Source organism: Panthera onca, chromosome A2 (assembly GCF_046562875.1).
Source record: "Panthera onca isolate mPanOnc1 chromosome A2, mPanOnc1 haplotype 2, whole genome shotgun sequence".
NCBI lineage: Eukaryota > Metazoa > Chordata > Mammalia > Carnivora > Felidae > Panthera > Panthera onca.
The window spans coordinates 148,609,451-149,762,883 of NC_138340.1; the positions used below are offsets into that span (position 1 = coordinate 148,609,451).

Sequence of the window (1,153,433 nt, forward strand, 5' to 3'; positions counted from 1 at the left end):
TAATAAATCTTTATTAAATTTCCTACTATCAGGCCAGAGGGACTTTCTCCCTCTTAATTTCAAAAACCCCACCATCAATGCTTTGATGAAAGTAACTCATTGTGCATATTTGTGATTATCTCTCTACCATAAAACCCTAGCATCGAAATCATTGGGCAAAAGAATATATATCCTGAAAAACAAATACTGTCTGATTCCATTTAGAGGAGGTTCCCAGAGTAGTCAAACCCACAGAGACAGGAAGGAGAACAGCAGTTACTGGGGGCTGGAGGGAGGGGGAAATGGCAAGTTATTACTTAATGGTATAGGGTTTCAGTTTTGCAAGATGAAAAGAGTACTACTGGAGATGCATAATGGGGATGTTTGCACAACTATGTGAATTACTTAATTGCATCCACTGAACTGGACATTTAAAATGATTAAGATAGTACAATTTATATATACTTTGCCACAATAAAGAAAATTGAAAGAAAAAAAGGTTCAAGCTCCTTGTATGTCTTCCCAACCTCTGTATCTGAAACAATTCACAATTCCACCTGTCAGGCATGAAATGGTTGTTTTCTATATCCTTGACTACACTGAGCAGCATCATTTTTTCAAGCCGTTCCCAACTTAATAAATAAAAAATCAACTGCTCATAGTTTTAATTTGCATTTATTTTATTACTAGTGAGATTGAACATTTTGGTGTGTATATTATTATTTGAATTTCTTCATATGTGAATTCATGTTCTTAGTCCATTGTCCTGTTAGTGTACTCATCATTTCTAAAATATTATGTTAACTAATTAGAGTTTTCAACTTAATAATATTTATCTCTGCTTTTTAATTATAAGTCTTTTAAAAGTACAATTAACTTAATTTTGCCTTATAATGTTAATCATGATTTTGTTTTTATATTATTAATTATGATTTTTACTTTAAATTATTTTGTATCTATTTTTAATTGTCCATCTCTCAAATTTGTTCCCAATTTTTTATAATTGATGTCATCTTACTGAGTCTTTCTAAATTCTTTCTTCAAACCATTTTTTGCCTTATATAATCTTCTTTTTATTCTCTCCTCATTTCTTTAGAAAATCATTTTCTCTGCTTTTAATTACGTTTTTAATAATTACAAAACTAATAGGAAGAGAAGCAGAGACAGCAGTGGTTCTGGGCGGGGAGAGTCCTCGACATTCAAGACATCTTTCCCCATCTGCCCTGAGGTTACTCTTCTCCTGGACTTCCTTACCTTCCCAGGCTGGGTTCCTACCCCTTGTGGGTCTGTCTCCTTATGACAGACACAGCAGACACAGCCTGTGTGTGCTTCTGTAGGAACCCTATTACCTCTGGCCACTCTGCATCTGGACCTTGCATCAGAGGTTACGAGTTCGTATATGGGATTCCTGAAACACTACAGCAGCTAGATTTGGGACACGCTGTGCTACGCACATTCCACGAGGAAAGTGAAGAAGGTAGGCAGGAGATCTCACCCAAGGAGGGCTCCTACACAAACCGTCCTTCTCCTGAGCGTGGTGAGAAACCAGGGAGCACCCATCTGTATCACAACACCGCCCTCCTCCCTTGTACCCTTGTGGGGACTGTGTCCCACTCAACTTTCTATTCTGCCCATCTGGAGTCCCTAGTCTTTGATGTATGTCTGTTAAATGATTAATTAATGTGAACCAAGCACATGCTCGTTTATAAAGTGCCAGCATTGTAATGCAGTGGAGTCAGAATTCTTAGGTTGTAACCCAAACTTTGTGGTCGGTAAATTGCTATCTAGAATGGGACCTGCACATAACTTTTAATTTCTCGAACTTTTTGTTTTCTCATCTCTAAAAACAAATAACACCTACCTCATCTAACTGATATGAGTAACACAGGGGCACCTGGGTGGCTCAGTCGGTTAAGCATCTGACTTCAGCTCAGGTCATGATCCCGCAGTTCATGAGTTCAAGCCCCGCATCAGGCTCTGTGCTGACAGTGCAGATGCCACTTTGGATCCTCTGGCTGCCTCTCTCTCTGCCCCTCCCCTGCTCGTGTTCTCTCTCTCTCTCTCTCTCTCAAAAATAAACAAATATATTTTTTTTAAATATGAGTAACATAAAGAATAGCTGTTTGGTTATTATGAAGATTTCAGGAGAATTTTTTAATTATTTAAATTTAAAACAACTAAGATGGTCTCGCTCTTGCCCAGTAAGATACACATGTGGCTCATCTACTCAGCAGTTCCCCTTTCCTTTTTCTCCATCTCCAGCCCTGGGCAGATGAGGCTATGGTGGAGGCAGAGGCATGGGGTGACCGCAGAACACAAGGGTGTCAGGGATTGCAAATCCTAGTGATGAGGGAGACAGGGAAATTCAGTGGACAAAGAATTGGCTCCATTGTATTGGCTCTCAGTAGATGCCAGCTGTCTTTCCAGAGAAACAGAAATAGTAGGAGATTTGATACCAGACTGAAGATAGTGATAATAGATGATAGATAGATAGATAGATAGATAGATAGATAAATAGATAGATATTATGGATGACTGATAGATAGATGGTTCATAGGTACAGATATTTCAAGGAATTTGTTTATGTGGAAGCTGGCAAGTCTGAAATCTGTAGGGCAGGCCAGCAAGCTGGAAACCCTGGGGCAGAAGCTGACATGGTAGCCTTGAGCAGAATTTCTTCTTCCTCGGGGAAAACTCAGTTTTACTTTTAAGGGCATTCAACTGATTGGTTGAAGTTATCACCCGCATAATCAAGGATAATTTCCTTTATTTAACCAACTGATTTTAGATGTTAGCCAGATCCAAAGCAACACCCCGAGGGGCACCTGGGTGGCTCAGTCAGTGAAGCGTCTGACTTCGGCTCAGGTCATGATCTCATGGTTTGTAGTTCGAGCCCAGCATCAGGGTCTCTGCTGTCAGGGCAGAGTCCGCTTCGGATCCTCTGCCCCCTTCTCTCTACCCCTACCCCGTTCATGCTTTCTCTCAATAATATAAATAAATAAATAAATAAATAAATAAATAAAGTGACACCTCAATGAGTGTGTGACTGAATAACTGGCCAAGTCATAGGCTAGCCATGTTGACACAGAAAACTGACCCTCACACCAGTATAGATTAGATCTGCTTTACATTTTTGTCACTGGACAGTTTCTTTGGGTGAGACCCTGACCCGAGGCTCATCCATACAGTACAATGGGATTTATTTCTGCTAAAGAGTATCAGACATGCACAGACACAAAGACCAGTGACAGTCTGCAGACTAAGCGGGTGCTGTGCAAACCATTTTTGCTGATTAAAATTGGGGTATGGGGAGAAAGAGAAAATAATGGGGCAGGTGGGCATTGTGGCTCTGCCTTTGGAGAATTCCTGAGGAAGGGCCTTTCCTCTGAGGGCGAGCAAGCTGGACGCGTACATCCCAGGATGAAGAGCTGGCCCAGAGAAAGGACAGAGTCTTCAAAGAGAACACCTTGATGTCTGACATGCACATCCTCATCCACCATAACTTATCCAGTGCGTGTGTCTGCAAAGTCCAAAGGTGCTATTCACATGTAAATAGAAACAACCTCTGAGAAGAAATTGGGGGCCAGAGGGCCACTGAGAAGCAAGCAAAGGAAAATCTGCAAAAGGCTTCTTGAACAGCCTAGTCACGTGAGCTCTCCTGCACAGAGCATTAGCTCTGCTCTCTAGGGCCCCGAATGGAGGCTGCTCAAAGCCCTGTGCTCCCAAGGCCCCATTCACCAGGGCAGCGTGACAGGAGGGAAGAGAGGCAGCAACCTCCTGTGTCCTCACCCCACCCTCACCCTGAGTCCCAGGGAACCATTTCCTCCGGCTCAAGCCCCGCATCATCAATCGCCAATGGACTGTTGAAGCCCTCTTTGACTTCCCAGAGTAGGAGATTTCCTGGATGGGAAAGCAGTCCTCTAGATACCCCTTCCCAAGTTACGTGCTGTAAACCGAATCCTGAGCATGGAAAATGCAAGCCTTGCCAGCCCACAAATCACTTTTAATGATCCCTGAAAGAAACCATCAGTAAACCTCAGGCAGCAATCTGGAAGTCTGAAGGTACAGCTACAAAAACACAAGGTAAGGAAGGTGACATATAAAGGCTCATTTCACTTGGGCAGCATCTCTGTCTCTTTCTTTCATGGATCATTGTGTTTGCCTTTTTGTCTGCTGTGAGGTAGAGATGTGTCTTACCTAAACACATTAGGAATTTATAGTTAATCTGGAGCTTCGACGAACCTTGTCAATCTCATATCGGTACCATCTTCATGACTCGACTGCCTGTGTGTTCCAAGACAGCGATTCAATTATAAACAAAACCCTTGCAAGAAATGCCAGCCTTCTGCCAGAATATTAAATGGTTAATGGAGCTGTGAACAGCAGAAGGAAGAATTCCTAGCCACCTCCTCTCTCCTACTTTATTTCTGCTCCAACTTCTCCAGCCTTTCAGAAGTGGGATGGGGTACTCATACTCAGGCCTCACCCTCTGCCACCCCCTAGGCAGCGCCCCCTCCCAGGCTGAAGTGGGCCCCAGTCCCAGAGCCCATCTGACTGGGAGAGGACTTGTATCAACGCCACGGCCCTGATTTTATATTCTGACTCTGACAAACTGAAATTTTCCAAAAATAGCCACTGATATTTCCAATCTTTCCAATCCCAAGTGCTTTTTTCCAAGAGCGTTGCCACTCCCTGCGAAGAAGTGGGGTCTATTCCCCACCCCCACCCCCACCCCCACCCCCTTGAGCCTGGTTGGGACTTTGCGACCGCCTCAATGAATAGCATGAGGCACACAGACACTGCATGACTTCCGAGGCTAGGTCATCAAAAGCACTATAGCTTCTGCTTGGCTCTCTCTTTTTCAAGATGCCGGCCCGGGCAAACCAGCCACCGTGCTGTGAGGAAGCCCAGGTCACATGGAGAGGCCGTGCGTTCCGGTGGATGGTACCAGCTAAGGTCCCCACTTGCAGCTAGCATCACCGCCAGACATGGGAGTGAGTAAGGCTTCAGATGACCCCAGCTTATGCTGTGTGAACAGAGACGAGCTGTCACTGTTGAGCCCTGTTCAAATCAGATCTGCAAGCAGAATGAGCATTGCGTTGTTTCAAGCCATAAAGTTATAGGGTAATTCTATTGCAACAGCCACAGTAACTGGAATAATTACTCTTCTAGATCTGGAATCCAGGGCTTGGAAAGACCACCAGACTCGTCGCTCGCTGAGTCCGTCTCGTCCAGGCCCATCCCAAGCCTCGGCTCCCCAAGGTGGCCCCCCTGTGACCGTTAATACCTCCCCATGTGGGCTTAGTCTAAAAGGTTGGGCTCCTGCACCCTTCCATCCTCCTCCCTTCTAACCCCTTCCCTTGCCCAGTCACCCCATCTCCCTCAGAAGGGCAGTTTGGCCCTGTATTCTGCCTGGTGGCCCAGGAACTGAGCTTCTCTGCTCTCTTCTGGTCCGTGTTTGCTGTGGGATAGACACCCACCTCTACAAGTCCAGCCCTGTCACCCTAATACACCTACCCCAGCCCTTTGTGTGTGTTGGCAGCCCTGGTCCCCGACCCTAACCCTGGCAAGACCGGCTTGCTTGGGACAGGACTGGGCATGCCGAACCCAGGGATGTTTCTTGCCAGGTGGTGATACCTCAGGAATGGGCTTTGCAGATGGGCGAGCTTCCCAATTCACAGGGACATTCTCTTACCAGGTCCCCAGGGACTCCTCCTCTCCAGCACCAGGTGTCTCAAGTAGCTCATCCTTCAATAACCGCTGGGGTTTTTTTTTAAATTTTTTTTAATGTTTTATTTATTTTTGAGACAGGGAGAGACAGAGCATGAACAGGGGAGGGTCAGAGAGAGGGAGACACAGAATCTGAAACAGGCTCCAGGCTCTGAGCTGTCAGCACAGAGCCCGACGCGGGGCTCGAACTCACGGACCGCAAGATCATGACCTGAGCCGAAGTCGGCCGCCTAACCGACTGAGCCACCCAGGCACCCCAATAACCGCTGGTTTAATACCAGAGAGTGATCCGGGGTAATTGTGGGTCAACAGCTGGTATTACTCTAGGAGTTCTGATCAAAATAAAAGTTCTTGGAGGGACAGAAGTTGGAAGTTGCTACCTAATCTTTTGATTCTTGCCTGGGATTTGGCAGTCTCTCTATATTTAACAAAATAAATAAAAATACATGCTCTCGGTTGCTGGCAGCAAATGTATTCTGAGGGAAAAAGTCTCGGTCATTGGAAAAATTCCACCACACGGTACAGGCAAGAACAGTGGCCAGTGTCAAGGCTTCAGAGAAGGCTGAAAACATATTTTGGGTAAGACAAAGACGGACATTTTTCGCTCCCTAATGGAGAGGGGAAAAGGAAGTGAAAGGAGAGAGAAAAGGGGGGGATGGGACCTGGGTGGAGAAAGCGTGTTGTCAGGGATGGAGGAAAGCCGCAAGGCCTTCTGTGTGACCCTGCTCTGTGAACTGCACAGCTTCCGAGAAGTGCCCCCAAACCGACTAAACACTACTTGGCTGTGGAAAGTAGGGATGATGCTGGAGTTTGGATCAGGGCTGAGGTGGGGCACAGAAAGCCCACAGGGAGGACACCAGAGCTGGAGACAGAGGTCAGTGTCAGCCTGGAGGAAACGGCAGCAGGAGGCTGGGGAACCCCCGGAGGGGATGGAATTGGGAATTCAGAGCAATCTCGCTGAGGCCTAGGGGCTGTGCAGGCTCCAGCTGAACTCTGCCTCGCTTAGAATTTCAGGGCCCCGAGGGCCTGAAATGTATACTTTGATCCTTCTCTCACGACACAATGAAAAGGCAATACATGGTCACTGGAAAATATTTGGATAGTTCAAAAAATAGAAAGAGCGAAGTGAAAAATCATATTTTGGTATCTTTGAGACAAAAAGTACTTTTCTCTGAAAGAATAGGAACAATAAAGATGTTCTCTTGCCACCTCTTTTCCCAACTAATAAGACAATTATTAAAAATAATATAATATCTTTCTATATAATTGTTCCTCTTTACCAGGAACAGCTAGAATAGCTGAAACCCTATCATGGTTTATGTAGAATTCTAAAAAGATCCACCTAATTTTTTGAAAAGGTTTATTGCTGGATAATGCTGTTCCCATGTGCCACATTTTGGTCACTGACAACCCTGCAACCTCTCTAGAAAGTCCTATGTAATTTGCACTTAGAGTCACCAGTTTTTGTGGACAAATTTTCAAATACTTGTTCATGTGTGTCATCAGAAGTATAAAAAGAATTAGAAAATACCAGTTGTTTTCCTCAACTCAGGAAGCTCTGTAAAAAGCACAGATATCAATAAATACATATGTGGGGGGGTGCCTGGATGGCTCAGTCAGTTAAGTGTCTGACTCGTGATTTCGGCTCAGGTCATGATCTCACATCACAGTTCATGAGATCAAGCCCCAAGCTGGGCTCTGTGCTGACAGCACGGAGCCGGCTTGGGGTTCTCTCTCTCTCTCTCTCTCTCTGCCCCTCCCTAACTCATGTGTGCTCTCTCCCTCACTCTATGAATAAATAAATAAATAAATAAACTTAAAAAAAAAAAAAAAAGAAATATAAAGTTGACAAGAAGCTCTCTTTTCATACTAGCTGGAATCTATCCAAAGGGAATTCAGACTGGAGAAGTGTGCAAGATGGAGTTAGAAACTACAGACCTGCGTGAAATGCAAACAAAACACACTTTCCTCTACAACAGCCCACAGAAGCTCATGCTGGAGGTCAAGGGGGTACTGCCTACTCCTGTGTCCTCCTGGCATTGGCCTCTGGCCTCACGGCTAGGAGCTCACCTCTGCAGGACCTGACAGGGTAACCCTGGGGCCACGGGTAGCATTTTCCTTGTGAATGTGTCTTTGATTTGGCACAACTCTGAGATGGAGCTATCCCATAATAGCTTTAACAGGGTTATACACAAAATCTTGTGACGCTGGCTAGCAGAAGGTTGGAATCTTCAAGTGATACTTTAAACATGCTTTTCAAAGCAATACGTTTTTAAGTCCCCTCAATCCTTTCATTGCTTTTATCCTTTGAAAAATGAGGTAGGGGTTTCCCCATCAAATAGTACATTCTCTTTAAAAATACCTATCTCGGGGCGCCTGGGTGGCTTGGTCGGTTAAGCGACTGACTTCGGCTCAGGTCATGATCTCACGGTCTGTGAGTTCGAGCCCCGCGTCGGGCTCTGTGCTGACAGCTCAGAGCCTGGAGCCTGTTTCAGATTCTGTGTCTCCCTCTCTCTCTGACCCTCCCCCGTTCATGCTCTGTCTCTCTCTGTCTCAAAAATAAATAAACATTAAAAAAAAAAATTAAAAAAAAAATACCTATCTCATGCTAAGCATTTCTTGGCCTCTTTCTACAAAGTGGTGGTATAATGAAGAATAACATTGCAAGTACATTGTTAATTTCTTTATCTGTCCTTACAAAGGTTTACTTCTCCAGAGCAGCCTTAAAATTGAAGTGCCAGGTGCTGTCAGTGCCAGAGACAGAGTCCTACCTCTAGTGGCTTTCTGTTTGGGGTGGCAGTGCTAAGCACTGATGTGCACCAGAATCACCCAGGAGGCTTCTGAAACATGTATGAATAAATATCTGGCCCCATGCCCAGATACTGTGATTCACATTAGGTTTGGGTGGGACCTCCTCATCTACCTTTTTAAAAAAAAAATTTTTTTTAATCTTTATTTATTTTTGAGAGAGAGAGAGAGAGAGACAGAGTGAGAGTGGGGGAGGAGCACAGAGAGAGAGGGAGACACAGAATCCCAAGCAGGCTCCAGGTTCTCAGCTGTCAGCACAGAGTCCCACGCAGGGCTCGAACTCAGGGACTGAGACATCATGACTCAAACCGAAGTCGGATGCTTAACCGACTGAGCCACCCATGCACCCCTCTACCTTTTTAATAAACTTCCCCAGCGATCCCCGATGCAGGCAGTCAAAGGCTCACACTGGTGTTTCTATGGTTCAAATCTCCTTGGTGGGCTTCCTGCCTTCCCAGGCTAGAAACTGTCATCTCTCTGCATCTGAGATTTCCCTGCATTTTGATTTTCAATATTAACTCTTTCCCCAGCGTACAACTTCCAAGACTTTATTAAGACTCACTTTTTACGTTTTCCTATATGTCCCCTAAGGTCCAGACTTGAGATAGAGGTAGGTTTGGAGGTGCAGGATTTCCCGCCGGTTCAGTGTTTAAAGTCTAAATCAGAATCTAATTGCAATACAAGGAATAATGATCCTTTGCTAAAAGCAGCTTAGGGATTCTGAGCTGAGAAATATTCATGTGAATGGGAAAAATATAATCCACTGTGGAAGAAGTGAGCCGTGTGTTCTTTTCTGGAATGGCATCCTCTATATTTCATGAAAGCCTCTGGGCTCCTTGCCACTTGTGTGAATAACCAGGTTGGCAGACCACACAACTTGAAGAATGAAAAGGTCATAGCATCCTGATTCAAGACCTCATAGCTGCAGAATTTATCGTCTTACCACGGGGTCAAGAAAATGTTCCCTTCTCGTCTGACCTTGCACAAGCCCTCTGTTCCCCCTAGACTTCTGTGCACAGAGCAGAATTGAGATGAACTAAGTGGAGCCGCAAGTATTATTTCACGTCGGTCCCTCGGCTTCTTAAGGACGGCAGCTAAGGTGAGGGCGGTTGATAGTATTCCCGAACTAGAGGGAAGAGAGCGAACAAAGGGGTGAAATCTCCCCACCTCTCAGAATTAAAAGTCTGGCCACCAGGAGAAGGAGACAAGCTAGAAAAACAAAAGGGTGGTCGTGGACAGCTGCTGGGTTTCCCCCTACCGAACATCCCCTTTTCTCCTTCTGCTTGTAGAATTCTTCTTTTCTGGGGGAGACTTTTTCCTTGTGGCTAGGATAGGCTACCCCTGCCTCTCACCACTGAGTACTCTGCCCCTTGCCCCGCTCCCCCATCTCAGGCCTGCAGCGATTGGTTCAGGGATACAATGGGAGGGGGGGCGGCCAATCAGCAACTTCCCTGGTACTTTTTTTTTTTTTTTTTGCCAGAGCTGCAGGAAACCTTCTCTTTCCACTGGGATTGCCAAACCAGCAAGATGGGAGTCTTGGGCTGTGGGATGTCATCGTTATGATCACAGTGAAAGAGGCTGTCTGAGAAAGGGAGAGATAAGTGGAGCTATGGGTGCAGCCAAGTATGATTTTTTTTTTTGTTTGGATGTTATTTATTTTTGAGAGAGAGAGAGAGAGAGAGAAACAAACAGAGCATAAGCAGGGAAGGGGCAGAGAGAGAGGGAGACACAGAATCTGAAGCAGGCTCCAGGCCAGCCAGGCACCCCGGGTTTTTACTTATTTATTTATTTATTTATTTTTGAGAGAGAGAGAGAGCTCAAGTGGAGGAGGGGCAGAGAGAGAGGAAGATAGAATCTAAAGCAGGCTCCAGGCTCCGAGCTGTCAGCACAGAGTCTGACACAGGCCTCGAACTCATGAACCGTGAGATCATGACCTGAGCCAAAGTTGGATGCTTAACTGACTGAGCCACCCAGGCACCCCAAAGCCTGATTTTTAAGAGTCAACAAAATCCTTCTGTGCCTTGTTTTCCCTTATTTTAGTTGGGAGTGGCTTTCTGCTACTTGCAACCTAAAGAACCCCGACTACTAGAGATTGTGCATTTATCCTTGAGATCTATGGCATGTTAGTGTGAACGCTGTCGATGCCCCATCCAGGGCTCCTTTGCAGCTAGTGTGCCCACCCCCCAGCTGCCGTAAGTGCTACGCTAATGACTTAGGCCTGATCTCTGGGTTGACAAAACATCTTCACCCTGAGGTGCCTAGGAAATTATGCCAGGCATCAGCCTCTGACTGACGGATGCAGGCCTGCCTCCGGGTGGGACAACTCTGCAGAACACATGACCGAGAGCTATCTGTGGATCCACCAAAGCGAGACTTGAGCTAAGGCCACTTCCTTGCTGGGCTCCTTCCTCCTCCCTGTCCTCCGGCTCTTGCTTCCTTACAGAGCTTTCCCAAGGGGCCTGACAAGTCCCAGGCACCCGAGTCCCTCTCAGCTCTGCTTTTTTGGGAACACAACCTAAGAAGCACAGTGGTTTGTTTTTAATTAGTTTTTATTTTAATCAAAGAAATAGATGACATAGTTAAAAGTAAAAAAGTAGGAAAAGGCATTTACTGGTAAACAGTCCCCTGCCCAAACCTCCTCCACCCCAGTCTAGGAGGTAGTCCTTCTCGATTCTTCTAATTCTCTTACTATTTATCCTAATGTTTTAAGTAACATGCATACCCTATTTCCTTTTTAAACATTATCTACTGACTTCCCACAGGGATAGAGGAGAACTCAGTCATTTACACTGCCTCTGCTCCCACACACCCCCTGACACTTTATCATAGTATATCAGAACTTCTGGCTAAATCAATAGTCATTTTTTTATATTATTTGTGACTTTGATGACCTACACCCATATTTCATCAAATTTAAGATGACATCAGTTGTAAGACACACTGTTAGTTTATCTACTACTAAGAAGAAAAAGTGTTGCCAATTAAGCATGACATGCCATCAATTATATGGTGCATCCCAGTTTCAGAAGTAACATGAGGTGAAAAAAATGTTTTGTCAATCCGACTCCCCAACACACGCTAGCGTATCAGATCCATACAAGCACTCGGTCTGTTTTGTTCACTGCTGCGGGCACACCAGCTGGCACATAGTAGGTGCCCAGTAAAGAACTCTTGCGTGCATTTGCAAATAGTGCCAGAAATTTCACACATCGCTTTCATTCACAATTCATCAGGCAGAATAAATCGCCTGCCCTGCCCCGCTGCAAGGGTGCTATGAAGGCTTCCACCAGCCCAGAAGCACAGCAGAGGCAGATATTGACAAGCCACCACTACCTCCCGAACATCTCCATCAGAGCGGCCACACTCACCTCCTAGTCAACAAGTCCGAAACAGAGCACGTCTTCTCCCATCCCACCCTGCCCTACGGAAGACTGAACTGTGTATGTGCTCTCTCAGAGACTGATACCACCCTCTATCCAGTTCCCAAGCCTCGAATCTGGTACCCATCGTCTCCCTTTCTCTCTACATACAACTGGTCTTTTCGATTCTGTTACCTTAAAATATTTTGATTTGGTTTTCCATCTCCGGAGATCTCTAGTACTTAGTATCCGCCTTCCTTGTTTCCCTCCTGGAGCATTAAAAGAGGCTTCTTTTAAAATTTTTTTAAGTAATTTTTTTTTGTTAAGTTTGTCTGTTTATAAAGAGAGCATGAGCCAGGAAGGGGCAGAGACAGAGGGAGGGAGAGAGAGAGAATCCCAAGCACCATCAGTGCAGAGCCCAATGTGGGGCTCGAACCCAGGAACCATGAGATCATGACCTGGGCCAAAACCAAGAGTCAGATGCTTAACAGACTGAGCCACGCAGGCACCCAGGGGCTTCTTTTAAAAAGAGAATAGAGTAGTGGTTACCAGTGCTGGAAGGTGGGGGAAATGGAGAGATGTTAGTCAAAGAGTACAAACCTCCAGGTACAAGACGAATAAGTTCTGAGGATTTGATGTACAGCATGGTGATTAGAGTTAATAATACTGTATTATATACTTAAACATTGCTAAGAATCTTAAATGTTCTCACCACAAAAAAAGGAATGGTAATTATGCGACAGGAGGGAGGTGTTAGCTATGCTGTGGTGGTTATAGTTGTGCAATATACAAGTGCAATATACAAGTCAACAAGTGGTGCACCTTCAACTTACACAATGTTAAATGTCAATTACTGTCTGTAAAACTGGGGGTGGGGTGGGGGAAACAGGCTTCTTTTTATCGCTCCAGGCTTCAGGTTCCAGCCCACTGGCTACACAGTTGCCAGAGGTAACCCTCTAAAATGCAAGTAGTGAAATGTCATTCCTTTGTGTGCAAGACTCTGCTGCCCTTAGGCTATGGTTCAAGCTCCTCAGGGGTTGTGAATTTGTCAGGTTCTGCCCCCATCTCTCTGCCCTCACCTACTCCTCTGCCCTGCTACCCCTGCACCAGGAATGCAGGTCTCCTCACCTCCTTTCCACCTCCTCTAGAGACTCTGCCTGGAGCACTCTTTCCCCAGCGATTTACATAATTAATTCCCTCATTTCCTTCCAGTCTTTTCTCAAAAATCACCCTCACACCTCATTGTCTCCTCACTCGGGACCCAACTTAGCCTGTTTTCATTTTATCTTCCTCATACTTAGCACGATTGCGTGGGCAATTCTTTAATTTTGCTTATTAGATGTTTTCTGTCTTCCCCTCTGCTAGAATATACACTTCACGAAGAGGAGGAATGTTTGTCCATTTTGTTCACTGATGTTTTCCAAAGCACTAAAGAGGACATAGCACATAGTAAGGGCTAAGAGAATACATGACAGATGGAACAAATGAACCTCTGTTGTATCACGTTGCCTAGACCATTGTAATTATTTACTGGTTTATCTGCTGCTCGCACTAAGATGTGGATTATTTTATTTCTATAGCCCCAGCATGATGACTGACACCTACGTGTTCAATAAATATTCGGTGTATATCTCAGATAGGATAAACCTCTCACTCTATCAATGGGAACACTGAGGCCCACAGAGCTTGCTCCATGGCACACGGTGAGTAGATGCTGGGGCCAAAGTAGAATCCAGATCTTCTGTGTCTGTGGGATGAATCTCTCCACTATACAGCCCAACGATACTGAAGATATTTGTTTGTTTTGTTATTATTATTATTAAGGTTTACTTCTTTTTTTTGAGAGAGAGACAGAGTGTGAGTCGGGGAGGGACAGAGAGAGAGGGAGACACAGAATCGGAAGCAGGCTCCAGGCTCTGAGCTGTCAGCACAGAGTCTGCTGCCCAATTTTATTTTATTTTGAAAGAGAGCACGTGCACAAGTTGGGGAGGGGGAGAAGGAGAGGGCGAGAGAGAATCTTAAGCAGCCTCCGCACCCAGCACGGAGCCAGATGCCGGGCTCCATCCCTCCACCCTGGGATCAGGACCTGAGCTGAAATCAAGAGTCGGACACTCAACAGACTGAGCCACCCAGGCGCCCCTGTACTGAAAATATTTTAAAAGACAGCTTGTCTTTCAGCTATGCTGTAAATTTCCAGAGGTAGGGGCCAGGTGCCCAGCTACTCTGAAGTTCTAGCGGCGCCTGATACGGTGCTGGGTAGACACAATACTTATTCAATAAATATTTGTGGTTTGAGTGCTCAATAACAATATTATTATTGGTAGCGTTGTTTCCACTTTTAACGACAGAAAGGCTAATAACCTCCCAGCAGTCTGCTTTAAACAGGTTCAAGACACTGAAATACAATTTTAACAGTGTCTTCCATCAACTTGCTCCCTGGAGAGATGAAATGAGTTCATAATGAGATTCCTGCAATGAGTCAAAAAGCAGAGGGAATGAGTGCGAGCTTTTGCTGCGGCTGACACAGATGTTTTTCCCTGACATTTGGGAGCCCGGTTCTCTCCGCGGCTCAGAGCTAGCACCAGGCTCTGGGGAGACGGACAGCAGTGTGACCCCACCGATGCCAACAACACGTCTTCTTTTCTGGGCATCCTCCTTAAACCTAGCTTAGCTGTGGTAAAGGGCTGGCAGGCAGTGATTGCTCACAGCCAATGCAGTGTGCTACCAGCCTATGGAAACATAGGTGCCTCTGAATCCCCCACAAAATAACAAATTGATTAATTGCCAGCAACTGCAACAGCTTATTTTCTCGGCAAGAGATTGCTGTAAAGACTTTTATTTTGAGCTTATGTGGCTAATATGTTTGACTTGCTTGGTTTTAACGTAGGGGTTGATCCCATCTGCTGTTTTGAAGCCTTGGTGATGAAAGCATTAGTTCCTAGATTCTGGGCCTGAGGTGGCCAAACAAATAATTGGATGAGCAGGGGTAGGTTTCCTTATTTCCCTTTATGCAAATCGAATGGAGAAAAACAGCGAAAAGTAGCCTGGATTGGAAGGGCTCTCGAAATGCTGTTCCCTGCTCCTGGTATGTTAAGCTGCTTTTCTGTTGTCCGGTGATTCTAGGGTCAATCAGGGGAAGGTGTTCCAATGACAGGATCTCAGAATGCTGTCCTATTTATTCCTACTCCTGAGCTAGAATGTCTAAGGGCCTTCTTCACCCCTAATGACTCTCTGAAATAAATAAATATATACCCTTATTTCCCGAGCACTTTCGTGACTCTGTGGCATCACTTCTGACCATGTCTTAAATTTTTTTTTTTTCAACGTTTTTTTATTTATTTTTGGGACAGAGAGAGACAGAGCATGAACGGGGGAGGGGCAGAGAGAGAGGGAGACACAGAATCGGAAACAGGCTCCAGGCTCCGAGCCATCGGCCCAGAGCCTGACGCGGGACTCGAACTCACGGACCGCGAGATCGTGACCTGGCTGAAGTCGGAGGCTTAACCGACTGCGCCACCCAGGCGCCCCCACTTCTGACCATGTCTAATGTCACAAATCCCTGAGCTGCTTTAGGGTAGCCAAGGGTGGCCGAGGTTGATCTTCTCTGTGTGGACAGCATCTGTGCTCACATTCAGGGCCCTCCGACTGGGCCACGTCACCACTTACGGCAATGCACCCTCCCGATCTCCCCAAGTAGCACAACAAACAAACCCATCTTTGGTAAATTCTAACTCCAAAAGCACCGGCAAGTTGCATACGTTATGGAAGATTTTGTGATAAGACAGAGAGACCTATAGTACAGTCCCGTCAGCAACATTTTCCAAAGATTGTTCTAATGTCTTCTTAGGACTCAGTGGCCTACCCTTTCCTGGAGAGCAGACTCTCCAGCTATTTGGAGCTCAGCATCGCCCTCTCCTCGCTTCCTATTTCCCATGGAACAATTTAGAGCCTCTCTCAGCTTCCTCACTTTGCATCCGTACAAAGAACTTTCTCCGCATCCAACTTTCTTACAAGAGAGGCGGATTGAGAATGACATTTTGGAGGTCAAAAGCTATAAATTCCAGCTGTAAAATAAATAAGTCCTGGGAGTGTGATGTACAACATGGCGACTACAGGTAATAGTATGCAGTGCATATTCGAAAGTTCTTAAAAGAATAGATCTTAAAAGTTATCATCATAAGAAAGGAACCCTTATGCACTGTTGGGGTGAATGCAAACTGATAAAACCACTGTGGAAGACAGTGTAGAGGTTCCTCAAAAAGTTAAAAATAGAACTACCCTCCGATACAGTAATTGCACTACTGGGAATTTACAAAAAAAAAAAATGAAAACATTAATTCAAAGTATTAATTCAAAGTACATGCACCACTATGTTCATTGCACCATTATTTTGTAAATTTTTTAAAAATTTTATTTTAGAGAGAGAGAGAGACAGAGAGAATGCGAGCAGGGGAAGGGGGCGGAGGGAGAGAAAGGGAATATTAAGCAGGCTCTGTGTTCAGTGCAACATAGGGCTCGATCTCACAAGTGTGAGATCATGACTTGAGCCGAAATCAAGAGTTGGATGCTCAACTGACTAAGCCACCCAGTTACCCCTTTTGCAGCATTATTCATAACAGCTAAATTATGGAAGCAGCCCAAGTGTCCATCAATAGACAAATGGATAAAGATGTGAGATATATGTAATGGAATACTATTCAGCCATAAAAAGATTGAAATCTTGCCATTTACAACAACATGGATGGAGCTAGAAAGTATAATGTTAAGCAAAATAAGTCAATCAGAGAAAGACAAATACTATATGATTTCACTTATATGTGGAATTTAAGAAACAAAACAAATGAGCAAAGGCGGGGAAAAAGGAAAGAGAAAAAGACAAACCAAGAAACAGTTTCTTAACTATGGAGAACAAAGTGATGGTTATTAGCGAGCAGGTGGGGGGCTAAGGGGATTAAGGAATGGACTTGTCATGATGAGCACGGGGTGGTGTATAGAATTGTTGAAGTACTTTATCACAGACCTGAAACTAACGGAACACTGTTAACTGTTACTGGAATTTTTTTAAAACCTTAGTAAAATTATATATATCTATATCTACATCTATATGTGTGTATATATATATATACATATACATATTTTTTAAATTTCCCATCATAAGAAAAAATTATAACTGTGTGTAGTGATGGATGTTAACCAGACTTGTTGTGGGAATAATTTTGTACTATGTACAAATATTGAATATGTTGTACATCTAAAACTAATCTAATGTTATATGTCGGTTATACCTCAAGAGAAGAATGCCTAACAATAACTGAATCATGGCATTAGACTCACACCTAAGTTTTCTGGCCCTACGTGAAATGCTATTTCTATTGTGCGCATTTTGTCTAAAATAACATTAAAATCTATTTTTTGAAAAAGGATATAGCCTCTTTCCCTTTGTCACATGATGTGAAAGCGGTTGTTTAATGAGTATCTCGTGCTGAGATATGGGGACTCGGGCACTGGATGGTATGTGATTCAGCTTTCATTGGGCCGTGTTCTAGTGAGGGCACCAGGATCAGAGGGTAAGATACTGGCCGGAGCTCGGATCTGTGAAGGGCATCTCTTCAACCCTTTCCTCATAGATAAAGTGGGGCTCCTAACACCTTCCCTACCTCCTCTGCAAGGTGAGATTATAGATGAGAAAGCTTTAGAGGGAACAAATTAACAGATCCTGAGACATTGCACCACCATGGCTGAGACTCTGTGATTCCCTTCCCACTCTTTCAACTTCCAGTGGTTTCTATCTGTAATCTCTGTCTCCTTTCCCCATAGCGGCCCGAGGGAAGTCTGATACAGATAGATACTTGGAGAATCCCAATATCTAAGCCCCCAGAACTATTAGTGTGCCCATGTCAGTCTAGCACACTGCTTGCCTGATTAGCCCTTTGTCCCTGCCTTTCTGATCGCTAAGAAAAACATTGCATTGAAACGAAAAATCATTCCTTTTCTATGCCTGCTATTATTTCTCTTCACTGAGAGTATGTTTCCCAAGGTTTCTAAGGAAAATGCAGGGAATAATGGCCACAAAGGTAAATTGAATTACATTCTCGTGGTATGAGGATGACTCTCAGGTAAAAAAAAAAAAAAAGTGCAATAATGTAAGAGATAACTTTTATTATTTTTAGCAAAAGTGTCTGTTAAAGGAGAGTTTACCATAGGATTTTCTATTAACTTGTCACCTGATCTGGCTATATAGGCACAAAGAAGCAGGCAAAGCAGAGAGGGATTGAAAATTCAATGAGACTCAGAGGGTCTCTTTCCCTTTTTCTGTCTCTGTTTTGCTCTGATTCATTGTGTTGGTGAGGAGTTGATCTTCCGTCTGGGCATTTGGTGCCCCTGAGAGAAAAAAACAAGGATGGGCGGAATTTTATTTTGGTGCCAGATTCTTTCACAAAGCCTTTCAGAGGACATTGGCCTCTGCTTCATTTCATTCTTGGAAAACTCATCTCCCAGCCCTGCTGTGACAATATCCCTAAGTCTCCTAGGGTTTGGTCTGAGTTCCGGGTTTCTGAAATCCCCTTCTAGCCTGTCAGTTTCGCACGTGATGGACCTGTTGATTCCACAACATGCCAGCACACAAATCCATCTGTCATGATGGCATGGTGCCCTTGCTGCAGGGTGACATGCCAATATCCACCAGTCCCGGTGCCAGCCAAAGTGGCATTAGCAACAATGCCCTGCATGACACAATAAACTGTATACCATTCAGTAAGAAGGTCTTCCCAGGGAAGGCACACACTGCCAAATTAGGAACATCGCTCATTATGGCAAGTGACACATGGCCCATTTCGGTGTAGACCCTGTCCCATGGGTAAGATTGGCTCTGTCTGTGAAGAGTGACTGTGAGAGGGCAGCTCCTGTGCACTGACAGAGCACACCCTGGAAGGGAGAATTAGCAATTGCCAGAACCGTCATTGGGTGACAAAATATCCCCATGTGCCATGAACTGAGGGGTTTCCTGGGACAGAGGATTGGCACTGCTAATAACAAGAGTGTCTCAAGAATACTGGGATGAATTGGTCAGCCTACCTGTATCCCCATCACTGGCCCTACCAGCTAAATTCCCCTTGGTCCTGTGTCTCCACCTAACCCTATTTCCATTTCCATGCCATTGTAGTAGGCATCCTCTGAGATGGCCCCAATGATCCCCTCCTTCTAGTTTACATGCCTTTTTAATCCCGTCCAGTTGAGTGTGGGCTTAATTTATTCACTCACTTCCAATGAAAACAAGGTAGATGTGAAGGATATTACTTCTGAGATTTTAGAAAAAAGACTGGCTTCCATTTTGGGTATTCCCTCTCCTCAGTCTCTCTTCTCCCTTCCCCTCCTTCCCCTCTCTCTTCCCTCTCTTTTCCTCTTCCTCTCTCTTTCCCTCTGAGGATAGCCAGTGACCATGTCTTGAATAGCCCTATGGAGAAGCCCACATGGCAAAAAATTGATGTCTCTGCCACCAGCCTACAAGGACCTGAGACCTGCCAAGTGTCATCTAAGTGAGCCTGGACAGATTACCCCTCTATCCAGCCTTGAGTTAACTGTAGCCCATGCCAACACCTTGACTGTAGCCTTGAGAAAGACCCTCAAGCTGGGCACCAGGTGGAGTCACACGGGGATTCCTGATACAGAGAAGCTGAGACAATAAACATTTGTTTGTTTGTTTGTTTGTTTGTTTGTTTTGAGCTATGAAGGTTTGGGGTATCTTGTTACATGGAAATAGATAACGAATACAACAGTAAACCATGAAGGAGCCAGACTAGTTCAGAAACAGATGGGACTTGGAATATCACAATATTTAGAATTTACAGGAATGCAAGAGCTCAACTGTTCCTAACGATTCATTAGGAAAGTGAGGAGCCTGAGCTCAAAGGGGACCAAGGCACTTGTTGTGGAGTGAATTGGTGACAGCTTGACTTAGACCTGGATGCATCTTCAGACTCTGGCTTTGGTGGTGGTTTTGTTCAGGGCTGCTGCCCGGGTTTGGTGCCACCAAGCACCCAGAAACCTGCCACCTCTCATTTGGTTTGCAAAAGGAGACTCCCTTGAACAGACCAGCGTCTTCTTAATCATCTCTTCCCTGCTGGAAGCCTTTCTGACTCCTATTAGCTGGCTAGATGCTGCTTTCAAAGGCTTTCCAGGTGGAGTGGAATGTGAGTCCCATCTCCCTATTTGATTCCTTTTCAAATTGTAGTGTTTCTCTGAGATCTTACAGGGAGAGAATTTATCTCCAGCTTTGTCATAGGGTTGATAAACTTAATAAAATCTTTTATACATGATATAGAAACACTGCAGATTTTTCCTGGATCTGACAATCAAGAAGCCTCTTATCCTCTTTAAATCAGATTTCTAGAGTGTGAATAAACTCTCATCTCAATTTAATTCAATGAGTGTTCCCAGAGCACCTCTGTCAGCATTTGTTCTAGAAGGACTGGAGTGGAAAAAATTTAAGACATGATTACTATCCTCAAGGAGCATTTCTGGGTGGAAATGATAATCATAAGCAAAGTCATAATAACATTTAGCACCAAGGGCTTATCTATGTTTATCTATAATGTGTTCTTTCTTTCATTTAAAAAATCCAAAAAAAAAAAAAGATGAAATATTAGTTGTTAATTCTGAGTAGTGGGCACATGGTTGTTATGTTATTTTCTTTTTAAAAATATGCACTATATTGAGGTGTCTGGGTGGCTCAGTCAGTTAAGCGTCCCACTCTTTTTTTTTTTTTAATTTGTTTTTAACATTTATTTATTATTGAGAGACAGAGAGACACAGAGCATGAGTAGGGGAGGGGCCGAGAGATGGAGAGACACAGAATCCGAAGCAGGCTCCGGGCTCCGAGCTGTCAGCACAGAGCCTGATGCGGGGCTCGAACTCACAAACCGCGAGATCATGATCTGAGCTAAAGTCGGATGCTTAACTGACTGAGCCACCCAGGTGCCCCATTAAGCATCCCACTCTTGATTTCAGCTTAGAATATGATCTCAGGGTTTGTGCTGAGCATGGAGTCTGCTTGGGTCTCTCTCTCTCTCTCTCTCTCTCTCTCTCCCCCCCTCTCTTTCTCTGTCCCTCCCCTGCTCATGCATGGGTTTTCTCTCTCTCTCTCAAAATAAGTAAACGTTTAAAAAATATATACGCTACATTTTAATAATATGTATATTATAACAAAACTAAGCATACATTATATTTTTACAATGTATACATTATAAATGTATGTATCTTTTAAATTAAAAGTATCTGGCATTTAGCAAGTTTTCACTATGTCAAAAACTCTCTACCAAGTCTTTACATGCAATTTCTCATTGAATCCTTCTACCAATCCTCTGAGGAAAGTACTGTTTTTGCCTTGTTCCAATTCAGAAAGGTTGAGTAATTTATTCAAAATCGTTAGGCTAAAAAATGGAATTAAAATCTAGTTCTATCTCCTTCGGAAGTGGATGATCTCAGTCACAAAGCTTAAATTCCTGCCAACAAGAAGTAACAAAAAGTATATCGAGGTGCAGAAAAAAGAGATACGTGTTCAGACTTCAGTACGCTGCCACACCCGATCTAACCTAGGGTCAAAAGTGAGGTAATGTGCTATCAGTCAGGAAAGTGAGGAATCAATGTTAGCCAACCTAATAAGAGAAGGCTTCATGAAACAGACTCATTCATTCATTCAACTACTATTTCTTGAGCACCTGCTATGTGCCAGGCACAGGCACTGAGGATAAAGTGGGGAACAAGATGTACAGGGCACTATTCTTGTGGAGATCACAACCTAGTGGGGAGGGACAGATTGTCAACAAGGACATGAATAGGTAATTTCAAATGATGAAAAACTCTATGAAGAAAAGGAAACGGAATGAAAGTAACAGAAGTAGGGGCTTTTAGACTGATTGTTTTCAAAGTCCTGTTCATCAAAGTTTGGAGTCAGTTCCCCTTTATGCCTCATTGCTCTGAGGTGGAGGGCTTCACGTGACTGGGGCACCCTAATAATCAGTGACATTTGTGAAGAGAGGACCAATGTGAAGATTGACTGTGTCAGGTAGAGTGATAGATTCTGCTACACATATTATCTCATTTAATAATATTTGGATGTTAATGATGGGCAGGAAGGCAATAATAAGAGCACGTGCGATGTGAGATCAAGAAAAGCATCCTGAGTTTGGGCAACAGACCAGATAAGGGAGGGCACAGGAAAGAAATTAGGGACGGGGGGGGGAGGGGGGGCGCCTGGGTAGCTCAGTCAGTTAAGCAACCGACTTGGGCTCAGGTCATAATCTCATGGTTCGTGGGTTTGAGCCCTGCATCGGGCTCTGTGCTGACAGCTCAGAGCCTGGAGCCTGCTTCGGATTCTGTGTCTCCCTTTCTCTCTGCCCCTCCCCCTCCCCTGCTCATGTGCTCTCTCTCTCTCTCTCTCTCTCACAATAAATAATCATTAAAAAAAATTAGGGACAGGGTATTCTAGACAGCTGAAGAAGAGCTGACTTTCGAAAGCCAGGATGGGGCCTTAGATAAAAAATTTGAACCAGAATGAGATACTAAATAAGACAGTGACGTGATGAAAGTTGTGTTTTAAATGGCTTATCCTGGCTACAGATAACACAGGGTACATACATAGTGGTGACGAGGTAGTGGTGGGAGGCAAGAAAACCTTCCAGAAGACTATAGTTCAGATAAGCCATATGGAACCCTTATCTAAGAAAGCAGGAATGGGGAAAAGAGTGATGTATCTGAGAGACAAATTGCAGAGAGAGAATCAACTACCCAACTCCAAGAGCTAGGACGAGGAGGGCTTTCTTTGGATATAAGCTGTGTGAGCTCCCAGTTGGAGGTGACAGCGTGGTTTTTGCCCAACAGATCTGGAGGACTGAGTTGTTCTGGTCTGTTGATGCTTGAACAGATGGTGAAAATGATCTCTCCAACTTTTTGGTTTTGGACTTGAGATGAAAAGTTTCTCTGAACTATTTACTGGGTAAGTGGGAGGGACTGTGCATAGGACTTGAGCTTCCGGGGGCAGGAGAGCTACTGCACAGATGGACATATTACAGAATGCACACTACAGTCAACTCCTGTGTTCAGAAGATTTCCTTTCTCCCTAAAATTTGTTTCACTCCTTGAGAAATAACAAAAGAACTTGTACCATATGCTTCAAATATCACTAATACTCCATTACTTTCCAAAAATATTGAAACTACTATTCCCTCCCAGTCGTATAATTAACACCCTCTTTGCCAACATCTATAGGTTTTTATTGGATTCTGGGTTTCAAAGAGTAAAGATTTGCCCAAGTGGCCTCAAGAGAATATAGGGAAGGGCAAAGAATTATAAGGACTTGTAATAGGATATAAAAATAGGACTCTTCTTGTCTCAGAATTTGGGCTCAGGATCCCCAACTCATGATTATAGGTGCAAAACACTCCTACATTCTAAACTGCATCCCTAAATCACTGATAAAAGGGGTGGTGGAAACATTCTGGCCAGCATTGGCTCATCACCCACTTCTAGGCAATGTGAGGGATGGGAAATTTATTAAGGAGAATAGAGGCCAAGAGTTGGGATATCTTTGGAAAGAGTCATCCGTGTGTTTTTCATCACTGCATGCCCCATCCCACCCCCTTCCATGGTGTGGCAGATGTGGTTAGTGCTCATCCCCTTGCCCTTCCCTCCTCATTGAGCACTGATCCCCCAAACAACCTGCACTGCCTTTCTTTGCCTGAGAGTTTCTCTGGCTCTCACAACCCTGATAGGAATTGCTGGGAATTAATGCCTCCCTACCTTCAAACTCAGGGATTTCAACCACTCACTGATTGGAGTTGGTATATGAGAACCCCAGTTCCCATGCCCATTGAGGGGGACATGCCTCTGAAGCACCCAACTTGCAACACTGTCCTATAGGAATCAATACTCCGAAATGCTTGGAGATTTCTTTTTCGTCCTAGCACATGGTCAGTTTTTGTAAATTTTCCATAGGTCCTTGAAAAGCATCAACATCCTAAAGATGTTGGGTGCTGTGCTACTTGGGCTATTAGGCAAAGTTTGTTTGTTAAATTGTTAATTGTTCTAATCTTCCATATTCTTACTGGTTTTGTCTGTTTTATTTTATTTTATTTTATTTTATTTTATTTTATTTTATTTTATTTTATTTATCTTAAGATTGTTTGATTTTTATAGTAAGCTCTATGCCCAACGTGGGGCCTGAACTTGTGGTCAGGAGATCAAGAGAGTCACATGCTCTACTGACTGAGCCAGCCAGGCGCCCCTGAATTTTGTCAGCTTTTTAAAGGAATTTTTGAGAGAGGTGGTTAAAGTCTCTTGCTAAGTTTGTGGATTTATCTGTTTTTCATTTTAGTTTTGTCCATTTTTGCTTTATATATTTTGAGATGATATTATTAAGTACATATTAGGTTAAATTTGCTATCTCTTTTTGGTAATTTAATTATATCATTAAGAAGTGATCATCTTTACTGCTAACAGTATTTTTTTGTACTAACCATCTATTTCACCCAATATTAGCATAGCAAAAGCAGATTTCTTTCAGTTAGTATTTGCCTGGTATCTTTGTGCATCACAATGAACATAACCATCACCTTCAAAAGTTCCCATATGCCTCATTCCCTTTCCCCTTGATTCTCCCTGCATTGTCCCCTAATAGTTCCTAGGCAATGTCTGACCTTTTTCTCTGTCACTGTAGATTAGTTTGCTTTCCCTAGAATTTTATATAAATGAAATCATTCCTTATGTACTCTTTTTTTATATGACTTCTTTCATTCAACATATTTATTTTTAAATTTATTTATGTTGTGTGCATCAATAGATCTTTCCTTCTTATTCCTTATTTTTTCTTATTTCTTATTTTCACTTGAAGTTGTCTCATGGTCACTGAAGCTCTTTTCATTAAAAAATTTTTTTTTCTTTTTGTTTCATTTTGAAAAGCACTTATTTAGTCTTCAAGTTTAGTCTTCAAGTTCACCACTCTTTTCTTCTACAATGTCTAATCTGCTGTTAACCCATTCAGCATTTCTTTCATCTTAAATATTATAATTTTCATATCCATTTTTTTAATGTCTTGAATATCTCTATTTACCTTTTTAAATATATGAAAATACAGTTTTTAATATCTTTGCTAATATTAATATGTGTAAATCCCTTATCAGTTCCAATTAACAGATTTTACTCCACTTTCTGGGTCATAATTTCCTGCCTTTTTTTCCAGGTCTGGTATTGTTTAATTGGATGCGAGTCATTGTGAATTGCACCTTGCTGGGTGCTGAATAGTTTTGTATTCCTATAAATAATTTTGACCTCTGTTTTGGTTTAGTTACTTGGAAACCCTTTGATCCTTTCTGTCCTCTCCTTAAGTTTTGTTAGTTAGGACCAGAGTAGTATTTAGTCTAGGACTAATTATTCCTCACTACTTAGGCAAGATCTTTTTAAGTACTCTGTTCAGTTATCAGTGAAGTAGGTTTCTAGTCTGACTGGTGGAAACAAGTACTATTCCCAACCCTGTGTGAAAGCCTTCGAAGGTTGTTTCCCCCCTTCCCCATCATCTCAGAGTTTCCTCACATGCATGTACTGATCAGTACTCTGTTGAATACTCAAGGACCTTCTGCAGATCTCTTGAATTATCTCTCTTTTCAGCCCTTTCTTTTCAGCACTCTCCTGAAAACTTGAACCACCCGTATCACCTTGGATTCTTAGCTCTGTTTCCTCAATTCAGGGAGTTCACCAACCTCTGCATGGGTTCTCCCTCCCTATCCGTGACCGGGAAACTCTCAAGAAATTAAACTAGGGTGGTGGTGTGGTTCACCTCATTTGTTTCCTATCTTCTACAGATCATTGATCTTCATTGACAAATTCCAGCATCTTGAAAATTATTGTCTCAAATATTTTGTCTGCTTTTATTTGTTTCAGGTGAGAGAGTAAATTTAAACTCTGTTATTCCATCTTTGCTGGAATCAGAAGTTCTACCTTTTTACTCCTAATCTTTCTCTAGTCTCAGGTTTTAGATGTGTTTTTTGTAAATAACGTGTATTTGGATCTCTTTTTTTTTTTAATTTTTAATGTTTATTATTTGAGAGAGAGAGACACAGAGACAGAGAGCAAGCAAGGGAGGGGCAGAGAGAGAGGGAGACACAGAATCGGAAGCAGGCTCCAGGCTCTGAACTGCCAGCAAAGAGCCCGACATGGGGCTCCAACCCACAGACTGCGAGATCACAACCTGAGCCAAAGTCGGCCGCTTAACCCACTGAGCTACCCAGGCACCGCGTGTATTTGGATTTCTTAAACCTAGCATAAAATCTTCATTTTAGCTAAAGTATTAGCTAAAATGTTATTAATTTTAGCTTAATTATAATACAATTTAAATTCTTTATTTACGCACTCAATGGTTTATTTAGGCTTATATCTACCACCTCATCTTTTTATTGTTCGTCTCTATTCTACATGTATATATATTTTTTATTTCCATTTACTGCTTTTTAAAAAATTGACTATTTTTTATTTTTCTCGTTTTTGCCTCTGGACTAGTTTGAAACTTAGTAGGATATTACACTTCACGGAAGCAAGTTTTGTGAACCTGATAATATAGTCAGCAAGATTCAGAATAAGGATAGCTCAGGATCCAGGTGCCATAATGAAATCACAACAGGCCTCTGAAAAGAGAATTTAAGGAAGGAGAATATCCAGCATGGCTACTGAGTAAAAAATTAATTAATAACGGGAGGGAAGATAACTGGGAAGAAAAACTCATTATTATCAGAAAGATTCTGGTGGAAAAGGTAAAATAGCAATTGCCACTGTAGTTTTAATTATGTTTGCATGCCTTATGGGGCCCAGCAAGCAAATGAATTCCTTAAAAAGACGATCCCAGAGATGATGGGAGGTGGTGTTATAATAATCTAAGCTTTATGCCCCTTGCTCTTTCCCTAAATAAAAGGTCTACTCCTCAGGGAAATAATAATGATGATGATGACAGTAATGACAGAGTAGCTAAGAGTTTTTGAGTACTTAAGTATGTAATAACAATGCTTTCTCGTTTAATTCTCCCAATAATCCTTTGGCGTAGATTTGACTGTATAGAACACGTAGGCTACTTTAAATTCTCTGAATCTCCCTTATCTGTTAGTCTAGCCAGTGCTACAGTGACCAGTCCTGCACAGCTCCATGCAGATGCAACCTGGCGATATCTGCCCTCAGTCCCATTCTTCCTGCCCCAGAGCTTCCCTGCTCATGATCAGCATGGGTTGTTCTGAGAAAGCCCAAGTATGTCATTGGGATGGATACACTCAAAAGTTAGAAGAATCCTCTCGTTAGTTTTCTGAGCTCTAGAACAAACGCCACTGTGAAAGAAAGGACAGTGTGGAGGCTCTTGTCATTTCTCCCCTCCCCCACTTTTCTGGCCAAGAGAATAAAGCAATCGTGTATCTCCGAAGTTGTAGAGATTAGTGCTACCAGCAAATGTTTAAAAGATGCAGGCGTAGTGGTTGCCGTAATATTTCCATTTAATTCACCTATCCAGATGCTGAAAAACAAAAACAAAAAATCCAAGATAGATCATGGTGGATGAAAACCAGAAACCTTAATCAAGTGGTAACCCCAATTAGCAGCTGCCATTTCAGCTGTGATACCTCTACTAACGCAAATCAACACAGCCGCTAGCTTTTCATATGTGGCTGTTGATCTGGCCGATGACTTCTTCCCCATCCAGATCAGTACAAGAAGGATCAGAATTAGTTGGATTTTACATGGGAAGGACTGAAGTACGTTCACTCTCTTGCCCCAGGGCTATGTTAACTTTCCTATGCTCTGCCCCAGTTGAGTCTGTAGGGACTTGATTGTCTTGACATGCCACCAGAGCATTAATGACATCTTGCTAATGGGATCTGGTGAGAATGGGATGGCAAGTGTCCTGGATGCCCTTGTAAGTGAGCCAGTTTGTGGAGATAAATTCTACAGACTCAAGTTGCAAACATTAGTAGTGTGATTATTTGCTAATAACTTAAAATTTTTTAACTTAAAAATTTAGCTTTTATTATGGAAAATTTCAAACATATACAAAGCTAGGCAGAATGAGATAATAAATCACCATGCATCCTTCACCAATTTCAACACTGATGAACCCATAGCCAATTCTTTTTTCATCTATAACTTCATTCACTTCCCCTTCTCATATATTTTGAAATAAATCCCAGAGTTTGTATCTTTTCACTCATAAGTACCCCATATATACCTCTGGAAGATAAGAATTCTTTTTAACATAATTACAATATTATGTTCACATCCAAAAATACTTAAGAATTCCTTAATATCGTCAAATGTTAGTCATTTTTAAAAATTTTCCAGTTGTTTCATAAATGTTTTTAAAGTTGGTTTTAATGTTTTTAAACATTTTTAAAGTTGGTTGTTTGAGTAAAGATACAAAGAAATCCTACACATTGCAAGTAGTTGATATGTTCTTTTTAACAATTTTTTTTAATGTTTTATTTATTCTTGAGAGAGAGATAGAGCATGAGTGAGGGAGGGGCACAGCGAGAGAGGGACACAGAATCCAAAGCAGACTCCAGGCTCTGAGCTGTGAGCACAGAGCCCGACGTGAGGCTTGAACTCATGAGCCGTGAGATCATGACCTGAGCCGAAGTCAGACGCTCAACCGACTGAGCCACCCAGGCGCCCCAATAGTTGACATGTTCTTAATGTTGCTTCTAATTTACCAGTTCCCTTTCCATCTCCCTGGGATTTTTTTTCTTGTAATTTATTAGTTAAAGAAACTGGGTCATTTTTCCTACAGATTGGATTTTGCTAATGGCATCCCTGTGGTGTCTTTTGGCATGTTCATCTATGTTTCCTGTAGATACGCAGCTCATGATGAAATTTTTAAAAGTCCATAAAGTCTGGGCTGTCCTGGTAGAGGACAAGCGTTTGTACCTTGTACCTCTTATCAAGGAGGCACAATGTTCGATGAGCCTTTTGGATTTTGGAAGCCTGCACTTACTTGAAAATACTATTCTAACCAGTTTATCAGGTCACTAGAAAGTCTTCCATTTTCAAGTGGGATTCAAAACACAAAAACAACTCAGCAACAGGTCCAGGCTTTAGGGCGAACTGCCCCGTCGCTTGGACCACATGGCCCAGCAGATCTAATAGTGCTAGGGAGATCCCTGGTGGGCAAGAAAGCTGTTTAAAGTTTCTGGCAAGCCCTGATGTGAGGGTTATAGCAGGTTTCTGAAGCAACATCTGTCCTCGACTTGCAACGATGGCTTTGTGGAGTGGGAAGAGGGTGTCCTTCCAGCCAACTAACACAGGGAGAAAGAATGTGCATCTGGTTCATAGACGGGTTGGCTATATATGTTGGTGCTGGCCAAAAATGGATTCTGTAAGTCCAGTGGTAAAGGGAAATTTTCCTAGTAGATGGAACAGTGAGAAGTAGTGAACTTAATTGTTCCATTTTCTATGAAAGGAGAAGTAGCCTGAGGTATGGATAAACACAGATGTCTGGGCAGTGGTGAATGCTTTGGCTGGTTGATCAGGGACGTGAATGAGACCGGAAGATATAATAAGACAGATAAATCCAGGGGAAAGGCATGTGGCTGGACCTCTGGGAATGAGAAAAAAGCAGGCAGACCTTTGTGTCTCACATTGATGCCAACAGAAGAAGATACCTGATATCTCCTCTGCAGAAGCTATAAACAGCCAGGTGGATAGACAGGCTAACTCATCCTATGAATGAATGTCAGCCAGCTTCTCTCCTAAGCCACTGCAGTGGTGGCACAATGGATCTAAAGATGGAGTGACTATGGTGGCAGCCATGGAGACTATGCATGGGTCCAAGGGCTTAGGTTCCCCTCACCAAGGCTAATGTCATTTCTGAACGTTCAGCCTACCAACATCAAAGACTGACCATGAGCCCTCCATGTAGCACGCTATTCCTCAAGGACATCAGCCAGACAATCGGAGTTGATTATATCAAACTCTTCCACCCCAGAGAGGGCAGCAATTTGCCTTTAATAGAATTGATATTTACTCCAGATATGTGTTTGCCTTTCTAACCCACAGTGCCCCCACTAGAGCCCCTATTATCGAACAACAGAATGCCTGATCCATTTACAGTGTGCACAGAACAACACGACCTTAGAAAAAGGGTCGTTTTTATAGCAAACAGCGGGCAACATGGATACATGACCACAGGATCCTCTGGTCTGACCACTTACCCTGTTATTCAGAAGCAACCAGCCTAACAGAATATTTCATTGAGTGCCAACCCCGGCGAGGCTCCATCTCAGAGGTAGCACCTGCTGGGTTGTCTTTTTTTTTTTTTTTTGGCTTCAAGATATATGCATGGAGTCTAAAGAAGACATGCGGTGTTATCTCCCCAACATCTAGAATACCTGGAATGGGAGAAATTGTGCCAGGGGACTTAGCCACTGAACTTGAAGCAGTCACTACCACCGTATCGTTTGGGGATCCTCATGCTGGAGCTCAAGGGCACTAAGAAAGGAACTGGCAAGGGTAATTGACCTTGATAATTACAAGGAGCTAGTGCCTATACAACTCAAGTAGGGAGGGGTTTTTCTAGACCCCAGGGGATTCAATGTGGGCATCTCTTAGTGACTGGTGAATGAGAATTGCAGTGATCACTCTCTGGCAAGTGCAGGGCAACCAAAACTTAGGTTGTTCGGAGATGACTATCTGAATCACTTCCCCTCATCGGGAAGGAAGCAAAGGGGGTAAGAACCAATAGATAAGTGTTTCCCATCCCTTTCCATTCCCCAGAAAACAGAATCTGCATTGCGCCTTATATACCCAAGAAAGGATTTGCACATAGATCTCTGTTTTAGATTCCGTTTTCTGGGACACTTCGGTGAGGACAGGTAATATTATTATTTCCATTTTATAGATGCCAATTAATTATTTGTCCATGGTTATATAGCTGTAGGATCATGCAGCTAGGATTCAGGCTTTGTCTGACATCGAGGCTGTGTTCTCAACTGGTGCCGTCCAACAGAACTTTCTGTGATAATGGGAATGTTTTCTCCCTGCACGGCCCAATATGGTAGTCAGTAGCCACATGTGGCTACCGAGACTTGAAATGTGGTTAGTGCAACTACATTTTTAATTTAATTTAATTTTAATTAGGTTGAAATCAAATAGCCACATGCAGCCAGTGACTATCATATTAGGTAGTCGCCGATTATCCAGGCCAAACAGCTCAAAACCACTTTGTGCAATTGCCTTCTAGGAAAGACCTAGGGTAAGCTATGAGGCACCACTGATTGAATATTATTCATAAAACAATCTGGAAGCAGAGTGGCCAAAACCAATAAAGGTGTGTTTGATTATTCTTGCTGAGATTTAACTGCAAAACAAACAAAAGAGCCTCATGTCAGAGACTAGAAACGTATTTGACAAATCAAAGCAAAGATTAGGAGCCAAGTATGTTCTGAGCAGAGGGTAGATACCGGCAACCAGGAGAGATGTGATCCTTGCCCTGCGTTTAGATCAAATCAATGCCAGATATTACAGGCAGGAGATATTATCCCCCTTTGTCTTCCTTCATCACAACACAATTCATCTGTGTAGGATGTCATTTTTCTTATCTACTCCCTTGACCTTTGATAGTTTCATTGCTATCTTACCAACCCAACCTGTTCAGAAGCGTATCTAGTGAAAGGAGCCCTGGAATCACACAGACCTGGGTTAGAGTCAAGTTCTACTTTTAAGACCTGCCCTGTCGTATGTAGTTACTTACGTCTCTGAGACTTAGTTTTCCTCATCTGTAAAATGGTGGTGAGAGGATTAAATGAAGTAATAGATGTATATCCTGGCATTGGAGAGCCCCACAGAAATGTTACCTCTCTTTTCCCCACTCTGACCTTTAGGGATTCCCTGTCCTCGTTCTCCTGGAACATTTAAAAAAATTTTTTTTAATGTTTATTTATTTTTGAGAGAGAAAGACAGAGCATGAGTGGGGAAGGGACAGAGAGAGAGAGGGAGGCACAGAATCTGAAACCGGCTCCAGGCTCTGAGCTGTCAGGAGAGAGCCCAACGCGGGCTTGAACTCGGAAACGGCAAGATCATGACCTGAGCTGAAGTTGGTCGCTTAGCCGGCTGAGCCACCCAGGTGCCCCTCTCCTGAAACATTTATAAGAACTTTCCACAAAACAGTCAAGTACATGGCAAGAGAAGCCAACTCTAGAATGCCACTGGCAGTGACAAGTTAGTTACAAGATAATATTTAGAAATAATTTGTAAAAGGAGATAAAGCTCCAGGCCTGGTGATCACATAGCTCTTTCAAAAGGAAGAGAGAGTTACAGGCCCATAATCACATATTCCTGCCACATTCACCATGGAAACAGGTTTGGGTTACTAACCTGAGGCATGTAAACACAAAGCAATAAAAAATAGATGATACGAGAGCTATGCTCCTTTTATTACCTTAGGAAATTTAAAACTGCTCAATTTACATGCATGGCACTATTAACAAATACTTTTTGAATATCCACTGTGCATTCATCACTGTGCTGGCTCCTGGGGATAGAAAGATCAATGCAACCTGGCCTGTGTCCTCACCCAGGCTGAAGTTCTGGAATACTGTGTTCAACACATATCACAGGTAACATGTGACGAGTGTCAGGCTATTAGGACAGCTGCCTTTTCCCGGGATGCCTCATGGCCCTGGATAGAGTGACAGAAGCAGTGATGGAGAGGTCTAACAGCCCAGCTTAGAGGACACAGCTAACTGGCCAAGTCATGGTCTGTAGCAGGAATTGGGCTAGGAGTCTGAATGATGTTAATACAAAGGTTCCAGGCTCTCGTTTGCAGCCAGGTGAGATTTCGTTGCAGCTTAAGTAAGCCCAGTTCCTGATGGCTCAGACGGTGGAACTGGAGGCTAGAAGCAATGCACCTGACTAGCTCTGTCCTGGCTCCCAGGTAGGGAATTCTGGCAGCAGTATTCTGAGATACTCAGCTGAGATATCTCAGGCTGGACCGTCAGCTGATCTCCATTCAGATGAAAGGGCTGGTTGCATCTGAACACCCGTTTTGATTTCCCTGTGGTAATGGCTGAGTCCTCCTTGGCCCAAGAACCCTTGCTGTGGTTTCTGTAGGTAGTTTAACATCACTGAGGTGACTGGTTTTACTTGTGGAGTTAAAGCTCCCTTCTCAGTTCATTTTGACCACTCACCTTAGGTCTTCAGGGTTCCCCGAGAACTCTCATTTTAGGAGGACGTGGTCTTCTCATTAGATCAGAGCCAGAGGCACCTGTCTGAGGTACCACTCGTAGCGTCTTTGAGTGTCCACTGAAGGTAGAGAACCCTGGAGACTGAGGAGGTCCATCCCAAGATGGAGCATGATCGTCAAGAACACTGATCACATGGGGTCTGTGTGACTGGAGCCCCTGGAGATATGCAGTGCACAACATACGTAGCTGCACATGGCATCCCTGTAGATAAGTAAAGAAGAAGAGGGTTGAGCATTCTAGGTAGGGAAGACAATGTGAGCAAAGACCTAGAAGCTCTCTCTTTTTTTTTCTTTAATTTTTAATGTTTTAATTTATTTTTGAGAGAGGCAAAGACAGAGTGGGAGAGGGGGAGGGGCAGAGAGAGAGGGAGACACAGAATCTAAAGCAGGCTCCAGGCTCTGAGCTGTCAGCACAGAGTCCAACATGGGATTTGAACTCAGAAACGGTGAGATCATCACCTGAGCTGAAGTTGGACGCTTAACCGACTGAGTCACCCAGGCGCCCCCAGAAGCTCTCATTCGATTCGCATTCACTTATTACCACTTTCAACCAAGGAAGATTCTATAATCCACAGGCATTATCACCTCATTATTACTTCATTAACTCCCTCTATATCTCTGGAGAATTATTTTGTGGCAAGTGTTAGTAACCTCAGTAGAATACATTAAGGGTAGTGATATGGATTCTGATGATGAGTTTTTGAGAGGTCGAAAACGAGAGCTTCCTGTCCTTGGGTTCTACCTCGTCTGTAGTCCCACCTGGGATTCTATCACCTTCATTTTAAAAAATCAACCTGATTTTTTCAGGGTGATGGAAACAAAGTAAGCTAGCCATGAGTGTACTCCACTGAGCAAGAGCCAAAGCTGGACAAAAAAATTTAAAAATCACTTATCTTTGCACAGTGACAAACTGAAGTTGCTATAAATGCCAAGAGAAAACAATACAGAGAAAATGGATGGGGTTCCTGGAACACATTCATAAATTCATTCAGTAAATGTGCTGTGTGTTCTCCAATTGGCAAGCGTCTAATATAAGACAATATTAAGGTGCTGCAAAACCTAAGTTAATATAACATTTCCCTTCTATACTATTTAGATTTATTGCCTGAATTTTTATGGGTTTTAAACAGCTTTTCTTGACATTAAATATTTAGCAGTTAACAGTTAATTTGTCACTTTAATCTCGAATTGTTTCATACTACACAATATGACAGGAGTTAGGGGGAAAAGGGAAGTTATGTTCCTCTGCATGTTGTAAGGTTATGTCTTGGATTTGTGGGCACGTTTGGGGATGAGGGTGCCAGCTTGGAAAATTTCAACATTTTCAGAAGTCTCTTGCACTTGAAATGATGATATGTTTCACAGCTTTCTGGAAGGTACTTAAGGAATGGGAGGATGGCAAGATCCTCTGATCGCTGCTATCCATTCCTGTTAGCAAGGAGGGGAATAGACATTGGTCATTCTTTACTATACATGGGAGAAATTAAGACACCAAAACCAAGTTGCATATGGTTGGCAAACACTCATTGAGACTGGAGGAGTACGTGGAAGGTTGATTAGAGTATGCTCTCTGCTTTGGTGTATGCTTAAAAAATATCCATAATGAAAAGGAGAAAGAGAGATTCTAGAAACAAACAAAAAAGCAAAAAGCACATTTTTGTCCCAGTGACAGGACATGACCTTGAACCTTGCTTCCTCTCTCTTTCTCAGGATGCTCTGGTTTCACCTCAGTTTCCTGTGCTTTTCCTCCAGGCCCTCCTGAATCATGTGTTAGCACTGTCATTGCAAATGTAGGATTGAGGCTCCTTTAAGATTTCATTTCAGGAGAGTCAAAGAAATAATCATCACCATAGAAAGTAATAATAGTTGCCATGTTTTGAACACTTACTGAACACTGAACCAATGCTTTAATACATCATCTCAATTAAATACTCAGATCATCCTCTGTGGGAGGGTATTAGCACTGTTTTACAGATAGAGAAACTGAGACTTAGAGAGTTATATAATGTGTCCAAAGTCACAGAGGAAGGCAGAACTGGCATTAGAACCCAAGTCTGTTGTCCCAAAGCACCAGTTTAAATCTTGTGTCAAAGTGGATATAAACTAATCTGTAGGGGGCGGAGGGTTACGGGAGGCCCTTCAGGCTGACCGTCAGGGGTCAACTCCCCTTCACTCTTGGGTTTGAAATCATCCTCCTATTCAATGTCCAAAAGCAGCAACATAATTTCAGGCTGTCATCCCCCTTTCTGCCCCCAGTACACCCACAGGAATCCACAATGGGAGCACAGAGTTGGGGGCATGGGACAGATGATGTGGAGGATGAGGTCTTTCTTGGGAAAGATTTAATCTGGGCAGTGCCACAATACCTGGTGTCTGTCCTGAAGGCATACTGGGTTCTCGGCTGTAAGCCAAGATGAAAAGGAAGAAGCCACAAATAAGTAGAGCTGGCACTGAGGTATTACTTTTGCTTTCTGGGTGGTCCTCATGGGATGGTAGCCTGTGGTCTTTGTCCCAGTAGGAAAAGAAGGATAGAAACAAGAAAAGAAGGAAGGAAGGCAACTCCAACTTCAAAGGGCTATAGCAAATTCAGGCTCTGTCTGGGATGACATAAATATGTAGAGGTCCAGCCCACTGGGTGAGGCATGTCAGCAGAAGTTTCTATGATGCTGAGATGCTTGAAGGTAGACAATGGCAGTATTAAGGTTCAAGAAGTTCATCCTTGTCAGAGGCCAACATTAGGCAGGAGATTTTTACAAACATCAGATAGGACATCAAGGCCCTAGTCAAAGAGTATGAGGTTCAGAGAAGGGCTCTTGCCTCAGCAGAAACCGTAGAGTTCATGTCAAGTAGTCAAGGTCATTTACATTTGAGACTGGTCCTTAATGATTCTAGGAAATACCACTGCAAAGCCCACCATTGATTTCCTCAAGGAAAAGGTCCACATATCAGCCTTTTTGTATCCGTATCTGCAGTTTCGAATGCAATGCCAAGCACAGAGTGGGTCCAAGGAAACGTCTGTTAAAAGAATGAACAGGAAGGTTTCATGCCTGGATAGACACAGGAACTTTCTGAAGTCAAGATAATCCTGACAGATCAGGCCTATTGATAGTCTCAGCTCCAACTGTGTGCACACCTCTCCAGGTGTCCACAACTCAAAAGGTAATCACTGAAAAAAGCAGGTCAGCTCTCCAGACTTGATTCAGGTTGGACCTTCTTCAAGTATAACCATCCTAGTTGGGGCTCTGAGAGACCAGAGCCTCATTCTGTCCCCAGGTCTCCTCACATAGACCAAGCTTCAAATGCTGGAGTGCCAGACTGGAAAAGGACGCCCACAAGCCAGGAGTGCTAAGACTTTCTCTGTGGCTCTGAGTCTCATTTTTAGGCTCATTCTATTTCATGAGCATCTATTACATTGCTACAGGGATCCAGGCCCCCGGGACTGAGAGGAGAAGTTCCTCAGAGCAGCTAGCTCAAGAATCTATGGTAGAGTCCGTAGGAGAGTGGTGCCCCGGCATGGCTCAGGTCTCATAACAAATGAAGTTGTGTTGAATTTGCTCTTTGCTGCTTGCCATACTCCAGGGTAGCTTTGAGTTAAACCAATCTGAGCTCTGCAAGCACAGGTTCCTTAGGGACAGTGAGGACAACGTCTTACTCTGAATCTGGTCCTCCCTTGTAAAATCAACACTTGACATTGTGTCTGGGCTCCCTGTTGCTTGTGGACATGCCCTCTGCATCAGTTAGGGGTTGTGCAGCCACAGCAGCAAGAAGATGTGAGCTTCCATCGCTCAGCTTCTGTCTTGCATCTTCCAGAGCCTGTTAGATGAGTGTAGCAAGCTTCCTGCCAAAGGACTAGTGAGAAGGGTAGAGGCAATAGGGATCCCTGGACTGCTGGATTCTCCTTCCTCATCCAATTTCTCTCTTCTTTCTTTCTTTCTTGCTTTCTTGCTTTCTTGCTTTCTTGCTCTCTTTTTCTCTCTCTCTTTCTCTCCCTTCCTTTCTTCCTTTCCTTTTCTTTCTTCCTTTTTCTCTTTCTTCCTTCCTTCCTTCCTTTTTTCTTCCTTCTTTCCTTTTCTTTCTTTCTTTCTTTCTTTCTTTCTTTCTTTCTTTCTTTCTTTCTTTTCTTTCTTTCTTTCCTTCCTTCTTTCCTTTCTTCCTTCCTTCCTTGCAGGAATTATCAGTGTCTGTCTTAAGATTGCTGATGAATGCTGTGATATGCCACCCAGATACCCTGATGGATGTGTTGTCCCAGTTTATTATTCCTCTTTGCCTTCTTACAGTCCAGTCAGCCCAAGACGTGACTGTGTATATTAGTAAGTAAGCCTAAATAGAAGGAGGAGCGCCAGAGTTCTATGTCTAAGTGCTGACTTTTCTATTGACTTTGATAAGACCACAAGAAGAGCCATTTGCCCTTTATCTTAGGGCCTTTATCTATTAAAGGAGAAACAAGGGTATCAAGCTGACTTTTGTGATGGGGGAAACATACCGTTAGATTGTCAAATTCTCAGGAATAGGAATCATGAAAGAAATGTGAAGCGATTGACTTGAGACATGTTGCTTACTGCAGATTCCAAATACAGCCACGGTGGGAAAAATCTTTGAAATGATAGGTCTGTAACTGTGGGTTTAACTCCTGTCTTTGATCTCTGCTTCTCTTTAAGAATAGTGAGCATTTCTTTCTTTCAGTGTTTAAAACAAGAAGGAGCCTTAAGGGACGGACTCCAGCATTTGAGAGTTTCAATTTCTTAAAAAAAAAATTCTTTCTTCAAATGGCAGGATCTCAGAATTATTGCTCGTAATTACCTTGGAGAAGGAAATGCCATCGGAGGTGGAGGGTTGAGGGATGAACTGGCAAAGGGAGGGCAGAATGGGACCCCAGGGAGTCAGACTGTTTTGCTCCAAAGGGGTCCCCAGGTAATGGATGTTTCTGGATTCTCTCTGGCCCCACTGTGATAGGACACTAGGTACTTACTTCCCATTTCCATAAAATCGAATTGGTTATACGTGGTGCCTCTCTCAGCTGTTGTGAAAACGGATTTCAGAGAATAGATTCTTTCACCACATTTTCACCTCGACTGAACCAAGCAGCGATGAGCAGTGATTTGCAGATGTTGACCATCCCCTGTCTCCATCATTTCTCTCCGCGTCTGCCTCTTCTTTGACAGCCCAGAGTATGGATGGCATCCTGGGATGGCTCACATCTCTCTCTGTCTCTCTCTGTCTCTGTCTCTCTCTCTCTCCCCCTCCTCCTTTGCTTCCTCTTTCTTCCCCAGCTTATTTCTCCCTTTGATGAAAACTGTCTTCTATCAGGATGAGATATACTTTGCATATATTTGAAACCAGCAGGGTCTTTGGTTCTTCCCAGGTATTGCACAAGCAGCAAATACCATCAAATATGAAAAGTGTCCTTTCAATGGTCCCAGGAAAGCAAGATGCCTATAACGTGAAGAGGTATACCACCCAAACATAGTCCTATTTTTCAAGAAACAGTGGGCTGGGGGCTCAGGAAGGTCCCACAGCTTCCTTTTTTTTTTTTTTTCCTTTTCTTTTTTTTCACTTTCAAAAAATAAAAAGTAGTCCTGGTCAAAGGATTATCTGTTTTTGTCAGAAACAGGAACCTCCTATAGTTTTTCATGGATGCTTACAGATCCTTAGGGCTCAGAAGCAGACTGATCAACAAAGAGGTAGGAAAATGCCAGTGGGTAACAAGACACATCCTGGGCCAGGCAGACCTATTTAATCCACAGAGGCAAACTTCCACTGCTAAGTGCTAACTGTACTCAGATGGGGCTGTTGGCAAGCTGCTGGTAGACAACACTCTCTGAAAAGTCTTCCGTGTTGTAGAAGAAATGGGAAGGGGGCTCTGGCAGAAATAATAGTACCCCTGTCATATTTATATGGTACTCTGCTCTTTGGGGAAGCTTGAAATGAGTTTAGTCCTCACCAGCAACGTATGAATTAGAAAGGGCAGTTTTTTCCAGACTGAAAAGATAAATAGCTCACTAGGGTCGGTCAGGACCGCAAAGTTTCATTTTATATATCAACTTGACTGGATTACAGGTGCCCAGATACTTGCCTAACTGTCATTTCTGGGTGTGTTTCTCTGGAGAATCCCGACTGAGACAGGGAATCCAGGCCTTCCAGCGTCCAGAACTGTGCTCTTTCCAGCACGCGAGGCATCTGCTTCCACAAGGTCTGCAAGGCCAGCCGGAGGGGATCCGACAGCCAGCAGCGAGAGATATCACTCCAACAGCATGGATCACAGCCAGGGGCCCAAACTTCATTCTACTTAGCCGCGTGGACCCCTGCCGTGCAGATGTCTGGGACACCTGCTGAGTGCTGGTCCTAAGGGCAAGGGGCAACTTCTGCACTTACCACTTTGTGTACCTTATCACACTGTGAGACGGCTTCTTTCTTACTTGCCTGTGCCCTCTAGATCATAGTTAGCAAGCTTTTTCTTTAAAGGGCCAGATAGGGGTGCTGGTTGGCTGTAGTCGGGAGAGCATGTGACTCTTGATCTTGGGGTCATGAATTTGAGCCCCACGTTGGATGTAGCTTTACTTTAAAAATATATCGTTAAAGGGCCAGATAATAAATAGTTTAGGCTTTTCAGGCCTTAAGGTCTCCGTAGCAAGTACTCGACTCTGCCACTGTAGTGAGCAGGCAACTACAGACAACAATACAGATGTATGAGCATCTGTGTTCCTATAAAACTTTATTTATGGACACTGAAATTTACATTTATTTTTTTAAGTTTATTTATTTATTTTGAGAGAGGGAGAAAGAGGGAGCATGAGTAGAAGGACAGAGAAAGGGAGGGAGAAGGAGAATCCTAAGTAGTCTCTGCACGGCCAGCACAGATGCTGACGCGGGGCTCCATCCCACGAACCATAAGATTATGACCTGAGCCGAAATCAAGAGTCAATGCTCAACTGAATGCGCCATGCAGGTGCCCCTGAAATGTGCATTTAAAAAAATTTTTTTAATTAGTTTTCTTTATTTTTGAGAGGCAGAGAGAGACAGAGCATGAGCAGGGGAGGGGAAGAGAGAAAGGGGGATACAGAATCCGAAGCAGGCTCCAGGCTCTGAGCTGTCAGCACAGCCCCACGCGGGGTCCGAACTCACGAACCGTGAGATCATGACCTGAGCCAAAGTCGGACGCTCAACCGACTGAGCCACCCAGGCGTCCCTGAAATGTGCATTTCTTATCATTTTCACTGGTCATGAAATATTTCCCCCCAACCACTAAAAAAAAAAAAAAGTAAAGACCATTCTTAGCCCTCAGGTTATTCCTGGAGTAAGGGAATGAGTTGCTCAGGCAGCCTCTGCCCTGTGTGTCACACAGGTCTTGGCACATAGAATGTGCTCGGCACTTACTGGGTGACTGGATAAATGGGGTAAAGGCCAGTCCCTAGACTGTTTCCTAAGGCTTTCACTGGCTTAACCCCTTATTCCGTCAGCCCATGAAGTCTCCCCAAAGGCAATTGCTTTCCCGAATTGCCCATCAGGCTGTTAGGATGCTTTCCTCAGCACCAAAGGCTCTCTGAGAAACACATCATATGGGTTTGTGTTCATTCCCAGCAACATAAAACCTCCTCTTCCAGCCTTGTTTCCAAAAATTTCCAGGAAACATTCTGGCACGGTAGAGAGTCTGAATTTTGTTGTTGTAAACAGGAACATAGGTAACAGGTGTCTCGGCTGCTCTCATCAGAAAAGGGAAATTCCAATGATATCAAAAGCTTTGTTATTGAAATGATACACGCACCAGGGGAAAATAATGATTGCAATCTGATCAAGCAATATTACCAGCCTGGTATTTTATAAGCCCGGAGTACATTCCTTAGTTGACTTCCCCATTGATTTCGTCCTCAGTTAGGATAACCATCTGCAGGCTCAGCCTAAAGGATTTATCACCTCCTGGTTCTGCTGCTAGACCAAGTGCCCACTGTTGATAAGATCAGGAGGCTGATTTAACAAATTGAACTTTAATATGATTTTCCTAAGAAAATTTATCATCCCCAGTTCCCCTCTGCCTTATTGAAACAGTCCCCGCAGGAGATAAAGAGATAAGGAAGTTCTGAAGCCGCCCAGCCATTGGGCTCAGCACTACCCTCATTCTTGGAGATTGTGTGGACACATGCCACTTCCAAGAGCTGCTAGAGAAACGCGGTGAGGTCGGGAAGAGCCTGGTTAGCTAGGGATGCCAGAGCTCCTGCAGGATTCAGGCCGGGACCCTGGACCGACCTCAGCCAAAGATGTGATGTGGGAACAGCCCAGACCTCTGATCATCCCATCTGGGTCTTCCTCTCATTCACATGTCCCCAAATAACCCTGTTTCCCCAAACCAGGTCCTCAAGTTTGGGCCATCTTCTCATCTATCAAAATCTACCTTCAGGGGTGCCTGGGTGGCTCAGCCGGTTAAGCGTTGGACTTTGGCTCAGGTCACCATCTCTCAGTTCATGAGTCGAGCCCTGCATCAGGCTCTGTGCTGACAGCTCAGAGCCTGGAACCTGTCTCTCTCACTCTCTGCCCCTCCTCCACTCTCTCTCCCTCTCAAAAAAAGAATAAACATTTTAAAAATTAAAAAAAAAAACAAAAAACAAGCAACCCTGCTTTCAGAAAGACTATTCATCCCCCAATGCTGGGTTCCCTAGAATAGTTATTTATAACTAATTTGTTTGTCTTTTTCCGCTGGGATATAAGTTCCGGAAGGTCAGTGTGAGCTCTTTCCTTCACTTAACAGGTGTGCAGTAAATCTTTCCTGAAAGAATTAATGAATGAGTGGTCTACACTTAGGTGCACCATGCCATCGTGCTGACCCCCAGAACAGAGAGAGGAAGGTGAGAGAGAAGTGTACCTGCTACTTTAAACAAAGCCCAAGACTCCTGGGCCCACATACGATCAAATGCTTAGACTTGTAAATTTGAACATTTGTAACAAATTTAATATTTGCAAGGCGCTTAGAGTAGTGCCTGGCTCACAGAAAACAGTATATGGGATTCTTCAGAAAGCAAACAGACGTACACAAAATGAACAAAGAGCCGGCCAACGTTCCCTCATTGCTGAGACAAATTAGAAAAGACAGGTTCTCCTAACATCTCCCTCATCACCTCTCCTTTTCACCTTCCATCTCCATTCCCCCACCCCTCCCCCTCTCACCACATTACTTATTTTCTTTCTTCTCCAATTTAAGGGTATTACCACTGTCCATTCTTACCAAGTTTGATCTGTCTGGGAACATCGGGGTGGGAAGGGCCCCAGCCCCCATCCCTTAAAGCGGCCTGAGGACCGAGGAGCTCCTAGAGAATGCTAATTGCATTTCGATAGGCTTGAACTCAAATACGTCTCGGAAGGTGTACTTCTGGGGACAGTGAACAGGCCCAATCACACCCCCCTCACTGAATATGTAAATCCCTTCTTTGTAAGATCAGCCCTGGTGGGTCACTCCGGGATTGATTTCCTTCCCTAAGGTAATGGTGGCGGTTGTGGGTGATGTTGAAGGTATAAAGACGAGGAGGAGGGAGATGAAAACAGGGGCTGCCGTGTAAGGTGCTCACCGGGGGCTCTTTGCTGTCCTGAGAAGCTCTTTTCTCATTAATTATCCTCTTTAACCCTAGGAGATCGTTGTCATTTTTATGTCCCCATTGTACAGACTCAGAGAGGTTAGCTAACTTGCCCAGGGTCAAACAGCTAGTAACCAGCAGAGATTCAAACCCAGCTCTGTCTCTACTCATACAAACTCTGCATGAAGTGCTATCCGTAAGGCCATGCGTCTACTATCACTCATTCTTGCCACAATACTCTTAGGGAGGTGTCAATGTCCCTTTTCTAGACCTGTGACAAATGAGACTCAGAGGAGCTAAGTGTCTTGTGCGAGGTTACAGCTAAAAATGATGGCACCAGCATCTTAGCTGAGAAGTCCCACATTCTCTCCACATGCCATTTTGTTGTCCCAACGCGGTGGATCGTTTTTATTTGCTCCTTCAAAGTTTTAGAATATTTTTCAAATGTTTAATAAGCATGTATTTTATTTTTATCTCTTTATAGCCTTTTAATTACAATATTAATATCGGAATACATGCTTATAAAAAATTTAACACTGCAGAAGTTATATTCCTTTTGTAATGAGGAGAAAAGATAATAAAAATGATGTTATGCCATGTTTCTTTGGTTGCATTAATGACCTCGCTTTTGTTATCACTAACAGTCCTTAGAGCACGAAGTGAGGCATGACTGTGGCAACACCTCCATTTTTCAAACGAAGAACCTGGTAGGGAGTGAGAGTGCTATGGTCACCGTCAGTTTATGTTGAGAGATTATGTTGACTAAATCCCTCATCGTCCTGCTTCAACCTGGTTTGCAGACTCCAAGGCAGTCAGGGTGGGCTTCAGAGCATCAGTGGGAGGCAAGTTTCTCTTGTTCTCTAACAGAAGCGTGTGGGTTACAGGCTAGTGGGGTGAGGGGTTCCGGGGGGATGGGGCAATCACACGAAGGAGCATTGATGATAATCAGGGTCTTGAAACCCTGAATGTCAGTAGGATCAGGGCGGGATCCAGGTGGCACATTCAAGTGGGGAAATAGGGAAGAGTTTAGTGAAGGGGCTACTTATAAAGGTGTGGGCAGGGTTAAAGGAAACCAAGGAGGAATATCTGGGTATTCTATATATACTGGTATTATACCCAGTAAAATATCTGGGTAGCAGTAGCATCTGTAACCAGGCTAAATCTGAAGGAGAAAGAGGACGGAGTGGTTAGGGAAACAGAGAGAGATCTGTTGAGAGGGCCTCCCAGAGCCCTAGCCTCAGGTAGTACAACATAGTCACCGCCAGCCCACAGCCAAGCAGTAGGGACACCAGGGGAGTAAATACCCCAGCTTCTCCCTCCTTCCACTTTCTGATCTCCTGCCAGCGCCTTCATTTGCAGAACCCAGCAGGAGTCAGAGAGCAAGGGAGCCCAGTTGGTGCAATTCATAGTGGGCAACTTCTAGAGGCACAGAGTAAGGGTGAGGAGTGAGGGGCAGAGAGACAAACAGTACATCTGGCATTGCCCTGCCACGCTAGCCAAAGGTAAAGGAGGGCAAAGCAGAAGAGCTGCGAGGCTCCCAGAATGTAGAGGTAGGAGAGAAAGGGACCGGGAAGGTAGCCTTGATGACCACAGAGCTTGTCCCCCCCACCTTTTAGTCTTTGTTTGAGAATGGTTTTGGAGTTACAGATAAATTAAGAAGATAATACAAAGAGTTTCCATAGACCTTGCACCCAACTTCCTCTATTATTAACATCTTAAATTAGTATAGCACATTTCTTATGGTTAATGGACCAATTTTAATACATTACTATTAACTACGGTTCATCGTTTTTTCAGATCTCCTTAGGTTATCTTTAATGTCCTCCTCGCTCCCACCCCGAATCCCATCCAATACCATATTACATCCAGCCATCATGTTTCTTTTGGCTCATTTTAGATGTGACAGTTTCTCAGACCTTCTTTGTTTTTGATGTCCTTGACAGTTTTGAGGAGTACTGGTCAGGTATTTTGCAGGATGCTACTCTACTGGAACTTGTCTGATGTTTTTCTCATGATAAGACTGGGTTATGGATTACTGGAAGGAAAACCACAGGGGTAAAGTACCATTTTTATTGTGTCATATCAAGGGTACATACTTTCAACATGATTTATGACTATTGATGTTGACCTTGATCACCTGGCTGAGGAAGGGTTTGTTAGCTTTCTGGACTACACAGTTATTTTTTTCCTCCTTTCCACACTGTATTCTGGAAGGAAGTCACTACATGACGCCTAAGGATTGGGAAATTATGCTTCCCCTCTTTGAAGGAGGAATATCTACATAAGTTATTTGGAATTTTTCTGCATGGCAGATTTTTCTTTTCTCCACCATTTATTCTTTAATCCAATCATTCATTATATCACTATGGACTCATGTATACTTATTTTCTACTTTGAATTATAATCCAACACGCTTTATCTGTCATGTTGTCCAAACTGTCCCAGCTTTGGCCATTAGGAGTTTTTCAGTTGGTTCCTGTAGTCCATTGACACATCTCTATCAATTTGTTTTATTTTTATTTTTTTGTGTGCACTTTCTTTTTTTTAATTTTTTTAAAAAGTGTATTTATTTTGAGAGAGACAGAGAGGGTGCAAGTGGAGAAGGGGTAGAGAGAGAGAATCTCAAGCAGGCTCTGAGCTGCCAGCACAGAACCCAATGCAGGGCTTAAACCCATGAAACTAAGACATCATGACCTGAGCCGAAACCAAGAGTCGGACGCTTAACCAACTGAGCTACTCAGGTGACCCTGTATGCACTTTCTTAATTTCTGGCCCTACGAGATGGCTCAAGGCTTATTCTACGCATTTCTTGCTAAGAGAAAAACTATTTCCTCTACCCACATAACACTTCTAATGCCAAACGTGTGGAGTTCACCCTTATATTAAGCAATTTTGACACTAACTACCTGGAGTTGGCACAGACCCTACAGGTTAAGGGTTCAATCCCACAAGACTACCCTTGACTTGGGTTGCTAATCACAGGAAGTGAGCCCCCAGGTTATCCACACTTTTGTCTGACTTGGCTACAATTGGAGGTTCCCACGACTTCTTCCTCAAGTTCAGTAATTTGCTATAATGGCTCACAGAATTCATAGAAACACTTTATTTACTATTACCAGTTTATTAGAATGGATTCAAACTCAGGAGCATCCAAATGGAAGAGATACGTAGGGCAAGGAAGAAGGCACGTGGCGCCTCCATGGCCACATGGGCATGACATCATCCTAGCATCTTGGATATGTTCAACAACCCAGACTCTCTCTGAATTCCCTTGTTTAGGGTTTTTATGAAGATTCCATTATATAGCATAATTGATCATACCACCAGGCTCTGGCGATTAATTCAATCTCTTGCCCTTCTCCCTTCTTTGGAGGTAGAGGTAGGGTTGAAAGTTCCAGCTCTCTAATCACATGATTTGTTCCCCTGGCAACCAGCCGTCCTCCAAGAGTCACTTTGTTAGCATAAACTCAGGTACAGTTGAAAGGGGCTTATTATGAAGAACAAAAGTGGTCCCTCTCACCCTATGACTCAGGAAATTCCAGGAGTTTTAGGAGTTCTATACCTGGAATTGGGAAGAGAGACCAAATATGTATTTCTTACTTTGTCACATTAGCCTTCGTTCTAGAAACTGCCATTTCTTCAACGGGTTCTGGTCCCTTTCATTGAAGGATGATATTAGAAACCAAGATCTGGGTGTTAAGTGTGTTTGTTGCTCCTGGGGTGTTGTTTCTCTTAGACCCTCTTAGCTAACAAATCAAAAATAGATGCATGTGCACGTATATACACACATACATACACATATGGACATGTGTACACACATGCACATATACAAAAATACATTTCTACATGTAATCATCTGTATCTATACTAAGCTAAACATGAATTCATACTGATGTCTCCAACTCTAACCCATTACCACATGGATCATTCTAGGTTTCTTCCCCTAGCTCATCTGTAAATTTCCACTCCATCAGTGAGAAAATTGGTTTGGATCATTGGCCATTCATTTACCTAATTCCAGTATACATGAATGTTCACTTCCAACATGCACAAAATGCAATATCAGAACTTGTGGCTGTGGCTAACAACTTCATAAATACAGGGCTTATGTGCAGTGTCTTTCATTTTTATTCTTACAGACTCAACTAATTTCCAAAATACTTAGGTCAGCATCTTTTCCCCTGCCCTCTTCAGTGAGGTTTCATACATTTAGACTCTCTTAACATAGTCTGCATTCCTTCCTGGGACACTTCAACACCTTAATTTTTTTTAAGTTTACATACATTAAGATTCACTCTGGGGGCACCTGGGTGGCTCAGTCCATTGAGCGTTTGACTCCTGATTTCAGCTCAGGTCACGATCCCAGGGTTGTGGGATCAAACCCCACATTGGGCTCTGCACTGAGCATGCAGCCTGCCTAAGATTCTTTCTCTCTCCCTTTATCCCTTCCCCCACCCTGTCTCTCTGAAAAGAAAAAAGAAAGATTCACTCTTTGTGCTGTAAAGTTCTCTGGGTTTTGAGAAGTGCCTAATGTCAGGTATCTATTACAGTATCATACAGAATAATTTTACTGTCTTAAAATCGCCCGTCCCTCACCCATTCATCCCTCCCCTCCTCCAACTGAATTCCTAGAAACTGCTGAGCCTTTTACTGGCTGTATAGTTTTCCCTTTTCCAGAATGTCATATAATTGAAATCATACAGTATGTGGTCTTTTAGATTGGCTTATTTTACTTAGGAGCTTTAAATTTCCTTCATGTATTTTTGTGTCTTAATAGCTCATTTCCTTTTTTTTAAATTTTAACCTTTTTGAGAGAGAGAGAGAGAGAGAGAGAGAGAGATCACACGTGCAAGCAGGAGAGAGGGCAGAGAGAGAGGAAGAGAGATACTCTCAAGCTAGCCCCACATTGCCAGCACAGAGCCAGATGTGGGGCTCAATCGTATGCTCCTGGGATCATGACCTGAACTGAAATCAAGAGTCCAATGCTGGGGCACCTGGGTGGCTCAGTTGGTTGAACGCCGACTTCAGCTCAGGTTATGATCTCGCATTCATGGGTTGGAGCCCCACATTGGGCTCTGTGCTGACAGCTCAGAGCCTGGAGCCTGCTTTGGATTCTGTGTCCTCCTCTCTCTCTGCCCTGCCCACTTTGTCTCTCTCTGTCTTTTAAGAAACAAAATAAAATGTTAAAAAAAAAAAGAGTCTGATGCTTAACCAACTGAGCCACCCAGGTGCCCCTCATTTCTTCTTATCACTGGATAATATTCCATAGTAGGGATGTACCACAGTTTGTGTATCCATCCGCCTATTGAGGGACATCTCAGCTGCTTCTAAGTTTTGGCTATTATGAGTAAAGGTGCTATAAACACTTACGTGCAGGTTTCTGTGTGAACATAACTTTTCAAATCAGCTGGGTAAATGCCTAGGAGCATGATTCCTGGATTGTATGGAGAGACACTGTTCAGCTTTGCAAGAAACTGCCAAACTGTCTTCCAGCGAGACTGTACCGTTTTGTATTCCCACAGCAACGAATGAGCATCCGTGTTGTTCCAAACCTTCCCTTTTAATTCAAGCCATGTCACTTAAAACATGAAGACAAGCACCTCGCTAGTCTCTCCTGCTCCAGAAGGCAGGGTTTCCATAAAAAGAGGTGGTGACTGAGGCACAGAGCCTCAGAATCTACCACGCCCATGACTCTATGTGCCTCCAGTTCCCAAAGGATACCTGGAGCTCCAATATTTTCACAGTATAAGGAGAGGCTGTGATTCCCTGGATGAAATGAGGGAAGAGCATGTGGAGAACACCCAGGACACTAGAAATTCTCGTCACACACCCAAACAGTGCTTCCCTGATATCCAAAAGGAGCTCCACTAACCAGCCACTCAAGTTGCATATATATCACCTGGGTCCCAAGATTTCCTCATCTATACTGCGATCAGGACAAATTTATCAGCAGGAGCCTTCGAAATGAAAAGCTGTAACATAGCAGAGAACTGAAGAACTTGCTAGGGTTTTCAATGCCAACACTTAACCCCAAAGATGCATTGAGCCCATGCTACGGACCAGTCACTATGCTAGATGCTAGCATCCCAGAACTGCTTGTACATGGAGGAGACCAACATGTCCACAAGCCATCATGATTCAATGTGGTACACACCATGACAAATGGACACACATTGATTTTGGAACTGATGATACAAGTCCGGTTAGTGAATGGGAGCAAGTTAAGTAGCGATTTCAACAACAGCTTCTGCATCCAGGGAACCAAGCCAGTCAACCTGAAGGGCCATAATTAACTTTTTCAGGCTTATGCTAAATTACCGCAACTAGCTTTTTGTAGATGGATTCGAAAGAAGAAATGAATTCCCTTGTGTTTTTGAGGCTGTTGTGGAGGAAAAGATGGCAGGAGGTAGAGGAAGGAGCCCAGCAGTGGAGCGGCCCTGGGCAGAGAGGCAGAGACATTTATTATAGGAGCAGCTGTACCCCACACTCACCAGTTTCCAAAGCTTCCCTGTCATTTGGAGGGAAGACAGCACACATTTTAAGGACACAGTGGAATGCAAGCGATTGATGGGTCAACACGGCTGACTGGGCTGGTGATTTTGTAATTACGAAGCAGATTTTTTAGACAGAATGGTTACCCCGACTGTGTAATTAAGAGGATCGTTAAGGATTGTTGCTGGGCTGTGTGTCACCCTGGGGCGAGAGCTACCACATGGTTACAATAGAAAAATGCAGTCAGGCTTCATCATAAGGCCATTGCTAATTAATTGAAACAAATATTTGCAATAACAACTCCAATATATGATATATTTGCAACAGTTGAACGCTGAGAGAATCCTAACAGTGGGGTCTGATCAGGGGTAAAACACACACACACACACACACACACACACACACACACACAGAAAAAGAAAAAAAAAACACAAACAAACAAACAAACAAAACAGGTGTTTTGCCCCAGGTCAGAGAAAAACCAATGGGCCAGTTGAAATTGGAACTGAAATTGGCCTTGGTGCAGGTTTGGTTGAATCCAACCCCAGAGCACTGGTTAAGACCATATTTTGTCGTTACATTTACCCTAGCACGGGCATGGGTAGGTGGGAGAAGTTCCATCCACAAACAAGAGTGATTGAGTTGGAAAATAGCACCCATGGGGAAGGTGAGAAAACAGAGATTTAGTCTGGCTATAAATCTGCTCACTACATTAATAGAGACTTTCACAATTATGAGAAGTTTTATTCCCCAAGGATAGAAATTCACTGTGTCCATCTCTCCAGAGCCCAAAGAAGAAATGAGCCCCCACTGCAGAATGAGGAACTGAAATTAGCACACATTTCGACATTTTAGGTTCTAGAGCAAGAGATGACACAGACATCTGATCTAATTCCCCTCGAAGCCTTTAGGATAGCAAAGAGGCCATAAATCCCAACACAGAGCCCCCTCCATGCTCAGCACACATTTCTATTTTTCTTCATATCATTCTGGACATCATTTTTGCTGGAAATCATTAAGCAGCCTTCACTTCAGTCGCGAAAGCACTACTTTGGAAACAATACAGGCCAAATCATTAACAAAGGACGCCATCTCATGTACTGGAAGGAGGGTCAGACTGTAGACAATAGCTGGAGCCACTCGAGGCATAGGCATGAATTATATATGCTTTGGAGGTTGCTTCTAATCTTGGGATTCTAGAAACTAATGATTATTTACCTTATATTTCCATTGTCTGCTACTATACCCAACACAGTAGGTGCTCAGTATCATTGCTCAGGGATCACATGTAATGTAATTACTCAAGGCTCTTGCTTATCAAGGAATTTACTTTTTTTAATGTTTATTTATTTATTTATTGAGAGAGAGAGACAGAGAAAGAGAGAATCTTAAGCAGGCTCCGAGCTATCAGTGCAGAGACCCACGTGGGCCTCAATCCTACATACTGTGAGATCATGACCTGAGCTGAAATCAAGTCAGACACTTAACCAACTGAGCCACCTAGGTGCCCTGGGAATTTACATGTTTAATAGCCTCTTCAAGTGATTTTGAAAACCTCTGGCCTAAGGCTACCAAACCTCAGCACTGGGCTTGAAGTGATCTCCTTGAGAACAGCATCCTCAGACAGAATGCTAGGACCTCAGTGATCAGACAGGAATCTGCTAACTGGCCAACAAGTTCAGTCTGCATCCACACAGCCAGCCAGGTTGTCACAGCATAGTTAAGGAATGGGAAAGACCTTCTGAAATGACCTCTAAATGTTCCCTGTGCTTTACAGCATCTCACTGGATGTGTGGGGAAGTTCTGTGAGAGGTTTGCACTGGTGACAGGCAGGGGAGGACAGTCCTCCACACCCCCAAAGGGTGTTCCTCCAACTGCGATATGAAAAACCACAGGATAAATCTAATGCCTTTCTGGCTTGTCCTTGTTATTCAATGTTTGATATTTAAAATCATATTTTTACATTAAAGCAAATGTGTGTTGTATTATAGAATGAGAAATGCGCATGAGCTTTACAAGGAAAATGAGAGTCTTCAAAGAAATTTCTTCCCTGATGAAGTTCTGGGAAATGCTCCAGAATCCAGGGGTATGCGTTTATTCTCCTCTAACTAATAAGAGTTTAGGGCAGCGCTACCCATAGAACTTTCTAAGATCATGGAAATGCTCTATATAGACACATGTGCCATTGACATAGTGAGACTGTGGAGCTACATTTTTAGTTGTATCTCATTTTAATTCATTTAGTTCATTTACATGTAAATAGCCACATGTAGCTGGTGGCTACTGCATAGGACAGGTTTAAAGGACAAGTTTACATTTTATTCCCAACATCTCCTGAGGCAAGTCTTTGGGAAGTAAGGAAGAATCTAGGAAACGGAGCAGAGCAGGAGGCTTCTGTAACATTTTCCCCATCATGCCTCGCTTCTGCTCCTAAGCCTCTGCTCACCTGAGAACCCTTTCCAGTCTTTGGAAGAACTGAGCAGATGAAAAAACCTGTTTCTGGGAAAAGCCGGAAGTGGTGAACAGTGCCTGTGAGGAAGTCTGGGAACCCATCCTGGGTGTCTTGCGATCCTCTCAACAAGACCTCAGGAGTCCTGGAGGTAATTTTTTTAATGTTTCTTTCTTTATTTTTGAGAGAGAGAGAGAGAATCCCAGGCAGGCTCCATACTGCCAGTACAGAGCCCAAAGGAAGGCTCTAGCTCACGAGCCGTGAGATCATGACCTGAGCTGAGATCAAGAGGACGCTTCACAGACTGAGCCACCCAGGTGCCCCCGAATCCTGAATCCTGGAGGTAATTTGCAAGTTCCTCCTAGAGAGGTAGAAAGTGAGGTTTAGGTGGAACTATTTATTGTTCCAGTGACTCGTGAATGAACTGGAAGAAGCACCTTCAGCCTCCAGCTGCCGTGGATTGGTTCCTGTAATGAGCCTGGATCCTTCTCAGGGAAAGATGCTATGAGGTTGCTAAGATTTCAAAGCCGGACAACATCCTTGCAATGTGACTATATATATATATATGTATATATATATATATATATACACACACATATATATACATATATATATATATGTCACGTAATTTACAAATGTCCCTCTGACTTAGCAATTCCTGTACCGGTAATTTATCCAAAGTAAACCATGGAGAAATGTTAATAATATAATAAATGGGAAAAAGGAAGGGCACCAAATTATATATACTATATTCATATATAATAATATGCTGTATATATTATATATTTTATAATAATGTAATTATTATATCATGTAATCATTATATATAATATATTATACATGCTAGTATGTATCATATATATAACCTCAAGAGGTTTTCTTCAATGCATGAGTATGTCTATAACAAAAATTGAAAGAAAATATACCAAAACATTACTAGTGATTATCTCTGAGTGGTAGGATTATGAGTAGTTTTAGTTTTTCACTTTATACTTTTTGCACATTTTAATTTTTCTTTAGTAAACATCACTTTTATGATTAGGAAAGCCAATTATATATATGCTAACACCTCACTTATGAATTGATTTAGTATCTCATATTCAGTGAGACCCTACAACATTATCTTCACTGCTGTCGACATACATTGGTATGCTTTGGTCCTGCACTCAAGGAGTGGATGTTCTCAGCTTGGAATTTTACTTTATTTTATTTTAATGTTTACTTATTTTGAGAGAGAGAGAGAGTGAGTAGGGGAGGGGCAGAGAGAGAGGGAGACAGAGATCCCCAAGCAGGCTCTGCAGCTGTCAGCACAGAGTCCGACGTGGGGCTCAAACTCACGAACTGTGAGATCATGACCTGAGCCAAAACCAGGAGTCAGAGGCTTAACCGACTGAACCACCCAGGTGCCCCAGGAACCGCTTGGAATTTTAAACATCCCCTTAATTTGCTGTGTAAGTTTTCTCTGAAGGAGACTCTGCATGAAGATAGGCATGTTCAAAAGGCAATGCCAGTGGGCAAAGAACAAGAGTAACTTGACCAAGGAAGAGACTGTTTAGAGAACGTTTCAAGCGACTAAGAGCTGGGGTGGCTGTAACTAGCAAGCAGCTATCATCGGAATGAGCAGTCTTGTGGACACCCAGCGGAAGAAGCGGTGCCTTTTTCCCGTTTACAAAGAGGCAACTTCTAGGCTGACAGTGGTCTGGCGTAGACTCTTTGGTATCACTGACTTGATCATATTCAGAGCGAAGGCAAATCCGGCAAACACGTGCAGGAGCTAAATGGGAAGTTGTCCTCATAACAGCCTTCAAAAGACAGAGCAAATGCCGAGATTTCAAGCATGCCTAATTTCTAACCAAAGATATGCCATTCCAGGCTCCTGTCTTCCCTGGGGCGGCTGATTTTTTTTTAAAGCAATTGCTGATAGAATTGGGGAAAATGCACTTAGAGTTGAACAGTAGTTTCTAAGGTGTTGAGAGCCTAAGCGAGCCAGCTTCCCCCAGTCCACTGACAGACGCAGGATCGGTTGAGAACAGGGCTTTCTGTTGCGATGTGCTGCTCCCACTGAGAACACGCTGCTTTGCAGGCGGGACACGTAACATTGCATTATACATCACCCAGCTTGCCACATCCTGTTATGTTGCATCCCATCAACCTCAGCCGTGATGGAGGCGAATACAACCTGGGGTTGCATGAAGCACTTTGTAATGCGTCGCAGCATTTAAGCCAGCATCAGCCAGGTTGCACACTTGGGCTTGGAGACTACATGCTCTTTATTCGGAGGATGCAGTCTAATGTGCAGGAAGTGACGGCTGAGGGTACAAAACGCATCAAGGAGGGGCATCTGAGTCACACCCCGTCTGAGAGCCAAAGTTCATCCACGATGTTGAATTATCAGCTCCCCCCTGGAAAACCCCACAACCGTGGGCTCCTTATGAGAGAGGATCTGACAAATGAAAACATTCCAAACTTTTGGCAAGAGGAGGTGCCTCCAATCTACTGTGGAAAGAGTCATGCCTTGTAAGGAGATCATCTTCAAGTATTCATGCCGGTGGATCAATAGCAAGCAACTTACAGAGCCTAGGACTGGATTACCAGCTATCACCGTGAATCAGAATAGTGCCCATGCTTTCCATGCTCTGAGGTTCTCTTGACCCAGTCAGAGAGGGAGGGAGGCATCTGGGAAGAGGGGTCAGGGCCACATGTCTCTCAGGACATGTCTTTTTATTCAGTAGAATTGGAACACTCTGATGGATGAGCAGTCTGTCCAACGATCCAGTGATGAGTAGCAGGCCCAGAGCCATGGCGATGTCAGGTGACCCTTCAAGCTCTCAGGCTTCCATTAGTCTTCCTTTGATGTGGCTAAATTCTTGCCTTCCCGTCCTAGTCAAGACTCACTGGTTGGCAGTAACAGAAAGAACAAGCTCAATCAAAAGAGCGCAGCTGGATTTTGTCAGACCCAGCACTGGAAAACCCAATGAGTCAAAGCAGCTTCTCTCTACCTCATTTGGTCCCTTTCCCTCTCTAGAACCACATAGCCTCTCACTTCACCTTTCCTTGCATGACCCTCCCACCCTTCTCTCTCCATCTCCATCCTCACCTTTGCCTTTTCCCGTCTAGCTGTCTCTCTTAATCAGCTTTTTCTACCTCCTTACGTGTATAAGGACAAATGTGGCTACCTTGACCCATTTTCATTCTCCTCAGGTCAAGTGGCTAAAAAATTTTTTTAAAAAGTACTGTATCTTGTAGCTCTAATAAAATTCCCCAGAATATTTAGGCTCATGTGTTGTCTACTCCAGTTCGATTGGTACTGTCCCCTGAGTGTCCACTCCAGTCCGTTTGGGATGGCCAGAAGAGTCATATCCCCCAACCAAAACTTTGAACGACAACTTCACACAAAACATGACACAGTGGACGAGCATAGGCTCAGAACCAGACAGACTTGGGTTGGGGCACTGGCTCAGAAATTACCAGCCATGTGACCTTGGTTAAGGAGCATAAACTTCAATTTCTCCATAAGAATAGAGGAAATACCATCTCTCCTAGCCGGTGTTTTTGAGGAATAATGACTTATTTTGGAAAGAGTTACCTAAACTCAGAATCTCCATTTCTTCACTCCCCACTCCTTCTACATTCACTTACTTCTCATTAAGGTCAACTGTGGCTTTCCTACCGGTAATATTTGTCTTAATCTTATTTAGCTTCTTTTTAGAATTGGCACAGCTGACCATTCTCTCCTTGAAAATGCTCTTTCTATGGCTTCTATGACAATATATCTTGTGTTTTTACAAACCTATGTTGGTCGCTTTAAGATTGCCTTAATATATAAATGAACAAAATGAAATATTTCGTCTTTTTTGTGTCATCACCAAAAGTTAACTGCTGCTAACATGTTTGATTCTCTTTTCTTTTTCATTCCTGTCTTTATGAAAACTACTCCATCATTTTGTAAAAGAAATTTTTTTTTACTTGTCCAGGATGTAAATTTCAATTCAAGGAAATGTAAAAAAAAAAAAAAAAAAAATAGAAATTTAGAAACAGCTCAAATCTCTGCATCCCCAAATTCTATTCTTTATTTAGGATGACACAACCAAAGCCTTTTTGTTATACACGATATCTTTTTACATTTATTCATTTTTGAGAGACAGAGAGAGACAGAGCATGAGCAAGGAAGGGGCAGAGAGAGAAGGAGACACAGACTCTGAAGCAGGCTCCAGGCTCCAAGCTGTTAGCACAGAACGCAATGTGGGGCTCGAACTCACGAGTAGTGAGATCATGACTTGAGCGAAAGTCAGATGCTTAACAAACTGAGCCACCCAGGTGCCCCACACAAAATATCTTTTTAAAATGCAAACATGGAGGGGTGCCTGGGTGGTTCAGTCAGTTAAGCAACCTACTCTTGATGTTGGCTCAGGTCATGTTCTCACTGTTTGTGAGTTCAAACCCTGCATCGGGCCTCGCACTAGGACAGCGTGAAGTCTGCTTGGAATTCTCTCTCTCTCTCTCTCTCTCTCTCTCTCTCTGCCCCTCCTGTGTGCTCTTCCTCTCTCTCAAAATAAATAAATAAAGTAAAATGCAAATGTGGAACTAGAAATAGATGCAAATACATTTTTTTAAATGACTTCACACTATAGATGCTATTTTATTTAAAAAAAAATTTAATGCTTATTTTATTTTTGAGAGATAGAGAGAGAGAGAGAGGGAGTTGGGGAGGAGCAGACAGAGAGGGAGACATAGAATCCAGAGCAGGCTTCAGGCTCTCGGCTGTCAGCACAGAGCCCAACGCAGGGCTCAGACTCAGCAACCGTGAGATCATGCCCTAAGCCACAGTCAGATACTTAACCGACTGAGCCACCCAGGTGCCCCTATAGATGCTATTTTAAATTAAAAGAATTAAACTTAATTTCACTTTCTTTTAATAGACATGAAACAAAAGAATTGTTGACCTTCAGATAACTATTTCCTTCACCTGCAGTAGAAGCAATTTTCCAAAAGATCCCTTCAAAGCTAAGATGAGAATATGAAAAATATTTGACAGATAGAGTCATTTACATATTTCTCCTTTTTTTTTTAAATTTTTTTTTTTCAACGTTTTTTATTTATTTTTGGGACAGAGAGAGACAGAGCATGAACGGGGGAGGGGCAGAGAGAGAGGGAGACACAGAATCAGAAACAGGCTCCAGGCTCCGAGCCATCAGCCCAGAGCCATCAGCCCAGAGCCTGACGCGGGGCCCGAACTCACAGACCGCGAGATCGTGACCTGGCTGAAGTCGGACGCTTAACCGACTGCGCCACCCAGGCGCCCCAACATATTTCTCCTTTAGACATCAGTACTGTCTCAATTCCTCTCAGCTCCCTTCACCCATGTCCCAGTCTGCTTGCTGTATGTTTCTTTTTAATATTGTCCACATTTGTAGCTTTCATTTTAATTTCTGTACATGTAATTCTCATCGTTTCTTGGAATCTGGTTTTGGCTCTAGATTTGGCTCTCTATTCAAAGGTATTTAATGCTTCCTCCCAGTCCTTGGATCTTGGAATGTCCATTCTTGAGCTCTTGATTTTGAGTTATCTCTATGTGGTATTTTGTTATCTGCAGTTTTTTCAGAAATGCTCAGGGGTCTGTAGTCTTTGAGTTACTTCATATGTGAGAGAGTCTGCCTGTAGCTTTTTACATGAAGGCTTCTTGGGTCATGTAATGGTCACAGATCATACTTTCTTTCTCTTAGAACTCTGATGATGATATTCCTCCTTTACTTTCTTCTAGCATTGGATGCTCTTGTAGAAAAGCCTGGGGCCAGTCTTATTTACTGTTCCTTACTTGATGCATGAGAAAAATCTCTCTTTACCTTTGTTCATGTAACTTAACTACATGAGCTTAACTGGACTGTGCCTTACATTCTGAGCAATTGAGATAATACATAAAAGTGCCCAGCACAGAACCTAGTACAGGGACTGACCAACTGTGACCCATAGACCAAATCAACTTACAACCTGTTTTGGTAAACAGAGTTTTACTGGAACACAGCCACGTCTATTCATTTATATCTTAGCTGTGGCTGCTTTCCTGCAACAATGGCAGAGCTGAGTAGTTGTGACAGAGACGACATAGTCTGCAAACCTAAAATATTTACTACCTGGCCCTTTACAGAAAATGTTTATCAACCTTGACCTAGACACAATCTTCTCCCCATTACACACCTTTTCTCACCCATAGAATCAGAATACATGGACATTAAAAGAAACTTTACACTTCAGTCTCTAGTCTAACACCTTGTTTTCTGCAAGAAAAGTTTCCATAAAACCTAGACATGTGCGCACCCATCTTTTGTTAACCAACTCTAAAGAAGAGTTCACCTGCCTTCCATCATGTCCATCTTACCTGGTATTACCTTTCAAAGATGAGCTCACATCTATGTCCAGAGACCCATCACAAATGAGGCAGAATTTAAAACCGTCTGCGTTCAGACACATGCCCTATTGCATTCATGCTGTCACATGGGCCTGGCCCACTTGTAAATAACCAATTGGTATCAACCACAGTATGACGTTTGATGACAGGGAGAATGTAGTCAAATTACTTGATGTGAGTCAAGTCCAAGAAAATTAAACGTGAAGTCTATTAAAGGTAACTTTGAAACGATCCAGATTTTAAAAGAGTTTCACTATGATGACTTTGAAATGCACTTGAGCAGGACTCATCTGGTCCTTCCTCTTGGGGAATGGGCAGCTTTCTGCAGGAGGAATACCTGTGGAGATCATTTCCAACTCTGTGAATTGCCTTCTCCACTCACTATCTCTCATGTACCAATTTACGGAGAGTGATGAGGGGCGGTGAGATAGGAGAAAGGATTAATAGTCTGCTTTCCAGTGACTGGGAATGTTGAGGATATATATTTAGCAGAGGGTGAGATAAGGAATCTCCACGTTCTCTGTGTGTTTGTACATGGACGATATCAATATATCAGCCTTTTAGATATCTACTTGCCCTAGGGCAGTAAAAATTAGAGGCAAGAATTTTATTTAACTCTGTGTTATCTGCTCTTTGCAACTTGAGGTAGAGGTAGGCTGGTTAACACAAAATATATCTCGGCATGGGCACATATTTGTAATGTACATAAAAGGCTGAAATACAGCTTTTTCTAGTTCCTCGTCCATGGACAACAGAGTAAGCATCTACAAAGCTAAGAAAGATCATGAGTCAATACACCCAAAATGTGTGGCTTCAGGCAAGTTTCTTAACCTGCTCTGCCTTAGTTTCTTTATTTTAAGATGGAAAAAGAAGAACTAACCTTAGGCAAGTCCTGACTATGTGCTAGGTATGATTCTAATGATGTCCACTAATGATCTCATTCAATTCTGACAACTCTTCAAGATATAGACTATTATCCCCTTTTGCAGGAGAAAAGTGAGGGATAGAGAGGTTCAAGCCATTAGTTAGCAGGATGGGAATCTGGAAGTCTGGTTCCAAAAAGTATTCTGCCTCCAATTAACAATGAGATGAAAAATATACATAAAGTGGGGCACCTGGGTGGCCCAGTCAGTTGAGTGTCCAACTTTGGCTCAGGTCATGATCTCATGGCTCATAAGTTTGAGACCCACGTCGGGCTCTGTGCTGACAGCTCAGAGCCTGGAGCCTGCTTCAGTTTCCGTGGATTCCCCTCTCTCTCTGTCCCTCCCCCGCTTACTCTGTCTCTGTCTCTCTCAATCTCAAAAATAAATAAAAACATTAAAAAATTTTTAAAAAATATATGAAAAGAAAAAAATTCAGCTACATTTCTTATCATATGCATTTGTATATAGTAAGATGCAAGAAATGGTAGTGATCTAAAATAATGATGATTGTGAGGAAAAGAACAACAACAAAAAAAACCAAAGTAATTTAGAAAAGAGGGATTATAACCCCTGAGAGGGCTGCTGGCCCTACACAAACTCTCCTCCTTACTGGAGAGAGGGCTGGCTTTACTTGATTCTTAGATCCCACTTGGGACAAAGAATGCCTCCTCCTGCCACAGCGCTGATGGAGTTCAAAATTGCCGAGGCCATTATCACAGTTCTGGCTTTTAGTCTTTGATTGTGGGACTTATCCTCAGCCTTCATCTTCTGACCAGGTCTCAAAATCAAGGATGATTTTCATGCATTCATGTAGGCTGCTGGGTAGGAATCAGGAATTACCATTTCTGGGTGTGGAAGGCTTGGGACTGGGGCCCACCCTGGCTATTGGCCATCAAAGAGAAAAAGGTGCAAGTATTCCTCCTCTGGGAGTCCAGCCCTGCGCCCCTGCCTCTTCTATGGCAGATTCATGGTAAAAAGGAGGTTTGGGAGAAAAATCACAGTCTGTGAGCTGAAGAAGAGGATGCAGGGAGGGCAGAGAATAAAAAGAGGTGAAATTCAGGTAGCAACAATGAAAGGCTTTGGCGGGAACCGCAGATCACAAGGAGATGGGGTTGGGATGTGGTCACATGGTAAAGATGAGCAGTATTTCTAAAGAGTAAGCAAAGACGAAAAGAATTAAAAGCAGGTGCTCAAACAGATATATTTATACCCGTGTTCATGGTAGCGTCATTCATGACAGCCAACTTAAAATGGAATGCTATAAGATGGTCTGTGTAAACCACATGGTGACCACAGAGAAAGAACCTTTAGTAGATACACAAAAGAGAAAGAGAAAGAAATAAAATCATGCTGCTATAAAAAAAAAAAATCACAATAGCCAAAAGGTGGAAACAACCCAAATGGCCATTGATGGCCATATATATATATATATGTATACACACACACACACACACACACACACACACACACACACACATATAACATATGGTCAATCCATACAATGGAATATTACTTGGCCCTAAAAATGAATGAAATTCTGCTATGTGCTACAACACGACACTTGAAGATATTACGCTAAATGAAAGAAGCCTGATACTGAAGGGTGGATATTGTAGGAATTACACAGGGCACGTAGAGTAGTCAAATTTGTAGACAGAAAGTAGGTTGGAGTTTGTCAGGGGCTGGAGGAGGGGAGCGGGGGATGAAGAATTATTAATAGGTACAGAGTTTCAGCTTGGGAAAAATAAAGAAAGTTCTTATTTTGTTCTGGAAGTGGATGGTGGTGGTGACTGCAGAACAATGTGGAAGTCCTTAATACCACTGAAAGATCCACTTAAAATGGATAAAATGGCAAATTTTATGTTATATCTATTTTACCATAATAAGAATAATAAATATGGGTGCCTGGGTGACTCAGTTGGTTAAGCATCCAACTCGATTTTGGCTCAGGTCATGTGGTTTCATGGTTCGTGAGATCAAGCCCTGCGTCGGGCTCCGGTCTGATGGTATGGAGCCTGCTTGCGATTCTCTCTCTCCTTCTGTCTCTCTGCCCCTCCCCCTGGCACTCTCACTCTCTCTCTCAAAAAAAAAAAAAAAAGTAATAAAAAATAATAAAGGAAATCTCAAAGGAGCAGGCAAATAGGACTTCATCACTGTAGTTGCTTTCTAAATTTTTTTTTAACGTTTATTTATTTTTGAGACAGAGAGAGAGTGAGCATGAATGGGGGAGGGTCAGAGAGAGAGGGAGACACAGAATCCGAAACAGGCTCCAGGCTCTGAGCGGTCAGCACAGAGCCCGACGCGGGGCTCGAACTCACGGACCGCGAGATCATGACCTGAGCCGAAGTCGGCCGCTTAACCGACTGAGCCACCCAGGCGCCCCTGTAGTTGCTTTCTAATGTACATTTATTACATAGATTTATGTTTACATTTAGTGGTAGTGGTGGCTGGGGTAAAGAGGAAACTGACTACATGTGTTTTAGGTTCCATTTTTACCAATCTGAACCCACTGGTCAAAAATAAGGCCCCTAATTTCTTCTGGGGAGCTGCCACAGAGTTTAGGCAATCCTGCCCTCCCATCAGTCACTCTCCAGAGAGGCCTAAGGGAGACCCCATGCAGGGTGTCATCACCAGGATTCCTGACTACCAGAGTTGGCAAGATTTGAGGGGCAGAAAAGTAGGTCAGTGGAGAAGCCATTTGCCAGCGTGCAGAGACTTCGGTTGGGGTACAGAAGAGCAGGCCGTGCTGCCGGCTGTGATTCAGGGCATGAGTGCCTTATTATACACAGGGGTAAATGTTGTTAATATCATGAGGTTGCACAGAGCTCTCCAGAAGCCAAACCAAGAGACTCTCATTGACTCTGGCAGGCTCCCCAGTGCTGGCAAATCAGGGCATCACGGGACTCTAGTCTCCCTACAATTAAACAGATAATTAAGAAATAAGAACATATTTTTCCAATATAAATTGATAGATGCTGGTTGGTAATGTTAGCATCAGGAATAAATTGAGCAGTAATCTGCAAAGGATGTTATTGCTATTACAAAAATAAAGATCTGTCTCCGCAACCAATCAATTCGGCAGATATATACCGACAATCAAATTGTTAAAAATGACTTCTATAAATTGCCCAGTGTTCCGTCTAATGGTACCAGAAGCAGCTGTGACACAATTTAGGGCTGATATAACCATACGTCGAGCACGCTTTTTCATCCTGATGTTTTTTGTTCCCTTCTAAGCAGTTGCAGTAGGGCCCCAGCTTAGTTTAATGCACCCATGTGAAATCAAAGTGTATTTCACTCCACGGGTTAGCAAAGGCATTTTGGCAGAAACACTCACAAATATATGCATTTAATATGGGAAGAATAATTCAATTTTCTTTCTATTATTTCAGCTACAAGGTTGCAATATCTTTAATTCTTCATTAAGCCCTCTGGCTTGCAAGGAAGTTGCTGTTCTTTATGGGCTGCCATACCTCTTTCACACGAATGTGGAAAAGACCCACCAAAGGGTAGTTATAATCAAGTATTTTTCAGTCTTGTCTAACAGCCATTTCAATGGAATCAGAACGATTTAGTACATTTTCTTGATACCCGCAGCACTTGAAGACTCGGTCTGTTCAAACTCTGATTGTCTGTTAATTCCTAATCACCAAGTCACCCCGTGATCTGTCAGTGGCCTTTTTTTCCCCTTTGCATATTCATGTCAACTGACAGAGTAGTTAAATACTGGCTGGACTGAAAGCAATTTCCCCGGTGGGGAGCCCTGACACAACAGGAATCCATCTTGAATATTACAGTTCCAAACTTAGTTCTCATGTTGAAGTTTGTCTAGTAAACTTAGATGGTGCCCAAGCTGAGACATGGTTTACTCCAGACACAATTAACAGTGAGAACAAAAACATCAACAGTACCCACCGGTCTCCTACTGAGTGTTAAGTTCTTTCCTCAAAACCAGAAGGCATATCAACACAAATAAACATGGTCCCCGCCCTCAAATAACTTACAATATGGTGAGGAAATGGCTAAAAAAAAAAATGGAATGGTTTGGGAACAACTAAGGTGATACAAATTAGGAGGAGTCCTATGGAATAGATTAGGTAGGCGAGATAAAGGTAGGCAAGCCCTACAGAGGTCATGTGGAAGGTGAAAAAGGAGCCACATCTTTGTCTTGAGTTCAACAATCTAATGATGTAGCAGAGGAAGAAACTTAGAGTGATTAGCTTCTATAATAAGGTAAGAGAAACAGGGGCAGGGGAAAGAGAGAGTAGTCGAGGTGGGACGTCGGTCAGACGCCCGGCCGACTGAGCCATCCAGGTGCCCCTTGGTATAATTTTTTAATATAAAAAATGTTGATAACTCTTAATCGGTCTATTAGAGATTTTTTGAGCGCACCTCCAGATTCTCCCCATCCTTCTCCATCCTGCTTTGTGACCCAAGAGGCTGACCCCTGTGGACTGTATCATCTTGCCCTCTGGCTGCTAATGGCTGCTGGGAAACCCAGATGAAAAGTAATAGTCAGAAAGAGAATGAGGTCAAAGTATATCTTTCCCTGGATCCCTCTATGCCTGGTCATAAGGAGTTGGCTTGCCTTTCTCTGTAGATCATCCAGAAACCTCTTCTCCTCCCTGCCAGTCTGGCCTAGAAGTGGTGATAGCTTCTTGAATTTAGTATGTGGTATATAACATCATCCCTCATTAGTTTCCCTACCCCCTGCCTATACTTTTGTAAATCCTACCTTTATTAAGGATTATTACTTTATCAAACTTTAAACTTTATTAAACTCTTCTCAAATACCGAGGGTGAATGCATTTTCTTTTTTTTCTGGCATGACTCTGATAGTGTTCTCTGCAAATATTGACTAACTGACTGATTGGTTGACTTGATATGATCCAGTCTTGGCTCTAATATATCTTCCCTTTAAAAAGTTCTACAACATAGTAATGGCTCTCAGGCTGATTTCTTTTAATGAAAAAAAAATGTTTAAGATAGTTTCTTCAATAAATATTCATCAATGCGAAAATGGTTAAATAAATTATGATTCATTGTTATATATAATACATAAATTAAAAAATGAGATGGTCTTACCAGTACATGGAAGTATCTCCAAGACATAATAAGTGAAAAAAATTAAGTGGCAGAAAAAATAGACTCAGTATAACCCCATTTATGAAAACAACATTAAACAAAATAAAAATAAATATTTTATATGAACTTTTGGTCCTTCAATCTCTATTCCCAAATTTTCCTTGCTTCATCTCCTGCTATGTTCCTTCCTCGACCTTACATTTCAGCCTCATTATACAGAAGCTAAGTTATAGTAAGCATTCAATACTTGTTGGATGAACAAATGAATTACAATTTTCAAATATAACCTGCACTTTCTCTTTTCCCCCCATCTGAGGTATAATTGACAAGTAAAAAGATATATATATTTAAGGTATATGCCTTGATGTTTTGATAGATATATAGATTGTGAAATAATGAATACTGCCAAGCTAATTAACATATCCATCACATGTTTACCCTTTCCTTTCCTTTCCTTTTTTTTTTTTTGTTTTTTGTTTGTTTGCACATGGTGAAAACACTTAAGATTCACCCTCATAGCAAATTTCAAGTTTACAATATAGTGTTGTTGACTGTATTTATCCTGCATTTCCAAGACTCCATCTAAGTGTTAGCTCATACTGTTCCACCTGGTTGGAATACCTTAACCTTTCCTCCACCTGTTATAATTAGATTAGTCATCCAGCATCTGCTATACATACCCCCATATCTGTGAAGTCTTCCCAAACAACTCAGCCTACAATTTCCTGCCCCTCCTCTGCCATTCTGTAGGGATTTGTAAGTTCAGCTGAGCACTTAAGACACCTTGCTTTGTATTCAGATCTAATTTCCTCATAAGATTCTAAAATCCTTGGGAGGGCTTTGGCAATTTTGTATTCCTAATACACAGCATAGAATCTCACACATAGTAGGCACTCCATAACTAATTGGTGCATCTGTCTTGAGTTAAATCTAATTGATTGTTAGGGTACAGTGGGCCAGGTCTTGCTGCCTATTGTTGATCATTAATTGAATGTCTCCCAAACTAAATTGATTAATTTAATTATGAAATTGTGTGTTGTCGTATTTTAAATAATTTAAAATTTCAGGTAATTTAAATTTACAATGAAAAGCAGATGTTTCATGTAAGACCGCTAAGTAGGAAAACTGTTTCTTTGTTGGATATCAACGTCAACACAGACAATGTAGGGGCTTCAAGCAAAGATCTGGCCTGGCCGGTGTGGGAATGGGCAGGAGAAGAGACGTTGGCACATCTTTGGGCAATCAGCCCCCTTTTCCTTGTCTCCAGGGGGATGAGCATATTTTCCCATCTACTTTAGCAGCAGTTACCCCCTGCAGACTTCCCAATGAATCAGAGGCCGCCTCTGCACAGACCCATAATCCACAGCTTGTAAGTAATTCTCAAATCTAATTTATTAAAAACTCATTTATTTTCAACAACACCAGATTTCTGATTAATTCCCAGCACCATGGGTTATTTAATGCAGTGGGTTTCATTGTCATTTCTGATTTCCCAAAGTGCTTGATTGATAGAAGCTATTGTGGGCTTAGTCTGTCAGCGTATTGTTCCCTTGTCAAATGACAACAAAAAAACCTTATTGATGGAATTGCTTAAATAAGGTAGAAATACGGAATTGCATTGGAGACACACAGGTGTTAGGCATTCACTAGGGAAGCGAAAAAGTATGTTTAGAAACTTCACTGAAATGTAAGGCATAGATCCCCATCTATACCCCACCTAGAAAAGTGTAGCAAAGCATGTAGTTGTGCTGTCTCCTCCGATGCCAAGGAATTAAGAGGTTTATTTCCATTTTGCCTTTTCATGAGGGTGATGAAACACAGTGAAGTAGATTCAGAACCATAAATCACCTTTAAATGAAACCAGCCATTTTGTTTGTTTTTAAAATTTTTCAGAACTTTAAAGACCCATTTAAATCTTTGAGAAGAGTAATCCTTAGAAGACAAGATACAGTCATTAAGCCTCAAACTGCCAGGATGTTTGTGTAGCTGATATGCCACACTAAACAGGAACCCCTCTTTGTTGACTCCCTTAGCCTCTCCCCAAACTGGCATTACTTCCCCAACCTAGCCACAGATACACGCTAGGAATTGGAAATTTGGTATAAAAATTGCCATAAAAGGTTAATAAAGGGGAAAGACTCAGTTCTTCCACATATTCACAAAGGATTTTCACAATTTGGTGCACTAAGTTTGTTAAAATGCAGCAACTCTCCCTTCTATACCTTCCAAGAGTGTCTTTTATCTTCCTAGACAGACAAGGAGCCCAGTGGGAGAGAACTGACCATTAAGTGGGAAAATCCAGTCCCTTTGCATTTCTTAAACTTGAGGGTGGATAACTCCCTAATCAGATCTTTCTTGTCTAAACAACTTCCACAACCCTCAGTGATGGCAGGCCAGAGATTTGGATTCACTTCTGTGCGAATGTTTCCCTTTAGCCTGGCATCTAACGGCTGGGCTCTTGTGCCATTTGTGAAATGTTCATTGTCAAAGAGATTATAGACCACCTTGCACAGCTTAGAGGACACATACTGTGTAAAACTAAGAGCTGAGAAGTCAGGAGCCTGTGAAGAAAGCCTACTATAGGATAAGTCTCCCCACCCCTTTCCCTCACCTGTACTTGCCTCCCTAGAGGAAACTCTAAGAGGGCAAACTAGGGAATAATGTTATAGGATCCAGAGTTCTTAAGATTACACTTCCCCACACCCTTTATTATATGCAAACAAGCCCACTCATGTGCAATTTCTCATATATAAATACAACTCTCCAGAAAATCTCCTGTGAGGAAAGTGAGTGCTCTGATATATTTACTAAAGAGGAATTTATAGTAATTTACCTACAAACATCTGTATGCAAAGACATGTATTTACTGAGCGACTAAATTTAGAATGAATGGGGCTTTACTGCCCTTTGCAAAAGATGTAGTTAAAACTGGGCCATCTCCATCCTTCATGAAGATTGACCAAGACTAAAAACGGACTGTGTTAAGATGGTGACGATATAGAGAAGGGACACCTTTATATTGCTATTTATAAATTGGTGCAAACTCTATGGAGGGTAATTTGAGAACATGCATCAAAGTTAAAATGTGCTATTAGAGATTTCCAATTTTAAGATAGCAGTGTAGTGTGTAGTTTTTTTTTTTTTTTCTGACCCTGTTTCTTCTAAGAAATCACCCACAACCAGCAAGGAATATGAGAAACAAAACACAAACTCCATAATCCATGAAATTAGGAAATATTTATAAACTCAAACTATAATAGATGAAAATAAATGAAGGAGTTTAAAGGATGTAGCAGCATGAAGAAAGCCTGTATAGTTGGTTAACAATAGGATTTTTAGGACACTCGATACCATAGAAGGTAAGAGTATAGAAAGTGGCTAAAAATGGGGAGATTGATTAAAAATCTATATAAGGAGCAGAGAGAACCCCTCAGAACCTCATCCTGAGCGGCCAGGTGTATATCTCTCATTCCCAGGACCAGGAAGGAATTAAAGCAGTAACTTCAAACTCAGGGTCACCAGCCCAGTGGAAGGCAGGGAATAAGCACTAGATTAAAAAAAGTAAATTATGTGTAAAATGAACAGCAAGACCCCCACCTCCTCTGCGATGCGTAGCTGCCAAAACACTGGGAACCAGATTTATTGCCATGGCCTTCTCCTTGCCCCACCACCCTCTACCCAAAGAAAGTAAAATAGATTGTAGAATTCTTCTCTGGAATAACTGAATATCCCAGAGAAAATACCTAGAGATATAGATATGAATTCCACCAATAAAAATCAATCAGCTTGCTACTCTACTAATTTACAACGGAGCCAGCAAACTCAGCTCTACAGATGGAATTTCCAATCAGCTCTTTAATAGCTCCTTCTAAAATATGAACTGACACCCAAGGATCTCTTGACATTTGAGAAAGTCCTCCAATATGAAAGACAGTAACACACACACACACACACACACACACACACACACACACACCAGTGAAAAGGAACTAGGAAGAAATAGAGACAATGTAGGCAGCAAAAAATTATTTTCAAAAAACAAATAACTTATTTTCATAGAAATAATAAAAAGAAAAAAAAAGATAATGAAAAGAATAAATCCATGGGGGTGGGGGGAAAGGAACTATAAAAAGAGTAATCAGAAAAAAAGAGCTCTTAAAAATATCACAGCAAACATTTAAAAATTTTTTTTCAATGAATGTGTAGAAAAAAGAGTTTAAGAAATCTCTCAGAGAGTATACCAAAACAACAACAACAACAACAACAACAACAACAAAAAACCAACGAGGAGATAAATCATAAGAGAAACAATGAGAACATTAGACATTCAAACCAAGAAATCCAACATCTGATTCATGGACATACCAGAAAGAGAGAACAAAGAAAGGCATGGAGAGAGAATTATCAAAGAAATAATACAAGAAAATTGTAGGACATGGGTCTCCAGATTGAAAGAGCCCCCAGAAGGTCACTACAAAGAACGAAAAAGACCCACACCAGAGGATACCATTGTAAAACTTCAGTGCATCTGGAATAAAGAGCCTTTCAGAGGTTTTTTAAAAAATCATACACAAAAGATCAAGAATCAGAATGGCATAGCATTTCTCAACAGCATTATTGGAAATTAGAAGATAACGTCTTTAAAATTTTGAAGGAAAATTATGTTCTATCCATATCCAGCCAAACTATCAACCATGAGGGTAAAACAAAGACATCCTCAGTATCAAAAGACCTAAGATGTTTACCTCTCATTAATCATTCTTAGGAAGCTACTAGAGAATGTGCTTCACAAAAAAGGATTAAAACAGACACAAGAAAGGATGAGAAACAGGTCTTTGGGGATCCAACACAAGACAGAAAGATAAGGAGGATTCTTAGAATGAGAGCAGCAAGCCCAGAAAGCAACCAGTCAACACTGGAGCAAGGAAATGTAAGCTTCCAGGGATAAGGAACTGATTGATCATCTGATGACTGTGTCACCGTGGAAAACTGTAGTGAGAGGTAGTTGGATGAAAAATTAAGTATTTACAAAGAAAATGGGAAATGGAAAGTACGAGGTAATCATTAACGCTAGAGGAAAAAGTCCAAGAAAGGAAACAATCATGGTATGCTGCTTGGTGCACCAGTGGCCAAAGTTTGCACAAAGTAATGTAATGTAAATACAAATGTCACTTTAACCTTCAACTGTGATGTAAGCACATCTGGAGAGAGGGGAGTGAGTGTGTAAGAAACCTAAACCTTCATCTGACATAACCCGAAGTCAGTAGAAAACACCAGAAAGGGTAACTCACACATCAACATGAGCTCATGACCGAGAGAGGCAGAGGTAAAAACCAGAAGGAACAAACAGAAGGACTGAGAACAGTGGGCCTGCAGGGAATCAGGAAATGGCGGGGTCTGGGACTGTGAGTTTTACTTCTTTCAGTGATCCTTGGTTTTTAAAAATTATCTGCCTGCGATAATTCATTAAAAAGAAACGTTTACTTTTTTAAAAAATTGTTCAAAGTTTTAATTTATTTATTTTGAGAGGGAGAAAGACAGCACAAATGGGGGAGGGGCAGAGAGAGAAGGAGAGAGAGAGAATCCCAAGTAGGCACTGCACTGTCAGTATGGAGTCTCCCCCACCCCCGCCCCGCCCCCCATGTGGGGCTAGAACTCACACACCCTGAGATCAAGACCTCAGCTGAAATCAAGAGTCAAACATTTAACTGAGCCAGCCATGCGTCCCCAAAAGTAACATTTACTTTTAAATAATAAGGTGGTCATATTAGGTGATCTTTACAATTACTCCTGGCTTTATTTATTTATTTATTTTTAATTTTTTTTTTTAACGTTTATTTATTTTGAGACAGAGAGAGACAGAGCATGAACGGGGGAGGGTCAGAGAGAGGGAGACACAGAATCCGAAACAGGCTCCAGGCTGTCAGCACAGAGCCCGACGTGGGGCTCGAACTCATGGGCTGCCAGATGGTGACTTGAGCTGAAGTCGGCCGCTCAACCGACTGAGCCACCCAGGTGCCCCACTCCTGACTTTAAAAGGCACTTATTGGGGCACTTGGGTGGCTCAGCCAGTTGAGCATCTGACTCTGGATTTCAGCTCAGGTCATGATCTCAGGGTTTGTGGGATTGAGCCTCGCATCAGGCTCCATGCTGACTGTGCAGGGCCTATCTGGGATTCTCTCTCCCTCTCTCTCTGCCCCCCCCCCCCCCCCCCCGCTTGCAAGCACATGCTCTCTCTCAAAATAAATAAATAAACTTAAAAAAAAAAAAGGGCACCTATTAAAAGGTTCCAAGGAAAGAAACCATTTGGGAGGAGAAAAGTATGAAAAATTAACTAGCATATTGAAGGACTAAAGACTTTTTTCCCCCTTCATGGGCTTCTTTTTTCCTGCTCTTATGCTAATTCCATAAGCTTTGAAGTAAAAAAGTATATGTTTGCATGAATAGAATCGACCTCTAAACTTGGCCTGAGTTCATTTCCTGAAGAGTAATTTCAAAGAACACAGACAGAATACTATTCAGCAACACAGGAGAACAAACTGCATGCCAGAAAATGGATACACCTTAAGGGAATTATGCTAAGGCAAAGAAACCAGAACCACAGGATTAAGACATTCTGGAAAAGGTAAGACTATAGAGACAGGAAATAGATCAGAGGTTACCAAGACCTGGGAGTAGAGTGTGGGGTTGACTGTAAGGGTGCTGGGGGGAAGGGGAAGAGGGCGGATTTTTTGAAGTGATGGAATAAATCACTTGATTGTGCTGGGGGATGAACTACGATAAGCATTTGTCAAAACTCATAGAACTGCATTAAAAAGGGTGAATTGTATTGCATGTACATTATAACTCAGCGAGAGAGGCAGAGAGGGAGAAGAGAGAGAGGACATGGACAATGGTTCCAAAGTAGTTTTAGCTTCACAGATTGTTAGATGAGACTGAAGTAATCCCACCTCATTTGGCCTTTCCTCACTGCACCAGGTAGGTAATTAAGGTCCCATAAAGCCTGAGGTTCCACATAATTCTTTCCCAGATATACCAGCAGGGATAGAGAAACCCAAAATATCATGCAGGACTCTATGCTAGTTTTATGACCAGTGCAGTTTTTTTTTTTACAACTTTCTAAAAGCCAAATATGAAAATTAAAAGCATCTCTATGGAAGATTGCCAAAATAGCCACAATTATTCTCTTCCTTGAATCTACACTACTTTGCCATGTGCCTTTGCAGCTCCTTCCATCAAGAGGACTCATCTAGGTCCCCACTCCTTGAATCTGGGCTGACCTTGTGAATTGCATTATGAACAGAATATGGTGGGGGTGTGTTTGTGCCAGTTCTGAACATAGGTCTCAAGATAACTTGCAGCCTTTCGCTGATCTCTTGGAGTGCTGTCTGGGCACCACGTAAACAAGCCTGGGCTTGTTCCTATGAGAGACATGGGTCTGAGTCACCATCATCATTGTTTGCTAACCTTCAGATATGTGAGTGAGGCCATCCTAGACAAGTAAGCCTCCAGCTAACCCATTGGCTGACCGCAGACACATGAGCAAGCCCAGTCAAGACCAGCCAAGCCTGGCCCAATGAGCTGGATCATCCAGCTGAACTATAGAATTAGAAACAGTAACAAATGGTTACTGTCTTAAGTCACTAAGCTTTGGGGTAGTTTGTTAGGCAGCAAAGCTAACTGATAAAATATAAAAGAGAATATGATTAGGTAAAAAAAAAAACAAAAAAACGGAAAACAACCCACTTAGAGTCTCTGTAATATGAGGATACCTAGAAAATAAAATAAATCAGAAAATAAAAATAAATAAGTCTTCTTAAAGTTTCATAAAATAGAGTATTATACTTTGAAAAAGTAATTTTACTTACAGGAATTTATTCTGTAGGTATACTCACCTCGGTATGCATTAATATCATTAACCAAGTGAGCCCTGATTAGGCTAAATAAAGTTCTGTTACAACACAGCCTCATCCATTTGTTTACATATTCTTTATGGCTGCTTTCACAACAATGGCAGAGCTGAATAATCTTGACAGAGATTGTGTCGCTGTCAAAGCCTAGAATATTTATTGTCTGATCATTTACAGAAAAAATTTGCTGACCCTTGGTCTCAGGCAGCTGTTCTCAAATGTTACCGGGCCTCAGAGCTACATGAAGAACCTATTAAAACATGGATTGCTGTGTCTACCTTCGGGGTTTCTGATTCAGTAGATCTGAAGAGGGCCTAAGAATTTGTATTTCCAGTTCTTTCTAATGATCTTCAGATTACCCTATGTAGGCAACTACCTATTCCATGTTCTCTATGAGCTGGAAGATAGAAGATCCTCAATCCAAATGGCAGGTGTAATCTACAGCAGTGTGTTCAATGCAACATTGCTCTGCCCACTCTGCATGGAGCATTCTGCCCAGCACTAGGGTCCAGTTCACAGCTCTCACTTTGTCTTATCATAAGCCATTTAATCTTTCCTGCCAACTATTTGGAGGGAGAGCCATAGAACCTGGAAAAGAAATACAAGGCCTGGGTTCAAGGTTTTGTCCTACTGTATCCTTGAGTAAGCTCTCTGAAGCCCTGGAGATACTAAAATGCTCTTACCTACTTTACACGGCTATTGTGAATATTAAATGGGAGATTCTATACAACCTATTCCATCAACGTTAATTTTTCAGAAACTGAAGTTATATTGTTATGATGTATTGTTGTCAGTAACCTACTGTATTGTAACATTGCTATTATTTTTTTTCAATTTTTTTTTTTTAACGTTTATTTATTTTTGAGACAGAGAGAGACAGAGCATGAACGGGGGAGGGTCAGAGAGAGAGAGGGAGACACAGAATCTGAAACAGGCTCCGGGCTCTGAGCTATCAGCACAGAGCCTGACGCGGGGCTCGAACTCACGGACCGCGAGATCGTGACCTGGCTGAAGTCGGACGCTTAACCGACTGCGCCACCCAGGCGCCCCTCAAGTGGTGTTGATATAGATCAGACTTGCCAGACTGAAAACTCAAAGGAAATCCTACCTGTTTCCCTGCAAAGAACGCGTCCTCAATCTCTAGGTTCCATTCCTATTGGAAGCCAGCCACCAATGCCACGCCAACCTCTGAGTACCTCCAGGTGCCCTAGCACCTCCTGTTGAACCACTCCAGGAGGACCGAAGGCCCCGAGAACACCTGCCTACACAGGAAAGCTCGGGGAACTACTGCCGGCCGGCTTCAAGCTACAAAAAGCCATTAACTGCCATTGACCTTTGGCACAACTGCTAGTCGGGTTGGAAGTTGGTGCGGAGTGGGGCAACCCAGCGTAGCTCATTGCTGTTCCCTCTAGCCACTCCAGAGGCACCTGAGCTGAGGTTTGCTGGCAGGCTGATCTTGTCGCTGTCTTTTCTCGAACCTCACCGCTGGTACTTCTCAGGGAAGTTAGCCAGAGGGGGAGGCCCGCCTACCTGCTTCATGTTTTGCTTTTTAGCTGTTATTTCAGGGTCAACTTAACTCAGTGGCGTCCAGGTCCCAGCTTTCCCATCAGGTTGGCACACGCTGCCGGAGTCCTGATTCAAAGCAAGGCGCTCACGCACTCTCTCCCTCGCAACACTCCCCGAGGCACAGATCTGCTAATCCCAGTCTTTGTGGCCTCCCCGCAATTCCCTACTCCCAACTCACACAGAGCTCAGGTGATCCTCCTTGGGAGCTCTTGGCTGATGCCAAGCACTTCAAACCTGACAGCCTGTAGTAAGAAGGCTCAGAGCACTCCAGGGCTATTAGCTGCCTTGGGGGAAACAGGTGTTATCTAGTCCACGTGGAGGCGGAGCCTTCCTTGTTCTGGAAGTCCTGTCCCTCCAGAAACCAGGATGCCGATGGCTTCACCCTTTGGAGGCATTAACAAGATGGTTTCCGTGGTCGGGTTTGTCTGGGAAAAGCTGGAGCACTCAATCGGGCTTCTGGTTTTATAGCGCGTGTTTCTCCCTTGGAATGATGCTGCCTCGGATGCCTACTCCGCGGCCAGTTTAACTCGGCATCTCACGTAAGTCGAGTAACCGCTCCAGGCCTCGGATGCTTCCTCTAAAGAAGTGAAGGAGTAGTTGCGTGACGATTTCGAAGGCTTCTTTCCATGCCCAGGTTTTATGATTCTCTTGAACTCCAGGAATGCCATTCCTCTCCCCTCCCCCCCCCCCACACCCAGAGAATGCAAATAACTTTTTAATATAAATCCAAGCAAAATGTAATAAAGAAGGTAAATTTGCTGTCAAAATTTGCATAATGTATTCTCAAGCCAAGCAGAAATGGCATTTGGATTGTTTGCTGTTTTGAATTATCTGCACCACCGCATCCCTGCATTTGTGCCGATAATTGGGAGTGACTGTATATGGGGGAAGATTCACAGTTGTCTCATATGGATCACATCACAGTAGCATTTCTCAGAGTTTGGGTTAATGTGGTTAACTCGGGTGGGGGAGCCAAAGAAGAGCTTTGTAAAGACTCTGTAGTTTTCTAGGGGGAAAAAAATCTCTTTTTCAGATGTCCCTAATTGCACCTCTAACCATAAAAGAAAAAAGAAGCTCAAAAAAATGCATGCGTTCACTAAATTCTAAATCAGTAGACTCTTGCATTCATGAATTTTCGTTCGTGATCGGGGTAGCTCCAAAGGCAGGTAAGAGAATTTGTCACTTTATTGAGGCCTGAGTTTGGATGGCTTGTGCTTGGTGACGAGTACCAGGAACAAAGCCTATAGGTGATGGTGGCACCGAGCCAGTCGCAAAGCAGCCACTCAGCATCTCAGCTTCGTCCTTCGCATAGGCAGCAACTCGCGTGGATGCTGTAAGGAAGTGATTTTACTCTGACACTTCAATAAAGCTTAAAAAGGGCTGTAAGCTTGTCTGTGAAGATATGCAAAGAAAATACATGATTTGGAGAGCAACTCAGAAGCAAAGCGCCGCAGCACCCGTACAGATGCTCCCGTTCGCTTGAAGTCGGAAATGCGAGCAGGTCCTTGTGGTGAAGGTCCCCGGGGCTACTGAGGTAGAACCGAGAAGCTGTCTTCAGGAGTTTGAAGGCGCGGGGGCCGGTTTAGGACAAACACAACAAATTACTACTGGACAAGGCAGGTAGTAAAGAAATGAAACATGCTGCCGCTGAAGGCGATATAGACTGAAAATAGAAATAGGCTCAAAAATTGCTTTGGATAAATTCAAGGCTTATAAATCTACAACAGAGGGTTTCCTTTGTAATGGGAAAGCCAGGTATATTGACACTTGACCGAGAATAGCCGCGCCTGCCCGCAAAGCGTCCTTTTTCCCACTCTGACTGCAGCTACCATTATCACTACTATCCTACGTTTACTGAAGGCTAGGCGATTACTAAAAACTTTATATGCATTATCTTTTTTTAATCTTCACAGGTGCATTGTGCTGAGTATTATCCCCATTTCAGAAAGGAGGAAACTGAGTACTCTACAAACATCCCGGGTTGACTGCTCAGCTCACACAATCCCCCCCCAACATTTGACCGCATTTATGTCACATGATCCCTCCCCCCCCCCCTTGCCAGCCGATTTGGGGGGCAAGCCCCTGATCCAACCCAAGCTGCGCCATGGCATTCTCTTTCGCGGAAACGTGAGATGGGAAGTGAGGGCGGACAGATGTGGAATGTGCCCATTAGTGGCAGAAATTCAGTTAAAGAACATATCCTTCGAGAAATTGGAACCCTCCTAAGGTGCTGATGGGAATGTCAAGTGGTACAGCAGCTGTGGAAAATAGTTTAGCCTTTCTTCAAAAAGCTAAACATAGAATTACCATATGATCCAGCAATTCTGCTAGGTATATACCCCCAAAGAATTGCAAGCAGGGACTCAGATACTTATACACCAATGTTCACTGCAGCATTATTTATAACAGTCAAAAGGTGGAAGCAACCCAAATGTCCAGAGATGGGTGAATGGATAAACAAAATATAGTCTGTCCATATGATGGAGTATTATTCACCCATAAAAAGAAATGAAGTCCTGACACATGCTACCACACAGACAACCTTGAAAACATTACACTCGTTGAAATTAACCAGACACTAAAGGACAAATATTATTTGATTCCACTTATATGAAATATCTAGAAGAGGCAAATTAAATGAACAAAAAGTTTATTAGAGATTATCGAGTGCTCAGGATTTTTGGAAGGGGTGTTCAGTGTTCAAAGTAAGAACAAACCTGCTTTTACACACAGAATTGGCCTTTATAGTCTGAAATCTAACTAGTACAGGTATGCATAGAAGAGCAAGGCTACATTTCATTGTTGATTGAGTCCAAAAGAAGTCTCACAGTTCATGTCAAAAGGATCCCGTCACTCTGGATCATCTTCATGTCCAATCTCTTCCCCGACTTACCATTTTGGGTAAGCCTGACTTACCAGGTCAGACAGTTCAGTGATCAGCTGTGTAAATCTCAAAAATATCTCTTAAATTCAATGTGATGAATTATACCCAGGAACACACTCACAGGAAAACACTCTTACATGGGGATCCAGAAAAGTAGCAACCCTTACATCCGACTTACAAATGTATCTTCTTTGGCCTGTATAGCAGATACTGTCGATCGATTATAAAAACATTTCCCAAATGTTTTCTCCCTTGGCACTTTTCACTATGGGGGAGGGGGGTCTCTCTTGCAACTCGGAATGATCACATGACCCAGTTTTGGGCTTTGTGATGAAAATGAATGGCTCTCGGGCTAGGGTGAGGGGGGGCTTCAGGAAAATAATTTTTGATTTCCTGATTAAAAAAAAAAAAGGAGATGGCCTCTTCTGCAGGCCAGGAAGGTGAATGTGAGACACAGGGTGTTGGGGTAGTCATCACATGAGGGGACAGCCTTGAGGATAAAGTCCAACAGGATTAGGATGTAGAGCACAAATACAGAAAGGCCTGGGTCCCAGAATTAATACCAGCAACCACTCACCTCTACACTTTTTCTTCTTTTAAAATATTTTTATTATTGGGGCACCAGGGTGGCTAAGTTGGTTAAGCGTCTGACTTCAGCTCAGGTCATGATCTTGCGGGTTCGTGACTTCCAGCCCCATGTCAGGCTCTGTGCTGACAGCCTGCTTCAGATTCTGTGTCTCCCTCTCTCTCTGCCCCTCCCGTGCTTGCACTCTCTCTCTCTCTCTCTCTCTCTCTCTCTCAAAAATAAATAAACATTTAAAAAAGTGAAAATTTTTATTGAAGTGTAATATACATGTAAAAAGGACAGCAACCATAAATGTACAGCTCAGTGAAACCTCACAAACTGCACACATCCACAGAAGCAGAACTCAGATCACGACCAGCACCCCAGTGTCCCCCGCTATCCCATGTCTTCTTTCACTGTTTACCTCCACAAGGATAACCCTCTTCCTGCTTCTAATACCACTGATTAATTTGGCCCGACTTTATACTTTATATAAATAGAATTTTACAGTGTATCATTGGGGGTATTATTTGGGGTCTGGCTCCATTCACACAATATTATGTTTGTGACACTCTTCCATGTTGGTGTGTGTTGTGGGTCATTTGTTTTCGTTACTGTGTGGTATCCCATGTGTGTATACACCATAATTTATCCATTCTACTGTTGATGAACATTTGTATACTAGTCAGTTTTTGGTTATTATCAATGAATGTTCATAAACAGTCTGAGGATAAACACATGTACCCATTTCTGGTAGGTATACACCCAAGACTGGAATTGCTGGGTCCTTGGATATGCACTGCTGAGCAGTTTTGCAAAGTGATTGTGTCAGATATCTTTTTATGTGGAAAAAATACGGCCGTATTTGATTGAAGCCATTGTAAGCTGTGTTTTCAATAACTTGCAATAGAATGTATTCCTAACCTTCTTGGTGTCTTGAACTATTTTTTCAATATTTTTCAATAGATAGTCAGGGACTTACCATAATAAACTGCCTTTTTAGTTGTCTTAAGATATTAGAAGATCTCACAAGATAGAGAACATCCCAAAATCAAGAGTCAGATGCTTAACCGACTGAGCCACCCAGGCATCTGCTGTGGAGTTGTTTTTTCTTTTTAATTTTTTTTCAATGTTTATTTATTTTTGAGAGACAGAGACAGAGTGTGAGTAGAGAAGGAGCAGAGAGAGAGGGAGACACAGAATCCAAAGCAGGCTCCAGGCTCCGAGCTGTCAGCACAGAGCCCGACACGGGGCTAGAACCCATGAACTGTGAGATCATGACCTGGGCTGAAGTCAGACACCCAACCGACTGAACCACCCAGTCACCCCTGCTGTGGAGTTTTTAAAAACTATCTCTCTTCGGTCAATAGTTTAACAGATAATTGTGTTACTATTTGGTTTTTTGTTTATTTATTTATGTTGAGAGAGTGTGTGCATGACAGGTGAGGGGCAGAGAGAGAATCCTAAGCAGGCTCTGTGCTGTCAGCATGGAGCCCCATGAGGGGCTCGAGGCAGAACTTGATCTCAAAAACTGTGAGCTCATGACCTAAGCCCATACCAAGAGTCAGATGCTTAACTGACCTAGCCATCCAGCCACCCCATGTGTTACTATTGGTTAAAGTAGGCACCGTTTGCCAGGCTAAAAGCCTTCAGGCCTGGACGCTCAAAAATACCAATAGAATGGGGCCAAGGGAAGCAGGCAGAAGAATGATGTACAATGAGGGAACATGATCTGGGGGAAAGCAGAAGTGATCAGAAAAATTACCTAAGCAAGAGGCAAATCAGCTAGAAGAGGCTTGGAAACCAGCAGCAAATGCTGAAGGGAATATTTTCACTTAGTTTGAAAGCTCTGAGGGAAGGAAAAGGAAGGAAGAGGAGAAACTCACACGGTTGAGGTTGATAACTAACTGAGAAATTCATTTTCTAATTGGAACTGAAGGTAGGAGAAGAGGTTCCTGAAAAAACAAAGAAAAGGATCTTCTTAAGGTTTTAGGAAAGTCAAGAAAAAGAAAAAGAGAAAAAAGGGTATGTGGTGGATATTGATTGCTTTTGCCCTTCTGGTCATGCCACTCCCAGTCTGCGTTGTTCTGTAGAATTGATGGTGCCCACAGGTCCGGGAGTCGGCATGTGGCCCGAGCATGGCCAGTAAGCATATTGCATTTTGCTGATACATTGATTGGTTCAATGATGGGCACGCACTCCAAGTCGGGCAATGCGATGCAGCCCCATGAGTTTCACTGAAATTATGGGGGAAGATCCGCTCTTGAAGATATTCCTCGCTATTGATATAAACATGATAGATGTTTGAAGTTGCTGGGAGCTCGCACGTGGGGACCATCTTCTTGAAAATGATGTTAATAGATACGAGAGAGAAGAAAACTGAGTGCTAATGATTCGACCTGGTTCAGGCCCCTACACCCAGCCATACCTGAAGTTCTAGGCTTTTTCCATCATGAGAACTTATTCAGTTTTGTGCGTAACTCAGTCGGAGTTAGTTATCTGTCACTTACAACAACAACAATAAAATCTTGATTTATTTCTTTATACTCAAATTACAATGCACAGCGAGTAGGCTAAGGCATGATAGACTATAAACCTTTAAAAATTAAGATAGAGAGAAAGAGAGAGAAAGAGCTTTGGCTGGTACAGAATAAAAGGAAGGATAATATGTCGAAGCATATATACCCTAGAACTATTAAGAGACAGATGGAGCTGAGAAAGAAAACTGGAAGCCCCTTCTGGTATCTTACTCGTATGTGGAAGCAGGTTGAGGGCCATGAGCCCTGGTGTTCACTCCCTGCCCCGTTGGAATTTTCAGGTCCTGACACTCTGGATGATGGAATCTGTTTTATGTGGAAGATGTGGCTGAGAAAGACAGTGGAGAGAGTAGGGGTAAATGGCTCTGGACATAAGACTTCAAGACTATTCTAGGGTTTCTTTTACTTTTGCTTCTCAAAGCCTTTCTCATAATTTCCTTCTTCACACCTTTCTCTTCCTTTCATCCAATTTCCATTTTTAGATTTTTTTCAGTCTTCTTCAAAAGAGTTCAAAAGAGGAATTTGAGATTGTCACCATTAATCATTTGGCATTTAATTGGGTTTTGATTAATATCTATGGATTAAGGTCACATCCTTCACTTAGAATTTCTGGCAGAGTGATGAAGGTGTATATAATCCTCACCCTGAGCCCCAAACTAAAATACTATAGACTAGGACAAATCACCTGTCAACAGTATGCAAATGTTCAGCTTCCAAACTGTAAAGACAGGTTTCTCCAATGTTATAGACAGCTTTAATTTAATCACCAGAAAGGGTCTCAAGTGAGCACTCATTGCCACAACTGAATCTTTTAATTAAAAATTATATATACATACAAAATATATACTACATATATATAAAATATATATGATATGATATCATATATATGATATGATATCATATATATGATATAATATTATATCATATATATGATATGATATGATATCATATATATGATATCATATCATATATATTATGATATTACAGGATCCCCTTGATTTTGTAAGTTATGTGTCAGCACAACTATTGACATGTCACAAGTTTTTGGAAGTAATTACTTTTCCACCACACCTATTTATATATATTTTCAGTCTTTTCATTGGTTTCCTCAAAAATCGGAACTAAATTCGAATCAGCAAGCCTTCTTTCCCATGTCCCTTTCCTCCCACCTCCTCCGGATCCATCCCTCATTCCTCAGTCTCTCCCCACTCCCCCTCCCTTTTATCTATCAACATTTATTGAAGGCCTATTGTGTTCCAGTGTTGCCAACTCTGAAATGACACTAAAAAGTCCCTTACGGTTAAGTTACAGCCACTATTGTTCCCTATTATTTGACTTAATCCACTGAGGGAATAGTTTTTAATTTCATCGCTGGAAATTTCCTTAGCTTCTGATTTCCCCGGGGGATTGTGTTAAGTAAGAAAAAAAAATGTCTTTTTTTTTTTCCTCCTAAGATCTTAGTGAGTTTGAGGGCCGATATACATCACTGCAGTTTGCTATTAACATTAAGTTAGTTAATTATGGCAAACACACAGTCGACATGCTGTGATGATGGAAGGGAAAAAGAATAGCCCATCAGTCAGAGGGGCCTTTAAATGATTTTGCCGTAATCTAGGGATATTGAAATTGATGGGTCTTAGCCCATCAACCAACCAAATATAGCATCTAGCTCTTACTGAGATGGGATCTTGACTTTCAAGGAAACTGAAATCCTGAGGAGCTGGGGTTGGTTGCATCACATCACACTTGAACAAAGAATTATTGCTGTGTTTGTCACCAGGACAAGCGCTCATATTCTCTACATGACCTACTGTTAGTGCCTTATGCTTTTCTGAAGGTTTCATGGCTACGAGATCCCTTTGACTTTGCTCTTGAAACTTGTGGCTTGGCCACCTGTTGTAAGTTGCCCTGATTAGGTATGCTCCAATGTTCGAGCCTCTGCTCCACCCCCAGGTTAGAGGGTGAGCCCAGTTGTGTCCCTGTAAACCTAGGGCCACCAGAGAACTTCAGGGTGCTGGGAAGCTTCCCGAAACTTTGGATTCCTCTGTCCCTGCTGCAAGCCACTCACTCTCCTGTGGGTGGAAAGCACCCACCTAGCCAGGTGACTGGGATCAGGTAAAGCACCCAACCCAGGATTGACAATTGAGATCCAGGGCCAATTTGAACTGTTATTTGGATCAGTGAACAGCTGGAAGACATTTTGAGGAAACTGATGGAAAACCTCCCTTCTGGTAGGCGTTTTCTTTGAGAGAGAGAACACTAGCGAGCGGTGAGCAGGGAAGGAGCACAGAGAGAGAGGGGGATTGAGTATCTGAAGCAGGCTCTGTGCTGCCAGCCAGCTCGATGTGGGGCTCGAACTCACCAACTGGGAGATCATGACCTGAGCCAAGGTCTGGCACTTAACCAACTGAGCTACCCAGGTATCCTTCACGGGCTTTTTCTAACACCAATTCCCTTACCCTCCCTCTCCTTCCTCCTGTTCTTCTACTTCTTTCTCTTCATTTCATGCAGATGAGTGTGTTCAGAGCTTCCTTAATCGCACAGCAAGCCCTGCCTGAAGATATTTCGCACCCCACCACGCCTGCAGGTCAGGTCGGCACCCGTGTGTCTCTTCACCAACCTGCTGTAAGTGTTCCCTCCATTGTGAAGAGTCTTTCTCTTCATCTGCATATGCTTTGTCTCCTTCACAGAAGTGCCAGCAGCTTGGAGCAGTTAATTTTTCCAACCTGACCTCTTCCAGTGATAGGCTCCCTCTTAAAATTACTGCGTACCATTTTCTCTGAAGAAAACAGAATATTAACGAAGAACACAGGCTTCAGAGCTAACAGGATGACAGAATTTCATCCACAGAGACAGAGGGTGTTAAAATGGTCTACAGCTGGGCACGGAGGACATTTCTTCCCCCTCACACCTCTGTGAGGCCCAGAGCTGTGTCTACCAGGCTTTCAGGGTCACGTTTAGCACACATTTACACGTTCAAGCTCCTGTAAGGGTATCTAATCTTGTTTCGAAACAAAGTCAGCCAGATTGGACCACCTTATCAGTCTGAACCTATTAAATCTTATTTATTTCCCAGCTGCTGGAGATTCAGGTACTGGTGATTTATGTAGGAATCTGGCAAATGTCAGACAAAGCCAGCGATGCTTGTCTGCAGAAGTGTTTGGAGAAGTTGGCAGTGAAAGGGTTATGTGAGTATTTCCCAGCCTCATCTCCTAAGGCTCCCCTGTTTGTGGTTTTTAGACAACAAGGCCATGCGATGCCTGAGCAGGAGGGAACCAGTGAAATTGTCTCTCCCTGAATGCTGAATGCTCTGGGAAACAGAGCATCATTTATATCAATTGTAAAACTGTTTGCTCCACAAAGTCGGGGTGCAAATATGTTCACAGTTTTTTTGCTTTCCCCATTACTTGTCTGACAGCAAAACTCTCCAGGTGCCTATTGGCAGAAAGCCCAGGATTTCACCCTTGAGGCCAAGCTGATACTTCCAATTATCAGTGGACACTAAAGGCTTAATCCCCGGGGAGAGGGTGTTGGGCATGGTGGTGACAGCCCCCCTAGAGAGCCGGCTTATCAGCACACACTATAGTTCCTGGGGCCCTCCCCTAAGCCCCTCCCCAGCCTTTCCCTTTTAGGCCTGATTTGCTTGTCTGTCCTTCCTCAGAGAGGAACTCCTATACTAAGAAGTATTCTCTGCGAACAGCCTTGCCACCCTTCCTCGCACTGCAGGAAATCCCTCTCCCACATGTACAGATGGTCTGCTCCAGTGAATCTTCCTTGATAAGACAGGAAGAGCCCATCTAGGAAAGGCCGTCATTTTAAGCATCTCTGTGTACGGACACTGTGTAATCTCTGTCTTTTAGGTCCCAGCGTGTCACTTACACATGGTCATTTCTTAGTTCCAAATGCAAATGTAGGACCAAAAATCTGCCTAAGCTAACCTGAATATTCGAAACCCACAAGCTTAGGACAAAATGTAAGATGCTCGAATTTTCTTTAAGACCCCAGGCCACCAGACCCCTGAGCCGCTCTTGCCAGACCTCCTTAAGAACCCCATGGTTTCTTCAGGGAGGCCCCCCTCAGGGCTGGCCAGCTGTTGGCAGCCAGGAGAGAGAGAATTCATTTATTCTTGAGGCCAGCCAGCCAGTCAACAGCAATGGGAACTGTTGGCCTCCCACTGGCCTGGAGTTTCCATCTCTGCCCCCTGCCATCGGGCCAAATGGAAAGCCGGGAGAGGCAGCCAGCCGCACTGCTGTCTGGGTCGCAGCGGGCACAGCTCTTTGAGTTTACAGCCATTTTCACCACGGAGGTCTCAGAGTGCTGAGAAGGCTGGGTGGGGAGAAGTTTTAGTCCATGGGCTCTGCTTCAAAGCAACAGTTTCCTCTGATAGCAAACTGCTTGTGCTAAGTCAAAGCCTCTGGCCTGGATTTCCTCCTCTCTTGTGGCATAACTTCTCTCTGTTCTGCAGCCTGGCCTTAGGCTGGAGGAATAGTCTTTGTCTTTCATATCCGAGGAAAGGGGAGAGAGTCTCATATATTTTCCCCACGTGGCTCTACTGTCTCCTACTTCTGAATACAAACCGCTGTGGGAAGGGAGTGGGGAATTACCTCTCTGACAAGAGTCAAGACCCACACCCAATCTACCCCTCGAAACAGTTCAGTTTCAATTCTTGCCAAGCCTACAACGGGCTCTTATATCAACTCATGATGACAATGATACATTTCATCCACATTGCCCATGGGATTAGCATTCTATTGCTGCTGTTAACAAATGACCACAGCCTTGGTGACTTAGAACAACATCGATTTATTACAGTTCTGGAATTCAGGCAGTAGTCCAAAATCGTATATGTTACAAAATCATGACCACACTAAGGTTAGTTAACACCTTTATCCCCTCCCATAATTACTAGTTGTGTGTGTGTGTTGGGGGGGGGGGGGTGGTGATAATTTTTTTAAAGATCTTATTTTTAGGTAAACTCTACACCCAAGGTGGGGCTTGAACACACAACCTTGAGATCAAGAGTTGCATGCTCCACCAAATGAATCAGCCAGATGCTCCTGGTGATAACTGTTAAGATCTACTTTCTTAACAACTTTCAAGTATGTAATAAAGTATTGTGTGGGTTTTTTTTTTTTCTTAATTTGAGAGAGAGAGAGAGAACGAGAGTGTGAGTGAGCATGGGGGAGGGGCAGAGGAAGAGAGAGAGAGAGAGCGCGTGCAAGAATCTTAAGCAGGCTCCACGATCAGTGTGGAGCCTGATGTGGGGCTTGATCCCACCACCCTGAGCTGAAATCAAGCATCTGAAGCTCAAGCAACTGAGCCACTCAGGTGCCCCTAAAGTATTGTTAACTACAGTCACCGTGCTGTACCTTAGATCCTCAGAACTTAATCCTCTTGTAGCTGAAAGATTGTACCCTTGACCAACGTTTCCTTATTTCCCTCACTTCCCATCTACTGACAACCAGCAGTCTGCTCTCAATGCCCTTGAGTTAGGCATTTTTAGATTCCACATATCTAAAAAAAAAAAAAAAAAGAAGAAAGAAAAAGTAATTTTTTCCTGTTGAGTTGTAGGAGTTGCTTATGTATTTGGAACATCGATCCCTTATCGTATAGGTGATTTGTAAATATTTTCTCCCATCTCACAGGTTGCCTTTTGATTTTGCTAATTGTTTCTTTGGCTGTGCAGAGCTTTTTAGTTTGATGTAGTCCCACTTGTTCATTTTCGCTTGTGCGTTTGGGTTCACATCCAAAAAATTGTTGCCAAGATCAACGTGAAGGAGATTTCTCCCCGTGTTTTCTTCTAGAAGTTTCACAGTTTCAGGTTTTACATTTAGGTCTTTACTCCATTTTGAGTTAGTTTTGTGAGTGGTGTAAGATAGCGGTCCAATTTCACTTTTCTTCATTCTTTTTTGGTGCAAAAGACTATGATTTCCCCCATTGAGTTTTCTCAACTCCTTGCCAAATATAGTTGATCGTATATGCATGGGTTAATTTCTGGGCTCTTGATTCTATTCCATTGGTTTATATGTCTGTTTTTATATGAATATCTTACTTTTATATTATTATTTTTTTGTAATAAAGTTTGATATCAGGAATCATGATGCTGCCAGCTTTGTTCTTTGTCAGCATCACTTTGGCTATTAAGGGACTTCTGTGGTTCCATATGAATGTTAGGGTTGTTCTTTCTTTCTCTTCCTGTGAGAAATGCCATTGGAATTTTGATAGGAATTGGTTGGAGTCCATAAATGGATATGGGCATTAGGGACATTTTAATAATACTAACCCTTTTCATCCATGAACTTGGGATATCTTTCATTTATTTATATCATCTTCAATTTCTCCTAGTTTTCAGCTTACAGATCTTTCACCTCCTTGGTTAAATTTATTCCTTAGCATTTTATTATTTTTGATGCTACTGTAAATGGGATTTTTAAACCTCTTTTTCAGAGAGTTCATTGTTAATATATTGAAATGCAACTGATTTCTGTGTGTTGATTTTGTATCCTGCAACTTTACAGAATCTGTTCATTCTAATCGTTTTTTGGTGGAGTCTTTAGGATTTTCATTTGTAAGATCGTATCATCTGCAGAGACAAATTTACTTCTTCCTTTCCAATCTGTGTGTCTTCTACTTCTTTTTCTTACCTACATGCCCCCAAGATTCCCAGTACAACGCTGAGTGGGAATGGTCAGAGTGGGCTCCCTTGTCTTGTTTCTGTTCCTTTAAGGAAGGTTTCTAACCTTTCACCATTGAGTACAGTGTTAGCTGTAGGGTTGTCACCCATGGCCTTCACTATGTTGAGGTACATTTCTTCTATATCCAATTTCTTGAGAATTTTTAATCACAAAAGAATGTTGCATTTTGTCAAATGCCTTTTCTATATCTGTTGAGATGATCATATGATTTTTATCTTTCATTCTATTAATGTGGTATATCACACTTATTGATTTGTGGATGTTGAACTATCCTTTCTTTCTTGGTAAGTCTAGAGAACAGTTTGTCAATTTTGTTTTTTCAAAAACCAAGCAATTCATTTCATTGATCTTTTCTTTGGGCGTAGTTTCTCCTTCTTTTTCCAGTTCCTTGAGGTGTAAAGTTACGTCATGTTTTTGAAATCTTTCTTTTTTCTTAATGTAGACATTTAACACAATAAACTTCCTTCTTAGAACTATTTTTGCTGCATCTCATAAATTCTGATATGTTGTGTTTCCATTTTTATTTGTTTCAAGATATTTTTATAATTTCCCTTTTGGTTGTTCAGGACCCATTGGTTGTTCAGGAATGTATTGTTTAGTTTCACCTTTGCAAATTGTCCAGTCTTCCTCCCATTACTGATTTCCATTTGCAAACCATGGTGGTTGGAAAAGATACTTGTTATGATTTCACCCTTCTTACGTTTGCTAAGGCTTATTTTGTGACTCAGCATATGACCTGTCCTGGAGAGCATTTCATGCACACTTGAGAAGAATGTGCATTCTGTTGCTCCTGGGTGGAATGTACTGGATATATCTGATAGGTCCATTTGGTCTCAGAGGTAGTTAAAGTACAATATTCCCCCATTTTCTGCTTGGATGACCTCTCCATTGTTTAAAGTGGGGTACTGAGTCCTCTATTATTATTTCATTGTTGTCTATTTCTCCCTTCAGATCTGTTGGTATTTACTACGTCTAGGCTCTCTGGTGTTGGGTGCATATATTTATAATTGTGACATGCTTTTCATGAACTGGCTCCTTTATTATATAGTGACCTACTTTGTCTCTTGTAACTGAATTTGACTTAGAATCTATTTTAAAAGCTAGACATTTTGTTGTTTGTTGTTTATTTGGACTTCTGGTTCTATTGATCATACTCCTCTGTTCATTGCACACTGCCAACACTAGCATTTGGGCTAGTTTTCCAAATGCACTTAAAGAAGTGTCTTTCGTTACTAAACTCTTCTTCTCTGCATCTCCATTCTGCTTGGCTATTTACTAATTTACAAAATAATCATATTCCCAGAGGGGAAAAACTGAATACAGAGCAAGGAATTCTTTGTTCTGGTTCTCGAAATCTAAGTCATAGGACAAGATACCTGAGTAGACTTTGAATCTAAAGGAAATTTTTTTTTCGTATAATATGGGAGATTGTAATGCAAATTTCCTCTTGCTTTAACAATCACACTGACACTCTGAGTCTTTTGCTTTTTATAGTTTGCGCCATGTTCCCCTTTGTCCTTACTGAAACAAGTAATGTCAGTCTGATTCTTCTCGTTTAACTTCAACAGCACCTTTGAAGTGAGTCCTGAGAAGCAGAAACGAGCAGTCCTATATAGTCTTAGTTGCAATTATATAACTCCTTTTCCACTCCTTGGAGCTCATATCAAAATATTGGTACAACTTGTAAGATGAACTGGAGGCATTCTCTCTTCCCATTGCAAACAGGAATGTGCTCATCCTGTTCTCTGATGTTGGCATAGTCTTACTGTCTTTAGCAATCATCCTAAAGCAAGTGATCCCATTGACTATCAAAAAAAAAAAAAAGCCTAAAATTGTACCAAATTCTAAATAGTCACTATGCACAAATGTGCTCCAGTTTTCAGACTAAACAACTTTGTTATTTAATTTAGTCATCAGGAGATATTTTAGATATCCAGAGCTGTATCCTGACAAAAATCTTGGCACTGTCTACATATGCATCGGAAAACTACTAAGGGTACAAATGGAAAAAACTTCCACCTAGGCAAGAATTTATTATTTTTTACTTTTTTATTTTTTCAATATATGAAATCTGTCAAATTGGTTTCCATATAACACCCAGTGCTCATCTCAAAAGGTGCCCTCCTCAATACCCATCACCCACCCTCCTCTCCCTCCCTCCCACCCCCCATCAACCCTCAGTTTGTTCTCAATTTTTAAGAGTCTCTTATGCTTTGGCTCTCTTCCACTCTAACCTCTTTTTTTTTCCTTCCCCTCCCCCATGGGTTTCTGTTAAGTTTCTCAGGATCCACATAAGAGGGAAAACATATGTTATCTGTCTTTCTCTGTATGGCTTATTTCACTTAGCATAACACTCTCCAGTTCCATCCACGTTGCTACAAAGGGCCGTATTTCGTTCTTTCTCATTGCCACGTAGTACTCCATTGTGTATATAAACCACAATTTCTTTATCCATTCGTCAGTTGATGGACATTTAGGCTCTTTCCATAATCTGACTATTGTTGAGAGTGCTGCTATTAACATTGGGGTACAAGTGTCCCTGTGCATCAGCACTCCTGTATCCCTTGGGTAAATTCCTAGCAGTGCTATTGCTGGGTCATAGGGTAGGTCTATTTTTAATTTTCTGAGGAACCTCCACACTGTTTTCCAGAGTGGCTGCACCAATTTGCATTCCCACCAACAGTGCAAGAGGGTTCCCGTTTCTCCACATCCTCTCCAGCATCTATGGTCTCCTGATTTGTTCATTTTGGCCCCTCTGACTGGCATGAGGTGATATCTGAGTGTGGTTTTGATTTGTATTTCCCTGATGAGGAGCGACGTTGAGCACCTTTTCATGTGCCCGTTGGCCATCTGGATGTCTTCTTTAGAGAAGTGTCTATTCATGTTTTCTGCCCATTTCTTCACTGGGTTATTTGTTTTTCGGGTGTGGAGTTTGGTGAGCTCTTTATAGATTATGGATACTAGCCCTTTGTCTGATATGTCATTCGCAAATATCTTTTCCCATTCCGTTGGTTGCCTTTTAGTTTTGTTGGTTGTTTCCTTTGCTGTGCAGAAGCTTTTTATCTTCATGAGGTCCCAGTAGTTCATTTTTGCTTTTAATTCCCTTGCCTTTGGGGATGTGTCAAGTAAGAAATTGCTGCGACTGAGGTCAGAGAGGTCTTTTCCTGTTTTCTCCTCTAGGGTTTTGATGGTTTCCTGTCTCACATTCAGGTCCTTTATCCATTTTGAGTTTATTTTTGTGAATGGTGTGAGAAAGTGGTCTGGTTTCAATCTTCTGCATGTTGCTGTCCAGTTCTCCCAGCACCATTTGTTAAAGAGACTGTCTTTTTTCCATTGGATGTTCTTTCCTGCTTTGTCAAAGATTAGTTGGCCATACGTTTGTGGGTCTAGTTCTGGGGTATCTATTCTATTCCATTGGTCTATGTGTCTGTTTTTGTGCCAATACCATGCTGTCTTGATGATTGCAACTTTGCAGTAGAGGCTAAAGTCTGGGATTGTGATGCCTCCTGCTTTGGTCTTCTTCTTCAAAATTACTTTGGCTATTCGGGGCCTTTTGTGATTCCATATGAATTTTAGGATTGCTTGTTCTAGCTTTGAGAAGAATGCTGGTGCAATTTTGATTGGGATTGCATTGAATGTGTAGATAGCTTTGGGTAGTATTGACATTTTGACAATATTTATTCTTCCAGTCCATAAGCACGGAATGTTTTTCCATTTCTTTATATCTTCTTCAATTTCCTGCATAAGCTTTCTATAGTTTTCAGCATACAGATCTTTTACATCTTTGGTTAGATTTACCCCTAGGTGTTTATGCTTCTTGGTGCAATCGTGAATGGGATCAGTTTCTTTATTTGTCTTTCTGTTGCTTCATTATTAGTGTATAAGAATGCAACTGATTTCTGTACATTGATTTTGTATCCTGCGAATTTGCTAAGTTCATGTATCAGTTCTAGCAGACTTTTGGTGGAGTCTATCGGATTTTCCATGTATAATATCATGTCATTTGCAAAAAGTGAAAGCTTAACTTCATCTTTCCACCTAGGCAAGAATTTAAATCAAGCCTTAGTTCTCATAATAAAACCTCAGCTCTGCACACCAGATATGTGTGTGAGTCTCCTTCTATCAGCAGCGTGGAAGATCTATGCTTTAGGTCTCACATTACCTGCCATTCACTGTCTGTTAATTATCTACCTAAGATGACTGATGATTGAAAAGAATTTTCTAAGAAACATAGCTAAAGATGTATTCCTCTAGCCTAACTTCTCTTCTGGTCTAAGTTTTATCTTCATGCCAAATCAAAAACTAGCAAATAACGCTTTGAAGATAGACTTCTTAAGCTGCCTCTGAGAAAACTTTAACAAATGTATGACTTAAGATACTCCCCTTGACACTTACCAAAAATGTATTTGAGAACTTTCCTTATAAGAATGTCCCTGTATCTCAAATAAAATTGGAGGTTTTGAATCCACCATATTAGTTGAATATCTGGACGACAGATAAATTTACTTGAGAATTTAATGATAGGGAAATATTTTTAAAGCTGATATATTTAATTTAATAGCTAATGAAGACTGCTTCCATCATATTTTTTACCTTGGCTTCCAGGGAGCTCGGAGCTATGTTTGGGGATTAACTGTAGTTTTGCTTAGCCTAAGTGTGTAAATTATGACATGGCTATAACTGACCTATTGCTTGGCCCTTATGTTTTTGCTCTCTGATGGTTTCTAGAAGTTTGCTCTTTATTGTGAATAATTTCAAATGCTTTGGGCAAGAGATAAAATCAAAGTAATAGGTAAATAAACTGTATATGCTTTTTATATCACCATTCTTGGAATTTGATAGAGGGAGAGCAAGAACAAAAATGAACTGCTCTAGAAAAAGAGAAGGCATAGATAGAAACAGAACAAAGGTAACTTTCTGCCTAAGAGCAAGACAGGAAGACCCCAGCTATGGAGCCCATTTTCTCAGACGGATTAGAATTTGCATTCACTCTGGCTACTAAGCAGCTAGATCTGCTGCTGCCTTGGCCAAGCTGCTAATGACCTTTTAACAGAAAGCGAAAGATACCGTGTTGGTGACTGATTTTAACTGAAGAAGAATAAGAAATTAAGTCTATCTCCAGATATGATTTTTTTTTTTTTTTTAGTGGTGTATGTTTGTTGCTTGCTTGCTCAGGAAGGACTTTTTTTCTCTTTTCCTCATTTTGCTCCATGGTCTATTCCTAGGCTTGCCATTTCTAAGCACTCTTGGGACCATGAGCACAAATGTGTATAGCAGAGACCCTGTCATTGGCCCGTCAGTTCCCTCAGCTGCCTTCTGTGCCAAACCTGTCTCTCTGACTTGTCTTCCCAGGTCAGAGTGAGTTGGCGAGAGAGTGAGGGTCTCTGATGTCCCTTCCACAGCTTCAGCTGTGGGGTTGGGCTGTTGCCAGTCAACAAACAGGATGCCAGGCTCAGCTGTTTCAGCCGAAGGGATTGATCCTTTTTAAATAAAATCTGTTGGGGTGAATAACATGACTCTCAGGTGCTCTGACAGGGAAGGGTCTCACTAGGAGGGAAATATCAGGCCACAATCAGAGAGAAATGTATATGGTAGCTCTAGACCTCACCAATTACAGAACGGGATCTCAGAGACAAATTTAGGGGAAAGCATTACAATAAAAAATTTTTTTAATTGTCTTTTTTTTTTTTTATTTGCTAACAAGCCAGCTGATTTTGTAGTATAACTGTAGTCATAATATTGAATTGAAAAGATACCCATGGTAATCAAAGTCAGGTTATATTAAGCAACAGTCTATGAACCACCTTTCAGTTGAATGCAGAATTGTGTGGGTATGTGCAACGTTCATTTTCCTGGAAAAAGAAGTCGTATTTTCATCAAATTTCCAAAGAGGTCAACAACAAAGAAAGAGGCCCAGAACCTCTCACTGATCTAATCCAATGCCCTCATTTCCTAGAGCTCATCCAATCATAACTAACTCAAGTCACTGTGCTAAAGCTGAGGTGCCAGGTGAGGGATTAGGAAAGATCAATCACAGGAAAGGAACTTTTTTAATAAGATTTTTTTTTAAGTCCTATAGCTTGCAAGGCTGAAAACACTTGAAAGGACAAGAAAGAGCTGGACCATCTAGAGCACTAAATATACAGTTTTTCTGATCAAAATATTTCAGGCATGATATTTTTCCATGACCATTTTATGTGTTTAGGAGTATCATTTTTTTACAGAGGTTGTGAATCACTTAAAGTAGCAAAACCTGCAAGCAGGAAATGCTGAGATATATATATATATATATATATATATATATATATATATATATATATATATATATATTTACTTTATATATATAAATTTATATATAATTTCCTTAAGGAATTCACTCGTGCAATTATGGAGGCTGAAAGCCTAAGATCTGTAGTCCCAAGCTGGAGACCCAGGGAAGCCGGTGGTATAAGTTCTAATCTGAGTCCAAGTCTGAAGGCAGAAAGAAGACTGATGTCTAAGTTTGAAGACAGAAAACTCTACCTTAGCCTTTTATTCTATTCAGGCCTTCAACAACCTGGATGAGGCCCATCCACATAGCTTTATTTTTTAAAGTACTTTGGCAGTTTTATTGAGATATAATTGATATACAAGAAACTACACATATTTAAAGTATACAATTTGAGAACCTTTGCGTCTATGTTCACCCTTGAAACTAAAATCAGTCAAGATCATGAACACATGCATCACCTCAAAGTTTTCCTAGTATTCCTTGTCACCCCCCTCTCCAACCTCTTCACGCCACCACTCCCTGACAGTCCCCAGGCAACTACTGATCTGCTGTTTGTCACTATGGATTCATTTGGATTTGCTAGGATTTTTTTTTCAATTTTAAATACAGTCATATGGCATATTCCCTTCTTCATGACTTGTTTGTTTTTTAACGTTTGTTTATTTTTGAGAGAGAGAGAGGGAGAGAGACAGAGCACAAGCAGGGGAGGGGCAGAGAGAGAGGGAGACACAGAATCTGAAGCAGGCCCCAGGCTCTGAGCTGTCAGCACAGAGCCTGACACAGGGCTGAAACCTATGAACTGCGAGATCATGACTTGAGCCGAAAGTCAGACACTTAGCTGAGCCACCCAGGTGCTCCTTTCATGACTTGTTTTTAATTCTCATAATAACTTTGAGATTTATCTAGATTACTACATGTATCCATACTTAATTCCTCTTGTGGCTGAATAGTATTCCATTGTGTAGCTATACTACAATGTGCTTACTCATTCATCTGTTGATGATGAACACTTGGGTTGTTTCCAGTTTGGGGCATTACAAATCTATACAGATTTGTGTACAAGTCTTTGCATAGACACATGTGTTCATTTTTCTTTTCAGTTTTAGCCATCCCCATGGGTGTGCAGTTCATTGTAGTTTTAATTTGCATTTTCCTAATGACTAAAGATGTTCAGTATTTTTTCATGAGATTGTCATCTGTATATCTTCTTCGGCAAAGCGACTTCTCAAATCTTTTGCCCATTTAAAAAAATTTTTTTTAATGTTTTTTATTTTTTGAGAGAGAAACAGAGGATGAGTGTGGGAGGGGCAGAGATGGAGGGAGACACAGAATCTAAAGCAGGCTCCAGGCTCTGAGCTGTCAGCACAGAGCTGGACTCGGGGCTCAAACTCACAGACCGCGAGATCATGACCCGAGCTGAAGTTGAGCATTTAACCTACTGAGCCACCCAGGTGCCCCAAATCTTTTGCACATTTTTAATATAATTGTTTCTTTTCTTACTATTGAAATTTGAGAATTCTTTATATTCTCTGGATCTAAGTTCTTTACCAGATACGTAATTTTCAAATATTTTCTCCCAGTCTATGGATTTTCATTCTCTAATGAAAGTTCTTAATTTTGATCAAGTTCTGTCAAAATTTTTAACTTTGATGAAATCCAATGTATCGATTTTTTTTTCTTTTATGGTTTGTGGTCCTGGTACCATATCTAAGAAACCTTTGTATTAGGCCACAAATATTTTCTTCTAGAAGTTTTAGTGTTAGGATTTATAGTTCCATATAAAATACATCTTGAGTTTATTTTTTATATAGTATAAGATAAAGATCAAGGGATAATTGTTGCACATAGTTGCTCAACTGTTACAAAATCATTTGTTGGAAAGACTAGCTTTCCTCCATTGAATTGCTTTTGTGCTTTTGTTGAAAATCAATTGACCATATGTGTGCATCTATCTCTGTACTCTCTAATCTATTTCATTGATCTATTTATCTGTCTTTATGCCAATACCACATGTCTCGATTACTGTATCTTTATAAGTCTTGAAATCAGGTGGTGTTAAGTCCAGAATTAAATACATTCTCTCTTTCAACCTAGTCTTATTCCTGTCTTTATTTCAATGAATGGTGGTGCCATTCATCATGCCAGAAACCAGAGTGTTAGCTTAGGCTTCTTCCTCCACTCCTATCTTCCCTCAATTATTGGTGTTTCCTCCACCCTTACCATGACTACTCTGGGGCCACTATTGTTTTATTACATATTGAGTCTCAATCTCTCTCTCTCTCTCTCTTCCTCTCTCTTTCTCTCTCTTTCTCTTTCAGCTTTAAAGATCATGAGGATAAATCATATCTGCCTTGTCACCAGTGTATCCCAAGCCCCTTGTATGGGGATCAATAAAACTTAGTTGAATGAATAAATCAATTATCTAGCTTATTACCTGGAACTCTGTAACCCACACAAACCAGTCTTTTAACTGGTTTCCTCCAGTGTGAGCCCATCGAATCCATTCTGCATGATGCAACTGGAGTAATTTTATAAGCAAATCTGATAAAGTGCATTTCCCTTTAAACCCCTTCAATGGCACCTCATTCCCCTCAAGATGATTTCCAAGTTCTTGAAATTGATTTTCACTGCCCTCTGACCTGGCCCATACTTAGCTCGCTAGCCCCAAGTCTCTTCGTGCCCATCCTCAATGTCATGTTCCATGCTTTCTCTTGCTTTTTGATCTTGCACACTGTTTGCCTACTTGGAAAAAGGTTTTGCCCTCCCTGTTCCCTTTCATCAGGCTAATTCCTATTCATCCTTCATGCTTAAGTTGAGATGTCTTTTCTGAATCCACCACCCCTGGGTTAAATGCTTTTCATATGCTCTCAGAGCATCAGGTATTTCTACTTATCACAATGTATTACAGTTATCCTAGGTATCCATACCCATAGGAGGTTCTGTGGGAGCAGGAGATGTGACTATTTTGTTGATCATGTATCCCCAGTATTTAGTACAGTTCCTGTCACACAGTGAGTGCTTAATAAATATTTGTTGGATACAGGTTGCATACCCTGATCTACATGATTTAAAACTATGTGTGTGGCATTAAAAGCACGATTGATATTGTTTCTAATGCATTGCTCTATACTAACAGATTTAAAACTCTTTTGAATAGTTGAGCTTTACATTTTTAAGAAAGGCTTCAATTTAATATGTAAATGGATAACTTTTAAAGACATTCAAGTCTAAAGTAGCGCTTCTCAAACTTCAGTGTGCATAGAATCACTTGGAAAACTTAAGAATCCTAGAGTCCTGGATCCCGTTCCAAGAGCTTCTGATTCAATATATCTTGGAATGGAACAAAACATCTGTAATTTTAACGAGCACTGTATTAATTAAGGTAGCTTATCTGCCATAACAAATAATCTCCAAGCCTCAGATGGTTAACATGAGAAAAGGTTCATTTCAGGGCACTTGGGTGGCTCAACTGGTAAACATCTGACTCTTGGTTTCAGCTCAGGTCATAGTCTCACGGTTTGTGAGTTTGAGCCCCACATCAGGCTCTGTGTCGACAGCACGGAAGCTGCTTGGGATTCTCTCTCTCTCTCTCTCTCTCTCTCTCTGCCCCTCCCTGCTCATGCTCTCTCTCTCTCAAAATAAATAAAAGGACTTTAAGAAAAGGTTTGTCTCTTGCTCATATCCCAACCCAAATGGATTAGCAGCTTTCCATGCAGAGATTCAGGGACTCGGACTCCTTACATTTCATGGTTCTGTCACCTTGTAAGGACTTTGAGGTCTCTGTGTGGAAAAATGGCCTCCAACCAAGAACTGAATGAAGACTGAGAACACGAAGATGTGGAAGATCTGGGAGTTTTTGCTGCAGTGCCATAAGTCGTCCAGGGCTCCACTCAATCGAGAGATCACACCTAACTGTGAATTGGGAAGGGGAATGTAGTCTCCTGGCATGTTCAGGTGGAACAGAAAAGGCTTAGATATTGGTGAAACTTGCGTTTCCTCTCTAGAGCCCTTTGCTTCAGATGCACTAATCTATGAGCCATCGTTGGAAAAAACCCTAGTATAACATAAAACTCAGTTCATCTCTTACAAATTCTGAACATAATCATTCATAGCATAGTTTCTTATCCCAAGACTTGATTTTATTTATTTATTTTTTAAAATGTTCATTTATTTTTGAGAGAAATAGAGCATGAGCAGGGAGGGGCAGGGAGAGAGGGAAACACAGGATCCGAAGCAGGCTCCAGGCTCTGAGTGATCAGCACAGGGCTGGACACAGGACTTGAACTCATGGACTGTCAGATCAAGACCTGAGTCGAAGTCGGCAGCTTAACCGACTGAACCACCCAGGCGCCCCTTTAATATTTGTTTTCAAGTCACATAATATATCAGATGGTTCATGTCCATGGCTCCATAGGCTGACTGCCTGGGGGTAAAACATTGTTTTCATAGAGTCCATCAATTCCTGGCTATTGCTTTAGCTTAAAGAATCATTTCAGGGACTCCAGTCTCTCCATAGCTTCTGCTGAAGTAGCTCCATCTAAGTTTTAGGTCTTTTCATCGATTCTTTGCAAGGAGCAGGAAAAGGAGGAGATTATGACCAGGTAAGGCATTTCAGCCCTTCAGATAAAAAAACCTTTTAGTAATTAATTCTATTTCTAGATCTCTCTTCACTTGAGTGCCTTTACATCTTTGCGTTTTATTTTTCTTTTATGTGAGAGCTCGCTTCAAGTTACAACCATTTGATCAATATTTTATTTTGCACATAAATGATTTTCCTTAGTAACTTTTTAACAACTTACAACTTTCATAAACTACCTTCTTAAGTAAACTACTTTCTGAGAAAGATTACATAAGAAAGTCATTTGTAAAGATTATACGTTGTAAAAGTCCTAATAAAAATTATTGTGTGCAAATATTTTTGCCTGCAGATCTCACATTCGGAATAGCGTTTTAATACCAATGATAGAAACCACTTAAAGTAGATTTTAAGTTTTTTTCTCAAAGACTCCAGAAATTATTTGGATGATTTGGGGAGGCAGGGTAGGAGATAAAGTATTGCTTCAGCTTTAAACATGTGAACTTCATCTTCCCCTCCATTTTCTGCCTTGTAGAAAGAGAGCTATAGTTGAGAGCCTGGGAGATAATTATTCTAAGATGCCAAAGAATCATTGAGGGGAAGAGTAAAAAAAATCAACTCTCTGGTTGAGTTTCTCATCAACTCACAATGCTATCGTGTGCTTTCAAATTCCCCTCCTAATCTTTTTTTAAAAATATATTTTATTGTCAGATTGGTTTCCATACAACACCCAGTGCTCATCCCAATAGGTGCCCTCCTCAATGCCCATCACCCACTTTCCCCTCTCCGCCACCCCCCCATCAACCATCAGTTTGTTCTCAGTATTTAAGAGTCTCTTATGGTTTGCCTCCCTCCTCTCTGTAACTTCCCCCTCCTAATCTTGAGTAATTTGGACTCCATCACTCCCCCAACTCCCTGCCTCAGTTTCCCCACCTTCTAGGCCAGAAAGTCCTGCACTGATCCACGAACTTGGAAAATCATAGGTCAGAGGAATTGTACCAAATCTGAAAAACACTTTGAATTCTGTTTTAAAAATAGTATAAGAAAAACGATGGATGGAAATAGTGTTGGCAAGATGCAGTTCTGTATCCTTTTATTAAAGAAATCATTCTGTCTCAGACCTTTCTCAAATGGCCAGGGAGAAGGGTAGAGAAGAGGCTCAGCCTCCTTCCAAACAAGCAAATGTTAGCTCTTCTAATGCAATCTAAAGTTCAAAGGATAAGTAAGTGGAACACATCTGGGACACAGTGGCAAAGGCTCTGTATACATTTCTAGGAATGAAATTCCCTTAAGCCCTCGAGAGGGCAAAGAGCCTGCTGGGTTGTGGCCTTTCTCTCACCACCATTCTAATCACTGCAGATGAAAGTTTTAATAGTGTTTCAGGTTAATATTTCCCAAGCTCTTCCTCTTTGGGCCTTGCTGGGACTGGGTGCCAGAGGCTTAGTATTCTAATCCTGGCTGTGTAGAGTAGATTCTGGGGAGAACTCAGTTAAGATGGTGGAGATATCCTTGATCTAGTAAGTTCTGCCCCCTCGTCCACCACTGAGAGGTCTAGGAGCCTAACTTCCTTCTGCTTCCATTTTCTCGTTGAAAACCTTAGATGATGCTCTCTGCACCATGGCTGTGGAAAAGGATGGCAAGAGGGCAAGGAAGGGACTTTGAGTATCTTATAGGAAGTCTTCCCCTATGGCTTATATGCCAGGCCATACAGATCGCTCTGCTTAGATTAGGTTTATATCAAATAGAGAGAGGGGCTAATAATGCAGTATGTCATATAAACATCAGGCTTAATTAACTGTTAAAATTAAGGTGTTGGCAGAACTTTCTGGAGACTCTAGCGGAGAATCTGTTTTCTTGCTTTTTCCAGCTTCTACAAGCTGTTGGATTTCTCAGTTCAGGGCCCCTTTCTCCAACTTCAAGGTCAGCAAGAATGGACCAAGTCCTTCTGACGCCTCTACCTCTTTGGTTCTTCTGTCTTTGTCTTGTGATTCCACTGAACCCACCCAGAAAGCCACTTGTCTTTTCTTCCATTATTACTTTTTTGCATTAAGCTTTTTAAAAACTGTGATGAAATACATGTAACATAAAATTAAGGGCACCTGGGTGGCTCAGTCAGTTAAGTGAACGACTTCAACTCAGGTCATGATCTCGAGGTTCATGAGTTCGAACCCCGCTTTGGGCTCTGTGCTTACAGCTCAGAGACTGGAGCCTGCTTCGGATTCTGTGTCTCCCTCTCTCTCTGCCCCTCCCCCACTTGCACTCTGTCTCTCTCAAAAATAAAAATAAAGTTTAAAAAATAATTAAATTTACCATATTTTTTCTAATTACTGTCCTTTTAAGTTTTTTTTATTTTTTGTCTTTCAACATTTTTAAAAATTTAAATCCAAGTTAACACATAGCATAATAATGATTTCAGGAATATAATTTAGTGATTCATTGCTTACATATAACACTCAGTGCTCATCCCAACAAGTGCCCTCTTCAGTGCCCATCACCCATTTTCCTTACCCCCCAGCGGCCCACCCCCATCAGCCCTCAGTTTGTTCTCTGTATTTAAGAGTCTCTTATGGTTTGTCTCTTACCATTTTTTAAAACATTTATTTAAGAGAGAGAGAGAGATTGCATGGGCAAGGAGAGGGACAGAGAGAGAGGAGAGAGAGAATCTCAAGCAAGCTCCATGCTGTCAGCGCAGAGCCAGAGGTGGGGCTCTGTCTCACAAACGGTGAGATCATGACCTGAGCCAAAATCAAGAGTCAGACGCTCAACTGACTGAGCCATCCAGGCACCCCCACCATCTTAACAATTTTTAAACGTACAGTTCAGTAGTGTTAAGTATATTCACATTGTTGTGTCTTTTCTTGTGTCAAAAAGGAGATTCAAGGTCCCCTAAAATATAAGTTAGATATTTAAGGCACACTTCTAATAATTCTTGGTTTACAAACCATATCAATGCTGAAATTATAAATTATTGAGAAATGAATGGCCACGGTAGCCCCACATATCAAAACCTGTAGGGTATGCCAAAGAAAATTTATAACCTTAAATGTATTTATTAGAAAATAACATTTAAAAAAGTGAACTAGTCATTTGTTACAAGAACCTTTGAAAATAACACAAGAGTAAAAGGGAAGTATTATAAAAAAAATAGAATTAATGAAAATATAAAAATAGACATCAATATAAACAAGAATGAATTATTTAAAAAGAATAGCAAAATAAACAATGGCAATTCTTATAAAGATAAATGAGAAAATTAAAAATAATAAACGTTAGAAAAAAGAAAGCAGACTAGAGGTCTAGCAGTAGTTTTTTTAATGACACAAGATTATGTAAATCTTGTACATTATGTTTGAAAGTATAGACGAAATTGATGATATTCCAGAAGAACATAAATCTCCATATTGACTTAAGGAGAAATAAGAGGTAGAAAGCTGAATTTCTCAATAACTACAAAAGTCATTGAATCGGTAATCAAAGATCAATTCTCTAAAGGCTCGGTCTCAGAAAATTTATAGACCAGTACTATCAAACTTTCAATAAACAAATATTCTTATAGAAATCATTCCAGGAATAGAAAAAGAGGGAAGCCTTCCCAACCTGCTACACAGTCATGGATAGAACAACAAAAAAGGACTATAAATACAAATAAATATCTTAAGTAATATATTATAAAATGAAGATATATAAATATATAATCTCATAAGCCCACACCATAGGCGAGTAGCATTGAAACTTATGAATTTAAGAATACTGAAATGTTAGAAAATCTTTTTCATGTCATTTTCTACATTAACAAATAGGAAAATTGACATCAATACATGGTTTAGAAATTTGCTCAAATTGAATTCTTATTTCTGATCACCATTAAAAGCCTCAGACTAAACTAGGAAAGGAAGAAAACACTCTTACCCTGATAAATGATCTCTGCCATGAATTCAGACCAAGCAGTAGAACTTCAGGTGGGACATTGGGAACATTCTTGCTAAAATCAGGGTGTGGGAAGGATGTGTACATCAGCTCAGTTTTTCTGTATTGTACTGGAGCTTGGAGCCAGAAGACGAAGAAATAAGTCCCAAATACTGAGGGAAAGTAAGATAACTGTCTCATTTGCATCTTTACAAATTACTGTTTAATGTAAATGTTCAAGATAATTAACTGAGACTATTAGAGTCAATAAGGAAGTTCAGAAATTTGAGCAGACTTGAAATCAGCATTTAAAAAAACATGGAAGTGTCAAAGAGCCTTGAGTATTCATTTGGGATCAAGTGTATCTACACATACTTTTAATTTTTCTAATTCTTAAATTTTTTGACTTCTTTTTTTAATTGAGATATAATTGACATATAACATTGTATTAGTCGTAGGTGCACAACATAATGATTTTGTGTATGCCTATATTGCAAAATGATCAGCACGGTAAGTTAATGGATATCAACACACATATTACAAATTCTTTTCTTGTGAGGCAAACGTTTAAGTTTACTCTCTTAGCAACTTTCAAACATAGAATATAGTTGAATGTGTTCTTATTTTTTTTAAGTTCATTTATTTTGAGAGAAAGAGAGAGAGAGGGAGGGACAGCAGAAAGAGGGAGAGAGAGAATCCCAAGCAAGTCCCGCTCTCTCAGCATAGAGCCAGATGCTGGACTTGATCCCACAAACCACGAAACCATGACCAGAGCTGAAGTCAAGGGTGGGATTCTCAACTGACTGAGCTCCCCAGGTGCCTCCAGTTGTATGTATTATTAAGTATAGTCACCGTGCTGTACATTATATCTCAAGAATTTATTTATCTTATAACTGGAAATTTGTACTTTTGTGCAACCCCTCTCTGCCCCACCTCTACCACCTCTAGCAACCATTAATTTGTTCTATGAGTTCATTTTTAAAAATAAATTTTTAAGGGATGCCTGGGTGGCTCAGTCAGTTGAGCCTCTGACTCTTGATTTCAGCTCAGGTCATGATTCCAGGGTCATGGGATCGAGTTCTGCATCGGGCTCTGTGCTGGAGCCTGCTTAGGATTCTCTCTCTCTCTCTCTCTCTCTCTCTCTCTCTCTCTCTCTCTCTGCTCCTCTCTCACTTGTACTTTCTTTCTCAAAATAAAAAAAATTAAGTAATAATAATTTAAAAATTTCTTCTTTATTGGAACATAGTTGACATACAATGTTACATCAGTTTCAGGTATACAATGTAGTGATTTGACAACTCTGTGGTATGCTCACAAGTGTAGCTACCATTTGTCAACATACAACGCTGTTATAATACCATTGACTATATTTTCTATGCTGTATCTTTTATCCCTGAGATGTATTCATTCTGTAACTAGCAGCCTATACCCCCCACTCCCCTTCCCTTCTGGCAACCACCAATTTGTTCTCTGTATTTATGGGTTTGTTTCTGACTTTTTGTATACATGCTTTTTTTTTTTAATGGTTATTTTTGAGAGACAGAGAGAGACAGGGCATGAGCAGGGGAGGGGCAGAGAGAGGGAGACACAGAATCGGAAGCAGGCTCCAGGCTCCGAGCTGTCAGCACAGAGCCTGATGAAGGACTCGAACTCACGAACTGCAAGATCATGACCTGAGCCGAAGTCAGACACTTAACCTACTGAGCCATCCAGGCACCCCAGTATACTCTTTTAAAAGTCACACGGTGCCAGGGGCTTTTATAACAAAACACCAGTCTTTCCCCATCCAATTCACCCCCTTCCCACACCATGCCCTCGTTACCTGGTTCCCTTTCCTTCATAGAGGCAACCAACGTTACTGATGTCTTGTATCTCCTTCTAGAGGTATTCTGCATGCGTACAAACACAAGCACACCTGTATGTAAAGTTTGTATAATGCTCTAAATCTTACTTACATCACTTCACAATGTACCTCAGAGATGTTGTCAGTGTCAGTACCCATGGCACTGTCTCATTCTTTTGGATGGTTGAATATTATTCTATTGTTTAGAACACTATTGATTTAATGCTATTGTTGTCCTTTATGTTGTTTTCAACCTCTTGCTGTCTTAAACAACATTGCCCTAAATATCCGTAAGTATGTGTGAATACACAGTATGAATTATTGTAGGGGGAGTTCTTGGGCCATAAGGTATGTGCATTTTACGTTCATAGGGACTTCCCCTTCTTCCCAACACAATCACATGTTAAGTGTGTTTTCAGTATAATGAATATATAAGTACTGTTCACTGCTGAGCCAACTGATGTGCTGTAATTACGATTTTTTTCTTGTGCAAATTTTTGTTTTACCTGGAGTTAAAAATACACTCATTTTTTCATTTGCTCAATACTCTTCGACTAGATAGTTAAGCTTTCCTGTATAATCACAGAGAAGTGTGAAATATCACTGCAAATAATTTTCTACATAGTCAAACCTGTCAGGAAATGGATCTATTCTAATTTTTATTTCCTGGAAATAATCCTTCTTGGGGCTTGCACCTTCCTGCTCCAATCTGGACTCTCTGTGGTTTAGTTTCTCCAGAAAAGAAATCCCCTATCTCTGGCCAAAGTGGGCGAGCATGGCTGTCCTGGATTTGAAGCAGAGGCAGGGACATGGGTATTAGTAGCCAGCCTTTTAAACAGTCGTCCTGTTTTTACCACCTTGTACCCCTTCCTTTCAGACAGTCTGGTGCTTTCCCAAGCTTTGCAAAGTTGCTTATCATTCCTCATCCTCTTTTTTCTCTTCATATAGTGTGAGTTGGGATTACACATGACAAATGGGGTGTTTGTTCTTCTGTGCATTCTTTTCATTAGTGTTTGGGGTGATTTTTAAGAGGAGAAAGGGGTGTACCATTCAGGGTCCTGAGAGGAAACATATAGCGTACTGAACTTGGGATAATTTGAGGTATGTTTAATAAATGGACTTTTTGCAAAGAATGAGCTGGAGGGAGGGGAATCACAGGGGATACTACGGTGCCAGAGGCTGGAGCAGAGCTGTTACTCACCCAGGCCCCAGCCTGAGGGGGGAAAAACAGGGAAAGGTAACTGGGATCCAAAAGAGAGAGCTAAGTAGGGGAAGCCATCTTGAAAGAGTAGCAGTGACCTTTGGTTGAGGTGACCCTGTAAGGGGGCAACCAAAGAACCTTATCATCCTTCCTCCTCTTTTCTTCCTCTTCTCTCCTGGGGGTAGATGGAGGGTCCCCCAATCATGGAGCCCTCAACCTGGAGCCAGAGGGCAAGGGAGACCATGCATGGCTCCTTACACACTTACCAATCCACTCAAGGCAGAAAGTGGTGAAGAAACAGGAGGAGAGTGAGTCTTAGGGGATGGAGGAGAGGGACAGACAGAAGATAACTGACACAGGGACAGAAATGCCTTCCGCAACTATTTAAAAACTGGAAGATTGTTCTCCTGGCTTTAAATGTTATCTCTTGGGGGCACCTGGGTTGTTCAGTTGGTTAAGCATCCAACTTCGGCTCTGGTCATGATCTCGAGGTTCAGCGGTTTGAGCCTTGCGTCAGGCTCTGTGCTGACAGCTCGGAGCCTGGAGCCTATTTCAGATTCTGTGTCTCCCTCTCTCTGCCCCTCCCTTGCTCATGCTCTGTCTCTCAAAAATGAATAAACCTTAAAAATTTTTTTTTAATAAATAAGTGTTATCTCTATATTTGTCACCTAAATTGATGTTATTAAGGCCTAAATTTATTATCTCATGCCACAGTTCTTTAAAATCTAGACTTGTAGCTCCAACTGCCTACTTAACAGCTTCACTTGTGTGTCTAACTGACATAACACATTCAAAACAGAATTGCTGATTTCCACCACAAAACGTGTGCCTCCCTGGCCTTTCCAGAATTAGCAAAGCTCTGGCAGACTCCCAGTTGTTCAACTCCAACACCCGAGACTCACCATATACTCCCCTCTTCCTCTCACTCTTTACATGCAGTGCTGTAAACTCTATCCTCAAAATACACCTGGGGGTGCCTGGGTGGCTTGGTCGGTTAAGCGTCCCACTTTTGATTACAGCTCAGGTCATGATCTCATGACCTCACAGTAGTGAGATCAAGCCCCTTCTTAGGGCTCCCCACTGGGCATGGAGCCTGCTTAAGATTCTCTCCCTCTCCCTCTGCCCCTCTCCTCTCTCTCTCTCTATGTGTATATATATATATATATATATATATATATATATATATATATACATATATATGTATATGTATATGTAAATATAAATATCTTGATTCAGGCCATGACTCCCAATCCCATTGCCATCACCTTAACTGAGCCCCCATCATCTCTTGCCTCAATTACTAATTTAAAATTGTTTCCAACAATCAATCAAGCAATCAGCTTCTAATTGGCTTCTCTGTTTCAACTCTTGTGGTCCTAAAATTTGTTCTTCTTGGAGCAGCCCGAGTAATCTTAGCTAAAAACTTAGCCAGATAATACTCCCATACTAAAAATACTTTCCAATAATTCAAGAGTAAATTCTTCAATAAAAATTGGGGGAGGGGGCAAATGGAGAGAGGGAGAGAGGGAGAGAGAAACTTAGGCAGGCTCCATGCCTGAGGTGAAATCAAGAGTCAGATGCTTAACCTACTGTGCCACTGAGGCATCCCAAATAAAATTCTTGATACCAAGAATAAAATTTTAACTGCTCATCACGTTTCAAGCTTCCACGGTCTTTGGTCTTCCTCCCCAACTTCTTATATGAATTTAAATGCAGTCTGACATTTTATGCTATTTTTTTAAGTTTATTTTTATTTATTTTCAGAGAGAGAGAGAGAGAGAGAAAGGCAGAGAGAGAAGGAGAGAGAGAATCCCAAGCAGGCTCTGTGCTGTTAGCAGAGCCCAACTCAGGGTTTGATCTCATGAACCTTAAGATCACAACCTGAGCCGAAATCAAGAGTCAGACACTTAACTGAATGAACCACCCAGGCGCCCTGTAGGCTATTTTTTTTATCTGCCCATGAGAATAGTCCTCAAACAATGACTATTGGGAATTGTATATAAATACTGGAGAATAGCAGAGTATGCCACTCCAAAATATGACTGTAGGAGTTCAGGACATGCCACCCCAAAAAAATCCATTTTGATTGATTCTTTTGAGCTGAAGGCACTTTGAGAAACAGCAAATGCAGGGAGAGCTTTCTGCGAACACCCCCCATATCTGCCTAAAGATGCACCCTCCAAAAGGAACTCAGTTATAAATCTTCTCCCCAAGAGTTTCCTCCTCCCCAGGGAAGATTGACTCTTATCACAGGAGAGGAGACCAGAAGTCAACACCACACCAGACAATTTTGTCTACCTTTCATAGATTTTACTAAGGATCCATTCACCTTCCCTAAAAATCGTTGACCCTCCCTTCACTCTATTACCATGGTATTTAAACCTGAATTAAAAGCCCCCTCAGAGAGTTACACATTTCCCCCTGGGCATCTCTCATGCAGGTATGAGGTGCACATGTTAATGAACTTCTGTTTGTTTTTCTCTTATTAATCTGTCTTTTATTACAGGGGTCTCAGTTTAGAACTCAGAATGGTGCAGGGAAAATTATTTTTCTTCCACAATACTTAGCTCCTTCAGCTTTTGGCTTGGATGATATAGGTGTGTGTTCTATAACATTTACCAGAGTTTCTTATGGGAGTAAGCTGCAGACATTCAGTTGGAAGTTTGCTTGATAATGTACGCCTTTTTGGCTGCCTTCCCATTCCTGTCTTACTTGCCCACTCCCTTATGGAGCTTCTTTCCTGCCCTTCCAGATGAAAGCACTTGCACTTGAATACTTGTCTCATAGACTGCCTCTGGCAAAATTCAAAAGTGGAGAACACTAAATTGAGCTGTATTATTTCCCATTCTCCTAACCTGCATACCTGCCCTCCCAACCCTCCTCCCATGGTATGATTCCTAAGATTGAACATAAAATAGATCTAGCTGTCAAGTCTAGACAGTGAGGGTAGGGGGGGAAGCAGATCACTGGATTCTCTAGAACATTTCTACTATACATATATAAATATATATATATATTTATATATATACACACACATACACACACACTATGTATATCATATATAATATAATATATATATAATGAACAATATAAAATTAGTACCTATATATTTAATATATTTTATTTATATACTTATAAATATAATGTTTATATATATACATAAAATATTATCTGGTGACACATGTGCAAGCCAGGGTAGAGCAATTCTGGGTTCCATTCATGTTTTGAAAGCCAAGTTGTAAAATATATAGTTATGATGCTTATTTCAGCCCACCAAATTTCTTCATTCAGTGTATATTTTAAGTAATTGGTCTTTCACATAGACCAATGGAATAGAATAGAAACCCCAGAACTAGACCCACAAATGTATGGCCAACTCATCTTTGACAAAGCAGGAAAGAACATCCAATGGAAAAAAGACAGTCTCTTTAACAAATGGTGCTGGGAGAACTGGACAGCAACATGCAGAAGGTTGAAACCAGACCACTTTCTCACACCATTCACAAAAATAAACTCAAAATGGATAAAGGACCTGAATGTGAGACAGGAAACCATCAAAACCCTAGAGGAGAAAACAGGAAAAGACCTCTCTGACCTCAGTCGCAGCAATTTCTTACTTGACACATCCCCAAAGGCAAGGGAATTAAAAGCAAAAATGAACTACTGGGACCTCATGAAGATAAAAAGCTTCTGCACAGCAAAGGAAACAACCAACAAAACTAAAAGGCAACCAACGGAATGGGAAAAGATATTTGCAATGACATATCAGACAAAGGGCTAGTATCCAAAATCTATAAAGAGCTCACCAAACTCCACACCCGAAAAACAAATAACCCAGTGAAGAAATGGGCAGAAAACATGAATAGACACTTCTCTAAAGAAGACATCCAGATGGCCAACGGGCACATGAAAAGGTGCTCAACGTCGCTCCTCATCAGGGAAATACAAATCAAAACCACATTCAGATATCACCTCATGCCAGTCAGAGTGGCCAAAATGAACAAATCAGGAGACCATAGATGCTGGAGAGGATGTGGAGAAACGGGAACCCTCTTGCACTGTTGGTGGGAATGCAAATTAGTGCAGCCACTCTGGAAAATAGTGTGGAGGTTCCTCAGAAAATTAAAAATAGACCTACCCTATGACCCAGCAGTAGCACTTCTAGGAATTTACCCAAGGGATACAGGAGTACTGATGCATAGGGGCACTTGTACCCCAATGTTTATAGCAGCACTCTCAACAATAGCCAAATTACGGAAAGAGCCTAAATGTCCATCAACTGATGAATGGATAAAGAAATTGTGGTTTATATACACAATGGAGTACTATGTGGCAATGGGAAAGAATGAAATATGGCCCTTTGTAGCAACGTGGACGGAAGTGGAGAGTGTTATGCTAAGTGAAATAAGCCATACATAGAAAGACAGATACCATATGTTTTCACTCTTATGTGGATCCTGAGAAACTTAACAGGAACCCATGGGGGAGGGGAAGGAAAAAAAAAAAGAGGTTAGAGTGGGAGAGAGCCAAAGCATAAGAGACTCTGAAAAAATGAGGGCTGATGGGGGGTGGGAGGGAGGGGAGGGTGGGTGATTGGTATTGAAGAGGGCATGTTTTGGGATGAGCAGTGGGTGTTGTATGGAAACCAATTTGACAATAAATTTCATATATTGAGAAAAAAATAAGTAATTGGTCTTTGTTGGTAGGCTGGTTGCTTTTAGTTGTTCCCCAGTTCTGCAATTAATCAATTAACTCACTTTTTCACTGATCTTTAAATTTGCAATTTTTATTTAGCAGTCGTATGATGTAGGTCAAAGCCTTGTTTTATTTGGGTTTAAAAACATTTCAGTCCACGTGGTGCTCACTAACACTGGCTAACAATTTTGTGCTTCCATATTTAATACATAATGTCCAGACTTGAATGGTATTAAGAAAAAGAAAACAGCAATCAAAACACTAAAAGCTCCAATATCTTTTGGGGAACTATTGCTTAATGGTTACAAATTTCTGTTTGAGATGATGAAAAAGTCCTGAAAATGGATAGTGGTGATGGTTGCACAACATTGTGAATTATCAGTTAACTGTAAACTCTTAATGATTCAAGTAGTAAATTTTATGTGTATTTTACTGCTATAAAGAATACCAGATTTTAGGTTCCAATGTCCTTATCTTTTATCAGAAAAAAATTAGAGTTTCCTAAAATGTTTAAATTAGACCAAAAAGTCTATAATATCATCAAGAGTAGAAACTTGAATATAGTTCTCTTACCTCCAAGCCCAACCTCTGTTCACAGGAGCTCAGCCCATTCTGTGGTATATGGCAGGCCTTCAATAAGTACTTATGGAATTAACTTTTGAATGGTTAAAATCATGACAAAAGCAAGCCTCCATTATTTATCTTGTATGAGCAGAGACTGAAAGAGATCTCTTCTCATAGAACAGATTTAATTCTCATCATTAATACCATTATCTTTGTTCGCTCTTGATCAAGAATCTTTTATTGTCCAGAAGACCATTCCCATTGTCTCTTGTTTGTCTACCATGCTTCTTTGTTTGTTTCTTTAGCCATTGCTTCAAATGCTTGCTTTCCCAGTCTTAAATCACTGCTGTTTCAGTCTCAGATTAGGGTGCTGATATGAGCTCAAGTTCAAAATCCAGGTGCAATCCTTCAGCCCCCTAGAGAATGGAAGACTTGGATCCACACCATCGAACTTGGTGTTTGTCTAGTCTTTCCTTGTCCTAGACAATATATAATTGTCCTAGACAGTTGATGATGAGCAGGGAGCAATCTGCTGTGCCCTCCTTCTACACCACTGAGAGACCAGCCCCTCACTTGATCCCACCTCCTGCCACCTTTATCTGGGTTTGCTGCATCTGCCTAGCTTCTTTAACCCTTCTACGGTCCTGAATAACTTCCAGCTGATTCTCCCTGCCACATGCTCCTACCTATGGGTTACCTGCCCCCTCTCCCATCAGCTTGCCAAATTCAGCATGGACAGAACAGCGTGGGGGTGTACTCTAATCTGGAATGTGTTGGTGAGTGTTTAACAAGTGGCTCTCCTCACAACACACGCAAACACACAAAATAACCCACAAAGAAACAACGACGAAAACCACTTGATTTGTAGCACTTCTTGATTACTGTGGTATAAATACTTCTACTACAGTCAGTGTCAATCAGTGCGATGTCACTGAAGGCAGAGTTGGGAAGATAGACACAGTAGTACATCATTACACAGTATTTCCACCTGTGCTGGCCAGCCTCTAAGCTAGCCTCCCTGGTATTCACACCTAGTGCCTATTCCCACATTGTTCTGGGGTTAGTTTGTGTAACTGATAAAAATATGGCAGAAGTAATGGTAAGTTACTTCCAAGGTTAGGCGATGAAAAACACTGCTGCTTCTCTCTCTCTCATCATTCACTTAAGGGTTAACTGCCACGAGCAGCCCAATAGAGAAGCCCAGGCAGCAAGGAACTTAGGCCTCCGGCCAACAGCCATGTTGGTTAACTCTTGAAAGCAAATCCTCCAGCCTGAGTCAAGCCTTGAGCCATCTTGACTGTAGCCTCACGAGAAACCCTGAGCTAGAACTATCTAGCTAAGCTCTTCTCAGCTTTTTGATTCAGAGCCTTAGTGAGCTAAAAAGTATTGTTATTTTGAGCTGTTAAATTTTGGGGTAATTTGCTATACAGCACTAGATAACTAAAACACCACCATACAGATAAAATAGATGTAAATAACCTCAAGAAAAGATACTAAAATAATAATAGCGAAATAATTAGGAAACAAAAAGTTTCAAATAATTACTACCTTGGTTTTAAGTATTTATTTATTTATTTTATTATTTTTTTTTTTTTTGAGAGAGAGAGAGAGGATGAGTTGGGTGGGGGAGAAGGGTAGAGGGAGAGGGTGGGAGAGAGAGAATCTTAAGTAAGTTCCTCACCCACTGTGGAGCCTGACTCAGGGCTCAATCTCATGACCCTGAGATCATGACCTGAGCCAAAAATCAAGAGTTGAACGCTTAATCTACTGAGCCACCCAGGGGCCCCGCTACCTCTGTTTTTAACAAAATTTGTAAGATTATAAAACTAAAATTTTAATAATATCTGCGTTTAACATAGAGCTTGAAAAATTCCTAAAAAATTAACAACCAGCTCTCACGAGCTTCTATGGGCCAATTCCAGCACACTACTGACTTTCATCCAGGGGTTGCTGAACTTTTGTGGTTGTGTATACCTATCAGGAATAATTCTTTGAGTTTACAATTGCAAAATAGCATGTACTACTCTACTAATATGTTATGAAATTATTAAGGAAAAATATAGTATTTTAAAATAGATTTTACTCCATTTATGTAATATAACACTTTCTATTTTCAATGGAAACAAACTTGTCCGAAGCAAGAGAAATGTATTAGCCCTATTCGATCATCACTGTTTTCACCTGCAATGTGGCTGAAATAGAGGTCATGCCAGGAGAAGGCAATACGTCAACTTTGCCAATTTCTTGTTCCCTTGTGCCTGCATTATTAAAATTCAATTTATGGTCTTTCTGTAGGAACATTTTAAAACTACTTCTTCGTTGAGTGGATTAAACCTACACAACACAGTCTGTAAAGTCCTGTAACTATATGCATGCAAATGACAACATTTCACAATTCCATCAAATACTGGGAATGAGAATGGGGATCACAGTCAATTTCAACTCACTGTGGAACCCCCACTCTTCCCAGTTCACGTCGCACACCACGGGTGGCAAATGACTGAATGGCCCAGGTGAGGATGATAGGGTCAATCAATCCATGTAATAAGTATGGAAGTTTAACTCCTTTCATTTTTTTAAGGAGAAATCACTGTCTTGTTATTTTTCCTCATACACCAAAGGACCATTTTACCCAATTCCTGGAGTATCACAGGTCTCCCCCACCTTCCCCTTTTACTTTATTATTTTATTTTATTGTTTATTTATTTTGAGAAAGAGAGACTGAACATGCACAGGGGCGGGGCAGAGAGAGAGAGAGAGAGAGAGAGAGAATCCCAAGCAGGCTCCAAGCTGACAGCACAGAGCTCGATGCAAGTCTCAATTCCGTGAACCATGAGATCCTGACCTGAGCCAAAATAGTTAGATGCTTAACGGACTGAGCCACCCAGGTGCCCCCACCTTCCCCTTTAGAGACCTATGGTCTAATCCTTTGCTGGCAACCAAGGCTGATAAATGGTGTTAAATAGCCATGTAAGACCTCCAACAAGGGCTCCTAAGAGGCACATCCCCTTTTGTAACAGGAGGGGAATCTCTGTAACTTGGATTTACAAAACTACGTTGAAAGCAAGGATAGAGGAATACAAATAGCTAGAAAACACGAAGCTATCTCTGCGGAGCTGAAAAGATGAGACTACAAGAAGAATGTTTTAAAAACAGCAAAACCAAAAAATCGCAGCCGAGGCCCAACATGGGTGATGGATGTGACATCAGGGTCGTGAAGCTTTGTGGAGAGCAAAAGTCAGAGAAAGCCCGTGACATAAAGAGAGGAACTGGAAGTATGATTTGCAAGCACCTTCTGAGTCCTTAAAGTTTCCTTTTCTGGGAAGATTTAATAGAAGAATAAAGCAGTCACCCAACCTCCTGCATAACGTCTATAAATGTGTTATTTCCTCTCCCTCCCAAACTTCTTAAGAGACGATCATTCACATGCATATTTTTCGGCATATTATAAAGTAATTTGTCACTTCCTTTGTAGTTTGATAGATGTTTCCTGGTGTTTAGCTCCAGAACATTTTCTTTCATGCATCTGAAGCCTTGACATTTCTTAGAGACTCCAGTGTGGCTTTAAAGAGACTGCTTCTGTGACCATCACCAGCCTTCCAACAGAGGGCCTTAACCCAGGGAAACTGGAGGGCACTGGTGATTTACAATGGAGGTGGAACTTGGTCCACCTCAGTTAAGCTTCTTTATCCCCGTTTATAACACCTCTGAGTAGTTGTTGGGGTTAGGGTGAAGGTGGAGAGAATATATTGACAACATTCTTTTAAAGACATCCAAGCCTGTTTTAGAGGTGATATTCCAGGAGGAAAAAACACATACTAAAATATCTTCCGTAACTCTCATATAAATAAAGAGAAGTAAATATTGAAGACAAATAAAATAACTTTCCTAGCCCCAGCACTTTCTAAAGTACACTCACATCCTTTTCTCATTGGAGCCTACTTGTGGTCTTGGTTGAGATTATTTTTTATTTACAGTTGAAAAACCTGAGGTCAAGTGGCTTACCCTATTTACACAAAGCTGGTATCTAAGGTAAATATAGACAGACACAGCGGGTCCCAGCTTCGGTGATGTATAGCAAAAAGGGGAAAGGAAAACAGATTATTTTTTCTTCTCTTTTGCTTCCTGTGTTGCTGCCTCCCTACTCACCCCGGTCCAGGTTGCGGTAGGCTGACAGTCCTCATTTACTTTGAACTTGTTTTGAGAAGACTCCTGGGCAAAATGAAACCTCAGGGCCAGGATAAGAAAACAGGGGGGAAGAGAGGTTCATTGGAGACGTAAACCATGAAGATGATTGTAGATACAAGGGACAGAAGAGGTTAATTAGAAATCTGTTTGGCCATAAAGCAGAAAAGACAGAGGCAGGACGGCACGATCAAGAAAGACAGGAATCAAGAAAGCTCCAGTTTTTCAACCACGATTTCACCTTCTCACAGCATCTTAGGGCAAAATGAACAGGGTCCCTGACTCACCATGGGGGACTGTGCTGGGACTACCATGCCTTCTCCGACACTCAGTTTCTGTCTCTCCTAAACACCTCATTTAGGATGGCCAGATAAAATACAGGTTACTCAGTTCAATCTGATTTCAGATGAAATCGATGTCTTAGTCTAAGTATATTCCAAGCAAGATGTGGAATATACTTTAATGTTTATTTTTTAAATTTATTTTGAGGGGGGGGGAGAGAGAGAGAGAGAGATGGGGGGCGGGTGACAGAGAGGGAGAGAGAGAACCCCAAGCATGCTCTGCACTGACAGTGGGCTCCGTCCCACAACCATGAGATCATGACCTGAGCCGAAATCAAGGCTCGGACACTCAACCAGCTGAGCCACTCAGGCACCCCAGAATATACTTATACTTTAAAAATGTGTTCTTGATCTGCAATTCAAATTTAATTGGATGCCCTGTGTTTTTATTTGTTAAATCTGGCGGCCCTAATCTAATAAAAACCAGATCACCCAGATTACTCGTGAAGCAGTTTTTCCCCATTTCCCTTCCCGCCCCAGGCCTTGGAACCACCAATCTACATCTTGTCTCTATGGCTTTATCCATTCAGGACATTCTGTATAAATGGAATCCTACAATCTGCAACCTTGTGTCTGGCTTCTTTCCGTGTGTTTTGGAGGTCTGTCCACATCGTACCATGCATCAGTACTTTATTCCTTGTTATGGATGAATAATATTTTCCCTGAGTTTTAAAATCCGGTTTATAAATCTTATTCTATTTTATAGAATTCGCAAATTTTGAACAATAAATTTTAAACTGATTAATATTTAGCCATTTACATTGTTAATTAAAATTCCTTTAAAATTTCAACTAGCACATACACTTAATATATTCAATTTCCTTTAATACATTAATGAGCTTTTTAATTGAAGTATAACTCACATATAGAAAAGTACACACAACTCATAAGTATGCAGCTGCATGAATTTCCACAAAATGAACACTGCTAGGTAGCTGTCACCCAGATCAAGAATTAGAACATAACTGGCATTGCAGAAAGTTTCTCCTGCCGCTTTGCATTTTCCTGTGAAAGAGTCGTCTTTAAGTCTTGAATCGTTATGATTTTCTGCGGTTGCTGGACTCATCTGCCAAATGTTCTACCAATTATTCGCCAGTCACTTGTGTACTTTAACAACAATGTCTACGTGGTGCAAAGGACAAGATTCAGAAAGAAGCTGTGTGTTTGTCTTGTGGCTTTCGGTATCCCTGGCAACCCCTCACAACATCCCCCCCACCCCCGCCACCCACCAGGGAACATTCTTCCCTGTCCTGAGTATGTGACATTCACGTTGCCCTTTTTTTTTTTTCAAGTTTTACGAATTACTTTTATTTACTTATTTTCTAATTTTGTTTTTTTAATTTTTTAATTTATTTTTATTTTATTTTTAAATTTACATCCAGGTTAGTATATAGTGCAACAATGATTTCAGGGGTAGATTCCTTAATGCCCCTTACTCATTTAGCCCATCCCCCCTCCCACAACCCCTCCAGTAACACTCTGTTTGTTCCCCATATTTAAGAGTCTCTTCTGTTTTGTCCCCCTCCCTGTTTTTATATTATTTTACCTTCCCTTCCCTTGTGTTCATCTGTTCTGTGTCTTAAAGTCCTCATATGAGTGAAGTCATAGGATTTTTGTCTTTCTCTGATTGATTAATTTTGCTTAGCATAATACCCCCTAGTTCCATCCATGTAGTTGCAAATGGCAAGATTTCATTCTTTTTGATTGCCGAGTAATACTCCATTGTATATATAAACCACATCTTCTTTATCCATTCATCCATCGATGGACATTTGGGCTCTTTCCATACTTTGGCTCTTGTTGATAGTGCTGCTATAAACATTGGGGTGCATGTGTCCCTTCGAAACAGCACACCTGTACCCTTGGATAAATACGTAGTAGTGCAATTGCTGGGTTGTAGGGTAGTTCTATTTTTAATTTTTTGAGGAACCTCCATACTGTTTTCCAGAGTGGCTGCACCAGTTTGCATTCCCACCAGCAGTGCAGGGAGATCCTCTTTCTCCGCATCCTCGGCAACATCGACTGTTGCCTGAGTTGTTAATGTTAGCCATTCTGACGGGGTGAGGTGATATCTCATTGTGGTTTTGATTTGAATTTCCGTGATGATGAATGATGTTGAGCATTTTTTCATGTGTCGGTTGGCCATCTGAATGTCTTCTTTGGAGAAGTGTCTATTCATATTTTTTGCCCATTTCTTCACTGGATTATTTGTTTTTGGGGTGTTGATTTTGATAAGTTCTTTATAGATTTTGGATACTAACCCTTTATCTGATATGTCCTTTGCAAATATCTTCTCCCATTCCGTCGGTTGCCTTTTAGTTTTTCTGATTGTTTCCTTCAGTGTACAGAAGCTTTTTATTTTGATGAGGTCCCAATGGTTCATTTTTGCTTTTGTTTCCCTTGCCTCCGGAGACGTGTTGAGTAAGAAGTTGCTGTGGCCAAGATCAAAGAGGTTTTGCTTGCTTTCTCCTCGAGGATTTTGATGGCTTCCTGTCTCACATTTAGGTCCTTCATCCATTTTGAGTTTATTTTTGTGTATGGTGTAAGGAAGTGGTCCAAGTTCATTTTTCTGCATGTTGCTGTCCTGTTTTCCCAGCACCACTTGCTGAAGAGACTGTCTTTATTCCACTGGATATTCTTTCCTGCTTTGTCAAAGATTAGTTGGCCATACGTTTGTGGGTCATTTCTGGGTTCTCTATTCTGTTCCATTGATCTGAGTGTCTGTTCTTGTGCCAATACCATACTGTCTTGATGATTATGGTTTTGTAATACAGCTTGAAGTCTGGATTGTGATGCCTCCAGTTTGGGTTTTCTTTGGCTATTCGGGGTCTTTTCTGGTTCCATACAAACTTTAGGTTTGTTTGTTCTAGCTCTGTGAGGAATGCTGGTGTTATTTTGATAGGGATTGCATTGAATATGTAGATTGCTTTGGGTAGTATTGACATTTTAACAATATTTGTTCTTCCTATCCAGGAGCATGGAATCTTTTTCCATTTTTTTGTGACTTCTTTGATTTCTTTCATAAGCTTTCTATAGTTTTCAGTGTATAGGTTTTTCACCTCTTTGGTTAGATTTATTCCTAGGTATTTTATGGGTTTTGGTGCAATTATAAATGGGATCAATTCCTTGATTTCTCCTTGTGTTGCTTCATTGTTGGTGTATAGGAATGCAACCAATTTCTGTGCTTTGATTTTCTGTCCTGCAACTTTGCTGAATTCATGAATCAGTTCTAGCAGTTTTTTGGTGGAATCCTTTGGGTTGTCCATATAGAGTATCATGTCATCTGTGAGGAGTGAAAGTTTGACCTCCTCCTGGATAATTTGGATGCCTTTTATTTCTTTGTGTTGTCTGATTGCTGAGGCTAAGACCTCTAATACTATGTTGAATAACAGTGGTGAAAGTGGACATCCTTGTCTTGTTCCTGACTTTAGGGGGAAAGCTCTCAGTTTTTCCCCATTGAGGATGATATTAGCACTGGGTCTTTCATATATGGCTTTTATGATCTCGAGGTATGATCCTTCTATCCCTACTTTCTTGAGGATTTTTATCAATAAAGGATGTTGTATTTTGTCAAATGTTTTCTCTGCATCTATTGAGAGGATCATATGGTTCTTGTCCTTTCTTTTATTGATATGATGAATCACATTGATTGTTTTACGGATATTAAACCAGCCCTGCATCCCAGGTATATATCCCACTTGGTCGTGGTGAATAAGTTTTTTAATGTATTGTTGGATCCGTTGGCTAATATCTTGTTGAGGACTTTTGCATCCATGTTCATTAGGGAAATTCATCTATAGTTCTCCTTTTTAGCGGACTCTCTGTCTGGTTTTGGAATCAAGGTAATGCTGGCTTCATAGAAAGAGTTTGGAAGTTTTCCTTCCATTTCTATTTTTTGGAACAGCTTCAAGGAATAGGTGTTAACTCTTCCTTAAATGTTTGGTAGAATTCCCATGGAAAGCCACCTGGCCCTGGACTCTTGTTTTTTGGGAGACTTTTGATTACTAATTTGATTTCTTTACTGGTTATGGGTCTGTTCAAATTTTCTATTTCTTCCTGTGTCAGTTTTGGTAGTGTATATGTTTCTAGGAATTTGTCCATTTCTTCCAGATTGCCCATTTTATTGGCATATAATTGCTTATAATATTCTCTTATTATTGTTTTTATTTCTACTGTGTTGGTTGGGATCTCTCCTCTTTCATTCTTGATTTTATTTATTTGGGTCCTTTCTTTTTTCTTTTTGATCAAACTGGCTAGTGGTTTATCAATTTTGTTAATTCTTTCAAAGAACTGGCTTCTGGTTTCATTGATCTGTTCTACTGTTTTTTTGGTTTTGATAGCATTAATTTCTGCTCTAATCTTTATTATTTCCTGTCTTCTGCTGCTTTGAGTTTTATTCGCTGTTCTTTTTCCAGCTCTTTAAGGTGTAAGGTTAGGTTGTGTATCTGTGACCTTTCTTCCTTCTTTAGGAAGGCCTGGATTGCTATATACATTCCTCTTATGACCGCCTTTGCTGCGTCCCAGAGGTTTTGGGTTGTGATGTTATCATTTTCATTGGCTTCCATGTACTTTTTCATTTCCTCTTTAACTTCTTGGTTAGCCCATTCATTCTTTAGTAGGATGTTCTTTCGTCTCCAAGTATTTGTTACCTTTCCAAATTTTTTCTTGTGGTTGATTTCGAGTTTCATAGCGTTGTGGTCTGAAAACACGCACGTTATGATCTCGATCCTTTTGTGCTTGTTGAGAACTGATTTGTGTCCCAGTATGTGGTCTATTCTGGAGAACGTTCCATGTCATGCATGTTGCCCTTTAGTGTGAAAGGATGGCAAGTGAAGAGAATGACAGTATATATCAATTATAGCTGGGTTTATGCTGAAGATCAACTGTTAGTAACTGTATATAAATTTCCCACTGTTGTGTGGACAATTTAACCCTTCTGTTATGAAAACCCTTTAGGTATTGCCAGGGATAGACACAGGAAGTCACTGGGCTTTAGCAGTATTTGCTGTCAAGGGTTCTCACACCCAGATTGAGTAAAGAGCCCCCCTTAGAAAAGATACCTTGAAATGAATTATTTCTAGCTGGAATAAACTTTCACAGTAGCTCGATGAGCAGAAGGCCCAGAGCTAAGATAAATTTGGAAAGTCGTCAAGAGTTCAGATGGGAAAAGCCCTCTGGGGCCATTTAATAAAGGGCTCTAACAGCTAGGGGAGGAATCTGTTGTTGGGAAATCGGGAATCCTTGCAGGCTTTGGAAGGGAGAGCTGACCAGATGCTAATCATCCTCCTCCTCTTTGTCATTATTTTTATTTTTATTTTCAAGAGGAGCTTTCTGATGCGAAGCCTCAGACTGATGAATGATTTTTCACCCCTGTGGCTTGCTAGGGGAGATGTATCTGTTCAGCAAGGCTCCTTTTCAGCTTTCCGACCTCATCATGGTATGGGCTGCCCACCCAGCCTCCTGGAGGAGTTGAGGACACACTACCCCAAAATATGCCACTTTGGCATATCGATTATTTTGAGCTGAAGTAACTTGAGAAACAGGAGATGTAGGAAGGGCTCTCTGACCGCCCCTCTTTCCACCTAAACACTGGTCATAACATTTTTCCTGAGGAGGGTGACCTCCCTGTACCAGGAGGAGAACTTCCTCGGCCCCGGAGACCAGGAGTTGCTTCTCTACTCAGAAAATGGAGCTCCCCTGATAACATTTTGCAACAGAATACTTGGAGGGTTTGTTAGAGTAAAAGTGGTTTAAGATCTAAGGCAAAATAACAAACGTTATTATCTGAGTACACATTGCCCTTTTAGTACCACTGCCTGCAGCCTTCCTGCACAGAGCAAAGCCCTCTGGGAATGAGCACTTACAACGAAAAATGGTTTATTATCATAATGGAGTATTCAATTACTTGCTCTGATGAGAAGTAAAGGCGTTTCTAGATTCATTGTAGTAATTTAGAGTTTTGGGGGGAAATAATTAAAAATGTAGGCCACCTATGGGTGCTACATAATGTGGATGATCTAGTGTGGTTATAATGGGAATATAATACATTTTATTTATACAGTGTCTAGCTACAAAGAGTATATTAGGTATTTTGCAGTGGGGCTCAGAAGCCTAAAGCAAACAAGATTAAAATCAGCAATAAACCAGATCAGGAGAAGCCAGTGAAATTCAGCAATAAATTTGATGCAAAACCAATGTGATATGCCAAAGGCCTTTTAGAATTTGCTGCAGGCTGATGCGTATGTTTTTTCATTTTAGTGATATAGAAGGATAGAGAAGGTGGGGTTGGTGGCTGTGAAGGAGAGTTCAGCCCCGGAGCACTTTCTATTGTAGGAAGAACAATTCTGATTTTCTGGGGGAGAGGAGAATGTTCGTGGCCTGAGATTTTTTGAAAACTCTTGTGTGTGTGTGAGCTTGTGTGCGTGCATGTGTGTGTGTGTGTGTGTGTGTGTGTGCATGCGTGAGCGTGTGCGTTGGGAAGATTTACTTCCCACAGTCACTCATTCCTGTGTGACTCATAATCCTTATAGTCAGGAAATCCTTCCTTCCTGCATAACCCCACCTTACCTTCTGGGTTTTTCTGCTAATGTTTTCCCTCTCTGTCTGTGAATTTTATTTCTCCTACTCTCCTACTCAGCTTCCAATCTTCTAAGACCTCTACTTTTGGCAGCCCCTCACGTTAGTATGACACAGCGTACTACACAGAAATAGGCTGTGGAAATCTGATTTTGCAAAGAGGACCAGCTAGCTTCTCCCTATTCAGGCAGGGGGATACAGACTTAATGGTATGGGGTTTGTTGGGTCCAGGTATCTAAATATAATAATACTTAGAGAAAGTCCTTATCGCAGAACTTTATGAAAATGGCAGAAAAGATTTGTCGAGAAGGGCTGAGAGCGCTCTCTGTAAGGAAAATAGCTTCTTTTTCTGTAGGCACCTATGTTACGCGTACTGTAAAGCATACCTTCTGACGCCCTGGCAAAACCCTGTAACCAATGTGGTGAAGAGGATGGTTCTGGTCTCATTTGTGCCCTCTTTGATGTATTCCACGTTGTTCTTGCTGCAAATGCAGATGCGTTTGCCTGTCAAAGAATCACCTCTAAGAACTGAGTCTTTATTACATATTTTCTACGGAAGGTTTGCCTCTCTGCTCTGTATTATGCAAATTACTTGCCAGTTGCCTGCCCGCCTTGTTAACAAAAATGGGTGCGTGCTGCCATGGCATCTCTCATTCCACTCAGCGTGGACTACACACTTCGTCTCTTTGGCCTCTGCTTGTGCTTTGGCACAATCCATCTTCCGTCCTTGGTGGCGATCTTTCACAGAGTTGGTTCATCCCTCTTCGGTAGGAAGTGTTACTTCCTGTTTGGCAGCCAATGATCCTGCTCTGGGCTACACCATGGTACTTTCTAGACAACGCCATTAAACATCCTCTAAGTCCCCGTGCCATTGACTGGAGGTGTTATTCTCGGAGCACTTTGTGTCTAAAACCGCGTAGTAACCTCGGATTGTAAGCATGTTTGTGTTATTTCCCAACCTGTTGATGTGATACCACAAGATGAGAACTATTTTCACATTTTCTTTATGTACCTCTGTGTCTGGTTCATTTACACAGTAAATATGCCTTTTCCACATACACGTTTTATATTTTTCTTTTGTCCCTCAACGTCGTATTTTTAAAATGTTCAAACCTACAGAGAAATTGAAAGAAAAACTGTATTCTTGGATTTACCAATTGCTGATACCAATTGCTGGCCACATTTGCTCTATCTGTTTACACATACATATGTATTTTTTTTTCTAAACCATTTGGAAATACACTGCAGAAACCATGATTTTTCATCTACAAATAATACACATTTCCTAAAAACAAGAATATTTCCCTATATAAACAAACTACTGTCATAACATCTAAGAAAAAAGAATAATGTACAGTCTATATTTAAAATTCCAGAATTGTCTCAAAAATATCTGCTATGATTGGTTTACTGCTTTTTTATTTACTTTAAAAAAATGTTTAATGTTTATTTCTTTTTGAGACCAACAGAGAGAGCAAGGGAGGGGCAGAGACAGAGGGAGACACAGAATCTAAAGCAGGTTCCAGGTGTTAAACTATAGCACAGAGCCCGATGTGAGGCTCAAATTCACGTACTGTGAGATTATGCCCCGAGCCGAAGTCGGTTGCCTGATCGAGTGAGCCACCCAGGCGCCCTGGTTACTGTTTTTTCAAAATCTAGAATCCCATTAAGGTTCATGGATTGCATTTTGTTCTTATATCCAAAAAGTCACTTTGAATGAATGTGGAAATTGAAAATCATTTGTGTCGTGGTTCTTCTTGGTAGAATCTGGAATAATTATTTCTACCTAGAAAGTTGATAAAGGAACTAGGGATAACATATTTAGAAATATTTATGTGTGTGTGTATGTGTGTGTGTGTGTGTGTGTGTGTGTGTGTGTATCTCAGGAGATCATGATTGTTACTGGGATTAGAACAGGCCTTGTATTTTGCTGATATGCACTGGCATATGCAATGATGTTAATACTGAAATGCTATTTACTGTTGATAAATAGCTATTGCCTGAAGCCCCCATAACGTACTCCCTTCCTCACACCTCTCACACTGAAGCACCTAAAGTCTGAATTCCTGGCACCGCAGATGGCCTCCAGGACCAAGGCTGAGACGTCTGCTCTGCTTGGTTAGTCCCTGTGTTATAGCATTCTTAACCTTTAAAATATCACTCCTGCACTGTTGGTGGGAATGCAAACTGGTGCAGCCACTCTGGAAAACAGTGTAGAGCTTCCTTAAAAAATGAAAAATGGAATTACCCTACAACCCAGTGATAGCACTATTAGGAATTTATCCAAAGGATACAGGAGTGCTGATTCGAAGGGGCACATATACCCCAATGTTTATAGCAGCACTATCAACAATAGCCAAATTATGGAAAGAGCCCAAATGTCCATCAACTGATGAATGGATAAAGAAGAGGGTATTATGCTAAGTGAAATAAGTGAAAGAAAGACAAATATCATATGTTTTCACTCATATGTGGAATCTGAGAAACTTAACAGAAGACTCTGGGGGAAGGGAAAGGGAAAAAATAGTTTCAAACAGAGAGGGAGGCAAAATAAGAGACTCTTAAATACAGAGAATAAACTGAGGGTTGATGGGGGTAGGTGGTTGGGGGGCAGGGAAAATGGGTGATGGGCATTGAGGAGGGCACTTGTTGGGCTGAGCACTGGGTGTTGTATGTAAGCGATGAATCATGCGAATCTACTCCCGAAGCCAAGAGCACACGGTATACGCTGTATGTTAGCTAACTTGACAATAAATTATATTTAAAAGAAAAAATCAAAAAAATAAAATTGTCATCAATGGTATCACACTGTAAAAAAATTTTTTTTAAATAATAAAATATCACTCCTGGATTAAAAGAATGAAAACCCTGAATAGACACATTCCAGATTACTCTGTGTCTATTTCAGTTTTCCCATCTGCCGAGATTATTGTAAAAAATTATTTTAGAACTTCTGCTATTTTATCAAGTCACTCAGTAGGTTTAGGATTTAACAGTTTTTACTATTTAAAGTATTAAGTCACCTCATTCGTCTGTCCCGTAGTTCTCTGCATTTTGCTTTTCATTAGACTCATGCTAATGTATTATATATAAAAATCTAATTTATGTTTCCCCAAAGAAGAGCACATTCTCTACATGATCACTCCAGCCAAAGAACCCAGCATTCCATGCTCAGGTGAAAACCATATTTATCAATTTACAAATGTTGGCACTGAGCAGGTAACAGGTGGTAATGACTGTTTCTTCAGAATTGTGTGCATAGCTGAACATTTATTTACTTAACATTTTTGAAATTAAGTGTGAAAATTCCACAAACCTGTAAAGTTAAACAAATGTCGTCAATTTTGCGTTTACTTCGTGCACACAAGTGTTTAGGAAAGTGGTGCTCCTGAGCAGTTATTTACATAATCAAACAATGTGATGAGGTTTTGAGCCATCATTTTGTTCAATTTTTAAAAGTTTTTAAGAATGTAAAAAGTGAATGAACTGTGTTTCGGAACTCTGAAAACCTGTATCAGAATTGTCAATGAGGGGCACCTGGGGGGCTCAGTTGGTTGAACATCTGACTTTGGCTCAGGTCATGAATGATTTCATGGTCTGTGAGTTCGAGCCCTGCGTCGGGCTCTGTGCTGACAGCTCAGAGCCTGGAGCCTGCTTTGGATTCTGTGTCTCCCTCTCTCTGCCCCTCCCCCACGCATTCTCTCTCTTTCTCTCTGTCAAAAACTAATAAACATTAAAGAAAAAAAAAAAAGAATCATCAATGAAATCTTAAGAGAGAGTTTTGGAGCCTGAAAGGGATCAGTGATAGAGAGTGCCGGAGGATGACTTAAAACGGAAAGAGTAAAACGCCATCAAATTTCTTAAGTAGATGCTGATCGTCAATGGACCGTCATCACCCAAGCAAGACACCCATGTGAACCCTGTGCAATGCAAGATATTGATGACAAATGTAAACCACAGGAAGTAAAAGCCAGAATACAGATACTATGTATGTCAAACAATGTATGTCAGATAGAGCTTGGAATAACTTATCTAAATTATTATTGTTTGAACAGAGAACATTCACATGGCTTAGACATTTTCAAATACGGGGGCCCCTGGGTGGCTCAGTCGGTTGAGCATCAACCGACTCAGGTCATGATCTCACAGTTTGTGAGTTTGAGCCCCTCATCGGGCTCTCTGCTGTCAGCCTGTCAGTGCTGAGTCTGCTTCTGATCCTCTGTCCCCTCTCTCTGCCCCTCCCTGCCTTGTGCTCTCCCAAAAATAAATAAAATATTTAAAAGGTTTTTTAAAATACATTCCTAACCTTCAGCTGCCTGGTTCCTTCCCAGGAGGGAACCCAGACGATGACATTATCAGCTTCTTGTATTCTTTTAAAAAATTTTTTTTAAGTGTATTCATTTCTTTTGAGAGAGAGACAGAGAATGAGGAGGGGAGGAAGAAAAAATAACCTAACTATAAACTAAATATCAAACCAATTGTTAACCCAACACAGGCATGCAACTAAGGAAAGATTAAAAGAAGTAAAAGGAACTCGGCAAACACAAACCCCCCAGAGACAGGGAGAAAGAGAGTCCCAAGCAGGCTCCATGCTGTCAGCACGGAGCCCAATGTGGGGCTCGAACTCATGAACCACGAGAACATGACCTGAGCCAAAATCAAGAGTCAGACTGAGCCACCCACCCGGGGGCCCAGCTTCTTGTACTCTCACGACAATATATAATGCATATGTAAGTGTAATATATTTAGATTTTATGTAAATTCAGTATGGTGACATTCAGAAAAGTGAACAATATATTTGGCAATTCATTGTTGTCACTTTCAGAAAAGTGAATAAAATAGAATATAAAAAATAAAATAGAAATAAGGTATAAAATCATGTTGACGCTTACATAGCTACCACCTAATCAAGAAAGAGAACACTACCAGCACCTCTCCCCTCCAATTGCTACCTGTGCCTCTTACCTAGAAGGTAACCACAATTTTGACTTATAACAGTATATTTTGCCTGTTTTTGAACTTTGTGTAGGTGAAATTATACAGTATGCATTATTTTGTGTCTTTCTTTGTGTATTCCATATTCTATTTCTGAGATTCATTTATATTGTTGTGTGTAGCTGAAGTTGGGCACTTTTCCACTGTTCTAGGGTATTCTATTGCATGATTATGGCACTGTTTCTGTGTTCCACTCTTGGGCATTTTCTTGTAATGCCCAGTTGGGAGAATGATGCTGCTATGAATATCTTTCACATTTCTCTTTGTAATATGTACTCATATATCTGCTGGGGAAAAATATATCTATATAATGTAAATAAATCTTACTATGTTATCCCTCCCTCCATACATACAATGGCTTTTTTCAGAAGGGTTTTTATCAAAGAGGATTAATAGAAGAAGATTTATGTTGGAGACCTAATCAAGTTACACCAGGTAAGTAGCTGTTTTTCATCTATTAGCTGAACCAATTTAACTTGATAATCTCTGTTCAATAGATGCTTAACCCATGCAAAATAATTGATTCCATTTGTGAATCAGGTTCCCCTGTGATGCCTTCCAGTCTCCAGATATCAGAGGGAATTGTCATAACAAATAAAGCTATCTCAGTAGATGGTTGAAGATGCTCTTAGAAGAGCTAAAGACTGGGGTGCCTGGGTGGTTCAGTGGGTGAAGTCTCTGATTTTGACTCCAGTTATGACCTCAACATTCATAAGTTCGATCCCTGTGTCAGGCTTTATGCTGACAGCTCACAGCCTGGAGACTGTTTCAGATCTTGTGTCTCCCTCTCTCTCTGCTCCTCTCTTGCTCATGGTCTGTCTCCTTTCTCAAAAATAATCATTAAAAAAAAAAGAGCTGGAGATCAGTGGTGGTCAACCTGTTGTCCCCATTGGAATGGGAAGTGTGATTTCAGAGTGACTGAACTTCTTGAGACATTAATCCTTGAAATCTTGGAATAGGAAACTCTATTGTTTAATTGTCTGGTACAAGTTTATTTTATTTTTTAAACCACTGATGGACTAATTAAGGACAAAACTGTTATCAAATCATTATTTAAATAAAAATCAAAAGCTTTTATATTTTGAATATTTGTTTCATTCCACAATAAACATCTACAAGCATTTTTACAAGACAAGCACATGGGTCTTTGTATTGTCTACAGTTTACTTTTACATGGGAAAAATGTAGACAGCACATGATAGGATTTTAGTCCAGACAGTATGAAAAATTACAGATATGAAATTTTGATGCTGATTCTATTTTAATATTCCTCATGATCTTATGTAGTAAAATGAGATTATAATCTATAAATCTGTCAAAAATAATTTCTATTTTTGTTATTGCTCCCAAAAGGCAACTTAAATTTGAATTAAATGGTAACTAAATGGTAAAGTCTTCTTTAAATTGCTGAAAAAAATACTGTGTTTAAATCACTTACTGGTTTGATGACTGTGGTGACATTTGCCAGCCTCTCTGGTGTAATTTTCCTTAAAGTATTTTTGGAAGATTCAGTCTCAGCCCAGTACAGACACACACACACACACACACACACACACACACACACACACGTATGTATATATAATTTCAGAGAGAGTGTGAGCAGGGGAGAAGGGCAAAGGGAGAGAGAGAGAATCTTAAGCAGGCTCCACACTCAGTGCTGGGGGGCTCGATCCCATGACCCTGGGCCAAACTCAAGAGTCAGATGCTCAACTGACTGAGCCACCCAGGTGCCCCTGGCCCATTGTATATTAAAAGAGTATAAAGGATGTTTCAATTCAACAAATACTGAGACACTGCTCTGTGGAAGGTGCTGAGTGTATGGAAATGAATACAACAGTGTTTGTGCACTCGGGTCCCCAAATTAACAAGACCCAAGGAAACCAGCACAGCCACTATAGCAACCATATCATCTCGTCATAACTGCTACTGACCAAGAATTAAGGGAATTGTGATGTATGCGTGTGTAGTGCATGAGTGCTTAAATGAGATACTGACTTTTGGCCTTAATGGGCAAGCAGAATTTTAACCAGGTAAATGGAAAAGACTTTTTTTTTCCCTTAAAAATAACTGTATATTGAGCGTCCTACATACATATCTACTTATCTCTGAGTTTCTCAACAAACCTGAAGATAGATAGCCACATGTTAATGGATACGGGATCTGGGGCTCGGAGACACTCTAGGCTGAGCAGAAGCACGTAGAAAAAAGGAAAATGTAAGAATATCTGGTGTATTTGGAACATGGCTAGAGAGTAAGATGTAACGGGGAGGAATCACTAAGGAAGCTGGAAAGATCATTTGGAGCTGGTTCTCTAGCAAACAGTTTTAAAACAATGCTGTGGGCAATGAGAGTCCTTGGAGGTTTCCAAAGCAGGAGTAAAAGGATCAGATTCCTTGTGTTAGGAGTGGGGTATGTGAGAGATTCATGTGAAGAAATATTACAACACATAAAAAGTACATAAAGTCTTGGGGTGCCTGGGTAGCTCAGCCAGTTAGACAGCCAAGTCTTGATTTTGGCTCAGGTCATGATCTCATGGTTCGTGAGATGGAGCTCTGCATTGGGCTCTGCGCTCTGCTTGCGATTCTCTCTCCCTCTCTTCTCCTCCTCCTCCCCCCTCCCCCCTGTACACACTTGCTCACATGTTCTTTCTGTCTCCAAATAAATAGTTTTTTTTAAGTACGTAGAGTCTTACTTTGCACTCATACAACGGTAGATTAGATTTAATGCATAAGAAAAAACTTTTAACATCCAGAATGCACAAAGTACTGCACAGTCAGATCCCTAAATCATTAGTTGATATGCAGACCTCACAGAACAGCTTCAAGTCCTCAAAGTCCACAGACACCGCATGCAACACATTTGAAATGGCAGATTTCAACTAGTGGTGGAGAGATCAGAATGAGGGAGGTGTAACAGGAAGGAATACCGCGTGGGAAGCTAATGAGGGCTGAGATGAGAGATGATGAGGACTTGATGAAGGCAATGGGGAGGCAATGCCAAGAAGGGGATGGAATTAAGAAGCATTGTGCAGCTCAGGGTGCCTGGGTGGCTCAGTTGGTTGTGTCCAACTTCGGCTCAGGTCATGATCTCATGGTTCGTGAGTTCGAGCCTCACGTCAGGCTCTGTGCTGACAGCTCAGTTCAGATTCTGTGTCCCTCTCTTTCTCTGCTCCTCCCCTGCTCTCTCTCTCTCTCTCTCTCAAAAATGAATAAACATTAAAACATAATAATAATAAAAAGCATTGTGCAGGTCAAGTTGATAGAATTTGGTGACCAGTTGAAAGATGACTTAAAGGACTAGCTTGGTCTCTTTCTTCCTTTTTTGCTCTTTCATTATATGTATATATTATAACTACATTATTATAAAATATATTAGAACTTTATACGTATTATAACTATATATTATATATCATAGTATATATTATGTATATATAATAGTGTACAATTTAGTGGCATTTAATGTATTTACAATGGTATGCAACACTATCTAGGTTCCAGAACATTTTCATTACCTCAAAAGGAAACCCTGTACTCGTAAAGCAGTCACTCCCTATACTCACCTCCCCTTAGCCCCCAACAACCACTAATCTACTTCCTCTCTTTTTTGGATTTACCTTTGCTGGATAAAGGGAATCACACAATATGGGACCTTTTGTGTCTGGCTTCTTTCACTTAGCATAATGTTTTTGAGATTCATCCATGTTGTAGAACTGATCGATACTTCATTCCTTTTTATGACTGAATAATATAATCCATTGTATGGCTATACCACATTTTGTTTCTCCATCCATCCACTGATGGACATTAGGGTTCTTTCCACCTTTGCATATTGCCTGTAGTGCTGCTACGAACATTTGTGTACAAATTTTGATTCGAATACCTGTTTTCAATTCTTTTGTGTATATACCTACATGTAGAATTACTGGGTCGTATGGTGATTTTAGGTTTAACCTTTTGAGGAACCACCAACCTATTTTCCACAGCAGCTGCACTATTTTGTCTTCTCACAGGTAATGTACTAGGTTTCCGTTCCACATACTTGCCAGCAGTTGTTATTTTCCTTTTCAAAAAGTTATAACTATGGTAGTGGGTGTGAAGTATTAGTATCTCTGGTGGTTTTGATTTGCATCTCCTTAATGACCAATGATGTTCAGCATCTTTTCATGTGCTTATTGCCCATTTGTATATCTCCCTTGGTGAAACATCTAGTCAGATCCTTTGCTCGTTAAAAAGAAATGGATTATTTGTCTTTTCGTTGCTGAATTATAAGAGTTCTTTATTTTCTAGATACCTGACTCTTATTAGATAAATGATTTGCAAATATTGTGTTCCACTGCATAGGTTGCCTTTTTTTTTTAAATTTTTAAGGATTATTTATTTTTGAGACAGAGGGAGAGAGAGCACGAGTGGGGGAGGGGCAGAGAGAGAGGGAGATAGGGAATCTGAAACAGGCTCCAGGCTCTGAGCTGTCAGCACAGAGCCTGATGCGGGGCTCGAACCCACGGACCGTGAGATCGTGACCCAAGCTGAAGTCGGACGCTTAACCGACTGAGCCACCCAGGCACCCCTACATTGCCTTTTTAAATAAAAACTTTATTTATTTTTGAAAGAGAGAGAGAGGAGTTGGGGAGGAGCAGAGAGAGAGGGAGAGAGACAGAATCCCAATCGGGTTCCACTATGTCAGCACAGAGACCAATGTGGGGCTCAGACTCAAACTGTGAGATCATGACCTGAGCTGAAATCAGGAGTTGGACACTTAACTGACTGAGCCACTCAGGTATCCCAGGTTGTGTTTTTACTCAACAGATTTTTGAGCCATTTGTTGAAACAGGAAACACAATGGAAGAAGGCAGTAGGGATAGAAGGGAGTAGAAAGAGTGGGTTCAGTTGGAGGCCTGGTTGAAAATCTGAGCGGAGAGCCCCAGAAGGTATTTGGCTATGCCTGGTGCCTGGAACACCTATGCACTTGGTGTTTGTTGAGTGTTGGAATCTGGACTAGAGACTGGGGTACAGTTGCTGCCTTAGCTACCAGCAGTCAGGCTTGTGTCCCACAGAAACAAAGGACACTCCCTTTTCAACAAAGTTCCCCTTTATTATTGAAAATACTAATCTTGACCAACTTCCTAAAACACTCATAAACTCCAGTGCATCATGAAATTAAACCATAATTCTGCAATCAGACAACACAGGCTGAACCAGGTACCAAGAATATGGAAAACAAAATCCATAGGTGAGACATTGTAGAGCCTATTGTGATCTACCAACATTTGCCTCCCAGTAGAATACATTGTGTGTATATCTCAAACTAAGCTTATATTTTTGTAATATTTATGTAAACTGAAGTCATTGAAAAAGCTGATAAATTAAAATGCTGAATAAAATCATCGTTTTTTCCATGATCAAAGCATCATTAACTTTTCCCTTCAGTTTTAATCTAAAGGCTCAACCATGCCTAAAACACATTTTTTATGTTTATTTATTTGTTTGAGAGAGAGAGAGAGAGAGAGAGAGAGAGAAAGTATGAGTGGGGTCGGGAGGAGGGGGAGAGAGATAAGGAGAGAGACAATCCCAAGCAGGCTCTGTGCTGTCAGCCCAGAGCCCCATGGGGGGCTTGATGTGAACCGTTGAGATCATGACCTGAGCCCAAACCAGGAGTTGGATGTTTAACTGACTGAGCCACCCAGGCGCCCCGCGTTTTTTTATATCTTAGATGAGCTGACTCTTGTATGAAGGCAACATTGACAAGGACATGAAATAGCTCTTTCCAGGGTTCGGCCCACATGGCTGACGTTATGAGACACTCTTTCAAAAATATGCTGGGTCAACAGGGAGGGGGACAAAACAGAAGAGACTCATAAATATGGAGAACAAACTGAGGGTTGCTGGAGGGATTGTGGGAAGGGGGATGGGCTACATGGGTAAGGGGCGCTAAGGAATCTACTCCTGAAATCATTGATGCACTATATGTTAACTAATTTGGATGTAAATTTAAAAAAATAAAAAATAAAATTTAAATATGCTGGTTCTGTGCTGGGCATCCTGCAGACACCTAGGCCTGGCATTTTTTTATGAATCTGCTGCTGAGGTAGGCTTACTCACACATTTCATTTATCCGCAATAATAAGAATATCAATACCTTGGATTTATGTAGAGCCTCTCATCCAAAGAGGTCAAAGCGTTTTAATTTAATTGGATGTTCCCGTGGCTTTAAAAGCCTCTGGGTATATTTACAAATGTAATAATAAGAAACAGTCTGCCCTGGTTTACAATATAATAGACAGCATAAAACAAGATCTGAACGTAAACTGCTTTTCACCCTCACCGCACAAATGTATCCAATGCCCGGCCATGGGGTTCAAGGTCCTTTCTGAGCGGATCTCCATGTATCTCTTCATCTATGACACCATTTCTTCTCCATGAATCCTTTATTCTATTCAAATGATTCTTTTAATACAAGATATGTGTTTTCACTTTGTGCATCTACCTGTCTAAAAGGCCCTTCTCTTCCTTTTCTCATATTTAAGTCTCCACTCTTTTTTTTGGATCTGATTCAATTATAACCCACCTTTTCCATGAAGACTGCTATAGTCATCCTAGCCTTCCTTTATTTCCCATTGAAACATCTACAGTAGTTATGTTCTTTTTCTTTGAGTATTGAGTAGATGCTATTTCCTTCCCTTTTATTTCCCCATGTAGTAGGTCAGCCCCTCCACACAGCAAAGTCCATAATCCGTGCCTTAGATCTTCATAAATTTTATCTGGTTCCAAGTAGCATGGTGAGTTTGGGAGTCTGTGGTTGAAGGCTTACAAAAGGGTGGACCTACTAAGCCTTCCCTTGATTTTATTTTTCATTGTTCGTAGTTTTGTGTGTGTGTGTGTGTGTGTGTGTGTGTGTTTTAATTTTTAATGTTTATTTTTGAGAGAGAGAGAGAGAGCACAAACTGGGGAGGGGCAGAGAGAGCTGGAGACACAGAATCTGAAGCAGGCTCCAGGCTCTGAACTGTCAGCACAGAGCCCGATGCGGGGGCTCACACTCACAAACCAGGAGATCATGACCTGAGCTGAAGTTGCTGTCCCTTTAAGATGAAAGGTACAATGGGTAAGATTTCCTGAAATGAGATATGAAGGAAATGGAATAGAGAAGCAAAAGCAGTTTGTTGAATTAAGGTTTAATTGGGGTGCATTGGTTTAATTATCACATAATTATATTTCCAGTTTGTGATAGAAGTAGCCATCATTTTGATTCTTATCCAATTCTTGTGTTTTTTAAAAAAAGTTCTTTTGAAAAAAAAAGTTCTTGGGGCGCCTGGGTGGCTCAGTCGGTTGAGCGTCCGACTTCGGCCCAGGTCATGATCTCGTGGTCCGTGGGTTCGAGCCCCGCATCGGGCTCTGTGCTGACAGCTCGGAGCCCGGAGCCTGTTTCGGATTCTGTGTCTCCCTCTCTCTCTGACCCTCTCCTGTTCATGCTCTGCCTCTCTCTGTCTCAAAAATAAATAAACATTAAAAAGAAAAAAAATTTGAAAAAAAAGTTCTTTTGTTTATTTCTGTTTATAAAGGCAACCTATTCATAGAAAATTCAGGAAGCACAGGAAAGTATTTAAAAAATGAAAAAATGCCTATATTCTTGCTCAAAACAACTTCATGATACCTGCAGAGGTGTATTTTAAACAAAACTAGTACCTTACTTTACTAATAATAGCTGGTATTTGCCAAGTGCTGATCATGCATATCTCACACAGTCTCACAATTACTCTCTCTAGGAGACTTCCCTATTATCAACTGCTTTACAGGTAAGGAAACTGAGGTACAGAACGGTTAAGTAACTTGCCTAAGGTAACCCAGCCAGTAGGTGGAGAGCTAGGATTGAATCTAGGTAGCCCTACTGCACAGCCTGAATTTTTAATATTTTCATTGTGGCCAAACACACAATATTTACTATTTTAACCATTGTAAAGTATATTATTTATATATATATTATATATATATTTATATTTATATTATATTTTTAATATATTCACAGAATTTTGGAACCGTCACCACCATCGAGTTCCAGAACATTCCCATCTTCCCCAAAGGAAATCCTGTGTCTCTAAAGCAGTCATTCTCCATTCCCATCTCCCTCAACCCCAGAGAAATCACTAATCTGTGTTGGGGAAGAAGAATTTCTTCTGGTCTTCAAGGTCCTTCCAGCTGGATTAAGAATCAAATTGCCATGAAACAGATCAACAGGAGAAAATAAAATTTAGTTTCCTATATACAGGGAATCCACACAGACATGAGATTCCAAAGGCAGACAGAATGAGGTATATGTGTCAGCCTGAATGGAGAAGAAGAGTGCAGGGGTCTGGGACTTCAAAGGGAAGGAATACAATTTATAGGAAGATACACAAGAGTATATGTTTGATAAACAAACATTTGCTGGGGCACTCAGAAACAACGAGACATAGAGGACTTGGGTCAAACAGGCACTGCTAGGTTCCTCCATGTCTGCTGTACCTGGTTCATATTGCAATGTAGTTATCTATGGACCCAGAGCAGATCCTCTATCTAAGTTCTTTTTAGGCGGTTGAGAGGGAGGTAGAGAGACTTTCCTGAATCTGCAGAGTGTTGATTCCTTTTTAACTCAAAACAATCTTTATGCTAAAGTGGCCCATCTTTGGGTGTCCTGCCCTTGGCCCTGACATCTGCTGTCTGCGTGAATTTGCCTATTTTGGATACTTTTCATATAAATGGAATCATAGATTGTGTAGCCTTTTGTATCTAGCTTCTTTCAGTTAATATAATGTTTTCAAGGTTCTTCGATGTTGTAGCATGTATTGGTATTTCAATCCCTTTTACGGCTGAAGGATATTCCTTTGTATGTGTATATCACATGTCATTTATACCTCAGTCACGTACCACATATTATACCACATTCATCCATTCATCCAATGATACACACTTGTGTTGTTTCCACTTTTTGGCTATTGTGAACAGCGTTGCTATGAACATTTGTGTAAGAATTTTTTTGAGTACTTGTTTTCAATTCTCTTAGATATATACCTACGGGTAAAATTGGTGGGTCATGTAGTAATTTTAACTTTTCGAGGAATCTCTGAACTGTTTTCCACATTGGCTGCACCATTTTACATTCCCACTACCCATGTACAAGGGCTCCAATGTCTCCACATTCTTGCCAACATTTATTTTCCATTATTTAAAATTATAGCCATCTGATGGGTGTGAAGTGGTATCTCACTGTGGTTTTGATTTGCATTTCCCTGATGACTAATGTTTTAAAGCATCTTTTCATGTGTTTCTTGGCCATTTGTATATTTCCCTGGGAGAAATGTCTATTCAAATTTATTGCCCAGTTTTTAATTTGAGTTTCTGTCTTTTGCTGTTGAGTTGTAAGAATTCTTTCCATGTGCTGGATATAAGACCCCATCAGATATATGATTTGCATATATTTTCTCAAACGCTGTGGGTTGTCTTTTTACTTTCTTGATTGTGTCCTTCGATGCACAAAAGTTTCTAATTTTGATGAAATCCAAGTCATCTATTTTTCCTTTTGTTGCTCATGATTTAGGTGTGATATATAAGAACCCATTGCCAAATCTAAGGTCATAACAATTTACCGTATTTTTTATTCTAAGAATTTTATCTCTTATGTTTAGATCTTCAATCCATTATGAGTTAAATTTTGTTATATGCTGTGAGGTCTGAATGCATTCATCCTGACCTGCAAATTCCTATGTTGAATCCTAACCTTGAAACATGCTAGTATTAGGGGGGTGGGGCCTTTTGGAAGTGATTAGATATCAGTATTCTTTATAAAGGAGACTTCATGAAAGTCCCTAGTCCCTTCTACCACTGAGGTCACAGTAAAAAGTTGCTGGCCATGAACAAGGACGAGGGCCTTCACTGGAACATGACTATGCTGGCACCCTGGTCTTGGATTCCAAGCCTCCAGAAGTGCAAGAAATAAATTTCAGTTGTTTATAAGCTACCCAGTCTGTGGCATTTTGTTATAGCAGCTTGAGTAGACTAAGACAGGATCCAACTTCATTCTTTTGCATGTGTATGTCCAGTTTTCCCAGCATTATTTTTGAAGAGACTTTTCTTTTTTCATCAAATAACATTGGCACCCTTGTAGAAAATCAATTGATCATAGATATACGGATTCATTTCTGGACTCTTCATAAAATTCGAGTTATCTATATGTCTATCTTTATCCAAATGCCACACTTTTGAATACCTATAGCTTGTTAGCAACTTTTGAAATCAGGAAGTCTCAGTTCTCCAAATTTGTTATTAAAAAAAATTTTTTTTACATTTGTTTAATTTTGAGAGCTAGAGTGCGAGCTGGAAAGAGGCAGAGAGAGAGAGAGAGAGAGAGAGAGAGAGAAAGAGAGAGAGAGGAAGACACAGAATCCAAAGAGGACTCCAGGTTCTGAGCTGTCAGCACAGAGCCTGACGTGGGGCTCGAACCCGCAGACTGTGAGATCATGACCAGAGCTGAAGCTGGACACTCAACTGACTGAGCCACCCAGGCGCCCCCAAAATTTGTTATTGTTAAAGATTGCTTTGGCCATTTGGGGCTCCTTGCAATTCTGTATGAATTTTAGGATCAGTGTTTCCAGTTTGGCAAAAAAGGCCATTGGAATTTTCATAATTGCATTGAGTTTGTAGATAGCTTTAGGGAATATTGGCATCTTACCTGTATTTTGTTTTAATTAATGGACACAGGATGTCTTTCCATTATTTGATTCTTCTTTAATTTACTTCAGCAATATTTTGTAGCTTTCAGTGTAGAAGTCTTTCACTTCCTTGGTTAAATTCATTTTTAAGTATTTTATTCTTTTCAGTGCTGTTACTGGAATTGTTTTGGCAATTTTCTTTTGGATTGTTCATTGCTAGTGTATAAAAACACTGTTGATTTGTCTTAATATTGCATCCTGCAACCTTGCTGAAGTAATTTACTAGGTCTAATCATTTTTTTAAAAAAATTCTTTAGGATTTCCATGTGTAAAATCATAGTATCTGCAAATAGAGATAGTTTCACTTCTTCCTTTCCAATTTTATTCTTTTTCTTGCCTAATTGCTCTGGCTAGGATTTCCAGTATTTTGCTGAATAGAAGTGGCAAAAGTGGGCATCCTGGTCTTGTGCTTGATCACAGCTGGAAAGCTTTCAGTTTTTCACCATTGCGTATGATGTTAGCTGTGTTTTTTAAATAAATAGCCTTTATCATGCTGAAGAAGTTCCCTTCTATTTCTGGTTTGCTGCGTGTTTCATTGTGAAAAGGGTGTTGGATTTTGTCAAAAGCTTTTTCTGCAGCAACTGGGATGATCATGGTTTTCTCCTGGCCTGCATTCTTGGCCAGTAGGGTCAATTACTTTTCTCTATGTATATAAGTTACCTAAGTTTGTAGCCTGCTTTTTGTACTCATACCATGAAAATCTCATTTTCATTAAAAACCATTAAAATTATGATTTCCTGAGGCCATATATATATATTTCCCCCGAGGTTGCACGTTATATCCTCATATGGATGTTCTACAACTTACTTAGTACTTCTATATCGTTTCAGTAAAAATAGTTGATGTGTTCTGCTCTACAACTCCAGAACCTCTGAATTTGCTTTCTTTTCAGTTCTGAAGTTCTTTAAATCTTTACTGCTCCTAAGCAGATCACCTCCTTCCCTCCTGCTTCATGTTTATTTTTCTTCTTGTTCCTTGATTTATACTTCTCATACATATGCTAATCTTTGTTTTTTGCTTATTTCATCTGCTGAATTGATGACTAAGCCAGTAGAGTCAAATGCAAGAAATATAACAACCAGGGCACCTGGGTGGCTCAGTTTGTTGAGCATTGGATTTCGGCTCAGGTCATGATCTCAGGGTTCCTGAGTTCAAGCCCTGTATCAGCTCACTGTTATCCGCCTGTCAGTACAGACCTGGCTTCAGATCCTCTGTCCCCTTCTCCCAGCTTGTGCTCTCCCCGCAAATAAATAAATATATAAAAAAAGTATAAAAACTTACCGGCAAAAATAATAAAGTTCAAATGTACATTATTACTATCTATATTTTATTTAGCTTGGGAAGAAAAAATCTGCAATTTGGTCAGTTTTGTTTTTTGGTCTTTTTGTCAGTATCCAATTTGTGAGCTCTTGCAGCTATGTTTTTAAAGCATTATCTGCAAATACAGGGATGTTGGAAGATTATTGAACTCACATATAAAACGAATGTAGAAAATTTAGTTTTAGAGATAAAGCATTTATTCTCTACAGAAAAGCATCTCCGTGTCTTATTTTCGCACTTTATTTATTTTTTAAACCACTTGTGTTTAAATTAAAATTTTGCTCATAGACATCCCTTTCCACAACCCCGCCCCAGTAAAATACACGCCCCTACGTACACATTTTGGCATCGTTAGATACATTTGATTAAAAAGCTGATAAAATTCTAAAAACAAGGACACTGAAAAAAAAAAAAAAGAATCCCACCAGATCAGAACAGATACAAATCAGACAGTCCTTAGGAGACTTGACCAAGTTACCACTGGTTTAGTTTCCCTGTGTTCCCAGGAACCGCGGAAGAAAACTACAATTCCCAGAATGCTTAGAACGCGTGCGCGGCCTGGAAACTTGCTGGCTCAGTCCCGCCTCCTTATTCCAGTGATTGGACTGTCCCGTTGCGCGTCTCTGAACTTCTCTTTTTCCATTGGTGGACTCCCCAGCGAGGTCAATTACAGAGCCTACGTTCGTTTTGGCCCTTCTAGCCTGCCGGCTCTCCCCCTCCCCGCCCGGTACCAAGATGGCGGCAGAAGCAGCTGGTGGGAAATACAGAAGCACTGTCAGCAAAAGCAAAGACCCCTCGGGGCTGCTCATCTCTGTGATCAGGTGAGGGAGGCAGGAGGCAGGGTCAGGGGACAGGGGGCAGCGGGCAGCGGCTCGACCTCCGCTTTGGAAGGGAGAAGGGTTAGGTGGGTTCCACCCTGCCGACCCCTCCCCGTTCCTCCTTGCCTCCCCCAACCCCTCCCAAGGACCCCCACAGTCCTCCCTTTTTCTCTGGGGTTGGGCTAGAGGGAGGAACCCCGCCTCGCTGTCTTTTCTTTAGGGCCAGAGCTTTCCATTAGGGTCCCCGGGCCCTAAAGGCACGCTGTTTGGGGGCTTGGTAGAGAAAGCCAGGTGTATTCATTTATTCATACAACGTTTATTTATGGATTGCCTTCAGCCGCGCTCACTAGGGAAGGCTTCTTGTTTCCTGGATTTCTGGGTGGAAGGCCCTGAAGTCCGGGGACTACTGTCACGAGTTGCAGATTGTGTTCTCACACTTCGGACACCTCCAACCACCTGTGAATGGCCACAGCTTCAAATACAAGAGCCTGTAATGAGCTGGTAGAAGGGCCGTGGGTTTGAAGGCACACATCCGTTTTCAATTTTTTTCTGCCTTCCTGTCCCGGTCTAGTCCTTCAAAACAAAACCAAACAAATTTCGAGTTATCTGCCATTCTCCCAGAATATGTATGGTGGGAGTGAGATTGGTGGGGCTCCTGTTTTAATAATGTGATCTAGATTAAGGATAGGGGAATCCTTTCCAACACCATTAAGCATGATACAGGGAGTGATTAAAACAACCTGAATAAAATGTATTTAACACGTTTTTACTTTGTTGACCTTTGAATTTAAACTCAGGTATTTTTCATAAAATGCCCCCCCCCCCCTTCCCTCTCTCCTCTATCCCTCTACCTATGCTAAACTTTTGGTTGAGTTCTAGGAGGGCTCCTGGAATGTCCTGTTGATCTTTTTAAAACCCAGGCTCAGTAGTACCTGGTAGTTCCTAAGGGCTTGAAGGTATCCCTAGATTGAATTTTAAAAGTCTCCCACTCATGGACTGATAAAGACCCTTCTCATGGGTGTTATTTTGGGGCCTCTAATTTCATATCATGGTATATTGAATCATTATTACTAAGTTTTTTGGTTGATTTTTTTCTTTTTAATTAAGATTTTTTAATTAAGATGATAATTCTCTGTATGGAAATACTTAATAAACCTGGCAGGCCATACAAAGGGAATGCGGGTCTAGTGTGGACCCACATTCTTGCTGTGACAGTATAGTGTAGATGTTTCATGATACTAAAACTCCGACTAGAGTGTTGGTAGTGGCCCATCTTAATCTCCTGTAGAATTATAATACATGAATTTATTTGGGTTCTTTTTTGAGCTTTTTTCTGCCTTGTAGTCAACATTCATTTAAACTGTGCATTTAATGCTAGTTTGTAGTATGATGCCTGGTCCTTAATACGTACTTAGTAAATATATAAATATATGTCAAACAAATGAGGGAATGCCCTGAGTTTTGCGAAGATGAATCAGACGTGACGTTATCCTGGAGAGTATAGCTCACTTGAGGGGTAAAATACGGAAGTAAAAACTATGACATAAGAGTGGGAGAGACAGAGACAGGTGAAATATGAGAATCCAAGAGGAGTGGTGAAGTAGAGTGTGGATTAGGGAAGGGAACAGCTGTATATAAATGTACCATTTCAACTGTGTACTTATGATTCTGTAGGCTTTACCACTTCTGCTGTGTATCAATTTTCTTAAATGCCAATTACATTCACTCTAAATGCCCTACATTTGACAACATGAAAACCAAACTAAAGTTTATTTATTTATTTTTTTTACTGATGCTGGTTCAGAAACACTGCCTTTGGCTGACTGTTCCTTTGCTCTTCAGGGGGACTTTGCCGCTGGATGGTGTGGAATATGATTTTGTGGTTGTTCGTCCATCTTTTCCACCCATCTATATTACCTTCACATTATCACCATGATTTAGGGCAATGCATTTTTTGTGCTGACTTCTGTTGTGTGTTAATATTTGTCATTTTTCTTCCTTATCCTTGACCACCTCCGACCACTTGAATAAACCCTTTTCAAACATCTGTTGACTAGCATGGTATAACAGAGTGTCCAGACCTAGTATCCTGGGCAAGTTTTTTTAAAAAATTTATTTTAGAGAGCATAAGCTGGGGGGAGGAAGGGATGGAGGGAGGGAGGGCGGGGGGATCATCTTAGGCTCCACGCTCAGCATGGAGCCCAATACTGGGCTCAATCCCATGGCCCTGGGATCATGGCCTGAGCCGAAATCAACAGTCGGACACTCACTGACTAGGCCATCCAGGTGCCCCTCTGGGCAAGTTTAGTAAGGATTCAAGCTCATGGTTACATACGACCTTACTTATGACTGGATATTGTTGGTTCTGGAGTGTTAATGTTTGTATTTCAATATTTCTTTGAGTCATAGGAACATTGTGGGGTTGAAGCGAAAGTGTTGCTAGCTCTCCCTCCTTGTTGTTATGTCCCTGATGTGCTTTTGAACATAACACAGTGGTTTAAATTTCATAAAAACAGTGGCAGTTAATGAGAGGAGGATGGTAGTAACTTCGGTGTTTAGGTGGGGAGTAGCAGGGGAGAGTACTTCAGCAGAGAATAGAATGGGGAACGTTGTTGGTAAGACAGTAGATCTTAAAAGTTTTCATTACAAGAAATTATCACTGTGTGAGGTGGATGGATGTTAACTAAGCTTATTGTAATCATTTTGCAGTATACACAATATATTAAGCCATGTTGTACAGCTTAAAGGACCGCAGTGTAATATGTCAATTACATCTTGCTAAAACAGGAAAAAATGGGAATGTATATTTCTTGTTAGTAAACTCTTCTCACTCTGAAGTTGCTGCTTTGTCTGTTCAGTTTGTATTCTTTGTGATACCCTTCTTGCAACATTGTATTCGTGATTAAAAAAATTTTTTTTAATGTTTATTTTTGAAGGACAGAGAGAGAGAGGGAGCACGTGAGCGAGCATGAGCGACCCTGAGCGGGGAAGGGGCAGAGAAAGGGAGACAGAAGTTGAAGCAGGCTCCAGGCTCTGAGCTGTCAGCACAGAGCCCGATGTGGGGCTCGACCCCAGGAGCAGTGAAATCATGACCTGAGCTGAAGTTGGATGCTTGACGGACTGAGCCACCCAGGAGCCTCTGTCTTCATGATTCTTAATTTCTCATGTAAAACTTTTGAGGATTGCCTCCTCTTCTCCTTGACGGCTTTTCAGATTCTCTTTCAAATAAATACCAAAGCTTTCTTGAACCCATTTTAGGCTCATGTTTGTAAAGTCTCAGCATCCTTGAAGATCTATCTGATACGTGCCAGTTCTCTTTCATGTTCCCTTGGACCTATCATTTTATCACCAAATAAATGATTTGTCAGTGATAGTCCTTTGAAAAATTTGATTAGTTGGGCTTTATTTCTCTTTATTTCTCTTTTTATGTCACTGAGCAGTTTTTTTTTTTTTTGAATAGTGAGTGTTAAAAATTCTCCATCAGTTCTTTTGTTCAGATGTGTAAAAAACAGTTATTTGTATTTCTTATTGGGCATTAGCATAACACATATATATTTAATGCTCTCTCTATGAGTTGGAACGGCATAAGGAAACTACAGGTGGGTAAGGGTTCGACCTAAAGATACAGTAGATATAGACACGGGGAATGGCCAGATCTCATCACTGTTTCCTGCTGTGGTGCCAACTAGTTAAATAACAACTATTTTGCTGGTGTGATCGACCACCACTTTAAAGCATTTGAAAAACAAAATAGCTTCCAGAAGTATAGTGTAGTTGTAATGAAAATGTTATGTTTGGTAGATGATTATTTAAGAACCTTGAGACTCGTAAAATGCAATTCTTAGCCTTTTAAAAAAAAGTACTGGGGAAAAAGATTTCAGGTCAATCAGAGGTTTCCCAGGGTGGGCTCCCAGGGTATTGCTGGGTCCTCAGGCTGGGCAGTGGGGCTTTGATGAGGAGACAGACCGTGCTTGGGACTGAGTCTGTCGGAGGCCACTCCTCTAACTGCAGCTTTTGGCTTAAAGTCTTGCCGCTGGCCCTTTGAGATGGAACTAATTGGGTGGACAGAGTCATGATTACCCGCTGATGTAAATTTGGACAGTTTTACACGTATGTGTGCACACACAGCATTTTCCTACTTTTTTATTGATTCCTACCCCCTAACCTCTTGTTTGGTGTGATGTCGAAACAGGCAGCCTTTCTAAATGAGAAGTAAGCAGAATGGCATTTTGGAGATGCTATTTTATTTTTGTGAGTTCTTGTCAGATTTTTAATTGGGAAATGTGTCTACCGCTTACTGTTAGGTGATTTGCTTTCCAATTAAATGTTGACTCACTTCTCCTTGCAAGTTGGCCTTTAATAGACCATTTAATTGGGAAGCCAAACTTTGGCTGTGGCTTGAGGTGACCTTACCGGAACCTCAGAGCGGAGCTTTTGTAGACAGACTCTGGCTACAGATGTCAAGGAGGTTTGAAGGCAGTTGAAGGCCCACGGTGTCACCAACGTTCATGTCTTCACAGAAGTTGGGATTTCAAAAACTTGGGAAATCCTTTATTGTAGACACCTGTTAAATTCTCTTCCTCCTCAGAGAGTGTTTTCGGTCAGCCCCGTACATAATTCAAAGCCCGCTTTGTTGAAGGGGCCCGGGCTCTGATCAGAGCTTTGAACAAACAGCTTTGAGGCCCATGGCACAGTCTGTGGCAGAAGGGAACGTGGTCACTGTGTTCGGAGCGGAGGCCTGGAAGTTGTGCTAGGCGGTTAGCGCTGTTTGCGGCGGCCCCTCCTCTCTTCATCTGAGCCAGGCTCATTGTGGTTTTTAGGGTTCCCCGCTCTCTCTGCATCCTGGGGCGTCTTGGCCCTAGCAATGTGGTGCCGTTTAAACATCACTGCTAGGCTCTCTCGAGACTAAACACTTTTTTCTCGAAGTCCTGCCACATCCGACAGCATATGTGGATATAAGAGGCAAAATAATCCCCCTCCCCCCCGCTTATTTTTTTCTGCGAAACATGAAGAATTAATATCTCGGGAACCCATGTCTTAGTTTCCAACCTCATGTGTCATTTTTAACACGGGGATTTCCTGAAGGCCTTGAGGCAGAGAGGGGTATGTAAGGTTGGGTGCTGGGTCAGGTTTTTTCCAAGCCACTACTTAGAGTAGATAGGTGCGGTCAGTTTTTGGTGGGAGTTGAGGTGTAGTTAGTAGAGCGAGGGAGAGGGAGAGAGAGAGAGGAGAGGGAGAGGGAGAGCGAGATCTGGTGAGAAACTTGATTGTAATGTTTGCCAGATAGCAACCGGGATAGGATGTTAGTTTTCTGTCAGGAATCTCCTTCCCAGTTTGGTGTGAAGGTAACCAAAAAACCTTCTGTAGCTGAATTAAGATGGCAATTATTGATAATTTGGGAGTCAGCCAAAGAAGCTAGATTTCAGTACATGTACTCTTACGTGTACATATGAAATATATCTAAGCAGACGTAAAACACAAAATATTTATTAGGTTAAGGACAGAAAGTTTATAAACGAGCAAATTGAAAAGCCTATGATCACTTTGTCTAGATAACCCCTTTTGCCATTAACAAATTACATGATTTTCTGAAATCACAGGTATAATTTTCAAAATTCAGTTACGTATTTAGAAAATGCAAATATTTCAAGAGGAACAAAATAAAAACCAAAGACTTTTCTCCCTGTTCATCTCTTCCCTGAAATATCTCTGTTAAGTGTCGTTTGGTTCTTTGAGGAAAATAGAAACTGTATTTAAGTATGTGTGAATGTATGATCTTTAAACAAGAATGTATATTCTTTAATATTTTTTCTTTTTTTTAATGTTTATTTATTTTGAGAGAGAGCGAGCAAGTGAGCACGAGTGGGGGAGGGGCAGAGAGAAGGGGAGAGAGAGGATTCTAAGGAGGCGTCGAGACCGCGTAGAGCCCGATGAAAGGCTTGATCTCATGAACCGTGAGATCATGACCTGAGCCGAAACCAAGAGTTGGATGCTTACCCGACTGAGCCACCCAGGCGCCCCATTTTTTAATATTTAGTATCTTAATATATAATATTATTTATGAAATTATATGCACTTAAAGAATATTCATGAAAATTATGTATTATATATTCTTTAAACAGTTGGGGTCATACTATGTATATTTTTGAACCTCTGTTCGTTGGCTTATTTTTCTCTATTTTGGAGATCTCTTCTAGCAGCACGTATTGATATATTCAATCTTTTCAGTGGCGATGTCGCGTTCTGTCATATGGCACCCCATAATCTATTTAATTGGTGGTCTCTTTCCCACCCCTTTTGTAACACTTAAGTTTTTTTTTTTTCCCCTTTTCGTCTTCTGTTAAAAATGCATTGCAGTGAGCATTCACGTACCTCTGAGAGCCATATCCATGGTGTAAAATCATGGCAGTAGCAGAGGAATTGCTACATCTGAGTATATGCACATTTTGTATTTTGACAGAGTCAAAATGTCCTCTGGGAAGATGGTAATTTACACCCCCACAAGTGGTGTGGTAGTGTACCTGTTTTCCCTGGCCCTGGCCAGGAACTGGATGTTTTTGATGACTGTCTTTCTTTATTAACTCTGTTATGAGTAAGAGGGTAGTATTTGTCTCACTGTCACGTAGTTGCATGTCGTAGTTGGATGCATGTGGGTATACGTGTTTTGCAAATATTTTTTCCCTATCTTGTGTTGTCATTCTCTTGACATAGTCTTTCCCAGAGCAGAAGTTTGTAATTTTCACGAAGTCCAGCTCATCAGTGATTTCTGTCGTGGGTCATGTCTTTGGTGTTGTATCTAAAAAGTCTGTGCCGGGTTGCCTGGATGGCTCACTTGGTTACGCGTTTGACTTGGCTTCAGCTCAGGTCATGATCTCACGGTTTGTGAGATCGAGCCCGGCTTTGGGCTTTGTGTTGACACTGTGGAGCCTGTTTGGGATTCTCTCTCTCCCTCTCTTTGCCTCTTCCCTGTGTGCATGTACATGGGCTCTCTCAAAAAAACTATAAGAAGTCTATGCCATACCCCAAATGGTCTAAATTTTCTCCAATATTAACTTCTAGGGGCTTTATATTTTGTCTTATATTTGGGACTGTTATCTGGTATGAGTTAAGTTTTGTGAAGGCTATAAAATCTGTGTCTAGATCTTTTTTTTTTTTTTTGGACATGGATGTCCAGCACCATTTGTTGGAAAGATGATCTTTTTTCTCCATTGTTGGACACATGTGGGATCGTGAACAACATTCCATGCCTTTTGTTCTCTTCTTGTGCACACTTGTCATTGTAGCTTTCCTCATTTTCCTTTATAAAAATTGCATCACAAAAGGTGGTAAAAAAAAAAAAAGTCATAAAAAAAATCCAACAATCTTCTTCCCAAATAATACCTATTTTCTTTTTAAGGTTTGTGTGTGGATTCTGTTTAGGTACATACAGAGATTTAATACTTGTAATTATAACAAACTTAATTTTTTTTAGCATAACAAAATTTTTTTGTATTGCTGTGTAGTCCTTGTAATTATACATTAAAATTTTTTTTAAATGTCTATTTATTTTTGAAAGAGACAGAGTGTGAGCAGAGACAGAGAGAGAGGGAGACAGAATCTGAAGCAGGCTCCAGGCTCTGAGCTGTCAGCTCAGAGCCCCACGCAGGGCTCGAACCCACGAACAGCAAGATCATGACCTGAACCGAAGTGGGATGCTCAACCGATTGAGCCACCCAAGCACCCCTGTAATTATACATTTTCTAAGTGGGGAAATCAAAAAATATGGAAAATTACAGAGAAGAAAAATATAAACTCATTCTCTTTACCCAGAATTAAAAATTAAGAAATTTGCTTCCAGTGTTTAAAAATTGTTATGAAAATAATACACATTCATATAAAGAGTTCAAACACTGGAAATGCAGCAAGATGGAAGATGAAAATTATTCCAAACTTTATCTTTTGTAAATTACTAACCATCATTGATATTAGCTGCACCTAATTGTAGACATTTCTCTGTCTCTGTGTGGGTACGAAATGGGTGTATAGATAGAAATAATTTTTTAAATAGATATAGGATCTTTATATGCTGACTTGTATGCTCACTTTATTTGTCTCACTTTTTGAGGTATATATACATGTAGTAAAGTGTATACATATTAAGTATATGTCTTGCTGAATTTTAACTTGTGTAACCACTACCCACATCAAGATAGAGGTGAACATTTCCAGCATCCCTGTCCATTTCTTTCCAGTTCGTATTTTGTGTGAGAGTATCCTGTTATTCCAGCATCATTTGTTAAAAAGATTATGCTTTCTTCACTGAATTTCTTTTGCACCTCTGTCAAAAATCATTTGACCAGTGTGGGTCTCTTTCTTGATTATCTAGTCTGTTCCATTCATCTGTTTATCTTGATAACATTATTACACAGCAGCCACACAGTCTTTTTTTTTTTTTTTGAGAGAGAGAGTGCGAGCAGTGGAGAGGGGCAGAGAGAGAGAGAGAGAGAGAGAGAGAGAGAGAGAGATTGATTGAGAATCTTAAGCAGGCTTCATATTCAGTGCAGAGCCTGACACGGGGTTTGATCCCATGAACTCTGGGAATATGACCTGAGCTAAAATCGAGAGTCAGCTGGTCAACAAACTGAGTCACCGAGGTGTCCCTACAAAGTCTTGATTGTTGCTTTTATAAGTCTTGTAGACAGTATATGTTCTCCAACTGTATTGTACTTCTTAAAAATTTTTGTCACTATTCTAGGTCCATTTCTGTATCAATTTTATTTTTTATTTTTTTCCGTATTAATCTTTGAATTAGCTAGTCAATTTCTACCATAAAACATGCTGGGATTTTGGCTGGGATTGCATTGAATGTACAGATTAATATGGGAGAATTGACAGCTGTGAGTTGTCTTATCCCTGAACAGGTATATCTCTTTATTTAATTAATTTCAGCAGTTTTTAAATGGATTTCAGCGTATAAGTGTTACACGTATTGTTGGTCAGATTTATCTTACAGGCCACTTCAGTGTTTTCACACCCAGTCTTTTTTTCTTGTTTTTTTTTTTTTTTATTTTTTATTTTTATTTATTTATTTATTTTTTTTAGTATCGTTTCCATTATTGTGTCTTCAAGTTCATCTTTTCTACAGTTTCCAATCTGTTGTTAATCCTATGTGATGTAATTTTTATTAGATTGTAGTTAGGGGCTCTAGAAGTTTGATTTGGGTTTTTTAAGAAAAAAAAATCATTAATAGCTTTCCTTACATGTTCAGTCTTTCCTATAGCTTCTTGAACTATGGAAACAGGTATAATGGTTTTAATGCTCTTCTTTACTAATTTTGTCATCTGTGTCATTTTTGGGTTAGTTTTAGTTGATTATCTGTTCTCCCCCCCGTTTGACATTCTTCTATACTTTTTGGATACTATATACTGTGATTTTTACCTTTTTGGGTACTGGTAGTGGATGTCTTTGTTTTCCTGTAAATATTCCTGAGTTTTGTTCTGGGATGTGGTTAGGTTGCTTGGAAACGGTGGCCCTTTCAGGTCTTATTTTAAGTTTTGCTCATTGGGAGCAGAGCAGCATTTGGTTTAGTGTCAATTTTGTCTCACTTCTGTTGCAAAATCCTTTTGAATACTCCACCCAGTGCTCTGTGAATCATGAGATTTTTCACTCTGGCTGTGTGTGATTTCAGATACTGTGTCCACTAATCCTTACTGGTGGTTCTATTCCTGGCCTTGGGTTATTTCCTTTCATGCATGTGCTGATGATGGTCAGCGGAAGCTTTAAGGGAGCCCTTCTCCAGATCTCCAGAGTGCCCTGTGCAGTTCTCTTTCCTCTGTCACCAGCCCTGCAAACTCTTAACTGCCTTCATGTTTAAGGTTTCAAAATTGGGTTTTTTTGGTTGTTGTTGTTACTTTCAGATGCTAGGGTAAATTTAGTTCCTGTCATTTCATCCCGGCCAGAAGTGGAAGTCCATCAGGGCTTACTATTTTGAAAAATATCTCTAAAGTTTGATTTTTCATTGGTCCGATTTCATCAGCTGCATATGCCCAGAGAGGAAGAATAAGGTAATCAGATGTGCTGTCTGAAGGTATGGCAGGAGAGTGAGGTAGGTATCTCAGCCCTGATGGCCTGATTTTTGCAGTATTTTGCAGAGTGTTTAATTAAGCAGCTAAAAAGTTTCACTTCGTATAATATTTTTCCAGGAACTTTGCCTTCAGAACTCCTAGAAATGCTTTAGAACTATTTTGCATCTGTTTATGTATTTGTTTTTGAGGGTATAGTTTTTTTTTTGTTTTGTTTAATGCCTGTGATGGTATTGTTCGTCGCAGCCTGAGCTCTCATAGAGCTGGTAATTGGTTTTCTTTGGGTGGCACAGCGTTTAGATTATTTTTGTTGGTGGTGGTTTTGTTTTGCTTTTTGTTTTTGCTTGCATTTGGAAGTTTGCAATCTGTGCTCGCATTTTTCAGTTTGCAGTGGTGGGGGCTGTTCTCTATCATCTTCTACTCTGCTCCTTACATTGTTAACTGCTTTTCAAGCCATGAAATGAGTTCTGCTCTTTTCAGTAGCCAGTCCTTTATGTGTTGGGAATTCGCCTTGAAAAACACGGGAACTACCATTTAACAGGGAGGTTCTTGTGACTATTTGACATGGTAGGCAAACTTAACGTTTTAAGTTCCTTAGGAGAACCTTTCCTGACGTTTATTGTGTTAAAAGTTTTTATATAGCCCTTGCAAAAAATAAAGTGGCACATAGTTCAAAAACGTGTTTTTCCATTCAAAATTTGGTGCCTATCATTGTGCTAAATATTATAGGAGACATCATTTTTATACTCAAATATATCACCTGCGTGTTTTTAAAAATTCAGAATCTCAAAAAAAAAAAGTGCAGACTCAGTCACCACCTACCCACCTTGGCAGAACCTCCATCTTAAGATTAGCAGGTGTTTTGAATGCAAATTGGGTAGCCTTTAGGATGTAATTTAGTTGGGGAAAATAAGGTAAACCAATTAGCATTAACTTTTTAAAGCGGAGACGATGGTATCTTGGCTATGTTTACAAAAATATTCTTAATTTAAGTAAAAGAACAATTGAACATGGAAAAAGACAGACAAAAGAAACACAGCCTTCTAACTGCCAGAGAGGAGGTGAGTGGGAGGATGGGTGAAGTAGGTGAAGGGGATTAAGAGTACATTTATTGTTATGAGCACGGAGTGATGGATAGACTTGTTGAATCACTGTATGTACATCTGAAACCAATATAACACTATATAAATTACACTGGAATTAAGACTCTTTTCTTTTAATTTTGAGAGATACATACTGAATATATACCAGGAAAAATATCGTGTCTAGTATTTGCTTCAAAATCGTGGGGGTTGAGGGTTGAAGTTAGGGTATAACAAGATTGGGATGTGTTCACAGTTATTGAAGCTGGGTTATTTGAGGAGTCTCTTGATTTTTGTACGTGTTTGAACATTTCATGAAAATGTGTGGGTGTGTTTATATGTAGGTCCTGGGGAGAGGGAGGGAAGGGCATTACAAGGGTCTGTGGACAAATCTAAGAGATACTACATACTCTGCACGTCTAGTCCATCCAGCTTCTGCCCTCCCTCCCTCGCGCATGGACGTGTTCAAGTCTCTCCGATGTCTGTAGTTAAACCTGCTTCAATTTGGGTAATCCGGAATTTCCAAGATAACCTAGTGCCATGCAACACCTACTTTTGTCTTCTAAAATGTGATTTCTGAGGAACTCGCCAGAATCTCCACGTCAGGGAAGTAGCCTACACCTTCAAAATGACCAAATGCCGTAATGTGTGGTAGTCACAGGAGCCTTCCCCCGGGGATGAAAAATAAGATCCCTGTGGAGAAGGCTAGGGAGCATGTGGAGCTTCAAGGTCAAGTGGGAAAAGAGATGGTGCTGGTTAAGTGAGGGTGGGGGGTGGATTTCAAATGGACTCTGTCAATCCTGGATTCAGTTTTATGCTTTAGTGAGGCTGATTTTACTTAGTTTTAGATAATGCCCTTCTCTGTTGGTTATAAGATTTAGAGCTTTTGGCCCCCAGAAGTATTTTGTATAACCGAGTTAATTGAAATATTGAAAAACCGCATGTGTTGGGTGTAGTAATTGGCCCTAAGTGCTGTCTGAAGCAAGACACCAGTGAATTTTCAACTGACTTTAAAGCAGAAATTGTTTGCTGTCACTTGATATTAAATGAATCTTAGTAGCGAATTAAGGGATGTTGTTTTTATGCATCCAAAAAGTTTTTCAGAAGACTTGTCATCGTGAATTGCTATCAGTTGGGATGGGATTATCTTGTATTTTGTGGGATCTAATAAGACATAATTAAGAAACAAGCCGTCACAGTGTATAATTGAATATAATAAAATTGGATTAAAAAGTGTAATGTAGATTCGGTTATGCTTTGAGTGAAGCCATATCTTATGTGATTATATAGTGATACACATCTCAAATATTTAATGTGTGATTTTTTTTCCATGCAAACTCAGAATTACGAGGGTCTCTCTTTTTTTATAATTCATTGGAAGCATTTATAGACGATTCATCATATACAAAGTGCTCTGCATAGTAGAATAGGCTTTGAAGACCACTTCTCAAGTTGTTTTATGTTCTTGATCTCTTTTCCTCTTCTTTAGTTAGGAGTTACACTCTACTCTTATGTAGAACTGGCTTTAGTTCCCCTGCTGACATGTTACTGTCAGGCATTTCTTAGGTTGGCTGTTTCATGCTTTAAAGGAAAAGAAAATCTGACTCTCAGACTTTGAAATAAGGGCTGAGTAGATCATCTAATAGTGTAACCTAAATGTTTTTGTTTAAAAGCAGTTTGGGAAAGAAAATAGGATTCATGTTTTCAAGAATCATGTCTGTTCTAGGGTTTTTTTTTTTCTGTCTTGGGATCAATAACCAAAAGGAATATTCTAGAAAGCTCAGTAAGCTAATGGTTTTTTTTTTTTTTTCCTGTTTGGAGTGAGGGTCCAAAACTAGTTAATCCTTGTGTTTTGGGGTTTAAAAATACTTACTTTTTGCCTTATGACAATGTTTTATTCTATTTTGTAAATAAAGAGGACCCCGTGTCTGGTGCTCTTTCCATTATGTGATTAAAAAAAATTCATTAGGATTGTCCTGACGAGGGTGAAGGTGGTACAGGTTGAGGGGTTCAGGTGCCTGATGAGGAAAAAGAACAAGGGCTCAGAGACTGCTAGTTTCTCTAAGAGGCCTTATTTCCCAGGAAGGGTATCACTGAGTTTTGATTCCTGCTGTAGATTGTGCTTTGAACAGCTGTAGCTTCCTGATAAGTAAGTGATTTTTGGATAAGTGGATTTTGGATATGTGGGACCTTACTTGTGATTAGTTTTTCTGAGTTGTTTGAAGGGATTTACATCAGTTGTTTTTGTTATTCCTGGAGGAGAGGTCACTGGATACCAACAAGTATTTACCTTAGTAAATACTTAAGCATATTAACTGTTTTCAGATAGCATGACTTAATACTAATTGTTCTGCAGGGGTCACCAGAATTCAGGTGTATTACGTTAAATATTTCTTCTAGCAGGTTAATTAGTTATCTGAGGCTGTATTAGGCAGTTAATTCTTGAGGATTTGTGGAGAATCCGTGTTGCTGTGACTAGGGTATGACCGATAACATCTGCCTTGAGATTTTAGCGAACCAAAATAATACTGCCTGTGTTTTGCAGGGTGGTGTATAAGTCTGCTCGAGCTGCCATAACAAAACACGGACCGAGTGGCCTAAACAGAAATTTATTTTCTCAGAGTTTTGGAGGCTAGAAGTCCAAGATCAAGGTACCAGTCAGGGTTGGCTACCTCATTAAAGCCCCATCCATATGACCTCCCTTAGACACCCTAATCTCCGAAGAGTCACACTGGGGGTTAGTGCTTCAACATAAATTTGGTAGTGGTAGGGGGTATGTCTCAATTCAGTCTATAACAGCTTGTACTCTGGGGACTCTTACTACTTTGTTAAAATACCCTAAAAGGCTTCCAGAGTGATAGCCTGTTATCACCTATAGGTGGTCTTGAGTCTAGAGTCCTGGGCAGGCCACTAATTTTTCCTGACTGGTCGTCAATCTTTCTACTTGCTTTTCTGGCTTATAATATTTAACAGTCCCCTACTAACTCTTTAATACAAATACTTGTACTGTTGATGCTCTTCAAAGAACTGCTCTCTGGTCAGCTTGAACTATCAAAGGGCTTTCTGAGAGGAGGAAATTAATGAAACATGGTTTGATTCATTTCATCCTGTAAATTCCCCCAGTTCTATCCTTAGATTAAAATGGATCATTGGAAATCTTCATGTTAGGATTATGTTCAGAGTCACAATCTCTAGGTCTGAGTTGTGTTTTAATGTTCTGTTCTTGAAGGAATTTAGAAGAACTGACCATGTAAAATTTATTGTATTTACAAGGTGGTTGAAGACATTGTTCACTGTATTGTATATTGTATTCCTTGTTGTTGTTGTTGTTGTTTTAAGTTTTTATCTATTTATTTTTAGAGAGAGAAAGAACAGAGAGAGGGAGACAGAGATTACCAAGCAGGCTTTGCACTGTCAGTGCAGAGCCTGACGTGGGGGTTGATCTCATGAACCATGAGATCATGACCTGAGCCGATAGCAAGAGTCAGATGCTTAACTGACTGATCCACCCAGGCGCCCCTCTTCCCTGTTTTAAGTGAAAGGTTTCTTTTAGAATTTAGGACTAGCTTAAAGTGTGCTTCCTCAGCAAAGGAACTGGAATCTATACCTTTGATAATGAGAATTATTTAGCTACACTTCACTTTTTGCATGGCTAGGAACCTCACAGTTAGATTGAGGGCTGATTTCATATCAGCTGTGTTTGTTTGGGTATGACCTGCATACCTGTGTTCTGCATTCATGTGGCCTTGTTTTGTCCTGTATCTCCTTAACTAGTTCTGTTTTCTCATTGATATTTTCTATATTCTTGTACAAATGATCTCCAATCCTTTTTGGAAGAGGTTGGAGAGAAGTAAAATGAAACTTGAAATATTGTTGAATGTTCGCCATTCAGTATTCACTAATAAATACTGGTTGAGGGGTGCCTGGGTGGCTAAGCATCTGACTTTTGGTTAAGCATCTGACTTTTGGTTCTGGCTCAGGTCATGATCTCACGGTTTGTGAGATTGAGCCTGCATCAGGCTCTGTGCTGGGCATGGAACCTGCTTAAGATTTTCTCTCTCTCTCTGCCCCTCCATGTATGTGCATGCACAAGCTCGCTTTCTCTCTCTCTCTCTCTCTCTCTCTCTCTCTCAAAAAAAAAAAAAAAAAAAAAAAGAAAAGAAAAAAAGAATACTGGTTGAAAGCTATCATTGTTTTTTAAAGTTTTTATTTTTTTTAGTTATCTCTCCACCCAACATGGGGCTCGAATTCATGACCCTGAGGTCAAGAGTCGCACGCTCTTCAGTCGACTGAACCAGCCAGGCACCCCAAAAACTGTCATTCTCTGTTTGGGTGCTAATCCCCAGGTGGCATCAAAGAACACTTTTAGAGTACAAGTCCACAAAGGTGTCCCTGTTCTGGCTCCCGGCTTCCTACCTGATCTCATGTCTATCACTGTCCCCTTCCTTGCTTCTCTGAAGCCACACGGACTTGCCTGCCATTCCTTCTTCCTTGATCGGGCCAAACAATCCCCTGTGCATCTTGGGAGTCTGTGCGTCTTCCGTTCTCTCTGGAATCCGCTTCCCCAGATAGTGTCCCCTCTCTTTCCCTCATTTCTAGAAAGCTCTGGTCAAATGCCATCTTTATCTGAGAGGTTCTCTGGCCTCCTGTGTAATACAGTTCCCCTCCTCCTACCGTCCCTCTGTTTTTTCCGTAGCTGCTTCTTCCCGGGCTGCCGTGTATTCTGTATTTCTCTTGTATCACCTGCTTCTCCCGCGAGAATGTAAGTTTCCTGAGGGAGGGATTGGCTTTATTCACCTGCCAAGTAGTAGGTGTTTAATCACTATTAGTTGAATGACTAAATGAACTAAATAGGGTCGCTGTAACTATTATTCGTCCTTTCCTAGAGATTTCTGAGCAGGCATTTCTTTGTGCGAGATAATTTAGTAGCAATTGTTTCTTCCGGCAAGGAACTGCCCTCCCTGACCCCTTCAGATCCTGTATCTTGCTGCTGCTCATTATTTAGCTTTTCCTAAGCACTTTTAATGTGCCACGCACCAGAAGAATATAAAGAAAAGGTCTGACCTCAGTTTGTGAATAAATATCTTCAGGAACTTTCAAATGGGGGGACGCTTTGGGCTAACAGTGTTGCGATTCACAGATGATGTATTTGGTTCCTAATAATGTATCAGCCCACACGTCAATGGCACTTTTTATTTCACCGAGCACATTCATGGACTTTGCCAGTCACAACCACCTGGTGAGGCAGGTACACTTACTAGCTTGTCTGTTTGACAAGGGAAGAAACCCACAGAAGTTAAGTGACTTGCCCAAGTTCAAAGGGCTTGAAAGTTATAAATGCCTCATGGTTGACATATATGAAGGGAAGAGGAAAAACTTCTGGTACATTCCAAATGGTAGTATTTTTGGTTTGTGGTTCTTTGTTGCATCCTCTCATTTGTCTTTGATTGAAGGTTATTGTTTCTCTTGAGTGATGGGTTACCTTTGGGTGACTAACCTTATTTTTATAGGTGCGCTTTTTCTCTTACTTGATCTCCCTTTTGTCTTTTTTAAGAGTAATAGCAACTTTTGTGTGCTTTTCCCATGTCTGGACTGCATTACTCTATTAAGTCCGAAGTGAAGGCAAAATTGCTCCGTAGAAGGAGTCCATGATGGTGACTAGTTATTTTCCTTTCAAAACACTTGACTGACTACATGGAAACACAGAAGCTGGTATAAAAAGAGGAAACCGACAAATTCAGTTTTAGGTCTGCAGGTTTTTAGCTTGGGTTTAACGCTCACGCGTCTGGCTTGCTTAGAGCCGATGGTTATGAATTCACTAGAATCATGTAGTATGTGTCCCTACTAAGTGCTGTAAACAGTAACTTAACATGTGTGCTATGGTCTTTTGAGCCCATTAGGTAAATAAATTCCTTCCTAGGGATTAATTAGTCACGGTTAGAGATGCAATTCATCATGCAAAATGCCAGAGCTGTCTTAGTGAAAAATTCTTGGTGATCCAGAAATGTCTCTCTGTCTGGCCTTACTAGAATTTAGCGTAGGCTTTTGTGTTCCTCCGTGAACTTGGCAAGTTTGTAAATCATAATGGTTTTGAGATAAGAGTGGGGAAAAAAAAAATCTAAAGAGCGATTCACTAACGTGAATGCATCTTGGGGTGGCAACTTCAAATCGTTTCCTCTCTGCTTATGTCTTTAAGCTCATACTTCTTGTTCATACTCAAGACCGTTAGAGCACTTAGCAGCTTTTTTAGTACTGTCCGCATCTCTCCTCATCCACTCGTCTCTTCACATGTGAGCTGTAGCTTGATTAGGAGCTGAAAGCACAGGAAGTAGGAGTTCATAACGTGCACAGTGGAAAAGGCATGGGCTTTGAAGTCGCGTATAAGCTTGAAGTCCGGGTCTGATGTTAGCTGTGGGTGTGGGAGCAAGTTACTGTACCTCTCTGTTCCTCTGATTCCTTATCTGTAAAAAGGGTGGCGATAACCATCTCGCCAGACTGTTTTGAGTATTGTCTTAGATTATGTGTGCAAAATAACCACTGCAATCCCTGGCACGTAACAGACACTAAATAATATCCTGTGTTCACTTTCATCTGCCCTTTCCCAAGTGTATGACACAAGGATGCATGTACATTTTTGTGGTTCGTTTGAAAATTTCCCAAGTAGATGAGTGAGAGCTGGCTTGTCAGCATTTGTTGTCAGTGGGATCTTGGATAATTTTTGGACTCAATATTTACAAAAATGCAGGTACTTTTAGGCCTGGTTATTTAGAAATACAGTACCCATGTTAGAGGATATGGAAGCCTTTTACTGGGGCGCCCAGGTGGCTCAGTCAGTTAAGTGTCCGACTCAGGGCTGATTTTGGCTCAGGTCATGAGCTCATGGTTCGTGAATTTGAGCCCCGCCTCGGGCTCTCCGCTGACAGCGTAGAGCCTGCTTGGGATTCTCTCTCTCTCTCCCTCTCTCTGCCCCTCCCCCGCGTTCATGCTTTTTGTCTCTCTCGAAATAAATAAAACTTAAAAAACAACCAAACACCTCTTCCTGTTTGGATCGGTCACAGCATATTAGGAATTTTGTGTTCGGTTCTAGCACCACGTCTTGAGAGGCAGGATAGGGAAGCTTTTAAGGGCCAGACCGCTCAGGCTTGCGGACTGGCTCTGCTACTTAAAAGTTCTGTGCCTCCGACGCACAACTCTGTTTCCTGTCTGTAAAAAGAGGGGTAATAATGGCACCTACCTCCTAGGGTTGTTGTCAGGAATAAACGAGTTCCTATGTGGAAACCACTTAGGTTAATGCTGAGCGTACAGTGAGCTCCATGTGAATGTTCGCTGTTTTTGGAGGGACTTCAGAGCAAATCCACAAGGATGGTGGGCTGCGTGGGAGCCGTGTTGTGGGAGAAACGGTGGAAGCAGTTAGAGATGTTTATGTAACCTGAGAGAAAAGTACTGAGAGCGCATTGCCATCGAAAGAGAAATTGTACGGAGGAGGGAATAGACTTCCGTCACCGCAAGAAGGTGGAACTCAGATCAATGGTAGAAATCATCAAGAGGCTGATTTTATTGTAATGAAAGGCTTCGTAACAAGGAGAGCTGTTAAGAATTGCAGTGAACGGCTTTGTGAACCGGGGAGCCGTCCGTGTCCGTGCCACAGAGGCTCGTCAGAGGGCTGGGGAGAGGTTCGCGCCCTGGCTGGCAAGGTGACCTCGTTGGCAGGTGTTCTCTCCTACCCTGCTATCAGTCCGGGTCAAGTGACTGGCTTCCAGGAAGATAATTCCACGCTGAAATTTGCTGGGTTTTGGTAGCAGGCCTGGAAACTTTCTCCCTAGAGTTCTAGTCTGCTCTTATGGTCTATCGTTCATTCATTGTGCAGATACTTATCGTGGGAGACATTGTATTTCTGGTCTCAGAAAAGAAAACAGATTGGAAACGCCGTCCAGTACGCAGTCTTTGAAGGTACCCAGTGAATGACGTTTCGTTATTGTTGGGGCCATTCTCCTTGTGTTGTTTCTGAAGTTCTCTTTAAAAAAAAAAGTTTTTTTTAATGTTTATTTTTGAGACAGAGAGCATGAGCGGGGCAAGGGGAGAGAGAGAGGGAGACACAGAATCTGAAGCAAGCTCCAGGCTCTGAGCTGTCAGCACAGAGCCCACATGGGGCTCAAACTCACAAACCACAGAATCATGACCTGAGCCAAAGTCAGGACACTTAACTGACTGAGCCACCCAGGTGCCCCTGTTTCTGAAGTCCTTAGGAGCAAAGCACGGAATGCCCTTTGTTTGAGAATGTCTTTGTCAAGGATGTTTATTTGGGTGTTTGGAAGACAGAGATGATCTGTCCCTTTAGAAAAATGGGAAGGCATGTTTACTGTCCGGTATAGAAGATGTAGTTTTCTAAGCTGAGGGTTCCTCTCTAGTCACTCACAGCGTATACAGGCACGCATTTGGGTCCAGTTGCCTAACCATCTTGGGACTAGGGGCCTGGTGGTGGGGGGGCTGCAGCAGATATGCTGGTGCCCTTGCTTCTTGCTGTGCTGTGAATGACAAAGCCCTTTGCTTCTGACCCACGAGTTTTGTGTCTTCTAGCAGCATCCATGAAACTCTGGCTGGCTCACTCGTTAGCTCGTGGGTAGGATAAAATCTCAGACTGTCTACAGTGCTTGACGGCAAAGAGGAGTAAGGTGAGCCAGAGAGGTTAAATCCCATGGCCAGTGCCGAATGACCTACTGTTTTGGGGGTGATGGAATTCGAACCTGTGTCTCCAAAGGATATTCTTTCCATGACCTCGTGGAACACTGCTCTTGCCTTTACTGCCATCACTGCTGTTCCTGTGATGGTGATCGCCAACCACAGTCCCCACCGTTTGTTGCATGCTGGTGACTGCCAGGCCTTGTTTGATCTCCTTTACTTCCCACCAGCAGCCCTCCAAGGAAGGTGACCGTACTGTCTGGGTTCTGTAGGCGAGCAAAATGAGATGCCACGACCAAGGTCACATGGGCAGTAAATGGTGGAGCCAGGATTCAAAAGGTAGAGGGAGGATGGCAAGAGGGCTCCCCCCCACGCCCCAAGGGCCGTTAGGAGGGTTAAACATACGTTCTATGAAGTGCACAGCACTGCTGGTTTCTGGCCACTATAACAAACCTTCCTAAAGGCTATTATTATTGTCATTATTAACCTTGGTGCCTTTTCCCCTTCTAATTAAAAAAACAAAAAAACAAAAAAACAAAAAAACAAAAAACTTTAGTTTTGGTCTCTGTTGCTGACGAAAGGCAGAATGTCATTCAGCCCGGTTCACATTAAGAGGATGAATATTAAAGGGGCGCAAACCTGGCACAGGCTATTTCCTTATACAAATATTTTCTTTAAAAATGAAAATAGGAGCTAAAATCCCCTATAGACCCAATTTACTTTTAATCTTCATTTTAGTAACCCTTTCCATCTCATAAATAACTCCTAACGCGACAGTAATGTGTTACAGTGACAGCTGATGCCTGGGAAGGTGTCCTCTCTGGGCCTGACATTTTGTTTAATGGTAATTCTCCTAGTTAATGTAAACAATGTGAAATGTTTGGCATGTTTCCTTCCACAAATGGTGGTGGAGAGGAAATCAAAGCATTGTAAAGACGGCAAACTGATCCAGGGTAACTTTGACAAATCCGTGTCTGTGTGCTGTTATAAGGGGAAATGAGAGGTAGATACCTAGGAACTCTTCCCTTTGGGACAGCTGATAAATTGAAGGCCTTTTCTGATTGTGCTTTACTTTAGATTACCAGCCTGGAAGGTTTCAGATTTAAAGAGCAAAGTTATGTATCATAGAAACAATAGGAAGACATGCTTAGCTCCCTGTACCTACGTATTGCAAGTGATATTCATAGCTCCATCTTTGAAGCCATATTCCTCCTAGGTTCTCCACTCTGATTCATGTTATGAGTCAGATACTTGTGTGGGACTTTCTCCCTGAAAGTGACTTTGGAGGTATGGTGGTCTGATATATGATCACCAGTTGACAGAGGAGGATACAGGATCTGGCAGGATACAGGCCTTCCTTCAAGTCTTGGGGTTCCTACTGCGTTGCTTTCCTGAGCGAACACCACAGCCCTTAGAGGCTTTGTCTTTTCCTTCGTTATATGTCTTGTCCTGTCTGCACCTCCCTCACCCCCGTCCCTGCCATTTGCTGCCTAGAACTGGTCTCTTGGCATCCCTAACACATTTACACAATTCTTTTTAGAGGTGAGATTGATGTCAAAGACTGGCCTGCTGAATCTCTCTGTAAATTGGAAAAGAAGTTTTATATATTATGTGGCTCATGAATTAAGATCTCTTGCTCTAAATGACAGTTGGGGAAAAAAACTGTTGTACAGTATTTTGCTTGTGAATATCTGGAAGTAGATATGTGATTGATTCACTGACAGACCATCTCTGAAAGCAGTTCTAATGATGGACTTATAATTGATTGCATCCATCATTGAGAGCCTAAACTACCCCCTTCCTAAATTAAAGATAAATGAAATAAGCTATGCTGAATGTATAAGCTGACAAATCTGAGGGAATTTAATGAAACTCTAAATTACCACAGCCAACAGATAAGAGAAAAGGGTTTCTTTGTTGCTGATTACAACACTAAATAAAAAAATTTTTCAAAAAAAGATAATAAAAGAAACAAAGATCTGTGGCCCACATATCAAACTAAGTTATTGAAAGGTTTTTAATAAGTGTATCTATCTCATTCCCTGGTTATTGTTGATTTATATCAATCTCATTAGTGCTGTTGGAAGAATAGTAAACGTAGGGATTGTCTTCTGGTGTAGCTTATATTATTGTTGTTGTAACATACTTTAGAATCGATATGACTTTATTTCCGGGCTGTTGGGGGCTCTGTGCCAAATTTAGTTCATTTAAATGAGCTATTTGGAATGTAGTTCTTCAGTGTATAAGTAATTTTATCAGTGAGTACACTTTTAGCTCTATGTAAAAGACAGGTTGAGGGTGACTTAAACAGTGGGTGTTGGTTCTCTCCCCTAACAAGAAGCCCTGAGGTAAGGCAGTGTAGAGTTGGCTGCTTTGGTGGCCCAATGATGTCACAGCAGTAGCCGGCATTTCTCTTGGCTTTCCCTTCCATGGTTGTAAGGTGTGTGAAACATTTGAGTATCTTAGCGTTGTGTAATAATCGGGAAAAGGGACCTGCCTCCTATTAATCTTGCAAGAAAACTCCTGGAGGCCCTTAGGTCTCATTGGTCAGATTTGCCACGGATAAGGCGAATGGAATTACTGGGATTCACTCAAGTGATCAAGACCCGCCCAGACTCTTGGAGAGTTCATGCTGCCTCTTAATGGATTAAAATTGGTATGCCAGGGAAAGAGTGAAAGCCTCCTTGGATAGGCAAACAGCAAATCCACTTAGATGGGCTACTGAAATTTGCTATGAAAGTGGTTTCATATTTTCTGTTAGTAACTTGTTTTCATTTCCTCCCTAGTTAGTTAGATGAATGTGCCAGCGTATTAACTTGTCTTTTACTGTTTTGCTTTTAAATGAATTTTTTAAAAAAATGTTTATTTTTGAGAGAGAGAGAGAGAGAGAGAGAGAGAGAGAGAGTGTGCATGCCAGCCAGGAAGGGGCAGAGAGAGAGAGAGGATCTGAAACAGCCTCTGTTCTAACCGCATGGAGCCTGATGGCGGGGCTTGAACTCACGAACCGCGATATCATGACCTGAGCTGAAATCGAGAGTCAGACGCTTAACAGAGTAAGCCACCCAGGCGCCCCCTTTTTTGCTTTTAAATTTGATTCGGCTTGATATAATCTCTGTCTTCACCAGGACTCTGTCTACCAGTGATGATGTTGAAGACCGAGAAAATGAGAAGGGCCGCCTTGAAGAAGCCTATGAGAAATGTGACCGTGACCTGGATGAGTTGATTGTACAGCACTACACAGAGTTGACGACAGCCATTCGCACATACCAGAGCATCACAGAGCGCATTACCAACTCCCGAAATAAGATAAAGCAGGTGAGCCTCCTTCCCTCCTGTGATTGTCGCACCGCATCTACCGTTAGTAGCTTGTAGAGGTGCCACGGTGGTGGTGAATGGCCATAGTGAGTGATGCGTAACGACGCTTTTCGGTAGTTTTGCAAGTGTCTTTGAAAGCCTGGCTGCGGAGGATCACAGAGGGCATCCCAGGCTTGCCTCTTCCCGATGTCTTATCCTTGGCTTCTGCTGCTCCTTCTCCTTGCCGTGTGAAATGGTGTGGAGGAGGTGGCCTCAACATGAAGACACTGAAGGGGTTCTTGCTATTAGAGGCTCCCATTTCTGTGTATCAAATGTATGGCGTCTGGTCCTATCCCACACTGTGTGTGTGTGTGTGTGTGTGTGTGTGTGTGTGTGTGTGTGTTGCTGTAGCAGTTGAAAAATTTTTTGAAATTTCGGCTTTCACTGTGTCCGCTCATTTGAAATTGGTTGTGATTTCTATGTAGTCATTGTACATTCTTGGTATGATTTTGAGAAGAAACCCTAACTTACAGATTATTTCAACATGCATTTATGGATACTGGCATTCTTGAATATTGTTCTTCAGTAGTGACGAGCATGTATTAACTTACTTACATTTTGTCATTTTCTTAATATTTTGCAGCAATTTCTTTTCATTCTTTTTTTCTTCCTCCCCATCTTTCTACTTCTTGCCCCCTTTTCTCTCCCCGCCCACCTCCTTCCTTTTGTAGTAGGTCCTTGAAAAACTCTTGGTTCCTGGCTACCAGGTCTTTGCTGCCTAAAGGATAAAGTGGGCTCATAAAGGGTATTTTTATATTTGGCCTGAGGGATGAACTGACATGTAGGTGCTGTCACGTCGTCATATGGTTTTGGCCATGTGTTTCAAGGGTCACTCCTTTTAATGCCACTCTGATGGCATTAATTGCTACCACTTAGCACTGCTTGTTTGCCAGGCATGGCTGTTCCTCACTCAGCAGACTAGGATGTAAACGCTGGTCTCCCTTTCAGGTCCTTGCTGCTGGTTTTCAGACATCTTTTAAGTGGTAACCTCCCTTTTTGAAATGAGCTGTCTTGTGGAATCCCGATATGTTAGCTGCCTCTTGTTCGGTGTTGGGTGAGAGATGCAGGGCCTCATGCTTGATCCCCTCCTTATAAGCCTGCAGCTGGGGGCGCCTGGTGGCTCAGTCGGTTGGGCGGCTGACTTTGGCTCAGGTCATGATCTTGCGGTCCGTGAGTTCGAGCCCCGCATCGGGCTCTGTGCTGATGGCTCGGAGCCTGGAGCCTGTTTCCGATTCTGTGTCTCCCTCTCTCTGACCCTCCCCTGTTCATGCTCTGTCTCTCTCTGTCTCAAAAATAAATAAACGTTAAAAAAAAAAAAAAAAGCCTGCAGCTGCCCTTCCAGCACCTCTGTGGCCACAGGGCTGCACAGACCATTTGCAACACTCTGGCTGTGCTGTTGATCGGTCAGGGAGTTCCCTGCACTGTGCCCGCCTGGTGGTATCTTCCCCGCCTTGTGCCCGCCCGGGGATATCTAGGCTCCCAGCTTTCCCGCATTTTCTTTTCTGTCTTCTAGGCCTTATGTTATGATTTTCTAAGCAGAGACCTAAATTATTCTTCTAAGAATGTGGTTGATAGTTTCAGCCTCTCTGAGTACCGGTTGAGAACCAGTAAGCTCTTAACCTATTTTGAAGCAATTTGTTGACCTCTTTACCTTGTCAAATTAACTGGGAATTTTCAAAAGGAATACTATAATTCTTAGCCTTTACAAATGATGAGTTCATCCTATGGATTTATCTGTGAAACTAGGTAAAGCTGTAGATCAGTTTAAAGTAAACTGTAGTCCATTTTGACCCAATACACTAAGCTCAAGAGGAGTCAGAAAATGAATGTTCAGCGGTGCTGACCTTCTGGCTCTGCCCCGGGGAATCCCAGGAAGGGTGAAGGTTTGGTATCTCTGTTTTCTGATTAGTTTGCTTGGCTGGAAGGACTTTGTCATAATGTCAGGGGAAGCGCTGTAGTGGTTTCTGCTTTGACCCCCTCTCACTTGGAGTCGATAGCCTCTTTGCCTAGAGAGTGTTGGCTGGTTTTGAAAAGAGTCTCATCTTGATTATTTCACATTTACTTTAGTGGCTATAGTCTGTCCACCATCCCCATTTTTAAGTACGTTGGGATTTTGAGCGAAAGAAAATAAAAAGAAAACTTGGTGTTTGTTACATCAGACAGTTGTCAAAGTAAATGTCACACAATTCTGTTATGAATTAGCTTCAGTATTGGGAAGAGAAAGGGCTAACGCTCTTTTCCAAAAAGCCTCTAGTAATTGATAAGTAAGAGCAGAAAAATGTTGGGGGGAAAAATGAAAGTGAATTTGTTTCTATTGTATAATTCGACAGTTTTATAATGTGAAAGTCCATTTCTTATCACCAAGGAAACGCTGATGTTTTCTTCTGAATCTTTCCCTGTCATTTTTGGTTTTTAATTGTTACTTTGGATTGTATGTAAAATCTCGGTGGATGTAGGTGTGTGTATTTTTAAAGTAAAAGTGGGGATGATTGTATAATCATGGGGCTACATGATTTCACACCCAGCAAGATATTGAGGATGTATAGATGTGAGTTGAAATTTTCTTTCTGCTCTCTGCCAAAAGTAATGAGGATTCATTCAACAAATACCTGTTGAGTGCTGGCTGTGTGCCTGGTTCTGTTTTAATTGCTGGGGTGACACCAGTGGAAAACACCTGTCCCTGTCCTCATGGAACTTACACGTTACAGGAGGAGACGGAAAAAGAAAGTAGGTGTTACTTAACAGCAGTGGTTTAGTCTCTGTATAAAGTGCCTGTTTGGTGCTGAGCGTTGCTCTAGGCTCTGGGGTCTAGAAGTGAATCAAACAAATTCCTGTCCTTGTGGAGTTTACATTCTGCTTTACATTCTAGTCAAGGGAGACCCCACTATAAATTAGTAAAATGCTGTCTAACAGATGGTAAGAAGTGCTGTACTTAAGAATCCAAGAGCAAGGAAGGGAGAATAGAGAGTTGCTGCTTCAGTGGCCTAGCCGGGCAGAGTTCACTGAGGTTACATTTGAGCCAACACCTGCAGAAACTGAGGGAGAGTCAGGAGAAGCGCCTTAGGAAGAAGGCATGGCAGGGGCAGCAAGGTCTTGAAGCAAGAACATGATAGGAGTTTGGGGGAAGCAGTGAGGAGGCCAGTGGGGCTGAAGCAAAATGGGGTGGGGAGAGGTGAGAGTGCTGGACAGAGAGGGCGAGGGAGAGAGAGAGAGAGCTGGTGGGTGAGGTACAGTGTAGTGGGTCAGGTCACGTGGGGTTTTGGTGCCTGTAAGGACTTTGTTCATAACTCTTTGTGACGGGAGACCACTGTAATCAGCTTTTGAACATAAAACCGGCATGATATAACTAACGTTTTAAAAGGGCTAGCTGCTATTCTGAGAGTAGATTTTGGTGGGGACCAAGGCAGGTGAAGGTGTTCATGTTCACGCTTTTAAAGCTTGAGAACACAGAACTGTTTACATTTCCCACTGTGTTAATAGTTTCGTATATGGATTTATATTGGGAGGATCTATGTCCTTGGGGATATTGAGGTGACAGACAGAGTTGACTCTTTTCCCAGGTAGTCAAGTCTATTGGGAATGTTTTTCTAGATTAAAAAATTTACATGTCCATACAAGAGATATATATGATTGATCAGGTTGAGTGATGTGGATAATCAAAATACTTAGGCTACCCTATTATTACTGTTGAACACATAGTGATATCAGTCAGAATGAGATGTTACTGTACTAGAAAACTTCAGAAGCCACAGGTACTGCCAGTGTCTCATAATAATGACTGTTCCAGCAGCGGCACCAAAATAGAGGGATATGAATGGATACAAGCTGGGAAGTTGGGTAATGTTTGAATTTGAATGTGATTGTTGGTCTTTGAATTTGAGTGTTTCCTCCATGCTCTACTAGGTAGACGAGAGGACATCAGATTTCTTTAAAGATACTAAGTGTCTGTCTAATGTTTATCACAGAAGCTGGAAGACAAGGGAAAACAGATACTTGTCTCTCTTGTGAGGTGTGCACAAACACTTTACGATTCCCCCCAATTTCAGCTGCTCTGTTGGTACTAGATGAAACTGCTAACTCATTTTTCTTGCCTGTAATTGGAAATAACTATATGTGATTATTCAAATGAAGTTGTTAAGAGCTTAATCATTGAGTAGTGCAACATTCATTACTTAACATTTAAAATAATTTTGTGGCTTTTATATGAAACTATACCTTAAGAGGCAGAATAAGAACAAAGAATAATCTTAATATAGAACATGTCGCAGTAGAGCAACATGGTTGTGGTAGGAAATTGTTTATGGCCCAAACGTATGATGGAAAAATCCCGGCTGCTTCTATGAGAAAGGGAGAAAGGGTAGAAAGGTGGGCTAAACGGTGGGCAATAATGCGCTAGCATAATTTAAAATGTACTAGGCAGTATTGCGTGTTAATGCGGTCACAAGAATTATGCGCTCATCTCTCCGTTGAGTTTAACTGTATCTGTATTTGTGTACCATGTCAAGACTCTGCAACTTAACGGAAAAGTATTGCCCTCAGAAGGGGTTCTGTGGAGCCTCTCAGAGAATTTAAGACCTTAGAATGGCAGCTAAACCCGCCCCTCCTCCTCCAAAACTAAGGAAACAAAAGCATGGGAAGAAAAGTTTGAGGGTAATTTAAAAGTGATCTGCAGTTCTAAAAGGCTTTTAAACAGAACGGTGAGTGGTGTTTCTGTACTTCTTTCTAGGCACTTTCTAGAAGGCTGTGGAAAAAAATGGGTTGGACACAGGTCAGGAGAATACCCATGAACACGCTTATATGTAGATTTATTTTTAACTACAGAAGAGAAAGTCTGTTTTGTACTTTCAGAATTAAGAATGACGTTGACTGTTAACATTAGTTTTCACCTACCATCCCTTGCGTAGAACATTTCTAGTCTCTAGTTTCAGTGGGGTGCTTGCGCATTTGTTGTGCTTTATTATAGACAGTTTGCACACTCAAAGGCAGTCCCTCCTCCCATTATCCTTGATCAAAATCAGAAAGGCATTGAATTTGATGACTTAAGGCCTGGATCCATCAGCCTCTCGTACATGTATCTCTGCTACTCAGGCTCCAGGTAGTTTTCCTCCTGTCTTCATCTTCCCCAAGTCAAGGGTGCGAATAACTCTATTTCTCTGCTTTCTGTATCCTCTCCCATACCCATTCACAGTAACCTCTTGGGGCCTGTTACCCTCATTTTCTCTTTTGCTAATAGTCTCTAATTAGAATGGCTGGAAGTTCTAGTATATTGAAACTGAAATTCTTGCTGTGGCTGACCAGGTGATTAGGAGCAAATGTGAAGTTACTAGAAGTCTCAGGAAGGAAAGGAAACTTGTGTTTGAAGAAGGATTTCTGTACGTGGGTTTCGATGTCTTGATTTGAATAGCTTGACTCTGTGGATTTATTTCAAGAAGAAACAGGAAGATAATTTTTCAATCTTAATTATCCTGGTAAATTAAAACAGAATGGAATTAAAATACTGTTACCACATCGAGAAATAAAAGTTTAGATGTACTTTGGTAACTTTCTCACATTTTAGATGATGTTCATTGATGGATACAGTCCTGTTTCTCTTCCCTGTATAAAAACATTTATTGAGCTATAATTGACATACAATAAACTGCAGTATTTTAGAAGACAGTTCAGTGAGTTTTGGCAAATGTATATGTCCTAGGATGTGTTCCCATCCACCCCAGAGAGTTCCCCCTTGCTCCTTTGGAGTGAAAAGACTGTGTTCCTCTACTCCTTTCCCACTCCCCTCCACATCCTGCCCCAAACAACTGCTGATTTGAATTCCATCACTACATTAATTTTTGCGTGTTCTAGAACTTCAGTATGTACTTCTTTGTATCTGGCTTCTTTTGTTCAGCATAATGTTTCTGAGATTCTTCGTATTTCTTTTCTTTTATTACTGAGTAGTATTACCCCCCTGCCGCCCAAGTTTTAAAATAACATTTCTTCATAACCGTGACTTTCTAATCAAAAAGCTGAGGCCTCGGGGCAATTTAATATTAAAAGTTCTTGTACCTTCTTATGTCTGGAGCTTTGGCTAATAACTCAGTTTAGGGAATAGTTTTGGTGATGTTCATTTTCCACACAGCCTGATGCTGTCTCCCCCACCCCTAAACACAGACACAGAATCCACTTTTCTTTTCCATTTTCTTCCATGTAGTAAGCAAAAATGAGAAGTGAGCAGACTACATTGTATATATCCTGCTGTGAAATGCCCTAACAGTCCTTTTCCCAATCAGAAAGGAGTTTGCCAAGCTTTACTGACACTAAGTAAGTTTATCCCGAGCCCTCTTGATCAAGAGCCTAGTTGGGTGTTGCACGACATAAAATTTATTTTTAACAATTTCCATAATAACTGTTAAACACCAAAGAAAAATCCAAGAATTACAGAACCCAGGTGATAAAAGTAGACTATCAGAAATCAAATTCAAACAGATTTTAACTAAGGATTTAAAAGAGAATGGATTTAATAGTTGGAGTTCTTAGCCCAGAGACCAAGAGTGCCAAGAGGATCTGGGAATAGCCTTGAGAAATATGTTTAAGAAGTCCAAAAAAGGGCATTAAGAGATACACAGTTCCAAAATAAGACCTAGGGATGAAGAGTAGAGCCTGGGGAATACCGTCAATAATAGTGTAACAACTTTGTATAGCGATAGATGGTAATGACACTTCATCATGGTGAGCATTTTGTAATGTATATGATAGTCATATCGTTGTGTCATATACCTGAAACCAATAGTGCATGTCAACCATACTTCAATTAATATTTTCAAAAGTCAAAACCGTAAGTGATGACAAAAACCAGTACTTCCCTACCTCATCCTTCCCCAGTCCCACTTCCAAAACTTCAGAGACACTGACTTTTACTCTTAGTAATATGCTTATACTATTCTTGGTTTTTCTACTTTAGACATTGGATATAAGCTTCCGGCTATGGAAGATGAGGATTTAGGTCCCCCTCCCACCGTTTCCTCTGCCCTACTTCATCTTCTTCCCACTTCCTCTCTCTAGTTGTATCCTAGTTGTTGGTTAAATAGATGCTGCTCATTTTATTACAGCTACGTGACTATTTCCCTCTGAGCCATCCAGCATACTATTTGTGCCTGTGCGGTTTTGTTGTTGCTGTTTTCCTTGCAGTTAATGCTTGAATCCTCCTGTTGCCTGTCTTCTGCATTGGTTTTCCCCTTTCCTGGATCCTGTGTTTCTGGTCTTCTGTTATTCTCTTGTGTTGATGGAGCACGTTCTTCACTAGCTTGCTGAGCTATGGTGCATCTAAGTTTTATCATTTTGAGAGCTTATAAGTCTGAAAATGTCTTTATTCTTCCCGCACACTTGATTGATAGTTTTTCTGGGAAATAATTCTCTCTTAGGATTTTGAAGCTATATCATTCCTTTGTCTTGTAGCTTTTAGCGTTGCTGTTGAGAAAAGTCTGATGCATTCTGATTCATAATGCTTTATATGGAGTCTGTCCCTCCCCACTTCCCCCAAAAGCTTTTAAGATTGCCTCTCTATCCCATGTGTTCTCACACGGCAGGATCACATGTCCTGGCATGGTTCTTTTTTTACTCCATTTTCTTGAACGCTTGGTGTACTTTTTCAGTCTAAAAACACATGTCTTCTGGAACATTTTCTTTTATTATTGTATTTTTCTTTACTCCATTTGTCTCATTTTTCCTCCCCTGGAACTCCTATTTGGCAAATAGTGGACTTCTTGGATCAGTCTCCTCATTTCTTTTATCTTCCACCTTTCGTTTTTTGTTTTATTCTCTGTAGATTTCCTCAAAGATAGCTTCTGACCTTTATATTGGATTTTTTTCTACCATATTTTAATTTCCAAAGCTGTTTTTATTCTCAGGTTTTTTTTTTTTTTATAGCATCCTATTCTTGTTTCATTGATGTAATATTTCCTATTTTTCCTAAGGGATATTGATTATAGTTTTAAAAAATTTCTGTTCTGCATAGTTTCTGGTGTTCCCCGCCCCTCCCCGCCCAGCCCCATCCAGCAGTTTTTTCTTTTTGTTTGTTTTGGTGCCTGCCTTTTCATATTCCAAGCTTTCCTTGGCTGTCTGGTGATCCTCGTCTAACTATTTAAATGAAAGAGGGAGTCAGTACAAAGCTGATTGGAAAGCTCAGAGCATGTTGTGGGCCTTGTCTAGTGATGATCGTGCAGGGACCCAGTAGTTTCCTCGGTGAAACTTCAGGTGTCACTAACTCTGGGTCTTTTCGCCTTGTCATCTTTCCCAAGGAAGGCCATAAGTTTCCTGTGTTGGAGCTAAAAATCAGGCTGAGTGTATTTAGAGGCAACCCTAGCAGGAGGCTGGGTGTCCAGAGCAGGCTGAGGATTTTACTGTTCCATAGGCCCACTTTAATATCATTCTTGTGTTTGCAGTCTGGTGCCTCACACCTTCCCCTTAGTGATGTCTGGCCTGGATCCTTTCTGATTGAGTTTCTTCAAATCATAAGCCTTCTAGTTGGCCAGTGTTTGGGGGGAGGGAATTACCCATCTGTGTGGATTGATGAAGGTCCAGGGCTCAAAATACTCCCTATGGAAGGTGTTGGCCCTGGGGCTCCGGCTTTCGGTGTTCTCGGCACCTCCTTGTCAGTGGTAGCAAACCCGTCTCCATACTAAGACTTTCAGATCACTCTGCTCTGCTAAATTACCCACATTCCATCTTCCTGCCAACTTGAAAAGTTTTGTTACCATCTCTTATATACCATTCCCCCCTCTCTGTTCTCTTTTCTAGATGCTTTATGATTAGCAAAAAAAAAAAAAAAAAAAAAAAAAAAATCACTTAAGGACTGCAGAAAGGGGAAGGAAGGAGTGGAGGTAATTAGCACTGTCTTTGGTAGTTTTTCAAAAGGGTCCATGACTCCTTCCAAAGCGAATAATCATTCCACTGTGCTTATCAGGAGAGATTACAGAATCTCTTTATTTAGGGTTCTTTTTACATTGGAGAGTTTCATAAAGGTATGATAGGTGTATTGTCCTTAAGTTATTGGGATAGAGTAGATGCTTTCTCAGCAGAGAAATGTTTCTCAAGAAACATTCTGATCTTAGCATTCCATCTTTATATTTTCCTTGTTTGTCGGAAAATGTTAAAATTTAGTTTTATAATCACCAGAAGCATAGTGTTCATGAGTGTATGCACCACCACACCAGATCTTGTGGAAGACAAATTTTCAATGGTCAGAAACGTGGTAGACTTTCTGGGCTGATGGAAATGTCTTATACATGATGGTTTGGATTATACAGGTGTCTTACATTTGCTAAAATTCATCAAATGGTATAACTGACATGTATTCATAAATTTTACCTAAAACAAAAACCAAATTAAACAAATACTGAATTCGAATTTAAAAATACATGTGAGGACTGTCAAAAGTACATGAGAGTAGTTCTGTGAATTGTGAAAGGTCCTGATTCTTTTTATTTCATGTTGTAAAAATTGAAAAACCTTAATTATGAACATGAAAATGTGCTCATCATGCACATCGTGACTACCTCCTGCTCCTTCTCCTCCTGTTCTGTCGAGCTGTGCCGTACTGGTCACTAAGCTAGATCCATGAGAATGTTTGAGATTGTCTTATTTAATATCTAAAAATCCTTGATACGTCCTAGTGCTTTTATTTTGAGATGGTCTCTGGACGTGTCTCCTCTTTTCTGGAAAGTGGGCTTATTTTCGTGTTAGTTGAGATGAATGCACAGTTCACTGGCTGTAAGCTTCAGCTGAAGTTGTGGATCTAGGGTGGTCCAAGTGAGCTGTCTGCTGAATAAGAAACATGCAGAGAAGAATTGGGAAGGAATCAGCACGGACTCGATCAGTCATTCCCTTTTAGATAGTTTAACATCCGTGGGTTCTTCCTGTCTTCAGAGTGCTGTATATCCTAAGTAGCTTCTTCCAGATTCACTCAAAGGTAGGTTAGGAGTAGTTTTCTCATTTCACAGGGGAGCAGATACACACAGAGGTGGAGACCCCCATCCATGCGAGTCAGTGTCAGAACCAGGATTAGAATTTTGCAAGCCAGCCAACCACGGGGAACTAGTGGGAGGGGGAATTGGGAACTGTCACTTCTAGTGACACTGATAGTGAAAACTACTAACCAGATTATAGGTTTAGGATGGCAAGACTCTGGACTGACCCAAGGTTGAATCTGTTTATTGTAGGTGAAAGAGAATCTGCTTTCTTGCAAGATGCTGTTGCACTGTAAACGGGATGAGCTCCGGAAATTGTGGATTGAAGGAATTGAACACAAGCATGTCCTGAACCTGCTGGATGAAATTGAGAATATCAAGCAAGTGCCTCAAAAGCTGGAACAGTGCATGGCCAGCAAGCACTATCTCAGTGCCACCGACATGCTGGTGAGAGAGCTGCCTGTGCGAACGGTCATTTCTGCTAAGATAGGAAAGCCCTTGCTCTTGTTCTCTGAACGCTGTCTTTCACGTAGCACATTACAGACCGCCTCTTGGGATTCACAAGCCCTTGTAGGTGAAGCCTGACCGGTTCTCTTCCTAATTTCAGTGTTTGAAGTGGTAGGCGATTTTTTATGCGTTATCTGCCTTTGGAACAATGGCAAGGTGCGTAATGGTAAGAAACTGGTACCTAGATCATGTTGGCATGGTAATGAAGATGTTTGAATTTCAGAGGAAGGTGGCTAATGAATCCTATTTTATTTTATTTTTTATTTACTTACTTTTTTAAAGTAGGCTCCATGTCCAATGTGGGACTTTAACTCACAACCCCAAGATCACGAGTTGCATGCTCTACCAACTGAGCCAGACAGGCACCCCTAATGAATCCCATTTTAAAGAATGAAATCTGTATGAGAGACAACTTAAGGATATTTACGGACTTCACGTTCCACAAATTCTTTGAAGGGATTGTTATGTGAGGGCTTTGTTTTTTCCTTTAAACCGAAGAGCAAGAAAATAATTTTGGAGCAATAATTCTGGAAGCGACTTTGTCAAGCAAGCATACTCCACAGACTAGCCTTTAGCCTCTGAGTCATTCTGTTACTTTTTTTGTTTTTTTTAAAGTAAGCTCTACACCCAGCATGGGGCTCAAACTCCCAGCCCTGAGATCAAGAGTCACATGCTCTACTGACTGAGCCAGCTGGACGCTCCCATTCTGTTACTTTTTGAATTAGAAATGAAAATTCAGAGAATGTTGTTACTGGTGGTGCATGTGCTGAGTGTCAAGAAGATGAATAAAAAATAATACACATCCTATTTCCTAACAATCCTAACTTTCCCAGGGCTGGTGGCTCTTAGAGGGCTGCTCTATCTACCCCCCCACCCCCGCCCCCCCGCCGCTTTCCACATGACCACCCCACTGCCGTGTTACTCGAGCTGTCTGGGGACTACAGAAGCCCTCCATAGCAGGTGACTGCATTTGGTTCCTCTTTTCCACAGTAGGTGAGAGTCCGCTGTCTTTGTTTCACTGAGTTAGATTGGCTGTAACACTGAAAAAAACACTGAGACGACTCGGTGGGAGAAGCAGGATAAATCTTCCAAATGGTTCCAATTTAGATTTTCAAAAAGAATTACGCTGTAAGTCCTTCATGAGAACCTGTTAAGGGAATTCGGTCGCTAAGATGTGAGATACGCTGTGATATTCTGTAATATATTGAAACCTGGTGTATGATAGGAGTAAACAGTAAGCAGTTGCTGTAACCAGTCAGCTAACAGGACAGGAGGAGATGTGGAATGCCACCTGTGTGGTCTCTCTGCCTGTTGTCCTCAGTGTCCTCTTGCAGACTGTTGCTTTCACAAGTGGGTGGGGTTTGGGTGTTTGGGGGAGGAGAAAGGGTGTGGGCTGTGGCCAACGTCTTTCCAGCTTTGCGGAGGAAAATTTCTTGTAATTAAAACGTGCAGGGACAGGGGTACCTGGGTGGCTCAGTCAGTTAAGCATCCGACTTTAGCTCAGGTCATGATCTCACGGTTCATGGGTTCGAGCCCCATGTTGGGCTCTTTGCTGACAGCTCGGTGCCTGGAGCCTGCTTCGGATTCTGTGTCTCCCTCTCTCTCTCTGCTCCTCCCCGTCTTGTGTACTCTCTTTCTCTCAAAAATAAATAAATAAACTTAACCCACCCTCCCCCCCCCCCCCCCCCAAAGAAAACATGGATAGGGTCCAGATTGGGCCAGCTTGAATACTATGATTGTCAGTTCTAACTAAAATCATGTGGTTGGGAGGAGTGGGGTGGGAAGGAGGAGCATTTACCTCCAGAAAGGAGTGAATATATGAGCTGTGTTGCCCAGAAGTTCCTTTTTTTTCCCTGTTTGTCATTGTTTATATATAATGGACACTAATATTTTGTCAGAGGTGTTTGAAATATCTTCTCCTAGTTAGTGGTATATATTTATGCTTTATGAAGCCCTTTGTTACAAAGAAGTTTTGAAATTTAATGTGGTAAGATTTCTTTCTTTTTTCCTTTATCTGATTTTTAAGAAAAATTTTTTTCTATCCCAGTGTCCTCTAGAGAATCTACTATGTCTTCTTTAATTCATTTGGACTCTGTTTCCGTATATGGTATAAACTCGGGATCTAATTTTATCTTCTATGTAAAAAGCCACTTAGCTCAGACCATTTGCTAAATTTATTTCCTACTGACTTCTAATGCCATCTTGGTCACATACCAAGTTTTCACGTATGCATGGGTCTGTTTCTGAGCTCTTCATTTTTATTAATTGGTCTTGTCTATATCTGCACTGAAACCATGCTGTTTTAATTACCATTATTTTATGATATAGCTTGATAGCAGGTGGAGACGTTCCCTCACCTTGCTTGTCAAAACAGACAGAAATGTCTGTTCTATTCTTGGCCCTTTACTCTTCCGTATGAATTTTAGTATCAGCTTGTCACATTCTGCAAGAAGCGTCATGAGACTGATTCATTGTAAGCAGTTCATCTTCATATTACCGAGTCTTTCAGTGAACAGGATAGACCTCATTTATTGAGATCTTCATTTATGCTCTATATAATAATGCTTAGTAATATGTTCCTTAGAGGTATTAAATATATCTTATTGCTGGCTATCATATTTTTTAAAACAGTGGCGCTTTATTAATAACAATTTTTAGTTATTTGTTAGTGATGAAGGGATGTGATAGATGTTTAATTGATCATATGTCCCTGAATCTAATCCCAGTCCTGTCTGCCTGGAAAATGATTTATTTATTTATTTATTTATTTAGGGCTTAGCTCAGATTTCTTTAGCTCTCTGAATGTCCCAGGTGATTAGGTGCTTTTTCCAAAAAATTAGGCATTTGTTTTTATCGTGGTTGAGAATACTTGACCTGAGTAGATGCCTTTTTTTGTTTGTTTCCATAAGCTGCATGTACTTCCTTGTAATACAATTGCTTTTGTTTGTATGGTAGGCCATTGAGGGCAAGGGCTATATCTTATTTATTTTTGTCTGCCTTGTGCTGAGCACCGCGGGCCTCATATAGTCAGGGTTCACAGATCGTTAGCCAGATGGGTAACCATGTGAAAGACTTTAATAGAGGAAAGAGGTGTTTCCTCTCTAGGGGCTCTGGTCTGATTTTTTCTTTGGGTTTGGTGTTTGTCTTAATGACAAAGTCTTCCAGTTTCCAGCCTTTCCCTTTAGCAATATTTGAGTGAACAACAAAAAACAATAATTACACTAGCAGCCAATACGTACTGAGTATTCGCTATGTCATTACATTTAAGAAGCACATTTGTTAACGCATTTAATTCTTACAGTGACCCTATGAGAGATGGGTTTCTGATGTGCTCTCCATTTTTCCGACGAGGTAGTTGCTTTGTATGATCTGAGGAGCTGGAGCATCCTAATGTACAATGAAGATTTCATGAAGGTAGGATTAAAGGTGTGCTTAAAAGGTTGGAAATTTCCTTCAATTTGGCCTTTTGTATATGAGTGGATAGTAAGGGCTATAATTGCTCTTTCATTGGACTTGATGTGAAAAAATACTCACATTTCCTTTCCCCGTGGCTATGTGCTATTAGAAGTAAAATCTACTTAAGGCATCTCGAGGGTCAAAATGAAACATGCTTGCTAAAAGACGTCATAGGAAAGTGAAGACAAAAAATCAAGTCTTTCAAAACTCTCCGATTTCCTTGGATCTGTTTATCAAAAGATTTTGCATTTCCATTGTAAGGCAGGTGCAGACACCCAGGAGTGTAATCCCTACTCAGGTTCATAAATCCAGAGTAAATAAATCAGTGGTGACCCATGGCCCTTGTCCGTTCCTGCAATTGCTACTTCACTGTCACACTGGTCTGATAGCTAGAGACTTGGCCTCTAGATGGGATATCTATTTCTTCTTTTGATATGATAACCTGAGTATTGCCTAAAATAATTAAATTGTCATGACAGGGACTGTCTGCAAATAGGCATGGCCTTTTGTTTCCTTCTTCAAGGTAAACAGCTGCTGTTAGCTCATGAAAGGCTAAAAGTGGTCCAACAAGAAGCCTGCATCCGTCACATTGAAATCAGAGACTTGATTAATATTGTAGCCTGTAGCTTTGCGATATGTATGGTTTGAATTAGACCTCTGCAGTCATTGTGCTGGGTTGATGCAAGCACATTAATGACATAATTTCTGGTTGCTGCATCACATTTCTGCAGTCTGTCCTTTGTATTCCACTCACATTAATTGAAGTAATTTTGCCAGTGAAGCGTGTTTCAAACCTCTGCATTTAAATTGAAATTTTAATTCCCTTATTGTCTTGAAAAGACGGCTGAAGATGCCTTGTTACAGGTTTCATTATCACTCAGAACACTCCAGCTGCTGGTTCTAATGTACAATGACTGATTAATTCCGGGAAGAATTATTAATATAAGAACAGCAGCTTCTTCCCAGTGGCATGAGCTAACCAGGAAGGTATTTGATGATAGTTAATATTTTTATGAACTTTTTTAAAGGAAAATTTATGTGGAAGTCTGCATCACACGAAAACTGCACAGATGAGCTTTGAAAACCACTTACCCAAGTTCTGATTTATCAACCCATAGAAGTCGACTCATAATTGCATTCAATCAGTGGAAACTGAGCCAGTGTGGGTAGTTTTGAACCACTTGAGCTGACCGTCACAAGGCCTGGGACTACATTTTTTTCATTTTTAAGTCTTCCTGAGATTGTAGAGATTTTGGATGTCTCTTGTTTTTCTATTTATAGTTTTTTTAAAAAATCATAGCTGTGTACTGAGATAAGGATTATTATAATAACTACTTAGATTTATGTAGTTGCCTTCCGCCCAGAGAATCCCACGTGCTTTGAGAGAATAGTATGGGGGAATTATATCACTTACACTGAAAATGTGGCCACATCGGGCATAAAGGGAGTAAGGCAGCAGTTTAATCTCATGGTTTTCTAAGCTCCTATAATAAAAATATACTTCTAATGGTTTCAGCTTACAAGAGCCTTCGCATTAGTTGTATAACAATCAAGGTCGTGAATGTTAGTGTGGGTCAGATGGACCTGTGTTTGGGTCCTGGCTTTGACTTTTACTAGCTGGATCACTTGGGGCTAATTCTTTGACCCTGCCGAAAGTTGGGAGTTGAGAATTACATCTACTCCCAAGGATTGTTGAAGGGATTAAATGAGATACTAAGCTATTTATATAAAGTACACGCAGTATACACAGTAAGTGCTTAGAAATGTTATTTATAGTGAATTGATTAATGGATACTGTAAGAAGGATAATGGTGATTGCTCCCACATGAGAAGTTCGCAAAGTGTTCGGAAGTGGACTTGTTCTGAACTGTTGAGAGTTGGAGTAGGGCTGGCTAGGTTAGGCATTATGGATTCCTTCTTCCCTTAAATGGACATCTATCTAAATGAAAGACTACCCCACATTTTATGTAGTCCAAGGAGTTCCTGCAGGCCTAGATAAGATTTTTCTCTGAAAACGGGTGCCTGGCTGGCTCAGTTGGTGGAGCTTGATGTCAGGGTTGTGAGTTTAAGCCCCACGTTGGGTGTAAAGATTACTTAAAAATAAAATCTTAAAAAAAAAAAAGATTTTTCTCTGAAAACAAGGCTAGTCTGATCTAACACATGCACAGAAGGATGATCAGGACCCTAAAGTTCTTTCCCATATATTTGGGATTTGACATGGGCAAATTTCAGATTCTGTGTCAATCACCTTTTTGGCTTACTTCAACGATATGTTCATAGCAATGCAATTTGTCAGTAAACTATCTAGGATCAGTTTGTTGCAGAATCGACTCTTAGGTAACTAAGTGTGTTTTTCTGCTAGTATTGTAAGTAGATATAAGCCAGTTCACTATTGGAGGGTACTTATCAATAATGTTGATTGTAGTGTTATAAAGTAGTTGATGTTAAGCTATTTTTTTCTGTCAGTGCTTAGATGGCAGGACCAGTGGACCAGCGAGCTTGTTCTTCATGCTGCCATTAGAACTGTGTCATTAGCAAATAGACAAATTCTTCTTTTCTCATATTATGGGCAGGGAAGGGGTGATCATGCATCTACTATCAAATGATTAATGCACAAGAAAGAAAAAGGGGGCAAAGTGTACATCCCTTTCGTCTGATCTGAGAGTTTCTAAGATCTCCCAGGACGGTTTTTTCTCATTATGACTGTGGGAATGGTATTGAGGTGAAAACTCTATAAATATCGAGAGCTGGAACATTCTAGTGAACTTATTGGACTTAACCTGAAAGTGGTAAGTGACTGCAAAAATGTTTCAATATTCCATATAGATTTCTCTACACGTTAAAAAATATATCCGTGATCAATAATGAAATAGCCACCATTAAGCCCATCTATTTCTAGTGTAGAATATTGATTTGAAAGACCATTGCCAATATTCTGTACTAATAACAGGAAAGAATCGGGCACATGTTTTGGTAGACTTAACAAAGAATGGTATGATGCCATTGTCGATGACTTCCGGTTGCTGGGAAATATATCTGAATGTGTGCCCTTAACCTTGAAGGAGCTTACATGCTAATAGGGAGAGACAGTGAACAAATAAAGAGTCTCATATCACGATGAGCATAACAAGAAAGTGGGGATCAGGAAAATTGGGGATGGAGGTAGGGTAGTATGGTTTGCTCTATAAATAAGGTGGTCAGCTATAGCTGCTTCTAGCTGCATTTGGGACCCCTTCAGGCCTTCAAACGCCTACATCTGATCTTTTCAGAAAGGTTTAGGAAGAGCTGAAAATAAAGGTATTAAACAAGAAATCTTGGTAGTTGTCTAAAATTAAATGAGTAGGCCTAATGTGGCAGCTTTATTTTTTTCCTGGAGAGTAAAAGCACAGGGCTTGTAAACAATTATTTGTGTTCGTGTCCAATGCCCTTTTTTATTTATATTTGTTTTTGAAGGCTAGGGTAGCACACTGTTTGAAAAGCACCCGGTCATTGTATTAGCTTTCCTTCCCTTTTACTTTGTTCTTTTATCTGCTTTTCTTTGCCTCTTTTATTTTAAAGCAAATAGAAATTTTGTTATATTACACTAAACCTCATAAGGTTCAGCAGTTTTCAGTTGACTCGCTTGGCTGTAGGGCAGTGATTCCCAAACTCTGCACATTAGGGACCTTCTTGAAGAAATCTAAAGCCCAGGTCCCACCCTACACTGATGACATTGAAGTCTCTGATGGTGGTACACTACCTTCAGTAATTTGACATTCTTTAGGTGATTCCATTGTACAGATAAATGTGGAACTGTAGATCTCGGGTATACCCTATGCCACTTAACAGAGTAAAACTAGTTGTCTTTGATGTCTTTTGATACCAGTTTTGAGGGGTTAGAAACCAAGTACGAGTAAAACCTTGGACTGTGAGTTACTTGTTCTGTGAGTGTACTGCAAGATGAGCAAACATTTCTAATAAATTTTAACTTGATCAATGAGTGATGTCTTGCAGTATGAGTCGTACGTGATGCTGAGTGTCACACGATCACAACTGAGCCAGTGGTTCTTGAAATCCGCTTTGATATAAAAGTGCTTTGGATTATAAGCATGTTTCCCGAAGGAATTGTGCTCACAAACCAAGGTTTTACTGTATTTGCACAAGACAGACTTTGCACAGTGATTGGTACGTTTTTGTAGAAATACTGTAGTGTGAAGTTGCTTTGTTGCCATCCTCTGTTGCAGGTTTTGGGTAGGGCTGACAAGTATTGGGCCCTTACTCTGATTTTATAGCCTGATTATTTGGTCAGTAGGAGTGGTGTTGAGTGGTTAAATTAGATGCTCTCCAGGTTTGGGTGGACTTGAACTCTTCAGGGCTGCCTTCTTGGTGCTCTGCCTGCTGCTTTCTTCCTGTGGTTTCTTATTGGAATTGCATTGGGATTTCATGGGTTGAAATTGGAGCACAGATGTACTTACTGACGAGTGGTGGCTAGGTACATCGGTGGTGTAGTGCAGACAGAATGGATTTGGAAGCCAGACGTTCTTAATTCTAGTCCTGACTCAACAACTCCCTAGTTCGGCGAGCTTAGACAAATCACTGTCTCTCTCTGTTATGTAGTATTCTCTTCTCTAGGGTGGATCTACAAATACCCTATCTAGATTGTAGACATGCTGTGAGAATAAAAGTGAAATTTGGTAAGGTTACAGTGCTTTGTAAAATATAAGGCAATAGACAAATTTAAGAAGGTGTAAGTAGCGTCATCATCACTATGACAAAGTGCCAGGTAAGAGAAAAGCGGTCATCTATCATCTGGGACTTGTTTATACCGAGAAGTCTTTCTCTCTCTCCTGGTGCTGCCATCACTAATGCATTAATCAGATCACCTGTGTGCACATGCCCTTTTATATACTTTCGCCCCGTATGAGGAATAAACTAAGGCAGGAATAATACACGAGGCCTTTGCTGACCTCCTCTGTCATATTCCAGGTTTCAGCCTCACATATGGACTTCCTCAAACAGGTTTCTGTTTGGTCATTGTGTGGCCAGATGGGGACCCTATATATGTATAAGTAGCTGCAGGTGACCACGCATGTTGATGGGAGCCCTCTGTCTCAACTTGACGATGACTGGGGAAGGTGGATCAGTAGCTTTTGCTTGGCTTGACCAGATAGGAGCTTGTTGAAGTATGTTTTCTCTGGGATTTATCCCAGTACTAATTACTTGTTGTTCCTAGCTCTTCCTCTCACATTCCTTTGTGGGATTTTAACAGTTGATGTTAGTAAAGAATTGTGTAAGTGCTGGGCATTTCTAATGGATTGGGAATTTGTCTTGATTGAAGTGTGAGCCTGACGTGACTCTCAGAGACCTCCTTTGCCAACTCCTAAGATAATTGTTCTGTAACTTGTTCTTGTCCCAGAATAACAAAAAGATGACAGAAGTAAGTGGCTTTGGGACCCTTGTCAAATGAGGATGTCTTTCCTAGTGGTCTCTTCCCTTGTATTTTGGAGTAGGAACCTAGGATTTAGTGCTGTCTTTATGGAGCACTGATGGGAACTGAGAATTGGAGGGACCATTAGATTAGGCACAAAGAAGGATTTTTTTTTTAAAGTTTATGTATTTATTTTGAGAGAGCGAGAGAGACAGACAGACAGACTGAGCAGGGGAGGGGCAGAGAGGGAGACAGAGAATCCCAAGCAGGCTTTGTGCTGTCAGCACAGAGCCTGATGTGGGGCTTGGACTCAAAAACTTTGAGATCATAACCTGAGCTGACACCAAGAGTCAGACGCTTAACCATCTGAGCCACCCAGGCTCCCCATTGGGGGTGTGTGTGTGTGTGTGTGTGTGTGTGTGTGTGCGTGCGCGCGCGCGCGCGCACGCACAATCTTGCCCATAAGCAATTGACGTTTTAACTTTCACTTAAGGTGTTAGGTATGTTTAATTTCATCAGGAAAGTAATTATGAACTGATCTGTTGTAAGTTGATTTAGAACAAATAAGGCTCCAAATTTGGCATTATGTATTAGAAGCCCTAAATATGTGCATTACTTTGGACTTGGAATTCTACTTCTAGAATGGTAAGAGTTAAGCATTTTAATTATGTGATAAAAAATCTATACAAGGATAATTATCACAGAAAGATTTGTGAAAGTAAAAGAATATAGCAACTACTTTGTATGGGGAAGTGGTTTAAATCATTTGGGGAATATTCATTTTATGGAGTAGTATGAATGCTAAAAATATATTTGGTAATGGGCAGATGTTCCCAATGTATTGCCAAATGGAAAAAGCCTATTTAAAAATAATAATACTTTTTCAAAACTTTGTATGGAAATTGTTTGGAAGGAATCAGATTAAAACATATTTTACCTGAGTAGTGAAATGTGGACCATCTTTTTCCTTTGGGATTTTGTGTTTTTTGAGTTTTCTTGATCATGTATTTTTATAATTGGGAATTAAAAATAAAGGTTAAGAAAAATACATTCCTGGGCCTTAGGCCTCACTCTTTTTTTTTTTTTTTTTTCCTTAATCTGTGAAATTGGGGTAGGACTCCAGTCCTGACAGCCTTTAAATGTCTCTTGTAATAGAAAACTCAACATTTCATTTCTCAGATACTGTCATTCTTTTAGACTTGGGCTTATGGAATATCTTAGATCTGACCACCCCTACTTGACAAGAGGAAAAAACCCCCAAAGATTTCTGCTTAAATTTTGGGAATTATTTGTGGTAGAAGGCCCTGATGTTTAAGAAAAAACGAAAACCAAGAAGTTGGGGGGATCCCCAAAGAAGACTTAAGAAAGAGCTTAGTCGAATGGTATGCTTTTAAACCAAGTCTATGTGTCACAGCAGTGGTAGGATGAGCTCTTTGTTAAAATCAGAAGTCACATTTGATCTCTTGTGAGTTTTGTTTTCTAAGATAGTTGTGAAGAGAGTTTAAAGAAGAAATTCACAAGTAAATGGGCTTTTCTTTGACAGCACTTTATCTTACAGGCCCCCCCTCCGCTCACTCACTTATCAATAACTTCATCTCATTTGCTGCATCCTGTAAATTCCATTAGCTCCCCGGCAGTCTATTGCATTAAGCCTTTACTACCTAATATCACCTCATTTACATTGACACATGCTTGACCTCAGCCCTTCTCCTCTCTTTGCTAATGCACCAACAAGCACTGATATCTCTCTGGAGCATTATCATTTGGCTGTTAGCACAACTAATAACAGCCCTTCATTTGAACTGATGAAGGTTTATTAAATAAAAACATGTAATAACCCTAGCAGTAATGAAAGCAGAATGGAAGTAGACAGCATCCTGTTTTTAATGGTGAGAGCATATGCTGAGTCTGCATTATAGGTATCGGGTTTCTGGAGGGAGAAGGGGCACCTGAATGGGGCTGATCAATATTCTGTTCACAGATGACTTCAAGAATGGGCATTTTTGATTGCCTGATTGGATCACTGGGTTGGCTGCAGGCTGAGGACTTAGGGTGGAAAAAAGTGTTCATGCTCCAGGCGCTTGGCCTTGCTCCTGTGATGCAGCTTTCTTGGGAAGTCTGTCTTAAGTTCCAACTGTCAATAGCTCGGAGGCCTGCAGGCTGTGGCAAAGCAGAACCCTAGGGAGCCAAATCTTCTCCAGTAAAGCTGGGATCAGGGATTCTGTTTTTCCTATAGATCCCCGAAGACTCCTCTAAGCCTTGCAGGCATTCCCTTATTCTGCTTTCTATGCCCCTTACCCTGCCTCCCGACTTCCCTCCCCCGCTCCCCTAACCATTTTTGTATGAAGAGCAGTCTAAGCCATCTTCTACATAGGTCCCCTGTGGTGGCTGCTGTCATGTTTTAAACACAAGCCGAGTGGAGGTTGTTACTAAGTTTATATTTAACAGGATTTTGATCAGCAAAATCCTTTGGGGGTCACATGTTTGTGGTTTTATGTCGCACACATATATAATATTCTGCTAGTTGAAATTTTCCTAGATTCTCTGCTGCAGTTAACCCTATAGAACACAGGGTTCTATCAAGGCCACAGTGTTCTACAAACAGCACTGTGATGTCCTAGATGCACCAAAGCTTTCAGATCTCCTAAAACTGTTGGATTAAACCATATGAAACAGCCAATACTGGGTCATTTTTGACTCGTAAGAAACAGGTTCCTAAGGTTCCGATTTCAAACTAATACATGAAAAAGACTGTGATTTTGTTTGGGGGAGGGGCTTAAAGCTGTGTGTTGTTGTTGTTTTTGTTGTTGTTTTGGTTTTTGGGTTTTTAAAAATTTCTGTCTGATAACCCAAGTACTGCTTTGGGCACTGTGGTATAGCAAAATGACAATGTTTGGTAAGTGATTGATCTGGAGTTCTTGGTGATAAACATTTTTCCTGCTTGTGTAAAGGTGGGTTTGGCTCATTCTGCGTCCAGAGGAATACTTCTTATGCCCATCTAGGACTCCTTGAGCCCTCTATGTGGATACTTCTGGGTATAGGGCTGTCTTGAGGAGCAGGGCTGAAGCCACCACAGGTTGCCTTCTAGCAGCTCAGGGGCCCAGGTGGCAGCTGGCCAGTGGCCTGGGCACCAAGTAAATGTCAGATTCCAAGGCCTGCTTCTTTTGTTGCTCATAGCCAAGGTTTTTTGGCGTTCTTAGTTGAGTCTGTTCAATAGGTTTAACTCGTGGTGGTATAGGAAGGGAGAGGGTATCCATTCTCTGGAATAGCCTAATTTCATATCTAAAAAGATACACATCTGTATGTTGAGCCAAGGCAACATTTGCAGAATGGTTATGTCTTACTCGAAAAGTACTTCCTTAAGGGAGGCATACAGACCTATTGAAAAGTGATAAAACATTTTGGAACCATTTAATTATGAGAGTCCTGAAGGAAATACTTGTTCTAGGCTCAACAGTGGCAACACATTTGCTTTCTTTAGGGAACATTATTGCCAAAATAAGCATTTTCCTTAGCTGACAGGTGGTTTAGTTAGATGGCTACTAATGTCAGTTGCCATTGTGTCTCTCCTCTCCCCCAACTGAAATAATAATATAAAAATGATAATAAACCAGTCTTTCTTCAGTGAAGCCAACTGAATGTTGAGAATGGCCAACTTTCCTCCAAAACATTTCAAGTGGTTCATATTAAAGCACAAAACTAGATCTTTTTACCTAATCAACTTGAGTGAGGCTAGCAGAAGATGAACACTTAACTATGAAACAATAACTTCCTACTTTAAACTAGAAGGAAATTGAAGGGTACCTGGGTGGCTCTGTCGATTAAGCATCCGACTTTGGCTCAGGTCATGATCTCGTGGTTCATGAGTTTGAGCTCTGCGTTGGGCTTTGTGGTGACAGCTCAGAGCCTGGAGCCTGCTTTGGATTCTGTGTCTTCCTCTCTCTCTACTCCTCCCCCCACTTGTGCTGTCTCTCTCTCTCTCTCTCTGTCTCTCTCAAAAATAAATAAACATTAAAAAAATAAACTAGAAGGAAATTGAGAAATAGACATTTGGGAAAGAAAATTTAAGGGCTCTGTAGTTCGTAATTACAAAGATGGCTTTTGTTGTAAACTTATCTCTCAACTCACGGTAAACTTTTTTGAAATACCAGACAATTCTTGATTGTGTACATTTTAAATGTAACTGTTGCATACTTACTGAGTTATGGAAACAGTTTTTGGGATTTCTTTGTTCTTCAGTGCATAGGTTTCTAATAGCAAAACATGCCGTCCTGTTCAGTATCATGTATGAAAACATTTGGTGAATGCTTGCTTATTTTCATAATCCTAAAGGAAATATTTTTCTTCCTTTTTTTTTTTTTAAGTTTATTTTGAGAGAGAGCACGTGCATGCAAGTGGGGGAAGAGCAGAGAGAGAGGGAGACAGAATCCCAAGCAGGTTCTGCACTGTCTGTATAGAGCCTGACACCAGGCTTGATCTCATGAACGGTGAGATCATGACCTGAACCAAAATTAAGAGTCAGACACTTAACCAACTGAGCCACACAGGTGCCCCCCCAACCCTTTTTTTAAGTTTATCCTAAAGGAAATATTTTTCAACTCCAAAGCAGAGTTCTGTTATCAAAGCCATTTCCAACTGTGGTGAGTAGGACACTAATGTTCTTTTGGGTAATAATAGATGTTATATGAAAAAATTCCCTCCACCCTCCAATTTTATTTCTGAAAATATGTGTAAGAAAACTTCCAAATACATTTAATTCACTCATTATATGGTAATCTACCCTTAAGAAATGGTGTGGCCTGTCTGAGATTTCTAGAGGGTCATACTAGACATCATTTGGGGTATGAATGCGTGTTATTCCATCTGTGAGTAGAGGTATAGACAGCATTTACTAGTGAACTGTTGTCCTGAATGCTGTCTCTTTGATTTTTCATCTGGTATGTCTTGTTTGGTAAGAATATATATTTATTTGATGTTGTATGTCACATTTAAGAACCCAATTTCAATAATTTCTCATAGTAACTCACCTGTGAGACCGTTTTGTTGCTACTTTAGTCCAACCTCATCTCTTGAATTCTTGTTAATGGTTCATTAGTGTTATTTAAAAAGTGCTCTGTAACTGGGTGTTGTATGGAAACCAATTTGACAGTAAATTTCATATATTAAAAAAAAAAAAAAAATACATAGCTAAAAATAAATGAAAAAAAAAAAAAAAATAAAAAGTGCTCTGTAGGGGCACCTGGGTGGCTCAGTCGGTTAAGCGGCCGACTTCGGCTCAGGTCATGATCTCACGGTCCGTGAGTTCGAGCCCCGCATCGGGCTCTGTGCTGACATCTCAGAGCCTGGAGCCTGCTTCCGATTCTGTGTCTCCCTCTCTCTCTGACCCTTCCTCGTTCATGCTCTGTCTCTCTCTGTCTCAAAAATAAACATTAAATAAATAAAAAAAAGTGCTCTGTAGACATTAAATTTGGGAAACAGTGAAATGATTCATAAAATGACCACATTAAAAAAAAAAACAAACTCTTCAGTTGTGTTTTTACCAGTAGTTATGCATATCTAAACGTGGATATTTTTTAAGATTTTATCTTTAATCTCTGGACCCAATGTGGGGCTTGAACTTACAACCCTGAGATCAAGAGTTGCATGCTGTACCAATTGAACCAGCCAGGCACCCCAAAGATATTTAATGATTTCTAATAAAGCCTGAATGTTGGCAAATGCCTGGAAACCAGGTTTCCCCCATCCCCCATACAGCAGAATTGACCATCAGTGATGTTTGGATGGATTGGCTGTTTTCTGCCTCACCAAGTTTTGCTTATGTATAAATGTTACGCTACAGGCTTCTTGAAACCAGGTAAGATAAATGTCAGGTTTCTATAAACTGATGTTCTAGAGATCACATGTTGCACTGATAACTATTTTCTTAAAATCCGTTTTAGTACCACTCAGTAAGGTTAGAGTGGGGGAAGACAGTGCCCTTGCCTAGCTTTCGTAATTATAGCTTTTAATAAGTGAAGGCCAGGAAATTGGAGCACTGTATTTTCATATAAAAATAAGCGTGCTGTCTTCCCTGTGGTATGGTTTTCAAATCTTTGAAATTGTAAAATTACTCTTGATTATATATATATAAATTGTACTTGTATTTTGGGTCAAGAAGACATATTCAGAAAATTTGTCATCCAAATGCTTGTAATGGAAACAACACTTTGCTGAAAACAGTAGCATTAGCACGTTAGTAACACCCCATGAGATTTCTTTAACCACAGAATAAATAGATTCTGTTAAAAATCTCATGTCTAATTCCAGTGAGCCCTCAGTATGTGCCAGGCACTGTGTTAAGTGCTTTCCTTATATTAAAAAAACGAAAACAAAAACAAACTTCAATTAAGTAGCTCTGAAAGTTGACATTATCCTATAATTTTGTTTTGGGAACATGAACTGTTTGGGTTAAAAATCTTCATGCAAATTCCTACAAACAAATTGAGTGTGGATGTGCAGTGGGTGGTTTTTAAGCTTAAATATCTCAGCTGGATTTAATTACCTTAAGGGATAAGGCGACATGATGGGCCAGTGGCTTACCAAATTATTTTTCATTTTCTGGACTTCGATGTCACTAAAGGTTAATGCATCCTCTTTTCTCTGTTACAGACCCGAGTTAAAATCCATTTTAGAGCATAAGTGTAAATGAATTTGTTGTTGTTTTTCCTCCTTGGGGACACAGTGGTCATTTTGCGAGGCTGCTTTTCCATTTGGAATTGTTGGCAGCTCGCATGAGGCCCAGGGGCTCTTGTCACAGGGGCAGTTATGGGTCAGCATGAAAATGAACTGGCAGGCTTCGGGGGGCAGAGCTGGCTCAGGGCTTGCCACTTTTTCATTCCTTCCTTCTTGCTTGGTTAACTTAAGGAGACTTACTTGCTACTGACATTTGATTGTATAGCACATCACAAAACAAGTGCTGTGTTTGTGGGTAAGCCGTTGCATTTTCCTCCCCCACCTCAGGCCGGTTTGTATTTGTATTTCTTTCTGTATTCACTGCCCACGTGCTCCTCAGTGACGTTGTGCACTGGTGTAGGTCCGTGATCAGCACTTTTGATCATTGATACGTTTCATGGCTTTCGTTATCTATTGCCTTTACTTAAACGCCTTACTTTTTAGGAGCATGTTTATCTCCCTAATTACATCCACTCTTTGTACCTTAAAGTATTACTAGTTATTGCCTTTCTCTGTACCTTTTAGGGATATTGACAAGTATAACCTAAGCAGGGAGTAGTCGTAGCATAGGAATCCCTTTGGGGAGCTGGGTAGGGCTCTTCTCCCTCTGAGTTCAGCTTGTAGTCCTCTCTTTTCTATTACTACTCCTACTACACTACTACTACTATTACTATTATTTTGTTTTGTTTTGTTTTGTTTTATTTTTACTCAATATAGTGTATTGTCAAGTTAGCTAACATACAGTGTATACCGTGTGCTCTTGGTTTCGGGAGTAGATTCCCGTGATTCATTGCTTACATACAACACCCAATGCTCATCCCAACAAGTGCCCTCCTCAGTGCCCATCACCCATTTTCCTTACCCCCCAGTGGCCCACCCCCATCAACCCTCAGTTTGTTCTCTGTATTTAAGAGGCTCTTATTTTCCCTCCCTCTGTTTGAAACTATTTTTTCCCCTTTCCTTATTATTATTTTCTTCTTTGTGTTTCTCTCTTGTTTTTATTTTTCTCCTAAGGAATAGTAAGAGTATATTCTTCACCTCGTTATTTTCTTTAAAAAATCTAGATCTTGGGGTGCCTGGGTCGCTCAGTCGGTTAAACGTGCGAATTTGGCTCAGGTCATGATCTTGTGGTTCTTGAGTTCAAGCCCCACGTCAGGCTCTGTGCTGACAGGTTGGAGCCTGGAGCCTGCTTCGGATTCTGTGTCTCCCTCTCTCTCTGCTCCTCCGCTTGCGATCTCTCTCTCTCTCTTTTTCTCTTTCTCAAAAATAAATAAACATGAAAAAGATTTTTAAAAATCTAGATCTTTATGGAAAGACAAATATAATCTTATATCCATGGATAAATGGGCTCATATGAAACATACTTTATTTCCCCCCCTTTACAGTTACTACTTTGGTTTCAAAGTGAGTTGTTCCACACTCCCCGAGGCCCTCATCTTCATTTGTTGGAGGTATTCCTATTCCATTTTTATTCATCCAATCTTTTCTGTCTTAAAGTCTCCCAAATTGCACTTCACACCAGGAGCGTTTCCTTCTCTGTAGTTTATTTTCTCTTCACCGTTCATATCCCATTTCTTCTGTCGAACTGGATCAGGTCAAGGAGAGGTGATGACTGTTATTTTCTGCTCGTAGCTTTCATGTCAAAAATGCATTTACCTCTGTGTATGTGTGTACGAGGAAGAGCGAGCAAGAGCCTGTCTGTATGTAGGCACACATGTAGACTTAGGCTAACCAAGCTCTGCCTCATGATCACAGTGAGAATTATTTAGACATTCATGTAGTGTGCTTTTCTTATTTTTTATTTTTATTTTTTAAACATTTATTTATTTTTGAGACAGAGAGAGATGGAGCATGAACAGGGAAGGGTCAGGGAGAGAGGGAGACACAGAATCTGAAACAGGCTCCCGGCTCTGAGCTGTCAGCACATAGCCCGGCGCGGGGCTTGAACTCACGGACCGCGAGATCATGACCTGAGCCGAAGTCGGCCGCTCAACCGACTGAGCCACCCAGGTGCCCCTCATGTAGTGTGCTTTTATTTAGTCTTAGTCTTAAAAAGCTAAATGTGATTAAAAGTTGATTTCAGTCATTAGCATGTGGACTTCTTGTGAGGAAATGAATGACATAATGTGGTCGGGGAGGCCATCCCACTTGTGTCTGTTAACAGGCAGTGTGTGTGGGAATAAATGATACATACAGCTCTGTGGTACTTTAGATGCCTTTATGTTTATCCTTTTTTTTTTTAGTGAAAAATTTTCCTCTATTCTTTTTTTATTTTAATTTATCGTCAAATTGGCTTACATACAACACCCAGTGCTCATCCCAACAGGTGCCCTCCTTAATGCCCATCACCCACTTTCCCCTCTCCCCCACCTCCCCGTCAGTTTGTTCTCTGTATTTAAGAGTCTCTCGTGGTTTCTCTCCCTCCCTCCCTCTCTGTTTGTAACTGTTTATTTTCCCCTTCCTCTCCCCCATGGCCTTCTGTTAACTTTCTCAAGATCCACATATGAGTGAAAACATATGATATCTGTCCTTCTCCGACCGACTTACTTCACTCAGCATGATACCTCCCAGTTCCATCCACGTTGCTGCAAATGTTTATCTTTAACAAGATTGTTTCCTTCAGCACTATTCCTCTTAGATGGTGTACCTTCAAAGGCACAACTAGGCCTAACCACGTTACACTCTTCAAAGTCTGATGTATGCTGGTACGGTTCATATAAATTCTCTTTTTCTTTTAGAAATAGTCTCTTGTGTTTCTAATATTGGTAGGTTTTGTAGTTGTCCCGCTTAATCATTTTTTATTCTCTCTTCAGGTGTCAGCAGTGGAGTCTTTGGAGGGCCCCCTGCTCCAGGTGGAAGGACTGAGCGACCTGAGGCTGGAGCTTCACAGCAAGAAGATGAACCTCCACTTGGTTCTCATAGATGAACTGCACCGGCACCTGTACATCAAATCCACCAGCCGAGTTGTGCAGCGTAACAAGGAGAAAGGGAGAGTGAGGTTGGTTAAAGAGCCTCTTCGCTACAGTGTCTTGTGGCAGTGGAGAAGTTCAAGGACCATTATTTGTTTCCCAGAAGACTGTTGTACTTGATTTGCTTCTTGGTTTTGCTTCTTACTTTTCAACATACTGTCCCTGAAACTATAAGATGGTTTTGTAAGAGCAAATACTCCATGTTCTGAAAGGCTGTCATCCCGAGTTTCTTCATTCGTTCATTGCACACTTATTATGACCCTTTTATGTAAAGATGGATAAGAAACATGTACTGTGGGCCTGTGTACTTGATCAGAGATACTCTGGTACATCTCACAAGGGAGAGAAAAAGATCCTTAAGTTATACAGCACAGCTGGCCTAATTAAGAAATATGTGTATGGACTGAAGTTATAAGCTTCTTTGTTACTTAGGGGTCGTGTTCAGCTGTAGACAGTCTTCTTTCTGGAATAGTTCAGGGGAGCTTCAGAGAGAACACTTTTCTTTTATCCCTGGGCTTGATCGTAGCATAGTCCTGTACTTAAGGGCCTGGGTGTGGACTCAAGAAATTCACTGGGTTAGTTTAGACCTGGTAGGAAGTAAGACCAGGTCTTAAGACAGTTAAGACAGTAGACTACTGACGTTATTAACATGTATCAGATAGCTGTGCATGTCATAGTCCTTCCAGCGTTCCTTGAAAATAGCTCTCAGATCTCAGAGGGCAGTTGAGCTGTACCTGTCGAAATGCATGTGCTCGTACTTTTTCATCCAGCTACAGACAAGCGGAGCACTGGAAGCAGTGCATGCTGGGAAGGAAGCCTTTGAAGTCCTATCCTCTTCAGACAAAAATTGCCAACTTTGTGTGTGATGCTTCAATTTAGTCCAAGACCCTGACAGAAAGAGAAGTTTCTATCTCGTTTCCGCAGATGGGCACTAGAAAATCTTCTGCCAGGCACACAAATTGAGCTGAGGGTTATGTACCCGAGAAGTAACTTCAACACTGTATCTGAATAGAATGTTAGTTCCTTAGTGGAAAGTAGTGTTAGGTGGGGGCGGTGTTAAGGCAATTCCTTCCACAGTGTGTGGTGGTAAATAGCAGGTATGAATAGATTCCCTCCCATGTAAGGACTAAAAAAAAATCCAAAAATACTCTGGGTTCTGTGAAAGTATTCTATAACATAAGGGAGAATAAGCATTACCTTGAAGTCTCAGAGAAGAGCATTTATTTGAAATAAGTTTATAAATCAAAACAGGAAAATTTAAGATGCTTAAGCTGGAGTTTTTCGAAGGATACAGGATGATGTAATAGATGAGGTTATTCAAAATTACTACTCCTTCCTCCAGTGTAGTGAGAGAAGTATATTTCCTGTTCTTTGATTTTTGTGATTTTTTTGGGGGGGTGGGGTGGGGTCTTGCTTTTGCTTATTGTTAAGCATGTGCCACAAAGAAGGGCTCGAAATGGGCTTGCGGCAGGGAGCATGCCCTCTTGTGTCTTTGCTGTTGCCGGGATGGCATCAGGCCCAGAGGAGGATGAGAGAGCTCTGTGGAACTGAGCTGAGATCACCTGGGCTGCCTAGCCTGGATTAGTCAACCACCAAAATATGTGCTTATTGTTGAATGTGCTTATTCTGTGGCTGTATGCAGCAAGCATATAGCTTCTGTGAGAGGGTGATGGAGAGCTGTAAGAATGGAATTGGTAGAGATGCAGAAAGAATGAACTAAACATGAACAAAATATAAGAACAAATGGGACAAAGTAGGGAAATTCAATGTTTGTTTCAAGCGCTGGGGAGAAGAGTTGAAGCAGTGGTAAGGAGGGAAAAGTTTCCTCATTATACAGAGGATAAAGACAGGATGATAAAAGAAAGATAGTGGGTGCGAAAGTTGGAGAATAGTGATTTTAGTTACTCTGTAGAACAACACTAACATGATAGTGTTTTGGGCTGAATTGTGTCCCCCCCCCCCCCCCCCCCCTAAAATTTAGGTCTTCAAGACCTAACTGCAAGTACCTCAGACTGTGACTAGTTTGGAGATAGGGTCTTTTAAGAGGTAAATAAGTTAAATGAGGCCATTAGGGTGGGCCCTACTCCGGTATGACTGTTGTCTATTTAAGAAGAAATTTGGATCCAGACTCACCCAGAGGGAAGATCCTGCGAAGATCTCGTGCTGAGATACCATCTACGAGGCAAGGAGAGAGTCGTCAGAAGAAACCAAGTCCCAACATCTTGATCTTGACTTCCTGCCTCCAGAACTGTAAGAAAATACATTTCTGTTGGTTAAGCCACCCAGTCTGGGGTACCTTATCGTGGCAGCCCTAGCAAACGGATACAGGGAGAAACAGATAATAATTACAATGTAAATAAAGAAGCCTATTTAAACAGGAGAAAAAAACCCAAAAAGACCTTGGTCTGAAAATCACAAGGATTTAAGGTAAGATGAATGAAAAATCTTGTTCTTAGATATGATCAGGAGATATTTATGAATTGTAAAAAAATTCTGTGAGGACTAGGAAGAAAAATTGTTGTCTCCTGTGACAGAGAGTTATTTGCCCACCTGATATCCATTTGGCCCTTCTTCAATTTTCATGACAACCCTTATTTTGTTCCTGGCAGCCCACAAGCTGTATTTCCCATCCTCCCACATAGCTAAAGGTGGTTCGGGAGACTTCTGCTTGCAAGCTTTTGAATCAGGGCTCCTAGGAAGGTTCTCTAAAGGTGCCAGCCAAACTGGTACACTCACTATTTTACCCTTCCCTTGCCTTCCTTTACTTCTTGTCAAGGACGTGGATTGGTGCCATCAAGCTATCTTGGATACTAGGTGACCTTGAGGATGGAAGCACATCCTGAACTCTGTAGTAGCATGGATCCTCCTTTATAGTCTGAATGGGTTACATCTTTCCTCTGAGAGGGAGGAAAATTTTTTTATTGTGCTCAGGCCACTGCTGTTTTGAGTCTTCTGTTTTTTTATTTTTTTAATGTTTGTTTATTTTTGAGAGAGCGACAGAGTGCGAGTGGGAGAGGGGCAGAGAGAGAGGCAGACACAGAATCTGAAGCAGGCTCCAGGCACTGAGCTTTCAGCAAAGAGTCCCACGCGGGGCTCTAACCCATGAACCGTGAGATCATGCCCTGAGCTGAAGTCGGATGCTTAACTGACTGAGCCAGCCAGGTGCCCCAATGAGTTTTCTGTTTTATACGGTTGAACCCAGGCCTGGTAAAGAGGAGCAAAAATCAGGATCACCAGGATTTGCTGAACACAGAATACCAGAAGACAGCAGAACAGAGTCTTACAAAGTGTTGAATAGGGAAGAATGGGGACCAAAGGTTTCTATACCCAGCCAAGTGGACACTGTTAAGCATGGGCAGCAGCAAGATGTTCTCAGATATAAAGTAACAACAAAAAGAACTAGTATGCAAAGATGAACTCTAAGATACAAACCACAATCAGCAACTGGACAACATTAAAGTTGTAGTGGTTTGAAACTACTGTAAGGACCACACACCATTAAATATGTAAATGTGCATATAAAAAACTGACAAATACATTTTTATAAGATCAAAAATATAAGCTGAAGCTATTTTTGAAAAAGGTCTATGTGGTAAAAGAATACTCTCTAATAAACAGGAATTATATCCCTATCTTATGTTAGAGACTGGGAAATTTGGACAGTCAGGAGATAAAAAGGAGTGGTGAATTCTTGTGTAAGATAAGTCAGAAGTTGTTTTGGATTTGAATAATTGGAGAAAATGTTTAACTTAATTTTGTGTTTATTAACCTAGATATGTATATTTAAAGATGTCTTTTTTTTAATTTTTAAAAATTTTTAAATGTTTATTATTATTATTATTTTAAATATTTTAATTTATTTTTGAAGGAGAGAGAGACCGAGCGTGAGCAGGGGAGGAGCAGAGAGAGAGAGAGACATAGAATTTGAAGCAGGCTCCAGGCTCTGAGCTGTCACCACAGAGCCCGATGCGGGGCTCGAACTCACAAACTGTAAGATCATGACCTGAGCCGAAGTCGGACGCTTAGCCGACTGAGCCACCCAGGCGCCCCATTAAATGTTTATTTTTGAGAGTGAGAGAAAAGAGGCCGTGTTAGCAAGGGAGGGCCAGAAAGAGAGGGAGACAGAATCCCAAGCAAGCTCCAGGCTCTGAACTGTCAGCACAGAGCCCGATGCAAAGCTTGAACTCACAAACCACGAGATCATGAGGTGAAGTAGGATGCTTAACCGACTGGGCCACCTAGGCGTCCCAAGATTTTTTTTTTTTTTTAATGTTTGTATATTTATTTTGGGAAGAGAGAGCACGTGAGAGAGGAGAGAAAGAATCCGAAGCAATCTCTGTGCTGTTGGCACAGAGCCCGACAGAGGCCTCAATCCCAAGAACCGCGAGATCATGACCTGAGCTGAAATCAAGAGTCGGACATCCAACCGACTGAACCACCCAGGCGCCCCTACAGACTTCTCTATGGACAATCACTAGAGGGGAAGCAAATAAAATATTCTCTAGTACAAGGATGATTTATTAGCTAATATTCTAGATTGCAAGTAGCAGAAATCAATCCTGATAACTCAAACAAGGAAGGGAATTAAGTGGAAAGTGGTAAGGCGGTAGGTCATAGAGCCGAAGGGAAGGAAGGCTATGCAATCAGGCTCTAACACCCAGGAGGGACCAGGAGAGATGAAGCAGCTGAGCACACCCTGTCGACAAACCCAGGGAAGGGGCTGGTTGGGTTGTTGTCTTTGTCACCATGCCTGCAGCTGCTGGAGTTTGTATTCTTGTGCCAGTGTTCTGTAAGTGTCCCTGCATCTGTCTTTATCTCCTCAGGATTTGAAGTCCTGGGTAGAAGCATCCAGTTTGTTGAGCCTGAGACATGTCTGGCCTCCTTCAGCTGGTACAGTAGGAAGTTGGGCCCTCTTTCTTTTTTGCATTGACCTAGACAGTCGAGAGTCTTTCCAAATACAAAGACTGTTCTAACTGCTGGTATCCAGAAACAAACACATAAACACCCAACAACAAATGTCTACTCTCACAGAAAACAACAAAAAAAATCACCCAAAGGCACATACATATTTTTAAAAAATTTTTTGTTTAACGTTTATTTATTTTTGAGAGACAGACACAGAGCACAAGAGGGGGAGGGGCAGAGAGAGAAAGAAGGAGACAGAATCTGAAGCAGGCTCCAGGCTCTGAGCTGTCAGCACAGAGCCCGATGAGGGGCTTGAACTCACGAACTGTGAGATCGTGATCTGAGCCGAAGTCAGCTGCTTAACCAACTGAGCCACCCAGGCACCTGGGCACATATGTATTTTTGAAGTAGAAATAGACAACTAGTAGGTGTAATAAAAGGAAGTTACGTGGCTCCATGGAAAAAATAATAAAAGTGGTATTTGGAGGATATGAAACAAGACCTAAATAAATGGAGAGAACTTCCACATTCTTAACTCAAAGATGTCAGTTCCAGTTAAATCCCAGTTGGGTTTTTTTGAAATTGTCACATCTGTAGTTCACATAGAAGGATAAGTAAATAAGAACTATTTAAAAAAAATTGAAGGGCAGTATTAAGGGAGGCTTTTCTTATCTAATATTAAAATGTATTATCAAACTAATCAAAACAGTGCAGGTATGCAAATAGAAAATCAGATTGGGGAGGCACCTGAGTGGCTCAGTCAGGTAAGCGTCCGACTTCAGCTCAGGTCATGGTCTCATGGTCCGTGGGTTCAAGCCTTGCCTTGGGTTGTGTGCTGACAGCTTGGAGCCTGGAGCTGCTTCAGATTCTGTGTCTCCCTCTCTCTCTGCCCCTCCCACAGTCACTCTCTATCTCTCAAAAATGAGTAAATGTTTAAAAAAAAAAAAAAAAGAAAGGAAATCAGATTGGTATAACAAAATAGAATTTAGAAACAGACGCAGGATATATGGAACTTTAATATTTTTTTAACAATAATCCAAGTAAGTAGAGGGAATGATGGCTGCTTAGAAATTAGTGTTGAGACATTTGGCTAAAGAAAAATAAATTTAGATGCCTACTTGTTATTATATATGAAAAATTCTAACTCAGTTTAAAAATCACATGATAAAACTTTACTAGCATTAGAAAAAATCAAGAGAATGTATGTGGAGGAGGCTTTCTTGGCCCATATCCTACAAAATAGTACCATATCATGAAAATATATGTAAAAGGATATTCATTGGAATGTTGTCGGTAAGAACAACAACAAAAAAATACAGTTTAGATGTTCATCAAGAGGCATATAGTGAAATGAATTATGGCGTATCCATGCCATGTAATTCTTAAATAAACGAGAAAGATCTCTGTGCAGATAGGGAAAGATTTCTAAGATACATTATTGGGTCTAAAAAAAGCCAATTGAAAAACAGTGTGTACAGGATGAACCTATTTGTGTAAGAATTGAGAGAATATATATTTAAATATGTATCCTTTATACGTAGACATAAATGTATGTTTCTATAAAGAAAATTCCTGGAAGGATAATACTGACACTGATAAAAGGAATTAGCTATGAGAAGTGGAAATGGTAGATAGGAAATAGGAAATAAGGACTTAGTTCATATCCTCAGGACTGTGAGTGTAGATCATGAGCGTGTATTATTACTTCAGTAGTAATATAATTATTGATGATGCTTCTGAAGATTACTTTTAATGAAATAGTAAAATGTTTGCTGCTGAAACGAAAAACCAGGATCTAAAATTCTATATAGGATGATCCAAATAATGTTGAAAAAGAGCATGTGTACGTTTTTGTATGTATGAGTGTGTGTATATGTAGGGGGGGGTAGGGATGGATGGACAGATAGACTCTTTGCTGTTAACTGTTTTGGAAAGTGCTACAGTATAATTAGATTATTTTTTAATATATATTTTAAAAACCTATAATACCTTCATAAACTGATGAGCAATAAAGAGTTATTTTTTAAGTTAATCCATTTACTTTCTGCATCCTGGCTTAATACTTGATTTGACCTTGTTTCCTTGGATGCTCTCTTGCTCATAGAGAGCCCCATGGATTTCAGCCCCATGGATTTTGGTGTCCATATTTGTCTGTGGGGGCATAAGGAAAGTGCTGGACCCTGTTGTGTTATTTATTTCCTATTTTGTCTGTTAATTTTTTTCTTTTTTTGTCTGTTTTCTTTTTTATCTTTCAGTTCTTTTTCTCTTCTTTTTCCCTCTGCCTACATTTTAGTTTCACTTTTTTTGTATTACATGGCTTCACTCTTGATCTGTCATTTGAGACCATTACTGTTTTTGACTTTTATACCCTCTGAATCATTCATTATTCTTTCCATATGTTCAGGCCGATCTTAGAACGACAGAGAATTACTTTGCCAGCCATTCCCCTGTTTCATTATTCAGTTACATTTTCTGACTAAGGGCATATTATCGTGGACAGCTATTTCTCAGCTCAGTTTGACTTAACAAACTTTTACGAACCCTTGCTCTTTGCCGGGTACTGTGCCAGGCGTTGGGGTTATAGAGGCAAACCTAGTCGTTACTAGATTTACAACTTAAAGTTCGGCTCACCTCTGTCAAGTTGTAGTTTGACACTAAAATCAGCCATAGGAGCCGCCCCTGTGAAATTCGGCCGTAGTTGGACATACTGTTAAGTGAAGGAGTGGAAGGAAGTTCTAATAAAAAAGCAAATGTTTAATAAGTTTTTGGGTCTTCTAATCCTTCTTAAAAAAAAAAAAAAATGCCACAAAACCCAAACTTTTCATGGCGTATTAAAGTCAAGCACATATAAATAGGTCCTTACTAGATGGATGGATGGTTAGCGGCCAGAAAGTCCTTAGGGTTACGGTGGTAGGGAATGTTTTTGGTAGAGTTTGCTTTATAGTTTTCCTGTTTGCCACCAGGTGGTTAGTCAATGGCAAACCCCATTCAATCACAACATGCAGTTAGTAATTGTGGGGGTATTGTCTTATGCCGGAAAGGATTTTGTGTATGTCAGCTGTCTTTGACAGCTCAGCCATGAGTGATTCTAAATATATTTAAAATAAAAATTTGTAGGGGACGCCTGGGTGACTCAGTCTGTTGAGCGTCCGACTTCGGCTCAGGTCATGATCTCACAGTTGGTGACTTCGAGCTCCACGTCGGCCTGTGTGCTGACAGAGCCTGCTTTGGATTCTGTGTCTCCCTCTCAGTGCCCCACACCCGCTCTCTGTCTGTCTGTCTGTCTGTCTCTCTCTCTCTGTGTCTCTGTCTCTCTGTCTGAAAGGTAAACATAAAAAAATTTGTAATCCTATATGTATAAAAAGAAAAATAGCTTCTGATGTTTCTTTCAACATAAAGCAGTTCAGAGCATTCATATGAATGACGAAATTGGTAAGAACAATCTAATCTTGATTTTATTTTTTGTTTTCAAAAATACTTCCTTAGAGATATTCAGAACTCTTCGGAGGTTCTAATACTTGCTCAACTTTATTTCTTCTGAAATGGAAACAGAGGCCGTGTTCTATAATAATCTCCCTTTCTGTGGTGCTTCATGTCTCTAGTTACTGAACAAGTGGGTGTACTCGCTTCTCTTGAACTCTTGAGACTAAGTCCTTTCGTAAAGGAACAAGAGAAAAACCAAAAGTCATTTCCAGAGTTACTTGCCTTTGGGTTAGTGTTCACAAAGGAGAAAATTGAAGCCCAGGGGAAAATCTTAGAGAGACGAGTCTATGAAAATAGTTTTGCAGTCCATTGACTTTCTAAAAATGTATTGATGGAGTTTGAGAGTCCTGTTGGCTCTCATAATAAAGTCAGTAGGTTATGTTTTCCAGAGTTAAAATGGCATGCCACTTATTACCCTGTTTTTAACTGAGAACATATTTTTGGGTTAAAATTGAGAAAATAATTGTAGGTTTTAGTCTGGAGTGAAGCTCGTGCCCATCTGTGTCTGTAGAAGGGTGTATTATACTCACATGTAGACACATATCACTGCACACAAGTAGGTACTAACTTTACCGCCTCATGTATCCCAGGTATACACCTGAACTTTCCTGTTAGTTGATACCTTCATTTATCAATGCTCTAAAAATAACTTGTCCATTTTTGTTATGGAAATATTTATGAAATGTATTATATACTTTTCCCATCATTTAGAATTGGAATGGACTTTTTCTTAATACCGGGTAGCAGCACTGTAAACATCGGTGATTATCCTCCTGTATCCAGAGCAGGGAGGCGTATAGAGCTAGGTTTGCAATTGTGAGTAAATCCGGGCAAGAGGATGAGGTGAGGTAATTGAGGGAGAAACTGAGATGAGAGCAGTAGTTGGTATGTAAAAGATGACTGGGTAAATCTATGCTCTAATTGGTTTTATAAACAGACAAATTACTGTGACCAGTCACTAGGTTTGAAGGCTCTGTTTCTTAGGATAGTTGAGGTAAACAGGAGATTAATAGCTTTATATTGGAGGAAAAGGTTTATAGGAACCATGTCCATTTAATTCCAGGTAAATGTTATCTTTGTTACTTTTATATCTTACATTTGAGGTTTGACGTTAGTGGGCAAGCAGTTCCAGCAGCTGGAAATGGGCTAAGTTTGGTTTTGCTCGTATGGTGTTCGTACTTGCATCCTTGGCACTGAACCCTGTGCCCAGCACTTAGATGCGGAAGACTAGTTTGAGTCAATGGTTCCTTCTTCCCCTGTCGTCAGTGAGAAGGGAGGACTTAGTAACTGTCACTTATCCACAGGCCTGGGACAACAGCTCACATGTTAATACTGCAGGTATTAAAAATAATACCTGAAATGATGATTTTGCCCTTTAATGTGAAGTTTGTTTTTCAGAGTTTTCTGAAAGAACATGCATACATTTATTAGATTAAAAATACACACATACAAAAATACCTAGTACTTAGGACCCAAAAGGAGTGATGAGAGGGAGATAGGGATATGTCACTGTGGGTTGGGGGGGTGCAGATGTTAAAAAAGCATGCGACTTCCTGTCCCATTTGGAGACAGCTTTCCTTAAGGTGTGGTCTTGTCCCCACGCCCTGGCTCTGCCTGCCCTCTGTTTACAACCACTGTGAGGGTCACTTCCATGGTTAGCCAGATTGCCACTGCTACTGCTGATGTTGTTTATGGGACTGGAGAGAGGTGAGAATTGTGGCTTTGACCTGTCTACCCTTGGAACTTGGAGAAACTTTCCTGTTGTAGATGCAGAATGTTAGATAATTCAGTTTATTCCTCCCTCCCTCCCTTCCTTCCTTCCTTTTTTAAGTTTATTATTATTTCTTTAATGATCTGCACACCCAGTGTGGGACTTGAACTTACGACTTTGAGATCAAGAGTTGCGTGCTCTTCTGAATGAGCCATCCAGGTGCACCATAGATGGTTCAGTTTCTTGAGAGTAGAACACAGGTGTTACTTGCCTTGAAATTGCCTACTTCTTTCACTTAACAGATGGCTATAAGTGGGAATTAACTTGAAAATTTAATTGTTTTTTATAGTCTTTGTGTCATTTAAAATTAATGTGTTTATTTTGGAGATGCTTAAAGTTAATCATTAAGATGAGGTGCTAGGCCTTTTTGGAAAAGGTGAAATGGGTAATCAGATACTGAATTAAGCTGTTTGAGTTCCTTAAATCATCTTTTATTGTCGTGATTCTCAATTTGATGAAATTTATGAACCTCTTTTAAAGAAAGCTGAATGTAGTGAACTCCCAGAATATATCAAAAACTCCAGCTGGAAAACACAGGTTCAACAAAGCTTAACTACTTAAACCTTTGTTCAGTTATCATGAAATGGTGACATTTGATCTTCCTTTGCTGATAAATTAATTTTAACACAGAAACAACAAAGGGTGCTGATATTGCATGGCATAATTTGGTTGTAAGGTATTCATCTAGATGATCCGGAATATATTTACACTAATGTTTTTAAATCTAGCAGTGAAGTAAGACAATAAAAAATTGAATACTTAGAACCCTTAGAATATATCTTTAACCCCCTTTCTATAGCAATCACCACTGGAAATACTCTTGGGAGACCTTTGAAGTCACAGTGGAGATAGAGGGCTCATGACAAAAAGAAAGGGCTAAGAGATGGGCACATAGTTGGTTTTGGAGAAAGTGGAAACTAACTACTCTACCTTTCCCTTTTAGCTCCCTTATAAAAGATGCTTCTCCCGTTCCTCTGATTGATGTTACCAACCTTCCTACTCCTCGAAAATTCCTCGATGCCTCTCAGTTTTCTACTCCTGGAAGCTCAAGTGGTAAGCTTTTAATTCTTTAGCCACTTAGCCTCTTTTCATAATACTACAGTAAGGCAAAGACCTGGGGAAGTCTGGGGAGTCAGGGGTGGGAGGTCCTGGGGTGAGTGCCTTGGAGTCTCTGATGAGCTCTTTGCCACCCTCAGAGGGAATAAGGAAATGATTGGTTGGGCCTGTTGCATTCTCAGCTTTGAAAACTGGCAGCTGAATCTGGCCTGACTCCTGAATCCAGATGTAGTTATGCTTTATTTGACGAGCACGGTTTGTTTTTCTGAAGTTGAATTTGAATGCTTTTCGATGCATTGTCTTTTTTTTCTTCTTCTTTTTTATAACCTCTATTGTTTCTGTTAGCTTTTACCCAGCTGCTGCACCTGTTCCATTGCCTGTCTGGTTCTTGAGAGCTTCTGAGTGTGTGATCTATATCCTGTGTGTCCTCTATACTGATTCCTTGTACCTTCCAGTGGCCTCTCCGCTTCCATATGTGCTTGCATGTGGGTGTTCACACACACTCATACATATAATGCACTTTGAGGTCATAGCTGCAAACTAACCATGTTTCTTCTTGGGCTACCTACTATTCTGTTGAGTAAGACAAAGGAGAGCCATTTTAGCCTGTATTTAAAGTTCTTTGAATTTAATGCAGATTTAGGGGAATTCTTCTGGGATGGCTCAGACCTGCTCCGTTGGAGGGTTCAGCTTAGCTTGGCTCAGATTGCCTCTGGGTCTCTGCAAAGAGCTGTTCAACTATTGCATTTCTGGATCGAGGCGAAGGAGATGGGGTGTTTTTGAGAGATGTCCCACAGGTGCCTTCTTGTCACAGCTAAAGTCCTCAATATGTTTTAAGGAATGAGTAATGTTGGTTATCGTAGGCTTTGCAGGTATAAATCAGTTCTTACCATTTCTATAGTCCTGTAGAGCTTGAAATAATGAAAAGGTAGAAAGGTAGAAAAATAATTTGGATTCAGTCAATACATTTTGTGTAACTAATTGAAAGTGTTTCTTTTGAGAGCCTGACTATATATTGTTGTTGCTGGAGCATATTTAATTACCTTTTAAAATATCATTTAATTAAGTTTTAGGGTTATTTAGGCTTGGAATCTTGAGGTTTATTGCTTTTACTGTAGGAAAAGTGTAGAAATTATTTTATAATAGATTTTACTGTTAGTCTACTTAATGATTTTTTTTTTTAAACCCCAACACTTATTTTTATTATGACACTTTACAAGGTTTGTGCTCAAGCCTCTTCCTGGAGCTAAGAAGTTTTGTTTTCTTCCTCTGTCTGTTGTAGTGTTGCTGTTCTCTGAGTTTTTTTTTTTTTTTAAATTTTTTTTTTTTTTCAACGTTTTTTTTTTTATTTATTTTTGGGACAGAGAGAGACAGAGCATGAACGGGGGAGGGGCAGAGAGAGAGAGGGAGACACAGAATCGGAAACAGGCTCCAGGCTCCGAGCCATCAGCCCAGAGCCTGACGCGGGGCTCGAACTCACGGACCGCGAGATCGTGACCTGGCTGAAGTCGGACGCTTAACCGACTGCGCCACCCAGGCGCCCCTGTTCTCTGAGTTTTGACACTGCTTTGAGCTGTTGTAGAATGTGGAATTATGAAACACAATATATATTTATACTTTTGATTTGGATTTTTCCCTCTACCTGGAGGAGACATTATCAGCTGTTATATTTTCTTATGTTTATAATGTGAATTATCATTGCTTAGCCTGGTTATATCGATTTAAGTAAATGTTGCCGAATCAACGGTCATGTAACAAAAATTTTAATTGTTTATGAAGAAATGATAGGGCAGGCATTTTGCAAATGAAAAGCACTGTGCAAATAGCAAGTAAGTTGAAAACATGCCAATTATGGCAAATTTAAGTAGAAACTAATTTTGCTCCATCTATTATTTTTAACAAGACAGCTCTTTGACGGGCACTTTTTCTGTCAGGTCCTGTAGTTAGCGTTTCTCAGTGGAGTTCGTGGTGACACTTTGACTTCGGCGGTCTGTTCTTCATTATCGGGGACCACGCTTGAAGAGCCAGATGTTGTCTGAGTGGAGCTGGGACCGTCATGGAGACTGCTTGTACATAAGCTACAAACCTTTCTTTCTACAAGGGCTCGTTTCTTTGACCGGTTAGGACTTTTGATCTCCTGATTTTTCTGTGGGTGACCGAAAGAGAAGGTGGTCGAAATATTACTGGTGGAGATGTATACCAGTAGTAGTTAAGACACGTTTAGGGCCTACTTGTGTGCCAAATGGTATGTTGAGTGCTTCGTGTGGTTAGCTCAGTGCTTTAACAGTCTTTCTAGGTAGGTACTGTTATAATGGCTCCATTTTACAGCTGGGAAGAACTGAGGCATTGGGGGGGTTAGTAACTGGCTTAAGTTGACATAGCTGACAAGTAGTAGAGCTGTGATTTCAAGTGAGGAGCTGGAGTCCAGAATACGCTCTTCTAACCAGTGCGTTTTCCTGCCAGAGAGGTAGGTATGCTCTGGGCATTAATTTTCCCTTGTTACCCCAACAAATGACCACGACCAGCTTACGGTTTTGTAGCTTAGAAGCCCAGTATGGGTCTCCCTGGGCTGTGTTCCTTCTGGAGGCCCTCGGGGAGGCCCTCTTCCTCACCTTTCCCAGCTCCTAGAGGCTGTTGCTTTCCCAGACTTGTTGACCTCTTCCTCTCTCTTTTCCAAACCAGAGACAGTGTGTTTCACCTACTTCTTGGGTCACATCTCTTTGAGCTACCCTTCTGCCTCTTCCTCCCCCTTTTAAGGACTTTCGTGATAGATTGATTCCACCTGGATAATTCTGGCCGCTCTCCCTAGCTCAAGGTCCTTAGCCTTAGTCACATCTATGAAGTCACCTTTGCCATGTAATACATTCACATATTCTGGGAATTAGGGCATGGATAGCCTTTGGGAACAACTACTCTGCTTACCATACTCTGTACTGCTTGTTTTCACTTGAGTCGCCTTGAGGAGCCAGTATGTAAAATTTTGACTTTCTTGGAATTACGTGTGAAGTCTTTTTTTAAATCACTGCAGTCCTAGTCTTTAGGACTATATTAATCTGGGTCACATTATTCAAGGGGGTTGTATAAATGAAGAAGATGTAAATTATGTAGAGAACTACACAAAATGTTGCTAAGTACATATAAAAGTGTGAGGCTGATGAAATACACTATAAATAAAGGGCAGGTATTTTTTTATTCTTAGTGAACAGTAAGTCCTGCGAGTCTATTTGCAAAGTGCCCTGCAAGTCAGTCCTGGAAGGAATAGTCATTTTCAGCAGGGAATTTAACATGGGCTTTTAAAATTGCCTTCTCAGCTTGTGAAATAGTGGGATTGAGGGTGTGATCCACTAGAACTGACATCTTTATAGAGGAAGTTCCAGTAGGGAATCCCTGGATAGAACAGATCTCTCGTTGGGGTGCTGTAAATCAGGGTTGGAGGTGATTCTTAAGGACTTTCAGATTATTATTAATTAAACAAGAATTTTGATAGTTTGCAAATGAGTCATTTTTCAAGTGTCTTATTTAGAGGCAGAGATGTGAGTGACTTATGTGAGATTTTCTAATGGTTTACATGTTATGGTTTGCAAAACATGTTGCATCGTGCAGCTGATGCAGCAGTCCCCTGAGGTAGTTAGGGCAGGTACTGTTGTCATTATCATGATGATTCTTTTCATATCTATCCTTTTTCAGTCTAGTAAATACTTAAGTTATAAGTAAATACTTAAGTTATCAATATAAACTAATATGGAGTGATTTCCAGGATATATTATAAAGTGAAAATAGCCAAGTATAAGAGAGTATCTGAAGTAAAATTTCTCTTCCTGGAAGAGAGGTATAAGAAACACAGGAGGGATAAACCAGAAACTAATGAAATCGATTAACTAACTCCATGGGATGGATAGAAAAACAGAAACATGATTAGCATCCATTTAACTCTCATACACAGTAATAGGGAAAAGAAATGGCCTAATAAAAACCAGGGAAACAATAGACGATTTACAAGAGACCCAAATGGTTCATATACCTGGAAATATTCTCAACACCACTAGAAACCTCAGAAATGCAAACTAAAATAACAAACTGAAAAAAATAAAAACACAGAGCCTGTCAGATTTGTAAAAATCAAAATCCACTTGTAAGAATTAAAAGTCTAACAAAGCCAATTTTAAGGGCAAGAAAGAGAGAAACAAAAGCTCATGCACAGGTCAGAGAAACCTACATTGGCACAATCACTTTAAAAAGTTATTTGGCAGGCGCCTGGGTGGCTCAGTTGGTTGGGCGTCCAACTTCTGCTCAGGTCGTGATCTCACAGTTTGTGAATTCGATCCCCATGTCGGGCTCTGTGCTGACAGATCAGAGCCTGGAGCCTGCTTCAGATTCTGTGTCTCCCTTTCTCTCTGCCCCTTCCCTGCTCATGCTTTCCCTCTCTCTCTCAAAAATAAATAAACATTTCAAAAAATTAAAATAAAATAAAAAGCTATTTGGAAAATGAAGTTTAAAATGCACCAACATTCCTCTACATATATAACACACGTGGCCCCCCAAGAGTTGGGCTTCCTCAGTTTTTAGGCATTATGGCGCATATGCAAAATAACTTATACAGCACAATGACTTGTATAGTACAACTAGGGTAAAGGGAGGTGGCGGCACGTAGCTAAAGAGAACTTGTCTAGAGATTCTGATTTCCCCAAGACCCACCTAGTTACCCGCCCGAAGGCTGAAGGGCCCATTATCTCAGATATATCTACAACCCATTCCCAAGAGATCAGTGGTTGGGGAAATTCTGTCCTACAGAAATATGTACAAACATACTCATTCCTGTAAGGTTTCTAATAATGACACATTGCAAACTTATAACTTGCCTATCTATAGAAGAATGGATAAATTGTGATTATATAATGAAATACTATACAGTAGTTAAAACTAATAAACTAGAGCTATATTGTAACATAAGAAAACCCAAAAGATGCAAAGTTGAGTTTAAAACCCAAGCAGTAAAATGATACATATCATATTATACAATTATAAGCAAATTAATTAAAGTATACAAATTCGAATCAAGTAAACATGTAAATCAAGTTATACAATTTATTTAAGCCCTACTCAAAATAATATACTTTGTATATATAAACATGCACAATATATAACATTTATATACAAATATATGTATATATATATATAAACCACATGTATTGTTTCTATGTTTACAAATATACAACATACACATTTACGTACAAACAGTAAAAGTGTGCAAACATACAGGACAAAGATACAGAACAATTTCAAAACAGTAGTTACCTCTAGGGTAGAAGAGAGAAGAAAAGAATTGGGAAAGAATTCATGTATTCACAGGGGCCTTCAATTATACCTGTAATTTTTCTTTAAAGAATCTGAATCAAATACGGAAAAATATTAAGATGTATTAATCTAATGGGAAGTACCTGAAGATGGTTACATTAATCTCTAATATATGATATAATACTCATGTGTAATACATGTATTTTAATTAACAAACCCTGTCCTTGCTTTATTTTTACATTTATAAATATCTGAACTAATAATTCTATTTTGGCCCCTTTGTATATAGTCCTCAGCTCTAGGGGCCAGCTAGAGCTATGGGTGCCTCAGTGAGTTGACCATCCTACTCCAGATTTCTGCTCAAGTCATGATCCCAGGGTCATGGGATGAAGCCCTGCATCAGGCTCCACACTCAGTGTGGAGCCTGCTTAAGATTCTCTCTCTCCCTCCACCTCCTCTCCCATTTTCTCTCTCTTTCCCTAAAATAAAATAAAAATAAAATAAAATAAAAATATAGTCCTCAGTTCTATTTATGATTAATCATAGAAATCAACCAAGATATTTAATAGCAAATGAGGGATTCTTTAGGAACAACTGATTTAAAATGCCTAGGGAGGCCCCAACCTTAGGACAGAAGTAACTCAAAAAGTGTCCTATTGTTTTGGAGAACCTTCATTATTCTAGATATGTGAGTTGCAGGAAGAAAAATTTCATCTCCTTTTATGTTAGGATTCATAGCTCCCACTCCATGTAGAGAGAATTTAAATATCAAATCCTAAATTTTTAAGAAAAATATCAAGTCCCAGAACAAGACTTTATGGAATAGAATGCACGTAAGAAAACAGCGAAAGAAAAAAAATCATTTAATTTGTGCTCTCTTTGGGTTTTATTGCTTAACCTATGCTGGTACCAAAAAGAAAGAAAGTAAGAAGTCCAGTTTCATTACGGTTATATTCACAGCAATCCCAGCAGGAGCATGCATAAAAATGAATAAAGAAGCCACAAATGAAATGCCTGTGTACCCCGGGAGTAATTGCTCAGTCAAAACGTTCCAAAGGCAGTTTGCCAAATGAAAGGACATACTGAGAATCCAAAAGCTTAAACCAACATTTTACTACAATTATTGGCTTTTCTCCACATTTCTCCCATCCTTTTACCTAAGTTATAGTTGAATTACTACATCTAAATTAGACATTAGTTTCCTGTACATTACAAAATACTGTGACTGATGAGAAATGGGAGAAAGGCTTGCAAAATACATCTCTTACTTCTTTAGAGTGGGAACAGCAAGGGGCTAGCTTCCAATAATTACCATCTGGTGAACCTGGACCAATCACTCAACCTCTGTGGATGGAATAGGTTTATAAAATGAGTTTTGAAAAATAATACCTGATGGGGGCACCTGGGTGGCTCGGTCAGCTGGGCGTCTGACTTTGGCTCCGGTCATGATCTCACGGCTTGTGGGTTTGAGCCCCACATTGGGCTCTGTGCAGACAGTTCGGAGCCTGGAGCCTGCTTCCGATTCTGTGTCTCCCTCTCTCTGGCCCTCCCCCGCTCACACTCTGTCTCAGTCTCTCTCTCTAAAATAAATAAACAAACAAAAAAAAAAGATACAATTTTGAAGCTATTCTACAGTCTTTTCTCTCAAAAATGAATAAACACTAAAAAAAATAAAATAACTCATTAACTAGAGTGTATAAGGAATTTTTCATATATTTACTACAAACTGTTCATGTGGTTTACCTATTTTTTTTATAATTTTACGTTTGCATATTTTTGCTAATTAGCTTGTTTTATTGGTTCATAGGGGTTCTTTATATATTCTGGATACTTAGCCTCCGTTGGACACATGCCAATCTTTCCATGTATAAGGACTCTTTGGTAAAATGCCCATCATGTGCAGAGGGCTTTAAGATGTCATTTCTTTTCTTCACTAACATACAGGAAAGCTAAATGGACACTAACCATTTTTCTCTCAGTGGGTTTCTTGCTTCTGCCAATCTGTGCCTTGATTTTACATTTTGCAATTAATATTTTTTAATCATGTATACACATATACAGTTCTATGCTTTTATTTTGGTATTTCCAAATACCAAAGTTCTATGCTTTTATTTTGGTATTTCTGGTATTCTCCAGAAGAGTTGTAGTAGTTCATTGTACCACGAGTGTGTGAGAGTGCTCGTTTCCCTCACAGCCTCACCAAATAATGTGTTATTAGACTTTAAAACAAAGAAGAAAATTTTTTTAATGTTTATTTACTTTTGGAAGAGAGAGAGAGAGAGAGAGCGAGAGCGTGAGCAGGGGAGGGGCAGAGAGAGAGGAAGACACAGAATCCAAAGCAGGCTCCAGGCCCTTAACTGTCAGCATGGAGCCCAATGTGGGGCTTGAACTCACGAACTGTGAGATCATGACCCTAGCCAAAGTTGGATGCTTAACCATCTGAGCCACCCAGGCACCCCTGTGTTGTTAGAGTTTTTCAGTTTTGCTCATTTGATAGGTGAAAATGGTGTCACAGTGTTGTTTAATTTGCATTTCTCTGGGGTGCCTGGGTGGCTCAGTCAGTTACGCATTTGACTCTTGATTTGGGCTCAGGTCATGATCTCATGGTTCATGAGTTTGAGCTCTGCATTGGGCTCTGCGCTGGCAGTGTGGAGCCCGCTTGGGATTTTCCCTCTCTCCCCTTTCCCTGCTTGTGCACGTGTTCTCTCCCTCTCAAAATAATAAAGCTTAAAAATATTTAAAAAGTTTGCATTTCTACAATTAGGAGTCAGTTGAGACAATTTTCCTTAATGTTTAAAGTCCATTTTAACTTTTGTGAATTGTTATTATGTCTTTTATTCACTTTGTTCTATTTTATCTTTAAATCTCTTACTGTGCAAGACTTCCTATTATTGAACCAGTTTTTCATTACCTAGAAAAAAATGCCTCTTGATCATGGTGTGTTATTTTCTCAATGTGCTGGTGAATTCTATTTGTGAATACGTTAGTTAGAATTTTTGCATCAATGTTTATAAATGATACCACCACCATATTGGAGTTTGGTTTCAGTGGAATAATTTGCTTCCTAGAAGGAGTTAGGAAGCTTTTCTTTATTCACCATGCTCTAGAACAATTTCTGGAGCATTGGAGTTCTCTGGTGTTTGAAGGTTTAGGGAATTTTCCTGTGAAAACATTTGGATCTGATACATTTTTCATGTTTGTGCTTTTTATTTTCTCCGTTTTTTCCTGTGTAAATTGCTCTCCTTAAGTACTCTGTCTCTATTGGGATCAATTTTAATCTGTATTTTTCTAGGAAATTATTGATTTCATTTAGTTTTTCAAATTTATTTATGCAGAGGTCTCTAAAGCATTTTCTTATGGTTTTGAAATTTTCTTTTTTCCTTTTGTTTATTTTATTTGCACTAGCCCCCTTTTCTTGATCAAAGTAGCTGGTGGTTTGTGTATTGTGTTAGGGTGGTTTTTTTTTTTTTTTAATTTTCAAGAAATCAGTGTTTTGATTATTGGGTAGGTCTGTTTTTCTTTTCTCTACCTCATTATTTTCTGCTTTTATCTTTATTTCCTTTTTTGTGCTTTCTTTTGGCTTATATTTTCTTCTGATCTAGACATTGAAATCATGTATTTTAATTTTTACTGATAAATGTGTTCAATGACAGGAATTTTTCTCAACACTTTAAATTTGTCCCATAGACATTGATATTTAATGTTTCCATTATCATGGGCATTGAAGAGGGCATCTTTTGGGATGAGCACTGGCTGTTGTATGGAAACCAATTTGACAATAAATTTCATATATTTAAAAAAAATGATCTCATTTCAATTTCTATTTGGCTGGAAACATAATGTTTTTAGTAGAAGGATTTTACATTCATAAAGAAAAGGGTCTTTTGTGTGTGTTTTGTTTCTAGTAATACTTTCTACCTTTATTGCATTGAATTCAGAGAGTATTGTTGGTAATATTTTTACTTCAGGGAACTTACATTTTCTTTGTGGCTTATTATATGATCAGTGTTTATGAGTGTCCCATGGATACTTGAGTAAAAGATGCATTCTTTATTACCAGGTGGATGGTTTGATATATATCCATAGGATCCACCTTATTTAATTATGTTGTTTAGGTCTTCTATCTCATTTTTTTTTTTTGTGATGTATTCAAGTTTTCTCTTGGATTTTTCCTCTGTCTCAGCATCACTTGAAGCTTTTGTTTTAAAATGGTGGCTGCTGTTTAATTTGGTATATAAATATTCATAAATGTTATAGCCTTATTGTGAATTGTGGCATGTGGTATTAGAGGGCATGTGCCTTTTGTCATTATGGTTAATGCCTTTTGACTGGCATACCTTTGTTCATTTTATATTTCTAGCTGTTCCAAATTTCTAGTTTTGGGATCAACAATATTGTTGAGCTTTTCTTTCTGATTCAGATTGAAAAACCCTTTTCTTATCATAGGGGAGCTGAATCTATTAATATATGTTGATAAGACTAATATGTTTTGTCTCAACTCTATCATAGTATTTTATAAATACATATATTTGCTGTATTTCTTTATCTCTGGGATATTAATTCTTTGCTCTTTAAACAAATTTTTTTTTTTGGCTTAGGAGGTGATTTTTTTCCCCCCAGTGATGGTCTATTTAATGTATTTAAAAACTTGGATAAAATGCTCTTAGTCCCTTTTTAATGCTTTAATCTTTCTCTCTCATTTCTGTTTTTGTTGGTATCCTTTAATCCCCATCTTTTGTTTAAGTAGCAACATGACTTTATTTTCCTTTCTTTTCTGCCAATTGTTAGTTGTGTTATTTTTACTTTTTCACAACATACCCGTCTTAGTTGTCTTCCATCCACACCGGCCCGTTTTGCTTTTGTCATAAATCTGTACTTAAATATTTTAAATACTTACCATCAATCTTTTTTGCTGAAGTTTTCCCACTTATCTCTTGGTTGCATAAAGCTTATCAAAAGATTCCTTAAGGCTAACTGCTTTTTCCCCCTTTTTTGTTTTCTTTTCATTGGTACTTAAAGGACAGCTTAGATGGGCATAAATGCCTTAGTTTACAATTTTACTTACTGATTTTTTGCTCTTGTAAGCTGTGATCCTGTAGACCTTGAGGATTTTTAACTTAGGAACTTAATAGTTTTAGTAGGATATGCCCTGGAGGTTTTTTTTTTTTTTTTCTTTTTTTGGGGGGTGGGGTGGTTAATTTTTCCAGATACCCAGTAGGCCCTTTTATTTTGCAGATTCAAGATTTTTTTTTTTTTTTTTTTTTTTTTTTTGCTTTATAATTTCAAGTATTCTATTGTTTGTTTTTTTCGAATGTGTACTTTTTTCTTTGCCTGTCTTCCATTTCTACTGCTTTCTCTTTGGTCTCTTTATTGCTGTCTTTATATCCCTTTTATTCCCTATTTTGGTTCCCTGAATTTCCACAATGCCCTTTATAAAATATTCATTTGAGTCTGTTTCCCCTTGGGTATTTTATAATTTATTCTTCCTATCTGAAATAATCGTCTTTTTCTTCTGTATTTCTTCTGAGTTTAGTCTGTTTTCTTCTCATACCTTTCTTTTATTTGTCCATGTCTGTTCCTAGTTTTGGAGTTTTTGACTCAAAGTGACTTTTCTTATCCCCAGATTCTTGTTTCAGTATATTACTTCCATCTGGAGTGTTGTCATCTAGTTTTCTTGTGCTTCATGATAGTTTTATTGTAGGAAAATTTATTGAATTTTCCTGTTAATGTGTGTTGGATTTTCTGATCGCCCTCCCCCCATATACCTTTATATGAATCTGTTCATTTTTTTATGTTTTTTTTTTTTTTAAATGGGTATGGGGTGTTTTATAGAATTCCTAGCTCATTGGCTCCCTCTTCTGTCAGCATAGCAAAATCCAAATACTTGAGTGTATTATTTGTTTTGATGGTAGGAGAAGATTGTTCTCAGAATTTCGAGTCTCTTGTGGGGTCCTGAATGTTCTCTTTATGCTTCTTTCTCCCTTCACTATCCAGTAGTCACAGGGCATTTCTCTCTTCCTTTTGTCTTATTTCTCCCATAGAAGCTATAGGTCTCAAATACTCTTGCAAATTGTCTGTTTTTAAACTCTCTCTCTCCTGTAGTCCATGTTCTCATCTACTTGGATACTTTTTGGGTATTTTCAAACTTAGGGTGGACATTGTCTCTTTTAGTGATAGTTTTAGATCAATCTTAGGATCATCAGTAAGTCCCTTGTCTCTTCATCACGGTTCTTCACCTGCCTGCTTTTGCTTGCTTGCGACAAAGCCTTGTGGCAGAGCAGGGGTGGGGCAAAAGTTTGAGAGATTGCTTGCTGGGATGAGGTGTTTCTTATTACAGTTGTGAATTTTGGGCAATTTCTATCTTCCAGGTTATCCTGAGGGTATTATTTGCACAAATTTTATTTGTTCTTCTAGTTGTTATATGTTGTTTTGGAGGGAATATGGAGAAATGGAGACCTAAGCAACTACCATTGTCTCCAGCAATCCAGGAGTTGCTAAAGCTGGAAATTTTAAAAGTACATTTTTTTTTTTTTTTTACTTCCTTAGGGGATTGTTTTTGTGTTTTGATATCACATTATCTCATTTGATAGACACAGTGGTATCGATGTTATCTCCATTTTACAGATGGAAAAATTGGGGTCCCACAAGATTTAATGACTTGAGAGAGATTTACACAGTTAGAACATGGTAAAGTTGATAATCAAATCTAAAATTCTATGATGCCCAGCTCTTGCTCTTTTTACTACATCATGCTATCTTTTTGGGCAATTGAACTTATAAAACCTTAGATATTATTGAATATTAATATAAAGTATGAATTTGTTCATCTCCTCCTTGTCTCTTCTCTTCTCCTGTATCCCTGTTATATTTTTAGTAGCCACTCTTCCATTGGTGGCTACTCCTTGACTTTCAAAGATGCATCCTCCTTGCTCTAAAAAGAGATAATGTACATTCAGTGCTGTCCCAAGGGCAACTGAACACGTGTTGGTTTTGTTGGTTTTTATCCTAATGATCCTCCCTCCACTCTACCTTCCCCTTCAAACATACCATCATTTCCCCCTTAGCCCACTTTCAGTTGTGGAGGGACCAATGTTCATTCATTGTGCTTTCCAACCTCACTGCAGTGTGGGGTTCATCTCCACCTCTGAATTGAAACTATTCCTACACTGCGACCGTAAAAACCCCTAGCTCCATGTCAGTGACAGCCCAAGTAGCAGTTGGCAATATTTTTTGTCAGTCTCCTTTCTGGAGTGGAGTGTTATGCTGTCTGTAGTTTCCTTCGGAATAATTTAATCTGCACCTTAGGGGTGCTTAGTTAACATTTTTGAAGTACCTTAATCAGGAATCCACACTTCAGAGATAGTTAGTTAACATTTGAAAGACCCTAATCAAGATTCTATACTCCAGAGGCGACCAGTAGTGCATCCTATACTGCGCTCTCGATCTGTACCAGTGGGTGCGTTAAATAAAAGATGTTAAAAGTAATTTTTTATTGGTGAAACAAATGGTATTTAAGGTATAGGGTTGACCAAGTATCTCCACTGGGACATGAATGGAAGATAAGGATTTGAAGAGGCCAAAAGCGTACCCAGGTCTAGAGCTGGATTTGGTCCTGTTCCTGCAGTCTTAATGGAGGATTTTGTCAGCTCATATGGCCAGTGGTGCGTGTTAAGTCTCTGTAACACCCCTGGGCTAAAACCTGCCTGCCTCTGCCTGCTTGTCCACACACAGGTCACTGGATACATCCTTTGGCTCCACTCCTCGTTTCCATTTCTTGTCCACAGAGGTGTTACTCTCAATTTTGAACCAGACTATTTTTTTAATTTCTTAATGTATACTTTATGTATACCTGTGTTTTGAGATTGGATATCTCAAGTACGACTTTACAGTGCCATTTTGACCAGAAGCACAGAATTATTTTTAGGTGGTAACTTTCTTATTTTCTACCTGAGAGTATTGTTACTCTTCTGAGGCCAGATTCCCATCTCTGGGGGCAGCATTTTGGATGTGTAATTCTCTTGATACTTTATTGGTCAAATTAGGCTTGGTAATTTTTTTGAAGTCCCCTTTTTATATTGAATTCCGTTCAACAGTGACCCAGTTCTCCTGTTATATAATGTTCTTTTATGCAACAGCTAAATGAAGTTATGTATGTAGGCCAAAATCATATATATCAAATTTACATACTTTAGGTACCGTGCATAGTATGAGGAAGGACATCTACCAGGAGTTTCTGTGGTAAACACTACCACTATTTTACAACTCAATCAACATGTATAAATGTTAAGTCAAATAATAAAGCTTATTCAATACGAAGTTAAAGTGTATTACCAGGTTTCTTGTGCAAATTTGATAACATTTGTATATAGCCGTGGCATGTGTTACTGATATTTTCCTACCAAACATACTGAGAAAAGAAAGCAGTTATATACTGGTCTACATTGCTTCCTGTACTCACTGGGAAACAAAAGGTGATTTTCTTTTATAGAACACTTATGAGCTTAAATGGATTATTCACTTTATCTGTTATTTTTTTAAATGGGCTATCTATAATCTAGGTGCACATAATTAGCTATGGGCCATGTAACTGGAGATGTAGAGATTTAGACTAAGTTGATAGAATCATGGAATTGTGGAGCTTGAAAGGACTTGAGATATCATTTAGTTAATTGTTCCATGAGTCCCAGCGTGTCTTACTTAAACCTTCCATGAATCCCTGCTTAGCCTCAAACCACAGACACGGTTTCTATGCACTTAGGCATGTATATCTACACATCCGTATCTCTTTCCTTCCTTCCCCATCTATGCGTGTAATAGAGACCAATTGGGACCAGTAGGATTTTGGTAGAAATAATGGGTTAAAGATGTGAAGGTCTTAATATTTAACGCTGTCCTGCCAGTAAGGGTCTTTAAAACCGGGTTCAAGAAATCCTCACTTGGTAAGTATCCTCAGAGCAAAAAATCAAACAGAACTAGGTAAGAGAGTCAAGTGTTTCTAATTATAAAGTGTTCTCAAACCTACATGGTGAGTACATATTCTATCACTGTAGATACAAGGGAATGGTTTGGTAGCGTTTGGTAGTTTAGAAATATGTACATTTTGTTCTAATTGTGGTGTGAGGCCCTTGCTGAATTTCAGCTACTTTATTTTTGTACAAGCCTTTTTCCACAAAGCACCAATAATTCTCTCTGACCTCACAGGGCTTTTGTGATTATTGGACTAGTCTTCACGGTTGATTATATTATCCTTTTAAATTGCCTTTTTAATTTTCAGCTGATGTAAGTGAAATAGATCATATAAATTAATTAATATTGGATCCATTCAGTGTTTATGCTCTAGGAGATTTCAGGAGACAAACAGAAAGGTAAGGTTCTACAGAAATGTGTCATTTGGGGCTGTGGCATTTTATTATTCAGACCTTGCTTATTTGTTATTTTTTAATAGGCCATCTATCATATTAGCACACATATAAGTAGCTATGTGCCACATAATCTAGGGGCTTATTGATTTAAACTACATTTATCTCCTTGCCAATCGCTTTTGCCGCAGGTGGTTGCCACATTCAGATGGCCCTTTGCTTGTGTCTTTTGTGACTCATAGGTGCCCTTTTGTGAAGATCATTTTCTCCCAGCTAAATTTCTATTACTCTTGTCCCCTTGCCTGAAGCCCCGCTTATAGTTGTGTTTCATTTTCCCTCTCTAACATGCTGAATTTAGATGGCTCCTTGGCTGCTAAGTATTTCTCTCTTCTTGCTGCTGGGATTGGTTTTGCAGGATGCAGTGATTCTGTGGCCTGAGGTGGCTAGTTCTTAATGTATAAAGCAAAACCAATAACTAAAATGTCTATTCTTGGGATGTCACATTTGGAAATATCAATGCCCCCCCCCCTTTGTTGTTGTTGTTGTTGTTGTTGTTGTTGTTTTTGATTTGCCATTAGAATTGTCATCTTCAGAGGTTTAAGCCACTTTGGTTCTACTCCTGCTTTAACTAGTATTAAAATTATTTAAGTTAAATACCATATCATCAGATGTCCTCTATGTTGCAGAGAAAATCATAGGAATTTGGTCTTTCCTTATGTGGTTCTCTTTCTCCACATCGTTTCAGCATCATGGATAAATATTGAGAGGATGTCTTCAGTGAAGAGCAAGCTTGTTCAAGTAATTGTATCATGCACATCATTAAATGTTTCTGGTTCATGTTTAAGTGCATTTTATGAGTTGGGAACAAAAAGAAAAAGGATTGAGGAGAAGAGACTGCATTCATCTGAAGCAGGGATTTTTGGGGACTTTGGGCAGCGGGTACAAGGATTTACTCCATAGGCTGGGATATTTTTATTCTTCCCCAATAAATAGATTCCAGTATATTCCAGCGGTGCTGAACAACTTGGAGTGGGGCCCATAGTGTAGTTGAGCTTGAATCTACTGGAGAAGAATGCACGCGTTCTTTCAGGATATCCCATGTTTTAAAAACCTGCCACTCGTTTTGAAGAATAAAGGAGGATGAAGGATGGGGAAAACTTTCACTATTGGGGTCCAGCTTCAGGCTTGCACTCACTTTTGCTTTATTCTCCCTTAACCCAACCATTTTTAATAGGAGAGAATGATTTTTGGGCGAGAGGTTTTTTTAACCTGCGGTTCTTTGGTAGTTGTGAACCCCCTGGCATCCCGTGAGAAGTTTCGTGTGTATCTGTGTTAGTTTGGAGGGAAGGCCTGTGGTTATCAGTGGCTAACAGAGGTCTCAGAGCCTCATCCCTTGTTCCTGCCAGCTCCCCCCTGGCGGTAAGAAGCACTGTGCTGGGCTGTCCTCTTCCAATCCCAAACCACGTGGTTTCCATGAAAGCTGTCCTCTGCCGATCTACAGAGACTTTGGATGTAGAAAATTACTTCTGAGAACTAGCACGGATTAGCAAGAACTGTTTACAGCAGAGAGTGTTATGGTGGACCCATGTTTAAAGAAAAATAGAAGGTGGTTCTTTTGTATTTATGAAAACTCCTTACTTAGTACTCTTTTCCTCAGAGTCTTGTGTCACTGATAACGTATTGTTCTTCCTTTATTTTTCTTCATCTTATTTAACTTCTTTACCTTTCTACATTAACTTGTAATCTCTTCTTATCAAGTTACTTATCTTTTCTAACTATTAAGTAAGAGCTTTGAGACTATGGTCTGCTTCTTTAGAATTCTCCTGCAGCACCGAGCATGGTGTTTTATTTAATTAATTTATTAAATTTTTCTTTTTTTTTAACATTTATTTGTTTTTGAGAGAGAGAGGGAGGGAGGGAGGGAGCGTGATCAGGGGAGGAGCAGAGAGAAGGAGACACAGAATTCGAAGCAGGCTCCAGGTTCTGAGCTGTCAGCACCGAGCCCTGTGCGGGGCTCGAACTCACAAAGTGCAAGATCGTGACCTGAGTCGAAGTCGGATGCTTAACCAACTGAGCCACCCATGCGCCCCACAGTATGGCGTTTTATGAACAGTGAATGCTTCATCAGTGTCATGGACTGACCGACTGTGGATGGGGCAGTCTGTGGAAAACTTTCTGTGGAGATTTGCTTGTTTTTAATGGTTTCCACCTCTTATTTTAACGGATGGGAATGATTTGAGGAATATAACTGTTATTTTGTGATTCTTAGTTAATGTGTAAAAATGATTTAATTATTAATTTAGTTGAAGAAATCTTCTCTGACTCCATTACGGGAGTAATCAAAGCAGTGATCCCATTTAGTCAGCCTATTCTGTTTTTGAATTTTGTAATGGATTTTTTTTTTTTTTTTTTTTTTTTACAGTCAAGGAGGTAAACCTGCAGGACATCAAGGAGGATTTGGAGTTGGATCCAGAGGAGAACAGCACCCTTTTTATGGGCATCCTCATCAAGGGGCTGGCCAAACTGAAGAAGGTCCCAGAGACCGTTAAGGCAATCAAAGAACGCTTGGAGCAGGAGCTTCAGCAAATTGTGAAGCGGTCTACGACCCAGGTCGCAGACAGTAGCTATCAGAGAGGAGAGAACCTCACCGTGGAGAACCAGCCAAGGTAAATAGTGTTTTTGAGAACTCTGGGTATTGTACGTTTACTAGGATGGGGGATTGGTGACTAACTCCTGTTAGCATTATTTCCTGCACTTGGGCTGCTAGAGCCCATGCAAACTCAGATTGGTGAGAGAGCTTGAGTAGGCATGATTCAGCTGGTTTTGATGTAATTAAGAAGGGTTTTTTGGTCTAGTTTTTAAGAGCAAGAATGCATACGTGGCAGCTGGGGAGGGACAGAGAGGGAGACAGAGAGAGATAGAGACAGAGAGAGAGAGAGACAGAGAGAGAATCTTAAGCAGGTTCCACACCCAGCTTGGAGCCTGACACGGGGCTTGATCTCACAACCATGAGATCGTGACTTGAGCTGAAAGCAAGAGTTGGATGCTTACCCGACTACCACCTAGGTGCTCCTGAACAATATGCTTTAAAACTTCTTAACTACAGGGGTACCAAGAGCCGACTCTTGGTTTTGTCTCAGGTCATGATCTCACGGTTCATGAGTTTGAGCCCCACGTCGGACTCCACGCTGACATCTTGGGGCCAGCTTGGGAGTCTCTCTGTCTGTCTCTCTCTCTCTGCCCCTCCCCTGCTTAAATAAATAAGCTTAAAAAAACATATATTGGGGTGCCCGAGTGGCTCAGTCATTTAAGCATCTGAATTCAGCTCAGGTCATGATCTTGTTTGTGAGTTCAAGCCCCGCGTCTGACTGTGTGCTGACAGCTCGGATCCTGCAGCCTGCTTCGAAATCTGTGTGTCCTTCTCTCTCTGCCCCTCCCCTTCTCTCTCTCTCTTTCTCTCTCTCAGAAATAAACATTAAAAAAAAGCATATTGTTAATACTCAAAAAAAATGTACCAATTATTGAATATTAAGTACTAAGCAGTATTCAAGCCAATTTATATTATCTCATTGAATTCTCACGACAACTTCGTACAGCCAGGGAAACTGGGGCTCAGAAACTAGTTATTAGCTCAAGGTCACAGAACAAGTGGCTGGCTTTGGGATTGAAGGCAGGTCTATGGTCTTTCCTCTGTCCTATGCTTTCTTCTTTAATGTGTGGTGCTATTTGCCAATAGGCACATCAGTTTCAAAAAATAGAAACTACGATTTCCGGTGAGAGCAGAGGGCAGAGTGAAGCGTGTCTTCTCAGTTTCTCCAATAACGTAAGTCCCTGGGAGGTGCCAGACCGTGTGTAGAAGGGCTCATAATATCGTAGACCTGTTGTTAAGGAAATTCTACTGTGTGTACTTAGGGCTTTAATATATTTTTTTTAAAAAGCAGATAACAAATGTAAGGAGAAATAATAGCTTACTTAGTATGGAATTCTCCAGACTTTAAATTTTGGGGAAAAATTAATGTTTCCTATTTACATTTTCTATATTCTTTTATACCTAAACCACATTGATTTTGATTATGCCTTAAATGTCTTCAAAAATTAATTGCCTTTTAAACTTCATTTGGAAGTGCAATTGGTGAAGAAACCATCCTTAACCCATCTCCTGCCGTAGACCCTTTCCCAGCACCTGTTTTGATGAGCATGCGCTTTGGAGTCAGGCGGACCTGACTTTGAATGCCAGCTCTGTAATCTGAAGAAAAGACTCCCTGTCTTAGAGGGTTGCTTGGTCTAGGTGAGATCTTATGATCAGAGTTTAGTCGAGTAGCGCCAGCAAGAGCTATCACATGCATTCATATATGTGGATGCACGCGTTTGTTTATTCTTGCCTCCTTCCTCGACTTCCATGTTCTTTGCTTCACCCTGTGATCCAGAGAGGCTGGGCAATGGTTCTCAACTGAACTTTGCTTTTCTTCTTTCTTTGCCCTGTGCCTGGATTTCCGTGAAGACCTTTTGCCTCCTTACTAATGAACACTCCAGAATTCTGGTCTGGCTTGCTATTTGCCCTGCTGCTGCAAGTCCCTAGATGAATACCCTGAACTTTCATAGGGAAATAACATGACTATCGGGTATATTGAAAATGAAACGAAAGGGCACGGATCAATAACTTTTCTGCAAATCTCATTACAGTACCCTTAAAAGCAATGTGTCTTTCATAGGATTTTGACCTCTTCCTCTTCCATTCCTAAGCCCGTTCCAGAATTCACAAGTAGAAATTACAGCTATGGAGGTGGAAATTCAGCATACTGCCCCAGGAAATAATAACTGTTTCCCTGTGAGGAATGAGTCAGCAGCAGGGTCTCCCCCCCCACCCTCTTTAAGTTTTGTCGTCGTCCGTATTTAGAGGCTGTTGTGGGTAGGGTATATTCGACACTGGAAAGTAAACCAGCTGCTTGCCCTGGTTTCTGGTGTGTCACATGATCCCATTTTATAAATGACCGGATCTGAAAAACTGGGCCGAAACTGTGGTGAGATAGAATAATACAGAGAAAGCAAACATTTGGGGTGAAGCACTCCTCTTGGAGATCAAAGATGAAAGTCTTGGGCTGGGATTCCAAACGACTGATAGTTTCATGCTAGTCTGTGAGGGCTCTGTGCTTTCAAATGCTTTAAAACTCACCAATTAGTGACCTTGGGAACGTCATTCAAAAGTGATTGGCACTGTTACTTCCAGAGGCTGAAAATTTTAGAAGGGATGTTGTCAGATTATCCCTTGCAGCCTGCATGGTACTTTGTGTTCATTAAACTGTACTGGGATGTGTTAGTGGCATTTATCTTAGAAAGAAGTCAAGTTGCAAAGCTTCATATTATTTACCATCCAGGGCATCTTACGCTAAATTACCAGAATCTGTTTTTCTTAAAGTTGGGGTATAGGCAAAAAGAGCCACAAATCCTTTTTCCCCACTATGCACGTTCTTTCCCTCACCCCCCCGTAGTGAAATAACCTCTTTCAGATCATAAGCATATAAATACTGCAGTGAGGCAAGACACCATTACTGTAACTTTGCTTAAAAGTTCCATTGTTCAGCATCATCTTACTAAATATATTCTGGTTGTGATGCATTGCAGGCCTGTTGTCATTTGTCTTTATGGAAAGAGAATTTATATGGTGTGCTATTCTTCTAGAAAAGTAGAAGGAACCAGGCTACTGAATGGTCATGTTTCACTTCCTGCAGAGAGAGCCAGGATACTTCCTCAGCCAGTTTGTAAAAATCACTTCGGTGACCCACTTGTTTCCCGACCCCCCCCCACCCCCCCCACCCCCGCTCCCGACGATCTGTGCTCTGTGTGTAGGAGAGATACTCCTTTCATTCATTCGTAATCTGGGTGGTGTCCATAAACCTCTACTTACTTTTGAAGAAAAATATTCAGATGGTCTTGTTGCCAGCTCGATATAAACATTAGGGCAACATGTGCTTTTTGCTAATCTCCCGGAAGCTCTCGCTACCCATAATTTCCTCAGAAAGGCAGCCGGGGTCTTCAGTTTCAGATGCTGAATGTGGTCTCCAGTCTGCACAGCACCTTACCGATTTCCTCCATCTCCTGCTGCCTAATTGTTGATTCTTTCCTCAAATCTAGCTCATGAGCATTTCATACCATTTTTGAGCCTAAGAAGCTGGAAGAAGTTCTTTAATAATTAACAAATAGGAAAAGCATGAGGAAGAGCTAAGAGAAATAAAATCCCCTCAGAGGTGCAACGTTAAGACGATGGAGGAAAGAGGGGTGCCTGGGTGGCTCAGTCGCTTGAGCATTTGACTTCGGCTCAGGTCATGAGCTCACAGTTTGTGGGTTCGAGCCCCGCCATCGGGCTCTGTGCTGACAGCTTGCTCAGAGCCTGCAGCCTGCTTCAGATTCTGTGTCTCCTTCTCTCTCTCTGCCCCTCCCCCGCTCATGCTCTGTCTCTCAAAAATAAATAAATGTTAAAAAATTAAAAAAAAAAATAAAGATGACGGAGGAAAGAAAGATGTGGGAAAAGACAGTGATTGGCGTGCGTGAGGCAGCTCTTCCATCTATTTGGAAATGGTCCTTTTTCAATGTGGAGGCAGCCGATCGTGCAAGAGGTGGTGCAGGGCTGCTCCACTTTGGTAAACCTGCTGGTCTTGGAGAGGGCAGGAGGGATTGAGTCCGTGGAAGCCATGGCGGGTTATGGAGACCTTTTTTCCTTTTGGAAGGTCCTTTTGCCGTGTTCCTCCATCTTGGTTACGAATGAAGGGAGCTTCAGTGTCTGATCTAAAGAGAGCTAAAGAGAACATTGCATATTCTGTGCTCACTGTGATAGGAAAGAAAGGTTTGTGGAAGACACGGGAAAGAAATCTGCTTTAACGCTAAAAGTAGTTGTGTTTGGATAATGGCTGTAGATCTGCCCCCCTCTATTTTGTAACTGTTAGGAAGTCTAGTGAGAAATAAATTCATTATTTAAGAATTAAAGTACTAAAGTTATTTTCATCAGAAAAAAAATCATTAAAAATGAAAATGCCTACTGGGGGTATCAGTATGGAAAAATGTAATACCTGTCGGCAGGCCGACTGGATCGTGACCGTTAGATTACCTTTTATGATGTATGTGTGTGGCTATGTGTGTTTGGTTATTTTCTGACTGCTTCTAGAATGGAAGCCTTGAGGGAGAATGGATTTGCCTTGCTCAGAGCCCTATCACCTTATTTCCAGAAGGAATCACAGTACCCACTTGACCCATAGTGAATATTTGTTGAACGAAAGAGTGAATTCCACGTGTACTGAATATGTACCATGGACCAGACACTGGGATAAAATGCCAAACAAATAAGACATAGTGTCTGTCCTTATAGAATTTAAAGTCTAGAGGGAAGTAAAGGCATTAATCAAAGAACTGTTCAGTAAGTATATTGTTACAAACTGTGTGAAGTGCTGTAGAGGAAGAACAGAGTGTGCCGTGAGAGCATATAACCACAGACACCTGACCTGGTCCGGGTAAGTGGGCACTGAGGTGTTTCTTGTGTGTTTTTAGATAAAGTGAGGCAGCTCCTGTGTTTTATAATAGTTGTTTTCAAGCTCTTTTCACTGATAGCACCTATCAGTTGTGCTTCCAGTGGAGCAGTTAGCTTGGCATCCATATAGAAGATGGGAGAAGGAAAGCAGCTAGATTCTCAATAGAGCATTTTCAAAGTTTGTGCTGACCTCTGTGGTTGATACGATTTTGATAATTATTGCCAGTGTGCTTTTCTTAATACCAAGTTTTCATGTCGTGCAATGTTTGAGAGTTTCTATAGTCCCCTGCCAACAGATTGTATTATCAAACATTTTTTTTTTATCTTTGCCAAGCTGATAGGTGAAATGGTATTTCCAAGGTGGTTTTGATTTGCATTTTTTTTTGTTGTTGTTGTTAATATGAGTGAGGTTGAACTTGACATTTGTGTAAAAAATTTTTTTGTTATGATACCTGGGTTGTATCTGAATATATTACTTCAAAATAATCTGAATTGAGAGTGGGTGGAGATACAGATAATATATTATTAGCTGTAAATGATATTTCCTGAAGTAGTGTTCTAGATACAGGGTGGTTTATTTTCCTGTTCTTTTTCCTTTTTAAAATTTGTAATTTTCAATAATACAGAGTTCAAATAATGTTTATTCCTTTTCAGCGAACTACCTACTTTTCTGGTATTTATTATTATTATTATTATTACTGACTTGTGGGAACTCTTTATTTATTAAGAAAACTAGTTCCTTGAGATTTATTTTATAATTTCCCCTCACTTTTTCTCCTTTGACTTTGTTTATGATATCTGGCCATGTAGGCATTATATATTACAGTTTTTGTTTCAATGAGGCTGTATTTATCAGTGTTTTCTTTCAAACCTTCTGAGTTTTGTGTTAAACTTAGATATTCCCACTCTTAGAGTATAAGTAAAATTTCTCAACTTTTTTCTGGTATTTATGTAGTCTCATTTTTAATATTTATGTCTTTGATACATCTGGAATCTGAAGGAGTGGCCACACCACTTTTAAGCAGATATAACACTAATGAACTGTATTATAATGGGCTGTATGCCCCCTTTCATTTGTGTCTTCTATGTATCTGCCATGTAATTGATTGTGAGTGTTAGCTGAATGCTTGCAGAATAATTCTAACACTGAATCATTTACTTTATAGTCATGTTTTTTTTTCAAGGTTGGTATTTGCCTCATTTCCTAAAACTATTTTTTTCCCCCCTGGTTTGTCAGTCAGTGAAGCCTGGGAGGTTTGCATAAATCATTGAATTACTGCTCTAAAAGCTAAAAAAAAATAAGCTTTAAGAATATTTTTAAAACTCAGAGGTCAGAACTTGGAATGAGGGCATACTGATACAATAGGGCATCCTTACACAGTAATTCTGTCTATAAGGAAGTCTGAAGGCTCAGTCCCCAAGATTAGTTTTGTCGTTCAAATGCAGTGTTTATGAAAAGACAAATGAAACACTTCTCATGGTTCATTCAGATCTGTGGCTAGAGTCAGGCATATGTTTCTTTTTTTAAAGAAGTAGCATTGCCTTTCATTTTTTATTTCTCTATTAGCAGTTCTTCTCCTAAGTATCTGAAATGTAGGATTATGTGGGATTGGTCATTGTATTCGACCGAAAAGTCATTTGGAGCAGCGTTGCAGCAAGGTCAGGCATTTGTCCTTGTGGCTGCTTGAGGCCATTCCCGGGCACCACACGTAGCACCTGGACATGCTTGGAATCAGGGAGGGCCTTGATGTAATTTAGATGAGTAGTTAATTCGAATCAAAGCAAGCGGGAAGCAAGTAAATTTAACTTCAGTGATTATGGTATCATTTGATTAAATCTCTCCTTTTGATTACACATATCAGTGAGAACATGCTTTAAATATACTCAACTGTTAAACACTGAAGGATGGATAGATAGGATGAACTAGCGACATACAGAAGAAATTCCACTATTCTTCGACTAGAATATATCCCCTGCAGCTTTATTGCAATATTTTTAGAACAGATGAAAGGAGTTAATTCTTTACATGTGGGACTTAATATACCAATTGTTAACTAAAACATAAACTTTATTACCACGGAACATGGTACTGGTTCCAAACCTCTGTAGGTTCCTGGTAAGACTTAATAAATAAATTGGTAATAGCTTCATAACATATCAGGTGAGTTAGTAATGTTCATTACTCTCTTGTAAACATGTTTGGCTAAATGGGACAGGGCTTAATGTCACATCGTTTACATCTTTATATTTGTCAGGGTAATAAAAACAAACAAACGCTGCTTTTGATTTCTCTTGTTTTTGCAGGGTTTGCAGGGTCAAATTAGGGATCATGCCAGTTGTAGGGATGACAGGTAAAATCTGTTTCGTGGGATACTGATAACATTTAGGTGATAGCCATCACGCTGCATCAGGACCACTCCTCTATGTGGCAGATAGTGGGAGCTGCCTTAAGTCTTATTTTCTGTGCACTTGGTGTTCGATGGAAGGTATTCCACATTCAAACTGACATTAGGTCTTTCGTTGAAGAAACACACGGACAAAAAACTTGTGTCAAATGACAGTCTTTCCTCGTTGATGTTGACGGTGGTATCCCTTGGGATGTCACACTTTATGGGCTCTTCTAACTCCTGGCCCATTCCATTATCATGGTCTCTTAATCACATCGGATTGTGATTTTTGTAAAAGGGGGCTTAACTTTGTGTTTGCAGCCTGATATAGGGCTGAGCACATATTAAATGCCCAAGAAGTTTAATGAATGAATAAGAAAAAGCTGCCAAAAAGGTGATTTATAAATAAGAGGCTGTGAATTTTTAAAAAAAAATCCCCACACTGCATACCGGAAGATCAGCGTCACCAATGCCGTTTGAAAGTTAGAAAGGGCGGGGTGATTAAATTGGAATCTCTGGGTGCAAGGCCCCACAGGAGTCTTGCCTTAGGTAATTCTCAGGCATGCCAAAGTTTGAGAACACTCTTTATAACATTACAGATATCACACCGGTTGGTAGTTTGGTGGCATTTATGCTTTGCAAAGCAGTTTGTCATCCAGTATCTCACCTGAGTGAGCCTCACTTTTGGCGTCATCACAGGTAGGGACATTATTATTAATCCCAGATTTGCCCAAGGAAATGGGAACGCTCAAATAACTCAGCAGTTGGTGGTGGTAGAAAGAGGAGTGGAAGCGCTGTCTTTTCATCGTGCAAGTTTGCCTTCTGTCTTACATAAAGATGATGCTCCTGACCCCTTCCTGGGCCGATTTTGTTTTTCCACCGGAGAAAGGCGGTATTTGCACTGACGTATCCATTCTCTCCCCCCCCCCCCCCCCCGGCCCCCCCTGGTGATCAATGACAGGCCTCTCAGAGATAGCTGGACATGTTAGGAAGTATGATCAGCAGCCACAGAGTAAATGGGTCTTAATTAGCTCGCGTGAGAATTAAACAGATGACTTAGATACCTGAGTAACTCCCCTAGAGACCTTGCACATTCTCGTACTAAAAATACACACCTAACATCTTCAGGTATCGCTGAGAAGTGGATTTATGGATAATTTTTCTATTGTTCCACTCTGATGAATATTATTTCGGAATGGGGGAGAGGTGTTTTCCCCCTAGCTTTAGTGAGGTGTAGTTGACCTACAACATGGCATAAATTTAAGACGTAGAACAATATATAAGGACACCCTCATATGTTGCAAAATGACTATCACTGTAGCATTAGCTAACAGCTGTATCACATCAATTAAATACCATTTTCCTTTTTGTGGTCAGAGCTTAAGATCCACCCTTGGCGATTTTCATGTGTATAATATGGCATTAACTACAGTCACCTCCTATACATTAGCTACCCAGAACTTAACTCATCTTGGAGCTGGAAGTTTATACTATTTGACCGTCACCCCATTTTCTCTACCCCTAGCCCCTGGCAGATACCATTCCAGTCTGTTTCTTTGAGTTTGGCTTTTTTAGATTCCACGTATGTGAGAATGTACAGTATTCGTGTTTGTTGGATTTATTTCACTTATCATAGTACCCTCAAGTATTATGAGGGTTGTCACAAATGACAGGATGTCCCTCTTTCTCATCACAAGAACATATTCTGTTGAACGTGTACACACACACACACACACACACACACACACACTGCATCTTCTTTATCCGTTCATCCATTGATGGACACTGAAGTTGTTGTCCTGTCTTAGCTGTTGTGAGCAGCACTGCAGTGAGGATGAGAGCTCAGACATCTTTTTGAGATCCTGTTTTCATTTCCTTTGGGATAGATACTCGGATGTGGAATTGCTCGATCACGTGGTAGTTGTATTTTTAAATTGTTGAGAAGCCCTCATACTATTTCTCATACTATTTTTCATATTTTTTTTTTGTTTGTTTTCTTGTTGTCATTTGTTAAAGGCCATTCTGACAGGTGTGAGGTGTGGTATCTCATTGTGGTTTTGATTTGCGTTTCCCTGGTGATGAGTAATGTTGAGCACCATTTTATGTACCTTTTGGTCATTTATATGTCTTCTTTGGAAAAATGTCTTAATATTTAGCTCTCTGCTTATTTTTATTTATTTGAATTTTATTTTTTATTTTTTATTTAAAAAAAAATTTTTTTTTAACGTTTTTATTTTTGAGACAGAGAGAGACAGAGCATGAACGGGGGAGGGGCAGAGAGAGAGGGAGACACAGAATCGGAAGCAGGCTCCAGGCTCTGAGCCGTCAGCCCAGAGCCCGACGCGGGGCTCGAACCCACGGACCACGACATCGTGACCTGAGCTGAAGTCGGACGCTCAACCGACTGAGCCACCCCGGTGCCCCTTATTTGAATTTTTTTATCTTACAGAGGGAGAGTAAGCAGGGGAGAGGAGGCAGAAGCGGAGGGAGGGAGGGAGAGAGAGAGAGAATGAGTGGGGGAAGGGCAGAGAGAGAGAGGGAGAGAGAATCCCAGGAAGCCTGACTGCAGAGCCCAACATAGGGCTTGATCTCATGACCGCGAGGCGAGATCACAACCTGAGCTGATATCAAGGGTCAAATGCTCAACTGACTAAGCCACCCAGGCGCCCCAAAATCTTAGATATTAACTCTTTATCAGATGTGTCATTTACACATATTTTCTTCCATCCTGTAGGCAGCTTCTCATTTTGCTGGGGGTTTCCTTTGCCGTGCTGAAACTTTTTAATTTGATGCAGTCCCACTTGTATGTTTTCACTTTTGCTGCCTTTGCTTGTGGTGTCAGATCCAAAAAATCGTTGCCAAGGCTGATTGATGTCAAAGCGCTTACCTCTGTTTTTTCCTAAGAGTTTTATGGTTTCAGGTCTACGTTCAGGTCTTCAACCCATTTAGAGTTGATGTTTGCGTACGGTGTGAGATCGTGATCCAGTGTCACTCTTGTGCAGGTGGCGTCCAGCATTCCCAGCACCTGCAACCGAGGAGGTTATCCTGGGAAAGGCTGTGGAAAAAATGACCCCGATACTTTAATTAAAAGGAAGAAGGCCTGGGTCTGTTTTCTAATTTTAGTCATTAGTTTGCCCTCTGTTAGAATTAAAAATTCATTTGCGCTTGTGTACTGAGAATTCAGAAACTGAGCACAAGAGGCCAACTTGTCAGGGAAGTGACACAGGAGGAGAGTCGCCAGAGCCGGGGCCCAGCTCAGTGTTCTTACTTTTGCTCCGTGTCTATGTTGCTAATGGTTTTTCCCGTTCTTTTCATTGCACAGATGGAGAATTAGTCAGCACTCCTCAAATAGTAACTTCTTTTTACATGAAGATTGTTATTAATAAGTGGCAAAACTTACTCTGCCTTTAAAAGTAGGCATTAGATAACCCTGAAGATTAAATGGGGGTCTCTGTCCTGTTTGAAAAGAAAACTGCTAGTTCAGCCAAGCCTATTATGAAACTGTGTATGTGAGGTAGAGACATGTAAAACTGAGACCGTTTTGATAGGAAATAATTGATGATCAGTTTCTTTTCCTTTTTCATGTAAGACCTAAGCTCCGAGTTCAGTCTCTTCTTATCTTTTAGAGCATAGTGGTAGGAAAATAAATACTCTGTGGTGTTTGCCTTGGTCTGTCAGTGGGAAAATGCAGAACCCTGATATTAAAGTCTCTGCAGATAAGTAGTAGAACGGAACCGATTTTCTACCTCGTGTGTGTGTCTGCTTCGTGACCGAGTAAGGCAGCTTCTTGGCTTCAGGCATGGGTTTTCCAGCCAAATGACTAATTCAAGGTTCCCTGGATGTTAAGTTTAGATTCAGATAGTCGTATCTCACCTTAAATGTTGAGCATTTTTCACAGCTTGATGATCCAGCTCTAGACCATAGACACTTCTTGCCCCTTGCAACTGTACCTGTTCCTCCACATTTTCTCCTTCTGTTTCTTGGCAATGACACAGATTGGGGTGGCTGCAGGTGGGAGGTTAGTGCAAGATCGGGAAGTAAGTAACATGTTACTTACAAGAGGGCTGTTTTAAAAACCTGCCAGGTACATCGCATGTATGTTTAAAGAACAAGCGCTTTCTTCAACTTGACACGTATGTTTCTTTTTTCTTTTTTAACACAAAATGGATTTTATTACAGTATTATTAATGTTAGCTCTGAGTGCGTGTATCTTTCAGCTTGAACTATACTTCTTTTGATTCTCATGTTAAGGTTGGTAAGGTTATCTTTTTGAGAGGATAGTTACATGTGGAATATTTTTTTTTTATTGTGGTCTTCTAAAACTAGGAGGCTATAAAACATAAAAAATAAAACCAGGAGATTATAATTCGTAAATGTATTTCCTCACCTTGTTATCTATAACCAGGCCTCTCTCCCTCTCTCCCCGACCTGCTGGAGCTCATTTGTTTCATTCCTTCAACAAATACATACTGCCTATCATATGCTGAACATTATGGCAAATGTTGGAATACAGTGATAAATTGGACACAGTTCTTACCCTCTCTTAGTATACAGTCTAGAGAGGGAGAGGGAAGGACCGGAGGAAAGCAGACCAGTTTGAAGGCTGTTTTTGTGGATGGTATGGCCTGCATTAGCAGGGTAGCAGTGGCATTGGAGCACCATGGTCCATCTGAGAGATAGCACAGGAGTAGAAGTAGAGGAACGTGGTCACTGATTGGATCTGGGGGAAGAAAGGAGGTGAGGGTGATTTGCTGGGGCAAGTGGTACCATTCACTGGTGTAGGGGCCGCGGAGGAGTAGGTTTGGGGAGCGATAGGATGAGTTCTGTTTGAGACCTGTGAGGTTTGAGGTCCAGAGCTCAGGAGAGTGAACTGGCCAGAAGATGGGTTTAGGCATCGTTAGTAGGTGGGAAATTGAAGGCCGTGCTGAGCGAGCTCACCCAGAGAGAGTGTGAGGATTGAGAGGAGTGCACAGCCATTCAGGAGAGGAGGAAGAGGTTCCCGAGGAGGAGCAACCAGAGGGAGGAGGAGAGCCGAGGAGTATCGCGTTGTGGACCAGTGGGAGGCAGTGTTTCCAGGAGGATTGAGAGTAGTCCGTAGAAACCAGTGCTGAACTTATTTAAAGAAAGGGTGTCTATGAGATGGAGCAAAATGAATGTGGGAGACTTCTGCAAGAGTTGTTTTAGTAGCGTGCCGGGGACAGAAACCAGTTTGCAGTGAGAAGGCAGAGGCAGGTATAGACTGTTCTACTGACACTCTTTCCAGCCCGGTTTCCTTGGCCTTGTACAGTACTGATACCTCTTTGGCCTCTTTTGAAAAATGACTTCCTTTTTTTTCCTAATACCCCTGAAAAGGAACATCCTCTACAACCGAGGGCTTTGCTTGCACCTTGTCTGTGTTGTAGTCTCCTGGTCTGTAATATGCGGATAAAAGCGGCACCTTCCTCACGGGGTCATCCAGAGGTTTAAATGAGCCAATCCAAGCACAGCACTTGGCACAGTGCCCAGCATGGGATCAGTGTGTCTGTCTGTGGTGGGCGTAGTGGTCTTTGTCATGGCCCTCGTCCTCTGTGGTCATCATTCTCTTTCCCCTCCTACTCCAGCCCTGCTGTTTCAGAGCTCGCTTCCATTGTGACACCTTTAGCCACCAGCCCCATGAAGAGGACCCCTGGCCAGTGTCTCTGATCCTAGACTTCTCCTAATATTGCCACCTTCTACTGCTCATTCCTTTACCCCTGAGCCGGGGCACCCACGACATTCGACTGTTTCCATTCTGGGCATTGGGCCATGCGTTGGGGGAGGCGGGTGGTTATAAGGAAGCATTAACCAAGGGCTCTGTCCTTACTTTCTAGTCCGGGAGGCCATGCATGTCACTATTTTGTCACTTCTCTCCGTCCATTGGGAGCATCTCTTTTTGGAGGGATTATAGAATCCCAGAGGAATGAAGGAATTGGCTCTTATTCTGTGAGTTAGGCCTCCATTAGTTACCAGTGACAGACCCCAACTCCAACTAAATTAAAGAGGGAGTTTTATTGGGATCATGCTGGAACATGTCACGGAATACAAGCCGGGTTTTACTAACTGAGCTGTGGGAGGGACAGAGATGCAGCTGGGCCATGGAAACATCTGGAGCGTCTCTTGTGTCTTCTGCACGTCCCACCCCCTCCAGATGGTGACTGTTAAAGGTACAGAAAATAGTTTATGTTGTTTTAGGTTTGTTTTTCTTTTTAAGTTTATTTATTTTGAGAGAGAGAGTGAGTGCAGGGGAGGGGCAGTGAGAGACAGAATGAGCAGGGGAGGGATAGAGAGAGATGGAGAGAGAGACAGGGGAGGGGCAGAGACAGAGAGAGAGGTAGAGAGAATCCCAAGCAGGCTCCGCTGTGTCAGCGCAGAGCCTGATGCAGGGCTCAGTCATACAAACTGTGAGATCATGACCTGAGCCGCAACCGAGAGCTGGACACTTAACTGACTGAGCCACCCAGGAGCCTCCGGGGTTGCTTTTTGAGTATACTTTTTACATAGTTTTTGCATGTAATTCTCACCATCTGTGATTAGGAAATTGTAATCGAAGAAGTTTGTGTTTGAGGAGCCTGCGATTGGGAAAGCCTGCATGACGTGTTGAAGGTCCCACGGACGTGCAGCAGAGAGCAGGCTTCAAGTCCACAGTTCTCAGTGGCATTTATACTGTCTTGCCGTCCCGGGATTAACATTTTTCTTCACCCGCTGTGATGTCGTGTTGCCGTTACAGCATCCTATTCTGTGGCTCCAGACGTAACCTCTGTGGTGTGTGTGTGAGAGAGAATGTGTGTTCTTTTCTTCTGAAGGGTAGAAATTGCAATTAATTGAAATTTTAATCTCCGACATTCTTGGGCGTCTTCGTATAAGAGACCTTTTCTCGTTGAGTTCGGTGTAAGGAGTCTCTAGTAGCTTATTGATTCTGTCTGTTGTCTTTTAGATCAGTGGTGAAGCCTTGAGCCTGATACGATTTAAGCAGCTGAACTATCTGCAGTGTAATGTCTTATTTCTCTTATTTATTTAAATTTTGTGGTGGGAGTAGGGAATGATTTCAGCGGGGCTCTGTGTGTTTGGGTGACCCTGAGTATATCTGCAGCGGAAGGCAAAAGACGTGTTTTCTCCATCTCGTGTTGTGTGGGCAGTTGGAGAGTGTCTGTGAATATTAACTTGTTTCAGTTGATTCCTGCTGGCTTTAAATTGAGCCAGATCAGTGTGGATTTATGTCCTATTTATGTGAGTGATTCCCAATCTCTCTTGTTCTTCGGCGCATCGGGAGGGAGTGGTCTTTTTAAAGGAGTGCATATGTTGGTGAGGAATGGTGCGCCTTTCCAAAGCGTGCGTTTTAACTTTGGTTACTTTTTCCTTATTAGCTATTCACTCCTCATCCCACTGCTGAGTTCAGGAATCCTTCTTGCCAAGGTCGCTGGGACCTGTGAGTCGTACAGTTCTCCGTCCTTACCTTCTCTGACCTCCGTGTAGCTTGGCTGCTTCTCTTCTCCTTTGTCTTCTACAGTTTTTCTCTCCTGGCTTCGTTCTTCCTCCCTAGCTCCTTCCTCACCATCTTTTCAATGCTGCTATTTTGGGAAGTGTTGGCTGTGGACCTCGCCTGCCTTACTTACTTTGCATATTATCCCCGAGTGATCTCATCCTCTCAAATGTTTATCATTTTAAAAAGTTCCAATGTCATTCTCTCCCCTGAGCTCCAGACTTGCATATCCAAGTGCTTAAATACATAACACCTTAGACTGAACCAGATCTAAACCCACCATCTCTCCTTCCAAATTTCTGCCTTCGCTTGAATCATCTCTCACTCTCAGGAAAGGTAAGCGTCATCTTCAGAGTTGCTCAGGCCAGAAACCCAGACAGGGAGGGTCTGAACGCCCTTTCCTCTACCGAGTTCTGTCCGTTTTCTACTGTGCTGTTTCCAGCAGTTCGGTGAGAGCTCTAGAGAAGGTATCAATTAATACTTTGTTTTTACAGATGGGAACACTTGGAGACGTTGACTTTTGTTTTCCATAAAGAAATGTAAGAATTATCAATGCTGGGAAGGAATTTGAATCTTTTGATTTCTTATAGGTTATTTACATTAGCAGGAAGAACAAACAAAAAACAAGTGAACCAAAAGAGAAAAGTTAATGTCCTCCTGTAATAAGACTCCAAAGGAATCCATTTTTGTAATATTTTACTTTTTAAGACATCAGTTTCCTTTTTCACTGTTTTATGTTTTTTCATTATAAGGGAGGTTTTGGGCCCTACTGTCCTCACTCAAATGCCATAGCTGCTGGGTTTCTTTTTAAAATAGACATATTGAGATATAATTCATATACTACACAGTGGTTTTTAGCATATTCACAGGGTTGTGCAACCAGCATCACTGTCTAGTTCTAGAACATTTCTGTCCCCTGCCAGACAAGAACCAAAAAACCCTCATAGGGGCACCTGGGTGGCTCAGTCAGTTAAGTGTCCGACTCCAGCTCAGGTCATGATCTCATGGTTCATGGGTTCGAGCCCTGTATCGGCTCTGTGCTGACAGCTCAGAGCCCAGATGGAGCCTGCTTCGGATTCTGTGTCTCCCTCTTTCTGACCCTCGCCCACTCATGCTTTGTGTGTGTGTCTCTCTCTCTCTCTCTCTCTCTCTCTCTCTCTCTAAAAATAAATAAATGTTAAAAAAAATGTAATAAAAAAACCCCATATGCTTTAGTAGTCAGTTCCCACCCACCGAAGTAACCATGAATATATTTTCTTTTTCTGTCATTTGCCTGTTCTGGATATTTTTTATAAATATTCGTATCTTCCGTGACTTACCTACGTATGTTTTCAAGATTCTTCCATATTGTAGCATGCACCCACACTTCTTTCCCGTCGATAGCCAAATAAGAATCCATTGTATGAATATACCGCATTTTGTTTGTCTGTTCAGGAGTGGATGGATATTTGGATGATTTCCATTTTTACAATTTTACTAGTATAATATTTTACTACTAGGGATCATGCTGCCATGAACATTTGTGTACAAGTTTTTGTGCACGTGTATTTTTTAATTTCTCTCGGGGCTATCCCTAGAAATGGAATTCCTGGGTTCGTAGGGTAATTGTATGTTTAATGTTTTGAGGAAGTGACAGACAGGTTTCCAGAGCAGCTGAAGTGTTTTACACGCCTACCTGCGCTGTATGGAAAGTTCCAGTTTCTCTCTGCATCTTCACCAACACTTTTTATTGTTTGTCGTTTTGAAAATAGCCATCCTGGGGCGCCTGGGTGGCGCAGTCGGTTAAGCGTCCGACTTCAGCCAGGTCACGATCTCACGGTCCATGAGTTCGAGCCCCGCGTCAGGCTCTGGGCTGATGGCTCAGAGCCTGGAGCCTGTTTCTGATTCTGTGTCTCCCTCTCTCTCTGCCCCTCCCCCGTTCATGCTATGTCTCTCTCTGTCCCAAAAATAAATAAAAAACGTTGAAAAAAAAAAATTAAAAAAAAAAAAAAGAAAATAGCCATCCTGATGGGCTGAAATGGGATCTTAATGGTTTTGACTTGCATTTCTCTGATAGCCAATGATGTCGAATGTCTTTTGTTTGCCTATTGGTCATTCGTAGATTTTCTTTGGAGAAATATATTCAAACTCTTGATGTTAAAATTTGGTTGTTTATCTTTTTATTATGAGTTGTATGAAGTCTTTAGGTATTCTAGATACAAGTCTTTGGTCAGATAAATGGCTTCCAGATATTTTCACTCATTCTGTGGGTTGTCTTTTCACTTTACTGATGGTATCATTTGCAGCACAAACGTCTTTAGTTTTGCTGTAAGAACCGCGGGTTTTATTAATATTGCCATAGTCATGCTGTGGTAAGGCAGAGGAGAGCATCCCTCTCCTTGAAATGGGTCACTGTTTCAAATGTAGGTAGAGCTGGTAGAATGTTTCCACTTCCAGCCCTTCTCTTCTCCCTTCCTTCTTCCCTGTGAGGCCTGTGTTAAGGCTATGATGGTCATACTGCAGCAGGTCTGTCTTGGCCTTGATTGTCCAGGAATGAGAGAAGCTGGCAATGAGTCTGCATTTTATCAAAGGACTGCTGTTTCCACGATGCTCACAGATACCATGGATCTCATCTTACACTTCACTTCCCTGCTGGGTCTCTTTTCTAAATAGAGCACTGTCCCAGGTTGCCGAGCTGCTCGTGTCCTTGAGCGGCGGTCAAGATGTGCAGTCATGGAGCTTGGTGGCCCTGGAGATGATCAGACAGCAGTGCCCCTCCATGCAGAGGAGCCACTGCGTTTCCAGCATTTTCTGCTTCGTTGCTGGTGTGCAGGCTTTTACCTGGAGCTTTGTGCCGTTGGGAAATTGGACACCAGTGTGCTTCAGGCTTCTGGATGTCCTGGATCAATATGACTTCAAAACTGTTAGGGTATAATATGAGGTTATTCAGTTTTAATTTTGTCAAGGACATTTTGGCAATGTAATTGCCATCATGACAGAAAGCAACTGGAGATTTTTCCTATCAGGAGAGTGCTCAAAATACCAAATTAATTTACTTTTGTGAAAAGTTAATATATGTTTCTGTTTTTCTTATTTTGCTATCACTGAAAAGTACACTGTGGTCCGTGGATTGATATTGGTGAACCACAGACTTACATACTTAGCTTAAATATTTGAAAAGTAGAATCTTCACTTCATCAGGAATTTACTCTGTACGATGCCAGGTATCTGTTTTATGCAGATCATTTCCCTACGATGAATTAGCTATTTCGGCTCTTACGTTAGGCACGTCTTCCTGTACTTTGTACCCCTCTGCTGATATTTGAAAATTTCTTCAGTAACACAGATGAGAAAGAATTGTTTTAGGTATATGTGAGCATAAATGGGACTTGACCTTTCAAAGATTAAAAAAAAAAAAAGGTAATTCCAAAGGTAGAATGGCTCCTATTTATAAATACAATGTTTAATTTCTGGATTATTTGTGTTCTAAACTGGGAGTACTACATAAATTTTTATTGATTCTGTCTCATCTAAATTAAAACGTCAAACAGATATTAGGGTTTTATCATAAGTAGTTATTGGGTGTCATACTGGCACATTAATTATCGTAATTGGGCAGTAAAGTAGCCATAGGAATGGATAATATGCTCTACATTTTGATGAAATTGTAGTTATCACCTCTTATTTATGACACTAAAATCTTGTTAATGGACACTGCTGACAAGCTCTTTTGCTTTCCTTTTCTACTTTTCAGGCTGGTTTCTAAGTCCACTTAGGAAATCTCAAACCGAGAGCCCACAATACACAGTAAAGGTCACATTTCCGAATTTTCTAGACTCTTTCATGGTATACACATTAAATTCAGCAAATATTTGCTGGTCACTGTTTTAAATGCCCTTGAGTATACGGAGATGCATAAAGCAGTTCCTACACTGAAAGACTAATAATGAAGAAGGGAGTTAGAATGTCTCTATATAAATACCTGTGACCCGCATTTATCGAGTCACCTCTATGAGGCACGTATAAGCACCTTACAAGTGGGATGAAATACAAGTTCAGAGGAGGAAAGGATGCTTCGAAGCCTGGGTGATCAGTGCAGCTGTAAGCCTCCGTGATAGAGGAATTACTTGGCATTCCTGACATAAAGCTTCGAACTATCTGTGAATACATATCTACATTCTAGAACTATAGCGAGAGGTACGTGGCTAAATGCACTGACATGGAAATCCACTTTTGTTCTAGGCTCAGCTGCCTCGCAACCTCATTTTGTGTCCTTGAGTATATAAAATTGATGTAATAATATGTGTCCAGCATCTCTCACTATGAAAAATGAGATAATGCAGATGCCTAAGCTGCTCCCTGTGGTGAAAGTCAGATTGCTCGGCAGGTGTGTATCTTTTTTCGGGCGACTTCGGCCATACGTTTGAGTGGTAGGCACAGCTTTCCATGACTAAAAGGATTAGTATCCTTACAAAAGTGCCCAATTTATTGCTGGGGAAATAGCATATTCTGTGTAACATCTGAGCTGTTGTCTGAAAAATTGCCTGAATTTCTTAGAGAAACTGCCTGTATGAATACAGAGTAGCAGTGTGGTGATCACTGAAATGTGATAAAAAGGGAATGTGTTTATTGAGCTGCTCCAGCTGGTTTAGGGACGTTACAACTGGTTTTTAGATTCTTACGTCGCTTCCAGTTTGCAGCAGAGGAAACTGAGGCTTAGATTTCCAAAGCTGCTTAGATCCTACAACTGTTGGAAATCCGTCTGTGGAAATCTCATGTGCTCTATCCATGGTGGCTCGTTCCTTCCCCGCAGGTTGATGGTTTTTGTGTGGGCCCTTGTGAGCCATCCTCGTGTGCGTGGGCGTGCGTATGTCAACGTTATCTCTTTTTTTTCCCCAGGCTACTTCTAGAACTGCTGGAGTTGCTATTTGACAAGTTTAACGCTGTAGCCACTGCACATTCTGTGGTCCTGGGGTACCTGCAGGACACCGTTGTGACCCCGCTGGCCCAGCAGGAAGATGTCAAATTGTACGATATGGCGGACGTGTGGATGAAGATCCAAGATGTTCTGCAGGTAAAAGGTCCTTTTACACGTGGTGCCATCTTGATTCAGAATAACAGGTTGGAACGAAATATCTACCACCTAAGATATTCCCTTGCTCATAAACAGTGAGAGAATAATGTTACTATTGAAAGGGGATGCTGCTGATGTCATCAACTTCTATCATCTTCAGAAGACCTCTTAACTTTTTTTGCCAGGCTTGAAAATGAGGAGATTCTCAATATGTAGCCATCAAGGAGGTACAGTATGTGGCCTTCTGTTGTAAAGTGCTTTACTGCACTGGAATTAGTCCTATATTAAGGTAATCAGTGTTAAAATGTTCTTAGACAGTATTTTATAAACATATGTAGCTTAGTTTTATGGCTGTTTTCGTACGGTCATCTCTTGCATATATTGAGGTGAATGACCGGTCAAGAGCTTGTTTTGAGAGATGAAAATTACTGTAAGGAATAAATGCATCACTTTGATTTGCTGAAGATTGGAGCAATGATATTACTGTTTGGTATGATGCTGCAGAGATGGTATTTAGAAATTTTATTATATGCTGTCTCCAAGTGCCAGGCAAATATATTTGATTTGGCCACAGGAGAATTGGAAATACGATTAAGAGGTAGCCGAAGCAAATTTGACATAGCTAAATAGAAGTGACTTGGTTAGATAGTCCCTACTAATGTGAAAAAAAAGTATACGTAGGGAATTGAAAAACATAACTGTGTGGGAATGAAATTTCTTGCATGGCAAATAGGAATACTTGCCGGAAAAAATAAATCACGAATCTAAATTGTAGTCATTTTTAAGAGTATAGGTATGCTCCTGATGGATTGAATGATGGATTCTTGCTTACTCATTCATTTGACTTTTTTTTTTTGGTGCAGTCTGGGTGCTTTATTGGTGGCTCAGTGGAAAGATTATAGGTTACAACTACATCCCCCGAGTCCCTTTTGCTCCTCTGTCAATTACCACGTGTCCATAGTAGGTGCTTGAGGAACATTTGTGTATTGAATAAAATGTCTTTATTGCCTAGACACTGGTTTTACAGTGTTTTATATCTTGATTTGCTAATGTCATGGAAATAGGTGCTTTTCAGGTCATCTGTTTATTTTAAGGATGAAATAGGATCATAGATTTTAAAGCCATTTCAGAAATAGTTAGAATGAGGGACTTCTGGTCCTAGCCATGATGAAATGATGTGAGCAGCTCTACAACTGGGTGGACTCAGTCCGCACCTTCAGTTCAGAGCAGAGAACACATGAGGTGGATTCCACGTTCATCCTGGCTTCCTCCTGGGGGACACCTGCCGTGCTATGGCCCAAGGAAGTGAAACGTAGGCAGACAGCAGCAGAGTCTCTAAGCAAAGGGAACAGAGATGAGAGTTTGGAGGTGTAGAGGCAGCTGGAATTTGTGGCGTAGGGTAGTGGGGAAGAGAGGATCACACAGAGGAGGCACCCTGTCAGCCTGAAAAGAGTGCCTTTGAGCCTTTGGTCAAAAACCGAGTGATGCAGACACCACAAAGCTTGGCAGGAAACTGTCACTGTGGGACCGTGAGTTGAATGGAAATGCCAGACGTTGCCAGATGATTGGAAATTGGATGCTGGAGTTCAGTCAGTGTGGGGAGAACCTGCTGAACACCCCATGCTTTCAGATGTGGCCTCAGCAAGGTTGTGATTCAGGGATAGGGACTATTCCAGCTGTAGGGGAGGGGTTACTCTGGATCTTGCATAACCAAGTCTCTCCAGCATCAGCCCGATCCACCTGTACATCAGCTGCTGGCCAGAATAAAACTCACTCTGAAGTGAGGCAATATAATCCGCATTTTCACTAGTGAAGCATCTACAGTGTCCAGCATACAATTATATTTGTGGGAAAGCAGAAGAATGTGACTCTAACTGGGAAATAAGAAAATTAATAAAAATTAATATCTGAAATGGACAAATCACGAGATGGGTTTAGCCGCAGATGCCTGCTATAGAAAAAAAGACCAGGGAACTCAAAGATGAATAAATCAGAGTGATCCGAAAGGAAGCACAGGAAGAAAGCCAACTGCAAGGAGAAATGAACAAGGCCATATTGTCCATAATGGGACAATGTCATGCAACGTGGTAGTTGCAGGTACAGAGGAGAGGGAAGAGAGATACTGAGGCAGAAAATTATTGGAAGAAATCATGACCGAAAGTTTTTAAATTTATTGAAAAACATAAACCCACAGATTCAACAAGCCCAACAAATCCCAAGCAGCTTTAACCTAGAGAAAACCAATGCCTAGACAGATCATCACCAGGTTGCTGAAAACCAAAGAACAAAGGAGTCTTAAAGATAGCCAGAGGAAAAAAAGACACAACGCTAAGAAGGAACCCATGATAAAAATGTCCACTAACTTCTCCCTGGCATTTTGAAGAACATGGCCCTGTCTTTCAATACGAGTTCCTGATTTTGGATTTTATAGATCCTCTTTAGGGGGCCCTGGCTGGCTCAGTTAGTTGGTTGATTGACGCTTGATCTCAGCTCAGGTCATGATCTCACGGTTTGTGGGAAGGAGGCCTGTGTCAGGCTCTGTATTGACAGTGTGGAGCCTGCTTGGGATTGTTTCTCTCCCTCTCTCTCTGCCCCTCTGGTACACTCGTGTGTGCACGCACGTGTGGATTCTTTCCCGCTCTCTCTCAAAATAAATAAACATTAAAAAAAAAAAAAAAAGAGATCCTCTTTAGGGTTGCCTGGGTGGCCCCATCCGTTAAGCATCTGACTCTTGATTTCTGCTCAGGTCAAGATCTCACGATCACCTGGGGCTCCACGCTGGGAATGGCGCCTGCTTAAGATTCTCTTTCCAGGGCGCCTGGGTGGCTCAGTGGGTTGAGCATCCAACTTTGGCTCCAGTCATGATCTTGTGCTTCGTGAGTTTGAGCCCCACATCAGGCTTGCTGCTGTCAGTGCAGAGCTGTCTTTAGATCCTCTGTTGCCCTCTCTCTCTGCCCCTCCTCTGCTTGTGCTCTTTCTGTCAAAAATAAAGTAAAACATTAAAAAAATAAAAAAGATTGTCTTTCCTTCTGCTCTCCTCTCTCTCTCTCTGTCTCAAAAAAAAAAAAAAAAGAAAAGAAAAAAGAATCCTCTTTAAATATAAAGATATAGATAGATTAAGGTATATGAATGGAAAGAGACATACTAGTAATTTGGAATACTAGTAATTTGTATTATGCAAACATGTTGGACTCTATTAGAATATGTAATATTATCAGATGGAATTACTTTGTGTCCTGGTACTTAACGGCGTTTAAAACTTGAATACATGAAGCCCCAGAAAGTATTTATCGACTATTAAAACCTACTCTTGCAAGGTTATGAAATACTTTATAAATTCTTATGATCTCTGCTATTTGACCAATTTAGGCTAGATAGATGTTCTAAGTTGAAAACAACTTTAAGCCTATTAGGATCCTATTTATAATACTATCATGAAGAATTATGATTATGAACAAAGATATATATGCCTTAGCTCTACTTACTTTGGATATGTTAAATGTGTACAATTCTCGTACTTTTGAAAACAAAACACGTAATTTTATGTTGAAAATGTTTATAATATACTAAGGAACTTTAAGTTCGCTCAGACATTAACAGCCAAAACGTAAACATGATTTAAAATATGTGTTTGTGTCTTATTAAATGACTTATACCTTTCACATGTGTTGTTTCAGGAGAATGATTTGGGGATCCTACCTTCATATTATGAAATGAGTTACTTGTTTTGCCTATTTAAATAGCTTTATTGAAATAGAATTTACATGGCATAAGATTCATGCATTTAAAATGTAGATTTCAGTGGTTTTTAGTATATCTGTGGAGTTGTACAACCATCACCATGATATAATTTTAGAATATTTTCAACACCTAAAAAGAAACTTGGTGTCCATTTGCAGTTTCTTCCCATTCCCCACTGCTTTTACCCCCAAGACATGTTTAAGTCAGGAAAGAGGGCTCCGTTGTGTGCTACAGCTCCCAGGAAACTGGTAGTGCCCAAGTCATACACTTGGAAAGACTGTTACTATTTGATGTTGATGTGTTCATGTATCACTGCCATAAGCTATTTGACAGATAAAGAACATAAAACTAAAACTGATCTAGTAGCACAAGGTGAGGTGTCTAACATAGAAATACTATTTCCTTTCACTTACTGTGTTTGATTGGTTTGAGATCGAGGTATAACCATGTTCTTCTTTCCTTTTAGTCCATTTTTCTCTTCCTCTTACCTATCTGCTTTGCTGCCCCCATCTTTTGTTTTCTTAGACATATGTTGGAAGAATGATCTTAGTCATCACTTGAATTAATCTGTGGTGGTTCTCTTAATGGTCCATTCTGCTCTTTTTTATTAACCCGCAGATGTGAGAATGAAGCATTTTTGAATAAGAAGTTCATACTTTACATTGTTACTATACTATAAAAATCATTCTGCAACTTTTCAATTTGTTTTCAGTGTGCTGTATTCTCTAGTTCCTTCAGAAATTCAGGGTACAGGTTACTGAATAATATCAGGCTACACACCCGTCAATGAATTGGGTACACAGTGGCAGACACACGGATGAACTGATGTTGCCAAATGTAAGAAGATAGGTGACGCTGTGTGTCATACAGTTGTTCTAAAACATGTGGAATGGACAAGAAAAGCTTTGTTTTGTTTTGTTTTTTGAGGTTGATGATACGCTGATTCTTGGAGGAGTCACAGGAACAGAGGAGAGATGGGAATGGCCGTCTAGGTAGCGGGAATGGCGAATGAAAGGATGTTAAGTGGCTCAGAAAGAATGGAAAATGGTATTCAGAGATAAGAAAAAGAATGGCTTAGCTGTAAGCGAGGGCTTATTTTGTGGACTAGATAAGTTTGTAGGTGGATTTGGGTACAGGTTGTGGAAGACCTCTAGTGTCACCCATAGGCTTTGTGATTCATTTTCAGACTGATGGTTTCTGAGGCTGGACGTGCGTTTGATATACCCAGGGTTTGATTCCTAGCCCCATCCTACACCTTTTGAATGAGAATCACTATGGATAAAGGCTGGGTTCTGTAGGCTTATTTTTGTTTTTTTGTTTTGTTTTTTTTGTTCCTAAGGTGGTTTTGTTATATATGTTTAGGATCCTATAATTGGGAACCATTGCTTTGGGCCAGTGTTACCTGGGGGAACATATTAAAAATGCAGATTTTGAATTTCTTATTTAGAAAATTTTTTTAATCTGTATTTTTGAGAGAGACACAGCACAAGCAGGGGAGACGCAGAATCCAAAGCAGGCTCCAGGCTCTGAGGTGTCAGCACGGAGCGTGACGCGGGGCTCGAACTCACTGACTGCGAGATCATGACCTGAAGTGGGACGCTTAACCGACTGAGCCACTCAGGCTTCCCAAAAGTGCAGATTTTTATCCTTAACTTACACTCACCAAATCATAAACGCCAGGGATGTGGCCATATAATCTGTGTTTTAAGAAGCCTTTTGGGAGATGTGTGTGTGTGTGCTGAAGTTTGGGGACCTTTGTTTTCAGTACTATTGGCTCACTGGGGATTTTGATTGGGGTGTGATGAGATAAAGTAGGATCAGTGCTGGCGTTGAAATGGACTGAGCGGAGAAGCTAGAGACTAATGCAGGGAAGCTGTTCTGTAGGCAAGTGGAGAGTCTGCGGATATTACTGGAGGTATTGTCTAATAGTGAAATAAACAAGACAGGCTCCCACGGGGTATGGAAAAGGAATACAAAGGAGAGCAGGATTTGTAAGCCGTTAGGGAGTCTTGGGAATTCTACAAAACTGTGTCGTCGACTTAGGAATCTGGTTTCCAATGTGACAGAGACTAACGATGGTTTAGTATTGTTATTGGGGCCAGGTACATGCTAGGCATTAGGGAATAAAGGTGAACACAAGAGAGCTCACTGGCAAAGTGAGGAGGGACCTGAAGCAGTGTATGTTTTTCCACTAAAGTCATTCTTAGGGATCTTGCGGGAGTGGTAACACGGCGGAATGTTTTTTTTCTAAACCAACACGGAGGCTTTCAAAAAGACTCTTGGCTTAAGTTCCTCTAGAGTTTTATGCTCCGGCCAGTTTAGCTCTCACATACTTGGTGGTGGCATGCTCTTTGGGTTAAAGATCATTCCTGGAGAATGAAATAAGGGAGCGAACAATAGATACCTGCAGTTAAGCGTGCGCCAGGCTTGAGTGGAGGTGATGGCATCACATGGCGAATGGAGTCACGTAAGTAGAGTTTGTGTTTCTGCGTTTCTTTGAATGGAAAGTGTTCCTTGCTAAAAAGTGGAAACGCCCTTATGTTTATTAAATCTCGGAAAAGAAAATAATTTTTGATCTTTTAAAGACTTCAGCAGTTTTTCTCCACTGGAACCTGGGCTTCCCCCAGCAGGCAGAATCCATCCTGCAGTTGAAAGGCTCGTTTGTCCCGGCGTGTTTGTGTTTGGAGACAGCCTCTTGAGGAGACAAGGCTGTAGCTCTCATAGTAACAGGGTGTCAGAGTTTTCTGCTGGTGTCAGCCCTGTGACCACACACCGCTGCACTCCTTTTTCAGTTTTACACTCTCTTTGAAACTGTGATAATAGAAATACATGTTTTTGCCCTTCTGAGCAGCGGCAGCACCTTCCAAAATGTCACCTACTTGGTGACATGCCTGTCATACTGTTGGCTGCACATTTTCGAGTGCATAAGACTAAGGTACACTGGAAACAAAATACTCTGTTTCTTGTGGAATTCTGCCCAACAGGAAATAAGAGCATCACTTTGAACGGGTGTTAGGATTCTAAAAAAGAAATCTCCCTCTTTCATATCTCCTTGTAAAACAAACTGTCTGTTTCGCCGTTGCTGGCTGAAACGTGTAACCCTTCGGTGTGCTAAGCAGCGTTCTATAGGTGGAGGCAGTTCTAATGACTCTGTTTACCCCTGACAGTGATGCCCAGAACAAGTCAATTCCCTTTTTAGGGCCTTGATCTCTTTTTCTGGAGATTAACACACACAGAATGTAAAATCACTTTCCTTTTGTTAACTGCCACATAAATGTTTAAATGGTGATAAAATTAACCTCACCCAGAGAGAACTTGAAGTTTGCTGTCAGGTAAGAAAATCGACAAATCTTATTGGTGGTGATCTGTGACCCGGAGGAGTTTTTCAAGGAGACACGCGCAACTTCTATTTTGAATCCAGGTCTGAAACTAGGTTCTTCTTAGGTTTGGTTTCGTTTGATATTTTGTTGGCTGAGGATTCCAGACCTTAAAGTAAAACTAGCTTTTTTTTTTTTTTAATATTCCAGGCCAGATAACCTGTGAGATTACCCTTGCAGAAAGAGCTTTTCTTCATTTCTCAGCCTTTCAAACTTTCTGATAGTCTCTATTTTGGGTGGCGTATTGAAGTCCTCCCACTGTGTCTCCAGAAAGCTGCTCGCTCCTAGAATTTTTGTTGTGTCTTGTCAGTGGATAGTGTGCTGCCCAGTGAACAGGACTGAGTTAGCATTAGAACGTTAAGTTAGAAATCTTCCTCCAAATTGGAGTCCGTTTCCATAGCATCAGGGCTCAACCTGTATTGTTTTAGGTTCACTACTACTACTGCTTAATGCAGGAACCGATGGGCTGTTGCCGTGTCCCCCCAGCTCCTGGTGTATATGTGGCAAGTGCTAAGGTGTCTGCCCAGTGAAACCGGAGGTACATGTCACGGGCATCTGAATACATTGGGCCAGACTCTCACCCAGTAACTTGGTGGCAGAAACTGCAGAATAAGTAGATCTGGTGGGAAGTCTGCTCTCCTTAAATTCCTTGTTACCCAGGCAGTGTCTGCTTGGGTCTGATTAGGTCTTGGTCTAGAAAAACCAGTGGTAGAGATGGCAGGTTTTCCATCCACACGAGCACTTCCAAGCCTTCTTCCTCCGTCCCGTTTTGTCTGAGATTTGAGAGAGGGGAGTGTTACAAGCCACGTGCCCATTAGGCTTGTGCCGCTACTGATGCCGTTAGGGTCCCTATGATGACGGTGTGCTTATCAAGCTGTAGTGCACCTGGGCTGAAGCAGGGGGCTTGTTAGGAACCAAGAGACCCTGGTGAGTGGTGAGGATTCCAACCAGAATTCCCTGTGCGGCCCATCCCTGGAGAGCCTGTTTCAGTAGGATTCCAGTGGATTCTACTGCATGTTCTCAGTTGAGAGCCAGCATTAGCAAATGTTGGAGGTTTGGTCATGTTAAAACGGGAGCTATTAAAGACAATCTTCAGGAGTAAGAGAAGTTCGCAAAAGGCGAATCTGGTTTAATTTTGAAAGAAATGTCACTGCCGCATGTTCAGGAATGTCAGTGTTCCATGACATAGAGCGAATGAGAAGATGTTGAAACTCCATCAAGATGTGAAAATGCTTGAGTATACACACTTTAAAGGGAAAAGGAAACTGAATGATTGTGCTGTCACTGATCTCCCTTCACAGCTTTTGGACAACTTATTTAGAGTAGCATCCCAAGCAGGTGATTCCTATTGACTTGAATAGTTGAGAATGTGGACAAATACATTATTTCATCTGAGACTTGGTTTGGATTGGAAGCAATTACATCAGAATGTCTGTCATTAAGAATGGGGGTTTTCTATGTTGCCTTTCCCCACCTCCACTTACTACTTATTTGAGGTTTCTAAATTTATGTTAACGGAACTTCTTTTTTTTTAATTAGGGGGAAAAGAAACTTCTTCCTTTTTAAACACTCATTTAAAGGAATTTAAGGAAGTATAACCTTGCAGGGAGTTCAGATAAGAACATATATCAAGGACAATTACAGAACAGTTTATGATTCGAAGGGATAATGTTCATTGTGAACACCACTGCTAAGGAAGACCAGCGAAGGAGGTCAGAATGGGTTAAAGCCGTTGAGTTCATGGTCAAGAGGATACTGGGCATGTTTCAATTTGGTTGGGGTTAAATGCAAAATGCAGGTGGTATGCTAGAGAGCAGGGGAGAATGGAGGTTTTTGGTTGGTTGGTTTTTTGGGAAGCATTACCAAAAAAAGATTGAATAATTTTGGGTGACAGGGATAAGAAATTGGGCAATTTGGAGATAAGAGATTGAATAAGAGATTGGGAAGTTTGGAGATAAGAGATTGAATAAGAAATTGGGCAGTTTGGACTTGCTCCTTTTGGCAGTGAGCTACCATTATGGATTTTTGTTATTGTGGGAAATTTCAAATGTGTTCAGAAATAAATAAAAAAAAAAGTATATAATGAACCCCTATCATCCAGTCTCAGCAGTTTCAGGAGCTATCAGTTGATGGTAATACTGTTTTGTTTCTACCACTGCCCATTTCCCTTTCCTTTACTGTTTTGAAACAATCCTAGAGATGATATTGTTTCATCTATATTGGAGTATGAGTCTCTAAAAGATAAGGACTCCTTTAAAAAAAGAAAACATAGCCATACCTAAAAACATAATTTCCTTATCACCAAAATATCCAGTCAGTGTTCAAATTTCTGGTTGTCTCAAATGTTGTAATTGTATATATATTTTTTTACAGTTTGTTTGCATCAGAATCCAAATAAGGGTTAAATAGTGTGGCGTGATTGGTAAGTTTCTTAAAACTCCATCAATCTGTAAGTTAAATCTCTCATTTTGTTTTTACCACTTGCAGTTTATTTATTGAAGAAACCAGATCATTGTCCTGTAGAACTTTCCACATTCTGGCTTTTGCTGATTGCTTTTCCACAGTGTCACTTGCTATTTATTATTATTGTCTTGTAACTTGGGTCTAGAGGCTTCATCAGATTGAGGCTGATTTGGGGAGGCATAATTACTTCGTAGCTGATGGTAGAAATTATGCTTTTCTGATAAAGTAAAATGGTGAAAATAATATTTTTAGGGTGATTTATCTGGAAGCGGTGTGCAAAATGGATTGGTGGAGAAGGAAATGGATGGAGAGATCCCAGTTAAACGTCAAGCTCAATCAGTGCAGGAGAGAAGAGGGAGACTAGGGCAGGGGCAGTGACAAGCAAGAGGACAGAGGTTAAAGAGATTTTGAAAGAGGAGTGAATTTTCTAAAACCTTTTACCATCGACTCTAACAAAGAATCATACGTCAGGATGGAGTTTTGGGAATGGGTGGTTGGCAGTTAGGATCAGGAACGTGGTATTTTTGTGCCTGTTGAATCGGCAGAGTATCTCCATCGAGTTGGGTTACTTCAGGCGACTAGAGATGGAACGCGGGAGGCTAGGGGAGAGACTAGGGCGGGAGATAGAAATATAGGGATCATCTATCTGCTTGGGGATAATAGCCGAAGCAGTACAAATGGCCCAGCTCAGAAACTCGTGAGTGTAAAAGTGGAACGAGGTCTTTCCTTGAGCAGTTCATCAACTCAGTTAGCTCTCACACTTGCGATGAGCAGCCTGTTACACAGTCCCTCGAGGCTAGAGTTTCTCTCAGTGAGGCCACATCTTGCCTTTCTTTCGCTTCTGCGTTTTTTCAGGATGTGCGGGTGGTAGGACGGCAGCTCGTTGAGCGGGACCCACATGCTGTTCCAGCCGGGGGTGGTAGCTTTCCGACGCAGGCGATTCCTTAGGGGATGTGGACAGACAGCTTGGAGAGCGAATAAAAGCTTGTGTGAGCAGGTCCGGAAGTGAGCCTGGAAGGAAGTGAATGAAGCAGAGGGAGCAGGGCCAAAAGTATATTTTGGCCAGCGGTAGGGAGAAGACATTGGAGTTGAGGTGACTTGATACTTACTTCTTTCCCTCATGATCCTTGCATTGGCCAGCCTGGCCTACACCATGACTGAGAAGCAGGTAGTGAGGGTGGTTGGTTACCAAGAGTTTCCTGATACCCTCTCCTGTTTCTTCCGTCTTCTAACCCTCAGAACTCCAGGGAACATGGTTAATGGGAAGCCACGAAAATTATATGCTGTCATAAGAAGTTCCTCCTCACTTAAAGTATCTTAAGAAAATGTGTTATTCAGAGATCTGTTTTAAACTTTTTAATAGCATCATATTCACCCAGCTATGTTTTATGCATGTATTGCCTAGTTGTCGAAGGATGGACAGAATAAGTTTTTGCTGTCAAATCTCTGTTGGTAATACGGTGAGGCATTGCAAAAAGATGATGGGTCCTTCACAGGGGAATTTTCTCACAAATCACTTAAAAGTTTTAATCCTTGATAAGATTACATTATCATAGCATTCAACCTGCAATTTTTTTTAGTAGTTCTGGGCTTTCCGGGAGTATTTGTTGGTATTGTCAAAGAGTTGTCACACTAGTGAGGGGTGTGGACCTTTTTTTGTTCAGCTACTTAAAAGTTTTGAAGGCTTTTGAAAATATAAAGTGAACAACGACACACAAAATTCACCGCTTGGGATATGATTCCATCTAAGGAAAACAAGGGCCTCCAGGCACACTATAGCAGATGACGAAAGCTCAGCATGAAGTAGCCAGTCTCACGGGGGTGATAAATGACAGCACATTAGATATGTGTTAGCAACGTGATATGGCAATGAAAAAGGCCAGCGCTATTTTTGGCTATGCTGCACAAAACCGCATCTCATCACGGAGCCGGGGCCGATCATCCCTGTTTACCCAGTTCTGGAGAGGCAGTATCCCAGATGCCGTGTGGAACTCGAGTGCACCACAACGGTAGACAAATGGATGGAAGTCCCAAGCAGAGCATCTGCAGTGATTAAGGACTTCAGATGAGGCAAGTTCAGTGGTTTTTAGAACTGGCATATTTAGGAAGGAGCACGGAAGCAAAGAGATGTTAACCTTTTTGGAGATAGGACGATACTGAAGAAACATCGTCATTCTAACGTTAGTCACTCACAACAGAGTTATGAGTCCTCAGTAGTTGGCATTGGTTTAGTACAGAGCACGTTGGTGTAGTTACTCAAGCTATTTCCCAGATAGCTCCAAGTAAAATTGAGCAGTTGCTTATAGCCAACTGTGATTTTTTTTTAATGGTTATTTATTTTGAGAGAGCGAGCAAGTGCACACGCATGGGAGCAGAGAGAGTGAAAGAGAGAGAATCCCAAGCAGGCTTCATGCTCAGTGCAGAGCCCAACACGGGGCTTGATCCCATGACCCTGGAATCAGCAATCAGATGCTTAACCAACTGAGCCACCCAGGTGCCCCTCAACTGTGTGTGTGTGTGTGTGTGTGTGTGTGTGTGTGTGTGTGTGTGTGTTTAAATGTTTATTTATTTTGAGAGAGAGAGAGTGAGAGAGAGCACGAGCATGCACATGCACTGGGGAGGAGCAGAGAGAGACAGAGGGACAGAGAAGAGAGAATCCCAAGCAGGCTCTGCATTGTCATCTGCAGAACCTGACGTGGGGCTCTATCCCATGAACTGTGAGATCAAGACCTGAGCCGAAATCAAGAGATGGACGTTCAACTAACTGAGCCACCCAGGAGCTCCTCAGCTGTGTTTTTATCAAGGGATCGATAAACATGGCAGTGCCTGCTGTTCTCAGAAAAGGAATACGAAATAATAATTGATCAAGTAGCTTAGGTAGCTTGTGATTGGAAACGCAAATGTAAAAGGTAAACTTGGGAACAATGAAGTGGAGGTTCTACAAGAATTTTTAAAAATTCGGATAAGAAATGAAGGAATTACTTTTCACAACAGTAGAGGTGAGCACGGCAGAAAGAAATAAGAAGCGCATGCTGTATACTGAGTGTCAGGAAATACTTCCACAGTGAGAATTATTGGGCTACCGGATAGTCCCCTAGGAAAATGGGGTTGAATTTCCTTGGGCATTTGATCCTGACAGAATTGAATGTGTATCACTAGGGAAATAGACTGAATATCCCTGCAGGCTTTCTCATTTCTTCTCTGATTCTGCGTCCTTGCTGATGATCTGCTCACCTGCTGTGAGTAGAAATAACCATCTCTTGTTTTTCTACACCCGGGCACATTTTAGATGCTCTGCTGATTGATAATAGGGCACAGTGGAGAGTCATTGCCCTGAGGTTGACCTGGTACCCCCCCGCCCTGTCCCCGCTGATTTTATAGAACTGCCCCTCTGTCTGGGATGTAGCACAGGTGGGGGCACTAGGGTCCCTCACTGAATGCAGATAAACTTGGTAGAGTGGGCTGGTGTGAGGGGTCAGGGTCTTCTTCAGAGATACCTAAGAATCCAAAAGGGTTGCAAGCTGGCCTCCCCGGGGTGCTTTGGGAATAGGAGAGTGGTAGGCACGAATGCCAGTCCTATCCCCACTGTTCCCCTAGGATTTTACTGTAAAGAGAAAGGATATTCCGCAGGCTAAATGACCACAGACCCTTCCTGTGTCCCGTAGAAATGTGCTAATTTTAAGTTCTTGCATGGGAAAGGGCTCCTGAAGAATAGCTTGACTCCCTATGCTGTGGTGATGATGGATATGCCAGGCTTTGTATCAGCATCGTTGCTTAATCAAAGAAAGAAATTGCAAATGCAAACTACATATTAGGTTCATTACAAATGCTCTGCTTCCCTGTAATAAGCTGGTTTGTTGGATAATATTATTTTCCTAGCTTGGCATTCAAATGCCTCCACGATTTGGACAAGCCTAGTCTTCCATGCTTAGTTTTACTCTTTTCCTATAGAAATGGTCCTAGTAAGTTAGTCTGTCCTTGAAGTAGGACTCTGCCCTTTCTTTATACTGCACATCTTCTCCCCATCTTTGCCCCTGTGCCTGAATCCCCTCTCTGCTGTGCTCCAGTCAGTTCTGTCTTATCCGTGAAGCAGCCATGATTTCCTCTCCAGAACTCATTGCGCTGCTTGTTTTTACTATTCATTTGACATCTCTCATGGTTATTTCTTTTCCTGTACTGAATCCACATCTTTCCTTCCTCAGGCAGGTAACAGTCCCCTGGAGGACCATTTCTCACATGTCTTTAAATTTCTCACAGTGCTTTCACACTTGTAGTTTTTAACTCCTTTTTCAATTCCTCTTTGAGCCTTTTGAGAGAAGGGACTATTGTTTATTAATCGTGGTTCCCACCCCCCGGCCCCTGCCCTGCTGCCGCAGAATTTGGCACAGCTTCTTAGGTGCAGTATGTACCTAATATTTCTTGAATGAATGAGTACTTGATACCCAATAGATACCTATTGATTGGTTGATTTAAGATTGAATTAAAAAAATTTTTTTTTTTTAACGTTTATTTATTTTGGGGACAGAGAGAGACAGAGCACTAACGGGGGAGGGGCAGAGAGAGAGGGAGACACAGAATCAGAAGCAGGCTCCAGGCTCTGAGCCAGCAGCCCAGAGCCCGACGCGGGGCTCGAACTCACGGACCGCAAGATCGTGACCTGAGCCGAAGTTGGAGGCTTAACCGACTGAGCCACCCAGGCGCCCCTAAGATTGAATTTTAAATGCCTTGTAAATGGGATGAACTTTGTAGATTTAAAACTCATGTAGCAGAGGAATCATAAACTCAAGATTTGCTGTGTTCCCAGGAGACCATTTCTTCCTCTTTCTCTTAAACTGGATGGTAGTTAAATCATTTCCAGGGTTTCTGTTGGCCAGGCAGATTAGCTCAGGCTTCCAGATAAGGGACGTGAGTAACGTTGGCAAGAGAAACCGTTAATGACAGAGATGATCACAGTATGGTTACCAGCTAACCCAGCCTCACTCATTGGCATCATTTTTACTGCGGGTGTGACAACCCATTTGGAAGAACTGTGACACATTTGATAACAGGTTAAGTCAAAACGAAAGCACCCCAAATTGTCCTTAGTTCTTTCGGGAAAAAAAGGGAAATGACTTTTCATTTTGATTTTCCTATCCTTATTAAAGTTTTCCTGCATATCTTGCTGTAAATTAAATTCACTTCCTTCAGTGATACCTTTTGTGTGTAATTCCCTTCTTTAAGTGTTACGTCTCTCTTTCGAATCATCAGAGCTCGTGTGACGTGATTCTTTTGAATAAATGCCATTTGGTCAGAGCATGCCTTTCACCTGAGGGCCAGCTGGGAGTGCGTGGTGTGGAGATGTTCCTTCTGGGTATAGTTTTTGGAAGTGTTTTGTGATCTTCTGGGAGTTGTGGTGCTATAGAAATGTAAGGTTTTTGTTACAACTCCCTACTATGCAGAAAGAACCATGCTTAATATCACTGATGATTCTTTTGCGTAATCAAAGAATTAAGCAAAAAAGTCACATTAATTTTCAGCTCCATTAGAGACGCAAGAATCAAAAAAGATGTTTGCCAAATGGGAACGGACTAAATTGGTAAGAAAGAGAAATTTCAATTTCAGGCTTCAAGAGAACGTTACAAGTCTAGCATAAAAAAAAGATCCTACCCAAAGTGCCTAACAGTGGCCTTTTTAAAGACCAGCAAAGTTTTACAAGGGGGAAAAAAGAAACTATAAGAATATGAAATTCAAATTGCTGTAATTCAGTCAGTTTAGTAAATTACTTCAGCGAGCCTCAATTTGAGGATGTCCAGCCAGTCTGTGGTAATTAGTATAATTTTCCCATGGTGACCAAGTCTTTATATTGTTTCTGGTCAAACAGCAGTACTTTTGCCTTTTTTTTTTTTTTTTTAAACCTGGTAGCAATTGGAGATGATGAAAATCCATTTACTTGTGGAATGGCAAAGGTGAAATTCCTGAAGTGAAACAGGGACATTTAAAGTGTTCACTTTAGGGGCACCTGGGTGGCTCAGTCAGTTGAGCGTCCGACTTTTTTACTCACGTCATTATCTTGTGGTTTGGTTTGTGAGTTCGAGCCCCACACTGGGCTCACCACTGTCAGTGCAGAGCCCGCTTCTGATCCTCTGTCCCCCTTTTTCTCTGCCCCTCTCCTGCCTGCGCCTTCTCAAAAATAATAAAACATTAAAAAAAAATAAAGTGTTCACCTTAAAGTTTGCATTTTTAATATAAAATAGTCTTCTAATTTTCCTCTACCTGCACAGAAACTCCATTTCAGTGTGTGTGAGCAGCTGTTCATTAGTCAGAGGACTAGCAGGGTGGGAAGGGGTATGCCATGAAGAGCAGAGCCCTTTTCTTGAAAATAAAAACCTGGAGGCAACCAGAAGAGCGTGGAAAAACCCTCATCTTCCATCTCTCTCAGGCTCTTGACTTTGTATCTACTTTATTTCCATTCACGGCCAACGGGGATCTGATAGGGTATGAGCAGTTCACAGTATTAAAAGAGCAAGTGAACAGGACCCCAGCACTGTCGTGGCTGTGAATGCACGGAGATTACTCATACTTAGGCCCTGTGTGACTCTGGAGGCAGTGAGTTTTACTGCTCAAGTAAAAAAAAAAAAAAAAAAAAAAATTACACACACACAGTATTCAGAAAGGAAGAAGCCATCTGTTCATTCTGCCTACGTTTCTGTGGGGATTTAATCTGACATGAATCACTTGGGATTTGTACAAAATAAGCCTGTGCTAATATGTTATGAAAAAGGGCACCAACAGGTATGCATGGGGCAACCCAGACTTTCTCTTTAAGGACTGTTTGGCTCCTTTTTTTTTTTTTTTTCCAAATGTTTATTTTTATTTATTTTGAGAGAGAAAGGCAATCCCAAGCAGGCTCTGCACTGTCAGCATGGAGCCCAACGTGGGACTTGAACCCACAAACAGTGAGATCATGACCTGAGTCAAAATCAAGAGTCAGATGCTCAACCGACTGAGCCACCCAGGTGCCCCCAGGACTGTTTAGCTCTTAATTCAGCTGATGGTGTCTTCTTTTCTTTATTGCATATGTACATGGCCAACAATTTTTTTTTTTTTTTAAATGTTAGCCCCTTTTCTGACTCCTTCTGAAAGAGGTTCGTTCCTTTGTCTTAGCATGAAAAGTTCTCAGGCTGGACAGGGGCATCAGGAATGACTTCAGACAGACCAGTGGTTACAAGTGTGGTTCCCAGACCAGCATCATCAGCATCACTTGTGAACTAGTTAGAAGTACAAATTCCAGGGCTCCATCTCAAATGCACTGAGAAATTCCGGGAGGATGGAGTTCTGTGATCTGTGTTTTAACAAGCCCTCCTGGCTATCCTGATGTGCAAGAGAACCATGGAATTAGACACTAGGGTGTAAAAAGAAGATACTGATGTCACTTCAGGAAACTTCAGCACTCGTACTCACTTAAGCTAATGACTGTGACCCAGGCCAAGTCTTAAATATAGTCTGTTTTTGAACCCTCACAACATTTCAGAGAGCTTGGAGGTATTCTTCCCATGCTCAGATGACAACTGTGTCCTCATAAGTGGTAAACAGTAGAGCCAGGCTTTGAATCCTGGTCTGATATCAACGGTTATTGTCTTAACTACTATCAAATAGGGAGATTTACAAAAGAATGATTTAAATGACCACTGTAGTGACTTTTTACAACTAGTGTTAGGATGGCACCTGGGAAGTTAGTTGCATAGCAAGTTGGGTGCCCAGAGCAACCCAGGCTGTAAACCTAGAGCTCTGTTCTAGCCCATCTCTGCCTTTATTTTCTCGTATTCATTGAGTTAGTCTAATGTCTTACTCAATCGGCGTCCTCCTGGGGGTCCTGGTTCCTTGGATGTCAGTCACTTCCCTGGATAGTGCATTAACATCTCTTACCGCAAGGCTCTCACTTCAAACTGGAAAAATAAGCATCGTGGAGTGACTTTTTCAAGGTCATTATCCCTGTTCAGTGGAAGAACTGTAGTTTGTTTCCATTCATATTAGTGTTGCAGGATTAAAAGTTGCTGCCGGTGTTTCTAAGAGCAAAGAAATACAAACTAACCAAGAGGCTGACTTTCACTTTTACCTGCATTTTGTTGAGGAGTCTTTTTGCAAACCCAGATTATTTGTTTGACTCCAACCTGGGTGTTTGTCACAACTATCATGGTTTTATCCATCTTGAGCCTTGGTTCCTCACGGCCTGTGAACCGGTCAGGATCTACCACAAACAGAGCTGGTCTTGCCACCCATCTTGTCTAAGCCTGAACATATCCTCTGCTGCTGCTGTTTGTCCCCACCCTTTAAACCAGGGTTTAAAGAAGTTTAGTGACTTACCCCACTCCTAAGTGGTGAGGCCAAGATTCACACTCTGTTTTGTCTAATTCCAGTTAGACACTTAACCACTGTGACCTATTGTCTCCATTGTTTTTTCGAAATGTACATAAACCTTTATGGCTTTGTCTGTTTCCCTTTATTATGGTATCTTGCTCGTATATTAAGCTTCATATGCTTGTTGCAGTTGGAAAAAGATCAAAATGTGTAGAGATTACTAGGCAGGCCCTCCAGGCCAGAACTTCTGCATCTAAAATCTCGAGAATTTTCTAGTAAAGGGCCCTGAATATCACCGGAGGCCATGATGGGCTACAGCCTCCCGGGTTAGAATTTATTTGATGTAGGTCAAACTGTCTCCTCACTCTAGTTCTTACTTAAGCTTGGGTACCATTTTTTGGTAGGTTTAGGGTCGGGGTGAGAAGGATGCCTGGCTGTTAAGAAATAGGGCTGTGCCAGCATTTTCCTAGTTGAAGCAGTTCCTTTCAATCCAGGACCTTAGTGACTCTGTCCCCTTGCATGTAAACCCTTTCTTTATTTCACACTTGCTCTCCACATTTGCTTTATTCAATTATGTTGAGCTTCTGGTGTAGCGTATAGCATAGTGGGGTCTGATCTTCATTTTACTTAAATTCCCGCCCCAGGCATTCCCAGTAACCCCATCTTTTTTTTTTTTTTTAATTTTTCAATGTTTATTCATTTTTGAGAGAGAGAGCCAGAGCAAGAGTGAGAGCACAAACCACAAGCAGAGGAAGGGCAGAGAGGGAGACACAGAATGTGAAGCAGGCTCCAGGCTCCGAGCTGTCGGCACAGAGCCCGACGCGGGGCTCAAACCCACAAACAGAGATCGTGACCTGAGCTGAAGTCGTATGTTCAGCCGACTGAGCCACCCAGGCGCCGCACCCCATCTTTCTTTAAGCAAAGTTTACAGGACGTTGAGTTTTTCTTGTCCTCCTTTGTTTATTTCAGTGTGTTCCCCATTCTCAGTTGACATTCTGAGCACCAGAGAGAACTGGATTATCTCTAGTTCTTTCAACATGAGCCCAACTGAGTGACCGGACTTCCATTTTCTCTAAATGGAATTATTTACATGTATTTCTGAGGATGACCTGTGGCTTAATTAGTATCTCTAAACTGATTAGAGAATGTAAAGCGGTATTTAAGTGCTTATTTTTTAATTACATTTGTAAAGGTTAAAATATTGATAACTCAACCATCATTATCATCATCATTTAGAATTTGTATACCATTTGCATTTCCAAAGTGCTTTATTCATGTAAATTAGCTGGTCCTCCTGGCATTTCTGTAAATTATGTCGGTATTATCCTCTGAAATGTTGACATTTTTAGTTTATAGTTACTATTTTTGTTTCAGCCAAACTACACCTTGTTCAAAGGGTGAAAGTAATTAATAGCATTTGAACCTCAAAAGTAAACATTGAGATGGCCGCTAGGCTAATATCTGCGAATGAATTCTTCCTTTGTACAGATGGTGGATCTTAGGTTTTCCCCTTCCCCTTCTCTTTCTCCCTCTCCATTTCTCTTCCACCTGCTTATTTGCCTTTCCCACACACCCGAGAATGTGTACACATCCTAAGAGTGTATTCTTTTTTATATATTTTCACAAACCAAACATACCCATGGCATCAACACCCGGGTCAAGAAGTACCACAGCAGCAGGATCTCTGCGGCTCCCCAATTACTTGTTCATTAAGTTCATTTGAGGGCAAGATTCTGACTTACGGACAAGGGGTAGGTTGGTAGAGTTGGAATTAGGGGCAGGGTGAGTTTCATGCTGAGATGTTGTTTCCGTGATGACGCTCATCAATTATGTCTTCCAGAAATTTTATCTCACCCATTGAAAGTAGTACCTGATGGTCACAGAAAGAGGTTTGCACTGCATGAGTGATGTGGCCAAAATGCAGTTTGGACCTCACAGGAGCGATGTCAGGCCCTCTTAGGAAAGCATCATGAGGAAGTGGGAGTAGAGCCGGATGGCCCTGGTGGTGGAGAGCATGGACAGAAGAGTAGGATCGAGTTAAGAGAAGCAAAAAGAGGGGGAGGGTAAGAGCGGTATATATTCCCAGCAGGGAAACTAGATTTAGCATGTGGGGTGTTGTGGTGACAGGTAGTCACCACTTTGTCTGGAGGAGAGGAGCCCTGCAAAGACCTCGTCACCGTTCACATTTGTGAGGGAAGTAGGGGCCAGAGTTTTGAGGCTCTTGAATGCCAGCTACGGTTTCATAGTAAACTGACCTTTACCGAATACCGTCTACGTTAGGCATAATGCTCAGTGCTTTTATATGCATTTTGAGTTTATACGCGAGTCATTCGGGGCTGTGGGAGGCAGAGGTTAGTGGCACTAGAGACATCGCAGCAGCCTGGAGAAAAATGGGGAGGCTGGAAGTGGGAAAAACAATTAGAAGGCCTCTGTGGTTGATGTGACAGGAGATGATGAGACCTCAGAATAGGCTTGGTTTTGAAATGTGTAAATTTAGCTACTTGAAGACCCTGGACCTAGACAGCAGAGATTTAAGATTTTCTGAATTATTTTACATACGATACATATGATATGTATAATTACATATGTAATTATATACATATGTATATATAAAATGTGTATAAAAATACATATTTTACATTTAATACATATAATCTAATGTAACAGTGATAAAGTGAGTATTATTTAGTTGGCAGATAATTATCAGTTACCTCTTCTAGGTACATCTCTATATGAGCTTTGAGGTGTTGCTTGGCCCCGGTTAATTTGGGGGCAACCATTTAATAAGTCACTTCTTAATATTTGTAGATAACCAGTTACTGAGGAGTCGCCCTGCCCCTGGAGACTGTGTGTTACAGTGCTCTCTCCTCTGCTTTCTTCTTAGGGATTGTTGCTTTTCTCTTTTCTGGCAGCATGTTGACGTTAGGTCATTGAATCTAGTATAGGGCTTATCATTTTTTCTTTCTCATTTCATCATTTTGGGAACCAAAGTCAGATTTCTGTGAGGAATTACTTTTGACCTCTTTCTCCTAGGTTTAGAACTTGTTGTCCATAGCAACTACCTACAGTTGGTCTTGGGCTGTCCTTCCCTCACCCTTCCGAGAGGTCTTGTTCCCCTGTTTTGTGTTACATGCAGGTTAATAAACTAGATGATGGGAGAATGAGTATCAAGATGGGTGGTGTCTATAGATCGGGAGACGAGTGGGTATGACGGAAACTGAATTGTAATGGAGAAATAAGGAAGAAAGAACAGATGCAGGGAGTGAAGCGGTGAAATCAGGACAGAGAAAAGGTGAGGGTATGAGACCTCGGAGTGGCGACATGAGGAGCTGTTGGTAGCTGTGAGGGTCATAGTTGACGTCGGGTTCCGAAACTCATAACCAAGTTGTGCAGCCAGCAATGAGAGTGACCAAATGCCTTTCGACTGTTCTCTTAACCACCTGGCAGAGTTGCCGTGATTTTTTTTTTTTTTTTAAGTTTATTTGAGACGGGGAGAGAGATGACACGTGCATGTGTGTTGGAGAAAGGTAGAGAGAGAAGGCGAGAGAGGGAATCCCGAGCAAGGTCTGCACTGTCAGCGCAGAGCCAGATGCAGGGTTCGACCTCGTGACTTGTGAGACCATGACCTGAGCCGAAACCAAGAGTCAGATGCTTAACCAGTTGAGCCGCCCAGGCGCCCTGCCATGATTTTTAATACTATTCTGGGTGTGCCTAAGAACCTTAGTTATCAGCACCATTTTTTTTACAGCATTGTTCCTTGAGGCCATAGTGCACACGTCTTTTTATTGGGCGTTCTGAAAAGATTGAGCTTTGTTGTAGTGGCTTTTGTACTAATTCTGATCCCTAAATTAGGGAACCGTCTTATCTGCTTCTCTCATACTCATTCTGTTAACTTCCCAGTGACCTTAGTTGTCCTAAAATTTGGTCTTTTGTAACATGGAGTTTTATATTCTTTAATAATTAGAGGCTAAATTATAAGTCTTTTTACTGAAGATTAAAAAAAATAACTAAACATATTAAATAATATATACAGCGACATTTGCATGACTTCTTTTGTTTTTTTTTTGTCTAAATTTTGACATAACTTTAGCTTCTTCAACTTTTAAATTTGTTCCTAAATGCAGTACTTTTAATAGATGTAGTGTTTATTTTCAAACTAGAATATTAATTACCCCTTTTAAGGCAAATCACTATCCAAAACACAGTAACTGTGCCTTCACTGAGAAATGTGGTAACACATTTTCATCTGACAAAAGGGGTGGGCAGAAAATTAGCTAATGAAATAGTTGTTCCAGACTAGTATATAATTAAGGTCTTTGCAAAGCCCTTTGGGAAACCAGAAAATCCGGGATGAGTTATAGGTATGTAAGTTATCTATTGCTCTACTAAATAAAGTGGAAATGAATTTTTCCTCTGGAAGGTATTTAAAACAAGAACAAGTCATAATTATATTAGTTTTGCCTAAGCATTCTGGTGCACTGAATACACGAAATACTTGAGTTGCTTTTTGACTCCTGCTAATTGCCATTAACTACCAGTGCGTGCTTCTCCCTGCGTTGCCTGATTTGAAAGCTGTTTTTGAATTACTCCTTCAAACAGGTGGGGGGGGGGGCGGGGCTCCTGGGTGGCTCAGTTGGATGATTGTCCAACTCTTGATTTTGGCTGGGGTCATGATCTCACGGTTCGTGAGTTCAAGCCCCGTGTCTGGCTCTGTGCTGGCAGCATCGGGCCTGCTTGGGATTCTCTCTCTTCCTCTCTCTCTGCCCCTCCCCAGCTCTCTCGTGCACGTGTGCACAAGCTTTCTCTCTCTCAAAATATATAAATATTAAAAAAACAACAACAGGTGTGGGGGCATCAATGCTGACATGCTCATTTGAGCTTTGGGAGGTGAGTTTTGGACAGGTCCCCTAATTCAGTGCTTCTCAAACTTTAACATGGATATGAATCACTTGTTGATCTTAAAATGCAGACTTTTCTTCAGTAGTTGTGGGTGGGGCTGCATAGTTTGCATCCCCCCCCCCCCCCCCCCCCCCCCCGCAAGCTCTCAGGTGATGCCAAAATCACGTGGACCACAATTTTAATAGCAGGACTCTGATATTTACTGGAACGAGTGGAGAAATGTCTTTACTTGTAGAATACCGCCCTCCCCTCCCTCGTTGAGCATTTCTTATCTTGAGAGTTTGGGAGCTCCTTAGGGTTTTTAAAGGGCTGTGATCTCGACTCTTGTCTCTTCAGTATCCTTTTCCCCTAATTACTGCAAGCCTACTGTATTTGTGGAAAGACTCCTGGCTGGGCATCACATTTGACCCAGAATGCAAGTTGTGAACTTTTCTGTCAATGTTAGCAGAAATGAATTTGGCCTGTTCCAGTGATGGACCACTAGAGTGATGCCAGTTTTTTATTAGATCCTCCCTTTTTTGCTTCACTCAGTGCTGGGTGTTAAGCCAGCTGTGTTTTCTACCCTAGTGACTTTGGAATATTACCATTCCAGATGCTCCAAGTTAAAACTGTCCCATATCACCCTCTAGAGTCTGACAAGTCCACCCCTTATGTCCCTAAAATACTCTTTTAAAAAAATGTTTTTAATGTTTTTTTTTTTTTTGAGACAGAGAGCAAGTGGGGGAGGGGGAGACAGAGGGGGAGAGAGAGAATCCCAAGTAATTCTGTGCTGTCAGCACAGAGCCAGATGCGGGGCTCGATCTCATGAACCATGATATCATGACTTGAGATGAAATCAAGAGTTGGACACTTAACTGACTAAGCCACCCAGCTGCCCCTGCTAAGGTCTAAGTGAGAGCTTTAAGCCCAGATCATAAGAGCTCCGTCTCACGGACCGTGAGACCATGATCTCAGCTGAAATCAAGGGTTGAGTGCTCACCTGACTGAACCACGGAGGCGCCCCACTCTAAAATTCTCTTGTTCCCGTCACCTCTACCCCCAAGGCTACAGCTTTAGTTCAGGGCACCAGTCTCTCCCCCCGGGTCACTGCACCAACTATTAACGGAACTTCTTACCCTATTCTTACTTACTGTCCACATTGCAGTGGATTATCTTTCTAAATGATGAATCTCGCCTTAACATCTAAACTCTGGTTTAAGTCCAAACTCCTTGGCATGGCATATAGGGCCTTTCTTGAGTCTGGCCTTGGCAATTTTACATCTCACTTTACAGGTGGCCCTTGAATGATGTGGGGGTGAGAGCGGCCAACATGTGGTTGAAAGGCTGTGTGTAACTTTTGACTCCCTAAACACGTAGCTACTTAATAGCCTGCTGTTGACCAGAAGCCTGACAGCATAAACATCCGGTTAATGCATACTTTGTACGTTATATGTATTGTATACTGTATTCTTACAATAAAGATAGTTAGAGAAAAGAAAATGTTAAGAGAATCATAAGGAAAATACACTTACACTAAATGCTGTGCTGTATTCAGCAGGGAAAAAAATACCCACACAGTTTAACGCCGTGTTGAAGGGCCAATTGTAGTTCCTTGATGTGATCCTATTCTTTCTTGGCTCCAAACTTTCACACTTACTGGACCCTTTGCCTAAGATACTTGTTCTCACCAACCCCCTCCCCCCCCCCCTCCCTGGGTAGCTCTCATTTATCACTCACTTCTCAACGTTGATGTCAAGCTTCTTGGAAGGCAGTTCCTGAACCTCCGAGGGAGGATTACGTAACTCCGCGTGGCCTTCCCTAATGGCCTCTGTGCTTTGCTGCCCTAGCAATTTGTGTCCAGTACGCTTGTTCTTGGCTCATCTGGGAACTTTCTCGGGGCCATGACAGAGGCCCGTGCACAGCTATGTTCTTTTTTTTTTTTTTTGGCCTCAGTTTTTACAATTGTGGTAAAATGCACCTATTAAAATATTATATAATGTTGGGGCACCTGGTTGGCTCAGTCAGTTAAGTGTCTGACTCTTGATCTTGGCTCAGGTTGTGGTCTCACGGTTCTTGAGTTTGAGCCCCTCATCAGGCTCTGTGCTGCCTGCTCGGGATTCTCTCTCCCCCTCTCCCTCCGCCCCTCTCCTGTGCTCGTGCTCTCTCTCTCTCTTTCTCTTTCTCTTTCTCATTCGCTCTTTCAAAATAAATAAACTTTATATAATATGCCATCATATGTATATGCCACATTTTGCTTGCGTTGTGATTTGTCAGTGGACACTCGGATTGCTTCCATGGTTTAGCTGTTGTGAATAATACTGCAGTGAACACAAGTGCACAAATATTTCTTCAGGACCCTGCTTTCACTTCTTTTGCGTAAATACCCAGGAGGGGAATTGTTGGATCATACGGTAATTTTATTTTTAGCTTTTTGGTGGTGGCTGTGCCATTTTACATTCTTACCAACAGTGCACAGGGTCCCAGTGACTCCACATCATTACTAACACTTGTTATTTGTTTGGCTTTTGTTTTGTTTTGGTTTGTTTTTTTTTTTTGAATAGTAGTCATCTTAATGATTATGAGATGGCATCTCATAGTTTTGACTTGCATTTTCCCAATGATTAGTGATGTTGAACATCTTCTCATGTGCCTGTGGGCTATTTGTATATAATTTTTGGAGAAATCTCTATTAAGTCGTTTGGCTCTTTTTGAATCAGGTAGTTTTTTGGGTTAAGTTTTAGGACTTCTCTATCTATTCAGGATATTAATCCCTTATCTGATGTATGATTTGCAAATATTTTCTTCCATTCTGTGGGTTGTTTGATGCACATATAAAAATTTCAAGCAGTCCTACTTATTCTTTTTGCTGCCTGTGCCTTTGGTATCATATTCAGGAAATTATTGCTAAATTCAGTGGCATGGAACTTTTGCCCTGTTTTCTTCTAAGGTCTTATATATTTATGTCATACATTTAAGGCTTTATTTTTACTTTTATTTTTATTTTTTTTAAATGGTGTTAGGTAAAGTTCCAACTTCAGTTTTTTGCAAGTGGATATCCAGTTTCTCTAGCACCATTTGTGAAAAAGACTCACAGCTGTATTCTTAGTGCCTGGTACATACAAGTATTTATTGAATAAATACTCAATGAAAAAAAAAAGTTACAGGTTAAGTATTATCTTTATTTTGTCGAAGGCAGAGTTTACAATGCTTTTGTGGCTATGGAAACTTTCTATTAAAATCATACCACATTGATTTAGTAGTAAAATTTTAATGTATGTAGAGCAAATTTCAATAAGATAAAATTTATCATTGTTTGTTAATATGTAGGCAGTGATCCTTATTAAATATGAAGGAGGAAGGAAGAGTTCTGGAATAATCATCATAAGACCAATAATAAATATCTGAATAGAGATAGGTTGTGGGAATTATAAAAAATAAGATTACTTTTCCTGTTTGTGGTTTCTCTATTCAGATTATTGCCAAATAATGTAAATATTACCAACAAATATTGATCTGATAACTTCTTGTTTTCTGAATGTGATTTTTGTTTGCCCTACAGGGCGAATGAGCCACCATAAGATGGTAATGGGATCGTGATTTAGAGCTAGAAAGAGAAAGAAATTCTATCCACCCATCTACCCATCCATCTGCCTCACGTGGCAAATATTGGAGTCTACTGTGGGCAAGATGCTGGGGTTGCCAGCACAATATATATGATCTTAAAATATGTACATAATTTTCAAAGGCATCTCAAGCATGAGTCTGCTTTGGTATTCTCCATGTTGTTGGTACTTAGTGATTTACTGCCTGCAAAGCTCTTTCGTGAGCCTCATCTCCTTTTATTCCTACATCACAGATGAAGAGACTAAGGCTGAGAGTGATTTACACAAAGTCACATGGCTACCCACGGAGAGAGTAAACTGAAATTCAGGATAGGCTCTGATCCCAAATCCCACGCTATTTTCTTAAACCATTCTTTGTTCACGAGCTACTGTGGAGTACTTCACAGAACCCCAACAAGTTTTCAAGATCATGGTTTGAAAAATACTTAAAAAAAATTACCACACGTGTTCCAGTGTTTAGTGGTTCTTGAGCATCGTGGATTAATACAATCTGACTTGTGTCCACTGTACTGTCTATTGAGTCTCTGTTGCTTTAAAGCATGAAAATCATATTTTTACCCTTAATGGTTTTCTAAGATGGTGTTTTTAATTTAAATGTAAACAATTGCATTTTTTGAAAGTTCTTTGGACTCTTTGTCTTTGCCTCTTGTAATTTGCTGTATTGATAAAATATAAAAGATGCAGTCCTCACAGCTAAAAGGAACTTGAGAGAGTGATTATATGATTGGAATTGTAGCATGTAAGTAAAATGTAGTTCTTACAGTTCACTTTAGTTTATTTTTCTGTCTGCTTGTGCAGAAAGCATTTAGACAATAATCATTTTTATTGATAGTATTGATGAAAATGAATGTAACTGTGGTTTATTAAATACATGATGCTTAGTGAATGTGAAGTGGTATTATAACCCTGAACTTAGACAGTGACCGGAAATAGTCTATTGCTGATAGTGTAAATGTCCCACAGTGTGTGCAGTGAAGCTCATTTTCTTTATTAGGATGGCTGCTCTTTTTCCTCATTCACGGATTGATTACTCTTGGATTTGACAAAGATCCTGTCTGTGAGTAAACTTTAATAAGAGTCCTCTAGCCATCTTCGTGACTGGGCCTCGACCTTGAGCTTCTGTGTTCGTTCTCACTGGGTTCAGTTTTAGCAATAATCCTAAGTCAGTTTAGGGAGGATCTCCTCATCCTTGGTTTCTGGTCACTCTTAATAACTCATCCAAATTCCTCACCCCCCACCTTTGATATATAAGTCCTTGACCTGGGTTTAGCAAGAATTCCCCTACCCTTGGTGTTTCCTTTTAGTACTTTTTGATCCACTGACCTCCTCACTCTGCCTGTCATCTATAAATCCCCAACGGTCTCTGCTGTATTCAGAGTTGAGCCCTCTGTCTCTCCCCTGTTGCAGTAATGCTTTTGCAGTAGTCTTGAATAGTCTTTCTTACCCTTCCAACAGGCATCGGAATGGTTTTCTCTTTAATGGATTCGCAACAGCAAAAGCAATTCAAGTAATCAAGTCTGTGACTGGGCGTAAAGGTTAAAGTCACTGTGTCTTAATGGTAAAGGAAAGGGATATCAGCTATATGAAAATACAAAGTGTTTGAAAATTAAGCTCTGAAAGAATACCGGCCTGCAGCAAGATAAGATGTTTGTAACATGACGTCTCCAGCTAACTGAAAAGGATTGCTGTCAATTGCTGGGCTTAGATCAGTTTAAACAGAATGTTGATAGTACCAGAATTACCAAAGTATGGAGCATTTTTCCTCGGTTGATGCAGAGATACTTAAAATGAACAAGCCCAGAACGTAGAATTTAGGTCAGAAGTGGTCCATGTTGAGTACGTGGATTTGTGAGGTGAACGTGATAACCACTACACTACGGAAACAAGACCTGGATTTTTAAGTGTGTACTTGGGTCTCATTTAATTTTTTTTTGTCCTCTCAATGCTTATGTTAAACCAAGGCCATTATTCATTTTCATTTGCTCAGCTGAGAAACCTGAGGCTACAAATGGTCAAGTAACTTGAGGTCAGCCGGAAGTTAAACCCAAACCTGACTCCAAACCCAGTAAAACGATGATGATGAAGACGGTAGGGGGTGGTGGTATTGGTGATGCCGGTGAAGGTGACGTAGGTGACAGTGCCGGTGGTGTTGGTGGTGATGACGGAGGCGGTGTGATGACACAGCTGTTGGGAGTCGTGATGGTGGTGGACGTGGGGGTGGCAGCTACTCCTTACTTAGGATTTTGTTGTTGTTCTGAGCTCTGCCATAATCTTGTTTCCCCTACGTTGCAATGTTCTGTCCGTGTTTCACTATGTTATTGCCAAATGACAATGCTTGGATTTGAATCTAAATTAGTCTGACACCAACGTCTATGTATTCCACTGGAGTATTAGATTGCTGCCCACATTCTTTCCCGTCCATCATATGTAAATTCTACAGATTTTCATCGAGTAGCGACACTAGCCATGGACTGTGGGCTGTGGGCCTAGGAGAAGACGATTGAACAGGAATCGATGATTTTTTTTTCATATTTTAATATTTAATACTTTATAAGGCCAAAAGACCTTTCTGGAGCACCTTCAGTGGTCTGTGTTCCGACCATCTTACATAAGCTTTTCTCTTGCTGGAGCTGTCTGGAGTGACCGCATAAAAAGAGAAGTGTCATCAAAATCAGATAAGCCTCCCAGTAGGTTAGTTTATAGATAAATCATCATCTTTTTTACCCATAGGCTGTGCCTTTGCATTGCTCATGAGGGGCTGTACAATAAACCAGCAGATTTATAAATGTTTAGCTCAAATACAATAACAGAATGATCGGGCTTTATCGCCACTTTATTGAGGTTTTGTTTTGCCACTACAAAGCTACCATTTTGATAGTCTGAACATACTAGAATTTTGGCTGTGTTAGGTTTGCTCTCTCAGTGCATTCCTCTTACAAAGGCTGCATACTGCCTCAGTGAGAGGAGAGTCGCATGTGTAATGTCTGTGCTACTACATGTTGAGGTTAAGCATAGTGCTTCCCCTCCCACCCCCCCTCCCCCCGATTTTCTCAAAGCAGTCGTGTGGAGTATCACCAGCTATGAGAGACAGAATGTGCTGGAGGCTAAATTTCTCTGTTGATGTTCCAAATATTTCCAGAAAAGGCCAGAGGAGTTGATTTGCTTTTGTTTCTCTGAGCATTTCCGTTATTACCTTCAGAGCTCACTAGCTCAGAGCAGCGGGCATGACTTTCTTCTATCCTCATCCTGACCCCTGCTCAACTTTTGTTACTGTGGAACATATTAACAGCTAGCCTTATTCAGACATTTGGCAGGCTGTGATCGTTCAATTAATTCCTTCTTTCTTTTCTATATATTTTAATTACCCCAGGGATCTGCTATTCTGCAGAAAGTTACATTTGGCCTGTTGGAAATACTTTGCTCTTCGTAACTCTGGGTTAGTTAACCTTACCAGGGAGGAGCCAAGGGAAGAGAGTCGCTTGAAAACTAGAAGTCATTGGACCTTACTTGCAGAGAAACCTGCTGTCAGTTAACATTTTTAAAGAATTTTGCATTTTCCTTGTTCTTTTTTTTTTTAACTTTTAAAAAAAAGTTTATTTAGAAGGAGACAGTGCAACTGGGGAGGGGCTGAGAGAGAAGGAGACAGAGAGTCCCAAGCAGGGTCTACGCTGTTAGTGCAGAGCCTGCTGTGGGGCTTGAACTCATGAAACTGTGAGATCATGACCTGAGCCGAAATCAAGAGTCGGACACTTAACCAACTGAGCCTATGCAGGCGCCCCTGTTCTCAATCGTTGTTAATTCCTTTATGTACATTATATTCTTAACAGCGTATTCAGAATTATTAGCCTTGTTTAGAAAATAAAGACATGAAGACGAGGCATACAGATTTGCAGGGAGTCCCTTTTTCCAGGCTAAGAAATGCAATTGTATTTTACCTGGGCCTTTTCTGCCTTTTCATTTTTCCCCAAGCTCCAGACAGCCCATCCTCCTGAGCCACTGCGCAGTGAGTGCACTTCTGAAATGGTTTTATGCCCCTGAGCACCACACAGTTAACTTGTGGGGATCATAATAATGTGTTGGGCATGTGTTTCCAGGTAGTCCAGTGTCTCCTTATCAGGGCTTATCCATCTTACAGGATATCAGAGGAGGGAGAAAAGAAAGCATTGTATTTGAGAAAAAAGCATCCATTTAGAGAAATTAGAGTTTTGTGCAGGATTATCAAAAGAAAGTTAAGATGGAGGAATGTCTTTGTGTGATATTCTTCTCTGTATGGCTATACATGCCTTCACAATGTTCATCTGTGGGCCTCTGTCTACTGTCTTTATTTTGTATTCGTTTGAATAAATACATTTAAGGTCCCCAAAAGATGGCACTAAAATTGCTTTGAAATCTACATTAGCATCAATAGATTTTGACCATTTAAATTGTGCTAGGTCACCATCTATCATCTTAGTAAAGTTTACGACCGGCATGCTAGTGGATACAACTATGATCTTAAAAGTTACAGACCCTGTTTTTTTTTTTTTTTTTTTTTTTTTAATACAATGTATTGTCAAGTTAGCTAAAATACAGTGTATACAGTATGCTCTTGGCTTCAGGAGTGGATTTCCGTGACTCATCACTTGCATATAACACCCAGTGCTCATCCCAACAGGTGCCCTCCTCAACGCTCATCACTGATTTCCCCTCCCCGCCAGCAACAACCCTCAGTTTGTTCTCTGTATTTCAGAGTCTCATATGGTTTGCCTCCCTCTCTGTAACTATTTTTTTCCCTTCCCTTCCCTTCCCTTCCCCCATGGTCTTCTGTTAAGTTTCTCAAATTCCACATATGAGTGAAAATACTGACTTATTTCACTTAGCATAATACCCTCCAGTTCCATCCATGTAGTTACAAATGACCAGATTTCATTCTTTTTGGTTGCCGAGTAATACTCCCATTCTATATATATACCACATCTTCTTTATCCATTCATCCATCGATGGACATTTGGGCTCTTTCCATACTTTGGCTATTGATAGCACTGCTGTAAACATTGGGGTGCATGTGCCCCGTCGAATCAGCACTCCTGTATCCTTTGGATAAATTCCTAGCAATGCTATTGTTGGGTCATAGAGTTACTCTAGTTTTGTTTTTTTGAGGAGCCTTCACACTGTTTTCCAGAGTGGCTGTACCAGTTTGCCTTCCCACCAACAGTGCAAGAGGGTTCCCCTTTCTCCACATCCTCACCAACGTCTGTTGTTTCCTGCGTTGTTAATTTTAGCCATTGTGACCAGAAAAGTTAGAGATACTTTTGATCTTTGTCATTGACCTATTTTTTGGCTACATATGATAAATTATAAAATAAACAAAAATAACTGTTACGGTCAACCATCTTAAAGGTGTCCATTTTCTCTATCAAAAGGAACTTGACAAAAGCATGTGTCAACTCATTCACTTTTGTAAGAAAAAAAAAACCCAGTTAAACTTCATCATATCTCATATCTGTAGAGTCATTTTTGGATACAAATGAAAGGGCCTTAAATAGTTGATTAAAAGTGTTAACTAAAATAGAAGGAAGTTGAAACATCTTTCAACCATCTGTAGATCTTAGAGCCTCGCTGAATCACTTTACTCACTACAGTGTTGCCTTTAGTAGTCTCTGAAATGGCATTAGAAGTAAACTCAAGAATTCTTATTATCTAGAAATATTCTTAGTCATTTATGCATTATCAAGACATTTCCCTTTTCCGGTGCTGTACCTGACCTCTGCCAGTACATTTAGCACGTTCTTACATTTGCAGAATTCTAACTAGATCTTATCACAGATTTTTAAATCTGTAGATTTAATATTTTTGAGACTCAGCATCAGCAAAAGTAGCACAATTTCTTGGTCTTTACATTCTGTCTAAACATGTATTGACATTCTCAAGAAAGGTGTCTGAACAAAAATCCCGACACCAAATAGCCCGATGAAGGTATCTCTGGGTACAAATTATGATCAGATTATGAGAGACTTATCTTCAAGGTCACAAAAATATGCCAGCTTAGGGAAAGCTGTGCCCCGGTGTCAAGTGGAACATGAACTAGTTTATTTGGAACTCATGCAGTGTTGTGTTTACTGAAATACTTGAATGTATGTTCTCATCTGCTGCCTGTCTTTTTAAAAGTCATGGAGTAAATCATTATAACAAAGCAGTTTTTTCCCCTTGATGTTGACTTGCAAGTGTTTTGTTCCTTTCTAGTGCAGTTTACTTCTAAGTGTGGCCTTTGAAAGGAGGAGGTAGGACCCCTAACTGTTAAAGTGGATCATGAACTAATAATAACCTGTCCTTCAGTGAGCTAGTTTACAAGAGTATATTGCTTTGGGGGAGTTGTTACTTGACTGTCGGGCCAGGGTTAGTCCTGCTCTGCAGTGGACAGTCTAACTTTAAGCCTTGTAAGGGTTTCTAGAGTATGCAGAATTCCTGATTTATACCTGCTAAGTACTTGAGAATTCACCTTTTTAAAAAAATCCTTTAAATTCTTATTTATTTATTTATTTATTTATTTATTTATTTATTTATTATGTTAAATATAATTTATTTTCAAATTGGTTTCCATACAACACCCAGTGCTCATCCCAGCAGGTGCCCTCCTCAATGCCCATCACCTACTTTCCCCTCTCCCCCACCCCCCATCAAGTTAACATACAGTGTTGTATTAATTTCAGGTATATCATATAGTAATTCATCAGTTCTATGCATTACTCAGTGCCCATGAAAATAAGTGTAGTCTTAATCCCCTTCACCTATTTTACCCTTTTGCCTCCCCAACCCCCCACCATGGTAGCCATCTGTTTGTTTTCTATAGTTAAGAGTCCATTGTTTGGTTCATGTATCTTTTTTTTTTTTCCCTTTGTTCATTTGTTTCTTAAATTCTACATATGAGTGAAATCACACCCTATTTGTCTTTCTGCGACTGGATTATTTCACTTAGCATTATACTCTCTAGATCCACCCATGTTGTTGCAAATGGCAAGATTTCATTCATTTTTATGGCTCAATAATATTCCATTGTGTATATACCACATGTTCTTTATCCATTCATCTATCAATGGACACTTGGGCTGCTTCCGTAGAGAATTCAGCTTTTTGGGGGTCAGTGTGTGGTGGGCGGGAATTAGTTAGCTGACAAAAAGTAGCATGTTGTGGTGGCATTTGGAGGATTAGATACACTTCTGTTTGAATGTATTTGGATATTTTAATATTTTCATCTTTATGGGTGGTAATGTCTAATCTTTTTTCCACATCCAGGTGTAGAGTGTTTTAGTGTTGATTCTGAAACCTCACAATTGTATGTTAATCCCAAGCCAGCATGTAGAATCAAATATACTTGAGTTAATTAAAACAGAGCCTGGTCGTAAGCCTAATTCATATGACAGCAGCAAGCATGAGAAAAAAGTAGTATTCATAATGAACATTTTTTCCATAAATAAATCCTTAAATCATACTAAAATTTAAAAGGAGAGATAAACTCTTTTTCTTTCTTTTCCCATGAAAATAAAATCCAAGAGTGACTTCTAGTCGTTGTGTTGACTTTCTCGAAACACTGGTTGATGGCAAACTACCAGGCAAGTGCTCCGTCTTTTTCTTACAGGTGCTGAAAGTGTTGTTGGTGCTCAGTTCATGTTTAATAATAACATTATTCAGAGTTGAAATGTGGCTGGTACACCAGGGTTAATGCCAGTGCTCTTAGGAGAGGGTGATTGGCATTTTAATCAGCACAAATGTTCAGAACCTTTGTCTAAATGACTATATTTCTAGCTCTTCAGATTTCCCTGCTCTGTGTGGTTCAGCACCAATTCAGAGGGGAGAGCTCCATCTACCGAAGGCCCATATCAGAATGATTCCTTCTGTTGAGTTCAGTGATTTTCCTTTTGCACAGCTCGTTGAATTTTCTTCCGATATATAGGCTCCGATGGAGGTAATGCTGAAACTGATAATTTTGTTGTTTCAAAACCAAATTTCTTGTCATTTTGCTTAGTACTTAAATCTAAAGGAGTTATTAGGGAGCATTCTTAATTAATTTAATAATCGTGTTTTGTTGGGACTTAGTAAAATGGTAAAAACTGCCCTTAAGAAAATGTTGCCATAGGTGGTTTTTCTTTACTTATCCCTTCCTTGAATCCCCTTCAATACCCTCACATTGGCATTGTATTGGTGATGTCTGAGGTATTAAAAGTGACTTTGGTGTCAGATTGCCACTTGATTTTCAGTGTAACCGTCTTGGCTGGCTCTGGGATATTGTGAAAGTGACTTAAGTTTTTTATAAACCTCAGGGTACTTGTGGGCCATGCTTAATGCATTTGGATTTTGTTGGAGAGGCAATAGAGTCTTTCAAGAGTTTTAAATAGGGGACCATTCACATTTGCATTGTGGATCCGATCAGAGATCTTGGTGGCCATGACTCTGGACGTCAGCCTCTTCAGAGACTGCCCAAGATGCCTATTCTTGCATTCGCTCACATTGATCAATGAAGGAGTGTGAAGGTGAGGCCACCTTTGCTCTGAAGGGCCCTTCTAGCTCCAAAGCTCCCCACGGTGTCAGCTCATGCTCTTCTTGGGCCTTTATTGAGGCTTGATATTTCCCTCCATCCTGCTTCTCTTCTCTGAAAGGAAACTGTGGGTGTTGATCCCAAGAGTACTCCTAAATAAACATCCAGCATGCAAAACTCTGTCCTGGTCTGGTTTCTGAGGACTCCAGTTTGGGACTTTGGATGATAGAGACCGAATTATGGAATTTGGACGTTTACCCGTAGGTAATAGGGGGCCTATTGGGGATTATTTGAGCAGAGAAGTAACTCACTAAAGCACTGTATTAGGATGTGTAATCTGGCATCCACGTGGATCCCACAGAGGGGAGGCGGGAGTAATCATTATGAGAGGGTGAATGGAGCAAGAGTCCGTAGGTACTATTGAAATAGGGAGAAATGGCACGTTGCCACCCACCAGCTGTGTGGCCTTGGGAAAATCTTAACCTCTTTATGCCCTATATTCCTGGTCTGTGAAATGAGGGAATTAATATATGTATCATAAGGCCGTTGAGAGGATTAAATGAGATAATGTCGCATACATATTTAGGGTTTAGTAAGTGCTGTTTCCTTTAAATAGACTTATTAATCACAGTGTCATTAGTGACACACATGTGCACACACGCACGCGCCCACACACCTTCTACACCCGTAGTGTGCTATTCTGCCTCTTGCTTAAAACCTTTCAGCTTTGCCTTTTCCACACTTCTTAAGTGTCGCAGCCAAGGGCTTTTCCTCCGTCGCGGTGCTCGCCTGTCATCTCCTCACCTTTGTGTTCCCACAGTGCATGCAGCAGGCCAGAAAATTTCATGTTCTTCGTGCCTCTTTGCTTGTGGGCATGCTGTTTACTCTTGTTTCTGTGCCCTGGCTCTGTGGTCTCCCTGGTGAATTTCTATTCCAGCTTCTACGTTCCCGTTCAGATAACCTGTTTTTTTTAAAAAGAATTACTAACTTCCTGGTCTGTATATGGTATACATTTGTTCCTCAGACTTAATGCACCGCGATGCTTTTGTGTATACTTAACCGCTTTCATCGTGACCTTTCCCAGGTTGTATTCATGGTTGATTTCTCCACACACGGCATGGTGTTGATGGCACATCCTGGGCACTCGATAAATGTTTATTAATTTTTTTAAAGTTTCTTTATTTATTGTGAGAGAGACAGAGACAGCGTGAGTGGGGAAGGGGGCAGAGACAGAAGGAGAGAGAGAGAATCCCAAGCAGGCTCCCTACTGGCAGCACAGAGCTGATGTGGGGCTTGAACCCATGAAGCCGTGAGATCATGACCTGAGCCAAAACCAAGAGTCGGACGCTTAGCCGACTGAGCCGCCCAGACGCCCCTCAATAAATGCTTATTAAAAGTAGGTTGACAAGGGATTCTGCACGGTGCCAGCAGTGGTCAGCGTTGCACAGAGTCAAGGCAACTTGCGTATCGCCCCGAGGATTCACAGAATCTGGGAACGCCGCACAGTGCCGGGGTGTGTGCACAGAGGGTTCACAGAATCTGGGGAGGCCGCACAGTGCCGGGGCGCGTGCACCACGGGTTCCCTGGATCTGGGGAGGCCGCACAGGGCGCGTGCACTGAGGGTTCCCAGAATTTGGGGAGGCCGCACCGGGCCGGGGCGCGTGCACAGAGGCTGTGTTGCATCAGTGCATCCTTTGGTAGGTTGGAAGTCTGCTTTGCATATTGAGGACATGCATTCTAGAACCCTGGCCTAATAGAAGATCCTGATACCTTACCAGCTACACCTGGTGACTCCAAGACGTCTTGTCAGTTGGTGGCTTCTTGTTCTGGGAGGTCTGGTATTGGAACAAGCCTGTATGCCATCTCTCTGATGGAGAATGTCGTTGGATCTGCTTTCTTTGAAATTCTTTCTTGGACTCACCTTGTCTGTCACAGATTTATCAGTTTAGTTCTTCAGAGTTATACATTCTTTCTCCACTCACTGGTCTATTTAGGTAAAGTAATTTTTATTTTTATTTATTTTTAAGTTTATTCACTTATTTTGAGAGACAGCGAACAAGCACGGGAGGGGCAGAGAAAGAGGGAGAGAGAAGATCCCAAGCAGGCTCTCTGCCATCAGCACAGAGCCTGACGCAGGGCTTGAGCTCATGAACTGCGAGAAAATGACCTGAGCCAAAATCAAGAGTCAGATGTTTAACAGACTGAGCCACCCAGGCACCCCTAGATAAAATAATTTTTAAATTGTAATTGTCAAAATCAGTAAAATTGGTCTTAATAACCTCATAGTACCTTACAAGTTGAGTACAGGATCTTGAGTCTAATAGGATAAGTCATGCTGAAACAGCTTGATAGAAATTAGAAATTTAGAAAGGGAGGCTATATTGGGGAAAACATATTTATTTTAGGTCGATGTCAAAATGATAGTGGGTGTCAAAGATGAAATTTAAAAAGCAGTAGTTCAAGATGGAAGTTAGGAGAGGCACTGTAACTTTTACCCGTAGGGTTTTTTTTTTTTTAACTTAAACTGTAAGAAATATTGAAAGGTAGTACAAATAAACATTATAGACTTGTCACCTAGATTTGCCAGTTCTTAAAATTTGCCAGATTTATGTAGTTTCTCTCTGTGTGTACATATTCTATATTGTATGTATATATGCACACACACAAGTATAAAAATATGTGTGTATTTGTAACACACATCAAGACACTTTATCCTTAAATCCTTTAGCTTATATCTTCTCACAAAAAGAGCATTCTTTTACATGGCTGAATTCAGTACTGTTATTACACGCGATATTGATACAATATTATTTAACATGCATTCCATTTCTCCAATTATTCAAAAATGTCTTTTACAATTGGACCTTTAAAATAACCTAGGATCTCTGCAAGGATTGTATTTACATTTTTGTTTGTCCTGCCTATTTAATTTTCTTTAGAATAGTCCTTTCACCTTTTTGGTTTTGATAATTTTGAAGAGGTCAGACCAGTTGTCTTGTAAGAATGTCCCACATCTGGATTCGTCCAATTCATTCCTCCTTATTAGGTCAGTTTGGCAAAGTTGGGCACTAATGCTGCGTGGGAGGTGTTGTGTGCTTTCCATGGTCGTGTCAGGAAGTACATATCACTTTGTTTGGCTATTGGCGATGCTGGGTTTGATTGCTTGCTTAAAACGTTTCCTCCAATTCTTTCCATTTTAGGGAGACAGATCTCCTTTATAATAGGCAGTCTGTAGAGTGATAGAGACCATTTGTTGATCCTCTTTCTTAACCTTTCACCAGGTAGTTCTTGCATCCGGTTTTGATTCTAGCCCGAATCAATAATTATATTGGTGATTATAAAATAGTTAATACAGATTTGAAAGTAATGCATGAGTTAATGATTAGTGGGATAAGGATGGATTTGGTAAATAATAATACATGGATATAGAGTTATCTATATAGAAAAAATAAAATTAAATCCCCACTTAACAGCACACAGAAAACTAAATTCCACATGAGTTATAGGCCTAAATATGGAAAGCAAAACTCTAACATTTTCATAAGAGAACACACAATGCAGATTTCCATGACATTGTGATAGGGAAGAATTCCTTAAGACATAAAAATTATAAGCCCTAGAAGAAAAGACTGACATTTTGGAATATATTAACATAAAAATATTCAATATAACAAAAGGCATTAAAAAGAAAATGAAAAGACAGACCACAGACTGGGAGTATGTACTTGTAACTCTTCTAAATGATTAAAGGTAAGTATCCAGAGTTTGGAAAAAGTTACACAAATCGGTAAGAAAAAAACCCAGTAGAAACAGGCAGTAGAAAACAGGCAAAGAGTCAGTAGAAAACAGGCAAAGGATGTGACTAGGCACTTCACAGAGGAAGAAGATTGAATGGCCAATTATGAAAGATGCTCAGCATCACTAATAATCAGGGAAATGAAAAGTAAAACCCTGGTGAGATTCTATTTTACACCTATTGATTGGCGCAGTCTAATCGGTTTGCTAACACCAAGTGTTGGCATGGATGAGAAGAAACAGGAACTCTAGCATATAACTGATGGGAGCACATTCTCTAATATATTTAGCAAGCAATGTGGAAATATCTGGTACAGTTGAAGATGCACATATTCTGCAACTCAGCCGTTCTGCTTTTAGGTGTTAGCCTAGAAAACAGTCACACACTTACAGGAATATGTACAAGGAAGTTCTTGGTAGCACTACTTCCAATAGACAAAAAAGTACGGGTCCTGATAAATGCAGTGTAATTTTCCCCCCATGCCCTGGAGCCGTAAAAATAAACTAGTTTTATCCACATGGATGAATCTCAGGAATATAGTACTGAATTAAACTGTAAAAGAGTATGTAATACATATGTAATGTAATACTATGTATGTATACCGTGTTTTGTATGTATAAAAAAGCCAGCTTTATTGAGATATAATTCCCATATCACACAATTCACCTGTTTGAAGCATACAGTTCAGTGGATTGCAGGATATTCAGTGTTGTGCGTCTGTCAATTTTAGAACCTTGACATTATCCCTAAAAGAAACCCTTAGCTGCCCTACCCCATTCCCGAGTCTTCTATCCTCTCCAGTCCTAGGCAACCACTGATCTACTTTCTGTCTCCCTATATTTGGCTATTCTGGACACTTTGTGTAAAAGAAATTACACCCTACGTGCTCCTTTGTGACTGGTTTCTTTCAGATAGATCGTATTTTCAGTGTTGATACATGATGTAGCCTGTAACAGTCCTTCATATTTTATTGCCGGGCAGCATTCCATTATGTGGATACACCACGTTTGTTTATCCATTCATCAGCTGGTGGACCTTTGGGTTGTTTCCGCTTTCTGGCTAAGATGAATAACGCTGCTAGAACATTTGCGTACAAGTTTTTGTGCGGACGTGTGTGTTCGTTTTTCTTGGGTGTATGCATTGGACTGGCATCGCTGGGTTATATGGTAACTGTGTTAGAACCACCAGACTATCTTCCCAAGTGGCTGTGTCCTTTTACATTCTCACCAGCAGCCTATGATGGTGTCTGTCCTGTCTGTCCTTGCTGGCACTTGTTAATGGCCATCTGTTTTATTTTAACATTGTAGTGGGTGTGAAGCAGTATCTTATTGTGGTTTTTATTTGAGTTTCCCTGATGGCTAATGATGTTGATAATTTTTTCATATGTTTGTGTATGGATCTATGTACATTAGTATGTACTGTTTCTCATATATGTATAATCAAACGTATAAAAATTGGAAGAGATGGGAGAGTGGGTCTTACGCTATATTTGCATCATTTTGCTTCTTAAAAAAAATGAAGTCGTGAGGCAAGTAAGGCAGAATATTAGCATTTATTAAATCATGGTGACAGATACGTAGTTCTCTGTTACATTATTGTCTAGTTGTGTGTGTATGTATGTAAAAAAATCCATATTCTCATATATATATATATATATATATATATATATATATATATATATATATATATGGAGAGAGAGCGGGGGAGAAAGACAGCTCCCCAGAAATGATAGTTGGTGTGGTGAGAGTAGAAACTTTTTTCTGTGGAAGAATAAAAAATAAATAAATCTCAGAAATACTTTAGTGCGTGCTTCCATTTTGGTGAGGTATGAGAAATGGGAAATAAAGTTTGGTCAAAAGGCGTAAGTTGAAGAATTGTTTGTTAGTACAAATACAAGTTACGGTTGTCAGCATTGTCACGTGCTGCAGAGAGGGAGAGAGTGTGGTCTCGCTAAGTAAAAAAAATTGGGCCGCCTGGGTGGCTCATTTGGTGGAGTGTCTGACTCTTGATCTTGGTTCAGGTCGTGTTCTCACTGAGATCGAGCCTCCCATCGGGCTCTGTGCTGGGTGTGGGGCCTGCTTAAGATGCTCTCTCCACCCCCCCCTCGGCCCCTCCCATTCTCTCTCTCTCTCTGTCTCTCTCAAAATTAATAAATAAACTTAAAACTTTTAATTTGGTGATCAGCTCATTAACACCCTCCAAGGACAGAGTTTTGAGTTTTAGAAATAAGGCTCAGATTTACATCGTAGGAGGTAAGCAGGATATGGTGTGTGAGAAAATCAGAGTAAAACACATTCAAAAGGTCGGTGAATTGAAGGAGAGAAACAGGGCAGTAGCTCAAAAGGAGAGGTGGATCAAAGTACGTTATTTAGCCTTACATATCAGACTTGGTGCAGTACTTGACCATCATCCATGTGAGCCGGTTGGAATTTCTAAGTGGCACCCCAGCAACAGTGTTCTGATTTAGAAACACGAGAGTGACTACTTCCTTATTCATATCTTCTCTCCTTCCTCCCTTGTTAAAAGCATGATAGTATTTGCATATATGGCTTTTTCTCTTTCTAGCTCTTAAGATCCTTTGAGTGAAGGAATAATGGGTGATTTATTCATCTTTGTACCACTGCCAGCTACAGTACTTTGCATATAGTAGATGCATAAATGATATATCTTAATTTTAAAAGGAACAACTTTATTCAGCACGGAGAGACCTTATGGGAAAGCCATCCAAAAGTTGGAACGACTGAACGGTAACAGTGTGTACAAAGTGTGTGCACAATACATGACTCAGGGTCGATAAACATTAGTATTCCCTCATAGCTCCTTCCTTCCCAGTTATTTGAGAGGATACAACTGAGGAAACGATTCCAGAAGACACAGAAAGGATGGCAGGATTAGACTTTTTAAAGGCGGGATGGAGGGAGGCAGGATAAGCCAGTGTTGGAGCAGAGAAGGGTGATGGGACTTGTGATCATGGCCCTGTGTGTAGTGAAGTGAGGGCCTGTGGAGTTGGAGGTGGCCATGTAAGGTTATCACAGAGAATGAAGAACATTTACAGTATCTTCCTCAGAGCAAAGAAATAAAAGCGGATGACTGACTGCATTGTCTGGCAACATTGAGAGTTCACTTGAATTTAGATAGTGTGAATGATGAGGTCTATGTGAATACGTGATTTTTATGCTTTGGAAGCTGGGATTGAAGACAAGCACCCAGAATGTGCAATATAAACGAAGGGATCCACAGGGCTGCAAGGGAAAGTTTTGGTGGAGCTATGGTAGTTTCCTTTTAAATGCTTGAACAGTTCCCATATGGATAAGTAATTCTTTTAATTCTGTTTTATGAGAGGACAGGGCTCAGGCTAAGTAACTGGAAGTAAGACAGATTTCTGCTCGGTAAGAGAACTTACAAATAATAGAGCTATCCAATATTAGAATACAGTATTCCGAGAGCTAGGGAGTCTCCTGTCAGGGGAAGGATTCAAAGAGGGGCTAGGATGTGAAAATGGAAGGTCTGACTGCATGTCAACTAAAACCCTTTTTTAACACTTAGGGTGTTAAAAGGTTTTATGATCACGAGGTTGATGGGGTAAGAAAATGTAGTTTCTAGTTAAGAGCAGAAAAAAAATGTAATGACTGCGAGTCCACACTAGATTGGGACATCGTTTATAGACAGAAAAGAGCCAGAGATCGAAGACAAGTGGGAATACCCAGGCCATAGTTACCTCCTTTTTGCTGCCTCTTCACAGTTGACATTAACAACGTGATCTCATCCGTCCTCATCTGCCGTTGTTTGCAGGAATTCTCCACCGCTCCGTCTCAGCACTGCCTTTGGGCGCCATGTGCTTTTACCTTCGTTTAAAATGTCATTGTAGAGTGAATAACTATAATTAACTGATTTGAAATAAAAACTCTGGATTTTAAAATTTGATTGTGCATGTAAAACATGAACATTTTTTATATACTGACGGTTTTTGCATGGTTTCTTTTTACTGGCATCAGTTAATAGATGGATGTTTGATTTTGAGTTAAGGCCATACTGTTAATAGCTAAATGTTTTTTTTTTTCTGTTTTTACTGGAAAACAGCTTCTAAATAATTGTCTCCTAACTTTTCTCCTCGCTTTATCTCCTCTTAGTAATAGAGAGAACATAGTTTTATCAGTTTCTCCCACCTTGTGAAGAAAATGTCACCAAACATATAAAGTCCAGGATAAAGAACAACTAATTAGTATAGAATTCATGTATTGGTTTCTTTCCGGGCTCAGTGCTTAGCATATATAAGCTGTAGGCTATGATCTTGTAGGGTCTCAAACTCAACACTTTTTTTGTTTGTTTGTTTGTTTGTTTGTTTGTTTGATATGGTACCTCAGTGCCCAGAAATTTCACATTGATTACTATAGGATCACTTGCTTCATCTGCATGTGAAAGGAATGGAAAAATAGCTTGGATCCTAAGGTTGGCCAGTTAGCCCTTTGGCTTGCTAAGGTTGTGTGTTGGTTCCTAGAGAAGATTGAATAATCAGTCGGTTTAGCTTTCATATCGCACTGCTAAGACACTGTGGAATGAAAGTCACAGCATCCACGGAAAGCCATGTGTTCGAAATTACATCGAAGGATGTCTGACATGTACATAGGTGGGGATGTACCGGTGAGGAAAAAAAATGGGTCAGTACATGGATTCTCTTGGGGTGAGGGAAAGGGCCACAATCTTCAAGGGACCATGACAAAGTCTCTGGTAAAAACCTTCTTGCATATACCTGACCCATCTCCTGAGGTCCTGCTGTAGCTATCACTCCCTGGATTCTGTGTATTTTTAAGGCATGTTTGGAATCATTATGTATACCATTACCTGTAACTACTTTTCAGATTATCATGAATATTGTCAGGTATAAGATGAATTGAGGACAGTAGTTTCGGTGAATTACTCTGGGCTGAGACCGTTGTAATTGATTGGCCAGCTGTTTTATAGCAACTCTTATGTGGGGCATAGGATTAGATAAAGCCCTCAGACATGATAAGCTTTTAGAATTTAAATTAAAAATGAAAAGAAACGGACATTTATGGGGAAATATTGTAAGGACAACTGATATTTTCAACGTTAGGAAAAGGTCATCCTTGGCCGTATTTAGAAGTGATTAAATGGTTCAGTGTGATCTTCCTGGTATGAGTGAATCCGAGGGAGTTATACAGCGGACTCCTCTGAATATCAGTGTTATTTCAAGTAGCAGGTATCTGGGTGGAATTGAAGAGGGTAGAGCAGAAAAGTGATTTCAAGAAAATAACAAGGTGGTTTCAATCTGAGGGACATCAGATGAATCATCTCGTGAGACTGTTGGTGATTATGGAATAACGGAATGGTACAGGGGCAGATGAGCTGACGTACGGTCAGTAGGACCAGGAAAAACATCAAGGAAGAGAAGGAAACGAAGCTCAGGGCAGCGAACAGAGTAAGGGCTTCTTTACAGATGCAAGTTTGAAATTCTCCAACCCTCCAAGTTAGCACTCATCCTTGAAAGAATGAAGAAGTAATTTTTGAGAACCAACAGGAAAGACATTTACCACCTGTGTGTGATGTTTTGATGTGAAGCTGAATTAAAGGGATAAACCGAAATCTGGTGGAAGTGAGACGAGGAAGGTAACAATGACACGAAGACAGCCAACACTCAGGTATTTATTGAGGACTGTCCTGGGAGCCATGGAGTATAATGCTTTGTGTTATAAGGAGATTGTAGTCTGATGGGGACCAGAGCAACTTGAAAGCTGAGCCCAAACGGGCAGGCAGCAAACGGTGGTGTCACATGCCTAGTAGTGCTGTTCCAAGTGGGTTTCTCTCAGTCCCCCAGCTAGACCTGCTCTATCAGTTTTTGTGGTTGCCTTGTATATTACCAAAAACTTACGGGCATAAAACGGTGCACACGTTTATGACTTCACGGCTTCTGTGGGTCAGGAGTCTGGGCAGCTTAGCTGGTTCCTCTTCATCAGGGTCTGTCACCAGGCTGCAGTCTAGGTGAGCCTCCTAGGTTCGCCTGGGAGAGAATTTGCTTCCAGGCTTCCTCCATTGGTGTCTGAATTCATTTCCTTGCTGCTCCTTGATTCCTGGGAGCTTGCTTCTTCAAAGCCAGCTAACTGTGGAGACTGACTAGTGGTGAGGGTAGTGGGGAGAGAGAGAGAGAAAGAGTTTACTAGCAAGACAACGTCTTACATAACATGATATGACATCCTGTCATCTTTGCTGTATGCTGCAAGTCACAAGTCCCTCTCCAGGCCCACGGGGAGGGAATCACACAGAAGTGCGGACACCAGCAAGTGGGGATCATGATGGCCGTCTTAAAGTCTGTCTGTGGCACCTACTTAATCATTATCTGCATTTTAACTACAGTCCCTAGGTGGTTGCATGCTAAGAAGCAGTGTTAAAAGGTGGTAGATGCCAAAAGAGTTTCATGGAGGGAGAAGAAGATTCTTTGGGCTTGGCTTAGGTAAACCGTTTTATGACGTGAAAATAATCTGTGTAAAGACTTCTGCACACCAGGGAATTAGTTGTATCTCCTATCGCCCCTACTAACAACACCCCCCCCCCCCACCTCCAATTAAGTACAGTGTTTTTCCCTTGTGTGATGTTGCCCGACGTTTCTTTCAGAGTTTGTAAGTTCCTAACTTTGGCTTTTTGAAAAAACGTTGCTCTTTTCACCTTCACTGTTCATTTTGTTGGTGGGAAGTATCGGATATGGGTTTTTTTCCTCTGCCCTAATAGTTGAGAAACCCTGGGGAAGTCCTTGAACTATCCTCCGCCTCTGTTTTCTTGTGAGTTCTAGCATTCCTTCTTGGAGGGTTACGGTGTGAATTGAATGAATTAAAGAATATGACCGTTGTTGGCAAGCTGTAAAGCCTTATGTAACGTGGCAGTGGACTTGTTCGGTTGTACATGCCTGATTCCCAGTGCTACCCTCTTCCCATAGAAACAGGCCCCTAAAAGTCATGATTGTGCCTTGGTCGTGCCTGTCTGACCGGGGATGGATGCCTGAACCAAACAGGGCCACACAGATTTTCCTTCTTGCAATTTGAATTTGGGACCAAAAGATGACAGTTCTGGCCTGGCTTATCTAATGTGAGGAGATTAGAATCCAAGGAGGCTTTAGTGCAACTGCCTTCTGTTACATGGAGCAGTAGAGAAAGCTTGTCGCAGAGCCTAAAGGGAAATTAGATCTGCAGAATAATGGAGAGAGAGGGATCTTGTCTGCTTCCCATTTCCCGCCTGCTTTTCTTCGTTCTGGCTACACTTTTGCCTTTGAGTTGCATAATAGCCCTCTAAATTCATATATAAATTCCCTTTTTTATTTAAGCTATTTCGAGTTTTCTGTTACTTTCAACTAGAGAGCTGATGTGAAGGCCAATGAGAATGGTACTTACAATTTCTTTTTTATCCCCTAACTACTCACCTCTTTTTCTTCCCTACATAATTTGTTTGTAAAGGCCAATTATATTCTTTATTGAGTATTTTTTTTTTTCCAGAGCGTTTTAGAAATGTGAGATCAAGAAATACGATCCTTGCCCTCAAGCAATTTTTAATTTCTTGAGGCAGATGGACATCTAATTGACCACGTATAATATTGGGCAGAAGAAATAAGTCCTATGTGCAGCTCCTGTGAGGCAATCTTGATCTTCTGCTTGATAGCATTACTTAAAGCCATTTAAACCTTTTCTTTCTTTCTTTCTTTCTTTCTTTCTTTCTTTCTTTCTTTCTTTCCTTCCTTCCTTCTTTCTTTCTTTCTTTCTTTCTTTCTTTCTTTCTTTCTTTCTTTCTTTTTCTTGTTTTTTTTTTTTTTTTTCCCACTAAACCGTTTTGTCCCTGACTTTGTGCTAGGGTCCTGACTGATGCTTCTGGATCTATCATTTTTGTCTGTTCCTCTGAGCACTGCAAGCAGGCCCCGCAGGATGGCCACGTACGCCTTTCTTGATTAAAGTAAGTGGAGGAAATTACAGTGATGAAGCTAAAACTGGAAACAAGACCAAACAGAAGTTCTGGTCTGAAATTTATTTTTTTTTAAACTTGCTCAGTGAAGTTATTTGCTCTCCTGAGATGACTTAGGTCCCCCTTACCTGAGGATGATTTGAACATTTCTGTGTTTAAGCTTGCTCTTAGAGTTCTGTGTTTCCTATAAGCTAGCACTGCGTACAAAAAGGGTGCTTACACAGCTTGCATTGTATTCTAAAAAGGATAGTCCGTACAAGAGTTCTGTGTTCCCTATAGCTCGTGTTATGTAACGAAAGGGTATTTATATAGCTTGCATTGCGTAATAAAAAAGAGGACCTACTCGGAGATTTCTGTGTTCTCTATAGCTTGCGTTACATAACGGGTGCTGAAATTAGACGGAAGCCAGTGAAATTGTGGTCAAACTGCATAGGACTGATTTTAGAACCACACTTTCCTAACGTGGAGGTTATATAGGTTATATGTTTTACTGGCTCGTGGCAGCTTTTCAAAATGACCCAGTTCGGAATGACATTCAACTTAGAGCCGATTGAAATGGGCATCGGTGGAAAATCCCTTGGGGATTTGTGAAGCAATTAAAAAATCTAGGAATCTCATTCCTTTCAATAATAGAAAAAAAAATCTGTAGTTAGAATTTTAGAGAAGGATGTGAAGCTTTATCTTACTAAAGAAATTGTGGGAAAGGCTTATATTTTTTAGAGAAGAAAGGAACTACTGTGATGAGTCTTAATTTTGAAAATATCATTAGGGTAAGTAATAGAATTAATGGAGTAACCCAAGGATGAGCTCAGTGATTTTCTTTGAGGTGAGACTCCTTCTAGAGATTAATTCTAGAATTGTTCTGGAGACTTTATAAAACAAAGGAGTGAAACCACAGGTAACATTAATCCTGGCTTAAGATATTCTATCCCGCCTTTTTTTCTTGCCTTCTTTAAGGCATGTGTAGTTCCCTCATAGTGCTCTTTATCTGATGTCATATCACTTTGCTCATTTGGGAATTGTGTGTCTGTGTGTGCATGTTACACATTTGTCAGGTTCTTCCCTCTTCCCTTTCAAGCTCATAAAAAATGAGAACCATGTAATTATCTCATTGTCAATATGTGTCCTGTACCTGGCACTGTTCTTGGACATGGTAAGCCCTCACTAATTGTTGATTGAATGAGTGCATATTTGTTATTTATTCACATAACCCTGTACTCTACAAGTATTACTCATACAAAGAGATGCTAGAAATACTTACACACAACATTTTTAGTCTCTTAGAATATTGTATACTTGCTGTGAGATATAGCACTACAAATATGGTTGGTAAATCCATAAAAATATCAGTTAAGTCTAATTTCTTATATTCCATCAGAGAGGAACTAAAGCAAGGAAAGAAGAATAAGAGAGAGAGATCAGTATGTGGGGCTTTAATAATCTTTAACCCATGACTTGGCAAATGAGTACCACAGTCTTCTGTGGACAAAGCCCCGACTAGGTTGGCCAGTGCATAGACAAGGTTATGGCCATTCTCCCAGCCGCAAACTAAGTCAGTGGTGCCAGCAAGCAGACTCTTTTCTCAGGGCCAGAGCTCAGGAGAGAGTGCTCTCTGGGGGAGGGGATGTGCCCCATGGATCACAGTTACAGGTCTGTAGGGTGAGGTCCTGAGACAGTCAGTCAGCCACAGCCACAAAAGCTGCCGGGGATGTGGGGGAAGGTGGCAGGGAGTTGCCCTTTGAAGGGAGCACAGAATTTAGAAGTTGGGTTTGGTGCTGATTGCCTCCATCCTACCCCTGAGATGTTTTCTCTGTCTCTGGCAATGATGCTTTCGGCACAGATTGTATCACTGATCAACGTGCTTACCTGGATAGTAGAGGTGTTACTGAATTCAGCCTTGACCAATTCTCTGTTCACCCTAAAGTTGATGACATCATGCCCCAGTTGGGGTTATGTCTGCTGTCACCACAGAAACAGCTCTGTGTATTATATCTGCAGATGGCTCAGAATCTGTCAAGGAAAGAGCAAGATAAATATTTTCTTATAAATATAAAAGGAAGAGTTAAACACTTATTGTTTAGAAATCAAGCTGATAAACATATTATATTGTCTGAGGCGCCAGAAATAAGCAAATTAATTACATGCAAATAACTGTTGCTCACGAAATGTGGGATAATAATAGTATCTGTTGGATGTTTATGGCAAGTTTATTTACATGACTCAATTTTCTGCTAATTGTCCTGTGGAAAATGGTAAATACTTGGTTCCTTTGCCTTTGTTTCAGAAATACTTTCTTGAAATTGTGAAAACTGTTGCTTTGTCTTGCTATCATTGCCTTGCCAAGGGCAGTTCTAAAGACAGTATTTATGTAAACATGGTGAAGAAAGAATTGTTACTTGTACGTGGGGCCTTTTTGCCTTAAACGAATGTCATCATCAACATGCTTCCCTAACAGAAGTTCTGCGAATGTCATCATCAACATGCTTCCCTAACAGAAGTTCTGATCATTGAATATTATCACTCGTGTGGTGCAGTCCAGATTGACCTTTTGTTGATCGTTTTCATGAACATCTTTTGATGTCAGCTTCTTGGTGAACTTCAGACGTTTCCTCTCTTAAGGCAGCACAGGGAATTGAACAGTTTATATTGACAGCGCGACCCATGGTGTGGATCTCTGCCTTTTGTGCTAATGAGTGATTGGGTTCATTTTGAAAAGATGACTCTGAAGTCTACATAGGACTTCACACACTGTCAAGAAACCTGTGCGTTCTGCTGTCACTCTTCACGCTCCTGGAGGTGTATGCTCCTTAGGTACTTGAGAGGTGATTGGGTGAGTTCTTTTATTCTTTCAAGATGATCAGTTCTTGTGGGTCATTAACTTGTATTGCCTATCAGATGCCTCATAAGCTAGGCAGCATTTTGGTTGGGGCAAGGAGGGATTGGTTTTCTGTCCAACTTTCCAGGCTGAGCTTATCCACTGAATGTGTCCCTCAATAGGGTGATACATACCTCCCCAAGGTTACTGTTTTGTTTGCTCTCTATATGCTAAATCTCAGGCATTTCACTCACCTCTGTGCATTTTCATCAACAACCCTGGCATTTTGATATAATTTAGAAACTGTTATCTTATGGCATGCCAAACACTGTGATTTATCATATGTTCACAGAACAGGAAGGAGAATGGAAGTAGACTTTTGCTTTAGTTTTTGGTAGAGGAGGAATTTTAACATCAAGTCTGAAAGGAAAACAGAGCATTTTGTATCTTGGATTAGTTTGTACCTGTTCCTCTCCAACCTGATTTTGCCATCTAGTGGTTACATGTGCATTGGGGTGCTGGAAAGCATGGGGGTGGCCTAGGAAGGCTGAACCACTGAACTCTGTAAATTAACATCTTGCCTTTGGGGACTCTCTTTCCTATCCTTTCCATGCATTACCATGGTGCAGATTAAAATTCAGAAGGCTGGGGTGGCCAAAAATTTTCTTACTGTGTTTCTGGACAGTGAGAGTGAGGAGTGAGGGCAGTACACACACACACACACACACACACACACACACACACACACACCCCTTGGGGATCCCCTGTGCTGCTGTTCCTCCTTTCAGATTGAGGTTCCCACATAGAGAAATTCTGCTGATAATATTAATAATCCTGATTAAAGGGAGGAGAAAAATCAATTGGTAGATTTTGAGGATAGAATCAATTTTTTTATTATAGAAAAGGATGAGAGACATAACTACCTTGTGTTTGCAAATTATTTGCTTTCAGTCTGTGATGCTTTCAAGAGTTTGAGAAATAGGGTATTTAACTTCTCAACTTATGACTGATAGGATCATGCTAAAAGTGCTGCAGCCTAATGGAAGCTTAAAATTCAGCTCTCAGAATTGCTGGATCACACTTGACAGTGATCTGTATGTCTACGGATTATTAAACCTCAGCACAGAGAATGTCCTGATTTAAAAATTTCCAATTTTATTCACTTGGTCTGATGTGAGGAGTAGCTACCCTGTCTGCAGTCTTGTGTAGTAGAATGTGAATTTCTCAACCCCAGGTTAGTTTCTGGTCAGGCCCAACCAAATGGAGCTGTAGGGAGTTCTTTCCTTCTTGGGCTTCTCAGAGGATTACTAACATTTCTTTCCCCTTGACTTTGTTCTTCATTGACACCTCAATGCCATTTGTCATTCCAGCAGCCACAAGCATGTGCCAGGAACTGGAGCCCATGCTAGAGAGTGATCAGGAAGATGCAATCTCAGAACACGTGGCCATCACTCTATGCAAATATTTTATTATATAATGCAGGCATTCCTATAATTCTTGTAAAAATCCCTGGAGCTGTTTTACGTTTGACTAAGTATGCATAAACTTAATGTTCAGAATTTGCTGCTGTAGAATTTATAAATTAGGAAACTGATTCAATAATTGTGGCTCGAAGACTTATTTACCGACTTTGAGGTTTCTTCAGCCAATTTCTACATCAATGTATTTTCCTGTTACTCCTCTTTGCTTATTCCACCCGCATTTATTGGTGCTTACTGTATATGTTTAGTTCTGATTTGGGTTATATCAGGACTTAAAGTTAATTTTGGTAAAATTGCTTGCAGTGAGTATCATCACTTTTTCATTTTTGTGTTTTATCTCTTGTTCTTTTGCACTAATCAAAAGATGCCTTATGAACGTTATGCAGATGTATGTATCTAAGAATACTAATTTGTTGTGAGTCAAAAGCCAATTAAAGGGGGATGGTAGAAATATTGATGCCTTAGAAAGCCTGGAGAGGCAGGGAAAGTATTAACCAAGAGAGATATGATTTGAGAATAGGGATTGAGGTAATTAATAACATGGGTTAGAAGAACAATGAGGAAGGAGAAATAGGGAGTATATTGATTTAGTAGGTGCAAGCATACTAGAACAATGAAATCTTATAATAGAATATTAGAGAAAGAATTGATAGAAACATGGCTTTTCATATCTTTTAATTGACTTTAACAGTGTTTGCCTTGGACCTAAAATAATGAACCAAGTGTAAAATTTACTTTGAAATCTTAATCTGAGTATTGTAAATATTTCACTAGCAAATCCTCTACTTTGTATTCCAATGTACCATTTTCTAAGATTTGCTAAAGGGAAGTGATGCTATTACATATTGGGGCCAATATTTTTCCATAATTGTTTTATTTTTCAAGATTTAAAAATTGAGATATAATCCACATACCATAAAATTAATCATTTTGAAGCACACAGTTCAATAGTTTTTGGTATGTTCACAAGGTTGCGTCTTCTTCATCATTATCTAGTTTCAGAACATGGTCATCACCCCAGAAAGGAACCTGGTCATTGGCAGGAAGTCACCCCGATCATCTCACTCCCATTCTTCCTCCTCCTCAGCGTTTTGGCAGCCATCAGTCTACTTTCTCTCTGTGGCTTTATGTATTTTGAACATTTCATATAAATGGAGTATGCAGTAGACAGTCTTTTGCGACTAGCATCTTGTACTTAGCATATTGTTTTTAAGGTTCATCCATTTTCTAACATGTATCAGTATGCCGTTCCCTTTTATTATCTAATATTCCATTGTGTGGACATTTGATTTATCCATTCATAAGCTGGTGGATATCTGGATCGTTTCTACTTTTGGCTGTTATGAATAATGCTGCTGTGAACATTCACGTACAAGTTTTTGTGCGAAGATATATTTACAGTTTGAATAGACCTAGGAATGGAATTTTGAAGGTCATATGGTAACTCTGTTTGACTTTTTGAGGAACTGCCAAGCTGTTTGCCAAATTGGCTGCACCATTTTGTATTCCCACCATACTGGGCATATTATTTGAAATGTAAGTGGAGTACAGTTAAAAAGCTTACCATTTGTTTCCTGCGTTTTGGAACATCATGTGTACTGGAATGAGTTACTACCTGAAGCTTTGAGTGGTCATAGAACTTTAGAGCTGGAGGGTTTTTAATGGCTCCGTCTTCCCACTGGAATGGAAGGTCCGTGTCTCTTTTGTTCACTGCTGTATCCACTCCACCTAGATCAGTGCTATAAAATCGTAGCTGCTCAGTAACTGTTTTTGAATAAATGAGTATAATCCAACTCCTCTGTATTTTAATGAGAGAAATTATGCCCAAAGAAATCGGGTGACTTTCTAATGGTCACACAGAAACTTCATGGCAGAGCAGTAGCAGGAATCCTGGTCCTGATTTCCTTGCCCAGCTCTTAGCATCACAATCCTTTTGAATTCAGTTTTCTTTCTAAGCGTGGTGGTCCATTGCTGACCTTGTATAGCATTTTCTGACAGTTTATAGCTTTACTTTGGGGCTTTATTGACATTTAATGAGTGTTTTTGTTCTTGTGAAGTCATTTACATGTTTACTGCTGAGGCCAGCATTCATAAAAGGAGAAAAACATTTAAATAACTGCATTTTACCTAGGGAAGATAAATTACAGTTGCCCATCAATAAATAGATAACTTTCATAGCTGCCAAGATTATTAGATTGTGGAAGACAATAAATTTGTACCCTCCCTTGTGAGTCACTTGCTTTAAAAAATTCACAACTAATTATCTAAAAGTGAGGCAAGTTAATGGAGGTTTGCTATCTATTTACTAGTATTCTTTTCTTTCCTAATCACCCTTGTGGATAGAGGAATCCATTTTATCCGTCTTTCCTCCCTACTCTGCTCTTCCAGAGTAATATATGTATAAATTAAATGTAGCATAGCGTAAGTAAGCGTAGATTACCCTGTATCTGAGACAGTGTTCTTGGAGCCACATTTGCATGTTAAGTGGAGTTGTGCACCATGAAGGATAGGTTTATAGACTGGACCCTTAATGAAGTTGAGAATCACTGTGCGAAAGCTATAGACTGTAGGTAGTAGAAATCTAGAGCCTTTGAACACAAAGAATATATATTTCACTTCCTTTTGACCAAGTCTTTATTTTATAAGGCTTTATGGGAAACAGTTCAATTACTTCAGTTAAAACTCATTCCAGGAAGCAGAATATGAAGACGTTACTTGGAAGTATTGAGATTCTTCTTTTTGTAACTTGTCACCAGCTGATTGATACTTGATGTTAGAGTAAGAGGTTTAACAGATTTCCTGAACTCTGCTTATGTTTGTCAATAGCTGTGGGACATCTCCTGGGGAGGATTATAAGGCTGTTAAGGTAATAATTGTGTTTCTGATTTATTCCATTCATGTAGTGTTGGCATGGAGGTTGGGAAAATATAAAAAGAATCTGCTTTTTGGTTAAGGTAAAAAATAAAGGCATTTTTAGGGAGTGGCATGGGGTGGTCGAGGGGAAAAACACACTTTTGTTTAGAAGATTTATCTTCAAATTCTGGCTCTATGACTAACTTGTTGAATAATCTTATTTAAATCACAGAACTTTAAGTATGTATAAAACACAGATACTAGTAATTCCTCACAATGTAGCTTTTGTATTTTGTGAGATACCATATGGGACACACAGTAGGCATTCAGTAGTTGTTAGTGGAGTCTGAACCTGGGGTTCTTTGTCCTGTCTTCATCAAGTTTTGTTATATGTCCGTGCATGCATACATACATACATTCAACACATGCACGCGTGCGCGCGCACGCACGCGCGCGCACACACACACACACACACACACACCAGTCTGTCTCCATCCCACAATGTGTTCCCACTAGAATTTAACTGGTTACGTAGTTGCCATACATTTAACTCTTAAATGTGTGTAGATAACCAGAGCCTTTTAAAATTATTTTATAATGTTATTTACTGTAAGATTTGTTAATCTTTTCTAGTTTCTGCCAGTGCTACTCCTATCGCTTACATCTTGGCATGATCTTTTCTGCCATCTCGGTTCTTTGTAATTTTGCTGCCTAGAAGGCTATTTCTTTGTAAAGCTCATATTGTATAAAAGATTGTTGATGCTGATGTAAGGTAGACAGTTTATTAGTTAACAGATTACCGAGGTGCTAACAATAAAATTCCTAATTGTGTCCATTTGTACTCAGAAATACATTATAATTCAATTCCAAAGGTTCCCCCACCCCCATTCTTATTTTCTAATGATCCTCTAAATGACAAGCTTATAAATCGAGGTCTCTTTCACCAAGATGATGTAGTGAGTAGACCTTTGTATTCCATTAATAGCAGGATGCCAGGTGTGCATAAACAACAACAAAAAACTGTAGCAGCCTGCATCTGAGGATGCAGGAGATTGGGTTATTGTTCAGCAAATTGTTATTCCCTAAAACTACCCAGCCCCCCTCCCCCGCCCCCTGCCTTTCTCTATGAGAGAAGTATACTTCCTCCTTCCATTGATCATGGGCTCAGACATGTCACCTACTGTGACCAGTGGAATTAGCAGATAATGCCACTAGCAAAGGCTTGAAATGTGCTTTTGGATTTGGTCTTTTGCCAAATCCCAGATAGCCAGCATATATATTGATGGAGAAGGAAATGCTTATTGTTGTACATTGTTGAATTTGTTACTCAGTTTTCTTGTGGCAGTAGCTAACAGATACAAAGAGATGCAGGTTCCTTATAAAGATTTTCTGTATGTCCTGATTTGGGAGCCTTAACTTTCCCTATAGAATCAAAAACTTTATTGGTTGTACCTATTTTAAAGCCAATTTTGTGTCTCTGGTCACTGACAAAATCGTTCAGGATTGAAAGCCCACTTAAAAATGAATGCTAACAATTTCGATCTGGAAGAGGAAGGGCGCTTGGTTGACCCTCGCTATCTCTGCAAGCCTATCTGTATTTGGAAGTTGTTTCTGGGAGAGGATAATGGCCAGTGGCTCCTTTCTTTGGTAAAGTCATTGCATTTTCTTTGTGCTGAAAGGGCAGTGAATACACAAAGATAGTCTCTTTAATTATGGAAAGAGCCTATTAAAATTCCATTTTGTCTGTAGAAGTAAACATATAAAGGAATGTGGAGGAGGCCAAACACCTCTTTAAAATAATGATTATCTTGGGCTAATTCCTTCACTGTGCCTCCAGCATCATTAGATGCCAATCCTTCTGTGCAGGTTCATTTGCGAACAAAACTGATTAGAGAGGGGAAGCTGTGTGCAGGAGACTTCCCTAAAGCAGAGGTTTCAGACACCTGCCCATTGTTTAAACTGGTTTCCCTTGGCAGGACTTTTATTTATTTTCCCTCTACCTAGGAAAAAAATGGGGGGAGGGAGATTGTTTATTTCAAAGGGTATTGGAACCCATCTTTCAAAAGAGAGCCCTGAAAAAAGAGAAAAAAGGATATTGTGTGAAACCTCAGAAGGTTTTCAGAATTTCTCTCTGGCCCTTGTAAACCTGATCATTCCCTTTGCTCTGAGCTCCCCCCTCTGGCATTCATGGTATATTTCTCTTTCTATTATTAACAAACTTCAAAGCTCCCCCACCATGTCATTTTGCTATCCCTCCAGACTGTAAAGTGATGGTAGGGGCTGCTTTTATTTCCTAGAGTTTGGGGGTTGCTGATTAAGGAATGCAGAGGAACTGCCTGCGACATTTATTAACTTTTAATTCAGTGCAGAAAAAAATCAGAAACCCAGCGCGCCATTGATACACTGATACTTTGAGCTTGTCTAACCATTTTTTAAGGCTTGTGTGCCAGGACTGAAATGAGTTGTATTTCACAGACCTCAGGATTGTGCTGTCATAATAGCCAAATCCATATGGCTCTTTGTTTTTGTAATTAAAGCTTTATCCTTGCTGCTTTTTTTCTTAAATGGCAACCACAGTTCTGATGGGGACTGATTGCTTTATTGTAAGTAACCTCCTAACTGTTGTATCACATTTTCTCCAAAAAGAAGATTGATAATATTCAGTTTCTTTTGCACTGTCTAGGGATTAGATTTTCAATATAGCTCTATTTTTATATTTTAGAAAGCAAAATCTCATTTCTTTAAGTACCAAAGGTTGTATTCTAACGTTTTTAAGTGGAAAAGTTTATAAAATATAGTTCTCGAATTAGGTATGAAGGGGTGGAAAAGTTTTCCTTCCCCCGCTTCAGGTCCCTGGCTGGGTTTGAACATCGACAACGATGTTTAAGAGGAGAAAGGCATACAACTGTATTTAATGTCACTTTTATGTGACACGGGCCCCTCATCAAGAAAGACTCAAAGACATAGTGAACCCTACTTGCTTTGTTCTCTTAGGTTGAACAAAGAGAGGCAACCATGGAAGTGACTGAGCTATGTGAGGAGGCTAAAGGAGATGAGAATTATTTTAGCAAGACCTGTTTGTACAGTTCTTTCCCTCCCAAATTCTTGTCCTTGACGATAAGAATGTCACTTTCCCTCCGGTCTAGAGAGGATATCTTTCATAGAGGAATTTCATCTCCTGCTCTTAAGAAAAAGAAGGAAAGTCAGAGTGTTTTTCTTGTACTTGCTGTTTTTCAAGTGCCTTTAACTGAAAATATGCCAAAATGGCACATGTGCTCTGAACTCTTTCAGATCTTTGTGCCACAAAAATCCCGGCCACATTGAGACTTATCCTGATGATTTGAAGGGCCGTCATGTTGACCCTGGTTCACTGATGCTTCCTCTCAACTCTGCACTGCTACCGTTTATTGAATGTATGGTGGTGTGTCAGAGGTCCCCTCATCCCCTCCAGAGGCTCATACCGTGTTGCCCGCATTTTGAACCCGCCCCAGCCTTCCATTTCTTTCTGTCTCTCTTGTCTGTTTTTCAGGCCATCTGTCTTTTTCTCCTTGCCGTGTGGTGGTAGGTTATCCTATGTAGAAGTTTATCATGTCTGTCTCAGACAAGCTCCTCTTGGCTTCTCCAAGCTGCCCAACTACTCTGGTATGAGCTCCGAAGGCAGGAACCAAGGTCCCTAGAATTGCGTGCAGAATACCTAATCAGGAGAACTCTCCCTGGCATCAAGTGCTCGAGCTCTTTGCTGTGGATTTTGTAACATGAGTACATTTTGGCTCTGGAGAGGTCTCCTTTTCTTTCCTGTTCTTTAAGTTCTGAGCGGTTCAGGTTACCAGATAAATTAGGTGTCAGTTGTGCTAACAATAACAATCAAATGACACTTAAAACACGTGTGTTGTGGAACATTCTCTCCTAGTCAGCTGCACCTGTACTTCTGTTACTCTGGTTTCAGACGTGCCATGGACACCGAGTTTTGGGGAAAAAATGCTCCATTATTTAGTAATTTGTTAATTTCTGAAAGTATCTGAATTAGGTAAGTTTCTGCCTTTGCTTCTTCTCCTACCTAGATTGTGTTCACTGAGTAAGTGACTAAATAAACTTGCTTCTTTCGACACTGAAGCACTTGGGTTTTTTTCCTTGCCTTGGGGTCAAGTCCTAAGTTGGTTAGCTTTTTTTTTTTCTAATTTGCTCCTAAATTTTTTTTCTCCTGGTTGAATAATATTCCACTGTGTGTGTAGGTGTATGTATGTGTATATATACACCTACACACCCTACATCTTCATTATCCATTCATTTGTTGAGGGACACTTTGGTTGCAGCATTATTCACAATAGTGAAGGTACAGAAACAATCTCTTAGTTTGTTCCTGTCAGTCTTTTATTCCTAGAGGTGGTATAGGGTGTTTGAATTTTTTTTTTGATCAGCACTTTTTTTGCATGTGTTGTGTTATGCCCTGTTCTAAGGAGATAGAATTTATTCTTGCCAATTATTTCAAGAGATCGGTACGCTTATATCAGCTTGATTGTTTTTGAAAGATTTTTTTTTTTTTTTTGGCATCCAGACAAACTGGGTATTCCACGGGTCAAACCTAGAGTGGTCTGGCCTTCCTTGTACTTCCTCTTACTCTCTCAGCTTGGTATCTCTGTGCTTGCCCATCCAGCCACCCTGAGCTTGGCCCTCTGAATGAGGTCTTGAATTTGACTCTATCCTCTGTAGGCCAGAGCTGTTGTTATTCACACAAAATTACCTTTGGGTTTGTTTTCTCCTTTGTTCTTCATTTGGCATGAAGACTTATCAGTGATGAGACCCCTTTTCTCAGTCATCGGGGCCAATACTCTTCTGTTCCTCTTCATCTCGATGTGGTCGAAAGCCTAGTATCACTCATATCTTAAGGGATAGTCTGGTAGCTTAATCCTTTACTAAGGCCATAGAGGACCTGATCAGACAACTAGGACTGACTTGTGACATAAACAGCCTTCGTAATTGTCACATACCTTTCCTCTGAGTTCAGTGGCTTTCAGTTTGGCTTAATCAGTGTGTAGTTATTAGCATATACACATGGAATGCACTATACATAAAGATATACCCAAAGATGGAGTCTCCCCCCTTTTAATGTAGCTTGTGGGGAATGTAGCATTTTGTCTTTTTGCTTCTGTTTATAACTGTTTGAGATCTTTTCCCATTAGCTAGTGTCAACCTCCTGAAAGCCTCTGCCTTAAATAAATTTGCCTGTCTGCCTTGTTTATAAATTGAGGATAAATTAATCAAAAAAGTAGTTGGGTGTTTGGCATTGCATGGGGGTTGGGCTGGAATGTGTGTATATGGGACTCACTTCCATGATTCATTGAATTGTAAGGATCATAGTAACGGTTGATTTTAGGATTTCTGCTTACTTTTGGCTCCTCTTTAAGCTTGGTATGTTCTCCAAATTCTTAAGAAGATTGCTTTATAAAGACAGTACTAAGAATATTTGCTCAGTTTATGGTATAGATTGGACTTCTTTTGCTTTTATTTTATAGTTTCCCAAATTTACTATATTTATGTTTCTAGAGTATTTATGGTTTTATTCTGATTATGGTTTATGATTTAATTGGCTACCAGATGCTCAAGTATTTTACCTTTTCTTATTACATCATTTCATACACAAGAGAAAAAATGGGCTATCACTCCCTCTGTGGTGCAATTTTCTGCTTAGAAGAAATGGAAAAGTTTGGTACCGTTCACTTTCTAGCTCATTGCCTTTATATACACTCAGCTACCGGATGCTCACTTGCTGATTGCTCCAAACTTGGTGCAGGTGTCACAAAGTGAAGAAAAATGCATGTCTCTGGCCTCATGGAGCTCCCAGTCTGCATGGGAGAAAATGTCACTGGTTTTACCATGAACGTCTTCCGTAATCTTTCTTTGTAACCATTTTAAGACTGATAGGATATTTCACTATCTAAGCCTTTTCCCTTCAAATCTTCTGTTTCCCCATTTTTCTGTGATCTTTCCGTAATGATTGTAAATGACTCCTCAAGTATGTGAGTGAATTCCCTGAAGAGGCTCAGCTTCCCATCATCCAGGCCGGCTCACTGGGATGAGTTCAGTTTTGTCAAGTGTTCCCCATCTGCTTTTTGTCAGTCGCTATTTTTGTAAAGTCTTCATTCTCTCTAATTATACAAATACATCTTCTTCATTTCTCTTGTCAAAGACATATTAGCAGGAATTAGTTCAGTTTCTGAGCTGGTTTAGACTTCATTCATTCCGTCCCCCACCCCATTTTTAGCAGCACTTTTCCTAGTCTTCCCTCCTCCCCTTGATGATTTTAAAAGCTTGTCTTCTCTTGTCTGACTTCTTGGAGGAGCACGAATTAATTTGCTACCTCTGATTATCTTTTATAAGTTTTAGCTGACTGTAACAAGATACTTTTCACTTTCCTCCATATTTAGTTCAGATCTGTCTTTGTCTGTAGGTATTTGAAGAGTCATTTGTGAAAGTACGTTAGGTGTTTCTTGTTCGCTATAATTTCCCCCAAGAGGAATTTTAATCCTATGTGTGTTAATTATTTAATTATCCTAATGATGTCTCATATGGTACTCCTGGCCTCTTGCACACTAATGGAATTAATCCTTCATCCCAGGGCTCCTCTGAGCTGATTCTGTAATGTTTGTACATTTATATTCAAATGGCTCTTACTTTATAACTAACCTTCCCTTGTTTCTTCCCCCCATTGCCCCAGTTCTGTCTCTTTTCTCTCTAATGCCCTGTGTGCTTTAGATTTAAATTTTTGTTTCTCTGGAGTTCCTTACCTTCCTTTGCCTCCACTGCAGGTCGTTATTGTCTCATACATTTGGGTTCTCAAACGTTGATGGCCAGGAGAATCGCCACGGAATGCTTGTCAAAAGTCAAGATGTTGGGTCCCAAGCCCAGAAATTCTAATACACTTGGTGGGTGAAGAGCTTAGATGTCTGCCAGATTTTCATCTCAGAACATTCATCTGTAAATTAATTTGTAAAATGCCTGCTATCTGCAAGGCACTGTGTTGGGCACTCAGAATTGTCATAATGAGCAAAAGTGACTCTGTCTCTGATCTTTTATGTGTATGGGATACTGAATTGCTTTCTTCATGTCTTCCTCATCCCAAAACTTTTTTGATTTCCTATTGTTTACATGTAACACCAAGTCAGTTCTCTAGTATCTCTGGTGAGATTCTAGAACACAGAACATTAACCGTATCAGGAGGTTTGGATTCCAGGATTGATTTTGGCTTCTGACCGTGTGTGTGTGTGTGTGTGTGTGTGTGTGTGTGTGTTTAACTTATAAAAGAAGGGGATTGGATTGGATCAGCGATATTCCTTTTGGTTGGTCATTGTGAGAATCTCAGTCTCGCTCCCTGCGTTCATATTGTACCAGTTCTAATATATCATCCTTTATAAGACACCCCCCCGCCAATTTCAGAAATGTTAAAATGCGAAATGATATGCACCATGTAATCAATGCAGTACTGCCTCTGTGTGTGTGTGTGTGTGTGTGTGTGTGTGTGTGTGTGTGTGTGTTTATGACAATAATGATGCTACAGAAAGCTATCGTCTAACTATTGGCATATGATCACCTGGGACCAAAAAAGATGTCTCACTGGTCTGGCACTGGTGAAAGAATCAGGATTTATTAAGAGACACAAAGTCTGTAACACAAAAGAAGCAAAGATGTAGTAGGAGACCAGCAGTCTCCTCGCTCAGGTGACCCTTCCTGTGTTTCCCCTGGATCTGCCTCACTGTTGAAATGTGGAGTGTGTAGAGATTTCTAACAATAAAGTAATCAGGGTGACTATAACTCAGTGGGTAACTCTTACATCTATCACTCAGTTCAGACAGCTCAAAGAAACCAAACTCAAGTTAGCACAATGCTTCTCATGAATTACAACCTCTTTATTTATTTTTTTCCTTTTAATTAAATGTGTTCATTTAAAAGCATTTTTAAAAAACAAGTTTAGTGGTTCAATTGAATAATCACTTGCTGGCAACCCTCTCCCACCCCCCACCCCCCGCACCCCCACACTTTAACTCTTCCCAAGCCAGAGTCTTGCATAGGTAATATCAACTACCTTTTAAACTTAAAAAAAAAATTGTAGTTTCTGAAAACTACAAGGGCTGTCTCATTTCTCTTCCTGCTTTTTACTGAGTCTTACTGTTCTGAGTGATATATTAAGGGATGCAGAGGAAAGTACCAGAATCAACTCTGTACTATTATGAAGGCTCTCACTTTGTTATTCTTCCTACCTTTATCTCTACCCCTGGCTGCCCATTCAATTCCCTCTCCCTTTCAGGCATTTTTAGCCTTAGAATTAACTTCTTATGCTACATTTGGGCATCAATGTTCATGATTTGACTCGAGGTATTTTAGTACTACTGGGACATTTTGGTTGAAATCTTCTATTTCAGAAGTTGTAACTTCAACAGCTATAGTGGTAAGTGCCAAACCAGTGATATGGACTCCAAGTACCAGGGGAGTTGAAGGAAAGGAGAAATTACGGAGTTGTTGGGAAATGCATCAAGATGGAAGCGGTGTGGCAGAGGAATAAGCAAGTGAGGTCTGGGGGAGCAGTGCCCGCACAGGTAGAGGTGGGAGAGAGCAAGGAGTGTGTCAGTGGGGGGACTGTACTGCATGAGTTGGGAGGGAGGCTGTACGTGGGAGACATGTATGAGTGAGAACCCTGTCCAGGTAGGCTGAGGCTGAGTCATAGAGCACCTAGAAATCCCAGCTAAAGACGTTCAGTTTATATTTTATGGAGCAAGAGTTTCTAACATCTTAAAGAGACATTTATCATTCCCTGTAAAGCTCTAACCCGTCCTCTAAGGGATCGGGCTTGTGAATGGTACAGGGGGGCTAATTCTGACCAAAACTTCCGAGCCTTTGTGTAGGTCTGGACACGTGTGTGCATGTGAGCAAACACAGTACTAATGGATATTCCTGAGATGAGAGCCCGGAGCAGAGCAGAGCAGAGAGCAGCTCTGCCGGCTGAGTTCTTACGAACCACCTTCAAAATTCTGCCCAGATCTGTTACTAGTGATGATCAGCCTGCCCACGACTCCTGACATCAGGAGTGGGAAACCATTGGAGGATTTCTGTTGTGTTTTTTTGTGTGTGTGTGTGCACTATGTATGTTTTTTTTTTAAACTCTGGAATTGATATGATGAAATTATTGTCTTAGAAAGGATGTGGTTTTCATGATAAACTGGAGGGGACGAGACTCAAGGCCGATTCAAAAGACCCCTCTGTAAGGACAGTGAGAATAGAAATGGGTAGTTATTAGAGAAGATTTATAGGGAGAATTTATTCACTTAGTAAACATTTATTGAAATTGATTATACTGTGGAGATTTAAAGTTGGAAAAGCTGGAACCTCTGCTTTTCAAGAGCACTCACCAGTAGGCAGTCAGTCATATAAATTGTGATAACAGGATGTGCTAAGTGTCGGAGCAGAGCTGAAGCACTATGGAAGTAGGAGGGAGTCCTCAGTGTAGTGGGGCTGGGGGAGGGACACCGGAGAGCTTGAACATGATGGGATTTGAGCCTGTTTATAAAGCTAAAGGAGAGAGCCTCATAGATAAGGAAGGGTTTATGAGGGAAGGGTTAGTGAATGAACAGACATATGGAGGGGTGGGAGTACATTGACTTTGACCACAAGGAGAAAACATTTGAGGGACTTGAAGATTGGCTGGTTATTGGGGAAAGGAATAAATCAAAGCTGACCAAGCTTTGTGTAACTAGGAGAATGGCAGGACTATTTGTAATAAAGAGAAGATGAATGGTTTTAAACCCATTCGAGTTTGAGATGATGGCGGTCCAATCAAAAGCTTGGAAGGAAGGGTGATAAGGTTGACCAGGGTAAAGATAAGGGCAAACACCATTGATCAGAGAGGAGCGTAATGGTAACGTATCTGTAGTAGAAAGTGCGTGTCTGTGGGGCTGGGGGGTCCGGGCAGGTGGTGGAGCGAGATGCCGTAGTTGATGTGGATGGAGGCATTGAGTTAGTTGGAAGGCCATTCATTTCCTTGTTGAGGTGGTGCCGCAGCTTTTGTCCTCAGACGATCTTCCAGAGGTTGTGTGTGTTTGTCCAGGCTGGACCTGGTGTAGGAAATGCAAGTAGTGGTGGATGCAGGAGGATGGGTTTGCAGGAAATTCTAGCAGGAGACGCCCACCCCGAGGGGAAAGTTGAACACTAGCACACCTGCCGCTTGGTAAACTCTCGTGTGGTGTACCGGGTGCGGGCTCAGCTCCACTTTCTTGACCAAAGAGCAGCTGGGTAAGCTTGGATACGTCAGGACTCGGTCTGTGAAGTGCGTAATAGTTGCACCTGAGTCTTGTCACTTGCTTCTGGTGGTGGAAACACAAACATCATAAACTTTTCAGTGACCCTTCCTTTGGTTAAGGGTGCAGAATCCAGCAGATACACTGGGTGAGTGTTTGTCTCTGTTGCCCTACAGATTCAGTTTCCTGCCTGTTGGCTTGCCCCTTAGGGGTCTCAGTGGGTGGGATGAGTGGCCCTCAGGAAGAATCCCCCCCATCTTCCTGGCTGCACTGAGGGGCCAGAACCAAGCCTGCTACCGTGGGCCCTGGGGCTTCATCCTTATCTCCCAAAGTTATATGCCCAGAAAGGTCAGCTGGAAAGTGGCTCCTCAAAGTGCAAAGTGGTAGCTAAGTGAGGTGTTATCCTCTGTGCACGGAAAGCTCAAACTGTACAAGAAGTATTTGTGGCAAGAAGATGGTGCCCAGATCAAGGAAGCTTGTGATGGAGTATTTCCTTTATTTTGACCATTGTGCCAGGGCCAAGGACAAATGACAGACCCAGGAACTGTGTGGTTCAGGGAGTTACGATCACTTCCTGTTCTTTTGTTCCCAGGAGACCTGAGTCTACTGGTATCCTAGTCAAGAAGGTGTGCTGAGAACCAGGTCTGCATCAGAGTAGAGTGTAAGTTCACTCACTGACTGCGGTTGGCCAAGGGTTCGATCTGAGTGTTGTCTTCAGGAAAAGCCAAATTATAGAGTCAAGCTGGTAGCCAAAGGAATTTTTAGTTCAGAGGGGCAAGGGAGATTCTGGGTGAGAGTTAGTATAATGGACCAAGGAGACCAGAAATGGAGGGATCAAAGCATAAAATACCACGTAGAGCTTGGAGGACTTTGCTGCATCAGAGTGAATGTCTTTATACGTGTACATGGAGTATCAGGGATGAAAAGGAGGAAATCTTTAAAAGAGCCTGACCATTTGTGGGTAGTTTATTCCTTTTCTAGTCATCTTCTTGAATTTCCCTTCTTCAAAATGCCTCTATTGGGACACGTAGTTAGTTGGAGAGTAATATTTATTGCGGACTGACTCTGTACCAGGTACTGTTTTACATACCATGGCTACAGAAATGAACAACAGAATCCTGGAGATGGAGACAATAAACTCATCCATCCATCCATGCACACACATGCGCTCTTGCGCACACACACGCACTAATTTCCTTCCTGATGAATTCTTATGAGAAAGATAAGATAAAGGAACACCACTTCAGGGTGTGGTTTGTTCTGGAGGTGTCTTCTTCAGGCTCGGATGGTCAGCAAGCTCTGGTTGAAGAGATGACATTTTAGTCCTGAATGATGAGAAAGAGCCACATTAAGATCAGGGAAAGGGAGATGAGAATTGGGGTTTTGTTGGGCCATTTTAAGTTTGTAGTGTCTGTGAGACGTGAGATATGGAGCTGGCAGGTGGGTTATGCTTCCGGGTACTCATAAGAGAGGTCTGGGCTGATAGATTGAGAGGTTTCAGCAGATAGATTGTATTTTAAAGTCACAGGACTAAATGAGATCTCAAACTCACACTTTTTAGAGGCTTTTTAAAATCGTGTCTGTCTGGTTAGGGATGAACTGCACATAAACATTTTTATTTATTTATTTATTTATTTATTTATTTATTTATTTATTTATAGTGCACGTGTGTGAGGGAGGGGCAGAGGGAGAAAGAGAATCTTAAGCAGCGCCCACGCTCAGCACAGAGCCCAACGTGGGGCTCAATCCCACGATCCTGAGATCATGACCTGAGCTGAAATCAAGAGTTGGGTGCTCAACCAACTGAGCCACCCAGGTGCCCCTAAAACATCTTATTTTAAATAGAATAGATTTTTACAAATTAGACACATCTTTGGAGACATGAATATGATTTCCTGTGTGCATGTATTTTTTGTGTGTGTTTCTGAATCATATGTGTACTGATTGCCAAGTTCCTCCTACCATATATTTGATTCTAAATGACAGCATTTCTCAAAGTTTTCAACTTACATTCTGACAAATTGAAATTTTCCTAAACTCATTATAGAATCTACTCAAGTGTGCATATGCAGTCATAGGTTTCTGATCTTCAGATTTATTAAGAGTCCCTGAAATCTCTCTCTTAGTAAATATTGTATTTGAAAAGGATTGCTGGAACATGTGTAGAGTGCTCTACGGTTAACACACATCTGAGGTTCTGAATCCCCCATGAGGTACGAGAGTGTTATATGTACTCATTCCCTTGCAATTGTGTAGAGTAAGGCTTTGGACTCTCAAGCAACTTGTACAGAGCAACACAACTGAACATTGTTAGGGCAAGTCTTACAAACCAAGGCTTAATTTCTGTGCTGGGGTTCTTTTTCATTACGTCAGTCCTCAGTGGTTCTCAGCCTGGACTGTATATTAGAATTATCCTGGGGAGTTAAACCAACCTATTTTATTTTATTTATTTATTTTTAAAGTTTTTTTTTTTTTTAAACATTTATTTATTTTTGAGAGACAGAGCATGAGTGAAGGAGGAGCAGAGAGAGAGGGAGACACAGAATCCAAAGCAGGCTCCAGTCTCTGAGCTGTCAGCACAGAGCCCAGTGTGGGGCTCCGACTCATGAACTATGAGATCATGACCTGAGCTGAAGTCAGATGCTTAACTGACTGAGCCACCCAGGTGCCCCAAGCCAACCTTATTTATACCCAGGCCCTGCTCTAGAGGTGTGGGTGGTGATAACATATATATTTTTAATTTTTTTTAATTTATTTATTTTGAGAGAGAGCTTGAGTAGGGGAGGGGCAGAGAGAGAGAGAGAGAGAGAGAGAGAGAGAGAATATCCCAAGCAGACTCCACAGTGTCAGCGCAGAGCCAATGTGGGGCTCAAACTCCTGAAACCGTGAGATCATGACCTGAGCTGAAACCGGGAGTCAGATACTTAACCAACTGAGCTACCCAGGTGCTCTGATGACGCATTTTTTATACTCCCCTGGTAATTCCTTTCTAATGACACTGGTAAGGAAGTCGTCTCTTTTCTTTGCCAGTAGAATCTCACGCAGAGCCCCTCCTCTTATCGTGACTGCTTTCCTTCTCTGGTTGTGAGTGTGAAGGCGTTACATTTTCGTTCTCTGGCATCAGCATTCTCTCTGCCATGAGGCCAGTGAAGCTCGGCCAACCTTTTCTTCCCTCCAGCCCAATAAGATGACAACCAAAAACTGGCAATAAAACTTTCCATTTCTTATTTAGGGCCGCCTGGGTGGCTCAGTTGGTTAAGTAGCCACCTCTTGATTTCCATTCAGGTCACAATCTCACAGTTTGTGGGTTCGAGCCCCTCATCGGGCTCTGCTCTGACAGCGCAAAGCCAGTTTGGGATTCTCTCTTCTGTCTCTCTCTGCCCTTACCCCTCTCGAGCTCTTTCTTCTGCTCTCATAGTAAATAAAAACTAAAAAAAAACAAAACTTTTTTAAAAGGGCACATTGTCCAGTTTTTAGGATTGAGAGATAAGCTTTTGTCTTTGTGCTGGAAAGTTCTCTCTGGTGATTTGATGGTAGTTTGAATGGTTGCTCCCAGCTTTTAATGTAGATTTATCTGTAAAATGCAGGTGGCTTTTTCTCTAGTTTGCTCACTGTTACCTGGTGAGAACATACCTGCTTCTAGCTTGCCCAGACTAGTGATACTCAAGGCATGGTTCTAGACCAGGGTCATTTTGCTCAGTCACCTATTCTTGACAAAAGAAGCTTGGAAATGAGATTATGCATTTAGAAACTCTAGGTGATTGCACAAAGTACTTTTATAAGTCTGAATAATAAAAATGAATTGGGAGCTTTGATTTTTACCTTAGTGTTTTTTAAGTTTTACTTTTTGTGTTTTTTTAATAGTATCAAAACTGATTCAGCCTCACAGATAATTTTGGAAGCCATGGATTAGATATCTGAACCCCATAGAAACTGAGAGGAATAAGGACCACTTCTCCTTTTTCCCAGATGAACAGTGATGATATTCTTGATTTGGGACTATTTTGAGAATGTGGAGTGATAAACTGTAAAGTGGAAAAACTCAAGTTCTGACAGTGAGAATCGGCCTAGAACTCAGCCTCAGTTTACTATGTTAACTTTCTAAAGTTGCATGTTTCTCACACTTTCCACCTGTCCTCCTGAGGCTGCAGTTACATTTACATAAATTTTATTTAGCTCTTTGCAGTCCCAGGAACATTTTGACAGGTTTACTCTTGGATTTTTAATCACGAATCAAGAACTAAAGGGGAAAAAGAGTTTTGGGTTTACTTTGACAGCTTCTGTTCCCATTTTTAAGTGAGTCTGGCCGTGTCAAGTAAGCATTTCATCATTTTTTATATTCAGATGCATTTGGCTCCCTATGATTATGTTCTAGAAGATACATCATTTTCTAAAGCATATTGAGGCATGAACACATCAATGTTGATTCCTTGCTATTATATAGTGTTTTAGGCAGTCAGAGTTTTCTTGTTGCTTTTCCTCCAACTAGTGTGCATAGATCTTACAGATGGGAAAGGACGATGGGTTCAGTCTGCTCTTCCTGCAGAGTCTTCCAGGGAAGTCCCCCTCCCCATTTTCTTCTTATATTATTATTTCCTATTACAAGAATAAGGCCTGCTCATTATAGAAAATTTCAGAAATACAGAAATGGAAGAAAGTTAAGTTTTCCATGTTCCCTGCACCTAGAAATAACTGTTGTTTATATATCAGTGAATTTCCTTCTCCAAATTTTTACTTCATTAAAAATCATAAAATCAGCGTCGTATTGGGAATGTAAAATTCTATGCACTTATTTAAATAAGCCATTTTACTCTGTTTATAAATGTAGTTGTATGTTCAGTAAAGACATGTTTAGAAAGCAGAGAATATATGTAAAGTATATAATTTAAAAATCACACAGAATTCTATATCCTGGGGATAATTTTAACTTTGACTTAGGTTTATTTACTTTTAATATTTTTGAAAGCATAGTTGAGGTCATATCGTAATTATTTTTAAGTATGTATAATACAGTTGTAGTCATAGGACCTAGATGAGAGAGGAGTTCATTAAAGAAACCTAATGATTCAAGTAATTCAGTATGAGTTTGAAATATGTGAAGTTATTTCTCGAGTTTCTAGGCCAAAAAAAGGGGAGCTATTATGTTGCTCTAGGTAGCTATTCTCTTTTAGAGAGAACAATACACTTACTATTTTAGTGCTTCTCCTGGAATATTGTCCCAAATGTGTTTAAAATAGTTGAGCCACTATTAGTGGTAGAATAACACTGCTATTGTTTCAAGTGTCTGATTAAGATATTTTGACTGTGAGTCAAAATAAGTGATTCTCAGTAAAGGGCGGAAGAGGAAAGGTGCCTATCAGGGGAGTGTTTTCTGCCCACACTGCTCAGCGCCCTCCATTACACCAGCCCAGGCATGTTACTAATGTTGGGGCTGGGAAAGCCCACCAGTCCTTTGTGTCATGACTTCCTTATGTTTTCAGTCCCAATTTCTACTCATCTTTGGTAGCCTAGAGTATCTGAACACCTCCCCAACACCCCCCCACCATGACATTGTAGATAGAATTGTGTACCCCCAGAAGATAAGTTCATAAGATAAGAAGATAGGATAATAAATGTGACCTTATTTGGAAATAAGGTCTTTGCATATATGATCTGGTTAAAATGAAATCATACGGTATTAGGGTGGGCTTTAACCTAAAGATTTATGTCCTTATAAGAGGAAAATTTGGATACAGAGCAAAAAGACAGGATGCCATGTGATGTTGGAGGCAGAGGTTGAAGTAATGGGTCTCCAAGCCACCATCAGAAACTAGGAGGTGGCGAGGTAGTGTCCTCTCCTAGAGCCTTCAGAGAGCTGTGGTCCTGCCAACACCTTGATTTCGTACTTGATTTCTCTAGAAATGTGAGAACAGTTTTTGTTGTTTTGAGACGTCCTGTTAGTGCTAATCTGTTAGCACAGCCCTAAGAAACCAATGTACTCCCAAGAACTACTGGTTCCTTATTTTCTGAAGTCTCTCAAGTTTATGTTTTTTAAATGTGAGGGTAATTTTTAGGGGACACTCTCTTTTCTCTTAAAAACCCGTGGACTGTGTTCCATAGTCTTCTATCATACAGTGTTGGAGAAAGTATAGAGCTATCCTCATTTTATTTTTGTTTTTAGAAGTTTTTTTTTTTTTTTTTTTTTTTTTTTTTAATTTTGGTTTAGTTTTGAGAGGGAGACAGAGAGAGAGAGCATGAGCAGGGAGGGGCAGAGAGAGGGAGACCCTGAATCCGAAGCGGGCTCCAGGCTCCCAGCTGTCAGCACAGAGCCCACCCAACACGGGGCTTGAACTCATGAACCACGAAATCATGACCTGAGCTGAAGTCAGGTGCGTAAGGGACTGAGCCACTGAGGCATCCCTAGAAGTTCTTTATTCTGCCTGTTTGTTTTAATTTTACATCACAAATGAGATCTAACTAGATAAGGGTCAATTCATTGTCACTCTCCCCCGTCCCATTCCCGAAAACGTGGTAGATTCCTTTGTCTTACACATATTTTTCCCCCAATGCAAGGAAATCTGCTAAATGGTGTGTGTTTGTGTGTGTGTGTGTGTGTACATGCACATCTTTTTAAAAAAGTCTTGTTTCTATCATCTTGGATTGAACCCATATTCTCCAGTCTTGATGGCTATCACCTGTTCTCAATCTTTGTTGTTTTTTCCCATCTACATTTGGGAGTACTTCTCAAATTTGTGTGTCTCACCTCTGATTTTACTTTATGGAATATAAATTATTAACCTATTGCTCTTATTGTAGGCTTCTCTTTTGTTAGAGCATTTCTATTTTCCTTGCAATTCTTCGTGTCTTTCCATTGTCCGTTTTTTATCTTATCCTGGTGTCTTTTCCTTTCAGCCTGTTTTCTCTTCACAGATTCCTTTTATTGTTACAAGAGGCCGTGTGTCCTTGTACGCTCCTGAAGATGCCAGCATTTATTGACGTTTTCTCGTTTCTCGTTTACCGAAATTTCTCTTGCTTACTTTTTCTTTTTTCTGTTTACTCATTCTCAAATGAGAGGAAATCTGAGACTTCGTGTTTGCCGACTGTTAGAATATGAAGACTGCTATTCAGCTTATTATTTAAATGTTTGGGTGCTCGTGAAATCATTTTCTGGGTTTTTGCTGCTAAAACTCAGTGTCACGTGTATATCTGCCAAGCCCAGTTCCTAGTTTTCATATAATGCAAATCTGTTTCCTTGAGATAGAATCTTCAACCTTCATTTCCTCTTGACTTCCTGATACATAGAGAAAAGGTGACATATTAAAATATACAAATGCACTTTCCATGATTATTTTTGTTCTTATCTACAGTCTTTTACATAAGAGGATTCTATTTGTCAGAGCCTCATTGCTAGGACTCTCCCACTTGCAGATTGTTTCCTGTGAAGTGCTGTTTCTAATGGACATAGTACAAGAAGTGCTCCCGTGAATGTGGCTCAGTTTTGTTTCATTTGGAGAGTATGGACAGTGGAAGAGTAGGGAAGGCTTTTTGCATCTCATCCAGGCAAGCGGACTGGCTTTGCTTCCAGTGGTGCAGCATTAAATGTGAACCAGAAAGGTGTAGGTTTAACCCCATTCCATCAGCCTTCTATTTAGTGCAAGGTTTTTAAAGATTTTGACAGGAGTTGTGTGTGGGTCAGAGTCTGAGCATGGTGGGTTGTTTCTTTGTCTTGCACTTATGGTTGAGACTGCGGGGAACTATGGTCCAATACCGTCTTGACATTTTGACTTGAAAGGCTGATGGTTGTTTCTCATTTCTGCTCAAAGATTTTGTATTGACTTGCAGCTTAGGTCAAGATCCTCTTTTTATCTCATTTTTGTTAGCTTCAATGGGATTTTAAAAGTATATATTCAAGACAGATTAATACAAATATTTATTAACTCAGGTAATTTGCTAACATTTTACTTAATACATTTTCTTTCTTGTGTTCTTGACCAGATGATTTTCCCTTTCTTCATTTGATAGACTCATAGAATTGAAATTTTTTTTTTTCTCTTTGTATATTCGTCCTCATCCCCAGGCATATTTTATTTAAAAGGCGTGAGTCAGAGAAAGAGTTACAGGCATTTATTGAGGGGTTAGATGGTGGCCGCCCATCAGTAAACTGCCTTGCTAAGCATGAAATGAAACCCCAATTCTGATGTATCTTCAGTAGGGTCTCCAGCAGGAGGCCAGTTAACTGCGTGTCAGGGGGGTTGATCTGCTTAGCCCACAGCTAATTGACGCGATGGAAAGAGGTCAATGATTTTGAGTCGAGAAGGTGTAGCTATATAACGGGATGACTCCAGAGAGACCTCGTGCCTTGCTTGCTTTTGCTGTTTTTTCTTTTTTAAATTGTAATTGTTAAAAGACACATAACATAAAATGTACCATGTTAGCCATTTTAAAGTGTATGATTCGATAGTGTTAATTATATTCACAATGCTGTGACGCTTTTAAGTCTTTCTCCTGAGAAGGGTGAGGGTTTGATAATTAGTCCAATGCATTTGATTTGTTGAACAAACCAGCTTTCCCTGTGAAACAAGTATATGAAAAAAAGACAAAAGACAAAAAGGGGGGGGGTGGTGATGGTGGGAGAAAAGCAGAAAGGAGGGAAGAGGAATAAAGCTTCAATTAGGAATAGGCTTTACTATTCTTATTCTTAACTCTAAGATACTAAGAAATATAAGATTAGGAAGAAAAAGGAAACGTACCTAAATGTGTACATTTGTCGTACAAGACAACTGTTGATAATTCCTTTTAGAGATGTTACAACTATTCTAGTACGTTAAGATGTGAGAAAGCGTGTACCCTGGAATCGAAGAAATAGAGGGAAGTGTCACATACAGTGATGAGAGGCGGTAAACGTTGTGTCTGAGGAGAAAGCTGGTGACCCAAGAGGCAGAACGGTACCGCAGCACAGGCGTGGAGCGGGAAGTAGTGTCAGGGGTCTCGTTGACCGCTTCAACGGCCACCGCCACCTCCGTACCCGCCCAACCTTCAGCTCTCCGCCTGTCTCCCATGTCCAGAATAGCTAACGCGCACGAGCGTAGACAATAGTGTTTTTCCTTCTAAAAGTTATTTTTGACTAGACGGTTTTGATTCTCCACCATCATGGGCTATTGACAGCGGCTGACAGCCTAACAAATGTACACTGTGGAAACATGTTCTTAGCAATAATGACAGAAGAGCCAACAAAATGTTACACGTGTGAACTACTAGCCTTTGTGTTTGCTCTGAGCAAATGAGCAGTATAGGGACATTTGAAATATCTGTCCACTTAAAATTCTGTCTTGTGAGGTTAGTTGAGTTCTTTAGTTATATGTATTTTTCTTCCGTGCGAAAAGTACCTTATAATGGCATCACCCGCTGTTCATCAGTCTCCTTTATGTAAAGTCTCCATTATGTAAAGTCCACATGTGTCCCCCCCCCCCCCCATCATTCTCTAAGTTTATCGTGACACACATACATGGGATGGATTGTTACCTTTTTGGGGAGGAGAATAAACCATAAATAGGGCCTAATACAAAAGCCTAATATAAAACCACTAAGGAGGTCAATGATTTGAGCCTAATATAAGAGCCTAATATAAATCACTAAGAAAATCTGTAGTAGGCTGTAAGAATATAAAAGTCACTGTGAATTGTAAATAATACAGAGGGGTTATAGAAATCGTCTTATTTGAAAGCAGATATATATTTCTTCTTCCTACAATAAGGCTCAGTGATTTTCTATTTATATATATATGTATGTGCATGTGTGTTTAAGTTTTATTTATTTTAGAGAAAGAGCAGTGGTTCTAATAACATTGGTTGACCAGATTTCTGTGGAATGTGGTAGAAAGTTCCATACTGAAAATTCTTGGTGATAATTGATAGCATGGAATACTAATGCTTCCTTCTATGGGAGATTGCATTTGTTTTCTTTTGCTCTCAAGGTATTCTCAAATAAAATCTTCACCTTTCCTCTTGCATTTGCTCTTAGATAATACCATACAGATTTTTAATCCTTTTAAAGTTAAAAGTCTGTATTGAACATATCAAACATTTTATTTTCCCTTCCTTAAAAAGTCTTTTCTCTGAAATTAGTGATTAACTTTTGGGCAACTTAGGAAAAGCATCCAGAGAATCTCGTTTTTTTTTTTTCCCCCTGTTGTGTCTATTTTAACAGGATTTTCTGAGGAAAATTAATCATAAATATATGTTAGTAACCTTCTCAAATGTATATTGAATATTCTCTGCTAAAATATCCTTTTGGTTAATTAGCTGTTTTAGCAAACAGAGTATTTCGTGCTTTAGAAAGTTTTCTTTGTAATATGTAACTCACACGTGGTTAAGAGTTACGCGTTCGATGTTAAATGCACAACTTTACTTTGAAACCAGGATGATACTCTTTTTATAGAAAAAGTGCTGTATTCATGTCATTGGAATTGAGCACCTCTATATAATGCAGGAGATAAAGAAAAAGTATAAGATGGTACTTGTTCTTGGATTGCTTCCTAGTAGAGATCAAACTAATATTATTTTTAACAGCACTGACATTTCAAGACAATATATGATTAAGTTCTAAATTGTGTGGTTCAGGCCGCTTTTAAATGTCAGTCTTAAGGAAAACTAGAGACAGGCTGCTATTACATTTTTATCCCTAGTCACACATAACTGGACTGAAAACATTCTAAATATTCAGTTTCTAATAGATTAGGAGACTTTTTAAAATTCATTTCTAGAAGGAAATTTTTGCCATACGAGGATAGCTCTGCTTATATGTTTTGTATTATATTTTAATAATTTTTCCAGCACTGCCTTCATTCTTAAGAAGATTTGCTTTGGTTCATCGTTAGGCTGAAGGTTACAGCACACAACTTTTTCTCTGCTAGAAATAGATATTTCTAAGGTGGCAGTATATGATTATTATTTAATAGAATGATTATCTTGCCAACTTTCAACCCATCTGTGACAGACCTCAAGAATACCACCAGCTAGACTCCGTTGATTTTTTTTTTTTTAAGTATCATGACTGACACATGAGAAAAAAATAATAGTCTTTATTTTCTAAAGTTGTTACCTGTCGAACCTTTCTATTATGAGAAGCCTAGGTTTCTTTGAGAGCTGTTTCAGAGTTGATGAGTCTGAAACTTTTCATATATATATATATATAACTTTTCATATATATATATATATATATATATATATATATATATATATATATGGAACTGTATCAATGGAGAAGGCTGAGCTGCTGATTGTCTGGATGGAAAAGTGCTGATTGAAAAGCACATGTATCATATGCCTAATTGGCATTCTATAGATTTATGGGTTTGAACTTCCTCCTATTTTAACTTAAAAATGGAATGATCTGTCTGTGGTCCTAGCGGTGTTTCAAGCAGTAAAAGAAACGGAATTCCATGAAACATAAGCAGTTCAGCTAGCTACTCCCCCATCTGCCGTCTCCCAAGTCATAAATTTATATTATTTAACTATGTTACTTATTAATTTAAGAATTATTGATTATGATAGCTTCACTCTTTGAGAACATACAAGAAATTAATTACATTAGCAGTCTGTTTCCCTCACGTTGCACTAAACCCAAATGTCTTTGGTTGCTATGCTACGTTCTGCACTCAATCTAGGTGTATTCTCCTTTATCCATGGAAGCTATTATTTAAAGGTAAATACATGTTTTCCTGTCGAAAGTAAATGCGAAGGAAATGAAAGCAACCGTATCCCAGCCTATCTATATGTTGTCATTAACAAATCTAATTCCTGCTTGCAGGTTGCTGTAACTGAATCCTAGAATCCCTGTATTCATATGGGTCGTCAGATTCTCAGGGGTCATCGTGTGGCTAGAAATGGCATCGTGGGTCCAGAAGAAAGAATAGCTGTATCACAGCCAACAAAACAGGCACTAATTATTTTATCTTCGCTGCGTGAAAGTACATCCCTATCAGGAATGATAAGCTCTGTTGCTTTTATGAAGCACACCATCATAATTTACGTTGACGTGATCATATAATTGAACACCTTCAGGAGTGTTCTTTAGGAACGCTTCAGGAGAAACTTCGGATGGGGCTGCAGAAAACTAGGTTCGAGGCTATCTAATCAATGTCTCGTGTGTGAGAAAACTCAGGAGACGTCATGGATTGAGCTCCACAAGCTGCTCTGAATGGTGCAGATACTCCTCTTGTACCTGATGGCAGATGTGCCTTCCCAGGCTCCCAGAGCTTTCTTTTGGGTTGCAGGTGTCACCAGTATGGAATCGGTTAACACGGAGCCTGGGATAAAGGGCATGATAGGTGATTTGGGGACTGGTTCATCCCACATAGCAGCTAGGTGACAAATTAAGGTACTTAGGGTAATGCCTACCATATAGAAGGTGCTTACAATTACTGTTTAAACTAACAAAGGAAATTACTGAAACAAACCAGACAACATGGAGAGTAGAGATGGGAGCTGAGTCAGTAGCTGAAAAGTCTGTTCTGGCGTTACCTTCGCGTGTATACTTTGGGTGTGATGTTTGTAATAGATTTAAGGTTAATTTTGTTTGCAGCATTATTTGTTTAAGCTAGCCGAGAAGCTAAATGCTGTGGTTCAAAGGAATGGAAGGCCATTGAGCAACCCTTAGAGCTCCTTCGGGGCGTCCACTGTCTCCTGTGCCTTTGTATCCAACACGCTGCCTTACACTCAATAAATGCTTGAAAAATGAACAGAAACGTTAGTGTCAAGCTGATATTTGTGCTGGGTCTTGAAAGGTGGTTGCATTTGTAAGCAGAAGGAAATGAGCCAGTTTTTCAAGTTACTAACTTTTCAAATCAGTAAAACTCTATGAATAGAGAGGCACAGATACTAGAATGAGGTGGTTTCATTTTGTGAGACACTGGCTAGGCCAGTCTCATTAGAAGCCTGTGGTGGCTGTTGTGATGGTAATGATTGGTAAGAGGTTGTTTTTAAAGACCGCTTCCCAAGAATCTTGTCTTCTGTCTTTAATGAAGCCCTGCCCTGATTATCTTGCTGGGTACTTTAGGAGGGCAGGGTCCTAGTGAGGCCAAGCTTATGGGTTTCATCTGCATAAAAACCGCTTATTCAGTTGGCATTAATTGCACGTACACACCTACCTGCATCCACAAACAAACACACAATAATAAGCTTCTTTGGGGAAATACAAAGGAGAATGGAACATTTTTCTGCTGAGAAATTCTGTCTCATAGAAGGAAGTGCTGTTTCCTAGTCTCCTAACTCCTGGTCGGCTGCCTTGCTGCGTGCCGTTGGTCACAAAGGGGCACTAGCAAGAAGCAAATGTGCTTTCTCATCCATCCATCTTCCAGTAGCTTAGAGTTGACTGTATCGAGTGCGGTGATTTTCTCAATCAGATTGCTTATTAAAAGCCTTGGGGCACCTGGGTGGCCCAATCAGTTAAGTGTCCGACTCTTGATTTCGGCTCAGGTCATGATCTCATAGTTTGTGGGATAGAGCCCTGTTTTGGGCTCCTTGCTGACAGCATGGAGCCTGCTTGGGATTCTCTCTCTCTCTCTCTCTCTCTCTCTCTCTCTCTCTCCCTCTCCCCCTCTCTCTCTCTCCCCCTCTCTCTCTCTCTCTCTCCCCCTCTCTCTCTCTCTCCCTCTCTCCCTCTCTCCCTCTCTCCCTCTCTCCCTCTCTCCCTCTCTCCCTCTCTCCCTCTCTCCCCCCTCCCTCCCTCTCCCTCTCCCCTCCCTCCCTCTCCCTCTCCCCTCCCTCCCTCTCCCTCTCCCCTCCCTCCCTCCCTCTCCCCTCCCTCCCTCTCCCTCTCCCCTCCCTCTCTCCCTCTCCCCTCCCTCTCTCCCTCTCCCCTCCCTCTCTCCCTCTCCCCTCCCTCTCTCCCTCTCCCCTCCCTCTCTCCCTCTCCCCTCCCTCTCTCCCTCTCCCCTCCCTCTCCCCTCCCTCTCCCTCTCCCTCTCTCCCTCTCCCTCTCCCTCTCTCCCTCTCTCCCTCTCCCCCTCTCCCTCTCCCCCTCTCCCCCTCTCCCCCCCCTTGTGTGTGTGTGTGTGCTTGTGCAGCCTCTTAAAATAAACATTAAAAAAAAAAAGGCCTTGCGGACTAGTTGGTGGATTGAATCCAATGTAAAATTCAGACTCTGCCCTGAGGAAAAGGGAGTCCCTTGTAGTTTAAAGTTGGTCGATGCCACCGTCATGCCAGTCCTCGGGAAGCACAGCCGTGACTCAAAGGACCTCATAGTCTAGCAGAAGCGTTTCCCAAAAAGAACCATTTAAAAATTCTTCCCTGCTTCCTCTCTCTTCACCTCAAATTAGCTGATCATTGTATTGTATTACTTTTTCACTTCTGGATTTCTTTAAAACACCAGAGCCTGGGTTTGCTTCATGGCCAGGTTTCATCATGATAGTACAATTACTGGCAAGAATTCTAACAGCAGTCGTAGCTGTGGCTCTGGCAGGAACACGAAGAACCTGTGTTTTTCTATTAAAGTGTGCTGTAGGTAGTCGGTATGGCGCAAACACTGAAATTTGCTCAGACTTTTAGAAGGAATAAAAGGGAGAATTAAAAGTATAATGAGAGACAAAAGCAGATGAAGGTAGAGCCGCAGAAGAGCTTTCTTTCTCTTCCATAAGTAGGTACCTGGCTTAAAGAAGAATTATTTATTTTTACTAGCTAAGTATTATACTACAAATATTTTCCGATTTTGAGTTCTGCTGTTGTTTCGTCTAGGGCACCACACAGCTGTTCATCTTCGTCATTATTGTACTCAGCGGTCGTTGTGCCTCGCTCCTCTTAAGCCGGCGAATCCGAGATGGAGTGTTAGAGCAGGAGGACCCGACTCGGGGGTTTGGGATCCGTCATTTATCCTGTCGCAGAATACAAGCACTCGCAGATTTTGTGAAGTGTGCTCCAAAGACATGGTTTTGCTTTCAACTGTGATGGCACTGTAATTGATCAAATATATTCTTTCCAAGAATCATAAATTCTTATTGGAGTTTGAGGAGATGTCATGTTCATTTGTCAACATGTCACTCCAGGGACACAGGTGCAGCAAATTTATGGAGGAAGCGTCTCACGTTTCTCCCAAGCCACATAAATATGAAGCAGACTTGATTGAAAACGTGTGGCTTCGGATTACTCCTCGGATGGAGAGCAATTAAGATCTCTGTGTGGAAGGCATTTCACCGTGATTCTCAGGTTCTCGTGTAGCGGGTCTGAGGGGACACCGGAGAAGTTGTTGGAGACCTGCAGATGTTGTCCCAGAAAAGAAGACGAAGGCATTTCTTCTCTGGCAGAGTGAATAGTGCACATTTTTAGTCGAGTGCATGATTAACTTTGACATTTGAAAATAGAACTTCACATAAAAACAAGCATGGTACTTCTGCATGTTTAATTAAGATGTTTGGTTCCTGTCAAGGCTGATAGTTTTTTTCCCCCATGAAGGGCAATATATTCTCAACTTCTGAAATTTCAGAAACCTGTACTTAACCTTTAATCGTCATTCCATTTACATGGGAATCTGATTAACAACTCTTAAAGTTCATGAGCTCCTGGTAAATGCAATTAAGACCTTTTTGGAGTTTGTTATTAAGAGCTGGCATTTAAAGAAGACTAGGTCCTGGCTAGTGTTGCTGTCTCCTCCATGGCAGGATGTCTTCAGCAATTAGCAGAGAACACGAGGTACACGAATTGTACCGTATTGCTTCCGCGTTAACATGGTTGGTATTTAAAATAGCACGCTGCCTTTTTCTTTTCAATGACTTGCTTTACGGTATGAGCTTGTTACCCAGTGAGAGTAGGGCTGGGGGCAGTTAGGCGGAGCTGTGGCGGTTTTCCTCCGAGGAGGGGTGGGCTCAATTTCCCCCTCCCTCTGATGTTCCCAAGTCATGTTTACAAGCATTCATTGTCAAGTTGTAGGAAGTTCGGCGAACCACACTACTGCGCTGCATTTTATTGCATCTCTCTGCTGGGTGTGGTGGTCTTTCTGAGAGTTAAAAGTAACAGATGAGATTTGGGAGAGAGAAATGAATCAGGTATGCCACTTATTTTCTGAACTCTTAGGCATTGGCTGTTCAGACATTGCCCTTAGACCGTAGGGGCAGAAGGGAGGAGCTAAATGTGTTGGAGCCGACAGGTGTAGTACAGTCTACAAATTGATATGTGCTGTGATATATGAAAGATGGAGGCTAAATAATTGAAAGCCAAAAGGATCTTATTGGACCATATGCTGCCAATCTGGCTTTTTTTTTTTTTCCTTTTTCTTTTTTCACTTGCTGATAGAGTCGGGTTCTCTGGAAGGACATAATGTGTTTCTTAGGTCCTGTATTTGTGCAGAACACTGTGACTATTACCAGAGGAATGACGAGAAAACAATGAAATGAGGTATCAATAAAGGCATATCAGTAAAGTATGTTGCATATAACAGTACGATTAAAGAGAACTTGAATCTTTACATGTTTCTGTGTTATTTGAAACTTTCGTGTGCATATATTACTTTTAAACAAAAGATAAAAAAAAACAAAGAAATATTTGGGAAAAAGTAAAGTTAAATAGGAAAACCAGTCTAAAAGAATTAAAGTTGATGCCATAAATATCAGTCAAATAGTTCTCCATTTTTGAACCCTTGACTTTTTTAGAATGTTCAATAAACTTAAACCAATAGTACGGTTAATTTGGTTAACCTTTCCAATTATAGGCTAACCTCAAGTTCACTAGATAAATGTAATAGTTTAATCCCCATGTTTTGAATTAGCATATAACATTTCAGTAGAAATAATGTATAATAATCACAGATTTTGTTATAGATGTGGAATTTTTTTTCCTTGGAAACAAAGCCGATAAAATAGGATTATTTATTGTTTAACCAGGCAGTTGACAGGTATATTTCATCAGGTTAGTATCTTGCCTCCGGGATGTATATGTATTTCATCACCTTCAGATAGAAGAATTTTGCTTAGTTATAGAAAAATCATTCTTGTAGATGCAGGAGTTGACAGAGTCTAGAAATGAGTGATATTAAGTTGTTCCTTTGGTTTTAAAGGACTTTAGTTAAGGTGTTTCAGTGTGATGTGAATTATGGTAACACAGGGAGATATTAGAGTGCCTTCTCATCAGGTCACATTGGGAGTTTAAGAGATAAATACAGGAAAAGTTAAATAAACAGCAGTATATGATTAATTACCGAGTCCAGGTAACCATCTGTGGATCCTGTAGGAATTTAAGTTCCTGTAGGAACTTAAGATACGTTGGTCAGAGAAGATTTTGTCTGTTTGTAGGAGCTGAACTGGTCCTTGAAGGAAGGCTAGGATTTAGGCATTTGGGAAGATCATTCTGGGTAAGGATAATACGCACGTATTCACAACAGTGAGTACCTTACTGAATTTACCATATACATAATTCATAAGAAGAGCATAAGATGTGATTCGATAGCCTGAAACCAGATTCTGAAAAGCCTTAGATGAATTCAGTGGAGATCTTTGTGAACTCCTTAAAGAAGGAGCCATTTTTTTTTTTTTTTTTTTTTTTGGTCTTTGTATCCTCGTGCGTTATACACTCAGTGCCTCCAAACGCCATTATCCGCCCCATCTTCAGAATATTATCCTCAAATACTAATGAGAAGGTACTTCACACAGTTTCTGGCACTCAGTAGGTACAAGGTAAATGTTAATGGAATCTGAATCTGCACTTGTTATTCCTGAAGAGTCTATTTTGAATGAATGATAAACAAACATTTTTTTATAGGCGTGTCACCGTTCACAGATTACAGAGAACCAATATGAAGGAGGCTTTAGTAACTGAACTGCTAATTGAAAATTCTGGGTTGGAGCCACTTAATTGAATAAACTGTCTCCAGAGAGCAATTTGGGTCTTTTCCAAGATGCATTAACTCTTTCAGGTCATTAGGGTAGCACTTATCTCAGTGGAGCAGAAATTTCATAAATGGTATTCCTGTGATGTGAGTAAATTAATGTACCTCAGAAAGCCTGAAGTTTCACCCTGGGTGTTGTAGTTCTACTCCAAGGAGCTCATCTGTGAGTGTAAAACATCAATATGGAGCTGCCCTTTAGAGCATCTTACTTTGAATTTAGGTGACCTACTAGAGAGCACCTACTTTGTTTAAGACACTCTGCTGGATGTTACCAGAGATACAAAGAAAAGGCATGGCCTGAGCTGAGAGGCAGGAGAGAAAGCAAATAGCTATAAGATAAAACCCTTGAATAATACAAATAGCTGTATGGGTTTTAATGAGAATGGGACATTCTAATTAGCAATTAAGATAGATGGTAACCTCTCAGAAGGCAAAGATCTATGACATGTCCGCACAGCATGCCCACTTACGTTTATTTTCTCAGCATATATAAATCTGCATATGTGTCAGCAAGAACAAATATCTGTATCCATGTACATACGTGCACATGTAGCGGTAAAATATGAGCTAGATCATCAGAAGCGTTTACAATTTTCACATAGATTTCCCCCTGTGGGATCCAAGTTATCAGTGTCTAGTGTTGATCTGAAATGAGTATGTTAAGTATATGAAAACCAGAAAAACAGCCAGTATCTTTTGGAGATAAGCTCACTGGTTGTCTGATAGTCTCAATTTGGATGTCAGTTGACTGCTGGAATATTGACCTCCAGGTAGAAAAGCAGATAAGAAAGGTCTGCCCTGCTCACCAGCATGTGTTACGCATTTACATCTAATGTGAAGATAGAGACAGCTGGCTGTCATCCTAAGACTAAGGATAAGTGACATTAAGAGACCACTTCGAAAAGAACTCTGAAAGAGGAGGATGGAGATGACACCTCCATGAGAAGATAAAGCTTCAAAGGTGTTTATCTGCCTCTACTTCCTTATTCCTGGGGTTGACACCTCCTCTGGGCTTGTGGGCTCTGATTAGTAACATCTGCATGGGACACATGAAGTCTGTTAAAATGAGTCCAGTTAAAAATTCATAAAGTAAAATCAGTCAGTTATACTCAAATTCACTTTCTTGATCTCATTCCCCCATGTTTGATAGATGGAAGAGGTAGTAACAAGTAAGGGTTAAAAAAAAGAGAGAGAGAGAAACTCAGACAGGACAAAACACCTTGGGACTTGGGTAAGGAACAGGACACTGGTTTAACCAAACAGTAACTGTGTAAAAACAGTTAACGGGAACCGAGGCTACAGAGGTCAGTCAGGGCTGTGGAAGGTGCTGAGTAAGAGTGAGGAGATGGGGTTTATTTTGTAGGCTACGGGGAAGCCATTGAAGGGTTCGAGAATAAGAGTGATTATGTTGAGCTCTGCATGAGTGAGCTTACTCTGGTGCCAGGTTATGGGATAGATGGTCATGAGGCGTTTGAGGCAGAATGACAGTTGGGAGACTACTGTAAGACTTTATGACAAAGATAACAAAGACCAGATATAAAAGGATGGGTGTAGGGATGGAAATAACTAGAAGGGGAAATGGACGTGAGATGTATGTTATAACATCTCTAGGGCTTGGCATGTGATTTGGACAGCCAGACTGAGAAGCGTCAGAGCTAACTGCAGATTTTGATCTTGGGAGATCAGTAAAATAATGGTATTAACAAGGAAGGGAGCTAAGGGGACCTTTCTTTTGTCCCTCCCTCCTTTTGAAGAATGGTGGTGATGAAAGAGTTTGTTTGGTCAGGCTGTTGGTTTTGACCCTGTGCCTCTGCGCTCCTTTAATGTCTGTTGCGCTGTTTTCATCTTCTTGTTGTAAGAAGGATGTGGAAACCAGACAGGTGCTCTTGCAAGTGATGGTATCGTAGCTTGAGAGAAAGTATGATGGTAGAGGGAGACTTGGGAATAATTTGAAATGTAGAACTAACTAAAACAGAAGAAAACAAGAACAAGAGTAGGATATTCAGCATTCAGATACTTAGGTTGGACAATATGGTAGTCCGATTCACTGAAGCGAAAGAAAGTGTTCCAGAAGTTTAGAGAATGAGTATTAGCAGAAACCCAGCCTTAGCAAATGAGGTTTTTATGGTAGAGAGAAGGGGAGGAGGAGGGAAGAGGAAAGTGATAGCGGTGGGAAGATTATGAGGATGTAGAGAGAATTTTGTTTATTTAATAATGCTGATAAATTGTTTGGTATGCTCCAGGCAGTGTTCTCAGTGATTGATAGCATTAACTTATTTCATCCTGATGATAGTACCTTGGGGTAGGTAATATTATTACTCCCGTTTTACAGTTGAGGAAACCCAGGTTCCGAGGCATAGGGAGATAATATCTTAGTTATGTGGTTCCTGGGATGCATCACAAAAAACAACAGCAGATCTTCTGAGCCTCATCCCCAGAGAGAATAGCCTGTTATGTGCCAGACATTTTATGTTTTTTCTTTTAATTCTCATATTAATTTTATGAAGTAGATTCTGTTATCCTTATTTCACAGATGGGGGAAATAAGGCTTAGTGAGACTGAGCAACCTATGAAGGTCGTACAGCTAGTGAGTTGTAGAGCTGATTTCAAACATAAACTTTATGCATTTCTATATGACCCTCTCATTTTGCATTTTTGAAATTGAGGACACTGAAAAAGGATGTGTAATGATAAGAGGGGTCATTAAAATATTGTCATGAAACATCTTAGTGCAGTGGAAAGCTGAACCAGTAGCTGAAGTTTTACTTTGTAATGATATAAGAAAATCATGGAGCTTGGTGGTCAAGTTTGAGAGAAGGGGAGAAAGTGATAGAAATAGATAGAATGAACGTTAAAATACATTTGAATTGAAGTGGCCAGAGAATGTATTGAAATAGAAATGTGCCTTTGGGTGTTGAGACCATGCTTGTGTCCTACCCTGGTATCTGTCTGTCTTCTGTTTTCTATAAATGAGTTAAAAGTAACAAACCATCAAAATACTGTAAGGTCCAAAATACATGGAGGAAAAACTGACAAACTTGAAAGAATTCAAAAATTCAGTGATTAAAGTTAGAGATTTCAATACTTTTCTTCAATAATTAATAGAACAGCTAGACAGAAAACATAAGACTGAAACAACACTCTTAAGCATCTTGGGTGAAACCAACATACATGGTACACTCTACCCAACACCATCAGAAAAGAGATTATTTCACAGTGACATATTAGACATGTACTAGATCATGGAGTAAGTCTCAGTACATTTATTTTTTAAATTTAATTTTATATTAGAGCATGTGAGCAAGGGAGAGGGGCAGAGGGAGAGAGAATCTTAAGCAGTCTCCGATGTGGGGCTCGGTCCTACAACCCTGGGATCATGACCTGATCCGAAATCAAGAGTCAGATGCTCAACCGACTGAGCTACCCAGGTGCCCCTCTGTATATTTGAAAGGGTTGAAATCACACAAAGTATGTTCTCTAGCCACAATGGAATTAAAAAAACAACAGGAAGAAAATTTGAATCTTCTCAAATATTTGGAAATAAAACAGCAAACTTCTTTTTTTATTAAAAAATTTTTTCTTTAATGTTTATTTATTTTTGAGACAGAGAAAGACAGAACATGAATGGGGGAGGGTCAGAGAGAGGGAGACACAGAATCTAAAGCAGGCTCCAGGCTCTGAGCTGTCAGCACAGAGGCCAACGTGGGGCTCGAACTCATGGACTGTGAGATCATGACCTGAGCCGAAGTCGGATGCTTAACTGACTGAGCCACCCAGGCACCCCAAAACAGCAAACTTCTAAATACACCATGGGTAAAAAGAAAAAGACCTAAAATCAGCACTGTCACTTTCTACCTTAAGGGCTAGAAAAAAGGAGAAAGAGAATGCAAAGCAAGCAGAGGTAGGAAATATTAAATTGAAAATCAATGAAATAAAAATCAGAAGAATAATAGAAAAATGTAATGAAACTGAAAGGAGATTCTTTTAAAAGATCAAAATTGATAAATCTCAAATTGATCACTTAAAAAGAAAAATTAAAAAACAGAACAAAATCAGGAATGAAAGAAGAGACATTACTACAGACCTTAAAGAAATTAAAAAGCTTACATGGGATATTGTAAACAACTTTATGCCAACCAATTAGATAACTTAAATGGAGAAATTCTTAGAAAGGCACAAAATACCAAAACTGACTCAAGAAGGAGAAAAACTGAATTGCCCTAAAGCAAATTAGTAATTTTTTTTCCTAAAAACAAAAAGCAGAAACATTCATAAGTACAGAGAACAAACTGGAATTCGCCAGAGAGGAAAGGGCAGGAAGATTGGAAAATGGGTGAAGGGGTGTGGGCGATAAAAGAAAAAAAAAAAAAATTCCTGTGGATACAGAAGGTTGCACAATGGTGTTCTGTCAGACATTTAAAGAAGAAATAATACCAAATCCTTTGCAAACTCATTTAGAAAATAGAGATATGAAAGAACATTTTCCAGTACATCCTGTGAGATTAGTGTTAGCCTGATAAGAAGGGAAAGATACCACAGGAGACTGTAGAGCAATATGCCTCATGAACATAGATGCAAAATTCTAGAACAAAATATTAGCAGATGGGATTCCTCAACTTAAAACTATATTATGCACCATGATTAAGTTGAGTTTATTTAAAAAATCAATGTAATACACAATTATTAATGGAATAAAGGGCCAAAACCACTTGATCATCTCTGTAGACACAGGAAAGCACTTGGCACCTGATAATGATTAAAAAGCAAAAACTTTAGCCAACAAGGACTAGAAAGGAACTTTTTCAACCTGATAAAAGGTTCTAGGAAAAGCTGCAGCTAACACCATAAGGGAAATTTTGAGATGTTAGAAGTGTTCTAAAATGACGGTGATGATGATTTCAGTGTATACATTTACTTAAAAATCATTAAACTGTACACTACAATGGGTGAATTTTATGGTACATATATTATACTTCAACAAGCTGTTTTACAAATACTGTGGGACAAAATCACATTACAGATATTCAAGGGTATATGTCCTTCAAAGTGTCCTTAAGAGACTGTATAGAAATATACTTAATAGTCCTAATGTAAGTTAATTAATGTATAAATCATGGAGATCTCATCACCATTATTTCCCCTTTCACAATTATGCATTTGAGGGTACACACGAATATGAATATTCATGTGCTTCACAAGGGAGTATATTTCAAACTAAATTTATCGTCTATATGAAACAGACTCTTCCTGCATTCCTGGTTACTGTTCCTGGAACCATAGATTTTTATTTCCTCAGATGTGCAGTCCTTTGTTTATTCTTTATTTCTCTTCATCTTTCCTTTGCTGAGTAGCTGGTTAAATTTTATTCAGTTTTTCCTCTGCATTGGCTCTCAGAGGTATCCCTAATTATACAATCCCATTCCTACTACTTTAGTTAACCTCTCTTTTTCTTTTCCTTTTGAACTATTTTGGTAGATTTTCTCTTCATGTGTTAAGCACTTCCTCAATCATTGACTGTTTCCTTAATCATTCATTTTGCCACAAATCCCACTGCCTTCTAATCTATTATTTCATATGCCGCTAGATTAATTTAAACTAGATGTCTCACCATTTTACTTACCCATTGAAAACCGTTTTTGCCTTCCCATTTTACTGTGGCTTCAATACCTGAGCCTGGTGTTAAAGGTCCTGAGAAGTTTGTCTGTTTACCAACGTTTCAGGTCTACCTCTTACTCTTCCTTTTTATGTTACCAGAACTATTTGTTCTTCACTAAAGATACTCTGAATTTCCCTAGCTCCATTTCTGTATTTGTTGGGTTCCTTCCACCATTTTAGGTTTTGGGCTTTTACACATTTGAATATTGTATTTATGTCTTACGTGTGCCATGATCTTGAAACCTTTTTTCACTGCTCCAGTTAGGAGTAGTTTTGTCCTTTTGATAAGTGCTCACAGCAATTTCTTTGTCCTGATGCTTACCACTTTCCCTTGTATTGTGGTCACTCACGTGTGTGTCTGCCACTAGATAAGCACTTGGGGCGAGAAGGGGGAGGATTGATTGATTGATTTGGCTTTTAACTCTTTAAAGATGTTAACACCTTAAAAATTTTATTTATATATAGTAAAATTCCCTTGTTTTGATATGAGGGAAGGATTTATTTTTAAGTCTTGTTTTTATATCCAGCACAGTACTTTGCATATTTTGTGTATTAAATAAATATGTTTAGTTTAAAAAAATGAAAACTTTCTTCTGGAAGCTATTAACTGGGTTTTCTTTGTTAGGAGCTCATCTGTTGGAGGTTGGCAGGGAACTAAACATGATCTAGGGTTTCCTGATTAGGTGTTTGATACGGGACCAGAAAATACATGTGTACTCGTTGAATTTTTTGGTTTGTTTTCCTTTAAACACTAAGGCAACTATTCACAAGATCATGCTAATAGTGGTTTTAATTACACAATTGCTGTTGATAATGAGTATAATTAAGCAGGCAGCCATTCCACTTTCAAAATGACTGTTTATTTTTCTTTTAGTTTCCTTACTGCAGAATATTTTAGTCCTTATATAATGGGAAAATGAAAAAGTGCTACATTGAAAAAATAATTTTTTTGGCTTTGTTTTTCTTCCTCTTTAACGTTCCATTCACTAGCAACATACACGGGGGAAACCTGATAGTTTTTAATAATTTTAAATGGTCCTAATTTTTAAAATGTTTCAGTGTCTGTTGTAATATTTTCTGGAATCAAGGTGATATTTTGAGGGATATATTACACTGATTTTGCCCCCACCCCTTCTTTGGATTTCTCTTCTCAAATTCTGGATGTCTTGGTATCCCTGGACCTAGTTTTGTCTCCTCCATCCTCTAAGACTATAGTTTCTGCTTGGGTTCTACCCTTGTTCCGTGGAAATTAGAAGTAAGGGCTTTTTGGGAAGAAGCCAGGGGAACTCACCTACTGTGCTTTACTTCTTTTAAGGAGCATAGTTTATGCCTCATTTGGTTCCTCTCCACGCCCTTCAAATTCTTATTCTTTTGGTCTCACTGTTGAGCTCTTATAATTATTATCAGGATAAGGGCTAGTCCCATGGAAGCTACTTTGCTGTTCCTGGAACAAAAAAAAAACAAACTCCTAGACATCTACATCTGAAAAGTAAATTATTGAAAATTATACTATTTAATATAGGCACATTCAACATATTGCTCAAGATGAGTAGAGTCTTGGTTCATATTGGGAGCTGAAAGTGATTTTTTTCCCCACCATATTATTGCTCCTGTCATAAGCAGTCGAATTCTCAGATTCATCACATGGGACAAGTTCAGTATGGCTTTGCTGTAAAAGCATTGGACATTCAAAGTTAGTGATGAGGAGAATTGGTTTGTTAGTTGAACAGATTGAAATATATGTAGACTGCTACTCTTGTTATCATGAGATACCAGTGTTCTGCAAAAAATAAGATTTGTGGTATAAATGTCACCAGATGCATGTTAGTGTATATCCATTTATCCATAGATATCTTGGTGAAGAAACAAAACCCCATTGAGGCTGTCATAAGAAAAACATAGGGAAAATGTATTATAAAGGCCAAAAGGATATATTGTGGAACCAAAGAATAGCAACTGGATTTGAGACCTATAAATTATGGAAAACTTAGGTTGCCACCTTTAAATCTCTGTTCTGTGGGTCTCCTGTTTCTCTGTATCTGGTCATCTTGTTCATTCTTTTATTCTCTCTCTGCAGGTTGGCTTTCTTTGATTTCTCATGGTACAAGGTGGTTGCCCCAAAGAATTTACATCTCCTTGCCTATATTGACCACCAGAGACTATATCTCACTAACACATTCCTGGGAGGGAGAACCTGACGGGCTAATTGGATGTTGGCTATTCCCCCCGGTGGAGTAGGCTTCGGCAGGGAAGGCATGGTTCCAACACGGTCACAAGCATGGTTACCAGAATCTGCTGTGCAGTTGGGGAACAGTTCTTAGATGAGGTGAAGATTTTGTAAGCTGGGAAGCTACTGAAAGGGATTTACCATGTTAAGTACCTAGAAGGATCTGAATGTTTCTACTTAGATTAATGTGGAGGCTGAAGACGGGTGATGTGTTCATTGGAAGCTGGTAAATTCAACATTTATTTTTAGAAAACTCTGGGTGTATGACCATAAGTGGCCACAAGCAATATGTTAAATAAAGAGGGTTAAGTGGTAAATGAGGAGTTCATGCAGAATGATGTTGCCAATACTAAGCAAGTTCTAAATCTCAAAATCTTGGCCCTGCTTTATATATCATGTGATTTCTGACTAGCATCTTAGCAACTGCCGATCAAATATCATAGCATAAGAGATGCCTGACTCCCTCGTTGTGTATGTTCTTTAAAGCATCATATTTCTTTGTTTCTACCACAGAACCATCCAGTATACCAGGTACTCAAAAAATATGGTGAATCATAATATCACTGGAGTATATAGATAGATAATCTGGTGCTTTCCAGCCATGTTTTTATATTTCTTGTCTTTGGTTTTACAAATTAATACCTTTTCAAGTTAAACTTAAAACACCCATAAACTTTGGCTTTTTTTTTTTAATGCTTGATCAATAAGAAATAGCAATTCCCTGTACTAAAAAAGAGAAAAGAAATGAGTGTCAGAGAGATGAAGGAATTTAGAGTCAGCGAGAACATGGGATAATCTGCAGATTTTCTGTGGCCAGGATGTATTTGCTATTATATGTAATGTCCCCTTGCCCCAGACTTCCAGGCTTGGGTGACTTTCCCCGGGCAAAAGACAAGCTGTATAGCTTACTTCCTTTCATAAAAATGGAAATTTGAACTCATAGGTAGTGGTTTAGGATATTTATGTACAATTTAGAAGATGCAGCACATTATCCACAATGATGAGGAAGCACCAAGAATTGCCATGGTTCTACTTTTTTTTCTTAATTTTTTTTTTTACATTTATTCATTTTTGAGAGACAGAGCATGAACAGGGGAGGGGCAGAGAGAGAGGGAGACACAGAATCCGAAGCAGGCTCCAGGCTCCGAGCTGTCAGCACAGATCCCGATGGCGGGACTTGAACCCACGAACCGTGATATCATGACCTGAGCCGAAGTCGGGTGCTTAACCAACTGAGCCACCCAGGCGCCCCTGCCATGGTTCTGTTTTAATGCCAGGTGTCTGATGTGTGTGTCAAGACTTGGTCGTAGAAGATTTAGTCTAATTCAGATAAATTTCTTAGAAAAAAGATTTGTTTGTTTGTTCTTTGAGATATTTAAAAGGCACTTCTCATAATTTGGTGTCAAAATAAAACTTTACCCTGTTTTAAAGTAATATTTTCTAGCTGGTAGTAAACATTATTAGGAAAGAAGTAGATATAGAGAAGGAAACAAACATGGCAAAGCCTATGATTAAAATCATAGGTATCCCTTTTAATTTTACTTGTAGTAAAGATTTGTGTACTGAGGAGTCATTTACAGGGCTCGTTTTGGAGACTATTTCTAATACGTGTATTAAAAACATACCCATCAAGGCTTCTTATCACATACTTTGTAAAATTTAGGGATTCGGTGATATATATAGGTGTGTATATATATGAATATATATGAATTCATATAGATATTCATATTCATATATATGTATTCATATTTATGTATATATTCATTTTCTGGTTTGTTTCATGGCTCTGCGATTGAAGTAAAGAAATATAAAAATTGGGGTGGTCAGGTGTCTTTTCCTTAAACGATAAGTAGTAGTATAGGGCAGTTTTCAACTAACACTTATCGAATGATGTGGGAAATGGGTGCTGTAGGAACTCAGAAAAGGGGACAGCTGGCCTAGAGTTGTCTTGGGAAGGTGTCATGGGAGAGAAAACGTTGGAATTGTTTTTGGGCAGGGTTTGTCAGGATATTGAGGAAAGAGGGTAATCTAGGTTAAGGCATTCCAAAATCGAGAGGGCCCACACATGCGTGTTCAGGGAAGAGTTAAGTAGTTGATGCTGATTGAGTGTTGGGTTCGTGTTGAGGAGAATAAGCTATGACTGGGAATAGATATTGAGGTCAGATTAATGTAGATGACAAAATAACTAGCCTTAAGATGACAGTGGCAACAGTTGTTTAGGAAGATCGCTCTGTCCGTGGTGTATGGGAAGGACTGGAAGAATAAAACATGTGAGGCAGAAAAGGAGAGAAACTGCATGAGTTGAACTAGGTTGGTGGCTAGCAGATGGATGGGAAGGGGCAAACTAAGAGAGCTGAGGAAGAGTAACCAATGGGCTGAGGCACTAACTGCTGCATGGGGACAAAGGGAGGGGAATGCATCTAAAGACAGTTCTGAAGTTTTAAACCTGGAGGCCGGTGAGAATAAGAAACCACTCACAGAAAGAAGACAGAGGAAATTACCGATTTTATGGGAAAAGCATTCAGGTCTCAGAATTTAGGGTTGATGTTATCAGTGAAATGTGTGAATATGTCAAGCGTGCAGTCACATCCGTGGGATTGGAGTGTGGAGAGGAATCGGGACTACATTACATCATGATAATGGAAATATGTGGGAAGGCTGCCTTTTAAGTTTGGAACCTAATGACAAAAGAGAAAGGAAATTATAGAGAATGAGGACCAAAGCAACATTTTCATCAAGAAGGTAGAAATACTACCTGTTTGTAAAAAGAAAGGAAGAAGCCAGTGTGTAAGAACAGACTAACAAAGTGAGCGGTGAGAATTAAGAGGACTTTACTAACGTGGAGAAAAAGAACAGTGATCTTGAAATACCTGAATTTTAAGGATGCTCACCAGGTAGGCCCTGATCAGTCAATATTTTCTTGTACAAGGCCAGTCATTGAATTCTAGGACGATAAGTACCTCAGAAGGATTACTGGTCTAGTGTATCTTCATGCTTTGGCAGAAACATACTTCCATCATACTGACTGGTGTTAAAACCAACAAGTGCCTTTGTAGACCTCTTTCTGTGTTCTGTCAACTTGAAATTCTGTTCTGGTTTACCAGCCTCTTTTGATCACACAGCCCCACAAACCTTATTAGCATCAGTGTCAACTCTACCAAGTAATTGAGTCCTTCAGTTGAGTCGTTACTGGAGACACAGTTTAATACCCTTCTTGACTCTTGGGCAGTTTGGATGATGTATTCACAGAGATAGTATTTGTCAACATACTATTTCATCACCATGCTGAATGATACTCTAGTAGCCTCGTAAATATATATATTTAAAAAAATTGAACAGTTTGTTAATGTGTTTTATAGTTTTCCATTGAAATCTCTAGTGTACATATATACATATGTATGTGTGTATGTGTATATATGTATATGTATATAACATATTTAATGTGTATATATATATATATATACACACACACGTACATATATATACACACACACACATTTATAGGTATGTGTATAGGTTCACAGCAAAATGGAGGGGAAGGTACAGAGATTTCCCATTAATCCCTTCACCCACACCTGCATATAGGCTAGTTTCTTCATACCTCTAAATCTGTTTCTTAATCTCTAAAATACGGATATTAGCTCTAACTTCATAGATTTCAGGATTGAGTTAAGATCATTTTCTAAAAATGCCTGATATTTGGTAACTATTTAGTAATGTCTGTGCTCATAACAGGCATAATTAGCTTTAAAACTTGGGAGAGCATCATGTTCACAGAGTGCTTCATAAATGCTTTTCGATGATAACATTTAATATGATCCTCAAATCTTTTTTTTTTAATTTTTTTTAACGTTTATTTATTTTTGAGACCGAGAGAGACAGAGCATGAATGGGGGAGGGTCAGAGAGAGGGAGACACAGAATCTGAAACAGGCTCCAGGCTCCGAGCTGTCAGCACAGAGCCCGACGCGGGGCTCGAACTCACGGACTGCGAGATCATGACCTGAGCCGAAGTCCGCCGCTTGACCGACTGAGCCACCCAGGCGCCCCATCAAATCTTTATTGAATGAATAAGCAAATGAATGAATATATACCCCATACAGGAAGGAATCGTTTTTGGAACCGGAGTCTCTGAAAAGCTTTTACTTCAGTCATGGGTAGAATTGCTGGTGTACATTTGCTGTAACACTTGGTTATCTTAAAATTTTAAATGTTTCTTCTTCTTCTTTTTTTTAATGTTTGCTTATTTTTGAGAGAGAGACAGACAGGGGACAGAGAGAGAGGGAGACACGGAATCTGAAGCAGGCTCCAGGCTCTGAGCTGTCAGCACAGAGCCTAATGATTCAGGGCTTGAACCCACGAACCGTGAGATCATGACCTGAGCAGAAGTCAGACGCTTAACCCACTGAGTCACCCAGGCGGCCCGGTTATCTTAAAATTGTAGATGTGGCAAGTGATTTCAGAAATGAGTCGATGTACTTTAATCCCAGGTTAGATATGCTTAGGAACCATGATGATTTCTGGTCCAGATCTGCTGTTTTCTTTCACAACGGTGGGAACTTTAAAAAATTTTGTTATTTGTCTTAGAAATACAATGGTGGATTCTAGCCCAGGCCCCACCGAATGAGGCTGTAAAGTGGATTGATTTTTTAAGCATTGCCCATTGGCAATAGTGATTAAAAAGCTGTTGGTTTGCTTGCTTTGGAGCCGTCAAGATGAGTGGTGGCCCTAGAAATTATTTGCGGGTCAGCACCTCTTAGCCTGCAGTGGCTCACGATAGCTCTTAGCAGGTTTGTTAGAGTTGTTTAATCCCCTGTGCTGTGGAGTGAGGGGTGTGACGAGGGCTCCAGAGCGAGTCCCCTGGGGTTCCTTCTGCAACCCCAGCCCTATCCTTGGGCCTCACTTCCTTCTCTGTAATCTGAGAATTCACTTGATCAGAGTTGTGCTTTAAATAAGATAATACATCTAAATTAGCCCCTAGCCTACCCCAGTGTAAGCCCTCAGTAATTATTATTGTATTGCTGCTGATGTTGCTGTAAATGGCAGTGATGAGGATTAAGCTGTGAATGGTGATTAACTCGCTCGGCACAGCGCACGGCAAGTAGCAGACCCTCACTAAAAGCGCCCCCCTTGACCCCTATGTTCAGATGCCTAGCACATCCTATTCTCAGTTTCGGGGGTAGGTGGCAAGTGGATGATGTTCTGGCTGCGATGAATCTTTCCTCAGATCTACAAGTAGAAATGTGAATAGCGAGGTTACTTCTGAATGTCAGGGATGAGGATTTAGAATTAGGTTTTCGTTGTTTTAAATTGCTTTTCTTAGTAGCATATCATAAATGTGTGTGTTAAACTTTATCTGATTGTACAGATGCTGTTGACCGAGTACTTGGATATGAAAAATACTCGTACGGCCTCTGAACCATCAGCTCAACTAAGTTATGCCAGCACTGGCCGAGATTTTGCAGCCTTTTTTGCCAAGAAGAAACCTCAAAGGCCAAAAAATTCTCTTTTTAAGTAAGTATCTCCCTGATGGTAAGATAGCAGGTGTCAAGAAATGTTTGATCCAAGTAGGATGGCTTTCTACTTTATTGGCAGCCATTGCTTCACCCAGTGAAAGCTGATTTGAAATAATTTATGGGAAGTGAATGTATTTTTTATTTTGTGTACATTTGTTTTCTATAAGGGGAAGTAGATATTTTGGGGTATGGTTATTGGACTGTCTAGGACTTTTAATAAAATTTTTGTCATTTGTTTCTGTGGCATTTTATATAAAACGAAGGGCTACAAAACCCTATTTCTGGGGCATTTTGTATGAAATGAAATATGTCAGCTTTCGGGAGAAAAACACTAGTGCCAAGAAATAACCTTAAAGTTTACAAGAATCTCCTTAGCTAAGTAGCATTGGATTCTGTTTGATTTTTAAATAAAGGAACACTCTGGAAATTCTTTTTTTCTAATTACTATGTTAGTTAATACCACCAGGCCACGTACCTATGTCATTTGGTAACAGCTCATAGTTAATATTATTATATTAATAGTAACAGCAGTAACACTACCGCTGAGTGCTTACTATGTACCAGGTACTGTGGGAGATGAATTTCTCAAAATAATCTCAAACATAATTTACATATGATTATATCAAATTTTGGCAGCAGGAGTAGTGGCTGGCACTGAATCCTCACCAAGTACTGGCTAAAGCATTAAGCCATTTTCATGGATTATCTCATTTCCTCGTTGCAGCCTTACAGGTCTGGGTTTTATTTTTAATCCTTTTTTACACATAAAAGCTTGAGGCAAGCGAGGTTAAGTAATTTAAGTAGATTCACTGGCAATAACTGGCAATTGGTCAAAGCAGGATTTAAATCTTAGCAGATCTGTGCATTCTTCTGACGAGTCGGGAGATAACTAGTTAAGTTGTACCTGTAAATCTAAGCGTATAATGTGACTCCAGAAGTATTTTGAATTCATTCTTTTTGAACAGTTGAAGCTCCAGTATCTTTTATTGATTCACTTTTGAGATTTGTTTATATCATAGATTCATAGAGTTCTTCTTCTTTTTTTTTTTCATTGAGTTCTTAATCATTATGGAAAGTTTCAACAGTTCATTTATCTTGTGGTCCAGAGGAGAGGAGATTGAGTGTGCTTGCGTTGGGATAAAATACATTCTGTTCATTGAATGCGTTCTTTTCTGATGTTTTACAGTTTTGTTCAGAGGGCAGATGCACTGTTAGTTAAAATGCCTTAGTCCGCAGGTAATCCAGACCCCAAAAGAATGAGATTAAACCATAGGAAGGTTATTATGTTACACAGTGGGGAGGAATGTAGAGGACTCCGTAATCCAACAGTGCGGAATGGCCAACGACCCCGCCCTTTCCATCTCCCTGCCTTAGGTTCCCCTCCAGGATAGAGTGATGCCAAGGAAAGGGTGTGATTCTTCCTGCGACAAAATTTTTTGTTAATTAGTAAACTATTTTTTATACCGTTTTTCAGTTTACAGAAAAATCAAGCAGACGATACAGAGTGTCCTCATGTCCCCCTTCTTCAGAATTTCTCCTTTTGTTAACATCTTGTGTTCTTACGTATGGTGCATTTGTTACAATTGATGAACTGATAGTGATCCTTCATTATTATCTGAAGTCCATTGTTTATATTGGAGTCCACTCTTTGTGTTACACATTCAGTGGGTTTTGATAAATACATAATGTCATATATGCATCAGTACGTTATACAGAATATTTCAGTGCCCTAAACATCCTCTGTTTTCTACTTATTCCTTCCTCTTTTCCCCACCCCCTGAGCTCCTGATAATCACTGTCTCTGTAGTTTATCTTTTCCAGAATGTCTTATAGTTGGAATCATCCGGTATGTAGCCTTTTTAGACTAGCTTCTTTCACTTAGCAATATGCAGTTAAGGTTCCTCATGTCTTTTTGTGGCTTGATAGCTCATCTCTTTGTATTGCTAAATAATATTCCATTGTGTGCATGTACCTCGATTTTTTTTTTTTTTTTTTTCATTCAGCTTTTGAAAGACATCTTGGTTGCTTCCAATTTCTGGCCATTATGAATAAAGCTGCTGTAAATGTGCAAGCATTTGTGTAGATGTAAGTTCTCTGTTCATTTGGATAAATACATAAGAGGATGATTCCTGGACCATAAAGTAAGATTCTATTTAGCTTTGTAAGACACTGCCAGACTGTCTTACAAAGGGGCTATCCCACTTCAGATCTTTTTTTGTTAATAATTATTATCCATTTATTCATCTTTTCTGCCAGTGACAAAGTCTCTCTGCAAGTTTTCCTCAGGTCTTACGCCCATTCCTACAGCAGTCACTGGCAAAGGGGAGCAGACCACGGTGATGGTCTTCATCCAGTCAGGGGTTCTCTCTGGCGATAGGTCTTGGGCTGTAAAGGAACCGCTTTTCCTGAGCACACAGCTGTTTGCAGAGGGAGCAAAGGCAACTAAGACGGCCTGAGATGCTGCCTTAATGCTTAGGCCTTTCCTCCGCTCACTTGTTTGCTCGCTCATGTGTGCGCTCTCTGTCTCTGTGTCTGTGTCTGTCTCTTCCTCTTCTTCTTCCTCTCCTCTTTGTCTCTTCCTCTTCCCTTTCCGTCTTCCTAGCCCCACTTCCTGTGGTAAATCTAGGTGTATTGCAGAAGCAGGTTTCAGGGTGTTTAGATTTCATGCTGTCAACCCTCATCCTTAACTTTGAATCTCAGACCACAACGTACATTTTTATACGTTGAGCCAATCCTGAAATTGAGGTACTGGAAAACATAGACTATTGGAAATGAATAAATGGACTTAAGTAATTGTTAAACATTTATTGTTATTGCATAGCAATAAAAACTCATCGCCCACGCGGAATGAGGCCGTTACTACAGACTTGCCTGTTTCCGGACCCAGCTCTACCATTAATGAGCTGTGCGCGGCAGACCAGGTCTCCCGTCTCAGTGGGCCTCTGTGCCTTTGGCTATACAGTAAGAGGTGAGGCTGTATCTTCTCTAGTGCCTCTTTTACTGTAAAATCATACCAATCTGTGAGTGGTGGCAAACATAAAGAGGGTTCCTCAGTAGCAAAAATACATCAGGTCATAAAGGATTAAGGTTTGGGCGAGCTGTAATCTGGTTTTATCGCATCCATGAAGGACTTTATTACTCTCTTTAATTGCCCTTAGCCAAGGTTAATTAAGTGTGTTTAAGTTCTCTCTCATTGTATAATCTGTGCCTCTCTGTTCTTTGCTCAAGAGTTTATTTTTCTTTCCCCCCCTCGCCATTTCTGATCAATAGCCGTCAGCGTGCTTTTTGGAGGTCGGCGGCTTCTTTCCTGCACTTGACTGGCAGGTGGCACTTGTGAAGTACCACACACTTTGCGTTCCTTCTGGCTGTTAGGGCCCTCTCAGTTCTTGGCAGGGTGCAGAGAGAGGATCAAGAAGGCCAAGTGTTTCCCTCCAACTGACATTCATCTTCCTTGTCAAAGAATGGATAAAGAAGGCATAATTAAGAAAGTGATGGCGTTCCTTTTTTGTTGCCAGAAACCTATGCCATTATCACTGCTGCTCTTTCGTGATGTTGCTGTTTACCACTTAGAGGCAGTCATTCTTAGAAGGATTTCTCCTGTCAGCCTGCTCCCCTGACTTTGAAAATCTCAGGTTTGAAATGCAATTTCTTAACACGTCAGGGGATTTACTGTTGATTTAATCTTAAATTTACCTGTTTCTTTTTCCCCTTACCTGCAAGTTTCTCTTAAGACTGTGATTTTTTCTTTTGTTTTCTTCATCCTTGAATTATTATTTTAGCCTTTAGAAACCTGTTCTGTGTCCTGTGCCTATCCTCCATGTTTCTGGCCTCTGAAACGAACGATTCCTGGGGTGATGTGAACACACACTTTGTCACCTGATTTTTGTTTTGTTTTGTTTTAACGTTTATTCATTTTTGAGAGAGAGAGACAGAGCATGAGCAGGGAACGGGCAGAGAGCGAGGGAGACACAGAATCCGAAGTAGGCTCCAGGCTCTGAGCCGTCAGCACAAAGCCCAACATGGGCTCGAACTCACAAGCCATGAGATCATGACCTGAGCCGAAGTTGGACGCTTAACCAATTGAGCCATCCAGGCGCCCTTGATACTTTTGAGAATATTTTTTGTTGTAGATGGCAGATCAGAAACCGTTTAGAAACGGTATTGCTTTTGAGGACTTTTAGGGAGAAACCACAGATGCCTTGCTTCCTTGGTGTGGTTATCCAGCGGCATTGCTAGCGTGCCTTCTGTACTCGTTCTCTAACCAGGGGAGTGTAGAAAAGCAAGATACATTTCTGTGGCGGGGGCGGTCACTCACAGGTTTTGAACCACATAGCAGCAAAATGAGAATGACCTTCCAGGATACCCTTATTCGTGTGTGTAGGGACCCTGGCAAAGGGTCTGGAGGCAGAAGAAAGTTGCAACAGATGAAGAGTTGTACCCGTTGAAATGAAGAATGAGCGAATGGCCCGACTGCTGTTGTGGAGGGGCGTTGGCCAGGAGTGTTGTTCATGAATCCAGGTCTGTGGCGGCCGGCTTTGGCCCTGTCATGGATTGGCCAGTATGTTTGGGTCAAGGAACGCTAGGGAGTGCCACACAGACTGGAGTAGGACACTTGGGGTACAAAGGTGGCCACCGCTTCTTTGGTTACTGCCTCTCTGTTTACCCTGCGCTTCATTCCAGGTTCGAATCCTCCTCCCATGCCATCAGTATGAGTGCCTATTTGCGAGAGCAGAGACGGGAGCTCTACAGTCGCAGTGGAGAACTTCAAGGTAAGTGATTGAACTGCTCTGGAAAAGTTAGTTTCTGGAGGAAGATCTGAAGTGTGTGGCACATGTGAATTTGCCGTTCGCATTCACCAGTTTCTTTCAAGATAGCAGAGATTTAAAGACTTGATAATCTGTTTCCTCTATCACTTCCCAGCATCTGCTGCCGAGCAGCTAAAACGATTGCTATGGCCACAGGATTTATAGACCTGCTACCATTCAGGTGAGAACTCAAAGCAGAAAGACAGGAGGTCAGTCTGTTTGTGCTTAAACATGGCAGCCATGAGTCCAGTCACAGTCCACGGGAATGCCAGTCTGTGGCCGTCAGTGTTACACTTACTGTTTTCTATACCTTCTGGAAAGTGGCAGGAGTGCCTGGGATTTGGAAAAGGGCAGATGCAGCCTCTGCCATTATTTAAAAGGAAGAAAGATGCCTCTAAATAGGATGTTGTAATCAAGCTAGCTCAGATATACAGGATATTTGATATCCATACGTGGTTACTAAAGAGTTGTAATCTGTAGGAGAAAATACTTGAGAAAATAAATCGTAAGTAGATTTAATTAAATCAAAAATCCAATAACGTTTCCTTCTGTGACAAGAAAGATGCTAATCATGGTAAATGGAATCAATCAAGAAAGATTTGTGAAGTCCTGCTAAGTGCAAGCCATCCCAGGCATCAGAGGGGATGGAGGGGGAGGAGACGAAGGTCGAATAGAAGGAAAGAGAAGATAAAGCCTTAAGATCCAGCTATCAGTGTTCATGGACATCACTAACAATATCAGGAAGTCAGTGCTTACAACCAAGTAATGTTATGCATAAAAACTAGTAGAGGAGTTGAGAGGACGGGGTGATTATTTAAAATTATTTTTTTTTTTTTTTTTTTTTAATTTTTTTTTTCAACGTTTTTTATTTATTTTTGCGACAGAGAGAGACAGAGCATGAACGGGGGAGGGGCAGAGAGAGAGGGAGACACAGAATCTGAAACAGGCTCCAGGCTCCGAGCCATCAGCCCAGAGCCCGACGCGGGGCTCGAACTCACGGACCGCGAGATCGTGACCTGGCTGAAGTCGGACGCTTAACCGACTGCGCCACCCAGGCGCCCCTTTAAAATTATTTTAAAACCGTGGGCTTCCTGCTTGAAGGGTGCGTAAGAACACTTCCACTTTTGGGGAGGCAGTAGAGGCACTTGAAATATTTTGCAGCGAGTAGCCTACACAATTAAATATTTAGTTTTTAAGATTCATCATGGTTCTACATCAAAACATTATAAATTAACCAGCTAGCCTCTCTGGATTTAAGGACCACTGCCTAGTCATTTCTACCTACACCTTCATTATTGATCTAAACACTTGTAAATTTTTCTGAAGATGCGGCTGTGCTCTCCCATAGCTCTGCCACAGTAATAATTCCATAGCTCACGTATATATCAGAACGAAAAGCCTAGAAATAGTTTGAGGATACAAGGAAAAGGAAATTAACTTACCGGCATTTTATTTAATAATAGTGTTGCCATGTGGTGGCGGGGGGGGGGGGGGGGGGGGGGGGGAGGGGGGTGGGGAGGGGCGTGGGAAACGTGAAGTGTGCATCTTGGAGTCTTAAGGTACGTGGGTACAGAGGGCAGTTAGGATTGAAAAAAGTCAAGGAGTGAAGAAATACAATTTTACTTCCTGTCCTTAGCGTAGTGCCTGGTATGGTAAATATTCAATTAATACTCACTGACTCAGCGACAGAACAAATGAGGACAGTCGATGTCAAACGTAGGAGAGGGAACTTACCATGGAGAGAGAGGAAGGGCCCCCCAAAGGAGGGGAGGCCACTGAGAGCCGGTATCAGCTTCACGGTTCTATTAGTTTTTAAGTTTGAGGAGAAGCAGAGGCTATGTGTAGATCCATTTTTGTTCTCTGCAGTCGTAACTAGCTTCCATAAGAAGTGTGGCCACTGAGCTGTCTGGCCTAGGATGATACTGCCGTATGTGATTGGAAAACGTTTTGAAATCCAAGTGAGTTATGGAGGAAGTTTATTCTGTGAGGGTGGTTAATGGAAGAGTCACTATAATCTAATTAGGAACTTTTCTCATTTTTCAGCAAGTTAATAGAAATACGGAGCTGTATTCTGTAGTCTGTTTTCCTTACCAGGGTTCAGCCAAGTGGGAGGATTGATCTTTGGTTCCAGGGAAGAAAGTAGTTAGCAAACATATCATGCTCATAATAATCATTAAATAATTTCACTGAGCTGACAGATCACTGCCTGGTGAGAGAATAGCTCAGCTGAGGAGTTTTTGTGAAAGTTTGATGGCGTTTCATCGAGGAGCAAAAGCATCTCTGATGAATGCTTTTAACATTCCAGCTGGAAAAGGGGAAAATCACACCTATTTTCCATTAGAAAACGACCATCCTTTTTCAGTTACTCTATTAATCTGGCTTGTACGAGGGCCACAGTGAGATCTGCATTTCAGTTTATGCTTGAAAAGGCATAATTGAATAGGTCAGTCAAATCATAAAAGACTGGAGAAGATTTGTGTCTCTCCTCTTACTACCGCGTAGCTGCAGGCTTCGCTTCCTAGTGCTTTCGTTCACAGGGTCAACCTTTCCTTCTGCGGCAAAGAAAATCCATCAGAAAGACCATCAAAGTAACATTAAAAAGCTCAAATTTTATGAAAGTAAAGTTCCTGCCAACATTTTCAAGTTATCATGCAATTAAAAATGTTACCCACCCTAACGACACACAAGGGGAAAAAAGAATGTAAAAATGAGATTTCTTTGGTATCATCAACCCATCTCAGGTGGCTCTGTTATGGTACAGCTGGTTCATTATATAGTCTACTGTTGGCAATTGGGCCGAGGAGGTGGGGGTGCTGTTTCAAAGTGTGCACAGTAACAAGTGGAAATCTAACTTGTGTGTCTCCATCAGTCAGAGACTTCCCGTTGTTTTGAGCCTCTTGACTGCTTCATTTTACCGCTTAGACAACCGTGTCATAGGTTACATGAACGTTTAGGTGAATATAGCTTCTCGGGTTTAATGTGGGATTCTTTGGGAAACAAGGTAACTGATGAATACAGTATCTCATGAGGGTTAAAAGAAAATCAAAATGCTGCTGCTCATGATCAAAATAAGCTCTTAGGTTAATCAGCCCCACTGTGCCTCATTTTTCATTTGAAAAATAGAGCGGTTATCAATTCTGACTACTTTAGGAGGACATAGGGACTGTAAAATTAGATATTAAAACTCTGGTAAAATTAGAGGAGCTATAATTGATTTACATTAAAACGGTACTTTAAAATATTAAACATGGTGGAATTGGGAGAGTTGCATCCATTTCTCTATCTCTTGTTTTCTCTGCCTCGCCAGTCTTACTTTTCCCGAGTTGGTTCTTCTCAAGGTCACCGGTGACCTCCATCTTGGCAGATTGAACGTTTGCTGCTCTGTGTTTGTCTCACTTGATCTTTCGGCCAGCCACGTTCCTTTTCCCCTCCTTATGTTTGAGCGTCTCAAGGTTTGGTCCTGGGAACCTTTGCTGTGTTCACTCTGTAGACTCCACCCAGGTATCTCAGCCCCAGTTGAGTTTTGCTTGGTGCCTTGGTTCGGGTGACTTCCAGATCTAGATCTCCTGCCCAAATCCCGTTATTGTTTCCTGACCTCTTCCAGCATCCTGCCCACTCCCCACCACCATCCTACCATTCTTTATCAGACTTCATTTCTGTGTGTGTGTGTGTGTGTGTGTGTGTGTTTCCCGCTTGGTAATTTGCTACCCTTCTCTCTGAATACCCACAGTGCAAGTCTTACTCATTAGTGCGTTCCAGTGCCTGGGACAATGCTTGGCTTGAATTAAGCACTTAAAAAGTATAATGGAGGAGGCCTCTATCCCCAGTATCTCCTTATTTGTAGCTATAGGCCTACTTATTTGAGAAGGCCTAGTGGGAGGTTTAATACAGAGTAAGAGGCCTGTGATTTGTCCTCTTTGCTCGTTTTTCAGATAATAAAATCACGAATGAGTAGAGTACATTAATTGTCATTGATCCAAGTAGAAATGTATACTCAGTTTTGATTACAGTTCTTTCCTGTCTTGGGGCTGCTTAGTACTTCTGTTTATACTCAATAATATTACCTTTAGAGTGCTATTTTTATTCCCATTAGTCTAATGAGTGGCATTTCTATAACCCTGACATTAAAATATTCTGTAAAGCTCCCACCACTTGAGAATTGACTTCTCTAAGAGGATTTGCTATACATGGTAAATATGGAAGTACTGGCATCAGGGAAAACTGGGCTCTTAGCCTGACCTGACCTGAATTTTCTTAGTCTCTCCCTCTAATGGGTTGTTGGTATCTGGGGCTGTGAATACTTAATGATATCGTATGTAATTAATCTGTTTGGAGGTACCTTGCCTTAAGGTACAGTGATCTTTGGAATATATTAGGCATGAGTTGAGCATCCTTTTTTACCAAAGGATTTATAATACAAGTCTCTCAGATAGCGAACTGTTCTATAATGGGGCATTTAAAGCAAGATTTCATTTACGCACACATTTTCAGGGGCATTTTGGCTGAAGTGAGGTACAGCACCTTTACACTCATACCACACATTTGTTCCGCAGCCTTAAATGTAAGAAGCACTTATAAAGCTTTATATCCTGAAATAAGATTGGAAGATTCTTTGTAGTCTTAAATTTTGCGTAATGACTTTGTTAATAACTATGTAGCAATGTGCTGGGCACATGAAAAAATACATGTTTCTTCTTAAAATTGCATATAATTATTTCAAAATAACCTTAATCTTTCATAGTTATCTCTTCTGGCTTAGATTCTAAAATAGTGTATAAACATTGATTCCCCTTCCTTTTATATATGTACACTCCTGCTTTTTTAAAAGACTGAACTTACTCATATGTGAGGGTAACCTTATAATGAAATTATAATAGAATTTTCAGAAATGCTAGTTTCTTTATGTGTTCTTAAGAAGTGGTAAGTTATAAGTATATGTTCCTCAGGTCGTGAACAGATAAGAAATAAAAGTATTCTTATGCCGAGATTTGTTACTGAGTGTGTCGCCTCTTAGCCTTAATGTGTGCAACGTAGACATTTATTTAAAAACGTTCTTTGTTTCTGGGTTTCATTTATAATGCGGGTTCATTTTCCGAAGAATTCTAGTTCCTATAACATCCTTTCTACCCATGGGACAGAGTATTGGTACCTGCGCTGTGTGGAGGAGCCTGGTGGTCATGGGACAATGGATCCTGAGAGTTCAGAGCAACTGTCACAAAGCCTTCGTAAAGCCTGTGAACCTCACTCTTGGGAAGTGATCATTGGTCATCATGCAGAACTGGTTGATGACCTGTAACCTTTGTTCTACCCATTTATTCATTCATCCATGCAGATAGGGGAAAAGAGTGAATACTGTTAAGTGACGTATGTATTAGAGATTGGAAAGTGATACATATGTATTTCTCTTTATATTATACCTGAGTTAAAAGTGTTTTTTTCTGTCAAAAAACCCATCCAAAATATGAAAAAAGTTAACAAATTTCTAATATGTAACAGAAAAATTTTAAAGTTAGCTTCTGTCATGTTTTTTATCATTTGGTTCACATTAACTTTTCAATGTAAAATAACAGCTTTACTCCTTTTCTTAGAGTTGCGTTAGGGCTGCAAGAAATTATATTTTTTCCAACCTCAGTAGTTTATATGATGCAACTAATTCTGACTTCAGCTGTTTCAGCAAATAGAGAAGACCAGAAACGTTTATGACCCATCATGGGGAAAGTAATTCTTAGACTGGTGAGGGCACCGAAGAACACATGGGTCATTGTCCCAACAAGACATGGTTCCTAACGCCTTTTTACGTTTTCAGAATGAAGGTTGAGTCCTTTCAGGACTACTCATAGAGATGGCCTTACCTGAAGTGAGCTGTTATCAAAATCCAGAAGAAATTGATATGCATATATATGTAATATGACGTCTAGAAAATAAAGCAGTAGATTTTAATGGTAGAAATTGATTTGGAACTCCTAATCTGGTTTTCGAACTCATTTTCTTAGTCTTAGAACCTGTTTTCTGTAGGTCTTATTTCAGAGTTGAGTATAGAAAGCAGATGGAAGTGGAGGTGTTTTGACTAAGTGGGGTCCAGGGCTCAGAGCCCTGCCTGCCTAGACCCCCAACATCTGTCCCTTCTCCCTTCCTCTGTACAGCACCCAAGGTACCATTACAAAATTAAAGACTCCCAGAAGCAGAGCGCTATGCAAAGGAAAATTGATAAGGGAGACAGATGCCATTATAGATCTGTAGGGATAGGACAGATGAGTCAATGATGAGTGGTCAGACAATTATCCATAAGCAAACAAAACAAAACAAAACAAAACAAAACAAAAAAGATGTTGAGTTTGAAACTCCTATCATTTAGGAAAATAAATCCTTGGCGCATTGAGAACTGAAAGGCAAAATCTGTTGACACTTGAGTTTATAGTGGCATTGTTTGAATAACAAAACCTGGAAACCATTCAGATACCATAGACAGGAGAATGGATTCATAAATAGTGGCATAGCCACACAGAATACCATGTAGCAATGGAAATGAATGAACCGGACTGTATGTTAACGTGGTTGAATCTCAGAAGCAATCACAAATGTTATGTATAGTCAGATTCCATCAAAAGCAGTCAGAACCGAATAATATCTTCAGGTGTATGTCCTTATGTGGTGAAAATGTGAAGAAGGAAAAGGAGGGAGCATAAACATAAAGCTCAGGGAAGAGATCACCTCTGGAAAGGATAGAGGAAGGAATAATCAGAGAGGAGCACCTAGGACTTCAAGGATAATGGTGCTGGTTCTGTTTCTTCAGCTACGTGATGGAAATGCTGTTGTGTTTTTACAACGGTACTAAACGTCCGATACATTCAGCTATTATACATTTCATAAAAAGTATAAACACAACAATTTTTAAAAGGCCTCTGAAACCTCCAGAGACACAACCATATATGTAGTGTAATGTTCCCATTTAGAAGTCTGCAGGAAATTTGGAGTGTTCTGTGAGAGCTGGATTGGTTCTTTGGCCTGCACCTTTCCACTGAAATGCCAGGTCCGTGCCACCGCTGTGAATTCCTACTGGGCTGGAGCTGTCCCTTGAGTCATTCACGAGAAGATGACTCAGGAGCAGGAGCGCTCCCTGCTGACCTCCTGCCTCCTCCTCTCCCTCATCCTCATCGGCCAAGTCAGAACCTAGTGTTAAGTGACGTCAGCAGCTATTCTTTCATTTCCTGTGTTTTCTAGGACTTGCTGGTTATTTGTTGAATATGTACAGTTTCATTACGTTTATTTGTCCTGGACGCTTCACTAGGCCTTTAGAATACAGTAATGAACAGAACCCAGTTCTGTCTTCGGAGGGCAAAGGAGCAGAAAGGGGCCGTGACTGTGTTCCAGAAACGGGCAGTTGTCCCCCCCAGCATGTGTTCTCTTTCCTCCGTATGAATAGAGCCCCTGGTTTTTAGCCATGCACGTGGCCCCCCCAAAATAAAACATTTCTAAGCTTTCCTTGCAGCCAGCCATGAACATGTAATTCAATTCTAACCAGTAGAATGTGCGTGGAAGTGAGATAACTTCAGGCCTTCCATTTAAAGAGAAGGAACAGGCTGCCCCTTTTCTGCCAGCGCGGTGTGTGTGAACGTGTCCTCACGCACAGCCCTAATGACACGTGGTGGTGAGCCATGTTAGACTGTGCGGGCGAGGCGCCCCTGTCGGTGGTAGAACAATGAGATCGGAGCAGCTTGAGTTGGCACACCGCTGATGGCCAGAGCCACTGTAGCCTCCCGGACTTCTCCACGAGAGAGGAACAAACTGTCTTGTTTCAGTCACTGGTATTTTGGTTCTCTGCTACTTGTAGCCCTGCTTATATTCTGTTTAATTCAGCAGTGCAAACAAGTGATCAGAGCACTGTGAAACGCATTATGATGGAATTGTGTAGATCTCTAACAGATGTGCGTACAGGGCTGGGAAGGCAGGGAGGCTCTTGGGAGCACTGAGGTTTCAAACTTCTTATAGAAGAAGGTGGAAAGAAGCTTTTCAAGTAAAGAAGGTGGGCGTTTCAGGCAGTGGTCATGGCAGGGAGAAACGTCTACAAGTGTGAGAGTAGATAAGAGGCTTTCCTTGTTTCATAACGTGAGTTAGATGGATATAACTGTTTCTATTAAGGAAATCAGTTTATGTATACACACCTTTACTGATTATAATTTGTTACTTTCAGGAACCAGAGATAATAGATGGGACACTAAAGCTGTTGTTCATAATAACAATTGGGCCATTGTTCATAGTAACAATTAAGACATTAAGCATCAATAGAACCAATGGTGTACTGGTGATGGTAATGAAACAGAAGTCGTGCTACACTTGAGCAAAAGCCAAGCGTAATCACATACTGGATTTTCTGAAGCGTATTCAGATGGTATAGCTGTGCCCCCTTATTAAACATTTTTGTAGGAAAAATCGCGGTGTTGAATGCAACTGTGGTAGTGTATCATATCAGACTGTGCACGGTGGATTTAGCCAGAGATACTGGCAGGGGCTGGATCACGAAGGACCCGCCTACCCTAGTGCCATAGTACCTCGTTCAGCGTGGACTGCAAATGGCAGCAGACGGCAGAGTTCTGTGTGCTCACATCTGATTTCCAGCTTGTAATTGTGTGGGTGAAAATACGCATCAAGTTACTTTTGGCTTCACCACAATTTTAAACTCAAAAAGCCCGTATTACAGTAATATATGATAGTATGTACGAATGCTACATGAATATTGTAACAGTCATAATATAGGATGTTCATTCCTAGAATTGTGATGACATCTACTGAATTGCAGCCAGTTCATTTGCATATTCATGCCCACTTAGCTCAAATAAGTCCCTGTTTGTTTGCACATTAACGTCTGATTTCAGCACCAGTTAACTAATTTACATATCCCTGTTCAGTTGGTTAGTGATGTTCATATGTGGAATATTGGTGCAGCTGTTTGTGCTTTGAGTAGCTTGGGGAGCATGGTGGTTTAATGGAAGGAGTAGCTATTACTCATCTTGCTCTTACTAGGCAAGTCACGTTACCTTTCTGGGCCCTAGATTGCTCATCTGTATAATGAAGTTAGCAGCACTTGCCCTGTCTATTTCTTAGGGTTGTTGTACCAATTGACATAACAAAAGTGACAACATACGGTCAACATTTCTAGGCCACCTGTATTCTAGGCCTGCCCCTGGAACATCTGCGTGTAGGAGAGTTCTAGGTGCCACGGAAGACAAGGCTTGCAAACAGATACAGTTTTAATGAACGTTCTAAGCACTTTCAGGAGCATGGAGGAGGAAACACTGAACATTGCCAAGGGGAGTCGTAATCCGAAAGCGAGACTGTCCAGGGAGGGCACGCACTGCCAGTAGGGAGAAAGACGAAAACAACACCCTGTTGTGTGAGAGCTTCGTGGGGTAGTCGGTATTTTGTTGGGGTTGAAGCAGAGAATGTAGGGAAGATTGGGCTTAGAAAAGGGAGGCCTGGTGGGCAGGTCTCCGGGGACCTGGTGTAACAGCAAGAAGGCACGGTTTGTCCTCTGGGTGATAAGGAGTCCTCCAAGGGTTTAAAGCAGGAGAGTGACATAATCAGAAATGCATTCTAGAGAAGGTATTGTGGGAGCTCTGTGGAGGATGCATTGAGTATAGTGAAGCTGGAGAGGGGGGCGAGTTGTGTTGTTATGTCAGGTGAGAGCTTATAGAAGATCATGGCAGCATTTTAGGAGGCAATAGTGGAGAGGTTGGAGGAGGGGAGTACATCTAAAAGCCACTTCTGAGGTAGAATCAAGTGGACATGATGACTCCTCCTGTGTGGAACTTGAGCAAAGATCAGTGTTTTGGCTGATTCCCAGTTTTCCTCTTTGGCGACTTGGGTAGATAATGATGTTATTTGTTAAGATAGGCAGTACGAGAAAAGGGTAAGGTTTTTTTTGTTTTGTTTTGTTTTAAGTTTATTTACTTTTGAGAGAGAGAGAGAGAAAGAGAGAGAGAGAGAGAGAGGGAGACAGAATCCCAAGCAGGCTCTCTGCTGTCAGCACAGGGCCTGACATGGGGCTTTGAACTCATGAACTGTGAGATCATGACCTGACCGGAAATCAAGAGTCAGATGGTTGACTGACTGAGCCACCCAGGTGCCCTAAGAAGAAGGTAGTTTTAATGGAGTGTTACCTAGGGGTGAAGATAGCTTTTTTTAAACATATATTTTCATGTTTCTCTTTTAATTTTGTGTAGATCTGTCTAATCTAACGACATCTAATCAAGCCTAATCTCTTATCAAGGCATTCGGCAGTGTTTGATTACCTGTCACCATTCCCTTTCTGACATCCAGTGTCGGAGTTCAGGTTTTCTTTTCTTCCTTTCCTCCTCCTCCTCCTCCTCCTCCTCCTCCTCCTCCTCCTCCTCCTCCTTTTAAGTTGCAAATACCACTTTTTCCTTTTTGGCTTTGTTTGATCTGTTAATTTGAGTGCTCATTTTAAACCATCTGTAGAATACGATTCTTTATTTTTTATTCCAAGAAGGACCTGTATTTGTGTTATTAAAATCTAGCTACCATTCATCTTTCTTAACGGCTTGTTCTGGGGTTTTGTGCAAGTCCCTTAACTGGTTTTCTCCGAGAGAGAGAAGTTACATGATTTCTATGACTTTCCATCAAGTCCAAAACTCTGGGTTCTGGATTCTCAGTATTTGGTCACTATTCCTAAAGATTGGAATCTGAAGACTAGTTGGAGGTTCAGAGTGTGGTCTCTGCAGTCAGGCTTCCTACCTGGGTGACTGAGTAAATTGGCTCTTTTGTGTGTCAGTTTTACTTTCTACAAATTGAATGTAATATACTTAAGTATATAATATACTTAATGTCATAGGACCAGAGTGAAATGTGTGAATACGTATAAACTGTTGAGAACTGTGCCTGACACGTATGAAGTAATGATGAAGTGTTAACTGTTGTTAATTTATCTGGGGTTCCCCCCCCCCCCACATTCACACATAGGAGACACTTAAATTCACACATAGGAGACCATTACATTTTTAAAAATTAATGAAAATGAGACTCAAGTAAAATAGATTTAAGTAAAATCTTCTAGAATGGCTCTTAGAAACTCTTTTTTTTTTTTAAATCCCTGCTTTCTTCTTTGACAAAAGTTCTTTAGGAGTGTTGAAAAAATGTGCTTACATCAGTGGTCATCCCAATCATGCAGTGTTAAGTGTCATCCACTGCGGTGGCCCGGGTGGAATTCACATAACGTCTCTAACCAAGAGGGCAGCACTTAGTGACTCCTTAGTGATCTGCTCTTAACCACTTACATCCACCCCAGAGGTAAAATCTCATGGCAATAATCAAAGTGGCCATTCCTCTTCAAAGTCATTTTGATATTCAGTGCCACTAACTCTGAATTGTACTACATAAGTAATTGAGAATGATTAGCATATGGCTAAAAAAGGAGGTTAAAATGGAAAGGTCGTTCCTTCTCTTTATAAATGAACTACCTTACATCTGATCATTTGGCGATGTGTTAGGACACTCTTGTCTTGCCTGCCCCTTGCCTTCATTCTGAGGTCACATCCTGGCTACCCATGGGGGAAATAAAAAACAAAAAAAAAGGAGTCATAGGCTCACTTGTAATTTGCCAACAATTCTTAAACTAAAAAATCCTAGAACTAGCAGAGATCTCAAATTAGTACCATAAAGGAAATGATCTTTTGAAAACAACGTAAGTTCTTGAAAACAATAAAAGGTGTATGACTGAAACAAGCAGAAAGAAAGAAAGAAAGAAAGAAAGAAAGAAAGAAAGAAAGAGAAAGAAAGAAAGAAAGAAAGAAAGAAAGAAAAAGGTTACAGCTAATCTGAAAGGGAAGTTTTTGACTTGGCTTAGAAGATGAGCAACGAATTGTTTACCTAGTTCGCGACAGCGTGGCTGTAGGAAGCGGCTGGATAAAAGTGAGGTTGTAGATGGGACAGACCAACAGTCATCTATGATTATCCCTTCTTTCTAGATTCTGTGACTCTTATTGGGAATCAGACATTCTAACACCTCTTGAAAACCTTATTGAATCATTTTTAAAAAATTCTCAAGAGAAGATCTTGTGCCACAAGAATTCTTTAGTATCTAGATTGAGTGGTTGTCGCTGATCATTTTTTAAAAATTTTTAATGTTTATTTATTTTTGAGAAAGAGAGAGACAGAATGAGTCGGGGAGGGGCAGAGAGAGAAGGAGACACAGAATCTGAAGCAGGCTTCAAGCTCTGAGCTGTCAGCACAGAGCCTGATGAGGGGCCTGAACTCACAGACTGAGAGATCATGACCTGCACCAAAGTCGACGTCAAAGCGATTGAGCCACCCAGGTGCCCCGTCTCTGATCATTTCTAAACTGTTTACTCTGGTTAACTCAATAGATATAGTTTCCTCAGAACAGATACAGAATTTGGTTTTATTTCCTGAGAAATTGAAATCCTTTGTCACGTAAATGATAGTAGTGTTCCTTTTATACCTTCACTTCTAGGACATTTTTAGGCAAATATAATGCCCAAGGAGAATAATTACTCAGTTTTAGATGACTTTGCTGAGATTTTAGCCATCATTGTTTGTTTACACTTTAAATTTGTAACTGCCTCAGTTACTTTTACAAGTAATAACATATGTTATGTAAACTTTTGAGCTTTAGTTCCTATGAACTGAATCCTTTCTGTTTCTTCTCCCTTTTTTCTATCTTATTATTTTATTATTTCTCTTTATATTGAAGTGGACTATACCTACAAAAAAGTGTGTAAAGTGCTGTTTACCTTAGATATACAGCTGGGTTTTTGCACACACACACACACACACACACACACACTCATACCCGTGTAACCAGCCCCCAGAAGGCTTTCTCATGCCACTTCCTAGTCAGTACCACCCCCTCAAGGTGCCACTCTTCTGATTTATAATGTCATCACTTAGTGTTGCCTGTTCTTTAGACCTATAGAAATAGGGTCATACAGTATCTTGTGTACTAACTTCTTTTGTTCAACATGATGTCCGTGAGATTCACTCATGTTATTGTATGTATCCGTTTGTTGCTCTTGTCGTATATTCCATTGTATGATTGTAGGACAATTTATTCATTCTCCTGTTAGTGGACATTTGTCATTTCTACTTTGGGGCTGTGACAAATCTGCTATAAATAACTTTGTACATAAACACTCATTTCTCTTAGGGATGTGCCTGGGAGTGGAATTGCTGGGTCATGAGACAGCTTTACGTTTAGCTTTAGAAGATACTACCAAGCATTTTAAAATCATGGAAATTAATGAGAAATTGCTTGAGAATTTCAGTCGCTTTCCATTCTCACTAAAATGGGATTTTATCAGCCTCTTAAGTTTGTGTCCTTCTGGTGGATGTGTCTACCTTATTGTTTTCATTTTTAAAAAGAATCTCTAAGCTCTCTCTAAGCTTTCCGTAGGGGAGTAACCTTGTTCTTCCTTGGAAGGCCTGACTGTGTATACATTTTTACCCAGAATTCTTGGGTGACCTTTCTTGCTAGAAATCACTTACTAATTTCTTACAATTTTTGAGGTAGAATATAAAGATATTTTCTCTCTTCCCCTATGCCATTGTTTTGGTCAGTGGCTTTCTACTTTGAATTATACCTTTATTACACATATCTAATTGATATTCCTGCTGGTGGTAGGCAGAACTCTAAAATGACCCCAATGACCTGCAACCTTTATAATTCCTCCTCTTGTGTGGGGGCTGAATCTGTGAATATGACGGACCATCACTCCCATGATTAGGTTACACTATATGGCAACTGTCATAGGATTTTCCAGATGTGATTAAAGTCCCGGACGATAGTCTTTACAGTATTCAAAAGGGAGATTGTCCTTGGTGGGCCTGACCTAACCACGTGAGTCCTTAAAAGAGACAAGAAGCAGTAACAGATGCTTGCCTTGAGGAAGTAATTCTTGCAGGAAGAGTGTACTATGTGGCAAGTGGCTGAGGGTGGTTTCTGGGGCCAAGAGGAGCCCCCATCCAACAGTCTAGCTGGACAACAAGGGTCTCAGTTCTACAACCACAAGGAACTGAATTCTGCCAACAACCTGAATGAGCTAGGAAGACGACCTTGAGCCTCAGATAAGGTTGCAGTCCTGGTTGATACCTTGATTTTAGATTTTAATGGGGCCCTGAGCACAGGACCCAGCTAACTCATGCCTGGACTTCTGACCCACAGAAATTGCGAGCTATTTGTTACACATCAATAGAAAGCTAATCTAGCACCCCATCCTGATACCCCATGATTTCCCCTTTAAGACTCTCAAATATTTCCTCAGACTCATGGGTAGAAGTTGCTAGAATACTTCTTGCTGTAAGCAAGGAAAAGAACCATATTTATTCTAGTTGTCAGTCTTATTTCCTATGTTTCCAGTTCTCTCTGATTTTAGTTTGGAAGCTGAGAGGGACTTTGAGAAAGTGTGGAGGTCTAGTTGTTTTCCAGTGTTTCTGTAGACTTTACAGTGGGGAGTAACAATTTAAAAATATTGGTAATAATTTGTGCACACAGCAATACAAAACCGTCACTGTCATGATAACCTTCTGAGGCAAAGCAGTATAGACTTTCTGAGCTGGCTGTCTCTTGAGCTCCCGATCCTGAACATGGCCAAGTCAGACCCACAATCTCCCCTTCTCCCCACTGCCCCCCAAACCTGCTCTTCTTTCAGTGTATGTACTTGATTTCATTAAATGTGATTGTTGAGTTAGCAGTTGCTAAACCTGGAGGTCACCCTTGTCTTCCACCCGTGCGGCGTGCAGTTAATCTAATACCAGGTCCTACCGATACTGCCCCCTTACCCAGGTTCTGACTGCTCTCCCCTCTTGGTTGGTTCTGCCTTGAATCCTTCCAAACCATTCGTTACACTGGAACCAGAGTAATTTAAAAGTATTCAGTGGTTTTTTTAAAAAATATCTCTTAGTACCAAGTACCGTGCCCTTAATATGCCTAATAATGTTCTGCCTGATTTGGGCACCACTTACACCCAGCCTCTTTGTGACCTCTTTTCTTTTCTTTTTTCTTTTCTCCTCCTCCTCCTCCCCTCCTCCCCTCCTCTTCCTCCTCCTCCTCCTCCTCCTTCTTCTTCTCCACTGAGATATTTCTTATTTATTTATTTATTACAATATAGTTTATTGTCAAATTGGTTTCCATACAACACCCATTGCTCATCCCAACAGGTGCCCTCCTCAATGCCCATCACCCACTTTCCCCTCTCGCCCACCCCCCCGCCTCCCATCAACCTTCAGTTTGTTCTCAGTATCTAAGAGTCTCTTACAGTTTGCCTCCCTCCCTCTCTGTAACTTTTTTTACCCCCTGCCCCTCCCCCATGGCCTTCTGTTAAGTTTCTCAAGATCCACATAGGAGTGAAAACATACAGTATCTGTCTTTCTCTGCTGGACTTATTTCACTTAGCATAATACCCTCCAGTTCCATCCACGTTGGTGCAAATGGCCAGATTTCATTCTTTCTTATTGTGTGGCCCCTTTTCTGATCACAGCCATGTTGGGCTTCTGAACATGCCATGTTCATTCAGGCCCCGGGAACACCTCATGTGCCCTTCCCTATTCATAAAACTGACTTGCCCATCTTCTCTTTGTCCTTGATAACTAGTTGTCATCTTTAAGGTAGCTCTCTGCTTTATACGATTTTTAAATAATGCTTATTAAGTACTTACCATGTGTCAGTATTCTAAAAGATTTTACATGGAGTGTCCCTTTTTAATCTGTAAACTGTTATTTCCTTGAGGCGGCTTACCTTGTTTTGTTTTGTTTTTTCAACCACCCCCCTCCCCCCATCCCACCCCCAGAACTAGGTTAGCTTCGTATTGTTGTAGCCCATGACATGCCTGTAATGACTCAGTATTTTGTTTTTGTTTGTGTAAAATGTGTAGTCATTATTTATTCTAAGTTCCAAGCGTGCAGGGTCCATGTCAGTTGAGCTTACCTTACATCTCAAGTTCCTCATACAGTGACTGGAATATGCTGTGTACACAATAAATATTCATGCTTTTTACAAATGACAAGAAGTTCAATATTACACATTAAGCAAATGGTGAACTAGATAGAAGCTTAGGTGTTTTCTCTTCAAGTTTGGAACTTTTTCCAATATGTTAATGATACTTGAGGAGATACATGAATATATCATAGATTATAATAGGGAGGAAGAGAAGGGAAACTAATATTGCGAGAAGAGGGTGAAGTTACTGAGCTGTCAGTTTTTTGAGTACATACATAATTAACACTTGACTCTCATAATCCTTTTGTCTAGTAGGCCTTTATTTTCTAACTTTTTACGTCTAAGAACAGCTTGGTTCGTAGAGGTTAAATAACTTGACCAGTCACACAGAGTTGAACAATTGATATCATAGAGTTCATTATATAGGGTTTGCAAAATAACTTGCATTTGAAATAGCGGGTGCTTATTTTTCTTTTATTGAGATAATCTGTATACAGTAAGCCACATTCATTTAGAATGAACAATTTGATGAGTTTTGAGATATGTTCACCTGTCATAATACAGAACATTTTCATCACTCAAGAATTTCCTTGTGCCCTTTCATAGACTATTTCTCTCTGTTCCCAGCTCTAGGTAACTAGTGAAATGTTTTGTCCCAATAGTTTAGCTTGCAATTTCTAAATTTTATGTAAATCGACTCATATAGTAAACAGTTTTGTGACTGGCTTCTTTCACAACATAATGATTTTGACATACATACATATTACTGCAGATATCAATAGTTTCTTTCTACTGCTGAGTGGTACTCTATTGAATGGATATACCACAGTCGAAATGGATTTACTACTTTGTTTATCCTTCCAGCTGCGGATGTGTGTTTGGATTGTTTCCAGTTTTTGGCCACTGTGATAATGCCGCTCTAAACATTTGTGTACAAATCTTTGTGTGGCACATAAATTTTGAATTCTCTTGGGAATACCTAGGTGTGAGGTTGTGGGTCCTATGGTAGGTGTATATGTCACTTTTTAAGAAACTGCTAGTTTTTTTTAAGTGAGAGTATCATTTTGCATTTCCACCAGCGGTATATGCCACCACTTGGTATTGTCAGTTTTTCTAATTTCAGACATTCTGGGGGGTATACAGTGGTGTCTCGTATTGGATTGTGAAGTTTTTAATGTAATCTTATTGACGGTAGAAGGCTATACAACTGTGGGTTTGAGCATTCTGTGTTCAAGTCAGAATCAACCTGAAATCCTTTTTCTCTTGTTGTAGTAATTCATCCAGGCCTGTTATTCCATCATTTCTTTTAGCATAACTTTTGTTGTATCTGCCTTCATGAAATTTAGGGAACGTAGACATAACTATTTTATAAGTCAACTGGAGAACCACATTTATTTTCATTTATATGTTAAAAATAGTGCTTGTTAAATGTACTCATTGTGCATCTATATTGTTGCAACATCTTCTGAAAGTTTGTATAATATTATTAAACAGCAGTGAGTGAATTCTAAATAATTCCTGCTCTGAAGCTGAAAATTCCCAATTGTTGCCTTATTAGTAATCATAGGATTAATGCAAAGTGCTGCTAATTAAGACTTGCTTTTTTTCTTTGAGTGCCACCATGGCAGCAAATGGTATCTTATACTGACAAGCTGTAAATTAAAATCTGCAGAATGCAAGACCCAGTCTAGGGAAAATGAAGTTATGTATAGGTGACTTGTTCCATTTGAATTAATCAAAGGGCTGCTGGTGTAGACCAGCTGTGTTCTGTGATGACAAAAACGAATCTTGACATTTTGGATAATGAAAATCCAGTTCAGCACCTCTTAGAGATATGTATGATAATATATTGTCAGTCAGAAGCCGAGGGAAGGAGAGAAACAAAAACCCTGTCTTATTAAAATAGACAGTGTGACACGTGGACATTGTTGGATCTCCAGTTTCTAGGGGGAAAAAATGCCAAGGGAAACCTCTTTTAAAAAAATGATAGGAATAGCTGTTTTACGGGAGGAGGGCGAAAAGATTTGACTTTTGATGCATGACCTCTGTGACAGTTGACTTTGTTCATGATGCCTAGTTTCATGGTTTATTTTACTGGGGTGCTGGGTGAGGCATGAAAAGCCCGGGAAGGAGACTCACTTTTTTAGTTTGACAGTATTAATGCAATCATCTAGTTCATACCTTGTAAGCCCACTTATTATTTCTTTCTGCGTGTGTTTTTTCTAGTTTAGCGGATTAGCTGCACTGTCTCTTCAAAGGCTATCCAATCAAGGAGGGGTTATTAAAACCAGGGCGATTTATGACTGAGAATTAATTAGAGAAGCATTTTCATGCAAAACATCCAATTTTTTGATTAGCAATGGAGCAGGGCTGCAATTAACACTCTAGGAAGCTTAAATTTCCAGCTTTTTGATTCTCAGGAAATGAGATTATCAAACTGGGGTCAGACACTTGACAGCAAAGCGGGGGTGGGGGAGTGTGAAATATATGTAAAAAAAAAAAAATTGTCTTTTGATTTTAATTCTGAGATTACCATTAAAGCAAAGGAAAATTTGGAGAAGGGAATGAATAAGAAATCAGAAATGGAAGAACCTAAAATGCCCGATTCTTTAGTGGCCTGTTTGCTATGCAAAATCTCTGTTGTAAATGTTTGCTTGGAATATGTTTTAGAAGCACAGTGGTATTTTTTGTTCCTGCATTATTACTTATTATTCCATTTTCCTCCAATAAATTTCGTTTGCATATTCAGTTGCTGAACAAACACTTAGTGTTTATATGCTTTGGAGAGAAGCCAACATTTCTTTCATTAGGAAAGGAACCTTTTTTTCTAAATGGTGGTTTGTTATTTGGGGAGTCTATTTTATTTACTTATTTATTGGGGGGGTGTTTTAAATTATTTTAAATCATTTGAGACATCATTTAGGTGGTGAGTTATCTCAAGACATAGTTTACCACTTAATGATAGGTGATCTTTGTCAAGCTTAGGGGCCTGAGATGATAAGTAAGGCACCCCCACGCGTCCTCTAAAACAGCGTATTCTGTCATCAGCATAATTGGTGCTCCCCGTGGAAATTCAACATAATGAAAATTCATTTGTTCTGGAAAATATTTTTCATCCTCTCCTTTCTTAATTTAGACATCTCATTTCGGATTGAGAAATAGAGGAGCAGTGTATCCTTTGTGTTAGCTCACTCTGCCAGGGTGAAGCTCTTCTCTTTGTCTTCTTTACCCCTTAGATTCTAAGGTTTCCAAGTAAAGGGACCTTGTCAGTACTTTCCAATCATCCAGCATTGCCTTCGCTTCTCTGGTATTCTGTTTTGTTGTTGTTGTTGTTGTTGTTGTTTGTTTGTTGTTTTTTGTTTCTTGTGCTTTTTTTGCACTCACGATGGTGGTATGCACATCCGAAGCTGTCAATATATACATTTATGGCCCGCCTGCTTATTGACATCCGGGAGATTGTATCCAGAAGATGGGACGCAGGTGATGAACCCTGCCTAGGCCTGAGGTGGTGGCTGAATGTGGCTTTTCTCATGCTCTCCGGTGTTGATCTTCTCTATTTATATAAAGGATAGGCGCTTTGGTTAGAATCTTGGGGGGTATTTTAAAAAACAGATTTATAAGCAATTTTTGGACTGTGCTAACCATGAATGGAAGAGACCATATGGTGACTATATAATCGGTGATTTCTGTCATTGCATTTCTTCCCCCTAAAGCATCTCTGATTTAGGAACAAGATTCATTGATCTAGTCTATCATTCTTGCAATCCCACAACGGATTCTCAGCTTTGTCAGTCTTGCTTAATCTTCCTTCCTTTGTTGGTGAAGAGTATCTGGCTGGATGAGAATTGGCTGCAGTTTAATCTTGGGGAAAGGAGGAGGAAAAACTGCCAATCAGGGTCTGAAGAGTTGATCCTGTTAGATTTGGAGCCATCAGCCTCGAATGCTGGTCTTCGTGTTTTTGGATGTTAATGGTTATATAGGCTTATTTTGGTATCCAATAAATATTTGCTGAAAGAATTTATAGGGTTATGTTTATGGATGTTTTCTTTGTTGGAAAATGTTCCTACATATCCGGATCCGTAACATGGGGAGCCTAAGCAGATGAATTAGGGATTTTCACTACGTGTGCTTGTTTGGAGGAGGGGGCATGGATGACCTGTGGGGAGCCTGACTTCCGTATTGTACGCAGATTTGTGGTAGAAGAGGAAAGAAGGTGCCTCGTGTTCGTTAGATTTGCCAGATTTTGTAACTGCACATAGACACGCACACGTTCCCAAGTATGTGTATAAAAACAGTTCCTATCTATGAAAGTAATAGAGGAAAACAATAAAATAACTCCAACAAAAGCGCATGAAATGATATCCTTTTGTAATAAGTGTGGACAGACCTATATTCAAATGTTTACTTCAGCATCAAAGATAGAAATAATGGAATTTATCAAAACCGGAAAAATTGATCAGGAGAGGCACTCTAATTAAAGTGAAGCCATTTTAAGGAAAACAAGGATGATTATTTAGTGGAGTGGAAAAGGAGAGCATATTCTAGGGTTCCCCCCTGCCTCCTGTAATGTTAGGTTTTTAAAAACTATAGTTTGATATAGCTCAATTCCTCAAATAATTAAGGAACTTGATTTACTTTAAGAGGCTCCCAGTTATTAATAACCTTATTCCATTCTGAAATTCCCAGTGACAGGGTGAGGATGTCAGCTGGTCTTCTGGCAACATTTCTGCTTTGTTTGGTTTGCTGTGTTCAGTTCGTATCATGGTGGATGATGGACTTGGGTGTAGGCTGTTGAAAAATCTTTGCTGGCAAAGTTTGGAAAAGATAGCTTGTACTTTTACGTTTAACATAGTCTTTAACAGTGGTTGAATCATGTGTGTTTGCATGATTATATCTTTCTCTACAGATACAGATATTAAGTATGCAGGTAAATATTTAATTATTATTGAAATTTCTACAGGGAAAATCACATTGTTATGGAGTGCCTAAAACTCTCTATTCTTTAATACCATTTCTCATTGAAATACCTGATTTGATAAGGATAGCTTATTCTAGCAGAAATAGTGTGGGAACAAAGAAGCCTACTTTTTATCCTGATCAATCTAATGTAAAAAAAAAAAAAATCAGATTTTGATGAGTTGATGCTCAGTTAGGCCAGTGAAATGAAAAGCTGAGACCTGGGGGTTCCAAGCAATGAATTGGGAGAGGTTCAGGTCAGGAGTTGAAATAAACGAGGCATTTGTGTGGTAGATAGAAACCTTGGTGTGGCTGAGTTTTTAAAGTCAGGATCAATACAAAGAGAAGCTCAAGGTTAAGCCTTGGTTGACCACCTCACTCCTCAGGCAACGTGAGGGGGATCTTCAGTAAGTTAGGGGGAGGACAGACAGGTGGACAGTTAAAGTTTATAAGTATAAAAATCTTCCACCATCAGCTTTTTAAAAACCTTAATGATTCCCAGGAACCATAATTAAATGTTTGCTTTTGATAACTATGCCTTTGCAAACCCAACATATCTAAAATACATCTAAAAATATTAAAGCTGTCTTTTCCAAACATTACCAACAAAGATTTTTTAATGGTTTAATAGTCTGCTCTTGCCTACAAGTTCCTGAGTTAGAATGGTAGGACTTTTGCAACCATTGTGAGAATAACGGTCAGTGAAAAACAAGGACTAAATAATGGCATCTTGTCTTTAATGGAAATAACTTGTTCTGATGACATGAAATAGATTAGAGCCATGAAAAAAGTTTTAGTAAAAAAATAAGAACTTCTCTCTCGCTCTCGCTTTTTAATGTTTATTTGTTTATTTAGTTTTGAGAGAGAGAGAGAGGGTGAGGGGGCAGAGAGAGAGGAAGAGAGAGAATCCCAAGCAGGCTCCTCGCTGTCAGCACAGAGCCTGACACGGGGCTTGAACCCACGAACCATGAGATCATGACCTGAGCCGAAATCAAGAGTTGGATGCCAAATAGACTGAGCCACCCAGGTGTTCCTCTCTCCATCTCTTATATGAACCTTCTTTGAGGCCCGGGTGATTGCAAGACCTCCCTTCCTGAGAGGACCCCATCCTCTGATTCTTGTAAGCTTGAAGTACTATTGCAAATCACATTAATATTTTCAGATTTTTTTGTTAATTCCTTGATCGTATAAGGACAAAACCTTGATAGTATAAGAACAAAAGCTTGATGTTCTGTAGCTGGTTTCTCTTAAATAATGTAAAAAAATGTTATAAATGATTAGTAGCTTGGATGACTTTCCACATTTCTCTTTGGGAGTCTTAAATTGCTATGATTTTGTGGTTGTGTTTAGCTGAATTGCCATTAACCACTACTGAGGGCTCCTGCTTGCTCAAGTGCAGCCATTGCCCCTAGGAGGCATTGAATACGGGATGAACGAACAATCCCTTCCTTTGTGTTCAGCGAGGGTACAGATGCTTTCAAATGGTCTTCCTCAACTAGAGTTTCTTTAAAATGGGAGACATGATGAAGACGTATTTTCAAAAACACTCTTTTTTTCAATAGCAGGTGGCTTATTTGATAGTAGTATTATGCTTGGTAGTTGGCTGACAGGTTGTCTTAGAATATTTAAATGGCTAGGAAGATAGGTTTCTTAATATTGACACATGGCTGATTTCAGATGAAGGTCAAACTCCATGTCGGTGGTCTAAAATCTAAATGTAGTCTCACGTATGTGACTGAAATTTGGATGGACTTCAGTAATACGAAATGCCTCAAAAACATCATATTCTCCTGTGGGGCTAGGAATCATGTTCTGAGTTCATATAGTCTAGTGGTTTGAAAACTGAGTTTGTCCTCTGGAACACTTCCAGGCCTGAAAAGGTTCAAGAAATGATTTAGTCAAGACGCCTCGTCCTCCCCTGAAAGCTTCAACCAGGGAGGCTCGAGTTTATTGTTTTGTTTGGTATGTTGAGATTTAGTGTAAGATTTTTTTAAATTGGAGTGGAGTTGACATATGATATTACATTAGTTTCAGGCATATAGCATAGTGATTGGACAACTCTGTATGTGATCACCTTAAGTATATAGATGTATAAGACTTTCTTTTAAGTGTTCCTCTGTATACTTCTATTTTTTTAAATTTTTTGAATTTTATTATTTTTTTAAATATTTATTTGTGTGAGAGAGAGACAGGGTGTGAACGGGGGAGGGGCAGAGAGAGAGGGAGACACAGAATCCGAAGCAGGCTCCAGGCTCCGAGCTGTCTGCACAGAGCCCGACGTGGGGCTCGAACCTACAAACCGTGAGATCATGACCTGAGCAGAAGTCGGGTGCTTAACCGATTCAGCCACCCAGGGGCCCCTGATTTTTTTTTTTTTAAGTTTTATTTTGTTTATTTTGAGAGGGAGAGAAAGCCAACAGGGAAGAGCAAAGAGAGGGAGAGAGAGAATCCCAAGCAGGCTCTGCACTGTTAGCACAGAGCCCGACTTGGGCCTCGAATTCATGGACCGTGAGATGATGATCTGAGCTGAAACCAAGGATCAGATGTATAACTGACTGAGCCACCCAGGCTCCCCTATGTTTTTTTGAATTTTATGTGTGAAACTGTTGTTCATGCCTGATGTAATTTTTTTAAAAAAGTTTAGAATCGTTCATCCTCTCACTCTTTTTGTTCCTCTGCCCAGACGGTCCGTTGTAAGGAATCTACTGTGCATCCTTTTCCAGTTCCTGCTGTAGGCACTTCTATATGTATTACATGATTTCACAAACACACGGTTTCCAAATGTTGCTCTTTCAAAAATGTTGCAGTGAGCACTTTCAATGAACATTTGTGAACACTCCCTTAAAATAGGTGTGTAGAAGAGGAATTCTTGTGTAAGAGGACAACCCTGTTCAAAATTGGAATATGAGGTGCGCCTGGGTGGCTCCGTCGGTTAAGGGTCCAACTTTGGCTCAGGTCATGATCTCATGGCTCATGAGTTCGAGCCCTGTATCAGGCTCTGTACTGAAGGCTTAGAGCCTGGGCCTGCTTTGGATTCTGTGTCTCCCTCTCTCTCTGCCCCTTCCCCACTCACATTCTGTTTCTCCTTCTCTCTCTCTCTCTCAAAAACAATAAAAAGAAAAGAAAGAAAGAACCAACAACAACAAAATTGGAATATGAAAATTAGAATTTGAGTAGAGGATCAAATTACATTTCAAAACAGTTTTTGCAATTTTACATTCTTTCCAAAAGTCTGTGAAAGCATCCACTTCTTTATATCCCTGATATCACTGGATATTATCAACTTTTTAAGAACTTTGAGTGCATATACTCAATTTAGCCAGATTAACCACCTTTTCTGCATTTATTTGATTCTTGCCGTTTTTTCATTGAATTAGAGTCTAAAAGTATTGAATCTTTAACCCCTTTGCTACTTTTTATTGAGTTGTCTATTTTTGCTAGTCTTTTTAATGATTTTTAGATATTTTTTATGTGTTCTTGAGGTGAATGTATTGTGTTTTTTTTTCCCTCCCTAGTCTGACCCTTAGATCAGATTTAGTTTTGATGGGAAATAACGTTTGTGTAAAAATAATTTTAGAGCTCTTAAACTAGCAGTGCTTTTGGTGGTAGGGTTTCTTTCAGATGGATGGCTAGCTGTTTAAAAAAGATTCTCAAGTAAGTAGATATTGCAGTTTTCCTTTAGTAGTTTTCCTGGAGTGTCTAATAGTTCTTACCAATGTTGTTTCGTGACATAAAAAAAAAGAAAAATTAAGGTCTATTCAGGTCCACGGCCCACTTTTTAATCTGATTATTTGATTTTTTTGGTCTTGAGTTGTAAAAGTTCTTTATGTTTTGGATATTAATCCCTTATTGGACATATCATTTGCAAATATTTCCTCCTATTGGGCAGGTTGCCTTTTTGTTTTCTTGATGGTTTCCTCACTGTACAGAAGCTTTTCATTTAGATGTAGTCCCAATAGTTTATTTTTGCTCTTATTTTTCTTAAGAGACATATCTAGAGAAATGTTGCTATAGCCAATGTCAGAGGAATTACTGCTCATGTTCTCTTCTAGGATTTTTATTTCAGGTTTCACATTTAGGTCTTTAATCCATTTTGAGTTTATTTTTCTGTATGGTGTTAGAAAGTCGTCTAGTTTTATTCTTTTTTCATGTAGCTGTCCAGTTCTCCCAGCAAACTTTATGGAAGAGACAGTATTTTCTGCATTATACATCCTTGCCTCCTTCGATAATGAAGTAGCAGAAAGGGAAATTAAGAAAACAATTTCATTGATAACTGTACCGAAAAGAATAAAGTATGTAGGAATAAACGAAGGAGATGAGAGACCTGTACTCCGAAAACTATAAAATGTTAAGAAACTGAAGATGACACAACAAAATGGAAAGCTATTCCATGCTCATAGATTAGGAAAATTAATATTGTTAAAATGTCTGTACTATCCAGAGCAATCTATAGATTAAGTACAATTCCCATCAAAATACCAACAGTATTTTTCACAGAACTAGAACAAACGATACTAAAATATGTGTGGAATCGCAAAAGACCTTGGATAACCATAGTCTTGAGAAAGAAGAACAAAGCTGGAGGCATCATATTTCCAGAATTCAAGATATACTGCAAAGCTGTAGGAATCAAAACAGTATGGTGCTGGCACAAAAACAGACACGTAGATCTATGGAACAGAGTAGAGAACCTAGAAATTAATTCATGCTTATATGGTCAACTAATCTTACTTAGCAATCTAAAAAATTTTCCTATTAACCTAAAATTCCAAAATTTTATTAAGTCTTTTAATTAATATTTCAAATCATTAGTAACTAAGTAGCAATTTGACTCTAGTTTTTCTTCTAAAAATTAGTCTGTTGTATAGACTGTGGTCATCATAGTGTGCCTTATGGATTGATTGTGAATGAATACGCATCCTCTGTAATTTTTCGAAAGGAGGAACAGATGTTTAGTAACTTGCCATAGGTCATACCACAGCAGAACCATAAGTTAGCATCTCAGTCTATTGAGATGTGTTCTCGAGATAAAACACATTTGCCATGCAAATAGGGCATAGTTATCTTGTGTAGCAATACGTGGTCCAACATGTGGTATTTTCCTTTAGAAGGCATGGTAATCAGCTTTGTGTTCTATTCCTCTGTTCCTTGTATTGTATACCTCCTTGAAGAATTACCTCCTGGCCGAGGACCATAGCTGAGTAGGGCTGGAAGAATTTTAGCATGACTAGTTGACTGACTTTTTTTGCCATCACCAGCAGCTAGTGCTGAGGTATAAATAATAAACGAAGGCATTATAAGTCCTCTTCTCTTAAAATAAAAAATCAACAAATACATAGTTATTTTAATCTATGACCAGAAAGGCACTTAGTTGAATTTGTAATGATATTTCTCATTTGTCCGTGAAAACTGGGTCATTTTCCATGGAAGATGTGAAACACGATGTGTATCCTGAGACAGTATTTTCCAATGTGAAGGCACATGAGAATACCTGCAGGGTTTGTTAAAACACAGACTGTTGGACTCTGTTTCCTGAGTTTCAGATTTAGTAGGTTTGGGGTGGGGTCTGAGAATTTGCATTTCGGACTTAATTTTACATGGCCCTTCATGCTGCTGGTCCAAGGAATACATTTTGAAAACTCTACTCTCAACCTTGGGTAAAATGAAAAATGGGGCTGCGAGTCAGGATAGCCCTGTTGTCTCTGACCAGCTGATTTTGTCGCCTCTTTTACACGATAACACTTAGGAGCCATCTTATTTCCCCTGGAGATCAAATCTAATAGAATTATGCATGTGCATTAAGAGATCATCAACCTTATACCTTTTCCCCTGGGCCTAGAGCAATTTGAAAAGAGACATTCCCATCAAATGACATAAAACCTGTAGCTATAGTAACCAGTTGACAATTGCCAGGCTCTATAATTGGGTGTTTGTACAAGTCTCCTTCATTTGGGTTTTATGCATCAGTTACAGACTGGAGATGGGGGAATGTTTAGGAGAAGGTTGAAGGACTAGTTTTCAAACTGTTATCCTAATAGAAATTTTGGACTCTAATTTTGATTTGAAAACGAGAGTCAGTATGCTTCATGGCATTCTTGAAAAGACTAAAATACACATATGCCATTTTTATCCTAGGTGTTTAATTGTACAATAGTATTTTTTGAGTTTCTGTTCTAGACTTTCTTCTGATTATTTTTGGTCCTGGGCGATTTTGAACAAAACCCAGTAGAAAGTGCTGGTTGCTTAGCGGTGTCCATTCACGGGCCCCTTTCTTTTCCTTTTCATTCTACCTCTTGAGTGCATTCTAGATGGTAATGGTACCAACTTAAGTAAATGAATTTTTCCAGTATTCTTGGCAGTTAGGCATGGCCAATGAAATCTAACCTGAGGTGGTTGGACGGGGCTTTGAGAAAATTCCTTAACAGGCCTGACTCAGCTGGAAGGTATCCCTTTATAGTGTTCTCTCCCCCTCTCTGCCTGGAATTCGGGTGCGATGGCTGACATTTCAACAGCCACCTGCAACTGGGAGGACATCTTCCAGGTTGGAAGCCAGGCAGTAGTGTTGGTAGAGCAGGGAGGAGCCTCAGTCGCTGGTGAACACAGGAGTCCTCGTTCCAGCCCAGAACCGTGTACTTTCAGACTGGAGGGAGAAATAAGCCTCTGCCATATTTAAGCAGTTTGTATGTGGCTTCTGTTGTTTGCAAGCAAACCTTCAAACCTTTGATATTGAAGATCGTGTTTTCTCTCTTTTTAAAGAAGGGTATGCCTTCCAAACCTGTGAGGTGTTCACTGCTGCGCCTGTAAGTTCATTAAAAATGATTCCACACGTATAACTTCATCCCTGTCATCTCATACCTTTTGTTTTTTCTTTCCTTGTGAAATAACATGTTTCAAAGTCACATACACCTGTTTGATTTTTCACAACTTTATTGAGGCATCATTAAAGTAACAAAATCCACCCATTTTAAGGGTATAATTCAGTGATTTTTAGTGAATTTACTGAGTTGTTCAAACATCAGCACAATCCAATTTTAGGACTTATTTGTCACCCCAATAAAATCCCTTGAGCCTGTTCACAGTGAGCTCCTGCCCCAGCCTCAGACAATCACTAATCTATGTTCTGTTTTTATAGATTAGCCTCTTGGGACATTTCACATAAATAGAATCCTACAATCATGTGATCTTTTGTATCTGGCTTCTTTCAGTTAGTATGGTATTTTGAGGTTCCTTCGTGTTGTGTATATCAGTAGTTCATTACTTTTTATTGATGGATAGCTTTCCATTATATGCAAATATCACATTCGCCTATCCATTCATTTGGGTTCCTTCCATGTACTTTTTGGCTGTTATGAATAAGGCTGCTGTGAACATTCTTCTGCAAGGCTTTGGCACACCTGGTTTTGAACCTTAGCTCCTACACTTAAAGTCCTGTGACCTCAGGTAAATTACCAACTGCTCATCTCTAAAAGATGTGATTTCCTTGTCTCTAAAAGATGATGTTACAGTCTTCCTCGTGGAGTTGCTGTGAGGGTGAAATCCTGTAAGAGATCATTTATTAAGAAATCTAAACACTGGAGGCATACAAGCAATAAAAATTGTTTTAAGAGCATACATTAAATACAAATCACACCATTACAGTGATTTTTAGTAATGCACTGTGGGTGGTGATAATGGGACCCACGGGGCTGCAAATGACTAATTAGTACTGTCATGATAGTTTGTTCGGTTGATTATGGACAGGACGGTACAGATCACAGCAGAAGCTGTAGTGACTCTATTAGGATCGTTCTGGTAATGCACAAGTTGTGATGTTTTGCTTCTTAGAGTTTGGCGGGTAAGAACCATCTTGTAGTTCTAAATTGCAGTGTGCAAATACGTATTTTATTTTGGGAAGCACTTAGAATTGAAGATAAATTATCTGAAACTTTTAGCCCTATGCCTGATGTTATTTTTATCTTTAAAAGTTTGATCCATTTTCTAGAAAAAACTTTCTGAGATATTCTGTGTGTTTCTCATTGTCTCGAACAGAATATTTTATCCTGCAACTTTGCTGAATTCATGAATCAGTTCTAGCAGTTTTTTGGTGGAATCTTTAGGGTTTTCCATATAGACTATCCTGTCATCTGCGAAGAATGAAAGTTTGACCTCCTCCTGGCCGATTTGGATGCCTTTTATTTCTTTGTGTTGTCTGATTGCAGAGGCTAAGATTTCCAATACTATGTTGAATAACAGTGGCGAGAGTGGACATCCCTGTCTTGTTCCTGACCTTAGGGGGAAAGCTCTCAGTTTTTCCCTGTTGAGGATATTAGCGTTGGGTCATTCGTATATGGCTTTTATGATCTCGAGGTATATGATCCTTCTATCCCTACTTTCTTGAGTGTTTTTATCAAGAAAGGATGCTGTATTTTATCAAATGCTTTCTCTGCATCTATTGAGAGGATCACATGGTTCGTGTCCTTTCTCTTATTGACGTGATGAATCACGTTGATTGTTTTGTGGATATTGAACCAGCCTTGCATCCCAGGTATAGATCCCACTTGGTCATGGTGAATAATTTTTTTAATGTATTGTTGGGTCTGCTTGGCTAATATCTTGTTGAGGATTTTTGCATCCATGTTCATCAGGGAAATTGGTCTATAGTTCTCCTTTTTAGCGGACTCTCTGTCTGGTTTTGGAACCAAGTTAATACTGGCTTCATAGAATGAGTTTGAAAGTTTTCCCTCCATTTCTATTTTTTGGAACAGCTTCAAGAGAATAGGTGTTAAGTCTCCCTTAAATGTTTGGTAGAATTCCCCTGGAAAGCCATCTGGCCCTGGACTCTTGTTTTTTGGCAGATTTTTGATTACTAATTCGATTTCCTTACTGGTTATGGGTCTGTTCAAATTTTCTATTTCTTCCTGTTTCAGTTTTGGTAGTGTATATGTTTCTAGGAATTTGTCCATTTCTTCCAGATTGCCCATTTTACTGGCATATAATTGTTCATAATATTCTCTTCTTATTGTTTTTATTTCTGCTGTGTTGGTTGTGATCTCTCCTCTTTCATTCTTGATTTTATTTATTTGGGTCCTTTCTTTCTTCTTTTTGATCAAACTGGCTAGTGGTTTATCAATTTTGTTAATTCTTTCAAAGAACCAGCTTCTGGTTTCATTGATCTGTTCTACTGTTGTTTTGGTTTCAATAGCATCAATTTCTGCTCTAATCTTTACTATTTCCTGTCTTCTGCTGGTTTTGGGTTTTATTTGCTGTTCTTTTTCCAACTCTTTTTTTTTTTTTTTTAACGTTTATTTATTTTTGAGACAGAGAGAGACAGAGCATGAACAGGGGAGGGGCAGAGAGAGAGGGAGACACAGAATCTGAAACAGGCTCCAGGCTCTGAGCAGTCAGCACAGAGCCCGACGCGGGGCTTGAACTCACGGACTGTGAGATCATGACCTGAGCCGACGTCGGACGCTTAACCGACCAAGCCACCCAGGCGCCCCTTTTTCCAACTCTTTAAGGTGTAAGGTTAGGTTGTGTATCTGTGACCTGGATTGCTATATACTTTCCTCTTAGGACCGCCTTTGCTGCGTCCCAGAGGTTTTGGGTTGTGGTGTTATCATTTTCATTGACTTCCATGTACTTTTTAATTTCCTCTTTAATTTCTTGGTTAGCCCACTCATTCTTTAGTAGGATGTTCTTTCGTCTCCAAGTATTTGTTACCTTTCCAATTTTTTTCTTGTGGTTGATTTCAAGTTTCATAGCGTGGTGGTCTGAAAATATGCATGGTATAATCTCGATCTTTTTGTACTTGCTGAGGGTTGATTTGTGTCCCAGTATGTGGTCTATTCTGGAGGATGTTCCATGTGCACTGGAGAAGAGTGTGTATTCTGCTGCTTTAGGATGAAATGTTCTGAATATATCTGTTAAGTCCATCTGGTCCAGTGTTCATTCAAAGCCATTTTTCCCTTGTTGATTTTTTGATTAGATGATCTGTCCATTGTTGTGAGTGGGGTGTTGAAATCTCCTACTATTATGGTATTACTATCAATGAGTTTCTTTATGTTTGTGATTAATTGATTTATATATTTGGGTGCTAAATGTGCACCAAATGTGTTTGGTGCTTAAATGTTTACAATTGTTAGGTCTTCTTGGTGGATAGATCCCTTAATTATGATATAATGCCCTTCTTCATCTCTTGTTACAGTCTTTATTTTAAAGGCTAGATTGTCTGATATAAGTATGGCTACTCCGGCTTTCTTTTGTTGGCCATTAGCATGATAGATGGTTTTCCATCCCCTTACTTTCAATCTGAAGGTGTCTTTAGGTCTAAAGTGGGCCTTTTGTAAACAGCGTATAGATGGATCTTGTTTTCTTATCCATTCTGTTACCCTCTGTCTTTTGATTAGAGCATTGAGTCCATTGATGTTTAGAGTGAGTACTGAAACATATGAATTTATTGCCATTATGTTGCTTGTGGAGTTGGAGTTTCTGGTGGTGTTCTCTGGTCCTTTCTAATCTTTGTTGCTTTTGGGGTGTGTGTGTGTGTGTGTGTGTGTGTGTGTGTGTGTAAATTTTTTTTTTTTTTCATCTTTTCTCCCCTCAGATGGTCCTCCTTAAAATTTCTTGCAGGGCTGTTTTAGTGGTCACAAACTCCTTTAATTTTTGTTTGTCTGGGAAATTTTTTATCTCTCCTGTTTTGAATGACAGCCTTGCTCGATAAAGAATTCTTGGCTGCATATTCTTCTGATTCAGCACGTTGAATGTATCCTGCCACTCCTTTCTGGCCTGCCAAGTTTCTGTGGATAGGTCTGCTGCAAACCTGATCTGTTTCCCTTGTAGGTTAAGGACTTTTTTTTCCCTTGCTGCTTTCATGAGTCTCTCCTTGCCTGAGTATTTCATGAATTTGACTATGATATGCCTTGTTGATGGTCAGTTTTTGTTGAATCTAAGGGGAGTCCTCTGTGCTTCCTGGATTTTGATGTCTGTGTCTTTAGCCCTTCTACCCCTATTTCTCTCTCTTCCTCTTCTGGGACCCCTATGATTACGATGTTGTTCCTTTTTAATGAGTCACTGATTTCTCTAATTCTTAAATCGTGCTCTTTTGCCTTAACCTCCCTCTTTTTTCCAGCTTCATTATTCTCCATAAGTTTGTCCTCTATCTCGCTGATTCTCTGTTCTGCCTCATCCATCCTTGCCGCTGCAGCATCCATTTGTGATTGCAGCTGAGTTATAGCATTTGTTATTTCATTCTGACTAGTTTTTACTTGTTTTATCTCTGCTTGAACAGAATATTGTAAACATAATGCAACTTTTTCTTCATAACTTAGAGTCATTGTTATGAACTTTAAAGAGTAGACTTTACTAAAGGTTGGGTCTCTTTGTCCTTGACTTAGATCATCCAGCATCCTATCTTTTTTGTTTTCTAGGTTCAGCTTTTTAATTTAATTGTTACTTATTTCCTATGTCTTGTTTCCATATTTGCCAGCATTTTTTCTGCTTTTAGCTTACTTTCTTCTAGTAATCTTGTTTTCATTCTTTCTTTTAGACTTACAAATTGGATATAAAAGTGTCCAAAATTCACAAAATTGTTCTTTGTAAAGTAAAAGTAAATAGACCTGAGGTGAGTAGTAAGGCTTATGAATTTTTTAACATCCATCTTGTCCCTTAAGAGGCATTTTTTGTTTACTTTCAATTTTTGATTATTATCTGGAGTCAACAAATTGCTGAATGTATGCGAGCTGTGTCTGCTGTCCAAATTGCTGGAAGGTAATTGGGCAGAGGACAAAATTGGTTGTTCCATTGAGTGGTATTTTTCTAGCACATTTGTGGCTGGCTCAGGGCCCTACATCATGCTTGTTAATGCATGTAGTGTGATATCTAACATTTGTTGGGTCCTATGTCCAGACATTGTTCTAGGTGATTTACATGCATTAGTGATAGTGATAATATTTTGTTACTATTACATAACTCAAGTTGATAAATTTTGCTCTAATATTCAACTCTCAGGGACATCTCTGTATTTATAACAAATAGAAATTCCTCCAGGTAATTCCTGATACATCTACCTCTGGAATGAATGTTTTAGAAAATTTGTCAAAGAGGTGCTCTGTGCAGCATCAGATAACCTCTTTAGTATCTAAATTATTGATGAGAGGCTACGTAATCTAGATTTAGAGACTGTTCATGGGGGCAACAGGAAGCATTAACGTTGTTAAAAGGAGAGAAATAAAAGTACAAAAGTGTGTAACTAAGAATATGTTAGCATTTTTGAGTTGGCTAAATAGCGGTGAACCTCTCAGAGCTTAGACTTAGGGGCACTAGGAACTGGGCACTAAAATGAGAAAAACTGGAGCTATGGATTATTTTGATCTGTATTTTGTTAGTTATACTAAATTCTCTGCATTTAAGGAAATTTTCCTTTCATGTATTAGACTAAGGATATTTGAATGTTTGTTACCACTGCCAGTTTATTATGTATTATTAATCAGAGGTTCAGATTGATAACCAAGTATTAACTCTAGTTCTTATTAATGTCAAAAGAAATTTTTAGAGCATGTTGTTTTTCTTGTACATGTCTCTACAATGTAATTGATTTTGATTACTAGTTGCTCATTTTTTTTAAGATTTATTTTTAAGTAAGCTCTGCATCCAGTGTGCAGACTAACAACTCTGAGATCAAGAGTTGCATGCTCCACCGACTGAGCCAGCCAGGCTCCTCTACTTGTCATTTTCTTGTGGTATGACTTTATACTATTGTTGGTTTTAATTAGTAACTTAAGATTAACTTAATATTAATTAACTTAATACTGATGCACAGTACACTTTATTGCAAGAATTGCAAGAATCGCATACTTCCTTTAGGTGGGCTATAAGTCTTTTCACCTAATGACCTTGGAGGTTGGTAGGGACACAGGAGTTCCCAATGGATTCCTTTGTCACCAATCCATTTTTTTTACAGTAGCAAAAATAAAAGTTCCAGTACAGCCACTTTCTTAAAGAACTTACCAACAGCATGTCTTCTTACAATTTGTAATTATTATCAAGGTAATGAAAACAGGCCACTGAAGAGCCTTATTGTCAATAACGGTGGTTTCATCAATCTAAATAGAAAAATTGTCTTTGATCTTAATTGACATCTCATCAACACATCTTTGAGTTGAATCATTGCTCAGTGCCAGTACTTTTAAAATACTGGAGCAATCCCTATAAAAATAACACCAGCATTCTTCACAGAGCTAGAACAAACAATCCTAAAGTTTGTATGGAACCAGAAAAGACCCCGAAGAGCCAAAGAAACCAAAGCTGGAGGCATCACAATCCCAGACTTCAAGATGTGTTACAAAGCTGTAATCATCAAGACAGTATGGTACTGGCACAAAAACAGACACTCAGATCAATGGAACAGAATAGAGAACCCAGAAATGGACCCACAAACGTATGGCCAACTAATCTTTGACAAAGCAGGAAAGAATATCCAATGGAATAAAGACAGTCTCCTCAGCAAATGGTGCTGGGAAACTGGACACCGACATGCAGAAGAATGAACCTGGACCATTTTCTTACACCATACACAAAGTGGATGAAAGACCTAAATGTAAGACAGGAAGTCATCAAGATCGTAGAGGAGAAAGCAGGCAAAAACCTCTTTCAGCTGTGTCACAACAACTTCTTACTCAACATGTCCCCAGAGGCAAGGGAAACAAAATAAAAAATGACCTGTTGGGACCTCATGAAAATAAAAAGCTTCTGCACAGCATAGGAAACAATGAGAAAAACTAAAAGGCAACCAATGGAACGGGAGAAGATATTTGCAAATGACATATCAGATAAAGTATCCAAAATCTATAAAGAACTTAAACTGAACACCAAAAAAACAAATAATCAAGTGAAGAAATGGGCAAAAGACATGAATAGACACTTCTCTAAAGAAGACATTTAGATGGCCAACTGACACATGAAAAAATGCTCAACATCACTCATCATCAGGGAAATTCAAGTCAAAATCACAATGAGATACCACCTCACACCTGTCAGAATGCCTAACATTAACAACTCAGGCAACATTAGATGTTGGTGGGGATGTGGAGAAGAGGATCTCTTTTGCACTGCTGGTGGCAATGCAAGCTGGTGCAGCCACTCTGGAGAACAGTATGGAGGTTCCTCAAAAATTTAAAAATAGAACTACTCTATGACTCAGCAATTGTATTAACTAGATATTTATCCAAGGGATACAGGTGTGCTGTTTCAAAGGGGCACATGCACCCCAATGTTTATAGCAGTACTATCGACAATAGCCAAAGTATGGAAAGAGCCCACATGTCCATTGATGATGAATGGATAAAGAAGATGTGGTGTATATTTTATATATGTATGTGTGTGTGTGTGTATATATATATATATATATATATGGAGTATTACTTGGCAGTCAAAAAGAATGACATCTTGCCATTTGCAACTACGTGGATGGAACTAGAGGTTATTATGCTGAGCAAAATTAGTCAGAGAAAGACAAATATTATATGATTTCACTCATATGAGGAATTTAAGATACAAAACAGATGGACATAGGGAAGGGAAGCAAAAATAACAAAAACAGGGAGTGGGACAAAACATAAGAGAGTCTTAAATGTAGAGAACAAACAGGGTTGCTGGAGGGGTTATGGGAGGGGGGATGGGCTAAATGGGTAAGGGGCATTAAGGAATCTACTCCTGAAATCATTGTTGCACTGTATGCCAACTAACTTGGGTGTAAATTAAAAAAAATAAAAATAAAAATAATAAACATTTGAAAAATAAAATATTGGAAGGAATTTGATGCATCAATGTTGAAAATACAATCTCTAGTGTAGGTCACATGGCAGTTTCTGCAACTGTATGAACACCAGAAGGTTTGGGGGAGCTTTTTTTGTTTTTGTTTTTGGTTTTGGTTTTTTTTTTCCTTTTTTAAAATATAGCTTGATTGAGGGGTGCCTGAGTGGCTCAATTGTTTAAGCATCTGAGTCTTGATTTCGGCTCAGGTCATGATCTCATGATTGGTGAGTTCGAGCCCCACATCAGGTTCTGTGCTGTCAGTGCAGAGCCTGCTTTGGATTCTCTCTCTCCTCTCTCTGCCCCTACCAACCTCTTTCTCTTTCTCTCTTTGTCTCAAAATAAATAAATTAAATTAAAAAAATATGGCTTTATTGAAGTACAATTCACGTGACTATACAATTCACCCATTTAAAGTATACAGTATGGTGGTTTTTAGGATATGCAGAGTTGTATAAACATCATCACAATCAATATTAGAACATTTTCATCATCCCCAGAACAAGTCCTGTACCCTTTAATACTCTTTTGTGTTCCCCAGACCTTGGCAGTCAGTAATCTACTTTATTATTTCTCTATAGATTTTTCTTTTCTGGACATTTCATATAAATGGAATTATACAGTATGTGATATTTTGTGACTTTTTTTTTTTTTCACTTATGTTTTCAGGATTCATGCATATTTTAGCATGCATCAATCCTTCATGGCTTTCCTTTGCTGAATAATTTTCCATTGTATGGTCATTTCATTTATCCATTCACTAGTTGGTGGGAAATTTGGGTTATTTTCACTTTTGAGGTTATTTCCACTTTTTGGCTACTATGAATAAGGCTGCGTTGAACATTCCTGTGTAAGATTTTGTGTGCACGTAAACTTTATTTTGCTTACATATATACCTAGAAGTCAGAAGGTTGGAAGATAAGGTAACAGTTTTTACTGCCAAACTACCTGTTCATTTTGTCATAGAATTTGAACCATTCACAGAAAATAATCATTTAAGGTATTTTTGTTTCAGGTCATTGTCTTCAAGGTAAGTTGTTTACCCTTTGTTCTCCTACCTTGTGAACCTGTCTATTTATAATGTGGCTCAATCACTGACTACAATTTAGACACATATCCACCTAAATCTGTTCTTTCTACCCCAAGTGCATATGTCTAATTACATGTCCTCATGAACTAAGGAATATGAGATATACTATAACCATGAAGAGACTGATATTGGACAAGAGTGACTAAATGAGAGCTTCTCACAGTTACAGGAGTTCCACCCACTGACGTGACATTGTGAATGTACTTAAAAATGGTTAAATGGCCATATGTGGAATTTAAGAAACAAAACAGATGAACATATGGGAAGAGAAGCAAAAATAAGATAAAAACAGAGAGGGAGGCAAACCATAAGAGCCTCTTAAGTACACAGAACAAACTGAGGGTTGCTGGAGGGGTGCTGGGTTGGCGGATGGGGGCTAAATGGGCGATGGGCATTAAGGACGGCCCTTGTTGGGAGGAGCACTGGGTGTTACATGTAAGTGATGAATCACTGAATTCTATTCCTGAAATCATTGTTGAACTCTATGTTAACTCACTTGGATTTAAATAAAAAATAAAAATAAAATAAATGGTTAAGTGGCAAATTTTATGTCATGTATTCTTTTATTAAAAAATATATATATATTCACTGCAGCAGTGAAATAGTGACAACTACCCAGATGCTTCACAATAAAGAAATTATACTTAAGTGAATATTTCACCAAAATTTTAGGAAGCAGTAGGTATTAATTTAAATGTTTTATGAGAGTGTGGAGCCTGGGTGGGTCAGTTGGTTGAGTGTCTGACTTCGGCTTCGGGTCATAATCTCCAGCCCCAGGTGGGGCTTGTTACTGTCAGCTTGGGGTCTCCAGATCCTCTGTCCCCCTCTCCCTGCCCCTCCCCTGATTGCACTTTCTCAAAAATAAACATTAAAAAAAATATATACATATATATAACAAATGTTTTAATAAGAAATATGTTATAAATGAAAATTACGTATTCAGTACAAACATGTAAATAAAATACATAAAAACAGGTATGTGTTTACCTTTGAAACTATGAGAGAAGTTTCTAAAAAAAATTATCAGAAGGTAGAAAAGCCGAGCCAGAGAGGAATCCACATAAACTTCTTCATACAAAATGGACAAAAAATTGGACAGAAGTTGACTACAACCTAACTAGTCTCCACGTGAGAATTATGAATGAATGGTTTATAGAGGTTGAGCATTTATAGGAAATCAGGTCTGCCAACCTGTGGCATTAGGAAGCAGTTTTCAGGTCTAATTCTTACTGTAAAACAGACCTCTAGACCAATGGGAATGAGTAGACATGTTATTTTCTTTAAGAACTTACTGCATGTGATAATTCAATGTAGAATGGATATGTGGTCAATGATCAGTATTAGAACAATTTGGAAAAAAAATTAATTTGTGAAATATCTGACAAAACTAATTACAGATGGTTGAAAGACTAAATGTAACAAAACAAAAAAAATTAGAAGGTAAAAGTAAATATTAGGTGTTGGGATATGCAGAGACTTAAAAGAATAAAGAAAAAGATAGTTTAATATTGCTCCATAAAAATGTAAAACCTTTTTATCATCAAAACATAACATTGAAAATAAATTTTTTAAATAAAACATTTTTAATGTTTAGTAACATTAAAAGCTAAAAAAAGAAATTGAATAATATCGCAACAAATAGTGGCAGAAAGGCTTTGGTTTTTTAATTGAAGTATGGTTGACAAATAATGTTACATTAATTTCGGGTGTATTACATTGTGATTTGAAAACTCTGTGCATTATGCTATGCTCACCACAAGTGTAACTACCATCTGTCATCATGAAATGCTATTAAAATACCATTGACTCTTTTCCCTATGCTGTACCTTTTATCCCATGACTTCTTCATTCCATAACTGGAAACCTGTGCCTCCCATTCCCCTTCAGCCATTTGATCTATCTCCACCCCCGCCTCCCATCTGGCAAACCAACCAGTTTGTTCTATTTATGGGTGTGTTTCTGCTTTTCTCGTACGCCTCTTTTGGATGTACCGTATATCCTGTACATGTCTCTTTAATGTACTGACTGCATTTTTTTTAAAGTTTATTTATTTGTTTTGAGATGGTGGGGGAGGGCCAGAGAGAGACAGAAAGAGGATTCCAAGCAGGCTCTGCAGTGTCATTGCAAGGCCCGACATGAGGCTCAAACCCACGAACCATGAGATCATGACCCGAGGCGAAATCAAGAGTCAGATGCTTAACTGACTGAACCACCCAGGTGGGCCAATGCCCATCCATTGTTTTTTTAATTGCCGTTTTTCTCTCTGTCTCATTCGGTGGGGGTCCTGTATTCATTTTTACATTTTTAGAGATAAGCACAAAATCTAGCCCCTGGAAGGAACCCAGTAATGTCTGAGTATGAAGGAATAGGATTTTAAGGCCCTTGCTTTACTGAGGTGTGAAATGCTTATAAGTGCATTGCAGTTGATGATACCGACTTGAGTAAAGGGCAGAAAGGTGCTCAGTTCAATTATTGTACAAATGTAGACTTTTGATGTAAAATATTTTAAAAGATAAAATATATACTCCAACAAAAAATGGAATGGCTGTTAGAGTCATACTATAAATTATTACTTTATATAAATAATGGGAGATCTCTTTGCTGTCCTTGGTAATTCTTCTCTCTTTCAGTTCCTTAAAGCCTTACCTTCATGCCTCTGATCCTGATTTCAGTTCTCTCCTTTCCTTATCATTTTCTCTCTTTCTCCCACCTTCTTCTTTCCCTATCTTGTGCCCTCTTTTCCTCCCCACAACAAGCTCAGCAAGAAAGCAAAGATTCTGAGTTTCATTTATGCCTTTCCCCACTTGGCCATTAAGAATCAACCAGGTGTGTGTTACAGAGAATCCCAGTACAATTTGGAAGTGAGCTCCAAACACGGGATGACTGCTCTTGGTGATGTATAAAATAAATAAAAGGATGCTATGCGGAATGTTGACCCTTCAGGGCTATTACGTGCAAACGACATGATTTGGATGGTAAACTGAGCCAATTTAATATTGGCTAGTGGAAATGACGGTGTTTATAAATTTGCAGAGTGACATTTGTATGAACCAGGCTTTAAGTTTTATTGCATTGAATATACTTACTTTAATATTCTTCTTTTAGAACTGTTTATGCTATGGGAAACACTAGTTGAAAACTTGAAATCCTTAGAAATTGGATGATTTTCATTTTACCTAATCTTAAATGATGGCTGTAATTAAGATGTTAGGTTTGTAAATCACCCTGCCATAGCCTGTGAGAAAAAAGTTGGTTTTTTTTCCCTCCAATGATTTTCTCACTGAAAATAGTTTTAGCCATTTCTGTTTAAAAATGCTTTCTTTTAAACAATGAGTGTTCCTTATTTCCATAGTTTTTGAAATTTTTACTGCTCCTAATGCATTTTAAACAATAATGGGGGTGTTGAATGAAAGGTAACCTAGAATTATACCTCCAGAGTAATATATACTATTTATTATTTATGATTTATTCCAGTTCTGTTTCATATGTATTTGCAACTAAAACAATATGATAATGTATGGATTCAGCTTTTTAAAAAAATGGACATAAGTAGTTTATCTTATGACTTCTGGTCGTTAAATCGGAATCAGCAAAGGTATTCATGAAGACTAATATTTGCCCTTTTCAGCCATTTTAGTAAATTTGAAGAAGTGCCAAATGAGTTTAATACGAACCTTGAGTAATGTGTTAATTTTTTAAAAAATTGTCAAGCCAGCAAAAGCCCTTCCAAAACAAACACACAAACCCCCAAACTACAGGTGTGGGCCGCCATTATCTTTCCTGAGTTTTGTGCCGTTAATGTGTTTTTGAATCTCTCCAAGGTACATAATATGTGTGATTTGTTTGAGTTTCAGCCATAACTTAGTAGCGATTTTTCTCCATTATGGACTTTACACATAATGAATTTCAGGAAATAGGCAACAACAGCTTCTTCTGCTTGTAGATAAAGACAGTAATATGATGAAGTGATCAAATACAAATGCTCCTTTAATTTATTTTGCCAGGACATTTATCCATGTTTTATTTATAAGGCAACTGAAGTCATTCATTTTGTATGGAACTCTTCCTCTTCTGAATAACAAATAATATATTATCATATATACCACATTAGAGAAGGGAGTGATGAAAGCCATACTTGAAAATAAAAGTTTAATATTTTGGGCTCATTGGGCACAATTACAGTGGCACTGTCTTTGTTTTCAACTGGATTATAATTGTGTGTTCAGATTTTTAAGGAATTGGGATGGCTTATAGCATAGTTGTGTAGAAAATAGAGAATTCTTTGTTCAGAGAAGAAAAAAGTGTTTCTTTTCAGCTGCAGAGAATTTTAAATGCACGGGCTCTGTCTCAGAAATATCCCTTTGTGAGATCCTTGCATACACATGACTTTAAGTCGTTTCATTGTAGGGATGATAAGGAAATTGAAGCCTGTCTGAAAGCCATGGCCAACTTGTGTGTTTTGAACTCTTTTCAGAAACCATCCTGTGTAATGGGCCTCTGCAACATTTCCCTTCTGCACCAGATCAAGTAATGTTTTGCCACTAGTGTTTGGCTCTCCACTTGGTGTTCGTTTTTGCTGATGTCATGAAGAAATCCATTTAGAGTTGCATCATAGTGATAATTGTTATTTACCCCTAGGTACAATTCCAGCTAACAACTGTAATATGCCACAGCTTCTTATGTACTGATTGCTTGAGACTACCCCCACTTTGGGGAGAGCTTAGAATAAAAGATCATGCCAGAAAGAAAAGTTTGAAGTTTGGAATGTCACAGCAGAGAAGTCAGATGATGAGGTAGCTAGTGCATATCTCTGTTAAAGCAGCCACTGCATATTAATTTCTGTAAAGATTTGTATATATTTATGGTTAATAGTTTCCTATGAATTAGTTTGGGTAGATCCCTGTAATGTTGATATCATAGTTTACTGACATGTTTTTTTCAAAGCATGGTCCCAGACAACTCAAATCTTACTAGAAGAGTCCTTTCAGTAATGTACTCATTCTTAGCACATTGAAGGTTATCGGACTTATAAACCTTTATTTCAGGAATAGCCACTATGTACAGAGATTGGCCTATCAAAACATAGCTGATAATTACGAAGATGTTAGTTTGTGATTGTTTTCATCTCCTGTGTGGAATTTCGCAAAGCTGTTCTGTTGTCAGGGCATTTGAAATCTTTTCTGTACAGAGAGCTTTTGACCTATTCCATCTTGTAAGTGTAACATTTAGCCATTTGAAATACCCACCACAGGTTATTTGCTAGTTGCTACTTTCATACTGTAAGGCCTTTGGTTCTTGGAGTGCCTTATAGTGTCCTTTCAGCGGTACCTTGGGTGGTATTTTGGACTGTGGAAAATGTGGCTCCTGACGATGTTTGCCGAGTTATCTCTGAGTGGCCTTTTCCTTTTCCCAGAATAGCCACTGCTGTTTGGGTAGTATTTCCAAGGTCATATGGATTGCTAGAAATTATTCCTATTCAGACCAAATAATCCATCTGAAACTTTCAAAGGTTTTGTTGTAGTTTCCAGGTGAGAATGGTGAGCTGGTGTTGCTTCCTGACATGTTTGTGGATTTCGGAAGAGAACAATGGGTATATGTTTTTCTTAGAAAATTCTTTGTGGTAGGATTTATGATGAGTTTCTGGGACTGTTTGGGAGTATTTCCTTTTCCCCATACTACTTTCTTCTTTCTAAAGTAGGGTTCTTAACAGTTTTTGAATCATGATCACTTTTGACTTGTCACAATACTGTTAAATGGATTAAAAATGCACAGGAATACAAAAGGGACCGACTGTGTCAAAATGCAGTTATAATAAATAACAAGATCTAGTGGCAAGTTTGATGACAAAAAAAGTTTGATATTTTGGAAGCCGTTGTGAGCGTAATTTTGAGATACGTGGAACAACTGTAAGGATATGAAAATATTGTTGATTTCTATTGGTGACAAAGTTGCAGGTATGTTAATACTGTTGTAGTTGTTGCCTGTGACCAAAACGGAAGGGAATGCCCAATTTCAGTTAGCAGTTAGTAAAATAAAGATAAGGGTCCCCCCCCCCCCCCCCCCGTTCAAGGTCATGTACTCCTTGAATTCTTTTTTTTTTTTAATATATGAAATTTACTGTCAAATTGGTTTCCATACAACACCCAGTGCTCATCCCAAAAGGTGCCCTCCTCAATACCCATCACCCACCCTGCCCTCCCTCCCACCCCCCATCAACCCTCAGTTTGTTCTCAGTTTTTAACAGTCTCTTATGCTTTGGCTCTCTCCCTGAATTCTATCCATGGATCACAGATTAAGAGGCCCTTTCCTAAAGGGATTCCTGCTTTCCTATCAGTATTTTCCCGGAGCTGAGGAATGAGAGAGTGAGACAGTTACTTGCCTTTTGTTCCTGAAGGACAGACTTCCTTAAACATTAGCAGATGAGTCCTGCAATACTGCTAAGGCTTCACCGTCTTTGGCCTCTTCTGCCAGAAGAGACGTATGTTTGGTGCATTATTTTCCTTTCCCCAGTAATTGGCTCTTTCTTCACTTGAGAGACCAATACAATATTGTTCCCCAAGCTGTTGAGAAATTCTTATTTCCTTGGGATGGTGTAGACCAAAGCATAAATCAGTTTGACAGAAATACCCGACCTTTTTCTTTCCAATTTGCTGAAATAAGTTAATCCCATTTATAAATGTTGACCACTCCTCCCCTATCCAAGTTGATGTCCGGTTAGGAATTTGTGATATAGGATCAGTAATTTGAAGTCAACCAGTTATTCACTGGTCTAAGAAGAAAGATCAAATTGATTTGAGGAGAATTTTTTTTTAATACATGATCTAAGATTCTATAAAAGTTTTCCCATTGATCTTCTATTCCGTTTCTTAGAAGTTTACCAGGATAGAGCTTCCTGTAGCAAACAAAAATACATCATGACTATCTAGTTTTACAAATTGATTCACTTCTTTTTGCAAAGCATTTCACTTCTCTGCGCACATCAGAGAGGATTAGCAGTATGAATGTAACTAATTTTGCTAGAGACTTAATGGGAAATCGATTTAGAGGACAGTAGAAAAGGGAGCAGTGTTGTGGGGACACTAACCATAATACTACTCCCATTAGTTGGATTTCTCTTGCATCAAGCTGTAGTTGATTTTATATATATATATATATATATATATATATATATATACGTATATATATATATATACGTATATATATATATACATATATATACATATACACACACACATATCTATATATACACACATATATAATATATATTTTATATATATGTGTATACATATATATACATAAATATGATTTTATATATTAAAATGTATATTTTATATATATATTTTTGTATTTATATTTAAGTCATGCAATAGTTGGGCCTTTTATGTTGGTTAAGGGCTTGAACATACAAACAGAGACCTTTGCCTGATTTCTGAACCTAAGGTATTCCTATGATAGGTCTGTTGTGTTATACCCTGAGCTGTAGTCAAAGGAATGCGATGTAGGCAGTGTGGTGGAGTGTAGTTCGGGAAAGCTGGAAAGTCACTGTAAAACTAAAGGAAAAAAACCCTGGTTAGAATTACTCTCCAATTATATAGAAGGAAAAAATTGTATATGAATGAAACAAAACATTTCAGTTCATTTTGTGAGGGCAATGAAAAATGTGAATTGCACCCATTTAAGAAAAATGGCAGCAGTTGAAAGTATTCTATTCAGTAAACCACTGTAGGAAGCCCTAGGAAATAGTCCTCAAAATTCCCAAATGAAATGCAACATTGTTCTAAAAATAATCAAAATTCTTTCTATTTTTAACAACAAAAAAGGGGGGGGGGGGTTAGGGGACATGTTTACTGTTCATCTTCACTTATTTTTCATGGTCAGACATCCTCGAATATACTAGTCACTCTTTGAACTTTATTTGCCTCAGAATCATCTGGAGGGCTTGTTAAAACACAGACTGCTGGGTACCATCCACTCCCCCTCGACTTCTGATTCATTATTAGGTCAGGAGCAGGACCCAAGAATTTGCATCTCTAACAAGTTAGGTACCACACTTCGAGAACCTCTCTGCTATCTTATCCACCTAGTTATCTCCTGCTGGTAGTGATGACTTACCTGATGGTTTGCTTCATGTGTCTGCATGACCCAGTATGACCCAGTAGGCCCAGCAGACCGTCTCATCTTATTAACACACAAGGGAGTGGTTCCATAGTTCAAAGAGGCTGTCTGATGAACACGAGGCCCTGTGCCTTGATCTCAGGAACATTCAGAGTTCTTTAGATTGGAGGTTGATCCATTATGAAATGTTTTCTTATAGTCTTAGCAAATATGTAGCTTAAGTAAATGTTAATATTGTTAAGTGGCTGTGAAAATTCTGATTGTTACAAATATACTTAAATGTTTTATCAGTTATTTTGATTTTGAGTTTGGCTTTAGTTATGCCTTGGATAACTATCAGCTACACATTGTGTGTGTGTGTGTGGGGGGGGGGCTGATATTGTTCTTAGATTGTTGTTACCATCATTTTGATTTATGCAAACATAAATGAGGAGTGTTTCAAAATTCTCTTCTCTGGTCATTTAAATTAGTGGTTTATTCAAATTCTACATGACCATTTAATATTTTAAATGAGCTGGGACCCTTAAATGTGCTCAGATTGAGAGGGTATATGGGTACTGTCTGCACTATTCAATTTTCTGTGAACCTAAAACTAGTCTAAAAAATATAGGGGATTGTTTTTTATAAAAACTGCTCTGAGCCAACACATTTGACTGAACAAAAGGAAAAGGGATTAGAAAATATACATAGGTTTGACAGTTATTGGACAAGAAAGATCCCGGATGTGCAAGGTGTTTTTGTTTTTTTTTTTTTTTTTTTTTTTTTTTTTTTAATCCCTATTCATTTATACATCCAAACACCAACAGATGTATGATTTAGCATTTGCCCTGCACCTCTGGCTGTAGGGACTGTGGAGTTTTTGTATGTGGATCCTCTGCCGCAGTGAACTCTGTCATTGTTCTGAACAGCTGGGAATAGAAGATAGCTCATTAAGACGGGAGATGTTATCCAAGCCTCCCCTGGCATCCCAAAGAGGAGTGAATATGTTTTGCTTCCCAAGATCTAAAGTATCCATTTCGTTACCACCTAGTGTTCTCTTTGCTTTTATTGAAAAATTCTGTTGGCCCCATTGCCTCTTTGAATGATGTGCACAGTTTATACCAGCTGTTCCCTTGTTAGCCTCTTCTCCTTCTTATTTCGCTTATTATGTTTATGGTGTATGGTGTGCCTTTTATTTCAAAAAATAAAACCCCAGTGTAATTAGTGCATATCACTTGTTTATGTAACTAGAACAATATTAAGAACAGATTTCCACAAATAAATCCCTACCATCCGGACATCCCTGCTCCCTTGGGGATAAAAAGCAACTTTGCTGGGGAAGGGGTTTAATTTAAATTCATTATGCTTATCTGGGAAGGAGCTTACATTTGAGTCTTTATTGTGTGCCAGGTGCTTTGCTCATATTACTTCATTTGATGATATAAGTGTTATCCCATTTTATAGATGGTGCATGGGGCACTGAGCATTAGGAAGATCAAATAACTCATTAATGATTCGTGGAGCAGGGATTCAAACCTGTGTCTTTCTGATTCTGATACCTATTATGTTACCTTTTGATGAGGTATCTGTCCATGTTCATTTTTCATGTGGCATCATTGCTTATGAGGGATGATTATTCAGAACAAAAAGACAATTAGAGAAATCATGTTTAAAATACCCCTTTTATCTGGAGATTCAGATGCATATCTAGGTCATCATTTTTCAATTTGGAGAATTATTCAGTCTTTGCAAATGAAATAAGCAGGGACAATCAGGAATAGCAGCCTGGAGCCTCCTTTGTAATTGGAGCGAGAAACATCGCAACGTCTGCACGAACGTTTATTGGGAGAGTAAAACGTGCCAACCACATGCATGCATCATTTAATCCTCTAGGAAGTGTAGGAATATATATGGAAAATGGCATCCAGAACCATTGAGTAATGTGCCCAAGGTCACATAGCCTGCAGGTATACCGTGGGGCGAGAGCTACCATCAGATTCCAGGGCTCACACTCTCCATATGTGCTACGCTGCCACGAAGTGGCAGTTAAAACATGGAAGTGGTGTGATGCCATAGCCTAGAAAAGAGGCAGATGATTTGAGCCCCTGGCATTTTCTTTTTCCATCCGCTAAATAAAAATATTCTTTAAGCGGAGGTACATTTGCCCCTCCTCAAATAACAGATTTCCTAAAGAGAAGTTAAAGTGCAGGTCAGTTTACTCTGTATACTTTTGATTAATCCAAGAAAGTTGGTCATAGGATTTCTAAGTCACTCTATTTGGGTATAAATGGAAGGAGCTAGGGGTTTTGATAATAAAAAAAAGTTAAAGTTAAAAGCAGGGACAGAGAAAGGCTAGAGGTTTTGCATGTATGCGTCTTCACCCAAGGTAAAAGGCGGTGAAGGGTATGAGTCAATTCACTTTCCGTTTCAAGGCATCTGTGAGGAAGGAATAGACAATGTCAGGTGCTTTGGCATATTGATTGCTTATGCAAATACCTTGAGCATGGTGGAGGGGCTTACCCTAACCTTTTTCCCTGGTTTAAGTCCTATTAGACATGAACCATCATGGCAAGATTCAGGGGGGGGCAGGACTTAGTGATCATTGAAAGTGAATGGAGTAGTAGACACGTTTGGGTAGACGTATACAAACACATACCTGTTAATATACATATTTTCTTGAGCACAGCAAAACTGTAGGAAAGGAACAAAGTTACATTTCTAGCGAGGAAATAATTTCAATTAAAATTAATAGTATAGTACCTATTATTATTCATATCTTTTAAAATATACCTGATACTTCCTTTGTGTAAGAAGGTGTCTTTATTTTGTTGACTGTATGTGGTCTTTACTAGGTTGAGTCCTGAACCACAGAGTTTGCCTTCAGTGTTCTATGGCATCTAACCATCCATGTTGGAGAGTGTCCATGCTTTTTTAAATTCGTTTTCTTTAATATGATGAACTATTTCATGTTTAGCATTTGAGAGTATGGTCTACTTGGCTGCTAACTACAGATTCATTAGCTGAATTTATGTTTCTTTGTAAAATGTTGACAAGTAGGTGAAAACTGGAGGGGAGACAAAGGAACATGGTGACAAAACCAAGGAAGACTTGGCTGGCGTCAGGGCCTGTGGCACTATCACTTCTTGGGGACCCAGGGAAGGCTTGGGAGCAGATCTTTCAAATTCCATAAAAGAAGAGGGGGCATGAGAAAAGTTCTTTTCATGTGAAAAATACAGTAGTCCTTAGGAACATAAATCCATCTTGGGGTTACAGTTGAGAATTCAGTTGTACTGCTGCTTTTCAGTGAACCTGTCCTCATAATAACGTGGTAGTTTTTTATTAACCTTCTATTGGATGGTTTTTAGAAATCAGTTTTGGGAAGCAGAGGCCTAGGGGGCCTACAGGTACCCAGTATTTACTGCTTATAATTTTGGGGAGCCCAGTTCCTTCCCAAAATTCTCCGAACTTTTTCTCTCTCCATTAGCCTGCACTTGACTTACTAACCGTATTCATTAGCACATGGCTGATCAAAATTAAGTATTTTAGAAAAACACAAGAAAGGATGAGCTTAGAGTGAGAAGATTTAGGATAAAGTGCATAAGTGAAAAACCTCTTGGGAAATGAATATCTGTTGTATTCTCCCACTGTGTAAACAGAGAGCGGCAGAGTAACCACATTGACCGAGGGTCTTAGGTAATTTATTTGCCTGAGTGCTTTTCATACATGGTGCTATGGTGGTAAGTTAATGCCACAAAACAAAGAGCAATGCTAAAAGAAACCATTGACCTAGGAGAAAGCCTGCTTTGGTACCCTTTTCTTTTCTTTTTTTTTTTTTTCAAAAAAAAATTTTTTTTTACATTTATTTATTTTTTGAGAGACAGAGCACAAGTTGGGGATAGGCAGAGAGAGAAGGAGACACAGAATCCAAAGCAGGCTCCAGGCTCTGAGCTGTCAGCACAGAGCCCGATGCAGGGCTCGAACCCACAAACTGTGACATCATGACATGAGCTGAAGTCGGATGCTTAACCGACTGAGCCACCCAGGCGCCCTGATACCCTTTTCTTTGAGAAGTGAATAAGACTTCTGTGTAGCCAAGTCATAAATTGGCCACATCTGTTAAGTTTGGAAACCATGTTAGATTTTAAATCTTAGCACACTCACAAAATGAATTATTTACTCCCATATAAATTTGTTGGGAGGTTCCTGTAATTGACTTATTTAGAAGCAATAAGGTAATTCAGATAATTTCAGAAAATTTACTTTTGAGAAAGAATTCTAATAAAGGATAATTTAGATAATTATGCACGAGAAAAGATTGTTTACTGAAAAGGGAGTAAGGTTACTATAGATGGTTAGAGTTCACAACAAGAGATTCTCTTTGAAAATTGTCTATTCTCTGAGATTTAAGGGTGAAAATTACATGGATGGAGTATGACCCAGAAACAGCCCTGTCAGTGATTGCCACTGGGAATACAGTAATTGAAGATTTGCCTGTGTTGATTGACTTTCAATATCTGATTACAGAAACTCTGAGCAGTGTATCTTATTCTTTGATCTCCTTTGTTACCTCTTCAGAAATGCTTGTAAAGTGGGTCTGGTCTATCTATAGGTTTTTGGATTCTTAGAGGGCCGCTTAACCATTTCTGTTCAGGGTTTACCAGTAGAATATTTTGATTGATAGCAATATTAACATTATACAGTACTTGAATTAGGATTTGCTAGAAATATGAGACCGATATTTTTGGCATATAATACACTTATTTCTTATACTACTTCATATATATAAATATTTATACTGGAACACTTCTTGATCTTCTGTGCTAGAATGAGGACATGTGGCTGGATGCTGTAGCTTATGGATGCCAACCCTTTTAGAAAGACTCATTGGTACAGGGTACGTTTTAAGTAAATCTGCCTTTGGGAATTAATTATTCAATACTGTCAACATGAGAATTTGGTCACTTTATTTAGAAATTAACAGTGGCAGTGTGTATGAGTGGACTTTAACTTAAAACAAACAAACCAGGGCATCTGGGTGGCTCAGTGGGTTAAGCGTCCGACTTCAGTTCAGGTCATGATCTCACAATTCATGGGTTCAAGCCCCACATCGCGCTTTGTGCTGACAGATCGGAGCCTGGAGCCTGCTTTGGATTCTGTGTCTCCCTCCCTCTCTGCCCCTCCCCTGCTCATGCTCTGTCTTTGTCTCTCTCTGTCTCTCAACAATAAATTTTAAAAAGTTAAATAAAACAACAACAACAAACCAAGCACATCTGTATTCTGTTTTACTCTAGCTCTGGGAGTAAGCCTGTACAGGGTGGGTTATTTATGGTCAGCTTTTTGCCATGGAAAGCTATGGTAGTGCCACAGCTGACCATGCCATTTCTGTGTAGATTTCTGTTTTTGTTCAGTTTCTGGTTTTGGGGTTTTTGAAACTGGATTATGCTGCTGGAAACATTGGTGGATGGATTAAGGGCACTCTATTGGAAAAGAGACATATGTTACCAACTTCTTTAGTTTTTCCAGGAGTACGTTTCGACTCTTACAAACCCAGTTCAGTGACTTTTCTGTTTCGCCATGTACTGACATATCAATTTGGCCATGATGGCTTGGGAGTAGATGGAGAGGAAGGGGGAGGTGAGGAAGGTGAGGTGATTGTCCCGAAGGCTGTGGATAAGATCTCCAACTCCAAGTCTCTCACAGAGACCAATGCAAGAAGTTCACATGGCATATGAGAACACTCTTCCTACATTAATGTAGATGAGAGACTTTTATTTCAGCTCTGATAACCACTTGCTTTGTGTTTCCAGTATGCCCGGTGTTTTCATAATCAAACCATATCCTCTACCTTTTGACATTTTGTTTTGCTCGGCACTTGGCTTCTGTGTATCGATGTTTATTGCCATTTTTTGATTTAGTGTAGGATTTGAATAATGACTGCCTCCATTTTAAACGATGTCTCATTGCAGTGTGTATTTGCTCAAATTTATGTATAATCAGTAAACATGTGTTTTTGGTGTTTCCTTTCTGTTTCAGAGATGCGTCCTTGGCTGTAGCTGTTTTCAAAGCCCTTCCATTTTGGTCCTGGGTTGAAGAACCTTAGCTAATTTCAATCAACCCTGAGCTGTCATTTCTGTTCATCACTGTCACATTAGCATCATTCCTGTTCATCAATGTCACATTAGCAGCAAATCTGAACTTGCTGATTAGTAAAGTGGATGGAAATCACAGCTCTGTGTGTGTCCAAATAGCTACTCATCAGCAAGGCTTGTGATGGGGTCTGATGGTTTAATGCAGGCCTTAATCAAGGGCTGAGAAATGTTTTCTCTGCAGTTTAACCTAGTACTATTGAATTGCATTAATGTGTATATACGCTCGCATACACATACACACACAGAAGGAATGCTATATCAGTGTTCAAAGCCAATCAGGCCGACTCAAATGAAGGAGAGAATGGACTTCGAAGATGGCTTTTCTTGTGATTTCAAGTCAGCAAACACACACAGCGTATTCACTTTTGGTCACATTGAGTCATTCATATCCAGCTGAAGAACTGTTTGATTGACAACATACTATCTTTGGGGACATAAACTGGAAAAACTATGGGGCAGATGGGGTTGATTTTATGTTCGGAGCTGACATTACCCTAAGTAGTCGCTTATTTCTCAGTGGTCCTTGTGCAGGTGTGTAAACACACATTGGGATTCTTGTGCTTGAGAGGCACGGGAGTCCTTAGTTGGATGAGGTCACATTATGTAATATCTCTGCTTGAGCACATGATACAAGTATATTTTATTTTTCAGAAACAACCTTTTTTGTGCATCAGTTAAACTCAAACGCTGTATATTGAGTATGTACTGTTAAACCTAATGTCTTTGTGTACCTGACTTTTGACATGGCATTTTTATTTGGGGAGGTAAGTGGCAGTCTGACTTTACTGATGAAGTTCTGAGCGGGTAAGTGACAAAGTCACACTACCCACACATAAAAGCGGGCCTCGCAGACAGGTCTTTCTGACTCCAGGTGTGGTGATTTTGTCGTTTAAGCACACCGCAGCTGCCTTGTTTCTGTGACTTGTTAACACGATGCCCGATTACGATGATGAGGGTTTCAGGTTTTTAAAAATTCCCCATACCTTGATGCTTACAGTCATATCTGAATGACCAGAGCCATTGTGAATCCTAACTTCACTCAGGATAGCACAAACGTTGGAAACATTGGAGACAGCAAGGATGAAACCAAAGTTTGCACCAACACTCTCAGGAAGGATTGTAGGATTTGCATTCAAACTAATGAGGACAGCCTGGAGATCAGTACTCTGGTACTATTTTATGGAAACCAGTGTAGTGCATATTTTTAAGGTAGTATTCTTTTATCTTCTTAAAAATTTTACCTTACAGGTTTTTATTTTCTTTTATAGACTCTAGTCCTGGAATTGTGTCATTTATTTATTTATTTATTTATTTATTTATTTATTTATTTTTAAACGTTTATTTATTTTTGAGACAGAGAGAGACAGAGCATGAATGGGGGAGGGTCACAGAGAGAGGGAGACACAGAATCTGAAACAGGCTCCAGGCTCTGAGCAGTCAGCACAGAGCCCGACGCGGGGCTCGAACCCACAAGCTGTGAGATCATGACCTGAGCCGAAGTCGGACGCCCAACCGACTGCGCCACCCAGGCGCCCCGAATTGTGTCTTTTAAACCCATTGTCATTTCCTTTCTTCTAAGACTAGTAAGTAAGTGCATGTTCAAGTATTTCCAGCATATATTGTGTTGCTGTTACAAACTGGATGAACATACTTCTTTTCTTCCAGGATGTCTGTTACTATCACATCATCTCTTTCTTTTCTGATGGCTCAGATTAACAGAATGCTGTCACATTTATTTCTCTGGTCTTTTAGGCCAGACTGGGTGTTTTACTTTGCTTCCATTCTGAGTCTGGTGAGTTTTGTTGAGATATAGAACTTTGAGGATGCATCATCATCATCATGTAATGGGAAGAGGGTGAGCTTTTGAGACAAAGGCCTGAATTAGGATTCTTGCTCCTCGACTTACTGGCTTTTTGAGTTACTCTTTGAGCCTTTTCCCAGCCACATTACCATGATCTGTAATAACAGGGATTAGTTGGGTTTTTGTGAGGATTAAATAGGGCAACCAAAAAGAAATGGCTCCTATATTCCCCTTTTAGAGTAAATGTTCAATAAATTGTGATTTTCCTTTATATGCAGTCCTACTTTGTGTGTTTGCCCCCCTCCCCCCTCCCTCCCACTATCTTCGTCTTTCTCATTCTGTTCACCCCCCCGAAGTTTTAATGATTCTTGAGAGATCACACTTATCCATTTTCAAGAGTACTTTGACCATGCTCTGGTCATCAGTGTTAGACAAATAGGGTCTTCGATATTGTTTCTAGCCAGATTCCTCATTTCAGCGAAAATAGTCCTGGGTATAGTCTGCGTCATAGCACTTTTCCCTGTCACACCTTTTGTCTCTCCTGTTGCCTATTTTTATCCAAGCTTGTCTCTTCCCTCCTATCTATTCATGTTAAAACTCTCCCTGCCAGGTTGAGGCACTTGGCTGCCAGACGTCTTTAACTTGGCCATAGGGGCAGGTGTAGTTATGAACAGCAGAGACTCACCAGTGGCATCAACAAAATGGAATTATATTCTTTTTCCACATCAAAGTCTGGCAGTCAGGTCCTGGTCAGTCATTCATGACGTCATTGAGGAACTAGGCTCGCTTTTCTTAATATTTCATCACGTGTGTGCTCCATTCCTAAGGCTACTTTGTTGCTGCCTATTTACTTCTCATACCACTTTATCACTTAAGTCTACACTACCTGTGGAAACAGAATATCGCCTATACAAGAGGAAAGTGTCTTTACCAGTCGGATTCTTTGTTCCTGCCTGTATCAGCTACCATGACCATCGACTGCCCCCTAGCAGAGTGCCATGTTGGATTTTTCTCCACATTCCTCTGAAAGTAGTCCAACGTGTGAATTTTAGGATTGTCTTCCACCAGAATAATGGTAGCACTCTTCAGTTTATTTTTATCAAAGCATTTGTGGAAATAGAGTCCGTATTTAAGATGTATAGGTAGTCAAGTGTAATTATGAATTGTATTGAAGATGAAATTGTAAACAGTTTTATGTATCAATTGTAATAGCCCATACTATTGGTTCATTTTGTTTTCTTTTATAAATATTTCCTCTTTTCAGTAGCAACAACTACAAGAACCTTTGCTTTTTTCACATTGTGTATTATGATTGACAGATATGTGAGGCCATAAGAGTGTTTTTATTTTAATAAATGAGGCAACTGGTTTCAGAGGTTGGGTAACTTGTCCCAGGTCATATAATGAGTAAGCGGCAGACCTAAGCCTCAAGCCCAGATCTTTTGAATCCAAAATCACTTCCTTTTGCACTATGGTATATGAGCTGGAAAGTAAGGGCATTTTTTTGCTTAGTGCAGACTGAATTCTCAGAACTCCCTGTTCCTGCTTTTCCAGAATGGATGGACCATCCTTGAAGGGAGAACCATCATTTCTAGCAGAATGTTGAGCTGGAATAGGGTTGTTTTCCTTGATTTGCTGTTAAATCTTCATCTATAGCTTAACAGAGATCTCCTCTTCCCTCTTTAAAATCTTTTACCTGTAGTCCTTTTTCTTTGTCTTCTGGGATTGAATTTATAATACGTTTTTTTAAAATTGTGTCCATGCTCTCAAGGAGCTTAAAACCTCTTTATGTGGGTTACATTGGCATACGTGTCTCAGTGAAATCGCCGCGTGTGTATGTTTTTGGTTTTTTTGTTGTTGTTTTTTTACTGTTCTTTATGTGGTACATTTTAAAATTGATATAGCTCTGTCATCCTCTGTTTCAGAAATGTGTACTTAATTGCCTTTATCTTTTACCCTTGTACTTCGTACCTGTGGTATGCTTAAAACTCTGCTTTGCTCTATTATGTCTAGAAAGAACAATCTTAGATTCACACCTGAACACACTTTATCATCTTACAATTACAAAGGGTCAGACAGAGGGTGCTGGCAGAGTATCCCAGCTCTGCCCAGAAATGGGGATAGTGTCATTCTTCCTTCTGTGCTACTTCAACCACCGTGATGCTTTGATTAGGTAAGAGAATTTTTTCCTTATTGTTGCAAGCTGCTATCTGATGCAAATAGCCGTCTCTCCTGTATCTCATTTGTCTTTAGCTTTACCTCTTGAGCTGTATTTTTCCATTTTGCACGACTGCCAATGTGTGAACTTTAAAATGAACTCAACTTATGAACTCAGGAACTAGCTTTCTTTGGCAAGACTGACTTCACAGAGTTCTGGTACTCCTTGCTGATGTCAGTGAAGACAGGCTATTTTAGTACCTCGTTAATCAAGAACAAGAAAAGCCATTTGTCTCAGGCATAGGTTCTCTCTAAGAGCTAACCGTAATATCTGTGTAGGTTGTGACTCAGTAATTTGGACTTTTTCCTTTTTTGTGTGTGACTTAGCAGTTTTCAAATATGGGAAAGGAAATTATAATATGGTTTGTAAGCATAAAAGCGTTCCCCAGATCCTGTCATGGATATAACCTCAATTTTTAATTGTCCTTTGGGAAGAAGTCCATTGCTTATGAATCCCTAGATCTGAGAATTGTAGACTTTCTCCCAGAAAAGTCGAAGGAAGCATGCTGTAGGGGCACATCTGCTCTGGACGTAATGGATTCACTGTAGGTACTCTCTCTCAGAATCCCTTCTTGCTTTATGATGCTTTGGTAAACATTCTGTAATTCAGATAGGTGAAAAAAAATCACCGCCAGCAACCTCCAAAACCCGGGAGGAACAGTTAGCTATTGCCTGTTGGTAGTTTTGAGTACTTTAGAGGGAAGGCATTAGATAAACATGAGGCATTTTTTGTTATACCGATTGCCCTTGCTTGTTATCATTTATGTACCACCTGCCTCACTAATGCAATTGCTGATGGGAGCTGCAATTTTATTCCTGATGGCTACTTTTTGTCATTATGTAATCTCTGGTAAACCACATACCATCTGAATGTTGCCATTGGATTTCTTTTTTTCTTCAAACTCTAGCCGTAGAATACTGTTTCTATCCCATTTGTCAGTGAGCCGCCGATGGGAATTTCTTAGGAATATATGCTGCCTGGTACCTAGGAGAAGAAAACATTAAAAACCAGTGTAACAGCAACTGGTTACCCCATCATAGTTCTGATTACCTCAGAAAACTATTAAAAGAACATTAATAAGTTTTCCATGCGTGGCTTCATTTTTATTACCAATTGCTAAATTGCTCACTTGCCCCTTTATTTACTTTCAGATTTGCAAACATAAAATTTGTGGCTTTCATTTGCTGACGCATAGCTCATCGTATATATGTATGTGTGTGTGCGTTTTCCTGGTAAACTGCTGTTTCTTCCCTGTTCAAAAGCTTGGGGTCTTTTATTCTGAAAGATTTCTGCCAGCAGTTACCAATTTGTATGTTATGGAACAATGTATTGACCTGATAGACTTTGCCAGTTTCACTTGCACAACTAATAGCTTCCTTCTAGAAAGCAGAGAAAGGCTTTCTTGCTGAGAAATATGTTGATTTAGTCTCTATTTGCTTCTCATCAAAAAACTTTTTAAAAAGCATATTTTGTTTTCAATTTGAAATCCCTTGACGTGTGAGGTATTTTTACATAATGAATCAAAGCACTTCTTGCTAGTTATTTTTCTTTTTCTGACAGTACTAACAATTGTATTTTTAATACAATTAGGAACATGGAAGATTTCACATTATAGTAGGTAGCAATACGGAAACTCGTGGCCCATCTTCTGAATTTTTATGTCTGTATGAAATCATTAGGCTTAAGTAAGCTAATTATAGTCTTTATTTACTTTTTTTTTTTTCTTATTGGAAAGGATTCCCCCCACTTTTTCAAACAATTGGAGAATTTGAACAGTACCCCGGGAAGCACAAGTTCGGTATGCCATCTCCGAAATTCTGTGCCAAATGGCATCTGGTCAGCTTTCTGTGTCTGAATGTCCATCACTCTTACCTGCTCCATTCTTTATTTAGCACTACTGGTTGGCTTCCCCCTGATACATTTGAAAGACATGGGCCATAAACACTTGGGAATAACAATGTATGGTACCCCATAAATAGTTCCTTTTAGGTGTGAATCATCAACCCAGGAATATTTGTTTTTTAAAGAAAAATCTTGGGGCACCTGGGTGGCTCAGTCGGTTGAGCATCCGACTTTGGCTCAGGTCATGATCTCATGGTTCATGGGTTCAAGCCCCACGTCGGGCTCTGTGCTGACAGCTCGGAGCCTGGAGCCTGCTTCGGATTCTGTGTCTCCCTCTCTCTCTGCCCCTTCCCCACTCACATTCTGTCTTCATCTCTCTCAAAAATAAAGAAACATTAAAAATTTTTTTTTTTTTTAAATAAAGTCTTATCTGTGGACTTACTTCCTGTGGTCTTTACTTGGTAGATATTTTAGCAGTATGATAAAGTTAAAAAAAAGCTAGGGAGTAATTTGACAAGGGGAAAGAATTTTTGTCACAGCACGATATTTGCATCGTGTGTGGGGTTACCTTCCCAGTAATAAGATAGAGGCTCGGTTCTCTCTTCTGGTGGTTCTGCATTTTTGATTCTTGATTCTTTGTTTAGTATACAGTGTAACTCCATTTTATAAACTTATTTTGTTTTAATGTTTTTAATCTTTATGTATTTTTGAGAGAGAAAGACAGAGTGCGAGCTGGGGAGGAACAGAGAGAGAGGGAGACAGAATGCGAAGCAGGCTCCAGGCTCCGAGCTGTCAACACAGAGCCCGACGTGGGGCTCGAACCCACAAACTGTGAGATCATGACCTGAGCCGAAGTTGGATACCCAACCGACAGGGCCACCCCGGCGCCCCTATAAATTTATTTTAAAAATTATTTTGAAATAATATGTCACTTAGAGAGTGCCCATTTTTTTCTCTTTAAGTTGTGATGTAGTTGACATATAACATTAAATTTAAAATGTACCACATGTTGATTTGATAAATTTGTATATTGCCATGTGAGTACCGTCGTGGTGTTAGTTACTACCTCTGTCCCATCACATAATTTTAATTTCTTTTTTGTGGTGAGAACGATTAAGATCTAGTCTCTTAGCACCTTTGAAGTTTATAATATGATATATTGTTGACTATCATCGCTATGCTGTGCATTTGGTCTCTAGAGCTTACTTATCTACTAGTTGCTAATAAGTTTATATCCTTGAACAACATCCTCCAGTTTTCCCATCACCCCAGCCCTTGGTAACCACCATTCTACTCAATGTTTTTACAAGTTCAGCTTTTTTAGATTCTACATATAAATGATATTGTACAGTATTTGCTTTTTGTCTGTCTGACGTATCTCACTTAGCCTCGAGCCCTCAGCGTGCATTCGTGTTGTCATAAATGGCAGAATGTCCTTCCCTCTCCTGGCTGAATAATATTTCATCGTGTATGTATACCCATCATTATCCATTCACCCAATGGTGGACATACAGGTTGTTTCCGTATTTCAGTTCTCGTGAATGATACTATAATAAACATGGGAATGCGGGTATCTCTTTGATATCCTGTTTTCATTTCCTTTGGATATATACCCAGAGGTGGAATTGTTGGATCACATGATAGTTCTATTTTTAGAACTACTGTTCTAAAATACTGTTCTCCATAGTGTCTACACCAATCTACATTGTTACCAATGGTGCACACGTGTTCTCTCATTGCCACGTCCCTGCTAAACACTTGTTATATCTTGTGTTCTTGATGACTGTCAGACAATGCCCGTTTATTATTATTATTTTTTAAATGTTTTATTTTTGAGAGCAAGAGCATGACTAGGGGAAGGGGGGGGCAGAGGATCCTAAGCAGGCTCTGCATTGACAGCAGCGAGCCTGTCGTGGGGCTTGAACTCACAAACTGTGAGTACCAGACGCTCAACCGACTGATCCCCCCAGATGCCCAGACAATGCCTATTTAAAGGTGTTCATAAAATGATTTGAAATAGTTTCACACTGATTCAGTGAATGGCATTAACTGTATATTTGATTATCAGTACCAGTTTTATTTTTCTTTTCATTAAGGACCACTTGAATTGTTCTTTTCAAACCTGTTGATGGATTCAGAATTAAAACTTAGAGATTAAAAGTATTAATAATAAGCATATTTAGACTGGAAACATGTCATTTGAGAACTGTCAGATGACCACAGTTGTCAAAATTCTTTTTTGCTCATTTTCATTAGTCCGCAAATGCAACAGGTTGAGTGTTTTGGGAAACTTGAACTCCTTAGCTTTTGTCCCTGAACTCTTGATTGGCTTTGCAGTTTGGTGTTTGGTATTTAGTCCTCTTTGGTAATAATTTAAGAAGGCAATCAGGTTTTTTATAGCTCTTCCAAAACTCCCTTTGCATGTAAATTCAGTATCCCGATATAATCTCTACAACCTAAGATTTTTTCCCTAAGACATATTTTCATGTTTGTATTTAATCGACTATTTCTATTCATTTCATTATTTCTTGAGAGTTGCAGTAGATTACCTTGAGAATCCAGATATAATGTAATTAATTCTGTTGACTCCACCCAAGCTCTTGTTCAGTTGATATTCCCTAGTGTTGAGTTTCAGAGGAGAATTTTTATACTTTCAGTATCTAATGGTTATACTGTGGGCAAGTTCCTTTCTTCATTTTACCTGATTCTCTCATTCTATTTTTGCTTGGGTTGTGCAGCTTGACCCATCCTTCAGACAATAAGCTTTCATATATTTAATAACTATTATTAGGTTACCCTTATGCTGTCTTTTCTTCAGCTACAGTAATCACAGTTGCTTTGAGTTTTATTTCTATACTGCTTTTATAAAGCTTTAATAATTTTAGTGGCTTCTTCTCGATCTTTAGAAAACAGTAGTATGAGATTATAAAATGAACCTACCGGTGGAAGTGTGCTTGTCGTGTATCCTCTATATCAGTCAAATTCTTGGAGATCTTCAAACTGAAGCCTCCATGGGAACATTTATTATTTGTTCAACTATGGCCATAAAAATCGACTTTGCAATCATATTGAGTCATCTTGACAGTGCTGTGAGTGACAGAAACTAATCTTATCTTCTGGCTAACATTTTAAAAATGATAAATGGACCCTCAGTCTTTAGTTAGCCTATAAATGAAATTAGGTTTATCTTATTTCTCCAAGAAATAGCATTACTTAGAAAATTTTGAATTATACCTTTCTGAATGGAGTTAAATAGTAAAGGCTAGGGGCTACATTTTGATTATTATTATATACATATATAAATTTTTTTTTTTTTTTGCCTGGCTTTTAGCACCAAATAATGGTGCTTTGGGAAAATGAAAGTGTAAAGAACTCAGCATATATTTTCTGAAGAGAACAAAAGATTCCTCATCGTCCCTGCTTGCAACCTAACGTGAAAATTATACTCAGATACACTGAAAAATACATGTTGAAGATACAATTTTACCAGGTATTTGTGCTTTGATTTTTTTTTTCAGATCTAAAATAAATTTTTAAATCTTGATAATCACAGCATGTGAAGGACTAATGTTTTATCTGTCTTCCTTCTAGTCCTCTAATCATTTAAAGATCAAGTTAAATTGAAATCTAGTACAATTCCTGCTGGTAAAGTGACTTTTATAGTAACTTCCGCCATTCATTTGTTTTCCCAGTAGGAAACTGATTTACCTTACTTCTCCATGTGGTTCTGATATCTTTGTTTTGAAATGGTCTTTTCTTTGTCAGTCAGGATCAATGACTTCAGAACCCATTTTTATCAGCTCCTAGAACAAATTAAATTAGGTCACCTCACAGTGTCTAATGCCTTTTGCTTCTGCATTTTAACCGAAATTTCAGAACCTCAACACTGTCAGTTTTCCCCTTTTCTCAATTCTTATTCTCCAAGACCATGCTAATAAGTTTGCTAGATGGTATTTTGTCAAATCTGAGGTTTAACCAAATCAAGGGAATTAAAGCAGTAACCTTTTTATGTTCTGTTTCTAAAGCAACAGGATATTGATGTGCTGGGTTGATTGGGTGCAGAAAAAAAATGTTATCTTCCATTTGTAGATTTCCTTCTTTTTTCCTGGTCAGCATGCTTCAGAGCTTTGTATCTCATACATGAAATAATAGAGCGATAAGGCTTGAATGAGTAGGAGGATAACTCTTCACCTTTTGTTCTGATTATTTTGTTTTTAATTCCATTTCACTTTGGGTTTTTAAAAGCCAGGGGATCTGTGTATATGCTTGGTGGTTGAAAATTTGCAAGGGATAAAAAGATTACTTAAATTTTTTTTTTTTTTTTTTTTTTTTTTTTGCGTGCATGGTAGCTATTTTCTCTGCCAAATACTTTTAAAAGAGATATTTCACCCCTCTAACACTTTAGGTTCAAGACTCTTGCTTTGTGGAGAAAAAGTATAGTAATGCCTCATTTGTTAGTATCATTAGGAAACAAAGTGTGGCTCAAAAGTTAATTTTCCAGATAACTAAATCCTACCTCTGGGAATCACACGGGGGTTCAGTGGACGTGGTGTGGGCTTTTGAGGCAAATCCAAGTAAGAATCCGAGCTCCACCAGTTTTTAGAGGTTTAACTAGTTGTTGAACTTCTCTGAGCCTCAATTTCCTCTTTACTAAAGATGGACTTGTAGTAATGCACACTTCAGTGGTTTATTCTCAGGATTACATGTGTATGAAATACCTAGAGAAGCACTTGATATCAGCTAGCCATTTAATACACAGTAGGTTCTTTCCTCTTTCCCGTTGGATGTCATAACTTGATTTACCTTCTCTTTCTCTTATTTCTTCACATTCTTACCGTCACAAAAACATTTAGATTTTGCATCCAGTTGTCTTGTCTTTCCATATTTGCTACAGCTTCCCAGTTAAGATTCTTTTCATCACTCCCTGGAACTATTTTCAATATTAAAGGCTTTTAAGAGCCATCTGGACTGACTATTCTCCTAATGCTTGGATTCTCTCGCCATTACTTCTTCAGCTGGTTTTCCAGTCTACATCTGCGCTTCATCATGCTGGTCATAGTGTGACCCCATCTAGCCTTAGAGGGCCATGTCATCTCAGTCTCTCATGGCAGCCCTTGAGATACATGAGGATGGCCAGCACATTCCCACTGAGCCTCTTCTTTTCCAGATGAAAACCCTCAGTTCCTACTATATATTTCTGGGTTTCCAGTGCTCTTGATATTCTGCTTGACATTCTTGACTGGTTAGGTTGGTTCAAATCACTCTTAGAAAATGGATTCTCACTACAGACATGATTTGATCTGTCTAGAGGAAAGTTGGATGATTTACTTCTCTTGTTCTAAAAACTGTATATCTGTTAATCTAATACTACTCTAGATATGTCTTTCTTTTAATGTTTATTTATTTTGAGAGAGAGATGGCAAGTGGGAGCAAAGCAGGGGCAGAGAAAGAGGGAGAGAGAGACTCCCAAACAGGCTCTGCACTGTCGGCATAGAGCCCTACACAGGGCTCTGTCCCACGAATTGTGAGATCGTGACCTGTGCCGAAATTAGGAGTTGGATACTCAACTGACTTAGCTACCCAGGCACCCCTTCTCTAGATATATCATAGCTAGTTACTCTGTTGATTCATATTGACATTTAAAAGTTCTTCACTGGTGCTGTTTCAAAACTAGGTTTGTCCATTTTAAGATCAAGTTTATTGTGATTTAAAGCAGAATTCACTCTTTAGGTGGACTATTTGATGAGTTTTGACAAATATACGTAGTCATGTAACCAGCACCACACCCGATATATAGAAGATTTCCTCATTTCCAAAAGTTCCCTAATGCCCCTTTATAGTCATTCTCTTTCCTTACCCCCCAGCCTCTGGTACCTTTTCTGTCCCTATGAATTTGCCTTTTCTAGATGCTTTTCTATTCTTACATGGCTGATTTTTCTGCTTTACTATAGAACTTGATTTTTATTTTTTAAAATTTTCTTCATCTTAGCTTGGGTACATAGCTCTAGACTATCATGATCTCTTGGGATCTTAATTGTTGTTATTGTCTTCCCAGTCTCATGGCATGCATGAACTTGATATGCACTTGGCTATATTTTTTTTGTCCATGTTGTGGAAAAGTAAAAGGCTGACCAAAGAAGAGCTAAGAACAGAACTTTTGTTTGATGCTACAGAACATTCTCTAAGCTGACATTTACTTATCAGTCTCTTTGTGTTCTGTTCAAGAATATTGTTCTGCTTATGTTTATATATATATTTGTTAACCAAGGACAACACAAGAAATTTTGGCAGGTGGAGGTCTGGAACATAGTTTTCATCCTGCATTTCTATTATATACTAGTCTAACCTTTTCCACCTACCGATATGATTTTGAAACTATCATATGATACATTGTTGATTAAAATACACATTTCTCCTGACATTTCTGTTCCCTGACAGCTTTAAATTTGAAATGTGTATGCCTAGTACTTTCCATTCACCATAAGAGGTAAGAAACCCATGAATTTTGTTTCTCAACTGATTTTTTTTTCCTTACAAATTAAAATTTTTGTGAAGTATACTGTAAGACGTTTTTGTTTTTGAATTGAAGCCATGGTTTCTGTTATGAAACTCTTGTCACTTTCATTAGGTATTAAACAGCCCTACACTGGTAGGGAAGAGATGTTTTGCAGTAAATGATTTATTTTTATTAAATGAATTCTCTGAGGGCAGGGACCATGTCTCCCCTGTGTACCACTGTGATCCTAGTACCAAGAAGACAGCAGTAGGCACTCCCGGAGAAAGAATCTCTCCCGTAGCTCAACCCTTTCATAGAAGAATGTACTGTGTCCCATTATATTCAAAACCACACCCTGTTTAGGCTTGTTTTGTGACACAGTTATGGTTGTCATTTACCCAGTTATTTTTACCTGTGTGGATTTCCAATAAAGTTTTGTTTGTTTTTTTTAACTGAGCTCCATGGTTGAGACTGTAAAACCTCTCTTTGAGCAATTTCTAGTAGTTAATGACATGAGCCTTGTTTAAGAGTGATGGCCTGACTGTTATTACCGCCAGCAGCATCATTAAGGCTTTTTGTATTGTAGCCTCCATTTTGTATGGGTTAAAAAAGCATAAGCTTTCAAATTTAGCGGACAGAACTGTATGAGTGACGTCCACTGTGCCTTAACCCCGCAGGTGAGGGACTCGTGCTAGCTTCCAGATGATTACCTGTGATGATCTTTTTGAGGTGTCAGCTTGATTAGGCTACAGTCCCTAGTTAGTTCAATACAACGCTAATCTAGCTGTTGCCGTGAAGGAGTTTTGTAGCTGTGATTAAAGTCCATCACCAGTTGACTTTGAAGCGTGGGGGATCCTAGGTAATATGGGTGGGCCCGGTTCCACCAGCAAGAGGCCTTAAAAGCAGAGCTGCCCTACCTCTTTGAAGAAGGAATTCTGTCCATGGATGATAATGTCCGAGTGGGCCCGAGAGGGAGCCCCTGCCCTTCCTGGAGAGCCTGCCCTGTGGGTCTCCGACTTGCCTAGCCAGCCCCCAGTCACTTCCTTGTAATCTCTTCACCTTTATCTCCTACTGATACTCTTTCTCTGCCTGAACCATGACTGATAAATTACCCCTCAGAGAGGGGGTTTCTGATCATTTTATAATGAAAAATGTGACGAAAGCATGCTTCCTAACACATCAGGCTGTTGCTATGTGACTTTTGCTAGGTGAGAGATGCTTCCATTTTGCACACATCAACCGCACTGCCGTAATTTGACGTTTGATTTTTTTTTCCAGGTTTTTCTTCAGAAAGAAAGGTTCATCTTACAATTTTACTGCATGAAGAGGATAGGGAGATAATGTTTTTGTAATTTGAGTTGTTTTGAAATTGCTCTGTTTACTTTTTTGGAAGGAGAAAAGTAACGGCTGTGCATTTTGATTTACTGCCTTCAGTAGTTAGAGAATATGTTAGCATAAGGTTTAAAATGTGAACGTTCTAGAGCACCAGTACAGAGAATTGATACATAGAGGATGTCAGTTATTCTGAAGCTCTATTCCAGGATTCTGTCACATGCTGATAAAGGGCCAAAGCATATGGATCTCCATATGGTATTTCTTTTGGGGTCCTTCCCACCTGTAATCTAGCTGCTTTTCATTCATTTAAATTTGTCCAAGAGGTAAGCAGACTAAATATGGAAATGGAAATAATATGCCAGTGTTAAAATGCTGAAGTTTGGGATGAGTTACTGTTATTACAGTAATTACCAAGAAAAAAAATAATTCATTAAGTAAGTGCATTAGTGCTATAGTAGTGGGGTTTCTATTACCTCATTAACAGCAGGGAGCAGCGTATCCATTTCTGACTTGGGGAGTGGAGAGGAAAATTAATTTTTTTTTTATCTTAGTGAGTCTTTAGAGAAGATAGAGTTAGATCATTTTGGACATCCTTAAATGTAATAATAATAATAATGAATTTAAACATGTTTTCATGGTTCAGGGATAATGGTGTTGTGAATAGCATTTGGCATTTTGATTGAATATAAAAAGTAATAAAATTAGTTGCATTCTGACTGCATGATATTGCGGTTGTTTTATATCATTAAGAACCTTGATTTCAGAAATGGAAAAAAAAAAAAAACAACTTCACTGAACCTGGTTTCAGACCTCATATAAATGCCTCTCTAAGCTCCAGACAGAGTTACTGGTTTATATGTCAGCTAGCATTGTTTTACATCGCGTCTTAAATGTTTTAGCTTTTCTTCAAAGCAGGTGTTTTAATAGGGCAGAAATCATTGAGGATGTCTGTGTTACTGTTGTCATGTAAAAACAAAAAGGTACTTCTTGTTTACAGTTTAGCAAACATCTGAGACTTTTAACTGGGGGTATTAAAATTTTTTTTTAATGTTTGTCTAGTTTTGAGAGGTAGAGACATAGCGGAGCAAGGCAGGGGGTGGGGGCAGAGAGAGAGGGAGACACAGAATCCGAAACAGGCTCCAGGCTCCGAGCTGTCAGCACAGAGCCTAATGTGGGACTTGAACTCGTGAACTGTGAGATTGTGACCTGAGCCGAAGTCGGACGCTCAGCCGACTGAGCCACCCAGCACCCCTAACTGGGGGTATTTTTATTGATACCCACATGTTAGGGAAATTGAGGCATTATTATTGATATTTGAAATTCTTTCAAAAGCCAGATACACTAGGAATTACCTCCTTCCCACCACTGACACCCACAGGGTTAGTTATTCCTGAGACTCAAAGGTTACTTGGAATGGGCTTGGAGGGAGGAGTATCTCTAGTTGGGACTGGTGGTAGAACTGATCATATGCATCTAATCAATACAGTCAGCCCAATCAGCCCACGTGAATGTATCCACTATGGTATTCATAGCCTGTTACACGCTGTCTGGTGTGAAGCACTAAACACCATATTTTCTTGAAAAGAAAACATAATGTTTTCTTATGGTATTCATGGTATCTTAGGTATTTATGAATTCAAGGCACATCTTGTTTACCTTCTTCAAAAATTAAGAAATCTTTTGAACAAAATATGTTTGAGATAACAAAGGAAGGAACAGAACTTACCCTTCTTCATGTCTGATCTCTTTGCTTTTTTTGTATAGTTGAAGGGTCCTTGGGTTGACGTGCACTGAGCTCTAATACTGTCTTTGCCATTTAATAGCAGGCAGGTGACACTGGGCACATCTCAGGCACGGAGTCATTATTGATGAGGTACAGACAGTATTCTATATCCTACTTAACTTTACAGGATTATCATGAGAATCAAATATAATGGATAGAAAGTGGTTTTTATAAAGTATGATATACATGTAAAAGGTATTATTAAATCACAGTATGTCTCTAATTCATATTTTCCCATTCCCATGGCCCCAGTTGATTCAGGCCTTTTGCTGCCTCGCACTTGGGCTACATCTGTCTTCTATTAAAGAAATTCCCTCTGCTTTTATGGACTGTGTTGAGTGGTCTTCAAATAATATTATAAATACGTTGCTTTCCTTTTCAAGACTTCAATATGCCACCTGTCTACTCTTCCAGTTGCTGCTTTCTTTTTGTACTTCTTCCTCTCTTTGCATTCCCTGAACATTCCGGCTCTTTATACTTGCCACCCCTGGTGCCTTTGCACGTGCTGTTAGTTAGTTCTACCTTGAACCCTTTCTCAATTTAAACCCAATTTGTACTCACTCAATAAAGTCCGTCTTCCAAAGTCCATCTCAAATATGATTTTCTGCCTTTAAGTATCTTCCGGACTCTACCAGACCCAAATTTTCTTTAATAGAAATGGAGTAGATAAGGGGAGCCAGGAATAAGGGATGACGACCAGGGCAAGTCAGTATGACCCAGCTAGATTTTCCATGTTCCCAGCATGGTGAGAGGTGATCACAGGGTTTATTTTGCTGTTGGAAAATCTAAAGTTGTGGTAGGTTTTTAACTCGATGGTAGCATGTCACCAGTGCCTCGTGCTACCACCCATGTCTATTCTATGGTGCTTAAACTTTGTTTTACCTAGTAAGTAGATGTTATGTAGATCTATAAATATTCCTATTTTATAAAATGAAGTAATACAAATTTTAAATCTTACAATGTAAATTCCTTGGGAAATGTGCTGTTTAGAGGAATGCAGAAGTAAGCTCTCTTGAAATTGAAAATTCAATTGTACATTGAAAAATTTCGGGTTACCTGTTACATAAATTGAGATATTTGAATGTCAGCTTCTCTCAGGTCATACTTATTCCATGTTAATATCTGTAGGAATGCAGCTCAGGCCAATTCCTTAAAGCTATAAAATTTTATAGACTGTATTACCATAGGTTGATCAAACTTTAAGCTTTAGCGTTTGGTGATGAAATACTATTCTCTAGAAGTCTTTATTGTTAATAAGGTTTGGGGAAGAAGAATCTTGAAATATGTTTAAATTCTAGGTTCCTAAGCTTGCTGCTCCAAAAATAGAAATGTTATAATTTTTGTCAATATCAAAATAAGTTGATCTCTGGTAGAGAAGTTCATTGCTTCTGTCCTTCAACCTTCATCTGGTGCTAGGTTAGTATCTAACCACTCTGCCTGATGTGTGCTTCAAAATACAACCAAACTGACTTTTCTCTAATAAAATTACCATACATCAGGATTCTAATCACAGAGCATATTTCAGGTTTTAGACTTGGTCTCCATTGTCATTTTTTCTTTCTTCACTTGATCTTAGCCAAAAGGCCGAGAAGCGATTGTCATTTTTTCTTTCTTAATGTACTTGAATCTGCTCTTGTCCCAGGTCTGCCTATCATTCTGTGTGTCAGTTTTCATCCATAGAGCCCTACCTGACCTCTTAGAGTCTAATGTCTTCTCTTTCCTATTTCAGTAGTTCCTTATATATTAATAATCATCACATTGTATTACAATTTTTTATTTATACATTTGTCTCCCCAACTTGACTGTGAGATCCTTATGGGCAAGAATCCTGTCTTACTAATTTTTTTAGCACCTTGTGCCTTGCAACTTACAAGCAGTAAATGTTTATAGAATCAAAAGATGGGTTAACTGAGAGCAAACTGGTGGTTGCCAGAGGGGAGGTGGTAGGGAAATGGGTAAATAAAGGGAATTAAGAGTACACTTAACCTTGATGAGCACTGAGAAATGTATAGAATTGCTGAATCCTTATACACCTGAAAGCAGTGTAACGCTGTATGTTAATTATACTTCAATTAAAAAATGACAGATTAGCGAGCATAAGATTCTCCATCTTCTAGCTCCCCTTATGTATAGCAGTATGCGTAAAATATATAGAAACCTCTAAAATGTTGCTATGGATGGAAAATATTTGGGAAAGCAGTGGATTAGAAGTTATTGGAAAGTTGAATCTAGCCTGTAATGCCCCTGGGTATGGATTAATTCCTGTAAAACAGAATGGCCTGGGCAAATTATTTATCTAAATAACAATGAACAAATATTTATTGAGTCTCCATCAGCTTAGGGAGCTGTGGAGATTTGCCTGTTCTTTACAGAGAGTAAAGTGTCTGGATAGATTGAAAAAGTAGCAATGATTACTTTTTTTTTTTTTTTTTTTTTTTTTTTTAGAGGCAGAAAGAGAGCACAAGTGGGGGAGGGACAGAGAGAGGAGACACAGAATCTGAAGCAGGCCCCAGGCTCTGAGCCATCATCACAGAGCCCGACGCGGGGCTGGAACTCACAAACTGCGATATCATGGCCTGAGCCGAGGTCGGACGCTCAACCGACTGAGCCACCCAGATACCCCAAAATAGCAGTGATTAAAATACCTTTTTTCTTTGCTGGTCACTGACTGTGCAGTGGTTAAGAAGATGGTAGTACATTAGCTATGTGTTAACTCTTTTCCCAGGCAAGACATTTCATGTCTCACCCTCAAAGATACCTATAATTTATTTTTAGGTGTATTTATTTCCTCACTAGAGTTTTCTTTTTTGAGTAATACCTATATGCCCCTATTTTTATTTTATTTTTACAGTAAAATTTACAGACATTAATTTTTTCTATGAAACAGCTTTATATTCAGAAGCCCTAAGGTCCCATGAAATACACCTAGAACACAGACTTTAGAATCAGACTGCCAGATATATGTATGTATGTATATTTTTATTTTAGAGAGAGAGAGGGCAAGCAGGGGAGAGAGGGTGAGGGGCAAAGGGAGAGAGAAAATCCTAAGCAGGCTCCGTGCTTAGCATGGAACCTGACACCGGGCTCATGACCCCGGGATCATGAAATCAAGAGTCAGACACTCAGGGTACTGAGCCACCCAGGTGCCCCAGACTGCTCTTTGTTCCTTCAGCTTCATGAATTTAGACAAATACTTGACATCACATTGGTATTTTGTCATCTCCAAAACAAGGACAACAGTGGCTACCTATATCATAGGGTAAATTCTGAGGATTAAATAGATAATGCACAGAAGACTGTTACCAGTGGTTGTTAACTATGATAACACACACTCTATACGCAACTGTTTTTGAAGTAAAAATAATGGCATGACACTTCTACATAGCTGGCAAAATGCAGTTTTTTAAATTTTCAAAATGTTGAATGTTTCACCTTTTATATACGTAAACATATAAGGTAGCTAGGCTCTTATGAAAGAATTGGCCAGGCAAATTAGGTTGCTGCTGACAGAAACAGGATGTGTACCTCACTGAGAAAATTGTTACACCTGAGGTGGCTTTTCACGGACTTCATTTTTCCTGTCACTTGGTGCCCATAGTGATGCTGTTGCAGGGTAGCTTGGTACCAGTACTCTCCATCGCCAGAATGTTCCTAATGGATTGCTGTAACTTTAATGAAATCCAGTCTTGCTGAATCACTAAACCTGCTTTCTCCTAGAAGGCTCTTTATTGGGAGCTGACAGATCACCTCTCCAGAGCTTTCAGACGTCCTGGCTCTCTAATTCTTCTCCATAACGAGTTTTGTGCTGCATGATAAAATATTCATGTTAAAATAGGTTCTAAACTAATTATCTGCAGCCAGCAGTTGCCAGTGCAGTCATTTGCTGTTAGCTTGGCTCAAGTTAATGGCTTGTATTTCAGTACAAATAGTCCCTTCTGGCTGTTTCCTGTCGCTGATTCTTATCCTAAATGGAATTTCCATACATATCTAGAGTTAATTCTTCTTATTTTGAGAAGAGATTTCTTGCCCTACTTTTTCCATCTCATTTTGTTAAGATGAACTTGATTTTAGTGTCCAGTTCCTTATTGTTCCCCTCCATCTTCTGTCCCTGTGTCACCGCCAAATTCATGACTCCCACCCTGACCGGTAAGAGAGTAGTCAGGTTCCAACTTTATAGTCGATGGAATATGCCATATCAGCTTTTTAAAGAAACAAAATAAATACCATGTAAAGGATGAATTTTGGCATTTAAGATGGGCACTTAGGCTTAGATGCTGGAGACCTACAAAGGGGGTCTGAGGAGAATTAACCACTTTAGGAAGGATCATGGGGCTGGATGTGAGGAAAAGGAGACACCAATGGAGTGGTTTGGGTGGGTATCAGTGGAAATGATGAATGAAATGCCGAAGTCGTAGGTATTTTCAAGAGCAGAGGACTAACGACTTTGTCTCTGGATAATCCACAGTGCATAGAAGTGAAAAGAGAGGAAGCCAAGCAAGCCAGGGAACCTTCCCCGTATCCAAGGCCAGGGTTGGGTTTCCTGCCCAGGTCTTCCGTTGATCCTTTCTGTTCCCACGTGTTTCCGCAATGAGTGAGTATGAACGGAGTTAAGTCGGAGAAATTACATGGTTCGGTAGAGGGTGGGCTTTCTTTGGAGTCTGAGTGCCTCTCGCCTCAGCAGCCCCAGCAGCATCTTGGCCACTGAGCTCTTCAGAAAACAGCAGCTAACCTAGAGCAGGTGACTGGGGTGTTTGACCACGGAGACACATACTCATCCCTTCAACTAAATCATACAGCTTTTCTTCAACTCCTTTTTCTTCGAACGTTGTAGGTATCATACTCTTTTAGGTACCACCTGGCCTCCTCTCCTCCTTCCCAAATACAGCAAACACAAAAATCCTAAGTTGCATATTGATTCTCTGTCAGTTAATTGATACATGCCATATGCATTCTATAAATGGCCTACGGATTTCATGAGTCCAGTGTTCGTGATTCAGTTTTAAAATAAAGCTTTCCATTTTTCACGAGCTTATAAAAAAAATTAGAATTTTACTTTAAATAAATAGTTACTAGATTTGTACCGTTAGAACCTGTCAAGATGTGAATAGTAAAGAAAATTCTCCTGATACTAACTGCTCAAATCCAGCAGTCCATTTTTCATTGTACTTAAAAGAGCACACGCATGGGGAATTAGTATGGTAAGTGTTTTCCCCTCACGCGTTGTTTCTGACCTATGTCATATGTTTGTTAATTCATCTGCTTTTTATTCCTTGATCAAAGCCGAAATATGCCTGTTATAACACCCACGGTAAGATGCTTCCTGAAAGGAAATGTTAGCTGACATTTTGGTTCTCTTCTTTCTTTTTTTAGTAAAAACATTTTTGTCCTGGAATCTGTTATAAATGTGGTTCCCAGGAAATGTGTAAAAGGGAAATCTAATAAAAGTGTTAGTTAGAATTGTGGCTTCTGAGAGTTCAGGTATAACTTAAAATTAAGTTATTGCATATTTTGTATTTCAGGTTTTAGTTATAACTTCATAATAATCAATGTCTTCAATTAGATGTATGAACAGTCGTTTCTTTTAAGTTCATAAAATACCTGAGGTATTTTGGGGTGGGTGGGTAGATATTGACTACTTAATGGGAAAAATGTGTTTAAGCTGACACCTCCCTGCTTTTAATGGTAGGACAATAATTTTGGAAACTACAAACAAATGTTACATGTATTCTTTAAATCTCTTTCCTATTCTCTTTTTTCAGTTTTAAAGGAATTAATGTTTTATGTTTTTCTGATAGTCCCCATGGACATAGATGTATGTATTCACTGAAGAGAGAAAAGATGGAAATTGTATGTAATGGGATCCTGATCATTTAAGATGTCTGAGAGTTAACGCTGTTGATACTTGTTCCTGTCATCTGCTAAACTTATAGCTGCTCAGAAGGAGAATGCTCCTGGTGGCGGCCTCTAAGAGATGTATGAGGGCTGGAAGAATGAAATTCTGTACCCAGCTAGGGTGCCTCCGGGATCCCCTAAGACTGGCCATGTTAGCCCTCTCTGCTATTTTAAGCCTGAAGGGCTCATGAGGAGAAATGTATGATAATACACAGTAATTATATAAAATGTGTATCTGATTTTAAGCAGTTCAGCCAATTACCCTCAGCTTTGGTTTGCATTTGGTATGTATTTCTATTTTCCTTTTTCCCCAAATTGTCAGATTCTTATCTCTTGACCTTTTTTCTCTACTTCTGGATATATTCTCTACTTCTCTACTTGTATATATTCCGGATATCCTTTTTCATTAAATACGACAAAATTATTTTCTCTCAGTTTGTTGCTCATTTTTTAAACCTTGTGTGCAATATCTATCATTATGCAAAAGTTTAAGGATTTATGTCATTAATTCTATCTATTTCTTCCTTTATAGCTTATTGGTTTTTAACCTTTTTAAAATAACCCTTCCCTGGAAAAACAGCTATGACTTGGGAACTCAGATGCCATCATGTTTTCATCCGCTTTCTCTCTTTCTTTCTCTCCATTTCTCATCTTCCTGTCTACAAGTTGGTTTCATTCTTAACTTCCTGCTGTAGACCATCCTTTTGTAAGTGGTTCCTGGGCTTTTCATCTACCCAGAAAGAGACTGATTCTTTTGCTCTTCGGTCCAAAAATCTCAGTTTGGGTCAGCTACCCTTCATGGTATCCTAGAAATGAAGTCATGCAAGAACATGGTCAGCCCCAACCAGAACCACAGGGATAAAAGTGTAGTGACTAGTAAAAGGCATCCTTAGATGCCTGCCTGCTGTAGCTTTGGTACATGGGTATGGTTCTGGGCTCTCTAGAAATTATAATTTAGCTATTGGCCTGTGCCTGTTCCAGTTCAATGTGTTGTACTGTTGTCCTTAGAAACCAGTAGGACAAGTACTTTCTATTTTTATCCTTTAGAAAATATTATTGGCTGGTGTTTGTTCTTCCAGATGAAATTGAAAATTAGCATGTCAGGTTCTATTACACATCTCTTTTTTGATGGGAATATATTGAATACATAGATATATAAGCTCAGAATTGGCTTCTTATTCTGAGACTTACTTTCTAGAATCATGGTATAACTCCATTTTTTTTTCAACCTGTCTCTTTATGTTAAAGTATCTTACATGGCTGTATTAGTGTCAAATGAATATTTGCGATTTCTCCTTAACCAAATAAAGCTTCATGGAATAATTATAATTTAGGAACACATGTAAGTAAAGGAAGAAAATAAAGGTTTCCTATAGTCCTGCCACTCAGGAATAACTATTTACATTGACGTACATGATGGGGTTGCATCTTCCTTGCACAGGGGTTGAATTTTAGGATACAGAAATGGTACTTGTATCATTCAGAATGCATTCAGTTGTACATAACAGGAAACCTGATGATTGTAGGAGTTTATTATTCACATAAAAAGTCTGGAGATAGGCGGTTGGTTCAGTGATGCAATGAAATCAGAGCTAATTCTGTACAGTTCTTTTGGCTTTTCTCAGGCGGTCACAAGATGGCTGCCGCAATGCGGTCATTATATTCATGTTTGAGGCAAGAGGGTAAGGGATGGGATGCATCGGTTTGTCCCTTTGTTAGAAAAAGGAAGGCTCTGAGGCACCTGGGTAGCTCAGTCAGTTGAGTGTCTGACTCTTGATTTCGGCTCAGGTCATGATCTCATGTTTTGTGAGTTCGAGCCCCACATCGGGCTCTGCGCTAGACAGTGTGGAACCTGCTTGGGATTCTCTGCACCTCTCCTGCTCTCTCACTCTCTCTCTCTCAAAATAAATAAACTTTAAAAAAAATAAAGAAAAAGGAACGCATTTTCAGATAATCTCACCTTATGTCTGCTCACTTGACCATCCCTCTATGCAGGTAAGGTTGACCAAAGCCAGCCTTTGGCATTTTAGCCTCCGTTGTGGTAAGTGAGGTTGGATCTGCCTTGGATGGCCATTCAACACTACCTGTCTTTGCAAAAAAGCTGAAAATCACCATTGGAAATATTTTAAATTGTACAAACCCAGTTTCGTACCCGAGGTAGAGATATCGAGATATCGAGATAACGTCTTAAACCAGTATTTCCCAATACCCCTTAATTAAGTCTTCATTCCCCCCCGCCCCAAGGGGTTTCTAAGAAGCCTTTCTCTCTACTTGGCTACCACCTGTACAGTGCAGGACAGAGCCCTGGAAATCCTAGAAATAATTTATACTTGGTTTCCCTCAGTTTTAAATGCCATTCCTTGACTCATTGAGACTGAATTACCTTGGCCGTTGCCCAGGAGTTGGAGTGATGACTCCAGTTGTGTTTGCTCGTTTGCTTTTAACTGCTAAAAAATAGTTGAGCTTCTGTGAAGGGTGCTTTTGCTCTCTGTCAGCTCTGCTGTCCTCTTTCACGCTGCCCAGGCCCAGAGTTTGGTTTCTGCTGCCATGATAGACAAGGAGAAGGCAGCGAGAGAAGTTTCCCTGGGCCATGCCTGACCTCTGGATTAGCCTCACGGTGCCTCTCTGACTCTCGGGTTCTGTTTTCCTCAGTTCCTCTGCTTCCTGAAATTGCAGCCTTGTGCTTCTGGTTCGCGTGGTTCTCTAAATCCCATTCATCTGGCACTTCCAGACTTGTCATTTTTATTAGGTCTCATTGCTTCAGCAGTTATGGCATACCCCTGACAAATAGAGTTCTTTCTTACCTAGGAAAAATATTAGCTTTAGTTTAACCATAGCTGTTTTCTGCAAGTGTGTGAAGAGCTGGAAAATTGCAATTAGTTTCAGATAAGCACAGATGAAATATTCTTGTTTTGTACTAAGGCAACAAATTGAAAGAAGGATTGAGGGCATTGAGTCATTGTAGTGTCTAATGATACAACTAATGCATTATGGGGCTCATGTATCATACTGGGACCTTGTTACTTATGAAATCTAAAATAAAAGGATCTTAATGTGTCCTTACTAATCCTTGTGCCTCTTAATAAGAGCTTTTAATTTTTAGTCCCGGGGTTAGTCATCACATTTTTGTACTGCTAGCCCCCCTGTGGCCAAACTCAGTACTAATTAATTTTAATAATAGACTTATTAGGAATGTGCTGGCCTACAGGGATAGGCTGGTGACTCATGAAGTCATGGGAAGAGGATGAAATCATTGTGGTCATTTCAGTGCCACTTAAAAAAAAAATTCAAATGGCTGTTTCAGGGCAAGGAGGACTGTTTGTGGTCAGCATTTGGGAGGTTGAGTGTTAAATTGCATTGGTTTGATGTGCACTGGTGGGTTGTCAAACTCTGCCACTGATGGTCATTTAAAAAAAAATACTTATTTTGAGAGAGAGAGAGAGAGAGAGAGAGAGAGAGTAAGAGCACACGGGGGAGGGGCAGAGATAGAGGGAGACAGAGGGTCCTAAGTGGGCTTCGTGCTGACAGCAGAGAGCCCAACTTGGGGGGGCGGGCGGAGGGGGGGCTTGAACTCACAAACCGTGAGATCATGATGTGAGCCAAAGTCATGATCTGATTGAGCCACACAAGTGCCCCAAGAAGTGTATGTTTCTAAAGAATTAGCAAATGAGCTCTCTCATGAGCATCCGTAAGCGTTGAGTTTCGTTGAGCTGCAGCTGCTATTGGCTGTGAGGTTTCCAGTTTTATTTCTCCATTGTTTCCCATCATTATATGTCACTTTATTTCCTCTTTTCTGTTGTTGCCTGGGTCAGATGGGTTTGCTTGTATAGAGAACAATTAGGATGCTCTAGTTATTTTTAAGAACCTAAAGACAAGTACCCTTGTCTGTTAGAATGCTTCCTCCAAACACCTCTTAACAGTTGAATTGAATCTGCACCAGCTGTAGCCTCGTTATGTGTGGTTTGAGTGGGAGGTGTCTGATACATGGTCTGTGTTTCCTGTCTGTGTTTTCATGGAAATGGATTTGGTAAAACTAAGTGACATCAGTTAGAAAAATGAGACAAACCCAATACTAGATGAAGACCTTGCAAAATCGGGCCTTAAAACATAGTGGTTCAAATATACTTGCTCACACTTTCAACATGAATGCAAAATTGGGTGATGGTAGAAAATTGTTTAGGCACGGTTGCCAGGAATTGAATTAATTATACACTGAGACCACTCTCTTTGACGCCAACCACTCTGTCTATCTGTATTTGCTGCTGAGTTACTCTTTTGGGCATGATTTGTTTATTTGGGGGGGGGGGTGGTTTGGTTTCAGAGAGATAGGTTGACAGAGGATCCAAGGCGGGGGGGGGCTCTGTGCTGACAGCAGAGAGCCCGATGTGAGGCTCGAACTCACCAACTGTGAGATCATGACCTGAGCTGAAGTCGGACGCGTAACTGACTGAGCCACCCGGGTGCCCAAATGGTTTAATTTTTTACAAGAACGTGAGTTCAGTATCATTTATGAAGGTATGCAAATGCATTGGCCTGAATGAAAGTGAAGATAATAGATTCCATTTTTTTAGCATGATTTTAATTTAGCCACATTTTCATGAATTTTAGATTTATAGCCTTCTAATGCCAGGAATTATATTTTGGGTTTGGAGTGAAGAGGGCCAAGGGCTAGACTTGAAACTCCTGTGTGCTTTATCTATAATCTCTCTGGAAGTCAGAAACCAGCAGTGAGAGACACGCAAGAGGCAGTGTTAAGAGAGTGGTTATCTCATGAGCTGTAGAGGTAGGTAGTATTTAACCCATCTTTGTCTCAGTTTCTTCATCTGTCTAGTGGAAACAATAATAGGACCTATCTCACAGGGTGGTTGTGAGCGTCATAGAGAAGAATACACATACAGCATGACTTAACACGTCGGATGTACGTTAATAGGATTAGGATTTAACAACACTCAAATGTTCTTTCTAGTGAGTAAATTCTTAAACCATTGTAAATCAATCCTCTGAATTAAGTTTGTTTTTTTTTTTTAACAAGAAACATCATTTATTCGTGATGCATGATCAGTATGCATTGACTAAAGATGCATGTTGAAACTCAATTACTTGGTCTTCTACCCACTAGAATATTAGCTCTAGCAGGGCAGGGACCATGCTTGTTTTCTTCTCTCTTTTATCCTTTGTGCCTTCAACAAGGTCTTTCACATAATAGGTGCTCAGTAAATGTTTGTGGAAAGAATGAAGGATGCCTGCCATTGTAAATGCTTTCAAGAAACTAGATTTAAAGGATTTTATGATTATGCATAGGTAATCTTATTATACTGGAGAATTATGTTTCTATGGATATAATAATATTGGACTAAAGATTTAGAATATTTTAAATGACAAATCTGGGCAGCTCTATGGAGTCATGTAGGATGTGAAGAAAAACGGAAGTTTTCACATGTGTTTGTGTACTCCGTAAAAAGTACTGATGTGAGAATAAAATCATTTGGCTTTTTTTTCTTTCTTTAAAACTTTGATACACCATGCTGCCCTAAAAAAAGCCTTCGATTTTACTATTTTGAAAAAGTCAACGTAAATAGGTAACACACCCTTATGATTCAGAATTCAAAAGTTTAAAAGTGTGCCTGGTAAACATCTCCCTGCGACCCCCGTAGACCAGCCACTCTACCATTTTTCCCAGACAGCGGATACCTTTAGTTGCTTAAGTACCATTTCAGGGGTAGTTTTTGCATAAGTAAGCAAATATGTCTGTATTCTTTATTCCTTTACACTGGTGGTAGCGCATTAGAAATACTGTTCTGAACATGGTTGTTTTCATTGGATGTGTCATGGAGTTTTCTTTCTTCTTCCCTTTTTATGGTGAGAGCATTTCATTGAACTGATAAACCATAAGTTAAAGAACTGCTCCTCTGTTAATGGGTATTCAACTTGTTTCTGAATTTTTTCTTATCACAAGCAGAGCTGCAGTGTAAATGTATGAATATAGGAGTCTGCAGACTCCACTGGGTATCGCCTCTCGGCCTTTTGGCTAAGATCAAGTGCAGACCCCACTGGTTATGACATTTGTGATTTAATGGACACTGTCATACTGACCACCCTGGTGGTTGTGCCAGCTTATAGTTTCACCAAACTAGGTTTGAAACTATTTCTTTGCATTCTTATCCATATCCATATAATGGATATTCAGTCAATATCCACTATATTTCCAAGCTCTTGACTCATTCCCTTTCTGACATGTAACAGAAAACAGTGTTTTAGTTTGAATTTGTATTTTTCTTCTCAGGTTCAACTTTATCTATCTATCTATCTATCTATCTATACACACACACACACACACAAACACACACATATATATGTTTAAGAACTTTCTATATTTCCTTTTTGTGTGACCTATTTATATTATTTTGTATAATTTTTAATTAACTCATTTTCCCCCTTTTTTGTTGATTTGTAGGGATTCATTAACAGGTAAGTGAGCACTTTGAGATATGAATTTCCAGTTTTTTCCTATTGATCTTTTGACTTTCCTTACCATAGTTTTTGCCATCAGAAATGTTTGATTTTTATTCTGTTAAGTAGAACAAGCTTTTCTTCTATGGATTCTTTGTGACTCAATTACAAAAGAGTTCTACTGGCTGAGGTTATAATGTGAGGAATTTTCTCATTATTTCTTTCATTACTTTTATGTTTAATTTTTTTACATTCAAATTTTCAATCCACATGGAAATTATCCAAATATAAATGATGGAAAAATCATTTGACTTCTGCTTTGATTTTGCTTTATTTGTGATCTCACCAAGTCACCTAATTTTTATCGAGTACATTTATATGCAAGAAACCTTGCTGCACACCCTCTTACTGGGTACCTTATAGCTTAGTAGGATTGATAGGATTTCCAAATCAAATTATACAAATAATAACACAACAAGTGTGATCAGTTCAATGGTAGAGATGTTTGGGAATGCAAAGAAAAGAGTGCTTAATTTTTTCTGCATATAAGAAGGGACAGGACTCATAAAGAAATATGCAGATCATAATAATTTTTGAACCAATTAGTGTCTCAAAGCAATTTCATTTTATAAGATGCTCATTGAAAGATTGATATAGAAGAACAGGTACAGTCTGAATTCTAAGAATGTTGAGTGTGTGGTATGAATAGATTAACTAATGATATGATTCACATTGATAAGCCTGGCATCCCTAGTGATATATTTTTTAGCTAAGAAAATAAAAAAAGAAAAAAAGAACTAGGGAAACAAATTTGAGAGAGCCAGTTTTCAAGATGAGGGAGAAAATGGCACTATAAGAACAGTAACATACCAACTTTATGAATTTGGAACTCCCTTTGAGAAAGAACCAAGAATAATTAACTAAGGTTTAACTTTTTTAAAGGTCAATATATCAGTAAGAAGGAGTTCAGATAACTAAAAGGTGACAGTAAGTTGTGAGGCGATGAAGGAAGAGAAGCTTAATCATGTGGGGAAATGTGTAATACTTGGTACAAGAAGAGAAAGTAAGCGGAGAGTTTTCCGTCACGCCACAGGACTTGAATGAAGGGGACGTCAATGATGTCCAAAGGACATGAATGATAAGAGAACAGCTTAAGTTTTGAACATAAGATGAAATGTGTAAGTTGACGTAACTTTCAGAAAAGTGAATGAAATTTGATGTCAGGTACCAGCAGGTAGTTGCTGTCATTTGCAAAAGGAAGCAAACCGATTGCAAAGCGGAGTAGAGATTGTGACTTTACAGTGAAGCATGCATTATTAACCCACTGTTTTACAAGAATAAACAGTGAAGAAGACCCAGTACTGGGGGAATAAACTCCAAATGTATATGGAGTAGATTATGTTTCAAATATATGTATATATATGTATATGTATACATATGTATATATGTATGTATATATATGTGTATATATGCGTATATATATGTATATATATGTACGTATATGTATGTATATGTTCATATACATGTATATGTGTATGTATATAGGTACACACACAGATATGGTAAAGCATTGAGTTTTGTTCTCAGAGAACCAAAAGAAGTATGAAGTACCTAATAATGCTTCAGTTTGGGGCACAATCTTTTGCATTTTATGCATGAAGATTAATATTCTTTTGTACTCAAACCCTCAGGTTTACAGCCTTCTCTTAGTGAATGTGTGGTGACTGCTAGAGAGTCTATACTTTTGCACACCTAATATTTTACATTTATGTCTCAACTGGAACATATTTATGAGACCTGTGTGCTTATCAGCAGTACGCACACTTGTTTGCTGTGCACCACTAATTTTGATAAGATAACGCCAAAAATGCAAGAAAATATCAAATAGTTGCCTAACTGTGCCAAGATGGCAGTGTTGCTGACATTGAATTGTGAGCGGGCAGGAAAGCCTTCTGTGGATTAACTGGAAAGATCTGACAGTATATATAAGTCAGCTTAGTGGTGTCCTATATAATATGTGATATATGGCGCTGTATAGATGTTGATGTCCTCATGTACATAGAACCTCTGCAGACTTTTAGTACTATGGGGGAATAAGGCCGCCATATGTCTTTAGACTGGGGTTCGGGAATCTAAGGTTGTACAGCCTTAGCAGCTAATGATCACCTGGTTTAGTCACACTATTTTATAGTTTTGGAGAGTAAAACCTAAAGAAGTTGTTTTTGTTTTTTTGTTTTTTGTTTCTTGTTTTTTCCTGAAGGGATAAGGCAGATTGGGTGGCAGAGATGTGATTAACAGTCAGGTTTTCTGATGGGCTTCACCGGTTTTCCTCAGCACGCATTGCTACTTTGCCATACTGGTTTTCAATTTCAGTGTACCCCAAGTAATTCTTGGCGAAGATAGAGATTCCTGGTCTCTAACCCAGAGATGTTCTGATTTGGCAGGTCTGATATCTGGGCCACACAGATATCTGAATCTATATATTAAAAAAAAATTTGTTTAAACATTTTTTGAAGTTTGTTTATTTTGAGAAGACAGAGCAAGTGAGGGGCAGAGAGAGAGAGAGGAGAGAAAATCCCAAGCAGGCACTGTCAGCACAGAGCCCGATGAGGGGGCTTGAGCCCACAATCCATGAGGTCATGACCTGAGTCGAAACCAAGAGTCAGATGCTTAACCTACTGAGCCACCCAGGTACCCCCCAAGAATCTGTATTTTGAAGTATCCGCTCAGATGCAGATGGCATTTGCGCCATACTTTGCGAAGGGCGGCCCATGTCATGCATGAAGCCGGAGTACGTAGATGTTATATATCCATGGTCACGCATGTAGGAAGTGGTAAAACCAGGACTCTTTCCCATTCCTCAGTATCTTTTTGCTGTGTGGCTTTGATGTTACGGAAAGGGAAGTGACTGACTCCCGCTAGAGGTTGGGTACAAGATGCAGCAAGCAGCTAAAATCAACATAACCCACCGCTCATGGTGATGTATGCTTGTTAATAACCAAAGTACAGTTGCCCAACATGAGCCACCTTTATACAGGCATTTATTTTTTTTTATTTTTTATTTTTAAAAATTTTTTTTTAAAGTTTATTTATTTTTGAGACAGAGAGAAACAGAGCATGAACGGGGGAGGGGCAGAGAGAGAGGGAGACACAGAATCGGAAGCAGGCTCCAGGCTCTGAGCCATCAGCCCAGAGCCCGACGCGGGGCTCGAACCCACGGACCGCGAGATCGCGACCTGAGCTGAAGTCGGACGCTCAACCGACTGAGCCACCCAGGCGCCCCTATACAGGCATTTAAAAGAAGTAACGCTATGACAACTAATGCTTTCAACCACAATTTATTTTGAAACTGATTAGAGACGCTGATTTTTAAGTATTGGCATCTCCATGCTTTCCAGTCATTCTCCTATTGAACGTCTTGGGTAGCCTTCCCCTCCTAGACGCTGGACTTTAGAATTGTTTAAGAACTCTGCCTTTACAGTTTCTGGAACATACGACTTAAATATATAAATAATTAAGGAACATTATTAAAGTGATGAGAGTAATTGCTTCTTGTGTCTGTAGGTCATGTAGTACATGTCTCGCTTCACAAGAGAGACAAGTGTGAGCCCTTGGAGTGACCAGATAAGCCCCTTTGGTGGTCCCTACAGACCAAATGTCATCAGACAAAAGGGAGCTAGTGAGAGTGGAAATTGCTAGTAAAAATGAATCCTTTAGAAGGAAGGATAATGAAAAATTAGAATTCACTGAGAAAGTAGATATGGAGATTTTCTGTTTTGCCAAGTCATTGGGTGAAAATAAACCAGAAGATGGTTGAGAGAATCTAATGGAAAAGGCAGTAGTGTTCATGAGAGGAGAATTTAAGTGCCAGCGGACGTTGAAGAAACCAGGATGTTATTTGAATGGCTATACTTGTTTGTGTTCAGAGGTACTGAACACAACATCCCAGTCTGTTTTCTTTTGTTCTGCACCTTTACAGGCTAAATTCTCATCTAGAGGGCTGTCTAAATTTTTCCTCCAGATTTGTAGCACTGCAAACAGTAAATCAGAATCCTAGCACTGAATAATTGAACAGGCTAAAACATGAGCCTGCCTGGAAAAGAAGACTGGAACTGAAAAATCAATAAGGTTAGGGAAAAACTTATAAAAGCTTTGCTCAATATAAAATAGCAATAAATCAAGAATAATAAACAATCAAATTGTTTGGATAATCGTTTTCCTTTGAACAACATAAGCAAAAACATTGATAGTTTTTGTGTGCATATATGAAAAATCCCTATAGCATTTGAAAGGTTGTAGAAGAATAAAGGAAGTACAGACAAAAAGGTACATGAAAGGAATTCCTTCTGGCATAACAAAAATCACTTTAGTAAAATAAAATAGTAAACTTTAAGGAAGATAGGTTACTGATTTGAAGAGCTGCTAGGATTCTGGGGAAGCTTTTGGGACATCTCTAAATGTCATCTCGCTGAAACAGCATGATTTTGATTTCTGATTGATAGTCCAGGAACAATGGTATTTGAATATGATCTATAGTGACTTAAGGCTTATGACTCAGTCTCTTCCTCATAACTTCTAGAAATTCAACAATTTAATAAACTCACGTCCCCACTATGAAAATGGGGAGTTTGGGTTTGTTTGTTTTTTTTGTTTGGTTTGGTTTTAGGGCTTTATTTATTTATTTTTTTCTTCCAGTAGGAGAGGGCTGAAAACAAGGCCCTGATGCCCTTGGGGTGAGCTTTGTAGGTAGCTGCTGGGAGCAGAAGCCTGTTTAGGGAGTGAATGGGAGTTGGGAGCTGGGAATGGGGCCTCGGAACATCAACTTAAAGAATTTTGCTGTGAAGAAAACAAAAGGTGATTTTTTTTTTTTTTTTTTTTTTTTTTTTTAAGGTGTGAGAGGGTCAGGCAGCTTGAATTCTAAGCTAGGGCCAGTGGTGATAGAGATGTTGAGGTGAAGAGAAAGGGGTACACCGTGGACCATTGCCCTGGGTGAGCCTGAGATGGAGGGGGGCAGCAGGGTTTCTGGGTGCCGGCAGGAAGGAGCAGACTGGGAAAGAATCTAATTTTAAATTTTTCAGTTAGACACCTTCCACTTACCAGGAAGCCCTAGCCAGATTCTAAGGTAATATGTAGGGATATGACCATATGATAAAGCATAGATAGATAGATAGGTAGATAGATAGATAGATAGATAGATAGATAGATAGATAGATAAACTGAAACTGTACCAATTCTGAAACAAAAGAGTATGGTCATATGTAGCGACAATAATATATGAATAGTTAGATCTTGAATATAGTTAACACTGTTGACTTTGAAGTTTCTGATTAATAAAAAAAAAAGCCAATACTAGTCTGTGATGTATGTGATACTCATAACTTCCCATGGAATATTAGAGATGGGGGGCACATGGGTGGTTCAGTCAGTTAAGTGTCAGACTTCGGCTTGGGCCATGGTCTCACGGTTCGTGAGTTTGGTCCCCACGTGGGGCTCCTCACTGGCAGTGCAGACACTGCTTGGAATATTCTCTCTCTCGCTCGCTCGCTCAAATTAAATAAATAAATTTAAAGATAAGAATATTAGAGAAGTGAGTTGACTGGTTATTGACAAAGACAAGGAGGAACTTAGGTATTCTGGGCACCAGTCCAGAGAACCATAGAGCTACTTCTGAGAATGGAAGAAGGACCAGATGGGTGACACGACAGGTAGTGCTTCGGTCTCCTCCTCTCTGGCAGGTCTTCACCTCTGCTCTTCTACTTGAGTCCATCTGAGGAATTACAAGGGCAAGTCCAACACTGGGGATTCAGGGGCCCAGGAAGCTTGTGGTGATGTGCCCCACCATATGCAGTCCTGCAGAAGTTCATGGACTCAGAGTCCTTAACTGCCAACCTTGGGGTTTGCTGCAAGCCCTAAAGTTGCATGTTCCTGTGTTGAGCATGAAGTAAAGATGTTGGGATGTAACTTCTGCTGTGAAGAGAGATTCTTCAGCCTCGTAAAAATTTAAAATCCCTTCGGTAATGTTACAGCTATTTCCAGTCGTTATTTAGCACATATAGAGCATTTTGTGCCCTCGAAGTACTTCTTAATATCATTGGTCATTAGGTAAGATTTCTGATAAGTTGTTCTTACTAGTAGTTTGGATAATTACATATTGTTATTTATAACCAGCGTCTGACAGGAGTAAGTAGAAAGTGTATAGTATACTGATGTGGCTCTGGATCTTGAATGGAATCAGAGGCGCGCGCGTGTGTGTGTGCACACATATATAATTCTATGTAGTCCCATATTATGATTATAATGCAGTGTATATGTATGTAAAATCTATATACATACATGTCATTTAAATATTTATACATATACCGATACACACACACGCACACACACAGACTTCTTTAAATATTTAGGGAGAGATTAGACTGAATCTAGATTATAAACTTTTAAACCAGATTGTAAGCTCCTTGAGAGTAGGCATTTTTTAAGTTATCTTGTTGTATCTCTCGCTTAATGGACACTAGAAATACTTGCTGATTCCTCTGATTTTATTACCAAGTATGGTGGACATTTTTCCTAGAGAACAGGGCTCTGTGTGTGTAGTCAGTCAGTCAGTTTGTCTAAAGGGCTGCTGACATGCCGCCACTGATAAGTGTCTTTATCCTGAAGTGTCTGCTCTTTGCTTGTATGAGACATGAAGCTCATGGTCACCATAGCCATTGCTTCTCTGAAATGCAAATATCCTCACTCTTGTTAATGTTGTACTTTGATCTCATGCTGGCTGCTCTCCTTTTCTTCTTTTTTTTTTCATTACAGCTTTGCCTCTGCCCTTTGCACCCAAATGCATCTGAAAAGATATCACCTGCAGAGATGCTATTTGGTGAAGATTTGAAACCTCTTAAGAGTTAAAATATCGCCCTTTATCTTCAGTGGTGATGACAAATGTTTTAGAACCAACTTTTTGGAAGGAATAGTACAATAAAGATGATGACATAGATACTATCCATAAAAATTAGTGTGCTCTTATATTACCTATATCAGTGAAGTGCTCACCGATAATCAGATAATTATATCTGGTTATATACATTTGTTGAAAAGAAAGAGGTGGGCTTAATTCTTAGCTAAAAAAGTTTTAAAGTGGGGCACCTGGGTAGCTTAGTCAGTTACGCGTCCGACTTCAGCTCAGGTCACGATCTCATGGTTACTGAGTTTGGGTCCCGCATCGGGCTCTGCGCTGACAGCTCAGAGCCTGGAGCCTGCTTCACATTCTGTATCTCCCTCTCTCTCTGTCCCTCCCCATTTGCACACGCTCATGCTCTCTCGCTCTCTCTTTCTCTCTCTCTTTCTCTCCGCCCCCCCCCAATAAATAAAGAAACATAAAAAAAAAAAAAATCACCTTTTAAATTGATTCCCCCCCCCCCCCACCCCATTCCCCGGGGAAATCAGTATGTGTCCAATCACATGTACTTTTGAAGGTACCACATTTCTTTTGTCCCCTAGATCTTTCTAGAACTAGATCCCTTAGAACTTTCATATCTCGTCATTTCCTCTTTCATTTAGATTCACCTCTTGTGACTCCTAATCTCACTGCTACCACCTTGTCCAAGTTTTCATCACCTTGCACTGAGTTATATATACCTAATGATATCTCTCTTAATCCTGACCCATCTGTACAGTGCATTTTTCAGTGCAAATTAGTTTCACCTCGAGTATGGGCATGATCACAAAGTAGACAGGAGTTTTTTTGCTTTGTAGTAGAACATTAACTTTGAAAGAGCTCTCCTCACCTTAAAATTATGGAGCCATAGAGCTTACAATACTACTTTAGATGTTGAGCACATGTAATAAATGTCTCAAGAATTGAAACAGTTGCCTTGATTTAAAAATCGTGTTTTGGTGGTAGGGGATGGGAATAGGATGGCTGTAGAGGGGTCAGTTCAGTATGTTCCCTGCCCAGAGGGAACCAGTTCTGGGAATGAGTAGACAATTTCTTGAATTTACAGTTGTAATAAGCGCAGTAGAGCAAAGAGGGTTTATATTATAGTGGCGCCTCTCTCCTTTCATGCTTCTTTGGTGCCCAGCGTTCAACTCAGATGCATTCTGGTGAGTGCTTCTAACAGTTCTCTAATTTTCCTGTTTCCTTTCTTCACCCCCAGGTTCATCTTAAATGAACTCCTCCTTGGTCCCATAAGGCCAGTCTGTTTTTGCATTCCTCAGTTCTGATTTCTTTTGGCAGGAAGAGGAGATGTGGTTGACAGATTATATCTGAAAAGGGCTTTGGTAATTGCTCGTTCTGTTCGGTGACTGTGTGGCTGACAGATGGGCACAGTGAATACCGAGAGTGTTCTGGACCTCCACATACTTCTTCAGCTCACGAGCGGCGAGCACTGCCAGCATTTTTGTTATTATCTATCAGCATATTTAAAAAGAATTGCTTGGATCGTTACATCTTCTTTGAACCTATAACTAAATCACGTTTATGGCTAGGTTCTCTCCCACCTCTTCGACTCCCTCCTCATTATGTATTTTTTGGAATAGACGAAATTCTCAAGATGTTAGTGCAGGCTGGCATGAATGGGTGCCAACAGCTCTTACAGACTTGTTAAAAGATTTATTTTTTGCCTGCGAATTACACATATGGCCTAGAATGATAATATTAGGATCTGTGTTGGTTGAGATAATTGGCAGATCACACCTTAAGAAAAGTGATTGGTTGGCTTGTCTCTTTCATTTTAATCTGCTGTCTCCATCACAGTCACATTACCATTATGTAGTGTATTACTATGCCGGTTTAAAAAACTTATTTAACCCATTTATAGGGGGCATCTGTTAGTTGAGCTTGAATTATTTAAAACATTCTCTTACGTTGGCCCATTGAGTAACCGCCAGCAAAGTCAAAATGAGCAAAGAGGGGGATCCCAATAATCCCAGGCCTATAAAGATGGTTACTTAAGGAGGTGACAGTTAGCATCCAGATAACGCTAGAGGTCATCTCATTCAGACTCCGTAGAAAAATAAGCCAGAACTGAGAAATGGGACCTCTGGGTACCAATGTGGAGACTAGGTCTTGAGTGTGCTGTTGGAGAGGTAACCATGAGGCCTTTGCCTCCGTGCAGCCCTTATATATATAACACAGCAAGTCTTGGTAGAAGTCCTTGAGATGCAGAGCAGATTAATTCATCTGTTTAACTTCAGTGATGACAAATGAGAGGATGACCATCGAAATATCCATAGTTCTGATAATTATTTAACATTTGTGTAAACACTGGAGTTGTACTACACCAGTCTTGTAACACCTAATTCTTGTGATGGGGATGATGATGATTTCTGCTTATTAAAAAATGCTAAAATTAAATTAACTTAGTTTTCATGTTTTCTTTCTGTTACTCACCGTATGCATGTGAGTGCTGCATGAGAGAGCGAAAAACATATGCTCAGGTTTGGAGATTAATTTTCATATCTTAATAAATGGAAGAAGATGTTCCTACTCACGGGCACAGAAGCTGGACTTGGAAGTCTCTTTTACAATGTAGTTTAAAGATAGACATAATCAGGACACCTGAATGCCTTGGTCGGTTAAGTGTCTGACTTCAGCTCAAGTCATGATCTTGCAGTTCGTGAGTTTGAGCCCTGCATCGGGCGCTCTGCTGACAGCTCAGGGCCTGGAGCCTGCTTTGGATTCTGTGTCTCCTTCTCTCTCTGCCCCTCCCCCACTCGTGCTCTGTCTCCCTCTCTCTGAAAAATAAAAACATTAAAAAAATCTTTTTAAAAAGATAGACATAATCAAAAAATAAAGTATACACGTGACGAAGCTGGGATATATCTTTGTTAAAGTTGGGATAATATTTTAGATTAGAAAAGTAGAATATATTACCTCCCCTTGCCTTCAAATATTTACTCGCTGCATCCGTGAGACTTTAGGAAGCTAGCAAATACATATGTAATAACAAACGTGTATGTCTTTCTTTCTCCTTCAACTTAATATTTTTCTCCCAGAAAAAATGTTTCTTTGTTCCATGAAAAAAAATTTTGAACTCTAAAAATGCCACTGTGTAAATTCCTGGACCACCATCAAAAACATTTTCATTCTCTTCCTGGTAATAACTTGTCCTAAAATAATTGTTGCCGCATTTATTCCAGTGATTACTGTGCAGTTAGAAGATGTCTTGGAAAATGTCTAGAGTGTTTTACAGAAGCGAGAACTGAGGCTCGCAAAAGTTAAAGCGACTTGTTTGACATTGCACAACAAATTATGTCACAGAGTCCAGAGAAGGAACCTAGATCTCTTTGTTCTTTCTCAGGACTCTCTTGTGGTTTATGTTAGTCCCATTGCATCTCAGTTTGGGTGAATTGCCTGTAAGAGTCAAGAGGATGCAGTTTTTAGTCTACCGATTATTATCAATGTCGTCATCCATGTTGTAATAATCGAATTATACAGTTCAGTGCTCGCTTCGGCAGCACATATACGAATTATACAGTTCAAATTTGTTACTTCCTCGGGCCTTATATACTCAATACATATTCGTTGACTGACTGAAACTGGTAGTTTTGTTTTACATATGCAATTTTTCTGACCCCCCCCCGCCCCCCGAAAAACCCATTAAAATAAAAAAAAAGAAACCAAGATGGATCCCTCTGATTATTTGGAAGTACATTGCATAGCAAGATGCCAGTTCAATGACATTATGCAAGTTAAGTGTTCATAGTTGGAGATAAATCAGCATAGTAGAGAGTCTAGATTTTGAACATTGTACAGGTGTTCCTTTCATAACCCCCTCGCCCCAAATAGGTAAATGTAAATTTTTTCCAATTCGTTGTACATGTGAAATTGTTATTCTTACAGGCTTAATGTGTTGAAATTAAAATACATAAGTAATGGACTTACCATATTGAATTCAAAGAAAAGGAAGTCCATGGTTCTGTATCCTGCTTTGGGCCACATTTCTCCCTTTGAAATCAGTTTCACCTCTCATCAGGTATTTGGTGAGATTTTCATGACTTACCTGTCCATCCTAAGTCCATAGAAAGGAATATTTTTACCTTACTTGACGCTCCAAAACCTTGAGTGCAGTTCCCAGATTTCTGATCATTTATCAGGCAACTAAAATTCCAGCCTCTTGGGCTGCCTGAGTGGTTCGGTCATGTAAGCATCTGACTTTTGATTTCAGCTCAGGTCATGATCTCATGGTTTGTGAGATCGAGTCCCACATTAGGCTCTGGGCTGACACCACAGAGCCTTCTTGGGATTCTCTCTCCCCCGACTCTCTCTACCAGTCCCCTGCTCATGTTTGTGTGTGTGCGTGCTCTCTCTCCCTCTCTCTCAAAATAAATAAACATTTAAGAAAAAATAAAATTCCAGCCTCTTGTTTTCCACTCACAAGATTTTGAACTTAACAATATATTTTTGTATCTCAAAATCAGTGAGAATCAGAATTTTTCATAGAATTTTAGCCATTATATTTCTTATCACCATGGCTAAGTTGCAAATAATAACATGATTTAAAAAGTATATAACCTGATGCGGTGACATATTCTGTGTAGCTCTTTGAATCGATAGGTTATTTGTCCCTTTGCATTAAAATGTGTTGCTTCGGGGCGCCTGGGTGGCTCAGTCGGTTGAGTGTCCGACTTCGGCTCGGGTCATGATCTCGCAGTCTGTGAGTTCGAGCCCCGCGTCGGGCTCTGGGCTGACAGCTCGGAGCCTGGAGCTTGTTTCAGATTCTGTGTCTCCCTCTCTCTGACCCTCGCCTGCTCGTGCTCTGTCTCTCTCTGTCTCAGGAATAAATAAACGTTAAAAAAAAAATTAAAAAAAAAAAAATGTGTTGCTTCACTTTGGGGGACTATCAATTTGCATAAATGTATTTGCAACTGGAAATGGAAGGAATGTGCAATTAGTTTTATAAAACAGTTGGCATGGCTGTCAAAGTTCTTAAAAATGTTTTGCAATGTTAGAGCTGGAGTGTCCCAGGGCTTGAAAGAGAAAGCAGAGAAACAAAGCTTTGATAACATTGTCTTCTCCTGATTCTCCTGGGCTTGTCGTGAGGAACAGGTGTTGGGGGTGGTTTTGAAATTAGTTTGGAATCCTGAGAAATAAATACAACTCTTTCAGAGGGTTAGGGTAAAATGACTTTGGAATACCGCTGTTGACTCTGCCCCCATCTGAGAAAATGTTGCTTCTGTTCAGTAGCTCTTGTTAACCTGAAAAACTCTAGGATTACATAAATAATGAATGGGCCCACAATGCGTTGGTTTTTGTAATGTAGATGAAGGTAAGATGTCTTGTCAGGGTTGAAATTTGCATATTAGAATAATTCGGTTATCTTACCATGTTCTTTAAAGAAATAAATGCCTATGAATATTCATGTATTCAATTAAAATATTAATGGTATACTGATACTTGAGTTTTAGGTCTCGGTCATCCATAAAGAGTTTCATTTAAAGTTGATTAACAGTGAAGGGATAGTTCAGCATAAAGTATACTATATTGGCTTTTTGTCTCTGAAATGAAAATGTAGTACCTGGCATGAGTAAATGATTTGTTTATCCTTGCCATGTATCATTTCTTTCGATAAGAAATGGGCACTGACAGAGTATGAATATCTTTTGGGGCCCGAGTACTCTTGTTGGTTTGTTTAAACACTACTATTTACCTGGGTTTTGTGGGTGGGATTTTCTTTAATGGCTTCATTGACTTTTAAATTTTCACTTATTTTTAATTGTGGCGATACACACATAACATAAAGTTTGCCAATGTTATCAGGTACATTCACCATCATCCATCTCCAGAGATTTTTCATCCTCCCCAACTGAAATGCTACTATGAAACACTAACACTCCATGACCCCCTCCTCTAAGCAACCACCATTCTAATTTCTGTCTCTTTGAATTTGACTAGTCTAGTTGCCTCCTGTAAGTGGACCCATAGTATTTGTCTCTTGTGACTGGTATATTTCACTTGACATGCTGTCCTCAGGGTTTATTCTTGTTGTAGCAGGTGCCAGAACTTTGTTCCTTTTCAAGGCTGCATGATACTACATACTGCATTGTATGTGATACCAAATTTTGTCTGTCCATTCATTTATCTGATGGATGTTTTATTTGCTTCCTGCTTTTGGCTACGTAGATAATAATATATCCATGTTCTGATTAATGCTGCTGTGAACACAGGTGTACAAATAGCTCTCGGAGATCCTGCTTTCCCTTCCTTCAGAAATAAACCCAGAAGTGCAATGACTGGGTCATATGGTAATTCTCTTTATATTTTTTTTATGGAATTGCCATACTATTTTCCATTTTCCATTACCACTGGTAGTACACATGGGTTCCAATTTCTCCACAGCCACACCAACACTCGCTATTTTCTGTTTTTAGGTTTTTAAAAAAATGTTTATTTATTTTGAGAGCAAGCGAGTGAGCATGAGTGGGAGAAGGGCAAAGAGAGAGAGAGAGAGAGAGAGAGAGAGAGAGAGAGAGAGAGACAGGGAGAGAGAGAATCCCAAGCAGGCTCCTTGCCATCAGCTCAGAGCCTGACGCGGGCCTCCATTTCACGACCAAGAGATCATAATCTGAGCCAAAATCAAAAGTTAGATACTTAACCGACTGAGCCACCCAGGTGCCCCCTGTTTATAGATTTTAAGTTATGTAGAGATTCCAAGCAGTACAGAAAGGTGTAAAGGAAAATTGAAACTCCTTCACTCCCTCTGACTGATTGGGTGGGGGAAGGCGAACGTGTAAAAGACAGGAAGGAGCGTTGAGGTGAGTGCTGGCCCGGGAACTTGGGTGGTCGAGCGTCCAGTTTGGGGGGAAGAAACCCAGGTTGTAGAGATGAGGCATTCGGATTATTGAATTTGAAATGTCCGAGACATTTACATGAAATCTGAAGTTTGGGAGAGAGGTCAGGGCTCTATTAGCAGGCTTTTATTAGCATTCAGGTGGTAGTTGATGCCCTGATGGTGCATTTGATCATTCAGGGTGAGGGTTAAGAAGAGCAAAGAATTGGAGAACAGAATCTTGGGGGCCTCTCAAGTTAGGGACGTATGGAGGTGGAGGAGAGCATATTAACCTACAATCATAGTCATCATCTCCCTTAGAGCCCTTCTCTTCCTAAATTTCCCTGTTCTCTCAAGATAGCAGCATTAGCAATGTAGTTAGAATCCAAAATGGCAAGTCCTCTCTGGTCGTTGTCTTTGCCTCATCTCTTACCCAGTTCTTTTACTTTTTTCTGTGATAGCACTTTTCTCACCTGTCACTTATTATTTCTTCCACTTGCATCATTGTTTTTTAGGCCTTTGTTTTTAGTCTATTGTAGTTTTCTGTTAACCTCTCTTCTCCAGAATTTTCTCTCAGATTTTTCATTGACAGTATTTCAGAATTCTACATAAGCTTTCAGATGACAAAAAAAAGCCATCTACCATTTAAGAAAGATAAAAGTTTGAAAGTGTTCGTTTGTAAAAATACAGGTCCTGACATTCAAAGCCCTTCAGAGTCTTACCTCTAATTTCTCTCAACGTAAATCTCTACGTAGATGTTGGGGGTTTGCCATTCTGCTGTATTTGATCCTCGTGACTTTTCAGGTGTGTGTTTTCTTAGGCCATTTTCACACAAAGGTCCAACTCAAGGATTCAAGTCTCATTTCTTCCTTGAAGAGGAAGCAGTGTGGTGTCGTTTAAGAGTTTTGTGTAGATCCTCGTCAGTTACTTATTATCTGTGTAACTTTGAACAACGTACTTTCCTCAAGTTTAGATCCTTCATTTGTAAAGGAGACTATTGTATAGGTAAATTTTAAATTTAAATTAATTTTTAAAAAGTGAAATGTGAACCATAGTAGTTAATATTTCTGATTTTTGTCCCTTGGGGTTGTCTCACTCGTTTATTTATTCAGTGACTACTTGCCTTGGCAGGATGCTGGGCTTTGGGGATGTAGCATTGTACGAAGTGGACAGAAGTCCCTGCCATCACGGAACTTAGCAGAGGTGGATGATAAGCCAGATAAGAAATCTTTTATAATGCTGTCACAATGATAAAGGCTAAGGAGGAATATTAAAGCAGGAGAGGAGGCATAAGGGAAGGTTGAAATTTTAGATGGGGTATATGGAGAAGGCCTCTCTGAGAAGTTTTCTCATTAGAAATTCAGAATAAACTGAGTACTTAGGTTGTGACATGCTGTTGTGTGCCTCGATGTGTGTGTGCAATCAGCTTTGACCTCAGTTCCCTGATGGGCTCCTTGCGCAGAGGGACAGACAGTTTGTATTAGCTCTTTGTATTCCTCATCCCTCTTACCCTGCAGTGGAAATACATCATCCTGACAAGGAATTGATAGAATATCAAACTATAACCGGAAATGGTGGGAAAAGCCAGGCCTTCATATCTAAGAAGAGGTTGGTGGAATCCCTGTGAGTTAAACATTTAATAACTTGTTTCATCTGATTTTTAACAGGCCAGACACTCAGGATTGCAAAATCAGAACCAGAGAAATAAAGACTAGTTGCCTCCATTGGTTAGGCCTTGTTAATTGTTTGTTTGTTTTTTTTTTTTTTTTAACGTTTATTTTTTTTTGAGACAGAGAGAGACAGAGCATGAACGGCGGGGGAGGGGCAGAGAGAGAGGGAGACACAGAATCCGAAGCAGGCTCCAGGCTCTGAGCCATCAGCCCAGAGCCCGACGCGGGGCTTGAACTCGCGGGGCTCAAACTCAAAAACTCACAGAAAACTGTGAGATCATGATCTGAGCCAAAGTCAGACGCTTAACCGACTGAGCCACCCAGGCGCCCCTTTGTTAATTGTTCTTTAGAGACTGAATGAGGAAGGAAGGACCTTTGAATTCCATAGTGAAAACCGGATCTCTCAGGGGAAATTGAGCTCAGAACTAAGTGAAACGTCACTGCTCACACACAAACCGAACTTGACTGGCCTTGGAAAGCTGGGGAGTCCACAGCCATTTTTATTCAAATCCTTTGTCTTTTTACAAGGTATTTACATGTCAGAGGGAACAAAACTCATGGAGTAAATGGCCAAGTTTTACCATCATTGTTTGAACCCATCAGCAAAATCAGATGATGGCTTGCATCTGTAATAGTTAAATTTGTTCTCCGGATTGCTTTAGCTTCCCGCATACCAGGCAGGAAATTGGAATCTGAGAGAGGAACTCAGAATGTGCAACTCTTATTTCTGGTTCATTTTTTTCCGAAGAAAAGTTATCCTGAGAAGGGTTAAATTCCCTGCCAACAGTGACATGAAAGCTATGTTGTTGCTCTTGCTTCTGTTTTGAACTTTGAAAACAGAAAACCCAGCAAACACTACACTTTGATTAGTTCGCGCATTTTGTTCCCTTAGGGGAGACTGTAGACTATAATTTCATCACAAGAAAAGTAGTGCCTGAGCTGTAGCCAAAGTTTGAGTTTGTTTTTCCCTTGGGGATTTGACATTTTCTGTTTCCTGACATTTTTACCATTGTTAGACACACGTCTTTGTATTCCTGCCCTATATTCGTCCCCTCAGGGAATTTGTGTATTTTATCTACTGGAAGGCAGGAATGCCTTCTGTTTTGGACAAGTCATTTAATTGTTCAAATAAATCCACCTATAGTGTAATAGACCAATCATTAGGAACTGAGCCATGTGGCAGCATTTAGATTCATGAGACCCAGATCCCAGGCTCAATCCAGAGAAGAAATTAAATACCATGTACACGAAACGAGTGATTTCCTTTTCCCTTCCCTTCCTCACCTGGCCCTTCCACCCCACCCTTTGAAAATATTAAATAGCATCTTAAAAGCGAACAAAATACCTTTGGTTCAGTATTTCTGGCGTGTTATTTATGGTTGTCTGTTTGGGAGGATAAGAACTAGTAATGAATGACGGCTGCCTTTTTGCCATTATCCTTTATCTGTTTTATATAAATGTCCAGTAAAAAAAAAAAAAAAGTAATGAAGGCCTAACACTTTTTTGCTCCCTTTTTAGCTAATTTGATGTAATTCCACTTTAGTTAATGGATATATTATTAATGAATATATTCCATATATATACACATGGAGATATAGCATATTTTCCTAGCTGTATTTCCCAGCAATACTGCCTCCTTTCCTTCATTTCTGACACTGTATTTATTTTGTTTAAAAATACACATTCTGGGACAAAGTTGCTGATATGAATTTCTTAAGGGGCTTATTGAACTGTTAGTTTCTGGAAGTGATTTCTCGTAGGTTTGCACCCCGTTGGACAGAAGGCGCAGGTCATTGGATTACAAAAGGTGACATTGGGTTTCGGGACAGTGAATGAATGCAGGTTTGAGAATTGGTTCATTTTTGCCTCATACCGCGGCAACAAGGTGCATACAGACACACAGACGTGGGGCAGTAGCTGTACTGTGTCCTGAGAGCGTAATTTGGGTCTGTGGGACTAACCAGTTCTTGTCATTTTTCCCGTCCAGAACTCTATAGAATTCACCTGCTATAATTATTCATTAGCCAACAAAAGTACGGCAAGGTGTGGACTTGAGTTCTCTGTAGCCTTAAGAGCCTTTGGAAAGGATTCTTTTTCGGCCACTGTGTTGCACACAGGAGTGTTGACACCTGCAGTTATCTGGAGAGCCCTCGAAAGATCCATCCAACAACCGAATTGATAGATGTTAATCAAAGGGCTTAAATTTTCAGAAAATCGAGGAAGTCTTCCATTTCGCTGGTTGTAATTCTTCTCCGACTTGGTGTGATGTGACACGCAGGAGACAATGCAGTGAATAGCCACTGCCTCTGTGCCTTAGATAAGTATGGTGGTGCCGTTTTGTAGTTTTTACAAGTGATACGGAGTGAGTAACATCTGCACGAGGAGAGATTTGTCAAGGCGAGATTGGAGAGGCTGCTTTATTGCTCCGGTTGTAGACTCTGACGTTTCTTCATTAGTCTTGGTATCTCCAGTTCACTATCTGAAATTAACTCTGCTAATCCTTTCCTAGCAGGCATAACCTTCAGAGCCTGAGATAATCCAGCTAGAAATCTGTAAGCCACAGGCCATCTTGCTCCTTGAATTAGTAATGTGTGTATAATTATAAAATGGGAATCAGTTTGTCTTGGAGAGTCTGGATTGAGAATAGCTGATGAAGTCCCCTTGTCAGATCCGTATAGTAAAAAATCGTAGGAGATCTTTATGGATGGAAGCTCTTGAATTATGACGTTCCCTCCCGGTTTTAGATCCTTCGGTTCTGTATTTTCCATACATCGAAGCGTTGGCTTTAAAAGACAATCCTGTTTGTCACATGCAGTTCTCACAACTCCTGCACCTCACTTTTACAAAATCCTTCTAACGGTGTGTTTCTATAATAGATGAGCAAGCATATTGGAGCAAATACAGTAAAATATACATCTTAAAAACAATATACAAAAGGATCTATTAAGCAAACAAAAAGAAACCTGCTTTGTTTATTAAATACTAACATGAATTATTAAGTATTAAAACAAGAATAAATGCATTCTAATTTCCTATCAGAATCCACATTTCATGTGGTTACATAAAGAAGTAGTAAAATTTAATAATATTTTAAAAACTCATTTATCAGAAAGAAACCCTGCAAAGCCTAGCTGTATGTTAGATGAAAATAAGTAATGTGCTCCCAGGAGGTAGAATCGGGGCATAGTGATCAAGAGACTATCTGCAAACCAGAGATACTCCTTTTGATGATTCCGGGTGTCAATGAGAGAAGAATTTTAGAATCTGGCAGTTGCCAGAAACCTTAAAGGGAAACCAGGTTGATGCGGGTTAAATGGTGCTTTCCTTAGACCAAAAGGGGAAAAAGTATGTGAGGCTTACAGATTAGAGAGACGGTAGGTAAGATCTAAAGAGGAAGAAACTAAAAGCTGGTTAGAAGAGATGGGGCAGAAAAAGATTGAGAAAAGATTTCCATGTGGACTTTCCTCTCTTCTAGCAAGTGCTGAACTTTGTTGTTTGAACTCTGGTCTTTCTAATTCTAAAGCACACCTAACACCAACACGAAGTTCTTTCCTGTATCTCCCACTTCCTATATCTTCTCACCAAACTTCTCGACCCTTCGATTTTTTTTTTTTCTTCTTCTTTTTCCTAAGGCATTGACGGAGAGTCTCAGATTTGGAGTTCAGCCGTGATCCTCCCCATCAGGCCTCTGTCCTCTCTGGCTCCGAAGACTTGAAACCCAGATTCTGGCACCTCTGTCTGCCTGTCTTTGTCATAGCTGGCGAAGCATGGCTTCTAAGTGGCCTTGGCCACCTCCCCTGCTCCACCATCTGTCTTCCTCCGGCTTTTCTCTCACCCCACAATTTTCTTCCTGTGTCTCCCATCTCCCGCCTCACTCCCTGGTGCCATTTTGTTCCCTTCCCCCATAGTGTAGGTACTCCAGTTGTTCCATAGCTCAATCCTTGACCTAACCTGGATTTCTTCTAGTCCTTTAACTGCAGTAGTAGCAATGCTCTTTGGTTACTTTATTTTACATTGCAAAAAGAAATTGTACCATGGATTTACGAGAAATTTTGTGAGAGTTCTGGCTGTTTTATTTCCTAATGTGCTGCCTCGTTTTGGAGAAAAGGCAAAAATAGACAACATTAACTTTGTTTTATTTTATTTTTTATTTTTTAAATTTATCAAAATTTATTCTTTAAAGTATTTTTATTTTTTTAAATGTTTACTTATTTTTTTAGAGAGAGAGAGACCAGAGTGTGAGCAGAGGAGGGGCAGAGCGAGAGGGAGACACAGAATCTGAAGCAAGCTCCAGGCTCTGGGCTATCAGCACAGAGCCTAACGGGGGGCTCAAACTCATGAACCATGAGATCGTGACCTGAGCTGAAGTCACACGCTTAACCAACTGACCCACCTAGGTGCCCCATATTTTAATTTATTTTTTAACTGTGTTTTAAAGATAGGGAAACTATGTGTTAAGTTGTTCATATTTGCAAAATGAACAGTAGAACTACTTAAAGTCAGATTTTCCTGCTATTAAATCCCATCCTTTGTCATCAACCTCTATGTTCCCCTAATGCAGTGGTGTATTTTTTGTTTGTAACTTCATGTTTTTTCTTTGTTTTGGGACTTGGGAAAAATGGTATGCTTCTGTGGGGAAATTCTTGTATCATTTTATATGACTCTAGCTATTAGTAATAGAATCACACATCTTCGGGGGGCCTGGGTGGTTCAGTCAGTTGAGTGTCTGACTTCGGTCAGGTCATGATCTAATGGTTTGTGGGTTTGAGCCCCGCGTTGGCCCTGTGCTGACAGCTCAGAGCCTGGAGCCTGCTTCCGATTCTGGGTCTTCCTCTCTCTCTGCCGCTGCCCTGTTCACACTCTGCCTCTCTGTCTCTCAAAAGTAAATAAACGTTAAAAATTTAAAAAAAAAAAAATGAATCCCACATCTTCCCCTTAATAAAGGGGCTTCCCAATCACTGTCACAAGAAGCCCCTTCGGAAGGGTAGGTTTCTGGTTTAGTACAGAGGCCCTGCCTCAGGCTTTGTTTCTCTGCTGTTCTCATGGGGTCTTCCCTTTTCCAAGTGTGGACTTCATTTTCACATTGGCTCCAAGATGGCACCAGTGTCCAAGCACATTAGTTTTCACAGCTATCACGAGAGCTTGTAGGCAGCAAAGGTCCACCTCTTCTTGAATTTCCTGTATAAAACAAGAGAGCCTTTCTCAGAAGACGGCATATCTCACTGGCCTAAAGTACAGACTCTTGGCTAAATCTAGCTCTGGCCCTAAGAACATTGGGGTCAGCCTCCCGTATAGCGTGCTGCTGTCCAAAAGAACAAAATCAGGGTTCTTTTGAAAGGCAGAAATTCAGGGGCAGATGTGAATTTGTAACCAGCCAAATTTTCACTTTTGTTCATCTTCTTCAGTATATGTGAACTATCCTTTCAAGCCAGTCAGATCATGGAGATCAAGTTTGCTGAATTGATGTCCATAGAGTACCCACTCTGTCGGTGTGGCTAGTTTCTGCTCTAAGTAACGAAGACCTAAAATAACAACGGCTTCTACAATGTAGTTGTTTTTCTATTTTTCCCTCTTACTTAGAAGTCAAAAGTTATGTAGTTCAGGGATGTATGATGGTCTGGTTCCACAGACTCCTTGTGTGGTTTGGTTCCTTCGAAATCATGGTTCTGGCATGAGTTCCAACTCATTCTGTGGCAGAACCATGGTCCGAGATGATGGCCATTGCAGCCACTGAATGAAAAAGGGACAAATTATAAAGGGGACAAATGGCCTGGTGCAGCTGGTTTTTAAGGGCTATCCCAAGAAACTACTGCACAGCACTTCTGCTTATGTCCCATTGACCAAACTCAGTCATAGCACCTTACTTGATGGAGGGCCAGAAATACAGTCAGAATTTCAACATGCTCCGCCGAAACTCAGGAGAACTGTTCGTATGGGAGAGTGATTGTTGGCGACAACTAAGTCTTTGCCACACCCTCCCAGTCTAAGTACTGTTAGTGAACAGATGACCGATTATTTAGTATTTGGACTTCGTTCACCTCCACTTGTTCTTTTGAAAGCTGTACCAGTTTTGGCAAAATGATGCGTGATGTTCTAGAAACTGCAGAACTTGATGTGTATGGTTGTGCTGTCCAGCATAGTAGCATGAATTACATAAGGCTCATTATACAGCTGAGGAACGGAATTTTAAATTTTATTGAATTTTAATTAATTTAAATTAAAACTGATACTGATTCAGTCACTGAAAACTTATAATTATATCTAGAACACCTTAGGTATATGATATCTACTTTTTCAGTTGCAAATTTTATGAAGCTGAAATACAGATCAGGGTTTTTCTGATGAAAATTTAATATCTGGATTGGGTTGTGCTCTAAGTATAAAAAGTAACCTAGATTTCAAGGCAGTGTTAAAAAAGAATATAAAATATGTCAATTGTTAAATGTATTCACTTGGTTTTTTAATGTTTATTTATTTAGTTTAAGGGAGGAGGTGAGGGACAGAGAGAGAGAAAATCCCAAGCAGGCTCTGCACTGACAGTGCATGGGGCTCGATCGCATGAAGTGCGAGATCATGACCTGAGCCAACACCGAGAGTCAGATGCTCATCCGACAGAGCCACCCAAGCGCCCCTACATGTGTTTACATGTTCAAATGACATTTTGGATGTATTAGGTTAAGTTAAAATATTAATGGAATTAATTTGACTGGTTTCTTTTTACTTTTTTAATGTGGCTACTGGAAAATTCTAAATTTTCTAAATATGTGACATATGTGGGTCACATATTTCCATTGTTTATCACTTTTGTAAAGCCTCACCTCTCAGTAGAGGACATGACTCCATGTGCAAATGAAGAGGCTTGCTAACATTTCCTTTTTTTTCTGGAAGAAGCAGAAATTCCAAGGTGAGTAGAGAAAGCTGTGTTTTAGTTTTTTGTCATATTGTTCTTGCTGAATGTTACTATATTCTTTTCTCTTTGCTGCATTCCTTTCGTTGTCCACTTGTTCCTCTTGTTTCTTCTACATTGTTCTGACCCTTTCTGGCTTCCCTTTGGCCCTCCCCTCCCTCTGAGAAGCCCTGCTGTCTAATTGCTGTTAGACAGAAGATGACCATACTGTGAAATCTTCATGTGCTCACTGAATATGGTGTATTGTTGTGGTTTTGAAGACAGATACCAAATCAGCCTTTCTGACCTTAACTTCTAAATCTGCTATGAGCTCGTCCTGAACATTGGTTGTTTCTGAGATAGATGAGTACAGATTAAGTCTTTGTCTTGGAATTTGTGGAATGTTTTGTGTTCAAAGCCTACCTTTCATTGTTTCATTTATTTTGGTATCTGCGATGAGATAGTTGGAGGGAAGTGGTATGATTCTTAGTCTACAAAGTACAAATTCATGTCCAACTTGACATCATTTCCCCCTAACTACCAAGTTGCGGGTTAATTATAGAGCAGGTATTGAAAACTAGACAGATCCTTTGACTTTTGAGATGTTTGAATGTTCCTCTCATTGCCTAACATTTTTGTTTGTTTTAAAGTACTAACCATCTGTCAAGATCTTAGGCAAGGTGCTTCACATTTTGGTGTCTTGATTTTTCTCATCAATTGCTTTCCCTCAGTACTGTGAGGCTCAGATAAGAGTATGATTACAAAAGCAGTTTGGACATTAAGTAGCTGTGTTGTTTTCAAGTGTTATTATTTATGTAGACCTGTTTTCTTCTTCAGTGAAATGAGGTTGCATAGTTTCCCCCTCACCCAGTCATCTCGATGTGGAGTACCCTCTATTATTCACACTAATGGAGAGAAGCAGTGTCGCACATTTTCCAAAAAGGCAGATCATTAGAAAATCACTTAGAAAATATTTCAGCATTCTCATTTATATAAGGGTCTTTCTGCTGTTCCAGGAATTGATAATTGCAGAATCAAAAACAACAAAAATCAGTCATGTTCAGAAGAAAATAAGAAACCTTACAACTTTGCTCTCTCAGCCCTTTGTTCACCCTGCAGCCTATTGTGGGGCGGAAATGCACGTATGTTTCTAACCAGCCAAGGGTTCTAGCTTAAAGCATTGTAGGCTTATTTTCTTAATATTTCAAACCTTTGTCTAGTCAGATAGTAACAGGCTTTTGAGAAATAGCCTCTTTTTTAGCTTCTATAGAAACGTCAACTACTTACAAATTATACCAAGAAAAGTGCACAATTAAATGTTGTCAATATACATTTGAAAGCAGGTTTGCTGTGAGTCATCTATCCTGGGGGTCATCTCTTAAAGATTGTCCTGGTAACAGTGCATGGAAGTGTGACTGGTACAGACTCCCTGGCCCACTCTCTGTCCTGTTTATATGTTACTTAAACAAAGAAACAAACAGAACTGGCGTGCCTGGGGGCTCAGTTGTTTGAGAGTCAGACTCTTGATTTCGGCTCAGGTGATGATCCCAGGGTCATGAGATCAAGCCCCATGTCGAGCTTCATGCTCAGTGTGGAGACTGCTTAAGAGTCTCTCTCTCTCCCTCTCCCCCTCTCTCCCACTCACAATCTCTCTCGCTTTCTAAAATAAAAAATAAATAATAAAAAGGAAACTAAGACATAGTTTATTTGGCATATTCTTCTCTCTCTCTCTTTCTCTCTTTTCCATAGACCTCTCTGTGATTGGAGTGGTGTTTTCCAGGCTAAAAACTCTGATTGGCTTTTTAGTTAATTGCAGTGCTGAAATTTGATGTCTGTTCGTGTCATTGGCCTGGAATATCACTCATAGTCACATTATTTATATTCAGAGGAATTTCTTTGATTAGCAGAATGATCTGGTGGAAATATTTGGTGCTCTAAAGCAGTCTGTGGAAACGTTTGGAGATGTGTATTTCCGTGTGTGTGTGTGTGTGTGTGTGTGTGTGTGTGTGTGTACATATATGGGCGTATATGTTTTTTAAGAATTAAGACTGAACTCATCCCCTTCAATTCGAATAGGCTATAAGTCATCCTGAGTGGTTTCTTCCATCATTATATAATATATACATACATTTCCTGATGGAAATAATCTTTATCAATATATAAAACATTTCAAAGCGGCATCTCCCTCTCTACGCCCTCTGCCCCTCTCCTCAGCGCTCCTGGTTGGTGAGAAGAGAAAAGTCCTGTAAGTGAGAGGATAGCAGAGATGATGACCTGTCAGTTTTCTGTTGTTCTTTCTTTCCTTCTACTTGAGGACAGAGGACAGCTCTACTGTGCCCTCTCCAGCTACAGTAGCAGTTGTGGCAGCTGCTGTAGCTTAAGGTATGACCGTGGCCTTTGCCATTTCACCAGGACATAGTCCCAAAATCGAACTGATGGCTGAGTTAAGTCAAGCTTCATGGCTTCCTGAACATCTGGGCCCTGTGTCTATTGCTGGCAGAGGCTCGGCACCAAAAACACTCTACCCCAAATTTCTCTTTTGAAGAAAGCCTTCAGATCATCTCTGGGACATGGGGACAACCCAATCCAGATCCTGCACCTGCCCACCCAGCTGCTCACCAGTCATACAGGTTCACATTTTCCAGTACTTTTGTTGACCATAGAACCTTAACGATGTGACTGCGTGCCTCGGTGGTGTCTCTGTGGATGTGCATGTGTGTGTTTGTAGAATATAGACATGTGAATATAGAACTGCTGTATGGTATCAAAGAAACGTTATCTACAGAATGTGTATGTACGTAAACTTTTTAGAGTTTTGCTAAATTGGGCCCAGCATGGCGCTGACACATTGGCTCTTATGAAATTGGTTTCTATCAAAGTCTGCAGGTTATTCTTGTACTGGCGGTGGCTTTGATTAAGCACTGTATTAGGGTCATATCCTAGAATAACAGCATTTCGAAATCCCCGGCTGTTTTTGAAAGAATTGTGATTAAAGTTCTGGCTGTTTTCCCATGATTACTAATGTCTGCTGAGGGTTGAGTTTCCCTGGTTGTTACTGGCGATTGAGTCGTGTGGCAGCCCCTCGTGCTTTCTCGCCAACACCAGTGGCATTCTCGAGGGAAGAGTGATTTTCCATTGAAATGTGAGAACCAAAAGCTGTAACAAAATTAACACGGGGTCTAGGGTTTCTGATGTGACTACAGAGCCTGAATGGGAATGTTTCCTAAAGTCCAATTCATCTGTGATTGAATTTCAGACAAAACAACATTGCCGTGATGAGAAGGGAGAGAAACCCATCCAAAAGAGATTATGGATGAACAGGTTGAGGAATGCGATACGGCAGGGGGAAGTCTAGGCAATCAGATATTTCAGCTTCAGCTGGGGCTTTCTTCTTCACGGGGGTGGTGTTCCCTTGGCGCCAGCGCTCTGGGCAGCAGCGTGCTTGGGAAACCATGCTTTTAGGAACTTTGTTTGCCTGCCAGTGGGGAATGGAAAATGAGCTTCTTTCTTATGTGTGTTGAAAACAAGTGTGCATGTGTGTGTGCAGGGATATGCTTCCCTAGGTTTGAAGATATACTGGGAAACCTTGGACTGCAAGTAACTTGTTCTGTGTGTGTTCTGCACATATTTCTAATCAGTTTTAACTTGATGAATGGGCGATGTCTCGCAATAGAGGAGGACATGATGCCGAACGTCACGTGATCACAACTGAGTCAATGGTCCTTCTCTCTGTGTCTCTCTGTCTCGCTGTGGGATTGTGGGTGATTGTCTCTCATGTTCAGATGCTTGGTCTCAGGTCATGGTGTTTGGCAGAAATCCGTGATTTTTCAGAACATTAGAAGGTGCCCACAACTGGCACGAGTATCTTTTTTGTGACTTCAAAGCAGCTATGGACAGTCCTTTGCTCTTCTGTACAAGAGTAAGCTTAGGAATGCTTTGCTTCATTCTAGGTCAGGCTGCCTGCAGTTATAGACCCTTTCCTCTGCTGCCTTATTGCCAGTTACATTCAGTACTGTCTATGACAAGAGTTTATTAATACTGTACTGTAGTCAAGTTCATTAATGATAGTGAAAGTTCATTAATGATAGTGAAACTCATCTTATCCAGTAACCCTCCTCTCTCTTGTGTCCCTCACACCAGACATGAAGGTTTTCAAAGGTAAGTGCAGGTTAGCTTATTTTCCTTTATGTTTTCTTTTTCTTTATTATTTTGTATTATATTACAGTATTATAATCATTTTTATCAATATTTTGGGGTTGTGGAATGAATCCTCTGAATTTCCATTATTTCTTATGTGGAAATTTGCTTAGGTATACAAGTGCTTTGGATTACAAGCATGTTTCTCAAATGAATCATGTTCACAAACCGAGGTTTTACTGTACTATGAAGTTAGGTCATCTAAATGAAAGCAATTATTGAATATCTACTACCCGCCCCCCTCCCTCCCCGTTAATGATAAGGTCTCTGCCACATAGAAAGAAAAACCATCAGATTAAAAAAATGAAGGATGTTAGATATGTGATTTTTCCCCCATTGCTACCAAATTTAAATCATACATAATTTTATTCTTTGACTTGCTGGGTTTTTTTTTATAAACATGTGGTTTAACCCATTTTTATTTTAAAATAGATTTAGATTTATAGAAAATTTGCAAAGATAGTGCAGGATTTCACATTAGCTCAGATCCAGTTTCCTGTCTTATTACTGTCTCATCTCATTATGATTTATTATTAATGAACCAATGTGCTACATACACTATTATTAACTACGGTTCATTTTTTTCAGATTTTCTTAGTTTTACTTTTTCCCCCCTCTATGTTCTCATTCAGGATACTTCATTATTATATTTAGCAATCATGTCTCCTTAGGACATTCTTGGTTAGAATTTATAAAAAGTTCCTTGTATTTGATGACTCTTGAGAATTTTCAAGAGTACTTTTCAGGTATTTTGTTTTCCAGTTGGTATTTACCTGATGTTTCTCTTAAAATTAGCCTGGAGTTACGTGTTTTTGAAGAGAAAGACTGCAGAAAGCACTTCATATCAAAGGCACATGTTCTCAAGATGACTTATTTCTGTTGATGGTGATCTTGGTCATCTGGTTGAGGTGGGGTTTCTCAGGTTCCTCCTCTTTTCCCCAGTCCATTCCATATGTACTTTTTTGGGGAGAATGTCACTATATGCAGCCCATACTTCCTAGTGTTTTTACCTTTGGAAATTTTAGGCCTTACGTATTTATTTTCTAACCATGTAGGTTAGAAATTCCTTGAGGGTAGACTTTTTATTTTCTGTCATTGTACCATTCAGAAATGGTTTTATAATACCTATCTGTGGGTTGATTTAGAATTTACTATTTGTGCTCTACTAAAATATAAATTGAAATTTTAATTTTTAAGCTTAAATGCAGTGATACGCAAATACCTAAAATTATCTTGAGAGCGTTACGAACTTAACGAATTGACATACTTGATAGTTCTTATTCAGCTCTTGTTTCATGTTTTAATTTTTAGGGCTGATTTCAAGATAGAACAGTGGACCATGGGATATATGCACAATAGTAGGCGTGTATATACGTGTGAACTTTAGAGACTAATTCATCAGTTATTCAGTAAATAGTTTTTGAGTAGCCACTGTTGTCAGATGTTGTTATAGGTGCTTGAGATACAAGGACAAACAAAACAGTCTCTATAATCTTTTATTATTTTAATTTTAAATGTTATTGAGATAAAATTCACATACCATAATATTCACCACTTTATAGTGTAAAACTTAACGAGTTTTAGTATGTTCATAGAGTTGTGTAACCATTACCCCTATCTAATTCCAGAAGATTTTTATCACCTCCAAAGGAAATCCATCTCTATTATTATTAGCACTCGCTCTCTATCCCTCCTTCCCCCCTGACATCCACTAATCTATTATTGATTTTCCTCTTCTGGACATTTCATATAAATGGAACTATATATGGCCTTCTGGGTCTGGCTTTGGTCACTTAGCATAATTTGCCAGTTCATCTATTGTGTAGCATGAGTCAGGACTTTGTCCTGTTTTGCTGCTATAAGGAAGGCTGTCAGAGGAACAAGTAGGGAATGGGAGGTGGAACAGATTGTGTTGTTGGACATACTACATTAGAGTCATGCCTACTAGAATTCCAGTGGAGATCCTGAGTAGTCAGCTGGACATCCAAGTTGGGGTTCAGGAGAGAGATCTAGCCTGGAGACATGAATTGAGGCATCATTCGTATGTAGATGATACTTAAATAGAATCTCCTGTGCTTGTATCTAGAGCACAGAAGGGTTCAGGGGTTGAGCACTGGGGTACTTGAATGATAAAAGGTCAGGAAGGTGAAGGAATCAGCAAGAAAATGGAGAAGGACCGATCAGTGAGTAAGGTGGAGAATCCAGAGATTATAGGGTCCTGGTAGCTAAGTGAAGAAATTGTTTCAAGAAAGGAATGGTGCTGCTAGATCCAGCGAGAGAGATGAAGACTGAGAATTGTTCATTGACTAAGACCATCTTGAGAGGGTGCTTCCATCCTACCGTCCAAAGAGTGAACATGAGCGTTCTAGAACTATGCATATTCTTAGCACTTTCACAGCCCTCATTCCCCCCACAGCTGTTAACAGGCTCATGTCTGTAGTCTGTTCCATGTCATCATGCCCTGTATCTCATCCATGTCAGTTACCACACAGAGCCCAGGGTTCCCCGCTTACCCAGCATAGTAAGGCCCCTGGTCCCCAGTACTATGCTCCACATTTCCGTTTCCCTCCTCCATCCTCTGTCTGAATTTACCTGTCTCACCATTGCGAATCTCTTACATCCCAAACACCTGTAGTGAATGTTCCTTTAACCTTCTTCCTAGAGCAATTGGAACTAAAACCTCTTAGCACCTTGAGAGCCTGCTTCCCTTGCTGCTGTTGTAAATAGTGGCTCTTTCTGCCCCACAGAGACACGTGATAGGTGCCTTCCTTGCCTCTTCCAGACGGTTTTCTCTCTCTTCTCCCTAAGAATTCCCACACCTGCAGATGGTTCCGTCTGTTATTACTCCTTGTAGTTATTTTGAGACCCTAGGATTATTCCATCTTTTCCTAGCTATAGATCATGCCATATGTACTTGTTAATAATAGTTTTTCCAGTTTGGGCAAACCTCAGTGTTTCAGTCCGACCTCACTGTTTTTTACAAAAGCAAGGACAGTTTTTTGAGACTGGGTTTTTGAAACATTAGTAAATATGGAAGATGACAAATGTATTAGTCAAGCTCCTGGTGTACTGACCTGATCTTAAAGAAATGCATGAATTTTAAGTGGTTTGTGTAGTTGAAAGGAGAACTTAACGCGTGTGTCAGATATGCTGATCAAATGATAAAGTGAAGGGAAATCGAGCCTCAACCTTTTGTGCAGCCAGCGAAAGTGAAACATTGCAGTTTTCTGAGGCAGATGGAATGTGAACAACTAATAAATCAGGTTTTGAAACATCGAAGAACAACTTATTTCAATGCATATGGGGTTGGATCTTAGACAAGATAGTACTGGGAGTAAAAACAGATAAAGTAGCATCAGAAGGACATTGTCCCTAAGCATCATCTGCATGACAATATTTAAATCCATATCATGGCATCAGGCTCGGAAATTGAGTAAACAAATAATTGTAGTGTGCCAAGGAGAGCCTTGGAGATCTCCATGGAGTTGTACATGAAAGAGATCAGAGTGAAATTGTATTACCACAAGCATTCTGTGATCATTCTAGCATTTCCTTCTCTATTGTGCTTTAAGAAGATCAGAAGACTATAATCACTTTATAGGCTTCTCATCAGAAGCATTTAACAGTAGAAATGCTAATTATTATAATGGACAAATTTGCATCAGTGCTTGTGAACCCGCTTTGTGCCTGGAATGTATGCTGTATGATCTCTTGTTCACAGAGTGATTTAAAATGGACTATTGTATAAAACTACATACATCTCATGTATAAAATAGATTTGGGGAAGGGAACAAGCATGGCTCTGAAGAGGTGGGGGAGAAAAAGCAAGCAAAACTTGATATCATTAAGTAATTTTAAGTCCTTTGTTGACCTTTTTTAGTTAGAAGTGGAGTAAGAAAATTTTTCTTTGATTTTTTTTTAATAAAGCATTTTTAATAGAATATGCTTCAACTTGAAGTTGTTCAAGGTTTTATAGCATAATTTTCCTCGGATTTTGTTTTAAGCTACCTTCTGGATCTTTAGCTTAATATAGAACAATTTAATCTGAATTTAGGACTGTTTTTTGGTTGGATAAATAAACAACAGGAAAAAAATTATTTTCTCTTGGAAAAACCAGGAGGATGAATATAGTGAACATCTTCTCTCATATTCCTCCACGATACCTTGGTTAACAATTTGTTTGATTACCTCATTTGAGTTGGTGGGCAATTTCTTTCTGTCTTCTCAGAATAATTTTATATTTATTGTGCTCATCAGTTGAACACTATGTTAGTGCATTAGGCATCATATGTTAATAGGAGATAAAAAGACCTTGCCTTCAAGATGGTCACAATCCCTGGGTGGAAAGAGAAAAAAACAAAACAAAACAATACATTGAATGGTTCCAAAATGCCATGAAGATAAAGATGAAATCGAACATTAAAGTACAAGATGCATGAGATTTGTTTGGCAGGACAGTCATTTGTCCTGGGCCTAGAATGTAAAACTTTTCTCCAGTTATAATAAACTTGTGACCAACTTGTACCCATTTGTGATGTTGTGCTCTCAGCCTGTCTTATGACTTGACACTGTAAGCATATGTTAAGTCAGGTTATTTCTTCCGTTGGGTACTTTTGAGACTACTGAGTACTATCCCCTGAGCATTTCTTGTTAAACTCCGTGCTTCTGATGATGAACATGGAGTGTCCTGCCATCAGTCAAGCCTTCTAGGTTGCCCAAATCGTGGCTTACTGAGTGTGTGTTATTTCCCAGGCCAGTACTCAGCAAAACAAATGTAAAATGAGTAACAGTGGGTGTTTACCTTGGGGTAGTTTCCTTTAATAGGAGAACAATTAATATTATGAATGAACGCAGTGATAGAGATCTGTGCAAGGTCAAATACAGAACTCCAAGAAGGCCTTGTGGCTTTACATTACTTTGGAATGGGAGAGGACTCAGGTTTGTCCTGAGTAGTTAAATGGTGTTCTTATCCTCCAACTGTTAATAATAATAAATATGTATTCAGACCTGCCAAAACAGGATTTAGGAGGATGTTTACTAAGGTCTCTAATAGAGCCGCCGAAAATGAATAAATGTTTTCTGTGTTAAAGCTAACGAGTGTATTTCTGGCAGCTTTGTTTATTTTAGGGTGTGAGGGAGAATTTCAAACAAACACAAAAGTTGGGGAAATGGGGTGTGTGCGTATCTTGTATATACTCATCACCCACATTTATTAGTGATTAAGAGTTTATTTGCTTCATCTCCTATTTTCTTTTTCTTTTTAATTCTTTGCTGAGGTATTTTAAAACAACTTCCAGACATGATGTCACCTTATCCCTGAACCCCTAAATATGCATCTTTGAATACTAAGAATACTTTCTTAGATATACACAATTCTGACAATTGTTTAATATTGTCCTGAGCCATATGGAAATTTTGAGAACTCTAATTATGTATTTTGCCTTTATTTAGGGCTCATCCATTGAAAGGAGGTGGTAAAGAAAGGAAATAACTTTTGTTATATGAAATTCAATATAAAAATACAGAACCTCTTCATATTATTTACGTACTTAAAATGAACTTGTAGTTGAACTTAAATTGAACTTGCAGTTATTCAAGATTTTGATTCGGATATTAACCCTGAATGATTTTTTAGCTTTTGTGAATTTAACATGTTCCAATTACATGTATACTGTGCCTGCAGTGAGTTGGAAGCTAATAATTTTCTGATAGTACTAGTCCATAATAGGTCTGTAGCAATTTCTCTGTTCTCCCCCTGTGTGATAAGCACGGGGAGTATGTAGAAGTCAGCTGAGGAGAAATAGAGATAGAAGAATACTTTCATATAAACTGCAGCTCTCACATTGAGACATAAGTACAAATTTGTATGTGTAAAACGTAGTTACTGCCCAAATGGGAAAATCCTGTATGTAAAGGAGAGGTATCGTTACGTAAGTTACATGTGTTTTTTTGTGGGGAGGGAGTAGGGTTGTAGTAAAGTTATGTAATAAGAATCCTGAGGATAGTTTTAGACTCAGTGCTGGGCTGGAGCAGACTCATGCTAGCTCAGAACCTTTTGTCCCAACTGTGTGTTCAGTGATACCATGTTGGTAGCTTAAAATTGGCCTTGATGGCAGTATTTACCCCACAGGAATCAGCCAAGGCTGCAAATCAGGGCTTCTGCCGCCCTCAGAGAGCTGGTTATTAAACGTTTACCAGCACAGCAGTGGTTATAGTCCATCAAAAACTTTTTACCTGTAAAATGAGAGATTCAAGTAATGCTTTATTGTTTTATACTCTTAACCTGTTTTTAAAAAATAGTGTTCCCATTGCTTTGTAATCATTTGCTCTTTAATTTGGGTAGTACTCCCTTTTATTCTTGATATGACTAGACATAACTAGATATAATTAGACAGGTTATAAGTTTAATTCCATTTTTATGATCCTACATAACTGTGACAGAATTCTTTAGGGAAGTTGACTATTGCAGAATCCTTGGTGATGGGCTTTGACTTAATTATATTTATGGGTTTAATCCCAGGATGTTTTTGTGAAATGCCAGAATCTCACTGTTAGGACTGATTCTTACTTTCTAATCATTGCTTTAAATCTCCTGCACGGTGCCACGACAAATGCGTCTTGAGTTAGGAAAAACAAACAAAGACAGACCTTCAGTTACAATGAAGAAACTATCTTCTAAAATAGTCGTTGCTTTCTCACGCTCCTCTAATCCTTGGGAAATTTGCCCTTTTATAAAGCCAAATATGCCTTTTTGAAGGTTCCAACCTATTTGTCCTAATACTGTCTCTAGGACCACAGACTACAACTCAACTCCTTTTTTATTTTTAATTTATTTTTATTTTTTTATATGAAATTTATTGTCAAATTGGTTTCCATACAATACCCAGTGCCCCTCCCAACAGGTGCCCTCCTCAATGCCCATTACCCACTTTCCCCTCCCTCCCACCCCCCCATCAACCCTCGGTTTATTCTTAGTTTTTAAGAGTCTCTTATGGTTTGCCTTGCTCCCTCTCTAACTTTTTTTTTTCCTTTCCCCGCCATGGTCTTCTGTTAAGTTTCTCAGGATCCACATAAGAGTGAAAACATATGGTATCTGTCTTTCTCTGTAGGACTTATTTCACTTAGCATAACACTCTCCAGTTCCATCCACATTGCTACAAAAGGTCAGTTTCCATTCTTTCTCATTGGCAAGTAGTATTCCATTGTGTGTATAAACCACAATTTCTTTATCCATTCATCAGTTGACGGACAGTCTCTTTCCATAATTTGGCTATTGTTGCAAGTGCTGCTATAAACATTGGGGTACAAGTGCCCCTATGCATCAGCACTCCTGTATCCCTTGGGTAAATTCCTAGCAGTGCTATTGCTGGGTCATAGGGTAGGTCTATTTTTAATTTTTTGAGGAACCTCCACACTGTTTTCCTGAGCAGTTGTACCAGTTTGCATTCCCACCAACAGTGCAAGAGGGTTCCCGTTTCTCCACATGTGCCAATACCATTCTGTCTTGATGCTTACAGCTTTGTAGTAGAGGCTAAAGTCTGGGATTGTGATGCCTCCGGCTTTGGTCTTCTTCAATATTACTTTGGCTATTTGGAGTCTTTTGTGGTTCCATACAAATTTTAGGATTGCTTGTTCTAGCTTCGAGAAGAATGCTGGTGCACTTTTGATTGGGATTGCATTGAATGTGTAGATAGCTTTGGTTAGTAGAATGTGTAGATAGCTTTGGGTAGTATTGACATTTTAACAATATTTGTTCTTCTAATCCATGAGTATGAAATGTTTTTCCATTTCTTTATATCTTCTTCAATTTCCTTCATAAGCTTTCTATAGTTTTCAGCATACAGATCTTTTACATCTTTGGTTAGGTGTATTTCTAGGTATTATATGCTTCTTGGTGCAGTTGTGAATGGGATCAGTTTCTTTATTTGTCTTTCTGTTGCTTCATTATTAATGTATAAGAATGCAACTGATTTCTGTACATTGATTTTGTATCCTGCGACTTTGCTGAATTCACGTATCAGTTCTAGCAGACTTTTGGTGGAGTCTGTCGGGTTTTCCACGTATAATATCATGTCATCTGCAAAAAGTGAAAGCTTGACTTCCTCTTTGCCAATTTTGATGCCTTTGATTTCCTTTTGTTGTCTGATTGCTGATGCTAGAACTTCCAACACTATGTTAAACAACAGCGGTGAGAGTGGACATCCCTGTCATGTTCCTGATCTCAGGGAAAAAGCTCTCAGTTTTTCCCCATTGAGGATGATGTTAGCTGTGGGCTTTTCATAAATGGCTGTTATGATGTTTAAGTATGTTCCTTCTATCGCAACTTTCTCGAGGGTTTTTATTAAGCAAGGATGCTGAATTTTGTCAAATGCTTTTTCTGCATCGATTGACAGGATCATAAGGTTCTTACCTTTTTTTTTTTTTATTTATGTGATGTATCACATTGATTGATTTGCAAATGTTGAACCAGCCCTGCATCCCAGGAATGAATCCCACTTGATCATGGTGAATAATTCTTTTTATATGCTGTTGAATTCGATTTGCTAGTATCTTGTTGAGAATTTTTGCATCCATATTCATCAGGGATATTGGCCTGTAGTTCTCTTTTTTTGCTGGGTCTCTGTCTGGTTTGGGAATCAAAGTAATGCTGGCTTCATAGAATAAGTCTGGAAGTTTTCCTTCCCTTTCTATTTTTTGGAACAGCTTGAGAAGGATAGGCATTATCTCTACTTTAAATGTCTGATAGAATTCCCCAGGGAAGCCATCTGGTCCTGGACTCTTATTTGTTGGGAGATTTTTGATAACTGATTCCATTTCTTTGCTGGTTTTAGGTCTGTTCAAGTTTTCTATTTCTTCCTGTTTGAGTTTTGGAAGTGGGTGGGTGCTTAGGAATTTGTCCATTTCTTCCAGGTTGTCCAGTTTGTTGGCGTATAATTTTTCATAGTATTCCCTGATAATTGCTTGTACTTCTGAGGAATTGGTTGTAATAATTCCATTTTCATTCATGATTTTATCTATTTGGTTCATCTCCCTTTACTTTTTAGAAGCCTGGCTAGGGGTTTATCAATTTTGTTTATTTTTTCAAAAAACCAACTCTTGGTTTCATTGATCTGCTCTACAGTTTTTTTTAGATTCTATATTATTTCTGCTCTGACCTTTATTATTTCTCTTCTTCTGTTGTGTTTGGGGAGTCTTTGCTGTTCTGCTTCTATTTCCTTTAGGTGTGCTGTTAGATTTTTATTTGGGATGTTTCTTGTTTCTTGAGATAGGCCTGGATTGCAATATATTTTCCTCTCAGGACTACCTTCACTGCATCCCAAAGCGTTTGGATTGTTGTATTTTCATTTTCATTTGTTTCCATATATTTTTAAATTTCTTCTCTAATTGCCTGGTTGACCCATTCATTCTTTAGTAGGGTGTTCTTTAACCTCCATGCTTTTGGAGGTTTTCCAGACTTTTTCCTGTGGTTGATTTCAAGTTTCATAGCACTGTGGTCTGAAAGTGTGCATGGTATGATCTCAATTCTTTTATACTTACGAAGGGCTGTTTCGTGACTCAGTATGTGATCCATCTTGGAGAATGTTCTGTGTGCACTCGAGAAGAAAGTATATTCTGTTGCTTTGGGATGCAGAGTTCTAAATCAACCTGTCAAGTCCATCTGATCCAATGTATCATTCAAGACCCTTGTTTCTTTATTGATCCTGTGTCTAGATGATCTTTCCATTGTTGTAAGTGGGGTATTAAAGCCCCCTGCAATTACCACATTCTTATCAATAGGGTTGCTTATGTTTGTGATTAACTGTTTTATATATTTGGGGGCTCCCATATTCGGCGCATATACATTTGTAATTGTTAGCTCTTCCTGATGGATAGACCCTGTAATTATTATATAATGCCCTCCTTCATCTCTTGTTACAGCCTTTAATTTAAAGTCTAGTTTGTCTGATATAAGTATGGCTACTCCAGCTTTCTTTTGACTTCCAGTAGCGTGTTAGATAGTTCTCCGTCCCCTCACTTTTGATCTGAAGGTGTCCCCAGGTCTGAAATGAGTCTCTTGTAGACAGCAAATAGATGGGTCTTGCTTTTTTTTATCTATTCGGATACCCTATGTCTTTTGGTTGGAGCATTTAGTCCATTTACATTCAGTGTTATTATTGAAAGATACGGATTTAGAGTCATTGTGATATCTGTAGGTTTCATGCTTGTAGTGATGTCGCTGGTACTTTGTGGTCCTTGCAACATTTCACTCACAGAATCCCCCTTAGGATCTCTTGTAGGGCGGTTTAGTGATGATGAATTCTTCAGTTTTTGTTTGTTTGGGAAAACTTTTATCTCTCCTTCTATTCTGAATGACCGTCAACTCCTTTTTTATGATGTAGCACTTTACGTGTCTGAAGACCATCGTCATATTCCTCCTCACACTCCCATTCCTCCCACCTAAACATTTTCCTTTGCTTCTACCCTGGTGTTTTTAATGCCTCAGAATAAAACAATGACTTGAACCTACTTGCCTCTGAGGATTTGACTCTTGGAGCGTCTTCCTAGTAGGGATTAGCAAAACACATAGTTCTTTCCGTGTTACATAATAACTATCATTCATACCATGCTTCGCAAAAATTTGATGAAAAGCTTCACATACGTGCTTGTATTTGTTTACAATATTTTGAGGGCACAGACGAGTATTATTCTCTTTGTAGATAAGTAAACAGAGGTTGGAAAAGTTTAAATGCCTTGACCAAGGACAGACAGAGAGAGGAAGTGGTTGAGTGGGAATTGCACCCAGATCGTTTGGACTCTTGAAACTCTGGTAATTCTCTTATACCTGGGGTCTCTTGTTTGGAGCCTCTCTGTGTTCCCCTGGAATTACTTGTCACATTTTGTCTTAATGTGTATGTGCATTTTTCTGAGAAGATCCATAGTTGAGATCAGATTCTGAAAGGCTTTCATGACCTCACGAAAGGTGAAGAAGTATTACTGTATTGCCTGTGCTTCTGAGGGATTATTTATCAGGAAATTATTTAGAAGTAGAATCTTCAATAAATAAAAGATTGGGTTTTAATATTTCTTTTTTGAAGAGCTACAGCTTTCATTGAGATTTATGTCATAGAGCAAAGATGCCTTTCTGTAGGCTGAAGCAGCTGACTATATTATATGAAATACATAATAAACATTCAGTTTTTAGATCCAACCAGAGCTCACTCGCTCTCTCTCTCTCTCTCTCTCTCTCTCTCACACACACACACACACACACACACAATATATATATATATATATTTCATACTCTCTGAATATGTTTTCCATTCTTTAAAAATTTTAAAACTTAGAAATTTGTTAGTTTCATAAACAATAAGATAATAAATTTGGGGAAAATAAATTTGGTATATGGAACTGGTCTTACTACTTTTCTGCCCCACCTCATTAAATAATATTGAATTTTCATCAGAGTTTAATGTGTGCCATCAATTCCCTTTGGTTATTTTGAGTGGGGCTGAATTTTCACTTATGTCAGAAGCTTAGAAGTGTTCTAGAACTCCTAGGTATTGGCTTTAGGTTGGGAGGACTGTGTTTGAAATGCTCAGAAGAACTAAAGTGGGTATAGATGTAGGAACATTTGTTTTTCTGCCCATGGGGAGATGAAGGATGTCCAGGTTGTTTATCTGTTTTCTCTGTAAAGTAAAAATAATTTTCTCTGTAAGGTCACCTGTTAGAGTTAGGGAGAAAGTCATGTGGTGAATATTTGAGAGTGGAGGATTGTTGTAGACAGTGGGAGAATGAATTATCAAGAGAATGGAGTTGAGTTGCCGAAGGGTTCATTTTAGTTGGCCGTTAACTAAACCTTGTTTGGTGACTCTCTACAGGAGTGGTTGGTGAAAACCCTGAGAAGGCAGGTAATCGGGCTTTACCATGTTTGGCTCTTACCAAACTGGTATGATGAAAGGACAGAAGGACCAACAGTGGCATTGGCAAGAGCGCTCCTTGCATTACACATCATGAATTGTTGAATACAGAGAGAAGAGGAAAATTTTAAAAGGTGATGACATGGGAGAAAGGTAAAGGGCCGATATGTTGGAAGTCATATTGGCGTCAAGATGGTGTGAGGAGAGTGGTAAATGTGTAACTAGAGCAGTAACAGATGGTAATAAGTCCAGGTTGGCTCTGAGAGTGGGTGGCTGTTACAGGTTGGGTCCTCCAGAAGCAGACACTGAGACAGAGTCAGTGGTATGGAAGGTATCTTTTGGAAGTCACCACCTGTGAAAGCAAGTGGGGAGTAAATAGGGGTTAGCAGAAAGAAAAGTCAAATTGGAGGGGTTCTTCTTAGAACCTTGGCCAACCCAGCAGAGATCGGTGGAGTGGATCTTACCCATCAGAATTGTCTTGCATTCAGCTGAAATAGCTGGAACTTAATATTCCTTCCTAGCTTAGTCCCTGGATGTGGGCCTTCTGAGAAAAGGCTCTCTGTGGCTGAAGCAGACTCTGAAGTGACTGATAGCTAGAGACTGTATGCTGGGTAGTGCATATCTCTATTGACTATAGTGCTGAGGTGGAATGAAGTAAGCCATTGGTGATAAGAATGTCAAAGCTCGTAGAAGCCTCTGTGTTTAGGCCATAAACATGAATGTCGAGGTCATCATGCTAGATACTAGATTGTGAATCAGGAGCCAAAGGTAGGAAGTGGTAGCAAAAGACAGGGTGACATAGCACAATGAGATGAACCCTGAAGTCTCAAAATTTAAAAAAAAAAAAAAAAATATATATATATATATACACACACACATGCATGTATGTGTGTGTGTATATGTGTATATATATATGTATATATATATATATATATATATATGTACGTATGTTATTTATCAAGTGCTGGAAGTACAACGGTACTTGTACACTTGTATATGTGTGTATATATATATATATATATATATATATATGTACGTGTGTGTGTGTGTATATGTGTGTGTGTGTATATATATATATATATATATATATATATATATATATATATATATGTACGTATGTTATTTATCAAGTGCTGGAAGTACAACGGTCTGGAAGCTGCTTTGGGATGCCACCCAGTCTAGATTTTCACTTCTTCTTCCTATGAGAGAGGAAATAACCAACACTTTAGAGCTCGTGGAGAAATGGTGTTCACGGGAGAAAACCAGGGGTAATAAATAGTGAGGGGTTTTGGAGATTGGAGGTGAGTAGGATCTGGATCAGGAGCAACGAGACTCAGAATATTATGCGGGGATAGTAATGGTCAGTTACTCTCCAAGGAGGTTGATTGGCCAATGACATTGGAATGAGAGGCGGGGTAGGCTTTGGGCATAGTGGCCAGAGGCCGTGCCACCTTTGGCTTGCTTGATGGTGGTCCCAGAAGGTGCAGACTCCATGTGCTGCTTGGCAGAATTGAATGCGGCAGATACAGAGACTTGGCTTCAGATAAGATACATGAGGCATTTTGAAGCAAGACTTTATGTCAGGCTAAAAAATAAGGAGAAGGTTGTGTTAGAGATTGCTCTTGGTCTTTAAAACATGATCTTCTGAAGATTTTACACCTAAATTGTTATTTTTCAATTCTGGGGAAAAAGAAATGAAGTTAAATGACTTGCCAGGGGTTATTGTTAACAGAAAAAGGAATAAGAACCAAGGTGTTTGGACTTTTACATTTTAACTTTACTTTCCCCACAGTAATTGTGTGCAAAGAACTTAGTACAGTAGGTAAACAAAAACAGAGTCAAACAGGAAAGTCAGTGAAGATAAAAAATCACACAGGGAATGTCAAATAAGATGTCTATACCTTCTCTAATAATTAAATAATATTTTTAAAACTCAAAAACACACATGATCTTCTTATATTTGCATTAAATCCTACCACTCTCCTTCTCCAGATCTTAACAGCTTCCTCTTTAGGATAAAAAACATCTGTTTTCTCCAGCATGACCTACCAGGCCCTTTGTGACCTGGTTTTGCCTAATTCCCCTTCCAGTTAAGTCTTCTTCCTCATTAGCCTTCTAAGGCTGAACTTTTTCCGGTGCCTCCAGTGTGCCTTGCTGTTTATTGCCTCAGGATCTTCATGCATACTCTTCCCTTTGCCTCGAACACTCCTACCTCTACTCTGTACAGACAATCTCCTCCTTATCCCTCAGACTCTGTTAATATCACTCCCTCAAAGAAGTCTTTTCTGTCTTGGAGTAAATTAGTCCCTAATATATACTATGGAGATGGAGATTATTGTTAAATATTATGGAGGTATCATGGTCTCTCCTGCTAGTCTGTTCCAGTCTCATAACACAGAAGACAATTTGTAATTACATATTTCTGTGTTAGCTTCATGTCTTATCTCAATACAATATGGTCAACTCCTTAAGGGCAGGGGCTATGTCTTTATGACCACTTTTTTCCTAGTACCTAGCATAGTGCCAAGCACGCTTGCTAATAATTGTTTGAATGGTGAATGTTTGGTGCATCTCTACAGTATTACACAATTTTTAATAATCATATTCTTAAGTTTATTTATTTTGAGAGAGGAAGAGAGAAAGAATCCCAAGTAGGCTCCTTGCTGTCAGTGTGGAGCCCATGTCTGGTCTTGACCTCGTGAACCGTGAGATCATGACCTGAGCTGAAATCAAGAGTCAAACGCTTAACCAACTGAGCCATCCAGGTGTCCTTTTAATAATCATATTCTTCAGGAATATTTAATAACTTGGGAAAACACCCAGGATAGAGTGGTAGGAGCAAAAAGCTGGCTTAAACATTTATATGCACGTGGTTTCAATGTTTTCTGTGTATGTGTATTGTTTTAGTGGTTACTCCCTATGTAATATCCTCCTCAGAATTATATCATCATGGCCGGGTTTCAGAAACTTAGTTTTTTATAGACTTACAGTTGCTGGTATATAGAAATGTATGCTTTCTACTAGCTAAATTTATTATTTAAATGATTTTATTTATATCTTATTGTACTCTCATTTTGCACGCCAGGGAAGGGCTTACTGAGAAGGAAATAGTTGAGTGAAAACTTGAAGGAGGTAAGGGAAGAGGCTATATAAACCTGGGGAAGAGTACTAACAAGGAGGACAGAGGCCCCGAGGCAGGCACGTGCATGGTGTGTTCACAAAAGAGCACAGTTTCCTTGTAACTGGAGCTGAGTGAGACGAGGAGGGAGCAGGCAGATCTGAACCCCGAAAATTACAGGTACAGATCACAGGAAGTCTTCTAGGTCATTGTAAAGCGTTCGGATTTTACTCTGAATGAGATAGGAAGGAGAGCACGATACTCCATCAGGCTGAGAAAAAATAATGACTCGATCACACAACAAAAGAGCTACTGATCAACATTTTCTTGCATTGGAACAGGATCACACTGGCTTGTATGTTGAGAATCCCCTGAAAGGGGACAGGGAAACCAGTTAAAACACCGATAATCAGGAGAGAGATGGTGGTGGTTTAGAAAGTAGTTTTCAGTGAGCGTTGTGAGAAGTACTGAATTCTGTGTTTTGAGAGTTGAACTGATAGGATTTGCTGGTGGATGGGATGACCGGAGGCATGAACAAAATGGAAGAGTGAGGATAACTCCAAGGTTTTAGACATGAGCGACCAAAGGTTGATGTTGCTGTTCCTATTCGCAGGACCTCATGTGGAACTTACACGTGGTTGGTACTTAATAAATATTTGTTGAATGCACTTGAATTTATCTGCCTCCAGTCTCTGTGTTCTTTCTCCCCTTAGTTCTCTATTGCTGGAGTGGTGCTTGGTGGTTGAGGTTTTTTTTTTTTTTTTTTTAAATGTTTACACTAAAGCTGTGTCCACGAACCATTACTTTATAGGTCTAGGTTGCTTTGTCTAAGAATCTTCAGAGCCTCTTTGTGAGTAACCTCAGCTCTTCTCTGGTCCCTCCTGAGCTAAATTGACAAGGCATTCTTTTGTGCATTTTAAGAAAAGCCTTGTCTATATTTTAGGCTTTTGAAAAGCAACATTTAAAAAGCAAATTCACTGATCTTTGAAGAAATACAAAAGAAACATACTTTTCCAGGAAGAAAGTTGTAGCAGTAATTTTATATGATGTATTTCGAAAATGTTGATCAGTAGCTCTTTTGTCGTGTGATCGAGTCATTATTTTTTCTCAGCCTGATGGAGTATTGACCTGATACCAGTAAAACCAATAATACCAATATTAGGAGTTCTGTGTTACATGTTATTTTTGTCAGTCTATTTTCTTCTGTTAATATTGGGCTACTTTGTAGAGGATCACTGTCGTATTTTCTCTCCCCCAAAACTGTAACTTTATATATCTTCCATGAATTTTATTATGCATATGTAAGTTGGTTTCCAAACTAAAGTGTAGTACTTGTGTCTTGTTGGAATGCTATTTTTTCATCCTTTTTTGCTACATTTTATAATAGCTTTGACTCCAACTTTTAGTGTGTTCTTTTTTATACCCCGATCAAAACATGAATTTCTTGAGGTCACGGACTGTACTGTGTCTATTAGTTAGGTTTATATCCTTGTGAGCCCACTCCTAGGCACAAAGATGCTGAGTTCCTAATTACAGATTGAATTCAATTAAATAGTGTTTTCATATTAAATGCATTTCTGTCAGAATTGCTATTTTGAAAACCATTGATTATAGTGATTTGTATACACTTCTGATACCTGGTTTGGGGTGAATAATTAAGAAACATTTTAGGTTAAAATCGCACAGACATGCCATGAGTTTGCCCATTTTATTTCTTGCATTGGGGAATTCTTGTGATAATCAAGGCAGGATCTAAGATGCTTCCCATAAAAGAAAGAGAGCATATATAATCATAATTAGATGGTGTAAAAATGTCAGACCAAAATGATACTAATTATTTTTTCCTGAAGCGTAACTAATATCCCAAAGCAAAAATACTGTTCATTCCCATTTTAAATCCCATTAGGATTATTGCATATGGTATCTCAATGATTATAATAATTGGGCATACATTTCTACTTGATAAAGGTGCTACCATATTGTTACACAGTATCAGAAAATGTAAATAAAACCAATGGGTAAAATATATTCCAAAGGAAATTTTATGATCTAGGAAATAAAAATTCATAAATGGAATGGTTTCTCAAGACTACACTATCTGGTTCGTTCTCTTTATTTTATTGGTAAGAAAAAGAAGCCTCAGGGAGGTTAAACAACTTTCTTGTTGTGACATAAAATTACTTGATATCAAAGAAGGAGGACTTCATTTCTTAACATCTGATTATAATCTATATCAAATTCCATTTTATTCTATATTGTTTATTTCACTCTATCAAGTTAACTGATAACATTTAAGGCAAAAGCTGTATTATTTTTATTCTGTTAATTTTTGTGTATTTGTAATGATTATCTTAGGCTAACCATGAGAACTGACTGAAAACCAACAGCAAACAGGAATAGAGATATCTATACAGAATCCAAAGATACTTGTGTCGGAATAGTTGAATTCAGAGGGGGAATTGTAGACTGTTCTGTAAAGAGTATGTTGTGTGGAGACTTTTCTTTCTAGCAGTGTGACTGGTATCTTCGTTGATCGTCGCGTGAAAAAACTTCAAGTGTTGGGTGAAAACTTAAAAATGTGTTAAATCGCTTTGATGAGCTGGCAAGAAAGTTAGGATTATTGGAGGCAGTAAAAGGACTCCAGAGAGATATTGGCGAAAGTACTTCCAAGCCAGTTTTTACCTTGAAAGTACTTGCCAAACCCAAGTGAACTTGCAAGGCACAGAGTAGGAACAAAGCCCAGAACCTCCCCAGCCTGGGGAGTCTAATAGAAAGTTATCCCCAAACTCCATATGGAGTACATGGGTCATCTAGAAATACCATCCTTTTCTCCATAATCTTTCCATCTCCTGTAAGGGACTGGAAGAAAATTGGTCACCTTGGCATAGGCTGAAAGCAGGAAAAATCCCCAGAAAAAAACACATTAGCTGCCAACATAAACATCATCTGGGTGGTGTGAGAAAATTTGAAAGCAAGAGTTTGGGCCCCAGGTTGGTAGTTCTCTTGTTAACTAGCAGAAGCCATTGCTAATCTTTTCTGATGGAACCTCTCTTTAAACCAGACCTTCAAGAATTATTACAGACAAATTTCTAAGGAATATGAACTTACATAACACACACTTTTCCACACATATGTGCACACATACACGATACACAATATATCCAGAAAATGGGGATCCAGGAGCAAGATTCAACAGAGATGGTTTACAAAAGAATCAAATCATCAGACATTCAGTATTGCAGCTATGAAACACTTAATATTGGTTTCTCTCAAATGATATTTTTGTTAATAACTTTTGCCCTAATGGCTCCTGTCTGTTATGTCTTTTTCTTGCCTTATTGCAGTGTCTGTATTTTTTTAAAATTTTTTTAATGTTTTATTTATTTTTTAAGACAGAGACAGAGCATGAATGGGGATGGGGCAGATTGACAGAGAGACACAGAATCCGAAGTAGGCTCCAGGCTCTGAGCTGTCAACACAGAGCCCGACGCGGGGCTCAAACTCACGAACCGTGAGATCATGACCTGAGCTGAAGTCGGACGCTTACCGACTGAGTCACCCAGGCACCCTGCAGCCTGTATATTTTTAATGGCTGTATCATATTCCAGTTATACATACGTACATACATACATTCGTACATACATGTTTGTATCACTTATGTATATGTAGATTTGTGTGTATGTTTGTAACTAAGTCCCTGTTATTTTGCATTTTAATTGACTTTTTAAAAGTTGAATTTACTGTTCTATGATGAACATGCTTGTTGCCAAATCTTAAGTTCCCCCATGATGGTGTTTATTTTTATTGAGGATGGAAGGAAATGCCTAGAGCCAGAATTATGGAGTTAAGTAATATGTAAAATGTTAACGTTGAAGGAGGGATGGATATATATATATATATATATATATATATATATATATATATCCATATGTATGTATACACACGTTATGACAATCATGGCTGATGGAATGGAAAATAAAAATTTTGACAAGTGCAAGATATAAGCATGCCAGATAAATGTGGAGGAAATAAGACTGGAAAAACTCACTACTTTTTTATTTGGTTTAGGTATATATATATATATATATATATATATATATATATATATATATATATATATATATATTTGGCATTTGAGAGCTGCAGGGGATGGACAGTCTGGATAGATTGTAAAACACAATTTTTTAAATCAATTTTTTTGCTGAACATAGGGCAGACACAATCCTATGTTATGCTCTATTTATATAGAAACAGAGGGGGAAAAAATAAACCCCCTGCCAGCTGTAATTTTGAGTGTTGATCATGTCACGGCTCATGCTTAGCTGGTTTGGAAGGCTGATTTTAATTCTGTGGGAATATTCCAAGAGTTGTCGCCTAGAGTGCCTGGAAAGTTGACTGTTGCTGATTAACCCTAAAGAGTGACCATGGGTTTGCTGGGAAAGTTATTTAAAGCCACCTGTGCCTTAGTCATCCAGATGCTTCCAATGAGCCATGAAATAATGCTGTTTCTGTTTGGATGCCAGCACTCATTATCTTTGTCAGTAAGTTAAACCCTACCATGTTTTGCAACTTGTAGTTTGACTCTAAATTTGTCTTCAAGGAGACCTTTCTCTCTCTTACCTCTTACAGTCATTTAGGGTTATTACACTTCCTGCCTGTCACTTTAGGCCCTTCAAAATAATTTCTTTCTTACTATGGGCGTCCTTAGATTTAAGCACATCTGTGAGCATGGAGACAATGACAACATTTAACAATACCATTTCTTCTATACGAACTAGTATATTTATGCACCAGTCATTTCCAGTGGCCTGGACACCATCATAGACCATTTCACAGGCAAAATAAGATTAATGGGCTCAGTCTGTGTTCAGCTTGATACTCATCCGCACCATAAATCCACTACTCAGCTGGCAAGCCATCATGGGAAGACTCCTGACTAGTCGAACATACATGTAAGGTCAGCACTGAGATGGGCTCATCTGATTAGAGAAATTCACTGCGTTCTGTCATCCTTCGTATCACTCTTGGCTTTATTTTAACAAGAACTACTGAGCAAACAGTAAAATCTTTGGCAATCTGAAACATGAGTGAGGAGAGAATCCTTATTGTCAGGTTTAATCATGGTCGGTGAACCAACACAGACACTTAGTTGAAACAGTACAGATCGGACGGAGAATTTCCCGGTTGTACCAATTTCCAAAGACTTCTGCCCTGCCATCCACTTGTTACACTGGTAATGTTTCTGCAGTGATCCTTCAAAACAGGGTCACCCCTACAAGAGGCAGGGGGACATCTGGGGCTGGTGGGAAAGGGTTCTTCTGGAGAACAAAATACTTACACTTCCTCTGTGGGCTACTCATCACCTCCCCGCCCCAATGCACAGATTTTCTTTTAAATAGTTATTAAAGAAAATAACAACAGTGAGCATTGGAGTGTAGCTTGCTTGGAAGACAGTCTGCCATTTCCTCAAAATGTTAAACATAGAGTTACTGTATGACCCGGCAATTCAAATTGTAGGTATATATGGAAGAGAACTGGAAACATACGTCCACACAGAACTTGTATATGGATGTTCCTAGTAGTGTTGTTCATAACAGTCCCAAGTGAAAGTATCCACGTTCATCAGTTGGTGAGTTAGATAAACTAACTGTGGTATATACACACACTGGAATATTACTCCAACTTAAATGAAGGACTGATAAATGCTACAACATGGATGAACTTTGAAAACATGCTAAGTGACAGAAATCAGACACATGATAAAGCAGCTTACCCACACAAAAATCTTTGCGTTAGATATACCCGGCTAACCGCTAAAACCTATTTAGTAGATTCAAGATAATTAAAACTAGGGAATCAGTTAAAGAGTGGAAGGAGAAAGAATCAATGCCGTCTCCTTATGTAGCCTTAAAATAAAGTGAGTTGCAGGGTAATGTCACTAAGATAGGAATGCTTCTCAAAAATGGTCAATTAAAGTTCCCTTGTGCCTTATTGATCAACCATTTAAAAATATGCATGCAGTGACTGTGGATCCTTCGGTAATTGGCTCATATCTTACATTACGCTCTTCATAGAGCATGCCATTTCAGACTCCATTAGAGAAACAGTCTGTACTGTTACAAATGGAGCCGCCTTTGACTTACGCTCACGGAAGAGCACCGGGTGAACACGTTTTACCGATGGCTCAGGGTGAGCTCCATTAACCTGAAAATCTGTTGTTTCGTTGTTTTTGGTTCCTTGTCATTCCTCCGTCCGAAACATCGTTGAATTCATTGTTAGGAAGATGATTAAAGATTTTTTTCTTATTTTCTTTTTTAAGCCAAGACACCACCCCAGAAAAATAATTATAAATTCACGTGTTATTTGGGAAATAGAATGTATTGCATTCTTGAACCACCAGTGAATATCGTATTTCTGGCTATATAAAAATAACCTGTCACTGGGCAGTCTCTAATTTAGATCCTCCTTCTGTACGTTACGCTTTTTACCTGTGGGTGACACTAGAGAGGGGCCGAAAGGAACTTCCCCTTCTTCCTCAGGGCTGAGGTCCTTGGAATTTCCTTTATTTCTTTCATTTCTCAGTCTTGCCCCGCCCCCAGCCTCTGGTGCTGCCCAATTCTGTAACTACTGACCATCAGATTTACTGCCCCACCTCACCTTGTTTCTAACTCAGGGCTTCCTGTGATGACCACAGGGAAGGCGAGGAGAGAGATAATTCTAAGTATGTCCCTGACTACAACCTCCATTCCTTTTAAGTCTTCTCTGTCTCTGACCTCAGCCATAAAAACTCTGATCCGCGAGAAATCCCCACGTGACAGCTTGCACTGCTTATCATCAGTCAGGACGCTTTCCAAGTCTCATTTATTTCTCACCAAGCCTTGACCCCTCTGTGGTGGATCATTGGAATGTCTTTCTTACCAGAACCTTTGACTCCTTTTCCCCTTGTTCTTTTGCTCCATTCGGCTGGTAAATCCTTACCTCTAGCTCTCAGAGTCTAGTGTCTCTTCTCCATTCTTACTTCTGCTCTAGAATATTCCACAGCAATATGGTGCTGCTCTAAATTGCAGTTATTTCAGCCCACCTGGGCCCTCAGCAGTATAGAGGGATTATCAAGAAATCCTTCCTCAGATGTAACAGGAAAAGTCAAAGCGAGGGAAAGCCACTGGGAGTCCTTTAAAAAGAGGAAGCAGAAAAAGTGGGCTTCTGTTTGTATTTTGGGTATTGATACAGGCGGACGCTCCAAAGCTCCCTCCTGATGAAGGGCCAGACCCTTTCCTGTCTTCCTACCCTCGTGTTCCTGGACCTCCAAGGAACCCTCACCAGTAGTTTGGAGTTGGAGGGGTCATTATATGCAGTGCTGGCTAGTCAGGAGAGATGGGGAGAAATAGAGTTAGTTCTGGGTCTTGCTGCTGGGACTACATTAGAGAGGAAAGTTATTTCTGGCCTCAGTTGGACCATTAAGTGTCTTCCCCCCAGAATCATTGCTTACATGATGGTTTTATCTGTAGAATGTTGTTTTTGTCAGGCTTCACGTACATTTTTGATCAGAGAGGCTTTTTGTACATTGACTTGATCATCAGCTGCTCTATTTAGTGTCGATTCCGTGGAAAATGGATTTTAGGTGTCAAACCACTGTAAAATCAGGATTTACTCCTCCCAGTTTTAGAGTTTTCCTATGTCACCCATCATCTGTGTCATTTGTTTTAATTTTTTTATATTTGTTTATTTTTGAGCGAGAGAGAGAGTGACAGACAGACTGAGTGCGAGCAGGGGAGGGGCAGAGAGAGAGGGCAACACAGAATCCGAAGCAGGCTCCAGACTCTTAGCTGTCAGCACAGAGCCCCACGTGGGGCTTGAACTCACAAATTGCGACCTCATGACCTGAGCCGAAGTCAGATGCTTAAACCAACTGAGCCACCCAGGTGCTCCTCATCTGTGTCAATTTATTCAACCTGTGAGTTTCTTGGAACATAAAGTGATATTAAGCACATTGTAGTGTATGTATATTGGGAAAAACTGTTTAAATACTGAACCTGCCATGTGTGGTTTTGATTTTGAGCAAGGCTCTGCACCCCCTGCCCCAGAGCCTCCCATTTCCTCATCTCTGTGTTGAGTAATAATCTTACAGGGATATTACTAGGATTAAGTGAGATGTTTTATGCTAAGGGTCCAGCACAGTGTCAGTTTCCTGGTAGATGTTTAATAAATACGAATCCCCTCTCCCCCTCTTGACCTTCTTCCTCATATCTGCCTAATACTTGACACCTGTCTTTTTTATCTACACAGTACAAAATTAGAGCTACCCGGGAATAAAATATAATTGAGCAATGAAATATAGACAAGGCATTTACTCCTCTAATGGTGGGGATAACTAATTTGTTTCTACTTGGGAGATTGTTTTCTATAAATAGTATTTATTATAATTTTTTAGCATTTTGCTGAAACATGATTCCTTACTTTGCATACTTTATGCAAAACACATTTGCTATTTGTTCCTGCGTGGTTTGCACTTAGAATTCACTAGATCTAAAAAAGACATTATCAATGTTTTGTTTGTTCATTTGTTTATTCATGTAAATAATAAATACTCAACAAACACTTACCAAGTACTTATTGTGTGCCGGAAACTATCCTAAGCACAAGAGATACATCCATGAACAAGATTGTATTGTTGTTAATCATTACAGACTTAGTGAGAGTTGAGTCCAAAAGATGATCCTTTCCTCGAAGGGGTTTATTCCCAGGTCCAACAGCAACTTACCATGAGCAATGGGATGTTACCACCAATCTTGATTTGCTTGACTTGACCGTAATAGTAAGTTATTTGAGTGTAAGAATAAATATCGTACTTCTGTTTTCTTCTTAATCTCGCACCAAACCCCAAACTCATAGATAGTCCCTGTCATAGCTCCCAGCATTGGTGGTAACAGCAGCAACAGCACTGAGTCCTAATGATAATCTGTGCTTTAGAATGGGAACTTGCTAAAGAACTTAATCTAAGAGAAGGCTTCTGGCAAGGTGACAGCTATGAATTCAGGGAATTCTTAGACCATTCAGCAGGCTCTTAGAGTCAATTAAAGACCCTGTTTATTGATGCAATCAGAATGCATTTTTATAATCCTTCAAAAGTGTTTATGAGCAAAGTATTTGCTGTAAAAAGAAATTCATCTTCAGTGTGGTTCTTTTCAATGTGGAAAGGCCAAGTTGAAATCCAGGCCATGTTGAACATGTCAGATAAGGCATGCTGCTTTCTATGGCTCAGCACAGTTGACCGTCAGACTCTGTACTGTTTCCATCTAAGCACTTGGCACAAACAATTCATAATCATAATATCTATACATTCAATATTATTTTTTTACTTTTTATTTTATTTTTATTTTTTAAAATTTATTTTGAGAGAGCAAGAGACAGCATGCACACATGAGTTGGGGAGGTGCAGAGGGAGGGAGAGAGAGAATTTTAGGCAGGCTCCACACTGTCAGTACAGAGCCTGATGTGGGGCTCGAACTCACCAACCATGAGTGAGATCGTGACCTGAGCCGAAGTTGGACTTTTAACCGACTGAGCCACCTGGTGCCTCGATAGTATTTAAAAAAAATTTTTTTTTTTTACATTTATTTATTTATTTATTTATTTATTTATTTATTGAGAGCTATAGAGAGACAGAGCACAAGTTGGGGAGGGGCAGAGAGAGGAGGAGACACAGAATGTGAAGCAGGCTCCAGGCTCTGAGCTGTCAGCACAGAGCCCGACAACGGGGCTTGAATTCACAAACCGTGAGATCATGACCTGAGCCGAAGTCGGACACTTAACCAACTGAGCCACCCAGGCTCCCCTCAATACTCTTTTTAATTGAAAAACTAAAAGTAGAGAAAGGCAGATTTTATTCTGTCATGCTCTAAGTGTTCTCAGCAGTTTTCTAACCTTGCACTGCAATAATCATGCCCCCCAAATAAGACAGACATGTTCTAATGGCCTTGCTAACGCTCTTGACTCCTCCAGTGCTGCCTAAAGTAGCAGGAATAACATTTTAAAAATTGGGCCTTTTGTATTTTAGTTTACGTTTCGGTGATTGTGTGTGTGTGTGTGTGTGTGTGTGTGTGTGTGTGTGTGTGAGTGATCAGTTAGACCCTTAACTGTTTGGTAATTCTAATGAGGAAAGGAGACCATTTATTTGAGATATACTAAGGTGTCGAACCCTGGACTGAATCCCCTTGAGTACGTTCTCACCACAAGTCTTTGGAAGAGTTTATTTCAGTGTGTATTTTATAAATGGGAAAGCTGAGGCTCAGAAAATTTAAAAAATTCTGTCACTTATAATATCAAGTAGCACATCTGGGGTCTGACATCGATCTTACTGATTTTTCCCACCTTACCATGCAGTCCTCGCAGCGAGAACATTTGTTTCCATTTCTTTCTGAGGTTGGGCTTTTCGATTTCTGTTTTATTAACATGACTATATTCATTATAAATGCCATCAAATTCCAGTTGGGAAGAATCAAGGAATAAATAAGCTTAGGAGCTAATCACTTCTGTGTCAACGAATTCTAAAAAAGCCCAGATTGTGAGCACTAAGATGCTGCCATCCCAGCAGTCTTTGGGTGGCCTTGGGGCCTCTTGCCACTTGTCTGCAAGAGCCTGTCAAACCATTGTCCTCGTTGTTAGAAACTAAAATACGACGGGGGCATTTCCTCCCCTTTCTGCACAATATGTATTCTACTCGATACTATTGTCAGTTTCTCTTTCTCTCTAACCATCCATCATCATTCCGCATTTCCTCTGGTGCCTATCACCCGGCCTCTGACAGCTGAGATTAGACTGTAAGCATAATGAATGAAGGGGAAGGAGATGCTCTGGCCCCTTTCGTGCTCTTCTCAGGATTGAACATGTTCCTTAAGAACGTTCGTGACAGCAGCTCCCAGATTGCTTGATTACAGGAAGGCGTGTGAGGAGGCGTGTGTTTCTCACCCAGAATATTGCAATGCTAGACTAAATCTCGGAGGATTAGAGACTCAGACCATATGGTCTTTGGCCACGGCCTTTACTTTTGGTTCCTACCTGTTTATTTTAGGACGATGGTTTGACAAGAATATCTTCATTGGGTTGGTGCTGTTTATTGGTAATATATAGTAAGCTGGATTTGAACTTGTCGCAAAGAGGAAATCACATCAGCTGGAGGGCAGATGGTGTTTGTGACGGGACTGGAAGCATGTATGAGGTTCCTATAGGTGGAATTTTGGTTGGAGGTTGAGGTATTTCTTCCCAAGCTCTACTTTTTATTTAGTTTCACCCTATTCTGGAAAGCAGTAATCACCTTTCTAGAGCTAACAGGGAACAAATGCAACTATTACTTAGGTTCCAGCCGGATGCTGGCCATTTCACAGCCTGATCTCCCTGTCACTGACATTTCTAGTGGCTCTTGGGCCTTATTTTTGGTATTGGATCTTTTGTTATCTACGTTTCTCATATGATTGCCATCCACAAATGGTGATTAAACACACCTATTACCCATAAGGCTCTGGGGATACAGAGAGAATTGCTTATGTTTGTTAGGTTTTTGACAGTTTACAAAGGACTTGCACATATACTTTCTCATATAATTCCAGTAACATCTAAGTTAGGTGTTTCTTCCTTCATTCAGCAAATGTATGCTTTTATAACCATTTTCCAGGAAGTTCCATTCCAGGTTCGAAAATGTTACATAAGTATTAGAAAAGAAATGGAAGTAGAGTGACCTAAGTTAAGGTTATATAGGTTATCGCATATGAAGTCACTGTTAAGGGAATTGTGGACCCTGGGAGAAGGCTGTTTGACAGTTTAAACCTTTATTTTTTTAATTTTTCAAAGTTGATTTATTTTTGAGAGAGACAGAGACAGCATGAGTGGGGGAGGGGCATATAGAGAGGGAGAGAGAGAATCCCAAGCAGACTCTGCACTGTCAGCCCAGAGCCCCACGTGGGGCTTGGACTTACGAAACCACGAGGTTATACCTGAGCCGAAACCAACAGCCAGAGGCTTAACCGACTGAGCCACCCAGGTGCCCCCCCCCCCCCATTTGACAACTTTAAGGCTAGATGTGGTGCCTGAAGGAATGGTGGGAGGAGGCAGGGCCCTGGAAATGGAAGCCCGTTGTGGACCAGGGCACGGAGGTGTGTGTGTATTCAGTGCATTTGGTGGGCATGAACATACTAGTTTGGAGCTAAGTTAATCAGGTCTATATATAATTATCGAGGACCTAAAATCATTGAACCTGAGACTTTTTTAGGAATCATTGGAAATCATGTAGTCTAACTCACATTTGTTCTTAAGAGAAATGTTCATATTCAGTAAATGAAGGCATTATATTGTTATGTAGATTTATTTCATAGGAAGTTATTGATGTGGCTCCTGGAGTGCAGAAGATAACCTGTTTTTTTTCCTACACATACACACACGTTTCTTTGGTAATTCAGCGCTGGCTTCATTTTATGATCTTAGAGAGGTATTGATAAAGACGATATATTTATTCTGTTTGTGACCATACCGTGTGTCCTCGAGAGAAGGACTTTGTTAAAAGAGTCATGTTTGTGGTAGCCCTGATGCTCTCCTTATGCAAAACCACTGACTTAGCAGAACACTAATATCTCTGGTGCAAATATAGTAAATACAGCATGGATTTTTTCCATGAGAAAAATAGCTTATGACTTTCAACCAAGAGCTGTACATACTATTATATTTTCTGTTTTTCTTAAGAAAAGCCTTGCTCTGATTAGTTGGTGGAGACAGCTGATCCAAATGGGATTTGTCTAGACTCTGATGCCTCTGGGAAGTCTTGATGATCCAGGGTATGGATTTCTGAGGCTTCACACGTTTTTATCAGTCAATCTCCAAGATACCTCCGAGACCGTTAAGATAGATAATAAATCAAATGAGATTTAGCTGTGTTTGGTATCATGCAAAGAACTATAATTAGAAGGAAAATGTAATTTCAAAAAAAGAAATGAAATAATTTAAGTGTAGGTTGTTAGGATTTTGAGGAAGACCATGAAACAGCATCTATCTTTACTGTCAGAGTTCTGAAACTATTAGGAAATAACATAAGTCGGGCAGATGGAAGCTGAAATACCAACTTTTATTGGTATAAGCCAGACTGAAAGATGTAGCCTTCTTTGAGAGCCAAAGGAGTTTGCTAACTGAAAATCAAAATTAGACAAATTTACTCACCCACTTACAGAAGGGACTGGACCACTCCATCCCTCTCTGACAAGGCAAGACCTTTCTGGTTAAACTTGACAAGACAACACCATCTACAGGCATTCTGGTTTCTAAAGTGGAATAAGGAGGTTGCTGAGACATGCGTACTCAGCTTTTTCTTCTCAGTTTTACCAAGGGAGTCACTTCACTTCCCCTGGAGTGCATAAAAGACAGAGAGAGGCCAGGGATTACGTTAATTTTCATTCTAATGGAAGGTAATGTGAGTGGTGTGGGAGGGAGGGGGAGCACCTCTCCCAACACCCGAAGATGCACACTTTTGCGCATTTTAACCCTCTGAAATCAGGATGTTGTATTAAGTCTATGGCATGTTATTAATGCCTGTGGACCAGAAGACGGTCAAAATGAGTTGTTTTTGCCTCAGTGTTTGTGAGCTGAGTGGGTATTCCTCATACCATGAGCCTTCACTGATTCAATTAATGAACCTCTTAGGGGCCTTTTGAGGAAAGAGCACAAGTCTTGGTTAGTATTGGAACACCTTCTCTTTAAACCTTCTGATAGCATCAAGTTCATACCAATGTTAGACCTTGCAGGATCGGTATCAGCAGCTGGAATAAAATACTGGATGAATTCCTGTAAGAAACCCACTTAGTGACACCGTTTAGAAAACAAGGATATTGACAACTCTGAGTCATTAAGAAAAGCTGGATTCTGAAAATTATGTAATTTTAAGAACATAATTCATTTTTCTCACTCTCCCATGTTAAATGTGTATGAGAGATCTATGGTAAACACCTATTTATTTTAAAAACCTTAAAGTCTTAAAAACCCCTAAATAAATATTTATAAATTATATAACATACTTGTATATATTTAAACTATAAGAAGCTTTTCAATGAGAAAAAGATAAGGATGCATTATATAGTTTCAGTAGCAGGATTTAAAAAAATTTTTTTTTTTTTAACGTTTATTCATTTTCGAGAGACAGAAACAGAGTGTGAGTGGGGGAGGGGCAGAAAGAGAGGGAGACACAGAATCTGAAGCAGGCTCCAGGCTCTGAGCTGTCAGCACAGAACCCGACGTGGGGTTCGAACCCACGAACCGTGAGATCATAACCTGAGCCGAAGTCAGACGCTTAACTGACAGAGCCATCCAGGCACCCCCATTAACAGGATTTTCTTAAATTTAGTGTTACTTGATAATGTGTCTTACAATGAATGGGGTCTGAGATTTGGTGAAGTGTGGTCAGTTAGGTCTGAATGGGTCTCTGCTCCAACCTTTACTGCCCCGGACAACTTGGATGGTACTTCCTCTTTGGGAAAGTTTCATGTGCTGCCCTATCCAAGATGGACACTGCCGAGAGCAGATCCTAACTTTCATGTTTAACTGGGTCATGCCTTACCCTCTTTCTTTAAATACACAATTTATTTTTATTGTGCTTCCACGTTTTCACTCCAGAGTGAAAGTGCTCCCCTGCGGTTTACGTAATCAAGAAGACTGGATCCAGTCATTCCAAATAATTTTGTAGGCCTGAAGGCAACTGTTTGCAAAGACAGTCCTTCTTATGGCGGTATAACATTCATCTAGATAGCCCGGGTTTCTTTTTTGGGGAATGTTCTAGTAAGCTCAATCTCTCTTCCTTTTCCTGCAAGGGGGTCCTGATGACAACCTAATTGAAGGTGGAGGAACAAAATTTGTCTGCAAACCTGGAGCCAGAAATATTACTGTCATATTCCATCCATTATTAAGGTAAGTCAAATCCTACGTACTTACTGAAAAATCAATATTTTCATTATTTATGCCGATGCACCGAATGCCAATAGGTCAGTCAGCATTGAAACAAGTCCTAAAGAAGAAAAAAAGAGTGTTGCATCTCCCAGGGCTTTACTATCAAAGTTTGTCAATAAAACAAATAATGTCAACTCATCTTAGTACCTGTTTGTTCTCAGGAATGATACTCCATGAATACTTTTTAAAAATTTTCTTTATTTCCTGTCCCTGCCCCTCTCCCTCTCTCTGTCATTGTCCCTCCCTTCCCTTCTGTGTTTATTTCAGGGAGTGGCGACTTACGGTCCACCGGAGAAATCTAGTCTGCCACCTGTTTTTCTTTTTTTTTTTCCAATAAAATTTTATTGACACAGTCATGCTCATCTATTCATGTATTGTCCAGAGCTGCCTTGTGCTATGGTGTTGCAGAGTTGAATATTTGCAAGAGAAGCCATATGGCCTACGAAGCCTAGAATATTGACACACTGGCCCTTTACAGGAAAACGTGGCGGACCCATGATCTGTCTCCCTAATTTACATTAATGATTCAGATATCCTTTGAGGGTTGGCAAATCTTTGAACAGATATGACTTATCGAAACTGAAAGGCATTATAGCAGTTGTATATATGGCTTTATATATTAAAGGGCAGCTTGATGCTAACCGGAATAAAATCTGTTGTTCAGTTTATTGTGGTACTGTGATTATAAGAAAATAAAAATCTGTGATACTTCCATTTAAAAAGCTTCAAAGCCCTAAATACCTTTAAAAAGAAACTTTTTTGGAAGAAGGGAAAAGGGGGTTATTATTCAGCGGCTCTAAAATTTTGGTTTTGCACAATGAAAAATGTCTAGAGAACTGTTGGATAACAATGTGCATAGAGTTAACACTACTATACTGTATACCTAAAAAAGATTAAGGTGGTGAATTAAATGGTAAGCGTTGTTGACTTCAATAAAAAAGGGTACTCTTTGGGGCACCTAAGTGACTCAGTAGGTTAAGTGTCCGACTGTTGATTTCGACTCAGGTCATGATCTCACAGTTCGTAGGATCGAGCCCCATGTGGGGCTCTGCACTGACAGCACAGAGCCTGCTTGGGATTCTCTCTCTCTCCTTCTCTCTCTGCCCCTCCCAACCCCTCGTGCAGGTCCTCTCTCTCTCTCTCAAAATAAATTTTTTTTTAAAAAAGGGTACTCTTTGGACACAGATATCTGATGTAATATTAAGTGTATGTTTTCTCTGTGATGAGCCAGTATTTATTTTTGCTTTGTTCATATAATGGACCAGAAACTCTTGGGTTCATTAGAGGTTAGGTCCTCAGATCATCCCATTAACTTTCTTATGTAACTAATATAATATTTGAGGCATTTGAAATAACAGGTAAGCAGATGCTACTAAATTGTCCAGATAGAATATTGAATGTACTTTTCTAAAACATGAGCAGTTTACTACTGGAATGATCCTACCTTTTCATTAACCAAGACTTACTAAATTGCAATCATTGGAACGAGTTCAATTCAGATCTCTTATTTTAGCAATGAGTTTTAAAAATTATGCTGAAATACTTTACTCAAAATTAGTTTTAAATGCAGAAACACAAATATGTAAATTAATAAAGACATCCTTCCATGCAGTAACAAAGACGTTTTTTTTAACGTTTATTCATTTTTTGATAGAGACAGAGTGTGAGTGGGGGAGGGGCAGAGAGAGAGAGGGAGATACAGAATCCGAAGCCGGATCCAGGCTCTGAGGTGTCAGTACAGAGCCCGACACGGGGCTTGAACCCATGAACCGTGAGATCATGACCCGAGCCGAAGTCGGGCGGATGCTCAGCTGACTGAGCCACCCAGGCACCCCGATTTTTTTTTTAAGTAGACTTCATGCCCAGTGTGAAGTCCAATTCGGGGCTCGGACTCCCAACCCTGAGATAAGACCTGAGATGACACCAAAGGTTGCACCCTTAACTGACTGAGCCACCCAGGTACCCCAAAGAAGAGATTTTTAAAGAAGCGTTATTAATCTTTCGAAAAATCTGTTTCACCAAACATTCACAACAAGTAAATCGTGTAATTTAAGAATCACGGAATTAAGAGAATTAAGACTATTCCTCTATAAATCTAGTTGATTTTCTGTATATAAACGTATGAATTGGAACATATAGAATTTCTGGATTAAGTGACAGTGCTCATATTTATTTCACCTGACTTTGGTACTTAGTTTAATACTCATTTTCTTCTTTAATTAAATTGATTTCTACTTAGAGCTGCTAATTGTTAGGAAAATGGGAAAATACTTTAATCATTATAGGCATCTTCTAACCTAGACTTAGCGCCATAATTTACTGGTAAGTTATGCCATTGCATGGATAAATGAAATCCTTATGCTTATATTTGTTCCAAAGCATAGAGGAAGATCTTTGGAAGTTTTTTAGCTATATTGTCAATAACCACTTTTCAAGAGATTTTTTTTCCCTAAGGTTGTTTGGTTTTTTTTCCCCTTCGTTAAGGTGAAGTTAGAATGGGGGAAAAGGTTATCCTTATTTCACACTTAATAAATTGCATTTTTGCAAAAATACTCATAGAGTTTAATGTATTACAGTTCTTGACTATTATTTTTTAGCATTTATCCTGCTTTACAAGAGAGGTTTTAAGGCTTGGTAGTGCTCGTACTGGTTTTACACACTTGATTGGTCTCTATTTTTATTCAGTATTTTCTTATTGATTAGAATTGGAGAAATGTTTGTTGCATGCCATGGTTTATAGTCATTCTCTGTGTAACTCTTAATGGAAGCCACAAGAATCTTATGTGGTCTGCGAGGTGAGTGAATTCCTTTCTAAGCAGGTGATCATTATGGATTTTGAATTAGCCTTTGGCTCAAATGGAAACCTTGCTTCTCAAACCCATATAGAGTCTCAGCTGAAACTTCATAATGGGCTTCAGGGACTTCAAATCATTAAGATCTTACAGTTTTGGTTTTTTCGTTTTAGTTTTTACACTTACAGATTTGGCAGTTATTAGATTTATTATTTCTTCTAAAGTTTGGAAGTTTAGTTTTGGTAATGAGAGGAAAGTGCACCTTATCATACCAGTGCATTTCATTTTTACTCAGTGCATTTCAAATTTACTCAATTTTTCATTTCTCCTCTGGCCACTCAGTCATTCATGATCAACAAATGTGTATTGAGCACTTATGATACATGTTTTCCCTTCTGTAAGTTAGGTGAGGATTCTTTAGAAATAGTCACTCTTATTTCTATGGGATTATTTCAACAAAATACGTATACATCCTCTAGAATGCCCCTTGTTGTGTTTCCATGCAAGCTCAAAGTGAATGTGATTTTGCACATTCTTATTTACAAGACAAGATAAACTATGGGAGAGGTAGCCTGGAAGAATGGAAAGAGGGGAGAAAAACACAGGATAAGAAATTTAAAGTGAAAGCCTCAACAAATTAGTTGCAGATCCAGGTTCCTTCTGTTCGGTTTTACTCACTGATTATTTATTGGACTCTGATTCTATGCCAGGTCCCAGGGACACACAAAAAATAACATGAAATTCTTGCCTAAAAGGTACTCACTCAGTAGCTGCCTTGGTGGCAAAAACTGAGAAGCCCAAAAACGCCAATTATTGGCGCGGACGGAGATGATCTCTTACACCCGGTGTGCAAATGGGCACAGCCTTTCCTGAAGCCAGTTGGACAGTAGTGAGCAGTCACATCCCTTCCACCCAGTACTGCACCACCTCGACTCCCTTGTGTGCTTCTGCTCCTTTGCAGTGACTTGTTCTTTTCCCATCCTCATTCCCCAAACTCTTCTCCTAATGGATCGTAATAATCTTTACTTATAACTGGCATCCTATTCAGAAAGTAAGTTCAGAAGGAACTTATCACAAGTTGGCTTTTATCACCCATTTCAACACTGCCATTGTTTTCTTACAGTCTCTCTTTCCGTGAACGGAGATAGTGTTCTTTGGAAGCCAGAAACCATTTCAAGTGTGTAGGGCTTTCCTTTTCCTTTGCTCCTTTCCCCCTGTGTCAAGCAATACTCGTATTCTGTCTTCCTGAACTTTGCATGTGGCTAGTCTACCCTTCATTTATTAAAAATGTTCTTTTCATGGGGCGCCTGGGTGGCTCAGTTGGTTAAGTGTCTGCCTTAAGCTCAGGTCATGATCTCACAGTTCATGAGTTTGAGCCCTGCATCGGGCTCTGGGTTGACAGGTCAGAGCCTGGAGCCTGTTTCCGATTCTGTGTCTCCCTCTCTCTGCCCCTCCCCTGCTCTCTCTCTCTCTCTCTCTCAGAAATAAATAAACATTAAAAAAATATTCTTTTCATAATTTTCATTTAATTGCCAATGTATTCTCTGTAGCACAGAAGTTTTCTTCATTGAGAACTCTGAACCACCCTATTCCAGAACACCACACAGTGGATTCCCATTATGCCTATTCCCATTATGCATTATGTTTTCTGTATTCTTAGCAGTCATTTTTCCTGTCCTCCCATAACATCATTGTACAAGGTCCCGGATCTGGCAACCTCGCTGGTGTATTTTTGCACTTTTCTCCTAAGTACTGCCATTTCTTCACTAGGAAATGTCATAGGGTGTTGGAGACAAATACGCCGACTTCCAGTTTGTTCACTCTGCGTTTGCTGCCTCCTTGACTTGCGTATTTAAGGATTTTCCTTACTATTTTCTCATTCCGGTTAAGAAATCAGAAAATTGCCACAGAGAATGAAATTTTAGAAAGATGAGGTATCTAGTATTATCTTGCTTGCTTTACCCGTAGCCTGGCAAGACATTGTGTGCAACTAAACCCTTAATGGAAGTTTTTGATGGCAAGGATTCATCTCATCAAGTTGGCTACCTCTGGGTCTCACTGAACAAAACATACTGAAATGAAGAGGTTCTTATACTTGGGTAGGTTCTGACATAATTTCACCAAAATAGAGACCCTGAATATGATAGGACTAATACCTTCCCCCACCCTCCCATCCCCACTGACATATTTGCTTTTTTTAGTTTTCTCTGGAAATAGTCATGAGGAATGGATGTATTCGCTCTAGTAAATGGATTTTATTTTCTAGGCTTTGAATTGGGGAAACAGGAAGAAAATACGTTATTGGTGAAATCTGAGTGACATACTTCCTTTTGTCTAGATCTGACATGCATTTGGATTTTTTTTACAAAAAGTAATTTTGACTGGTTACCTCATGGTAATTATTAACTGTGAGCTGAATATAAAAAACTTTGTCAACAAAGTGCATTTTGAGGTATCAATCACAGTTTGACAAAGTAAGACTTTTTAGTTATAATTAATATATAATGTAGGCATTTCTGGAAATTTGAAATTACCTTGTGGTTGCTATTTGTGAGATTTTGCAGGGAAGGAGGGAGAAATTATTTCCCCCTTTGTTTTTTCATTTATCACTATTCTTTATTCTCTAAAAGCTCCCAGAGAACATATCGTTCCTTTGATTGCTAGTATACTTCCTTCATATAGCAAAAAATGAGTGACAACAAAAATTATTCCTTTAAAAGTCTAAATGCTTGCAGCATCTAACTAAATTAGATGGGGCGCCTGGGTGGCTCAGTCACTTAAGCGTCTGACACATCAGCTCAGGTCATGATCTCGCAGTTTGTAAGTTCTAGCCCCTTGTAGGGCTCTGTGCTGACAGCTCAGAGCCTGGAGCCTGCTTTAGATTCTGGGTCTCCCTCTCTCTGCCCCTCCCCTGCTGGCTCTCTCTCTCTCTCTCTCTGTCTCTCTCTCTTTTCTCTCAAAAATAAGTAAACATTAAAAAAAAAAAAACACCTCAAGCTTTATTAGTCTCTCATTTATTTATTTATTATGTGCATTTGTTACTGCATACATTCTGGGCCATTGAGGCTAATTGGTGGGAAGTGTTGCTAATGGAAATGAGGTTACCAGGATGCACCGGTGGCTCACTCTGTTAAGCATCTGACTTTGGTCAGGTCGTGATCTCGTGGTTCATGAGTTCCACAGTGTGGAGCCTGCCTGGAATATTCTCTCTCTCTCTCTCTCTCTCTCTCTCTCTCTCTCTCTCTCTCTCAATCTCTCTCTCCTCCTTCCTCCCTCCCTCTCTCTCTCCCCCTCTCCCTCCCTCCTTCTCTCCCTCTCCCTCTCCCTGCCCCTCCCCTACTCACTCTTTGCTCACTCTCTCTCTCAAAATAAATAAGTAAACTTAAAAAAAAAAAAGACGAAGTTATATATTTGAGTCTGTTGCACTCAACCTTCTCACTACTGGAGGTTTTCGCTTTCAAAGGTGGACTCATCGAAGAGAAGTAGTGGGATTTAATGTAGCTCATCACTGCTTGAGAAAGAAAAGTTCTCAGACGTTAGAGCTAGGACAGGGCAGGAATAAGGACACCTGAGTCCAAGGAAGCCTTCTCATTGTACCCTGATGTGACCTCTTCCTCTTCTTATAAGGACTCCAGCCCTACTGGATTACGGTCCCACTCTTATGGCCTCATTTAACCTTAATTCTCTGTTGTGGAAAATGTACACTACATTTTGCAATGAGAACAAACTCAGGAAATTAATTTATTAAATGATGTATTTAATCATTCTTTCAGCACTGGAGCCATTGTTTCGATGGAAAGGAGTTTTCTGTATCGCCTGATGGAGAGGACAGATCACTGAATGTGGGCTGGGGGTGGGTAGGAGTGACCACATTTTAATTTTTTATGTTGGCCAAATTCCTGTGTGTCTTAGTTTTCCGTGTCTATAAAATAAAGGAGTTGATTGGTCTGGATTTTGCTTTCTACCTTTCAAAAGTTTGTGCTTTTGTGACTGGGACGTGCTTTTATAATATTTAAGGACTCCAAAGGCCTGACATTTTAAAACTTAAAAATCCAAATGACAATGTGTTTCTTTTTGCTTATTTGCTTCAACTAGCTTTTGAAAGACATTTGGCTCTTTAGGGTAATGACCACTTTGCATATATGAAGTATGTTTCTTATGAGACAGTTGAAGAACAGATGTTTGCAGTTGGGGTGACTTGGCAGAGGTAAGAGGCTGGAGACAGAGTGGATGATGATGGTATTTAAGTTGCAGAAATGTCACCGATGCTTCCTCTGTTGAACACAGCTCGAATATTGAATATCCGGGCCGTGAGCATTTTTCACTATTTATTATCAGCCACACTTCATTAAAACCAGACAGCAATTAAAGGCTCTCTGGGTAGAACAAAAGATGAAATATTCATTGGTCAGTAAGGAGCAGGTTGGCATTTAGATTAGTTAGGGGGATGAAACTTCTTGGCAGCTTGGGCTTTGGTGGTGGTCAGAATTTCTGTGGTTGGCTGTGTGCCATTCTGAGGGCACACAGCAGTAGGAGCAAGTAATCGTAATCATAATATCTAATCATATTTGTCTCCGATTACAGAGAACAGTAACTTCGAAAAGTTAATCTCGTCAGATGTAGCAACAGCCAGTTAGCAGCAGCTTGGGTAGGGGCAGTTAGGGCTGTGAAATTGCTTTGAGACGCCTGTGATTGTTAACGCAGGGCTTGAAGTCGGGAGGTCAGGAAGTGGTTGAAACCAAAGCTCGGACAGTGAAAGGCACTGAAATTGATGATGCCATTAATGCAGCAGGTCAGGTTTCTCAACATGATATTCCAAAGTAAATGGCATTTGTGATTAACACTTGCATTTTGTATTTATTTTTTGTTTGTTTTATTAATTATAGTACTTATCGCGTCGACAATGCTGGTAGATCAAAGGCATAAAAAATTCCTTGTGATAATTAAGCATAATAAAAATCCATTCGCTCATCCATTTAATAAAATTTATTGAGCGCTTACTTGGTGCAACTCCTCTCCATCTAGCAAGTAATGAGTCTCTACCCTTGTGGAATTTAGTCCAGTGGAAAAGTCAGACAATAAAACAGTAAACTAACACACATGGGAAACAGTATCAGGTAGTGATAGTTTTAGGAAGAATAATAGATCAAAGTTAGGAATTTGAAAAGTGACCGCTGGAGGTGAGGGCACTGTTTCAGGTAGGGTGGAGTAGGAAGGTCTTTCTGAGAAGATGACATTTGGTTGGACTGTGGAAAATGAAGAGGCGGAGGAAGCTGTGTGAATATCTGGGGCAGAGTGACCTGGGCAGAGGAGATGGTGCGTGAAAAGGAAAAAGACGCGACGGTCGGGGAACAGTGAACAGATGAACGTGAAGAGGGGTGTGTGTTGCTGTCGGGCATGTGGGGGAAGATAAGTACACAGGATGGTCAAGGTAGAAACTTCTCTGTCTAAACAACAAAGAAGGCATCATGTTAGATTTTTTAGAAGCTTTTGGGACTAGATCTGAAACTTCCAGAAGTTCTGAAGGTTTAGAGAAAGCCCCACACAGTGACTATCAGCAAATACTCATTCTAACACCTCATCTTACTGGATTTGGGGCACTCAGGAAGGCTTGTTTTCAGGAGTGAAGTCATTAGCACGACTCTGTTTGGTATGGTGAAAATCTCTGTCCCTGCTGACAGTTGTGTCTCCTGAGACGGAAAATAAGTCTTTTGTACGTAGCCCACTTTGATGATATTATCCAAAGATATTGAGCCATTGTTAGTATGCCATCAGCTTATCAACGTGTTATTAAGGATTTATTCCGTGTGACATTCCAGATATCTGGGAGTTTTTAAAGAACAGTTGTGGCCAGGGGCGCCTGGGTGGCGCAGTCGGTTAAGCGTCCGACTTCAGCCAGGTCACGATCTCGCGGTCTGTGAGTTCGAGCCCCGCGTCAGGCTCTGGGCTGATGGCTCGGAGCCTGGAGCCTGTTTCCGATTCTGTGTCTCCCTCTCTCTCTGCCCCTCCCCCGTTCATGCTCTGTCTCTCTCTGTCCCAAAAATAAATAAAAAACGTTGAAAAAAAAAAATTTAAAAAAAAAAAAAAAAAAAAAAAAAAAAAGAACAGTTGTGGCCGAACTCGAGGCTGTTTCCCCGTAAAGGGGTAGTATGCTTTGGTGGGCTGCTTTGTAGAGGGCCTGTGGGATTTTTGTAACAAACTTTGCCAACAAATCTAATCTTTTTTTTAATAGAAAATAATTCTGGGTGATCATAAACTACTTACGAATCTTACATATATTAGTTTAAACCTGGCCTAGCACGGAAGATCTTTTCAACTTTTTGGCACTAACTCTTGCTGATTAGTGACTGAATCTGGTTCATTCATTTTAGGCCATTTTAGACCATTTTAGGTCTACCAAACTCCAAATCTGCATTCCTGTAACAGCCTCGATTTCTGCTTTTTGTGGTCTTTGTTTTCCTCACCTCCTTTCCTAACATTACTTCCACCATTCAGGAAGGAAAGTGGTTCAGATGTACCTTTTACATGAACGGGGTGCACAATAAATATTTGTTGGAAGAATTAATGTGTCGCCTGTAAGGGTACTTAGCAAATGTCTGTTGATTTGAAGTGAATGTTTTTTTCATCAGTTAACAATAAAAATATAAAGGAAAATTAAATTTTTCTTTAGTGATGTTACTGAAATAGATCAATCTTTCATACCTAGAAGTGGTAGGATAGTGGGGTTTGTGTGTGTCTGTGTGTCTGTGTGTGTGTGTTGCCTCTGTGGTAATAAGAAAGTGTCTGTTACAGGAAATACACAAATATAAAGGTGAACTTAGAAATTTCCTTTTTTTTTTTTTTTAACATTGATCCTAACATACTACTCTTGTAACTTAGCTTCGTAGTTTGTTTCTTATAGTGATTTATGAGAAACCTAGATACTTTGTCCTTTCACTCTTTTTTCTTATTACTATGTCAAAAGCTTATGGTTGTACGAAGTGCTTTTGCCTTATCATTCTTTCATGAATTGTAGAAGCTCCTTCCAAGATTATCAAAACCATTTCTTATAGGAGAAGTCTTGCTTTAAAAGCTTTTTCATTTAGCCTCTTCTGTTTCTGCTAGTTTTTTTTCTTCCCACTTTTATTTAAAAAGTGTGCCATAGTCCCTAGATCATTTTTTTGATTATATATGTAGTGTGTGTGAGTGAGTGAGTGTGTGTGCGTGTGTGTGTGTGTGTTATGTGTGGTTTGTTTTGAAAGAGGGAGCTAAGCTTGATTATTTGGAGTAAGCATGAATGTCACAAGCTGAAATAATTCTTTAGTCTTTCATTTCCCAATATTTTTATCTTTGAGAAATGAACAAAGGTAGGGTACCCATGTCAGTTTGATGTGTGTGTTGGTATTTGGCAGAATATTATTCTGAGTGTTCACAGGTATGTGATATTTTTATACGGATACATGTTTGTTCTTAATGAGCTAAAGCTTATATAGACATTTTGAAAGATGCTAGTGATTAGACAGTCTAGCAAATAACATTGTAGATCATACATTATTCATGCATGGGAGGAAATGTGGCTACCCTATTGCATTTTTATGAAACATACCTTTTTTTTCCCCTTGTCCTCAGAATTATGAAAAATACTGCTATGTTTTCAGACGGTCTGACCCGTGAAGGGCTGTGAAACACTGTCGTGGTACATTTAGATTTCAAACCCCACAGCTGAGAAACTGCTTCTGAATTTACGTGATAAAACGTTAAGTGTTTTTAATCCTCAAATTAACTTTCAGAGATTCAACTGTAGTTTTCTTCCACTTTTGTGTTTCCAAACCATGTTGCGTGATACATGGCTGCACACGGATTGCGACTAACTGGCAGTTTTATGTTACTGACCGCGGTGGAGAGACGATCAAGGCGCCAGGCCAAATAGCAGTGCACGTTTGAGCGACGACGTTAGGAGAAGTCAGGCATACCTGTCTGGTTAGGAGGAGAGTACACGCCGTTCCTCGTGAGAAAGAACTGGCAATGTTTGTGAAAGCCAGAAGAAAACCAGAACGTTTGATGCCTGTTTTCAAATATGTAAATGTGCGTCACTTAAAAGGGAGAGAGTAGTTTGGGTTTTTGTCGCTTCACACATCAGGGTTAGGACCAGTTAGTTGGTTGGATGTTAAAGGGGTTGTACTCCCCACAACAAGAACTTTCTAATGAATTCGGCAAAAATGGGAACGCTTTCCTTGGAAGACAAGACCCTTCCTGGAGATGGGGCTAACTATGTGCTCAGCTGTCAGGTCTGCGTTCTGTAGATCGGGGGTTTCTGATCCACTGTGCAGCTTCTGAGCCCCACCTCGATCGGTTTCTTCCAGTCTCGCTCATCTGGGTTACTTTTTTATATTGCAGTTTAATGCTGATGATTGTCGTTGGCTAGGCCAAGGAGTTATTGTAGACTTCTGCATCATTTCATCACCTTTGTTCTTTCTGACACAGGGTAGGAAAGAGATTCACATGACGGCTGTTTGCAGAGCAGTGGTTATAGAGTCTCCACCTTCCTCCTTTTTGCTTTTTATTTCTCTTCTCTTTTTTGTATTTTGCTGATTTTTTTTTTTTTTTTCCTGTGCCGGTAATGGTTCATGTGAGTATAAGTTGACTCTTAGGGATGTTTAAGGCAAAAAGAAAGCTGGCTCTCCTCTGCAGTCAGCTAACATGGGACTAAAACTTAATAAATAAATAATAATAATAGGGGTGCCTGGGTGGCTCAGTTGAGTGGATGTCCGACTTTGGCTCAGGTTGTGGTCTCATGGTTCGTGAGTCAGGCCCTACGTCGGGCTCTGTGCTCATAGCTCAGAGCCTGGACCCTGCTTCAGATTCTGTCTCCCTCTCTCTGCCCCTCCCCTACTTGTACTCTGTCTCTCTCTCTCTTACTTTTTTAAATAATAAATGAATAATAAAATAACCTTATAAGTAATGAACCTAAAATCATGCCTGCTGTTGATTTTGACCTGGATATGCTGATGTTTTTGGTACAGTGTTTTCTACTAATTAAATTTTATAATTATCACTTAATATTATTGGAAGCTTACATATAAAAGACAGCAGAGAAAAATTGTTTTTTCTCTGTAAAATATTTACGTAATTTGTGTGCTGCTTTTTACATATTCTGAACATGTATTTGTCCTGGGCTGTAGCAGCCAAAACATGCCCATTCAGCATTCATTGAAATATGTTTATATCCAGCCACAGGCCTATTTACATCTGATTTTGAAACCTAAATTGATAATGTAATTTGGTATCAAAATAATGTAGGAATGCCTACAGGAAAATCACAGTCTCCTATATATAACTTCTATTCCTTTGGGGGTGTGGGCTCTACATTGCTTCTCTGTGTGATTTGGCAAATTATTTTGCTGTTCTCCTTGCTTGCCCCTCAGAAGACTCTCTCTCCTGTCTGTCTGTCTGTCTGTCTCTCTCTCATACACACACACACACACACACACACACACACACTCCTGTTCATTTTGTTCTCTTATTTCTGTTTTGTTTACTTTGTTTCCAGGGCTTCTGTATAACACCCAAGGCTCTTCCTGGTCATTTTTAACTTTTTTACTTTTAGTGATTGTAATTTGAACATTTAATCATTAATATTGCCTCCTGTGTGTGTTTTTTTTAAATCTGTAGTACTGCAAGTGAAATATTTTCCATTTCACGGGCAAGAAACCCTTTTTATCTTCCTTTTGTAGTTAAAAACAAACAAGAAGAAACTTCAAACCGAGCAACAGTATTTTCTTGAAACTTTGTTATTTCACAAGTGAGCAAAGCAAGGTTTTTGATTTCAAGCAAAAGAGGCAAGAACAGCCAGATAAAAAGAATAGAGGTGAAAAGGTCATAAGAGAAGCTTTAGTTTTTAATGACCTTAATTTCATTTTTTGGTGAGAGCGGTGGTTTTGAACTTGGAAATGCTGGATCTTTTTGTTTTGCAGTTGGAATAGATCCTGGAGTTCTTGATGTCCTCAAGTTGTTTTTGGCATTTGTGGAAGAATAGTAATCATTTGGTGGTTACTATTTCTCAATTCAGTGAGCACTCTCTAAAGCCTATTCCTGTAAGCTACCACATCATGAGTAGGTGAGAAAGTATTTGATACACAGCAAGAAGAAAAAAGTGTAATGGCAGCAAGTTTCTAAGCTATCACTCCTGAGTGAAAGAATATGGAAGCGTCTTGATTGGATTCTGGGAATTCAGAATCTATAAATATTTTAAAAGCTAATCTATTTTTCATTTTTATTGATGATACATATGCATTAACACGTACAAATCTTTACATATGTATCTGTGTATATATTCATATACTTGTATGAATGTTTACATTTGTACACGCGAGTATATCCGTGACCCAGATCAAAATAAAGAACACTGATACAGCTCGTTATCAGTGCCCCAGAAGACCTTCTCGTATTGACTGTCAACCCCCTTCCGGAAGAGGTGACCGTCACTGCCATTATATGTAGATTGGTTTTGCCTGTGCTTGAACTTCATATGAATGAAACCATACAATATGTCCTCTTCGGTGTCTGGTGGCTCTTATGCAACATGATGCCTGTATTAGTCGCCCACACTATGGTTGTAACAGCAGTAACTGGTTCTTTCATGTTGGCCATTGTATCAGTGTACCGCTGAAATCCGCAGATATAAAAACACAATATTCAAGCATTATTTTGGAATAATGAAAACGTATTAGGATCTTATGGTCCGAAATACTGCTTATAACCTAAACTTCTTCAAAATAGCTTTTCAAGAAATCTTTGATTTCCTATCCTGTGGGGCCAAGGGGTCCCTCAGACAAGTGAGAGATCGTGGGGGGCTCTCCTCTGGTCTAGCCAGGCAGTGAGCCAGGATGCCCAGAGTCCGATTATCTAGATGATGAATATAGACTGTCCTACAGCCTTGGAAGTAAAAGCCAGGGAAGCTAAAATGAACCAACTGTGTATTTCCTGGACTTTGAGATGTACGAATCAAGGCAAAAATAACCGGCAACTAAAACAGGTTGCCAGTTTTGTTAAGCAGAATGAATGTAGAACAACAAAAAAAGCAAAAATGATATTACCTTGAAATTGAGAATGATTCTTTTCAAAGAAAGGTAATTGGCAACTTAAATCAACATTCTTAAGCAGATAGCAATATGTAGGCTAGTGTTTGGAAACAACAAATTCAGCCAGGAGGGAGGGGAGGGGTGTGACCTGAAGCATTAACCAAGAGCCAGTGGGATATGGGAATATCAGAAGAAACAGTGAGCAGGCATGGGCTAGACTGGAGGCAGTAACAGGATTGTAGTGCGTTGGTACTGGCTGTAAATTGCGTGGTTCTGGACCGTAATAGGAAAGGAGTAAACATGTTTTGAGTAAATGAGCAAATGAATTATAGGTGGGTGGGCCAGTTTTAAAAGCACAAGATAAACTTGATGGGCATTAAATATCCTTTCAGTAGGTCTTTAGAATCTTGCATCTTAATTCTTGCACATTAAAGCATTCGTATTTTTAACTCTACTATCTTGAACCTATTGTTAATTATATTTACTGCCTTCCCTTCAGCTGCTTGGTTATAGAGTATAATGTATTCTGTGCAGTCACACGTGTTATAGCCGCTTTGTTTTCTGGAGTTTCCTGTGTCTGCAGCCTCTCCTGTCATCAGGGATGCCAATGCCAGCCCTGCCCAGGGTGCTCAAGGTGCTGCCAGCAACGCCGTCGATGCCTTGTTTGCATATTTTCCTTATTTTTGCTCTCTTTGCAAAAATCTATGTGAGATATGGTAGAAAAAAATTAAATATAAGAGCGGAAACAAGAAAAGCAAAGAAAGTTGTATAAGAAGAGACCACTCTATCCTTTCTTGAAAACGAAATTATAAATGCTGAGCAGGTTGGATAAAGGTGCATCCATGCTCGGAAATGCAACTGAGTGAATCTCTAGTTTTTTTCTTGTTTTGAAGCTTTCAGGAAAATTGAAATGAGGATTTCACTGAAGAGTAAAGAGGAGGCAACATCCTTCTCTGAAAGTTGGAAGTCCCTCCACTTTGTACGCCTAATTCATTTCCTTTTTTTACGTGTTTTTGATTGACGTTGACTTTTCAAGATGCAACTCCTACATTCAGTAGGAGTTGAGTGTACTGTAAAAAAGTGAACTTGGTTGGGGACACCAGCGTGGCTCAGATGGTTAAGCGTCCGACTCTTGGTTTCAGCTCAGGTCACGATCTCACATTTCCCCATGTTGAGCTCCACATTGACAGTGTGGAGCCTGCTTAGGATTTTCTCTCTTTCCCTGTCTCTCAAAATAGATAAATAAAAAAAAACAAAACCCTGAATTTGGAAATTTCTTCATTTTAGTCATGTTTTTCTGTTCATTATTTTTCACCCATTTATCCATTTTTTTTTTTCCAGCAAATATTTGAGTGCTTGCCATGTGCCAGACACTGTCCCTGTCCTTGCCTTTAGAGAGCTTTGGTTCCTAATTAGGTATTGTAGTATTTGAGAACAAAAAGAAGGAAAATCCACGACAAAAAAAAAAAAAAAAAAAAAAAAAAAAAAAAAAAAATTTCCACGAGTGCTAAATTTCCTCAGTTTTCCTTCTGTACCCTCAGAAATTCATCTGTTGGAGAGACACATCTCACTGTGTGCCCTTTGCTTTTTCAGAGGCTGTTCCTCCTCTAGACTTAATCCCATTCCCCTCCATCCCCCCCAGGATCTTCTTTTTGTTCAACCTGGTCTCTCCTGCGTTTTCAATCTTCTCTGATCTGCTGGTCCTTCCCTGGGACCTACAAATGTGCTCAGCCACTGCCCTTTATAACATCTCTTGCCTTAAACTTTCATGGCAGTCCCCCCACCCCCACCTACCACTCAAATTCTTCTTTGCTTCCTACGAAGCTGCTGGAGTACATTCTGTGATCTTCATTTTCCCCTCCTCCCGTTCACTCTACCTTCTGCTGACCTGTCACCATCTCAAAGGTGTCAAATCTCAAGGGTATTTTTCCATCTTACCTTAGCTGGTTTTGTGAACATTCGAGGCAGCTGATCGTGCTTTTATGTCTGGACTTTTCCCTCCCTTCTCTGTTACCACTGTGTCTGGCGTCTCGTTCCACCTGAGACCATTCATTCTCAGGCTTCTTAAGGTTCTCTTCTCTCTGCCGACTCCCTCAATGCAAGTCCTCCACGGGGTCTGTCTCAGACTGATTTCTGCTTACTCCACCATTATCTCACCCATTCAGTAACTTTAGCTATTACTTTCAAAATATTATCTCCAAACTGGAACTGTCTCGAAAGCTCCAGGAAGCTGTTTCAGTTCTAAAACTGAACTGATAGTCTTCTTGCCTAAATCTTTCAGTCCCAGCCTTTACTCCCCTGCACATACCTCCATCCTGGAGTGCTAATCTGCGTCTGCTCCTTCCCTTCCTGTGTTCCCTCTCTTGAGAGATGATGCCACCAGCTCCCCGGTGATCCAGACCTCAAAAACCCAGGAGTCCACCTAGAAAACTTTTATCCCCCCTGCCCCTACACATCCAGAGTCACTCTTTTTACCAATTCTGCTTCATAATTATGTCTCAGATCCATTCTGTCCACCCCTGGTGCCTTTGCTTTCCATTCCCAACTTCCTAATTGGTTCCCATTACTCTAAACCTCAACTTCTCTGACCCATCTTCCAACACCTCTGCCAGAGTGATTGTGCTCCTTCCTCTTTGTCATTTCCTATCGTCTGCCAATGAAGGAGTCAGAGTTCCTTCTTGTAGAGTGTAGGACCTTCTCTGACCTTAGCCATGTTTCTCTTATGCTCACCTTTTATGCCCTAGTCTTTTCTTAGGTCTGTCATACTGTTACACATATTTATTTATTTCTACCCTAAATCTGCCTACCCATACCAACCTTTTTCTTATCTGGTGTACAATTTATCCTTCAAGATTCAGGTCATGTATCACCTCTTTCAACTTTCACCTGGGCTTATTCCTAGTCACTCTTGCAAAATGTGAGTTGACCCTGCCTTCTTTTTAAAATTTTGAAATTATTGTGCTCTGGGCATATTTTCATTATAGTGCTTAACACATCACCTTGAGATGACTCAAGGCAGAACACAGTTTTATATTGAAATTAATATACCCACACTCAGTGGAAATCTTAGACTAGGAATATATAATGTCCCCATCAGGAGAAAACAGTAACATCTGCAATGAATAGTGATGTTTTGGAAGAAGGTAGAAGACTCGAGAAAAAAATTGGATTATATTCAAACTTAAGATATTTGTTTGAAGTTGGAGATGAGTGTGAGGAGAAAGTATGTGTGAAGGCAGGAATGAGATTCCTGGATAAAAGGTGTGAGAGCCAGATGTACTAATGGCCTTGGTAGTGGAGATGAGAGTTTGTAGGTTAAGTCCTTGAACAATTATACAATGAAGTGAAGCTTAATATAATGTTGAATCTGATGATGCAGAATCGAGGACTTTCAGAAAATCCTCAAGATCAAATACAAATGTTCTGGCAAAGAAAGCAAAAGGATAACAGGGGTGTGTGTGTTGGGGTATGGGGTAAAAGAAAGGATTAAAGACCAAAATGAACGGATCACAGGGATTGTTTAGCTAAGATCTATATTCATATATTGGGCAATCTGTCTAGAAGATATTGGCTGCATAAATTGTGTTCTATACATATAGCCTTGTCCAGCCACTGAAAATAGTAGAGTAGGTGTATTTTTTTATTAACATAGGATAGGTTAAATATATTGAGTAGAGAGCTGGTTACAAAACAGAAGTATAATAGGACCACATTTTGATCAAAATATATAGATATATAGCTTTATTTATGAGTACATATGTACCTAGAAGTAAATGTGGGATTATCTTGTTATACTTTTGATAATTTTCTGAATTTATTGAAATGAGGCCATATTTAGAATTATAAAGGTCTAAAGGGAGAGGCCAGCATACGATGCCATGATCTAGTAGAACATAAGTAATAAGATTAATACTATGATTATGCATCTACTGGAGTTCTATAAATTATATAATAGCAGTAAATAGCTAACATTAAAACAGCAACTTCCAAGTACATTGTCTTATTCGGTTAGCATAACAACCCTGAGAAACAGTTTAAAAGCTCGAACAGTCAGTTCCTTCTTCAAGGCAAGGACGTAACGGTGGCTTCTGACTCGAAATCCTGTGCTTTCTGCACAGTGTTGCATTGCAGCCCAGGCATGAAGAGAGCCCGTCCAAGGTACTTAGTGGGATGGACTGCAAGGTGATTAGAGGGTCCAGGTCACCTCCATTTTGTGGCTCCTCTCACAGTGAGGCCCTCAGATTCTTTCCAGTTAGTAAGTGGATGAGAAAAGCAGGATTGTAAAACTATCCTTTAAGCCTCATTTCCTTCATTTTCTTATATATACTTGCTGTGTGTGTGTGTGTGTATGTGAGTGTGTGTATGTGTGTGTATATATATACAATACATATATATATACTTGCTGTAGTCCATTTTGCCATCCTAAACTATTTGAAATCTTTTTTTTTTTAGTTTTTTTTTTTAATCTTTATTTATTTTTGAGAGAGCGAGAGACAGAGTGTGAACAGGGGAGAAACAGAGAGAGAAGGAGACACAGAATCCGAAGCAGGCTCCAGGCTCTGAGCTGTCAGCCCAGAGCCCGATGCGGGGCTCAAACCCACCAACTGCGAGATCATGACCTGAACCGAAGTAGGACGCTTAACTGACTGAGCCACCCAGGCGCCCCTGAAGTTGCACAAATCTTAATGCTCTGTCCCCCCTCTCTTCCCTTGCCTGCGTTTTCTCTCTACCTGATGGCCTTTTCCTCTTCCTTTACCTGGTGAATTTCTACTCCTTCCTCAGTAGGATCTTTTCTGGGGACTGTCTGACACCTCTCTTACTCCTTCTCTTTCCTCTGTGCCCTTGCTGACCCAACACATAATTATTCTCTATTTATTCTCATGTTTCTTCCTCATAAAGAAGATGCGAGTGGCCATTTTTTGATTGGCTTTGCATACCTGGAACGTTGCTGATATCTGGCACACACTAGGTTCTCAGTAAATGTTGGGTGGGGAAATTAATAATGTAAACTTTGCACGGAGAGCAGTGTCTTACACTTCTTACCATCGGAGCCACGGTAATGAAGGTAGACAGCTGGTTGTTCGGTGACCGACCATACGCAAGTTTTGTGCTTCCGTGTGCCTGAGGTTCATTGCCACCTAAACACATTTGCACCTCGCCTTCCTTCTTGGGGTTGTTTTTGCTGTTCAAATCAATAAATTGCAAATATGAATTTATAAATGTGCCTTGTGGTACAATTACTTGAGAACTGAGTCTTTAAAAAAAATCTTTTTTTATGTTTATTTATTTTTGAGAGAGAGACAGACAGTGTGAGTGGGGGAGGGGCAGAGAGGGAGGCACAGAATCTGAAGCAGGCTCTTAGCTCTGCTCCGACCTGTCAGCACAGAGCCCGACGTGGGGCACGAACCCACAAACTGTGAGATCATGACCTGAGCCAAAGTCAGACGCTTAACCGACTGAGCCACCCAGGTGCCCCGAGGACAACTAATTTTTACCTAGGTCATTGTACAGGTGAGGGTGAAGCAGAGAGAGAAAGTCGTTTCTTTGGCTCTCTTTAGTGCTTAAGTTAGTGGATGGGCTGCCCGTGTCTGATTATAAATGATAGTCTGTAAACCTCCGTAAGGCAGACGGTTAATTTCCCATGACAGCACACGAAACTCCTTCTCTCCTCCCCTCCTCAAGCCCCAGAGCACACACCAGGGAAACCTCCTGTATAAGACATTTCTTTAATGCTGCCTGTCGGAAAAGGTGCTAGAACGAGTCAGTCAGGTTTGAAGTTTGCAAACATACTTCTGCCTTACTAAACGTCACAAAGGCTGTCAAATATTTCATTCCCTCAGATTTTCTCTTCTCTCTAGAAGAAACACCATTACAGATGTAAATGTTAGAGGAATTTCGTCATTGGCTTTGGCTTCTGAGGAAAGTTTTATTCATCGTTTGGATCCGGGAGAGGAAGGAAGCCTCTGCTGACATTTTGAAATCTTTCTAGCAATTTATGTGAACTGTACTACTAGGGAGTAGATAACTTTTCTCTTCCAAGTATTAGTTACGTCTCATGCTCTTTTTTTCTACTTTCTCTGGAGGAAAAAAAGAATAAGCTTTTCTTTTTCTTCTTAATTTTTTTTTTTTTTTACGTTTATTTATTTTTGAGACAGAGAGAGACAGAGCATGAACAAGGGAGGGGCAGAGAGAGAGGGAGACACAGCATGTGAAACAGGCCCCAGGCTCTGAGCTGTCAGCACAGAGCCCGATGCGGGGCTCGAACCCACGGACCGCGAGATCATGACCTGAGCCGAAGTCGGACGCCCAACCGACTGAGCCACCCGGGTGCCCCAATAAGCTTTTCTTAATGAGCTTGATATTTGTGAAATGTTTGTTGATTTTTCCTGTTAGTTTCTTCTCAGTCTGTAAGACTCTCTACCAAACCCACTCTTGGGTACATACATCCAAGTATGTATTTTCCTGGGGGCTGAATGAAACATATTTATGTGTGCTCCACATATTTCAGGTATTATTTTATTTGGTGGATGATGAATAACTACTGAGAAAGAAACCAGTTGCCCTTCAAAATATAATTAGCAACCCCAGCCTAGGGGCACTTTGCGTTTGGTTGTGACAAAGCCTGTGGCATGCCCTCTGCAAAGACAAGAAGGGAAAGATAGATGCATTTCTAATGCAATCAGGAAGCCCCTCTATAATTTAAATATATTAGCATATCTCAGGAAACCTGGTTATTTGAATGTCCCCAAGATAACTCAGAGTCTCTCCCAAATAAACATGATTGAATTACTTGAGGGAATGCATTAAGACAGCAGGCGTGGTCCTTAATGGATCAAGGCTGTCTATACTCATTACCATAGCAAACTCCAGCAAAACTGTCACCAACGCCACAAAGACTCAGGTTACTGATGCAGTCCTAGTGATTTGGCTTACACGCCTCACATCCAGTTAGCTACCAAAAGTTTGATGTCGTGTCAACAGTGAATTTCTACAACATTAATATTGTTTCCTGCTTGTGTGTGGCAATAGTAATGAGCATACCTCTTGAGATCCTGGTGTTTTCGATTATATACATGAGCGTAAGTAATAGTTTTGAAACCTTCTGCATTCTAGGAATGCTGGGGTAATGTAAGATGGAATTAGCTTAAGTGTACATTCTGGGTCTCACTTTCACAGTCTGCTTATGTATTGTGAAGGCCTCTCAGTCAACGCAAGTAAGTAACAATAAACCTAAAATTACTGAGCCCTAGTGATACACCCAATTATGTTTTTAATGCTTAGCATCTATGAGCTGATTCAGTCCTCACTGCAACTCCAGTGGTAGATACTATTATTACCCCTTTTACCCCCATTTTATAGCTAAGGAACCTACCCTGAGGCACAGAGAGTTGAAGTGGCTTGACCAAGATCACACTATTGTAAATGGAGGCACCAGGATTCAAGCCCAGGCAGAAGGACCCCAGAGCCCTAGTTCTTACTGCCTCCTCTCCGTTCAGAACCCTGAAAATACGAGGTTTCTCAGGCCCCAGGATTCTTCAGTGGAGGCTCTAATTGGGCTGTTTGAGTTAGGAATATCATTTCAGTAGGACACTCTGGAAGCAGTTCATAAACATAATTCTCCCCCTGGATTAGAGTAAGTGTTTTTTCTGTTAAAAACTTATGATGAAAGACACAGTTTGACCAGCTCTGGGTCTCAGAGACAGATGGGACAGGTGGCAGCCCGGTCAAAATGAGAACCTCAGAGTACTTTCTCATGATGGTCTAGTCTAATCACTGTGCCCTTCTCTTAGTCTGACTTCTAAAAGATAATCATCTAAAAACAGTTGGGCTGATTTAGAAGAAAACTTTATGAATTCAACTGGTTAATGTAGGCATAATTATTTGCAGGACTTAAGGACTTTGATTATGTAGTTTTACCCAAGATAGATTTTCAAATTATATTTAAGATATAATTTAATTTATGTAAAGGTAAATTTCCCTATACAGGTCAGGGATATCCCCATTACAAGAAAGAAGTAGCACTTGAATATTTTGAATGTATCTAGAATAGAACATTGTGGTTTCCATTTTAGCTTTGGGTCTTGGTATGATGTAAAATGAAAACTTTCAAGAACTATGCTACCTGCAGGAATGTCTTCTTTTTTTTTTTTAATGTTTGTTTATTTTTGAGAGAGAGAGACAGAGCCAAAGTGGGGGAGGGGCAGAGAAAGAGGGAGACAGAATCCGAAGCAGGCTCTAGGCTCCAAGCTGTCAGCACAGAGCCCAACGTGGGGCTTGAACTCATGAGCCATGAGATCATGACCTGAGCCGAAGTCGAACACTTAACCGACTGAGCCCCCAGGCACCCCAAGAATGTCTTCTTTATAAACATTCTCTATTGGCGTTGTCTTCTGAAAAGCATGCATTTCCCTATATTTTGTGGTTTTACATTATCTCTTAAATGCTTCCGCCATTGTGGGCCCTTCTTTTTTTCCATGAGATATGAGAAGTATAACATTCTCAAATATTTAGTCTCTATGGCACTTATGAATTGGCTTCCAACACATATCTGCCTACATATGGTTTTTTATTGAAAGCAGGATGATATAGTAGGGGCCATAAAAGGAGAGGAAAACAATTGCGATTTACCCAGGCCATTTGTTAGTACCATCTTGCTGAACTTTACTCTTTTGTGAAGAGGAATGGACACATCTATTTATTTATTTGGATAGTCTGAGTAAATGATTAGCAGTTTGATTCAGAAACATTATTTTTAAAATTCACTTGTTCATTTACTGTTTGTGCCTCTCTAAAAAGAACATGAGATAGCTGATCAAATATTTTGTTTGAGGATCAGTTAAAAACTGTAGTTGTCAAGAAACCATGCCAGAAACAATTTTATGAAAGGAAAACAATGGACATGTTGAATTTTTTTCTTTTACCCTTTCCTCTTAATATACCTGTGCATTTGCATCAAGTGCCTTAAATATTAGGAAGAAAGAGAAATGAGTTTCTTCTCTCTGGTAGATTGCAATGAATCCTCAGTAGACTTTTTTTGTAGTGTGGTCTCTGCATAAGACACATAAAGGAAAGATCATTTTGAGCTTTAAAATTTGGTTTAGCATTTTCTTGAGCTTATTATTATAAAATAATGCCCCCTCCTCTTTTTAAAGTATGAGCGTTGCAAACCCTCTGCATAATTTCTTCCTAATGTTTGCAAAATCCCCCTGAGATTTCTTCTGGTTCCATGGAATTCTCTCTTCTCCAGATATTGACAAAATCATTAAACAAGCCTGAAGCTTCATGATTATTTTTCCAGCAGCACTTTCGTTGCTCTTTATCATTACATTTAGTTATGTTTCATCTAGTTTTCAATATATGTGACAGGGTTCATATCCCAGCCAACTGGAATTAATTTGATAGCTAAGCATTTCATGAGCTGCCTCCATAACACACTCTGCCAGATCCTGCCATGTGTGAAGCATTACTCTTTTTTTTTTTTTAACCACTAAAGATTATATATAACTTTGACTTCTTCTGTGCTCATTTGTGTTTCTGAAGAAGGGAGGGCATGGCGTGCCTGTTCAGAGTGTTTCTCTTGGCTTTCCTCTATGTAAACCTCACTAATGCTTTCAATCACCACCTTCTGTGTCTTTCCTTTTGAGCAAGAGGAGAAAAATGGAGTTGGTTTGAATGCCATGCCTTGCTTCTCAACAGGAGAATGTACTTGGAAGCTCTGGTGTCGTTCTGAGTTCTCTCTCTTGCTCCTGTTGGTAGCTCGTGAGGGTATTGGGGGTGGTGGTGTGGTTGGTGGTAATGTTGTTGGAAAGAACCTTGAGAAATAATTTTTTTTTAATGTTTATTTAGTTTTGACAGAGAGAGAGAGAGAGAGAGGGAGCGCATAAGGTGGGGAGGGGCCAAGAGAGAGAAGGAGACACAGAATCCAAAGCAGGCTTCAGGCTCTGAGCTGTTAGCATAGAGCCCGACTCGGGGCTCGATCTCACAGACCGCGAGATCATGACCTGAACTTCAGTTGGACACTTAATCAACTGAGCCACTCAGCAGCCCCACAATAAATAATTCTTTAAGAGCTTAGTTCTTGGAAGTCATCACAGTCAGTGACAGAATGGGAACCTATTGAATATTATATCACTATTTGGGGAAACAATTTTTTAGCTACTTATTTCAGGAATAAGAGAAAGAAAGTGTTTATATTCCTAAGATTTGGTTATATTCCAGATTTCTACCCTTTTGTAAATATCCAAAGCTGTCCAAAACAGAATTGATTAATTCTGTGAACAAGCTTAGAATGTACTCTTTTATTTGACCATTTTGGCTTTTGTTCTCAGTTTGATAATTTAAGTTTATGACCATATATACGTTTCCTTGTTTAGAGGTTTCTCTCACATGGCATGATTAGCAATCGTGTGTGAAATGATTATGTGGAAACATTACTAGCGAATTACTGCTTGTCTAAATACTGTATGTTTTCACTTGAGAACATTGGCTCTGGAATGTATTTTTGGCACTGTGAAGGGAAAAAAAAAAAGTCTTGGTGTTAAAAGATGCAGCCAGAATTTAATTTGTGAAATGGAGCTTTAAACTCAGTTGTTCCTCCCACTGGCAGCAACTTGAGGTTGCTTATTTCCTTTCTAGAATGAAAATTGTGCCCTTTAAGGCTACTTAATCTTATTTTTAATCTTCAAATTGGTGTTTTCTTATAGAAAGAGCCAAAACTTGACACAGTCTGTGTTTGTTTCTGTGTGTTATATAGACTCTAAATTATAAATCCTAATTAGTACCACTTAAAACTAATGGAGTGGCCATTTCAAGGTCCTTTACTACAGTAATTATCACCTGGAACAGGGAAATGAATCGTATGTTAAGACTTTATACTAAGAATAATGGCTGACTTCTCATAAAGTACCGGAAGCCCAAATTGGGAGTAGTATTCGTATGATAATATCATCAATAACCTACCCTGTTGGATATTCGCTATTTGGGGGGATTAACTCTAATCTGTAAAATAATGGAGAAAAAAGAGAGAGAAAAGCCAGCAGATATAGTCTTATTTTCCTGGTTATTTTGTCCTACAATACAGAGTTCATCCTAGCTTATAAATAAAGTTTTCTTAGTATTGGGATTGGCCAGTTTCATTTCTAGAGTGGACATTTCTTATATATCCCTAAAGAAAGAGCAAAGGGGGAAGGGAGTTTCTTTACTGATTTAATTATTATGACCATAAAATGTTCTGTCCTTGTGAGAAAGTACATATTCTCTCCACGTGAGAAAGAAGAGAAATCGAAGGAAGTATTACACCACATTTCCTCTTTTTTCTCCCCAAAGAGGGGCCTCAGAGTTCTGTAATAAAAAGTCGCTTTCTCCTCACTCCCAGCATTTGATGTAGAAGATTGACAGCATGCATAGAGACTTAGTCTCATTAGAGTCTAGGCCAAGGAAGACATCATAGCCAAGAAGATCAAAGCTCTGAACTGAAGCAGGCACTTTTCATTCAAACTTGAATAAATCTAGAGGAAAAGGATGATACATCTCCCAAAAATTAAAAATCAAAATCAAATGGAAAAAAAATGTCACACCTATAGTCTTTTAGCCCTACGAATTCTGTATTTATTTTGAATTGAACATTTTCAGGAAAACATCATGATTCATTAGTCTGAAAAATTATTGCATTATCATAAGAAAAGGATTGTTGACTCTAGTAGAAATAGGCTTTGGATCACTTATAGTATGAATTAGCCTCATAGCATTAAACCATAATAAGAAGATACAGATTGCTTGTTCATTGAATAAGATGATTTTAATTATTACTCTGAGGACTTCTTTCTGATATCAGAATTGCACACAAACACCCCACTGTGTAACTCCAAAATTCTGGTAGGCAGGTAGCGCTTGGTAGATTGATTCTCATTATTAGCTTAGAGATAAACAGAAAAGCTGGTTGATTTCCTTTTCCAGGTCATTTGGCTATGATGTCGAGGGCTTATAACTGCCATTTTTCCTGTGATATCTACAGTAAATGCTCTCACGGTAGATGAAAAGCTACCCACGTATAAGTTCCTGTGATATAAGGGTATATTCTTAAAAACTGATCTGTGAAAAAACGTGAATTGTGGTTACTGCCACAGACAGCATAGAAGTACAGTATCTTTTCAATGAAGATAAGTGGGCGATGGGGGGAGAGAATTTTTCCTTCTGATTATCCAAAAGTAAATTGAAGGCCACGTACTGCTAAAATGTTTTCTTTCTTTTTTCTTATTTTTTTCTAAAGAGAAATATGAGATATTTAATTTAATATAATCTAGGGATTTTAGATCCATACTTACTAAACACAAAAATTGTTAAAACATCTCAACTCCATTTAAGCCACTTAACACAGGGAATGGAACAAAAGGAAGGAGTGGAAAATGGCAGAGAAGCCAACTAAAGAAGAAAGAAAAGAGTGACAGGGATCCAGAGAGAAGGAGGAAGAGCAGGGGAAAGAATGAATCTTGGTTCAAGGAGGAGACCTACTTCGTAAAAGAGAATTGGAGACGTTGGGGCAGCTGTGGACAGAAAGCAGCCCCGGGGATAAGGGCTTTGTGTGGCCCCCCTGGTTTGTCAGCCTCAGAACAACTGGCTGTTCTTACTGTTTTATGGAATTTTGTCTATGTTTCCATTCTCCAAACTCTCATTCACGATGCTCATTTTTACTTAGAGATATAAAAATGAAAATAGCTTTAATGCTTTTGTAGCAATATCCTAAACATTCATAGGCCAGACACTAGTAAAACAGACCCTTTTAGGACTTAAATATTAACCCTGCTTTTCCCTGGTTGAAAAGAAGAAAAACAGAGTGAAAATCTCCAGAACAAAGAAATTATAGGAACTCAAAAACGCTCACAATGGCAATATTTACCATTTTCTAATTAGGGAAAATTCTAGGAAGAGAGCACCATCAGCAAGGAAGTGAGATTGTGTCCTTTAAGGGTTTTGACCTGAAGTTACTTATTTGCTTCCATGTGTGGTACTTTGCTGTAGATTTTGAGGGGCCTGAGGGTGTGTTCTAATGAAACTTCAGAAGGGAAAGAGAACATTATGAGAGTTAATTTTTATATTTGTTGGTAGATATTATATTTTCTGTTACATTGAATTGGCCTGGAATCCAAAAGGGTAACTCAGCTTTGAGGAGTTTGTTTTTGTTTTTGTTTTGCCTTTTTTTCCCCTAAAGGCCAAAGCAAACCTCTGCACTTTATTATGATGAAAAAGTTCTCAATATATTTGTCTATTACAACTGAAAATACCCATGGTACCAAGACCCTTTTATTTATAAGAGAGAGTCTCAAAGTCATTTTTGAAGGGTATACAAAACTACACCGAACTATTTTTACACCACTTTGCATTTGCACACAAACACTGTATTGAGGAGGAAATAAAATTCCTTTTGCCCTTCCAGATTATTTAACTGGTCTCATAAATTAACATAAAGCAGATAACTGAAGAAAAATTTACTTCCATACATAGGGAAACCCTACATGCATATGAGACCCAAGGAGAAGCCGGGCAATCTTGGACTAAGGAAGTCAAGGTTAGGGCCGTCAGAGGATGTTCACAGGATGATAAGAAGAGTGATATTTGGTAATTTGATGTTTGTCTCGCTTTACAGACAGGGGAGGTAGAAAGTTATCTCTTGGTAATGGCTCCGTTTCTGGTCAAGACCCCCTATCTAAATTATTTTAGATAGTTTAAGGGAGGGATGAAAGTTTTTCTTGAATCTGACGGTTCTTGATTGCCTTCAGCTCAAAATAGTCCACATGCCAAAGTGGCACGTTTTGGGGAGACTTGTTACGAACCCCTTCTGTAGCAATTCATTTACCTTTTAGAACATTCCTTTCTTTCTGGCAGGTCAACAGGGTAAATACCTTCTCTAATCTTTTTTTTTTTTTTTTTTTTTTTTTTTTTTTTTTTTAACCTCTGAGTCTTTAACTCTGCAAACATCCTTATATTCCCTGTAAAGTTTCCAAAGCTTAGCAAATACTTTTCCCTGTATACCCGACACTCTCTTCTCTATATAGCTCTATTTTCCTCTCTTTGGAAGATAAGAAAGAGGAAACCTGACTTGATGAACCTTTTCTTTGTCACTTTCCAAATACCTTGTGTTTCTGAACTGCATAGCAGAAATTGAAGTGAAAACAATAGAAGTATATGAGAATGGTGGGCTTTCTGTTCATAGCCCTTTGTCTTTATACTTCCGTGGTATGAGACAGCAGAGAACTCAGGGCTGGAGGAACAGGAGGTGAGGAAATCTAATTATAATAAAGAGACCTCATCAGGAAAGATACAGGCAGTCGTGAGAAGAAATGAGTTTCCTCCTAGATATCATGTATTTTTTTTCCCCTTTGGGATTCATGAAATAGGGTTTCTAATATATGGAGTTTTCCTTTAATAAGAAATAGGCTAGTGCACTGGGCCATCCCTGTCTTTCCAGGACTGGTTCTGTGCATGCGTGAAGAAGGGCTTATAAAAATCAATTCTGCATGAAAGAATATGCCTCAGTAGGAATTTGAAGGAGTGCCTTCAATTCATTATTAGGTTGCTGAGAGCTCTGAAGGAGGTTGTTTAGCCCTGAAGAAATGCTATCGATATTCAGGTGTTGAAGTCAAACCAGTCTAGTCCATTCCCATTCTAGTCATCCAACTTCCAAAAGTCTGTTTCTTCATCAGTAAGATGGGAGTAATGCCACTGACTCTGTGGGATTGTTAGAAGATGAGCCAATCTACATAGATTACTTAAACATGTACTTGAAACAGTAAGGTCTTGATAAATGAATGATGTTTGTAGATGTTGCTGTAATAGAAACTGAAAATGGATGGCTAAATGGATCACCATTTTTAGAAGATCCGTGTGGCCTTCGCACTTGGTGGCTGTTGATTGTGGGTGGGGCAAACTGAAGAAGGGTGTGTGTGTTGAATATCTGTCCTCTGACTACAGTCCTGGGCCCAGTACTTGTCTTTTTTTTCCTTTCCCATTGCTCAGAGCTCCCGTTAAGTAACGGGATATCCCGTTAAGTAACGGGATATATGCGCCACCATAGTGTTAGTATAGAATGACTTAGGGAAAGATCGCTTACACTTAATACATTATTAAGGGCTGAATTTTAAGCTTTAGTGCCAAAGATATCATTTGGGAGGCTTTCATATTAATATATTAGAGTAGGCTGTGTTCTTTTCTGCCTGGGCAAAGACATTAGCAGAAATGGAGGTGGGGAGAAATGGAAAATGAATGGTGTCTTATAACACATCTGAAGTATGTGACTGGAGTAGTGAGAATTATTTAAAAATTCTAAAACTGCTCCGAAGGTAACAGTAGCCTCCTCAAGCACAAAACAGCTCTAGTAAAATGATGAATGACCCATTAATTAGAATAATGTTGCAAATGAAATGGCGGCAGAATACAGATAAAATTGCCCAGTACAAACACATTTACATTAAACAAGTTAAGTCTGAGGGAGGACTGTGGTGAACCATCACAGAATGAAAAGATAGGCAGCTGCTTGTATAAAAACATTCCCATCTTTCCAGAAAGAATCCCCCAAATCATAAGCATTGCAGTTATTTGAACGAGTTGAGTCAGGCCTGACTCTCTCTCTCTGACGTGACCCGGTAAATCCACACCAACTACAATACTGTGAAGTGATGTAATCCAGGTTTGTAGTGATTCTTTTAACATTTTGTGTGATATTTGCCTGTATTTTATTTTTGATGTTCAGGTGTAGGAATTAATTCCTGGGGTGGGAGGCAGGAAAGAATATCTGATCTGGGGACTTTAAATGAGATTTCCGAAGAGCATTTCAAAGAGCAAATGATACTTAGGGAACAACTCATTCATCTCATCTAGCACGTCCTGTGAATAGAGGAAGACAGCCAGAAAGAAATCATCGGAAGTGGCAGATATTCTTAGTGTGTGTGTGTGTTTTTGTTGTTGTTGTTGTTGTTGTTGTTGTCAGCATGGTAAGATACAATAGTATTGCTTACGGTCACTGAGGCATGATTTTAAAAATGTAGAAACAAGAAGAAGTCATCCACCTGCATGATGATAGTTGCTGATCACTTCTAACTTCTTTTTAACTTAATGGTAGTGAAGTCTAGCAAAAGAGAATCAATTACATCAGTTTCTTTTTGCTTGTAATTAACATTCACCACCAAAAAGACTGCCATTTATAGCTATTAAGTTCTTAGGATTTTGTTACTGAGCATAGAGTTTTGTTAAGTAAGAGCATGTTTTTTAGCATGGATCTTAAACCTCATCGAAAGTTCTGTTAATCTATCCCAACTGAATTTCCGTGATGTTCCAAATTTGAAAATACCCTTTCACTCAGGAGGATCATTGTACTTTTAGGATAAACTGTGGTTTAAGTAGAAATGATCTTCAATTTCCTGAGCATATTATTTTGGAAAAGTGTGTCTTTTGAGTTTCTCATCTAACCAGAGTTGCAATCCTATTTTACAAGTCAGTGTGGATCCTGCCCGGGTTGAGTGCGGAATCAGTGTTGGAAGATAATTGAATTGGTACTGAGGCTACGTGGAAAAACTTGGAACCAAGAGATGTGGGTTTTCTTTATTCATCTTTTAATGGTCTGCATTGGTCTGTGCTTTCAGAAGAAATCAGTCGTGGTCTTTGCATTTAGCCACTTGGTATTGCTACAGGGAGACCAATATATGTGTTGGGTCCTGTGCAAACCAAAAGGAGTAAAACAGACATGAATGACACTCCCAACCCTCATGTTTTACAGGCTAGCGGGAAGGCTAAGAATTCCCGAAGAAGGCAGTTAAGTGCCACAAAGAATGGGAGAATACAGTAGAGACAGCCTTAAGGCAAGAGAATTCCTCATAATGTAATAAATTGTCTACACGAGGTGTACCAAGGAGTTGGGGGGGAGGGGACTTTCCTATCAGAGAATATGTCATATGCAGAGGTAGTAAGGGATAGAGGAGGGAGGAAGAGAGAGAGAGATCTATATACATCTAGGAGTACTTAGAGGAGTCTAAGACCTTGACTGTCAAGTTCAGTGATTCCATATTACCAGCACCAGAATGTGCTGGTATGAACTTGTTTGGTCATTAAGCCCTTGCTCTTCCTTGACTATGGCTTGAAAGTGCAACCAGGTGTTTATGGGCCACTCCCCTCCCAGTGTATTTTTGGCCTTAACAGAATTCCAGCAGGTTAAAAATTACTTTAGGGACGCCTGGGTGGCTCAGTTGGTTGAGCATCTGACTTCGGCTCAGGTCATGGTCTCGCAGTCCGTGAATTGGAGCCCCGCGTTGGGCTGTGTGCTGACAGCTCAGAGCCTGGAGCCAACTTCGGATCCTGTGTCTCCCTCTCTCTGTCCCTCCCCTGCTCACGCTCTGTGTGTCTCTCTCTCTATGTCTGTCTCTCAAAAATAAATAAATATTTAAACTCTTTAATCTGCCCTGTGTCCTGGTAAGGAGTTTCAGAATTCAGGAAAGCTGTTTTTGTGGTTAAGATAAATACGAGAAAATGCCTTTATTTGGGCTAGTTTTCCCAGGATAGAAGCAGCTCTAGTGTCCCCTCTTAGGAAAAATGCCTTCAAATCATTGGGCATTGACTATCCATAGCAGACAGGAACAAGTAGACTGTTTGTGTAAGTCAAACCTAGCTCCACCGTGTTTTGATTATGTACCTTGGGCAAGTTGTGTAATTTTGGTTTCTCTTTTTCATGAGGATATAGTAGTGGTACACATTTCATAGAGTTGTTGAGGATTACATAGGTACTCAGTAAATGGTAACTATTACCCCACTATAAGAACATTCATTCACTCATTTGCTCATTTAGTCACAAAGTGAATATATACTAAGGAGGCTCAAAAGGTCTTGTCATCTAGCCTCATTCCAGAGGGAGGAGATGGTCTTGTTACTTAGATTTCTTTCTCCTTTTTTCCCCCCAGATCAAAATTATTGCTTATTTTGGTTCTATCTTACACCTTTTCAGTGTTTGTGAAAGTATGTTCCGAGAACCACCTGTATGTATCAAAATCAGGGGAGGAACTTGTTAAAAATGTGGGTTCCTGGTCCTTGCTTTGGACCTGCTGGTTCAGAATTCTGGACACAGCAGACGGGATCAGCATTTTAAACGGGTTCTCCAGGTGGTTTCTAAACACACTGAAGTTGGCAGTCTGTTAGGATCGTGTGGTCTCACTGACCTCTCATTTGGTGCTACACTTTGGAAAGGCGAGCGGTCACTCCTCTGTTCTTGCTATGATACGAGCGTTCTATGACTTGGGATCCTGAAAACCCCTCCTTGTTGTACTTTAGATGGGGAAACAACAGTTAACTTTTTTAGCAGCCTTCAATTCCATGGATTTCTCCAGTGATGAGTAAGATATGTCTGAACCGTCTTTGTCTCTGGATGTCATCTCAGCATCCATCTGTCTAAAACTCCAGAAGAAGAAGTTTATACCCATCTGCCACCAACCTGCAGTGTAATATAGTTAATAATGCACTTTTCCTTTCCCGGTTATAGGGTTTTTTATGGCCCTTGGGCAGTATGTTCAGGACTCACAGCCTGAATGTTAATGACAAGGTAAAAAGGGACTAAAACTTCTGAGTGTGTTTTCATTAATTTTTTTGCAGCCTTGAATTGATTGCTTCCCTTCCCCCAAAGCATACCCCGTGTGACCCTGATTTAATGTGGCTTAATCAATAGACTGCAGAATGACTAATTTGTTTCCACTCATTTCTTTATTGAGTATTTTCCAAGCAAAGGTGAGTATGGGGAAACTACTGTCTGTGAGCTAGGGTTCAGGGAAGTGTTGAGGCATAGAAGGACAGCTGCCTGCCTGTGTTGACTGCAATAGTTTTTAAAAAGAATAAATGGAAGGGAAGAAAAATTGCTGGTTAAGATGCCTGGCCCTCTGAGATAGCATTTCTGCCACATTATGTGAAAGGCCTCTTGATAGCAGGCAGGCAGCACTTAAATGCCTGTTGTTTTTGTTTTATGTTGATCTCTGTAAGCCATGGAAAAGCATATATTCCCTACTGAATGGGCCTAGTGGAACTCTGCAAATTTTAAAAGCATCCAGTATGAAGAGTATTAAACCTTTGAGTGCAATTTAGGGCTCCCCCCGCCGCCGCGCATTCTTCTCTTTTTCCTTTCTGATTACTTCTTGGGGAGACCCAATGCCACTTGGATTCTGTGCGGATACACAACAAACACCTCATTAAAGTGGAGTGCAGGGTTTGATGAAAAGGCTGGTTGTGTCAGGCTGGACTTGGGAACCGCTCTTTATTAAGTGTTTGTTGTATACCACTGACTTTCCATGTCTTGACTTTTCTTCATTTTCAGAACATTTAATTTAAAAAGCAGGCATCTCTCTGAGAACTAGATAAAGTGGTTTGCTCAAGGTCACTGAACACAGTACCTTGCGGTGAATTTGAAGTTTGAACTCCTGTTCATCTGGCTTTAAGTTTGCTTGCCAGCTAGGGCATTTTCAGGATTCGAGGGGCAGTTGAGATGGCTGAAGTAGCAGAGGGGTTCCGTGTCATCCCAGAGAGGGACAAGGGGCGTGAGCTCAGCCTACCTGCATGCTCTCCAGGGCCTCTGTCACTTCATGCTAGCGGAGCCCCCGCGTAGTCAAAGAGTAAGGCGCTGGGAAGTCCCACTTCAAGAGGGGCAAGCTTCTGGTCATCAAATAAGTCATGGGGCTGAAAAGTATAGCAGGGAGAACATGGTCAATAACACTAACTGTGTGGTGACAGATGGTAACTATACTTATCGTGGGAGCACCGCGTCACGTATGTAATTGTCAAATCGCTACGTTGTACTCCTGAAACTGATATAATACTGTATGTCGGCCATACTCAAGTGAAAAACCAAACTGCCGTTGGAGGGAAAGAAACACAAAATCACCATGAACCGTGTACATGTTTTGCTGTGTGTGGTCATGGAGCGATACAGGAGGAATCCTGTGCATTTTAGTAACTACCTCCAAGACCTGATCTGTAGTGACCTTCCACCTCCTTCTTCTGGGCAAGAAGTTTATAGCTACAAAGGATACAGAAAGCTCACACAGAAATGGTAAAATACACATTTTACTGGCCCCGTGGTTATGTTTTATCAAGTGTTTCTGATGAGGGGCTGTATATTTGTGAAAAAGAAGAATTTTGATTTCAGTGAGAATCTCTATTTCAGAAAAGATCAGTGGCCAATTTAGGTTTTGACAACTAACAGAGTATCCCATTAAAAATAAGCAATAAGCCTGGGTGACTCAGTCGTTCAACGTCCGACTCTTGACTTCAGCTCAGGTCATGATCTCGCGGTTTACGGTTTCAAGCCCAGTGTCAGTCTCTGCACTGATGTGCGAGCCTGCTTCAGATTCTCTCTCCGCCCCTCCCCTGCTCGAAAATAAATAACAGCTTCAAAAAAGAAAAAAAGAAAAATAAGCAACGAGCTAGGTGTCCCGTAGAATTGCGTGTGATAACACACTTCAGAGTGCTTTTATAGGCGAGAACAGGACAGCTCTGGGTGCGTGCTCAGTGTTCTCTGTTAGTACTCCCTCCCAAACAACTTTTGGGATAATAGGATAAAATATTTGAAATGGAATGATTTGTTATTTAAAATACATTAATAATAAAAGGTTTTTTGTTTTTGTTTTTTTTTTTTTTTTTAAGAGGAAAATGCCTTAGAATCGTAAAGTTCCCTGTGACATTTTCTAAACTAGCAATTTTCATTGGGGATGAGAAAGGACGATTGATTGAATAAACATACTGTTTTATTAGTAAAAACTGTAAGAATGAAATTTGACTGGATGGAGGCTGGTGAAGTAAAGAAGAAGGTGCTGGACAGCATTGCAGGAGGCATATGCTAAACGCTTTGTAGACACTCCCTCTTTTTTGTTTTTCTTTTAATGTCTTACTTATTTGTGAGAGAGAGGGTGTGAGCGGGAGCAGGGATTGGACAGAGAGAGAGGGGAACAGAAGATCCGAAGCAGGCTCTGCACTGACAACCGAGAGCCCGGTGTGAGGCTCATACTCAAACTGTGAGATCACGACCTGAGCCCGTGTCAGGCACTGAACGGACTGAGCCACCCGGGTGCCTGTAGACACTCTCTTTATTTCAAGTTACATTGTTTCAAATACTGAAATGCCATTTCATTCATCATACTCTTAGGCTAACGTTCATTGAATGATTTGCTGTAATTGACTCGCTAATGATTCAACAATAGATTTCCTTTCTTCTGCATGTCCTAAATTATTTTGTCTTTGGTTCACAGAGAGTTTGAGGAAGTCAAATGACTAATTCCAGTAGGCGATAGAAGTGCACTTGAAATAAAGAGAGGCTGGAGCTAGGACTTTACATCTGGGAGGTCCAATAGCAGTCAGCATTTTTTGCATGCTTGATACGTGCCAGTCTTCCTGTTGAGCCTTACATGGATTAGCCCATTAAGCCTTCGCAGAACCCCATGAAGCAAGTAATAATGATACTCAAGTTTTACAGATGAGGAAACTGGTGCAGAAAAGATTATCATAATTTGCCATAGGTCACACCGCTAGTAATTGTTACAGTGAGATTTCAGCAGAAATCTTGATGATTTTAAGTCCAGGCTCTTAATCCCAATGGTTTCTGCATAGAGGGGATTTTTAAGCCTTTGAATAGAGTTGAAAACTGAGGTCAGTTTAATCTTGGAACACTCCATATTAAGAGGACGAGAGAAATGATGAGGCAGCAAAGGACAGAGAAGTAAAGCCAGTTATGGAAACCATACAAGAGGGTTTAAAGGAGGAGAGAGTTTTATTAAAAGCTGCAGAGAAATCAGGAAGAAGAGAAATCATTAGGTAGAGCGAAGATGTGTCTCTGGGAACTTTGAGCAGAGCAATTTTGAGTGTGGCATTTAATCACACCTCAATATGTGGTTTGTTTTTGCCGCTTTGGACTTATTGACTCAGTCGTTCTCCTTGGATGTCATCTGAGGCTGGTTCAAGGGCATTACTTAGTTGAGGATAAAAGTGCTGCACGTTTTTTAGCAAATGAGGGCACGTATGATACTCCCTTTCTTTTGTCCCCTTCCTTCTTTCCTTCAAGATGTGTCAACAAGCCCAGGTATAGAACACAGGGGGAAACGTAAAAGAGTGTCTGCCTTACTGAGAACAGCAGACGAATGCCCGAATGGCTTTGTCTGCCTGAAAAGGTTTACGTAAAGTAGTAGATAGAACGTGGCAACAGGTGATGTGATAAATGTGTTAGTGGACTCTCCCGAGAGGGAGTTTTCCTGAGCTTTTTACAAAGACCTCAAAATAGGTTACAGGTTTGGTCCGTTTCCATAAATATAACATGGAGAAGGGGACAAGGCTAATTTCCTCTAGTTTTTCCCTCACTGGAGACATTGAAACAGAGAAAGGGATGGCATAGACCAGTATAACCCCCAGTTTCCTTTTGTTGTGCATTCTCTCCAGTCTGCACTTTTCCTGCTAGTCAGCACAGTGTCCCCTTTCTTGTGACCGTGACCGGCTACCTAGACATGTCTCCACAACTGCGGTACGAGATGCAGCTTATATCTGCCTCTTCCTCGGGGGTTTTCCCCACTTGGCCCCCAGGATATCACACTCTGCCCATTCCCCTTCCATCCTCATGAATGTCCCCCTCTCCTACCTGACCTCTTAGCCTGGAGCGCCCAGGGTTTTGTTCTCGGCTGCCTTCTCTTTTTCAGTCTACCCTCGCTTTCCTGGCGGTCTGAGCCCATCTCAGGACTTTAAAAACCATCTCAAGCTGATGGCTCCCAAATTCCTATCTCCAGCCTGGACTGCGCCAGTGAACCACAGCCTGAAAGCCTATGTCTTGGGCTTTCTTGACACTTCTGCTTCTTTGTCACATGAGAATCCCAAATTTAAAATATCCAAAACGTGGGTGCCTAGGTGGCTCAGTCGATTAAGCGTCCAACTTCGGCTCAGGTCATGATCTCATGATTTGTGAGTTTGAGCCCTGCATCGGGCTCTGCTCTGACAGCTCAGAGCCTGGAGCTGCTTCAGATTCTGTGTCTCCCTGTCTCTCTGCCCCTCCCCCACTCAAGCATGCACGCTCTCCCTCTCTCACTCTCTCTCTCTCTCTCTCAAAAATAAACATTTAAAAAAATAAAAAATAAAATGTCCAAAACTGACATCCCAGTATTCTACACTCTCTGTTCACCAACTGCTGCCCTTTAGAGTTCCCCATTTGAGTAGGTAGTAGCACCATTGTTCCAATTGCTCAGACAATTGCTAAAAATCTGGGAGCGTGCCCTTCTCACACTCTAATCAGCACATCCTTTTGGCTTTTCCAAAAACAAAACAAAAACCCAGAAACTGACCATTGCTCACCACCTTCATAATCACTATCCTGATCTGTGTGTGCCACCTTCATTTCTTGCCTGGGCAATTGAATTATACTCTCAACTAGTCTCGTGCGCAACCCATTGCTCCCCTCCCTTTTAGCCGTAGTGACCTGTTTAAATGTAAGTTATGTCATGCAAACTTTTGGGCTCAGGATTCTCCCGTAGCAATTCATGCAGAGGGAAAAACAGAATTCTTTCCAGTGGTTTAGAAGGCCCTGCGTGATCTGCCCCTACCATTGTTGCCAAGTGCATTTTCTACTGCCTTCTCTGTAGATCACTTTGCTCCAACCACACTGGTCTCCTTGAACTTTTCCCTGAACCTTTGCACAGCACTGTTGTTCCTCTGCCAGATACCCCTGTGAGTCACTACCTTAACGCCTTTAAGGCTCTTCTCAAATGTTACTGCCCTACAGAAGCTTTCCCTTGACTGTCCTATTGAAAATTATAGTATGCCTGTTCCCCCTGCCCCATTTCCCTTGTCACCGTCTGCATACTTTATCTCGTATCTCTCTTACTGTCTCCCCCAACCCCGATCCCTGCTAGGAATGTAAGTTGCATAAGGGTAGAGATTTTTGTTTACTTAGTTTACTGTTGTTTTCCTATTACTTAGAATGGTACCTGACATAGAGTAGGCCCTCAATTTACGTTTGTTGAATGAATGAATAATGACGTTTCTGAGCCTCAAATAGGGCTCTGGAGCTCAGGGTATGCACATATATGTGTGTCTGTGAATAAAATTTTTCTCTCGATTTCTGACCTACAGTGCCGAGATAAGAGTTTTCCACGTCTAAACAAAGGTGCCTCTGAGTGCCCAGATCCTTTTCCCCTTGAGCAAGCATTGCCTGTTAAAGCCGGTGTGACAGGAGAGGCACATATTACTTTCTCCCAACTCTGGAGAGTCCTTTAGCCCAGAGTGATTTCAAAATGCTGTCCCATAAAGGCAAACATACCCAGAGACCTTTGTAGTTTCCCTTAGCCTCTGCTGCATTAGCTGAAGATAAATCTATGCAGAGTTCACTAAAGGGAACAGACAACTGCATTAAGCTGTGTAATGATGAACACTAATGGCCTGTGACAAAATGGGTCTCTTGTCGGCTCAGCTGCCATGCGAGGTGGGGATTTTTCCTTCTTTTTGATAATGGTAATGGAAAAAACAAAACAAAATCATGTACAGAGATGCAAAGAAACAGCTTACAGGCCAAGTTCAAGGTGATTTTCATGGTATCTCTGTTTTTCCTTTTTCCTTTTGGTAAGCACACGCATTTTGACTGTAAAAGATACATATGCCATTGTCATCATACGGTGATACGGGACACTGGCGTATTAAACAGGAATTCAGTGTTCTTTATCTTTAGTAGCAACTCGGTGTAGTTCATTTGTTTCCTTTTCTGTGGCATATGCATTGTCATGCAAGTGGTAACAGCAAATTTTTTTAGTTGCTTGTTATTTTTACTTACAGGCACTTGTACCTTTATTACAGTGATTGATTTTATTGTCTGTAGATTTCTTTCCCATTCTTCATTTAAGTGAGAAGCTTCTTAGACCTCCTTCTCCCCTTTTGACATTCACATGGTCAGCTGAGTAGTCTTGGGTAAACTTGTTAATTTCTTCTGTTGCATGTGATTGTTACGAGGATCAAATACATATGTGTAAATATGCCTTATAAATATTTTATAAACATTTAAGTTAATGATGCCATTGTAGATATTAGACCAGTTGATCTCTAAGATTCCTTTCAATTGTAGAACTAAAGACTTTCCAAAGCAATCTTTCTAGTATATTCTATCAATCTAGATAATTGGGATATGTATATATTTTGTTGTACATATTTATATTTTATGGTATTTATGTATGTATATTTTATGGTCAACTCTGAGAAACCCCTGGCTTTACATTATGTGTGTCTTTTCTATATATGAAATATAAATCTATACCTCCATCCATGAAATACTGAATAACCTGGCCCAGGACTTTATTTTTAATCTATTCAGAATGTCAGTATGACCTACACATACTGTATTTCCACTGTTTGCTTCTCAGATATTCAGAACACATTTTACTCTACAGCAGAATTATTTGACAACATTTTTCCCTGCCCTCTGAATCTCCATGGATGATCTACAAAAAAATAGCATCTCCATTTGTTACTAAATAAAACCCTGGTATGACTCTTTTCTATAAATCCAGTTTTATTACCTTCTTCCAAAGTAATTTCTGGTAATTCAGCCAGAACCTTCACTTTTGTTTGTCATTTTCATGCTAGATTCTTGAATAAGAGAGCTATTTCTAATTTTAGCCTAAGAAGAAAGGATTATAAGGCGACTTTCAAGACCCTGGTTTTGCTGCCTGATCTATTAAATTTGTAAATTCTAGGAGTCCATGTACTTTTTAAAAACAGTTTTGTTCTTATTTTCAGTGTCAGTTTGTTTCCTTCAGCTTTCCCACATGCATGACTTTTATAGCCCCTTATAAAGTAGAGTGCTCTGCCATATTGATTTAATGGTATGTTTCAATAAATTTCCCCTCTTACAGTGCTTGCTGCATAGCAGGCAGCCAAGGGGGAAACAGACGGATGTGCTGGTTAACTAATTTTAAAAGAGGAAAAAATTCCATTTTCTCCATTCTTTAATGTCATAGCTGTCCTGCCAATGACCTGATACTGAGATGTTTTAGGCTCCCCCTGACATATGTTACAGGAAGTAGTGACCTGACCTTTTAAAAATTTTATTAACATTTATAAATTTGTTTTAGTGTATTACGTTGGAAGCAGTGATTTTTCTGCAGAATGGATTGAGGTGACTGGTGTACAGACTGATAGCCATGTCGTACATTAAGCTGGTGGACATTATGTAGAGTATACAGGTGCTGGGTGTTTTTTTTTTCCCTCCTCTTCTCCTACATTTAAAGCTTATGCTAATGAGGGTGGATACATTTTAATTTTTTTTTTTTAAGCATTTTACAACAAACTGAATCATTAGCGTCAGCCTTTACGTAGCCAGTTATGTTGTCATTATTGCTTGATGAAACTTCGAGGCATGGGCATCCTTCCTTTCGTTCCTTCAGCATCTCCTTAGTGCCTAATGTATTTCACTATGCCAGTCACTAGGGATGTGTGAGCGATTGCCACAGTCCCTGTTCTCAAGCAATTTACAAACTGATGGGTTAGGAACCTGTGGTATACAGTCAAGATTTTAATCAAAGATTTTTTTTCTCTCTCTCAACTCTGTACTCAGAAGCCCTGATCTGTACCTTGTTTGTTTTTCACCTGTTCTATTCTGTTTTGGCTTTTCCTAGTAAATAATTTAATTTATAAATGCTTTGTGGGCAGAAGTATTTGCCAAAGATTAATAAAGGGAATCTTTATTAATGCAAATCACTGGAACTTGGCTGTATTCAGTTTTATTGCCTTAGCAATCAGTTCTCATCTTTTCTGCCCAACCTTGAGAAACTGAGCAGTGTGTGGCTATATAAAAAGGACACATCTCCCATGACGGGAAACATAGGAGCCGGGAGAGTTGGCATGCTGCCTTTCTAACCTGTTCATCACAACAGCAGTTGTGATGATGATGATGATTGGCATCCCATCCATCATCCGCCTTTCCCCAAATGCTCCTGTAACATAAATTAAGCCTCCCAGCTCCTCGGAGAGTATGGATTGCTGTTTTATTTCACAGTAAATATCTGTTTATTTTATAGACAGAGAAATTGAGGCATTGAGAACATGAGCGTGGGTAGGTAAATAAATAAGTTATGGACACTGCTGGGAAGCCCCAGCTAATGTTGATTGAGCTCATGTGGTGCGTAATACTTTCATAAGCCCTGTGCAGTAGATTTTGTTGCTAGCTTTCCTCCTTACTTCCCAAGGAAAGTATTCCATGGAACGTACCGGCTTGAACTTACCTTTTTGTCCTCTTGGAAAGCTATTGTTTTGTTGTTGTACATTTCACTTTTATGTTGGAATTTTCCCAATACATTTTACTGTTCACTTTAGCTATATAAGACCCAGGAAAGAAACATCAGCCATAGTTCCAGATTCTAGGCTTTTCTAGGTTCAGTCACTCAGTTTTTCAAAAAACGTGAACACTGTTACATACCAGATATTGTGCTAGGGCCCATGGCCAGAAAGGTGAATTAAGACACAGTTCTTGTTCCCGAGAAACCCTTCTAGTAAATTCTTTTTAGTACTGTAAAACTGTAATATACTTTTTGTTTGATATTAAAATAAGCAACTCTGTATTGCAGAACTTTTCAGAGCCTTTAATTCACAAGATATATTGTGACTTTCCAGAGGCAAATAGCGTACACTACATTTTTTAAGGTTATATGAACAATAAACATGTTATTCAAGGAGTAGATTTTGGAGTTCATATTCTTTAGAACACCCTTGAAAGAACTGATGACATAGCCATTTCTCTCCATCCACTTGCCACGATGCAGTAGAGGTGATCATGGGCAGACAACCCAACTTTGCCAGAACAGCCTTTAGGATTTAAATCTCTCCTCATTCTCTGAAGCTGGTTTTTCCCAACTGAGTAGCAGCCTGTGAAAGAGAAACGGACTGCCTCCCACTCACACTTGTACTCAACGTATATATTTTTATGCATGAGATTCATTGAAAAGATTAGCAATCACCTAGTCTAGCCTCTATATTCAACTTGAGAGGAATTAAAGTTAGTGTACAAAAGCTCTGTAACTTACCTACGATAATAGAAGTAGCTGCGGAACCTAAAAAAAAAAAATCCAACTCTCCCAAGTCTTCCATTATACTATACTCCATCTCAGAGGATGCCTGATCAGAAATTTTCTACTTCAAATACTTGGGACTTCTTCTTCTTCTTTTTTTTTTAAGTTTATTTATTTTGAGAGAGAGAGCACAAGCGAAGAGGAAGAGAGAGAGAGGGAGAGAGCAAGATTCCCAAACAGCTCCGCACTGTCAGCACATATAGCCTGAAGCGGGGCTCGAACTCCCAAACTGTGAGATCATGACCTGAGCTGAAATTAAGAGTTGAATGCTTACCCCACTGAGCCACTCAGGCGCCTCTCAAATACTTGGAACTTTTAAGAACCAGTACATTTGGTACAAACTCCTATAGTAGTCTTTATAATCAGATTAACTAAAGATAGCCTTTACAATCAAATGCTTTTTGCCCTGTTCCCACAAAATATCTATTCCTGCTTTACTTTGTGGTTTGCTCCCCTGCCATCTATTCCATCATAATGTTTACCTAATGTTTTACCTAAATAAGCATGTTGTGTCTTGGGCACTGGGGGGCTTCCCTCCTCTGTGCTCCACAAATGAGTATAGTGACTCACTGTTAAAATCTGATGCACTGCAGAAGCCCTGTGTAGGTTATATTCTGAATATATATTTTTTTATGTCAAAGGAAGTGCAATAAATCTAGGCAGGGGAATAAAAACCATTAAATGTATGAATGGAAAAGAAGTTCTAAGAAGAACTTGCTTTTCTCATAAATGTGTTCCAGAAATGCATGCAAGTCAAATAAAAGTGTGTGCATACATTGTATAATAGTCTGTGGGCCTCCTTAGGTCATGTTCGTGGTCATTTGCCAAACTGCCTATTTTCTGAAGCTTTTCTGTAACAGGGTACCCGATGGCATCATAACAATAGAGTTTCATGCTTGTGAATAGATTATAGTTCGTATGTCTGCTTCATTTATTAGTTAGTTGTTTAGAACTCTATTTTCTCATAGAAATAATCTTATTTGGTGCAAACCTCTGTGAAGCAGTGTTATCCGTTATATATCTTATATCTTATCATAAGTGTCTTACTGCGCTCTCAAATTTAACTAAAATATTAGCATGTGTCCTGGGAATGGATTTAGAATTGGCTTGAGATTCTGGGAGCACATCTCTTCCTACTGAAGGCCTAGCAGTGGGGTCAGAAGCCCATACGCAGTGTTGGGACGTGGGAAATACAAGGGACTTTAGAGATCATCCGGTCTGACTTTCTGATTTTCAAGAATAAGGACATTACCTTCAACATGCCCTACTCGTGGTTACCAAAGACTTGGGGCAGAGGTTTCCTTCTTGAGAGAGGTAGGTGGTGAGGGGCAGAGTCTCCAGGGGTCACTGGTATGAAGAGCAAGGTGTGGCCTGGGTGAGATGGCCGTTCCGGGAGAGGGAAGTGTGGTGACGGGGGTGTGGGCGTGGCGGGGTGTATATGGAATCCTTCTTAGTAGGCGCAACAAAATTGTTCTCCACTTTTTGCCTCTCTCTTTGTACCCTACTCTGTCTTCTTCCCCTTCGTAGTCACGGAGGCACCCTGGAGGGACCCGCTTTCTTTTGATAAGACGGCATTCATCTTCCTCTTCTGCTCTGGCGCTATGAGTGCATCAAAGCAGATGCTCCCTTACTCAAGGAGGCCATGTCTGCAGGAGGGGAGAGATGAGAAGCAAAACAAGTTGTCTGTGGTAACTGCAGAGCCCGCAGTGGAGCAAGGAGATGGACTCGGATGTTTCTAGCAGTGGGTGAGGGCGAGGAGTCGTCTGGCATCCCAGAGCAGGGGTGTGGGTCATGAGGCTGCCCGAGCCCAGGGATGGATTCCTGCATCCGCACCGGGGAGGCTGGTATAAAGCGGCGGGGAGAGAAAGTCGGTGCTAACCTTGTGGCTAAGCTGGGGGATCTGTATGCATGCGGGGGTGGAGGGTTGAAGAGAGTCTCTCGTGCTGTCTGGTGAACCAGAATTTGTGGTACAGTGACCAATCCCAGAAAGTTGAGTACGGAAAATTGGATTTTAGGAAATAGTCACACATCGTGATGAAGAACCATGTATGTTAAATGGCTTGTGTTGATCTTACAAGAAGGTATGTTGCTTTTACCCTGAATCTTCTAAATATTTATATTCTTAAAAGACAGAAATTTGCAGTAAAAGGCAGTTTGTATGTGTTTGGGGTAAGATAGGATGGTTGGAAAGAGAGGGAGGAGGATAGATAGGCTGACACAGAGTCCTTCAGAATATTCTCAGAGTCTCTTGGAGTCACTTAAAACTTCTCAAAGGTCATCAAGAGAGAACACTCTCATTTCTGAGGAACGCCTATGAGGACTCTAAAGGATGTCGTTTCTCTGAGTATATCTTTATATCAAAACATTTTCTTTTCATATAGTTATTTTCTTTGCCTAGTTTGGTTTTGTAGCTGTGAGATTTAGGAGAGTGAGCGGTTGGAAAGTCATTTTATTTTTTAAGACTGAGGTTTCTGGTAAAAGTTTTGGTAGGTTCATTATCTCAACTTTTGGTAGTACGATTTCGCAGTTGGTTTTAGTATTATGGCCGTTCGCACTGCAAGTAACCGGTATGAGTGGCTGTTTCACTGTGATTTCAGTGTCCGGTTCAAAGGTTGGGGTCTACTTTGCTGAGCTGGGTGCTGTCCTCAGTACCTTTGTCACTTAGCACGTTACCACAGACTTCAGAATTCTTTGGAGTCATGCGTTGGTTAAAATTCTAGCCTGGCCATCTTTGTGACTTTGAACACAAAGACTTTGAATCATCTGAACTTGTTTCCTCGCCTGTAAAATGGGGCAAATAATAACCAGCTGGCAGTGTTCTTGGTCTCAGCTCAGATGACACAGGGGAAGGCTCCTGGAATTTATTAGTGAATACTTGGCTTGTTTTAGTTGACTTCACTTCTGACTGTGTGCTTCTGGCCTGTTACTGACCAGCGGACAGAGAAGCAGAGGCACAGTCTGGCTGAAGATATTGTCGAGCCGCTCAGTGCTGGGGGCAGCCTGGAAGACTACTCAGCTTCTGTGTCAGGAGTGGGAGCTCTCGGGATTTGCTTCTTTCCTTCCTAGATTCCCTAATGCTGCCTCTTCTTCCCCAAATGTAACTTGTTATTCGTGGGAAGCTCTCCTGAATGTTAGTACCCGAGTTCTCTACATTTGTGGTTAGTATTTGCCCAGTGGAGATAATCCCAACTGGTTGGCTGTGCGTTGATGGATCTGGAGAACATTCTTCTTATACATTCCTTTGTTAGGGCATTTACCACAGTGATACAGTTTTTTGTTTATATTTAACAAATATTTATTTAGCTTCTATTATGTGCCAAGCAATCAAAAAAGTCCCTACTCTGGTTGAGTTTATATTCTAATGGAAGATTCAGTCAATAAACAAATTAAAATATGGTAAATAATATGAATAAAAATAAGGCAGGGTGAGAAGGAGCCGAATAAAATGCTGTTTTATATAGGGAGCTCACAGAAACTGTTCAAGCAAAGACTCGAATGAAATGGAGCAAACCATGAAACACCTAGGAGGGAACCATTCCAGGTAGGAGACAGAGTAAACACCAAAGCTCTGGGAACAGAATCACTGAAAGTGAGGTGAGCAAGGAAGGGAGTGTGTTAAAGATAAGGTGAGAGAGATTATAAAGCCAAGATTATATAAGGCGTTTTTTAAATTTATTTTTATTTTTCACTTTTTAATGTATTTACGTAATCTGCAGTTAACATACAGTGTAATATTAGTTTCAGGTGGACAATATAGTGATTCAACACTTCGATACAACACCTGGTGCTCATCACAAGTGTTCCCTTGTCCCCATCACCTATTTCACCCAACCCCCCACCCTAAGGCCTTTTAGATGGTGGTAAATGTTGAGGGAAACAAAGGCAAGAGAAATGGAGCATAAATTAAATCTCCTTACAGCTTACAGCCCACGGATAGACGCCTGAAACATGGAAAGCCTGACCTTGCTCAAGGAACCCATGGCTGCCTTACTTCCCCCATGTTTTTGTTTTATTAGAGACTAAAAGCAACCTTATCTTAACAACAGCTAGCCCCTCAAGGTCCTGAAAGCCTTGCTTCCAAATTCCTTAGAGACTTAAGCTATCCCTACCCCTACTAACTTAAAAGTACGTAATCAGTCACTCCTCACAACCCAGCACAGCTCTTTCTGCCCATGGGTCCTGTCCCTGTGCCTTAATAAAATCACCTTTTTGCACCAAAGACACCTCAAGAATTCTTTCTTAGCCGTTTGCTCAAGAACCCCATCAGTAAGCATTTGGGATTTTATCCTGAGTGAGGGGGGAAACTTTTGGAGGGTTTTGAAAAGAGGAATGTCATAATCTGATTCAACTTTTTTTTAAAGGATTGCTTTGGCTGCCATGTAAAAAATATACCATTGGGGGGCAAAAGTAGTAGCAGAGAGTAGAAAGCCACTGAAATAATTCAGGTTAGATATGATGACCCGAACTAGGTTGTTAGCAGCGGAGGAGAGAGGCGGTCACACTCTGGATGTACTGCTAAGACCAGCCAACGGGTTGGAAAGGAGTGTGAGAAAAAGAGGAGCCAAGCATATCGCAAAGGTTTTTGAGCCAAGCAGCAAGAAGAATGAAGATGGGATTGCTCGAGAGGGTGAAGGAAGAGCTAGTTGGAGAGTAAGATCCTGAATTGAGTTTTGGAGATGGAAATTTGAGATGTCTGTTAGATTAGCCCGGGTTATATGTTGAGTAGGCAGTTGAACACAAGGCTCTACAGTTAGGAAGTGAGAACTAGACCAGCATTGTCCAATAGAACTTTTTCCATGATAGAAATGTTTTATAACTTCACTGCCCGATACGATAGCCACTAGCCATGTATAGCTAGTAAGCATCTCAGATGTGGCCAGTGCAACTGAGGGACTGATTTCTTATTTTACTCAGTTTTAATGAATTTAAATTAAAAATGCGACGGCTGCGTGTGATTAGGGCTACTGTACTGGTCAGCATGGAAGACCTTCGATACAAATTTGAAAGCCAGCAACATTCCATTGCTATTTCAGACCCTGAGACAAGATAAAATCCGCTTGGGAGGGACCACAGGTAAAGAAAAGACCTCCAATGTGCAGGTTAGGAAGATACAGAGCTCCTGGTAAAGAATATGCAAAAAGGAACAGACCGGGAGGAAGCAAAAGAGCAAGAGAAGGTGGTTTTTAGGAAACCAAGTGAAGGAAGTGTCTTAAGGAGAGTGAGCAACTATGTCAGATGTTGCTAGGCTGCCCATCACCCTCATTACATAGCGAGTCACGTAAGGACTTACCCCAGCCTAGCAAGCAGCTGTTGTTTTATAAGTATTTGTAAAATGAAGAGCGTTGAACAAATGAATGGATCAGCTCCATCAGCTTTTACAAACTCATTTTCAGGAAATATGCTCCCTTATTTAATTGTCAGGGCACCAAAGTTTTAGGACTACCTTCTAGAAATGCCCAACTCTGCTTATGACCTCTTACCCACCGGAACCTCCCGCCACCTCCCCCTCACTAGTCCTCAAAGAACATGATTTTGGAGGAGCTGGTATGGAGACAGCATCAGCACCTCTCATCTCAGCAGTGGAAGTGAAAGAACCAATGATCTGCCTAGCCCTTGACTTCTCTCTTCCTTACTGTGCCCTTCAGATGTTGGTTTCTTAAAGGAATCCCTTTTAAAGGGGATTCCTGGTTGGGAAGTTAGAAGTTGTATGCACACTTGGCCTGTCGGCACAGCCTTCAGGGTCAAATAAAGGAGTCCCTGGGGATGGCTGGGAAAAAGCAGATAATTTTACCCCAAATCCCTGAAACACTGGTGTGGCTTATTAATAAGTTGGTTATTGTGATACCTAGATCTCTTCCCCGCCCCCCCCTTTTCCCAGATTCCCTGTTAATTCTTCGGACTCTGAGTGTTGACTGTCAACTTTGTGTGTTCTGCCTTTTCTCTTGTATGTTTTTTTTCCTGATTTTTTTCTCCATTTATTCCTCTGGTTTGAAAAGTTCCATTCATCGTTCCTATGTGTGCCCTGACTCAGATTGTTACTCGTTCTAACCACACACTGTAGCCTTGTCTTGCTGTTCCCTCATAGGCCTTGATTTGGAATTTCTCCCTTGCCCCCAGACTTCTCACTTTGTTCTGTGCACCTGGCCCTGCCTTAGCTTCCGTTCTGTATTTGATACACTGCTTCTGATTATCCCTGATTAGCTGGGAGAGAAGTCTCAAAAGCAAAGACACAACAGGCTTATCTTTCTCCTTGCCCCCTTTTATATGTCGATTGTAGTTTCTATGGTTATCCTCTTAAGTATGATTTTAAATAGTTACCATGGTACTTTGTCAATACTCATTTTCCTTGTTCCTTGTTTCTGTATTATACCATCTTCAAATACTCAGTGAGTGTTACAATTGACACAAAATTTATTATCATCCCTATTGTTAAAAATATTCACAGTCATGTGGGTGGTGTTGGTGCAGCACCGTATAAGGAACAGATGCTAGGGTGATACGGGGCCTGATGCTGGAGACCCACGGTGACTTTCTGTAGTGAAGTCCAAGGGCAGCAAGGAATTTGTGTCACTCTCAAGCACTACAGAGCTTAAATCTGCCAAGGAAAAAATGCAGAATTGTAGGTCGCCTTAAATGATTAAAAGTCACATGAAGGATGGGGAAAGAAAATCCCTAAGGATTGGTGGCTAGACAATCTTTTATAGTCAGAAGCTGTACCGAAAGCAATTGTGCGAGACCCTAGAAATCAGAGATGGAAATGGGAGTGGATTACATATAATACAAAAGACAAATGCACACACATTCCCTATGGAATGGCCTTTTAATGTAAGACAAGCTGATTAGGACAAAATGCACAGTAATTAAGGCACGTCTTCAGAGGGGTTGGGGTTGCCGAAGTGTTCACATTCATACACTTAGTTTATTTTGAATTCTATTATGATAATTATATTATTTTTAAAGTGTGAATTTTTATAATCCAGTTACATTAAAATGACAGATGACTAAGTGAGGTTTGTGTGTTTAACCTCATGATCTGGTTATATGCCATTTGTGTGCCTCGCCTAGAATGTTTGCCTTCTAATATTTCTGTGTGTTAACCCAGCTGCCTCCTTTTATTGCTGCCATATTACAATGGATGTTTTCTGCATTTTTATGAAGAGCCTATTAGCAGCCTAGGCTTGATTTAAAGAATTTCTCCAGTTTATGAACACAGTTCATCTCTGTGAATGAATTTAGCACTTTAATGCTATTTATTTACTCCACACCATAAAATGTAATATAATAAATAATGGGTCCCTTGGGCTTGTGGTAAAACTCAGTGATCATCCTCTCAGCAGGAAGATGAACACAACTTGAGTGGAGAAATAATGATCAAAATTCACCACGCTCACTGGGATGCCATTTATATACCTGAAGCTAATAAAGGCAGAATTACAATGCTTAACATTATGCTTAGTACCAGCATCTGAATGTAATGAGACCGGGGGAAGGAAAAGACTCAATCATATTAGCAACATTTTGGAAGATTGTAACAACTCCAAATCAGTACTTAAAGAATAGTTCTTAAAAGTATATAACACATGATTTCTTGTGATAAATACGTGTTAGGTTAGTATTTTCTACCATCTTCATCCATGGAAAATCCTTGGATTTTTTTTGGTGGGGGGGAGCAGAGGGAGGTAGGCAGAGGACATTGTTTCACATTTTCTTCATTATCAGGTTATCATTTTGGAGGTTTTCAAGATGACCCTGTCAACTCTCCATAAATGAAATATCTCACTGTGGTCATTGGTCCATGGGACCATTCTATTCCATGGTTGAAATCCAAAAAGAGTTAACATTCACGAATGTTTAAAACTCTGCGTGTAGCAATGTGTCCGTGATTATATTGAGATTATTCAGGTTATCTATGTATCATCTTTGCCTCTATTTCCCTTCATTAGACGTTTGTTCCTTGAAATCGGAGGCAAACATACATGCCTGTAGGAGCTTGACTGTTAAATAAGTGTCTTTGGCATAAATGGAGACTTAGGCAAACTGAAGGGGCTAGGCTGTTGTCGGCTGCAGCTAATCAATGTCATTTAGAAGATAATCCCAGTGGTGCCAGATTGTCTAAAAAACAAGGAAAAAGTCAGATGCCTTTGATTACTGTATGAAATCCTTAGACATTCAATTGTCATCTCATTTTTAAATTTTTTTTTTAATGTTTATTTACTTTTGACAGAGAGAGACAGAGCATGAACGGGGGAGGGTCAGAGAGAGAGGGAGACACAGAATCCGAAGCAGGCTCCAGGCTCTGAGCTGTCAGCACAGAGCCCGACGCGGGGCTTGAACTCACAGACTGTGAGATCATGACCTGAGCTGAAGTCAGACGCTCAACCGACCGAGCCACCCAGACGCCCCAGTCATCTAATTTTTAAAAATTAAGTAGTGTGGTCTCCTGTCACATGTGTCAGCATTCTGGTTTTGGTTCATCGGTTGCCAGTGTGATAGTTTTCTTTTAAATTATAAATTCATGCAAATGCTTATACAGTCAAGACTCTTATTATACTTTTAGTTTGAGGCATTTACTACCAGTTCCAATGTGCCTCCATTTTCATTCTCCCAGGCCATGCATATTTGCCACGTGATACATTGCTAGGGCTTTTCTTTGAAATCAAATCACTCAAAACTTTTCACATCTTTAAAGGAAGACTGTCGAATGAAGTTAGATATTGCAAAGTACAGGTATATATACTTCAACAAACACAAAAATACTTAGTGTTTCTTTCATATTGCATGTTTACTTCTCAGTCTTTAAAATGAATATAATTTAGGGGTGCCCGGGTGGCTCAGTCAGTTAAGGGTCCGACTTCAGCTTAGGTCACGATCTCATGGTTTGTCAGTTTGAGCCCTGCATCGGGTCCTGTGCTGACAACTCAGAGCCCGGAGCCTGCTTCGGATTCTGTGTGTCCCTCTCTCTCTGCCCCTCCCCTGCTTGTGCTCTGTCTCTCTCTCTCTCAAAAGTAAATAAACATTAAAAAATTGTTTAAAAAATCAATAAAATGAATACAATTCAATTTCAGTTGATTATTTATTTAGAAGTATATAAATGGTAGAAGGATATGCTGAGGTTTACCCTTACGGTAACAGAATCATATATGATTTGGTGATTGCATTTTGCTACTAGCAAATGATAAGCAGAGTCATCACCAAAAAGAGGTATCGACTATAAATTTAATGTTTTTTAAAAACAGGTATCAAAGGGTTTTCTCATTTCATTCAAAGGCATTTGCTAAAGTCATAATTTTACTGTTATCATATGATACTCAGGAGAATTCATATTGATCTATTCGTACAACCCAATGTTTCTCTAGATAAAATGTATTTAGTATCAACTGGAACAGTGGATGTATGTGTGTAATAGTGACCAATCTGTGAAGACTTTTTGCCTTCATAGTTCTATGTAAGAATATGTGATATCACCTTAGAAAACCCCAGGTTATTCATATAAACCAGGCAGTATATCCTAGAAATACACTATAGGCTGTGTGTAATGTTGTGGTTCTCGATCAGGTAAGAGTTGGCTTTATTCTGAAAGATTTGGAGGCCTGATTTGCTAGTTATCTGCTTCTGGCGTGGACAGATCATTCTACTTTGCAAACTGTATAGAGCAGACTATATTCTTTTTTTTTTTTTTAATTTTTTTTTCAACGTTTTTTATTTATTTTTGGGACAGAGAGAGACAGAGCATGAACGGGGGAGGGGCAGAGAGAGAGGGAGACACAGAATCGGAAGCAGGCTCCGGGCTCCGAGCCATCAGCCCAGAGCCTGACGCGGGGCTCGAACTCGCCGACCGCGAGATCGTGACCTGAGCTGAAGTCGGACGCTCAACCGACTGAGCCACCCAGGCGCCCCGAGCAGACTATATTCTTGATGGCCCTGCAAGATGAATAGCCCCAGACTGTGTCTCCAGATAATGGGGTGGGAGTAGGGGAGAGTGTAGAGTAAGCCTCTGATGAGAGGCTTCAGAAGGCACAATTTTGATTTGGAGAGCTGGGAGTTCAGTACTTGCTTCTTTGTTGGCCATCGTCAGTTATTAGATTGAGCTGAAACCTGCCTTCTTATAATTTTCACTTTTAATCTCTTCAGCTTCTAAATTCACGCAGCACTTTTTGACTCTCTTCTCTGGCAGTTGATCGTCTCTGCCTTGCGCGTTATCTGTACTTCTATCGTGAATAAAGAATGGTCCGTCTCTCTTTGGGAAGGCTGCCTCCTTTTTGAGCCTGCAGCTTTGATGAAGAGGATGAGGCAGCCACATCTGCTGATGCAACTCAGTCACACAGGGAGCTGCAAGACGAGTGGGGCGAGAGTTGCAGTCCTTTACTCATTCAGACAGATATTTAGTGAGTGCCTGTTATATACCAGGCACTGTTCCAGATGCTAGATGGCACTCCTACTCTAACTGGGTGTCTTCGTTTCCTTCAGACTATACGAGAACAGAATTTTTGTCTGATTACCTCTGTATATTCCACTTCATCTAGCACAGCACGTTACATTTAGAATGTGTTCAGATTTTATTTTTTAAACGAGTACAAGACTCAGTATGCCTATTTTGGAGAGCACCATAGAGTAGAACTAATCCCTTTACGACAGCCATTAAATAAATTAGTTACATTAGCCTTCTGTCCGGACTAAGTGACCTTAGTTCTTCAACAGTTCTTTTTTCTAAGTAGTTTGATCGCCTTTCTTTGGTTCTTCTGTAGCAGAGTATTTCCCTTTTCATGTGTAGGAACCAGGAGTGAGTACCGTATTCAGGATGGGATCTGATGTATGTATGTTAAGTGCAGAGGCATTTTATTAACCAGCACCCTCTCCTTTTATCCCCCAAGGCAGTGTTTTCTCTCTTTCGTTAAGTAAATATATTAACTAATAGGGTATTAAATGTCTGTGTACAGGCTCCAAATATGTATACTCCTGAACTGTTTTCCTGATAATTTTCATTAATGAAAAGACCTTTTATTTTCAGTAGGAGGTTCTTATCATGTACATTACAGAAAGCTTTTCAAGAAGTCATTTACGATTACCATTTTGGGGATACAAAAATACAGTAAGTGTGTGTGTGTAAGAAAGAGGGGGTGGGGAAAGGGAAAATGAGAATGAAGTCATGACTCTCCAAGGCTCCACATTCTTGCCTCCTAATTTTCTGACATACTTGTTTATACTGATAATATCTGTGTAATCCTTGCAGAATAGTATTCTGTTTTATTTGACCTCCCTATTTCCTGTGCACGAAATAAAATGAACTGGTTTGGTAATTCTTAGTGTTTCTCTTATCTCTGGTTTTTAAGTTCTAGAAAAAAAGAATGAAAATATTCTTGTTGACATCTTTGTAATGGTTACGATGTGTTGCTGTTTCTAGGAACAAATGACAAATCCCCTTGTCTTTACCACTGCACAAACCTTCTACCAAACCCATGGGTCAAACGGCCCTATCCAGGTGATTTACTGTGCTTGATCTGATCCATGATTTCATCTTTAGACACTTCCATCTTTGTCAGGGCCATACTGATCTCCCCACAAGGGATATGTAGCAGTATTTCTCATATGTCAAGTGCATTCCGTGCATTAAAAAAAAAAAAAAAAAAAAAAAAAAAGAACATCATCTGAGTTAGCCATAGTAAAACTCCAAAGCTTCATTTTGGAATTACAGGCTTGAATTTTAAGTTTGCTTTTCTGTTCTATTGTTGTTTTGCTTTTGTTTGTTTTTTAATTTGGCTTTTGCTTTCCTCCTGCATTCCAGCTTTCTTTATTCTTCAATTTATCACATATTTTTAAAATGCTCACTACATGCAAACCACTGTGTTCAACACCTTGACAGTTAGAAAGGTAAGTGAAAGCTCCTTTCCTTTTTCCCCACTTCAAAGCAACCCAAAAAAGTAATCTCTTCAATCCTTCCTTTTCTGCTAAGTTGCTTCAGAATAGAAAGCTTTGGTTTGTTGTTGTTGTTAGTGTTAGCTAAAAGATTTTATATATATTTGCTTACGTTTCCTCCACTGGTTGATAGTATGTTTTAGAGAGCCTACATCACTTAGCGCATTAGGATGTTTATTTCGAACCTATAATGTGTTCGGCAGTATACCGGGCTTAAAATGCTTCACTCTAATTGTACTCTTAAACTTTCATTGGCTATTTTTAATAAGGCTCTATTTTCTCCAGTTTAAGAATAACCTTTTTTAAAAGGGTGAACTTTATGGAAATTGTATTAAATATATTTTAGTAAGGCTTTTTTTTTAACACACACAAATACACACACACACACACACACATACACACACACACAAAAGATCTTATCTAAATAATGTTGCTGTGTGTTATAAATACAAAAAGGCTTCTTTGGTTGGATTTAATCACATGTCTAACAAATCTGCAGTGCCATTTTGTAGCACCATAGATGGACTGCTTTATTCTGTAGACTAGTTCCAGTTCTAAAACACAGGGAAATCTGAGTTAACTAATTGAAACACTCATTTGGATAAGAACTTCAGCAAGGTTCAGTAATTCTCAATTTCCCACTTTGCTTGCAAAACACAATGTAAGTACAGAATTACGCTCTTCACAGCTTATTACACTGTGTGTTCACTCAAAGGGAAATAATTTAATGCAATTTACTCCCAACTGTTTCCCTCATGCTGACCCCTTTATTAAAGTTACTGATTTCTCAAGGTTATGTTTATTTTGAAACTTTTTTTTTTTTTTTGGAGGTCATAAATTTAATCACACACCTGGTGTCCTTCTCCTTTTGTTTTTTTCCCCTTTCAAATTTCCTCCTTGTGTCACCACACCAGCTCTTGAGGGCTCCTGTCCTCTTTCTTCCTGCCTGGTTGGTCTGTTTCATTTTAGATATTTGATTTTTATATTTCCCTGGTTATTCTTTATATGTTCAGACTGATCTCAGGACTTGTGTTTAGTTCAGGGTCATCACATATTAATCATTTAGGCCCTTGTCTGGGGTTGTTTTTGCCAACACTCTTAAAGTTGGAAAAGCAGGACATATTTTCACTTGTTATCCTGGAAGTCTGATGCTTCTCTTCCATAAATTGTTCATTTGGAGATGAGCCATCATGCTGAACGCGAACACACCATGCAAAAATTTGAAGAAATTTTGTTTTCAGAATTTTACAAAGACCTTTTTTTTTTTTTTTTTTTTACCTTTTGCCACCTGTGTTCTAATCATGCTTTTCAACTTTGTCTCCAAGCATTTTTAAAAAACTTTTTAAATATTTGTTTAATTTTGAGAGACAGAGAGCACGAGTTGGAGAGGGGCAGGGACAGAGGGAGACACAGAATCCAAAGCAGGCTCCAGGCTCTGAGCTGTCAGCACAGAGCCCGATGCGGGGCTTGAACTCATGGACCGTGAGATCATGACCTGAACCGAAGTCAGACGCTCAACCGACTGAGCCACCCAGGTGCCCCTCAGAGCATTTTTATTAATAATGTTGTCTGGTAATCTTTCCTTCTCAAAACTGATGGTGATCAGGTATCCCTCTGTTCATGCTCTGAAGGCTCTGAGACTTGTTTTGACAGTGATAGATGTCCACCACAGAGGCACTTAGAGCAGAGCTTTGCACCTGGTGTTCCTTCCAGAGCTCCTGCTGAAGGTGCTGTATCGTGTCCAAGACCTGGTCCTGGGGTTGGTTATTTATTTATTTTTTAGCTTCGCTTGAATCCCATCTTCTCCCCATAGAACGGTGGAGACATTCTATTAATTGTAATGCTTTATAATTGGTTGGCATTGCCAGTCATTATTTGTGTTAGGCCTTTTTTCTCCTAGCGTTTGTATTTTCTCAGTGGGCAACTTTCTGTAGAATCCCAGAGCTAAAAGATGACTCTGAAATGGCCAGAGGTGATAATGTATGCAAGACAGCATTAGCTTGTTAATCTGCCTATGACCTAAGTATGGAAGTAAATAGACATGAAAGTGTAGAATACTTAACAGAGCACAATATCTCACTGTTAAGTAGTGGGTGTTTTTAGAAAAATTAGGTCAAAGTCCTTTGTGATTTTTATTGATTTTATTTAATGAATTTATTTTGTCCTTCTAAGGAACCACCTTTATTCCTCAGCAATCCCTGTGAATTAGAGACTAAAAATCTTTGTTTTACACCTGGGGAACAATTGGATGTTCTGCTTCATTCTCAGACAAGAGGGTGATTGATGGCTTTGATATCAAAGTCTTAACTGAAATAAATTTTGTCTCAATCTGAAAGAAAATAGTGATAACACAGGGCCACTGCTGACCATCTCAGGCTTACGGAAATGTTTTCTGTTTCTTTTTTTTTTTTTTTTTTGTCCTTCTCCATTTACTTGTACCCTAGACTGAAAATCTTGCATTTTCCCTTAAAGTTGATTTAACAACATGGCAAACATTTAAAAATATCTGAAATAAAGAATATAGCACATTCTACTGAAATAGGAGGCCAGTAGTTTATATATGCTTGGTCTAATGCATTCCTCACCTTACATAAATCTCCAGGAAAGCTATAGGAAGGAAACACATTCCCCTGACACGACAGGATGTAAAATGGATATAAACCAATTACTTTTTGCAGTTCTCAGAGCAGTCTCAGGAATACTGACCCCTCTGACTTCATTTTCAGGCAAGATCCTTCCACCCCCACCTTGCAAGAAAAAATAATTGAGCTGAATTCCAAGCAAGAAGCAGATCAAGGTTTTCAAAGAATAATTTTGCTGGGACCTATGAAGCAAGTCACCTTTAAAACATGCCAAAAGTAGTTGCTTAAATACATTTAAGACTCTAATCACAGAGGTCTTTGATGAACTTTTCCCACTTTAAATACATCAAAGTAAGTAAAGAGAGTAGAGAAAGCCATTAGAAAATCATTATAATAAACACCAACATTGATCTACTTCTGTCTCCTTTGGAACCTTCCCTCCCCTTGTTTTAAGCTATTCAGGTGGGCTTTATCTAGTGAAGTAATCAGACTCTCCAGGCCATCAAAGAAGAAATGTAAGTGATGGGGGGAAAAAAAAAAACTTTTTTGAGATTTCAAGGATACTGATCTGTACTGTGAGGACCCAGTGTTTGGTTCTGACTTTCAAGTTGAACCTTTTTGATGGTAAACAGCCTCCTGCTTATGTCTGTGTGTTTTGGCTTAAAAAAAAATCAATCTCTGAGAAAATGGGCTTCCTTTCAGCCCCGTCTCCTCTGATGATTGATGTTAATTCAGGAAGCTGCTGACCCAAGAAAAAAGAATTGTTTGTGCTGTTGTTTTGAATAAATAAACTTACGAAGAATCAATGGCTGTAGCTTGGAGAAATTAGGTGGTCGAGAGCATAAAGTCTCTTTCCATCGTGTCTCTCATGTAAATAAGGCTTGTAAAGGGCATTTCAGCTCCAGAAATCTTTTTGAATGATGGAGGCTTGCTACAAAGGGGAATTGTCCTTTAATTTAAAAAGAAGTGTTCTATCTGTAGTGAGGAAAGTCCGTGTTTGTGACAGAACGGGACACCTACTAATTCCTACAAATAATTCCAAACTGGCAGTAGCAAAGCGAGTGTCCCCGTCACGGGCCTTAGCTCACCTTCAGGATTGTTTGCTTTGGGACCTCAGTCTTCCCACTGCGCTTCAGAGAAACATTTCGGAAGGACTTTGGAATGTTTTATTTTGTTTGAAAATTCAAAGGCTACGTGGTCTGCCAGCCCCAAATAGTTAATCCAGGTGATTTTCGGATCCTGCTGGCTGTTTACCCACTGACCGTACGTGAATGCTTCTGCTTTGCCGCATCACGATTTCCTTGACCTAAACCACACCACCAAGTGTTACGGTCACGGAGGGAGGGTGACATCACCTACGATGTCTGTTCTTCAGGCAAAAATGTGATTCACTGGGTTCCTGGCCATGAGACTCACAGTCCACGTTATAGGCCGTCCACGACATCTGAAAATAGAAAGACAGCCTTGCTCTCTATTACCTTTTATTTTGGTACCACTTACTCAGCAATGTCTAGTAAAGAATGTGCTTCGCTTCTAAGATGATCTAATCCACAGTTTCAGCCAAACCAGCACAGATTTATGTTAGAAATACATGCAGAGTTAGGGGCGCCTGAGTGGCTCAGTCGGTTAAGCCTCCGACTTTGGCTCAGGTCATGATCTCACGGTTCGTGGGATCGAGCCCTGCGTTGGGCTCCACCGTGACAGTGCATGGAGCTAGCTTCTGATTCTGATTCTCTCTCTCCTCCTCTCTCCCTCTCTGTTCCTCCCCCGCTCACGCTTGCTCTCTCTCATATAAATAAACTTAAAAGAAATTATTTTAAATATGTGCAGAGTTAGAACTTAACATCACCATGCTAATTACAGCCTTATAAATTGCAAAAAACATAAAAATCAAGCGATAGTGTGGAAGCTAAGTAAGTTATGGTATTTTCAGGTAATGTACTATTATATAGCCATGAAGTCAGTTTCTTAATCTGTAGAATGGAGACAATAGTACCCGCCTCATAGGACTGAGATGCAGACTAAATGAGTTCACATATGTGAAGCACTTCAAATAGTGGCTGGCATGTAAATATCATAGAGCTGTTTGCTGTTTTTATTAGTGGTATGTTAAAATTTTACACACGAAGAGCTTTTGTTAGCAAAGAGAAGTATGTATGTTTCAAGTAAATACAAAATTATGGACATAATGAGATCTTAACTATGTAAAATACTTTTAGGAGGTAATATAACAAATAATGAATATAGTTATCCCTGAGTGTTACTTTTTCCTTTTTAGTATTTCATTTTTTCTATATTTTAATATTTTCATCAGATGAGTATATGTTCTGTGATGGGGGGAAAAAATGTAATTTTAGAAAGTGTCAGTAGTGTCCAAAAATGCATTTTGTCGAAAAGAAATGATCTGATACATCCAAATCTGCTCAGGCAATTCAGATTAAATAAAAAGAGTGAATATCTACCTAGTTTCAAGTCCTGACCCTACCACTTACTAGATAGTTGGTCATAGGTAAACTATTGAAACCCTAAAAGTCTCATCTGTAAAAGAGAAATAAGGTCATTTTTTTCCACTTATCTGATAATGCGGTTGAAAGGGTTGCATGGGGAAATGTATATGGACGTGCTTTACAAATACTATCTCACAGTATGCAAAATATTCTATCTAGGCTTTGTTTTCTAGATTTAAATGGTAGAGACTTTCAGGTGTAAATGGTATTAACTAAAGAGATTTACTGAAATTTTTAACAAAAAACGAATGACGTATGACTCAACAGTAAAAAATGGGTTCACCTAAGACTGTATCTTAGACTTAAGCCTCAACTGTATTCCACACTGGGATTTAGGTATCTGTGAAGTACTGATTGGGTAGCCCAGAGTCCAGTTCATTTTATGGGAAGAAAATCAGATTGACATTCTTAGGTCATTAAACAATGCTCTTGATTTAGAAGGAGAGTGGCCATTGTATGCACACACAGCTCCACCCTCAAAACCCGAATTGTCTCCTAGACTATCCCTCTTCCCTTGTTTTCTGTTATTCAAATGTAGTCTTTAGTAGGGTGAGTTAATCCCAATGAGTGTGCATGCCTGTGTATGCTCCCCCTGCTGTTTGGACAGTGAAATCCAGCAGTGCTGGTGTTGAGCAAGGAAAGTCGCACTGTCTTGTAGGTTTATGACTATAGCATGAACTTGGGAATCTGCTTTCACCTGTAATGATACTGAGACATGTCCATCATTTTCAGGTTCAGTTTATTTGTTTATTAAGTAGAGGATTCTTGGGAACGTCAAAGGAAATGGTATCTGTAAAAAATGGCTTTTGGAAACACCTAAATTACAGAAACAGGATATTTGTATAGCCTCAAAGTATCTCTCCCAAAGTGTTTATTACCGTGGACGTTTTAACCGAAGTCCACAGATGCCTTGACACTCCTCCCCCCAAAAGATAAAACCTCATTCCCCTGCCCTAGAGTGTGGGCTGGACCTTGTGACAAACCCCTGGAAAGGGAAAGAGAGGAACTTTATAGTAGAGAAACCGGACAGACACCCGCCTTGCATGTGATCAAAGTTTACATCACCAGTAATAAGACCTATTGATATCATGTATCCCCTGATGTGATAAGATGAGGAAGGCACTTCACCTCTGGGGTGGTCCTCCCCGAAATCCATAACCACCGTCTAATCCTGCGAAAACATCAAAGGAACAACATAACTGGTGAATCCTCCTCAGAAGTTTTGAAATCATGAAAGACAAAGCCTGGGAACTGTCATAGGTCAGAGGAGACTGAGACATGACGATTAAATTCAATGTGGCATCAAGGAGTAGACCCTGAAACAGAAAAAGGACATTAGTGGAAAAACCGGGGACATCAGAATGTAGTCTGTAGTGGAGTTAAGAGTATTGTACCAATGTTAACTCAGTTTTAGTAATGGAACCCTTGTTAAAACACGGGGAAGGGGCGCCTGGGTGGCGCAGTCGGTTGAGCGTCCGACTTCAGCCAGGTCACGATCTCGCGGTCCGTGAGTTCGAGCCCCGCGTCAGGCTCTGGGCTGATGGCTCGGAGCCTGGAGCCTGTTTCCGATTCTGTGTCTCCCTCTCTCTCTGCCCCTCCCCCGTTCATGCTCTGTCTCTCTCTGTCCCAAAAATAAATAAAAAAACGTTGAAAAAAAAAAAAAAAAAACACGGGGAAGCGGGTGAAGGGCACACAGAACTCTCCATACTGTACTTGGCAGCTCCTCCGGAAGTGAACAATTTTTTCAAGGTTAAATGTTAAAAAAAGAAAAAGAAACTTAATACTCAGGAAGTAACACACAGGTGTATAACTTAATTCGAAAGAAACGGTATGCTGTGCACTATATTCAGTTGTATTTAATAGAATATGTATAATCTGTGTAATTAAAAATTTGATTAATCTGGGGTGCCAGGATGGCTCCGTCAGTTAAGCATCGTACTCTTGGTTTTGGCTCAGGTCATGATCTCACGGTTTGGTGAGTTCAGGCCCCACGTCGGGCTGGGCTCGGTCAGCGTGGAGCCTGCCTGGGATTCTCTCTCTTTCTCCCTCCCTCTGCTCCTCCCCCACTCATGCTGCCTCTGTCTCTCTCAAATAAATAAGTAAGCTTTAAAAAATTTTGATGATTCTGATGAAATTTTTGACTTACTACCTTCTGTTACCATTTTAGAGCAATTCTATCATACATTTTCACTGGGCTGTTTTCTCTGCTGGCACATCAGCTCTTGTATACGTCCTTTATTCTGATGGTCATTTTTAAATATGCACAGTAACAAGCACTTTCCCTTTACTGTGGAGAAGGAATGCCATATCAAAATGGCTGAAATGGAAGCTCGCGAGAAACTTAAAACTTTACAAGTTGGTTAAATGATGTAGAAGTCAGGAAAAATAAGTAAGTCTGTTAAGCAGGATAACAGCCATGCTATTAGAATAGTTAATTTTGGGATATCACAAATCTAGCACTGTTTTCAGCACTTGATAGCTATGCCTTTATTTCATCCCTACAATGAAAACTTACAACCTATGAGGTACTCTTAAAGTTCTCAAGGTGAAGAACTTGACACCTCGAGAGGTGTCACCCTATTTCTGAGAATCCATATGCTAGGTTCATGCCATAACATGTGCTAAAGAAACACCCAGGTTACCCTGCGTGGCTTTCCAGAAGAGAAGCATTCCCTGAGCAATGGCGTAGGCCACTTTTCTCATGCACACATTGTAATTCCATTGCCTGCTAGTTCCGAACCAGACGTTAAGTCGTGTTTGCCGTCAGACCCTTTTACCACGTCCTAGGGGCTGAGGCTGTCAGTCAGAATGACTCAAAAGCTACACCTGCTGGGTCCCAGAGCACATTATATTCTCCAGCACCAATACGTGCTTTTGAAGGAAAGGAGTTGGTCCACACATGGCAAAGGCATGTATGGATTTCCTTTCTGTGCCAACACGATGAAATGCTTTTCTTTAAACAAGTCCGTGTCCTGATTTTTCAAAGACTTTATCATTCTATGAAAGGGGAAAAAGTGTGAAGACCTGATTGAAAGACTGCCCTTCCCGCTTTGATTTTTCTGAGCACCGTGGCTCTCTTGAATGCCATCTCTCCTCTCCTTTTACTCCTGTCTTTCTTCGTGGGGCCTCGCTTCTCCTTCCCTGTGTGTTTGTATTACATGGCTCATTCCAGCTGACACATTTTGTTAGTGTTCACAGACAGATGAGAAGGAGTAAAATCACTGTGAGTGTTGTTTCTCATTCTTTTAGGTCAACGGGCTTACTTTCAGAGATGGCACTCCTCGATTGCTCTGCTTGGGGCATAATTGATCAGTATCAAGTTGGCAGCATATTTTACATCTGGCTTGTTAATTTAACTCACCGCGTGCCGACTTCATAGCGGTGTTGGCTTCTCTCTTAGGGCTCCGTGTGTAACATACGTATTAAGCTGTCAAGAGGCTGGCAAGGCAAGAATGAATGGTTTGTAACTTACTCATCTGAGCCATTATAAGTAATATCTGTGGCTTCTGCATCAGACTAAAACACATGGTGGTAATTACTCTCTCACTGATCGTTAAATATTGTTTAAGGTTAGAATAATTTTAAGTAGAATCCTCATTTGAAAGCCCTACCTCTAATATGGCTTTATGGTCTCTGCACAGCACATAATTACCAAGTTTTGGGGCATTCGCGAGATTCTAGGCATTCTTTAATCAAGAAAAGCAATTTTGCCAGTTTTGTTAAAACAGCTGTCACTTTATGATACATCCACTCGTGGGGGAAAAAAAAAATGAGGTGGTATATATTAGCATCAAATATGAAAAGCTGGTGAATATTTTACCTACAAATCTCCACCTCCAAAATACAGGGATATAAAATAAAATACCTAGAAAACAGAAATTCCACCCATTTTTAAAAATTATTATTAAACCATGGCATATTAAGCAAATGATCACCCTGTGCTCCCGGGTTTCTTTATATGCATTTAGCAAGCTGTCCTGGATCATTTATAAAGAAAGTCGCGAAATCACACTTGCTATTTTAAAGATGTATTACTTGGGGCACCTGGGTGGCTCAGTCGGTTAAGCGGCCGACTTCAGCTCAGGTCATGATCTCGCGGTCCGTGAGTTCGAGCCCCGCGTCGGGCTCTGTGCTGACAGCTCAGAGCCTGGAGCCTGTTTCAGATTCTGTGTCTCCCTCTCTCTCTGACCCTCCCCCGTTCATGCTCTGTCTCTCTCTGTCTCAAAAATAAATAAATGTTTAAAAAAAAAAAAAAGATGTATTACTCTGCCAACATAATCCATACCGTTTATCCAAGTAGTTGAGACACCTCCGCTTAACCAAAACTTTAACAGATGCTACTTAGCACAGATGTGATGAACTTGTGAGAGACTGGTCACAGCTCAGAAAAGACGCCTCTAGATGTCATCTCCTTCTTTTGCCTTTGATAGGACTGCATGTAAACTGTGATATAGTGTTTTACAAATGAAAGGTAAAGTATTAATCCTTCATGATAATTTACTATATCAAAATTAATTAATTAATTAAAATGTGTTTAAAATGCCAGAAAGCATTATTCTTTGGATTTTAATGCACTTTTGTAACTTTGTGAAGGATGAAAAAGTGATGGTTTCATTATACTGTTTATAAGCTTGATAGATTTACAAAGACCAAGCATTTCAGTACAAAACTACCACATTCTTACTTGATTTTCAACTTTAAGGATTGGTAGTTTGAAAAATGCCACATTACCTCAACTTTTTAACGACTGGGTTTGATGAAAGAGAAGAGATTTTGCATAATACGAGACATTTGTGGGTCCTAGGTTAAAGGAAATGGGGAAGAAAAATTATTCGAAATGACCACATAAAAACAAAATGAAGGGGCTTTGATTTCTGGCAAGGTTGAGAGCTACAAAGTCTGGAAAATTTCCCAGTATGAAACAGTTAGAAATGCTGGATGTAATGTAATAAAGGTCCTTTCAAATGTATTGCTGACCTTGTTAGTAAGAGGTCTCCTGGGGACGAAAATAAAGAGAAAACCAAAAACCAGAGCAGTAAAGCTAATACCGATATTGCAGCTGCTTGGGGCATTTGTCAGTCTCAGTAACCAGGAGGCTTGAGTTTTAACAGCTGCATCACTACTGGAGACAGGACCTTGGGCCTGCACAAGAAGGGATTTTAGAATTAAAGCCACCATATGAAGCACAGAATTTTTGAACAGTTATAACTTTAGTAAAAGAGTAGAATAGAAAAAAAAAAAAAATCCACTTAGCAGTAAAGAGAAATGACGAGGAAATTCGTCCTAGCAAAGCAAACACTTCTTCTCTGGAAGGATATGCTGTGAATTCAGACCTCAGTTCTGTCCATAGACAAAATTGCCTAACACGTGAATTCACAACCTGAAATTACAGAAGTACACAGGGGATATGTAACCATGAGCTAGAGTCAAGCAGAAACAATAAGCAGTTGAATTAGTTCCTAATAATTTTAGAAATGGGATTAGTAGTTACAGAATACAAAACAGATGTGTTTCAAATGTTTAAAAACTAAAATTTGTATCAAAAACATAAAAAAATAAGAAAAAGAATATTTTGCTGGCAAAATAAAACTCTAGGCAGTCTTGATAAAGAACCAAAAGGACCTCTAGGAGTGAAAATTCTAATCTTTGCCTTAAGAATTTAGTTCATGGTTTAAACATCAGATTAGACACACGAGAAAATTAGCAAACCACTAGACAAATCTGAAGAAACTACTTAAAAGTAATGAATAAAGACAAAATATTTAGAAAATATGAAAGAGAAGTTAAAATATGTAGGCTGCAGTGGCACTTTTACAAAGGACTACGAATTTTTTTAAATTTTTTTTAATGCTTATTTTTGAGAGAGATTGTGCAAGAGGGAGAAGGGCAGGGGCGCCTGGGTGGCGCAGTCGGTTAAGCGTCCGACTTCAGCCAGGTCACGATCTCACGGTCCGTGAGTTCGAGCCCCGCGTCGGGCTCTGGGCTGATGGCTCGGAGCCTGGAGCCTGTTTCCGATTCTGTGTCTCCCTCTCTCTCTGCCCCTCCCCCGTTCATGCTCTGTCTCTCTCTGTCCCAAAAATAAATAAAAAACGTTGAAAAAAAATTTTTTTTAAAAAAAAGAGGGAGAAGGGCAGAGAGAGAGGGAGACCCAGAATCCAAAGCAGGTTCCAGGCTCTGAGCTGTCAGCACAGAGCCCGATGCAGGGCTTGAATTGTGAGAGCTTGACCTGAGCCAAAGTCGGACGCTTAACTGACTGAGCCACCTAGGCACTCCAGGGACTACCAGTTCTTTGATGCCCTTCCTATCTTGAGATGGAGTCCATGCCCTTGAAACCGGGCAGATTTGTGACTGGACCAAGAGTATGGTGTAAATGTTATATAATTTCTGAAGCTAAGTCATAAAAGTCTATACAACTTCTACCTTGTTTGCTAGAATGATTGTTCTTGGAACCCTGAGCTGACATGAAAGAAATCCATTAAATTACTGTGAGCCTCTGATGTTTTTGTTTTGTTTTTTTTTTTTTAAATGTTTATTTATTTTTGAGACAGAGAGAGACAGAGCGTGAACAGGGGAGGGGCAGAGAGAGAGGGAGACACAGAATCCGAAGCAGGCTCCAGGCTCTGAGCCATCAGCCCAGAGCCCGACGCGGGACTCGAACTCGCGGACTGCGAGATCGTGACCTGAGCTGAAGTCGGACGCTTAACCGACTGAGCCACCCAGGCGCCCCGAGCCTCTGATGTTTTGAGGAATACCAAACCATTCAGAGCCCAGTCCTAGCTCTTGAGGTCACTCCTAGTTGTTTGAGTGTTCCCATCCGAGGTCCCAGACATCATGGAACAAACACATTCCATCCGTGCTCTGCCCTATTAGAATTCTTGACCCACAAATAGTGGTTGTTACTAAGTTTTGCAGCGAGTTTTTACACAGCTGTAGGTAAATGGAACAGATAAGACGAGAAGTTCAAACATACATCAAGAGAGTTTTGAAAGAAGATAATAGAATGGGAAAGAGGCAATAGCTAAGGAAATAGAAACTGAGAAATTTCTAGAATTGATAAATGACAAAAACCCTTGGATCCCAGAAGCATAATGAATTCCAAACAGGAAAGATAAAAGAGACCATACTTTAATGCAGCAAAATACTATGGAACATTAAAGTCAAAGATAATACGTTAAAAGCAAATGGAGAGAAAATAAAAATAGATTACTTAGCAATGAAGTACAACCTGCATCAGTAAGTATAGTTAAAAACTGGAAACATTCTGTTAATTGACAGAAGGATTAATAAAGATATTGTGATACGCTACAACAATAAAAAGCTACCCATGCTACCCAGTAATAAAAAAATGGTTGAACAGGAACTGTGTACCTCAACAGGAATCAATCTCCCAAACATAATGTTGGAAGAAGAATATAATATGATGGCATTTAGGTAAAGTTTAAATGTGAGAAACTACACGTATGTCTCTGTGTATTCTTTTGTAGTCCATGTGTATATAAAATATAAAGACATAGTTCAGAAGGATAAACATTAAAGTCAGTATAGTGGTCACTACTAGGGGTGAGAGAAGGAAGAGGAATGTGATTGGAGAGGACTACACTCGAGGCTTGAATGTTTTATTTATTATTATTTTTTTTAATGTTTATTTATTTTTGAGAGAGAGAGTAAGAGACAGAGTGCGAGCAGGGGAGGGGCAGAGAGAGAGAGGGAGACAGAATCCGAAGCAGGTTCCGGGCTCTGAGCTGTCGGCACAGAGCCCAACACGGGGCTCGAACTCAAACACCGTGAGATCGTAACCTAAGCCAAAGTCAGACACTTTACCGACTGAGCCACCCAGGCACCCCAAATGTATTATTTTTTTAACTGGGCAGCAGCTGCATGAGTACTCATTATTCTTTGTACTTGTATGTCTGAAGATTTTATAATAGAATTTTGAACAGGAATAGGAAGATTTAATGAATAGGGTGAATAGGAAGCTATATGACTTCTTGAAGGAAATACGTGCTTAGTGTGAAAAGATTTGGAGAATAGAGATTATGTGAATCCTATTGTCACAGGAGGGTGGGAGAGACACTGGTCCTTGTCTCACAGAGTCGAAGAATTAATCTCACGGACAACAGAGAGTGAGCAAAGTGATAGAGTCTGTTGAGAGAAAGTGTAAAGCTTTCAGGAGTGAGAGGGGTCCCGACTGGGTACCCAGCAAGGATTTTTGTCCCAGACTTTTTACTGGGACCTTATCAGAAGGTTTGTGAGACTTGATTCGTGGCATCTAGCTCGGACAGGTCAGGAACAGGTTTATCTCATCCTCCTTTCTTCCCAAACTCTGCTGCCACTGACTCTTCCTCAGCCTCCCCCCTGCAGCTGAGCCTGACTCCCTGAAGGTCCCTTACCTCTCCCTGCCTAATGTTAACCCTTTCCCTATTCACTGTTTACCTTTTGGGTTAAGTAAATAGTTAAACACATAGAAGAAAGATCAAAGCAGATCTGGCATGAAATCAGTTCTACCTGACCGAGACATTTTTGAGCCTTGGCAAGTGGGGGTTGATGAACTGGTGGAGGGGAGGAAGTAAAATAGGAGATTTGGAACCTTATGGCTGAAGTCTAGGAATTGTTTATGAATGGAAGGTGTTGTTTGATAATGAACAAGGTAGAATTTGGACTTCTATATCGTTAGTGATACCACTGAAACATCTTTATAATCTTAAAAATCCTCTGATCTTTCTGAATATTTATAATAAATACCGTGCCCCATTTTGATGAAGGTGACTATTTTTCATTACTCAAACACCTGTCAGTCACTGTGATTTGTCAATTATAAATGAAGTCCTTGTAAGTAAGAATGAATGGGAAAGAGGGGGATGTGCGTGGGTGGGACTAGAGAAAGGCCGGTGAGAAGCAAAATACTCACTGATTTTTAAATTGTTAAGAACAGTGGTTCCGAGGCCATTAATGCCATTTTCTTCTTTCCAATGGTAATTTGGTCAAATGGAGAAGCATGAGTTATGGGAAGACAGCTTACTTGGAGATTTAACTTGATTTTTAAACCCTTTGGCAAAACTTTTGCTCAGTCTTTTAGTTGGATCTTTTCTTTGCAAATAGAGACTCCTTTAGATTATCGCCAAGTGTTATGGCAAGTATGTGATGTACTCGGGAGTTAGTAAAAAATACAGGGGAATCACAGGAATGGTAATAAACATTATAAAGCTGAGTAGAAGAAGAAAATAGAATCTGAATGATAGCTGGCCCACAAATACTCATCTTCCAGTAAATGATTCAGCTAAGTTTCATGTTTGCCTTCCCTACTGTAGTCTTACGTTCTCACAATTTGGATTCTTTTAAAAATTGGACTTCTATATCATGCTTCAATTGCTTTTTTCTCTACCTCATTTCAATTTTTAGCTTTATATGAGTAAGCATATGATCTTGGCTTCTAGCCAGCCTTCGAATCGGCTGCCGTGGGTCCACTTAGCTGTAGAACAAGGTCTCTAGTCTGACCCCATCAACAGGGACTTTATTATATGTGGACTAGATGAACTCAGTGATGGTGACAGTTACTTGGTCTCATTTTTATGCCCAGCAGTGTACCATCGGCAGAGTGTGATTTCCACCTAATCAGCTAGTACAAGCAAAGATTTGACGGGGTTACCACAGTTTTGATAAGTCTGTAGGCAAAGAATTACTACTAAGTTTAATATCTGGTACAAAGTTAACGTTACTAAGTTTAATCTTTGGCTTTCTCTAGTAACCTTATTGTTTCATATGTTTTGATTCTAAATTTCTACAGTGGTATTTGCCCCTCTCTAGTGCCTCTTAGAACCTGGGTTCCCCACACCTCATGACCTGATTATTAATATAAGTACTAACCTTTCTCCAAACTAGTTAATTCTTTAATCCGGCCTTAAAATAAATTCAAGCAATTGTTCATTATATTTTAGCTTAGCTATTACTAATCAGTTGCCAGGAAATGTAACTTAAAGAAAGCACCTACTGGATAAAGGTATTTGTTTGGCATAAATATTTGCATCAAATCTTAAAATACTAGCGTATGAATCTAGGAAACGATGTGTGTGTACAGGCATATGTAAAATTTATTTTTAACAGTAGGCTTAGAGGACATGTTTGCCTTGAAGCACTCTTAAAGTAGTTGGTCTAGAGTGGAACTCTTTAGCATTGCTTTATATGCCATTGAACTCAGACTTAGAATCATGATTGAGACACCCCATAATGCAAATAGAAATGTCCTGAGGTCATTGTGTAATTTTATAGGGCTCTTCACCAAAGCCCAGAAGAAGGTAGTAAATTATATTAGCATGATTAACTCCAAAAGAGCTGGCCTTTTTGGGAAGCCAGCTGAAAATCGAATTCTGTGTGTAGGCACACAGTGTATAGAATAGGCATTATATGGTGTACATATCTACATGCATTTTTCCTTTGATCAACACAGCGTTTAATTAACTGGAATGAAGTCTTCCACAAAATGAAAATATGTCTTGAAAAAAATGGCACCAATAAAACAATACCTTGAAGCTTTCTACTCTGAGTCCCAATGGATTAGTGATTTCACTTTACATTTGAAATGACAGTATAGTGGTGATTATTGCTCCTTTGGGATGGATAAGAAAAGAAATGGTGCCCAATTTTATTAGTCATTAGTATTCTCTGTTATAAGTGATATGGGAAGCTCTGAAACTGGAAGAACATGGCCTGAATATATTTTTTTAAACAAGTAAATTATCTTTCAGTATTAGTAAAAATGTAGTTTGTCTGCCTTAGAAAAAGAAAACCTTCAAACATAATTTAGCTTGTCTGTCATTTTAAACACTTCTGAAGACATAGCCCCATGGTCCAGGCCCATTTTTCTTTGTCAGGAGATGGTTCGTTGGTTCCTGGGTGAAAGTTTTGACATTGATGCTACATTCTGAGTACTTGAGAAACCAAAGGGTGCCAGTTATTCTGGGATTAAATAATGGTGTCTCCTCTGTCAGTCAGACATTTGCAGTATTCTGTGTATGGTCTGAAATCATTGAAATGCCCTCTTTCCTTACATATTTTTATTATGATACTATTGATTACCATTCTTGTTAGATTTCTCTTTGTTACTAGTCATCTTTATAGGGTCTTCCATATGCAGTCCAGTCTTTCTCATCCCCACATTTATTGCTGGATGGATTAAGAAATCCATTCCTGAAACTATGTTTTGATCTCCAAGCAAAACAGCCTACTCTTCCAGCTGTATCTTGGTAAGTAATCCTCGCAGTGGAGCGATTGCTCGGAACCATGCTGAAAGTCCTTTCCCTGACCATTTTCGGCTTCTTCCTTGAGCGTTCATCCAGTTCCCCTCCCATCTCTCAACTCTCAACACATACAAAGTAGGGGAAACTGAGCAATCTCATGGCCCCAATCTTCACATACCTGCCCAGTCATGACAGCTGTGAAGTAATAAAGATTTTTATTCCTGATTTTCTTGAAGGGGAGAAGAATCACTTTTTAAAATTCATCTCAAAGCCAAACGTTATAAAAATCTTTTTTTTTTCCTTATTAACACAGTATTTATTTGTCTTCCCTCTGTCAAACCCTGAGTCAAGAATTTTCCCCAGGCTGCCTGGCAGTGGGAGGGAGGTATTCCAAAAGGAACACACAGGGCAGACACTGGGGAAAGACCTATGGGAAGTGGAGACAGCTCTGTCACATGGAGAAGATGATGAGAAAGGCCACCATCATGCAAAAGAGTCCCGTGGCCTCCGGGAGGGCAAAGCCCAGATGACGTAGGAGAAGAGCTGTTGCTTCAGAGAGGGGCTCCTGGCATAACCAATGATGAGGCTCCCGAACGCAGTCCCAGTTCCAGCCCTGGAGCCAGCCACCCCTACCGTGGCAACCCCAGCCCCAATGCACTTGGCTGCTGTGTCCTGTCCCTTGAAATGGCGCTGGTTCGGAAGCTGCGGCTGGGAATACGTGAGGTCGGGGGGTGTGGGACTGCCAAGCTGCCAAGGCTCCATCCGTCAGTGTCTCCAGTGGTTTTAGCAACACTGCAGACAGTGATGGGCTCAGCAGCTGAGAGGTGCTCCTGACCAAGAAGGGGCAGACTAACTTTGCACTGAGGGGCTTTGGCAGGAGAGTAGTTCCCAGTGCAGAGAAGATGGGGCGGAGGGGGGATCCTCTTCGGATAGCTCTTCCTAACACCCTTCAAGCGTTTTCCAGCAGCCCCTGGTCATCTCTCTTTCTTAGAAATCAGTGTTTCTTAATATTGTCAATGACTTAATCACATTTGTTAAGCATCTGCTTCGTGTCAGACGATGCGCTAACCACATTATAGGCATTATTTTTACTTTGCCCAAGCGGCCTTATGCGGTATGCTCTTTTTTTTTTTAATTTTTTTTTTTATGTTTATTTTTGAGACAGAAAGAGACAGAGCATGAACAGGGGAGGGTCAGAGAGAGGGAGACACAGAATCTGAAACAGGCTCCAGGCTCTGAGCTGTCAGCACAGAGCCCGACGCGGGGCTCGAACTTGTGGACCGCGAGATCACGACCTGAGCCGAAGTCAGCCGCCTAACTGACTGAGCCACCCAGGCGCCCCTGCGGTATGCCCTTTTGATATCTTTGTTGTTTTGGAAGGGGAAATTGAAGTTCAGCGACTTGAGTTACATACCCCTCGTTACACAATAAGGAAGTCATGGAACCCTGGTTCAAACCCAGGCAGTCTGATCTGATTCCAGAAGTTGCTCTCTTGATGGTCATATGCACTGAAATCAGTAAAACTGTGTGTAATGCTGCCTGTGTCCGCACACTGAGGATAGAAAGAAAGATGGCCATACCCAACTCGGTCTCAGTAGCCTCTAAAAAAGAAAGGCTATTAAAAAAAGGTGGGGGGGGGGGGGCGTCTATTAGAGGAAGGGAGAAGCAGGATAGCAAAACACTAAGACTTTAGAGAAGAAATTATTTTTGAGCAAAGTTTCAGTAGGTGTGGCCAGATTGTGTAGCGTGGCTCAAGGCTGAAGAGAAAAGGGGAGTGGTCCTGAGAGGGTGACCCCTGTACCAGTGCCGTCTCATCCCTTGGGAAGTTGTTAGAAATGCAAACTCTCAGTCCCACCCAGACCCGTGGAATCCGAAACACTAGAGGGCAGGCCCAGGATTTTGCTTTGTTGCAAATCCTTACAGGTGATCCTGATATGTGTTCAATTTTGAGAGTCATTGTAAATGCTCAGGTGAGAACACAAGACTTATTTCAAGAATTTGAATATTATTTTCACTTCTCTTCCTTGCAACCAGAAGGAATAGATCTGGGTCTGATTCCACCTTGCCTGTCTCTGGCCCAATAGTTTTTGCAAAGAGAAGCAGTTGAGGATATATTCTCTTTTTATTTATTTTTAGTTAAAAAAAGTACACTTTATGGATAGCAAGAGCCAATGTTTTACCCTCAAAGAGTTGAGCCTCTTTTCAACTAACGTATCAGTCTTGAAAAACTTACTGTTGTTGCCATTATTTAATGTCTGGGTCAAAACCAAACCATTGACAGCTTAAGTCATTGTTGATCCTTGTTAAACTAACAGTGACTGATGTCCATTAAATGTCTACTCATTTTAAAAGTTTGACATGCAGGGGTGCCTGGATGGCTCTGTTGGTTGAGCGTTGGACTCTTGATTTCGCCTCAGGTCAGATCAAGCCCTGCATCAGGCTCTGTTCTGGGCGTAAAGCCTGCTCTCTCCCCCTTCCCCCATGTCTAGAATTGACATGCAATTCTAGAAGTTCTGAATTATGCTTATCTGAGCAACTAATGTTGTGCATCACATCCTGTTATAGTAAAAGCCAAAGGCCTGTCCAGATTCATTTATTATAGTGAAATATGACTGTAGTGAGGATCACTTGAAATAATACTGTCTTATATGAAGATTAACGTATGGTTGGTGTATTCTCCACATTTCAGAGATTATCTGTGCTGTTTCTCAGGTCATTAAAAAGCAAAATATAGTACTGATTATGGATCATTTAAGCATGACATTATAAATTGTAAAACAAATTAATAGTCCCCCTTACATTTTGGTCTTTTTTTTTCTTTATAATCTCTTGGGTTTTTTATTGTTGTAGTTGACATTGAAGTGACATAATTTACTGATTTCTTGAAATTAACTGCTTTTGAACAGCACATTAATCCCCCTCTCCTTTTTACTGTGTTTCTATTATATTTATTACAGTTATATTTTAACTTACTTGTTTGCATGTTTTCGAATCTGAAGGCAGAAAATCTTGTTGGTGTCCCATGCCTAGGGCATAATTACCGGATTCCTTTTTTTCTTTTTAAGTCGTGTCACAAATGGTCCAGTCAGTTGACCCTATGCAATATATACATTTAATAAACATTCACTGAGCACCAACTTTGTGTGTTAATTGCTTTAGGAAACATTCTAAGCACTGACTGGTCTGTACTTGGCTGCATGAGAATTACTACCTCCGGGCCCCATCCCTAATGATTCAGACACTACAGGTTAAAGACTGGGACCTGAGAAGCTAGTATTTGAAAGCTCCCAAGGTAATTCTAGTGTTCTCTTAGGGCTGAATGATAAAGAGATGGTCCTTTCCCTAGACTGGTTAGTCTTCTTCCTTATCTTTTCTGTTACTCTTTATCTCTGTTCTCATTCATAGAAACAAGCAAAGTAAAATGGGGAGATGATGGCTTATGTTAATGCTACAGAAGTGGAAGGCACCTTCACAGATTATCTTACTTAACTGCTACAGTTTTTCTGTGAGGTAAATACTATTATTTGCATAATTTTTTTCATAAAGCACCGAAGGTTACAAAATCTTACACAAGGTCATGCATCTAGTTAGTTCTACAGTATGGGTTTTAAAACCCAGAGGCATGTAACTCAGGAGCCCACGTTCTTTTCCCCTAACATAACCAGCACTACCATACAATGGAAATTAGTTGTTTTATAAACGTGCTATGCTAAACTGCATATATGTGTTCAGTTTTAAGAACAAAGAAAAATGCAAATAAGTCGAATGCTTCATTAAAAAGAGTTCAAATGCTCTAGGAAGAAAGAAGATGAAGTTGATTTTATATTTGTGGCCTTTGATTTTATTTTTTTCCTCTGTGCTCTGTGTATTTGTGCCTTTTCAGGAAAAGAATGCCTTCGGCTATTTTTTTTTATTTGGTGTGTATAGTTTTAAGTAGTGATTTCATTTTTGAGTTGAAACTACTAATATGAAAGACAATGCATAGGGGTATTGTACAACTTTATTTTTTAGCACTATACATTATATATCTCTTCAACTCGTGAAAAGAGCTACCAACATTTAGTGGGCATGTTACTCTGTACCAGGATCTAATGTCTTGGTTTTTTATTTACTCAAGTATGTTGGCTGTTGTTTTTCTCTCTTAATGGTTTTTAAGGCCATGCATTTAGATTTTGCATAGAATGTTAAAGTTTGGAGGCCTATGGTTAATTTATTTGTGCATGTCCTGTGTCTATAATATGGAAATTAAAAATAGGGTCATGATAATAATTTAGTCAATAAGAGTAAGCATGTGTTTTACCAGTTTGATGCCATGAATATATTATTTCTTATAAAGGTATGCAGTAACCTTGAGGTTGCTTTTGAAAAGTACCTGTTACTGTTAATTAGTATCAACATCACCTTTTTAGAACCACACGATATGATGCAAATGTTTGTAAGGGTGAAATCTTAACACACACTAAAGAGGCCAGTGTGAACTATATTTACAGAGGGTTATATTTACATTTAGACTGTTCAGAGATTCATATTCTTAAACTCCTCTGTGTCTTTGGGATGCCCTTTGCCTTAGCCCCTCGTGCAAATCTATGATCAGCCTTCAGATCCACTCCTCAGTAGAGTTTTGCCTGCCTGACCCTTTTTATGCTGAATCGGTGATTAGGTGCGTTACTTCCTGTAGAGATTTATCTGAATGTGTGTCTTCTTTACTACTGTGAGATGTAAGGACCATCTCTAGGTGCTCCAGCAGAGTCTAAAGTATTGCACATTCTCTAAATGTTTGATTTTGGCTTAATGAATAAAGTTTATTACTTGCTGTTGTAATGGAGAACGTACTAGAGCAATTGATTTTTCATTATCAGTTGCGAGATACATATTGTGACTCTTATTTTTAGGAAAACTGAGTTCCAGAGTAACTAAAAAGCTTGTTAGAGTCATATAGAAGGTTCCTTAAATTTAGTCTGACACTGTAATCATTTGTCTTTCAATCCTATATACTTTTCAATAAAACAGCATTTGCCAAACTGTTCCAAAAGACACTAGTGCCCCAGGAAATGTAGCTGGAGTCATGGCCTGTAAGGGACAAGACAGAACTTAGCGGGGGGAAACCCTTGCTTAAATAAAATCTAGTAGTTTTTTTTTGTGGGGGGGGGGATTGGTTTTTTTTTTAAACTCCAGGACTTTTCTGAACTATAATGTACTGAAGTGCAGAGTGCCAGAAAGATTCATATAACAGTATTTTACAAAGTTACGTGTTAACCCCATCTTTAAATTTACTCTTCTCTTGAGAGACTATTTTTTTTTTTTTTAAAGATACAGTTTAGAGAAGCTGCACTAAATGAATTCTGTATGATGTTGATTCAAGTTCTTTATATCAAAGTCATCTTGACTTTGTGTGTGAACAAAAGAAATTGAAAGATATTGGTTGTGGACTACTCTTTTCCTGGATTTGTCTCTGATTTACTCTCTGAGTTTTGCAAATTCGAAAAGTGCAGGAAATCATTTCCATTTATTCATTAATAAAGAGGTTTTCTGGGGAAGACACATGTTAAAATACCCAACCTTGGAATTTGTGATTTTGAGCCTGTAAGTCTATTGTTTTGCTAATAGGTCCTAGTCAACATGTATATGCCAGATAATATTACAACAAATAACAATGGACAATCCACATTCATTTATTTTATTGAATTTATGTTTTATTTCCTGAAGTAGGTTGGCTTGGTAATTGTTTTTTATATGGAGACTTAGTTATCCAATGTGGTTCAAGGAACATTGCAGGGACCACTCTATGTTGTAGTTTATTTGTTAATAAAGGGAAAAAAAACAGAGTTCTTCTCTGCTATTAAATATCATCTTGATAGTATCTGTTTTAAGAAAATTCAACTGATCAAATTCAAATCCTAGGCTTAACATGAATTAAAGTTTAATTCCAAGAGGGCAGTTAGAGGTAGTTGTGATTTCAGAAGGAAATCTCCAAAAGCTAATAGAGATTGTGGTTTTGGGGAGAGAATCCACAACACTAGTTGTAAAGAGAAAAGAACCCATTAGTGTCCAGGGTAATCAGTGTAAGGGACTATTACTGCCATCACTATATGGAATTCGTGATGGTAGAAGGGACAATTGAGTTTTTATAGTTTCCTCCAGGGACTAAGTAACTTAATTTGGTTAAATGTAGTCTGGAAAAAAAACATCCACACAAAATAAATATTGTGACTTTGAGAATGAGAATACCTGGCCTATTTGAATTTGAAAAGGAAAGGGGAGCTCCAGCTGTGAATTAGTGTGGAAGCAGTGTGACCAGGGACAACAGGCTCCACCATTTTCAAGCTTAATGATCTTGCACAGCTCACTGTCTATATTTACTTAAAAGGAAGTGGACTATGACTATAATTCTGATTATAACCTAGGAGTGTGAAAGAAAGTAAAGTAAATGTGTCTGCAGCTGATTTTTTAGATGACGTAAAGGGTACCTGGGTGGCTTAGTTGGTTGAGTATTGGACTTCGGCTCAGGTATAATCTCACGGTTGTGAGTTCAAGCCCCACATCAGTCTCACTGCTGTAAGTGTGGAGACCACTTTGGATCCTCTGTGCTCCTCTCTCTGCCCCTCCCCTGCTTGCGCTCTCTCAAAAATATTTTTAAAAAAGAGAAAGAAAGAAAGAAAGATCATAGGACTGATTTTTTTTTTTTTTTTAGTAAATATTCCAGATCTGATCATCTAATTGAATTTTATCCATGAAACACCTTATTTTTTTAATATAAAAAACTCTACCAGGGCACCTCGGTGACTCAGTAGGTTAACTGTTCCACTCTTAATTTTGGCTCTGGTCATGATCTCAAGGTCATGGGATCGTGCCCTGTGTCGGGCTCAGCATGGAGCCTGCTTAAGATTGTCTCTCTCTCTCTGACAATTTCCAGTGCATGCACTCATGTGCTCTCGCTCTCTCTCTCTCTAAAAAAAAAAAAAAAAAAAAAAGCCACCCTTGCTCCAAACATTTCTTTTTAAGTTTATGTATTTATTTTGATAGAGCAGGAAGGGCAGAGAGAGAGGGAGAGAATCCCAAGGGGGCTCCGCACCATCAGCGCAGAGATGGATGTGAGTCTTGAACTCACGAATGAGCTGAAACCAAGAGCTGGACCCTTAACCAACTGAGCCTCCCATGTGCCCTGAGCTGAAACCAAGAGCTGGACCCTTAACCAACTGAGCCTCCCCGGTGCCCCTAAACATTTTTTTTTAATCTTCCTTTGGAATTACCTTACAGAAAATGTAAGGACCCAAAGGTTAAGTACAATTGCTTTATATATCTTCATATATGTTATATATACTTACATATGGTCTATGTGTATGTGTACACATGCACACATATTTTTATAACACCAAATGAAAGTACCTAATTTGTTCACTTTTATATTCATTAGAGGTTTAAGTCATTTTAAATGATCCAAAAAATCTGAAATAGACAAAGATATGTAACAACTTCACTTTTTTTTAATGTTTATTTTTGAGAGAGAGAGCGTACATGCACGGGAGGGGCAGAAAGAGAGGGAGACAGAACCCGAAGCAGGCTCTGAGCTGTCAGCGCAAAGCCCAGCGTGGGGCTCGAACACATGAACCATGAGATCTTGTCCTCAGCCAAGTTCGATGCTGTACTGACTGAACCACCCAGGCACACCACCATTTCATTTTTAAAGGCAGTTTCTGAAGTAGAATAGTTTTAACAGTGTCAGTAGCTCTGAGGTTAATATCTAACATCCATAGGCAAGTATTTTGAACGACTTTTATTTGGATGTTTACATTATCGTATTTAAAAAAAAAAAAATAGCAATTATCTGGGCCGCCTGAGTGACTCAGTTGGTTGAGCGTTCGACTTTGGCTCCGGTTATGATCTCACGGTTCGTGGGTTTGAGCCCCTTGCCGGGCTCTGTCCTAACAGTTCAGAGCCTGGAGCATGCTTACGATTCTGTGTCTCTCTTTGCCCGCCCCTAGCCCCCTCCTTTGATGCTCGCAGGCAGGCGCACGCACTTCTCTCCCCTTCAAAAATAAACATTGAAAAATTTTTTTAAAAAACAGCAATTATATTATAGCATATTCTTACTTGGTGAAAGAAACAGGACAGATAGGCAGGGAGTTTGTGAATAAAATGCAGAGATGGGTATCAATGAAAATAAACAGTATGTTAAATCGGCAAGTGGTATTCCATTAAAGGGTTAAAAATACCTAGCAAGTCTTAATTTGCCGAATTCTTAATTCGTCGAATTCTTCTGAGTAATTAAAATTAAAATATAGTCCTAAACTTCAGAAAATTTCCATTATTCGCATAACTCTTATCCTCCAAAAGACCTGAGCAGAATATAATAGGACTGCGTAATTCACAATCTCTGATAGGATCATCTGAATTGGAGCTGAGTTGAAGCATAGTATTACCTTAAAGATTTTAATGAAATTGAATATTAACACAATTAAACAAGATCAACCAGATCAGAAGCTAACGATCAGATCATTTTAGGCACTGTCAAAGAGCTTGCTTCCACTGGGGCTTTGCTGTGCCAATTGCTCATGTGCTGTATTTGTGTATTAAACTATATTTTCTACCAGACCGCATTTAGGTAGAAGTTCCGCTGCATTGATAGCTTTAAAAGTGATTCAAGTTTTTTTTAAAGACAAAAGTATAGTATTCACTTGGCCTTCCTGATAACGTGTTAATGGACTTCCCTCCCATCCAATTTGAATCGTCACTTGATGACCATCCTGTGGATGTATGCATGATGCATGCAGATTTCTATGTGAAAAATTACACGTGTATACCTTTGTATTTTATTCGTTCCACTAGCCTCAATATAATTAAATTATTATGATGAAAACATCCAGTTAAACCATTTCCAGCATGGTACCTTTATAAGAATTTATAAAGTATATGTACTTTATAAGAATTTACAAATTTGATCAGTTACAAATGCCTACTGCAAAGGTGATAGACACACATACGTATATTTGTATTTGTGTGTACGTGTATACAACTATACAGACTCCTAGGTCAACATTGAACATAGCTTTTGGTTGCCTACTAAGTGTACAGATCAGCACTCTCCAAGAGAGAGATAATATGAGCCACGTTAGGAAAAAAAAGGGTAAAGAAACAGGTGAAATAAATTTAATAATATTTTATTTCACCCAACACATCCAAAATGTGATTTTGTTAATCTTAAAAAATAAAACTGCCAGTTATTTTATCAGCAAAAATGGGTTTATTTCAGAATACCAGAGAATTGCAATCGGAGACAAGCAAGCTATGTCAAAACCAGAGGCAATTCCAGAAAACCAAGGAAGGGTACAGAGAAGAGGGGGGAGTTGGGAAGGCTGTTACAAACAAAAAGCCCATTGGAGTGCTAAGTATCCTTGTTTTTCCGGTGGCTGAGTTGTGAAGGTCTCTCCTCGACTGGGCTGTTACTGGGGGAGAAGGAAAGCCTTTCTTCTGCCTGCTGGGAGAGTGAAGTCTGTGCCGGGTCCTTCTCTTCCTGTGTGCGCCCCCTGCCGGTCTCCATTCGAAATGAGACTTCCTTTCATTAATTTTCCACAATTTCCACCTGTAATTAATATAAAAATCACAAGACATTTTACATTCTTCTTTTCATGCTAAATCTTAGAAACCCGGTGTGTATTTGACACTTAGAGCACATCTCAGTTTAGGCTGCCCACATTTGACTTCACAGCTGCACGCGGCTTTTTCCGCCACTGTACCGGACCACGCAGTCACGTCCTTGTCTACGCCCAGCGTGAGGGGCAAGGAGGGTCGGGATTTTGAGAACAATGCAGTTAGGATGAAATCAGAGATCATTTAACAGTTTCTTCAGTAATCGCTGCGTCCTTACTATAGAAAGTTCAAAAACAAGAAAACAAAACACAGGGTAGGAAAAAAAATAGCTTTCTAAATATACATGGACGCAAAGACTATCTGCCAAAGAGCTGCCTGAATTATTTTTCTTTGTTTGCTGACAGAAGCCACATTTTCCAAATTCAAAGTAAGAACCACAGAAAGCTCCAGTCCTTGCTGATTCCTTCTCAGGTTGGGGAAGAAAAGTCTTCCTGCCTCCCCGTTGGAGCCATCAGCAGCTTTCATGAACATTCCTGTTGGGGAGGGCTGCCCCCCCCCCCCCCCAGCAGCTCTGAGGGGAGGTGTGGGGTTACCTGAGTAATCCGCTTCTCAAAAGAGATTGCAAACAGAAGATTCTGCAACTTTAGACTCTTAGGCCCAATTCATATGAATATGAAAGGGGGTATCTTAGTCCCTAGACTGGGCAGCGTAGGAAACAAATTTATTTCCCACTGTTGTGGATGTCGGAAGTCCGAGGTCACCATGGTACCAACCTGGTTGAGTTCTGGTGGTGACTTCCCTTGGTTTACAGGTGGCCCACCTTCTTGCTGTGTCCTCACATGGTGGAGGGGACGCGCTGATGTCTCTTACTCTGCGTAAACGAACCCTGATTCCATCGGGATGCTCCCTTACCATGATCTTATCTAAGTTTAACTACCTCCCAAAGACCCCACCTCCAAATAACCATCATATTGGGCTTCAGTGTGCAAATTCTCAGGGGGCGGGGGGGGGGGGGGACACAAACATTCAGTTCATCACAGAGGGACTGCTTTCGTATCTCAGGTGTTCACTGTCTCCATTTCTGGTAAAAAACAAAATAAATCAGTTCTTACGCTAGTTTGTGTGTACATACTCAGTGGCCTTTTCCTACCTGTTGTTTTTTTTTTTTTTCTTAAACTGACAAAAAATTGAAGCCAAGAGACTCATTTAGCACATAATTAATTGTCAGGTGCTTTGATAGAAATCAACTTATACTGGTGATTAGTTAAGAAAATGACAAAAAACATGGGGCGCCTGGGTGGCTCAGTCGGTTAAGCATCCGACTTCGGCTCAGGTCAGGATCTCATGGTTTGTGAGTTCAAGCCCCACAGTGGGCTCTGTGCTGACAGCTCAGAGTCTGGAGCCTGCTTTGGATTCTGTGTCTCCCTCTCGCTCTCTGCCCCTCTCCTACTTGCACCCTGCCTCTCTCTGTCTCTCAAAAATAAATAAACATTAAAAAAAATTTTTAAATGACAAGACACTTGTTAAGTAGAAACAAAGAAAAAGAGAGTTGACAATGGTATACCAATTAATTCGATTACATTTCCTATTTTAGATTATAGAAATCTGTTCATTTTTCCCCCTCAACTCTCAAATGCTTATTTCTGAAAAATGTATGTTACCATTTTTGTTTCTGACAGATACAAGGACTTGAAATTTTGAAATTCTGCTTATCTTAAGTGACAGTGGACAATTGCTTAGATAATGGAATAATAAAAATGGTACTTGAAATTTGCATGGTGCTTTACAGTTCATATTATTTGTAAAGTGCTTTTTTGAAATCCTCAAGATAGAACCTAATGAAAACCCTCAGATTTCGAGAACTTTTGAGCCTGGGCCACCCAGCTGTCAGCCAAGATAAGTCCTGCTTCTGACTTGGAAAACCCTTAGCTCTTCTATTAGAATGCAGCTGACTTTCCTGATTTACAAGAATTATAGGAAAAAGAAGACAGAAAAGTAGAATATGTGGTCAGTACGGGAAAAAGAAATTCTTCATAAGTGACTTACAGACTAAAATGAATGATTAGCTTGAAGCTCAGATTGAGTTGAAAATAGAGTTTGGGAAAGAACATCTATTCCGGTTGGCTACATAGGGACATACTGATTGAAAGGGTTCCGTAACGTATCTAGTCCTAATAAGAATTTCTTTGTCACTGAAAAAGAGGAACTGACTTGAATTGATGTTGTCTCAAGGAAAAAAGCAACCAGTGTGTTTATTAATTAAATATTTATTGAGCATGTATTATGTTCCTGAGAACAAAGACAGGAATGTCTGCCATCATGGAGCTTCAATTCTGGTGGAAGAGAAGTTTCTATTTCACTGAAGGCACTCTGCTGAGTATTTGATACTCTCTCAAAAGTCCTACCATGATCATGCAGCCTCTAGCATTATCCTGTTTCCAATTTAAAGATGAAGAAACTGAGTCTCAGTAAGTTGCTCAATATTGCACAACCAGTAAGCCCCAGGAATGGTAATTAAACTTTGTTCTGTCTGACCCCTTTACCCCACGGTTCCACTACTATACTGTCTCCCAGGTCACCCTCTTTATGAGAGTACCTTTCCAAATGTCAGCATTTAATAATGTTAGAACCTTGTAAGTCTGCTCATCCTTTAGTTGCTTTTATTCAAAGCAATCATTTTGTAGTATTGGGCTTAGCTTTATCTTCAGAAGAAATTACATGTGATGTGTCTAGTCTATTTGGTTGCACAAATGACTGCTTCCCCTCAGTAACAACAGGACGGCTCTTAATGGGCTCTATCTTCAGGATGTGATTCTGATAAGCAGTTGCCTCTTTAATAGCATAGTCTGTCATAGCAAAGGACAGCCCATTATAATCAGGCAGCGTCCGCCAAGGTTGACTCTGGTGGCCGTACGATAGAAATGGATTTTGTGAAGGAACAGAATTCAGGAGGTGATGTCAAGAGAAAAACGTAAAGTAGATAGAAAGGAGGCAAGACAGAGCCACACTTCCTGATCAGCTACAGTGAAACGTGTTGCATGCTGATGATCCCCAGCAGCTTGTTGCTGGGCTCTGCCCTAGCACGTAGAGTTGTTACCTGGATAATCATCTTCTTCCTTAGCAGATTAGGGTTTTGACTACGTCTGGCCCAAGGGAGGGGGCGTAGTCATGTTTAGAATGTGTTTGGCCGAATCTCAGACTTTACGTACTGGAGGATTACATCTCTTGGTTGCCTGTGTGAGCTTAGCGTTGTGTTTAAGATTTCCCGGGATGCAGTCATCACTACCATCATGTGTTTTCTATTTCCTTTTCAGGGAGGTGTGAGATCCTAGTGTCATGGTAAAGAACCTGGGGCTCTCTAGCCTGATTGCCTTGGTGCCACTCTCTTCCTGGCTCTGAAACCTTGGGCAGATGACTTAGGGCTCAATCTCTCCATTTCTTCATCTGTAGAATGGGGACAGCAATAGAACCCACTTGATAGGATTTTTGTGAGTGAAGCTCTTAGACCAATACATAGCCCCCGGTACATGCTACGTGTGTTAGGGAACTGTTATTATAATGGTAGTTATTGTTACAGACGTGTTATCATGCTACACGTAAATCGGCCACCATTATTTTCTTAGCATCAAATGGCAGGTGAGCAAGAACATTGACCTTTAGATGCTTAGCACTTTGCTTATGAATGTTGACAAGTTTGTATCAGCCCTGGGAGACCTTGTGAATTTAACAAAACAGTGCGTGGGGTAGTTGTCGGGCATCTAGGACACGATATGTGCTATTTTAGGCAGTTGAGTCTGCTGTAACAAAAATGCCATAGGTGGCCGATGGCAGCAATTTATTTCTCAGAGTTCTGGAGGCTGGAAGTCCAAGATCAAGGTGCCAGCAGATCTGTGTCTGGTGAGGACCTGTTTCTTGATTTGCAAGTGGCCACTCTCTTGCTGTGTCTTCGCCTGCTGGAGAGAGATCATCTCTCTCCTGACTCATCATGGCCCTCAGCTCGTTCATGAGGGCTCTACCTTCATGACTCCATTACTTTGGGAGGTCCCCACCTCCAAATACCATCCCACTGGGGCTTCTCAGGACTTCAACATGAGTTTTAGGGGGACATAGCATTCAGTCCATAGCACTTGGGGAGAAGCACGGTAGCAACCGCACACGGGTAATGGTGAGGCTCACATCTCAGAATGGGGTGGCCCTCAAGGAATATGCTCATCTCCTCTGCATCGGACCTTGTAAGGTGCCTTCCTGTGTCTTCCCTCTCATTCACAGCCCTGCGGCAGTACAGTTGCTGTGGCTCATGTTGTAGGTGGGGATTTCTCAGAGAGGCGAGCTGAGTTGGAGATGGAAACCAGTTGGGATATAAACTGGTGGTTGCAGATATGAAATGCTACTATATGAGACCTTTCTGTAACCCCAGCTATGTTTACTGTGCAGTCAGACAAAGAAGCGAATTCCATAGCAGTTGTACTGACTTCCTCTTTGTTTTGCTTTAACACTATTGCCACGTGCTTTTTATTTTCCTTTTTATAAGTAATCCTAAATCAGATAACCATGTCATGTTAGCCTGAAAGTTAAGCTATGTCAGGCTTAATTCTATCAACGGCAAAAAAACAAAAACGAAGAAGGAGGAGGAGAAGGAAAGGAAAAGCCATCACCACCAAGATATCAAACATTTTACAAAATGAATGACAGGCAGGGATAAATTTAGCACAGGGATAAATTTAGTGGAGTCGGTGGGGGGGGGGCGGGGAGCAAGGTACGACATGCCATACCATCCCCATAGAACAACAGCAGTAGAAAATAAGCTATATCATTTTTTACTGACTTCTTCTTTTGGTGATTGAGGCATTTCGTCGCACAACCAGGAAAATAATAGGTTACTCTCACAATGGGAGAAGTTTAACAAATGCTCAATCATTCACCTACATCATCACTGTCGTTGGCGAGAGCTTTACTGTATGATATTGATGCCTTGCTTCTTTCTTATTGCCGTATTCTTTTCAGATTCAATCTGTCTGCAATGGGCCACTAAACATTTCAATTTGCTACCTGTAGAGCTGGATTGCAATGTTCAGGCTGAAATGAGAGAGAAATGGATTTAGTGAAACTCAAAGCAGAGACTTTCATGGATTTTTGAAGAAGAATGCACAAACTGAAACCCAGATAAGATACACGTGATCACTTTTGAGTGTCTCAAAGAAGTACATGGTATTAAGTGATTCATGGATGTTTATAGGGAAAATGGACTCAACTAGATACTGATGAGACCCCCTGCAGTCTGAGGACCACAGACTCTGCCGGCCTGGGGTCTACTCGCCTATAGTCGGTGCCATTATACTAGCCCTTGAATACTTCTAATACTGTGCTAGTTTAGGCGCTCTTAAGGAAGCTTAGCTAGTGAAGAAGACGAAGTCCAAATTATTTTCTGGCCCCATCAGACTGAAAGGAAGGATTCCAGAGTTGGGAGAGGTTTTCTCTGCTTTGCAATTATAAGGGAAGACAAGCTGACTACAGAGGAGTGAAGAACCAAGAGAATCACAGACAGCTGAAACAAGAGCCTTGATTTTACCATTCCTGCAGCCCTCACCACCTTTGGGACTTACTGTTACATGAGAAAATAGATCCTCTTCCTGGTGCTGCTGAAAGCATGCTGATGTGTAGATCACCTTGGATGTTTTTATATGTCTCTCCTCTGTCGCTATATGAGTTTGAGAAAGACATCCATCTTTGGGCCTCATTTTTCTCTTCTATGTAATGGGGTAGGTTGTATCTGTTGATCTCCAAAAAACTTTTTGTATAAGCCTGATTTCAGTTAATGTTTTTTTCCTCCATATTTGGCCTTTCTCAAAATCCTCAAAAGAGCCACTGGTTCTTGCTGGCTTGAGTAAATAGGGGAGAGCTAGAGGACAGAACACCAATTGTGGATAACCTTGCACTGAGCATTCTAGGCTTTGGGCTGCCAAGCCAGTTACTTGGGGATTTCAGGGGTCTCACTGTTCTCTTATCTCTTGCTGCCACCACTGAACACTCCCAATTGGAAATGGCCTTTCTTTACCTGACTGTGGACTACAAAAATGGATCTGTCTGTGACTCGTTCCCTGTTGGCCCTGAAGTAGCCATTAGAGTCTTTAATGGTTTCCAATGATTGGGGAAGGGGGGTGGTCATATTGGGAGTTCAACAAATGGGAGAGATCCCAGGTTAGAGATTAAAAGTAAGAGTAATTTAGAATCTTAAACATAAAGGCCCCTGTATTTGGAGTGAATTTAGGGACTTGAAATTTTTTTTTGGCCTATCCTTGCTCTTCTTTTTTATTTTTCTCTGAATTCCTACTTCTTAGGGTCTTTCTGTCTTAATTGTGATAAATTCAAACATGGTGCCTTCTTCTGCATTTTGTGTGTTATTTCACCAGACATTGCTTGTTTGTCTTCTCTTCACTTTCAGGGGCATTTGGGTCTGGGGGGTGGGGGATGATGATGCTAGAATGCTAGGGCCTTGAATTATCTTACTTGGGGAGGAAGAGCTATTTGTGGTACAGACACAAACTAGGCAGGCTACTTCTTGTGGAAACTCTTAGTCTTACTGTAGAAAGCATGTTTCTTTATAGGAAAGTTGTTTCCAAGAGCCATATTATTTCTTTTCAAATGGGGAGCACTATTTGTAGGTGATGCACAGTCATTCAAGCAAATAGCTTTGCCTTGAGTTACATAGAAAGTATATCCCAATCAAGAACTTTTTTTCTTCTTGGGGCTCCTGGGTGGCTCAGTCGATTGAGCATCAAACTCTTGATTACAGCTTAGGTTGTGATCTCACAGTTTGTGATATGAAGTCCCGCATCAGGCTCTGTGCTGTCAGCACAGAGCCTGCTTGGGATTCTCCCTCTCCTTCTCTCTCTGCCCCTATCCCTCTCACGCTCATGCGCCCACTCTCTCTCTCTCTCAAAATAAATAAATATGCACTTTAAAAAATAAGTTTTTTCTTCTTAAAAATATTATAGGCAAGTTCTCAAAGACTATATGTTAGACTGCTACCTTCAGAGAGGTTTGTTCTAGTATTGATACTTAGCCAATATTCTTTTTCTAGAAGCATTCCATTCATTCAGCAATTCACTCAGCAAATATTTCTTGAATACTTCCTGTGTGCAGAGCACTGCTAAGTGCTGGGGACAGAGCCATGAAAAAGTTGCCATGGGACTCTACCTTCCAGAGGCTTTCAGTATGGTAGAAAGAGCAAACTTAACCAGGGATTGCAAGGGCTTGTTAGAGTGGGAGTACCTGTGTGTATTCACTCTTCTGTGAGCACAACCTATTTATACACGTGCACTTGGAAAATTTGGAGAGAGGAGAGCACTGCTTTGGAAGGATCTGTGAGCAAAGTCCTCCCTGATCATCTTGGCAGGATGCATTTTGCACATCTGACCTTAACTGTTAGACTTGAAGATTTAAAGTGATTTTTAATAAAGATCTGGTCTCCTGCCACTAGATATACAAAGAAAAATACCTTGGGATTGGAGCTTTCTTCTAGAGTATTTTCGTGTAATTAAAGAGTTGATTTTTTTACATTAGTTTTAGAAAATGTTCTTTAAAAGTAGCTTTCTTTATTTGGCAATATTTCACACCAGCTCTATGTTCCTTAGACTCAGATATAAAGAAAGAAACAATAAACTATTTTTAAGTTCATTTTAAGGGTTTTTTTTTGTTTTGATAGCAAGTAATTGTATTTGATATTTTCCATAGATTCAGATTTAGCTGTAGAAAGAAGGAAGGAAGGAAAGAAAGAAAGAAAGAAAGAAAGAAAGAAAGAAAGAAAGAAAGAATAAGAGAGAGGAGAGAAGAGAGAAAGAGAAAGAGAAAGAAAGAAAAGAAGGAAAGAAAAGAAAAGATCAATCCAGACAAAGATGAATTGTTAGAATTTCTGAAAGCTTCACTACTTTTTTTATGTAACCTTTCAGATGGCTCATGCCATATTTCTGTATATCTCTGATATATGTCTCTCATTCAGTTGTAGAAGTTTTCTCCCTTTTAGTCTGTTTTATTCATCAAGGCCCAACAAAACTGTGAGTGTTCTGTGTGTGTCCCCCTTTCTCCCCATACCCCCAATCTAAAGCTCTCCACGATCTTCTCCCCCCCCCCCATAGATCTGTATAATTTTATTATAATACAACACTCATATATCCATCTTTCTGCTATGTTAGGAGTTCCTTGTGTCAGAACAGTGTTCTTGTAAACCCAGACCCAACATAGGGCTCAGTATATAGCAGGTGCTTATATGTATGCAATGAGTGGATGAAATGTGGCCTTCTGAAGAACAAAATATACATACAGACTTAACATACATACAGCCAGAAAATCTATATTAGATGTGTGGTGTTGCCACTGTTGAAGGTGTTAAGTATATAGGGTCCCTCCCCTACATTTGGGAAACTTAAAATTTCCATAAAATCCAAATGCATATTTGTGGAAAAGATGCCTAAACTAATGATATATAGCAAAGATGTGCTTTGTTCAGACACCGAAGGGTAACCTATGCTGTTGTTGAGAGGTTCAAGGATCTCCCTTTGCTAAGGAGAGTCAGGAACTTTGTCATTTGAGAAATGAGATTTTAGCTCAGTCTTGAAAGAGTGGGTAAGATGTGTGCGAGAGGGTCGTTCTGTCCATTAGGTTCCATCTTGTTATCAATTCAAAGACTGCACAACCTCACGCAGCATCAGTTAGGGAATAGATTTTACTGGGGAAGAGGAATACATACACAGCTAAGTCAGCAAGACAAAAGAAAACACAGTTTCCCCCCATTCTCCATCATCCCCCAGAGCAGTGTATGGGGGCTTTGGCTCTGGCGAGCTTTCAGAGTGGCTTTGAGATCTCCTGTTATTCTGCCTTATCATCGCCAGGAATGAGAAAGCATCCTTGTCATTGAGGGAGCACTGGGGCTGCTTAGGTCCAAGCAGTTCAGTTTGGAGTCCCAGCTGCCTCCAGAAGTTGTCCGAGAATGTCAGCTGCCTAGTCTCTAGATGCTTTCAGACCCAAGGGAAGTCTCAGTCTCCTCTTCTGAAGGACAAAGCCATCAGTGCTGTGGATAACTAACCTTCACCTGGAGTGCAGTCCCTTCTGTTGGGAAAAAGGTGTTCACCTGCTCCAACTAGTGTGTTTCCAGGCAACACTGAGTGAGCTCTGGGGGTCACCATCAGATAATCCTGCTCATTGCACTAGAGTGGTCAAGAGTTTGGGGCCTGGAAGTAGAGACCTTAATTCCAATCCTAGCTTGCCTGCTTACTGGCTATGTGACTGTAGACCCTTAGTGTCTCTAAGCCTCAGTTTTCGGAGATGGAAAATTAGAATAATAATAATAATAATAATAATAATAATAATTGATTCTTCATAGGGTTGTAGTGAGATTAAATAAAATAGACAGGTAGCACCTAGTAAATGTTCAGTGAACATTAGCTATAAAGGAAGGATAATGATTCTCCAAGAAAGGTGGGAAAGGTGAGAATGTGTGAGAGCAGGCGTGCTCTGGGGACAGTGAGTGGACCAGTTTTGTCAGGCTAAGGGCTCATTCTGGGGAGAATAGGACTGGATTTGTGGTGGGCCCTTAATGTAAGACTAAAGAGTCATCCTCCCATCAGTTTGGAGCCAGTGAAGATTTTCTTGTCAAAATATGACATGTAGAGGAATTTTTCAGAAAAATAATGTGGTGGTAGGCACTCCAAGTATATTAAAAGGTAAGGAAACCGAAAGCAGAAAGACCTTATAGGCTAAAAGTAATTTATTTTCCAGGAACCTGTGGATTAGAGTTGCTTGAACTTTGACTTCCATTCTGTCTGCCATTAGCCTTCACCCAGTGAGTTATAATCCCAGTTGTAGTATGCTTTCCGAGCCGTGTCCCTCCGCTGTTATTCTTGACTGTGTGCACAGCTTGAGGCTTAGCACTGTAAAAACAGTTAAAAAACCATTTTTAATAAAGCATAGTAACAAATAAAAATACTGGGAAGCAATATGTATGAAAGGCGTGTCTTAGAAGTGGGTTTTGGTGATTTCTCATTAAAATGAGTTGACAGACTTAGGAACAGTTCTACCCCTTTTCAAGAAATAAATATTCTTAATTAGGGAGAGTTTTATAAAAGTTTGCAATGTCTTGTTTACCATTGTTTTCCAACCCTGCTTAGTGTAGAGCTTTATAGAAACTAATCAAGAAACGACGGATGAATGAACGAATGAATGAATTGATGGGTTGCAAAAGAGTTCAGAATTACTGCCTAGAATAGTCTTTTCTTCCTTGAGTAAGTGAATTTATCCCTGAAATAAAATACAGGATTTTGAGAGAGTACATTATCAATAAAGGATTGTGTTCTGGGCCTTGGGCTACTTAAGATCTCTGAGCCCTAGTATTCTTATTTGTAAAAACGTGTATTACACCTATTTTGCTACGAAATGATACTTAAAAGATAATAAAAAATAATTCAGAATTATATTTAAATCTGCTAAATATGCAGCTAATAAGGGTTATCGTTTCAAGAGTGTTGCCTGTGAATTATGAGAATTTAAGGCACAACCACCAATAAAGAAACCACCTTTTTTTTTTTTAACCTTGAAAATTAAACAGCCAGTTAATTTACCAGCAAAATAGGTTTATTCAGGAATAGCAGAGAAATTGCCATTATAGACATGCAAACTGTGAGGAACCGGCAAGTCTGGAGAACAAAGGAGAGGAGCTTGCTTGTATGAAGGAAAGGGGGGAGGCTGGGGAAGGGGTTGCCTTGACTAAAAGTCCATTGGAGGAGACCAGGAGTGGTGGCTTCTCATCGGCTGGAGCTGTTGCTGGGCGAGGTGGAAATCTTTCGTCTTGCTGGGCGAGTAGGGGAAGCCTCTTCCTGCTGGAGAATGCCAGGGACGCGTGTGTCTCTGGGGATCTCCAGTCGTCTACAGGTAGTGTGTGAGAGCCCCCCCTCAGGGCTTCCCCACTCCGTTTCAAGTGAGGCTTCATCTTCACAACTTTCACATGCAAACCAGTCAGCCTTAGGATCCGATTTGGAAGGTATTTTCTTATTCACGCAAAGCAAAAAGAATTAGTTACTTGGCAGATAGCTTAGGTTGTAAAATGTCTAGAAATTTCTGACAATGTAGACTTTCCTGCCTCAGTTGTTTCCTGTTAAAATATCACGGGGGAAAAAAACCCCAAAATTTTAAGAGCAATATTTTGCTTAATTTGCTTATATTTATGGCAGTCCAGCTGTGGTGTTTAGCAAATCATGTTTCCTTGGGAGATAAGCAGAACATAGACCACTTGGAGATGTAGAAAAATGAACATTCGGGCAAGGGGGATAGATAACTTGGATTGACTTGGATCGCCATTTGAAATATGCCACCTCAAACACGGCAATTTTATTTGGGGCTTAAATTTATCTGATAATTTTAAGAGAAAATAATTTGGGGCTAAAATAGAACTTCTTAGTATGAATAACACCCTTCAGTTTTCCTAAGTAGCTCAGTGTTGTTTGATGTTACAGTTGTCATTTTGCTGTATTCCTTTTGCCTCAGTAAACTTGTCCTTACATTTACTATCTATATACAATTAAGGGGGAAAATGGAGAACTTGAAACTCAGAGACCTCATTCTTTTTGTCACTAAATTAATGCACTGGCCTTGGTTTTGGGGGAACGATGAGAAAATGTGGATCTTCATTTCCATTTTTTTTTCATTAAGAAAAACATTCGCATTTTGTACATTTATCACCGGTGGCATCACCTTGCAGTTTACTATTTTCCATACTCTTAGGAGCTTATTATAAAGAAAAATACTTTGGAACATCATCAAGCATACATTCTGAGTGTTACCTGTTGGGGGTTCATACGGTATCCTTAGAGAATGAACCAGGAGTCAAAATTATAATTGGAACCATTAATAAGATTTTAAAAGTCTCTTAATAGGAGGGCAGTGTGGTGTGGCAGAAAAAATGTTTGGAAGTCAAGAGGTCTCATTCCTATTCCTAATATTGTTACTGTGTCAGAGAACAGAGTTTCTCTCCTTCGATGTAGGTCTTTGTAAGATTTAGAGAAATAGAAATGCAGATGTAATGTAATGCTGGGTGTTAAGATGAAGTTTCTGAACCCTTGTAGTGAGTTTCTCACCCCCTAGTGAGTCATGTGTCTCTTCTACACGTAGCCACTTGGCAGGTATACATGGTAAGAAGATGTTTGTTGGAAGACAGTTTTCCATGGGTTTCTTGTGTTTCTGCACGTCTTGTGAACAGAAAAGCACGGCAGGTTTTTATTGGAGACTGTCTTCTCAATGATAGTTGTTCAGTGAACAGCCTTGGGATAAGGGAAAAAAAAATGTCTCCTCTCTGGAGCAAAGGGACAGGTTTATTGGCTGTCCAGTCTCATAAAAATAATGTCTCCCAATAGGAGAAAAGATTGAGAGGGTTTGCTTGCAGCCCATTATGAAGGATCAGGTTTCCTGACCCCAAGATTCCGCTCTTGTCCTGCACCCACTATGCGTCATGCATTACCTGACCCTTGTCACGTGGCTCTGTGAGAAGTAGGCCTCAAGGAACCACAGGAAGGATTTGATGATGCTCTGGCTTACTGTTACTGCTACAGTAAAATGTTGTCTCTGACCCATTGGGCTTTTTTTTCCTGGCAGCATTCTTGAAACTGGGAGGCTAACCTGTTAGCTTGTAAGTAGGGTAAAAACTCAGACCATCACAGTTTGTGACAGAGTTGAGTTTGAACGTAAGGTACATAGATCAAGTTATACATCTGAGGCAGTTGGCAAGTGCATAGAAATTCTGGCCAGAAGAGGTCGGAACTCAAAATAGAAAATGTAACTTTACGATTTCTCGCTAAACAGACCTTACCTAGTACTGCATTTGGAGCTTGCCTTAAAACCATTGTTTCATTGCGGTAAAATGTTGGAAATGTATTGAGAAGGCACTTTGATTTTGAGAGTTAAGGATACATAATGAGGGAAGACCAGTTTCTCTGGCTACACGTAGCTCCTTTACCTGAGTTTGTTAGTCCTGTTGCTCTTGGGTTTATACTGGGTTCAGAGGAAATCAGAGGCCCTTTAAATGGAGAAAAGGGGTTACTTTCTTTCTTCAGAAAAAAATCAAGATTCTGCAGACTGAGGAATGTTAAAGAAGAAAGTATCCTTTTCACAAGGAAAGGCAAACTAGCTGTTGTTAAACTCTGCTTTGGGCAATTACATGTCTCTATCAGTAGCCAATTTGGAAACATTATTGAAACCTCAGGGATTTTGTATAATGTAACTGGTGCTGTAAGCAGGAGTGAAAACTGTTAGGTCCCTCGGCTTGAATTCTAGGCATTTTAAAGGTCATCGGGAAAGGGAGAAGAATCCATTAATTTTTACTAGAGTGTTCATTTAAGCGTCTTCTGTGAAAATCAATGTAAAATTTCCCTGCCATTCAAAATGCAAAGTGGTGGATAACTCCAAACTGCCCTAAATTTGTTGAATTTTTAAACAAGCAGGCTTTGAGTTATGCCCTTACCACATAAATTCAGCTTCTCAGATTGGATTATTGCCATATGGTTGCAATAGCAAGAAAAATAAATTTACGTCAGTCTGAATTCTACTTGTGCATTTATTATTTAAGCTGCTCTTAACCTTTTCCTAGGTCAGTGATCATCTCACGGATTTGCTTTTACTCTCATGCCTCAGAGGATAACAATTCCTTTCTTTATGAGTATTATTTATAAGTTAAATGTTACTTCTCCATTTACATCAGTAATCTTAAATTATTCACCTGCTTTGGAATTCATATGTTACAAATTGGCCAGATGAAAACTGTCAGATGAGCACGTATATTTGCCCTCCTCCTCTGTTGCCCATTAAAGTAGCTGGTTTGGGAAAAATACAAAGTGTTCAGAAGGGCAGAGAAGAGGTCAGGTGGTCCCTATCAAAGTCTGCCTTGCTACAGCTGGCACCAGCCGACCTCCTGGCACCTTCCCGAACCTTGAGCAGTTGTGTTAACCTTTCTACCTCCTGTGCGTTTCCTCCATTAATCACTCAGTGGAGTCATTGGGGTGGAGAAACAGAACACCTTGGGGTGCCTGGGGGGCTCAGTCAGTTGAGCGTCCAACTTGGGCTCAGGTCATGATCTCATAGTTCATGGGTTTGAGCCCCGTGTCAGGCTCTGTGCTGATGGCTCAGAGCCTGGAGCCTGCTCCAGATTCTGTGTCTCCCTCTCTCTCTGCCTCTCCCCTGCTCACACTCTGTCTGTCTGTCTCAACAATAAATTAAAAAATTTTAAAAAGTTAAAATAAATAAAAGAAATGGTGTCTCCCTCTGGGCAGCGGTGTGACAATACCTTTGGACTTGATCGGGAATAATATCTTGAGTTAGTAAAGAAGTTTAATTTTTTTTCCATAATGACTTAATTCCAAACTGAAATGAAGCCCTGAGTTATATAAATGAAAAAATCTTCCATGTAAATTGCTAGTCATGCCAATCTAAATTATGTGAGTCAAAAATCCCATTATCAAGATTAATAATTAGCCCCAGGCTAGCAGATTTGGCAATGGCATTGGTGCTCTGGGGCTGGCAAATTTAGTCTCAGGCCTTGGGCAGCTAGATCGGGGCTGGTTTTTCCAAGCTGATATTTCCAGTCTTATAGCCTGTCTTGTTGAATAGCTTGAAGCAGAAAGGACTCACCTGGGGCTGTTGAGCAACTTTCACTTAACTGAAAGATCAACTAAGCTTTGGTAGGATTCAAAGACAAAATTTTCGACCCACATCTGGAAGATAGGTTAGCAAGGCAGATTTTAAAACAGAACCTCTTCTTAATTTTTCTGGAGCCTCTTGTGCAAGGCATTCTTATTCATTCATTCAACAAATATTTATTGAGTACCTACTGTGTACCTAGGCTCTGAGGGTATGTGAGAGAACAAAGCAGACAAAATCCCTGCTTCTTGGAGCTCACACTCTGATGGGAAAACATAGATATTAATGTCATATCTATTTTATTAGGAATAATAAACTGTAGATAAAACAGTCCAGCTGGTGACCAGTGTGCCAGGAAGACAGAGAAAGTGGAGTGGTGGGCCAGTTAGGAAAGGCGAAGGTGTTCTCTGAGCAGAGACCAAAGGAAGTGAGGAGATGATTCATGCAGGTATCTGGAGACAGATGGTTAGGTGGAAGGAACAGCGAGTGAAGTACCTGAGACCGTTAGTGATAAGAAAAAGGCACGAGAGATGTAGCTTAAATTAAATCTCCTTGCAGCTTGTAGCCCAGCAATAGGTACCTGAAACACGGAAAGTGTGACCTTGCTCAAGGAACCCATGGCTGCCTTACTTCCCTCATGTTTTTGTTTTAGCAAAGATTAAAAGTAACCTTATCTTAACGACAACTACCCCCTCAGGGTCCTGAAAGCCCTGCTTCCAAATTCCTTAGAGACTTATGCTATCCCTACCGCCCCCCTCTCCCCCCCCCCCCCCCCAATTTAAAAGTATGCAATCAGTCCTCACAATCCCGGCACAGCTCTTTCTGCCCATGCGTCCTGTCCCCGTGCTATAATAAAATCGCCTTTTTGCACCAAAAACGTCTCAAGAATTCTTTCTTAGCCATTTGCTCATGATGCCCACTTCATGACTTCATCGTTTTGGCACCCTTATGTGGGGCTTTGAGTCTTCTCATCTGGACTCTGAGCCTCGGTGCAACTTGATGAGTAATTCCTCTTCTCTTGCCTTACTTTTGTTTCCGGGACTCTTCCAGGAGTCTGGTCTTACTGGGTCACTTTCGTGTCAATGGCTCAGGCTGCAATCCTCTAGCCTGTGGCTACTCTACAAGGAGGAGAAAGCCTGCCTTTTGGCTGGAAGTTAGTACTCTGGCAGGAATGGTAATAAGACCCAGAAACTTGATGCCCTCTCTTCATTCCCGTTCTTATGCAAGGTTATCTGTCTTGTGCATGGGACGGCCACCTAAGTCACCAGGACGACTGCAGTCTTAAAGACTCCCGTGTGACCTTTCCTCCTCATTGGTCTAATGTGATCCCTTCCACACCTCTGGTCTAGCCACTTCTGGCCGTGAGAGCTCCGCTCCGAGCCAGTCGAATCCAATACCAACTGAATTAAAACCCAACTGAAGACCGTTTCCTAGGGAAGTTGGCTTTAAAGACTACATGTGTTGGAATGTTGCTTAGACCGTGATGGATTTCTGTCTTTACTATTTTTCATGTGTCCCCTACTGACTGCTGAAGTTATCTCTTCTATAGGAAATGGGACAAATAGACTGAGGTAACCTATGTCCAGCCCTGAATAGCCCTAAATCAGGACCCCGATCTAAGGGCCTCTTGTAGAATGTGTTTGGCCACTAACCAGGCTGGTAAACTCCCTCCCTGTTGCTTGTCTAAACAGGCCTCCTCCTCAAGGAGCTCCTCCCCGATGGCAGGAGTCTTGTTTCATTCTCATCCTGATACACTTGGTGTCTGTGCTGCTCTTAACCTTGTCCGTCGGTTCCAGTCTTCAGTTCCATTCTTCAGTCAGAACACGATTCTGGGTTTAAAAAAAAAAGCAGTTACATTAGCATTTGGAGTGTTTGCTTAGTGTTTGGAGGGTGCCATGGGAGGATCCATAGTATTAAAACACAGTGAGTAAGGGAGAGTGAAAGAAGATGAGGCCAGAGAATTGGGGGGGAGAGGGCTGGGGGCAGGGGATGATCAAAGAGTAGGCCTTAGCAAAGAATTTGACATCGAATAAAAAAAGAAGTTAATGAAAAGTTTCGAGAAGTGGAGGGAGATAATCTTAGATTTTAAAGCACTACTGAGCAACAAACAGAACTTTGGTGAAAATGTTCTAAATGTTCTAAAATCTACAGTGTCCCACAGGTAACCACTAACCACTTGTGGCTGTTGTGCACTTGAACTGGGGCTAATGTACCTAAGGAACTGAAATTTTTATTTAATAGGATTTTAATTTGAAGAGCAACACGTGGCTAGTGGCCAGCATATTGGACAGCATAGTTTTGAATTTTCATTGGTTGCTTTGTGGGGAAAGCAGCAGTAGTAACCCAGACTAGAAGGTTAGCAAATAATTGTTTTGTAATGTGCCAGGTAGTAAAAATTTAGGCTTTGCAGGTCATATGGTCATCATTACCACTATTCAAGTGCGTCGTCGTCACCTGACGTCAGGACAGATAATACATAAGCGAACTGAAATGGTCATCTTTCAAAAACACTTTATTGGTGGGTCACATTTGGCTCTTGAGCTGTGGTTGGCCAGCCTCTGATGTGGATGACAGGGCTTAGTGACTTCAAAGGTCAAGTTAATGGAGAAGGCTTGATAGCAGATTTGGAAGGAGAGGCCCGAGTGATTTTGGCCTTGTTAAGTTTGAGATATCTAGCTGGCAACCAGGGGAAGCCTAGAGTTGAGAGAAGTCTAGACTGCAGAGATACGTTTGATGGTCATTGAAATTAATGGCGTTAAACCCATGGGTGTGAATAAGGTCTCCTAGAGTGAGAGTCTGATGAAGAAGAGAAATGGTCTGAGTGCTGAGCCCTGGCATACCCCAGTGTGTAAAAGTAAGACAGGTAAGGGGACCACGGCCAAGCAGACCTTAGTAAGGAAGGGTCAGAGCAACCCAGAAAGTGATGTCCTAGTAACCAAGTGAAAGTGTGTCAAAGAGAGATTCTTCGATACTCGCTAAATGCTCCTGGAATATAGCGGGCACATGCGTATTTGTGGAGTCAGTCAATCACTGGACACACTACTCTATTCTGACTTCTGTTGAGATGTAATATGCAAACTCCCTGCTCAGAAACTTATTAATTAATGAATGAATTAATTTTTGAGAGAGCAAGAAAGCACGAGCAGGGGAGGGGCAGAGAGAGAAGGAGAGACAGAATCCCAAGCAGGCTCCGCGCTGTCAACACAGAGCCCGACACGGGGCTCCATCTCATGAACCCTGAGATCATGACCTGAGTTGAAACCAAGAGTTGGGCGCTTAACCGACTGAGCCACCAGGTACCCCCAGAAGCTTTTCGTGAATCCCCTTTACCCTACGAAATAAAGTCCCAAGTCCTTAACCAGGACTTTATATTTCAGTATGGCTGTGAACTGAACTATAGGACCTCTTCACAGATCTCCAATAAGCCTGGCAATTTTACAGTTTTTAATTTACTCGTCCTCTTCAGATTCCTTGATGTTTGAAATGCCATTCTGTCCTTATTTACCTATTACAATCTTAGCAGGATATTAGGGGCCAATTCAGATGCCCTCTTCTCTGTTAATACTTCTTCACTTCACCCACCGTCTCTCTCTACCCATTCTTTTTTTAAATTTCATTTTAGAAAGAGAGAGAGAGTGTGTGAGTGGGGGAGAGGAGGAGGGGGGCGGAGAGAGAGAATCTCAAGCAGGCTCCATACTCAGCACAGAGCCCGATGCAGGGCTCAATCCCACCTCCCTGGGATCACAACCTGAGCTAAAATCAAGAGTCAGATGTTCAACCAACTAAGCCACTCAGGTGCTCCATCCTTCTCACCCATTCTTTTAATTTAATTTAATTTAATTTATTTTTTATGTTTTATTTTATTTATGAGAGAGACAGAGTGCGAGCAGGGGAGAGGAAATGGCATAGAGAGAGGGAGACACAGAATCCGAGGCAGGCACCAGGCTCCAAGCTGTTAGCACAGAGCCAGAGGTGGGGCCCAAATTCACGAATTGTGAGATCATGACCTGAGCTGAAGTTAGATGTTTAACCGACTGAGCGACCCAGGCACCCCCCTTCTCACCCATTCTTAAATCCTTGTCATGGCTCTAAAACATGTCCCCACTCAGCAACTGATGCTGCCTGTTCGTTGTAATTCATTCCCATGTGATATTTTAGACTTTCTGTCAGCAGGAGGATGGCTCTGGAGTGGAGTGATCATAAGCATGGAGAATGGTATAAAACAGACCTGTTTTTAAATGCCAGTTCTGCCATTACTAACCTGTGACTTCGCTAAGTAACTTGAAGTCCTGGAGGCTCCATTTCTTTACCTATAAATTAAGACAAATAAGGCTTCGTGAGAATTAAATGAGATAGTCGTATTAATTGTATGCATTTATTGCATTTACTGTGTGTCAGATTAAAGCAAGATCTTTCCAATGTAAATAATTTAACGAACAAGCTTGTACAAGGAAAAGTCATAAAGATTGTTGTTTTTCTCTCTTAAGGTGTTTATCACCTTCTCCTGCTCAGACCTCCTCTTAAATTATTTACATTGAAAGGATCAAGCATTAACTTTTATGCTGAGTTAATTACAGGTAAATTTCTTTTTTTTTTTTTTTTTTTTTTTTTCATTTTACAATCTTTGTTGAAGTTCTTTTAAATAATTGCCACTTGGCTGTTTATTAACTTGGTAACAGCACATGACTATCTAATTCTTCCTTTGCCCCCAAACACCACTTTTCGTGTTAATCAACAGAGCATCCCTGAGTGAGAGGGAGCCGCAGCTAAAGTCAATACTTATAACTTTTTCATTAGACCTTAAAACGTTACATTAAAAATTTATGGTAGTGCATCAGGTGGAGAAAGGGAGAGTTATGTGGAGAGCCGGACCTCTACTTAGGGGCTTTGGGAACCTTCAGCGGGAAGAATCATCGCTGTTCTTTCCCGAAAATAACTATTTGCTAGAGAGTTGTCTTGAAAGGCTTGTTTCTGTGACAGGGTGTACCAGGGAAATTTTTACCGAGACTTCCCATTGATGTTGTCACATAGTGTTTACTGAAGACAGCTTTTCATTTCAGAACTGTAGATAACATTGGGAGTTAGAGAATATCTCAAACCTTTTTGACAATATTGAATCAACCGAGGAGTACCTTCCCCTGTCAGAGTTAGTCTGGATGTTCTGTCCTTCCTTTGGAAAACGGTCGTATAGGCTGGTAGTTTGTCTTGTTATTAAGACAAGTAACGATTATTACTTTGTTGCCTTCTAACTATTTAAAACCTACGTATTGTTCCCCCTTAACATGATATAAACTTTTTCTATTCTATAAACTCCTTTTGGGCTCTTAACCTACTTATTAGTTAGCTAACAACAATAAGAGAAGAAGAATGACTTCCATGTATAGGTCATTTTACTAAGAGCCTTCAGGGTTTTCTAACCCAGCCATCCTCCAACACGTGATCTTTTCTGTATAGTATTTCTCTCTCTTAAATTTTGTCCATTCCAATATTTAGACCTTAAAATAATACAAAACTTTCCATGTTTTGAGGAAATTCATTTTATCATTCAATGAAAGCCTTCCTTTAGTGAAGAACACTGTTTCTCCTTGCGGCCATACCTGTCCAGTCCAGCTCTCGCCTCTGTGTTTTTAAGGGAAGTAGTCCCTTAAAAGACTACTAGACTCAAAGAGTAGTCCCTCTTCCACATAACAGTCCTTGGAATATTTGGATGACAAGCACATGGTTCTGTTGTATAAACCCTATAGAGTTTCAATAATGCTGGTTATGGATGAATTTTCTCCCTCTGTTTTTCTTTAGAAGTAGTTTCAGGAAGAGTTACAGCCAATAGATACCACCCCCACCCCCCATTTGCTAAGTACAAACTTGGGCAGGCTGTAAGAAGAAATGTGGGAGTGATCGACAGCTGACTTGGTTAATCTCTGTTGAGTAGATATACACTTATGCTATTAAAAGAAATCTTATTTTTTGGTTTATTTATTTTGAGAGAGGGAGAGAGAGAGAGAGAGAGAGAGAGAAACCCAAGCAGGCTCCATGCTCAGTGCGAAGCCCAACATGGAGCTCAGTCTCACAAACTGTGAGATCATGACCTGAGCTGAAATCAAGAGACAGATGCTCAGCCTTCTGAGCTACCCAGGCGCCTCAAAATAATCTTATTTTTGAGAAGACAGTAATTGCATTAGTGATTGCATTATAGTTCTGAAGCATTACTACTTATTCATCACTAATCGATGGGTTTGGACTCATGTTGGCCTACAATGCAGATCTTGCATACTGCCATTTGAAGGAGTGGGGGAAGGGAGAAATACATAAAAGATAGTGTCGGGTCAATACTTAGTAGAAAGAGGCAGTGTGGTCCTTTCACTAGGGAGTAATGGAAAGGACTCACTGAGCTTCCTATTGAAAGCCTGCATGACTGGAAGGAAGTGCTTGTCTACAGGAGATCTTCTTGGGTCGTTGGGGCATAGTAAGACTTTTCTCAAGCTTTCCTGATGTTATTTTATTTTTAGTTATACATTTTTATATAGCCATAGATCTAATAAGTCTTCATTGTCATATTTTCATGCCTTTTTTTTGAAGAATTGAAGTAGTTAAAATCAACTTTCATTCTTCTCCTTTTCTAAATATTCCTATGACTTCAGTAGACAGATTCTCCCCTTACCCGCAGAAGACTAAGAAAAGTTCCTTTTCCAGGTCTAAAATAGCTTAGTCTCATGGTCAGACTAGTAAGACTAATTAAATCTTAATCTGGAAATCTCCCAGAGCAAGATATAAAGTAATTGACCTCTAGAAATTAAATACTATAGCATTCAGATGAATAATTATTGGCAACTGTGATTGCTTTTCTTAGATTTAGGTGAAAGGAATAAATGATGCGTGCTTTGCCCAAATAACAGCCTGGCTTTGATTTTCTGTTATTCTGATAACTGCTACCATTTCTAACAATCACAAAGCAAGGAAGGTTTTTAAAAGAAAAAAGGAAAAAGAAATCACTCTGTGGATCTCAAAGGCAGCTAAGGTAGCTTTGTAGTGACCTTCTTTCGGACCTACATAGGACAAATGAAATTATTGGAAACAAGGCAATGATTACTGGTGACACTAAGGGGAAACTTGCTAAATGGGCTTGAAATCATATTCTCCACCTGGATACCTGGACAAGGGCCTTACAGGGGAAATCCTAGAGGTTAGTCCGCAGGATCCACAAGTACGGAGTCTTAGGATTAACTGCCTATGATGAACCTTTACTGAAATGTTCTAAATTCCCATTATTCCTTTCAAACAGATGATAGATTGGTAAAATATTATTAATGGTGCTGCCATATCTGCTGAGCATGGCTCTAGGGAAAAAAAATAGCTTTTTGATATAATCAAGTCAACTTGTTCAGCTACCAACTATTTCAGATTTGGCAGATCCCAAGTTTTCTGGATGCTTGTTTGGATGTGTTTATAAATCCATTTGTCTTCCTTCTCTCCCCACTCTCCCCTCCCTCCCCTCCTTCTGTTCTTTGTTAAATTCTGAACATACAGCAAAGAGCAAGTCTTTCTGCCCATGGAGCTTACAATCCAAAGCATTTTGAGAGAAGTGTCCAAAAACACCAATATCAAATACTAAACAATTTAGAATTATGAGCTTTATATTTTTTCCTGTTTTGTATGGATTAACTCACATTAATAGATGCTGTTATGGTGAGCCTCAGTCATCTCATGTTTAATGCTGTAAAAGACCATAAGCTTTTAGTAAGATTAAATATTCTAGTCTTCTCTCTTAGATTTCATTTGACTTTACAAGACTCACTTGATAATCATTACAAAGTGAATCTAGTTGTTCAAATGGAAAATGGGATTTAGTTTTTTTCTTTTCACTTCACATTTTACTTAAAATATGGGTCATATTTAAATAGAACAGCTGTGTATTTAACACAGATAAATCAAAAACAGTAGATTTTACCCTGTAGTAATTTATCTTTCTTACAGCAGAATTTTGGAAATTTTAGTGTGATTTAAAAGAGGGTCTCTTGCTTTCTATTATTGTGATAAAATATACGTAATGTCAAATTTCCCGTTTTAACCATTTTTAAGCGTACAGTTCCAGGATATTAAGTATATTCACGCTATTGTGCAACCATCACCCATCTCCAGAACTTTTTCCTCTTCCCAAACTGAAATCCTACCCGTTACGCGATGGAACCCTATTTCCCTTTGTATTGCTTTTGATGTCTTCTGTGTGGGACATAAATAAAAGAATGGCCTTTGTCCTTGGACTCTTGGTAAAGTAATAGGTACTGACTGAAGACACTCTTTTTAGCATTGGAATGAGAAAAAAAACCATGCTAACTTCTAGGACTGCCTAATTTGCAAAAAACAGTGGAGAGAGAGGATGAACAGATAGATAGTAATTTGTGCCACCAAATGAAACCCTCGCTGGTAGAGTGGACCAGCATGGAATCTGCTGTGGGCATCTCGCTTTGATTCCTGGCCCCAACCTTTAATCCAGATAGTTGCTTCTTTGCAAGTTACGGAACTGTTCTGAGCCTCAGTTGCCTTAGCTCTAGAATGGGTATAAAAAAAAAGCTTGCTTTATGTACCTCACAGGAACCAAGGAGTTAATTAGGTCAAAGTATCCTGAAAATCAGAACTCCCGTTTCAAAAGTTAATTTGTTATGAAGCCATGTACCTGGGTGTTTTTCTCTTTCTGTCTTTCCTTGCCGAATCTAATCATCCTACACTGAGGTTTTGTTATTCTGTTTGACAAATCCGGCATTCTTCAATTATTATCGTCCCTAAACTTTAATTTGTTTTTAAAGTTTTATTTAAGTAAGCTCTACACCCCCCATGGGTTCAAACTCACGACCCCAAGATCAGGAGTCACATGTTCCTCCAACTGAGCCAGCCCGACACCCCTAAACTTTAATTTTTATGAGTATGACGTTGTCCTTTTCGGTGTATGGAACCCACCACATCTCCGTAGGTAGATACACTGGGAGTGATCTGTTGCGACTGTCCTTCACTTCTAATTCTTCAACCTCCAGATGACAGAGACATAACCTGTTGTTATTTAGGTCGGCAAGGGGAGTATTGCTTCTTTGACCTGTTTTCCAAACATGTCTGGCAGACGCAATTTAAAATGCACATCTTAACTTACTTTTTAGTGATGTTCCAAGAAGATAATCACCTAAAAGAATAATTTTTCTCCCCGTCACTAAATAGTCGGTGCTGTTTTTCAAAATGTGGCTTGTGACAGAGGAATATGATATTTAAATAAAATTCTTAGACTCAAAAAAGTGCCGAAGTTAACAACTTTTTAAAAGGGCTATTTTACCAACTCTGTAATTGACATTCTGTCACTGCTCAGACTTTATTTCATTTCTGCTCAACTCAATATATGGATTTTTATACAAACCATTTACCAAGCACTAGACAATAGCGCCTTTGGCAGATCAAATTTGTGCAGGGGGTTGTTTGTTATCCGCAGGAGAGCTTCATTGTATTCCTGGACAGCTTCCCTTAGCAGCCCAGGGTGAGAGTTGGTGACACTTAAAAACTCAGATTATTGATGGGAACATCCCAGGTACTAGAAAGAATTTACAATTAAACGTTTTAGGCCTGTGCAGTCATTATCACATTAAGCAGGGAGATGGTGATGGGTCATAAATTGGTTTTCCTTTTTTTTTTAAATAGGACTTGGCAAAATGTAAATGGAATCTTTGAAGTTCATTTGTCTCCTGATAATTCCCTTTTTTTTGCAACATAAGTACAAGGTTGAAACTTTAGATGATCCCTCATTGTTTCTGTTAGACTCCATTTATTGGGAAAATTCTCTTTGGAGTTTTTTTTTTTTCTTCTAGCTTCTGTATGTTTTTCAGAAATCCAGGAATTCCTCAACATTCTAATTTTTTCTGTATTCATGCAACTTTTGGAAATTTTAGGGACTTAAAACCCTGTGACTCACAGTTCATGGTCAGCGTTTCTTGAGGCTTAAAGAATTTTAGCGTTAGTCAACTGTTTTGAAAGCCATTCCTAACTTAGAACTTCAGTCAGAACTTAGCTTTCTTCAAGACACATAATGTAGATTTGAGGTGAAACTTTGGTTCAGGCAGTCTTACTAATTTCCTCTGAATCCCTTCGGAAGGAAGGTCTTGGCGACAAAGGTCTGATCTTGAGCCTTCTGATCTTGAGCCACATTGTTTATTAAACCTCTACCAGATGGGGGCGCCTGGGTGGCACAATTGGTTATGCTTCTCGCTTCAGGCCTTGATCTCACAGTTCTTGAGTTCAAGCCCCGTGTTGGGCTCTGCACTGATGACGCGGAGCCGGCTTATGATTCCGTCTCTCCTTCTCTCTGCCCCTCCCCCACTTGTGCTTGTGTGCGCTCTCTCTCAAAAGAAATGAATAAACAAAAAAATGTAATAAAAACCACCTCTATCAGATGACTCACAAGTTTATCTTGAGGCCTCTTCACTACTCTAGTTCTCTTCCTGGTCTGTTTTCCTAAGAAATCTGATTAGTTCCATGAGAAGATGGTTTACCTACCCTAGTTCAAGGGGATCTTTGGTTCTTCACCTTTTGAGACGTTGTAGTCCTTCTCCACTTCCTGAAGCCCCAAGTCTTCCCGTATTTATTTGCCTGTTGACATCATCTAAAGAGGGATTCCGGCAGCATGCCCCCGCTAACACTCGACCTCAAAAATTTCCCTTCCCTTCCCGTATTCCTTTCCCTGAAGAGTAAATCCCCCTCGACCATATATCAAGCTCAGCTCCTCATTTGTGCTTTTGATTGTATCCTCTCCCAAATTTTCCGGAATGTTGTTCCATTGTCCCCTATCTACCCTCCAACCCTCGCTTCATTCCCAGAAGTTACTTTCTCTACATCTCCTCATCTCTTGCTATCCTAAGGCTGACCGGAGATATTCTCAAGATACTGCCCTCTCTTTTATCCAAAGTTTATCCCAAGAGTAGACTGTGCTCCTTTTCTCCACTACTCGCTAGCTCTAATCTTTCTCCTTCTTCCTCTTCTTCTTTATTGATATTGTCGCTTCCACCTTTCTGTCTGGAAGAGTGGTTTTCAACCCTGGCGGTGGCTGAATCATCCGGGCAGCTTTTAAAAATTACATATGCCTGGGCACCACCTGGACAAATTCTGATTTAATTGGTCAGTGATAAGTATCTCCATTGAAAATTTAAAAAAATCTTCCCGGAAGATTCCCACGTGTTACCAGGGTTTAGAACCACTAGTCCTAATGATGATTGTAATAACCTTCTGATGGTTAAATCCAATAGGTTTTCTCCCCAGTAGGTGTCCTCCTTGTCTTTTTGGTTCTTTCAAAATAGGTGAAAACCTTTTCCTGAAGCTCATAAATTCTTGGTTGGAGCCTTTGCACCGTATTTGTCTCATACCTTTTTGACTGCTTATTCTCTCTATCCTCTTGCCTCCTCTTCCTCCTTCCTATTCCTAAAATACTGCTTCTGCCCAAATTATTAACTTAGGAAGGTCTTCGGGTCGATACAATTTACATCAGTGATCTTTCCTTGCTTTTACCTTTGTATGTATGTAACATCACCCCATCCTCTGTACCAAAACCCACATTCCTCATGACAGGCTCCTTCTGGACATCTTCACCTCTGTGTACCATTGGTACTGAGGTCCAAAGAAGAACTTATTATCTTGCTCTAAGGTTTGTTTTTTGTTTTTTCTTTTTTCTTTCTCGCTTCTGTTTTTTCAGCCACCTGTGCCACAAGCACCGTATTCGTCTTCAATTTCATCTTCCTTTTTATCACTACCAGTCATTATTTAAATCCTATAGATTCCATTTTAGGAATCCCTCCTCAGTTTGCTACTCTAATATTTTCACAGTCATTAATCTTGTCCTGGCTGCATATGAACAATTACAGTGGCTCACTTGCTGGTCTTTACTGTGTCCTATGCACGTTAGAGTCACAGTTCCATTATTTTCACTACCCCTTAAAACCTTCTATGGCTCCTTACAGACTATAATTGAATACAATTATGAAAGTCTAGGCACTTGATAATAGGTCTCTGCCAGCGTTTTAAAATCCATCACCATCACCCTTCCGTAAGAATCTGTGCTTCAGCTAAACTGGGCTCTTAGCTGTTCCCGCCCCTCTAAACTTTTCTTCCTCGCATTCCTTTTCTTATATAAATGTTCTACCTTAGGAAGCTTCTTATTTATTTATTTTTTTTCTGAATCCCTTAGGAAGGTAGGTTTTTGCCATAGAAGTTCTAGGCTGTGTGGATCTTTCTCTTGTTACTTGACTTCCAAAGTCGATGTGGAATTAAGCAGCTTAAGGTTTCTAGTTGCCTGGATATCATTTAACAAGAGTGTGTTTGTACATTAGAGGACCGCTGGTGGCCGACTGTGAGGCCTGGGACATCCTGGGACTTGTCTAGCAAATTGCTCTTTAGCATGCCTCAATTATATGAGGTAAAGATGAGGCTTTCACTTTCTCATTAGAGACAACTCCCATGTTTCCTGTGGGCTAGAGTCTGTCTTCCCCGCCTGGACCTTTTCATGAAATATACCATTTAGCTTTTGAGTTCAGTGCCAAAATAAATATCCTAGAAAGTTGGACCAATATGCTTTTAGATTCTTTTAACTTTGCATGCTTTCTGGTGCCCCTCAATTATTAAGCCCAAATTGTCTCCTGCTGTCTTGAAAGAAATGAGATTTCTCAGCAGTAGCAAACAATGTCAATCTATTTGAGACTGTTAATGACTCATTTATAATGCTGGCAGACACACGGAGGCTGGAAAAATTAAATGTACAGCATCATTACCTTTGTGGTTAGCATTGCTGGGAAGCACTACCGTGCTTAGTGCAACATTTTAAAAGACAAGAAGAATTCTTTTAGCAGAATGAGTTTTATACTTGAAGGTGTGGATAATGCAATGACAAACTGATACCTTCTTGCTGTTGGAACTTCCTGCCCCAAAGCCTTCTTTAGAGATTAACTAATGGACACTGCATGCCTGCAAAAGCCGAGCTGTTCCAGTTACCATGACCTGTTTGCATAGATAATTTTGGAAACGTATTTTTGGTGTCTTAAGAACATTATTTTCAAAGCACAGGACTTAAATGCTTTTTTTTTTTTTAATTAGGAAGTTATCTTTTTTTGTTTTTTGAAGTATAATTGACATATTATCTTAATAGTTTCAGGTGTACATCACAGTGATTCACTATAAAACCTTTTTGCAAGTAGAAATTATTAGAACTTGTCTCCACTATTAGCTTCTTCCGGTTTGAGGATGATGTTACTGACATGTCCAGGGATGCTGCAGATGGGCTACTGTAGCAGCCAGCATGTCTAAGCTCCCTTCCAAGTCCAAGTTGTGCTGTTACTTCCACTCCTTTTAATTCTACCCCAACTAACTGACATGAAGATGCTCTGATTTTCCTTTATATATGGAGAATTTTTTTTTTTAAGTTGAGAGAGAGACTGCATGTGTGCAGGGAAGGAGCAGAGAGAAAGAATCCCAAGCAGGCACCACACTGACAGCACGGAGCCCCATGCGGGGCTCGAGCTCACCAACAGTGAGATCATGACCTGAGCTGAAATCAAGAATCAGATGCTTAACTGACTGAACCCCCCAGGCGCCCCTGTATGTGTCGAACTTTTAATAAAATAGATAGCTTATTTTGAAAGTTCACAGCTCTGGCAGAGAATGAAACTAACTGGCCCAACTGGAGACTGAAAAAAAAACTTTGAACTGAGATCCAAAATTGCAATCTCAACTATAAAGTGTAATAGAAACGCAAATTAAATGTGGTGGCCTGAAACCTCATATTCCTCCCTCTACTGCCTTTTAAGAATACCCACCATAGTGTAGGACTGTGCTTTTCTAAGAGGGCAACAAAAGACATGTTGTGAAAGGACAACGTTGAACTTCATGACATCAGTCTACCTTCTCTTTTTCACAATGAATGTATACTTTTATCACAATTCTTTTGAAATCTTTATTATTTTTAACCTGCATTGCTTCCTTGAATCAGAGCAAGTTCTGTTCATCTACCCATTGTTTATAATATTTTCTTGGAATTGTTCTGAAATGACCTTTAAGCTTCAGGATAGACCCCCCCTTTGTGGTATAGTTAAGCCATTTGGTGAATGGGTCTGCATATCCTTTCTGTAAATTCTTTAAGTGAAAAATTTGGGGTTTGTATCTATTTTCAGCTTTGTGTTGCCGGATTAAGGAGCCAGTTGACTATTAAAATTAATAGGGCTTTACTGAGTACCTGCTTTTTGCAAAGCATTGTGTACAGTTGAGACGATGCTAGGAAGCAGAAGATATGGTCTATGCCATTAAGAGGCTTTACACCGGATGCCACTTAAGGACCACAAACCACTGATTCACAACAACCATGACTAAATGCATATTACTCGGAAGTGTCTGGAAGTTGTCATGAAAAAGTTATGGGCCTGACCTCAGGAAGCTTACACTGTGATCGGTGAAAACCGGTTACACCTAGATGATTAGGTTAGGTTTGGTTAGGGAACCTGAGAGGAGGAACTGAGATAAGACGGAGAGGCATCGTATGGTGAGTAATTGAATTTTATAAGGAGTATTTCTGTTTCGAAACATTTTGTATAAGTTTTCAGAGTTGTAGCATGAGAGTAGGAATCTCAGAGTTGGTGAAATGCCTTGTTCTGCCCCTTTCCTGTTAGGTGATACTGGGAAAGTTATTTATCTCTTAGTTTCCTCATTCGTACAAGGTTACGTAATCACAGTCTTCCCTATATGTGGTGGTGGTAAAATGTTACATCTAAAACTCATAAACTTTCAGTGACTTCCATTGCAGAATCCTATATATGAATATTTGCCATAATAATAATTAATATTCTTTGGAAGACTCCTATTAGTAACCCTTTTGCCCAGTAGATGTAGCCGTTACCCTCCCCTTATATAGAGATCTATATATTTAACATACTCTTTGTTATTTTCATTTTATAATTTCCTCTAGTGCGTATATTTTGAAAAGTCAAAATTTCAAATATATCAGTGGCAGAGTTTTCTAGATGGGCTGGAGAATAAGTCTGGAAGCCAAATTTAGGGGATAATTGAGGGTTAGCTTTTATGCTAAAACTTAGCTTTGAACCTCTCTTAAATGTGTAGGAATCTTTCTTGACTTTGTAAGCCTTATCTGTCCATTTCTTGATGATTCACACATCCGTCAATTACTTGATTATAGGACCTTAAAGCTTACTTTTAGTCATTTCTCTTCAAAATAAAGATTTTTATGGGCAGTAGGCCATGGAATGATATTCCAACAGATTAATTATGGCATTAAAATCTGGTGTTCAATTAGAAAAGCAGAAACACGTGTAGGTTTGTGGGTGTATCATATAAAAATACATATAAGGAAAAATTTGTTGTGAGGACTTGGCCTTACGCAATCATGGGCTCTGGTTAAACACAGCTCACGCTAAAACTTGAAGACTGAGGGGCATACAGGAAGGAGGAGGGAGAGAGAGCCAGCGAGGGAGAGCCAGGACAAGCTAGAACCCATGAGAATGGGCTGGAATTAGTGTCACTTCTCACTCTCTCCATCCCCGATGATATGAGTGGCCTACAGGAGGAGTTGGCCTCCACATCACTGAACTAAACACATACCTGGCATAGGCCATCCAGGAGGCTGCGGGAGGGCCAGGGGAGGTGAAACAGCTCAAGGCCAAGGACAGTAACAAGGAACCAGCAACAACAGTAAGACCCCAACCTTTTGAGTCTGTAGAGCACAGTCAGTACTAGGTCACTCCCATTCTTCAAATCTCAAGCAAGAACGTCTTTTGTAGCCCACCCTAACTGGAAGCACACAGGGGAGAGAATTCAAGGAAACGTAGTTTAGCTTAGTCAAGTGTATGTATTACAAAGCTACTACCATAATAACAAATTACCTTCTATATGTCTTCTTTATCAACTTATTTTTTATTGTATGTTTTTAAATTTTGGTTCCTTAACATTGAGTTATTGGGTTCAGGAGTAGAATTCAGTGATTCATCACTTACGTACAACACCCAGTGCTCATCACAACAAGTGCCTTTTTAATACCCATCACCCATCTAGCCCATCGCCCACTTCTTTATCCTATTATTCTACAAGTCAGAGTTTTTCCCAGCATTTTCATAATAGCATGACAAGATCCCAGGTATAGCCATTTTATATAATTGCATCCTTAATGTTACCAGAGAACTGAAACTCCTATATAATGGCTCGAAGTATTTGAAGGTATGGGATTCTAACGTAGTGAAACTGAGAGTAAATAAATGAGGATATTAGGGGAAGTTCCTTTGAAAAGTTTCATCATCAATTTATGAGATCATTTATATAATAATATTTCGTATTGTAATGTGATTTGACTCAGTGAATTAACTTTGGCAAGCAGAAAGATACTATAAGCATATTAATAAGCAGTCACCCTTGCTACCCTCACATAACTATGTGAAATGAAATTCCACTGAGTGTACGTAAAAGTGTGAATTTAGCAGGAGGAATTTATATGGTTCAGATTGTACCCTGAAAGCAACAGGTAAGCATATGACTCTTTGAAAACCCAGGACTATGAAATTTGCAATTAGCCACACATTTTATACGTAAAGAGCCTGGATGGGTGTTAGCATGTGCATTAATAGTAAGCCCTGTCTGTTATCACCTGCTGCAGTAGTGGTTGACATGCGTCACAGACATAGTTGCTTCATCAGCATAGTGATACAGCTCAAGAGAGTCTCTGTCAGAAACAGCACAAAAAAGTTCTGTGGCAATATTCCAACTGTAAGGACATTTCATGGTTTATTGGTCATCTTTCTTCAGGTAGGCTCTAGCCGTCTTGCCCATAATGACAATATAAAACGCTTCAGAAACACATCTCCGCAAATGGCTTTCCTTCAAGGCAATTATTTGCCCTTTTGATTAACACTGTTTGGAGTGGGTGGTACTTTGTGAGAACAGAAGTCTCCTCCTTCACACTCCCCCTTGCATAGTAATGATGGTCTCGGCATTGTCTGCAGAAGTCTTTATATGGCACTTCCTGTGATCTTCCGGGAATGATGGTCCTGTCAGATCACAGGCGCATGTTACCTTGGCATGATGCCCCTCTTAGCTGAGTAGGCAGGTATTAGCATCCTCACGTTCGAATTGAGGAAAGTGAGCCACTGAGAGTGAGTTACGAGCAACTTGCCTAATCTGTTCATTGCCTCCTGCCCCATACCCACACCCCATCTTCCGAGCTAATTTTGTCAAATGCTAATTTTGTTGGGGTTGCACTCTGCAAGGTGATCTGCTGAGGGAAAGGTCCTTTCTCCTGCCTCCGGGTGCAACATGATTTGTCTAGGCCAGTCATGCTAATGCTGTTTCTTTTGCAAATGGTGGTCTAGGCTGCGAAGAAACAATACAGTTCTGGTCAGCAGATAGAGAGAGGGCCTACTGAGGCGTTTTGGGTAAGGTTTTCTCTGACTGGAAGCTAATATGAAGAAATAGGCCTGTTTGTTTCTGTCAGCAATGTCAGAGGTACATGAGTTACCTGGAACCGTGGCAGCCATTTTGCAAACAAAAAGGGACAAGCTTCTGATGAGAATAGAGTAGAAAAATGGAAAAACCATGAGTCCTTGATATTGTAGAGCCACCGAATTAACCAGTTCTGAAACTGCCTTGCCTTTGGGATTCTGGTCATGGATTCTAATTTCTATCCTTACTGTTCATTCTGCTTGTGAATCTGGTAGTTTGGTGCTCAGAGAACATTCCAAGGTAGTGTGCCTCCATGACTATATTTCCTGGTGTCCTTGCAGCAGAATTTAGGTGATAAATGAGGTTCTTCCTGTGAGATGCATTCATGTGATATTTGTAAGGGGGGGACTGAGGTGAAGGCTGATTTTTGTTTTATTTATTTTTCTGTTTTTGTTTGTTTTTTTCTGTTTTTTTAATCTTAACATCATTTTATTTTTTATTTTTTAAAATTTACATCCAAATTAGTTAGCATATGGTGAAACAATGATTTCAGGAGGAGATTCCTTAGTGCCCCTTACCCATTTAGCCCATCCCCCCTCCCACAACCCCTCCAGCAACCCTCAGTTTGTTCTCCATATTTATGAGTCTCTTCTGTTTTGTCCCCCTCCCTGTTTTTATATTATTTTTGTTTCCCTTCCCTTATGTTCATCTGTTTTGTCTCTTAAAGTCCTCATGTGAGTGAAGTCACATGATTTTTGTCTCTCTGACTCATTTCACTTAGTGTAATACCCTCCAGTTCCATCCACGTAGTTGCAAATGGCAAGATTTCATTCTTTTTGATTGCTGAGTAATACCATATTGTGTGTGTATATGTATATGTATATGTATATGTATATGTATATGTATATGTATATGTATGCATATATATATATATATATATATATATATATGCCACATTTTCTTTACCCATTTATCCGTCGATGGACATTTGGGCTCTTCCCATACTTTGGCTATTGTTGATAGTGCTGCTATAAACATGGGGGTGCATGTGTCCCTTCAAAACAGCACACCTGTATCCCGTGGATAAATGCCTAGTAGTGCAATTGCTGGGTCGTAGGGTAGTTCTATTTTTAGTTTTTTGAGGAACCTCCATACTGTTTTCCAGAATGGCTGCACCAGCTTGCATTTCCACCAACAATGCAAAAGAGATCCTCTTTCTCTGCATCCTTGCCAACATCTGTTGTTGCCTGAGTTGTCAATGTTAGCCATTCTGCCAGGTGTAAGGTGGTATCTCATTGTGGTTTTGATTTGTATTTCCCTGACGATGAGTCATGTTAAGCATTTTTTCATGTGTCAGTTGGCCATCTGGATGTCTTCCTTGGAGAAGTGTCTATTCTTGTCTTTTGCCCATTTCTTCCCTGGATTATTTGGTTTTTGGGTGTTGAGTTTGATAAGTTCTTTGTAGATTTTGGATGCTAACCGTTTATCTGATATGTCATTTGCAAATATCTTCTCCCATTCCGTTGGTTGCCTTTTAGTTTTGCTGATTGTTTCCTTCGCTGTGCAGAAGCTTTTTATTTTGATGAGGTCCCAATAGTTCATTTTCGCTTTTGTTTCCCTTGTCTCCGGAGACATGTTGAGTAAGAAGTTGCTGCGGCCAAGATCAAAGAGGTTTTTGCCTGCTTTCTCCTCGAGGATTTTGATGGCTTCCTGTCTTACATTGAGGTCTTTCATCCATTTTGAGTTTATTTTTGTGTGTGGTGTAAGAAAGTGGTCCAGGTTCATTCTTCTGCATGTCGCTGTCCAGTTTTCCCAGCACCACTTGCTGAAAAGACTGTCTTTATTCCACTGGATATTCTTTCCTGCTTTGTCAAAGACTAGTTGGCCGTACGTTTGTGGGTCCATTTCTGGGTTCTCTATTCCATTCCATTGATCTGAGTGTCTGTTCTTGTGCCATGTTTTTTTGTTTTTGTTTTTGTTTTTTTGCTTGGATGTTTTCTGAGAGCAAGTATGGAGGTGTTGATATTTTTGCAACAGTATTAAAAGTCACTGAATAGTTTCAGGTTTATGGAGAGATCATTGTAGCCTAACCCCTCACTTTCCTGGTGAGTGACAAGTGTAATAGTTCCTCTGGTGTGTCAATTCTTTAAGTGTTATTTTGGGATAATTCCTGGAAATCCAGCTTTGACCCAACTACACCACCTCTCTCTATGATACTCTAAGCACCGAATTTTTTACATTAAATCTCTTTCTGCTTAAAATAACCAGAGTGGTTTCTGTTTGTTACGATGAAATTGTTTACGACTTTTAGTCAGTTTCCTATTATTTGTAGGTAAAATAATCCTGGTTGAAACAATCACATACATAGTAAATAGTGGAGCTAGGATTTCAGTCCAGGTCACGTGACAACAAATCCATAGCTTTTTCCGTTGTACCACGTCTAGGATGTTAATAAGAGCTATAGTTCAGTTCCTGGAAGATTACTTTTTTTTTTCTTTTTTTGTCTCCCTTTCCCTTTATCTCCTATAGTCCTCTCCCAGCCTTGTCTTTTTAAACACAGATGATGTACTTTTATGGTTCTGTCCTATTGTATCGATTATAGTATGACTTTGTTTCTCAGTACCTTCCAATGAATTTTGTGTCATTTGCTGTTCCGGATTGATGATGTATTTATGTCTTTAACTAGCTGATACGGTGATGCCCTCAGGACCTGATGACGTTTTTTAACAGAAATCCATTTGCCCTTTCACTTAACTACCCCAACGTCTGTAGACTTGTCACTTGATGGTTGATGTGCCTTTGTTGTCATCATAATACACTTGATGGGTCCTAAACTGCCTCTGCTACTTCTGCTTCTGCTGCTTGGTGCACCATTTCTTCTGTGTACCAACCATTCTTCAACTCTTCTTTAATGATTTCTTGCCTTCATTTTTCCCCTTCGTATCCATTGGCTTCCTTCTCCTATCGCTCTCCTCAGTGCTTCTTGGGTTTCGCCCCACCAACTTGGTGTTTATGGCTATTGTCAGCCTTTAAGAATGCTCCTTTCTTTCTGGAATACGCAATAGAATTTGCAGCCAGGGTTTATTCTTTGGGAATTCCTCCTTTCAGATATTTGTGATTGCTTTTCAGCACCGGTAACTGCTCCTGCTTGATTTTCTCTTAGAGTTGCTTCAAAAGATAAGATAGAAGAACGCAGCATGACATCCAGGCTTGCCGAGGTTTTTTTGGCTCCTAGAAAACTGAGTCCCACCGAACATTACTAAATTGTGTCTGCTTGTAGTGAGTACACCTTGATAGCAGTTTAAGACTCTCAACCTACCACATATCACTACTGTTCTAGAACACGTAGGTATATGAGAAATCGAAAAGTTGCAAGTCCTTTAAGAACTAATTATTTTTAAAACGGGTTTTATATTTTACCGCAAAAACGCTTCACATTTCTCCCTGACAAAGGAATCAGGAACTGTTCCAAGTGTTTGTGAAGGATACATTAATATTCAGGACCACTCATCCAGCATTGCTTCGTTATTTTCAAGTTGAGACTTTAAACACAACAGCATTTAAAAGGCAACACGTGTAGCTCGAAAGGATGTCACCTTCATTCCTGGGTTGCTCGTCCCCCCTGGAGTTGCTGACCTGGGAGTTCTAGCAGAATATGTGCTGAAAAGAGGGGAAACACACCATTTTAACATCAAAAGAGGAACAAAGGGAGAAGGGGCTGTTTTTCTTTTTCCCAGCTGCCCCCTGGTGGCAAAGGCACAGCAGACAGCAAAGGCGTTGAGCAAAGATGCTTGCCGTGTGATGCTGCTGGTGACTCTTAAGAGGGTCTCCAACCAAAGTCTGTGCCCTACCGTGTGCGCTTCTGAAAAGGAGGAGCACGGTATCGGGCCTCCTAATTGCATCTCGCTTCCCGACGGCATCTGTTCTTATCATAGCAGCGCCAGGCTCTAGCAACTCGGTCAATACTTGTATATTAACAAGAGACAATCGATGGAAAAATTAAAAAGGAAAGTCAAGGTAATTAGGCTGAAGCTGCTGCTTATGAGTTTTCAATAATTACTTTAGCTGCCTCTTGTTTTCCCATCTCCAGAAAAATGGGGCCTGATTGAAGGACTGGGTCGTGTTTGACTGAGGACATGTCAAAATTACACAAAGCCAGGCAGGAAATGAAATTACGCCGTATTTGTTTTAGAGCAGTCAGAGGGGCTTCTCACCATGGCACGGGAAGAATAGGCGTTGATTTCAGCCTACCCATTAGCAGCTGTGCCATTGTTGGTACCTGTTTTCGTGTCATCGGTTTTTGCGCCCCTGGCAGAAGCCCACTCAAAGCGCTGCGACATGTCATGTATCAAAGCTCCAGAGGAGGACAGTGAATGAATTTTCTCCCAGAAACAGGATCTTTGTGGAAATCGGATGTCGTCCTTTAAAACACCGTGAAGTAACTCAAAATCTCGTGGCTGCCAGTGTGGGCCATACCTTGGACGTTGTTCTTTGTGGCCGTAATTGGCAGGGATTACTGTCTATTTATTGGGCCTCCATAAGTGGATTGGCCTGCTGTTTGGTTTCGCGCTCCTTTGACGTTTTTGTGCCCCCGGTGCTGGAAGTCCTGAATACATCAGAGCCACCCTGTTTCTGCCCTGCTGCAAATGAGGTTGCTGCGTCTGCCTCTTAGGGGAAGGACGAAAAAAACAACAACAGAGGAATCCCTGGTTTGGGAGAGATAAATCTAGGGAGGAAAGTGAGAGAGCTATTTCATGTTTTATGTCCATTTACAGTCTTCATTTGCGCTGTTTCTGTCAGCCCAAAGCACTTTATAAACTTTACAAGCAAATTATGTACCAACATCATTTCATTCACTGCTGATATGTAGCTGTTATTCACTGCTGATATGTAGCTGTTAAACATCTGCCAGGTACATATTTCCTAGAGGCAAAAAAAAAAAAAAAAAAAAAAAATGTAGAAGAAAATTAGATCTTGTTAAATATACACAGAAAACTTAGGTATGCAAGAATATACCATGAAGCTGTTTATCGAACATCTTCTACGTCGAAAGCATCCTAGAGGATTACCTGGAGACAGGAAATAATCAACTCTGTGCCTCCCGTCCAGGTTTGTAAATCAGAAGTGACTGACGGGGCCAAGATTTGAATCCAGCACAGTCCAGTTTCAAAGCACAAGCTCTGAACTCTTTTATTACATCTCAATTTTTACTTGGGGCTTGATAAAAAGACTGTCTAGGGGAAGATGAAGTGTTTGCAGCATGGTTTTTACTCCGTGAACTCCAAATCTAAGTAATAATAGTGTTGCTGGGGTGTGGGGTGGGGGAGTATCGAATGAAACACATACCCCCAAAGGCACTGAGCACAGATGCCTCTTTAAGTTACAACCAGAGCTTCGGTGAGAGCGGTTATTTCTTTTTACTCTTACAAACGGTCTTCTGTTATTCCACCACTCGTGTGGCTTGCCTCACGTGGGAACGCCTTCTCTGTGTACAACTTCCAGCAAGGAAAATCACTCCTGCTTGGTGATGTGGGTCTGGCATCTTTGTGAGACTGTGTCAGGGCCCCCAGAAGATTCCGTGTGCCTCTTAGACTAGCTGAGGCCAAGGCACTGCAAATGCAGCTAAGCCCACACGCATCTGGTGGCTGCATTGTTGGCTGCTTATTATTGTCCACGATCCCAAGTGTTTGGAAGGTTCTAGCTGATGCTTTCATGGAGAAAATAGTACATAATAAGCGTTTGTTCCTTTACTTAAAAAAAAAAGTTATTCTAAATACATAATCACTTCTGGATTAGATATGTTTAGAAATTTGCCAAGGGGATAATTTCTGAAAGCTCATTTTTCTGCTTCTCCCTAGACCCATTTTATTTAGAAATTGCAAAGGAAGCTTTTTTCTGCTTCTCTGCTTTTTTAAAAAATGTGTTTGTTGCTTCAATTGTCCTCCATATGTTTTGTCTTTGTGGTTTTCATTTTTTCTCCTCTAAGAAGTTTGTGTACCAAGTACCAAATAAGAGTGATGGAATATTATGCAACCATTAAGGCAGTTTAGTTTCCTTTTGTGACAAGAGCTTCGATGCGATTGCATCCACCTGGTTTGAATCTTAGCTATGCTCCAAATGAACTATATCTCCTCAATAAATTACTTAAACTTTCTAGTTTTTATTTTTTTAATCTATGAAATGAGAATAATAGAAGTACCTGTCCTACAGATTTGTTACGAAGATTGAATGAGCTGACAGAGAAAGTATCTTCTACCCCGTGTTTTAAAAATAACAGAAAACTGTTATTAAACTTGTATTCATGGGGTGCCTGGGTGGCTCAGTCCATTGAGCGTCTGACTCTGACTCTGACTGAGGTCATGATCTCACGGTCTGTGGCTTCAAGCCCTGTATCGGGCTCTGTGCTGACGGCTGGGAGCCCAGAGCCTGCTTCGGATTCTGCGTCTCCCTCTCTTTCTGCCCCTTCCCTGCTCACACTCTTTCTCTCTCCTTCAAAAATAAATAAACATTAAGAAAATTTTGTTGAAACTTACTCATTAGGCATGTATTACAATATAGAAAATGTTCATGAGAGAACTTTAAAGGAAAGATAACTGTAAATAAAGTGGCATAGGATTACAACTATAAAAACAAGCATTTAAGCATCCATAAAAGGACTTTAATAATATGGGCCAGAATAGTCTCAGGGGTTTGTTTTAGAACCATTGCCTCCTGTTAATCTTTATCTGTTGGTTTTTGAGGGGTTTTTGGGGGGTGGGTGGTAAATTTGAGGTGCTTATCACAGAACACATTGTTTTCTTGATCTGTTTACTTGATTTTTGATGGTCTCTCCCTCTAAAACGGAAGTTATACGAGAAAGAACTCACGGCGGTCTTTTTCACCGTTGTGTGTTTTGTGTCTAGTGTCTGCCAGAGGGTGTCCCTTCAGTAAATATTTGTTGAATGAATGTATTTATTTCTTACTGTTCCATGTGTTCCAATTATGCTAATAGAAAATTTCTGTTATAATAGGGCGGGAAAAGCTGTTTTAAAAGCATATCTCAGCCTTCTGAGAGGCATGTGGTTGCTCTACAATTCATGATAAGGTAGCAAATACTAAGAAAATGTTTCTCACATTCCACGTGTACTTGATTTATTTGAAGGCTGTTCCAGTTCACGGCCTTCATTTATTTATTTATTTATTTAAGCTTTTTAATCCATCTAGGAAAATCCTAAGTGGGTTGATTTTCCACTATTTTGTCTTAGCCATATCAAAGCTCTTCTTTTTTAGTTAGAATAATTGCCAGTTCCAAGTTACGGAGAGAGCTTCAGTTATTTTGGTAGTTATGTATAACCGTAAAGCTTTACCGTAAACGAAGAAATATTCCAGTTTTTACATTCAAAATATTATTGCCTGGCTAATCGAGGCATAGATTCCTTCAGTGGTTTACCCAGCGTTACCCCTCTCACTGCCCGCGTCACTACCTCGTGTGTTTCTGACCCACTGAGCTGTGACACCTACCTCTCTGCCGAAGGCTGAGTTAAATGCACGTGAGGGGAGGGAGGTACTTGGTTCTGTGCCAGGGGTTTTGCTTTCCGGTAAAAGTAGGCCTTGCGTTCAGTGTTGACGTTCATAAGGTTTTCTGGTAGCTCCATAATTCAGTGCTCATTTTCGAAAAAGCAACCTCAGCCAAATAGGACTATACCAATACACACAGCTTCATACAGAGAGAATTCAGAGAGAATGCGGAAACCTCGTTATCTGTTGCTAAAAAATTTCAAAGTTGCGGAGATGCAACCCACCTTTCCCATGATTCCTCATTCAACAGCCAGACTGACAGCAACCTGTCTACCATGGTTCGTAGAAGTCAGCGAGGAATTTTCTCTTTTCTAAAGAGGGGCTCACTGAAGCATTTTGGAGAGAGCCCCAAACGAAGGATCTGAAGAGAAGGAGAGAAGAAAACAAGTTCCGGGAAGAAGGACGTGACTCTAGTGCAATCACACCGGGGGCATGTTACGACTCAGGGATGTCAAGACAAAAGATAGATTGTTTCAAGCAGCATTTAGAAACCATCTACATCTCTACATCTGTGGTAGAAGTGACATAAATTAGATGCATGTAGTGAATCGTGCAGTAGCATTTTGTCTCTCTGAAGGTCCGAGACTTCTTCAAGTCCTTCAGTCAGGTTAACTCCAACTTGCTAATGATCCCATTTCTGAAATGTTATTACTGCTTTATGTTAAGACCTCTCATTTTTTACTTTTATATAATATTGGAATGCATTGCAATGAACACACTGAGGTTCAATTACTATAGAAGGTAACATAGTCTAGAATACAGACAGCTATAGACTTAGCACAAAGAATAAATGGTAAGTAACATTCTGCTGACCTTTATCCTAAGCCAGGACGTGGATTGGGGATCATCTGAGAAGAGTAAAAAGTGGCAAAGAGAGCCTCTTCCATTTCTAGATGGTGGTTCTCTACTGACTTGGTTCACCGTACCTGGATGCTTTTCTTTCTCCCATCCCTGAAGACCACCACGCATAACATAGTGATATAAAAAAGTTGATGTCGGGCCACCTGGGTGGCTCAGTCAGTTGAGCGTCCGACTCTTGATTTCGGCTCAGGTCGTGATCCCAGGGTTGTGGGATTGAGCCCTCGTTGGTGGAGCTTGCTTAAGATTCTGTCTCTACCTCTACCCCTACCCCTATCTGCTGCTCGCATGCGCACGCTATCTGAAAGGAAGGAAGGAAGGAAGGAAGGAAGGAAGGAAGGAAGAAAGAAAGAAAGCTCAAAAGCATTATGTTTCAATTGCAAAATTTCAGTGGCCAATTCTTCATGTTTTCCTTAAGCCCTCCTTCCATATTTCTTTCAAATATCATTTAAATCCAACTTTACTTTGAAGAATTTCCCCTAGGCTATTCCGATTGTCAGTGTAAAACATTATGTATTTTGAAGATAAAAGGCAAGATATGTAAGATATTTAATAATTTGTGAATTGGTTTTGAAATTCACATACACTGAAATGTCTCTCGGTAAAATGATAACGATATATCTTTCAGGACCTTTATGTATTGAATTGTTCTTCTCAAAAATAATGGTGGTTTGAGCTATTTTGCCCTTCACAGGATCAAACCAAGTATGCAGCCTAAGTTAGCCTCTCAACGGTTCCTTACCGACAACATAACTGTTCCTATTCTGAGGCAAGGTCCAAAATCTGTATGATTCAGCAAGAAAACCCAGCAACGAGAGAGAATATTTATTATTTTCTAGCCTACAAGACATCACCACATAACTGCAGCGTCTACATCCTGATTGAAATTTTAGTCTTTTAGATTTAGAATAGCCCGTTAACTTTTTGCTCCCTGATCTCATGCTGAAAAAGAGGAATCTATACTTCAGAGGCTAGGAGACCAGTAGATTTTCCCTTCCTATGGGTATTTCTCTTAAGCCTTCTTTTTGTGCTAGGGCAACCCCATTATTTGCAGATCTAGGAACTGCCCTTGTCATATGAGCAGAGGCACTGCAAAGCCTGTGTCACTCCAAAATATGTTTTACTAGAGGGAGCCTGGCTGGCTCAGTCAGTAGAGCATGCAACTCTTGATCCTGGGGTCATGAGTTCAAGCCTCACCATTGGGTGTAGAGATTATTTATAAAAAATGTTAAAAGGACAGTAGACAAAATACTTTTTACTCATCACTTACTGAACTAACATCTTTCTACCTGTCCTTAGGTGTCTACTACCAAAATCAATACTTTGGATTAGTCAGTCAACCTGAATTGGTTTTCTTCAGAAAGTCACTTGTTTAAACTTGTAGTTTTGGGGTGCCTGGGTAGCTCAGTCAGTTAAGCATCTGACTTTGGCTCGGGTCATGATATCACAGTTCGTGACTTCAAGCTCCGTGTCAGACTCTGTGCTGACAGCTCGAAGCCTAGAACCTGCTTCAGATTCTGTGTCTCCCTCTATCCCTGCACCTCCCCTGCTTGCACTCTGTCTCTCTCTCCTTCAAAAATAAATAAACATTGAAGAAATTTTTTTAATTAAAGTTTTGGGGCACCTGGGTGGCTTAGTCGTTTGAGTGTCCAACTCTTGATTTTGGCTCAGGTCATGATCCCAGGGTCATGGGATTGAACCCTGCATCAGGCTCCATGTGAAGCCTACTTAAGATATTCTCTCTCTCTCTCTCTCTCTCTCTTTCTCTCTGCCCCCTCCCTCTCTCCCCCTCCTGTGCTCTTTCTCTCTCAAAAAAATAAAAATAAAATTGTATATTTTTGAAGGAAGACCTCAGATTGATCCTAGAGGTCTATAATGACTCTTTTTTTGTTAATACACTTTATGTATAAACTAGGACAGGCTTCAAGAGAGAATGTGAAGCCTACCAATGAGCGAGCCCTTGTGATGAGAGACACCATGTGATTGGGAAGTCCCAGTTGGAAAGCCCCAGATTGGGAAGTTATTTCATAGTTTCATTAGAGGGTCCCCAAGGTCACTCCCATGTTCGGAGATTCACTAGAAAGACTCAGCATGTAGTTGTACCCATGCTGAGATTTATTACAGTAAGGATACACATTTGGCTGATAAGGGGGGGGTGGTGGGGAGCACAAGTGAGGTCTATAGGAATTCATGCACTGGCTTTCTGATGCTTTCTCCCTCCCCTGAGGGGGATCACACAGAGCACACCCTTCTCGCAGCAACAAAAATGCAGCAATGCGTATGAGAGAGTCAGTCAGGGACTGGTCAGTTGGGCACCTAGGCACCCTCTGCCTAGCATATATACCGAATTTTCAGAATCCGAGAAGGAAAGCCAAGTGTTTCGCATAAACCACATTGTTTGTACAAACAATGTAGGCGCAGCAAACCTTATCGTTTAGAGAAAGGTGAGAACACTTTCCAAGTACTAGCCAAAGGCCAACTTTGCAAGCAAGCCCTTCTCGGGCTTGCTATTTTAGCGATTTTCCGCACAAGGGTACTAAACTTCAGTGTTTTTGCTAGACAGCTTAAGGACAACATGACAGCAGCTAGGACAGTTGGCTTTAGGTATGATATCTGTTCTCATAGGTATGACATACTTCCATCTTACGTCAGTAAAGATGATTCATTGTGGTAGCAATTTGGGGGATCTTCATTACTTGGACATCAAAATCAGAAGAGCCTAGTGTCATGCTCTTCGTTCTGGGAATCCCTGCCTTGGCTGATAGACTTCAGTGAAGTCCAAGGGGTGATGAAAAGGAGAGAGATTTCCTCCAGATGGCCTGCCTTATAATTTTATCCATGCCTCTGGATCCTGATGGACGGTAGCCTATGTTAAGAGGCTTTATGTATTATTCAGACTGAAGAATTCTCAAAATGTGAATTCGTTGTTTTGAGTTTTGTTCCATCTGTATCATAAGTAATTTGATCTGGTCAGACTTCAAAGGGATAATATTATGTCTAAAATTCCCTAGTTTAAGCACCGAGCAGAATCTAGCATGTTAATATCATATCAAGGATAGATTCTTTTTCCACATTGATTAGTTCCCTTTTTACAGTACCTTGAGGTTCGGTAAATAACGAAAAATCCCAGTCACTTGTTGAACATTTTTTTGCCCTCCCTTCTTGGCCTCTCTCAATGTAAGTTAGCTTTTTCTTTGCCAGTGGATTTTCTTGCCATGAAAACTAAACAGATAAGCCTCTGAGACCAAAATGAGATCTCCAGAAATTTAGCTGAAGTGAAGGAAAGCCACCAGGCCTGATGCTGTGATTTTCTAGTCATCTGTAGAGAAGGGAGTGTGCGTTAGAATTATCTGGGGATTCAGAACACATAGGCTTCTCTTTACTGCCTCTGCCTCCCACTGTCCCCAAGATTAGGGATTCTGTATGCCCTTAATAATGAGCCGTTGTTATTAACGTTAATGGAAATTTGTATTTCAAGCATATTTAGATGCCAATACGTTTAAGAATCATTGGCCTAAGATGCTTTTTCCAGTGTGTCTAATAGAATACCAGTTTCTAAGGAAGTTTTAGGCTATTTTGGTGTTATATGTGCTTGCCTGGATGGAGACTCAGAGCACCATTGTTAGATCACTGGTTTCTTCTGGAATGAATATATAGAGAAAGCAGAAATGCCAATGGTGCATCATTGTGTGGGAAGGCCAGTTTTAGAATAAGATAGCATGGGACGTGTGAGATGAGTAGCTGATGTGTGAGGGAATTAGAGACTTATTTTGAACTTTTTCAACAGAAACACCTCAGAAAACCAGTTTTTGGAAAATGCAAAGATTATTGACATGCAAAAGTCAAACCACTTGGAGAAGTCATTTGTACTTTGCACCCACACATGTGTAATAGCATGAAGGAGGACCATCACACAGAAAGTAATTTTTGCCCCTGAGCTGGTCTACTGAATCCTTTGAGTCTCTTGTTTCATTGAAGATCATCCAAATATTTGGAAGGCCAGTGTATTTCACGGACACAAAAGCACCTTTAATTGCTTGCGTGATGTTGGATCCTGTCTCTCTCCTTTTCCAACAAAGTGACATTTATTTGCGTTTCTCTGGTAGTTATTTGTAATTGTGCTAATGTTCGCCATTCCCAAATGTTACAATTAAATCATTTGAGATTCCAGTCACACTTGGCAGCAGATGTAACAAATTACAGCTCAAGGCTTCTGCTTGAAATCTAGAGTTCCAATTAGTCAAATATCCGGGGTGGGAAGGGTTAGCAAGGGAAAGACCCGAGAAAACACACTGCCCGAAATAGTTTGAAATTTCCTTGCTGCTTTGCCTCCCCCAAAATTTGATTTGTCAGCATGTAAGAGGGTGTTACATCTTCTAAGAAACTGCTTGGTTTCCATTTCATTCAAGTATAATTGGTTTTCATGGACTGAATTGAAGCAGGAAAGCAAAAGTTGGGTGGGTGACGTAAGTGAGCAAATAACCCCATATAGAACGGCAGCTTGGCTTGAGTGCTTATTAGTCTTTGGTCTTCGTGTCCATCAAAACCACAGTCTCCTGTATAGCTCTTTTTGTCACGCTGGTCTTCGCGTATTGTCTTAACACACAAGTGTGAAATACATCTAACTTTCCGTGTTAACGTGTTTTCAGGAGCCCCTGAAACTACCCTCTTACGTTTGGGATTGCTCCTCTAAGGTAGCTGCTGAATTTTCTCACTTACTTTCTTTAGGACCAGCATCTAAAATCTCTTCTTCCAGTTAGTCGTCCTATTTCCGGGGACTCACTTAGGTCTCTGTAACATGTATGCATTTAGTTGATTTCTTTCACTGCAGCGCAATCTAAGGGAAGCTCTGGAATCAAGAAGGAATGGAGGAAGGATCATGGGTGCCAGAGTCTGAGTCGTCCTGGGTTCACAGCTGGCTTTGCTGCCCACCATCTCTGTGAGTTTGGTCAGGTCCCCTAACCTTGCAGAGTGGTGATATTCTGCCCATGGTGATGGGCACCCATCATTGTGAGATGTTTGCTTTTTTCACATGCTCATTTTTTGGTGTGTGTGTGCATTCTTTGATTCATTCGTTCAGAATACGCGTGGAGCACTTATTCTGCATCCAGCCCTGTGCCAACACACCAGTGCTGTCGAGATGGATGGATGCAGTCTACGTTCTTACGATGCCTACAGTATAGTGGGGAAAATGGACGTGAAATAGTAGTTACAAGTACAGTCACTGTTTAGGAGCAAAATAAAGTAAGTACAGAATGAGAAGCTGTCTTAGTTCATTTGGGCGGCTATAACAATATATCACAGACTGCGTAAACAGGGACATTCATTTCTCACAGTTCTAGAGGTTGGGAAGTCCAAGAACCAGGCACCAGCACATTAAATGTCTGGTGAGAGTCTCTCTCCTCGTTCATAGATGGCTGCCATCCTTTGGACCTTCGCATGGCAGAAGGGGCAAGGGAGATTTCTGGGGTCTCTTTTACAGGGACACTAATCCATTCATAAGGGCTCTACCCTCAGGACCTAATCACCTCCCCCAAAGCCCTACTTCCCAATACTGTCACATTGAGAATTAGGTTTTTGTTGGCTTGTTTGGGGCGGGGTGGAGGGGGGGATTAGGTTTTATTATATGAATTTTAGGGGGAGACAGACATCGGTCTATAGCCATCAGAGTTCTGTTTGGTTGGTTTTGGCAGGGAGAGAGAGACCCAGAGAAGTCATGGACGACTTTGCTCAGCAAATAAATGTTAGCTTCATGGGATGTTGTCCCGGAAGGTGAGCTACAACAGACCATGCTTTGTTGCCCTTAGCAAATTTTCCAAGTCTTTCACCAGAGACAGCAGTTTCCAATTTGTTTCAACCTTTGAACTCTTCCTCTGGCTCTGTCAGACGGTACCCCGCACCATTGCCTGCATCCGGCCCCATGTTTTGTTGGTGTCACCCTGTTCCCTGTTCTCTGATGTGGGCACTCCTCCTACTCTGACAACGTTCCTTTTATCCTGCGGAATACTCTTGATGTTTTTCTCCAGTGTGCTGACCACCTCTTTCAAAGATCAAAGAGCTTAATCTTCTTAGAATGTGCTTTATTTGTGTGTTGTGAATCTTTTTGGCCTAAATTTATAAACATAGCAATCTTTCATCTATTAGGAATGTGGACACCAGGAAATTGAAAAAGACTGCTCTCTCCCCAAGACCGATTCTATAGTCTTCATTGTACCTATTTACTTTTAAAAATCTCCTACCTTAAAGTGATCTCACTGAAGCAGGGCCTGGAAAATATTCCTTGTTGTATCACTAGCACAGCCGAGAACATGACACATGGAAGACACTTGATAAGATGTTTTTAAGTAAGGAAACATACTAACAAACATTCAAGGATGAGCTTAGATTCCACCTAAACCACAAACAGAAACTCTAGAAATGAGATATGTTAACGTCTAATAGGTCTAGCAAGATGTCATTAGTGCTGTCGCAACGCACCAGAGGAAGTAAATGACCTCCGTGCGGGACATCCAGAAGGCCTCTGTGACCACAGTACCATTGTCTTCATCCGTTCAGGCTGCTATGAGAAAATACCAGACTGGACAGCTCATAAACAACAGAAGTTAATTTCTCACAGTTCTGGAGGGTGGGAGTCATGGATTAGGGTGCCAGCCAGTGTGGGTGAGTGCTTCCTTCCAGGGTGCGGACTTTTGTATCCTCACCACCCCTTAGGGAGAAGGGCGAAAAAACTCTGTGGGATCTCTTTCATAAGAGCACTAATCCCATTTTGGAGAGCTTCACTTTCCTAAGCTAATCATCTCCCAAAGGCCCCACCTACTAATACCATTACCTTCGGGGGTTGGGGTTTCAGTGTATGGATGTGAGGGGACACGAGCATTTGGACCATAGCGATCATTTACATAAATCTTGAAGGATGACCGGGATTTCTCCCCGTGAACAAGGAAGGAATCACACTCTAACTTGAGAAATGTACAGAGAGCGCATACGTTGGAAAGGTTCTCACACATTTGTAGAGCGACAGGTCACTTGCGGAACCCGAAAGCGCTAGGTATAGGTGGGGGCACGGTGAGCGCGAGGCTCGAGGGATGGGCCATGGCTGGAGCCTGGGGGCCTGTAGAGTAGAGTAAGTCTGGACTGTCCATGAGTTGGGGAGCAATGAAGGAAGTGAAGTCAAAGAATGATCAGAAATGTAAAGAAGCCAGTGGAGGAAAGGGAGGGGGAAATGATAATGGGGCCTAACGACAGCATGCCAGACAGTATCTACACCCTCTGTATAGACTTACTGAATCCCCACACCTCCAGTTCCCACAGTCGTGTGTCAGTGAATATTCTGAACTGGGCAAAATCGAAGGCAAGGAGAATAGTTTATTATACAGGTTGGTTGAGAAATGATGGGGTCTTGAACTAAGATCATTTGAGTAAGGCTGGAATGAAGGCGTCTCATCAGCAGAATTGACAGGTCTTGGGCCGTCTGCTGGAGGTGAAAGAGGGAGGCAGGAGGCTAGGACGGCCTCTCCAGTTCTGCCTTGGACAGCTGTGTAGGTGGCAGTGCCTTTCTCTGTGCTGGAGGCTATGACAGCAGGAGCGGGCTTCAGGCCAAAGGTGTTACGTTTAGGTTTGAACTTGGCGTGTTTGGTCCTGATGGGATACGAAGGGGGTGTGCATTGGTTAGGAACACCTCTCAGGAGCTCACGTGTAGGGTAGGAGGTATATGTCAGGGCGTTTGTGATATTTGGGTAATGGTTGAATCTATGGCAATAGTTGAAATGGACTAGGGAGTTTACTAAGGATGACACCTTAGAGAATATCACCACTTGAGGAATGGTCACAGAGAGAGGACTAAGTGATACCACTGCAAACTTCTGTGGTTCTTCACCATGATAAAATGTTCAGACATCGTGGGGCGCCTCAGTGGCTCAATCAGTTGGGCGTCCAACTTCGGCTCAGGTCACGATCTCCCAGTTTGTGAGTTCGAGCCCCACGTCAGGCTCCGTGCTGACAGCTCAGACCCTGGAGCCTGCTTTGGATTCTGTGTCTCCCTCTGTCTCTCTGGCCCTCCCTGGCTCACACTCTGTCTCCCTCTCTCTCTCTCAAAAATAAATAAACGTTAAAAAAAAATGTTTAAAATTGTTCAGACATCATGAATGTTCAGTATTGATTGATTCTGTGAGGTGATGTACTATGAAAGATGTATAGTAACACTTTAAAATCCAACTTGATTTTATTTTACATTTAATCCTAGCAAATATGATAAAACATCCCGTGCCTAATTAGTAATAGACCATCAGTTAATAATAATGATTAAATTTGACTATTTTTCTCTCACTCTCTTAGAATTAAAAGGGTTACTAAGTATTGTTTCTAAAATCCAGGTCTAAAGCTGCTCAAAGAAACTGAATTGATGATTTCGTTTTCTCTACATACATGTCCTTGCTCTTAACAAGGAAGAATAGTTCACATTTTCCCACCGGTTTATAAACAGAGTATTTTAGTTGCTGATTAGTAAATGTTTATTGAAAATGATCCTTTTTCTAGAGAAAGAAGAGCGTGGCATAAAGGCTGACCCTGCATTTCTCCCATACACCTTTCTCGATAAACATAATCTATTTCAAATATAATTCCTCTGCTGAGAATCAGACCAAAGACCACCAGAAATTAGGTGCTGACAGATCCTCTGTTCACCAGCATTGTTACCACGAGGCCTGCTAGATGCTGAAGAAAGTTCTTCACGATGTTAGAAAGCCATAGGAGGCAATCCGTAAGCCTTCTGTGTAGAAGTTTTTAAAGGAGTTACAGTATATTAACAGCAACACTGAGTTCCATTCGCTGAATGCTTATTACGTGCTAGCTTCTGTACAAATAGGCACAACGCGTGCCTTCTCTCTTTTACCCTCCCCACTGCGTGTCCACACGCGCCGAACTGCTCAGACGCTTCCTCCAGATGTTGCCATTTGTAATTTCTTCACTTCTTGACTCAAGGTGGGATGTTTGCTCTGAATACCTTGCCCTCCCTCCTCTGTGGCGCCTCGTCGTCCTCCAAGTTTACTGCCCCACAGTCTGCATGGTGGCTCCCTTCCCCGTGAGATCATTGAGAAAACAGCGTTGATACCAATGAAGCATGTGGATGAAGAAAACAATTATCATTCTATTCCAACATGCCAGCCTTTCTTAGTTCCGTAGCCTCCAGTCATTTTCCTCCTGCATAGTTATTCGTACAATACCGCATTGCTAATTTGTATTCTGCTTTTCCTCTTACACATCATATTTTCTCATATTTCCATATAATTTTCATAATTATCATTTTCATCATAAAAACAGTATTACCCCATTACAGAAAATAAATCACCCGTAATTGCCATCTTGATGACACTCCTTGCTTGTTTTCTCTCAGTACCTGTGCTACAAGTTACAGGGGAGGGTGGGGATATTTAAATAGCCAAGGAAGCCTTGATTGACATGTTTTTATTTTGATAATGTTCATTTTAAAAGAAAAGTTCTTGGGGCACCTGGGTGGTCCAGTCAGTTAAGCGTCCGACTTCAGCTCAGGTCATGATCTCGCAGTTTGCGAGTTTGAGCCCCACGTCGGGCCCTGGGCTGACAGCTCAGAGCGAGGAGCCTGCTTCAGATTTTGTGTCTCCTTCTCTCTTTGTCCGTCCCGTGTTCGCATTCTCTCTCTCTCTCTCTCTCTCTCTCTCTCTCAAAAAAAAAAAAAAAAAAAAATGCTTTCAGGGCTCCTGGGTGTCTCTGTCAGTTAAGCATCCAAAATCAGCTCAGGTCATGATCTCCCTGTTTGTGAGTTCAAGCCCTACATTGGGCTCCACGCTGAAGTCTCGGAGCCTGGTTGGGATTCTCTGTCTCTCTCTGCCCCTCCCTGACTCGCACTTTCTCTCTCTCTCTCTCTCTCTCTCTCTCTCTCCCTCAAAATAAATAAATAAACTTAATTAAAAAAAAAGTTCTTTCAGAATTCACTTAACCTGCCTGTATTTCCATCATTCCACCTGTAGGGTGACGAGGTATGGAGCTTTATTGTCTCTAAGATTATCTCCTAAGTCCTTTTACAGTGTAGCCAGAGTGTGACTCTGTTTTAATGTGATAAACCTTGATGGCTTTGGTAATTGGTTGCCTTTTTTTTTTTTTTTTTTTTGGTCATACGCCCCATTAAGAGTATGGTGAGAGCTTTGGACCCTCTCCACTTAAAAATGCCACTACGCACAAACATAAAAAAATGTTTCATGCAAGACCATCTGGGGACCAAGAATCTTTTGCTCTAAGCACAGGAAAGAAACATTTATGGAAATGACAGATTCAGAAAGTATTTCATATCCAAGAGGTGGGGAAAATGACGTTCATTTTTCTCTAATACTGTGCAACCAATGACGCAAAAAATGGGAAGAAATTCTGAAAACACGTACATAAAACATTGCACAGTTACAGAAAAATATTGACTAAAATGAGCTTTAAGTATTTGGGGGGGCTCCTGGGTGTGTCAGTCAGTTAAGTATCCCACTTTGGCTCAAGTCATGATCTCGTGGTTCATGGGTTTAAGCCCCGCATCAGGCTCTCTGCTGACAGCTCAGAGCCTGGAGCCTGCTTCAGATTCAGTGTCTCCCTCTCTCTCTTCCCCTCCCCTGCTTGTGCTCTGTCTGTCTCTGTCTCAAAAGTAAACAAACGTTAAAACAATTTTTTTTAAAATATTTGAGTGTGATTTGATTATTTAGGACAGTCACTGTGGCTGTAGTCAAAGACTCCTGAAGCCATATGTGGAATATACTAAACACAGGCTTCCAGGAGGAGAAGGGGATAATGGGCATGATCACGATTGTCTGGATGTGCTTTAAAAATATGTATTAAAGGACTAGATATGTTCCCTAGCTTCATTGTACGTGAATGCTAAATCTGTGCACTTGGTTGGTCGAGATTTTGTTTTCTGTTCGTAAGAGGATAAGCAGATACTGACATTCTGACTTTATACAGAGGAGACCACTCTTTCTGCCAAGACCCCCTTCCTACACGTGCAGGTAGCGGATCCTACTTTAAAATGCGATTCTAATGGGGCAATGATGTAATGTTGAATGCAAGCCATTGAATGTAAGTTGCATTTTATGGCTCCAGTTAAATTGCTCAAGATTTTTCTGCTGAGTTAGGGAAGATAGGAGGAGAAAGTCGTTTTAGAAAACAAAATATGAAGCGTCTCATTTTTTAAGATGTAGATGGTGTTTGCTTTGAGATTTAGATGTTTAAAGGAGTATCAAGAGGATGCTTCAGCTTTGGAAATGCCCGAGTTGAGCCGAGAGAGAAAATGATCAGCAGACAGCTCTTCTCCTGAGAGACTGTCGAGTCATCACTAAGAGTGACTTCTTTCCACTGCACTAACAAGATAATGGATTCTTCTAAGAGTTATCACGTCCTATTGGTTCTGTTTCTCTGGAGAACCCCGACTAATATAGTACTATTACCATGCCCATTTTCAAACAGACAAGGAGACTGAGCCTTTAAAAATGTAAAGAACTTGCTTGAGTTGACACAGCAAGTAAATTGTGAGGCAGGGATTGGCACTCAGGCCAACTGGATCCAGATCCTTCTTTCTTAGAGGTTATAGAAGGATCGCTTTCATGATTGCTTTTATTTTCTGTTCAGTCGGGGAATTCCAAATTGCTGGCCTTTTTAGGAAACATCTTTAATGCTACAGCCTGTGACTGTGACCCAGAAGGAAAGTCAAGAAGCTCGTATAAAGTAATTAAATCAATGTGTTATTTATTCATTGGATTGAATGGATATTTATTGACTGCCTGTGATCTCTCAGGCACCATGCCAGGCATTAGGGATACAAAGATGGAAAGGCCAGGGTTCTGTCCTCAAGGGGTCTGTCACACTGTCTAGGGGAGGCAGACATGCAAACACCAGGTACACTCTAGAAGCTCTCTCGTTTCTGTAGTGAAATATGTACAAATGTAGTGAGAACATGGGAAAAGAACACATATTCTTGTTTTTCACACCTATGTATTTGTGTATATATTTTTTAATGTTTATTTATTTTTGAGAGAGAGAGAGAGAAAGAGAGAGAGAGAGAGAGAGAGACCGGGTGCAAGGGGGGAAGGGGCAGAGAGAGCCAGAAACACAGAATCCAAAGCAGGCTCCCAGCTCTGAGCTCTCAGCACAGAGCCCAACATGGGACTCAAACCCACAAACTGTGAGATCGTGACCTGAGCCAAAATCATGAGTCAGACACAACTGACTCAGCCACCCAGGCACCCCTGCATACATTTTAAGTAAGTAAAACAGAAATGTGATATACAGTTACACTCTGGAAAGTGTGGGTGGGTGTATACAAGCATGGTCTGTGTACGTATACATTTTTTTAAAATTTTTATTTATTTTTGAGAGACAGATCACGAGTGGGCAGGGGCAGAGAGAGAGGGAGAGAGACACAGAATCTGAAGCAGGCTCCAGGCTCTGAGCTGTCGGCACAGAGCCCAAAGTGGGGCTTGAACTCACAAGCTGTGAGATCATGACCTGAGTCGAAGTTGGACACTTAACCAACTGAACCACCCAGGCACCCCTGGTCTATGTATGTATAAAGTAGCATTAATTTTTTTCTTGCCTGGATACTCAAGGGATTCTTAATCTTTGAAGTTTAATGACATAACTAAAATATATAGCTTTTTTTTTCTGGAATACATTGTGCCTTTTCAATCTTTAGATTATAAAGAGTATAAAGATCACGTTGTTCTTAAGGGAAAATCAAGAATTAAAGTGCATTGGCAGTTTTAAGTGCTTAAGGAAGAAGTGTCGAAACTTTGAGGCATTTCTGGAGGGTAGAGAAGAATAAGGAGAAGGGCCAGTGCAACCTTAGAGGCTAGGCAGTTTGAAATACGGTGACATTTTGTAGGATTCAGGGACTGCTCCCCATGCCAAAGATTCGTTCCCTCCAGCTTATAACAGTGCCTGAAATTATGTCAGTAAAATCTAGATGAAGGCGCTTTGCCCTATTGTGTTCTGTAGAATTTCATTATTTTGTGAAATGTTAAAAGATGTTCTAGGCAGGGAAATAGTTCCATAAGTAAACAAGGTTGGAAAATACTATAGCTAATACCCCACTTAGTAATTCATTACTCCTTCAGATAGTAAAGATCCTAGAAAGTCCCATAAGAAAAAAAAAAAAATCTTTATTTATACCAGTACTTCCCACATTTATATGACTACATAATTCTTTTTCTCATGGAATATTAGATTAAGATATTATTTCTCTGAAGAATCTTCCTTTAAAATTCTGATGTATCTGGGAGAAGCTAATCAGTGATGCTGATTAATAGTAACATATTAATGATGTAATACAATAATATCTAAGCTTCGGTGCATATTTACCGTACCCCAGGCACAGATCTAAAGTGGCTTTAATGTGTTATCTTATTTAAATACAGCAATCCCGTGACCTTCCTCATTTTACAGAGGAAGAGATTTAGGCTTGACAGGATTTACACACCTGTTTCCTGGTCACACAGTTAGTAAATGACAGAGCCAGGATTCAGGCCTTGGTAGCACGGTTCCAGAGACTCTGTTATTGGCCCCTTTTTCCACGCCAGCAAGCAGAGAGAAGCACCTTGCTGAGTCAGCGTCCTCATGGACAAGGACGGAAAGCAGTCAGAAGAGGAGGCTGTCCTTGAATGTTGGGGAGGAGTGGTGTGGTCAGAGTTCAGGAAGGAGCACTGTAGAAGAAAGTCAAGGGCGAGGGTGGTGGTGCACTCCACCCGCTTTCCAGTTTGGTCTGGAGGTGGCCTCGAACACAAGAAAAGAAGACACAAGAAATATGGGGGGGGGGGGGGTGGCCAAGAAAAGCAGAGTACAGGTTAAAATTAATCATTGCCTCCAAGTCAGCAGCAGTCTGACCAAAGATGAAAACAGGACAAGTCAAATCCCTTACAGGAAAAAATCACGGGGAGACGACGTCTGTTTTGACACGTCCTGTTGTAATGCCCAGTTCTGTGCAGTGAGACTCTTCACAGGTCCCATGGACACGGCAAATGGTATTGAGTCAGCAGATTCGAACAACAGAGACATTCAGAAAATTTTGCCCTTTTTCAGCTGATCTTTTTTAGTGAAGAGAGTAGCATTTTGATGGAGTGTTTTTGGACAGTAACTACATTTGAGTATGTAATATTCTTAACACAGAAATGTTTTCCAAATAATTGTTTTAGTGATGGGATAGGATAAGGAAAGACCTACGCTATCATCGTGTTTTCCGTTAGTAGAATGTCAGTCCCTAGAGTGAGGGTGGAGGCCCGAGGGCTGTCCTATCGCTGGGAATCTGTCCCCTTCGAATCTCGGAATCCTTTGTCTTCTAGGACAAGTCTCCACTCCTCCTGCCTCTCTACCTGATGTTACCCACACCTGTGCTTTCTCTCTGCTGCTCAGGTGACTTCCCTCTGCCCAGCTGATTTGACCTTGTACCATTCTAGGCCTCATTATGGAAAGACACTTGTAGCAAAGCCAGGCACTGGGGCCTCCTGGTTTTCATTTCTCCATCATCTCCACTATACTACAAAGTTTTCTTTCCGAAAGACAGAAGTTAGAATTAACACAGCACGTCAGTGTCTTTTCAGGCTGATTTAAAAAGAAGTCTTTTTCCTAGACATCAGAAAGTTCTCTGTGACAAAAATATTTCCATGGCCTAGGAAATGGTCTCCTTACTGCAAGCAGTACTTTTGATACAACAAAATTATGACAGAAAAAAACAGATACGTATCGTCTCTTGGATTTTCCGTTATTGATATTTAACCTGAAATACTATCTTTACAACTTGATGGCAAAAACAAGATGGCCAGGTCACAGACCCCACACGAAAATTTGCATGATTCAGCCTATCAGTGATCAGAGAAAGAGCACACAAACCGATAAATTAAGAATTTAGTAGTAACAACAAATCTACTGGGGCTTCAACCTCCCTTAATTAAGAAGTCTTAAAGGAAGATTAGCATTTTGTGTTGATGTTTACCTCTGAAATTTTGAACAAAACAATGTCAGCAGAAGATACCCTAAGGAGCATTTTTGGAAAAATCCCAACAATTGCATAGAGCCACACAGATGAAATGAATTAATTAGCTTGGATAACACTATTTCTTCTAAAGCATCTGAAATAGACTCCTGAAACTCATAAAAACCCTTGTATTTTCTAGCATATGTGAGAGTTTAAGGGTGCCTCAGAGCCTACTTTGAAAGATTTGCTATGAAACTCCCTTGATAAAATGCACTGTTGCCAGAGTTAAAAAATAAAAAATAGAAAAGGCTGCCTGTATTATTATCCAATTGTCAGTGTCTTCATAGAACTGGGAAGAGACTTTAGAGCACTTCTACACTATCTCTTTTTACCAAAGAGTGAACTGATACCTAGATTGGCTCTGGACTGAGCGAAGGTCCCGTAGGGAGCCAGGGCTAGACCCCAGATTGCTTAGAAGATGAAGGTGACTGCTTTTCCCACCCTACCTACCATGTTGCTTGGTTGGCATTGGACTTACTTTACAGTGTGAAATCAACTTTGTTGATTGAGATAAGAGCTCATAAGCGTATTCTCTGTACGACTTGGTTCAGGTAAAGTACCTCCCTTTATAACCTACTAGTTATACTACTACTTTATTGCCTACTAATTAGTAAGGCAAACACTTTGACCTGGGTGCAGTGATTTTGGCCTAGACTGAAGAGACTGACAGAGTGGACGATTTAGGTTCCTTTTAGAAGGTTCTTCTTCTCCCTCCTTGCCTGAAACTTCCCTGAAGTGGCTTACCAAGAAGCAGTGAGCAAAAGGCTCCTGAAGAGATAATGTGAATGCTTTTCACTGCCTCCTTAAGTTCCTCTCTTTCATGTCTGGCCTTCTCTGTCTACATCTTTGGAACGGAAGAGAAAAAGCACAGGTGTGGAATAACGAACATCCGGTAGAGAGGTAAGAGGAATAGAGACCTGTTCTGGAAGACACAGGATTCTGAGATTCGAAGGGGACAGATTTCCAATGATTTGATAGCCCTCCCTCCCCTCTCCATTTATACTGTAGGAACTGACACACCATTAAGGGAAAACTTAAAATGGGATCATACGTTTATAATCCCATTGTGTACTTGGTTGCAGAAGGAGGCAGAGCTCTGAGTGAGCCCCAAGATGATACTGAAACCAGTGACAAGATGTCTTTTTCTTGATTCCATATACATATGTCCTTGTCCCAATATACAGTGACAGACTTGCCAATTTAAGTGATAAAATTTCAAATCCTGAAAGTTAACCTATCGTACTTGAACAGTACGAAATTGCTGACTTTCAACTATATTTTGCCTGTAAAAGGGCAATTTCATATGGCTTAAGTTAAGCAGTAAAAATCAACAAATGAAAGCCTGTATGGGTGCAAAAACGTCTGCTGGCTGGTGCATATTAAACATTGTTAGAAACAAAAAACTAAAACGTAAACCATTTCCTTACCTTTGTCAAATGGCAAGCCAACAGGTAGTCTTACATTCTGCCAGAGGGATCGTTGATTAATACAACCACTAAGTATGGAAATATTTAAACTTAGCGTTTTTCACTTATAGATATTTATATCCAGGTAGTATACTGATATGTGAGTAAATATTTTTGCACAAATATGTTCATCGCAGCTTGTTTACAGCAGCAGAAATTTGGAACCAAATTGGCAGTAGGAAAATGGTATTGTTCTATATCCACATGATGTTGCGTTATGTGGTGACTAAAATAATATTTACCATGGATTTTTAATGATACTGAAAAGTGTCTAGGATATAAGAAGGGAATAAAGTAACCAAACACCATAAAATACCTAGGACTACACCTAACCAAAGAAGTGAAAAATCTATACACTGAAAAGTATAGAAAGTTTATGAAAGAAATTGAAGCAGACACAAAAAAAATGGAAAAATATTCCATGCTCCAGGATTGGAAGAACATGTATTGTTAAAATGTTGATACTGCTTAAAGCAATCTACATATTCAGTGTGATCCCTATCAAAATAACACCAGCGTTCTTCACAGAGCTAGAATAAACAATCCTAAAATTTGTATGGAACCAGAAAAGACCCCAAATAGCCAAAGCAATCCTGAAAAAGGAAACCAGAGCTGGAGACATCACAATCCCGGGTTTCAAGCTGTATTACAAAGCCTTAATCATCAAGACAGTATGGCACTGGCACAAAAACAGACACTCAGATCAATGGAACAGAATAGAGAACCCAGAAACGGATGCAGAAACATATGGTCATTTAATCTTTGACAAAGCAGGAAAGAATATCTAGTGGAATAAAGACAGTCTCTTCAGCAAATGGTGCTGGGAAAACTGGACAGCAACATGCAGAAAAATGAACCTGGACCACTTTCTTACACCATACACAAAAATAAACTCAAAATGGATGAAAGACATAAACATAAGACAGGAAGGCATCAAAATCCTCAAGGAGAAAGCAGGCAAAAATCTCTTAGACCTTGGCCTCAGCAACTTCCTACTCAACGTGTTTCCAGAGACAAGGGCAACAAAAGCGAAAATGAACTGTTGGAACCTCATCAAAATAAAAAGCTTCTGCACAGCGAAGGAAACAATCAAAAACTAAAAGGCAACCGACAGAATGGGAGAAGGTATTTACAAATGACATATCAGATAAAGGGCTAGTATCCAAAATCTATAAAGACCTTATCAAATTCAACACCCAAAAAACAAATAATCCAGTGAAGAAATGGGCAAAAGGCATGAATCGATACTTCTCCAAAGAAGATATCCAGATGGCCAACTGACACATGAAAAAATGCTCTACGTCACTCATCATCAGGGAAATACAAATCAAATCCACAATGAGATACCACCTCACACCAGTAAAAATGGCTAAAATAAACAACTCAGGCAACATGTTGGTGAGGATGTGGAGAAAGAGTATCTCTTGTATACTGCTGGTGGGAATGCAAGCTGGTGCAGCCACCCTGGAAAACAGTATGGATGTTCCTCAAAAAATTAAAAATAGAAGTACGACCCTATGACCCAGCAATTGCACTACTTTATCCAAGGGATACAGGGGTGCTGTTTCAAAGAGGCACAGGCACCCCAGTGTTTATAACAGTGCTATCCATAGCCAAAGTATGGAAAGAGTCCAAATGTTCATCGAAGGATGAATGGATAAAGAAGATGTGGTATACACACACATACACACACACACATACACACACACATACATACAATGGAGTATTACTTGGCAATCAAAAAGATTGAAATCTTGCCATTTGCAATGACGTGGTTGGAACTAGAAGGTATTATGCTAAGTGAAATTAGCCAATCAGAGAAAGACAAATATCATATGACTTCACTCATATGAGGAATTTAAGATACAAAACAGACGAACATAAGGGAAGGGAAGCAAAAATAACATAAAAACAAGGAAGGGGACAACGTAAGAGACTCTTAAATATAGAGAACAAACAGTTGCTGGAGTTGTGGGTGGGGCGATGGGCTAAATGGATACGGGGCATCAGGGAGGACACTTGGGATTAGCACTGGGTGTTATATATAGGGGATGAATCACTGGAATCTACTCCTGAACTCATTATAGCACTGTATGTTAACTAACTTGGATGCAAATTAAAAAAATAAAAATTAAAAAAAAAATTAAGTGAAGGAACAGTTCTAACCTCTTTCAGAAAGAAAAAAGGGAGGAATAAAGTAGTATCTGAACGATATATACATATCGTGATCTTAACTGTGTGTTAGCTAGGAAGAAAATACAACAAAACATTGACAGTGGTTATTTTCTTGGCACTTTTCATTGTGTTATGCAATTAACATGTATTGCTTTTATAATGTGGGAGGACATTTAAAATAATTGCTTGCTGGACATCAATTTGTAAAGTCGGGATGTCTCTCTGGCAAAGGTTGCGTGTCTACACAGAACCATGGGCATCTGCGTTTCGAACTATTTTCCTGGAGGAGTTGGTGCTGAGAGTCTGGGGACCACACAGAGAATTAGGAATGGTGGTTAGGTTTATTTGAAACAGGCCTGAGCACCAAGTATAAATGCTTGTCTCTTTAAGTCACCTGTCTCTAGCAAATGAAAGTTTGGAGTATAGTTTGTTCAGTGTCTTGTTAGGTGTCTGCCCTGAGGACTCCATACCATGTCTTTCCTTTCTGTATCCTCTTTACCTCGCACAGCACCTGGCAACAAGAAAAATGTTACGTTCTGTCATTTGGTTTATTGAGTGGATTAAGTGGTAAAGAGCACAGTTTTGAAATCCTAAAAAAAAAAAAAAAAATTGGACTCCTAGCTCCCTTAACTTATCAGCAGTGTGACAGTAGGCAGATTCCTTAACTTCTTGGTGCCCATTTGAAAATGACTTCATGGGGTTGTTGGAAGGATTAAATGCATTAATACAAATATACAAGTTCTAGAATAATGCTCAATAATGGGAGCAGCTGCTACTGCTTTTATACAGGACTGCCTGCATTTTAATGTTTTCCAAAAAAGAAAAGGTATCTGGGTTTTCAACAAACAACAACAACAACAGACATTGCAACACCAAACACTTTTAAGAGAGGGAGATTAGAACCCTTTTATTAACAACAAATCTCAGGAGGGGCCCTTAGGTGGCTCAGTTGGTTAAGCGTCTGACTTCAGCTCACGTCATGATCTCAGGGCTCCTGAGGTTGAGCCCCCACTGGGCTTTGTGCTGACGGCTCAGAGCCTGGAGCCTGCTTCGGATTCTGTGTCTCCCCCTCTCTGTGCCCCTCTCCCCTTCGCACTCTGTGTCTCTCTCTCTCAAATATAAATAAACATTAAAAAAAAAAGAACTGGGCGCCTGGGTGGCTCAGTCGGTTAAGCGTCCGACTTCGGCTCAGGTCACGATCTCGCGGTCCATGGGTTCGAGCCCCGCGTCGGGCTCTGTGCTGACTGCTCAGAGCCTGGAGCCTGTTTCGGATTCTGTGTCTCCCTCTGTCTCTGACCCTCCCCCGTTCATGCTCTGTCTCTCTCTGTCTCAAAAATAAATAAACGTTAAATTTAAAAAAAAAAAAAAAAAAGAACAAATCTCAGGAAAAGGACTGTGGACAAAATAGGGTTCTCTGAAAGCAATTTAACAGATTACTGCTGGACATTTCTGCTTCAAGTGACCCTCACAGTCCCGGGACTTACCTACTATGGGACCTCTCAAAAGTACTTCAAAGTTTCTTGGTTTTCTTTTGATTTTTGTAGCCATAGAAAATAAAAATCAACTACAGAGAACATAACTCTGTGGAGTAGAATTTCTTAATCTCATGACTTTTGCCCCCGTCCCTTACGTTAATGATGACGATACGGATTCCCTTATATGTTACACGTGAATATTAAATGAGGGATGGCGGGTAAATGAATTAGAGTGTCAGGCAAACAGTTGATTCAACTTAATAAATGCTTATTCATTTTATTTTACCTCCTCACTTTCATTTCTGCTCATCTTTCTGCATCCCACAGTTTCTATGTAGTTTTCATACATTGAACAGGGTTAACGTGTTTTTCATTAGGATTGGCATCCTTTTCCAAAAACTTCTCCAAAAGGCTGCAATTGAAAAAAAAAAAAAATGTATATATATCCTTTTGACATTCCTGCCATGAAAAAAGAGAAGAGGCGCTCTGAGAAGTTAATCCGTGCAGTGAAAATATGAAGCCCTCTACCCTCTTCTACCGCAGGAAGTCTCATGGGCATTTCACTATGGTGTCTCTAACGTGGGGACAAATCCATTGACCCCTCTTAGGAGGGCTCCAGGGTGCTGTGGGCTGAGAGGATTTGGCCCAAGAATATGGCGGTTTACTGAGGCAGACAAGCCACTGGACTTTGTTTGATGTGAGCCTCTCAGTTCAAAAACATCCTAGTCTTAGAGGAGTGATTTCCTCTGAGACAGTCAGCAAAGAAACTTTCTTTGTCAGATATGTTCACTTTTCTTTTGGGTAATATTTGAAATAATGAGAAAGTTAGTGGTTTCAAGTGTATTGAGTAGCTTGGTGATTTACTTTCTATTAGCTAAGGAGTTGCTTAATATTGATCAAGCTTTTGCTAATCTGGGGATTATTGGGATCTGTTATACATACACACAGACCTTTCTTCTTTGACATCTGCAAGGTGGTAGGAAAGACAGTAAATTGAAAATTCCAAGACGGGGTTTTGAACCCAGTTGGGCCATTTATTAGGTAGGCGATCTTGGGTAGGACATTTATCTTCTCCAGGTCTCAATTCCTGTATAATTAAATACAGATAATCACCAGGTAACTGCGGTGGTTACCAGCAGTAGGTAAAATAAAATGTGTGAAAACTTTTTATAACCTTTAAGTCCTACATAGAGGTAGGTGAAGCTTTTAGGCCTTTGGCTGCTATCCTTATCTTAAGATTGTGAGTACAAGCTTTTGTTTTGTTTTCCTATGAAATGAGCTTAATCCTGTTGCTTAAGGAGATCTTACATTTTCATTTAACTGGGTGTTGTATGAAATCAGAATCACTATTTCTTCCCCTTGATTTCAGGTCTTAATATTTATTTCCTTTTATTTATTTGTTTTGGAGAGTGCATGCGAGTGTGAGAGGGAAAGGAAGAGGAAGGGGGTGTTGGGGTGGGGGGGAGAGAGAGAGAATATCCTAAGCAGGCTCTGTGCACAGCACACAGCCTGATGCAGGGCTCACTCAATCCCATGACCCTGAGATCATGACCTGAGCAGAAATCAAGAGTCGGACGCTCAACTAACTGAGCCACCCAGGCGCCCCTCAGGTCTTAATATTTAAATGGAAGTGATCTCTAGCAGATATAGCCACAACCCACCTGCGTTTTGATTGAATTTATCACTGGTTTCCATGTAACCTGTGCTAGGTAAAAATTTTAAAGCGGAATAGCTTTATAGTGTACATAAGATTTAAAAATGGCTGGTTCTTACTTTGAAAACCCAAGGTTAATGGCATACTTCTAACTATGGTCGACTCAGAATTAGAAGTTGTAATATATCTCTAGATGTGTGTGGGGGTTGTTTTTGGTTTTTTGTTTTGTTTTTTACCATGAGCATATCATTTCTTAATCACTAAAAGCATCATGTTTTTTGTAAGTATAGGATAAAAATAAGAAGGGAATGTATTTTGGGGCACCTGGCTGGCTCAGTCAGTATAGCATGTGATTCTTGATCTCTGGGTTGTAAGTTTGAGCCCAACATGGGGTGTAGAGATTACTTAAAAATAAAAAAATAAAAAATCTTTAAAAAGAAAAGGGAATGGGGCACCTGGATGGCTCCATTGGTTATTAAGTGTCTGACTTTGGCTTGGGTCATAATCTCATGGTTTGTGAGTTTGAGCCCCACATCGGGCTCTGTGCTGACACCTCAGAGCCTGGAACCCTCTTCAGATTCTGTATCTCCCTCTCTCTCTCTCTGCCCTTCCTCTACTTGCTCTCTGTGTCTCTCTCTCCCAAAAACAGACATTTAAAAAAAATTTTTTTAAAGAAAAGGAAATGTATTTTAAGGTCTTCGCATAACATAGCATTGTGATAAAGTTTATACTTGGAGTTTTTCTAGAAATGACCTAATAAAACTTTTCCTTTTTCTGCATGAATCATCTTCCTCTGTATTTATAATCTTTCTTACAAGGAAACTATCAGATTAACCCATCATTTTTATTTCCTCATTGTTAAATAAACATACACACTTTACCTGTGAATTATAGTTACTCTCCCTCTTGTAATTTATTTCCTTATTCTCTTCGGAGACCCCTGTGGGACACAAAGTGGCACGTGATTTCTGGGCGACTTGCTTTCTCTTCTAAGGACAGAGTACCTAACTCTAGGAGATTTATGTAAAATCAGTCTTAAAAACCTATATATACAGTTAATGATAATACTATAATTTATGTGATATTATATTACATTATATTATTATATATCTGCTCAGCTTAGGGATACAACCCCATAAAACTGAAGTAGAATGAAATCTAGCGAAGTTCAAGCACAGCTATCCGATGCTTCCTCTTCAGTAAGATTTCTTCTATTTGCTTTCTGTTACTTGCTTTTAGGAGACTCATATTTAGAACTTCTGTTCTTATAAAAAAAAGAGAGAGATAGCTTTATAATTACTATGTAAGAACTGTGAAGTGGAAAAGAATGCATTGGCAAGACATATTACAATTACTTTGTCATGCATCTGGTTATGTTGGCGTATTTGTTTAATTAAATTCCCTGCTAATTATAACTGTATGTACTTGTGTTAATTATTATTTGCTTAACACAGGAAACAGTGTAATTCTTTAAAGGAAAGCAACTCGCTTGCTATTTAAATTAAATTCCAATGTAATATGCTTTCTAAAATAATAGTAGTGACATTTTATTAGAATGGTGGTGGAAAAATATTTATCTAACTCAATGGAATTTGGACTCGCTAACATTCAACCGAGTTGTTTTAATATCAAGTTGTAATTGGGAATAATATATTTTAGAATATAAGGATCAACATTATACCAAACCTACCCACACACGAAGGATAGATTCTCACCCTGCCGGGTAAACTTTCTCCATCATTCTGAAACTCCTTATCAACTATTCTAGAAGAGAGGAAGAGAATTAGTACTTGACAATGATTCTCAAAAGCCCAACAAGTGCAGTTTACTTTCTAATATGTTCTCTGAAACATTTGCTTAATGTCAGCCTGCCCAGGTCACTTGGTTTTTCATATAGTTAGAGGTTTTCTCCAGCTTGCAAATCTTTCTCACTAGAGTGAAAATAAGATTCCCAACAGAGTTGGGTCTTTTCTCTTTCACTCTTTTCCTCTTCTCTCAGTTTGAAGCATTTGCTCCTTCCTCTTTAAGTTTCCCCTTCCTCCCACTCTTTTTCAGGCGCCAGATATTTTTAAAAAATTTCTCCCACTTACCTTGTGATGTGCTGGGAACTCTTATTTACAGAACTGTCCCCTTTCATTGCATGCTTGGAACTATTCAGAGAGCTTGATTCTTCTCTTTTCTTTCATTTAGTTTTAAAATTAATTTCTTTCTTTAAAATACTTAAATTTTTTTTTGCAAAGTATTCTTTGTTTTCTCTCCCTAATTCACATCAAAAACTTTCTTTTCTTATCTCAAGAGCTTTAGCTTTGGCTCCGGACAGAAATGGATTTAAAGCATGCCTCCTCAGGTAAATTGCCAATTATCTGTGAGTCAGGATCTTTATTTATAAAAGGGGACTATCAGTGGTATCTGCCTTATAGGGCTAGAGAAGAAAAATCAAATGACATATGTAAAGCACCTAATTTAAACTATCACGAAAGTTAGATAATGAACCTTAGTTGGCAAAATGAAAAATACTGCATTGTTTTCTGAGAGGGATTCCTTGTCACTATTGGAAATTTGTATTAGGCTCACAGAAGGTATTATGTCTTAGCTACATGATAGCACTAGCGAATTCCCTAAAATTTGATGCTGAAGTCAGGACAGATGTTCAGTTCAATTCAACAAACGCTTTTTGATCGACTGCCATCTTTCCAGGCACTGAACTGTGCCTGAGAGGAAAAGGGCAAGGCCCCTCTTCTCAAGGAGCCGTGGTCAAGTGAAGGAGTCAGATCGGTAAATGGATAATTTCAAAATATTGTAATACACGCTATGGGAAAATACAGAGAACAAGCTATGGGAACACAGGAAAGAGGGTATCACATCAGAGGCATTTAAGCGGAGTAACTGGGCAAATGGGAATGCCGTTCACCAGATGATGGAATACGGCAGGAAGAGCAGGGGTTTGGGTTGAGAGAGGAGCTACCGATCGCATTTTGAATCCGAGCGTCCTCCATGTCGTGCTGGTGGAGATGGACAGCAGGCAGTCGAAATTTTGTGTCCAAAGCGCTAGTCGTAAATTTTGTATTTAGTGGTATATAACGTGACTTGAAGCTACTACAATAACGATAGTGAAGGTGGGCATACGAAGTAAAAAAAAACAAAAACAAACAAAAGGTAGGTGACGGCTGTTTAAGGTTAGATGGAAGAAATGTATGTCGCTGAAGAGATCAAAAAGGAGCAGTCAGGGGAGAAGGAAAAGGGAAGTGTACAAGGAATGGAAGAATAGCCACGTGTCTCCTTCCTGCGTGAGGGGGCCATTTCAGGCGACAGTGTTGGATGGCGTGAAGACATCAGACCCGATGAGTGCTACCAAGAGATCGCCTGTTACTTTCAGGCAAGCATGTTCTGGGAGAGCCATTCAGGAGGGGTGAGGCAGTACCGACTGCTAGTGTAGACCGCTCTAAAGAAAACTTGGAGGGGAGAAGAGAGTGGGTTCTGTCTCCTTTGGAAAGGCAATGGCCAGTCGAGGGTGACCTGTCAGAGTGTAAACTACTCTCAGCTTAGCTGTAGCCTGTAACTTCCTGTCCTTTTCCTGTGTCAACAAAGGAGAGGATCCTACCATCTAAATCCTCTTGGACATTGTCTCCAACAGCATGAGTTAACGAATAGCCACGGAATGTTTTTCCAGCGCAAGTTGAGAGTAATTGAATAGATTTGGACTTTAAAGGTGCCATGAAATAAGTTTTGGTGCCACTGACAAGCCTTCACATGAATATGATTTGTGAAGAAATGAATTCAGGATGAGTGACCAAGGGGGATTGTAATCTTGGACTAGGGTAAAGGGCAAGAATGATCTGTAAGTGAAGTAGCAATTAGAACGTAATTTTAATTTGTTTTTAAAAGTTTTCTTTCTAGAATTATATATGTTTAAGAATTCAGCTATGACTCGGGGCACCTGGGTGGCTCAGTGGGTTAAGCGTCCAGTTTAGGCTCAGGTCATGATCTCATGGTTCCTGGGTTCGAACTCCACGTCTGGCTCTGTGCTGACAGCTCGGAGCCTGGAGCCTGCTTCGGACTCTGTATCTCCCTCTCTCTCTCTCTCTCTGTCTCTCTCTTCTCTCTCTCAAAAATAAACACATGTTAAAAAAAATTAAGACTCCAGCTATGACTCTGGCAACTTCCATCAGTTGGTGATAATAAAATAGATCAGTTGCAACTTCAGTATTTTTAGGGGAGGCATGGAAACCTGACGATAGAAGGAGGATCTTGAATAAGTTTCCAAACTGAAAAAGAACACAGGGGCCCAGTAGCTTCCTGTCTCGAAAATAATGTTGCTTGTCTTCTTTCTATCAGCATATTTTACTTTGCCTTTTATGGATCAATATATCATTATATATAGACAGTATTATGGGAAGCAGTTCTTTTCAAAATTGTCTTTGTTGTGTCCTAATAGAAAATTCTGCCTTGTGGCATGTCTGTTTTGCTAGAGAAGACAGCCCAAATGCATCTTTTCCAGCAACTTGTAAACACGATGTCTTACGTTGATTAATTACTGATGAAAATCCTGAATGATTAGCACCTTTTACATATACAAGCATCATGCCTGGCCCCTGTGGGAAACTAACTGATTCTAAAGAACTAAGTCTCAGCCAGAGGTATAGAAGTTGCTGTTTGCAGCCTCTAGAACCACAGTGGTTGTGGGGGTGGGAGCAGCGGTAATGACTAGAACTAATAAATCACCTCTATCCGGCAGTTGTACTGTCATAATTCACAGTGACTCTACCTCTAATCAGCAACATATTTTACTACTCCCAAGACACCCACAAAGTTACCTTACATGACTGACTCTTCACACACTCTAGCCTTAATCGTAGGGCTCCCATAAAGTCATGAGACTGTCATCTTCATGACTTCATGTGAGGGGTTCCAGGGACACTTCCACGTCCACAAGTTCTTCTCCCATGAGTCTGCTACTGCACTTGAACTCTGCTACTGGAGACTTACTGACTTCATGTATTGTTTGTATTCATTCGTCCACTCAGCCATCAGGTATTTATTTGTCGCATGTCTTCAGTGCATGTCACTTCTTCCTAGGCACTCTTAAGAGATAAAGGTATGATTCCTTGTCAAGGGAAGAGGAGACGGAAGTAGCAGTTTCTCTCCTGTAGGAGAGACACGGAATGAAAGGTGATGCGACACATACATTAAGAAGTTTAAATAAAATGTTGTGGCAGTTCAAAGAGGGCTAGAAATACTTCTAGCCAAGAGATTTAGGGTATACTGCCTGGGTGGGGGGGGATGACATTTAGGCTAGATGTCAAGGATGAGGAATATCCCCCATGCACCACATTTAAATTTTCTTTCATCCACAAAGTAGGCATCTTATTTATGGATATCTTGCACGGTGCTTTGGTTATATAGAAGTGTAGTGAATGTTTGAAATGAATGTTCTCCAATCAAATGTGTTGCACCCCAGGATAAAAGTAAGTGAGGGGGAATCTTGAGGCACACTTTTTTGCCTTTTTCAAAGGTGGTCTCAGCTAAGGCGCTCAGGATAAAGTCTAATTGGGAGGTAACACGAGGGTAGTAAATAATCAGGTGCTGAGGAGATAATTTTGAGGAGATAAACTCCAAATGGAGGGGTTTATAGTCAGTAGCTCATAAATGAACTTCTCGAGTATAGTCTTTCTCCCCAGAGCAGTTTTTGTAAAACGCCTACCCAATTACTTTGTTACCCTACCTTCCCTATAACCCTTCCACACCTTCTGCGTATCTTCATTGAAGCTTGCAAGATCTGGCCCTGTGCCTGCAGCTTCTTGTTTTGCTTTCCTTTGCTTTGCTTTGCTGTGCTTTAAATCTGTGCCTCTCTCAGGGGCGCCTGGGTGGCTCAGTCGGTTAAGCGTCCGACTTCAGCTCAGGTCACGATCTCGCGGTCCGTGAGTTCGAGCCCCACGTCAGGCTCTGGGCTGATGGCTCAGAGCCTGGAGCCTGCTTCCGGTTCTGTGTCTCCCTCTCTCTCCGCCCCTCCCCCGTTCATGCTCTGTCTCTCTCTGTCTCAAAAATAAATAAAACGTTAAAAAAAAAAAATTTTTAAATCTGTGCCTCTCTCATACCCAAATGTTGCACCATGGTCTAGCTTCAGTATCTGCTGTCCTCTGATGAGTCTTTCCTGGGAACTCATTTCTCCTCCCTTTCTTTTCCACTGTACGCGGCATATATCTGTGTCACAGAATCTCTGGTATTTAGTGCGCTCATGTGTTTTCCTCTTACTAGATAGTATAGTTTTTGAGAACAAAAAACATACCTTTATCTACATATCCCCAGTCACTAACACTATCCCTGATACATAGTTATTGCTCAGTAAATACTAGTTGGAGAGATAAGGAGACGTGTAGGCAAATGAACAGCTTTGTCCTGAGCTGACCCTGTGTATACCACCCCAGTTCACAAAACCCATTAACTTTGTTAAACCTGTGGGCCACCATCTAAGGCCTGAGCCACATAAGTCTCTGGACAAGGTATCGCAAGCAGAGCTAATGTAGGGAAACCCAGAATGTGATTTTCAATATGGTAATTATTTATCTCTCATGGGCAGATGTAAATATCATTTAATGTATCCACAGATTACTGGATTTTATTGGCTCCTGAATGTGTCATAATTAAGTAACTGCTTCTGACTCTGTAGTCAAGATCATACCATTTAAAAAATTGAACATAATTACCTGCTATGATCACTTAGATAAAATATTATGGCTTATTTTACATTTCAATAATGCACATGATGGAGCTCTTTCAACATTTACCAGCATCCTGGATCTCAGCTAATTCTTCAACAGAAGTCGCAACTGACTTTACCACAAGTCATAGGGTTATTTTTCGACCTTTCACACTAAGATCATTCCCATGCAGTCTGATCACTCTTCACGGGAGAAAGATGGGAGCGGGTATGTCTAATGAGTGGAGTCTGAAGGTAAATTAAGTGGCTGACAAGCAGTATGCCAATTCAGTGTGCCTTGGGATCCTATGTGTGTTTAGTGAATACTTGTTGACCAATTCCTTCGTCTTGGTCCAAAGATTTTCAGAAGTTTTGCCCATAACCGACAGTGTGCGAGTATGCATACGTAATACTTATGTACATACACATATATATTACTGCATACAGTATATTCTGGTATTTTCCCTTCTGCTCTGTCCTATTCCATACTATATCAATCACTTCCATGTTGGTTACGATGCAGTTTGGAAAACACTGCTTTAGTCGTTATCAGTAACCCAGATTAAGCGGGTACGGAATTTGGCCTCCACTCCCAGAAAAGCCTACACCGACACGCATTGTACCAATACTGAGGGGTGGGGGGTGGGGGTGGGGATGACCATGGATGTGTTGTATGCAGGATCGAACACAACTTCTGTCAACTGACCGTCTTTTTTCTTGTTTCGTTCAGCCTCATTTGCAAATGTTCCTTGCTTAGTTGCAAACTATCATGGGTCTGTTTGGGGCAGCCGATGAGTAATCTGGTGAATGGGAAGACGAACTGAGGGAAATCACTTACTTTCTGTGTTCGCTCAGGCCACCTTTCGTCTTAACTCCCTAGTTAGAAGACATCAGTAATGGTTCTGTCTCCGCAACTCATCCCTAAATAAAATTAATTGGAAACTAGATAGCTCCCTAATAACCATGCTTGTTTTTGCATAATAGAAGGAGAAAAGGATTAAATTCTTTGTTCTAATTAATAGGAATGAAAATAGAATCACAATCCATGGTAGGGCAAAATGAGAGAAAATACGGCTTGTAAGTAATTTTCATGGTTGTTTAGGAATAATTGTTTCATTATTGAGTTAATAGGTTTTACAAACAGCTCCTATTTCCATATCATATTTCTGCAGTAGCTCTTTATTGAGATTGCCTAGGCGGAAGACAGGACGCTGTTTTCAGTCCATCACTTGTCTAAAATATGAGTTCCGAAGTAGTTAGGGGAGGGGCATGCAGCAGGAAAGAATAAGGTATAGGAGGGGATCTAGGGGGTCAGACTGAAATCAGTTGATTAATAAGACAACAAAAATCACTCACCGGCTTGTTTCAAAGGAGACTCTTATTATTCTGGAGAGAAATTAGACATCAGATCCCTCATAGGCCCCAGGCTCTGACATGTGTTTTATAATGACAGTTAATTAGATACTGTCTGCAGCAATCATAGGCTGTCATTTCTAATACATTTCTGGGAAGTTGAAGGACAGGAGAAGTCACCCCCTCCCCATCTTCCCCCTTCCCGTAACTGAAATCGCTTGCCAAAATTAACTATGAATATATGAGGCACAAGTTCAACAATTATACAGCCGTTCTGCACATTTATGTTCCCTACTTGGTATGTGCTCTGCATCCCAGGCTGTGCCGGGCTTGCATTTTCCAGACAGAGTTGTTACTGAAGCCCTGGTAATATTCAGGAGCATCTCACGCTGCAGTCTCTAACACCTGGTCTCATGGAAGATGCCCCTTAGAGTTGCAGCTTTACATGTTAGAACGCAAAGAATCTTTCGTGCTGTTCTACTAGAATTCTACCCCCCCCACTTTTTTTTTTACTAAAGCAGAAACTGCAGTGCATTAACATGATTTATTCTTAGATATATAAACCTTCAATTTGGAGAACTCCTACAGTAGGACCTAATCTAAAATTTTAATGCCCCCTTTGGTTGAACATCGTTATAACATGGCAGTGAAGTATAACATGAGAGAAACCGAGCCGTGAGGCAGAAACCTTCCTTGCGATAGCTTAGAATCATAAATTGTTAAGATTTTAAGAGACCTGACAAATGATGTAATCTGCAATCCAGTCCCTTTGCTTTATACGCAGAGACATTTGAGGCCGAGAGTGCTAGAGTAAGCCTGAGCTGAAACTCCGTTCTCCTGACTTTTCGGCTGCGGCTCCTTTCTCTTTACAGCTCTGCTTCCTGCCTTATTATCTGGGTGACTTTGTGCAAATCACTGAACGTTTCTGACCTTGAGTTTTCTCATCTGTAGAATGGGCATAGAAAAAATGACTTCCTCGTAGGGTTGCAGTGAGCATAAATGGAGGAGCTCCTCCACAGTCTGTAGGACTCTGGGCAATCTTACTTTGTCCTCTGCTTGCTTTTTTTTTTTTTTAAATGTTTATTTTTGAAAGAGACAGAGCACATGAACAAGGGAGGGGCAGAGAGAGAGGAGGACAGAGGGTCCGAAGCGGGCTCTGTGCTGACAGCAGAGAGCCCAAGGAGGGTCTTGAACCCACAAACTGCGAGATCATGACCTGAGCTGAAGTCCGACGCTTAACTGAGTGAGCCACCCAGGCGCCCCTGCCGTCTGTTTGCTTTTCTCACATGTCGTGTTCACCCTGCGCATGCCTAGACCTCACAGACACCCCGCTGAGGGGCAGGAGAAAGCTCGCCAGAACTTTCTGGTTGAAAACTATACTCCTTAACAGGTGACCCACTAACTTTCCGGTTCCTGGTTAGGAACATGGTCGGTCAGGTCAAGTGCAGAAATTGAATCTTTTTCCACCGCAGGTTCTCCTAGCCGAGGTCCCTAGGGTGGTGGTTTCTAAGCATAGCAAAGTAGGAGTGCCCTAGAGGTTCTCCTAAAGGTATAGATTGCTGCTCCCATCCTGCTTCTGTCCTCCTGTCAACATGCCCCCCTGCCCTCCTGAGAAAAAGACATAACGCAGTAGGTTTGGAGCAGAGCCTTCATAGTCGTACGATTGCTAGGTTTTGTTTTACCTGTTTTTGCTTTTTGAACTCCCTAGCTGGCTGCCTGGGAGATGCTGCTTACCAAGGCAGATCGTATCCCAAAATGTGCTACCTTCCACGGCAACTGAAACCTCTGGATACTTTCTTGTGGTTCTAATTAACTTCTACACTTAAAATTGTTTTTAATGTTTATTTATTTTTGAGAGAGAGAGAGAGGGCGCACGCGTGCAAGCAAGTAAGGGAGGGGCAGAGGGAGATGGAGACACAGAATCCGATGCAGGCTCCAGGCTCTGAGCTGTCAGCACAGAGCCCGCCGGATGTGGGCCTCAGACCCACGAATCGGGAGATCATGACTTGAGCCAACGCCAGATGCTTAACCTACTGAGCCTCCCAGGTGCCCCTTAACTTCTACATTTCAGAAGCTGGTAACATAAGTCTTGGAGGTACTGGCTTTCCCTTCCTTGCTCTTATCTACTCCTACACCCACAAAGGTGGTGTTCCTGCTGTCCACCCTCCCACCCAGTCTGCCTCCACTGCATCTGCAGCCCTTCCGACCTAGATGGACCTAAATAGCAGGTGGCCAGTGTCCGTGAACGAAGGTCTGCTGTCCACTACCGGTAGGGAACATGTTTGAGATTTGTTCTGTTTTATGGTTGTGGTGGCTTTAATCTCCCACACCCACATCCTAGTAACGGTGCTGAGTTTACAGTAAGCCACTACCTTTTACAGCTGGTCTCCTCATGATTAAAGATAGATTTTCAAAACACGTGGCTGGGATTAAGGATACGATGTGTGATGTCGAGTGATTATTCTCTGTGCAAAATAAACTGGTTATCAGAAAGCTGATTAAGCCATATTCTGGACCTCATTGTATGATTCTCCACCCGGTGAGATAACCAGCCCCGGGGCAGAGTTGGAAAGGGTACGGGAGTGCAGACCACCAGCACCCCTGAAGACAGAGCCTGATACCTTGAATTATTCTCAGGTGTGAGCAGAAAGCATATGCTTAGTCAATTCCATATGTGCTACTATAATGGTTCACTTGCTTTCCAAATGAATACGGCCTCCTTACCAGCTGTGGACTCCTAATGTTTGCAAAGGTTTAAAAATATTCCAATAGGAAGTAGAATGATATTGAAATTATATATGTATAGTATATATACATATATAATTAGCTTAGCTAGGGCCCAGCACATAGTAAGCATTCAATGAATGTTAGCCCCAGTAGAAGTTATTGCTGTTATTCTCATACCATTGCTGTTTAATTCAAGTTATTCTTGCTAATCAGTGACGTATTGTCCATGGATTTTAAGCATAGAAACTTGAAGGGATATAACTTGTTTTCTTATTAAAAAAGAAAAAAGAAATTTTAAAAACCCACTTAGTTCAAGCCTAACTTCTTGTTCTATTTGTGTGAATTATAGTATATGGTCCTTAATTTATGGACATTAATTCTGAGTTCCGATTTCCACTGGATTTAGTGAATTAGGTGTTTTTAGGTGAGTTAAATGGGATGTATGAAGCTCATCCCTGGACCGATTTCAGGAATCACTTGAGGTTTATGGAAAACTCACGATGTCCATTCAAAGCTTGTGGTTCTTTTTCCCTGAAGGTTCTAATCCTGCACCGAACCTGCCCGTCCCCACTAGTTGAATAAATAATGTTGAAAATGTAGTTGACCTGACTAAGGTCTGTTACCTGGTCCAGCAGTGACTCAGACAAACGGCCGTAAGTGGAGCATTGCCTTTATGTCAGGGCTTCGGGTCTGCTGGTTTTAAGAGGGTTCATTAGCTCTTCACAGAGTCATAATTGTGGCAGTTTTTCTAAAAAGGTAAACAATATTTTCCATTGTTTTCCTTTGTTTGGCACGTCAGAAATTCCAGTTTTCTTCCAAATTCTTTACTGTGTCATGCCACGTGCCAGAGTTTCTTCACGTCTTTAAACTGCAATGTGCTTACCCTTTGGGGAAAAGTAGAAATCCATTTGGATGAAATGCACAGCCTCCATGTGTGAGGCTTTTATATAAATTGGAAGAGTGTACATTGATCAATCTTTGCCTACATTGCGGCGAAATGGCTTCAAGCCACATTTTAGGCCATTCGGTAACATAGTCAATTAGACCCACAGGGTGATCCGAAAACTTTGCTTGCTTAAACCGAGTACACAATGTAGCACTGTCCTTGCACTTTTGTCTTGGCTTATCACCTTTAATAAAGTTAGACAGGAAGACTGATTTTCTCTAGCAAACGTGTAGCAGGTGCCTCTGGAAAAATACATGCACAGCTACATTAATGTTACCTGGGACATATTCTACCCTCTACTTTTCTGTGGATTTAGTACAATACAGAGGACTGTGACACAGTTAAGGCATCACAATATCCAAGAAAATAGGACATCTTTCCCTGTCCGTGTCTCTCGTGAGGCACCCATAATTCCACAAACTTGTTCATTCATTTTTCTGTTGTGTGTCCTAAGTCCATATACAAAGGAGATAGTAGATTTGATATGGGGCCCTCAATACAGGTAAGTCATGGCTATAGACCATTTGAAATGTTCTTTTTTTTTTTTTAAGTTTATTTATTTATTTTGAGACAGAGGGAGAGAGTGAATCCCAAGTAGGCTCCGCACTGTTAGCGTGAGCCTTGAACTCTCAAGCTGTAATATTGAACCAATGGTAAGAGTCAGACGCTTCAGGCGCCTGGGTGGCTCAGTCGGTTAAGCGTCCCGAGTTCAGTTTAAGTCATAATCTCGCGGTTTGTGAGTTCAAGCCCCACATTGGGCTCTGTGCTGACAGCTCAGAGCTGGGAGCCTGCTTCTGATTCTGTGTCTCCCTCTCTCTTTCTTCCCCTCCCCTGCTTGTGCGCACACACTCTCTCTCAAAAATAAATAAACTTTAAAAAAAAAAAAAAAAAAGATGCTTAACCGGCTGAGCCACCCAGGAGCCTCAGCCATTTGGGATGTTCTAATGTCTATAAATGAACAACTCAAATTTGGCAATCTTGAAACATCAGAAAAGGATTCCTAGGAAGTACGGAATTAGGCCCAGTGCCAGAAGAAAACCACATCATTAGTTCAACTGAAGGAAATACATCTGCTCTTTGCTTATAGTCTTAGTGAACTTAAGGTTTTTTAGACATTTGTGGGTATTCTGTGGATGAAAAGCATGAGGAAATAAGGCAAAATAAAGCAGAGCTCTATTCTAGCCAGGCTGGAAAGCTCAGAGAAGTGGAAACTTCAGACTGGAAGTACAATTCGAAAGGAATAGGTTAGTCACCTGAGGAAATTGAGGTTTTTGGTTTCTTTTTTCACTGCCTGTTTATGGATTATAGTCTGTTTTCTAATTTCACCCTCTGGTGCTAGGAATATAAATGGCGGTGTCTTCGTGTTCTTGTTCAGTAAAGCAACAATGTGTGGTATCCTCCTTATAGGCTAGTCTTCTCCCTCCTTTCCCGATGCTAACTGCACTGACTCCATTTGTACCTTAGTTTCGCTTCTATGTTAATTTATTCAGTCATCTTTCGGGAGTGAAGTGAACATCCTGTCTCTTGTTGCAGACCCTGGGCTTGTATTACCCCAAGCCCAGTATCTTTACGTGGAAAAAGAGACCACCAAAGAAGTCTAATTGACCGTTTTGTGAGTGAAAGACTACAAAAGGTGAATGAGGAGTCGAGTTCCATTGTGAATGTGGACAGGACTCATTAAACCTTGTCTCTAATATTGCAGATCATGTGTAAAGTATGATAAATGTAAATCATATTTGATTTGTATCCTCTTAAATCATCAGCATATTATTTTTTAAGAGTTATGAAATGCTCCAGAGCTAATATTTGGCTCAGAGTAAGCCTATTCATATGCCAAATAATTTGGATTAAGTTCAGAAACCTAGTGCTTTGGGTCTTCAGATGGGGGTTCTTAACAAACTATGATTTTCTATATTTCTATATTGCAAGGTATGGGCCACAGATTTGTTCCCTGCTTTACTGATGCCCTCTTAATTACTTTATATGTAAGAATACTCAATGTGTAGCTCACTACCATGTTAAAAGTGGGAAACAAAGTTGTCTTGTGACAAGAAGGCCCTTTAAGTCTTCTGGAAAGGAACTACAGTGAAAACAAAAAAGAGCACAAGCTTTAATTTTGTTCTAAATATAGGACCACTTGAAGGTCAAGAAAGTTACTTAATTTACATTTTGAGACATTATTTTATTATCTTTTGTTATTTATTTCTTTATATTTAGTCTGCTAAAATTATAGATTTAAAATGTTTTTACCAGGGTCGTTAATGATGCCTGTTCCCTATCAAGGAGAATCCTTTGCACATAGTATTTATCAGAATTTCTACCAAGATTAACAACCATGTACATGTTATTCCTTCTTCTAGGCCACTGCTTGTTCTGTCGGAGTACCTACATAGTTTTTTGGTTGTTGTTGTGGGGTTTTTTGTCAATTAACTTTGCTTTCACAGATAAACCTTCAGAAGATATTATCAGGAAACCTTGTGTATGGATTGTTTATTCAGGTCTGAATCATACAACCTAAGGATCTCTTTTTGACCTCAGTGTATAATCAAGATACTTCCTACAGAGGGTCATGTGAGAAGTTGTTACTCTACAGCTGAAAAATGCTTTCACATTCTGGGTGAATTTCATTCTAAAGAACAAGGCAGTACTCTGGTTATTGATGGAATTGGGGATGGCCTAATTTGGAGTTACATTAAGAAGCAGATGAGTAGTATAGATGAGAGATCGTGGCATGTGATTGCGAATGCAGACTTTGGAAACCATTCTGTCTAGGTTCACATCCTGGCCTAGTCATTTATTAGTTGTGTGACCTCGGGAAAGTCACTAAACGTGTTTTCATTTTCCTCACCTGATTATCGGGGAATGACAATAGTACCTACTTTAAAGGATTGTTGTAAGGATTAAGCATGTTAATATATATGAGGTTTAAAAAATTTTTTTTTAATGTTTATTTATTTTTGAGAGAGGGAGGGAGGGAAGGAGCAGGGGGAGGGCAGAGAGAGAGGGAGACACAGAGTCAGAAGCAGGCTCCAGGCTCTGAACTGTTAGCACAGGGCCCGACGTGGGACTCAAACTCACAGACCACGAGATCATGACTTGAGTCGAAGTCATAACGCCCAACCGACTGAGCCACCCAGGCGCCTCAGTATATATGAGGTTTTTAGACAGTCTCTGGCATATGACTAATACAGATCCTATGTAACACCTTCTATTGCCTTGATTCATTATGGAGATTGTCTTTGTACCATACTTTAACTGGATGATATTCTGTTCTAACTGTGGAACTACATCTCTCCCACACGTCTGCAATTTTCAGCCTAGGTATCTGTTAAAATCACCCTTTACTTTATCCTTCATTATAAAAAAAAAAAAAAAAAGCGTCCCTGAAGGGCTTATAAAAGCATTACTGATTGATTGAGGAAAATTGCAGACATTCTTCCTGGTATTGTGCTCTGATTAAGGCAAAGGAAAGGTCCAAAGTGTGGAGACTAAGAGTTTTAACCTAAGTTGTCTTTCGTCCTGTTCTAGCTCTTGTTTCTGATTTAAGGGCATAGTTAATGAGAAAAAAATATATATGAACCAAGTCCCTCGTGATTCTCTTTTTAGGGTATGGAGAAAGTCAGAAGTTTACGGACCACTCACTGTCCTTCCACCATTATCCGTGTGGGAAGCCGTAACCTACCTACAGTGTCAGAGTTGTTACCCTTTCATTCGTTGTGTCACATAGTGGAGACAATGCCCAAGGATAATGCCTTATGGAATCCCTTATTAGTCTGTAATGTGACCTCTGCCATGTGGGTTTTTTCTTTCTGTTTAATTCTGCTAAAATGCTAACAGCCTTTCCCTTCTGATTTAGCCTCACATGGACTGCATGAGAGACTTTTAAGTAAATTGTTACAGTGTTAATTAAGATTTCATGGTCAGGCTCTATTCTGTAATAGGTATGATAGGATTTGGCCTCCTCTGTATCGTCAAATAAGCAATTCAAACATCCTTATGATCTTTCCTGGTGCCTTAGAAGATCTGATATAATGGAGGGATGATGAAGCTATCAAACAAATTCTATTGATTCATCTTTGTGAGTGTAATTCATAGATCAGTAAGTACCTTGGAGGCAAAATTACCTCTGGAGTTGAAATTTCCATTGCAAAGTTGCATTCGAAAGGTGATTTTGTTTGGGTAGGCCACAGGGTTTTGCTTTTAAATACTGTAAAATTTATATCTTCTTGCCATCTTCATTGTGTAAGTGAGAGGTTTAAATACTACGCAGTTTATTTCCCTGTCTATAAAAATGAGGGGCTTTTTAAATGGCTTTCCCAATACTACTAAGTCTTATTTCTGCTGTATTGCTAGATGAGAAGTGTAGATTTATGGTACTATGAAAACGAAGAGTGAGGGGGAGAAAGAGAAGGAGCAGATAACTTAGCAACTCTGTTTTTGGAACATTTCAGACTCAGTAGGTCTGTTTGGGAGATTACCGTGAGTGATTTGTTGATATGCAGATCAGAGGGCTTATCCTGATTATTTATGGGGAACAGAGCAGTGTGTTCTGGTAGGTTGAGAAGAACAGACATTGGATGCTGAAGGGATGGGTGGGTTTTTTTGTTGTTTTATTTCTTAGTGTTTATTTTATTTTTGAGAGAGAGAAAGAGACAAAGTATGAGCAGGGGAGGGGCAGAGAGAGGGGGAGACACAGAATCCGAAGCAGGCTCCAGGCTTTGAGCTGTCAGCACAGAGCCCGACGTGGGGCTTGAACTCATGGACCACGAGATCATGACCTGAGCTGAAGTTAGACGCTTAGCCCACTGAGCCACCCAGGTGCCCCAGATGGGTGTTTTGTGAGAGTTTTTTTGGTGTTTTTTGTTTGTTTGTTTTAGACAAGTGGTATTAACATGGAACTAATGGTCACTGACGGTTTTTTACAACTAATGATGTTTTTATTTCTAGTCATCGCACAGTACCCCAAATGCCTTAACATTCGCATTCACAGCCTTCCTCCTAAAACCCTTCATTTTCTTCATATTTGAAATAATTGCTCCTTCTCATAATTGCTTTTTAAGAACCTAGAGAAGCTACACTTTATAAATTTGGAAGAGGGAAGCATTAATGGTATCAGGAGCCTCAGAGATGTGATGGGCTTGGGTGCTCAAAAACCGGTTTTAAGAGCTTGCCCTTAAACAGATTTCTCCCTAGGCATATATTTTTTAACTCCCCTTTTATGTTAATAGAGACAACGTCTTGCTTGGACTTAGCAACTGTCCCAGATTTACCAGGAGTCTACCAGAATTACTGTCAGTAATTCTCAAGAGCAAGGTCTTGTTTTCATTTTGGAGCATAGTAGTGTCCAAAAGACTCCCATGTTGGGCTGCAATGGCCCAGTGCAAGTATGCCTGCGGTGCTCTGTCACTGGCTGGGAGCAACTCCAGAAAACATGGTCTTGCATGACTACTGAGGAGATTCAAAGGCGCGGTACCTATCGGCTGGCAATCACCTTCGCTCCCCACAGCACATTTTCTTAAAGGGAAATAAAAGGAAATCTAAATGGAGAACTTCTGTGGCTACCACAGTCCCTCTTAGCACGTGGGTATTCTTAAAACTTAAGAACTATTAAAATTTGCCTCCTAAAATGAAAAGTGATTACTTGATTTTCTAGAAATTGCTCTGCTTCATGGTGACAACACATAGGACATCACAAAACTGAGCAGATGTTTTTTTATTAGCCTTTGGGAGAATGAGACACTGGCCAGTACATCAGCAACACTGACGAAAATGGAACATTCTGCCTATGTTCCTTCCAAACCTTTGGTTCTAAGAGATAATGGCAACTATTAGATAGTAGGGCCGCCTATGTAAGGGAAATAGTCTCAAGAAGAAAAACAAAAAAATCTCTCAAATGGAGAATTCGAAACAGTCGTGGAGAAGCTGTTTTAGATGATCTGGTTCATTTGTTGATAGCCTACAGAGGTCATTAACCCTCTCGATTAAACCAGACATCTTGAGCTTCCTGGACTCATGATAAAAATAACCTGGCTTTCTGTTGGTTCTGAAGTCTAAAGGTGGTTTGTCCACATAGTGGCGATAATAACAGAGCAGTGGGTTAGGAGGTGGTAGACCGGAGTTTGGGATCCGGGTCTGCCACTTAACTAGTTGTGTTTCCTTGAGCCTCACTTAGTCTTTCTGGGTTTGGTTATCTGCAAAACCCAAGAATTGGGATATCCATGAGTGAAGAGACCTTTTCTAATTCGAAAATCTGTTGATCCTAAGACCAGTGTGTGGGGTTTTTCGAGATGGGTGAAGCCCACCCACCCCCGTCTGAAGCTTGTGTGAGAGCTTGATATGTCTCCAGAGAATTTGCTTTGTGTTGGGCCTTTGGCACCTGTGTGAGTCCCCCATTTGGGGCTCCACGGTAACTCACCGTGATCAGTAGAGAGGTAGGGGCTCAGAACCTCAACTCCCAACCGTGTTCTTGGCTGATTACAGCTATTATGCCTTTGGGCAAGTTGTCTAACTTATTTTTAGTTTGGCCAGCTACAAAACACAAATAATATCTCCTTTGTGACATGTCACATGAATGACAACACACAAAAAAAGCTTTTGTTGTGTCAGAATCCACCTGTTCTAATTTTACTCATTCCCTTATGGCTTCCAATTTTTTTTTTTAAATCATTCCTTTGTAATCCTTTGTAGTCTTTCTACCTAATTTATCTCTGGGGATGAATACAACCAAGTTGGGTCAGTATCAAAAGGCTGCCAAGGGTTGCAATATTGTCTATGTTCAGAGTGCCTTTTAAGCCTTTGTTGAGAATGTGTTAGCTTCCTCAGAAGCTAGCTCAGAGAAAGTCATCAATGCAGACGCTGCTAGTCATTTGTCAAAACGCTGCATTAGGAAATGTTATATTTATACATATCTAGGTTCACTAAAATAAATGTAACCTCTGAGGGCATGCAATCATTCTGGGATACAAACTAGTTAGATACCTGGGCCTCTGGGCTTACAAACAAGCTAATATCCCTTCTTGGTCTTATAAAATTGTTGGATTATTTCAAATCACACAAATGCACCCATTCTTGGGGCCTTGAGGGCATTAACATTAATCAAAGTGATGCAAAATTCAATTAGAAATTATCTGATGCTCCCTGCATGTTGATCTCACTAGGCAAGGAGTCTCTTTTGCAGTAATCTACTTGAACAGATGAGACTCAGATCAGGCAGGCTGAAAGCTGTCAAACGATAAGTCTCGAATCAGGGCAGAAAAATGATCCTAACATGGGGACCCTCTTCTCAGCATCTTCCGTAGTAAAAGTGGAGCCTGGGGCAAATCACACTTTTAATGGGTTCCCTGAAATACTTTCTTTTGTAGATAAAATCTGGTTAAATGAATGCTAGGAATTACTGCCCTTAGATTAAATGTTTCCAGGACCTGGGAGCCTAACCACAATTATACTGTGCATGTGGGGAAAGGGGCATGATATCAAAGGCTGGCAATATTTTGTGGAGGGTACAGAAAAACAAGTCTCCACAGACCTGACTTCTGCTTTCAAGGCTACCTGTTGGTTGGTTCTACCCTGGTGACTGGCTCCAGCCTTTGGAAAGTAAGGTGAAAGAATGGAAAGACTCAAGTGTTAGGACAGACTGGGGTTGGAGTCACAACTGTGCTATTTTATTTGCCTAGTGACAATGGACATGTTCTGTACGTCTGTGCTTCGTCTTTAAAATAGGGATGTGTATCTCATGGGAGTCTGATGAAGATTAGTAATAAGGTATATATAGTAATTCATGCATTTCATAGTATTCAATAAAAGACTTTTGAAAGAACCTTCTTGGGGCACCTGGGTGGCTCAGTTGGTTAAACGTCCCACTTGGGCTCGGGTCATGATCTCATAGTGTCTGGGTTCGAGCCCCGCATCAGGCTGTCTGCTACCAGCACAGAGCCCACTTCGGATCCTCTGTCCCTACCCCCTCATTCCCTCCCCTGCTCGCTCGCTCTCAAAAAGAAATAAACATTTAAGGAACCTTCTGTAAGTCCTATCCTCTACCATGGATATGAGCCATTGTATCCCTTGAAAACCTTTTCTTTTGGGTCCCTTCCCAGGAGTAGGGGACTTAGAGCTCCCTGTTTTCATAGTATCCTTAAGTCTCCATTGCTGTGCAGGCTGCCAGGACCAGCTCTGGTTGGAGATACCCAGACACCAGGGGTTATCTATGGTGGTTGTGGGAACAGTGGATCATAGTTACATACCCAGGTGGACTTTGATGCTCGCCCGTGAAACACTGCGCTGTGTGGCATCATGATATCAGCCATGGCCCCGGCCATCATCCTGCTTGCAGTGCCCATAGGACTGCTTTTATGAACAGTGAATTTTATATGGTTCCTAGTGGCAGAAGGCCAGAATGTTCATCTCATTCACCACACCAAATTACTCATCCATGTTTGTGCCCTTGACTCGTGCTCTTAATAAAGTAGGCATTCAGTGAACTGTGTGCAGAGTTAGCGTATGGGATCATTGCTTATCGGTAGTTCTAAAAATTGTAAATTATTCGCAAGGGAGGAAATTCAGATTTTGACAAACTAACAAAGATAGCTTATTCTTTTGCTTACGCTATACCGGTCATACATGTTCTTAGTAACAGGAAATAATACAGGTTTGTGGTTGTGGATGCTTTCACATTTTTCTAAACTCTTCTATACAATTTAATTGGTCAGACTCTTAGTTGATGGCAGTGAGTACCAAGAGAAAGTTCTGTACACAGTGAAATGCGTATTTATTTTTTGTTTTGATTTGGTTTCTTTGGACGACTTACAAATGTGATAAATTCTTCACACCCCCATTCTTCCGTTCTTACGTAATAGTAATCATCAATTTAAAACATGCATTTTATCTATCCTTTCATTTTCAATGGTAATATTGTTAATTATTATGTTAATTCAAATCCATAAAAATTTAAAATTATGCCATTTAATTTTTTTCTTAAAGCACTTTCTTGTGTGATTAACACGTAAGTTTTTCTTCGCTCAGATTTTTTTCCCCTTTATCATCTTTCTTTTACTAGGCAAAAAGGTCACGTGCAAGTGCTTGTAATGGTGCATAGTAGCTATTGAACTCCGGTGGTTAAGACTTCAAGAGACCATTAAAAGGACAGAAAAATGTACCTTTGATATCTTAATTTGATCACTCTAACTGAGAAAATACACCTTAATGATTGCTCTGTAGGTATATTGACCTGATCATTCATTGGTCTGCTAATTTGGACCCTTGGTCTTTGCCTTTCTAAGTTTTATCTGCATTTAACTAGATGATAGATGGGGAAGGTTGGACATCAGTATTCAGGTGATGGAGCACAGGCCTGGACCTGTGCCTCTTTCTCTTCTTTCTGCCTCCCTAGGGTCTGTTCTTCCTGTACATGGGCATAGCTGGTGGGCTCCATCAGGGAGCTGACAGCACAGGCTAGTTATAATGATTATAATGATGCTTTCAGATTTCTGCAGAGTCTGTAATTAAATGACATCACTAAGTCTTAAATGCATCTGCTGTGAAAGTCAGAAGGCTAAATTATCCCATTAAAGAGAGAAAAGTGTTACTTGGTGTTAAAGAATCCCAAGTTTAGTATGCTGAAGAGTTGCTTCGGGAAAGCTGTTGAAAGCCAGTTGAGCATGGAACATAGTGGGAAGATTGGGAGGCTGCAAGGCCGTGTGGTTCAGAACAAGCTGTTCAAGAATCACAGCTGCAATCAGGCTAACTTTTAAAAAAAGAAGGCATTTTTAAAAACTGTTTTTTCCTTTCCCAAATGCAGTTAACTGCTTAGCTGCTGGTTTTTACTCTGAACAGCTGTGCTATCCTCCAGGCAGCTAGCAGCCGCTGCGTGACCCCAGGATAGTATATTGTAGTTCATTGGGGGCGCAGTTTGAGAGCAATGAGACCATGTCGTGAGTTCAGTTCCCCCAGGAGCAACTGACTTCACTAAATTCAATCACCAGTTATCCTGTCTCCAGCCCTCGTTAGCCATCTGCCATCTCCCTGCCTCATCACAAAAGGGGATCCAGGAGAAGAACCTCTACTGATCAGCCCAAAAGTGCCACCACTGTTGATAGGATACCTTAAAACTGTGACGGTTAGGCCTACTTGGCTAAGTACACAGTTGCTAGAGTGAAAGTATTGTTGTCGAGGTACAGCAAGAAATATTTATTTGGTCTTTGTCCCTGGTTCCCGACACACAGCTTCTAAGGAATCTGTAGAGGGATAGAGTATCTGTTGTATGCTGATGAGGTGACTAGTGGCTGGGTACCCCTGGGCGGCTTCAGGGTGGGGGCTGATCACAAGAAAGACCAAAGCAGGATTAGAGATTAGAACCTTCACCCTCCCCCCACCCCCACCCCACCCCACCCCAGCCCCTCGGACTTCTGGGAGGGGAGAGAAACCGGAAATTAATTTAATCAACCACGGCCAGTGATTTAATCCCTCATGCCTGCATGATGAAACTTCCTCAAAACCGCCTAGATAACAGGAGATAACAGAGAGCCTCCAGGTTGGTGAACGCATCCACATGTCAGCAAAGTGGTGTATCCCAGCTCCACTGGGACAGAGGCTCTTGGGCTTGGAACCTTTCCGGATCTCGCTCTGTATACTCTTCATTTGGCCATTCATTTATTCCTTTATGATAAACTGGTAAGCTTAAGTTAACTGATTTCTCTGAGTTTCGTGAGCTGTTCTAGCAGATTATCAAACCCGAGAAAGAAGTTGTGGGGGCTCTGATTGATAGCTGGTCGGTCCGGTATATGAGAGGCCTGAAGGCTCATGACTGTTGTCTAAAGAGGAGGCAGTCCAAGGCACTGAGCCCTTAACCCGTGGTGGCTGCCGCTAATTTTCCCGGTGGTTAGTGTCAAAACAACTGAATCGCCAGACATCCAGTTGGTGTCCAGAGAGTTGGAGAATTGATTGTAGGTATGGAAAATATTTCCACACGGGATGCCAGAAGCACTGGGACTGAAACCAGCTCATACTTTTTTCAGTTATCAGTTGTGATGCCCCCTTTTGAATACAAAAAAAAAATAACAAGCACTTGATCAAGGCTTAGCTTTTTCATATGCCGTTTTCTTTGGCACTTCTAGAGAATGATCCATTTTCCCACTAGATTTTTTTCCTTCCATATGTGTCTGATTTATCACACTGCATCATCATTTAGGACTGTAGTCTCTCGTTTACTGAGTAGAGTGGTAGCAGAGGGAGGAACTGGGGTGACGTGAGCAAAAACCACCCCATACTGCGTCCCTCTTTCCCAAGCACGTGGTTACTTTCTCAGAACTGCCTGGTTCCTTCCACCCCCAGCTCCTGAGAATGCCATTGTCACCAGGCACCAAACCAAGAAGTCAAAGGAAGAGCTAGAGGAGGGAAATGGGCATGTGTTCTGTATTCTTGGTTTTATTTTAGAAACGCTAAAAAGTCTTTTTACTTCAGATCTCAGCCTCTGTCCAATATACCAGACATATCAGGGGAGAAGTTGTTTTTTTTTTGTTTGTTTGTTTGTTTGTTTGTTTTTGGTTTGCTTGTTTGGGGTTTTTTGTAAGTAAAAGAAACCAATACCAAAAAAAGGAAGCTTTTGGAAGGGTAATAGAATCTCCTAGAATCCAAGCGTCTGGAAGGACAGAAGCCATGGCGGCTCTGGGGACTGCAGCAGAAAGAGGCTGTGAGTCCTCTGTAATTCTGTTACATGACCCAGGTCTCCCACCTTCGCCAAATATCTCCTTACACTCTACCCACCAAGTAGTGCAAAGACCGGGCCGTGAAGCAGAAAAACTAGTTTCAGTCTACCCTTCTGGGTTTATGGGTTCTTCTCGAAGGACACTGGGTAGGCCATCCAAGAAGCGTCCATGTTGTTGAAGGTACCAGAAGTTTCATTTTAGTTAACCAAAAAAGAAGGTGTCAAAGAGCTCTCTAGACCAACACCCATTCCAGAAATGTAGTGAAAGTTCTTAAAGCATACTTAGTACCTGAGAAGTTTGGAATACTAGGCCTTAGGCTTAAGGCCGCATGGAAGGTCTGCACTCTGTGTTATTTTACATTTTTCTGACCTTTATTCAGTAGTTTGCCACTTCCCTCCCCTCGCACCCCCTCCACCCCCGCAATCCAAGAGAAGGCCATGTGAGCTCCACCAGTGATGACCCCATCATCTTGGCTCTTAGAACCCTTGGGCTTCTGTATCTTCAAGGAACATACAGTGTTCTGCATAGTAAGTTTGCTCTTCTGGGCATCCAGGCAAACAGAGAAGAAACTCCACTTTGGGTGATGACATAGCACATAAATACAGAAGTAGTTGCTGTATACATCAAGGTTGTAAATAAATCCCAAATGGTCAGTATCTGGACGGAAAGTACTTTAGGCCTAAAAGAGGAAGGATTCATGAATAACGATAATGATAAGTAACATTTATTGAGCATTTTCTGTCCTAATGCCATTTTGAGTGCTTTTTATGGGCTGTGTCATCTAATCCCTCAGCATGTAGGTGGTATTGTTTTATAGATAAAGCAGCAAGCTCACAGAGGTTAAATAACTTGTCCAGGGTCACACAGTTGGTAGCAGCATAACTTGAATACTTCTTCCTAGTGCTCATGTTCTTAACTGTTATGTGATCTATTCTCACGTTTTTCCTAGAGGAAAGGGAACAAAGTTCACGTGGATTCAAAACCCTGGAATTACCAGGTTGTTGGTTGCTTCTCCCCTTCTCTTGCTGCCGTGGCTTTTCTCTTGCTGGCTTCTCCTTGTCTTTTCCACCTCTAAATCAGAATATTTCAGAGCTCAGTCTTCGGACCTCTCCTCTTTTCGATGAGATGCACTTCTGAGTTTCATGACTTGCAATACCCACCGTGCACTAATATTTTCGAAGTTTTTACCTGTGCTGCCGGTCTCTCAAGTCCAGACCCCTGTATCCAACTGCTCACTGGCTCCCTCCACTTACGTGTCTAACTGGCATCTTCATCTACCTTTGTCCAAAACAGAACACTTCATCCCTTTCCAAACCTGTTCTCCGGTTGTCTGGCTCATCTCAGTAAACGCCAGCGCCGTCCTCCCGTTTGCACAGACCAACAGCGCTCGCCTTGTCGTGCTTGACATCTCTCTTTATTTTATACCCCCCACACAGTAGGTCTTTGACAAATCTCGTGTGCTCTGCCTTCAGACTGTTTAGAGAATCTAACGACTCGATGCCATCTACACTGCTCCCACCCTGACCCAGGCCACCGTAATCTCTCATCCGCTTGACTGCTGTAGCTTACCCTCTGAAGCTCTTACTCCTCTTGTCCGCCATTACTCTGTTGTCCACATGGCAGTCAGGGTGTTCCTGTTCAAACACAGAGTAGATTGTGACACTTAATCAGAGTAAATTCAGATTCTTTACCATGGCATATAAAATCCTCATGACCTGCCCCCTCCACACCACTCCCCACCCCCGCCCCAGTGATTTTTTCAGGTGTCCTCTCCCATGACTCTCTCTGTCCTCCTGCTTCACCCCACTGGCCACCTTGATGTTTTCCCAGTGCGAAAAATCCCTTCTTCCTCAGGAGCTTCACACGTACTGTTTCCCCCATTCCAGAAGACCGTTGCTCCAGAGATCTGGAGCACTCTTGACTTTTTTTCTGGTCTCCGTTCAAATCTCACCTTCCCCAGAGGCTTTTTCCTAGCTTTTCCTTCTCCTTTTGAGGAGCAACCACTCCTCACTTGCTATTTCCCAGTCTCCTGTATTTTGCTTCATAGCATCTGTCACTGCTGGATACACATCCGTTTCATGCCCATCCCCCCTGACTAGAATTTATGCCACATTTGTCAGCAGCTTTGTCTGTTGGGTCACCAGTGTCCAAAGCGATGCCTGCCACACAGTGGATTCCCAACAAATCCCTGTAAACTGATTGGCAGTTGTGTTCAGATGTTTGTTTGTTCAGCAGCAAACAGTGCCCGCATTTTAAGTACAATTCCAAGAAGCAAATATGTTCATACTCAGCAGTGACCTCAAAGAACTTGTCCCTTAGAAAGTTTGCCGTGAGATCCCAGTGCAAGGACAGATTCTGGCATGTTCACAAGGAGCCCTGAAGTTGGAATATGTGAGTGTTTAATAAATATTTGTTAACTCTGGTTCAACCAGATGCCATTCTAGGCTTTTGGGGAGGTTCAAAGATGTGTAAGACATGGGAACTGGTAGGTGATTAACTCTGGCAGTGACATTGCCTTTTTCTAATGAAGTAGTGAGAAATCACAAGGAAGGCACTGTGAAACCCAGCCATGTCTGTTGAGTCACTACACTGTGGTGATGCCATGGAAGCTACACCCTTGTACCTTCCTGGGTAACAAATCACCTGGTTCCCAAGATCCACTTTCTTTTGGTATTCTGTTAAGGGTTTACATTAATTTCATTATCATTCATACTAATCTATGCCCTTTCATTCTCTTTAATCTGGTTTTCCATTCTTATTTGGATTGTGTTAGTTTCCTCAGATAAAAAACCACTATTCCATTAATGATTATGAATGAAAAATACAAATAGTAATAGCAGTGAATTTTAAGTTAAGGAAGAACCCGGAGGGATTTTAACATTTCAAAAGGAAGGGTCATCTCTCAACTGAAGAATAGATAAATGAAATGTGGTAAATCCATCCAATGGCTTGTTATTCTTCAATAAAAAGGGATGAAGTATAGATGTATTCTGTAACAAAGAACCTTGAAGACATGCTAAGTGAAAGAAACCAGTCACCAAGACCACCTATTGTATGATTCTGTTTACATGAAAAAAATGAGAACTGACAAATGTACAGAAATAGGAAGTAGGTTATTGGTGCCATAGGGCCAAAGATGGGGTGGAGTTGTGGGGGGAAATGGAGATTCCCTGCTAATGGGTGTAGAGTTTCTTTTGGGGGTGATGAAAATGTCTGCCAGTTGATTATGGTGATGGCTGTACAACTCTGAATATACTAAAAGCCACTTTAAATGGGTGAACGTTATGTGAATCATATCTTAATGAAGCTAGTGTATAAGAAGGAAGGGAAAAAAATGAAAGAAGGGAGGAAATTCTGTAGGTGAAAAGTTCTGGAAAAGTTGAGCATTTTCCTCAGGCCTGAGACTATATAGGAGCTCTCCATTTTGTATTTTGCTGCCTTTTATTCAGTTATGTGCCTCTTCTCCCCCCTGCAAAATGACATGTATTTTCCTTTTGTCCCACTTAATTTGTTCAATTAGTAACTTCCAGGAAGCTTCCTAATCTAATCTAATTTTATAGTCTGCCACACTAACAATATAAGATTACCATTTGATGATAAAAACAAAATGGTGCCGTGTGTTGGAAAGAAGACCAGAATGGGATTTGAAAATCCTGGGTTCTAGGCCCAGTGTTGACCTAGGTTTACCCTTGGTCAAATGACAAAACTCCATACTTTAGTTACTCAATTTGGTTCTAAGATTGTGTTACCCTTATACATTTGCAGATTTGCTGATCAGTCCAAGTCTTAATGTATTTCAGAGACAAAATGTTACTGTGGTGTTAAATGTGGAGGATGATGGGAAAAGACTTTGTCCTTTTCATTTTCTAAGAACACACTGTTGTTTTAAAGTGGCAAGTGATTTCATGTGTAAGTTGTGCATTTTAACCATCACAGCCATATTCTACTGATTTACCTCCTAACTCTTCATCTTGGATGTAGTCAACATATTGATCACCCAGTTGAAAGTGTCCAAGGACTTGCCATTTTTTTCTGGATAGCAAGATCGCCAGAAGAATAGTTGACCACATAACCAGAAGAAATATATATTCTCATGTAACAGACCTGACGCCATTAGTGTTAGGCATCTCCTGAGGGAGTCAGATGCTGCCTCCAGCCTGGTAAATAATGAGCACATAACTAACACAACCTGATCTTCCCTGCAGAAATGACCGTCAGCCTACTTTGCAGTCCGCAATATGGCCAATGAATCAGTGGTGGCTGAGTGAACCGCAGTTACCCCAGCTGGAAGAGAGACAAGCTTTTTTAGGAGCAGTAGAGCATGCAATAGAATGTAGACAGGAAAGGAATTTGATGAATTGATTTTCACTGGAAAAGTCTGAGAGATGTCTTTACCTGAGATCACTTAATGGTCCTTTAAAGCTTTAAGCTGCTAATGAGTCTTTGCCCACCCCACTGGGGACACTTACATGCTACTAAGCACTGGATAGTCTGAAGCAAATGAGGCAAAACCATGACTCGATTTCTTGGAACTATGGGGGTGATAACCGCAAAACCTCTAATTGCACCAATGAAGTAGAACTTCCACACGATGGGTAGAAAATACGGGGAAGCTATTTGCTTTCATCCCAAGTTTACATAGTAGCCCTCTTTCCCCTAATTTTTATTCTGTCAGTGGCCACATGCATTCCACTTGAAATAAATGATGAGGCAAATTCTTCCAATTATGCAAACCCTATTGCTGGAACGAGGTTGTCCTCTTATTTAAGATGTGCAGCTAGCCAGTAACTGAAGGGAAGATCTCATACCGAAATATTCTTCTGCTTCAAAGAACAAGCCTTTCCAGAATGAGATGGGCAGGTAGAGGTTCACGCTGCACACGACTGGGGGCTCTGCTTGTCAAATAAACAGAAGGTTCATCCTCAGGCATGTGGTCCCAATAGCTTTCACAAGCATTAAACTCACTTAGAAAATAATTAGTAATCAAAAAAGGCATTTAAACTCAACTCTCTGAAGCATGGAGGAAGAGGTACATTACATAAATTGAATTATCAGTATAAATATCTACTTTAGTTATAGACATAATTAGGTTGTAGTGAAAGAAGACATTTATGTAGATTGGGGAGATGTGAGAGTGTTGTAACCATTGAAGTATCAGTTTTATTAGGGCTGGATATCAGGGGCTTGTACTGAACTATGGATCTGTCTTCTCCACTCAGAAAGGTGAGATCCTAATGTTTTCGGACTAGGAGGAATCTGACAGCTGATCTCACCCAGCAGCTGACTGTCCAAGATTCTCATTTCCTACAAGTCTGTGAAATTGGTGATACGGTTCACAATTTATTTTCAGTGTATTCGTGAGTATGGATGCACTTGCGATTTGGTTGCATAATTCCAAATTGGTTTGTTTATTTTCTGGCTGGAGTACTATTAGCTCAAGGCATAGCACTCACTGTAGGGGCTGGGTCTGCCTGGTTAAGTTGTGTGTTCTTAGTTCCCTGAATGTGGCCTCGCACATGGCTAGGAACTTAATAAATATTTATTGATTTGCTGGTTGGACAGATGGGTAGGAGAACTGAGCAGAAGTTCTTTGGGCAATTATATAAACCTGGGTTGGTTTTTAAAAGGAGAAATTATTTAATAAATGCAGTTTGGTTAGTAAAAACATTTCAATACAAAATCTCAGAGTGAATTAGTAAAGTAAGTTCTGGATGTGTAAACTGCCTTCAACAGTTTTGAGCTAGGGTCCAGAGAAGTTCATTAGTTAAGTCCTGCTTGAGCAGCAAGATGGCGGCAGAATAAGGCTTAGAATCTAGAGCTATTTGGTTCACAGTCTTTCTGCTACAAACTATATTATCTAAAACAGATCATGTTTCCTTATGTTTTTAGTCTTTGTGAAATAAAAATGTTACCTAAGCTTTAACAATCAAACATCTCTGGCTCTAAATAAAACCTGCCTCTAAAGTTGCTTCCTTTTATTATTGTGTACGACATATAGAAACTGAATTGAACATTGCTTTTCACATGCAGATGAGACACTATTCAGGGGAATTTTATGTGGTTTAGGATATTGGGGTGGGGGGTTGTACCGCTAGCTACCTTTGAGGATCTGATGACACCCATGGGCCCTGGGGAAAGACTTGGATGCCCAGACCCGTGGAATTTTATGCACAGTTTCAGGTGATTCATGGAACCGAGGTTAAAGACACCGGTGAGGGGCTCTGTTGCCATTCCTTTTGTCCATCTCACGGTCTTGGATGTTCCTTGAGCACTTTCACATTTGCTTCTACCCATATCAGAATTAAACAGCCCATAATATTTCATCGTTTAAAATCCCTGCAAAGGTAGTTGCCACATTATCCATTGAAAGTGATGATTTACAACTAACGCAATTTCACTTTTTAAAAAAAATACAGAAAATGAAAAAACAAAAAACCTGCCACAGGAGAAAATGGTGCATTGGAGCAAAATCCTAAATCACTGTTGTGGGATGAAGCCGTGAGGGGAGCTATTGTAGAATACGCATTTTTATCCCAAAATGGAAACGGAACTGTAAAAAACGGAGACAATTTTGATGCCCTGAGAAAAAGCGTAATAGGCCTGTATAGTTCTTCGAGAGGAGGTATCAAAAGGAAGTCAACTTCGGGGCTGGGCTGAGGTGGATTTTGCGTGTCCTCCTTGGCTTTGGAGCATCAGCAGGACTGGTGCAAGAAAGGTGAAGGTGGACATCCCTTTCCCTTTCGTGAGGCCTCCTCTCCCACCCTCCGCCACCCTTTTTCTTCTTCGCCTGTGAAAAAAACATTCATAACGAGGAAGGCAAGCCCAGTGTGTTTAATTGGCAAGTGAAGATGCTTAATAAAAGTCGGGCTTTGAAATCCTTAAGGAAGAGCTTGAGCAGGGAGCCTGATCCCCTCAGGTCATGGTCTTGATGATTTTCTCTAGTGATTTAAAGAGACTCTAAGAGGGGCAGCGGAGCTCGGTTGATCGTGAGGGCGTTTATCAGGCGCCTCACGAAACTTTTGAACTAACTGGGAGCCTCCAATACACAACTCCAAGCGGATTTGCAGGTTTGCCCTCCTAACAACGATGAAAACCTCCCCCTTGCATCTTGTAGATCATTTCCTCTATCTCTTCTCCTGATACAGCAGGAGACGGGTTGAAAAATTAGCACGGAGGTCCTTGAGCACCGGAAACCATTTTCTTCTTATCTTGCCCATCATCTGCTACTGGGTGGGGCTTTTCTTTTTCTGTTTTCCAGTTTCTGCAAAGGACTTTGACTCCTTCATGAGGCTTCTAATATTGTTGACTCCTACTTGGAAAAATAACTCTAAAGATACCGTATCGTATGCATTCAGGTGACCTCAGTAATTAGAGTGGTATTTTCATCTTTGCTGTCCACATGCGTCATGGACCGTGTCTCTCTCCCATTTTCAATACTTCAGAAAGCCACTGGCAGCCTAGCCCCTTGTCCTCCCTACTAATGGCACCGATACTCCCCGGCCTCCTCAGCGAGCCGGGTAGTAGAAGCTTGCCTCTTCTGCTTTGGAATGCTTACTTAATTTTCAGTGTTTGTAAAATCTCAAAACTTAATCAACTTTTCCCTGACTTTGAACTTCAGTAACCAGGCACTTCCGTCTCTTCTCGTGGCACCTGAGAGTCATTACCCTTCAATTCAGCTCCTTCAGGTTTCAATTCTTTTAGCCCAAGTGTTCCTTCCATTATTATATTAGTTTCCTTGGAAGCCGTCCAAGCTGTTGATAACAGCCTGAATGTGTCACAGACAACTGCCAGTGATCACTTGTTCTTCCTCCGTAACAGCATTCTTTGGCTCCATTGACTGAACATCTCCCAGTTAATCACTCTGGTTTTCAAAAAAGACGCCTCACTGTGAGTGCTTTCTTAAATGTGGAATCAAAGAGCCTGTGGTCAAAGAATCGGGTTTTACCCAACCAAGTTCGCATGTAACTATTGTTGAACATAACTAGTACCCTCAATAAATAAAGAATGGAAACACTTAGAAAAGGGAGAACGATGGTTAATGGGCCTGCTTTTTTCCCCTCCTTTAACCACAACCATGAAAAAATATAATCCTCATTAAAGAGCTATAAAGTTATCTGCTTTAGTGCTTCAACACTAAACACTAATGTCTCCTTGCTTTTAGTGCTGTTTTAGTATGTTGACCCTCTGTTCTCTGCAGCTGGGAGTTTATTAGTCTTTGTGGCCTTTGAAAATGAATATTCATAATGAGATAGCAGTGATACTCCAGGTCCCTACGGGAATTACTCTTAGCAATGAGGAAAGCAGACAAATTGGACCAAATCGTGCCAGCGTCCCATAGTGATTCTTGAAATGTAAGGACTGTAACCAAAGGATCTGTGAAGTTCACCTAGTGAGTCAGCTGAGGCCCAGGGGTGGCCAGGTTGGAATCTAGGTCTTTCTATTCTCAGGCCATATTCTTTTCATGGCACTATGCTGTCTCCATATTAATTAACCTTTTTTCATTCCTGAGATTCTAGCACACTGAAAACATGAAATGCCAAATGTCTTATTAGAATTGAGCCATGATGTTGACACATTTGTGACAAAGCTACTCAAATTGGGCAGAGGAATAGAAAAGAATCTCTGTCAACCATGTAGGTTCTTAGAAGTAGAGTCTCGTTATATCTGAGGACACTTAATTTCACCAACTGTATCACAGTTTTCCCCTTTAACAATTAACATCATGATTGTTAATAACTTCTGTAAAGCATTTTTAAGTTGATTCAACAAAGAGTTGAGGGACCACCTGTTAGATGCTCATCATTATGGTAGAGTGGGAAATAAGACACATGATGGGGCTTTCTTTTAAATTCTGTAACTGTGTCCTATGCAGCCTATGAAGATTTATAATTATAAGATAACTTCATTAAAATTCTTAGGATTGCATTTTAATTTACTCTTGGCATCTAGTCCTCTATTCTTAAAAGTTTCCAGTTAAATTCTACTTCGCTTTCTCTGTAGGCAATTTATTTTAGTGAGTGTTGTGCTCCTTTTATTTCTTTGTGAGATCAGGTCAGATGAAAGAACCGTTCTAACTTTCCCAAGGTGACACCATTTAGATCCCAGACTGCGGTTGTATTTTTCTTGGAGTGGCTACCAATCAGACGTAGGCGGGAGGGCTGTAGTGGATATATGGCCGGAGGGCCACTCCTCCTGATCAAGACCGCTTCTCAGTAGACTGAAGCATAACTAGATGGCCTTGGCTATTACAGGCATGGCATCGACATAACATTAGGCTAACAAGATTATTTTTAGTGATCTGTGTCTTTGGTTCTATTTGGAAGACACCTGACTTTATAGATAGGCTCCTTCCCTAGTTATGTGCCCAGGAAGCTAATTATTCAGTCGGAGGGTAATGAAAGACCTTGCCATCTGTCTGCCGATTTAATGGAGTGTCAGCACATCCCAAATAGGAAGTAATTGGATTGACAGACACAAAGCCAGTTATTAGACTGTTATCATCTGATTGGAAAAAGCAGGCGGAGAAGCATACAACTGTAGCAAAACTAATCTGATGATGTCTGTTGTTCCCGGAATGCACAGTTTGCCACACAGAATTCATGGGCTTTGAAACCCCTGACCAGCTTGCGAACGTTTCTGGAGTTCCTTCTCTCAGAATCCATCTCTGTGTTCTTATTACAAATCATTATAATGCAATCTAATAAAACACAGTTTGCATAAAGATGGGGCCCATTTATAAAACTGTCACCACAGCCACTCTATTAATAGAGCCATTTTAAAGATTTATTGTGAGCATATGTTACTTTTTATAGGGGGCCAGATTGAGAGCTGCAGGATTTGAACATGCAAGAATGTGCTACTGGTGATAATTCAACAAAAAAATATAAGCTATTCTGCCCAAGTAATGTCATCAGACTCGTACTTGTTTCTTACTTTTCAGGTGTGAACATCAAACGATAGTCTTAACGAGGCATCAAAGAAAAGGGACGAGGTCTAGGGCCACGTTGCACAAGCACATCATTTTCTTTTACAGACTCCAGTTTTACTGCCTGGCATCAGTGGAGGTCGGGGGGCGCGTTGGATGGGTTAAATATGACCGTTTGGAAGCAGGACTAGACTCTGGAGCTTTATTCTTCTCTGAACAACCGTCTGGAATGGATCTGTTGGGGGAGAGGTAGTAAAAACAGACATTGCCTGTTCAGGCAATTGCCTGTTCAGGTTCAGTGAAAATCGGAACGTGCTGGAATTTCTGGTCCTCGGAGTTCACGGAGAGAAGTAGACGGGAATCCAACAAGCTTACGTTTATTCACCAAGTATCTCTGGAGTACCTGCCACGTGTTAGGTACTTTCCTAGGTTCTGGGTGTACAGCTCTGAACCGACCTAAGTCCTGCCCTCGTGGGGTTTATAGTCCAGCAAGGCAAATGGAAAATGAGCACATAAGCAAATGAATACGGTATTAGATTATGCTAAGGTCTACAAAGAGAAAGAGGCAGCTGAAGGAGATAATGATTAAAGAGCTATGTTAGATGTCAGACCTTCCTTGAACATCTTCAGAAGGTGGATGACTGTGTGCAGAGACCTGACAGAAGTGAGGAGGCTGGTTGTATGACTGGAGGGAGAGCAGCGCAGGCAGAGGGGCCGGCACGTTCCGAGACCCAGAGCACTGGATTCCTATCGGTGTCACCACCGAGACACTAGGTGCTGTCAGGTTCCTTTGCCTGATAAAGGTCCCCAGCATCTCTGGTTTGCAAGTTAGGAAGGACTGAAAATATGCATGAAAGGGCGTTGTAAATTCTAAATGACATATAGACATAAGATATCGTTAGTAAGCTCCAAATGAGCTCTAGAGATCTCCTTTATTATAAACACGAAGTCATTAAAATTTTCAAAGGATTTCCTATTTAAAGAGACTCAGCTGTGACAGAACATTTATGATACAGATACTCTTATTTGATTGCCACATTTACAAATAAATGAACAAAGGAACGGATAGGAGTATTACTACCACATGATGGGTGCTGCTGTATTTCAGGTACTTTGTTCATCTACATTAGGTGAATGTAAAGCATTGATACAGGATATACATCACTGCCAACCTACAGTAACCCTCCAAGGGAGGTATTACTCCCCTGTTTTGTAGATTAGGGGCCTCGGGAAGGAGGGGTGGTCAGCAAAGTCCTAAAGTTAAGTATCTGAGAGAGCGGAGATTCCAAACCAGGACTTTCTAACCCCAGACCCTGTGCTCTCTTCCGTGTATCATGTTGTCAGAAAGATCATGTCATGGAGATCTTCAACTGAGTCGTCTTCAACTGACACATTGTGTTAGGGACCATGAGAAATATGAAATAACATAATAAAACCACAGTCTCTACATTCAGAGAAATGAAAATATAGTTGGGAAGAGATGATTACATGAGAAATAACAGAGGACAGTGAAAGACGAGGTATAAACATGTAATTGTGTTCCTTGGACTGTGAAAGCAAGGGAAGGGAGGGAGATTAACGTGGGCTGGAGACAAGAGGCCTGAAGCTGAGCCTTTAAAAGACAGGTGGAATTTCAGTTGGTTTTATCGCAGAGATCCAGTCATATATGGGTGTTAGAATCTACTCCTCGACCTAAGGTGAAAACTGGGTATCATCGTGATTACTTACGAAAATCACTTAGCAAGTTAGAGATGAACTGCTGTCTCTCAGCGTGTAGCTACAGTGCAGCTACATTTTCCTTCAGGTTTTCTTCCCTCTTCGGTTAAGTTTCAAAAGAAGTATTCACCCTGTGAATCATAGGCATTATATTTTATGTATATATGTTATATATATATATATAATATATATATATAATATATATTTTAAAGTACTAGATTACATAGTCTCAGAGCAGCTAGATGCGGATACCACAAAAGGTAGCTAGGAGGTAAGTCTGACCGAGGGACTTGGATCCGTGTCTCCCTCCCTGTCCTGCTTATTGTGAAACACATTTTCATCAAGTAGAATGACAGGCCTCAGGCCCTGATATTTATGTTGCTCCCCCCACCTCAGCCTGTGAATCACTGATTTCAATTATGTATGAAATGTGGGTCTTCTGAAACTTCACCGAAATGAGATGTGTTCTGAAAGAGTGGAAAAACCTCCCTGAAACGTCCAAGACAGGAATAATTTTGGATTCTTACGAAACAAGAAGCAGATGAGTATCCTGCAGAGATGTGAGAAGGTGATGGGGCCAGTCCGCAGGAGAAGGGATTTTCAATTCATGAGAAGACAGTGGAAGCCATTGCAGGTTTCTGAGAAATGGAATATCACTACAAAAGAGATTTTTGATGTAGATGAATCTGGTAGTGAGATGTCAGGTGGGAATGGGAAAGATCAGTCCAGAGGCAGTACCATAATCCAGGAGGAGATTATAGACCAGAACTATAGGCCAGTCATAGAGATGGGACTGTTTGGAGATAATTTTGTTGCCTTTTCGCCTTACTTGATCTCATTAAAGAGATATAAAGGGAATAATGTGCATCCACAGGAACTGGTTCAATATCAAGAAATCAGCAAATCAGCTAGCTGTAGCTTTTTGCAATATACTTTTTCATCCATCCATCCATCCATCCTATATTCTTTCCTCCCTTTCTGAAATTATACTTACAGTCAAACACAGTACTTTCCCCAGCTAACAGTCCCAGTGTAGCACTGTAAGATGCTTGTGGCATTAAATTGGGTAATGAATATGAAAGTGACTCATTCTGAACACAAATTTGAAACATTATGATTATTATTATTTTGTTCTCACCCCTTTGGGGTTCTCTTAGAATCATATTTAGGTTAGATAGGTAGATGTATATATACCTTGTACATTTAAAAAGAATTATATCCCTCAGTGATCCAGTTTCCCATTATTATGATTCCTTCTGCATGTAAAAAAATTATTTATTTTTGAGAGAGAAAGGGATAGAGCATGAGCATGGGAGGAGCAGAGAGAGGGAGACACAGAACCTGAGGCAGGCTCCAGGCTCTGAGCTGTCAACACAGAGCCTGACACAGGGCTTGAACTCATGAACTGCGAGATCATGACCTGAGCTGAAGTTGGACGCTCAACCAACTGAGCCACCCAGGCACCCCTGATTCCTTCTGCATTTTTTTAAAAAAATTTTTTGAACCTTTATTTATTTTTGAGACAGAGAGAGACAGAGCATGAACGGGGGACGGTCAGAGAGAGAGGGAGACACAGAATCGGAAGCGGGCTCCGGGCTCCGAGCTGTCAGCACAGAGCCCGACGCGGGGCTTGAACTCACGAACCGCGAGATCATGACCTGAGCCGAAGTCGGCCGCTTAACCGACTGAGCCACCCAGGCGCCCCTCCTTCTGCATTTTTATGACAATCCCTTGTCTTAGAGAATTGACCGAGGAGGAAGAGACTCTTCCCGCTCCCTCCCAAGACCTAAAATAATCACTTTGATTGTGATGGTCTGAATGAAAGAGTAATACCTCCAAGAAGAAAAGTTTTACTAATGTCCCTTTTAGTTTCCTCATAAGACAGTATTAGGTACTAGTCATACTACTGAGTAATAATATCCCTGCACTGAATTTTCAATCCTCTGATGATACAGTTTTCTTTCTTTGCTTTTCAAAGTTCAGACAGTCTTAGAATAATAGTCAGATGAAGTTTGTTCATGGAAATATTTCACCCACATCCCCTGGTCACTGCTTTCAAGGTTCAGGTGACCCGAGTAACTGACAGTGTTACCATCTGACTCAGCTTTCCCAGTGTGGAGATGTAACAGGCAGGTATCTTCTGTTCCCTGGTAATAATACTACAAAGTGTCAAGCACGTGTAATTTCTCAAGTCGGAGAGCCAAGATACACACATTTGAAGAGCATCCTATGCTTTTGTTTCTTTTCAGTGTTGAAACTTACATAAATTACCTTGGGAAATAGAATGGTTCAGCCTTATGGCCAAAGTTGATCAAGCCTTTCTTCTTTCAGATGAAGGCAAGAATTGTTACATGACAACTGGCCAAGAGCCATGACCTGCCTGCATGGCAGAAACCCACTAGATATTGTAACATGGGGAGGGCAGAAGATGAAGACTTGGCACTTGGGGCCAGGGTGACTTGAGAGCGTGAAGGTGACTCTTTTCACTTGTGGAGCACTTTCTTAACAATGCTGCTTACTCCTGTGCTCATTTCCAGGGGAAGCAAGGAGATGAGAGGCATGGACTATATTTGGCAATGATTGTCTTCTTGTTGGCTGTGAGCGAGACATTATTTACTAGCATCCCCTCATGCTGCTGTCCTCTTGTTGGCTGAGTATGTTATATTTGCTCATTATGAAGAATCAACAGGCCTACTTCCCTCCCTGCTACTCCAGTATATGTCCAGCTAATAAGACGCACAATTTGTCTTCACAGCAATACTATTTGTAATTTGTAAACACTTCCCCAAAGCAGAGACGTCGAATTGTGAATTGATTAGAGCTTGCACAAGTGAAGTCGGCTTTGTCATAGATAGAGAAGATGAATATGTAAAATGACCATAAACATTGGCCAACAGCAGATGAATATGTATTTTCCTCACGTATGCTCAGCGAAACACAGCCCTAAGGTAGCTGGTTTACATCATGGCCATTTTGAAAGCCGTCTTAACTTGACCACTTTATGCAGGTGCCTTGCGTTCTGCCAGTTCACTGTGCTAGGCACGGAGGGGAATGCACTGATAACGCTGAGCGATATCCTACCCTCAATGAATTGAAGTTATCTCGGGGGATAAAGTATGCACACGAATTATAAAGTGGTCTGTAGCATTCGTGCTGTCAGCCTGTCTAGAGTTTAATTCTTTTCTCTCTGGATCAGTCCCTTTCATACGTCTTTTCACAGTAAAAATTATATTTGGTAACAGGATCCAGTACACTCCTGTATGTGAATGTTAAAAAGACACCCAAATACACACACGTGTGCATGCACACACACACACACGCACATGCACACCTATACATATATATAATAAAGATGACACAAATCAATATTTGCCACTAATATATGTAATACATCTGATATTTTCAATCCTGTTTAGTCCCCTTCCATCTCCCTGTCTCTCAGTGCTGATTGCAACTTTCTAATTTTATTTCACGACCACTGATAGGGTATGGATTGTAGTTTGGATTCAGCTTTGCCTGAACTCTCTTAAGAGCAAGTACCGTGTTTTGTCTGTTTCTTATTCTTGTCATCTCCTGGTGCCTGATGTACAGTTAGCACACTAAATGTTTGGTGGGCGAGTGAATGCATGGTTGCCCAGATCTACTCAACTAATCTTTGATCCCACCTGAGGAATAGCACAGATACAGTCCCTATAATCCTGGCCGACAGAAATTAGAAAAAATTACAGTCTCATCCTGTCACCTCTACTGAAGTGACTCAAAGTAGGATAATGAATTATATATTGAGAAATGATCAACATAGTCCAAGGCTCGGCAAAACATCTACCACCGTCAACTTTTAATACATTTCACTTTGCTAATAGTCTCTTTTTATTCAGCGTGCAGTTGAGGAATTTTTCCGAATCCGTGACTTAAGGAACGAACTCTACCTTCAATTATTTATGGTTTAAATTAATGCAAATGAGACTTTCTGGCTTGCTGTGCTGATACTCATTAATAAATATTTCACTGGGTATTAGGAAGATTCAGATGGACTAAATGAGGCTCTTTTTCAATATAAACAAAAGCCCTTGTGTTTTTCGCAACTGTGCAGACCCGATTTTTACGTCTGGCTTTCATTAAGACAAACGAATGTTAGGTGGGTGCCTCTACAGAACAACGGGGCCTCTGGGAACTGGAGTCAGCGGGGCTCTGCTGTGAAATAATCCTCCAGTTAAACCAAATGTAATCTCATTAGCAGGGTAATTGTGCTGTTCGAAGAAATGGCCAACCAGGTTAAAGAGAACCCCACGTAGTCTAATTACTCTTTCGCTTTTGTCATTGAAGAATAGAACGTTGAACTAAGAGGCAGAAGATGCAGGTGTTGCGCTTGGCCTGACACTGCGATTGAGCCTTCTACCATTCCAGATCTCTCCCGGCTGCTTGGGCCCATGTACGCCATCGGCGTCGCGTCGTAACACATTCCGTGACCCTCCCCGTAGAAGCAGCCACGCCAGTAGGTAGAGGCTGCCATGTCACTCTTTTTTATGCATGCATGCGTTTTGCCCACTCCTTTTTCCAACAGAGTCATAGGCATTTGCCTTCGCCAGTGCTTTTCTAAATTGCCAAACTGTCTAAAACTAAGTTACGAAAAATACGCCTTTCCATCTGTGGAAATGAGCACATGGGGAAATTTTCTATAATCGTTGAGTCTGCGACCACTTAATTTTACTTTCTTGTGAGTTTCCATGCTTATGGGCTCCGCTGTTTTTGGATATGGTGTAGCAGAAAGAATGGCGAAGTAATTAGAAGCCAGATCTAGGTTCAAGACCCACTCTTAAAGCTTGATAGTTGTGTGACCTTCAGCAAATTACTTAGCTTGTCTGAATTGCAATTTCTTCATTTGTAAAATGGAAATAATCGTCCCTGTCAAAACAGCCCCCAAAGCAGAATGAGGTTCAAGGATGTGAAAAGTCCTTTGCAAGTGCTAACATGTGCTATAGATATGAGAGATCATTTCTTTTCTCTTGACTTCTAAGACTTGGCATCCCCAGCTCACAGGGCATGGCTTATACATCGTCAGTAAATGTTAGTTGAATTAATCTGTTACTTAAGTGTTTGGGAGGCTTACCACCATATTTCAGATTGTCGCTGGGAACTTGCGTGAATGATTAGTGCCAAATATTTGTCAAAAACAAAGATTAAAAGGGGAGAAAACATGGGGCGCCTGGGTGGTTCAGTCGGTTGAGCGTCCGACTTCGGCTCAGGTCATGATCTCACGGTCCGTGAGTTCGAGCCCCGCGTCAGGCTCTGGGCTGACAACTCAGAGCCTGGAGCTTGCTTCGGATTCTGTGTCTCTCTCTCTCTCTCTGCCCCTCCCCCGCTCATGCTCTGTCTCTCTATCTCTCAAAAATAAGTAAATGTTAAAAAAATTTTTATTTAAAAGGAGAGAAAATACAATGAATACCTCCTAACAGGAGCTTGTTACATGAATAGCTGATCAAACAAAATATGCATGTGGGGAAAATGACATCAAAACACTTAAAAATATTAGTAAGTGTGAAAGTACACCGTAACAACCTGAGTATATAGACGTTAAATGCAAAATGAACTCTCGTGCCTGTGGCTATCATGGCTGTGGCCATACTTTTTATTTGCTGACCTCATAAAAATGGGCAATTTTATGTATACTACCATATTGAAAATAAACTGTCCAAGGGAACTGGCTATCAGTCGGATGAGCTAGAAATTTTTTCACAAGTTTCATATGAGACCAAGTACTTTTCTGAAGTAGTTTTTTTCCATTAAGAGGTACTTTGTATCTGTGCGATGATAAAATGTATATTCCTTGTATTTTCTCCATTGCTTTGAAAATAGGAAACAGATGAAACCAGGATTACATTGGATTTTTCTCTTTTTTATGTTTGGAATGCTTCTGTAGGCTTTTTCTCTCTCTTGCACTGTCAGCTGTAGTCAGCTGCAACAGTCAGCCCAAGAGTAAACTCACTGAGCAGAGTGTAACCCGACTGGTGGACAGTTTTGTCTTCAGTATTTGTCATCAACATAATCCAGGGGAATATCAGTTATATTGTAATCAAAATTCCTCAAGAAGGTCTAGTTGTTCTTTGGAAATGCCATCATTTTAAGGCCTATATGACTGATACTCACCCCCAAGTAATCAGCTAGACAGGAAGCTATTTTGCTGTATTATTCCTTGTACAGATGTAATTCTAGTCTTCTACTGCTCAGATGTGTTGGCAGAATTTTTAACACTGATCTAGCCTTCCAGAGGGTATGAAAACTTGAATAGGAGAGAATGGAAGGAATTATAAAGTCTTTACTTCCTACCTAGTAAGTGGTCCTATTTGTGAAATTTGTGAAATTAACTATAAAGAAGGAAGTGACTCCAAGACTTCCGGAAGGAAGGAAAGCAGAATACTAATAGAATGGCAGCTGAAACGGCTTAAAAATAATCAGTGTGAAATTGCTGTTGCCCCACCCCATCTTGTGATTTTGAAGCCCTCTTGGGAGGGTGACATTGACAGTAGATGACCAAGAGGAGACTCTGGAAAGCAGATAGTGTCTCCTAAATAGGAAAGAGTTCTGTAGGAGGTAAGTTTGAAGAGAACCTTGAGCCATTATGGAAAATCACTTTGTGAGTACTGTCGCGAGATCATTATAGATCCTGGCCTGGGACAGTGTGGACACAGAGGAGGGAACCCACAGCGAAATGAGAGGACCGTTGTGACTTGTTTGAAATAATCAAGTATGTGAATAAAGGAGACAGAAGTAGAAAAGTTCAGGGGGCAAGAGGTATCTGTGACTCAGGTACATCCTGATCATTGACTAGTCATTCACTCTCTTCCAGGTACTTTTTCTGAGAGCCCTTTGCATTCAGGGTGGCAGTTAATCACGTGATAATAAACGTAAGAGCGGGATAAGAAATCATCATAAGCTAAGTTCAGGAACAAGCTTAGCTGCCAAATAGGCTCATTAGAGATCATTCAAACTGAGTTTTCCAAAGCATTCATTTATTAAATGTAATGAAACCCATCCTTTTCGGGAACAGTGAAGGAGAGAACCAAGTGGCCAGCCTGTCTCCTGGCAAACAGAGTGTAATTTTACCCAGCAGGCTCACAATTCATGCTTTTGACACATGAAAGAAAAATACTTTTAGTCTCTGACTTCTGTCGTTGATACCCAAGTAGTCTTCACTAAATTTCATGGCACCAGGTGTGTGAGCAGGTTTTGATTTGCTGACAGTTTGCCTTAAAATGCCGAAAAAAATTAATAAGTTAACATAATGCATGCATCATTTAAGTTCACAACTTTCTCTTTTTTTCTTTCACTTCTCTGTGTTTTCCTTTCCTTTTTTTTTTTTTTTTTTTTACTTTTTTTGACCAGCCATATTTATTCTCCCCAAACATAGCCTTATAATTATTTATGCATTATAGTTCTTTCCAAAAGCACTGGCCTTTCAAGACAAGCCCAGGTAAGTTGTGATAGAAACATAACATTACCATTTCTTAAACCTCGAACTGTGTCCACTGTACTTGACATAGTGTTAAGTGCTTCAAGTATGTTCAAAGATGTATGGAGGACAGTTGCTACTCTGAAGGAGCTTAATTCTAATAGGAGAGAGAAAATAAATAGAAAGTGACTAATACTATGTAATGAAGTGAAGTATTTCAAATTAATAAAGTAGTTGAAAGAGATCAGGAGGGGCCCCTGGCTGGCTCAGTCGGTAGAGCATATGACTCTTGATCTTGGCATTGTGAGCTCAAGCCCCACACTGGGCATGAGATTGCTTTAAAAAAAATAATAATTAATAAAGAGACCAGGGAAAACTTTATGAGTGAGCGAGCTTTGAATTGGTCCTTGAAGGAAGGTTATGGTGAGAATGACAGCTTTTCAAGCCTCCACCTTAGCTTATATACCACAATTTAGAAAATGGATGGATTAGAAATAGACCACATAGACATCATGAGGAAAGATATGGGGAATTTTTTTTTTTTTTTTTTTTTTTTACACTACTGGGAATATCCAGGAAGCAAAGCTTGCTGGTGAGTAGAGGTAAAAATATATTAGACTTAAGTCTTGATTCCTGCTAGGTACCAAACACTGACTACAATAAGCAAGACACATTCCCTCTCCTCAAGATGTTAGAAACTAGCAGGGAATACAGACACCTCAACAGGAATATTCCGTGGACCTACGGTACTGTGGGGTCAAAGTGAAGGAGCATTCAACCAAGACTCAAGGGGCAAAGGCTCCTGGAAGAGGTCGTATTTGAACTACGGCTGTAGGACAAGGGATTGTTGGGGGGAAAAGGTATGGAGGGGAGTGTTCTAGCAGATGGACCATCATGTGCCAAGACCTGGAGGCAAGAGTGAGTAGGGCACACTGATGAAGCCGGAAGTAGGTAGATATTCTGTGCCTTCATGAGACTAATATAACAGCCATGTGTTAGATAAATTGGAGGAGGAAGGGATTAAAGACGGAAACATCAGTTGGGAAATTGTTTTAGGAAGGCCTGGGAAAGAAATTGCCTTATATTATGTTCTGTCCATCCATCTCCATCATCTATTGTAATAAAAGCCTGAATTATGGTGTTGGATGGAGGCACAGGAATGCCTCTCCAGGCTCCAGCACGAAACTAACTGAGGTGGCAGCATTCCTGTCATAGCTATATCAGGAATAGTCTCTGGGGCGTGGTTCTTTCCCTATGGATGCTTTAGCACCTACACCAGTACATGGCATAAGGTAGACACTCCATACATACTTGCTTAAGTGAATGAAGGAATGAACACATGAATAAATGCATGAACATGAGAGATAATATAAAGAGAATGTCTCGAAGTCTGGAGACTTAGCTGCTTGCATAAATAGCAAGGCTAAAAATAAGAGCGAAGTGAAAGATGAAGAAGTTTGAGCAAGGGTAACTTGAATGAGGATGGGACAAAAATAGGGAACGTAGAAGGAGAGAATTGAAATAATGAGAGGGCAGCCATGAAAATTACCATTTTTAAAAATTTTTTAAGTTTATTTTTTGAGACAGGGGGAGGGGAGAGGCAGAGAAAGACAGGGAGAGAGAGAATCCCAAGCAGGCTCCACGCTGTCAGTGCAGAGTCTGATGCGGGGCTTGAACCCACCAACCATGAGATCACGACCCAAGCAGAGACCAAGAGTTGGATGCTTAACCGCCTGAGCCACCCAAGCACCCCTGAAAAGTTCCATTTTAGAGACAGTTTAAATTGTCAAAAGAACATGCAGTTGAAAATATCTAACGGATGATTGAAAGTACAGATCAGGATCTTGGGGGAAGAAATCAGAACAGGGCTTTGAGATAAGACTTCTTCTATCTCAAGAGAAATAATTCAGTCTTCGGTATGTATATGCAAATATTTGCATTTAGCAAAATTATGGTCCTCTCAGTCCATGCAAGGTTCCACTATATCAGCACATTCTAGGGCTTTTCACATGGACTTCTGTTGATTGTCCTTTCCTTACCAGCTCCCTTAAGGGTGAACATTTGGGAGGCAGTAGTGTTAGAAGAATACATGTTATAGGGGGGTGGTTAAGTCTAGCATGGCGTCTGGAACCACATCACCCAAGTTCAAATTTTGGCCCTGTCACACTTAGTAGTTGTAGGACCTTGAGAAAGTGCATAATCTTTCTGCGCCTTCATTTCTTCTTCCAAATAGCAATTACAGCGTTAGTGGTATACTGGTAAACAAAGCTGCCTTCCAAATACCAATTATACAAATACTCTTCATAGCGTTGTAAGGAATAAGTGAAGCAAAGCATGGCGGTTACTTCAAAAACAGTTCTGGCATGTTCTAAGCACAATGTGACTGTCAGCTATTAATGGTACTGTTATTTTTTCACTTCGTTTCATCGTATGTAAAATGCAGGTAGCAATAGTGCAGACCTCATGGAGTTATTGTGAGAATTGCATAAAAGAATCCATATAAAGCTCTTCAATCAGGACATGGTAAGAGCTGACTGGATATAAGCAATTATTAATGGAGCTCCTACTGACGACAACAGGTAGAAGATTTGCCAGATTCCCCTGTGTCTAGCATTAGAATATCTGAAGCCAACAGATACAGAACCCCCCAAATACAATATGTTTAATACATTACATGTAAGTTTCCAGGAGATATGATAGGCAATTTGTAATAAGTTGCTATTTTTCTTGAAAAATTTTCAGGCAGCCTTATCTTTTATAAAAAAAAAAAAAAAAAAAGGAAGAAAGAAGAAAAAAATACAAAGGAGGTTATTTTCACTATAAATATGTGGAAAGGATAGAAACAATTCCAGGCCCTGTCGGAAAAGCAGGATTATCATTTTGTCTCAGAATTTGATATCAATAGCCCTGATTGATTATTTATATGGAATGTCTCATTAAAAAAGAAGATTGTTTAATATTAAGGGTTTGAATTACTTCAATTTCCAAATTATTTGCTTAAAAAATTTAAACAGCTGTCGTTTCAAAGAGGCTTACTTCATTTTACCTAAAGTGCTTTTCCGTCTGGAGGGAACACTTAAATGCAGTCACAAATCACTTGCAGTATACTCGTGGTAAGATTTTTTAAAGTTAAATTTGTTTACAAGCCTGCAGAGTTCAAATTTTGTGGCTAATATTCTTTTCTCCCTTTACTTAATGATTTTTACCTCTTTTTTCCTCTAGTGCTAGGCATGAATTTTACTCATTACAAACAAGAGCACCCCAAACCCTTTTTATTTCATTAGTTCAGCAAATGGTCCCCTAGGGGTGTGGGCTGAGGAAATGATTGGGCTCTGTGATGATGAGCTTATTTTGCACTTTTACCCAGAAAATCTCTATATACAAAAGGCACAGAGAGTACTTACACTCAGCATGAACAATTACAGACTGTTGGGGGGGCCTCTTCCCGATGTGCCAACGACTTACTCCCATGAATTAAGAGGCAAGTGCGCTCCAAAGTGCATTAACCTTTATGGATTTTTCTCCGGTTTTCATGTTCCACTGATTTATGGTCTGAAATATGCCTGTTGCTGCTGCTTCTGAGTGAGTCCCTTGTAAGTCATTTCTAAATGATCTTTTTTTGAGTCAGATAATCCAAGTAAGTCGAATATTTCCAATCGATTCCTGTGAGGCTGCTTTTTTTTTTTTTTTCCTCCAAGTTGTTTTAGTTTGCTGTGTGCCTTAAAGGTCAAATCTGAGACTGAGTGCGTAAGAATGATGTCTTAAAGGAGCCACGCTTGCCGGCAGCTTCTTGGTGCACGCCGAACTATTTGCGGCCTTTTGCGTGGCCTCACTTGGGTTTGATTCCTAAGGTCCATTTACCTTAGTACCTCATCTAACTGGTTCCAGTTTCTTTGTGCAAGGATAGGCTCATGTCTGGGAACAGATTTCATTACGGGTTATAGATTGCTTTTTTTCATACAAATCAAGCATGGCGGGGGTTTTGAGTCTACTGTGCCATCATACAAGTCTCCTGTTTCTCTTAGAGTGAAGGGTGGAAAAGTGTCATCAGCATTCAGGACTCCGTTATCAGTGCTGCTTGGCATCATTTTCCGCAGGCCCGTATTTCTGCAGAATAGTTCTGCGTTGGACACTCAGTGTTCCGTTCTCTGTGTGTCCGAAGATCATTTCTATTTACTGGATTTGGGGTGGGGGGGAGAGGATGTAATTTGGTTTTCTCTTTGCAATGCCTGTATCATTCACCCTATAGGGTCACTGTTACCACTATCGTTTGCGTTCGTGCGGTAAAACCACAACATAAAATCAAAGGTACGAATTTCAGAAAATTCAAGTTCAGAATTCTGGCTCTTAAATCACAAGTAATTCTTTCATGTCTCTGTCATAAACAGTACATCACCACTACTAGGTATTTATCCAAAGGATACAGGAGTGCTAATTCGAAGGGGCACATGCACCCCAATGTTTCTAGCAGCGCTGTCGACAGTAGCCAAAGTATGGAAAGAGCCCAAATGTCCATCGATGGATGATGTCCATCGATGGATAAAGAAGATGTGTATGTACGTTTTGCATATGTACATGCATACATATACACAATGAAATATTACTTGGCGATCAGAAAGAATGAAATTTGCCATTTGCAACAATGTGGATGGAACTACAGTATATTATGCTAAGCAAAATAAGTCAGAAAAAAGATAATTATCATATCACTCACTCATACGTGGAATTTAAGAAACAAAACAGATGAACATAAGGGAAGGAGAGCAAAAATAACATGAAAACCGAGAGGGAGACAAACTGTAAGAGACTCTTAAATACGAAAAGCAAACTGAGGGTTGTTGGAGGGGTGTTGGGTGGGAGGATGGGTTAAATAGATGAGGGGCCTTACAGAGGACTTGTTGGGATGAACACTGGGTGTTATATGTAAGTGATGAATCACAAATTCTCTTCTTGAAATCATTATTATATGTGCGTTAACTATCTTGGCTTTAAATTACAACAGAACAAAATAAAAACAATGCATCACTGTTGATTGCTAACTAAACTTTCAATGTGTGCATTTATAAATATCTGTGTCATCTGGCATTATTGTACAGATACTAAATGTGACAGTAGGGTATTGTTCAGTGAGGAGGGTGCCATGGGGACTTACCTTTGAGTATGCTTGACTACTTAAGCAGAGCTTTTGCAGGCTTGTAAATATCATGCAACTTTTCATGGAGAGACCTCGGACCAAAATGAAGGGAAGAGCATGGTTCAGATTTTTCAAAATGTCTTTAAAGCTATTATATAATGGAAGAGATTCAGAGCTTCTTGGTGGAGGTAAGCATGGTACATCTCTGCAGAGAGTCTAGATTGGAAGGTCCATTAGTGGAACTGATAATGCTAAGAGAAGCTAAAGAATATAGGTAGTCAGAGGGATAAATCCCTCTGCACATTTCTACTGGTTCCAATGCATGGGACCAGGAGAAAAATCTTCAAGCCTTTCAGACAAATGTTTTGTGTACATTATGCAGCCTAAAATACCAAAGTTAGATGTGTGATAATATGCAACAAAGTTAGGAAATCTCAAAGTGGAAAGAATAAATATATTGTATATTGCATGACACAGATTATATACAAGTATATACATTAAAAATGTAATTAGCAATAAACTGACACACTGTTTGTGGGAGAGACGTGAATGAAATTTCTTGTGCTCCAAAAGCCAGATGAATTTGAATTTTCTGAAATCCACCCGTTTGATTTTCTGCTTTGCAAAATCATGGTTCCCCATGACTGGGTTCACATTATGCATTTTTGGCAAGAACATCAGAGAAGCGATGCTGTATTGTTCTCTATCTTATTAGGAGGTACATATCAGCTTGTCCTGTTACTGGTCATGTTGGCCACGGAATTTTAAAAATTCATTAGGGTGTGAATGTTAGGAATTCATATTTCCTATGAGTAACTACTTTTATTCAAATGAATAAATACTGCTCCCATTGCAACGTCTAAAGTATAGAATAGGCCCTCCATGTTCAAGGGCATTTCCATCTGGTAGTAGCTGTAATTCTTGGCTGAGATAAAATGGAAGACATGGAGCTTTACAATGAAACAGAATTTGTGGTGAGGAGGCTGGGGTTAACCAAGGAGCTTGGGAAGCCTGAATGAAATTTTAATGAGTTTACCATTTCCCTGGATAGAAATCAAATCAAGATAAAAAATTTTTAAACACCAGGTCAAATATAAGTCGTGTGTGCTCGTGTATGCATTCCAAAGGCCACGCACTTGCTGTAGGAAAGAGCAAACTTAAAATATAGGTACTGCATATGTACGTATTTTAGGAGGCCCCCCAGTTGATGATATTCTAAAAAGAAAACCTTTGGTTAAATATTTATGAACAGCAATATTAGAATTTAGGAAACGCGGTCCTAAATGGTTTAGACATTCAAATGCCAGGAATCTGTTGCCTACTGTCACTTGTTTTTTGGTTTATCCTACTTTATAACCTTAGGTTTAGGAGGCTGGTCTGAATAAGGTGCCTCAAAATCCTGTGATTAGATGCTCTGCATGTAGCATTATGTAGATCCTTTTCTTTGAGTCTCATTCTCCTCGTTTCCATATCCACAGCCGTACCTGGGGCCATCTCATCATTTACAGGATAGGAATCCCTAGTGTGAAAGCACTTCACCAGATTAGATAATACCCTTTTGACAAGGTTCCGTCTGTGTTCCATCTCAACTTTGAAGTGAAGTGTTTTCTTTCCTAATGAGATTCTTTTCACTGTTAAAAATTCAGCACTTTCTTACTTCCCTAGAGCTGATTAGGAGCATTGTTGGAAAAACTGGGCCTTTTGATGAGTCGCCTCCACACCCTTGACTATCTCTCCTGTCTTCCCATTCACCAGATCAATTTTAAAGTCCTTCCTTCCGAGGGAAAAGGAGTCATGCAGTACATTGTGGGAATCTGGGGTGAATAAAATGTAGAGTCGTCCATGAAAAATCATGAGGAGCTACTCCCAATAGCTTGTGGGTATAATTCAACAGACGCCAAATGAGGATGTTCATTGTAGGATTATCTCTAATAAAAACAGGAGACAGCATTAATATTCCCTAATAGATGTTTGGTTTAATAATGCTGTGTTCATTAGTGTGATGGAATGACTTCATAATACTCTGTAGAAGAAGAGACTGTAAAGTTGTGCGAATAACCATATTGTACAGAGCAAAAAACAACGTTGGGACTGTGGTCAAGGACCAGATAGAGAACATTCTTTCAGGAAGAGGCAACTGTTAACGGTGGGGTGGTGGAGCGATGGGATGATTTTTCTTTCTTCTTAAATATTTTATTGGGGCCTCTAGTCCAGATTCTTGGGGGGAAGGCATTATTTGTCAGAGAGGTCACACCTCAGTTTCAGGAACTGTGGGTTGAAGTTCAAGAACCTGCTACTTTTATTCAGCACTCCCTTCCCCAAATACCTCCTGAGAGCCTACTGGGTGCCGGCCATAGTGGACGTAGTACTGAGCTCTGAGGATACAGAAGTGAGCGATTTACACTTGACCCCTCACCACCCGGAGCTTTGGTCGTTCCTCCGTCAGCTTGTTCCTGAAAGGGTCGAAGTATTAATCTGCTGGTCCACATTGCCAGTTATGGGCAAGCGTAGGAAAACAAAGGGGCAGGGTGAAAAACACCCCGTCACGCATGTACCCCTTTCCTCCACAACCCCATCAGGGCTCATGTGCCGGTAATAATCACAAAAATAGTAGCTGCTGCTTACTCGGCGGTTGCTGTGTGCCCACCTCGGTGCCGAGTGCTTAACATTGATTTCCTCCTTTAACCATCAGGACGATCTTGAATATTACCATCTCCGTTTTATAGAATACAACAGAAAGACGAAGAGGGGCTAAGTAACCTGCCCAAGACTGTACATTCAGAATTCAGTCCCCGGAATACCTACTGTGAGTGTTCTGCCGCGGCCGCTCAGCTTCCCTCAGTCAGTCCTCCCCGCAGCGACCGAGAGTCTGGATCCCCTCCTGGCTGTTTGGGAGAGTTCCTTTTCTGTGTCCTTCCTGCCCAGGAAAGGGCGATTTGCCCATTTCGTGTACTTGCTTCCCCTTGTTGACGGGAGTCGGAACAAGCTGATCAGACAGCCTTATTTTTTCTCTTCCCTGGCACACGTTTCGTGCTTTCTGTGCAGTGAGAGGGCCTGCCTGCACAGCTCTGAAAGCAGATTCGGACACATGTCGAACGGGTCCCCTTGAGTTAGAGGTGACGACGGCAACCTGGGTGTGTCCTTTTAGACGGATAGGCGTGCTGTGGGGAACGTGTGACTTGTGTTTGAAGGAAATCCGTCAGCTACAGGTGATGGGAGCCCTGCCCCTCCATCATTGCGGCTCAGAGCAACTTCGCATCTGGGGGACACCAAAAACAAATAGCGGACTAGAAAAAAAGAAAGTATGGATAATTTAGACTTCTCTCTCTTACTGTTTAGGAGCAGGCTAACTAGTAAAAAGAAAAATTTTTTAATTTAAATTCTACTTATTTATTTTGAGAGAAAAAGGGGGAGAGGAGTAGAGAGAGAGAGAAGAGAGCGAGAGAATCCCAAGCAGGCTCCGTGCTGTCGGCACAGAGCCCGCCTTGGAGCTCGAACTCACGAACCGTGAGATCATGACCTGAGCCGAAATCAAGAGTCGGACGCTTAACTGACTGAGCCACCCAGGCGCCCCCCCTAGTAAAAATTTCTTTTTAACATCTGGTAAAGATTTTGAAATTGTGGGAAGTGCCTCTCAGAAAGCTTCTTCTAAGTCCCGTTGAAAAGAATAAGGAGGGATTCTGATGATTGAATCCCATAATATTAAATAAAATACAAAGGCCTTTGGTGTGGTTACTCATAAGCAAATTCAAAACAGTGGTTTTCTTTTAGAGGCAGACCAAGGAGAGAGGGATGAATCTGGGCTGGCGGGGTGGGGAGTGGCACCTGGGACAGGTACTTCTCAGGATTAGATGAATCAGAAGGAGTCAACACGGCAGGATGTGGGATTTGGAGATTTTTAAATTATGGTTAACTACCTTTATGTCTTCATTTTTCCCCACCTTCTTCCCCTCACTCCCTTCTTAAAGATTTATTACGTCTTGTTTGGTAGTCACTCTTTTACTTCCCTTTCCGTGTTGATGAAGTCAGTTAAGAGGCCTCATTGATGTTTCCCATGGCTTTTCAATTTCTGCTCTTTCCTTTACATTCTTTGAGTTACTCTGTCTCTATGATGATCCTATATGTGTAAGTTCTCACTTCCCCCCAGCCGCTGTGTGCTTGCCTCTGGGTGCAAGGACAGGTTGCAGGCTCATCAGAGCTTCATGGAATGTTAGACTGGCGATATGCAAGATTAACCATGATGTGTTTGTGTACTAAGTAAAGGAAACCCTTTATTAGGTCACACAGCTAAACTGAACATTTCTACACCAAACTTTTTTTCTTTATTATTTTTTAATGTTTATTTCTTTTTTAAAGAGAGACAGAGGCAAAGCGCAAAAGGGGGAGGGACAGAGAGAGGGAGACACAGAATCCAAAGGAGGCTTCAGGCTCTGAGCTGTCAGCATAGAGCCTGTCAGGGGGCTCGAACTCATGAACCATGTATGTGATCTCGACCTGAGCAAAAGTTGGACGCTTAACCAACTGAGCCACCCAGGCGCCCCCACCAAACTTCACATGTGGCCTGATTAGAAAGCCATTTATGAAGTACAGTCTTTGGTGTACGTAGGTAGTTTCTTTTTAATATTCTAATTTAATTTTTTTTGAGTAATACATTCACGGTCTTTGAAAATCCGATGATTGTAAGCGTTCTTTCCTATTTACTAGATGGGATGCTGATTCAAAAATTGTTGAATAAAGCCAGTTTGATCTTTAAAAAAAAATCAAGCAATTATTAAAAGTTATCATTGAAAAAAAGTCTTATTCCCACTCCTCTTGCAGACCCCACTCGTCCCCTGCTTCCTACAGGTACTCACTTTGACTAGACCTTTGTGAGTCCTGTCAGGATGTCTTTATCATAAAATAAACAAAGGAGGGTATATAATTTTTACAGAAAGGTCGGTGTAATGAATACTACTAAATACATATTGATCTGCAGCGTGCGTTTCTCACTGAACAATTTATCTTGGAGATCTTTTCACGTTAGTGCATCAGAAGCTTCCACGTTTGGGGGTTGAGGTTACTGTAGATACACCACAGTTTATTTGATTAATCCCTGAATGATGGATTCTTTTGTCCTTTGCTGTAAAAACAATGCTACACTGATCTGTGTAATCATATTTAGAAATAGCTGTCAGAAGAATTTCCCAGAAGTGGGATTTCTGGGTCAAAAGGAAGTGCATTTGTAATTTTGAGTGATGATTCCAACTTGCCCTTCGTGAGGGTTGCACCATTTTTCATTCCCATCAACAATACTTGAGGATGCCTGTTTCCCATACGTACGCCAAAAGAGCACGCTTTCAAGTTTTGGGGATTTGATCAATGCTTGGTTATAAAAAATGGCATCTCAGTATAGTTTACTTCTCATTTTTTTCATTAGGAACAAAGTTAAGAATTTTTTCTTATGTTTAGTGGCCATTGTATTCCTTTTTACCGTAAACCGTCTTTTCCTGTCCTTTGGTCATTTTTGCACTAAGTTGTTTTTTTTTTTTTTTCCCTGACTCATCTGTGATAGAAGTTGCAAATATATCTTCCCAGTTAATCATTCAGTTTTTGTCTTTATTTCATTTGATTTGATTTCACTTCATCTCCCTCTACATTTTTTTTGGAAGAAAATTTAAAATACAACACAGTCCTTGCTTTGCATAACATTGTAGAACTGTAAAAATCACCGTGCAAAGCAATCTTAGTCAATGGGGTAAATCACAATTCTTTCTCGACTTTAGGAAGTTTTTGCCAAAACATGAAAAAGTCCCTTGCTGGCGGTTATAAATTTGTCCAAAAATGAAAAAAAAAATAAGAAAACTAATATGTTTTCATATTAGTATTTCATTTCTTTGTTAAAATCCTATCAGAGTACTTTGAACACCTTTCATCCTGTGCTTTACGATACACAGTGAGCACCTTTTGTAGGTGTTGGGGAAACGTCATACCTCCTTTAAGTCTGGATCTGCAGGCATTTTATTTTTTGCTTTTCAATGTCATGAAACATCTTCAAGAGCTCCTTTACCGTGCAGTTGGGGCCACAGCACTTCCTCCGGGATGTTTTCATCCCTTTTGCCGCAAAGGCTTTCTCCCTGGTGAGGTGAATAAATTCTCCTTCCCTCTGCTTGTGTTTCTTTCTCAGATGGAGGCGATGTCAACATTCCTAGCTGTTTCTTCTGTAAATCCCTTTACCTTCCACCCAAATTCCACTCCCAGTGTTACCACTGTTCGTTTTGTTTTTGTTTTTTCTGTACGTCTGTCTTTTTTTGGCCAATTCCCTCTTTTAATTATCCATTTTTGTAAAACATCGCATGAGTTTATCACTGGCAGACAAGGAGACAACACAAGTACACGCTTTGTCACCCGAACATGAGTGGCAGATGTGCAGTTATCAGTCACTGATAGACTGATCCATTGATCATGGTGAACATCAATTGTTTACATAGAGATTTCTGGACTGAAGAGGTAGCAGCAAAGTTTTCATTTTATGCCGTTACTCACAGTTAATCTACTGTAGTAACTGGAATTTAAACCTTGTTTTTGGGGGGGACTGGTGTTACTGGGTGGTAATAACTTAAATCTTTGCATATCAAAACCATGCAAAGCAGATACAAAGAATAAACTAACAAATATCTGCATACTCATCTGTGAGTTTGGACAGTTACTAACATTCTATCTTTGTTTTATGTATTTTTTTTTATTTGAGAGAGAGAGAAAGTAAGTACGAGTAGGGGAGAGGGGCAGAGGGGGAGAGAGAATCTTAAGCAGGCTCACACTCAGCACAGAGCCCAGCACGGGGCTTGATCCCATAATGTTGGTGCCAAAATCAAGAGTAGGACACTCAACTGACTGAGCCATCCAGGCGCCCCTTTGTTTCAAGTGTTTTTAATAAAGGGAACAGATCATTGCAAATAAGGTTGAAGTACTCTTTTGTCCACACCTCCCTTCCTGTTCCCTTTCATAACCTCCCAACTTACATACCCTCATGAAGTAAAAGAATACCATTCATTCTCCCTCCCTCCCGCCACCTTTTTTTTTTTTTTGAGTGTTAGCACGCAATGTTACATTAGTTTCAGGTGTGCAACTTAATGATTTTGACAAGTTTATGCATTATGTGGTGTTCACCATGGATACAGCTACCGTCTGTCCTATTACGTCACTATGGTGATATCACTGAGTATATTCCTTATGCTCTGCTTTTTAATCCTGTGACTTACTCATACCATATCCAGAGGACTGTATCTCCTTGCCCTTCCCTTACTTTGCCCAGTCTCCCCCATCCCACTCCCAGCAACCATCAATTTGTTCTCTGTATTTATAGTGTAGATTCTGCTTTTTGTTTGTTTATTCATCTTTTTTAGATTCCATTTACAAGTGGATCATATGGTATTTGTCTTTCTCAGTCTGACTTATTTTACTTAATGTAATGGGTCCATGCATGTTGTGTCAAATGGCATGATCTCATCCCTTTTTAATGGCTGTGTAATATCCCAGTGTGTGTGTGTGTGTGTGTGTGTGTGTGTGTGTGTGTGTGTATGGTATATATATGGTCATATATATATATATATAGATAGATAGATAGATAGATGTATGTGTGTGTATATTTATAACATATACATATACAAACATACATCTCACATTTTCTTTATCCATTCGTCTATTGATGGACACTTAGGTTGCTTCCATGGCTTGGCTATTGTAAATAATGCTGCAGTAAACATAGGGGTGCATGTATCTTTTTGAGTTCGTGCTTTCGTTTTCCCTGGGTAAATATCCTGTAGGGGGATTATTCGATCATATGGTTGGTTCGTTTTTTTTTTTTTTAATTTTGTGAGGAAATTTCTTACTGTTTTCCAGAGTGGCTGTACAATTTACATTCCCACCAGCACTGCACAAGGGTTCCTTTTTCTCCACATCCTCACCGATACTTGTTGTTTCTTTTCTTCTTGATTTTAGCCATTCTGACAGGTGTAAGGTGATATCTCATTGTGGCTTCATGTAAAAGAATGAAATTGGACCGCTTTCTAATACCATACACAAAAATAAATTCAAAATAGATTAAAGACCTAAATGTGAGACCCGAAACCATAAAAACCCTAAAAGAGAACACAGACAGTAATTCCTCTGACATCAGCAATAGCAATAATTTCTAGATATGCCTCCTGAGGCAAGGTAAACAAAAGCAAAAATAGACTATTGGGATCGTATCAAAATAAAAAGCTTTTGCACAACAAAGGAAACCATCAGGAAAACAAAAAGACAATCTACTGAATGGGAGAAGATATTTGCACATGACATATCTGATAAAGGGTTAGTATCCAAAATATATTAAGAACTTATGTAACTCAGCACCAAAAAAAGAAAAACAAAAGCAAAAAACACCACCAAATAATCCTATTAAATGGGCAGATGACCTGAATAGACATGTCTCTAAAGAACACATGCAGATAACCAACAGACACATGAAAAGATGCCCAGCATCACTAATCATCAGGGAAATGCAAATCTCCCTTAAAAAAGAAAAAAAAAACACATTTCTATCTACACATATAAAGATCTCTGTGAGAAATACGGAGTATTTGGGGGTGTGCTTTTAAATTTGCACTGTAATTTTCTGTTCATCATGCCTGCCTTTGCTTTTTGTATTCTTATTTCCTTCTCGAAATAATACAAATGGGTTTTGGTGTTACCCCTTTTTTCCCCTTTCAGTTTAGCAGTCATGTGTTCTATTTTGTCCTATTTCTATTCAATTAGTGAAATAATAACTTAGAAAAATAAAAAGAACTCTTATAGAGACAAATAACAAAGTAATGACATGTTCTTGTTAAGAATTCTGGGAATTCCCCCTCATCTCTCCATAGAAAGACATGCCAAAGCCTAGAAATACCCATATGTGTTTTGTGATATTTTTAGAACTATTTTTCTGATATATTTAATGACCATTTTCTTCTGTTGTCTTCCAGATTTATTCAAGAGATCGAGCATGCCCTGGGACTCGGCCCAGCCAAACAGTGTCCTCTTCGAGACTTTCTCACTCTGTACATCAAAAACATCTTCCTGAATCAGGTCCTGGCAGAGATCAACAAGGAGATTGAAGGAGTCACTAAAACATCTGACCCCCTGAAGATCCTAGCTAATGCGGACACCATGAAGGTGATGGGGGTACAACGGCCTCTCCTACAGGTGATAATATACTCACTGTTTCTATCAGTAGTTTTCATGGAATTGGCAGGAGACACAAATTACAAAAAGAAGAAGAATTACCATCTGTTTCCGTATTCATCAGAGACAAAATAAGAGGAAGTAAATTAGACAGGCACTAGGGGAATTTAGAACTAATGGGGAGATAATGGAAATTCCTTAAGATCTTATATAAGAAAAAAGTGGCTGGCTTTGAATATGGAAGGTGGTGAATCTCGTTAATATGCAAGCAGTTCCTCATTATTTTCCTGGAACTTGTCCTTGAGAGGAATTCTTTTCCCACTGGCGAATGTGTCAGGAGTATGCAGGACTTAAGGAAAGGAAATTACCATGCCTAACCTCAAGCACCAACAGGAAACCCTGTGTGCCATTTCAGGGCAGACCTACTACGAGCTTGGCTAGCTCACAGTGAATTTGAACCCACCAGCAAACTGACTGGCAGATCATTTAATTCACATGATCCTGTTAATACCGAAAATTTTACATAGACTATGTAAAGAAATGGTTTCTAGGCAACAGAAAATAATTTGTCAGTAGATATTTGGATTTATAGGCTTCCAGCGTATATCCATTGTAGCCAGTGACTTGAAGGTAAATATAAAACCAAAAGAGTATTAGTATGAGTTTAAATCATTTATGTACATTAACTATTATTACATGGTTATTGTATTTTTATAGTGTTTCTTTATTTGAGAGAATGACGGGCACGATGGCATATTTTTTAATAAGTTGCACAAAACAAGGATATCTCAGAGTGTGGAAGGCTTGAGTTCTTTCAAAGAAAAGTTGTATAAATGGAAAGGAGTTACAGCTGTTACAGTTGCTTGCCCTTACCTGCCTTTATATATGTGTTCCTTGGTTTTTCCTTCTTTGCACATCAGAATTAATAGAAATCCTGGACCTTTCGTAGGCAAATGTTCGAGTTATGAGCATTCTTTTTTTAATGTTTATTTATTTATTTTTGAGAGAGAGAGAGAGCAGGGTAGGGTCAGAGAGAAAGAGAGAGAGACAGGAGACAGAGAATCCCAAGCAGACTCTATGTTGTCAGCGCAGAGCCCGTTGCAGGGCTTGAACTCCCAAACCATGAGATCTTGACCTGAGCCGAAATCAGGAGTCAGGCGCTTAGCTAACTCAGCCACCCAGGCGCCACCATGAGCATTCTTTTCCATGAGAAAACTTGTTTGTGGTATGGCATTTGCTTCTCCCAGAACTTGAGTAACAGCATCACGCCTAGGAAAGGGTACATTCAGATCATCTGGGTCTGTGTCAGATACATTCCTTGTGAGGGATCTCTACTAAGTGTGGAAGCAGAGAAGGGACAATGGCAAAGGCATGTGCTCACTTCTGCCCCTACTGGATTACTCTTCCGCTGGCTCTTTGCATGGCTGGGACCTTGTTCTCTCAAGAGTCTCAGTTCAGATGTTACCTCCACGGGGCAGCTTTTCCTGACTGTCCTACCCGAGTAGGTCCCCTTCCCTGGTTATTTTACATTCTTCCCTCCCTCTGACACCCCAATCCGTTCCAACACTGAAACTGAACTCCATGGACTCTTATCACCAAAGCTCCCTTCCCAGGTGACTTAAGATCTGGTTTGGCCAATAGCAGGCACTAGCAGCAGATTGGAAGAAGAAAGAGAAGAGAGAGATTAAGGTTGTTTCTTATCTCCTTCCTCTCCACTTTGGATCATTGTTCTGGCCACGGGTGCATCCCTCGTATCCAGGGGTCCTGTCAGGTGACACCCATTCCGTAGCTGCAGGTCTCACTGGGCTCTGGTAACACCCTTTCTTCTCTTTGTCCCTTAATGACAACCTTTCTGCTATTATTAGACTCTGGGTGCCTCACCAGCCCTCCTTTCTTCTTTCAGCACTGCCCATACCTCGGTAATTCATCTCTTCATCAATGTTTCTTCATTCGACCATCGGCCTGGAGTTCTCTTTTTTCTCAAGATCCTGAATAGATCTCCTCAGTTAGTCACTGTTTTAACATAACACTTTGATTTTTTTTTTCATCTTCACACAACTACCATAATTATTAGTTCATTGATTTTCCAACTTGTTTATTTTGTCTTTTCCTAATAGAACATAAGTTCCAAAAGCATAGTACGGGACCAGGCAGCCGAAGGGGCTCGATACATAACTTATGGAACGAGTGCATACATGCACGGATAGATGGATGGGTGGATAGACACAGTTGGATAAGTTTGGAGAGTCAGAAATAATTGCAGAGTCAGAGTGGGAAGACGAGAGACAGAGAGAGAGTGACAAAACCTTGTCTTTCTCTAGCTTCTGTCTGACCATATCATGAGCTTCCTCTCCTTCAGAAAAGCATCCAGTATTTATGTCCCTGCAACGTCAGTCTGTACAGCACAGAGCAATTTTAATATGCTTTGGTGTACTGAATTTAAAAGAACACAAAGGCAACAACGTACTACAGAGAGGATCTGTGTACTAAAGAGGCTGGCTTATTGTACATAATAATTTTCAGCTTGAGTAGCAGAAACACATTAAAACTCGTAACTGGTTGACTACAGGCTGGGCCATGTCAGGGCCACACTTTGCGGCTCAATGACATCTCGGGGAGTCTACCGCTGTCTTATTAAATCACGCCCAACCTTGTCACCAGCCATAGTGTTAGTGTGGCTCTTGTTTCTTAAATCGATTACTCCATTCTGAGGCAAGATGAGAACTCCGCCTTCACCCGAGTCCAGATAGAATTCTACTTATGTGAGTAAATCTTTAAACTAAGGTCATTCAACTAATTAATCTCCAAATTTGTTGTCAGAGCCCCAAACACCTGCTCTCTTACTTAGTTATGTTGTTGCCCTTTCTTTTCTTCATAAAAATTTTATTTTCTAAGAATCCAAATTAGTTAGGCCATATCAATAAATTTGTTTAATATTCTCAGAGTAATGAGATTTAAAAAGTAAATGAGATGGTTATTTTCCTTTCCCATCTTGAGACATCCTCTCGCTTTTATAATCACTGTAAATTGTTTTCGGACATAAGTTCCCATGGTCAAGTTTCAGTGTTCCTGAAATGTGTTTCTGTGTCGCCTTGACATCTTCATTCCCAGCTAATTGTAAGTGACTAATCTGAAGCAAAATAAATAATTCTCAACCATTTTTGCTGAGAATCCAAAACAGCCGTTAAGAAGGGAGTTTGGAGAAACACACAGAGGCGTACAAGATGCGGGTGGGGTAAGTAGTCAGTTACTCCCGGTTTAAAAGTGTCCTTTGTAGTCACTCCCTCTGCTTGACTGTCCTTTGGTTTCCCACAAGAAAAGGACTGCGCCCGTGCCCTGAGGCCGCTCCCAGTGTTCCACAGCAGCGGCCCAGCCCAATTCCCCAGGGGCGGTGTGGAAGGACAGCTGTGTCAGGACTGATTTCATTTGTTTGATGAACAGACATGCCCAGAACCCCAGGACCTGTGTCCCTACTGCTCTGAAATGGCATCTGGGCAGTATAGACAGTCTGTTACGAGGGGGCATTTCCATGGGTGATGACGTGCTTTTTGAATCCATAATTTCACTGTCAAGGCACAGAATTCACAGAAGGGAAGGAAATAGGAAGGAGGAGTTGACAGACACCATCCTCTAGGTGCGCAAGTAAACACACAGCTGTGCAAGTATTGGCCCAAATTATACAGCAGCAAAGTACTGGTAGTAATAACAGTAACAGTTGCATTCGTAATAGTAGACAGTGGTAATGATAGCAGCTGACACTTTCAATAGCCTTAACCACCAGCCGGACACTATTCCAATTGTTTGTATGTATTGGCTTGTGTCTTACATTAATTGGCAACAGCTTTGCCAGGGCGGTGTTTTTATTACGGGGAGGAAACAGACATAGTGAAATTAAATAACTTGCCCACGGTCACATAGCTAGCAAGTACTAGAACTATAATTCAAACCCAGGCAACTGACCCTGGAGTCCGGTGTCCAAATGAGTTCTACTCAGAACGTAGCCTGAGGAGTATGCTTGTCTGCAAGCTATTCGTTACCAGTCTGCAGTGAGAGTACAGAATTGGAGAGGAAGCATTTAGGCGCCCCCCTCCCACTCCTTTTAAAGGAATTTGCCATTGCCCGTCGAAACTAATAACAAAAACGATTGGGATTTGTGTTTTGTATATCTTTGTGGTTAAAAAAAAATTATTAATCGATATCTGTTGTATTTTATAAAGGTATCAATCTGCAACAGATTGTGGGGGCCGGGCTGTGCTCTCACCATAGTTAGGGACCCACTGCCCTAAATTTCTTACTCCTTTAAGAGAGTAAGAACTAAAAGCACGGAACCAATCGTCTCTCACCTTGGTGCCCAAGGCGCTTTCCAATAGATGGAGTAACTTAAGTATTTCTCACAGGGGGTTCTCTCCTACACCCTCAGCTCCTAGAGCGGTGTCTACTCTAGAGGAGGTACTCCATATTTAATAAATGGATCAGTGGTTGCGTGATTGCAAGTGAATGAATTAATGATGCCTTTCTCAGGACGAAGGCAGATGTGTGCATGTTTTCTCCCCAAGATTCGTGGTCATGGGTTTAAGATTGTTGACAATGCTTAAATTAAAATGTTGCAATTCTTATTCCTCTGATGCTAGCCACATGAAGGCAGGATTTGAATATACCTCATGGTCTGATTGCCTGCTTCCTCTCTTGCCATCCTTGTTTGTTTGTTTGTTTGTTTGTTTGTTTGTTTCAAAATGGCTTCCACTTGTTGCAAGGCAAAGCATGCTGATTCGAATGAAGGAAATCTCTTAGGAGCAATTCCTCATTTCTCCTAAGCCAGAGAAATGAGCATTCTGGCATTCTGGGCATGGAGCTAATGGAAACAGTCCATTGAAGTGGATATTCTTTCATTACCTTATACATCTATAGGCGTCTACAAAGTTTTCCTTCCTTAGACACGAGGAAATACCCACGCCGCTTCCACCTTTATCATTGATTTGGGGATGTTTTTAAATTTCTTTCTTCTTTACTGTCTCCATCAAAAAAACCCAAAAAACAAAAAACAGGGTGGGTGGAGTTAGGAGGCTAATGCTCAAGGTTTTTATCTTTTTACCTGGTAAACTGATGAATGGACATCTAAGCCTGTGATCACAGGTACAAGTAAACATTCTCCCCCACCCCCCGTGGAATAGGCTATAAACCCTTGCTACTTAGAGAGTGATCTGTGGAAAAGAACATCAGCCCTCTGAGTCTGATATGCGTTTATACGGTATTAGATGCGATCTGCATGCACGTTTAGAGTTTGGGAAGCACCGCTTTGTACCAGGGCAACACAAAGTGTGGTCCCTGGACCATCAGCGTCGGCATCACGTGAGCTGGTGAGAAATGCCAAGTTCCTACAGGAATCTTGTTCTCACCAGCCCCCCTGGTAATGTTGACAGAGACTGAAGTTTTAGAAGTATTGCGATCTATCACACCACCATGCCCAGCTGGAGGTCAGGAAATGGGATCTAACGCTTCGGGCTCTCAGCGCTGCAGCGAACAGCAGTCATCACTTTAAAAACAAAAAAACACAACTATCCGGCTTCGTTTCATACAGGCCCAGAAATTGTAAAAACAATATTTGCAGTGGCAGCAGAAGCTGCTTCCTAGTCTAGCACATTGCTGAATTTTGCAAAGTACTTTGCAAACACAGGATGAGCCTCCGTTTTCTGGCTCATGTCGGGGAATGAGAGGAAGAAGCAGCTTTCCTAATGCTTAGGCTCTGATTCTCACATCACTGGAGGAAAAGAGCAGAAGCTGTGCAAGAAAGAATGGAGGCATTCTTGAAACATTTAGAGCATGTTTTCATGCTCCTCACCGCCCCGGTATTTGTCAGAGTTCTTCTGAGACGTGACATGGCTAGATTGCCTGCTAACACCACACCCTTCTCTTCCTTGGCCGGCTGCACCTCCCACCCTTACCTGTGGGGTGTAGAACAGCAGTTCTCAGCAGCAGTACCCATTAGGGTCACCCAGGAGGGGCGCCTGGGGGCTCAGTCGGTTGAGCAATGGACTTTGGGTTAGGTCGTCAATCTCACGGTTTATGAGTTCGAGCCCTACATCGGGTTCTCTGCTGTCAGCACTTAAGAGTGCAGTTCAGATCCTCTGTCCCCCTCTCTCTCTGCCCCTTCCCCCTCTCTGTGTCTATCTCAAAAAATAAACATTAAAAAAAAAAAAAAGAATCACCCTGGAGCTTTCTGCAAACATCACTGCCCAGATCCCATCCCAGAGATTCAATTCAGTTGATCAGGAGTGGGGCCAGTGTTTTGTAAGATGCTCAGATGATCCCGGCATGCAGCCAGAATTAGGGCCACTTGTCTGGATCTTCATAGACTCAGTTATTGCCCTGAGAAGGAGTATATTAAAAATTATAGTTGAGACGTTCTTCAATTCAGTCAGGCTTATGAGGGAAGGCACTCTTTGCTACTTTGAATCAAGCTTGGTACATAAGCCTTGGAATCAGATACAAACAGATTTACAGCCCAGCCATTTCAGCTGATAACTTTGTGGCCGGGACCAAATTAGTAACTTCTCTGTACATATCTTTCCTTCTGCGGAAAGCCAGAATAGTGAAATAGGCCTCATAGGAACACAGGAATTATTTCTAATGATCAGGTGGAGTAATGTTTGTAAAACGCATCTCCTTCTGTCCCCGTGTCACATATGTGTGGGTTTCAGCATTGACTGCCCTGACATGTGTCCCCTGCCTGCTCCCTCACTCTTGCCTCTATAGGCGAGACGTCTGCTGACTCCTGTCTAGATTTCACTCCACATCTCTTCTCCTCACTAAGTTGTATTTACCTGCAACCGTCTTTTGGACTCCAGCATCCACCTAGTAATCTCTGTTTCCTGCCTCCCCCTACCCTAGTGTGACAGCACGAGATAATACTATTTGACCCCTTTCTCTTTATTCCTGGAGTTTCTCCACTGATTGTTTATCAGGAGCAGAGGCAACACGCGGTGTTGATGACCATCAAATTAGTGCATCTGTTTCCTAGGGCTACCATAACAAATTACCACAAACCTGAGTGGCTTAAAACAACAGAAACGTATTTAGTCACACTTCTGGGGGCCAGGGACCATATTCCCTCCAAAGGTTCTAGAGGAGGATTCCCCCGGCCCTTGCCTCTGGTGGTCCTAGGGTTTCTTGGCTTCAGGCAGCATAATTGCGATCTCTGCCTCCATCTTGACATGGACTTCTTCCCTGTGTCTCCTCCGTGTGTCCTTTTGTGGCTCTTAGAAGGACAGTCTCATTAGATTTAGGGCCTACCGTAAGCCAACCTGATCTCATCTCAGTCCTTACCATAAGTATATCTGCAAAGACCCTATTTTCAAGTAAGATCACATTCTGAGGTTGTGTGTGGGGTTGAACAGTGTTCCCCTACTATCGTTGATAATTGGAAGCAAGTTATAACGAACTCAGTATATTTAATTTGCTATGTTTTCCTTGAAAACCTTCTGACAGGAAGCAGTGTACAAGTGTTGCTATTCAGGCACTAGGGCCAGAACCGTCTCGATTCTGGTGTCAACAGGGTTCCAAATGAAAGTTTGTGGCCGGCTGAGTGATTGCCGGAACTCTTAGTAGGTTTCATCGAAGGTTGATAGACACAGTTTGCTGCCTTACTGTGTATAATGATTTGCTAGAGATAATTACACTGACACCCAAAGCCAAGGTGCTGCCGGTAACCTCTTGCTGGTTTCCCAACGAAGTGTAGCCAGAAGCAATATCTTCATCATATCACACTGTGTGAATACGAGCGATGTTGCTTTTGAGTGGTATTTGCATCGCTGGCAATTGTTGCCCGTCGACTCTGTGGTCCACAATACATTCAGCTTTTATCAGCGTAAATAGATTAGTCCCATTTAAGGTCTGTTGGAAGTCGTCATGAAAATCGTAAAGTTGAAAAGAGAGCCGATCAGTTGATTTTCACCCCTGTACATTCTGAGAGATGGTGCTCATGGCCCCACTTTACCAAAAGAAATACGAATTTACCGCGGTTTGAAGTTGGGATTTTCCTTGAGTTTTACTCTTATTATTTTATTCACTAGCAATATTGTCTGGTCTCTTTATGACAAGTGGGGGCCTCAGATAAATCACCCACTAGTGGTTGCATCAGGCTTTATCCAGGACGATGGAGTAGAAGATGCCTTTATTCTTGTCTTTGGTTGTTTATGTCGTCACTGGGGCTTTCAGCACTCAACCTGTTCACTTCTGAGACAGCTGAGCAAATTAAATCTTTCGTTACCAATGGGGACTTAAGGGATCTTAAAACGTTCATTTGTGTCTTCAAATTGTCTTCCTGTGTTGTTTTTTTTTTGTAGTATTCTGTTTACTGATTTAATACACTTTATTTTTGTTAAATTTTTGTTGCGATGCTTCATAGCCTTTTGGGAAAATAACTCATGTAAATGTTATTATGGCTTGTGGGAAGAACACCTGAAATGTGGATCTAGTCTTGTCAGCTCAGTGACCTTAGACAAGCCCAAGCCACTTGTCTCCCCTGACACCCATCCCTTCCCTCATCTGTCAAAGGGGACTGATACTCAAGCTACCTCCTAAGACTACGGAGTGTATGGGCTCTCCCATACACAAATTTTACGGAGTGTAAGACTACGAAGTCCTTATGGGCTCATGTATCCAACAGGGCTCTGTGAACTGCTCTACATACTGGATTGTTGGGTCTTAATATTATTGGTCCACACACCCACCTGATCCTCCATTCAGAGAAACCCGTTAACATTAAAGGGAATGGTGCTAAAAAGACACCTACAGGCATGAAAACTGTTTCCTGGGAAATGAAAAGCTTTACTTGTTTTTACCGACAGTGTGGTATACATGATTAGACAACCAGCATAAGAACCTGGCAATATTTTTTCCACAGTTTATCATGAATATTTTAAAATCCTAAAAAGCCTGAAAAAAATTGTTCAGAAAACACCCACACACTCACCATCCAGATTCTACTGTTAACACTTTATGCTGTATTTGTTTCGCAGCATGACCAAACCCGGTCGTTTTAATTCGTCAGCCGCCCCAGAAGTGAATTCCCAGTTGTTCCCTAAGGACTTTACCATGATGTTGTTCACAGGTTTTTAATATCTTAGAAGGTCGGAACATAAAGAGAAATAAATTAAGTGGGAAAGTAACTGCTTTGTTCAATTTCTAAAAGTACTCACCCAACGGTTTCCTTTAAGTAGTGTCACAGAGCAGTAAATTGACCGGCTTATGCTTGTGATTAATCTGTAAGTACTGCCTTTATTGATAGGAACTTGTCCTTATAACTATTGATGAAAAAGACTGTGAAGTGAGCAAGTGAGAGGTGATTTTATATGCAGACAGTAGGCACATCATATGGTCAACTTGAATTTTTACAGATATCTTTATAGTCTTATCTCTGCATGAGATGGTTTTCTTAGAAAGTTCCTTCTTAACTAGACTTCTGTAAGTAGCTTTGTGCAAAGCAAGGAGCAAGGGAAATGAGGGAGAGTGAGCGAGTATACACGTGTGCCCAGAGAGATCAAAAATGATGATTGTGTGTGTGCGCGTGTACGTGCATGTGTGTGCGTGTGTGCATGTGTTTGTATGTATGTGTGTGTGTGTGTGTGTGTGTAGAAGATCTTTACAACCAGCCCTGTGAGAATTATTAACGATTTCAAAGTGTGTTTTTCAAGTCAGTTGTAATTACAAATGTTTTCTTCAACAATCCATCATCCCTCATAATGTGTTGGGAACACATTTTAGTTTAGATGCAACTTTTCAAGAATTTATTATATCTGGGTTATGAGGTCAGTTTAAAAAGAGCAAGCTGGATGGCTTTGTCCACGTGGATAGAGGAGTCCTGAGGGACTGTTGAATGAGAAAGTAATTACAGTTAGTGACACGTGTTCACCAGCTTAGCTTTGGTACTAAGCCTCAGAGCACGAGGCTGCTCCAGAGTGACGTCAATATAGGGATAAGCCCTGGATTTTAAACGATGATTCTGAACTTATTTTCTAAGTCAGGGTAGGCCCACTGATGGCCATCTCAGTTGTCACTTGGACTGTTCTATGAAACAGGGCTCGTTTGGGGTGTTTGGGACGTGGATTGGCTGCTGTCTGCTTTGATCTTGCCTTGGCCCACTCCTGGTGGATAAGCAGGAGAGAAGGTAATGACTTACGACAGGTCTGCTGACAGGGACTGAGCTACATTAACACTCTGTCGCTCAGATCCACAGAGAGCTGCCTTTGCCCGAAGTGTATTTGACTTTACTTGCTAACAAAGGCATCTTCAGATTTATTTCTTTTCCGTAAATGCTATAGAGGAGGAAGAACATCCTATCAAAAGGTACCAAGAGAGAAAAGCCTGGCTCGACAGCCTAAGGAAATGATAGCTATCATTCTTGGGAGCAGCAGAATTGCTGATCTGGCGAGATTACCAGTAGGAGCCAGATGAGTGGAGACAGAGAACTGCTGTCCTTGGGCAATTTTTAAGGTTCTTATCCTAAGTAATTTTGCTCTGAGTGTCACAGCTCTGGCTTGGAGATGTTCTAGTGAGAAAATGGAAAGGCAGAAACCAGAGCATCTCAGCTTAAAAGTTAATTGGCCCTTCAAGAGTAACTGTTCAAATAAAGCAGCTGTTCTTGCTCTGGCTTTGCAAGGATCCTGCCCTATTCATCAACTTGCACGCATTTATGTTAGTTTAGATACTGTAAGATGGGCTGGTGAAAATCGGATACGTCTAGTAGGACGAGTGATAGACAACGCAGTGTAGTGGGGCAATTTCTATTGTTGAAATTCTAGATAAAACGAAATGATAAATCTTGGTTAAACACCTGCTCGATGCTGTCACTAGAAAGGGAATGTGGGGCTCCATAAAGGATGCCTCCCATTTCAGAGGGGCTTCCAGTTGGGGAACAGGAGTTCCTCGTGCCTGCAAACCACCTTGGGGGAGAGTTTGTAACTAGCACTGAACGCAACGTTCCAGAAGATTTGCAGTTTGAGAGTTGAGGGTCCCGAAGACTAGAGGATTCGAGAGACATCAGGCAAGCTGTGGGTCCTGAATGGGGCATCGCAGGGCGTGTAGAAATGGAGACAACAGAGGAGAAGCTAACCCAAACGAGGGGCGTAACGTAAATAGAGACACAAAAGGTGTGTTCATGAGACAGTTGAGGTTAGACTACCTGAGTGAAGGAGGAATGGGGAGTGGGAAATAAGAATAACAAGGGGCACAAAACTTGTTATGCAGGTCTTAAACTTCAAGCAGAACAGTTTACTTTCAAAGAGGGAAGAGGGGGCCCCTGGGTAGCTCAGTCGGTCAAGTGTGGTTGGTTAAGCGTCTGAGTCTTGATTTCGGCTCAGGTCATGATCTCAAGGTTCATGAGTTCAAGCCCCGCTCAGCTGGGATTCTCTGTCTTCTCTCTGCCCCTCCCTACTCACTATCTCTCAAAAATAAGCAAACGTTAAAAAATTAATGAAGCAGGAAGAGGCACAGTCATGAAAAATTCTAGTGAAAGGAGCTCTTTGGCTCTTGTCTGATTTGACCTTGCCTAACGGAAGAATGAGCTTTTGAGGGAGAGTGGGCTTTGGCAGTTCACAGACAGGATTAGAGGGTAGGGAGCAAGCTTGGGGTCAGGGAGGCCATCCACGGCAGGGATCCAGTGTCCCAGCTTAGAAGTGAAGGCAAAAAAGTTTCCTGTGAGTGTTCTCTTCAGATTGAAGCTTCAGGTAATGACCTTCCTGGCTGCCTGAGGTTTGGCGAGCCCCCACATTTTGCTCAGCCTGGCATTTGAAGTCGTTCTTTTGATCGTCATAATCGGCCAAACAGGCTGACTTTGTGGGACAGGGATTGTGAGCCCTCCCAGGCAGTGCCTGGGTGGGGTTCTTCATCACCTCTGTCCACGTGAGCAGCCCTTGGTTGTAGCTTGTTCATGTATTTAAAAATTAAGCCGTATATTTCCCACCTATTACCTTTTTAGACACACAGGAGCTCTGTCAGTTAAACTCCTGCTTTGGGGAAAAGGCAACACGCAGCTAGCTCATTAATAGGCTATCTGTGTCATTATGTCCTTTTTGGATTGTGCATATTGGAAATAGAGTCTTTTGGAAGGCAAAAAAAAAAAAAAAATCCTTCTAGGCTTTCAGTTTCCCTTTCTTTTTCTCCTCATTTTTATCTGCTTCTTTTCCCTCCATGGTTACAGCTATTCCCATGATGGATGGTCATATCTTTGGAGTCCAGAATACCCTGAGTATATTCACTTGCAAATAGCTACAAAGTCAAATTCAGATAGCTGCACTTAAATGAAAGGCTTTCTGTACCTCTCTTCATCGGACACATACGACTTCTCCTTGCCCTGTTTCAACCACAGGAGCTTAATTGCTTCTTCCTTTTTATTCCACAAAGCATGTTTTCATTTGTTCTCCCCTTGATCCTTCCAAGGTCAAAGCTGCCTAATCAGGTGCTTGCAAAAGTGTTCTGGTGACCTTGCGTGCTGCGTTTGCCCATGGCTTCCCAGGCTTTACCAACATGAACAGCCTGCCTATGTAGAGAGGGCTGACCTGTCAGTTAATTTCTTGCGCCTCAAACAAGAAGTATCTCCTTTTCTTCCGTCCTTTCAGAGTTTTACTTTAGAGCCAAAAGAAATCTCTTGACACATAGTAGGTGCTCCTTTGGTGAATGAATACACTAGAAATTGCCAACAGTAAGCCTCTGGCTTACACAGTTAGGGATATGGTGTGTAAAAGCCAGCCTATGTTGTTTGCCAAGAAAAGTAGCGTTAAATATTTGTTTTTTTTAAATAAGCTTTCTATTTCAACGAGTCTGAGGTTTACAGTTGCAAAGACAGTACAGAGAGGTCTCATACACTCCACACCTCGTTTCCCCTGATAGTTGCATCTTCTGTTAGTATGGTGCATTTGTTGCATTTAACCAGCCAGTGTTAATACATTCTTGTTAACGCCCTTACGTGATTCAGGTTGCCTTGGCTTTTACCTGACGTCCTTTTTCTGCTCCGGTATCCCGTCCAGGACACCACATGACAGTCAGTGGGCTTGACTTCTTAGGTTCCTCTTGGATGTAGCAGTTTCTGAGACTTTCCCTTTCTTGAATGGCCTTGACAGTGGGTTAGAAACTTGTAAAAAGGCCTGCCATATGGGTTTGTGTGATGTTTTTCTCATGACTCGACGAGAGAGTGTGTGTTTTGGGAAGGAAGACCACAGAGGTAAGGTGCCACTCTGATCACATCATATCAGATAGACATGATGCTATCAACAAGACTTATCACTGTCAACCTTGAGCATCTGGCTGAGGCAGTGTTTGTCAGGTTTCTCCATGAGAAAGTTGCTCTTTCCCCTCCTCTGCATCGTCTGCTCTCTGGAAGGAAATCTGCGGCCCCACACGGGGCGGGGTGGGGGGGGGGGAGTAAGGAGTTGCGGTCCACTTCCTTGAGGGTAGAATATTTGCATCAATTATTTGGAGAGCTTCTGCATGAGAGATTTGTCTCCTCTTCTATTTTTATATGTATTTAGCTGCTTATTTATGTTGTACGGACTCGTGGATTTTTACTGTATACAGCAGGTTACGTATGACACAATACTACTTTATGTTGTACGGACTTGTGGATTTTTGCTGTGCACAGCAGGTTATAACACAATATTTTTATTGCTCACGTTGCTCCAGCTTTGGCCACTGGGAGCTCTTTCTGTTAGCACCTGTACCTCCTGTGTCCCTATCTTTGTGATTTTTTTCTTAACCTTTCTTGTTTTCCGGCACTACAACATGCTCCACGCTCCATCGGTATATTTTCTGCCCCAGTCCTAGAATCTACCATTTTCCCAAGGAGCCCCAGCTTCTGTTATTAGAGAATAGCATTGGCAAGCAATATCTGGGGACTTGGATTATTGCTACTTGAACATGATTACTTCTAGGTCCTCTCTGCTGGTAGAGAAAATAAATCTATGGCTTATATATCGCGTGTATATTCTTATCCATACCTATTTCTGCACATAGCTACTTATGCGTATATATTAACTAAAAATGAATTCATACTGATGTTTCCAACTCAAGTGCATTACTGTGTGGATCATTCTAGCCTCCTCCTCTCACCTTACTTATCTGAAACCTCCTTCTCCAGTAGTAAAAAAAAAAAAAATCTGGCTCCCGCCATCCACCATCCATTTGCTCAACTATTGAAGCCCAGCAAATATGTCCAGCAGTATCAGAATTACTAACCCATGCCCTGTGACAAACAGCTTGATCAGCTAGGGCCTAGTTCTTAATGTACAGTTTCTTTTGCCTTTAGTTTTACATACCCTACCCGTTTCTGAAATTGCTTGGGTCGGCACCTTTTTCTCCTACTCCTTTCAAGAAGGTCGTTCTATATATTTGTAATACAACTGGATGGTTTTGTCACATTCTGCACTTCACCCCGGGATCCCTTAACCTTCTGAATGATTCTTTAATTTGCATACATTAAGGTTCATTCTTTGTGCTCTCGAGTTCTGTGGGTTTCGACAAATGCGTTGATGTCCTATATCTGCCATTACAGCATTATACAAAACGGTTTTTACCACCCCTCTTCCTCCCAAATATCCTTATACTTCATCTTTTCAACCCACCTCCCCTTTCCCCACATCTCTGGCCATCACTAATCTTTTTACTGTCACTACAGTTTCGCCTTTTCCAGAATTCATGTAATTGGAATCATACAGTATTTAGCTTTTTTCAGACTGGCTTCTTTTAGTTAGCAATATGCATAAGATTCATTCATAGCTTTTCATGGCTTCGCAGCTCATTTCTTTTCATCACTGAATAATAGTCCATGGTATGGATTACGGATGTAGTATGTGATACAGATATACCAGTTTGGTTATCCGTTTACCTATTAAAGGGCATCTTGGTTGCTTCCGTTCAGGGGGATTATGAGCAAAGCTGCCGCAGACATCCACCCTGTAGATTTATGATCGTAAGTTTTCAAATCAGCTGGATGTTGTTTTTAGCTGTTTATAGAAATTGTGAGGATGAATGGGGTTGCGACGATGGTGAGGACAGACTTACAAATAAACAAAGTTGCCCCGGTGGTAAGTGCTTTAATGAAACTATGAATATGATGAGTAAACTTGTATATAAGAAAAAGGCAAACATAAAAATACCCACATTTACTCTTAGGTGCTATTTTAAAACTTACTCTTAGGTTCTATTTTTTTAAAAATACTTAGCATTCCTTTCCAGGAAAAACACTCTTTGTCCAATTCCCCCTTTCCTCCTAGGCCCCTCCCCCCACAAGACCACCCTGCTGGAGAATTCCAGCTACAACCACAGTAGAAGACGGTGAGTCAGGTGGCCGTGAGTCAGGTGGCCCTGAGTCAGATAGCACAAACATTTTCTGTCTGCAAAGATAGTCCTGGGAATTCACTGGTGACAGACACCTTCAGAATTTAATGATTTTTCTTCTTCCAACTGAAATAGTAGGAGAGAACATCCATGTAAGGGTTAAAAAAAAAAAAAAAAAACGCTCTTGCCCATTAGAAGGGGAAAAAAAGGCATAGGGACTTTCCGCTATCTGGAAACATGGAATTAATAGGCCAAAAGAGCAAATAAAATAATTTTACCAAGTCATTCAGTGCTAACAGTAAGTAAATTTATTCTGGGATTTGGGGTTCCTCCTCCAGGGATTTTTTTTAATGTTTATTTATTTTTGAGACAGAGACAGAGCATGAGTGGGGGAGGGGTAGAGAAGGAGGGAGACACAGAATCCAAAGGAGCCTCCAGGCTCCGAGCTGTCAGCACAGAGCCTGACGCGGGGCTCAAACTCATGGACCATGAGATCATGACTTGAGCTAAAGTCAGACACTTAACTGACTAAGCCACCCAGGTGCCCCCAGGGATTTCTTATAGAAGGAGCTAAACCCAGTGGAACCAGCCACATGGGAATGAACCCTTGCTTTGTCAAGAGCTAAGCTTGTGTCTTTCAAGAAGAGCTTTTGTGTTAAATTTCCAGGAAGAGAGTCCAGGGGTCTGTTAAGGGGCTTCTTGCTTTCTGTTTGCACACCTTTGAATGTTAGGTGACGGGGTCAGCTGGGCCCATTGGAGCCTGATTTGTATACCAGTCAGCAGTGAAGAAGATGGAATAGAGAGAGAAGAAAAAATGTGTGTGTTTACAGCCTGGGCAGTGGGGACAAGCGTTGGTATATGCACATCCTTCTTGAATGTACAGTCACCTGCATATTCGTAAAATACAGCACAAGCTCAGAGGCTCGATTCGGTTAGCAGGTCCTTTTTGTGTGTAGAGGGATTAATAGAGTGGAAGGAGTGTAGACAGAGGGGCCAGATTGTAAGTGCAGAGAGAACTTTCTCCAACACCCAGCATGACAGGAAATTTGTAAGCTGCAAGTGATCAGAAACTTTTTGATGAGCAGAACATAAATATGAGAAAATTAACGATTTCTCTTTAAGTGAAAAACAGAAGAATTCAGATAGAAGTTGTAATTTATAATGTTACAGTTTAGTTGGTGAGTGTTTTTAATTAATCCCTGGGTAACTATATTTTTAAAAATCTTGCTATAGTTCATATATTTGGCTAAAATGCATTAGTTAAATATTTATGTGACTAGTTATATATTTATAATGTCTGTTCTTTTTTTATGGAGTGGTTTTATAGAAATAATCACAAGTGACTGGATCGAAAGTTATTTTTACTTTTTCCCAGCTAACCATATGTAGGAAAAACCAAGCTAATTGGCTCCTGAAACTACATCAGAATGACCCCCTGAGTACTGACCCACCTGGAAGTCTTGTACCTGGGTAGCAACAATCAATTGCTGTCGAGCTAGCTTAGCAAATGCAAATACGTCCAGTCTTGGCGCAAATTTTAGGTTTATGTTAATTCTCCTTCCTCACTTCTGGACAGGTAGGTACATGCTGGTTTACTTCTATAGCAGAAAGACAACTTAGCAGACAAGGAATGTTGTGACCAAACTTCCACACGTGAGACACGTGTTCTGTGTAAGCCCTAACTCTGATTGTATGTGGTTAGCCTGTAGTATAAATTTTCCCCAGTTAGTGTTGATACTTTCGACCACGGAAAGTCTGGACTCCCAAAGAGTTCTAGAGCTGGAATTTGAAGCTTAACTAGTTAAGTGTATGGTCTAAGGTGATATATCTGATAAATGACAGCTCCAGGAGTAGAATCCAGACCCCTCTTTTGCTGACCCAGTTCTCTTTCTCTTCTACCTACCGTATTATTTAAAACCTTCTCCCCCTTTCCTGTACTGAGTAATTTGTTTACATTGGATTTTAGCACCAACACTTGTAACTATAAGGGAACCATTCCGTTCTTTGGCACTTTCAGAAAAAGAACATCTCGCACCACCTCCTGTTGAGGGTGACTTTGCTTTTCTTTTTGCTCCTTTCTCTAAAAGCAGAGCACATTTCACTCCAAAACCAAATAACAAGCATCTCTCTCCTAATTTGTGGTTTTCAAAATTTTAGACTGTTTTTTTCCCCTTGCTGTCCAGAATGCTGTCTGAAAAGTCACAGTGATTTAAATAATTGATGGCTACTTTATGAAATTGTCAGCCTGGATCCATCCTCCTCCCTCCCCCAGCCACGAATCCTTGAACAGCTAATCCTTTTATGTTGCTTCCTTTTTCTCTCTTTTTTTTTTTTCTTCCTGGTTTCATTTAGATAATTGTATTATTTGCCCTGGAATATAATTGCCGTTACACTATGGGGGGAGGGGGGCGGCACAAGGTGGGCTTCCTGCTGTTGGCATCCGCAGGTTGTAAAATGTCTGTTATGCTCTAGCCTCTAATTTCTTTGCCATCCCACCTTTTAAAGATTTAATTATACCTGTGTGGAAGCATAATTTGAAATACGACTTCTGATTCTTTGGGAAGATAGACTAATCCATTGTTAAACATGAACAAGCATGGCACCGTGGAGAAAACTTTGGACTGGAATCTCTGTGCCGCTGAACAAACAAGTTCTGAATGCCTACTGTGTACCGGGCACTGGACTGAGCACTAAGGAAGGCAAAATTTAAAAGAAGAGAGAAAGTGCCTTCCAGGATGGAATATCTTGGTGATCTGCTACCCACTTGTGATGCAGCTTTGGGCAGTGCACTTAACCTCTTTGGGCCTGCCTTTCTCATCTCCAAACAGAGGATAATACTGGTCCTCTTTAGAATATCCTTCCAGCTGTAACATTCCATGGTGCTCTGGAAAAAGACCATCAGTTATCAGCCAAATTCCCTTGTTGTCAGATCTGATTCGAAGAGCAGGGGATGGTAAAAAGTATACATTCTCTGTGACAGAAGTCAGTTTGTCATCTCTGAAGTCAGAGACGGTCCAGTGTGAAAGCTCTTAAAGGATTGCCTTTTCTTGGCAAATGTATTTTCTACCTGGTAAGTCCAGCATGCCCAAAGCAAGGTGCATTTTGGGAACAAAAGGTGATCGTCTCTGAGCCACTGTAAGTTGTTCAGAAAGGAGCAGTAATAACTTTTCCTCCCAAATTACTGCCTGATATCTTTCTTCCTCTATCTTTCTCTCAATGAAGCTGTTTTTTCCAGTGAGAATTTGGATCCTAACGTGTTTTTCACAAGTCGGAGTTGCGCTGTCCATTGGTTGGAAGAAAGTTCGCAAAATGGTTCTTGTGCTTCTTTATATGTTGTTATGTTTCTCTTTGGAGGCGTCTAGTTTGGATACAGTGAAACTTGCCAACCCAAGAACTTAGAAAACGAAGGATGCGAAATATAAACATAATAATGGATCAGGCTCTGTAACTTTGAGGGGAAATGATATTCATCTCTGTCAGATCCTTATAGTGTTGGATAAAGCAAACCCAAAATGACAGCATATAGCTGGTTACAAATGGAACACAAATAACACATAATAAAATAGAGATTTAAAGTAGATTTTATAACATGTTTATTTCAGGGAACAAATCATAACCCATTTGCCTTATTGGAAAAACAATTTTCTTGTTACACAGGGAAAATGGAGTATTTAAAAAGGAAATGAATATGACAACCAAATGGACTTGGTTGAAATTGGCAAATGTGTTTCTTATTTACTTGTTGTTTTTGCACTGGGGAGAGCGACACTGGGCCTCGACTGAACCTGCTTTCAGGAGTGATGGTTCTTTCCCAAAAACCTAGCCGTCTGGGGTAAAGTCGTTTGTGCACGTCCCGTCCTTTCCGGGCATGTAAATGGACACTGGAAATCTGTCCCCTTCATGTACAATCTTCATGCTCTCCAGAATTTTCAACCTACCTCTTTTTTCCTCTTCATCTGTATGCAAATCTTTGCAAGGAGCCCTCTCCTCTATTGTCCGGTAATAAAATATTGTCATTCTAGTAGTAGGCGCTCCTCTTTTTTGTCGTTTTATTTATCTTCAGGACTTAGCCCTGTTCCTTAGCCCTGTTCCTTAGCCCAATGCTTCTAAAATTTTAATATTCATTTTAGCCACCAGGAGGATCCTTTTAAAATGTATATTCTGACTCAGTGAGTCCCAGGACGCCTGGGTGGTTCACTTGGTTAAGCATCCAACTCTTGACACAGGCTCAGGTCGCGATCTCACGGTTGTGAGATCAAGCCTCACGTCGAGCTCCACGCTGAGCATGGGGCCTGCTTGGGATTCTCTCTCTCTCGCTGCCCCTCCCTCACTCGTGCTCTCTCTCTCTGATTCAGTCTGGTTGATTCCTTAGGTTCTACATTTTGAACCAACACTGAAGTAATGCTGAAGCCGCTGGTCCGTGAGCCATTCTTTGAGTAGAAGGCTGTACACGAGGGGTCAACAAGCTTTTTTCTGTAAAGGGCCAGAGAGCAAATATTTCCAAGCATCTCTGCAAGCTGTATGGTCTCTTTTCGAACAGTTGGGCCATTGTAGTATAGAAGCAACCATGGACAATGTGTCAGTGAACGAGCATGGCTGTGTTCCAATAAAACTTTAATTACAAAAAAATATAGCGGCTGGATTTGGCTTGCAGCCATAGTTTGCCAACCTTTGCTTTAGACAATGTCTTTGAAATGATAAGTATGTTTTTTAAACTTGAAGGTTTTCATCCAAATGTTTACAAGGGATTGTCTTACAATGTTAAGCATATACGTGAAGCGGGTAGAGGTTAATTTGTGCTCTACCAATATTACGCGAGGAAAAAAAAATGTAGGCCAATCAACAAGGTATCTTTTCTCTCTAGGGGACTTAGAAGAAGGCGAGAGGCATCATGTTTTAACGCTGTGGTGGTACAATGTGACAACATTTTGAAAACTCACTTCCTGTCTGGCAAGCGGTGGTTTACGGTCAATTTATTGTTATGGGCACGCGTCTCTCCGAAGCCTGACTCTTGTCTGCCTATGTGCCTTCCTCCCATCACATCCCTTGCCATATCACTTGGCGCTGATCCATATTTGGGTAATGAGATAGTTTGTTGTGCCTGCAATGAAGAAAATGATTTAAAATGTTTTTTAATAAGTTAACAGGAGCAAGTGTTGAAATTACTGTAATGAGATAATGACAGTGCAGCACATTGCTTTGAAGATTGTGCTCTGGTGAAAAATGTACACTCTTAATAAATTCATTTTCACCGTATTTTCCTTGGCCAGGTTGTTTAGCCTTGGCCGGTCTGCCGGTAGCAGAGAAATGGGCAGATGAGTTAGTAATCAACAAAGAAAGAACACCAAAGCGGGCCATCATTTAAGAGGACTAGTGAGCTTTAGGATATCAGCCATGGGGGACTTGGGGCCAGATCTTACCAGGACAGGTGCCTTATGGGAAGATGAAAATCCAGACTTCTGAACCGCCGGCCAGTGTAACAGGTGCAGCTTTTAAATCTGTGGACGTGGGTCCCGTGTAACTTTATTTCTTTGAAGTTTCAAGTGTTAAACCTGAAAGTTCTCTAAGTCTCCTTGTGTGTACTCAGCGGCACGTGTCCTACGTGTACTCAGTACGCAGCACAGCGTGAGATAGGGAGCTACCGAGGTGAGAAGGCCCAGAGACTGCCGTTAAGTGTATTATTTAGGAGACAGTGGCAGTCAGCAAATTCGTGTTAGACCTTCCGCCATCTACATTTGTACTTGGCACGTTGGGAGTTCAGGAGGGGGAGTGGTCATTCAAGAAAGATTTCATAAAGGAGGTGATGCTTAAGCTGAATCCACAAAGGTGGGGCATATTCAAAGTAGAGGAAAAGACATTAACAAAATAGAGAGACATGGAATAGCCTAGCACATGAAAGAAAAGAGATACGTTGTCTTCTACACCTATCATGGAATCCCATACAGCAGCGCATGAATAGCATGTTCTACATAGTCTGGATGAGTCTAACAAAATTACGTTCAAAACGAGAAGCAAGACACAAAAGAATATGTAAAATACGATTCCGTTCATAAGAATTATGAATTATACCATATATTTTAGGGACACATATCCAAGTGGTAAAATTATAAAGAGCAGTAGCAGAAGGATTATGATAAAGGTTACCACAGGTGGTGAGAGAGAAGGTTTCAACTGGGGCGGAGAGAACTTGGGATACTGGAACGTTCTGTTTTGTTTTGTTTTTGTTTTTTTTTTTACCATGTTTGGGGCTCCATTGGGGGTTTGCTTCCTGATTAACATAAACATACATTGTCATAAACCTTCTCACGTAGATGTTACTGTGAAATATATGTGTCCTATTTCACAATAAAGAGGTTTTTTAAAAAAAGAAAAACTCTGAGATAGGCAGTAGGAAATGAAACAGTAGTCATGAAAGGGATCAGGCTATAGAATCACATAATCACTGATATAGGTGGGCATGGAAAGCCAGGTCTATGATGGTCCCAGGTTTTTAATTTGCAGACTAGAAAGATGGCATCTGTTGAGACCGGGAATGTTGTATCCATACTGGGTTAGGGCTTTTCTGCTCTCTCTCTCCTCTCAGGCCCATTCTTATTCTACCCAAATGTCATTATTTATACCTGCTTCTTCAGATGAGTATAAATCAGCACCATTTCCCCCATAGTCCTGTGAAGAAAATCGCTCAGTTGCCCAACCTCATGCTCATGGATTCCAGCAATCAGCTCCAAGGATGTGTATTCTATTTTACATTTTCACCCAATTTAATTTCAGAGTGTTTACTCCACCACACATTCTGTTCTTACCAGGTTGGCATATACCATGCTTACTGCTCCCTTTTCTTTCCCCGTCCTTGGCCATACCTCTCCGCCATGTTTCCATAAGAGGGGCAGCATTGCTTTATCCTTTTCCTCAGATCCCACCCCATTTTTTTTTAATGCTTATTTTTGAGAGACAGAGTGCGAGGGAGGGAAGGGCGGGGAGAGAGGGAGACACAGAATCCGAAGCAGGCTCCAGGCTCTGAGCTGTCAGCACAGAACCCGACGCGGGGCTCAAACTCAAGAACCATGAGATCATGACCTGACCTGAAGTCAGACACTTAACCGACTGAGTCATCCAGGCACCCCAGATTCCACCCCATTTTTTTAGTGTTTACTTTTGAGAGGCAGAGCGTGAGTGGGAGAGGGGCAGAGAGAGGGAGACCCAGAATCTGAAGCAGGCTCCAGGTTCCTAGCTGTCAGTCCAGAGCCCAATATGGGGCTCGAACTCATGAACCTCGAGATTATGACCTGAGCCGAAGTCAGATGCTTCACCAACTGAAGCACCCAGGCGCCCCAGATTCCACCCCATTTTTATAACCAAACTTAAAATGCCCTTCAGAAGGCCATTCCTGACTAAAAAGGAAGTCTCCTGAAAATATCGGTGTTTACATTAAAACCACACTGAATTTTCTACTTGGATTGTGATCAATTTTGGTCTTTCTCATATGGATTTTATAATTTTTAATTTAAAAGGGCCTTTCCTTAATTCAAACCTGAAAATTCAAAGTTGACGTCTTGAAGTTAAGATTGGTATGTATAAGGAGCCTCCCCATCATGGGAGCTTCGGTTTTTAATGCTACATGTTTTCTCTTCATGTGAACCTGAGCGAATAAGCTGTTATCTATTGAGAAGGATGATAGGGTGGCATACTCTGAGCAGGTAGGCACGTGCTTTGTGGTGGTGTCCTAGTGCAAGAGCCGCAGCCACAGCGTCCACGGACCGCGTTACGAGAGGTGACGGGGAACATTCCATTCGGTTGAAATGCATTGAGCATGGCCAACGAGCAGAGGTATGGCCAACTAGCGGAGACGATGGGCTTAGGAACAGAGCCTCTGCCCACTGTGCTGGCTGAGACATCTGTGGGTCAGACTCCTCCCGAACTGTCTGGAAGCTGCTTCTCCCGGAAAGTCAGAAAACCCTTTCCTGGGGCTCGGCGGGCTTTCTCCTTGACAGAAGTGCTTTGCCTCTGGCTGCCCTCTCCAGCGCGCAACTCCTGCCCCATGTCCCAGCCACACCATTCTCCCCTCTCACCCAGCAAATCACATCTTTCTTGACACCAGTCGGGAGCTTGGTTGAAACAAAACTCTGCACTTGCAGTTGCCAGGCAGTGAGTTAGAGGAGGCCCTGCTTACTTGAACCGACTAAAGGTCCATTGTATAATCATGTCGTGAACGCAAGTCACGGTAATCTGGTCTTCGCTGTAGTGGTGTCAGAGTGCTGATGGTGCGTTCTTGTTTTGGGGGGAGCGGGGGTTGGGGGACGGGGAATGAAGTGTCTCTTGTTGACTGGCTCAACTTGTCAGGCTTCTAGGATTTAAAAGAACATAAAAGGCAGGCGGTTGTTCACCATAACAAACCAAGAGACTTTGCAGTGAGTTCTCTGATGAGCGCTCTCACCTCCTCACTCCGCACCCCCCCCATATACACACATGCACGTGCCCGCACACACACGCTCACACACACACACTGGGGAAAATTGTAATTTAGAGCAAAAAATAGTCGAACATGACCCTGATTTTATGTCTACATAGTTGAGCTTCGGTCAAGCAAAGAAATAGAGGATAAACCGAAAGGAAATTGGAGGAAAGACCACGCAAGAGGCAAGCTAAGACTGGAATTTCGTAAAATCCATTTCTAGGCCCGTCAGCTGCTTGCTTCATTACCTTAGGCTTCCATTTCATCGTTGAAGTCTTTAGTTCTGTCTTTCTATTCCTTTCCTTTTCCTTCAGTTTCTCATAAACCTCAAAATGCTAATAGAAATCATAGGCCGTCAACCCGGAGTTAGTCGAGTACCTTGTAAGCACAGCCATCTGATCACCCTTAGCTGAGGTGTGGTTTTGTGGGGGTGACGTGTTTCCCCCTGGTGGTAGTGGGGGCCTAGCGAGCACCCCCCCCTTACAGTACTGGTGTCTGTAGATTGCCCCACCATGTATTAGGCTGAAAGAGTCCGTGCGATTGCTGCCGGAAATTTAGGACCACTCAACTGTAGGGCGGGGGTCAGCAAACTTTTTTCTGTAAACAGCCAGTTGGGAAATATTTTAGCCTTCAGAGGTGATATGGTCTCTTTTGCAACTGTCCAACTCTGCCTCGGTAGCGGGAAGGTACATAAATGAACGCACGTGACTGTTCCCTCAAACTTCAATTACAAAAATAGGTAGCAGGCAGATTTGGCCCACAGACCATGGTATAGTGGCCAGACTGCTGGATTTCGAGCTGGATTTTCACATGACCTCTCAAACCCATATCATCACAGTGTGCTCTTAAGTGGGTCTCATCACTTGTGTATTTATTCATAAAATTTAGAGTAAGAGCACTTGTCATGCCTCCCTTAGAAAGTTAAATGGGATGATACAGGTGAATAAGACTAACTGTGAAGAACTATGTAAACAGCCTTTTTTTCCTCATAAGTATGATTAGCAGCAGCAAGGGCAGTTTTTCTAGAGGAGTAAAAGGATTACTCTTCCCTTCTAGTTTCCCACAACCATACCGGAGTGTCTTAGAACTCAAGAGAGCCCCACGATGGGAGATAGACTGTTCTGGGAAGGTTCATATACATAGCATTCCAATTTGAAATCCTAACAACGTATCACATAGCAAAGGGAAGAAATCAGAAATGGCCCTTTTTGCCCGAGTACATCCAAGTACACAGCTTCAGGAAGATCTTACAGGAGAGGAGAGATGATGCCCACATAATCTGTGATACCTTTTCCATCACCCGTGGCAGTCAAAGGCAGGATCGGTAATATAGATAGTCTCCTTCCCATCTTAAGTGTTTTGTGTGAAAATGTTAAACTTACCAGGAAGGATTTGATATACTCAAGGGACGACATAATACTGAAACTTTCCCACTTTCCATATTTTTAACACCAGGGATGCTGGCTTGTAAACATGTTTCATAAAGGACAGCGAAGATAATTGTATCTTACGTAGAATGATGTATTCTCTATAACAGAGTTTCTAATTGGTCTGAGCACTGTCTTCAGAATCATACATGGCATTTTCTTCACCCGTTAATGTCTTGCACATGATGCTTAATACATGTTTGTCGAGTGAAAATATGTTTAGGCAAAAGTAAATATGTTTTTTTGATATGGGAGAGCCTCTCAGAAGCCAAGAATGCCAAGATACTTTAATCTCTCAATGAAAGTCTCATCTATTTTAACCTGAAGCCAAGGGACCTGAAAGTAGTTTTTAATCCGGTGGGGTTCTGGTAAATTTTCAACAACCTGCTCTCTGGGGAATAGAAAAACAGGGGGTCGGAGAGGTCAATAAATCAAGCCCTGGTTTGTGGTGTTTGCGAACCTCTGTGGTGTAACCAGTCCTACCGCGGCCAATTTTAATCTGCCAGCGTGGTGCTGAATGCGGTCCTGAGACGTGCACAGTATAGAATATTCACCGCATGGATGCAATACATGCAAATAACCTCAAAAGAATAGATGATGATAATAATAATAGTACATGTGTGTCTCATAATGCCTGTGGTTCACCAGTCCTCACAGTGGACCAGTTCGCTCAATAGGAACCAGCCCCAGCTCATCACCTTGCTTACCACAGTGTATTCTAGTGGCTAATTTAATTGTTTGCCTCCTTTCCTAAATAATGAAATGCTTCCTGAAAGCATGCCTGGTGTCTTGATTTGCTCACCCTTGCAGCTGCGATGCCTAGCACATGGTAGGTACTCAAGTATTTGTTGACTGAGTGAGCCATTTCAATCCTTTGCATTCCCCCCAAATTAATATCACTGTGAAACCAAAGATGAGACTTGCCTTCCCTAAAACTACATTTTCTTTTCTTGGTTTTGGTCAGCTTTGACAACATACTTACTATGAATGTTCATCTCTCAGCACTTCAGCGTATGAAATATTAATGTTTTCAATATCTTGCGACTAAGGATCTGTGGGTTATTCATGGGCATAGTGTTCAAAGAAACAACTCCTACAATATAAATATGTTCAGGAACGATTTTTCAATAGAACGTCAATTTCTTTGATCTGTTTGTGTTCTTCTAAACCAACAAAACACTTCCAGTTCCTGTGATATGCAGATTACTTGTCTGGATAAAATTGTAAAAATTTAAAAATTTTCTCTGGGTGCTGCATAACTTCCCTGTTTTCAGCCCATAGGTTTGTCACGGAGCAGAGTTGGAAATCCTGGCATCTTTGCACTTTAAGGTGTTTTAAGGAGAAAAGGATATGTTTCCTGTAGCGTAGGCTAGTGTTTTCCCAAACTGCGTTCCACAGGGTCCAATTCTGTGGGATGTTAATGATACTGTGTGGCAGCCAGTTTCAAGGTAAAAATCGGTTTGGAAAAAAATCACTTGAAACAGGTAATTTTACAGTAGTAGCACATTCCAGAAGGGGACCCGGTATACACTGTTTCCCGGTGAATTTCTTCTTACCAGAGTATCACAGGGACCTCATGTTCTGAGAAGTACTACACTCATATGTGAACAGACTTACAGAATCAGGTCATGTTTAGAACTGAAAGAGGCCTTAAAGGTTACCTTGGTCACCTCCCCACTTCCCCCACCTGTCAGAATCCACTTGATATCACCTCTGCCAGGTGGCCATCCAACCTTTGCTGAATACCCACCTTATCAGGGAGCAGTGTTCTCCCAAGGCCGCCCCTCCCTCACTGGACCCTGACCTTTTTTCTTGTTGCTGTTGAACCAAGCTCTTCCTTAGGATTGAACCAAAAACCTGCTTCCCTGTACTTCATCCATTACTTCCAGTTTTGCCGCCTCGAATATGGGTGAAGCAAGTTGGCTTCCTTTCCTTCAAGACAACGATCATGTTTCCCAGAACCTTCTCTTCCTTAAATGGAACATGTCCAGTTTATTCATCTCTTCTTCCTATGAGGAAGTTCCTCATCCTGATTACTTCCCTCTGGGTGATATCCAATGTCCCTCTCAGAATGGGACACCTAAAATTGAACACAGCCCGCTGTGGTCTGCTGGGTACAAATGTTTAACTTTTCAGTCAGCAAATACTCCTGGAGCCACTATCCACTTTGGGTACCCTTTTAGACAGTGGGAACACGGACGGCAATAGAGCTTACAATCTAGCAATGGAAAAAGCAACCAGAAAATAAGCCAAGAAAGGAGATGGTGTCGCATAGTCAAAAATGTTACAGAGGCAGTAAAGCCGATGTCTGTTATACTAGAAAGTGTTTAGGAAGGAAGTGGCTTGTTTTAGATCAGCGGTGAGGGAAAGGCTCTCAGGAGATGTTTGAACTGTTCTCGAGTGATACAAAGGAACCAAGAGTGAGCGTCTGTGGGTAGGGGTGTCACCAGAAAGAAGGACCATGTGGGGGAGTATAGTATACTAAGAGAAGCAGAGAATAAAATTAACTTCTAAAGGGTAATCCAGTTAATGTGATCTCCATCTATAGTATAATGGTCTACATTTGTTAGGACATTGTCCCGCTGTTCATCCAGCCTGGAATTTTTGGTTGTTCTGGTTATTTTTCCAAGAACCTGATCAAATTCTAATTCCTGTTGATTTTTTAGAGATTAAAATCTCCAGACTTTTTTTTTTAATGCTATTGACAAAGCCAATAATTGGGAACTTAAGGGGAAAACATTCGTTGCTCTTAAATTACATAATTTTGGTTTCTTGCTTCTCAGGATGACATTGAACCCTGACTTTATCATCAGTACAACAAATAGCATTATATGCAAATAGTATTCTCAGTATTCTGGGTTTTTTTTTAATTTAATAAATCTTTTATCTCTTTATTCAAAGGTATCAATGAAATTGTTGTACAGGTTATTTCCAAGGAGTATAGACTGTTGTGAATGTCCCCTCAGGTTTAAAGACTCCATTAAGCAACCCTGTCTTAATATGTCACCTTTTTTTATTTTTAATTTTTTTTTTTTTTGGTTTATTTTTGGGAGACAGAGAGTGCGTGAGCAGGAGAGGGCCAGAAAGAGGGAGACAGAAGATCCAAAGCAGGCTCCTGCACGGTGAGCACAGAGCCTGAAGTGGGGCTCGAACTCATGAAGAACCGTGATATCTTGACCTGAGCTGAAATCAAGAGTTGACTGCTTGACTGAGCCACCCAGGTGCCCCTTAGTATATAGCTTCTCAACGGCCTGCTAATGCTTGACTCCATGAGCTGTCATCTACCCCATATTTTTACCGTAAGGACAGCCCTCAGGATAACTGAAGAACTGTATCAGTCTCTACTAGTCCTAAAAGAAAAGAAAATTAACGCCCTCATGAGTACAAGATAGCTCTTAGATTACATTTCCTTTTCTAAATGTTCATAACCCAAAAGATGATTGACATTTAATCAATTCTCTCTAAAATGCATTCTTTCCCATTAAAAAAAAAAAAAAAAAAAAAAAAAAGCACAGCATTTTCCTGACTCCGGGCAGGCTGGAGATTAAGGAGTAAGCAAAACTCATGGAGTCATCTTTGATAAAAGCATCGTTTCTAAAAGAAAGGAGTAGCCACATCTGTTGTCACTTAAAATCTGTGCCTCACATGGATTTGCACAAAACAAGTTTATATTTATTGAGCCCTGTCACAGTGACCTAGGGGCCAATAATTTGTTAAAGACAGAAAACATCACAACAAGTAAATGCAAGACAATCGGGTATCTTGGCTCTGGAGTGCCCCCTATAGGCCCAGGAGATCTGAGATGGGCTAGGTTCCTGGAAGCTAGATCTAGTCAATTAACTGTCTTTCTGTTCCTAATGTTCAGAATCCAGTAAACGATTCTAGCTGGAGGGTAAGTGCAATTCGGCTGGGTGTTAGGCAATCAAGGTAGGTTCAGGCTTCTTGGGAACAGTGCCATTCCTTAGCATGACACGAAGCTAACTATGTGCTTCATCACCAGCAGGAACACCTGCTTCCCATAGCCAGCTGAGTTCTGTTGCCATCCACTTCTTCTGAATCTCGTTATGGGCGAGCTCTCACCTCTAGTTTTGATACTCATCCCCTTTATTTTATGGGAAAAGAAAATCTTTCTCTGCCTTCACATCTCAGTCGCTTACCATCAGGCTTGGGCTCACTGGAGGCCCTGCAAACCAATCACAGGCGTTGCCACTTAGACATCCTGAATCACTTTGGTCCAGTTCAGCAAGTGTTTCTTGAACCCTCACCGTGTGCTCCTGTTCATATTCATCTCTGGGGGCACAGGGATCTTGTTCTAGAGGTCCTTCCGCATCTTCTGGTCAGGTTTAACCTCAGAAGAACCCGCGGGCTCATGTCAGCTGAGCCGTATCTGTATTACACCGTTCCCTGCCCCCGGGCTTTGCTCCTGGCTCCCCAAAGAGAGCTCTCCTGCAGGTGTGCCTCCTTTCCCTGGCTTGTCTGTGAGCACGGAGGCGCTCATTAGCAGGGCCCGGAAGTTCACGGTCCCTGGTGGGTACACTGTATTTACCTTTGCCCTATGGAGGTAGAGCGTTGAGTCCTCAAGACGGGCTGTGCACAGATGAAACAGCCCTCACCAGGAGCGAGTAGGCAGCGGCCTCATGAGACAGAGGCAGTGCTCATGGGAGAGGGTGTGTGTGTGAAACGGTCCATCCCACTTGACTCTGGGAAGAGGACTCATGATGACGGGCCAGCAGTGTCCTTTTATACTCGTCTCTCCAAGAGACCGTCTGGCCCCCTGCTTCTCAGGGTGAGTCAGCAGGACACATGGGGGCCCGGGCACTGATGGAGGGGACTCTGAGGATGGCATCCCCTCACACATGCGTGCCCTCTCTTATTGGTATCCTGGTCCCTGGGTATTTTTCTAGTGCATTCTCTTCCTGGCCTCAACTGTTCGAAAGAGACGAAGAATTAATCCTGTACTTCATATGCTCTGAAACTAAAAAGAGGGCAAGAGGAAAGAAGTTTACATCAGATCTGACAGTCTTACTGATCGTTGCTGATAAAAACTGGCAAAGAGAAAGGTAACTGGAGCCTCGGGAATTCAATTCATTCTTTTAATCCACTCAGCAGATATTTTATTTTTAAAACATGAGTGCAGCCATCAGCAAAATTGAGAGACTGTGTGGGGCCCTGAAGCACTTTAAACTTTGGACCCTCTTAACTCTCACTCCATCCCTACCTTCAAATAGGCCCTGTCGGCTACTTCTTCTGGGGTGTATCCTCCCTACCCTCTCTTCCCTTTACTCCCTAGAAACCAATTAAAAAAAAAAAAAAAAGAACTTGCCTTTTGGCATTAAAGAAAGAAGGCGCTATATCATCTGGGCCATCAGCTAGGGACTTGTATGGTATTTGACCCCTACTCGTGAGTCACTAATGACTCCGTGTCTTTTTTACTTACAGGAAGTAGACGACACAGTGCTGCCCTCCCGCTGCCCGTGGTGTTGTCAGTGGCTCCCCTTCCTGTTCCTAGGGTACTACCAAATCGTCTGTTTTTAGCCGCCAGGAGAACGGGACTGTTGCTTCCCTTGTAAAGCTTTCCCAGGCATTGTCAGTAGAGAGTAATTTTGCCACTTTCTAACTCCTTTCTCAGCCCCTCTCAAACCACCAACCTTCCTGGAATGATCTAATAATCTGAACCAGAAAACTAAGTTAGTTTCACCTGTGAGTTTTCACTGCCACTCTGTACTATAGTAGAAAGATTCCTCCTGTCCAGTATGGTATGAAGAGAAGGTATAAGAACACCCATGTCCCTATGTCCTCCACTTGGTGGGAAGGATGGATTTCTTCTTTGTTCCCAAGGTACTAGCACAACCGCGCATTTGGAGATGTGTGGCTTTGAGTGTAGGGCCCAGCGATCTGTATTGCAGCCTGCAACCCTCAAATCTCCAGATTCACCTTCTCTGGGCTAAGTGCCCAAATGGTGATGGAATAGTACCTGGTAACAGAGAATGATGGACGGTTCTGAAAAGCACATCTACCTTTTTCTTTGGGGAGAAGGTAGAAGCAGCTAGTGTTAGGAGGCAGGCATCAGGTCAGCTTCTGTGTCTCATCTGCAAGTCAAAGTAGCTAACCCTGCATCCCCCTTCGCACTTGAGAATGTTGGCAGACCGTTATTACATATGTAGACTGTAGTGGGAGAAGCTTCGATTTAGAGTCTGGCACCTGGTGGTAAACCTTTAGCTTTACCACTGTTGAGTCCTGTGAATGGATACCATCCCTTACAACTCTGAGGCTCAGTTTCCTTACCTGTTATCCGAGATACTTACCTTACAGCCTTGTCCGGAAGATGAAATGACCTGGAACACATAAAAGCACTTTGTAAAGTGAACCCCTACATGAATATTGATTTTAAGAAGCTGGCCTGTATAGTTAAAAAAAGAACATGGCCTTTGAAATTAGACAGGGGACAGATCCAAGCCATGCTACTCAACTGGCTGCTTGACCTTCCACAGGAAGCCTGACTTCCTTGAGGCTGTATACATTTGACCCTTGAACAACGTGAGGATTAGGGGCACTGACCTAACCTCTCTGTACAGGAAATCCATGTAAACTTTTGTCTCCCCCAAAACATTAGTAGTAGCTTACTGTTGACTAGAAGCCTTACAGGTAACATAAACAGCTGATTAACATATTTTGCATGTTGTATGTACTATATACTGTATTCTTACAATAAAATAAACTAGAGAAAAGAAAATGTTAAGAAAGCCAAAGAAGAGAAAATCCGTTTACGGTATTGTACCATATTGAAAAAAGATCTATGTATGAGTGGACCCACATAGCTTACACCCATACTGTTCAAGGGTCACCTATAATACTAATTCGGCCCTTACAGCATCAGTACGGGGATTAAATAAGTAACGCGTAAGAATACATTATGAAGGCAAGTGCTATGCCGTCGTAAACGAGAAAATAGATGTGTGATGCCCTAGCGCCTTGGAGTTGGTTAAGCACCTGGACACACTGCCCAGCCTCATTCCTGGCATTGCCCCTTACCAACGTGTGGCATGGCCTCTTTTGTAATTGCTTATTTGCTTCTCTGTCACCCACAAGTGTGTGAATTACTTGAGGATGGAGAGACTATATTCTCACCGCGTGTCCGTCTCCTAGTGGAATATCAAACGTAGCAGGTGCCGAGAAAGTCTGTTGGGTAACCAAATACATGATTTTTTAATCTGCTGATCCTTTTATACTATAGTACGTCATAGGTGTATCACTTTCACTTTTTTATGTTTTTTTTTTTAATGTTTATTTTAGACCGCGCATGCGTGCACGCAGACACAAGTGGGGGAGAGGCAGAGAGATAGGGAGAGACAGAATCCCAAGCAGGCTCTGCACTGATAGCACAGAGCCTAATGCGAGGCTTGATCTCACAAACCTGTGAGATCATGACCTGAACCGAAACCCAAGAGTTGGACACTCAGGTGCCCCAGTATCACTGTCATGTATGAAGATAACCATCAGTTGGAACTGGGAGGCCAGTGGCCAGTTCAGGTAGCTTGTACAAAACCCCATTCTATACCTCCAGGCCTCTCGATTCAGGTTCCTTGCTTGGTAGGTTTTTATGTAAAGCCAGAAATGTGATGGAGCCGCAGAACATTTTTTTAAAAGTAATAACCTCCACTCGGTCCACCTGGATGACTGCCTTCTAATACCCTGAGACTAAACAGACATCTTTCATCTGGTAAATGGCTCTGGTGAAGACACTCCTAACATCTTTTGGAATCCTACCCCTTGGAAACTCCTCGAGGGTGGGGATTTGGCATTTTGAAGGTGCTCAGGGAATGTTGATTCTGAAATGAAAGGGTGTTGGGGTGTCTGGGTGGCTCACATGGTTAAGCGTCCGACTCCGGCTCAGGTCATGATCTCACGGTCTGTGGGTTCGAGCCCCGCGTCGGGCTCTGTGCGGACAGCTCGGAGCCTGGAGCCTGCTTCGGATTCTGTGTGTGTGTGTGTGTGTGTGTCTCTCTCTCTGCCTCTCCCCCACTCATGCTCAGTCTCTCTCTGTCTCAAAAATAAATAAACATAAAAAAAATTTTTTTTAAAGGGTGTTCTGTTCACAAACATCGGAATTTTCTTCTGCTTTTACCCCATGGTGGCTAATCCAAACCCTGTAGTATTAAATTATTTTCAAATAAATCAAAACGGTGGCACCTTCTTCAGCATCTCCTCTGCTTCATGTGTTCTGAAGAGCAAGTGGCATCTTGGTGGCACCAAGGTGCCACTTGCTGTCCAGTCCCAGGGTGCACTTCCACTTCTGATGGCTTATTTGGCCACAGCCTTCCACTCCAGCAGGTCTCTTTGCTGCCATCTCTCCTGCCCTGTGGCTACTGGACTTTTCTCCCCCAAACCTTGCAAAAGCCCACCCATTGGCACCAATTTGGTCTTCAGATACCTCGGTCCACTTGTCTCATTGATCCTTCCCAGTTGAGTTCAACCTACCACCATGGTCTGTGCAGTGTTCCTTTTTCCAATCCGCCATTAGAAGTAAATGGCACCACCGCTCCTGCCCCGTTTCACGCACGTGTCCCAGAGGTGGCGCGATGGGACATCAATCTTCGGTGCCACCTGGCTCCCTGATAAGCTTTTGTTGCATACGTGGCTATATTGTCAAGAGCCTCCCTTCCTTCTTCCCACCGCCTCATCCTGAGAGAGCTTTTCTGAATATGACAAGCATCTAAAGACAAATTATCTCCTCACAAAGTTAATTTCTGTTTCTCAGCGGGGAGCCGTGGGTGCCCGCTGGGTTTGCAAGTGCTGCTGTTTGGTTAATGGATGAGTGTCTCTTGGATCCGGGTCCCCACACCCGAACTGCTGCAGCGCCTGCCTTTCCATTTGCTTTAATTTCCTACTTGCAGCTGGCGTTAGGAGACCTAAATGGGTTTATTCACAGGGTAGTGGCTTACAGTCATTAGCACTGGAAGGAAATCATATTGGAGACAAGGACCAGAGAGCTGCTTTCGTGTCATCCTTGATCAGTTAAGACAGTTTGGTTGGTTTTCTTTTTGTTTTGATGTTTATTTTTGAGAGAGGGAGAAAGAGCGTGAGGGGTGGAGAGGGAAGGAGACAGAGGACCCAAAGCGGGCTCTGCGCTGACAGCAGAGAGCCCGACTCAGGGCTCAAACCCAGGAACCGTAAGATCATGACCTGAGCCGAAGTCAGAAGCTTAACCCACTGAGCCGTCCAGGCACCCCCAGTTGTTTTTTGTTTTTTTTTTTTTTGTTTTTAGAGAGAGTGAAGTCACAAAATCCTTCTAGAGCCAGAACAAATGACCTAACATAAGAGGTCCGTCTCCGAGTTGTAAGAGTTGAAAAAGCAGGGAATTTTTGTGTGTGTTCCAAGTACCGGATCCTGAAGATTAACTAAAGTGCAGGATGAAAATCGCTCTGAGCACCGTTAAGTGTCGTTGTCATTGCTTCGTATGCTAAAGCTTTTTAAAATGCAGGAAATTTTGTAACAAGTGGTCGTATCATCATCCAGAAAGCAGAGCCAGAAGTGGACTAGAAATTCCTCTGAACACATCCGGAATGTGTCTAAGTTATAACGTTGTTGCTGTTAGAGGTCAGACAAGGTCGAATATCGGCAGTTTCATGTAGTCCGGGCCGCGCTAGGCGGGCTTTTTAGACAGAATTCTGAAGGCCAGCCGCACCATAGACAGGTTTTTCCTCTTTGAAACAATCCACAGCCTGTAGGCCAGTACCCATATGTCCTTGAGAGGAGCCCAACTCTAAGCTGTAAACCGTGGGAGCCAGAAATAGGCCTCAGAATTGCAGCGTTACAGGAACAGCTGGTCACGCAGACCGGCGAACGTTGGCCAGCTCCCGTCCCGTCGACGAGCCTCCTTTTCCACGGTGCTTCCGCACGCTGCAAGCAGGCCAGCAGAGCATGAGACCATCGAACTAGAAGTCCCGAGGAAGAAAGGAAGCGAGCCATCAATTCCTCATTCCTCAGTAGCGCCTCTTACGATGGACAGCTTTAGCTTCGGGGCCTCCAGGGAGGTGTTTGGCCATTTGTGGGGGAGAGGCAGGAACCACGCAAGACAAATTAAGAGCGGAACAACCCGCTCCCCCCGAGCCACTGTGCGATCTCGGGCAAACATCTTAGTGTCTAATAGTTTTTGGTGGCGTACTAAGGAAAATAATATTTCAGAGAAGGGTTAGTGAGTTGACGATCAAATAGTAAAGTGTCTAGAGTCAACGCGCATAAATGCTTAATGGATGTTATTTCTCTTTTTCCTCTGTATTTGCAAGTCTGGGGCATGACATTTAAATTCTTTAGGTCCTGCAAGAGCACTTATACCCTGTGCAAGCGCTTTAAGCATTTAAAGGAGCCGCTGCGTATGCATGAAGATTCACTGCATTTTATTCACTGCCATACATGGTATCCACATGTATGTATATGTTTTCTCTGTATCACTAGAAATAATTCAGGCACCTCAGCCAACCTCAGCTATTTCCTGTCCCCTTGACTTGCTGAGAGCATTCTTTTTAGGTTCTTCCTCCCTCACTTTTCTCTACTGGGATGCTTTTCCAGCCGTCTTCAAATATCTAAATATCACCAGCACAACTGTCACCTCTTTCATAAGGCAGTGGTTATTTCAAGAAATAAATAAGAATCAAAAGCTAACTATGGATGGGACACAATGTTAGGTGCTCTGAGATATGTAGAAATGAGTAAGATGGCTTTGCTTTCAAGAAATTTAAATTTTAACACAAGGGTTTGAAAAATACGTCTCTTATCGTGAAACCTCTCACATTCATCAAAGTATTCATAGTACTTTTTGCACACCTGGCTTTTGCACACCTGGTTGTGGGAGAGAACAGAGATATCCTCCGATTTTACTTCCTCTAAGTACTTGATCGATTAAGGAACTAAGCGCCAAGAGTTGATTAGTAGAAGCAAAATTGAAAGTTTCTGAGTTACGTAAATGGTGGTCCTAATATACCTAGATACCAGAGCCCACATGCTTTACCCACAGACCTTTAGTCAAAGCCTATTCTAGAAAAGTTTGCTGGTTTTCTGGTTCACAATATTCTTAGCAGCAAATCAGCAGTTGCAGAAACTGACAACGGTAAGAGTCGACTGCTACTTTTTTATTCAAAGCACCTAGAATTAATTGCTGCTAGTCTCTATGAGAAAAACTATATAAAATCATGAAATGACATACTGGTTGGGGGCCATTTAAGTGGGCTACAAATTGCTCTACCTGCCGTGGTAGGCTTTAAGGGCAGGGTTTATCGCTAAACAGAAAGGTTGATAATAGTGGTGAATCATTAATTTGTAATGAGTCATTATGAGGTTACATTCAGACCTGTGGATTCTAACTCCAATAGGCAGGGAAGTATGAACTTGTTTTATTCATTTACTCATTTACTTTTCATTGAAGGATAGTTGCCACACAATGTTACATTGGTTTCAGGTGTACAACATGGTAATTCAACAAATCTACACGTTGTGCTGTGTTCACCATGAATGTGGTTTACCATCTGTCACCATACAGCACTATTATAATTTATCTCTGTGTCTTTAATAGAATTTTTAGTTTTGCATTGACATGTAAGTGTTTGAACTTTTTTGAGTGGTTTGTATGTTAGGTGAAAGTTTATGTCTCTACTCACTTTTTATTTTCATATTGAATATATTTTAGAAAAAAATCATCAGAGATGGGTGTATAAGAAACTATATAACATGCATGGTTGTGCTGGAATTTGGCTTTCTTGAATCTTATTTTGAAATAAGTGAACCACCTGTTAGGAATTGGGATTTTATTTGAGAAATCCTGGTCTGAGAAATGAAGGTAAATAGTGAAGCATTATTATGCACGTCAAGCGGCAATAACGTACCTTTGTCACAGGGTTGTTGCAAAGGATTAAGTAAGTGACCGTGTCAGTTTCTAGCTTGCATATTAATACGCACGCTTCCTAACACAGTAGTGAGCACTCAGGAAAATCTTGGCGTTGTTACCATCACCTTCACTGCCATCATCTTGAAGCCTGCAGACCTCCTGCCCCTTCTCAGTCAGGTGGTCCAGTTTCCCTTTGCCAAGACCTACATGGTACATTTTCTTTCGGAGGGCTCCTTGAAGCAAAGGAAAGCACTTAATCCTTTCCTGGGGAACCAAAGATTTGGTTATTTTTTGTTTGCAAGGGGGAGCGGGGAAGGAGAAGAATCTCTTTGGAGTCCGTCTCCCAGCTCCCACCTGCCCTCCTGCATTTCCCATGACAGACCAAAATTTAGTCTCTCGGCTTATCCTGCCACCTCCACTTAAGTGTGATACATGGGGTGACCTATAAGAACCGGTGGAAGGGCTCTAATCACTTACTCAAACCTCCCAAAGACTAATTTGTAGAAGCCTCCGAGGTAGGTGTATGTATTGAAAGACACCAGGTCCTCTCGCTAGAACCCTGAGCAAATGTCTATCGATTGACTTAATTAAAGGAAGATTATAGCTTGTGCACTGGGCTCTGTGAGTTATCTAACTATATGATTCCAAGGGATCTTTAAAGCCGGTGTGCTAATGGCCTTCTCATTTAAACCAGCATGAATTTGAGTTCATTTCATCAATTTGGTAATGAAATAATTGCCAAGAACACAGAAGGTACAAAACAGGAAGTAAATTACGATATTTTAAACTGTCTTTCCTAATACTTCTATATGGAGTTTGGTTCGAAGAGATCCTGTTTTTCACATATTAAGGGCAAGAGCTCTTTAACTTTTATTTATTCTTCTGATCTCATTTCCTGGCTCGGGCTGGGGTCATGGAACCATGAAGATTTGATTGGGCCATTTGTTTGGGAAACCTCCAGTGTCAGTATCTTTAGGTCATTCTTGGACCAGACTCCACAGAAAAGGATTCTCCAATCTGCTCTCTGGAGATTGAAGGCCTCCCTGCTAGCATCCAGGAAACCAAATGGGAAGAGGAAGGAACAAAGGGTTAGGGATTCTTGGTATCCAGTTTGTATAAAGTCATTCAACTCTCCTGTTTGTTGTTGGTTTTTTTCCCCCATTCTTAATTGTTTATCCTGTCTCCTAGTCCAGAGATCCTCTCTTTTACTCTTTCCAGAGAATAAATCTTCATGTTTTTACCAGGGTGGAGGAGAGCCATCCTGTTTCCCAGTGGGGGAAGGGATCTTGGGAATCTGACTACCTCCTAAATAGACTTTCATCTAATCCTTATCGTAACCACTCTTTCCCTTTTCCCCACATCCAGATGTAGCTGGGGCTGTTGAAATTCACAGTAGAGATTGGTTTGCTTTTCAGCTTTCCACTTTCTGATACAGGATTGTATTTTTCTTGAGTCTATTAGAGACATTTACCACTCTGATGGGCTTTCCAGCTTCTAAAATTGTGTTACCTTTGTCTTCTCCCCACCCTCCCCCGTTCTTCTTAATCCTTGGTGGTTTATGTCTTGGACAAAAATAATCTCTTTACTGTCACTTCAGAGATTCGGGGAGCAAGAGAGAATAGATGTGTGTTTAAATGTTTTCCTTACCCAGAAGTAAATTCTCCCCTAGGTACATCGTTCTCACTCGTGTCTTTCCTCAGAAGGCCCTGCCCTGCCTCTCCTCTCTGGTAATTGGAGGAATATGGAAGACCAGTTTCCTTTCTTTTCTACCTCCCTATGCCCTGAAGGGCCATCTTTTCTACCCACCTTCCCTGAAGGCCCAACTCAGCTTGTGAATTGTCTGTTAAACCTTCAAGAGTATCTCAGGCCGTGATGAAAGCACTCGTATATACCTCAGGTGGGTAGCTAAATTCCTGTGTATACATCTCGTCTACCCTCTCTGAGTAGACTAAAACCAGACTGTAGTCTCCCTCCTGCCAGGCCTTGCCTGAGAATTGGGGATTTAAGTTGCCAAAGGAAATGGTGGAAGGAGCCCAAGTTTGGATTAGAAACAGTCTGAGGGCAGCTCTGGGCCCCACCACTTACTCTGTTACCTGGGACAGGGAACTTAACCTTTCTGAAGCTCCCTGTCGCCTCCGTAACATGAGTTATGTGAGGACAAAATGAGATGACGCATGTGGCACTGCTTAGCATAATCCCTGGCAAACAGAAGGTGTTTAATAAAGGTTACTTCCCCCCACCCCTCACCTCTATTTTCACATTTCCCGAGCACAGTCTTTATCCTGCAGTAGAGGCTCAAGAACAATCCCTAAATGATTTCTCTGGAAGAAGCTGATCAAGGTTATTCATTAGACATTATGCTTTTCTGTATCCAAGTTGTACCACATCCACCAGAATTTTATGGCAGGAAATCCTTACTGCTTAAGTAAGGGGGGACCAGGGGAGCAGAAACACAATACCCAGTAACACGGAGAGCACCTCAGTCTCAGTATCGGCTTTAACAAAGCCAACCTGCGGCTTGCAGCTGTGTTTCCTCTTTGCAATTATAAAAGTGAGAACTATGTGAACTAACTTCCAATTCAGTCCACACTCTGCCACTTGGGATCTGGAAGCTAGCTGATTTTTTGACCCAGGGTGCTCTGCTATGTAGGCTTGCCAGTTATAATTATATTTTCAGGTGTCAATTAGCAAAATAGCCCATTCTTTGGCAGTTTGGAGTAATGAGATGAATCTTGCACTAATCTTTCAATTCAACGAGCACTTGATGAGTGCCGTATACATAAAATTCTGTGTCTTGCTGTACGTAGTAAGGGTATATGAAGAGCTGGAGGCTAGAAATTTCAAAGGTGTTTCCTGTGTGAACTCACGAATTTTCAAATATTACTAGAATCTTGAGCAACAAAGAAAAAGGCAGAAAGTTTTCCATAAAAATAGTTCTCAGTACACAGTGTCCCTTTGTATTCAAGTGACAAGAATTTCAAAGACAGTTACCTCCTGGAACAGATATAATGGAAATTCATTTAGCGAAAAATATACTTACTGAATATGATTGCACCAGACTCGGTGCTTGTCTCTGGGGAAACCTTGGTGAGTGAAACAGACTGGCTTTCTCCAAAGATTGCTAGTTCCCCATGATATTTGATCTTTTCCTCTCTGTGTTTCAGGGCTTTCCATGCGCATTTTTCTCTGCACCGTATCTAGATATATGTACACATAGTATTTGCTAAATTCCTGATCTCATGTTCATTCTGTACAGTTTATCATCATTCACCTAAAGCTTGCCAGTTCATGAAATGTCATCTAATTCCTGCTTGACGTCTGTTTGTTGCCCATAAATAGTCTACGTAGAACCAAGAACGCTGATGTGAGACCTCAGTTAGGGAGCACAAAGCACAGCATTCTGTGCTTTACCACGCATGGTCTATAGCGTCTTAAGAGCACACAGATTCAGGCCTTCTCTGAACTTACCTTCTCAAAGTCTCTGCTTCACACTCGACCTCTTTCTTCATCAAATTAGAGTGGATATTTCTGTTTTTCGTAAGCCCTGTCATTTTTGTGTGCCTCCCTCTTCCTGCATTTATTTCCTCGTTGTGGTGAATTTGGGACCTGATGAAGTTCAAGTCTCCAGACCCCTGTCCATCCATTTATTTGAGAGTAGATGCATTTGGTTAGTCAGACTCAGTGGCTTGTGGTTGCTGGTTCCCACAGGCTTCTAAGAGCTGGTTGTGAAATTTTCACAAGTTTTGTGACTGGCTACTAAACATAGTCATTATTCAAAAGTAAGTTATAAAATACTAAACACAAAGGCAGTAAATGCTCCAACTCACCACTTCTTGATTGTTTTACCACAATCTGTGCTCTTTTTATCTATGCTCTTGGGTTTTTGCATCGATTGTAACTAGTGCCGGAAATACTACATGGGTGTTACTGGGCACCTCTTTGCAGCTCTGAGTTCAGTGACGTCACATCGGTAGTGAAATTGGCCATGGTGGAAATGTCCACACATAGACACCGGCAAATACTACAAATCGGGACTCCCACATCTCCCCAGAGAGCAAGGTGTCAGACATTTCCCAGCACGTTGCCAGTCATGTGATTCTCTTCTACTTCTGCCAATACTACAGTCACTAATGATCTTTAGCCACATCAGTTACATCTGTCTTCAGGGTGACAAAACTCTTCCTCCGGTGAGGCCATGCCTACCTTATACTTCTTTACCCAGAGCCCTAGTGACCGCCAAGCACGGATTTTTATAATGGATCCACGGCTACTCCTAGGCTGCCCTTCCCTTCATCCTTCTCATCCTCAGTGAATCTGTTTTCTCCCTCCCCTCCCTTCTCTTTCCTTCTTCTCCTTCTTCTTCTTAAAAGCAAGGATTCTGGAGTCAGACTGACTGGCTTTTCCTCAGACTGTATCATCCACTGTATTGGGTTATCTCAGGCTTGTTACTGAGCTTTTTAGGCCTCAGTTTTATCATGTGTCAAGCAGAGATAATAATAGTATCTACTTCATAAATAAAATGAGTTAACAGTTTGTAAGTACCTAGAATAATGTGTGGCATATAGTAAGCAATATATGCATACTTATTGATTTTTTAACTTGTTTTTAATGTTTATTTATTTTTGAGAGAGAGAGAGAATACGAGTGCAGGGGAGGGGAAGAGAGAGAGAGGGAGACACAGAATCTGAAACAGGCTCCAGGCACTGAGTTGGCAGCACAGAGCCCGACGCGGGGCTCGAACTCACGGACCGCAAGATCATGACCTGAGCCAAAGTCGGACGCTTAACCGACTGAGCCACCCAGGTGCCCCATATATGCGTACTTACTTAATAAAATACACACTTCCAGTGTTCATCCAGCACCTATCTGCAGACTTGCCATGTGGTGGAGGGTTCATGCTCTTCGTTCTAGAATAGCAAAAGAAACACATGAAAATAAGGAAGAGAAGGCATGGCCTGGGCTTGTGACATAGGAACAGTAGCCCTAGGGAACCAGGAAAAGGGTTAACAAAATAAACCAGAGGAGGGGTCAAGATCAGGAAGGGAGACAATAAATAAGAAAAATAGTTGCATTTCACAATAACCTGCAAAGATTAGAATATATGTAATATAAACTTTTTATATTTTATTGCAAATATATATACCAGGGAAATAAAGGGATACTTTAGAAATACATAGAAAATTCCCATTTTGATTTAAGTAATTAAGCCAATTTGGATGCTCATTCTGGGCAGGAATGTGGTCGTCACACGCTGAAGGTGCTTAGGCTAAATCAAATTTGTATTGAGCTAGAGCCATGGAGACCGAGTGAGGGATATTCGTCCGTGTCTATGAAAAACGCAAGCCCAGGAGCCTCAGGACTCATTTGTCTGACCATCTGGAAATCTCTAGTGATCTAAGCACTTAATTTTACCCTCATTTTTAGAACAAAAGGCAAACAATACAAGAAGAAAATGGGCAGCAGAGACATTCTACTTTTCATTTAAAAAAAAAATCTTAGTGATAAAAGGAGCAGAGAGTTTAAAAGAAAAAAATGAGAAACCATTAAAATGAATTGAATGCTCTGTCTGTGTTTTGCAGTAGGCTCTATTGTTTTCAGTTACACGGGAACTGTGGTAATTTTATGAATCATTAGAGTTTTCTTTCCAAATTATATGTGCGCTCTTAAAGTGCCTTCTAAGTTACCCACAGGAAGAGACCGTTGAGCAATTTTACGATTCCATTTAGTACTTTTGAGCTTTGTATTAATTTTATATTTTAAACAAATTTATACTTAAAATCCAAAGATAACATTGTGACAGCTGAATCGTTGTGTATTTAATTTCTTCTGCTCTTACAAACATATGAGCCTGTTTCATGTTTTCAATCCCTGGTCTCACAAGAGACTGTAGAATAAATATGGAACCCTGGTTTGGTGAAATGATGACTTCCCACGTAAAAACTCTTCTTCCCACCCCACCCCAAGGCTGAAAACAATCACAAGAGTTGAACATTGTCCTTTGACATTTGTGTCTCATTGGGCATGGTGATCTGTAAAGCATGGACTCTGTTAGTGATACCTAATACCTACTGCACTGGTCCCCTGTCCAGACCATCCTGGGCCAGCCTAACGTGGGATGCACAGAAAATGGGTAAAGTCAAGTCAGCGTAGTGGGGTGTGTGTGTGTGTGTGTGTTTTCCAGTTTACTTTCTTGGGAAGGACTTTTTTTCTGATATTTTCCTCCACATTCTTGGTGTGAAAATATTCATGTTTTTATCATACTTCTATAAAAACAGTGGTATTATAAGTGATCTGTTTTTGTTTTGTTTTATTTTAAGCATCATAACTTGGCAAAAATCAAAAGTTGGATCTATGTTGGTTCATTTATTTTTCCTGGTTGGTGAAATCTTGAAGTCTGGAAATTATTGTACATGTGTTGGCTGTATCCTTCCCAGTGGCGTGGGTGTTTGCTGTGTGAAGAGATTGTCTTAGAAGGAAATACATCAAAGCTTCAATATTCAGATTTTTAACCACTAACAGTTCTGGGAGTCAGGAGCAAAGCTGCTTCCCTGGGCAGTATGTGGGTGGTTCTATTACTGTTCCTGTCACACAAACTTTGGCGGGATGCCATCTGTTTAGTTCATCAGGATGCATTGTGGTCATCTCTAATCTCACGTAGGCCTCTCTCTTCATAGATCATGTGCTTTGATAACTAAAATCTAGGAAGGGTAAATGTGAATGACTCATCTCCTAAACCTGGGAAAATGAGTTAAAAGCCAAGTTGACATTATGGTGGGCAGTCTGGAGATGTCACCGTGGTTCACAAAGAATATTACACTCTCACTGCTTGTGAATGAAGAAAGGAAGAGTAACTTGTTCAACATCTCAGAGTCAGTGTTAAAACCATATCTGGAGTACAGGTCTCCTCTGTACTAGTCACTTGACTTTTGCCCAGCGGCACATACCGTTTTGCTCAACCTGCAGTGATCTTCTGAAACAGTTAACTTTATTCCTAGAAGGGGCTAGAATGCTGGGTTTGCAACAGCCGGTTTCATCAAAAACAAGATCTCCTTTTCAAAATGTATCAGCTCTTCACAGATTTTATGGTCCCTCCCAGTCTGAGGCATATCTGAGTTGTATCACTGCCCTTGAACAAATTTTCCCTTGTGTGTGCATGCTTGCACGCTTGCTCGAACACTCTCTTCCCCAAGCAGTTCCATATGTTCTGTTTTCCTGGAAGCCAAGCTCCCTGCTCCTCCTTCTCCTAAGAGGGCTCCGGATCTCACCTCTGAGGTACACGAGTAACTGAGGCTGAAGCAGTGGGTGGGGAAACTTGTCAGCATAATTGATTATTCTGTGGAATGAGCCACCAAAGGCAGGTGAGCCCTCAGAGTGTGGAACAAATGTGCGTGTGGGATGCATCTCCCACTGGTCCAGCCAGACTTCCTCCTCTGACAAGTTGATTTATATCTTTGTAACTCTTCCCTCACGAATCGTGCCCCACTGTGGACCATTGAATCTCCTGCCGCAGAGACCTTGCCTTTGCTAGCAGAAAGGAGAAATGTAAAGGTCCCGCTCTGTGAATCTCTGGGTTGGTTGGTTGGTTGGTTGGTTTGTTTGTTTGTTTGGACCAAGTGGAGTGGCCAAGGACATGAAATCTTTAAAAGGACAGAAGAATCACATAAAACGCGTGGCTAATACCTGCTACATCAAGAGAAGGGTTTCTGTGAATACAGACGCTTTGCGGCATGAGAGAAACCAGAGTGGAATGAGAATTCGAGAAGCATAAAGAAATGCAAGCATTTGAGACCACCTTTGGTGGCAGCTTGATGTTCTGGAGTTCTTTAAAAACGTCTAAGTGTTATACTTGTTCCTTGAAACCACTTTAAGTGTTAGACTTGCTAAAAAATAGGGATGATAACGACAGCTCTGCTTTCTCACAATCTGTTGGGATATTGATTGAGATATTTGTGAAGTACTCCGAGCTCTCGGGAAGAAGGGTGTTAGAAAACGCTATGGTGATGTTGTTAGCAGGGCTTGGAAAATCATGCAAAAACATAATTTCGGAAAGATAACTTTAAGATAGGCTGGATTATTAGCCTGAGCCTATATGGCAGTCTTAACAATCTTACAATCTTACTATGGACAGTCCAATGCTTTTGCCCGAGGTATCCGTTCTGGGTGAACTTGGGTTAAGGAAAAGAATGAAGGACTTTTTTTTTTTCTTCTTAATATGTATATAACTAGACAGTAGAGCATGGAGTGATATGGGCCCTTAAGGCAGAAGGAGAACATTTAGAAATATACAACTGGGAAATAAAATTCCAGGGCACACGTTTATGTGGAGTCCATCTTCCTTTGGAGGTTTTTCTTTCTCCATGGGAGGGTTTTGTGAGTGGTTGGTTTGCTTCCTAAAGATCAGATGCCCTTACTACCTCTCTTCCTTGAAACTCTTCTTTCTTGTTTTGTTTTGTTTTTTGCATACTTTGTTTTCCTCATTTTTTTTTTTTTAATCTTTGCCCCTTCTCTTCTTTTCTATCTTGGATCCTCTACTCCTCCTGTTACCACTGTCTGAGCCGCCCTACACTTGGAGGGCAGCCTCCTTGTCGTGGAGTCCCACACCTCTGAACCACCTCTGCATATCAGCCTGGCTCACCTTCCCCAGGACCGGGCACAGTGTGGGGTGCTAGACAGAACATCGAAATGGGAGTCAAAGGGACTGATTTCTTCATTTTTTCCTTTCAGGTCTCCTTGCCTTTTTTCTTGCTGTTATTAAGATTTTTTCTATCAATCTCACTGGTTTTCAACAATTTGATGATAATGTGTCTTGCTGTAGTCTTTGTCATCTTCTGTGTGAGATTTTTTAACTTCTTGAACCTGTGAGCATACCCTTTTCATCAGATTTGGAAAATTTTCAGCCCCCCATGTCTTTTTCTGTCCCCCGTCTCCTTCAGGAACTTTAGTTACATGTATTAAGTTGCTTGATTGTGTCCCACGGACAGTTCATGGACTCTGCTTGATCATTTTCATTTTTCTCCTGTCTGTTTTACTCTGGATAGTTTCTATTGCTGTGTCTTCCATTTTTCTTCTTGTCATGTTCACGTTTTGCTGTATGTTCTTGAACATAGGAGAATATTTATAATGGCTGCTCTAACCTCTTTGTCTACTAATTCTGTTATCTGTGTCATTCCTGGGACTGTTTTTCTGGACTGATTTTCCCACTTCTTTGCATGCCAGGTAACTTTTCATTAGATGCTGGACATGGTGATTTTGGGGTTTTTTTTACGTTGTTGGGTGCTGGCTTTTATTGTAGTACTTTAAATATTCTAGAACTTTGTCTGAGGACACATTTCAGTGGTAGAATTACATTGATCGTCTCAAGGGTTGCTTTGGGGCTTTGTTAGTCATGTCCAGGGCAGCCCTTCGTCTTAGGCTAATTTGACCCCACCGCCCGAGGTGCCATACCTTTCTGAGGACTCTACCAGTTGCCATATCTGCGAGGTGGCTCTTCCACTCTAGCTAATGGGAACATGAACCATTCCTGGCCCTGTGTGATGAAGTCTGGGAGTTCTCCCCGCTCTTTTCAGGTGGTCCTTTCACCAGCGTTAGTAATTTCTGCCCCACAGGCACAAGTCAGTACTCAGCCCACGATTTTTGAGGGGGCTCTTCTAAAGATCTCCAGAAAGATCTCAACCTCTCTTTCTCCCTTCCTCCCTCTCTCTGTGCGCCCCCTCCTGTCCAGTGTTTCACCCCACAAAGCCCTACTTGCCTTAACCTTCCAAAGCGCCGGATTCTGTCCTCCCCAACTCAGAAAAGTCTGTGTGGGTCCCCCCTTTCCTGAACTGTGACCTAGAAACTCCAGCTACGGCGTTCGCAGGGCTCACCTCATTTACTTTCCTTCTCCGTTGTCTGAGAATTGATGCCTCATATATTTCATCTGGTTTTCTTGTTTTTGTTTTTGTTTTTTAAGATTTTATTCTGAGTAATCTCTACACCCAACGTGGGGCTCAAACCCACAACCCAAAGATCAAGAGCCATACATTCCACCTACCGAGGCAGCCAGGCGCCCGTCATCTGGTTTTCTCATGTTTAAAGCAAGGCTTCAAGCTATTTCATACCAAAACACTTTAGTATTACTTCTCTACAAAACAAGAGCATTATCTTCATTATCACAATCACGTTATCACAGCTTTTAGCATGCGCAGTAAGTTCTTAACGTCTTCTAATACCTACCAATTTGAAATTTCCCACGTTTTGCAAAAATATTCTTTACAACTAGTTTGTCCCAACTAGGATCCCATGTAGGATCATAATTGTCATGTGGTTTACATCTCTTTTAATCTAGAGCAGTCACTTTTTTTCCCAGTGCTGATGTGTTTAACAGACACGGTCACCTGTGCTCGGCAATATCCCATGTTCTGCATTTGTCTGATAGCGTCCTCTGTTTCCTGTGACTAGAAGCGAGATCTAAAAGCGTGATTAGATTGGGATTAAATGTTTTAGTAGGGATATATCATAGATGATGCTAGGTTTCTTGTCCCATTGCATCCGCAGACCCGTAAGAGCTGGCTTCCTAACATTAGTGATGTGAACGTCTCACCCCTGGGTGGGACTTGTGACCATCTGGTCCGTCCATTGTTCAGGTATGGTTTTCCTCGTGCGCCCAGAAAGTAATCTTGTGTGTGTGGCGTATGTTTGGCACTACAAAAATGTTCATTTTCCCTGTCAACTGTCCTCTCTTTGTTTTAGTACCAATTGATAATCTTTACTCAAATCAGCTGTGTTATTAGAGGCTGCAAAAATGATTTTCTAATTCTGTTATTTCTCCTACACTTCTTAGTTGGCATTCTTCATTGGAGTAGTAGAGCTTTTCCCTATTTGGTAATCCTGAAATAGATATAGTTCCTACTGGAAAGACAGAGTAAATGCATAATTCTTTCTCTTTATCAATTCTCAAAGAAGAATTTGATTTAATAGTCTCCTCAAATGGTGACAAATGAGTTTTTTCCCCTGACTTTCTCTCTGCATTGATCTTTCATATTTTTCAATAAAAATAATCAACTACAATAATTTATTCCATTTGATGCAGTAATCATCAGCTTTGGCCAGAGAGAGCTCAGAGACCTGGATTCTAGATTTTTGAAGTATCATAAGCTAGCTGTGTATCTCTGACAGGCCCTTTAATATTTGTGTTGGTCGTTTTTCTTTTTTAAAGCCAGAGAATTGGACTGTGGATAGCAGGGGTTGCTTTCGGCTGTAGGGTTGGGATTCTGAGCTCCACTACCTTAAACACTGCCTGCTCCTGTCCCTGCGCAGGAAGAAGCCCTCAGCCTGCCATCCAGGCCTTCTGCACTCTACTCTGTCCAGACCACCCTTTCTCCTCCAGTTCCTCAACATGAATCTCCTACTCCAGCCACAGTCGTCTCCTGCCTTTTCCCTGGCTTGCTGTGCCTTGCTTCTTCCTCTCCATGTATCCTAAACTTGGTCTATCTCCCAGATACCAGTTCAGTCTTAACCACCTTTTTACTGCTCTTCCCCTACCGTATCTTTTGCGCTTAACTTGCCTCTTGGAATATCACTTGTTTCTTGTTTTAAATGATGTTATCCCATGGGGCGCCTGGGTGGCTTGGTCGGTTAAGCGTCCGACTTCGGCTCAGGTCATGATCTCACGGTCCGTGGGTTCAAGCCCCGCGTCGGGCTCTGTGCTGACGGCTCGGAGCCTGGAGCCTGTTTCAGGTTCTGTGTCTCCCTCTCTCTGTGACCCTCACCCATTCATGCTCTGTCTCTCTCTGTCTCAAAAATAAAATAAACGTTAAAAAGATTTTAAATAGGGGCGCCTGGGTGGCGCAGTCGGTTAAGCATCCGACTTCAGCCAGGTCACGATCTCACGGTCCGTGAGTTTGAGCCCCGCGTCAGGCTCTGGGCTGATGGCTCGGAGCCTGGAGCCTGTTTCTGATTCTGTGTCTCCCTCTCTCTCTGCCCCTCCCCCGTTCATGCTCTGTCTCTCTCTGTCCCAAAAATAAATTTAAAAAAAGTTGGAAAAAAAAAATTTAAATAAATAAATAAATAAATAAATAAATGATGTTATCCCAACTAGATTATTAGCAGCCCCTGGAAAGTAGGACCATGCTTTATGTCAAGAACATTGCCTGGCACAAATGAAGTACTTTAGCTGCTAACGTTATTATACCTCTGTGTCTCCCCTAACATGTAGCACTATGTATTTTGCAGAATAACAACCTTAAGGCGCTTTTGAAGTTGTGTGTGTGTGTGTGTGTGTGTGTGTGTGTGTGTGCGCGCGCGTGTGCGTGCGCGCTTCTGCTGGAGTTAAGGATGTTTCTTGTAAGTGCTAATGTTTACCTATTCGTTGATATTCCCTGGGTTCCATTACATATCAAGGGGAATTGATAACCTGGACAAGAATTATATTGATCTGAAGCATGTAAAGAAACAAAGATATGCCCTGAGATCCCACGCTCTAATTAAACACAACTGTTGTATACTTCTTTCCCCTTTCCTGCTACGTTGTTTTGTTTTGAATATGAAGTCTCAAACCCCTAAATAAACCTTGTAAAGAGCCAGCTGTGCTTATAAGATATGTTAGGCACAGATTTCATTCTACCATAAGTGATCCTCTAGCCAAAATGTTAAGAAAATATTACTAGTAATTTACATCAGATACATTTTCCAAGTTATTAACTGGCAGGTAAATTTTATAATCACTTATGTGAGTTCTAAAGGGGTATAGTGTTTCTGGTTGCCCAAAACTTGACCTCCTATTTTCTTTGTTTAAGCCTGTTTATAAATTACACTTCTCTTCAGCCTGCCAAACAGAGCTTCAGAATGAATTTCCCTGTTGGTTGTAGAAGTTTGTCTTTTCTCAAGAGTAGAACCTTTCGAAATTATCTTCCTACACTTGGAATGGATCATCTAATGATTAGTGACATCAGACAGGATTCACTTGTACTTTCTTGCTGGAGAGGGTAAAAGGGATATTCAAAATATTTAGGTGGTAAGCATATATGTTATACAAGGACCTCCAACATCTGGCTCTGACTTCCTCGCACAGCTTTCCTGATCTACACACACACACACACACACACACACACACACACACACACACCGTTCACCACAGCCATGAAGAACACAATCTGCAGGTCTCTCAATCCCACACTGCTTCCCGTTCACGCTGCCCTGTCTACCTGAAGTACTTTTTTTCCCCACTTTTGTCAATCTATAAGTCGCTATCTTTTGGAAATCAATTCACTTATAACTTCATCTTTCTCACCACTCCCCACCCCCACCCCAGCCCAGTTAAACTTTCCTTTCCTGTACCTCTGCTGTGCACTATTCACAGAGACTTTGCGTTTTTATTTGTGAACTTGAGTTCCAACACGCATGTCCACAGTCACCATCTGGGAGTCATTCCCAGTCAGTGTCTCCCTTGCCCCTAGCAAAGGTTTATTCACCTGAGTTCTCCAGAGAAATAGAACCAAAGGGTGGTGGGGAGAGATGTTCTAATGGGGGTTGGAGAGTTTTTCTACAGGAAGGAGATTTTAGCTGAGATCTGAAAGATAAGGAAAAGTATTCTAAGAAGGGAAGACAGGGGACTGAACTTTGCAGGCAGGTTCAGGGCCCTGAAATGGGAATGAAGAACCCAAGAAGCCCCACGTAGCTGGCTCTCAAAGAGGCAAGGGGAAATGTAGCCAGTGCCAGTACGGCTGGAGGAGTAGACAGAAAGACCTTGCAGATTATCTGAAGAATGTGGGTCCTGGCACATTAAAGAGCTTCAAGTTGGTGAGAGCTAGAATCAGATATCACTTGAAATGTTTTCTTTTGACATTAAACGTACAAACTGTAAAGTGCACAAATCTTTAGTGTGAGAAGTTTTTATATATGTGTTTATTCATGGAACAGCTACCCAATCAAGATATTTCCAGCACCTGGACGGTCGTCACCTTCTCAGTCAGGATCCACTCCCTCCAAGGGCAGCCTCTATTCTGACTTCTATCACCAGAGATTACTTTTGCTGGTTTCTGAACTACAGTAATAACATTCTTGCAGTCTTCCTTTGTGTGTGGATGCTTTCACTTAGCACACGGGTGTGCTGTGAGATCCATCCACGCTGTCACAGGCAGTGGTGGCTCGTCCTTTAACGTTGCTCTGTAGTATTCTGTTGCATGTGTGTGTCACGCTGTATGTCCCCATTCAACTACTGATGCACACGACAACCACTCCTTTTTTTTTTCGCTATTATAAGTAAACCTGCTCTGAATCCGTGTGATCCTGTCTTTTGATGGATGTAAGACTCCTCATTTCTATAGGAGACAAAACTTTTTAACAGATCCCGGAGTTTGTGTGGTAGAGAATAATTTGGAAGAGAATAGAAGTGGCATTTTCTCAGGTACCAGCTCCCTGAATGCATAGACTTTTACCGTATAGCTTATTAAAGGAGCAAACCATGCAGAACATTCTAAACATCACACAAGTCAAAATATAGATTAAAAAGTGACTTCCATCATTACTGTCATTGCTATAGTTATAATTGTTTATAGCCAGCTATAAGTTGGAGCTGATAATAATTGGAAGGACAATATGGTAGGACAAGCTTTACTGACTCGTAGTTGAAATGCGCCAATAAACAGAAACATTGTCATCGTCAAACATTTGTGAAGCACCCCCCTCTACAATTGCTGGTGTGTGTGTGTGTGTGTGTGTGGTAGTGGGGGGGTGTCTGAAGCAGAAGATGAATTCCCACTGTTTCTCTCAAATTCTTCCTACAGCAATTTTCAAGAACCTTAGGTTTTTTGTAGCATTTCTGAACCATCCCTGCTCCAAGAGCTAAAACCACCCATACCGAGATTTCATTCTCCACAAACTGAAGTGTTTTGGTTTTGTTTTTCCTGAATTGTAAATTTATTTATATTTCTTAAAACTTTAAAATTAGCACATTTAGTTGTATATATACTGGGTTGCCATTACAGAAAATGACACAGTCGAGTGAAATTAGGAATGTTTCTTCGAGCAATCTAAATCTTTAGTCACAATAAATATTCAGTCTTTAGAACCATGGGAATTAAAATACAGTAATATAGTAATAAAGAGGCTGTGGTTTGATTCCACCTTACACAGCATGCTTTTGGCTGTCTGTTTTTCATTATAAGTTTACTATAAATCTGTCTTTTCATCATATTCTAAATGTACTCTGCATTTTCATTAATTAAGAAACATTTATGGAACATCTACAATATGCCAGATATTTTGCTACGAGGTGGTAGAAGATAGGAAGGTATAGTCATGATCAAAGGAATTTATAGTCTAGGGGAAGAGATAGTCAAGTGAACCAGTGGGTACCATCCTCTTTTAGGGCTTGGGCTAAGCTATGCCCCGGGTGTTCTGGTAGCACAGAGGAGGGGCATTTAAATCAGAGCAGGTAGACTTGAGCTGACTTCTCAAGGATGACAGACATGAGCTAGGAAGGCATTCCAGGCACAGAGACAGGCAGCCAAAGGCACAGAGGCAGGAAGTAGCCTGGTGCAGTCAAGGAGTAACTAGTAGGTTAATGTGGTCAGAGCACAGGGTTAGCATGCTCGGTGGAGCTGGAGAGAAGGTCAGAAAGGTGGGTAGGGGCCAGAGTTTCAAAGGTTGGGGGCGTGGGAAAGAACACGGACTGAGAAGGAAGCTCAGGCTCTCACCCTTTTTCTAGCTGGACTTTTTATGGGTCCTCAAGCATGCCACTGGTCATAGTGTCCTCATTAGTATAATCAGAGAATGAGGGAGAGTCATTCCGAAACCTTGTTCCAGAAACACTGTTCCAGAAGATGTGAAAAGGTCTATGTTGTGCCGTGAAAAGTGTTTTCTTGGGGCGTCTGAGTGGCTCAGTCTGTTTAAGCATCCGACTTTGGCTCGGGTCATGATCTCACAGTTTGTGAGTTCGAGCCCTGCGTCAAGCTCAGTGCTGACTGACAGCCAGGAGCCTGCTTCGGATTCTGTCTCCCTTCAGTCTCTGTCCCTTCCCAACTCGTGCTCTCTCTCTCTCTCTCTCTCTCTCTCTCTCTCTCTCTCTCACACACACACACACACGCACACACGAAAAGAAAAGAAAAAAATGTTTTCTTTACTTAAATAATTAGGGGAAGATTGAATACCACACACATTTGCCTGTTTAAGATTCACAATGAAATTAGCATAGTAAAAGTTTCCAGAGTCCTCCCTCCAGTGAAGAAACCACTTCCGTTCTCTTTAACTCAGCATTTTCAATTACTTGAACTTAGAGTCAGTTTTCTGTACTATTAATGTTGGCATCATGCTGCAGAACCCCATTTTGACGAACTATGGACAAGGTCTTAAAGGTCCAATCATCATCATTCATTCATTCAGGTTTTTCAAAGCGCAGAACTCAAGAGCTGGTCCTTATATACCCTGTTGTTATTTTAGCCTGCTGGTGTATCCCTGTGAGAAACTTTAGTTATTTCTCATAGCACTGTTTTTTGGGTTTTTTTTAATTGCGTCTGCTATCTCGGGATTTTTTTTTTTCCTTTTCTCATTTTTCACATCATGCCCAGACTTTATTACCTGGTAATAAGTTGCAAGAAATGAGAATTGAGTTGTTTCTAAACAAATATCAATCATTTGTGATGTGTTTAGTAGAAATTATAATGAGTATAATCAGGGTTTTACTTATTATAAAGTCATTATATTCAACATTGGCAAATCCCAAAATTAATAACAAGTCAATACATCATTTGAAATGCCAAAGAAATCAAATAAATAAAAACATAACTGACCTTGTTAAAAATTTGATATTTTCAACATTTATCTGTCAGAGCCCCTGATTTAGAAAATGTAATAAATTCTTGAAAAATGGGAACTTTTTTCCCCTGTAAAATATACCCATCATTTGGCAAACTACAGTGTCATTTGCCTTGAAAAGAACGTGGTGATTGATTATCCAGAGTGCTACCATGACAAGGGAAACCAAGCAAATAGCTGGAAAATTGTATGTAATCATACAGCATAACATAGGCTCTTTGTTGAGCACAATCATTAGAATTAAACTGTGGCATTCCAGTCATTCCCTGTAGGTACTTCCTATTCACCCCAAAACCTCTGTCTCCGGGGGGACGTTCCCACGTGCTTGCATTTTCCCCTTCCCCTCCGACCATCGCACGAACAAAGACCACACCGAACCCACACAAGATTGCAGAACACAAGGAAGCCGACGTCTGGCATCTCTTTGTGCCATTCGGAGAGGTTTATTTACATGTGCTAACGTTACCAGTACTGTTTCTTTTATTAGTAGCATTTTCCTGAAGGTCCTGAGAAATTGTAAACACGTGGGGGAGGGGAAGGATGGGAGATGGACAAAGGGAAATGAAGAAAGCCAGTCTTGCTTTCGAGAAGCTGGTGTTCTAATCAGGAAGACCAAACACACCTGAGATGACCTAAAAACAATTCTACATCTCTTCGGCTGTGTAAAAGCACCGTGCACCAATTGAATACCGGCGTAATGGAGGCCAGTAGAAGAGCCACCGAATTATCCTTGGTTATTAGAAGACGAAATTGAGTCATATGAAAGGAAGACGCTCCCCCAAACCTGCCCCGAGTTAATTATCAATAGCTTAATTGGAAATAGAACCAAGCCCTTTCTCTCAGTAAAGCTGAGCAATCCCCCAGTGCCCCTCTTCCCTACGGTGTTTCACATTTTCAGCGGGCTTTGTTAGGATGGCTGAACTCCGCTCCCCTTTATTAATTGCCCTCCGTGTGTTGTAGGATACCCTGTGTTCTGAATCAGGATGAGGATTTTAGATTCTTCTGAGCAGCGTGGGGACATGTAGCTAAGCAGAATCAATTCCTGTCACTCACACACAAATACAGAAGAACGGGATTATGGATCAGGGTGAAGCCGCAGTGCTTTAATCTTAAAATCAATACCGAAAAGGAAGTTGAACTTGTGGGGATTCTATAGAGACTGTAATTTGGTTTCCTATGAGGTTTGCCTTCCAGAATATAACTGTTCCTTCCTTTTCACCTTCTGATTATTTTACTTGGGGGGGGGGGGGTTGCTGCGGGGGGGGGGGGGGGGAGAGGACCAGAAGAAAAGAAACCTCTACTTATCTGGAATAAGTATGCACATATGAACTCGTAACTCAAGCTGATCCTCCATTGTATTGAGAAGAGCTGTATGCTTTTATCCATTCTTTTAATTTTTAGAAGAAAAAAATTAACCCGGACCCTGAACCCCATAGTCTGCCTTTATGCAGAGTAAAATGCCTTTGATTTTTTTCACAGGTCACTATCAGAGTAGAAAACAAATTTTTTTAAATGTTTATTTTTATGGTCTGAATCTAACCATAAGCTTATGTAATTCTATGTAAATAAATACATCTTCAACAAACCAGTTATCGACCAAAGGCTTCCAAGATGCTAAGCATGTGATTAGTATTTACTCCAGCGTTATTCTGTTCCTTTTGAAAGAGGCATGAACTAATGGTTTAAACAACTCAGTCTTTTCTTAATCCGAGGTTTAGGGTTGATTGAATGTGCCTCTTCTCAGAACACTGATTTGCTGCACAGTACCGTCCGTCTTTAGCTGTAAGGTGGCTTTATTATTTGTTTCCCTGGGATATTTCTTTAATTCCATTTTTGAAATAATGTCTGAGTCTGTTTGGACACTGCTTCTGCAGCAGCAACAACAATAGGAAATATCTGATCCAACAAGAAAATGGTTGGGCCACAGGCAGGGGAACTCCGGGCTAGCTCTCCGGCAGAATGGTGTAGTTAAAAGAGCAAAGCCCGCAGCCCGTGCTTTGTTCACTACCTTTTCTAAGCCTGTTTCTTCATCTTTAAACTGTGGATGATCGTGGGGCTCGCCTGATAGATAGGTACGTGGAGAGGATTAAGTGAGCTAAAGTATGTAGGGCGCCTAGCACTGGACTTCCCACTTGTAAGAACCCAATAAATGGTCATGATTCCCATGATTAATGTGAGTCTCAAATGAGGTAACGTATGCTGTGTATGTGAAAACACTGCATAAGCCCAGAAGGCACAATACACATGTTAGTTGTTGTTCTTAAGAGATTGAGATTGTGCTCGCTTCGGCAGCACATATACTAAAATTGGAACGATACAGAGAAGATTAGCATGGCCCCTGCGCAAGGATGACACGCAAATTCGTGAAGCGTTCCATATTTTTGCACCGGGTGTTGTATGGAAACCAATTTGACAATAAATTTCATATATTAAAAAAAAAAAAAAAAAAAAAGAGAGAGATTGAGATTTGGGAACTTTTAAAACAAATCACAGAGGACATTTTCTCTGTGTTGCGTTTCATAGGTCCCTAATCTCAAAGTAGAGCCCTGGAGGAGATAATCCAGGGGCTTGAAAGCCATAGCCATAGTTTGTGGATGCCAAAAAGCCTTTGAAACCAATCTGTAAATCCCTGTCCGGTGTCCTTCCACAGAACGTACTGTCTCAGGGGTTTGGGAAACCGGCACTATGTAAGATACGTATTTGGTTGTTTGCAGTCGATACTTGGCATGAGGATCGCATCCTTCCAGGAAGGCTCAAGTCGTAAATGATTGCCTCCTTTCAGTGGTCTTTCCTTGTCCTTCACATGACTTGACATCAAAACAAAACGCAAACTCATGAATTTCTGTGTCCTCTCGCAGAGCACAATCATCGTGGAGAAGACCGTGCAAGACCTCATGAACCTGATGCACGACCTGAGCGCGTACTCAGATCAGTTCCTCAACATGGTGTGCGTGAAGCTCCAGGAGTACAAGGACACCTGCGCTGCGGCCTGCAGGTAGAGCTCAGGGTGGGAGCCAAGGAGAGTCACGTCAGACCCTGACCCTTGTTATGCTTGTCGATGCTGCTTTCGGAGCCTCGCTTTTCCACCGTGATGGAAAAGGACCGGTTTTTGCGTTTGTCAAGGGGCCTGACGAGAGCACGTGTCGCAGAAATAGTCTCCGAGATGCACACGTCTTCACACCAACAGAGGGAATGAGAGCGACCAAGGGGCAGCACCACTTGGGACTGCCATTGAGTGGCATGGACAAGGTGTCAACCTTGATTTTCAGGAAAAGCTAGAACTGTAAGATTGTCTTCTTCAAGGAAATGCCAGATCGCATTTAGGTCTTGTGATCCTAAAAGATCTTTCAAGTAAAGCAGTTTCAAACTTTCAGCATCCTTTATAATCCAGAATGTGATTTCTCCCTAGTTCTTAAAATGTGTTTCTCCTGATGCTTGATCTGTAGCCTTCCCACTGTCATGAAAAGATAATTACACCTGCTTCCAGCATCAGCAGAAATGAAGAACCATTGTTAGGAACTTGAAATCCCTCGGCCTCCCCTCTGATTTCCTTTCTCTGGGTTCAGAAATCTCATGGAAAAGATCATAGCGCTGTGGTAACAAGCTAATAATAGGAACAAATTATGGTCTGGTTGACAAGACCTGAAACAATTAGGGAAGAAAAGAATGTATAATAAAATACTAAATTTTATGTCATGTATAATTAAGGATAGATATGAAAGTGCAGTACATAATCAAGTACTACCTGCACAGTACAGGACGTAAGAGCAGAAGGAATGAAATGTGAGAGAGAAAAACAGAGAAGGGGGGACTGGCTTGAGGAAAGACTTCTCAGGTGAGATGTGTGCTGCGTCTCAGAAAGACATGGGATGGAGGGAGGCGGACAGAATAAAGAAGGACGTTGAGGGACACAGTGGAAATACCGACATAGTTCCCTGATATTTCAGCAAAACCATTACCTTCCTTGTGGGGGACCCAAGGCTGGACACAGTGCTTCTTATTACGTCCTGTCATTGCACTGGTCAGAGATTTCTGGAGCCTTTACCAGATCCAAGACAGCTGAGTGTGCAGGGATGAAGTCAGTCGGTCAGTCAGTCTCCGATTATACCTTTAATGAGTGTGCCATCTTGGTAGAGGATAGGAAGGCAAGTTGGAGACCACGGCATGAATGTCCACAACATTGATTTGTGACAGAAAATATGGTAAGATAGATGGACACGCTGTAGGAGGAAGAAATGACTTGGGGACAGGAGCAGCTTGATGAAGGGTATGAAGTAGGCCTTGTAAACAGTGAGGAGGAGTTAGACAGGATTTGGACTAAAGTTGCTGAAGGAAGGAAGGAACCAGAGCAATTTCAAGGAGGTGGGAAGAGAAGGAAAAGAAACAACAAAGGATGAATGTTTGGGTTTTTGGAAAGGAAGACTGAGCCAAAATGGAGGATCTTAAATGCCAGGCTGAGGGAACTTGGCCTTGTAAAAACTTTTAGGTAGTGGGGAACCACTGAAGGGGAGTGAATGGGGAGTACCAAGCACAGACCTGTGCGTCAGGAAGATTTTTCTGAGCTTTGTGTAAGATGGACTAAAAGGGAAGAGTGTGGAGGTGGAGGGAGAGGGACAGATCAGGAGACACTAGGAGGTAAATTTGTAGCCTTGTGGCCGCTGGTTGGCTGTAGAGGGTGGAGAATGCAGGGAGAAGTACTCGGGGAAATTAGCCTTGTCTTTCCTATGCTGTATTTGTAGAGAATTTTTTTTAACTCGAATTCAAGATCTCACATTTACCCATTAAATTTAATGTTATTTTTAGCTCAACGCTTCAGTCTTTTGAGATATTTTTGAATCCTCATTCTGTCATCAGAAAATCTTAGCTTTTCCCCACATTCCATGCCATTCTTGATAAGCAATCTTTCAGTTTCTTATTATGTCATTTGAAAAAAAAAAAAACAGTGTTCAACAGGACGGGGCTAAGTTGAGAATTCGGGGGGCGGGGGCGCACCTCTCGAGACTTCCTTTGAGATTCCCATGTATATGTTACTCAGTGCTTCAGGAGTTCATGTGTTTTTTTTAACTGTGAACCCAGACTGTACCTCAAGAGCAGGGTTGGAAACCTACATTTGAATGCCAAGTTTTTCACCTGTTAGTTATATGACCTTGAACAGTTTCAGCTTCTCTGTGCCTTACTTTTCTCATCTGCAAAAAAAAAAAAAAGATAATAATAGTTCTTCCCTCGTAGGGTTGTCTTGAAAATGTTAGTCTTCTAGACCTATTTTTAGCAAAATAGTAAGCTTCCCCCAAAATGATTAGCCACGACTCTGATGATGACAAAGATTACCTTTATCACCATCCATGACGGTACCTCCTGTATTTTATTATCTGCCCTATGAGAGACTTGTTAGATTTCTTGCTGGTGTCTTTCGAGTCCTAATCCTTATAATGCAGCTACCTTCCCGCTCAGGTCTCCCCAGATGGGCACGTACAAGTCTGCAAAGGACAGTACTAGGTATTTGTTCAGGAACCCTCCCAAGGGGTCCCTTTCACTTTCAGGACCAATGGGCCCTACCCTGCTGAATCTTTGTTAAGAACTCTCATCTTGGACAGCTTACAAATTACCCTTGGAAACAAGGTCTCTTGACCTTGAGCCAAATTGACCATTTCTTCCTTCAAGTCAAGGAGTTACTCAGGAGAGGAACAAAGTTGGCGTGACTTGTGCATTGTGAGCCCTTCTTGGCTCCTCATGAGGACCACTTCCTAATTGTTCACAAGCCATGTTCAATAACCTGTTCGAGAATTTTACCTGTAACTCCAAACTCAGCCGATTTCTGTCATTTACCTTCTTTTCTTTTAGGAACATCAGGGCGTTTGCTCTCAGGCGTTTTTCACTGTCTGCCAGGGTACCTCTAAGATTATCAGGAAGGCTTCTGTGATTCTCTGCTCTGAATTATTTCTGTGCCCCACGGTCCTTGCCTAAATTTATTAAACCTGTCAGAATATTCTTGGATTTCAGTAACTTGACACAGTTGGTTACTCAATCCTTAAAACAATATGTTGGTTTCTAGGATTTCATGCATTCGACAAATGTTTATTGAGTACTTCTACAAGACTTTGTAGATACGGCAGTGAACTTAAAGATAAAATGCTGCTTTCATGGGGTTTACATTCTGTTGGAGACGGAAGAGAGGAGATACACAATAAATATAATGCATAAACACAAAGAATTTTAAAACAGTAAGTACCGTCGGGGGAAAATGGAATAGGGTGAATGAATTCGAGAGTATGGGAGAAGGAGCCTGTAATTTTAAATAGGGTGCCCCAGAGGGCCCGCTCAAGTTGAAGTTTGAGAAGAGGCCCAAAAGAATTTTGGCAGTGAGATAAAGTATCTGGAAAGAGTGCCCTGGCAGAAGGCTAAGGCCCTGAGGCAGGACTCTGCATGACACATTCCCGGAGCCTCAGCAGGGAGACCAGTGTGACTGGAGTGTATTAGAAGGACATCCATGGGGCGCCTGGGTGGCTCAGTCGGTTGAGCGTCCGACTTCGGCTCAGGTCATGATCTCCCAGTTCGTGAGTTCGAGCCCTGCGCCGGGCTCTGTGCTGACAGCTCAGAGCCCGGAGCCTGCTTCGGATTCTGTGTCTCCCTCTCTCTCTGCCCCATCCCCACTCATGCTCTGTCTCTCTCTGTCTTAAAAATAAATAAAACATTTTTAAAAAGTTAAGAAAAAAAAAAGAAGGACGTCCAAAAGAGAACAGGGGACAGACCATGGAGGGCCTTGTCGGCCATGGTAGGGGTACTGAGTTCAACTCTGAATGAAAGGGGGAGCCACTGCAGGAATTGTACCTAGGGCCAGCAGGATCTGACTTACATTGTAAAATGTATTGAGAATCGGTTGTAGGGCCACAAGGGTGGAAGCAGGGGGACCATGTGACAGCTGCTGTGGCAATCCAGGTGAGAAACGAAGACCGTCTCCTAGCAGAGATGGTGAGAACTGGTTGAATTCTGAATATATTTGGAAGGGCCAACCTGCGTGATTCCCTGCCTGATTAGATAGTGTGAGAGAAGGAGAGGTGTCAAAAATGACTCCTGGGATTTTTTATTTGAAAAGACAGAGTTGCCGGCTCTTGAGACAGAGGACCCTGCAGGTGTGGGAGCAGGCAGATGAGGAATTCAGTTTGGGGTGTCTCAGGGCGCCTGGGTGGCTCATTTGGTGAAGCATCCAACTTCAGCTCAGGTCATGCTGTCATGGTCTGTGGGTTCGAGCCCCGTGTCGGGCTCTGTGCTGACAGCTCAGAGCCTGGAGCCTGCTTCCTATTCAGTGTCTCCTCTCTCTCTGCCCCTGCCCCGCTTGTGCTCTGTCTCTGTCTCTCAAAAATAAATAAATGTTTACAAAAACATTTACATTTGGAGTGTCTCTTAGGCATCCACGTGGAGCTAGGGAGCAAGCAGTTGGATGTATGCCTCCAAAGGAGAGAGGTCTGGCCATCAACATATAAATAGTAGCTATAAATGGTGTTTAAAACCATGGACGGGAGTGAATGCAAACATGACAGGGAAGAGGACTATGGGTTTGAAGAAGTTTGCAAGGAGAGGAGAAGTCACCAAAGTTGACTGAGAAGCAGCCCCCAGTGAAATAGGAGGAAAGTCAGAGAGTAGGGTGTCCCAGAAACCAAGGAAAGAAGGGAGAGGGGGTGATCAGCATTCAATCAGCATTAGAACAGAGCAGTGACTGAGCGACAGATTTAACAGCATGGAGGTCATAGGGGATCATCGTGAGAGTGGTTTCTGAGGACCCGTAGGAGCAAAACCTGGAAGGGTGTGGGCTTAGGAAAGAAACTGAGAGTGGGGAACTTGTAAATGTAGGTAAAACCCCTATAGTGAGATTTGGCTGCCATGGGGGACAGAGAAATGACATGGCTGGAGGGTTAAGGGCACATGAAGGGTTTTTTGTCCTTTTATGTGTTATTTTAAATAGAAGAAATCAGTGCGTGTTTAATTACTCTTCAAATGAGTACTGTTAAGAGAAAAGAAAATTCCTGATGTAGGAGAGAAAGGGGCAAATTGCTGAAATTCTAGTTTTGGGCTTGTGAGTAGAAGCAGGACATAATACCCAACCGGAGTGACTGGCCTTAGGCAGGAACATGGATAGGTGTTTGTTTGCCGTGGCTTGGCCTTCTAGGGACGGAACTATTTCTGTGTCATTCATGTGTCACCGTGTTGTCCAAACAGTACAACTGTGTCTCCATTATACCTACTACTTCTGGGAACATAGCTACTGCTTTTGGTTCCTGATATATTGTGGTCATCAAGAGTACCTTGATTCATTCCGCCAGGAGTCTGTCCCACTGTGGTGTCCCTCCTGGCCGAATTCCCTGGAATGGTTTCCATTTATTGGTGCCCACGATCAGATCCTCGCATATATATTATCTGTAGTGATCTACCACCGTTGCTGAAGTGTAGGCTTGGGAGGAATTATCTCAGGGATGGGAGAAGTAATTCTGTGTATCTTTGAAGGGGAATAAATAGAAAATCGTTTATATGGCTGTTATACGACAGCACACACACACACACACACACACACACACACACACACACACACACCCCACATATAATCCCATGATGCCTGTTGCCTATTGCTTAATCAGGTTTTTCAAGCCAGAGAGAAAGTGTTTTCTTATTGTGTGTCTCTGAAGATGCAAAGTGTCCTTACTTCCTCTCCTCCCATTTATTGCCCTCCCCCCGATTGGCACCTGCTGAGGAGTAATTAGGGCAGTCCTAATTTGGACAGCCAAATCCTGATTACAGTGAGAGGAAAAACAGGAAATGTTCTAGTTTTGCTGCCAGCAAATGACTGACTTAAATAGAAAGCCATATACAATTCAAATGATCCAAAATGATATAACATTGGGGAAGGAGGAAGGGAAGAGGGAAGCAGCGCAGTCTGATTCTTTCTCCGCAGATAGTCTTTTACAGAAATGATCAAATCCACAAGCTCACGATGCCCTCTGCTGAGAGCTGGCTTGTTTTCTGAGTTTACCATGAGAACCTGAGCGTCCACTGGGAGTTGAGAGATCTGAGGGAAGGTCAGAGACATCTCACCTCTCTGTGAGCACCTCACTCTGGAGAGAAAGACTGTACCGTCTAATGATGTCATGTTACATGCTTTGGATAAAGAGAGGTTTCCTAAAAGGGTAATGAGGACTAGAAGTCTTTTCCTTAATTAGTCACACCCCTTGGGGCTCGGAGGAAAACTCAGCTGTGAATTCTCCACTGCACGTATTCTCAATCAGGCAGTCGGTCCATTAGTCTGCTATTTCCAAGCTGAATGCCAGTCTCCCTCTGCTTATTCTTTATTCTGGGGTACCACCGGCAGCTTAGGTGTCCCCAAATAGTCATTTAAAGGTTGGAAATCATGGGTTTTTTTTTTTAAGTTTCTGCCTGTTCCAGTTCAACGTCAGTTCATTAAAAAGAAAAAAAAAAAATTTTTTTTTTTTTTTGGCCTTTCTGCATTGGTTTGGGCCTGGTAGAGAATACAAATAAACCATCTTCTAACCTTTGAGGCTCTGTTGACATAAGTCAGGAGCATGTTTTCATCAGGAGAAGGTATAACCATCCTCGGGGTTTACAGAAAACCGAGAACTGGTGCCAGAGCATGAAGAAAGAGTGACGTGGCGATGAACTTGCAATCGCCGATGGCAGAAACCAGGTCTGGCACAGGGCTCGGCAACTGATTGGCCCTCGGTATGTTTGCTGCACGAAGGAGGAGCTTCTTAGAGACTGAACAGGTTGAGCCAGCAGTGGGGTAGCATAGGTGGGTGTGATGTGTGGGGGAGACGTTGAGAAATCACAATGAGCAGGTGGACATCGTGGTTGGGTAGGAATGGGCGGGATAGGGGAGTTCTGAAAACTTCCCGTATCAAGGGAAGGAATACTGTCGGAGGTCGTGGCGAGGAGGCTGACCTACCTTCTCTGTGATCAAAGTGGTGTTCTAAGATCTCGGTGGCCCCGTCGTGCTGAATAGAAACTGGACACCGGGGCCCGTGGTGGGTCTTGAAGCCCTAGGGTTTCCTGTGTCTCCAGAGGCCAGGGTTCTGCGGACTGAGAGCTTGGTTGAACTTGGCCTTGCTGCGTTCATAACCCGGCTGAGGTCACGGGACATGGGGGTGGGAGCGCATGCACTAAAAGCCAAGTCTGTCTGGCTTAAAGCCCGAAGAAGAGGCAGTTTTGAAAACCTAAACTAACTTTGAATCTCAGACGGGCCAAGGGAACGCTGCAAGCTCCATGCAAGCTTGTCTCCAGGTTTTCCTCTTGAAACTGTGTTATACCCCTCACCCCCTTGGCTTACATAGCACTGATATATTCATTTGTACTAAATATTGAGCAGATACAAAAGAACACTTATAAAATGTGTACACTATCTGGTTCATAGAGAGCACTCAGCAAATGAGAGCTTTTATTTGTTCCTATAGTTTATTATGCATGACTATTCTAGCATCCCATTATATTGCAATTTAAACATTTTTTATGATGCATTATCTGATCAGTTACTGGTTTACATGCCTTTCTCTCTCAGAAACATTATGGATTCACATCAGACTTATTTGGGGGAGATTTCAAAGCCCACATACTGGATTTCCCACACTAGGGCCCCCTGAGTGATGGGCCTGGGCGAGAATAATTTTGGGGCGCCTGGGTGGCTCAGTTGGTTAAATGACTTCGGCTCAGGTCCTGATCTCATGGTTGGTGAGCTTGAGCCCCACATCAGGCTCTGTGCTGACAGCTCAGAGCCTGGAACCTGCTTCAGATTCTGTATCTCCCTCTCTCTCTGCCCCTCCCCCACTTTTGCTCAGTCTCTGTCTCTGTCTCTGTCTCTGTCTCTGTCTCTCTCTCTCTCTCTCTCAAAAATAAATAACAAACATTAAAAAAAATGTTTTTAAATGTCCCAAAAGTGATTCTCATGGCTGTTACTGGTCTAAACTCTGAGGATCTAGAAGGAAATTATTATGTCTTTCTCCACATAATTATCTCCAACTTTTAGCATGATGTCTGTATATAGGCCCCACTGACATGTTCACTGATCACGTGAATGATTTCCCTCTGCCTTCCGAGTGCACATCAGCTGGTACAGATGCTGCCCATGCAGGCAGGTGGCCCACAGATTCCAGAACAAGCAGCCAATTGTCATTTCTCCCAGGTAACTAACTCAGTCGACCATGATCAGATAGGAGTCTCTTGTAGTAACTTTGCTACAAAGGAATAACGACCTGGACAGGAATGGAACCCTACTCAGGAAAGGACACCGTCACTGTGCAAGGGACTGTCAGGCCTTAACTCGTCTCCTCGATCATAACAGTCCTGAAGACAAGACTCCCTCCATCTAACCAGTAAGAAAATGGACTCGGCTAAGGTCACAGGGTGTGCGGGTGGTTGTACGTGAGCTAAAAGCCAAGTCTGTTTGGCTCTAAAGCCCAGAGAAGAGACCCTGGAGTTAAAGAGGAAACAGGAAACCTGAGAAATGTTTCAAGTGGTTCAGAGAGACATGCTAATAGGAGCACAAGCTCCAGAACAATTGACACTGGCCCAATTCAGGTTCTGCCCTCACCAGACACTTGATCCTGAGCAGACCTTGGTAGTTCATCTATCAGATGGGAATAATCACAGTGCCCATCACATGGGATTATTACTAGGATGACAAGAGTTAATCCATGTAAAGTGTATAGGAGAATGCCTAGTTCATAGTAAATGCTCAAGAAGTGTCAGCTGACAGTTATTGCTGCCGGTGTTTTTGTTATTTACTTTAAAATTAATTCACTGGGGCGCCTGGGTGGCTCGGTCGGTTAAGCGTCCGACTTCGGCTCAGGTCATGATCTCGCAGTCCGTGAGTTCGAGCCCCACATCAGGCTCTGTGCTGACCGCTCAGAGCCCGGAGCCTGTTTCAGATTCTGTGTCTCCCTCTCTCTCTCTGCCCCTCCCCTGTTCATGCTCTGTCTCTCTCTGTCTCAAAAATAAATAAACGTTTAAAAAAAATTTAAAAAATAATAAATAAAATAAAATCAATTCACTGATCATATTGTTATTCACTAATAAGATGGCAAAAGAAAGGTATTTTTATAACATCTGTTATTTCCCTGGTGTTTTGTCCTTCGGTGTGGTATTCATTCATTCATTCATTCATTCATTCATCCATTGCTTGATTTATTCCACAGTTATTTGTGAAGCACTTTTAGGGGCTAGCATTGTTCTGGATCTAAGAGTATAGAAGTGAATAAAACAGGCAAGGTCCTGCCTTCATGCATTTTACGCCCACATGGAGGACACAGGATACAAGCAAGTAACAATCACAGTAAATTTCTCAGAAATAAGGGTGAGGGAAAGACCTTGCCGAGGACGTTGATGTTTGAGCTAAATTCGGAAGGTTGAGAAGGAGCCATGTGGCAAGATGGGGAAGAGCATTCCAGGCAGAGGAGGGAGCAGGTACAAAAATGGCAAGAGGCTTACAGCCTAAGTGCATTAAGCCTAGCGTAACTGGAACAGAGGGAGAAAGAAGTGAATAGTGAGTAAGGTTGGACAGGTGCAGGGGTCAGATCATTTGGGTTGTTTCTGGCTACACATGAGAATCACGTGAAAGCTCGAAGCTGTCCATGCTGACCCCCACTTCAGAATGTGTAATTGATACATTTTTAAAATGCATCCCAAGTATTTTAATGTGCGCCAGAATTAAGGACCATTGACAAAGGATCTCAAGGCTAGGGAATTTGGGTTTTGTTCTAAATGCAATAGGATGGCATTCAGGGTTGAAATAGGCAGTTGCCTGGCCTGATGTCTTTCCATAAAGATCTTCAGGATATTCATATTTAAAGTTGCTTGTCATAAGAAAAATCTGAACGCTGACAGTTGAGGCATATTTTAGATTAATTTGTGGTCTTCTGTTACAACACAATTATTTTCTTCTTGGTTTTTTAAAATATCAGTTATGACCCTTCATATGAGAACTTGTCTATTTAAAGGTTGTTATTAAATCATGCCCAAGGGTTACCTTCTGTAAACTCTCAAATTTCAAATCCTTTTCCACGGGTCTTCCTGAACTCTTTCTGTGTCCCCTGAGCCAGAGTACCCAGATGTTTCTGAAGTTGTGATTCCCGGGTAGAAATCCATACCGTCATAAAGCTCTCTGACCAGCGTTGAGTGGTCAGAAAAGTAGCCTAATAGAAAAGTAGCCTAATGTCTCTCTGCTCTTTTCCTACTTATTCTGCCCCATCTTCTCTTAAGGGATTTCAGGGTGTTGTGTTTGTGTTTATTTCAATTAGAGGCATAGCACTACCTGTTACTTTTGCATCCCTCATCGCCATTGTCACTGTGTCACTGGACATCGCGTTACAGTGTGGCCTGCTACGGGTCTGGTCATTCACAGTCGAAAACCCACTACAGCGTCTCAATGAGAACCATCTCTGTCCACGGTTCATCGGGCTGTGCGTCTCATCTGTTTAGCTTGGCTCCTGGGTTTTGAAGTATCTGGAAGATTCAGTCTGGGAAAGTAAACATCATGCCCCGGCTGTCACCAAACAGTTGAATCCAATTAGCCCCACCTGCCCCTGGTTGTTTACCTAATGAAAGACTCAGCATCCCAGCTGTGTCCAGGGACCAGGCCCACGTGGCATTTCCCAACTGTTCCAGAGAGGAAGCGATGCACATCAGAGCCAGTCCACACCAGCAGATGTTTTCTGAACGAAATTCGCTCAACTGTGTCTAGAGGGTGGACCCTTCTCACGGCCGCCTTATCACCTGTTCCGAGAGGTGCACCGATTTTCCTCTTCCTCCTGGGAACGGGTACCGATAGCTGCACAGATGGCTCTGTCTGTGGCCCATTGAGCCGTGAATTAATTAGTAGATTATGGTTCTGGTAGTGGTGATTAACCCTACTCCTCTTGTGGAATAATTGTTGGAAACGTAGCTCTTCTTTTTCGCGGCTATTCGGGTATGTCCTAGAATGTGGTAGCCCACACAGTCCGGCTGATCACAAGATGAGAAACTAATAAATGCAGTTGGTTAGGATGGGAACTTTGCCATTTGAATTAAAAACTCCCTTCGGGGTAATTGTATGTTGCTAACCAATGCCAGTATTTCAAACTAGAATGCTTTGGCATTTGGGATTGAGCTTCATTCTGATATGAATTAATAATTTATTGTTGCGCAGTGTATAGAGGTAGGCATCTTAGTTCTTTTCGATTACTGTTGTTTTAATAAAATAGGATCTATGAATATTAGTGAAGCCAGTAATATAATATTGATTATTGAATTAAACCAGTCTTTAAAAAATATATGTAAGTAAACAATGTGGGTGCTTTTAATGTAGTCTTTCACTGACATATTTTTTTTTTTCATTTCAGCTAGTGCTAAGGTGAAAATTCTAGATCCCTAAAGTGTACAATGCCACCTCACATCTATTTACCCAAACTGTTTCCTAAACGCTGAGCATCCATGGGCTCAAAGATTTAGATGCCAGAAAACTGAGTTGGGTTCTGACTCCGTGGAACAGAATTTCACCTGGATTACAGTTCTAAGGGGGAATTGAACCACCCGGCAAAAGTTCTTTCTAGATACAGATGCTGAAGTTTAAGTTTTATGTAATACTCACAGCTCACAAAATATTCTTCCTTTGTTGTTTTTTTTTTTTTTTTTTAAAAAAAGCATTTTAAAATGTCAACCCTGGGGGTGCCTAGGTGGCTCAGTTGGTTAAGCACCCGACTTTTCATTTTGGCTCAGGGCATGATCTCACAGTTTGTGAGATCGAGACCTATGCCAGGCTATGTCTGAATGGATGTTACTCATTGATGACAGTGTCTATGAAGGGGAGGAAGGAGCTTCATTAGAAGTAAATGCAGGATCAAGAGGTTGATTCGTTTCTTCTTCTTCTTCGTTTTTTTAATAACGTGGGTTGGGGAATATAATGAGAGAGATAGTAGACATATAGGGAAAGGGGGATTTGAGGGGTGGTAGGGAGGATCCCTAAGGGCCTAGGTAGAGGGATTACTGGAAGTAAATGAGAATGAAACAGATTTGAAGACATTTCTGTGGGGGATAGAGATGGAATGTTGAAAAGTATATAATTAGGAACCCTCCTTTCTACATCAGATAGGAAGAGTGTGGGGGATAAGCAATGAGGAGATAAGGGACAAAGGTTTAACAAATAGGCGTTGAGAGAGTGGGAAGGGAAGTTGACCAGAGACAGGTAAAAACACCAAAGAACCCTGAGGGCCCACTCGGCATACAGCATCATAAATGTGAGATAGTACCATTCTGTAAGGTTGTATCCAGCACCCCACACACGAATGTGGAAAAGTCAGATTGTGGGATTAATTCATAAATATCACAGGAAAGAGGCAAGAAAGTAACAAGGAAAAAAAGAGAATAGAAGGTACCATTGAGAGTAATTTGAGAGACACAAAAGAAGGTTTTGTAGTCTAATTTCTGTATCACTGACCATAGTCACTGTTAGAAAACTTTTGATTATGGTGCATTAGAAAAATTCTAGAAATCAGCTATGGTTCTCTTATTCTAGCTTATTTTCAGAGAACCAGGAGAATATTGTTTCCTACAACGTGAAATCCTATTACCTTGAGTCAGGTGCTGATGAGTCAAGGTTTTTAGGTTTCAGCTTCTTTTGTTGACAAATTGTATGTTGGTTAAGGAGGTTTTATCATGCATACACACAATGCTTGTGTTGTATATTTAGGAATGCATAATGTCTCCTAGTATAATCCTTACGCCAACATAAATTCCTGCCTGTGTTGGAGGGAAAGCTCTCAGTGTGTGGGTCAGCTGGAGAGGGGATAGCCAGCTAATTAGCAGTCCGTTCGTAAATAAGTGTCCTTTCTGTCACCTAGAGTTGCTGATGATTTTTAGACCATTGAAATTAGTTACAGTGACAGAAATGTTGAACAGAAGGAGAAGCTTTTTAATTAAGTTGAAATTGGACGTTTAAGATGAATTTACAGGTACATTCTGGTCAGTGCAGTGTTAATAGCTAACCCATGGGCCCTATTAAAGGACTTGAAGCCCGTCACTCTAGGTCACCAGTCAAAGCCCACTGGAGAGAGCAATAATCAAAGACTTTTTCTATCTGACATCAGGGGCAGAAGGTTTCTCTATGATGGTAGATTTACTTTGAATAGAGGGGTGTCCATAGTTCAAAAAGTACCTTCAAGTAGAACTAATTGGTGGTTTAAGCCAAGAAGTCAGAGAACAACCTTTTGTAACACTTTCGACCCTTTCTGGTACCATTTATGTTGTGACTTAATAATATTCTTTTATATTAAGCGCTTGCCCCACTTGTTATTTGTCCAACATTTTTCTTGAAAGATCCTCCCCCCAAACCCTACCATACAGTTTTATTTACCCTAAGGGATTAATTATGATAAGGGCTACTAATTAGTATTATTATGACCTTTCACAATTACTCAACAATGAAGAAACTACGCATGAAATCCAGAGATAGTTTCCAAGTAATGTGACCTGTTAATGGATGTCATGACTCTAACTCACATAATGGATTATGTTAATAAGAGAGACGACTGTAGCATCTTTTTTTTTCTCCCCCCACAACAGAGGTAGGTGAAAAAGGCTAACTGGGTACCAGGCAATGTGCTAAAGTGTCTCTTTTCCATTGACTATATTCAGGAGCATTGTCCAGTCAGAAGAGAAACTTGTCATCAGTGCATCTTGGGCAAAGGACGATGATATCAGCAGACTCTTGAAATCTCTACCCAACTGGGTTAACATGGCTCAACCCAAACAGCTGAGGCCAAAGAGAGAAGAGGAAGAAGATTTCATACGGTAAAAGATCTCTTTTCTAAGTTGTATTAAACATCGAGAGGAAAAACATCTGTTTAGCCAACACTCTCTTGCGTGAAATTGTGGGCGATTCTGAATATCAAGCAGCAACGAAATGAACTTAGTAAAGTCTTTCTGTGCTAACACACCCCATTTCCCATGTGAAGATGACTCTTGTACTCAAAATTTTTGAAGGGCTTGATGTGAATCAAATATCTTTTAACTTGTAGGTCATTTTTCCCTCTCGGGAGAAGCATGTAATTTTTTCATTAACGCATGTATTTATTCAGCAAAGCTGCAGTCACCTTATTAGGTGCCGTACTGTGGGAGCAGGGCAGTTAACGATGCAAAGTTCTTGCCCGTACAGAGTATATTCAAATTGTTCTCAGCATGTTCTTTAGTTGAACTTTCTGGAAACAGGCTTCTCAATTTTGTTCATATACATTGGGTTATCTCTGATTGTTTCCTACTTATTTTAAAAAAGTAAGGTCTCTCTTTCAACTTTATCACTCAAAATATACCTCTGTACAATATAAATTATTTACTTAGCCATGACAATATGGCCTAATTTGACGAAACTACTCGTTTTCACCTGGCTGGCTTGCCACAGTGGAATATTTCCACCTGTCACTTTGGAGCTGCATCAAGTAGAAAAAAAATTGAGGTAACACTTTGCAACATTAAAATTAGGTTTCTTCTTGCTGTTTTTGCCTATCCAGGTAAATGAATAAATAGTAAAAAGAAAATAAAAGCACCTTAAAGAGGCAAAGACTAAAAAAAGAAGGAAGGATGTAATGACCAGTATTTTACTTCTAATTCACCATAGAACTGTGAGCTCATCTTTTTTTCAGAATGTGGGTTGCAACTATAGAGAAATAGGTTTTTACTGCTCACAAAGTTGACTGTATTCATACATGAATGATAGTGCCACATTTTCCCAAACTTTTATTATGAAAATTAGCAAATTTCATTGCCGTTTAAAATCTTCTCAAAATCATGAGACTCAAAAATTCACCTGTAGTGTAACCTAAAGTCCTCCTATTTTTGTTTTCTTCTTCATTATTTACACTGTCTCAGAAATACTCGTCAGCTACTTACATTGATATAAGAAAACTACATGTATAATTTTCTTTTTACATCAATATGGTTTATTTGGTGGGGAGGGGGGCAGAGCAGTTTTAGGTTTACAAAAAGTATTGAGCCAAAAGTATGGCGTTCCCATATGTACCCTCACCCCCTGCCCTCACTTGCCTCTATTTTTAACATCTTGCATTAGTGGGATACATGTGTTACGCTTGGTGAGCTAATATTGATACATTATCAGTTGAAGTCTGTAGCTTACGTTAGGGTTTACGCTCTGTGTTGTATATTCTACAGGTCTTGACAAATAAAATGAATGTACCTACCATTATAGTATCTTTTAGAAAAATAGTGGCACTGCCCTAAAACTCTGCTCTTTTCCTCCTGTTCATCCCTGCCTTCCTTTCCCCCAAGCCCCTCGCAACCACTGATTTTTTTCTTACTGTCTCCATAGTTTTCCAGAATATCATATAGTTGGAATCCTAGCCTTTCCAGATTCGCTTCTGTGCTTAGCAATATGCATTTAAGATTTCTCCATGTCTTTTGTGGCTTGATAGCTCTTTTTTCTTTTTAATCCCTGAATAATATTCCATTATGTGGATGTACTGTAGGATTTTTTTATCTGTTCACTTGGTGAAAGACATTTTGATTGCCTCCAAGTTTTGGCAATTATAAACACAGGTGCTGTAAACACTTGTGTACAGGTTTTTGTGTGGATGTAAGTTTTTGATTGATTTGAGTAAGTACCATGGAATGTGATTGCTAGATCATGCACTAAGAGTATGTTTAGTTTTGTAAAAAATCTTCACTGTTTTCCAAAGTGGTACTATTTTGCATTCCCCATACCAGCAGTGAAGGAGAATTCCTCTTTAGCATTTGGTGCTAAGTTTTGGACTTGGTACATTCCAATAGGTGTAAGTGATATCTCATTGTTTTGATTTATATTTCCCTAATGACATATGGTGTTGAGCCTCTTTTCATATGCTTATTTGACATTTGTATATATATTTTTGTTGAGATGTCTGCTCATTTTTTAATTGGGTGGTGTTTTCTTATTGTTGAGTTTTAAGAATTCTTTGCATGTTTTGGACACTTTTATCTGATACATGTTTTACAAAGATTTTCTCCTAATCTGTGCCTTGCTTTTCATTCTCTTCACAGCTTCTTTTGTAGAACAGAAGTTTTACATTGTAATGAAGTCCAACTTACTGATTGTTTTTCTTTTATGGGTCGTGCTTTTCTGCTTTCTGACTTTAATTGAGTATTTTATATGATTCTACTTTTTCCCCTCTCTTAGCATATAAATTATGCTTTTCTTTTACCTTTTTTTTTTCTAGTGGTTTCCTTAGAGTTTGCGGTATACATTTATAACTAATTCAAGTCCACTTTCAAATAACACTCTACCACTCAATGGGTAATGCAAGCACCTTATAACAAAGTGTTCCCTGTTCCTCCTTTGTGTCCCTTATGACATTGCTGCCATTCATTAATTTCATTTACCATAAGCAATAATCACTATATGTATTGTTATTATTCTTTTGAACAAACTGTTATCTGAGAGATAGATTAAGAGTAAGAGAAATAAAAGGTTTTATTTTCCTTCATTTATTCCTTCTCTAGTACTCTTCCTTACCTAATGTAGATCCAAGTTTCAGAACTAAATAATTTTCCTTTTCCCTAAAGAACTTATTTATTTATTTTAATGTTTGTTTATTTTAGAGATAGACAGATTGTGAGTAGGGAAGGGGCAGAGAGAGAGGGAGACACAGAATCCGAAGCAGACTCCAGGGTCTGAGTTGTCAGCACAGAGCCTGACGTGGGGCTCGAATCCATGAACTGTGAGATCATGACCTGAACCGAATTCGGTGGCTTAATCCACTGAGCCACCCAGGTGCCCCTAAAGAACTTCTAACATTTCTGTAAGGCAGGTCTGCTGGTGACAAATTCCCCCAATTTTTAAAAATTGGCTTCATTTAGTGATTCGTAATTTGGGTAGCAATCCCATCTAGCAAGTAGATGGGAGATCGCAGATTCCCTCAATTTGTTTTTGTCAGAAAAAGTATTTCTTCTTTGCTTTTTTTTTTTTTTAACGTTTATTTATTTTTGAGACAGAGAGAGACAGAGCATGAACAGAGGAGGGTCAGAGAGAGGAAGACACAGAATCTGAAACAGGCTCCAGGCTCTGAGCGGTCAGCACAGAGCCCGACGCGGGGCTCGAACTCACGGACCGCGAAATCATGACCTGAGCCCAAGTCGGCCGCTTAACCGACTGAGCCACCCAGGCGCCCCTCTTCTTTGCTTTTGAAAAATAAGTTTTCAGGATACAAATTTTTTAGGTTGGTGATTTCTTCCTTTTAACATTTTAAATATTTCACTTCATTATTTCTGCTTCTATGGTTTTTGAAGAGAAGTCTGATGTAATTTTTATCTTCGTTCTTCAGTAGGTAATTTTTTTCTCAAGCTTCTTTCAAGATTTTATTCTTTGTTTTTGAATTTGTGCCATTTGAATATTGTATGACTAAGGGTAGATTTTTTTTTTTTCTGGTGTTTATCTTGCTTGATGTTCTCTGAGCTTCCTGGATCTGTATTTAGATGTCTGTCATTGGTTTTAGGAAATTCTCAGTCACTATTGCTTCAGATGTGTCTTCTGTTACTTTTTTTTTTCTCCTCTTTCTTCTTCTGCTATTCCCATTGTGCACATTTTTTAGATATTCCACAGTTCTTGGATATTCGTTTCTGGCTTTTCATTCTTTTTTCTCTTTGGATTTCAATTTTGGAAGTTTCTATGGACATTTCCTCAAGCTCATTGATTCTTTCCTTGGTTATACCCAGTCTACTGAAAAGCCCACCAAAGATGCTCTTCATTTCTATTACGGTGTGTTTGATTTCCAGAATTTCCCTGTGATTCTTTCTTAGAGTTTCCATCTCTCTGTTTACATTACCTGTAGTTTACTTTTTACCAAATATATATGATATAGGAACATATATTAAAAGCACACCTTGGTATATTTTCATACTTTTTATTGTGTAACCTGTGCCCAAATTAAGAAACAGAGCAGTAGCAACAACAAGCCTTTTCATGCTTCCTGCTAGTCACTACTTTGCATCTCCAAAAGTTGCCCTTATCTGACCTCTAAACACAGAGATTAGTTTAATCTTTTTTTGTGTTTTATATAAGTGGAATCATGAAGTTATATATTCTTGTGTGGCTGCCTTCATTTGTTCCCCATCATGTTGGCAAGATTCCTCCATATTGTTGTGTATAGATCCTTATTACTCTATAGTCTGTATTGTATTACATTGTGTAAATACACAAGTTTTTTTTTTTTTAATTTATTACGTGTGTGTGTGTGTGTGTGTGTGTGTGCATGCATTCGTTTACTCTACTGCTGATAGGCACCTGGGCGTTTCTAGGTTGGAACTATTTCAAATAGTGCTGCTATAAATATTCTACTACCTGTATTTTGGTAGCCATATGTATACATTTCTTTTGGCTATGTTCTAAGAGTAGAGTTGCTTCGTCACAGGATATTCATGTGTTGAGTTTTAGTACACACTGTTAAGTGGTTTTCCAAAGTGGTGGGAGGAGTTTACACACTCAGAGCAGTGTATGAGAGTTCGGGTTGCTCCATATCTCATCTATACTTGATATTTCCTTTTTTTTTTTTTTAGTTTTAGCCTTCTTGTATTGGTAGAGGTCTCTTGTTGTGGTTTAATATCCATTGATCTCGTGACTGATGAAGTTGAGCACCTTTTTTATGTGTTTATGTCGTGACTGATGAAGTTGAGCACCTTTTTTATGTGTTTATGTATGTACCGGCCATTTGAATATGTTCTTTTGTAATATATTTGTTCACATCTGTTGCTCATTTTCAATTACATTGTCTGTCTTTTCCATACTGATTTGTAGGCGTTCTTTATATATCAGGATGCAACTCCTTTGTTAGAGATAGGTATTTAGAAATCCTTGTTTATACCAAAGTCACAGAGTTGTTTTTCTCAAAAACCTTTATTGTGCTGAATATATTTTTCCACAGCATCTGAAATAAATTGTAAACTCTTGCATTTTTATTTCCTCTCCCTGCTCTCTACTCCTCCTCTTTTTTTAATCTTTTAACGTTTATTTCTTTTTGAGAGAGGTAGAGAGCAGGTAGGGGGAAGGGCAGAGAAAGACAGATAGACAGAATCCGAAGCAGGCTCCAGGCTTGAGCTGTCAGTGCAAAGCCTGATGCAGGGCTCGAACCCACAGACTGTGAGATCGTGACCTGAGCCGAAGTCGGATGCTCAACTGACTGAGCCACCCAGGTGTCCCATATACTTCCCCTTACTTTAGATTGTATTGTCATGGTAATAATAGCAAAGAGTAGCCTCATGAGTTGTTTTTTCTATCTAGAGAGGTCAAGAATGATTGAGACACTGATTAATTAGAGCATCGAGTAAGAATAATCAAACTGACCTTGGCACAGAAGTCGGGCCACAGGCTCCCCTCTGTCTTAGTATTACTGTCACATTTTCCTGCTGCCAAGTTTTTAAGAGATCTGGGTAAGCATATTGGCACACCTTCTCTTTAAGTGTATCCATTTAATCATATCTATAGCCTGAATAGTTTTATTAGAAGTAATTTCTGGAGGATAAATTATTTTCCTCAACTTTTCAGGTTACTTTAAATGAATGTAAATCTTCTTCCTATTTCCTCGGCTTATTATTTTGTAACCCCTTAATTGTCTTCTACGTTTGCAAAGAGATTTTCAATTAGTTTTATTAGTGTCTTAAGTAGCTCAGAAGAAAGAGTTTCTAGCCCTAGTCCAGAAAAGAGGATGCCAATCCAAAGAGCCGCGTATCTGTGCACCACCTCACGCTTCTGATTTAGAAGAGCTAGACTGGGGTCCTGGCTTTCTTACTCATGCTCTGCTCACTGAATCTTACCACTCTCCGTCTAAAATTTGAAGGCAAAGCCACTTATATATACATTTAAAAAAATTTTTGGTGAACCTGAATATACATCAAGGCAGTATATATAAAGTCAAGTATAATCTTAGGTATGTAATTCAGTGAAATGTTATATGTGTTTATACCCATGGAACCCCCTCCCAGATCAAAATACAGAACCTTCCTAGCACCCGGTTGGCTTACCCTCAAGATAAGCACTATTCCGACTTGTATCACCATAGATCAGTTTTGAATGGCCCCCAATTTTATATATGTTTAATCATAGTATCGGGTTCATTTTGCTGAACATTGTGCCTGAGAGATTTGCCCGTGGTTTTGCAGGTAGACATAGCTTGAAAACAAATTATATGTACTTTAACGGTAGAAAAGTAATTTTTTTCGATCTTTTGTTTATGATTCTTTCCTCTTAAACTGTCACATTCTGTATTCTGATTAGAAGTTGAGAGCAAAGATAAGTAAGAGTGAACACCCTTTGTTGATATTCCAATGTGGTAGAATTGATAGAGCCTTGATGTAGCACATTAGAGTACCGTGGAGCATGGCGGGAGCCAAAAAGACTGAAAAGTCACACTCCCCTCCTATAATTAGTTTTTAAAGCTCAGAGGGCTATTTGGCGCATGAATGAATATAGAATCGAGTGCCCTTTGCATTGAATAAAGGTTATATTCCCTTCATTACTAAATGAGGCCCTTTCCTATTCTTGTATTTTAACCAAAAAATAAAGTGTGTTATTTCCAGGTTTAACTTTGAATAGAGGGGGGAAAAATAGGTCAAGCCAGGGCTTTAATACAAAAAGGAAAAATAGCAAATATCCCTTTGTTCCCAAAGAAGCTGAAAGCGGGCTCTCTAGCCTATTGTCTTTGCACCTGTCATATATATGTATATATTTATCCTTTTGGGATCAATGAATATCTACTAATAAAAGCAGTCCCGCTTCCTGGAGATGTAATTAACCAAAGAGGTAAGGTGTTGGGACAAGTAACAGGGGTGAGGAGGGATTGTCTAGGATTGGAGCAGGCCGTATGTGTTAGAAAGACTGTCCCCCAAAACCTCTAACCCCCATGTCACTCAGGGACCCTGGATTTCAAAAAGAAGAATCCTTTCTCGAGAGCTAGGTTTGAAAATCCTTAAGTAGATAAATGTGTTTGGCAAGACCAGGACCAGAGTTTTCAGGTGATAGAAGTCAAAGAATATAGAAAGCCTACGAATTAGTCTTGAAGTATAGCAGGCAGAAAGACGAATGATAGAAGATTGTACAATCGGTTCCAACAGTCACAACAATCAGAGTTGACAGTGCCCGGAACCGTACAGCAACGTTGTGAGTTTTCAGGTAAGTTATTCCCATTCTGATGAGAACACTGAGGTGTAGAGAAATTAAGTCACTTCCCCCACATTTACAGAGCTACTAAGCAACAGAACTAAAATTTGAGCCCAGGGGGTCTACTCTCAGAGCTACCGCCCTACAAACCACCAGCCTAAAAATATACCAGGAGTTTACAGTTTGGGACATTCGAATTATTCCTTCATTTTCATTGATCATTATAATCTCAACTGATTTGCTAGTCATTATATGCTAATGTCAGACATTTATCATATAGGTGCTTTTACTCTAGATTTAGTTTGCAATTATTAGTATTCATTATATGACATTGTTATGAATTCTCTGAGTTTTATGTTTGTCATCAAAGAAAAGAAAAAAGAAAAAGAATCATTGTTGAAAGAAGAGGACATAGAGGGGATGAAAATACGAAAATGATATAAAAGAAATTATGTAGGTTCAGATAGAGTGTGATGCAGACCTAAGTAGGGAAGAGAGACTAAGGATATTTTAGCTATTTTTAGTTACTGAGTTTTTTAAAAGATAAACTTTTCATGTTATCTGGAGAATCAAGTGAGTGCTGTGTTCATTAAGGGTGCTTTTTGTTGTTTTATGAAATTTGGAACTCGGTATGATTAAAGAACAGCAAAAGATTATTTTCAAAGAGCAAGACCATTCCTGACATTTTATTTGGCGTGAGTTCCACATTGGATGGTTAAGGAAGAAAAGAGCCAGAGCAAAAGCAGAAAGGAGGTTTACATATTCACCTGCCTTCTGTGAGACCCTAGTAGTACATCACAGATCCTCAATAAATGTGGAATGCGTGAAGCTGAATTTAAAAATAGGAAGAATCCCCCACTCTTCGAATGAAAAGAATAAAATGTAAAGAATGGTAAGCCGGTATCGTCATTGGGAGAAATGCCTTCTGTGGCCCCTGTAAAGGTTGCCCACGTAGGAATATGCTCCTTTTAGAAGCTCACTAGTTTCCAGTCTCCGCATGGCCATTAATTAGTGTGTTTCACTTTGCTTTTGCCTTCGGTAGGTCTTTATACCTCTTTGGTTTCTTCAGCCCACTCAGATTAGACAGAGAGGCAGAAATCTAGTAGGTTTAGGAATATGTTTAGATGAAACATGGCATGAGTAAAGTAGAGCATAAATAACTTTCGTAACAATTTCACTTGGAAATTTAAAAGGTTCTCAAGACAAGCGTAAGCAACAGCTGTTAAAAGGTTCCCAGTAGCTACAGCTATTGAAGAATCTTCAGATGAATTGAAGGAACAAGTAAAAAAATCTAGTGCAGGAAAAATAGACTAGCTAGCTTGAACAGGACGTTCATTAGAATGGAGACATTTATTCCACTATCTCTGCAGGCTTAATATGACTTTAAAAATATAATTATAAGAGGAAAGATGAATCAGAAAATATGAATATATTAACTAAGTACAGGGGCAGAAAATGCTTTGCTAAAATGTTTTTTTCCCCTCATTTAAACAAGATGAAGGTCATAGATGGATGTAGGGCATTGCCAGGCAAGAATGGATGAGAAGCAGACTTAAATCTCAAAATTAAACAAGAAAGACAGGTAATTAACTGGAGACTCAGCTACAAAACATATCAATTAATGTTCAGGACGATCGCATTAGGCACTTTGTTATTATATTATAATGATACCACTCTTGTTAGCGTAAGATCGGCAGTAAATGGAAAAACACTTAAAATCTCCCCTATATATATTCCATAAATGCTAACCTATTTAGACAATTATTTGAGGATTATAATTATTCATTAGTGTTACTTAAAAGTCACTAATAAAGCATCTTCTACATTGTGTTTTTTGTAGAGTTTCAGATCATGGCATTATTTAACTTTTTAAACTTAGATTTTACTTCATTTAACACCATTCTCCTCTCTCACTTAGAATCTTAATCAAAGAACAAATAATCTCCCTGATTTAATCCCACGCAGCCCTTCAGAAAGAGGCTGAGAATGATGTTCTGTGCCATTGTGGAGGGAAGGATATCTGTTACCTAGCCTGGGGTAGGAACCAGAAGAGGTGTTCCTAAGACACCGGCCAGCAGTGAGCTGGTCTAAAACCACCGCTGAAAAGTCCTGCTCTTGTCGTTCCCCAGCTCTGTGCTGCAGGCTGATGTCCCTGCCAGTTGATTGAGGACCACTCACCTTCTCACCCGCATCCCTTTCTCCCTACTGAACTTTCTCTGGTTCTCAGCCTACCGTGCTCATTCCTACCTGTGTGTCTTTCCATGCGCATTACTCTTCCCGGAATGCCCTCTGCCTATCCCACCCCTGCCTCCTGTACTCCAGCCCTGTTCGGCTTGCAAGACACACAGCTCAGGTATCAGCTCCTCCAGCATTTCCCTCTGGACACCCTTTCCCCCTCTGCGCCCCTTCCCGTTTTCCTTCTGGGTAAGGAGCTCCCAGTCTGGGGGCGGGGGGGGGGGGGGGGGTGTGTGGGGTAGTTAAATAAGCAATTTGTAGTGTGGGGAGTCCTGCTAGAGGTAAAGATATGTGTAAAAATATAAAAGACCAGTGGAAACATTAAAAATAATAATATAACTGCATCAGGAACGGGGAGTGGTGTAATTGAAGGAGGGAAGAAGGGTGGTCAGAATCAAAATGTGGAAAATTACTACATCAGCAAGTAGCAGTTTCCATTGGTTATGTAGAGAGGTGGATATGACGACTGGAAGAAATAGGAACAGAAATTGTTTTTTTAAGCTGTAGGTGCTTTTTTTTAGGGTCACAGGACTAAGGATGAGTAGGAGTAGGACAGGGGAATCGTTGCTCAGCATTATAGATTATTTAACTACGAGTAATTGTTACTTAGTTTTAATTTTTTATTTGACTAAAAAAAAAAAAAATCCACATATCCTCAAACCCTGTTACTATTGACTGCCAGCTCACTAATCTGAACACATTGCCATTCCAACATTTTTTTTATCCCTGAAAAATATCTTTTTTATTTTTATTTTTTTTATGTTTATTCATTTTTGAAAGACAGAGACAGAGCACAAGCAGGGGTGGGGCGGAGAGAGAAGGGGACACAGAATCCGAAGCAGGCTCCAGGCTCCGAGCTGTCAGCACAGAGCCCGACGTGGGGCTCGAACTCACGAACCGGGAGATCATGATCTGAGCCGAAGTCGGACGTTCAACCGACTGAGCCAGCCAGGCGCCCCATCCCTGAAAAATATCTTAATCTTAAGCCAGCTTCACTTTTCTGCCAATTTTATGCAAAGCATTTACTCTTCTCTGTATTACCTCACTTTGCCTGAGGCATTCCATCTCTTTCTTTGTCTTCCTCCTAAAACGCCCCGAATCATTCATCAGTTCCTTCCCCTTCTCTGTTCCAAGAAAGCTACCTTGAAGACAGGCCACCTAATTGCTTAGTTTGGGAGTCATTGCCTTTGCTTGAGATCAGTTGTTTCCTGTCTCTGCTCAGCGTAGATTTAGATTATTCAAAGGAAATTGTATGGCAATTTGAGAAATAACCAGAATGATCAATGAACTGGAATATTTCGGTGAGGAAGTTCAATGGTACATGAATTTTGATTTCTAAATCTGTAATCATTCTTGGTAGTTAAAAAACCAAAGTATATGTTCAACTTGTAATTACTGGTTATTTTAATCCTATATTTGATCATCTGTTTTGAAGCTTAATAAATGTTCTTAATGGAAAACTAAACTGCATACCTCAGAAGTCCTAGCACCTGTAGAAAAACCTTGTGCCTCATTGTTTATATTCAGTGTTGTTTGACAACATCCTACAAAGAAAACTTAGTAGCCAGGCTTATTTGAGTAGCTTGGCTAAAGAAGGAGACATTCGTGTTCCAAGCTAACAGAGCACTTCAATGCAATTTTATTCCAAGTGGATTCTATATCAGAACACTGAGCAGGTGCTATCAGCCTGAAAATAATGTGCTGTTCACAATTAGCTCTTTGCTTGTTAGAACCCAGTATTAATTTCCATGGAATTTTTCACTCTCCCTACCCACAGTTACATCAGTGTACTCGTCTCCTTGGGTCTAACAAGGGGGTACAGAATGTGGGGAAACCCTGGAGACTCAATTTTGGGTTCATCCTCACTCTGCCCCTAATTCTCTGTGTCTTTAACCAGCTTCCCTCACTTCTCTGCACCTCTGTCCTTCCTTTCTAAATGACAGTCCTCTCTAAATGACTCTGCACCTCTGTCCCTCCTCTCTAGAACTTACAGGCCGGAGAGTGAGTGAGTGAGTGAGCAGGTGTGTGTGTGTGTGTGTGTGTGTGTGTGTGTGTGTGTGTGTGTGTGTACACTGCATTAGGTCATGCTGAATGTTCAGGAGAATCGTATTTTCATACTGTGAATTTATATTTTAGAGTAGATGGAGCCCTCTGTGTAATCAGTACACCTAGTGCATTCTGTCCATTTTGTAGAATTTTTAGCATAATTTTACTATTTTTTAGGTACTCAGGGTTCTAGTTTTAGTATGTTTACATTTATGACATATTTTTTTGCAGTGTTTTTTTGCAATTTTTTTTGCAATGTTTTTTGCAAACATTCATCATTTTTTTGGTATCTCGGAATCACAGCCTTTAATTATTAAGCTGATATTATAAGAAAATTTGGTCAATTCTTTTATGACTATTGTTTTCCAGAAAAACGTTGTCATAAAAACAGAGGGTGCCTGAAAGGCTTTTGAAATCAAGTTCCTAGTCAAATTAGGATTCAACACTGATGTCAAAAGTATAGGGTTAATGGCCAGAGTACTTAGCTAGTAACATTGGTCTAGAATTTGGGTATTGAATGTCAGACCTAGAATGAGTCGCACAGTGGTTGCTTAGTAAATGCTTGTTGAATGAAAGGATGTCCATACTCATGGACTACTTCATATACAAGTACTGGACTGAAACAAGAGAAAGGATAGCATAGGAGTCTTAGTGTAGGGGGTATGTTTTAGCTTGGGCTGCCATAACAAAACACCGTAGATTGGTGGCTTAAACTACAGAATAGTTGTTTAACTAAATAGTCCCAGAAGCTGGAAAGTTCAAGATCAAGGTGTCAGCCAATTAAGAGCTCTCTTTCTGGCTCACACAGGCCCATTTTATTGCTATATCCTCACATGTCAGAGAGAGAAAGAGAGATCTCTCTCATGTCTCTTCATATAAGGGTATTAACCCATCATAAGAGCTCTACTTTCATGACTTAATTACCTTCCAAGATCCCATCTCTAAATACAATCTCTTCGGAGTTTAGGGCCTTACCACATGAATTTCGGGAGACGGGGGGAATACATTTCATCCCATAGCAGAGTGAAAATACTTAACTGTTCACCTATATTCTGAGCTGCGGTTTTACATTAGCGATAGGAAATTAGCCAGAAATAAACAAGCCACCTGTTTAATGTATAGAATATATTGTTAGTAATACAGGCAAAAGAATAAAATGCTGTTAGAGAAGAAAGATGAGAAATTAAACTATAATTATAGAGAAAATTTAAAGAATTCTTGGTCATATGACTTAATGCAGTTCTGAGTCAAATAGAATCAGAGGTTTGTTTTATTGTGTTTTGTTTGTACATAATGAATTTCCATAGTGTACTGGGACTCATCACCCAGTCACTTACATTGACCTGTGATTAAAACCTTGGCCTCTACTCAGAGAGAGACTTACTACTCGAACCCCAGTGTTTTGCTCCCAACCCAGCCTCTATAGGCTTTATGATGAAAAGAGTGATGGTTTCACGGCTCTCTTTTAGACAGGGAACCCTCATGGAGGTGAAACTGCCTTTAGCAGAATGGTGCCTTTGCCCCGCCATCACCTTGGTGGCTCTAAGCCATTTTTTTTCGAGAAGAGACTTATCTGAGCATAATAGTTTTTCTGTGCTCACCCTTAAGAACACAACACATAAATAACTCCAGAATTCTTATACAAGGACGGAAAGATGGACTGACAGAAGAAATTATGCATTTATGCCTGCATGGATTAAACATGTCAAAACATAACTGGCTGTCATTCTGCATTTTCTCTCTCCAGATTTGAAATGAGAATGGCAAAGACAGTTCGCAACAGTTCTGATTGCTTTAGCAATATTGTTCAAGTTTTTAATTTGGCACGTTAAAGTGTCCTCATACATGTTATGTTACACCTTGTATTGAACCTTCGTTTTCAGAAACTCGGTGCACTGGCAAGAAACTTAAAAAGCCCTGTCAAGGGATCCAGCTAGGGAGTGATTCCTAGGAGATTGCTCTCCTAGAAACTGTTTTGGGCAGTGATTTTGAAAAGTGCCACAATTATCCATCTGTTTCTCTCTTTTTTTGTTTTTCCTGAACTTAAACTTTTTTTTCTTTTTACTGATAAATTCACAGAAAAGTTGAAATAACAGTCCAATGAATGCATGTATACCTTGACTTAGGTTTACTGACCGTTCACATCTCACCATACCTACTCCATTCTCTCCAAATAAATGCACGTACTTCTCTCTTGCCAAACCATCAAAAGTAGGCTAAAGACATGGTGCCCTTTCAGTCTTAGACACTTGAGCGTGCATCTCCCAAGGACAAGGGCACTCACCTAACACATGCACATCATTACCACGTATATTCATTTTATGATGCGTGCATTAACAATTTACCACAACAAAGTTAGTGGCTTAAAACAACACAGATCCATTTTCTTACCGTTCTGTAGGCTAGAAGTCTAACACAGGTCTCAGTGGGCTAAAATCAGGATGTCAGCAGGGCAGCATTGCTTTCTGGACATTCTAAGGGAGAATCCATTTCCTCGCCTTCTCCAGCGTTTAGAGGCCACCCTCATTTTTTGGTCTCCTTCCTCCTTCTTCAAAGGCAGCAACATGACATCTCTCTGACCTTCTTCCATCATCATGTCTCTCCCTGACCACAGCCAGGAAGGGTTCTCCACTTTTAAGGACTCCTGTGATTAGACTTGGTTTTACAAAGTAGAAAAGAGCCTGTTCTGAGATTTGACAGATGTGTGTCTCCCCTGCTTCAGCACTACTTGAGAGTTGAGTGCTCAAGAAAGTCCAATTCCTTGATAAGAAGCAATTTTGTGTGTGTCTTGAGGCAGCAAGACTGAGGGCTGTGGAATCCCTGGGCAAAGTGAAACCCTAAAGCTACTGTAACTTGTGAGGGGCAGTGTGGCTTATTATGGCCCTGATCAGTAAACTAAGAACAGAAACTGTTCACACTTTTGCTACAGTGTGCAAATGAACACATCTTCCTCTGTGTGTTTTAGTTTCCCTATAAAATGCTTCATAAATGTTCACCATCTTTGGGAAACCCAGTCAAGGAACACATTCATAGAGCCAGGCACAATTTAACACAGTATTTTTCAAACTCTGGGTTATGGCATATTAGCAGACTATGAAATTATTCTAGTGGGTTTTGATCCCACCACAGGATCTAAGACAGAGCCTGGGTAATGGTGGATTCCTCGTATGTATCTGCTAACAAATGGATGAGTCAATAATAAAAAGACAAATAACCCAATTAAAAAATGAACAAAGGATCACAATTGACATTTCTCTAAGGAAGATATACAGATGGTCAATAAACACATGAAAAGATGATCAATATCATTAGCCATCAAGGAAATGCAAATCAAAACTACACTGAGATATATGCTTCTTCACATACACTAAGATGACTGTAGTTTTTAAAAAGACAGATAATAACAACAGTTGGCAAGGGTGTCGAGAAATCAGAGCCCACATATACAGCTGGAAAATGGTGCCACAATTTTGGAATACGATATGATATTTCCTTGAAAGGTTAAAGATAGTCACCATATGACCCACCAGTTGCACTCCCAGGTGTATATACCTAGAGAAATGAAAACACACCCCCACACAAAGATGTATACATGAAAGCTTATAGCAGCAATACTCACAATAGCCTAGAAGTGGAAACAACCCTAATGTCCATCAACTGATGAATGGATAAACAAAATGTGGCATATCCATACAATGGACTATTTATTATCTGGTAATACAAGAAATGAACACAGATGAACCTTGAAAACATGGTAAGTAAATGAAGTCAGTCACAAAAGACGACCTACCGTATGATTCCTTTGATGAAGTCCAAAATAGGGAAATCTATTGAGATAGAAAGTAGAGTAGTGCTTACTTGGGGCTGGAGGGTCGGTGTTGGGAATTAAGCATAAAGTCTAATGGGTACAGACAGCGTTTGTTTTTGAGGTAATGAAAATGTTCCACATCGTGGTATGGTCGCGTAACTGTGATAGACTGAACACTATTGAACTGCTCATATTAACTGGGTAAATTTTACAACATAGGAAACATATTCCAGGAAAGCCACTCTTTTTAAAAATGTCCATGTCCGCCTGGGTGGCTCAGTCGGTTGAGCGTCCGACTTCAGCTCAGGTCACGATCTCGCGGTCCGCGAGTTCGAGCCCCGCGTCGGGCTCTGGGCTGATGGCTCGGAGCCTGGAGCTTGCTTCCGATTCTGTGTCTCCCTCTCTCTCTGCCCCTCCCCCGTTCATGCTGTGTCTCTCTCTGTCTCAAAAATAAATAAACGTTAAAAAAAAAATTTTTTTTAAATGTCCATGTCTGAGCCCCACCCATGACCAATTCGATCAGAATTTTTGCACGTGGAGTTAGGCACGGGGAATTTTGTTTATGCTTTACTAGTTAAGCTTTTAAGGTATAGCCAGAGTGAGGACCACTGATTTACATGACCTGCCAAGATCCCTCTCAGTGCCAGAATATCAGAAATCCATGAGTCTAGTGTTTGGTGCCTGTCTCAGTGAGCAAGCTGATTTAAAGAAACAAGAGAAAGAGCTGGTGGTCAAACCCCCACCCCCGCCCCCAAGATGGTCATGATTAATTTTTCCTGGCTATCATCCAGGAGTAGAAACCCAGAAACTACAATTTCCCTGCGACCAGGAAAAAAAAAAAAAAAAAAAAAAAGTAACAATAAATTAATGCTGTTCTAAGCCCCAAGCAGGACCCAGGAGCAGAAAAGTTGCTGATATTTTCAATATTCACCTTGATTGTGGAGAAGGCCCCTCCCGGACTCCTTCCCAGTTCTGCCTCTGAACAGATTTGTGGACTTCTCAGCCCCATCTAGCCAGGCCAGAGCATTGCAAGTTTTTACAAGGCAGAGGAACGGTAGGCAAAGAAAGCCAACGACAAAAATCCTTGATTGTGATTATTGATGGAGACAAATTTCTAAAGAAGAGCAATTACTTATTAAATGTGAAGAATAGCTACTCACGTGAGAGTGTGTGATGAAACGAACATGCATGCAAAACCATTGAAGGGGAGACTTAATGATGAGTTTTAGCATTTTCTAGGAGGAAAAAAAATAATATTGTAATCAGGATAACTGGGCTATTTTATTCTTATTTATGAGGGTTTAGCCAAGATCATCTTAGAAAAACAGTTTTTGAAAACCTGATTAAAGAACCCATCAGAATGGTACTACCCGCATTATTTTTGACACAGACAAATTAAGTTTTGAAAGGGTTGAAGATTGAGCAGTTGTAAAAAGCAGAAGTGATAAATGGATGTGTCATTGTCACATCTCAATAGAATCAGTCGGTATTATTAGGAATCGAGGTAGATGACCTGACGTTTTTATAACCTTCATCGGTTTAGGCTCTGACAGATAACGGCTAAGTGATCTCCTACAGGTCACCGTAACCAGTCTCAGTTTCTCTGTCTACACAACAGAACTAATTAATTCCCAAGCCAAATAATTGACTCCATCCGCAGTAGCATTGAATATGGTAAGACATCATTATTGGGTCTTATGTAAGTCAAGGTCTAATGTGGAAAACAGAAACCATGTCAACGATTTACCTCCAAGAGAATTTAATGCAGGGAATTGGTTATACATTTTAATGAGGATGTATCAAACAGGGACATTACAATAACCCAACTGCAAGAAGCCACGATCTCCCTTTAGCCAGAATGCCAAAGGAGAGAGGCATTTACCAGAACACAGAGGCACCCAAAGTAAGTTGGGGCCTGGTAGGATCTGGAGCCAGGAAGGAGATGCATCTGTTGCCAGAGACATCGCCCAAAGGCGAGAGGGAGGGGGATAAGTGCCCTGCCTTCGCCTTGCCTTTGGCCGTCAACATCCCCAACCTAGAGCCTCCCATTGTCAGAACCCAGCTGGGAACCTGGAAAACAGCCTACAGGCCCCTGCCTGCCCCCCACCCCCAGTATAGATCAGAGAAGGGACAGGTGAGGAATAGATCTTAGGGTAAACAGGCCTAGGACTTGTTACTCTGTATCCTTGTTACCTTTATGCCAGTAGCTTAGAACTTCTTCCTTCTGCTTCATCCAGGCTGCTATTCATCATATTAAGGCATTCCTTCCCCCTCTCCCCCAACAAGGGAGAGTCTGTCTCATCACTCAGTGTGTTAATCTCAAGTCTAGGATTTCCGGTGTCCTCCCTGGTCAGGTCAGATGTGACTTCTCATATCTGGTGACCTCTGAATGAAACTGGAATGTTGATCACTACCAGTTCCTCATATAAAACGAGTGGGGAAGATGCCACCTCACACCCATTAGGACGGCTGTTATTTAAAAATTAATTAAAAATTTTAAAACCAGAAAATAACACATTTTGGCAAGTATTTGGAGAAATTAGAACCCCCTGTGCATTGCTGGTAGGAATGTAAAAGGGTACAGCCACTGTGGAAGGCATTTTGGTAGTCCCTGAAAAAGCTAAACGCAGAATCACCCTATGATCCCGCCGTCCAGCAATAAAGTTACTGGTTAATGGGAATAGTTTCTGTTTGGGATGATGGAAAAGTTCTGGAAAGAGATAGCGATGATGGCACGTGGTGAGTGTACTTAATGCTATTGAACTGTATACTTAAAAATGGTTAAATGGTCAGCTTCATGTTATGTATATTTTACCATAAATAAAATGTAGTAGGGGGAGTGGAAAACAAAAAGAAACCATTGGCTGATATATGCGTAAATATGCAGGCTGCCACAGCCCCTGTAACTGGTCAGAAGCAGCAGCAGATATTGATGACTTCCTTTTTCTAACCACCCATTCCATGGTGCCCTCGCCCTCTGCCAGCACCTCAGGTGGTCAGGGTTCTCCACCTGGATGTATTGAATAGAGTCTTTGTTCCTGAGAGACCTGAGTTCTTAGCAGCTCTGCCTTTATTAGGCTGCCCTGGTTTTTCCACTAATTTCACCATGGACATGGAAACACTCAGATGGAGCCCAGTGAATCTGACGTAGTCCTGCCCGCCCTGATTGTGCAGAAGCAACACATGTCCCCCTCTTGGCAATTGAGGCCCGTCATTCCAGGCATCAAAGTAACGCCTCTCTGCCTGAGGGCTCAGTAGTGAGAAGCCCAGAAAACCATATGACAGTCTCTGCTACCAATTTATTGTGGTCATTGTTGTATCCTCTGGTGGAGACCTTCCTTCCTGAACACCTGAAAAGTGGCCTAGTGCCACGTGGGGGGGGGGGGGGGGGTGGGGGGGTGAGGCAAGAGTAGACCCTCCATAAGAGAGGAGAGCCCATGCCTACTTTTATTCCTTAGTCCCCAGACCCATATTTTCTTGTCATTGGGGGGAAAAATATTCTATGTGGGTCTCTGAGTCAGGCCCTCAGCACTCCAGCCTTAGAGGTGTTGCCTTCCAGCTGGACCATAGCTGAATCCTACATAGACCAACCCTTCCATCAGGCCAGCTCCCCCCACCCCCCCACCCCCGGGGGATTGGGTATGCAACAAGACCGGAATTCCGGGAGCGTCAGCTCTGCCTTACTTCTTTTGCTGCAAAATGAGTTTCTTGTCCAGAAACGTGGTCGAACAGGATTAGCAGGATTGTTGAGGAAGACCTTGAGGAAAGCGGTACTTCTGGAAACATTTCAGGCAGGGGAAGCAGTTCAACACGTCGAGTGGCTGTTACAGCACGGGGGCACAACACTGCCCCTTCGAAGGTGCAAGAAGTCTGCGTGAGTCTGGTTCGCTATATGAGCCAGTCCTGGTTCCTCCCTGCCCTGTCCTGGATCAGAGAGGAGGGCACTCTGGCAGGGTTTCCCTGACTCCTGGGGCAGTTCTCACACGGCAGGGGTGAGGCCGCGGTGGGAGACTGGGGGAGATTTGCTGGGAGAGCAAGCAGTGAGTCTGAGTATACAATGTCATGTGATCAAACATAGCCCAGATCTGCAGGTCAATCATGTTGAAACTATTTGCAGCGTTTCTTTCAGAAATGCATTTAGTCTGCTGAAAATGCAGATTTTTTTTTTTTTTTTTTTTTTTGCCTTGCTAAGATTTCAGCGGATAACAGAACTATTTAAAGACTAAACGGAGACAATTTTCACCATCTCCGGCAAAATTCTCTTAAATGAATTCTTGTCAGATAGACCTCCTTAAAGATTATAATTGTGTGGTAAAATTAAATTAAACAGGTTTTACACTCTTGGCAAAATCTCCTAAATGAATTCTTGTCAGATCAAGCTTTTAAAGATTATAATTGTGTGCTAAAATTAAGCTTAACAGGCTCGACACTTCTGTGGTTTTTTCATGGGCTCCTACACGAGCGTGTTGGCCTACTGATGATGAAGGTGGCGCCTCACACGGGCCCCGGTACCGAAAACACACAGCTTTGAGTTCTGATTCCTGTTCCCGGCTCTGACAAATGGTCTGTGGGCAATTAGCGGGTGCCTGTTACTTCTGAATTTCTGTTACTTCACCTTCTCAAGGTAATGATTGTTCTGTTGCCGTTTCACTCGAATATGTGTCATGTGCTCCTTCATTAATGTGCTCACATAGCAAGCAGGAGAGGAAGAGTGAGTAGAAATTTGGATCTGGAAATATTGGCCCAGATGCTGGGTGGTAGGCATTCTGGCAGTGAGACCCTCTGTGGTGGACAGTGACTCATCTTGAGCAAACCTGGAGCCACAGCCCACACCAGCCTTCAGACCAGCCGACCGGTCGTTGTCTCCCAGTTTGGCTAAAATAACTATAGTATCTATGTCTTCCAGTTTTCCATGCTAAAATTCTTGATATGGCCCTTTGAAAGATTTTTCTCGTTCATTTGTGGTAGGGTTACCAACTTCGGTGTGTCTTTTTGTTTTGTTTTTTTGGGTTTGTTGGTTTTAATGTTTATTTTTGAGAGAAAGACAGAGCCTGAGCGGGGGAGGAGCGGAGAGAGGAGGACACAGAATCTGAAGCAGGCTCTAGGCTCCGAGCTGTCAGCACAGAGCCCGACGCGGGGCTCGAACCCACCAGCTGTGAGATCGTGACCTGAGCCAAAGTCGGACACTTAACCATTCAACCGACTGAGCCACCCAGGCGCCCCTCCCAGGTTTTGTTTTTAACTAAAAAGTATACATGTTCTCTGGAGAAAATATAGAAAATACAGAGAAGCACAAAGCATGATCTCGTTACACAGTGCACATCTTGGTATGTAGATATCCAGTCCAGTCTTTTTTAGTTCATATAGATACATAATCATTTTCTTTTTTAATATCATAGAGTTTTATAACAGCTTGTTTTACTCGGCTGCAGATCATGGTTAAAAATAAGCCAGAGGAAACATTTTTCTGTGGTAGCAAGTACTTTTTACTATATAATTTCTAATGACTGCATAGCTTTCCACAGTGTGGATATACCATAATTTATTTAATAAATTAGAGGGTTTAGAAAAAGATCCACAGTCGAGCAACTAAAGCCATCCCCTAAGGTTATTGTAACACATAAAAACCATCCACCAAGCTCTTTGACACCCACAAATCCTCGAAGGAATGATTTTTTGTGTGAAATAGTTTTAGCTGTCAATCATTTATCCTCAATGTCATGGTTTCTGTGCTCTCTCCAGGTTGTTAGGGGGTGATTATGGATTCCTGTCAAATGAGATGTCTACTATGTATTCAACATGAGGCAGTTTGTGTTTTCCTCAGTCTGTTGCTCTCCCGTCGGAGGAGGTTAAGCAAATCGGAGTGAGCCAAAGGGAAATGGGATAGGCATCCAGTGCTGGAAGGTGCACCACAGACATGCCCAGGGGCCCAGAGAGCCCCACCCAAGCAGATTAGACTTCCACATAAATACATTTGTCTTGATTGTCACATTGCACCCAGGGTTACACCTACATGCATGAAAATGCCTCCAAGCCTGATTTTCAAAGCTGTTTGCCTCCCCTGTTGCTTTTTAACCACCCAGCTCAGAGGCATTTTTTTGTGTTGTATCTATCAAAGATGATTAAGGGGCTGGGAGAGTTGATACGTAAGGACAGATTAAGAAAACTAAATATTTACAACTTGACTGAATGACAGCCACAGGGAAGATATTATAACTGTCTGCTGGGCTCAAAGCAAGGAGGAGACATTGTTTTGCCTTTCCCTGTAACTTGATTTTCGGGATATCTAAATTCAGAAAAGTTCTCTGAGCGTGACATCATGTATGCTAATTAGATCATTGTGTCAGTTAGAAATTGCATTTAGTTGCGGGTAGCAGAAACTTGGAATAGCAGTGGCTTAAACAAATAGGGTTTCGCTGTCCCTCCCGTAACTTGAAGCCCAGAAGTGCATTGTCTCCGGCCGTATCGCAGCTCCGTGGTGACACTGGGGCACGCACACCGCCCACCTGGGCCTCTATCATTCTGAGCATTGTTTTCATACTCATACTCACCTGATGTTCGAAGAAGCACGACTGCATTCCAGAAAGGGAGAAGGCAAAAGAGGCCCCGGCCAGCTAAGACTCTTCAAAGAGCTTTCCCGGAAGCCCACCTCCTGATTTCGGTTTAGAGCTACATCTGCCACAAGGGCGGGGAAATTGAGGGGCGTTTTTGTTTTGTTTTGTTTTGTTTTGTTTCTAAGTCGCATACGTTGCTGACCCCAACAATACCAGGGTCCTTTTACTAAGAAGGCATATGGGATGATGGATACTGGCTCGGCAACCAGGGGCTTCTGTCACAGTAATTTACCTCTTGGAGATTCTGGCAAGTCTGGACTGCGAGACACAGTGATATTTGCCGTGATGTTACAAGGCCCCACTTGTAAAACGAGCCCTTGAGATCTAATTTATTTACTTCTGATCACTCACCTATTTCAATTCATTCATCGTAGCTCACCCTGGGTTGGCACTAAATAAACCAGCCATCTAAACAGGCCACAGTGGTAGAACTACTACTTGTTACCTTTCACCAAGTTCCATGCACTTACCATCACCTGAATGATTTGTTTCAAAATACTGCAAGACAAGGAGAGGGGCGCATGGGTGGCTCAGCTGGTTGAGCGTCCGACTCTTTGGTTTTTTTTTTTTTTTTTTTAAGTTTATTTATTTATTTTGAGAGAGAGAACAAATCCCAAGCAGGCTCTGCGTTATCAGCATGGAGCCCGACCTGGGGGCTCGAACTCACAAGCCATGAGATCATTCCCCGAGCTGAAATCAAGAGTCAGATGCTTAACCTACGAAACCACCGGGGCATCCATCTCTTGATTTCTGCTCGGGCCATGATCACAGGGTCATGGGATCAAGCCCCATGTCAGGCTCCACGCTGAGCACTGAACCTCCTTAAGATTCTCCCCACCCCTGACCCCTCGCTTTCTCATGTGCGTGGGCACAAGCTCCCTCAATCTCTCCAAAACAAAACAAACAAAAATACTCCAAGGCAGATGGGGAGTGGATGAGGATAGATGAACTAAGACTTACCATGAGTTGTTAATAATTGAAGCTGAGCATTGGCTACACGGGGGGTTATTGTACGCTTCTCTCTGCGTGTGTAATGACTGAAATTTTCCCAGTCAAGACTTTTTAAATCCCCTCTATTTTTACGTTACTTCCTATGAGGACACCACTACCGCCCCTAGCTAACGGTGTTCGGAGAAGCGAAGGCGATTCACACAGTGAATGACAGACTGAGAATTCAGCCCCAGTTGTGTCTTTTGTCTGACTTTGAAGCCTGGGCTGCAACTCTTTGTGCTCAAAGAACGCGTGCTTCCCAGACAAGGGCCTGAAACGAGTTAGAAACGCAAACTTTTGGGTCCCACCCCAAGACTTTTTTACGTGACCTCTGCATAAAGGCTCGTACGCACACTCTGAGGTTCCTGGGCTGGCTACGTGTTGCCTCCAGGACCACAGCTTACCCGACTCGTCCACTTATGACTTCCTTAAAAAATGCGCGAAACATTCGAAAATGTTCGAAACTCTCCATTGAAACAAAAAGCCTAATGGCGAGTCACTACTTGGCAGCGTAAACCTTTTTTATGAAGCATTTAATTCACAGCAGGCGTTTTTCTCAACGTGGAGCCTCTGCTCTAGTGCTGGGCCCTACGGGCCTATGTGTCAATTAAGCATCCTTCTGACTGTATGTCAGCTGCTACTAATCACTGCCTGCTGGACACTTCATTCGGTTTGTTCTACTTAAATAAACCCTTTGCTCCTGCTCACTTAAGGTGTTCTGAGGTTTCAAAAGCCTTGAGACTTACAGAAAACTCTCCAGGTGCCTGTTCCAACCTCCACCAGCCGCAACTCTGCTTACTCACCTGCGTGGAACTTGCCCTAAAAGACCAGATTTTTCGGGGCGCCTGGGTGGCGCAGTCGGTTAAGCGTCTGACTTCAGCCAGGTCACGATCTTGCGGTCCGTGAGTCCGTGAGTTCGAGCCCCGCGTCAGGCTCTGGGCTGATGGCTCGGAGCCTGGAGCCTGTTTCCGATTCTGTGTCTCCCTCTCTCTCTGCCCCTCCCCCGCTCATGCTGTGTCTCTCTCTGTCCCAAAAATAAATAAAAAACGTTGAAAAAAAAAAAAAAAAAAAAAAAAGACCAGATTTTTCTCCCTAGCGTCCTCGGTCGTCTTCTGTCACATCAGCCCTCTGTCTTTTTGAAAGAAAGGGCACTGTGGGAATTAGACTGAGTCCCAGCTCTGCCCCTTGTGTGTTATTTGGGCAAAACGGTTCACCTCTGGGCCTCCGTTTCTGCACATGTGCAAGGGCATTGCTGTATGGTCTCCAGGGGCCCCTCTGCCCCCTCCTTCTGTGAGCCCACAGAATTTGGTTTTTCAGCACCCCCGCCCCCGCCACCACCAAAATATCATGAGGACACAGATTTGTGCAAAGACCACCTGACTCTCTTTTTCCAGTCAGAGGATCCAGCATTGATTTTTACTGGTTTCTCTTTTCGAATAACACATAGCTTAATGCTTTGTAGTTCATTCGCTTCAGATCCCTTTTAGAACAAGTAAATGAGTGAATGAACGAGGCCTGTCCATCTGAACTATAATCTGCTCTCTTAAGAGGCTGGACCCTCTTTGCTTTTGAACATTCTAAAACATTTTCTAGCTGATTAACTTGGTGGTTTTATGTATTACGATAACCTTCAACCGTGTACATTTTTAATGTTGTTCAGCAACATCCATAACAGAAGAGGCAAGGACGTACCCACAAGAGAGCAGCCATCAAAGCCATCCCCAGCGACCATCACTGTCTAGGTCAGGTCCATGCCGGTTCCTGTTGAAGGTATAAGCGTCAGGGGAACTTCATTCTTCTAAGAACCATCTTTCTCCAATTAGAGTAATTTTAAGCAGGTATACGGTAGTTGCTAAACTTATAGGAAAAATAGCATGCTATGAAATAGCGACTATAACAAATAACACAGTGCTAGGCATGCCTTAAAAAGTACTGCCCACCCCCTCTCTTTTCTGTGCTGTGTGTGAAGTATGTTTCTGATTTGTTTTTCAGGGCAGCCTTTGGTAAGGAGTCAGAAGTTCTTATTGGGAACCTGGGTGACAAATTAATCCCTCCGCAAGACATCCTCCGTGATGTCAGTGACCTCAAAGCTTTGGCCAACATGCATGAAAGCCTGGAATGGTTAGCAGGTCGAACAAAGTCAGCTTTCTCCAATCTTTCTACATCCCAGAGTAAGTATCTATCATGGCGGCTGTTTTGGGGACAGCAGAGGAACTAGACTGAGTAGTTTCATTGGAAATGTGAGTGCGTGTACATGTCCCCATATGAGGGACGGTCAGGTTGTCAGAAGGTCTGTGCTAGATCCGTGCAAGAATTCTGCTTGGGCTGCACCTTACATCCTTTGTGGTTCTTCTAAAGGACGAAATCTTGGCTTTCCTGTGTGAGACGTGGAAGGCCAAAAAAGGTTCGTGTTCACATAGCTTGATGTTAAACCTTCGAAACATAAAATCGTGTAAGAACACACCATTGTGTCTCAGGAACAGAAAGCAATACCTTTGCCCTCCTCACAATAACTTCTCAAGGATGGAAACAGTATCTCAGAACTGAGCACACAGCTGATGTTTTCATTTTAATGAAAAAGTGTCTAACAAGAGAATAATAGAAGTGACGAAGATGCTAGGAAATAAAAAAATGGGAAAAACAGTTATTCCCAGAAAGAGATGGATGAGAGATAACTTAACTATAGGATTCAAGGAAAGGAACGTATAGGATATGAAATAAAAACAGGAAACTTTTTTCCATTGAGGACCATTGACTCTGAGAGACATCATTTGAAAACTTTAAGGCCCATAAACTTTATTCAATAACTATAAAATAAGTATTTTTTAAATTTAAAATTTTTTTAATTTTATCTTTTTTAGTGTTCATTTATTTTTGAGAGAGAGAGAAAGAGAGAGAGAATGAGCAGGGGAGGAGCAGAGAGAGAGGGGGACAGAGGATCTGAAGCAGGCTGTACACTGACAGCAGAGAGCCCGACATGAGGCTCAAACTCACAAACCATGAGATCGTGATCTGAGCCAAAGTCAGATGCTTAAATTACTGAGCCACCCAGGCACCCCTTATTTATTTATTTTGAAAGAGAGAGGGAGAGAGAAAGGGAGAGGTAGGGCAGAGAGAGAGAGGGAGAGAGAGAATCCCAAGCAGGCTCTGCACTGTCAGCACAGAGCCAGACACGGGGCTCAAACCCACAAAGTGTGAGTTCATGACCTGAGCTGAGTCAAGAGTCAGACGCTTAACCAGCTGAGCCACCCAGGCACCCCAATAAATCCTTTTTTTTAAAGGCATTAGTTCAGAAGTATGTGTTAGGCAGTTAAAATAAAAGCAAAGGAAAAATGATGGGAAGAAGGAATAAAGGCACTGACAGATTTGAGTGCATAAATAAACAACAGAAAAAAGTAACATAACAGCCATAACATGAAAGAAACGATCGGCTTTGAACTTAATATTAGAGTTAATGTTAGTAGATAATTAGAAAATACTTGCATTGTTTGGACTGAACTTCAGTGTAAGTTATTATCATTGTCTTTTGAAAAGTCATTATTTGATTAACCACGGTTTCCAGCCTAGAGATGGGAAGAGGTGTGGCTGAAACTCACAGGGGTAAATTCTCCCCTGCCATATGGACCCAGAGAGTCTCGGAGTCCCTTGAATGCTCACTGCTTAACTGGTCTCATGCTGATTGGGTAGCTATCCTGAAGGTCAGTAGCAGGTGGGGAAAATGGACAGAAGGAAGGAGCTTTGAGCAAGATTATAAACTCTGCTTTAGAAATCCTCTTGAAATACTACTTTTTATTTATACTTTTATTTTTATACTTTTTATTATTTAACATTACTTTTTCTCTGAGGATAAAATTATACATATTTATTCTCAGAATCTATAAGAATTGGATAGTTTGGGCACAGTGTTGGGCCTGCGCAGATCTGTAGATATCCTTGAAAGGCCCTCAACTTGCTAATCCTGTCATTATCAGGCAATCTGTTACAAGCAGTTGTCTAAATTATCCGTTTTATCTCCCAGTCCCACCCCACTCCACCACAAAGAAAAGTCAGAGCTAATTGCCCTTTTGATAACTGCCAAATAAACAGTCCCCTAAAGGGACCCCGTGCTTCTTTTCTCCGTTTTTCCTTTGACCCTTACAAATGCCAGGCTGGTTGGGTTGGCTTATTAGTGATGATTGGAAGGGGTCCTCTCGCTTGGTGGGCCATCAACATCTAATGTTTAATAATGCAATCGCTTATTTCAGTGGCTCAGCATTCCAGATTTCTGTTCTGTCCATTTTAAAAGGGTTTTTACACAGCAAGACAGTACATAACCTCTACAGCAAGCCACTGCCGGGCTAACCTGGCATCATCTGTTTTCAAAAAGAGAAAGATGTTCTCTGAGTTACGCTCAAGTTTGCAATTGCACAATTTAGCTGTTGTCTTCATGTCACTGAGAGTCCCTAGTACACTTGATGTCTAATTCTTGCCTTTAATCATCTCTGTTATTCTGACAAAGATCTCTTCGACCACACCCATTAATACTTTGTCTCCTGTGCTCAGTTCCATTTTTATAATATAAGTTATACTCTCTCGGTTCCTTTCACGGTGATTATTCCACCCAGTGAGTGATTTAAGTGACTGTCAGCATTTTGATGATCAGTACAAAACCCAAGTGAACTATAATCACTACTTATGTTGTCTTTGCTAAAACAAAGCACCAAGCAAACCTGGTTTATTCCACTAACAACGAGCCTAGCTCACCCACATTCGTCTGTTCTTCGAATTCCCAGGAGAGGTGCCCATTGATGTTTATAATTTGAGCAATGCAGGGAATTCTCTGATAATGGGTTACTTTGATTGCCCCATGTCAGTGTGACTCTAGAAAGGGAATAAGGGACAGGTCTTTATTATTCTTTTGAAAAGTGAACTAAATGATCACCTCAACAAAAGCGTTTCCAAATCCAGAGACTGGATAACATGAAGGGAATGCCAGCCTTTTATCTAGCACTTATGGATCCTCAGCAGGATGGGAAGAAATCCAGAAAAGATTGTAGGTTTATTTCTTGTTCTGCATCCTGTTCATCGTTTGGTATGGTAAATACCAGGCTTCGGTATAATGCGGAAGCTATTAATGTGAGAGAGTAGAGCAAGTTGGCAGAAAATTATTTTCATAGTAGAATATTTGTCCAGACAGTACAGCAGGACTCTCACCCTCCCGAAACATCCCACGTCATACAGAAGAGAGTATAGTGGGCGCTTGGGTGGCTCGGTCGGTTGAACATCTGACTCTTGGTTTTAGCTCAGGTTATGATCCCAGGGTCCTGGGATCAAGCCCCATGTTGGGCTCCATGATGAGTGTGTTGCCCACTTGGGATTCATTCTCTCTCTCTCTCTCTCTCTCTCTCTCTCTCTCTCTCTCTCTCTCTCCCTCTCTCCCCCCCCCTCCCCTTCTGCCCCTCTCCCTGCTCATGCTCTCTCTCTCTCTCAAATAAATACAAAATTTTCTAAATATTAAAAAAACAAAAAAGAAGAGAGTATTGCCTTTTAGAGGTAGGACATGGTGCCCATTTGTCCAAGAGGTCAAAGTTGACCATTTCTTCAAAGATAATTTTTCTTTTGGTGTTTGCCTAAATGTCACTCTGTCTCTCTATACTCAGAGGGTCTCTTCCCCTCAAATAGGTCCTGTCTACATCAAAGGCACTGTTCTTACTTTTGTCCTACTGGAGTCCTCAGTTCCTGCTCCATTTCTTTAGGTAACCCCCACCACCCTCATCTTCCTTATGCCTGTTCTACTTAGAATTCTTTCCAGTGAAAGAAACAAACTAACTGAAAGAAAAAAAAAAAATAATAATGCATTGACTCATAAAACTGGTTAATCAGAAGACTTCAGGAGTGGCTGGATCCAGGTTTACAAGACATGCTTACACACCTCTGCATGGTCTTTTGTACTCTCTCTCCCTCCCGCTTTCTGTCTCACTTCTTCTGTCTCCTGGTATTTTCTCTTTATTCCTTTCCATCTTAGGCAGGCGCTTTGTATATGGCAACATCCTTGGCCACCAGCAGTCCCGGGATTTATTTGATCCCAGACAAAAAGAGCATTTCTGCCAGGAGCTCCAGAAACAGTTCCAGAAAGGTCTTGGGTTGACCCAGCTTGACCTTCTTTCATGAGTTTCTCTGATTCTCCTCGTATAAATCTTGTTTTCTGAGTCTGTTTTTCTCCCTACCTGTACCTCAGTCTCTGTCTCCTACTCCCAGAACTCTTTTATATGCAGGACATTTTCAGTGCAAAGAAGCTGAGCGGGATCATAGTTAGCACTGGGCGTTCAGGATCTAGGTTTATACATATTTTCCCTCATTGATCACAATTTCAGCCTTGTAGTACAGATTCCAGATAACATCTGCCCTTTGTAATATCTGCTGTGTGTAAAAATCCTAAACAAAGACTCTGAGATTAACTGTTATGGTTAAGAAAATTCTCAGCAAATGTGACCTACATAAAAATTATTGGAGTGTATTCAATTTGAACACTAATGCTGTTCTTTTGTATTGTATCCTTTTGTTTTAGGGATGTGTTGCTTTTAAAAATAGACTACAGAGGACTACAAAGGGCTCAAGGGTTTATTCTGTCTGCATTGCTTCCTCAGGGGGCCTCCTCTCTGGCTTGGCGTCTGTAAAAAAAATCTCCAGGATTAGAGATTCTAAAACATCCTTGATTACATATTCTGCTCTTCAAGTAACCTTACCGTCTGGGAGGTCTGTCTTTTTCTTTCTTTCTTTCTTTCTTTCTTTCTTTCTTTCTTTCTTTCTTTCTGTCTGTCTTTCTTTCTCCAAAGTCCCTTTGCTTCAGTCTAAACCTCTTTCTTCTGTCGTATTCTTCAGAAATTAAATGTTGGCTGTTTTCTCTGTAAAATATTAAATGTGTCTGAAAATATTTCCCTGGCCCCTACCTGCCCATCTCTACAGATTAGATAGACTAAGACTTCTGGCCTGAGGATCCCAGTCTCTGAATCAAGAGCAACCAAATGTGGGAGAATTAGGAGCCCAGAGCAAGCCCAAGTTCACTGACACTCTCTTGGATGGAGACTTGGCTGTTTGTGAATGTGGGCCCTTCTGTAGGTGACTTTGACCCAGGCTTCTCCACCTCTGCTCGCAGTCCTCATTACCAAAGTTCTTGCTGAACCCACATGCATGGATGATACACAATAAAATGCCACACCCTACTCTTTTCCAGTTTAAGAAACCAAAAGGTTAAAATATCCCTCTAACCTCCAGACTGAGTAAATGTCATAATTTTGGTTCCTGGAATTGGTTCTGGAATTGTACTATTAGTTACACAATTATTTATCCACTTCCTTTCTAATTGTAAAAACCGTTTTTAAGCATACAGTACAGAAGTGTTAAATACATTATTGTATAGCAGATCACTAGAACTTTTTCATCAAACTCTATACCCGTTGAACAATTCTCCATTTCCCCTCTCTCCCAGCCCCGGGGAGCCACATTCTACTTCCTGTTTCTAGAAGTTTGACTTTAGATACCCTTACATATTTGGAATCATACCGAATTTATCTTCTTGTGACTGGCTTATTTCACTTAACATAATGGCGTCAAGCTTCATCCATGTTGTAGCATGTGATAGGATTTCCTTCTTTTTTATGGCTGAAAAATATTTCATTGTATGTGTATACCACCTTTTTAAAATTCATGCATCTGTCAGTGGACGTTTGGGTTGCTTCCAACTCTTGGCTGTTGCAAATAACGCTGTAGTGAATATGTGTGTGAAATTATGCTTCTTTCTGGAAGTGAAATTATTGCTAGGGATCTTAGAAACCATCTGGTCCAACTCCCTTATTTTGCACACGAGGAAATCGAGGCTTCAGAATGGTCACGCTGCATGTCTGTGCCTGAACTGGGATGGATCCAGCTCTTCAAATTCCCACTTTAATTTTCTCTCCGCTGCATCATTGTCTTGACTGGGACCAAGACAGTGCCAGCAAGGCCGTTCATGCCATATTTCTATTAAAGCAGCCCGGAGGGTCATCATTTTTTTTTAAACGCAAGCACTTTAATGCCAACATCCAACCTATGATCATTTCCGATCATCGTTGTCAGTGTGTAACCAGAATTTCTAGGCCTTAAATATACAGGATTATTGTACGTATCCCTTGTGAGTGTCATCATAGTGGTAGGAGAACATTTCTCGAATTTGTCACTCTCTATTTTTGTTCTATGGGTATTCCCTAACTTAGAAGCTCCACCTGTCTTGTTACCATGTTAGGTAATATATTCGAGATACTGCACTGCCCTATCCAGTAGCCCCTACCCTTGCGTGGCGAATTAAACTCAAAGAAAACTCAAAATTCAGCTCCTCATTTGAATGCTCCACATTTACAGCAGTTCAGTGTTGCCCAAACTTAGCAGTGAATTCTCTCACCACAAAGCACCTCACAGGACTTTTCTTCCATGGAACAACTTGTGGGAAACACTGCCCTGTGCTAATATTTACATAATTGGTTCAGCATCTTTTATGTCTCCCAACACAGGTACAGGGCGGGACAGATGTTTTACTGTCGCAGGAATATAATTTTGTATAATCGGCAAACGCGCACGCCATCAGATGGTTTGTGTTACAATTTGGTTGATTATTTGATTTGTGTGATCATTTTTAGAAACGTTCACGTCAACCAGTATAAAATGACTGTGGTTCCCTTTTTTGTGTGTTGCAAACTTGGCTGGTACACTGACCTTTCTCCAGTCACTGTTCTTCCCTCATGGTTCCTGAAGACTCCAGCTGCTCATATAATCCCTTACCTCCATTCACTGTTGAATGCTAGTATGTCCATTGTGGGGGTCCAGGCATGGATTTTTTTATTAGAATTTTTATTTCGGAAGAGCTTTAGATTCAGAGTAAAGCGACAGAAATGTCAGAGTTTCCTTGCATCTCACACCCATTTCTCCCGACTGTTAACATCTCACATGAGTACTGACACACTCCTCACAACTAATGAACCAGTATTGATACCTTATTATTATTATTATTAACTAATGTCTTTACTTTATGAGACTCTTCCTTAGTTTTTACCTAATGTCCTTTTTGCGTTCCAGGATACCCTCCAGGATATAATATATTTAGTCATTATGTCTCTTTGAGTGCATCTAGACTGTGACAGCTTCTAGACTGTGACAGCTTCCTAGCCTTTCTTTGCTTTTGATGACCATGACCGCTTTGAAAGGAAAGCCGGTCAGGTATTTTGCAGAACGTCCTTCAGTATGGGTTTGCCTAATCTCTTTTCGTGATGAGACTGAGCTTATGGGTTTGGGGAAGGAAAACCACAGAGATAAAGTGCTATTCTCATCAAATCGTTTCAAGAATAATTCCTATCAGTGTGACTTATCACTGATGATGTTCTGGGATTGATTTTTATGCCTCCAATTCATGTAGTCCTCTCTAGACAGTTCCTTCTGAATTCTGGATCGACTTTCCACTTATCCACCACAAACTGTTCTGTGTATCTTCGTGGTGACTATTTTTTAACATGATGAATGAATGCATCTATTGTAAGCTCAATGTTTGGGCAAGTTGAATCGCTGCTAAAAAAAAAAAAATAGTTATCTACCTTAAACAATTATGCGGTTGATATAGATTATATAATCTTGTGGGTCTGAAAGTCTGTGTGTGAGAGGAGCTGTTTTTTCTACCCTGAGCCACTTGATTAGGGCCTATAGCTACTTCTTAGTTACCATATGTGCTAAACAGTCCCTAAGAAACCTACACAATCGGGGCGCCTGGGAGGCTCATTCGGTTGAGCGCCTGACTTCGGCTCAGGTCATGATCTCGCGGTCCGTGAGTTCGAGCCCCGCGTCGGGCTCCGTGCTGACAGCTCGGAGCCTGGAGCCTGTTCCAGATTCTGTGTCTCTCCATCTCTCGGCCCCTCCCCTGCTCGTGCTCTGTGTCTCTCTGTCTCTTAATAATAAATAAGCATTAAAAAAATTTAAAAAAAAACCTACACAATCCTATTTCAGACAAAGCTGTGCTGAGATGAAAAGAGTTATCTGAATTTTCTTTATTAAAAAGTCTTAACCCATGTTCATTAGGTTCTAATGTGCAATGTTGACTCAAAACCTGTGTATGAGTGAGACTGGCTTCCTGAGAAATGTACTTCTCAAAGTTGGCCTCACATCAGTTGTAATCAGTTAACAGCTTTTCTCATCCTGATGCTGGGCCCCGCTCTCAGAGATTTTTCATTTAATTGTTCCAAGGTGTGGCCTGAGCGTTCCCAAACCAGTCAGATCAGAGGTCCAGAACCAGTGTTTTAAAGGATTGCTCCTCAACCTTGGCTTCTATTAGAATGACCTAGAGAGCTTTCGCTCACACCCTCTGGGAGAGGTGCCTAGACTACTGTGCTACTGTGCTTTTTATCATCTCCTCAAGTGATTCAACAAATAGCCGGGATGGAAAAACACTGATTTAGAGCCCCTCTCCGTGCCCCCCCCCCCATGTCTTCTTAGATATCTCTTCCTCTTTATATTGGGGAAATTCTCTGTAGTTACTTTGTTAGTTCTTCTGTTCTCAAAAGCTTGGGATTAACATGACTTCCCATTTAATGGACAAGAACACCAGACACAAAATGCACTTTGAGTCTATGCCAGAGTCAGGACAACAACCCACTTCTGCTTAGCAGCATTTAGCTCGTCAAACTGTGTGTCAAATTGGGTTAAAAATAAAGCCATTCCGGGGCACCCGGGTGGCTCAGTCGGTTAAGCGGCCGACTTCGGCTCAGGTCACCATCTCGCGGTCCGTGAGTTCGAGCCCCGCGTCGGGCTCTGTGCTGACAGCTCAGAGCCTGGAGCCTGTTTCAGATTCTGTGTCTCCCTCTCTCTCTGGCCCTCCCCCGTTCATGCTCTGTCTCTCTCTGTCTCAAAAATAAATAAATGTTTAAAAAAAATTTTTTTTTAGTTAAAAAATAAATAAATGAATAAAGCCATTCCTCCTACCCTTCTCAGGACAGCCAAAGGAGAAGGGCACAAGGAATCCTTGTCTCTCTTAACACGAAAGACTGCAGTTGCCAAACCAATTGAATGAATGTGGAAGTGTTTACAAGTCAACTGTATCACTGAAAATAAAGATGGAATAGGTCCAGGTGTCTGTATACTCCCATCCCTCACATACGTAGTTTTGTGGCATCCCAGGAGGCCTTTATGCATTGCCTACTATAATTTAACATTTTCTAGAAGATGGAATATGAATTCTCCCATGCTGGAGCTCACTATCGTGGGCTTTTTCTGCCTTACTGGCAAATGTAAGATAAAATGTGGACCCCTCCACATACTCAAACCTACTGCTGTTTGTTTTCCTGTGTTGACACAAATGAGAATAAAAATGTCCCTAGCCAAGATCTCATGGGACGCTGTCCTGTTTCAGCTTTGCGTTTGTCAAACTATTAAGCCAGAGTTTTCCCTGCCATAATTTCATCTGATTATTTTTAATTAGAACTCCACGCGTGCTAATTCCTCTCTTGCTTCGGTATTTACAAGTTTCAAATATTTGTAGACTGTTATCAGACAGCTCCTCACCAGGCATTGCTTAGTCCGACCCTGCATATTTTGTTTCCCTCCTCGTCTTTCTGAGGTCAGGATTTCTGTGCCATAATCAGTTTTTAGTCTTGCCAGTAGTCATTTTCTTAAACTGGCTTTCCTTCTGTGGCCTCACTCTCACCTTCCTTCCTCTATCAGTGATGCTGCCCACATTTGCTGCCTTTGGTTAATTTCATTTTTACCGAGAAAATTCAATTACCCCTGGCCTTACATCTTGTTCGTGAGTTTCCTGTCCACTGTCCGACTCCGAATTTATTTTGATCTTACCTAATTGACGCTGCTTCTAGTTCTGTATGTGCTCTTCTCACTTTTGAAAATAATGTCCCAAGTCCGTTTCCATGTTGTACCCAGTTTCACAACTAATCATATGTTTTGTAGGAGTAAAAACACCAAATGACGATTTTGCGATGATTCCGTTTTGTTCACTTTCAGTCTTCATTGTACTCTGTTGTTTATAAACTGCTTGAAATTCATCCTAAGGACGGACTGTGTGAAAAGCCCCTGTGCTCAGGATGCTCACCGCTTCGTAGGACTCTGTTGAAACCCTGTTGTCACTAACAGTAGAGATGCTGGTGCCTCTCTCATTTTATGACAAAGACCATCTGGACCCCTCCAGCTCTTTCTCCGCATTGATGTGCTGTGCGCTCTTACTGCTAATTATCGTTCCAGCTTCAGGCTGATCCATGTTTCTTTGCTTTCAGTACACTTTAAGCACTGATACACAATGGTCAGCCCTCTTAACATTTCCACCCTGTGGTTCCCTTTCCTCTCATTGAGTGCCCTCACGTGGCTCCTGACTTGTGGCCATTTTTGCCTGTCCCTGAATACCTACGATGTTCTTTTAGTTCAGAGACTCTTTCCGGTACTTCTCCTGGTCTAGGACGCATACAGCACATATGTGACTTTGAAGTCAGGTACACTTGGGGACACGTGAAGGGGGTTATATCACCACAGGGAATTTATTTAGCCTCTCTGAGCTAAAAAGGTGTCTTTACCTGTCAAATAGAAACCGTGATACATACTCCTTGTGTGGCCGTAGCCATTAAATGAGATGATGAACTTGGGAGCTGTTAGCAGCGTGTTGTGGGGACTCCATATGGGGTTCCCGAGGTCGCTACTCTCAGTGTTCTCACTAGAGCTCTCACTCATCGCTCTCCTCCCTTAGTGCTGGGCCTGGACTTTCCTCCCGCCCCTCCCAGCTCCTCTTTGATCTCAAGTCCTACGGTTGGTTGCGTTTAAAACTCTAACATCTGTGCTCCCGAATCATTTCTAGTAAATCACGGCTCTCAGTCCACAGGGTTCCCCAGTGTTTCAGAGGTCATGGGATGTGTCTGAGAATGGACCTGCGTCTGAAAGTCGCCTCTGTGTACAAGTGCCCATCTGAGAAGCCAGAGTTGAATCTCAAAGAGATACCCTTTTTGTTCTTCAAAACTGTGAAAAGAGGACTCTGTTATTATTTAAAGACAGAACCAGTGGGGCGCCTGGGTGGCGCAGTCGGTTAAGCGTCCGACTTCAGCCAGGTCACGATCTCGCGGTCCGTGAGTTCGAGCCCCGCGTCAGGCTCTGGGCTGATGGCTCAGAGCCTGGAGCCTGTTTCCGATTCTGTGTCTCCCTCTGTCTCTGCCCCTCCCCCGTTCATGCTCTGTCTCTCTCTGTCCCAAAAATAAATAAACGTTGAAACAAAAAAAAAATTAAAAAAAAAAAAAAAAAAAAAAAAAAAAAAGACAGAACCAGAAACAATTCCCTTCTTGTCAATCAGCTGGTCATCTGTAGAGTTCATGGTCCTGTCTGCATACTGATTAGGAAGCAGTACCCGACCTCCCTCAGCTCAGAGGTGATTATCAATTGTGAAGCTATAGAAGGCCAGTGCTGTGGGCATTTCAGTGTAATTATGGAGCTCTGAGTATCTCTCCATAAAGAATTATGTGGCTGTTTCTTTGAAAATGCCAACATTTGTATCCATAAGGGAAATATTTTATTAAAATATGGTAATATCATGGAGACTTAAGTATGGTGGCTGGGAGCTTCCAGCTGAATGATTGTATCTTCAAGCAAAACTCCAAAGTGGAAACCGGAAGAAGAAATAAAATTGAAAATCTTTGGGAAAAGGAGGAGGCCGGAAGAAGTTGGAAAACAAGGGAGGGCTCTAAAATGGCCTCCCGAAATGACAGAGCCAGACAGAGAAGAATAGTGGAAACGCAGGATTACCTGAGCCCCCACCCGAGCTGAGGTGAGGAGTAGCTGTTAGGGCAACAGGACTTGAGCGAAACAAAACCTAAGGGGACTGATTTGGCTGCCAAATAGGAAACCTCTTCTAATGAGAATCGAGTGAAAGATTGTACCTGAAGGCACTGATTGTACTATTCAATCTGAGCTCTTATCTAGAAAAGCCCTGAGATAGTTGGGTGCTTTAAAACTTGAGATAAGCCCACTAACCATGACTTAATGAACTCCTCACTAGAAAAAGAGTATGTCTCTTAATTTCTTCACCCTTGAAACTGAGTTTAGGTATGCTGCAGAGTTGAGTGGGTAGGAGAGACGAATCCTGACAGGAAAAACAAAGAGAATAGAGGGCTGGCCCAGATTTAATGGAAGAAATCACCATCTGTGGAGATTGAATTTAGAAAAATGTTCTAAATGTAAACTGGATATGCTTTTTCAGACAGCTTACTTATTAATCAATAGTGCATAAGGACCCTTTCCAGACTGCCAGCCCCAGTAAAGCGTAGCAACGGGGCGCTATGTGCGAATCTTGTGTGCATGCGACAGTCCCAAAGGGCATCACGATGACGGGAATGGACTCAACATTTAGATTGCATTTCACACTTTCAAGGTCCTTTGTAACCATTAATTCTTAATCCCTTATCCCTGCCTGAAGCTTTGACGGGCCAGTCTTCATTCTCTCAGTTTCACAAAGCATGATCGTGAAACAGAAGTTTGACCATTGGCCCGAGGTCAAATGGGACGGTGACAAAATCTAGACTAAAGCCTGACTGTTGTCAGAGTGCAGACGACGGTGCCTAGAAAAACAATACAATCACCTGCTACTGCTGTGCCTCAGAACGCCAAGCCGGCGTGCCTCTGTTTCCCCGCAGAGATAGTGCTCTTCTTCGACTGTCTCCCAAAATTACAGCAAGATGGGTGTGATGCCGCCTCCTGGTGTGAATGGCATTGAGTGTGCTTTAAAAGGGGACATGGGGATAAATGATCCTGACATTTCACCCATTTTAAGAAGGTGAAGCTTAAAAGCTGTACCCCTACCACCCCCGACAAGGATCTGTCCTGGAGCCAAATTTTGTAGTCATGGATTTAGGGAAAGGTTCTCTTTTACTTTATTGTCCTGAATTCAGTACTATAGCTTATATCCAGTATTAGAAATCATACAAGAAAAATGTAAAAGACCTCTTTCTTCACAGGAGATGGAGGGACATGCCAGGTGCAGGGCCCTAAGACACAGTGTTGTTTATTAACAGCAGTTAATTCTGCACACTAACATCTTTGAGCTCTGGTCATTGAATCCCGGGTGGATTTGACTGTGGTCCCTAACTAACAACTTAATCCAATTGTTATGAAAGGAAGCATAATGAGGACTTTTCTATAAGAGTGATGAAGAACCCAAGTGTCTTTCTGGAAACCGAGAATATCTGATCAGATTCTTCAAGGAAGCAAAACTCCTGTAAATGTCAGAAAGATGTCACATGCCGGAAAACCCCTTTGGTCAAATTCATCTGAAGAAGGTACTGTTTGTAGGTGACTTTTCAGCACGTCTGTCAAAAGCTTCTTGCTACAGATAAAAATTCAATAACCTTTCACTGTGGATGTGCCACAATTATCACTCATTTAAAAACAGTCCCTCTAATAGAGTATTTTATCATGCTGGACAGTCTCTGCGTTGTTCATTATTTAGTGTTTGCTAAGCTGATGGCACTTCCACAGTGCTTTTCTTATCTCTCCTTCTTCAGAATTGGATTTTATATTTCCGAACCAGTCAGATATGACAAGTCATTTTCTTCCCTCTTGTCTTCTAAGAAACGCAAACTTGATTTTTTTTTTTTTTTGACAATCAGCACTTAAAGATTAAAGTTATTGGAAATGTCTGTATTAACTGGCGTTGGGACGTTGTACTGGAGAACTACTGATTTTAATTGCCATTGAGGGTTTCCCCCCGTCTTTTTTCTTCTTTTTATTTTCCAGTATGTGTGTGTTCTAGATCTCTTTGGAGCCTCATTCTTCTAAAACACACAGCGCATGGCAAAGGTGAGGTATTATGAAGCCTGATGTTGTTAGAAGACAAGACGAGGTATTATCGGAATTATTATATTATAGAACCTCGGTAAAGGTGATGATAAGCTATGTAAGTGGGTCTCTGTATATAAAGATTGTCTTTATGTGAGAAACTTCCTGAAAGAAAAAATGATAAAGTCATTAGCCTAATACCTGGGGGAGAAGTGCCAGTTCAAACAATATCGCTTTCTATATATAGCTCATTATTGAGAATCTTAACATTCTAAGTCTGAAAAACATTCAGTTCTCTGTGGTTCTTAGTGAATTCTTTCTAAAAGAAGTGTATACTTTCTCCAGGCTTTGGAACTGATCTGTAGCACACAGTTTTAGGTGTTTACCTTTTAGTCCAGGTTTTATCTTGGACACTGTCATGTAGTTGTGCTCTTTTCTAAATAAGACTGGGACTGTTCTCTTGATAGTGAGGAATCCCTGGGAGCTTTAGGTGAGACAGCCTAAACAAAGGATCAGAATACGGTGGCCCCATATCCGCTTCCTTCATTGGAAACTCTGGGGGTCCCCTGACAACCTGTCCATTTCCTCTAAGAGAGTCTCTTGCAACAATTTTTACGGCAATATAAAACTTCACTCGAGAACTGTGATGACAGTTGGCCTTTTATGCTACAGTCTTTAAACAGTGATACCAGGGTACGGAGAAAGCACAGAGAGAAATTCTTACCACAATATTAATGTTAATATTTATGGATTATTATTGTAAGCACCAAAGCAGAAATAGCATCAGTCTTTCTTCATACAGGAATTAGAAAGGCCATCCTTCCGGGCTGGCTTTATGAAGAAAAATATTTGCTCAGACTTTATGCAGAGAAAGGAGATGTTCCGAACTTCTGTCATGTCTGCTACTAAAAGAGGGAGTGTGAGGAAAACTCCTTCGTGTTATTTGTTTAAAGGTACCACAGCCCAATTACCACATTTGCTCAAGCCAGCCGCCTTGGGACTTTTCACAGAAATCTTGGAAGTGTGCTAGAGAAACGCCCCCACAAAAGACTCTTGCATATGCTGCTGTATCTGCCTCGTTCCACGAAGCGGAGCATGGGTCACCGAGGGACAGATGGCTGCCCCACACACCCCCCAGTGGCCGGAAACTCCTCCCACAAACAAGCGGGGAGAGGTGCTTTTCTTCAACACTATCCCCAGGCTACCCATGGAATACTGAGGCAAGACCTACATCGAATGTTATGCTCCTGCCTCATTTCTGTTCTTTAGTCCCCGCATGACTCAGCAGACAAGCATGGGCTTGGCCTGGGACAAGGCACTTTTAATATCATCCATGCAATTGTCTATATTATACATTTCTCATAGGATCAAGTTCAACTAAGGTATACCCGATATCTGACGTACTGCCTCGCAAAAAGTGATCTCTTGGTAAAAGGCAGGTTTTTCTCCCTTCTGCCGCTTCTTCTCTTTAAAGCCTGTTTCCCCATTCTTAGTCATCTTGAGGATATTTTATTTCCGACTCTTCCATTTTGCTGCCAATATTTGCCCATAGTGGTACCCAATGTGAGATGCCCAGGTCTGTGTCCGGTTGTCTCCCCCTTCCCCTGTCCTACCTGTTGATGGCTGGGCCATTCCGCCTGATAATTTAATGTCACTGTCAAGGGACCTGTGACGTGTTGCACTTTGAAATTCGACTTTCGCCATTTATGTTTCACAGCCTTCCAGAAGTCACGTGGTCGTGGAACTCAGGCATAGGACAAGGGTGTATTTATTCAGGGTCACAGTGAGCAAAACTTCAGGTTAAACCTCAGCTCTCATTAAGTGACTTCTCAAGCGTGCAGTTGAGTGTGTCAGGGTGGGAGGGGGAGGTGGGGGGGGGGGGCATGGAAATGAAGAAGCTGCCGCATGGTGGTTTTAGTAAAAAACAGGAAGAAAAAGAACAGACCATCCAGCCCCAGAGCCCTTTTAGCATCGAGGGTTTCTGTCTATGCTCAGCTCCGTTCTCTTTCTCATTAGGGATTAACTTACATGTTTCATTGAGTTGATTGTTCATATAATTTGTTGTGTTTTGTTTTGTTTTCGGTTAGACGTCTTATAAATTGTTTTATTTTTTAATATTTATTTTAAAAGTTTATTTATTCATTTTGAGAGAGAGAAAGTGCAAGCAGGGAAGGGGCAGAGAAAGGGAGAGAGAGAATGCAAGCTGGTAGCACAGGGCCGGATGCAGTCCTCAAACCCATGAACGGTGAGATCATGACCTGAGCTGAGATCAAGAGTCAGACGCTTAACCGACTGAGCCACCCAGGTGGCCCTAAATTGTTTTATTTCTTTTTTTGTTAACTTTGGGACCCCAAACAATCTTTTCTTTTTAATGTTTATCTAGTTTTGAGAGAGAGAGAGAGCAGGGCAGGGACAGAGAGAGAGGGAAAAAGAGATCTGAAGCAGGCTTCCCACTGACAGCAGAGAGCCACGAGATCATGACCTGAGCTAAAGTCAGATGCTTAACCAACTGAGCCACCCAAGCACCCCTAAATTGTTTTATTTCTTAAAAGCAGAGTAAGTATAGACTGTTAAATGTCCGAGTAGTCCTGAATTTCCCTGGGAAGGCGTACTAGATACTGACATTTCATCGATGCCACATACAGAGGAATTTTTTACATAAATAAATATATATGTATGCATTAATTTAAAACATCTATCATAACTTTAAAGTACTACATTTTTATTAACTATAGGCTTTAGTCCTCAATAAAATCCTGATGGCAAAGTATAATTTAGTCTAAAAGAATAAGGAATTCAAGCCATTCTGGTCTTTCGATTATGAAGTGCAGAGTCTTAAGTGCTAATATGGTATTTTCTGCATCCGCTATTTGGGTATCTGATTGTTCGTTGATTTTCTTTGTATACCAGTGTCTCGCTAAGGATGGCTTAGGGTTTCACATATATCATGAAATGACAAGAAGGCTTCATTATCACATAGCTTCTTTTAGTTTCCCCAGAACCATTTGAAACATCTAAACAGTTGAAGAGTGCATCCCGGTAATATACTGAGAAACAAGAATAGTGAAAATAGCTATTTAGCTTGAATTCATTAGGGGTCAATTACCCATGTTGCAATTCACTTAATTTCCCACTTTCCACACTGAATTAGTTACGTGAATTAGTTAACAACCCAGCCACCACCACCATATCAGCTAGCACTAACACTGCTTTCCCTCATCGGCGCTCCACACTGGCTTGGGTTGTAAACCACAGCACCAGGTGGAAACCATAGCCAACCTGGGTGTGCTGCACGGGGCCTAGGGAGTTCTTCGTGCTGATACGGAAGTGAACGAGGCCAGTGTAATTATCAGTATCAATAATAGAACCAGCGGAAGGCATAACTCCTTGAACGCAGCAGGCACTCAGTAAATATTTCATCAAATTAAATTAAATTAACAAAGTGCTTACAATAAGAGCCTGGAATCTGCTACCTTTCCATTTGCTGAACCAGCTGGTAAAACCGTGTCTGCAAATGAGCCAACCCTTTTTCTTATTTCTGTAGATACTACCATTCCCTTTCTTCTTTCCTCTCGTTTCAAGCACCAATAATAACAGTTACCTTATAGAGCACAGGAAGATTCCCTCCAAGTCATCTATTTATCTCCATGAAGAATTTCTCCTAACGTTGAACAGTATAATTACCTTTGGATCTTCACAGTATTTTTAGCTTCCAATGTCCTTATTTAAAGCAATATATTTAATTACATACCTATTTTATCCCTTGCCAAATGTGGATTTTACTTACTGAAAATGTTCCTTCTGACCTTCTACTTTGACTTGTAGACTTCTACTTTGACTACTTCCTTTCCTTAATCCTTCCTTCGGTGCTGGTTTGGGCCCAGATATTCAGTCACCAACTAATGAGCGTGTTGTGATCTAAAAGTTCTTTTTAAAAACTCTGAATGCATTTCCTCCATAGAAACATTGTTCTTTCTGGCTGTGGGATACGCGACATGATATTTAATTTCTAGAAGTCTCGATTTTCTCATCTGTAAGTTAGGTATAATGTTAATGCCTCTTTTTGATACTTGCCCTAAAAATCCACTGATTTTACTTCCTAAATATTTCTACATCTGTCGTTTCTTCTTCATCCCTACTGTCGATGCCCTACTTCATACCTTCATTGTTTCTCGCCTGAATCATCTCAGTAGCCTCCTAGTGATTAGCCTGCTTCCATTTTTCTTCTCCTCTTACAATACAACTGCTGTGCCAAAGTGATCTATCTAAATGCAAATCTGACCGTACAACTTGTTACAGTGGCCTGTCATCATCCGGTGGGCAAGATCCAGGATCTTTAACATGACTTAGAAGGTTCTTCACAATGTTCTTCACAATCTGTATCTCTGGGGTTTTTTTTAAAATTTTTCAACATTTATATATTTTTGAGAGCAAGCATGAGCAGGGGAGGGGCAGACAGGGAGACACAGATTCCAAAGCAGCCTCCAGGCTCTGAGCTGTCAGGACTGAGCCCATCGCGGGGCTCGAACCCACAAACTGTGAGATCATGACCTGAGCCGAAGTTGGACGCTTAACCAACTAAGCCACCCAGGCACCCCTCTAGATCTCTGTTTTTAAGGGCACTGAACTGCCCTTAGTTCTCCTACAATGCCCTGCCATTTCTCACCCCCTTACCTTTATTCAAGCTGTCTCTTCTGAGCCTAATGCCCATTCTGCTACCTTTTCTCATTCTCCTTCACCCATTCCTCCTTTAAAATGTAACTTAAGCATCAGCACTTCCAAGAAACTTTTTTTGGACCCTTTCAGGCTGAATTAAGTAATCTTCATCTGAGCATTTTACATACTGTATTGTGCCGTTTATCTCTTTCTATATCTGCCTTGCCAACCAGACTGTAACCACTTGGAAAGTATGCACTTGGTCTCTTTCCTGTTTACACCAAGTAGTATGGTACCTAGTACATAGAAGGGGCTGAAAAATGTGGATCGTAGCAATTAGCATAAATGACAAACAAATTGACCCTAACCTCCATTGATACTATTATTTCCAGTGGGGAAATATGTATCTCTGTCTAGATGACTCCAAGAACACAGTCCCCTATGCAGCATCTCAGAGAGAACTTTCCTTCCCACCTCCTACCCCTACAACCCTAATGCATCCCTAGTTGTTATTTCTAACAGCTGTTACTTACCATGAGAGTACATCTGAAATAATGTGATATGGACTATAGTTAATGCTGTAGTATAAACAAGAATAGCCTCTCTTTACAAGGGCAAGATTGTGGCATAGACCTAAGAAACATTTTTGAAAGCCAATGAAGAAAGCCTGTCTGAAGTTGAGCTAAAGGAGAAGCTATGAGCCGAGTTAAAATCCTCCTCAAAAAAATAATTCTGCATTCACTCCAGTAGATTAAGTTGTTGATTGAGGCCCCCCAATTTTTTGACCATAGAGCAGCGGTTTCCATACAGTTCAGAGGGGTCCTGAGCCAGCATAGTCCTAGGCTTTCCACTTTCTTTTTTTTTAATTTTTTTTTAATGTTTTTTTATTTTTGAGAGAGACAGAGACAGAATGTGAGTGGGTTGGGGCAGAGAGAGAGAGCGAGACACAGAAGCAGAAGCAGGCTCCAGGCTCTGAGCTGTCACCACAGAGCCCAACGCGGGGCTCGAACTCACGAGCTATGAGATCATGACCTGAGCCGAAGTTGGATGCTCAACCAACTGAGCCACCCAGGCGCCCTCCACTTTCTACTTTAGCCAGAGCACCTTCTGAACTTTATGCCAATAACTGGAGATTAGGTGTTGAATTCAACTCATAGTCTTAGCTATGAATCGTTCATGTCCACAAAGTCAGAGGCCATGAAGAATCAATAAAAGCTGCCACCTCCATCTTTTATGTGGTTCCTAGCAGATTTCTTCTTAAGACATTGGGGTAGGAAGGATAACAGTGATCATCTGTGATGCCTGAAGCCTACCTGTTTCTTACATTGCTTTGACATGCCCAGGCATGTAGTTTGCCAAGGAAGACACTGGCATAGAATTTAGGAAGGATATGGGGCGCCTGGGTGGCCCAGTCAGTTAAGCATCTGACTCTTGATATTGGCCTAGGTTATGATCTCACAGTTGGTGAGATATTTTCGGGCTCTGTGCCAACAGTGCGGAGCCTGCTTGGAATTCTCTCTCCCTCTCTCTCTGCCCCTCCCACATGCATACACTCTCTCACGATAAATAAGTAAACATTAAAAAACCAGAATTTAGGAGGGATATTCAGCAAATGTGATGGATCTATAGATTGGGAGAAGTGGAAGAACACCATTTCAAGTAAAATACACCCAGGTCCAGCCACATGGTAATATAACTATAAAGTTAATAAGGATAAGCGATTGTCACTTAGTATGAACCTTAAATAATTATAAAAATAAAAATGTGGTGGGTGAACATACGCTTTTATCTGTGCTGCCTCCAGTAACCCCACTGAAACCAAACAAAAGGGAATTTTAAAGGTATAAATCCACAGAAACAAAAACTACCAGAAAAGAGAAAATCCAGGAAGGCTAATATCTGAACCAGTAGTGAGTAGATCAAAAAGCTATCCAACTTATATTTAAAAAAAAAAAATTGGGGGCGCCTGGGTGGCTCAGTCGGTTAAGCGGCCGACTTCAGCCCAGGTCGTGATCTCGCGGTCCGTGAGTTTGAGCCCCGCGTCGGGCTCTGTGCTGACTGCTCAGAGCCTGGAGCCTGTTTCAGATTCTGTGTCTCCCTTGACCCTCCCCGTTCATGCTCTGTCTCTCCCTGTCTCAAAAATAAATAAAATGTTTAAAAAAATTAAAAAAATAAAATAAAATAAAATTAAATTAAATTAAATTAAATTAAATTAAATTAAATTAAATTAAAAAATTGGCATAGCTAACTACCTCTGAAAGAGTGAATGAAGGTGGGGCTCAAAACAGGAAGACTTGTTGAAAGCTGTCGGTGAGACATTCACTCTCAGATTTTCTCCCATACTTCCCATAGCTATGGCATTGCTCCTATCAAATCATAACAGATTATTGGAGTTTCGTTCTCTAAAAATGGTAAAACAGAGATTCCTTGGACTGTGGACAGAAGTCATAGTTGAGTGTGGGACTATCATACTGAAATTAGGGCGGCTAATTCAGAGTTCATGTTAATGACAGTTGAGACCTGCCTTCTTTCCCCAATTGGCTGGCAGCCAGGTATATGGCTTCAGACAAGAGACCAGAAAGTCTTTGAAGACTCTGAGCAGCCCAAGAGAAGAAAAACGAAAACAAAACCCAAAGACACTGACATCTGTGTTTCCCCAGTGAAAGAGACCAAGCAGCTCACCTACCATGATGACCACAGTCTACAAACTCCCATATCCACAGACACAAACTTCAGTCAGCCTCACTTCAATATGATCGGACAGCCAAGGACAGTAGACATTTGAGGAAACCAGATAATATGAAACACAGAGACCAAAATAAACAGAAACATGACTCAGAGGAAACAAGGACTATCCAGAAAAAAAAAATGCACTTTAAAAACACCCCTATATTTAATATCCTTAGAAGAAGGAAGAGAAGATACTGCACCCATGATAAGAATAGTATCGCATATGAGAGGAACATTGAGGGAACGGAAAATAACTCTTAGAAATAAAAATAAGTGAAAATAGGCAAACATAAAAATAAAAAGGATCCCAGGAGCAGTCCAGCATGTCCAATAACTGAATAATAGGGCCAAAGAGAAAGGAGAGAAATAAAGGAAAGAGAAACATCAGAGAAAAATGAAGAAAACCTCCCGAAGCAAAAAATACATCAATTTTCAAATTGGAAGAGACCAGAGTACCCAGCATAACAGATGAAAACAGAGCTAGAGTCCTCCTACCAAAGCAATCATCACAAAATTGCAGAACCCACAGGATAAAGAGAAAACCCTACACTGTCCAGGAAAAAAAGAAGTATGGGTGTGGGGGGGGGGAGGGGTGGGTAATAGAAAAAAATCAAGAAGCAGAAAAGCAATGACTCCTTAGAAGTAACACTGGAAGCTAGAAGACAGTAGAAAAATAATACCTTTTAAATTCTAAGAAAAACCATTTCCAATCTAGAATCATATACCTAACCAAACTGTCAGTTCAGTTGGAAGGAAAAACAAAAACATTTCAGGCATATCTAAGATCTCAAAAACCATATTTTCCATGCAGTCTTCTTCAGAATCTACCAAACTGAAAGAGTTGACATAAAAATAGGAAGGCATGGTGAGAAGAAATGGAAATCATAACACAGAGAAAGAACCCCAAAATGGTAATGACAAGAGATGCCAAGAGGGCAGCAATGCACCAAGCATAGGGAATAACTGGCCCAGAGATGAGGGATTCCCAAGGTCTCAGGAGAAGTCTGTGCAGGAAGATGATACTGAGAGAATACCCAGTGTGTTTGAATTTATGGAGAGAAGAACTGTTCAATCGGGGAAGTGTTCAAGGTTAAATGATCCCTGAGTACATAAAAAACTAAGCAAACAAATAAATAACAAGGATGTTGTTAGCACCAGAGACATCAAACTTGTGGTGCTAGGGGGAAAAACTAGGGAAGACCACATGGCCTTAGATGTCAGTGGCACTTAGAGTAACGTAAACACCACATACCTATCTCACCAAAATGAAGAAGCAGGTGTAGCACGAAAGCAGTGGGAAGAGTGAGCATCAGTGGAGGGAGCCAAGTCCTCATCTTGCCTAGTGGGAGGGCAACAAACACCAAGAACTGGAAAGTCAAAGAGTAGAGAAATGGACAAGTTCATTAACCATAGAGGGGTAAGAACCGTGCAAATCAACCAAAAGAGTTAAACGTGGTGCCCCTAGCAAAAAAACTTATAAAAATGACCCTTTATGGACATCGTTAGCTTTGATTAAAATTAAAAAATGAACTGAGAAGTGATTATGTAGCTGAAATCCTCCCTGGGTCTTCACTTTTAAGTTTATGATCAATTGTAATGAATAATTTATACTACTGCATGAAAACGTTAGGTAGACCCAGTCAAGGAAGAGCCTATTTTCCATAAAGATCCAGTCTGTCTTCTGGAGATCCAGGAACTAGAGAAAAACAGACCTTCCAAATGTCAGGTGAAATCTGGACTTTTACAGTTTCTCCTGTGAAAGTGATGACAAGAGTAACTATCATCTGCCTTCATTCGTAGTACTGACCACCAAACCCAGATCACACCAGAATAATTTATTTGCTTATGTTTGAGTGAGATAATAAGAACTCTGCTATCTCGTCTTTAATAAGATCTCAGGTGGCTTCTCTATATTCTGCCTTGCTTATGGACACGCTGTCTTAATCAAGATGTTTTCTCATTTCATAAGGACTATCAGATAGCTACAACCAACTGGATGCCTAACAGAACGGACAGAAGTGGATTCTGTTTCTCAGCTATTTCCACAAGAAACAGCAGAACCCCGATAATTTACATTTTAGGTGTAATGAAAATTTTAAGCCGTTATATTAGATATGTATGTATAATACACAGAAAAATTGGTAAAATAATTCAAGTATGTTTAATATTGGAGATATAACATTATCCCCCCCATTAGTAAGAATATAAACAATTCACTATTATGCTGTTTCCACAAGCTATCTGACAGTTTTTGAGACAAATCTCCCTAGGAGTATAATGATCACACTGGAAGATTTAAGTTGCCTTAAATCTCTACCAACAGATTAACAAGAAAGATACTGTGCTGTTACAATACAATATTCTGGCCATTAACAAACAGATGTTTATGGATATATGATCAGAACTTAGAACCTACTTCTTTATGTCAAAACATAAAGCTATTAATGGGGCGCCTGGGTGGCTCAGTTGGTTGAGCGACTGACTTCTGCTCAGGTCACCATCTCACGGTTTGTGAGTTCGAGCCCTGCATCGGGCTCTGTGCTCACAGCTCAGAGCCTGGAGCCTGCTTCTGTGCTTCTGTGTCTCCCTCTCTCTGACCCTCTCCCGTTCATGCTCGCTCGCTCTCTCGCTCTCTCTCATAAATAAATAAATAAATAAATAAATAAATAAATAAATAAAGCTGTTAGCAAAACATTTCATCATAGGATTATAAAATAACACAAGTTCCAAGATTGACAGGACCTTAGTCACTAGTCAGCTCCAGTAATGAGCACTGCCATTTATTGAGAACTTACTAGGCATATGACACTACACAGGTTTTAGAATATTCTCCCTAATTGTTAGAACGCTATGAGGGTAAGTGTGGTAGGCAGAATGTAGCCTCCAGAAGGTGTTGACTTCTTAATCCCCAGAACCTGCAAAAATGTTCAGGAAAGGGGGATTAAAATTGCTACTCAGTTTAGTTTGTAGTAGGGAAATGATCCTGGATAATCCAGGTTGGCTCAGTGTCACAAGGGTCCTTAAAATTGGAAGAGGAGCGGTGCCTGGGTGGCACAGTCAGTTCAGCGTCTGACTCTTGATCTCAGCTCAGGTCATGATCTCACAGTACACGAGTTCAAGCCCCGCATCGGGCTGTGCACCAATGGCGCGGAGCCTGCTTGGGGTTCTGTCTCTCCTCTCTGCTCTTCCTCCACTTGTGCTTGTTCTTTCTCAAAGTAAGTAAATAAACTTAAAAATTTTTGGGGGCGCCTGGGTGGCTCGGTTGGTTAAGCGTCCGACTTCGGCTCAGGTCATGATCTCGCGGTCGGTGAGTTCAAGCCCCGCGTCGGGCTCTGTGCTGACAGCTCAGAGCCTGGAGCCTGCTTTCCGATTCTGTGTCTCCCTCTCTCTGTGACCCTCCCCCATTCATGCTCTGTCTCTCTCTGTCTCAAAAATAAATAAACCTTAAAAAAAAAAAATTAAAAAAAAATTTTTTTTTTAAACAGTGGAAGGGGCGACAGATGAGAGGTCAGACTTATGCCCTGTGAGGACCCGGCCCTCCTTTGCTGACTTTAAAGATGGAGGAAAGGGCCACAAGCCACAGAATGTGGACAGCTTCTAGAAGCTAGCACAGACCAGGAAATTAATTCACCCCAGAGCCTCAAATATCTCAATTTTAGCCCAATGAGACCCATGTCAGACTGCTGATCTTCAGAACTATAAGATAATAAACTTGTGTTGTTTTAAACTATGACATCTGTAGTAATTTGTCAAAGCAGCAATAGGAAAGTAATACAATAAGCATTATCATCTCAATTTTTCAATGACAAAAGTCAGGTTGAAAAGATTGAGAAACTTCCATAAAATCATGTAGGTAGTAAGTGGCAAGGCTGGGACTAGAACCCAGGGCAGTGTGAGTCCCAAACCTGAGTTCAGCCTGCAGTAAATAGCTGGCATTGATTGAACACCAACCAGATAGGAGGCAGTTTATAGACAAGAAAACTAAAAGCCAAATGTCTAACTCTACCGAGGTCACGCATCAACATGGTGCCGCAAATGGGTTCGGAACCCAGGTTCCATCCTACCCTCTCTAGGGCTTTGTCTTGAAGAACGTACGTCATGTCAAAATACAAGTGGAAAGGTCACATGGGGCAGAGATACTAAATAACAGCTGTGGAGAGCAAGGGATGCATTTGCTGTCTACTTCTTGTTAGGGCCGTTCGGTTTCCTGAAAAAGTTTACACTGACCCCAAATCCTTTCAGTCACTTGGAACTTTGCAGCTCCCAGGTAGCCGGTCTGTGTTTCAGTCGTTAGTTCCATTAGCATATCTTTCACCTTCGAGGAAGCTTCTCATTAGGTGAAATGAGTGAAAAGCTTATCCCCCGTGGCGACACAGCTCTAGCCAGGGCAGGGATGCAGCGCCCTTGGCCCTCCCTTGACCCTGGCGTTCCCTGGCACAGACTCTCCAGGGAAAGGATCCAAGACGTTTAAAGGGCTATGCTCTTATTTTCTGTTACTTTTATACACAATCTAAATCTTAACACACAAACAACACTTATGCAAGTTAAACAGATTTAAATTTAAGCAAAATTGAGTGCCACCACATGTGCTTATGCCAGATCTATATAATTCTTTGGAGGTTTCTGGAAACATGAACCGAGCCATTTATGCTTCATAGGAACAGATTATATCATTTGAAATCCTCAATAAAAATGCAGTCTCATATTCTACAGATGGGTGTCATTTAATTAAAATATGTATTTAAAATGCAAAGGGCTACATTAATTCTTCACTGTGGCTGAGATTTTAATTGCACTTGAGTTAGGAAATTCTGAGTTAATGTTCCCCTGGCATCTCTCATCCAGCCTCTTAGAACAGATGTATTGTGATCTGAGGAGGATTTCAATATGTTTTCACATGCTGTCCATGTAGGGATGGCTCTGAGATGTTAGGGTGGCAGGCATTATAAAAACAAGGAGACGGCTCCCAGGGGAAGGAGCCCAGCAGCCCGTGGCTGCTCGCTCCCCTGCATTCATACCTCATCTGCCTCTTCTACACCAGCTATCACAGGAAGGTTGGCCTGGGGCTCGCATTTTTGGTGGGGGACCGACTTCCGTATTTAAAGGGCTCAGAACTTTGAAAAGCTCAGGCATTTTTTTGAGAACCAATTCCACGAATGTCATTTAATTTTTTTTTTTTTTAGTGTTTATTTTTGAGACAGAGACAGAGCATGAGCAGGTGAGGGGCAGAGAAAGAGGGAGACACAGAATCCGAAGCAGGCTCCAGGCTCTGAGTTGTCAGCACAGAGCCTGACGCGGGGCTCGAACTCACGGACCGTGAGATCATGACCTGAGCTGAAGTCGGATGCTTAACTGACTGAGCCACCGAGGCACACCAGAATGTCATTTAGTTTTAGAGGACATTTTAAGAGTATACTGTGAGTGTTTAATAAATGCTAATTGAGCAATAAGAAAACCATTAGCCTCACTTAAGTACTGTTGTGATACAGTAAACTACAAAATACATTCCACAGCAGAACACAGGAATTTTGCACTCTTAGGAACTAAGAACTTAGTTGCAAAGACAGTCCAGGGGCCAAGAAATGCCAGAGCTCGGGAGTGTTTTCTGACAAGTAAGAGTGGGAAAAAAAGGGACAAATAATAAATGTTGTGGGCACAAAACTGTGGGATAATAACTGTCAAGGATTTGGGAAACTGGTTTTATATTTAAATTATTAGAGAGGAATCCATGACACTAAAGCATCAAAATAGAACTCCCATGAAAGGAAAGAGGAGAATGAAATTGACACAAAGCAAGAGAAGTCATGTGTCCATTCATTCTGGTATTTCACTCATTCAACCCGCTCTGTGCCCAGGACTGAGTTAAGCATGGCGATTCAGTGGTGAACAGAAGATACAAGGTCCAGTCGTTTGAGGCCTTATAGCCTAGTGGGGCATCACCTACATAGGACATGAATACAGACACACGGTCAAATCAGTTCAGGGGTTTCTGTTTTGTATTTAACACAGTTATCTAGGAAATATGAAGATTATGGAGAAAACAAAGGGGCAGTCAACTTAAAGGGATGAATGTTAAGAATGTTAGTTTAGGGGCGCCTGGGTGGCTCAGTCGGTTAAGCATCCAACTTCAGCTCAGGTCATGATCTCACGGTTCATGGGTTCGAGTGCCACATCGGGCTCTGTGCTGACAGCTCGGAGCCTGAAGCCTGCTTCACATTCTGTGTCTCCCTCTCTCTCTACCCCTCCCCACTTGTGCTCTCTCTCTCAAAAATAAACATAAAAAAAGAGAGAGAGAGAGAATGTTAGTTTAGAAATAGCAATATAGGGGCACCTGGGTGGTTCAGGTCATTGAGCATCTGACTCTTGACCTCAGCTTGGAATTCTCTCTCTCCCTTTCTCTCTGCCCCTCCCCATCTTGTGCATGCACACACACACACACTCTCTCTCTCTCTCTCTCTCTCAAAATAAATAAACTTAAAAAAAAGAGAAAGAAATAGCAATATATATTTTAGGAGGTTTTTTATTATGTATGTAATATATCTTTTTAATTAAAATCTGCAAGGCTAATATGAGGTAGTATATGAGAAGGAACTTCATATTCTTAGGAAAGCAGGCAGTATATAAATCTTAGAGAAGAAAATAAATCCAAAGTCCTCTTTAAAAAATGAGCAGAAAGGGGCGCCTGGGTGGCTCAGTCGGTTAAGCGTCCGACTTCGGCTCAGGTCACGATCTCGCGGTCTGGGAGTTCGAGCCCCACGTCGGGCTCTGTGCTGACTGCTCAGAGTCTGGAGCCTGTTTTGGATTCTGTGTCTCCCTCTCTCTGACCCTCCCCCATTCATGCTCTGTCTCTCTCTGTCTCAAAAATAAATACACGTTAAAAAAAATTTTTAAATAAATAAATAAATAAATAAATAAATAAATAAATAATCAGCAGAAGAACCAGTCATGGAACTCAGACCTCTGGCTCCTCATGTAGTTCTTTGTCAATAACCAATCTCCTAAGGGGCGCCTGGATGGCTCAGTCAGTTAAGTAACCAATCTCCTTGATACAAACTTTTTATTATTTTTTTAATGTTTGTTTATTTATTTTGAGAGAGCACACATGCAAGTGCACATGTGACCGAGGGAGGGGCAGAGAGAGAGGTGAGAGAATCTCAGGAAGGCCCACCCCTGTCAGCTTAGAGGCCAGTGCAGGATTCTGTCTTACTACCATGAGGTCATGACCTGAGCCAAAACCAAGGGTGGATGCTTAACCAACTGAGCCACCCAGGTGCCCATAAACTTTTTATGTTAAAAAAGAAAGCCAAACCATAACAGACTCTTAAAACCTGAGAATAAACTGAGGGTTGATGGGGGGTGGGAGGGAGGGGAGGGTGGGTGATGGGCATTGAAGAGGGCACCTGTTGGGATGAGCACTGGGTGTTGTATGGAAACCAATTTGACAATAAATTTCATATTAAAAAAAAAAAAAGAAAGGCAGCTAAGTAGAAGAAACAGCTATATTTTTCTCTCAGGCTTTTACTTAGTTTTGTTGTATGAGTCTATGCTTCACTGGTTCAAAATTGCCAACCACAGGGTGCACAACCACCACCAGAAGGTTCCAAGGGCCTTCCCCAGACCCATCTTTTTAAAGAAACGTCTGCTGGTTGAAGAACTCACAGAGAGGCTGGTTAAAGGCTGGAAAGAGAACCTCAGCCCTAACTGCGTAGTCTTTCGCGAACTATAGCAGTTTTAAACCCAAGGAAATGAAATATGATTACGTGTGTCAGAGGCCCAGGCCTGACTTTCTAATTCTGCAGGGATAGATAAGGTTCAGAGGGCCTTGGTGAATGGACCTAATCACCAAGCTTAATGTGCAAGACTGGACTAGTAAGAGACTGATTTCTCTTTATTGTTAAAGAAGACTAACAAGGTTTGAGAGTTGTTGATTTTCTTAAATATTCCCAGCTTATATCTGGCCTCTTACATAAATCGGGTCTATCTATCTATATACCTACCTATCTATCAAATCTTATGGGAGACTGTTTTGCCTCTTTTTTCTTTAATTTTTATAGGGAAGTATGGAAGGAGAGGCGAATTTTCTTAAAGCAGGATGTGTGTGGAAACTAATTGAAAAGAAGCTTCTTTTAAAAGGAGTTACTGCCTCCTTAAAAGTGCTGATTTCCATGTGAAATTTATGCCTTCTTGCAGAGGCAGAGAGGAGTACCCCAGGCAGTTCTAAGGAGTCAATTCATTACTGGTTAGTGTAGACACACCATGAAGGACATTAATTCACAAAATGAAAAACTACTAGAGTGTTTAGCTGCCTCTTTATCACCAGTGGCAGTCTGCAGTCTCTTCATCATTGGTGTTTACTGAGCTGATGGGAGGAGGTAATCAGGCCTGCTTATCACAGCTCGTCTCAGATGAGTTTACATCCCTTTCTGAGCTTTGTTGGGCATCCCTCCTCTCATCACTGAAACGAGCAGTCCAGGGGTACCAAAGAAGTTACTCCATCCATTTTTTATTTACTTCCCTTCCTCTTTCCTGTTGAGTCCCCAGCAGAAGCCCTCTAGCACTATACATCTGTAACTCACACTGTAGTCACCCTTTGGTTAATCCCCACAGCCATGGTCCAGACTTCTCTAAATAAGTAAATAGTGTATAGAATAAATAATAATAAAGCTAGCATCTTTATTCCCATTTTACGGATGGAAAAAAACTGGAGCGTGGAAAGTATGAACTAGGCTGAGCCAGTGACAGAGCCGAGACCTTGATCTGGGAGCCACATTACTCTTCATTAAACTGAAAAGAAATTTTACTCTGCTTCTCTAGCTTTTTCCTTCTTACATTCTGCACTTTACATTCTTTCAGCACCCCTCATTGTAGTCTTGGTACTATTGATGATTTCTACTTTCTCACGTGACAGTTTTTACCAGCTGTTCACGTGAAGTGCTTTATTTGTTTCTCTCCAAAAATCTGTTTTGGCAATTCTTGGGCATGCTTCCTATTTTCTCTATTAGAAAGTCCTTTACTCCTCTTCCTCATCACTGAGGTTGCTTCCTTATCTGATAAAAACAGATACAACACTTTAACAAACTTTGAGATACCAGACTTGCCTCATTCAATTCAAAGCATGTTTGAAAGCTCACTGTGGTAGGATGTGCAGAAGGAGCATTATTTACACGTCTTTGTGTTTAAGTAAAGCAACTCAGGTTAGCATAAAGATTTCCACAGTCTGCATTATTAGGGGAATTTTGGGGTAATTTTCTGTGTTATGGATTCTTTGAGTAGCAGAGGATGAGCGAGTGCTGAAAGTGGCACTAGAAAAGGCAATTTGGCTTCTCTCTCTTTTTGCCTTTGTCCTCTGACTGTCCTGTTTTATTCTTCAGCTTGGCCAGCTGGTTCTGTCTCCGCCCCTCTTCTCCAGTAGGCATCTCCTACTGAGGAGACAAAAAGACACATGGTCAATCAGCTGGAGAGCCATAGTGGTAATAGGCACAGATAGGAATTCATAAATCATGTGTTCCATTGAATTTATCCAGTAGAAATTAAACTAGATCAGTGAAGTGCTATCTCTTGGGGCCGTCAGAGAAGATACTCATTCGGTAAATATTTGTGGATCAACTTGGCTTCGCAAATAACACAGTACCCGCTATGTGCTAGGCCTCAGGGACATGAGTAAATAAGACCCAGCTTCTGCCTGCAGGGGATTTATAGGTCATGGAAAAGATAGGAATGAAAGTAATGACACCATAGTGTGATTGGGCAACCATGGAGTAAACACAACACGCAATGGGAATAAAGGAAGCATATTTTTAAAGGAGAATATAAGTATCAGAGAAGGCTTTCTGGAGAAGGGGGCAGCTGATCTGGGTCTTAAAGGGTTAATAGTAATTCACCAGGCAAAGACAGGATAGAAGGGTATTTTATGGAGGAGAAACCAAAAAGAGGAAGGGGAGGGAAGGAGAAAAGGTTATGAAGTGAAAGAAAATAGAGTGAGTTCAAGGTCATTCATGTGTTCAGTGGGGCTGGAACGTAAGGTTCACTGTAGGGGAGCAGCAAGCAATAGCTGGAGATGTGAGCAAGGACCAGTTGAGATGTTATTTGAAAGGTAACGCCCAGCTGTTGAAAGATTTTAGACATAAGAGAAACATGATCAAATGGTGATTTGAAGGGATTCCTTCAGCAAGACTATGTAGGGGGATAGATTGGAGAGGAATGATTCTTGAGATGAAGAGATTAGTTAGAAACCTGCTACGTTAACATGGGTGATGAATGCCGGAAGACTGCACCAAGGTGGAGGCATTGGGGATGGATTCAGAGTTATTAAGGAAGAATGATCAGCAGACATTCATTGCTAATTTAACATCGGAAGGACAGGATACAGGCATCAAAGGCCTTTCCAGGTTGCTCGTCTATGCAACTGGTGGACTGTGACTGTGCCAGGCCCTGTGCTGGGATAAGGAATTAGCTCTGCCAATAGAGCCATATGCTGAAGTGACACTCATTTAAATGAAACAGTACCTGCACATCACAGACGTGTGGTACAGCTCAAACATAAATACAAGCAAATAAACTATCCAAGTGAATTCGTTGAACTAGAACGTTATCGTAAAAAAAATTCTCCTTAGGATATACACTCAACTGACTGATTCCTAGAAATTTCTTTCATTATAGAGACATTTCTATTCATGGTAGTTGGTCTCTAATACATAAATCTAACTTTAGATATTAGTCTAGAAGTAGCAAAATGGACTCATTCAAATGTCATCGACTTTGTACCCTGCATTTGTCCCGTGTTGGGAGATAGAGTGAAACTGGAATTCTGTTTGTGGATCAGCATATGGAACTATAAACATGCTATATAATTACAAGATAAATAACCAACTAGGATTCAGAGGTAATACCCACACTGGGCAGTAGGCTTCTGAATGCCCCTGAAGTAACTCAACCTATTGGTAGTTCTTATGAATGGTTTCGTGAAGAAAGAGGATGATGCACTATATAAAATTAAAATATGGGATCCTGTGCAGATTTCATTGAGAATTGACTCTACTACTGACTTTGCAGTTACTTATCAACATCTTTGTTGTATATGCAATGCTTTCACCTAAAATAATGGCCAAGTATAAAATGGACCATTTGTAGCACGACAGGAAATTCAAGCTATGTAGACATTCCTCTGTGTTTGTTGTGAGTTCTGTAGAAGCAGTTGATATTGTTATGAAAGTATGCTACTGACCACTCAGTGAAATACAGGGTGTGAATGGTGCTTTCTTGTTATGACGATGAAACTGACATGGTAGCAGCAGTGATGAGAGGTTTCAGGTCGTTTCCTGAAGTCTAATTGAGCTAAAATAGGATGAGAAGTTCTTGAATTGTCTTTTGAATGATTTTTCTTCCCAAGAGGGAAAAAATGTGGAGACTCAATATTCTGTGCTTAATTCTGACCAAAAGGAGGAATCAGTGGCAAAGTGAAAGTTGTATTAGTCTTTGGAGAATGTTACCGTATCATATTGGAGTTCACACAGCAAAGTAAACACCAGGCATGGCTAGATGTATCATTTTCAGAAAGTTAAATTTTCAGACATTTAGAAAAATATTGCTGTGATTCCATGATTAGAACCTCTGAAAGAGAATATAGTTCATGTTTGTGGGAGATGATACAAAATAAAATTTGCACCATAGAAGGCTAAGTAATTTCAGCAAGAAATAATATCATACTTGTTCTATGATAGTGTGTATTTTTTAACAGCCACACATTCTCTCTCTCTCTCTCTCTCTCTCTCTCTCTCTCTCTCTCATTTAATCCTCATAATACTCCCATGAAGTAAGTACCATGATTATCTCTATTTTTGCATCCTGGGAAACTGAGGCACAGAGAGGTAAAACAACTTACCCAAGGACACAGAGCTATTAAGCAGTCAGTGGTGGAGCCAGAATTGGAACTTACCCAGTTTGTTTCCAGTCTAGACTTTTAATCTCCACACTGCTGCCTAGCATCTATCGAGCTCTTTGAGGAGCCCACATGGAAGGATACAAGAATGAAAGAAGAATGAGTACATAGTAAGCACAGAAAATATAAGCCTTAGGTAAAGTGTCAGGGTGGCCAATACCCAGAACCACTGGATGGTCATCAGAGATGCCGAAGACAATAAAATTTAGCTGTGTTTAGGCACAGAAAGAACAGGAAATGGATGGGTCCAGAATTGCTTAGGTGGTGAAGGTAGTGTTAATAAGAAGGCAGAGTCACTCTACTTCTTCTCTTTTGTTTAAAAAGGGAACTGGTTTTCAAATGAAAAGATAGAAGACGAGTCATAGTAAGAAACAAGTGTGAGGAAAGCATCAGATGACTTGTGGCTTTTTTTAAGTACAATTCAAATGATTATCTTGGGTTATTCAGGAAATTTGCAAGAAAATGTAGACCATGTAACAAGACGACTTAACACTGGACTATAGCAGATATTCCTGTTCTCAGAACAGTGAAATCTGAAGAAATTCTAGAAGCTGCAGACTAAAGTTTTGCCATAATCCCAAGAACCAACATGATTGGTAGCACCTAGAAAGAAATGTGGGGAGAGACAGGAGCCACCGTGGGTTCACTAGAAGAAAAAAAATGTCCTCACTGCCCAAGGGCCACGGGAAGAGACTGAACAGGATGTATAGTGGAGGAAATGGGCGCACTATGCGTATATCCATAAAATTAGTAGGCAGAGACCAAGTTTTACCATAATCCCAGTGTGGATATTTCATTTCCAAATGAATACGAATATATTTTCAGTTTAGATCTTGTGTCTCAAATCAAGATTTACCAATATCATTTTATTGTTCCTCTGAAAATAAAATTCTACTTAGTCCAGCAGAGAAATTGATGAGTACCTACTCTTTAAAAATGAATTTTCTGATGGATGAGCCTAAGAACAAAGAGATCAAAAGCTTTTAGCGATCAACACGTGGTTCCTTCTAAATTTCGTGACTGTCGAAGGGCCAGTGATCCAAAATGTGGAGCGTGGAAGTTGTCACACGCTTAGTGTGCTCTAACAAACATGGGGTTGTTTTGGAAGATAAATTCAGTATTAAGCTAAAGCTTTTTATGTAATTGTTGATAAACAGCTCCAAATCGAAGCTAGCTCCTAACCTCCCTAAGAAGCCAGCTTTGTGGTGATCTCCATCTTTCACCTGGGATTTCATTAGAAAATAATAGAGAAGCCCACGGTACGCTTTTCTGAAAAATTAGACTGGTCATTGGTTCCGTGAAACATTTTCCAAAGGAAAGGTTGAGTCTCCTTTGCAAGGGAGTCTTGGCATGTGCTCTTCAAGACGAGAGCAATTCATAATCTGTTCGGTACTCAGTAAACACATTCTTTTTAAAGACACTAGAATTCATGTAGCTAAGATAAGAAAGAGAAAGCTGGTCACTTGTTTTCAAGTCAGTATTTATATAGACTTTCGTGCCATTCATTCTCAGTGTTTAGGAGTTTTCCATAATTTAAACGTTTGACTTTTATCCCCGCTTTGGCCGGTATCTGAAGGCTGGAGTGTAGTGGGAAGTGGTTTGCTCGTGACCAAATCCTCCTCTTCAAGGGCAGTGGTTTGCAAATGGCTCTCTTAGCAGATTTTTACTGCCAGATCTTAAAGGTAACAAGTAAAAGTGCAGCTGTTGTGATTGAGGTGGCTGGGACACAAAACCGGGAAAATGGGGATCGGGAGGCCAGCAGCCCCGCTGAGCACATTCAGGACATCGTCGCCTTAGAGGTCACAAGCGTCCGTGAAAGGGGAGCCCAGGGATTCCTAGTGACTCTTCATCCCACTCTGTACTGCTCCAGATGTGCTCAGATCTGAGGTGCCCTAGCTCAGGAGGATCTCGGGAGTAGAAGGTTCGATTTATTCATCTAGACCCAGGACAACGGAAGCCACTTATAGGTATTTCAAGCAAGAGGGAATTTAATAGAAGGAATGAGATGTTTTTAAAATTGCTCAAAAACCTTAGAAAACAGTGGGAAGGAAGCAAAGACAAGGAAAATAGCTGCCGGCTTGCAGGAAATGAGGAAATACAGGAGATGTGCCAGGAGGTGTCACCAACTGCCGCGAGGAAGCAGCTGTCACCAGAGCTCTCCTGGAGCATCTGCAGTCCTCTTATTCGCCATCTGCCTGGGCATCTTTCCTCCACTGCAAGGGGAGGATCGTGCCTTCCCTCTCTCTGTGCCTTCCACAGCTTCGGGGAGTGCCTCTTGCTGGTGGGATCTAAACCCAAAACCCTGCCGGCACAGAGTTGGAAAACACGGCTCCTGAGCTTCCAGGGAAGGGTGGGGGATGATGCCAAGCTGACAACAGACAAGGGCACAGGTGTATTATCTCCTCTCACTTTCTACAATGGATGGAATCTAGGGTAATATCAAGGCAAACATATTCCCAAGAAAAAACGAAGTAGCAAGTCTCCTATGGTAGTAAATTAAAACACACACACACACACACACACACACACACACACACACACACACGGGCATCTGGGTGGCTCAGTTGGTTGAGCTTTCAACTCGGTTTCGGCTCAGGTCAGGATCTCCCAGTTTGTGAGTTCAAACCCCATGTCAGCCTCTGTGCTAACAGTGCAGAGCCTGCTTGGGATTCTGTCTCCTCTCTCGGCCCCTCCCCTGCTCCCTCTCTGTCTCTCTCGAAAATAAATAAACCTTTAAAAACACACACATCTTTTCAAAATAAGCCCAGTTCAGCTGTTTGAAGCTTTCATAGAAGACCTGACTTGTCAGTGTCTTTACGTACATATTGAAATAATTTATAATACTCTTATTGTGAAAATACCAATTTTGATCATTTCAGACCCAAATGTTATGGCTATATATAGATTCATGATCACTCCTCCCATCGCCGTGTCCCATGCACACACACCCGGGTGCGTCTTTTCTCCTGTCTCTCCTCATAGCACCTTTGGCCGGGTGAAAACCATCTGTGACCGTGAAGTAAACGCTGATTCAGAATACAAATTTGACCTTACAAAGCCCTGTTTGAGTAAGGCAGACCTGCCCTCCCAAAAACACAATTTCCAGGCTTTGTTGAATACCCTTTTGAATTCCTAAGATAACACCTAAGTTCGCTTTGCTAAAGAACCAAGCGCTACAGACATCCTTTCCTTGAAAAGAAAGATCCCCATCATTCCTCCCTCAAAGGAATGTGAGAAACACGACTGTATCTCCTCATCTCCTCCCAAGCTGCTTCTGAGTCTCATTCCTTGCTTTCCCGCCAAGCTCCACTTCCTCATGTCTGCCTGAAATGCTGCCTCTTTTATTGAATTGACAACTCTGGAGAAAGTCAGTCTCCTCACTTAGTAGATTAAAAGGTAAAATTTAAACCTGCCACTTTTAGTCCCTCTTTCTTTCTGCTGTTTGCCTCCGCTGCTTTGAACATTGCCAGAATTCTGTAGTGTTCTCTTACTTTTGTCATTCCTCATTTTAAGGTCAGAATGTCATGAGTTTACACCTGTAAATGTCTTACTACAGCGTTTTCTTTCTGTCCATTAGCTGCGTGAACAACTAAGCCCACAGCTCTCCGGTGTCTTGCAAGGTGTTTGGATGAGGAAGGAAATGAGTCTCGGGGTTTCAGTCTCCAGGGTTCCCACCAAGAGGTCCGACAACAATAACTGAGATTTAGTAAGCACTTACTGTGTGCCCTGCATTGTCCTAAATGCTCTACGTGCGTTACATACGCCGAGTCCTTATGATGACTCCCAGAGGCGGAAACTGTCACCGCTCCAGTTCAAGGTCTTCACGATTTTGCCCAAGGTTATTCACTTAGTAAGTGGTTGAGTCAGAATTTAGCCACTACTTGCTGAGCGTAAACTTGTTCATTGCAAGAGAAATGTCATAGGTAGAAAAATGGGTTCGTAGTTAATATGAGAACACTCAGGTCCTTTTACTTAGAGAAAGAAAGTTACTTTGATTTTGAGTGAGGTAATACATATCCCCAGATTACATAGTTGCCAGATAGGTAAATGATTGCTGCTCTATGTAGCTTACCCTTAACTGGCCATAAAACAGAGTATAGAGGTTCCCGGAACCCCGGGACTGACCCGGAAGTCAGTCACACGTCTGACTTCGGTTCTGGTCATGACGTCATGCTTCGTGAGTTCAAGCCCCACATCGGGCTCTCTGCTGTCAGCACTGAGCCTGCTGGGGATTCTCTCTCTGTCCCTTCCCTACTCTCTCTCTCTCTCTCTCTCTCTCTCTCAAGAATAAATAAAAAATACATGAAAAAACAGATTATGAACCTTTTGATATTTAGGAAAGCTGATTCTGGAAGCATCTATATGAACTGTTAATTATCCTAGGGATTATATGGCAAGGCCAGAATGCATGTGAGAACAGTATTCATGTGTTACTAATGTAGAAAGACGGAAATAGGGCTGCATATTATTAACCTTCACAAGGCATTCGTCAGTAGGTGTGTGGCACCAGCTCATCCCTTTAGCCCGCAGAGGGAACGTCTGACACAAGAGAGAGCACAAGGGGGGGACTTGGTTAACTGTCATCTTGACTGCGGACTGGAGAAGTGGCCACACTTGTCCTCACTGAGGAGAAATTCTCTCAGCAGGTTTCACACCGGCAGATCCGGCACCATGTGTTAGCAAGTGCGTCCTCCCTGTATTTGTTACTTGCAGCCTCAGAGGGAGCCGTCACCAACTCCACATCTGGTCTCCGTGACTGTCTGTGTGCTCGGTGGCAGGGACAACTCTGTCTTCCGGATATGTCAGTTGCCTGTGTGTTGTCCTCACAGCAACAGGATCAGAGTGACCAGCGCATCTACGATTCTACCTGCTCTGTTCTACACTAACAGTAGTTCGTGAGGGCTTTGCCGTTCGCTGTGTAAAGCTACTCTGATTGTTCCAAAGCTGACCGAAAGCGACGGACGAAGGAGAAGGAACCTGGGTTGTTGTCATTTATTCAGTCAGTACATCATTGTTTGAATAAGTAACAGTAGTCATTGTGATGGTAAAAGCAATTGCCATATATTAAGCGCTTGTGTGTCAAATACTATTCTAAGCCTTTGCAGATTTTCTCATTTAAAAAAATTTTTTTAATGCTTATTTTATTTTTGAGAGAGAGAGAGAGAGCACGAGCAGGGGAGGGGCGGAGAGAGAGGGAGACACAGAATCCAAAGCAGGCTCAAGGCTCTGAGCTGTCAGCACAGAGTCTGATGCGGGGCTCGAACTCACAAACCGTGAGATCATGACCTGAGCCGAAGTCAGATGCTTAACCAACTGAGCCACCCAGGCGCCCCTATATTTTCTCATCTAATCATCAGACTCCTGTGAGGTGAGTACCTGACCCTCCTTTTACCGGGATACAGAGATAAAAGCGAAGTTGTATCTGCTGTAGGTCAAGAAGATAATGATTACTTTTCAACTCCAGTCCAAATGTATGGATGATGTAGCTGCCTGAATAGGAAAGTCCTGAAGAAAAGGCCCCTGGGAGAAGTCCAGTGCAAGAGAGAGCCAGTGCAGGATGTTCCCTTTAACCCCTTCATCTCTGTCTTCATCTGTGGCCCCTGCTTACCAGTGTCGTCTCAGGCAGCGTGCTTGCTTTCTGTGTGGTTTGGTTTCACTATCTGTAGATGGACCTCATGTTTCTGATTTACGCTGTGAACAAGCCATCTCCAAAGGCTCTTTGGAAGATTTACAAATGCTAAAGCCGGAAGGATCCCATTGAGACATGACTAAATGTTATCTCTTTGCCACATAATATTTTGGCCTCTGAAATTCTCTTGAAACTTACATCTGGGTTGCTTATTCACGTAAAATATCTGCCTAAGTATTTGTTAACACCTCAAGATGCTTTTTGATGCAGGGTTTTACAAAATACAAAAGGCTCACAAAGTCCACGGAAATCTAATAGAGTCCCACAATAGTGCCTTTCAGCAGCAAGGACGGGAGCTGTTCATTAGCTTTTCCTCCATTTCTCTTTCATATCCGGCAGGAGCTGAATTGGCCACACCACACGCCTTTTGAGTCGATGATTAGGTTTTTACCAGGCCTCAGGGAGGATTATTTGGAATAAAGGAAAAATCAATCTTCATGTTTCCCCCCCCCAGGACCGAAGGGGACTAAGGTCTGTACTGTCATTCACAAGGCGTAAAAACCAGTGTGTCTGTGCTGGTTTGCCTTGTATGGAAGGAGGAGTCTCCAGCTAACGGCCTTGGATGACCTGGGGCTTGCTCAGGCCTGTTACGTCAAGCGCCGTTTTGTGAGTAGCAGAAGATGTGATCTTCCCTCTACAGAACTGCAGTGTGTGGCTTAAACCTGTTGGCTCAGAATCGGCCTCTTATCCTGTGGTAGCCTAAGAGAACAACTGTCCTTTTTTTTTAATCTTGGTTCTCATTTTTGTTTTGCCCTTTGCAATGAGCCCTACACGAATCGCCCTTGTTTTCCCTCCATAGGTCAATATTTGGACTAATTCTTCAGTTTCGCTCCTGGCCTTTCTTACCCTGAAACGGAATAACGTTCCAAGCTAATAAGCTTTAACGTTAGGTTGAAAGGCATTGTGGAGATTCAGTGAAAAGAAAAAGATATGAAATTCTTTGATTTGTCCTTAACGTGAAGATTCCATTCAACAGGCATTGTTGCCCAGTTTAAGGAAGAGCCATGGTCTGTGAGAGATGCCAGGAGAAGGAAGTTACTGCTTCTGTTCTCACAGACCTCACAAGCTACCAGGGACTCTCTCTCTCTAGGCAAATACAGCGTGAGGTGAGCAGTGCTGAAGGCCAGAAGAAGAAGGAGGAGGCATCGTGTTACTGGAGTTCAAAGCATGGTCCCTAACTTTGTGGCAGGTGCTGTGCGAGGGGCCACATTCTGCATTTGGTCATCACAACAACTCTCTGAGGAGACACATGAGGAAAGTGAGGCTGACAGTGGTTAAGAACTGTTGTTCTAAGGGTAATAAAAAGTGAGAGGATAAATTCTGTCCCTCTGGGAAGCAGGACAAAAGAGTATGGTTTCATAGAGATGAAAATTACTCTTAAGCAGCATCCTTAAAACTGAGCTCTTGGGGCGCCTGGGTGGCGCAGTCGGTTAAGCGTCCGACTTCAGCCAGGTCACGATCTCGCGGTCCGTGAGTTCGAGCCCCGCGTCGGGCTCTGGGCTGATGGCTCAGAGCCTGGAGCCTGTTTCCGATTCTGTGTCTCCCTCTCTCTCTGCCCCTCCCCCATTCATGCTCTGTCTCTCTCTGTCCCAAAAATAAATAAAAAAAAAAAAAAAAAAAAAAAAAACTGAGCTCTTCACTGGGTGTTGTATGGAAACTAATTTGACAATAAATTTCATATAATAAAAAAAAAGAAAGCAAAAAAAACCGAGCTCTTTATGAAAGTTTGCTCTTGGGGCTTTGTTTTATTTTATTTTTGCTTTATAATAACACATTCTTACATAAATGTTACTGAATATCTGTGTCGTTAGGCTGGGTGATAAGTAGGACAAGCATGCCTTTTCTTCCCCAAAGCATTACTGCCTCCAGTTAGGGTAATATAAGACATTTCAGAGGGGAAAGAGAGGGGTGACAGAGGGATGTTCCAAAGAACATGAAGTTATGTTGTCCATAAGTCTATGACTAACAGGAGAAAAGGTGTAACACATCATCATTTAAATAACAGTAGCACAGAACGGAAAGTAGGTCTTCGCCTCCTGTTCCCACTTGAAACATTTTTTTTTTTAACCGTCAACATTCTCAATTAGGTGATTAGACCCTAGAAAAGCAAATATAAATAGGACACAATCACTTTGTGCCCTAGTTCCTCCATTCTTGATCTTTTTTCCCTTCCTGGTAATGCATTCCTTCCATTTTTTTTCCCACCCCAACTTGAGGGGGGGAAAATTGCTTCCATTTGTCCTTCTTCCCCTGTAAGAGTAGACAAAAGAGAGCTTCCTTCTGGAAGCAGCAGTGAAAAGGGTTGGCATTCGTGCCGCATAGCTATTAGCTGTAAAAGAATTCATTACGTCTCACAGAGTAGGCTGTATTTTCAGAGTTGGTTATACACATGGATGCATGTACATGGTCTAATCTGAATAACGTATACATCACTATCCCTTGCCGTTGGAATTCTATAGGCCAAGGAACAATCCGAGTCAACATTTTGGTTTTTAAAATCAACTGACTTTATTTGTTCACACCCAAATCTTCTAGGGAAATCTAGACCGAAAAGAACTACTTATTATTTAAAAAGAACCATTGCTCTTGAAATAGGAAGCAAAATGAAGAGAACCTACCAAACATGATTCTTGGATAAGGCCTGTTCTTGTACAAAAATGTAGCAAAAGAACTTCAAACTAGGTTCTGGATTGTTCAGTGGGTGGCAAGGAGTGACAAAATAAATTATTTGATCACGGTGGCAAAAGCCAGGACTGGCAAAGAATAGCGAGGGGTTAAAAATGCGTTTCAGGAAAAAGAACGAATGATGAAAAAGAGTCACCATGAAACGTTAGTTTGGAGTAATTGGCAGATAAAGAAAGGACATCGCTGTCCTGAGAAGGTTCACATTAGGCGCGAATGAGACAGTAGATCCTTCAGTTCGTGAAGATCACCTATGCTTCCAGAAGCCAGTAGGTTTCACAAACACCTAAGTGACGTACTTAAGAAACACTTATCAAGTGGCTACTGTGTACAAAACATGGGGGTAGGGAGACGGTTAGCTTGTATAGGCTTGCAAATAATTCAAGGGAATGAATAAAAAGTAAGGATAGTGGCACAGAAAAATCGAGAAGACTGAGGACAGAGCTAGCTCCCATTGTCATTGACGGTCCAGCTTGGAACCACAACGTCATAGTGTCTGACGCCTTTAAATCCTACCCCAGGGTCAGGCTCCACAGTAGCACATCCCTCAGGCATTTAAGGAGAGGGGAGAGTTAGGTGGAGGGTCTCCTGTCACAGCCCCCTTTGACTCCGTGAGCCTCATCAGTCCTTAATGTCACAGCCCTAATCAGCCGTCCTATTTTTTTATTTTTTAAAAATGTCAGCCAGGTAACAGCATCAAAGGATCTCAAAATTATTTACAGAACCTAATAACCCATTGCTGTGGGAGTGAGGAAGACGCTATTACCACAGTTTTCTAAACAGGGAAACTGAAGATTAGAAATTAAGTAAATTTATTCTGGGTTCAAGCAGACGTCATTCTGTGGTGTCTGTCATTTTGCCATGCAAATAGCAAGGGGAGTCAGAAATAACGATTGTACCAAAATTTGATCTTCTAAAATGTTTTCCAGCCCTTAGATCTCATGGGATCATTCTTCATTGTCTTTTAACCATCTTCTGAAAAGCTGGAATTCACAGAGTTAACCTTTCTTTTCCTGCCATGATAACCATCTTTCCCTTTTCAATTTATCACTTTCGCGACAGCTGATACCGGTCTAAGCTAATATTGTGGCAATTTTAGATAATATTGCAGATGCACAAGGACATCCTCACATGAATCAATTAAAGAAGTCACAGTAAGTTGCCATTGAAAGTGGAGCAGCTGCATCCTTGAAAACAGATGCTCTTCTGGGTCTGAATGAGTCCAATTTTGACTAATTTTAAGACTTAAACACATTTCAGTCTGGTTAATATTAGGATGTGGAACCACTTGAGACATCCTAATGTCCTAGGCTGATTGCCCCTCCATGACAGCATGTTGGCTTTCCTTGAAAGATGCTGGTTATTTGATATGCCGGGGACTTTAAGTCGGTCAAAAAGAGAGGACCCCCAAGTCTTGGCTGCCACAAGGTGGAAATTAAAGTGACTTCTAACGGCAACACAATTTATAAGGAGAGTGCTTGGGCGGTAGGAATTGACCAGAAAGCCTTTAGCCTGTGCTTCTGCAAGATTCCTGAATAGCCCAGCACACCAGTTATAATGAGCTATTTCCATATCCCCACTCAGCCCCCAAAATATACTCAAGAAACTAAGGAAGAAGTTACAATTGTAAGTGGCAAGCTCCGCCTTCTCTTTCCTGATTTTTATCAGTCTGTTATTATGTGAATTCTTTGTCCTGTCACGTTGGTCAATTAAATCACTTGTTCTGTTTAATTAAAAAAGCATTGATTTAGCTCCTGCCATGCCTCCAGCAGATATAGATAGATATAGATATATAGATAATCTCTGCCCTGAAGGAGTTAATGATCTGCTAGGGGGACATACTGATAAACAGATAATGCCAGTGGAATATGATAACTACTGTAATAGAATTATGTGGAAAGAAAACCCCCAGAGGAGCCAGCGACCCTGCCTGGAGAGTCAGGAAACACTTCCTGAGCCAGAAAGCACGAATAGTTTAGAAAGGGGATTAAGAGCCATGGAAGGTATAGAATCCTGAAAACAGCAAGATATGTTTTGGGAACTTGCTTTCAAAAGATGTCAGATTAAAGGGGCAGGATGGGAAGGAAGGGAGATAAATTGGCGAGGAAGGAGAAAATGGTGAAAGATGGAGAAAAACTAAAGTGTTGGACAGAAACCAAAAACCATGGAAAGCCTGGTTGTTTAAGGAGCTTGGACTTCAACGTATCAGCAATGGGAAACACTGATGTTATTTTTACAAGAAGGTGACAAAGTCTAATTTGTGTTTTAGATAAATAACTCTACTTCTCTAACTCATATTTAGTGAGCTAAATATGGAGGGTTGAATTAAGGTAGAGGCCAGGCATGAGGCCTACTATTGTGGTAGTTCATGGAAGAGGTGAGGGCTAAACCAAGAAAATCACAGCAGATCCAGAAAAGATAAAAGATATTAAGAGACAGGGGTGCCTGGGTGGCTCGGTCAGTTAAGCATCCAACTTTGGCTCGGGTCACGATCTCATGGCTCACGAGTTCGAGCCCCACATCAGGGTCTGTGCTGACAGCTCAGAGCCTGGAGCCTGCTTCGGATTCTGTGTCTCCCTCCCTCTCTCTCTGCCCCTCCCCTGCTCATGCTCTATCTCTCTCTGTCTCTCGAAAATAAACATTAAAAAAAAATTTTTTTTTAAGCTGTTAAGAGACAGGAAATGGAATTTGCAGAAATTAGCCTTTGCCGAGGAGAGTGAGGGAAAGGAGAGGCTCAAAAATCACTCTCAGGTTTGCAGCTGAGATTCCTAGATCGCCACACCCCCGATGGAAAGGGAATTCAGGGGCGCCTGGGTGGCGCAGTCGGTTAAGCGTCCGACTTCAGCCAGGTCACGATCTCGCGGTCCGTGAGTTCGAGCCCCGCGTCGGGCTCTGGGCTGATGGCTCGGAGCCTGGAGCCTGTTTCCGATTCTGTGTCTCCCTCTCTCTCCGACCCTCCCCCGTTCATGCTCTGTCTCTCTCTGTCCCAAAAATAAATAAAAAAAAAAAAAAAAAAAAAAAGAAAGGGAATTCAGGGTAAAGAGTAGATGCCAAAGATAGATAATGAGCTTAGTTTTGGACACATTGCGTTTGAGATGCCTGTGGGATGTACACAGGTAAAGCTAGCCTGCACACATTTGATCACATGAAGTTTAGGAGTCACCAGTCCCTAGGTAATAGCAAAAACTATGAAAATGGGTGAGCTCACTCAGAGAGAACATACAGAATGACAAGTAAGGGAAATGAATGGAGAAAAAAGGCCTGGGAACACCAGCACTCGCGGGTGGGCTACAGGGAGAAGATCCAGGGAAGGAGACAATGAAAACAATGTCAGAGACGTAAAAGTACACCCAGGGGTGTAGGGTGCCATCTAAGCCAAAAGAGAACAGAAATTTAAGAAAAATTGAACGTAGCAGAGAACGTTTCTGAAATTAGGACTGAAAAGCATCCATTGGATTTGGCAATTAGGATATCATCCGAATAACGATGTAATAATGTGGTGAAGGCAGAAGGATTATGACACATGGAAAAGTTAATAGAAGGGGCAAGACCACAGAGAAAGCACGTGTTGGCGATTCCTTTGAAGTCTTAATGAGAATCTGAGGTCCTTAAGAGAGGGGTGAGGAGAGAATAGGAAGGACAAAGCAGCAGCACAAATTTGGGAAGGCTGCCGAGAACAGGAAAGAGCCAAACCAAGCACTGGCAGAGGAAGGACAAGGGGCATGGAAGGTGTTCTTGAGATGAAGATCCAGAAATTTTTTTGCGGCAACGACCCGTACTTTTGTTTCCCCATCAAAAGATGGGTTGCAGAATTGGTCCAGGATTAGATCAAGCTGCCACTGAAGAATCTGTTTGAAGGTCGCTGGGCAAATGGTGACACATGACCTCCTCTGGCTACAAGCAAGGCTCGGAATGCAAGCATTTAGGTTTCTGGAGTCTCTTGCAGAGTGAGCAGGGGAGAATTGGAAATATGTGTCGGTTCACCTAACCAAGCAGTGTCTGCCCTAGAGAGCAAGTGTCAGCATCCTCATATAGACCAATCAGTTGAGTACAGAAAGCCACGGTTACATTGCCACAATTAGTTAGCTAGGAGTGTCAAAGATGCCTGCTTTTATACAATGGTTGTAAGAGGAATGGAATATGACGAATGATCTGATGCGACCCCTCCCTAGTATTAGCAAAACAGCTCAAAGTGTATATTTTAATTAAATGAGCAAGTACTAACATTTTTAAAGTCTAGTATATGTGGGCTTTGCTGATACGAAGAACAATCCCCAAGATCTGTAACCACATAGCCTCTAAAAGGATGGGTCCATTTGTGTGTGTCCAGTAGCCTTCTATCTCGACTGTATCCCAAGCCAATTCTGTCAGCACTGCTTATTTGTAGATTTCCACTGGACATTTAAGAGAGAGTTCCTTATTTTGTGTTGTATTTGTTTGCCGTGCTCAGCAGTTTTTGGCTCAGTCTATTCCTTCCTGTTAAGAAAACTTCGCAAATTTCAGTGAGCCCTCAGGAATTCAGAGGCCAGCTTTTCAGTAGAACTCTGGGCTGTGATTTTTCATTCTCCTTTACTAAAATGTTATGTTTTTGTTGTAGATTACAGTCAAGTGAAATGTACAATGCGCTGCTTTTTTAAACTCCTTTTTACCTCACTCATTCCAAGTTTTATCTGGACTGTTTCTTTTCCATTAACTTACTCTACTTGGATTCTTTTTTTAATTTAACTTCCTTGGTGGAATTTGTCTAGAATGCCTTTGATGGAGTTTAGGAGATCGGTATAACTCTGGACCTGAAGCCGGGTGTCTGATTTCTTCGGGGTCTGATTTCTGCACCTTATCGTTGGCACTTAAAGAGTTCTCAAACCACAGTAACTGACCGTCATTCGGCAGTGGAGTCCAGGGACTCAAAAGCCCTAACGTGCTTTGAAGTATTAGAAAAGTGTTACTCATAGTCACTTTCATCCAGCCTGCCAAATGAACACATTATGAAGGCAGTGATCTCACCTGGCAATCGTACAGCATGAGCAGTGTTAACCTGAGAGAGGCGGCACCATGCCACGTGTCCATTCCTACAGATCGAGGTGGTGAGCATCTTGAACGATGCCAAGGCTGGCAGTAATGTGAAGACTATTTCACTGCATTTCCTTCTTCCTTACAGATCAGATCCCTTTGCCTGAATTTGTTTGTTTGTTTTTTTGTTTAATCTTTGCCATGATAATTTATTAAAGTCTGGTTCTCCAGAGGAGATCTTGGCCTTATGAAGCTGGACTGTCTCTCTGGGTCCTTCTCTGGGCTTAGCAAAGTCCAGAAACAGATGCAGCTGTGAAAGGCTGTGACTGCAGACACCGCTGTAGTCAGATGTGACTCTCTACCCTGTGAGGCAAACCCCTCCTGAGTTAGTCAGTGATGCTTTGCCAAATCTTACGTGCCCTAGATCCCAGGAGCCTTTCTTCCAAAAGATACTGCGTCCTCTGACAGAGAGAAGAATTTTGAGATGGAAAAGCAAAAAATACCGGTAACGGAATTTCAAGATGGGATTACCTTTTAAGTACCTTGTTGCTATAATTAAGCTTAAGACTCTTAACCTGGACAAGTCACATGCCAATGAATAATGATAATTGCTTATTATTTGTATAATTTTAAGGGAGATTGACATGCTGTTCTTCTATGTGTCTTACCTACAATGGCCCATTTAACGCCTCCCCAAAACCCCATGTCACAAGTACTATTCTCTCCATGTGACAGCGAGAAACTGAGGCAGACATAATTTAAGAATTTAGCTCTCAGTCACATAGTAAGTAAGTGGTGGAGACAGGATTCAAAGCCAGTCTTGGAAACTCTAGAGAACTAAGAACTCCTCAATGAAATTGCCAAGTTAATTGCTGGTGGTCTTTGAGAAACTGTGGGTAACGGGATATGCAGCAGAAGTCTAGACACAAATGTGGTTTGCACTTTTGCTGTTAAATTTTGTCAATTACTTGATAGGGAAACAGAAGGTAGCTTTCTCAAATTTTCCACAAAGACCTTTTGGGGCTTTTAACTGATTATAAGCTCTGTACAAGTTTAAGTAGAATACAGCGTGCTCTGCCTAACCACCCCCCCAAGATTTCGGGCTTACATGCAAGCAGCATAGCATCCAGAACAGGGGGGCTGATCATTCTCTCTAGAAAGGTCAGACCTACTGTAGTATTTACTATACATTTCAAGGGACGGAATGTGTTTGTTAGCAAATTATGAGAATTATAAAATAATTCAATCTGGTTATTTGAGGAATACCTGAAAAACTGGGGACAGTTAGCCTGGGAAGGGGAAGACTTCAGGGAAGCCAAAAGAGGGGATATCTTCAATACTTGAAGTACCAACATATAGGGCAATGATTGCAAAGTTGGTAGGATCAGAGCCAGTGATTAGAATTGAATGGCAACAGGGGCGCCTGGGTGGCTCAGCTGGTTAAGCATCGACTCTTGGTTTCAGCTCACGTCATGATCTCAGCATCGTGACTTCAAGCCCCACGTCAGGCTCTGCACTGACGGCTGACAGCACAGAGCCTGCTTGGGATTCTCTGTCTCTCCCACTCTCTCTTTCACTCGCTTGTGTACACATGTGTGCATGTGTGTGCTCTCTCTCTCTCTCAAAATAAACAAACTTAAAAAAAAGAAATTAACGGCAACAGATAACGGCTAGATATCGATGGTCAAATCCTTCAGAGATGAAGTAGGCTGCCTTAAAAGGTATCGAATTTTCTTTCGTAAACATTTGAGTGAGTAATACAACCAGAAGCGCAACAGCCACTTGAAGATGTACAAGGGACACAAGCAGAGACCACATGGTTGGGCCAGATGACGATTAAGGTCACTTCCAGCTCTGAGTTTCTGTTCTATAATTCTGTGAGTTGATTGCAGACGATCGGTGCTGAATCGAGTACAGAGGTAGGCTGTCATGTCTTGGACGTCTCATGCTGCCAACACTGACGTTAGCCAAATTGGTCAAAACACGATGAACAACAAAATAGTACGTCGCTTCAAACAAATCTGTGGGCACCTCGTGCAGTGACTGGTGTTTTCTCCCCACTTCTTTCAGTGCTGTCTCCTGCTCAAGAGAGCCACGTGAACATGGATCTTCCCCCAGTGTCGGAGCAGATCATGCAGACTCTGAGCGAACTTGCCAAATCTTTCCAGGATATGGCTGACCGCTGCTTGCTGGTCCTACACCTGGAAGTCAGGTACGACACAGCCAAGCCCGGGGCTTTGCTCTTTGAATGCACAGTGGGTCATAAATCGCTTGCTGCTTTCTGGGGAGTGTCACCACAACTTTTGATTCTGAGTTTTGATGCTGACTTTTTTTTTTTTTTTTTTACACTGAACGTGATTTTTAGTGTTAATCAGTCACGGTAAAAGTTTTTCAGCATGTGCTGTATCGTCAGTGTGGTGATTCAGTGTTTGCATGGCTTGTGACATCAGCATGATGTGGATTTGAATGTCCCTACCAGCTAACTGGTCCATCTTAAGTCAGTTAATGACCTTTACTGGTCCTGTTTTCTCATCTTAAAAATACAACAATAATTCCTCACTTAGAGACTTTATAAATGAAATAATAAATAATAAGTACAATGCCGGCCACAAAATAAGGGCTCAAGTGTGGTAACTCTGCGATTATGGTAACTTTATTGTCACTGATATTTTTACTGACATACTCTGCTAATCAGTAAGGAAGTATATGGATGCAAGAACCATGGGCCCTTCCTACAAGAACTTAAAGCCCAGGAGGAGATTATGTTAGATAATAACTGAGGAGAAAAGTTTCAAACATCTTTGAATATGGCATCCCATATTCTTGGACTCTTTCCTTCCCCTGCAGTGTAGAACATTCTTAGGTTTGCTGGCCTCTCTTATCACAACTATGGAAATGGTAGAAAGAAAAGACTGGGAAGTTTTCAATCGTTTGCTCATTTGGTAAACATTTACCGAGTGCCCTCTTTGTGCCGGGCAGTGTTCTAGAAATTGGGATACGGCAATGAAAAAAACACTCAAGGTTCCTGCTCTCATGGAGCTACATTATAATGGGGGAATATGGCCAATGAGTGAACAAAAAAGATAATTTCCAAAAAGTGCAACAAACAAAATAAAATAGCATAATGGAATCAAGCAATGCTAGCCAACAAAAATGTAAAGTGAGCTATATGTTCAAACCACATAGATAATTAAAATTTTCTATAGTCACATTTGAAATAGTAGAGAGAGACATAAATTATAATCTATTTTATCTAAACCAGTGTATCACAAATATTATCATTTCAGCATGTAACTAACCTGAAAATTATTGATGAGCTATTTTGCCTTTTTGTGTACTAAGCCTTTTAAATTTGCATATTTTACACTTACAGCACCTTGACATTGAGACTGGTCACATTTCAAGGGCTTGATAGCCACACGTGGCTAGTGCTGTCATACTGGACAGTGCAGAGAGTAGCTGGGTTTGACTACAAAGGGGGATTGGCTTTTTTGGTTTTTTGTTTTTTAATAGTGTGGTCAGAGAAAATTGACAGGATAACAAGAAGGAGCCATCTGTACAAAGCCCCAGGAGAAAAGAATTTCAGACAGAGAGGGCAACACTCCAAGGTCCTGAGAAAATCGAGGTTGGCAGTGCTGAGGAATGGAGAGGGGTCCAGTATAACCATAGCCCTATGACCAAGGAGGTGGGAGGAGTGGAAGGGATACATAAAGAGGCGGGCTGGAGCCTGACCATGTGTGGTCACCAAGCCTGGCACATTATAGCGACCCTCAGACCAAGTGAATCATTCAGATTTTATTTTAAGTGCATTAAGAAGTCATAGAAGGGTTTTAGACAAGGGACAGAACTTCATTCATTCATTCACTCTTTCATCCATTTACCTTTTTTAAAGTTTTTATTTATTTATTTTGAGAGAGACAGCAACAGTATGAGCAGGGAAGAGGCAGAGAGAGAGGCAGAGACAGAATCCCAAGCAGGCTCTGGGCTGCCAGCTGTGGAGCCCAACGTGGGACTCGAACTCACAAACCATGAGATCATGGCCTGAGCCAAAACCGAGAATCAGACTCTTAACCGACTGAGCCACCAAGGCGCCCTCCCCCCGCATTTACGTTTTTAAAAGAGCACCTTAACTGTTGTTTGGAAAAGGGATGATAGGAAGAAATATGAATGGAAGCATAGCGACCATTGAGAGCAGTTACGAGCACCAGAGTAACAGGTGGAGGTGTGCCAAGGGTTGGTTTGAGATATATCCCAAAGGTAGAGCCGATGAAGTGTGTTGATCAACTGGATTGGGCGCAGGAGCTGGGGGCAGTGAAAGAGGGGACTCAAGGAAAACCACCAGCTTTGGGGTGAGAGCAATTATGTGGATGCCAGGGCCATTAACTAACTGAGGTGAGAAAGTCTGAAGGGAGGAGAAAGGTTGAGAGAGGGGTGGAAGCCAAGACTTCCGTCTTGGAAACGTTCAGTTTGAGATGCTTCCTAGACCTCTAGGTAGCAATGTCAGATAGTTGGATAGAGACTTTTGGGACTTCAGGATCAGAAAACTCAAGATCGGAAACTATATACATTACATCAGAAAGGGTAATACATTTTCTTCTATATTACCATGAGACATTATTAAAGTTTATGGAGTATTTTGCTTTCTCGTTTGGAGTCTTTACCAGATTAAGTTTTTAAAAATGTAAATAGACTCCCTCTCTCTGTCCCTCCCTCGCTCATGCTCTGTCTCTCTCACTCTCAAAAATGAATAAATGTTTTTTTAAAAAAAAGAGGGGGGCGCCTGGGTGGCTCAGTTGGTTGGGCGTCCGATTTCAGCTCAGGTCATGATCTCGCAGTCCATGAGTTCGAGCCCTGCATCGGGCCCTGTGCTGACAGCTCGCAGCCTGGAGCCTGCTTCAGATTCTGTGACTCCCTCTCTCTGTCCCTCCCTCGCTCATGCTCTGTCTCTCTCACTCTCAAATATGAATAAATGTTAAAAAAAAAATGTAAATAGGATTTTGGTTCACATGTTTGGAGTCCAGTTAGAACTTGGATACCTTTAGGGTGCTGGGTGGCTCAGTTGGTTAAGCGTCCAACTTCGACTCAGGTCACGATCTCACGGTTCGTGGGTTCGAGCCCTGCATCAGGCTCTGTGCTGACAGCTCGGAGCCTGGAGCCTGCTTCGGATTCTGTGTCTCCCTCTCTCTCTGCTCTTCCCCCACATCTCCCTCTTTCTCTGCTCCTCCTCCACTCACGCTCTGTCTGTCTCTCTCTCTCGCAAAAATAAATAAACAGTAAAAAAAAAGAAGAACTTGGATATCTTCAGGTGTGCTCAGGCAAAGCCAAATTGATAATGTATTGTGGATGTCATTTCTTTTGTATGCCTCGTGCTTTTTTCATTCTTCATTATCTTGTCCAGTGAGTTACTTCTTAATTGCTTATGAGCACCTTGTGAGTGGAGTAAGAGAAGAAGCATTGCAGATTTGAAATGTTTTACCCAACATTATTTCCGATTTTGTTTCTCACATGCAGCTGTCCAGAAAGAAAGGCTCTTGCTCTGTGTTTTCTGACTTGTTTTACGATAGTTTGTAGATTTGTTTTCTATTTATTTACAGGCTGACAGTGAAATAAATCGGGTGGTTTCTAAGAATAGATAAATGCAGTAGACAAAACAAAAACCAAAACAAAAAACAGTAACATTCTTATGCCTCTGTTACCCGGGTTGCACAGAAAAGCAAGGGAACATCGAATTAATTACTATCACAGCTCCTGGAATTTATGCTAGTGATTGTGTTGGGAGCACAGCGTCTTCCACATTCAGAATTACCTGCTTGTCCTATAGTTAATTCCAAGTGGGAGATTTTCAACACATTTGAGGAAGTCTTTTAAATCCTCAACCTCTAGTCTGTCCTTTTTATTTTGGTACATCATGACAGTACTGTTCTTAATGCTGAACATATTTTAGTCATTATTTGTTAACTCTACAAGAAACTACCCATTGCTATATCTCCTTCAACATTCGTTTAAAAACAGAAAAAGGTCATTGTAAGCATGAAGAACAAAAAGGACCGAGTTTTAGAGTCCTGGATGCAGAATTCTCTTTCCTTGACTTTCACTCAGAGCACTAAACATGTTTATTTTCTCAAAGTTAAACTCCTTCATCTTATAACATGGTTTCAGCATTCAGGTTGCTTTCTTATGAATGTGCTCCATATTGTCTTTGTCCCTTTAAAAGTATGGTAGACGACACTAGGCAGAAAGCTCCATGGATGGCTCAGATAATGAATGTGGACACACTTCATTCATTCCTTGTCACAGGAACGTGCATTTTTGTGTGCATCTGTTTATACGGTTGATGACACTATATGAATAGGCCACATCTCTAGCATATCCGTACACGGTCCTATAATAATGCTGAAATAAGGAGACTGCTGAGCGCTCTGGATATCCACAGCGCGTGACCGTGGAAGAGACTCTCGGCTCCCAGAAGGCAGGAATCAGGTGTGCCTTGTTCATTCCTGTGGCCCCAGAACCTGGAACAGTCCTGCTACATAATAGGTGCTCAATAAAAACCTGAATGCTTCTTGCGAATTAGCTGGTTGGAAATCAAGCCTCGATAAAACACGTGCTATTTCTCCAACCAAAACCTGTTGCCCTTTCAAGAAAATGAATTGGTTTGGAGACTCTGTTTTCACTATATGCTGTCTAAGAAGTACAGAGATGCATGGCCAGCATCACCCTTGTCACCAGAATCTGCTAGTGTTTGTTTTGCTCCCATCCTGCCATACAAGAGAATTAGAACGCAGGCCCTGTCACTCAGGAGCTGGGGCAATGAAGAAGTGCCTGGTTAGGTACTGTCTCTGGTACTTTTCCCCCAGAAGCCACTGAAATAAGATAGCACCACAGAAATTAACAGGGAAAAAAAAGTATGGAAAATGCTAGCAAGAAGTCCAGAACAATTTCAAACGCCCAAATGTGTCTTTTTCACCAAATTTTTTTATATCCATAGCCCGTATTTTTCTGTAACATGTTAAAGTTCAAGCCAGAAAGTGTTCTCAAATCCAGTAGGTTCTGCATTTAAGGACCCGTCCAAAGAGCATTTGGCATTTTACCTGCGTCACTTTCGGTCACATTTAACCAATAATCAGCCCCTTTCCACAGTTTGAAGCCCAAGGCAAATGACACCCCCAAGAAGTGAAAGACATGGTGAGACCATTTAAAATTGTTGAAGTGGTGTTTTTTTTTTTTCCTATTTGAACTTTAGAAGAAGAAAATTAAGTTGCCATTTGAGTCCAAGATGCCAAGAATGTCACCTTTATCGGCTGATTTCTCTCACCATCAGGAGGGCTCTAAGTGGGTTCAACAGCAACCGCCTGTCACTGTTGGGATCCTGAGTGTGCACTTTCTGAAAATCAACCACCCTGCTGTGTAATCAGCAATATTTGCAGAAAACCTTAATGCCAAGGTCGCGTTAAGGTCAGCAACAACATGCCAGAATCCAAAGAAAACACTTTGTGAATTTGACATTGGCCAGCGACTGTTTTCTTTTTCACCTCTAATCACTGGGGGGGAGGAAGATCGTACCTTAAAGCTGTCTTACTTCTCTCTTCTGCCACTCACTTCAGGATCTTAGAAGCACTCACCGCCAATTCAGGAGAATGTCCCAAGCAGTCTCTCTCCTTTCAGTTGCTCTCATTCTTCACCATCAGCCCACCCGTTATACTGTGCTAGAGTGATCTTGCCAAAGCTTGTATCTGATTACATCATTCCACCTCTTGAAATCCTAAGGCTCCCACCTCCTAAGGCTCCCTAGAAGCCATTCTCAGATGAAACCCAGAATCCTTAGATGGCCTCCAAAGCTGAATGACCTACCCATGTCCCCAGGCTCACCTCATGCCCATGTCTTCATATGTGATCTCTGCATACCAAAAGGAACCACTTGTCCTTCCTCAAAACCAACCTTCATTCACACCCTCATGCCTTTGTCCAGAGTCTTCCATTGCTAGAGTTATGTCATCTGTAATTTACTGTAAAAATACCTTAGCACTGATGGCTTGATCTTATTTTCAGCTAAGATCTGCTCGGTTTAAATGTCAACCACAGTAGCCATCAATTTCCCTAGTCATGAATCCCACCCCAGATTGGTCAACTTTCATTCTATCAGAAAGGTCACCTTCCGGAGGGCACTGCAACCAGTGCAGTTACTGGCATCTTGATTAACACTATACACCCTGCCAATGAGCAGATGAATGCCATAAATTTTTGTTGGCGAAATTAGTCATTAGTTGATGCAGCTATTAGATCACCACTGATAATGAAAATGAACTGATAGTCAAGATACTTAGATTCCCCTGCATGAGCAGATTATAAGAATACATCACATCCTATACAAAATTATAAAACGTAAAACTATAAACCTTCTAGAAGAAAACATAGGGAAAGAAATTCTGTGACTTTGTTTAGGCCAAGATTTATTACATAGGACCCGAAAAACACCATCCAAAAAGAAAAAAAATGATAAATTGAAGTCCATCAAAATTGAAAACCCTTCTTAAAAAGACATCACTAAAATGAAAAGACAAGCCAAAGAGTGAGATAAAATATCACAAAGGTATATGGAGGGCAGACAAGCACATGAAAATATGCCCAACATCATTAGTCATTAGGAAACTGAAAATTTAAAATCACAATGAGATATCACTGTACACATCTATTAGAATGTGTTTTATTAATTTTTTTTAAACTAACAAACACTGAAGGCTTTATGCAAAGTGAACTAAGTGTGACAAAGAAGAAAGACAAATACTGCATGGTGGCACTTATATGCAGAATTGGAAAAAAAAAAAGTCAAAGTCATAGAAACAGAATAGGAAAGTTGTAGCTGGGATTGGGAGAAATAGAGGTTGGTAAAGGTACAAACTTTTAGCTATAAGGTTTGAATAAGGCCCGAGAATCTAATTTAAAACATGGTGACTATGGTTGATGACACTGTATTGTATAATTGAAATTTGTTAAGATGCTAAAAGTAGAACTTAAATGTTCTCATTGTTAAAAAAAAAAAAAAAAAGAATAAATATGTGATGGACATGTTCATTAACCAGACTGGGGAAAGCCTTCCACAAGGAATGTGTATATCAAATCATGATGTGTACTTACAATGTCTCACAGTATTATAGATCAGTTATACCTCAGTAAAGCTAAAATCTTTTTAAAAACTGGTAATAGTAGGTGCTGGTGCGGATGCTCAGCATCTGGAACTCTCATACGCTGCTGGTAGGAAAGCGAAATGGCATAGCACCTTTGGAAAATAGTTTGGCAGTTTCTTTTTTCTTTTTTAATTTTTTTTTTTAACGTTTATTTATTTTTGAGGCAGAGAGAGACAGAGCATGAACAGGGGAGGGGCAGAGAGAGAGGGAGACACAGGATGTGAAACAGGCTCCAGGCTCTGAGCTGTCAGCACAGAGCCCGACGCGGGGCTCAAACCCACGGACCGTGAGATCATGACCTGAGCCGAAGTCGGACGCTTAACCGACCGAGCCACCCAGGCGCCCCAGTTTGGCAGTTTCTTATAAAATTAAAATATACTTATCTACATGACCCAGCGATTCCACTCCTAGTACTTACCCATTGGAAATGAAAATTTGTATTTACCCAAAATCCCGTACCTGAAGCAGCTTTTTGTGGTATCACCCCAGAGTAGAAACAGTCCAGATGTCCACGGGCGAATGGTTAAATTGTGGTACCTCCGTACGGTGGAGATGTGCTCAGCAGTAACAAGGAATGAACAATAAAGTGGATAAATCACAGATGCCTCAGGCTGACCACAAGAAGCCAAACTCCAAAAGCTACATATTCTATGATTCCATTTATATGGCACTCTGGACAAGACAGAACTATAGGAAGGAAGCATAGATAGGTCAGTGGTTGCCAGAGCCTTGGCTATGGGTAGGGGTTGACTGCAGAGGGGCTCATGGGAATTCTAGGAGTGATGCTGTTGTTCTATAACTTGATCGTAGTGGCGATTGTACAACTGTGTAGATTTGTCAAAACTGATAGAGCTATACACTAAAAAGGGTGATTTTTTACTGTTGATACATTATTTCTCAGTAAACCTTACTTTAAAAAAGAAAGATGAGGGGCGCCTGGGTGGCGCAGTCAGTTAAGCGTCCGACTTCAGCCAGGTCACGATCTCGCGGTCCGTGAGTTCGAGCCCCGCGTCAGGCTCTGGGCTGATGGCTCGGAGCCTGGAGCCTGTTTCCGATTCTGTGTCTCCCTCTCTCTCTGCCCCTCCCCCGTTCATGCTCTGTCTCTCTCTGTCCCAAAAATAAAAACTAAAAACGTTGAAAAAAAAAAAAAAGAAAGATGAAAGCCAAGCCTAAAGATCCAGCATTAAGGATAAGGCCCAAGGCTTTTGCAGCCATTGGTTTAGGAGTATTTCCTATTACTTAATGTAGACTATAAGGGTACCAGAATTTTGACTCTGAACCTCCCGTGGTACGATCAGACAGAGCACCTAAAACAATAATTAGGACTTCACTGAACTTATAGGACAGACTGTTCGAACTGTGCCTGCCAACGGATGGAAGGTTTTGGTTTTGGTTTTTGAAGAAACGCCTATATGTGTGGTAGAATTATTTGGACTGGAACCTGCTTTCGTTACAGCTTAACACAAAGGTTATGGAGTGGCCAGTCTTGACCCATCTCAGACTTCTTTGGCAGTTACCAGTAACTACCAGAAAGACCCTAAGAACTGTGCATGGTCAGAGTGATCAGGCCATGTCAACAGGGGAATGCACTCCTTCTTCAAGCTCGTTCAGATCATCTTTCTTACTTAAGTATCACCCCCTGTTGTGAACCTTTCCTGACGCTCCATGGCAGGTTTCCATGGCACATGGATACATGTGCTTCTGAGTGAGACGCTGCCTTCTTTTGGTCTCTGTCTCTCTCTCTCTTTTTTTTTTTTTTTTCTCAGTCTGCCCGACTAGGCTAGGGAGTGTTTAAGGGCATAAATCATGTCGCACATTCCCAAGGCCGAGCACAATTTTATTTTTAAACAAGTAAGTTTATTTTGGCGTTTTACTTAAGTAATAGATGAATAATAATAAATATGATAATAGCAATGATAGCCAACACTTACTATGCACTTGCTTTGTGCCAGGCCTGTGCTGTATGCTTTATGTTCACCAGCTCCTCCGAGCACCTTATGAGGTAGGTGTGGGCACCATCTAGACAAGGAAGCCGAGAAAGTAACTTGCCCAGAATCACACAGCTAGAACATGTTGGAATTGGGAATTGAAACCAAAGTAGTCTCATTCCAAAGCCTGCTCTTTAGAGCTCTGTGACCTCTGCCTCTCATTTTCACTATAGTAATATCCACTGAAAGATACAATGCTTTTCACAGTATGTGTATAATCCAGTCTTTGAAAGGAATCTTAGGGGTGCCTGGGTGGCTCAATTGGTTAAGCGTCCGACTTCAGCTCAGGTCATGATCTTGCGGTTCAAGAGTTCGAGCCCCGCATCGGGCTCTGTGCTGACAGCTTGGAGCCTGGAGCCTGCTTCTGATTCTGTGTCTCCCTGTCTCTAGCCCTCTCCTGCTCACCCACTGCCTGCCAAAAATAAACTTCTTTTTTTTTTAAAGGAATTTTAGAGTTCATTTACTCTTCATCCCCAATGTTTGGATTAAGCAAGTGAGGATCACAGAAGCTGACTTGCTCAAGATCTCTCACTTACTAGGTGGCTTTCCAGTGAATGAGCGGAGGAGTACATAAATATTTACAGAGCCACAGCTGCTTTAAGTGTTTGGGTGTTCTGTCACAAGAAGATTATTGTTTTCATCAGGAAAATGTGTTACTAACTGCTCTCTCCATCCTTGCCTCTCTTAGGGTTCACTGTTTCCATTATCTCATCCCCCTTGCAAAGGAGGGGAACTATGCCATTGTCGCTAATGTGGAAAGTATGGATTATGACCCTCTGGTGGTCAAGCTCAACAAAGACATCAGCGCCATTGAAGAGGCCATGAGTGCCAGCCTTCAGCAGCATAAGTTCCAATATATATTTGAAGGTCAGACCCTGCCTTTGCCCCTGGGATCTGGGGAGGAAGGAAGGGTGAAGGGTTTTTTGTGTGTGTCTCTTTACTTTTGAAGTTCAAAACTTGTAGTTGTTTGGGGTTTTTTCCTTTTCTTTTCTTTTTGGATTAAAGCTGCAACACCTAGTTTCTCTGTGTATGGCTAGGTAGACGACAATATGGCTGCCATCTGCTCCCGGTTGATAAGATTTAATCCAACGTAAGGCAGATAGATGGCAGTCTGGCTGCCTCCCTGACATGTCACTCATAAGAATTGGGTAAATATGTAGAGTGGGCCATGAGACCCACTCAAGAGGAGTTCATAAAAGGAAAAGAAACAAGATGCCTGGGTGGCTCAGTTGGCTAAGCATCTGACTCTTGATTTCAGCTTGAGCATGATCTTACAGGTTTGTGGGGTCGAGCCCCACAACGCAGAGCCCATTTGGGATTCCCTCTCTCCTCTCTCCCTGCCCTTCTCCCATGTGTGCATACATGTGCGTGCTCTCTCTCAAATTAAAAATAAATAAATAAAAATTAAAAAGCTTTAAAAAAAAGAAAAGAAAAAGAAACACGTATACAATGAGAAGAGGACTCTGAAAGATCTGTCATTGGCGAAAATTATCAGTGAAAGGGCAAGGTTTCTCTCAAAGAATGCACTGTTGTCTGAAAAGACCAGAAACCTCTGATCAGCAGAGATTTTAGAAAGGCTGCATCCATGAATGCCTTGGGGCAGGCCAGCAAGGAAAGGTATGAAAGACGGTTCCATCTAAAGGCATTCACCTTCAACATTTCAAAATATGTGATGCCAGCCAAATAAGTTTTCATGCTGGAGTCCCCCACTAGGGACCCCTTTTGGGACTTCAAACTATATTCCCTTCTTTCTTGTTTCGGTTTATTTGTATGTAGGCCTGGGTGCCAAAAGTATCTACGAGGTCTCTCAAAATTAAACCAGTGTTATTTCAAATAATTAAGAAGGTACCCTGTGCAAATAATCGTGGAACCCAGAGACAGGAAAGAAATGCTGGGCCATTGCTCACTTCATAAAACAGTTATGTTCCAGCACATTTGGACCCCGAAACTAAAAATCTTATTTTCCCACTAAATTGTATCATCAAGATGGAGGTATGTTCTGAGAGGAAACTATCCCTAAAAGACTTAAGCCAAAAAGTCTAAGTGATTAAAAGGTTAGCTGTTCCTTGCATGGTGTTGACACTCCAAGGGCCGCAGCGATGCCCATCGGAGAAGTCACTCCTCACTCACTGCACAGTTTCCTTCTTGCTCTTGACCGGGGCTCTTCTAAGCCCTATCTATCAACATTTGCAGTTCCCAGACTTTCTCTCTCATTTTTCCCAGCCATTTCTTAACATCTAATCCTGATGAGTAGCGACATTTTCTTGAAATATGAGCATAACACACTGATGTAGAATAGGGTTTAAGAAACCATAAATTGGAGACCTTCTGTTTAAAAAGCTCTAGCTATTTCTCTGTGACACCACTTTCCAAATCGAAAAGGCATAATATGGAATTTCCCAAGGGGTAGAGAGTGGGGGTGACAGGATCCCAGTCTTCTTTGGTGTGACAGAAAAAAGTATGTTACCACAGGTATTATATGAAATTGCCATGGGCACCTAGGTGGCTCAGTCAGTTAAGCATCCGACTTTGGCTCAGGTCATGATCTCACAGATCATGAGTTCAAGCCCTGTGTCGGGTTCTGTGCTGACAGCTCAGAGCCTGGAGCCTGCTTCAGATCCTGTGTCTCCCTCTATCCCTCCCCCTCCCCTGCTTGCTCTCTCTCTCTCTCTCTCTCTCTCTCTCTCTCTCTCTCAAAAATAAGCAGAGAGGGAGGGAGGCAAACTATAAGAGACTCTTAAATACTGAGAACAAACTAAGGGTCGATGGGGGGTGGGGGAGAGGGGCATTGAGGAGGGCACCTGTTGGAATGACCACTGGGTGTTGTATGAAAACCAATTTGACAATACATTATATTTAATAAAAAATAAAATTAATTAAAATAAACATTTAAAAAAATTCTTAATTTGAAATTACCAGTATACAGTGGTAATGTAAAGCAGACAACCTCTAATAGGTTTTATTTTTAATTATTATTACGATCTATTATACATATTTATTAATATAAATTTACTTATTTAATATATTGATTATTATTTGCTATTCTGATTACACAGTGCACCCCCCTCCCCCATTGCCTACACTCGGGGCAAACTGCATTTTACCATGGTGGAATAAAATTGTGCCTGAAGTTACGGGCTCAGTAAAATCACACCAAAACGTGACTTACAGAGATTTGTCACATCAATCGGTTGTCTGGCTTTACATGTAAAATCCATGTGTGTGTTTCTTTTTCTTTGAGTAAAAAGCCTTTTGCTTCACTTTCAAATGGTAACACATACAAGTGAGTTCGTGGTCTGGAAGCAACGCTAGATGAGGGGAGCTGAAGCAAGAGAGAATGTTCCTCCTCTCCTTTTTGACCTTCATCCTAAACGAGGAAACTCATTTTGCAGATAGTGGGAGTCATTGAACCTGAAGAGGTGCCCTGAGCTCCCATCTGAACCTTCACCACAGAGGAACTCTGCCTTTAGAAGGGGAAGATAACAAAAATAGTAGATGGCTTGTAACAAGCCGGACTAGCTTTAGAGCTCTAGCGAAAGCTTTGACAAATGGCAACCCACATGCATCAATTTCTTACTCTATTTTTGCCTTATTAGGTTCCAAATCAACTTTTGAGCCAAAAGTACACCCCTGGCTTTTTTTGTGGGAGGAAGAGGAAAGCAAACAGATCATTGTATTTACATGTGTTCATCTCTGCTTCCAAAACCACTTTGCAGAAAAATGAGTCCCACTGCTCTTGAGTAGTTTATAACAACCTGGCGTATTTTCTTTTTTTTTTTTTTTTCAACTTTTTAATGTTTTTATTTTATTTTTGAGAGAGAGAGAGAGAGAGTGTGTGAGCGAGAGGCAGGGGGTAGAGAGAGAGGGAGACACAGAATCTGAAGCAGGCTCCAGGCTCTGAGCTGTCAGCACAGAGCCCGGCTCAGGGCTCGAACTCAAAAACCGCGAGATCATGACTTGAGCAGAAGTCGGACACTTAACCCATTGAGCCACCCAGGCGCCCCTAACCTGGCATATTTTCTAAGCCCCTGGTATGATAGCTTACGATAAATATGGCAGTGCTGGAGCTATGGATTTACCAGGTTATGTTACATAAAGCCTCTCCATATCTAACTATTAGGACAATATTTAAATACTCTGGAACAAGTGTAAGATCAGTGGGCACAACAACCCTCACAGGTATGTTTTCTTTGGTCGTTTAAATTTGTGGAGGATGAGAAAAGAGAAATCCTTCCATATTCATGTGTGAGTTCATGCAGGGTGGCACTTATCTATCTTCTCTTTTCCCTCCACTGACGTGTGCTGGCCCCTCAGGCCTGGGTCACCTGATCTCCTGCATCCTCATTAATGGTGCCCAGTACTTCAGGCGCATCAGCGAGTCCGGCATCAAGAAGATGTGTAGAAACATTTTTGTCCTTCAGCAGAATTTGACCAACATCACCATGTCGCGGGAGGCAGACCTGGATTTTGCAAGGTAGGAGGAAAGATTGGGCGAAGTCCCTTGTACCAAAGCCAAGATCCCATTGCCCGTAAAAATCATTTAGAAAAATGGACTCTCGGTACTGCAAAAGTTAATTTAAAAAAAAAAAAACAACAGTGAAATAATTAGATGTTCTTTAGTCTTAGAGAAGGTAATTCGATACAATTCTGTTGGATGCTTAACCTCACTTAGGCAGGTAGTTTTCCCTGTTGTCTAAGCTAAGCTCTTACTACAAAACTTCAGTAACTTTTTTCGTATTATGAAAGTAATATTTGCTCACTGCCTAAGATCTGTGACATAAAATACAAAAAATAAAATAAACATTGCTCCTAAGACTTTCATCCAGAGACTTTGACATTGGGCGTTATTTCTCCTGGCTTTTGTGCCTGTGCTAAGTATACAAGTGAATTTTCATACTATGCGTGCATGCAATTTCTCTTTTTACAAAATTGGAACTATGTTAATGTAATTTTATATTTGCTTAACTGCATTTCCCCGTATCAGTACTATTCTTTGAAAACAGTGTTTTACGTATATAAAAATAATATATAAAATGTATAACATACAAAATACGTGTTAATCAACTGTTTATGTTCTCAGTAAGGCTTCTGGTCAGCAGTAGGCTGTTAGTAGTTAAGTTTTCTGGCGGGGAGTCAGAAGTTATACACAGATTTGTGACTGTGTAGGAGGTTGGCGCCCCTACCTTCCCACACTGTGCAAGGGTCGGCAGTATCACTTTTAATACCTGAACACTTATTCCACGGCATAAATTAGGCATTATTTAATCATTTGCAAATTTTTTAAGCATTAGGATTTTTTCCCTTTTTTTCTCTCATTATAAATAACAAAGGTTGAGTGTATGTGTCCATGAATCTTTTTCCTCATCTGTTCTCTCTTCCCAGTTGAAACCCGTCTTCTCTTCTCATGTTCGTTGTGGGGGCTCATCGTCAACCATGCCCACCCTTCATGTCCTTGAAGACTCTTCTTTTAAATCGCACTCTTCCTTTCTCTGTCCTAGGTTTGCTGATCTCAGTTTTTAATGTTTCTTTATAATGCACCTTTTCAAATTTAAGAGGTGATTTTATTCTCTCTTCGTGTGGTCTCAACGCTGGCTCTCCCTTACTTAAATCATCAGACCTTTGGAGCTTCAGTGAAAGTGAAAACAGTTTTGCAGAGGATGAATGATTATCGTACCGTGGTGCATTACTGCTGTTTGTACCTTGGTGAATTATTCCACAAACTCCCTTATGGCTAGAAAGTCATTTGTTGGTAATAGTGCAGAGTTCTCCTGCCTAACATTTAGTACTTCTGTGCCATTTCACTTGACTTTTGGATTCCTCGAGAAGTTCTAGAAAATTTGAAACAATTCTGAAGACATTTCAAAGGATGATGAAATATTACATTACTTTGACAGGTATTAAGACATATGTGCTAGGATCTTTGTTTGGAAAGCATATAACCATATATCTTCATTTTTAACTTTTCTTCTCCAATCTATCACTCCCATTTGTTCCATTGCCACCTGTTCCTCTCCTTCTCTGTCCTCCTCCTGTCTTGTTCTTCCTTCTTGTGTGCGTGTGTGTGTGTGTTCATTAAATTCCCTATTTTAGGCTAAATTTGGTAGAAAGCCTTCCTTGCTCAGATTAGGGAAACCAGGTGTGACTGAATACTGCATTTATTTGGTCGCTCTTATGGGGAATGATCTCATTATTGAATTAGTCTATTCATAATAACATTGACAAGGGGAAGTTAAGTACATGGAGGCCTGGGGGATACAGCAAAGCATTACTAATTCTCTGAGGAATATAATTCTTAAATTCAATCATCCTTTTTTAAATGATTTTTTTTTTATTTAGCTGAAATAAGTAAATTAGCACAGTTTTTGGCAGACAACATGGGGCCTGAACGCGTACTCAAAAAACTAGCATCTGAATAATGAAATGCTGACTGGGCAGTATTGAGGTTGGCATCGGTGGGCTGTGTGCCAGCAAAGCGTTTCTTCAGGAAATAACTGAACGGCAACCAAGCCGTGCCTTTTACAGTTGGATTTATGAATGACGTCCGAGGAAATGGGCGTGAGCAGAAATGTGACCACTTGGGAGAGGTACTGCTACTGTTACTCTCTACTCCCCATGGAGTATGAAAGGAAATAGGCAGCATAAGTATGTAGCATTGGATGAGTCTGTCCTTTAGATCCTGGCTCAGAAGACCTCTCCCTATGAGACTTGAATGTTCCAAGAGACCGCGACTCTTCCTGTTTTCTCAGTGCCTGGACCAGAGTAAGTGCTCATCACGTGTACTAGATGAATGGATAGGTATCAAAATCAAGGCTTTTTGGGGGGGGGGGCTGGCAAAGGGCTTGGCTAGTGGCAAAGGGCTTGACTAATGGCAAAGTTTAGTTTTAGTTTAGTCTTTAATGCCCTGAAAGTTTTAACCAGCTGACATAGGTCAATGTTCTTAGAAGCTTATACGGAGCAGTATCTCCCTTGCAGGTCTTTCCTTGTAGAGCAGAAAGCATTTACAAAAGCAACAGTATATCTCCACTATTCCTAGTCTGTTTCACCCTCATTTTCTCTTGCTCACATACACACATGCATACATAGATGCACTTTACAGCCTTATTTTTTTTCATTCCTGTTTTTGGTAGGGACGGGTTTTGTGAAATGGGCTCCATCAATTCTACTGAATTTGAAGCTATGTAAAATAAATATAACAGCGATACCAAAATAGCCAGAAATAAGAGACGGCAACAGTGTGCCTCAGCATTCCTTAAGCAATGTCTAATCAAGCATGGACAGCATCTCTATTTCCAGCAAATCTCTATAGGAATGTTATCTTCTAACACAGTAATTAATCACTAGTTGCCAATGTGTCAGAAAACTTACTTAACGAGAAGTTGCAAGGCTCTTGTAATTTTTTTTCACCTCCACAGCCTTCCTGGCCGGTGGAAAACAGAACGCCCTTTCTGTAATAAAGAGAGATCTGGAGTGATTCCATTTGTGTTGATTCTTCTGCTTGTGGTATTGTTGTCTGTCTTTTTTATACACACCTTTACTCTGATCTCCAATAAGAAGATAAATCTTGGGTGAGCAAAGGATCAGGATAACCTGTATAATCACCAGAATTACAGAGAAGCCCTGTCCCCTATGATAATGATCTCTGCTATGTCTCTGACCCTTTTGACCCCACTCTAAGTTTTCAGACTCAAGAAGTTACTTTGTCCTGGAAAATTACTACCGATTAACTAGGAAATGGAAGGGCTTTACGGGTGTGCTCTTTAGTTCCTTTCATCAGAAATCATCTTACCCTGAGCTGCCATGCACTTCCCAAAACTGAGTCACTGAAACAACCTAGCAGTCCAGGCACTGTGTATCGGGAGACGTCTGAATGAACGGGCACTCAAGTCCCCAAGGTGGATCTGGCAATCTTTACAGTTTAAGTGAACCCATTATTCAAAAAGATGACCCCAGAGGTTTCTTCCTGGTTCTTCCCTCTGTGCTACGGTGAAAAATCAGGCATGGGAAAGGGACTAGAGTATGCCAGGGTGTAATGAAGGTAACCCACAATTTTAGAGTGGCCACAGAAGCCCTTAATGATACGGTAACATTTGAGGAAAGACCTAAAGGAAGACCGGGAAGAAGCCATGTGGATACCTCGGGAGAAAGCACACCAGAAAAAGAGGTATGAGAGGAAAGAACCAGAGAGAGGAGTATGACTGGCATTTAAAGAACAGCAGAAAGCCCAGTATGTATGGCTAAAGTGAATGAGCAACAGGAAGAAGAAGAAATGACGTCAAAGGTTTAAGAATCTGAGATCTTGAAGACTGTTGCAATAACATTGGGTTCTACTTTGAGGGAGGTAGGAAACTATCAGATGGTGTGGAACAGAAGACCGCCATAACGTGACTTATGTTGCAGAAGACTCACTCTGGCCGCTATGTTGCAAATAGACAATTGGGGAGGGGAGGTTGCAGGCAAGGGCAAAGGCAGAAGGAGCTGTTAGGAAACTATCGCATGAACCTACATGAAAGATGGTGGTGATTCAGACCAAGATGGTAGCAGTGCAGAGGATGAGAAGTGGTCAGATTAGGATATATTTTAAAAGGAGAGCTGATAGGATTTGCTGAGGGATTGGAAGCAAGCCAGTGACTCCAAGGTTTTTGTTCCGAGCAATTCAAAGGTTGGCATTTTGATTTACCGAAGCAAAAATGAGCCAGACGGTGGGAAAGGCAGATTGAGTTTGGGGTGGTAGCAATGGGGCAGATAAGAAGGGGGTATCGACAGCTTGGGTTTGGAAGTACTAAGTCTGAGGTGCACATTAGACATGTGAATAGAGATAACGAAGAGAGAGCTGAATATACCAATCTGAATTCGGGAAAGAGGGCTGGGCGGGAAAAAGGAGTCCGGGAATCATCAGCTTGTAGATGGGATTTAAAAATAAATAAATAAGTAGAGCCATGAGATGGCATGAGACACCAGATCTTACTGAGAACACAAGCAGACTGAAAAGAGAAGCCATCCAAGAACTGGGCCTTGGGTAGGTCCTCCAGCGTTGAGATGTTGGAGTGCTGAGGACACACCAGCCCAGGAACCTGAGAACCAGCAGCCGATGAAGTAGGATGATAGCAGGAGAGAGGTCTGTGTCCCAGAAGAAAGTGTTTTAGGAGGAGAGTGTCTTCATCTGTGTCAAATGGCGCTGGTAGGTTAAATTAGCTTAGGGCAAAGAATTGGGCCCTGGTGACCTGAGGAGAGGACTGAAATGCTTTGGTTCACACTCCTTAATCTTCCCTACACAACTTACCCAGTGCAGAAACAAGTTTTGGGAATAGACTTCTCACTGCTCAATGCCGTGGTAGGGTCTGATGCGTTCGTGGCAAACAAAAATGCAATTAGAGTGTTTCCGGTATGATACAGAAAAGACCGAAATTGGCAACCTCTCTTTTCTCATTGAACGGTCCCTAAGAAACCCCTGCTCTTCCCAGCATATACACTCATCATGTGTTTCCAAAGATGAAGCGGATCTCTCCAATGATGAAGTTATGATCTCTCTTTGGACACTGAGTGGTTTTATTTTTTTTTTATTTTTTTTAATGTTTTTATTTATTTTTGAGACAGAGCATGAATGGGGGAGGGGCAGAGAGAGAGGGAGACACAGAATCAGAAGCAGGCTCCAGGCTCTGAGCCATCAGCCTAGAGCCCGACGCGGGGCTCAAACTCACAGACCGCGAGATCGTGACCTGAGCTGAAGTCGGACACTTAACCGACTAAGCCACCCAGGCGCCCCGAGTGGTTTTATTTTTAATGAAAGTCAGTCTCTGCTTCTACATGCCTGATTCCTCCCTTCTCCAGCCCTAGGTCCCTTTCTAGCAACTCCAGTTTCGCTTTGGAGCTATTCTATATATGTTTACTTAACCAATGAAGTCCCATATCTCCTATGTGTAATACACATACTTAGGGACCTCTTCACAAAAGCCAACAGAAAAATCCCACTGGAACCATTTGGAATCTGGGAACCAAAGGAGAAAAAAATCTTGCCTTAAATGCTTCCTCAGGACACAGGCTTATATGGAAAAGTATAATACACCATGTTTGTTTAACTCATTAAGAGGCTGAATCAAGACAGTGAAGAGACAACCAAAAGAATGGGAGAAAATATTTGCATATCATATATCTAGTAAGTTACTTACATCCAGAATTCATGGAGAACTCTTACAACTCAATAATACAAAGGCAAATAACCCAATTAAAGGATAGGTAAAGGTGCCCCAGTAACAACCATCCTAGCTAGTGCCCAGATCTTGATTTCTAAAACTCTTCTCCAGTAAACGGAAGCAGGGCTTCTGAGAGAAATGGCTGAGTCTAGGACTGGGACAGAAAATATACAAGATGAGCCTGGAGCGTCTTATAGTGCCAGAAATTTAAGGAGGTACTAAATATACACACACAAACACACACACACACACACACACACCCCACATTGCCAGGAATGTGTCAAAGGGGCACAGGAGCCAACTTGAAAGAGCTCCTAATGGGCAAAGCTAGGACTATTTGTGCAACAAATAAAGTATTGGGCTATGACACAAAGTATAGAATAAATGTTTATGAGTCCATAGTGATGTAATAAATTTTTTGAATAAATTAGTAATAAGTGAGGAAGAAGAGACAAATCTCCTATACAGAAGAATTCCAAATGAATTATGTAGAAACTGCCCTAAAGGAGGAACCTAACTCCCCACTTCTTAAGTAGAGGTTGCACATAGGGACTTCCTTCCAAAGCGTACGTATGGAATGGGAGGAAAGTAACTTTATAGTGGAGAAATCTGATCAATTGTACTTTAGTCGGGTGATCAAGGATCAACACCAACATGCATAAATCACATCGACAGATAATACCCTTGATTTGAAGGGATGAAAATGATACTTCACCTCTGTGATCTTTCCCGAAACCCATAACCCTCATACAATTGAGGAAAACATCAAAGAATTTTCAATAAAGGGGGATCCTACGGAGTACTTGACCAGTACTTCTCAAAACTGTCAAGGTCATCAAAAGCAAGGCAAATCTGAGAAACTTTTGTAGCCAAAAGGAGCCTAAGAAGGCATGGCTGTTACATGTAATGCAGTGTCCTACATGTACATGTAATGTAATGTACATCTACATGTAATGCAGATGGGATCCTGGAACAGAGAAAGGATATTATGTAAAAACTAAGAAAATGTTAATAAACTATGGACTTTAATTAATAATAACATATCAATATTGATTCATTAGTCAGGATAAATATATCATACAAATATAAGATGTTAATAAGAGGGAAACTAGGCCTAAGTATATGGGAAGTCTTTGTGCTGTCTTTTCAATTTTTCTGTAAATCTGAAACTACTGGGAAAAAAAACTTAATAAAAAAACAGGCAAAGGATGTGTATAGCCATTTCTCCAAAGAAGATACATAGTTGGGTAATACACACATAAAAAGATGCTCAACATAGTTTGTTATTAGGGAAATGCAAGTCAAAACCACAACAAGATAATCATATTGCACCCACTAGGATTGCTGTAATCAAACACAGACAGGGGCGCCTGGATGGCTCAGCCAGTTAAAGGAGTCTGACTCTTGATTTCAGCTCAGGTCATGATCTCATCAGGGTTCATGAGATCGAGCCCCACCCTGGCTCTGGGCTGACAGTGTGGAACCTGCTTGGTATCTTCTCTCTTCCTCTCTCTCTGCCCCTTCCCTGCTCATCTCCCCCCACCTCCAGTCTCAAAACTAAATAAATAAAAGCTTAAAAAACGAGAGAGAAAGGGCAGTTCAGGGTGACTGGAGCAGACCCTCGAGAAGGGAAGGGTAGAAGATAAGGCAGGAGGAAAACAGAGCTGGCCAAGGGTGACTCAGCACAACTGCCACCTCATGAGAGGCCTCCTCTGCAGTGTTTCAAAACACGCCTCCTCTCCCACCAGCACTCCCCGTTTTACTTACCCTGATTTGTTTTTTCTTAGCACGCATCACCATCTTACACATTCTCTACTTACTTGTTTATTTGTTCCTTATCTGTCTATGAAAGTAGAATGTGAGCGTCGTGAGACAAGGATCTTGTTCCTTTCTCTAGCCCCAGGGCCTAGAACGCACCAGCCTGTAGTAGGCGTTCGGTAAATGCCCGTGGGATGAAAACGTGAAGGTGTCCAGACTTTATCCTGCGGGGTAAATGGATTCTGGGGAAGAGTGAGATGGTCAGATTTGTATCTAAAGCTAAGTAGGAAATGGATAAGAGGGCCATAAAACTGCAGGCCTTCCAGACCAAGTGGAAGGTGATTGTTAAGAGAGATGTGTAGGGCCTGAATTAGGTCAGTGCTGGGGGGCCATGGAGAACACCAGTTGAGAAGAACTAAAATTGGCAGGACGTAGGGCGTGACCAACAGTGAGAATAAAGGAAAGGAGTCAGGGCACTTTCTGGCATGGGTATCTAAGATGCTCACAATACCATCCAATAAGATAAGCCTAGGAGCACCCTTCCATTTGCTAGATGGGATGCTGCCCAACTCAGAAATCAGTGAATAAAGGCAGTTAGATGTTTTTTTAAAAAGATAAGCCTGGGGGGAGGGAGAAGGAGGTTTGATGAAGGAGAGATCAGTGGATGTGACGAGTGTTAAGATTCCTGTGAGATTTCCCAGTGGAGTTGTCCAACATGCACCTGGGCAGGTAAGCTAGAAGCTGGGGTCGGGGTGGGGGTGACGGTATTGAACAAGCAGATGTGGGGAGTCATCAGCCTAGGGTTGTCGTTTGAACCCATCGGAGAAATAAGCACCTTATAAGCACTGTAGATGGAGGCCGTGCCCTGCGGAACAGCATGTAAAAGGTATGAGAGGAGGAAGCCCTGAAGCGGATAAGGAAGGGATGGCCCCACAGTGCCTTCCTCAAGGTGACAGAGTGACAAAGCCAGCCTAGAAACCGAATATATATCAGTTCACATTGTCTTTGACCTTGTGCTGTTATCTATGGCCAAGAACGATCTCCGGCGTGGCTGAGAATGTTGAACTCCTTCCAAGGAGGCTGTTCAGGTGGGCTTACTTCCTGCAAACCTATGCCACCAGGAGCAGCCCTTTTTGGTTTTCTGCAGGAAAGGTTGTGGGTTTTCCTGTTCAGACTGACCAGGGTGTAGCCTGCTAGACAGGAATTAACAATGACATGCTGCCATCTACTGGAAACACCCGCAGACCTGCAGACAGATGAATATCTGTGGTCCCCTAAATCGCCATCAGTCAGGGCATCAAGAGGGGGTACTGCCTCTCGAGTAAGCTTTGGAGGTGATTTGGCTACAAATATGAAATGCCCCCACCTATTAAGTAAAATGTTACTTGATTGCCTTGCTGGAAGAGCAATTTTGTTTCTGAAAAAAATTCATAGGTCTATATTTTTCATGTTCTTTTCTCTGCTTATTTTTTCCCACCTTTATTCTGCCATTGGTTTTATCTGCTTCTTTAATCTTAGGGTAACCTATTCCTTTTCAAATCTTTTTTTTTTTTAATGCTTTTTTGTTTTGAGAGAGAGAGAGTGACAGAGATAGAGACAGAGTGCTAGTGGGGGAGGGGCAGAGAGAGAGGGAGACACAGAATCCAAAGCAGGTTCCAGGCTCCGAGCTGTCAGCACAGAGCCCATCGTGGGCTCAAACTCACTAACCGCGAGATCATGACCTGAGCTGAAGTCAAACACTTAACCCACTGAGCCACCCAGGTGCCCCCAACCTCTTCCTTTTCAAACCTTTACCTGTAATATTCCAGGTTTTTAACTCAAGATTATTAATCATGTGGATTTATGATTCATTTTATGGGAGAGATTAGTCTGCTAACAAAATTCTTTTAATGGTGATGCCCCCTAAAAATTCTGTTTTATCTCTTGAATTTGATGATCATGCAAAGCTAGCCCTGACTTTCCTAGGGGCCAGAGTAAATTGGGAAATATGATGGTTTAAATAGCTTTTGCTGCCTGGGAGAAGGAAATATACCCATTAATAAAATTTAATAATAAACATTTATATGGCCTGATCTCTGAGAAAATTTTCTTTAAAATTTTGTACAAGTGGATTTCAATAATATTGCATCTCACTAATCAAACCTTCATTTGCCTTTGCTGCCTGTTTCTGACCATCCCTCTTTTTACTGATCTACTTTTTCTGTATTTATTGCACTCATAATAGGTTCCATACATTCTAGCAATTAATTGATCTTTAATTAATTATTTAATGAGGACTCTTTATCCCCCATAGAGTACCTCCCCAAAATGAGCATTTATAAAGCTCTCAAAAGTAATACCTGGCTGTATTGGTGTTTGATTTCTCATATCTTATGTATGAGGCTTTGATTAAATCAGAATTCTTTCTGATTATGTTCAATTAATGTCACTATACCTTGTACGTATATAATGTCAATGTATAATTTAGGATTCCTCGAGATTATTGGCAGAGAGTTGTAGTTTTCCCTTTGTAGCACATGTGCTGAAATTGGAATGATTCAGGGATTAGCATAGATGACAGGCGGTGTTTTTCCAATAAAGATCCCAAGGAATGGAAATCAGAAGTGACTTGCCCAAAATCTCTCATCCAGTTGTGCTATTTTTATACCCTGCACTACCTCTGTAGTCGTCATAGTTAGGAAATTGAATTAATTCATCCAGTGAGGCCATTTTTCTGCCAGGAAATGATTGTGCTAAAAAGATACAAAGCTTGTTCTCGACTAAAGCCCAAGAATGATCATTTACTGACTTTATTAGAATTCTTACTGAAAAACTTTAGGCTGGAAGCTGACCTTTCTCGTTTTCTAAATGAAGATAAAGTGTTTAGTTTTGCTGCTTAAATGTAGGAAATAGGCAGAATTGCCATAGCTATGAAAGCAGAGCTACAACCCCTCACAAACCATATCAAGGCCAGACTTCCTCCCCAGCGCCTTTCTCATTACGCAATTCTTGTGACTAGTTACCATAATTGTGTTTTGTTTTTGGCTTCTGGGTGTTTTTTTTTTTTCCCTCCTCTACTTCTCTGTAATAGCAATCTAAAATGTTTATGAATGTGATTTGTGTTTCAAAGTGTTTGATAAATATGAATTTACACGTATGTTTCAGAGAGCATCCTTAGCTAAATATGAACACGTTACCAAGAAATAAACATGTACCTGGCCTTACAGACTTTTGACTCCACACTGCTGTCCCTGAAGCAAGGACAGCTTCTAGAAGACAACTGACTTTAGTGTAAAATACCTAGAGGCCTAAATTAGTTACTTTCTTGCAGTGATGACATAAGGGCAATTATGATTACTGTTATATAATTAAACTGGGTTACATGACATGAACCATAAGAAGTACTTTACCTATATTGGTCTACGGAACCCTGAAACTCTATATGAAACTCCGTATGTAACTATTATTACCTCATTTTCTCAATGGAAAAAAAAACTAAAGCTTAAAGAAGCTCAGCAAATTCTCAGTTTACATAATAATAAGACTTAGGATTCAAACTTAATCTATGTATTTTCTTAGCCATGTGAAATCAGGGCTCTCATTTGGTAAATATTGGGTCTCTGTTTGCTTTGTTTAATTAAAAATATGATTTCATTTTTCAATCAGGCTCTTAGCTCTCAAACGTTTTCTTTTCCTTGTTTCTGCTTGTCTTTCCTCTCTTGATTTCCATCAAGCTCTGGTCTCTGGCACTTTTCATTAGCTTTAATGAGCAGTTTCACCGTAGGGGGCTCTATAGACCCCCTCCCCCCCACGGGAGGGAATGTGTTACGTAGGGGTGGTTTTGCTTAGTCCTTAGGTACTCAGCACTTACTGGTCTTCTGTCCCCCTTCCAAACAACTGTCCTGGAGCAGTAGTAGCATTTGACACTCCTGAACACTCAGAACCATACCACAGACATGATCATATCACCGCTCAACTCTTAGCACCGATCCAAGTACACACACGTGTAGTCTTAAAACACCAAGCAGATCAACCGAGTGGTTCTCAAAGGCTAGAAAGTATAGGAATTTTGTAGGGGGGTGCACCTGGGTGGCTCCATCGGTTGAACGTCCGACTCTCGATCTCAGGGCTGTGAGTTCAAACTCCACGTTGGGATCCGTGCTGGATGTGAAGCCTACTTCAAAGAAGAAAAAAAAAAAGAATTTCATAGGAGACTTCCTTTAAGTGGAATTCTTTGACTCCATCCCTAAACATTAAGATCTAGAAGGTTGAGTAAGAGGGAGAGCAGGAATCTTCAGTTTACTTAACAAGTGCCCAGGGGAGCCTGATGCAGGTGGTTCTTGGACACCCTTGGAGAAATACTAGCCTACCCTCATGTTCTGTGAGGCTCACGATAGGCCATTTCTCAGCCATTGTTCTCTGTTATTCCCCCATCTTCCTTCTTTCTCCTGCTGCAGGCAAGAAGAGTAAAACTTGCCTGAAAGCCCTTTTCTGGATTAAGTGGAACCATTAAAATCACCCCTCAGGGCAGTCACTGTTGTTGTTGTTGTTGTTGTTGTTGTTGTTGTTGTTGTTGTTGTTATTTTGAGGCAGAGTCAAGCGGTGTTCCTAGAATTTTCCTGTGAGCTAAGTAGTATTTCACTGATCTAGTTGGTGGGCAGTAAACAAATTCAATCCATGATTGTGACATAAACTTGTGCAAAGTCACTTCAGCTCTCTTAGCTCAAGTTTCCTCATCTGTCAATAAGGCTCTGACTAGATAAGACTCGCCCAGAGCTCCACGACGTAGAGCCAGAGATGGGGCTCTGAGGTCCAGAGCTCCCCTTGACCACCAGTCCCAGAAGAGGCTCTCGCCGGAGAGATTTCTAAAAGGAAGCAAATCAGCTTTAATTCCACAGAAGTACGGTAAAGGTCTCTGAGATATCCATTGCGTAACAGGCACTTCCAATACTTGATGACCGGATGGACAAGTGAACGCGTGTGTGCACGAATGAATGAAGAAAGAAGTAATGTAGGCTGGTTTCCTTCAGTCAAGCTTGTGGTTGCAGCGTCTTTGCTCACCACACCTCCTGGGGAGTCAGACAGACAGACTGGCTGTGCTTTTGCATGACCTATAAAGGTCTTCTAAGGCTCTGAACGGTAATTCAAAAAATAAACATGTAGGTGCTCAAAAATATAAATGTCACATCTGCTATAGCTCTGCATCTCCTTTGCTGCGTTCTGGTTTTCCAGTTGATGGAAAGGTTTTATTCAGATCAGCCATTTCACTTTTTCCTGGAGGCGCTCGTAATCTTTGTATTCTAACCTTTAAAGACACAGGCTTCGGTTATAATGATTTCCATTGCCTGGCATCTACATGTTTCGATTCCTCCAAAGAATTGCCCACCTTCTATTTTTCTCAATTGCAGATGGACTCAAATGAGGAAAGAAAACAAGTCGGGGGGGAGGGTGGGCAGGGGGAGCAGGAGAGGCCAGCTCTTGATTGACTTTTCTCTCTTGGTACCCAGGTCAGGGAAAGAGCAGATCAATGGCCTCAACTCAGCAGCAGGCGTTACCACCGCGTCTCAGTCTCCTCTCTGCAATCTCTGATGAAACATTTTGGGGTACTGGGGACAGAAGAGGGAGGTTGGGGATTTTTCAGCGGCCGGAGCATTTTATTGACAGCGTGAAAGGCTTCATGGATATATGCGACCAGAAATTAATTACAGCCCAGTTCCCCACTTCTCCCTTAGGTGACAGTCTTCTGTTGGCATGTGCCGCTGTGAAAGTAATAATGGGTTTCAAATGTTTGTGAAAAACATGAAGTAATTACTTGCTGTGATAAATCAGTCATCTGAAGTTTCAGCTTCTCTCCGCTCCATGTTATGTGGCAACGGGTCTGTTTCTTTTGTTAACTTTAATTATATAGCATGGGAGCATTTTTATTTTTCAGTTTTCGGAAATTTTGCCTTTTTCTTCTCTTGTTTCCTGGTTCTCCAGGGATGAAAGTATTGAAATGATAATGACACATAACTAACATTGGAACAAGGGAAGCATACGTCTGCCAGGGAGCTGATTGCCTTAGTTTAGTTTTGTAGCTATTGGCTATCAGCTATTTGCCAGTTTCTCTAATGAGCCTTAAATATTTACTGTTTGTTGTGCAGAGGGAAAGAATGTGCTCTCGGGCATTCCGAGGTTCCTTCTCACCAATAGCATATGTTTAAATTACGGGCCCTGAAACCAAAGAGCCTCTAATAGCTCTTTTCCCTTTTTTAAATTAAAAAAAAAAAAAAAAAGTTTCCAGTAAAATCGGCAGCTCCTTTCCCCGGTTCCCATTCTTCGATAGGGCCTGTGTGGATCTGCTTGGATGATGCCCCTGTGTTAGCTCACCTGTAGAATAAGAGACATTTCCTTTGGAGAACTATCTTAAAAGAGATCCTTACCCAAGCAGATACAGCAGTGAGGACCAAATACTGGCCAGCATGACATAACATCACACGTAGGTATCTTGCTAACAGCCTTAGGCTGGCACCCCCTGTAAAAATGTGAACTATACATGTTCATACTTCTTTTTAACTCCTGTAGTACTAAGTTTTTCTATTCGGTCTAATCTGCCTTGTCCATTCCTGCTCAGTGAGCCATTATAAGTCCTAACTTCAAAGACTTGCTTAATCTCCTGGATCAAGCTATCCCTTTCTTAGAACAACTCGTTTTTCCCTTTCCAATATTAATCTCTCTCTTTGAACTGTTGTTTATATTTAGAACTGAGGAGAAGAACAGTAGGAAATTGGTTGTCCCATTATTTATCTTATTTATTAATTGGGTATTTCTTGGATAATTCTGTATGGAAAATCATACTAACTGGGACTTCCGAGATTTTTTCATTGCAGTGATAATTGGTGTTCATGATGTTTGCCCCTGAGACTAGAAGATCCTGTCCATCATCAAGGAATACTACTACATTTAGGGTAGTTTCAGCATTATGTCTATTTTACTGTATTCTGTCTGTTAGAAACTGATGGCCCAGTATGATATCTCAGTATAAGCCAGAATCTCTGATTACATGTGGAACTCCTTATTTTCTTTTCAGGCTGCATCATGGAGTTTTTATAGCGCTATAATTCTGTCATAGCATTTCAGTTTTCCACATATAAGTAACACTAGGCAATTACAACAAAACACTTAAAATATTTTTATTCTATTATCATTAACATTATTACCAATACCTACTATGTCCTGAGCACGTACTTTGTATAAGGCTCTCTGCTTCTGTGATTTACACGCATTATCTTGGTTAATCCTTATAACCTAGTGTGCTTACTTAGTAGCATTTTCATTTTACAAATGGAAAAATTGAGTCTGAAAGATGAAGTAAGCCAAGGTCTACACAACTAGGAACTGACAGACCCATGATTCAAAGCCAGGTCTATCTGCATTTTAACTATTGTTCTATACAGCTCATGACAACGTAATGCATTAGTATTTCAAGAAGATATACCACAGCCTCAGTGATTTTATAGACTCTATTAAGTGGTGATGACAGGGTGTTCCATGTTGAAAGGGCGTAAAGGAGGTGTATCAATTTTTTATCTTCCCTGCAAGAAATTGAAAGGAGATGTTGTTTTGTAGGTCTGTGGGGATAAACAAAAGGAGGCCAAAAAGATTATGAGAAAGGATTTTGGCACAGCACCTAAGGCCTGTCCGGGAATGATCACAGTATTGTTAGACCCAACACAGGCAGGAGGGCGTGTAGGACCTCTGAGAGAGCTGGCACGCAGTAGCATTAGAGGGTGTCCAGGTCAGGGAGGAAGGCTGGACCGGACAGCACAGGGAGAGCGGGGTCACTGCCAAGTGCAAACCCTAATTCCCCAAGTATCAGAACACGTACATATGGTGGTGATACATATGGTAATGATAATGAAATGAAATTGTCTTAAAATAGCTTTTAAGAAGCCACTATGGTTTTTCAATGAATTTTAAATATTCAGAAAGGAGGGGAAAACAAGAAGATACGTGTTTTTGTTCTATCAATAGAAAACCCAGTCATTTTGAAAGAAAAATAAAAGAAGCTCTATATGATTGGAACTTGTCATTTTTTGATGACTTAGCTTCTAAATCTCTTCCTGTGTTTAGAAGGCAGAAGCCCATCTTCCATCATAAAAACACAAAGCCCAGGCTTGTTTACTATATGGGGACCCACCCTACACGAAGCCAATCAGATGTACCTACTCCAGACTAACCGGGGAGCCGGAGACTCCCAAGTTCAGGGGTAATGGAGAATTACATGAAGTGATATCAGCAGCGGTGGCCACTTCCAGTTTCCTGGGGTGGTGGCAGCAGCAGTGGCCAGGGCATAGTCAACGTGCGCTTTTGCCAGCAGCAGAACGAAACGTGGTGTTCTGTGTTTAAGCAGCGGCAGCGGTATCTTCATGAAACTGTCTTCGCAGGGTGATTCGGGAGTGATTTTGGTCACGATCTCAGCTGCTGCCTAGCTTTGCTTATTCCTGCTCACTTTCCAAATGTGATTCTCTAGTCTTGCTGGCTCATCTGTGCACCACCCACTATCCTTTATAAATTCCTTCTCTGCAAGCGCTCTCAACAATAGCCAAATTATGGAAACAGCCTAAATGTCCATCAACTGAAGAATGGATAAAGAAATTGTGGTTTATATACACAATGGAATACTACGTGGCAATAAGAAAGAATGAAATATGGCCTTTTGTAGCAACATGGATGGAACTGGAGAGTGTTATGCTAAGTGAAATAAGTCATACAGAGAAAGACAGATTCCATATGTTTTCATTCCTATGTGGATCCTGAGAAACTTAACAGAAGACCATGGGGGAGGGGAAGGGAAAAAAATGGTTAGAGAGGGAGGGAGCCAAAACATAAGAGACTCCTAAAAACTGAGAACAAACTGAGGGTTGATGGCGGGTAGGAGGGTGGGGTGGGTGGGTGATGGGTATTGAGGAGGGCATCTGTTGGGATGAGCACTGGGTGTTGTATGAAAACCAATTTGACAGTAAATTTCATTAAAAAAAAAAATTCCTTTCCTGCAATGCACAGCCTTGATTGTTCCACACATACATGGTAAAACCTAGTGAATCTAGCACATTTTAGCTTTTAATTCTTTCAGTCCTTAGCAAAGCTCAGTTTTACATTATTACTCATTACTATGGAAGTTTTAATTTAAACTTTGATTTATTACTCATCACTATTAAAGTTTTTATATAAAGTTATGCCTTATCTCTTTATCTTGGTCAGTTATATAGAATACTTACATACCCATCAAGAAGTTTTAATTTTTTAAGGAGAAAGCAAAATTGGCTGGCTTGTGTGCCCTAAAGTTTGGCTCCCCATGTCTGGGAAAACTTAATTATCCGTTCTCTACATTTGTTTCCACTGTCTATTGCTGTATAATGAATCCTCTCCAAACTTGGTACCGAGTACAACAACCATGGCATTAGTTCTGTTGATTTAGCAGATTGGGACTCATCTGTACAGTTCTTCTGCTGGGCTGCCTTGGGACATCTCACGTGGCTATCATCTGATGGCGGCTGGACCTGGAACATCCCAGATGTCCTGTCTCATGTGACTGGTGGGGATAGCTGGAAGCCTGGGCTCGGCTGGGCTGTTGGGACGGCTAGGTCTCTCTCTTCCCCTCGTCACTTAATCTCGGAGATTCCACTTTCCACCTACATCTTCCGTGTTGTTTCTCCGTCAGAGCAGTCCTGCCTCTTACGTGGTGACTTAGAGCCCCCCAAAGCATGAAAGGAGAAGCTGCCAGGCCTTCCTAAGGCTTAGACGCAGGACTGGCACAGTATCACTCCTGCCACATTCCGTTAGTTAAAACAAGTCACTGGGCTAGCCCACATTTAGAGGACAAGGGGACTACACAGAGGCGTGAATAACGGAAGGCATGGTTCATTAGGGGTTATCTTTGGGATTTAGCTACTGCTGTATCTAAACTTCAGGCTGCAGGTTAGACAGTCAGTGCCTGGTACAGGAGGCATCCAGCATATTTGTTAGGATTATTTCAGTTGCAAGGAGCACAGACCAAAAAAGAGCATTTATTCAATTATGAAACTGGGATATTCAAGGGGTGATTGGTTTGAAACACAGTTTTGTCCAAGGAGTCAAACCATATCGACATGACTCAGTCTTTTTTTTTTTTTTTTCTCTCCATCAGACTCTTGCTTCTGTTTGCATCTGTTTGACTATTATTGCATAGCCTATCTCCCCATGTGGCAAAAATAGTAGCCCCCAAACTAATATCATACCTGTAGCAGGAAATCTTAGGGAAGGAAACCCTCTCTCTTCCAAAATCCATACAGCACGTCTCATGGAGGGACTCTGATGGGCCCTGTCCATCTCTGAGCCCATGGCTGTGGCCAGGAAGAATGGGGCCTTCTGACTGGGCAGTCCCTGTCACGTGACCACACCTGCTGTGAAGGGTCAATGGGTCCAACCTGGACCTCACAGAAAGTGTGCCAGAGAAAAGGGAAAGTTCTTTTACCAAAAGAAGTGGGAGGGATTCTAAAAAAACAAAAACAATGTAGGCCTACTACACCCAGTAACCGTTCGCTAGGTGAATAAAATGTCATAAGTGAGTGGCATAGACAGGAAAGTACTGAGCTGATTATTTGCCAAAGAAAGTAGACGCTTAAAAAAAATTATTTTATGGGAAAAGTTTCATGAAGGTGCTGCTGGGACACTATTCAGAGTAGATTGAAATAGAGAAAAATGCAGTTTTTGAGCTGTACTTGGAGAGGGGTAAGGTTTAGAAGGAGGAGGACATCAGAAAGAAGAGGTCCCTTTCTCCAGAACCGAAAGCTATTAGAGAGAGAGGATTTTCCAAAGTCTAATTTTTGGATACAGCTCCTCTCCTTAAACTGTAGCTTTAAGAAAATCACAAGCTTGGTCACTCCAGTGCATTGTACCATATAGTTTCAGATTTAGTTGGATCCGAGGAAGAATCGTTTTTTAACCCTGCAGGTGACGAGTGGATATGTCGGGTGTTTTGGGGGCTCCTACAAAAATAAAGTTCCAAGGTGACTGTTGTCAAAGGGTTAAAAGAAAAGCCTTTTAAAAACATACATTCACTTGTTGTCTTCTGTCGCTGTGATTAACAGTAGGTGCTGAAATTACCAGAAATAATAGTAATCTGCATTTCTGTATTTATTGTCCTCCTGTGAGGCTGAGGGTTTCCACGAGTGTGAATTAATTGAGCTCCTATCTGGTGCATTAAGCAGGAAAGGACAGCACGCCCAACTTCCCTCCCGTCCTCCTCTCTGAAAAACAGTGAATGGGGATGGGGAATGTGAAGAGAGAAAGAACAAAAACTGCCCTGGCTGAACTGACTGCAGTTTCCAGGAGATTAGCAAAAGGAGAAAGCACTAGAAGGCAGAGGTGAGTTTAGGATTTGGTAAGAAGAGTCCCGGTTGGCTCTCAGATTACTTAAATCGTATTGTCTTCGTAGAAACCTAGAAAGTCTTCATTAGCTAGGACTTTGAGGTGGTACCGTCTTGTCCCCTTCCTTTAACAGGCAGGAATTTAACAGGCCCAGGGAGATGGAGTACGTGGCCAGAGAATGATCCTGACAGGACTAGAACTCAGATTTCCTGACTCCTTGGTCAGGCCCGGCAGGTCTCACTGCCTCCTGCAGGCTGATGTCAGAAGCTTCACATTGTTCACACTCCCTCTGGAAGCAGTACTGTCCTAGGTTAGTGGCAGACAGTCTCAGGAGAAGGAACATCAACTTCGTGTGGCTTGAACCCCTCCCTCCCCCAGTTTCTTTTACACCTCTTGGGATATCCTGTTAACCCCACTCCCCGTAATGTTTGTCCCCCCTAAGACTAGAATAATATTGCTGCTAGACACTTCTTTATAAGCGGAAATTACTATGTGATAATAATTATGACTTCTGTTCGCTATCTCCACAGTCTCCTCTCCTTGTTATTAAGTAAATACAGAAAGATTATTAGTTTTATTAGCTTTTGATACTGATATTGCCATGTTCTCTCTCAGCTATAAATACCTGCTTTGCCCACATCAATTTGAGTCTTTTTTCTTAAGCAAATTAAAGTAGAAATGATAACACAATTACTATCTAAATTCTACTAAACTCTAAGTCAGAACAAAATATAAGAACTGTGATGATTTGGGGGGCGGGGGGGTGGCCTTCTCCTGCTACTAAGGAACAGGAAGTCAAATCCTTAGCAAAAGAACCTAGAGTCTTAGGTCAGTGCCAGTGTGGAGGGTGGCTGGACTCTGTACCAGGAGACACAGTGCAGTGGCCCAGGGTTAGAAGTTGAATGTTGTCACTGCCTTGTTATGTGCTAACCCCGTACTAATCTTCTGCCTCTAATGAGCATTTTTTTCCACAGGGTATATGGCTTCTTTTCCTGCCCCAAGTTCATGATAATCATGTAGAAAAGTAGTCTTAACGTGCTAGGTAGACAGGGAGAATCTGCATATCTGTGGTCAGTCTGGAAGAGAGCCGAGGTTTAGTGTTGGGGTCACTTACAAAAAACCTTCAAATGCTTCCTTTCTCCCTGAGAGGAATCTAGTCTAATTTAGACCCCTGCTGTTTGCCTTGAAAGAACATTCTCAGCTACCTCGCATATCTCTTGAGTAGACATGAGAGGATCCTTAGACCCCAAAGTGGCTTTTGTAAGCCTTGAGGAGGAAGCAGGAGGAAGAATTCTTGAGTGTAGGCTCCCTACTTGAATGGTTTTCTTACTTTGATACAGGAAGTAGACCTTGTATAGACCAAGACATGACCATCCAATGGGTTATTTTCTCATGTTCAGGGGCAGCATATTCTCATTATCCAAAATATGTGGCTTGATATCTCCCTTGTGTATTGTACATTAAGCTTCTGTCTCAGGTTAGCACTTCGGTGGACAGAAGCTTCTTAGGCTCTTACACATCTTTGGAACCATCTACCATTGGGACTTCTTACTGCTGATTTTCTTAATGAATAGAACCATGCATGAGCACAAAAGCATATAATTTAAACTGTTTCAATATCTGAGGCATTTCCTAAAGAGGTCAGTTGCTCAAGGTGGTTATGACAGATCGCCAAGGGGTCATCCATTCATACATCAAATAGTTACTGAACGGACATGAGAGCTGACCATTACTGGAACTTCCAACGATCAAGATCCAGTTCCTGCTTGTGCATGGGGTAGCAAGGTGGGCTCAGGAGTGTAAGCAGTACAATGGGATAACCACGAAGAGGGAGAAGATTAAGCTAAAAAAAGAATATTAAAACCTGATAAGATTCCCTCCTGGTTCCATACCCAAAATAAATGAAAACATATGTCCATACGGAAACTTGTATATAAATAGCATTATTATGTTTAACAACCACAAGGTGGAAACAACCCATATGTCCATCACTGGATGGACGGGTAAACAAATGTGGTATATCCACACAATGGATTATTATTTGGCTATAAAAGATTGAAGTACATGAGTGAGCCCTGAAAACATTATGCTCAGTGAAAAAAGACAGTCACAAAAGATCATATAACTATATGATTCCATTCATATAAAAGTCCAGAATAGAGAAATCCATAGAAACAGAAAGTAGGTTAGTAGTTGCCTAGGGCTGGATGGGGAGCAGGGGGGACAGGGGCGTGGTAGCCAAAAGGTACAAGGCTTCTTTTTGAGGTGATGAAAGTGTTCTAAATTCGGCTGCGGCGATGCTCACACATATCCATAAAGACGGTAAAAGGCATTGAATTGTACACTTGAAGTTGGTGAATTATGCAGTGTGTGAATTACACTGCAATAAAGCTGTTTTTTTAAAAAAAGAATAAGAACTAAAATTGAGAATAGTGGTAAAGAATGACGGGGGGCTTCTCTCTCTCTCCCTCTCTCTCTCCCTTCCTCCCTCCCTCTCTTTCCCTCTCCCTCCCTCCCCCTTCCCTCTCTCTCCCTTTTTCTCCCTCTCTCCACTGCCCCCCCCCAAAAGGGAAATACAATCTGTGGTTGGGGACAGACACCGCTTCTGGAAGTAACCAGAATGCTTTTAGTGTGCCTGGTGATTTTTTAAAGTCATTATCAAGAGTTGATTATGGAGCTAATTAGGACTATAGAACTTCCAGCTAGACAAAGAGGAAATGGCACTTGGGAGGGTAGAGACAGGTCTTACCAGTCGGAAATGTAACAAACATCTCCATCCCAGCTGGGGGAGGACTTGCTTCTTACAGGAAAGCAGCGATGCTGCAATCCCAGGGTTCAAACCGATGCATCTAATGGAGGAGAAAGAATCAAGGCTCCATTATAGATCCATTAGGTTAAGAGTAGCTAAAGAAATGTAAGGAATTCTTTTGTTTTGTGTTGGCAAGAAAGATTTTTCTTTTCTAAGTTTTCATTTGTTACTGAATCTCTCAGTTTAGCTTGTTTTCATAAGCACACAGCGAGTTCAGTTACAAAGTCGTGATTTAAAATTCTAAATGTCTGATCTCCCTAGGAACCCAAACCATCTGGGATTGTAAAGTATGACTCGTTATTGCCACCTGATGACAACAGAGAGTACAGCTCTTCTAGAAATTCGAGCCCTTTTAGACACAAATGAACCAGGGGCACCTGGGTGGCTGAGCATCTGACTCTTGACTTGGGCTCAGGTCACGATCTCACGGTTCCTGAGATTGAGCCCCACGTTGGGCTCTGCCCTGACAGCACGGAGCCTGCTTAGGATTCTTGGTCTCCTCTCTCTGCCCCTTTGTCCCTCTCCCTCTCTCTCTGTCAAAAATAAACATTTAAAAAAAAAATTTTTTTTAAAGAAACAAATGCACCCGTTGCCAGCTGAAATTCAGAATCAGGCACAGATGATGACACAGTCTCTTTAGAAGGTCCTCTGACCTTGGAATAAGAAGGAGGCCCCTTGTCATAGGAGTCTTTAAGTCTTTTCTTACAACCACGTTACCTAGAAAGCAGCACTCTGTATATCGAAAGTGACTTTCGATATATTACATTACAGTGTTAGGTAGGTGTTGCCCTAAGTCTGTCACCACCTTCTCCTGCGGTGGTAGCTGCTGCTGTCCCTGTCCCATGGCCGCCACTCGGGCGTCGGTGGCAGCTGCCAGCCTATTCTCGCAACTCCCGCTGTCATCGCCATCACGCACAAGCTGTTCCCTCTGCCACTGTCTTCCTGCTGCTCATGGGACTGATTGGCACCTCTCCAGCCACATCAAGGTGCAGAAGCTTTTCGCCACCCCAGGCTCAGAGCCATCTGACACCCTCTACTGCCACTGCTCATCACCACCCTCCTAGCCAAGATGCCAGCTGGGACCAGTGGATGCCAGCCCCGAGCTGGGTGGCTCCACTGGCAAAGGGAGGATGATAGTCCCCTTGCTACCTGCAGAGGCAGCTGGGCAGGGCCTCTCAATGACACTGGACCTGGGGACTCCAAACATCCTGCGTCTTTAAGAGTCAATACATTAGAGCCCAGCATCTCTCCTCTTCACTTGTTTCTGGAGTTGATAGCAACGTGAAACTCTACACACGATGAACGGCTTCGGCAGATTCCTCCTCACCATGTGGCTGCTCAGATGCCCACAATAAGCAGTACCACGCCCTCCCTGACCATACACTGAATTTCAGTGCCATACGTTAAAAGTCATGTTAAAACACATTGTGTCACCTCCAGCGTTTTTAATAGAGCTCGTGAGGTTTAAATAATATGTAGGTTTCAACATGGCAGACCCCACGACCATACTTCCACAGAAAAAGAAGCAAGAATAAATCCACAGCTGAGAAAGGGTAAGAGGGGATTTACCGGTAAATGCAAGCGGCCAACAAACTTCTAGAAGATGGGGGGTATAGTTGATGGATGAACTGGTGGGGGAAAACCTCTGGCTGGAATATGCAGCAAGTGCTTTGGAGAAGTTCCAGGTTCATAACCAACGATTAAAAACGAGAATGCCGAGAGAAACTGAAAACAGAGGGACTAGTGAAAATTTTATAAATGGGAAAATGTCATTATAGCACTGTTGTATTCACCCCTTCAAAACGCCAGCATCCAGAATTTATTCCAGAAGGAGCCATCTTAGGAAATAGTCAAGGAAAGTCCGGGCATCTGGTGTGGATGTTGCAGCCCCAGAATGAGCCCTCTCCATTGTGGCTTCGGAGAAGGAGGTTCCCCACTGGACAGTTGGCATCCCCACCCGCTCGCCCTAAAGAGAAACAAACCTACCTTCTGGCACTTTCAGCACCACCCACATAACACTCCCAGGCCAAGAGGAGAGGCTTTTTAGGAACATGATCCGACCTATACTTAGAGGCCTAGCGTCCAACTAATTGGAGTCGCAGGAAAAGAGACGAGAAAATGCATGGGAAGGGAAAGTAACTACAGAACTGGTAGAGACGCTTTTCTAAAACTAAGAGCCTAAGAGACTCTTAAAGACAGAGAACAGGCTGAGGGTTTCTGGAGGGGAGGTAGGTGGGGGGTAGGCTAAGTGGGGGGGAGGGAGAGGGACTAAATGGGTGATGGGCATTACAGAGGGCACTTGTTGGGATGAGCACTGGGTGTTATATGTAAGTGATGAATCACTGAATTCTACTCCTGAAACCCATGCTACATTGTGTGTTAACTAACTTGGATTTAAATAAATAAACAAACAGTAAGACTAAGGGCACACGTCTTCACAGTAGAAGAGTCTGTTGGGTGCCCGGTGCGGTGAATGAAGAAAAGAGTCTCACGGAAAGACAGCCTCGTGAATTTTTAGAATGCCAAAAGTAAAGTTCCTACAAGCTTCAGCAAGCGAGGGAGAAAAAAAAAGTCAACCGCATCAGACTTGTGATCAATAGCAAGCACTAAGTGCTAGGAAATAATGAAGGGGTATCTGCTCAGCTCAGAGGAAGAATGATTTCAACCTAGAAATGTGTATATCCAGAGAGTGTATCAGTCATGCTGAGGGCAAGATGAAGACATTTTTAGATTTACAAGGATTCAGAAAGCTTACTTCTCATGCCCTTCTTCCTGGGGGACTGAGGATGTATTCAAGCAAAGCAAGTAAATAAACCAAAAAATTAGAAAACCTAGTGTCTAAAAAGCACTTGATCCCACTTGGAAAAAGAGTGAAAGGGCAGCCCTGAAGCAGGTACAACACCCTCAGGAAAAGGGCCTTGGCGGGGGGGGGGGGGGGGGGGGGGGTGGGGGGTGGGGGGGTGGGGGGGGGTACTCAAAAAAAGTGGATAAGAAAAAACAGAGGGGCACCTGGGTGGCTTGGTCAGTTAAGCGTCCGACTTTGGCTCAGGTCATGATCTTTTGGTTCGTGAGTTCCAGCCCCGCATCGGGCTCTGTGCTGACAACTCGGAGCCTGGAGCCTGCTTTGGATTCTGTGTGTCTCTCTCTGTGCCCCTCCACCTCTCGCACTGTCTCTCTCTCTCTCTCTCTCTCTCTCTCTCTCTCTCTCTCTCTCAAAACTAAACATTAAAAAAAAAAAGAATTTTAAAAACTTAAGCTATGATAAATACAAACAATGAAAAAAGAAAAAGAAAAGCCAATCTGAAATTTTGATGGGAAAAAAACAAACTGTGCAAGAAATTCCTGGTCCGAATACAAAGCAGGCCTCCAGAAGCACGCTCTCGAAAAGGCCCAGCGGTTATGACTGGCGGATAGAGAAGGAAACGTATCCTTACACAGTACCAGGCCTGGCACTGAGCAGACACCCACAGTGACATAAATGCCCTCTGCTGGTTTTCATGAGCCACCAGGCAGACAAAGCATGCACTTGTGTCTTTAGGGTCACACAGGCAAAAGTAAAAATGTAGCTGAGAGAAAACGGAAGATGGGGCCACGTGGAAGGTGGCGTGTGGACCGTAGAGAGGAACAAAGGTTTGCAAAAGGGTCATTAATAGTTTCATCTTTGGGGTTGTGGGAGGGGGGATGGGCTACATGGGGAAGGGGCACCAAGGAATCTACTCCTGAAATCACTGTTGCACTATATGCTAACTAATGTGGATGTAAATTTTTAAAAATTAAAAATAAAATTTAAAAAAAAACAGTTTCATCTTAAAAAGTGGGGGCAGTCAGGAGATTAGTGGAAGTGAATATAATGGTCTAGGCCGTTAATTATTTAAATTATCAAGGACCGCACTTTCACACTGAAAAAATAAAATACTAGAAAGAGGAGAGAGATTGCGGGTGAGTTGTACTTTGGCTTCTCACACCAGGTTTATCTCTTAGGATACTTTTGGTTACGGGAAGCAGGAAACGCTGATTTAGTGGCTTAAAACGTTTCTTTTCCTTAAAAAAAAAGGGGGGAGTTGATAAGCGACTCTTAAATATAGAGAACAAACTTAAGGTTGTTGGAGGGGTGGTGGATGGAGAGATGGGCCAAATGGGTAACGGGCATTAAGGATGCATTGGGATGAGCACTGGTTGTTACACATAAGGGATGAATCCCTGGAATCGATGCCGAAATCATTATTGCACGATATGCTAACTAACTCGGATGTCAATTAAAAAAGAAGTACATAAAAAAATTAATTAATTAAAAAATAAAAATAAATTCAAAACAAGTTTTATCTCCTGTAAGGTGAAATCTTAAGGTGGGATGGCTTGAGGCCATTCGCTGGCCCATTGATGTCATTAAGAACCTAGGTTCTTTTTTTTTCTTTTGATAGCCTTTCTAATTTTATTGTTTTTTTTTTTAATTTTAATTCAGTATAGTTAACATATAGTGTTATATGAGTTCCAGGCATACAGTATAGTGATTCAGGAGTTCTATACATTACTCGGTGCTCCTCATAAGTGAACTTTTCAATCCCCATCACCTATTTCACCCATCCCCCTACCCACCTTCCCTCTGGTAACCATCAGTTTGTTCTCTATAGTTAAGAGTCTGCTTCTTGGTTTGTCTCTCTCTTGTTTTCCCCTTTGTTTATTTGCTTTGTTTCTAAAATTCCACATACGACTGAAATCATAGGGCATTTGTCCTTTTCTGACTGACTTATTTTCACTTCACGTTATCCTCCGTAGCTCCATCCATATCTTTGCAAATGGAGAGATTTCATTCTTTTTTATGGCTGAATAATACTCCGCTGTATATATATTATATCTTGCCAGCTCTCTGCATTTCCTCCCTCAAGGTCTGTTGGCTTCATAGTCCACAGCCTGTTCTGTGGTCCCAGGCTGGCTCGTACATTTCTAAGCATCACAAAAACATCCAGTGGAAAAAGATAGTTTCCTTCCCTGTGCTTTAGTTTTGTCTCAAGGAAACATTTTCCAGTAGTCCCTCTACAGACTTCCTGTCATGTCTCATTGGCCCAAATTGAATCACACACCCTCCTCTAGACCCAGTCACTGCCGACAGAAATGGAAGATTGCCTTCTTACAATTACTCAGCTGACTTGACTTGGCAGGAGGTCCCTGGAAATGGCAACTTGAGTTCCAGTATGAATCTAAGACGTAGGTATGAAATTTGATAAGATGTCATAGCGATAGACCTATCAAAGAAAAGTTGTTGTCTGTTCAATTATAGACATAATTCAGGGGGAGAAAGACCATAGTGACTGTCTGGTGGCCTTGTTCGGTCATTCTCCCTTGAGATCTAGAAATCTAGGTTTCTTCTTTCTGGCTTACGAATCAAATCAGGATCCTCAGAGCTGCTAAGAACATTTTTTCTCTGATTAGATAGCTTTGTATACTTCACAGATCCTAAGAGATCTCTCGTCCCTTTAGACAGTCTGTAGCTTTCCAATAATAGGTGAATTCTATAGAGAGAGAAGGATTCTGTGCCTCTTCTCAAAACTTCCTGGTTTTGCAACCCGAGAAAGTGGAAACAAAATGCCAGCCAGTGTTTAGATCCCAGCCCTACCAGTCTCTAGTCGCTGCAGTAACCTCCAGTAGTTTCCAAGCCTTTAACTCTTCAGTTATCTCTAAAATGGAGGTGATTTGCTTACATTTTAGGGCGGTTTTAAGCCTTAAATGAAACTGCAAATACAAGTACCTTGTTTAAATATGAAGAGAATGTCAGCAATTGTTCACTCTTCCTATTGGAACACGCGAGAGGATATGTAGCATTTGGTTCCCCAGTCTTTAATGTGTTTGATAGTCAGCCAACGTTATTGAAAGTGAGTGAAATTAGGCAAGGCAGAAGAATTTGATTCTCATTTGAAGCATGACTATAGTAACGAGAGGAGAGATGAAAAGCAGCAAGGGTGAAGACCAAAGGGTGAAGATATCGGCGCTTGTGACCAAGTTTTCTCAATCAAAGACTGCAAGCTGTTCCCACAGCGCCCTGAGCTGAATCCTATGGAGCTCCATTGAAGGGGATTTCAGTGGAATGGTTTCCTCCCAGAAGGGGACCGTGGTAACTTTATTTCTTCACTGAAACACTTTGAATTATAAAAAGAAATCAGGCGCAGATAATCAAAAAGCGTGAGATGATGGATAAGGTATGTTAGAGGATTATAATTCAATAATAATTGAATTCCTCTAGCAGACAGACTCGGGGAGGTTCAAATGTATCATCTCAATTAGTTCCCACATGCATCGGTCAAGCTGTGGGCCTGGTGTTACACGTTGTACCCTCCACGTCCCTTACGAAGACGATGAGGCAGGGTTGTCTTTCTGTAGTTTTCGTATCCATGGCTTCACACGCTCTGCCGTGAATGTTTTAGGCACAGTTTAGAAGTGAATTGTCCCCATTCCTCTTTGTGGACGTTCTTAGTCCTGAGTAGAGACATCATCTTTCTAGTTTCTTCTCTGCATTGTCTCCCTTAGAGCTCCCTCAGGGCAGTATCCCTAGATTCAAACAGGTCGTCGAACGGGATACCGTGACAAAATTAACTGAAGACTTTCTGTGACGTTTTACAAGTTATTCCCCAGCTGTAGCCCAGAAGTTCTTGAAAAAGTACCTATCTTTAATTCCAGTATTCCAGTTATAAAATAGTAGTCCTCGGCATCTTCCTGCTTACCGACTGATTCTGAATGTAGGGAGTTCTTTTCGAAATGCCTCACGCCATGAATAACAGGGAATTTAGGAGGTAACTTGGCTTTCCACTACTTATCTTTAAAAGGTCAAGATGGGGGGCGCCTGGGTGGCTCAGTCGGTGAAGTGTCCGACTTCAGCTCAGGTCATGATCTTGTAGTTCGTGGGTTCGAGCCCCCCGTCGGGGCTCCGTGCAGACAGCTCAGACAGAGCCTGGAGCCTGTTTTGGATTCTGTGTCTCCCTCTCTGTCTTCCCCGCCCCCACTTATGCTCTAGCTCTGTCTCTCAAAAATAAATAAATGTAAATAAATAAATGGTCAAGAGGGGAACACAATCCAGTGCAGTATCGCCTCCCACACCCCCTGTGGACCATGCAGTGGAACAGACATCACGTTTTCTGAGGCAGGTCTGAGAAGCATGAGGCTCAGGAATTGCGTATTGATTGTGTAAGAATTAGCATATCTGGCAGATGAGGACTGTCTGAGCTCATTCAACTGAGAGGCACCTGCCCGGAGCCAGTCTGGCCTTGCTGGGCTTTCACATGTCAGGGTTAGGGTTTTAACACTCAGACCGACACAGAGCAGCCTGAGACTGCCCCGTGGAGAGCCAGTGAACACATAAAAAGACTTATGCTTTTATTCATTCCAGGGCATATAACATGTTGCAGAATAAAAATATTGTCTCCAAATGCTGTGTTGATACTCAAGACATCTATATGTACATTTATGCTCTTCAGGAGCCACTGCATGTAGTCAGTTGTTTAGAAGTTGTTGGCCTCTCTGATTGTCTTACGAGTCTTTTAATTTGGTGAGTAAATGAATCTCTTCTGAGAAATCACTTGCAAAACATTATTTTATTCTCTATTACTTCCTTCTCATTCCTCGGCCCTCCCTGTCTGTGCTCTGTAATTCCTCCTCCTCTCTCTTATACTCCTTTCCCTATTTCGTACCTTCTGTTCCTTAGCTGTCCTCCACAGCCCCCCTACCCTCATCCTCTCACATAGTAGTGGGAGACCTGCACCAAGCAGCAGGCAGACCACAGGATGCTCCCAGTCTCTGTATATCACCTTTGGGAATAACTAGGGGCTCTTGTAAGATCCCTGGGCTGTAAGTTGGAACCAACACTCTCCTGAGGCTTGACTGGCTCTGGATGAGAGCCCTGAGAATCCAGAGGAATGAACATTTGCTTACCCAGCAGTCTCGAAGCACTCAAAGTGCCCATGTAAAGATATGCATATGTGTATCTGTACAATAAATCCTATAACCTGCATTCTGACTTGCAGCGATACTGAGATTTCTTCCTTCATTTTCCCTGCTGCAACATGGAAAGATCCACCCACCTGAAAGCACCCCACTCTCCTGCTTCCATCTGGTCTGAATAGACATCCTGGTTAATCAGAAGTGGGTGAAAGAGAGCTACATTCAGCTTTATTGGTAGATAGGCGCGCGCGCGCACACACACACACACACACACACACACACAGAAACATGATATATGTTTGTGTAGAAAAGAAGAGTCTCTGTATATGGAGATGTAGATGTTTGTATGCATGGGAGGGCAGTGTATGTGATATTTATAGAATCTAAACCATGTAGGGGTGCCTGGGTGGCTCAGTTAGTTAAGCATCCAACTTTGGCTCAGATCATGATCTTGCAGTCCATGAGTTCAAGCCCTGTATCAGGCTCTGTGCTGACAGCTCGGAACCTGAAACCTGCTTCAGCTTCTGTGTCTGCTCCTCTCTCTGCCCCTCCCCCACTCGCTCTCTGTCTCTCACTCTCTCTCAAAAATAAATAAACATTAAAAAAAATTTTAAACAAAAAGAGTCTAAACCATGTAATAGTAACATGGAGTGCAAAATGGAGCTTCAGGGGGTCCATAAACCACAAAATTATATGCAAAATCTGTGTTTATGTCAATTTTAATTTTTTCTGGCAAGACAGTCCATGATTTTACTAAATTTTCAAAAGGTTCTGTGAGAGTCTCAGTCTCTTTTCTTTGACATTCTTGGAACATTCTCAACAAAAGTTAGGGATCAGAACAGGCAATCGTACTAATGCTAAAATGATATAATCTTGCCAGGCCTGAGTGTTTCCCTCTTCACCACCTTCCATCATAGCTCCCCATTCAGAATTGACCACCACTTCCCAGCTATTCAAAAAAATTTTTAACATTTATTCATTTTCTGAGAGACAGAGCGTGAGTGGGGGAGGGGCAGAGAGAGAGGGAGACACAGAATCTGAAGCAGGCTCCAGGCTCTGAGCTGTCAGCACAGATCCCGACGGAGGTTTCAGAGGCCTCGAACTGAGGAACCGTAAGATCATGACCTGAGCCCAAGTTGGCCGCTTAACTGACTGAGCCACGCAGGCATCACCCTGCCCTCCCCCCCCCCCATTCAGACTCTTGTGCTGGGCTGCCCCAACAGAAGGAAAGCTGTGGGGGTGGGGGAGGGGAGGATAGAGTGTCACAATACACAAGTTTTCATCTTGTTCAAGAGTTTATATTTGAAAAGAGTTCACCCTCTTCTTTCCTAAAGCAGGTTCCCAATTCTAAGCTTAACAGCATTCTCCAGTCAAGAGGGGAATCTGGATAGTTGTAGGTTCCTGATTCTCTTGCATCATCTTTATCTGGCCCAAGCAATTCTTCCTCCAAGTTTGCAAATAATAATAACAGACTAACAGGTTCATTCACTCTGGTTTTGGTTCTCGGTAAAAATAGGCTCACGGTCTGCAATAGCTGAACCTTAGTTCCTTAACCTTAGATTTTCCATTATATTACTTTAGAAATTTCTAGCACCCTCTGTGGCTCATTCATCTGTCTGGTCAACCACTTATATCCAGTCAACACAAGACTTGGCTGACTCTGTCTTCCTCTGAAAGGTTTAGGTTGGATTCCTGTTTTACCATTTCTCCCATCACTGCTCCCCCACATTTGGAATAAAGCCCCAGTCCTTCAGCTGATATTTTATGTCTTTCCGGTGTCAGCCATTCTTTGTGATACTGCTTCCCTTAAATTGATTTGTTGCTCAATCCTTACAGCAACTTTATTATAAATTACCCAGCCCAAACTTTCCAGGCTTGAATAAAAATTATCGTAATAACTGTCCTTTCTTAACTGGCTAGCTTCTTCCCTCATTGTTTATTCCGGAAACTTCTGTTCCCACTGATCTCACAGTCCTCCTTACATGTGACTCCGTGCCTTTTTTCTGACTGTTCTTTATTCTTAAACTTCCCACTTGTCAAGATGCATCACACTACAGCCCCTTTTCTGGAATATTCCACTACTCCACTTGACACTCATTTTTCTGTTCTCCGACATCATTGGCATACTCTTTTCTATCTTCCATAATGCAGGCACATGACGTATAATAGATGCACATAATATTTGATCATTTCAAAGATAGCTTTCCAACCAGTGGAATCCAAGAGTAATAAAGGTATGTTTTGGGGAAAACAGCTCATGGCTGGTCCCGAATAATCACTGCACAAATGTTTACACATATACACCTAATTCTGAGGTCACTGAAGCTCAATTAACAATTTGTAACATCTTCAATATTCTAGTATGTCAGCAAAGAAAAAGATACATGTTTAATGCTGATGCTTCTAAAGGGTAGCCAGTCACCTGTGAAAACGAAGAATGGTACTGTTACTGATCATCTTACACAGTATAGATGGCTGGCCCTCTCTTTGACTAATCAAGTGACAATTTAGTATTGCTTCCCGAGCATATTTCTTGCCTGAAATGTGATCAGCTGGTGTGTACCTTTACCCCCTGATAAACATAACAGTGTTTCCCTTCCCCTCTCAAAACCAATGGTAAACGCCACCAAACTGGTATATGTCCACCTCTCCCTGTGATTATGACATCAGATATTTGTGTATGGTCCCATTCCAGTTGATTCCAAATAAGGAGGAATTTTACCATCATAATTGCTGTTCCCAAAGAGTAACATTAACTGCTGTAGTCAGCAAAAAATATATATCATCTTTCCCTTACTATATATTGAATTGCTGAGTCTCTCTCTTCTTCAGACCCAATAGTCATTTCTTTGCCTCCTTAATTTATGCATGAAGCTAAAAGAAAAATCACTTAGTATTCTTAATAAAATGGCATGAGGTTTAGATAATTTTTTACCATATGCAGTAAAAATGCAAATGTGTGTGGCTTATTTGCAAATGCAGACATTAATAACTGATATTTAAACAGACTGGATTAGCAATTTTACTGATATATTCAAGAGATTTTTCCAATAATTTGCACACTCAAAATCAATTTGAATACAACATGTAAATTGAATTTAATTTTTTGATATAAAATTGTAGTTATCAGCTTGAACCATTAAATTTACTATTTAATATATGCTTTCCAGCTCACTTGGTTAGAATTTCATTGCTCCTTATCTATATAAATTTAATTAGGCTTGATATCATCAGTATATTATAGAACTAATTAAAGATTTAGATAAGTGCTGAGGGGGCTTATTGAGACTCCATAAAGTTCCATTTGGAAAATGAGATATTCTTCCTTCAGTTCATTGTGAGAGAATGAAACCGAAGAAGTGTATCTTGCAGTGTTTCCGAAAAATTATTTAACTGGATTTAACGTACTTATTCCATTCTTTGAAGAGCTTTTTAATTACTCTGTATCTTTGTACAGTCCAACAACAGTTATAATCTTTATTTAAAGGCTTGAAAATCCTCATTTTCCTCTCCTCCCACTGAGCTAGCTGCCTTGTATTCCGGTGCGCACGTGCATTTGTGCGTGTGCGTGTGTGTGTGTGTGTGTGTGTGTGTGTGTGTGTGTTTAGAGGTAGGTAGGACAGGATTTGTATACCCTGATTGAGATCATATCATTGTGTAATAGAACTTTTGGGGAAGTCTGTCAGTCCTCACGAGCAGAATAAGCATCGAGAAAGATCAGAGAGTGCCTGCCGTAAACACGGTAGGAAAAGACAAAAGATGAGAAGCCCTGACCCAAGGGGTAATGCCTGGACAAAGCTGAGGTCCCCCCTCAGAGGGATGGCTACTTTGAGTACATCATTTTGTAGCATTCCCTTTGAATTCCCTTGTATGTGCATCTCTACGATACACAGTAGAAAGCAGAGGAGTTTAAAAGACTGTGATTTCCACTAAGTGCTTTGTATCTTCATTACAAAGCACAATAAAGCTTTTTATTACAATGGAGCCGCTATTACTTTCAATTGAATATGCACTGAAATAAAGCTGCATCTACTGCTCTCCCAGGGTGCCCAGTGCTCTTGTCAAAAGCACATTTTTTCGCCAGCACAGACTGAGTGACACAACGTGTGGTAGGAAAGAGATGAAAGTGAGGGGACAAATAACAAATGTGGGCTGTCTATGACCGGGTATACTGTGTGCCTCTGGACAGAGGCACCCAGGAAGTCAGAAACATTGTCAAGAGCCTGTGTGGTGTGATGGAAACGTTACAGGCTCTGGGGCTTAGGAGATACAGATTGAAAACTCTCCTGTTGATTAGTTATATGACCCGGGGGCTCATCTCTCCGAAGCATGAATTCCTTTTCCTGGAAAATGCAAATAATAATGATGATGCTGCCTCTCCTGCCACGTCAGTCTCCCTCGTGGGTCAGGATGGCTTTCAGATGTCCTCTCTGGTGGTCTAATCCATTTATGTTTCCAGATACGGAAACTGAGGTACAGTGGCATTAAGTGCTGTGATCATGATCACCAGTTAGCTAGTGGCGGGGCGAGGACTGGAATAGATGCATGTGAGGTGGCACATCGTGACCGCACTGTCATATGGAATATGAAAGAAGGCATAGGCATTTTCTTAATGACACCTTCACTGCATTTGATAGCCCTGCGACTCCTCCCGGCAAGCAAGCATTTCTGAAACATCACTGCAGTTTTGCTGCCCAAATGATTTGTCAACATGTGCACCCCCAGCCTGGAAAAACATTTGCAGAAACACTTGGGTCACAAACCAGTGTTTGTTTCACCACCGCACTTGAAAGGTTTCTCTTTGAAAACACTAGACCTGTTTCCCAGTAAAGCAGATTCTCAGCAGAAGCAGAAACCTGCATCGGAAGGGACCCCACCCCCAGCTACCTGGACTGGTACATCAGGGCCCTCCAGGCATAGCAGTTCCTTTGTGGCCTGTAAGTAACATGTAACATCTCCCAGCATGACCTCAGACGGCCACATTCTTTGATTTTGAACTATATAATAGGTTTGCTATGCTCCAGTAAGTTTGGGGCAGCAGGTGAGTTCTCTCCTATGTCTGTGAATTTACACTGTTGAGAAGGATGTGGGAAAAGGAGGCAGGAAACTGGCTCAGTGTAGAAAGGACAGATGGAAGGCTTACTTGGTTTTTCCCCATTATTTTTTTTAAATGTTTATTTATCTTTGAAAGCTAGAGACAGAGAGAGAGAGAGAGAGAGAGCAGGGGAGGGGCAGAAAGAGAGGGAGACAGAATCCCAAGCGGGCTCTGTGTTCTCAGCACAGGGCTCAAACTCACGAGCCATGAGCTCATGACCTGAGCCGAAATCAAGAGTTAGATGTTCAACTAGTTGAGCCACCCAGGCGCCCCTCTTCCCCGTTCTTTTCCACGCTCTCCTGCTTAGTGTCTGCAGCTCAACACAGTAGTACTAAATTGAGGCAGGGTGTTTAGGATAACCTTGGTCAGTAGCACCAGCCTGATAATTAATGATGGAGCACGGTCTAGTGGCTAGATCAGCAGCTCGGGGGTCCAGGCAGAGTGGGCTTACTCATAACGCTATGGACTCATGGATAAACCCAAGTAACACCTGTGCCATCTTTCTCTCCTTTCGTTTCCTCTACTGATACTCACGTCACTAGAGCAGCATTTCCCCGGGGCCACAGGAGAATAACCAGGAGGCCACCTCTTGCTTCCTGATAGAGCTCACTAGACCACATGTGAAGCCCTGCAGAAGTTCATTAGATTTTTGAAAGCACTGGAGATTAGGAGACACTGATTCTGAAGGCAGCAAATGTGAAGGGGACGGGATACACCCTTTTGCTCTTTCCTACAACCTTCCTCAGTATTTGTGAAATACTGGGTTCAGGTTTCCAGGTTGTTTTCGCGATCTTTTGAGTAACTTTCCACTTTTCCTATTGAGAATCAACATAGTTTTTTTTTTTTTTTTCCCCCAGACCTGTACCCGCTGGGATCACAGGCTGTCCTGCCCTACACCTTCCTCTCTAGTGCAGCCTCAACTCAACCCTGAAAAGTCTCATTCCCGTGAATAAAGACCTGAAAGGGCCACTATATAGAGCAGATAACTGCAAGAAGTCTTTTCTTTCACTTTAACTTAGCATAAGTGAGCACAGCAGTCCTGCTGGGAGGAGTTGTCTGCACCTCAGCTCTCATTTTTCCCCCATCCAGTACCCAGGCTATAAGAATAACAATAATATATTTTTTGCTGGATATGTGTGTTTGCATGGCACTTTACAGTTTACATAGCGCTGTCATAAATATGATCTCAGTGGATCTTTCCATTATGAGTAAGTCATTTTTGTCTCCCCAGGCTTGGTCCTGGGTGTAAACTGTTTTCTTATGTACCAATTCAGAATTTTTCTGGAATGATCTGGGGGAGGTAAGATAGGGTAGTGTATTATTATAGAGGCAGAATTCATTCGGTCTGTTGTTAAACAACCAGGTGACCTTAGCTATTTATTTAGCCTCTGTGAACTTTGGTCACGAAGATGAAATCAAATACACCTGTAAAGCATCTGGCAATGTAGCGTTAAAGAAATAAGAATGGTTCCCCTTAATAAAACATTAATATAATCAATTGTGAATCTTTGGCTCAATTATATTTCTGTTACTCTGTAATCATGCACATAAAATTGTTCCCAGTTCTAACCTATTTTTCTAGTAGGGGGTTATTCATCATTAGTTGTCATCAATGTTTCTTAAGAGTAGCGTACACGAACAGAGGGAGTTCAAAGGCATTTAGTGCAAAGATTTTGGAGGAGGGGTCACGGGAGGACCTCCAAAAGTCTGGAGCCCTGAGAAATGGCTTTAGTACGTTTCGGGGGAACTTGATGGAAATGTGAGCTGGTGGAAATGTTTCTGTGTCTGTCAGCTTACAGAGACACTTCGGCAAATGTCCCAAGCGGACACTGAACTGCAGCAAATGTCTTGATTAATGGACCCATCTTCACAACACTATCGGCTGTGGGTGTACATCTTCTGTATAGTTAAGAAGTCAGGGTTCTAGTTCATAAAATTAGCATTTTTATAACAGCTTGAGATCTGGGGCGCCTGGGTGGCTCAGTCGGTTGAGCGTCCGACTTTGGCTCAGGTCATGATCTCACGGCTCTTGCGTTCGAGCCCCACGTCAGGCTCTCGGCTGACAGCTCAGAGCCTGGAGCCTGCTTCGGATTCTGTGTCTCCTTCTCTCTCTGCCCCTCCCCCACTTGTGCTCTGTATCTGTCTCTCAAAAATAGATAAATGTAAAAAAAAACTTTGTAACAGCTTGAGATCTAATTTATATACCATAAACATTAACCCTTTTAAGGTGTGCAGTTCGTTGGGTTTTTTGGTATGGTCATAGGGTCGTGCGGCCATCATCACTAGATAATCTTAGAGCATTTTCCTCATGGAGAAAGGAAACCCTGTATCAGACGCTCATCTCCCCACCCCCACCCCTGGCAACCACTCATCTTTCTGTCTCTGGATTTGCCTGTTCTGGATATACCATTTAAACGGACTCATAACGGTGCGGTCTTCTGTGACTAGCTTTTTTAGCTCACGTAATGTTTTCAAAGTTCACAAAATTAGCATTTGTCTTAATGTTAGGATGCAGGGCTGAGTTAAAAATACGTATCCACTGGGGAGCCTGGGGAGCTCAGTTGGTTGAGCGCCCGACTTCGGCTCAGGTCATGATTTTGGGGTTCCTGAGTTCGAGCCCCGCACTGGGCTCTCTGCTGTCCTCGCACAGCTGGCTTCGGATCCTCTGTCCCCGTGTCTCTCTGCCCCTCCCCCGCTCGTGCTCTCTCTCAAAAATTAAAATTAAAATTGGGGCATCTGGGCGCCTCAGTCAGTTAAGCATCCGACTCTTGGTTTCGACTCAGGTCATGATCTCACGGTTGGTGGGTTCGAGCCCTGAGTCAGGCTCTGCACTGTCAGCGCACAGCCTACTTGGGGTTCTCTCTCTCCCTCTCTCTCTGCCCCTTCCCTTCTCGTGCTGGCTCTGTCTCTCTCAAATAAATAAACTTGTTTAAAAAATTAAAATATGTATCCACCTACCCACCCCAACACCTGGCCTATGGCCTGCTCTCATTTCCTTTTCTTTCTTTAGGTGGGCGGGGGGAGAAAAGTAATATGCTTTTATTGAGATACAACAGACACCCAGTAAAGTGCAAATCTTAACTGTATAGCTTGACTACAACCAGATGACCGTCACCCGGATAAAAATACAGACTATTAGAATCAGCCCAGAAGCGGTTCGAGCACCCCCTTCCTAGTCATTACCTCCACCACAGGTACTTCCTGATTATGTGTAGTTTTATTTTTCTGAGTTCGTTTCCCAGCACACCCACACATCGCATGCTGTCTCGTAGCCCCTGCCGCATCCTCATTTTCACAGCAGACGTTTCCCCGGCACTCGGGGCCTCGGTCACTGCATTCATTACTGCTGGTTCCCATGGGAAACGAGGCGACACTAAACCTCCCGGGAGCCCCGTGCTGTGCGCCCTGTGTCCTCCTGATTTTCTGGGCCCTTGGGTGACCCCCCGGCCTTGGGCCTCCTCCTTGCCTTGGGCTCCAGCTTTCCTTCCAAACACCAGCGCTCCCCCCTCACGGGACTCTCCATCAGGTACAATTTGTGGCCAGCGTTGAGCTCCAAGGGGAAGTCTTTTGAGGGGAAACCCCGATTTGTGACAGAGGCGGCCCCCCCATCCCCGCCATTAGACTGGCCTGCTGTGTCTAGGTGGTTTTCACCCTGCTTGGCATGCTATTCCTCTCATGCAATTCCATGCCTTCGCTTCTCTGCAGAAATTAAAAAAAAAAAAATCTTTTATGCAGGAAATTAAGTTTTCATTTTAAATTCACTTTATGGTCTTTGAAAAACTTTAGTTTTTTGTGTGGTCCAGAGCTATAGGTTAGCATTAGCATTTAAATGGAGGTATTAAACGCGCTCAAAGACCTTCCACTCATAAGGTGCCCTTACTGGGAGGTTTTTCTAATCTGATACTTTTTTCCTCCTACAAAAAGAATGCAAATGCTATATATATTTTCCCCATCAAACACCCTTTTCTTTATTTATAGACTTAGGAGAATGGCATTGTTGAACAGTCTCGAATTAGTCTTTTTATATGGAAAGGGCCAGTTTAAAAAAAAAAAAAATCACTATTCTGCCCCTCAATGCCGGATTTTCTCTGCGGACTCTCAGAATGAATTTCCCTGTGGTTAATTTTATCCTGTTACACCTCCTATCCCTCCACACACCCTCCCCAGACTCAAATCCTGCTTCTACACAAAGAATGTGGCGTAAATTCTTGCTGGGCAATATGACGCTCTCGGTTACCAGTGCTCCGGGAATCCCCGTCGCTGTAGTAGAGAATCCCACGGATCAGGCTTGGAATCCAGGATCAGTCCATGAAGACTTGTGACCTTGTTCTCGGATTCCCTCTTTCTCTTCTGCCAAGCTAAGGTTATCAAGCCTGTTGTGTGTGGTTGGCAAGAGATTAAACAAGATGATGGTCATACTCCTAATTAAAATTTTATATGTGATTGATTATATACACCCTAGTCCTCCCTGCCTCGTTTTTCCAACAGCCCAGTGGAGGAGTGAGGGTAGAAGGTACCTTTTTGGTGAATGGTGTCCCTTCTGCCTTCTTCTCTCCCTGCTACCACCTACCCTTCCCTCTCTGCCTCTTCTCGGTCCTTCTGCCTGTGTTGTAACAGTTCCACACCAGTGTTGAGCTGAATGGAAGGCACTACAGGTGACAGCCAGGATGTGTTTTTCTCCTGAGGTGCTGGCATTCATCTCTCTCTTTGAGCTTGAGTTTGTTCACTACAAGCTTGGGGACGTGGTGAGGACATCTAGAAGATTGATACGGTCTGACGAGAAAATGAGCCAAACCAGGGAGAAGCAGGGTAACCCGACAGTCAGAAGGCGCCCTTGCTGCTCAGAGTGTCTGTCCTATGCCCTGCAGCCAGAGAAGTCTTCCTAAAACCCAGTTGTCCTCATGTCTGACTTGTTTCTCAGACCCTCTGTGTTCAGATTCCTTCTCATCAACCACAGCTCTGGTTCCCAAATGCCGGCGTATAAATATAAACCAAAGCAAAACTGTCCTCATCTTTGGGAAAATTAGAAAAATAATGACAATCTAGTGAGTTTCTGAGTTTCTTATTTAAGAAAACATATTTTGTTCTGAAATAATTACCTTTCTACTTGAGCATTAAAATACCTTCTTTTATTAAATCCTGGTAATAACAGGTCATTGTTTTATCTTAACAACATAGGCAAAATAGAAGGTCAGTCTCACCTTCACCCCCTTATTCCACCTGCCCATGAAGGCCCAAGGTCTCTGGCATGACACACAGGGTCTGTTTTGTTCTGGCCACAGCTTACCTTGCTGACCTCTTGTCCTTCCCTCCCTCCACACCACAGCCTTGCACTCCAGTGAGGAATAAACCATTTGTGGTAGCCCCTTCCTCCCAAATATCATAGTCCTCCTGCTTTGCTACCCAGTTCCCACATTCCATCGCCTTTGCTTGTGGAATGCTTTCTTTCCGTCATGTTTGCTCAGCCCCGATGTCACCTCCAAACAGCCTTCTTGGACTGCTCTAAGAAGGATACAGTCCCTCCGACTGTGCTCTTAGGAAGTCTCATTTGTACCTTTATTATAGCCACTGTCACACTGCTATGATCCCATGGCTACTGTCCTCTCCAGAGAGCGGAGTTTTACTCATTTCTGCAGCCCATTATATACTACCTGATGCGTAATTGATACTTAAATGTTTGTTGAGCAAATAAACAAAGAATGATTTTGAAAGGTACTATATAAGCACTGAGGATGCTACAGAGAGTCATAAGACACAGTCTTTGTCATCAGGAAGCCTGCATTCTGGGAGAAGATAATAAATACATATTATGGTACATCCAAACAATTGAATCCTCTGCAGCCATTAAGAAGAATGAGGCAGGTCGATATGTGCTGAAGTGGAACCATCTCCAAGATGTATCGTTAAGTGGGAGAAGCCAGGTGCAGGAGAGCATGTAAACACCATTTCTCTTTAAATATATGGGCACATGTGCACACACACACACACACACACACACACACACACACAACTATGCTTGTGTGTGTATAAAACGTGTTTGGAAAGATACCCTGGAAACTAATAACAGCAGTTGTTTCCAGGAAAGGAAATGGTGGGTGGCTAGGAGACAGGAGTAGAAAAAAGACTTTGCACTATATGCATTTTGATACCTTTTATTTTGCCTATTAAACAAACACTTATATGTTATGTGCCAGGCACTGCTTTAAGCACTTTGCAGGTATTAGCTCATTTAATCCTCCTAATACCCGATGTGGGAGGTGCTATCGTATCCTCATGGAAGACCCTAGTACCCTTTTTTATGGTATCCCCAGTTCATAAAGAATCTTATTAACCTCTTTTAAAAGCAAATACTATACTCTGAATGACACATGTTAAATGGGTGACCCATGCAGTAACAGAGGAGGGAGAAATTGTTGAGGATAGCTTCATAGAGGATTGAGATTTCATCAGTCTTGAGGGTTATTTAGACTTTGGATACACAAGCCCAGTGCCAAAAAGTATAAAGTATGTTCTAGGGATGTTGAGCAGCTCAGTTTGACTTAAATAGAAGGTTGATACAGAGGGGGAAATGGGAGAGAAGGTTTAATAGGGACCAAATCTATATATAAAAGACTTTGGATGTCAGTGTTAGAAGTTTGGACTTGATCCTATTGGCACCAGTGAACACACATAAGGTTTTTGGTTTGGGTTTTGTTTTTGTTTTTGTTTTTTTACCCTCGGCAGTAATCTGATCTAGTTGGAACCAGAGAAGATTAGTCTGGGAGGAGTGAGTGAGTGTGACAGACTCCAGCAGGAGACAGTTGTTATAACCTATTGAGAAGAGACTCGGATTTGCGATCACGTCACTGGAAATAAGCAGGGAACGTACAAGATATTACAGTGGTAGACCCGGCGATGATCAGACAAGAGTCAAAAGTGACACTGATATTTTGAGATTTTGCACACTTTGGAAGTTAGGTACCTGATAAGGGCATCTAGTAGAACGTCTGGAAACCCGTGAAAATGAAGTTTTGATCTGTTGAGAGACCAGATCTTGAGAAAGAACATCTCACGCAGAGGTAAAACTTTTGGAAGCAGAGAGAGAAGACCGAAGGGCCAAAGCCTGCCTGGGAGGAGTGCCCACAGTGAACAGAGAGGAGAAGAAGAGCCAAGAAAGAAATGGAAGAATCTGAGGGAGCTGGAAAAGGACCTGGTGACGTGGCTCAAAGAGAGTTGAGTTCAGAAAGGAAAACCATCAAGGGAAGAGGAGAGGACTAAGTAAAAGCCATTCTGTGTATCTACTAGGATGTCACTGGGGACTTTTTAAAGTGTGGTTTCAGACAAAATGGAGGCTTTGGAAAGGAGAGACAGTGAATACAAATGATGCATTCAAGAAATTTAACAACGAAGAGGAGAAAAGAAACGGAGAAAGAGAAGACAGAGGATTGCATGAAGGGCTTGGGGTTTGTTGTTTGCATGTGTTATTTTTTTTCCAAAGTGGGAGAAACATAAGGATGTTTGAAGGCAGACAAGAAAGAACGAAGGAAAGGGGTAGATACTAGACACAGGAGTTCAAAACAAAACAAAACCCTAACAAGGTCCTAAAGGTGTTGGGATCAAAGGCATAGGATTCATCTTAGAAAAAGAAGAAAAGAAATCCGTCTTCTGAGGCATGAGGGAGGGATTAGTAAAAAAGCATTTCAGCGTGGAGAACATGCTATCTTGTACAATCATGAAGATCCAAAGACATAACATACACGGGGCCAGTACAGAGTACGTAGTAAGTAGTCAATAAACATTAGCTATTATTGTTACCGGGTTTACACAGCAGGTGTCCTAGCCTGTCATTTGATTCAATCTTCAAGCTTAACCTGTGATGTTATATTGTCTCCCCCAGTGTTTAAATGCAGAAGCTGAAGTGCAGACAAACTAAGACATGTTCAAGGTCCCGCACGTTCAGTAAAAGTTGTCGGATTTGTGTCTAATTCCACCAGTTGGGAATTAGAGTTGGGAGGATGACGCATCATAAGCCAGAAATGGGTCTCTTCCCTCCGTCCTCCCCTTTTTCATTTGCCACCAGTTGTCCCACACCGAGATGCTCCACGTCTCCCTCTCAGGGCTGCGGAAGACCCCTCTGCCTTTTGCACGGAGCAACTATTTTACCCACCCACCGTCCCCTCCCGGTGTCGAAGAATCGCACGTTGCTTCTTACTTTGTGTCCCATCTCTTAATGAGATTTACTGACTGTTGGCTTTCTCATTCATTCATTCGTTCATCCATTCATTCATTCCTTTCCGTTTATTCAACACCCACTAGCTGTCTCGTCCTCAGGCCACCGGGTAACGAGGAGTGGGACAGAATCCAACCCCACCCTCAGCCCCAGTGTTCTAGGAGGGGCGGCAGACATTTATGTGGGACTTACATGACACTTACTCTCTTCCAGCCACTGTTTGTCACTTGATCCTTGTATCAAGCCCATATTACTATTTCCTTTCTCAGATGAAGAAAAGTCACAGACAGATTCATAAATTGCCCAACAGCATATAAATAGTAAGAGAGACAGAACTAGGATTTACAACCTACGTCCATGGTTCCTGAATCCCTGATCTTAACCACTATAAGATGCTGTGTCTCTAACTTCGTATGTACATATATTTTAAAAATACGTATAAAATAGGAGCACCTGAGTGGCTCAGTTGGTTGAACGTCTGACTTCGGCTCACGTCATGATGTCACGGCTCAAGGGTTTGAGCCCCACATCAGGCTGGCTGCTGTCAGCACAGAGCCCGCCTCAGATCTTCTGTCCCCCCTCTCTCTCTGCCCCTTTCCCACTTGCGCTCGCTCTCTCAAAAATAAATACATCTTTTTAAAAAATGTATAATATAAAAATACAGCTTTCCCCAGAAAACATTTTTAATATATATTTATGTTTGGATGGAGATGAGTGCTAAACAGAAAAGTGAAGGTCAGTAAAAGGACAAGCCTTGCTGAGGATGAGGCTGGTTATCATTCTAGATAAGGAGGGGTCAGAGAAAACATCACCTATTGATAAGCTGACATCGGAGCAAAAATTGGACTGAATTTCTTTCAATACTCTATTTTCCTCCAACCGTCTGTCCCTCTAATCCCATCTGATGCCCTTTCCTGATTTTCTTTCAGTTGGCTCAGGGTATAAAGCAATACAGAACTATGAGATACAGCAGACGCAGGGATTATCGTCACCTCCTTGCCCGATAACTGGTCCTTTTTTTTTTTTTTCTTTTCTTAACAGGAAGTAAGAAAATTCTTTGGTTCCATGCTCTTACCCTCCCCCCACCCACCCCAACACACACACCATTTTTACCAGTGCTATTCCAAGGTATCTCCCAACTATGGACTCCAGAAGGTTAGAATTTCTTCCAGATACATTCACTTGGGTTTTTCCACCATGAACTTCATTTCATTAATTTTCTGCCCATAATTCTGAATTCTCTGGAGTCCTTTACATTATTTCTCTTTCCTTGCTGCTGTTCACGGCCCTTCCCCATTTAGGAACGTTTGCCCTTTGCGGGCACATTAATTAAGGTATTAAGTGAGATCAGTTATAAGCCAGTATCCTTAGCATTCACTAGATGCCTTCCCTCTGAATCTGTTGATTTGCCTCGATCGTTACCCTTTGTTTGTTTTTCAGCCTGTGTCCTATCAGGGATACCCATTCAAAATAAATTCATTTTGCTAGTTTATATTTTTTTAGAGGCACTGTATAAAATGGTTCACTGACCTCCAAATATATGTCAGCCACAGCGGTCTTTTCATCCACCAAATTCACATTGCTACCCAAAGCTATTCATCAAGTTTGTCAGAGTATTTGGGTCTTTAATTAAACGCTGTTGGGTATTGTACATATTTCCATTAGCTCTTTCTGATTTAGTCTATTATTTTTCTAATTGACATCAGTTCTGAGTCACATGTTCTTGAATCTCAGGTGGCCCATTTTGTAGCTTTGGTTTATTTAGGTTTTCTTGCTTCTGTAAATAACCTGAGAGTTTAGTAAATACGCCCTGGAGTATTTGCCATTGGGACCTGCTGATTTGCATATGCTCTTGCTTTTCAAATAATCTGCTGATTTTTTTGTTCCTCTGCCAAACTCATTTTCGTTTCTGGCCCTTTAGCCCTAAAAGATAGGAGTTTTTTTGTCTCAGCAAAGTAGAGAAATCCCCTATCACAGTATCAAGAAGTGTACTAGGGTCCCTAACTAAGACCAAAAAATCATGAGTCAGGGTCTGAGTAACTCGGATAACTGATGGCTGAATAGTTCTTGAATATAACGGCTTGCAGCGAACTATCCTTTCAACCTCACTAAGACCCTCTCTAAACACACTTGTGAGGTAGCTGGCTAGGGGCGGAGTCAATGGCTAAAGAATAGAAGCAACACACCTACGGGAATGAATCCATTATCTTGGCCTCGTTGGTTAATACTCCAATGGCAAGTTCTTCCGTGGAGGTCTTGTAGTCCAGGCCTATCCCTGCTGACCTTTCTGCCCAAACGCTTCCAGGTACAGAAGGATCTCCATATTATAGATGCAGAAACCCAACCCCCATTACCCCTTCACTTCTCCATCCCATCACTAACTGGGAGTCACTTGGCTTCTATACCTTGTCTAGGATCCCCCGATTCTTTTCTTCTTTCCCACATTCCGAGAGAGAGGAGCAGAATGGGCAGGCTAGCTGGCAAGTCCGGATTTATTTTACTTTAAAGTATTTGCCTAGGGACTCCTGGGTGGCTTAGTCGGTTAAGTGTCCATCTCTTGATTTTGGCTCAGGTCATGATCTCACAGTTTGTGGGTTTGAGTCCCGCGTCAGGCTTTCTGCTGACAGTGTAGAGTCTGCTTGGGATTCTCTCTCTCCCTCTCACTCTGTCCTTTCCTCCCTCCCTCAAACACACACACACACACACACACACACACACACACACACACTCTTTCTCTCTCTCTCTCTCTCTCTCTCTCTCTCTCTCGCTAAATAAATAAACAAACAAATAAACTTTAAAAAAGAAAACAAAATATTTACCTAGTGTCTTAGAAACCTTTGATCTGGGTCCATATTGGTTTCTGTGTTTTGGTTTTTGTTTTTTTTTTTTTTTTGAGAGCGAGACAGAGCATGAGCAGGGGAGGGGCAGAGGTGGGGGGTGGGGAGGTGGAGGGGGGAGGAGACACAGAATCCAAAACAGGCTCCAGGCTCTGAGCTGTCAGCACAGAGCCCAACATGGGGCTTGAAATTGCAAACTATGAGATCATGACCTGAGCCAAAGTCAGATGTTAACTGACTGAGCCATCCAGGGACCCTAGATTTTTTTTTTTTTTAATTTTTATTGTTTATCTTATTTTTGAGAGAGGGAGAGAGAGAGTGAGCGACCAGGGGAGGTGCAGAGAGAGAGGGAGACACAGACCTGAAACAGGCTCCAGGCTCTGAGCTGTCAGCACAGAGCCCACTGTGGGGCTCGAACTCACGGACTGTGAGACCATAACCTGAGCCAAAATCGGACGTTTAACCGACTGAGCCACCCAGGCACCCTGCATTGTATTTTTTACAGTTTGGATAAAAGAAACTTCTTGAAGCCAAGGACTATACCTCTGTAACTTTCTCTGTTACACAGTTGTCCCCCCTATCCACAAGAATACGTTCTAAAACCCTGCCATAGATGCCTGAATCCACAGATAGCACTACCCTATATATACTATCTTTTTCCTGTACGTAATACCCATGGCAAAGTTTAATTGTAAGTTAGGCACAGTAAGAAATAAACCACGATAACTAATAATAAAATAGAACAATTGTAACAGTACACTGTAATAAAAGTTATGTGAATGTGGTCTCTCTCTCAGAATAGCTTGTACTTTAACTCATTCTTCTTGATGCTGGGAGATGATGAAATGCCTACGTGATGAGATGAAACGAGGTGAATGACACAGGCATTGTGACCCAGCGTCAGGCTGCTGTTGACAATATATCAAGAGGAGAGTCATGTGCTTTCGGACCGTGGTCGACCGCGGGTAACTACTACCGCAGAAAAGCGAAACCGTGGATAAGGGGGCACGACTGTATTAACTTTTAAGATGTCATGAGAGCTTCCTAAGTGTTAGGGATAATAATACTAGATTTTCCTTTGAAGAAATCCTTTGCATTATTTATTGAAAAGTTGATAATTACTTAAAACTGAAAAAGCCAGGGGGCCTCCGAATTATTTTTATTCTGCCTATGTCAGCAGCTGTTTCCCAGATTGCTGATCTGGGAAGTATAAATAATATACAGTATAAGGGCCTTGTGCTAATTGGTAAACAGTATGTAGCTTTGAGGCCACCAAAGTACAGAATGCTGTCTTCTTTTATCAACCTATGATATTTGATAAATTATTTTTTCAAATTGAAAAAACTCTCTAAAGTGATATTCAGCACAGCATAACTCTCCTTAACCTGGATTCACCTTTTGATAATCAAAAGAGCATTTACAGGAGCATGAGACAAACACAATTATGAAAGTAAAATGAAGGACCTAAATAAAAAATCACAGAACAAGAGGGTAATTCTATTCACTCTTTCATATTTCATTATTTGATAACATCAGAAGATGAATCCATCAGAATTGCTTTGGCAAGTGCAAACAGAAATGTGCTTGATCAATATTTATTAAAACCTTCAAAATGGGAGAAGGAGTTGAGCAGACTTCTTAATGGACTGAATAATTATTCATACAAATGGGGTTTGACCGAAGGCAGTGCCAGACCAAAGAGACACAGTTTTAATTGTACTGAATTTAAAATGCTGATCTTCCTCCAGCCCTGCTGTAGAAAACTTAATTTAAAAAATTATCTGATGGAGCAGAGAGTGACATACGAATCCTTAAGTTGTAGAGGAGGAAATTTCAGCCACGGATATTATAAATTCAGAAGGTGTTCGAAGGTGGGGAGCAAAATTTCTAGCTGAGGGAACAAGAAGAAATTTTCTTCTCATCTCAGCGACTGTAACCGAGCTTGGGAGAGAGTCATCGCGTCAAGTGACGGGCCGCAGAGGAATTCCTTTGTTTTGAATGGTTGTATTTTCTGGAGAGAAATAAAGCACAGCTCTGGCGGCCGCTATCAAGAATATCGGGATAGGTTCCTGAAAGGAAGGGACATGGCCAACTTTAGCTTTTAACATCTCCTCTGGAGAGACACCCCCCCGTGCTACTGAAGCGTGGTGGTTATGAGAACCGGGCTGATAGGAAACTGCCGTTTACACGTAGCGCTGTTGGTGAAGGCAGGGATGTGTGTGCCGCTTTATATGAAGAAAATGTAGGTAGATGACCGATCAACGAAGCCGGTGCAAGCCTTAGCACAGCAGACTCTCAGGGTCTCACTGCCTCCTGAATGATTTTCTACTGCCACCAGCTGAGGGAATTTCTACACTGTCTTTTCTAAAGACCATACTTCTCCTGGGATGTCCTGATCAGAACAAAACCCTGCGCACAATCCGATGTAAGAAATGTCAACACACACACACACACACACACACACACACACACAAAACTGTCCCTATCACACATAAATCTAATTCTGCCACTAACTCCCCAAAAATTATTTAGCTTTTCTCTACCTGAGTTTTCCCATTCCTGAGATGGAAGTAACTTCATCTATTTCAAATTAGAATTTTCAATCATGTCTGTAATAAACTCTAAGCTCCTTTGAAGGGGAAGACAAATGAGAGCAATTATATTATATTTTTGAATAAACTAATTTATTCTTCTGACACACAGGATTACCATCCATTTTATTATTGGTCTGGAAAGTACACATCGGAGCTAAGTTTATGCTTGTTCGGGATGTTTCCAAATCAGTCACTGCTGCGTCTTGCCTGCTGCAGTTTAGGGAAAATCAGCATCAGCTAATTCTGATGGAAGCCCAGGCAGAGGACGCTGTAAAGGTTTTAAAATCAAAAACTGCTTAAATAGCGTCTGCTCTAACCTCTTTGTTTTTCATATGGGAAGCAGAGGTCCAAAGAGCCAACAGCATTTGTCCCAGGTCACACAACTAGTTAGAGGGGAGGGAAAGACTTAACCAGAATCTGAGCTTAGTTGATCTCTTGAGTATTTACTTCTCTAAGTCTTCCTGCTGTAACCACCTCTTAATTATTTATGGGATGCTTATCCAGTTTATGGATTATTCACTTCCTTTCCTTTCTCTTTTTCCATTTCCCTGCCTATTACCATGTATGCCATTGAGTGAACAGAGAAAACAGGAGTTGAATGTTTTCCCCGACAGTTTAGTGACCCATCTACTACTGAGTTTTTTGGTTTTTTTTTTTTTTTTTATTAAAGTTCTCAAAATGCTTCCTCTATTGGCTAAAAAGAATTGGGGGAGGCTACTGGCGATACTAAGTTCTATTCGGGTAAGATTTTCCTCCTTCAAACCTTAATATTTAAGAAGTCAGCTTCAGTGCCTAATTCTCTTGTTGACATCAACACTATCATTATCTTTGGAAGGACTAGAGGAGAAAGTCTTCACAATGAAATTATGTAATTATCCCTCTTCCTCCAGGAAGTAACGAGTCAGAAGGGCAGCCAACTTTTGGAAAGAACGGTCACCTTGGCCATTTCCTGCTCGGGGGCGGGGGGGGGGGGGGGGCGCAAAAAGCGAGAAATAGGGAGGTGACAAAGTGAAAAAGCCAAAACTCGTTTCTGTTAACTCTTGAATGCCGACTTGACAATATGACTTCATTATTTGTGTTAGAGCTCTGAATTCCCAGATCAAACCCACTGTTATTCAAATATATCTACATCGCCTGGGTGGCTCAGTCAGTCGAGTATCCAACTCTTCATGTTGGCTCAGGTTATGATCTCACAAACCGTGAGATCGAGCCCTGCGTCCAGCACCGCACTGACAGCACAGAGCCTGCTCGGGGATTCTCTCTTCTCTCTGCCCCTCCGCCGCTCATGTTGTGTCTCTCTCCCTCTCTCTCTCTCTTTTCCTTCTTTCTCTCTCGGCCTCAAAACAAATAAACTTAAAAAAAAAAAAAACAGCTACAGAGTTTGTAAATGAATTTTGAGTTGCTACAGTACTGGCTTGTCCCGTTACAACGGAAGGCAGAGGCGTTGAGTTAGTGTGTGAATTTTATTTAGCTCATCTGACTTAAATCGTGACTAAAATTTGCTATACAGGTATTCTTTGCAGTTAGTGCTTTTTTACAGTTTCCAATATTTCCACGTCATGGTGGCTTTGCAGTGCGAACGGGGTTCAGAGTCCTTGATCTTGAGGCCACAGATGAATCAGTGATGCTCACTGTAGCTCAGTGTGCTCATCTGGGCGATGTGGATGATTGCACCTCCTACTGCAAAGGGTTGAATACGCCAGTGCACCTAAAAGCTAGACATTAATGTGACCTCAGTCCGGACAGATTCTAACACCCGGCATGAGACATAGCTGGGTATCCCTGACAAATGCAGTTTTCCTTCAGGGGTTTAGGACTCTGAACCCCACCCCATAAAGAGAAGCAGATGGCAGAGGTCTCCCGGGGACTGTGGCAGCCCCCAATCAGCACCTTCTTTCCACCCCCACCCCCAGGCTTTGGGGACCGACCACCTGCGGTTGCTGTGTGGGAATGACAGGTTGTATTGGGGCTTTCTTTCCTCAGTTTACACAGAAGAGAGCTGAGACTGTTTGCAAGATCTTTCAGAGAGGCAGTGGTATCTTTTACGATGAGTATGGCAGAGTGGGAGGTAGAACCCCCAGGGTTGAGAGACTAGAATGCTCCTTCTTGTTTATAGAAATTTCTGAAGAGCTGTTTTTTTTTTAATTTTTTTTAATGATTATTTATTTTTGAGAGAGAGAGAGAGAGAGAGTGTGAGCAAGGGAGGGGCAGAGAGACAGGGAGACACAGAATCCGAAGCAGACTCCAGGCTCTGAGCCGTCAGCACAGAGCCCGACACGGGGCTCGAACCCATGAACTGTGAGATCATGACCTGAGCCGAAGTCAGAGGCTTAGCCGACTGAGCCACCCAGGTACCCCCTGAAGAGCTCAGAATAAGAAAAGTATTCACACTCAAAATATACAAAAATATCAGTACAGTTTGCTTATACATATGTTCAGACCTATGTGCATTAAAAACCAATAAATAGGTGAAAAATGGTTTCACTTCATGAATATTAAAAGCATATGAGGAAGTAGGTGCTGCCATGGGTTGTTGGTAGGAAGCTAACTGATGCAGATTTTTTGTAGAAAGCAGTTTGGCAGCATTGCTGGAGTCCAGAACAGTATACTTACCTTTGACTAAATCTGCTCTGGAAATCTGTCCTCAGGAAAGAAAGTTTTTTTGGTGGTTTTTTTTTTTTTTTTTTTTTTTGCTTTTAACGTTTATACGTTTATTCCTTTTTAAGAGACAGAGCACAAGTGGGGGTGGGGCAGAGAGAATCCGAAGCAGGCTCCGGGCTCAGCTGTCAGCACAGAGCCCAACGCGGGACTTGACCCCACAAGTCCTGAGATCATGACCTGAGCCGAAGTTGGACGCTTAACCGACTGAGCCACCTGCCCTAGGAAAGAAAGTTTTTAAAATTAGAAACAAAGTGTCCAATAGGCTGTCAACCCAAATATTTCAACTGTAATAGAGAAACTGGTAGAGCATTACTTACATATGGAAAACAAAAACGTGACGAAAATGTGCAAACGGGGTATGTCTTTATAGTAGAATTATAGAAGTACTCTTTTAACTGCTTAATCTTCATATTTAGTCTGTATAGTCTATACGACATGTATATTTCCCAGTCAGCGAAAGATGAAATTGACTTCATTTTAAAACTTTAAGAAGGGGGCGCCTGGGTGGCTCAGTCAGTTAAGCGTCCGACTTTGGCTCAGGTCATGATCTCGTGGTCCGTGAGTTCGAGCCCCGCGTCGGGCTCTGTGCTGACCGCTCAGAGCCTGGAGCCTGTTTCAGATTCTGTGTCTCCCTCTCTCTGACCCTCCCCCGTTCATGCTGTCTCTTTCTGTCTCAATAATAAATAAATGTTAAAAAAAAATTTTTTTTAAATAAAACTTTAAGAAGATCTGCCCAACTTACCAACATGCCCTTCCTATCCTTACTTGTATAAATATTTGCCCACGGAATCAATGAGGAGAAAGAGTTGCAGTTCAATGCCATTAAAATAAGAAGAAAAAAAACCACAAGCACAGCCCATTGAAAAAGGGAACATGAGGAAGATACGAGGAAATAATCTGCCTGCACCAGAACAAAGCATGAATGTTGTCCTATTCTGGACTCGGTCCAGGAGACCAGCCTACGTGACATCACCCCACCGCTTTCCTGTCCCTCCACCCGCCTCCCTCTCCACTCAGGCCACTTTGGGAAATGCCGCCCGAAGGTGCACAGCAAAGAGAGAGAGAAACCAACCACGGGAGGAAACCACCTCCTCATAGAATGTTCCATCCATCGGGGTGACATGCAACTCCAGTTTCCAGAATAAGATATTTGGGCCACGTCTAGCAATTGGCCCCCGAATGTTATGGGCTATGAAGAGACTTGCCGTACAAGTCATGAGCCAGAAAATGCCTAAATCAGATGTGTGTTCACTGATCCCATCCTGGCAGCGGAGTGCATATCTACTAGAACCGTGATGCCCAGAAGCCATGGCTGCTATTGTAATGCTTGATGATAAAGATCAAGCTTTCATTTTCCTGGGGCCTCAATAAGTGCTGGTGAATTATTTATCCCAGTTGGGTTACATGATTTGCTTTCAGCATGTCGGTGTTCATCATGGAAGCCCATTCTAATTGTAAAGTTTGGGGCATTTTCCTGTTTTCTCCTTGGGGCACCTTGTAGCACCCTTTCTCTATCTCCAATTGCAACTGTTGCTATGCTGATTTAATGTAGCCTTTGCTACTGGGTGCTGTTCTGCGAGATGAATGAATTTCATTCCATCTTTAAATATTTATGTTTCTTTATGATCTAATATATCACCGTGGTTATGGGTAATTTTTTTTTTTTCCCCTAACTACAGAAAAAACACCATCAGTTACCTGTCGATTTTGTTTAATAACTCAGCTTTGCAATTCTGGGGCCCGGTTCATCGGAGGCTCTCGAGGACTCTTTTAGTCTTTGAGTCCACTTCAGAACGTCATTCTGGGATTTATAAAGGTCTTCACTGCACAGAGGATATTGAAACATTAAGGACTCAAGTGGCACGCCCTTTATCACTTATCCCGCTGAAGGATCCAGGACTAGAAATCCAGGCATCTTTGGTTGCTTCCTCCCAGCATGGAACAGTGGTCTCTGTAGAAAACCGGCCAGTATCTCTGGAAACAAATTTCATCAGATGTTTCAAAAGAAATCCAATTTCATCTGGTTAGACGGGCTCAAGGTTACCTAAGATAAGCGATGAAAATATCAACGTCATAATACAGAGAAAGCCAGTTCCTTTGGTTTAATCTCAGTGAAAAGCATCACCATCCCTGATGTTTTTAGGTCCTTGGCTCAAGGAGATGGGCGGCAGTGGTTCTGTAACTCTTTGCACACCAGAGAGACTCCGGCTCAAAGTCCTTTGGGAATCACAATGGCTGGGGTGGGTCCTAAAGAATCTGCACTTTTCATAAGCTCCCAAGCACTTTCTAGTTGGAGAACCACCAGTTAAGAACTGCAACCACCAAATCTCTTCTGGCTTTGAAAGAAGCCTGAGCCCCAAATGCTCTCTCGTCCCATTCGGTAAGTCTAGATTCAAACATGTTTTCTTGAGCATGTTTTAAAATGCCTCCTCAGGTAGGTCCCTAAATGGACAGCTCTCTCCCTCATCTGTGCATCTAAGGGAACCCGAATTCGGTGATACAGGGCTTCCTTTGTCAAAACAGGGGCTCGTGTCAGGGAGGAAGCCATGGTATGCCAAGGGACATGCAGAGCCATGGGAAAAATGTGATGTGTCTTCCTACAGCGTCAAGCTTCTCTTTAAAATAGTATTTTTAGGGGCGCCTGGGTGGCTCAGTCAGTTAAGCATCCGACTTCGGCTCAGGTCATGATTTTGCGGTCCGTGGGTTCGAGCCCCGCGTCGGGCTCTGTGCTGATGCCTCAGAGCCTGGAGCCTGTTTCGGATTCTGTGTCTCCCTCTCTCTGACCCTCCCCCGTTCATGCTCTGTCTCAAAAATAAATAAACGTTAAAAAAAAAATTAAAATAGTATTTTTAAGTTACAACAGATGCGTTGTGGAGTAGGGGTGGTTCACATGGGTTTTGTGCTGAACATGAAACTTCTGAAAAGTTCCTGACTGTATCTGATATTGGGCTCCCAGAAGTCTGCAGGTTAGAGTTAATTTGACTCTCCTATTAGAAGCACCTCTGTCTATATTCAAGGTTACCTTTGACCAGTGATTTCCAACTGTGTGGTTCCAGGAGGTTAAAGTGAACCATCATTTACAGAAAATTAGCCCCAAGAGAGGGCTAACCCTCTACACAAGGATGTTGAACCGTTTGCTGCCTGGAGTACTCGTAAACCTGCCAATATAAAACGAGCACTTACCCGCCACTATTTAGGAAATATTCACAAAAGGGTATTCTTTTTTTTTTTTTTTAAGAGTGTGTTAATTAGACGAGATCGGGCGCGTTCAGGGTGGTATGGCCGTAGACAAGAGTGTGTTAATTAGAAAAGGAGGTTTAGCAGAGCAGGAAAAGGAGCTAGCCACGTGAAAGGACACCCTTACCGACCACATTCCCATTGGAGCAAAAATGCATAAAATATTCTTGAAATTATGAGCTCCTAGAATGTATTCCTCACTATAAGGATGGCTTACTTCTCCCAGAGGATGTTCTTTCTATCAACATGTTCTTGGTGAACAAGAGGCAAACTCAAAGCTCAAATCCAATAACCCTGGTAGATCTGTAAGATCCCTTCATCTCTGGAATTGCCTTGGGCCTTCTGCCGTGGTCTGTCCCTCCATTGAGGCAAAGCTGCCTTTCCTGTCAGAAAGAAGGAAGTAAACTGCCTGGGAAGGCTCCTCTGTCCTTTGCCTAACCAGCTGTGATAGCATTGCTTGGCTCAGAGCCTGCGCTCAGCTTTACCTCCTGGGTAATTGGTAGTAGCCGTGCAAGTCCGAGCCTCAGTATAGACCCGGTGAGGAGCAATATGGTGGTGTAATAATGTTGGTGTTGAGAAGAGCAAATGGCTGCCTTCCCCTTTCCTGACTCCCACCTCCCCCATCCTGCTTCTGCATTACTGGAGACTCACAGTGATGCACGTTTCTCTTACAGGAGCTGCTCTTCTCTCCTCCACCCAGGCTAATGGCCTTGCAGCCAAATGGATCTCAAGTCCCCAACTTTTTGCTAGAATTATAACCAATTCCCTCCCAGACCATTCTGTGTACTGTTGTCACATGTATCTTCCAGAAGCACAACTTGGATGGTGCTTCTGCTCCCAACAGAACCTTGAGAGCTGAGGGAGGGAGGTCCTTTATTGAACTGACTAGGTCTGTGGTTCTTTATTAATTTAACTAGCCTGATCATCAAATAGTCTGTCTTCTGGCTTCAGCTGCCTTTTCCCAAAACTCTGGTTTTTAGCTGCCATCCCCAGGCTGACCAGAGTCCTCTTCCCAGGAGGAATCTTTGCTTCTGCTCTTCTCTTTTCCCTTAGTCTAGAATTTCTTTCCTGGAAGCCCTGCCTGACAATATTCTACCCCATCCGAAGTCTTCCTTGAATCTTCACCTTCCCCTCCACATGGTGGGCTTTCTCCTTCCTCCGCTATAAATTCATAACATTTATACTTCCCTCCTGTCAATTGGAACATTGTTCTTGTCTTTTTCTGTGAACAAGGAGCATTGGACTGAGAGTCAGAAACAGGTGCATATCCTGCCACAGTCCCTCTCTTCTCTGTGACATTAGACAAGTCCTGTCACTTTGCCATGTTTCAGTTTCCTTTTTGGAAAAAAGGGAGTTATGGCCCCCTAGGTGTAGTGAAGGATAAATGACACATTACGTGGAAATTCACTTTGCCAACAGAAACACAATCATGGTCTCTCTACTTCTCATTATCTTTCCAACTCATCTCTGAGCTGTTTGAGGAAAGAGGCTATGTCTTGCTCATCATTATATACTTCTATTACTATCATGACTTTATTAATACATTATTATTATCTCTGATAATAATAGCTAATATTTATGGAGCATGTATGTTTGTTGGATACCATTCCAAGTGCTTTATATGGATGAATTCATTCTTCTGATAACTCTAAAAGGTATTATTGTCCCACCTTATGGAGGAGAAAAGCATACACTGCACAGAACCTCCAGTGAGTGAGTGAATGGATGAGGGATTGAATGAGACAAAAATGGTTTTTGCAATGCCTGCCGGCTGATTATTTCTCTTCCTCTTGGTTCCGCCCCTACTTCTTTTTCTTTGGATCTTCCCAGGTAAATGTAACATTAGGGGAAATCTCGAGTGAACGGAGACCCTGAAAGATGTGAGGTCTCCCCGAGTCTTCATTTGGACATGGTCTCAAGAAGAAAGCTCCAGTGAGGTCTAAGAGGACAGAGAATGTGCTTGTCTTGTTCCCCATTGTATTCATAGAGCCTAGAACAACAATGCCTAGTGATCAATAAATGTTTATTGAATAAGGTATTTGCAAGCAGCATATTCATTACCACTAAAGCCACATAAGTGGCTGACAGTGGAGATGGTGAACAGTATTCCGTCTTGTTTTCTCAGGCAGTATTACGAGATGTTATACAACACGGCCGACGAGCTCCTGAACCTGGTGGTGGACCAGGGCGTGAAGTACACAGAGCTGGAGTACATCCATGCCCTGACCTTGCTGCACCGCAGTCAGACTGGGGTGGGAGACCAGACCACCCAGAACATGAGGCTGCAGCGGCTCAAGGAGATCATTTGTGAGCAGGCTGCCATCAAGCAAGCCACCAAGGATAAGAAAATAACTACGGTTTAATTGGGTGCACTTCTGGGGGAGGGGTGGGGGTGGGGAGGGGCGGTCATTTTTGTTTACTCAGTCACGAGTAACTGCTTCTTTCAGTAGATTTTTACTCTCCTGACCTCGTTGGTTTACAATTCAGCAAAATAAGTCTATGTGTGTTACTTTCTGTCTCTATTACCAAGATCAAATCAGTGGCTTCTCCAAGCCGGCTGTAGTTTTCAACAAATTCTCCTAACCAAAACAAGACCTCTCCAGGGCCAGGGGAAAAAGTTCTTTTATCTCAGTCCCTGAGACAGACAGCTTTCTGTGTAGCAGCTTGTACCCAGGTCCTAGTCAGTGTATCACCTCTGCATTTTTCTTTCTGCTGTCTCAAAACCAAGAGCCATCAAATTAATGACAAAAATGGAAGGTTGAATGGCGATCCAACCCTCTTCTTGATTTTTTTTCCCCTCTACTTTCCAAGAGAAGATGATGAGTAGAGAACTTTTATTCTCAGTTAAACATTGTTTGGATGTGAGCGCTTCTTAGATGCTTTACTTGCTCTCAATATGAGCCCCTAGGACTTTCTCACCTTAGAAAGGAGCCCTGGTCCACCCAGCTGAGTGCACGGAAGATGAGACAGCATGACGTTCGTCCTCTGTGCACCCACAGCTGAGTCCATTTTCCAAAGTGCTCCCCGGGGTTATGGGCGTTCACCGCTCGTGGCGCACTCGACCCCACCGTGGCTCCCACGTCTCCAAGCGCTCCTGATATTCATGGCTGATAAGTCACAAGAGAAAGCAATGCACTCACCACCCGGGACACGCCTCGGGAGCACGTGGAGAGGAGAGCAGGAAGGACTCTGACCATACACGGTCATGCCTCACGTTGCGATGGTCCAGAATTGTACAGCTTTGGTCTTGGTAGGAAAAGCAGAAAATTAAAAAATGTTTTGAGATGCTGAAGTGTTGTGTGTTGTCTTTCTCGTGTTCTTTATTCAGCAGACATTCCCTCAGGGCCTAATATGTGCCAGATGCTGCTAGGCAGAGCGTTAGATACTAGACAATGAGGGATACCTTGTTGTCTACCTTTAAGACAGAGCCCGGACACTGGACTCTGACCAAGACCCTAGTGGGGTGTGCACTCAGGGCTGAGTTAGAAATCAGGGCTGACGGTGGGAATTCAGCAGGCGGCCAGAAGATGGTCTTCCGGAGGGTCCTGGAAGGAGTACTGTAAATCTGTGTGCTTCAGAGGCCTGGTCGGAAAGAAGTTGAACCCACATAGGAGACAACCAAGGAAGAATATCCCACTTCTAAACAACACCGTAGAAAAGTAGTCTATCCAAGAAGCGGGGGTGGGAGAAGGGAGACGAGGGAACCCAGAGCCGACCTTTTTGGTTTGGAGGCCTCCTCTTAGTGGCTGTGACTTCCCAGCATGGTTTCTGTACCCCCTTCTCCTCCTTCCTTCCGCTCTAGGTGAAGAACCCTGGGGTGCTTATGGGATGCCAGAAGAGCCAGGAGTGCAATTGGTGAGTGCTTAGGAGGGTTTTAGTGGATGTGGAAAGGGACACGGGTTTGGAGGGAGGAGAGATGCCGAGAACACTGAGAACCAGCAGGAAGATGGCCGATGGGCTGCTGCGGGGGAGCGCTTAGAAAAAGGAGAACCCCTGCTTTGCTTCCAATAATGATAGGATTGAAAAATGTCGGTTCTGCACAGAGAAAATGGCCTATGCCTCTTTGTCCAAGACACTCAAGGCGCAGATTTCTTTGTAGGATCAGTCATTTTTTAGGACAACCTATTCATTTTTTAGGACATTTTTTAGGACAAGCCATTGTCCCATTTCAAGGACAACCCATTTTCAAGGACAACCCATGACATATTCAGTGGACAGTTGAACGGATGCAGATAGAGTGACATCATTCACAGAAGCCCCAGCCCCTCTTCTTGCCTGAATGTTTTCTCAGCCTGACCGTCAGTAGTTTCTGTTTCAAATAGCTTGGGGAGAAAAACCCCAATACAGCCAAATTGAATTGGCTACCACACCCAATGGTCTTCCTGTCGAGTCATATCCGGGAATGTCTTAGCACTACCGCATTCATTCAGCCAAAAAGATGTAATTGCCCCCTTAGAGCTCAGGGGATAATGGGATTCACGTGGTGGCAGGCAACAGAGGCAGCCCCCTGTGACGTGGAGCTTATCCTTCCACTCCGATCTTGCCCTCCCCAGAGTTTGTACTTGCCACTCCATCCACCAAGACTGGATATCCTTTCGCTTAGGAAGGCATCTCAGAGGATGAAGGACTGAAATCTTCAGCCCGGCCCTCCGTTGCTCTCTTCTGAGCTTTGCCCTTTTGGCACCTCGGGACTGTATCTCGCTGTTCACTGTGCCTCCCTGGCTAGCCAGAGCCATCGGTTGATGGAGCAAATGGATTCCTGCCTCCCGGGTCCCACGAAGGGACTGAGGCCATTGTGTTCCAGATCCTCACTCTGGAACATAGCTGTGGCTGCCTCCCTAGCACCAGGGCGCAGGTATTTCAACCAGAGGGTGTCGGGTCTCCACCAGCCCTAGCTGAACTCCACTGCACTGGAGGCAAATGCGACGAGAAATCTGGCCAAGTGGCTACCCTTGTAGCAGGAGGTGGTAGGAAAACGAGGAAGCGTCCCGATCAACAAGATTGTGCTCGAAAAGCAGAGTGTGTGCCGAAATCCACACCCCTGAGAGCAATTGTCTTAATGTGGCAGGGATGTAAAACAAATTGGGCATCGTTTGGAGGGAGGGTAATGAGGTACCAAGGAGAGGCAAACAAAGTCTTGGCTCAGCAAAGGTCTCGGCTCTGTCCTAATTAGCCGTAGTTGTTATACGAAGTACATAATTAATAAGCGTGTGACCAGATGTGAAATACGGCAGAGTCTCTTCCTGAAACGGAAGTTGTGATGAAGTGCACGCAGCTGGAAGGAGTTGTCCTGATCTGGCTGAGGCGGGCAGCCTGCCTGGAATTTTGAAGAGGTGCACTAAGAGGCACACCACAGGTTTACCCCTGAAAATGACGAATCCTTTTCCAGCTGGGCTGGGCGGTAATGAGATCTAGCTCATTATCACTGGGTGTAATGGGATGCACACGCCACTGGAACGGAGCTGGAAGTTTCCTCAGCAGTGAACTCGGATGCAAACAAGCAGAGAAGATTCTGCCAACGGGGCCGGGCGTGAGTAGGAGGAAACATGCACCACGCGAGGACCCGCTTTAACATACCTGCCAAGGACTTGTGTCTGTGGTTAAAAATATTGCCAGGACGTTCGCACACCTGGAGCAGGAGCCCCTGGGAAGCTGGGAATGCAGTGACCCGTAAAAGCTGCACACATGTATTTTTTCAGCGTATCTACAACATGCGTATGCACATACAACTGGGGAAAGACGAGATTGGGGTGCCCGGTGAGTGTAGCTCCCGTTATATACCATCCCTGTTAGAAAAGTGGCCTCAGATTCCTGCTGACTTTGCAATGCATGCTGGAGGAGGAGAGAAATTGGCAGTCTCTTCAGCCCAAATGTACGTACCTAGCAGGCCGAGCTTTCTTTCACTAAGGTTTATTTACTGCGAGCGAGAACCAGGAAAACAGCACCTGGTCGTACTTTTATGATTGCTGTTACGTTATTTTGGATCTCGCTTACTGAGCACTTAATATGTGTCAGGTGCTGTGCTAAATGCTTTACCACGTTATTCCATTTAATCCTCAAGGAATCCTGCGAGATTGTTACTAGTACCGTCCCTACTCTGCAGAAGAAACCAAGGCTCGGTTTAAGACGTGGCCCAGACGGACGCCAACACCGGAGTTCAGACTTGGAACCCCTCTCTTCTCACCCCTTGGGGCAAAGGAGGGACCCGCACATGCTATATTTGAACTCCAACCGATATTCTCTGGTAGTTTAACACCTTCATCGACTGTGTCCTCTCCTGTGGTTCCCAGAGGACTGGATTGGGGACTGCCTTTCCCACTCTCTGCTGCTCCCCAGCTCGCTGTGGCTGATATAGCCACAAAACTCTTGGAAACAAGAACTTTCGGCCCAGGGGCTGAGCCCAGCCAGCTGGAGGCCAAAGATGATCCATACCTGGACCACAGGCCAGAGCACCAGCCAGGTGGCAGCTAAATGCTCAGGTTTTAGAGTCCTCTGTACCTTGGCTCAGAATGTCACCTCCGCCTCATATAAGTGGTTTGCTGTGGTATAAGCTGTTAAGCGCCCTAAGTGTCAGTTTCCTCATCTGTGAAATGGGATAATAACAATAATAATAATAATAATAATAGCTCTTATCCCACAGTGTTGCAGTATAAAGTAAAAGAGGTGCCTGGCATATAATAATTATCACATATGCATAATAAATATTCTAATGAAAATATTATTATTTTGTCAGTTTCTTTGAGGAGCTATGGGCCCATATCAGAGGACCTGCTCTATGGATGTGGTGTAGGAGTGCAGCCGCCTTGACAGGGTTTGTCAGAAAGGCCTGGGATGTGCTGGGGGGGGGGGGGGGGGGGGCGCGGGCAGGATGCTGCTTGTTGTAGGTGGAAGCTGGGCACCCCCACACAGCAATAGTTCTGACTTTGACTTTGTTATTTCCTTGTTGCAGCCCCCTTTGCAACAGGATGACCACCCTCCCGCTGTCTGCTTCCTCGCCCGCTTCCCTTTTAGCGATTAATGAATATGCATCTCATTGCCTGCTGATGTATTATGCGCATCTCATTAAACTCCGAAGGCTCCACCAGCCTTTAGGGACCGGGTCTTAAGGACATCGGTAACGGCCTTCTGCCTGGGATTTGAGTGTGTGGTTACTCTTCCTGCCCGGGCTGAGCAATGTCAGGTCATGGGTTTCTAAAATAAGATCGCAAATTGATCTATGAAATTCAGGTGAGAATATGTCTTCCCCCTCCCCACCTCAAAATCAAATCGAGCCCTGAGCTCCCGCTTACTATTCTCAGCACAAGCCTTTAACTGCAGTCATTTTTCGTGGTTTCCTGGTCGGGAGGTAGGGAAGAGCCCCCCCCTTTGCCTTGTGTCGACGTTGCACTGCTAAAGCATGTCAGGAAAACGGGGGTGAAGACAGTATCGTCATCTGTGTGTCCTCACTTCACCCCTGCCCTGGACGCCCTCGACGCACGTGGAGCCGCAAGGAATCCACGGCCACCATATCTTCCCAGCTTTGGGGACCAACACTCCAGGTGGGACTGTTCTCCCCTCTTTGCTCCAGATGCCAAAGTCTGCCTTCCTTTCCACTGCTGGGAGGTCCTGGACCTTTCAGAACAGCAGCCTGCTTAAGAGAGTTTCCCAAGTGACTCTCCCATACCCCCCTTCTTCTTTCTCTGCCCTGAAACAGGAAGTTTGTTAACCAGACGCCTGGGGGTAAAGAGAGCCTGGGCTTCGGGAGGAGTCCTCAGATAATTTTCCTAGAAGGTGGCAGAAGAAGGGGATGTTCCTTTTATTCTAATCTGGGGTGGAGCGATGACCTCAGTTTTTCAGTAGCGCACCTGTTGTGGATTCGTAAGAGCTGGATCAAACTTGAGACAGCATTTGTCCCCACCATTACGCTTTTCTGAGTGGTCAAATAAGCTCCAAGAGAAGAAAGGGGGTTACGTAGTGACTTCCAGGGAACCCAGATATGCCCCACACTGTTAAGCTACCAAGTAGAACGGTAGAAGGCAAGGCCCTGCCTTCAGAGATGTGACATGTTCACATGGAAAGAACAGGGCAGTGTACCTGATTCCCTGCTCTCCACCTTCCAGAAATATAATAGGATGGCATTTCCTGGCTCCTTTGGGTTTGGGTGGGATGCTGTGATTCAGTGGCTAAGGAGTTGTGAGGAGAAGTGTGTCATTTTCCAAAGCAATTAATTAGCTGTGGACGACCCTCCAGAGCTCACTGCCCCCACTGCCACAATATCCAGGAATGTTCCAGACAGCAGCCATTCAGCATGCTTGGGTCCCAGGAGGAGGCCAAGGCAGAGCAGAGCCCCAGCTGACCTGCAGTGGATATGTGGTGTAAGCATGGAATGAATCCTTGTTGTAGGCTGTTGAAATTCAGGAGTTGCTTGTCCCCGCAGCATAACCTTGCCTATCCTGACTAGGATGCCCAACGAAGAGGCTGACCATGATGAGAGCAGAAAGAGCGAGGGGCTTTTAAAAAAGGGTGAAATTATTAGCATCAATGAGAACCATTTGAGTGGAGTGATGGGAACAGAAGCCAAATTTAGAGGCTCGAGGGAGAAGAAATGGCTTTGCCCACATCAAGTCCCCCATCAGCACATTTGCGCTAGAGATAGAAGCAACAGGGATGTGTTGTTCAGTCAAGGAGTGACCCTGGAGCCACCCACTCTATTTAATGTCTTTTACTTTTTCTGCCCCCTTCCTTGAACTCCTGATACTCCTAGTATTAGTGGGCCATATACACAGGCCTTAGTTCAGTATTTCTGACTATTCATAGGACAGCTTCTGTATACACCCAACACGTACAGAGAAAAATAGAGTAGCATAATGAACTGTTTTAAAGCTTGAAAATGCCCAACCCAGAAGCCACACATCTCTGCTCCTAAATTTTCTCCGAGGTCTGATCATCGTACCGGACCAGCCCCTTTTGCTTTGGAAGCTTGCTATCACAGTGTCATTCAATACCTAGAATTGAGTTTTTATCCCCTGAGAACCTGGGTCCACTCACAAAAAAAAAAAAAACAAAAAAAAAAACATGAAGACCGGCAGAAAAATCTAGTTTTCTGTTTTTCTACCCTCTCTTCAACAGCTCAGAGTTCCTTATATTTCTCTGATGTCCCAGTGGAAGTAAATGTTAATGGTTTTGAAGGAGATCTGAAGATAACAATTTGAAAGTGAAGAAACATAACACTGAAATGCTGTTAACTCAGCTAATTTTAAGGACAAATAAAACTCAAGGTACTAGGCCTTTTGGTACGTGCAAAGCTATAGTTCCCTCATCTGCAAGATAGCAAGCGTTCAACTATTTTCACATGGGCTATAGAAATTCTTAAGTTTTGCAGGTTTATTAATTCATCCTTTGCTTGAATTTCTATTTCCATGTTTCCTAGGTACAGATAGTCATGGCACAGGTCGTGCCCCATCCGACCCCGGAGGCGGTTGCACACTGTCCCAGACCCAACTCAGAGTTCAGAAGGGAAGTAAGAACGTCTCACCCCTCCCCTGAGGACTGATTTTCTTTGTCCATTCTGGCTGCTGTAATAAAGTACCAGAAACTAGGTAGATGATACGCAACAGAAATTCATTTCCCACAATTCTGGGAAGCCTAAGATCAACGCACTGGCAGATTTGGTGTTTAGTGAGAGAGCCCACTTTCTGGTTCCTAGAAGGCACCTTTCCACTGTGTCCTCATGTGGTGGAGGGTGTCAGGAAGCTCTGTGGGGTCTCTTTGTTAGGGACACTGATCCCATTCACGACCCCCGTTCACCCTCATGACCTAAGTGCATCCCAAAGGCCCCACCTCCTCATCCCATCACACTGGGGATGAGGATTTTAACATGTAAATTTTAGGAGGACACAAACATTAAGGCCATGGCATGTATCTAAACCAATTTGATGTTTGTATTTGTCAGATTACTTTAGTAAACATCAGTAGAGCCTTCAGCCATATATCCCCACAACTTTGCCGGCAGGTAGTATGTGACAGTGTAAGCAGGCCACGGGCAACATTTATTAGCAACCTCATTAGCAAGAATGAAAGTCATCTTTCAACATGCTCTGTAAGTTCAATGAATTCCCCACTCTCTGTGCCTACTCTCCAACCATCACTGTTACTAGAACATTCATTCCAAGGCAAACACAGCAATGTTTTGTCAGCAGGATCCACCTCACCTTCTAGTCAGATCTGGAGACAGAGTTCTCTGTTAGTTATAGGGGATCCGGGTCCTAGAGTCTAGTTCCATAGCTGTATGTCCTGGGTTTACTTATTTTTAAGCTCCTTCATGAAAAGGTGGTAAAGCCTATAAAGTCTTACCAGCCAAGCGCATGTCTTGAACACATTTCACCATCCACTTCTAACCCCTCTCATGTTTGGGCTTTCCTGCCCCTCATGAATATCCCGCCCTTCAGATGGAGAGCCAGTTCCTCCAATGCCGCACGTTAGGACATGTAATTGTCTCCTTCCTGGCCGTGGACATGGCTTTGCACTAAGTGGTCCACGCGACCATGGGACATGCGACTTGAATTTGTAAGGCAGGACCCAGGGTCTAGTCCCAGCCTGCCTCCAAGCACAAGGGCACTGACTAGGTGCCCTCCTCCCCCACCCCACCACACACACACACACACACACACACACACAAAAGCCAGCCTCAGCCCCAGTCATGTGGCTCTTCTCTGACCCACTGAGCACTCCACCCCACTTACCCACAGTCACAAAGCCTGGTCCGGAGGCCCCATGAACTGGTACACAGAACCCCCAAACCTAACCCCTGTTGCTGCTGCAAACTGGCTCCCTCTCCAAGGGTATGGAGCTTTGTACCCTTATCACACCATCTACCTTATGCTATTAATACCCAGGGCCGTGCCACCAGGTTATTAATAATGTATAGCTACAGCCCCTGACTTAGTTAAGCTACAAACAGCCCTTATTTGCATGATTAGCTCTTACCTTACTGATTAGGAAGTTTCATCCTGCCCCCAAAACCTACTCTTTCTGAATGCACATCTCTTTCAAAGGGAGCCAGGCTTTCTAAAATGCATCTCGAATCCAAATAAAAAAGAATCGACAGCAACAACAACAAAGAGAGGCTTGTTGTTTTCCTTAAGGAATGAGAAGAGAGGAGCTTAAGAAGGTTTTTAAATGTTCAGTGCCATGCTTATCGAAGGAGCTAAAAGTAGCTATGGCTGTCAAGGGGCACTTGGGGGATAAATGTTGTCCTAGGGCACCTGGGTGGCTCAGTTGGTTAAGCGTCTGACTTAAGCACAGGTCATGATGTGATGGTTTCATGGGTTCAAGCCCCACATCAGGCTCTGTGCTCTGAGCCTGCTTGGGATTCTCTCTCTCTCTCTCTCTCTCTCTCTCTCTCTCTCTTTCTCTGCCACCCCTCCTCCGCCTGTACTCTCTCTGTCTCAAAATAAAGAAAAAAAAAAGCATGATGACTCCCTTACCTCCTCCTGGTCTCTGCTTGGATTTCACCTGAGTCCTTTACTGACTACCGGTTTAAAATAGCAGCCACTCTCCCATACCCTTTCACCCTTTTCTGCTTAATTTTCTCCAGAGCATTTATCACATTCTGATGTCCTATAGAATTTAGTTGTTAATTAATTTTTTTATCTTTACCAACTGAAATATACATTTTATGAGGGCTGGGATTTTTTATATCCTTGTTCTCTGGATTCCCAATACCTACTAGACCAGTCCCTGGAACATAGTAGATCGTCAAGAAACATTTTTTACACTATGTGTTAACTAACTTGGATTTAAATTTAAAAAAGTAATAAAGAGAAGGAGGCGCCTGGGTGGCTCAGTCAGTTAAGCATCCGACTTCGGCTCAGGTCATGATCTCACGGCTCTCGTGAGTTCACGCCCCACATCGGGCTCTGTGCTGACAGCTGGGGGCCTGGAGCCTGCTTCAGATTCTATGTCTCCCTCCCTCTCTCTGCCCCTCCCCTGCTCACGATAGAGAGAGAGAGAGATAAGGAGACACCAGGGATGTTCACACACAGAAAAGGCTATGTGAGGACTCATATGTGAGAAGGTGGCCGGCCATCTGGGCTTCTCACCAGACATTTACTCTGCTGGCCCCTTGGTCTTAAACTTCCAGCCTCCAGACTGTGAGAATATAAATTTCTGTCATTTAAGCCACCCAGTCTGTGGGGTTTGGTTGTGGCAGGCTGGCCAGCTGATACAATCTACAACACAGAAAATGAATGAATGAATGAATGAATGAATGAAACATTTTTAGAATGAATGTAGGGGTGAAGAATGAATAGAATTGCAGGACATGATCATTGGTTGGCTGGGAGGGGGTGAGGAGGAGGAAGTGATAAAGGAGCAAAGAAAGGTTCCCAGGTTTCTAGCGAGTTAACGCAGGGGGTGGTGGGTCAGCCAACAAGACAGGGAAGAGCATGTGGCGGGGGAGAAGCAGGGTTGCAAGTGAAGGAGCGAGTGGATAAATTTGAAGCCATTGTTCCAAAGCTCATGTGCGTGACTCAGCAATTTCTCTTCTAGATATTTGTTTGCTAATCAGAACAGGAAATGCTGTACACTGAGAGGATCTTCCGTATGGCCAGCTGGCACACCACCAGACAACTAGGAACCCCATCCAGTGCTGCCCAGGACAGACCCCTTAGTCCAGGCTCCCTAAGAAGATCTGTGAGAGCCCCATGTAGATGCTGCAGAAGAGTCAGGGTTTAGCTCTGGTCCTTGGCTTAGCCTAAGGCATACTCTCACAGGAGCCCTTGGCTCACTCTTCCAGTTACATACTGCTGGACGATGAACTAACCCAACCTAGTAGTTTAATCACTTTATTATACCTCCTGGTTCTTTGACTTCAGAGTTTGAGCAGAGATTAGTTGGGCAATTCTTCTGTTCCATGTGGCATCTACCAGGGTCACTCAGGGATACTGAGTTGTCAGCTGGGCTAGTCTGGAGGATTCAAGATGGTTTTACTCGCATGACTGACATGGTGGCAGGAATGGCTCTAAGGGTCCCTCCCTGCATTGTCTCAGAGCCTCTCCGTGTGGCTCTCAAGCAGGGTAGTTGGACTTTTTACATGATAGCTTAGGGCACCAAGACACCAAAACAGAAGCTGCCAGTTCTTTTAAAAGCTAGCCCTGAGGGGCACCTGGGTGGCTCAGTTGGTTAAGCGTCCGACTTCGGCTCAGGTCGTGATCTCATGGTTCGTGAGTTCAAGCCCCACATAAGATTCTCTGCTATCAGCACAGAGCCCTCTTTGGATCCTCTGTCCCCCCCTTTCTGCCCTTCACCCAGCTGCATTCTCTCTCTTAGAAATAAATAAATATTGGGGCACTTGGGTGGCTCAGTTGGTTAAGTGTCTGACTTCGGCTCAGGTCATGCATGATCTCACAGCTCATGAATTCGAGCCCCGTGTCAGGCTCTGTGCTGACAGCGCAGAGCCTGGAGCCTGCTTTGGAGTCTGTGTCTCCCTCTCGCTCTCTGCCCCTCCCTCACTTGTGCTCTGTCTCTCAAAAATAAGTAAACATTTAAAAAATTGTTAAATAAGTAAATATTAAAAAAAAAAAAAAAAAGGCTAGCCCTAAAACTAGCTTTGCATCACTTTGGTCATCCTCTAAAGGTCAAAAGGTAATAGGCCAGTAATAGATCCCCCCTCTCTATAGGAGGAAGATCAAAGGATTTTCAGCCATCTTTAATCTGTCACACTTCCTCATTCGGGATGGCCAAGAGGGCAAGGTCTGGCACGTACATTCTGGTTCTTCTCCTTCTGCCCCTCTACCGTGCGAGCAGTTCCTCCCTGTAAGCGACTGCAACATGAAAACCTCTCAGCTTCTTTCTCCATAGAAAATTAGGCTTATTGTAACAAAACAGACCCCCTGTAACATCACCTATATGTGACACACACCAAGGCTGTCGATCTCCGACAGGTTCCTACCCTGGCTTTCCTGGGAAGGCTCTTCATCGTGAAAGATGATATAAACAGCCTTGGAAACATAGCTCAGCCAAGAGGGTGGAGTTTCCACTGATCAGGTATTACATTGAGCACCGTATATAAATGGCCACTGTGAAGGCTGTTACTTAGGAGCCAATTGTACATACCTAAGTTATAATTTGAAAATGCTCCCATGGAAGACATGGTACGGTACCTCCTTGTTTATCCAATAACAAAGAGACTTGCTTCTTGTTGGTGTTAAAGACAGCATAAAAGACATCGTAAAAATCTCTTAATCAGGACACAGTGGACTACATCAAAGTGCCAGAAGGGCCACCCAAAGGTGAGAGGATGGCCACCAATTGGTAGAGCACCACCCAGGCAAGGAGAAGAGCTACCAGGCACATTGAGTGACCTTGTTGGGAAAGCCGGTCAGACCGAAGGTCCCAACAGGCTGGCAGACCTTCTTACCACAGGTTGATACCCGGGCTGACCTTGGTTTATCTTCATATCAGGAGAGCCTCCAGCAGGCTTCTTTGAATGTGGATGCCTCCCTACCTTGCAAGGCTAACAGGTGGCAACAGAGAGCACAGGCTTTCCAAAAAGCCAAAAAGAAGACAGGCTACTCTGAAAAAGCATCTGGTTCAGCTCTAAAAAAAAGTATTCACCAAAAGGACAGACCTCCCCCCTTCTCCACTTTAGTTCCATTGCCACATCTCACAAATGCTAATGAATGGACCCTCTGTGCCAGGTTGGCAGGTGAGACTTCAGATTTGAGTTCTGAGTGCAGATGCCATGTGGTGGTTTTAAATATGTCCACAAATTCTCTGGTACTCTTCCTTTCAAGAGGTGGACCTTGGAGACTTCCAAAATGGTGGAGTAAGAACTTCTGAAAATTCATTCTTCCATAAAAGCAGTAAGACTACTTGTAAAAATTGTCGAAATCAACTTTTCCAAACAGTGAAAATTAACCAAAGGCTTCTAACAAACCAAGGAGCACTTATTTAAGAAAAGATGCTGGGAGCACCTGGGTGGCTCAGCTGGTTTAGCATCTGACTTCAACTCAGGTCATGATCTCATGTTTCATGAGTTTGAGCCCTGCGTTGGGCTCTGTGCTAACAGTTCAGAGTCTGGAGCCTACTTCAGATTCTGTCTCTCTCTCTCTGCCCTCTTCCCACTCACGCTCGCTCTCTCTCTCTCTCTCTCTCTCAAATAAACAATAAAAAAAATTAAAAAAAAAATAGATGCCGTATCTTGGTTAAGAACACCAAATATTGTAGCATTTTCACTTGCACTATTCTAGTGCCCCCTCACCCTGGCTCCGCAGCTGTGAAAAACAGCAGTTTCAAAATCATGGTAACTGTGAGAATAAGCAATCTTACAACCACTGGAGGGTGGATTGGGTTTGGAGCCCCTCAAGAAGCCCTTCTGCTTCGAGTTGCCACTATTGTACCAGTCTTACAGCTCCATGGAAAGCCCTATTCATAGGACATTGTCATTATTTGACCTGATTCAGAGTCCAACGGGGTGGGGGTGGGATGGGTAGGGAGGGGGAAGGAACCCAATCCCTAGGGCATTTGTCAAAAACAATAAATAGCAATTGTTTAGCATCGTGACAGCCTGAGGTTGGATACCAGTTGGGGCTAACAAGAGCCTGGCCAGTAATTTAAGGGGAAGATCTCAGAAATAAGATGTTCATAGGGAGCTTTGAAAACCTCCAACATTATCACAGGATCTGGAAGGCCACCCACATGTGCAGGACTGCAAGAACACTCAGGAAAGATACAAGAGAGACCTTATTTCACAATTTCTCACCACTGCCTGACCTTGAGAACCTATACAAGCAGGAAGTTGTAAACTCCAGGAGAATTGGAAGTGTGCCCCAGAGTGCATGCACACACGCACATGCATGTGCACACTCACACACACGTAGTGCCTCTCGGGAAAGGCTGGAGACTAATTGGTTCAAAGCATTTATGAAAATCTCTATTCAGTCATTAGCTTGACCATTAAGTTAACTGAACACAGACTTTAGGGGTCACACACGAGAGGCAATACATATCTGCAGAATTTGTCCAGGAAAGTTACTGAACAAATGAATAACAAAACAGCAACAACAATCTTGGTTGAGGAAGGCATCTGATTTACAGAATTGCCACATTATATTGATTTTAAATGTCCAGTTTTCAGTGGGTATGAAGTTCCTCTTTAGGGTGATGGTAATGTTCTGGAATTAGATAGCGGTGATAGTTGTATAACTTTGTGAATATACTGTACCTTGCATTGCCCAGTTTAAAAGTGTGAATATTATGGTTGTTATGTGACAAATCTCCATGAGGTTTTTTTTTTTAATGTTTATTTATTTTTGAGAGAGAGAGAGACAGAGTGTTAGTGGGGGAGGGCAGAGAGAGAAGGGAGACACTGAATCTGAAACAGGCTGCAGGCTCTGAGCTGTCTGCAGCATAGAGCCTGACATGGGGCTTGAACTCATGAACCATGAGATCATGACCTGAGCCAAAGCCAGATGCTTAACCAACTGAGCCACCCAGGCGCCCCTACCATGAGGTTTTTTAATGTCTAGTTTTCTTTCTTTTTTTTAAATTAGTGAGTGAGCGAGAGAGAGAGCACAAACACGGGAGAGGGACAGAAGGAGAGAGAGAGAGAAAGAGAGAGAGAGAGAATCCCAAGCTGGCTCCATGCCAAGCACAGAGCCTGACATGGGGCTCAATCCCACAACCCTGGCATCATGACCTGAGCTGAAATCAAGAGTTGGACCCTCAGACAACTGAGCCACCCAGGTGCCCCTAATGTCTAATTTTCAACAACAAAAAAGAAAATTATGAGACACACAAACAGGAAAGTATGGCCCATACACAGGAAAGAACATAGTCAATAGATATTGTCCTGGAAACCTATGTTGGGCTTACTATACAAAGACTTTCAATTGGCTATTTAGATATGTGTAAAGCACTAAAGGAAACCATGTCTAAAGAATTAAATGGAAGCATAAGAATAACATCTCACCAAATAGAGATTATTTGTTTTAAAGAGGCAGAGCTTAATTCCCCTACCCTTGATTTGGGCTGCAGTTAGCAACTTAATTCTACTAAGAAGAATATGGCAGAAATGATGGAGGTGACCATATTAGGTACTAAAAACACTGACGCTTTTCCTTGCTCTCTTGGATTACTTACTCTGGGGGAAGCCAGCTGCTGTGTCATGAGAACACTGAAGCAGTCCTATGGAGAGGCGCATGATAAGGAACTGAGCCCTCTTGCCAACAACCATGTGCTTGGGTCATCTTGGAAGCAATCCTCCAGCTTCAGTCAAACCTTCAGATGACTCTATCTCCACCAGTGGACATCTCAACCATAGCCTCATGTGAGCCCCTGAGCTATAGAATCGTCCAGTTAATTTGCTCTTGGATGTCTGACCCTCTGAAGCTGTGTATTTCATATCATCTGTGTCTGGTGTTTAAGCAGCTAAGTTTGGGGATAATTTGTTATGCGACACTTGTAACTAATAAATGCTGGGAGGCAAAATCCTTTAACATAATCAAAGGAAAGAAGATCAATAGAGAAATGTTACTAGGAAGCTAATTTTGTTTCAATAGGAGGAAGAACTTTATACAATGAGAGCAGCCTATAATGGAATAAGTCACATTTTAAAGTGGTGAGCTACTGTCACTTAAAGATTTCAACCAAGATCAATGGCCATTTATCACAGATGATGAATGTGGTTTTCTTTTCTTGCGGATACAGGATTTTTCTGGATGACTTTGGTTTTCAAGTTTACTTATAGTTTGACACCCACCACTACCACTACCATCTGTTTTCCAGAAAGAATTTGAAGTAGTCTAGAATTATGACACATCCATAAACAAGCTAAGACAAAAATAACAGAGACCAGAAACCACATAGAAGAATTAGGAGAGTCGCTACCATTAAAAATAACCCTCGTAGAAACTTAAGAAAAAAAACCCACTCCCAATCACAAGAGATGTTGACATCATAGGCCTATTGTCAGACCTGGCAATCTCTTCCTTCCCGCCCCTCCCCCCCCCCAAGCCTACTAGCGAATTCTGGTTGGAGAATTACTGGCCCAGATTATCCCTCCCAACTGTCACCTCCTTTATGCTTTTGTCAGGGACTAAATGCTACCTGATTTAACTGAAGCACATTCTCTAATACAGATAAGAAGAAAAAAAAAGTCTATGGGTAGCCAGTCCCAGAAGATGAATCTGATGGAGACAAGCAGATCTCACTGTCTGTTGCTCACAGGAAGTGTCTTGTGGTCTCCCGAAGCAAGACTGTTTTATCTCACCTAACGTTAGGAGGCAGCCTCCCTGGTTTACCCCAATGGAAGATGGAGATGGTTGTGGCTCATAGACATCCTTGCTGAGACAAGCTTCTGGGTGATCGAAAAGCAGAGTCAACTCACCAATCCTAAGGCATCCTGAACATGACCAGAGATCAGCCTCCACAACCTGATATGGATGGAAACATCCAAGTTCCTAGCAGATTCCTTTTATCCCTAAGCCTCTCCTCCTCGTGATCTCAATGCTTCTGGAAAAGACACTGAGATGTTGTGGCTCTAAATCTAATAGGGGCCTGGAAAAGGCTCATGATCCTGTCACTGGGCCGCCTTAGTTGTGAAAGGTTCTGGAAGACATCTGACTTGGAGTTGTATGGCCTTCTGGTGAAAACTTAGATGATCAGTGACATGCAAGGTCCCTAATCACTACTAGGTTTGAGTGCTTTCAGTGCTTTGAGCTTGGGTAGTGAAGTCAAATGTGTGGAACCACCAAACACACATCCGAGGAATGTCATGAGAGGGGGGCATGCACTCATTAATCAAAATCGAGTCGGAGACAAAGGAGAGAAATGGCACCTGATGTTCTTTTCACCAAAAGTCTCTGCTTAATTCCAAACATATTCTGCAGGCTGGATGTCGGGCAGCTGAAGGGTGATCAGTCTTGTGCTGGAATTAAAGCCTGCTGCGATGTTAATGAAGAAGCGCCAGTGGGTTTGCTGGAAGGTAATTTAGATCTACATAATTATGACTTAATCCCTCACCCTGTGACATCAAAAAGGTCCCTACCCAAGTGGAAGCTGCATGATTTCAAGCCACAAGGAGTACAGCTGTATGACTCCTTTTCCCTTTTGTGTGCAACGCTCACATCACTCGTGATAGCTTTATTAAATGGTGTGACCCGACCCAATTCTTGCACACAGGGCACTATCTCCTAATCAAAACCTCGAAATGTGGCGGAAAAGGCTGTGAAAAAGAAATCAAGATCTGCATCTTAAATAGCAGATTAACTGCTCTGGAAGGGAGAGCTGCTGGCAGGGCTGGGGATGGCTCAGAATGACCTCAGTTCTTTCCACGGGTAGCAGTTGGAAGCACAGCCTCCAGCAGTTGGAGGTGAAGGAGTCCACAGAGGTGTCTTCAGAACTCCAGCAATGGCCCTGGGGACAACCGTCCTGGCACGGAGTTGTCACTGGGACAACTCCTCATCACACACAGCAGGTTCCCGGGGCCAAGGACAGCCCTCTGAAGCATTCATGCTTCTCCTCCTCCATCTTCCAGGACGAGGGATGGGTGCCGGAGTTAGAGTCTCTGCGGACAGGTCAACGTTCCCTTCAAAACGCAGCTTGGTGATAACTCAGTGCCTGAACCAGATGCAAAGCCAGTGCTTGGGTCCTAAAGCACAGATAACTTAGAGGGGTTACTTAGGCCGAGGTGGCAAAGGAGGGATGGAGGGTATGGCATGCGTGGGAGAGTGAATCTGGGATGTTTCCAGAAGGAGGTAACATTTGAGCTTGGCTATAAGGATGGTGTTATGGGTTGAATTGTGTTCCTTCAGAATTCATCTGTTGAAATCCCAACCCTACTCCTACTACAGAATGTGACTTTATTTGGTAATAGAGTCATCGTAGATGTAATTAGTTAAGATGAAGTCATACTGGAGTAGGGTGAGCCCTAATCCAGTGTGCGTGGTCTTCATACAAAAGGAAATTTAGCCACACATGCGCACACACACACACACACACACACACGCCATGTGAAGACTGGAATTACGTTGTCACAAGCCAAGGAACTACTAGAAGGTCTCAGAGAGGACTGAAACAGAACCTTCCCTAGTGCCCTCAGAGGGAGCATGGTCCTGTTGACACCTTAATTTCTGACTGGCCTTCAGGACTGTGAGGCAATAAATTTATGTCATTCTCAGCCCCCCAGTTTGGGGTGCTTTGTTATGGCAGCCTTAGCAAACTAATATGGATCTTCAGGACTATATTTTTAGGAAAACAGAGGCTCGGGTGAAGGGAAGAGCACAAGATGGTCAAGTTAAGAATTTGAGCTTGCATCTCAGGAGCATTCAGTGGTTCCATTTTGTTGGATCCGAGAGTCTGAAGAGGAGCCATGGGAAGGTATTTTGGGGACAGGCAATAGAGAGCTTTGCATGGCGGGAAAGTTTTTTGTTTTTTGTTTTTTTATGGGGGGGGGCGGGTTTCCTTTTCGGTAGTTTTGTGTTTATAGCCACTTTGACAGGAAGTGATTTGAGGTGTGTGACTTCAGTCTGTGGGTCATGGGGAACCTGGTTATGTTCCGGGAAGTGACCTGATCAGAGTCTCTACAGGAAGACGAACGTGGACACATCTAGTCAGAGAAATGAGAGATAGGAAGCAGCCCAGAAAGCTGCTGCAGACACCTGAGAAAGAAGCTGGGACGGACGGCAGTAGGAAAATGGCAGCAGAACAGAGAAGAGGGGTTGAGGACAAGAGATGAAGCTCTGTGTTGACCTGGCAGATGTTTGCAAGTGAAGACGAAGGAGGAGAGAGGAATTGAACTACATGTTGTCAAACGTCTTGAGCCTGGCGACTGGGAAGACGGTAGTGCCACTAATTGATTTAGTGAGGAAGGGAGAACCATGTGGATGGAGGTTCCTTTGAGGTTGTCTGCGGGACCCCGAAGTAGAGGAGTCCAGCAGACCATTGAACTTGGAAGAAAACATGAACTTGGAGAAAATATGACATCATTCACCCTGACAAGACAATTGAAAATTTTGAAGCCACCTATAAAATAACAGTTCTAGCGTTGGAAATGAAATGAAAGGGTGGGAGGAGCCCAGTCTGGTAATCCATCTAAAGATTGTTCTAATCTACTCAAATGTGGTTGTTTTGGTGTTTTCTTTTGAAGTACTATTAAAAAGAAAAGATCTGGTCAGTGGCAAAACTGCTTGAACCTTGCCATTAGCAAAGTCATGCCTCTGTGTGGAAGGATGAAGTAATGAAATAAAGATGCCGTTCGGGAAGCCTCTCCCACCTGGAAAAACAAAAGTAAGCACTCAAGCCTGAGGCCCTGCAGCCCCAGAGAGTGATCTCCCCGCTTTGCTCTCCTGGCCAGAGCAGGAAACGGAAGTAGAGACACCGAGGGAGTAAGAAAGCAAAGCTCTCAGCTTGCTTTAGAGAGCTAATTAGTCCGTGAGCACTGAGCTCTCAGACAGAGGAAGCCCCTGTCATCAAAGTATTCCTAATTGATGCGTGGGTAGAAAGAGACAAAAGAAGCAGCATCTGGAAAGAGGACCTTGGATGCTTTTTGCAACAAAATGAGAGAAAGTACTTTCTTTGAAGCAGAGTGGAAACAAACCAAAAAAATGCGGTGGTTGAGTTCAGCAGTGAAGGGTAGTAAGTAGAATACCTGACCATACTTAACTCCTTCTATGCTTAAGTATTTATTCAGACAGGTGTACGGGAATAATAGTTCCTACAATCTCATTACCAAACGTTATTAAACCAAATAAAGGTGAGACCTCACACGGTGGCTTGCCGCCTAAACTACTTACTACCCTGTCACCATCCAGTAAACATAATGTGAGCCACGCATAATTGCTAACAGCCACATTTCAAAAACTAAAAAGAAACAGGTGAAGTTAATTTTTTTTAAGTTTATTTATTTTGAGAGGGACAGAGACAGCATGAGTAGGGGAGGGGCAGAGAGAGGGGGACGGGCGGAGAATCCCAAGCGGTCTCCAAGCTGTCAGTACAGAGCCCGATGCAGGGCTCGAACTCACGAAACCACGAGATCATGATCTGAGCTGAAAGCAAGAGTCAGACGTTGAATCGGCTGAGCCACCCTGGCGCCCCAGGTGAGGTTAAGTTTAATAAAATCTAATAATATTCTAATAAAATATTTAACTCAATATGTCCGAAATATTACCATTATAACATATAATTGTTATTTAAATTTTTTGAGGTATTTTATGGTGGCTTTTTTTTTTTGTACGATGTCTTCAAAATCCAGTGTATGTTTATGCCTACGGTATATATCCCAATTCACACTGGCCACATTTCAAGGGTTCGGTAGCCCCACGTGGCCACCCTCCGGGAGAGCTTAGCACTGCCCCTTCTGAACAGAGAGACTTCATCCTTGCTCAGCTGTTCATTTACATCAGTCCTCTGGTTTGGGGCTCCCACCTCATTTTCAAAATAGACGATTTTTCTTGACTTGAAAATTTGTGACCAATTCGTCTGCTAGAAACTTCTTCGAAATTATATGGTACTTCCTCCTATTGAAAGGTTGGCCGCAGGACTCAGTTGACAAATAGGATTTCGTACTCAGGTCAAAGTAGAACCTCAAGCAAATGTTTATGGAAAGGGATCTGGGGGGAGGGATGGGCACAAACATGTACGAAATGCTGTCCCTGGGCTGCATCCTGTGCTGGGTGCTATATTTACATATATTTACATATATTTCCATTGATTCGTGTAATTCCCACACGGAGCCTGCGCCATACAGTGACGACTCCTACTTTTCAGGTGAGAAAACTGGAAATTAAAGAAGCTGAGTACATCGCTCACATGTGTTACCAGAAAGGGGTCCTAAGTTTCAGTATTAATGGTCCTTTTAGTTCTGAGTAACATAAGGCAAGAGGCCAACCATACAAATAGTGGTAATTAGTGGACTTCCTTAGCTTTCGCAGTGGACGAGTCAAGCAGACGCAGCCCACGTGTCGTGCCAAGACCGTCTCGCATTCTGATCACCGCACGCGGGTCATTGGACCCGGCCCACCAACCTCCCCTCATTCTGTTCCCCTGAGCCCAACAGTGAAGCTGGGCTGAGGACATTATCCACGGCAGGGAGTAAGCCAGCTGCCCACGACCCTGGAAAGCCTCAGCTCTTCCTCTCCTACTGAATTCTCGACCCCACGGGCTGAGGGATGGGACCTCACCTGCCATCTTGGAGCTGACTCTGCCTCACACCCAGCCTTGGAAGATCCCAGAACATATCCAGCTTAGGAGAAAACGGGAGCTGAAGGTAATGGCAATAATAATAATAGCACCTGTTTTTAAGTAGTTGCAGGGAGCGCCTCATTTGAGAGAGGAGGTGTGGACAGTCAGTCTTGTAGTTGATCATGCCCTCGTCTGCCCAGGCCCTCCTGTGTGCTCACAGCCTCTGTCCCGCCTGTCCTTTCTGCATCAGCTGGTCAAAAAACAGGGCCCTGATTTGTACTCTCTGCTTCCTCTACTTTACCTGGCCTGAGCTCTCTGGCTAGAATCTAAACTAACTGAGAGCAGGGACCTTCCTCATCTTGCACTCTGTTTATCACAGGGCTTTGCCCATAGTTGGCACTCCAATAAGCATTTGTCCAATTGAATGTTAAGGATAAAGATCCGGGGTGCAGCATAAGGCTGTAAAGAAAAAGGGTTCAAAGTGTAAAGAACGGAGAGGATATTGAGAAATCCATTTGCATTTGAGAGAGAGGTGGGAGGAGGCCGCTGAGAGGGGATGAATTGGGAGATGAGGTGCAGGCAGGGTGCAGTCTGCAGACCCTTGAAAAGCCCGGGAGAAATCAGAGCCCGGCATTATCTCATTATCACATTAAAGAGCTCTAGCAGGGATGACTGCCCTTTGTTGACAGATACCTGTTTGATCTTATAAGGGGACGTGGGGAGAGAAGTTTCCTATGGCTTCTGTGAAATTGCTCTGCGTTTCACAGAGAAACCACTCTAAATTACAAAAGAGAAATGAATGTGATGTGATTAACTGCCCCAGATTCTTACAAAAAACAAAAAACAAAAAAAAGCAAATTAACTCAAATATAACCAGTTAACCGTTGGAAGCATCCAAGGATGCTTCCCATGATCAAGGCAAGTAATGAAAGACCCAAGGTGGTCCCTGACCTGGGCAGAAGGCAGCCATTTTTCAGGAAACAGGCTCCTCCTGACCCCATCCCACTGACTACAAAGGCTGATGATTTTCATGCTGACCCAGTTCAAAAGCCTACAAAGGCTGATGATTTTCATGCTGACCCAGTTCAAAAGCCTTATGTGCGTGTGTCCCCAAACCATGCAAGTAGAGACCATCTCTGCCTCTGAAACTTGTTTTGTTTTGTTTTTACGTGGGAAGCCATTCCCAGAAACTTTTTTTTTTTTTTAACGTTTTTTTATTTATTTTTGGGACAGAGAGAGACAGAGCATGAACAGGGGAGGGGCAGAGAGAGAGGGAGACACAGAATCGGAAACAGGCTCCAGGCTCAGAGCCATCAGCCCAGAGCCTGACGCGGGGCTCGAACTCACGGACCACGAGATCGTGACCTGGCTGAAGTCGGACGCTTAACCGACTGCGCCACCCAGGCGCCCCTCCCAGAAACTCTTTAAGTGGAGACATACCATTGGCCAGATGAGTTCCACGTGAACATCCTAAGCCAATCGCCAGCAAGGAATGGGGCACTCGGATTGACTGAAACCAAGAGTGGGTGGGGCCAGGCTCCAAGAAGCCCCTGGAGGCTGATTGTAGGCAGAGCTCCCAAGGAGGTTGAAGGTCTGTGAGGAAGGAGGGGTAGAGGGGAGGTTAGGGGTAACAGATGTTAGGGATATGCTCCAGCCTAGGTATTTCGCGGCCCAGTGTTTTAATTCTACTTGTTAAAGTAATGAAACGTCAGCTTTTTCTTCTAAGAGATTTCACTGGTACCGGATTAGATTTCATTTTTCCGTGGGATGCACAGAATGTGGTAGAAAGAACGTATAGGCTTTGGGATCAAAAGACCTGGGTTTACAGTTTTTGCTGGAACACCTACCTATCGGCTCATGTGCTCTTAGGCAACTCATCTAACTTCCTAAACTCTTGTCTTCTGGTTTGCAAAATGGGGTAATAATTCCTACTCTTGTGAATATTAAGAAAGAGAAAGTATAAAAGAGCCCAGCATAGTGCCTGCCATAGACCGGGTGCCTTTATTATGAAATCTCTTCATCTGTATTAGAAACGATAGCAAAACTTGTTAGAAATAACAATAGCTGCTTATTAATTTGCTGGGGGGTTGACATCCTAGATTTGTTTTCGGGGAAAACACATGAAATAACTTACAGTTCCACAGAGTCTTCTGAGAAAATAGGTACAATAAGGTATTTTTCATAAATATTGAGGATGGGAGACACCTAGAGCCAGTCTAGCAAATTAAGGGACCCAAACAAAAGGGAAAACGTTGGCATGCGTTTTCTCTCCTCACTAGGACTGGATACTGCACTTGCTCCCTAGCCTACGATGGTGAGAAAGGGCTGGGTTCCAAAAAGGCCACAGCCTCCCCTACCTTCCCCCAGCATTTGGTCCTCATTCCATCATTAGTGTCTCTCACGTTGTGTTACGAAAGCCACCCATCCTGTTTTTTTTTTTTTTTTTTAACGTTTTATTTATTTTTGAGACAGAGAGAGAGAGAGAGAGAGAGAGCACAAGTGGGGGACAGGCAGAGAGGGAGGGAGACACAGAATCTGAAGCAGGCTCCAGGCTCTGAGCTGTCAGCATAGAACCCGATGCGGGACTCGAACCCACGAACCGTGAGATCATGACCTGAGCCAAAGTCAGTTGCTTAACGAACTGAGCCACCCAGGCACCCCGAAAGCCACCTATCTTTATGAATCATCTGTACTTAGTTCAGTTTCTCCCACTAGACCATGGGTTAGCATAGGCACCTTTTATTTATTTTTGTCTCCCTAAGGGAAATTCCAGGAATCTAGAGTCTTCTGTTTAGTATGTAAATTATAGAAAGACTGCCATTTGCTAACTAAAATGTGACCCCTTTTAGTGCTGGGATGAGGTCATGCAATGTTCATTTTCATCTTTAAGGGATGGCTGTGAAGTTAACACAACTGACCTCAGAGGAGCCATTAGGAAGACTAAGAAGGGCTGAGGCTCTGACCCACATTTCAGTTTTTGAGGGCTGATGTCTTCCTGCTGAGTCATCCCTTTCTTATCTCAACCTCTCTTGGCAGGCTCTCATAACTGTTGCTTCTTGAGAGGGAATTGTTAATCCTCTGTTCCAGTAGAAGTAGCTCAAAATTTATGATATCAGCATTTTTTTTTTCTGTTACTCTTCTCCAGGGGCTGTGTGTTTATCAGATTCTCTTTAAGACAAATGTCCACTTTCCATGGGGCACTTGGGTGGCTCAGTCGGTTAAGCGTCTGACTCTTGATTTCGGCCCAGGTCATGATCTCCCAGTTCGTGAGATCGAGCCCTGCATCAGGCTCTACACTGACAGGAGCCTGTTTGGGATTCTCTCTCTCTCCCTCTCTCTCTCTCTGCCCCTCCCCCGCTCTCATGCATGCACGTGCGCTCACCCTCTCTTTCTCAAAATAAATAAACTTGGTTTTTTTTTGTTTTTAAAGATGAATGTCCCCTTGCCTGAAACAGTCGTGAAGTTTGGCAATGATGGCCTCCTTCCTATTTTGGATTTCCGCATGTGACTCATGCCGTAATGTTTCCTCACCTTAGATAATTCAGTTTTTGAATGGTTGGGCTCACACGTGTAGACCTGACCGCCTATAGCTCAGATTCGACATCTTCTCGCATCATTAAAATGCCTGTGTTCTTTGGCTCTCAATTAATACATGAATGGACCTGCTTCACAGTGATACGCGTTCAGTTTCCATATTTACTACCTGTAATCAAGAATCAGGTGGGTGGATACTCCTGGTGATGCTAAGAGTAGAGTAACATTTGTTTGGGAGTGGGGACTGCTAAGGCATAATCGTGCTGTGAATCCAAGTGCTTCTCCCCAAGTGAGCTCCAAATACCGACCAGGATCTCAATGATGGAAATTTGCTAAAGGCTGAAACCCAATAGCTACACTGTCATTTGGGGTTACACTGACTTGTCTTTGGCCTTGCGTGACACCCCCAACCTTCCCTTTCAAAGCACCTGATCTTTTTCTCAATAATGGACACCTGATGCTAGTGTTCTCTGACCCCCTGTGTTGAGGCAGAGGTCCAGATGCTGACCTCTGCTATTTCTTCTTACACTGCCTCGTCTGTTTTCCTGCCACTGAATTTACTCATGCTTGCAAGATCCTCACGTGCACCCCAGTGCATTCCTCCCCCCCCGCCCCCCATCTTCTCCTCTTCTGTCTATTCCTGTCTATGCAATTTAAATGGCAACCTCTTCCCACAGTGGCAGCCTCTTCAGCGGGTAGTGTTGTAAAACAATATAGATCTTTTTCCTCCTTCCTCAGAATAACGAATGTCTTTTGTGGTCAGAAAGAAAATTAGTAGCAGCTGAAAGCAGAATTTTAATGACACTAAGACCTAATTGTTATTCAGCTTTAACTTTAAATCCTACCTCCTCTTCCACGAATTCCTATTAATTCATCAGCTAAATAATGTGGCTGCTACTAAAGGTTCTGACATCTAATTCTCTGTCTGTGCAGGTTTATTGCCAGGGTGAAAAATACTTAGTCTTTTTGCTTTCATTTTTAAAAACAAGCATAATGAAAATATAAAATATTGTTTAGGATTTATCTAAGAAGCCTTGGCAGTTTCTTTGAGAAATGGTTGAATGGGGAGATAGGAATCAAATTTGGAAGTCCTCTCTCCCAGCCTCTTAGTCATTATTTGAATAAGTGTGAACTGATGGGACATGGAGAAGATCTCTCTGTATTTTTAACTGTGATCCATATGCACTTATTTCTTGCAAATGTTAAGGTAAAGGGTAATTTTTGAGATGGCAAAAGGTTAGGAATTAGCCATGTAACCTTCTACATTGTGATGATTGTCATCCTCAGCGGAGGTGGCGTTTACAAAATATCCCACAAGTAGGGAAGGCGATTATTTCCTTCCGAGGCATAAGCCTGCCATTGGGAGAACTGCAGCCAGAAGGTAGTGAGGATATTTATAAGCGCAGAAGTGGTTTCATATGGATTGAATCAGCAATGGGGGTAGCTGGAAGGTGTAGGAAATACTGTAATTCTCACTCTGTGTGTACCCAGGATTCACTCCAAGGGTACAACATTCTGGGTGTAGTTTACAGAATGATTGAATTCAAGTTCAGCTCGATGGCAGAGGTCCCTTCCAGACACAGTCAGATTAGCTCAGTAACTGAGGCAGGTCAGGGTGTGGAGCCTGAGTTTGCCCTTTAGTTACGTTCCAATGCATAGGAGAGAAATGAGCCAAGAGAAGAGACAATTCCTTTGAGACATGACTATGACTAAAGGATCAAGATGAAAAGAAAGCGAATGCTTGGGTGCTCCCAGATTCAAGCCGGTTCTCTCATTAACCTCGGATATAAATTATTGCTTAATGTAATCCAGTCCTGGGTTTACTTCTTATGCCCAAATAGTAAACATATCTTTATGGCCGAGAGGTATATAAACAACGTTTAACTTCTGGACCGGTTTTGGGGAGACTGGAGAAACCCTTCTGGCTGCTCTAATTTGCTAGGAGTATAAAATCCTACTGCTAGTCTGCTTATAATAGCTATCTTTAGTACTTGGCAGAGGTATTGGTCTTTTACACCGTTTTCCCTTTGAAATCTTAGCCTTAAGACAAAGAGACAGACAAAAAACTAAAAAACAGAATTTCCCTTCCTTTCCTCCCTAATTCTCTTGCATCTAGATGAGATTGGGTGTGTTTTCAGGGTGGTATGGCCATAGACTTCCCTGGCATCCAAAAAAAGAAAGGAAAAGGAAAGGAAAAGGGCAAGAGAGAGGACTTCTGGGTCTCTCTCACTCAACTACTACTTCTAAACCGGATGTAAATACCATGGTAAGAATTTCACTAGACGGATTAGCTTCACTGGCTCCTTCAAAAAGGCTGTCTTCATGTACCCTTACCGTTCATATCGGTGAGGGACTCAGCAGGAAATTTTAGGCCCACTCAGGATTCTGAAGAGAATTTAATAAAGAGACTGTTCACAAAGGTGTGAGTAGAGTCAAGGAAACCACCAATGGATGCTGAGATTCCCAGGGCTTCACTGAAGCAGGAACTGAAGGATCAAGGGAAGCAAATAATATTCCACAGCCTGATGAGAACTGAAGAGGGGCTCCAGACAGGAACCAGAGTCACGGAGGGATGCAGCAGTATAGGGGAGCTCTGACCATTCTCTCGCCTGCCCTCCCTTTTGCCAAAATGAATTAAAAGACAAAAGGCAAGGGAGCCAGATGATATTATCTGCAGGGATCAGTCCCTCTGGGGAGGGAGACTGGAAGGGAACAGAAAGGGCAGGGGAGAAATGGAGACTAACGAGTGCCTATGCTTCAAAGATTATTAAATCAGTACTGGTCATGTGCTTGGTAATGCCTGACCATCTTGTACAGCGGTAATACTCTCTGCCTAAAAAGACAGACCATCTTCATTTCTTTCCTGTTATTGTTGGTAAGATTTTTTTAAGTAATCTTCACATCCAACGTGGGACTTGAACTCACGACCCCAAGAATCGCACGCTCTACCAGCTGAGCCAGCCCGGCTTCCCAGTCTTTGTTTCTCTTGGTAATTTTTTTTTGAAGTTTATTTATTTATTCTGAGAGGGACAGCATGAGTTGGGGAGGGGCAAAGAGAGAGGAGAGAGAGAGAATCCCAAGCAGGCTCTGCACTGCCAGCACAGAGCTCGATGTGGGGCTCGAGCCCACGAAGCCATGAGACCGTGACCTGAGCCAAAACCAAGAGTCAGACACTTAACCAACTGAGCCCCCCAGGCGCCCTGATAATTTTAGACATTAAAAAACATGATAGTGTCTTTTCAATAAATAGTGTGGAGGAAACTGGATGTCCATATGCAAAAGAATGAAGCTGGATCTTGCTTTATACCATATACAGAAGTTAACTCAAAATGGTTCAAAGGCCTAAATAAATATAAGAGGTAAAGCTATAAAACTGTCAGAAGAAAACACTGGAGAAAAGCTTCAAGATGTTAGTTACGACAGTCATTTCTCGGAGGTGACACGAAAAGCACAGGCCACAAAGGTACAAATAAACCAGACTAAATACAAATTTAAAACTTCTGTGAATCAAAGAACACAATCAACAGAGTGAAAACACAATGAAATGAGTGAAATATTTGCAGATCACATATCCGATACAAGATTAGTATCCAGAATATACAAAGAACCTCTAAAAATAACAAAGCCGAAGCAACCTGACTTAAAAAGGGGCACAGGAATGAAAGACATTTGCCCAAAGAAGATACACAAATGGCCAATACACAAATGAAAAGGTGCTCAACATCACTAATCATTAGAGAAATGCAAGCCAAACCACAAGGTGATACAATTTCACACCCATTAGGATGGCTACTATCCAAAAACAAAACAGATAAGCAAAACCCAGAAAGTAGCAAGTGTCAGTAAGGATGTGGAGAGACTAGAACCCTTGTGCACTGTTAGTAGGAATGTAAAACGATGTCGCCGCTGTGGAAAACAGCGTGGCAGCCCATTACAAATTTCCAAAGAGAATCATCATCTGACCCAGCAAGTCCACTTCTAGATACATATACACGGGAGAAACGACGGCGTGGTCCCCACACACCCAAGTTCAGAGCAGCGTGTTCACAAGAGCCCAAAGATGGAAGCAACCCAAGTGTCCCCTGACAGATAAATGGCTAAGCACAATGTGGTCTGTACATCTAATGGAATATTGTCCAGACTTGACAAGAAAATTTCTACCCATGCTACAACATGGATAAACCTCGAGGACATTTTGCTAAGTAAAGTAAGCCAGTCACAAGAAGACATATATTCTTTGATTCCACTGAGGTGCCTGGACCGGGCAAATTCATAGAGACAGAGGGAGAACGGTGGTTTCCAGAGGTAGAACGGTGGGACTGGGGTAAAGGGCAAATGGGGAGTTACTGTTTGCTGGGTATAGGGTCAGTTTTGCACAATGGAAGGATTCTGGGGGACGGATAGTGGTGATGGTTGTCAATATAATGGAAACATACTTAACGTCACTGAACCCTATGTACACTTTTGTAAACGGTTATGGTGGTGAATTTTATGTGCATTTTACCACATTTGTTTTTAAAGCTGTAGTGTGAAGAACTCAGTACCGAAATAGTTAAAATCAAATTTCTCCAACATGATTTTCGCGCAAAAGAATTTTATGAAGGCTGTAAATCACTTCCTGAGTGAACTCACGATCAAGGTGCACTCTAACTTGATTTGGTCCAGAACAAAAATCAAAACATGACAGAGTAATACGAGCTGCTTGAGGCACCTCAATAATTAATGAACTTTGAAAAATACCCTAAGCCTCTAGTTATTTATAACGAAAATACTATGCATATACAGAGCTGTTTGTATCTGCAAGAGTCTACAAAGCAGATAAATAATTCAAACACAGATTTGCTCACCTGGGTATCTAAGGGCAGTGAGAGGCCAAAGGTCACGATACTGTCCTATTCTTCCGATAACCGATGGTTATCGATTCTTGTTCTCTAGACACGCACTTTGCTGATGTCCTATGACTCCTAAAGGGCCCTGTGACATGACTCCAGGTATGATTTCTCTCCTTATCATCCTCTTTCATCTTCTGAATATATAATGTTTCACTTTAAGGGAATAGAATTCTAGAACTACCTCTTGTCTACTTGTACTTTTTTATGTAAGTGTGGCCCTTTCCATTTTTATTATCATTATTATTACTATTATTTTTATGTACCTAGACTGTTTAATGCTCTCAGTGGCTTGCGTCACCACAGGCCTAAGGAAGACAAGAAATGAAGGGTGGTGTTCAGATCATCCCTGAGGCTCACTTGGCTGGACAGGGCCACCTGCAATGAAGGCAAAAGATGTGAGATTTGTTCTTTCCCTTTCACAGCTCCCAAAGGACTTTGTTTCTGTCCCTTTCTTAGAAACCACTCGTAAGTGTTACCTTCTGTGATGGTTGATTTTATGTGTCAACCTGACAGGGCCACGAGGTGCCCAGACATTTGGTCAGATGTTGTTCTGGGTGCATGTGTGAGGGTGTTTCTGAGCGAGATTAACATTTGAATCAGTAGACTGAGTAAAGCAAACTGCCCTCCCTGATATGGGGGGCGGGGCTCATGCAATCCAAGAAGAAATGAATAGAACAAAAAGGCTGAGTGAGAGGGAACTCTATTTCTCTACTGAGTGGAGGCTTGTGTCTTCCTCTGCTCTTGGCCTGGAATGTATATCATCAGTTTTCTGAGGTTTCCAGCTTGCCAATTTCGGATCTCAGGACTTGTAGCCTCCAAAATCATGTGAGTCAATTTCTTATTTTCCATATATATCTTACACACACATATTTATCCTATTGGCTCTGTTTCTCTGGAAAGCCCTAAGATGCCTACATTGTTGGAAAGATTTGCATCTTCTTTCTTGGTCTTTATAGTAGCAAAGATTTGTTTATGATGGAAGATAATACAGTAGCAGAGGCCAATATGAAAATAATCACTTGAATGAAAGTCACAAGATAAAGATTCTAACTTCAATGTGTTATTAACCAGTCTGGTGAGACTGTAGGCAATCCAGACACTATATGTATAAGTTCACTTTTGCTGCCTTTCAGAGCATCCCAGATCTTAGTGGCTTAAAACAACCGTTTATTTAGCTTATGCTTCTTCTGGGCTGGTTTTTGCTGGGGTTTTGCTCATCTGGTTTTTGCTGGGTTCCCTCAGAAATCTTGGGTCAGTTGGCAGGTCGGCTGGTACTGGATGATCTAGGCTGGTTTCACTGAGTGTCTGGTAATGGAAGGCAGCTGGCCAAAGCCCCAGGGAACTAGCCCCCCTGTCTGTCACTATCCAGGAGGCTGGTCCTGGCTTCTTTACAATGGAGAAATAGGCTCCACCTTTTAATGGGAGGGGCTGAAGTCCGATTGCAAGGGGTGTGCATACAGGGATCAGAAGAATCTGTGGCTGCCTTTGCAGGCTACCACTCTGAAGCCCCCAGTTTCACATTCCTCTGATTTAACTCTCCCTGTAACCTTGGGAGGTAGCATTAGGACTGGCTTGGATCAGATCCCAGGTGTGACTTAAAGAAGTCGTATTAGATCCTTTGAATTCTGGAATTCCGATGTGCGTCTTTTTGTTTCTTTGGCACCTTTGGAGTCCAGGCTCTCCTTTCTGGGACAGGCATCCTGCTAATTTAATTCCAAACACTCATCTGCACAGATGTCATTTCGCTCAGGAGGAACGAAGCAGCAGCTGCATTCAGTATAATCGCTATCGAGCAGTCAATACCTGCACTTTTTATAAAGCACTTTTTATAAAGCTTATTATGCACAAGGCACATTGGCAACGAGGGTGGGACCCTCTGTGGAGAAAGGTAGCTGAGGAAGTCTGGCCACAAGGTGTAGATGTAAATTGTGTACAGTGTCTACAATATATGGTACGTTAGAGACCAAGAGCCTCCCGTTACTCTCATGGGAAAGCATCATCTGTGCGTAATAGACTTCGTGTAAAAGCAAGGATTTTACAGTTCCTGCCTCCTCCTCGTGGCTGTCAGAATCTCTTGCGAGGCCCATCTCTTCTCCCCTTTTTCTTTACTCTCATCCCCTCGATCCTAAGATATTTTGACACACGAGGGAATTTCATCGGCTCCTTCACGCACACCCCTCTTCTTCCAAGAAGGCAGCACCCTCCCTTCCCAACTTTCTGTGAGCAGGTTTTATTCCATATCGATTCCTTCTCAGAGCCTCTTCCTAAAACACATCCAGGCCCGCCTCCTTGCCTCAGCTTATGCCGCTTCCCATTAGTGGATTCCCCACTCCCCCTCGTGTGTGTGTCTCTTTTCTCCCTGAAGGTCTTGTTCGTCTCTTACCTCATCCGTGAAGTTTCTGAGAATCCCTATTTGGGGGATACAGATTTGTCTCAACTGACAACTCCCACAGACTGGCCTGCCTTATCTGCCATGAGGAGTGAACCCTGTCTGCCAAGAGTGGCAAAGGGAAGGCATGGTCTGCACCTGCCTCCACCTCCCTCCCTCCCTGAGGGCCTAAAACACTAACTCCAGATCAGTCAGGTGGGACTTACCTTCTCTTGGGTACTTTCAATTCATTTTCTAAATCTCTATATCCTGCTACCCATAATGCAGATCTCTTGAATAAAGAGATCATGATGTACCCAGTGCCTGAAACAGGGCCCTCTTACATGGGTTGTGTGATCAGTCAGTTATCGGCTACCTGAGTGTTTCCTGTGCTTTCCATCAGAGCCTGCGTGATTTGCCCTTTCACAAAGCACCAATATTTCAAGCTGGCTCTTAACTAGATGAAGTGCATTTCAGGGTTTGCAGTGCGTGGCTTATGGAGGGATTTCTTGCACTGTTCATTCACCCGTCCCCTATTTGCTCTTCCTTCTGTTTTATTATTCAGTGCCACTGAGATGCTTTGGTTATTAAACCTCATGTCTCTCAAACTCTATTTCCTTTCTGCTACCTCCTGACATGATGTCTTCCTGAATTCCTTCTGGTCTTCTTTGATCTTCTTCTGAACGTCCTGGCATAACAGCCACAAGTCCTCGTGTCTTCTTCCAAAAGATTTCACACAGTCCCATCTGGTTGTCATTTGAACATTTTAATCATTGTGATCTTATGTTGTTGTAACTGCCCTGACGAGATCCACCGTTCTATCTGCAGAGGTAATCCGAGCTAGAAGTTCTCAGTAACCCTTGTCTAGCCCCCTGCTCAGATTTTATTCATGACCTGATGCTTACAATTCCTTTTCAAACAATTTTTTCATTGGCTTGATTTGTCTGCCCTTGCCTGTGAGCTTTTGAGATTATCTCTTCCCAGACTGCAATTTTTACCTTTGATCTCAACACCAATTTTTAATACAGAGTACCTATTAGTGGGGCACCCCCCGAAATCCCTTTGATATTTACTTAGAACAGATATTATTTGGCTTAGTCAAGTCCTACCTGGACTTTATCAGGCTCTACCGGCCCAATTAATTACTACCATCATAATCTGGATGCCATTGATTTCTGCAAAGACAACAAATGAAGTCCCTCATGTGTTGTATTGTCTCTCCCCAACCTTTTTCATAATCATGATGAGGTACAAAGTGTCTAACATTTTGAAGGATCCTTCCTCACCATATTGTGTCAAAGCCCCAGGTTATATTCTCATGGCTCCTGTGTTTTCCCTCTTTAGGCCTTATGGCAATTGAAATTAAATGCTTATTTGTGTAATTATTTGTTTAATGTCTATAGTCCCACTAGGCTGTTATTAGATAATGAACTTCCTTATGAAGAATCGTCTCTTCTTCTTAGAAAGGGATAAGAGAACATAAAAGGGTATGATGTTAATGAGTTAAATTATCTCAACTTCAAGGGTCTCCCCTGTCTTAGTCAATTTGAGCTGCTATAACAGAGTACCATAGACTGGGTGATTTATAGGCAACAGAAATTTACTTCTCCCAGTTCTGAAGGCTGCAAGTGCATAAAAGGAAGCAATTACTGATGTTTTATGCTAATAAGGGTTGAGACAAAATACTTCCTCCCCTTGCCTCTTCTCCCTCTACCTAATTCTGTCTTCTTTACCTGGTAACATAACTTTTATAGAGATAATGCCTTTTATATTGATGCCCACGGTGCCACGTTCAGGTTCTGGTGAGGACCTTCCAGCTTGCAGACTGCCACCTTCCCCTTGAACCCTCAGAGGGCAGACAGTGGAAGCTAGCTCTCTGGCCTCTTGTAATCCCATTCAAGAGAACTCCACTTTTATGACCTAATCACCTCTGAGACCCCGCACCTCCTTATACCATCACATTGGAGATTAGATTTCAACATTTGAATTTGGGTGGGGGAAGGGGAGGGCACAAAAATTCAATCCATAACATCCCCACAAGCTTTTACTAAAGTGGTTGAATGGAAGTATAGTGTTTTGATTAAGGATGTGGGCTGGGAAACCAAGCTGTGTCCTTTGGAGTCGTAGCTTTGCAACTGTGTGACAAAGTAGGTTGAGTGAGTTATAACCTCTCTAGCCTATATTACTCATCTACAATATGGGGATAATATTAATCTCTACTTTGTAAGGTCCTTACAGGGATTTAATGAGTTAATATATATAAAGCACTTATAAGGATACCTGGCACATAGTAAGTACTCATAAACATTCGTTGTGCTTATGTTTTCATTGTTATTGTCATAGCAATGGTGCCTCCTATGGCCTATCCTCCCATTTCATGATATTCTGTAAAAATTTAAGTATTCCATAAAAAGCACCATGAGTTCAAGGTGCTGCCATCTCAGATTCCTGAGGAGCACTGTCCAGCCTGTTTTTCGTCACACAAAATTGGGAAGGGGGTGCAAAATTGGGTACATGAAGGGGATAGAGGCACACATTCCTTGCTTTGTCTGACATCTGTACTCCTGGGAATGTACTCTCCCTAAATACAGGAAACAGAGAGTCTGTCCCTGCCTTTTCTTCCCATTGTCAATTACGTTAGCATGCTGGCTCCAGACTGGGGGAGACCCCTGTTCCACACAGAAAAGTTAAGAGTAAGGGTAAATAATATTATTGGGGCAAAGCTACCTAGTAGCTAAAGCTCTAATTAGCACCTTCTTTCAGACTGCAGCTCTTGACCGCTTTGATTCTGCCCTCCCAGTAGCCTATTCTGTATGTCCTCAAGAGAGGTGCCGTTCAGCACCATGGTGATACTATTCCACTTTCTCCTTCCTCTCATCCACAGTGGAAAGGATCCAGGGCTATCACAGAAGACCCTCCTCTCCTGGATTATTATATCCCATTTCCTGCCCACCCCACTCTACTTCCCTGGTCCCAGAACCCTAGGGTCTTCCTGCCTGGCCCCCAACACACACGCGTATGCGCATGCACTAAAATTTTCAGTATCTCACCAAGGCCAGGCTCTCTGTGCCTGACAATTACTTCCTGAGAAACTAATTCATACTTCCGAGAAGGCAGAGTACTAATGGTTAAGATCAGAGGCTTGGGATCCAGTAAGACTTGAGTTGGAATCTTGGTGTAGACACAAGCCATGTGACTGTGCAATTTGCTTGGCGTTTTGGAGCATCATTCTTCCCCTTGTAAAATGGGGGTATCTATTCCTATTCCAGAGAGCAATTGGAATAATAAACTGAGATATGTATAGCACGGAGCATAGGCCTCGTTTACCGTGAGCCCTGCAAAAATGGAAGCAATTACTGATGTTTTATGCTAGTAAGAGATTAGACAAAATACTCCCTGCCCTCACCTCTTCTCCCTCTGCCTAATTCTGTCTTCTCTACCTGGTAACACAACTTTTATAGAGATAATGCCTTCTTTTTTTTTTTAATTTTTTTAACGTTTTTTATTTATTTTTGAGACAGAGAGAGACAGAGCATGAACGGGGGAGGGGCAGAGAGAGAAGGAGACACAGAATCGGAAGCAGGCTCCAGGCTCTGAGCCATCAGCCCAGAGCCCGACGCGGGGCTCGAACTCACAGACCGCAAGATCGTGACCTGAGCTGAAGTCGGATGCTTAACCGACTGAGCCACCCAGGCGCCCCATGCCTTCTTTTTTGATGCCCAGAATCCCAAAGTAGGGATTCTTTTCATACAATTCCAGCTTAGGGAGCATTTTGGTGAAGTGGCAAGAGCAAAGATTGAGCAACGAGAAGTCCAAACTCAACGAGAAGTCCAAATTCCTGCTCAGCTGCTAACAAGTCAGGTGATTTGGGGCAAGTTTTTGTCTCTGGTGGACCATCAATTCCTTCTTCTATAAAAGGGAAAATTCAATAAGATAAGCTTTTAAATTATTTTTAGTTCTGACATGCTATGATTATATATGAAAGGGTCATTCGAGTGAATTCTTTTATTTATCCTTAAGAACATTAACCGATGCTTCTGACACCCCTTGTGTCCCTTTACCTTGACTCACATTATCCATCTGCACTAATGGTAATTGAACATTCTGGGTTTGGATCTTAGCACCACCACTTGAATTTGGGCCAGTCACTTAACTTCTCTGGGCCTCAGTTACCTCATCTGTCAAATGGTAAATGTGAAGGTGAAAAGAAAGCACTTAGAAATACCTGATTCCAAAGGTATAGTCTTATATCCTGCAGGGCATTAACCAGTTTTTTTTCCCCCTTTAACTTAGTGAACTTATTTCAGAATGCCTTTCTTTGTGTATTCTGAATACCCTGTAACCATCATACTGGTTTTCTCATTACTTAATGAGTTGAATAAAATTTCCCGTGTTTCATTCAGTTTTTTGTATGAGAATCATGTTTTTTGAAAATTATTCTTTGACAGGTCCTAATTCTGTCTTAAGGCATTGTCCTCAATAGATTAACACTAGCAAATCTTGCTTTGCTAGAAATGCTGATTAAGTTATTTTAAGAAACCAAAACTACACTGGGTTTCCATTTTTATACTTTCTGCCCCCTTCTTCCCTATGTCAGTTATCTAGAGCCAGGTCCTGCGGGGGTGACAGTGAAGAAAAAAATCCCTTGGAGGAGTCTCTACCCCCTGGAAAAAGAAATAAGCAAGCAGCGAGATGAGCCAAGCAAAAAGAGATACTTTCATTGTGGCCTTTACATTTATGACTAGCAAGATAATGAAGGAAGGTAATTCTGAAAGCTTTATGTCAGTTTTAACGGTCCCTCAAGCACTGAGAAAGATAATAGTCAATGGATGGTGTCCATAAGGATTTTTTCTCCTTCTCCCCTGACAGCCATTGACAGGATCATTTTGTATTTGCAACTGCTTTCACTGAAGCATGGAGAAAAGGCCCTGTAAGGCCAGGAAGATGAGGGCGACTTCCCTGCAAGGATTTCTATTGTCATCGCTATGGCAATAATAGTTACTATAATTTTTATTCTGCTTTTCCATAGAGTGTCTACTTTGTGGAGCTCAAGGCTATGGGATTTGGGTCACATAAAATCACACTAGCATAAAATCATGCTTTGTAATCTTGCAAGAGGATTTTATGAAACTGCACAGGGAACCTATGCAACAAGATAAAAATAATTACCAATGCAGGTCACTTGACTAATACAATTATTTATGGGATGTTAATAGCTTTTCAGAGGCTTTCAGATACAGTGTCAATTTGACAATCGTTTTTTTCTTCTTTGGATTGTTAGACCATAACCCGTGTTTCTCCCCAAGGACATGGCTTATCATTTGGGGGAAGGGGGGCGGGTAATGTCAATTAATTGCAAATCAGCCCTCAGTCCTCGTCTGGTAGTTTCTCTTTATTACCCGCAATTAAGTAAGAAGGACAGGAACCATGTCTTGTATTTCATTTATGCACGACCTCGTCTCCTAACACCGCGGTCCGCATAGAGTAAAATTTCAGTGTTAATTAGCTTTCCAACAGAGAGCATCAGACTAACACTTTCAAAGTACCACTCCGCGGAAAGAGCCTTTGTGAATGAGGCAGGTGCGGGAAGGAGGCTCACAGGTGATCTTAGGGGGGGATGAAAATTCTCTAAGAGGGGCCACCAGGCCAGGAGAAAACAACTGGAGACCAAAGGGGTGCGGAGAAAAAAGGTGAAAATGAGAAAGACAAGCAAAAAGAAACAAAGCCAGCGACCGAACGAACTAAACAAAAACCAAAGAAAAAGTCAAGCTCCAGGGACGGCGCAGACCTTAAGCGAGGACGCGCGGAGGAGCGGGAGATGACAGCCCAGAATCCCTTGCGGCTCCTCCTCCCCTGGCGGCAGTCTCCTAGGCAACCCGGTAAACAAGATGGCGACCGCCGGGAGCGATCCCCAGTGGCCGATGCCTTCCTCTCTCCAGGGTAGTTCACGACGTGGAGCCCAGTCGATACTGTCGCGCTCAGAAAAAGAGCGTCAGTCTTGCTGGTCTTCTTCCCCCATGGGGCAGAGACGGAAAGGTACTTTCCACAAAGCCTCCTCCTACCTGCTCCCGCAGCTCGTTCACCGCTCTGTGGAGTCGGACGCGGACGGACAGGACTGCGGGGACGAGGGCGAGGGCGAAGTGGAATCCGAGGAGTCCTCAGAGTCCGAGATGCCGAATTTGGAGGTGTGCCTTCCCCCCTCCCCTCCCCCGCTCGCTCCTTTCTCCGGGCGTCCGGCCCTGCTACTCAGGCGGCAATGTCCCGCGCCTAGGCTCCCGCCCCTTTCTTCCCTCCTCACCCTTGGCCTGCAATATTTCCCCGCGTCTCCTTTATTTCTCAGTAGCACCTTTGGTTTCTTAAGAGTCAAGTTACACAGCGTCCTCATGAAACAGTTTCCACCTATTTGTATGGGAGTTCTACATTTAGCTTTTAAAAGTTGTGCTTCGACAGTATGGTGAAGAGGCAGAGTTCGTCTTTGGCATCCCCTACACCCTTTTCTGTGATTTTTGTGAAGTGCTCCAACACTCTCCAGCTTGCAGTCCCTTCATCCTCCTTCCTCGAGGAAACAAAAAATTACTCTCGTGATGTAATCTGATAAGCGCGAACTCAAACATTAAGTGACTTAGAAGTTTAATGTATTGCTTCTGCCAGGGGTATATAATGCATTATGCAAGACACGCACACCCACACACCCACCCGTCCACCCACCAGAGAAAGACCCTTAGAATGTTCGAGCAGCTGGCTCACTGTGGTAGTATTTTCACAGGTGGGGAATGTTTCTTAAATTCCCATCTGTATTGCCTGACGTTCACATTAATTGCCTTCACCTTAATATAAATTCTCTTTTCTACAATACCTTTTCTAAACATTACCCAATTCTACTTCTTTCCTACACTCATCATCATCCTCTTCCTTTTTTACCCCCTGGCCTAGGTTTTGGGGTTTTTTGCAGGGGTGGGAGGAGTGGGGAGTTGGTCCCTTTCTACCTCTTATCACTTCCTTCCCTTGGTCTCTAAGACATTGTTTGCTTTCCTTCAAAAACACACATTGATTGGCTTGCTTTGAATAAACGATTGGATTTTCCTCTTTGTCTTGGCTGCCAGGAAACTCAGAATCAGTATTTTTCTTAATTTTAATAGTTTTTGTTTTTGTTTTTGTTTTTTAGGTTTTTCCTCTCCCCTTTCCTCTTCCTTCATAGTATAAACTGCTCCAAATTCTTTTCCAAAGTAGATAGACTACAGAGAAATAGAATGTTCCCAGTATCCCCTGTGACATTATGTGACATTCTGGCTTCACCACTTCTCATCTTTGCCCATTTTCTTAGCATGTATTTCTTTGTTATTCCTGTTCTCTTTCACAGACTCCTTTCCTCATTTGTCCTCTTTCTTCCTATTCACGCCTCTGTAATTTGCGCGGTCCTGTGTTATTCCAGTCCTACCATTAATAAACTGCACTCTTTTCCTACTTAGGTTCCCTTCTTTTGTAACATCCTTTTGCCCACTTTCAACATTGGGCTCACTTTCCTGCCCTTATCTCCCATTTAGACTCTCCTCTTCTTCTACCTCCACCTATATGGGCTTGTTACACAATTAGTTTTTCTTAAAGTGGGCAATAGAAAATTATTTCTTATTTTATTCATCCTTTGGTGATGTACTTCGCTACCCTTCACCGTGTCTATTGCAAAACTGTAGCAGTGTTTTTACAACTTTGAGATGTTTGCATGGTTTCTACCAGCTTCCCCCAAAGGAATTCGCAGGTGAATCACCGGTTTACTTTATTATTCTAATTAACGCATGCTCTTGGGCTGTGGGGTTCATTAGTGCCGGTGTTAATCTGTCTTCAGTATGCCATTAACAAACCATAGTGGGGGTTGACTTGAACTGGTTATTCCTGGCTTGTAGGCTGTGTGTGGAAAAGTTTATTATTTCCTCCACTCATATTCTAAGTATTAATATTTATTTTGTGTTCTTACATCCTGCTTTAGCATTTTATGGTATCGAATAAGTTTTAATATGCCGAATAAACTGAAAGCTTATAAAAGCAAAGATTTAGACTTTCATGTTCAGAGATTTATGTCCATCTGCTAGCCTGGTTAAGGTTTATAATGCTGTGATGGTCCCAGTGGTTCTTGAGTGCCTATAATGTGATTAGTCTCCGGAGCCCTGGTGAACTTAAGGAGGTAAGGAGGTAGCACAGACAGACTGTTCAGAACACTGCCTTTGCAGTCAAAGATTTATGTACAGCCTTCGGTTGGTTTTGAGATTTTGAGCAATTTATTTCACCTCTATGTCTCATCTATAATCTGGGAATTCTAATAATACCTACCTCACAGGAGATGTGAGAATTAAACAAGAACCTATGTGTGTAAATACTTAAAAATACATTATTTTTACTGTTACTGATACAAGTCATAATGCACATGTTTTTTATCTGCTAAGTATAGCTCATTAAGTGATTTGGTTAATTTAGCTGACTTTGAACACACATTCACTGAAAGATTGCTACGTAGGAAGCACACTTTGACTATATAGGGCAGAAGCATCTGGGCCCACGACAGGTGTCTGATGCATCGAAAGCACTCTGCTAGTAACTGTGGGTAAATGATACCTACTCATGGGGCAGTTATAAATAGCAAATTGAATAAGAAAGTCTGTTAAAACTCTTGATACAGTGTCTGATGAAGAGTAGGTTCCTAAAAATTATAGAGGTAATGCATAATAGCAATAGTAAAGACAGAAGATGAGAACATAATTGAGGACATTCGTGGTCCCTCCTCTCAAGGTCAGATAAGAATGTAAGTCACAGCTCTTCAGCATCTCAAGCGTTATCCACAGAGCTGTGTACAGATGACACCTAGATGGCAGGGATCATGGGAGACTTTGAGGGAAGCAGACCCTTGTCCTGGTGGATGGGGTTGTGTGGGCAGGAAGATGGCAGCTGTTCCTACTGATGATTTACAGGTGAGAGCAGCTGAGGTGGGGGTCAGATTGTGGAGGGTTTTATGCTGTTTTACAGACTGTAGACTTGGGTGTCTGAGCAGAGAGGAGCCTCCCTGATTAGATTAGATTAGATTGATTAGAACTGCCCTGATGGTAGGACTGGAGACAGGGATGTCAATGAGAAGGCTCTAGCAATGTCTATGGAGGAGAAACAAGAGTCTGGATCAAAGCAGTGGGAGTGGGGATGGAAAGGGAGCTTAAAATGAAGACATTTAAAATACTTAAGTTATTAAATATTGTGAGTCTAGGATGACTGTTAGGTCTATGGCATGGTCTGGGGGTGTGTTAAGGCCACTGACCACAATAGGAAACGGGGACAGGTACAGCTGTGCATGAATGGGTTGGTTTTATGCATCACATGAGTCTGGAAATCAGGGGAGGGGGCCTAAGCGTAGGAGACCTGAGATACTCAGCACTGGAGTCTGTGAGGCCATCTAGAAAGAGGAGATGAGGGCCAAGGGAAGACCCCCAGGGGGTATAGGTATTTAAGTCGCCAGCAGATGAAGAGGAATCAGGGAAGGAAGCTGGAAAGAAATGGTAAGAGAAGGAGAAGAAGAAGAGAAGAGCTGTGTGATGGGAAACCAAGGCAAGAAAGAGTCTCAAGACCATGGAAATGAGTTGTGCTGCCAGTAGGTTAAGTGGGAAGGGGTCTAACAAGTGCTCATTGGCTTTGCCCATTTGAGGGCAGTTGGAGACCTTGGCTCATGTGGTTTTGTAATGTGAAGGCAGAAGCCCAACTGAAGGGAGTTGAAGAGTGACAGGGGGGTGAGCAAGGGGGCACTAAAGGATAAAAAAGCAATTCTGCTCTAGCTTGGTTATTTAGGGAAACTGTAGCTAAAGCAGTGTGTAGGATTGAAGAGACTCACAGACTTGTACAGCTGGAGAAGTGACAGGGCCCGGGCCCAGGTAAGTGGCTGGTTCCTGAGCCAGGTCCCTGAGGAAACAGGAGGCGGGGGCCCTGAGTGTGGACAAGAAAGCAGTCTGCCTCTGAGACCCCAGTGAAGGGCAGAACACTGCCCAGGAACAGGTGCAGAACGCTGAGGGGGTTGATGCCTGACTGCTTTTGCTTTGCCTTGGAAACGGAGAAGTGCACCTGCTGAGAGCAAGGACTAAGGAGTAGAGGCACCTGAAGGCTGGAGGAATGGATGAAGACTCGGTAGCCAAGGTCAGAGGTAGAAGGCAGCTGATACAGAGCAGAGGACTGGAACAGCACCAGGCCAAGCTAAGAGTTGACTCTGGAGTGGTACCAGCATGCATGGTTGTGAGGCCTCTCCCAGCCCACTCAGCTCAAAGGCAGGAGAGGTTTATGAATTCACTTAGCCATGTTTGAGTGCCCACCAGCTACCATGCACTGTATTCCCCCTCCCACTTTATGCTTCAGCTGTTTTGAGCTGCTTGTCGTTTCCCCAGTGGGCCATGCACACCTTTGCCTTTGGAATTTTGTACACGTTGCCCCTTTTGCCTGCAGTACCCTTCCTGGTCCTCCTTCCTGCCCTTTCTTCCCCTTCGCCAGAACAACTCAGTTACTTGGGTCTCAACCTCATTGCTTTCTCCCCCAGCAAGCCTTTGCTAACCTCCTAATCCCCGCTAGAACTGACATAAAATGGATGCCCTGCTTATAGTCAAAGCACCCTGCTCACTTGTATTGTAATATTTATCAAACTATTGAAATTGCTTGTGTACTTGTCTGGCTCCCAGATTGAATTGTAAATCCCTTAAGGATAGGCACTATGTCTTATTCATAATTCTGTCCACTGAGCCCAGCATCCTGGCTGGCATGTGCCTGGCCTGCTATAAAGATTTTTATCCCAAATGAATGATGAACATGACACCGTCCCGCCTCAGCGCAGTAGTTGATTGTGAACTTGATTCAGGTTTGGGCGTGTACACGGTAGTTTCAGTCAAGGGACAAGCAGTCAGAGACTTGAGGGTAGAGAGACACTGAGATTGCCCATGGCATACCGAGTAGAGAAGGGAGGAGGAGGGGACAGATAGACTCTGAGAAAGGGAAAGAGGAACAAACTGGAGATCTTGACATCCTCACAGAACAGGGGGAGTGGGTGTTGGAAAGGTGGAAGGACAGGTAGTTGTAGGATCACAGAGTAGGATACTAGGGTCTGAGGTTTCTAAGGTGGAACAGTTTAGCATGATGACTAACTGGGTATGGCCCAGTCCAGGGCATGGCCATGGGAGTGAGTGGCGGAACTTGAGTAGAGATCATTTAAAGTGCCTGGAGTTGAGAAAGAAACATGTGTATGTGCATGTGCTTGGGAGTAGTAGGGGTGAATGGCCATCCTCAGGCATTCTGAAGCCATCCAAGATAAAGGTAGGGCTTGTAAAGGTCTGAAAATGACCCAAGATCAGAAGGGAAAGGTGTGATACTGATAAATGGCAGGAACCTCAAAGAAGGTGTGAGGGGGTTGCCATGGGGAGGCTTGCTATGGGAATCTGGGAACATGCTGACGGTGTGGCCAGTCTCCGTATCAGTGGCTATGTTGAAAAACAGACATTTACCTCCTATCAGTCAGAGGTATAATATCTTTTCACATCCAGGAAAAAGAGGGGTGGGTCAGGTAAACATAAGAGGTTTAGATGGAAAGTTTTGGAGGGAAGGTAACACCCCCACCTCTAATCCTACTCAGGCTTTATATAAGAAGTTGGAACTTTATTTAGAAAAGTGAGTGTCTGTTGTGACGAGCACTGGGTGTTATATGCAAGTGATGAATCACTGAATTCTCCTGAAACCACTATTGCACGGTATGTTAACTATCTAAAATTTAAATAAAAAAAAAGAAAAGTGAGTGTCTTTCCTCCATTTGTAAACAGGTTGATGGGTAAGGAAGAATGAAACATGAAGATGTGGAATTTCTAACTTCATCAATTAGTAGAAACAACTCATTTATTGGGAACACTTCTACAGTTCTAGGCAAGGCACTAAGAGCTTTATATGCACTATTTTTTTTTTTTTCATTTTCCCTAAAACATTGAGAGAAGGTAATAAAATTTCCTATTTATAGATGAAGAATATGGGCAAAGTTGTAAATTCAAAATGGCAGATCTGGCGTTCAAGCCAAGCCTGCCCAGCCCCAAAGCCTGTGCCCTATCTTCATATGAGCGATATTTGCTCCTCTGGGCTAGTGGAAATGGGCTGGGGGCAGGGGAGAACCTCTTTTTAGTAGCATACACCTATGTACTTGCATCTTCAGTACCAGCGGCCTGAGCATCATTGTTGATTCCTGAATGAGTACAGAGCTGGAAAGGGTGTTTTGCCATCATGGTCCCCATGCTGGTCATGGTTAGTTATCTTGGTGTGATTGATGGGATTACTGGATTTTGTGTCCTCATGCTGGTGTTAGTGTTAAAGTGTTGGTCATTGTAGAGTCGAAGTCAGTTCAAACATAGTACTGATCTACCTGTTGTCTCTTCTGTTTGTTTTCTTTGGGGGGAGGGTGCGGGGGAGAGGGCATGTGGAGTCACCACTGGTTCATGGCTTTCTATGGACCAAGGGCCAACCTCCTTATGGAAATGATTATTACCCTTTGCATAAATCTTGTAAATTGTATGAATCTGGCAAAATTAGCTAATAGAAAGCAAATCAAGAACCTATTTTTTCCAGCAAGAATACCAGATTTAGAAGAGTAATTGCCTTGGGGCGCCTGGGTGGCTCAGTTGGTTAAGCATCCAACTTCGGCTCAGGTCATAATCTCACAGCTCCTGGGTTTGAGCCCTGAGTCAGGCTCTGCAGAGCCTGGAACCTGTTTCGGATTCTGTGTCTCACGTGCGCTCGTGCTCCCTCTCTCTCTCTCTCTCAAAAATAAACATAAAAAAAATTTTTTTTTTAATTGCCTTAATTTGGATGTAACCATCCTTTTGGGTGTAGGCAAGCAGTCTAGTACAGCGGTTGGAATTGCCCTGGAGTCAGACAGATTCAAGTTTGTACTGTTTCTGTCATATACTAGCTATGTGGTTTCAGGCAAGTTAACCCCAGGAAGCCTTAGTTTCTTCATCTGTAAAATGGAACTAAGAGTACCTACCTCAGGGTTGTCAAGAGGATTCAATGAGTTGCTTACTGAGAGCTCTTAGCGCCTGGAACAGAGAAGCAATCAACGTAGCTATCACCACTAATGGTGACGCTTCCACTGCCATTGTGTTCATTCACTGTGAATACCTAAAGCAAGTGATGGCCTGAAAATGCAGTGGCAATGAAAGCACGGATTAGATAGATATTTATTTAATTATATGTCCTATGTATGTGTCCTCAACACAGAATTTTCTTCAGGGCTGGTAAATTGTGGAGGGGTCAGCTCCTGAGTATGTAATATACAAGGTAAGTGCTGTCTATAAGGACGTGGATTGTTTCTTTTCTAATGGAAGTCCTTTGTCCTCTCTGGTGTTTGTTTGTCTGTGGGTTTTTTTGCAGGAGGAATTTGATGGGGTCCTGAGAGAGGAGGTCGTGGCCAATGCCCTTCACCAGTTGGGGCGCTCAGGTTCTGGCACTGAGCAGGTCTACCTCAATCTAACTTTATCAGTGAGTATGACAAGATCACCATGGGTTGGCTACGTCTTGATACTGGTTGGACCATATCTATTTTTCCTGATACTCATAGCTTTTGGGGTGGCCCTAGATCTCAGAGTCTTGCATTTGATGGAGACTGACAAGAAGAGTTATTTCTGTAATGTTAGGCATCAAAGAGCCCTGGGCAATCCAGTAATCAGGCCCTGAATTCCTTTGTTTCCATTCCCTTTAGACTCTTGCTTTTATCTTAAGTAGTCTATATTATAGTAATCAATGCTTTCTTTCCAGAAGTTGAATTTAACTCTGTGAAACCAATCAAAAATTCTTTAAGAATTTTCTCTCTGATCAGTGCCAGGACTAAAATTAATATCTAAATCCAAGGGAACAAAGTATTTTGGTATTGACTTTCCGCTCCCACTCCCAAGCATATCAAGAAACAAGTAGCTTTGAGCTATAACTCACTTTCCAGACATACTGTTATTCATCAATTTTCAAGATATCAATACTAACACATAATCTTGGCACTTTTATCATAAGAGAAGCTGTAAGAGCAAAGTACAGACTCTTGCTTTTGTTTCTTTATAGTCCGAGAGAAATAATTTAACTCTTTTTGCTTCCTTATATTGTAAAGTATTAAATATTCCTTGGAGATCCACACAATAAATGCAGACATATAGGTGAAAAAAAGCACACTGAAATTTTGCTATTGTACCATAATTTGGCTAAATATAATTCACGGCAAACAAAGCATATACAGTCGCAATCTTGTTCTGTCTTGGATTTGAACTAGTAAACTATCCAAGAAATGTTAAGCTCGTTTCTTCCGTGCCGGTTCTATTGCCTATCCTTCCAGGACAGCCTATTAAGGCTGTAATCTTTTACTCTTTTCACTTTATAACATTTTGTGGATGACTCAGACAGTTAGGCAATAACTTACAGGGAGCATCCTATGTGCATTGCCCTATGTTAGGCATCGGGATGGTACATCATTCCAGCATCCAATATATCCCCATACAAGTCCATTTCAATCAGTATTCTACTTATGTATGTAGTGCTATGACTTAAATTGATCTACCAAAAAAAAAAAAAAAAAAAAAAGCAATCCTTTGAAATTTATTTCAGCAAGATGGACTGACACTTAACTTACTTTGCCGCTGACCTCCTTACATTTGAGATATTACATGTTGAATTACTTTGCCTTCATAACCTGTCTTACTGAATACACTTTTTTAGGGTTTCCTGGTTTAGTGATCCCCCCCCCCCCTTATATCTTAGGTTACATGTTATTTTCTAATTTTTCTTATTACTTATGTACATAGGCTTTCCTCCCAAAGTCCTGAGTTTCTTAGGGGCACCGTATAGGTCTACTCCACCATTGCACTGTATTTCTCATTGTGCACAATGCCTTGTACCTGGTAGGTTTTCAGTACATATTTTTAAAAAAAATTTTTTAAATGTTTTTATTGATTTTTCAGAGACAGAGCATGGGAGAGAGAGAGAACAAGTAGGGGAGAGGCAGAGAAAGAGGGAGACACAGAATCCAAAGCAGGCTCCAGGCTCTGAGCTGTCAGCACAGAGCCCGATGCGGGGCTCGAACCCACGAATCGTGAGACCATGACCTGGGCCGAAGTCGGACGCTCAACCGACTAAGCCACCCAGGCGCCCCTTCAGTACATATTTATTACACCTTCATTGAACATTTTTATCATCATTCTATTAGAGAACTTGCTTATCATGATACTTCACTGGCTGGCTTTTTCTGATTCTGACACTGCAACATAAACCAGTAATAAGAGTCTGTTCCAAGGGACCACATTCCCCTCCACTCCATCTTGAAGTTCTCTAGAAGCAAGATTTTGTGGAAAGAATCCTGGAGAAGGATTCAGGAGACTTGGATCAGCTACTTTGATGCTAACTTGCTGTGTGATTTTAAATTATTTACATCCCTGTCTGTCCCTCATATTCCTCATCTCCAAATTGGGAATAGTCTGCCCTATGGATCTCAGTTTTATTTGAACAGAGGAGATCACCGTGAAGGAGGAGCTTTGAATAGGAGGACCCTGTCTAAGTGTAGGTGATAATGTCATTAATGATCTCCTGATTACACAGGAGATCTCTTTAGCATTTCATTTAAATTCCAGGCATCTGCCTTCTACTAGAGAAAGGCTTTGGCCTTACTGCTATTACGTGATGTGTTTTTTTGGTTTGGTTTTGTTTCTGTTTTTTAATAATAAAACTCTGCTCTAAAGGTCTATGTGACATTGCTTTAATTTGCCTTTTCATGTTGTATTTGTTCTTGCTAATACCACTAATTTTCCAAGCTACGTTCTGCTTCAGAGAAATGCATTTTTAAAAGGAGTCTGTAGTCTGCTTTGAGATCCTGTTAGTAGTAGGCTTCAGATTTAGTTCTTTCATTTAATTACTACACTTTTGAAAGAAATTCTGGATTTCTTTCTGTCATCTATTATTTCTACGTGTCATGAGAAGGCTGAAGCAACATTAAAGCGTTTTTCCTTTTCTTTTCTCAGGGTTGTGGTTTAATTGACATTAGCATTCTCTGTGAATATGTTCACCTACAAAAGTTGGATCTTTCGCTAAATAAAATTGAAGGTATGTAATTTTCATTCTAGTAGATTGATGGATCATTCAGTTATTTCCAAATGTAAGCTTTGCGGCACCTGATATGGTTTAATTCCACCAAACTTGATGTAAATGCTATTGTGGATTCATTTGCATATTGATGCTCTACGTGGCATATAAAAAAAAGTCACCATGACTGATGAGTAAAGAAAGAGGCACCGGTCAGCAAACATTACGTTATGCTACCGTTGAAATGCGCTCAGTGATGTTGAAGAGTAGCCCACTGAATGTTTGCTTTGTTTTTTCCTTGAAAGAGATGGCTCATTACTTCTTAAATGCTTCCTGAATATTTGATGATTCCCTTGTCTTTCCCACTATTAGTTTATTCAATGCAGATGCATTGGTCCCCACCGTACCCCCCCCCCCCCTTTTTTCCCCCTTTAATGGATTCTTTTCTTTATTTTGCCTTTCTACATTTTAATTCTGGCCAGTTACCTCTGTTCTTATTTGAGCACCAGGGATTCACACATTTATTTTTTCCTCTCTTCTTCTGCCGTCTCTATACATGTGGTTGACTCTCTCAACTCTCACCATTTGTAGTTCCCTGTCACGTATTTGTTGTGACCTCTTGCTCACATCTAATGAAATTAGTCACATCTTCTTCGGAACTTGATTCTTGTTTCTAATTCTCTGGTCTTATTTGAAGCCGAAGTGGCCAGTGTCTGTGTTGTTTACACTTCGGTGGAAGTCAGCAGTTGTTACTTCGAACCTGTTTTCTTCACTGATTGTCTTTCCACTCGCTTCTTTGGCCTTTATTGTGACAGTTAAATGTTGCCGATGCGGTTTTCCCTGGCTCGTGTCTGATTTCTTCCCCTCCTATGACAGCAGTAATTAAAATTCAGCCTTGCTTTTCAGTGGCTAAGAAATATTCCAGCATTGTTTATTCCTCAAATGCTACTGTTTTGAAAGACTTATTACTTTTTTTCTAGTTGTTTTAAATCTTTTTTTTTTTTAATGGAAAATTACAAAAGTGCAATCGGAGACTATTGTAATGAACATTCAAGATTCCACACTTATTGGCTCATGGCCCGTCTGGTTTCACCTATACCTCTCTCTCCACCTTCCCGGGGGCTATTTTAGTTTTTTTTTTTTTTAATGTTTTATTTATTTTTTAAATGTTTATTTATTTATTTATTTATTTTGAGAGAGAGAGAGAGAGAGAGAGAGACAGCGCGAGCCTGCACCAACAGGGGAGGGGCAGAGAGAGAGGAGAGAGGGAGAATCTCAAGCAGGCTCCCCACTGTCAGTGAAGTGCCTGGCCAGGGCTCCATCCCTGAAGCAAAGATCAGGACCTGAGCAGAGATCAGGAGGGGGCAGCTGGGCCACCCTAGGGTCCCTCCCCAGGGTTATCTTAAAGCAAATCCAGGTATCCAATCTTGGGAAACAGTTCTCAGCGTTCGTTCTGGCAGGAGCTGCCCCGCCCCCCACCACTCCAAGGTTGGTTTCCTTTCCTGGATAAGGAATTGCCCCGTGTAGCCGTGGGGGCTTCATACCCTGGCATCCACAGTTGCGAATGGCGCTTTCCTCACATCAGTCTTCTTTAATCTTTTACGGCCCATTTTTGTAGCTCATCAAGTGTTTGAGAACCAACTGTAGGGCGCAGCTTTCTGAAACGTTATGATGTAGACCAGATTGCACCTTGCATCAGAGTCACCTGGGGGGCCTGTTAAAACGCCGATGGCTGTGCCCCACCCTCAGTTTCTGATTCTGTAGCTCTGGGGTGGGACTTGAGGATTTGCATTTCTAAATTAGTTCCCTGGGGAAGCGGATGTTTCCCCGTCCGCGACCACACTTTGAGAACCACCGTCGTAGACGCAAGGAACTCCTGCCATCTGGTGGACACGGGGGTCACTGCACCGAGTGGGGATCATTGGGCCTGCGTGGGTCAGAAGCCCAGCAACCTAGACCATGCATTTTTTTTCCCTGTCAGAGTGATTTGAAGGCTTTGGTGGTGCATAAAGCGTGAGACGTACTCGCCATTTCCTTATCTCCATCTGCGTGGTAGCTGCTGCTTCTGCTTAAGACAGCTCCTCCGTGCGGCACCTACCTGCCCACAGAAAGACCAGCTCCAGGGAGGTTCGGGGGCTGCTGGACGGTAATAGTGTTGAGGCCACTACTGACTGCTAGACATGGAGCTGAGCTCAGAAGGACAAATGGGCAAGACTTGCGAAGTAATGGCCGTTTCTCAGGTGTCCTTTTCCGGGCAGCCTTCCTTCACGGCATCAATTGCCACCAAAGTGTTAAAGTCTCAGTGTATTTGTCTGTCCTAGAACAGTTCCATAAAGACAGGCTAACAAAGGGTGTGACTTAGAGCAGAGGAATGAAGTCGAATTTGGTGGGGATCTTGTGAAAGGGGCGGGCCGGGTGGCTGTCGCTCATGGTGCCTGCTTCACCTGCTCCTGGGCAGGGCCCTCGCTGCTGGCCTTGCCCCCTTCTCTGGGCGTGTCTGCCACCTGGTGACAGGGTGAAACAGTGGGCTCAGCTTCAGGTGTGGGGGCTCCATCCTCCCAGCAGGGGCCTTCCTCTGAGTGATCCTAATAGCTGCTCCTGTGACATAGAATGAAAAGAGAGAAAGAGCAGGGGGTGCTGTTATTATGACTGTTTTCAGGTGGAAACAGGTGTTCCTGCTAAATCCTCCTCCTAGGAGTCTTCTGTGTCTTTTTCTAACTCTTGCTGCCCAGAAGCGAGCCTCTGCCCTAAGGGGGCAGAGAAAGGCCGCACAGCACGTCACCGTTTTTGTGTTTTATGTGTACCAGTGTCGGAGCCCAACCCTTTACCTGGTATTCGAGGTTTAGAGTCTTTGCTTGGGATAAAATGGAAAACTCTGACATGCTTCCAAACCAAGCCAGAGTCCAAGTAAAAATAATAGCAATAATTGAAATCACTTCAAATAATTAATGAGGTTTAGGATTCAGTCCAACTACAACAAAATTGAATTTATATCAAAGAAAGTTCTCTAACTGGGGCATTTTCGGTCTTTCTGAAAAGACTTAATTCAGTTACTTAGGGGCTAATATCAAGAGGATTATCTAAGGCTTTCGTTTCTCGTCCTTGGCTCCAAGTCTGGTACTTTTTGAAGCATTTGGCTGTTAGTGCACGGGAGAGTGAGCTGGGACATGGGAGGTGCACTGGTCACTTGAAAAGGGGGATGGGAGTGGTGGGGAGGCCCTGGGGAAGAAGGTTCAAATTAGGAGCTCATGGAGAGCTTTCTACCCTTGGTGTGTTTTGCACATTCCTATTTTTCTCCATTTCACTTGTTTGGAAAAATTAAGTGCCTGCAACTGGTGTAATTAAAAAATGTTCTGATGTAACACATGCTGTTTTTAACGGCTTAGTCTAATTTTTCTTTTATTGGCTTATCTTGTTCTGTATTTGTTTTTCCCTCAGATTTGTCCTGTGTGAGTTGTATGCCTTACCTTCTAGAACTTAATGCTTCTCACAACAAACTGACTACGTTCTTCAATTTCAAGCCGCCCAAAAATCTCAAGGTAGAGTTTATCAATACATTAATTACATACGTTAACCGGTCTGCAAAGGACATTCACAAGCAAAACAGCACTAAAGTAGGGAATTTTGAGAGCATAAGATAGGGGAGTAAATCGTATAAAGGCCTGAAATGAAATAAAAGGGGATGTGTGTATCATTTATGGAAAAGGAAGGTGGTCTGTCTGCAGATAATCTCTTCAGGAAGCTTTGCTAAAGCATAGTGTTCAGGCTGAAGCAACAGACTTCCTTCGGTCTCTCCCCCACATTTAAATACTGGCAATTATTTGTGTATTTTTAACATAGTATAAAATTTTATACCTGGGGCGCCTGGGTGGCTCAGTCGGTTAAGCGTCCGATTTCGGCTCAGGTCAGGATCTCGCAGTCCGTGAGTTCGAGCCCCGCGTCGGGCTCTGTGCTGATAGCTCGGAGCCCGGAGCCTGTTTCAGATTCTGTGTCTCCCTCTCTCTGACCCTCCCCTGTTCATGCTTTGTCTCTCTCTGTCTCAAAAATAAATAAACGTTAAAAAAAATTAAAAAAAAAAATTTTATACCTGGAAAATCTGTAAAAATTTCCTTGGGAGCTCAAATTTTGCCTCCTTATTGATCCAACTTTTTTTTTTTCCCCCCCTCGTTTTCTTTTTCTCTTTTCTTCTTTTTTTTTTTTTTTTTTTTTTTTTTTTGAGCAATGATTTCAGATCTGCATCCGTCTCTGAGGTTGCTCCTGCCTCTGACACTGAACTTAACCCTGTGAGCAGCCTGTTCCATGTCGTGTCTCGTGCATTCATGTGCACACAGACCACCTGGGGCTCTCGTGAAACTAGGGATTCTGAGCCAGGACATCCCAAGTCAGGCCTGAGACTGGGGTGTTTAACAACCACCTCAGGCGATGCCCCTGCTGGGGGTCCATGGGCCACACTTCAGCAGAGAGGTTATAGACTGGTGGTTCCCAGACTTTTCTGCACATTGCAGTCCCCTGGGGACTTCTCAAAACTAATGGCTGGATCTCGGTGCCAGAGAGTCTGATTCAAGAGGTCCAAGGTAAGGCCCAGGCCTGGAATTTTTTTTTTTGTTTTTTTAATTATTAACTGTCACCAATTTTATTTTATTGTTTTTTTAAAGTTTATTTGGGGGCCTGCGTGGCTCAGTCAGTGAAGCGTCCAACTTTGGCTCAGGTCATGATCTCACGGTTCATGGGTTCGAGCCCCACATCGGGCTCTGTGCCGACCGCTCGGAGCCTGGAGCCTGCTTCGGATTCTGTGTCTCCCTCTCTCTCTGCCTCTCCCCCACTTATGCTCTGTCTCTCTCTCTCTCTCAAAATAAGTAAACTTTATTATTATTATTATTTTTTTTAATGTTTATTTTTGAGAGAGAGAAGGAGAAAATGAGCAGGGGAGGGGCAGAGAGAGAACCCCAAGCAGGCTCCACCCTCAGCTCTGAGTTCAACATGAGGCTCCAGTCAGGGCTCTATCTCAAGGCCTGAGCCAAAATTGAGAGTGGGATGCTTGACTGACAGAGGCACCCAGGTGCCCCCCGGATGTGGAATTTTTAAAACAACCCCAGGTGGCTCTAATGTACCAGCAAATTTGGGAACCATTGCCACAAGCTTGGGATTAATAATCTAGTAGACTCAAATATTTCATTAAGTAGTTTAAGGAATGGGCATCAGTTATTGCCATTTATTATCTATTTTATTTTATTTACAAACCGAATTGCCTTAGATCCTAAGTATTCTGCCAAAGCTTGCACAAATATGAAAATTTGTGTGAAATCAAGAACCTCACATCACCTGTATTGCCAGTGAGACACTTTTCTTAATTTTTCTTCTGTTCACTCCATTTTTATCAGTAGTGGGTTTTTTTTTCCTCCTTCGAAATTAGAGTGATTGCCAAGGTGACATTCCTTTGTCCAAATAAGCCACACGAGGTACCTGTTTGTACTAGGTGTGGAGCCACATGGTCTCCAGGTTATCTCGAATTGTATTTGCAGGGCTGTTTTCTTTTCCCTCCTTTGCTGCCCCCTTCTGCTTTGTCCTAAGCCCCAGGCCACTTAGTCATGGCAACAGCGTGACCCCATCCCTGAGAAAAACTTCCTTGGAAGTTCTTCCATTCACATCCTTACCTCCTCCTCCCCCAAGGAGGCTTCACGAATGAACAAAAGCATCTCAGATACCCCATCTTTAAGGTTCTGAGCTCCCCAAGAGTAACGAGCTAATCTATTGGTAACTTTAGGGAAGTGCCTGCAAATTGCCAGACTGCCCTGGCGGGGTGCTTCAGCCCCACACGAACTCTGCGTGAGCCTGGGGACAATGACCACAGCCTTCCTGCGTTTTCAGTACATTATCTTATGTAATCCTCCCTGTGCTTTCCCAGTAAGTCAGGCCTGTGTTCAACAGGCCACCCCCTTGAAAAGCTCTGCTTCCTTTCCACTTAATATCTGTGAGCCTTGTGCCACCAGCCAAGAAGGCATACCTCTGAAGAACAGAGGCTTGTTCTCAAACGCTCTTGGTATTTCCCAGAATGCTTTTGCTTTTAGCGGGTACACAAGGTTCATTTGACGGATGGGACTTTAGGCAAGACTTCAGGTCCATTGGAACTCCCAGGGGGAGTCCGCGATCTCAGGACCCTTTAAGGTCTCTCAGCCAGGCTGGCATCATAGCCGCGTAGAGGGCCCAATATTGGCGTATCACCCCCACAGGGGTAGAGTTAGAGATGAGCAGGCGCAGCTGTGGCACGAGAAGAACGGTGTTAATAAAAAGCGTTAATTACAAGAAAGCCTAGATCATTATGTTTATGTCAAGTCCATCACAACTAGACAGAAGACAAAAGCAAATATGGAACTTCATTCCATCATGCCACACTGACTTCTTACTTTGGTCATGGTCTGCCTTTTACCTAGTTGTTGGAATTTATGGATGCATAAAACGTGGTGTTCCCATTGTTTGTTTGTTTTTTCATACTAACAGCATTTTGTTTGCACGTTACTATTTCTTCACATGGTCTGCACATTTGTGTTTTACTATGTGGTCCTGTTGCCATGGTGTCTGTAATTGACTTGATCCGTTTTCTTCTGCCACTTGTGTTTCCAACATGCTTTTTAGTATTCAGTATGGAAAAGTTTTAATATTTAAAGTATTTCGTATTTAATACATTGATAAAATAATCTTAGTACTTGTTTGGGGGTGGGATGAGTGTTTTGAAAAGTTTTATTTCTTAATCATTTTTGTTCATCTTTTGCTAGTGGGTGAGAAGTTAAAGTCCTTGCACGTTTTTTTCAGTCCCCTGGTTTTTGAATAGGAACGACTGATGTTGCTGAAAATGCTTTCCTAAAATAGTCAATTTTGAGAAAGGGTGTTAAGTGGATGAGATGTAGCCCTGAGGGATGAATGGGAAAGATTTTTCTGGCACTTGTGTGGAGGAGAAAAGGCACAGGGAAGATAAAAATGTGAGCTCAGTGAGCTCAGCTTCCTGGGCAGTAGACAAAATGAAAGACGAGGTGGTAAGAGTGAAATCGAGGGGAGTCTTCAAGGGAGATTAAGAAAGTTTGAAGTAACTGCTGGAAAGGGAGAGAGGAACGTCTGGGTTGTCGCGGTGTCTGCACCGGCCACAGGGAAGGGGCTCCTCCCCAGTACCCGTCAGAGTGAGCAGACGAGGATCTGGTAAGGAAATAGCTGTGTTAGCCGTGGCATATTTTCAGTTCTAAACTCTAACCCCGCACCCAGAAGGGTATTTTTCTTGTGCGATGAATTGTTGTGATTAAGTGAACGAAAAAAAAACTTTGACATCCCGTTCTCTTTTTCTCATCAGAAGGTGGATTTTTCCTGCAACCAAATTTCTGAAATGTGTGATTTGTCGGCTTACCAGGCTCTCACTAAACTCATTTTGGACAGTATCCTTTGAATGTACAAAGGGGAAATTCGGGCTTCATAGGCCCATTAATAAGCGTATACTTTGATGACGTGAAGTGGCGGCAGATACACAATTTACTAGAGATGGCTGACGCACCTGAGGGATTAAGAATTGATATTCACAAAAGGAAGAAAGATAGTGTATTTACCAAGGAGTAAGATCGTAAGCCAGGCTTGTCAAGAGCCTCTTACACCCAAAAAGCTAAGTAAGACAGTTATTCTTCTGATAAACATAGGTTTATTTTTATTTGTAGAACCAGATAAGAAGTTCTGGGTTTTTTTTGCTTTTTTAATGTTTGTCTATTCTTTTTTTTTTTTTTTTTTTTTTTTTGCCAAAAGATCTTCCTTTATTTTTTTTTTTAATATATGAAATTTAATGTTTGTCTATTCTTGAGAGAGAGAGCATGAGCGTGCGTGCACGTGAGCAGGGGAGGGGCAGAGAGCAAGGGGGGACACAGAATCTGAAGCAGGCTCCAGGCTCTGAGCGGTCAGCACAGAGCCCAATGTGGGGCTCGAACCCATGAACCATGAGGTCATGACCTGAGCCAAAGTCGGATGCTCAACTGACGGAGCCACCCAGGCGCTCCAAGAAGTTCTGTTTTAACTAACTCTTCAAATTTACTTAAACTTGGGCCCTCATTTATTTAAATTCAATATCTGAAAATCCAGCCATGACCAAAAGGAATATAAGTGATTTTTTTTATTTTACGAAAGCATTTATAGTAAGCTCCCTTTGAATAGCAAGCTTCTCTATTGCATTTAAAATATACTTTCATTTTTTTTAAAAAAAGCAAAACCAACAACTTTTGATGAGCAAACAGCCTCAGGACCGTCTCTTTTGCATGAGTCAGGCTCCCGTGCAAACAGAGCAAATACCTTAAAGCAGGCCCACTCCAGCCTCAAGAGCCTAAGGGGTTAACTGGGGATCTGTGAGTTTAATGAGCTTCAGCCTCTTTACACCAGAGACTGATGTTTTCTGAGAAGGGAGCAGCGCCTTCTCTTTCTCAGTATCTTTCTAGCCACCTGAGGATTTTTCAGGGTCGAGCCGGGAATGGATTGATTGCCCTTGGGTGCCTCATTCCAGGGACAGAGCAGCAGTTAGAACACTACACTTGTAATGAGACCGAGACGTGGGGAGAACAGATGTGTTTTCTTGAAGACGTATTTTGTTGGAAACAAAAACAAAACCCTTTTTCACGTATGATGGGACACTTAAAACGTAGCGCCACGCTCTTTAGAACTGGGGTGTGAGAATGAACTGTTAGTGGGCATTTAGATGGTGCTCTTGAAGAGGGCAAGTTCTCTTGAATGTAGCCTAATGAGAAAATGATCAAAATGAAATGTTTTGATGGCAAACTACAAGTAGTACACACGAGCAGCACCTGGCCGTAGAACTTCCACTTGACTTATGACAGTCGTACATACTGAATTTGCAGGGAGGTGGAGGCAGACGGTCCAGAAGCCGCCTGGCTCAGAAATCCACTCAGGCTGCCTCGAAGAACACTGCTCCAGGAAGACTGGTGGCCTCAAAATCAGCATTGCCTGGAACTTCTTAGAAATGCAGGCTCTGGGACTCTGCCCCAGACCCCTGAAATGAGACTCTGCATTTTTAACAAGACCCCCAGGTGATGTGAGTGCACATTAACATTGGGAAGGACTGGTCTAGAAGCCAGCTTCCCCCCAGACTTATGCCAGCCAGAAGGGAGTGAGCTTCCAGAGTTCTGTCTAATCTTCAGGGTACCCTGAATGAGCTCTGTCAGTTGACAGTCTGGGCTCTGTGGGCTCAGAATAGAGGGTGCAGTTTGAAGCATTTCTATCATGAAAGTCTTAAGTTCTATATACATTTATCTTTCCTTGTAAAAAACTAAACTATTAAACTATTATGACTAACCTAAAACTGATATCAAATATGAAGAAAGGAATTAGAGTTTGTTTTTTGTTTTTGTTCTTTAAACTTGACTTTAGATGTAGCAATTCAGGCTTATCTCCAAAGTATAAAAAGCTGTAATTATTACCTTAGAACCAATTGAAATTCAGAACATGGACACATAATTAAAATGTCACATCGTGTCATTTCTCACCTGTGGTTTTTTTAAGTTTATATATTTATTTTGAGAGCGAGCAGCAGAGAGGGAGGGAGAGAGAGAATCCCAAGCTGGCTCTGTGCTATCAGCACGGAGCCCGATGCAGGGCTCAGTCCCACAAACTGAACCATGAGATCGTGACCTGAGCTGAAGTCAAGAGTCGGACATTTGACTGACTGAGCCACCCAGGCACCCCTCAGCTGTGTTTTTTAAAATGCAAATGCAAGTAATCAAAACAAGCTACTCTTCGTAAACTATTAATGAAATAAACTTTTTAGCTTACCATTTTGAAAAGACAAGCTAGTTTTTTAAACAGTACCAAATATGCCTCTTTTGTTCTGTTCAAATGTGTCATACTGTGTATGTGATTAGAGTTTTGAAAAGAATGAAAAGCCTCACAATAAAAAAGAATTGTTAAACAACTTTTTTAATGCCAGTACATTTGAATACTTAGATGAAGTGGAAAAATTTCTAGAAAAATCACCAAAATGCTGATTTGGAAATAGAAACCCTGTGTAGTCTTGTAATTATAAATGCAGTTCATTATAAATTAATTAAATTAAAACCCTCATATTAAAAAAATCCACCAGACCCAAATTTTTAAGAACCGATCTTCCAATAATGAACACATTCTTTCAAGGTTAAGCATAGAAGGCATTTTCACAATTGATTCTAATGAGATTACTTTGATATCCAAAAGCAGACAGAGAAGAATAAGGGAAAGGAAAATGGCAGACTCATTTCACTCATGATCTAGATATAAAAATCCTAAACAAATGCTGGCAACTGAATCTGACAGTATTTGAGAAAAGTTAATATACCATGACCAAGTTTGGTTTATCTCATGAATATAAGGATAGTTTAATATTAGAGAGGCCATAAATGTCAGTAACTACATTAACAGATTAAGAGAAATAAACCATATGATCAGTAGATATAGAAACTCCAATAGATACAGAAAATTTAATAAAATCTAATTTGCAATAAAAAACTCTTAGTAAGCTAGTAATGGGGAGTTTCCTCAACTTGGTAATGTCTACAAAAATATTTGAAACAAACGTTGTCCTGACTGGGGACATGTTCTAAGCATCCTTTAAAATTGGGAGCAAGCCAAAGATCACCACCGTCGCCACTTCTATCCATCATTGTTTTGGAGGTTTTAGTTAGCACTCTAAAGCAAGAGGAAAAAACCTGAAAGTGTAAAGATTGGAAGGAGAAGATTAAAGTCATTTTTTTTGCAAATGATATGACTGTCCATAGAGAATATCAAAACCAACTGGTAATAAACTACTAGAAATAATAGTTTTGAGAGTTCAGCAAAGCAGTTGGATGTGACTTCAATAGACAGAAGTGAATTGCATTTCTCTACATCGCAAGCAATTAGAAAACACAACTTAAAAGAGAGACGCCATTTACAAGAGCAATAAAAATGAATCTTATTAACAATGAATAAGACCTGTGTGGGGGGGAAATATAATAAAACTTTATTGAAGAGCATTAAAGACCTAACTAAAGAGAAATATATTCCGTGTTTCCAGACCGGAAGACTGGAGAAGATGTATAAAAAGAACTTTACGGAAAATGAATCAGATAAGGCTAATAAACATATGACTAGTTGTCAGTCTCATTTGTGTTCAGAGAAATGCATCCCAAGACCACCTGAGATACCATATTCATTCAATTGATAAAATTTAAGAAATCTAAAAATATCAAGTGTTGGAGAACATGTAGGTCAAAAGGATCTTTTTTTTTTTTTTCTTCCTTTGGGTATGAAATTAGTTCTGCTTTGGAAAGCAATTTTATACTCTTTTTATAAAGTTGAACATCCAAATTCCCCATGGCCTAGCGCTTTCAATCCTACATGTGGGCAGTAGAGCACGCGTGTATCTGGAGGCTTGAATAAGAAGGCTCAGAGCAACACTGCTTGTAATAGCAAAAAATTGAAACAGCCCAGATGCTCATTGATAAGAGAAAGTACAAATTATGTTATACTCATCCTAGCATATCATATAGTACTGAAAATGAAATAGATCTCCATGCAGCAATAGGGATGCATCTTAATAAAATTAAGTACAATTTTCGTGTGAAACCAAAGGGGAAAAGGAAGAGGAAATAGTTTGCACAGGGGTGGTCTCCAAGAGGGGGGCAGCGGGTACAACAGGAGAGGCATGCAGAGGGAGATTATGGCTCATGTTCTTCTTGGGCTGGAGGTGGGGGTGGGGGTGATTTCAAGAGTGTTCATTAGATTTTTGGGGCGCCTGGATGGCTCAGTGAGTTAAGCATCTCTTGATTTCAGCTCAGGTCACGATCTCACAGATTGTGAGATCGAGCCCTGCATCGGGGCTCCTCGCTGAGCTTGGAGCCTGCTGGAGATTCTCTCTTCCTCTTCCTCTCCCTCTGCCCCTCCCCTGATCACTCACTCTCAAAAAAAAGTGTTCATTAGATTTTTAAAAATAAATATAAACAGGCCATATGGGGGCAAATGCTGTACCTGTGTCCATCAAACATGTTTTAAATCTGAAGATTATTAATTTCCTTGAAAATAGCTATTTGCCAAGCTTCAAACCCAAGCCGTATCGGCATCCCCTGGAGGGCTTGTGAAAGCACCTCTTGCTGGCCTGCACCCTCAGAACTTCTGGCTGAGGGGGTCTGGGGTGGTGGCTGAGAATTTGCATTTCTAACCACTTCTCAGGTGATGCTGCTATTGCTGGACTGAGGAATTCCCTCGAAGACCCGAAGCTTTGAGCTAGCCAGTGCTCCCTGCTGTACCCCGCAGGGCAGGCTCTCCTAACCTGCAGCCATTCTGTGTGCCCTTTTTAGAAGTTTGGCTCTTCTCTTTTTTGTGCTTTTTATATTTGTTCGAGCCTTCCTTAGTGAGAATGTCTTTTCTGTTTGAGGGGAACAAGCATGCTTTTGTTTAAAACGTAAATAAAATTGTAATTACCAACATTAAAAAGCACTTATTTAAAGTAAGAACAAATCAGGGGCGCCTGGATGGCTCAGTCGGTTGAGTGGCCAACTTCAGCTCAGGTTATGATCTTGCGGTTTGTGGTTTCGAGCCCCACGTCGGGCTCTGTGCTGACAGCTGAGAGCCTGGAGCCTGCTTCAGATTCTGTGCCTCCCTCTCTCTCTGCTCCTCCCCTGCTCTCTCTCTCTCTCTCTCTCTCAAAAATAAATAAACATTAAAAAAATAATAATAACAGATCGGTTAATCAAGCTGGTAATGCCAACATACTAATGCCTCAAAATGGATTATTAACTGTAAGACCTCAACTTTTTAGTTTATCTTATGCTATTTTGTCGTTCCCTATGTGGTGAACTGATGGTTGATTGCCAATCGTCTCAATCAGAAGAGGTAAACGTTGGCAGGTATAAGTCAATGTATTCAGTCTTGAGAAAGAATGCTCTGTGTTCTTTACCTATAAATACCGATTGTTCATTGGAATTTGTCTTATGACTATAGAACCATGGAATTTTTAAAAAGTGATCACAGAATTTTAAGATCCAGACTGACTTTAGAGATTCTTACTAACTGTTCTTTTACGGAAGTTTTTGTTTTAAGCAAAAGTGCACTTGTTCCCCTTCCTGAGACCCAGGGAGGCTCAGTGACTTGTCCCAGATCATTTGGTCAGTGGTCGAACTGACACTAGTCTTCTGAATTCCATTGTTTCCCCCAGGCTACAATTCATTGAGTAATTACTACTTTTATCCTCTAGCCATTTAATGTGTATGTGTGTTTCACAGAGAGATTCACTCCTATAGCGAAGAACATTTTTCACATGGTAAGGTGATATAGATCTTTCAGGATTGGTTTTGATTAAAGCCATCATTGCGGTTCTCTCTACTAAGCGAATTGTGATGGATTTCCTACTTATTTCTCAGTAACTGTTTTCTGTACACCAGAGCCATATTTTATGATTGTAGACAAATGAATGAGAGCGAATACTGAACTGGTGAATAATTCATGTCAAGCCCTGCAAACTGCTGACATCATTACCAAAATGTAAAAATAGATTGTGGGGCCTTTCCCTCACTGTAAAGTTATGCTTACGTGCCTTTGGGTTTCTTCACTCAGTTTCTGAGGACCTAAAATTCCACTGTAAAAGATTTATTCACAGAAATGTAAAACTTTAGAGCTGGAATGCAGTATAATGATTTCGAGTTCTTTGAGTCCCTTTCTCTTGACAGTGGCCCTTGGAAATTAAAACATACCTCAAAGGATAAAGCCAGTAAGCTAATTCATTGTAATGGCTTAGTGATTTATCAGATTATATTTCTTATTGGCAAGTCCCAAGACCTACATGAAAGAATACAAAAGAATAATGTTCAGAGGAAAGACAAGTAACATTTCGCGAAGGTCCTTAAAATAAGAGAATGAGAGATTAGAGAGATAAAGATATTCCTGAAAACAAGCTGCGAACTCAGAGCTATGTAGGGACCAGTCCTATAGATTGACTATTATCCCTGCTGGTGGTCACAGATGATGTGACCGTGGTATTATGGAGGTGGGGTGGGGAGAGCTGTTGGGCCACTGTAAAAACTACTCTTCACTCAAGAACCTGATTAATTTATCGTGATTGAAATTCCTCGAAATCTAAAGGGGAGAGAAGAGTTGGGAAATAGACAGTTCTTCTGAAATGAACTTATGTCTCAACAGAGACATGCAGTCAGTTCCTCAAGCCTTGGTCCCAGGGCTGTGAGTGATGGCAACGGTAGCTGCAGAAGCCAGGGCCACGTTTGCATGAGGCATCTGTGTTCCTCCTCCTTTGGGCCCTTGCAGTACTAACTTCATAAAATTGATTTGTTGTGTTAGTCAAAGCTAGAGAGTAAGCCGGATGATACCAAGAGAACTGGGGATAGTCTCCAGTGTCTTGGAAAATTACTGTGTATACAATAAACCAGCTTTCCTTTTTGATCCCCCGTCTCTTGATGGCTTCAGGATTCCTGTTTCCTCCTTTTCTGATCCTTGCCTCCTTCCCGCGGGAATGCTTCCTGACCCAGCTACCCACAAGCATTTGTTTTACTCGTCGCCATCATTTAGAGTATCTTCATTTTGGTTGGAGCAGAGCTACCAGGACACCAGTGCCCTTGACATAGGACTTAAAGACTATATTGCTTCCTCTGCTAAACTGAGACAGGTGGTCATTTGAAGTTTTCCTTGCCTAATTTTTCTTGCCAAAGATCACTACTCCGAGGATATTTTATTTCATTTATAGCTCTGTGTGAGTTTAATCTCTTGTTTCCCCATTTCACATCCTTTGTTACCATCTGTATCTGTGAAAATCTGGTCTTTGTTCTAGCTCTAGAATGATTATTTAAGCAGCCCAAAGAACATGGAAGCAGAAAGGGCATGGTGTTTGGGAGCATAAATGTTTATTTGTGGAGCTATTCTGGCAGGAAGCTTTATGAAAGAAGATTTGAAAATGCATATTTGATGACCAGCAAAACTACACTTCAGCCCAAGGATTGAATCTGGAACCGAAGAAGAAAAATTAGGAATTTCTGGTTCATTTGGCAATATTTTCTGCCCATTGCTTCTAGTTTCCGATTTGCCTCTTTCTCTAGCCTAGGTCTTTTCAGAAAAGATCCTGGCCTTGAATCTTCCATTTTGTGCCATTGGCCAACGGGTAGAGGATGTGATTCCTTGGCCTCATGTGCTTGTAATTTGGTAATGATGACAATGCCTTATAATTATGAGATACTTTATGGTTTGTGAACTTCATTCATATATACTTTCTGATTTTTTCCCGTAGTCAAACTTTTGGTTTTCCTAGCAACCTGGTGTTATTCCCACATTACCGATGAAAACTCTGAGCATAGAGAAGTCACATAACGAGTAACTAGTAGAGTTAAGATAACTACAAAGAATTATGAGGCAAGATAATGTTTTTTGGATACTTAAGGATCCCTTCCTTCCCCTTTAAAAAATTCTTTGATTCTTCAGTTAATGGAAGGAGATACTTGGGGGGGTTGGAAGTTGACCAGAAGAGGCTTCGAGGAAGAAATGGTCTGTCTAGAGTGGCTGTCAAGAATTGAAATTACTGTGACAACTTTACAATTGCAGCAATACTCCCAGGTTTCTTCCAAAGTGGCTCTAGCATAATAAAGCCTCAGGAGTAGGAAAGAATCTGTTCTTGAGAACCTTTCAAATCCTGGCTAACCTGATAGGTGAAAATGGCATCTTGAATTGCATTCTCCTGATTAAGGGTGAAGCAGAGTGTCTTTTCCCGTGTTTATCAGCCACTTGGATATGCTCTGTTGGGAATTTTCTCAACGTATTCTTTCTCATTTTCTATTGGGTGGTTCTTTTTCTCTCTTTCTATTAAGTTACTGTCATTCTTTATGTATTCTGAATAGTAATCCTTCATCTACTATACATGTTGCAAATATATTCTCCTAGCCTATCATTTGTACCTATGTAAGAAATAAGAAGATAAGGTGATCTTTCAAAAAGAAATAAGGGGCGCCTGGGTGGCTCAGTCAGTGTCTGACTTCAGATCAGGTCATGATCTCACAGTTTGTGGGTTCAAGCCCCACATCGGGCTCTGTGCTGACAGCTCAGAGCCTGGAGCCTGCTTCAGATTCTGTGACTCTCTCTCTCACTCTCTCTCTCTCTCTCTCTCTCTGCCCCTCCCCCACTCATGCTCTGTCTCTCAAAAATGAATAAACATTAAAAAAAATCTTTAAAAAACTAAAGAGGTAAATGTTAAAGGAAGAGAAGAAGTGGAATTTGAAATCAAGTCCTGAAGAATGGGCAGGATTTAGAAAGGGTAGGAAAGCAATGTGAAAAAAAGATACACTACTATGTCAGAAAGTCCTTGGTGTACATTCCAGAACTACTGACAAGACCAACCTGGCAGAAATGGGGAATCCTCACTGGATTATAATGGAGATGAAACTGGAGCCATAGGCTTTGCTTAAAGTCAGGGGCGTTAGATGCCAGAGGGAGGAATTTGGAATTTGTCCGGTGAGAATTTGATTGCAACAAGATTTCCAATCGATATTTTGAAAAAAGTAACCTGACTACAGCGTGTAAAGTGATTTGAGGCCGGAAGAAATGGATGTTAGAAGTACCCATCGGTGCTAAAGCTGAATTAAGTTGGCAGAGGAGTGAATGAAAAGGAAGGAAATAATTAAAGAGGTGTTTAAAAGCAAAACATGCCAAGTCTTGCTGATTGATTGGATGCCCTGAAGATTATAGGTGGCTGAGAGAGTGGTGATGTCTTTGGCTACTTGGGAAGGGACACAGGAGCTTTGATGGGGAGATGATACCAAATCCTGGAACTTTGCCAAATAGAGACCAGAGAGAGGTGAATAGAATTGGTGACGTTGGGACTGCAATTTTCGGTGACCATAAAGATGGAATACAAGAAAAGAAATTAAATTTTAAAATGACTGGGGGGTGGGGTGGGGCAGCGCCTGGACAGCTCAGTCGGTTGAGTATCCAACTCTTGATCTTGGCTCAGGTCATGATCTCACGGTTTGTGAGATCGAGCCCCATGTCCGGCTCTGTGCTGACAACGGGGAGCCTGCTTGAGATTCTCTCTCTCCTTCTCCTGTTTGCTCACTCTCTCTCTCTCTCTCTCTCAAAATAAATAAATAAACTTTAAAATGACTAGAAACTTAACATGAGGGAATAAAGACTAAGTTTAGGCCTCATTTATTTTAAAGGGAGAGGAGAAGCCAGTATGGATAGAAAAGGCTGTTCCTGTCGGATACTGGTTCCTTTATCACCCCTTTGCCACAGATGACCTCTCTCTGGCTGGTACCCTGGTTATGAGGATGATAACTTGGTGTGTCGCCCACAGGGTGCCCTGTATTCAGAAGTCCTGCCTGTGGGAAAGCACATGAGTTTCTCATGGAGACCACTTAGGAACCAAGGGCAAACACTGCCAACAAGGCAGCTTCGAAGCACCCTGAAATGTTTTTGCTCACTGATTAAATGAGTCACGCGTGAATGCAAATGTAACTGAGCACACTCAAAAGCTGTGTCTTAAAAAAAAAAAAATTAAGCAGTGCCAGTATTCACTTCTATCATGAAAAAAAATTATTTCAAGATAGTGTTCATCCTGTATAGAGCATACGTTACTGCTTTATTCATGCTGTTGTCTGATTTTTCTAATGATGGACTGACACTGATTATTCTTGTCTTCAAAATGTTTCTAATAACATTTTCCTTAAACGGAGTCACGGTGCATAGGCAACGAGATAGAGGAAATCAGCGGGCTGGAGATGTGCAGTGGCCTGATGCACCTGAGTCTGGCCAAGAACAGGATCACGTCAATTAATGGCTTAGGCATGTTGCCCATCAAAATTCTTTGTCTGGTGAGTCTAAGCAAAAGTCGTTCTTGATGGAAGGTTCTAGTTAATGTTTCAGTTAAGTATATGAATGATACCTCGGGTTTTTTGAATGTATAAAGAGCTAATCACTTCAGGAAATGTTACTGTCTTCAGTTTTGTGTGTTCCTTTCCATGCTGTGTGTGTGTGTGTGTTATGTGTGGTTGTGTATGTGTGTAGGGTCAATATTTCATGCTATGGTAAAATGATTTTCTAATTTGGCATCCAAAGTCAGTTTTTTAAAGGATTCACGTTTTACACTGACAAAGAAAGGAATACTTGGAACAACTTTTAAAAACACATTTTATAATGTCTCCGTGAAGAAATAACATTTAAGCACATTTAAGCATAATATTTATTGCTATTAATACTTGAGTGCTCTCAAATGAACCACAAGATGTTCTCTGGGCACTGAATTTTGGCAACCCTTTTGTTCTAATATATGCTAGTTGGCCATTCTAGGAGACCAGAACTGGTGTTCAGAATAAAGGAACAGTTCCAGTCAGAACTTGGAAATTGTTAAGTGGTTTCCCATAGAGAGCATTCTTCTTAAGCTCTATGATGTGCTCTGTGACTGTGAATGAAAATGCAGATAGTGTATTTAAAAATCAGAATTATAAGAGTTCCAAAGATACATATAGTGTTTTTGAAATCACACTATAGCTCACTAATTTGGGAGCTGATAATACAGTTTGTGGATTATTTAGGATTCTTCTTCCTTTCTTCCTCTCTCCTACTTCTTACCCTTGGATGGCTTTGCTATTTTTTATTCTATCTTGCCCGTGGTGGGCAAGGGAGGATTTTAAGCCACGAGGCTGGTAGCTTATTAATTTCTTACATGAACTATCCCACAGGAGAGTGTTGAACTGCTGTTTGAAACAACATCTTGGGTTATCTGCGACATTTAAAATATACTATACCTGTCTTATTTAACCAGAGATAGCGGATGTTGGCTAGTGTTAATTTTCTTTCCCCGAGCTTGGAGCATGAAGTGCTTTTTCAAGAGCCTTCACTCCTTACAGCGAGGTAGGTGAAGGCCAAGGACTGGTTCTAGTACCAATGGACCACAGGCATGGAGAGTTTTAATAATTTCCCTAAGATTTTATGTTTTATGTCCCCCTGAGGCATGTTAGCAAAGCATGAAAGAAAATGAATTTGAGGAGCTCCTGGGTGGCTTAGTCTGTTAAGCGTCTGACTTGACTCAGGTCATGATCTTGCAGTTCGTGAGTTCGAGCCCCGCGTCGGACTCTGTGCTGACAACTCAGAGCCTGGAGCCTGCTTTGGATTCTGTGTCTCCCTCTCTCTGCCCCTCCCCTGCTCATGCTCTGTCTGTCTCTGTCTCAAAAATAAATAAAAACATTAAAAAAAGATAAAAAAAAAAAAAAAAAACCTTAGCCTTTCTGTACATCTCTCTTTGTATCCGCATTCCCGTTAACTTTGAGTGGAGCTTGCCATGTGGAAAGAGATATGGGGGCGTGCTTAAGGGGAGGAGAGCTGAACCCATGATTAAGCATAACAACACATAGCAATTTTATCGTGAGAGTTTGTTTCAACAAGTAAAGTAATCCACCTTAACAATTCCATCTCAAGCACTTTTTAGGAAAAAACATAGAAGACTTACTTTTTCTACAAATAAATTAAGGGGATTGTTCCCAATCCCTGCCGCCCCCATCACCCAAGATGAAGCAGAAAATACAAATTATGCCCTCATTCATTTTCCTTAAAATTTTTGAGAATAGTAAGGGTTCTTTTTACAAATGTTACCAAAATATGTAAAATAAAACGACACACATTTGTTTCAACAGTTTGTTAATGCTTTTATCTTTTAATTTGTGGAATGAGAAAACCAGTTGCTTTACTACTGCAAAAATTCATTTTACGTTTGTTTGTTTTTTTTTTAGAGAGAGAAAAAAGAACAACTTGCTATACAAACCAGTTGTTAATTCTCTACCATCAGCTTTTATACTAAATCTAAGGGGAAAATGTGGTTCACTTATGGGCTGTGCTATCAACCACTTCTTTTAGCAAGTAAGGGCGATGCATTCCACACTTTAAAATTCATTTTGTCTTAGTAAGAGCCGCTTATTTCTTCCTTTCCAAACCGGGGAGATGAGGAATATTTCTCATTTCGTCTTTTAAAGGAAATAGCTTCTCTCTAAAGGCCCCCTTTCCTCTGCTAATCACGATTAAAAAAAAAAAAAGGCGAAAAGAACTGCGTGTGCTAAAACTGGGTGTCCACTTTGAGGGGCGACGTGTCTGTTTTCAGCATGGGAGAAAGGGTTTGACTAGACGACTTTAAACTCAGAAATTCTGTGATCCTGAATATTTCTCAGTTCTGCTTTCCTTTGTGGCCGTAGGCTAGCTAATTAAACGTTTCTCTGCCTTACCCTGTGCCCATGCATTTACCACTTTGAAAGCCATGAGAGGTGCTGTGAAGAATTATTACAGTCTGTCTTCCACAGCTACAGCACTTCAAAGTTCTTCGGGAAGAAGTGTATTGTATATAAATTTTATATGTGGGCATATTTTAAATAGGATATTGAGGTCCTATTTCAATACATTAAATTAGTATGGATATTATGTTAACTTCAGTGCAATTTTTTCTTTTCCTTTTCTGTTACACTTTCTGGAACTTTTTTTGAACTCTGAACAGTAGGAAATTTTGCTTAACTTAGGCAAATGGGGGTATGAGTATTTTCCCCTTCTTATTATGGAATTTCTCAAACACATATGAAAAAGGGGAATAGTTTAATGAGCCCCCCATGTATTATCACCCAGCTTTGTAGATTATCAACATTCTCTGAACATATTATAAAGAGCCACAGAATTAAACTAATGAATGCAAATCTTGCTCATTATTGAAGTAAAATGTTATGAAAGATGGGATGAAAATGAGCTCTTGCTATTAAATGTACCAGGAAACATATTGTAGCTGGAAGACAATGCTATAATTTAATTTTTCAGTTATGTACTTGTTAAAAGTATTGAGTTTAAAGATGGGCATCATATGGTATTAATTGAAACCTCAAAATTGTCTTTATGGTTCTCAAACTAAAAGTGTAATTTTACTGTGGCATGTTCTTTAAGGCTAGGGAACCCAAGGAATCGTATGTTGGAAAATGCTCACGAAAATGCAGACTACTGTTGCCACTGTAATGTGTTGTTATGGGGGCATGCGGGTTGGGAAAGGGGATCTTTGAATCTTGCTTTGTTTTACGCTCACTGTCTGGGAAGATGCCTATGTGTGAATCATTGAAGAACCAGGTTTAGTTATCTATTACTGGATAACAAGCCACCCCCAGTGTAGTGGCCTGTAGAAATTTTATTAACTAACAGTTCTACAAGCTGAGCTGGGTTCAGCAGGGTGCTTTTGCTGCTGCTGCTGCTGCTGCTGCTTGCCCCATTCAGCTGGCAGGTTGGCTGGGGGCTGGGCTCAGCGTGGATGCTGGGATGGCTGGAATTTTCCTGTTTAGTCTTAGGGCCCCTCTCCGTGTGACGGCTTCTTCTCCATGTGACCTCTCCACACATTCTTTCCCAAACAGAGCGGGGTCCTTACATGGCAGTTTCCAAGACACAAGAGGAGATGTGGCCAGGCCTTCTCAATTCTTAAACTGGGCACTGACACCCTTCTGCTGTATTCTTTTGGTTAAGGCAAGTTAGAGGTCCAGCCTAGACTCAAGGGGAGGGACACAGCCCAAGAGCATGAATAACTCAAGGCATGAATCGGACTACCACAGCCCTCGTGGTATGAAGTGATTATATTTAGAATGTTTCTGAAAACCAAGTATATGGGAGAGTCGCGCTATTCAGGTGGTTTCACGTGATGGCAATGAAAGATTTGCACTATATTTTGTTTCTGAAGATAAACATGGAGATATGCTGTCATTAGGCTTTAGGCGAACAATGTTAAAAGCTTACACCACCTAGGTTTTTGCCTTTCCTACTGTTTGAACATTCATCTTTCATTAACTTTAGTGAAAATATTGCAATCTGAATCTTCCAGCTGAAAAACTGGGATTTCTTTCTGGGGTGTTTGCCTCTGTGTTCAGGGAAGTGTTTGGTAGAAATGGTGGAGGGCAAGGGAACAAGCACGGCTTGCTGACTTTCAGACATTTAGGCGGTATCGAGAATGAAAACTGGGCCTTGCACTTTTTCCTACTTGAAGCTTTTAAGGCACTGAATGTATTTTACCCATTTTAGAGCAATAACCAGATTGAGAAGATGACCGGTTTGGAGGAACTAAAAGCCTTGCAGGTCGTGGATCTGTCCCACAATCAGATCAGTAGCCTCCAGGGCTTAGAAAACCACGACTTCCTGGAAGTGATCAACCTCGAGGATAATAAGGTAATGTCACACTTGAACTGTCACGGTTTCAGTGTCTATGTGTCAGAGGACACATTAGGACCCGTTATTGGTTTCTCAAGGGGCTGTTACTTTAAATGCCAGCTTAGAAATGAAAAGATGCTCAGCGTCACTGCTCATCAGGGAAATACACATCAGAACCACACTGAGATATCACCTCACGACAGTCAGAGGGGCCAAAATGAGCAAATCAGGAGACTGTAGATGCTGGAGAGGATGTGGAGAAACGGGAACCCTCTTGCACTGTTGGTGGGAATGCAAATTGGTGCAGCCACTCTGGAAAGCAGTGTGGAGGTTCCTCAGAAAATTAAAAATAGACCTACCCTATGACCCAGCAATAGCACTGCTAGGAATTTACCCAAGGGATACAGGAGTGCTGATGAATAGGGGCACTTGTACCCCAATGTTTATAGCAGCACTCTCAACAATAGTCAGATTATGGAAAGGGCCTAAATGTCCATCAACTGATGAATGGATAAAGAAATTGTGCTTTATATACACAATGGAATACTACTTGGCATGAGAAAGAATGAAATATGGCCTTTTGTAGCAACGTGGATGGAACTGGAGAGTGTGATGCTAAGTGAAATAAGTCAGGCAGAGAAAGACAGATACCGTATGTTTTCACTCTTATGTGGATCCTGAGAAACTTAATAGAAGACCATGGGGGAGGGGAAGGGGGAAAAAAAGAGAGGGAGGGAGCCAAGCCATAAGAGACTCTTAAAAACTGAGAATAAACTGAGGGTTGATGGGGGTGGGATGGAGGGGTAAGTGGGTGATAGGAATTGAGGAGGGCACCTGTTGGGATGAGCACTGGGTGTTGTATGGAAACCAATCTGACAATAAATTTCATATTAAAAAAAAAGTTATTCTATAAAGTCTCCTGGAGCAGTAGTTGCAGGACTGTTTTCTTTGTTTGTAATAAATACAATTCTTAATTTTTGAAAATCTGATGATTCCTAATTACACTGTTTTAAGGGTTTAAGCTGCAACCAAGTGGACATGACTTTCTGAAGCAGAGGTGTTTGTGTAAAATTTTGTGTAGAAGGATGCCAGTGGGAATGTCTGAGATGTCAGAGCAGGGAAATTGGAGACAAGAGAGGAGCCTCAGGGGGCGCCTGGGTGGCTCAGTCGGTTGAGCGTCCCGTTTCAGGCCAGGTCATGATCTCGCAGTTTGTGGGTTCCAGCCCCGCGTCAGGCTCTCTGCTGTCAGCGTGGAGCCTGCTTTGGATCCTCTGTCTCCCTGCCCCTCCCCCGCTAGTGCTCTCTCTCTTTCAAAAATAAACAAACAACAACATCAACAAAAATTAAGGAGAAGAGCCTCAGGCTGGTGTTGCCTGGGCCTGTCATTTAAATAGAAGAGGCACAGGAAGTGAATTCCTATCTTCTGTTGGTAACAATAGTGTATGTTCCTAATCTGTAGGAGTTGAGGATTGGATTTACTCAAATTTCCATATCTGGCTGAACACCCACTTTATTTCACGGGTTATGTAAATTGGCTTTCACTCTTAATAGATTACACTTTATTTTCAGTAAAGCATTTGTGCTTGTAATCCCAGTATGTCTGACCACTTATGCGTTAAGGTCTATGAAACAATTTTATTCTTAACTGAGTACTTCATCATATTGTTTGGAAAGACTTCCTAAGGAAGTTGAATGTTTATTTCTTCTTGAAAATGCAAACTTTGGCTGACCCTGGAAAGGACATTGTTCTTTCCTGGGGTGAGATGTGATGCTGTGGAGACGTTGCTGTCTTCAGGTGTGATAGTGCTTACCAGTTGTGTCTGATGAATTTGCATCACTTGTTACTTTAAACAGCAAGAAAAGGCCATCTTTAGGTCTGGGCAAAGGTGGATTTTTAATCACTGACAAAACTGTTCCTCCTTATTTTTACCTGATTTGTATATTAAACTGTTTGGTCAACTCCTAAAGTTAATTCCACTTTTGTTCACGATGCCGCATATCCTACGAAGTCAGCACAGTCTCTGTCTCGTACGGTTCTAGTATCTTTTCATGAACTTGCCGTGAAAATGGCTCTCCCGTTATGTATGTCCAAGGAGTGTTACAAAGCTGGGATGCATTCATCGAATCCCAACTGAATGCATCTCAGACTTCGGGAAAAAGGAGTAATGGTTAATGGTAATAACAGTAATCCTGCAGTCATAAAATAATCTAGAGATACTTGTGGAGTACTTGTGCACAAGGCACTGTTCTAAGCACTTTTCGTATATAATCTCATGTAATCCTCATTATAACCCTATTGTTGTCACTATGTTACAGATGAAGAAACTGGGGCACAAAGTAGTTAAGTAACATGCCCAACGTTCTATATCTAGCAAATAGCAGAGCCAGGATGCAAATATAGAATAGTTTGAGTCCGGACTCAGTGTTCTCAACCCTGACAGATAATACAGCAAATGAAATGCTAACGTCCCTTCCTTCAGAAAAGCACGTGGTGCAGTGCTCTAGAAGGGGGCTTTCTGATAGAAATATAGTTCAAGCCATAAAGGTGAGCCACACAAGCAATTTTAAATTTTCTAGTAGCCACACTAAAAAAGTAAGAAGAAACAGGTGAAAGTAATTTTAATAATTTATGTTATTTAGCCCAGTTTTTCCAAAATATTATCGTGTCAGCATGTAATCTACAAAAAAAAAAAAAAAAAATCATCGATGAGACGTTTTATAACCCCTTGCTTCATACTAAGTTTTTGACATCGGGTGTGTATACTATACTCACAGTCCAGTCGAGTTCGTCCCAGCCATCTTCCAAGTGTTAAGTAGCCGCGTGTGGCTAGTAACTTCCATATTGGAAAGCGCTGGTCTAGAACGACCTCATGAATAAATATATTGTTCTCTTCTATTTCAAGAGACATTTCAAGTTACATTTGAAAAAGTTGAAGGAAAAAAGGGGGCATCATTTAGCGAGTAAAGGAGTTTGTAATTTTCAAATGTTAGAGAGCCTCCCATTAAAGAAAAATGGCCATGTGTCCCAAAGCGGGAAACCCTTTGGCAACGAAGGAGTCCGTAACAATAACACAATTCCCTGGCTCCCCACAGGCAGGTTGGGGAGCAACCAACAGTGCTTCGAAATGTTCTGTGAGCCTTCCAAAGATTTCCTCAGAGATTTCTCCAGGACTACTGAGAATACCATGTCAGGGATGGAAAATTTATCATTTGACAGAAACATAACATAGCTGTTGCTTCTCATATGATTCATTTGATGTTGTACCTTAACACTTTCATCAGTATCATTTACTTGGTTTTAGCTGCTAACACCTTGCTAAACCCTCACACGATCATTTCAACATCTCTTTTAACTTTCTTTGCCAGTGTTTATAAACAGCTGGTTACTTGGAGGACCCTTATCACTCTCTCTAGTCCTTGTTAGGTTTGATGTCATTTCTACCATTTAAAACTTATCCCCAAAATGTCAACTCTATTATAACCTCAGTCCTTTCTTCTAGAAGCAAGACATTGGTCTTGGAGTTACGTCGGGAATGCTGTTTTACTTCTCTGAGTCTTTGTGTCATTATTTCACAAGTCTATCTATCTACCTATGAAAAACCTGAACAGGTGGCTTTAGGTCTGGATGCTTGGGTTTGGAAAGCATAGCCTAGAAGGCTATGGCCAAATGGGAACTAATTAAACTGCTTTCCCTTGGAATTCAAAGTTGACAGGCCGTTAAGGGTGGGGAGTAACCAACAGGGCCGAGGAGAAGAGGGGCATCTGGAATCTGGGGATCAACCGTGCTATGACATTCTTAGCAGCAGATGGGTGATGTTCCTTTAACAATAGAATCTTTCTGGCAATGTTACTTTAAGTCGTTTGGAGTGCTGTACCCTACACCTTCTGTAATGGTCTATGACACACACAGCCTTGGGTCTTGGCATTTGAGAAGACATGAGGGTGGTTCTGCTCTGGGGTGAGGTCATTGAGAGAGGGAGGGCACATCAGGACCACCATGCATGTTGCTAATAAGCATGTGTGGGAACAGGCTGCTGCATACTTGCTGTCCTGTGCCCTTAACAGCCTCTTCCTAGGACCAGGGGGGAAGCTGGATCCCTGTCCGTTGACTCTCAAAAGACCAGGTGATCCCTGGTCTGACAGTTCAGTTATAATATAATTTTATGTAGTCCGTGATCATGGTGTTCATGTTGTTGGCAACCTTTCAAGATCTTTGCATGTCAGTCACCGTAGATGTCACCATCATCTCAAGTGGGTGCACAGCGTTCCCATTATGGGACTGTACTGTGACTCATTTCATCGCATAATGATAGTGTTTTTAGGAATTTAGAAAATTTTGAACTTTTACTAAAAAAACGTTAGACTGAACGTTCTTGTATCTAATTTTTGCCTGTCTGATGATCTTCACTGTAAACCTCTTGAGGTGGGATAGCTGGTTCATGGCTTATGCACGTGAAACATATCAGCTTGCCTTTTTAAGAAGAACATGTCAATTTCCACTCCCATCAGCAGTGCGCGTTAAGTGCACGTGTTAGTGAGACACGTTCACTGCAGGAAAACATCTCCACCTAACATTTGTGTCGGGTCCAAGCATAAGAGCCGTGTGCTACGGGAAAATCAATCCAACTGTTCAACAGTTCTGACCGAGCAGGGTGAACCAGTTGTATTTTTCCGCCTTCCTGAATATCACAATATTTAGAAAATGATCCTGTTGTCTTGTAGATGATCCAGATGCCAATCTAATGGATCTAGTCATTGTATTGACGAGAGTTGTGTCCAATAGCATAACACTGCTGTCAGCAGATTAGTGTGTGCAGCTTCTGTATGGTAACTCGGATTTTACCTTTCATATTATGTCTTTCAAAATGGCATCCTTTGAACATGGTGCCTATGTTTTTTCCCCCGACTTAGCTTTGGGAGTAGTTTAATTTTAGCATTTTGTGTTTGGAGAGCTCAGGAATTATTGGTGACTGACTTTGGAGTGCTTTCACGTACACGCAGAAATGGCTTGGGGAGAAATAGAAATGAAAATGTGATTATTAATTTTTTAAGTAATTTTTAAAGTTTAATGTTTACATTTGAAATAAAATTGGAATTATGCTAATTACAGGAAATTTAAGTAAAACTCTTTGTCTTTAGTGGGAAATTCAGGAATTCTGCAATCTGTGCTCTACTTTGGTCAAATTAAGGGATTGTCAAGCAATCCCTCACTTAAAAAAAATTTTTTTTAATCTTTATTTTTTATTTTTGAGAGAGAGAGACAGAGAGAGAACAAGCAGGGGAGGAACAGAGAGAGAGGGAGACACAGAATCCAAAGCAGGCTCCAGGCTCCGAACTGTTAGCACAGAGCCTGACGTAGGGCTGGAACTCAAGAACTGTGAGTTCTTGACCTGAGCCAAAGTCAGACGCTCAACCAACTGAGCCATCCAAGTACCCCTTTCCTCTCACTTTTTAAAGTGGTGAAACGTAACCCACACAGAAAAGAGTATAAAACCTAAGGGTGCAGTTTAAACAAAAAATTTTAAGGTCAACACCCATGTCGAGAAATGTGTCTTACGGTTTTCTGTTTATATCTTTCCTTAAAATAACTCTCTCTTATTGGAAAAATAATGGAGCTGGCTACATGTGCACATTCAGTAAGAAGGCTTCACCAGTCACAAACGGCCGGTCTAGCAGAGGCAGCCCTAGGGAGGGAGGGCTGGGGAGGAGTAGGGGTGAGGAGAACCAGGGAGCCCTTGCATGCATTTTTGGTACTGTTCCTCTGATTTTGCATACTCAGTGATTTCTGCCTTAGAATAAATAATGGCTGAGATGAGGAACAGCACACTATTCTTTAGCCAGAGAGGAAAAAAGAAAATGTGGCCCTGTGCGTTCACATTTAGTGAAGGGGCCTACAGGAATTTTCTCGTTCTGCATTAGGAAATTGGATCAGCAACAGAGCAGTTTCTAAAGTAAGTTGAATTTAGAGGATCCATACTAGCTCTCTTACACTGTTTTATATTATTGGTTGTATACTTAGTCTCTTGATAATATTTTGTTTCTTTGATTACACAGATTGCTGAGCTGGGTGAGATAGATTACATTGAAAATCTACCTCTCCTTCGAGTTGTCAACTTTCTAAGAAATCCAGTTCAGGTAAGAGATATTTATATGGGGGGGGGGTGGGGTGAGGACCTTCTTGGAATTCTTCAAGAAGTACTTTTGATAAGGAACATCTGGAACGTGAATAGGCTGCATTTACCTTCATTCTCTGTCACTCAGGAAACAGGAGGGTTTGGCAAAGTAGCACCGGCCGTCAGTGACAGGGGAGCGTGGAGTTAGTTCCTTGCTTGCTGTGGTCACATGTGACTCATTCGGGCTGGTGATAAAAGGTTACAGGACAGAGCTACTAAGATTGGAGCAATGCCCTTTTGCATGATAGAGTGCACAATGCTGGAGGCATAGACAGGCTCCGGGTCCTGCTTTGTAACAGGGGCAAGAAAGTCTAAGATCAGATGCCTAAAGTAATTTGTCTGTATATAGTCGTGAAGTTGGTGGTGCCCTGAAATGATTATAGGATGAAATGCTATATTTCCTAGGGATTCTTCCCCTCTGGTATTCAAAGTTCCACTGCTATTTTCCAAGCCCCTCTCTTTCATCAATGGATCCTCCCTCCTGGCTCTCCTGTCCCTCCCTCTTTGTCCATTTGTCCTTCATTCCACTTGGCTGCCTCTACCCTTTACTGAGCTTTCCAGAGACTGTTGAATTTGTATGTATCTTCTGAGTACCTTCCTGTTTGTGTGTATCATGCTGAACATGTCTAGACAGGCAAAAAATAAAAATAAAACAAAAGCAAAAATGAAAATGAAAAATAATATTAAAAAGTAAATTCACTCCTTGGTATGGGAATAGTGGCAGGCAACCTAAAAGCATCTCTGGTTAAGAAACAAGCAGGACTTACAGAGTGGCCATCAGGCCCCAGTTTCAGAGGCACGGGGAGTATTTGTTCATGTGCATAAATCAACACCACAAACCCTTTCACACACATTAACTCACTTATATACACAGCCCTCCCACTCCCAGCTCACACATTGAAGGACAGAAAAGATACCTTTGTAGATTCATTTCATGTGCATTCTTATCTATGAAATGCGTGACCCACAAATATCTTTAGCTTCAAAGATGTAGCTTCTTGATACGAAACTTTAATTATGTTTTAAAAGCCAGATAATCCTGACATAGCAGATGGTTGGGAATAACAAGGAATTTGTTCTATAAATACTATTATTTATGATTGCCAAACAAAATAATAACAAATGATATAAATTAATTCAAAATAATACTAAGTAAATGACAAAGTGATCATAAGTAACGTTCATCATTTGCAATAACGAAACTCCCTGGAGTTAGAAGATAGGGTTTGAATCTCCAGCCGTGAAATCTGTGATGAAACGCTTCACCACTCTGAGGCTTAGTTAGTTTGTTTCTGGCTAGAAATGGAGGTGATCATACCTGTCCTGCTTATGTCACAGGGAGATTGATGAGATGGCACGTTTGAAGAGCTTTGTAAGCTATAAGGCACGGTCTGCATTTAATAAGGGGACTGGTAAGCGTGAAGCTATAGACACCTTGAGGGATACGTGTGTGTGTGTGTGTGTGTGTGTGTGTGTGTGTGTGTGTGTGTGTGTGGAGGGTGGGGTAGCAGCCCAAAGACCTACTCAGGAGAGCAGCGTGCTGGTGCTAACTCATGTGGTAAAGGCAGGCGACTGAATATTCCTCTTGATATTTTAAATAGGAAAAGTCTGAATATTGGTTGTTCGTGATTTTTATGCTCCTACAATTAACAGAATTAGATCAGAAGAAAATTAAAGTGGAAGAAAAGGTACGTGATCATGTCATTCTTTGTGTTTATGAGGCTCTGCTACCCACTGCAGGATCAATGTCAGCAGTAAATGGCACACGTAATGATACGTGAATTGACTGTTGATTTAGGGAGCGGTTCCTTACTCTCTTGTTTCACCCCCTGCAAAGCTGTGAGCATCAGCGCAGCTGTGGCCAGGGCCCTGCCATTGCAGTGAGTAGATTGGCGGTGGGGGCAGACGCTGTGCCCCGCGTGTGCGCGTGGCTGCGTGATGGCCGTCTCTTAATTTGGATAACTGTCGTCTTTGGAGAGTGTGTGATTCTGTGTTGCTCTAAACAGTCACTTAATGATGAAATTTATTCTATACTGCTGCGTATAATCAAAAGGTACTCAAATGAGTCACTGTCCTGATATTTTAAACCCTTAATTCTGCCCTTTAAAATCATGATCCCCCTGGACACACAGTTCCAGAGTAACCAGACCTTAAATGCTATGCACCTGCCTCCCCGCCACCGTACCTGGGGTGGTACTTTGTCATGCTTTAGTGACTGGTGACAGCTGAAATCTGCACTAATGAGGGATTTCTTACACTAAATGCAAATCTGAGATGAGAATGAAAATAGGTATAAATATGTAGAGGGGCAGATACTCCATTTCATAAGTGCCTTTCTGAAATCGCGGTTAAAAATAGTTAGGGATGCTAGTGTATCATTATTCTCAAACTCAGAGGCGCTTACTAGATTTTCCCTGTAACGTTTTGCAAAGGGAATGCAGTTGGAAAGTATGCATTAAGTAGACGTGTGGTACATGAGGCTAATGTATTTTGAGGGTGACAAGGACCAGAGCATAGAGACGTGTACGTTATAAGGGGGAAAGACCCCTATCTTTGAACAGAGGACGCTTTCTGAAAGAAGAGGAGATCTGGATAGAATTTGAGATCTTTGAGGTAGTTCTTGATGAGATGGCATGAGAAAAACATCCCTGCAGTATCCATGACCTGGAATCTAGAACTATGTATTTCATTCCTGCAACTCGCATTAAAAGTGTAATCTCAGGCTTTAGAGATTTTGTTTTCGTTTTCTCCCCTCCCAAACCAGGAAGCATAAAGAAGTAGGGAACTCAAAGACTCCAGCTCCTTATTTTATTTTATTTTATTTTTAAATGTTTATTTATTTTTTGTATTTTGAGAGAGAGAGAGAGAGAATGAACAAGTGAGGGAGGGGCAGCGAGGGTAAAGAGAAAATCCCAAGCAGTCTGTCAGAGCAGAGCCTGACGCGGGACTTGAACCCACAAACCACGAGACCATGCCCTGAACTGAAACCAAGTGCTGGACACTCAACCGACTGAGCCAGTCAGGCGCCTCTGATTTCATATTTGAAAATAATTGTCATTATTTAGATTTTAGGAAAGTTAGAGTAGACGTGAAGACTGAGCACAAAGGTCCGTGAGCATGAGTTATTTTCCATACCTGGTTGCATGTCTAGAATGTTTTGTTAAAATCTGAGACTTGTCTTCTTTTTAGACATGTATGTTTTTCCTCTTGCATTTCTAATTCTGGAAAAGGTTGCGGCAGTGAATAGGTACAACCCTCCCCCAGAAGTGGTCGCAGCCCAGGATCACCTGACCCATGTCCTCAATAGCGTGATGCAGCCACAGAGGATCTTTGACAGGTATTCGTTTGGGGTCCCCGGGGTAAAACTCAGGGCGGAAAGCTCAGGACAACGACCTCGTCTGCCTTAGCCCTCCGTTCTGTGACTCACCCCTTTCTCATCTCCGAGGGAAGGGTCTTTATTTGGCTGACTCAGAGTGATGGTCATCATATGCTTGAGTACGGGGTTCGCTCATCGGTGTCGTCCCAAGTGTGCGGAAGAGTACATTCGTCTTCCCTTTCTCAGCTGGCCCCTTGAATGGCGGCTGGCCTAGGACAGAGGACCGTGAAACGAGACGTTTCAAAATGTGTCCCCTTTCCTGCCGTCGGACAGAACCACAGACCTTTGTGTCATGAAAAGAGAATCGTGCCGATTTCTATCCGCTGTGAATTTTTCCTTAGCTATGAGTGAATGAACGCTAGATACGCCTGTCAGAGAACATCCGTGAATGCAGATTATTGGAGGGTCCATCGAAGGAAGCCGGCTAGCTGAGGGGAAACCTGTGATAGACTTAATACTGACTCCACTGTACTTGTGAGTCACCCAGCTTGCTAGAGCACATGAACAGATCTCTCACCTCTGAGTTCAAAGACAGATTTGCCACAGTTTCTCTGTTGCTTTTTAAACAGTCTGTTGGAGCAGCTGGCCATTTATGCAATAAGTACATTGTAGAAATTCTGTCAATACCCGAAGGCATTTAAAAAATACTCGTAACAATCTCTTCGTTATAAATGGCTTCTCTTCTTTATGTGGTATTTGCTTCTGTACTTCACGTGGTTGGTTTCCCACAGAGAGCACGATGTTTTATTTTGCATCCAGGACATGAGTTTTTACATGTAATTTAATAATATAGACATTGACAGTTTTATATATTTATGGTAGCCCTCTAGGTGAAATGATTTATCATTTATTTGCATACATCTGGAAAGGCGCATTTGATTTAAAAGAAGGGCATTTATGTCTTCATTGTATTTCTTTCCTAGTTTATGAGATTGCTAGTTGTTTCATGCTTTCGGGTACATTTATATAAAAATATGTATCAAAGAAATTTACACCACTGTCTGAAAAACACGTATTTCTTCATCATTTCTGGCTTTCGAATAGACAAGAGCAAATGGCCAAGCAGCCCCAGATGCTCCAGAATGGAGCGGAGTTCACTGTGACAAACTCATGGAGACAGGGGCAGGCCTACCGTTGCCCTTCCCAGGCTGGGCCAGTAGGGAACCCTAACTCTTGACCTTAGGACTTTTACACTGCATTATTGGGGAGCCACTGTCCCTTCCCCTGGCATGACTGGGGTGAGGACGCAACATTAAAGTTACCTGGTAGAATCTTGACTCTAGCCTTGTAGTCGCTGATAGCTTTCTTGCTCTCTGCTACGACAAAGTTCTCCAGGCTCGTGTTGTACAAGCCCTGTCCAAACTCTGCAATCAACCACTTCTCCCAGAAGCCCTGGTTTGTTTTAGTGAGAAAAGGTACTTCTCAGTCACAATCTGGGTGGCTAGAGGTAATCACTGCTACTGAGTTGCCCGTTGTTAGGCTTTTTAGTGGACAGATCTAGGAAGGTGTTCTTTCTTTCTTTCCTTCCTTCCTTCCATCTTCGTTCCACCTTCCTTCCTTCCTTCCTTCCTTCCTTCCTTCCTCCTTCCTCCTTCCTCCTTCCTCCTTCCTCCTTCCTTCTTCCTTCCTTCCTCCTTCCTTCCTTCCTCCTTCCTCCTTCCTTCCTTCCTCCTTCCTTCCTTCCTCCTTCCTTCCTCCTTCCTTCCTTCCTTCCTTCCTTCCTTCCATCTTCCTTCCTTCTTCCTTCCTTCCTTCCTTCCATCTTCCTTCCTTCCATCTTCCTTCCTTCTTCCTTCCATCTTCCTTCCTTCCTTCCTTCCTTCCTTCCTTCCTTCCTTCCTTCCTTCATCTACCCATCTATGCATCCGCCTATTGGTGTATTCTATCTATCCTGTTTATCTATTTATATATCTCTACGTCTATTCAATCTGCTTATATCTAGTCTATATCGAACTAGATCTATCTGTATCTATTTACAGATAGATGACAAATATCTCTTGAATTCCTACTGATACAATCCAATTTCAAGATGATTGTTGATTGAGCTTTTTTTCAAAAAATTTTTAAATGTTTTATTTATTTTTGAAAGGGAGAGAGACAGAGCGTGAGCAAGGGAGGAGCACAGAGAGAGGGAGACACAGAATTTGAAGCAGGCTTCGGGCTCCTCACTGTCAACACAGAGCCCAACGTGGGGCTCAAACTCATGAACCGCAAGATCATAACCTGAGCCAAAAGACGCTTAACCACCTGAGCCACCCAGGCGCCCCTGATTGAACTTTTACTTATCCTCTCTCCTCTCTATCACATCTGTATCATCCTTTCCTCCCAAGCCAGAGACACAATAGGAAGATGGATTGAGAATATCCTGTAATTACTTTTTGAAAATCCCCTATCGCAGCACAGCAGTATCAGTGTTAATCCTACCACCAGTGCGATTACTGAAAACATTGAAATCATACTTCACTTCACCTATACTCTTCCCATCACCCCCCCCCCCATTTGTTTTGTGGTAAAGTATATATAACAAAATTTGCCATTTTAGCTATTTTAGAGTTACAGTTGAGCGGCATGAATTGTATTCACACTATTGTGCAACCATTACCTCTGCCTATTTCCAGAACTTTTTCATCTCCCCAGACAGAAGCTATAACCACTAAGCAGTAGCTGCCCGCTGCCTGCTACCCCCAGTCCCCGGAGACTTCATATCTATTTTCTAGCCTTATGAATTTGCCTACTGTATATATTTTATGTAAGTGTCAATCACCTGCTTTAAAAATAGTGTACCGTATTTATATTGTCAGAACGTATATCCATCACACCCCATACTTCCTCCTTTGCTGTCATTTGGTCTCAGGTGTATGGATAACCGCATGTATATTGCTCACTGCCAGTCCTTATTTTGAGGTCTCCTCCCGTATTTGGTCTTGTGAAGCTTGTTCTCCAGTAGACTCCTCAGGATGCACTATGGGATGGATCGGTATCCCTTGAACTCTTGCATGTTGATAATATTCTCTGCCCTTCATACTTGAGAGTCATTTTTGCTATGTTTAAAGTCCATGGCTCACACTATTTTCCTTGAATATATTAAAGATGTTACGCTTTTTTGGGGGGATGCAAAACAGCCATCAAAATCTGATACACGGTGTTCTTTCCCTTGTAAGTCAGGTATTCTCTTTTTCTGGCTGAATAGGTTTCTTTTTCTGTAAAGTTTGATCATGTACTAGACTGGGTCTTAGTGTTATTCGTTACTGGTCATTTTGGGCTAATACTCCCAGGTATGCTGTGTATTTTTTCAATGTATAGTTTTGTAATTATTATTACTATTTTTTATTTCAGGAGAGTATTCATGAATTAAGTCTTTAATATTTTTTCTGTTCCTCTGCTTTGGTTTTCTCTTTTAGGAAGAAGATATCCTTTGCCTATATTCAGTATTTGTCACTTTTTCAATTTTTTTCCCTTTGATCATTAACAAAAATTTTACCTTGAGGTCATTTTAGATTCACATGATTTTGTAAGAGATAATACAGAGAAATTCTGTATGTTTCCCCCAATGGTGGTATCTTGCCTAGCTATAGTAGAATGTCAAAACCAGGAAACTGACATTGATGCAGTCCACGAATCTGATCACATTTCACCAGCTTTGCGTTGACTCGTGTGTTCATTTAGTTCTATGCAATTTTATCACCTGTGTAGATCATATGAGCATCAGTAAGGACGAGTTTTGTCACAAGGGTCCCTGTCCTTCCCTTGTAGAGCCTTAGCCACCTCCCTACTCATCTCCCCCTAACCCCTGGCAACCGGTGGCCTATTCTCCATCTCTGTACTGTTGTCATTTCAGGAATGTTATACAAATAGAATCATGTAGTATATAACTTTTTGAGACTGGCTTTTTAAAAAATTTTTTACTTAGCCTTATTTTCTGGAGATTCATCCAAGTTCTTGGATATATCAGTAGTTCAGCCCTTTTTATTGTTGAGTCATATTCCTCGCATGGATGTACCACAGTGAGTTTAGCCATTCCATCTCTTGAAAAACGTGGGGTGATTCCATTTTGGGACTATTACAAATCCAGGTATTATGACCGTTGATGTACAGATTTTTGTTCACGTAGTTTCAGCCTGCTTGCTTTGCAGTGGATGCCCCTGGCTCTTTTGGGGTTCCCTTTCTTTCAGGCCTGTCATTTGCTGCCCTTTTGCCCCCCTGCACAGATTCCAGCACTGTGCAAGGCTTGTGGGTTTGTGGTGCATGGAGATACTTCTTCATCGGGTTTTGTTATACATGTCAGCCATGGGTGTTTGCTCTCAGCTTTTTTCTGTTTTTTCTGTGGATGTTCAGAGACACTGAAAAATTATGCTGCCACCACTTCCATTCTTCTTCATAGAATCCACACCTCAGCCTTATATTTTTAAAGTAGATTTTATTCTGTATTTCTATAGTTGTGGCACGAGTGGAATTCATACACTTCAGCCCAGCTGGTAGCCGGAGATTTTCTTCCTTATTCTAGTCTTTCAGGCCCAGAAGCCATGCCCAGATTCCTGTATTAGCTCTTACCTATTAGCTGCTAACTTTGAGCAAGTTAACCTCTCTGGACTTCTGTTTCTTCATGAGTGCAGCAGGGATAATGATAGAAATATCTTCATTATCATCCTGTAATAATTACATGAAGGTAATGCATGTAGGACTCCTAGAATAGTGCCTGGCACATAGTGATTGCTCAGGTCAATTTTAATTGTTAACATTTTCATTGCATATCTGTGTTCTAATTCAGTAGGTATGGGTGTTAAACTTCTCACAGAACTTTCGTTTTTAAGTTCTTGAGGAAATACTTTTATCAACCAAGAAGTAATACATCTTACCATATTTTTTCCTTTTAAAAATGTTGTTCAAAGGGTGCCTGGGTGGCTCAGTTGGTTAGGCATCTGACTTCCACTCAGGTCATGATCTCACGGTTCATGGGTTCGAGCCCCACATTGGGCTCTGTGCTGACAGTTCAGAGCCTAGAGCCTGCTTCAGATTCTGTGTCTCCCTCTATGCCACATCCCTTGCTCATCCCCATCTCAAAAATAAATATCATTGGGGCACCTGGGTGGCTCAGTTGGTTAAGTATCCGACTTCGGCTCAGGTCATGATCTCACGGTTTGTGGGTTCGAGCCCCACGTCAGGCTCTGCACCGATCATGCAAAGCCTAGAGGCTGCCTCACATTCTTTGTCTCTCTCTGCCCCACCCCTGCTTGTGCCTTCTCTCTCTCTCTCTCTCTCTCTCTCTCTCTCTCTCTCTCTCTCAAAAATAAATAAATAAATAGACATATAAAAAAAATAAAGACCATTAAAAAAAATGTTCAAGTACACTGACATACATTTGGATTTTGTTTGTTATCTATGCTGTGAATGCTATTTTGGGCATATTATCATCAACTTGCTCGGGAAAGTAGGACGAGGCTTCTCTCCAGTGCCTGCATGCAGCAAGGGCTCAGTCATTGACTTTAGTGTGACTGTGGTATAGACCCCGCCCCCTGGGTATGTATCCGACTGGCCCAGGCCCTCACCCACTGACTGCCTGTGTTCTAGCACTCTTCCTCGCCTGGACGCCCCTTATCCCATGCTGGTGCTGGCCGGTCCTGAAGCCTGTGGCAAACGAGAGCTCGCTCACCGCCTCTGCAGACAGCTCAGCGCTTACTTCAGATACGGGTGAGTTTGTTCGTGGGCTGGTAAGGCTGTGAAATGGTAATGTTCATGGGCTGGTAAGGCTTTTGCTCATTTCGGCTGTTAATTTTAAGCGAGCTCCGAAAGGTCCATAGGAGGCGTATCGGCTTCTTGGCCGTTGATTACACCGCCATACACCCTGCATCTTCAATTCCCCAGACGCTTAACTTCATTCCCTGGCAGCCGAAATCACTCTCCAAGGTTCGAAAACACACGTGTTGTTGGTGAAGCCTGGTGGCATTGGAACACGGGCTCATCCTGTTACCACGTGACGTGACCGCGCGGCTCGGGATCGGCGCCGCCAGGTGTGTGGGCTGGTGTGTGTACCTGGGACCGCCGCTCCCACCCTCTGCCGTCCACTTGCTTCCCTCCCCACGGATCTTCCTCTTTGTTTTTTTTGTTTTTTTTTTTTTTTAACCTTTATTTTTGAGACAGAGAGACAGAGCATGAATGGGGGAGGGTCAGAGAGAGAGGGAGACACAGAATCCGAAACAGGCTCCAGGCCCTGAGCTGTCAGCACAGAGCCCAACGCGGGGCTCGAACTCACGGACTGCGAGATCACGACCTGAGCCGAAGTCGGATGCTTAACCGACTGAGCCACCCAGGCGCCCCATGGATCTTCCTCTTTGGAGGGATATTTCATGAGGAAGGAAAGAGAAAGGGCAGCATTTTTCCATTCCCCTGGGTCAGCATTCAGTACACTCCAGTTTTCTGGAGCAAATGTTTTGCTCTGTGATTCCCTAATGGTCTGGTTAAAATAGAGGACAATCCCCCCCCCCCCCCAAAAAAAAAGGACCATTCAAAAAGTCTTCAGCTGGCTTTACAGACTTTTTAAAGGTTTCCGGGAGTCAGAGTTAACCACTGTGGTCTTTTAAACCGGTTTCCCCTTCATTTTGACATATGGCAAAGCAATTACTTCTAGATTAGTAATGTTTGTCGGTGACCGGAGGAGGTGGCTGCGAAGATATTTAGGACAGCCAGAGAAATACATACAAATTATTTTCTAATGCCTTCCATTCCCTTAAGCTATACATGTTCGAACAATGTAAATACTATTTTAAACAGGTCCATTTATTTAGATATCTAAAATTACATGCCTCATTTGAACAACTCGAGGATTCAAATATATAGGATGATTTATTCATTAATGTATTTTAAGCACCCTGAAGTAACAAAAATAAATTAAAACTTAACGGTAGGGAAAAAAAAAGCATAGTGTACCATTCTGCCTGTAGAGAGGTGCCGAACCTGTTTTAAATGATAAGTGGAACACAATGAATGGAAGGTCAACCTAGGGCAGAAAAGATGTATCCTGACTGTTGTGCCAGTATGAAACCCGGAACCTTTTATCAAACCCAAATACCAGGAACCAAGGCTTTCTCTGATTAGATTTCCTTTTAATTATGTGGTGAATGTTGGGAGCCAGGTCCTTCATATTTGTCTGTGATACACGTTGTGGGTCCTGCTGGATCGGATATGTTCTCAGAGGTGTTCGTTAACTCCTCACCAAGATTGTGATCCAGTCTGCTTCTGTGTTCTCGCCTGGATGGGCCTTCTAATTATTCATTTTTATTAAATCCTGGTTTTCCACTTATTAGGATACTTATCCATCATGTTTGTGACTGATTTAATGTTTGTTTTCCATTCGCTCAATGGCCCATCGTTGTAAGAATTCCGTCCAGGCATGGATCAAAGATCATATCGTTGGATTAAAAAAAAAAAGAGATAGTAGATAGCTAGAAATCTCATCTGTTGGGAAAGTAAGATAGTACTACTTTATATGCAACAACTTTCTAATTAAACCAAATGATAAAACCAAAGCACATCCTCAGGGGCAAGTCATTGCTCTTGTGTAGATCTTTTTATTCTTTACCCAACGTAATTTTTTATTGATTTTTAATTACATGGAAAAAAAGGCACGAATACAGTTTCATCATGAAACACGTAAGTATTCACAAAGGCACTTGCTCTGTCATTTGCCTGAATCTTTTCTTTCCCTTCTATTTCATTGTCTCTTGGTATTTTGTCTTCCTTTTTACATTACATTGACCCATGACGGAGACATTCAATGAAATTCTCACACACCAAGTTGCATATCCAGATATAAAAATATGAAAAGGAAAACATCATGATATAACAAGTGTTGGTGTGGCTGAGAGATTCTGGACTTGTTTTAGGTTTTGATTTTTCCGTTTGTTCTTGGTTTTAGAAATAGGTTGCATGTTCTTTCTTTACCTGTATTAGTTATACGTGGCCTGGAGATATGAATTGACAGCCTTCAAAATCTCTCTCTTTCCAACCTTAATATCACCACACAAATCAGTGGCTCCCTGGACGAGTAATGAATAATGAGAGAAATGTAAAACGATGCCAGTACACCTGGGCACCTTCCAGATTTAAGCCTTGAAAGTGATAGGAATAGTCATGAAAGGAAAACCTTATTTTCTTTCTTAGACCTCTAATTTACAGCAATCTCCATTTTTGTAACCTTTTTCATGATCTTGACTACCAAGTTTATTTTGCTTTTATTTAGCACTAGAGTCCAGTAAAGTAAAAGACCATAGCTACTTAGCTACGTGAGATCTATGAACTACAGTTACCTAAATTCAGTCTAGTCTAATGTCTATTTATACAGATGTGACATACTAGTAGAATGACTCATTTATTCATCTAATCTTTGTTTATTGAGCACGGGCCATGTGCAGGCTGTAAGCTGTAAAACAAACAGACGTGGTCTTGCCCTGGGAGCTTACAGTCTAGCACGGGATTCTGACAGGTAAATGCTGGCTAACAAGGGAGTTTGGCGGGTGCTATGATGAGGGAAGTAAAGAGCCTCTGGGATAGGAAAAGTAGAAGGTAAATGGGATGTGGAACTTGAACGGGTGCCTTCCAGACAGAAAGAACGATGGGTGCATTCGCTGAACTGAAAGTACGCTCTGAAATACGGCAAGACTTGGAAGCACAGAGGGAGACGGCAGAAGAGAAGACCAGAAAAGTAGACAGGAGTCTGATCGTAAAGGCTCTGCAAGTAGGAGGTGTCATGACGACCGCTGCGTTCCAGAAAGTGCGCCCGGCCGGAAGCTTGGCAGAGGGTGGGGCAGGGAAGACTGGATACAGGGAGACCGGCTGGGGTACAGTAACGGCCGGTGATGGCATGAGTTAGGGAGTGATGTGTAGTTACGGGCAAGTGGACAGGACAGTGGCTTCCTGGGATTTGATACTCAGACAGCGTGTGCTGGAATCATATGTGCTGATGATCTCTTTAAATGTCCAGCAGTTAATTGACGCATATTTGCGTTGAGCATTAGGACCAATTTAAATTTCCTACCGGATGCCTTAGGGAGACCTGGGCTTTTGTGGGTAGCCTTTGAAAGAGTTCACTTACCAACACATGGCATGCTATCACGTGCTTGAGTTTAGATGTGCTCACAGCCAAACCTCTGCCCCAGTATTTGCAGTAACAAGAAGTTTGTTATTTCCTGAGGCAATCTGGTCCAGAATTGAGATTCTGAAACTGTGCTTCTGAATCAAACTGAAAACATTTCTACTTCCTCATCCAACTGCTAGCTCGTCTTAGACATCTTTTCTTCCTGTTGCTTTTCCCTGGATATTTTACCATTCCATTGTTGGGTCTGACCTTGCGGATCCCTTCCCCTCCTGATCATCTCCTCTCCACAGACTTGGTTTGTTAGGATCCTTCACGACAGCTGGCCCGTGAACGGGCCTTTCGAATGTCTAACCTCACTCGTAACCCTCAGGACCAGTGTCTAACTCCGTTCTTTTCGTGTGGCTCCCTTTGCAAACCATGAGTTAACTGTTCACCATGACTTAACTAGTGAATCCATTAGTAAATAATAAACTCATGGAATAGCATTGCCCTTAGGGGAGAAGAAGGCTACTGAAGGTGATGGCCCGAGCAAATTTCTTTGTCTAAAATTTGGCATCATTTCTTTGCTAAGTAAGTTTAGTGCAACCGTGCTTTCACTCTGCAGCATTTCCTTTTTCAGATGTTCGCATTTGGGGAGCATGCTTCACAGCGAACATTTCTTCATGTGAAAACTGGATGACAGGATTCAAAAATCCACAGGTCATCTTAGGTCCTTCTTAATAGAAGTTTCCATGGCGGATACAGGCTCTGTCATCCTCATGCTCCACGTCAGTGAAGCCTTCTCTTTATTTACCTGCCTAGAAGCTTCAGATGACTTCTTTGCTGTGTCTTCCTTTTAGAAATTCTGAAAAAATTCCTGCCGCTCAATCCCTTTGTTGGAAAATGCAAATCCGGCATGGTGCGTAAAGGCTATGCTAAGGGTGTACAGCACGGGATGCCAAGTCCCTGATTTATCTTTCCTGACTGTCAAGGACACCGATAGACAGAGGGTCTCAGGGCCCTGCCGAGGTGTGTGAAGAGATGCCAGTGTATTCGCACAACAAAACAAATGTCGCGGTGTTTTGACAGTCTTAGAATATACTCTCTTTCCCAGGTATATAATTTAAATGTAATGTTAAGACCTTAAAATTTACCAGTCTAGTTAATTCTTGATTATAATGGAAGGGAAACAGTGGGATGAATTATAAAAACTTGGCTTTGGCTTTGTAATGGAGAGGCTTTTGAGGGTTGTGACTTTACCCACTTAGCATGATCGTAACAGGAATTGACAGGGAGTCATCCTGGCATTGCTACTTAGTCACTCACTTAATTGCTGTGCCTCAGTTTCATCGTCTGTAAAATGAAAACAATAATCCCCGCCTCGTGGTTTTTCTTATGAGGAATAAATGAAATAACACGTTGAACGTCTAGCTATTTTCATCTCCTCTTTTAAAACCACAGGATAATAAAAGTCAGCCTGCGTTCCCAGAACTTAACACGAGACGTCAGAATGGGAGGAAATCGAGAGTCCTGGGCTAGCTGGGACCCTGTCATCTAGTTCTGGGACTGACACTGGCCTGCTCTGTGGCCTTAGACTGGCCATTTTTATTGTCCTCCGCAAAATAGAGTTCATCACACCTGTTATCCACTCCACAGGTCTCATTTACTCATTCATGTTATGGATACCTAGTGAATGCCTGCTATGAGCCAGGCATGGGGAATACAGTCGCACGTAAGATGGACAAGAAAAGGTCTGTCCTCATGAGTCCTACATCCCGCTGGGGAGGACAGGGAAAAGCCAGATATGTGGATAAAAGAAGGCAGTTTTGGTGACAGAAAGTAAGTGGGAGCTGGGGACCGGATGGGGGCGCTGTTGCAGTCAGTGATCAGAGAACTGAGCTGAGAACTCCATTCACGGGTTCCCGTGCGAGGCTCATCCCTGGTATCGAGTACTGGCAGCACGGAGACGATGGGGTCCTGAACAGGGACCTGGGTGCAATACAATCGGTGGCAGACAGTGAGGGTAATGGGCGCGTACAGAAGAGGTGCGTAATCAGCGATAGGGGGTGGGAAGGCTTTTGGGCTTGGGGAGGACATGTAACTTGAGTCCTGGAAGACAAGTTGGCTAGCCAGGTGGAGGAATGAGGAGGGGCGTGGGAAAGTGCCCACAGAGCAGAGAGGACACGAAAACACTTGGGTGGAAATATATGAGCAGTAGACATCGTTCTATTGCCGAAAGTAGTGTGGCAGCAGAGGGGCTGGTTCCAAGGTGGTAAACAACAAGTAAACATCGGGTGTTGATGATCTCAAATTTCTACAATCCCTGTAAGAGTCAGAGCAGCTGAATGTAGCCTAGAGCTTCAAAACCGCAGCGTTTTCACAACCATGTTGTTCCCCAATTCACGATCCACAGATCAATTTCAGCTTTTGAAAACATACTTTTACCAAAACATTTTCCATTTCGAATCTCAAGCTGCTAGAAGTAGACTGGTTATCTCCTCTGCTTTCAGGGCCTGTCACACCACAAGACCGCCTTACTTTGGAGAGGGGGATCGAGTCGATTATCATTTTATCTCTCAAGAAGTTTTTGATGAAATGGTAAACATGGTAAGAATGTTCCCCTTTGTACTGCACAAGAAATGCATGTTCTCTGCTAGAAATATGAGGAACTAGCGATAAAATCAACAAACGCTTTGTGTCTGTTGAGAGAGGTGTTCTCCTAGGATTGTTTTTTTTTTTTTTTTTTTCTTAAACCACTTCCACATCCTTGTGCACGTGCTGCTTTATTTTTTGATCTTGGAGGGAATATTGTAACTTTTCAATAAAGCTACATGAGTAGACATTTTAAGGAAATATAAGAGCACTTCGAAAAGTTCTCGCGATCTGTGTTTATCAGGTGCTGCTGTTATTGATGAGGCTTCACTCAAGATGGGCAGTTCTCACAGACCCGATCTGATGTGCGAAACTTGTGAACTGAGCCTCCCTCGGCGTTGGAGTGCTTTGTCCAGAGACCGCTCCTGTTTGCTAAAACTGGGGCTTTCTCGTGGTCGTCACCCTAAGCACCATTTCATCACGGTGTGTCCCATTCAGTTGGTAGGACACACATACAGCCCTGACCTTCCACGTTATACTGCGTGCACATGATTGTGGTCCGTGTAAGCACGGGATCTGCCGTTTCCACGAGTTTAGTTTTGAATGGCCAACTTTACACATAGTGTGTGTGTTTTTCTTGTGTTCACAGAGAAACCCAAGTGATTAAGTCCTACAAATCCCTAGGCCGTTTCCCCTCTAACCTTGTCAAAAGAACATCCTAGAGATTCTTTATAATCTTCTCTCCTTGGGCTGTATTTTGGTAATTCAGTTTAATGTATCAAGAGTATTTTGGGATTTTATATTTCTAAAAGCCTTAATAGAGATAGGAAACATTATTAGTAAGTAGCGTTAGTAAGAAGCATCCTTTTAGGGCTCTTTGGGTTGAAAGGCAGCTAGTTCATGAAATTCATGTTGGTTTCTCTTGTTAGAGTCTGAGACATTTTTTCTTGGCTCAGTTCACCTGTTCTCAGTACCCCGTCTGCTTCCCTGATGTTATTACCTTATTTATAACCTTATATATATAAATAAATAACTTATTTATATACCTTATTCCCTTATGTTATTCCCTGATGTTATTACCTTATCCTATCAGTAATAAGGAAGTCTGGTTCAATCCCTAGTCTAAGAAATCGCTGTACTTGTACACCATATTTGCTCGTACAGTTTGACTCCCTCTGCAAAATCCTCGTGTGTTTGAGAAGTACTTGTTTTTACTGCTTCTGCTAAAATCTATCACTTCAATATAATGTCATTTTTTTCAACTTGAATTTTGTTTCTGAGCTCCTTTTTTTTTTGATTTTTAAAACATTTTTTAATGTTTATTCATTTTTGAGAGACAGAGACAGAGCGTGAGTTGGGGGGGGGGGGTGGTGCGCAGAGAGAGAGGGAGGCACAGAATCCAAAGCAGGCTCCAGGTTCCGAGCTGCCAGCACAGAGCCTGACGCAGGGCTCAAACTCACGGACCGCGAGATCAGGACCTGGGCCGAAGTTGGATGCTTAACCGCCTGAGCCCCCCAGGCGCCCCTGAGTTCCTTTTCTTGAAAGTGAGCTTAAGACTGTTTCATGAAGAGGCAAACATACAGGTTATAAACTCGTGACACATTGTCAGCGTCGCCAGTCACACCGACACACGCAGCCTTCTGTACGCAGAACCCTCCCCCACCCACGCAGCCTGTCCCACCATGGCATGCCCCAGCCTTGGACACCTGCTGTGGACAGTCACAGCCATGCACTCTGACCTACAGAGCCGCACACCCTCTCATATACTTACTGCTGCATATCCCCCAGCACTGACAGGAGGGTCATCATGTCCCATGCCTACGGCCACGCGAATCTTTTTTAAACACATGAATGCAGTCACTTCCCTGCAGATATACTCCCTGACTTGTGGAAATAGGATTATTGGAGGAGGCTTCTGCAATAGGACTGTTGCTGTTTATGAAGATGTCCGCAAGCAGAAAGAAATGGAAGATCACCAGCCAGAAGCTGGAGGACCACTTCATCTCTGTTCTTTAGAAACAAGTTCGACAGGGCCTGTTTTGTATATAAAAGTACAGTGCCGGCTTCCTTCCGACTCTGCATTTTTCCAGAAAATACGTTTGGGATTCACAGAGGGAGGCCCTTGTACACACAAGTAAACAAATTCATAGTATATATCTGAAGAGTGATTCAAGAGCACATTTTGAAAACAGGGTGAGTCACAGTAAACAAGACAAAGTATATACCTGATGGGACATTCAGGTATCTATCCTATCTATATAGATGACAATATATATATTAAAAGATGACGTAGTATTTGTTTCAAAGAACAAAGAAGGTATGACATTGAGGGAGTAAAATATCAAGGATATTTACTGTTGAGTTGTAAACTTTTAGACTGCATGATATAAACTTCTTTGGATTATGGGGTGTGTGGATTTTCCTCATCACCCATAGCAGACTCATTCACTAGAGACCCACCTACCCCAGGAGATACTCTGTGTCTCACGGGCTTCCAACAGATAGCCTGTCTCCCATCCCCCCCAATCTCCAGAACCTCTGGGCCCAGGAAGCACAGGTAGTATAAAGGACTCCTTACTGTTACTGTTGTTTTTTTTTTTTTGTAACTTTTTTTATTTTTGAAGGAGAGAGAGACAGAGCAGGAGTGTGGGTGGGGCAGAGAGAGAGGGAGACACAGAATCCGAAGCAAGCTCCAGGCTCCGAGCTGTCAGCACAGAGCCCGACGCTGGGCTTGAACTTGTGGACCGTGAGATCGTGAGCTGAGCTGAAGTCGGACGCTTAACGAACGGAGCCACCCAGGCGCCCCTCACTGCTACTGCCTTTCGATGGGATTCGATTGACGGGATTCAGCCTTGCAGATTTTCATTCCATCATTTATGTGAAAATCCTGTGCACGAGGAATCACAGTTGCCAAGATCATTCATGTTTTTTTTTTTGGTCATGAGCTTTCCAGTTTAGATTACACCTAGTGGTTTAATAAATCTAATATTGTCAAAGGAAAAAAGACAATTTTGAGAGCCATGTTTTTGTTTTTGTTTTTTTTTTTACCTGGACTGTTCTGCAAAGGAGTACAGCTTTGGGAAGAACTGGGCTTCCAGAATACAGATAGAAGGCAGCCTTTAAACCTCAAATGACTAGAGGGCACACAGCAATTCTGTCGAATAACATTTGGGGCAGTTTCAATACAAAGCTATGTTTTATATGGAAAAGCAGAAAGGGTCTGTTTTTCATGGCTTATCTCAGGATGCAAAGGTTTTCGGATGTCCCTGTAATTCATGGCCTTCAGGCTTATCTGGGAATGCAAGGCTTTGGAGAATGGGAGCTTTCTCTGGGGTACCTGGTATGTTGGCGTAGCCAACGTGGCCGAGGCAAAAGGCAGGCTATCAGTTTTGCTTTCTCAGCAACGGCAGCTTATGGTGCCCAGTTGGCAAGGAAGCAGGTAAGTAAGCAAAATGGTCTGTTCTACCATAAGCTTTGGTGAGACCTTTACTCTCCCTGGATGTTTTGTCAGCAGATGACCGTATTTCCAGAAACTTAATTTTTTTTTTTTTTTTTTTTTTTTTTTTTTTTTGCCAGCTGAGAATTCTGTTTAAATTCTCTACCACACTTGGGTGTTAAGTTTCATAAACCCATCGTCAGCCTTCTATAATTGCTAATATTCATAGGTTTTACGGAAGCATATAAAAGTAAGACATCAAATAACTTTATTTATATTAAAGTTGAGTATGGCAGCTGTTACATGAAAATCTTTGTACCTCTCAAATTTCAGGGGAAGTTCATTCTAACATTTAATTATGGGAATCACAACTATGGATTAAGTAGGGACACCATAGAAGCCATTGCAAGAGACGGTTTAGCAAGCTGTGTTCACATGGAAATAGAAGTAAGTGTTTTTTTCACTCTGTATTTTTAACATGTGTGAGTTTGTATGTATATATTTGGGGTTGAGGAAGGGGCTACGGTGTGCAGGTCGCACACTTGCCAGGCGCGGGGGTGGGGGGAAGCTTATGGTTTGTATGGGGGAGGCCAGACATGAACAATTCGATGACAGGAGTTATAGTACGAGACATAGCACACATACACTATGAATAGATGTGCCCCTCAGGATTTATTTCCTAAGTTATTTCCTCACTAAAGTATCCCTTTTATTTTAGGGTGCAGTCTCTCTTTATCTCAAGTGCTATTAGGGAAAGTTCCTTCTCGCAGGCTACGGACCTGCCCGGGGGCTCTGTGCAGCTGGCCGTGCTCTCTGATCCTCTGTGGGAGATGTGTGGCTGATGCTGGCAGTGACTGCAGTTGCTCGCCGGTTATGATCTTTCCAGGCTGTGAGCAGTGTAGACTTGCAGATTTCAGGATTCTGCCCCCGTACCCTGTCTTCCCCAGTGATCTCCTGCAATTGGAATATACAGAAATTTCTTTCCAATCCACATCCAGGGTAAAACCGTGACTACCTCACTTATTTGTTTTAAAAATAGATAACTTTTGGGGCGCCTGGGTGGCCCAGTCGGTTGAGCGTCCGACTTCGGCTCAGGTCAAGATCTCGCGGTTCATGAGTTTGAGCCCCGTGTCGGGCTCTGTGCTGACAGCTCAGAGCCTGGAGCCTGCTTTGGATTCTGTGTCTCTCCTTCTCTGTACCCCTCCCCTGCTCATGCTCTGTTATCTATCAATAATAAATAAATGTTAAAAAAAATTAAAAAAATAAAATATATACCTTTAAAATAGGGAGGGAGACAAAACATGAGATTCTTTCTTTCTTTCTTTCTTTCTTTCTTTTTCTTTCTTTCTTTCCTTCTTTCTTTCACGTTTATTTATTTTTGAGACAGAGAGAGACAGAGCATGAACGGGGGAGGGTCAGAGAGAGAGGGAGACACAAAATCTGAAACAGGCTCCAGGCTCTGAGCTGTCAGCACAGAGCCCGACGCGGGGCTCAAACTCACAGACCGTGAGATCATGACCTGAGCCAAAGTCGGACGCTTAACCAACTGGGCCACCCAGGCACCCCAACACATAAGAGATTCTTAAATATAGAGAACAAACAGAGGGTTGCTAGAGGGGTTGTGAGAGGGGGGATGGGCTAAATGGGTAAAGGGCATGGAGGAATCTACTCCTGAAATCAGTGTTGCACTATATGCTAACAAACTTGGATGTAAATTAAAAAACAAATACATTAGTTAATATAAAAAAATATGTATATATAGCTTTATTAAACATGTGAAATCTTTAAAGGCCATTGCTTGTCTATTTAAGGTACGCTCACTGAGCGGTCTAACAGTTTTGTAGTCGGGGAAAAAAAAGTTACAAAAATGATACCCTTAGGTCAAGCTTAGAGAAAACAAAATCTGGGCGGGTCTTACAGCCCTTTCCTATGGCTGCTGAGCCTTCTCTAGAACTGGTTTCCTTTGTGACTTGGCCGAGCGGGGGACTGTGATTCCTTCTTGGCTCCTGGTGTTGGTGTGTAGCCTCGCTTCAGTGAGACTGGTCATGTTTCTTCCAGCCCTTTAATTTTTCTAGCTTCAAAATCCTGCAGTCCTGACCTCTCCGCAGTTGATTGCTTCTGCATCCCTAAGGAGGTTTTCTTTCTTTCAATGCTAATAAGCAAAAAAAAAAAGACCTCCTTTCCCAAAAATATCTTCCTCGGGCAAGGCAGAAACTCCCTGGCGCCTCTTGCTGACCTTTACCTTCTTCTCTGGGCACTGGCTTCTGTTTTGTCCTCTTCCTCCCTGCGAGCTTTCCCCGACTCATTTCCAAGAGGTCGACTCTATATAAACCAGGTCTCATTTCCCTGATGCTCCCGAGGGAAAGCATTTTTCCAAACTGCTCTTGTCACTGACGCTTACAGAAGCTGTTTTTTAAAGAGCCTGTATTGCTTCCCCCACTGAATGTTTAAAACCAAGATTTTGAACGTTGAGTTAAACTACTGATGATGGGATGGAGGGGGGAGGAAGTGCAGAGTTCATTTGGAGCGGCTCTTGTGTTGCACCTGTGAGGAAACTGGTGCTCAGGGAGTGTTTGCAGGATTTGCTCGCAGTCTGCTGGAGCTGGGGAGCCACAGTCACCATCCAGCCCTGCTTCTCCCTGGGACCTGCTGGCTGCACGGCGGCTTGAGCTTGGCTGTCCCTTGCTCTGGGTAGAAGCTGTGAGATGTAATAGGAACCAGCCAACCAGGTTGCTGGTTTAGGAATAGGAAGGGTCCCAAGGCGAAGGCACAGGTAACAGAGTAGCGTTTTTTTTTTCTCGGTAAGATCTTTATCTCCTGGCGCTGAAAGGCTGCTCTTGGAAATGTAGACTTGAAGTACATTTCAGTGGGGCTCCTGGCTGGCCCAGGCTCTAGAGCGTGTGACTCTCGATCTTAAGAGTTGTAAGTTCAAGCCCCACGTTAGGAATGGAGATTACTTCAAAATGAAATCTTTAAAAAAATGAGGATGCGACAGTGCTGTGAATGTACCTGTTTGTACCTAGCCATTTTCTTTTTGAACCATCATGTATATTAGGGTGATTAGTTAAAGGATAATCGGGTAGAATGAGCTGTTTTATTTCCAATAACAATACATCATCCCCTGATGAACAAAGGGGAATAATCCAACTTTGAGACATTTACAGGAAAATAATAGCTAATAATACAAATAAGTCCTTCAATGTAAGACTACTTATTTTGCCAACGTTGTCAGATGTCTCCAAAATGATACCTAAATTGTATATCTGTTTCTAATTTATTACCTTTTCTTTAAAAAAACAGGGTGTCAGAAGTTTGAAATATTCCTATTTTGAGCCTCGATATATCCTGGTGGTGCCCATGAACAAGGAAAAATATGAAGGATACTTGCGGAGAAAAGGATTATTCAGTCGTTTAGAGATTGAATTTGCTGTCTCCAGAGTGGACCTTTATGTTAAAATCAATCAGCAGTTTCCTGGATATTTCGACGCAGTGATCAATGCAGGTCAGTGACTTTCAGCAAGGTTTTATTTTTGAAATGTAAGGTCACTGGGGGGGGATCTGCTCCAGAGTGTAATCTCACTGCTGGTTGACTGCCGTTCCTTGTGGCCGTGGGGCTGGGGGCCCTGCTGCTTTCGTTGGCTCTCTGCCAGGGGTTGCCCTCCACCCTCGAGGCTGCTCCCACGTCCTACACACGGGGCCCCTCTGTCGTCTAGCCAGTGATGGCACATCAAACTCTCCTCATGCTTCTAGCCTCTGCCTTCCTCTTCTACTACCAGGAAACTGGCTTCCTTTATGAGGCTCATGTGATTAAGAGTAGGCCCGGGGCGCCTGGGTGGCTCAGTCGGTTAAGCGGCCCACTTCAGTTCAGGTCATGATCTCATGGTGTGTGAGTTCGAGCCCCTCATTGGGCTCTGTGCTGACAGCTCAGAGCCTGGAGCCTGCTTCGGATTCTGTGTCCCTTTCTCTCTCCGCCCCACCCCTGCTTGCGCTCTGTCTTTCAAAAATGAATAAACATTTAAAAAAAAAAAAAAGAGTGGGTCCACCTGGGTAGTCTTCCTTCTGACTCATCCAAACTCAGCTGATAAGTAACCTTCATCCCATTTGCAAAAATCTGTTTTGCCGTTTAACACGACATGACCACGGGAGTAATATCTCTTCATGTTCACAGGTTCTGCCCTTGCTCACGGGAGGCAGTTATATGAAGGGGACGTGTTATTAGGGGCTTAGAATCCTGCCTATGACAATAGTCATAAAGTTAGAGGGAGCTTGAAAAATCATTACCACCAACAGTGGCAAACTGACTGTGTTTAGATATGATTCTGTTGCTTTAAAAGTACCTTCTCTCATTTTCTGTAGATGATCTGGATGCTGCCTACCAAAAGCTGAGTCATCTCATCAGAGAGTACCTTGGGTTGTCCGAGGAAACGTCCAAGGATTTGGCTCCAACCGCAGGTACTACCCTGTCCCTTTTGTGCCAGAACTTTTTGTTTTCATGGAGAGGAGAACAAATCTGTGGGTGCTCATCGCCCAGCCTAAAGCTGGTTCTAACTCTTGAATCCCTACACTTCCTGCGGTGTGATTGTCCCCGCAAACGAGCTGTGTGGATCAGCCCTCCAGGTCTGTCCCTCTACTTGTCTCAGTGGCCATAGTGGAACTCAGGGGACTGTCCTTCAGGGACATGCTGGCCAGTGACTTCGAGGTTCATGGTACATAAGGATCAGCCTCCGGGTTCAGAACTCAGCCTTCCAGAAGTTTGGCTCCCTTAGGGAGCTGAGGCGGCGTTCTGCTCGGCAGGTTCGTATTGAGCGTTGTGGCAATCTGGTCGATTTCTTTCCCCTTTTCTTTGCGTTGCCACGGTCCTCCAAATGTCGTACCAGAGAGTGTGGTGGACGCGTGTGGTCAGAGGAGGTGAGGCTGGTCGCCCACTCCCTCGGGCAAGCTGGTTCACTGTTCTGAGCTCTGGCGGACTGTCTTGCTAGATGGAGTGAATGCTCCCCACCTGCCTCACGGAGCACGTGCAGCGAACGACATAGGCTGTAGAGGCGTACGATTCCTTGGAATCCAGCAATTCTAAAGCCCTAACTTAGAATTTTGGTGCATGAGTATTTTGAGGTGCATTTGGAAGGTTCTCCCTAATCCACCTCACCCGCACCAAGGTGGCTACTAGGAAAAGATGATAGAAAAGTAAGTCTTGGCAACGGTGTGGAGAAACTGGGAATGGAAAATGGTACAGCTCCTATGGAAAACAATGTCATGGTTCCTCAACACATTGAAAATAGAATTACCGTATGACGTAGCTGTTCCACTTCTGGGTCTATACTCGGTGTGGTTTATACATACAATGGAATACTATTCAGCCCTCAAAAAGAAGGACATTCTGCCATCTGGTACAACAGAGATGAAGCTTGAGAACAGTCTGATAAGCGAAATAACCCAGTCACAGAAAACCACAAATATTATCTGATGCCACTTTTATGAGGGACCTACACTAGTCAAATCCATCAGGACAGAAAATGGAATGGTTGCCAGGGGCCAGGAGAGGGAGGAGAACGGAGTGTCCTTGCTGAACGGCTACACAGTTTCACAATTACAAGATGAAGAGAATTCTGGGGATTGGTTGCACAATGCTGTGAATATACTTAACACTGCTGAACTGTACAGGTAAAAATAGTTCAGATGGCAAACTTTATGTCTGTGTGTTTGTACCACCATAGCGATAATAATAAAAAAAGTTCCCCCAGTGGACTGAGGTGCATTCACAGAGCAAATACTGTAAAATGTTAATGTGAGACCCTTGCTTGCTGTGCAGATACTCCGCAACTTTGTGTGTTCACGTGCTGTAGCCTTTGTGACTCCTTGCCCAGTTAGGATTTTGCTGGCCACGTTGTATCCTGGCCAGGTTGAGGCAGGCCAGGTCATGATTTTGCCAGAGTTCAAACTAATTGTGCTGTTTTGCAATCTTACACACTCGTTTCAGGTCAGGTACCCCTGGAATTCTGGAATGAGGTCAGTGTGAAACTGGTAACAACAGCAGGTAACAAACAGAGTGAGGCTGTCCCTCCGCGTGTCTCATAGGAGACAGGTGACCAGGGGACAACTTACTGCCTGGAGAAAACCTGAGTGAAGTGTGCCCTGTGTGCAGACAGGCATTAGTGGGGGAGCGGAGGGCTGTGCCCAGGCTAGAAGAGGGGACATTCGGTTAGGAGCACGTCGGCGTGCTCACCCAGCACTGCTCCCATCTCCGCATCGGGCATCGGGCATCGGGCACCGGTCCTTTAGAAAGCTGTGCCCGGCAAGGTGCACGTTACATTTCGTGAGGCTCTGGTAGCCAGATGGAAGTTTCTCCTGGGGAAATCATACTCTCAGCTTTAAATCTTTGCTAACCCAGCAACCTTCTGATCTTTAATTTGGTCCCCCGGGTGGACCTGTCCCTGTCAGGGGGCTGTCTCCTATGTTAGAACCCCCCACCCCCATCCCATCCTGGAGCCAGACCCATCTCCCATTGTAAATTAATAAGTTGGTGTTCTGGCTTTGAAATCAGCCCCTCGGGGATTTAGATAAGCACGAGTCACTCCCCGGCCCGACCAGTTGTTTTTTTTGTTTTTTTGTTTATTTATTTATTTATTTATTTATTTTTCAATATATGAAGTTTATTGTCAAATTGGTTTCCATGCAACACCCAGTGCTCATCCCAAAAGGTGCCCTCCTCAATACCCATCACCCACCCTGCCCTCCCTCCCACCCCCCATCAACCCTCAGTTTGTTCTCAGTTTTTAACAGTCTCTTATGCTTTGGCTCTCTCCCTCTCTAACCTCTTTTTTTTTTTTTTTCCTTCCCCTCCTCCTTGGGTTTCTGTTAAATTTCTCAGGATCCACATAAGAGTGAAAACATATGGTATCTGTCTTTCTCTGTATGGCTTATTTCACTTAGCATCACACTTTCCAGTTCCATCCACGTTGCTACAAAGGGCCATATTTCGTTCTTTCTCATTGCCACGTAGTACTCCATTGTGTATATACACCACAATTTCTTTATCCATTCATCAGTTGATGGACATTTAGGCTCTTTCCATAATTTGGCTATTGTTGAGAGTGCTGCTATAAACATTGGGGTACAAGTGCCCCTATGCATCAGTACTCCTGTATCCCTTGGGTAAATTCCTAGCAGTGCTATTGCTGGGTCATAGGGTAGGTCTATTTTTAATTTTCTGAGGAACCTCCACACTGGTTTCCAGAGTGGCTGCACCAATTTGCATTCCCACCAACAGTGCAAGAGGGTTCCGGTTTCTCCACATCCTCTCCAGCATCTATGGTCTCCTGATTTGTTCATTTTGGCCCCTCTGACTGGCGTGAGGTGATATCTGAGTGTGGTTTTGATTTGTATTTCCCTGATGAGGAGCGACATTGAGCATCTTTTCATGTGCCTGTTGGCCATCCGGATGTCTTCTTGAGAGAAGTGTCTATTCATGTTTTCTGCCCATTTCTTCACTGGGTTATTTGTTTTTCGGGTGTGGAGTTTGGTGAGCTCTTTATAGATTTTGGATACTAGCCCTTTGTCCGATATGTCATTTGCAAATATCTTTTCCCATTCTGTTGGTTGCCTTTTAGTTTTGTTGGTTGTTTCCTTTGCTGTGCAGAAGCTTTTTATCTTCATAAGGTCCCAGTAATTCATTTTTGCTTTTAATTCCATTGCCTTTGGTGATGTGTCGAGTAAGAGATTGCTGAGGTCAGAGAGGTCTTTTCCTGCTTTCTCCTCTAGGGTTTTGATGGTTTCCTGTCTCACATTCAGGTCCTTTATCCATTTTGAGTTTATTTTTGTGAATGGTGTGAGAAAGTGGTCTGGTTTCAACTTTCTGCATGTTGCTGTCCAGTTCTCCCAGCACCATTTGTTAAAGAGACTGTCTTTTTTCCATTGGATGTTCTTTCCTGCTTTGTCAAAGATGAGTTGGCCATACGTTTGTGGGTCTAGTTCTGGGGTTTCTATTCTATTCCATTGGTCTATGTGTCTGTTTTTGTGCCAATACCATGCTGTCTTGATGATGACAGCTTTGTAGTAGAGGCTAAAGTCTGGGATTGTGATGCCTCCTGCTTTGGTCTTCTTCAAAATTACTTTGGCTATTCGGGGCCTTTTGTGGTTCCATATGAATTTTAGGATTGCTTGTTCTAGTTTCGAGAAGAATGCTGGTGCAATTTTGATTGGGATTGCATTGAATGTGTAGATAGCTTTGGGTGGTATTGACATTTTGACAATATTTATTCTTCGAATCCATGAGCAGGGAATGTCTTTCCATTTCTTTATATCTTCTTCAATTACCTTCATAAGCTTTCTATAGTTTTCAGCATACAGATCTTTTACATCTTTGGTTAGATTTATCCCTAGGTATTTTACGCTTCTTGGTGCAATTGTGAATGGGATCAGTTTCTTTATTTGTCTTTCTGTTGCTTCATTGTTAGTGTATAAGAATGCAACTGATTTCTGTACATTGATTTTGTATCCTGCGGCCCGACCAGTTCTGAGTACCTGAGGGAGGGTGTTTGCCAGTCAGTCGCATGGAGGGTGCCTCTGAGCTGTGGTGCTCGATAGGGACTCTGCCTCTACAGCCAGTGGGGCTCCAGCGCTCCCATCTCTGCACCCACCAGGACGCCGGTTTTCGGGGACAGGTGCCGTTTGCGGATCAGTGGACCAGATCATGTGTGCATGGGAAAACAGACTCCCATTGTAGAGGGTATAATGAAACTTCATTTATTTGCACCAATTAGGTTAGGCCTGTCCGATTTCATGGGAAGTATGAATTACAGAGCTTGTTAAAACGTTATCCCTCTCCGATACAGTTAATAACGGAAACTGGGTCTCTTGGTTATCAACTAATAGAGTCTCAGCTTTAAAGAGTAGATGGGAGAGGGGCGCCTGGGTGGCTCAGTCGGTTGAGCGTCCGACTTTGGCTCAGGTCATGATCTCTCAGTTTGTGGGTTCGAGCCCCGCGTTGGGCTCTGTGCTGACAGCTCAGAGCCTGGAGCCTGCTTCTGATTCTGGGTCTTCCTCTCTCTCTGTTCCTCCCCTGCTCGCTCTCGCTCGCTCTCTCTCTCTCTCTCTCAAAAATAAAGATTAAAAAAAATTTTTTTTAAATGAAGAGTAGATGTGAGGGTCTATAATTAATGTATCAATTACTGGCCTCAGTAGACCCCCATTTTCCTGGCAGGTTTAGTGTTTTGGAAAATAATGTGTCAAGAAGCCAGACACCTCATTTTATTTAAACAGTTAATCTGTGGAGGAAGTTACCTTTTTCACTTTATGGTTTAAGGATAGATTTGCACACAGAGCGCCTGGTGGCTCAGTCAGTTAAGCACCTGACTTCGGCTCAGGTCATGCTCTCATGGTTCATGAGTTCGAGCCCCACATCGGGCTCTCTGATGTCAGTGCAGAGCCTGCTTCATACCCCCTGTCCCTCTCTCTTTCTTGGCTCCTCCCCTGCTAGCGCACTCTCTCAAAAATAAACTTTTCAAAAAAAAAAAAAAAAAAAGGATAAACTTGCACATAAAGTGACTTTGTGAAGTCTGGACATTATTCAAGTGAGTATTTAAAGATTCTAATGAGGAGTAACCTGTTAAAGGATCTCTAGTGGTTCAAGAGGAGAGCCAGTGGCCTCTTTGAGTTTCTGGGCTCTGAAGTACATGCTGTGGAGACGGGCCAGATGTTCACAGGTTCCCCACAGGAGAGCGGGGCCCAACCATAACCTCCTGGAAATGACGTCAGGACTCCCTGAGAAGGACCAGAGCCCCAGCAGGGTCACCGCCACAGGCCTGGATCACCCCTCTATCTTGCTTCCGCTCTGAGCTGGGTCACTCTGATTTTAAGTTCTGTAGTTTAGGTAGGTTTACGTAAAGACATACATTACTTACGTGGATGTAAATGGGACCCCTACAAGAAAAGATCATTTTAGTAGAGTGGAATATTTTTCAATATATAATTGAGCTGTCAAAGGTAAGAAAATAAAAAGAATTCTTTGAAAGACAGTCCAAGCGATTAGAAAATTGCACCAGAAATGGGAAGCCTTAGTTTTGTATTCTAAATTTTGAGAGTGATCATTAATTTGATTAGAGAAATCACTTAGAACTCCCATTTCTTTTTTTTAGATTTATTTATTTTGAGAGAGAGAGTGAGCGAGCGAGCAGAGAGGGGGCGGAGATGCTGTCAGTGCAAAGCCCGACAGGGGGTTGGTTCTCATGAATATGAGAGTGTGACCTGAGCCAAAATTAGTAGCCGGACGCTCAGCTGACTGAGCCACCCAGGTGCCCCGAATTCCCATTTCTAAAAAACAAAGCCAGCTACGTAAAATATTACGGAATATTTTAGAATTTGCTGAGGTTTTTCCCAGTTAGCTTAGACTGTCTTTATGTTAGACTTCAGTACAAATAGAAATTTGGTGGCCAATGGCATTTTTTTCAAGGAAGCAGGAATCCTGTATCATACCAGTTGAAAAATATTTTTAGTTATTTGGAATAATACATTGCTTCTCCATTAGATGCACGTACAAAATAGTAACTTGAGCTACAGAGTGATTATAAAACCTCAAGATATTGAGATATACCATTAATTAAAAATGTTTATCAACCATGGTACAGATTATCTTATTTTTTCCCCTATAGTAATTCAGATAATACTCATTTCTAAAGCATGAAGACTAAAAAAATCCTGAGCAAACAATACAGTTTTTATAAAAAAGAAAAAACTCACTCTATTCACATTTCAGTATCAGGGATGTCTTTCCCCTCCGTTTGTCTTTATACAACCTATTTCTGGAATATTTATTTGGTGCTTCCAATAAAGCTTTTAAAAAGCCACCCTGAGTTCTTGCTATAGAGATCATAAAATAAAATTATATTTGCAAATCATTATTCAGAATTCCGACTAATGATGGAGGAAAATGACGATGGTGATGATGAGTCAAACGGGGAAACTGAGCAATTTACTAGTCTGTAAGTGGTGCCTTTATCTCTAATAAAGAGCAGGGTATCATTTGCCAAATGATGTGAGTTGTTAAATTGTAAAAATGGGGGGAAAAATCCTTGTATGTCTGATCCTGGGAAACCGGGAGGGCTTACAAATGGAAAGAGCCTTTAGCATTGGATTTTGCTGTTCTTACATCTTTCTGTTTTTTTAAATTACTTTTTTGTGGTAAAAAAAACCAAAAACACATAAAATTAGCCATTTTAGCCATTTTAAGTGTATGACTTAATGGCCTCGACTACATTCACAGTGTTTCATAACCACCATCACTGCTACCTGTTTCCAAAAGTTTTCATTCCTCCCGAACAGAAAGTCTATTCCCATTAAGCAATGACTTGTCTCCAGCCCCTGGTAACCTCTAATCTGTTTCCGTCTCTGTGACTTTGCCGACTCTAGATATTTTCACTGTTCTTCTATTTTTTTGACCTTGTTTCTTGACTAAATTTGTGTTTAACTTATAACTGTCATAAACTAGGGAGACGGGAATGATGAGCAGGGCAGCCCCACGGAAACCCCACCAAGAAGCAAGCTCTTCCTTGTCCCCACTCTTCCCCAGCCCCTCTCCAGAGACAATGTGGTTCGATTGGAGGCACAGGGTACATGCCCAGACTAGGAGGTTCAGTGAGGGCCCAGAGTATTCCAAGCTGTCATCCTGCTTCTTGGAGGAGAGGGGAAAGTGGCCAGGAGCCTGGTTCACTTCTGGGGATGGACCACCCTGGGTGGCCTTGGAGGTCTGACTTGGTTTGCAGCCTCTGAGTATCAGGTCTCCCCCCAGAGTGAGCGGGGACTAGTTTCTTCAAAGCTGTTCCACACTGGTGTGCCACCTCTGACCAGTGGCCTTTCGGAGCCATGTCCTTGGGACCGGGCTAGGATGTTACAGGGGCCACCGGAATATGGCAGGGCTTCCGTCATAAGTAAGTGCCCGTCCAGCTTCCCGTGCCTCCTGGGTATTGGTAAACTGTCATCATTCTTCCTGGAGCTCAGTTTCCTGAAGGGGACTGCCATTAAACAAGGACACTAGCGGGACTTCACCCGGCTCAGATGTCCATCCTCTAGTTTCTACCCCCACAAGCAGCAGTGGCACGTAAGGTGGTGAAAATTTTAAATCCCATTCACTTAAAGATTGTTCTTGCCACTCTCAGCCCTGGATGTAAGGTTTGGTTCTGTGAATGAGCCTCTTTATGTTTATTTATTGAAGCTCATGATTTTGGTTGACTACGGTGGTTCCAAGTTCTAAGAGGAGTCTAGGCACCTAGTATCCCCAAGGGGAAGGCACGGTGACAGTGCTCCTGGATGTGTCATTTTATTCCTTCCAAGGGCCTATGCGCATCCGAGAAGGAAAAGATATTCTTTGTTCTTTCTAAAGCTGCATGGTTACTTAGTATGTGTTCAGATGCCTTTAGCTAACTTCTTTTTATATTAAAGCAGGAGCTCCCTCTAGCAAGAAGACCCCCTCTGGGGTGCCCGCCCACCTGGTCCCATCCCCAAGGCGCTTGGCAAAGCTGCAGGCGGATGGCCAGTTAACCGAGCATCACCCTGGAATGCAGATTCGTGCACAGGCCCCCGAAAATCAGAGCGCGGCTCCCTCCCAGGACCAAGCGCCGACTCAGGAGGGAGCCGCCCACCACGCGCTCTCTCCCAGCAGCCGCGTCAGTGCCGAGCCTCCCCCGCAGGCCCCCCGAGACTTATCCCCAGACCAGAGGGGAGGGGCTGTTCAACAACCGGATCCTTCTTCACAAATCGTAACTACAAATCTCCCTGAAAACAAGTCTCGGACATCTGAGGTGAAAGCAGGTAACATAGGGCAGGCTTCCATCACTCCTTCCCAAGGGCGCCCTGACCAGGGGCGACACCCTGAGCCGCCTGCAGCGCACAGAACTCCGCCAGACCAGGATGAGGAGTCAGGGGAGGCCGAGGGGACCCTCACTCTCCCTCCGCCATCTGAGGCTCTACAGGAGTCTGACCCAACATCCCTCAGCCCCCAGAGAACCCAGGGTGAGGAAACTGAGTCAGCCAATGTGCCACCCGACGGTGCCCATCATGAGCCTCCGAGAGACCCTTCCCACCCTAACGGGGCCAAAATACCGGGACCACCTCTGGAAGATTCTCGGCAACCTCCAGTGGAGGGATCCCCAAAGGCAGAATTTGTTCGGGTCAGCACTCCTTACCCAGAAGTGCCACATCCTCAGGACTCAACAGATATGGAACAGACCCCGGGCAGGGACAACCCAATGACTTTGCTCCCCAGAAGCCGGCTGGCTCCCACCAGGCTGCCCCAGCCTCGGGTCCTCGCCCCGCTCCAGAGTCGGAGGCCCACACCCAGACTCCTCTCACCCAGCAGGGAGGAAGCTTTCGGAACAGCCTCAGACCAAACCGTGACTCCCTCGTCGAGGCCTCCACTAGCTCAGGAAGGAGACCCCAGTAAACTTCCTCCCATCAGCCCTCCTCATTCCAAACCACCACAAAGTCTGAGTCCCCATCAGGACCACAGTCCTCAGCAAGTCCAGGAAGAAAAGGTCAGGGAGGTGAAACTCCCTCTTATCAGTCCCCCCATCCAGGAGCATGCACCGCAGCCCGTCCCCGATCCCCCCGAGGAAGAGGGGACTCGGGTGGTTAGGCTCCCGCACATTCCCACCCCCTTCTCCGAACAGCAGCTGCCGCACAACACGGGGGCTCACCGTGATTTGAGGCCTGCAAAGGAAAGGCAGGCCCCCAAAGCAGGCCGCTCCTCCAGCAAGAAGATTTCAGATGTGCAGGCCTTACCCCCAAACCAAGAGCCGGTGCAGCAGACAGGAGCTAGGGAAAAAAAACTCCCTATCCAAAGAGAGACAATTAAAGGACCAGGGCATCCGAAAAAGGTACCTCCTAGAAGCCATCAGACAGCCTTGCAGCCAGAATCCCAGAGTAAGCCGACTCCCCCAAAGGTACCCCATCACCCGAACCCTAGCCCTCCTCAGAGTCCTCAGGGGACCCAGAGAAGAAAAGTCAACGCGCCAGAAATTCCTGAGCCACCCCACGCTGAACCATTGCCTGCGGATCCCCAGTTCCAAGAAGAGAAACGGGGAAAGGTGCATTATTCCAGGGAAAAGGCCCGTGCCAGGCTCCCCCCAGATGACCCGGTTCAGAAGGCAGCTGGGTCCAAAAAAGGGCCATCGTTGAAAAAGAATTCTGAAGGATCATCTCAAGGAAATAAAGCCACCCTCAGTGGCAGGCAACTGCACAGGGGTCCTCTCCGGAGTGCAATGTCCTCTGTAGAGTCAAGACCAGATGATTCTGCTCCCAGGGAGCATCCAGGGAGAAGAGAAGAGGTTCATACGAGGGGAAGATTTCAGAAGAGAGAATCGTCTTTGGACTCCCCAGAGCAGGCCCCCACCCAGCAGCCTGTCAGAGAGACCCAAGCCCATCGAAGGCCCAGTCAGACCAGAGAGAGTTCTGTCCAAAGGGATGGTGCCTCCAGGCGGCAAGCCAAGGAGAAACACACCGAGAAACACGGGGGAGCACCCAAGGACGGAAGCTCTGCCGCAGCCCAGAATCAGGTGTCTGCTGAGGAGCCGGGCAGCCGGAAGGGGAGGCTGCGAGCTCGGGGCAGTCAGAGCAGCAAGGTTTAAGCCATCGCCGGAGACACTCTGTCTTTAATGTCGCCAGTGTGGCCACAGGAAGGAAACCTATGGCCAGGGCTCTGTGAGTCTGTACCCCAGCTTCCCTCTGCAGCCCCCAGTAAGCGTGGGGATGGGCTCCAGCACCGTCCCAGCCACTGGGTTCTTAGTCTGTGCGTTTCTGTGCCTTTCCTGTGGCTTGCCGTTGTAGTCCGGAAGGGCAGCCCCTAGAGTGGGATCCACCGGCCAGTCGTGTCCCTGTGCCAGCTGGAGAGCTGGTCCTGAAGGTTAGGGTCAGCCGGGAGCCCTTGTGTCTACACTCGTATGAACTCCAATGTGCGTGCCGACTCTGGCTGAAGCAATGTCGTGTGGCCGTTACGTTTTGTGTTACTCATTAGGAAACTTCACTTCTAGACGAGAACATTCTCGCATGCCGCTTGCATATTCGAGGGGTCCGGGAGCTCCGAGAAAGGGAGCCTTCGCAGTTTCTGGGTCTTTGTCACTTCCGCCAAGATTCCAAACCCACAGTTTATTTGTGAGCATCTTCGAAAGGGCAGCGGGGCAAGTTCTTTACGCATATGACACCGTGATTGATGAGAGCTTCAGATTTGCTTGGCTTGTGTTACCTGAAACTTACTTTTGCTTGAAATGTATTTCAAAATGAATACCTTCCTTCTCTCCCTGAACAGGAACCTCATGTAAATTAGCCCCTGCCTTCATTATGCCAAACCACCCGGTTGAATCAGTTTAAAGGGTTCCTGGGGAGAAGATTCAGGGGAATCCCTTTTTCTTTAAGGACTCATACCATCGGCAAGGGACAGGAATCCAGCCTGAGCCAGCTTACGGGAAGCTACTGGAAGGGAGTGGAATATCTCCTACCAGCAGACCGTGGGGAGAACGGAGGTGCACCAGAGCCTCCGAGTGGGGACAAGTTCTCGAAAAACCCGGACTCCTGTCATCTCCGGTATTTTCTGTCGCCGACTGGACTCTCGTCATTTCTCATTTCTGTTTCATGGCTGGGAACATAGCTGCCAATACCTTTCAAATTTTACATCTGGTTTTACATCTGGCAGCTCCCACTACTAGAAAAGGATTAATTTACATGTTCCTTAATCCTGAAATTTAAAAAAAAATTCAGCGAAAGACAGATGGGCCTGGCTTGAATTAAATTAAATATTCTTAATCTACTCTGGCCAGAGACAGGGTCACATACATGTAACCATCAGGCACTCCCGCCCCCGTCAGGTATACGGAGACTACATTCCCAGAAGACGGTAATTGCGACCAAAGCAGCCAACCCAAGGTTTAGCTCCTAAAAAGTTGCAAAGATATTTAATGAGTGCTTACTATGTGTGTAGCAGCATCCTAAACTGTGTTTGGCATCCTGTATTTAGAAAATACAAAAATTTGAGGACTAAATGCCTGTAGAAATGGTTCTTACCATATACACGAGGTACGTGTCCACACTGTTGTATGCACGCCAAATATTATTTCAAGTCCAGGAGAGGACATTGATATTTTTAAAATCCAGGATGCAGAAATCCTCTTGGAAAAGCCTCTGTTATACCAATAATTACCGTTTGATTTATCTGGTTTGTCAAAGATGACAGTAATAAGGAATTTTTTTTTTTTTTTATTTATTTTTTTTTTTTTTAAATTTTTTTTTTTTCAACGTTTTTTATTTATTTTTGGGACAGAGAGAGACAGAGCATGAACGGGGGAGGGGCAGAGAGAGAGGGAGACACAGAATCGGAATCAGGCTCCAGGCTCTGAGCCATCAGCCCAGAGCCTGATGCGGGGCTCGAACTCACGGACTGCGAGATCGTGACCTGGCTGAAGTCGGACGCTTAACCGACTGCGCCACCCAGGCGCCCCAATAAGGAATTTTTTTTAACATGTCATAACTTTTATTTAGTTCAGTTATCCAAAACGTTGATTGAGCATCTACTATGTGCCAGACACTATGATAGTTGCTAGACATAGTGGGATGATAAGGACACTTCAAGGAGCTCTTTTGTCAAAGGAGACCTAAGAGGGTCGATTACAACACCATGTGATCAGGACACTAGGAGGCCTCGCAGCATGCTGGGCTAGGTTTAGGGTCCAATAGACAGGCAAATCCATTTATTAACTTTTCCAGAATGTCATAAGGTTATCAAGAAAGGACACTGGATTCAGCCTGGGATGTGAGAATTGGATCAGAAAACACTTCCAAGAGGAGGTCCTCTTTCAGCTAAGTCATCAAGGTTGCAAAATTAGACTGATGGGACAGAGTGATGGTTTCTTAGAAGAGGGAACAGCGTGTGCTTAAGCATGGTGGTAAGAGCAGGCACAGTGTTTCTTATAAGGACCTGGATGTCAGGAGAGCGGTAGGTATTGGTAGATCCAAAGGGCATTTTGCGGTATGCTAACGAGCTTGGAAACTTGATCTTCTAACGAGGGGGAACCATTGAATAGTTAAATTTTTATCTTAGAGGCATGTGTCTAGACTTGGTATAGAGGATAAATTTAAGGTAGTCAATACAGAGGGTAGGAAGCACGGCTGGGAAGCTATTGCAATAGTCCTAACAGGGTGGTAAGGGCCTGAAATAAGGCACTGTGGCAGGAATGGACAGATTGAGGAAGTATTTGGATTGGACCCAGGAGGAGGACAGATGGTAAAAGGGAGGTAGAAAAAAAGGATAATTACCCCTTTTTTAATGAGCTGTGAGTGGGGCATTTCAGAGACACCCACCAATACCTCACTTAGGTGAGAACTTGAGAAAAATACTAGGTTTCCTCCTTGGGCAACTGGTTCTGAGGCTCCTTAAACATTTGGGGTTGCATTTTTTTTTCTTATTTGTTTTTAATCTTTATTTATTTTTGAGAGCGAGACAGAGTGTGAGCAGGGGAGGAGCAGAGAGAGAGGGAGACACAGAATCGGAAGCAGGCTCCAGGCTCCGAGCTGTCAGCACAGAGCCCGACACAGGGCTCCAACTCACGAATCGTGAGATCATAATCTGAGCCGAAGTCGGACGTTCAACCGACTGAGCCACCCAGGCACCCCTGGGATTGCATTTTTATTAGTGTTCTAAAGGGAAATGAGAAGCCAACTTTCCCTTTGTTTGACTTACAGGAAGCCCTAGCTCCCTTCGCGGGGTTCATGATGGTTTAAGTTTTGTGTTTTGTTAGTATATAAAAGTGTCCCCAGTTCTGTGCAGCTGGGCAGCATTGCATTTGTAGTCCGAGGAAGGGAGTCAAAAAGATCATCAACTCCTCCATGGTGAATGTTTTTTACTGCGTGTATTGACTTTCTCAGTGTAATGGAAAACTCTGGTTTTTAGTTGTCTAAGAATTGTCATGTTCCGTCTACATTTACAGAGCTCGTATCACATCTATTTGCTATATTCCTCGGCAAAATGATCTCTATGGGAAAACAAAAGCCTCGCAAGCATTAGTCACTATTAGCTAATACAATCTTTAGCTTTTTCAGGGAAGTCTGGCACCTAGTATATTCAGATCAACAGAGATAATAGTTCTATTGGGCATAAGAACCGTCTGCGAATATGTAAGGAACTAAATCAGTTATTTTCAAGCCTCAAAAGAGAATTGGGCAAAGGGTATGATTGGGTAGTTCCGAAAAGAGGAAAGAAAAATGGCCAAAATATATGTCAAAAAGTATATAACTTCCACTCCTTCTAGAAGTTCCAACAAAATTTTGGGGGAATACCAAACTGGCAAAGATGGAAAGCAAATTAATGCCTGTTCTTGGTGAAGTACAGGGTAAACACACTTTCCATATCATCACGGAGAAAGTAAATGGGTGCAACTTTTAGGGGGGCCGTTTTACAATATCTGTCAGAGCCTTTAATTTTTTTTAATGTTTATTTTTGAGAGAGAGAGACAGCGTGTGAATGGGGGATGGGTAGAGAGAGGGAGACACAGAATCTGAAGCAGGCTGCAGGCTCTGAGCTGTCAGCACAGAGCCTGATGCAGGGCCCAAACTTGCAAACTATGAGATCATGACCTGAGCCAAAGTCGGGACACTTAACCAATTGAGCCACCCCGGCGCCCCTCAGAGCCTTTAAATTTTGACTGTCTTTAACTTCGTAATTCTAATCTAAGACTTACCATGGGGAAGAAATTGATGTAGAAGCATCGTTAATGTCTTTATAATGAGATCTGGAAATAGTCTTTATACTAAAATCTGGAAATAGTCTAGTCATTTGAGATTTGTAAAAATAAGTTATGGGGAAAAGTTCTGGAATAGCCTTATGCGAGGATGCTATTTGCCATCATAATCATGTTGTAGAAGAATATAGAGAAGAGTTCAATATTTGTTCCAAAATTACAGAGAAAGCAGGTTAAGGAGGTATAGCCAGTATGGTTCCACTTGTTAGCTCTGGGTTGTTGGATTAGTGGTCATCTTTATTTTCTCATTTATGCTGTTTACTATTTTCTAAATTGTCTATGAACCTGTGTTTATTCGGAAAAGGTTATATAGAATTAAATTCACACATATGAAAATTTGTCATGTGAAAGAGCAACCTTATGTTCTATTTCAATCTGGCGTAATGAAGAACTTTCTAGAAGTTAGAAGTCATGCGCAAAGGAACAAACAGGCTTTCTCTAGAACTTACAGGCTCTGTGCTGGGAATTGTACAGGAAGCCTCCGTATGTTGGTTGATTAGTTGCACTGGATAAAATCTAAGGTTCCCTTTTTGATATGATCCATTTACTACAACTGGCTCTTCTGGCTGGCTCTGAAGAACCCAGCAGTCTCTCTTATTGAATACGGGGCTTACTACTAGGAAATCACACACAGTTAGTACTCATTAGAACAGTGGCTTTCAAACTTTCAGATCCAAAATCCATAACCGGGAATAGATTTTACAATATCATGACCTACACGCAGACGCACGTAGGAGACAGAAGTATAAAACATCCTCACTACAGTGATACACCCTGATATTTTCTGTTCTCCTCAGTCTTCACTTTTCAAACTGCTGGTCATACGTAACCTACTAAATAGATTCTATATTCAGGCTGCATCCTGCACTTTGAAAACCCTGAGGTCTCTGGAGCTCTGCTCCGCTGCTGTTCCTGGAGGCTGTTGACCAGATGCTTCCCCGTGAAGTGGGATGGGTTGACGTGATTTCTGCGGAATTCTCTCTGGGACAATAGCAAGGATCCAGTGTATTGGCAGTTTTGGTCTTTGTCAGTAGTAGGCCCCAGAGAAAATGTATCCAAACTTCACGTGCAAAAAAATAAATTCTTAGGTAAAGTTTAAAAAAAAAAAAAAAAAAAAACCTCCAAAAAAATCTCGATCAATAGTGTTTTCTGCACTAAGTACTTAGTTGACTCCCTTTCCTTTTGCTCCCTGAAAAAATGACTTTTTGCTCCCTGAAATCATCTTGTTAACATAAAAGATGCCCCGAATTCCACTTTAGATAATTGCACTATTTATATACTACCTAGCACAATGTGTTCATAAATGAATTTAATTAATAGCTTAGTTCAATGTGAAAGACATAATTCTGGAAATCACTTTTCTTTATTGACCAGACATTCAGAAAAGAGGAGAAAAGCCTAACCATTTCTTTGTGTTGATGATAGATCAATGATGTCAGACCACCAAATCTGGTTTTGAGAGTGCAGGAAAGATAAGCAAAAGCTGGAGGCCTTTTTTTTTTTAAGTTTGTAACCTTAGGAATTCATAAATTGACACTAGCAGTCAATCGTTGGAAATTCCAGCACTAATACAATCTAGCGTTGTGACCTTGGGCAAGTTACAAAGTTCTCACGTAGGGACAGTAACACTACCTACCTCAAGATTATTGTGGGGATTGAATGAGTTCATATATTGAAAACCAACGTCTGGCACATAGTAAGAGCACAGCCTTAGTATGAGTGTCAGTGTTAACATGGAAGCAGGAAGAACATTTTAAATAGCATTTTATCATGAATTGGATTTAACAACACTGGTCAAAGTAGGCAGAAATATTTGGCAAAAAGGATGGTCTTCTCTGAAAATCCTTTAAAAAAAAAAAAAAACTTTAAACAACCTTGATCGAATTAAGGAGCTTAAACAGAATTAGAATAATATTGGGAAGAAGCAAAATGTAACTGAGATCAAGAGATTCATGGGCGTTAACACGCAGCTTGGAGAAGTGAGTTTAGGGAAACACCAGCTCTGAGCTTATTATGAAATTTACTTGTGATACGCACATGAAACACTTTTCAGAGCACCTGGCCCATCGTACATGCTCAATAAATGTTTTTTTTTTTTTCGTATCAGATATGAACTTTAAAAAAAAAAACTTTATTGTCAAATTAGCTTCCATACAACACCCACTGCTAATAAATGTTATCTATTATCTTTACTATTGTTATTTCCTTATTGGTAAAATCAAAGCCATTTATATTCTATGTTTCAGTCTGGTTAGACAGTAAATGCTGTCACGTTATTTGACTCAGAAATGGACTACCAGACTGTAGGCGTTTTGTTTGCCTTTTGTAGTGGGTTGAGACAAAGACTGACTTCTACAAGCTACTGCATCCAAAGACCTTCAGTTTCCATGGACAAAGAAAAGTAAAGTGAAGAAACCCCTCCCCCCCAAAAAAAGTCTTTCCTAGAGGAATTGACCAATGAAGTAACATCTTTGAAAGAGTTGTTCTTCAAGGATGAGCCTTCAGGAAGTACCTCACACTTAACAGGAGCTGGAGCGTGGAGTTGGGTGGAAGTCCCATCACCAGCCTCCTCATCAAACATCATACTTAAAGGAGAAGAAGCTTTCGTGTGTATTCAAGCTCCCTGAAGGTTTCTTTCCTATTTCCTGATTCTCCTTCCTCTTGCCCAAACGCTATACACATGCAGATCTTATGTATCATGTTTCCACTCTTGAAACTTACCACAATAAACTCATCCAATAAAAACAAAAACAAAAAAAACCCCTGGGGCACCTGGGTGGCTCAGTCGGTTGAGCACCCGACTTCAGCTCAGGTCATGATCTTGCTGTCCGTGGGTTCAAGCCCCGCGTCAGGCTCTGTGCTGACAGCTCGGAGCCTGGAGCCTGTTTCGGATTCTGTGTCTCCCTCTCCCTCCCCCTCCCCCACTCATGCTCTGTCTGTCTCTCGCTCTCTGTCAAAAATAAGTAAACATTAAAAAAACTAAAAAAAACCAACCCTGAAATTCAGGGTACTATTGTCCTATGTTTTATTTTAACTTTATTTACTTACCTTTAAGTAAGCTCTACACCCAACGTGGAGCTCAAAACCTTGAGATCAAGAGTTCCATGCTCTTCCCACTGAGCCAGCCAGGCACCCCAGTTTTATGTTCTAATCAGGACATTCTAAATACAGGATGCAAGTACTATGTCCATTAGTTCAGCTGTACTGAGGAGGTTTGAAAGTGTGAAGTTCAATGTAAGGAAACATTTTATTTTTTTCCTCGTTCTCTCTGGGTGAGAATACACATTCACCTACTTTGCTTTGTCCTGATACAGAAGCCGTTCCCTGTTTAAGTCACTGATTATTCCTTTGATTGGAAACTGAAGAAAAGAGCACTTGACTGTTAGAATATCTTAATAAGTGTATTCATTTTACATGAACATTATTACTCTACTTCCTTAGACTGGGGTGGTAGCTTCCTACTATAAAACCTTATTTTGCTATGGAAAATTATTATGGGTACCGTGTGAAATGACTTTCTTTTGGTTGCTTTTATTCCTTTCTTGGAAGCACAGATAGACAAGACTTTCAAGATTTAATTCTGTCCTAGAAAAATAGCTTTTTTCAGAACATTTACTTTTGTGATAATACTTCCTAATGAACTGAGATTTTCTTTAATTTTCCACTACAAATTATGTAACTGTCTCATTAAAAATAAATAAATACTGTACCACAGGTTATTTTGCTTTAATTTGGTTTTGGCCTTTTTTATGGTTACATATTTAAGTATTGAGACTCTGTTACAGTGATTTTACAAGTATTTATATTTTATGTATGTGTATGTATTTAATCATGGTAGGAGTATATTATTCTTGTTAAAAAATACCCTCACTGTTACTAAATAAACATTTTTTTTAAAACCCATTTGAGTGGGGGGAAAAGATGAATGATACTGAAATCTGGCTGAGAACTTTTGTTTGAAAACTAAAGCCTATTAGGGCACCTGGGTGGCTCAGTCGGTTAAGCATCCGACTTTGGCTCAGGTCATGATCTCACGGTTCGTGAGTTCGAGCCCCGCGTCAGGCTCTGTGCTGTCAGCTCAGAGCCTGGAGCCTGTTTCAGATTCTGTGTCTCCCTCTCTCTCTGCCCCTCCCCTGTTAATGCTCTGTCTCTGTCTCAAAAATAAATAAACATTAAAAACAATTTTTTTAGAAAGAAAAAGCCTATTTCCAAGACATACATTTCTTTTTTTTTTTTTTTAATTTTTTTTATGTTTATTTTTGAGAGAGTGGGAGAGACAGAGTATGAGCAGGGGAGGAGCAGAGAGAGAGGGAGACAAAGAATCTGAAGCAGGCTCCAGGCTCTGAGCTGTCAGCACAGAGCCCAACACGGGGCTCGAACCCACAAACCACGAGATCATGACCTGAGCCGAAGTCAGATGCTCAGCCAACTGAGCCACCCAGGCGCCCCTCCAAGACATGCATTTCTAATTGTTTCCAAAAGGAGACAAATTCTAGTGTTGATTCATTTTTTCCCCAAGGTCTCGTTTAAATGTTAAAACCTTGGGGCGCCTGGGTGGCTCAGTCGGTTAAGCGGCCGACTTCAGCTCAGGTCACGATCTCGCGGTCTGTGAGTTCGAGCCCCGCGTCGGGCTCTGGGCTGATGGCTCAGAGCCTGGAGCCTGCTTCGGATTCTGTGTCTCCCTCTCTCTCTCTGCCCCTCCCCCGTTCATGCTCTGTCTCTGTCTCAAAAATAAAACGTTAAAAAAATTTTTTTTAAAAATGTTAAAACCTTTATAATTTAAAGTGTTTAGTCTCATATTTTTGAACAGGAAAAGGACTTAGTTGTTTTGCTCTATAAGTAATCTTATGAATGTAGAAAAATTGGCCATTAAAATAGGGATTTTTGTTTCTCAAAATATTCACTGTCTGATCCCCACATTCTAATTTTATTACTCTTGACATGGCTCTGTGCCAGTAATGTCAGATCATCAGCATTTTTAATTTTCTCTTTTATGCAGTAAAAGCCCTTGTTTAGTCTATGTGATGATATGATACTAAATATATACTTAAAATGCTTTATTCTGAGGTACATGGCTCGCATCGCATTTGTTATTTAGGTTGGATTCTATGCTTCTTTTAAAATTTATGCAAATTATTTTAATTCACTTGACTGCAAAGGGATAGAAGTCTAAATACAAGGTCTAAGCCACTTAGAATTAATTTGAGATGTACTTCTGGTCGTTCCGGGTAATTCATTTATATTTTCCTGCATTTAATAATGATACTAATCCATAAAATAACTTTAAAATCTGTCATGCATCATTGAATTCAGTTGTGCTTCATTGTAGGTGTTAAAATTAACCTTTATACTGAAGAACTTGGTTGTTTTTATGGACTGTATATATAGATTTAATGTTGCCTCAAGGTTGTCTTTAATTTAGATACTTTGAGGAAGATTATGTTAAGAAGAGTTGTTGCAAGGTGTTAGGACGTTGGTAATATACACAGATATTAAATTGAGAAGCAAGATCTCTTAAGACATTAGAAACTCCTTTAAGAACTGTATGGAACTCTTCATTATGGGAGTTCCAAGTCATTAAAGTGGTGGCATTACAATGTAGTTTAATAGTAATGTAAACACATTATCGTTACCCCAAATGTTTGATTATTGAGAAACCATAAAGCCATTATATTGTTGGAATTGTAGCTACATTGTATCATCGGATTGAATTTAACTTGTTCGCACACCATAATACAGATTGCTTCCGTCTCAGGTAGAAAAAGGAACCCTGACACTAATACTGTATTTTGAGCAAGTGCCTGTGTGTATGTTGTGTGTATGTGTGTGTACACACTCTCGCACACACATACACACACACACACACACATACGTACATACGTATGGTAATTTTGTGGAAATTATCTCAATGAATATAGCTTCTATTTCATTTTTGTCTTAACTTTTCTCAAATTCATCTGGTCTTTTCCACAATGCTCTCTGTTCTTAGGGTCCCATCAGGGAACAAGCTCACTCACTCGCTCTCTCTTTCTCTCTCTCTCTCTGGCTCTGGCTCTCTTTCTTTTAAATGCACACAGGATCCAACCTCTCCACCCCACTTTCTCCCTCTTGCTTCAGCCATGTCGATTTTTTTTTTTTACTGTTATTCAATTATGTTAAACACGCTTCTGGGTCCTTATACAAAGCACCTCTTTCTATGTGAGATGGTTTTGCCTCAGCTACTTGAATGCTTTTCCTGTGACTTTAGATCGCTGTCCAGATGTCGCTCCTCTAGAGAGGACTTCTGTGACCATCGTGCCATCTCTCACTCTGTCCCCTTATCTGGCTTCCCATTGCTTCGTTGCACTTCTTACCACCTGACGTTATCTGAATGTGTTATTTGTGTCCAATATTAGAATGTAATTCCCACAGGTCAGGACCTTCTGTCTACTGTTATATCCCCAGCCTCCAGAGCACTGTCTGGCACATGCTCAACAAATATGGATCGAATCGCTTTTCCATCATGAAGATTTAACGAAGAAGACTGGAATCCTTCTGGCATAGACTTGCTCATTCATTGCACCTCCTGAGTCTCTCTCACTCTAGGCAGGTGCTGGGGTGTGGACCTTGAGCGTCCCCTACGTGATTACTTGCACTCATCTGCAACAGCTTTTTCCTTATTTTATTTGCACACGATAGCCACACAATTTGGTAGGAGTTCGAGTTCAGATTCCATACCAGCATGCAACACAGGATCAGAGGCCTGATTTCCCCCAGGTGTTTCCACCCTCGGTCCAGGTGACACTGGTCCAGGTGAGACTCTGTCCGAGCACAGTCCCTGGGTCTGTGGGCCGAAACTTCCAGATGCCCCCTTTCCAGCTCCCCCCCTTATCAAAGAGCCCAGGTCTTCTGCATCAAGAACACGGACTGGCCTCCCTCAGTCCCCGAAGCACTCCGACTTCTTGGCATTGATTCCCACTCTTCTGACTTGGGACTTTTACTTCCAGCACGAGGAAATTTTTCTTTCTTGGCTTCTCAGCTTCGCTATGTGTACAAAACAAGTCTCTTGTTACACATCATCTAGTGTTTTGTTGTCTTTGGGTGAGGAGAACTTCCCACGTCTGCTCAGAGCAGACGGTGGACGTGTGGAAATCATTTATTTTAGGATTTAAAAAAAAATTAATGCTTTTTCTTTTTTTTTTTTTTTTAAGTTTATCTATTTTGAAAGAGAGCAGGCCCGAACTAGCATGAGTGGGGGAGGGGCAAAGAGGAAGGGAGAGAGAGAATCCCAAGCAGGCTCTGAGCTGTCAGCACAGAGCCCAACACGAGGCTCAATCTCAGGAACTGTGGGGTCATGACCTGAGCCGAAACCAAGAGTCGAGACGCTTCACCAACTGGGCCACCCAGGTGCCCCTATTTTAGCATTTTTAAGGCAATATTCCTGAAAGTTTTAATGTTTGTATATATCCAAAGGCACTTACACTAGGGCTCTCTATAGATGAATGGTAATAAAATTTTAGCTTTATATTCTAGGTCGCTGGACATTCTAATGTTGTAAAGGAAACTTTCAGCATTATTTATGAGTAAATTCTGTTAAGTGGTGACCCCATCAGTATCCATTGCATTCTTTTTTTTGAGTTTCTTTTCAGCATTGCATGCTTTATTTTCTTCTAGCCTTTTAGAAGAATTTTGTTGAATGGAAAGTAATTATCAGTGTGACTTCTCAGTTACATATCTGGAAGGTATTGTATGAGCCAAGGTTTACTTCAATGCCCTTTATATGCCTGCATTGATGAGTACTAAGTATACTCCCGGGCACGTCTACTAGGTGCTGTGGCCTGACTTTATTATATTCAGTGATAACTATTACCTTGTTTTCTAAGACATTTCTGTAATTATCTCACTTTTCAGGTTGAAATGCACAGACTTTCAATATTCAGTTTTGCTGTGTTTTAGACCCATCCAGAGATAAGGCATTTCTCTTCCTTCAGAAAGTTCCCTTATCTTACTTCATGCCTTTGATTTTTAAACTTTGCTTCTTTCTCTCCCAGATGTGGAGACACCCCAGCTGAAATCTGAAGAGGCTTCTAGCAAGCTCACTGCCACCAGTTTGTGTGATTTCCTGGATGCTACAGACAGAAACTACTTTGTGAAACTGTGGGCCAAACTTTCAGCCAAAAAAACCCCAGTGGTAAGGAGGGGTGGAAGGGTGGAGGGGTGGAGGGGTGGAGGGGTGGAGGGGGCTGGGCCCCTACTGAACACTACACAGGTCGGGCCCGGAAGAGATTTGGGATTTTGAGACCAACTTTCGCCAAAGTTCTTCTCTGGTGTCAGCTGAAGACAAATTTTTGGCCTCTTTCAACACTTGTGAGAATAGACGTGGGCTCTACCAAGGGCATCCAGTGTGGCTTTGGTGACTACCTTTCCCCAGCTTCCCAGGCAAAACTCAGCTCTCCTAGTTACAAGAATAGAAAAAGCGCTGCAACAGAATAAACGCGGTAAAATACGCATTTCGGGAGAAAATTCGCTTTCTTGTTGGGGTGAGTTTCTGAGTGTTGTCGTGCCAAGCCTTCAGAGCGAGCCCGCTCAGAGGCCATGGTGTAGAAGTTGGCAGCACACAAGCCCGTCATGTGACTCTGCCCCAGTTCAGTTCTTTGACAGGAGCAGGGATGAGGTATAGACCTCACAGGAACCGACCAGCGCTAAGGATTAGAAAGTGAGGCGCTGGGGTTCCTCCGCCTTCCAGAGGCATCAAGTTCCTGTCATCTCTGCCCCTATTTCTCTCTCCTGTTGTCTTCTCTCTCCTGGCCAGCCTCCTCCACTCACTCGGGCTTCCCTCGCACATAACATGAACTCATTCTCACGCACACCAGCCCTGACTCTCCATGGCCTCTTGGCTGTGTGCTCACAATTCCTGGCCACTTCTCTCTGTCTCTTGAATTCATATTGTAGCAGGCAAGAGAACCTGACTGTCCAGTCACCTGGGGCAGGGCAAAAGGCACAGGTATGGATGAGGGCTTCTTAAAAGGCACAGAGGGTGGGTGCACTCCAAACATTTATAAATGATAGGAATTCGTTGGGACACCTGGGTGGCTCAGTCGGTTAAGCGTCCAACTTTGGCTCAGGTCGTGATCTCGCAGTTCATGAGTTGGAGCCCCGCGTCGGGCTCTGTGCTGACAGCTCGGAGCCTGGAGCCTGCTTCAGATTCTGTGTCTCCCTCTCTCTCTGCCCCTCCCCTGTTCATGCTCTGTCTCTCTCTGTCTCTCAAAAATGAATACATGTAAAAAAAAAAAAAAAAAAGGAATTCGTGTCATGAGACTTAAGTGCAGGAAACATCATATTTATCCAAAATAGATTAGATCTGGAATCGTTCCCATTCACCAGGATCTGTGGGAAGTCAAATATCAGTCATTAGCAGCCGGGATCACTCCCATTCTTTGGATCAAGTTTAAGGATCTTGAGGTTTACCCCATCCTGGAAAATTGGGGAAGAGGAGTTACCTCCTCTCTCTCCACGAGGAGCCTACCAGCCTCGATCCTTCCATCCTGGGAAATCCAGCTCTTTTCAGCTCAGTCTACCCCTTTCTCTCTGCCCTTGTTATCCTGTCCTTGGATAGTATGATTTTATGCTTGTCGGGGCTTAGATTTTCTTTTTTTTTTTTTTTTTCTTTTCTTTTTTTTTAATGTTTATTTTTGAGAGAGATAGAGCTCAAGCAGGGGAGGGGCAGAGAGAGAGGGAGACACAGAATCTGAAGCAGGCTCCAGGCTCTGAACTGTCAGCACAGAGCCCGACGCGGGGCTCGAGCCCACCATCTGCAAGATCATGACCTGAGCCGAAGTTGGACGCCCAACCAACTGAGCCACCCAGGCGCCCCTGGGGCTTAGATTTTCAAATGTATGTTCTCCTTTGTGTCCCCAGGACATGGCGTATCCATAGTGTAAACTCTAGAACACAAATCCTTGGCCGTACTTACTCCTTCACGATGGGGCCATGTCCTGGCAGCGTCACCGACCGGCTCGCATCCCAGTTCTACTGTCCTGCCATAACAACCTCACACACACGGAGGAGAAACTCACACCTCTCTGCCAGTTAGTGGGTATTCATGATTTATTTCAACACGACCAGTCTGAATTTTACCTGTTAGAAAACTTTCAGGCTTCATTAAAGATAGCTTTTGTCTGGTCAGGGGCACTCAGGTATTTAGGAGTGAGAAGAGAGGATAAGAAGAACAGAGGGGGGGAATCCCCCCCCCCCACTATGTGTTCTTAGCTATAATTCCTGGCCAACATGTCAGTATGAAATTAATGAACAGTATGGAGAAACTGGAGAGGGAAGGATATGATAAAAAGGCAATGCGAGGGTAGAAGGGGCCACCTTGGTGGTGGTACATGGAGAAGGGGTGCAGGTGTTACCTACCACTTGTGGTCAAAAGGAGCCTCGTGAACTTTTAGCCAGGTCGTTCCTTACCTGCAGTTACCTCCCTGAGAAACCATTCAGCCCTGTAATCTAGAGCATCCGTGGTCTGGTCTGGAACATGTATGGTGTTAGAGGGTTGGCAGTGACCCATCTAGGATGGTAACATCGCTCAAACCCCTTGCAGCCTGGAGGTTCTGGTATCTTTTCCGTGGGAGCTGGTAGAGATACAATGTAACAATGGCTTCACAAAGAAGCAAATCACATCCCCCCACAGCCAACAGCTACATTCTTCAGAAATACACACAAAATACTAGCAAAATACTAAACTACGCTGTCATATATATGGGGCGAATGTGCTTAAAGTTATTTTTAGTGCCTTATTTTCTTTTAAAGCTTATGAATTCAATGCTATTTTTAAATTGTAAGCATTTATCAGATTTTAGGGTATTAACCTTTTGCACGGCTGTTAACAATGCAAAAGGAGCAACATGACAGCAGAAGCCTATAGAGATGTTACCATGTTATGTTAGAGAACATAAATAGCCCCTACACACATTTGTAATTTGGAAAGGGCTTTCATGTAAATGATCTCCCATACCTTTCACTGTAACCTTTTGGAGAAGATGTTGTTTTTCCTCATTTTACTTTCCCAACATAAATTTCCATGTATTTCTGAAGCCTTTTTTAGTGGATTGAAGAAAGTAATTGCAACTTCCTGTCAAAAACCTGTATCGTAAATTGTTCAAAAAAAAAAAGTACAAATTTTTGGCTTTTTTGGTGTCTCTTAACTGTAGATATAATGTGTTCATATTCGCCTTTAGAAACTGTCAAGGGAGCCATTTGACAGTAATGGATAGGTGGAAATTTCCTTTTTGGGTCCTGTTTCTCTGAAGCTCCTTCCCTCTCATGTTGAAGACTGTGGTCTTCCTCTGTGCTCATAGCCACCCAAACTCTCCGTGCACACGACGCCTTTCTGTCTCATCCCTGTATTCAAGTACTCCACCTTTTCTTGAGCACAGTTTCTAACTGCAAGGTGTGATTACAAAATTTAAGGTGGATTATCTATGTTAATGTGAAAGACAAAGCAATAATATTGCTAGAAGATAATGTAAGAAGATATTTATGACTTTGAGGCAGGTGTCGATTCCTTAAACGTAATACTAATTACGAAGGAAGAGTTTAAATGTTTAAAATGTTGAGGAGCATTAAAATTAGAAACTTTTGTTAATTAAAAAAAAAACAGTATTAAAGAGAAAAAAAGACAAACGACACAGAGGGAGATGATATTTGCAATAACCAAAACTGGCCAAAGGCTTTTATTTAGAATATATAAAGAACTTTTATAAACTATTAAGAAAAAATGGCTCAGGGAAGAATCTCTTCACAAAGGATAGTATCTAGATGGCCAATAATCAGGTGAAGAGATAGGCAACCTCATTATCAGGAAATGTAAATTATAGCCACAGTGAGATACCATTATGCATAAACCAGAAGTGCTGAAATTATGAGCTGACTGTTGAGATGTGGAGCAGTGGAAATTCTTGTAAGACAACTGATAGAAGGTTCACTTTGTACACTTTAGCGAATAGGTGGGCATTTGTACCCTACGCCTCAGCAGTGGTATTCCAAAAGAAATGTGCGGCTATGGGCACCGGAAGATGTGTGCAAGAATGTTTATGGTACCAGTTTCCAAACTGGAAGCTCAAGTGTCCGTTAGCAGTAGATTGGCCGAATAAAATTTTGAATATTCATAGAGTGAAATATGTGCAGTAATGAAAGTGATCCAACTTGGCTCCATGGATGTATCTTGCTAACATGCTGTTGAGCCAAAGAATCATTGACTCTAAAGAATACGTATTGTATGATTCTATTAATACATAGTTTAAAAGTTGGCAATACTAGGGGCGCCTGAGTGGCTCAGTTGGTTAAGCATCCGACTTCGGCTCAGGTCATGTTCTCGTGGTCCTTGTGTTTGAGCCCTGCATTGGGCTCTGTGCTAACAGCTCAGAGCCTGGAGCCTGCTTTGGATTCTGTGTCTTCCGCTCTTTCCTGCTCCTCCCCTGCTAGTGCTCTTTCTGTCTCTCAAAAATAAATAAACATTAAAAAAATTTTTTGAAAAAAAATTGGCAATAGTAAACCATAATACTTAGGGTGTTTAGGTGCTAAAAGTATAACAAAAAAGGTGGATACCATAAAGTTGGGAGAGTGCTTATCTAGGGAGGGGGAAGAAGGTGGTAAAGGTTGAAAAAGATGTGAGGGATGCTGGCACTTGTGGGGTTTAGGAGGGCACCTGGTGCAGTAGAATGAATGTCATTTGTTTGTTCGTTAGCTGGACAAGCCTCAGTGAGTTACTTAACTTCTCTGGGGGTGAGTGGGATTTCCTGCAGCTTGAAAAATCAAGGGCAGTCTACAAGGGGGTAGACCGAGCGTGATGCTGCAAAATCGAAACCCAAGGTCCAACTACACAATCGGGCTGAAGGGTTTGAAGAGAGTCAGGAATCCAGACCACAGCAGTAGGCCACAGTAGGGTGGGAGCGGTTAAGACCTGGGATTTACTTTCCTGTCCCACTGGATGTAGATCTGGGAGAAGGGGAATAATGAGCTGAGGGAAGTGTGGCCATGTGTGAAAGTAGTGTCCATAGTCTGAGTGATAGTTGTTGGAGGCTGAGTTCAGTCTGTCGTTGCGAATTTAGCAAGCCTGGGAAGAGCCTTTGCTGTCCTAGCCATCCAGTCCGTTCCCATTTGCAGAAGGCTCCCTTCCTCTCCCCTTTCCTGCCCTAACGCGTTCCCTTCCCCTGCCTTCCTTCTCACTGGTACATCTTCTGTTCTTCTCACACGTCTTGAATCTGTTGAATTCCTACCAGGTATATAGGATCAGGATTTGCTTTTCAGTACATATCAGGTATTTGCTTACCAGACCCTGTTCTAGACACTAGAATGAAGTAGAACTCCTCCCTGTGCTTACCGAACGTACCATCTGGTAGAGACCCCTCTAGTCTCTTCTCGTCAGCGTATCTCTAGCCCTTCTACTACTGCCTTCTTTCTCTGAGTAGAAAATGGGCCAACGGAGCATGGAGATAGTCTCAGTATTACCTCTGCTTAATATATTGACGGCTGTTTTTTGTTCCTCATCTCTGGGATCACTGGGACCCAAATGGCTTGTCTTTGTTAGAAAAGAAATGTCGAAGAATAGTATTCTTTGTTCTTCAACTTTGAAAAACATCTGCTAACATCATTTTTCTTGCTTGTGAGTCTAAACAGCTTATCAATATAAAATGCTTTCAATGAATATGACCATAATTTCACAGGAGTTTAAATGGTAATAAAGTATTCAGTTTATTTCCTTATTCCTTGCTTATACAATCCTTGTTGCTTTATTTCTTCTCTCTTCTCAGCTTAAATGGTACTTACTTTTCTGAGTGACTCCCAGAGCATATTAATTTGAACTTCTCTGAAAGATTCCTGGAGAGCTGTAAATAAAATTTTGATCAACCTTACTTCTTAAACACAATTTTCTTTTAAGGTTTGAGTACAAAAAAAAAAAAAAAAAAAGGTGCACAGCTCTTTTCTTACTGCTGCAAAAAGTACATAACAAACCCTATGCAGTGAGAGGTTTTGTTTATACAAGACTCACTTTATTACTATTGATTACAGAAGTCAGAGTTCTTGCGTTTTGTCAGATAACACTATACCTCATTTTCCCTCGCTGACACAACCCCTTTTTCAATGGCTGGCTCCCTGGAACGCATACGTGAAGGTTACGATGGCTTGGTGAACACTTTCTGCTCTGGAACTGGGGTGACATCTTTGCCTTCCAGAAAGAAGCAGCTCGATTTTCAACCTTCACTTGGCCTTCACTTGTATGTTTCTTCAGCCGGGTCTTCTGACTCTTAGGGAACACCCTCACTCGTGGGGCAGGCCGGCTTACTGAGAGCCGATTCTCCAGAAAAGAAGTTGCTGAATGATTGATTCACTCAAAGCCCATTTAGCAAATGTACGCGTGGGGCAGACGAGGCCAGTCCAGTCCTACAAAGTACCTGACTGTATGAAAGCCAGTGACAAGGGGAATCTGTGGTGACAAAATATTGGGCACCAGAATCCACTAAGCACCACTTCCTTTCGAGACTGGGAGGAAGCTCATCTCAGAGAGCTTGTCCAAGATCACACAGCTTAGCAATGTTTTGACTCCAAAAGAAAAGCGCTTTCTGCATCCATCGGATTTATTAGATGCAATAGTACTACAAAGAGATGCTACTCTCTTCTGCCACCTGGTCACCAAGTGACACCGGTCAGATAGGATCAGCAGTCTAAGTGCTTTTTTCAAGATAATGGTTTCCTATTAATTAGTCTCTGAAGGTGACCAATTAATTTTTAAATATTATTTGTGATCATTCTGTTCTTGATTTGTGCATATTGAACGGTATCTACCTGCTGCATTTTGTAACCTCATCGAAACTCAAATTATCCTCCCTTTGGCCAGTGTGAGCTTCTTCAGGTTGGCTCCTGTGTCCTTTAACATGACCTATGTCGACTTGGGTTGCCGTCCTGCTTTCTGTTAGGACCAGATATTCTACGCTCTTTGGTTCATTACCTACTCCAACCCTATTGGAATAGTAACCCCCCTATTCTCCAAGAAGCTCTAGTTCCTTTAAGCAGAAGATGGTAATGCAAGTCGCTAAGAGCAGAGTGCTCATTGCTATTGGGGTGGTCATTGTTTCTAGGCCCTTTCTATGGATAGATAAAATATTTCATGAGTTCAACTTAATATTTCCAATTCAGATTCAAGACGTGAGGATTTTTACTCATCTTCTCCTCTATGACATATCTTTCTTCCACACTGAGAATCCTGATTCTGAAAGACGTGGGAGATGATAGAACTCCAATGTCACTAAACTTCTCCCTTGTTTTTTCTAGATCACGTATAGAAGAGTCTCAGGATGACAATGCCAATGCTACTAGCCCCCAGTATAAAAACGGAAAACGGTTAAAAGCATTTTGTTTGCAAATGTTCTCCACCCCAGTTTGTTTATGGCAGGGCTGCAGCGACACTCTCAGTGCACAGTCATGTGCTCACTCCCTTTTAATTCTCATTTTGTCTTAGTTCTCAAGTATGCGCACACTTGATACTTACCATTAGGCCTCAGGCCAGTGTCTTTACTAGTTTTGTTGTCGAGGCTTATTCTCTGCTAGATCCAGAAGGGGCTGTGGGGACAGCATTGCCTGCTGATGAGCATCTGTCATACTTTAGACTTGAATTGTAGTTTTTACGACCTAACGGGTTTCCTTGTTTTGGTTTCTTTCACAAGGGCTCTTACTGTGTGTATGTTGGATCTTCTTTGCCTGTCTTTAATATTTGTCATCTTCTCTTGAATCTTTTTACCTCTTTCTTCATTTCTTTTTGAGTTTAAAAAATTTCCTTCATTCACTTTCTGTTCCTCTGAAGGCATTATGTGTGCGTGTTATTCACTCTTATATTCCTTCTGGTTTAGTTTTCATTTCTAAGGTGACTCTTTTTTTTCCCCCCTATTTCTAGTTCTTTCTTGAGTTCTGTCACCTCACTTAGAAGTTTTAAAAATTGTGGGGCTCTTGGCTGGCTCAGTCAGGTGTCCAACTCGTGGTTTGGCTCACGTCATGGTCTTGTGGTTCGTGAGATCGAGGCCTGCGTCAGGCTCTGCTCTGCCCCTCTCCCTCAAAATAAACATTTTTAAAATTTGTAAGTTATTTGTTCCTTAATGTTTTGTGTCATTTCCTTAATGTCTTTTAGTTAATTTTGAAATGGTAGATTACAGACTTTATGTGTTTCGTGAGCATGCTTTCCTTGTATGTAGAAGTGTTATTCTCCATTTTCTCTTTTTTAAAATAATAGCTTTGGGATTTTACTAGAAAGTTTAAAAAAAATTTTTTTAATGTTTATTTATTTTGAGAGAGACAGAGCTAGAGCAGGGGAGGGGCAGAGAGAGAGGGAGACACAGAATCCAAAGCAGGCTCCAGGCTCTGAGCCGTCAGCCCAGAGCCTGACGCGGGGCTCAAACTCACGGACCGCGAGATCGTGACCTGAGCTGAAGTCAGACGCTTAACCAACTGAGCCACCCAGGCGTCCCAAAAGTTTCTCATTTTTATGGGAAATTAGTTCTCTCAAACATTTATAAGGAAGCATGGTTCTTTCAAGTTGTGTTAAAATATACAGCAGTCTTCTTTTAGGGGTTTCCTGGCTCTGTTCCCCTCCACCACTTTGGTCTAGATGTTCTCTTTTCTTTGTCTCTGTTTCCTCTGTCCTAACTAATTTTTATTCTGCTCCCATCAGCTTTTCTTTAGTGTGGAGTCCTGTCTTAGAAAAGAACCATAATGGGTCAGCGTCAAGAAGTCACAGTTGAAGGGCACCTGGGTGGCTCAGTTGGTTAAGCATCTGACTTCGGCTCCGGTCGTGATCTCACGATCTGTGAGTTCGAGCACCCCCTCGGGCTCTGTGCTGACAGCTCAGAGTCCAGAGCCTGCTTCAGAGTCTGTGTCTCCGTCTCTTCTGCCCTCCCCCACTCTTGCTCTGTCTCTCTCAAAAATACACAAACATATAAAAACATTACAAAAAAGTCACAGTTGATCCAGCTCCTACGGGACTTACAGCGGACCCTTTATCCTTACCCACTACTGGAGTGAGAACGGGCCCCCTGTATTCCAGCTGTGGCGCCCAATGGTGCTGCTTTTGTTTCCAGTGAATACTTTTGGCCATTTTGAAGTTCTCCTGTTCTCAGCTCTTTTAGTCCCCCTGTTGCTTCCTTTGGCTTCCTCTCACATGGACACTGGTACCGTGCGGTGTTGCGGCTATGATCACCTTTATTTAGGGGTTGTAGGGATATCTTGCCACCTAATTTTCTTGTAAATATTTTGATCTATTTTTTAGTTTGCTGTCTGCTTGCTGTAACTAGTTTTTGTGTGGGAATTCTGAAAGATCCAAACTGTGCTTCCACTGGTACTGTCATCTTCCTAGTCATGATATAATTTAAACCACTAATTAATATAGAAAAAAAATAAAGATGGTATAAAGCAAAACCACAATAGAAAATATATGTGCTGCTATAGAGATAATTTGAGGAAAAATAATAACAAAATAACCTGGGAGTGAATAGTACAGCAGAGTTGGTCCATATATAGTAATTTTATAGTAGTATGAAACAATTTAGGTGTATTTGTGGAGTTATTTAAGCAGTTTTCAAGGGTGTTTTTAGAATCACATCAACTTAACCCCTAAAAATCGATTCTTGAAGAATTCCCCCAAACACATGCAACCACTTGGTATGATGCTGGCCCCCAAGGCTAAACTAGGTGTTAGCCTGGAGGTATGGGCTCACGACCATGCCTTGGGCGTTATTCTTCCACTGGGATACTGGTTTGTTGTCATTTCCTATGAGATTTTAACGAAATATCAAGGTAGAGAGAAGGCTGGGAGTGACATTAAAGTCGAAACAGGTTTATTTCATATTAAGTTTCTGCAAGCGAAGATTGCTGTTTAAACAAATGCTATTATAAATCCCTTTACAAATGGGTCTTTTATGTAAAACAAATAAGCACCTGCTAATCTATCTCTCCTGTAAATTAAGAATTTTATGTCAGATTTGCTTTAAGTGAGCAAATCCTGTAAATGGACGGTTGCTAAAAAGATCACACTCTGTTAGATAATCTGTATGTAGATACATGCACTATTTATAAAACAGCATGTGCTATCTTTTTTCTCCATCTTTTTATTTTTATTTCATTTTTAATTTTTTAATTTTTTTAATAAAGTTTATTTTGACAGGGAGAGAAAGAGAGCATGAGTGGGGGAGAGGCAGAGAGAGAGGGAGAGAGAGAATCCCAAGCAGTACCCACACTGTCAGCACAGAGCCCCATGCAGGGCTTGAACTCATGAACCGTGAGATCATGACCCGAGCCGAAATCAAGAGTCAGACACTTTTTTTTTTTTTTTAAATATTTTTTTAACGTTTATTTGAGACAGAGAGAGGCAGAGCATGAACGGGGGAGGGTCAGAGAGAGAGGGAGACACAGAATCGGAAGCAGGCTCCAGGCTCTGGGCCATCATCAGCCCAGAGCCCGACGCGGGACTCGAACTCACGGACCGTGAGATCGTGACCTGAGCTGAAGTCGGACGCTTAACCGACTGAGCCACCCAGGTGCCCCAAGAGTCAGACACTTAACCAACTGAGCCGCCCAAGAGCCCCTTTTCTCCATCTTTTTAAATCCCCTTTTGCCACCAAAGTATAAATCTTTTGAATGCGGAGATTGTGTCTTTTATGTTTTTGTATTCCCATCCAGTGGTTAAGTATATAATGATGGTGATGTGATGGTGAAACATGGGAGAAAGACCTCTTGCTTTGTCCTATTTCAGGGTCGTATTTAGCCCATCTGCTAACTACTCTGTGTGCCAAGATCTGGGAAGACTAAAGAGACAATAATAATATATATCCTTGAGAGATAATCTCATGGGAAAGATTAAAAAAATATGTATAAACATTAATAAGAAATTGCTACACTATTATTTAGATATCAAATAAAGTCGATACATTAAACTGTGGTCTTCATAAAACTATTTTTTATTTATAACTTCTTTTCTTTCCACTGAACCAATACCAGTTGTTTATTTAGGCCTTCTTTCCCTTTTTCTTTCCACATATTTGACAATCTCTTGTAAGAAGACAGTGATTATGGGTACTTTTACCATCTGACGTATTTTTACCAGCAGTATAATTTTTTTCTCATCATATTTCTTGCCTAGGAAAGAGATTCTATAGAGAGACAATATGAGACAGCCCGGCAGGCCCTGATGGGAAAGATTCCTCCTCATCACACCGTTTTGTTTCAAAGGTAGCGATTTATCACATTTATTTACACCTGGGCATCTTTACCTTGATTCTCTAGGATCCAAATAGACCCCATGAATCCCAGATCATCGACCTAACCGGGGGCCTCTGTACTAAAGTAGATCCGGTGAATGAGTAGTAAACTGGTTCTATAAGTGGTATTTTCCTTTCATTTATATATTTTTAAAGAAGATGTAATATGTTCACAGCTCCTAGAAACTGATGGTTTTTTAAAAAATGGTATTTCAGATGGAATTGAATACATATATCAGCCTTCACCAAAGCTGTTCATAACTGAAGGTTAATTATATCTTGCTGAATATCTTGTTCTCGTCCATCACGATTCTCAAAACAATAGTAATTAATTATTTGTGAAGTCATTTATTTAATGCATCCTCCCCATATTAAACTGCAAATTCCATGAGGGTGGGAATTATTGTCTCTATTAATCTATGAATTCTCAGTTCTTAATATGAAAGGTTTTATTTAGTTCATTCTGCATAGTAGTCTTTGTGATGTTATGGCTATAGTAATTACTGTACTACTAATTGTTGTGTATTAAGAGGCATATTTAGGCTTTAATATTTACTCAAAATGAATAACTAGGTCATGATGGCTATAAAATGTTTGCAATTTTCTCATTATGTTACAGGGTTGTTTTTTTTTTAAGTAATGATAGTCTCATTTAAAAAAATTTTTTAATGTTTATTTATTTTTGAGAGAGAGAGAGAAAGACAGAGCATGAGCAGGGTAGGGGCAAAGAGAGAGGGAGACACAGAATCTGAAGCAGCTCCAGGCTCTGAGCTGTCAGCACAGAGCCCGACGAGGAACTCAAACTCACAAACCTGAGATCATGACCTGAGCCAAAGTCCGACACTTGACCTACTGAGCTACCGGGCACCCCTTAATGTTACAGGTTTTGATATTCTGAATTCTCTTTTCTATGTCATTTTAGAAAATTTGAGAAATAAAGTGAAGTCCCTGTTTTCAGAAAGTTAGGAAGAACATTGACAAGACCTTAATTATAGCATTTAAAAAAGCTTTTTAGAATGCAGTGATTCAAGGAAGCAGAATAAAGAAGCCATTAAAAAATTTTTTTTTCAATTTCAGTTCTTTTCATTGTCTATAATTTTAAGCTGTGGAAAGTCTTCAACCAATATAAATGAAACCAAGTTTTGTCTATTTGTTACCTATCCAAAAAGTGTGATGAATTTTCTCCATCTTAGTAGGCTATCTTTGGATAATCTGGTTCAAAAGATTGGCTGTGCCGTATATATGGAGTTCTACTGAAGGGCCAGGGGGGTGATGGCCAGGAGGTAGGCAGTGTCCTCCAGAGCATCAAAACTGGGGTCTGTGTGACCTCTGACCAGCAGCAGGACCATGCTTATGAAAACACTGGGGATAGACAACTAAGCAGTTTGAAATATGAGCTCCAAATGGGTCATACTAGGACAGAGAGATGCTTTGAATTTGCATGCATTTATGTGCAATTGGCCTACTTTGCACACAGCAACTCTATTTAGCAAGTCTGAGGGGAATAGAGATGGGATTTTTTTCGCTGAAAATGGTTAATGATTCTTTCAAGTCACTCTGGGGAAACAGGCTAGTAGAGATGAAAAAATATTTCCGCTAAAGTTCAGTTGAGATTATAACATTAGCATTTTTAGAGATATTTTATTCTGGTATCATTTCAAAGCATTGGATTGTAAACAAAATTCAAAAATATCTATTTCAGTTTTAATAGCAGTTGATACATTGCTGGGCCTCACATAACAAATGGACTAGGATTTATAATAGAATGCGTAGAATACGTCCTATCAGTAGGAAGATAATTTGCTTATATTAGTGACTTAATGGATAAGGAAGATTCAAAACAATACAAATTTGCTTAATCTACAAATTAGAATAATAACGCTAGTGTTTTAAGACAAGCTCTGGAGTAAATGTTGCAGTTGGTATAGTACATTGTTCCAAATAGATTTTATTAGCATTTGCATTTATGTGGATAACATTGGTCAGTATTTAGGTATTACATGTGTATATGTTTGGTATCATTACAAAATTCTTGCGGGTTTTCTTTTTCTGATTTCAGGGGTCTGGTACCAGCACCTATTATCAATAGTCTACATTATTTTACAGCTTTCGAATTACAGAAAAATTTTGACCTTTCTGAAGATTATTTTAAAACCCCCTTTGGACCATATTCTGAAAAGAGGTGAGTTGAGTTTTGTTGGATATAATTGGCTCTTTTCTGATGATTAGTTAAAATCATGGCACTCATCCCTAAGCTTCAGAGAAATCCTAAAACTGGGAAGCAGGGCCCCACCGTCCACTCTGGAATTTCAGAGGAGTAGATCCTGGCCCTCTAGGGAGGATACAGGCATATAACCTGTGTTCATATGGTTAAAAGCTTCTTTCTGGGATTTTGAATCTTAAGGGAGTGACACAAAGATGCAGGGCAGTTAGAGATCATTCAAGACACCAGTCGTGGAAGATCAAGCATCCATGGTGGAATGCAAGCAGTGATGATCTACCAATCTCTTCCCATATTGAGACCTGGCTGTGAACTTGGTACCTGGCTTACCTTGGTTCCTGCCTGGGTTTTAGGTGTGATTTCTCCATTTTCCATTAAGTCTATAAACTATGCAATAGCTTTTCAGTAACTCTCTTTTAAATATTAAAATTAGCCAGAGTTGGTGTTTGTAATCTGCAATCAACATCTCTGATTAATGTAGTGCTGTGTTTCTAAATGTTTACCAGCCGATGTCTAACATTAAAGGAAAAGGGGGGCATTTCAGGGTTCCATTGCTTAATGTGTCAAAGTGTGGTTCAAAAGCTGAATATGTGTTAAGGTGAAGACTACATATAGACCACAGCAGACACTCCCCCACTGAATTCAATGCTTGGCCTTAGCAAGCATTCTATTATATTCTGTAATAGACAGAATAAAGCTGCTTCTTCAGCCACGTCTATTTCTACAATTGACCATCTCTCCATCGGTCTTGAATCCAAACTTCCCAAGCAAAGATCTGGCTGGTTGGGTCAATAACCACCTGGCAGGGGTGCCACTCTTGAATAGAGATCTGTAGGAAATAAGCTGGTCTACACATTGGTTGCACCTATATCAAGCACCCACCCTTTATCCGATTATCTGTGGCCGGGCCAGACAGACCAATGACAGAGAACCAAGTAGAGAACTCTTCAGACGGGGTGTGTGGGTTTGGCAGTCTCTCTGGAGTGTCTGAATACATGGCAATGTATAGACAAGAAATGTGATGGGAACGAAGTGCACTAAAACATTAACAGTGGATATTTCTCTAAGATTATCAGTTATTTTTATTTTCTTCTTATCCTTTTTCTGTACCTTCTAAATTGTGTGCACTGGATATGTATTTTATATTTATATCCTAAAAAGACTATTAAGAATCCATGATGATTTGATGAAATATTTCGTCAGTGGAAAAAATTGGCCCATTACACACGATTAAGTTTCTCACATGTTAAAACAAATGTTAGTTAAGGTATAAGGAGTTAAATACAAATCAATGCCTATGATATAATAAGTGTTGAAATTGAAATGCATATGTATATCCAACATAATTAGGTTTAAAGATATTCATGCGTATGTATAGGAAAAAAAATACTGAAAATATCCGAACAGTATCTTCTGGTGATGAGATTATGATCAATTTTTATTTTCTTTGTTCTTCTCCCTTATTTTCAATGGTGAACATTTAATCAATTTTGAAGTGTTAATATAACTTTAAAAAGTTATTTTAAAACTCTGCCCACAGCAAAGGATATTTTATAAGGACATGTATCATGATAAGAATGACAGTTTAAAGAATGAGTGATGTTTTCCTTTATTTCTGAGTTCCATTGTTGTACCATTTGGATGTCCTTTCATAAGCTTGATGATGAAAAACAACCATCCCTTCTAAATGGTTCCTCCAAGCCTATACATTTCGCTAGATACTGGGGACCTAGTATTATGATTAGCAAGTTAACTTTCTTTGATAGTGTTGAAACTGTGGATCTGTGAGGATTTATTCAAGCTCTGAAGTTTTAGTGCACTAGGTTGATGAGAATCCAGTGAGAAAGAGAAGGTCTTAGTTCAGGCGGCTGTAACAAATTACTGTAGACTGGGTTGCTTGAACAACAGACATTCATTTCTCACACTTCTGGGTGCTAAGCAGTCTGAGATCGGGGACCAGCATCGTCACATTCTGGTAAGGGTCCTCTTCCTGGTTTGCAGATGGCCACCGTCTTGCCTCTTCCTTACGTGGTGGAGAGCAGAGAGAGGAAGCAACAGCTCTTGTGTCTCTTCTTATTAGGGCTCTGATCCAATTCCTCACAAACTCCGGCAGGTCCCACCCCCACCCCACCCCATTATCATCTTATTGGCATTAGGATTTCAACATATGAATTGAAGGGAGGGGAGTGGACACGTTCAGACCATGACAGAGAGAGAAAAAGAGTACTTAACAGGCTGCACTGGGCTTATTCATCGTCTGTCCCCCAGGTGAAAGGGGTGGGTCAGGCCTACCCTCAAGTCTGAATGTTCACTTGTGGTAATAGACGTGTGTCTTTCAACTCTGATATTTCTTTATACTTCTTTTACATCTGTCTTTCAAAGCATTTTCATTTAATGCTTTCTTTGATACAAAGGAAGAGTAATTGTTGAGAGACAGAACTTGCTCTGTAACCCCCCCCCCTTTTTTTTTTTAAAAAAAAGGTTTACTTGTGTTTAAGTAAGCTCCATGGCCAACATGGAGCCCAGCATGGAGCCCAATGTGGGGCTTGAACTTACAACCCTGTAAGTTGAACTTACAACTCAAGACCTGAGCTGAGATCAAGAGTCAGACGCTTAACCAACTGAGCCACCCAGGTGCCCCTGGTGTGTGCTTTAAATGCACACATACTCTTTTTCAAAAATAAGAGACCAAAACATGTGTTATGGGTTGAATTGTGTCCTGCCTCCCACCAAATTTACCTGCTGGATTCCTAACCCCCTCAGAATGTGACCTTACTTGGAAATATGGTTGTTGAAGATGTAATTAGTTAAGATAAGGTCATACTGGAGTAAGGTAGACCCCTAATGCAATATGGCCACATAAAAAGGAGAAATTTGACACAGACATACACACAGAAGAGTGCTTGGGTGATGTAGAAGCCCAGGAACACCAGATTGCCAGAAAACCACCAGAAGCTAGAAGAAAGGCCTAGAATTCTTTGTTACAGCCCTCAGAAGGAACCAGTCCTATTGATACCTTGATCTTGAGACTTTTAGACTCCAGGACTGTGAGACAATGCATTTCAGCCACTCAGTTCACAGTATGTTGTTACAACAGCCCTAACAAACTAATATGGTATGTATTAAAAATCCATGTGATGTGTTTCTTGATATTTTCTTTCTGTGCTTCCTTCAACTTACTACATTTGTATTACTTTAGAGATTTGGCCATAAGATCTATGGATTATTGTGTTTTTTCCTAAAAGAAGGAAGAATATCTTTATGCTTCTATAGTTTGGAATAGAAGATCTAGCCTATAAAACATAAATGCACCTAACATTGTATTTAGGAGAACAATACTCAGTTTATTATACTTCTAGACAGAAGCGCCCAAACAGGGTTAATAATGGCACTTGCCCACTGCAAGAGGAAAGAACTGCTCAGTCACTGGGAAATCCAAAAGTATTGATCTCAATTCTTTAGGGAGTGCTTCTTAGATACGCTCAGTTACCTTATGTGGGAGCAAGAGATTGGAAAACAAAGTCTTGTAGGAGCATGGGTATCTACCTGAAGGGGGACTAGTATTCTGTGAAGGGATTCCAAAAACTGTTGTCTAACAAAAAAAGACAAACCCAAGAACTCAGTCCAAGCTGATAAGAGGGACCTGCTCCTTCAAACAAAGAGTTCAACCTTTCTATCTGTTGATAACAAGTACCCAACACTTCTAAGCAGAACTCTGGCTGCAGGTACATTGCTCCATCCTGGACTGTCTCTGCCTGGGAATGTTGGGGCCATCTAGCCCCAGCTGTGGTTTGAAAGGTTAAGCAGAAGGCCGGTGTCTGTGCCCAGGGTGGGAAAGCTGATTTTGGATTCCAGCCGTGGACTACCACCCAAGTGCCACAGCCTCTGCTTGCCATTCAAACATAACACAGACAGCATGAGTGTCCTCACATTGGACGTGTCCCTCAGTATGCCTACGTCACCCACTACATTTCCTCCTGGGTCAGGGACACACCCAGGCAACTAATTGGACTGCGCTTCCTAGGAAGGGGGGCCTTGAACTCCTGGGGACACCTCATTAAAACTCGCTTCTACACTTTTGACCTCTGCTACTATCATAATATCACCCTGGTAGACAGAGACACCCTCATTAAATGACAAGCTGTGTCCTGAATAGACCCAATTTGCGTCAGCCTTTGCTACTACCAGATGTGAACGTAAGTTAAATGTGACGTGTGAATGAGTGGAGGTCACCCTGAATTTGACATTTGATCCTAGAAATGTACTTCTGTGCTAAGATAGTAGTTATCACATTGGAACTGCAGAGAAGAAAGCATAATCATGGCCAACTACCAGGCTCTGCAGTAAATAATTACCTACTAGTTTTCAACATTTTATTTATTTTTTAGGGTTTTTTTTAAGTTTATTTTATTTTGAGAGAGAGAGAGAGAGAGAGAGAGAGTGTGTGTGTGTGTGTGTGTGTGTGTGTGTGTGAGCATGAGCTGGGGAGGGGCAGAGAGAGGGAGAATCCCAAGCAGGCTTATGCTTTTGGCATGGAGATCGACTCAGGGCTTGAACCCACAAACCATGAACTCGTGACCTGAGCCGAAATCAAGAGTCTGAAGCTTAACCGACTGAGCCACCCAGGCTCCCCTCAACATTTTAAATTGTTCTTTGGCTAAATCATAAAAATACAAAACTATGAATACAAAACTTCATCTCATTAACATTGGCAGTGAAACGTAGAGCTCTAATGACAGTTGAGGAGGTGGGGTGGAAAGTTAATATGCATCATCTGTTGTTGATGGAACAAGAAAATGGAGATTTTATTTTTTTTTTTTTTCAACGTTTTTTTAATTTATTTTTGGGACAGAGAGAGACATAGCATGAACGGGGGAGGGTCAGAGAGAGAGGGAGACACAGAATCGGAAGCAGGCTCCAGGCTCTGAGCCATCAGCCCAGAGCCCGACGCGGGGCTCGAACTCACGGACCGCGAGATCGTGACCTGGCTGAAGTCGGACGCTTAACCGACTGCGCCACCCAGGCGCCCCGAAAATGGAGATTTTAAATTCAGTACATGGAGATGTAGTTCTGGCAGACGGGAGAAGTGAAAATAGTGGTAGAGCTATTTGGGGGGAAAATAGGGGAAAGGATGAATCCTTTCCGATCATAGCAGAAATCCGTATCTGCCAAAGATAAGTTTAAAAGCAGTAAGTCAAAAGAGGTCAGTAACATTTAGCAATAAGATTATTGTCAGAATATCTAAAAACAGACATGGTTAGAAATGGTTGGCTCACAGGAGAGTAAAAGTGGTATCGGGAGAGGTAGGGCTTGGATTGTCGCTTTTTATTATAAGTCCTTCTGTATGATATCACTTAGTTTTAATTATATGTATATACAGTTGACCCATGAACAACACAGGTTTGAACTACATGGGCCCATTTATATATGGATTATTTGCAGTACAGTATACTGCACTGTAAATGTGTTTTCTCTTTCTTACTAACTTCTTTTTAATTTTTTTCAATATTTATTTTTAAGAGAGAACGTGAGCAGGGGAGAGGTAGAAAGAGAGGGAGACACAGAATTTGAAGCGGGCTTCAGGCTCTGAGCTGTCATCACAGAGCCGGACGTGGGGCTTGAACTCACAGACCACGGATCATGACCTGAGCCGAAGCCGGACGTTTAACCGACCGAGCCACCCCGGGCACCCCATAATTTTCTTAATAACCTTTACTCTACGATCCTTTATTGGAAGAGTAAGAATGCAGTTCATAATACATAAGACCTACAAATTATGTGCTCATCAACTGTTGGTGTTATCAGTAAGGTTTCCAGTCAACAGTAAGCTGTGAGTAGTTAAGTTTTTGTGGAGTTAAAAGTTATGCATGGATTTTCGACCGCACTGAGGGTCAGCACCCCTAACCCTCACATTGTTCAAGGGTCAGCTGTAGTAAGTTGCTTAAAATGTTAAGGAAATGTTTTTGGAGAAATAAGAAAAAAAATGAGGACAAGATAAGTACATTTTGACTTTATAAACATTTCGAGTTTCTCTAGGTCCAAAACAAATGTAAAAGGGAAACAGCAAACTCTTTAAAATATAACACAAGCGTTAACATTCAATCTGTAGAATTCACGCAAATTGATATGGCAAACGGGAAGATAGATCATCCAAAGATCAATGAGGAGAAGACAGTTTGCAAATGACAGGAGACAAACTAATTCACAAATGGATAAATTTTAAAATGCAGAAAGACTGTTGAATCTTGGTGGGAACAAAGCAGCAAAGCCCAGCTACGTCCCAGTGCTCTGCATGTTGAGCCCCTCCCCTCCCCTCCATGGACCTGCCTCCCCTGGGAGGAAGCCAAGAAGCAGGCGAACCCCAAAGGGGGGTAACCTGGTGGCAGGATGTGCACTGGCCCAAAGACAGGAACATCAGACACCCCAATCCCACCCAACCTTATCCCGGAAAGGGCAACAAAATCACAGCCCCCCAAAACTAGCATTGGGTGTGCCCATTGCGTGATCCAGATCAGGCCCCCTAATACACTTTCATTTCCTCTATCCTTGAAGTAGCAGGAGCCGCCATATACAAACTGCACTTGATTCCGAAGCCCTAGCAATTAGTATCTGTGTCTTGCTCATCTTGTGAACACCCCAGCACCCACCACGATGCCTTGCTCTTAACAGGTGTTCGGTTATGTTTGTAGATTGTAGGAGAAGTTTATGCTGATACGCGCAGTGTTTCCTCTGTCCTCTGCCATCTAGTTCCTCCTACTACAGATACCGCTGAAAATTTTAGCTCGACAGGGATGTGCACCGACTACTGAAAGGACCCAGTAACGGTAACCCAGTGAAGCCACAGGCATAGATTGTATGGCCCTTGGTAGTTTCTCATCTCAAAGATATCATTCACTTTTCATTTTTCAGTGGCAAGGAGTCCCACATCATCAAGAGCTATTCTACATTATTTCGTGCCTATCCGTGGTCCAAAGAAATGTCTTTTCAGCCTCCAGAGGGCAGCATTTGTTCATACGTAGGATCAGGAATAAGCGAAAGTGAGGCAGATGAGACCCTAAAAGGTATGAGTCATTTTACATATGGTTCTCATATAAATATTAATGTTATAATTATATCTATTTCCCATTGTTTCCTGCTTTTTATTTTTTTAATTAAATGAGTGTTTTAAGTCAGAATCTCTCCTCTGAGGTGGACTGGGTTTTTGTCTCCCATTGTTAGAGATGAGAAACAAAGTTCAGAAAGGTCGGGAATATGTCCAGGGTCACTTACTTAGGCTACTCAGAATGGGCTTAGAATACACTGCCCGCAGGGGTCTTCTGGGGCCAAGGGGCCTGTGCTCTCTGCGGCAGGGCTTTGATGACTTAGGCCTCTTTCAGCGAAGGTGAAGAAAAACCTGGAAGATTTCAGATTGCCGGCCCATCTCCTGCTCTGGGAACCTGGCAGAATCCCGATGGTTTTAGATTTTAAGGCTCTGGCCTACCCACGTCACCCCGTCTGTGCCCCTTCCTCCTCAACACACATGTGAACGGGTATCTCCAGGCACCAACAAGATGGGCGTTGCCTTTTTGTCTGTGGGCATAGCAGCAGTGTTCGTGAATGACAGCGAGTAAAGACCCTTGAACGGTGCGAGGAGACTGAAGGGCTAGAGGGGATGTGAAAAAGGGAGAGAGTAACCCAGGGTTGGGATAGAAGGCTATACTCTGTGAGCAGCAGATAGGGCCGTGAGTACACTGGGGGATTCTGGAGGACCTGCAAGCTGGCACGGGGCCGCCATTTGTAGCCCGGGGTAGGTGGCCAAGTTCTGCCTGAGCCCAGAAGAAAGCCCTCTGGATGTGGTGTGAGAAAGAAGTCAAGTGCTAGATACCAGGCATTATGATTATAACGTTGTACACACACGAGCAGAAGATTGTGGTAATTTTCTGCAGGATGGTGTCTGGAGATTTCTTTTGTTCCTTTGAATGGGCCATGTTTTCCTCTTTCTTTATGTGCCACGTGATCTTCGGTGGAAAACTGAGCATTTGAAAAAAACAGCCACCTCTCCAACTCTGCACATTGCACTGAGGGCCAGAGAAGACCGTCACTAATTAGCAGGGCGTGTTCTGAGCCCGGGGTCAGCCCAGTGTGAAGGCTTATGGTCCTTCCAGTCCTTTTCCGGGCATGTACCTTTCCCGGACCAGTGTGTGTACTTTTTTTCCAATTCTCCGCTGTACACAGGTACTGTTTCAAGTCTTAATTTCCCTCACCCCTTAAGAGTCTCACCCCAGCTTCTTCTTGGGCCTAATGAAGATGTTCTATTATATTCTTCAAGTAGTAATTTCTTACGCTAGGCGTACGTGGGTCTGTCTTCCCCACGACCACCTTGTGGGTTTTAACTAGCCATGCCCACTGCTTCCTGCAGCTTCACCTGTGTGAGATCTGCCAAAAGCTGTGCCACTTTTGGCCCTCTGAAACCCGAGTTAGGTGACCCAGACAGGTCAGAACATTGGTCTACTCTCTCTTTTTCGCAGGAGGAGGGTGGGACAAAGGTGAATTAAAACAAACAGACGAACCTTGAAATTTCCTACTGGGGTGTGTGTGTGTGTGTGTGTGTGTGTGTGTGTGTGTGTGTGTTGGTGGGGGCAGGCAGAGAGAAAGAGAGGGGGAGAGAGAGAATCCCAAGCAGGCTCTGTGGTGTCAACACGGAACCCAAGTCGGAGCAGAATCCCACAAAACTTGAGATCATGACCTGAGCTGAAAGTAAGAGTCAAGACACTTAATCGAATAAGCCACCTAGGTGCCCCCCTCCTGCTCTTAATGCGGCTTTTTTCTTGATTGGGCATTCACTTGCTTGCTATGGCTCTTCCACTGATTTCCAAAGCTCCTACAGGGTTGTTTTCGTTCGTCTTGTCGGTCAGTGTTTGCACGGGGGAACAAGGGCCTGGAGCTTCCCAGCCTGCCATCTTGCCATTGTCTCTCTGGGGTGGTCTTCTTAGCAATACATCACACGACTGGTTCTGGGTCACTTAAGCTCTCATATCTTTTCCACACAAACTGCCAAACCAGGTTTCCATCATCTAATCAATCTATCTATCTAATCTATTTTTTTCTTACGTGGATGCAACTTCTATTTTCATCTTTTTATAATCTTGGTCTCAGTCCCACATTTTAGTTTAATTAGATCATTTTGGATATTGATTCATCTTCCATATTTATTACTTCATGGGTTTCTGTAAAACCAGCATGTTTGCTCTCTATGCCTTTGTCATAGTCTCTGTCAACAATAGGATCCAGGACTTGGCCAAGGGTAGTGCCCTGTGACAAGTGTCTGGAGACTCAATTCTACTTGGCATGTGATTCCTAATCATATCTCTCTAGTGTCTTTATGTGAGAAACTTTGATATATGCCTTGCAGAAATTAAGACAGACTATCTCAGTGGTGTTTTCTAACTCAGAGGTCAGCAAGTTTTCTGTAAAGGATCAGACTTTTCTGCAAGCACTAAACCCTCCCGTTGTGGTGTGAGAGCAGCCATGGACAGTATGGACCAAACTAATGGTCATGGGCTGGGTTCCAATAACTTTATTTGCTAAAACATACTGCAGACCTGTGGGCTATAAATATATTGACCCCTGCCCAAGTAAAAGGGAAATTAAGTTAATTTGAAATAATTTTTTTTTTTTTGCAAATCCCTTCCAGCACTTACTACTCACTCTGGTATTTTCTAAATGCACCAACCATTTCTTGCATAAACTTGAGGTTATGTTTAAGGTTTAAAGTCAAGTGTACTGGTTTATAAATCCTGGTTCCTTCCCATTTTAAAAATGGCAATGTTATTTGTCTCCAGTACTTTTCTCACTGTTCGTGCATTCTTTGAGACCAAACACTCCAAAAGCACTTCTGGAGTTATTTCAGCACCGTGGGATACAACTTACCTGCGTGTAGAAATGTGAACTGATTTAGAAAGGAGGCTTCTTCTACTGTCTTCTTTCTTCTTCAGGGCCTTTCTTCTCTTAAGATGTTTTTGTCACCCTTTCCAGTTTAAAAAAATACCTCCACGTAGGCGGAGAGGGGGCGGCAGTATGTGGGGAAGAAGAAGAAACAGCAAACAAGGAGGGAGGTTTCCGGGTTTTTTTTTTTTTTTTTTTTTTTTTTTTTGGTCCTCTGCTAACATAATATCTCAGAGAGCATGACATTCTTGCTGTGAATATACCTTAAAAAGGCCCATTTCCCTTCAGTGATTCAGATTGCTTCCATATGCCCCATAGATAGTCTTCTTGATCTTTTGGTATAGATCACACCATTTTTCTCACTCTGTAGAATACCGTGCTTCACTTTCTCAATCCCCACTATGCTGCTTCTCCCCAGTGAAAATTCAGCTTCCTCGGCCAGCAGCCACCATGCTCAACCTTCAGTCTCTATCTTCCAAAGTCCTCTTGCTTCCCACAGTCTCCAGTGGAACCTAGCTCCGTGGCCCATCCTTGGTGTCTTCATCCTTGGTGAACAGACCAACCTTAGAGCACAGTATATGAGATTTTACTAGGAAGGACTTCAGGGTATATAGGTGCATGTCTGCATTTGTATGTCTGTGCCAAGTCTGGTTAAGAATGATTGTAAAAGAATATGATGCCAGGCAGTGTTACAGAGGGTATGAGAAGGATACAAGAGTAGCATAGGAATTACTTGCTTTGGCAACCTTCTGATCATTGGGCAAGTCTATACAACCTCAGTCTCGTCTAACCATGCACAGGGTATATGTTAAAACTCTGATTTTTTATTGCTTGGATATCATTTGTTCCCTGTAGTTTGTTTTGAATTAACTCTAAACAATATTGTGGTGCTTACAACATTGCAATGTTTATTTTCTTTTGTTTAGTGTACCAAGAGGTTAACTACATGTACTGTCTTTTTTTCTTAATGTTTTACAGTGCTACGTAAACAGTCATTTCCACATGAAAAAGCGTCTGTCGAACACAGAAGACACATGATGACCTCAGTTGTCAGTCAACCAGGTCTCAACACCAAACTCATCCTCCCTCCAATCCCTCAGGGCTGCAAGTGGACCAGTGGTTGACATTTGATCTTAACACGTAAAACTTGTTCTGATCACGTCCAATCCCTTTGTCTTACCTGGCCATGGATCCTATTTCCCACTCAACCAATTACCTACAAAAGAATGTTCTGTATGCCTTAATTCTCTCAATCAATTTCTTTTGTGATTCTCTGACTAGTGTCTTTTTTTTCATGTAAATTATTTATTCTTAGCTTTTAGAAATGTAATTTCAGTTTTTCTCCTAAGCTGTTAATGATTTCTCCAGCTGCTTCCTGCTCTGAAACATCAGGTGGCAAAATCTCCCAAGATCTCTGCATTGCTATGTACATAGTGATTTTTGGATATATCCAACTGGGATTCTGCTTTTGAAATTTCAATGCGCCCATTTAGAACATTAGTGTATACTCTAGGGGGATTGAAATATTTTGTTCTTCTGATTATGAAAGTGTTGTAGAGTTCCATTTAACTTGTGACCAATAGGATATCGACTGCATCTCTCAAAGGGAATTAATTCATGTCTTTTTCATGGTTCATGGTTCTTGACTTGCTTTAGCAATATGAAGGAATAAGAACTATCATATATTTATTTTAGTTCACCCTTTCCTGACTCTGATTATGTGCTTCTCGTCATTAGACATATTTCTAAACAATTTTCATCATCTGTATAGTTTCACTACCTACTGTTTGCAGCAAAAAGAAAGAAAGAAAAAAAAAGAAAAACAACAACAACAACAAAACACTGGGTACTTATAGATAAGGCTAGTATTCAGCTGATATGTGCCAGTAAGATTATCCTGGTTCGTAAAACATTGAAACACATCTTTGGATTGGTATATTGTCTCCTCTCTGAATCCTCTGTACATGATGATTCACGGGAACAGGAGCTTTCATATAGTACTATACTATTTGTTACATACTTAAAATACCAAAAACCCTCTAATGACTTCCCTTTTAAAAATATCAAAACCCCCTTTAATAACCCTTTCTCCCATTATCACATTTGGATGTGACATGATTTGCTGTTGGCGTCTGTCTTCCACCTAGCCCTAAGCAGTCTCAACAGAAGCCGCTTGAAGTTCTTTTCTGGCTTGGTGGGAAGGGACAGGAGTGGGGTGGGAGGGAAGGGCAGAACGTGAAGAAAAGGACAGGCTGAGCAGGAAAAGGGAGTCAATCCTCTCTGAAGAAGTAAGGAGGGAGAGAGTGGGATATTTTAATGTTCACCAGGATCATCTAATCTTTTAAAAAGTTATTATGAAATATTTTAGACATACCAGAAGATATAAAAATAATAGTTCCAATTTCAGACAACATGGAGGAGATGTACTTGTCCCTATTTCTTCCACAAAGTACAGTCAAATCCTAGAAATTGTATCTAAAACAAACATTAGGAGATGGAGAGGTGGATGGAAGAAGGCAGATGAGCTGCGGAGCCTGGGGCCTGAGTAACACACAGTGGTGAGTTCCTTGGGTTTCTTTTTCTTTTCTTTTTTTCTTTTTCTTTTTTTTTTTAAGCTCAAATATCCTGAACTGGGTGCTGGAGAAGCTACAATCCCAAAACATTAATGGTAAAGACAACAAAAGCTCCAGCAAAAAGCTCCCTCTCTCTAGCTAAAGGACTAGGACACAGGCAGCCTAGCAAGACAGAAAACTTTTAGACAGTAACTGCCTACTTTAGTCTAACACCCTGGATAAAACTGTGGCCCCACCCTTACTCCCTACCCTGTAAGCAAAGGCTTCTCTGGCTATAATGAGGCTCCTCTCCTCCCTGCTGTGATAATGTCAGAGAAGTTCTTTTGGACAGCCAGCCCTTGCATGACTACCCAATATTAATGAGAGCCACCTCCCACAGTGTCATTGAAGGTCATATAGGGACCTGGACTTCCATTCCCTACATTATAGTAATGAGGCACTTCTTTCCCTTCCCAGGAGGATAGTATCAGAGAAGGTCCTGTGGATATCCAGGACTTTTACCACTGATCTGTCTTCTTGCACCATCAGTGGAGGAGGCTATGTGGAGAACAGTAAAGAGTGCCCTCCTCCTCTAAGCCAAGGTGGTGTCACTGGAGGCCTAGTGGGGACCCTAAACTTCTACCCCCCCCCCAGTATCAATAAGGCATAATTCCCCCTTTTCCACCCTAAGTGTCAAGAGAGGCCAAGTAGAGAGTTTAGACTTCCACGTCCACTTGGCAGGAATGAGTCATGGTGTCAGAGAAGGTCTGCTGAGACAGATTTAAATAGGATGCAGACTCTCATAACATACTGTCCCAAATGTCCAAGAATCAAGAAAACTTCAACCTGAATGAGAAAAGAGAATCAACATATGTGAATGCCAAGGTGAAACACGCTGGAATGATCTGGTGGATTTTCAAGCAGCTACCATGTAACTGCTTCAAGAAGGAAGCACTTATAAACATTGGAAAAAATGAAAAAGACTATTTCAGCAAAGAAATAGAAAATCTTAACAAATAAATGGAAGGTATAAAGAAGAACCAAATGGAAATTTTATACCTGAACAACACAGTAACTCACTGGATGGACTCAACAGTAAAATTGAAAGGATGGAGGTGGAAAACATTCAGTGAACTTGAAGATAGAGCAATTGAAGTTACCTGATCTGCACAACAGGAAGAAAATAGACTAAAAGATACAATGAACCCCAGGGACCTGTAGGACTACATGAAAAGATCTAATGTTTATGTCATTAGAGATCCAGGAGCAAAAAAGAGTATGGGGCTAAAAAAGTATTCAAACAAATAATGACTGAAAATTCCCCAAATTTGGCAAGACCTAAAAATCTACAAATTCTAGAAGATGATGAAACCCAGACAGGATAAACCCAAATAAATTTGCAACAAGGCACATCATAATAAAACTTTTGAAAACTAAGGACAAAGGAAAATATCTTAAAGCAATGAGAGAGAAAACATATCTTACTTATAGGGAAATAACAAGTCAAATAATAGTGGATTTCTCATTAGAAATCACAGTACCACCAGAAACCATGGAAGTGGATCAACATTTGCTAGTGCTAAAAGGGAAAAACCCATCAATCTAAAATTCTATATTTAGTGAAAATGTCCTTTAGGAATGAAAGAGAAATCAAGACATTCTCAGGTGAAGAAAAATGAAGAGACTATGTTGCCAGCAGACCTATCCTAAAAGAAAAGCTAAAGAAAATTCTTGAAACAATGAAAATGATAAAAGGAAAGTTGGAACACCAGGAAGGAAAAAGGAACAATAGAAAGAGTAAAAATAAGGATAGATGCAATAGAAGTTTCTTCTCATCTTGAGTATTCTAAATTAGGTTTGATGATTGAGGAAAAATGATAACATCTGATGTGGTTCCCAGTATATGTAGAAGTTATGTGTAATTTAAGGCAACTATAAACAGGAGTAAAGGGACCTATGGAGGTAAGCATTCTACATTTCTCTGGAACTCTTAAAATGTTAACACTGATAGACTGTGTAAGTCATATGAATAATGTAATACTTAATACTTACCTAATAAAGCTACTTTGTGAGTTACATTCAAGAAGCACCATAGATAAATAAAATGGAATTTAAGACATTTTAGTAACACAAAGGTGGGAAAAAGAAAATAGAGAACCAAAAACAAAAAACCAAAAGCAGCCTTAAGCCCTTATATAATAACAATTAACTTTAGAGTAAATGGTCTAAATAAACCAGTTAAAGGTAGAGATTGACAGAATAGATTTAAAAAAAAACATCACCCCATTATATGCTATACAAAAAACTCACTTGAAACTTAACAAGGTAAGTCAGTCAAAAGTAAAAGGATGTTTGTGTATATCATGCAAGTATTAATCAGAAGGAAGCAGGAGTGGTGATATTAGTATCCCATAAAGTAGGCTTCAGAGCAAAGATTTCTACCAGAGACAGAGAGGTCTATTACCTAACAATGAGAGAAATCTTAACAAACTTAAAGAATTGAAATCCTACAACGTATGTTCTCTGATCACAATAGAATCAAACTAGAGTAAGAGAAAGATAACAGAAAAATCTCCCACATCTGGAAACTAAACAGCATACTCCTTTTTAACCCGTGGGTCTATGAGAACCTCTCAAGGAAATTTAAAACTGCCTCAAACTAAATGAAAATACACCATATCAAGATGTGTGGGATGCAGCTAAGACAGTGCTGAAAGGGAAATTGATGACACTGAATGCATACATTAGAAAAGAGGAAGATTTTCAAATCAAGAATATCCTACCTCAAGAATCTAGAAAAAGAGCAAAATAAACCCAAAGTAAGCAGGAGAAAATAACGAAGATAAGAGCAGAAATAATTGAAAATGAAAGCAGAAAACAATAGAGGAAAATTAGTAAAATAAAAAGGTGGTTCTTTGAAAAGATTAGTAAAATTGACAGCCCCACTCTTGTCAAACTGACAAAACACACACACACACACGATTACCAACATTGGAAGTAAAATGGGATGAAACCACAGACTTTGCAGACATCAAAAGGATAATACTACAAACAACTCTACAAACATAAATTTGACAACTTAAATGAAACAGACCAATCCCTCAAACCACAGCTCACACACTAGGAGATAGATTATTTGAATAACCCTAAAAATACATTAAAGAAATTGAAGAATTAATCTAAATTGAGGAATTATAATTAAATTTTGAAAGAGAAATCTCCAGGCTTCATTGGAGATGGGTTTCATTGGAGAATTCCACCAAATATTTACAGAAGAATTCATGCAAATTCTTTGCAGTCTTTTCTAGAAAAAAGAAAAGGAAGGGAGGCTTCCAACTTATCTTATGAGGCTATTATTACCCTGGTACCAAATCAGACAGGCAGTACAAAGAAAGAAAACCACAGACTAACATTCATGAATATAGATGAAAAAATCCTTAACAAAATATTAGCAAATAAAATTCAGCAATTCATAAAAGGAATTATACACCGTGACCAAGTGGGGTTTATCCCAAGAATGCAAGCTTGGTTCAGTAGTTGAAAGCAACGAATGGAATCCACTGTAATAAGAGGCTAAATGAGAAAAATCAAATTTCACGAAGTCTAGCACCTTCTTATGGTAAAAATCTAGAAATCGAGGAGGCCTTCCTCAACTTGATAAAGACTTTTGTACATATGTATCTATCCTGAACAATATATACTTTTGTTCACTAAGATTTTACACTTCATATTATACTGTATATATTCAGCAATTAACTTTTTACTCAACATTATATGTGTGGAATTAATCCATGTAGATTGTATTGTTTTAGTTTTAATTTTTTTCTGACTGTTGTATAATATCCCACTGTAAGACTACACCAGTTTATCCATTTCCCTGTTAATGCTAAATTTGCTTCCTTTTCTTTTTTTTTCCCCCGTATTACAAAAGATGCTGCTAAAAACATTCTTGTCTAGGAGGTGAGTTGCTGAATGATGGCATGCAAATCTTTAACTTTACCAGATACTCCCATGTTGGTTACTCTAATGCACCTTTCCCAACATCTAAGAGAGTTCCTATTTTCCTGCATCTTCACTAGTAAGTGGAACTTACAGTCTTTTTATTGCTAGTCCATTGACTGTTAATGTCAACTCATTTTTGTATATAATTTGAATTTCTCCAATTACCAATGAAGTTGAACATTTTTTTGTAAGTTTAGTGGCCCCATATGGCTCCTCTTCTGTGAATTGCCTATTTATGTTTTGCCTGTTTTATATTGGATTACTATATTTTTCTTATCAATTTGCAAGATTTATTTATTTCAGAATTCTGGTTATTCATTCTTTGTTAACTATGTGTATTACAGGTGTCTTTCTCCAAAGCTATGTCTTGTCTTTTCATTTTAAAATAGTATCTTTTAATGAATAAAGGTTTTTAATATGGTTGAATTTGTCAGTGTTTTTCTATATGGCTTGCATGTTTAATTTTTATATCTTATGGATTCCTTCCCAATCCCATAGTCATAATCTCCCAGATATTCTTCTAAATTCTTTTTGTTTTAATTTTGCTTTTCCTATTTAGGTCTATACTTTCCATGGAGTGGATTTTTGTGTATGATATGAGGTAGGATTGAATTTTTTTTTCCCAGTTGTCCCATCCCTTTTTCTCTCTAATCTGTAAAACCATTTCTTTCATATATTGTTTTCATAAATGCTTGGGTCTCTTTTTGGGCTCTCTGCTCTAACTTACTCTTGTATTTACTATGTATTTGTAATAAGGCTTACAACATGGTAGGACAATAAGAATATTCATATTCTTTAAAATTATCTTGACTGTTCTTCGCATTTTGCTTTTCCAAGTAATTTTAGAATTTGTTTTTCAAAGTCTGCAAATGCCCTGGCTTGGAGTTGATTACACTTCATTCATAAATTTGAGGAAGCTTGTCTTCTTTATGATATTGGATATCTCTGTCTATAAACATGCTCCATTTGTGTAGGTTTTCTTTAATTTCTTTAAGTTGTATCATTTTCTCTTTAAAGGACACATGTATCTTTAGTGAGATTGAGATTTATTCCTAGGTACCTTTTTTTTTTCTGGTTATTGTAATTCGAATATCCTTTGATTATATTTTCTGTGAACGGTGTATAGAAATCATGGGTATTTATTCTAACAACACTTTTGTAGATTATTTTAGGATTTCCATCCACATAGCATCATCAAAAATGACGTTTGTCCCCCTTTTCTTTCTATTCCTATTATAATCCTCTTCTTCCTTTTTCTTTTTTCTTCTAAAAAACTGCACTGGAGAGGATCTTCAATACAATGTTGAATACAAGACATTGATAGTGAGCATTCTAATCTCACTTCTGGTTTTAAAATATGTATATTTCTAATGCTTCACAATTAAGTATGAGTTTTGCTTTAGATTTTTGGCAGATAAACTTTTTTGGAAAAAATGTTTCATTTAATTCCTCATTTAATTCCTGGTTTACTATGAATTTTACCATGAAGAAGTATAGGAAAGAAGTTTTCTTTTTAGAGTATAAAAAATGAGAAATGTATTAATTTAATGATATTAATTATTCAAACCATTTATTGATTTAATGATTTAATAATTTAATGATATTAATTATTCAAACCATTTATTTCCTTTTAGTTTTTTTCTACTCCTACTGAGATGTTTAAAAAAAAAAAACCTACAGTGATTGGGTTTCTGTCACTTCCTTCCCTCCCTCCTTCCCTTCCTGGATTATCTGCTGACTATAAAAAAAAAAAAAAATTAGTGGTACATAAAAGAAATGCTTATAGAAGCATCAAAAGTAACATCCCACAAATAAAAAAATAATCAGAATATATATATTATAATCAAAGTAAGAAGTCAGGATAAAAATCATTAAATGATACATAAAACACCCTTTACATTAAACCAGGTGCATCCCATTACTACGATATAACAGTCAGGAGTCCTTATGAACTGAATCACATAACATCAAAGTATATAAAGCAAAAAGTGTTAGAAATGTAAGTTATTTTCTATCTGAATCAAACCATTATCATCTTAAAGCAGGAGCGCCTGTTTGGGATTCTTGTGATGAGTAAACTAGATAATGTGTACTGAGTAAGAATATCTCAGACCATAAACTTTTCATTTTAAGCCCACATCCAAAGCGAAAGAAATTTTATTTTATTCTCAGTCAGATCAGAACACTATCAATCACTTCCATTTCTCCTCTTTTGCTTCTTTAAAATTTATTTATTTTAAAACATTTTAAATTTTTCTTTAATGTTTTTTCATTTATTTTTGAGACAGAGAGAGAGCATGAGCAGGGGAGGGGCAGAGAGAGAGGGAGACACAGAATCTGAAGCAGGCTCCAGGCTCTGAGCCATCAGCACGGAGCCTGACGTGGGGCTTGAACCCACGAACTATGAGATAATGAGCTGAAGTCTGTCGCTTAACTGACTGAGCCACCCAGGCGCCCCTTTATTTATTTTTTTAACCTGGGATTGCATCCCACTTCCAGACGTTACAGAGTTTCAAGACATGGGAGGAGGCATCTGTTTCCTGCATTAATATGAAAGCCTTGGTTGTTACCTGCTCTCCAGCGTCCACGCCTGTATCTCCTGCTGAAACCCTTCATTCTGGCCGCTCCAGGTATGTCAGCCATCTTTTTTTATGTAACTTTGTTGTGTTCATGAAAGCACGTAATAAACCAGCTTCTTCCTTGTGTCATTCCGGGGCTAGAGGACTGTCTCAGGCCTTCTCTGCCTTGACATTCACACAGTCTTTTTTTCCTGATGAGCTCCCACCACATGGGGATACTAGAGACTCCATGGACAGGCTACCTGGTACAGCTCATAATGGGAAACCAAACAGTGGGCATAAGTGCCTCGCACTCAAATGAGATTTTTATTACATCCCAGACCCTGAGGTTATATCTCTATATAACTCTATATCTCTATAACTCTACACCATGGTCTGCTTACTTGCCATAAGCTTGAAAACCTCTCATGCCCAGGCTCCATCTCAAGTCATTTAAATAGGGATTTGTGGGTATGGAAGCTCAGGCATTGTATTTTTTTTTTTTTTTTTTTTTTTTTTAGTCCCCAGAGTGGTTCTAAGGTGGAGCCAGATTTCAGAACCACTGCTCCTAGAGTGATAATTTCTAGAATGACTGAGGAGTATGGGGGGGGGGGGGTGCTTTCTGGAATGATTTTCTCAAAAGTTTTTATTTGCCTTCATCCATTTACAAGTGACTGTTTTACCACACTCTAATTAGTATAAAGTGTGTTATAATTTTTTATCACTACTCGTTGGATAATTGCCAAATGATTTGTTATTTGGATTATGTTTAATATTTTTCGTATGCTTATTTTTGGTTAGTATTTCCTTGTTATGAATTATTGTTCATGCCTTTGTTACATTTTTATCCTGAGATGTTAGTGTTTTATATTCTTGTGAGAGCTATGTCTATTAAATATTAACTATTTGGTCCCCATTAATTATCATAAATTCTGTTTTCTAAAAGCATTTCTGTGATGATGGAAAGGCCCAGAAATGTATACATTGTCCCATATGGTAGCCACTGCTCCGTGTGTCTATGGAGTGACTAAGATATGGTTAAAGACTAAAATGTGGCTAGTGTGATTAAGGAACTGAATTTTTAATTTTACTTTTAGTTCATCTAGATGTAAATAACTACATGTGACTAGTGGTTATCATATGGAATAGTACAGTTCAAAAGGGTCTATCATCACATTTTGGGGTTTTATTGGCCTGACAGTTATTTTGAGAGGTTTTTTTTCCCTTAGAAGTTGTAGTTTCAGTGAATTATAATGAAGAAATGAAAATATGTTTTATGTTACTATATTTTACAAACTTTATCCATGTTCATTATGCCCTGGCGTGTACTCAATTTTTAAAAATCATCAATGAGCCTGGGGGGGTGGGGGGAGGGCAAGATGGCAGAGAAGCATGGAAGTTCTCTGATTCTCTCATCCCTGAAATGCAGCTAGATCAGCATCAAACCATATTGCACACCTAGAAAATTGATCTGAGGATTAACACAATAATCTGCACAACTTGAGCCCCAGAACTCGGCAGGTACATGGCACAGAAATGGGGAGAGAGAGAAACTGCGGAGGGTGGGGAGCAGTATTTGCAGAAGGAGGACAGAGAAGGGGGGAGAATACAGGCAAAGTACTCCCCCCAAAAGTAGCTGGAGAGAAAGAGTGGAAGCACCCACAAGTGCCTGAACAAGAAAGGGAGAAAGGAGAAAGGAGAGGGTTTCAATATCATTAGGATTCTATGAACAGGGCAGATCATCAGAAAATCCACAGCCCAATACCTGGCAGGGCTCTGGTGGGAGAGGCAAATCCCCAGGAGCTGAAAGTGAGGTCTGAGGGGCCCACTGGCCACACAGGGAGAAGCAGTTCCCCTGCTACGCTGCTAGGAGGGCAGATAGTGGAGGCCCTATGGCCTCCCCACAGGCAAAGGTCTCAGTGGTCCCTTGAGAACACCATTGCTGGTATTGGAACAAAAACGCCAGGGTGCAGTGAAACTTAACCTGAGTTGTGTGTTGTGATTTACCCTAATCCCTGAAATTCTGCCACTACACGATCTCATGAACTTATTCTGGGGCAAGCATCCAGCCACAACCTCTGAGCCTCTACAGCAGCGTGATTGCAGGAATGTTCCTGGGGGCAAGCCAGCAGCATCCTGTCCCATCATTGCTCAGCGAGTCCCTTCCCAAGAGGGTTGGAGCGAGCCCAAGTTGCACAGCCCTCAGAAGTGAGGAGTTTGGAAACACAGCCCCATCTGAGATAAAATTCAGAAGGGAGGTGCCACCTGACAGGCTGACTGCTTAGAGGCAGACAGTGTAAAAGTGGGGAGTGGACGGAAGCCAGATAAACAGAAGGGGTGCTTGATTGCTGTGGGAGAGACCACAGAGTTTTGATGCTAGAGACTGAGAAGCTGGGAGACGCCATTTTCACCTCTACTGCAGATGTGCACACATGCACATGTGTACCACACCCATCTGTCCCAGCAAGCTAAGCAGCACCACCTAATGGAGAACAGAGCCATTACGCCAAGCGCCATCCACCTGCACCAACCAAGCCCTAGAGGACCACCACAAGTCTCTCCGTCTGCTTAGTGTATAGACTATAAAGTGCTTCAAAGTTTGACTTCTAGGGAAAACTGGATGTAATTTCATTCAGATTTCATTCTGTTCACTGGGCCATCTATTTGGGGTTTTTTGTTTGTTTTGTGTTTTTTTTTCTTTTCTTATTTTTTGATATAGAAAGAGAAAAATTATTTTTACTTTCTTTTTTTATATAAAAATTTTTTAAAAATGTTGTTACTATATTTTTTATTATTTTTTAGAAATTTATTTTTTATGTTATTTTACCTTCTCCAATTCATTTCATTCTGTTTTATTGTATACATTTTCTTAAATGTTTTCTTACCTTTTTTTCTTTTTCTTTTCTTTGCCTTTTTTCTCTATTCAGTTGAACTTCTTCTAACAACCAGACCAAAATATACCTAGGATCTAGGTATTTGATTTGATTTTTTGTGTTGTTTTTAATCTTTTTAAATTTCATTTTTTATTTTATTAATTATTTTTCTTCCTCCAAAATGACAAAATGAAGAACTTCTCCCCAAAAGAAAGAACAGAAGAAATGACAGCCAGGGACTTAATCAACACAGATATAAACAAGATGTCTAAACTAGAATTCAGAATCATAATAAGAATACTAGCTGGGGTTTAAAAAAGCATAGAATCCCTTTATGCAGAAATTTTAAAAAAAGTAAAATCTAGTCAGGACAAAATTAAAAATGCCATAACTGAAATGCAATCTTCAATCAATGCCACAGTGGCAAGGATAGATGAAGCAGAGCAGCAAATCAGTGATATGGAAGACAAAATTATGGGGAATAAAGAAGCAGAAAAAAAGAGGGAAACTAAGGCAAAGAGCACAATATAAGAATTAGAGAACTCAGTGACTCACTAAAAAGAGATAACATCCAAAGCATAGGACTACCAGGAGATGAAGAGAAAGGAAAAGGAGTGGAAGGCTTATGTGAGCAAATCATAGTGAAAAACTTTCCTAACCTGGGGAAAGACACAGACATCAAAATCCAAGAAGCACAGAGAACTTCTATTAGATTCACCAAAACCAACCATCAACAAGGCATATCATAGTCAAATTCACAAAATACACAGACAAGGAAAGAATTATGAAAGCAGCAAGAGAAAAAAAGTCCTTAACCTATAAGGGAAGACAGATCAGGTTTGCAGCAGACCTATCCACAGAAACTTGGCCGGCCAGAAAGGAGTGGCAGGATATATTCAATGTGCTGAAATGGAAAAATATGCAGCCAAGAATTCTTTATCCAGCAAGACTGTCATTAAGACTAGAAGGAGAAATAAAGTTTCCCAGACAAAAACTAAAGGAATTTGTGACCACTAAGTCAGCCCTGCAAGAAATTTTAAGGGGGACTCTCTGAGAGGAGAAAAGATGAAACAAAACAAAAAAAAGACCAAAAGCAAGGACCAGAGAACACTACCAGAAACTCCAACTCTACAGGCAACACAATGGCAATAAATTCATATCTTTCAATACTCACTGTAAATATCAATGATCTAAATGTTCCAATCAAAAGGCATAGGTTAACAGAATGGATAATAAAACAAGATCTGTCTATATGCTGTTCATAAGGGACCCATTTTAGACCTAAAGTCACCTTAAGATTGAAAGTAAGGGGATGGAGAACTATCATGCTAACGGTTACCGAAAGAAAGCCGGAGTAGTCATACTTGTATGAGACAATCTAGATTTTAAAATAAAGACTAACAAGATGAAGAAGGGCATTGTATCATAATTGAGGGGTCTATCCACCAAGAAAATCTAACAGTTATAAACATTTATGCTCCCAATGTGAAACGTCCAAATATATAAATCAATTAATCACAAACATAAAGAAACTCATTGATAATGATACCATAATAGTATAGGACTTCAACACCCCACTTACAGCAATGGACAGATCATCTAAACAGAAAATCAATAAGGAAACAATGACTTTGAATGACACACTGGACCAGATGGACTTAACAGATATATTCAGAACATTTCATCCTAAAGCAGCAGAATACACATTCTTCTTGAGTGCACATGGAACATTCTCCAGAACAGATCACATACTGGGTCACCAATTAACCCTCAACAGGTTCAAAAAGATCAAGATCATACCATGTGTATTTTTAGACGCGATGAAACTGAAAATCAACCACAAGAAAAAATTTGGAAAAACAACAAACACTTGGAACTTAAAGAATATCCTACTAAAGAATGAATGGGTTAACCAAGAAATTAAAGAGGAAATTAAAAAGTACATGGAAGCCAATGAAGATGATAACACGGCAGCCCAAAACCTCTGGGACGCAGCAAAGGCAGTCATAAGAGGGAAGTATATAGCAATACAGGCCTTCCTTCAGAAGGAAGAAAGGTCTCAGACACACAACCTAACCTTACACCTTAAAGAACTTGAAAATGAACAGCAGATAAAACCCAAAACCAGAAGACAGGAAATAATAAAGATTAGAGCAGAAATCAATGATATCGAAATAAAACACACACACACACACACACACACACACACACACACACACACACACACAGTAGAACAGACCAATGAAACCAGGAGCTGGTTCTTTGAAAGAATTAACAAAATCGATAAACCCCTAGCCAGTTTGATGAAAAAGAAAAAGAAAGGACCCAAATAAATAAAATCAAGAATGAAAGAGGGGAGATCACAACCACCACCGCAGAAATACAAAAATAATAAAAGAATATTATGAGCAACTATATGCCAATAAATTGGGCAATCTGGAAGAAATGGACAAATTCCTAGAAACATATAAACTACCAAAACTGAAACAGGTAGAGATAGAGAATTTTAACAGACCCATAACCAGTAAAGAAATTGAATTAGTAATCAAAAATCTCCCAAAAAAACAAGAGTCCAGGGCCAGATGGCTTTCCAGGGGAATTCTACTAAACATTTAAAAAAGAGTTAACTCCTATTCTTTTGAAGCTGTTCTAAAAAATAGAAATGGAAGAAAACTTTCAAACTCATTCTATGAGGCCAGCATTACCTTGATTCCAAAACCAGACAAAGTCCCCACTAAAAAGGAGAACTATAAACCAATTTACCTGATGAGCATGGATAAAAAATTCTCAACAAGATAATAGCCAACCAGATCCAACAATGAATTAAAAGAATTATTCACTGTGATCAATTGGGATTTATACCTGGGATGCATGGCTGGTTCAATATCCACAAATCAATTAGTGTGATACATCACATTGATAAAAGAAAGGACAAGAACCACATGATCCTCTCAGTAGACACAGAAAGCATTTTACAAAATGCAGCATCCTTTCTTGATAAAAACCCTCAAAAAAAGTAGGGATAGAAAGATCACACCTCAAGTTCGTAAAAGCCATACATGAAAGACTCACCGCTAATATTATCCTCAATGGGTAAAAACTGAGAGCTTTCCCCCTACTAAGGTTAGGAACACAACAGGGATATCCACTCTCACCACTGTTATTCACCATAGTATTGGAAGTCCTAGCCTCAGCAATCAGAAAACACAAAGAAATAAAAGGTATCCAAATAAGCAAGAAAGAAGTCAAACTTTCACTCTTTGCAGATGACATGATACTCTATATGGAAAACCCAAAAGATTCCACCAAAAAACTTCTAGAACTGATCCATGAATTCAGCAAAGTTGCAGGATATAAAATCAGTGCACAGAAATCCGTTGCATTTCTATATACCAATAATGAAGCAGCAGAAAGAGAAATCAAGGAATTGATCCCATTTACAATTGCATCAGAAGCCATAAAATACCTAGGAACAAACCTAACCAAAGAGGTAAAAAACCTACATACTGACAAGTATAGAAAGCTTATGAAAGAAATTGAAGGAGACACAAAAAATGGAAAAAGATTCTATGCTCCTGGATAGGAAGAATAAATATTGTTAAAATGCCGATGCTACCCAAAGCAATCTACATATTCAATGCAATCCCTATCAAATAACACCAACATTCTTCACAGAACCAGAACAAACAATCCTAAAATTTGTATAGAACCAGAAAAGCCCCCAAATAGCCAAAGCAATCCTGAAAAAGAAAAAGCTGGAGGCATCACAGTCCCGGACTTCAAGCTGTCTTACAAAGCTGTAATCATCAAGACAGTATGGTGCTAGCACAAAAACACACTCAGATCAATGGAACAGAATAGAGAACCCAGAAATGGGCCCACAAACGTATGGCCAACGAATCTTTGACAAAACAGGAAAGAATATCCACTGGAATAAAGACAGTCTCTTCAGCAAATGGTGTTGGGAAAACTGGACAGCGACATGCAGAAAAATGAACCCGGACCACTTCCTTACACCATACACAAAAATAAACTCAAAATGGACAAAAGACCTAAATGTAAGACAGGAAGCCATCAAAATCCCCGAGGAGAAAGCAGGCAAAAACCACTTTGACCTTGGCCGCAGCAACTTGTTACTCAACACATATCTCCATCTCCAGAGGCAAGGGAAACAAAAGCAAAAATGAACTATTGAGACCTCATCAAGATAAAAACCTTCTGCACAGTGAAGGAAACAATCAGCAAAACTAAAAGGCAATCAACGGAATGGGAGAAGATATTTGCAAATGACATATCAGATAAAGGGTTAGTATCCAAAATTTATAAAGAACTTATCAAACTCAACACCCAAAAAACAAATAATCCAGTGAAGAAGTGGGCAAAAGACATGAGTAGACAGTTTTCAAAAGAGGACATCCAGATGGCTGACAGACACATGAAAAAATGCTCCACATCACTCATCATCAGGGAAATACAAATCAAAACCACAATGAGATACCACCTCACACCAGTCAGAATGGCTAAAATTAAACTCAGGCAACAACAGATGTTGGCGAGGATGCAGAGAAAGAGGATCTCTTTTGCACTGCTGGTGGGAATGCAAACTGGTGCAGCCACTCTGGAAAACAGTATGGAAGTTCCTCAAAAAATTAAAACTAGGACTACCCTATGACCCAGCAATTACACTACCAGGTATTTATTCAAAGGATACAGGTGTGCTGTTTCAAAGGGGCACATGCACCCCAATGTTTATAGCAGCACTATTGACAATAGCCAAAGTATGGAAAGAGCCCAAATGTGGTATAAAATTTTGCTACCTTTACACATTCAATTTTACTAATTACATTATTTATACTAAGATATATCTTCTTTATTAACTTGCTCTGTCATAGATGATACTGGCATTTTAGCATGTCACTGTAGTTTTATTTCTGTCTCTTCTTAGCAAATAGTTTTTTGCTACGTAAATTTTGAGGTTACGTTAATCAACTCATAAATGCTCAGGATTATTATGTTATTACGGGTTTCAACTTGTTACAATATAAGGGGATCCTTGTTTGTTTCATTGAATCCTTTTTGCTTTGAACTTTCCTTTGACAATATTGGTGCCACCTCTTATTTTTGTTGGCCTGATACATTTTATTCCACTTTTTAATTTTTTTCTATGTAATTTGATTTTAGTCTCACTGTTGTAAGAACCACACAGTTGGATGTTCTTTAACTCATTCGGAGTCTCTGACTCTTCAGTTATGAAGCAAAGCTATTTTTATTTCTTTTTAATGCAGATAAATGCAGTCCTATTTCTGTCACTTCATTTTATATGTTTTATGGTGAGTTTGAGACTGTGTGTTTTTGCTGTTTCACTTGTGGGTTTATGTCTTTTGCTATTTATTTTGCTCTTTCCGTTTACAGTGATTTGGAAGGTATGTTTTCCACTACTCTGACGTGATTCGTGGAATTTAAAATGTTTTTATTCCCCTCGCCCCGTCCTTTACTATCCCCATAATTATAAATTTAATTAGGACTCAGTTTACAGGCGATGACCCCTCTTTTTGCCAAATAAATCTTCAAGAGCTGTTTCGGCCTTATATTCAGTATTTATGTTCTTTTATTTCTCTCTGGATTTTTCAGTAGTTTCAGTATTTACTACCAGTTGTTGTATATGATGATTTTCTCCTTGTCGAATTCTTAAAGCCCAAAGGGAAAGTGAGGGAAGGGGAATATTTCAGAAAATAGTCCTCCAGTAATGGAAGAATCTGCTTGATTTCTGTATTCCAGTAGAAGAAATGAGAGGTGACAGGTGACTGAACTTGTTAACATTTTGCTAACATTTATTCTATTCCCGGGGTATATTTTCTTTTTTCTTTCTGGTCTCCCCAGGATGCTGCATGCAGTGGATAAGAACAGGACTTGGGCATATGGGCTTACCTTTAGATTTTATTCCTAGTGCCAGTTACTTCTGTTATTGTTGTTTTGTTTGGATTTTATAAGGGGGTCGTCTTTCAGAATCCATTGAATGCGAAGTTAGAATAGGTGGCTGCTTATATGCTACCATATTAACCTGGACACCTGCACTTCCATTTCTAGAAAGCATTACCTTTTTCAAGAGCTCATGAGAATGTCTGTCGATATTGTATACCACTGCATTCCAAAAAGGTTTGAGGCCATGAAAATCGTGGTACATGCAACTCCATCAACAGAACATGAAAAAGTAAGGATATTAGGGCAAAGAGAAAAAGAGACCGTGTTTAACGTATCAAATGCAAGCCCACATTATTAGAGATGGGTCACAAAAGTAAGCTTCCCAGTAGTCACTGTGAAAAAGGAAGCCTGATCACCTCCATAGTGTCAGGATTCGCAGTGACCTTAAGATGAAGTCAAATGGTTGCCTGGGGGAGCACAGCTTTTCTGTAGTGAGACTTCAGAGACATTTCTCCCCACTTCTCCCAAAGGGGGCACTGTGTAAACGTGGGCCACATCCTCCAGGTTTCCAGGCATTAAATAGTCTTGAATGTGACGCAGCTATTTCTTGTGATATCCTCCAGTGTAGACTATGTAATACAGAATCATAAAGCCCGCATGCCACCCTCCCCTTCAAACAAAAACATATTTTTAGAAGCGTTGTCTAAATATGTAGGGAAGCACTCTGGCACAGTGATGTGAGACTGCGGTCAGAATTCCTGAGTTCAAATTCTGATTCGGCCATTTGCTAGGTTCTGACCTTAGGCAATATTTTTACTGTATTACAATTACCATACAGCATTATATTAGTTTCAGGTGTACAATATAATCATTCAACAATTCTATACATTTTTCAGTGCTCATCATGATAAGTGTACTCTTAATCTCCTTTAATCTATTTCACCCATTCCCTCACCTAGCTCCCCTTAGGCAACCACCAGTTTGTTCTCTATGCTCTGTATTTGAGTGTTGTGTGTGTGTAATACATGTGTGTGTGTATGTATATGCATATACATATAGATGTATGTATATTACCACATTTTCTTCATTCATCTATCAGTGGATATTTGTGCTGCTTCCGTATCTTGGCTGTCGTGAATAATGCTGCAATAAACATGGGGCACCTGTATCTTTTTGATTTCTTGCTTTCATTTTCTTTGTGTAAATACCCAGTAGTGAAATTACTAGGTCATACGATGATTCTATTTTTAATGTTTTGAAGAACCTCTATGTTGTTTTCCAAGTGGCTGCACCAATTTGCATTCCCACCAACAGTGCACAAAGGTTCCTTTTCCTCCTCATCCTCATCAACAGTTGTTTTTTTTTTTTAATGACTTTTTTTTTTTTTATTCTGGCCATTCTGGCAGGTGTAAAGTGATGTCTCATTGCGATTTTGGTTTGCATTTCCCTAGTGATTAGTGATGTCAAGTGTCTTTTCACGTGTCTGTTGGTCATCTGTATGTCTTCCTCAGAAAAATATCTATTCAGGTCCTTTGCCCATTTCTTAATCAGATTGTCTTTTTGGTGTAGTGTTGTATAAACTCTTTATATTTTTTGGATATTAACCCCTTGTCAGATATATCATTTGCAAATATCCTCTCCCATTCAGTAGGCATCTCTTGGTGTTGTTGATGGTTTCCTTCACTGTACAAAGCTTTTTATTTTGGTGTTGTCTCAATAGTTTAATTTTCCTTTTGTTTCCCTTGCCTAAGGAGACATATGTAGGAAAATATTTCTATGTTTCAGGTCTCATGCTTAGATTTTTAATCCATTTTGAGTTTATTTTTGTGTACAATGTAAGAAAGTGGTCCATTTTCATTCTTCTGCGTATAACTGAGCACTTTTCCCAACACCATTTGTTGAAGAGACTGTCTTCTCCCCATTGCATATTCTTGCCTCCGTGGTCGTAGATGAATTGACCATAAAAGCATAGGTTTATTTGTAGACTTTCTATTATGTTCCATTGATCTATGTGTCTGTTTTTGTGACAGTACTATACTGTTTTGATTGCTACTGCTTTGTAGGATATATTGAAATTTGGGATAATGATATCTCCAGCTTTGTTCTCCTTTATTGCTTTGGTACAAATTTTACTATTATTTGGTCTAGCTCTGTAAAAAATGTTATTTTCATAGGGATTGCATTAAATCTGTGTATTCTTTTGGGTAGTATGGACATTTTACCAATATTGATTCTTATAATTCATGAATAAGGAATACCCATTTGTGTCATTTTCAATTTATTTCATCAATGCTTTCTAGTTTTTGGAGTACAGGTATTTCACTTCCTTGGTTAAGTTTATTCTTAGGTATTTTATTATTTTTGGCTCAATTGTAATTGGGATTGTTTTCTTAATTTCTCTTTCTGCCATCTCATTTTTACTGTATAGAAATACAATAGATTTATATATTTTAATTTTGTATCCCACTACTTCATGGAATTCATTTATTACTCTAGTATTTTTTAGTAAAGTTTTTAGGGTTTTCTATATATAGTATCATGTCATCTGCAAATAGTTAAAGTTTTACATCTTCCTTTCCAGTTTGGATGACTTCTGTATTTCTTTTTGTAGAAAAGGGATGTAGGTATGAATGGAGATATGTTTCCTCAAAACCTATTTTGTTGAGAGTTTTTGTCATGAATGGATGTTGTAACTTGTCAAGTGTTTTGTCTGCATCTATTAGGATGATCATATGGTTTTTATCCTTTTTCTTGTAATGTGATATATTGTATTGATTAATTTTGCAAACTTTGAACCACCATTGCTACCCTGGAATAAATCCCACTTGATTGTGGTGAATGATTTTTTGAATGTATTGTTGGATTCAGTTTGCTAATAATTTATTGAGGGTTTTTGCATCTATATTCAGAGATATTGCCCTGTAGTTTTCTTTTTTGTAGTATCTTTGTCTGGTTTTAGTATCAGGGTCCTGCCGGTCTTATAGAATGAATTTGGAAGGCTTCCTTTCTTTCTATTTTTTGGAATACTTTGAGAGGAAAAGGTATTAACTCTTCTTTTCACCTGTGAAGTCATCTTGACCTTAGACAATTTACTCAACTCTGTTTCTTCAACTGCTAGGCTCAGTCATGGAGGGACTGAGGGAAATGTCACTTCACAGAACTGAGAGTGGCATGGGGGCAGGGTGAAGGGATGTAATGAATCAGTTGTACAAAACTCTGCAGGTTTCCAGCCTCAAGTCCCCAATCCCCCATGGTGGGTTTTAGAAGAAAATTAATAATCAGGTGGTGGAAAATTGAAGGAAAAAAAAGTATTGATTCTAGGAGGCACATTTTTTGCATTTTAATATCTTTAAAATAAAGCACATTTTAAAATTGATGGCATGCCATTGTTGAATTGGCAGCATTATTTTTCTTTCTTGGTGGAATATAAAATGATGTTATATATTATAATTTATAACATCTTAGAGTCAATAAAATATGGTAGTAATAATTATTGTAAGAGACCAGCTTTTCCTCAGAGGCAGTCAAGATCTGTTTGGGGAGGTAGAATGGATCCCTCTGCACTTCTGGCAATCTAAGAGGGCTGCAGCTGTCCAGTTAGGATTCTGTCAGAGAAGGTGTTCAGAAACATAGCTCTCCCATTTTATGAAGAAGCCCTGCTGGGGCTAAGTCGTGTGTTGTCCATCTTTTCCAAGCCCCTCATAATGAAGGGAAGGAATTGCATGTACCAGGAAACTCCTTTTGTCAACAAGGGAGGAGAGTCAACCCACAAATAAACACAAGAATATGTGATTAGAGGAAGGTAGAGAGCAAGTGGACAGCCTGTTTGGGTCCTCTCCAATGTCACTTCCCTATGGTGGGGTGTGTGTGTGTGTGTGTGTGTGTGTGTGTGTGTATATATATATACACACACACACACCATGTATATATATATACATATATATATACGTATATATATGTGTGTATATATATATATATATATATATATATATATGGTCAAGTCAGCCAGGACTATTGAGAAGTCATTGCCAGTAGACTTTTCTTCTGACTTTTCCCTCTTGTGTGGTATCACATTGTTGGCAAGGCTGGCCCCAAGTCAAACAGGAAGAATATCAGAGACTACTGTGTTGAAGCACACAAAACCCCACATTGCAGGGGAAGGACAGACTGAATAGCTATACGTCTCAGTTTGGAAAGAGGCTATATCTACCTTCAGGGGACGTTTACACCCTGTTCCCTCCAGAATTGTCCACGTAAAATGTCTATCGAATGATAAATGCTCTATAAACATAGCTATTTTTACTTCTAGAAGTATTTTTGGTAAGACAGTTTGGAAGATAGGAAGGCTCTATTATGGAAAACCAGAAATACTATTCTGTTTCATGGTGCCTGGAAGTGCTGGGGTAGGGGAAGACCTAAAAATTCCCTTGTGGGTTGAGTGATCAAGTGTCTCAGCTTGGGGCAGTCTCACTTTATGCCTATTGTCCCAGCAAAATTATAAGTGGGGCACACCTTCACTCTCAAATCATCCTAGCGTAGATACTAATTTAAATGATCACTCTACATGTGGGTTATGTGGGGTCAGTTTTTCCACTTCCATTAATACAAGGTGAGAAATAAAATAATTTAAATATAGAAGGATAAAAATTAAATTAGGAAGATACTTAAAAGTTTAAGAACAAGAATTTCAAAACCAGGAAATTGGGAATAAGAAAAACAAATTGAAAAGAAAAGAATAAATAAGAAATACCATAGTAGACAAATTTTCACATTGGACTTGTTAAATGAAAAGCATTTGAGACACTAAAAGAAAAAAATTTTAATAAGATTTCAAAATAAGTGTTTTTAAAGTGTTACATTAAGACATGTAATGATAAATATTAAAAGACAAAGTACCCAAGGATTAAATAAGTTGTAAAACAGGGTAAGAATATAAATAGAAAACAAAACAATAAAAATAGGTCCAGAAAAAGTCACTAAAATAATACATATCTTGGTACATAACACACACATATGTATTTATATTTATAATATATTTATATATACATCATATTTTTCTCTTTAGTAGAATAAGCCAAAAACTAAAAGAGAATGGGGAAAAAATAAAAACTAGGGCATTACTGGAAGTCAGCAAACAGCAAACAACTCTGTGGTCAGGGGGGCTCTCTCACAGTGCAGGGGCCAAGCAGAGTCCCTGGTGGGGGAGAAGTAGCATAAGGGTACCCAGAGAATGACCTGGCTCTTGTAGGGGTCAAGGAAAGGCTGCCCCAAGATGGGCCACTTTGGCATGAAGATTATTTTTGAGTTAAAAACAATCAAAACCTAGAAGATTCAGCAAAAGCTCTTTACCTCTCCCTCAACTGCGTAAAAATAACTTAGGTAAAGGACCTGCTCTGGGGCACACGGGTGGCTCAGTGGGTTAAACGTCCAACTTCAGCTCAGGTCATGGTGTCATGGTTCATGGGTTCCACCCCGCGTGGCTCTGCACTGACAGCTCAGAGCCTGGAGCCTGCTTTGGATTCTGTGTCTCCCTCTTTCTCTGCCCCTACCCTGCTTGCACTCTGTCTCTCTCTAAGATAAATAAACATTAAAAAAAAAAAAAAAAAAAAAAAAAAAAAAGGACTGGCTCAAGGAAGACAGTCATTACCATAGATAACTACATTATGATATAAAACTAGGTTATGGCAGACAGGGAGGAACCTAGCAAGGCCTGTCTGGTCAAAGTCTTCTATGCCCCAGAAAACATGTGTTCATCAAACATTTATTCTTTTTCCTCTTCCTGTGTATGTATTATATTCCTTCCCTTTAAAGTCCCAGACCTCTGCCCCCTTCTCCTTAGTTCACAATGACACATATACCTCATTCTGTCTGACTGCCTTTGGAATCTCATGTCGGTGTGGAGTCCCTGCACTTAGGAAATTAAATTTGATTTTCTTCTGTTAATCTGTCTCATGTCAATCTGATACTTAATCCAGCTGGAAGGACCTTGAAGGGCAGAGGAAATTCTTCCTCCTCACCAGTTGGCATAGTTGGCAGAATAAAATTCCCTGGCTGTACATGAATCAAATGGTCTCTTCTCCCCAATTCCATTAAACATCTTAAAGATTTCTCATAACGGTGTTGGTGAGACACTGCATATTTGCATATATGTTGCTTTGATCTCCAAATGCATAGGTATCGTATGGTTTTGTTTTCAGACTTTTTTGAAAAGTGGTCATGTGTAAAAACCTAAAGTGTCTGATTAATGCAAGCATTCCAATCCCAAACTGTGTTGATAATGAAGTTGTTTACAAAGATGGTGAAATTGACACATAAAGAAAAACTCCTCAGTATAATAACCCGCCTAGCACCAGACAGAGTCTATGGTGTATCGCTGCTTTTTAAAAAAAAAAAGCATACGCAGCAAGTTTTGTTGAACAAGAACTATGTAAAATGAGAGCAATTTGATCCACTAATTAGAATGCCTCCATCAAATCACAGTGGCTCAGCTAAGGTCACGTACCACTTGGTTGCATTTAAGGAGGAGAAAGGTCTCCGATTTTATATTTTCTCTTATTTCTTAACATGTGAAAAGCTCTCGGTTTTTTATTAACCCAAGCAGTTGTTGGCATGAGAGATTAGTTCAGCAATTTGATGAGGTGAATTCTGCAGCATGTTAAATTAGAATCCGAGACATTAAAGCCCCAAATCTAATTTCACCCTAGTTTATAGGGTTCTCTTGAAAATTCTGTTATCCTAATGCATACCTCTAATTCTCTAACTCCTATAAGAAATAGCAATTCCTACCAAATGCAAAGTCAAAAATATCCTCAATTGCCACTGTGGAATATTTAAGTTCTATATTTACTGGATCTTTGAGATTAGGTGCCGAGATCCAATCTAATTTTTCCTGAAATTGCAGTCCTTGTAAATTGTGGCAAAATTCTTGATCTAACCATGAGTTTTGCTAAATAAAGGTTTTGCTTGGGCCACTAATTTTACCTCAATAAGAACTCTGTTCGCTTGTAATTGAGGCAGGTTCTTAAAAACCCAATCAATATTTGATTTAGAAAGCCAGATAAAAGAAAGAAAAAGAAACACAGTAAAGGCAGGGAAAGCTATTCTGTTTCTCTATAGGTATAGCCAGGAGTGATTTCTGGTCCTAGTATAGACACGTTTTCAGATTTAAAAGAGAATGCCAAATTATCTTCCAAGTCAGCTGTACCAATTTGCAGCTGTACCAACCCTTGTCTACACTGGCTTTTTTCTGACTTTTCAATGTCAGTCTGATAAATGTAACATGATATATCAGTCTGCTTTTAGGATGCATTACCCTAATTAGGAATGAGATTGAGCATCCTTTCATGTCTAGGGGCCACTGGGTGTTTTTTTATTCTGTGAAATACCGTTCATGTCATCTGTTCTTCTATTCAGTTGTTTGTGTTTTCCTTACGGATTTCAAGAGCTCTTTATAAATGCTGGATATTAATCCATTATCGGTTAAATATATTACAAACATGTCCTCCTCGTTTCTACCCTACTTTTTCTCCTTTTCCTCTTTCCTCCCTCCCTCCCTTCCTTCCTTGTTACTGTTCCCCAAAATATCTACGGGTTTGGAACAAGAGGGGAAACAGTCCATGTCAGCTCAACCCATCACATTATACAGAAATTCCCAGTAGACTCTGCCTCTTAAATTTTCCCATTCCTAGCATTTTGGGCAGCCTTTCCTAGATAACGTTTTGGAAAACTAGACAACTTATTGGACGTGTGTGAGTTATTCATTTTCATTCTTAAATTGTGGAAGTAAAATAATTATTTTTTTATTTCGCTGAGTACCATTTGGGATTAAACCAATTTCTAATACTCCTCTAAAACCTTAACTAACTGAACACATAACTTATGGGTGATTGCATAATTTTTGGGCAATTTGACAGCTGTATAATGCTTAGCAAATTTTAATAACATTTGTTAGAGTCATTTGCATAAGTGGCATTCTGAGCGTCAAGGTTTTCATTTTGTTCTTATTTTTCCTTCTGACAAGTTCTTAATTCTGCATGAAATTTAACATGAAATCTACAAAGATTCTTGTTTTCAGTTCTCAGGTTAGATCTAAACTCTCTTTCAGTGAACTATAAATTCTCTAAGGAGAGAGACCCTGTTGATTTTTTTCACTAATGTATTCCTCGTGCTGCAGCACATAATAGCTGGTTCATAAAATCCTTGCCTAATCAACTATGTGCAGTCTAGAGCCACAAAAATTTGGCCATTTATCTTTTAGAATCTAAAACTGTTCATAGGCTGGGAACCAATACATCTGCTTCAAGGCATGTATCCTAAGAAAGAAGTCTGATTAACGCGGGCAGATTTATGTACAAGGATGTTTATACAGTCCCTATTGAGAAGTTTGGAAACATAAATGTGAAATGTTCAACAATAAGGGATTTGTTCAAATAGTTACGGGACATCCACATAATAAAACGTCATGATGTCATTAAAACTGATGTTTCCAAAAAAATACAAGAAATGCATACAAAACAGTGTTAAGTAAATAACACAGAACACAGAACCGCATATGTAGCACGATCCTCATTTTGATATATGATATGCAGGCATAGAGAAAACTGGAAAGAAATATACCAATATTTTTCAGTAGTTGTCTTGGGTGGTGAGAATCACCAGTAAGCATGATTACCGCATTAGACTGTAAACGCCTTAAAATTAGTACCAAGTTTCTAACAGCTTGGTATTGCTCTAGTTTAAGCACTGCACTTGTGAATTAGGGTACTCAACGGTTAATTAGAATAATGCACTTAAAAACAGTAAGAATTCTTAATCCGTTGGAGCCCATTATCAATAACTTGTCATTGATCACGTATTCTTAAACTTCATTTTTCATCATATATTTCTGCTTGCAGACAGGTGGTTGGTGGGCCATGCCAGCCACATCTACCCAGGCATTCTGGATCCTGGAAATGGCAGAGGCACAGAGGCACATCACATACTTTTCACCAGCCTTTGAATGCCTTCAGGCTGTCACCACAAAGTGTATTTGTGGAATTTATGCTTTAGTTGTGTGAAATGAACTCAGCATGCGGTGCGTGTGCATCTTTGATTGGAAATAGATATATTTCCATTCATTTCTGGTGGGAGATTGTCAAACACAAGGCACTAAGCGTGCTGAGCTCTGCAATGCCTTCCATAAATTATCTATGGTGATGGCGTTTTGGCTACTTAAGGATGATTTGGAGATTGGGGACATATGTTTTCATTAAGAAATATTCTGATTTTGTCGTATTACCCGTTGACTGCTGTAGAACAAGAAATGCCGCAAGACTGGAAGGCAAACTAAAGGCTTCTATTTGGGGCCCGAGAATTGCAGTTTGGGAGACCCAGATGAGCAGGAATTGAAAATCTGTTCCAAAGCAGGGAGAAAAGAGGCGGGCTTATAAAGGCAACGAGGAGACTTTCACTAAAGCCACGTAGAACTGTATGTCAGGAATTCCGATTGGTGTTGACAAGCTGAATCTATTCTTATCTCTACGTGGTTGGTTGCTAAGGGCTATCACTAAGCAAAAAGTCTGTTTCTAAATAGAAGAAAAAAGTTCGTTTCTGGACATGGCAGCATTGCCTCTGGTGCCCTGGGATCTTTGTGGTTTGGCAGCGACCTATATTTTGAAGTTTATCTTTTCTTTCAGGTGAGGATGTGCATAAACTCGGTTTCCTGAATAGCTTCCTGGCTCCATTTTAAATGGCTCTCTTAGCAATGCTGACTCCATTTTGATGTTTCCTTTTTTTTTTTTTTTTTAATTTTTTAACATTTATATATTTTTGAGAGAGAGAAACAGAGCATGAGCAGGGGAGGGGCAGAGAGAGAGAGGGACACAGAATCTGAAGCAGGCTCCAGGCTCTGAGCTGTCAGCACTGAGAGCCCGCCTCGGGGCTCGAACCCATGAACCACAGGATCGTGACCTGAGCCGAAGTCCGGCGCTTAACCAACCGAGCCACCCAGGCGCCCCATCCATTTTGATGTTTCTTTCACACAACTAGGATCTGATCCTGTGTGGAAAGCGTGTGACTCCCAATGGTGGCTGGTTGTGGGTCGGCTTCTTCATGCGTTCCTGGGCTTTTCAGTTACAGATCGCAAGTCCTCCTGGGCAGAAATGATGGGGAGGAGGACTTTGGGAAAGTAGGAATTGTATTCTAGTTTCCCCGATACAGGGGGTCTGAAGGAAGTGTGGCTCTCAGAAAAGATCTGAAATTCCTCTAGCTGCTCAGGAAGGAGAAATGCTCCTTCAAGGTCTACAGTCAAGTATGGATGCAGCAGCGGAAGCCGAGGGGCCCCCGGACCACACCGGGCACTAGCTGCACCCTGCTCTGATTGAGGTGACGGTGAAGGTGAGAGTTCTCTTGGAAGCTAAGAGAGTATTGGGCAGACAGAGGGCTCTAAACCAAGCGCTCTTCTTCTCCTAAGGTGGGAGAAACAGCATCTGCACTTGCACAGTGTTTCACAGAGTCTTGTTCGCCTCTGCCTTCCCAGTCTTTTCCTTCATTACCCCTCCAGGTCCTGTGCTCCCCCGCCTGAGGTTAATCTAGGCATTTGGCCCCGAGAAATACCAAGAGTAACATAGCCAAGGGGAAAAGAAGACAGTGTTTCCAGGGCAGGCACTGGAACCGTAGGGTCACTGGGCTTTGGGAACCCCAATACCCAAGGATGGACAGAGATCAGAACCCCTCATCCATTCTCTAGACATCACATAAGCCTCCTGGGTCTTTTTGTTCAACCCCAAGGAGATGCAGGAGCCATAACCAAGATGGAGAATGAGACACACCCACCAGCCCCACAGGAATGGGGTTGGGAATCAGTTCTTTAAGTCAATTTCTTTAGATCAGTTCTAAGCGACATTGCTTTCACAATGCAGCTTGTGGTCTAAAATTCACGCCCATTACACTCACAACCGCTGGGGTGGTAGGGGGTATGGTTTTTGAGCAGTGATAGCCAAAATGTCAGGGGGGGGAAAAAACCCCAAATCATGTCAACAAATGTTTAATCCCAACAAGGCAAGAAGCCTTTTGTCTTCTAGCACATGACAGCAAAGTGCTAATCTTATCAGTGGCAAAATACCTTCTGTCACTGTCAGATGCCTCAGTTTTCTGTTGCCCCTAAATGTCATCCATGGTTATATATTCCCCCAAGTAGGCCCCTCTTTACATAATTAACAACCTTCCACAGTGGTTAATGGATGAGGAAAAAGCTCTGTGAGGAGTTGGTCTTAATTTATCCCATGTCTCCTACAGGAAGACACGCGCTTCTGTGCCAAAAGTAGACATGACATGATGGGGAATTTACGCACAGCCTCTATGGGGTAATTTACTGGCAAACTTGGGTGTATATTATTGTAAACTGCATCCCGTGTGATTACAAGATTAAGAAAGAAGGGGTGAATTGCTAATCTTGTCGGTCCACCTGTTTTCTTCCTTGATAACATTTGTGTTATTACACTGGGTGATGAAAGATTGCAATTGGCTGTTGACACTGATTGAAGGAAGGAGACTTTTTTTTTTGTTTTGTTTTAAAAGGAGAATTAATTAGCTTGTTGAGGGAGGTGACGTAATTCAAATCCGCGACTCTCCTCGCAGCTGCAAAACAGAAGTGAACTGTCAAAGAGTGTTTTCATCTCTTCCTTCCCCACCTGTTTTTCTCCCTTTGATGACATCTTTTCCCAGATTTAACATATGTAAAGCGGGCCCACCAGAGAAAGAGAGTGGGGGTGGGGGGAGGGATGGGGAGCTTTCAAAAGAAAAAGACAATATGTAGCTTTCGGGATTCACACCAGAAACACTGCAAATGTGTATGTTCATTTGCATGTGTTTAAGCTGTGCTTGATGAAGATGCCAGAGACAGACAGACGGAGCCGGGCCAACTCTGTGTCACTCACTTTGGCCTAAACCAGTAGCAAACATGGGAGACCGGCTGCTTGTGTGGCAGCCAGAAGAAAAGGATCTAGGGAAGTCGACGCACCCTGGTTTGCCTGGTTCAGCCGCCAGGTATTGGAGGAGCACGTAAACCCTACTGTCCTGCAAGATGCAGTATCTTGTACCAATAACCAACATACGGTCCCTTTTCGCCCACGGAGAGACACCACGGGACCAAAAATTGGGATAGATGTGATGTGGGCCCACCCCTTTACCCCCTCACAAAACTTGTGAAATGTTTGTTTCTTGTTTCCACAGCTTTAAGGGCCGCTGGTCTAGAAATTAGAGATTCCCAGGGCGGAAACCTTTTCCCAAGGGATGCAACAGCGGTCCAGTTGGGGAGGAAGTCGAGAATGCCACCTGGTCGCCTTTGGCTTCTTAGGTCCCCGGGGCAGTGGGCGAAAAGGACTGCGATCATTGTTTGGGGGAGTCTGGATCCTGAGTTCGAAGGGGAAACAAGGTCCTGCCATACCACGAGGGTAAGAAATGTTGGCAACTCGGGGCGCACCCTGGGAAACTTCCTTGGGACTCACGTGTCCGGAGGTTCACATTGATGGAAGGCAGCCCCAAAAGTGTAGGCACTGCGGGAGTGAGGTCTGGGTCGTTCCAACACAGTACAGACCCTCGAGAAGCTGGGGAGCAGGCAGAGGGGACACAGCACAGGAGGCGGAATAAGAAAGTTGTAAACGTCAACTGTGGCCTCGAGAACAGTTTCTGAAATGAAGACTTTCCCCAGCCTGCCTGTTTTGCTCTTTGCCCTGTTAGGAATATATTAGTGCATCAACATTAGCAAATTCGTTTTCTCCTCAACGACAAATCCCTCCCCCTTTCCGTGGTTTACATAAGACGGGGCGGTTACCTTGGTCTTTGGATTCAGGTTAGAGGACAGGGAAGGGAACTGTAGCTGAACTGGAGATGGCCCATCATGTTAGGCAGAAGCGGGCTGCTTCGCTCGATTGTTTGTCTGCAAGTTAAATATTACTAGTTTACAGTCTGGCCGTGGGGCAGACTGTGCTGGGTCCCCTGTGAGCAATGCAGCCGTTCCCCCCTCTCATTCTGATCTCTCCCCGGTACCAGAGGGTTTGGGGGTCTTGGAATCCACATGTGCCATTGCATAGCAGCCTCCACTTTGCCTTCCTTGAGTGGCTGAAGCAGCCCCGGGCTGCCTACCTCCTGGGAAAGATAAGCCATCAGGTTAAGCTTCTGTGGTTTGGGTCTCTGTTACACGCAGTTAAACCTAATCCTGATAAAATCTGAATAAAAGGATGACAGGTTCCATTTTCTGCTAAAATTACACGTGCAAACACATCTGCAGAGACCAGTGTTTTCTGGAATTCAAATGTGAGCAATACTGAAACGCTGATTCTTGTTTGAGAGGGGGGCATATTAGACAATCCCGTGGATAGTGAATGGCGCGTTACTCCATTTGTGCCAAAGATACTGCCTCACTGAAAACGAAAACTCTTGTAATGATCCTTGCATAATGGTTGCAGGTTTATTATCAAAGTATAATTCAGGGATGGCATGTATCCAGGTAGATGAGATAACATAATTTAAATGCTTTCTGATACAGAACTTGGAGACACTAGAATGGTTAATGCACACATTAAGCATTCTATAAATTATAGCTACTGAAGCAAATTGTTGATAAAGGCCTTGTGATTTAATGACCTAAGGTTCCATACTGTATGTTTGATATTATTGATTGACCTGAAAGTCCTGTGGTTCAGATACCGGGAATAATGGAGACATTCTGATGAACCACAACGGTTTCAGAGTCCTGTTTTGCTACTAACTTTCTGGTTTTTGTTTTCTTGCTTGCATCACAGAACGTTCATAAGCTCTCAGAGGAAAGGTAGAGAATGAGATACGAATTCAAAGACACGTGTTAACATTATCGGCGGCCAAACTGATTCAACACTAATCGCTGTTAGCGGACAGAGATCTACACCAAACAGGCTCTTACTAAGATTTTGGAGCTGGCATAGTGCTGTGATTAAGAAGGTCGATTCTGGAGTCCGTCTTCATGGGTTCGAATCCCAGCTCCGACACATACAGATTAACTGAGGGATTAATTAGTTCCTCTGTGCCCCAGTGTCCTTATGTGAAACTAGGATAATTTTCTAACTTCAATGATTTGTCATGAGGATCGAGTCGAGCAAAGTGCCTCACACATGGTAAATATGTGCTTACTATTAGTACTCTGTCACTCCACTTAATTGCCGGGATGCAATGCATTATTGTAACAATGTTAAAGACCCTGGGAAATTGATACAGATGTGTGGCCTTCATGAACGGAATATGTTCATGCAGTAAACCTCATTTGAAGCTATTATAGGAAATAATAAAACTCCCAATAATTATCATCACAAGCTCCCTCAGCTTCAGAACGCATCTGTGCACCAGAGTCACGCGCAATAATGAGGCCAGATGCTGAATTCTTGAAGTGCTGATTAAGAAACAATCAGACATGAACATAACTTAATTTTAATGATGGGATGATTTTATTAAGTTAATTTGCAGATAAAGAACATCATCGAAAAGCTTTGACTATTAGCCAGATGGGCTCCCTTTTTCTTTTACGACGTTCTGAAGTTAGTACGCACTCAGTTCATTGACCTGTGCTCATTTAGGATGGTTGCCTGCACGCCGAATGTCAGGGACAAACAAACTGGATCTTTTCTGACATCCTCCCATGAGCTTGAGCCCTTATGTAAGGAGAGAAGTCTTCAGGATGAGCTACTGCTGAGCTGTCTGCAATTACACTCTGCTGAGGCACCGCGATCCCAGCTCCCCTGTAGAAGACGGCGCCACGGGTGAGGCAGTATGCTCAGGAGTTGAACTTAACCATGATTTCGTCCCCCAAAGGGTGCTTATTTTTTGGAGGCTTGCAGCTCGTCACATTTTAGATTCACCCCCCTCTATGCCAGTGTGACTTGGGCGTGAAGTGACTTCAGCAGCCGCCGAGGCCGTCCCGGCACACGCGGTCACGGGCTCGGGGCCAGTTGGGAACACCAAGCCCCGTCCTTCTGATACAGTTGCGCTGTGGTCTTTCAAGAGATGGATTTCTTTTAATGTTTATTTAGTTTTGAGAGACAGAGACCAAGAGAGATGGGGAGGGGCAGAGAGAGAGGGAGACACAGAATCCGAAGCAGGGTCCAGACTCTAAGCTGTCAGGGCACAGCCCGATGTGGGGCTTGAACGTACAGACCACGAGATCATGACCTGAGCCGAGGTCGGATGCTTAACCCATTAAGCCACGCAGGTGCCCCTTAAAGGGATGAATTTTAATCCTACTGTATTTAGTACAACATCTCCCATTTGTTTTTTCTTTCAGTGTCCTGGACCTAGGGGCTACTAAATGACGTAGATTAGGCACAGCGAGGTGCTTGGAATCTTGCTTTCATGGTAAGATTTATTTAAAAGCAACAACTTGGGGATAAATAGAACTGGCCGTTGCAGCATTACAAAAATCAATGTGTTTCTATTAAAGCAGAGGGGTGAAGAGATTGGCTACAGCACCCTACTGCCACGGGCCTCTAAAACCCCCAAAAGTGGGCTGATCTTCTTTAAATCTGTAAAGTAGAAACAGACCTGTAGCCTGAGAAGTGGTTTATGATGCATCCAGCTGCTAAGCATTAGGAAGAACAGGTTGCTTACACTCATTGGTAGTAAAATGTACCGGCACACACTATCCAAGGCCAAAATTGGAGAGCTTTTTGAAACAGCACACAGCACTTGAAAGGTAATGGTGATGGGAAACACCTGCAAGAAATGTATCACTTTTATTAAGAAACAATGTACAATTCAAGATAAAAACCAGGTGTCTGAGAAGTTGTTTCAGAACGTAGAAAATTGCTCTTTGTAAGAAATCACGGTAAAAAGACCAATTCAGTTCGGCAAAACATTTTCTTCTACAAAATTTCCCTTTCCTCCTTAACTCTCTGCGCAGATAACTCTTAACTCATAAGGCTGGAAGGAGCCACTGCTCGATATTTACAAGCTCAAAATCTGAATGCGAACTTTTAGGCCTTCTACAAACCCTCCTGGTATTCATTCAGCCTCTTCTTCCCCAGTCTCTGTTCTTAAAGCAGGATACTGAACGAAGAGCGAAGAGGCTGGGTAAATGAAAGACCTGCTGTCCCTTCCCACCCCTCCTCCACATAATTTGTTCAGAAATCTCACTTTAGAAATCATCCCTTGTTTCGGAGGATGATGTCATTCCCCGGATGAAAGTAGCACAGAAATGACCTGTGATTGCAAATGGTCCACAGACATTTTCATTGTGCTGGGGAATAACCACTCCTTCTCTCCTTGGTTCACAGGCATCTTCTCACATCTCAAAAGATATAAATAATTCAGTAAGCCAAAGAATTATTGCAACTTTTTTTTTTTCTTAACAGGTATGGGTCTTACTTCTTTTAAATGTAGACCAAGCTCCTCCCCCTTCTCATCTCTGGTACCCTTGCAGCCTGCCTCACTTGGTCCAAATTGAGGATATTTGGTAGAATGGTTAGTGATTTAAGTAGGGAAAGCTCAGGGGAGGTGTCTCAGAATGGTACCGAGAATAGACAAATAGACACTGAACTCCAGGCATCAGCCAACACCGGTTCTGAAGATGTAAGGGTCACCCCAGGCAGCCTACGTCAAAGACTTGAGAATCTTTATGCTACCCCAAGAGGCATCTCCTTGCACTGAGCATCAAATGACCCAAGGTGCTAAATACAGAATGTTCTTCCCCAGCCTGATTACCCCCAGGCCATCAACACTCCCTCGGGTATGTCCTCCACTCCTTAGAAATGGTAGAAATCTTAGAAAGGTTTTTCCTCTCATTTGCTTTCTTGCCAACCAGCTAATGAAGAGTGGGAACAGGTATCAGGAACCAACAGATGGTTTCTCAGAAATGTGATGGAATAAGAAATCTTGGCAAGCATTCATTTATTCTCTGAATGCAAGTCAAACACTGGACTGGGGCTGGCACTACAGAATCGGAAAAGATGTGATCCCTGGTTCCTCCCTTCTCTGTAGTGTCTACTGGGAGGAAGATGCTAGAAGGAGCACACTACAAAGTCTCCACCCTAGCTTGGTACGTACTGAATATATCCCAATGCTTATGACTTTTACTTACAAATATTGTTTATACTTGTTTTGTCTTAAATATTTTTATTTAAAAAAATTTTTTTAGGGGCGCCTGGGTGGCTCAGTCGGTTAAGCCTCCGACTTCAGCTCAGGTCACGATCTCGCGGTCCGTGAGTTCGAGCCCCGCATCGGGCTCTGGGCTGATGGCTTGGAGCCTGGAGCCTGCTTCCGATTCTGTGTCTCCCTCTCTCTCTGCCCCTCCCCCGTTCATGCTCTGTCTCTCTCTGTCTCAAAAATAAATAAACATTTAAAAAGAAATTTTTTTTAAATGTTTATTTTTTAAAGAGAGGGAGAGACAGCACGAGCATGAGCAGGGGAAGTGTCAGCACAGAGCCTGATGCAGGGCTTGAACTCATGAACTGTGAGATCGTGACCTGAGCCGAAGCCGGCGTTTAACTGACTGAGCCACCCAGCAGCCCAGATTTTTAAAAATTTTGAAGTACTCTCTACACCCAACATCAGGCTCAAACTCACGTTCCCCAAGATCAAGAGTTGCATGCTTCTCTAACTGAGCCAGCCAGGCGTCCCTTTATACTCGTTTTGAAATGTCACTTCAATCAGTAATAATAAACTAATAGATTTTATCTACATTTACAGTTGTTTCAATCTAAGAATGTACTGTCGTCGATAAGATCTCACATTTTCCAGAATAAAGCTATTGAGACCAAAATGCTTTTTGTTTCTCTAAGGGCAGAATTAGTCATAACTGTATTGAGTGCAAGCCAAAAAGAAACAAACTACAATAAATGTAGGATCTTGATTTCGGACCTCTATGATCAGGATCTTCTCAGTGTGTGTGCATCTGCTCAGGTCTTTGCCGCATTCCCCTGCAGTGTCCAAGGGCCGGCCACCCATAATATACCGACCACAATGGTATACTAATCATCTTGAATTGAAGGTCCTTGGAAAACAGTCAGTGCAAGGGCACTCAGACCCTCCTCAGTCCCCCTGAAAGCAGAAACTAAATCTCCCATATGAGAGGTACCCTCCCTGCACTAAGAATGTATTTTTAGAGATAGCCTTATCATCAGAGATAGGCACTTTGTAGCAAAGAAAACTGTAGAAACAAACCTTTTTACTTTTTGACCAATCTTCAGCCCAAATTCCACCTAGAATTCTATACTAAAACTCCCAAATATGTTTTTTTTGACCTGTCAATTTCTCACAGATTTATTCTTTGTCTGAAATGTATAAAAACTGCCTGCCTTGCTCATATCTTGAAGTCTCAGTTTCATTAGTGGGTCTCTCTGTGTGCACAAAATAAAATGCTGGTGGTTTTCTTCTTTTAATCTGTCTCATATGAATTTAATTCTTAGTCCAGCAGAAGAACCTTGGACAGAAGAAAATGTCTTCCTCCTCTTCAGTTGGCATGATATACTTTCACTGGATACTTGCTGTAGACTCTGCAGCTTTGAGATCTTGGGACATCTGACATAAATCTGGCAGAAGGTAAGACTTCTTACCACATCAGCCTCCCAGAATCTGTCTACAGTTCAATGGAGTGAGAATGGTGAGGATCTTTCTCTTTCTGAATTTAGATTAGCAGGAGAAAGTATTGTGGAACTGGTTCCTTGGGATTAGCTACTGTTGGTGGGATACTTTAGGCTTTACTAATCCATTTCCTCTAAGAGACTGTCACTATTTTCCTTTGTGTCTTTTGTGTCATCATAAAAAGGAATTACCAAACTTGAGGAAGCTCTATTCTGTTTTCCACAGTGGCTGCACCAGTTTACATTCCCAACAGGGTACAAGGGCTCCGTTTTCTCCACATCCTCACCAACACTTGTTATTTCTTATCTTTTTGATTCTAGTCATTCTGGCAGGTGTGAGATGATCTTTCCTTGCAGTTCTGATTTGTATTTTCCTGATGATGAGTGATGTTGAGCATCCTTTCATGTGTCTGTTGGCAATCTGAATGTCTTCTTTGGAAAAAATGTTTATTCAAGTTCTCTTCCCATTTCTTAATCAGATTATTGGGGGGGGGGGATGTAAAGTTGTATAATACGCTCTTTATTTATTTTGTGTAGTAATCCTTAATCGGGTATATCAGTTGCAAATATCTTTTCCCATTCAATGGGTTGACTTTTTTATGTTGATGGTTTCCTTGGCTGTACACAAGCTTTTCATTTTGGTATAGTCCAATAGTTTAATTTTGTTTTTGTTTCCCTTGCCTGAAGAGAGATACCTAGAAAAATGTTGCTAAGGCCAACATCCAAGAGATTACTGCCCATGTTTTAAGGAGTTTTGCTATTTCTGGTCTCATATTTAGGTTTTCACACCATTTTGAGTTTGTTTTTGTATATAGTGTAAGAAAGTGTTCAGTTTCATTATTTTGCATGTACCTATCCAGTTTTCCCAACACCATTTATTGAAGAGACTGTCATTTCCCCATGGTATATCCTTGCCTCCTGTTGTAAGTTAACTTACCATATTAGCATGGGTTTATTCCTGGGCTCTCTATTGTGTTCCAGTGATCTATGTGTTTCTTTTTGTGTCAGTATCATACTGTTTTGATTACTACAGCTTTGTAGTATATCTTAAAATCTGAGATTGTGATACCACTAACATTGTTCTTTCTCAAGATTGCTTTGGCTATTCAGGGTCTGATGTGGATCCATACAAATTTTATTATTTGTTCTAGTTTTGTGAAAAATGCTATTGGTATTTTCATAAAGATTGCATTAAGTCAGTATATTGCTTTGGGTAGTATGGACATTTTAACCAATCTGGTTCTTCCATTCCATGAGCATGGAATATCTTTCCACTTGTTTGTAGCATCTTTAGTATTTTGATCAATATTTTGTAGTTTTCAGAGTACCAATCTCTCACCTCCTTGGTTAAGCTTATTCCTAGGTATTTTACTCCTTCTGGTACAATTGTAAATGGGATTGTTTTAGTTTCTCTATTTCACTATTAGTGTACAGAAATGAAAGATTTCTGTATATTTTATATACCGAGACATTACTGAATTTTTGATGGAGTCTTTTTTTTTTTTTTTTTTAAGTTAATTTATTTAGAGAGAGAGAGAGCACTAGCATGAGCAGGGGAGGGGCAAAGAGAGAGAGGTAATCCCCAGCAAGCTCCACACTGTCAGCACAGAGCCTGATGCGGGGCTCAATCTCACAGAGAGATCATGACCTGAACCAAAATCAACAGTCAGACGCTTAAACCGACTGAGTCACCCAGGTGCCCCAGGGTTTTCTATATATAGTATTGTGTCATCTACAAATAAAGTTTTACTTCTTCCTTACAAATTTGGATGCCTTTTGTTTCTTTTTGTCTGACTGCTATGGCTAGGACTTTCAGTACTATGTTGAGTAAAAGTGGTTAGAGTAGATAGCTACCCTTGTCTTGTTTCTGACCTTAGAGGAAAAGCTGTTAGCTGAAAGCTTTTCCTCATTATTTTTTTAGTTTATTTTTGAGGGGCAGGGGGGTGGGTCAGAGGATCCGAAGTGGGCTCTCTGCTGACAGCAGACAGCCCAATGGGGGGGCTTGAACTCATGAACTGAGAGATCATGACCTGAGCCGAAGTCAGATGATTAACCCACTGAGCCAGCCAGGTGCTCCAATACTGGGTATAATGTTAGTTATGTTTGTCATAATGGCTTTTGTTATGTTGAGATACGTTTCCTCTAAACCCACTTTGTTAAATCTTGTCAAATGCTTTTTTATCTCTTGAGATGGTCATATGGTTTTTATCCTTCATTTTGTCAATATGGTGTATCACATATTGCCTGATTTGCAGATATTGAACCATACTTGCATCCTGGAATAAATTCCAGTTGATCATGAATGATTCTCTTAATTAACTGAATTTAGTTTAATATTTTCTTGAGGTTGGTTTGTTTTTTTAGAGAGCGAGAGTGTGCGAGCTGGGGAGAGGGGCAGAGAGAATGTTAAGCCAGCTCCATGCTCACATAGAGCCTGATGCAGCGCCCAGTCCCACAACCCCAGGATCCTGATGTGAGTTGAAATCAAGAGTTGGACATTTCAACAGACTGAGCCATCAGGTGCCCCCTTTGTTGAGGATTTTTGAATCTATGTTTATCAGGGATATTTGCCTGCAGTTTTCTTGTAGCATCTTTGTCTGATGGTATCAGGGTAATGCTGGCCTTGTAAAATAAATTCGGAAGATGGGGCGCCTGGGTGGCTCAGTCAGTTAAGCGGCCAACTTCAGCTCAGGTCATGATTTCACGGTCCGTGAGTTCGAGCCCCTCGTCGGGCTCTGTGCTGACAGCTCAGAGCCTGGAGCCTGTTGCAGATTCTGTGTCTCCCTCTCTCTGACCCTCCCCCGTTCATGCTGTCTCAAAAATAAACGTAAATAAATAGATAGATAGATAGATAGATAGATAAATTCGGAAGCTTTCTTTCCTCTGATATTTTTTGGAGTAGTTTGAGAACTAGCCTTAACTCTTTAAATGTTTGGCAGAATTCATCGGTGAAGCCATCAGTTCCTGGACTTTTGAGAATTTTTTGATCACCCACTCAATTTCATTACTAGTAATTGGTCTGTTCAGATTTTCTATGTCTTCCTAACTCACTTTTGGAAGACTGTATACTTCTAGGAATTTATCTATTTCTTCTAGATTGTCCAATTTGTGGCATAGATTTTTTGTAGCCTCTTACAATCTTTTGTAATTTTGTGATGTCATTTGTTACTTCATTTCTGATTTTATGATGAATGTGGCTAAAGGTTTATCAGTTATATTTATGTTTTCAAAGAGCCATCTCTTGGTTTCCTTGATCTTTTTTTATCTTTTTAGTCTCAATTTCACTTATTCCCATTATGACCTTTACTGTTTCCTTCATTGTAACTTTGGGCTTTGTTAATGTTCTTTTTCTAGTTCCTTCAGGTGTTAAGTTAGATTATTTGAAATTTTTGTTTCTTGAGGTAAGCTTCTAATGCTATAAATTTCCCTTATAGAAGTGTTTTCACTGTGTCCTAAAGATTTTGGACTGTTGTGTTTTTTCATTTGTCTACATTTTTTAATTTCAATTTTGATTTCTTCATTGATTGACCCATCAGTTAGTAACATGTTTAGGCTCCATGTTCTTAGGTTTTTTGCCATTCTTGTAATTTCTAGTTTCATACGGTTTCAGTCAGAAAAGATGCTTGATATGATTTCAGTCACCTTAAATTTATTGAGACTTGTTTGGTGGTCTAGCATGATCTATTCTGGAGAATGTTCTATGTGAACTTAAAAAGAATGTGTATTCTGGTGTTTTGGGATGGAATGTTCTGTACATATGTGTAAAGTCCATCTGGTCTAATGGGTCATTCAAAGCCACTTTTCCTGATTGATTTTCTGTCTGGATGCTCTATTGCTGTAATTGGGATATTGAAGTCCCCTACTCTTATTATGGTCAATTTCCTCCCTCAGGTCTGTTAATATTTGCTTTATTTAGGTGCTCCTGTGGTGGGTGAATAGATATTTATAAATGTCATATCCTCTTATTGGATTGATCCCTTTATCATTATATAATGCCTTTGTCTCTTGTTACAGTCTTTGTTTTAAAGTCTGTTTTCTCTAAATATTGCTATCCCATTCCCCCCCCCCCCCCCCCCCCCCCCGCCCCTTTCATTTGTATGGAGTATCTTCTTCCATCCCTTCACTTTCAGTCTGTAAGTGGTCTGAATTCAGTCTCTTGTAGGCAGCATCTAGATGGGTCTTGTTGTCTTATCCATTCTGCCATCCTGTGTCTTTTGGTTGAAGCATTTATATTTAGGGTAATTATTAACAGGTATGCACTTACTGCCATTTTGTTCATTGTTTTCTGGATGTAGTTCTCTTTCCTTGTGATTGATGATTAGTGTTATGCTTGGCTTCCTTTTTTGTGCGTATCTATTATAGGTTTCAGTTTGTGGTTACCATGAGGCTCATACATAATGTCCTAAGTACCTAAGTCTGTATTGAGTTGATTGTTGCTGAGGTTCAAACACATTCTAAAGGAACTTGTTTTACACCCCCTCCATGTTTTATGTATATGTCGTCGTATTTTACATCTTTTTGTGAGTCCCTAGATATCATTTAACTTAGATATAATTGATTTTACTACTTTTGTCTTTTAAGCCTACCTGCTTTATAAGTGATTGATATACTATCACTGTATATTTGCTTTTACTTGTGAAATGCTTTCCCTTTCAGAATTTTCTTCTAATTATGGTCTTTTACACTTAAAGAAGTCCCTCTAACATTTCTTGTAAGGCCAATTTAGTGGTGATAAACTCCTTTACCTTTTGTCTGGGAATTTTTTTCTTACTCTCTCCTTCAATTCTGAATGAGAGTCTTGCCAGCTAGAATACTCTTGGTTGTAGGGCTTTTTTTTTTTTTCAGCACTTTGAATGTTATCAGGCCACACTCCCTTCTGGCCTGCAAATTTTCTGCTGAAAAAAAAGCCTCATGGGCATTCTCTTGTACATAACTAGTTGCTTCTCTCTGGCTCCTTTTAAGATTCTCTTTGATCACATGTCTTGTTGTGTACCTCCTTGAGTTCATCTTGTTTGGGGCTCTCTGTGCCTCTTGGATCTGGCTGTTTCCTTCCCCAGGTTAGGTAAATTTTCTGACCCTTTCTCTTCTTTCTGGGGGCCCTATAAGGTGAATGTTAGTATGCTTGATGTTGTTCCACATATCTCTTAACCTAACCTTACTCAATGTTTTGTTTTTTGCTGTGCAAGTTGGGTGCCTTCCATTAGCCTGTCTTCTCGATCACTGATCCATTCTTCTACGTTCTCTAACTTGCTGCTTTTTCATTTGTTACTGTATTCTTCCACTCTGATTGGTTCTTTTCTGTCTAGTCCACTGAGCAATTTTCTAATCATTTCTTTATCTCCAATTTCATTTAGTTCTTTTTCTGAAGTTTTGGGCTTTCATTTAGAGCATGTTCCTCATCTTGTTTGTGTTTATTTCTATGAATTAGGTAGAAGAGCTGCTACTTTTCTCAACTTGAAGAAATTGCCTTGTGTAAGGATGTCCAGTATAGACTATGTGCCTGGCCATTTTGGCTGGCACTGTAGCAGGTGTGGACTAGGGGTGCCAGGGCTCTGCAGAGGGCACTCTGGCAAGCCCAGGTAGAAGGCCCCACAGCAGTACCTACAAGGGGTGCCCAGGCAGTCATCTGGAGCATGCTCAGGGTGTTCTGCCCTTGTTGATACAGCTGGAGCTGTAGTCAGTGCTGTCCAGGTCTACCCAGCATGTGCTGGGGGTGGGGGCTCATTGAAACAGCAGGCCAACCAGGGAGCCTGGATCCTATCTATACCCTCAAAATGGAGGAGTGTAAACCGTGACAGGCCCCCTACTGCTTGGTGGAGAGCTAGTTCCCTTATATTATAGTTGCCCTTTTAAACCATGGCTTCTTATCTGTATCCCAAAACAGATAAATCTGCCCACAGGCCCTCAATTTTATCCCTCCCCACTGCAGTTTACACTGTTAGACACGATAATAACTGGAAACCCCAATCCCTACCTCTTTTGCTGTTCTCTAGGTGTTCCCTTCAACCTCTGTTGTGCAGAAGGTGTCTAGTCAGCCCTCGGTTCTCCAGGAGGAACTGCTATATATGTAGAGAGAGATTCACTGTGTCCATGCAGAAGGTGAGATCAAGGTTTTCCTACTTCACAAACTTCACTCACTATTTCGTTTCCACTAGAAATTAAAGTTTCTAAGTGTTAAGAATCCAAATTAGTGAGTTAAAGCTACGCAAAATAAGGGAAACAATTCTGTGTACAAGGAAATTGTTTTCTTTTAAAAAAAAAATTTTTTTTAATGTTTTATTTATTTTTGAGACAGAGAGAGACAGAGCATGAACAGGGGAGGGCCAGCGAGAGGGAGACACAGAATCTGAAACAGGCTCCAGGCTCTGAGCTGTCAGCACAGAGCCCGATGCGGGGCTCGAACTCACGGACCGCGAGATCATGACCTGAGCCACCCAGGCGCCCCAGGAAATTGTTTTCAATAAGAAAATGGTATGTGGTGGAAATACATTTTTGTTGAAGGAAAACTTAGGACAAAATCTTAATGTAAAAAAGATAGTTTATAGGTTTACAGAAAAGAATTTTATATATGGCCAGTAATGGCTAAGACTAGAATAAATTTAAGAATAAGTTTTAACATTAAAAAGTTTTGTTTATAGGGGTGCCTTAGTCAGTTGAGCATGTGACCTTGGCTCAGATCATGATCTCATGGTTTGTGAGTTTGAGCCCCGTGTTGGGTCCTATGCTAACAGCTCAGAGCCTGGAGTCTGCTTCTCTCCCTCTCTCAAAAAGACACGTTAAAAACAAGCGTTCAGGAAAACTGAGTCATCAATATTAAAAGAGACAAGTTTTGCTCACAATTATGTAACCTTCTATATTTGCCTTTAAAACCCTTTATTGTCACTTTGGTTAGATAGGATCACAGAACATTATGAACTAATTAATAAAATGTACAAACTTCCCCCAATTAAATTCTAAAAAGTCTTTTCATCACAATCTAACCAAAATATTCCAGAGGGCCCATGGCATATTTAAAAACATTTGGTTTCCTTATATAAAAAAAAGAGATTACACTAATTAATCTTGTTGAGTTACATGGGAAACACTGTCAAATGAGTGATACTAAACCCTCTCAGATTATATTTACGTAGCCAGATAATAAAAACTGTATGAAACTCCTAGAAGTCAGGTTATGTCCTATTATCTTGAAATGTGTGTCAAAGAAGTAACCAAATTTCCCTGTCAACTGCATCGTAATGAACACTAATCAGATCTTTAGCTATGGGCGTTTTTAAGTCTTTTGTCATTTACAACACCTATAACTTAGATGTGGTTACAAAGCTTCCTGCAAATGTGTTTCATCTGCACTGATACTCATGGAAAGAAATCTGAGTACAGGTTTCTGATAACATTAAGATCACACAACTGAACTGGGTAAGGATTTCCAGAACTAATAGAAGAACTAGATGTAAGCAAAACAAGAGTAACATGGGACTGAATGAACTGAGGATTGTAATTTTTAGGATTTTCGTTTGTTGAAACTTTGATTTTTTTTTAATGATTTGTTTTTCCAGATTAAAAGAAATTTTTTCTCTTAAGATAACTATAACTTACAGCAATTGGATAAATGTTTTGTTTCACAAAGGCATATTTTATCTTTTTTTCCCTGATCCCTTCAGAAGTCAAAAAAAACTCTGTGTTCTTACATTTTCATAATATAGTAAAACCCTGGATTGCGAGTAACTTGTTCTGCAAGACAAGCAAACATTTCTTACAAATTTTAACTTGATAAATGAGTGATGAGGAGTGGTATGTGACACCTAATGTCACATGATCACAACTGAGCCAATGCTTCTTGAAATTCGCTTTGATATAGGAGTGCTTTGGATTTCAAGCATGTTTCCGGAATGAATTATGCTCACAACCCAAGGTTTTACTGTGCATTCATCTGCACAAGTTCAATAGTAAGAGTACCAGGACACAATTAGAAATACTGGTTATATTACCAAGGCTTTGACTGGAATGTCATAGTTGAAGGAAACATGCATCAACTCAGATCTAACCAGACTGCTTAAGCAACTATGATTGGCCTTATGGAACCAATAGAGCCCCTTGGAAAGATAGCTTGACACCTTGCTTACAGGGTTCCCATCAGACTTACCAGGTGAACAGAGAAGGTCACTTCTGGGCAGGTGCAAGAACCTGCACCTTGAGAAGAAATTAGCCCAATCTGCATGTGTTACAGGCGAAGTCTGTGGCACGTATCTGGCTTGGCTTTAGACCTTGAGAGGCTATTAAAGGTCAGTCTGAAAACAACCTATACAATCAATCGCTATTCTTGATGCACTTATGTAAATAATCAGACCAAGTTTTAAAAAACTAGACTTCCTTGGCAAACAAATTTTAATTAGCGGTCTTTGGTAAAAAGGAGTGTGATTGTAAAAATTGTTTTAATAACATACCTTTGTGAATATTATATTCTAATACATTTCATTATAAACTGAATGAGATCCTGATGTCTTCTGGTTTTTTCCGATGCCTGGCTACAACTCTCTAAACCAACATACTGGGTTTTTGCCCATCTTTTGTACTTGGAATAATCTGATAAAACTGCCCTTTTTCCTGGAGCCCTGCAAACTGAATATAAACTTCACAGAAATCACAACAGCTCATATGTAGACATTTTCCATGTCTGTTGCTCTGACACTCAAACTACAAACCAAGAATATATGCCAGATTGTCACTGCCTTCCAGCTAGAAATTCACTTGACTGGCTACCCCCAGAAACTGGTTTATAATTTGATCCAATCATTAATCATTGCTTTTGTTTCCACAGAAATGGATTTTCATTACCTGATTTGAACCATCGGACTTTGAGAACACATCACCACCTCCTGAAATGAGTTTAAACTGACCTATTCTCAAGAACTCAGAAACTGGTTCATGGAGACAGAACAACCTACCAGGTCAACTTTTATTTTTTTGAGAGAGAGAGAGTGAGTGCGAGCAGGGGAGGGGCTGAGGGAGAGAATCTAGAGCAGGCTCTATGCCCAGGGCAGAGTTTGATCTCACAACCATGAGATCATGACCTGAGCTGAAGTCAAGAGTTGGATGCTTAACCAAATGAGCCACCCAGGTGCCCCCAACTCAACTTTTAATGTGTGAAACTTCCTGGGAAGTTTCAGAGGAGGGAAATGTAGGGGCCAAGGACAGGCCCCCCCTTAATGTCCCACAATGGCATACTGATCATTTTGAATTGAAGCTATGTGGTAAATAGCCAGTGCAAGGACACTCAGACCCTCCTCTGCCCTTCTGAAAGAAAATAAATCTCTCACATGAAAGGTAGCCTCCCTGCTCTAAGAACTAAAATTACATCTTTATTTTAAAGTTTATTTACTTTGAAAGAGAGAGGGGTAAGAAAATCCCAAGGAGACTCCACACTGTCAGCACGGAGCCCGATGCAGGGCTCAAACTCATGAACTGTGAGGCCATGACCTGAGCTGAAATCAAGAGTCGAATGCTTAACCAACTGAGCCACACAGGTGCCCCAAACGACAAACCAAGAGGGGTGCCTGGGTGGCTGCTGGCTGAGCATCTGACTTTGGCTCAGGTCATGATCTTGTGGTTTATGGGTTTAAGCCTCGCATCGAGCTCTGTGCTGACAGCTCAGAGCCTGGAGCCTGCCTCGGATTCTGTGTCTCCCTCTCTCTCCTCACACTCTGTCACTCTCTCTCAAAAATAATAAACGTTAATAAAAAACAAATCTGCAGAAATAAACTTGCTTACATTTTTACTAATCTACAACTGCAGCCCGAAACCTTACTAATGCTCCCATTCATTTTCTTTTCCTATCAATTCCTGACAGATTTACTGTCTAAAATGTATGTATTTTTTAAGTGCCTGCTTTAGTCTTTCGTTTGGGTGTCAGTTTCATTATGGGTACTGTGTGCACAAAATAAAACTGATTTTTTTTTTCTCCTTTTAATCTGTCTCATGTAAATTTATTTTCGAGTCCAGCAGGAAGAACCTTGGACAGAGGAAAATTTCTTCCTCCCCTTCACTCTAACATGCCAACGGGTCCACCCATGAGCAGGCCCACAGCTAACTCATGGGCTTTGAATAATTCCTGAGGTTTTCCACCCCCCTGCCCACACCCTCATAGGCGTTTGGCACTGTTCAATAAAGTCAGCTCAAGGTGGGTGAAAAGAGCAAGCAAAATTATTTTCCAAACATAGAAGGGAATGGTAGTTAAGATTCTCAGCCCCAGCTTGAGGTAACAAAATATATAAACATTTTTACATTAACCCTTATGTTCATACTTAGCTATACATATACTCACATAGGGGCCAGATATTCTCACACTCCAAGTATCAATGCTGCTAGCCATGTATAACAAAATACGTGCTACACAAATACCTTGTAAAAACCCACAAAAACATTTGAGAGGCCCCAAAGAATAGAGGCCTAAACATACAAGATTATAGGTGTTGCACAGGAGAAAACTACACACATGAACACAAGCTGCAGTGAAGAAACTGGAGGTGGTGCTGAGGAGAGGAAAAAAAACAGGGCAGAGGGGAGCAAAGGTGCTCAAGAAATGACCCCAAGATATTAGAACCTTTAAAAAATGTCCATTAATCTTCCCAGAAGAATACAGTACTGTAGCATTTCATTTAGGGTAACTGCGCAGGAAGAAGGGGGAAAGACAAGATATGTCCTAGTACTTTAAAACTTGCAAGTTTCTATCAAGCATTAATGATTGCTTTTGTTGGATGAAAAGGAAAATACAGGATCAAAAATAAATTAATGAAAAGTGAAAAAGACAGCATTTATAATGTGACAACAGAATTGTGGTAAAGGCTACGGAGACACTATATTAATATAATTCAAATATCTACCATTTTCTCCTGTTACTTTACGATACCAAGGTGTTAAAATGGGTACACACACGCACACAATACTTTCTCGCTAGTGTCATCCTATTTGATCTTTGCTCTTAAACACCAAATCTCTTTTGTAAACAAACTATGGGGTACAAAGTTACATAGTCTTGACCCAGAGAAAGAAGAGAAGCATTTAATAGACAATTCTCTTCTGGTTACATGGGTCCGGTTTTCTACAAAATGGTTTATTTGCCCCTTTAATACAAGTTGAAATTAATTTCAACCTGGAATGAAAAGCCAGTTATCTAATGGAAATAAATGGTCCCCCCCCCCCCAAAAAATAAGTTTCTAATGAAAGTATTAACTAGTGTCCATTAGACATCTATTTCTTACATTCCGGCCACTAGACAGAAAAATCAACTCACAGGGCATTTGAGACATTCTGTTATGTGTTCTATTTTATTGTGTGAGTGCACTAATCTGTCCACATATAACCTCTGGTTAATAAAACCAGCAGAGGTATTCATCTGAGAGGAACATATACTCCCTAAAACCAGAATCTAAAAGCTAATAGACTCAGTTAAATGCTCTCTGGGGACACCAATACATTTCGATTACTACAAATTTTCATCGACATAAAAAGGACACTAAGTTAGGTAAGGTTCTAGCCTGTTAAGACTCCAGACACATTCCAATCCAACAGCCCCCAGGGGCAGGTTCTTCTATTAAGTGATTTTTTTTTTTTTTTTTTTTTTTTTTTTTTTTTTTTTTTTTTTACAAAAGTAGCTTTTATTTTTGTTTTTAAGAGGATATTTAACAGATACTATTCATAGCACCACCAGTCTGAGGAGCTCTACGTATTTCAAAGAAAATGCCTTTTGGTTCTATAAATGGGTTCATACCAAATTCACCATCTTTTAGAATAAATCACTACCAGCACTAGAAAGTTGTCCATGTCCAGAACAACAAATCAGTCTGAAAACCCTATGACTTAGATGGAGAAACAATATCCACGTTATGGAATGAGCGAGGCAACTTACGTTACTTCCCCAGAGCGACCCAAAGGTTCTAGAACACTTATCTCAGACCCCCTCAGACAAAAGCTGCAGAAAGAGAAGGAAACACGACACACCACGGAGTGAGCCACGGGGACCCGGAGAGCCACGTCGCAATTTAAGACCACAATCTGCATCCAGAAAAACATGAAAGGCCTTTGTGTGCAAAAAAGAAAAGCATGTGCTTGTGGGAGGTTAATGAAGGTCTGGGGCTGAGTGAAGAACAAGAAAATAAAAGAACACATTTTCACGCTCTTCTCTCCTCCAATATTATCACACAAGCTACACGAGTGCGCACACACCCCTACACTCTACATTCACATTGTTCCTCTTTCTCCAAAGTTTCCCAGGGAGGAAAACTACACCTCCGACATGATCAGCCAAAGGGGGGCAGGTTTCTACACGGAGTAAAACACACGACCTCCCAAGCCCGCGCAAATTACCCATCAAGAACATTAAGATACCTCATAGGAAAAAAAAACCAAAAAACTTTCCATTTTAGTTGTGATTTGACCTGACTTATACACAACCCACACCCACCATGTATCAGTCTACTCCTTAGCCTGACGGACCAGGACTCTTATCAGACTGACCGGCAGGGCTGCATCTCTCTGGTGAAGAAGCCTTTCGAACATTTAGCTGTGGCTCTCTCGGTGCCGACGAGGGCCAGCTTCTCCCCGCCATCGTGGCGTCACCATCGCATCTCTGAGCTAACGGGGTTCATGTAGAAGACTGAGGGAGAACGTCTCTCCCAATTCATACACGACCTTTCTTTCTTATTAATTTTGTGCCATAGAGATATGCTGCAGGTTTGTTTCAAGCACAGAAAATAGAAGACTTTTGCATAGGGGGAAAAAAAAAAAAAGCTGTGGGAAAGGATTCCCATCAGTCCTGCTCCAGCATTACCAGGGCTCAGCTCACAGGACGACTGTTTCCTTCCCAGGCCAACGTCCTTGGTGTCTCCGTTCACCTGGCCACTCAGTTGTTCCTGATGATGATCCCTGGAGCGTCTGACTGGCTGAAAGTGCTGCTGGGGTTGGGGGGGGGGGGCAGGGGGAGGGGAAAGGTGACCAAAAAAAAAAGGGACGAGGCCACAGGATGATAATGACTATATGGCAGAGAACCATCAGAATAGCAACAAGAGATAATCTTGCCTGAGACCACGGATATAAAACTAGAAGCTCTGAGGACTCAGAATTCAATAAACAAGTAACAGTACTAAATATTCTGGTAAACAAGTGACAACCCAACTGGCTGTTCAATAGTGGACAACTGTTCTTATTTCTATTTCAGGGTTGCGGGGTTTCCATTCAGAGTCCACAAACGTTGGTGTCTACAGCGGTAAGAAATCTGAGGCGTCCCTCGTTCTGAGGATTCTCTGGTACATGGCTGGTTCAATACTTCAGCATTACCAAAAGCGAAACGGTGGCCAGACCTTCACCAGACCCTGGCCCATTTGGACACCGGTCTCTCTGTTCCAGGCTGGCCTCAGTTCTTCTTGTCCTCCTTCTGAAGCTGGCTTTTTGTGGTCCCTAGGTTGTTCCACACCTCTGTGTACATTAGGGTCCCAACGAAGACAAACAAGGTACCCAGCCAGTGCCACAGAGTGAAAGGGTTCTGGAAGTACAAGATGGAAAAGATGAGGCTGACAAACTTGCGCAGAGTCACGACAAGGGTGACGGTAAGGGAGGCGCATTCTGTGGTGAGGATAAAGACACCCCGGATGCACACGTACCTGGAGTGGTGGGTTAAGGTGGCTTTCGGTAGACTGCCAAGAGAACCCCAGGGAGAACCTTCCGGCATGGTTTAAATGTTCATATTCTAAGAACCAGAAAACGCGGGGATGGGTGATGGCTGCTCTGAGTCTCCTCCCTGGTAGAATATCCTGCAGAATGAATGTCCTGCCATTCGTTGGTGGACCCTAGCTCGAAACTGCCCGAAGGCCTGAATTCTTGTTCTGAATTCTTCCCACTGCTTACAGTGAGGGTCCCCTCCCCCGTAGTGACAGGACGTAACACTTTCAGGAAGGGTCAGCAAACCTACTTCATAGGACCTGGTCCTCAGCCCTTCGACCCACTCGTCCCAAAAGGAACTCCGCGGGCAAATCTCCGAGGTGGCATCAGAGGAATGAGATCGAGCTCCATCTGTTTCATTGTTCCAAAGACTTAAAGGTTTTTATAGTGTACTTAAGGTCATTCAAGAGAGCCATTTACAAAATGAGGCTCTAATTAGTTTGAAATTTCGGGCAGAATTCTGTGGCAGCTGGTGAAATGTCCGAGGCTGCTGAAAAACTCCAGGAGAAACCACAGAGCATTCTTGTCACATACCAATACTGAATTATCCACGGATTTCTCCACGCCACCCACAGCAATTCCTTTATGTGCCCAGTGACCTGCTGACCTCCTGCAGCACTACCAACTCTCTGGCCGTTCCCAAAAGCCCAGGCTGGATGGGAATCTCTGTCTCCTGCAGTACAGATCAAGGCAGACGCGAAACTCAGGTCACTGCACCATTAGGAATACAAACCTTCTCTGTGTTACTTTGACCTAAGAGGAGGGTATGGCAGAGGGGTGCAAAGGATACTGAGTGATGACATTCATGAGGAGGTAGAACCACATGATGGGCACTGTCACACCAATGAAGGGAACTTGATACAATTCTGCAAAGATTAAAAGGGGATACAGTCATACATTTAGGACAGCGTAAGTCTTCATCTTTTTGGACAAAGTGATACAGACTGAACATAATAGAGACAGCAACGTTACTCCCCTAGCAAAGAGATTTGGATCGTACACCATTTCACTTGCCCTGATTCCAGGCTACATCAGTCTCAAGAGTCGTTACAATGGTTTCTTAAATTATAATTTATTTTTTATTTGAGAGCAAGCGAGCATGCGAGTGAACAAGAGGGAAAGGGGGAGAGAGAATCTTAAGCATTAAGTTATCATTAATTTTAATTGTAAAATAAGCTCTCTACCATTCACCTGAATAGGACCCCACTTTACAAAGAAAGACTCAAGTACAGAGCAGTGAAAAATGACATGGTCTCAGCTGACAACACAAAATAAAGACAACTAGGGGCTCCTGGGTGGCTCAGTCGGTTGAGCGTCTGACTTCGGCTCAGGTCATGATCTCCCAGCTTTGTGAGTTCAAGCCCCGCGTCGGGCTCTGTGCTGACAGCTTGTAGCCTGTAGCCTGGAGCCTGCTTCGGATTCTGTGTCTCCCTCTCTCTCTGCCCCCAACCCATTTGCATTCTGTCTCTGTCTCTCAAAAATAAATAAATATTTTTAAAAATGAAAAAAAAAAAAAGAATAAAGACAACTAGTAACTAAATGCCATCTGAAAATATATTCAATCCTACTAGTGATGAGAGAATTCTAAATTAAAAAAGGCTCTACCATTTTATATTTATTAAAACAGCGATTAAAAATTTGTAAAATCCTGGGTGCCTGGGTGTCTCAGTGGGTTAAAGTGTCCGACGCTTAACTTCAGCTCAGGTCACGATCTCAGGGTCGTAGGAGGGAGACCTGCGTCAGGCTCTGTGCTGAGTGTGGAGCCTACTTGGGATTCTCTCTCCCTCTCTGCCTGTGCTCGCTTGCATGCGCGTGCTCGCTCTCTCTCTCTCAAAATAAATAACCATTAAAAAAAAAATGATGAGGGGCGCCTGGGTGGCTCAGTTGGTTGGGCGACCGACTTTGGCTCAAGTCATGATCTCATGGTTTGTGAGTTCGAGCCCTGCATCGGGCTCTGGTGCTGACAGCTCGGAGCCTGGAGCGTGCTTCGGATTCTGTGTCTCCCTCTCTCTCTGCCCCTCCCCTGCTCACGCTCTGTGTCTCTCTGTCTCTCAATAATAAATAAACGTCAAAAAAAAAAAAAAAATGATGAAATCCTAATCTGGAATGGTGGCAGTGGAACCAGCAGCCTCGGCTGGCAGTAGCAATTGGTGCATTTTTGTAAAAAAAAAAATCAATTTCATAATTCTTAAGGGGCAATAAAGTATTTATATGCATTCTTAGGAATTAATCCTCACTAATTCAAAAGATGAAAAATAGTTCTCCATTGATGACAGTACTATTTATGATAAAACACTGAATCAATCTAAATGGCCAATCTTAGAGCAATGGCTATGTATGGCAAAGGAACTTTAAATAAGGCATTAAAAAATTAAAATTAAAAAAATCATGAAGATTATATGCAGTCATATAAAGAAGGAAAGTGAAAAAGCAAGTAAAAAACTATATCCATGCTAGGATGACAACTATGCAAGAATATACATAAACAATATCTCGAAGGAAACTGGGAAAATGAAATTAGCTGACGTGTCAGGCAATGGAATGGTAACTCTTCTTCTCTTAAATATGTTCTCATATTAGTTTTATATAATCAAGGCTTGCACAGTAAATATTTGGGAGGAAACAAAATAATCACGATCAAAGAGATTTTTAAGTTTCCAATTTTGTAGCTTAAGATATTTCAGTTTTTATTTATTCATTTTGAGAGACACAGCAAGGGAGGCGGGGCAGAGAGAGAAAGGCAGAGAGAAAATCCCAAGCAGGCTCTGCACTGTCAGCATGGAGCCCGATGTGGGACTTGAACTCATGAACCGTGCGATCATGACCTGAGCTGTAATCAGGAATCAGAGGCTTAACCAAGTGAGCCACCCAGGTGCCCCTTCATCACTTTTTTGAAATTGTTCAATTGTTTGTGGGGTCTGAATTATACAGAATAACTTGGGAAATTCGAACAGTGATATTGAAACCTGGTTAGTAAATGAACGTTACTTTTCTTTTGCAAAAAAATAAAAAGCCATGTATGTAAAGATAATTCGCTATAACTGTATGTCTGGACTAGTGGGAAATACCCATAATCTGGCTTTCTACTGTCTTTGAAACACTTAGCATGTACTGAAATGAAAAGAAAGTTAACAAGTATTATTACTGTTTAATAACTTCAGAGATCCACTGTATCGATTTGCTAGGAAAAGAATCAATCCGTAGGACTTAAAATATTTAGGTGGATTTTTAGTTCTCTTAGCAAATTCAAGGATAACAGGTTCATCTGAGACAACCTCAAAGCAAGCAAGAGAAAGAAGCATATATTTAACGCAGGTATGAGCTGAAGGCAGATTCTAAAAGAGATTTTATATAAATACCCATCCCTGTGACTTTTAGAAGAGCGCTCTAGGAACGAAATCAAATAAATCCCAAGGAATCTGATGTTTATTTTAATAGCCCTTTGCTGTGTGGGGACTCTCAAGGGACCTTAAAAATCATTGTGACAAAAATGGCTATATGTCAATGAAATCTCCAAAAAAAAAAACCCCAAAATCAGAAATGGAGTAATTCACAGCCTTAGAAACTTTAACACACTACCTTCATTACACATTTTTTTTTTGTGGGCAAATGGGACAGGCAAACACAGCAAACTCAAACAGAAAGCAGTCACAGTCACAACCTCACAATATGCATGTTCAGACTTCAGAGGGCAAACAAGTTTTACAGAGCACACACTGCCATTCTACAAAATGTCCTCACCATTTTAGGTACGAGCCACGTAAAGCCTTAATTCTACAAACGTGTATCTGTTCCTGTGTGTTCATTTGTCTGTATAACGCCATGTCTTTTAGTAGATATTCATGTCAGATAAGTAATTTCTTTCAAGTCAGTTGGCAATTTATAGCTAGTTTATTAACTCGCCACTTTAACAAGGAAGAGCTAACTTACCCTGCAGACATTTGAACTAATTGTGCTTATTCCTGCTGCCTACCTACCCTGTACCTTGGAAAAAAGCCCCCTCGTGGTTTTTGCTTCCCCTTGCTCCCAGGTGGCTAGGCTAGGACTGGGTCTGTGAGCAGGTCCGCCTTCGCCAGCCGAAAAAAAGATGTGCGGGAACACAGAGCTGGACTGCTGCCCGGCTTCTCGTGGTCCCACCCCTGCAGTGTGTTATTGCTATATCTTTGCATCCTCAAAACACCAAACGTGCCACATGCAAATGCAAACACACAAATTCCAAAGCGTTCTGTGGTGAGGATGAAGACACTTAGAAAATCTGAGGGCAGTTCTCTAACTTCGTTGGCAAATAACTGAGAAGCACCCGTAAAAGCTTTTGCTGCCGCAACTGCTCATTAACAGCACTATATTCCCGGAAGGCGGAACGGGGAGGGTTTCGAACAGGGCAGGGATTTGGATAAGACCGTGAAAAGAAGCGGTGGTCAAGTCAATAGGAAAACTGAGAGCTGATCCCAGAAACTGTCAGGTAATTCTCCCGGAGATGCCCACACTCACCAGACTTATTGAACAGAACCGCATGGTCATAAATGTCAGAAGCCAGGAAGATGAAACCCGGGAGGGGAAGGGCGTGCTGTGGGAAGGAAGACATCATGTAAATTGAAATGCAAACACATCACAGAACATTTAGAGCGGCTTTACAGTGACTAAGTTTTACAAGGTGTTTGACAAGCAGTGTCAAGAAAAGGAATTTAGACTCGCTAAATTAAATATTTGTATCCAGTGCTTCCGCCCACGTGACCCTGAATGGCGTGCTGTCAACCCCAAACTACAGCTCTTGCCCTTATGGAACAGAATCAGATGATCATCACGCACTAAACAAAAAAATGGAGCCGGCATCCTTCCCTCAACAAAAGGGAAATTAACTCCCAGTCATCTTGCCCACAGGATTTGCTGTATTTTGCTACTTTTGAAAATGGCTGAGCAAATACAAGGATTTAAAAGTTATAAAGCAAAGGCAAATTACGGGGAGTTTAGGAAACTCGAGGGAAAAAGAGATTTGAGGACAATATGAGGTCAGGGAAAATAAAATGAAGACAAGAATAAAAAGGAGTTGAAGAAGACACAACAGGTCGGCACAGATGAATGAACGAGCCTGACAATAACCCACCACAATAAGGAATCAGAGCTAACATTACAGGCAGTTACTCTGTGCCAAGTACTGTTCTAAAACAAAGGTGTGACCCGGACCGATTGTTCCTTATTTTTTAAATTCCCAGACACATACTCCAGCTCCCATTAAATATCTCAAATTGATGGTCTGCAACTTTAGTACAGAAAGCTGGCGGTGAAGGAATCTCTGAATACGGACCCTGAAGGGGTCCCTACCAGCCAGGACGGTGAGGGGCTGTGCTTTGGATGTTATCTCCACAGGAGAGACGCTGGAGGAAGAGGATAGTTAGAGGAGGTGGCTCTCGCTCAGCAGTTTTACAACAAAAAAGTGGAAGCACGCAGAATTTGCTAATGAAACTCTCCATCAAGGGAAGACAGCCACTGGGAGGGACTCCGCACCTCCCACCCCCCCACCGCCAAATGCCTGCCTGGCTGCAGACATCCTCCCTGGCATGTTGTTTTGGGACTCGTTTTCCTGTTCCAAGTTTCCATATTGCTTTTAATTTGACTTCACCTACAGGGACCTGGGGGTTCGTGAAGGTTCTTCATCCCCAGGGGTCGTTCCTGGCTAGCAGACACACGAGGTTCACACCGACTGAGCACAATCGTCTCCTATAGAGAACTGTGGCTCAGAATACACCATTAGTAGCCTATTAAAAGTACTTGATCCTTCAACGACATCAGAAAAACGTGTATTTCATTTGAAATGACATATGACGACTCAGTACTTTTTGTCTTCCCCAGGTTCAAAAAATTGCTTACATTATAAAACAAAGCCTCCTTAGAGTGCTTCCCAAATTGTTTGTATAGGGTCTCCTGGAAAATACCCATCCTTGCTGACATCAGAAGAGCAAAAGTCAGTGCCCCTATACCTAAAAAACAAAAATTGGGTTATAAGAATTAGATTTGCTCATTTCCAGACGTTTTCCTAAAGAACATTGTTTAAAGTTCTACATATATTACAAACTAGTTGTAGAACATGCACAAAATTTTTAAAAGAAATAAAAATTAACTACAATATTACTACCCACTCCTTAATAGCTTGCTCTATCTCCCTACATACATTTATTTATTTATTTTATGCAGAAAACAGGATCAGAGTGAATATACAATTTTATATCTTGCTTTCTTCATGATCTTTTTCTTGGATTTTCCTTCAAGTCGTTTATTAAAATTTTTTCAAAGGTATGAATTAATGGCTCCATATTATTGTATCACATAGAAACCATAGTTAAATGTATTATTATAACATGAGCCTCATTAGGTTACTTCCAGTTATTTTACCAAAATCAATGTCCATCTTTCTACATAAATCTTTAAACAAAATGTTGATTATTTCCTTAGGACAAACTTTCCAAAATGGAATTACTGACTCAAAAGTTGTAGCTATTTTAAAAACTCAACACATCCATTTTTTTCCAGAAAGGCTGTGTCAATTTCTACCGTAAACAGGTTATACAAAAATGGCTGTCTTACTTCACCCTCAGCAGCAATGAGGATAATAATAAATGATTATCCAATTTGATAGAGCGAAAATAAAAAGGGACTGCATTTTGGTTTCAATTTGCATTTCTTTGATGCCAAGACTACTGAGGCCGAACATACAATGATCAGACACTAATGTTTTCCCCATGAATTGTGTGTTCGTATCCTTTGCAACTTTTTCTTGTTGGATAAAGTGTTTTTCCAACAGCTCATAAAGATCTTTCTATGCTAAGAACAACAACCTAAAAGGATGAAGTCTCAAAGCCAAGAAGCAGGGAGAACAGAGTCCTTTCATTGCTACTTCTCTTCCACTTGGTCTCAATCTGGTACTGCTGCTACCTGGCTAAGCAGGAAAGAGTTTCACCTCCGTGTCATCCAGTGTGAGGCCAGAGCTCTGCAGGGGTTGTCTCGTGACTTCCACAAAGAGATACTTGTATTTTTCAAGATTCCCTAGGAGACTCTGCTGATCAGTCAGGTTTGGGAACACTCATTAGGGAAAAGCTAACTTATGAAGAAAATGAATCTAAGATTCAGAAATGAGCCCCTTGGAAATTTCAAGAGCCAACTGCTCGAACGTGCCCTTCGTATGTAGAAGCTCCTGCTCAGCAGACAGCTCATGAAGTAATGGACACTCGAAGCAGTGCTCCCAGTGAGTGTGACAGGCAACCAGAAACTATTCCAGTGGCAGCCGTGGAAATATGGATCCATGTTGTAGAACACGCTACCCTGAACACGGACATTGTCTTTCTTTCATGTTCCGAACACCAAAGTTCAGAGACAGATGACGACCCCGGGTGCCTCTCTCCTCTGTGGCATCATCTGTGGAGCCAAAGCTTCTTGCCAAGAAACCTGTCCCTTAGGAGAAAGTTCAGCCAACAGAACTGCAGAGGCAATTAGCTTCATTGTAATTACTGTACTTGCCTAGTAACCACCTTAGAAATGCCTGGAATCCGTCATTCTCGCTGGAGCTGGACTGGGAGGTCTAGGAAATAAGAAAAATACTCGGTATAGAGTCTAGAACTACATGCAAGGTGCTTGGGTACAAAGGAAATATCTGTGTTACCCAGTCACCTCCACTCTTTTCTTGCAGAGACCCGAATCCTTCTATTGCATAAGCATTTAAGTTTATTGCGTCAATAATAGGTACCTGTGCCCCCACGGCAAGGAGTGAGTATAAATAATTTGTGAAGTGATTCTTACCACCTGCTTTGCTGACATGAAAGTGCAAATAAATATCCCCACAGACACCAGGGCAATGGAGGTATATTTGAATATGCTGTATCTGCAAAAACAAGAACCAGAACACCTTAGGAAAAAAGCACAGATCTGAATTTCCACACTATGTTCACAGTCCGATGGAGCCTAAGAGTAAAAATCACCAAAACATGGCTGAGGGGATCACTTTCTAGCAGACTTCCCACGTAAGGCCATGTGAGAAAGAATCAGGATGCTGGCTGGTGTCTAAACAACACCCAATCTTAGTGCTGCTTAAAAGAGTTTCCATCGGTCGGTGGACCGATAGATCGTTTCATCAGAAAACAAGAACCAAAAATGACACAGACCAGACATGACATTCCATTCTGCTCAAGAGTCCAAATGAAAGCCCGACTGAGATCTTAACTGCCACCTGTTTCTCCTGTCTTCAGGGGGCCCAGACCTGAGTGTCAAGGGACCTGAGTGTCAGGGAGCCCAGACCTAAGTGACAAGAGGAAGAACAGAGTATCACGGCCAAGTAGCAGGATTCAGTGCTCAAAAAAAAAAAAATCATTCAACTTGTCCATTTTCAGGAAAGGATTTTGTAAATCATGTCTGAATGACTCGACTGTTGCTTTTATTTTATTATTATTTTTTTTATTTTAGAGAGAGAGCATGTGTCCAAGTGGGGGAGGTCAGAGGGGGGGAGGGGGAGGGGGAGGGAGAGGATCTTAAGCAGCTAAATGTGGAGCCAGACTCAGGGCTTGATCCCACAAGCCTGGGCTCACGATCTGAGCCAAAATCAAGAGTCAGACACCCAACCGACTAAGCCACCCAGGCGCTCCTATGTTTTTAAATGCTGGCACAGTTGGATAAAGGGAGGACTATGACACTAATAGGACTACTGGCAGTAAGAACAGTGGCATTTCCTATTAACTGGAACAACATCGTTAACATCCCTCTTGGGCTCTTAGTGATAAAGCAAAAGGACTCAGGCAAGAATGAAAGGAAATTAAACTTACAGGAGGAACCATCAGAGGTTTTCCAGTCAAATACTTTGTACACTTCTGGTCATATCACCTCATAAAAGGCCAAAAGGACCGGCTGAGCAGCAGCTCAAGGGGCCAACAGCACCACGCCAGAGGAGAGGGCAGGGTGAGGAAACAGGCGCTAGAGGAGGCAGATACAAAAGTAAGGGAACTCTTCGGTCTGGAAAGATCAAGATCGGGAGAGGTTTGGAATTGTGGCCTGAAAATTCATGAAAATTAATGAGTATGGACTTGGTCTTCAAAGCCTAGAAAGAGGAAAACACTGTGAACCTAAGAGGCCCTACTCAGGTTAAACAAGAGGAGATACTAACTTACTAAGTCATGGTAGTAGATAGTTACCTTAGGGAAATTCCTGCTTTTTGGGGAGCACACACCAAGGAGCGTCAAAAAGGCTTACTTGGATAGATTCAAGATGACAGACCCAAAATAAGTTCTTAAGGGAAACGGAGATGTTTGAGAAAGGCCCAGGACATTTCGGAGCACTGTCCAGAGAATACATTCCTTTTATAACATGTCCTTTGGTATCCCTGTTATGAGCAAAATCAAAGGCTGAAAGGACTGCAGGTCTGTCCCAACGTGAATTCTACACATTGTCAAGAAGCGTGGCAGTCACTTCGATGTAACGAACCTGACCAGGATATATGAATGCTCACCTGGAGAGAAGCTAGAAATCAGTTACAATCATACCTATCTGGGGGAATACAGAAGCCTCAGAAGATAAAGGGTTCGTGATAAGGAGCCTATCAAGACAGGACAACGATCTTTCTCGTGACACAGCCCTTATTTCTTAAAAACTCTAGATTCCCACACAGAATTCTAATACTGGGGTCTAGGACAGAAAAGTTGGCATAAGCTTGTACGGTTGTGATCTTAACAGTGAGGGTGAACTTTCCCTGAGAAGTGTTCCAGACTGAATGTGCTGACTCTCCCCAGTGCCCCACCTCCTTGGGGGCATGGGGTAAGGCTCAGGACACAAGTGGAAGGCAAACACTTTGAGAAAGCATCTCAGGGCCTTCTGGTATTCCCAACCATATCCCAGAGAAAGCCACTGGCGACAACCACATAGAACAATCCTGAAACTTTTCATTCTATCTTCTTGGCCATTTGGGCCTTTGTTAGGAATTTTCTTTCCAACATGGATGATCATGCTATACTCATAAACACCTTCTATGACACCACTGTCCCAGCACTTCCATGAAGCTGAAAATGTTCCATATCTGGGTTCTCCAACAGGATCACCACCGGCCACGTGGGCTATAGGCAGGTAAAATGTGACTACTGGGACCAAGATACAAGTATTTATTTAATTAAATTTAAATGTAAACGGTCTCATGTAGCTAGTAGACACCACACAGGAGTGAAGTTCTAAATCAATTGGTTATGTAGGTTACTGTGGTACTAAAGACTCAATGATGACAAGAGTTCTACCCAGAGAAAATGCTGCTCCACAGCGACAGGTGGGGCCCCTTACCCGGTCCACGGCCTCAAGATGCATGTCACTGTCACAGAGAGAGCTGAGAAACAAGGAATTATCAAGAGCAAACTTATCATCACTACAAGAAAAGGAATCCAGCTGATGGATGGGGCTCAGGATAGCCTTTCTAGACATAAAATACAAAAGTGTATTGTTTACCTTTTCTTCAAAATGATAATTCCTAGGATCATGTTGGCAATTAGAGAACCCTATAAAAGGAGACAACAGTAACAGTTTTAGTGCCCTAGGAAAGCAAATAATTCCAGATAAATATGAACATGGACAAGCGGGCAAAAGAGCCGAGGAGGAGGAGGTCAGGATGAATAATAAGGTTCACTTGTTCTTATAATGGCAAAAAGTACAAACCACATAAATCTCTTACGTAAAATAATAAAATCTTTCAAAGATAACAATAAGAAAAATGGCCAATTCTCTAAATACCGGTCAGAGCAGAAACTAAGGCTAGCCGAAATAAATTATATTGTAGACTTATTGTGAAATTTTCCATCTGAATTATGAGAGTTTTAATAAACTTCTCCTCACCCTCGGTTTCAAATAATGAAAGAAGTCATGCAGGGATGTCTTTCTCTTCTTTGGAAAGGTGGCGATCAATCAGCAAGTCTTTACTGAAAGTCTACTACACGTCCAATGCTTTGAAGGTTATCTACGTAATTATAATTAGGGTTAAAAAGTCCCTTTGGGGATAGCACCTTCGATCTCACAAAAATCTCAAGACTACACAGAAGTGCTGTAATTCCAATGACAACCCATCTCGCATTTTTCTGCCATTCTAACTACACTCCCCTTGAAGTCTACCCTGTTCTTCAGGGAGCACACTGTTCTTATTTATATACCAAACTACATGCAGATCTCCCACCAAACACTAGTGGAAGAAGAAAATGTGTGCTGCTTTGGGAGAAACCCTACCTTCATCAAAAATTTCCCTTTAATTGTCTCAAGTCTCTTGCTTAAAAAAAAAAAAAAAAAATTGATTATATATATACACACATATACATATATACACACATATGCATATGTGTATATATATACATATGTGTGTATATACATATGTGTGTATATATATATGTGTGTATATATATATGTGTGTGTATATATATATATAATCAGAAAAGGGATGTATCTATTTTATGTACTAAGAGTAAATGTAATTTTATGAAAGAAACCAAAATTGATGAGTAATAAGTTAAATAACATTCATACCAAGTCTGAATATAAAATCAGCCAGATGAAAGAAATTTAACATAAAATCTGTGTCCCAGCAACATTTTAGCTCCTTTTACTGATCATTCTTAAGACTTCAGAGGGCTAAAAGTCAACTGTCCACCTTTTACCTTACTTTGCAGATGAAAGTCAGCCTATGCTCACTCATCCAGGACATCTATTCTTATACCCTAGACTTTACTTACTACAAGACTTTTCTACTTTTGCCAAGTGTTCAATCTACCCTCTTGGCTTCATCTTCTGAAAGAACATACACATGGGAGCCGGCAGCACTTACAGATCTAAATATCATATGCAGGGGCATGGCGATGTTGAGATTCAGGGCATAGTTGTTCACCACGCTGACAGTGAAGAACATGGTGACCATCACAGCATAGTACCTGAAATGCAGACATCACAGCACATCACACAAAATCTACTTCAAGAAAATCAAGTGTAGAAGGAAATCAATCTTTGTGGTTAGAAAGGTTATTTTGTTTTAGTTCCTCTATATTAAGAGACTGTATCACTATTATAATGTGAAGTCAATACTAAGTACATATAAAAATACATCACAAAGCTAGACTAAGATGGAAAAAGTCTGAATTACAGAGTATGTTTCGAGGAATACTATTTTAATCTTTTTCAAGGACACTCTCTAAGTATTTTTCAAGCAATTTAAAACTAGTATTCAAAAAATGTTATCTGATGGGGCGCCTGGGTCACTTAGTTGGCTAGGCATCCAACTATCAATTTTGGCTCACATCATGATCTCACAGTTCATAGGTTCGAGCCCCGTGTCAGGCTCTGGGGCTGACAGCACGAGCCTGCTTGGGATTCTCTCTCCCTCTCTCTCTGCCCTTCCTCTGCTTGAGTGCACGTACTCTTTCTCTCAAAATAAATAAACATTTTAAAAAATGTTACCTGATAGACATCAACAGATTTTTTTTTTTAATTTTTTTACTTATTTTTGAGACAGAGAGAGACAGAGCATGAACAGGGGAGAGGTAGAGAGAGAGGGAGACACAGAATCTGAAACAGGCTCCAGGCTCTGAGCTGTCAGCACAGAGCCCGACGCGGGGCTAGAACTCACAGACCGCGAGATCATGACCTGAGCCAAAGTCGGACGCTCAACCGACCGAGCCACCCAGGCGCCCCTCAACAGATTTTTGTAAGTGAATGGACAATTATCATCATCAGTTCTTTGTATGGAATGGTCAATTCTCTCAACTATTTCTTCTACACACTTGTTTCTCCTATTAATTTTCACTACTCTTTTCTAAAGTAAAGATTTGCTAAATTAAGGATGACTGTTAAGATTATCTCACATTCCAAACCAGTGGCCTCCGAATTAATGAGGATATTATTTGGCATAGATCTGTATTTAAAATCACAGTCCCTGTTTTTGACAGTTTATAGGTCTTTAAATAATAATAAAAGCAAAAGCTAAAAAAAAATTTAAAAAAATCAGTAACCCTAATCACTTAGAAAGATAAAGGGACAAATACAAACGAACAATTATGAACAAATAAATGAATTGAATGAAATAAGTAACTTTGCACTTGTATGTCCCATTTTTATCTAGAAAATACTTCAAATGCCTTTCATCCCTATCAGGTTAAGCCATATGAAACTGCCATTTTTTTGGTAGGTCAAAAGGGCTGAAAAGCAGCAATGTCATATGATTCAACCTCATACATTCAAAAGGAGAAAAAAATATTTAAAATAAATGACTAAAGAATGCATGGCAAAGGAAAGCAAATGCTTCCAAATCCTTCAGGACATGTTCAAAGTCCTTGAGCACAGACCCCCCACCCCCCCCCCTTTCTCATCTTTTCACGGGTGAAGAACCACAGCACTGAGACTCCAGGGATCTTCCTAGACAAGAATCTACTTGATGATGCTGGTTAGACGTGGAGCTGAATGCCCTAACAAGCAGCCATGCCAGGGCTAAGCTAACACAGTCTGGAGAGTTTGACAAGTTTCACGATGAACGCAGGACACAGCATTACACACAAAGTTACTGGTTATCAAAAGAAAACCACAGGCCCCAAACAGTGTCACATAGGTTAAGGACCCAAGTCAGTAAACCAAGACTTAATTCCTAACCCAACTGCAGTTTCTATCCCCCAAGAATGTAACCCTGAACCAGTCAATGTAGAGTTTCCTGGTCAATACTAGGGAGTTTACTGATAGACCCCTTCTACTCCCCTTAGAAGGCAACCTTGCCTAAACAGCACACATCTTGCTAATAAATTCCGTTCTTTTTTAATTTTAATTTTTTTAAGTTTATTTTGAGAGAGAAAGAGTGCATAAGTGGGGGGCGGGGGGCAGAGAGAGGTAGAAAGAGAGTATCCCAAGCAGGCTCCACACTGTCAGCACAGAGCCCTACACTGGGCTTGAATTCACGAGCCAGGAGATCATGACCTAAGCCGAAACCAAGAGTCGGATGCTTAACTGACTGAGCCACCCAAGTGTCCCTCCTTTCTTTTTTTAAAATGCCTTCTCTCTGAGGGCACCTGGGTGGCTCAGTTGGTTAAGCATCTGACTCTTGATCTGGGCTCAGGTCATGATCTCATGGTTCAGGAGATTGAGTCCCCTATAGGGCTCTGTGCTGACAGCTAAGGCCTCCTTCATTCTCTCTCTCTCTCTCTCTCTCTCAAACTAAATAAACATTTTTTTTTTAAATAAATGCCTTCTCTCTGCCCTTAAAAACCATTTTCTTGTTTACTTGGTGGAGCTCCCCTCTACTTGCTAGATAGAATGCTGTCCATTCATGAAGAGTTTAAGAAAGCCTATTAAATCTTCAAGTTCACTTGGTTAAATTTTTTTCTAAACACATTTGGTAGCAACGTCAGGATCCAAAGGGAACTTCTGATGGTGTTCAGGGACAGGCAGAAACACAGGCATGGCACCCTGAGAACTCTTCTGAGTTTTCTCTTTCTGGCCATTTCCAAGAGCCAGTGGTAAGTCCCTCCTGGTTTCAGCTCTGCTCTTTCTGCATTTGAGCTACCAATCTGATTAGCTTCCCAGAACAGAGTTAACAGGTTTAGAGGGACAGGAGGATCTAACAGCACTGGTCCTTAGCTCTGGGTTCGGTCTGCAGTACCACATTGTAATCCCTTCCCCAGTTCCAGTCCACGCCCCCCATTTACCAGAGTTTGGAGTTTTAGTCCTTTACCCCTTTCCAGTGCGCAGTCTCCCTGAAGGGAGTCTGCTGGTTTGGTCTACGTGGGCAATTGTCAGTTTTGTCCCTGGTCTTTTCTTGGCCAGTGCAGAGTTAACATCTTTTGCTGACTCCTGGTGTGTTAAGGGACACGTCTTTGTTGGTCGTTTTGTGTAAACAAAGGCTTAGCCTGGAGATCCTTAAATTCAACAGAGTCAAGCCCACCACCTTCTGGCAAGGCTGCCTATTTTAGGTCTAAAAACTATGGTGCCAGAAGCTGTGAACAGCAACACAAAAAGCGATACTAAAAAGAACCTAGAATTACAATGGCCAGGATGGAGAGCGTTCCAGTTAGGTAAGGCCATTTAAGAAGTGCATTTGAAAGAAAGGATTCCCAAATTAGACACAACGGGATACCTATTTTTACATGGCAAGCAGAAGCCTCCAAAACGTTTCAAAATTCCCGAAGTTTTATTAAAAAGATTCAGTGTAAAAAGCTCATTAAATTGAGAAAAGGTACTTAAAACAAGACTGTAAGGCCAGTGTAACCCTACTGTTCCCCTCTATCCTTTGAGTACTCATCCTGGTCAACCTGGGTGAACTGCCTTTTACTCTAAAGAGACTATTCAGCAGTCACTTGCAGAATAAGACTAATTGAGGCTATAGGTGATACTCTTCAGATATCTTTCACTCCATGGTCAAAGGTCAAACTAAGGTCCATACTTGAATAATTTTTTTAATGTTTATTTATCTTTGAGAGAGAGAGAGAGAGAGAGAGAGAATACAAGCGGAGGAGGGGCACAACAGAGAGAGAGAGAGAGAGAGAGAGAGAGAGAGAATCTGAAGCTCTGTGTCTCTGAGCTGTCAGCACAGAGCCTGACGCAGGGCTTGAACTCGTGAGCTGCAGGATCATAACCTGAGCCAAAGTCGGACGCTTAACCAACTGAGCCACCCAGGACCCCCTTTAGTTGAGTAACTTCTTAAACCTAGGGAGGATCCTCAAGAGTTTTTGTAAATATATTACCTGAGCCCAGCTGAGAGAGGAAAATAAAAATCTGCATTGTCACTTCCTTTCCAAATCCAGTTCCAATGGTTACTGATCCTTTCTCTCACGGAAACAGCTATTTCCCTGCTTGTCTCCTTTTATATCCTAAGAACTTGACTGGCTTTCTGCCTGCCTGGGGCATGCAGGCAGTTGATTCTTTCCTCAGCTATTGTTGAGAGTGACTCTAGATTCTCCCAAGACAGTATCTTTTACACCCTTTCTGAGGACCCCTCTTGGGTCCATTGTTTAATCCTCCCAGAATTATTTACTGTTTGCCCTGACAAAATATTTGAAAGGATTTAATAACTTTATAATCAAGAATTGGTTGCTGATATTCAGAGCCTGACAGCAATTTTTATGTCAAGGCCTTCTCCCCCAAGCTATTATGAACCTGGAGACAAAGAAGACTTTCTCATTTTTTTAAAAAGACTTTTTAAAAGTAATCTCTATACCCAGGAGCTGGAACTCACAACCCTGTGATCAACTGAGCAAGCCAGGCACCCTGAAAGAAGACATTCTTTTTTTTTTTTTTAAGTTTATTTATTTATTTTGAGAGAGACGGAGAGAGCGAGCAGGGGAGGGATAGAGAGAGAGGGAGAGAGAGAATCCCAAGCAGGCTCCATGCTGTCAGTACAGAGCCCGAGATGGGGCTTGAACTAACAAACTGTGAGACGCCAAAACCAAGAGTCAGACGCTTAACCAACCTTAACCAACCGAGCCACCCAGCTGCCCAAAGAAGATACTCTTATAGCTAGATGGGTGTGTCAGTAGTTTGATATCATTTAGGGGACAATCCAATTCTTTGAGGAATTAATAGCTGTTCTTGTTTTATAAATCTAGTCTTTACAAAACCAGAGCTGTGGTTCAAAACTATTCAGACTACCAATCCCTTTTGCCAATCCCCAAACCTACCCTATCTCAAAAGTCTTGTAAGTGTAAAAATTCTGACTTTAAGGGAACAAAAATCCTAGTAAAAGAAGCTTTTATTCTTTCTCCGTGCCTTTAAGATGTAAATGTCCAATGTTCTCCAAGGTCTTCTCTAGGAAATTCTATCTGGTCCATCCCTTTAAAATGCAAATTTCAGAAGCGCCTGGGTGGCTCAGCCGGTTAAGCAGTTAAGCGTTCAACTTTCCGCTTAGGTCATGATCTCACGGTTTGTGAGTTCAAGCCCTGCATCGTGCTCTGAGCCTGCGGCCTGCTCTGGATTCTCGGTCTCCCTCCCTCTCTGACCCTCCCCCACTTACACTCTGTGTGTGTGTCTCTCTCAAAAATAAACAAACATTTAAAAAAATTTTTTTAAATGCAAATTTCAGGTGGGGCGCCTGGATGGCTCATACAGTTAAGCTTCCGACTTCAGCTCAGGTCATGATCTAGCGGTTAGTGAGTTGGAGCTCAGTGACAGGCCCTGTGCTGAAAGCTCAGAGCCTGGAGCAGGCATCAGATTCTGTGTCTCCCTCTATCTCTGCCCCTCCCCAACTCTCATTGTCTGTCTCTCTCTCTCAAAAATAAAAAAAAAAAACATTCTTAAAAAATTTTTTAAAAAGAAAAAAGGAAAAAACAAAAGGAGGAGAGGTTATTTGGAAACTCAACTTGCCAAAGAGAAATACAAATCTTAGGTGTCTTCATAAATACTAGAAAAATCTTTAGCTATCTAGACTGATAACCTTATCCCACCTACCAGAAAAACAACTTGGATCTAACTTTTAGAATTAGTAAATTCCATACCTATTTCACAGCAATACTTTAAAACCTGAAGCTATAAGGGCTCTCTGTCTATATGTTCACGTGTACCTGCATTTACATGCTGTAATTCTGTGCTATTTTCTACTTCTAGATGGTATTGCTAAAATTAATTTGTAAGAGCTCTATTTAGTTGGTTTGAGGGCAAGCACTTGTAAGGATTGGGCATTCTAAAATTCTCAAACAGACACTAATCCAAACATATTACAAGTTCACATGGTCTGAAAAGAAATATTCGATATAAAAGCTAGTTTAAGGTTGATGGCTTAATTAAAACAGATATGTCTTTACAGTTAAAACACTACATGTAAAACGTATTCTCCTTGAGTTTACTAGCCAAGTAAGTTCATGTTGTCTCTTATAAGATCTGTCAACAAAAATTAATAGCTTAGGATAATGGCTGACTTTGTCTAATGTTTAATACAGCTTTTACAGGTAATCTAAAAATAGTTACCAGGGCACCTGACTCAGTTGGTAGAACATGCGACTGATCTCAGGGTCAAGTTCAAACCCCACACTGGGCATAGAGCTTACTTAAAAATAATCATAGTTATTAAAGACAAGTAAATTAAACAACATAAACAACATAAAGTTTATAAATTAGCTTTCCTATGATATTTATGTCTACTTATAGAGTTTTCCCATTTTTTTTTTTTTTTTGGTAAGCTAAAACCTTAAAGTTTTGCTGAGTTAGGTTAAATGATGAGTTAAGCTAAAATCATTAAAAATCTAGATCATTTCTGGAAGTAGAAGTGATGAAGGAGCATAAGGCAAGCTGACACCCTACAAACTATCTCCCCCCACCCCCATCCCTAGGTGGGATATGTTTTATATTCCTCAGGCACTCCTTGCTGCCCAAGAACAAAGCAAAGGACAGAAAACAAATGGTTAAACTGACAGTCTCCATCAGTTTACAAATATCTTAGTAAATTACAAGAAAAAGGCAATCTTATCAATAGCCTAACCTCCATGAACTCCCTCCGGTCTTAATGATAATGCTTTCCTAGAGGGAAAAACCACCTTAGCTTGATAATAGCTAGGCCTCCAGTAATTATCTTTAGCATATGGAAAATCCCTTTAAAAAACCTCCTCTTGACTTAATCTCTCCTAACTCCACAGTACATAACCCCAGTGCAACTCTTTCTGCCCAGGGGTCCTGTCCCATGCTTTATTTAATAAAATCACCTTTTTGCACAGAAGCCATCTTCAAGAATTCTTTCTTGGCCATAAGCTCTGAACCCCACCATCACTCCAAAACCCCACCAGGAAGATCCTAGGCTCTCCTCATACTAGAAAACTATCAAATCACCCTAAATACTCAGAAATTGACCTGAAGACTAGCAGACGAAGTCCACAACTAAAGGTAGAGAAGAGCCACATCAAAGGTAGGAAGTGCGGATATAAGGTTTGGGAGAGACATGAATCCAGGCCACTATGGTGGGGAAGGAGCTGTGGTCACGGAGAAGGACAAGAGATAGAGTAACATGTGGGAACAGACTAACCCAAACATATTACAAGTTCACATGGTCTGAAAAAAAATATTCGAGATAAAAGCTAGTTTAAGGTTGATGGCTTAATTAAAACAGACCTGTCTTTACAATTACATGGGGAGAGCATGGGGAAAACGAATCCCCACAGCAATTGGCCTGGACAGTGAGAGGGGCTGAATTTCATGAATTCTCACAACCAGGCTTAAAGCCTGGAGTTCTAAAGGTCAGCAGGCTTGGCTCCGACAGAGCCCCAAGGCACTTGGCCTGCTCTTAGACCCAAGGCAGGGTAAACAGCCTGAGGACATACAGTGATTTGAAGAGTGCCTGGGGCACACAGTGCTGAGGTTAGTTGCTCCTCTGAGACTCGTCCCAGAGAGGCAGCTAACAGAGACCCCTCTGGGGGTACAAAGGAACTGGCAGGAGGCTTTCCCTCCCCTGTCCCTCAGCATAAACACAGAACCATGTCCAAGAACCAGCCCAGCAGACACTGGCCACCTAACCTGCTGACAAGGCTGGAACTGCCCCTCCTGGTCATGCTTGCCTCAGACCCAGCAAGGCGGGCCCCCAGAAGACCACCCCAAACCCGGGCCCACAGCAACTATCTTCTGACCTGGAAGTTTGGCAGGGCCTTGGTTCCAGCAGCAGTGGCTCATTTCACAAGCAGACCGCAGCACTAGTTAAAGCACACCACATTCAGGCCAGACTAAACACTGCCCACAACAGGCAAAGAAAGGCTCTGCAGAGGTCTGAAGGATAAAGCAGTCAGAACACAGCAGCGAAGCACGAGCAGCACGCATTGGAGAAACTCTCTGAAGCAGCAGGCCCTGGGTAACAGGGGACACTACGCTGTAGGGCACTGCACGACCTCTTCTTCAGAAGGCCAATACCCTCAAGATCAAGAGACGTAGCGGACTTTCCTAATACAGAGAAACAGGCACAGAGACTTAGACAAAATGAAAAGACAGAGACATCTGTCCCAAATGACAGGACAAGGCCATGGACAGAGATCTAAGTGAAACATATGTAAGTAATATGCCTGACAAAGAGTTTAAAGCCATGATCATAAAAATACTCTCTAGACTTTAAGATACAGTAATGGAAAGTAACCATGCTGAACAACAACAAAAATTATGCAAAACGAGAACAGACTTAGGGAACTCAGTGACTCCATTAAACATAAATGCATTTGCATTATAGGATTCCCACAAGAAGAAGAAAGAAAAAAGGGGTAGAAAGTTTATTTATATATATTTATTTATTATTATTATTTTTATTATTTATATTTATTTATATATATATTATATATATATTATATATATTATATATATTATATATATATTATTATTATTTATTATTATTATTTATTATTATTTATATTTATTTATATAAAGTAAAGACTATAACAAGAGACAAAGAAGAACACTAAGTAATAATAATAATGACAATCCAACAAGATCTAACAACTGTAAATATTTATGCACCCAACATGGAGGCACCCAAATATATAAAACAGTTAATAACAAACATAAAAGAACTAATTGATAATAATACAATAATAGTAGGTGATTTTAATACCCACTTATATGAATAAATCATCTAAACAGAAAACCAAACAAGGAAACAATGGCTTTCAATGACACACTGGAACAGATGGATTTAGGAGACATATCCAGAACATTCCATCCTAAAACAGCAAAATACATTCTTTTCAAGTACACATGGAACATTCTCCAGATCACATATTAAGCCACAAGATAAGCCTCAACAAATTCAAAAAGGCTGAAGTCATACCGTACATCTTTTCTGACCACAAGGCTATGATACTAGAAGTTAACCACAAGAAAAAATCTGGAAAGATCACAAATTCGTGGGGGTTAAATAACATGGTACTAAACAGTGAATGGGTCAATCAGGAAATAAAAGAGGAAATTTTAAAAGTACACAAAAACAAGTTAAAATGAAAACATAACGGTTTAAAACCTTTGGGATAGGGCTCCTGAAGTGGCTCATTTAGGTAAGTGGCCGACTTCAGCTCAGGTCATGATCTGGCAGTTCGTAAGTTTGAGCCCCACATCAGGCTCTACATTGACCGCTCAGAGCCTGGAGCTTGCTTCAGAATCTGTGTCTCCTTCTCTCTCTCTGCCCCTCCCCCAAACGTGCACGTGTGCAAGCTCTCTCAAAAATAAACCTTAAAAGAAAACGTAAAAAAATAAATAAAACTTTTGGGATGCAGCAAAGCAGTTCTAAGAAGGAAGGTTTTTTGTTTTTTTTTTTTAAGTTTATTTTTAAGACAGAGAGTGAGTGAGCAAGCTCAGGGGAGGGGCAGAGAGAAAGCAAGAAAGAGAATTCCAAGCAGGCTCTGTGCTGACAGCACAGAGCCCCCATGCAGGGCTCAATCTCACAAACCATGAGATCACAACCTGAGCTGAAATCAAGAGTCAGATGCTTAACCAACTGAGCCACCCAGGAACCCTAAGAAGAAAGTTTATTGCAGTACAGGCCTACCTCAAGAAGCAAGAAAAATCTCAAGTAAACAACCTACCCTTACATCTAAAGGAGCTAGAAAAAGAACAAATGAAGCCTAAAGCCAGCAGGAAGAATGAAAATAATAAATATTACAGCAGACATAAATGATATAGAAACCATATACATATATATATATGTATTGTGTGTGTACATGCATATATATACATATATATGTATATATATAAAATAAATCAATGAAACTAGGAGCTGGTTATTTGAAACAATTAATAAAACTGATAAACCTCTAGCTAGACTTATCAAAAAAAGAAAGGAACCAAATAAATCAAATCACAAATGAGAGAGAAAAAATAACAACCAACATGACAGAAATATAAACAATTGTAAGAGGATATTATTAAAAACTATATGCCAACAAATTGGACAACCTAGGAAAAAATGAATACCTAGAAACTTGTAAGTTACCAAAACTGAAACAGGAAGAAATAGAACACCGGAACAGACTAATACAAGAAACTGAATCAGTAATAAAAAAATCTCCCAATAAACAAAAGTCCAGGACCAGACGGCTTTACAGGTGAACTCTACCAAACATTTAAAGAAGAGTTAATACATATTCTTCTCAAACTGTTCCAAAAAAAAAAAAAAGAAGGGAAGGAAAATTCCAAATTCATTCTATGAGGCCAGCATTACCATGATACCAAAACCAGATAAAGACACCACACACACAAAAAAGAAAAAAGAGAGAGAGACACACAATGAACTATAGGCCAACATCTCTAATGAACACAGATGCAAAAATCCTCAACAAAAATACTAGCAAACTGAATCCAACAATACATTAAAAAAAAATCATTCACCAGGATCAAGTAAGATTCATTCTTGGTTTGCAAGGGTAGTTCAATATTCACAAATCAATCAACATGATACATCACATCAATAAGAGAAAGGATGAGAACCATACAATCATTTCAACAGATGCATAAAAAGCATTTGACAAAGTACAACATCTATTTATGATAAAAACTCTCAACAAAGTAGGTGTAGAGGGAACACACCTCAACATAATAAAGGTCATATATGAAAAGCCCACAGCTACAACCATCATTAATTAGGAAAAACTGAGAACTTTTCCCCCTAAGATCAGGAACAAGATAAGGATATCCATCCCACTCGTTTTATTCAACTAAAATGTACTTCCAGTACGTTTTAGTACTGGAAGTTCTAGCCATAGCAATTAGACAACAAAAAGAAAAAAAGCATCCAAAGCGATAAGGAAGAAGTAAAATGTTCACTATTCGCAGATGACATGTTACTCTATACACAAAACCCTAAAAGACTCCATCAAAACATTGCTGGAACTAATACATGAATTCTGTAAAGTCTGAGGATACAAAATCAATCTATAGAAATCTACTGCATTTCTATACAACAACAATGAAGCAGCAGAAAGAAAAATTAAGAAAACAATCCCATATACAATTGCAGCAAAAGTAATATCATACCTAGGAATAAACTTAACTAAAGTGAAAGACCCGTATTCTAAAAACTATAAAGAAATTTGGAAATGACACAAAGAAACGAAAAGACATTCCGTGCTCATGGACTGGAAGAAAAAATATTGTTATAATATCAATACTACCCAAAGTAATCTACACATTCAATCTACACATTCAATGCAATCCCTATCAAAATACGAAGAACATTTTTCACAAAACTAGAACTAACAATCCTGAAATTTGTATGGAACCACAAAAAACCCCTAATAGCCAAAACAATCTTGAAAAAGAAAAGTAAAGCTGGAGGCGTCACCACAACTCCAGACTTCAAATTACGTTACAAAGTTATAGTAATCAAAACAGTAGGATACTGGTACAAAAACAGACACAGAGATCAGTGGAACAGAATAGAAAATCCAGAAATGGGCCCACAATTATATGGTCGACTAATCTTTGACAAAGCTGGAAAGACCATCCAATGGAAAAAAGAGTCTCTTCAACAAATGGCGTTGGGAGAACTGGACAGCAACATGCAGAAGAATGAAACTAGGCCACTTTCTTACACCAGACACAAAAATAAATTCAAAATGGATCAAGGACCTAAATGTGAGACCAGAAACCATAAAAATCCTAGATGAGAGCACAGGCAGTAACTTCTCTGATGCTCGCTGTAGCAGTTTTTTTCTAGACCGGTTCCCCAAGGCAAGGGAAACAAAAGCAAAAATAAACTATCGGCACTACATCAAAATAAAAAGCTTCTGCACAGCAAAGGAATCAATCAACAAAACTAAAAGGCAATCTATGGAATGAGAGAAGATATTTGCAAATGACATATCTGAAAAAGGGTTAGTATACAAAATACATAAAGAACTTATAAAACTCAACAGCAAAAACAAATAATCCAATTAAAAAATTAAAAAATAGGCAAAAGACATGAACAGACATTTTTTTTCCAAAGAAGACATACAGATGGCCAACGGACAATGAAAAGATGCTCAGTGTCACTGATCATCAGAGAAATGGAAATCAAAACTACAATGAGATATCACCTCACACCTGTTAGAAAGGCTAGTCAACAATGCAAGAAACAAAGGTGTTGGCAAAGATGTGGAGAGAAAGGAACGCTCTTGCACAGTTGGTGGGAATGCAAACTGGTGCAGCCACTGTGGAAGACAATAGGGAGGTTCCTCAAAAAGTTAAACACAGAATTATTCTACGATCCAGTAATTAAACTATTTACCCAAAGAATACAAAAACACTAACTCAGAGGGATACATGCACCCTGATGTTTACGGAATTATTTATAATAGTGAAGATACGGAAGCAGCCCAAGTGTCCATCAATTGATGAATAAAGAATAAAAAAGAATGAAAATCTTTTCAGCCATAAAAAAGAATGAAATCTTGCCATTTGCAACAACATGGGTGGAGCTAGAGGATATAATGCTAAGTGAAGTCAGTCAGAGAAAGACCAATACCATATGATTGCACTCCCTTTGGGAGAGAGAGAGAAAAACCAAGAAGCCGACTCTTAACTACAGAGAACAAACTGATGGTTATCAGAGGGGTGGGGGGTGAAGGATGGGTGAAGTAGGTGATGGGGGCTAAGGAGTGCACTGGTCATGAGGAGTACCTGGTGATCCATGAACTGCTCAATCACCATACTGTACATGAAAAACCACTGTAATGCTGTATGTCAACTAACTGGAATTAAAATAAAAACTTTTACAAGATCTAGATCATTTCCAAATAAGACAAAATACTAAAACATTACTAAACATAAGTTTCTCTAATTTTGGCCTCTTATTGCAGAGAAACTAAAAGATATGTGGATGTTAATATTGCATTGGAAAATTTTAAAAGGCATACGCTTTTTAAATTTTGAAATGTATTCAATTCTAATCAATGTATGTAATTAAAGCTACTAAAAATAATCAAAATAAAAAATAAATAAAAATAATAAGGAAAACATCTCTGTATGGCAGGAAAGTAGGGTGTGTTTTCAGGAGAAAAAGGTATGAGAAAGGGAGATCATGTAGCTGGGGCACAGGCGTGCACAAGCGCATGCGTGGCTCTGGGGGTCCCAAACAGACCAGGTTCGGCCACTGGCCACTGAGGGAATCCAAAGGCAGAGAGACGAGGGGTGGTGGCACGAGGAATTTATTTCAGTGATGCCAAGGGCAGGAAGACAGGGGACTAGCCTCTGAGAGACCATCGCCGAAGTGCTGAAAATACTCTCGGGTTTATATAAAGAAAATGTGGGCAAAGTGGGTGAGTACGTGCAGGTGGGCAGAGGGAGTCAAACTGGCCACTATCTTGGAGTCAATCATGGGCGGGGTCTTGCTGGTTCCGGAGGGTCCTTACTGCTTGAGGGGGCAGTTTCAGTTCCCTTCATGGGACACTTTGCCCGCTGGGTCGTCAGCCTGAGCCAAGAGACAAGCTAGAGAGAAGAACCCAGCTAGAATTTGAGGTCAAAATGGAGTCAGCAGAAGTTCTCTTTCAATACAGTTTTTGTTAAGGGGAAAGGAAGTCGTTTTGTCCTAAAACGAGGCTGGTTGTTTAAAGAGAAAAGAAAAAACATAGGACAAAATTGGAACGTAGGGGGAAAAAAGTTGTAGGTTTGCAGAAAAAAGAATCTTTAAACAGGAATTTTCATGTGTGGTCAAGCTGGTTAAGATGAAAATAAATGTATTTTTAAAAATGAGTTTTGGGGCGCCTAGGTGGCTCAGTCGGTTGAGCGTCCGACTTCAGCTCAGGTCACGATCTCACGGTCCGTGAGTTCGAGCCCCGCATCGGGCTCTGGGCTGATGGCTCAGAGCCTGGAGCCTGCTTCCGATTCTGTGTCTCCCTCTCTCTCTGCCCCTCCCCCATTCATGCTCTGTCTCTCTCTGTCTCAAAAATAAATAAACATTTAAAAAAATAAAATAATAAAATAAATAAATAAATAAAAAATGAGTTTTGGGGGTGCCTCTGTGGCTCAACTGGGGTATGTGTTCGACTCTTGATTTCCACTTAGGTCATGATCTCAAGGTTTGTGAGATCAAGGCCAGTGTGGAGCATGAATCCTGCTTGAGATTGTCTCTCCCCTGCTCTCTCTCAAAATAAATAAATAAACATTTAAAAAAGGAGTTATAAGCTGGCACTAAATAAGAATCTGGTTTTCTTTCTGTTAAAAGGACAAAGTTTTCTTGGGCTTTTGATCTGATTTAGGTAAGACTAAAAACTTCTTTTAAGTTTGGGTTTCATAATCATCTGTGATCTTATTTAGGGAAGTGCTTGAAAACCTTTTTAAAAAATATTTTTGTCTAACTTCCTAAATTAAGTCCTTTTCACTTAGAATATTTCAAAGCACTTGTTAAATGAATTAGGTTTATTTGATATGTATATTACATGGAAAGCATTGTCAAAAAAGTAACACTAAGCCTTTTTATCATATTTGTAAGACTGTGGCACATGTGAATAAAGGCTATTCCCCTCACTGCCAGACTTTTGCCATCCTAATGTCCTTGTAACTTGGCAACCTCTGATATTTAAACAACCTTTTATTTCAGGATAAACAATCTCCCTGCGCACCTAACTTTTCACAAACAAAATTAGAATCTCATTGTCAACTCCCCTAAATTGACACTGCTGAGTTAAAGAGCGCTACCAGAAGGTATTCATGATTTATAATTCACTCCTTTTGACAGGTCCCTGTTTCCCTGATTAGGGATAGATGCATGAGGCTATGATAAAGAACAATGGACACACGTGGAAGTACGACTGTTAGGGCAAGACCCTGGTGGGGGGGGCCTCAAAAGGCAGGTTAGGCAGCTAGGGTCCCCTCTGAGCCTACTGGTGACCCCTGAGTGCTTGGGGGAGGTGGGGGGCGGTGTCACAATACAATGGTAGGAAATCAAAATACAGGGATGCAGGGGTGGGAGACAAGAGGCCGGCCAGCTAGGGCACCATTTATAAAAGCTAATGATGAGGGTGAACGTGTTCCTGAACTGTGCTAGTGGCAGCCAGAATGGAAAGAGATAGTGGGAGGAAGGGGGAAAGGGTCAGAGGAATCAAAAATGCTGGGGCTCCTGCTGGGATAGAAATGTTGGTCTCAGGAGCAGAAAGTTTTATGTCGATATTAAAGCCAATGGAAAACAATGTGTTCAAGAATACTTAGCATTGCACTGGGAAACTCAGAAGTACAATATTAGTAACCAAATTCAGCCAGATTCTCTACAGCAGACTACTCAGGAATGTTGCAAAAGAATACCAACAAGGATGAGCCTTAACTAGTCCTCTGATACATTCACACCAGAAAACCCCTGTCAAAGGAATTTAGTAACAGGATTCTACTACAGACTGACAACTGGATGCATTACATTTTTACCTCAAGTCCATCTCAGCGAGAATGCTGAATTTCCAACACGCTGTTTATTAGAAGAACTGTCCTGTTTCCTATTTGACGCCATGAGTACAGTTATGCAAATGTGGACAAAGGGGTGGAGGTCTGGAATTAACAATTTTGCCTTAGCTTACCTTTCATTTTCTTTTAATTGAGGGGAAGTTCACGAAACACAAAAATCAACCATTCTGAAGTGAATAATTCGGTAGCGTTCAGTATTCACAAGGCTGCGTAACCACCATTTCTGTTTATTCCCCAAACCCCGTCATTTTCAAAAAGGAACAATAATACCGTTCTTAGTGTATCTGATAACTTTACCAACATGAGGATAGCATACATAACTATTAAAAAAAAATCTGTGGTCACACTAAGCCTTTAACCAGCCATATACTACACACACACACGCACACACACACAGTGTTGTCTCCATCGTAATTCATTTTCTGCATTTAATATGTTGTGAAACTACAGGAGTTTTATTCTAAAAATAGTCTCCCTGTAGTTTCACAACATATTAAATGCAGAAAATGAATTACCCTTATTCTTCTTCTAATACCTTTGACACAGATCTTATACACAGATGCCTCATTCTCCTTTAGGTACCAGAAAAGTTCTGAACTTCTTTAAAAAAACAAAGGCAAAAAGAGACTTCAATGTGCCATACCTGATTGGGATGGCTGGCCGCTTCCTTCCCAAATCAGCTTCAAAGAGGAAACCTTCCACGGCAATAAATAAAAACTGTGCAAATGTCACAATGTTCCCACATCCTGGATGCTTCCTGTGTAGTAAATAACAAAAAGGTAAATAAGGTAGGAAAAGCTGAGATAAAGGGCACCAACACTTGTGATACTGATAGTTCAGAATAACAGGGAGGCCTGATTTCTGTTACCCACTGTGCTTTGTCTCCGGTTTCATAGCCTGTGGATCACACACAACCATCAACCGAGCTCAGAGAGAAGAGTGTCAAGGTTTCTTATTTCACTCTTCCCTGGTTGTAGCAGGCCACGAGTAAGAAGCACTCTGATGCATTCATTCTTAGAACCACGATACAACTTTCCTGGTAAGCTGGAGGAAGTGCTCGTATGTGGGATCCTCAGTGAAGCACAAGGACTTTAGGCAGGATCCCAGTCAGCTTGAGCAGCAAAGTCCAGCACAGAAATACACCGAGGTCTCCGGGAACGTTCACGTAGCCTCCTGACCAGGAACCACGGAGACTACCATTAATGGAAGACATGCACCCGCTTTGGTGACAGGGCCACCACCTTAGATAAGGTCCCCAAGGGACAACTGGTTCTTGGGGCGGAGAGATTCATACTCTTTTTCTAAGTCTCAAGCACAGATATGCATACAGCACATGAACCGGTATCTAATGCATCTGCGGAGGGGTGATCAGGAAGAAAATGTCTACAGACAGAGGATCTCTGGCCGGAGTAAGGAGAGATAAGGAGCAAAACAAAGAAAAGACTGAAGAACACTCCTATCGTCTACCGTTCCCTACAACTCTTAACACACATCTATCAGGTACTCGACAGATGGTGAAACTGAATCGAACCTCTCAGGGATCCATGCCAGGGTTGAGCGATCTTCCACAGTGACTGATAGGAACATATTTTTAAGACAGAAAAAAAAAAAAAAATCCTTCTGACCTCCCTCTTGAAACACTCTGCGAAAACTGGTCACTTAAAAGGCCTGTGGTTTTGAGTCTGTCTTCTATTAGGTTCTGCTCAGTCACTGGAAGAAGTACAAAGCGAACCGTTGTCTTTGTTTCCGTGAAGCTTCCAGATTTCTCATATGACCAGTATTTTTCAGGCTTCATATTCTGTGTTCTCATCTTGACCAAGGACATTTATTTACCAGAGGCTAGTGAGTAGAGGGATTCTTATATTGCAAATGTACTATCACATTGAAAATAATGCTATTTAGGGGCGCCTGGGTGGCTCAGTCGGTTGAGCGTCCGACTTCAGCTCGGGTCATGATCTCACAGTCTGTGAGTTCGAGCCCCTCGTCGGGCTCTGTGCTGACAGCTCAGAGCCCGGAGCCTGTTTCAGATTCTGTGTCTCCCTCTCTCTCTGACCCTCCCGCATTCATGCTCTGTCTCTCTCTGTCTCAAAAATAAGTAAATGTTAAAAAAAAAAAAAAAAAAAATTAAAAAAAAATAATGCTATTTATTAAAAACAACCCCAATTCTCTCTTGGTGGCGTTAAGATTAAACTGCAGTGCCAACTAGACAAGCTCTTAAATATGCCCATCAGGCGTAAAAGGGACAACTCAGCATGAGCCTCTCCCGTGCAGAGCTCTGCTTACCGTCTGGAACAGAACCACTGTTCCTCTTCGGTCTCTACCGCCTGTGGAGGTGTCCCTGAAAACGACTGCTTTATGTTCAACCATCTCTTTTAGCATTTACGTTCAAGGGACAGGGATAAACGTGGCACAAAACCATAAATAATCACGTAAGACATCTACCTCCCTTGAAGAGCTAATTAGAACCATCAGCCGACATAGGGGTGACAGGAGAAGGTACTTCAGCTCTAGATAGTTCCTGGCACGGTTCTTGTTCAACGCAGGCTAGGCTGCTCTTTAAAACCCCATGTGCCTGAGAAGCCTCACCGCTTCCCTCCCCTCCCCCAGGTCCGCTCAGACTGCTGTGGGGTAGGGCCCTGGAACCCGGACTTTTCAAAGCTTTCCACGTGATTCTAGTGGGCAGCCAGAGCTGAGAACCACTAGTGTAGGTCTAGGGAGAGGGCGGAAGATGTGGGGGGAGGTGTGTGTGTGTGTGTGCGTGTGTGTGTGTACCCACCCATGTAAGATGTGCGGGTAATTCTCATATGCTCTCACAGAGTTGAGAACCACTGTAGTCTACGGTGGTTAAAAGAACACAATGGCTGGGGCGCCGGGTGGCTCAGTTGGTTAAGTATCGGACTTCGGCTCAGGTCATGATCTCACAGTTTGTGAGTTCAGGCCCCGCATCGGGCTCTGTGCTGACAGCTCAGAGCCTGCAGCCTGCTTTGGATTCTGTGCCTCCCTCTCTCTCTCTGCCCCTCCCCTGCTCAGGCTCTGTCTCTGTCTGAGATAAATTAAAAAAAAAAAAAAAAAAAAGGAAAAAAAAAAAAAGCACACAATGACATGTAGGATCCAGGTCTCTACCACTTACTGTGTGAGAGTACAAGTTTATTCCCCTAAGTTTTGTTTCCTTATTTTTAAAATGGGAACAGTATTAGTTCCTATCTCACCTCACTAGTTTATCGTAGACAAGCCAGTCCCTGAAAAGTACTTAATAGCGTGCCACAGAGGCAAAAAGGCCCTAGGATCTCACACACTGAAGGCTTTCAATCACAGTATAGTTAACTCTTCTAAAAAGGCATTTATCTTGACCAGTTTTTCTCACTTATAAAAATGCAAGTGTTACAGTTTTCACTTTGTAGCGAGGATCCAATGAGCGAATATATATCAAGCGCCAAACACAAGACTTAGCCCAAAAGGGGCTCATCAAGCTTCCTCCCTTCCTCCTGTTTTCTTTTTACCAACAGATTAGGTCATTTCCATTAAAGAACAATTACGGAGGGGTGCCTGGGTGGCTCCGTTGGTTAAGCCCTCGACTTCAGCTCAGGTCACCATCTTGTGGTTCGTGGGTCTGAGCCCTGCCTCGGGCTCTCTGCCGTCAGCACAAAGCCCCCTTCTGATGCAGTCTCCCCCTCTGCCCTTCCCCCTTTCCCACTCTCTCTCAAAATAAATAAATAAACATTAAAAAACAAAAGGACAATTATGGAGAACCTCTTATGTGTCAAATTCGGTGCTAGGGGGCTCCCAATGTGAAGACCTGATCCCTGAGCCCTTAAGGATGTGACAATGTACTGAGGGAGCCAAACATGGAATCTGAAAACAGTAAGCCACACAGGGAAGGTCAGAGGACCGCCCGGGTCCAATTCGTCTTCACGCCCCTACTCTCTGGGCACAGCATCTGACCTTCACTCAAGGAGCTGAAGGGGAGGGTGCCTCCCTTTAAGCAAATAGGACCTAAAATAGTAGTACTGTATGAAAGATAAAAAGAAACCATTTATTTCAAAAAATGATTCACAAGTGTATTCCTCACAGGACCTTTGAAACGGCATAATGATTTTTAATTTTATCTTTATTTTACAGAGGTAGTTATTATTACGCCCATTTCATTGCTAAGGGCACTGAGGGCCACGTGGCACTGACTCAGGTAAGTCTCCCAGAGCCACATGGCACATAAATGATGCGTGCAGACTCCCTTATATTATTGTTTACAATTCAGTGGTTTCTCGTCTATTTAAAACTGTGCAGCCATTACCATTTTAGGGCATTTCCAAAAGAAATCCCATACCCTCCCCCTATCCCTTGACAACCCTATTCTACTTCGTCTCTATCTCCATAGGATTTTTAAATCTCCCTAATGTACTCACATAATTAATTTTTTAAAAAAAATCAACAGCGTTTTCGGGAACACACCGCTGCCAGTGGAACTATTTGTTTTAACTTGAATAATTCATTTTTTTTTTCATTTTAAAACTTCAGCATTAAAAACTTGGCTCCTTCTCCCTAAATCACTTGTTCTCTTGGACTTTATTCCTTAGAAATTATAATCACCAACTGCAAACAGTTTCTCTTACTTTGAATTCTCTTTGGCAAGAATTCAAATTTTGACTTCAAAGATGAGCAACTCCGAAGGGAAAGAAATCTACGCCTTTCGTATTTCTTATTCTAGATTTAGGAAACTTTCTTACTTGAGTCAACGTTACGCACTTGATTGTCAAATCAAATGGAAAAAAGAAAATGTTTCAGATTGTTCTCCCGACGTAAGGCACGCACTACCTTGCCTGGCTAGTTAGCTGATAGGGGCGCATCCTGTTTCCAAGCTCTTTCAGGAGGGAGATGAAGGCATCCATTCATTAATTACTTCACATCTGTTCTGTACACTGCATGGAGCTTTTTATTTTAGTATAGGTCCCAATTATAGATACAAAAATCAGAAAGAAAAACCTAAATTTATTTTCCAATTTGGGGAAGATGGATAAAGACGCTTGCTTCTTCCTACAGGTCACTCTAGCTTTTCATGTGTATTTAGTGTTCTAGTTGCCTCTTTATTAGGGCACATAATGGTTCCAAGGAAGCCATAAGAGAAGCAGAGTTCCTGCTCTATAAAAATTTATGAGCTTTCCACCGTGATGTCCCAAGATAAAGTCAAAAGTGATGAGGAGGCCAAATCTACAAAGAACCATAAAGGCCATCTGGTTCAACCAGCTCTCATTTTATTGATCTTTGGCATGGTAAGTCGTGAGTTGCCCAAGCAAATCAGGAAAAAGCTGCTACTCAGCCTGATGTATGCCACCCACTACATAACAAATGTACCCCTCACAGCTTTATGAAAACCCACTGCTGTACTGCAAAGAGCCAGATTTATAAAAAAGGTTAAAGGAGGAGGATTTGTTTATAAATTATTCAGACTGTTCTACATAGAAGCTCCTACAATTCACAGAAGCATTAGATTTATCCACGGCTCTTCATGAGCAGCTCATAAAGCAAGGTTTACCTGTACTGAAAGTTTAGAAGGGGAAGGTCAATGTGCTTCAGGCGCTTTGCACGTGCATCTCATTCAATCCTTCAAAACCCTGTGGGTCTGGCAGAGCGACCACCAGCCTTTTGAAGTTCAAAGAGCAGACTCAGGAGGTGAAGTAACTTAGCCAAGAGCTCACACTTAGTCAAGAGGACCTTCAGTTGCTACGTACTCTGAAGTCACACAGCCTTTGGTAGGATTTAACTTAATGACATATTCACCACAACTATTACACTATTATTCTCTGACTTTCATTTCCATGGCTGGCCTGATTTTATCACCTTAACATTTTTAAGTCAATATCCGAAGTGATCTTACTTTGAAGTTTGTAAGACTAACAACCAGCTACATTTTTTCTTTCCATTTTTAAACCTCTCTCCACCTACTCCCCAAAGAAGTGACAGATCTTTATCAACACTTTCTGCATAAAATTTCAAGCTCTTTAACAGCAAAAATTAACCCACACCGTAAGTAAACTGATTGCTTCAGAATGACGTTATCAATGGGATCATGAAAATAAAATACATTTCCAGTAGCCTCCACGTGAGAAACTGACCAAAATTCTGTGGGACGCTCAAGTTCAAAAATTACAGAGGGGCTGCAGACGATACTAGACTAGTATCCTAGTCTAGGATCCTGTTTAGGTATCCTGGATTCTAGTTCTGGTTCTGCCACTTAAATTTACAGTAAAAGACCATCTACCTTCTTGGGACCTGTCTCACTTTCAGTAAAAGAGATTATAATTTCTGACCTATTTGGTACACAAGATTGTTCGGATGATCTGTAGAGATGTCCAGATTCAGAAATATGGCCACAGATATTATTTTATTTTACAGGCAGAAAAGGGAGACCCCAGAACCAAGACTTGAGATTTTTTAATGCTGAGCCTTTTCTAGTCTACCTGTTATCTTTTCTGTAACAACAGTTTCCATCCACTGAACTTTACGCACTACTCAGTATCGAGTGCCACCTCAATAAAGCCAACCTGGTTTCCTTTTGGGAACATGTCATAATCATTCTTAAAGTTACGCTTCCAAATGCATGCTTCTCAATTTAAAGACTGTAACATCTTAGAGCTGGAATTCCTCCCTCCGGTCAAGGGGACGGGCTCTCTGAATAAAAATCCACTCTACTACATCGCTGGGAGGTATGCTGGGTCGAGTGCTCCCAACCATCTCTAAAGCCAATAAAACAAACGTTTTGGGGAGCCACATTAAAGAAACTTTCTTTGCAGCGAGTACAAAATCAGACTGTTTTAGAAGTCAAAAAGCTTTGCCCAAGTCAAACGCGTGGCATTAACGGAATCGAGAAGAGGTGGAAGAAACCTGGGTTCTGCCACGAGCTTCCTGCCGACTTTGGACCCGTCACGAGAAAAACTGCAGGCTTCGGTCCCCAGTGCGTGAGGACGGCACCCGGGGCGCTCCCCTCCGAGGGATGCTGTGAAGCTGGTGGACGGGATAGCGGGCAGCGCGCGGGACCACGGGACAGCCGACTCCGCTGGCCGTGCTACCCGGGCCCCCGCGCGCCGCCAGCGGGGGTGCGGCCCGCGAAGGTCACTTACCGGGCCAGGAGCTCTAGGAAGATCACGTTACTGCAGCAGCCTGCGAACACCAGGCCCACCGCGAACGCCGGGCGCATGACCGTGCCGGGGAAGGAGAGCGAGCGCGCACAAGCAGGCGCCCGCTTATACCGCCACCCTAAGAAGCCCGGCTGCTCCGTTCGCCGCGGCACAGAACATCCCCACGGCCCTGCAGCGCTGCTCTCCCCCGGAGCCGCCACCGACGCTGCCGGCCGAGGAGCTGTAGTTCGCAGTCGGCTCCGGCCCCATTCATCCGAGGGGGTGTCCCGGTCCCGGCCAGACTACACATCCCAGGATGCCGCGCGCCCTTACGCCTGGCTGACGTTCCCGCCTCAAGGTTCTTCCGCCAGAGAAGAGAGCGGGAGGAGAAGCCCGTCATGCCTAGCGCGGTAGGAGGACGCGGGGCTTGCTGGGAAGTGAAGTTCCAATGCTGTCAACGTGGTTTCTCGCCAGGCCTCCCAGGCTCAGGAAAGGATTCGACCATCGCTGTAACAACAAACTCAAAGCTGATGGCACTAGAACTACAGACCTGTGATTAATTGATTGTCAGAGGCGTTACCACCTGAAACAATTCTCCTGAATTGAGTGAAAGTAGAAATCCCTGTGAACTTACTTGTCTACGAATAGAAACTTGGCTGAGCCCCTAATCATCTCCGCTATCCCAGGCAACTTCTTTGAGCCTGAGTCTCATCCTAGCTAAAAATGGGAACGGTAATGCCTATCTTACCTGGTTGTTGTAAGGTGCCACAATCACATCACCTGTGGATCTTGTTTAAATGCAGACTATGATTCCCTAGAACTGTGGTGTTTCCTGAGATTCTGCGTTTCTAGTATGTTCCCAGGTCACGCTGATGCTACTGGTCTGTGGACCACACTTGGAAGAACAGACACCCATAAAACAGATGACTCTGGAGACCCCTCTATCCCACCCCTCCCATTGGTTTGGGGACTTTCTGCCAGCCAACCTGTCTATAGTCTCCTCCTTCCTAATAGCTTGTGATTGTTCTCAAACAAACTTATTTTTGTTGTTCATTTTGCCATCAGATATCTTTAAAGAGTAATCTAAATGCATAGTTGCTGCTTTTGACTCTGATCAAAGCGAGATTATTGAAAGTAGTCTCATTCAGACCTCTCTAATAACCTCCTAATTGTCAAAGCCATACACCACGGTCTTAGTTTACTTGACCTTGCAGTGGCTTTTGACAATGAAAACTCCATCTTCTTGACATTCTCTTGTCCATCTGCTTATAAGACATAGGTCTCCTGTTTCTCTTGCTACTTCTCTGACTTATGTCTTTCAGTTTTGTTTGCAGGCTTTTCCTCCTCTGCCCCAAGTCTTCCGAAATTCCATGATGTGTCCCTCTTCTGGTAGCGCTAAACGCTTTCTATTGGTGATCGCATCTCTAATTTCAACCATCATTACATGTAACTGTGAGCCCGTGTGTGTATACGTGTACATGTACAGCCCCGATTTCCTATGTGCCTTAAATAAAACTGCTTATTTGACTTCGTCACCAATATATCCTTGTAAACCCTTCAGCTTAAGCATGCACACAGCTCATTATCTAGGTCCCATAAAGCCCCTCATTTCTATTATGGACATTGTCCACACCTATTCTCTTTGGGCAAAAACGTGAAAGATTTTCACAGTCTTCCTCTCCCTCCCACCACACGTTTATTTGATCTCTACGTCCTGTCAATTCTCCAGATTCCAGACTCTCCATCCAGTTATCCTCCTGTAAAAACCTTTGAACACGTCTTGGTACCTTCAGCCTCTGCCTTCTTCAACCCATCCTCCACGCTGTCTCCAGACTGTGTTTCAAAAAAAAAAAAAAAAATCAAATTCGCTATGTCACACTGCTATTCTAAACTGTCTGTTCTAGTCATCTAGTACTGTGTAATAAACCACCGTGAAATGTAGTGATTCATGATACAGTGTAGAGCTGAAAAAATTCTTTTTTACAGTTCTTATGTTGACCACGTTCAACACATTCTCCATTGGGGTTTCTGATGCAGTTGTGGTCAGGTGTCAGCTAAAGTTGGAGTCACCTGAAAGCTTGACTGGGCTGAGGAATAGTTCTTCTCACATGGTGTCTCTTAAGCTGTGTTTCCTCACAATATCGTGGACTCAGGATAGCTGGACTTCTTATATGATGACGGGCTCCCCTTGAAACAAGTTTTCCAAGAAATCGAGGCAGAAGCCACAGTGGCCTCAGAAGTCACGCAGTGTCACTTATAACCAGATTCTATTGGTTTCATTGGCCAACCCAGATTCACTGTGGGAGAGGACTAAAAAAGGCATCAGGGGTGTGTGGTGGGCAGGGGTGGGGGCAGAAGGGCATCTGTGAAGACTATCTATACAGCACTTGTTGGCTCCTTATGTAAAACGCACACTTGTAGAAGGTGTACAAACGTGTCACAATCAGACCTCAGCTCACCTCTGTGGTTTCATCTTTTGCCATTCTTTCCAGTGCTATCAGGAATCCTGCCACATTAAACGCTCTCTATTCTCTGCATTTACAGTGACTTTCAAAATTCACATCTCTGCACATGCTTAGAACACCCTTACCCTTTTCTCTTTGGCCACCTCTTACTCATCCTTTTACGGAAGACAGTGGAGCGAGTATATGCTTCTACACTGTGCAGAGGGAAGGTCCCCTCTCAGACACCACTTTTCTTTTCAAAAAAAAATGTTTTTAATTTTTTAATGTTTATTTATTTTTGAGAGAGACAGAGAGAGAGAGAGCGCACATGGGGGAGGGGCAGAGAGAGAGAGAGGGAGACACAGAACCCGAAACAGCTCCAGGCTCTGAGCTGTCAGCACAGAGCCAGATGCGGGGCTCGAACTCACGGACCGTGAGATCATGACCTGAGCCGGAGTTGGACGCTTAACTGACTGAGCCACCCAGGTGCCTCAAAGACGCCACTTTTCTATGTGTAGCTTTTCAATTCTTGGCTCTCTCCTCCACCTGCAGCACTCCATCTATGCCTAAATTAATCCACGAATCACGTTGTATTATAGTTGTCATTTTCAACTTGTCCCTTTATGGACAGAGCCAAGAATAATAACTAATTCATCTCTAGAGCCTCAGCACCATATACAGTGAGTGGTATATAATACGTTCATATGTTTTTGTTGAATGAGTGAGCCTGACTTTATTATTCGAATCAAATAACTATAGCTCATAAATTCAATAAATATGTATGTTTTTATTACATATTTTTTTAAATAGATAATACTTTTCAGCGTGACTAATTTTGACACATCAAAAATGCACTGCTCAATTAATTTGCATAAACAATGATCTAGATAACCGATGCCCTGGCCAAGAAACAGAACATTGCCAGCATCCCAAAGCTCCTTGTTCCCCCTTCCAACCACTAGTCCCCTCCAGGAATAACCACTTTTCTTGCTTTCTAGCACCAGAATTAGTTTTGCCTGTGTTTAAACCTCACATAAATGGAATCGTCTGCATGTTTTCTTTTGTTTCTGCTTCTTTCGCTCAACCTTATATTTCTATTTGTTTGTGTTGTTGCATGTGTTTGTAGTTTATTTACTCTCATTGTTCTATAGCACTCCTTTCCATGAATATACCACAAATTATTTCTCTCTTCCCCTTATGGACATTTTAGCCATTATGAATAGTGCTACCATAGAATTTCTTGTACATAGCTTTTGATGAACTATTAAGCACACATCTCTGTTTGATAGGAATATATTAATCAAGGTCTAGTCAAGAAACAGAAATCACACAGCAATAAACAGGGAAAGTTTAATGTGAAGAATTACTAACCAGTAACAGAGAATTCGGTACAATAAGGAGTTAAGAAACTCCCAAGATTATACAAATAACAGATACAAGGAGCAGCTCTTACCTAGGACTGAGGCAGACCACCCAAGGAAGGAACAAGCTTGGAAGAGGGCTTTATGATAGCCAAATTGAGGTGCAGGCCTTATTGAAGAGGGTGCGGTTATGGCCCTCTGGCTAGCACAGAAGTTCAGTGAGATGCTGATTACATTCCACCCTCTGGCATCCAGTTGGGTCGCTGGCCAACTGCTCAGGAAGCTGCTGGTGGGGGGCATCGTACTTTCTAGGAAGCCAGCTGGGGCTCTGGCAGAAATCTCTAGTAACCTTCACCTGTAAGGGGACTGCTGAAATCGACGGAGATGAGTGCCACAGGATGCCCCCGCTGCTGCAGGAACAAGGAGAGAGAGGAAAACACCAGAACCAGGAAGACAAACCACTGCCTCCCGCACCTCTCCTGCAGCACCCCCTGTGACAAAGCTCTGCATTGGGCCACCTGGCAGAGCACAAAGGTCCTCAGGATCCGGCTCCAGCACCACGTGCAAAGCCATGAAGAGAGAATTTGGAGCTGAGAGGCTATAAATCACCAACTGGGACACCCCAGGGCTTTATTAGGGGGCATTTCAACGTCAATATTTTCATTGTTTCCTCATAAAACCAAAGTTATACAGTGTAGGCCAGGCTTCATCTCCCAGACTTTTTCTCCTCTTTCCCCTGAGTTCAAATTTCTAGCATCCTAGAATGAATAGAATTTCTTAGCAGCTGGGCTCAACGTGTTAAACCTTCATACAACCGTCTTCCCTTGTGAAGAAGGATCTGTCGCTTGGGGAACGTTCATCATCTCCGCCCCTTGTCTGTCAGCAGGAAACGCTATCAAGGTTGTTTTAAAGACCATTTTTGCTTCTAGTTCCAGCCACTTAGACATATTTTGAATCATTTATAAAATCCACTTAACCAAGTTGTTGACAAAAAAATTAAGTAAGATGACTCCTGTGGGGATACTGCTTGACAAGTGTCCTCAAGTTGATAATCCTACCGAGATTTGTCACTTGATTTTTTTTTTTAACCCATTTTCCATATGTATCACACGAGGATGATTTTCTTCTCTGTATATCACATAAATCTTCAGATGCTTGGAGCTGCGTCCTGGAAAGACATACTATAAATATACTTAAAGTATTATTTATAAAGTCAAAATATTTCTGTTGCTTGTTTCAGGGGTCAGATTCAAGCAATGCCCCAGTGTGTTGATAGATGTATGCACTCTAGCTTCTTCAAGGACATTATTCAAGGACAGATGTTCTTTTTCAGAGCACCACATGAAAACACATAGAGTTTTGGAGTTTTGGCTAGGAAGGCAGCCTTCCTGACCAGAATGTTAGTGGCAAAGGTTGAGGACTTTGTTTCATTAGACACAGTATCTTCTACATCTAGATTTGTTTGGCTTATGGCAGATGTCCAGTAAGCAATAGTTCGATGGTAGGAAGGAAGGAAGGTAAAAGGAAAGGAAAGAAGGAATGGAGGGATGGAGGGACAGACAGAAGGACAAATAGAGGGTAAATGGAAGAAAGAAGGATCTTAAGTAAAACCAGCTCCTTTCTATGGAACTCTTAAAAAAAATCTTTTTTTTAATGTTTTATTGATTTTTGAGAGCAAGAGAGACAGAGCACCAGCAGGGGAGGGCCAGAAAGAAAAGGAGACACAGAATCCGAAACAGGCTCCAGGCTCTGAGCCGTCAGCACAGAACCCCAAGCGGGGCTCAAACTCACAGACCGTGAGATCATGACCTGAGCCGAAGTTGGACGCCCAACCGATGGAGCCACCCAGGCTCCCCAGGGAACTCTTACACACAAACAAGAAAGAGGTTGAAAGAGCTACCTGCCATGGCAGAAAACAACTCCACAGAATCATGGCCTGAAGTGCCTTAGTGCCACTAAGTGCCAGTCCGTAGCGTCTGGGGCCGTGGGCGAGCTCCTGAATGTCAGGAACCTTGTGTACTTCATCTCTGTGCCCCGCGGTTTCCTCCTTCGTTTCCGTTTAAATTGATATTTGTTAAACTGTCTTCTGGAATTGAGGTGGAAAGTCTAACAAGGAGGAAAAGACACTGTTATACCACTTCTGGTGAAAATGGTATCAGAAAACCAAGTTTTCTACACGGTGTAACATGTCTCAAAATTACATACCGTGCTTCCCCCTCTGCCACTCAAGCCGGAATGACTGGTCATATTTTAAGGGGGAAAAAAACCACACCCATGGGATCATTTCATTTCAGTTTCCTTCCACTGGTTCTGTCGCCTTTTGCCCACCTCAGGCATTAAGTGCCTGTGAAGCCGTCACTAACCCGTGTACCGAGACATGCTTTGATCTGTTCCGGGAGGTGAACGCAATACCTCACAGTGTGTGACTTTTTTCTTTTTTATAGTGAATTCCTTTTGCAGTGTTTTTTTTTTTTTTTTCTTTTGAAAAAAATGTTGATTTGTTTTTGAGAAACAGGGAGGAAGGGGAGGGGCAGAGAGAGAGGGAAATGAAGGATCTGAAGCGGGCTCTGTGCTGACAGCGGAGAGTCTGATGCGGGGCTCGAACCCACTAACCGGGAGATCATGACCTGAGCGGACCTCAGACGCTTAACCGACTGAGCCAGCCAGGTGCCAACTATTTCAGCTTGTAAACGCTTCCGTATGTAACTCATCTACCGCTCCGTCAATTATGTAAGGTAGATAGGGATTATTATTCCTAGGAGAAAATTTGAGGGTCGAAAATGTTAAATACATTTTCCGAGGCTCACAAATTTAAATGCACATGGGGCCAGGCAGGTAAGGCAAACGCGCAAAACTGATTTTTGAGGTAAATGTGTGAAACAGGGTGCAAAACATAGGAATCTTGTTGAGGAATTGGAAAGCGTTAACTCTGAACACATTCAAATTCATATTTAAAACATTTATTTTGGGGGTGCCTGGGTGGCTCAGTCGGTTAAGCGTCAGATGTCGGCTCAGGTTGTGATCTCCCGGTTCGTGAGTTTGAGCCCTGTGTCGGGCTCTGTGCTGACAGCTCAGAGCCTGGAACCTGCTTCAGATTCCCCTTCCTTCTCTGCTCCTCTCCTCCTTGCACTTCTGTCTCTCTCTCTCTCTCTCAAAAATAAACATTAAAAAAATTAAAGTAAATAAAAAAATTATTTTTAGTTGTATAGCATACATATAACATAAAATTCACCATTTTAATCACTTTTGAGTTTACAGCTCAGTGGCATTAAAGACATTTACATCATTGTGCAATTATCACGACCATCCATCCCCAGAGCTCTTTTCATCTTGCAAAACTGGAACTCGGGACTCGTTAAACAATTACTCCGTAGTCTCTCCCTGTCCCCTGGCTCCCCGTCCTTAGCAGCCATCCCATTTTTTGGCTCTATAAATTTGGTTAGTCTAGGTGCCTCACGTAAGTGGAAACATACAGTGTTTGTCTTTTGGTGACTGGCTTATTTCACTTGGCAGAATGTCCTCCAGATTCATCCACGCGCGAGTATATGTCAGGATTTCCTTCCTTTTTACGGCTGAATAATATTCCGTTGTATGTATAGACCACATTTTGTTTATCCACTTACCCACTGATGGACATTTGGGTTCCTCTCACCTCCTGGCTGTTGGGAACCATGCTGCTATCAACGTGGGTCTACAAATATCTCCTTGACACTCTGTGTTTAATACTTTTGGGTACATACCCAGAAGTGGAATTACTGGATCATGCCATGAGATCAGGGTCATTCTACGTTTAGTTTTTCTGAGGAACCATCACATGTTTTCCACCGCAGCCACACCATTTTATATTTCCAGCAGCAGTGCACAAGAGTTCCCTTTTCCCCATATATCTCCCCAACTCTTGTTATTTTCGGGGTTTTTTTTTGTTGGTTGGTTTGTTTGCTTGCCTGATCGTGGCAATCGTGGCGGATGTGAGGCAGAATTTCGTTGCGGTGTTGATGTGCATTTCCCTAATCGTTCGTGATGCTGAGCATTTTTGGCCACTTGTCTGTCTTCTTTGGAGAAATGTGCCCTCAAGTTCTTGGAATCCACATTCTAAAAGCATGGAGCGCGCCCATCTTTAAGACAGATTCTCCATGCAGGCTGCTGGCTTATGACTGCTGATCATACCCATCAGACATTGCCAAAACAAGGAGGAGGCAGCCCTCACTTGACAGCTGCCCAGTTTGTACCTCCATTTTACCGCAACATGTTCCCCTTGGGATCGATGATGATACTTTTTATTTTTTCTTCATTTAAAATTTTGTTTGCAGATTTGTTTTTATTTTTTTATTTTTTTTCAACGTTTTTTATTTTATTTTTGGGACAGAGAGAGACAGAGCATGAACGGGGGAGGGGCAGAGAGAGAGGGAGACACAGAATCGGAAACAGGCTCCAGGCTCCGAGCCATCAGCCCAGAGCCTGACGCGGGGCTCGAACTCACGGACCGCGAGATCGTGACCTGGCTGAAGTCGGACGCTTAACCGACTGCGCCACCCAGGCGCCCCTGCAGATTTGTTTTTGACTATGTAATACATAAAAATTTACCAGTGTAAAATAATTTTCTTTCCTCTCCTAAACTCCAGTCACCCAGCACCCCTACCATTGTGACTACTGTTTTGTGCATCCTTCCATTTATTACAAAGTATGGGTTTTTAAAGTTTAGATGCTATTTTCCCCCTTAATATATCTTGGAGAAGCTTCCATATTACCACAGTCTTGTTCTTGTTCTTTTTTGAAATCTTTTTTAAAATGTTTGTTTGTTTGTTTGTTTGTTTGTTTTGAGTCAGAGAGATACCGTGCACAGGAGTGTGTGAGGGGGAGGTGCAGAAAGAGAGATGTGGGGCTCAAACTCATGAACATGAGATCATGACCTGAGCTGAAATCAAGAGTTGGACGCTTAACCTACTAAGCCACCCAGACACCCCAATCTTGTTCTTTTTAATGACTGCATAATATTCCACACGCGGATCTTTTATTTAACCAGTCCTCTGTTGTTGGATCTTTAGATTGTTCTCAGTCTTTTGCTCCAACAAACAGCGTTGCGTAGAATATCAACAGCATGTACTTCTGAGTAAACCACACAGGTGGACTGTTGGCCGTTTCTTAGTTACGAATCATAGTCAAGTTAACGGAGTTACGTTTTAGATTCAAAACTGCAACATTAATGGTACCACACTTAGGTAGAACTGCCGTAGCTAAGAATGCTTCTTCCTCAACTGTCTCCCTATGACCAGATAGTTAAAAGAAAAGACCAAAGTAGATATTTAATTTCATGCTTAGGTATAATACAAAATATTATATAGTATACCTCATTCATTATCTGAAAACTATGGCCTAACACTAATCCCCCATAGATCTAATGTCACTAGGAAATAAATGTTAGTTTCACAAGGGCAAGATTTCAACTAAGCTAAAATTTCCAAGTAATGCAAACTTAAGAGCTGAACGGGAACTGGAGATTGTACTGAAATCATTTTGAGTGGACATCTGCGTGTACTTCCCCACCTTATCGAATATAACACAGGGAACATTGGTTATCCTTGTCTTGGGCACTCAGTGTCACGGTCTTGAGCATCCGTTTTTGCAGTGTGGTGATTCTTAAGGAGTCACTGGAGGAACCATGGCCTGAGGGCCCTGATACTAACATGCCCCTCCTCCCCCATTTCCTCCATGAAATGGTCTACGGTGGCCCAAGACTGATTGGTGCTCCTCCAGCGCCCCCTACTGTCTAGTACTCGCTCTGGCCCGTTGTCTCACCCGCTGTTGAGATGGTTCCCTTGCCTGTCCCCGTCACCATGCGGTAAGCCCTGTGAGGGCAGGGATACCGTTCTTGGTATTTTCGTGTACCCGGGTCCCAACAACAGTGCCTAGCTTACAAGAGTCCCTCATAAGTATTTGTTCGGTGAATGAATTATCGAATAAACAAACCAAGGAGTGAGTATGAATAGATTCCTGTATTCCTTTTTTTGAATTCTCCTCTCCGCTTTTTAGTGTGACTTTTGTCTTCTTTTGCACCGCTGCCCTCTTTACATTCAGCGCATCGGCCTTCGGCCACTGTCCCTTCCAACCCCCTGGAACCTGAGAAACCTGACTGACTGAGCATGTGATTGGGTTCAAAAGCGTGTCAGGAATGAAGAGCTCTCTGTGATTCAAGTTTATAGCTTTAGTGCGTCATCTTTCTGACAGGTGTTTTGGGAATTCAAAGACCTATTTTCTTTTCTTTCCGGTTCTCAGGTTCTGCATAGAGTTATCAGTCAGCTGATTGCTAGGTTAGAAAGTTATTGCTGTCTTGTAAGTCTATAAAAATTAATTAAGAGTCGAGTTACGTGCTCAACACACACATGGGAAGTACGGGGATTATACATCACAAAGCTTGCAAAGGTAAGGGCTTAATATGTATTTGTTGATTGATAAAGGAAAAGTGCACAGAATAGTCCTGCTGCCCTTAATAATAATAGTTAACATATGCAGCACTTAATGCTGGGCACTTTACTAAAATTATCTCATTTAATCTTCATAAAACTCCAGTGAGATAGGCACTATTATTGTCTTCATTTTATAGAAGAGAATATTAGGCTTAGAGAGATTAAGAGACCTTTTCCATGTGATATAAAGTTGGGAGCTTGGCTAACATCCAGATCCATGCAATACTCGTCACTGCTCTGCTCCGCTGACCCGGGAGATTTTCAGTTTCATCAGAGAGACAGGATAAACACACATGAAACCACCAACACTTCTGAAAACACTCGAACTTATGACCCAGCCCCTGGGACTTCTCTTCCACTCACCCACGCCTCTTCCCTGTGCAGCCCGCTCTCCAGCCACACTGAGTTCCTTGCCGTTCCTGCAGCATGCTGAGCACGTACCTGCCCCGGGGCCTTTGCACTTGCCGTTCCCGTGACCATCGCCCTCATTTCATTAAGTTCTGTGCTTAGATGTTACTTCCTCGGAGAGACATTCCCTGACCACCGTATGTGAAGTAACATTCTCTGACAGACTTTCTGACCTTATCCTGCTTGATTTTCTTTATTTTACCATTACCCAACATGATATTAGCTATCTTTTGGTAGATTTATTTTATTTCTGTGTCTTTCACTAGATAGTAGACTCCAGAAATCCAGGGGCTTCGTATGTACCCCCCAGCAACTAGAACAGTGCCTGGCACATAGCAGCACTCAATAGATACTTGCCCAACGAACAAATTACTTTATTATATGGCAATTATCTTTAAGATAATTTATAAATATTGAACAGCAGCTCTGCATCAGGCGTTTTGCCAGATGTTTTACATTGTACTATCTCATACGTTACTTTGTCACACCCCGATGAGAGAAGCATGTCATCATCTTCTCATTTTACAGACACAGATAAGAAAACCGAAGTTCAGAGAAGTTGAACCATGGGCTCCTGGGCTCACTGGCTGAGCTAGGATCTGGATGTGCTCTTTCCCATTATGAGTTATGTCCTGAGAGTTCATTTCTTAGGGCTTAGTTTTCTTGCAGACTATAGTCTATTATCTGTAAAGCTTTCAGCCGACAGTGGTTCCTCTTTCATTTGGCACCGATGGTATTTCAACAAGTTCGAACAGGTCAGAGAAGAAGGATGGATCACCGGCTTTTCAAGCTCTGGCCTAACGTCTAAAGTACAACTTCACAAGGGTCGGGTCACAGGGCAGCTGTTCATCCAGGACCAGATTTCCTCCAGGATGCTTCAGATGCCCCAACTTTTTTTCGGCCATGACAGATGGCTTAAGAAAGGAAAAATAACTGGGACACCTGGGTGGCTCAGTTGGTTGAGTGTCCAGCTCGTGATTTCGTCTCAGGTCATGATCCCGGGGATTGTGGGATCCAGCCCCATATGTGGCTGAGTGTGGAGCCTGCTTAAGATTCTCTCTCTCTCTCTCTCTCTCTCTCTCTCTCTCTCTCTCCCCCTGCCCCTCTTCCCCACTCGTGTGCTCTCTCAAAAAAATAAATAAATAAATTTAAAGGCAAATGTTTAAAAATAAAACAGAACAAATAACTCAGAGCAACTCCACAGCAGAGAGGACTTTGTGTCACTGTCCACCTCTCTGACACAAGGAAAGCTTATTCCTCCACGGAATGTTTTCCGAAGTTCCCAATGATGTGGCAAAAGGTTTTTTTGTTTGTTTGCTTGTTTCGAGTTGTGATTTTTGCCACCAGCCTTACTGGCACAGCTCTGATTGCTGGCCATCGCATCATGCCCTCTGAAAGTGGAGAGTCCGCCCCTGATCTCCTGCTGGAGAATAATCATACTCAGAATGCACCCCTGGAAGGTTCCACCTGTAACAAGCCTACTTCATTCACTTTAGCTTGTTCTCAGGGAAAGGGGTGAGGGAAGGTGGTTCTTTCATGCAAAATCAAAACCACTCAGAATTAATACCAACTGTGTTTCCCATGGCGGCTTGGGTTTTTGTTACCAATAGAAGTTTTGTCCCCCCCCCCCCCCACTTTAAAATTTTTTTTAAATGTGTATTCATTTTTTGAGAGAGAGAGAGAGAGCGTGAGTGGGGGAGGAGCAGAGAGAGAGAGGGAAACACAGAATCAGAAGCAGGCTCCAGACTGAGCTGTCAGCACAGAGCCCCACGTGGGGCCCGAACTCATGAACACGACATCATGACACGGCTGAAGTCAGACGCTTAGCTTGACCGAATGAGCCACCCAGGCGCCCCCTGACATTCCTTTATTAACAAACTCTGGAGGAGCACGGCTGCTTTTTGTCCTTGTTCCCGAGTCAGCATTGGTTCCCCCCACCCCGGGTCCCCAACACCCATAATTCCGCGGAACGGTGCAGGTGGGGGGGGGGGGGTGTTAAAGAGGAGGGAGTGGATTTGCAAAAAGGAAGGTCCAGATGGCTCAGCGTCAAGACGGTGGTGGTGACAGCTGAGAGAGGGAAGGGGCGGCACCTCCCGAGAAGGCGAGCGCTGAGGGGACAGCCTGGGGGGCCAGGCCGCTAAGGCGTGTGCGCACGCGCAGATCCGCGAGGGGAGCCCCGTTATCAGCGCTTCGCGGTGGCCAAACCACACGGAAGCTCAGAGAGGCTGCTAGTTAACTCGAGGTCACACCTAAGTTCTCTGCTTCTCTGCTCCTGAGCCTTCATTGAGCTCCTGCGTCTCTACCGGAAAACCCCAAACTTCCTTCCAGGGCCCTGCACGCCGTGTCTTCCCAGCCTCATTTCACGCCCGCTGCCACCTGCACCAGACCCTGGGTTATGAGAACCGCCTGGGCCTCCCTGAGCACGAGCGCGACGACCTTCGTCGCTTTGCATCTGTTGAGGTCTCCGGTGCCTTTAGGGCCACCTGGCAAGTGTCTGCTCTCGCCTTCAGGCCTGCTCAGGAGTGGCCTCCTCTCCTGCGATGCTCCCCCACCCTCATCCTGAGTCGGGGCTCCGTCTCCACAGCTTCTATAGCGCCCTGGGTGTCATCCACCAGACCGCCGCAACGTGCAGCCAACACAACTCTGACCGGTCGTTTTCAGACTGACGGACACTCTTCAGTGGCTTCCCAGGGCCCACACAGTATGATCCAAAGCATGGCCTCTGAGCGATGGCCCTCCTGCCGTGAACCACTGCCCCAGCCTTCTCTTCTGGAATTGCACCATCCAACTTGGTAGCTACTAGCCCCGTGTGGCTATTTAAATTTAAATTTAAACAAAAGGAGATATTCTGTGCTTCTGTCAGATTGGCCACTCAACAGAAACATGTGGTTGTGGCTGCCGTTTTGGATAGATTTACAGAACATTTCCTTCATCATAGAAAGTTCTTCTGGACAGCACTGTTCTAGAGCCATCTACTGCCACTTTTTGCATCATTTTGCTTGTGTTGGTCCTTCTGCTTGGACCGCCCTTTCCATCCTTATTCTTCTGCATATATCTCCCAAATATAAGTTCAGGCATTTATCCTTGAGGAAGCTTTCCATTAATCCTGACTGGGTTAAGTGCCCCTTTTGGGTGCTTATAGCTTCCTCTGCCTCCCTGTCTTATAATACTTACTCTCTTAGGTACTCAATGTATCCGAATTGGGGAAACTTCAAGGGCAAGGAGCCTAAGCCTTATTCATCTATTTCTGGTGCCTCCATATAAGCAGGGCTGTGCTCATCGTTTTCAGCACTGCAAACCTAGTGCTTAGCATAGTAATTGGTTCATAATAATAGATGCTCGATAAATACTTGCTAAATGAATGAATGAATGAATGAATGAATGACTCTGTGTAGGTAGCAGTAACACATCCTTGGGAGAGCCTGGAGTGGTAAACTTTGAAATTTTCCTGAACAATAAAGTGTGTTGTTAGAACAGATCTCCCTTTTCTTTTTTCTTCTTCTTTCTTTATTTTTTCCCCCTGTTTGCCGTAGAATAAAAGGAATGTACAGAAAAATATCCAGAAAGAAATAGTTGCCCAGAGATCACAACCTTCCAACATCTTCTTTTTTTTAAATTGTGTTATTATCTTTCTCTTGGTATTCATTGATTCTGTATTTGTTGTTCAGTTTTTACCTGGTTTAACATTTGCACTCAGCAGATGGGACACAGGGCAACTGGATGTAAGAAGCCCTTTCCAACAAATCTGGAGAAGGAACTATAAGGTTATTCTCTGAAAAGAGCCACTTTCTGTAGGATCACTACTAGTATATCCAGAAAATACTCTTTTCTAGTTTCTTGGCCCAAAAAGATATGGGGAAAGGGAAGTTTAAAAGAATATTGATCAAATCATGAAAACTAGTCAGCATTTCAGTGGACTAACCATGCTTAACCTTATCATAGAAAACTGTGCTGGTCATTCTCCATTGTCCTTCTGGGTCCCTTTCCCACTTTTCCCTGTCCTGCTTTGGGACCTGGGAATTCTTCTCAACTGGAGTACATCAACCAGGATCTCTTGCTCACTGGTTTCCAGTTGGGTTTGGCAAATAGAAGACACCAGTCAGGAGATCAGACGGCAGGAAGAGAGAGAAGTTGGGGCCTTTATTCCCCCTGCCCTTCATCCCTTGGGCCATGGTTCAAGCAATGGCTTCATCTTTCTATTTAGAGCCCTAATCCCTGATAGAGGCTCCTTTCCCATGAATATAGCTCATGCCATGTTCCAATAATAATGTTCTTCCCTTTGTCCCTTTAGGCCTAGGGTAGGCAGCTGCTTCCCAGTGTTGCCAGTCCCTGTAAGTTTCACCATCCTTCATTGGTTCTCTTATCTCTGCACATTTCAGCGGGAAGTTCTGCCATAAAACTCTGTTTAGTTAACTCTTCGAGGGTGTCATCTGTTTCCCTCTGGGATCTTGAAAGAGATAACATCAAGTTATGTTCCATCTTCTTTGGGGCCAAACTGTCCCCCAACTTAAAGCGGCCATTGGTTTTGTTGGCAAGACATCATAGACCAAGAGTTGGCAAATTCCAAATGGGAGAGGCGATGTAGATCTATCCACTGCCTGTTTTTGTCAGTAGAGTTTTATTGGACCCCAGCCACGCTACAACAGCAAAGTTGAGTAGTTGTGACAAAGCCTAAAATAAAACTGTATGACCCTTCACAGAATGTTATATAACTCTTCTAGGCTTATCCCGTACTGGAATTACAGTTTGTATCCACAAACTTATGAAAGGCACATAGCCTTGGCACATGATGAACCCATTCCTGTCTCTGGCGCTGTTCAGCAAACATTTTTCTGCATACACAGGAGTGTGTAACTCAGACCACAGGCTATGGCATCAGACAGACCTGGATTCAAGTCTCAGCTCTGGCATCTACTGGGTGACCTTGGACAAATTTTTAGCATTCTCTAAACTGACCTTAGTTTCTTAATCTATAAAAGGGGAATAAGAACACTACTATCTTTTTCTCCCCTAGACTTGTAATGAGAAATGAATAAGGCGATACGATGTAAAATGCTTACCACAGGGCCTGGTGCCCAGTGAATGCTTCAACACTGTTAGCTCTGCGCTAGGAAAGGTGGGAAGATAAAGACATTAGAGATATAGTCTTATGCCTCAAGGAGCGCACAGATACGGTGAAGGAGAGGCTTGCCTTCACTGCAGAGATTTTCTCGTGTTCAATATGCGAAATGAGCACAGCCTGAACAGCCTTCCTCCCTAGCCCCAGGTCCTTTTCATTCGTCCAAGTCTAGCCCCAGCTAGACTAGTCCCAACTAGTCCTTTCTAGCCCCAGCTGGGCAAACTGCAGAATTTCATGCTTGGGAGAATGGCCTTCATTATTGCCAGTGCCCTGTCTTCATCCTATTAGGTGATAGAGGGGTCCTGCTCCATCGAAGGTGATTTGTGCTCCATTTGGAAATTATTATTTCAAGGCCACCAACACCCATTGGTTTGAGTAGAAATACACAGCTCCTACAACACCCATTGGTTTGAGTAGAAATACACAGCTCCTATGGAACGTTTCTTACCTTCTGTTGACCTGGGACCCATGACTCATCTGCAGCAGCAGCTTCCAGACCAGCATATTATCAAAAAAGATCTTGGCATACTTATTGGCATTCCATAGAAGGCTTAGCGACAATACGGAGCTGAGGGAAGGGTCTTATGCGTCATGAATATGAATATCATCATTCAAATTACTGTGGTGGATGTCGAAGATAAAAGGAAATGTTTTATTTTGTGTTCATTAAGCACTAGAGGGTATGTTTCCCCTGGATGCCAACTCATTATATCTGTAATGGTTAATGGGAGTTAAATTCCAACATCACATCAAGGGGGGAAAAAAACGATCCCTCAAGTATTCGGAAACTCCTTCCTCCAAATTGCAGATCAAAGCTAGGTTGTGAACTCCTAGCTGTCTTGCTAATGGATTTGACTAACTGTATTCTTTGCATTTTTCCCCCTCCAAACACTAACTTTCCCTAAGTAGAGATGATGACAGAAATTTTGTAAGCATGAGATATTATGAGGTCTCTCAGAGCCAGGTCCCCATTGGAGACTTCCCCCCACCCAGGGGAGAAAAGCTAATATTGAATGAATGAGCTAAGTATCAGGGACTTTACTTATGCCTCTCTTACTTCCATTTCACAAAACCCCCAATGAGATGCTTCCTTCTTATATATGAGGAAACTGAGGCCCATGAGGCTATGTACCCCACCCCAAAGCACACAGCTGGCAGAAGGATGAGGCCACATGCCCAATGCCATCCAGTTTAAAAATACATTCTAGGGGGGCCTGGGTGGCTCAGTCACGGTTAAGCATCTGACTCTTGGTTTGGGCTCAGGTCATGATCTCACAGTTTCGTGAGTTTGAGTCCCATGTCAGGCTCTGCACTGGCAGCACAGAGCCTGCTTAGGATTCTGTCTCCTCTCTTTCTGCCTCTCCCTCACTCACACTGTCTCTGTCTCTCCCAAAATAAATTAAAAACGAAACTGAAAATAAAATAAAATAAAATAAAATAAAATAAAATAAAATAAAATAAAATAAAAACACATTCTAATCCACTGCTTGGGGCCATCTCCCCAGTCCCTGTCACATTCTTCCTCTATGATAAGCGTTATCCAGGGTTGAGGTAGGCAATCCAGGGTTGAGGTATCCAGGGTTGAGGTAGCTCAGAGAAATCTGAGCTAACAAAATTTCCAGAGAGGTGTGACCGGCCCATGGGAACTCACGCAAGCCGTCTGCAGATGTGGTTTTCTCCCCTTCCCTAAACATGCCAACGAGGAAACGCGTTAGTCCCAGGTCATGGTCGGTGAACAGCTAGGAAGCCGTCCTCTCTGTGACTGGGGAGGGGAAAGCACATGGGCAGAAAGGACAGGGGGTGGAGAAGAGAGGACTCACTGCTGAGTTGTGCCCTCGGCAGGCTCCTGGGACAGGACTCTGCTCCGTGTGTCCCATCTCACCCAGGAGGAGCCTTCCAGTGACTTCTGGAAGGAGAGAAACCCCAGAAAGCCCATCCCCAGGCAGGTTTTCATAACAGTTAAGACAACATGTCTCTGCCGTGGAGTGACACCTGCTCTCTTGTTACTGAAGAGGAAGGAGAAAATGAATCCCTGCCCTCTTTATCCCGTCTTCCTGTGACTGCTTCTGGGCTCGAAACCGAACAGGGCCCAGCTTTGTAATCTTCCTCCCAGGACCCGTTTTCCGGGTCAGGGTAAGACTGGTGTTGTTCTCCTTTGTCTTCCCTTTGTATTCTCCTGTCTGGGGTGAATTGTGGGACCCAGGAGGACAGGGAAATGGATCTGCTAACCAACACTTGGAGCTCCGGACGACCCTGCTGAGACCCCACCTGGAAAGCTGTGCTCAGCTCTGAGCCTCTAATTACCAGCCAGGTACAGACAAATGGGGTGACCACTGGGGGGAGAAGCAATGAGAATGATGGAAGAGGAGAGCTGGATTTATGAAGAAAGATTAAAAGAGCTGAATGGGTAGAGCTCCATAAATGATGTTCCGGGGGAACTTGGGGACCATCTACTTACATCTGAAGGTTGTAAACAGTCAGCAGAGCAAGAATTATTTTGGCTCAACCTAAGAAATATAACAGAGAGTAATGAAAAGAAATATATAATAATAATGGACTGTAATTTTATACCTATTCTATTCCCATCCCGAGAAACCTCAAACCGTATTATGGCTTAGGATAATATACGCACCACGGTGGGGTGTATTCAGACTGTAAAGTGGCTTGTAATTTTGCTAAAGCCCTGGCAAAAATAATATTTAGTGAGAGGGTAATGGGCACTTTGTGTATAAAGAGCACGGCCCTGGCTTGGCTTAGCCAGTAGCATGGGGGGGAAGCAAGACTGCTTTGTGGAAGTCAGGCCACTCACAAAGCTTCCCGTGACCGTGCTCAGGGGTGCACACAATTCGACCCCCATTCAAGAAAAAAAATAGTAGAAGGATCTTCACGGTCAGAGAAATATGGGTCTGGGAAAACCGTGGAAGGCTGCTACAGCTCACATCTTACACGGTCTCAGGTTGTCAGCTACCTGATGGAGTCCACACGGCAGCGGCCAGACCTCCTCCGTCCTCACCTGCTCCTGCCCAGACCGGGAAAGCCTGAGGATTCGGTGGGGTCTCCACGTCTGTCTGGACCTCACCTTCTCAGTCCCCGCTTTAGGGGGGCAAATCTTTGTCTCTTTTCTGCCTGGGATACTGAGCAATGGGTGAGCTTTCGCATTTTGCGGTTCTCTCTGCTTAGGACGCCCCTTTCTCAAGTGCCCACGACTCTGGCATGGCTCACTTCCTCATTCATTCAGGTGTAGAGACTGCGTCTGGCTGCCCTGTCCAAAATAGCAGCACCCTCTCCCCTCCTCACCCTCTTGCCTCTTACTCTTTATTTTTTAAGCATACTTACTAATACCTGAGCTATTATATTATATTATATTATATTATATTGCATTTTCTGTCTCCTCTGACTAGAATGTAAGCTGCTTAAAGACAGAGACTTAGCTGTTCTGTTTACTCCCAGCACCTGGATCACTTCCTGGCCACCCACAGCATCTGCTCAGCAAATATTACCAAAGTGAGGTTACCTGATGTGCCTTGGTCGTCTCAGAATAAGGGAACTTCATGAATTGCACGTGTAGTTTATGTCTGCAGCATGTTTTTAATCTCTTAAAATTCTTACCCTTTCGATAGTCCCATGGGATTCGCAAGCCGTCTTCTCCCCAGTTTACGGGTAGGAAAACTGAGGCACAAAACTACAACCGGAGAAAACTTCACATTGCAGGAGCCCAGTTTAAACCCAGAGCTCCGGAATTTTTGGACCCTTTTCGGGGCCCTTGGGTTTCTCCTGCCAGAGTCCAATTCTACGTCTATAAGCTCCTTGCCTCCTACGTTGCATAAACTTTTGGAAAGTTGTAAAGGGATTGTAAAGGAACTCTTCACGCAGAACTGGAGTAGAGAAAGCAATGATCTCATTACGGGGAAATCTATAAATCCAGGCCAACCCCCCTCTGCCGCTAATTACAGGTACCTGAGGTCTCCGGCACAGGTTGTTTGCACAGCATGTAACGAACTCGTTGTGCGCTTTGCTACGGCAAGTACCTGAGCGAGCCGAAGAGGTGCTTTGCTGCCGTGGTTTTCCTGCTTTCCATCTGGTTAGGATTCTTAACGGCCGCGAACGCGGCTGGTAATGTGTTTTCCGACCCAGCTTTTCAAAGATTGGCCTCCACTTGCAATTGGTGGTGACCCCGGAAGATTCGGAGCTTTCTTGCCTCCAGCTCCTGGGTCGGCCTGTGTCAGCATCATTTTTGGTTTTTATCATGAATCCTGAGTCGCCAAGATGCCGGGGGGCCGTATGGGGGCCCCAAGGAGGCAGGCCCAGTCCTTGGGGGGAGCCTCACAAGAGAGTTTCACGGGAGCTTTGAGAAGCTGAGCCACGAGTGACAGCGGTCGTTGCCTTGGGCAAGGAGGCCATCACGTGCTACTCACTGTGTGGGAAGCCTCTGAAACCGCTTTTTCCCTTAGCGAGGATTTCAGGGGTGATCGCCTGGCCCCGGGTGATCCAGGGTGGGCTGGCCGCAGACACGAAATTTCCAGAAACATATTGCGAGGCGGCGCGACAGAGAGGATATTTGGACTCGGCTTTGCCGCTCGCGTCTCCTGAGCACTGCCTCGCGCATCCGGAAGGTTGATGCCTTGCTTCCTTTTTGCGGGTTTCCCTCTGCCCAGCTGCTCAGCAAGTAAGCTCACACCTCTTGGTCCTACTTACGAAGGGCAGGGGGATGATAAAAAAAACGAAGATTCTGGAGCCCACTGAATTCCCTTAATTCTTCTCTTTGAGACATGACACCCCATCTCCTGATAGACCCAGATGTCATTTGGGGAGGTCAAATTAGATAGGGTGTCAGAACAAAAAAGCCAGGTGCCAGTGAAGAAGTACCTTTTTTGAAAGAAAGCATTAAGAGAGCCACCCCAGACGCTCTGCAGACTTTCCAGACTAGGTGGGTAATGATTAAGTGATTCTTCTTTTTTTTAATCAAAGATTTTTTTTCCCCCTTCTTTTTGTCTGTCACTTGGCAGTGAGGAGAGTTCATTAACTGGGCGAACAAAGAGAACCCATTTGGGCAATGTGCTTTAGAAGGGAAGGAATTAGATTCATTTGCTGTTTTGTGCAAAAAAAAAAAAAATTACACGGATTGATTTTGGCTCCCGAAATGGTGAATGGCGGCATTGAATACGCAATTGTTCAGTGATGTGGGTACTCCGACTGCCTCTGCGAATGATCTTCACCACGCAGAGCCTGCGTGGACCCAGACCGTAACGTTCTCAGAAGGAGAATCCCCTCCTCCATCTGCAGAGAAATCTTACCTGACTTGCATGTCAGAGATCATGGTTGTTTGTCCCTTCTGAACACACCCAGGATTCTGAACAAATCCAGGGGTGGAAATGGCAGGGTATGTGCGGTGTTTGGGGCGATGCATGAATTGATGATTTTCATTGAGCTCTGCGTGTGTGATTTGTTTCTGTGCAAATGATTCTTTCGAGGGTCTCTTCATCAAGTCTTGATTTACGAATGTGTAAGTTGGTCTAGAGAGTTAACGGACTTTGACTTTCATGTAAAACACTGCAGAAAGGGAAACTGTGTTGGGTTACAGGCAAAGCAGATGTTTGGAATCAGATGTATCTGGCTTTGAATCTGCTTCTTAGTAGGTACTGTGACCGCACGCAAGTTGTTTAAAACCCGGAAGCTTCAGCGTCTTCATCTATAAAGGAATAATAACACCTCCCCATTATAAGAAGGATTCAGTAGAATCACGTATGTTAAGCTCCTGGCACATGGAATGCACTCAGTGAACTTCCATTCACCTTAAAATGCATCCGATTAAATGCAGAGCCAAGGTCAATGAAGGAGGCTCTGTTAATGTACGAGAGAGCTGTTGCTAAGTGCGCATCCACCGACCCGCTGTCACGGTGGCCAGCTCATACCCAGAGCCACGCGAGGCTTTGCGGCCCCACGAGGGCCTTGGGGCAGCTGCTCACAGCACATCGACTTTGTTTTGAATCCAGATCCTTTAATGCTTTGTTCCTCTTTGGAGATGCGGTGTGACCTTGGGGAAGTCAGCGTGGCGTGGGAGTGTGGAGCTGACGACCAGTGGTCATGGAGCTGATGACAAGAGACAGACATCTCTTCAGTGCCTTCTTCTTCCCGGGTGGGGACGGTGCGTGCTCTCCCGGGTTCCCGGGGAGAGACGCGGGGCGCTCCTCCGCATTCTCGAAACTTCAGCAGAAGGCCCTGCCCTTGCAGTGATGGTGGGGAGTGACCAGAGGCGCTGTGGAGCCTATGAAATGCATGCCACTCACAGCTCAGAGTGACTGGTGACCCTGCTTTCCTCCCAGAGTGAACTAGACTTCTTCCCTCCATGCTTTGGAAGGACACGGGCCCGTTCCGTCTTGCAGAATGGGGGAAAACCTTGCCTTCCACCCTCTCCTACTTTCTCCTCCATCGTTCCAGATTCTCCTGGAGATTTTCTCTTTAAAATCCAGTTTGGTTTAACCCAGGTGGAAAAAATAAATCACTTCCCTCGAGCTCACGACCTCCACAGCCCTCAGAAATGCCGATAAATACCTGGCATGGCTTGAAACAACTCGGGAGGCTCCTAGAGGAGGTTTCCTGGTGGGGGGAAGTGTGATGTGGTGTGCTGGAGGTGGTTTGGGAAGCAGAAGGAGAGCATGGGGAGCCCCGAGGCCGGGGAAGGGTGAGGGGGATCACAGAATGCAGAGAGGTGGGGTCGTGGATGAGAGGTGGCTTCAGGGCAGGGAGAGGTGCAATGATCCTGGTTGGGGAGCCCAGGTCTCCCTCAGTTGTGTAATGCAACTCTCTCTCTGCCTCCTTGAGACACTTTCGGGAAAGGCACACGTTACCTTTCAAAACCTTCTGCAGGAGACTTTGGAGAATTTCTTTTGAATGCAGCCCTGTGCTGCGACACACCTTCAACCAAACAGCCCAGCTAAATTCAGGGCCTGGGAGTAGTCACTACACGTTTGCTGGGCTCTGGACCCTGGTGACGCTGGTTGAACATTTCACATTCATCTGCTCACCTGACCTTTGCCACAATCTTACACTGAGCCCCATTTCACAGAGTAAGAAACCAAGGCTTAGCGGGATTAAAAAAAAATTAAACAACAAATATTTATGTCTCATAATTCTACAGGCTGGGGAGACTAAGATCAAGGAACCAGCAAATTCAGCAAAGTCACACGGCTGTGACGTCGTTGGATAGAAGCTTGGCTGCGTCTGGCTCCAGGGTCCAGCTCTCCCCCCTCTTCCCTGCTCTCTCCCTTCTCTGTTGTAGACTGTGCTATGCTTTTGGAAGGCAGCTACGCTCACCAAAACCTTGGTGCTGTGTCTTTGGAAGTCTCCCTAGCACTGGGTGCAGCACATAGTGTGTGCTCAGTAATGTTTGCAGAGCAAGTGAATCATTGGTGGAGCAGCTACCCAGTTAATTCATGCAATGCACCTGGGCCGAGCAAGATGGCAAGAATCAATCCTTTTTGGCTTTTAAATTCCCAAGACTTCCCAGGTATACACGTCTGGGTTCACAGTTGCCCTCTCGAGTGAAGAATTCCACGGTTTAACTATTTCTTGGGAGACTTTCAGTGGCTCGGAGAAGTGCCCGTGCACTCAACACTTGGTAAGACGAACATCGGCCAAAAAAAAAAGAAAAAGAAAAAAATCAGCAAATCAGCAAATCCGAGACATGGCCAAGTGTGGGCATAGATGCCTGATTGTTATTCAGGGACAGAAATGAAAGGACATCAGGTTCCTAGATTTAATATGTGGCCCAGAGCAGGCTTCAGATATGTTTTTTTGATGGATTTACAAGTAAGTACCTCACTCCATCAACGAAACCGGGCCAACAGAAAACACAGGTGGGGAGAACTTCACTCAGCCTTCTGAAATCAGAGGGCAGAGTCTGGGAGAGACAAATGGAAACTCAGCACTCGAAGGAATTTTGAAGAGTCATCTAATCCGTGCCCCTAAATCATCTGAATCAGTTCACTTTATTTTGAAAGACCCCCAGGGAAAGATACTCAAAAACCTCTTTTTGGTGGAGCCATTACCGTGTTAACGGCTCTTACTCGCTGGAAGTTTAATCCCCCTAATTCATCACCTGCCACAGCAAACACGAGCTGACGGAGTCTATCTATTTTTCTAAGGATTTACGTCCCTCCCTGCTTCCCAAATGGGTGTGAGGCAACCCGCTGAGGGAGTGGACTCAGAGTTTAGGGAAAAGAGAATGTAAAAGAGCTGAGTGCTATGTGATCTGCTGCCCCAAAGAGAGACCAAGGTAGGCTTCAGCCTGTGAAAATCCCGGCTGGACTTGGCCTCATCGGAACGAGCCAAGTGACGGTGAGCAGAAAGGCTGAGGGGCACAGTGAGAGAGCCATTTGCAAGTTGCTTTGAAACACTCTAGAGAAAGAAAAAAGAAACTGGTGGAAAGTAAACGTTGACACAGTTGAAGGTTTGAGGATAGGCTGGTAGCACCTTAGTGTATGTAAGCTGTGTCACAGAGGGTCCTTAAGGCATATGTGACTCTATGCGGGGAAGCCCGAGTGAAATCCACCACCGTTCTGTTGCTGATGGAGACATGACCTATGAAGAGGCAAATTCCAGTGGCGGCCGGAAGACAGGACCCACTGAGAAAGGAAAAACTTGTGGTTCTGGTGGTGGCAGAAGTTAAGGAGGACACTGGCCACCGGCAGGGACGCTGGCTGAGCCAGGATGGGCCTCTGCTGTGGGGAGGGAATGACAACGCTGCCTTTAAGGCATCACTACATGAGGGTTTTTCATGCTGACAGGCTGAAAGCAAATGCAAATGTTGAAAGAAACTGAGCGAACAAGGAGGGAAAGTGGGCTCAGATGCATTAGAAGCTATCTAGACTGTGAAAACACAGTGAGGGAGACGTGGAAGCTGAAATATTCCTTCTCTTCATTAAAAGGAAGATTGTTCCAATCACAGGGTTACTATTAATGCTATCATTACTACTACTAACTCAATATAATTAAACTGAGATCTGAGGCGCTTTCCCAAGACCGACTACCAGAATGGATATCATTATACGTACGTGCAGCAAATCCCGCGCAGTTCTTTCAGAGCCAGAAAACAAAAACTAGCAGAGAAGGAAAAGGAACCATCAAAGGAAAGAGGACCGAGGGCTCCTCCTTGTGGACTTTTGTGTGCCCTGCAGCTTAGTGGGAAGTTGGATTTGGATGGATGGATGAATAGATGGATGGATATGTAGATGGATGATTAGGTAAATGGATGGATGGATGAGTGAATAGGTGGGTGGGTGGATGGATGGATGGATGGATGGATGGATGGATGAATGGATGGATAGGTAGATGGATGGATGGACAGATGGATGGATGGATAGATGAATAGGTGAGCAGATGGATGACTGGATGCATACAATTTAGAGTTAGAGTAAAAAGGTTACTTGGAATATGTGTAAAACAGGAAGGGGGCTGGAAGGAAAATGAGGACAGAGTCATCATTAGCTATTTACAATATCTAATAAACATCTTCTAGGGTACTGACCAGAAGTGGGGGACAACCCCCTCTCTTTCCTTGCTCTGAGACAGCTAGCTTGTCCAGTTTTCCTCATCCCTTTCTAGCCACTTTCTCTCAGACTTCCCAGTTGGTTTTCCTCTCCCTAAGCTCCTGATGCTGGAGTTGTCCAGACTCGGTCCTAGGCCCTGCTCTCATTTCACTCTGCGCTTTCTCCTTGGGTGACCTCATCCATTCCCATGATTTACAAGCCCTCTTGATCCTGATGGCTCTCAGATGTGTCATTCTCGGCCAGATCTCTCTTGTGATTTGTACATACAGTGATATACACACACACAATTAACCATGCTTCAGTGGTACTTTGATGTCTCAGAGGCAGTTTCCTCCTCTGCCCTATCTGTTCCTGCTCCAGAGCTTCTGGTCTCAGTACTGGCACCTGCATTCACCCAGTTGCTCAGACCAGGAGTCTGAAGGAGCGTTCTGAGTTCTACCCTTTACCCGAGATGCCTACCCCTCAACAAAATGTATCCCCACTGCCTGTCATTTCTATCTCCCTGATTTATCCTGAATCCTTCTCTCTCTTCTATCTTTATTGTCATAACCTTGAACAAGCCAGCACAATTTCTGCTCCAGACCCTGCAAATGGGCTCCTAACTGGCCTCCCTGCTTCCACGGTTGGTTTCCAGTTATCAGTTCATGCTGTCACCAGAAAGATCTTAAAATAAATAGGAAAGTGATGCCTCTGCTTAAATTTCCTTCATTGTTTCCCACTGCACTTCCTATAAAATCTTTTTTTAAAAAAAAACATTTATTTCTTTTTGAGAGAGAGAAAGAGAGAGAATACAAGTAGGGAGAGACAGAGAGAGAAGGAGATACAGAGTCCGAAGCAGGCTCCAGGCTCTGAGCTGTCAGCACAGAGCCTGACGCAGGGCTCGAACTCAGGCTCAAACTCATGAACCGTGAGATCCTGACCTGAGTCCAAGTCAGATGCTTACCTGAATGAGCCACCCAGACACCCCTCCCACCATAAAAGCTTGTAATGTGGCTACAAGCCCTAGCATGGTGTAGGTGTAGCTCCTGAGATCTCTGTAGCTCATCCCAATTTACCCTCTGCCTCATTCATCTCTGGCCACACTGACATTTAAGGTTCTCAAACAAGCAGAGCTCTTCCCTGCCCCAGGGCTTTGTTCATGTGGTTCCCTGGCCTGGAATGTTCTTCTTCCCCTTCCCTCTGAACGACTAATTCCTACTTCTTTTTCAGGGTTCAGCTTAAATGTCATTCCCTCAGGATGGCACTTCCTGGCACCCCCAATCTGTATAATCCTCCCTGTCATAGTCCAATCTGGCTACCATGACAATACCATGGACTGGGTGGCTTATAGACAGCAGACATTTATTTCTCACAGTTCCGGAGGCTGGGAAGTCCAGGTTCAAAATGCTGGCAGATTCTGTGTTAGGTGAACAGTTACTTTCTAGCTCATAGATGGAAGCCTTCTTGCTGTGTCCTCACATGGTGGAGGGGTGAGGGAGCTCTCTGGGGTCTCTTTGATTGGAACACTAATCCCATTCATGAGGACTCCACCCTCATGACCTAACTACCTCCCAAATGTCCCACCTCCAAATACCATCACCTTGGGGACTAAGTTTCAACACGTGAATTTTGGGAAACACAAACATTCAGTGTCTAGCATCCCCAGCCATTTTCTCTACCATCACAGTCTGTACTTTTACATACCATTTCCTCTCACTTAGTAATGTAGAAATTTCTGTGCCTATGTTTGGTAGTGTCCTTTTCTCTCTACAACATTACAATTCCGTAAAGACAAGCAGTATGTTCATTTGGCTCACAAATTTCTATTTTCTAGGAATCTGGAATGGAGAATCAGAATGCATGTCAGTCTTTTCTGGTTGCCTGCATTGGAGACAAGTCCTCCGGAAGCTGTGGCAAAGACCTTCCCACCAGGGAGGACAATGAGGAGAAAGCAAGAGGAAAATCCTTGCAAGAGGAGAGACATAGATCCAGCAACAGAGAGGTGGAGAGACATAGACACACAGAGACCCAGAGAGAGGCCGATACGCCCCTGCCCACACTGGGTTTGTTGTTGTTTTTCCTTAGGAGATAGATCTCTGAATCCTCACATCAATCCCCTTTGCACTTTGGGCGAGGCTCATTAAATTTCCGTAACCTGAGACCAACATGAGCTGGTGGGAGATGAAAACAGAATAGTTGGAAGAAAGGTCTCTTGGCCATGTAAGCAAAGAATATGCATCTTGAGTCAATCATTGCAAGTGACCTAATGACAAATTTCAGGAACTGGGGTATGAGCTCTCCACATACCTGTTCACTTGCCTGTTACTTGTCTCTGGCTTTTGACGGTGCTTCCCTGGTCTACAGTCTCTGGAACTGTCTTCGTGCTGGAGTGTGTCCATAGGCGAGAGCAAAGCCAAGTCTCTGACTGCCCCAGACACCTCAGAGTCAGATGGGAGCCCTGGAGCCCATTTTCTCTTTCCAGTGTGGCAGAAGATGTCCAGGGCAATGATGGATTTTTCCTTTCTTCCTCTGAAGGACAAGGCTGGGCTAAGCAACATATCCTTCCTGAAAATGATGCATTTCTTGGTCTCTGTGCTTAAGGGTATGTGATTTCTGAAGGGTAAACATGGCCTTAAAGGGGGAAAAATTGTTCTGCTTAACTATGCAGAGAATTCCCAGAAGCTCCTTTAATTTGGTTTTCTTGAATAGGGCACATTTGCATTCACTGACTTGGGGCTTTTTAGAATAGCAAATGCATCTCTCTCTTCCCTGTGTTTCGTTAAATGACTAGGCGGTCTCCAAGCTGCACTAACATTAGCCAGTCCCCCTGAGATTTGGAGGCATGTCGATCTAGCTAGCTTGTTTCTTTTCCTCTACCTTCCCTCCCCAGATTTTCTCATTTTAAATCCTCCTTGTCATGTGAGGACTGGACCTCAGAAATGAGTGTGTGTGTGTGTGTGTGTGTGTGTGTGTGTGTGCGTGCGCAGTGCACTCATACAGCAGGGTGGGGGTAAGAGAGGAGAGAAGGAAAAGTGTATGAAATTTTGATTAGGATAAAAATGATTGCCTTGGTCTACAGCCAAAGTTAGGAAAGGGGGTGGATGTTTTTACTGTTTTACAATTTAATTTTTTTATTAACACATTACTGTGTGGCACTTAATATTTGGTGTTAAGGGCACTGGGTGGCTCAGTTGGTTGAGTGTCTGACTTCGGCTCAGGTCATGATCTCGCAGTTCGTGGGTTCAAGCCCCACATCAGGTTCTGTGCTGACAGCTCGAAGCCTGGAGCCTGCTCCGGATTCTGTGTCTCCCTCTCTCTCCCTCTCTCCCACTCACACTCAGTCTCTCTCTCTCTCTGTCTCAAAAATAAATAAACATTAAAAAACATTAAAAAAAATTTTGGTGTTAGTGACACATGATATCAACTGGCTGCTCCTGGGTGGGCAAGGGGAGGCTGAGACCAGAAGGGCATGGGAGTTCAGCCTCCAGAGTGTCACAGGTAAGTGAACAGAAAAGAGAGAGAATTCTAGAATTCTCCAAATTCTAGCAGAGAAGCCAGCACACTTACGTTGATCTCACATATCCTCTGTGGGCAGACATTTTGTTTGTCCCAGGATTTTGCAAGTACAAATGAGGCAGACTGGAATCACTGATTGGGAATGTGTGAAAGTAAAGAATAAAAGGATTGAACCCTCCCCCAAAGAACTCTAAAAATTTGACAGAGTTCCCTCAACATGCAATAAAGGTTACAAAACAACCCTACAATACACTGAAATTGCTAATATGCAAGATAATAATTTTAAATCAAATTTGGTTTGTGGGACTTCATCAAGATAAAAAGCTTTTGCACAGCGAAGGAAACAATCAGCAAAACTAAAAGGCATGGGAAAAGATATTGCAAACAACACATCAGAGAAAGGGTTAGTATCCAAAATCTATAAAGAACTTATCAAACTCAACACCCAAAAAACAAATAATCCAGTGAAGAAATGGGCAAAAGACATGAACAGACACTTCTCCAAAGAAGACATCTGAATGGTCAACCGACACATGAAAAAATGCTCCATATCACTCATCACCAGGGAAATACAAATCAAAACCACAATGAGATACCACCTCACCCCTGTCAGAATGGCTAACATTCTGGCAACAACAGATGTTGGCGAGGATGTGGAGAAAGAGGATCTCTTTTGCACTGATGGTGGGAATGCAAACTGGTGCAGCCACTCTGGAAAACAGTATGGAGGTTCTTCAAAACACTAAAAATAGAACTACCCTACAACCCCACAATTGCACTACTAGGCATTTATGCAAGGGATACAGGTATGCTGTTTTGAAGGGGTACGTGCACCCCCATGTTTATAGCAGCACTGTCAACAATAGCCAAAGTATGGAAAGAGCCCAAATGTCCATCGGTGGATGAATGGATAAAGAAGATGTGGTATATATACAATGGAGTATTACGCAGCAATCAAAAAGAATGAAATCTTGCCATTTGCAACTACATGGATGGAACTGGAGGGTATTATGCTAAGTGAAATTAGTCGGAGAAAGACAAAAATCATATGACTTCACTCATATGAGGACTTTAAGAGACAAAACAGATGAACATAAGGGAAGGGAAGCAAAGATAATATAAAAACAGGAAGGGGAACAAAACATGAGACTTAAATACAGACAAAAAATAGAGGGTTGCTGGAGGGGTTGTGAGAGGGGGGGATGGGCTAAACGGGTAAGGGGCATTAAGGAATCTACTCCTGAAATCATTGTTGCACTATATGCTAACTTGGATGTAAATTAACAAAATAAACTTTAAAAATTTGGTTTGTATCCACATTGTCCTTTTGATCCATTTAAGTATGCTTTTTTAGGGTTGTATGATCTAAAGCCATGACAGAGAGGGGAGAACTAGTTCTGAAGTTGAAATCCTGGTTTTGAGACATAATTTTTTCCCACCCAGCTTGGGCAAGGTGCAACATTTCTGAGTCTTCCTTTTCTGAAAGTAGTATCCACTTTACCCGGCGGTTAGAAGGGATTTGATGAGATACTGTACATGACAGAGCTTTGTAAACTGTGAACCATGAAGATATTATTTCTCCTCTAGGCTACTGGCAACAATTTTCAGCAATGCTGATCAAGATAGTAAAAAAAAAAAAATGGAGTGTGCACAGGAACTTATAGGTACGTGATAGTCACTATTTGTATGCTAGTGGCTATAGCCGCTATAGCTTCTGATTCACCCTGAAACCAGATTCCATCAACTTGTTCTAGGGTGTGCTAGGACTAGAACCTTCCAGGGCTGTACGTACTCTGGGAGTAACTTACATTTCTGGAAATGCCAGAAATGCTGGTGGAATTCAAATGACTTTGTTTCTTTCATGAATACGTATCTCCTTTGATCTCCTTCGAAATTCCTCTCAGATGGAGGGCTATTCGTTCAGGGGCACTGCAGCAGTAATATTTCCTGTGCATATCCAAACTCTAACCCTACAAGACATTCTCTTAGAGAGTCCACCCTGTGGGGGTTTTTCTAATGTGCTGACGTCAAACCTGCCCACAATTTAGTGAATCGTTTCTTGCACACCCGTTTGGTGTTGGGCACAGTGCTAGGTCCTGTGGAACGTTGACTACATGCAGTTACCCTCTTCCAAGGTAATCACCAACCCCAGATACGTGTAAATATTCACATAAAGTGAACCGAGGTTTATTTACAAAAAGAATCTTGCATTTTTGCCTGTAACATGCCCAGCGTGGTTTGGAAAGTGGCACAATGATGCTGTTAAACATTACAGTGCCACATTATCACAGAAATAAAAGCAGTACAGGGTCCAGAAAGACTCCTTTGGTGGACATCACTTCTTGATTTTTCATAAAGTGGTTGGGCCTGAGCATTTCCTTTCCTGACTGTTGGAAGCTTAAGGCAAGGGAAATCTGGCTGATGATGAATCCTTAGATACAATAACACTCTTAGGACAAGGCGAGTTGTTAGGAGGGCACCGTGGCCAACCTGCTGTAAAGCCATCGGCACAGGAAAGATGGGCAAAGTGATAGTTTGGCTCGTGGCTTTTGTCGGGGTGCTGGGGGCAGTTATTGTCTTGATAAATTCTGTTTCATAGAAGGATGTTAATTTTGCCAGTTTTCCTTGTCATTGACTGCATGGTATTTACTCTTGAAAGTGACATTACTACAAGGATCTGCTCTTCTCTGACGTTAAGGCGAGAGGGAGCTGATTCCATTTGATATAAACTTCGCCTAAATAACAGATTTGGTGAGGCAGACTGAGGTCTTATGATTCAAGCTTGACAAAGCCTGTTCGGGGGTGATACTTGCATACTACTTTCCGAGGGCCATTTAGACTGTACACAATCAATGGGTTCCAACTAAATAAACGTCATACACAGCAGGGAATAGACACAATCGTTTAAAAATGGGTCTTCTGGTAGCTATGTCTCCCCATCGTCAATTGCATAGTGATACCTTCAGAGATTCATTAAAATATACTGTTTCAATTGCTGAACTTTTTTTTTAATGTTTATTTTATTTTTGAGAGAGACAGAGACAGAGTATGAGCAGGGGAGGGGCAGAGAGAGAGGGAGACACAGAATCTGAAGCAGGCTCTGGGCTCCGAGCTGTCGGCACAAAGCCCAACGTGGGGCTCGAACCCACACACCTCAAGGTCATGACCTGAGCCGAAGTCGGATGCATCACTGACTTGCCACCGAGGTGCACAGATTGCTGAAACTTTTTCAAAAGCTACTTCATGTGCAGTTGCGAGGTTTCCTACAGCTTACAGAGCTTACAGAGCTCTGAATACCTTTACTTGCCAAAGTGTTGTACTTAAAAATAGACAAGGAAAGTTCTTCTGGCAGTAAGAATGCTGCTAATTTGATATAGACCCATACATTTTGGAAAGTGGGACATATTTTTAATCTGTTCCGGTGCTAGGGATACTCCGAAGTTTGTCACATTTGGGGTGGGGAGGGTCTCTCTAAGTACGTGTCCTCATTAGCTTTTCTATGCTCATCAGAGGATAAAATTCCCACACTTAGCTGGCACATGGTTTGACACTTAGTCATGACATAAAATACCCTTCTCCAATGGTTATCAGGGAGTATAAATTGACCCGATAGCTCTCAATAGCTTACCTCAGAGAAATTGTAGTGATGGAAGTTTTCTACGCGGCTGTAGCACATGCACTGGAGATACTCTATTAAATACTCTAATTTATCCCCGAATTGAGGCAGATAGAAAGACTTTGGCCACATTATTTTGGGCTATGCTCAGTGTTATGATTTTTCTGAACTGTGCTTAGTGTTGTGCCATTGGTCTGTGAGTCACTGTGGAGTGTTAGAACAAACAACCCCAGGAGACTCTGTTTTGTTTTAGAGAAGATTTCACTTTACCCACACAGAAGTCTGGCCTTTGTCCCAGCCTCCGGGAGGTAGTTGCTAAACCCGTGGAATTTCTTGGGTGATAGGAATGTCCTGTTATTCATGGTGGGCCCCTTGGGTCACAGTGATAGTTTATGCTAACGAGGTGAATTAGGGTGAGGCTAGCCATACCAGAAAGACCAAGCATGTGATTTTAGAACTGGGGCTCTGGGCAACCACACGACAACAGATTCAATCAGTCATGCTTACATGATAGAAACCATGGACACTGGAGCCTGGGTGAGCTTCCTGGTAATACTCTGTATTGTCACACGTCAATGATGGGAAAGTAATGTGTCCCTGAAGACATGAGAGCTTCACATTTGGGACTCTCCCAGACTTTGCCCTGTGTATCTTTCTTTGGTCCATTCTGATCTGTTTCTCTTTGCTATGAAAACACTCCAAATATAGCACTTTCCCGAGTTCTGTGAGTCATTCGAGTGAATTATCAAAACTGAGGATGGTTTTGGGAAAACCCCAAACTTGCAGTTGGTATCAGAAATCTTGGGCAGACTTACTTGGCATCTTGAAGCACTGTGCCCATAATCTGAGTTTACCTAATTCTGGGTAAGATGTTTTAGAGGACGTTGTTCTCCACATCACATCATGGGGAGTGGGTATCAGAAAGGCACATCTGGACACACTTTCATCGACGAGAGACGCCTCCGCTCAGCTGCTGCGTGCGGGGCTGGGGAAGCGCATCTCAGGTGGATTGAGCCGATTTCTCCCCCTGATCCTTATGGAGAGGCCCGGGATCATATTTTCCTATGGAAGATAGTGAAAATATGGAACAGCCTTTTGAGGGTCTCAGAAAGACAGACAACACCGTTAGACTCGCAGATCAGACCTAGTCCTGGGGAACATAGCATTTCATGGCACATTCTGCCATCTGCCTGAGATAGGAAGAACAAGGTCCCCACTGGGGTCTTTCCATCCTCAAGTAAGACAGGGAGGGACCAGCGTTAGCAGGACAGCAGCACTTTCTCAAGCAGAGGTGGGATGCAGGAAGCATGATGTCCTAGCAGTGGTGCTGGTGAGGCCACAGCCCTGGCCACAGGGAGAAGTGGGAGGGACAGTCACAGAAGGTTTATACCAAAGAGCAGAGCTTGGTGGCTTTGATTCTTCAGCAAGGATAGTGCTCTGGCTATGGGTGCCATAGAGATCCAGTGAGGCACCACAGCTTGGGTGCACAGGTTAGTGGTTTTGAAGTCTTGTTCTCAGTCACCAAGAGTCTAGAGAACAGACATCTCTCCTACACAGTCCTCCTGGGCAGAGGTTGTCACTAAACAAAAGGACATGGGGAGATGAAATCTTCAGACCAATTGACCATAGAAGATTCACATCTCCTGTCTCTTTCTCAGTGTGATGGATTTCAGCCAAGGAATTCTCAGTGTTCCCAACAAATCCCCAAGTTTAGATGAGCATATGTTGCCTGCTTAAGAGGCCAGAGTAGATTGCGGGGGAGTTCTGGAGCCCGCACAACATCTACCTTTTATTTCAGACATAAAGCAGATCAAGTCATAGTTCGTTTACAAATATCGCCCCTTACAACTCTATTAATAATGGTTCCTGGCAATGTTGACATCTGATTGGAGGTAGTTTGGTGGAGCTTTAGTCATAGAAACAAACAAACAAACAAACAAACAAACAAAAAACAAAAAAAGACAATTTGGATAGCAAGCATCACAATAGTGAGCTGCTAAGCACGTTGAGAATAAAGCAGACTTCTTTGGCTAATGGGAAATTGACCTACGGCTTCATCCATCCTCTGTACTCAGCATGAAACTGTGAAGGCAAGGGCGCCTGGCTGGCTCAGTTGGTAGAGCATGCAACTCTTGATCTCAGGGTTGTGAGCTCAAGCCCCACCTTGAAAGTAAAGCTTTAAAAAAAGAAGTTTGTGAAGACAGGTGAGGGGTGGGATGGGGCAGAATGCAGGGTGCTGGAGAATGGACTGGCTTCCATGAGCACTGTGGAATGATGGGTGGGGGCTAGGGTTTCCCGAAGGGCAATGGGGCCAGAGTGTGCCTGGGCTTGACCCAAGTTTAGGATGTTGCATTTTATTTATTTATTTATTTATTTTAATGCTTATTTATTTATTTTGAGAGAGAGAGAGAGAGCAAGGGAGAGGCAGAGAGAGGGAGAGAGAATCCTGAGCAGGCTCAGAGCTGAGTCCCAGCCCCACGAACCATGAGATCATGACCTGAGTTGAAGTCAAGAGTCAGACGCTCAACAACCCGGCCACCGAGGCTCCCCGCGTTTTGCATTTTACTGTGTAGGCAAAGAAGAGTCTCTAGAAAGATTATGGCTTGAGTTAGCACACAGCTGAGATCTAGTGGTTCGTGAACCTCTCTTCCAAATGGTGCAGTATTGAATTCATTTAGCATAACTGAATATTCTAGATAAGAAACTTTCTCAAGAAATATGGTGAGGTCTTTTTCTCTCCCAAGATACAGCAAGCAGCTGCAGCCCCTGGAGGAAGCTACCACCTGTTTGACATGAGTGGAGTCCCTCCTGTCACCACTGACACCCATGGGGTGGTGACGGGGCTGAGATCGGCAGCAGCCATGGAACAGAAGAGCTGTCACTCCCTCAGCAAACAACAAGGATCCCTGACACGGACTCCATCAGGGACAGTCTGCGAACTTGGACTTGGCAGGGGTCCCAGCTGTTTTAAGCACCTGGCGGTCTGTGACGACTGTGTACCACAGGCTACTGTCCCCGGGCTTTCAGATGTCAAACACAAGAGAAGTTTCCAGTGTAAATTTTGGGGGCTGACATAGGGTTGTCATTTTTAAATCTCGACAAGTAAGGCTTAGATTAAAAAAAAAAAAAAGTGTTAAGCTACCATCCACAATCGGCATCACTTCGTAAAGAAAAGACATTTCAATGACAAAAAAAAGTGGGAAGGAAATCATCACAGAATACAGGACAGTCTTAAAATGAAAAATTTAGTTTTTTAAAAAACTCCTCAGATTGACCTGATTTTGTATCACTTGTCCCCGATCTGTTAAAAAAAAAAGGGGGGGGGCGGGGGGAGATGGGGTGCAGGTGATATTCGGAATTAAAGGACCCGGGTTCAAATTCCGACTCACCCATTGGCTCTGTGGCTTGGAGTGAGTCACTTCCGGTTTCTCGGCCTCGGTTTCCTCCACCACTGTCGTGAGACTCAAGTGAGACTCCACGTAGGGAAGGGCTTAGTGAATCGTCAGGAGACAGGCAGAGGTCAGCCACACACAGACCCTGGAACCCACGGGCCGCATATAATCACACAGCAACACAGGGCTGAGGTGGACAGTTGATTTTCTCTACTTCTTAATGATATTGACCTGATATAAGAAGGATGGTTTGACTCTGGCTGCTCGCACAGTATGGTTTCTTATCAGAGGTTCTTCTCAGAGGGGCTGAATACTCTTTCTCTACCAACAGGGCTGTTCGGCTCCTAAAGGAGCTGCAGGAGCAGGATGCTCTAACTGGCCGGTTTTGGGGGTCACCAAGGGATGTCTCTTTTTGGTGACAGCAATGGGGGCACAAGGTGGGAGCAAGCTGGAGTCTGTCTGTCCTGTCCGGTGTTTGTCTCCTTCTCCG

The 1,153,433-nt window shown here is 41.3% G+C and overlaps 3 protein-coding genes, 3 long non-coding RNA genes, 1 other non-coding gene and 2 pseudogenes across 15 annotated transcripts; 5 read left to right on the forward strand and 4 right to left on the reverse strand.

Annotated features, from left to right (window-relative positions):
• The first annotated feature begins 138,104 nt into the window (after window positions 1-138,104).
• Window positions 138,105-888,630, forward strand: EXOC4 (exocyst complex component 4). 4 transcript variants are annotated; one of them, XM_060633916.3, is made up of 18 exons: window positions 138,105-138,236; window positions 161,181-161,370; window positions 171,606-171,800; window positions 190,248-190,432; window positions 201,506-201,615; window positions 218,695-218,938; window positions 238,555-238,729; window positions 333,953-334,098; window positions 338,781-338,869; window positions 474,137-474,233; window positions 673,026-673,245; window positions 729,961-730,097; window positions 743,765-743,920; window positions 768,951-769,129; window positions 817,547-817,688; window positions 827,338-827,516; window positions 830,964-831,123; window positions 887,464-888,630. In XM_060633916.3, exons 1-18 carry the CDS (start codon window positions 138,151-138,153, stop codon window positions 887,699-887,701), a joined length of 2,928 nt encoding a protein of 975 aa, XP_060489899.1. In that variant the 5' UTR covers window positions 138,105-138,150; the 3' UTR covers window positions 887,702-888,630. The 4 variants fall into 4 exon arrangements, with proteins under 4 accessions (XP_060489899.1, XP_060489902.1, XP_060489903.1 ...); XM_060633919.3 differs by lacking the exons at window positions 673,026-673,245; window positions 729,961-730,097; window positions 743,765-743,920; ... (3 more) ...; window positions 830,964-831,123; window positions 887,464-888,630 and adding an exon at window positions 480,838-480,919; XM_060633920.3 differs by lacking the exons at window positions 673,026-673,245; window positions 729,961-730,097; window positions 743,765-743,920; ... (3 more) ...; window positions 830,964-831,123; window positions 887,464-888,630 and adding an exon at window positions 479,033-479,190.
• On the reverse strand, window positions 281,121-299,724 carry LOC132679895 (uncharacterized). Of its 2 annotated transcripts, XR_009610387.2 has the most exons (4): window positions 299,353-299,724; window positions 287,285-287,428; window positions 283,347-283,588; window positions 281,121-281,301 (listed from the first exon to the last, which is right to left on the reverse strand). It is a non-coding gene; the product is annotated as an uncharacterized LOC132679895 (long non-coding RNA). The 2 variants fall into 2 exon arrangements; XR_009610386.3 differs by lacking the exon at window positions 281,121-281,301 and having other exon boundaries at window positions 283,101-283,588.
• On the forward strand, window positions 417,324-417,467 carry LOC132680016 (U2 spliceosomal RNA; annotated as a pseudogene).
• Window positions 513,366-530,988, forward strand: LOC132679898 (uncharacterized). Its single transcript, XR_009610390.3, has 2 exons — window positions 513,366-528,095; window positions 530,867-530,988. It is a non-coding gene; the product is annotated as an uncharacterized LOC132679898 (long non-coding RNA).
• LOC145712828 (ATP synthase F(0) complex subunit C2, mitochondrial pseudogene) lies at window positions 544,915-590,515 on the reverse strand (annotated as a pseudogene).
• On the forward strand, window positions 729,379-729,485 carry LOC132680032 (U6 spliceosomal RNA). Its single transcript, XR_009610487.1, has one exon. It is a non-coding gene; the product is annotated as a U6 spliceosomal RNA (small nuclear RNA).
• LOC132679896 (uncharacterized) lies at window positions 782,541-790,383 on the reverse strand. The gene is made up of 2 exons (XR_009610388.3): window positions 790,114-790,383; window positions 782,541-782,936 (listed from the first exon to the last, which is right to left on the reverse strand). It is a non-coding gene; the product is annotated as an uncharacterized LOC132679896 (long non-coding RNA).
• Window positions 888,631-924,717: 36,087 nt separating the features above from the next.
• On the forward strand, window positions 924,718-1,033,698 carry LRGUK (leucine rich repeats and guanylate kinase domain containing). Of its 4 annotated transcripts, XM_078439226.2 has the most exons (20): window positions 924,868-925,477; window positions 932,712-932,819; window positions 935,336-935,417; window positions 938,835-938,935; window positions 942,736-942,817; window positions 953,121-953,245; window positions 957,459-957,602; window positions 963,639-963,719; window positions 965,359-965,445; window positions 966,988-967,094; window positions 972,702-972,821; window positions 978,714-978,810; window positions 982,565-982,678; window positions 985,532-985,733; window positions 986,588-986,683; window positions 1,009,035-1,009,174; window positions 1,020,167-1,020,255; window positions 1,022,344-1,022,466; window positions 1,029,415-1,029,566; window positions 1,033,408-1,033,698. In XM_078439226.2, the coding sequence occupies exons 1-20, from the start codon at window positions 925,181-925,183 to the stop codon at window positions 1,033,551-1,033,553; spliced, it is 2,493 nt and encodes an 830-aa protein (XP_078295352.2). In that variant the 5' UTR covers window positions 924,868-925,180; the 3' UTR covers window positions 1,033,554-1,033,698. The 4 variants fall into 4 exon arrangements, with proteins under 4 accessions (XP_078295364.2, XP_078295357.2, XP_078295361.2 ...); XM_078439231.2 differs by lacking the exon at window positions 965,359-965,445 and having other exon boundaries at window positions 924,867-925,477; XM_078439235.2 differs by lacking the exons at window positions 942,736-942,817; window positions 953,121-953,245 and having other exon boundaries at window positions 924,867-925,477.
• A 48,320-nt stretch (window positions 1,033,699-1,082,018) lies between these two features.
• On the reverse strand, window positions 1,082,019-1,117,455 carry SLC35B4 (solute carrier family 35 member B4). 2 transcript variants are annotated; one of them, XM_060633183.3, is made up of 10 exons: window positions 1,117,100-1,117,447; window positions 1,110,628-1,110,741; window positions 1,094,455-1,094,557; window positions 1,093,095-1,093,144; window positions 1,090,419-1,090,500; window positions 1,090,140-1,090,200; window positions 1,088,496-1,088,605; window positions 1,087,119-1,087,194; window positions 1,083,418-1,083,493; window positions 1,082,019-1,082,569 (listed from the first exon to the last, which is right to left on the reverse strand). In XM_060633183.3, the coding sequence occupies exons 1-10, from the start codon at window positions 1,117,174-1,117,176 to the stop codon at window positions 1,082,323-1,082,325; spliced, it is 996 nt and encodes a 331-aa protein (XP_060489166.1). In that variant the 5' UTR covers window positions 1,117,177-1,117,447; the 3' UTR covers window positions 1,082,019-1,082,322. The 2 variants fall into 2 exon arrangements, with proteins under 2 accessions (XP_060489166.1, XP_060489167.1); XM_060633184.3 differs by lacking the exons at window positions 1,093,095-1,093,144; window positions 1,094,455-1,094,557 and having other exon boundaries at window positions 1,117,100-1,117,455.
• Between the last annotated feature and the right edge of the window lie 35,978 nt (window positions 1,117,456-1,153,433).

Excerpts from the sequence above, each read along its gene's own strand:
- EXOC4 (XM_060633916.3), top strand. The coding sequence starts at position 138,151 with ATGGCGGCAGAAGCAGCTGGTGGGAAATACAGAAGCACTGTCAGCAAA. Across the intron at positions 201,616-218,694 it reads TACTCCTGGAAGCTCAAGTG|TCAAGGAGGTAAACCTGCAG; the intron begins GTAAGCTTTTAA and ends TTTTTTTTACAG. Across the intron at positions 238,730-333,952 it reads AGATCCAAGATGTTCTGCAG|ATGCTGTTGACCGAGTACTT; the intron begins GTAAAAGGTCCT and ends CTGATTGTACAG.
- LRGUK (XM_078439238.2), top strand. The coding sequence starts at position 925,181 with ATGGCGACCGCCGGGAGCGATCCCCAGTGGCCGATGCCTTCCTCTCTC. Across the intron at positions 963,720-965,358 it reads TTCTAAGAAATCCAGTTCAG|GAAAAGTCTGAATATTGGTT; the intron begins GTAAGAGATATT and ends TATTTTAAATAG. Across the intron at positions 978,811-982,564 it reads TTGATGAAATGGTAAACATG|GGGAAGTTCATTCTAACATT; the intron begins GTAAGAATGTTC and ends CTCAAATTTCAG.
- SLC35B4 (XM_060633183.3), bottom strand. The coding sequence starts at position 1,117,176 with ATGCGCCCGGCGTTCGCGGTGGGCCTGGTGTTCGCAGGCTGCTGCAGT. Across the intron at positions 1,093,145-1,094,454 it reads TGCATATGATATTTAGATCT|GGTTCTCTAATTGCCAACAT; the intron begins GTAAGTGCTGCC and ends CTCCTTTTATAG. Across the intron at positions 1,090,201-1,090,418 it reads TCATGTCAGCAAAGCAGGTG|ACCTCCCAGTCCAGCTCCAG; the intron begins GTAAGAATCACT and ends CTTATTTCCTAG.